The 1,153,433-nt window shown below is 36.8% G+C and overlaps 3 protein-coding genes and 1 pseudogene across 10 annotated transcripts; 3 read left to right on the top strand and 1 right to left on the bottom strand.

The window, feature by feature from the left end:
• Positions 1 to 39,606: 39,606 nt before the first annotated feature.
• Positions 39,607 to 41,048, bottom strand: LOC129507107 (39S ribosomal protein L45, mitochondrial). Its single transcript, XM_055321336.1, has one exon. It carries the CDS (start codon positions 41,043 to 41,045, stop codon positions 40,134 to 40,136), a length of 912 nt encoding a protein of 303 aa, XP_055177311.1. The 5' UTR covers positions 41,046 to 41,048; the 3' UTR covers positions 39,607 to 40,133.
• Positions 41,049 to 96,792: 55,744 nt separating this feature from the next.
• Positions 96,793 to 97,611, top strand: LOC129507089 (EP300-interacting inhibitor of differentiation 1). The gene has a single exon (XM_055321296.1). The coding sequence runs from the start codon at positions 96,815 to 96,817 to the stop codon at positions 97,388 to 97,390; it is 576 nt and encodes a 191-aa protein (XP_055177271.1). The 5' UTR covers positions 96,793 to 96,814; the 3' UTR covers positions 97,391 to 97,611.
• A 212,103-nt stretch (positions 97,612 to 309,714) lies between these two features.
• Positions 309,715 to 994,336, top strand: RBMS3 (RNA binding motif single stranded interacting protein 3). Of its 8 annotated transcripts, none has more exons than XM_055321498.1 (15): positions 309,715 to 310,413; positions 454,132 to 454,301; positions 507,595 to 507,653; positions 589,109 to 589,200; positions 739,243 to 739,400; positions 755,582 to 755,661; positions 853,234 to 853,340; positions 872,767 to 872,813; positions 884,608 to 884,704; positions 886,939 to 886,989; positions 930,075 to 930,185; positions 937,820 to 937,867; positions 977,179 to 977,259; positions 980,121 to 980,248; positions 987,759 to 994,336. In XM_055321498.1, the coding sequence occupies exons 1-15, from the start codon at positions 310,339 to 310,341 to the stop codon at positions 987,763 to 987,765; spliced, it is 1,311 nt and encodes a 436-aa protein (XP_055177473.1). In that variant the 5' UTR covers positions 309,715 to 310,338; the 3' UTR covers positions 987,766 to 994,336. The 8 variants fall into 8 exon arrangements, with proteins under 8 accessions (XP_055177473.1, XP_055177471.1, XP_055177476.1 ...); XM_055321496.1 differs by having other exon boundaries at positions 454,129 to 454,301; XM_055321503.1 differs by lacking the exon at positions 309,715 to 310,413 and adding an exon at positions 311,238 to 311,266.
• LOC129507409 (U2 spliceosomal RNA) lies at positions 351,107 to 351,220 on the top strand (annotated as a pseudogene).
• Positions 994,337 to 1,153,433: the final 159,097 nt, after the last annotated feature.

Below are 1,153,433 nucleotides of genomic sequence, written 5' to 3'. Positions count from 1 at the left end.
CCACCAAATACTGTACATCTCTTTTAGAGCTATGGGGTACAAGGTATGACAACTTGTTCTTTACTTAGGAGATCCTATATATCCTGTATATCCTGACACACCACAGGCTACTAGACATCCATCTACTCCTAGGAATACTATGGTCTGTTAGCTGTAGTTACAGATCTTTACAGGTCAAGATACCCTGGTTGCCACTTGGCTTTGCTTTTCCTAACAGTAATTTCATCCATCTTGCCTCTGTCTGTTAAGTAATGCCACATGGCTTCTGCTATTATGCAATCCCCTTGTCCTTATTGAAGCCATAAATCCCAGTTCTGTGTCAGCATCTCCTACTGTTAACTCTGTCTTGCAGAGCATAGCATTAAGGAGCTGTTCTCCTCTTTACCAGTGAAACTTCCAGGCCACCAGCCAACTTTAGCCCCTGAGCTTCTCTTTCTGGCTCATTTTGGCATGTTACATCATTTTGAATTTTGGCTTCAATTTTCTACCAAACCCCTGTAAGCCATTGGGAACCCGAGAAATGGTAGCTGCCTCCCACTTCCCTAATATGTCAGACTGTGGCTCCCTTGTGCTCAGAAAATACATGGTACTTTGGGAAGGCTCTTGCTTTCAGAAATCTTTGGAATAGAAGCTAGTCAAACCATCTCCTCTTTGAATAACCCATAATTTTAGAACAACTCATTTCATATACTTCCTTTCCTTTGTGGCTAAATCTAAGATAGATAGAAATGACACCGATTTCTTACTGGTCCTGCTCTCCTTATTTTTCTGAAATCCTCTGTCTTCCTCCCCAGTTCAGAGTTTGTTTAGCTCTCATGTCTTTCTGGGAAGGTGTGGTAGCCATTACTAGTGCTCACTAGTCCTGAGATCCCTTTTCTTCCTGGGCATATGAGAAACAAAACTTTGTAGCCTCCATGCAGTTAGGCAGAGCTGTTTGCCTAGTTCTCACCAATGATCTGTGATCAGATAGGACATGTGTCACATTTGAGCAAAGGCAGTTGTATCAGTCATTGTAGGCTGTCATAACAACATACAACAGGGGCACCTGAGTGGCTCAGTGGTTGAGCATCTGCCTTTGGCTCAGGTCGTGATCCCAGGGTCCCGGGATCAAGTCCGGTATCGGGCTCCCCTCAGGGAGCCTGCTTCTCCCTCTTCCTAGGTTTCTGCCTCTCTCTTTGTATCTCTCATGAATAAATAAATAAAATCTTTAAAAAATAACAACCACCACCACCACCACAAAACCCCAAAACAAAATGCCACAGACTGGGTGGCTTCAATAATAGATGTCTTTTCTCACCATTGTGATAAAAGTACCAGCAAGCTTGGTTTCTGGTGAGATCTCTTTTCCAGGCTTGTGGACTGCTACCTGCTTGTTGTGTCCTCACATGGCCTTTTCTCTCTGTGTGCATGGAAGGAGAAAGAGAGAGCATGAGCTCTGGTGTCTATGCTTCCTATAAGGGTACCATCTCTATCAGAGTAGGATCCTGTCCTTATGACCTCATTTAATATTACTTACCCCCATAAGGATCCAAATGTAAAGGTCTCTGAATATAGTCCCATTGAGGGTTAGAGCTACAACATGTGAATTTTGAAGCCCATAATAGCAGTGAAAACCTTCTGGGCCATTTTCCAACTTTCTTTTTGCCTGCCTTGGCAACCCTGGAAGCCATCTGTTCCAGATAGTACATTTACAAGATGGAAGTAAGATGAACCTTGAGTTAATACTTAGAAGGGTCCAACTTTGGAGAGCCAGTGAAACTACCAAGATCTTTGAGCAAGAAACAACATGTATTAATGGAGATATAGGACTGGCTCATTACTATAGCATGACCCATTCTATCCTGATCCTGGAGGAATACAGGTAGCCTCTTGTATGTCTACACTACCTAATTTCTTTTTGTCTCATCACTAGTTCAAGGTCTTTCAAATCTAGGAAATTTTATTTACATTTTTCTGTATAGGAGTTGTCATAGGAGAACAAGACACACCACTTGAAATCACTTTAAAGGTTAATAGGTTAATATTTTTTATATTACTCCCCCCATCATGATAAAGTTTCCATAAAGATTATCTTGTTATATGCACAATATTTCAGTCCAGAAGCAGAAATACTCTAATTTTGAAAACATTCTTTTCATGCAAGTCACTGTTTTACATGTCATTTTTGTTTAGGAGTGAGAAGGCCTTCTACCATTTACATCGAAGATAACTGTGCCTCTCCTGGAGTGAATTATCAGTTTTAAAATACACCTTTATTTTTTATTTAAAATGAAGGTGATATTCAGATTCATCAAACAGTTGTATCTTTAATTTCTTAACACATGACATTTTCCAGGCTCTCTCTGGTGTTAGCTCTCAGGTAGCTTTATTTATGTGCTACTCTTAAGGTATACAGAGCTTTCTCATGGATTGCACTATGTTGAACAAATAACAAAAAAATTCCTACCCTAAGGAGCTTGGAGTTGGCAGGTAGGTCACCTAATCTAGGATGCAGAATAAAGAACAAGCAGTGTGCTGTGGGTTAGGGTTGTTGTTTCTGGAAAGATCAGCAGCGAAGGTGGGTTTTTAGCCCAGTGACACACAATTGATGCAATGGTACAATGATTTATCAGGTAAAATGAGACATTTAACAATAAAACAGGCCATTAGGAAGCTACCTGTGAGTCAGTACAGTAGGCATTTCCGTTTTAAGGATGGCCTCCACCTTGTAGCTGGGCGAGGCAGAGAAATGGCTTACCCTTCAGGAGCTCTCGGCCTGGCTAAGCTATTTTTTACTGCTTTTACGTGGTACCTGAAGGGAACGTGAGAGGACAGAGAAACAAATGCAGTCAGCTTCCCATCGCCAGTAGTGATGATACCGTCTCCAATTATAGCCTCCAAGAGATCTCTGAAATTGTATTTCTGAAATGGTCATTTATTAAAAGCTTAAGGCTCTTCTGATAAATACACTGGGAAGTTCTGTCATGCTCCTCACAGGGCCAAAGGAGACTGCGTTCGTGCTCAGAGTGAGAGCAGGGATGGTGTGAGCCGGTTGGGGAGACAGGTGCTGTTCAGGGCTGTGATTCAGCTTTGTGGGTAATGAAGTGACAGGCTGGAAGGCAACTCCATTATCTGTGGTGCAGTGGATCCATCCATCTGCAGCAAGGGAAAGTACATCGAGAAGGCAGGAGGCATATAACGTGAAAGGAAGTGGAGTGTGCAAGTTAAGTGGGTGGTCTTGTGAGTCAGGGAAATTCACTTGGAATCCTGGACTGAAAGATTTGCTACAGGCTACTTAACTTCTCTGAGCCTCAATTTCTCCATCAGTAAAGTGGGGATAAGGATAATGCCTTCCATAAAAACCTTCGTACCTATTGAATAAAATAACTTGGGGAGAACTGAGCATAATACCTGACAAGAATCAAAATAATAACAATCATTCACTTCTGTGGCCACCTGCTAAGGGCTTTGTATATTAAAATATAAACTCTTCTACTTAGAGCCTAATAAAATCCCCACAAGGTAGCATATTCACCTTTGTAGGAGGGAAAACCAAGGGAGAGTGAAGTTCAGTGTTGCCCAGGGATACACATGTAATGAATGGGGTAGCCAGTGTTTTGAGTTACCAAACTGGCCCTCCTTGCACCATGCCATACTGCAGATAGGTTGAATAAATATTCGATGGCCAGGCAGAGACCATTAGCTCAAGAGAGATATTGAAGTAAATATCTTCTTTATAATCTGTGTGGCACAACTTTAGTTTCTGGGCTGCTTGGAATGATGACAGTCTAGGAGGATGGGTCAGAGGGAATAATTCACAGTGGGTGTTCCAATATAATATGTAAGTTAGGATGGTAAGAATACTGATGATCTGCCTCAAGTATGCTGAGTTCAGTGGAGACAGTACATATATACATTATGACATGTATATACATGTGCATTATAACATACTAGACATCACTATCATATGACTAGTGATCCTTATTTCGTTGTAGACTTTACAATTTCAACCAGGTTTTTCTAGAATCAGATACTCTAAACTTCCTTAGTCCCTGGGGTCTGTTGGGGCTACCTCATGGAGCTGGAATGAGTATTTTACCTGAGGATTTCTTCTGAGTGCTCATAGGCCAACGTGGTGGTGTAATAGTACACTTGTGTTGGTTGTGATGTTACCTCAGGGTGTGGAAGGTGGCTGGGGCAGGAGATCGCTAGTGGACATGATTTCTAGTCAGAGCTCCATTATTTGTTAGCTGTGTTAGCATTCACTAATAATTTATTCATCAGATTCTGGATCCAAATTTAACTAAGACTTGGTCATTGCACTAAAGCTAATGGTCTGGTAAAGAAGACAAACTCATAAGCAAGTAACGCAATCTTTCCCAGCATAGGCATGGGACAGTATGTGGTCATTTCAATTTAAAAGGATAAGGTGAATTACCCATCTGGGAAACAATAAAAGGATTTTAATGGCACCATTTACTTTCACATACATTTTGAAGTGCCTACTATATATTTGGACCTGTGTGATAGAATTATGGGTGGTGGAAAAAAAACATTAAAAAACCCTACAAAGTTATGCCTACCCTGAAGGACTTCACAGCAGAGAATCAGGTATGTAAAAAGGTGAATTGCCATAGAATAGGTTGGATGCAGTAATAGAACCTTGGACATTAGTATCATTGGTAAAACCATTGTATTGTAGGGTTCTTGGTGGCAAGGAATAAAAATTATTTGTGGGTATTTTGAGCAGAAAAAGACTATAGTAGGTAGCTCACTGATTTCCCTAGAATGATGGAAAACCAGGGTGGCAAAAAGGCAGAAGTAACTGAAATCTAGATAACTTGACTGATCCTTCCCACTGAATCAGCCCATTGAAGACAGTCTGGCTGTCACCACCCAGTGTCAGTGCATCATCCTAAACTGTCACCACCGCTGGTGCTGGATACTGCTTATGATTGATTCTAGACTCAGTGCCTTTGACATGTACATATTTGATACAATGTAGGTCTCATGCTTTCTCTACAGTTGCAAAGGCTGCTGGGGAAGTGAGTCTTTGGCACCTTCTATAGTTTGGGGCAATTTCACTTTCCCACTAGTTCTGATAAAGTGAGAAATTCTACAAAGGTAGGAGGGGGGCAGAAATTGGCCAGCTAAAGATACATGTTCCAAATAATGGAAGGACATATTTTCATCTTTGCTAACTATCTTGTGCCTACTGGTAAAAGACAAGTTGATTTATCATCATTTCACATTTATGGAAGATTATGCATAAAGCTACCATTTCATGCTCTAGTAATTGACCAAAAGAAAATCTCATGTATCTGTACCTCCATAAGCTGTGTGTTTCTTCCTTATTTCTTTCCAAGCCAGGCATAAGATACACACTTGCACATGCTCCCCAACTGAAAACATGGCTCTATACCAAATAACTAATAAGGAGGCCTAGGGTTCTTTCTTTTGTTCCTTTTTTTAATGGAATAATTACTTTTCCTATTTCTTTCTTACCAATTCAGCCAACATACTTTATCTCAAGGAAATTACATTTGATCATGTAGGTGTGTGAATAAGCAGAATGACAAGAGTTTGTTTCTGCTAGAATTAGATGGATATTGCAATTACTTGGGGGAAAGAACGTTTCCCTAAATTCAGCTATGAATCCTCCACAGATCAAAACAAAGATCACTTGAGAAATGGTTCTCTTGCCTTAATACGTATTGCATTTGTGAGCATGTAACAACCTCTTATTATGTGGTAAGATACTCTTTTTGAGCACTGAGGAAAACAAACATATTTTGAACTTCACCAATATAGGGAGAACAGCTAAGCTGAATTTTTTGGTTAAACAAAAAGGGATTACGAGCTTTTCAAGTATATGTGATAAAGACTGAAAAGGAAGTGTTCAAGATGTTTTTGTAGCTCAAAAGAGCATTAAACATAGAGTCTCCATTAAAGATTTTTTTTGCAGGGGAACAGGGTAAGGATGGATTTCTGTCAATACCTTATGGTCTGCTCAGGCCAGGTTTTATCTTATTTTTAGTTTGTTTGTTTGTTTACCTAATGGTTGGTAATCTTGAGGAAAAAGACTGTGTTCTTCCTAGAAAGCTTAGCTCTTACCATGGCTCTTCCAGCACCTAGTTAAGTCAGAAATCAGAACCTCAGAAGGGATGAATGACTTGAACAGAGACACTTAATAGTATTGTGGAATTTAAGTAGATATTTTTTTTTGTGCAGAGTAAATGTGTCACTCAAATAGTCGGTTTTGAGTGTGTATCACAAGCCTGATAGCATGTTAGGTATTGTTGCTAGATATGACACATAACACACATGAATCTTCTCTTTTGGAAATTAGAATCCAGAAGAATGTGCTTTCAGGGACAGATAATGTAAAATTATACATTTTTCAAGGGACAGAGAAGAAGTTCTATAATGCATTTCTGGCCAGAAGATTGTGAATAATCTAACTGAGGAAAGATGTTAATGTGTTTTAATGGAGATGCTGTTGATATACTTAAAGATATTTCTACAGTTTTTATTTAAAATCTTATCTGGTTAGCAGACAATGATGGCAGCTTCATATTCTTTCCTTCATCATTTATCTATATATGAAAAATGACACGTATTAAATTAGGGATGTGGAGGAAAACCACAAACTACAGTATGCTCAAACAAAGAGGAATAAAACAAAAACATTGAAATATCTTAAATGGAGAGCATAAATATTAGGAGTTTTCTTGAGGAATACTCAAGGGTCACTGCAAACAATGGCCAAAGATTTATTTATTTTTTTAAAAGATTTTATTTATTTATTCATGAGAATACACAGAGAAGAGAGAGAGAGAGGCAGAGACACAGGCAGAGGGAGAAGCAGGCTCCATGCAGGGAGCCTGATATGGGACTTGATCCCAGGTCTCCAGGATCAGGCCCTGGGCTGAAGGCTGCGCTAAACCACTGAGCCACCTGGGCTGCCCATGAGCCACCTGGGCTGCCCCAAATATTTAATTATAAGAAACATTCTGGGTTGGAAAAGAAAATGGTCCGAAAATATACATAGAAAAGACTGTTGTGGGTGATTCTAAACACACTGTATCTTTATTTTATTTTAAAGATTTTATTTATTTATTTGAGAGAGAGAAAGAGTATGAGTAGGAGAAAGAGGGAGAGGAAGGGAATCCCAAGCAGAAAGCAGAGCCCCTGCTGAGCTTGGAGCCCAACATGGGGCTTGATCCCATGACCCTGAGATCATGACCTGAGGCCAAACCAAGAGTTGGATGTTCAATTGACTGTGCCACCCAGATGCCCTTAAACACACTATATCTTGGCAATATTTTTAAAAAGAAGAAAAATCCTCTAAAAAAATATATATGGTAAAAAGAATTCCCAATGTATCTATGAAGGGAAAGAAATGAAGTATCATCAGACTTTTAATGGGATATTTCTGAAACCAATAACATAATACTTACTAATGTCGAAGTAAAAGAATTATAATCCAAGAATTTTGTGAAGCTAGTTTCTTTTTCTTAATGAAGTTAATAGAAACTCTGTATTATTTCATGAGTAAGAATTTAGAAATTTGCCACCCACATACAAACCCTTTTGGGTTAAACATTTTAAAAAATTTCTTCTTAACTGTGGGATGAATCAAAATTAAATCCTACAATATAGTATTTAAAAAGTACTATTCTTGCTAGGACAATTCTATTTTAACATGGACATAATTTGAAATCAGGTAAATGACTAATATAAATATTTTTATTGTGGCATTATTTATAATATCACAACTTTGAAAAAGTTAAATATTCAGCATCAGGAGAATGTCCATATGGTAGACTATAATATCTTTTAAGTTATCAAGTAATTTCTATTAATATAATAAAATCATGATGCAGTCTTAGGTTGAGAAATATATATGTGTGTATGTGTAGTATATATGGATGTGTGTGCATATAAAAATATGTATTTTTTGCTTCCTTACATAATTTTCCTTACTTTAGGAACTTCTGCAGAATATAAATCATTTTTGAATCATTTTCATATTTAGAAATAAATGCAAAAATATAAAATAGAACTTTTTAAGAAAAAAAGTACTCAAAGTTTTGAAAAAATAGAGTAAGAGGCATATGTAAGAATTTTGTCAAGAATTTAAAATTCTGTAAGGATTTCTGCTTGGAAAAAGATTCCCCCCTGGCCTCCCCCTCCACCCCTTCCCAAATCATAATGTAGCTGTATTTGTATCAAAAAAAGGCAGAACTGATATTCTGGGAAACAGTGTAATGCTAACAAATGGCATGAATAAAGCAGAACTTTTTCTTTATTTTGTGGAGGAGTAAAAAAGAAAATAAACTTAATTTTTAAAAAAGAATCAATGTGGGATCCCTGGGTGGCGCAGCGGTTTGGCGCCTGCCTTTGGCCCAGGGCCCGATCCTGGAGATCCGGGATCGAATCCCACATCGGGCTCCCGGTGCATGGAGCCTGCTTCTCCCTCTGCCTGTGTCTCTGCCTCTCTCTCTCTCTCTCTCTGTGACTATCATAAATAAATAAAAAAAAATTTAAAAAAAAAAAGAATCAATGTGCAAGGTTTTTCCCTTTGTTCCTTTTTTTAGAAACTTTTTAGAATCTTATATTTGACTTCTTTGGCAAACTGGAAAGTAGAATAAATGGCAATAAGAGTATATTAGAGTTAATATTTTTATGTATAATGTAAATATAAATAATGTAGATATATAAAAGTAGTATATGTTCATAATATATTCTATAGTGTTATTCCAGAAGAGGTAAGATGACATTAAGAAGATACCCAGATACTTCCTTTTTTTATAAAGATTTTATTTATTTTTTCATGAGAGACACACACACAGAGGCAGAGACATTGGCAGAGGGAGAAGCAGGCTCTCTGTGGAGAGCCTATTGCTGGACTCGATCCCACGACCTGAGCTGAAGGCGGACGCTCCACCACTGAGCCATCCAGGTGCCCCTAGATACTTCAGATGATTTTTAATATCAAGCCCAGATAAATTGTTCTCTAGAGAAAGGAAAGACTTGAAGAGCAAATAAGAAGAAATAAGCAGGACCCTTGAGGAAAATATATACTATGTAATTTACAAAAAAACAAAAACAAACAAACAAAAAACAAAAAGCAGGTAGGGGGGAAAGAAAAATGGATGACAGATGTGCCAGACTGGTAAATTTGATACCAGTAAAACTCGTGAATCATTAACAAATGATTAGTGAATTCATAGAAAACGAGCAACCACTAGATTTCAGATTGTGTTTCAAAAGGTCAGGCACACAAGTTACCCTTGGTTTGTTTTTTAATACATTAATTACTAGACTTCTAAATTGAGTGATATTTTAAAAAATATCTATGTCTTCATTAACTCAGGCAAGACATTTGGCAGTTTTTTACTGATTTCCTATTGATAATTTGGAATGCATGTCGATAAAGAACGTGGTCATCGATTTTCCTTTGAGTCAGCTGGCATAGGAACTGTTCTGCCCTGGTCCCTGTCCCGTTTACAAAGCTGGCCAACAACTTAGATGTGGACTGAAAAGCTATGCAAATACCTGAAACCTGACACCCACATAATACATTTGGAATTCAGGATGATGTAGGCCAGTTGGAACAAATACCCAAAACCAACCCAACCTCAACATGATTAGATTAAAATTCAGTTGTTCAGGTTAGCAAGTAAAGAACAGAGAGGGAGACCTAGCAAGACTGTTGTTAAAATAAACATGAGCCAGTTTTTATACAACCAGGTCTCCTGCAAGGGAATTGTATAAATAGCAAGTTAATGTCAGGTCCAAGGAAGCTGATGGACCTGTCCCAAATTGTGTTTTTCAGTTCACAACAGGGTGTGGTATCTATTAGGTGCTTTGCCCATAAGCCAAGAGGAGAGTGATCAGAGAATTTCCATGAAATTAAAAAACAACACCTCTTTGATGGTACTATGGATATTTGGCTTATGGGAGAAAGATTTTTGGGCCACCCTGATAAAAATCTTTATTTAAAGGGCTTTTATGTAGAAGAGAAAATAGATTAATTTTGCATTGTTCTAGCAGATGGTCGAAATAGTTATAAGGATGTGAAATGCAATTCAGTATGAAGAACTTTTCAAACTATTAGAGCATGTGAAGTTGGAGTGGTGGAAAGCCTTAAGAGGCAATGAGCTCTTGTAATGGTTAGCGCTCAATGTGTAACTGACAGTTCTCCAGGTAAGGGTTTTTATGTGGAGTGGAGGTTGAATTGAATGATAGTCTAAAGACTTCAACTTTTAAGATAGTCTGAGTTTGGGGATCCCTGGGTGGCGCAGCGGTTTGGCGCCTGCCTTTGGCCCAGGGCGCGATCCTGGAGACCCGGGATCGAATCCCACATCAGGCTCCCGGTGCATGGAGCCTGGTTCTCCCTCTGCCTGTGTCTCTGCCTCTCTTTCTCTCTCTGTGACTATCATAAATAAATTTTTTAAAAAAATTAAAAAAAATAAAAATAAAAAAAGATAGTCTGAGTTTGTAGATTCTGCTTTTAATTCCAAAAGCTAAATTTTAATATCTTGAAAAATCACCCTTATATTGTAAGATGCTTTGGCAAGGATAGTGAACAGAATCTATTGGGAGGAGATGAAATGTATTTTGGAACGGTTCTTTGATAGAGGTCTTAGCTGAGAGTGACATTCTCTGTGACATATACCATTGACCCTTGAACGACATGAGTTTGAACTGCACAAGGCCACTTAAATGTGACTTTTTAAAATGAATACAGTATGCTACTGTATATATCTTTTCCCTTATGATTTTCTTAATATTTTTCTCTAGCTTTATTGTAAGAGTATGGTGTATAATACATATAACATACAAAATGTGAAAAAAAAAACATACAAAATGTGTGTTAATCGACTATATGTTATTGGTAAGGCTTCTGGTCAATAGTAGACTATTAATAATTAAGTCTCTGGGGAGACAGAAATTACATGTTATAATTTCAATTCTGCAAGGGTCGGTGCTCCAAACCCCCCATATTGTTCAAGGATCAACTGAGGGCCTATCTCTAATTATGATTGTTGCTTTGTTCTGTCATTCTTCCCATATTTTAATTTTTAACTTCCCTAAGAATTAGCTCTAACAAAGAGCAAAAACTTTTCAAGTCATTACATTTTAGTATGCTTTTAAATAACTAGAACACAGATTTTGTATCTAAGTTAAATTCTAATTGTAGGTGCTACACAGATTGTGTTCACGTCAACTTTCACAGCCAAGGCGTGTAGGTAATATTTGGCAAATGTACACTCTGCATTAGCACTATAATTATGTTCATGCTTATTGAATATTTACCCTTTGTGAGACATATTTATAGTCATTTAATGTGCTTTATCTCATTGACTGCTCAGGAAAATTCTGATAGCTGGCATTTCTATTTATGGGTGTGGGGACCAAGGCATAGAGAGTTTCAGTTATTTGTCATGGTGATTCAGAGTGCAGACATTTACCACTGCACCTCCTATCACTATAGAGTAGTGAGATTTATTTTGAATACTCAAGAATCCACGGTTCATTCCACTCTCCCTCTCCAACGACCCCAGAGCAGACCCTTAAGGAATTTCCTTTTATAACTTGCTTTTTTAAAAGACCAGATACACATGAAAAAAAAAAATCAGGCTTTGTCTTTTGGTCTAATTTCTTCTACTCAGCCTATTTATAAGTTACCTTTCTAAACTTTCAGGACTGCTTCCAAAAGCTAAATTTTAAAAATTATGCACTCAGGTGAGTCTAAGTTTGTCATATTCCCAGCCATCATCCTTCTAGTACCCCCTAAAATATCTCTAGGTTTCTCCTAAGATAGTCAATTGGGACTACTCTTTGGAGTCCACAGTAGGGAGAGTCCTGACCTGTTCCCTTGGAGAATAACCCAAGAAAGAGAATATGAGCAGCCTAGTGAAACACAAAGTTATATAAGAACACATTCAGAGGGATATACACAGAGTGGGGATGAATTGATTAATCTGTAGGGGGTCAACTAGCTAATCTGCTGTATTTCCATGGAATGTTGACTACTGAGGCTGAGCATATTATTAAAAGTTCTTCAATGCAAATATAGTAAAAGACATTCTGCAGTCAGAGCAGATTTCTTATCATTTTATTCGTTCCAGCCATGCAGGATTAGTGATTGATTTCAGCAACAAGGAGCACATACAGTATTGTCAGCTGTAGTTGATCGCCACTCTTTTTTACTGAGGAGGCTACAGGGGCAGCAAGGTTACTTAGTGGGATGTACTAATTCAGCCAAGTATCTAAATACACAGCCAACCTTATTGAGATAAGGCTGTGACATATCTGTAACAATTGTCTTTGTTCCTCTTGTTTCTATGAGTGAATTTTCTTTCCTCATGGAAAAAACCTTTGAGAGCCACTCTCATTGGATACTCTATTGCAAAGGGAATAGAGATGGGTATCTAAACCATTCATTCTTTATTAGTTTGGAGGCTGTAAAAAAAGCACTTTGGACAGTAAAAACCTCCTTTTTTCTGTCTCTTCCTGGTTTTCTATCTCTCTCTGTCTCCTTCCCTCCCTTCCTGCTTCCCTTAGGTATATGTTCACTTTTAGGCCATTTCTCAGTTAAAAGAGTTTGGTGCAAGTTACCAGCTACTAAAATCACAGAATGGGAAAAGTCCTCTCTGTGCTATAGTTCTTCGGGGGAGATCAATTGTAAAGAAAATATTTTGGTGCATGGGCTCCAAATTTCCATTGAAAATCTCTAGCTAAATGTCTCATGCTTATTCAGAGACATGGTTATCTGATTGGATACAGGGCTTGGCAGAAATCACTTTGCAGCTCAGACATGGGATGGCGACAGAGTCTCATTACGTTAATTTTATTTACAGGGCAGCCCTGGTTTCCTGTGCTATGAGCTGGGTGCTTATTCAGCTGCCTTGGCTTAGGTAGTTTGCTGCACGGTGCATTTTTGTTTCTGAACCATATTGGCCCTGGAAAGATGTCTGGCCTCGTTTCACTTTCATAACTCTGATGAAAGCCACAGAACTTTCCAGGGAGCCAGAGTAAGCTACTTGTGGGGCCCTTCCTTGAGCCATGTGAGTGGCTACTGAAGGGTGGGTTCTAATCAAAAGAAACCCCATCTCATGGTGGTGGAAGGGGAGGTGGGCGGGGGTGGGGGTGACTGGGTGATGGGCACTAAGGTAGGCACTTGTCGGGATGAGCACTGGTTGTTATTCTATATGTTTGCAAATTGAACACCAATAAAAAATAAATTTATTAAAAAAAGAGCCTCATCTCTTGAGGCTTTTACCTTTGCAGAAGAAAGGAATGTTGTCCCTGAGTGTGGCAGGACCTCCCTGGACCACACCTCTAAAGCAGGACTTAGGGCCATTTGGGTCCTAAATCTGCTAGTTTCCTTCTTGGTATACACAGATGTAGGGTCTTCTACCTACACTTTCCCTCAGGATGCTCTGTGTCAGTACATACTAAAAAGGTTGTAGAAAGGATGTTGACTTTGAGGCTGCTACTATTTCTTTTTGTTCTATTTGTTCATTCAAGTACTAATAATCCTACACATCACAGGGTCCCTACACTTATTTTCTTTCCCATGAGCACCGCAATATGTCGATGAAGGAGGTGGAAGCAGTGATAATATGCCCATTTCATAAAGAAAGGCCAAGTGCTTAATTCAGGTCACACAGCTGGAATTTAAACCTACAACTCTTAACAAGTAATCAGTGATTTTTTTTTTTTTTTACTCAGGAATGGTCCTAATCAAAATTAATGTTAATTAGTGTATTAATCTTCAGGATTATTGGATTTGTCACAATATTGTATTACATTTGGAAAATAATTATAGATTAGACTGTGCTCTGATCATAAGAAGATGGTGATGGTTGGTGAGAAATCAAATCATAACTAAATTTAAATTTATATTCAACAAAAATTAAACATCCTTTCAAAGTATTTGCAGCAGATTGTATTTTATGTTGGGTGTGGCTGCATTAAATGTGCTATAAATGAAAGGGATGGGGGTCTCTTGACACAAGAGTGCTAGGCTAACAAAGGTCTTCAGACAGTCCTATTTTTATGATACAAGGTTAGCTGGTCCCAAAAGCGAAAATATTTGCACTTTAGGACTATGAGAAAGCACTTATTTATGCACACGTATATATAGGATTTGAACTACTACTGGACCCCATTCCAAACTAACTCTGACCGATAGTTTCTGTTTACCAAGTCCATGCTATCTATGTACAGGACAAAGTGTTTGCTTATGTTATTTTGTGATGTGCTCTTCACTACCAGGCAGCAGATTAGGTACCACTTAGTCTGATGAAGACATGGAGACCCATAGAGTAAAGCATTTGCTTAGTAACCAAGAAACAGGTTGGAATGCAGAGATAACTCAAAAGCTCAAGTTTGCATCTAAATCTCCCACAGCCACTGCCCAAGGCATGGAGCAAGATCTCCTGCTACTACAAGCTGTTTCCCTTTGTCTTCTTAGTGGGGGACCAGAAGCTCCTACTCTCATTACCTGCTCCCAACAAGAGGGGCAAAATGCAGGTTCCAAGAGGACTTGAAATATCAGGCATTTATGTTTGTTTTAGCACAGATTTACTGAAATAGGAACTTGCCGTGATTATCTCTATGCTTCATACCCGCAGAAAGAAAAAGAAAATTGGAAAAAAAAGAGAGACAAAGAAAAGCAAGCATTTGCTTTAGCGGGTAGACTTTTGAGGGCTAAGATATTTCTTTTATCCTGAAATATCTGGATAATTGTCTCAAATTTCCTCTTATTACATGTGCAGACATGGCCTCATTTTTTAAAGAGATTTTGCTACCAATAAAGTTCCAATATATTTGGAGTTTTCAACTGTCTCAAGTAGAATGTAATAAGATATTTCTCTTTGGGGCCTCTTTTAAGTATATTCTAAAACCATCATTAAAATATGCATACTTAAGTTGGCAGTGTTAGCAAATATTCACATCTCTTCAATGGCACCAGCTTGGTAGAATGATAGAAACTGGGCAGCAAGTGAAGGAGTACAATAAGCCATTAACGCTAAACATCAAGCATAAATGCCATTCTTCTGCCTCTATCCCACTTCTTAAAAAAAAAAAAAACTATGCTAGATTTTGCACTAAACATTTCTCAATTGTTATTTTAAAAATATAATTATCTTAAGTTTTCTTTGATACTGGAAATTAAGCTTCCATTTTTCTAGATTTTTAAGGTTGACGAATTAAAACAGGATATTTTAGAATCTATTTCTTCAGCAGCTGAGATTGTTTTCTGTAACATTTTGTTCAAAAACAATTTCCATAGTAGAATCATCAACCAGAAAATCAGGACTGATACAGAGAAAGCTACAGCCAGATGGGAACCACAGTTGGGTGGCAAAGTGTTTGGAATATAAAGAAGAAATAGTCTGTAAACTTCATAACGGGGAAATTGGATGAGCAGTACAAATTTATGATCTCAACCCTGTGATTGAGCCAAAGGCAACTGTTGACGTTTGAGTCCCAGTATATCTTCCTTATTCTACTAGATTTTCTGACTTCAGGGAACCCAGCAGGTGAACGGGAAAAGTGATAGTAATAGTCACAGTTCAGATCTGCAACTAAGTTCACCTAGCTTCTCATTCTTATCTTAATTTACTTCAGGTTGAATCTGTAGAAATTTGCTTCTATATAGATATTATCTTGACATCGAGAAAATAATGTAAGCTATGTTACTATGTATTCTTATGTGCATGCTATATTGAAATATTTCATCTACATTCAATTCTCATAGATTTTAGCTGATAGAGCTCCAACATATGGCAAAGAAAATAAGCCCTTTCTTATGGGCTAGGAGTTGTTGATGGATCTTTGGAAAATTAGCAAAAAGTACTACGGTGTCTTTTTCCTCTTCAAAATGTCATAAACAAGACAAGGATATGGGATGTAGAAAGTGTAGAAGAGTTTGGGTTCTGCCTTCAGAAGCAATAACTGGTATTCAGAAAGACCTGGAGTTCAGTGAGAAGATGGTAAAATAACCACTTCCTACCTCCCAAATGCAAAATTGAGGTCTGACCCAGAAGAGCAGGTGAAGAAATGGCAGATCTGCTGTACCCTTTTATTTCTTTGGCATTAGGTGTCTGTTCATTCATTCATTCATTCATTCATTCAATTATTCAATCATTCAGTCATCTGACAACTGAGTGCCTATTTTCTGCCAGGCACAGTGCTAATTTCTGTGGATAAAACAATGAACAAGATTGAAATAGTTCCATTCTCCATGGAATTAAGTGGAAGTTATGGGTAAATGGCAGTGCCAAATCTGTGATAAAATCACGTAAAGTGATAAGGATGCATGTAGCAAAACATCTAACACAGACTGTGGAGTGGGAGACGTAAGGAGTCATGAGGCTTTAGTGAGCAAGTGAAGTTTGTCCTGAAACCTGAAGAATTGATCAGGCAAAGGAAGACATGCTTATTGAGGTGGGGTATTGTCTCACCTCCGACTTTTATCTAAAATATAAGACACAGGGAATAGAAGAATGCTGGAATCATCCGTGAGCCTTATCTCTACGAGGAGATAAACTGCCACTTCAGGGCATTTGCTTTCATGTTTTTATGTTTTGAGACATATCCGTTGAATTCACATAATGTCCCTGGTAAATTTAGAGCTGCTTTAATTGTAACTGTTTCTACATGGGGATAGTCATCAAATCCATCTTTGTCTGAACTGACTCATTAAAAATTTAACTGACAGTCATATGGACCTTTACCTTTGGTCTTGTGTTTGGGATGGTAAGGATTTGTTCATGCTAGTCCCTGTGATCATCTTAAAATCACTGAAAAATCAGGCCATCTAAAATGTAATGGAATCCCCAGAGAAGAATTTTCCCTGTCATTGGTTGACACTTTTAAAATGTATTTCAAGTGTAGACACAGTTGGGTTGGGAAGTTTAGATGGAAACATAAATTCTGAAAATGCCCACTATTTCCCATCCTTTCCCTGTATTTGAAATAACTAAAAAAAAATAGAAAATAGAAAAATATTGCATAGTGGTAAAGAAATCAGCATGAAAAAGAAGATTGTCCTATATTTTTGAATTTGTAATTCTGTATCACCTACAAAATTGCATGAATTGCTATTTTACATTTGTATTCACTTGTTCAGCTTTCCATGATGCCATTTCAGGGGCTACATTCAATGAGTTTCAATCTTCTGCCCAAACAAGCTGAATGACTCACAGCACTTTTGTTGTTGAACATCACATCAGCTTTTAAGTCATACAGTAGGATAAATAGGTACTTACTGGAATTATTTAATATGAAAAAAATTAATAGATCCATAGCAAAACCCTAGAACTGTTGCTGAATATGTTGTAAATAGTGGCAAATTTTAAAACTACAGCTAAACTCTAACCTGCTATTTTAGTAAGGTTCATTAAAATACTACTAAATGGTCTCATGGAAAATATATTTGCTGGGGTCCAATTCAATAAACCTATATTAAGCTCCCACTATGAAAAAAGCACATTATTTTTCAATGTCACTATTCCACGCTTCTGGATCCACTCTTTAAATATCCAGGTATAAGCACCTCTTCATTCAATTGTGGCATTTTAATTCCTCATCAGAAATTTTATTTTATTTTTTTTAACATTTCTCCCAGTTTTATTACATTCCATTAAAATACAAAGTCATTATGGAAAATTAGGAAAATAAATGATCCATATTCCCAAACTTCTAGTTAGAACCATTGTTATATTTTGCTCTTCTCTCTTTTACCCATATTTTTTCAATATCTAAATTGGGATATTAATATATTTATTATATCTGTTATTTACTAATCAACTTTTTACAGGTAAGCAAATAATCTCCACACCATGAGCATTTCCCATTTCTTATCTTTTTTGCAGGAATATGATTTTCAGTAGCTGAACAGTGTTCTATGAAATGAATGAAATTATTTAGGTAATCCTATAATGTTGGACATTGTATTAATTAGGGTAGAGACCAAGCAGCTGTCTAAGAGACCTTTAGTCATTCAAGTACAATAGAAGTTTATTTCTCTATCAGAAAGGGAGACAGAACATAAAGACTTCTAACTCTGGGAAATGAACTAGGGGTGGTGGAGGGGGAGGAGGGCGGGGGGTGGGGGTGAATGGGTGACGGGCACGGAAGGGGACACTTGACGGGATGAGCACTGGGTGTTATTCTGTATGTTGGTAAATTGAACACCAATAAAAATTAATTTATAAAATTAAAAAAAAAGTTTATTTCTCTCTCTTTATAGAGCACAGATATAAGCAGGTGGCCTGGCTGTGATGAGTGGCTTTGCTCTGTGAGGTCCCCTAGAAATCCAGATTTCTTCTGTATTATTTCTCTTCCATCTTCAAGGGGCTTGCCCTTTTTTTGTGTAGTTGTAATTATTTCATGAGCACTATGTCCTTGCCCTTTATGTGAAGGGCAAGTTAACTTCCTTATAAAAATGTCAACTGATAAAACCTGGGGAGGAGAATGGTGGTGTTACTACAAAATGAAGGAGGGGAGACTAGAAGGCAGGGAGCAATTAGTTATATCTGATGTAGGCATCTAGATTTTTCCACCAATTTTTCCATTGTAAATATTATATAGAACTATATTGTGTATCAGTATTAGTGTGTACAACTGATAACTGATTTGAAATAAGTATGGAATAATACGTAAAAATATAGTATGCTTTTGCAGCTTTTGATCTACACTTTCTGATTGCCTTTTGGAGAGGTCCCATCTTATTATATTTTATTTTAGTCTTTGGCAATTCTTTAGTTTAAAATGGCATTTCAGAGGTGCCTGGGTGGCTCAGTGGGTTAAGCATCTGCCTTTGGCTCAGGTCATGATCCCAGGGTCCTGGGATAGAGCCCTGAACTGAATTCCCTCTCCCTCTATCCCACCGCTCTCTCTCTTGCTCACTCTGTCAAATAAATAAATAAAACCTTAAAAAAATGGTGTTTCATTATGGTGTTCATTTGCATTTATTTCATTACTAGTAAGCTTATTTTTTGGTATTATTGACCATTTATATGCATTTTGTGATTTACCTATTGATTTCCTTGGCTAAATTCTCTTAGAATATTTTTTTCTAATTTGTCAGATTCTAACTCTTATTATAACGTATGACATGTATTTCCCTATTTTATCATTTTTCTTTTAATTGTATCTTTTTTTTACAGACTTGTTTATTTTTATGTATTTGTATCTACCCAAATTTTCCGTGATATCTTGTTTCTGCTTTTTTTTATGATTGTCTTTTTGTTTTGTTTGATAAAGCTTATATAAAGCTGAGTGAGGTAAAAACAATTGCCATTTTTAAAAATTGTTATTTTGATTTTTTTCTTTATAGTCTTCTATTTATATTGGGTTGAAAACTAACCAGTATTTTTCCTGAACTTTTTTCCTTCACTGAGTTACTCAATAATGTTTTTTACTGGTTGTTGAGTATGTGCCAGGCACTCTGCTAAATAAAGTACCATAGACCTAAGATAGAGATTATACATTGAACATGGTACCAATGAATTCTGTTTTTCCCTAAGAGTTTGAAATGCCATTTTCTACATATAAAACTTTATATATTTTGGACCTCTCTGTTGGCTTTCTCTTCCATTAGATTCTGTTACTTTTTACTATGGTATCAATCCTAATTATACTTGGGGGAAATATGTTCTAATTAATACAAAAAATCAAGCAAAAGTCAAGACTCAATGAAACAAATCTCACCTAAATTCCTTGTATGATGGTGATAATGTTAATATTTTATTGTCACATAGTCCCGAGGGAGGTATGAAGAAGCAAAACAAGATACGAAAATGTGTATTGTGTTTTTGTTAAATACGTTTTAATTCTCAATTACTGGGATGGTCATTTTGTATTTAAAGAATCCGGTATAATAATGTAGTCATCAAACTGTCATCAAAATATGATAGGACCCCAGATAACTGGGTATAATAAAAGTGTAATAATAGTTTATGAGAAGAAATTCCAGCAATTGGACAATTGCTGTTACCTACATAGTTTTTTCTGCTTTCATCTTTAATCATTTTTGTACTGTGTAAAATTGCTACATGACTAAGCTCTGATGCATTATGCATATATATGATTAAATATTTGCCCTCATTAATTGGTAACTATGTTTTATTCTAGTGCCTTATGTAGCTCTTAGAATTTTTTAATGTTCTTAGACTTATATATGCATATTACATAGCCTTCCTATTTACAAATATATACTTGCCCTTTAAGAATTAGTTTGATGCATAATTTTATCATCATAATTATATCTGTTGCCAAGGTATTTGTATGTTCTCTGTTATTTGTCCAAGTATTTCAATTTGTTGTTAGATTTCATGTTCTATCATCAGTGACTGTATTATTATACTACATTGCAATCATCTTATTTTCAATCGAATACTATTTACAAAATTTAAAGCCTCATAAAAATGAACTACCATCAATTACAATTTGAGATACATAATCTTGGCTGGAGAGATATGTGACTCTTTTTTTGCAGCCATATTGAATCTGTATCTTAGTGATATATTTTCTGATGATTAATTCTTTGACTTTCAAAATATTAATGATTTTAAGGCAAGCATTTTCTGAGGTGGAGATTCTCTTTAAGTATTTATTTCTATTTTTGACATTTAGCTTGTTTCTAAATTTTGCCTTATCAGTAATGCTGCAACAAATTTTATATCTATAATTTTATCCACAGATCTCAAAGGTTTTTTCTGTCTTGTATTGATTCCTTCTTAACTCTAAAAAATTCAGTAATACACTATTTTAAGATAGCTTTTAAAGTGACCTAGGACATAGAAACAGAGATAATGGTGATCAGTTATAGATCAGAGTCCCAGTTTGTTAAAAGGGCACACCCCTCCCTGCCTTCTCCTGCCTCTGCATAATTCAAACTGATGACTATGGAGAATATTCACTATAAGGTGTAAATTTTAGGGAGATGTTTGTCTTCCTGTATGTATTTAGTCTCTATCCTTTTAAACATTTACAACAATTAAATCTCTAACCTTTAAAGGAAACTCAGAGTGAGTTAAATTCACTTCGGTATTTATCAAATATTTATTATGTACATTTAGCAATGAAGCAGATAGTCGGAGATCAGGAAATATCAGCATGAAACAAGGTTCTTGCTTTCATGTACTTACTGGCTTCATTGGGAAGCAAAGGCATGTCGTTTTCAAACTTAAGAGTAAGTGTTGAATGTCTTAAATAGATAATAAATTTATTGAATATAAGAGTAAGAAGAAGTAGGGACATCTGGATGGCTCAGTCACTTGAGCATCTGACTCTTGATTTCAACTCAGGGCATGATCTCAGGTGCTCTGTGCTCAGCCAAGAGTCTGCTTGAGGATTCTCTCTCTCTTTGTCCTTCTTGTCCCTTCCCTGGCCCTCTCTCTCTTTCTCAGATAAATAAATCTTTAAAAAGACTAAGGAGCAGTATTTAAATGACACTGATCCAATTATTGGATGATGGGTTGTAGTCATTGCTATACCAAGAAAATTGAACGCAGGATGGCTTTGTAAATTCCCTTTTATTAATATATTTACGTTTAATTGCTTAAGTAATAACTACATATATTTTCAGAAACACAGAAGTCTTTAGAATAAAATGGATAGGTCTCTGTTTACTCATTCCTTCTTCAGGAGTAACTACTTTGTATATATTTCAAAATCATATATACACATATGGTTCTTATGGTTCTATTTTGTGTTTTTGAGTTTTGTAATTCTGGAAATTGGACCATACAATATGTGTTGTTTTGCAATTTCTCCGTTTATTTTTTTTTACTTTTTATTTAACAATAAATCTAGAGAGTCATGTCGGTATCTAAAAGTCTAAGTCAATATTTTATATGTGATTTACAATTTCATGAACTAAATAAGTGAGTGTCACTGGGGATGTTTGCTACTCAGCAGTATATAACGAGATCATCCAATAAGAACTGGATTTTTACAGGGCTCTTAGCCTCAATTTGTCAGCTTCAGACTTACACACACACCCATATCATATATATGTTTTCTCCTTGTTTAATAGTTTTGAATAACCAGATATTAAGTAGACCAGAAGAGGTTAAGACTGGAAGAAAGAATAAATCATTCCTGTTCCATGTGATGCATTTTCCTAGACACAGTAAAACAGAGTGAGATGAAAGTGATGTTGGGGACTCCAAACCTGTGATCTGGATTTTCTTCTGTGTCACAAACTATGTTTATATGATCCTGTTTGTTTCAGAGAAGGCAGGGAAAGGAGCAATGGAATACACAACTGTGTTGGTCACAGAGTATGAGGAGGGTATATATCTATTTGTAGCAATCTGGATCTCCTTTCCTTTGTCTACTTTGTAAAAGGAAGTGATGAATCCCCCCAAAACTTCATTCTTTTTCTCATAAGTTCTCTCACTTAAACTGCAAAATATCTTGGTTCCCTTTAGTCCCTTTCCACCCAGCCCCACCCCAACGGAACAGATGAACCTGGCTGACAAGAGAGTTTTACTGTTCTGCAGCATCAGCTTCTAACTCTTGGGATAGATTTGCAACCAGATTTCAGTCATGTTTATGAGCTGGAACCTAGTTCCCCTGAAAAGAGACCCATAAAGGAGTTGAACATGCCTGGTTACTTAGCAGGTGCTCAAGGGAGTACTAATTGTGGACAGTGGTGCACTGATTCAGAAAAGACGGAGGTTTTCTTACCAAACTTCTAGTACTCAGAGCTTCCTTTTACAGCCAGAGATATGCTCCATGGAGATGCAATAAAGTCATCCCTCAAGGACAGAAATTCTTCCACTGCCATGCTCCCTTCCTCAGGGTGTGATAATCAAAAGTGATAATCCTGCCTTCCTGGGAGCAGCACCATCCACCCCTGCATGGGGCACTTACTTGATGAGTTCATGAGCAAACAATCCTTGAGCCATGACTTGAAGAATTTGACTTGGTGAATTTTTTAAATTAATGAATATATTTAGCTGATTTATTCAAGGTTTTCAAGAAGAGTGAAATAAAAGAAAAATCTGAGGAATTATATCACTGTGGGGACTTTCCAGATACTGGGTAGAGAGCTGGGAAAAATTAAGTCAGTGACAGCCAGAGATCTGGGAAAGAAATGGGGGATTCTACATTCCTTATAATTGTATTGAGGATGGTTGGCTCCATCTGCTCAAATAGTAAATCTCCTACCACTTAATTTCTTTACCTCCTCCTTTCAAGACTGCTCTCACCTCCATCATAATTCCAGGTTATATTTTTCTCAGGAGAAATTTTATTTTGCTCTTTGTAGACTGTGTCATACCTAAGTACCAGGGGTTAAATAAATGCCACTCTTGGCATATGAAACTAACTATGGTGTGACGGCATTGAAACTGGAAGGTTGCTCCTCCACTGAGACCTACCTGGTTGCTGATGCTTTGTGCAATTGTTCAGCAGACCCCACTGTTATCATGGTTGGTCCTGATACCCCTTCATTTTATCACTACATAGATGCTTTATTTTTTAAGATTTTATTTATTTATTCATGAGACACACACACACACACACAGAGAGAGAGAGAGAGAGAGAGAGGCAGAGACAAGGCAGAGGAGGAGCAGGCTCCATGCAGGGAGCCCGATGTGGGACTCGATCCCAGGACTCCAGGATCACACCCTAGGCTGAAGGCAGGCACCAAACCACTGAGCCACTCAGGGATCCCTACCTAGATGCTTTATAAACTAACAATAGGAATGGCTGCCAAGCATGGTGGAGAAGTTTGCCAGTAAAGAAAAAACCACATCTCTCTGTGAGTATCCAGTGGTGAAAGTGGATGGTAATTACTCTCAACTAATCATCATGAGAACCAGTGACTGTACCAAGCATTAGGAATTCACTGACAGGAGGGTGAAGTATCCAGAAATTTACTAGCAGGAAGTTGATTCTTCCCAACATCTAAATAGAGGATGCCTAAAAAATAGGAAAGGTGGTAGAAAAAGAAAAGGACAAAAGAAGAAAAAAAATCAGAGAAGAGTAATCTCTTTTACCTATCACTTTGAGAAAATCCATAAAAACAGCAATTTCTCATTTGAAGTAGAGACTGCTAATTTTTCTTGAAGCTCTGCATTCATGATTTTAAATATGTCTGAGACCAGTGATGACATTTTGCTTCTAATGAAAGAAGGAGACAGACTCTCTAACACTTTAATTCTAAAGAAAACCAGATAAACATTTCTTGAAACAAATTTGGATTCTTATACTTGATGAATTAAGTGGAATGAAATCTCTTTATCAGCCCCAGACCATTTACCCCATCTCCTGATGGAATTTACTTGAATTTCTGGTTGTTGACTTAGGTCCCTTCTTTACTTTCTGAGCCAGTCCTCTTTGGGGGATGGAGCTCTGATCTTTGCCCTTGCATTCTGGTGGGAGAGGAGCATTAAGCCCCCTTTCCAGGTGTACTACTCTGTGAATAAGGACACCAGGGCAGAGTCCCTGAATCCTGTGTATTTCTTGCTGTCCTGCAATGTTCCAGTTCTGATCATAAGATTATGTAGCACAAAGGTACTTTTTAAGCTCACCTCCATAGAAGTAACTGTCTTTCCTGTCCCTATCTTGAGTCTGGGTGGCTAAGTCTGTGTTGTCAAAGTTTGGGCATCTCACTATGTTTTCTAGTTAAGCAGATGTCTAGTCGTCTCTAGTACTACCTGCTGCTCATGCATTTCCCATCTTGCTGCATGTTGAGCATCAACTAATCTTCATGGAGCATATTTTTTGAAATATGATGTTCTAATCCAAGAAAATATTAAGCAACTCTAGTGTGCTAAGGACCATAAAGTTTGTTAAGAATATAAACATCAAATGTTAATAAGACAATGACATTTCTCTCCAGCGTTACAGAGGACCCAACCTAAGTTGAACCTCCAATGAGTAACATTTTTCTATAATTTCCTCCCCTTGAGTGTAGGCAGAACTTGTGACTTGCTTCTGCCAAGAGAATATAGCAAAGGTGACAAGATGTCAATTCCTTGATTAGCTCGTGTCATATAGCAGGGGTGATGTGGTGTAATGCCTATGATTACATTTCGTTATATGTAAGAAATCCCCTTCTGGTCTTGAAGAATCAAATAGCCATTTGGTGAACTGTCTATAGGAAGGTCATGTGACAAGGAACTGTGGGTAGCCTCCAGAAGAGGGGCCCCTAGTCATACAGCTGCAAAGAAATGAATTCTTCCAGTAATCCAGATAAACTTGAAAGTGGGTTTTTCCCTAGTTAAGCCTCCAGCATAGACAACACTTTGATTAGAGCCTGTGAGATCCTGAAGAGAGGAACCAGCTAAGCTCTGCCTGGATTCCTGACTTATGACAACTGTTTGGTAATATATATATATATATATATGTTCTTTTAAGCCACTAAAATATTTGTTGATTTGTTAGATAGCAGTAGAAGCCTAACATAGCAGTTTACAGTTTACTATGGAAAGCATAATAACTCATTCAGCACATAGAACAAAATGAAGAAATATTTACTTGCCCGAATTCCTTTTGTTTGGAAGAAAAGATTTGATTAGCTAACTCCCAGGTCTGCATCCAGGGCTACTGTGGAACTCGGAAAAAGATGGTGGTGTTTTCTTTATCAAGAGAAAGGTGTAGGTCTATGGTTATTCTAAAACTCATCAAGATTTTGAGTCCTTCTCTCTTGGGCATGTGCCCCCTTGAAGCTGATACCTCTTCACCACTGTTCTTTATATCCCACAGGGAGGCTACTCCTGAAATCTGCTTCCTATTTGATATCACCAGTGGGGAGCACTGGGAGGAAATTGGAGAGGGATGAGAGAAGTCAAGGACTCACTCTTTCCTGGTCCTTCTGTAGCTCTGGTGGCACCTTACACAGCAGCTGCAAGTCCTCCAGTGTTCCTGCCTTCAGGGGAATGGTCTACTGTGGTTTTAGCTTCTAGAGCTACAATGTGCAATATAGTGGTCACTACCATATATAGCTGTATGTAGGTATATAAATTTAAATTAATTAAACTTAAAAGCAAAAATTCATTTCTTTAGTTGCACTATCCACCTTTCAAATGCTGAGTAGCTACATGTTGCTAATGGCTACCATATTGGAAGATGCAAATATAGATAATTTTCATTATCTCAGAATGTGGACAGTGAGTAGAGGAGAGTAATGTGATCTATAGTTTCTGGTAACACCATTTTCTTTTTTTGCTGTTCTAGTCTAAGGGTGACCATGACTGCATCATGCCACTAACCTCTGGGTTTTCTCACTGTTCTCTAAATTCACAACATTTCTATTACCTGTATAACCAGTCCCCTGCATTGAGTCCCTCTCTTATAAATAAACAAGTTATCTCTTTCCTAATCAGGCTTTGATTGAAATACCAGATGAGGAAAGGAAAGGATAGTCAACATTTCTATATTAGCTACCCATTATTATTTAACAAATTTCCCTTAAATTTAGCAGCTTAAAACAATGAACATTTATCCTATCCCAGTGTCTGTGAGTTAAGAATCTGGGTAGCTGGATGGTTCTGACTTAATCTTTTGTAAAATTGCAGTCAATATGTTGGCAGGAGCTGAAGTCTCATCTGAAGGCTTAACTGGGGGAGGATTTGCTTCCAGCCTCACTTATATGGTAATGGCAGGCCTCAGTTCCTTGCTGGCTATTGGCTGGAACTCCTAGTCGCCTGGACTTCTTCATAGACTGAGTGTTGCATAGGATGGCACTTGCTTTTTCTAGAGCAGAGAATCCAAGATGGAAGATGTCATCTTGTATAACTTAAATTTGGAAGTGGCATACCATCACTTCCACTGTATTTCACTGACCAACTCTCGTACAGTGTAGGAGGAAGTGCACAGGATGGGAATGCCAAGAAACTAAGATCATTAGAAGCCATCTTGGAAGCTACCAACCACAGGTGCTCCAGAGGGATTGAGTGAATTTGATAATATGGGAGATTATTCCTCCTCTGTGACTTAAGTCAGCAAGGGCAGAAGTCCAAACAACTAAAGGTAAAAGAATGCTTTGGCTTAGAGGACTTTGATGAGAAAAGGTCAACACTACAGTGATGCTAGGTCAGCTTTGAATTGTATGTGGAATTCATATGTCAGAGGCCAATGCTCACTGTTTTAATTCAAATTCAAGAAATAATAGAAAATTATAAAGCTAATATAGTACTTGCTCTGGAAAATGATTTGAAAGCATTTGGTTTACTTAAAATCAAGATGTGGGGCAATGTCATAATATTCAGATGTAATATTTTCTCCAAAAGGACAAAAAAAAAAAAAAGCCTGGTTGGAACAGAACTCGTACGCTTTCAGGTTGGCTGTTCTGTTTTCACATTCTTATCTGATGGTTTAGCAGAAGCTTTGGAAGCTTGGGGTAGCTCTTGGCTGTGGAGGAGTTTTCTACAAGGAAAAATTCTTAATCATCAGCTGGCAGATGATGGAGTCAGGGCCACATGATGGGGTCAGGATGGAAGCAGAGAGTAGGTTCATCCCAAGTGTGCATGTGATAAGAGGCTGCCTGTTGAATGTCAGCTTATTTTTCCCATGTAAGTGAACCTGAAGAGTAGGTGCCATTGCAACTCATGTGATTAGCAGTAGCAACACAGTCTTTGTCGATTCCTGAGGAAAGAGATTCGATCTTATCCCCAGACATTTAGCTGAACACAATCTGCCTGGGAAATGGCCCAGTTAAAAGAAGTTGCCATTTTAGAGAGATATGCACTATCTACTCTTTAGGATAGAGGGAAGGAATTTCTAACAACCATTTGTTTGTCTTCCTAAAAAGAAAAAGAGACAAAGGGTAAGAATGAGAAAGAGATTGAGGCTGAAGTAAGTCCAGGATGTAAAGTAATATTTTTTTCCTAATGAACTTCACTGAGTAGTTTTTCTCCTTCCTTCTCTCCCTTCCTTCTTTCTTCCCTCTCTTTCTTTCTTCCTTTCTTTCTCCTTCTATTTAAATTGAAAGGCATTTTCATGTTTGAAAGTTTTAAGCTATAAAAATAAACCCTGGAAGTAGATTGCCTGGAGTAAGATTTAATTAAACACTGTACAGTAAATTAGCATAATTTGATGAGGATCAGCTTTAGTTCCTGGAAACTGCAACAAGCAGAGATTTTAATTTTGTAGTGTCTTAAAATTCCAGTGTCTCATCTCTAAAGTGTAGTTTTGGAAAATAAAAATAAACAAAGTTTTACCAAGCAGAAGGCAATTCATTAGGGAGATGATGTACCGACAGTGGGATATGAGGAGGGTTTTAATGCAGATACTGAAAGTTGGTAAGAGAAATGGTCCTCCATAAAAAAAAAGATATTGGAAAAGAGAGTTGAATTCCTCAGCCTGAAGCAGAGAGGTTATCCAATATTATCATATCTCCCTGGGCTGTGACAACTAGAATTTCAAGCTAAAGCTTTCTTCCTTCCCTCTTCCCTCCTTCTCCCTCTCCCTTTCTCCTTTCTTTCTTTCTTTCTTTCTTTCTTTCTTTCTTTCTTTCTTTCTTCTTTCTTTCTTCTTTCTTCTCTCTCTCTCTCTCTCTCTTTAAGATTTTACAAAAAGATATGGGGAGTCCAGCTGCTATGGACTTCTCGAGACCTTTACAATTAAAAATAAAATTAAAAACAACAAAAGTAAGGAGAAACTAGTTTCATTTTGGCATATATTATACCCAGGGTTTAGGGTATAGAATTTTTGTTTTGAATTACATATTGAGTGAGAAGCTTAAAATGATCTTTTCTCTAAGTACCAGTCCTTAAAAAGTCTTAATCTGGCCCTGATTTAAACTCATCTTCCTCTCTTCTCTCTTTCCAGGTTTTATTGCCAAAATTTCTACCCTGATTCTGCCTTCTGTGTTACTTCCTTCTTCCCCTGTAAACCCTGGTTTCTATTTTTTCTAATTATCCCCAACTGGAGTAATTGGCAAATCACTTATACTGGAACCCAAATTCTTGTGGGTTTGTTGAAAAAGGTTATACAGAAGTAAAACCACATATACTTGAGTTTTGCCTAAGGGGAACTCAAGGCCAGGGAAAGGTTGTGGTTTTGTAGGAAGATCACTCTCACCCTTAAAAAAGCCAAGGGCATCTTTTCTTTAAAGGAGTCCCCACTTTGTTTATGTGGGAAGTTGTCCAGGGCACAGCGAGTCTCTGGCAGGACTTTGCTGGCCTTTTGCTTTCTAATTGGCTGTTGTAAGCAAAAATAGCCCTTTAAGTTTCTCTGTATTGAGGTGCCATGTGCAGCTGCATGCACAGGAAGAGGAGAGGGAGAGAGAGAGAAGGGGGAATATTCTAAGTCTTTCCTGGTCAACTTTTTAAAATGTGAACTTTGGGTTCTCACAACAGGGGGTCATGAACTCAAAAAGTAGGGTGCCCAGCAGCTCAGGAATAGCCACCCAATTTTCTTTAAGTCAGTTTATAATACAGAAGTACTCTAAAATCCATCCATGCAATCATGCATTTTGATGTCCTCCAGTCTAAACTGTACAGAAGGGAAGGTGGGGGATCCCTTTCTGTCTATGGTGTCCCCAATACCCTCTAAATTAGCAAATGGTCCACAGTGGATTTTTAGATCATAATTCTTCACACTTTCTTTATATCCCATGGCCAAATCTAGACTAGTTACTTCAGAATACATTTTGGAGTCCTTTAGATGAAAAGCTTTATAACAAACATTTATTTTTAAGAATTGTGTGGCTGTAAAATATATAAGGACTTGAATTAGAGTGGAACAGAGTTTAAGAGCCCAGACACTATAGCCAGACTGCCTGGGATTCTTGTTTTACCTCTTACTAGGTGTGTGACCTTAGGCAATTATTATTTTTTTTAATCTCGCTGAGCCTCTATTTTCTCTTCTGCAAATAGGGATGATAATAATAGGACTTACCTCATGGGTTTTTGTGAGGTTTAAGAGAGATGATTATTATAAAACCCTTAGAACAGTGTCTGAGAATAGTTACACAAAGTAAACGTAAACTGCTATTATGCTGTTGTGTTTGTAGTCATTGATGGTATTACCATTATTATAATTTGAAGTTTTTATTGGGGTAACTTAGGTCAGGTTCTCTAGAAGCAGAGTCTGAGAAAGGGATTCTGGTACAAGTATTTAGTAAGGGACTACTCACAGGTGAAATCTTCAAGGAAATGAGAAAATTCAGGATGAATCTAGGCAAAGATGTGGTTTTAACTGAGGTCTAGCCTCAGCTTGATCCCATGGGGAGCTCTGGAGGATAAATCACATCAAAAGCTGTCCTACTCTGAGACAGGGCAACCAACTTTTGTCTCCTTGAAACAGTTGGCCATTGGCTTCGGCTGTTCCCCCAGTGGGGAGATCCTAATTCCTAAGAATTCCATGGGAAGTGGACCTGAGATCTGGATGACTTAGCCAGAAATTGTAATTAATTTGGAATCAGCAGCAAGATTCTATGGGTGCATTTCACTAGAGAAATACTCCCTTTGAAATGGTTGATTGGGCCTGACACTATAGTATCAAAGGCAACCAGGAAGTGCAAAAGGGACAGCCTTTTGTAGACTGGCTCAGGGCTTCTTAGATGGAGATCAGGAGCACTCATTTTGGATTTTCATTAGTATGTAGAGTTTGCAACTTCTTGAGGCTCCCAAACAGCCTCACCGAACTGGGATTGGTGAATAACTTCTAACTGGTGACCCTGCAGTGACTCATTTGCTTGTATCCCCTTGCTTCTTGCTTCTGATGCTCAGGAAGCATGCACAGTGAGTTGCTATAAGGTGTTGTATGCATCATAGCTCTCAGTGTTTGAGACCTGCTATTTTGGGACCTAAGGCTGTTTTCTTTTGCTTTGTTTGCTCTCTTTAGGAATGAGAAAAATTGGATAGTGAGGAGATCAGAACCTGCCACCATTCTTAAAGTGATTGGAACATAAAGTATAATTTTCTAGTCTCCTCCCTGCCTACTGCTGTGGCACCTCCATCCTCCTCCAACTCCTCATGCCATTCATTCCGAGAGACTCTTTCATTTTGCGCCATGCTGGGTTAAGTTTTTTTATTATGTTCATTCACTGTGCTGCTTAGAATTGAAGTAGAAAAAATGCTTCCCAAGCCCTATGAATTTTTTGACCAAGTTGAGGAAAGCCTCTACTTAGTGCCTGAATCTGCAATTAGTGTGTGCTACTTGAAAGACAACTTTAACCTTGGATTCTTGAATCTAGAATTAACATAAGCTTTGGAGCATATAACTAACTCCTCCCTATCCATGTGTGGCCTGTCCACTTTGCAGGCCTGTTGTCTATCAATATTTAAATCCCAGACACCTCTGTCCATGATGTCTTAACCACTGCTTCCTACCCGCAACTGGTGACTATTCAGTGTGCCAAGGAATTTTAGCTTAAGGTCAAGCAAAATATAAAAAAAAAAAAAGGGAAATCAGATAAAATAGAAAGAATGCCTTAGTATCTTCCTCAATAAATATAAGGCAGTTTTAAATATCTCATGTTTTAGAATATCCATGTCATTATCTCTTCCCTTCATTGGTACCTGTTTTTAAAGGTTGGTTGTAAATGCTGTACTGGCCTTTGGTGAATTAATGATTCACTAAATACCATCAGGGAAACCAAGTTTTTTTTTTTTGTTTTTAAATTTCATTTGGAAGCTGTGTGTGTGTGGTTTTTATTTTTTTTTAAAGTTTCTTTTTTTTTAATTTTTATTTATTTATGATAGTCACAGAGGGAGAGAGAGAGAGGCAGAGACACAGGCAGAGGGAGAAGCAGGCTCCATGCACCGGGAGCCCGACGTGGGATTCGATCCCGGGTCTCCAGGATCGCGCCCTGGGCCAAAGGCAGGCGCCAAACCGCTGCGCCACCCAGGGATCCCTGTGTGTGGTTTTTAAAATAATTTTTAATATTAACATCTTATGTTAGTATGGTACATTTTCACGGTTAGTAAACCAGTATTTTTAGACTATTATTAACTAGAGTCCATACTTTATTTAGAGGTCCTAAATTTTTACCTAATGTTTTGTTTGTTTTGTCCCAGGATCCTATTTAGAATACCACATCATGGGATGCCTGGGTGGTTCAGTCATTGGGTGTCTGCCTTCAGCTCAGGGCATGATCCTGGGTGCTGGGATCAAGTCCTGCCTCAGGATCCATGTAGGAAGCCTGCTTTTCCCTCTGCCTGTATCTGTGCCTCTCTGTGTGTCTCTCATGAATAAATAAAATCTTAAAAAAAAATAGAATACCACATCATATTTAGTTGTCGCATATCCTTAGGCTTAAACTATAGTGGTCTCCCAGACTTCCCTTTGTTTTTGATGGCCTTGACGGTTTTGAGGAATAATGGTAGATATTTTGTAGAATGTTCTTCAGTGGGGTTCTGTTTGTTGTTGTTGTTTTTCCTGATTAGATTGAGTTTATGGGTTTTTGAGAGGAAGACCAGAGTATTCTCATCATATCATATCAAAAGTACATGCTTTACTGATGACATTAAGCTTGTTCACCTGGCTAAAGTAAGTTTCTTCATTATAAAGTTCTTCCTCAAAAATCAATCGATCAATCAATCAATCAAGTTACTCCTTCATTTTCACACCATATTCTCTGGGAGGAAATTGCTAAATGCAACTCACAGGTGGGGTCAAAGGAGAATGGTGTTAAGCTCCACTACCTTGAAAGGAAGTATCTACATAAATTATTTAGGATTCTTTTTTTTAAAAGGTTTATTTATTTATTTATTCATGAGAGACACAGAGAGAGAGAGAGAGAGAGAGAGAGGCAGAGACACAGGCAGAAGAAGAAGCAGGCTCCATGCAGGGAGCCCGATGTGGGACTCAATCCTGGGTCTCCAGGATCAGGCCCTGGGCTGAAGGCAGGCACTAGAATGCTGACCCACCCAGTCAACCCTTATTTAGGATTCTTTTGCATAGGAGATATGTCTGCTCTTCTTTATTTAGTCATTTATTTATATCAGTATGGACTTGTAGATATTTATAAATTGGACTATAACCCAATACTGTGTTTTTTTATTCTGTTATCAGATTGTTCCAGCTTTGGCTATTGAGAGAACTTTCACCTGGATCTTGTACCTCTTTAACACACTCTCGTCATTTTGTTTTGTGAGCACTTCCCTACTTTCTAACACTACAGGATACTCCAGGCTCATCTAGTATATTCCTTGCCCTAGCCCTAGAATCAGCCATTTCCCCAGGGAGTCCTGATTCTTTGTTTTGAAGAATGGTGTTAGAAACTAAGATCTGGGCACTAGATGGGCTCATTGCTACTGAATTTTGCTGCTGTAAGGCCCACTCAGCAAACAGAACTTGGAAAGATATGTATGTTTTCTAATCTGTGTATACACACCCATCAATAACTATTCTTATATTTACCCATCCGTATTAAGCTAACCCTGTCTCCAACTAATCCAGCATCCAACAGGATTCATTCTGGTCTCTTCCCCTTGCTTATCTGTAACCTTCTACTCTAACAATGGGAAACCTGGCTCTTACTGTCCACCAACCATCCATTCACTTGTGTATTTAGTTCTAGTATATATGTACATAGGTTTCAGAATTGGTGATCTCTACTCCCATGAGAAAAAACTTTATCAACTACAGTACTCTGCCTAGATGCAGTTCCCTTTATCTTTAAACACATAGCCTCCACTCATTTCCAAAATTGCTTATTTTCCCCTTCCTACTTCAGTGCAGTTGTCATACATTAGCCATATAGGTAGATTCTATTTTCTTGGTCTCATTTTTTTAAAGATTTTATTTATTTATTCATGAGAGATGCAGAGAGAGAGGCAGAAACATAGGCAGAGACATAGACAGAGGGAGAACCAGGCTCCCTGTGGGGAGCCCAATGCGGGACTCAGTCCCAGGCCTCCTGGATCATGACCTAAGCCAAATGTAGAGACTCAACCACTGATCTATCCCTCTCCTCTTGGTCTCAATTCTGTTTCGGAAACTCAGAATTTTCCTTTTACCTTCCTGTGAAGATCTCAAATAGCTCTGAGAGTTACCCAATGTTATCAGCACAAAATTGATTACAGAAATGGTGTAAGGAAATGAGAAAAACACAAAACACAAAATGCTAAAGAAATAATAGTGACTAATAGTGGGAAAAAAAAAACAGTCAAATCTTTAGCTTGCATGCAAGTCAAGTTTGCCTTAGTTTTCTTATCTTTACAGTTGGGTCCAGTTTCTCTGGATTGTCATGTGAATTGAATTGGAAAAAGAACATGGAAATAGAAATGTTATAATAGACTTTCAAGTACAATTATTACATGAAAAAAGATAAATTCAAAACTTCTTGCAAGGAGGCATCCAGTCACAGATGTGAAGTTGTGAGTGTCATAGAACTGGCTTATTTATGGTTCTCCAAAGTTTAAACCAAAGGACAGACTGACTTTAGTGACCAGATTATTTTTTTTCCTTCATGGCTACATGCATATGCACACACATGATTGTGTGTATATGTATAAATATATTAATATTTATATTTCCAAGTTAACCTGAGGGATCTCTTGAACAAAAATTTGAGGAGACATTGCAAGTTGAGATTTTAAGAATTTAAATATTGTACAAGCCATTTGGACTTTTTTGATTACTTGGCTTCTACTCTTATATATCTATATCTACCTTACTCTTCCTCACTTGGTGACAACCTAAATCTGTTACCATGTCCCTGTTGGCCACATGTCACTAAAAACTATAACAGTTCTCAAAAACCAGAGAGGCTAGATTATACATTCTGATATTTCACAGTTGGAGTAGAAAGATGCATGAACTTGAAGAAATGATTTGCTATGTTGGTGTAGCCAAGTTCAGCAACCTTGATAGTGAGGCCCATGAAGGAAAGGATGAGCAGTGTTTCTCCTTAAGGCCACATGTGTGCCATCCACATTTTCAAGGATGCCATTCCTATATCTTTCAATGTGAATGGAACCCCCAGAACAGGATAGTGTGACTTCTCTAGAGATGGAACGTGTTTTGCTATTGGTAGAGCAGAGAAAATACATTTGAAAACAAAAACATATTCATCAAATACCCCTTGACAACTCTGCTTCCTAAAGTTTGACACAAATCAAAACCACAATGAGATACCACCTCCCACCAGTGAGAATGGGGAAAATTAACAAGGCAGGAAACCACAAATGTTGGAGAGGGTGTGGAGAAAAGGGAACCCTCTTACACTGTTGGTGGGAATGTGAACTGGTGCAGCCACTCTGGAAAACTGTGTGGAGGTTCCTCAAAGAGTTAAAAATAGGGAGGGAGGGGCAAGATGGCGGAAGAACAGGGTCCCCAAATCGCCTGTCCCCACCAAATTACCTAGATAACCTTCAAACAATCCTGAAAATTTACGAATTCGGCCTGAGATGTAAAGAGAGACCAGCTGGAATGCTACAGTGAGAAGAGTCCGCGCTTCTATCAAGGTAGGAAGACGGGGAAAAAGAAATAAAGAAACAAAAGGCCTCCGAGGGGGAGGGGCCCCGCGAGGAGCCGGGCTGAGGCCGGGGCGAGTGTCCCCAGGACAGGAGAGCCCCGTCCCGGAGGAGCAGGAGCTGCACCAACCTTCCCGGGCGGGCGGAAAGGGGCCCGCAGGGAGTTGGAGCAGGACCCAGGAGGGCGGGGATGTCCTCGGGCTCCCGGGGACACTAACAGACACCTGCGCCCCGGGAGAGTGCTCCGAGCTCCCTAAGGGCTGCAGCGCGCACGGCGGGACCGACCGGAGCAGCTCGGAGGGGCTCGGGAGCGGCTCCAGGGAGGGAGCTGCGGGGCGGGAGCGCGAATCCACCAGCGCAGGCCCCGGAGCACAGGGCGCCGGGACACAGCCCAGGATCCGGCCTCCCCCGGGACAGGCAGAGGCCGGGAGGGCCCAGAACAGCAAGGACGCTCCTGCCCCAAGCTGAGCACATCAGCGGCCCCGCCCCGGAGCCTCCAGGCCCTGCAGACGGAGAACCGAGAGCCCCGAGCCCCGTAGTTCCTGCGGAGGCTAAATCCAGGCTTCCAGAGTTGCCATAGCAACTGCTGCTGTTCCTCCTGGGGCCCCACGGGGGTAAACAACCCCCGCTGAGCCCGGCAGCAGGCAGGGGCAGAGCAGCTCCCCCAAGTGCTAACATCTGAAAATCAGCACAGCAGGCCCCTCCCCCAGAAGACCAGCTAGAAGGACCAGTGATACTCCCCCGGGTTCCAATACAACTTGTTTTTGGCCACTCTGCACTGAGCAAAATGACTAGAAGGAAAACCTCACCTCAAAAGAAAGAATCAGAAACAGCCCTCTCTCCCACAGAGTTACAAAATCTGGATTACACTTCAATGTCAGAAAGCCAATTCAGAAGCACTATTCTACAGCTCCTGGTGGCTCTAGAAAAAAGCATTAAAGACTCACGAGACTTCATGACTGCAGAATTCAGATCCAATCAGGCAGAAATTAAAAATCAATTGAATGAGATGCAATCCAAACTAGAAGTCCTAACGACGAGGGTTAACGAGGTGGAAGAACGAGTGAGTGACATAGAAGACAAGTTAATGGCAAAGAGGGAAACTGAGGAAAAAAGAGACAGTCAATTAAGGGACCATGAAGACAGATTAAGGCAAATAAATGACAGTCTGAGGAAGAAAAACCTACGTTTAATTGGGGTTCCCGAGGGCGCCGAAAGGGACAGAGGGCCAGAATATGTATTTGAACAAATCCTAGCTGAAAACTTTCCCAATCTGGGAAGGGAAACAGGCATTCAGATCCAGGAAATAGAGAGATCCCCCCCTAAAATCAATAAAAACCGTTCAACACCTCGACATCTAATAGTGAAGCTTGCAAATTCCAAAGATAAAGAGAAGATCCTTAAAGCAGCAAGAGACAAGAAATCCCTGACTTTTATGGGGAGGAGTATTAGGGTAACAGCAGACCTCTCCACAGAGACCTGGCAGGCCAGAAAGGGCTGGCAGGATATATTCAGGGTCCTAAATGAGAAGAACATGCAACCAAGAATACTTTATCCAGCAAGGCTCTCATTCAAAATGGAAGGAGAGATAAAGAGCTTCCAAGACAGGCAGGAACTGAAAGAATATGTGACCTCCAAACCAGCTCTGCAAGAAATTTTAAGGGGGACTCTTAAAACTCCCCTTTAAGAAGAAGTTCAGTGGAACAATCCACAAAAACAAGGACTAAATAGATATCATGATGACACTAAACTCATATCTGTCAATAGTAACTCTGAACGTGAATGGGCTTAATGACCCCATCAAAAGGCACAGAGTTTCAGACTGGATAAAAAAACAGGACCCATCTATTTGCTGTCTACAAGAGACTCATTTTAGACAGAAGGACACCTACAACCTGAAAATAAAAGGTTGGAGAACCATTTACCATTCAAATGGTTCTCAAAATATACCCTAAAAACTACAGAACACTTCTGAAAGAAATTGAGGAAGACACAAAGAGATGGAAAAATATTCCATGCTCATGGATTGGCAGAATTAATATTGTGAAAATGTCAATGTTACCCAGGGCAATTTACACGTATAATGCAATCCCTATCAAAATACCATGGACTTTCTTCAGAGACTTAGAACAAATTATTTTAAGATTTGTGTGGAATCAGAAAAGACCCCAAACAGCCAGGGGAATTTTAAAAAAGAAAACCATATCTGGGGGCATCACAATGCCAGATTTCAGGTTGTACTACAAAGCTGTGTTCATCAAGACAGTGTGGTACTGGCACAAAAACAGACATATAGATCAATGGAACAGAACAGAGAACCCAGAAGTGGACCCTGAACTTTATGGTCAACTAATATACGATAAAGGAGGAAAGACGATCCACTGGAAGAAAGACACTCTCTTCAATAAATGGTGCTGGGAAAATTGGACATCCACATGCAGAAGAATGAAACTGGACCACTCTCTTGCACCATACACAAAGATAAACTCAAAATAGATGAAAGATCTAAATGTGAGACAAGATTCCATCAAAATCCCAGAGGAGAACTCAGGCAACACCCTTTTTGAACTTGGCCATAGTAACCGGAGAAGGACAAACAGTATATGTTCTCATTCATTTGGGGAATATGAATAATAGTGAAAGGGAATATAAGGGAAGGGAGAAGAAATGTGTGAGAAATATCAGAAAGGGAGACAGAACATAAAGACTTCTAACTCTGGGAAATGAACTAGGGGTGGTGGAGGGGGAGGAGGGCGGGGGGTGGGGGTGAATGGGTGATGGGCACTGAGGGGTACACTTGACGGGATGAGCACTGGGTGTTATTCTGTATGTTGGTAAATTGAACACCAATAAAAATTAATTTATAAAATAAAAAAAAAAGAGTTAAAAATAGACCTGCCCCACGACCCAGCAATTGCACTGTTGGGGATTTACCCCAAAGATGCAGATGCAATGAAACGCCGGGACACCAGCACCCCGATGTTTCTAGCAGCAATGTCCACAATAGCCAAACTGTGGAAGGAGCCTCGGTGTCCATCGAAAGATGAATGGATAAAGAAGCTGTGGTCTATGTATACAATGGAATATTCCTCAGCCATTAGAAACGACAAATCCCCACGACTTGCTTCAACGTGGATGGAACTGGAGGGTATTATGCTAGTGAAGTGAGTCAGTCAGAGAAGGACAAACATTATATGGTCTCATTCGTTTGGGGAATATAAATAATAGTGAAAGGGAATATAAGGGAAGGGAGAAGAAATGGGTGGGAAATATCAGAAAGGGAGACAGAACATAAAGACTCCTAACTCTGGGAAACGAACTAGGGGTGTGGAAGGGGAGGAGGGCGGGGGGTGGGGGTGAATGGGTGATGGGCACTGAGGGGGGCACTTGACGGGATGAGCACTGGGTGTTATTCTGTATGTTGGTGAATTGAACACCAATAAAAAAATAATTTATTAAAAAAAAGTTATAGAATAGCAAAACCCAATCACCTAGGTTTAAAATTCTCTCAGGCATTTTAACTACAGAGTCAGAACAATTTTCCAGGCTTCTTCAGTGGGCTGCTAGCATAATATGAGTGAAGAGGGTATGCTCTTTTCAGTAAATATATGAGAGAATCAGGATAGGTTTTAAGACTTTTTTTGACTGCCACGAATTAACAAGACAACCCTGCAAACGATGTGCCCTCCTGATGTTTGTCTTTTTTAATTTTTTTTTAGAGAGAGAGACACACAGAGAGAGAGTAGGCACACAAACAAGTGTGTGCTTGGGGGAGAGGAGGTACAAAGGGGGAGGAAGAGAGAACATCTCAAGCAGGCTCCATGCCCAGCATGGAGCTCAACACAAGTCTTGCTCTCACGACCCTGAGATCATGACATGAGCTGAAATCAAGAGTTGGATGCTTCACTGACTGATCCACCCAGGGGCCCTTAAGTCGTTATTTTTTAAGTGGAGATTAAAATACCTGTCAAATTTATATCACAGAGTTGAAATAGCAATAAAATGAGAAAAATACAAATATAGTCCTTTCTGTTTCTGCAGGGCCCTTTGGCCAACTTTGCTTTCATGTGGTATATTTTGCAAATAGGAATTTTGTTTCTAAAACTTGTTAGGAATTCTATGTGGATAGATGTGGGCACTTGTTGACATGGCATTAAGTTCAATGAATACCATGCCTTGCCTTCATCTTTTGAGTTTCTTTTTTTTTTTTTTTTTATTTTTCCCAAGTCTGGATTTATTGGAAGCCACATAATTCACAGTTCAGCCCATCTTCCAATTCTGCTCTCTGAAGGCTGGTCTACTTCTAGCCTAAGCTGGGGAGAAGTACATAACCCACCACAGTGTGTCCAATACCCTGACAGTGTTTTATTTCAAACTCTGATCCCTGCCTATAATTAAAAAGAAAATTCTGCCAGTTTGCTCCTGACGGTCTCTGCTACAGGAAAAATAGGTATCTGAAACATACTTTTGTTGAGACTCAAAAGCTAGATATACAATTTAAATAGGACGAAGTGGGCTTATGGCTGTATGTATTAGCCAGCCACCCACCTGGACCCAGCCATCAGCCGTGGTTGTGGAGGAGACAGCTGGAAACACCCAAGCAGGAGAGGAAAGGTCAAACATAGATGCTTCTACAGCATGATGGAGAGATGACTGACTTCACAGCTTCCAGACTCCATAGCATCCAGCCACCTCATCACCATGCTTCAATCCGAGGAGTCATTTATGCCACCAGGATAGCTAAAGTTTATGGGCCTCTCCTTGTGGTTCTTCATAGTCTTCCCAGGGTTTCAGCTGGGGCCCAGGGATCATCACCGTCTTAAGGATGGGCTGCTTATGGGGTGCCCATGGAGGGGTGATCTTGCCATGCATTCTCCAGCTCCCATAGGGATTTACCAGGTGCTTTTCAAACACAACATACTCCAGGACATCCCTGGGCACATCTTCCTGTCCATACATTAGCCGGCCAAACCGGTCATAGATGGCTAGAGTCTGTCGGGTGTGCAAGCGGACAGTGACCTGGCCGTATATGTTGCCCTGGTTCAGCAGATTCGAACAGCGAACCTGAACCACCTGGGGTGGCTCTAAAGATTCTACAAAGCTCCAGCGGACTGTCTTATACTTGATGTCCCAGACCATGTCCGGAAAACAGTTTTCAGTTACCAAGGTATGAAGCCGGTCATGGTCTGAGTTGTTTAGACAAAGGTGAGCTTCAATAAAAATATCCTTAGCTTTTTCGGGGAAGTCCTTTATTTTAAAATTAGGATCATGTTCTCTTATCTTCCGGATTGACAATTGTGATGCCACCTTCTTCTTCAGTTGTTCACTTCTCTGTGCTAGTCCTTCCTTTGCAAGAGATGACAAGCGAGCATCACCCTCTGGAGGAACATAGGCATCAAAGATACCAGCTGTACAGGCCAGATGTAGTGGACGCTCCAAACGTTCTGGAGGAATGACCAGTCCTGCTTTCCGGGCATATTCCATAAACTCCTTTTCTGATTTGTATTTGGGTTTATAAGTAGGAGGTGTGAAACGTTTTTTAGTTCTCACTGGAACTACAACTGTGGACTGAGTCACCAGGACAGGCTGCCGAGACCACCATCCTAAGGCTTTGGATAAACAATACAAACCCCGCGGTGTGGGGGCTGCCATTTTGTTCCCATCTTTTGAGTTTCTTACATTTTAGCACATAGAACTGAGAAATAAGATGCTAGAGGGTTGTGTGTGTGTGTGTGCGCGCGCACATGTGTGTATCTTGGCAGAGGTGAGGTATAATTCAGTGTCTCCCAAAAAACACTCAAAGCTCAAAACAATAGCCCTTTGATAAAGACAACTTAACTTGAAGAGACAACGAAGAACAAATAATACCTTAGAATATTGTGGATGTCATTCAGTAAGGAGATAGTGCTGTAGGCCCACTCATGATTAGTTGAAGATGTTTCAAGTTCTTTTTAAGCTCCCAAAATGAATGGGTTAGAGTTAAGGGTTGGGGGGTGGGATGGGAGTATAGTCACTGACAATAAGAAAACAAAATGATCTTACCTGTCAGGTTGAAAATACTTTTGGCCATATAGACATATGATTTAGCATAATGGTATTTGAACAGTAGTGTTTTCTACATGTGTTTTCTTCTTTCCAAACTGTTGAGAACAAAATGACTTAATGCTTTATATTTTAATTGACATATTATTCACATGCTATGAAATGTACCCTTTAAATGTACCCATTCAGTGAATCTCAGTATGTTCATATGGTTGTACAACGATCCATATGACCTAATTTATTTTCCTTATCCCCAAGGAAACCCTATATGTTGCCAGTCATTCTCATTACCCCTCCCCCTAGTCTTTGGCAATCGATAATATCCTTTTTATCTCTATAGATTCGCGTATTCTGAAATTTTCATGTAAATGGATTATAAAAGATATGCCCTTTGGTGTCTGGCCTCTTTCACTCAATTTAATGTTTTCCAGGTTCATTTTAGTTGTAACAAATATGTCACTATGCCACTCTTTCTCACCAGTGAATAATATTCTGTTGTATGGATAGACCACACTTTGTGTATCTGTGCATCAGTTGATGGACATTTGGATCGTTTTCACTTTGTGGCTATTATGAATAATGCTGCTGTGGAAACTTACGTACAAGTTGGTGAACTTTTTTTTAATAATAAATTTTATTTTTTAGAGCAGTCTAAGGTTTCCAGAAAAGTTTAGCTAAAAGTGTAGAGAATTCCTAACATACTCCGTCTGCCCCACCACTCAACACCACTCAGTTTTCCTTGTTACTACCTTGGTAGTAACATTGGTAGGGTACATTAGTTACAACTGGTGAACCAACATTGATAAATATTTTTTTAAAGATTTTTATTCATTTTGGGAGAGAGATAGAGAGAGAGAGAGAGAGAGAGAGAGAGAGAGAGAGAGAAAGTGAGGGTAGAGGCAAAGGGGAAGGTAGAGGGATGAGAAGACTGCACTGAATATGGAGCTCAGCACAGGACTTGATCCTACAACTCTGAGACCATGACCTGAGCCCAATCCAAGAGTCTTGACACTTAACATACTATACCATCCAGGCTTGTGAATACATTATAATAAGAGTTCCTAACTTATGTTAGGGTTTATTCTTTTTGTTGTAGATTCTACAGGTCTTGTTAAATGCATGTCATGTATTCACTTTTACAATATCCTACAAAATAATGGTTTACTGCCCTAAAAAATCTGATCTCCATCTCCCTCCTTCCCTCTTTCCCCTGTTCTTTCTCTTTCTCTCCTTGCTTTCCCCTAACTTCCTGGCTGGTCTCTATTTCTTCTTCTTTTTCTTTTTTCCTTCTCTAGAATATTACATAGTTGGAACCATACAGGCTGTAACATTTTTAGACTGGCTTCTTTCACTTAGCAATATGCATTTAAGTTTCTTTTTTTTTTAAATCTTTTTTAATAATAAATTTATTTTTATTGGTGTCCAATTTGCCAACATACAGAATAACACCCAGTGCTCATCCCGTCAAGTGCCCCCCTCAGTGCCCGTCACCCATTCACCCCCACCCCCCGCCCTCCTCCCCTTCCACCACCCCTAGTTCGTTTCCCAGAGTTAGGAGTCTTTATGTTCTGTCTCCCTTTCTGATATTTCCCACACATTTCTTCTCCCTTCTCTTCTATTCCCTTTCACTATTATTTATATTCCCCAAATGAATGAGACCATATAATGTCTGTCCTTCTCCGATTGACTTATTTCCCTCAGCATAATACCCTCCAGTTCCATCCACATGGAAGCAAATGGTGGGTATTTGTCATTTCTAATGGCTGAGGAATATTCCATTGTATACATAGACCACATCTTCTTTATCCATTCATCTTCCGATGGACACCGAGGCTCCTTCCACAGTTTGGCTATTGTGGACATGGCTGCTAGAAACATCGGGGTGCAGGTGTCCCAGCGTTTCATTGCATCTGAATCTTTGGGGTAAATCCCCAGCAGTGCAATTGCTGGGTCGTAGGGCAGCTCTATTTTTAACTCTTTGAGGAACCTCCACACAGTTTTCCAGAGTGGCTGCACCAGTTCACATTCCCACCAACAGTGCAGGAGGGTTCCCTTTTCTCCACATCCTCTCCAACATTTGTGGTTTCCTGCCTTGTTAATTTTCCCCATTCTCACTGGTGTGAGGTGGTATCTCATAGTGGTGGTTTGATTTGCATTTAAGTTTCTTCCATGTCTTTACATGGTTTGATAGCTCATTTCAAATTACATGGTTTGATAGCTCATTTCTCATTATCACCGAATAATATTTGTTTGTATAGCTATGCAACAGTTTATTCACTTATTGAAGAACATCCTGGTTAGTTCCAATTTTTGGCAATTAGGAATAAGCTGCTATAACCGTTCATGTGCAGGTTTTTATGTAGACTTAGGTTTTCAACTTATCTGGGTAAATATCTAAAAGTGTGATTGCGGGACCCCTGGGTGGCGCAGCGGTTTGGCGCCTGCCTTTGACCCAGGGCGCGATCCTGGAGACCAGGGATCGGATCCCACGTCGGGCTCCCGGGGCATGGAGCCTGCTTATCCCTCTGCCTGTGTCTCTGCCTCTCTCTCTCTCTGTGACTATCAGAAATAAATAAACAAAATTTTAAAAAAATTTAAAAGTGTGATTGCTGGATCATTTGGTAAGACTAGGTTTAGTGTTGTAAGAAACTGCCAAATATTTTTCTGAAGTACTTGTGTCATTTTGCATTCTTGTCAGCAAAGAATGACAGTTCCTATTGCTCTATATCCTCACAAGCATTGTTCTCCATATTTTGATTTTAGCTGTTCTAATAGGTGTGGGATAGAATCTCACTAATATTTTAGTTTGCAATTCCCTAATACTATGTGATGTTGAACTTCTTTCTTTTTTTAAAATATTTTATTTATTTATTCATAGACACACAGAGAGAGAGAGAGGCAGAGACACAGGGAGAGGGAGAAGCAGGCTCCATGCAGGGAGCCCGATGTGGGACTCGATCCCGGGTCTCCAGAATCACACCCCAGGCTGCAGGCGGCGCCAAACCGCTGCGCCACCAGGGCTGCCCCTTGAACTTTTTTCTATATGATTATTTACCACTTGTAAATCTTGTTTGGTGAGATGTCTGTTTAAATCTTTTCCTCAGGTTTTTTTTTTTTTTTTTATTTATGATAGTCACAGACAGGGAGAGAGAGAGAGAGGCAGAGACACAGGCAGAGGGAGAAGCAGGCTCCATGCACCGGGAGCCCGACGTGGGATTCGATCCCGGGCCTGCAGGATCGCGCCCCGGGCCAAAGGCAGGCGCCAAACCGCTGCGCCACCCAGGGATCCCTTTTCCTCAGTTTTTAATTAGATTGTTTATTTACTTACTGAGTTTTAATTGCACATATGATTTTAGTTTCCTTGAGTACATACCTAAGAATGGAATCCTGGCTCATATAGAAACTCTATGTTTAACTTTTTGTGGACATGCTAAACTGTTTTTCAAAGCAGCTTTACCACTGTAATGTTACCATTGACAATGTATAAGGATCCCAATTTCTCCACGTCATAGGCAACACTCGTTATTATTAGTCTTTTTTGTTATAGCCATCCAAGTGAGTACGAAGTGGCATCTCATTGTGGTTCTGATTTGCATGTAGTCAATGATGTCTTTTCCTTTTAAAAAAAAAAAATTCCACCAACCTGTGCCTTTTAGTTAGAATGTTTATTTCATTTACATTTAATGAAATTAATAAGGTATGATTTATATTTATCAATTTGCTATTTGTTCTACATATATCTCATGTCTTTCTTACTGTTCTACATTTTCTCTTTTAATGTTTTACTGTGTTAGATTTTTCTAGTGTACCATTTTAATTTCTTTGTCATTTATTTTATGTATTTATTATTTTCTTAATGGTTGCCTTAGAAATTACAATTAACATATTAATTTACAACAATCTAGCCAGATTAACACAAACTGAATTTCAATCATACAAATCTTTGCTCCTATGTAGTTCCACCCACTTGCTGCTATTATTGTCATACAAATTATATATTTTTACATTGTATATATTTATAATTGTATGTAGTTTTGTTTTCATTATATAGAGGAAAATATACAAATAATACTTTTATAGCATCCTTTATATAGTAATACTTATACTGGTGCTCTTCATGTGCTCTTCATTTCTTCATGTGGACGTTGTGTTCTTTTCAGTTCACTGAAAAAGATTCCTTTTGTATTTACTGAGGGGCAGGTCTAGTAATGAGCAGTTCTCTCCATTTTTGTTTACCTTGCAATGTCTTAATTACTCCTTTGTTTTTGAAGGACAATTTGCTGGATATAGAATTCTTGGATCTATAGAACTGTTGGTTCAGTTCTTGGTTGACAGTCTTTCTTTCAGCACTTTGCATAAGTCAATTCACTGCCTTATGGCCTCCATGTATTTTTATTTTTTTATTATTTTTTTGGCCTCCATGTATTTTTAAAGAGTTTATTTATTTATTCATGAAAGACACACGGAGAGAGAGGCAGAGACATAGGCAGAGGGAGAAGCATGCTCCTTGCAAGGAGCCTGATGTGGGACTTGATCCTGGATCCTGAGATCATGCTCTGAGCCAAAGGCAGACACTCAACCACTGAGCTACTCAGGTGCCCCAGCGTCCTTGATTTTTGATGAGGAATCAGTTATGAGTCTTATTGAGGATCTCTTGTATGTGGTGAGTTATCTCTTGCATTTTCAAGATTCTCTTCTTGTCTTTGGCCTAGATAGTTTTATTATGATGTATTGAAAAGTTGTTTGCACTTGGTGAGCTCTGAGGTAGGTCAAATGAAAGTGGCTTTCCAGAGAATGGACAGACACATCAAATAATGACAGTTCTCTGGGAATTTGGCTTTTGAGTATCTCCAACTCTGTTCTGCTACTTCTAGGGAGTTATTAAGATACTAGTTTCACTGGGATTGTAAGGCTGTTGGTGTTCAAAACTATAGCAGAGTTGGAAAAGTAGGATAGAAATAGACCAAGTTAAAATACTATAGTTTCTCTCTTCCTACTGAGATTCAGCCATTTTTCTTGAATTTATATTCCCTATATTGTTGCAAGCTTTTTTTTTAGATCTCATTTATTTATTTGACAGAGAGACAGCGAGAGAGAATGAGAGAGTGTGCACAAGCAGGGGGAGCTGCAGAGGGAAAGAGAGAAGCAAGCTCCCCACTGAGCAGGGAGCCTGATGCAGGGCTCCATCCCAGGACCCTGGGACCCTGAGATAATGATCTGGGCCAAAGGTGGATGCTTAACCAACTGAGCCACCCAAGTGCCCCTGTTGCAAAGTTTTGTGTAATTTCCAGGGTTCTGAAAAAGGTGATTTTTTTTTACAATTTTTTTTCTAATGATATTACTGCTTTTATCGAAGAGAGAGTTTTTGAAAATCTTTACTTCTTCATTCCTATTGACATCACCTCCTGATGCTTTAAAGAGGCATATCCTACTGTATATCCTACTGAAGCTTTGTATATCCTACTGAAGCTTTTTCAGGTGGGATATTGTCTGATTAAATGAAGGGGTATTATTCAGGATTATGTAATAGATCTGTTTCCCAAGAAGCAGAGCCTGAGATGAGAATCCCTATGCCAGTAATTTATTAAGGAAAGGCTCCCAGGAGAAACCACTGAAGATTGAGTGAAGCAGACAAGATAAGAGAAGGAAGCCCAAGAAAGAGTGTGATTTTAGATTAAGTTCAGCCTCAGCCCTATTCTGCAGAGGGCCTCTGAAATGTAAGTTATGTCTCATTGTTTGTATCTCCTTGGGACAAGTCAGGTCATATTATGGGCTGAGTTGTGTCACCTGAAGTGACACAACTTATATGTTGAAGTCATAACCTTTACCTCAGAAAGTGACTGTTTGGAGATAGTGTCTTTAAAGAGGTAATTAAGTTAAAATGAGGTCATATGGGCAGGTCCTGATCCAATATAACTGCTGTCCTTAAAAAATGAGATTAGGACATGGAAACACACGTAGGGATAATTATGTGAAGATGCAGGGAGGAGACAACCCAAGGACATCAGGTTAGAAGAACCAATCCCCTGGACATCTTAATTTTAGACTCAGGCTCCAGAATTGTGAGAAAATAAATTTCTGCTATCAAAACCATTCAGTCTGTGATCATTTGTTATGGTAGTCCTAGCAAACTAAGATAGTAGTTTTCATACTTCTACACCGGTCAGTCGTTTGTCAAGTATTGCTTATGGGAGCATCAGTTTCCAGGTACTACCAGCTCCTTTTACCTGTTTGCAAAGTAGCTTTATAGTCAGAAAGCCGTCCTTCCAAAGAAAGTTGCAAGAGTTGCTTTTAGAAATAAAAGTACACAGAAGCTAGGAGAAGGAATCATGGCACTGGTGAATGGAATCTGAGTAGAGCATGGACAGTGTCTACCACAGGGTTTTGGTTCTAAATAAGAAAAATCAACCCTTACTGTTTTAAGCAAAAAGTAAGCATAGTATATTAATTAGGTCATAATTTCTAGGAAGCTAGAGAAAGAGGTGCCAGGATCATATAGCAATGACCAGTGTCTCAAATAACCAATGAGAAATTGTCAAGTGGAGATACCACGATAAACACTTTAATACTGGATATTAGGCACCAGCATAGAATTTCTGTTCACTGTTGTCCCTAGAAACTGGGAGTGACAAGCCATAATGAATTTGGGTCAAGGCATCTTTCTTTGTGCTACCAACTTCAAATTCAGTGTTTGGCTTTGATAGGCATGTTCTTAGCTCATCTTTAAGGAAGGCTACTAAAGTGAGACTTTTATACAAAAAAAAAATGACTATGATTTTAGACCAGGATTGACAAAATGAGGAGTTTCCCAAACCAGAAAGTATATTCAGAGCTTCTGGGCATCCACAAGGTATGATAAATATCCATCCACCAGAGAAGGTTTTTTCAAGAAGAGTTCTTCACCCAAATTTAAATGAAAGATTCAAGAGACAGTGTAGGTGTTTGTTGACTTATGATGATGAGTTAAAACTGTTGACTAAGAATAAGTTGTAAATGAAGGAGGTCATCTGTTGTGCTCTTTGAGTGACCATGCTCCTTTTCATACATAATTTTTCGGCACACTATTTTATTTTTGTGAGAATTCTTTCAGATTTGCCTTGTCCTCTCACTTGCTCTGGATAAAAGCTTCCAGCCCTTCAGGCAATTCTTTGCATATCATCAAAGATAATTTCTATTCTGTATTTCTTATGGGAAAGCGGGTATCTTTTTCATACATTTCTCTCCAACATCGGGCTGTTTCCTGGTACCTTCTTGCTACAAGTTCCCACACAGTGACTGTATCACTTTAGAATAAGAAAATATAGGGAATATAATTATTTTTCCCCAAATATTGGGAGGTTTTATTGAGTTTGTGGTTCCCCTCAGCTTCAGGGTAGCATGCTATTCTCAAATCCATCTATTCTCAATTAAGAACTCCTCCTAGATCAGCCCCTTTCCTTCCCTATCACCATTAAGAACTATGTTTCATACCACATAGCAAGGGCACTGTAAAAGGAATAGGAGAAATGAGTTCCTGATCTAATATTAAATTCCAATTCAAGGGAATTCTCTCCTTAAAATCTCCTGAGATATTGACATTTTCTATATATAGGTAAAAGTTTTAGATGGATCTATTGCTTTTGACATTGTGGCATTAATGGAATCTCCCATGTTGATGAATATCACATTTATATAAAACATACCTATCAAGGGAAAAGGTGAAAGTAAAATAAAATTCTATTTTCTAGTGGTCCTATTTAACCAACAAATGTGAAGGATATTTGTTGGCTACAATGGTGCCCACACCTGGAAAAGATGTGGAAAAATATACCGACTAAAGGGCATTTGATTCTGTATCTTCATCATGTATTCAGGGCCATGTATTCCAGTCACAGTTTATGTTTGTAACATATCCTGGTAAGCTAGAGTTACTTAACTCTATAGATGTCAAATGGATCAAGTCAGTAATAAGCATGAGACCACTGAATAAAAGGAATCAGACATCAAAGGCATGGACCCTGTACCAGTAGAGTATTGAAATGGAGAAGGATGGCCAAGTACACAGTAGTTGGCAAATATGGTGCTGATGGCTTACACAGATACAGGTTGATTCCTAGGTAGGTGGGCAATAAGAAAGACAGAAGTGAGACACCCAGAGATAGAGAAAATAAAGCCATTTATTTTATCTCTCTGTTGAGATATTTGATATTTGATATCAAAACCCTTGTTACATGGAATATTACATGTGAGTGTGTTGTAGGACACACAGAGTTCTAAAAAAAAAAAAGCAGCTTTATGAATGGTTGTTACAGAAAGTTGTTCTCCACATTAGTCAGGATAGGTTAGGCTATGCTATGGTAACAAACCCTAAAATACCTGTGGCTTTACTTAGTAAAATAAGACTGCTCTCTTCAGTAGCTCTTTCAAATGGTGGCTCAGTAACCTAAAATGTTTCTAGATAGAGGCTATGTCATGTGGAACAAAGGACTCCCAATATAATCACTAAAGGAGAAGAGAGGCTGGGGGAACATGAAGCATGCTTTAAAATAATGTTTCTTTCTTCAAGTTACATATAACGGACCAGAAGTCAGTGAGATGATCCCAGCCTAACTAATAGTGGTTAGTAGCCTGCCCATGTGCTCTGGAAGAAGACATGGAGTCATTATCTCTGCCTCCATTTTTAAGACTGTGAGGGAAAAAATGCTGTATTGGCATGGTGCATATGTGAAAGTCCCTGCAAAGGCTTCACTGCCAAAATAAAGAAGAATCTTATTGGTGATTGGAGACAGAAGGTTCAACTTTAAAAATATATCAGCACTTGGTGTTCTTAATAGACTTATGAACTACTTGAGCTAATGAGCATCTCAGACCTCACATAGAGAAGGATACATGAAAAAAAAAAGAATAATTTGGGCCAACACTATTAAAATTCTCATATTAACAACTAATGCATTTTTGCTATAGAATTTCCATCTACTATTGTTACTAACTTTAAATTATCTGAGCTGAAGTTTTAGCCTCTGTAGGGGTTCACCATAGCTTCTAAGTTCCTTTCCACTTGTATCATTCAATGATGCCATGCTCTTTCTTTTTCTTTTTCTTTCTTTCTTCTTTCTTTCTCTCTCTCTCTCTCTCTCTCTCTCTCTCTCTCTCTCTTTTGACATTTGATGGTAAATATGATATAAACTCTGTAGTTGACATGAGAATTTTTATTTGGGAAGAAAATTGTTCAGGGTTGAAACAAAAAACTATTTCCCAATCTTGTGTTTCGTATTCACCAGCATTGGATTTTTAAAGATTCCATTTGCCATCTGTTATTTCTTTACACCAGTGATCACACATATGTATTTTTCCTATTATTGAAATACTAATTTGTTTTTGGAGTGATTTATTCAAAAGATAAAATTCACATTCTGAGGAATCCGTATATCCTGTTGTCTATCGTTTTTATTTTATTTTTTTTCCTTTTCTTGCAATACTGTTACTCTTTTGGACTTAGAATTTGTAAAATAAAGGTGTATGGATTTTGCATGAGTATGAATCAAAGGTATTAATCCACGAAATGGAAGGCAGATACTTACTTGAAGTTTAACCTAGTTTGTGGATATGTGAGTGTACTCTGTTTCTGTTGTCAGTTCTCTGAACAGACGTGTGGAGTTAATTTCACATTTTATTACTTCTGTGACCTCTTGAAATAAATAACTTGTCTTTCTGTGCATTAGTTTTCTCATCAGTAAAATGAGATTATTGTAGTATGTATTCAGTGGAGTAGTAAAGATCAAAGGAGAAAGTGTGTGGCAAGTTCTTAATATGATTATTCTGGTTAACAAAAATTAAGTATTATGATGACTAATCACTAATATCATTCAATTTGATATCAATTAATTGCAAGATGCTAGCTAGTATTATTTTTTGTTAAGCCCAATATAAACATCTATGTTTTTATGGAGAATATGCCAAATTCTTCCACTGCAGCATAAATCTTAGCCCAATCTTTCAGGGGTAAGAGTGGAGACTCTTCCTCTTCCTGGCTCTACCCAGAGGGAGTAGTAAGGACACTGTTGTTACTCTTTTGCCAGATCTGGTTAAAATGATATCTCAGTTTAATTGTGTGTATTGTGTAAGGTCTTCCCATCTCATATGGTACCAGATACATAACAAGTATGTAATAACTATGTTGAATGAATTGGCACATTTATACCCACTTAAAAAGAAGGAACTTGCTTCTGAAATTATTTCCCCTGGTATACAATCATATTATCCTAACACTCATTATGTAAATTTAGAAATTCAGCATTCTGGTAACCATAGCTCATCCATCTTGAAAGTAGATCAATCAACTTTCAGGTCAAACCCTCCAAGGGAAGCATCATAAAAGAAAAAAAAAGTGGAAATGATTGACCTCAAGTGAGCAGAAGAAAACCTACCTTCTGGTAGCTTCAGGTACTCATTGGCTTGTTGATGACCATCGTTGGCTTATAGATGACCATCTTTTTGCTGTGTTTCTTCACATCATCTTTTCTCAGTGCCTGTCTGTATCTTAATTTCCCCTTTTTAATAAGGATACCATCATTTTGGATCAGGACCTCTCTTAATGACCTCATTTCAACTTGATTATCTCTGTGAAGGCATAAGGTTACGATTTCATCGTATCTTTTTTGGGGGGCATTCACTAATAAATCAAATGTAAGTTTTATGAGTGCTTATTGCATTAGAAGTGGTTTAATCCATTGGAAAGTGAAAAGTATATAAGATTTTCACACCTGCAGGGCGTTATCATTATGTTATTATTGTTCGAAGGGGGTAGTCATTTGTTTACAACTGAACCTGAACATTGAATAGATTATATACCACTTTAATTTAAACAAAATGCACTCAGTAAATGAATCTTTAGTCTTTAGGCTACTATTAAATCTTTGCCTCATTTTTTCTGCTGAGAAAAAGTTTTGTAATTCTGTTTTCAATAAAGAATAATCAGTCCTGAAAACAAGATTCACTTAGAGTTAATGAAATCTAAATGGAATGAGCTCATTTTGCCACTGTTAGGGGTATATCTACATGTTCTGCCCCAGTCCCCACTGTTATTCATTGTATTCTTTTGCCCGTCTTCATAAAGAGATGGCCATTCTCTCATAAACTCCAGAAACATGACAAAAATGAATATCTTAATCTAATTTTGTTATGATAGTTTCAAATAGAACCTTGGAAAGCCTCAAAGATAGTTCATGATTCTCATTCTGTAACATGACGAGCACAAGTATTAGATCTGCAAGCATGGTTTTTCCCTAATCAAATCAAGTAGGGGAGCGGAGAAGTCTCTGAATGCAAATGAAATCCCCCAGCAGTGGTTACAGCTGTGGCTGCATCAGCAGGTGACTTACAATGATAGAAGAACACAGACTTAAAGCCAACAAACAAACAAACAAACAAACAGGACACTGGAGCCTACTTTTGGTGATCCCAGTGCTGGCTTTATCCCAACAACATGGTGGTCAGTTGAGGTGAGAGATTAATAGATGGTATTAAGGTTTAAGAGCTCAGGAAACCCCATTAGAAATCCCATTATATTCCTGTTTTGAATTAACCCACAAGACTGAGACCATAACTCAGATAACTCTTGAATGGTCATCTTGCAGTTAATTTTTCACATCAGTTGAACAGTATTTGGAGTTCGTGGCACAGAGGCAAGCAGTTCTGTGTTGGCCTTAAGCATTTTTGTGTTGGCCCTTCTTTCCAGTCTCTTTGATGCTAGAGTTATTAACAAAATGGCAGCTGTGTAGAATCAGGAAGTGTCTAGTTGATACATTAATATCATCCAAGAGTATATTGAAGCTATCTTTCCACCGGGCCACTCTGCACTTGAGGGCCACTCTTACTTCTCTCCAATAATGAATGTAATTTGGCTCACAGATCAGTAAAAAAGCATCAATCCATTTTTTTTCTCCTACCAGCACTATGGTCAGAACCAGAAATATGATGTTATTGTACTAATTGGGTGGTGTTGCTTTTTAAAGTAAACTCTCAAGAACTATATTTTGGAAAGGATGGGAAAAGTAATTGTGGGTAATCCTTGAGTCTCTGGGCATGGCTTTTTTGTGTTTTCTCTTTGCTCTTGCAGAGAGATTTTAACAGATAATAGGGAATTAAATAGAAACATCATCTAATAAGTATGATGTGTGCTGTCACTGTTAATTCAAACATAATGAACAATGACTGAATAATAATGGTTGCATACAGAGGTCTACCATATGCTCATTCTGGATGATTGTTGCAGGATGCTTCCTTAAATATGGATGCCATGAGCTAGCCAACAGCACTCCAAATAATCAGATTTTCTGCTGCTCTCAGAGTCTCATAGGGATTTTAGCTTTTTCAGTTAGTTGAATCATAAAAATGAAATCAGATCCTAAAGGTTTTATAGATGATAGGCAGTGGGAGAAGGAAGGAGGAGACAGATAAGGAGAGTGGAAGGGAGAGCAACAAAGGGAAGAGAACGAAACCCTAATGCTATTTTTCCCTAGATCAGAAGAAGCATCTTCTGAATTAGAAACAATCTGTTTACCACTCCTTTTTCCCCTCATCTGAAGACAAATTAACTTCGGCTTTTAGAAAGCTGGCATGCTAATGGCACACAGTATATTTAAATGGACATTTCTTTCTGTATAACATTCTAGTGTCTAATTAAAGTCCAAATTACAATGTATTCTGATATGTAAGTAAAGCTAGATTGATCCATTTATAAGATTCTATGAAATTGGTTGATGCAATTAGTCTAAACGAACTGATGGACTGTAGAATGTTTTCTTATTTGTTCTAAAGTATTGGATATTTCATCTGAGAGAAGTAGAGGGAGGGATAAGCCCTATTGTGAAGTACAAATGACATTAGATTTTGCCACATTGTATAGGTTGAAGTGTCGACTTTGTTACCTTTAGTCTTGAATAGGACCATGAAGCTCTCAGAAAGTTACTTTTTATTACTCATCTATATGGCAGGGATAGGTGAGAATTCTATGAGGTTATGTAAGTTAAAGCACTTTGTGAACTTAAGATATTAGACTCTGCTACTCAAAGAATGTTGTGTAGACTAGCAGCATTGGCATCATCTGGGAGCCCATGAGAAGTGCAGAATCTCAGGCCCAACGCAGATCTACTGAATTAGAATCTGTACCTCAATAAGATCCCCAGTTGATTTATATGCATATTAGAATTTGAGAACTATTTTGTTGTGCCTATATTAAGTTTGAGTATATTATAAAAATATTATTCCAAAAGAGTAAAACTTTGGAAACCTAAACTATTTGTTGGGTATAATCTTATAATCTTTGGAGAGAAGAGGTTAATGGCAAACTTCATGCAAAAGAAAAAACAGTCTGAACTAAAAATGATTTTAAAAAATCTGAAAATCCAGAAACAATACCCACACATCTCTGCAAGACATGTCTTAGGATACATAATTAGTAAGTACCAACAATCCACCTTTTACTTTAACCTTTTAATAGCATGAACATCACTGATAAATGTGATGTCTATGAAAGTTCACCATAATCAAAAGATTTTTTTATATTACTATTATGATAAAGAAGGAAATGCATTGATACATTCACAAAAGATTTTTATCCACAAATGTTGCAATATATTCTTTCAGAATACTCAATAACTAGAAGATTTAAACCCTAATCCTTGCAAATTCTGGTAATTCATGCCTTTTATTGCACTTTCTTTTTGTTGCAATAGTGGCAGCAGCAGCAGCACTATTTTATACTGGTAGCATGTGATTGAAGTGTCATGGAAAATTTCAATTCCAAACAGAAATAGTACCTGAAATTTCCATTCCTTTTGCAAATGAGACTGTTGATTCAGAGGAAAGGAAAGAGAATGGGAGGAAATGCTCTCTGATTAAATTTTTTAATCATGGGAAGTTTTGGGAAAATATAACCTGTTTACTTTGTTCATCAGTTTGGTATCTACTCCCTGTGGAATGAAATTATGTATTTTAGCACGTTTTAAAAGGTATAGTGAATGTGTAGCAACAGCACAAAACCTGAGATAAATAAGATTTAAAAGTAACCTGCTTAACAAAAACAGTAGTAGAGCTTGTCATTTTTAATCATTGACTTAGATTAACATTTTTTTAAATATGAGGCTAGAATTCAAGTGTGATTCACATTCAATTGTATCTATAAAACAAAGTGAATTACAGATTTACTATCATGTTCATTTCCTTATGGGAGAAAAGACACATACATAACCAAAACCCTTTGAGTCTTGAAATCACTTGTTTAATCAAATCTACAATATGACTAAAAATTTGAGTCCTTCTAGAATTTTGAATACCCAATGTATAAACTTCCTACATATAGATTAAATAGTTCCTTCCCTTTCTCTTTTTTCCTCAAACACTGCTGTGACCAGGGGCCACAGATGCAAGTAATGTAATAGTGACTTAGAGAAAAGGATATTTAATTATCTTACAAAACACAGGAAGTCCAAAACTGATCAGTTTAGTTGGTGCAGTGGCTCCGTGACGTCATCAAGGACCCAGGCTCTTTCTAACTATACTTAGATGTTCTTAGTAAGTTGATGATGTCTTTTATTAGTCATGAAATAGTCCTCCCAGTTCTGACTATCATATCTTCACAGTAGCAATATTAGCTGAAGAAAGTTAGTAAGTGACAAAAAGATCTCACCTCAGCGTCTCTGCTTTTAGGTAGGAAAATCTTTACCAGGTACCATTCAATAAACATTTCCTCATGCCTCTTTGTCCCCCTGGTGGTCATTGCTACATTTTTTGCTGCAAGGAAGGCAAGAAGGTAACCTGGCTTTTTTAGTTTCATTAGTGGAAGGCAGGCAAGAGAGAGAGGGAGTTTGGGAATGGTTGATGGATGGGTTATTGACAATGTCTAACACCATCCTACCAAGCAATAAAATCGACCTGTTTCAGAGGTTTCCTATGTATTGTTCATGTGTCAAACATTAGCGTGCATATGGATCATTTAGAGATCTTGCTGAAAAACAAGTTATAACGAAGTAAGTCTAAGATGGGGCCTAAGAATTTGCATTCCCATCAAGCTCTCAGATGAAGTCAGTGCTGCCAGACCATAGACTACCCTTTGAGTAGCAAAGCTTTATATTATATCTGGTCTGTCACACCTTTTTCTTTTTCCCTAATCTCATCCTTTAATAATTTCTTCTTCAGTTTCTGCGTAAAGTTCAGTTTGTTCTTTATCTCTTTTATTTTCTCACTTGTCCTCACAGGCACTTTTAATGAGATAACGTACATATGTAAAGTGTTAAACACAAATATTAGCCCCAACCCCTTTAACTCTCCCTTCTCTACCCTTGCTTACTTAATTGATGAAAAATTGTTTATCACCCACCCTCAATCCTTCCTCTTAAAATTCAATTTCTGAAGGCAAACTACAAATACCTAACCTAATATATGTGAGTTTAGTGGCAGTGATAACCTCATATCAAGGAAGGGAAGCTCAATGTTGTGATTCAAAAACAAATTCTAACAGCATTACTCGTTAGCTACCTCTAATATTGATGGGAAGGCAAGAATACGTTTACCAAATTGTCACAGAATTCCCTATTTAGATAGGCATCACCTTGTCTAATGAAACTTGTTACTCCTTAAAGACAGCATTCACAGGAAATGAAGCTCTATTTCTCAGGCAATGCTGTTGTTTTCCAGTTTTGTTTACTTACAAGCATACAATAGAATGATTTTCAACTGTGCTGCACTGTCAGTTTTCAGGATTTCAGTTAATTGAAGATTAAGTAGACTTGTGAACTCACCTAGTAATCATTTGTACTCATGATTTTATTGGAAAATACATTTTGATCTCTAGTCCAGCAGCTTTCATGTATACTTGCACATGTGTTCTGTTTTCATTGATCAAAGAAAACTTACATTCTACAAGTCATACTATCCAATAGTACTTTCTGTGATGATAGGAATGTTCTATATCTACACTGTCCAATGTGGTAGCCACCAGCCATATTTGGCTACTGAGCACATGAAATATGGCTAGTCCAACTGAGGAACTAGTTTTTCTATTTTTTTAAAGATTTTATTTATTTATTCATGAGACACACACACACACACACGAGAGAGAGAGAGAGAGAGAGAGAGAGAGAGAGATGTCGAGAGGCAGAGACACAGGCAGAGGGAGAAGCAGGCTCCATGCAGGGAGACTGAGGTGGGACTCGATCCCGGGTTTCCCGGATCACAACTTGGGCTGAAGATGGCGCTTAACTGCTGAACCACCCGGGCTGCCCTAGTTTTTCTATTTTATTTCATCTTCATTTATTTACATTTAAGTTTAAGTAGCCATTTATGACTAGTGGTTACCGTATTGGAGAGACATGTCTAGAGACACTGAAGGACCGTTGGTTTTGTTGTTGGTCTGTTTTTACCATTGTTAGTGATTGGTTCTGGGGGTTACCACCTCCTTCTTGTATACAAACATTGTCTAACATCCCACTTAACTTTTTAGAAATGGAATTGTGCCCTACAAATGGCCTAAACTATTAATTTTCGATGTATATATAGTAAGAAAATATGTAATGAATATTTTGGACACAAGAGGACACAGATATTGATTAAAATTTTCTAGTAGGGAAAAGCAAAGGCATAAGAGATTGTAATAATTATTTGAATAGTAATTCTTTTTGGGTTGAAGACTCATTGACTTTATAGTTTTATGTCCATCTGAGTGAAAATTATTCCCATTTTACTAATACAGTCATCATCTAATTATTCACGTCCATGTCATGGATTATCGACATGGCTTTTCATTGCTGTCATTAACTCACTCATTTATTATGCATACTACGCCAACTTTCAAAAGGAATTGGAGATGATTCATTCATGTCATCAGTTTGCTTAATCAAGTATTTGTCTGGATATTTATAAAGCTTGAATATGGCTTCTTACACAGTAAAAATGCTCAGCTGTAAAGAATCTCACAGTATTTATATGTTAATATCACACCTGTCTTCATCTTATTTTTCTTATTCATAGTTTCATTTGATCATATTTTTATACTTACATTTTTTATCTTGTATATAGCTTAAAAAGCTACTTGAAATTCTCTTGTAATAAGGATGGATAAAAATCTACAATTAAAAGTAAATATTTAGGGGCACCTGGGTGGCTCAGTAGGTTAAGCGTATGCTTTCAGCTCAGGTCATGATCCAGGAGTCCTGGGATTGTGCCCCGCATGGAGCCTTGCATGGAGCCCCACATCAGGCTCCCTGCTCAGCAGGGAGTCTGCTTCTACCTGTGCCCTTCCCCCTAGTAGTGCTTTCTCTCCCTCTCCCTCTCTCAAATAAATAAGTAAAATCTTCAAAAAAAAAAAAAAAAGTAAATATTTAGGTAAGTACTTAAAGTTTACTTGAGTGGCTAGAAATGTATATATTTATAATCTTCTAGAATGAGTTTTAGAAATATGTCTCAAAATACTTTTACATGATAATTTGCTTTTGAGATTATGTAGATATGTCTCTATGATAATTACTATTCTAAATCCCCATTCTAATTGAAGAAACTGAGGCACAAAGAGGTTCAGAAACTTGTTCAAGTTTGCACAGCTAGTCATTGCACAAACTAGAGTTCAAGTTTGCACACTTGGGGAATGCAACCTCTGGTTGATCATGCCAGGGCCTTGCCTAGTAACCATTATATTGTTAGAATCAGAATGTTATATTGTTTGTTTTTTTTTATTTTTTCCCCGAGTGGCACTGTTTTATGGCATTAGATAATTGTAAAAGGCCTTGTTACCACTGTTTTCACTTTCTTGTATGTCATATTAGGCCTTGGGGCAAATGTCATACAGCCCTCAAGAACAGGCCAGCTAGTACAGAATCCAGGCCTTTTATGGCCTCATGTTTATATTGAATTAGAATTTTCATTAATTGATAACCTTTAAAGGACAGCATCTCTTTGAGCTAATGCAACCAGGAAATTAATTTCACATGGTTGCAGCGCTGTATCACTGAGGCCATGGAGTCCTAACAAAGGTTAGGAAATGCAAACGGTGACTCTCAGCATGAATTTTCTTGCACAGCAAACGTAAAAATTTAGAGACCCAGTGAAGCACATACTGTTTATTTTTGCTTTAATATATATTCTCCCATGAACAAGCCAGGCGCCTGGGAGCATCTGCTTTATTTTACTGTTGTACATTTTTTATTTGACACTTCTATATTGCCTTGGGTATTGTTGTCTAATACACTTCATTATCTTAAAGTGTATTATTTCCTGAGTTTGACAGCATATTTGGCATTGTACAGTGTGTAAGAAGAGAAAGCTCCATTCTAAGTGCACGCAATTGTCATTCTTTAGCTCTGTTTGGGTCTGCTGAGCACAGGTGCCACTGGGCGGGAGGGCACAGGTGGGGGCCAAGAATGGAGGTTGAAGGAGCCTATCTTTGCCTTGTCTCAGTAACATTGTGGAAGTCTCGTGAAGAAGATTTTCTCCTCCTCATCATGATGATTTCTACAGTGTAGGGATAGTCATCAAAAGAGTGGTATCTCTTCTGACTGCTTTTGTTCAAATTCTGAGTTCCTCATATATTTATTTTACTTCTGTATGTGCTACTTCTGTATGTACATGTGCTAGAACTGGTTTGTACTAACTTTTAAGAGCTGATTTTGCATTTCTCTCCCAAGTCCATTTTCAGTGATGACATGTTGAAGGATTAAAATTAGACATGACTGGAATGTGTGCACAATGGAAACTAGCAGATTCTACAAATGTCTCCTCTCCTCCTCCTCCCCTTTCCTCTCCCCTCCCCTTGAAGTCCAGCTAACCAACACACTACAGGATATAATATATATATTACACTGAATTGCAGATGGCACACTCCTCTTAAATTTGACTTCTACTTATGTATATAGCACTGCCCAGATTGAGATATACAGTATTACTCCAAAAACGTTCCCTTGTACCCTTGCCTATCAAAACCATTCCCATGTAAGGTAATCACTATTTTGACTTCCAGGGCCATTGCTCAGCTTTGTCTTTTCTTGAAATATACAGAAGGAATCATTGGCATGTCCTCTTTTGAAGCTGACTTCTTTTTGTTCAAGAATATGTCTGTGAGATCTGTGCACATTTCTGTGTGTCCTTGCACTTTACTTTTTTGTTGTTGTCATTGTTCTTTTGGTATAGAGTTGTCCTATAATATATTAGAGGGTAGTCCATAGCTACCTGGGGTCATTGGGTAATTGAAATAGGTCTAGTGTAGTTGGAAAAAAAATAACTTTTTTTTACTTGAATGGAAATGTGTTTTAGGGACACCTGGGTGGCTCAGTAGTTTAGCACCTGCTCTTCAGCCCAGGGCATGATCCTGGAGACCCAGGATCGACTCTCACATCGGGTTCCCTGCACGGAGCCTGCTTCTCCTTCTGCCTATGTCTCTGACTCTCTCTCTCTCTGTGTGTCTCTCACGAATAAATAAATAAAATATTAAAAAAAAGAAATGTGTTTTACATGTAAAATACATTTCTGATTTTGAAGGCTTGTAATAAAAAAAAAAATGTCTCCTAGCTTCTGGTGCTTCTTGGCAATCCTCAGTGTTTGTTGACTTGTAGGTGCATCACTATTTTATTTTCCATGTTTAGAACTTCTTTCTTTTCCACAGATTCCAGTTCCCTAGGAAATCTTTGACTGTAACACTGATTATCTTGATATTGAGTTAGCTATTCTGGCATCATAGTGGTGTCTTCTGGTGTTCATATCTGTTTCTTTGTTGTCTTTTTTTTGCTTTTCTCCTGGTCTTATTTTAACAGTTGGTGATGTTTTGTTTACTATTTAGCACTTGTTTGAAACACTGTAGAGGCTAAGGATGCTATTATCTTTTTCCTCAGATGATACTTTGATATGATGCAGGGCTCTCACCTCAGCTAGGGGCTGAGCAGTCTCAAGATTGGATTGTAGTTTTTATATGACTCAGTCTACCTTCACTTCAAGCTCTCCCGTCTTTTAGCACTTCAGGTACTGTCTGAGAACCTGAGATATTTAGTTAAGATCATTTCCCTTTGGTAATTTGTACAGTCAATTTTTATCTTTCTAGTACATGATTATTCATCAGTCCTCTGTGGTTTTCAGTTCTTTTCTTCCTATTTGGTTTCTTGGTATTTTGTCTAGCACAACTTAAGAATCAGTGAACAGCTCCAGGGCAAACCTTGTGCTGAAAGTTGGGATCACTTTGCCTTAGATGGCTAGCCTCTCAACCTCTTCTAATTTGGCAGCTCCAAATGTCACTTTTGTCTCAGCAGCACCATGAAATTGTCAAAAAAGCTCTGCTGGTTTCTCCGCCATTTAGTGGCTGACATCTGCCAGCCTTATTAGCTTCTCATTCTGTACCAGGAATTGGCAAATGACCCAGGGGGAAAAACAGTGTAAAGAAAGTTGGGCTCAGCTCAATGATCTTTCTTTCCATTATCTTGACTTCTGCAGTCCTAGCTTTCCTTGGCAGGTCCTATTACCTTCAAACAGATGTTTTGGTTTGTTATCTGCCTTTCCTAGTTCTCATTGGGAGCTTTGTTCTTCAGTTTACTTCATCAAAAGCAGAAGGTGAAAGTTAGCATTTTAAGCAGAACTCAGAGAGACAGTTATATTAAAATTTAATTTCAATCACAAATACTATATTTTATTCTTTCCTTCACTGAAACCCCTAAATTATATACTTTGAAATATAAATAGGAAACTCCTCTCTCTCCTCGAGCAATCAGCCTAATAATAACTATTAAAAGAAGAGTACACTCTAATGTATAATGAAAACCAATTTCCATTGCAAGCACTACTAGATTCTAAAGCTATATTCTAGGGTAAGTCATAAGTCATGTCATTTGAGTTGACCCTCTGATGCCTTCTCTTATACATAGGCTTCCCTTTCTACCTGGGCCACTAACCTGGATCAGGTTTTAAAGTCCTGAGCCTGATTGACTCTAACTATTATTACTCTCTGAATTGGCTTGCTTCCTTGTCACTGAACTCAACTTTATCATCTGATACTGTTCTATTCTCTTCACCCCTCATCATCTCTACTTTTGCCACACTGCCTGGCCAGGTTAGGATATCATCTTTAACTTATCATAGGATTCTCCCATATTGCTCCAGTAAGTTGTCTAATCTAGTCTAGTCAAAGTCAGACTAGAACTATCTTATAGTGCGATAGCCCAGTTTGAGCTTTTGAGAACTGCATTTTGGAGTTTGATGGAGGTGAAATACAAGTTTCAACATGTGTGTTAAGTCAGATCTGTTGGAGATGGCTGCTTTAGCTCCTGAGAAAGGGTTAGAAGAGCTAATGGTCATATGTGACTCAAATATGAGAGGAGCTGTATTCATTATAGTCATGTGAAATTTTGGATAAGAGATGTTCCCTTTAGATCCCATCTAAGGAAAGGGGGAAGGAAAATGTTGTGTTGCCTATTATATACTGCATGTTTCTATATATTTTATCTAACTGCTTTTAGGTAATGGAATATCTGGGGATAGTTGATATCGTATCAGCAGAAAACCCAATTAACAAATAATTTTTCTTGGCTTGGATCTGAAAACAATTTAATAGCAAATGAATATTTATATTACTATAGTTGATTTACATAAATGCCTACTGATTTTCATAGTCATGTATAAATGCTTTTTATAACCAAATGTCAAATTTATTGAGGTATAATTTACATTTAGGATATGCACAGATTTTAAGTATGCAGGCTGGCTAATTTTGACAAATGAACACACCCATGTGACCCATTCTCTGTTAAGATGGAAAACATTTACATCACCCCGGAATGTTTCTTTGTGCCCCTTGAGTCAAGTACCCTACCAAAACAAACGCTGATCTTATTTCTATCATAATAAGTTAGGTTTGTCTATTCTAGAAATTTATAAAAATATAATTGTACAGTATATACTATTTTGTTTCTAGAGTTCTTCTCTCAGAATAATGTTGTTGAGATCCTATTGACATAGATACCAGTAGTTTTAACTCCTTATTATTAGCAAGTATTCCTCAATGTGAATATATGGTTAATTGCCTGTTATCTGTTAATGGGTACTTGAGCTTTTCCATATTTGGATTTTTATGAATAAATCTTCAATAAAGATTTGTATATGAGGCTTTTTGTGGACATAGTCCTCATTTTTCTGCCTAAAAGTAAGATCCCTGGGTTGCAATTGTATTATAGGAGTCTCAGAAGAAGAAGGAGAGAGAGAAAAGGGAACAGAAAATGTATTTCAAGAAATAATAGCAAAAAAGTTCCCTAATCCGGGAAAGATGACAGACATCTAGATTCAGGAAGCACAGAGGACTCCCATCAAAATCAACAAAAGCAGGCCAACACGAAGATGTATTATGATTAAATTGTCAAAATATAGTGATAAAGAAAATGGATCTTAAAAGCAGCAAGACAAAAGTCCTTAACTTACAAGGGAAAACCCATAAGGCTAGCTGGAGATTTTGCAACGGAAATTTGGCAAGTCAGGAGGTAGTAGCATGATATATTCAAAGTGCTGATTGGGAAAAATCTGGAGCCAAGAATACTCTATCTGGCAAGGCTATCATTCAGAATAGGAGAGATAGAGAGACATAGACAAAAACTAAAGGAGTTCATGACTACTAAACTAGCCCTTCAAGGGTACTCAAGGGGACTCTGAGTGCAAAGAGACAAAGACAAAAAGGGACCAGAGGAAATCTTCGGAAACAATTACAATATAAATAATAATATGACAATAAGTACATATCTATCAGTAATTACTTTGAATGTGAATGGACTAAATGTTCCAATCAGAATACATAAGGTGTCAGATGGATTAAAAAAACAAGACCTTCTATATGCTGCCTATAAGAGACTTCTTTTACACCTAAAGATACCTGAAGATTGAAAGTGAGGGGGTGGAGAAGCATTTATCACATCAATGGATGTCAAAAGAAAGCCAGAGTAGCAATACTTATATGGGATAAACTAGACTTTAAAACAAAAATAGACAAAGAAATGCATTATATAATCCTAAAGGGGACAATCCAACAAGAAGATGTAAAAGAAGATATTACCATTGTGAATATTTATGCACCCAACATGGGAACACTCAAATGTATAAAGTAATTAGTAACAAACATAAAGAAACTAATTGATAATAACAAAATAATAGTAGAGGACTTTAACACCCCACTTACATCAATGAACAGATGATCTAAATAGAAAATAAACAAGGAAAAAATGGCTTTGAATGACACCCTGGGGGAGATGGACTTTTTTTTTTTTAAGATTTTTATTTCATGCGAGACACAGAGAGAGATAGAGAGAGAGAGAGAGGCAGAGACACAGGCAGAGGGAGAGGCAGGCTCCATGCAGGGAGCCCGGCGTGGGACTCAATCCCTGGACTCCAGGATCACGCCCTGGGCTGAAGGCGGATGCTCAACCACTGAGCCACCCAGGGATCCCTGGAAATGGACTTAATAGATATATTTAGAACATTCCATCCTAAAACAGCAGAATACCTATTCTTTTCAAGGGGAGATGGAACATTCTCCAGAATAAATCACATGCCAAGTCACAAAACAGGCCTTTACAAATACATAAAAGATTGAAATCATACCATGTACCTTTTCTGACCATGACACTGAAACTAGAAGTCAACCACAAGAAAAAAATCTGGGAAGACCACAAATACATGGAGAGTAAATAACATACTACTAACCAGTGAATGGGTATAGCAGAAAATCAAAGGATAAAGAAAAAAAAAACATGAAAATGCAAACACAATGGTCCAAAACCTTTGGGATACAGCAAAAGTGGTCCTAAGAGGGAAGTATAGAGCAATACAAGCCTACTTCGAGAAGAAAGAAAAGTTTCAAATAAACAACCTAACCTTACTCCTAAAGGAGCTAGAAAAAGACCAACAAATGAAGTTTAAAGCCAGCAGAAGGAAGGAAATAATAAATATTAGAACAGAAATAGATGATATAGAAGCTAAAAAGCCCCAATAGAACAGATCAATGAAAGCAGGAGCTGGTGCTTTGAAAAAGTTAATAAAATTGATAAAACTCTAGCCAGACATAAAAAGAAAAGAGAAAGGACCCAAATAAATACATTTGCAAAAGATTGAGGAGAAATCACAACCAACATCAGAGTAATACAATTAGAATATTTGAAAAACTATACATATTATATACATCTATAGAAAAGATGTAGATTTGACATTTTAAGAAATGCCTATACTAATAATTCTTTGCTTCTTAATGTCTAACTAGTCTTCATATAAACCATTATTCATATAGTCCTAGTGTATTATATTTCATATCTTTTGAAACCTGTCTGTATCTTTATATTTATAGGGTATTCCTTATAAACAAGATATATATGGGTTTTTCTTTATAATCCAATATGTCAGTCTCTGCTTTAATTGGTTTATTTATTCTGCTTTAATTCAATGTAATCATTAATATGTTTTAGATTAAGTCTACAGTCTTGGTGTCTGAATTATACCTGTCCCATCTACTTCTTATTACTTCTATGCTTTTCTGGAATGAATCAAGTAATTTTTGTACTCTGTTTTATCCCTGTATTGAGTTTTTAATTATGTTTCTCTTTTTTTGGGTGGATGCCCTGGAGCAGGGGTCAGCAAACCACATCTGATAGGCCAAATCCAGAATATGTTTTTGTAAATAAAGTTTTATTCGAATACAGTCATGTTCATTCATTTACTTATTATATATGGCTGCTTTTGCAGTAGTACAATTTAGTAGAGATCATATGACCTGCAAAAACTGAAATATTTACTCTTTGGCCCTTGACAGGAAAATTTTGCCATTCCCTGCTCTAGAGATGAAAAAGTATGCATCTTAAACTTACCAGTCTAACTCAGTAAGCATTCTACTACTCAACAAACAATACAATAACTTACAATAGTATCTTTCCAATTACCATACTCCTATAATTTGTGTTCTTGTTGTCATACATGCTATGTACCCTATAATGATTTTAATAAGTTTACCTTATATAGTACATAATTGTATTAAAGATTTAGTCTTATAGTGCAGGTCTGCTGGAGATGAATTCCTTTATGTTTTGTCTGTCAGATATATATTTGTTTCTCCTTCATTTTTTTAAAGGTATGATTGATGTCATGGGAAAAAGTATAATAGAATATTTAAGTTAGAACTTGTTAGGAAAGATGATGCTTGATGTAATGGTTTGCTTTTGTTGGTAAACACTATTTATTTTTAATTGAGATATCATTGACATTAGTTTCAGGTGTACAATATAATGACTTGATAGATGAATATATTATGAAACAACAGCTATCATAAGTTTAGTTAATATCCATCACCACACATAGTTACAATATTTTTTCTTGTAATAAGACCTCTTAAGATCTACTCTCTTAACAACTTTCAAATATACAACACAACGTTATTAACTATGGTGATCATACTGTGCATTGCATCCCCAGGACTTATTTTATAACTGAAAGTTTGTACTTTTTGACCACCTTCACCCACTTTGCCCCTCACCTCCATCTCCCTGCCTCTAGCAAGTATCAATCTGTTTTCTATATAAGTTGACTTTTAAAAAATTCTACACATAAGTGTGATCATATGGTATTTATCTTTTTCTGTATGACATATTTCAGTTAGTATATACCCTCCAAGTCCACCTATGTTGTTGCACACAACAGGGTTTCCTTCTTTTATAGCTGAATAATATTCTATTTTCTTTATCCATTCACCCATTGATGACAATCAGGCTCCCTACTTGGCTACTTGTAAATAATGCTATAATGAACATGGGAGTACATATATCTTTTTAAGTTACCATTTTTGTTTCCATCAGATAATACTCAGAAATGGAATACTAAATTATATGGTATTTCTATTTTTTATTTTTTTTAAGATTTTATTTATTTGTTCATAAGAGACACAGAGAGGCAGAGACATAGTCAGAGGCTCCCCTGCAGGGAGCCCGATGTGGGACTCCATCCTAGGACCCTGGGATCATGCCCTGAGCCAAAGGCAGATGCTCAACCACTGAGCCACCCAGGTGTTCCTATTTTTAATTTTTTGAGGAGCCTTCATACCATTTTCCATAGGGCTGTCCCAGTTTCCATTCCTGTCTCCTTCATTTTTGTGATTTTTTTTTGAGAGAAAGCGTGTAAATGGGGGGGTTGAGGATAGAAGGAGAGGGAGAGAGAGAATCTGAAGCAGGCTCCATGCTTAGTGGAAAGCCCAAAATGGGCTTGATTTCACAGCTCTAATAGCATGACCTAAGCTGAAATCAAGATCTGGATGCTTAACTGACTGAGCCACCCAGACACCCCTGAGAGATATTTTCATTGGATTAAAAATTCTAGGTTGACATTTTTTTCTTTCAGTATTTAAAGGATGTCTCCAATTATCTTCTTGCCTCAGTGGTTTCTGATGAGAAATCAGCTATTACTTTTATCTTTGTTGTCTATATGTATTACATCTTTGCTTCTCTGATCTACATTTTCCTTAATGTTGAGTTTCATCTGAGTATGATTTCCCTCTGTGTAATTTACTCCACATTTATTCTGCCTGGGATTACTGAGCTTCTTGTATCTGTGGCTTTTGATATCTTTCATTAGTTTTGGAAAATTCTTCGTTATTATATTTTAAGATATTTGTTTTGTTTCATTCTTTCTCTTTTTTCCTTCTGAAACTCCACTTATGCATATGTTAAATTGTTTGATATTGTTTCACAGGTCTCAAGTACTCTGTTTTTAGTTTTTACTCTTTTTCTCTTTGTATAGGGCAATTTCTCTTTAACAGTTTTCAGATTCACAGATTTTTTTCCACTGTGTCAAGTCTGCTGCTAATTCCATCTAAATAGTTTTTCAGGCTTTATATTGTATTTTTCATTTCTAACATTTGTATTAGGGTCATTTTTATAGTTTTCATCTTTTAATCTTCCCATCTGTACATGCATGTTATCCTATTTTTTTTTTGACACATACTTTAACATTTGTACCATAGTTCTTTTGCAGTTCCTATTTGACAATTCCAACATGTGAGCTCTTTGCAGCCTGGTTCTATTAACTGTTTTTTCTCCTGTTGATGGTTGACATTTTCTTACCTATTCATGACTCTCATAAATGGTACTGCATTCTGAACATTGTATATAAAAGTAGGAAATTAGAAACTAGGCAAATACTTATGCCCAGAAACAGCCCATACCTCCTCTTCTGTTAAGCTGTGGTGTGTATATGTACATGTGGGGGTGAACTGATGGGGTGAATCAATTTTGTCATCAGTTAAGCTGTGTCTTGACTTTGTTATTCACCACAGGTTTGTCTCAGTTCTGTTCTGTCAGAATTTAGCAGGTCATGTGTATGTACACTTTGTGTGTGTGTGTGTGTGTGTGTGTGTGTGGAGAGAGAGAGAGAGAGAGAGAGAGAGAGAGAGAGAGTCTCTCTCTCACCAATTGTGTCCCCCCCCAAAAAAAACTTAGTAATATATGACCAAAACCGGGGGGGGGGGTTCTTCACTACTTTCATACTTCACAGGTTCCAGTGCATCTTTACTTCAAGGGAATCTCTTTTTGCCTCTTTCAGCAGCAGACAGCCATTGCCTGTTATTTATGGAAGATCCAGTGTCAATATGGAGTGCCTTTGAGTACTCCTGCATATGCTCTCATATTTAGGCAGTCATAGTGGGTTGAGAGAGCCTGGAAAGGGGATCTCTCAGCTCTCCAATTTCTGTTCTAGTGGTAGACAGTTGTGGCACTCAGTTTTGAGGAACATTTCCTGGAATATTTCCCTCCTATCTCCTGAGACTTCACTATCATTCTCTCAGTTCTCTTGCCCTGCCCTCAGCCTTTGTCATGAATACTCAGAAAGGCCTATGGAAAAGAATTGGCAGGGCTATCAAGTATCTTCTTTCATCTGAGGCTCTCAGGCTAAGGAGTCATGTTAGTCGACAGACAGCCTTTAAATTTGCAGAAACTTTAGCAGTTTTCTTCTTACCTACACTTAAGATGGCTTCTTCTTTCTTGTACTACTCAACTATGGAAGAAAATAGACATGATTTCCTTCTCTTCCAGGAAAGACTTGTCACATTTTGAACTTAGTTCAATAGAATTGTTTTTGTTTTTGTTGTCTTAATCATTATTTGTGACTTCAGCTGTTTTTTTGGAGAAAAAACATTGTTTTCGTATATTATCTGACTCCTCATTTCATGGGAATGGGAGCAAATTTATCTTGTGACTTTCTCTTCTTATCAGACACGGAAGTTCATAACTGCTTTTTAATGTCTGTACCTTAGAAGGTCAGAGTAATGAACATAGAAAGTGAATTGAAGCTGGTATTATCATCTTTATTTAAGGTGAGGTAGAATCAGTTCCAAAGGGTAGGAATAGACCAGAATCTGGATTTCTTTAACTATGTCCCTTTTTTTATCTTTATCACTTCTGATCTCTAAGGCTAATTGTAGGACATAGCTCATCTGAAACCTATCACTTTGCAACCCTGGTGGGAGACTGCCATACAGATTAAAAGTGTGAAATGTCTCTCTTGGAGGAGAGTAGGAACAAAGCTCCCTGATAGAAAAAACTGCCGTACTCTTGAGAAGATGAGATCAAGAATACGGTCATAGTACCAGCTCTGGGTATAATTTAGGCTTGTGTTCATCGAGGCCTCTTCCATATACTGTCTGCCTCACCACTGTGGCATTTAGTTGGAACAACTTTAAAAAGTAGAATGGATTAGTTAGAGCCTCATGGGAACTTAAGCATGTAGTTCTAGGATTGCCGAAGTTGGCTGTTGAGATCATTAAATTTTATTATTTTTTTATAAAGATAACAATTCAGCGGTCATGAAAGGAACTTTGTTTTCATTGAAAATTGACTCCAGTAATTTGCTTATGCAAGATAATACAGCTCCTTGATACCAGAATATAAATGCTGATATGAATTCCATATAATTTCAATTTTTCTGTATCTAATTTTAGAATCACATTAAAATAGCAAATGCCTTGAAATACAGAGCTTCTGGTTGTTTGTTGGACTAGTGACATATTTGTTTAATCAATTACACACACTATTTTATAAAATTACCTTTGCCTTTAAGCTTGACTTAAAAAGGCCTGGGCTGCATTAATTGAGGGATTTAGTTAGGTACAATAATAGCTCTTGGTTACTGTAAACCACAAATGATTAGGATTCAGATAACTGATAAAATTTTGTGTAGTATATCAAAAGTGATATTATTAGCCAACCAAAAGTTTATCTAGCCATGTTAATTAAGGCCACTGGTTGAAGATCTGATGGTCCTCTCTATAAGACGTGGCCTGAGCTACCTTTTAGAACAGCAAGTGAGGAATAATCCTTATAGAACCAAAAATGGGTTATATGATAGGTTTTTTTTTAAAAGATTTATTTATTTATTCATGAGTGACACCCAGAGAGAGAGAGGCAGAGACACATGCAGGGTCCTTGCAGGAGCCCTATGAGGGACTTGATCCCAGATCCCGGGATCACAACCTGAGTGGAAGGCAGCTGCCCAACCACTGAGCCACTCAGGTGATAGTTTTTTTTTTTTTTTTAAGATTTTATTTATTTATTCATAGACACACACAGAGAGAGGCAGAGACACAGACAGAGGGAGAAGCAGGCTCCATGCAGGGAGCCTGATGTGGGACTCAATCCCGGGTCCCCAGGATCACACCCCAGGATGCAGGCGTTGCCAAACCGCTGCGCCACCGGGGCTGCCCAGGTGATAGGTTTTGAAGCTGACTTGAATAGTAAATATCTGAGCTTACAGAGAGACACACAGGGCTTAAGAAAAGGGACTGTACCCCGAACCCTAGAAGAACTCATTTATGTTTCTATCTCCCATCCATAGGCACAAAACTGAGCTTGGGAAGAGGAAAGCAAGCTTTAGTAGTTGAATCATATTAGCCTTTAGCTTTTAGTTATTCTTGGGAGGTTGCTGTTACAAGTAGGCGAGATGTAGAGCTCATTTTTTTTTGAGGTCTCTCTATCCTAATTGTTTTCCATCTTAATAGAATCGCTCGTGAAGCTTTTTAAAAATCTCTAAGGCAGGCTTCACCTCAAATCAGAATCTCTGTTTTTTAACCTTGCTCCAGGTGATTCCAAAGTACTGCAAGGTGGAAACAAATGCCCTCTCTTTAATCTCTGTGTCATTGTTTCTGAATGGTGCTCAAAGTGTGGTCCTGACCAGCAACATTAGTGGCATCTGGGAAATGGTTAGAACAGCAAATTTACATAAATAGGCTATACATATTCAAAGTATGAAATCTGAGACATTTGGCATATCTGTGTCACACAGAAATATCATCACACTCAAAATATGGACATATCTATTACTCTAAAAGATTTTCTTGCACCATTTGGTAAACTCTACCTCTCTTCCTCTTCAGCTCCAGGTAGACATTGCTCCACTTTCTGCCACATACATTATTTTTCATATTCTAGTACTTTATGCAGATGGAGTCATGTAATGTTTACTTTTTAAAAAATGAATACTTTTTGAGAAGTTTTAGGTTTAAGAAAATAATGAGCAAAAACGTACAGGAGTCTCCATATACTCCACCTAGACCCACCCAATTTCCCCTATTTTTGTCATCTTGCATTGGTGTGGCGCATTTGTTTTAATTAATGAGCCCATATTGAGACATTATTATTAATGGGAGCCCATAGTTTACATTAGGGTTTACTCTTCGTGTTGTACATTATATGGGTTTTGACAGATGTCTAATGACATGTATCCACCATTACAGTCTCATACAGAATAATAGTTTTACTTCCCTAAAAATCCTTAGTGCTCCACCTCTCACCCTCCTTCCCTTCCCATGACAACCACTGATACTTTTCCTATTTCTATGGTTCTACCTTCCCCAGAATGTCATATATGGAATTATGCAATCTGTAACCTTTTCAGATTGGCTTCTTTCACTTAGCAATATGCACTTAAGGTCCTCCATGGTTTTTCATGGCTTGATAGCACATTTCTTATCACTGTGTATGAGTGTATCACAGTTTTCTTATTCATTTACCTACTGAAAATCATCTTGATTGCTTCCGTGTTTTATTGATTATGAATAAAGCTGCTGTAAACACTCATGTGCAGGTGTTTGTGTGGACATAAGTTTTCAACTCCTTTGAGTAAATACCACGGAGCATTGATTGGTAGATCATATGGTAAGAGTATGTTTAGTTCTGTAAGTAACAGCTGACCTGTCTTCCAAAATAGCTGTACCATTTTGCTTTTACACCAGCAATGAATAATACTTCCTGTTGTTCTACATCCTCTCCAGTGTTTGGTGGTGTTATTGTTTTGGATTTAGGCCATTTTATAAGTGTATAGTAATATCTCATTGTCATTTTAATTTATGATTCACTAATGACATATGACATCAAGCATATTTTCATATGCTTATTTTCCATCTATATCTTCTTTGGTGAGTTGTTTGTTCATATCTTTTGCCCATTTTAAAAATTAAGTTGTATTTTTTCCTTATTGTTGAATTTTAAGATTTTGGTTATAAATTATCTGAAATGCATTTTGCAAAGATTTTATTCTAGTTTCTGATTTGGCTTTTCATTCTCTTAATGTATTATTTTTGACTGGCTTCTTTCACTTAGCAAAGTTATTCTGAAAGTCATCTTGTAGTTCATTTTTTATTATAGAGTAGTATATCCATTGTATGAATATGGCATAATTTACTTATCAGTGTGTTTGTTAATGGACATTTTGGTTGTTTCCAATTTTTTTACTGTTACAGATAAAGGTGCTATAATTCTCATGTACAAATTCTGTATGGACATATGCTTTCATCTTTCTTACATGAAGACCAATGAGCAGAATAGCTATGTCATATGGTAGGTATATGTTTATTTTTTCTTAAGAAACTGCCAACGGTTTTCCTGTGGTGATTATATCATTTTACATTCTTACCAACAATGTGAGATGTTCCAGTTTCCCCATATCTTCACCAATGGCTGCTATGGTTAGTCCTCTTCTAATAAGTATACAGTACTACATGGTCTTAAGTACTATGACATGATCATTATGAAATCAAATGGTGAAGTTCCACTTCATTGTTCTTTTGCAGTATTTAGAGTAAGAGTAGAAATTGACATGAAAAAGATAAAAAAATAATTCCAATTTTATTGCCTTATGTTTATTTTGAGCAGTAGTTTCTAATTTGCTATCCAAAGACTCCTGGAAGTCCCCTCTCAAGGATCCACAGGTCAACACTCTTTTTGTGGCAACACCAGATGAATTTTGTGCAGTGGAGCTTGCTGAGGCAACATAATGGTTAGTGGCATTGCTCTAGCAGGCTAGTAGAATGTATGCTTGTACATACTTGTGCTTTAAAAAAAATTCTCAGTTTTAATTTTGAATACGGTAAATATGGATACATGTGACCCACATACGCAATTGCTCTTTGGGATCCTCAGTGATTCTTAAAAATGTAAAGTGCTTCTGAGACCTAAAATCTAGAAAAAATTAAAGGAAGAAAAATGGTATAATGAAATGTGTGTGTGTGTGGGGGGAGGTATAGGCATTAAGACAAAGGAAGCAAATACTTTAACATGTAAGAAATGGAATACTTTCCTTTTCTTTTTTTTTAAAGATTTTATTTATTTATTCATGAGAGACACAGAGAGATTGAGGAGCAGAGACACAGACAGAGGGAGAAGCAGGCTCCATGCAAGGAGCCCGATGTGGGACTCCATCCCAGGTCTCCAGTATCACGCCCTGGGCTGAAGGTGGCGCTAAACTGCTGAGCCACCCAGGGATCCCTGAAATGGAATACTTTCAAAGTTCAAGGTTTATTATTTATTCTTCAACTGGGAAGGGAGAGAATATAAACACATCTTCACATGCTGTTGTTGTACCTAGAGATCTGGCCTTTATTCTGATGTTGGCAAATTTTGGTTTCTATAGTGCTAGATTTGCTGTCTCATTGTTTTATCCTGGGGTCATATTTAACCCACAGCCTCTTTCCACTGTGCCTGGTCAAATGGAGCATTTTTCAGAGTTTATGAGAAGCTGCCACTGGTTAACTTGCTTCCAGTGTGAAAATGTCACTGCAGGGACAGAGAACAGCTAAGGCTTGGTGCTAACGCCTCCTTTGTGTCTGAGAGCTTCAGTGGCTACTGGGCTCTTAGTGCCCTGGGAAAATGTAGATGTTGATAAAAAAGCAGTCACAATTGTTGGAGAGGATGCAGTGGTTTCCCCTTCTCTGTGTCTATTGATGATACCATTAGTTGTCACTTCATAGTTGGTTTAACATGAAGAGAGGGTTCTAGAATAAATAATTCAAACAATTCACCTCTTGTTTAGTATCATATAGTTATATGGTTAGTGGATGATCCCTGGAATTCCTACATTGGTAGCTTTTGGCTCTGACACATTCCTCTCCTAAGTTTCTCATACAAGACTGAGATGACTGAGATTTACAAAGCAATGAGGGTGGGGGATGTGTGGGGCAGTGCCTGAGTGGCTCAGTGATTGAACATCTGCTGGCTCAGGTCTTGATTCCTGGGTCCTGGGATTAAGTCCCGTATCCAGCTCCCTGCTCAGCGGGGAGTCTGCTTCTCCCTCTGCCTATGTCTCTGCCTCTCTCTGTGTGTCTCTCATGAGTAAATAAGTAAAATCTTTTAAAAACCGAAAAAACAGGGGATCCCTGGGTGGTTCAGTGGTTTGGTGCCTGCCTTTGACCCGGGGTGCAATCCTGGGGTCCTGGGATCGAGTTTCGCGTCGGGCTCCCAGCGTGGAGCCTGCTTGTCCCTCCTCCTGTGTCTCTGCCTCTCTCTCTCTCTCTCTCATGAATGAATGAATGAATGAATGAATGAATAAATAAATCTTAAAAAAAAAACAAAAACAAAGCTATGGGAGGAGGAAATGATTTCAAAATTCTACTAACACAAATCATGGTAATGAATTCTTTAAATAATGCTACCTTAATGCTTTTTATAAGTACCACCCCGGTTTCTTCTGCTATTTATAAAATTACTCTTTTAATGTTAAAAGTCTCCCTGGAGCACAAGTGTAAAGTATATAATGTTTAGGTAAATTAGATTAAGTCACATTCTTTTAAGACCATAATTAATGGCTTCTTATACTTCCTGCAGACCTCTAACTTGCTTTTACTCCAGCAGCTACAATATTCATTCTTCTTCGTATTTATAAATAAAATATATTCTTTTCTCCTAAGGTTAATTTTAGACATTCAAATTAAAACAACTTAATGAGGTTTTTAAAAAGTTCTTTCAAAATAAATTAGCCATACATAAGAATATAATTTGCTGTTGTATATTTTTTCTAGTTGTTTGTTTTGTTTTTTGTCCAATAATTATGTTATTAAATATCAGTATTTTAGAATGAAAAATATATCCCTTAGCTCTAAGGGTATTTTTAAGCATTGAAATTTAAGCGCCTATCTGGACCTTGCCCAAGTGTTCTTCAAAATAAATTAGCTAAATACTTACAAATCTACAGGTTATTTCAGTTGTATCATAGCATAATTAAAGACTCAATTGTAAATAAGACTTAAGAAGAGACACTAGCAGCATAAGAGAATATATAAGATTCTGAGAGGTAAGATTCAAGGTATAAGTGTTGGTAGATAATTTCCATCCCTATTTCCATTAAGATAAATTAAAATTACTAATACAGAATAGCATACTGAGCCATGCCAATAACCTGTACTGACTGTTCATTAGTCATCACCAGCAAAACCATGGCATTCTTATTTTAAATACAAGGTCACTGTTTATTCAGCAGATATTTTTGAGCTACCTCTATGTACATGATTATGTTATTAAGATAATTATATTTTCATGTTAGATCACAAATACAATTATACTATTGTAGTTTTACAGGAATTTTGAATCTGTGGGGATGTCTTGAAATTTATACTCTCACACAAATTACTTAGGTAACTTTTCTGTATGAGATTATTTGACTGCCATTTGGGAGTCAAAAGTATATTTTATTCATATGAATTACAAATCTGCTAGGTATTTAATCTTATTTTTACAAAATAAACAAAATCGTTGAACTTTAAAAAATGACATTAACATTTTCTTATTTTTTTAACTGACAAAAACTATAAGCAGAAGACAGTATCAATATATAATTAAAACATGAAAATATATTGTGATTGCTGAATAAACTGATTATCAGAAAAAAGATTGAGGAGTATAAAGCAAAGTAAAAACTGAACTAACAGACTAACATGTTAAGATATGTGGAACTCCAAAATTGGGGGTGGCATGATCAGCTGTGCCTAGGTCTCCTGTACTGTATCTAATTTCATCTTTCTCTTGTAGCCAACAGCTGTTCACTGCTTATGTCTTCAGAGCACATAGATGAATTCCATAGGTTGTTTGATATGAGACTGTGTCACTTTTAGAAAGCATTTGCAGGAGGCAAGGGTGATAATACGGTTCAGGCAGCTCATGTGAGCACCTTTGTGAGGATATATTCCTGCAGGCCACGTCTGCCTTCCACTGACTACCCTAGAAATTCATCACAAAGCCCAAGGCTCATTTGTCTTTGGTGAGCTCCATCATTGTAAAGGAGGAATTCCTAAAGAAACTAAGATTGAGTCTGCTGTAGGTATTTTGTGCCCTGCAGGAGAGACAGTAACAGAAGAGTGGGCCTGAGAGAAGACGTTGGGATGAGGAGCTTCTTTCCTTTCAGATAGGAGATTGGAGAGCAGGGCACCCATGATGCGGAAGAGAAAGCCCCATCATCTTCCCTGTGCCTCACTTAAGGAGTAAAGCACACCAGAGCCTTCAGCATCCCAGCTGTTACTCAATCTCCTTTCTCCTTTTCAAGGACATATTATGGTGGTGTGGTAGCAATAGAAAAGGCTCACTAAATATTTGTGGAATTGATTTTAAATAGAAGTTTAGACTGCTTTAATACATACAGAAAAAAGAAATCATCGGCAAGCTTGTACACTTTACATTAGTTAAAAATTTACAAGCCATAACACTTTAGATTCTGATCATGAGCAGTAGGTCACACTGGCATAGTTCAGAGTCATTTGTAGAGAACTGAGCATATCAGAAGAATGCCAGTAACAGGATAGGAATCAAAGTAGAGGACTTAAGGATAAGCCAGATGGGGCAAGCAAACCAGGTGTTGGAACCAAGGAAAGGAATTGCAAGAATGAAACAAAAGCTGTTTTATGCTTGGTTGCCTTGATTTTCTTCTAGTTCTCTTCTGGAATTGATTTTCCAACCAGGTTCTGAAGGCATGAGGTTCTAGAGAGTGCTAAGGAGCCAATCCTATCTGTAGGTGTAACAGAATGCCAGAACTGCCTCACACTTGCTAGTAAGAGCTGCTCGTGCGCATTTCTTCCCAAATCTGGGTTCCATGACCTCGCATTTAAATTGGCTGTAGCTGGACTGTTTTACACCAGAAATCACCAAATACTTCAAATAAGAGCTATCTCCTCAACTGGACAGTCAGTTGTTAATCATATACCAGCACACTGATAGATAAAGTTTTGGGCATCCATCCTATCAATAAAAGATTACATATAATGACAGAAGGTGGTGAAAGAGCCTTGCTACACGAATTAGCTATTTTCTTCTTTATTATTAGTTTTGTAAGTATGTTAATGTCAAATATGTTTGTAGTCAGTTTGTTCACATTTAATTAGCAACTCTAAGACACAAAGCAAGAGAGGTTTAAGGAGCGTATAAACTCAGAATGAATGTTTGTTAGAGAAAAAGACTCATAGTACCTACTCAAAAGTAAGATATTTACATATTTTTTCCTTTACTGATTTCATGTTTAGCTCAATGCTCTCAAACTTCATTGTGCATACACACATCATCTAGAGATCTTGTTAAATGCAGATTCTGATTCTGTGACTGTGGGATGAGCCTGTTATTTTGCATTTCTAACAAGCTCTTAGGTGATCATGCTGGTCTATGGAACATATTTTGACTAGCAAAGATTTAGCTGTTGTGGAAACCAAATAAAAGTAATAAACAGAAACAAATATATTTTTTTAAAAAGTCTTATTTTTAAGAAGGTAAACTCTGGAGGAAAAATTATTTGATCTTTGAATTGAGGGTCTTTGAATTTGGGCTATTGGCACTTTTTTTTTTTTTTGGCAGATGTTTGTTGACTTCACACAATACAGTAAAAGACTAAATGAGCTGGAAACATTAGAGATCCTAATTATACAACTCACTGACTACCCATAAGCCTGAACAATGGAAAGCATTCTGCGTGCTTTACTCATTTAACTTCATTTAAACCCTTCTTGGCATCTGAGTTGCATTAATGTGATAACTCTTGTGTAGCAATTAACAAAGTGTGGCAATTGTGAACATTTCTGGAGTTTGTCATATTGAATGGGAGTAGGCTCCGGGCATCTAATTCTTAGCTCATTTTCTAGGGTTGATCTGGCTTTATAGATGATTTATATACTTTTTCCATTTTCCTTTGACACAGGAAACCAACATCGAACAAATGAATTGTGGTTGTATCTTTCCACCGGACATTTTGTTTTGGAAGTCATTTCTAATGAATGACTGTCAAGCAGTTTTTTTTTTTCTTTTTTTGCTCTCTACGTTAGGAAACTCATTGAATCTTCAAGAAGACAATCACATTGTAGTCATATAAATGCACATCCAACACTTCACAAAAGTCACAAAAGCCAAGTGTTCTCCATTGCCCTGAGCCTCATAAGCTCAAGCATATTGAAAAGCAAATGGTGAGCATGTTCTGCACAATACTGTATCCAGTACTAACAATGCTGGATATTGTGTCTATTCCATCCAGGGCCTCAGAATTAACTGTGTGGTTGGAAGAAGGCTTGAGATGAGAAAAAAGCATCATTTCCAAGCTTGGATGGTAGAGAATATATTACCCAGAGGAGTAGCAGATGGTTTTTCAGCACTGAAATGCAGCATTGTTTTTGTAACAACCCAACTGGTGTTTGGAAGTCTGATTTAAAGAAACTATCTTACCACCTTCAGGCATTGGAAAATCCCCAGATTTATTATTTCTATCTTTAGGAAGGCAGGGAATGGACTTTTTTCCTTCATACAAGCACATATTACACAGATTAACACTATCCTATCACAGAGAACCAAGTGTAGGAACATTCTAATTTTCTGCAGGATGTGTTAAGTGAGCCTAGATTATGGGTGCAAGAATAATTTTCTTGTAAAGTAACTTGACCTTACATTGCAAATGGGTTGGCTCTGGTGGATTCTTAATTCAAGAATCCTTCTGTTATAGAAAAATAAGTCTCCATTCCAAGCTCTGTGATCTGTTTATTCATTCATGGCTGAAATTTTCCTTCTTCCCATCTTACTACTTTTCATCATAATATACTAAAACCATTTAGCATGTTGTAATTTTTTTGACATTATTCTTGGTTGGATAAAGTCTTAGCCTCCATGTATAATCAGAAGATTCTGAGAAAAATGTACCTTCTAAAGCATACATAAAGAAACCACAAAAATATTCCTTAAGACAACATAGAAATAAGGAAAGACAGGAGATAGAAAGAGGGAGGGAAGAAACAAATAATGGAGGAGAAAGAAAGAAGGAAGTAAGAGAAAATGAAAGAATGAATGTGTATATTGGGCTACCTATAACATGAAATGAATTTTTAAAGCTTTTCATTGAAATCTGGATTCTTAAATTCTATTGTTATATTCAACATTGTCTTTTCATTGATAACCTCACAGAAATTAACTTTATGATTTAGTAAGTTTTCAGTCTCATATGTCAGGCACCATTATAAATTGTATATTAAGAATGCCCAAATTATCACGTGTTTACACTTCAGACTGGAAAAAAAAAAGGGATGGTGTGTAAAGTTTCTGGAAACACGGGGGAAATCAATTGATTGCAGAGAAATCTCTAAGGATTGTCCAGCTCTGAACCAGATTGTCATTCACAGAGTAGGACATCATTATCCCATGAATATCCCTAAAAGTTCTCATGATAAATTCCAGCTTAGCAACTTCTTCTGTAATGACTTTGTGTTTCAAGAATCACCATTGCTACATTAATGGGAAAAATATCACTGTAAGAACAGTGATGTTTATATTAAGAAATATAAACACAGATGAAAATAGGAAAACTTTGCCTCAGCATTCAAGACTCTTCCATAGGGAACTTAATCGTTGGTAGATAATTCATAACACTAAATAGGGATTTATGGCTAAGGATAGTTTGAACATCCACTCCTGGGAAGCTGTCTAGGTTGTGGTTTGTGTGTTAAGTGCTAAATGGTTCTTCCTGCATCGTAGGCTACCAAATAATCTAGCAAGAAGAATTTGTTCATCAGTGTAGATGGCTGGTTCTGGCACAGTTTATCAATTCACCATGGAGAAGCGTGATTTTGTGCCTTGGATGAGTGCAAATATTGGGTCCTTGTAGTCAGTTTCCTGTGTTTGTCTTAACCTACCTAACATCTGTCACCAAGCTTACCAAGATAAGCTCTTCTTTGCTTTCACAGTAATTTTACTTTATTTTTTCCCTGTGAGTGAAGCAGTGGTGACGAGATCTCTTTATCATTAAGCTTACATAAAGAAAAGACCTTTCTTATGAGGTCTCTCTTCTTTTCATTAAGGTAGAAACCTCAATTTCCTCTACTTCCTGGTGACATTTTTGGGGATGTGCTGGGGTCATCTCTATTACAAAACTATTCAAATCACAATTAACTTTTTAAAATTCAGGATTCTTCACATGATTTTTTTTCTGCCTTAGTGCTAAAAAAAAATAAATAAAGTCAATTTTTAACATTACCCATATCTTCAAAAGATGAATGCAGGTAAATGGTCTTTGTTTCCTTAACAACAATAACAAAAGCATCAAACTTGAGTTCTCAATTCTAATTGAAAAACAGCTCTACATTAGGTTGAATCCTTCTGTTGGCTCTAACCAAAGGAATAGGTAACTGCTACTCCCAAATCATTCAGGTTTATTCTTATACCAAAGGGACATCTTTAAAAAAATCTTTTACTTAAATAGTTTTAATGATGCCTGTGTAGCTCAATCAGTTAAGTGTCTGCCTTCCACTTGGTCATAATCCTGGGGTCCTGTGATCAAGCCCCAAATCTGGCTCCCTGCTCATCAGGGAGCCTGTTTCTCCCTCTTTATCTGTTGCTTGCCCTGCTGTACGCTCTCTCTCTCTAATAAATAAATAAAATCTTTTTAAGAAAATAGTTTTAGATATACAGGAGAGTTGTAAAGCTTTCCCATGCTTTTCTATAGTCCTGAGACTGAGTAGCTAATCTTTTTATGAAGTTGATATCATACTGGCAATATATTATGTAAATTTAGTAGAGGTTTTCCTTTTAATTATTTGTTATGAAAAATGATTGTACACACAATGAAAAGCTCTAGTACCTTAGGCTGCAATGAACCCAGTTGGCTCATATAGTTATTACATAAAAGGTATTGTTGGGACACCTGGGTGGCTCAGCCATTGAGTGCCTGCCTTTGGCCTAGGTCATGATCCTGGAGTCCCAGAATTTAGTCCCACATTGGGCTCCTTGCATGGAGCCTGCTTCTCTCTCTGCCTGTGTGTCTCTGCCTCTCTCACTCTCTCTCTCTCTCTCTCTCTCTCTGTCTCTCATTCATAAATAAATAAATAAATAAATAAATAAATAAATAAATAAATAAAATCTTTAAAAAAAAAGCATTGTTAACACAGTGGCCTCCAGATATTAAAAAGTTTTTCATTGATTTCATCTAGGAAATTATGATAATACCTATTTTGAAATAATGTTTTAGTAAGAAATATTTTATAAATTTCAGCCTTTATCATATCATGAAGTAGTTGCCATTTAAAAAATAAAATTCTCAAAACTTTTCCCTTGATGGAATATGATTAGGAGATTAGCTTTTACAGTGTAAAAAGCAAACCTGACTTCTCATTTCGATAATATGGCTCCTATTCCTCATGAAATATAACTGTGAACTCTGGAAATAATACAAGAAACAGCCAAAGGAGAGTCTGAAAAGTAGAAAGAAAACAAACTGGTTAGGAACTATAGGGCTAGAAGAATAATATAGCAGTGGGACCATCTTATGGCCATTTACTCAATAACAGAAGACAACCCAGGTTTTTTTTTTTTTTTTTTTATGACAGTCACAGAGAGAGAGAGAGAGAGGCAGAGACACAGGCAGAGGGAGAAGCAGGCTCCATGCACCGGAAGCCCGATGTGGGATTCGATCCCGGGTCTCCAGGATCGCGCCCTGGGCCAAAGGCAGGCGCCAAACTGCTGCGCCACCCAGGGATCCCGACAACCCAGGTTTTATGTTTTCTCTTCCCCAAGCTAGCCATGACAACAAGTGCCCAGCCCAGGATTCTTCTTCTCCATGAGCTGGAAAATGCCTTTCCCAACCTAAAGTAACTGGGCAGCCAGGTTTCACTGCTGGGGGATACCTGTTACAAGTATGTACCTTGGGAATCATTCTTAGTCCTGTCAAAGCTAGAAAATTCCTCCTTGTGCTTAGAGACATTGGACAGACAGTTGACACTGATGCCAGCTGACATCAGGGATGTGCAGCCTGGGATAGGTTTTGTTTCTCTCTTTCACCACCTCTAGGATTTCTGGCCTGAGGAGGCACTTTTGCACCTCAGGCTGAATCATCAGGGATCACTGAGAGCCCCAACAATATCCAATCAGACTAAAAGAAAATTAAAGAGCCTCAGAAAATGATATTGTCATTGGATTCACAGTCCACAAAAATTGTCCTGGACCTGTGTGCTAAGTGTACAAAAAAAATAAATAAATAAGACTTAAGAGCCTGTCTACATCAATGCCAAAATATTCAAGGTATAATAGAAAATAATCTGGCATCTAGTAATTTCAACATGAATGAGAAAAGACAATCAATTCATCCAATACCAATATGAATTAGATGTTGGATTCATCTAGCAAGGATTTGAAAGCAGCCATGACAAAAATGCTTCAACCAGGAATTACAAATATCCGGGAAACATGGTGTCCAATGAAAGATGAATGGATAAAGAAGATGTGGTTTATGTATACAATGGAATATTACTCAGCCATTAGAAACGACAAATACCCACCATTTGCTCCAACGTGGATGGATCTGGAGGGTATTATGCTGAGTGAAATAAGTCAATCGGAGAAGGACAAACATTATATAGTCTCATTCATTTGGGGAATATAAATAATAGTGAAAGGGAATAGAAGGGAAGGGAGAAGAAATAGGTAGGAAATATCAGAAAGGGAGACAGAACATTAAGACTCCTAACACTGGGCAACAAACTAGGGGTGGTGGAAGGGGAGGAGGGCGGGGGGTTGGGGGTGAATGGGTGACGGGCACGGGAGGATGAGCACTGGGTGTTATTCTGTATGTTGGCAAATTGAACACCAATAAAAAATAAATTTATTATTAAAAAAAACAAATATCTGGGAAACAAATAATAGAAAAACAGGGGAAAAAAAAAAACAACTATAGAAGAATCCCATCTAGGGCAGCCCTGGTGGCATAGTGGTTTAGTGATGCCTGCAGCCTGGGGTGTGATCCTGGAGACCTGGGATCGAGTCCTACATCGGGCTCCCTGCATGGAGCCTGCTTCTCCCTCTGCCTGTGTCTCTGCCTCTCTCTCTCTCTGTGTGTCTCTCATGAATAAAGAAATGAAATCTTAAAAAAAAAAAAGAAAAATCCCATCTAGAAATGGAAGTTGTTAAAAAAGTAATTAACCGACTGGAAAATAAGAGCTGAAAAATAGGATAACAGATTAAAAACTCAAAACATGGGCTCATGAACAGAGAGGAGATGATGAATGAGTGAGTGACCTTGAGGACAAATGATAAAATTTACTCACTCTGAACAATAGAGAGAAATGGACTGGGAAAAAATGAAGAGAATCTCAGGAAACTGTAGGGTAATCAAAAACAGATTTAACCTTTATGGTGATATTCCAGTAGGAGAGGAGAAAGAGGCTGATGCTGAAAGAGTTTTTGAAGAAATGAGGGCTAAAAACTTTCCAGATTTGCACAGAAGCATATAGATTCAAGAAGTTGTATAACCCCAGCATGGTAGATAAACTTGAAGAAATTCATACCAAGACACATAATTATGAAACTTCTAAATACAAAGAAAATCTTGAGAGCAGTGGGAGAGAAACAACATATTACCTGTAAGAATACACCAGTTCAGATGACAGCAGGGTTCTCATTTGAAACCATGGAGACCAGAAGGACACAACTGCATTTTTCAAGTGCTGAAAGTAATGAACTGTCAACTGCAAATTCTATAGCCAGTGAAACTATCCTTTGGGAAGAAGAGGAGATGGATACATTCTAAGATGAAGGAAAATTCAAAGGATTTTAAACTAGCAGACTTACCCTTCAAGAATGACAGGGGGTCCTGGGTGTTTCAGTTGGTTAAGTCTGACTCTTGATTTTGGCTCAGGTCCTGATCTCAGCATCCTGAGATTCAGCTCTGCTTGGGTTCTGCCCTCAGCAAGAAGTTGGCTTGAAGATCCTCTCCTTCTCCCTCTCCCTCTGCCTCTTCCTCTAAAATAAATAAATAAATAAATCTTTTAAAAAACATGTCAATACCAGTAGATTATGATTTTATTTTTTTATAATTTTTTAAAATTTTTATTTATTTATGATAGTCACACACACACAGAGAGAGAGAGAGAGAGAGAGGCAGACATAGGCAGAGGGAGAAGCGGGCTCCATGCACCGGGAGCCCGACGTGGGATTCGATCCCGGGTCTCCAGGATCACACCCTGGGCCAAAGGCAGGCGCTAAACCGCTGCGCCACCCAGGGATCCCAGATTATGATTTTATATATGTATGCATATATGCATGCATGCTTGCATACATGTATGTATGTATGTATATTCCAGAGAAACCACTAAGAAACTGTACAAAGTGATACATCCAACAACACTATGAATGGGTGAATAAATGAATGAATGAATGTTCAGGCAACCCACAAAAAGTAAAAAAAAAAACCCTCCAATCCCAATGGTTACAAACCATATGATTGCATTTATATAACATTCCTGAAATGATAAAGTTATAGAGATGAAAAGCAAATGAATAGTTCCAGGGTTTAGAAATTAGAATATCAGTATAGAAAGAGGGGGTGTGCTTATGAAAGGGCAACACAAAGGATCCTCATGGTGATAGAACAGGGATCTCTGTGTATAATTTGTTATAAGAATTTATAATAACTTCTAAGGTATAAGCTGAGATTTAAAAAATATGTATATACACATATAAAGCACATAACTCTTGAGAAAATGCTTTATACAGGATCTGATTCTTAAAATAATGTATTGATTGTCTTCAGAAATTATTTTAATTGTTAGAAAAACAAGTTTTAATGGACACCATATCCATTAAGATGCCATTTATGTCATGTTTAGGTAATTTTATACATTTTTGTGGATAGAGACATAAATGATTAGAGGATAGAGATGTATATATTAGTAAGATATGCACCAGTTTTGGTATAATGCCTACTTTAAGGAATTGAAATTATATATATATATATATATATATATATATATATATATGGGATAATTGGAAAAGATAGGTATGGTAAAGCCTTAGTTGTATTTGTGGTTTTTTTTCCTTTACAAAAAATAAAGCTGAAAGAAGAAATACTAAAATGCTATTAGTTAGGTCTCATACATGCTCTGTTATATATACTTCCAGAAATATTTCAAAATCAAAAATGCTTTCAAGGAACACAAATGAATAAATTTGATAAATTACAGTGTTCTTGTAATCTTGGTTAGATAGTGTACATAATGGAACCATTTGGGTTTTTAAAGTGACTTTAGTTTAAAAACAAACTTTATTTCTCCTACATGAAATAATTGCAATGAGAAAGCATTTCAACTAGAGCTACATGAAACACCTTGGGGGTATAACATTTTTTTCCTATATTATAATGGGATTAGATTAGTTAGAACAAAATTAATTCTAAAGAAATGTGACACTAAGGAACTTGAATCAATCCCTTATTTAGTGTGCACATTCAGCTTTTAAGCAGGATTTGAAGCAAATTATAAATTGAACAAAACAATCCACAAAATAGTACAATTCAGGATAAAAAGCAAGTAAATGTGTAATGGAAACAAAGAGATTAAGTACAAGAAGCACCACAAATCTGAAAAAAGTAATTACTTTTATTGAGTACTATATTTGAATCTAAGTCTCTAGATGGCTGAGCTAAAATCTATTAGATTGTGTAGTTTTTGTTGCCAAATGAGATTAGATGACTACATTGTTCATACAATTTATCCTTGAAATTTAACTCATTTGGGGTTCATAGTGTACCAAGTAGTAGTTCTAGCTCCAAATATTTCCCTCTTTTGTCTTTCCTAAATCACTTACTTTGCTCCAAGGCACCCACTGACAGTCTGGTAGGAAAGTCAGTCTTAGCCATTTTAGAGGTTCCCTTCCAGGCTATACAAGATTTTACAAGTCTTCTGGCCTCTTGAGTTGAGAAGGGGCCAGGTGTCTCATCAGTGGTGTTTACCAGATTTATCATAAAATTCTTGTCCTTTGGAGCTTGGAAGTCCCATCCTGTTTCCTGAGCTCTGCTGCTCCGTTGAGCCCCGAGGTCCCTCTCACGCTGCACCCTCCAGTCTTGAGCCCTGACTCTGCAGCCATTTCCATGCTCTCTGCCCTAAGTTCAAGGAGACATTTGTCCCACTTTCCTTAGACTCATGCCCTCAGCTGAGCTGTTACCCTGCACTGTTTGCTGCATCTCCCTGCATGTCCCCCTCCTCTGCAAGCAAGGGGCATCCTCACACATGGGCCTTGGGAAGTCTATCTATCTTTGCTGGAATGAGAGTGGAGAAAGGAAATTCTAGCAACTTCTTCTCTCTTAGTATGTGTACAAAAATCATTTTCCAAACCAAGATTTAGGAGAGGAAAGAAACTCTATCTTATTGCAGCTGTCTGAAATCCTCCACTAATGCAACTGGTTACAGTTCCATAAAAAGAAGACAACCAGTTTTGCAGTGATCCGTGGACAAACACATCACAAACTTATTTGTGGAACCTAAAATGAAGCATTATTAAGGATAGTTGACTGGGTTGCTTTTTAACTTTTATAGTTTTAAGAAATGTAAAAACAAATCTTTTCCTGTCAACATGTAGGAGGAACGACAGGCAGGAGGAAGACATACTCGTTAACGAGGGACTGTGAGACTAAATTAATTTGAATTCTGAAGTGGATATATGAGAGTACTTTATAAGAAAAATGAGGACGTTCTGTATTGACAGGTAGAAAGTGATAAAGAGCAAGCTAAAAGAAGAAGGGGAAGAGGAAAACATAGGCATAAGATTCTAACTCTGATTTTACACGTGAAGTGGGGAAAGTAATGCAAGGAGAGCATAGACAGAACTATCAAGAGCATAAGTGTTTCTAAGAAGGATTCTTTTGAATGGAATTGGAGACTTCTAATAAAGTTGTACTTGTGCCTTGGTAGAAAAGTATTCCTTTGTTTCAGAAGGCAGCTAAGAGAATCTTCATCCAAGGAAGGGGTAACTTCACACTAACAGAACAATTTCCTCAAAACTGATTTTTTTGCATGTCCATATATATAGTTAAGTGAAAACAAACATTTAAGCAAAATAATTTAGTGATTGGATTTGTCTACAAAGAGAAAAAAGAATCAATTCAGGTGTAAAAATAAGATGAAATCAGAAAGGGAGACAAACTGTAAGAGATTCTTAATCATAGGAAAGAAACTGAGGGTCCCTGGAGGGGAAGAGCAGGGGAGATTGGATAACTGGGTGATACGCATTAAGGAGGGCAGGTGATTTGATGAGCACTGGGTGTTACACAAGACTGATGAATCACTGAACTTTACCTCTGAAACCAATTATACATTATATGTTAATTAATTGAATTTTAAATTTAAAAAAACTTTTGATTCCAGGAGCTGCCCCAGCGTTTTGCTCTCATACTCCAGATATATACAATTTGCCTCTCCTTTGATGATAACTTCACCGAGACATCTGTTCTGTGAACCCAGAGAAGCTTGACTTTGCCTTAATATAAAGCAAGTTTGGTCAAAATGATTTTATCTATAGTTGTTATCTATATGATTCACCATACTTTTTACTGTTTTTGAAAATGTACTCCTAAAATGTAAGAGTTGCAATCATTAAAGATACTTTAAAAGAAAAAAAAAATCAGTTCAGAACATCAGCCATTGTCTATATCAGAAGTTATTATTGATGAACCTTTTCTGTGAGTGGCCAGGTAGTAAATACTTCAGGTTTTGCCAGCCACAGGGTCTCTGTCGCAACTACAGTGCCATTTTGGGCCAAAAGCAGCCTAGAAAAATCCATAAAGAGAAACATGTGGCTGTTTTCCATTCATACAAGCAAATGCTGGTTTTGGCCCATGGACCAGTAGTAGTAGGCTAACATCTGAACTGAAATGTCATGGAGCCTGGGAGATTGGCTAATGATTATTGCTTTGGAAGCAGTTTACCAGGGTTACCAGGGATGCTATATGAAAAAGACATAGGTTCAGAAGCTCAGGAAGTATAAGTTGTTGGTGAATTCACATTTGTAAACAAAAAACAGATATTATGCTTTGCCTATATGCTTATGCATATATGCCTATATGCTTCTAAACAAGTACAGTTCTTCAATAATGCAAATGCCTTATCTAAGCCTGTACTTTTAAAAAACTGAAGTGCTTAATGGTATGTACTTTTCCCACTGTGTACAGGTATGGTTTTAATTTCACATTAAAAACAACATCTCTGGGGATCCCTGGGTGGGTCAGTGGTTTAGCGCCTGCCTTTGGCCCAGGGCGTGATCCTGGAGTCCCCGGATCGAGTCCCGTGTTGGGCTACCGGCATGGAGCCTGCTTCTCCCTTCTCCTGTGTCTCTGCCTCTCTGTCTCTCTCTCTCTGTGTGTCTATCATGAATAAATAAATAAATAAATAAATCTTTTTAAAAAAATTTAAAACAACACCTCTTTTACTTGTTTCTTGTTCTTTTCAGCTCTCAAATACTAAAATGTACTTTATTCATTTTTCCTCTTCATAAAAAAATCACATTCATTAAAAGACACAGTGAAAACTGAATTGGGAAAGAGAGGAAATAAATAGTCTCAAAAGTAGAATTAATCAAGGAGTTCAATGCACAAGAGTGTGGAACTGCCTAAGAGTCATAATTTTAAATGAAAAAATGTATATGTGCCCGTATGCATTTATTTAATGATTTATTAAAGCCCTACTGTGTACAAGAGTATGTGATAACCACTGAAAAGGGCTTACCAAATACAAAGATAAGCCAAGATTCTTTCCTTTGAAGGGGAACACAACTGCATTGCTTATAGTTGAAACTGATAGATGTAAAGCAACATTTTGAAACTTAGTTTCTCTTCATATAAAAGCTGGGCATTCAGCTGTTGACCTAGGGGAGTTTTGCCTAAAATAATTCAGCCAAGCCTCTTTTTTTCTGGAAGTATTCAAGGATGAGCATCTTTTCTAATTCCGGTGAAACCTGTTGGTGAATATTACACTAAATTCCCCCAATTCTCTTTCTCCCCATTTTTCTCCTCCATCATATTTATTTTTAAATTATTTGTTTATTTACTTATTCATGAGAGACACACAGAGAGAGGCAGAGACATAGGCAGAGAGAGAAGCAGGCTCCCTGTGGGGAGCTTGGCGTAGGACTCGGTCCCAGGACCCTGGGATCATGCCCTGAGCCAAAGGCAGATGCTCAACCACTGAGCCACCCAGGTGCCTATTTTTTTTTAATTGTTAGAGGTTTTATTTATTTACTGACACAGAGAACAAGCAGGGGGAGTAGCAGGCAGAGGGAGTGGGAGAGCAGGCTTCCCGTGGAGTGGGTTCAGGGATCATGATCTGAGCGGGAGGGAGATGTTTAACCAAACTTAACCAACTAAGATACCCAGATACCCTCCCCACCATTTTTAATAACTAACACCATTCTGCTACAGTGCAGCCATATACTGTCTTGTTCATGCTATATTTTTATTTTTCCCACCAAAACAGATAGCAGTGAGAATCATGACCAAAAGAAATGTATCAATCTTCTATAGCTTAATAAGTGTTTTGGAGTGGGGAGAGTAGAATAGTTAATTGATTCTATTAGATAGAGTATTTGACAATCTTAACAGCATGGAGACTCCAAATCTACCCATTTTTTTTTTTTTTTACTTTTAAATATTTGTCAGGGGTCAGAGAATGGGTATCATAGAAGAATTATAGCCACTTGTCTTGGGTTCTTCATGTATGGCTTTAAAAAAATAAAAACTTCAAACATAAATTTTCTGTTTTTTTCATTATCACAGAATGTGTCAAATTGATGTACTCCCCCCCACTTCTAATATGAGGACCAGAGATGAGGTGCTAATTAGGGTTGGGGTGAAAGTGAGTGATGGTATATATTATGGGTTGAATTGTATCCTATAAAAAGATGCATTGAAGTTCTAACCCCCAGGACTTCAGAATGTGGCCCTATTTGGAAATAGGGTCTTTACAGAGATAATTTAAAATGAAGTCATTAAGATGAGACCTAATCCAACTTGACTGGTGCCCTTATGAAAAGGGGAAATTTGGACACAGAGATAGACCTGCACAGAGGGAAGACTATCTGAAGAGACTCAGGGTGAATGCCACGTGAAGATGAAAACAGAGATCAGACTGGGATGCTAAGTCTACAAGCCAAGGAATGCCAGGGATTTGCTGGCAAACCTAGATGCTAGGAGGAGACATGGCAGGGATTCCACCTCCCAGCCCTTAGAAGGACTATCTGTACATGCCAGCACCTTGATCTAGGGCTTCTAGCCTGCAGAACTGGGTGACAATAAGATTCTGTTGGTTAAGCCACTCAACTTGTGGCACTTTGTTTGTTATGGCAGCCTTTGGAGACTAATACAACACAGGAATGTGGAAATGAGAGAGAGATCAAAGATAACGTACAAGCCAAGGATATGTTTTATTACGTACAATTCACTACAATTTTAAAAGGTTATTATCTTAACAGGACCACTGAGTATGTTTCCCAATGAAAAGGGATCACTTAATATGTTGAAAACCTAGAGGAAGGAGTAAACCTTATTTTAGGATGACATCTGTCCGTTTTCGTCTTGGCAGAGATGAACACCATCCTATCTGGTACTTGGTCATCAGTCCCTGCAGATCACTCATTAGCTCTATACTCTTCTTCTAGCAAGACTTGTACAAGTCCAGATCCCTGACAATAACTTTCTCTTCTCTCTGGGTTCCAAGGAATAATTAATATGTTTTCAATCCACTTGGGGTTATGGGCTTTTGATTAGGCCTATCAAAAATCCTTCACTGCCTCCTTAAACATGAAGATGTATGGGCATCATTTAACTGCCAAGGGGCAAACCTGGGACACTGTTTCAGGCTGTTGCCTAGACTCATTACCTGGACCTTTTAACTCTTACTGTTTTGTCACAAGGAGTGAGACTTTGTGTTTAGGGGTGGGACTCTATAATCTAACTGCTTTCTTGGTTTCTACTTGGTTATAAACATATATGACTTTCCTAATTCTTTGTACTACCTTCTTCTTTTTGAAATTTGGGTACTTGACCAAGCCACTGAGGAGGTTTTTCAGGTTTTAGGGAACAGGCTCTTCTTGGGGGCACATTGAGATCTTACTTTGTAGATTTTCCATTGACTCACTTCTTCAGCTCACTTGAGGGACATTTGCCCAGATGGTGAGTGAATAGTTTTGATCTTAAATGTGTCATCTACCAAAACTAATGCATATTTATCCTGATCAAGGCTGTTAAAATGCAAAATAAAATAATTTTACTTTTTATTCTTTGCATTGTGCTGTGCATTTTTCCTCTGAGACATGGACATAGAACATTAAAGCAGTTGTCTGTGTACAGGGAGAGTTACTGGTTAACAAGAAATATAAGCAATGAAACACAATATTTTAAGCTCTACGGAAAGGTTGTCAGAGCAATTTGGACCTGTCATACTGCTTAGGACAACCAACATGTTACATAAAATATATTTAAAAATTCTTGGGCAGCCGGGTGGCTCAGCCGTTTAGCGCCGACTTCGGCCCAGGGCATGATCCTGGAGACCTGGGATCAAGTCCCGCATCGGGCTCCCTGCATGGAGCCTGCTTCTCCCTCTGCCTGTGTCTCTGCCTCTCTATCTCTCTCTCTCTATGTCTCTCGTGAATAAATAAATAAAATCTTTTTAAAAAATTCTTAAAAGCATTAACGAATTAAGAATACAGTGAGGACGTTGTAAACCAAAATCTTGGAGAGGACAAGAACTCAGATAGATTAGCTTAGCACATAAAGCTGCTTTGGCTAATGGGTTTTGTTTTATTTTGTTTAAATCCAAAAATGACCTGTCAAACTCAACTACTTTGGCAACCTCATGGGGTTAGGAGGGATCAAAAGTACATACCTATGGCCCAGCAAAGGTAGAGACACCGGTAAGGCCACTTCCACTTCAAGCAGAGACCCCAAAAGCTATACCCTAGGATATGGGTAGACTTTGGAAATAAACTTGCAGCCTGGTTTTTACATTATCTAGGTGATCCAGGGAATCTCTGTTGATTAAAGTCATCCCAGACTAGTGGAACCCTTAACACCTTGCCAAAGCAAAACAAAATAGAACCTGTTTGGAGGGATTTGTCATCATCTCATGCCTCAAATTATTCCTATGAATAATTTTTACAATAAAATGTCCAAGACACAGTCAAAGGTAATGAGACACTCAAAGGAATAAGACACCATGAATAATAACCAGCAGAAACTGCAGAGAATGGAAAGATTCACAAAGACTTTAGATATTTGAGACTGTCAGGCTCAGACTGCTTCCTATGCTCAAAGAACAAAAGCCAAAGTTATAAATAAAACAGGAAATTGGAACTGTAGAAAATAAAATAGAAGATTTGAATAGGTACCAAATGAAAATTTGAGGTCTGAACAGCACAATAACTGAAATAATTCAGTGTGTACATTACATTAGATAGGATGTAGGAAAGTAGTGAATGAAAAAAATAGATCGGAAAAAGTAAAACAGTTTTTTAAAGCATAGATTTCTATGCTTAAATGGTAGAAAATTATGGACAAGAGCATTAAAAGAATGATCAGATATGTCATAACTTTATTTGGAGTCCCAGAGAAATGAGTAATGCTCATGCAATGAAGCTATATTATAGGGCCCCAAAATATATTAAATATGTTTGGCAAAAAAGTAAATATAGACAGATTTATAATCATAGTGGGGGATTTTAACTACTTTCAGAAATCAGTAGAGATTTAAGCAATGATTATCAGTTTTTACCTAATGAATATAAAAATAATTTGTATCCAACAAGTGCACAGTAATCATTCTCTGCACACATGGAACTTTTATGAAAAGTGACCATAAATGGATCAAACAGCAAGACTCATCAAATATCAAATTACAACAGTCATTCAGAGTATATTCTCTAATGACAATGGCATTTTTCTAGAAGTCAATAGCATGAAAAATTACAGGAAAATCCATATGTTTGAATTTTTTTTTAAAAAAATCATGTTTCTTTATGACTTTTACATTTTTTCTTTTCCTTTCCATTCTTTTTCCCCCAGATTTTCTAATTGTCTTTGGTTTTTGTTGATATTTATGAAAAAAAAAAAGAATAATGTGCCTTTAGTTAATCTGGAAACTTAATCATGTTTTATATTACTGAATTTCTCTATTTTCCCCAGATAATCGCTTCAAAAATATTGTGTCCTCCTTCTTTATCCAGGACTGTACGTTCTCTAAGCCTTTTTCATAGCTGTCATCCTGAGAATTTCCTCAATTGTCCTACTGAGTTAGGCCTTTAACTTGAAATTTCTTTTTTAATAGACATATTTAGGATTTCCTTGTTATCTTTGATGTTTCAAGTTAATGAGAATTTTTTTATAATAATTTTATTTTTTATTGGTGTTCAATTTGCCAACATACAGAATAACACCCAGTGCTCATCCGGTCAAGTGCCCCCCCTCAGTGCCCGTCACCCATTCACCCCCACCCCCCGCCCTCCTCCCCTTCCACCACCCCTAGTTCATTTCCCAGAGTAAGGAGTCTTCATGTTCTGTCTTCCTTTCTAATATTTCCTACCCATTTCTTCTCCCTTCCCTTCTATTCCCTTTCACTATTTTTTATATTCCCCAAATGAATGAGAACATATAATGTTTGTCCTTCTCCGATTGACTTATTTCACTCAGCATAATACCCTCCAGATCCATCCACGTTGGAGGAAATGGTGGGTATTTGTCGTTTCTAATGGCTGAGTAATATTCCATTGTATACATAAACCACATCTTCTTTATCCATCATCTTTCGATGGACACCGAGGCTCCTTCCACAGTTTGGCTATTGTGGACATTGCTGCTAGAAACATCGGGGTGCAGGTGTCCCGGCGTTTCATTGCATCTGAATCTTTGGGGTAAATCCCCAACAGTGCAATTGCTGGGTCATAGGGCAGGTCTATTTTTAACTCTTTGAGGAACCTCCACACAGTTTTCCAGAGTGGCTGCACCAGTTCACATTCCCACCAACAGTGTAAGAGGGTTCCCCTTTCTCCACATCCTCTCCAACATTTGTGGTTTCCTGCCTTGTTAATTTTCCCCATTCTCACTGGTGTGAGGTGGTATCTCATTGTGGTTCTGATTTGTATTTCCCTGATGGCAAGTGATGCAGAGCATTTTCTCATGTGCGTGTTGGCCATTTCTATGTCTTCCTCTGTGGGATTTCGGTTCATGTCTTTTGCCCATTTCATGATTGGATTGTTTGTTTCTTTGCTGTTGAGTTTAATAAGTTCTTTATAGATCTTGGAAACTAGCCCTTTATCTGATACGTCATTTGCAAATATCTTCTCCCATTCTGTAGGTTGTCTTTGAGTTTTGTTGACTGTATCCTTTCCTGTGCAAAAGCTTCTTGTCTTGATGAAGTTCCAATAGTTCATTTTTGCTTTTGTTTTTTGTTTTTTTGCCTTCGTGGATGTATCTTGCAAGAAGTTACTGTGGCTGAGTTCAAAAAGGGTGTTGCCTGTGTTCTGCTCTAGGATTTTGATGGAATCTTGTCTCACATTTAGATCTTTCATCCATTGTGAGTTTTTTTTTTTTAAGCGTAAGACATTGTTTTAATCATCCTCTTTGCAATTCTTAGATCATTTAAATCTGAAAATATATCTTTGTTTATACTTTAAAGACATTTTCTTTGTCATAATTTCATCTTGTTTATGTTTTGTTTTTCTATTCTTACTTGAATAACTTCCTGGTGGTATAATATTAGGCTCCTGATTTTTTTGTCCATATCTCATGTATTTCACCTTTTGAATATGATAGTTAAAAGCAGGGGTCAATATTGATTTTAGGAGTAAAATCCAGTGGTTCATCACTTATATACAATACCCAGTGCTCCTCATAACAGGTGCCCTTCTTTTTTTTTTTTTTTTTTTTTTTTTTACACAGAACAAGAAATTTTACTATCTCGAATGCTGGTGCATAACCAATGACAAGCATAATTAGAGGAGGAGACAGAGGGAAACTTCAGATACTGAGGTGGATTTCTGGGCAGGTTTTAAAACCTTTAAGGGTTGAGGGCATAATTGTTCAGTCTTTCTTTTTGGATGTAGGGCTTTCCTTTTACTTGACATTTTCACTTTAACAGTTCTTATATTATGAAGTTCAACCAAAGTCCTTCACCTGTAAGTTAAATGAAAAACAGAGAGCAAGTAAAACAACTTCTCTAGTATGTAAGAGTATCAGAAATAGTCTGTTCTTTCACATACATTTTAATGTCTAACTTTGAAATTATGGACGTCTTAATTTTTGAGTTTTAAAAATGGCAAGACAAATTTTCTTGAATTATAGATCATAGTAGCTTTATAAATGATCAAGATACATGTACAAACAAAATTTCAGATGCTCTTGAAAACACATTTTGAGATAGATCACACATGACACATATTTCTTCTTGGGTTTATCTTTTTGGGATAGTGAAGAATACCCATTTTTTTTTTTTACACTAAAAATTTAGCCTTTGAACACTGGCTTGGACAGACCACAAAGTGGAACCTCCAGAGTTCCCTCAGTGGGCTTTCAGTCCAAACGATTCAGACATCTTGTGTCCTAAATTGGATGTTACTACTTTTTCTCACGTAATTGGTATCAGTGGGGGTCTTGTACTGGCAGTTTGTCTTGGTCATAACTTATTCTTGCAAAACCATTCCTTATAGTGAAATATGAAAGGCATTTTCCCCAATGCAAGGAAAATAATCGGGATCAGTAACAAAGTCTAAGCGGCAGGTGTTTCAGGAACATTCTTGAAAACAGATTTCCTGGCTGGAGGTTGCGCCGCGAGTACGATGTCGGAGATGAACGAGCTGTCCGAGCTGTATGAAGAGAGCAATGACCTGCAGATGGATGTGATGCCCGGCGAGGGTGACCTTCCGCAGATGGAGGTAGGCGGCGGGAGCCGGGAGCCCTCCCCGAACCCCTCCCGCCACGGGGCCCAGCCGCAGCTGGAGGAGGAAGGCCCAATGGAGGAGGAGGCGGCCCAGCCAATGGCGGAGCCGCAGGGGGAACGAGGCCTTGCTCCCCGGCCCAGCCCGGGGGAGCAGCCGGGCCAGCTCGCCGGCCCTGACTTCGAGAGCGAGGACGAGGGTGAGGAGTTTGATGACTGGGAGGACGACTACGATTATCCGGAAGAGGAGCAACTGAGCGGTGCCGGCTACAGAGTATCCGCGGCCCTGGAGGAAGCCAACAAGATGTTTCTGAGAACGTCCAGAGCCAGAGAAGCAGCCCTGGATGGCGGGTTTCAAATGCATTACGAGAAGACCCCGTTTGATCAGTTGGCGTTTATCGAAGAGCTTTTTTCACTTATGGTTGTCAATCGCCTGACCGAAGAACTCGGCTGTGATGAGATTATTGACAGAGAGTGATTACATGCTGTTAAAAGAGGAGGAAGCTACTTGAGGAGAGACCCGACATTCCACGGTCTTTTGGGCTCATTCCAGATAGATAGTAACGGTGCCAAGGAAAAAAGTCGATCTTCAAAGAAAATTTTTGTTGTTGTTGTGCAGAGTAGAATAGGGGCAGTGACTGCGCTCTTATGAAAGCATTGTTGGAGAAGAAGAAGAAACATATCAGGACTGTGGAAATCTGTTTTTTTAACAGGTGCCCTTCTTAATCCCCATCACCCAAATAGCCCATCTCCCACCCACCTCCCTCCATCAACCCAGTTTGTTCTCTGTAATTAAGAGTCTGTCTTGCATTGTTGGTGGGAATGCAAACCAGTGCAGCCACTCTGGAAAATGGTATGGACTTTCCTCAAAAATTTAAAAATAGAATTTCCCTACGATCCAGCAATTGCACTACTAGGTATTTACCCAAAGGATACAGAAATACAAATTCAAAGGGGTAAATGCACCCCAATGTTTACAGTACCACTATTAACAGTAACCAAACTATGGAAATAGCCCAAATGTCCACTGACTCATGAATGAATAAAGAGGATATGGTATATATATATGTACCTTTTATATATCATAAAACAATAAGTAATTGTTTTCTTATCTGTAAATTGAAAATAATAGAAGCTAGCTTTTAGTAATGTAGAGGATTAAGTGAATTGATAACAGGAAGCCTGTTTATAATAATGCCTGGCATGTGTAGCATTTACCACTGTTAGCTCTTATTTCTCCTTTTTTTTTTTTTTTTGAGGGAGAAAGTGCTCATGTGTGAGCAGGGGTGAAATGGGTAGAGGGCAGAGGAAGACGAAGAGAGAGAACATAGGGCTCGATTACACATCCCTGAGATCATAACATGAACCAAAATCAAGAGTCAGACGCTTAACTGACTGAGCCACGCAGAAGCCTCCCCCCTTATTTCTCCTATTTAATTATTTTCTGATGTAGTTATTTGAAGTTATCATTCAGCCACTCTATTGAATTTTTTAAAATTGTTTTTTAATCTTGGAGAATTTTTTCATGGTCCCTGATTTTTGTTTTGTTTTTTTTTTTTGTTTTGTTTTCTTGAATGTATAATGTCTTCTTAAATTTTAAGGAGCATACTGTATATTTTTAAAAAGTTAATTTTAATTTCTTGTATTATTTGTTTACTTTGGGGACAATTTGGTCTTTCTCATTTGTTCAATTAGATTTTCGCACATATGATGATCCCTGCTTACTTTTTCATATTCAACACAGTGTAGGTGTTGTGGGTTTTGTTCAGTATTGAACAGTTTCATCTGTTTTACAATGGGCATCTTTCCAGTGTAGGCAGTCTAACTGAATTTATACACAGTGTATATAAGAGGTCAAACTTGAATTCAGGATAAACACAATCCAAATGCCAGAAGAAGAGGGCTTTGTTTAAGATATCAACACTACTGATAGAAATCACACAGTTTCTTTTTTTTTTTTTTTTTAAATTTTATTTATTTATGATAGGCACACAGTGAGAGAGAGGCAGAGACACAGGCAGAGGGAGAAGCAGGCTCCATGCACCGGGAGCCCGACGTGGGATTCGATCCTGGGTCTCCAGGATCGCGCCCTGGGCCAAAGACAGGCGCTAAACCGCTGCGCCACCCAGGGATCCCAATCACACAGTTTCTTTAGGGAAGAACCTTCACCTTTTTCTCCTTAGGGATTAGAGTTGAGTTGTCTACTTCTATGTGTACTGAGGATTAAAGAAGGAGCAACTAGCACTGTTATTCCGTAGTGAGGCCTTGTAAAATCTTCTTCCCTTTATTTTCACATTTTACTATGGTTTTTCTTTTATCTTTCAGCTCAGAAATTATGGATCTTTGATCAGCAGAGTGGCTAATACTGTGACTGCAGAAATGTTTTTCATTGAAGGGGTTGGCAAACTATAGCCATGGGCCACCTGTCTGTTTTGGTGAAGTTTTATTGGAAAACAACTGCATTCATCCTTTTAGATATGATTGATGGGTGTTTTGTGCTACAACAGCAAAATTGAGTATTTATGACAGACTGTATGGTCCTTCAAGACTGAAATATTTACTCTCTGACCCTTTTCTAGAGAAGGGTTATCAGCTTATCCCTACTTCACTGTGTCATGTATTTTGTAATTTTCTGAAGTTTGTTAACATCTTTTGCCGGATGATGATTCCCATTTTTTATAAGTTTGTTTTTTCTTATATGTTTATGCTTTTATCTCAATGTATTTACTGAGGGACATGAGATATATGTAGGTCTTCATTCTTCCATTTTGGACTTGAAGCTTCTTTCGTTTTAAATTCATTGAGTTCACATTGAGTCCATTATTTTTAATCATTTCCACCTTCTAATTCTATAACCTTTAATTGAATCATATCTTGTTTCTCTCTTCTTATGTGTTGTTCTTCAAAGTTTTTGGCTTGCTTTTTTCTCTGCTTTTACTAATACCCCCCTTATTTTCATCATTCTCTCCTTTAGAGCCATGACTTTCCCTGATTATAGATTCATTAGTTTCTAGATTGCTTACATCCATTGTTTTCAGATAACTGACAATTTGAAGCATTCTAACACTTTTGCTATAAAATTAGGAGAAAAGAAATTCAGTCTTTTCTTTTATCTTCTGGAGGATGTGGAGGTTTCATCAAGTAACTTACTGTTTTTAAGGTAAATCATTTAATCCTGACAGTCATATAGTTAGCAGTTTAAGAAGTAACGTACTATTGGATCAAAGTCAAATTTGTGAAGTTTTCTTTCTCTAGACAAGTAGTTTTGTATGTTTGAGATTCAAATATCAGTTAACTTTGTTCTTATCTATTATGGTAATAAAAAAAATCTCTGGTTGAGCTGTCATTGAATGCATTGGCTAAGTGAGATTTCAGAATTGGTAGTAGATTTCAGTGTAACTTTTTTTGTTTTTTATTACTGTCTCTGGATAATTAGGAGCTTCTGTACTCACTACCTTCATATGGATGGGGTAAAGATGAATGAGACAGGTGTATATAAAATGCTTCTAGGATGGCAAGAGGATGTCCTATGTTAATATAGACCTCTTTTAAGAGAAAACCATTGTTCCCTGCTTCATTCAACTTGATTATGTAAATGGGGGTGGGGGTCATTTTCTCCTTACTGTTCTTCAGGTCTCATTGGGACTCACAACATATTCACATTTTGCAGTTTGAGAACACCTGAATTCACTGATGCTTGTACCAGAGCTTTGAGAGTAGAACTGTTGCAATTCAGGTGACAAGCTGTGAAGAATCCATAGTTGACTTGGGATGCACGAAAGCCAGAAATAAACTTGATGTCATGACGGCAATCACTGAAATTTAATCAAAATGTATATAAATTAGTCATTTCTTATAATAAACACATACTCAAATATATATATGGCAAATATCTGATTTGAATTATATATATATATATATAGTCATCCATTCCTAAGAGAATGAAATGAGAATAAATGAGAAACGGAAAACTGGTTTACCAGAACTGTCCTTGTTATTATAATTTAGGTTTGAAGTTTTTGCAATGATTGAAGTCCTACACTATTCCACTGCACCTCTTATAAGATGTACTCAATGATGTATCTTTCAATCTTAATTTGAATAACTGTAGTTTTCTTTCACTTGGAAGGATTTTTGTATGAGTCTGTTCACATACTGTATATGTGGACAGATATAGTTAACTTCATTGCTGAGAAACTGGAGGTAAAAAAAAGTTTTAATCATTTGGTCACCATGTAGATATTTACATAATTTAATCACACAAACTAATTAAATGTCAGGCCATTTGTAATACAGAAATCAAGCTATGACCATAGGTCATCAGATGTAGTAATTAGATATGCATGTATAATCGAGTTAGAATCATATTGAGAAAAAAAGCAACATCAAGACAGGTCATTTCTTTGTTCCTAATTACTTTTTTATAGTTTTGAGTTGATTTATTGGCACCATTAAGAGCTGCACAAATGTGTAAATGTGTGTGTATGTATCTCTGTGTGTGAGTGTTTTTTAATTGGGTTTATTATATGTCAAGTCACAGTTTTCAAATGAATCTTTTTGATGTTTGTGGGAGAGTTAGTTAGGAAATTAATGAGAAGGGTAAACAAATAGCATATTTTAAGCCTATGCTGAGCATACTGCTTTTTGATTCTGCTACAGCTCAAGTGAGCCAGGAACTTTAATTTTCATATATTGCCCAGAACTGAACAAAATATAAGAAGAAAGCTCAGCAAATAATAATACAAAATTTTCCTTTATGTCATTAATTTACTTTTTATTAAGTTAACTTTCAATAAAAATACATTATGTATCAAATTCTTTGGGGGTCAAGAATAGATGTAAACATAACATTAATAGATAAGCTAATGTTATTTGTTTTATAAGATCAGGCAAAAACATGACAATAGTTTATTAATATTATTCATTCTTTTTTTAATATTATTCATTCTAAGCAAACACAAGATATAATTAGTAGCAAGTTAGTTTTTAGAAACCTTATAAAATAGAATGAGATACAATTATTTTTATTTTTAAATTACAATACTTCTTTTTGACTTATTGAAGGATTTGCTTTGGTTTAATTTAGAGAATTTTGCTTTAGCTTGTTGTTGTTTAATAATGTGTGTGAATGAAAACAGCCACAGGTAATGGAGCTCTCAGGAAAACAGCTGACTTCAATAAGATGGTAGAGTTCTGTAACAGTAGGAGACCGTTATTAAAGTGGTTTTGAGGGACAAGGATGACATCTTCATTTTAAGCTTTCCACATTAAGTAAGAGAGAGCCTTCCTTCATCATGGGAGATGGATTTGACTGGCAGGCATTTTATAACCAAATCTACATTTTAGCAATGTGTATCATAAAGATTTTCTAAGCAATTTAGACAGATGATGTTTTTAAAAGCCTGAAAAAAAGTCAAATATGGGTAACGGGGTTTTGAAAGCAAATATCTGATTTGAATTAATGATTAAAGAACAAAGAAATATCTAACATATCTGTACATTTAATTCTATATAAACAAAGGAAACATCACATATCAGAACTTCAAATAAGATAGAAGCACCCAAGAATAGCAAAGAAATTTAAAGAAAGATTGTGAATAAAGGGCAGCAAGTGAATAATCCTAATGAATATTTAAACATACTTTAAAACTATAATATTTAAAATAATTTATACTCATGCATGGATAAATGATGCAGCGTTATGGATGGAGTAGAATAGAATTTCAAAGAATAGATCCAAATATTCCTGGGAATTTAGTATACATTAAGGTTGCATTTTAGATTACTGAGAAACAAATTTTTAAATGAATTCTTTTGGTAAAATTTATTAGACACCTGGAGAAAGAAAGAAGATGAACATCTTTTTAAAACCTTATGCTAAAATAATTTTGGGATCAGCATCTTATGTATAAACTATAAAATTCTAGAATAAAAAAAATATCAGTGTAGATGAGATCCTTCTAAGAAAGGCAAAGTTAGGAAGCCATAAAACAAAGGAATAAATGGACTAGAATTAATTTAAGTTTATATATATATATTTATATTTATAATGAAATTTACATCAACGTCTTGTAATGATCAGTTAGATTCCTTGTCCCTATATTCCTATCAACTTTGAAATAGTCATCGTGAAATGCCGTCTCCCTTCTTCAGTCCTGCCTTTGGCTCTGGGACTACTCCTGTCTTATTTGAGGGCATATAAAGAATTCTGTACATACGACTCTACACCTTATCTCCAAGCAAGACTTTTAGTTCTGTAATGAATTCTTTTGCTGGTTCCAGGAAGAGTTGGGCTCAATTTGGTGACCAATACTGATTCACTATATGCCATTCATCTGACTCTTAATCATACTTGGCCTAATTTTATTATTTTACTTTCCATGCCTAGGATTTAAGTTCCTGAAGAACATTTTCCAAAATTCAATTTTTTTTTTACTATGCCTTTCCCTCCTCTGTCTCCTGCCCCTTGGTGCTCATCCTGAATCAAATATCTGATGCATAGAGTGGGTGCTCAATAGCTATTTATGAAATGATTTTTTGAATAAACAGTGGATGAGTAACCACTGTTACTCTGAAATGGACATTTTTCTTTTGAAATAGGGTAAATAATACCTAAATAGGCTAAATATTTCTAAAGATGTTTTAAGCCTAATTGGACATTTTTGATTCATCAGGACTGGATGGCATCAATTCAAGAGTTTATTAATATAAAGAATCATTATTATTTTCAGAATGGGTTAATTCTTAATACAATTGACATTTGAAGATCTGCTAGAGAACAACTGAATGGATTCAACAAAACAACCCAACACACAAAAACATTGTCTTCCTCCTCAGTCCAGCTAATGCCAGGTTTATCCCATCACCTCTGTGTGCCCTCACTTTAATGATCACAGTGATTGTGTCATTACTGATGAATTTTCACACCATCCTTTTCATCTCAGATGTAAATGTAGATGTGGGTGCGCTTCTCCAGCTTTCTTCATCTGTTTTTGCCTTCTTTCTTATTAAAAAATTACCCATGTGGAAAATTAAAAAGAAAGCCAAACTAACTCTAGAATCACAACTCACAAGCACTGCAATGATTCATAATTTTTATAACTGTTAACGGTGCACTCCTTATGGGTGGTAGCATAGATAAAAGGGGCTATTGGTAAAGTAGGAGCTCCCGTTTCATCCTTCTCTTACACTTAAGAAGTAATAAGGGAAAATGACACTGGAAACAGCCTTGAATTAATCTTAATTTTTTTTCAAGAAAATTATTAACAAATGTTCGTCTTTTTTTTTTCTGGTAGCAAAGCAAATTGCTTTTAACATTGTGATGCATTCTTTAATGAAATCAGAAAGATACAAACTTGGAATTATGACTTCTTTGCCATGAACATGTTGGAAATTATTGTCTTTTTATTATCATTGCCCAATTAAATTCCACTGGCATTTAAGACAGCACAAATGAAGGGAACCATAATGAGGATGAATATACTGCAAAGGGGGATAGTGACCTTATGTTAATATACATTCAATTGAATAATTGAAATAAGAAACATTATCAACAAGTTTCAGGGGATAATGTCAAGGACCCCACCTTCTGCTACCCATTTAGAAATAGTAGCCAAGTTGATATTCTAAAATTCTTTCATCCAAATAAACCCAGTTCCAGGCCCAATACCTCACTTGCCATATTTCTGATTAGAGACAAAGTTACTAAATGTTCTTTATTGACTAAGTGAGGAATAAAAATTGGCTGATATATTGCATATCAGTTTCTGTTTTCTAATTTTAAATAAGGTTATACACGTCCTGAAATCAGAGATCTAAGTAAAATTTGAGTGAAGAAAAATTTGTCATTAGAGGTATATCTAAAAGGGAGCCAGGATGAAGTTCATGTACTGATAAGACCATGAGTTAGAATGACATTCAGAGCATGGACTGTGAGGCCATGCTGCCCAGGCATAAGTCCTGGTTCCACCAATCACTTGCCATGTGACACTGGACAAGTCTCTCAGTCTCTCTCTCCCTCACCTTCACTTTCCCTGCTGTAAGATGACAGCAAGATTGGATTTATCATAAGTATTATTTCATAATTTTTATCATGATGGTTACATGAGTTAATGACTACAAAGTGCTTAGAATAATGTCTGGTATGTAGATAATTGATATATAAGCTCCTAAAACACTGTTTTAGGATAAAATAGAGGAAAGGTGAATTTTCAGCTAGTTTTGAGGCAACATTGTGTTTCCATTTGTGAACTTCATTTCAGACTTCTAGAAAAAGTGCCAATATGAACAACAGAAAGAGAGAAATTTAATATATCATCAGAATAAAAGGTATGAATTTAGTTTCAGGTCCAGCAGATTCTAGATGTCAAACCTATGATACTCCCTTTGTGATAGCCACCAAGATACATTTGATTAGTTAATATGCCAGTGTAAGAAAGCTTTTGGATTCTTCTCTAGTTGACATCTGAGGCATGGGAGTATGTAAATATTCAGAGATGTGATGCCCTTCAAAGTGCCTCTACTAATCTACTTTTTCCAATAAATAAATGGACTGTAGATATTTCCTTACTACTCTCTCAACTCCACTGAGCTCCAATGCCTTTCAACATTGGTTAGATAATAAAGCTGAAATATCTCATTGAGTTCACTTGTACCCAAAGGAAGCAAGTCTTAAGCAGATAAGAGAGGGAGGGCAGAGAAAAATCTATGATGGTGAGGATTTTGTCTATTTTCCCAAAGATGTTCTCTGTGCTTAGAACATTGCCTGGCATATACATTAATAGGCTTTCAATATGCTTTGTTTTGTTTTGAATTTGAATAAATGTATGGAGGAAAAGATGGATAAATATTTCAGTCAAAAGAAGAATATGTTGTATATATTTCCAGATGTGTATAGACATGAAGACAAAAACCTGGTTTATAGTCCTTGAAGTTTTATAGCTAAAACATTCTAACTATAAAAACTCTAGCATTTCACTAAGTCTGTGTGTCAGTTTGAGGAGAGTTGATATATTTACTCTTTTGAATCTTCTCATCCATTAACATGATATGACTCTCCAATTATTTAGAGTTTAAAATTTCTTCATCAGCATTGTGTAGTTTTTAGTATACAAACACTGTACATATTTGGTTAGAATCTTAGTGGTTTTTTTTGAGTGATTGTAAATGATAATATATTTTAAGTCCAATGTCTATGTGTTCATTGTTAGCATATAGGAACACAATTGATTTGTGTATGTTTTTCTTATATCCTGAGATTTTGCTGAATACACTCGTTAGTTTTAGACATTTTTGCAGATTCCTTGTGATTTTCCTATGTAAACAATCATGTTATATGGAGATGAAGATAATTTTATTTTTTTTGTTTCTTTGTTTCTAAAGATTTATTTATTTATTTGAGAAAGAGAGAGTGAGCAAGTGGAGGGAAGGGCAGAGGGAAAGACTCTTCAAGCGACTCCCCATTGAACATGGAACCTGACACAGGGCTCAGTCTCACAACTCATGATATCATGACCTGAGCTGAAACCAAGAGTTGGAAGCTCAAATGACTGAGCCATCCAGACACCCCGTTTTCATTTCTGACCTATGTGCTTATTATTCCTTTTTCTTGACTTTATCAGTTAAAGAAGTTTCCTTCTATTCTTCTGCTTCTGAGATTTAATCATAAATGTATGCTGAATTTTATTAAAAGCTTTTTCTGCATTGATTGATCATATGATTTTTCTTTTTTAGCCTATTAATATGGTGGATTATGTTGATTTATTTCAAATATCAAACCAACTGTATTTCCCTAGAATAAGCCCCACTTGGTAATGTTGTATAATTCTGTTCACACGTTGCTAAATTCTATTTGCCAACATTTTGTTAAGGATTTTTTACTATATCAATGAAGAATATTATTACATCCTTTCTCTTTTTTGTTTTAATTTTATACTTTCTATCTAGTTTTGTATCAGGGTAACACTAGCTTCATAAAATCAGTTGGAAATTGTTCCCTCCTCTTCCATTTTCTGGAAGATATTGTAAAGAATTATTGATTCATTCTTCTTTAAAATCTTGGTAGAATTTCCAGTGAAACCACCTGGGCCTGGAGATTTTGAGAGGTATGAGTTTTTAAATTATTAATTTATTTTCCTTAATAGGTATAGGGTTATCTGAATTTTATATTTCATATTTGGTAAGCTGCGGTAGTTTGGGGAGTTTTTAAGGATTTATTTTACATCACTTAAGGTCTAAAATGTATATGTATACAGTTATTTGTAATATTGTCTTAGTATCCTTTGATATCGATAGGATCTGTAGTGATATCCCACTCCATTCCTAGTGTTAGCAATTTGTATCTTTTGTCTTTTTTCCTTGTCAGTCTTGCTAGAGATTTGTCAGTTTTATGTTATAATTTCAAAGAAACAACTTTTTGTTTCATTGACTTTTCTGTCATTTTTAAAAATTTCATTGATTTCTGTTCTTAACTTTATGATTTCCTTACTTTGTTTGCTCTGGATTTATATTGCCTTCTTTTTCCAGGATCTTGAAGTAGAAGCCTAGATTATTTATTTGAATCACTTCTTCTTTTTTAATGTATGAATTTAGTGCTATAGATTAGTTTTTTACCACTACTTCAGCTATATACCATGAATATTGTTGTCATATTACCATTTTCATTAAGTTCATTTTTTTTTTCTTAAAATTCCCTTGGGCTTCTTTGACGGATGGGTTCTTTAGAAGTGTGCTGTTTAGCTTCCAAATATTTGGACATTTTCCTGTTACATTTCTGTTACTGATTTTTAATTTGACTCAGTTGGGGTTAGCGAATACATCCTGTATAATATCAATTCTTTTAGATATGATAAGGGTTTATTTTGTGTCTTTGTATATAGTCTTTCTTGGTATATATTCCATAGAAACTTGAAAAGCTTCTCTGTAAATGTGATTAGATCCTATGCTGCTTTTGAGTTTTTCTATATTCTTGCTGAATCTGCATCTAGTTGTATCAATTTCTGAGAGAGTGGTGTTGAAGACTCCATATATCTGGATCTGACTTTTCAGTTCTATCACTTCATGCTTTACATATCATGCTTCTCTGTTGTTTGGTGAATACACATTTAGAGTTGCTATGTCTTCTTGATGGATTCACCCTTTTATAAATTATACAGTGTCATTCTGTGTTTCTTCTAATTTTCTTTGCTCTGAAGTCTAATTCATCTGATACTAAAATAGCCATTTTGCTTCCCTGTGATTAATTTTTGCATAATAAATATGTTTTTATCCTCTTACTTTCAACCTTTCTATACAGTTATATTTGGAATAAATTTCTTATGGGTAGCATATAGCTGGGTCATGTTTTTTAATCTACTCTGCCAATCTCTATAATTGCTAGGTATACCTAAAGTACTTACATTAAATGTAATTATAGATATGTTAGGGCTTAAATATGCCATTTTATTTTATTTTATTTTATTTTATTTATTTTTGTCTTCTGTTTGTTCTCTTTGTGTTTTATTACTCAGTTTCTTTTCCCTACCTTCCTGTGGGCTACTTGATTATTTTCTGGAATAAAATTTTGATTTATCTGCAGTGATTTTTGAGTATATTGTTTCATATAGCATTTTCAGTGGTTACTCTGTATATTACATTATATACATAATTGATCTATACTATTTCTAAGCATGTTTTGATTCCAGTATTTCCATTTGGTTCTTTTTAATATTTATATTCTCTATTTCTTAGGTGAGATTTTGAAAATTTATTTCAAGTGTGTTCATAATTTCTTATTAGACTCATTTTTATGATGGTGGCTTTAAATTTTTTGTCTGATAATTTTAACATTCCTATCATCTTAGCATTGGTGTTTACTGGTTGTTTTTTCATTTAAGAAGAGGTTTAAATGACTCTTGTTATGACAAGTGAGTTTTCAATTGAAACCTGGTCATTTTATGTAGTTTGTTATAAGACTTACGATCTGATTTATGACTTTTGTTTTAACTGGTTTCTTCTACGACTGCTCCAACAGGAGAAGGGATGTATGGCTTCATTACTTTGAGGTGGGGCTAGAAATCCAGGTTTCCCACTCAGCCTCTTTTTACACCCTAGGAAAAGGCAGGCTCCTCATTACTGCTGGATGAGATAGGAGTTCTAACTACTCTAGGATTCCCCCGTTACTACCTTGGCTGTGAGGAATTGGACTGCTTTGTTACTGGTTCCCATGTGGCTTCCACTGACACAATAGCAAGAAGAGGGGGTGGCCTTTACCCCGGGGTGATGGTGAAAATCCTGATTCTACTTGGTCTTCAATGACCCTGCCTCAGCAGAGTTGGAACACCTTATTACTGCTGATGGGGCTAAAACTCCATAATCCATATCATCTCCACTAATCCTATAGGTATGGTCTCATTGCCACTTGCTAGAGTGAAAGTCTCAGCTTCCTACTTAGTCTTCTCTGATACTACCCTTGTTAAAGTGCCCCATTACAGCCTGGAGAGGGTAGAAGTGTAGGTCTCCTGCTCAGCCTTTGCTCGTTCTCCCTGTTTTGTGTAGAGTGGTTATCTGGAAGGCTTTGTCTTACTAGACTGTTCCATTCTTGGTTCTTTGGATAGATAGAGCAGTCTTTGGGGTTTTGTTTTGTTTTTTGTGTACCCATTGATGTTTGTGAGTTGCTGACTGTTTCAGTCCTAAGTCTGGTAGACATAAATCAGAAAGCAAACCTAGAGAACTTACTGTGTCATACTGTAGGTTCTGAGGTTCCTGGCTGGTTTATCTTTTTCCCCTCTGTTTTTCAAAACATGTTTATGTTTATTTTGAATACAATGTTAAGGTTTTCTGATTGTACTTAGTAAGAAGAATAGGAAAAGATATGTCTACTGCATCCTATTAGAAAGAGAAGTCTGCATTATTTATTTTTCATCAACATTTAGAACTTTTCTCATAAAGGAACTGAACAGATTTTTTTTCTATCAGATAACTGTAACTCCTTTTCTTCCCTTTCCACAGACACTAAAGATGGTTATGATTTGTGTCAATTTTGTTGTTGTTGTTTATCATATTGGATTTTTGCAATAAAGTCTAAGAAGAGGCTTTTAAAATGTTTCCAAGTGGATTATCTCCTATAATTTAAATTAAGTACTTTACAATATTGATATGTTTCAATTAGTGTGCTAAGCACATAAGTTGTTATTCGATGCAGAAAATACATACAGAGGAAATACTTGGGATAATTTGAGAAAGAATAAAACAGCTTGAATCCTAAATACTGGTATAGTTTCAACAGTTCTATCATCATGCTCAATGAACAAGATTATACTTTTGGACTAAATCTATAATTTTCATATAAGTGCTTTGGAATATTGCCTTGAAATGAACTTTAAGCATTTTGAAAATGAGAGATCACCTTTTCCATATTATGATATTTTGCTTTCTTTTATCCAACAGTTGAAATAATATAAAGTGGTGCTACTCAAAGTGTGATCTGTAGAACACAACCTCAGCATCCCTGAGAACTTGTTAGAAATGCAAATTCTTGGGCCTAGCATAGATTTAAAATTTCTGGATATGAGATTCAGGAGTCTGTGATTTTAACCATTCCTGAGATCAACAGATGATTATTATGTACACCTTTGTCGCAGTGGGTAGGAATTCTTTGGGTTCCAGAACCTCATTGCCCATTTCAGCTCTACCACTTCTTAGTTGTGTCTTGCTACTCACTGGTTGCCTTGGTTTCCTTAATAGGGTAAAATAGGATATACCTCAGAAGATTGTTTTGAAAATTAAATAAGTAAATGAATAGATAAAAGGTACATGTAGTAGTGCTTAACACTTTCTTAACAACTGGTAAATATTAGCTATTCTTATTAAAATGCACAGTGATCATAATAGCTAAAAAAGAGAACCTTAATGGATTTTTTTCATTTGTATTTTCACTCACTAGAATTCATGTGGTTTGGAAATACCTGATTTACCTGTATTTAAGCCAGTTGCTAAGATAGTATCTTTTTTCAACCATGGAAATATGAGCCTATTACATATGAATTTTACATTTTCTAAGAGAGATTTGGTACACTTTCTAGGAGAGATTTGGTGCAGAAAGCAAAGAATACATGGAGACATACATATGTACATACACACATGCATGCACATATACACATCAATTGATTTACATCATATTTGTGGGGGATAATCCATGGAACTCAAGCAAATTGGAGCACTGGGGTTGTCTCATAAATATCCCTTGTTCTTGTGGCTCCTGGGACCTTTCTACCCCTGCCCATTTGATAGTTCTAACATAGCACACTGAATTCATCCTTTCTCTTAGCTACTGTTGTGCCTCTGAACTTAAAATCTTCTCCCTTCTAATTCTCTGATGCTCAGTTTTTACTGTTCTATTGTAATAATGTTCACTGTGTCTCAATCCCATATACGAGACTCAGAACTTGATATGTGTATTCCTACTTCACCCTTATCTCATGTCTTGCTACATGGACTTGTCAGAAGGATAGCTTTGGCCGTAGTCTGTACTTGGATCTTGATAATTATTTTTATATGAAAATATCCTGTCTCATCATAAGTTTAATCATTATTTATAGGGCTGTAACATAAATAGAGCATGTTCTTTATCTTCTTATATATCCAGACTTTGATTATTCTATGTCTCCCATGAAATAACTTCAAAAGAACTAAAATTTTAGATAACACTTTTCAGTTTTTAAATTATTGTCATGGCTAACTCTACTACTGATAAAATCATTCCCTGGGCTCTTCCTTTATATGAGACACTGTGTACATTATATAACCTGACTCATTTAATTTCCATAACCCCATAAGGTAGGTACTGTTATCATTCCTATTTTCTAGAGAATGAAACTGATACCAGTAACTTCCTTAAGTCAAACTGAAAGTACAAGGTCATGAGTGACTTATAACTCAGGTAATCTGACTTCCAGAGTCCTCCTTCACAGCCACTTTAGTCCAAAATTACCACAGAGGGTATAGCAATTAAGAGAGATTAAGTAAACTTGGCCTGGGGTAACTACATAGGTTCTTTAGCTTCTAATTCTGTATATTCTCCATTATACCAGAGTGTAATAAATGTTTGCTAATGGAAATAAAGACTTGGGAGGACTTCTTCCATGGATCGTATTTTTTTCTGCCTCTGACTTCTGGGATCTCATCATAGTGATGCAGAATCTTTTTCCATATTTTAGGGATAGGAATAGAGAGAGAGGGCAAAAGGGAGAAAGGGAGAGAAGGGAAGGAAAGAAGGATGAATGGAAGCAGGAAGAAGGTACATTTCATTAAGAGAGAAGGTATCTAATTTTCCATGTGCCATCCATGGATTTGTTTCTATTTTACTGATAAAATAAATGCCCTTATAGTTGTCACCATTCAATAGTAATGAAAATCTATCTGAGAAAATGTTTTAACATTCTCCCTCTATTCCTTATTTATACAGAGGAATAATGGGGAAAAATAACGTCAATAACAACAAAAAGCCACACCTGTGATCTTGGCAATTACAACCGCTAAATCTAGCTTTAAACTCTATTAAAGTGGGACGCCTGGGTGGCTCTTGGGTTGGGCGTCTGCCTTTGGCTCAGGTAATGATCCTGGAGTCCCAGGATGGAGTCCCGCATCAGGCTCCCTGCATGGAGCCTGCTTCTCCCTCTGCCTGTGTCTCTGCCTCTCTCTCTGTGTGTCTCTCATGAATAAATAAATAAAATCTTAAAAAAAAAACTCTATTAAAGTAGTGGGACAAAAATTAAGAGGAAAAATCTGTACATATCCAAGGAGTAACAGAACATTAGCAATAAACAACCTGGTTTATAAAGCACAAATTGGGCTAGACAGGTTTGGTCACACTTTTCCAATTGAATCACTGAGTGGTGAATGAAGAGAAAGAAGTTCAGTATACTGTATTTGACCCACGAGCTAGGGTCACACGGCTATGTCTCTCTGTACTTAAAGACCAAGGAGGAAGTTGAGGAAAACAAGTCAAATCAGCTATGGCAATTATTGATTTGTAACTTAGACTCTGATGGGGAGCCAGAAAGCAAGGAATCAGAACTGTGTAATTGGAGTGGTGCAAGGTGATAAGGTGTTACTTTTTAGCTGAATGTTGTCAATGCATTTGCTTCTTAGAATTCTAGGTCTGTCCCAGTTTTTACTGAAAACTCAAGACAAGTATTATAAACTATCACCTTTGACATAATAAGTGGTCTTAGGGCCTGGCTGTCACCAAATCTAGGTAGGTGTCTGTTACTGATACCCATACTGCTGTATTGTGGTGGCTATAGTTATGATGTTTATTTGTGTTCTTCACATTCCAGGACCATTGTCTCACATGCAGGGAATTTATTTGAGCCAGGGGATTATCTCACCTTCTAATATCACCCAAGCTAAGAATGTTTCCATTGTCTTTTCTTATTTCATGGAAGTACTGTCTCCCAGAGTATTGAACTACAGGACTGTATGTTGGCAGTTTCATGTATTCCTTTACAGTCCATCTAGGTAGGGGAGATTTGACAGCCTACTGACTCCCCAGATTTGCAGATGGCCAGCATATTCTCTTTCAAAGGAATTGGTTTTCCCCCTTCATTTCTAGTTAGCCACTTTCCCACAAGTCAAAATGCTATAGTTTAGCATTTTCTTTTACTCTAAAACTGCTGTTATGTTAAAAAAAGGGGTGGTGGAGGTTTGAATAGAGCCAAGAATATCATACCATTTTCTAGAGCAAGTAGTTTCAGAATAGATCCATCCTGGAATCCATAAATTCAATTGTTGATTAACTATATGCTTTTCGAAAATGACTTTAACATTTGGAATTTCCTTTGTATTTTGTTTTTTGTTTTTTTTTTTCCAAAATTAACAGTGGGTCTTTTTAAAATTTTATTTTAATTCAATTTTATTTTATTTTTTTTGGGGGGGGGTCTTTTTTCCCATCTGTGCAACAGATCTTCTCCTTGGTGATGGCTAAGAAGATTATGTTAAGGAAAATAAATTTAAATTATTACCTGTTCTTCATTGCTATGACCTTTCCTCTCTGAATCTGATCCTTCCTTTCCAATCCTGAGATAAAGTTCTTTATTTTCACACTGGTCTTTGGACACTATGTTTTAAATATTGGCTATCCTTCTCTATAATCTGGTTAGTTTAAGATACTGGGGCCAAGGGCAGCCTGGGTGGCTCAACAGTTTAGTGCCGCTTTCAGCCCAGGGCGTGATCCTGGAGACCCGGGATCGAGTCCCATGTTGGGCTCCCTGCATGGAGCCTGCTTCTCCCTCTGCCTGTCTCTCTCTCTGTGTGTCTCTAATAAATAAATAAATAAATCTTTTAAAAAATAGATACTGAGGCCAAGCCCATGCCATGTTTCTCCCCCTGTTGCAATAAAATATCTTGTTCACAGATACGGATGTGAAAAATAATTTCCTGTGATGTTAATAAGCGGAGAAAATTAGATTTAAAAAATTTTTCTATTTTCAAACAGCCTTTCATGAGCGCTAACTGGATAAGAGAAGGAAGTCACAAAGGAATCTGTATTTGTTGATTATCAACTATGTACCAAGAATTGTTCTAAGTGCTTTACTGGACATTTTTCATTTAACCTTTCTAATAAAGCTACAAGGTATTTTCCTGTTGTAGATGAGAAAATCAGGTATTAGAGAATTCAAATTAATAGTCTAAGATCACAGAGAAAATGACAAATAGAGCACAATTAAAATCAAGGGCTGCTAATTCTTTAGTGGAAAACAGGCTCTTCGGCCAGGATTTGTATCTCCCTGCCAGTATCTTTCAATATCCACTCTCCTCCATCTGCCTATGACACTTATTGATAGCTTTAAAAAATTTTATTTAGTGGAAGATAATACAGAAAAGTGTATAAATAACTGTGTAACTTGATATATTTTCACCAAGTTGACATAGTCATGTTAGGCCACACCCCAAATCTAGCTCTAGAGCATTATTAGTACCAGAAGCCCACCATATCTTCCTCGTGCTCCTTTCCTGGAAGTAACCCCAAAGGTAATCACTATCCTGACTTCTAGAAATATAGATTAGTTTGATTTGATTTTGATAGCTAAATAGAATCATAGATAATGTATTCCTTTGTGTCTGGCTTCTGTACATTTTGTTTGTAAAATTCACGGAGGTTTTCCCATTAAGCATCATCAGCTCATTCATTTTCATTACTATATGATATTCCATGGCATGCCATGTTTATGTTTTTACTTTTGATGGACATTTTTTTCCAGTTTAAGGCTATTACCAATAGTGCTATTCATAACATTCTTGAACAAGTCCCTTGATATACATACATGTCGGCTATATAACTAGGACTGGTGTTGCTCAGTTATATGAATGTGTATACTAAAATGTGATTAGTTTTGCCAAACAATATGCCAGCTCATTTTACACCAGCAGTATATGAGGATTCCATTTCTTCAGCATCCTTGACAGTGCTTAGTATTGTCAGCCTTTTTAATTTTAGCAACTTGGTTAATGTGTTTAGATATATTGTGGTTGTAATTTGCCTTTTCCTGATGTTGTGGATTAATTATCTTTTCAAATGTTCATTTAATTGATAGTCTTTTGATCTCATGGCTAGGAGCTGGACTATCCTTCAGAATATAAACTTTGCTATTAAGGTTTTAGACCAAAGTACTTAGGATTTAGCAAGGAACTCCTCACATTTTGGCCTTCCTCTAGGCTTTTGGTCCCATGAAGTCCCCCATTCCAGCAGAGTTTATGTTACAGGTGCTTTGCCAAAATTTTTTAAATGTTTATATTTTACTTATTTATTTATTTTAGAGAGAGAGTACAAGAGCACCTGCACGCAAATGTGGGGAGGAACAGAGGAAGAGAGAAAGGGAAGGGGGAAGAATCTCAGGCAGACTCTACACTGAGTGCAGAACCCAACATGGAGCTCTATCTCATGGCCCTGAGATCAGGACCTGAAATCAAGAGTTGGATACTTAATCGACTGAGCCACCCTGGCGCCTCTGTCAGAGGCATTTTGATGATTATTTTCTGGCCATCAACCCGTTCCCCATTTAACTATCTCACAATGGCTGTTCTGTTCCCATTTTGTAAGTAAAGATGTTGAATGTACAGTATTTCTTGAGCAGACTTAAGTCAAACCTACCATGTTCTGTAATGAGGTCTGGCCCTAAGGAAAGTGCTCCAGTGACCATTCTCCTTTTCTCTTAACTCTTGTTTTGATTTGTGGTCCTTATTATTTGCTCAGGATTGTTCTGCCTTCAGACTGCCTCTGAATACACAATTCATTGTGCACCCATCCACGCTGAAGCAAGGGAGAATTGGCATCAAGGGTCTCATCCCATAGTGAGTATGTTTTGAGAAGGATCCACAGTAGTTTTTAAAATAATATCTACCCAGTAGAAATTGGGCTACAATCTTCACTTTTTTGCAGCCATTAACTTTTAATCCCTCCTACCTTGGCAAAAGAAAAAAGTAAAAGGGCAGCTTTCTTGCCCAAATACATCAATAAAAAAAAAAAATCAGTCCTGGTTTATGCTCAGTAATTTAACATCAAGCAAAATCATTACTTATATAATCTAAATTATAGCCTTGCTATTATGGGAGGAAACTCATTTTTTTAAAGAAGGAAATTTCCACCTTTCTGCATAAAAATACTTCTATACTATGGTAACAAATCAGATGTGGAAGCTATTGTGTTTTACTTTGATAAACATAAAAGCCTACTTATATGGTATTAAGGCTGTCAAACTTATAATCAGATTTTGCCTTCAACATTGACTAGAATGGTCTTTATCAGTTTAATTTGAGTCTCTGCTACTAGCCAGGAAGAAATACTTATCCTCCCCATATTACTCACTGAGCTCTGTGGCATTATTTTTTTTTTAAGATTTTATTATTTATTCATGAGAGACACACAGAGAGAGAGAGAGAGGCAGAGACACAGGCGGAGGGAGAAGCAGGCTCCATGCAGGGAGCCCGATCTGGGACTTGATCCTGGGCCTCCAGGATCAGGCCCTGGGCTGAAGGAGGCGCTAAACCGCTGAGCCACCTGGGCTGCCCTGGCATTAAAATTTTTAAATTTTACTCTAAAAACTAAAACAAACAATCAATCAACTAAATGAACATGCGGGGTCACCTGGGTGGCTCAGTGGCCTCAGCTCAGATTGTGATACTGGGGTCCTGGGATTGAGTACTGAATCAGGTTCCCCATGGGGACCCTGCTTCTCCCTCTGCCTATGTGTCTGCCTCTCTTTCTGTGTCTCATGAATAAATAAATAAAAATCTAAAAAAATATTAAAAGATAAATGACCATGCAAAAGAGGACACTCAGAAGTGTATGCATAGTAATTGAGAGGCTGTAGTTTTGTTCTCTTTGGCATAGTAACTGAGGATTTCTCTTTGCTCCCAGTGCTTAATGAGATACAACAGGCGTTCCCCTGACTTTGCCAATGTTTTGGAGACTGACAAGAAACTTATACTGTGTTTTGTTAACAGGATGCAAGAGTCTTTTAAAAATTAAAAAATCTTAATTGTTATTTAAGAAATGATTGATTAAAAATAAATACAACCTAAAAAATTTATTTAAATTGAAACCTGTTCATATGGTTGGCATATCTTTATTACTCCACAAAATACTAAGAGAATTAAGGTTTTTTTTTAATTTATTTTTTTATTTATTTATGATAGTCACAGAGCGAGAGAGGGAGAGAGAGAGAGAGAGAGAGAGAGAGAGAGAGGCAGAGACATAGGCAGAAGGAGAAGCAGGCTCCATGCACCGGGAGCCCGACGTGGGATTCAATCCCGGGTCTCCAGGATCATGCCCTGGGCCAAAGGCAGGCGCCAAACCACTGCGCCACCCAGGGATCCCTAAGAGAATTAAGTTAATAGTAGATTCCCTTTTACTCTGGGATGAAGAGGTTTGTTTGGGCATTAATTAACCAATTCATTACTAAAGGTTTTATATTCTCATTAAATATAGACTCAGGTCCAGGAACTCAGAAAAGGACTATTTCTAGACAACATGTATACTAAAATAATAAGTTAGAAGATATACCAGTCTACATCTTTGTACCTTAATTTCCTATTTATATAAACATAAAATTTCTAGTAGTTTTCAAATCTGATGTGTAAGTCATTTCCAAGGCCCCATCCTCTAATCATAGGCCTGTCCCTATTGGCAAAGACTAAGTCCTGACCACATAAACATGGAAAAAAAAAAAAAGCTGCACTGCAAAAAAGGGAATATATACCTTTGTCTCAAACTACATGACACCTAATCCTCTGTTGGCTGTTTTCAATCATATATTTCCCTTTGGTCTCAGAAAGTTAATGGGCTATGCTTTTTCTGCAATGTCTAATTTTTTATGTGATTCCCTGAATTCACTCACCATTTCCACTGTAACAAACATTTTGTGTAGCAGACTGATTAAAAGAACTCCTTAGAAATCCCAGCCCCACGATTTATTTTCTTTGTGAATTTGAGTTCTTTTACATATAGGGAAGCAGAGAAAATAAACAAAGATAATAAATCATGGAGGCATTCTGGTCCTTGATTACAGCAGTCTTCAAAGCCATTTGTATGTCTTCCTTCCTGGGGTTATTGAGTCCTTCCTTAGAAACCATGAGCCAATAATTCTCTTCTTTTGTAGAGGAAGTTGGGTTTCTGGTGCTTGCAGTGACTCATGAGTTATGCTAACTGATGAAAGTAAATATTCATATTTGCCTTTGTCCCTGATTTCCCTTTGCCTTTTTATTATTATTTTGCTTTGTATTTCAGAACTGTGTATCCTTTGTCACATAAGAGGAAAGATTGATGAGCTGAATTTCAAAATTTCTTTAGCATTCTTATATAACATGGTTTCCAAAAATATTTAAACATGAGATCATCACCCTCATGCAGTCTCATTACTCACCATCTAAAAATAATAGTAAAAAATATTATAATAATACTATAATTTATAAGGATAACTATAGGAAATTGATCATAAAGGTGCTGGGAGCCACACTACCTACTATTTGGGGAGATACTTGAAAAAGATACATTTTCTCATCGTATGTGCGGTAATGATTATGAAGGTACTTAATATTACAAATGTGACTTATCAGCATGATTGTCATCATGAGTAAGGGGTAAATTGGAGACCAGAAATCATCCCTCAGATTCTGTGAGGATTAGACTTTTCAGTTTGATTATTATCAGATTGTTATTATTTTATTTTTATGTATTTATTTTAAAAAGATATATTTATTTGAGAGAGAGAGTTTGAGCATGGGGAGGAGGAGAGGGAGAGAGAGAGAGAGAGAATCCTTAAGTAGATCATGACCTGAACCAAAATCAGGAGTGAGATGTTCAATTAACCTGAACCATCCAGGTGCCCCTGAAATTGTTATTACAAATCATCTCATAAGATCTTTGCTTCACAGTGTTTTTATTTGTTGGTTTCCTTTTTGTAAGAAAGTCACATCACATAAAAGGTTTAAAAAGAGTTAGAAATAGGGGCCAGGACGTAGGGAAACTAATAAATGGGGATTGCTCATCCATCCAGAGCATAAATCACTGGATAGCAACCATTACACATTTTGACTTTTACAAGCCCATTCATCCATGAAACCATGTTAAAAATTATACTTTAGGACTTTGTTGGGGAAGAGACAAATAATATTATATGAAAAAATTTCTTTGTGGGTGCCTGCATAGCTCAGTTGGTTAAGCTTCTGACTTCGTCTCAGGTCATGATCTCAGGGTCCTGGGATCAAACCTAGCATCGGGGTTCCTGCCAGCAGAGTCTGCTTCTCTCTCTCCCTCTGCCCCTCCTTCTCCATTCATGCTCTGTCTCTTGCATTCTCTTTCTCTCAAATAAATCTTAAAAAAATTTTTTTGTGACCTGAAAGTTCATGTTTTTCTTCTAATTAAAATGAGCATTTTCCTAGGTCTCTAAAAAGTATTATGGACTCTTGGCAGTGTGCCTGCTATGCCTGCTAAATAGACAAGCCCCAGACAGCAAGCTACCCACTCACACTCAGCCACTAGAATATGTTTATATGATCACACAATTGGATACCATCTTAGATAACGCAGGGCAAAGCTCTGGGGATTGAAATTTAGGGCAGGTGTGTTTCAATACAAAGAGAAAGATGATAGAATATGGTATAGCAGAGAAGACTTCGGTTGGGATTCTAGAGATTGGGATGGAAGTGACAGAGGAGTGGAGATCCCAAGGATGTGGAGAAATGTTTAAAAATGGAGCAGATGGAAGAATGAACATAATAATGAAACACAAAAATCAAAATCCTGATCCCAGTGATCTCCAAGGTTATCACCAGAATCATACATGTTGGAAATGACTCCAGTTTTAATAGCCCTTCTGCAAGAAATTGCTTTTAATTGTATAAACTAGATGATTTGTCATAAAGTGTCTATCCGTTTGCTTTTTGCCTTACCTCGATGGAGGAAAATTATCCTCTATGCAATTGCAACACTGAAAGAAAATTACTTTTTTTGCTTTTCTGTATTTTTCCCAGCATACCTTTTTATGAACTTCATAAGCTTTATACTTGCAAGTCTTTTCATTGAAGGAACGTCAAAGCCTCATGTGTCATTGGAGACTTGCAATCTCTGTGCTCACTTCATCTGTGAAAAGTTAGAAGTCAGCCCTTGTTGAAATTTTTTACCTTCATTTCTGCTGAAAATAATGCCAAATGTTAGCAGAATTGGTGCCTGGGGGTAGGGGTATTTTAATTAAGCCTTAGACAGGTTTACCAAGTTGCCTTTGAGGACTCTGTGAAAATTGAGCTGAGATGGATACACATGTAAACATACTATAGGTGAGTACAGTCAGAATCGTCTCCTTATAGAATGAGGAGTTTTTAGTCTGAACCATAGAATAAAAACACAACTATATTGCAAAACATCCCCCTTTACCTGAAATTTTTTTAAAAATTGATTTTAATTGCTTTTCTTTCAGTATTTTGAGTCATTATTGACATGATAAGATTTCATCTGATGCTCACATATGTGTGGGAAAATACATGGTATCTCTTTCTGTGGGTTATAGAAAGAGACAGTTTGGATAAATGACTTCTGTCTAGACAGACTCCTACCTTATGTTGTGTCATTCATCAGGCAAGGAGAATAGGAAATCAAATGGAGAGGAACGATTGTGATGTTGCTAACACATCAATGGCAAGCTGATTTGAATAGTATTGACATGATGTGTAGCAACTCTACTAACCCTGTAATTTCTTTTCAATTTCAGCAGGTTGTGTTTATAAAACAACAAAAGGACTATGTAAAATCCAGTTGGTCATCAGGAGGACTATAAGACATGAGGGTTGTTACCCATGCAGTGACTATGTACAGTGTTCTCCAAACCTTGAAGACAAAGCTTTGTGAACTGCTTTGGGTCAGCTTATCAGGGACACACACAAGCCCGGGTAGCAATATCTCCAAGGGATTTTGCTCTTAGGGAGAGAGGATTAAAGACACCATATAGTTCTCGATACTCAGTGTTCTTTGATTGAGTCAGTTTGTCATGCACAGAAGCTGACAGTCTTTGGATAGTCAACATACTTTCATAAGAAGCAGAAAGGAAAGTTTCATCATGCAAACTTTTTCTCTCGTTTTCTCTTCCCATTTGAAGACTTATTTGCATGGTCCTCACCCCAATAATCTAAATTACAGAGATGCTTTCCTGCGTATTGCCTATGCTGGGATAAAAGCATATAGAAACTTTGATTTTATTAAGTGCACTCTGCACACAGAGATTTACTTTCCAAATAAACACTAAGTGATTTATGCACTAATAGAATATACACTTTCGATGCTGTTTTAGGGAATTCTGAAGGATTTATGACTTTCCCCTCATTTCTCTCTTACAAACTTAGACAAACCTCAGGATTTTATCATTGCTTTTGACAAAATACCTTGAATTGAAGGTTATAGTAAAAAGTGCTCCAAATGCCAAATATTGGATAAAATCTGAGGCTGTTCAGATTGCTAAAGAGAATCCCAATTTAGCCAGCCTTCCAAAATTAAAAACCAAATCTGCAAAGCCTTATGTTATTTTTACATACTGTGTGTGCAAATAAAATAGAACATTGGACCATTTTTCATAGTATTTAACTAAATCACATTTGTTTTCACCAAATGAAGAATAAATTCTTCATTTACTATATCATTTTACTTTTCTCTTCATGACTCTTTTTCCCAGGCAAACAGATTTTGCAATCAGATGCCTACTAGCTGGATGTTCATGAGCTGTGATGGATTACTTTTAATAGGTGCTATTTTCCTCCTTCATTAACTGCTCTTTATCTGGTGGACAATGCTTTAGCCATTTACCCAAACAGTCAATGACATTAAATGTGTTTTTGAAAAGTTGATTATGTACACACAAAGATGTGTTTATTTTGGGAATATGTATGAGTAAAAGCTTGAGAAAGAGAGTGTGTGTGTGTGTGTGTGTGTGCGTGCACGCACTTTTTAGACTAAAACTCTCTCCACTGGCTGACTGCCATCTCCATGCCAGTCTCCATGGCAACTTTCTTAAGGATAAGTAACAGAAATGTGAGGAGGCCGCTTGCCCACAAACAAAGCTGCCACAGCCCTGCCAGAGACCTGACTAAACAGAATCCCAGAACACTCCACATTCCGTGAGAGTCACACAGGTTACAGCAGCTGGCTCCATTTAAAGGTGTAGCGCCTCTAGTTCTGGGAGGAAAGTTAAAGAATGTCTTCCCACATATTGATTGGAATGTAGATGCACAACCCACACGTCTCAACATTTTTTTTCCCTTCCTGTCGCTTTGAATAACTAAAGTATTTTATACCTAGCACCTATTTTTGAGTGATATTTAGAACTTTGGTTCACAGAGACTATTGCCTGATACGGTGTGCTGAAAACCCCACCAGGACATGATTTATGTACCTTTAAATCACTTGCATAACATGTCAGTTAAGTAATACTTAAAATTTTTGTTCCATTCTGCTTTTATGAAAATAATGTATTTGTTTGCTCTTTAATAAATTATAATGCTTTTATGCAAGTTTTCCCAAGAAATTAATACAATTATTTGTTAGAAAATATTGCTATGGGCTGAATGTTTGTGTCCTTGCAGACACAAATTCATAAATTGAAATCCTAACCTCCCCCAAAGTAATGGTATTAGTAGGTGGGACCTTTGGGATGTGCTTAAGTCCTCAAGGTGGAGCCCTCATAAATGGGATTAGTGCTCCTATCAAAAAGGCCCATGAAAGCTTCCTAGCCCCTTCCTCCATGTAAGGACACAGTGAGAGGTTCTGGCTAAGAACTAGGAAGAGAGCCCTCATTACAGAACATGATCATTTTGGCACCTTGGTCTTGGACCTCTGACCTCTAGAACTGAGAGAGATAAATTTCTGTTGTTTGTATTTATATACCATACATTCTATGTATGGTATTTTGTTATAGAAGGCCAAATGGACTGAGACAGATATATACGTATTTACATTATTAATTCTCAACCTGGGGCAATTTTTTCCCCCTTGAGACACTTGGCAATATCTGGAAACACTTTAGTTTGAAATGGGGGCCATACTACTGGCATCTAGTGGGTAGAGTTGGGAATATTTGCAAATATTCTATAATGCACAGAAGAGCTCCCCAAACAACGGATTACTGGCCCAAAATGTCAACAGTGCGAAGGTTGAGAAAACCTTGTGTGTATATACGTAGATGTAATGAGTGTAGGTTTCGTGCTGTATGCATGTGTATGTGTACACATACTGATTTTAAAATGATCATAATGTGTAGCATGATCAGATAGCAGTAAACTATGCTAGGGGACTTTTCTAAGTTGTTTTTGCTCTGTCTGCTCAGAGTGGGAACTAGAATTCTAACAACAATGTCAATCTTGGGTCCACTCTTCAGATGTTTCTGTATAGTTTGTTTGGTACTCTTGGAACTGCAGTTGTTTTTCTAAGACCACAAAAGATTACCTGAGCACACCAGATGTATCCTAGGGAGTGAAAACTATGTATAGTTTATTTTGTCTCTGAGAATGATTTCTATGCAATGAACTATAAATAATATGCAAAATGTTTTGGCATTAACTATTAATTCTTTCCCATTAGGAATTAGTAAAATGCTTAGTAAGTATTGCTAAGGAAAATACTTATGATCTGCAGTATCCAAATTGCTCATTTCATCACCAAAGTTCTGCTGATGCTCTCCAGAGTGCTCATCTTGTTTCTATCCAGTACTGTTCATAGTTTCCCCTGTATCATTTTTTTTAAACTTATTATGGAAAATTCTGAGTTCTAGCTGTACAAAGGCAAAGTTCACTTTAAAGACAAACCAAAGAAGTTTTGTTGTGTTAAGCAGTGCTACTCAAAGTGTGGTTACTTGAACTGGCGAAGGACTACAAACATTTAATTACTGGTCCCCAATGATTTAGCTATAGATATTCAAAGCAATCTTTTAGAAGCTTTTATAGTGATTTGATAAAGTGCATGTTGTCCAATAGTGGGGTGTTGTTGAATTTGTATATTGAGTCATAGGAGGTCACTAACTATGAAGCAGTCAGTGGGATCACATGAACTCACATGGCAAGGTCACACATTGGTCTATGACAAATTAAAAATTAAAAAAAAAAAAAAAGCCAAGCACTTATAATGTAAGAAACAACATCACATTCACAGTTTTTTTTAAACCTGGAGATGCCTTCTTATTTTATTTATGCATAGTTTGGGTCTGCTTATATGCTTATATCTGGGCATGTCTGGTTAAGCCACCCTTGTGTTTTATTGTGTTGCTAAGGTTAGTTGATTACTCTTCACAGGCAGAATAGTGTATGCATTTGTGTAACCTAGAAAGGGTCTTCTCTTGCAGAGAAATGAACATCATGTGTATAATTAAGGTTATGTTATGCTACTGTAATCAGCAGCCTCCAGATCTCAGAGGCTTAACTCAGCAAAGGTTTATTTCTGGCTCACAGTACCTGCCTATCATGGGTAGCAGGGTCCTGTCATTGTAGTCACACAGGAACCCAGGCTGATGGAACATCCACCATGGTTAACATTCCTGACCCATCTCCAGAGACAATGGGAGTCTGATTGCTCTTTCATCAGGTAATTAAATGCTATACCTCAAAAGTGATGTATGTGTTACTTCTCTCCCCTTAATGGCCAGATCTAGGCCCTTGATCCCATCCAACCACAAGAGAAAGGGATACAAAACAACATACCCAAGACGTAGGGACCCAGAGAGATTTGGTGAACCCCATTAAAGGCTATGACACTGGAAAATCCTGAGGCGTTATTATTAAGCATACATATTTGCTTTTAACATCCCTGGGTTCTTTTCAGCATGTCACATCCACTTTTACTTAGGCATAGGAGGCAGTATAGGGAAGCAAAAATATTATTATTTTGATTTCAGATAGAACCCTAACCCTCAACTTAGTTGCGGTATAACTACACATAACTTATTTAACCACTTTGAAATGGAACAATAATGTCCACCTCATGGGTTTTGATGAAGATTGAACTGGTAATTTTTATTAAAATGTTGTGCATATTGCTTATTAAATGCAGGCCAATGACAGTATTTACTAGTAGACTGTAATAGTTTGAAAAAAATCTTGTTACTATCTAGAAAGGTCTAAATAAAATTGGAATTAATTTAGGTAGAACTCAACTATCAAACTGAGAGATCCGTAAGCATCTTTACATCTGTCTGTTGCTGCTGCTCTAGCCAATACATCTTGAATTATTACTTAAGAAATCATGGTGAGAGTGGGATGATATTAGCTATCAAATTTTTTTCTTTGGGAAGAAATGCTTCTACTCTTCATAAATTTCCATCAAAACATTTTGCAGTGCCACTCGGGTCTTTATTTTTCTACATTACTGTGTAATATAGGTTTTAGGAAATTAAACATGTGATATGATGGATCTTATTTCAAATCCCTACTCAATTTCAGCTGAATTCCAGGCTAATTACATATATCTACTTTCTGTTTAAGAGTTGATTATATAGGTTAATTCTTTAAAACATTTTTTTTTTTTAGTTTTTGTTTTAATTCCAGTTAGTTAACATACAGTGTTACACTTGTTTCAGGTGTACATTGGAGTGATTCAGCAATTCCATACATCACCCCCCAATGCTCATCACAAGTACACTCCTTAATCCCCATCATCTATTTCACCCATCCCCCACCTACCTCCTCTCTTTAAAAACAAGATTATTAAAAAGACGTGAACTAAACCAATAATAATGATAATTGATATGCCAGAAGATTATTTCCTCAAAAAGTAGATACTATTGATGATTAAAACAACTTTGCATCTATGACAAGGAAAAAGCCATCTCAGCAGTAGTAAAACATGTGTCAGCGACTCATTTCCACTGTAGGAGTAACAGGCTCATGGTCTTCTTTTCTGGCCCTGACACCAGCTAATAGTTTGATCATACTACTGAAGTGTGCTTGCTCTTGTTCTTTCCGCTGCCTCCCATTCCTCCCTCTTGAGACTCTGAACCATGCTATTAGTTGAATGATTTTGAAAATGGGTGTTTTGCAGGTGTATATTATTATTGTTTCATCATGAACACTGGGGTGTTTTGATGCAAAAATATTTCCCTTTCTTACCCCCTTCCTACAACCTAAGAAGGCTCTTTCCTGTAAGGGGTGGAGTCTATATCCCTGCCCCTTTAATCTGTGCTGGCTGGGAGACTTCCTTTGGTCAGCAGAAGTGATGGTATGTCACTTCAGAGCCTTGACCTCAAGAGGCCTTGCATTCTTCTGTTTTTTTCTTCTGGAATCCTGCCACTACTATAAGAACAAAGCAGGCTAGCCTTCTGGGGGATGAGATATTGTGTAGAACAGCCAAGTCATTTGAGCCAAGGCCATTCTAGACTAGCCATAATTCAATGATCTTTTAGCTGACCAAACCTAGGAGTGAGCCCATCAGAACCACCAAGATGTGGGTGGGAGACGCCTGGGTGGCTCAATGGTTAAGCGTCTACCTTTAGCTCAGATCATGATCCTGGAGTCCTGGGATCAAGTCCCACATCCAGCTCTCTACGGGGAACCTGCTTCTCCCTCTGCCTGTGTCTCTGCCTCTCTCTTTCTCTCTCTCTCTCTCTGTGTCTCTCATGAATAAAAAAATAAAATCTTAAAAAAATCTCTGCCAAGATGACCCTTAGACTATGATAAATAGTACATGGAGGTATTTAAGTCATCAAGTTTGGGGTGGTTTGTTGATGCTGCAGTTTATTTGTACCATAGACATATTTAAACTTTCCATGTCTAAGTGAAGGAATGGGGCAATAGTTTGTGTCAGTCTCAAGATTTATCAACTGAATCCTATGTCTTAGAGACTTTCCTCCCCAAATAAAAATATTCTGTATTCATCTGCGACCTCTCATTTTGACCACTGTATTAGTTTCCTTTTGCTGATGTAACAAAATAGAACAAATTTAGTGTCTTAAAACAACACATATTTATTATCTTGTAGTCGTAAAGTTTAGAAGTCCTGAAGTTCAGAACTTTAGAAATCCGATTTCTAAAATCATCAAGTTCTGGGTTTGGTTTGGTTTTGTTGCTATTAGTTCTTTCTCAATTCTTTTTTCCCTCTTAGATTTTACTATAAACAGCAAACACAAACCAGGCCATATCTTCACCACTTGGCATGGAAATATCTGCAGCTAAATTTATCACTTAGAAATGATCACTTAGAAGTTCTGCTTTCCATTTTCAGGACACATTTTAGCTAACTTTCTACCTCTATATAATGTGAAGCCTCTTTCTTCTGGTTTCTGATTAAATATTTCTCATTTATTTCTGAGCCATTGCTAACTATGCATTTAAGACCACACTCTACCAATGGTCTGTTTATGAAGATTTAAATATTCTTTAAGAAAGCAGGATTTCTCCACTGTGCTCCCCTCCTTTCATCTGAGTTTTCACCAGCTGATTCATTAATATCCATGTTTCTGTCTGTTTAAGGCAATCCTGGCTCTTTCTGTAATGGTCATCAACATTTTTCTAGCCACTGTCCATTGCTGAATTCCCAAGCCACTTCCACATTTTTAGTTCTTTTTAGAGCAGCAGCCCACTTCGTGCCAGAGTCTTTGTTTCCCATTGCCACTGTAACAAATTACCACAAATTTAGTAGTTTTAACCAACATAAACATATTATCTTACATTTCTGGATGATTGAATTTACAAAGTCAATATGTTGGCAAGGCTCCATTCCTTCTGGAACTGCTTGGGGAGAATCCATTTCCTTGCCTTTTCCAGCAAGAGGCCACCTACATTCCTTGATGTGTGACCTTTTCCTCTGTCACCAAAGCTAGCAGCATAGATTCTTCAAATCTCATTCATCCTTCCTCCTTTCCTCTCTGCCCTCCCCCTTTCATCTCCATTTCTGCATCAAATGTTTGTCTCTGATTCTAACACTCCTGCCTCCTTCTTTTAAGGACACTTGCGATTAACATAGGCTCTCCTAAATGATCTAAGATAATCTTCCTGTCTCAAGATCCTTAATTGTATCTGCTAAGTCCCCTTGCCTTTTTGAGGTAATATATTCACAAATTTTAAGAATTAGGACATAGACATCTTTGAGGTGGTGGTGGGGGGATCACCTACCTGCCACAACCACCTTTCTAGGTAGTTTTCTATTAATATTAAAACCCAAGTCAATAGCAAATAGTATTCTTTCATGAATGTTAAAAATGGGATACACATATCAAAATTACCTTTCTAAACAAGGAAGGATAAACTCTATCTTATCAGACAGAAATTGAAATATAGTGAAAAGTAAAAGAAGCCCCACATAATTCCTTAAAAAGCATCCCTTTTACATTAAGGAGGACACATGATGTAATGAGCGCTGGGTATTATATAAGACTGATGAATCACTGTCCTCTACCTTTGAAGCTAATAATACATTATATGTTAATTAATTGAATTTAAATTTTAAAAAAATAATGGAAAAAAGCTATCCCTTTGAATTCTAAGCTATTCCTTAACAATTCACAGTTTAAATGGTTTTAACTAGTATTGCATTTTTACTAGTAAGAAAGACCACTCTTCATATTCATGAAGGTCTTTCAACAATAAAAAATAGAACACCTTTGAATTAGTAGGAAGATGAAAATGCCCAGTGCCCTGTCACTTCTATGGTGCTAGAGGTGACAGTCTGCCTCCAAAGTGGCTAATGAAGTCAGGGGAGGAGTCCTTGGCCTCTGCTATCCAGCAGTCCAGTTAGACTTCCAGTTTAGGGACAGTGCATCAGGCTAAATGAAACCTTTCAAGGCCTCTAAGGTTATTTGTCCATATTTTGGCTTGGGGTTTGATTCCTGCTCACTTAGCTACTCCATTGCCATTGTTACTGTTGATTTTCAAATATGCACCTTCTTTTAACTCCAGCCACAGTATTTGTCACTCTGACCTTCAGTGACATTGAATGCCACAAGCTGATTATATCTGTGGAGAGGAAAAATTTCCTTTTATATATTTTATTTACTTGCTGTTACCTCCCTGTGACTGTAACTCTTGCTTTGTAAAACTGCATAAGAAGACAGAAGAAAATTGCCCAGAAAAAAGGACTCCTTCTCTCCCCCTCACCCATGGTAGTATTAAAATAGTACTTCTCAGTGTCTTCCATTAGCAAAAATAAAAATATTGTTTTTGTCACTTCATACAATTTAAATATATTACCACCTCTCTCACTGTACTTCTTTGAAGATCTTTGGAATCTGGTGCAAATAGTGCTCTTTATATTAAAAAAAGATTGTTAACTTCCAGTCTAGGACTGTTTCACTTCTGGGTCTAAGGTGCAAGCAGTAAACTCAAATCTAATTCTCCAGCATGGTGTTAGGTTCTCTCCCTTTTCACATTCTGCCCAGCATCCTGTTTGCTTTTGAAAATTGGTTTTTCATGGTGGAGAACATCATCAAAGTAACTCCAAAATATCTCCAAACTGTTTTCTCCATAGAACATTTGGTTAGTGTAAAGCCCAGCTGTTGACAGATGCTAGTTACAAGGGAAAAGTTACCGTTCAATGATACTCACTCCCTTGCATTCACGTGTTATGCTCTTGTGACAGTGGAATGCTGTGGACCGACTTTTTATACTTAGGCTACAAAAAAATCCAGAATGCTGTACCTGAAAGTTGATTTGATGCTTTGCTGATGCATATTATTTCCCCCTTTTCAGAGTTAATTTTCATCTGCCATCAATCTGCCTCCTCACCCAAAATGCTGGAGTCCATCTGGAGTTCCTTTAGATTGTGTATGTGTGGGTTTCCCCTCCCATCAAATCAAGGCAAGTTAGCATCATCAGAAACTTTCCCAGTTACCATCTGCCACCTCCCCGCAGATTTGGAGATGCCTACAGAACTCACGAGTCCTGAAACTGGTCCGGAACAGGATTGCCTCTGAGGCCATTTTATGCTGAAATTTGTAGGACTATCATTAGGAATTCTTTTATTTTCTAGAATTTTGTTGGCATGCGTGTGTGTGTGTGTGTGTGTGTGTGTGTGTGTGAGCCTATGTAGGCATGTATTTTAATGCATGCTATGGTTGACTTTAAATAGAATTTGAATTACAAACTGCGGTATTTTATAGAAGGCAGTATAACTTAGTGGTTAAATATAGATCAGGTCAGAACACATAGGTGTAAATTATGATTCTCCCAACTCATTTTGCCTTCTTAGACAAGTTACCTGTGCTTTCCAAGGCTCATTTTCTCCTTCTTTAAAATAGTCATCATGATAGAACCTTCTATATAGGTTTTTTAGAGGAATTAATGAGACCCTATGAATAAATTATTTAGCACAGTGCTTGGCAGGTATTAAATGCTCAGTAGATTTCATCATTTGTTCTATATCTTGATGAAGATGTTCAGGCAAATGTTCAGGAAAGTTCCAACTTGAATAGGAATGCGGTTACATTGTTTAAGAATACATTGACATGGGATCCCTGGGTGGCGCAGCAATTTGGCGCCTGCCTTTGGCCCAGGGCGCGATCTTGGAGACCCGGGATCGAATCCCACGTCGGGCTCCCGGTGCATGGAGCCTGCTTCTCCCTCTGCCTGTGTCTCTGCCTCTCTCTCTCTCTCTCTCTCTCTCTCTCTCTCTCTGTGGACTATCATAAATAAATAAAAATTAAAAAAAGAATACATTGACATTTATTCACTCAATATACATTTATTTAACACTCATTGCATGTCTGGCACTATAGATATAAATTTGAGGTCCCTGCCTTTCATATAGGGAGAAAACCATAAGAAAAAGGATGATAACACAATTGTGGCAGGTATTATGGTAAAGATATGGCCAAGATGATATGAGAAAAAATAAAAAACAATGCCAATCCTGAGTGATAAAAGGAGGGTAGTGAGATAATGATTGACAAGTAGAAGTTCACCAAATGAAGGGAATTATTCTCAATGCAGAAGCAAGAAGGATGATAGGATCTTTTTAAAAATCTAAAAAAGTTAGATTATGCCAAAGGGACTTAATTCTGGCATGAATTTGTATGACAATAAAACCTGGTTAAGGAAGTAAGTAACTCATTGGGGCAGGTCTCAGCTCTATAGATATCCAGCTTACCTTCTGCCCTTGCACAAAAGTTAATAAAATAATAGTAACTACCACTGATTTAATGCCTACCAAGAGCCAAATGCTGAAGTTGGTGGCTATATAACCATGCTTTAAACATATGACATTTTATTGTTTTTTTTTTTCATTTTATTGGTTTTTAAGATAAGTACAGTAAGGCATGCCACCACTGTAGAAACCCTCCTGTAAAAAATGTAAGGAATGATAAATGGAGCTTGAATGCCAAACTGTCTTTACTCTGTCTAGCTTATCTTTATTATGAGGATTAGAGTTGCAGACCTAAGGAATTCCCTCCCTGCTGTTACCACTTAGTTTTTTGATATGACAATATTCAATGGCTTTATGATTCAAAATAAAATTATTGAGTCTGTTATTCTCCGAATGTCAACAGTCAAGCTTACAACTTGTTGATAGCTGATGATTTTAAAGTATAGGGTCATCATGTTACAAACTTTGAGATTTTTTTATACCTTCCCCTCCTAGCTGTCCTTCACTCCCTTCCAGGGTCCATTGTAGTCAGTTAACCTTATTTAAAAGTTTCTGGACATGAGTGGCCTCCAGAGGAAGTCATAAAAGATTGTCACCCTTGTATGTGGAGGACCCTGTGGAGCATTAGAGAGAAGAAACAAGGCAGTGGAGGAACCCCATCCCTCCTTTCTATGCAACACAGTCTTCTTGATTGTAAAAAGGCTACACTGGTGAAGTTGTGCCCTGTAATGAGAGTGTGGGCTCTGTAGTGAATATCAAGAAACCTCTTGCTAGGGTTGCTTCTTTGGTATGTTAAAATGATTGTCAGACGTAGAAATGGTTCTTGGATTCGTTACCTGTAGAAGGGAACATGTAATTTCTTTGTGACTATTGACTCGGTAAGCAAACACTTGCCTCCAGTGATCACAGTGGGTTTGCCAGTGCTAAATATGTGCCCTGTCTAAAGGGTTTAATTGTGATGAATTGAACTAATAAATATTTAACTGATGATGCAGCTACAGATTGGACTGTCTTAATGGTTTGTACCTGCTTTTCCACATCTCTTCCCTTACCATTAAATACCCAATATACTGACAGATCCCACACCTGCCAATTTGGGTTATTTGATAGTTTTTTTTCTGAGGTCTGTATTACCATGTCTCTCAAAGCAATGAACATTTAGGCGATATCATCTAAAATGGGGTAGGTAACCCCTTACCAAAGAGCTCATGGCGAGTCGATTATGATATCCTTATCAATTTCTTGCTCTTAATAGACACTAACAGTGAAAGAGAGTTGGCAGGTGAACCTGTTGGTCTCTTGTGCCAGTGCCATGTTTTGCGTGCTTAAAATAGAGGAATCAAGGGAAATTAGGCAAGAAGCCTTATGTCGTTTCAGGATTGTAAGAAGAAATGTCTATTTTATGTTTGTATATGTGTATCTGTATATTAATATGCATTTGAGGAAGAGAGAGATTTGTTGACTAATACTGGCAAACAAAAATAACCATGTATATAATTTTTGTAAACCATAATACCTTGAAGTAATGAATTGTAGAAAATGAGTATGTGATATTTTCGCCATTATCCAAATTTATCATTTGTAGCCATGAAATGCTCTTTAAAATTGTTTTTCTTGTAAAAGTAAAAGAACATTTTCTATCTTCATGAAAAAAATTAGCCTGCCAGTACCTGCACAGGTTTATGGTCAGGAGCTATAACCTTTTTTTTTATGGAATTTAAACACAGGAAATAGTTCACATTGATTTGGCTGTCATACCAAACCTAAGCAAAACTTTGCACTTTTTATCACTCTACGAGAAACAAATGGATGAGTTGAGAGGAAAGTCGCTGTGTACTCTCTACCTGAGTGAAAGTAAATGATTCTTCCTCCTTTGTGTTTGTGTTTCATCCAAAGAGCAGAGTAGACAACTTGCCCATCTCTTCAGGTCATTTTGACTGCTGAGCATTTACCAAAAAAATTGTCTCTGCATAGTTCTAGATAAGTTGAGCTTATTTCTAGCAGAGGTTTTCTATAGTCCCATTATGTTTATTTACCAACTACTCACTTATCAAGCAGGAGCATCTATACTCTCAATCTGAATTTTGAGTTAGTTCAATCATGCCTTATCAGATGAAAAATGGAGAAGACTATTTGGGTTCTTCTTCCTCATGAGAAGATAATTTCTTGCTTTGAGAACAGCTCTGTGACGATCATTTGAATGCTTCTTTTTTAAAAAAGTATGCAGCACTTCCAGCAACATCTACTTCCCTCCTAAAATACTTCATAAATAGAATTGAGAACCATGAAATAGGTTATTCCTAGGACAGATTTTTTGAGTCTTTTGCTTTCTCTTTCATTGTTCAAATTGTATCCTGTTTACATATAACATTAAACAAAAGATGAATTTTCCATAATGTTCAGTAGGCACATGCCTGAATTTCCATAGTTTTTCAGTAAACTATTCTGGGAGAATAGGTTGCTCTGGAAAAAAATGATATTTGCCAATATCTTGTATTGGGAAGTGATTTTCCATCTGACCAGTTTCATACCCTATGATGAAAATTACAGCCATTTTGAAAAACATTTTCTATTGGTTAGCTTCCTAGACATTTTTGGTTGAGTTTATTGTGATTCCATATAAATTCCTAAATATAAAAAGTATTAGCTTGGAAGTTTAAGACTGTGAGGCTGCCATTCATATCCCCTTGTCAGACAATGAAAGGAAGTTCTACAGAAAGTCAGTCTGAAAGGTACCACAAGTTCAAATATGTCTTTTCAGACAACTTAAATACTCTCAGAACAAATTTAAGGTCCTTTCTTACCCTCACAATGTCTGGAGACTTGACAGTGGCATTGATTTCAGAGAGAAAAAGAAGGAAAGGGCATTTGGAAAATCTTTTATTTTTACTCCTTGGCTATGTCAGAAAATTTAGAAGTTTGGAAGCAGTGATCAGGAGGGAGACAAGCTGTATGAAACAAAAGGAGTTAGAAGCATCTTACAATGTTTCTGATTTTGAAAACATAGAGTCAATCACAGGCCCTGCCACAGGGACTAAAAATTAGCATTTGTATTAGACAAATGAGAGATATCCCATTTTTTACATGAAGAAAGTTTTGCATGTGCTCTTTCCCTACCTTTTCAGTATTTAAAATATAACTATGAAAAGAGGGTTAGCAGCAAGATACTTTTTCCATTTTCAATCATACTTCTCTCTTTTTACTCCTTCTCCAAGATAAATTTGTTTGGGTCGGAAAGTAAAGTTAGTGGTAGTGGTGGCATTGACAATATCCTCCCTGCTAAAATATTCTCCACAGCATCAAGTGGCAAATTTTGGGGAAAAAAGTTCTTTTTTTTAAAGATTTTATTTATTTATTCATGAGACAGAGAGAGAGAGAGAGAGAGAGAGAGAGAGAGAAGAGAGAGAGGCAGAGATACAGGCAGAGGGAGAAGCAGGCTCCATGCAGGGAGCCTGACGTGGGACTTGATCCCGGGTCTCCAGGATCAGGCCCTGGGCTGAAGGTGGCGCTAAACTGCTGAGCCACCCTGGGATCCCCAGAAAACACCAAGCATGAACTGAGCCAGAGAATTCATGCCTTTCATCTCACCTAATTCTGAGTCTTGTACTTACTGAATGAACAAGTCACTGCTACTTTTAGTTTTTTGTCCCCAAATATAGAATTTCTATTAGTTAAATGTTCTAGAGGTCTAATGCACAACATTGTGCCTAGAGTTAATAATACTATATGATATACTTGAAATTTGCCAGAAGAGTAGATCTTAAATGTTGTTACCACATATAAAACAATAACAACTATGTTGGGTGATATGATACCTAGTTTGATTATGATGATTATTTCATAATGTATCCATATGTATGAAAATATTACTTTCTTAACCTTAATTATATATATATTTTTTTATTAATCATACCTCAGTAAAGCTGAGGGAGAAAAATATTTCTAAGAGAAAAATTAAACAAAGACTGCTTACAGAGTTAAGAGGTCCTTGGTGATAACCAATAAAGTTTGCTCTTGATTTTGTGTATCTTAGCCACATTTTCCAACATTAGAGTAGATGGATAAAAATCCCTTACATAGAGATATGTGAGAAAATAAAATTTGAAATACTGATAATAGTTCATATTACATAAGGTTAGGCATTTAGGATGGTACACTGATTGTCACATAGGCTATACAATCTGTTAATGCTAAGGATGCAAATAACATGAATAGAATTGCTAGGAAAAAAAAAAGTAGAATTGCTAGATTATTAGAGGAATGGCTCCCAGTGAACCACTCCTCCCTATGTGCATATAGTTTGCATATACTAACTCTAAGCTTAGCCACGTAATTTGCTTTGGCCAATTAGACATTAGCAAATGTGATACAGGCAGAGGCTCAACAGAACTGATACACTAAGACCAGCTTTCTTGTAAAACTGCAACTGCATAAAGAAGCCTGGATTAAACTCCTGAAGACACATGACCCAGCTTATTGCCACCACTAACCTGCAGATAAAGTAAAATCATTTCATACCATCCAGGACCAGTTGAACCACCAGTTGAGGACAGTGATGTGAATGAACCAAGAGATTAGCAGAGCTATCATCTGAACCAAGCCTAGATTGCTAGTCATGCATTAATAAATAGCTGTTTGAAACCACTAAGTTTCAGGATGATTTGGGGCATAACAGTAGATTACTTATCTAGTAAATGCACATGGATTTTTTAAAAGTTCTTTCCCTCCTTCTTTCTTTTTTTTTTCTCTCTTCCTTTATTAAATCTGACATATCTGTAAGTTTGAGAGTAGGTAGTCCAGAGCTGGTAGGGGATTGATGATATCATCAAGGGGCTTACTATCTTTAGTGCCTTCGCTTGCTGTCCATGGCAAGAAGGCTGCTTTCTCTTCAGGCATCATCCATGCTCAGGGCAGGAAGAAGGGACAATGGCTTCACTAACAGCTCTCATTCATTAGGAAAGCAGAATTTTCTCCAACATCCTTACCAGTATTCTATGTTTCATTGGATGGGACTGTGTCATCTGGCCATGGATAGATTCTAGGGTGTCTGAGGAAGTGGATATTTAGCTTTTTTTTAGCCTTACTAGTGGATTCAGGGAAATAGGATTGGGAATGGCTGCTGTGTTAGCCAGCCAACAGAGTCAGATATATTTCCTTTCTTTTCACATTGTTTTTATCTTCCTCAGTATTACATAAAACCCTAGAAAAAGAGCCAGGTAAATCTGGTTTGTATCTATTCACCAGTTAGGTAATACCTCTTTGAGCCTTAGTTTCCTTATCTTTAAAAAGTGAAACAATGCTGTACACATCAAAAATGTATTTTGAATATTAAATTATAATATGGATAATCATATAGAGGTATGATACTCATTATAAGTAGGTCTGAGGTGTAGGTAGATTTCTTGTTGGCTGTTTTTCTGATTCATAAGACAATATAGCTTTGGATGACCAAAGAGGTGCATATTGGCTTTCATTTCATCTTGTCTTCCATTTCATCTTGTCTTCCTTGTCAATTAGAGTCAAATATCAGTGATTGGCAAATTTGACTCTAGATCCTGAATTTGTTCTGAGTTTCTGTAAAAATAGTTTAGAGATGGATAAAGTGAAGAATGGTTGTTTTATCCCAGTTGGTATGTAAATTTAGGAATTTGAGAAAATGGCTTGAAGAGATTAGAGTTGTGAGTTATGGACAATTTTGAATGGTAAATTATGAGATAAGTATGTGGGACATGATAGAATCAGAAACTCCACAGATAAGCAGCTATTTTCCCTGGTATACGTTTTTTTTTTTTTTTTTGACACTGCCCACACTTTGGGGGCACTTCAGCTGACATTTCTGGGCTTCTTTAGCATTTGAGATGACTAATTACCAATAAAATTCCTGAGGATTCACAAGACAAACAACCTCCATCTTGATTTGTATTTCAGAATCTTAGGAATCATGATTATGAAGGGTGAAGGCATATGTGTCAGGCTTTGCTGTAGTAACAAATAAACAGAAATCTCAGTGGCTTAACCAAATACATGTTGTTGTTGTTGTTTTCTCACTTATATATATTACTATGCAGATCCAGGGTTTCCCCCAAGGAGCTTTCTTCCATTTGGTAACCAGTGCTCCAAGCAGCTTTCATTTGGTGGCAGAACTATTTGAGCATGTGGCCTTTGTTGGCACATGTAAATAGTTGATTGGAGCTGGTGGAGGCCCATCAATTTTAATGGTTTTTGCCTGGAAGTAAAATGTATTACTTTTTATCTCCATCTATTGTCTAGAATTTTCACATGGCCTAAGATACCTGCAAGGTGGACAGAAAATATAGGAAAATATGGTTCTTTTGTGAGCACCAAATTATCTTTGCCACAGAGGAAAGAGTTTCTTGGTAGTCATAACTTTGAGGTTTAAATTAAGTGAGGTAACATTTGGAAAATGCCTAGTAGAATATCTGGTTCTTTAGGGCTGAGACCATTCATTATCTGTTTTGTTTAGTTCTCGATGCTGATCTCTGGGCAGAGTGTTTGGCAAATAGGAGGAACTTTAGAGTGAATGAATGGAAGATTGCATGATTGACTCACTAAATGAAGGAATAAACAGACAAGTGCTGACTCCATTTCTTTCAACCATATTCTATCTGTAGATAACAACATTTGTCTTTATAGATTAGCATGATGTACAGCACAGCACATAGTGTATACTCAATAAATATTTGTCGACACTAAGATTGATGACAAGGCTAACAGTTAATGGTCTAACTATGATTGTATTAAATGACTGATTTTTTTCCCCTCCACAATAAGGGTTAAGTTTTTAAATAGAATGAATTGTGTCCTCTTCTGGAAGTTTGATTTATGCCTATTTTAGAAGTAGAATCTTGAAAAAACTTTGTTCAACTTTGAAATACCGGAACAAATGTTCACCATGTGCTGCACGAATTTTAAGGCATTTAATATAACTGTACTGTCCATAGCATATTGCTTTTCTTTCTTAAACAACATAAATTTGCTGAGCTGAGCCTTAGAGAACTATGATTTGTTGACATGAATTCAACATGATCCCAACCTGCATAGTAAGAATGTTTTGATTCCTTTGCCAACTTAGATTCCTGTGCCAAGTTTTGTGGAACATGCTTTTGGTCTTGGCAATCTCCTGCATTTTAGCTATTCTATTCCTTCTAAGTTCCAGAGAGAGACATTAACTATTTTTTTCTGTACTCCTGGGAGTCATACGCATGATATTACTAGATAACAGCAGTAAGTAGATTGTTTTTGCTGAGACATTTTAAGTTGAGGTGTGGTACCAAGGATTTCTGCAAGTTGAAGACTGATCTAAGTGGTTAACACTCAGCTGGTATTTACCAAAGTTTGTGGTTTTACCAATCACAGAAAACAAGTAGACTGAAGCGCTTATTTTGTCCATGAAGACATGAACTATGCCTTTCCATTTTTTAAATAAAGATTTTACTTATTTATTCATGATAGACATAGAGAGAGAGAGACAGAGACAGAGACACAGGCAGAGGGAGAAGCAGGCTCCATGCTGGGAGCCTGACGCGGGACTCGATCCCGGGACTCCAGGATCACGCCCTGGGCCAAAGACAGGCACTGAACCGCTGAGCCACTCGGGGATCCCTGCCTTTCCATTTTTGTTCACAAGATGTGCTTTCTTGATTGAAACTAAGTGAATGGGGGATTTTGTATTTTTGGTTTTAGGGAGAAAATATTTAAAACACCGAGAAACATGAATTAGAGAAAATCTTACCATATGAGCATTTGGTTCCGATGTCTCTGGCCATCCATGTGGCAAATTAAGAAATGATGTGGTCTGTATAACAAGAGAACTTTCTTTCTTTCTTTCTTTTTTTTTTAAGATTTTATTTATTTATTTATGAGAGACACAGAGAGAGTGAGGTAGAGACATAGGCAGAGGGAGAAGCAGGCTCCCTGCAGGGAGCCCAATGTGGGACTTGACCCCAGGACCCCAAGATCATGACCTGAGTCAAAAGCAGATGCTCAACCACTGAGCCACCCAGATGCCCTGAACAGAGAACTTTCAGTTTGGTTACAAAATTATGTGCAAAGTATGAGACTTATTTTTTGGGCCCTTTTAAAAAGTGCATTCATTCATTTATTCAATACTTATTTATTAAGCTCAAACTGTATGCCAGGCATTGTTCTAGGTGCTGTGAATATAGCATTGACCAAAGAATTAAAACAAAATAAAGCAAACTCTCTTTATTTTTAAGAGAGAGAGTAAGAGGGGGAGAGAGAGAATGTCACGGGGAGCAGTGGGCAGAGGAAGAGAGAGAATCCCAAGTGGGCTCTATGCCCAGTGTGGAGTCTGATGTGGGGCTTGATGTGGGACTTGATCTCATGACTCTGAGACCATGACCTAAGCCAAAATCAAGAGTAGGACGTTTAACCCACTGAGGCCCCCAAGCACCTCTAAAACAAACTCTCTTGAGGGAGAGTTTAAGGAACTTGCCTAAAGTCACACAGTTCCTAAAAGGGAGTGCTGGGATTTGAATTAGGCGATCTGACTTATAACCCATGCTATTAACTACCAAGTTTTAGTGCTTTCTTATTTTGTTTTAATTTAATAGACTAAATAAAATGTAATTAAATTAATAGATTTTATTTTTAGAACAATTTTAGGTTTTAGATAAAACTGAGCAAAAAGTATAGAGAGTTCCAACATACCCACCACCCCTGCCAAAAACTGTTGATTTTTGGCAGAAAACAATGGAAAATGAATCAAACAGTAGTGAACCTAATGCATGTCCCTCTCCTTTCTTTGTAGTTGCATTACGTAGAGATAACTGAAAAATTTCCTACTCCTAAATTATTCATGTATTCTTTCAAGAGATAATTATAGAACCTCTTCCATATATTGTGGTGCTCACATAGAGTGATGAATAGACTGACATTGTCCCTGCCCTTATGGTCTTTAAGGTAGAGTGTGAGTCCTAACATAAAAATAACAAAAGTGAGTCTAGAATTACAAAAGGCAGACTTTTTTTGTTCTTGTTTTAAAGGCAGAGATTTAAAAAGAGAGTGTGGCACACAATTTTTGATTGGGAATTTATAGAAGTCCTGTGTAAGGCCATAATATTTAAATGACACCTGATGGGTGAATAAAAGTTACCCTTTTAGAGAAGAAGAGGGGTGAAGAAAGGGGATCGAAATGCAGTTACTAAGAAGGCAAAGAATTTGGAGCTTTCACATATAAAGGAGCTGGGTCACTAAAGGAAATGGAAAATGACTGGCCAGAGAGATAGGAGAAAAGCCAAGAGACTTTTTTTGTCAAAGTAGTCAAGAGAAAGTATGGGGTTATGTAAGGTCAACTGAGAGATTTTTTTTTTTTTTAAGATCTTATTTATTTATTCATGAGAGACACACAGAGAGAGGCAGAGACATAGGCAGAGGGAGAGCAGGGAGCCAGATGGGGAACTCCATCCTGAGACTCCGGGATCAAGTCCAGAGCTGAGCCAAAGGCAGATGTTCAACCACTGAGCCTCCAAGGTGTCCCTGGTCAGCTGAATAAGATTTCAAGAGAATTCCATTGAGGGATCCCTGGGTGGCGCAGCGGTTTGGCGCCTGCCTTTGGCCCAGGGCGCGATCCTGGAGACCCGGGATCGAATCCCACATCGGGCTCCCGGTGCATGGAGCCTGTTTCTCCCTCTCCCTGTGTCTCTGCCTCTCTCTCTCTCTGTGTGTGTGTGTGTGACTGTCAAAAAAAAAAAAAAAAAGAAGTCCATTGATTACAGGCTCTTTGTTAAATTCTATCTTTTTGATATCAGCATTAAAAAGGGGTTATTTTAAATGATTTTTAAAACTTCAAGTGCATGTTTTCTTATCAAGAGCAATGTCCTCAAGTTTAAGGTACAGGACTGTCTTTGAAGTACATTGATTAATTAACATAAGGTGAGAAAGTAGTAATAGTGTGTACAGAAAATGCTGATAAGCAGCATGTATAGAGGAAGAAAGAGAACAATAGCTAGAAAGGGAGGTGGCATGGAGGGAGTTGGTGGTTTAGTTTGAAACTAATCGAAGTGAGTTAAAATGTTGATTTCAGAGAACTAGGAGAGAGGACAGTGGGGAAGGAGAGGGAGAGGCTGAAAATGCAATTAGGAGAACACTGAGATGGCAGAAAGGTGGATTCTGTGCTCTCCTTTGCACTCCTTTGTAAGTCTGAGCCTCACTTCCTTCTAAGTAATTGGAAGGAAAAAGGAAAAGAGAAGTAAGGATTTAGTCAACGGATTTTATAGCATTATTTTTTTAGATTAGATAGCAATATTAATGATATTTAGGAAGTATGAAGCAAGAAATTTATGGAGACAGTGAAGAAGAAAGTTCAGGTATTTGAAGGCAGTGAATGGAGGTTGTGGAGTGCGAAAGAGACAAGTTCTTAGAAAAAGGATGTTGAAAATACCATGCAGTGATGAGTAATCATTTGAACTGTTGGCCAAGAATATATAGTGTTACCAGCAAGTTAGAATCTAATTTTAGTGGGCCTAGACGTAAAATGATAAAAGCTTACATAAACTTTTTCTCTCATATTACTTGGTCTTAAGTTGAGACTGATAGAGTGTTTTTCTACAGACCCCCCTTCTGTTCGGTATGACATCTTCTCCATCATATGACTTTCATTTCCTGGTGCAAAATGGTGTTCCATTCCAAACAACAGAAAGGGGAGAAGGGACAAAAAGGCTACATCTATTCCTCCTTTAAATTTGTTTATAGCAAAGGGGATGATTGAACTAATGACTTTGGAGACTGCGTAGATTTAAATGTTGGCTTTCGGGGGATCCCTGGGTGGCTCAGTGATTTTGCACCTGCCTTTGGCCCAGGGTGTGATCCTGGAGACACAGGATCGAGTCCCACATCGGGCTCCCCGCATGGAGCCTCCTTCTCCCTCTGCCTGTGTCTCTGCCTCTCTCTCTCTCTCTCTCTCTCTCTGTGTGTGTGTTTCATGAATAAATAAGTAAAATATTTTTTTAAAAATGTTGGCTTTCCAGGATCTCAGTGTGGGGATACAGTAGCTGAGGTGAGATGAAAAAGTCACTGTTGATAAGGAGGTCAAGGATCAAAAGAGCCTATATTAGATGGCTCATGCACATGGACACTGATATCTGAATGGATAGCAGAATTTGAGGAATAAAGAAAAAGAGAGAACTCAGATCCAAAGCTTTAAGGAATAAAGGAAAAACCATGAAGGCAGTAGAAAGGCATAGGGGGATTGGGAACAATTATAAGTTAGTGAATGTAACAATCATGTATGGACTCTAAACTGAGTAAGGATGAAAATAAAGGTAGGAGTGGCCTGCTAGTTAGCAAGAATGATGTGATATCAATGGACTGGGGGTATTAATGAGATGGGGGTACCATATCAAATAATTTAGAAAATAAATAGGGAAATAAAATGTAAATAGGAAGCTGCCATATTTTATAAGGAAGCTTAGCTTTGGTTGTGAAGAAATGGGATATGACTGTTGTCTAACAAGACACCCCAGTAATTATTTTCTTCATGTTAGTACAACCTGAGCTTGTATCTTTCAGAATATTTTTCTGAGAAATAAGTGTATAATGAAACATTATTTTGAGATTTTTTTGTCATCTGTGTTAATAAATACAGTTGACCCTTGAACAACACAGATTTGAACTGCATTGGTCCACTTGGACATTAATTTTTTTATAAATTTAGTATAGTACTATAAATGTATTTTCTCTTATGATCTTATTAATCACATTTTCTTTTCTCTAGCTCACCTTATTTAAGAATACAGTATATAATGCATATAACATACAAAATATGTGTTAATTGACTATGTTATCAGTAAGACTTCCAGTCAACAGTAGGCTAGTTAAGTTTTAGAGAAGTCAAAAGTTATAGATGAATTTTTGACTCAGGATAGGAGATTGGCACTCCTAACCCCTGCATTGATCAAGGGTCAACTGTATTGTTAGCTGCCCAAACATAACAAAATTAAAAAGTTTTTACATTTTTATTTATTTATTTTTAAAGATTTTATTTATTCATTCATGAGAGACACACAGAGAGAGAGAGAGAGAGGCAGAGACACAGGCAGAGGGAGAAGCAGGCTCCATGCAGGGATCCCGATGTGGGACTCCAGGATTGCGCCCTGGGCTGAAGGCAGGCACTAAACTGCTGAGCCACCCAGGGATCCCCAGGTTTTACATTTTTATAGCATATATCCTAATCATGTTATTTTTGATCTTTACAATTTGGAACATCTGAATCTTGTTTTGGTTATCCTCACAATAATATGGTCTAATTTTACTTCAGTGCTTTATTTAAATTATGAAATAAGGTATGTCCATAGTATAAAAATATTTCAAAAACACAGAAAGTTAAAAAAACTAAAAACCAAAAAGTTTTCCTTTTTTGACTTCTCTGCTTCTAGTGCCACCCCTTAAAGACAATTGTCTTTTGTTTAATTTTATTTTTAATTCCATGTAATTAATATACAAGGTTATATTAGTTTCAGGTATATAACAATTAAATAATCGTATACATTTCTCAAAGTAAGTGTACTCTTAATCCTTTTTTTTCTATTCCACCCACACTTCCCCCTCCCCACCCTTACCCCCATACCACCACCTCCCCTCTGGCAACCATCGTTTTGTTTTATGTATTTAGGAGTCATTTTTTTGTATGTCTTATTTTTCCTTTGTTCATTTGTTTCCTAAATTCCACATATGAGTGAAATAATATGATATTTTCCTTTCTCTGACATTTTTCACGTAGCATTATATCCTCTGGGTCCATCCTCATTGTAAATGGCAAGCTTTCATTCTTTTTTATGGCTTAGTAAACCACGTCTTCTTTATCCATTCATCTATTGATGGACACTAGGACTGCTTCCATATCTTGGCTATTGTAAATAATGCTGCAAGACAATTGTCTTTATATATTTCCAGAACCTTCTTGGTAAATCCAATTATTTAAAATATATATATATATATATATATATATATATATATATATATATATATATAAATTTATTCTATTGACCTTTTGTTTTCCAATGAAGTATAATTGATATACATTGACATATAATCTTTATATAGTGTTATTGACTGAATGTGTCTTCTTAAAATTTCTGTGTTGAAGATAGAGGCAGGACCTTTGGGAGATAATTAAGTTTAGATGAAATCGTAAGTGTGGAGTCTCCATGATGGGATTAGTGCCTTTTAAGAAGAGGAAAAGTAACTAGAGTATCTACTCTCTGTTATGTGAGAGGCATCCTTCAGCCTTCTGTGAACCAGGTATAAGGACTAAGAACTGAATTTTCTGGTACCTTGATCTTGAATTTCCCAGCCTCCAGAACCACAAGAAATTTCTGTTGTTTAAGCCACCCAATATATGATATTTTGTCATAGCATCTTGACCTGATGAAGACCTAGTTTCTGTTGACTTCCTGATTAGAAATATTAGGAATTTAGCAGTTATAATTCTGATATCCTCCTTTACTCCCTCTACCTCCTGCTTTTGACTAATATTATTGTTTTAACGATTTCAGTGAACACACTTAACCCTCTGTTTCTTTATCCTAAATTTTGGATGGTCCTACTAAGTAATACAAGGAAGTTATGTATATCCCTGTCTTCTTTTCTCCTCTTCCTCTTCCTACCAATCTTAACCATGTCAAAACTACATAATTTATATCTCACTTCATGATCATGATTAATTGTTAAATGCCTTACCCATAAGATGATATCAAGCTTTGAAAATTTTATGAATAGAATTTATAACATTCTGTTTGTATTATTATTATTCATTTTAGAATCACAATGGAAAAAAAGACTTGATCTTCAGAGGATTTGTTAAAATGTATGTTTTTTATTTTTATACTCTATTGGTTACTCTAAATGTTTTCTTTATATATTTTTTAAAGATTTTATTTATCTATTTGAGAGAGTGAGAGACAGCATGAGCAGTGGGGAGGGGCAGAGGGAGAGGGAGAAGCAGACTTCCCAAGCAGGGAGCCCAACGAAGGCCTCCATCCCAGGACCCTGGGGTCATGACCTGAGTTGAAGGCAGATGCTTAACCTAAACCAGAGCAACCCAGGTGGATCCTGTTTGCTTCATATTTAAAACCTGACTTGCCTTCAAAAGTGTATGTATATATATATATATATATATGTATATGTATATGTATATATATATATATATATTTGCCTAGTTTCAGGTAGTCTAGCTATTATAGTTGTTGGAAAATACATACCTTCATTTATTGTCACACCCATGGAATGAAGACTCTTCTTGGAGACATTCTTTACACATGTCTCCACGTGTCTCCACATGCCTCCTGACTGCCATTCTTAGATTATTTATTGTTGTTGTTATTTTTAATTTTATTTCTAAAATTTTTCCATTGTATCTAACATGCCATGATTTCTCTCTCGGATTCTCTTTCATTAGCTAGACTAGATTTTCAAGTTTGTTTTTTTTGTTTTGCTTTGTTTTTGTTTTTAAAAAGAGGAAGTGGAAAGTAAATTTTCAGAATTTTTTCATATCACTCTTAATTGATTCTTGTTATTGTTCTGTTTCCTAACATGAACTGTTGATGATGAGAAAGAATGATGATGACATTTAGGTTCTCACTCTTTTGCAGATGACATGCTTTTCTTTTAGGGAAGATTTAAGATATTCTCTCAGTGTAGTGTTGAAATATCATAAAAGTGTGTATGCCTGAAACTTTTTCCATCATTTCTGACTTGAGATAAATTTTTTTCCGTTTGATTATCTTCTTCCTTCGTTTTCCTTGTTTTTAATCTTTGAATGATTTTTAGATTAGGTTTGGACATTCTGAATCTACCCTCCATGTCTTTTAACATTCCTCTAATATTTCCCATTTATTTATCCTTTGGACCATGTTCTAGGGATTTTCTTTGAATTTATATTACTTATTATAAATATGCCCTGTATCTGTTCCCATTATGTTATTTAGTCTCTTTAGTCTACATTTTATTTTGCAATCATTTTATTCCTTTCCAAGATCTCTTTCTTGCAAATTGATTCTTTTTTTACAGTTGCTTGTCTTATTATGGGTGACTATTTCCTCAAATTTCTAAGAGGAAAATAAATAGCATTTTTTAAAAAGCATTAGAAAGCACCTTATTTGTGTACCTTCTGGGTCCATATTTCTATTGTCCACTTTGATCTTTCTCTTTGAAGTTGTGAATTTTCCTCAAATAACAAGTGAACCTTGGTCTATTATTCATTTTTACCAATGAAGAACTCACTGATTGTGAACTACACTGATTGTGTAACTGCATTTCTTTAGCAGTTGTGAGCTGTTGTCCTCAAAGACTCCATACTCTGGAAGGCTGATTCTGTGTAAGCATAAGGACCTGTTCTCATACAGATTTTGCTTTAGGGTGTGTGGACAGAAAGTGTATAGGTAGCCCCAGGGCTACCACTGTCACCAAGCTAAAAGACATTCACTTTGAGGTTTTATTTTCTAGAATTTATAGGTGCAGAACACAGAATCCACTTCAGTTAGTTTAATCAAGAAGGGGTTTATTAAGAGATATTAGGTAACTCACCTAATTGTTGAGTGAATTGGAGGATCAGTTTTTAGGAGAAACTACCAGAAACAAACAAGCAAGCAAGCAAGAAACAATTGGGAGAACCTCACTGAAGAACTGGCCTAATTAGGGAACAGCTGCCACTTGCACCCAAGTGGATGCCCTATGCCCAACCTGTTTTTTTGCGTAGGTCATGCCCAAATCAGAGTCTTATATGCACACAACTGATTGAGACCTAGTCATATCTCTACATTCTAGTTGCAATGTAGGCTAGAAAATAAAGGCTTTCAAAATTGTATCTCAGGAAGCAGTATTCACCATATAGGGGGCCATGAAAAGTACAGAAAGTACTTTCAGATTCAGAGCAGTCATAAATGTCCAATATCCCCTACATGGGGATATATACTCAAGTTTATTTCTGTCTCTTGGTCCAGCTGCCTTTCCTTTTTTATCCCACTGGTCCAGTGGCATCGTACTTTTTTTTTTTTTTAAGATTTTATTTATTTATTTCAGAGAGAGAAAGAGAGAGAACATGCAGGCACAGAGAGGGTAGGAGGGGGCAGGAGGGGCAGACTCCTCACTGAGCAGGGAGCTCTATGCAGGGGTCAATCCCAGGACCCTGAGATCATGACTGGAGTCAAAGGCAGATGCTTAACCTTTGGAGCCACCCAGGCGTCCCAGCATTGTACTTGTTTTATATCTCTTTTAATCCTAATGTACATATTAATAGACCCTTGACAGATGAATTTTTCTCATTAGAAAGCCCTACTTGAGGCTTAAGATGTGATTCACTGCAGCAGCCAACTGAACAGAATATGAAATTGAAGGGGCTAAGTAGCCATGCTGTGCACAGTATGTCCTTTAACTAATTATCATAATTTCTGCCCCAAGTTTGCCTGCACTCCCTCCATCTGCTGAGCCTCTGTGGGGCTCCGCTAGGAAGCACTGTGCCCACCTTCACTTCAACCTCTTTCAGCTATTTTCCTTAATCTAACTTAGGCATCAGTAAGACCCATTTAACTGCTACCTTCCAGGAATTTGTCAAAATTTCGAGTTTGCAGATGGCATGCTTCCTTTTTCTCTGCTATTATAGATGGGTTAGTTTTGCATATCTCTACGATCATTTCACTAGGATTTTGGAAAGGATTGGAGATAAATGTGGGGATAGAGACACTTTTGTTACAAAATTTAGTCCATATTTTAGAAAAAGGAAAACCAAAATCTCCTAGCCAGTCCTCTTCTCGGGCCTCTGCTCCATGTTTCCTTCTATATTGCCTACCCAGGGACTGATAAAGAGCCAATAGTGAACTTTTTCAGACATTATTGGCCTTAGGGTCTATGTTGCAACTTCTCAGATCTGCCAGTATAGTATAACTGCAGCCATAGACAAAACAGAAGAAATAGGCACCGTTGTATGCCAACAAAACTATTTTCAAAAACAGATGGCAGGCTAGATTTGGCCAACAGATCATAGTTTCCCCACCCCTCTTCCACATGAAAGGTCCTGAGGGAGAATATACTGACAAGAAATGAAATATTTGAGGATATATCTATCTTGCATATTGGATTAATATAGTTAAGCCAATTAATTGTTTAAAATCTCAGTTTCTCATCATCTATAGATATTACAAGCATGTTAACTGGAAAACAAAAAAACAACGTAGGTTTAAGAATATACCATCCTGGGGGCTCCTGTGTGGCTCAGTTGATTAGTTGGTTAAGCATCTGCCTTCGGCTCAGGTCATGGTCTGGGGTCCTGGGATTGCAGGGCTCCCTGCTCGGGGGGGGAGGGGGGAATGTCTGTTTCTTCCTCTCTTTCTGCTCCTCCCCCTCTCCTGCACATTCTCTCTCTCTCTCTCTCTCTCTCTCTCTCTCTCTCAATGAATAAATAAAATCATGGGACATCTGGGTAGTTCAGTGGTTGAACGTCTGCCTTCAGCTCAGGGCATGATCCAAGGGTCGTGAGATCGAGTCCTGCATCAGGATCCCAGCTGGGAGCCTGCTTCTCCTTCGGCCTATGTCTCTGCCTCTCTCTGTGTGTCTCTCATGAGTAAATAAATAAAACCTTTAATAAATAAATCAATAAATAAAATTTAAAAAAAGAACATCCTGTGCACAAAGTATTTTTTCAACTGTTTTCTTATGCCAGTAAATGAAATAATTTCTAGTGGGCTTTTTTGTGACTTTGCTCTTTGCAATATGAAAAGCAGCATCTAAAAAAACCTTTTTGGTGCGTAGCACCCTGATATCAGAGATGGTTTTCTCAGAAATTAACATGTTTATATTGTAAAAGAAAAGAAAGGTAGACTCCCCAAAATAAGCATTAGGAGCCTGGCACTGTAATGTTGCACATGTGCCTGGGAAATTAGCATATGAGGGAGCGCAACAACAAAACAAGGCTCACAATCATTTTCATCTAAGTTTTCACTTCAGTGGGAAACATGTTAAAATTTGGAAGTAGGAGAAGGACAGAAAAGTGGAAAGTGACTATAATATAAAATGTTTTGAAGTTTGAATGGATCAGAAAGTTGCTGAAAACCTATTTTCCCTGAACTGTTACGGAGGTGGATTTGTGACGGAAGCAGATTATATTTCCCTCTTTCATTTAATCCATGCAATACTTCAACACCAATAAAAATCCCTTTAACTCAGATGTTCAGCTTGACATTTGTATATGCAAACCGGAGAGAGAAAATTCAGCTCTCAAGTTGCCTTAGAAAGAGCAGTGAACCTTAGGGGGTAGGGCATTAATCCTCCAAGTGAGAGAAAATGTTTATGTTCAGCAGAACTGATTCTCTTGCTTTGTCAGTTGCTTCTATTGCTGTTGAGACTGGTGGCGCTCTTTGGGGGCTCTTTTGGCTGAGCAGCTACAAAGACTTATCAAATTATTTAAAATGGTGGCATTTACATATTTGCACGTATAACATAAAATCCTTACGTGGAATCCTCAGGCCATGGAGTGCTAACGTGGTCCACACACTCTTTTGAATGAGAAGTCTGAGCTCATCACTTCCGAGGCAGCGCCACCCCCTTGCTTTGCAGAGGACCTTTTACCTGCACTCATCTCTTGAACATCACTAACTTCCTAACTGGCAACCCCATTGAACCGGGCTTTGCCTTTTTTTGATGACCGTGTGGCTTGTGATATTTTCCTTTATAAATGTAAACCTTTGATTTTTAAACCCTTCTGTTTCTTTTTATCTTCCTAAATCTCTCCTTACTAGAACATTTAGAATACTTTTCCTCTGCATATGTCCTTTAAATATAAGAGGTTTTCTCCAAATTCAGTGCCCACTGAGAGACAGTATTGCATAGGGATTCTGAGCAATGTTGTTCAAGCGATATTGGTGTGGCTTCAAAGCCTAAATTCAGCACCAATTAGCTAATGACTTGGGCTGATCTCTTAACCCTTCTCTGCCTCTGTTTTTTCATCGTTAGAATGGGGTTAGTGATAATATTTACTTCACTGGATTTATTTACTGAGTAAAACTATGTAATGTGAGGTTTCTATGACATGCATACAATCTAAAGGGAACCTTGATAGAATGTAGATTCTGATCCAGTCATTACAGATGGGGCCAGATAATTTGTATTTCTTTCTTTTTCTTTCTCTTTCTTTCTTTCTTTCTTTCTTTCTTTCTTTCTTCTTTCTTTTCTTTCTTTCTTTCTTTCTTTCTTTCTTTCTTTCTCTTTCTTTCTTTCTTTTTTCTTTCTTCTTTCTCTTTCTTTCTTTCTTTCTTTCTTTCTTCTTTTTTCTTTCTTCTTTCTCTTTCTTTCTTTCTTTCTTTTTTTTTTTTTTTTAAGATTTTATTTATTTATTCATGAGAGACACACAGAGAGAGGCAGAGACATAGGCAGAGGGAGAAGCAGGCTCCATGCAGGGAGCCTGATGCAGGACTTGATCCAACATCCCAGGACCCCCAGATCACAACCTGAGCCAAAAGCAGATGCTCAACCACTAAGCCACCCAGGTGTCCCAAGGATTTGTACTTCTAAGAAACTGTCAGGTGATACAGATGTTGCTGGTTTGCAGAGACACATGGGTAGTAAGAAGAAGTGTTTAAAACCAAGTCTGGCACTCTAGAAATGTTGACATCATCATCATTGTCTTCGACACCACATTCCTCTTTGAAACATTATCTTTCTCTCTTCTTCTCTCTCTTTTAATCTCATCCTACAAGAATGAAAGCTTTTCTAAGTGCAGAGATCTTATTTGTCTTATATCTCTGCATCCAGCAAATATTTGTTGGAAGAAAGGAAACAAAGTAGGGAAGGAAAAAAGGTAGAACAATACTCCATGTGAACAACCCAGTGGTAATCACCAGATCTGACTTCTCTCTAGAATTCCAGTGCCACACCACTGACTCTACTTGCCCCCCTCCCTCAGGAAGTGCCTCAGGCTTCTCTGATTCAGTTCTTTGAAAACTTACTGAGTATTGGTTCCAGTTTTCCCCTTCCATCCCTCTTTTCTCCAAATCTGTGACTCTTCTATGCATTCTATTTCTCTTTTTGGTACTCCCCTGTTTTTCTTTCTTTCTTTCGTTATTGCCATTTTCTCTCAGAGGAAAGTTGGAAGTCTATCTCTACCTGTCACAGCAGTACATACTCTTTATGGCTCATCCCACACCCCATCTTTCTCAAGGAGCCTTCCACCGTGCCCCAATGGATGTAGATTCTCCAGCATCAAGAATACTGCAGATAGTACATTTTCTTATGACCCACATCTAATTATATAATGGGCCATACATGTTACCCCACTTTTGTCATTTATGATTCTTGAGATATCCCTGTACCATCTTTATTATTGTTGTCATTCTTAGTCTCTGAATGTTCTTTTTATATCATCCAGTTATTGATTCATAAATGAAATATTTCCTCTTCTCTCTCTGAGAATATTAATATTTTTTGCAATTTTCTTCTCCCTACATCTCTGTTTTGCACCCATTTTTTTCTGCATGGTTTTATTTTTGTTTTGCATATTAGTATTTTTTCTAAAATAATCTGACTGTTCAGATTAAGATTTATTTTTCTGTCTGTTCAAGCTTAAGGGGGTGGTACCAGAGGTAGCTGGAAATTCTTATATGCAGATGACAAATTTCAAATGTGGGTTGGCTGAGCTACTTTATCAAAGAATCCTGAGACCATTACCTTTAATCAGGTTGGCTGAAATCACCAAAGAAGAATTTTCCAGGCTTTTGCAATCTCATCATTCATATGTAAGCTTTTACTTTTTCCCTATTTTTACTAAATTATCTCTGCTCTTTGCTCTGCCTCACTGCTTATAGGTATATCTATTCTTTTTGGACTTGAATCCTCCTGTTTTTTGCAAAGGTGGGACCTTAGCAGTTGCCTGGGTATGCAAAGTATAAGAAAGAGTCTGGACATCAAAGTTGTTTTTGAGCAAAATTGGAATGCAATCCTCGGGTTTTGTTTTTTGTTTTTTTTCCACTATCATTCCCTCTTCTAGAAGTTTCCATACTACCAACTCCTGATCTTTGTGAGTTATGCATTTAAGAATGAGTTTTTTCTTAGCTTCCTCTGTACTGCCTCCAGACTCAGCTTTCCCAGGCCTGAGTACACAAGCTTTCCCAAGTCCTTCTGAGTTCAAACCATCAAAGTTATGTTGCTACTGCCCCTTCCTCCCTTCTTTTGTCCTTGTAGGCTTGTTCTTTTAAGACATCTATTTACCATCATTTTACTGGAGTTTTAGGAAGGAGTGCATCTAAGTGAACTAGTCTGATCCTCCCTTGAGGCATTTTTTTTTTAAACTTGTATTCCTACTTTCACTTTATCTTAGAAAATGTTTATGAAATTATGGTTTTTCTAAGCAGTTACATTTTCCTTCTTATGTACTGCAAATAAGCATACATGTTTTTAATTGTCCACACATTGCCCAAGATTATTTAATGAACTTTTAATTTTAAGCATAATATATTTTGAGAAGTACTATGCAATATTACTCAGCATGGAGTTGACACTCCTTAGACATTTGTTGACTTGAAGAATTAATTGTCCCTGGGCATTCTTTAGAATTAATAGTTTTTAATAGTGTATTTTACACAATGTGTTCTTGTGTGAGGGGTATGTGTGTGTGTGTGTGTGTGTGTGTGTGTATTTAGCAGATGATCATTCAGCCACTTAATGGAAGCAACACTACAGATTGTCTGTGTACCCCCAGGAACAATTCCCCACTGCTGAGTTACCATATCACTCAGCAGGATTGAGACCCTTGCAGTGGTGTAAGTATTATCATTATTTTCCAGAATATTACCATCTGCTCTTTTGATCCATTAACCTCCTATTGTACCTCATAAAAGAAATGTCCAGCTATAGAAGCAGAGACACTGTGGAGCTAAGCGAGGGAAAATATGTTTGATGTACACTTTGCTTTGGGAACAGGGGTCAATGCTTCTCTTATTTTCTTTCTCTTTCCTAAATAGTTCATTAACTTTCCTGAAGGGAGATTGTAGATTATCCACATAGATGAAATGATCCTGGTCTAGTTTGTTTATTTACTGCTGGTAATAGGTTAAGACAAATCAATTAACCTTTAAAATTGTCATTTCTTTGTGTCCACCAAGGGCAGAAGAAATAAGTAAGCTCATAGCTGGTTAAATTCATGTTCAGTTTTTCTCCTCTCCCACAGCCACACAAGTTGGCTTTTTTAGCCAATCATTGTAGTACCTTGAAATGATGTAATTTTTATATTGGTCATATTAACATTTATATGAGGTCATAAAGTCTAAAAAGTTATGTGATTTGGTGGTTGACCTGAATTATTTATGCAGGTACTTGTCTGAATTTCCCATCGTTTAATAATAATAGTAATACTCTTATATGCTTAATTGCAGATATTATTTTTGAGAACTATGTATATTAACTCATTAAATCCTCACAAATACCTTTTTTATTTTTTATTTTTTTATTTTTTTTCACAAATACCTTTTGAAGTAGATGCTATTCCACTTAACAAATAGCAAAATGAGGCACTATAGAATTAAATAACATTCCTAGTCACATAGCTAGTAAATAGTAGGGAAAGAGTCTGAACCATGCCCACTTTCTCCAGAGCCAGCCTTTCAGCATCACACTCGAATACTACCTTAATTCCTAAGATAATGCAGGTCCATCTTGACTGCAGTAGTGAATGTCCTTGACTGAAGAGTAAACAGAAGTATTTTTTTTTCCTGACCTGAAGTTAGGCTTATGATAAAGAATGTATAAGAGTACATGGCCTACAAAAGATATTCGTTATAATTCTATTGCTTTCCAGATTAAATTATGACTGTTAGTTTATTAATTTTAATCTCGCTAAGGCTGATCTAAAATTAAGATAATGTGAGTTTAGTAGACTTCTAAACTGAAGAAGTCATTAAATTAACAAACAAAATTAAAATGATGTGAATTCTGGACTCTTAAATTTTTGAAAAAATTTAAAAGCCAAACAAAATAAAAGCCTTTTACATGTAAATTAGACCATTATCTTACTTTTAAAGAGATTAAAAAAATGGAGCTTTGATCTTGATAAAGTATGTTTCCAAAAAACATCTAATATCATACTTAATGTTGAGAAACTCAATATTTTCCCCCTAAGATCAGATATAAGGCAGGGATCTTTTCTCCCACCTCTTCTTTTCAACATTGTATTGGAACTTCTAGCTAATTCAATAAGACAAGTAAAGAAAATAAAAAGAATATAGACTGAGAAGGGAAAAAATTTTCTGTGTTCACAGATGACATAATCATCCATATAGAAAATCTGAAAGAACCAGCAAACAAGAATTGGAAGTAATAAGCAATGATAGTAAGGTTACAGGATACAAGGTTCATATACAAAAGCCAAAAGCTTTCCTGTATACCACCAATTAATAAGTGGGATTTGAAATTAAACACCAATTACCATATACATTAGCATCCCGCAAAATGAAATATTTAGGTATAAATTTAACACATTACGCCTAAGATCTATTTGAGGAAAACTACAAAACTCTAAGCAAAGAAACTGAAGAACTGAATAAGTGGAGAATATTCCAAGTTCATGGATGGGAAGACTCAATATTGTCACAATGCTAGTTCTTACCAACTTGTCTATGTAGTCAATACAACCTCAATCAAAATCCAGCAATTTTTTTTTTGTGTGTGGATATTGACTAACTGATTCTGAAGTTTATGTGGAGAGGCAAAAGACCTAGAATAGCCAGCACAATATTGAAGGGAAAAAATTATGTTGGAGGACAGTTACTCCTTGACTTCAAGACTAATTATGGGGCTGCAGTAATCAAGATAGTGTATTGGCAAAATAAAAGAAAATAAATCAGTGGAACAGAACAGAGAGCCCAGAAATGGACCTGCATAAATATAGTCAAGTGGATCTTCAACAAAGGAGGAAAGATAATGTAATGGCACAAAGATAGTATTTTCAATAATTGGTGTTGGAACAACTGGACACCAACATGCAAAAAAAAAAAAAACAAAACAAAACTGGACACAGACTCTCTACACTCTTCACAAAAATTAGCTCAAAATGAATCATAGACCTACATGTAAAATGTATGACTATAAACTTCATAGAAACAGCAGGAGAAAACCTGGATGACCTTGGTTGTGGCCATGCCTTTTGACATACAAAAAACACTATCTATGAAAGAAAGAAGTGATAAATTGTATTTTATTACAATTAAAAACTTATGCTCTACAAAAGATAATGTCAAGAGAACAAAACAAGTCATAGACTGGAAGAAAATATTTTCAAATTCACATCTGTTAAAAGGACTATTATCTAAAATATACAAAGAACTCTTAAAATTAAATAATAATAAAAAATAAAAACAACCAATTCTAATAGGACAAAGACCTTAACAGACACCTCACCATAAAAGATATACAGATGGCAAATAAGCATATGTAAGTATGTTCCACATCATATGTCATTAGGTAAGTGAAAATTAAAATGACAATGAGATATTACTGCATACCTTTTAGAGTGGGAAAAATCCTGAATACTGATAACACCAAATGGTAAAGGAGGATGCAGAGCAACAAGAACTCTGATTTTTGCTGGTGGAATTCAAAATGGTATGACCACTTTGGAAGACAGTTTCTTTTTTTTTTTTAATAAATTTATTTTTTATTGGTGTTTAATTTGCCAACATACAGAATAGCACCCAGTGCTCATCCCGTCAAGTGTCCCCCTCAGTGCTCGTCACCCATTCACCCTCACCCCCCACCCTTCTCCCCTTCCACCACCCCTCGTTCGTTTCCCAGAGTTAGGAGTCTTTATGTTCTGTGTCCCTTTCTGATATTTCCCACACATTTCTTCTCCCTTCCCTCCTATTCCCTTTCACTATTATTTATATTCCCCAAATGAATGAGAACATATAATGTTTGTCCTTCTCCGATTGACTTATTTCACTCAGCATAATACCCTCCAGTTCATCCACATTGAAGCAAATGGTGGGTATTTGTCGTTTCTAATGGCTGAGTAATATTCCATTATATACATAGACCACATCTTCTTTATCCATTCATCTTTCGTTGGACACCGAGGCTCCTCCCACAATTTGGCTATTGTGGACATTGCTGCTATAAACATCGGGGTGCAGATGTCCTGGCGTTTCATTGCATCTGCATCTTTGGGCTAAATCCCAAGCAGTGCAATTGCTGGGTCATAGGGCAGGTCTATTTTTAACTCTTTGAGGAACCTCCACACAGTTTTCCAGAGTGGCTGCACCAGTTCACATTCCCACCAACAGTGTAAGAGGGTTCCCTTTTCTCCGCATCCTCTCCAACATTTGTGGTTTCCTGCCTTGTTAATTTTCCCCATTCTCACTGGTGTGAGGTGATATCTCATTGTGGTTTTGATTTGTATTTCCGTGATGGCAAGTGATGCAGAGCATTTTCTCATGTGCGTGTTGGCCATGTCTATGGGAAGACAGTTTCTTATGAAACAAAAAATTCCTTTACCATCAATTCAGCAATCACATTCCTTGATACTTACCTAAAGGATTTGTAATCTTTTGTCCATGTGAAAACCTGCATATGGGTGTTATAGCAGCTTTATTTATAATTGTCAAAACTTGGAAGCAACAAAGATGTTTTTAGTAGGTGAGTGGATAAATAAGCTGTGTTATATCCAGACAGCAGAGTATTATTCATCATTAAAAAGAAAGGAGCTATCAAGTCATGGAAAGACCTGGAAGAAATTGAAATGCATATTACTAAATGAAAGAAGCCAATCTGAGAAAACTACATGTTGCATGATTCCAAATATATGAGATTCTGGAAAAGGAAAACCTATGGAGATAGTAGTAAAAAGATCTTTGGTTGCCAGGGTTGAGGATAGGAAAGAAATTAATAGGCAGAACACAGAGGATTTCTAGGACAATGAAAATAATTCTTTATGATATTATAATGACAGATACATGCCATTAAAAATGTGTCCAAACCCATAGAATGTACAATGCCAAGAATGAACCCTAATTAAACTATAGACTTTGGGTGATTATAATGTATTGCTGTAGGTTCATCAGTTGTAACAAATATACTATACTGGTGGGAGATGTTGATAATGGAGGAGGCTATGCATGTCTAGGAGGTACATGGGAGATCTCTTACCTTCCCCACAGTTTTGCTGTGAACCTAATACTTGTCTAAAAAAATTAAGTCATGGGGCACCTAGGTAGTTCCGTTGGTTAAGTATCAGACTCTTGGTTTTGGCTCAGGTCATAATCCCAGGGTCGTGAGGTCGATCCCCATCAGGCTCTGTGCTTGGTGTGGAATCTGCTTGAGATTCTCTCCCTCTCCATCCCCCTTCTTGTGCTTTCTCTCTCTCTCTCTCTCTCTCTCTCTCTCTCTCTTTCTCTCTCTCTCAAAGAAATAAATAAAACCTTTAAAAATTAAGTCATATAAAAAATGGAACTTTATGTTCAATCCTTATAATTTAATTTTACATTGTTAAATCTATTTCTAAGTGCTTTGTTTCCAAATATATCAACTTAGTTGAAAATGTCACTATGGTAGCAAAAATTAAGAAAATCACTGACCCTCACTTATACCCCTTTGGGAGTTGAAGGCTTCAGCAGAGAATAAAAAGCAATTAAAAAATAAAAATTGATGCATTTCTTTTCATCAACCTCTACTTCTGTGACAATTTTTTAAATATATTTTCTACCGTTTTGTAAGTTCATTACCACCTTGTTCCAAAAACTGTCCCCATTATCTGAGTTAAATTAGTTCTCTTATTCCATAGCTAGTTGATGAGGTAATCTTCTTTTTATTCTTGACAAAGGACTGTTTTACATCTTTATTTGGCTTCAGAGCTGAAACTATTTCATAGAGAATTAAAAATTGGGGGTTTGAATAGGAAGCTAAAAAGGCTTGATGTATATATTTGAATGATTCAACATAGAAATGTTGAAATAATCTAGTCTGCCAATTTTCTAAAAAAAAAAAATCATGACTTTTAGGCTTATTCAAGAAAGAAAGAAATAAGGAAAGATAATATAGGCATTTCCCATAGAGTCAAATAGTATTATCTTTATAAGGAGAGTTTATGTGAAAATTTATGTGAATATGACTTAAAAAGCTTAAAGAATAAGTGCTAAATATATACTCATGTACAGATAGCATGGGTAAATGCATGCATATGAAAGATCTACATATATATAAATGCATTTAAATATGTAGTTAAACATATACATATATTAAGTCCACACTGTAATAGATTTGACTTTAATAAATCTAGAATATATCTGATGAGTCTGTGTATCTCCAAGACAGTACATCACTGGCCTTCAAGTTATCTCTCTTTGTCTAGACCTATCTTTTTGACATAAAAAATCAGATTGGTGTTAAATATGAAATAAATACGCTTAACACTAAAACAACTTATTCTTACACTATTTCAGGTCAAGAATAACCGTGAAAGAGGCTTGCTAAATATACTAGAAAAACAGTGCACTCACTGAATCAGTAAATATCTTGGTTTTCCAAGGTATAGGGAAAGTGTCTGCATCTCAAAAACTACTCAGGAATTTTCAAATCAAAGAAATTTAATATAAAAAAAGAAAAAAATAATATAAGTAATGGTTACAAAAGAGGGAGAAGTGCTAAGTAGCAGAGATTGGAAGGAGAGGTATCTTAGAGTTTAATAACTAAAGCCGCTCCTAAATGCTCTTATTTGTGGAAGAGAGAAAGGAAAATGGTGTTTCCTGGAATCTGTAGAGCCGGCTGGGTCATCTACTGAAGCCACCGCTGCAAAAGTGCAATCCATTTCTTCTGTCATTTCGCAGGAAGGCTGCACACCCACTGCATTGCCAGTTTATGTGTGTGTGTGTGTATGTGTGTGTGCGTGCACATGTATATATGTATATATACATATATATGTATTTATATATACTTTTGTATCCTAATTGTTTATTGCTGCTGTAGTTTTTGTAGGAAAATTGATTTCATCTTCTATAGATGCTCAAATTCATAGTTTGGAGATATTAGTTTGGGCTGCTACAACAAAAATACCATAAATTGAATGGCCAAAAGAACAGAAATTCATTTCTCAAGGCTCTGGAGGCATGGAAGACCAGGATGAAGGTTCTGACCAGTTCAGTTCCATGTGAGAGCCCTCTTCTGATTTGCAGATGGGTACCTTCTCGCTGTACCCCACATGGCTAAGAGAGATCATCTCTTTTGGGTTACTTCTTATCAGAACAGTAATCCCATTCATAAGGGCTTCACTCTCATGAGCTAATTACCTCCAAAAGACTCCATCTCCAAATACCATCTTGCTGAGGATTGATTTTCAATATATGAATTCTAGGGAGACACAGATATAAAGTGCATGGCACCAGATTAAACTGCATTTCTGGCGTCAGTGTGATGTTACTTACTATACTGGTAGATCATCAGTGCTTCCAAGAACATGTTAACAACATGTTGTCAAATTTATTTGTTTTCACCGGGGTGTGCTTCGTACCCCAATGTTGGGAGACGGTATGCATGATAATAAAATAAAATGGTTCATAACAGTTGAAGTTAGGAAATAATCCAAATTTCAACCAATAGACAATGATAAAAATAAATAGACAAATTCTAAGACATCCATTCTGGCACATAAGATACTCAACAGCTTTTCAAAGAGTATTAGTATCTCTGCCTAGATATAAAAATTATTTTACATTTTGAGACAAAAGCAGAATAATATGAGTGAGATAATACATACAAATACAGATATATACAAAATGTCAATACCTTAAATAATTCTGCAAGGATGGGACACCTGGGTGGCTCAGCGGTTGAGCATCTGCTTTCAGCTCAGGGCATGATCCTGGGGTCCGGGATCAAGTCCTGCATCGGACTTCTTGCAGGGGGCCTACTTCTCCATCTGCCTATGTCTCTGACTCTCTCTCTCTCTCTGTCTGAATAAATAAGTAAAATCTTTAAAAAATAATAATAATAATTCTGCAAAGATGCATTCAAATGGTTACCAACACCACTTGAAGAGAGGACTGTGATGTCACTGGTGGAGGTGCAAACTAAAAAAGGAATTTTGTTGTTAATCTATGGCCTTCTGAAATGTAAGCATTTTTAGAAAGTAAATGTTCATATATTAAATTTAAAAAAAAATTTTTCAGGAATCTTCATAGATGATAGCTTAATCACTATTATGTTCTTTATCTCAATGAATTTAGTCTTCTGAATAAAACAGCATTTATTTTGTGATACCTATTGGCATGTTTATTTATTTATTTTAAAGATTTATATATTCATTAGAGAAAGAGAGCACATGCCCACATAAATGGGACAAGGAGCAGAGGAAGAGAGGGAGAGGGAATCTCAAGCAGCCTCCACATTTCAGCAAAGAGAAGACTCAGGGCTCTGTATCATGAACCTGAGATCATGATCTGAGCTGCAAGAGTCAGATGCTTAACCAACTGAGCCACCCAGACACCCCAAGATATCTTTATGTATTCATTTAAAAGTTCTTCCTGAAGCTAAAAGCTTCTCTAAAAATAATTTTGTGAGTTAAAAATCTAAAAGCTGAAGGAAACTCTATTAAATCAAATACCCCCTCAGTATATATATTTTACATATATAAATGTACTCTATTCTTCACCTTGATTTGGTATTGTTTGAATCATCAGTTCATTCTGTGACTTCCGTCTGTTTAATGAAATATGCATATCAGAATGTTAAATCTGTAGCCCCAGTTTTCAGAAAATACATTCAAAATTTTATTATAGTCATGGTCAGTTTTGTTTTCAAATGCAGTAACCACTTAAATGGAATTTACGTTCCATTAAGGCTAACTCTATTAAATATTATATCCCAGATTTGTTCTCTGAGTAAACTTAAAATTAATTTTAATTCAGAGCAGGAGCTTTCTTCTGTAGACACATGCAGGATTTGTTAAAAATAAATTACCAAATAACACATTTCAGGAAAAAAAAAGTTTATTTCTGTCATAGTAGTTTGTAATAACTACTTTAGCAGTCTTGAAGATAATTAGTTTTCTCAATTAAATATTTTAGTGATTTTATTTAAAACAGTAATCGCATCAATAATGATCTTGAGGAAACTAAAATTTTTCTTTAACACCTTCTTTATTTTTCATAATATATTTTTCACTATGAATTATTGGCCTGGAAGAGAAATATGAGAAACTATTTAAGAATTTTTGCTTAATCCGTTGTCATGAGGATCCTGTGCTAAAGTGAAATATGCACATCAGAATGTTAAATCTGTAGCCCCAGTTTTCAGAAAATACATTCAAAATTTTATTATAGTCATGGTCAGTTTTGTTTTCAAATGCAGTAACCACTTTAATGTCTGGAACAAATGCAGTTGAAAATTTTTTCTCACATTATAGCTCTCACATCACCGATGGCCCAGTGTAAAGCACTGACTAAAAGTGGCTTCCTTTTACAACTGGTAATGTGATAAATGATGTTTGAAGCATGATAAGGTGCTTGGCAGCTGTCAAGAAGGTGTTCAAAGAGACAGTAGTACAAATAATGGCTTCAAGATCTGTAGGCAGATAGTTCTAGACTGCTCTATGGCTGGAGCCTAGGGTACAAGAAGAAGCAGTCATATGCTTGAAGAAGTAGGCAGGGATGAAGTCACACCATGTAGAACCATTTGTACCACTTCATGATTTACCAGATAGATTGATAAAGACAGGGAGACGAATAGATGGATATCGGTATGTAGATGAAAAGATATGACTATATGTTCTACACTACATAAATAACATCATATATAGTATTACTAATATTGACTTAAGGAAATTTAATATATTTTCATATATTAAATTATATCTGCATTTCCACATGCCATCACATTTATCAACTACATTTACTTGTTAGATGCCTTACATTTACACGTTTGAAAATCTTATGAAATACTACAGCACTGTTTACTGAAGCAAAATCGAAGATTCACAAAATCCCTATCAGTTTAAAAAACACTTGAGTGAATTTCTAATGAGGATTTGGGTTATTAATTAGGCACGTTCACTAACATTTATCAGGAGAACTGATAACAGGGCTCCCAATTTAAATTCATCTTTCTGACCTCATCCTTCATTTATTCTTGCACATACCCATTATGGTCCTGCAAAATTAATATGATGGACTATATCATTAAGTGTTAATTATGTGGTATGTATTATCAGTGATGTAGAAATTTAAAGGTGGTAAAGATGCTGCCCTTGAGATAGTTTAGAGGCTTTAAATAGGTGAAAAACCTCTGTATTCTATGATCTACTTAGTACATATGTCAGAATAGTATTGCTAATTGGCAGAACTTATTAGAATACTTCTTGTCCATATCTAGTATGTGCCTTGAAATCTAAACACAGGACAAGTCCCTAGTGTAAGCTCATTTTGGACAACATACTACCAATCTGTGTATCATTTAAATTGCCCTGTTACTCCACATGGATATTCTTCCTTTTAAAAATTCTGTATGGTGTTTTTCAGAATCCAGCATTTCTTTGTAGAAAGATTAACAGAAGGGAAATGTCTCTTTCATAGGAATTTTGCAAAAAAAATGCAGCAAAACCTTTTCTCCATCCAGAAGCCTTTGCTTATTCTATTTTTATTGGCTCTTCCCAATTGCACATTTTCAATGTTTTTATAGGTCAAGGATGGGGAAGAGAGTCTTTCCTTTTTTCCTAGCTTCTATTTTGTGCACTTTTATTTATTTATTTTTTAAATATTTTATTTATTTATTCATGAGAGACACAGAGAGAGAGAGAGGCAGAGACACAGGCAGAGGGAGAAGAAGGCTCCACGCAGGAAGCCTGACGTGGGACTCAGTCCCTGGTCTCTAGGATCACACCCTGGGATCACGTCCTGGGCTGAAGGCAGTGCTAAACCTCCAAGCCACCCAGGCTGCCCTATTTTGTGCACCTTTAATACTACATGGGTATACTTTGCTCAAGCTAAATATTCTTTATATTATTGGTAATTACTCTTTTGATCCCCTAGAGAGGACACCATTTTTGCTCTTTTTGTCTATAATAAAGCCTAGAAATCACAGTTTTGCTAACATTATATGAAGTATCTGGTGATACATTATTGTGTTATGATTGATATATAGTTTAATATGTAAACACTATTATTATATAGTATATATGTTAATATATGAATCATAAAGATGTCAGAGAAATGTACTATCCTGAATAGCTTAATTTGGGGGTTGCTTTATTTCACTTTATTTCTAGGGTGCATGTCTTCATGTTCTAACCTTTCTGAAATTGCAATGAGCCTTACAAATCATGACATCTCACAATCTCTTTTTGTCAGGCTATGTCTCAGCATAATGGTCATTGCCTGCTCATGAGCAGATTTGGTTGGGATCTATGCTGGCATATCTATACTACTTCAACTCTCAGTATTTGATTCCATACACACTGAGGAAGACTAATTGAGTATCTGAATTCTGCTTATTGTCTTAAAACCTTCTAATAACCCATTCTGTTAAGAGTTATAAATAGATTAAGAAGATATAATATATATATATATTATGGAACTAAATAATATATATATAATGTGGATGGAACTAAAAAGGGTATTATGCTGAACTAAATAAGTCAATCAGAGAAAGACAGTTATCATAAGATCTCACTCATATGTAGAATTTAAGAAACAAACAGAAGATCATAGGGGAAGAGAGGAAAAAATAAGATGATATCAGAGAGGGAGATAAACCATAAGAGATTCTCAGTCATAGAAAACAAACTGAGGATTGCTGGAGGGGAGAGGAGTAGGGGGAGCGGGGTTACTGAGTGATGGATGGGAAGGAGGGCACATGATGTAATGAGCGCTGGGTTACATAAGACTGATGAATCACTGACCTCTACCTTTGAAACCAATAATACATTATATGCTAATTGAATTTAAATTAAAAAAAAATTTTAAAGATTTAGAAAAAGTCAACTTCAAGACTGGCAGACTCAGTATTAGAAGCTTGGACAGGCAGCTCAGAGACACTAATGGAATATCCTCTTAAGGAAACCTGCATCAATAACCGTCTTGTCAGTTTAGAGAATGAAATCTATACAGAAACATGGGTAGTGACATCTGAGTTGAAAAGTGATACAGAAAATTCAGATTCGGAATGTGATAGAATGTTATGAATACTTTTATTTCACATATATATGTTTGATATATGTGTTATGATTGATATATAAAATATTTATATATATTTTATGTTTACACAAGAGTGGTAGAGTTAAAATTCTATTTCTTTGTAAATCTAATAGATCTTTTCCAACAAGTATAAAATAAAGATTCTAAGTGATAATAAAGCCTGTGCTATTTTTAATTGACAACTTTTCAATTCTTTCATATAATATATAAAATAGTGGTGCATGCTGCAATCAATGGCACCCTAGAACTGTTGGAAAACTATAACTGGCTTCTCTTCCATATTAAGTATAGCAAATATTATTAAAACTTCGGGGTTTTTTATTAGTTTTGAATGGTATCGTCTCTATAAAGGTCCATTCTGGATTTGCATACTGCCTATTGAGGTGTAATAGGCAGTGTTGAGGTCTAAGAAATACAGAGCATAGGGCTGTATAAAGCAACAGTAAGGTTGAAAAAAAAGTTTCTTTTCACATCCTTGATATTAGCATTTATTTTAGAGAAGGGGCTGGCATTTAGGAAAACTCAACCTAAATAGTGTAAAAAGCTTCATTTATATAACTTTTATTTTAATCAGTTTTATTACTTTATTTTTGCTAAGTACTTATGTTTCATAAACTAAGAGACCTACCATTGACCATATTTGACCTAATATTCTTGTGATCTGCTTTAGCAATTTTACAGCAGATTCATGTATCCTGCACAAAACAATTTAATGGAGATCAGTCGGTGACATCTAATATCTAAGTCTTATTACCTTAACATTTCATTCCCATAAACCTTTTCATTATTTAAACCAGCATTGGAAAATAATACTTTTTGATGAAAGCCTTGGGGTGAGCATGTATTATATGCATTTTAAAACATATTCCATCAGAATAGAGAACAGAAAATGTAGATATTCAGTCTCAATATAATGCCATCTAATGCTTTCTCTGTTTAAAATTACTGGTTTTAGTTTACCAGAGTATCTGTTTTCCCTAGCTCGTAAATTTAGCAGCTGACTGAGACCTAACAGATGCAGTTTTTCTTTAAGATATTAGAAATGTGGGAGGGATACTGGCAATGTTTTCATTATCTAGATAATTAGGAAGCACTTTGTACAGACAACTCCTAGCATTTATCTTACCACAGAGTTATTTGCATGCAAGGCTGATGAATGAACCCAACAATGCACTTTTTGGCAATAGGGCTCTCTTGTTCCATCTTTAAATCCATAGTACCTAGGCCTTGCCTAGCTTATGGCTTATTGGAAGTGCTCAGTAAAGTAGAGTGAATGGAATATAAGCTATATGTGGTAAAGGACCTAATCTGCCTTGTTTTGCTTTGTTGTGTTTTTTTTTTTCCCAGTAGGTGCCTAGTAAATATCTTAACAAATTAGTGAGGGAAAAAGATTATTGAACTTTCTCTGAAAACTATGAGCCATTTTGAGGCAAATGACAGTGAAGAAGAGAAACAATTTTAGCTGCATTCATGCACCTGATCTTTGAGAAACCTCCAAGTCACCCTTCTCATCACAAACCTCCCTCCCTTCAAAGCCCTCCTGTCCTGCTCAGCTGCAGACAAGAGCTGGCAGACAGGAAGGAAGGCATGCCTCCCTGACCCTGCTCCCACAGATTCCTGGCCAGCTGCAGGCCTGGGACAATCAGGTTTTCAGTAAGTCTGCCAAGAAAGTTCATTTGACTTAAATGAATATTTATATACATATCATTAAAAAGACTCTAATTCAATGTTTAAGAAATGTTTTCTCTTGGACCAATCCACTCTGAAGTGAGGATTCTAAGACTATGGAATGAAAAGCACTTTTTTGTTATTGTTGGGTATTCATATCCTTGAGGCCAACTACACATTTTATAAATGCTATTTAGAACCATGTTTCTGGCTATGGGTTAATACAGCTGAAATTCTACCTAGAATTATGAGTTCAAGAGCTGAATATAAATTGTATCTTCATGATATCAATGATATCAGAGACACAGCTCTCTTCCCTTGGAGCAGCATGTTATTTTATAGAGGGTAAAATTTATTTTTAAAACTTCAGCCCCTGACTCTGCACTCTTGTACTTCTATAATTTTTTCTCTTTTATACGTGGTTCCATGACCTACCCCCTGCCTTTTGCACATGTTTTTCTCTCTTTTCAAACCCTAAGATCTTTCTTTCATCCCTATAACTCAACAGTGTGATTTTAAAATGAGTTATATTCCAAAGGTTTGGGGAGCTGATTATTTTAAGAAAGAAGGGCCTTGGAAAATTAAGTACTTCTGTGGAGCATGACTGAAAAACAACAAAAGTTGAGGCTTTAAAAAAAAATAACTTCTTTTCAATCATCTCTGGGTGGCAATCTCCTGTCAATAACATGACTAGAGTCAGTTATCCTAACAGATGTTTCTGTAGATTACTGCCAGTGAAAAAGCATTCCCTCTTTTCAATGGATACCTCAGATAGCAACATGCATTATGAGAACAGAATAAACAGGATTTATCTTAAGCAACAATGGAAAAGAGACAGGATTGAAACAAAAGGGAAAAAATGAGAAAAACTCATTGACAGCTAAATTGCTCACTTTCATTACTTCTCTGTCTTTTTTCCTCTTTAAAGACCCAGAGAACACAGAAAACACTCAAATGTGAAATTTAGAAAGTCAAAACTGAAGAAGAGGTTTTCTGAGGCAAGAGAAAAGGGCAAGTGGGAGAAGAAGGGAAGATGGTAACAGAATAGCATCATAGCAGAATGATGGCAGCCGCTAAATTTAAACATTCAGATGAAAGAAGGGGAAGTCATTTATATTTTGAACACCTGCTGTACTAGTCAATAAAGTAAGATATTTTAACCTAGGTTTAATTCCCGCAACAACTTTATGAACTAGACATTACTATGTTCATTTTTCGAAGTGGAGAAACTTAGATTCAAAGAGTTAAGTAGCTAATCCAAGCTGTTACAGTTTGTAGGTAGCATTAATGGACTGGGAGTTCAAGTCTATTACTCCAAATGGAGAACACGGAAGAGAGTTGGATGACAGGTAAAGTTTGTGAGGTTGAAGTATCAAATGAGAAATGTAAAGATAATAATGATGGCCATGATGATAGCATACAGCAGTAAGAACTTGAGAGGAAGGGATGAAGGGAACATGAGTTTAGCTTGGATTCCAAAAATGGCAAACCAAATAAATGGGTCCTTTTTATATATTTCACATTTCAAATGTTACCCACTGTGGTTTCATAGTAGGAAAATTATATATTAGATTAAAAATGTATCTACTTTCCAATGTGCTGACTGTAAAGCTCATCTGAGTAACACACTGATTTGAAGGAAGAACTCTAGGGCCCATGAGATGGAGGGTGAGGTGGGCCACTCTATTCATGAGTGTTTGAGCATCTGCATTCAGAGCTTACCTGTCACCAGTCACTTTAGTTCTTGGGACCTCAGATGCCTCATTACAGTAGACACAGTTGGACAAAATGAAGTTTTCTTTCTTCATTAGTCCTCTATGGTTCTGTGATCCTTGATCAATGGTATACAAGTAAAAGCCTTGGGTATTATATCTTTTAGTATGATTTTTAAATTATTTTCATTGTTGTTCTTTAATTTACTAAGCTATGACATTTTTGTTGTTGGTTTTTGCTTCCTTACAAACTCTTTTTTTGTTGTTTTTAAACAATAGCTTGTATATAAGCTGTAGACTATTGATTTGTGGCCTTAAAAATATTTAATCTCCATATGCCTTTATTTACTCATCTTTTAAGTGGGGATAATGTACTGATATTATCTACCTCTTAGATTTTGTAGGTGATTGGGATAATTTAATAAGGTTCTTACTTTACCAATTTTCACATGGTAAGTTCTCAATAAATTATAGTTCCTCTTAGTTTTCCAAACTAAATATTGATTACTTGCTTTTCAGAACCTGCAGGCTATCTACCCAGAAATTAAATGTAGCATTACCTATTTCATTTTCTGGAGAAGTCATACTTCTTCCCATGGCTTCACAAATTGTAACTCTGGAAATTAGGCTTCAGAATATCTCATTTCCTTCACACTAACACACATAAACATTTTTATTTTAGTTGTATTCTGAGTCAGCCATTGATCTAGCAAATCTAGTTCTAGTTTAAACCAAGGTTAATGATTCATGATCTTCCTTACAGCCCATAGGTAACATTTTGTAGTTGTTTATTCTAAAATACACTATTGTAATAAAGTTAAATTGACAAAAAGCACTAAAATCATGGTATTAAATATCCTTAATTGCTTCACTTTTGCTAGCAACTATAGGTCTATTCCTTTGATATATTGTAAACTACATTTTCCCATTTCTGCTTACTATGTTTCATGAACAAATTGTGTCTGTAGAAGAAAAAGGAATGTATTATTTTAAAAAAATAATGATCATAGGAATCACCCAAGGAGCTTGGTAACAATTTTTATTTTTTGGCCCTACCCCAAGAAGTTCTGATTCCATGGATATGTAGTGCGGTTCAGCAATCTCATTGTCAGTGAGCATTCGAGGGGCACCACCATTCATACATTGGTTACTATAAATTAGAGATCAATTTAGATTAGAACCTTAATTTGGATGTTGCACATATCAGCGACTCAGTAAATTCTCAACTGAATAAATGAATCAAATAATCGGTGAACAAGTGACTGTATACCATCTTTGGTGAGTGTATACTTTACCATCAATTCATGAGTTATAAATGTTCCCTTTTTACTATTTCTAGGTACGGAAGTAGAAATCTATTTATTTTTAAGAAACTGTGCTTGGATTCGTGGGGCCTGTAGATCATACATGGTTATTCCTGATTGATTAGACCTGAATTTCTAAGATTTACCACTTTCCCTTTCCTTTGCAATATTAAATCTTTGTATCATCTTTACATCCTTATATGAAGCAAGGCAGATATGAAATAGTTCCTTTATTGTGTAATAACGATTCCCCCCTCTTATTGTTTCTTCTCTCTGGTATTTTTGCCATCAGTTTTAAAGAATACTAACCACACCCTGGTCACCATTCCATACAATTTAATCATCACATTGCATTTTGCTAGAGGGAATTTGTAACAAGAAAGTGATGAGTGACACTTGCATTCATTTACATTATGTATTCCAGGCTCATAGAATTGACCTTGAATGGTTTAATTATACTGTACTAATTTTTCTATATCTTGGAGTCAGTAGCTAATAATACATAGAGAAGTTTGGTGTGAGTCTGTGGGGGACCAGAATTGAAATATCGCAACAATATCTTAAAACATAAATAATCTGTTGAAAAAAAAAACATAAATAATCTGTTGAAAGGACTCAACCTCAAATAATGAAATATCGAAATTGGCCAAAAATAAAAAGAGGACAGATCATTCTTATTTTATATAAGCAAAAAGTTCTATTTTGAGTTTTATTTTAGAAATTATTTTTCTTCTGTTTTTAAAGATTAAAAAAAAAAACTTAGAGAGAGAGAGAGAAATAGCATGATCATGAGTGGGGAGAAGGGCAGAGTGAAAAGCAGACTCCATCCTGAGCAGGGGCTCGATCCCAGGATCCTAAGATCATGACCTGAGCCGAAGGCAAACTGCTGAACCTACTGACCCACCCAGGAACCCCAAAATTATTTTTCTTCTAAGTAATATATATTTGTTCAAAACATGAGGGAAGTTAAAAAAAATGCATAACAAAGCAGCAACACATGATCCACAATCCCATGACTTAGCTCTAACAACAATGAATCTGTTGGTGTAATAACTGTTATTTTCAGAAATTTACATGTGTTTAAAGCATATGGTTTATATCTGTTTTTCCCACTTACTATTCTATTTTTAGCAAATTTTCATTTCCTTAAGAATTATTTGAAAACATTCTAGTTACTGCATATTACTCTGTCATATAAATGTACCAAATTTGTTTAGCTATCCCCCATTATTATATATTTAGGTTATTTTCTCCTCCCCCCAATACAATGACAGATATCCTCATGAATTATTAGATGTGTTTCTGATTATTTAATTAAAACAAGTTCAGGGGCCCGTGGGTGTCTCAGTAAAGTGTCAGACTCATGTTTTCGGTTTAGGTCATGATCTCATGGGTTGTGAGATTGAGCCCCACATCAGGCTCAGCACTCAGCAGGGAGTCTGCTTGAATTCTCTCCCTCTGTCTCTCCCCCAGCTCACATGTGCAAGTTCTTTCTCTCTTTCTCTAATCAATCAATCAATCTTAAAACAAAAACAAAAAAGCAAGTTCAAAAAAGTGGAATACCTGGGTCATATTTTTCAGTTGTTCTACAGAAAACTTTTATCAATTTATATCCTTCCCAGTATTGTTTGAAGGCACCCCTCTTCCCATAGCATCATCAACTTAGAACAGACAAATTTTATCTATCAATTCATTTTTCCTTTCTTTTTGATTAGTAATCAAGTTGGAATAAATGCAAGCTTTAATTTTCCCTTCAGAATATATATATTTTTCATTAGTTGGGAAGACTGGGGAGGAAAAATAAATAACTTTAATGGAAAAATTTATCACAAGTAGGCTTTCCATGAAGTATAGAAATGACCAGATCAACAATGAGGTTACTGAAAACCTTGAGAGGTTCAAATGCAGTTGATCATCTTTCCCTCATGATATTGACCAGATAGTACTGAGAAAAACAAACAAATTTTAAAGGCAAAAATGAGTCTCCAGTCAAAAATGAGTCTCCAGTAAATATCTTACGAGTTCAATTTATTTGAGATCACCAAAAAGCAGACCATAATTGCTAAGACCATGAGTATAGCCGTGAGTTGAAATCCCAGCTCTCCTTTTAGTTAGTTGGGTGGTTTTGACCAAATTATGTTTCTTTACCATAAAATGAGAATAATGGGCAACTTCATAGTATTGCAGTGAACATGAAATGAAATTTTAAAATTCATATCCCAATTCTGAAGAGAAAAGGCACTTAATAAATAATAGTATGAGTAATAGCAGAAACTGTTATTGATGTACTATGACTGCTATTATTCTTATGCAGAGCAACCTGACATGGGACCTTTATGAATGTACATATCAGGGTTGGGAAAACTCTATGAAGTTAATTCTTCTGAAAACACCCCCACCCCAAAAACTCAACACCTGCCATCACCACCTGAAATCTGTCTTTAGAGATATGTCCTCTTAATTTAAACATTCTATATTTTAGAATAGAAAAATCTAGAAAGAAGTATAAACTATTATACTTCAATGTGAATTAGTCGATCAAATTCCTGAGTGCAGATTTTAATAATGAGAAACTTGAAAATTCTACATGCCTGAGGGGGGCAGTGGAGAATTATATATTTGGGTATTCCGACTCTGAAAAGTGACAAACCATTGCTAGTAATGTATAACAGGAAGGAAATTTATTGTATTAGAATAGAGAATTTGTCAGTTAAAAGCTGAGTACAATGAATGTATTTAGTAAATGGTTTACAGAGAAAAATGCACATTGTGTATTCAGTTGATAGGGATGAAATGTGTTCTTTAAATCAATGATTTTAGAATAGACATTGTGTAAAAACAGACAAGATAACTGGGGCGAGGTAGGAATACCACTAGACTCAAGATAATGAATCAGAGGTATTGGTGGCATCTGGACATGTTCAGTTCTTGTCATTGGTCCTGGGACTCCCTCTTGATAATGTCATTTTAATAATAAGAACCACATGGGAGCACATATTGGGTGGCTGAACAACATGTGGTCTGGGAAACATTGAAAGGCAATCGTATTATAGGCAAAGGGTGAGCCCAGCAGTATGTGAATCCAGATTTTAATAAAATAAATTTTTATGAGACAGCAAGATCCAGAACTTCTTGGGGGAGGTTGCAGACAGTTGTCCCCCTTCCCCTTTTTACTGTCAAAGTCCATGAAAATAAGCCAGACGTACTGTCTCCACTGTGCTTTACTTGCTCTACTGGAGGTACTACTCAGAACCCCTGAAAAGGGAGACACAGAGCTCCTTCTCCTGGTGTCTTAGGGGCTTAAAATACCAGGTTTATGTTTGGGGCATATCTCAACTTGTGTCAATATCTGTTTCTCATTTACTTGCAACCACCATGGAAGTGGTGAGATACCCAATAGGGTTAGGATTTTCAGAAAGTAAAGACCACAGCAAGGATTCTTCCAGAATAATGGTGGTAACTTTTTCTGTCACTTTGGCCAGCCACCCCTGTAGGGTCCGAGAGTATCATTTTACTCTCTCAGGGGTATATTTCTCAACAGTTGCTGAAATTGAACTTAGAACATTGCATTTGGTGACTATTCAAATACTTAATTAGACTCACTGACTCTGTTTATAGTAGGAGGTTGAAAAAAATAGAAATAGCAAGTAAGAAATGGTGCTTGGAATCAGGTCACAATTTGATCTTCTGTAAGGCTGATCCTAGTCTAGCTGGTTCATTTTCCACAATGAATAATTATGACCCAACTAATCCAAATCCTGCTTTTCAGATTTTTTCCTCCGATGATATATTTTAGAGGTCTGAAACTAAAATCTCAAGAATTGTTATTAGTGAGAAAGCTTAAGTCATAAAACCTAGCCACCTCTTGATTATCCACGAACTCATTATTGTACTTTCATAGTGGCTTTTCCCAACCTTCTGTTTTTCCCCAGTCCCTCAGACTGCTTGCCTCAAGCTATTTCAATCCTGATTTGCACTTTCACTAGAAGATGGATCTGTAGAGAAATTGAATTCAAATGATTCATTTTTATTGCTTATAGAGGAGAGTTGATAGGAAGGAAGTTGAAATGACAGAAATGAGATTTTAAATCTCTTCTATAGATTTCATTTATTCTATCCATGTTTATTGATTGTCTACTCTGTAATAGGTACAGTAGGGAATAGAGAGAGCATAAAGCATGGCCCCTGCCCTCCCAAGATTTTGAGATTTTAATCTCAGAGAAGAGAAGTGCTATATACAAATTGTGCTCTCTTAAATCCCTCATTGAGTAAGGCTGGTATAAATAAATGCATATATATTTAAAGAGAGCCTCACTGCCAGGAAATTATGAGTGTTGTGTAGATAGCATAGAAAATAAATGGAGGAAAAATTCAGTTTAGAGAGTGGCAAGTTTAGTGCATATGTGATCAGGGGAAAATTTACTGAAGAGCTGACATTTGCCATAAGTTAGATTTGTAAGAACATAATACTTGTGGTTATTTCGAACTCTGAGAAATATTATATATTGATTATATAAATTTGGAAAGTACAGAAACACATAAGGAGAAAAAATCAAAATTGCTCTTAATACTACCACCTAGTGAGATATCCATTGTTGGTTTTTTGTGGTATATTGTAAGATTTCTTTCCCCTTTTAGGAGTGACTGTGTTTATATTTGTGTTATGTTAGTCAAGGTCCTGGTGGGAAACAGATGGCATAGTCAGATTATATGCGTGGGTAAACATAGGGGAAGCACAGTAGTGGTGCAGTAACCTAGGGCTAGTAATAGTAAAGGAGCTGTTACTAACCCCAGGCCTGTTGATGAAGGGATAAGGGGAGGCTGTGATTATTGGAATATGGAAGGAGAGAGTAGAGAAAAACCTTCTACCTTGAGAGAAGCACTGTCCTTCATTGAAGAGACTTAGCCACCTCAAGTAATTCACAAGGAGAGAATCAAGAGAATAAATACCCTAATCTCCTTCTCTCCTCCTTGTCTCAGATATTGTGCTGGGGCTTCCCATTGTCTGAACCCAACTGAAAGCGGAGATCAGAAGTGCCTACTGAATAGTGCCCCAGTTCCCTGGGGCAGAGAGCAGGGTAGAGAGGATCATGAGTAAATCTGGAAGGGCCAATCAACATATCTTCTAAAATTAAATCAATCTGTACATACTGTTTTGTCACCTGTACATTGTGATTGTCAGTGACATGTACATTAATATGTTACTAAGCAATCTCCTATGATGTTGAAAATTCAGATGTTTCTAATTCTTTTACTGTTAAAAATAATGCTACAATATGTGTGTATGTGCTTGTTTGTTTATTAATTTAGCTCCATGCATACATATTTATTTTCTTAAGATTAATCCCAAGAAATGGGTTTGTTGGGTCAAAGGATATGTTTGTGGTCAAGAATCTTGATGTATATTGCGAAATTATCTTCCCAAAGACCATGGCAATGTATTAAAGTAAACCTTTAGTGGTACGATTTTTATATGTGTAGATGGATGTACTCTTCATAGATGTAATATTTGGAAAGATTTTCCAGTGAGCACTATGAAAAGGGAATGGAACTGAAAAGGCACACGTTGTATTCAGAAATGGATAACTAATCTAACTTGACTGTAATAGAATTAGTAACAGGGTGTAATTATCCATTCATACTCATAATGTTGGAAAGCACCAGAATTAAGTTGCATCAGAACTGTTACAGAAGGCAGCCCCAAACAGCAGAGCTTCAGCAGTAACAAACTGGATATCTGAAAGATTGATACTCGTAAAGTGGGAACAAGTTTAAACTCAAAGTACAAAAGAAGACATACTTGACAGAATCCAGTTCAGTAAGTGCAAAGCAGCTTAGTACAAGAGAAAAAACCAAGAGGGCCTTTTGACCAGTTTTGGTTCAAAATGTGGTTCCACCATTTATCATCTGTTATTGCTTTGGACAGGGAACATAGTCTGTTCGTTTGAAGGCTAGAGACTTTGTGTTGAGAATACTTAGCACAGATCTAATACATGGTAGGAACTTGGTAATTGGTGACTACTACAGAATGAGTCAGGGAGAATAGTGACTGTGGGTTACATCGTTTTATTTGACATTGGCCCAGTTGGTGGGAGAAGGGCAGCACATTGACAAATCAGTATTACAGGTATTGAACAACATTCTTAATGTTAACAAATTGGATAGGGGTATTCAGTCAAGAAAATAAAATAATAGGTATTTCTTTAATACAAATCTATAGAAAAGTAAAATTTTACCAATTTTAAACTTTATTCTATCCCGAGGTTGGAATCTGTTTTACCAACTATTTGTCTTTGAGTACTAGGAGAGAAATACCATTCAAATATTAGCAATGAACCTCTAAAATATTCTCTGTGCCTTAATGTGTATCTTTGATTGTGCCTGTCCAGATTCCATATACTATTTTGGGGGTAGAATTAGCAAAAATTCTCCCTGAATAACTTCAGCTTTCAATGTATGAGGTTGACATGGACCTCAAAGAAGGCGACTTGTAATTCAGGCCTTCCTGTTCAGAGGACTGCCGTAACCTCAGTGATTAGTTCAGGGGTGATGTCACCCAGTCAATCCAATCAGAGTGAAACCTAGAATTTTCTGGAGCTTTTTCTAAGAATTCACTTTTTTTTTTCCTTTGGATTTAGGCTTATAAAGATAAAATTCTGAAGCTACTGGTAGCTATCTTGGCATTATGAGGTTGCTCAATAGAGAAGCTAATATGGTGACGGACTTTAGTGAACTGAGTTGAGAGATGGAGAGAGATAAACCAGCTTGTGTCACTCCCTTGATACCCTGGATCAAACTATGCCTCCTCTTGAACTTTACATTTACAAGAGACAATAATTTCTCTTTTCAACTTCAGTTAGATTTGGGATTTTCAGTCATTTGCAACTAAAATAGAGCTGACTAATACATACACTTGGTTCAGTAGTTTATTTTTCATGGAATGTGAGGTCATGGTTAGGATCTTAATTCTTCCCAGTTCCCATGATGGGACAAAAAATTAAATTTCATGCTATCCAACAGGGTTTGAGAACTAATACGCTAAAACATGCTGAAGGTCAACACAGCACTTCTTTGGCATTGGGAAATACAATTTTATATCTTTTTATGCAATAGAAACTGTAGCCAAAAGTTCTCCTATTATACATTTTATATATATAATTATATATATATATATATATATATATATATATATATATATATATATATAAAACATGTGAGGAATCTGGTGGAATCTCTCCATTTCATCAAAATAGAATCTTCTGAGAGGAGAGAAACGTACACTTGTTGGGCTTTTTTCCCTCCGTTCTTTCAAAGTCAGGATTGTCTGGCTCAGTGTACAATAAATCATTTGTATCTTTCTCTGTAGTCTCCTCATTCAGGATAAAAGCGACACATATAACTGCCAGCCCCAGTCCACTCACTGAAGACTGATTTCCTCGCCGCTTTCATCTCAGCACTTGCTAATGTCACAAATAGGCAGGCTTTGAAGTCAGAGCGAGGGGACAGGAGCAGCACTACTCCTCCACTGTACAGCAACCAGAAAACATCTTCAGAAACCAGTTTCAGTGTCAGATCCAGCTCGGGAGCTCTTGCTTGAGGCAGTACGGGTAACCCCTGATGAGCAACATGTAAGATCATCTCTCTCCTCTTTCTCTTAGTCCCACGTGTGTGTGGGAACCTTGTTGCTGTGTATTCTGGGAGTGAAGCCCAAGAGAATCTGGATGCTGGGAGAGGTGCTGCCCTGTGCTAGGATTATCAGTTCATTCGCTTGGTGTGGCCTTAGGTTATGAAGAACGTGCAAACCAAATGGTACTTGAAATAGAGAAGCAAGGAGGAAGTTTTGGTTTTGGCTTTCTTCTCTTGTGTTCTTGCTCTTCCATTTATGTCTCACTTTAGACTTTGGGACATGAGCAGATGTTGAGTGACTTGTCGATTGCTTGAACTCTGGAAAAGTGCTTAAACAAGATTCCTGCATTTTTGTTTATTTCCTCTGCACTAGGTGCTGGGAAGAAACCCAAAACCATTGGAGTGGGGTGAGGAGAGGGAAGCAGATGCCCTAACCGTGAATTACTGTAGGTCTTCCCCTTTGTCTCTCCCTCCCATGCTTCCTCCATGAATTAAAGGACTTTCCTTCTTGGAGTAGGAGGTGTGGAGAACTTCTAGAAAGTGTACACCAAGGACTCCACTGCATGGCATCTCATCCCACAGTTCATGATCTTCCTCATTTGATCTTCTGCTGCACCTGTGTGTTTAGAGTTTCTATATTCCTCTCTTGTCTGTTTCTCTCACTCTGTCCTCTTTGTTTTTAAGGAGACTGTTCAATATTATTTCCAAACAGCTTTATATATTCCCTTTCCTCCCCCATTTTCTTTCTCCATGTTTTTACTTCTAGCTTCCCTCTTTAGCAGCCTTCATTTTCTGAATGTCTTCTGAATCCTGAGGCTCTGGTCAAGGCTTGCCCAGGGTGCCTGTAAAGTTTCTTAGGGGAAAAGTCTTGGAAACTTTAATGGGACACTAACATTCCAAGCTCGGCATGAATGGCTGACAATCCACAGTTCTCCCTGGCATGAGATTTTTCCAGAGTCTAGTCCATCATGCATGCATGCCAGTATTTGGGATTTCCATATGTGATATTAAGGCTATGGGCAGTCTGTTCGGCTACACAAGCAAATCTGAACCTTCGTTTCTCATGATCATTGAAAAACAAAAACATTTCCTTGGCTTGCTTTTTCTTTCTCTCTCAACTTATATTCTAATGCATCACTTGGAGTTGCTCACATTCTGACAAAAAATACCAAGACATTGACAGTATAATTATTTCACAATAGTTAAGATGGGAAGCACCATGAACTTACATGCAATGTCCCACAGCAAATAGGCATATTCGTGTTTTGTTTTAAATGTCCTGTTTTGGGGGACCCCAGGTGGCACAGTCAGTAAAGTGTCTGACTCTTGGTTTTGGCTCAGGTCATGATCTTAGGGTCATGAGACTGAGCCCCATCGTGGACTCCACACTCAGCAGGGGATCCACTTGGGACTTTCTCTCCCTCTACCCCTCCCCGTCCCCCCACAGGCATATTCTCTCTCTCTCTCTCTCTCTCTCTCTCTCTCTCTCTCTCTCAAATAAATAAATCTTTATTTATTTTTTTAAATAAATCTTTAAAATGAATGAATGAATGTCCCATTTTCCACAGCCATACTCTCAGCTGATAAATAAATGACCTAATTTACTGTGAACTGTTCCAAGGCTTGATTCTGAAGGTTGGTAACTCAACTCAGCCCTGCCTGCTGCTGTGTACTAGTCTTCCTAACTTCATTCAGTTACCCCAGTGCCCATTATGGAACACAAAATGGTAGGTAAATTTAGCTGCTAGAGTATATGTCAGATATGTTGGGAAAAATGGCATGAGAATCTCTGTCTCTCTGGAGTTTGCCAGAGGCCCCAGCACTCTGTTTTTCTTTACTCTTTGCCAACAGATTCTTCTTACAGGATACCTACCACCCTGGCCCTGCAATCACCTGTGTTTATGATGAATATTTCTGCATTTGATTTCTAGATATCCAGAGGTAACTGAGTCTCAGTTATGCTTATGTCCCTTCTCTTGTTTCTAACTTTGCTTTTGACTTGCCTTTCCTCCTATTTATATTATTCTCAATTTCTATAATTCTAGCTTCCAAGGGACTGTGTCTCCTCAGCCTCATCCACTTTTTGTGATATTGAGTCTGTCTTCAGGATCTACACCAGCAAAACCATCGAAGGTCCCTTACTAAATGTTGTTCTCTCTTTGTGCTTTAGAATACGTCATGTGCACACTCCCTCTAAGCATTAAGTTAATTCCTGTTACTTCCGGAGTGGCATTTAGGGTATTTTAGTAGAAGCACCATTATTTTTTCCTTAAGTAAGTTTACTGCATATAAGGGGAAGCTGGCCAAATGCCCCATGCTGGGGCTTTGGCTGAGGCCTAACACATGCAACTTGTACAAAAGAAGCTGCTAGTCCAGCACCCGACTTACATCTTCAGATATCCTAGGGAATACATACAAATTCCAAAAAGAAACTGGAGCTGTACACTAATGCTCTAATTTTGGCTATGAGTCCTGACAAAAAGTAGCCTGTAAGTCTTGTTAATTTTCTAGTATCTAACCTGACATATGCCATACGTTTTCAAAAGATCCTTTCTCAATAAATACATGATGTTCACAGTTGACTGTACATTGTGGTTAGCAAAGATGTTTTACACCAATGCCCAAAAGACAGGTCTTTAATGGTCACCACTTCTGTTTCAAGCTGCAGACAGTAGGGGTAGATAGAAGTACACATCTGAAAGACATCTGATGGTTTTCCTCTGACACTAGACGCTTCGCTTCTGGAATAGGGCCAGATCAGAGCTGTCTGGATTCTTTGTGAGCCTGCTCCAAACTAACGTATTTATTATCAAGGAGGAAAACTTGCCTGATGTTAGATCACTGATGTTTGCCATGCAGTTTTCTTGTGAGAAAACGATTGAAATGATTTTGGTGAGGAAGCTACCTTTTTCAAGGGCAAAGTCCTGAAAATATCCTTGCAGACTGGGAAAACTGGCTATTTGCTTATTACTCTATTTCCATGAGATGAATGATACATCTAAAAAGAGAAATAGTGACAATATATGAGGGGTCAGTGGTATTTTGTTCAAGGTTGGCACATTCTTACTGAGTGTTTTCAATTTTGAGGGTTATAAAGATAGGGATTTATTTATAAATGATTATTTGGCCTAGTGCTTATAAAATGTCTGCATTCTGTTGGTACAACACACAAATCTTTTGTGGTGGTTTTGAGAAAACCCCAGACTTTTCAAGTCTAGGAACAGATGGAGCTCTAAACTCAACTGCATTTCACAACCGGGACATGTGTTACTATCTGCCAGTCTGTTTTCACTTTATGTGAGATGTCTACTCTCTAGTTAACAGAGTTATTGCACTTCTGTGGGTATCCAAGCTTTTGAAATTGATGTGCTGTACAATTACAGAATTTAGGGAAACTCAGACCAAGTTATGCTCTTTAACAGTTCTTGGTAATTTTCTTAATACCCTTGGAAAGTATATAACCATTTAAATATGTTTTACAAATGGGCTCAGCATTTTGGTCACAAGGTATTAATACTCATACGTCTACAAGAACTTGAAGTCAAATACTTTGAAAATATCAAGATAACATAATTCATTTAAGTTTTAAAATTTCCCTCTCCCCTGTAGCTGGCAAAAATTCGTGGAATGAGAACTAGTTGGTTGTACATGTGCAGCACTGTTAGATATTGTGCATGTTTCCCAGCCTTAGCTGCTTTTTCTGAATTTCTCAGGTTGTCTGCTTATTTATGCTAATGTTCACAAAGCAATCTCAGAGCATAGAGTTTAAAATCACCTCCTATTTAAAGAGAAAAATTAGTCTTTCTTTCTTTCTTTCCCTTCCTCCCTCCCTTCATTTCCCATCTCTTTCCTACCCCCCTCCCTTTATGGGTCTTTTCTTACCTCACTCCACATAAATTATATAAACAAGAAGGGATCAAATTTCATGAAAGTAAAGGTTGATTTCACCAAAGAGCATAAAATTATTGTGTCTCAATTTCTTGTATGCTGTTTGCCACATCAAACCTAAAGTTACCAAGGTTAAACAATGGCTTAAATTATTTAGCTTAAAATTATTTAGCTTAATTAAATGGCTTATTATATGTTTCCTTTGGCTAAGACCCTTACTATATGTAAAATGATACAGCTGATCTATACACAATTAACTAAAACTGCTTTTAAGATGTATCTTTGGTATAAGACTATGCTTCTTAACTAGTCCTCAGATATTGACTGGATAAAGGAATCATTCTTAGAGATGATACTTTGTACAGGTTTAACAATGTTGTAAATAATTATTAACATAAAATAAAATTAGGGATATTTCTCACTGGGTATATCTGAACTCTAGGGAAAATAGTATTTGAAATAGCTACATGTTGGCATAATGTTTTGGTACGTTCAGGGTCTTGATGAGCTTGTTGCACTTCACATTCTCAAAATTATAATCTCAGAATCAAGCTTCCTAAATTGTGTCATTATATCTCTGCCTTTCTTTGCATTGCCTGTGGAAGGCTCTGAAATGCAGCTGCAATCTGAAATAGCTTTATTTGTTTGTTTTTTCATTGAATTTGTGGCACCAAGAGTTGGGGGACCTACATAGAATCTTAGCTTTTAGTCCTTGGCCAAATAAATATTTTTCTCCCTGTAATTTTGTTTCTCAGAATTTGGACAAATTGGGGGCTCTAGCTAATTAGATATGTCTTATAGGAGGTGCTGATTAAGCATAATGTAAAAATGTTCATGTTTAGAGATGGCAGACTAAGTAGTTAGGTTAGTGAATTGAGTCTTTGGTGCCTTCCCTCTATGTTGTGTGAAAAGGCAACAGAGATGGCTATAGACCAGTGATTCTTTTAGTGTGGTCCCTGGACCAGCAGAAGGAGCATCACCTAGGAACTTGGTAGAAATTCAAATTCAGAGACCCTTCCCTGATTGATTCTAACGGGAGAGGAACAGGAGCTTGAAGAGTCTTCATGTCGATTGGACTTGAGTAGCCTGTAAGTAGTAAAGCACAGGTAGCCATCGGTTTCATCTGCTAGAAGTTTGGGATTGGAAGAAATCTTAGTCTCTCTGTCTCTTGCCTGATGTGGAAGGGCTCAATTCCCATGTAGCCATCTGGTTATAGATAACCCTATTTTCAAAGAGTCTACAGCTTTTGAAATAATTTACTCAAGACTTAATAGCCCTCTTTATCTGGAAATTTATCCTATGGCATAATTAAGTGAAACCATTCTCCTATTTTTAGAATGTAAAAAATGATAAATAACAAGCTTAATCTTCCTTTCCTTTGGACATTTGAAAACTTTTTTAAAGAGGCTACTTGCCTTTTACATTTCATGCTTCTTCATGTAATCCATTTTCCTCAGTTTATTCTTTCAGGATTTATTTTCCAACACATATAGCTCTATAGACATTAACCTATTTCTCCAATTAGAAACGTGTTGAAGCAAAGTCTCCCTTTTGCGTGAGGATAGAAAATGACAATTCTTTGGGTGCAAAATTAGTTTCTCTTAATCCTCGCCCAAGGTGTACCATTTTGTGCTCCGACTTGTATGGCCTATAAACCTTGAGGAATTTTATTGTCTTTGAACATTATCCAGCAAATCTCCTCTAATTAATTTAATCCCTACAGACATATGCTTGTTGATTGGTATAAATCAAGGCCAAAAATATCAGTACTGCTTGGAAAGCACTGCTTCTGGCAAGAAGAATCTTGATCTAAGTTGTTTAGAACTCATGCAGCAAAGTTACTTAGGGAAGCTTTTACCCCATCCCACCCCCATTTTGTAGAAATGACTGTCCCACACAGTTATCTTCATGTGTGTGCTCATCACTCTGCCTTCTCCCAACTGTTAATGCAAATTATTAATGTTTTTAGATTTGCAGAAATAGTCTTAGAATAATCAGAAGTCCAGACATTCAAGAGGTCACTTAATATAGCTTATTTACGTAAGTGAATTTTTTACAAGTTTTTATTTATTCATCTAAGTAATCTCTACACCCATTGTGGGGCTCAAATTCATAGCCTCGAGATCAAGAGTTTCTTACTCCTCCAACTGAACCAGCCAGGTGCTCCAAGTCAATATTTTTTCTAAAGGATAAATGTCTTTTTTGTTTTTTCCAGGACCTGCAGACTTGAAGAACCAATTGTCTTTCTAGGTAACTGGAATCCATGTTGAACAATACACTTCATCAGAAAAGTCTACCTAATACATAAGCTTAATGCCTTCAACTATAGTTGAAAGTCCAGTAGTAAATCACCCCTTGGCTTTCTTTTCTTGTCACTGAATTACCCTGATTTATTTTGTCTTTTTCCATTTTGTTTCTAGCTTTCTACATTTCTTTTATTTCTCTCTTTGTTCTTTCCAAACTTGGTCATGTATCCCACACTTAGTATTTTGGTAGGATCAAAGTAATGTTGACCTGAGTGGATAGATGGATTATCTAATGATTCTTGGATATATTTTTATTCTTATACCCTGGAGTCATACTACAAAATCATAGATGACTGTGCTGCCTTTATTCCTTCTTCACATATACTTGCATGGAGACTTAGATACAGCATCTCTTTTTCTGACCTATTTTATATGGTGGTAGATAAATGGAAAACTCTTATTGGTTGTTTTTAACAGTACAGAATTTGAAGTTACAGTGTTAACACATAATGCTTTTCTCAGGTCAGTTATACCTGAGGTTGATAAATCTTTTCTTTAAAGGGCACGATAGTAAAAATTTTAGTCTTTGTGGGCCATCAGGTCTCTGCTAACCACTACTCAACTCTGCTGTTAGAGCATGAAAGTAACCATAGACAGTATGTAAGTGAATGGACATGGTGGCATTCCAATAAAACTTTAGTATCAGTGATGGTGGTATTTGAATTCATATCATTTTCATATCACAAAATATTATCATTCTTTTAATTTTTTTCCAACATTAAAAAAAATGTTTTGTAAACATTTTTTTTACAAAACCTTTTTTTAGCTTGTCAGTGCAAAAAAAAAAAAAAAAAAAAAAAAAAGCAGCCTAGATTTGGTTCTCAAGATATTACGTAGTTTGCTGAGTTATAGGAGTTACATTTTAAGAAGTTTTAGTGGAATACTGAAAACATTTTTTTAAATGTGATTGTTTTTTTTTTAATTTTTATTTATTATTTATGATAGTCACAGAGAGAGAGAGAGAGAGAGGCAGAGACACAGGCAGAGGGAGAAGCAGGCTCCATGCACCGGGAGCCCGACGTGGGACTCGATCCCAGGTCTCCAGGATCGTGCCGTGGGCCAAAGGCAGGCGCCAAACCGCTGCGCCACCCAGGGATCCCTGAAAACATTTATTAAACTTCAACATATCTCTTTGTCCTAGAGTAGTTGTTTGGGTCCTCTCACTTATACTGGCTGCTGTAATCTTTTCTGAATCAGATTAATTTCCACTGTTTTCTAATTTTTTTTCTGGCCTGAGGTTAATATCACTACAGTACATTCCTCCGGGTACAGTACCTGAAAGGTGTTCAATCAATATTGAGAAGTGAATGAATGAATGAATGAATGGGAAGCAACGTGGGGAGAAGGTAAGAAAGAAAGAAACTGCCTAAAACAGACAATTTTATAATTAGTAAAGTGGAAAAAGAAATACAAGTAAGCTCTTTGAAAGAAGGAATCATCTATTTGCCCCATCTCAGTACTTTTATATTTTGAAGAAAGAAAAAAATATATTGACTTGAATATAAATCTATTGTACCCCTCTTTTTCCTTTGATACTGTCTCAGATTTGTGGGCAAGTTTTAAATTTGTGGCCATATTAGAATACAAATATACCCATGCTATTAAAGAATCTATTTATATGTATAGAAATGTGTGTGTATGTGTGTGTGTGTGTGTGTGTGTGTGTGTGTGTGTAGTGAGGTTATATTCATGTATATGGCTAATTCACTCAACCAATAAAAGTCTTATGTTAAATAAAATGAAGTTATTGGTTCAAATTTACCATGGGCCAATTGCTTCAACAGCAATAGACCCAATATCAAAATGTAAACAGCAGCCTTGCAAATGCTTATTCTTAATAAGATATAGGGATGAGAATGTGGGTGAATCAAAATAAAGCTTTCCCTATAACTGAAAACCTGCCTCATGGCATATATCCTTGTTCATGGATAAGTGTTACTATCATATAAGTAAAGGGCAGCCCATTTAGAAAAAAATACTCATGATTTATTCAGTCTACTATGGGATATAAAATCTATCCTAGTCAATAAAAATCCCCTTTTTTATGAATTAATCGTTTTTGAACACTGCAAATCTGTATCATCATGCCTGAATGTATACTTCACTATGTGTATAGATATTTATATGAACTTCCCTGTTTTTTTTTTTTCACTTTGGAAGAAAAATGCTGTTTTGAAAGCCATGATGACAAGTATGTATCTTTGTGCCTTCTCTGGTTTCACCTTCTTAAGTATATATTAAGCAATACTTTGGAAATATTTCCTTAGACAAGAGACAAAATAGAAAATCCACCGGTTCAGTGATGCCTAGGTGTTTTGTATTCTATAGAATGTGACCAGTTGGTTCTTAAGGAGTGAAAGAAAGATCAAATCCATATCTATTAGAACAACCTAATGAACTGCATTTCCAAGGGCTTGACTTGGTCCGGTTAAATGAGAGATAAGGTAGCTATTCATCAGATAAGTCAGTTAAACCCACTGCTTTTATTCCACATTGAGGGAGATTTCATTGGGAAGAAGCCAGGTTTAAAATTCCAGCACTTTTCAACTATGCTCTTTGAAAATACATAAAATGTAACCAAATAAAGGATTTCATGGTGGAAGTAGTTTAGGAAACCCTATGGAAAATAGTGTACCACTGGAGATTCATAGGGCCCATTAACATATTAAGGGCTCCAGCAGTCCTGCAGGAGATAGATGACATTGGAAATATATTTGCTGGTCATTTGCTGTCCTCTATGCTACACTTTATAAGGTGTAAAAAGAACTATACTTTGTTGACCTAATATGTTATTTAACCTCCTGATTTTCAGATGCAGAAAATTCCTGAGGAGATAAGATCAAAGTCAAATAATTTTTTATCTTTATAAAATACTCTTTCTCTCCTTCAAGATGAAAGATTGTATTATTTATGTTTTTAAGTGAAAATGATCTTGTATATTCTAAACTTGAACTTTTTTTTGAAGGCTTTTGAGGAATTGGCAGTGCAATGAGAAATAAAATACTTTCCCTCCACATTTTTTTGAGAAGTCCCAAAATGTCTCCATTTAACTGGGTCAGCTCTGAGTCAGGATCATTAATCCACGGTCTCAGTTATGCAACACCCAGTGGGAACTCCAGTTATATTAAAGGGTGTTGCAGAAATAGTAAAAAGAAAATTAATTTTTGTTTGCTTCCATTTATGGGATGAATGCATGCCACACGGCACGAAGTGTGTTTTGAAATTATAGGATATGGCAACTCTCAAAAGATTATGGATCATGGGACTAGCATCGGGTTTCTCAGCCTCAGCACTGTTGACATTTCAGGATGGGCTGTCCTTTGTTGTGGAGGGCTGTCCTGGGCATAGTAGGGTGTTGAGCAGCATACCTGACTTCAGTCTACTAAATGCCAGGAGCATGTCCCCCCTCCAGTAGTGACAGCCACAAATGTCTTTAGGCATTGTCGAATGTCCTCTTGGAGGCAGAGCCATCTCCAGTTTTAAACTATTGGCTGGCAGCTCTGCTGTGGGCTCCTCTGTCAGGGTGTTACCTGGCTGCTCTTTTATTTCTATAGGCTTTATAAGCTGGGCCCTAAAGATCCTCTCAGAGCACCTGATTGATTCATCTGGAAATGAACTCCAAAGATGACTTTTTAGTTATGAGCTTCCTGCTCATGTTATCACTACATTCTTCTAAAAATAAATTCATATTTAGTAGACATATTTTTCATTCTTATAAAATCCAACTTATGGATAAGTCCTCAGTTTCTGCTATTCCTGGGGTAGATCTTGAAATAAGAACAATTTAGATTCCATCACTTCTAATATAGTAATTCAATAATAGGGAAATGTCTTCTAGAATTTTAGATAGATAAGACCAATGGGATGAAATATGAAAAGCATTTTTAAGAAGTGTCTAAATTCTTTGTTTCAATATGTGATTTTTCTAAGTGAATATTTATGTGGAAACATTTAAGATTCACTTTTTTCATAAAGCGAATTCTTGGTCAGACTAAAGAAAACTGGTCTCCAGGCACACAGAGAGCAGTGACAAATAAGATATTTTTAACACTGAACTTTTCACCCTAGATTCTTGGGTCCACATCTTTATTTTTACTGAAAGGGATTCAGATAATTTGAAAAAAAAAATTAAAAATGTGGACTAGCAGGGACAAGTTATAAAGTTAATGTTGTGAATCTCTGAACTTGGAGGGATCACGTATTTATGCCCAAATTGCTGGCAAGGCACTCCTTCAATGTGATTTTAAAAAGTTTCTCAGATTCCTGTTATATTAATAACAACATATGTAGTATCGAAATTGGTTTTGTTCCTATTTGGACATTTTACTCTTTTCCTCTCCTGGTTACTTCTACCTTGCAACTTTACCTCTGATTATTCAGGTCAACACACTAAGAGAATGGAACTATTCACAAATAACTGTACTGGGCAGGCATTGATTGCTTTTTCACACAAACATGTGCTTGTGCACACACAAGATAGGGAAGAAGAGAAAGAAGGGAAGGGAGAGAAAAAATCGTCCTTTAAAGAATTGCTGAAAGTATTTGTAACTTCAAATATGTCTTACAGTGCAATCTAGTAAAACAAAACAAAACAAAACAAGAGAGAACATGAAGCTTTGATGAGTAAAGTCACAAGAAACCAGGGTCTACTGCCCCCAATGATGCCAGACATTGGAATGGTAGTTGGTGAGAAGCTCTTGCTTCTTTGCAGGCTTGGATGGCAGCAGCGTGGAAAGTTTCTTCTCTTGCAGAGAAAGCTGGACAGAACCAAGCATAGCTGGTTCTCTGGGTAGGAGTGATCCGATGTGAGGGAGTACAGCACTCATCACTTGGAATTTGATTCTTCTTCTAAATCATCAGGACTGGCCCTGAGGATGATACGGTGAAAAGTCACAGGTTTTGAGAAGCACACCCATATTTTATCCTTCATCCATTCTGAGACCTTGGGCATCTCTTTTTGTTGACTTAATGCCATGTAAAATGCTATGGGAAGTATAAGGATGCTCAACTCATAATCCCTGTCCTTTAGGTATAAGAAGTCAGTGAAGGGTTGTCTTTTTTTTTTTTTTTTTTTTTTGAGAGTTGTGTTTAGGAGGCACCAGTGAATATTTATTCCTCTTTGCATTAGAGCTTTTGGTCTTGTTCAGGGAGAGAACAAAGAATAGCACAAAATCATTATTTTGATGCATACCTTTAAGTCATGTATTTTGTGCATTTGCTTCCTAGTGAGGGAGGAAATTATTAAAGACAATTACAGTTTATAAACCTTTCCTTAGATCTTAATACATCATTCTGAAATGATCTGAGAAAATTATGTTCAATATATTGAAATGATCTGTTGAATATATTTAACATATTGGAATGTCTTTTCCTCTACTAAACTATTAACTTATTAAGGGTAGGGTAGATGTCTTATTCACTTTTGGAACCATTGTGTCCTCACATATGTTAGGAACCCAGCAAAGGGCAAATTGAACCAGCCTTAGAAATGTGATGCACGATCCTAAGATCAATGGAATGCATGATATCTGTTTGTGATTTAAGAAAGTGGGGTCAGGTTAAATAAGATTACTGTTTATAAAAAGTCACATCCCTACTGCCCAAGAGGTGACCAAGGTGGCTTTTGTCAGATTATCTAAAAAGTTAGTCTTCCAGAAGTGCAAAGGAACAAATGCCATTTTATTCCCTTGAACAGTTTTTTTTTTTCTTTTTGGTGCCAGGAAAGAATGTGTTTGGCTTTCCCAGTCATCTTTCATTCTGGCATGCAAGAAAATAGCCATATATACAGAGAACCTCAGTGTTCCTATTTATTTATTTATTTCTACCTGATCTTATCTCCAAAGGGATAGGAGTTGGAAAAACTCCAGGAAAAATTATGTACCTAGTCACCATGCTGGTCCCCTTGCCTGATCTTTTCTTTAGAAATCATATTCTGAGCTGGTTTCCAACTTTAGTTGCTAACAACATGTCAGGTAAATAATAAATGAGGCAACATATGCATTTCTTATGTGCCATGGAAGGCTTACTCTGAGTAAATAAGAAAGCATTCAGAGGATAGAGGGAGGTTATGAAGGATTGTTTCCATCAAGCTTTCCAGCCCATCTGGTCTATAACAGATTTTACCCAAGCAATTTCTTTTGTCACCAAGAATTGTTCTTCCCCACCCCCTGTGGGTGGGAAGGATCATGAGAGTAAAATGTGATTTCTACCAGTAGGTTCAGAAAACCTAACAAATGGCAGGAAATTCAAGGAGACGGGATCAAAAACACTATTGCTCAGTAATGGTTGCATTGTAATGCTTAAAAACTTTCTTCCATTTGTGCCTTTTCAGATGAAGTAGACTGTAAAAAATTTCACTTCACTGAGTCCCGAATTTTCTTCCATTTCAAATTATCCATTTCAGCTCCTTAACGCTATATATGTATGTGTGTGTGTGTTTAATTAATATATTCAAGTAGAGTGAAGCCACATGTAGCTTAATTCAAGTAAAAAAAATAACTTTGTTTTTAACAATGTTATCTTTCTAAAGCAAGGGTCAACAATTTTGTCTATAAAGGGTCAAATGGGGACTCTTTTTGGCTGTGTGGGCCATACCATCTTTGCTGCAGCTACTCCCTAATATACTCAATAATCTGTAAACAGACATGACGTGTTCCAATAAACCTTTATTTACAAAAACAGATGGCAGGCTAAATGTGGCCCACAGCCCAGCACTTTACTAATGCTTAGTCCAACAAAATGCATAGTGGATAATATGGGAAAGAAGCCACCTGTCTCTACAGCAGCCAGCCATCTTAGTGTAAACACATTTATAAGCAAGTTCAGCTTAAAGAAATATTTAAATTCCTTGAGCACTAGATCTTTTTTATTCCCCCAGGCCACATATGAATCAGTTGTCATTACCCAATAAGAAAATAATGTCTTTGTCACCATGAAACACTTCCCTCCTCCCTTCACATTATTCCCCTTAGCATGGCCCTCTCTTTTACTTAACTGCCTGGTGATAAACCTCACTGGTGAGAAGGGCCAGAGATTTACTGCCAGAATGACTTAGCATCCTCAAGCCCCTGCCTGCAGCTCTTGAGAAGGCGTCCAAGCTCAGCTGGCCGCCTGGGCTGGCACTCTGTTACTCTGGGTTAGAGTGGGTATCACATTTCTAATGGATTAGCTGACTACTGGGAATGCAGAAGGGTTTTTAAAGTCTCTTAACTTCTAAATGCAGCACATAAATGGAGTTCTATGAATATTTAATTTGAGTGCAAGACTCGAAGTTCTTTGCAATTAGTTTAACTGTTGCTTTCAAGAGAGAGAGAGAGTATATCCTTTGAGTGTTTTAGGATTCACAGTGCCCTCTTTGTTTTCTTTAGTTTGGAACTTTCCATGAGCTGGGGCGTGACCACTTTTATAAGATGTTCAGAATCCATTCCTTTATTGGGTACATCTAGCATGTCTTCTCTCAGTCTTTAGGAAAGAGATGGAGTTTTCAGGTACAATATCTCTTACATCTTCCATTAGCAATCTTCTCCGTGGATCTCAGCATAACCCAGGGGGTCAGGCTTGCTCAATGGACTAGGAGTCTCTGCTACAGATTTTACCTGTTTATCTGCTTACCTTTCCAACCAAATGAGCAGCTTATTAGAAGAATGATCTGGCTTGAAAATCCAGATGATTTCCTTTTGTCCTTTGATATAGAAATACTAGAAAAATGCCCTAATAGGTAATAGGCTCTCAAAAACTGCTTAATCAAATCAACTCCCAAGGTTTTTAATCCTAGTCCTTTGTCTAGTAAGTAACTCTTAATCTTTCTGAGTGTTTCCTCATTTATGGCCCAAGAGATTTTTTATAAGATGATTTTAGGTCCCTTATGGCTCTTAAATTTGCCCAAAGATGTTTCTGTGGGTCAACACTTTGCTTGGTACTGAAATTCCTACAAATTATTAGAGCTCCCTGACTTCTAGGAAGCATGTCATTAATTAGGAAGGCAACAGGAACACATAAAATATTTGGGAAAAATAAAGTACATCATATAATCAAGAATGACTAATTTTGTTTTTAGAAAAGATGGGTCACTGAGATTCTGAAGTGGGCCATGCATTTAGAAACCAGGCTGCTAAGCAAGGAGAGAGGAGATGTTTCCAGGAGAGTCATTATGGAAAAGGATTCTGAAAAGAACATATGGAAACCAGGACAAAAAGATGGTGTGTACTGAGGAAAAAAATGGGATTTTTGGCAATCCTAAATTCAACCCTTTGTTCACATTAGCATTGCTATACTACAGCTGGGCTCTTTTCTCCTTTTTCTGCCTCTTTTCTCCTTCCTGATCTCTCTTCTCTCCTTTCCTTATTTTGAAATGCATATGGTAGACATATCCTTCTGACTATTGTATTCACCACATATTTTTGAGACCTAATAGGTGCATGAACTAAGGCCTTAATCTATTGCTTCTTTGACTATTGCAGTAGCTTCTTGACTGGGCTCTCCCAGCTTGCCCCTCTTCTTTCTACTCCACCCAAGCCAAAGAATATTTTCCAAAATGTACGTCCAACTGTGCCACACAAGTTGCTTCCCTGTGTCTGAGGACACAGGCTGGGCACTTTTCATTAGCGTTACCAGCTCTTCAAGTTTGGTTCCAGCCACTTATAACCTCAGATCCTTATGGCTCCCTTTTCTTTGTGAATTTGGAAAGCCTGGTTTCTGTTTTCTACATACCCCTGATTCCTCCCCACGCATTCACCTAAGCCTATAGCATCTCTTACTTTGTCCCCTCCATTCCCCAACAGAGTCAGTTGTTCCCAACCTAGGCCACTTTGTCTACCTTGCTTATTTGTTTAAATTCTGTTCATCACACCCTGGTGTTATTAGTTGCAACAACTAGATGGTAATTCTATAAGAGAAAAGGGTGGACCTTTTCATTTTTTTAATTCCAAGTGCCCAGTACAGTCTCTGGCACACAAGAAATATACAGTGAATGTTACATTAATATCCAGCCTTCCACACTTAGGTACAAATTTTGAGAAAGAACCTACCTACATTCTTTATAAATTAAAGTTTCTTGTATTTTCACAAAGCCATGGCCTGGTTTTGCTGATGTATCATGCTGGTTGCCTTTCAATCTCATTTCAACCTCATTTTGAGCATGTATTTTTCTCTTATCTATCTACTAATGTCTGTCTAGCTCCATTATTAATCTTATGAATAAATGTTGTAATGTATTCAACATATGATGTCTTAACAATTTTCTGCAATTTGTACCATCACTATCTGCTATCCTGTGGTGGTAGATTCTGGAAAATATTGTGGATTACCATTTGTGGGAGAGTTTTATGGATTAAAGCAAAGCTGTAATTCTCTTTCACAATGTACTCGCCACACAAGAGTACAACAGAAGATCTTCCACGGCAACATCTGTAGAGAAAGAAATCCTTTAGTGTTGTGGAAGCATCTGTTTCACATATATCTCTAAATGGTTAGGATATGCATTTCAGTATCTTTGTTTACCACAAATAAATCTATTATTTATAGGACATTTGAAGATATATGAATATACCATATATATCCAACACTTCCCATAGGCTTTAAATATGAATAGATACTAGAAACACTTTGTATCCATGACATTTCAAGTTTATGACCATTTGCTGCACTTTGATAGGAGTTTGAAATCAATAAAATGCCTATTTAACCTCTTTACTATTTTTATTTTAAAGTACTTTATTTCATTTTCCTCTTTATTTACTTTTAGTTGTACAAGAATTATAGCAACTAGATCCTCACATGTACCTTCATCTCCAGCTTGGTCCACCTCCCCAGATACCACTAGTAGAAGTTATCACTTTGGTGTGTATGCTTTCAAGATCTTTTCCTGAGGAATGTCTGGGTTGCTCAGTGGTTGAGCATCTGCCTTTGGCTCAGGTTGTTATCCCGGACTCCTGGGATCAAGTCCCCCATCAGGCTCTCCTCAGGGACCCTGCTTCTCCCTCTGTCTGTGTCCCTGTCTGTCTCTCTGTGTCTCTCATGAATAAATAAATAAAATCTTTAAGTAAATTTTAAAAAAAGATTTCTTATAAGTATTTACGTACATACAGATATGCAGGTATACATACATGTAAGTTTTTTCATAACATGTACAATTAGATGTATGTGTGTATGTATATAATATATATAATTATATGTATTATATATATAATACATTTATAGCATGCTGTTAACAATTTGTTTATAAATAAATACAGATTTATATGATCCCCTTTTGAAAGTATTGCATAGTATTCCATAATAAGTTTAATGGACTTATTAACTGACTGAGAATGACCAGACCTCCTCTATCTGCAGCTTTGACAATCTTAGATCTGTTTCTTTACTTATAAGAAAACTGAAGGTAGGTATTTCTAGGAATGGATTGATAGTTCAGGAATATTATCCAGGGACCCATGTTCCTTTTATCTTTCTTGACCATCCCCACACATAGACTTTTTCCTTATGCTTTTTGTCTACCTCTGTCTAGGCATCTGTTCATATTGCAATTAAAAGAGTAAGAGTAGAGGACTAGGGGAAAATAGCTTTCCTTTTATCGGGAAGCCCTGTAACCTCAGCATATGTCCCACTACATCTTACTTACTAGTGCTGGGTCACTTCGGATCAGCACCTTACTCACTAGTGCTGGGTCACTTCGGACCAGCTGCAAGAGAGGATGGGAACATGAGGATCCAGCACAGGGGAGCTGGATGGTTATCACAGCTTAGATTTGTAATGATCTGTCATTCAGACTTCACATATCACTGCAAATAAAACTGTTCTGGTTATAAGGAAAAAGAAAGGGTTGGCTGATGGATGGGCAGCTAACACAGTCTGCTGTAGAATGTAATTATTTAATTTTCCATGTTCATTAACATTTAGATGATATCTAATCTTTGCCATTAAAAATAGTTCTACAGTCAGAATTATTGTACATGCTTCCTGTTCATTTGTGGATTTGTTTCTCTTGTGGAAATATAGTGAAAACGAATTAATGCCATAGAATATAAAATATTTTAATTTTAATTTAAACTGCCAAACTGCTCTCTGAAATGGATGTAACATTTTATACTCTTCCCAGTGGCATATGGCAATATCTGTTTCACATACCAAACTAGACTAAGTGATTGTTCAAGTCCCCTTCTTTGTTCTTAATAGCTCCCAGTAGTTGAGGATGGGCTGAGACTCTAATTGTAGGTATTTTGTCCTTGGTCCAATGTGTAGGAGTCACTCACTAGTTTCTCCCAGAGAGAATTGCTCTGTGGGTAGCTGCAGATTTGGTGTTTCCATGGCAGGAAGTAAATTCAGGAGGCTTCTTTATCACTATTTTGGACCAGAACTCAAAAAGAATTTTTAGAGTCATGGAGGCTGAGTGCTAACAGGCCACACCAAGGATTGTTCTTACCTTGGAAGGAGAGAGGCCAATTCTTCAACTTTTTTTTTTTTTAAGTTTTTGTGTTCACATGCAAAATTTAGTTCTTTAATCCATCATGTTTTGGATATGTATGTGTATGTTTCAGTGGTCAAGTATAATCCTATTTTAATATTCTTCACAAGAAAGATAAATTGTCTTTATACTAGTTTTTCAATACTAAATTATTTTCAATAGAATATGACATACCATTTTTGTCAAAAATCTCAATTCTCATGTGCACATAGACTTTTGCAAATTCCTCTGTTCCTATAATCTTTTAGCTACTTTTATACCTATAATCACACAAGTTTTTTTAAATTGGTCACCCTTTTTACTATCATGTTACATTTGATAGGACAAGTGTCCACTCATTGTTTTTTTATTTTTCAACATTGTTCAAATATGACTATTATAATCAGTTTGTTAAGCTCTACTAAAGGTAAAGTATCTTATTTGTCTTATAAAGTTATTGTATACTTCCTAATGGATCTATTCTTTGGGGTTTTCTTTTTTTTCCTTTTTTTGGTATAATACGTAGATTCTTTTTCTTATTAAATTTTCTAATCAGATATGGTGAATGTATATGAAAACTATTAATTTGTGTAATCTGATTCTCAATCCATTCTCCTTATTGAAATCTCTTTGTATGTTATTTTATTTTGTTTTCATATTTTTGTTTCATATGTCTATAAATTTAAAATTAACCCCTATGGAGATCGACATTTATCTTGACATAAAGACATTTATTTATTTATTTATTTATTTATTTATTTTAAATTTATGACTTTGTTTTTCCCTAGTCTTAGTGGATTGGTTAGCATATCCAATTCAATAAAGAACAAGTAGCAGAATCCTTATCTAGTTTCTGAATGAAAAGAGATCATTTCTAATATTTAGTTATATTATATGGCATTTCCTTTAGTTTTCTAGCAAATATCACTGTTTAGTCAAGTATGTTTCCTATGTAATTTGCTGAGAGTGCCTCACTGCTAGAAATGCTACATCTTTTTCTCATTCAGCTCTTGATGAAATGCTAAAAACAAACAACAGCAATAACAGAAACTCAATAATTCATTGAGTTCTTTATGCCAGTAGTGGTCTAGGTCCTTTCTGTTATCCCATTCATTTCTCAACAACCATTTTACTCGTAGAGAAACTGGAGTACAAATTGGTCGTATGACTTCCCTAGGGTCACACAGATGGTAAGTAGCAGTAGATAGATTGTGAGAGGTAGATCAGTTATTCTGAAACCCCTATTTTGTGTTAATGTGTTCAAGATAGAACATAAAGAACATAGCAGGATTGATTTGTTAATAATATTTAATTTAGTAATTTTGAACTTATGTTTGTGAGTTAAATTTCAGCTACCTATCCAACCAACCTGTATAATGTTCTGGGTAGTTTTCTTTTTTCTTCTATCTTTTGTAGGATTATATGTACCTATAATATGATTATATGTGTGTGAGATCAATGATACATTTACTAAAAGTTTGACAGAACTCACACTTAAGTCTCTTTGGATCTAGTGACACAGTTAAAGGTAAAGATTATCTTCCTTTCATTTTCCTTTGTGAATCAATAATAGTATACATAATTATATATTTCTCAAAGATATTGTCTGTTTAATATATTGGCTTAAAGTGAAACATGTTCTTTTTTTTTTTCTTTTCTTGCTTTTCTTACCTTCCTTTTATTTCCTATTCAAATAATCCTCTGTATCTATAGTTATTTGTCCCCTTTTCCTGCCTAAAGTTAACTTCTATATGCCTTGGATTTTTTTGTTTTGTTTTGTTTTGTTTTTGTCAAGTTGATTTCTTTCTGCCTTCTCTTTTTGAAAGATGTTGATTTCAAAAATTTGTTTTTCCTTCTTAATTTTACCGATTTTCAATTTCATTAAATTCTACCTTTTATCGGGTATGTGATCCACAGTTTTTATTTCATTAATTCTTTCTTTTTTAAAAAAAAATTCATTTCCTTGATTTTTGGAGGAGAGGGATAAGATCTTTTTGTGTTTTCCACTTTCTTTGCCTTGTGGTCCCTGGGAATGATTTATAAGGTCTCTTCTTTTTGTTGTGTTAAGACATAGTCCATTTTAGTCAATTTTATGACTTATGAGAAAATGTATATTCTAGTTTGGGAGCACAAAGTATTATAGACGTATGTATAATATATGTTTGTTAGTCTAGTTTCTTATTATATTTAAATCCTCTAGAGCATTGCAATTTGCTTTTTACCTGTTTGATCTGTAAGAGAGAGGGGCAAATTAAATTTTCGTGCTAGCTGTACTTTTGACTACGTTTCCTTGCATCTTCTTTTTGCTTTTAAAAAATCAATTAGTTCTATTGTATGCTTAAGGTTTTTAAGGTTTCATCTTTGGAGTGGATTATTCCCTGATATATATGAAATATCCATCTTCTTTCATTGGTTTTAGTCTTGAAATCCTTATCTGCACTGGTTCCTTGGGTATATATTCTTCTGTTTTTTTTTTGTTGTTTTTTTTTTTGTTGTTGTTCTTTTTTTTTTTTTTTTAAGCATCATTCTAGCTGCTGGTTTTTCAAAAACATTTAGTGCTTTATGGAGCTTTTTTTCTTTCCTTTATAATTGTGGCAAAAAACATGTAACATTTACCATTTTAACCATCTTTAAGTGTATAGTTCAGTGGTTAAGTATATTCATTATTGTGATTAGCTTATTTCTTTTGCCATCATGTCATCATTGTACATACATGTTGCATGTGTCAGACTTCTCTTACTTTTTAAGGCTGAATATTATTTCATTTATTTTTAAAAAACATAGTTTATTTATTTATGCATGAGAGACACAGAGAGAGGCAGAGACATAGACAAAGACAGAAGCAGGCTCCCTGTGGGGAGCCTGATACGGTACTCAATCCCAGAACCCCAGGATCATGACCTGAGCCCAAGGCAGACATTCAGTCACTGAGCCACCCAGGTGCCCTAATATTTCATTTATGTATAAACCAAGTGTTGCCTATTTGCTCATCTGTTGGTAGATGCTTGGGCTGCTTCTACATTTTAGCTATTATGAATAATGCAGCTATGAACATGGATGTGCACATATTTCTTTAAGACCCTGATTTCAGTTATTTTGAGTATGTACCCAAATGTGGAATTGCTGGATCATATGGTGATTCTATTTTTAATATTTTGAGTCACCGCCATACTATTTTTCACAGTACTGTACCATATTCCACTCCTACCAACAATGTACAAGCCTTTCAGTCTCTTTATATCCTCATCAACACTTGTTATTTTCTCTTTTTGTTTTTTTTTTTTTATAGGAATTATCCTAATGGGTATGAAGTAGTATCCTCCCAAGTTTTGATTTGCATTTTGGTTGAGAGTTTGTTTTTTTTCTTGAGATTTCCTATGAGTCCTTCAGTGGATGCTGCATTTACTTCCTGGTACGTGCTTTAGAAATATAGGCAAGCCTCACTGGGGAGAAGGGTTCACTTCAGCTTATTTCCTAGGACAGTGGGAGGTGAGGGGGTGGGAGGATGCTGAAGTGTACAATGAGACAATAGCCAATCTCCTGGGAAAGGGCCCTTCCACTTTTTCTGAGTGTCATCAAACAGCAGGTTCTGCTTTGCCTTTTTTTGGAAACAAGCATCCACCCCCTTCAAATACAAAGTTTACTTCATTCAGTCAACAAATTCAGAAAGAACCCATTATGTTGTGGACACTATTTTAGGAGGTAGTGATGCCATAGTGAACAAAACTGATGAAAGTCCCCAGCTTCATGGGGCTTCTATTCTAGTGAGGGAAGACAGAGAATAGATAAAAAAAAGTAAATATAAAATATGTGTTAAAGATCAATGGTTTGGAGAAGATAAAATGGTAGTATTTGTTCTCTATTTCTATGTAGCAGATCACCACTAACCTAGCATCTTGAAATAAGACAAATTTATATCATAGTTTCTGTTGGTCAGAAGTCTAACATGGCATACCTGGCTTCTCTGCTCAGCATCTCACATGGTCGAAATCAAGATGTCTTCCAGGGGTGCTATTACATGTAAGCTGTGGGGTCTTCTTCCAAACCCATTCAGATTTTTGAATGAATTCAACTCCTTCCATCTATAGGACTAAGATCCCTGTTTTAATCTAAGCTGTCCTCAGCTCCTAGAAGCCACCTACCATTTCCTGCCAAGTGGTCCTGTTCACAACATGGCAGTTGCTTATTCAACAGGAGACCCTCTCTGCTGCTATCAAGCTCTGACTTCCTCTATCTAGGATCTGTAGACCCAGATTTAAAAGACTTATGTGATTAGATCAGGCCTACCCAGATAATCTTCCTTTGGTAAAAACAACTGTGCCATAGAACATAGCCTGATCAGGGAAATAAAATCCATTCTCAAAGTTCTGGGGATTTTGCAAGGCAAGTAAACTAAGAGGTGAGGATCTTGAAGACCATCTTAGAATTCTGCTTACCACACAGAATAAGGGGATATAAATATAGTTCAGGAGTGAGGTGAACACAGTGCCATTTTATTAGGATTCACCTAATTCATCCTTATTCATGAGGTAGTCTCTCTGGCAAATGGCATTTAAACACAGCTATGAGATTTGTGGGGAGGGAGGGGGAAGGGGTATTTTCCAGAATGAAGGACTAGCAAGTGCCAAGTCTCTGGGGAGCATATGCTGAGTGTGTGTTAGGAGACACCAGGGAGACCAGTAAGGAACAGGGTGATTGGCAGGGAAGAGTGGGAGGAGAGATCAGCGGGGGAGGTTCAGGTCTAGGTAGGACCTTAAAAGCCATCATAACAACTGTGGTAATTACTCCAAAGTGTTGTTTCTTTGTGTAAAATCATAACTTAAAATTCTGATTTTGAAAAAAATAATATGAATTTGAAACACATTTAGAAAAACATGTGAACACTAAACCTGAATACTAGTTGATGGATTGGAATGGCTGAGTTTACAGTTGCTAGTGGGAATAGAGATGGGGCCGGGGGGTATAAGGAATAAACATGTATAGAAGTTCAACATTTAAAAAGTATTAACAAAAATTGTATCTTTTTCTGTGTGAAGCATCTAGAGGGAATAAAAATATCTGGATACACACACACACACACACACACTGCAATACTCACATAGTGATAGTTTCAGTTAGACTAGAAATATACCACTTAATGTAAAGAGGACTTTTAGGAATGCCTGAGTGGCTCAGTGGTTGACCGTCTGCCTTCAGCTCAGGTCATGATCCCAGGGTCCTGAGATGGAGTCCTGTATCTGGCTTCCTTGCAGGGAGCCTGCTTCTCCCTCTGCCTACGTCCTCTGCCTCTCTCTCTGTGTCTTTCATGAATAAATAAAATCTTTTAAAAAAGAAAAGATGACTTTGAGTTGCAACTTACACAAACAATGTGAATGCCTTGCCTAATTTTAACCATGATTTACAGAATATATATATATATATATGTATAATATTAATTTATGGATTTGATCCTACAAAGTTGAGACTTCCGATGTGACAGGAAATGTGAGATTAGCTTCTTTAATTGGGCCGCATATGTTTCCTTTTATGACTGCCAAACCCAATCTGCTGTATCTACTTAGACATCCCAGAGACAAAGAAAAAAAGAAAAATCTTCAAAATCAACTCAGCAAATCAAGGCTTCTGCCTGAAAGGGTTACTGAGGTGTAATGTGCAAGCCATTTTGCAATGCTGGCAGTTTCTGACTATGGAGATACAGATAATCCCCATCCATCTTTCCGACTCACCACAGCAATTTTGGAAGTAATGTGCTGAATTTCCAGACATTTCTCGGACACTTACTTGGATGTCTCAGAGAGGCTCCAAGACCTAAGAGTTCTTCTCTGTCTTTGAGCTTCTTTTCTGCTAAATCCCCTCTTTGCTGATGGAGACACCATCTGCTACATGTGCAGTGACGAAGGCATCACTGAAACTCCTCTCTTGGTCTTATTCCAACATCCAAACAATAGCTAATTTATTTCTGAATCAGTTTACTACTGCTAAAGCTCCTCATTTAAGCTCCAAGCTTCCCTCCTGTTAATAGTGTTAATATCTGCAACCTTGAGGCAGATATTCTAGAAGCAGCCTTTCATTGACTTGCCTTCCTCTGGCCATTAGTGTGCTTGCAGAGAGAATGACCTTCGGGCCAGATTCCTTTCCTCATTATGTCAGTAGAAATCATGGAGATCAGGAAGAAAAATGGAACACTGAGAGGCCAAAAGAATTCTTAGAAAACAATGGCCCCTCAACAGGCTGTTCAGTGTCATCCCTGTTGCATCATGGACAGCAGCTTGTTCTCCCACACAGGAAATCCTCAAAGAGAAACATGACTCTCCAGGGACCTTTCCCATAAATTTTCTTTTATCTCTCATTCTCATTTATTTCAACTATTTTGTTTGGGGGTGGACCCTTCTGATTTACTTCTGCTTCTAAGATGTATCCATTGAGTAGAGGGCATTGTAGCAAAGATGATGAGGAACATGTGCTTTGGGGTTGGAGATATTTATTTTTGAAACTTAGTTTTGCCATTTACTTGCTCCAGCCCCAAAGTCTTCAGCGAGGACTTCACACTTAATTGTTGTGGTGATGAATTAAATAATATGCACAAAGTGCTGGGTAATCATAAGGCTGTTCTCTCTGGGTCTCTCTCTCATTCACTCTGTTTGTATGTACATGGTATGTATATGTGATACACACATACACATCAAGTAAACTGTGCTTCTCTGCAAGTTTACTTGACTCTTTCCCTGATACTCTTCCAAAAGCCCGTTTGCTTCTTTGGAAGCTATTTTGACTACTGAGCACACTCTCACTAGATAATATCTAAAGGAAGAGAAGAGATGAAGAAAACTGCCATTATGCATAGCTCTAGGTGAATTATGCCTATTTTATAATAAAAATATAAATATCTGTGTGCACATATACAGTATATTATGTGTGTATTAGGTATAAGAATTTGCATGTGTATACCCAAACCCTTTAAAGCACATTTCCCATATTTGCCAGTGTTATTTTTAGAGTTAACTGGATTAGTGGCAGCGCTGGAGAAAAAGAAACAAAGAAACTTAGAAAATTAGGACTGTAGAGTGAGATATGGTTGCAGAAACTTTGTAAATGATAATTATACTTTGTTGATGATATTCCCTTAAAGGGGACTTTTCTAGTTAGTATTAACTAACCAGTTTTTTCCTCCGTCTCTGCATTAGTCTGCTCAGGCTGCCATGACAAAGTATCATGGACTGAGTGACTTGAAAAAAACAGGAAGTTTATTTTCCAGTCTTGGAGTTTGGGAAGTATAAAATCAAGATATGAGTCAGTTCAGTTCCCTGGGGAGGCCTCTCTTTCTGGCTTTCGGATGGTTGCCTTGCTGTGTCCAGAAGAGAGAGAGAGGAAGTGAGCTCTCTGGTGTCTCTTGTTATAAAGATGCTAATCCCATCATGAGGGCCTACCTCATGATCTCATCTACCTAATTACCTCCCAAAGGCCTCATATCCAAATGTGATCAAATTGGGGATTAGGGCTTCAAAATTTTGAATTTTTATTTTGGGGGTGAATAATTGAATCCGTTGCTGTCCCATACTTGTAAACAGACTTTTCCCTATAGGTGACCCTAGGTTTTTGTTCTTAGCCTTCCAATTGTCTTATTATTTATTTTTTTATTTGGGTCTTCAGATACACCATCTTTTAAAATAATTTTAGCTATTTTGCTTCTGTCTTGGTGCATGGTCAAAAATATGCTTCTCTAGCCTGCAATTCTCTAACTTCATACTTAGCACTGTTCATCTATGTTTCTGTAAGATATTTCCAACTTGATATTCCATAGGTATTTGGAAGAAAATACTGGTAGTTACATTAATCTTTCTACCTAAACACATATCTCTTCTTCCTATCAATCTCATCAATACCACTATTTAACACATTCACTATGTTGGTGAACTTTTCCTTCCTACGCATTCCAAAACTGTTGTTTTCTATCAGCATATAAGGAAATATATAAATTGATTCAAAGCCCTTCCTTTCAGTTCTTATTTTCATAACATTATGCTAGTTGTTGGGGAATGTACAAAGATTAAAAAAAAAAGTTGAGAGTGTAGAACAGGGTTTAGCAAACTATATCAAGCCAAATCTAGTTCCCTTCTTATTTTCGCAAATGAAGTTTTATTGTCACTGTCATACCCATTCTTTTACAGACCATCTATGGATGCTTTCACCTTACAATGCCAGAGTTTAATAATTGCTACCAAAATTTTATGGCCCATAAAGACTAAAAGATTTATTATCTGACCTTTTACAGAAAAAAAGTTTGCCAACCCCTGATCTAAAAGACTGGAATATGTGTGCTGTGTGCACACATATATATGTAGGGTGTATAAGATAGTATAAAGCTATAAATGTATGCATAAACACATATTCTAACACTTTTAAATATTTATTTGTGTGTGTGTGTGTGAAAGAGAGAGAGAGAGAGGAAAAGGGCATTGGGAGAGGGAGAGAGATGATCCCAAGTAGGCCCCGTGTCCAGCATGGAACCCAACTGGGGGCTTGATCTCACAACTCTGAGATCCTGAGATGAAATCAAGAATTGGATGCTTAACCGACTAAGCCACTCAGGCACCCCTAACACTTTTAAATTTAGATATACGTGTCACACATACACAAACATGGTATAAATTCCAAAATGATGTGATAATAAAGGTGAAAACAATTAATATCCACCAAAGGACTACAGATTGGGTAAGACTTAACAGACTAGCTCAGATTTCAGTGGAACATTTGAAAATAATTTTGATAACAAGAGGTGAGTAAGGCCAGTTCTTCCAATAAACATTTACTGAGTATCTATTGATACATTCAAATGTTGGAAAATTTACTCGGAATGACAATCTGTCACTTCTTCATGACTTCTGTAGGACTTGACACAGTGTCTTGCACATGTTAACCATAAATACCTATTATTTAATTAACTGATGAAATAGTTTGTAGCAAATACATGATAACATCCTACAGTATAAACTGTAGCAATATTAAGGATGCATAAGTTCTGGCAGTCTGTCTTGGTGAGGCTGCATTGAGGGGGTAGTATAACCAAAGTTATGTGATAGGTAGGACAGTACTTGAGTAATGATTACCATTTAAAATAACAAAAACAGGGGCACCTGGGTAGCTCAGTGACTTAAGCATCAAACTCTTGATTTCAGTTCAGGTCAGGATCTCAGGGTTGTGAGATCAAGCCCTGCCTTGGGCTCAGAACTAGGCCTGGAGCCTACTTGAGATTCTCTCTTTGCCTCTCCCTAAACCACCTTGTGGGCACATGCACATGCTCTCTCTCTCTCAAAAAATAACCAAAAACAACAACAACAACAAAAAACTAAGATTCATTTGTGACTCTAGCCTTAATACTCTGACACCTAGTCCAAATTTGTTTTGTTTTTTTAATCTGGGATGATTTTCATGGAGTGCATTGTTTGCTTTAAAATGAAAAACTCAGTAAGTGGTATTAATAGAATGAGCTTGATGCCAAGGGCAAACCACTCCTGGTACTTTGCCATACTTTGCAGCATGGAAGAAGTAATCTTACAGAACTTTCCACTAATAAGCCACTCCTTACATCTTTGGCCGATGGGAGTTAATTTTTTAGATACTGGGCCTAATTGAATTAGCTCATGATCAGAAGCTTATACTAATAACTTTGGTGATAGCCTTAAGCTTTCTGCCTTCTCAACTCAGTTCATTTGCATAGTTGTAGTTACTGATAGGTTTCCAATTCTCTAGCCCAGAGCTTTCTGATGAACCCTAGACCCATGGTTCTCAACATTGTAGACACATAGATATCTCAACATCAATATGTTCAAAATCGAGTTTATTATCTTTGAGGATTAGCTGGGACACCACCCTACTTCCTGACGATGATCACCTTTGTTTGCTCCTTAAATGAACTGATGACTGTGTCATCTATCTCCTGGGAATCACTTGTGATTGTTCACACCTTTCTGCCCATTCCTCATTTCCAAAAGTCCTAATGACAGCCTCTACTAAATATATCCCAAATCTATACTGTGATTCAGGGTACTATCACCTCTATTCTGCACCTGCTGAATGCCCTTCCTAATCAAACCCCACCTTTGATCTGACCCTGCCCCTATTTATTTTCTAGGGACTTCTAGGCAATTTGCTCTTAGATGCAAATCCCATCATTGACCCATCTTAGTTACCCTTTGCCCTTGGATAAAAACTCCTAAAATCCTTCTGTACTTGTGCCCTCCCTATTTTTCCAGAACTTTTCAAAAATTAATCAATTTTTAAAAATTAATCAGTCAATTAATTAATTATTTTTTTCCTTTTCCAGGTCCTGGAGCCTTTCCCCAGAACAGCCTTAGACAGGTTAAAAGACCCTTAGTGGGTCTTTTAACTCTGGACCCACTGAATTTCCCATATTAACCCTACTATCTCGTCCCCGAACCTTCACATAGTTGGGGCCATTCTTTCAGTACCTTCGTCTTTTCTTCATTTTGGAACACTTCTCTGTCTTTCAGATACTATTTGAAAGATATATTTATTTGAGAAAGAGAGGGAGAGAGAGAGAAAGTGTGGGCATGCATAAGTGTGGGAAGGGGCAGAGGGAGAGAGGATCTCAAGCGGACTCCCTGCTGAGATGGAGCCCCCCCCTCCCCAAGGGGCTGCTTCCCAGGACCCTGAGATCATGACCTGAGCTAAACCAAGTCAGATGCTCAACCAAATGAGCCACCCAGGTGCCCCTCTTCCAGATCCTATTGTAAATATCACTTCTTCCAGTTTATACCCAGCAGTATACACAGTCCTTACAACTTCCTCCTCTGCTGCCACATTATGGTAGGGCCCTTTGCTGTGTATTCCCATTTTACTACCTACTTCCCCATTAAAACAATTGGATCACTATTTATGTGTTTATGCAAATGTTTGTCTCCCTTGCTAATTATTCATCTCTATTAATTTCTTTCTGATGGTTGTAGTCCCAGCCTTTACACAATACTTGGCCCATTGTAGGCCTTCATTAAATAAGTGTCTAATGAGTGAGTGGATGGATGATTCATGTGGAACATCTGCAGGGTGCTAGACATGATTGAGATAAGAAGATTATTAACTCCTGCCCTAACATCACTCATGATCTAGCATTGAAATTCCTCTTAAAACAGATGAACTAGCTTACCTCTTGACGTTAAGCTATTAAAAGACTTGTAAGAATCGTTTTCCATTTATCTTATTGTCATTTTTATAGGCTAATTTCATTTTGGGGAATCAGCCCATTCCCGTCTCAGTCACTCTGGGGCTGTGGGACTGTCCCCCAGGGATGTTCTATGTGACTTTAACTTCCAACACACTCACACAGAAGCAATAGTGTGGTTGGGCTCATTGAATGTGCACTGAGCCAGGAATTAGCTGTAAAGTGACTTTTAGTGTGGAAAAGAAAAATAAGTATTAGAATCAATTACTCAGATATAAAGAAATTAGCCTTTGCTAGGTTGATTTTTTTTTTTTTCCATTTAGGAAGAAAGAGAGGAAGGCACAAAGGAAGGGAGGGAGGGAAGAAAGAAGGCTTTCATAAACTCTAGTCCTTAAAATTGTTTGTTTGTATTATTTAAAAATAAAAAATAAGTAGTAACATTTTAATTCAATAATAATCAGTAGTAATATATGATGAATATATGATACTGCACTGAATATTTCATTAATTTATTTAATCCCAATGTCCATCTTATGAGGTAGGTTCTGTTATCCATCCAGTGTTAAAGAAGGGGAAACTGAGGCATAGGAAGAGTGAGTAGGAAAAACATACTTGTCCTGTGAATGTCCTTAACTACTCACACAAAGCACATTACTTCTGAAACTTCTGGTCACCAAATGTTCAAAGGTTTTTCACAAAGAAGGCAATTCTGTGACATGAGCTGGGTGTCCCACAATGTAACTCAATTCTGACACTGTCTCCTGAAGATAGCATCAGATCCCCCAAGCCTGCCACCCCACCCCCACGGCTGCCCCTGACCCCACACCACACACACACACACACACAAACACACACACTCTTGAGATGCCAGTCACAAGTTTAGGCTATCACCTGTGCTTCTGAGCAATTGGCTGTAAATTAAAGCTTCTCATGACCCCCTCCTCAAGTTTGATTAATTTGCTAGAGAAGCCCACAGAACTCAGAAAAAGTGTACTTACTACATTACCAATTTTTTAAAAATAAAAGGATATGATAAGCGATTACAGATTAACATCCAGATGGCAGAAACATGTAGGGCAGAGTATGGGGGAGGGCTTGCAGAGCTTCCGTGCACTCTGCCAGCACCTCTATGTGTTCACCAACCTGAAGCTCCACCACTCAAACTCCTCACTTTCAGGATTTTATGGACAGTTCGCCACAGTGGCCTGAAACTCATTAACTCCATTTCTACCCATTCCTTTCTCTGGAGAATGGGGTTGGGGTTGAAAGTTCCAAACTTCTAATCATGCATGGTCTTTCTGGTGACCAATACCCATCCAGGGGCCTTCCAAGAGTTGCTTCCTTAGAACATAAAATCCAGTCACCACCCAGGAATTCCCAAGGGATTTAGGAGTTCTGTCTCAGGAACTAGGATCCAAGACCAAATATTAGAACAAAAGATGCTCCTAGTACTCTTTTCATTTATGAAATTACAAGGACTTTATGAGCTCTGTGCTCGAAACCAGAGACAGAAACCAATGAATATGTTTTCCATTGTTTCATATCCCCGGTTTCTGGCCACAGACCCCTCACAGCAAATGACATACAGCTCAAAAGATACTGGCCTGTGGTTAGAATCACATTTAGCAATTAATAATTAGCCCAGTTCATCATCACATTATATGAAGAATGTCTCCTTGGGCAAGGCACTCAGGATTGCAGGCTTCCATTTGATCTTGTCAGGTTCCAAGAAAGCAGGAGTGGTCTCAGCAAATACCTGTCTCTGCCAGTTCAGGCATCTGTTATAATTGAGCTGAGACAATACCATCTCTTGCTCTCAGCCTCTTTCACAGTGTTAATGTAACATCAGATTTCCCTCTTTGCATAACCGTTTATTCATTCTTTTGCCTTCAGCTGCAATTCCTTTCACTCTGCATTTCTACCAAAACTCTTCCACTTTGGAAGGCACATTGAGTTTGGCCACTGTGCTGGTCTAGGTTACAGGCACTGATGCCAGTCTGGCAGCTCATCTAGCAGCTGTTCACTCCCGTTCAGAGAGGGTAAGGTAACAAAGATGCAGAACTAGAGGGCTATTTTTCACCACCAGCCAATATAGCTACATCTACCATTAGCCCCCCACTTTTGCCAGGTGGGGGAAAAGGCATATCCTGCTCCATCAGGCCCTTAGAAATTCTGACATAAATATTTAAAAACCTAGTAACAATTGCATGCTTGGGAGCCAGTCCTGTCTGTAACACATGACTACATAGCCATGCCCAGTATCCTCAGGGTATGGGGATTTACCAAAGTTAAACAGTTAGGAGAGAACAGAGCCTAACTTTGACTTACCTGATTTCTTTCTTGGATAAGTATGTGAGAGTAGCTGAGAGAATGTGAAATTTCCTCTCCATTGACATTCATGCCAGAAACCCTCTTTCCAGTCTCCAAAGTACTCTCAGCCATTCTAATAATTTGTACTCACAGTGGTCAGAGCTTTTTCTTACTTTACCCTAACCGAGGTTTACTCATTACTAAGTGGCAGTTCCCAGTGTCTAGGAGAGCATCTGATGAGTCAGGATGGGCTGGTGACTACCTGGTCCCATCAGATATGAGTGATGAGTGGAAGAGTCGTCCGGGATGACCTATCCCTGGTTTAGGGATAGTCTTCAGTTGGGGCTGGGATCCCACCAGAGTGCCTGGCAAGATCCCTCCCTCACATGTGTCTGCAGAGCATACAGAATGTTCTATCACATTCCACCCTTTGAAGTTTTGAACTAGACCATAACAATAGAATGAAGTGCCAGAAAGCACCATGTTTTATGATCGTTTTATAAAAAGGGTCTCTGATAAGCCAAGCAAATCACTCAGATGCTTTATATTTACAAGTCATGAAAGAAGCGATGTTGGAAAAATAAAGACAGTCCCCCTGTCAGGGAAGCAACAATAACAATAACAAAAAGGCCTCGTTTTCCTCAGAGAAGGGAATCTGTGGAGACCAAGCAAGAGACTCATCTTTAAGGAATGTTACAAAAGATAATGCGTCAGAGAAGAGAAAACTTTTCTCTGTTCCTCTGGGGCAATGGGGTGTGAGAAGACCTTAGAAGTCGCTCCCCATTTCCTTGTGCAGCCTCCTTCCTTCTGAGTGTCATGATTTAGATCCATTTTTAAAAGGATTTATTGAAAGAAGCTTCTTATACCATAGGGGCAGTTTGCCTCTCTCTCCCTCTTTCTCCCAGCCTTTGTAAATGAACAAAGTAACCACTTGTCCCACACAGGGTGCAAAGAGAGGCTTGGTGTGGGTTTTACTGTCCATTCAGCCTCTGTTTGGGGCTGGTTGTAAGTGAAATCTTTAGAAACTTCGCAGCAGGAATCCTTTGCTTGGGGCGCGGGGTGGGGAGGGAGCTTTGGAAAACCTATTGAAACTCTGAGAGCAGTTGGGTAGAAACTGTTCTTTTTAGACTTCCTCAGGGGCAGTACAGGGAAATAAACACACACAGGAAGTCATTTAGCCTCTCTGTGAACTTCATGTTGACATTTGCTTACTAAAAAAGTTCATTGTGGGTCCTTAAGAAATTTATGTCTGTGTGTGGGTACATATGTGCGTATGTGTGGCTGTAGGCACATATATGTATGTGTGTATGTAAATATCGACTACTTTTCCCATTTTACAGTGTTAGTAATATGATATTAAAACTAAAAAAAAACAATTGGGAAAAAAGCATAACACAGAAAAATATCAATGTGGATCCCTTTTACAACATTATGTCTTAGGATTCGAAGCTAGATATATGTTATGGTTCTGAATTTTTCACCATCTGCTGATAGCCATCTCTCATGTGTACTTTGTCATGTTTTCTGCTAACTGGTTGACCCAAAGTGCCTTTCTATGTGTAACGTTTGGTTCACAAGTTTTATCTTTCCTTATATGTTGCTGGCTTCAGAACACAAACAACTTTAAAATCTTCAGTGAAGGATCACCAAGTCCCTAATGTCAGCTGGAAATCCTGATTTAAGATGCCAAAGAGAAGAACGGTAAATACATTTTACAGGTGAAAAATGAAGGTACACGGACAAAAAGAAAGAATACCAATGTCTAAAAAGCAACAACTTGGTTGTTAGGAAGGGAAATCCATTCAAATGAATGAAGGCATGGGGGTAGTCACCAGAATGGTTCACAGGACTCCCATGAAACATGTTACAGGCCTTATGAGAACCAAGAAAGCCCTTGGTTTCTCTCTCCATCTGGATCTCCTGGTCTCAGCCCTGCTTCTTTCTGCACATCTGTTCCTTTCTCTTTGCAGTCAGTGGTTATTTAATTGCAATTTCTCCCCGAGATCTCCTAAGCAGGAAAGAAGGATTTAATATCTGGATACAGTAATATCTTATGGAACTCAGGATCAGGAGTACAGCCAAGTGCTGCAAGAGACTGGAGCCAAAAACTATAAAAGTCCTCCAGAACTGAAATGTTCCTTTCATCCCCTTTAAGCAAGAGTGTCTCTTACCTCTTGTCTCTGTTATTATCTATGGATTGTTTCCCCCCCCTTTCCCCCTCACAAGCCCTCAGAAAGGCTTTGTTTCTACATTCATACAACCAAACCCCATTTCTACCTTTACATCACTTCCAATTTCAAGTACCTAGTGGAAATTTATGAGTCAACGAATGATAATTCCATTATTTCCAGGAGACATCATCTGATTGGCCCAGGTTGGGTCAGATGATCATCCAGTTCTACCAGACTCAGGTTGAGGGTAGGGGGTGGTGTCACCAGAAACAATCATGTTTACAGAGGCATATGCTGTGTTTAGCCAGGAGCAATGGGAAGACTGTCTGGGCTGGTAAACTAGTGAGACACATCTACTACAATAATTATTATATGGCTCTGCTCTATTAGTACATACAAGTACATTCTATATATTTCAAAAGAATATAAACTCTACCAGGATATTTAGGTTACCATTGGAATATACTTAAAGAAATTACAGTTTAAATTTATTGACTCTATTTCTAGAGTTACCTTGTAATTTCTTCCTGCTGAGGAAGGCATTCATTTATGGAGACTAAGAAACTTTTAAAGGAGGCATATGTTGCCAGTTTGAGTTGGCTATTCTGTCATCACTGATAGTTGAACTTGAGTTAACTTTAGAGCATGATCATGTGATAATGGGTATTATCAACAGGGAAAGGGGATATTATGCATTATGGTTTTACCTTTTTGTTTTCTCTCTTAATCTCCATTTTCTGCATCCTTTGAATCTTCAATCCTTAGCTCTGTATTCTTACTAGCTGTGTGTCTTCAGGCTAGTTGACTAAACTCTGCATGCTCCTCTTTCTTCAGGAGAATGTGGATAATAACAGCTAGGTCATGGAATGTTCCAAGGATTCATAGAAACAATGTATAAAACACACATAGGTGCAAGTGTTCTATAAACATTGCTATTGTGTTTACTCTCAGAGAAGTGGAGAGGTGGTGGCAGAGTTGTCTCTGGTAACCACATCACATTTTCCCAGTCCCATCCCTGGCTCATCTTTGATTTCAACTCCAACCCAACTGTGTTGGAGGATTCTAATCCACCGAGCATTAATGGCATCCTACAAGTGTATTTTTCAACTCTCTGTCCCAGGCTCTCCTTTGATGCCAAGAGAGTTTATTATCCCATGTCCAAATACAGCTTGGAAAGCATTGGAGGTCATCATTTCCTTGAAGGCAACTGTTACCCAGTGGGGGACAGAAGCGAGTCCATAAGTGCTTTAACCTCTCCTCTTTCCATGGACAATTCTAGGTGGCATTTTGAACACTTCTCAGATGTCTCAGCAGACTCCACTACTTTTGCTTTATAGCGTTGATCCCAAGAGCATACACTGATAGTTTACCCTCATTTTCTGAGCCAGTCTCACTGTTCCTTTCCTCCTGACTTTTGTAATTAATTCCCTCAAAGCAAAACAAAACAAAACCAGTCCTTGGCTTAGAAACTATTTTTTTATTTTTTTAAAAAAATATTTATTTATTTTAAAGATTTTATTTATTTATTCCTGAGAGACACAGAGAAAGAGGCAGAAACATAGACAAGAGAGAGAACCAGACTCCTCACAGGGAGCCCGATGTGGGACTCGATCCCCAGACAAGGATCATGCCCTGAGCCAAAGGCAGATGCTCAACCAACTGAGCCACCCAGGCATCCCTAGAATCTATTTTAGAGAGAATCCAAATTAAGACAGTGTAAGAGTAGCATCACTGAGAACATGGACTATGGAGTACCCTGTCTAGATTTGAATCCACTTAACTGGTAAGTAGTTCTGTATCCTTACATAGTAAATTATCTCAGGTTTTTTTTTTTTTTTTTTTTTTTTTTGTGCATCAGTTTCCTTGCCTATAAATGCAGATAGTAATAGTATCCACTTTACAGTATTGTTATGACGGGTACATGAGTTATCACAGTACTCCTGTGGTATAATGGTGGTATAAATGGTATAAATATACCATTTAGCAGTGTCTGATAAGTAGTAAGTTGCGTATAAATGCTACATCTTTGTATCTTCTTGTAGAACACATTCAATTGTGTCTAGAAATCTTAGTGTTATACCTTCTTCCTTACTACATTTTTTTCCTTGTGCAGCTTCCTTCTGCCCCTCCCTTTATCTTTCTTTTGTTTGCTAGTGTGGACTGAGTAGAGAGAACAGCAAGTGTTCCCTGGAGCTTTGTAATTTCTGGAAGCATGTAAGAGGGCCCTTCCTTTGTGCTGTGCTCCATTTTTTCTTGCTCCAATAGCCCTGACCCCTGATCTGTTGGCAGACACCAGATGATGCTGCCAGCTCTTGGTTATTCAGAGGCTCTTTATCCAGACTCTTTGCTCTTCTCTCTGGCTGCCTGCCTTTTGGCTGTTAGATGCTCCCTGGCATTGCTCTCAGAGGGTATACCAAGAAGGAAAAAGATAGCAGAACTCAGACTAGCCAATTATGGGGTCTAGAAAATTAGGACTTTTAGATCATTGGACTTCAGTTTTATGAGACATTTCTATCCTCTGTATCCATGGAAAATTCAGATTCAGCCTTTTGCAGCCACAGTGTATTTCACTTTGATTGAAATATAAGTAAGACATAAAATGCACAGATCTTGACTATTCACTTTGATGAGTTCTGGCAAATGTATGCATTCATGTAATGACCACCCAAAATAAGATGGTTAACATTTCCATTACCCTAGAAAATTACCTCATTCCCCTTTCTAATCAATTCTCCTTCACCCCCACTCCCAGCAACTACTTTCTGATTTCTGTTGTTCTACGTTTTCCTCACCTTGAACTTAATATAAATGAACTCACACATATCTATTCTTCTATTAGTGGCCTTTTTTTATTTGGCACAATCTTGAGACTTATTCATGTAGTTGTATCAGAGGTTTGTTATATTTCATTGCTGAGTATTATCCCATTATATGAAAGTACTATTTTTAACTATTCTCCTCTTGATAGACAATTGAATAGGTTCCAGAATGGGACTATTATGAACAACGCTGCTATGTGCAGCGTTGTGCAGTATTCTTATACAGTATTTTTGTGTAAATATATTTTCTTCTGGGTAAATACCTAGCAATAGAATTGCAGGGCCATAAGTAGAAACAGGCTTAAATTTGTAAGAAACCACCAAGCAGAGGCCATATTCTTTTTCCCTGACAACGTATGGGGGTTCCAAGTCCTCAATAACCTCCCTGACATTTAGTGTCATCAGTGGTTTTGGTTTTAACCACTGCCCTGGAAATAAACTGGTATCTTATTGTATCTTTATTTTATATTTTCCTGGTGACTACTGATTTTGAGCACCTCTTCAGTGTGCTTACTGGCCATCCCAATGTTTTCTTTTGTGCCTTGTCCTTTCGAGTTCTTAACAGTAGTGTAGTCAAGCCAGTTTGACCAATATTTTTGAGCCCCTTGCTCTCAATCACGCAAAAGGAAAATTCAAGTGTCTGGGGTTCTGTGACAGGTATAAAGAAGTTTGGGAAGGGCACCTGGGTGGTTCAGTCAGTTAAGCTTCTGCCTTTGGCTCAGGTCGTGATCCTGGGATCCTGGGATTGAGCCCCACATCAGACTTGGCTCCCTGCATGGCAGGGAGTCTGCTTGTCTCTTTCCTTATGCTTCTGCCCTTCTCCCCACTCATGCTCTGACTTTCTGACTTGTTCTCTTTCTCTCTCAAACAAATAAATAAAATCTAAAAAAAAAAAAATCGTTCAGGAAATCATCCACCTAACATTGATGCTATCAATGCTTGGCACTTACTTTCTCAGAGCATTTCAACAATCTCATGGGACTCTCTACATGAGAACTGTCTTTTGGCCTATGTGTAGGCCAGGCCAGCTATGCCTGTGCTGGGGAATAAAGTTCCCAGGAGCAGTCCTTAGCCAATGATGAATGGGAATCAGAGGTTAAATACCCCAGTTTCCTTGCACTTCTGATAAGATAACTCTGAAACGTGTTCTATGCAGTCTCCCAAAGCCTCCCAGTAGAATTGGTGGCATTGCTCTAGAAAATATACGCAGTCTCCCAAAGCCTCCCAGTAGAATTGATGACATTGCTCTAGAAAATATAACTTATTCAGTGATGCAAATGGATTGTCTCATCCTCTCTGTCCCATTTCTTAGTCTCCTACTGACTTTCTCTAGAATCACTTCCAAAATGAACTACTTGTACTCAAGTTCTTGCATTTTGATCTCCTTCTGAAGAAACACAGTTGAGACAACCATCCCCAAAGATGTGTGTTGAGACTTTGAATTGTTGTGTGACAGACAGACTAATTAGGGGATTTGGTGAGTTCTACTGATGAATTCATGACATTGAATTTCTGGGTACTACACAAATGAAACAGCCAGATGAATATGGCAAAAAAAAATTATGTTTGTGCCTAGTAGAAGTGAAAGTCCCTTTGGGTTGGTGGCTAAGGGTTGAAATAGATTTTCTAGAAAAGATAGAGTCTGGTAGGGTCAGGGGAACTGAGAGGAGGGGAGGACATTCTAGGTGGTAAATAGGTGTGACAGACACATCTTGTTTGGAGTAAGAATCTATCTGGAGCTTGAGATTGTATAGAAAGGAATAAAAAATAAGACTTGCATTGTTAGTTAAGGTCAAACTAGAAAGAATGTTCAATGAGACTAGAATTTTGGATTTTTGTCTCAGAGGGAATGGAGAACTGGTGGACCTTTTTTGTTAGGGAGTGATACCATAAGAGCAGGTTTCTAGGAAAACTAATGTAATATCATGATGGAGGATGAATTAAGGCTTACAGTAGAGGATTGTTGATGTAGTTTTAGTGACTTGGAGAGAAACTGATAAAATCCTGGAGCTGGGTACTCATAATGGAAATGGAAAGGGCAACATCAGTTCAAGATCTACTGAAGAGAGTCAGTAGAATTTGGTGGCAGTATATAAATGTTGGAGGACAGATAAATGAGTCATAGACATTCTAAAGGGTCAGAGCAGTTGATTTCAAAATAATACCATAATATTAACAGAAATAATTTTACCCCATGGAGGTAAAACTTTACAGTAAAACAATACAGTCATTTAATTTAATACACAGTAATTTAAACTTTGGTTCTATTTGTGGTGATTGATAGTTATATACCCATATCGAGCAGATACTTTAAGATTTGGGACTGAAATTTAGGAGAGAGTACATAATGCTAAATTACATCTGAGAGTCATCTTCTTAGAAGTAATACTTAAAGCTTTGACCATGAATAAGATCACAAAGGAGAAAAGTTAAAAGAATGAATAGCACAGAACTGAAAATTAAGCCCTGGCAAAAGACCTCATTGGGTGAGAGCAAATAGAAAGATAAGGAAGCAGGTGAGACAGAAAGGTACAGTCAGAAGGGTCACAGAGTCAAAGGGAAAGATGATTGCAGTGATAAGGAGATAAACACTTTCAGAGCCTTCAAGGGCAAGGAAGATAAAGACGTCTTGAGTGGCGGAAAAAGGGATATGTGATCTTGACCTCATTAGACTCTCAGCCAGGTTAGAGAACTAAAATTTACATATAGAGAGAACAATACAAAACAATGAAACATATGCTAAAGTGTTTGAGCTACACTGTGAGGGCTATGTGAGAGAAGGAAGGCAAGCTAGAGGCCTTGGGAATGGGACCAAGTACGAGATACAACTTGAGTATGAGTTTTGTAAAGGAGGGACAGAAAAGAGTTTGCAGGAAGAAGACCACTGTGAATAAAATCATTGACGAAAGACTGATACTAAAAGGGACATGATTAAACTAAGAGATGAGAGTATTCACAAACTTATTTGTGCATACACAATTTCCAAGAATTTTAAGGCCCCTGAGCTGATCTAAATATGAAAAGAGATAAAGAAACTAACCACGTTTAGTTTTGAAGGAGCTACCCATAGAATCAACGGAGTTCGTGAAAGTGATACTTTAGTGACCATAGATGCAGAGCAGAGACCAAGATACTTTCAGCCAACGATAGTTTTGTGGGTGGGCTCGTTTAGTCTTTGAAGTAATAGTATATATCATACAAGTAACATATTTTTTCAAGATTTTATTTATTTATTCATGAGAGATACAGAGAGAGAGAGGTAGAGACACAGGCAGAGGGAGAAGCAGGCTCTGGGCAGGGAGCCCGATTTGGGACTCTATCCGGGTCTCCAGGATCATGCCCTGGGCTGAAGGCGGCGCTAAACCGCTGGGCCACCGGGGCTGCCCTATTTTTTTTAATATAAATACGGAGCTTCCACACCTAGGACTATGCACAAATTCCTGATTTTTTAAAAAAACTTTGTTTGTTTATTTAAGAGAGAGAGCAAGCATGAACAAGGGAGAGGGAGAGGGAGAAACTGACTCCTCTAACTGAGCAGGGAAGCTAACACATGATTAGTTCGGGTGAGGATGAGTAGAGACAGATAAGCAAAAAAAACTTGTCTACCTCAACAAGGCTGTGTTCTCTAGGTTTAGGTTTAAATATTTAAAATTGCTTCCCAGTTAGTCACTGGTTTGAATTTTCTTTTCCCCTTTCCAAATATTTCAAGACTGTTGCAAGAGAAATAGCCCGGCTGGTACCTCCCAATTGCTGAGGTCCTTGCTTTCTTTTAGTTACTCTAAGACGTCCAACTTGTCTTCAGAAAAGTCATTCCTCTAAGTATCTAATGGTATCAAAATCTAGCCTAATGGGAAACACAATCTCAGATGGAAGTTTCTTCCCACTAGGTTTTCTGAATATAATGGCAATGAGATTAGCACATTTTCCCAGTGATTGAGTTGGCATGTACTCATGGATTTATAAATAGCATTTATTGTGGAAGTTACTGTACTACTTGGGTAAGTAGCTATTGCAATTTGATGATAGAAAGCATTCGCTGAAAAGAAACTATTATATGCCTTCTATGCCATGGCCATCTGAGGACAAAGCAAGACAGAAGATACAAGTGAGTTCTGTTTCCAGTTCATTCTACTCTGTCCACAATTATGAACAACCACATATATTTAACATTTGGCAAGTTGATAGATATTTTCCTATTTCTCTGTTTTTAATTACATTGGTATGGCTGGTTGGGGGTAAATGATGATTTCAAATCCTTCATCATTTTGCTGCCTTGAGGTAATGGAATGGTGACATTTTGGAATATGTCCAGATTTCTGCTGATGCCTCCCACAGGAGAGCAATGGATTCGTGGAAATTGAAGACCATTTAGAGTCAGAGACTAATCTGTGCCTCAGTCCAATTCTCATAAACTAAGATTTTTGTTTACCGCATTCAGATGAGACTGATGGTGAATTTCTAAGGTGAGTGCTGTGATGAGAAAACATTTATATAATCGACAGCATCACCACAGCTGTCAGCACTAAAATATATCTCATTTCTGAAGGATGGAGTTGCATGTTGCAACTGGAAAAAAAAACTGTTTTCAGTAAGATCTATTTCAATAAGCCTTTGTGCTTTGTGATCCAGTTAAAATTCTAACAGTGAGAAAATACTTTTATCCTAGTCAGAACAATATTTAATGCCTCTTCTGAAGAAATCGGCCATTTCCCTTAACCAGCTAAGGCCTGTGTCACAGTCATACAAGAAAGTATGTGCTGCAATATATAGCTGACCTGGGTTTTATGCAGAGCTGCCTTTACATTGCATTTCTTTCTTCTTGATAGTCTAGCTCCACAGTGAGAGCCTATCAAACTAGTAAGTCACGAGTGACCATGAGCCCTGGCTTCAGCTCTCAGTGGAACAGCAGCCAACCAGCCTGGAACACATACTCCTTTCCAAGAGCAAGCTTGCACTACCAGTCCCATGCCAGCTACACCTACTGTACTGGACATCCTGCTGTAAGTACCCAGGTTTTCTGTATTTAGTAAATTGGATACTTTATGCAGGTACATTCTGCACCCGGAGTTGGTATCTCACTATTAATTGGGCAATTCTTCCAATGCTATAATTCTTCTAAGGTGAGAATATGCTGCTGTTCAGTTAAAGAGATGAGCAATAGAGAACGTCCTATGTGCTTAAATGACATATGTTTGGATAATCTTTGCTGAGGATTGATATTTAATTTAAAGATATTTCTAGGTGAAATAGGTTGACAGAAGTTTTGGAAAGGCGTTTGTGTGGAGGCTGAATGTCTGTGTGTCTATGGTTTTGTTTTCTGGCTCCCTTCTTGTTGCTTATGACGTTAGTTGGTTGATTTCGTACTGGAGAATGTTGTCTTTCAAAGTGGAATTGGAGGAGTCAATGGAGTCTGTACCTCCCACTTCTGTCAATGGCCTTGTTGATATAGTTTAAACAGATATGAACATACAGATATAAGTTCATCAGTAGGGTATTTTCCAGTTGCTACTACACAGAATCTGAGGTTGTTGGCATAGATGACTCAAAGGGCAAGATACACAAGCCTTGGTGGGGAGAAATAAAGTCATGGGATTTTAGAAACTTTTTGAATAAGATACCTGTTTCTGCCATTATGTTTTTCTGTGTCTATCCAATCCTCTTAAACTAAGATTTTTGTTATCATAAATTATATTTGTACACTTAGAAAAGATTATGATGCATGTTGATTAGTAAACCTCTGTTTATTGCTAAATATTCAAACATAAGACTCTTGGGTAACAAGAGACCTATGAAAGGGAGTCATACATGCTTCTTGTAGTAACTCCAGTTGTCAGTAACTGTAGATACAGGTTCTCTAGTCATTCCAAAGGCCCACTGTGAACGTCTAGAGTCAGGCTATCCTGTTTGCATTTCAAGGTTATGGAATTATAAAGTCTTCTGAGCTTCTAAAATGAGAGAACATATCTCAAATATCATGTCATAAAGTCACTTAAAAGAAGATTCAAAGAATCCACTCAAAATGTAAATTGGCATAACTTTGTTACAAGGTGATTTGTAAATCATGGTCAAAATTTAAATTGCATATACCTTTGACTCAGTAATTAAACTTTTGGCACTTGATTGGACATGTGCAAGGATGTATGCACAAGGACAATGTAGCCACATTTTTTAAATTACTTGGAAAGGGAGCCTAAATATCCCTTATTAACTTTCAACAGAAATGTATGAGAGATTATTAGACATGTGTTATTTTTCAGCATCTTTCTAGGTGACAGGGGCCCAGGAGTGATCAGGACCAAGTCTTGCTGTCAAGGAGCTTCAAGTTGAAGAAACAGAGAAGCAAGCAATTACCTAACTAAACTTATGAATAAATAAAAACAAACAAACAAGACAAATATACAGCAGTATTAGATGCTGCACATAAACTCAAAATAGGTTGAAATGATAAAGAATAAATAAATGTCTACTTGAGTTGAATAGTCAGCCATGTCCTGAATTGGGAGGACAGGTTATTATCTGAGATCTGAATAAAAAAGAGACATAACTATGTATATTCAGGATGAAGAGCATTCCAGGTAGAGGAGACAGTGTGAAGGTCCGGAGGTAGAAATGAGCCTGAATGTTTATTACATACACAGAGGGAAAACCAGGTTTCTGGAGCTTATTTGGAAGAGAACAGAGGGAGATAAGGTTAGAAAGAAAGGCAAGGACCAGAATATATAGCATTGTGTAATCCAGAGTACAGGGTTTGTATTTAATTTAAATATAATGGGCCATTGGAGTATTTTAAGCAAGGAAAATATATAATTTCATTGTTTTAGGACCCACTCAGGCTGCTGGGTGAAAAAATCCTGGTAGAAGAGGAACAAGAAGAAAATCTGGGAGTTAGGAGAGTATTTTACACACAAACACTACACACACACACACACATGCATGCATATATGTATGTGGTTACTTCTTTAAAATGCAATTGAAGTTTTGTAGTAAGAGGAAGATTAACTTTTTCTTGTGTATCCTTTGATCCATTTGATGTTCAAAATATATGCAACTTGTTTTCAGAATAAAAAACAAGTTGCATATGTTTGGCAATAAAATTTCTTTCAGTAACCAGTTCCATATTTTAAATGTCTCGTTATCTTTTCCATTCAGTCATTATTTGTCAAGCCAGATTGTGACAAATTATAATTTAATGAAATATTTCAAATCATATTCTTATTGGCCTTAAGGTCATGTAAATGTAGCTGATATTTATTGAGCACTGAATATTTTCTAAGCCTGTACTGAGCACCTTCATAGGTATTAAATAGGTATTTATGTTCAAAATAGCCCTAGGTGGTAGGGACTATTATTATCATCATTTCAAAGATTAGTGAAGTGAAGCTCAAAAAAATTGAGAATCTTGCCCAGAATTACAGTTAGTAGTGGGACCTAAGAGGCAAACATTGGCTGTTTAGCCTCCAACCAGTATTCTCCTCCACTGTATTATATTGTTCCTTACCATTGAGTCCCCATGTCTTTATATGCTGAGAACAGTGAATATATCCCTGATAGAACTCTTTGCAATCATTTAATTTAAATGTACATGTTACTCCTCAGAGAAGTATGTATTTGTATAAAACACTCCATTTTAGTTCTGGGGAAAGGAGTGAAGAATTGGTGGGACCCTATCTTGAAAACCACTAGGATCATTGCAGGGTGTGTAGCTACTTTTTGTGCTTTAAAATCCAGAAACTGATACTTTTTTTATCATACCACTGTGAGTAAAGTGAGTCAAATATGGTAAGTAGAAACAACAGACTAGAAACTTCTGAAAAAAATCATCCTATGTGTTGTACTTCTGATTTGAAAGCCACTCTAATGAGCATCTACTTGATGCTCTTCCATTATTCCAACATTTGAACTTTTGTTTCAAATTCTCCTCCTATGCCTGATCAGATGGCATTAAACTCTTGACTCTAAGACCAGGGACCATCTAGCTCTTCTACCATCTTGAAAAAGGAATGATATCATCTGAAAATGAACCAGAGATTCTGTAGCAGGGTCCCTGAGAGCTGGGTTATATTGACAATATTCAGAAATGTTGACTACCTCATCATTTTTACTTAGGTCCCTCTTGCAAGCCAAAGAACTAGACAAATAATTTGGGCTCTGAAAAGTGAGAGTAGATTCCGTAGTCAAGCAGTGTAAGATCCACTGAGGTTTTGTGGTAAAAACCACAGAAACATTTCTTGTCTGAATAGATTGCCAGGGGGTTTCTTGAGTCATATAATTTAGGAGCCTTTAATGAAGCTATAAATGCTCTGCCTGCCTGGTGAGATTCTGGCCCTTTTCTCTGAGTTACTAGTTTCATTGAAGATTTCCAGGTCTCTCTTTAGCCCTTTTCTGGGGCTAATGGGTGTCGGCCAATGCAGTGTTTGTATAGTTAGTAGATGTGACTCAGGTCACTTCCCTTCTCTTCCATTGCCTTGCTACCGGAGAATCCTGATACCTCATGAGTGTCTGGCTAGTTAACTTGAAATTAGCAGCCTATAGAATTTCAGAGTACAGTTTGGCTTCTCCCTGACCAAGTAAGGATTTTCTCAAGAGTCCTGTTGTCCATCACCATATTAGTTTCCTATGGCTGCTGTAAACAAATGACCACAAAGTTGGAGGGTTAAAACAATACACATTTACTCTTTTGCAGTTCCAGAGGTTGGAAGTCTGAAATGGGTTTTACTGAGCTGAAATCAAAATATCAAAGGAGCATCTAGTAGAGAATCTGTTTCTTGCCTTTTCCAGCTTCTAGAGCTACCCTTCTTGCATATTTTGGCTTATGGACCCTTTTTTCATCTTCAAGGCCACCAGCAAATCACCTTCAAATCTATTTCTGCTCTCTGTCTTCACACCGTCTTGTCTGCCTGTAGTCACCTCTCTGCCTGTCTCTGATAAGGATACTTGTGGTTACATTTAAGGGTCCTCCCACATAATCCAGGATGATTTCCACATCTAAGGATTCTTAACTTGATGACATCTGCAAAGTTCCTTTTGCCACATAAAGTAACACTCACAAGTACCTGGGATTAGATTGTGGACATCTGGGTAGATTATTATTCAGTCTACCACAATCATAATATCCAATGACTAATGACTACCTTCTGAGCCATTAGGTAATTATTTAGATCTTCCTGAAATAGATCTCTCTAAGGGAGATAATGTGAGAGGGGTTCTTTGAGTGGTAGAGGAATGAAATGTGTACCCTCTGGCAATTCAGAATTATTCACATTCACTAACATGTTTGATTTTTCTGAAACCCACTGTTTCTTTCCTTCGAAAATGAGGTGATAACTATGCCCTTGATAATCACTCCAATTCATATGTTAAAAGAAAATGTGAATATAAGGTTATTTATAATATATTGTTGTAAATAACAATATATGTAAATATTTACATAAATATATGAATGTAATGCTTAATCCACTGTACTAGTGAATGAAGAAACTATGTCCAGGCATCTAAGATGGTCTCTTCAACATGAGATATAAAATGGTAAAATATAATGTTCAAAATGTTCAAGCAGTGCAGTCGTATAACTGATAACATAAGTCAAATATTGAATATACCATACGTTTTTATTGTCTGAGGGAGCTAATGATATATCATGTAAATTTCTTACCTAGTCATATTATTTGTAGTACATTTCATTCATAAAATCATTCTAATTATTTCCAAATAATATATGGACTGGTATGCTGGTTTTGATCTTTCATTTGATACCTTTGTCAGCATTATTATTATTAAATGATAATTCTGTTTACTTCCTGATTTGATGTGGGGGGTGACATCACATTGCCCACAACTTCCTATTAATTGATAACCATTTAGCAATCATGTTAATCATAAAAGAAAGGGATTCATCAGGCTACCCTTTGCACTAGCTCACTACTCTCCCTGCATCTGCTCCTCACTTGCACCTATTTCTTCTCACCTGAAATGATGTTATCATCTCGGTATATCAGGGAGATGCAGAGAGGGTGGGGAGGAAGTGGGAAAAGATGAAAAGAAGATGGCAGTGATCTGATCTTCAGTTCTGAGGCGAGGAGCCTGCATATTGTTTTCTTTTTCTCTGATGAGGAAGCACAGTATGCCTCTGTGGTCCCATTGAGGCTAATCAGGAGACAGCTTGTGCCAACCACAAGGCAGTGATCAGATAGGGTCCAGGTACTAGTGAAGACAAAGCAGAAAGGACTGAAGAAAAGAAGAGATAAGGAGCCTTAAAAAGGAATAGGAGTGTTCTCAGAGGCTGACACTGTCTGGAGATAGTAGAAGTATCTAGAGCCTGTCTCTTTCAAGAAAAGAGCAGTCAGGTAGAGGAGGAAGAGTGTGCAGCCTAGTTCAAGATAGAGGGTATAGAGGGACACAGCACCATCTTCCTAGAGGACTCTGTATTATTCATTGAATAGGTTTCTGGGAGATTCCCTCTCTGGAAACTTGATTACAAAGCACAGGACCAACTACCTTTCTTCAGGCATTAAGTTGTCAAATAAAACAAAGTTCTCAAAAACTTATCAGAGGGGACATTATCCCACAATGAAGGTATTTGCTGTCTATATTCACGACAACTGTGCATCACGGCACCCAGTAGCCTTACTATCTGCTTCCTGAATTCAGACTCTACTTCTCCCCACCGGGAAGAACAGGCATTTCTTTTGGAAGCTTGAAGAAGACATTTGAAGAAGTTACAAGTTTCATTTCAGCTATATAAGGGTATTTGTGCTTCAACGCTACTCACCAACTTTGGAAATGAATAGCAAGTCCTCTGTAACAGATTCCCAAGATCTATGTCCAATACTCATCCCATGAGGATGTCTTAGAGTCACACTTTGCTTGCTTGTGACTTCTGAAATGAAACACAAATGCTGGGATTTAGATTATTGATAATTTTTATTGGTTATTCCAATTATGGTTACTCTATTTACTCAGATGTATGGTGATGTTTCAATACTTTGGCAACTGGTATGGCTGGACACTAGCTTAATAATACATCTGTACAAACTTTTGGGGCTATGGAAAACTTTTCTTTTTTTAAAAAAAGATTTTATTTATGTATTCATGAGACACACACACACACACACACAGAGAGAGAGAGAGAGAGAGAGAGAGAGAGAGAGAGAGAGAGAGAAGCAGAGACACAGGCAGAGGGAGAAGCAGGCTCCACGCAGGGAGCCCAATGTGGGACTCGATCCTGGGACTCCAGGATCACACCCCGGGCCAAAGGCAGGCACTAAACCATTGAGCCACCCAGGGATCCCCCCCAAAACTTTTCAGAGTACTGAAAATGGACAGTTTTCAGGGTAATAAAAACTGGATCTTCAGCTTCCATGAATTCTCTTTTGTCAACTGATTTGCCTGATAGCTTGATAGGATTCTAATAGCTTGGGTCACCATATATCCTGGTTTTCCTGGTTTATGCTTATTTCTTAGTTAATAGTGTCCCTTTTTATTGTCAAAAATGTTCAGGATTAGAAAATATATGGTCTCCCTACCACAGCCCCTTACAAAAGAAAACGTATCTCTTGCACATAAATCTTACTTTGGTTTATTGTCTCAGGGTGTAAAAACTTCCCAGGGGGGCACCAATAAAGGAGACACCTCAAGTAATGATTAATCAGGCACTATAAACCATGGGGCTTCCAGTCTTTCCCAGCTATACATATATCTGTGTGCTAAGGCAGAGGAATAGTGTATCATGGTCTGGAACTTACATCCTTTGCAATTATTTAAACTCCTTACAAAATTTTTAGATAACTTAAAAAATGGGAAAGAGGGTATGTAATTTTTCAGAATTGTTCTAGGCACATGTGAACAGAGTTTGAAGGCCACTACACGATGCTAATTTTTTCCTAAACTGTTTTTTTTTTTTTTTTCAAACTGTGGAGTTGCTTACAGTGAAAGAAGCTGCTCACAGCTCAGAACTCTGGGTGGCCCAATTCTTGCTGAGATTCTCCAAAGGCCAAGAGATTAGGTATCTCTTTCACATTACATCAATTCTAAGGCTCTCACCCCCCTCCATTTCCTACTGCCCCCCCCCACAGTCTCTCCTATAAGATTAAATATGCAAAGCAGATAATCACACAACCACTGTTAAAGTTAGGGTAAGGAACACTTGGGTTTCTTTTGCTGCAGAAAACATACCTGACTACTAACAGTGGTTTCAAAAGGATAGATGAATATTAACCACCTTAATAAAAAGTCCAAGTGTAGAGATGCACATTTATATTTGCCAATATGGCCACATTCATACCACCCATTCACTGCATGCTTTTCTGTAGTGTGACATTGCCATTCTTCCACTCTCCTCTTCATCCTGCCTAGCCTTTGTGACTCACTTTAACCCCATAATATCTGGTGAAAGTGGTGCTGTATGACTCCTGGATCAAGGTCAGAAAAAGTCATGTAGCTTCTATCTGGCTCTCTTGAAAAGCTTAATTTCTGATTGTTGTCTGGTCACTCCCTTTCTGAACCCAGCCAACCATGTGATGAGGAAAGCCAACCACGTGGAGAGGCTGTGTGTGGGTGCTCTGGTCAGTAGTTTTAGATGAACCCAGCTTTTGAGTCTTCTCAGCCCACCCGTCAGTTTAGTGAGTGAAGAGGCCTCCGGATGACTCCACTCTGTAGCTGCTTGAGTTACTTCAAGGTATCCGTGTCTTCCCAGCGAAAGCCTGGGACACAAGAGAGCAGAAACAAACTATTCCTGCTGTGCTCTAAGTGCCTGACCCTCAGAAACATGAGCATAAAAAATGGTTGTGGTGTTAAGCCACTAAACCTGGGATAGTTTCTGGGATAGCTTCTTACTCAGTTGGGGGAATGAGAATGACAGGTATGTCCAAGTTTGGTGCTGCTGTGAATCAGCATTCTCAAGGAGATAGGCTCTATCTTTCCTCTCTATAAAGTAGGAAAATGATAAGCTACTTCCTGAGGTCATTGTGAAAAGTTAATGAGATAATACACATAAAGCTGTTTAACACAAGTTTATCCTTTATAAATCACTTAATAGATAGAAGCTATATTAGGAAAGAAATCAATTTTAATTTGGATTGTTAGAGAAGGCTTACAGACTTCCAATTTGCACTATTTGGATGACACCTTTTTTTTAAGACCTTGGGACTCAATTTTCAAATTATTGAGAGTCCCTCAGGTACATGAAGACTTATCTGTGTCTGCCTGGAAATTTCAACTTTTCTCTGTACTTTGAACATCCGTACTTTGGTAGACCAACAGCAGGAAGGCATTACAGCCCTATAACTTTGTCCAGAGTTGGTCATTTCCAGTGAGGCCTAATATCTCCTATGTTTGTTTCATGTGGTTTTCTCTCTAAAAGACAATGTTTTCCATATAAAAATGAGAATACTATGCTGCTTCTCCCTCCTTATCTTTGTTTTTCCCACCAGGGTTTGAAGAGCTGGAGTTTCCCCTGGCACATTTCATGCTCTTTACTTGGTTCCTAGCCACAGTGGTCTCCTTTCCTGTCTTCTGGTAGTTCCCTTGTCTCATCTCAATAATGCATGGCTTGACACTACTTAATTCTGAGTACCAACATAGATGTTTTGGGAAATAGATTCAGCCATCCATCCTAGCTTAGTCCACATCTCCTGTGCTGAACCTTGGATTTCTAAGACATCCTTTGAGCTCTAGTCCCGGATTCCTGCTGCTCACTCCTAACTCTGATGGCTCTTGGTTTTGTATGTTGCGATTTTTAAAAATCCCTTGATATATTATTTTTAAAGATTTTATTTATTTATTTGAGATAAAGAGATAGCAAGGGAGAGCATGAACAGGGGCAGGGGGGAGGGAGAAGCAGGCTCTCCACTGAGGAGGGAACTGGACATGGGGCTTGATCCCAGGATCCTGAGATCATGACCTGAGCTGAAGTCAGACGCTTAATCAGCTGAGCCACCCGGGTGCTGCTTCCTTGCTAATTTTTTTTTTAAGATTTTATTTATTTATTCATGAGAGACACAGAGAGAAGCAGAGACATAGGCAGAGGGAGAAGCAGCCTCCTCTCAGGGAGCCCAATGTAGGACTCATCCCAGGACCGGGATCATGCCCTGAGCCAAAGGCAGATGCTCAACTGTTGAGCCACCCAGGTGTCCCTCCCTTGATAATTTTTTTAGAATTAACATTAAAATTGATTAAATACACTGTAACATTTAGTTTTAAAATCATCACTGAAATACTACCTTATAGAAATAAACTATTTTCAAAGACTTTAGTGGGTAACATGGCATCTTGCACAATTTGGTTATGACCACTGGGGTGAGATTAAACTCTCTTTAAAGAGGCACCTGGGTGGCTCAGTGGGTTAAGTGTCTACCTTCTGCTCAAGTCATGATCTCCCCGCCCTGTGTCCAGCTCCCTGCTCAGTGGGGAGTCTGCTTCTCCCTCTGCCTCTCCCCACTGCTTGTGCTCTCTCTCAAATGGATAAATAAATTCTTTTAAAAAAAGAAAAAAAACTATTTTTAAATAAGGTATCTGATACATGAGAAGAATTTAAGGATGATAAGTGGGGGAAAGTCACGCTATTGTTACAAAAGGTACACAAGAAGGAAAGATTTTGTTTTATTATTGGTGCTCTTCTAAATGCTAAGGCTGACATAAATTACTGGATTTGTCTGTTTTCTGTTATCTATATGAGTGAAGCCTCCTAAACATAAACTTGTTGAGTCTCTGGGAGAAAAAAACAAAAACAAAATATGCTTCCATTGTAATGAATTCCTTTTGAAAAGAAAAAAATAAACAATTTTAAGCTGAAAAACAAAAATGATTCTGATGAGCTCCCCTCACCCTGTTATGGAAGGTGGATTTTTTTTAAAAAAAATTGTTTGTTTGTTTGAGAAAGAGAGAGAGCATGGGAGTGAGGGAGGTGGCACCGTGGAAGGCCAAAGGAAGAGGGAAAGAATTCCAAGCAGACTAGGAGCTGGGCCCAGAGACGAACAAACATCAGGCTTGATCCCACAACCCTGAGATCATGATCTGAGCTGAAACTAGGAGCCAAAGCTAATGGACTGAGCCACCAGATACCCTGGGAAGGTGGGTTTTATCAATCACTTTTACAAAGGAGCTTTTGATGCTGCCTCTTAAGGCCAAGCTTTGCAGCAACTGCAGGCAGAGAACTTGAATGACATCAGTGTACCTGCTAGGTTCACTGGAGGAGCTCCATAATTATTTGTGCACATAGACCCTTTAAGTCTGGGTCTTTTCTTTTCAGTTAGAAAATTAGTGCCCCTTCTTTTACAATAAACATTCAAAATTTCAAATATACATTAATGTGAAAATTCCAGATTCCTCCTTTCCTAGCTTCAGAGGATAGTTGTTTATCATTCTAGGTACTTTTTGGTTGCATATGTCTGTTCTCCTTCAATTGTTCTTAAACTCAAATGTGTATTTAAATACAAATAATAGAAAAATAGTAACGAAGATATGACAAAATATACACCTTTAAATCCAACAGGCAGCTTCAGAAACAGAACTTTACAGATAATTTTGCAGCTCCCACATGTCCTTTAAATACATCTCCTTCTTAACTCCCTGAGGAACCATAGTCTAGCATTTCATTTTAGGAATTTTCTTGTCTTTCTTCACAGCTTTACCATAGATAAGTACTTAAACATCTTCAAAATGAAAAACAGACTCTATGTATTTTGCAAATTGTTTTTGTTCAACATTATGTTTCTGAGATGCATCCATTATTATATGATTAGCTATAGTTCATTGTTTTACTGTTGTATTATGAAGTTGTGTGAATGTACCACAGTTGATTTATCCATTTGAATGTACCTTTTACTACAATGAGCAATGCTGATGAGTTCCTGACACCTGGGACACATGTTGCTTATGCCAGGAGTGAATTGCTGGCTGGTAGGTTGTGGTATATCCAAGTTGCCTAGGCAATGCCAGATTGTGGCTATACCAAAACTTATGGTTGAGCATAAGCCTCTCTTATTTTTTCATTTTTTTGTTAAGATATTGTCTTTTTCCCTCTTATTTGTAGAATTGCTTTATATAGCTGGATGCTAGTCTTTGACAGCTCTGCATATAGCATATATCTTCTCCCAGTTTGTTTCTTATATTTCATGTTTTATTTCTTTTGATGGATATTTTTTTAATTTTAAAAAATTCAAGTAAAATTAATATACAGTATTATGTTAGTCGTGCATGTACAATAAAGTGATTCAACTATTCTAGACATAACTCAGTGCTCATCACAGTAAAAGTATTCTCCTAATCCTCTTCACTTATTTAACCCATCCCCCTACCTTCCCTCTGGTAACCATTGGTTTCTTCTTTATAGTCTGTTTTTTTTTTTTTTTTGTCTTTTTGTTTGTTTTGTTTCTTAAATTCCACATACAAGTGAAATCACACAGTACTTGTCTTTCTCTGACTGACTTATTTCACTTAGCATAATACCTCTAGTTCTATTCATGTTACTGAATAGGCAAGATTTCATTCTTTTTTGTAGCTGAGTGTGTGTGTGTGTATACATATCGTATCTTCTTTCTCCATTCATTTACTGATGTGTTCCTTGGTTTTTCCCATAATTTGGCTATGGTAAATAATACTGCAATAAACACAGAGGTGCATATATCTTTTCAAATTAGTGTTCTCATACTTTTGGTAAATAGCCAGTAGTAGAAATACTGAATTATATGTTAACTCTATTTTTAATTTTTTGAGGAACCTCAATACCGTTTTCTACAGTGGCTGTACCAGTTATTATTCCCACCAACAGTGCATGAGGGTTCCTTTATCTCTATATCCTCGCCAACACTTGTTATTTCTTGTATTATTTTAGCCATTCTGGGAGGTACAAGATGATATATTGTTGTGGTTTTGATTTCCATTTCCCTGATGACTAGTGATGTTGAGCATCTTTGCATGTCTGTTAGCCATCTGTTTGTCTTCTTTGGAGGCATGTCTGGATGAACAATATCTTAATTGGAATGTAGCAAAATTAGTCTTTTTTTAAATGGGTAATCCTTTCTCTGTGTTGAGAAATTATTATTATTATTATTTTTTTTTACCATAAGGCTGTGGTTTTACCAGAATGATGATGGCTGTGTCTCCTCTCTCTCCCTCTCTTGGACAGCCAGAACAAAGAAAACGTTTTTTTTTTCCTTTTATAAGAAATTTACTCTATAATCCTTTTAAATTTTGAGGGATGATTAAGAGAGACTAACATTCAGTGCAGGTATTATTGTGTATCCTACTCTAGCTCCTTGTTCCTCTGTTGTTTGTCTCTGTGACCTATGGAACCACCAAGAAGTTCTCTGAAAAAGCATAATGTCACATTTATCAAGGTCCACCCCAGACAAGCGTGTCAAGGAATTTCTTTGGAGTAAATACAATGTTAACCTGAAAGAATTTAGTCAAGGCCAAAATAGGGCCTAAAAGAAATGGAAGCCCATTATGCTCACTATTCTGGAACTTACTTTTTTTCCACTTAGCAATGTATTCCAAGCATCCTTTTAGTGTTGCATAAAATATAGTAATGTGGCTTTGTAATGAAGAATATAAATGTTGCCTTATTGGGGGCCATTTAGATGTTCTCCAATTGTTGTTTATTATCACAATGATAGAGTAAATATGTGTATAACGTGTGTATATGTGTATGTATGTATATATATTCTTACATATTTGTGAGATTGTTTTTGTAGTAATGTCTCAGAGAAACACAATTGCTCTGATGATATTTTCATTAAAAATTTTTATGGTAGTTGCAAGGTTACCTTCCCACCAATGTTGATAAAGATATGTTTTGCCACAGTCTAGTCTGTATTGGTTACTATCAATCAATTAGACTTTTGTTAAGCTGGATGAAAATGGTATGCTGTTGTTTTAATTTGTATTTCTCTGATCACTGCAGAAGCCAACAATCTTTCCAAGTGTTTATCAACCATTTATAATTTTAAAAAAGAATTTAGCACCTTCCTTGAATAAAAGTAGAATGAAAATATAAAGCAGTGTACCTGAAGAAAGGATTGCCATTTTACTGCACTGCATTTTATCATAAAAGCAATAGAATTATATTCATATCACTGCAAAGGGATATTTTTGTGTCTATTTGTATTTAACCTGAAAAATCACAAACATAACCATGCTAAAAATGAATGGATTTGTCTGGGTTTGTTGCCTGAAATCTTTTAGTTTTGGTGTTTTAAAGTAAGAAGAGATTTTCAAAACACTTTCCCCAGTGTCATATTTTCTGATCCCTTACATTTAAACACTTGTAAATCAACAGATTTAAACTAAACAAAATAAAACACGGGAAGATGCTTATTAGTTTATTACTGCAAAAGTTCTTTTAACAGGTATCATCTATTCAGAATTCTTTTTTTAAGATTTTTTATTTATTTATTCATGAGAGACACAGAGAGAGAGAGAGAGAGAGAGAGAGAGAGAGAGAGAGAGGCACAGACACAGGCAGAGAGAGAAGCAGGCTCCATGCAGGGAGCCCGATGTGGGACTCGATCCCGGGACTCCAGGATCACACCCTGGGCTGAAGGCGGCACTAAATCGCTGAGCTACCTGGGCTACCCCTATTCAGAATTCTAATCCTGATTCCATAGAGCAAGTTTTTAGTAAAAAATATTTTTAAATGTTAGTGACAGAATGTGACAAACATGTAAGTGAAACCCAGGCAAGTTACAAAGTTCAGAATAAGAGGGGACACTTGGGATGGTACATGGGTACTTCACTTCTCCTGGTGGTATTCCATTTCTGAACATGGGTGATGTGGACACAGGCATTGGCATATATGCTTTTATACTTTCTCTTGATAAAATATTCCTTAAAAACTAAAACCTCAGGGATCCCTGGGTGGTGCAGCGGTTTGGCGCCTGCCTTTGGCCCAGGGTGCGATTCTGGAGACCCGGGATCGAATCCCACGTCGGGCTCCTGGTGCATGGAGCCTGCTTCTCCCTCTGCCTGTGTCTCTGCCTCTCTCTCTCTCTCTCTCTCTCTCTCTCTCTGTGATTATCATAAAATAAATAAAAATTAAAAAAAATCTTAAAAAAAAAAACCTAAAACCTCAGACTTTCCTTTTTCCAATTCTATAGTGGCACATAAAAAAAATAATTACTACTCTAAAGCTTAATGATCATATCTGAGGGGTTCAAATGCCAAGATATTTAGTATAGGGATTGCGGAGCCAATTTGCCAACTCTGAATGGCCTGGATGCCTATGCTCAATCTGCAGAGGCAAACGCTCCACTGATAGCAATTACTAGAATTCTTTTAGTTATTTGGTACTACAAATAATAAGAGTTCTTAAAGGCATCTGCACAAAAGGATAAAAAATAGAGATGGTACATGGGTCAACAAATCTATTCAAAACCACTCTTGTAAAAGCCCCGCTGTTTTATCTAATATAACTGTTATATATATATCTATATATATCTATATCTATATATATATCTATATATATATCTATATATATATCTATATATATATCTATATCTATATATATCTATATATCTAATATAACTGTTATATATATATATCTATATATATATCTATATATATATCTATATATATATATATATATCTATATAACTGTTCTCCTTGATTATTAGTTTGCATGTATTATAATATAGACCTGAAGTTCACGATCTTCTACTTTGTAAATTGAGATGTTGAGTCCCTTAAATCTCCCAAAAGGTGTTGTTATTAAGACCAAAGGGTAAGTGTGATGAACTCCATGTGGTTATGCATTTGGACATCAGGCTCAATGTAAAAGACTAATTATTGAAGGCTAATAATTGCCAATTTAGGGATTTAATAATTAATAATAATTAGATGCACAGGAATATTTTGTGAAGCATTCTCTTCAGGATGGGGAGCACTGTCTTGTTTCAACAAATAGAACTTTTTGTTGGCAAAGCTTCCTCCTGACAGAAATGTGTAAAAGTGTAACCTTGTGAGGGAGGGGTTCATATTTAACAGCACACACTGCAATGTGACATTGGCTTTGCTTTCACTCTCAGGTATCAGAGCAGAGGGGGTGCCCTTAGCAGCACTGCATTGGAATAGTGATCAATGTGCTATTCAATGGCGGTTAACATTTATGGCACAATTCATTTACAGTTTTATGGGTTCTACATATTTACTTTATGAACCCCAACAGGAAATGTCAGTGCAGGGAACAAGTAACACTGGACACCAAAATCACTTTATTTTCTTTTTTTAATATTCACTAAACCCCTAAGCCTAAGAGGTGTTGTTTCCCCAACCTCTAACAATGCGTACACCTTGGAGATCTTCTAGCATTATCTGAATAGAATTGCTTCCCGCAGAGAGTGATTTCTTCTTTGGCCCACTTTGAATGAATATAGTTTAGGGACAGAGACTTGATATAGGATGCAACATAATGCCACCAATTTAATTATTTTGCTTATTTAACCAGTACTTGTTATATATTTATTGAGTATTTATTCCAGCTTAGGCAGCTATAGTAAAATACCATAGATGATTTAAACAACAGAATTTTATTTCTCCCTGTTCTGGAGGCTGGAAGCCTGAGACTTGGGGTGTCAGCATGGTTGGGTTTTAGTGAGAGCCCTCTTCCTGGCTTGCAGATGACCAACTTCTGTATGCCATTTGGAGCTTTCCTCAGTGCCTGCTCAGAGAGGAAGAGAGAGAGTGGGGGTAGGGGGTAGACATCCCTCTTCCTCTTTTTGTAAGGACATGAATCTCATCATGAGAGCCCTACCCTCAGGACTTCATTATGTAGTTATTTCCCTAACTCCCCATCTCTGAATACCATCACATTGGGGGCTAGGGATTTAACATAAGAATTCTTTTTTAAAATTTTTTTTTAATTTTTATTTATTTATGATAGTCACACAGAGAGAGAGAGAAGCAGAGACACAGGCAGAGGGAGAAGCAGGCTCCATGCACCGGAAGCCCGAGGTGGGATTCGATCCCGGATCTCCAGGATCGCGCCCTGGGCCAAAGGCAGGCGCTGAACCGCTGTGCCACCCAGGGATCCCTAACATAAGAATTCTTGAGGAGATACAGACATTCAGCCCACAACACCTACTATGTGTCAGGCAGTTTCCCAGGTCCTGTAGTATGTTTCCCCAGTATTCATATGGCTGGTTACTGTAACAAAGAAAGGCTCAAATCTCAGAGTCTAAATGACAGAAAAGCCTATTTCTTATTCATGTGAAGGTTTTCCATGCTAATTAGGGTTCTAGTTTCATTATACCTCCCAACTTTTGCAATCCTCTAGAGTCTTGGAGTCATCTCCAAGACCCCCTTCATCCAACATGCAAAAGCAGGAGAGAGAATAGAGAATTGCAACTGGGAGGTCTTTGCAGATCCAGCCTTGAATTGACACACATCACTGCCACCACATTCCATTCTTTGGGACTCAGCCATGTGGTCCTGCTGGCTTCAAGGAATGCTGGAAACATTGCCATGTTTCTTGGGAAAGAGAAAACGTGTTTGGTGAGCATACAGCCTATCTCTACCAAGTGTTTTATAATATTAGACAAGACAGATGAAGTTGCCACTTGTATGGGGCATCCATTCTGCTATAGAATGATAGACAGTAAGCATGAAAACAGATATATAAATAAGAATTAGAGATAGTGATGGATGCAGTAAGGAAAAGAGCAAGGGCAAATGGGATTCAGGATGAACAGCAGCGGGAAAGGAGCTCCTCTAAGGAGCATGACAAGAGAAAGAATTTCTTTGGAGATGAAATTCCATATGAGACCTGAATGAAGGAAAAAAGTCTAGAAAACAAGATTTTTGGAAGGAAGCGCAAAAAGCCAGAGTCAGAAAATAAGTTCAGAAAGAAGGGGAGCCTGGCTGAAGCTTGTTGGCTGGATTGGAAGTGGCATGGGTAAAGAGAGAGGAAATAGGGGAACACTTCAGGTAGAACCTGGAGGTCTTCCCTGATTCAGTGTACAGAGGTTTTAGTTAAGCATTTTGGATACAATATCTCATTGAACCAAATCTGGGAAATGGATATCTTTGTTCTCCCTAAAAGACATGAGGAAATGACATCCCAAGAAGTTTAAGTTCTGCAGGATCCCATAGCTGTTGAAGAAGATTCAGATTTACAGCTGAGTCTGACTCCAAATCCATGCTTTAACCAAATATTTTAGTTGATACCAAGAGCTTACCTCCTACTACATGCGTGAAATGATGTAAAAAGATGAGTTATGCCATCTTAAAATTTCTGACCACTTGAAACCATTGAGACTGTCCCAAAGCCGATGTGTGTCTCACAAAGAGACACTTAAATATTTTTCATTTTTTACATTTTCCACAATAAACAGGCTTTGCTTTTATATTAAAAATTTGTCATAGTTATCATTGTCAATTGTGAAATTATTGTGATGTAAGGAAACTTGTGAAAATTAATACACATCATTTTCTATAGAAATACTGCTAATACTCCACTCTCCTGACATGTATAGCAACCTTATTCCAAGTTTAAGGCATAGGATTATTCAATACACCTATTGGTAGCCAATGCCTTTTTCTCTCCTCCCATCTAGACTGCTATTTTTAAAGTTTATATTTGTTCAAAGTGACCCTACCTTCATTCCCATCTCAGCTTTCTTTTTCGGTATCTAACTTTCCTTAAGTTTAGCTATGTCATTTGGAACTTATTCTGAAGCATAGATTAGTAGGTGAAATCACTGTCAGTCTATGTTTCCCTGAAAACCTAGATCACTGGAAATCCTCAACCAATTAAGGATGAAAGATAGCATAGAAACCTATTCTAACCCTATCATTCAATTTTCTTTCAGTGCCTTCCTTTCCCTTTCATTTTCTTTTTTTATTCATGGTATCTTTTGTCTGTCTAAAGGACAGAGATAAGCTCATGCTTGAACCCTGCAGTATAAAAGTAATTCCACATGGGGCATGTATGATGGGAAAGAGTTGTGCACTGATTTATTTTCCATAAGTGATGTGGGATTACCAGAGAACCAGAAACCCTGTAGTGTGTTGCTGTGTGTGGAATATTTTTACTTTGGAAACTTAGCTGGTAAAATTTTGAAATTGTCATATGACATGTGCATCTCAGGATAGAATGAATTCCTTTATTCCTCCTTATTCTACTAATGCATGGACAATTCAAAAGATCAAGAAAAATGTTTATTTTTTCTTTATAGGAAAAACTGTAATTATTTTCATGGGAGATTAAACAGCTGTCCATACTGCATATAGCTGAAAGAAATTAAGTAATATTAAGAATAAAACTAAGGACATTAGGACCAAATAATCTCTACTGACACACCACTATCCCCTCTGTATCATCCTCCTTTCTTATTATCTCTTGTAAGTTTGACACTATATAATGAGCAGAGAATATAGTGTCAGGAGACCTAAATGTGTGTCTATACCTTGTCACTTATTTGTTTGCTGACTCTGGGAAAATCATTAGTAAATTTTGACTTATTATCCTTGTCTGCAAAGTATGATAATGTAGGTAAAATCACTTAGTGAATATTTAATATTAGATTAGTGGGAAAATGTTAATATCATTAGATTTAAATTTTTATGATTCAATCTAGTATCCTGACTATAAAGTTTCTCTCATTCTCTTTGTAAAATCCCTTTCTGTTCTGAGCTCTCCATCATACCTGGAACATCCTAGCTTCTAAGCCGTCTCTCATTTTACTTTATTTGAAGTTTTCCCTGTAATTCTAGAATCAAAGGAGCATCTCATAGTGTAGACAGAATCATAGATACATTCATTCAAGCATTTTTGCATTGTGCAGCTGTTCTCATCTCTTATTCCTCCATCTCAACCATTACTTTTACATTCTTCCCAGTCCTGTTCATCCGCTCTGTTCTCTTCTTCCAGGCAATGCATTCTTACTTTGCATTTAGATTGTTTATAGCAAGAGCTGAGATCAGTTACTGAGGTCTGTTCTGATGAAGAGAATGGAGGAGAGGTATGTGCATCCCTTTGTTTTAGTCTTAGAAGTTAAATTTAGCAAATTACCCAAAACTTTATTAAAATAAAAAGTTGAGGAAATATGTTTAAAAAAGAAAATGCCCCCCAAATCTAATCAGAGTGCCACCTAACAGATATTCATGTCATTAAGGACAAAAGCCTCAACTTTAATGGTTGGTTCTTTTAACAGATAGTTTAATGTCTATAGACAATAGAAGTGACTTTTGCATTTGGAGGATGCAAAGGGGAAGCTCAGTTTAAACTGCTCTGAACAAATTTGACTCCACACGTTTTCCTAAGTGTCCATTACAGCACCCCTCTGATGGGTCTTCCTCTTTTGAGTATCTACTGTGGGGACAGGAACTACAAGGTCAGCGTGTTGAGCCCTGTATCCTCAGCAGCTACACAGGGATATTCAATATATAGCTGCTTCCTGAGTGTTGATTGAAAAATGAAAAGTTTCCTGGGATAGTTTGTGTAACTTTTCATCTGGTGGGTAAAGAAAGTTCACATCTGCAGATCATAAACAAGATGTGAGAGAATGTCAGATATTCAACAAAAGCCAACAGCGCATTGAGGAAGGGAATTTAGAAGTGATGTTATTTCAGAAATAAAACTTTATGAATCTTGCATATAACCAAATGACAAGCTGGCTTTTCATTTACACAATGGAAATGAATATTAAAGTGTTCATAAAGACCAGTAGAGAAATATAAAGTTATTCTGATGGAGTGAAATTTTAAATGCAAGGAATGAATATATTTTATAGACTTATCTCAGCATGTAACAGAGTTTGATGAATACAATGTAGACCAGGGGTATAGAATTCATTTATGTAGAGTCTTAGGACACAGCCCATTTAGAAATCTTGAAATACATTTAGCTCATGTTTAATAAAATCTCTAAAAATTTATAATTTTCCTTTGTGTGTCTGTCTTTCCATTTTTCTCTTAGTCTATTTATACAAGACAGGCTACTCCTAGTGTTGGGTATAACTTTGACAGAAATTTCATTATTCATTAAATTGTTTAGAGAAATATTTCAATTCTAGGAAGTACTTCCTTCCAGCTAAACCTCATAATCTTTTAAAGTTAGAGAACCATTTCTGCCTTCGTGAATGCAACAAAACTCCTATTTAAGCTAGCACTATAGATTAAGATATTGATTATAAAAATTTCTGTGAATGTGCAATCTTCAATTTGAGTGCTTATTAATTATAAAGTTAGTCTCTTCATCTACAAGCTATAGCAAATTAGTTTGAATCCTATTGCAATTGCTTTTCAGAAGATTATCTCTTTTTTTTTTTTTCCACTATCACAAGTCCAGCATTTCAGAGAAACACAATTTGTGACTTTGTAAGGAAGCTCTCCTTGGATGTTTCCCTATATGATGGAGTTATAATGAGGGCCCTTTATCACTTCTAGGCATGAACACCTTTGCGTGAGTTCAAGGCTGACCTCATTCTGAACTCAAACATAGAAATGGTTTTTGTTATTTGAGTATTACTGAGATGCCCAAACCTATCTATTAGAACAAAATTTAATCAGTAACCTGTTTAAAAAACAATGTTTACATCTTCCAGAATACCTTCTTCAATGTTTTGCATATTTTTCTTTTGCTAATCTGGTGTTGGACTTTTGAGAGTTCAAGGCAGAATTTGTTAATGTACAAAAAGAGTACAGATCATCCTCGACTTATGCTGAGGTTACATCTCAATTAATCCATAGTAAGTTGAAAATATTTTAAGTCAAAAATTCATTTAATACTCTCACCTCCTGAACACCATACCTTAGCCCAGCCTATCTTAAGCATGCTCAAGACACTTCCATTAGCCTACAGTTGGGCAAAATAATCTAACACAAAGCCTATTTTTAAATTGTGTTAAATGTTTCATGTAATTGATAATATACAGAAAGAGGAAAAACAGAATGATCACATGGGTCAACCAACAGAAGGGTTGTTGATGTATCAGTTGCTTACCCTGATGATGACATGACTGACTGGGACCTGTGGCTAATGTTATTCCCAGCAGCACAAGGGAGGATCCACTACATGGCTCCAGCCTGGGAAGAATCCAAATTCAAAATTTGATGTATGGTTTCTACCTAATGGTATCATGCTTGCACAACATAAAATAAAAAAAAACTCATAAGTTGAACATAAGGCAGGGATCATCTGTAATGGGAAAGCTTTCTAGAGAGAAAGAATTAACAAGAAAAGATGTGAATAACTGAATAACTCATTTTCTAATATTTCTTTCCAGAATTTATTGTCAACATTTTGGGATGCCAATAAGGAGGTTCCTGAGCTTAGCTCTATTTGAGGAGTTTAACTGATAGTGAATAAATTATATTTCTTTAAGATAAGAATTTTAAGCATTTTTGAAAGTGTTAATAAGATCTAGTTGTCTACTTGCCCATGAAATTCACATGATTAAATATAACGAGGATTTTTTTCCTCCACAGAGTAAATAGCGTCCTTCCCATGTGTATATTGATATAAACTCTCAGTGCATTTGTTTTATGATTTAGCACAGATGGTTTCTCCCTTGTTTGAGGCTGAAAAATGGATTTCCTTTTTGGCTTCCCTGGAGTTCTTTCTCTTTGATGGTTAGAGAGTAGGTGTTAGCTTTTCCTGAATATCACACTTACAGAAAACTATTGCTATGCCTTTTAAATTTTTTTTATTTGTATATATTGCAAAAAGAACTGCACTATAGTTGTATCTGTTGTTAACACACATTAGAATTTATGTTCTCATGATAAGAACAATTCCCAAAGAGCCACAGAAAGCCAGGTGATTTTAAGAAAAATCACATGAAAACCTATTATATTAAAACAGGTGCTTGGCATTTATTGTACTGTTTATTTCACATATTTTGTTAGTGTCCGTATAAGCTTCACAAGCATATTATTTTATCTGTTTATCATGTTTAGATAGAGATAATAAAATTAATCAAAATAAGTAGGCTATAATCTGAAGATCTTTAGCAATATGGTAAAGATATAAGTAATTTCTCTATTTTATCTAAGCTATTCAAAATTGCTAAATATGTTTCTAGGTCAACATCATTTAGTCTGGCATAAATACTTGGTATTTCCTAAACCATTTAAAGTCATGACTTCATAATTATCAAAACAATACCATGAAGTACACAGTGTTATGTTCTTTAATGTGACGGATACAAAGATACAGGAGGCTGAAGTGCCTGGCCTGAGATGACCCAGGATTTGGGGGAAGGGAATTAAGTAAGTATTAGTGCCTAGTAGTTTTTGTTTTGTTGTTGTTGTAGTGGTGGTGGTGGTGGTGGTGGTGGTGGTGGTGGTGGTGGTGGTTTGTGGGAACAGTTTTGTCTTCCGAGGTATGCACTTGAGCAGATCTCCTCATTCTTAATTGTTTTTTTCCAAATGGGAGCATTCTCTCCTCACATGCTGTCTGAGGTGAACCTTACGATAAAAAGCAGGACAGCTAACATTTATTGAATGCTAATTATGTTTGGCAGTGCACAAAACTCTTTCAACATTACTTCATTTAATTCTATTAATAACCTATGAAACAGAGGTTGTTGTTAACATTCTATAGATGAGGAAACTTATATTAAAAGGCCAAAAACTGAGCCAATGTCAGGAATTCTGATAGATATTACAGGCAAGATGAAATGTTATGCTTTTCATGAGAATAATTTGGCTAAACAGGAAAAACCAGAGCAAACGCCATCATTAATCAGGATATTGTTAAAGCCCTGTTCTAATTCTTTAAATTAATGTTGGACAAATATAATTAAGCTTCAAAAGTAACTCATCAGAATAAGATCCTACATTATAATTTAATCCTTTTGGGTTTGGGTATTGCTATAATCACAGTGCTGTTAAAAAAAATTGGGGCTTCACAAGTCAAGCGGATTAGTAGTTCTGATTTAGTATTCATATATCTACCAAAGTAAGCTAAGCAAACAACAAAGAAATCTGACTTTTATATATGGACCATGGCCAACCTCATTGCTTCCCAGTGACAATGGGTTTGCTGACGTACACTTACCATGTCATGGACTAATTTTCCTCCATGTTTCCTCCGTCTTGTTCCTATCAATCCCTCCTGCCCCTACTTACCACTAGATTCTGTTTTTTTCCTTTTCCATCTGCTTATTGTCCCTAAAAACACTTGCACATCTTTAATTATTCCAAATACAACTGATACACAATTGCAGCAGAGTCTATGGAGTCAGTAGGAATTTTAAAACCATCTTTAGAAATGCTGTAATTCAGTGGCAGTGGTGAGTGAGGTGTTATAAATGAAAAGATTAAAACTAAATCAATATATGCTAAATGATCAGATGTCTGTATTCTTCACACAGCTTTGTCAGCCTCCTTTGTCCTTTGTGCCTGCTTACATCTTCCATACATTTGCTGGGCACATATTTAAGACTCTACGCCACCTTAAAATTTTGGATTTGCAATACCTCTTTCATTTTATTAAGGAGCAAAACAGCTTTGCAAAGAAATGCCATCCATCAATAGAAACTAATGAGTTTTTTCTGTGCGTAATACACTGGGGCTTTCTTTTTCCACCATAAGTTGTTCATAAGCCACACATACTGTCCTTTCCAACTTGAGTTGAATTTTATTTGCATTTACTCTGCCACAGATGAACTCTATCAGATTTTAAAATCAAAGGCCCCAAATGGACTCCCTGTGTAAAGTATATTAAAACTCAAAAAATAAAATGCAATACTTCAAATGAGAATAATGAAAAAAAATCATGTTTAATGCATTTGATAATTATTGAATTAACAGTCTCCATTGGTTTTATTTGGAGTTGGCAGGGACAGGGGCACACCAAGTTAGAAAAAATCCAGTTTCATTCACGGAAATCTTACCGCCCTGAAAATCTGTTTTACTCTTCCAATTGTTTTCTTCCTTATGAACATCCCACTACCCACATGTAAAGTAATAGATTAATCTGCATGTAATTATACATAATGGTTATAAAGTTGGAAACACAAAATATTAACCAAATGCTAATTTGTCCAAATATTCTGATTCCTTGAGAAACGGTACAGTGTCAGTATTGCCAAGCGATGGTTGTTCTCATCATCTACTCATCCTGTATTTTTTTAAAAGATTTTATTTATTTGTTCATGAGAGACAGAGAGAGAGGCAGAGACACAGGCAGAGAGGGAAGCAGGCTCCCCACGTGGAACCCTATTCAGGACTTGATCCCAGGACCCTGGGATCATACCCTGAGCCAAAGGCAGATGCTCAACCACTGAGCCATCCAGGTGCCCCATCTACTTATCCTTTAATGTTTCCCATAAATTTCTCATCTTCCCCATTCTCAGATGACTAGTATATGTTCCTACATATTTTTTTGAAGCAAGATTTCCATTGATCTTAAAATACTGAATAAGTAAAGAGACCCTGGAAAGCTCATGGAACTACAAAGGTCGTGATCTATGTAGGAGATGATATAATACCAAAATTAAAGATTTCTCCTATTTGGGATTCTAAGATATTTAACCTGTTCTTATTGATCTGTGCAATAAAAAATGCTACTGGTAACTACATAAATAGTAGATATTTTGCTTACATTCTATGTGCTTCTCATTAAACTAAGCCTACCTTTTAATAAGTGATTAGCCATTGGCAATTTTGATTGACTAAATGTAGGCAAGCTCTTATGGTCATCACAATAGGCACATGATGGGATAGTTGGAGTTTTTCTATCTTCCAGATATCATCATTTCATAGTTGGCTGTATCTACCATCCTTTCCTCTTTATTCATGAGTAGAAAAGTGGATAACAAGCTATTATTTTATTTCATTCATTCATTAAATACTTGCATTCTTTGTAAGATATCAGGTTTATAAATAAAACACAATCTCCACTACTTATATTACACAATATAAGTACAATATTCACATTCTAATATTGGAGCAAAGTATATTAAGAAAAAATAGCAACATACAGTATACTATAATAGCTAACAGGAAAGAGGTATGTACATGGTACAATGGAAACTCCAGGGAGAATATGGTCAGTATTTTTGGGATTGAGATGGTGGGAAGGAGAAGGACATCTGCAAGCAAAGATCTACTTTAACTTGACTTGGTTGTTCAAGTCCAAGCATTGAGAGGACCTAAAGAGTTACCCTAGATTATTTTTTAACAAATTTCTAATATTCTGCATCCTTACACATAACTCTGTTCTTTCAGATTCTGTTTCATCCCATGCCATGTTTTTAGTTTACTCCATATCATATTTCACCATCTGTTTTACCTCATAGGAGAACCTCAGCACCATCATTAATTTCCTTTAAAAAATCTTTAATTGCACTGTTTCTCTGACAGTGAGTAAGTTCACTGAGTATTTCGTGACCCCAGAGAGGGGATTACAGGTTTTGCAGTCTCCCACCATCTTCCTAGCTTGCACCATCTCTCATTCTTTCTTTCTACAACTCCTGGCGTCAGAGAAATGTCTCTCCAGACTCTCTTCAGAGTAATCTATATAATATATATTAATATAAATATATAAAAATATAAAAAATATATTTATACATTTATATATAAATATATAAATACATATATAAGTATATGTATATATAAATATATACATATTTAAAATATATATATTATATATTTATATATTTATATTTTAAATCTGGCAGCAGCCTCCGTTCATTCCACCTCAACAGACTCACTTAGCCCAACTGGGCTTGTCAGAAAATTTTCTTAGCAAAGGCAGTTCTCCCTCAAGCAGGAATTGACATACCACATGCTAAGGGACTGGAACATGTGGGACACAAATAAAGCTTCACTTGGATAATGATAACTTGGCTGAATGAATGCTGACTTTGAGCCATTTCTAAATAAATAAGATTGAAGCTGCTTATGGAAGGTCAGGTTCTGTTTTAAACGTGTTAAGGATAATTGCTCGTTGCTTTTAGCTGCAAATCTGAGTCATAGCATGAGTACTTTTCTGATTTCACTGAAAGCATGAAGAGATAAAGTGCAGAGAGGTAAAGTCACTTGACCAAAGTTCCACAGCCATTAAATGATAAACTGGGACTTAAGCCCAGAGAGTGACTCAAGCCTGTGCTCTTAAAGATTCTATTGTATTACACAGAAGTGGTCATTGAATGACATGTTGAGTCTGGCAGAGCACTCCAAGCACATGGGATATAGGTTGGAAAGTTGTAAGAGATGCCCAAAATGATGGCAACTTAATCAATTATAAATATATTCCATCATGAAAGAAGTCTAAGAATAACTCAGAAGTTGACACATCACATCCCACGTCCATTGGCTAGAATTCAGTCACATGGCAACACTTTCCTGCAAAAGAGAGGCTGAAAAATCGAATTTTTATACTGATGACCATGCACCAACAAAATTCCAACACTATGTAAAAAGAGAAGATAATAGGGGTGATTAGCAACCAGTGCTGAGTGTATTAACTCCTCATATTTATCTTCCAATTCTTTCAAGGTCCATTCCTTCTTTAAATTGTCTTACATTAAACTGGAGCTGCAACAGAACTTTGACAGTCATCAGATATAACAGGTGCACCCTTATTATGCCTCTGCAGAACATGCACATGTGGAATCATTAGGGTAGAATCTTTAATAACGTGTGAACATCTTCTTTATTGAAAACAATATCACAAGAAGTCAGATGTACTCATAATGCTTACATGTTGTAACCTCATTCTGTGACAAGGACTAGCCCATGATTTTGTCAAGTCAGAAATAGAAGTGCAGGATGGCATGTTTTCTGAGGGAGGTAAAAACTTAGACCAGAGGCTTGACAACCCAATAAAACTGACAGGAAATCACTGGCCTTTCAATGCTGATGTGGCACTAATAGTTCATCTCTCCACTGAGTTCTGACCCAAGAGTTAGTAAGTAAATAAATACTCTAAAAAGGATTAAAAAATCATCAAGGGTTAAATTTGGCATAGTTGGAGGGGGGAGGGGCAAGATGGCGGAAGAGCAGGGTTCCCAAATCACCTGTCCCCACCAAATTACCTAGATAACCTTCAAACCATCCTGAAAATTTACGAATTCGGCCTGAGATGTAAAGAGAGACCAGCTGGAATGCTACAGTGAGAAGAGTCCGCGCTTCTCTCAAGGTAGGAAGACGGGGAAAAAGAAATAAAGGAACAAAAGGCCTCCGAGGGGGAGGGGCCCCGCGAGGAGCCGGGCTGAGGCCGGGGCGAGTGTCCCCAGGACAGGAGAGCCCCGTCCCGGAGGAGCAGGAGCTGCACCAACCTTCCCGGGCGGGCGGAAAGGGGCTCGCAGGGAGTTGGAGCAGGACCCAGGAGGGCGGGGATGCCCTCGGGCTCCCGGGGACACTAACAGACACCTGCGCCCCGGGAGAGTGCTCCGAGCTCCCTAAGGGCTGCAGCGCGCACGGCGGGACCAACCGGAGCAGCTCGGAGGGGCTCGGGCGGCGGCTCCGCGGAGGGGGCTGCGGGGCGGGAGCGCGAATCCCACAGCTCAGGCCCCGGAGCACAGGGCGCCGGGACACAGCCCAGGATCCGGCCTCCCCCGGGACAGGCAGAGGCCGGGAGGGCCCAGGACAGCGAGGACGCTCCTGCCCCGAGCTGAGCACATCAGCGGCCCCGCCCCGGAGCCTCCAGGCCCTGCGGACGGAGAACCGAGAGCCCCGAGCCCGTAGTTCCTGCGGAGGCTGAATCCAGGCTTCCAGAGTTGCCATAGCAACTGCGGCTGTTCCTCCTGGGACCCCACGGGGTAAACAACCCCCGCTGAGCCCGGCAGCAGGCAGGGGCAGAGCAGCTCCCCCAAGTGCTAACACCTGAAAATCAGCACAGCAGGCCCCTCCCCCAGAAGACCAGCTGGACGGACCAGTGATACTCCCCCGTGTTCCAATACAACTTGTTTTTGGCCACTCTGCACTGAGCAAAATGACTAGAAGGAAAACCTCACTTCAAAAGAAAGAATCAGAAACAGCCCTCTTTCCCACAGAGTTACAAAATCTGGATTACACTTCAATGTCAGAAAGCCAATTCAGAAGCACTATTCTACAGCTACTGGTGGCTCTAGAAAAAAGCATTAAGGACTCACGAGACTTCATGACTGCAGAATTTAGATCCAATCAGGCAGAAATTAAAAATCAATTGAATGAGATGCAATCCAAACTAGAAGTCCTAGCGACGAGGGTTAACGAGGTGGAAGAACGAGTGAGTGACATAGAAGACAAGTTAATGGCAAAGAGGGAAACTGAGGAAAAAAGAGACAATCAATTAAGGGACCATGAAGACAGATTAAGGGAAATAAATGACAACCTAAGGAAGAAACACCTACGCTTAATTGGGGTTCCCGAGGGCGCCGAAAGGGCCAGAGGGCCAGAATATGTATTTGAACAAATCCTAGCTGAAAACTTTCCCAATCTGGGAAGGGAAACAGGCATTCAGATCCAGGAAATAGAGAGATCCCCCCCTAAAATCAATAAAAACCGTTCAACACTTCGACATCTAATAGTGAAGCTTGCAAATTCCAAAGATAAAGAGAAGATCCTTAAAGCAGCAAGAGACAAGAAGTCCCTGACTTTCATGGGGAGGAATATTAGGGTAACAGCAGACCTCTCCACAGAGACCTGGCAGGCCAGAAAGGGCTGGCAGGATTTATTCAGGGTCCTAAATGAGAAGAACATGCAACCAAGAATACTTTATCCAGCAAGGCTCTCATTCAAAATGGAAGGAGAGATAAAGAGCTTCCAAGACAGGCAGGAACTGAAAGAATATGTGACCTCCAAACCAGCTCTGCAGGAAATTTTAAGGGGGACTCTTAAAACTCCCCTTTAAGAAGAAGTTCAGTGGAACAATCCACAAAAACAAGGACTAAATAGATATCATGATGACACTAAACTCATATCTGTCAATAGTAACTCCGAACGTGAATGGGCTTAATGACCCCATCAAAAGGCGCAGGGTTTCAGACTGGATAAAAAAGCAGGACCCATCTATTTGCTGTCTACGAGAGACTCATTTTAGACAGAAGGACACCTACAACCTGAAAATAAAAGGTTGGAGAACCATTTACCATTCAAATGGTTCTCAAAATATACCCTAAAAACTACAGAACCCTTCTGAAAGAAATTGAGGAAGACACAAAGAGATGGAAAAATATTCCATGCTCATGGATTGGCAGAATTAATATTGTGAAAATGTCAATGTTACCCAGGGCAATTTACACGTATAATGCAATCCCTATCAAAATACCATGGACTTTCTTCAGAGTCTTAGAACAAATTATTTTAAGATTTGTGTGGAATCAGAAAAGACCCCAAACAGCCAGGGGAATTTTAAAAAAGAAAACCATATCTGGGGGCATCACAATGCCAGATTTCAAGTTGTACTACAAAGCTGTGTTCATCAAGACAGTGTGGTACTGGCACAAAAACAGACATATAGATCAATGGAACAGAACAGAGAACCCAGAAGTGGACCCTGAACTTTATGGTCAACTAATATACGATAAAGGAGGAAAGACGATCCACTGGAAGAAAGACAGTCTCTTCAATAAATGGTGCTGGGAAAATTGGACATCCACATGCAGAAGAATGAAACTGGACCACTCTCTTGCACCATACACAAAGATAAACTCAAAATAGATGAAAGATCTAAATGTGAGACAAGATTCCATCAAAATCCCAGAGGAGAACTCAGGCAACACCCTTTTTGAACTTGGCCACAGTAACCGGAGAAGGACAAACAGTGTATGTTCTCATTCATTTGGGGAATATGAATAATAGTGAAAGGGAATATAAGGGAAGGGAGAAGAAATGTGTGAGAAATATCAGAAAGGGAGACAGAACATAAAGACTTCTAACTCTGGGAAATGAACTAGGGGTGGTGGAGGGGGAGGAGGGCGGGGGGTGGGGGTGAATGGGTGACGGGCACTGAGGGGTACACTTGACGGGATGAGCACTGGGTGTTATTCTGTATGTTGGTAAATTGAACACCAATAAAAATTAATTTATAAAAAAAAAATTTGGCATAGTTGGAAAGACATTGCCTTGGCACAGTTATAAGTGTGTCACTAATTAAATGATGAATCCAGAGCTATATTGATACTGTGTTTATTTACCCAGGTCAAATATATTGAGGAGCTGAACATATGACAACAGTAGATAGTGCGTAGGCAGGTGGTGGTAGATAAGAAAGCATCTTATTGTGGTACTATATTCCAGACTTTATATTGGGCAGTTGGCATATAGTCACGAACAGAAATAACATCTCTGTCCTTGTGGATCTTACCTTCTGGAGAGGGGAGAAGAAAACTATGTAAATGCATACATACATATATACATGCATAATAAATCAGTAAAATTAAATATTATAATAATATATTTAATAAATATTAAATAATATTTAAAATAAAGGTATAGGTAATAAAGATCTGTAACTTGGCAGTGTGTGCTAAGAAGAAAAATACAGTAGCGCTAGGGTTACAGAGAAATGACATGGCATGTTTAGAGTGAGTGGTCAGGAAAGGCCCTCTTGGAGGGGATTTTTAAGTAGAGACAACTCTGAAATGGAAGAGTAAGTCAAGCAGAGATCACAGCACAGGCAGTGGCTCTGCACTGGGATAGTGCTTAGATATTCTGGGAATATTGAACATGGTCTGATGGCAGCAGAGACACCATGATGGAGAGGGGTAAGAGGTGAGGTCTGCTATGTTTCTGGGGAGCAGATATTATAGAAACCAACAAGCCAAGGTAAAGACTTTGCGTTTTATTTGGGGCAGGGCTGTTGTTGATTTCTGCAACTTCCTCTGTAACTTATATCTTTGAGAATTAAGTGAGGTCATGGCAGTGAGGCTATAGCAATCTATTTCCAGCTGCGTTCGGTCTGTCATAGTATAAACCAAACCCAAGTTTTTATCCTCAGTTTACTGTTCATAAGAACTTTCCTTGAAGCCTTAAATCTAGATTGAGGGGCAGGAAGCAATGCAACAGGAGTAAGTACTCTGTGAATTACTTGATCACCCGGCTTGTTTCTTCCTTCAGGACCTGTTCCAGATCCATGTCTTGCATCTCATTAACAAGACCTTCTGATGAGCAACCTTCTGATTTAACAGGTTAGATAATATAGGGCACAGCTCTGGATGCATGGTCTCTTGATGTCTCACAGTCAAGTGTACAGTGTCTAAGAGAGCCCAATGGCAATCTGGGAGTTGTTTCTCAAAAAGAGAATAGTTATCTGTATAATGGGATAAGCCTTTGCTCTGGAACCTTAAAGTACAAGTCTATTCCGTAATTGTCCTATTGAAGGCTACTAGCAGATCTATGAAACACACATACCTGTGACAAACACTTTAAACCCCACTGGACCTGCTGGGACTTAAGTCCTAAATGGCAGAGAAGCTTTCACTCCAGCTTGGACCTGCAGCAGAACTTCCCTTCTTCTGGGCCCCACTCAAAATCAGAAACCTTAAAGTTACCATTTAGATGGTTTGGAGCAATACACTAAAATGTGATATATTTTGCCTAGAAAATGCAGATACCAAAGTAGCATTATGCTTCTTTCTTAATTCCAGGTAGTGCTAATTGCCATATATTGTCTTCCACTTTGGAGGAAGTGTCTCAGACTATTGAAGTCCCAGAAAGCTCACAGAGGTAGTGGTCCTCTGACATTTGTGGGGTTTTTTTCTGGCATTTATTCATGTGTCTTATTAAGGCTTCTAAGCTTCATTCTATTTTCTGTTCTCCAGGTCCAATCTGTACCCTGCCATCAGTATAGTGGACCAGTGGACTGTTTGTAGACTATCTGGACAAACTAGGTCTGTCCCAATGGACTAGATTGTGACAGAGGGAGGAAGAGCTTGCAGAGCTCCAATGCAGGGCAGTGAAGGCATGCTGTGGTCCCTGCCAGTTGAAAACTTAAAACCAGTGTAGGAGTTAAGCAGTTAATCAGGATAATAATAGTATTTAAAATCATGGGACTGGATAAGTTCACTGAGCAAGTGAGTGCAGAAAAAGAGGGGAGGTCTGCTGAATGAGCCTATGGCCACTCTGATGTTTAGAGGTCAGAGAAATGAGGTTGGATCCGTAAGAGCAACTGAAAAGAAATGACCAAGGAGCTAGGAAGAAAGCCAGGAGAGAATGGTAACCCAGAATTCAGGTGAAAAGTGTTATAAAGAAAGGTATTGATAGATATCCATAAATTTTTCTGAAAGGTTGGGGAAAATAAGGCCTGAGAATTGAATGTAGAATTCATTCTAGTAATATGAGGGTCTTTAGTGACTTGAAAAGAACAGTTTCAGTGGAGTGGGAAGCAGGAGCCATAAAGCCTAATTGGAATGGATTCAAGAGAGAATGGAAGAGAGGAATTGAAGAGGGCAAATATAGAAAGGTTCTTTCAATGGGTGTTATTGTAAAGATAATGAAAGAAATTAGTATAAACCGGAGGTAGTTAATACAGCATGCTTGTGTGCTAATGGAAATGATCTAAGAGAAATGGGAACAAGACATATGTTTCAGGAAAGAGGGGAAAAAATATGTGAATAAAGACAGTGAGTCCTATGAAAGAATTCAAAGAGGGTTCTATAGTTAGGATCCAAAGATGATCTGCAGTCAGGGCTCATAAAAGGGGGGGAGGGAGGTAAGAGTTCAGACTTAGTGTATTTGGTTATTTTTTGAGAAGTGGACTGAAATGGTTCTCCATTTTCTTAGCCTTCACACACACACACACACACACACACACACACACACACACACACCATGCAGACACAAATACATTAGCACTGAAGCATGGAAAACTTGAAGGCCAGGTGGAAGTGCTCATAAATATTCATCAGAACATCATATTGGTGTTTCCTGGCATTCTGTCCTCAAATATCACTGTTGTTTTAGAACCAAATATTTTTGCTGTTAGATTACAAATTATCTTAGGACCCAGAGAAGCCTCTTTGCAATTTTAAAATAACAATGTACAGTTCCTGATTTAGCAAAACAAACACAAAATCATTTAAAAGCACAGATGCCATGGATGGCTGGTAGGGACAACTGCTGTAACGTTATCAAGTCAGGAAACAGGAAAAAGAATTTCTTACTTTTCTGTATTATGTGGTCAGACAGTTTTGACCTGGAGATAGATAGATACATACACACATACAAAAAACTATGTTCTTGACTTAAAGGATGGGGGCAAACTTTTTTTGTAAAAAGACATAGTAAATATTTTAGGCTTGTGGGCAGTGTGGTCTGTGCCACAATGACTCCATTCTGTTTTGCAGTGCTGAAACAGCCATGGATGTGTGTTCCAGTAAAACTTCATTTGCAGAAACAGGTGGAAGGCCATATTTGACCTGCAGGCTATAGTTTGCCAATCACTGTTTTACATAAATTTGAAAAATAAAAACATATTTATGTGTCAATCGTTCTCAAATTCAAACCATTCCAATATTGAACAAAAAATAGCTGCAGAACATAGTTTCCTGACATGGTTTGGCATGTCTTGTTTGACCATCCAAAGAACTCAATGCAGCCTTGTGAATCATTGGCTTTTCTGTGTATACTTAAGTTGCTTGGCTCATCAAAATATGGTTAGGAAGGAGGCAGTTCCTTTAAAAAGATACCACATTATAAAGAAGGAGGAGGATTACTCCCAGATTAACGGAGAGCTATGGTATTTAGCTGGGATAAAACGTCCCATGCTGTACATATACAATATTGCCAAGGATTTTTATTTATTTATCTTTTTAAAAGTGGAAATTAATATTCCTAAAATATTTAGTTTGTTTAAACCTAGTCAAACTTAAGTATTTTCATATTATAAAATTACATTCCTGTAAATAATACTGTTGCTAACATTCATACTTTTGAGAAATACGTCTCAGCATTATCTTGGCAGTATTCTAAGGTCTAAACAATGAGCATCAATTCGTCTTGACAGGACAAACCTAATTAATTCCAAAATGTCTCCCTTGTTTATTTATGAGTTATGATGTAGGAGAAATGTCCACTTTCAGTGGATGTTAGCTGTTCTTTTCCTGCAGCATCCATTTCTCCCCCTACTTCCCCGCACACTTTGGACAACCACCCCTTCTTTACTTTCACGTGAGTATTTCAGGTAGAATTGATCTTTGCCCTTATTCTCAAGGTTGACAGGTCATCCAAGTTGGGCCAATCAGAGCACAGCACACTGCAGAAATAGGTACATACCACAAACTGAACCAGGCGTTCTTAAGCATAGGCTTTTCAGCATTTTTCCTTGAGCCCTTGACAGAGACCTTTCCTTTTGCTCTGAGGGGCTGGTAAATTAGAATGTGGTCCAAGAGCCTTTGGCAGACATCTTGCCTCTGTGAAGGCTGAACCTGTCTTGGAGGGAGGTGCTTCCAAAGGAAGCAGAGCCTAGGGTGCCTGGGTGGCTCAGTGGTTGAGCATCTGCCTTTGGCTACAGTTGTGATCCTGAGGTCCTGGGTTCAAGTCTCCCCAAAGGGAGTCTGCTTCTCCCTCTACTTTTCCCTCTGCCTACGTCTCTGCCTCTCTTTCTCTCTCATGAATAAATAATAAAATATTTTAAAAAAAGGAAGGAGAACCAAAAGATCATAAGAGATCATGATGACTATGTTTCCCTTCCTGTTTAATGTGGCAATCCTAAGGGTCCAGCCAGTTTCAGGTACATGGTCTTTTACTAGAAATTTGTTTACCACTATTTGGGCTGGTCATTGTAATAAGCTCTAATACCTTGGTTTCATGCTGCAGTAAATCTCTGAGGAGAGCTTTACAATTACTATTTTACAAATGAAGAAACCAAGGTGAAATAATACTGTAGAGCCTCTGATTCTTCATAAATTAAACAAGTTGCCCAGCAGCATCCAGGATTCATATTTAGGTTATTAAGCCTTTAAAACTCTAAACATCCATCCACCTCTCTCCCAAAGGAAAGGTGGAATGGCAGGAGGGACAAAGGTCCTTTTCCTCCATCTTGTTCAGCCTCTGCCACTGACTGCTTTGCTTTTGAAACCAAACTATTCTCTGGCAAGTTCTAGAATACCAAGACGGAAAGCAAATGTAAATAAAGGAATTGGGCAACCTCTAGATTATTATATCCTGTATCTGTATCTACTTTAAAGTTGACCACATTAATGGGCCATGTTCTCATATGAAGAATTGAATACCTTCCATCACTGGTGAGGCAGCAGAATAGATAAAAACACATTTCTCAGGTTAAGTCTGTCGGGCTTCTTAGACTTAAATCTCAGCTCCGTTATTTACTAACTACGTGACCTTGACAAAACTATGTGCCGTTCTCTGCCTCAGTTTTCTCATCTGTTAAAAAAAAAAAAAAAGGATAATATTTGTGCCTCTTAGTTGCGCAAATTAAATCTGTTCACTTGTGCAAAATACTTAGAACAGAATTTGGCAGAAAATACTCTTCCAGCCAGTGTTGGCTATTTTTATTATAATCACTGAAAACTTTAGTAGAGTTGGCCACATTCTCTCAGAGGTTTTAGGTTTTTGGTTATTTTTGTAGCTCCACAACTGGAATAGTCCTTAAGGTTTCTCAGGCTTTAGCCTATGTGGCTTTGTTAGGTCAACATCGAGATCTTACCTTACCAAGCAAATGGGTGCAGATGACTCCTTCCCTTCCTGGCTCCTTCCTTTCTTCCTCTTTTTTTTTTTTTTCCCCTTTTGGAGAGGTTGATGGGTCTGGGGTTGGGGGGGAATATTTGTATAAGCTAGATTTTTTTTTATATATTTTTTTATTTTTTTATTTATTTATGATAGTCACACAGAGAGAGAGAGAGAGAGGCAGAGACACAGGGAGAGGGAGAAGCAGGCTCCATGCACCGGGAGCCCGATGTGGGATTCGATCCCGGGTCTCCAGGATCGCGCCCTGGGCCAAAGGCAGGCGCCAAACCGCTGCGCCACCCAGGGATCCCAAGCTAGATTTTTTTACTATACTAACAAATATTCTTGAAATCTCAGTGGCTTAAAGCAAAAAAAGATTTATTTATTGCTGATCCTACTTTCCTTAATTGGCAGTGAACTCTGTTCTAAATGTATCTCATGGAATTCAGCTAATAGAAGTTCTACCATTGGAACATGTGGCTTCAGTGTTCAAAGCAACAGGAGAGAGAGCTCTGGTGATTTTTTTCTCTTTCAATATTTCCCTATTTTCCAAAGTTAAACATTTTAGAAAATGTTTATAGGCAAAAATAAAATCTTATTTTAAAAAGAAATAAGCCTTAATTTTAGTAAACTGTGACCCAAACCAAGCCAAACAAAACCAAAAATCCTCATAACATCTAAGGAAAAAAGGAAGTTATTTAACATGTGCTAATTTAGAAGAAAAATTATTTCTCCTTTACAATAGCTGTAGTCCTTTTATTTCATCAATTCCTAAGAAAGTCAAGAAATTTAGTAGCAATTTTTAAAAACCATATAGTTCTATAATATTGTAGCTAAAATGTTGAGTTTATTGATGACTTAAATAAACCTAGAGGTGATAAGTTTTCCCAGATCACTGAGAATATATAAATAGATGAAATAATGGTAGTGTATATTGTTGGTAAAATTAAAATTTAAAACATATAACGCTTGTGAACTTAAGACATTTTTGAAAGTGTCATTTTACTTATCAAAGGTAGTAAAATGATGCAAAATAATGAGATCTTGAATGCTATTTCATTTTTAATAATGCTTTGTGGCCATTAAGAATTGTTTTTAATTCAGCAGTAATCCCTTCCCACATTATTTTCACTAAGTACTTCCTGGCTTGTGGAAGAATACATTATCCTTTACTTACACTCAAATAACTACCATTAATTTTAGTGAGAGTTTCTGCTAAGAATGGAAAATGAAGGGGAAAACTGCTGTGAAGAATGAATAAATTCTTGATCTTTCCCCCTTAAGAATATTAATTGTACATCTGAGCAGATAGTTTATTAATTTTATATCATTCTTAGAATGCCAAAGACATAAGTCTTTGAATTTCTTCTATCTCTCTCTTTGACTATAACAGAAACTTAACTGTTGACTAATATTTTTAACTTCAAGTTTAGATGTTGAGGATATTTTTCTTCTTTCCCTTCTTTAATTTTCAATTTTTATTATAGGTATTCATGTTCTTAGTTAATCCAATATTTCTAAAAGGGAAATGAGGGAAAACAGCAGTTGCCTGCTCTGTCCTAGCTTTCTGCTTTCAGAGACAACTACTTGGCAACATTCCTGTGGTTTTCTTGATTATTTATCTCAACAGGTCTGAATAATATGTCTGTCCTTCTATTTCTTGATGTTTTTGATTTTGGATATTGTCTATGATTTTTCCATTATAGACATTTATGCTTCAACTGTTTTTCTCCCATTCCCATTCATGTCCACATCATACTCCTCCAAATAGCAATATGTGAACATTTAGTTAGATGATCATTCCATGTTCATATTATTAGAGCTCATCTGGGCAATTTTTTGTACTAAAATCATACCTTCTCTTTTGTATGATTTTTTATGCACACTGAAGTTAATAATATAGCTTCTGTTGCTGTTTGTTCTGATTTGATGGTTGCTCCCTAGACCAATAGAGAGCTGGTTTCCTCTGACCTCCTGGCACACTACATACATTGGACACACAACGTTTTGGGTCCAGTTTTCCTTTCTGTTTGTTTAATCCCTCCTTTCGGTGGTATCTATTTTCCAACAGTTTCCCATAAAGGGCTATGTAGGAGGTCAATTTTACTTCATTTTTGGCTCTTGTTTGATTGACAGTTTTGTTGGATATACAATTCCAAGTTGGGGATTATTTATCTTAGAATGTTGAGTGCATTTCTCCATTGTCTCCTAACTTTGAATGTTGGTGTTCAGGAATCAGAGGACATCTCATTTCCAATGCTGCATACACTTCTGAAATTCTACAATGATGTGACTTGGTATGGGTGTTTTTCCTCCACTTATCTAGGAACTGAGTAAGCTTTTTTTTTTTTTAATTGAGAAAATCATATTTTTATTCTGTGAAAATTTTGAATATATTTTGATAAATTTCTCTCTAGGTAGAGGCTTGTAGGCCCTAATAAAGAATTTGATTTTATTTTGGTTGCAGAAGGAAGCTATCAGAAAAGCCATAGGGAGTGATGTGATGGAGCAAGTACCTAAATCAAACCAATTATATTAGTAATGTTTTACAGCATGTCTGAATGTTTTTTGGATATTTTTATTCATCAATTCTTCATAGCTAAATCCATAGAACAACCACTAAGGTTTAATTTTTAAATAGCTGTTACAATGTCATGGCTCAAAAATTAAAAAAAGAAACTACATGAAAGTATATTGTGATATCATACTCCTATCCTTTTCTCTTATTGCCCATTTTCTGACTTCCAACATGAGCTGATCATTTTTTGTTATTTGTATGTGCTTATGTCTTATCTGCAAAAATAGGCAAATAAGAATAAGTATTCTCATTTTTCCTCATTTTTATGTGAACTATGTATAAAATTTCACCTTACGTTTAAAAAACTTATCTTTAAAATCTTTAGAGGTACTTGGGTTACTCAATCAGTTAAGCATCCAACTCTTGATTTCAGTTCAGGTCATGATCTCAGGGCTATGGAATTGAACCCTGTGTGGTCTCCATGCTCTACACAGTATGCTTGAGGATTCTGTCCCTCTCCTTCGGCCCCTCCCCCTACTCACACCTTTGCTCTTGCTCTCTCTAATAAATAATTAAATCTTGGGATGCCCAGGTGGCTCAGTTGGTTGAGTATTCAACTTTTAATTTCAGCTCAGGTCATGATTTCAAGGTCAGGAGATGGAGCCCTATGTCAGGCTCCATGCTCAGGCTGGAGTCTGCTTATCCCTCTCTATCTGCTTTTCTTCCAGCTTGTTCTCTCTCTCTTTCTCTAATAAATAAATACACAAATAAATAAATTATTTAAAAACCTAAATCTTTAAAAGCATTTTAAAAACTAAAATAAAATCTTTATATGGTATCAATTAGAGAACTTCTTCCTTCTTTTACACAACATAGTATTCCATACTATGGAATTTTTTATCTAAATAGCATAATCTATTTGCCCAGTCCTCTGTTTATGGACTTCATATTTATTTCCAAATGTTTGCTATGAATAAGAAATAACCTCATACAAATGCCCTTTTGAGGTATGTAAGTATACCTATAAGGTAACTGTCCAAGAATGAAATTGTTAGGTTAAATGGTTTATGCTTTTATAATTTGAATGGATGTAGATTAATTTTTAGAAATGTGATCTAATTTATTAAGTAAGACCTTGGGTTCTAGAATAAAACTGTAATGAGTACTGATATGAGTTCACATCCCAGCTTCACCACTGTTTCCTATGTAAAAGGAGCAGTCCATCTATCTCATAGTGCCTTAGCTAGAACTGGTTCCATTCACATGGGATTAAAATCCAATATCGAGTGGAATGAAGATATGATTATTGAATATGAAGCCAACTGTTTCAGGAAGTCTGTCTATTAAAAGAAAGAGAATGTGAAGAGTTTGGGGTAATGAATGAAGGGACTCTTTTGAAGTGGGAGAGACATGAACAGATTTAAATTTTGTTGGCATGATCTGTTGAGAAAACTAGAACATGCAAGAGAGGAAACAGAAGTTACTGGGAAGAAAGATGAAGACGGGAATGTTAAAAGAAATAAATGGGCTCACTGGGCTTAAATGATAGGAAGGGCACCCCTCTACAGTAACATGAGGGATCTTGAACGTCAAAGAAAATGGAAGCTGTAGCATTTATAGTTTTGGTAGAAGGCAGCTGAGGGCCTTTTCCTTTATCACTTGATTTTTCCACTAAAGTGGAAGGCAAAGTCATCTTCTCAGGTTAAGGCAGAAATGGAGAAGTAAGGGGGTTAGAGGCTGAAACATTGAAAAGAGGAGAAAAGGTTGAAGTTGTGGTTGCATATAATGGGAAACGGAGTTGACCAAAAAAATGGAATATGACTGCCAGTCAATTCTGGGCTCCCATTTGAGTTCCCTCATCATAAATTTATAGTGGAACACAGCTGTATATCTATACATATATATGTATGTTGCTTGGTTTTCTAGGTAAGCAGCAAGCAAGTTTGGGGGTTCCAGGGTTAAGGCTCACCATGTTCATTTTTAAAATAATGAACCATGAAATAGAGCTGAATGAAAACTAAAGGAAAGAAAGCAATGGATTGGGGAAAAGTATAGGGTTCAGCAGGATGACAGTAGTTTAAGAAGCAAATAAAAAGGACAAATGGTAATAGTAGTTGTTTTTTAGTATTAAATAAGATAACAAACATCATTTAGCACCACCCATAGCACACAATTAGTGCTCAGTAAATGTTAGCTGCTGTCATCCTTGTGAATAGAATTGTGTTCTACGTTTATCCAACCTAATGCTGCTCTTTGAGTCCAAAGAGTACACAAATCTTTAAACAGAGAAAGTAGAAGAGAGAGCCTTCAAGCCAGCGGCTTATTTCAAAGGTGTAAAATCAATCCACTTTTTTAATCTGACAAGCCAAAGGGGCAGTTCATTTTTGTTTTCCTTATTTCTATTGCAAACACGTTGCACCAGCTTTGAGAGTGATAAAAGTACATGACAAATGAAATTTGACCTGGTCAAATCGAGCATTTCTGTGATAGTTTTCAGAAGCTGCCACAAATTGGATGTCTGATTTAAGGAAGGCATGATTCCCTTCCTCTCACCTCCTCATCTTTGATGAGGTTGGGGTATGGAATTGGACACAGCAAAGGTGGAAGAGGGTGAGCATATCTAGGTCATTTGATGTTGCCAGAACCAGGATATATATTGATCAGTTTTGGTTACTTAATCCTCTTGTAATTCTGTTATTCTAATACAATGAGACTGTGAGTCTCCAAGAGCAAGCTGTTTAGCTAGGGGTTCTCTTGTTTACTGAAGAGGAGTTGGAGGGAGTGGGAGAGCAAATATACACAGCTGAATTCAAACAATGAAAATAACACAATAATAATTTATTATCTATATGAATGTGAAGGCATGGAAGAGAACAGAATTTTTAGTAGTCCTGGATGAAAGATTAAAATAATTCAGAGTGATTTGTTGCAAACTCTGCGACAGGTCAGCACATTTGAATCTCATTTGAATTCAACAACGATCATAACAAGAGGTGTAAGCAGAATATCTTTGGTTAGCTCTGCATGCGTTTTACTGGCAATATGAAAATAAAATTCTTTTACTGTGCAGAGGTACAGAGCTTAAACTGGACTGCTGTTAGATGCACCAGGCTTGACAGTGGCAAGATTTCTCTTCCCTATTGATACTTTGTTTGTTTGTGTTTCTTATTGTCCATTTACCCATTTAGAGGGCATGGCCTATGTTTGTTTTGCTCCAGTTCCTAGAATAATCCCTGTACTATATTGTTAGATGCTCAATAAGCATTAGTCAAATGAATAAATGAATGAATGATGAATTGATGTCTAAATTGCACTTTTACCATGTAGATAAGTTGTATTTTTTCAGGAAAACACTTGATTGAAACTGTGTGTGAGAACTTAATATTTTTAAGTTACCTGCACAGAGGAGCTCTTTAAGGAGATCTAGCGAGTAGACCTAAGATGTGTGGTGCAGAGGACATGAACTGCTTTTGGTTATATAAAATGTCTATTTTATGAGCCAGTGCCAACTAACACAGTGGCATATTGTAAAGGAGGTTATGTTTCGCTTGATCGGAGTATAGGTGACACTTTGTTCGAAGTGTCTTCAAGAAAAAGAATTTAGAAGAAAAAGACTCCAACAGCTGTATAGATAATCTTTCCATTAATTAAATATGAGCTGAGAAAACACTAGAAGTTTTTCTTTAAATATAGAACTCATGGCAAATTGTGATTTTAGTCATCATGGTTACACAATATGCAAGACTCTCCAAGAGCATTATAAACAGTGTGGCTTAGAAAGAAGAGTCTCTTGATATTTTTCCTCATAGTTTCTTTTCTTTTTTCCACTGAATTCTTAATATGCTAAATATTACATCCTGATTTCCTGTATGAGAAGCAAATATATTTCTGGATCTTAGTTTTTGCTTGTTTATGAATATAGCATTTATATAATACATAGAGCATAGTTTTTTTCTGTATTATTACTTTGAAAACTCTGAATAATCCATTCTTGTAAATGACTTGGAAAATCCAATAAAAATAGGAGAGGATTGCAGGATAATGGTTATCTTTTGAGCAGAGATGAAGCTTTTTGATTACACAGTGTTGCCTTTCTCTATTTAAGAATACTTTGTCCTTTATCCTTGTGCCTCATCTTCTGTTTGCAGTGATCCTGTATATAATGAGGTATGGCATGCACAATGTCAGAGAAGGGTCCAGATAAGGGAAAGAGCAGAATCAGATAGTTCTTGTCTAACACACAGTATTTCTCTCCATTACCCTTATCTTCTATACTGTACCTCTCTTAGGATACTTTCTGTGGTTTTCAAAACCAGTATGTAACTATGTAGCTCTTACTCAGCAATAATGTATTTTAGCGGCAGGATTCACAGACTTTAGTTTATTATCTGTTCATGTGTAATCCATGCATTAAAGAGGAGAATAGTTTTCATTGAGTTATTTAAATAAATTTCCAAGATTTAGAATAAATTGATTTTTAGGGACACTCGCCTTCATTTTCTCAGTTTAGTTGATATTCAAAACAGCTCTTCCTACACTTTGCATTTATAGCCCTTTTTTTTCATTTTTCCAAACTCTATAGCATTTGCTTCATAAATTTCACTCCTAGAACTACTCAATTATTTTAAAAACAATACTTTTGTTTTTAGGAAAATAATTTATTTTCCTAGTAGATTTGTCATGTTCCTTTGTCGAACACATTCGTGGAAAAGTTAAGACTTAAAGATGAATAATCATTTTTTATTAAGGTAATCTACACAGTAAGAATAAGAATAATCTTTTTATTATATAGTTCTGTGAATTTTGACAAATACACACAGTCATATGATCATCACCACCTCCAAATTCTCCATGTTTCTTTGTGCTCCAGCATTCTTCCCACTTCTAGTCCCTGGCAACAACTGATTATTTCTTTTGTCTCCAATGGTTTTGTCTTTTACAGAATATCATATAAGTGAAATCATACAATACATAGCATTCTAAGTCTGGCTTTTTTCATTTACTATAATGTATTTCACATTTATCTATGTTATTGCATATATCAGGAGTTCATTTCATTCCTGAGTAATATTCTACGATGTGAAAACACCACTGTTTTAAGCAGATAGACATTTGGCTTGTTGCCATATTCTTAGAATTATGAATAAGGCTGCTATAAACATGTTTCTACAGTTCTTAAATGTAAACCTAATGTTTTATTTCCTTGTGTAAGTGATTTAGGAATAGGATTGCTAGATTATATGGTTAAGAGTTTATTTGGCTTTATAAGAAACTGCTAGTTTTCCATAGTAACTGCCATTCTGCACTGTCACCAGCAATACGCTCTGCATCCTCACCAATAATTAATATTGTTGTCCTTCCTTCCTTCCTTCCTTCCTTCCTTCCTTCCTTCCTTCCTTCCTTCCTTCCTTCCTTCCTTCCCCTTCCTTCCTATATTCCTTAATATCTCTGATAGATGTGTAATGGGATTATTGTGAGGTTTTTCAACTTAATATTTTCCTATGGCTAATGATGTTGAAAGGCTATTCATGTGCTTATTTGCCATCTGTATATCTTCTTTGATTATCAATTGTCTCCCTATTATTTATATATTATAAAATTTTTAGAATTTTTTTATGCATTCTGAATATGTCCTTTAGCAGATATGTGATTTAAGAATATTTTCTTTCAAACGATAACTTGTCTTTTCATTCTTTAACCATTTCAGAAAGTAGTTCTTAAAAAAAAAAGTAGTTCTTAATTTTGGTGAAGACTAATTGTGTTTTTTTGTTTTTTTGTTTTTTTCTCTTAGAGTGTCATGCTTTTGGTGTTGTATCTCAGAAATTTCATTGCAGGAATTTTCTCCCATGAATTTGTTTTTGTTTTTATTGTTTTACTGAGGTATATTTGACAATTAAAAATTGCAAATCTTTAAGGTATACAATTTGATGATTTATTATACACATAATAGCTTTGTAGATTTAGGTTTTATATTTGCAGTTAACTTTTGTACAGAGTCCAAGATAAAGGTCAAGGTCCATTTTCTGCTTGAGTATGCACCATTTATTGAAAAGACTATTTTTTCTCCATTTATTTGCCTTTTTACCTTAGTCAAAAAATCAATTGACCATATATATGTGGGTTTATTTCTGGACTCTTTATTATGCTCTATTTATCTATATGTTTTTCCTTTATCTGATATTACATTGTCTTGATTTTTGTAACTATATAGTAAGTCTTAAAAATCTGGTAGCATGAGTAGTCATCCAACTTTGTTCCTCTTTTTCAAAATCTTTTTTTTTTTTTCAGTTCCTTTGCATTTCCATGTACATTTTAGATTCAGCTTGTTGATTCTTACTTTAAAATTTGGCTGGAATTTCAATTAAATTTATATTGAATTATAGGTCAGTATGGAATAAAATGTCATCTTTATAATATTGAGTCTGATAATCCACAAACATGGTATGTCATTCCATTCATTTAGCCCATCTTTGATTTTTTTATTAGTGTTTTGTAACTTATCACTTATTATTATGGCCTCATTGTTCTTGTTTCTGTGTTAAATTTTTGGAATACCAACATCACAAAATACATATGATTTTTTAAGATTAAATAACAATGGATAATGTGGATCAGTTTTTTGAGAATCCAGTAGATATTGAGCTGTTTGAGGTTACTGATGGTGCTTTCACCTTCTTACCCTTTTCTAGTGCTTAATACATAAAATGGCTTAGTTTCCAGAAAATTCACTAATTGATAGTATGCTCCCATATAGAAAGCAATCTGAGGGAATCTCATATATTCCAAGTATAAAGGAAGTAAGGTCTGGGAAGAGTTGTAGTGTGAAATCTGATGGATCCTTCCTCTCAGACATTTCATTGGAAAGAATCACAATTAGTCATTTAATGAAAGAAGAGAAGATTCCATTTTATTTTCAAGGAGGATAAGGATATGTAAGTATATATTCATAAGTATATATTTATATCTTCTTTAATAGCCTTTCATGTGTTCCAGAGTCATGATTTAGTAGTTGACATGTGGATATATCACGGGAGTGCCCTTGAGGTCAAATAAGTAAACCTATTTGCTTTCTAAAAATTAATTTTGAAATCCACTGTTCTGTACTTATTTTTCCCCATTTCATTTAGTAGTGTATTCAAAACCAGAGAATTTATATTTCTGGTTGTTGTCAATAAATTCATCTCAAATACCTAATTAAGAACAAGTTTGAAGAGTTACCTGAGAATTCTATATTTCATTAAAAGTGAATCTGATATACTTTATTTCAAAAATTCTGAAGCATGCTCAGTGACTCATTATACAGTTTACATCTTTCTTCCATCTCAATAGAGATAGTTACCTAGTACCTTAACTTACCTATATCATGCTGCAGCAACAAACCAACACTTTTCGTGGCTAAAAACACATAAGGCTTGACATGCCTTATCACTGCTCCTATGCAGATTCAAGCTCAGACATTCTCACACTGTTACATCTTAACTGAAATTATAACAAATACTTATGAAAAGAATGGAGTGAGAAGACATTTCAAATAATCATTGTAATCCTCTTTTACAAACATTATTGGTGAATATTAAATTAAAAAAAAAAGAAAGAAAAGTCATTTTTTTAGGGACTTAGACCTAAAACCAATCTGAGACTTATTACGGCTTTCTCATTTCACAGAGGAAGAACTCCAAGCCTGGGTGGAATAACTTGCCCAAAGACTCACAACTAAAGTCTCTAGTGCCTGGGTGGCTCAGTTGATTCAATGGCTGCCTCCTACCCACTCAGGTCATGATCTCAGGGTTCTGGGATGCAGCCTGGTTAGGCTCCCTGCTCAGCGGAGAGTCTGCTTCTCCCTTTCCCCACTGCTCATGTGTGTGTTTTCTTTCTCTCTCTCTAAAATAAATAAATAAAATCTTAAAAAACAAAACAAAACAACAACTCTATCTCTTGGTCCAAATTTCTCTCCCTTAGATAGTCCTTGAATGTAAATACATTATATTTGGGAAATAAACCTAGTTTCCTGTTTAAGAATGAATTAAATGCATTGTGTAATCACATATATCAGCAATCTTTTGATTTTTCCTTGCCTGCTACTACTTGTCAATGATACCTCAGTTTAACTGATTCTTTTGGGCATTACTGTAGAATTTTGATATAAAACACAGTTCATATAGGAGTATACCATTGGAATCATTCAAAAAGACTTTACCAACACAACAATAAATATGTGTGAAAAATCTTATTTGTTATATTTCCCTTCTGTAGCCTCCTGCAAACATTATCATAACGTCAGAGATAGTTATTTTGTGGTTATATATGCAACAATTCAAATTCTATTGATTTATATCCTGAGTGGTTTTTATTCTTCCTGGAAAGTTGCCTACAAATCTTATATATGCTCTTCCTGTATCCTCCTCAACAGCTATCACCAAACTCGTTCCCTTGAAGCACTGATGTCATAAGATTTTAATAGGATTTGTATGGAAAACATGGATCTGATCAATTAAATTTGAAAAAAAATATATTAGATTAAGTGGAAAACACAGAGAATCTTTACAGAGGGCTTCTCAGAGCCTTTCATTTTTCTAAAGGTCTAGCAGGCTACATGCATAGGAACTTGGGCTATGGTAGTAACAGAGTGGTTTCTGACATCATGGTGCTTATGCTCTGGTTTGGGGAAACAGACTTCAAAAAATAAAGTAAGAAGTAAAATATATGTTGACTCAGGAAGTTGTAGGTGCTTAGAAAAAAGAAAAGTAGAGTAGGGAAAGGAACTTGGCAAGGATGGGGGATGAAGGAGAGTAGATATCAACTTATACACCCTCAGTGAGTATGGGACTCATTAGGAATGTGACAACTGATGAGGGTTTAGGGGAGGTCTGGACCATGAGAACAGAGGGGAAGAACACCCTGGGCAGAAACAGCCAGTGCAAAGGCACTGAGCTAGGAGTATGAGGAGTATTTGAAAAACAACAAGAGGACATTGTGGCTGAAGGGAATGTGAAGGTGATATGAAGAGGGAGTGAGGCAGAGAGGTGGCATGGTCAAAGAAGTCACTGGGTGGGGCATTATATGCCATGGGGAGGACTCTGTCTTTACTCTAAATGTAATAAGAAAACAGTAGAGATTTTAAACAAAAAGGTATATAATGTGACTCTATTTTAGAAAGGCCATTGTGGCTACTCTTTGGGAGAATGGATTTTAGGGAGCAAGGGTAGAAACATGGATACTATTTGAGGTTCATGTAGCAATCTTGGTGGAGAGGAAGTTGGCTCAATCAAAAGCAGCCATGGTACAGGTGGTGGCGGGGGATCAGGTATTGGATATTTTTGATGATAGAGGTGACAAGATTACTTGCTGGATTGGATGTGGTAAGTGGAAGAAATTTGTTGAAGATGACTCCAAAGTCCGTGACCTAAACAGCTGGAAAAATGGAGTCATCATTTATGCAGTGGGGAAGACTGGGCATGGAGCAAGTTTTGGGGGGGAGACTAGGATTTCAACGTTAGACATGTTAAGTTGGAGATGCCTATTAGACATTTGAGTGGAGTTACCAAAAACACAGGTGGATATGAGAGGAAGTGTGCTAAGACTGTAAGATCCTGAACCAGACTGTCTGGTTCAACATACTGGCTGGAGGTTTTACTTTGAAAATGCTATTCTCTTTGTGCCTCAAATTCCAGTCCTTAAAATGATGATAAAAGTTCCTAATTCATAGGGCTGTTAAAATTATTAGATGAATACATACACACATATCTCATACACACATAAAACTAAATATATTAATCACTACATACTTTTAGTCGTTGTCACCATTATCATTTAAGTATGAAATCTGGGAGTGGTCTGGGTTGTAGATGAAAAATTTAGAAGTCATAACTTATAGATGTTATTTAAAGCCACGGAATTGAATCCTGTCACATGTGGATATAGGTATTAAAAGGAGCATATGCTTCATTTTCTCAACTTCCTTGACAGGGTGTTTTCTCTTTAAGTATTTTTCCCATTGAGTCTTTTATGGAAGAATGTATTGAAAGGTCCTGAGTGGATGCTTACTGAAAATTCTAGGATTAAAAACTATTACCTCAAAAATGTTGGGAAAAAAATATTGTAATTTTTCCTAAGAAATTTAGTTAAATGTCTCTTGGAAAAAAAGACCGGAAGTCTCTGTGTCAGAGAGTGACGGAAGTAGACAGAGATCATGGACTCACAGTAGAAGATATACATAGTTGCTAAGTAGATACACCAATTTTCTCATTATTCCTGTCTGTCACAAATGCATGCAGGATAAAAAGCCATAGTAATACTGTCTCCAACAGATGGGAAACTATGCAAATGAGTTTTGTGTTATCAGCAATTACAAGCAGTTCTCTTCTTATTGGTTACTGGCTAGATGCCTTCATTTTTGAGAGGTAGGGGGCAGTGGGAGAGAATGAAAAGCAGCAGCTCTGTTGTGCCATCCAGATACCATCCTGAGCTATTTCTTTGCTTGTCAAACTCTTCTCACCAGCCCTTTCTAGGGTCTCCCGAGTTTTCCCTGGGTACCAGAAATTCTGTTTCTTTATGAATGGCAATATAACTGACCCATGGTGAATAGGTCATAGCTTGAATCATTTCTCTGGTCTTGATTGATAGATTTGTAGTGGTCTTTTCATGTGCTCACATCTGTTCTTACTTGTGTCCAGATACTAGAATTAATGGAGGGTTGGCATGAGCTAAAGATTTGGCCACTGACCATGGCCCAAATTGAAATTGACTGACTCCTGTGAGGCTCCATCAAGCCACCATATTCCTGTCAGAATGATGTTCTAACCAACGTCATGCAGTGCTGGGATAGCAATGATTTTTGTGGAATCCAGGATTTTCCATAAGAGTGCTTATCAAATTGGTTAAGAGATCATGAACATTGCAATCCTTTCATAGAATCTATACAGATGAAAAATTAAGGTATTTCTAATCTTTCTTCTCTACATTTTACCACACCTTTCCTACATATTATTTCATCTATGTCTCAGAGAATGCTATGACATTCTGCTTATGATCCCATTTTCCTGATGAGGTAATTGGACACCTCAGAGGTTAACAGCATTTCATAGGGTCATAGCTGGGCAGAGATACGGGATTGACATACTTCCATGGCTGTCCTATCTTAGAACCCCTGCTCTTTTTATAGTGTTTTTAACAACTTCTACAATCTGTTATTTCAAGTCAGGCGCACAAAGATATTTAACTCCATCAAATTTTTTTTTAAGGTTTTATTTATTTATTCATGAGAGACACACAGAGAGAGGCAGAGACATAGAGGGAGAAGCAGGCTCCCCGTGGTGAGCCTGATGCTGGACTCAATCCTAGGATCCTGGGATCAAGACCTGAGCCACAGGCAGATGCTCAACCACTGAGCCATCCAGGTGTCCCAGAACATCTAATTACTGTTTTTTAATGACTGTTAAGTTACTCACTGATAGAACATGAAGCATCTGTGGACAACATTCTCCCATCAGATGGACTTCCCCACCTGGAGGTGTCTTGCTGCTATTTTCCTGTTTCTGCTGTAAAATCCTTATTTTTACTAGAATCCTCTGAGGCTTTTTCTTCCTATGTCCCTTTGGTTAGGAAGTCAGTCTCTTAGGTCTATTCTGCAGATTTAAGTTTTGGTGTCTTTCATCACAGAGGACTTTCTTTGTGAAACAGTATTTGGCTCTGATTCTTACAACACACAGATGCACCCACACGTGCATCTGTACCTATACACAAGTGTGTATTTGTGCTTGTGCATGTATGTATAAGAGCTAAAAAACTTCCCTGATCTTCTGGGTTCTTTGGATGTTCTGCTAATTGAGTTGACCTAAGGCAGATTCATAGCAGAAAAGCAAATTTAATTTTACATATATGGGGGCCCCATTGATATGAGAACCCAGGGCAAGTCAGGCAGTCAGGGCTTATGTACCTTGAGCTAAGGCATGGGGGAAGGGCCAGGAACTTCAAAGGCGAGGAGGATAATTCATAGGACAATAAGAGCAGCTATTTGGTAATTAGAAGTTTGCCCTGTCTTGCAGATTGGTCCTTCGGATTAAAAAAAAAGTTATCTCTGGTAATGGCTCTTTTTCTGGTCCAGGCCTCCTCTCTAATTTATTTTAGATGGTTAAAGGAGAGGTCAGAAAGTTGTTTCTCAGTGTCGGCTGGGTCCTGAATGCCTTCAGCTCAAAATAACCCATATGCCAAAGTAGCAAATTTTGGGGTTGCATATTTTGCTCCCTTTCATATGTTTTTCATTTTATGTGCATATATAAGCACAACTTTAGGTATATATACATGACTTGATGAATTTTTAAATGTGTACCCATGTTACCACAACCTTGTACCAAGATGTTGAATATTTCCATCTTCCCAGAGAAGTTTCCCCATCCCTTTTCCAGCCCAAAACAGACCCCCTGACATACACATTTGTACACCTAGGGGTAAACACATGTCTTCCTTCTATCCACAGATTAGTTTTCTCTGTTCTTAAACATTATAGAAGTGGAGTCACATGTAACACATTCTTTTGGAGTCTCACTTCTTCCACTCAACACGTTTCCAAGGTTCATCTACGTTCTTTTTCATTTAGTAGTTGTTTTTCATTTTCATAACTTTGCAGTCATAGTCATTGCCTGGATACTTTCCAAACTGTCTATCTGTTTTCTTCTGTTGACAGATTCTGGGATTGGGGCTTCTAAGAGCATTCTTTTCACAATTTTTGTATGGACAAAGGTGTTTATTTTTCTTGAGTATGTACCTGTGAATGGGACTGTTGGGTCACGGGGCCAGGTTTCTATTTTCAAAAAGCAATTTGGAATGCCATTCAGAGTGAAGGACGGCCAATCAAATGATTAAAATGAAGGTAAATAGTACTTCTGTTTGGAGAACTAGGAATTGGGGGCGCTCAGCCTGGAAGATTTGGCTAAGAGGTGATTTCCTAATTCTCCTGAAGTATATAAAGGGTAATTTTAAAGGAAGAAAGGAACACACTATCAATTTATACAAAGTACAAGATGGGAGAAAATGGGATTAAATTTCAACAAAAGAGTGCTTAGGCAGAGTATTATCATAATTAACATAGAAATAGGTTACTGTCCCCAGGGTGTCTTCAAACAGAATGTTCTCTCTTTGGGTAAAAGGTAGATAAGTATGGAAGCAAACTTTTCCTGCTATCTCAGGAGTCCTTCTTAGTCTTGATTTGTCTTCTAGAAGATACAGGGTTCTTGCTAATATGCTTTTTGTGGAGGGTAACTACATTTTTATGTTGTTGAAGCCAGAATACTTTGGTTCAGTGCAAAGGCTAATCTAGGTGGTATCCCAGGATATGGTCTTAAATCTGGACCCCATGAGGAAAACTGGAGTATATGATGGTGCTATTTATGATCAGCATTTCTGGGGCAGACCAGTGACATTTGGATGCATTTGACAAAGGTAAAGCTAGTGCAGAATTTTGTTTCCAGTACAACAGAGTAACACTTCTATTTGATCAAGCTTTCTGGAGATAACAAATATAAACTCTGGATAAAATATAAAGAACACTTAACTGAAAGCCATGAACAGAGACCAAAGCAGGGAGATTCTGGAGGGGAGTCCACAGTTTGAGGATGGGAATGGCTCTGGCTGAATTTTTTATTTTCACGCCTTCTAGTTTGAGCATAAGCTATAGTATGCACCATGGTGGGTGCCTAAAACTCCCCGAATTATCTTTTTTTTTTTTAATTAATTAATTAATTTATTTTTTCTGCATTATCTTTTGTTTCTTTTTTGGGATAGAGAATTATAACATCCCGAGGTTTTTGTGAGAGTGGGACACAGATACCACTTCCAGTTGCTTCTGTAATGCTTGCAAACCCAGAAATTAGGCTCTTTTGAATTTAATTTTTTAAAATCTGGCTACAATAACATAAAAAGCGAACACATATTTCCAGTTTTGGGTTGAGCCAGAGCCACTGTTCACACATGTGACAGCATTGTGAGAATTAGAAAACACCACCCTTCTTGGGGGAAGCAGCCTGCCTAGTGGAATTCCTGGTAAGCAGACTACAAAACAATGTTCAGGGGATGCTGTTCTCACAGTACGCTTTGTGAAGGATACTTTCCAAAGTTGTGCCGGACATCATCTGTTTAGCATTGAGGTGTTGCCATCAAGCAGCCCTTGCTCTGAGAGGTCACTGCCAAATGCCAGAGCACATGGCTTTGTAAGTGGAATTTGGCAACCCGCCCGCTGTGTGGTGGATGATCTCCATGGATGTAAATGAGAGCCTTGTACCTACTTGTTCTTTCGCGGCTAAGGAAATTTCCTTTTCAATTTGTACTCTATTCTTCCTTACTTTCAAAGGGCATTTTGGACCATTGTTTGTGTTTTTTTTCCCCCCTTGGGGCTTTCCTAAACTGAGAGGAACACTGTTAACTCAAAATTCTTCACTGATGTCAAACTTAGTTGTCAAGGGCATAGCATCTGAAAACACATTCCAAAACTATCTGTGCGTAGCTTCTTCATAGTATAGCGTGAAGACCTAAGACTAATTCTGATGATCCAATTCGCCAACATCATTTTGGAAAATGATTTTACCTAAATTCCACTTCTGAAAAACCCTTTCCTTTTATCTGGAAGTATAGCCTTATCTGTACATGTTCTTTGTAAGAATATGTTGAGATTGTCCTGTCGTAATTTCGAGGATAATTGATTTCTTTTGGTCATGGGAGCCCATGGCAGAGGTTCACTTAGGCCAAACTTTCAAGAATATGGTAAATACTGTATAAGTTTTTATTTGCAAATTGTCACAAACTTAATGACTTAAAATAACACAAATGTATTAGTATCTTATAGTTCTGTGAAGTCAGAAGTCTGACAAGCATCTGACCTGGTTAAAATTAAGGAATTGGCAGGTCTGCATTTTCTCCTGGAGGCTCCATTTCATCACCTAAGTGGTTGGCAGAATTTAGTTCCTTGCAGTTGTAGGACTGATGTTCCTGTGTCTTGTTGACCATCCGCTGGGAGCTGTTCCTGTTTCTAGACACCTTCACATTCCTTGGGTCTTGTTTCTCTTGCTCCATCTTCAAAACCAGCAATGCCCAATTGAATTGTTCTCAATGTATTTGACTCTCTTTTTTCTTCTTCTTCCACACTTTAAATGTTCATGTGATAAGATTGGGCTCACCTGGATAATTTAGTATACTCTCCCCATCTCCAAGGGGTTAGCCTGAATCACATCTGTACATATTTTGCCTTTATCATTTTATGTAACATTCACAGGTTCCTAGAGTTAGGATCTGGACAGCTTTGCGGGGTCATTATTTGCCTACTGCAACCTTCAGACAATCTGCCCTAATTTCATTCTTAGATGAACTTATTTAGTAAACATTAAATAAGCCCTTAGTTTGCAAAAGAAAGACGTAAAGATAGTGAACTATAACTCTGCTGCCTAAGTACTAATCACTACAGAAATCAGATTCATTTTCACCAACATGCACTGAATTCATTATAAATGTCAATTTACCTGGCCAATTCCTTACAAGGAGACAGACATACTGATTTTCATTGCTGGATTCCCAGTGCCAGGTCTCTATGTGGCACATAAAAAGTACTCAGCAAGTATTGTTGAATTTATCACTTAAAAAAAATTGTTAAGCATTGTTAAGCATTTACCTAATGCCGTTCTAGATGTTTAATAAACATTAGTTAATACAACAACAGAACTCATACCCTTGTGGAACTTACATTTTAATGGGGCATCTAGTATTTTAGCAGGGCACTTCCATTCTACTGCCAGATGATTAAATCAACATACAAATTAGTGACACTGAGTAAATGAATTGGCAACAGATTATCAGAGATTTTGAAGTCCATGTTAAGGTGTCTGATTTTTACCCCCCATAGGTAATAAGGAAATAGAAAAGGTTCTTAAGCAGAGGCATATTGGCAAGATCTATTTTTTAGAAACACCTGAGAGTAGAGGATGGCTCCCAGGGTTGGAGGTGAAGAATGGCTTGACAAAGGCTTGAACCCAAACCCTGACAGTTGGAATAGGGAGGAGAGCAAGAGCTCTCATCAAGCAATATTTATAAGACTGAAGTCTGGGGAAGGGAAAAAAGTTAGGAAAGCTGGCCTCACATAGGAGAGGCTGGTAACCACAAAGATATACATTTATAATCTACTTGTATAAAGGTACAGTTACTCTTTTTAAATTAGACACTTGTTTAATGGGAAATATTTTCTCCCTCTTTACATATTAAATAGCTCATACACAGAGACACCTCAGAACAAAACATTCTAGCATTTTGTACCATGCTACTAACATTACTGATAATGTATGGAACAACTGTCGAACATAATCTATCTCCTTCATTATTAAAATGAGGGAATTTAAACAATTATTCTTTTTTGAAAGCGATAGAATTTATGTGAAGAACCATCAGAACTGAAAATCTGACATGTGAAATTTAGCAGTTGAAATGCAACCCAAGAACACATCAGAGGTGACCTACATAAAGAAACTTAGTAGGAATGATTCCTCCTTTGGGGAATCTACTTTTGTTCTTTCTTGTTCAACTGGGGAGAGAAAAAAATCCTGTCTGTAAAAATGTTGAGAAAGAAAGTAGGATGGAGAATTGTTTTCGAGGGCCCATTTGCATTGTGTCTGTGAGAATTTCTGATGGTTAGGTGTTAGAATTGACTCCTGCCATCTGAATATGCTTCTTTCTTTAATGACTTTTCAGGGATGGCTCTCTTGGGACTCTGGTGCCAGCATCCTGTAGGTGTGAAACCATTGATCAGAAAATATTCCTGCAGTGGAAAGGATGTGGAGACATTCAGAAAGTCCAATGGAATCTTGAAATAGCAACCTGTCTCCAGTTCCCTCCACTGACAGTTCAAAATCTTATTGCACTTAGCACAGAACACATTGTAAACCGCAAGATACAAAACAACCACCTTTGGCTTTATATTTGCTGAGATAAATATACACACAGACTCAGATATATCAGTAAAATACCACCACAGCACTGTAAATGGGGATCAAAATCCAAATGCCCAAAATGTTTCTTCATATTATTGACAGCTTAATGAGATACTTGAGGTGAACTAGCTCAGCCAGTTGACTGAGAATTTTGGGATCTTGCCCATAGTCTTATGCCCAAATTAACTTTATTGCAGAATATGAGATGGAAAAGGGTTTTACTGTTTTCCATATAAAGATACACACACACACACACACACACACACACACACACAGGTTAAGAAATAAACATGCAGAAAAGCAATCTAATGATTTTTTTTTTTTTGAAAATTAAAGCTGTGTCAGAAAAATCTTACCTTCTCTCTTAGGTCATAGAGATATTCTATACCTAGGCCCTTGTGCAATGGGCTATTAGAAAAACAATTCTGTAAACTTCCAATCATGGGGATTGTGAAATCGTGAGCTGAAAAGGGGTTAGTTCAATTCCCTCATTTATAGAGCATATAGGGTACCTGAGATTTTTCCAAATTCATAGAGCTAGATAATATTCAGAGCCAAATTAGAAATTAGAATCCAAATATATTTTCTTGAAAGATGCCCACTCAATGTTCTTGTATTTATTTTTTTTTCAATTGGTTTGAATTTTTATAGGGGATAGGAGGAGTGAAATTTCAGTAACTTAAAGTTCAGAATGAGGGGAAATTCAGGAATGCATTCCTTTTTCTCTCTGTCTTTGTCTCTTACTCTCTCCTGCTGTCATTCTATTATGTCACTCTGGGGAGTTTTATTCAAATGTTCTGCATACCTGAATTTTAGCCTCTTGAATATCAAAACCCTTGGCCTTTTGCTTATCAAATGAGATATTATGATAACTGGAGAGCCAATATTTTAAAGAATTAGAGATCCTTGAGGGAAAAAATCCTGTGTTTTAAAATTAAATACTTAATATTTTATAAACGTTTGATCTATTCACTGATCTTACTGCTTTAAGGAAGATATACAGTCAAAATAAGCAAAATCAAAGGACTGTCAAGCAGATAAATTCCTAAAATTGAAAGGTGAGGAGACTTGAAGTATGAGGGTCGATTTTTTTTTCTTTGCCTAAAGCTGGTTATTGTTGCATTAATCATGAGGTCGTAATATTCTCAGTGTGTTATAAAGTGATCTAAAAACAAACAAACAAACAAACAAACTGCATCAGATATTTATTCATCTCGTTTATTTATTCCAAGACTTTTGCTTTTACTACTTGCTTAAAAATTTGTTTAAAAGGCATAGTTTCTACAAAACTGGAGAATGATTAAAGAAATGAAGTGCCATTGCAGATTGAGGAAGTTTCAGGCTCAACATAATGTACCAAAAGAAACTTGGTTAAATATTTCCTGCTATTATGCTCAGATCAAAAAAGAAAGACTAAATAGATTAAGGCCATTTAAGGATAGGAGCCATATCTTACTCAATCTTGCTTCCTCTCAGGATTTTTATATTGACCCCTCAACAGTTACTGTTACCTTCCACTGTAAATGACCTACAGTTCTATTGTAGTAATTGCAAAGAATGTGTATCTACTATTCCTGCCAATTTTTCCATTGCCTTCAATTGTATGGACCAATTTTCTATAGACCATATTTGCTGTAAATCAATCTATAGCTTTGGATTTAAGTATACAGTACTGAGCCTTTAAATAAGCTTAATAATACTAACCAGCCATCAAAGATTGCTTCCATAAGTTAAAAATTATAGGAAAGAATTTCAGAGAGTACTATGAGAAATTCTTTAAAAGTAACTCTTGCACTGGGACACATCGGTGGCTCAGTCAGTTAAGTGTCTGCCTTTTGCTTGGGTCATGATCTCGGGGTCCTGGGATCAAGACCCACTTCCTGCTTCCTGCTCCCTTCTCAGCAGGAATCTCCTCCTTCCTTTCCCTGTGCCCCTCCCCCTTGCTTGTGCACAGGTTTTCTCTCAAATGGATAAATAAAATCTTTTTAAAAAAATAGTGCTTGCATTCATTATATAACTTCAGTTTAATTTATATTGAGATTTTTTCACCACAGTGTTGTATTCCTAATTCTCACTGGAATTTACTTTTTCCCCATAACATGTTATAGCTTATTATTTTTTTCTAAAATTATTTATTTATTTATTCTCCATAAGGCATTTATTATTTATTTTTATTATTATTTTATTATTTTTCCATAAGTTATTATAGGTGAAAGAATAAAGGAAGAAATATCTACTTCACTTTCCATTTTTCCTTAAAGGATGATATGGAAAACAAAATGTCTATTCTAATTTATTTCTTAATTTGTTCCCATTCCCTTTCATGATTATGATCAAGGAAATGTATGATGACTCTAAAAGTATGAAGTAGGAAGCTTCAAATTCTGGCTGGATAGTACATGTATTTTAGAGTAACTTTATTATAGATTCCAATGGTAAATTGGAACATATTAACGTTGAGAATTGAGAATTAATTTTGAGACTTGAATTAGAGAATTTGAACTATTGAAATTTAAGGAGCCTTTCTGAATCTTAATTACATGTAAGAAGAAGCAACCTGAGGATTAATTGTGAGAACAGGTGCAAGAATATCCAGGGTACCGTTTTGCGTAAATATTTGCATATGACTTTTCTTTTACGGAATTAGCCTGTGGTACTTATTTCAAGCAAAGGATTGGCATTATGCATGGAGGAACCCACTTTCTGTGATCATTTATTTTTATTTATTTATTTTTAAAGATTTTATTCATTTATTCATGAGAGACACAGAGACAGGTAGAGACACAGGCAGAGAGAGAGAAGCGGGCTCCCCACGGATGTGGGACTTGATCCCGAAATTCCGGAATCACACTCTGAGGCAAAGGCAGAAGCTCAACTACTGAGCTGCCCAGGCATCCCTCTGTGGTCATTTAAATTTAGATCTGCATATCATTTTCCATTCATGCCATGCTATGTTCTAACTCTTCTACAAAGAGTTATTTATAATAGAAACTAGCTATGGCTGCTTGTTTAAGACAGGTGACACACATATGGTCTTCTTTCACTATTGTTGTTACCAGTTTCCCTATATTTCTAGAGAGAGCTATCCACCTTCAAGGGAGTGGACATTTTTATGCACATTTTGTACAGTGACTGTTCTTATGTTTTTAAATAGCAAAGAGATATTTCTCTAATTTCATGAGTTGGTTGAAGGCTATTAAGATTCTGTTGGTTAAAACTGAAAAGCCACCATCTTAACCAAGTGATCAAACTTATCTGACCCATAATTGGATCCAAGTAATAGCATGCACCTCCTGACTGATCACTAAGGGCACAATATCATCTCTGTAGTAATCCACCAAATAAAGTTTGTCTTTAATTTAATCTTGAAGAAACAAGCAGAAAAATTTCCATTGAGGAACATTGTAGCTGGCTTAGACTCTTCAAAAAAAGTCAAGATCATGAAATGACAAAAAAAAAAAAAAAAAAAAAAAAAAAAAAAAAAGACTGGTCTATTTTATATTAAGGAGACAACAGTGATATGAAAAATGAATGATTCTTTATTGGATAGCAGATTTTGAGGGGAAAGGAGGTGCTATAAGGGCTGTAAGAAACAATTTTGTGGGGAACAGTTGGGGAAATATGAAGAGGGCTTATATGATAGATAATAATTTCACATTAAGGTAAAAATTCTTGGGAGTGAAAATAGAACAGCTTTATGGGAGTATGTCCTTGTTCTTTGAAGGTATGTGCTGAATAATCAAGAGGGGAAGTGTCATGTCTGCCACTTCCTTTTAAATGTTTTAGCGAAACTGTGTGTGTGTGGGGTGGGATATATAGAGAGAAAGTGATATAAGCAGATGTAGCAAAATATTGACACTGGTGAATATATGAAAAGGAACCTGTGGGTGTTTACAGTAATGTCCTTGTAATATTTTCAAAGGCTTGAAAGTTTTCAAAATAAAATGCTGGAGAATGAAACAAATACCAGGTTTACATTTGTGTATGAATACTTCTCAAGAGAAGAATGTTAACTCTAGTAAGATGACGGGAATATGATTGAGAATGATTTTTGGTTCAAGTATCCATCTAGTTGGTCAACCAAAAAAATCACAATTATCCTTCATTATTCTTTCCTGATCTTACTCTGACATTCTATTTATCAGCAATCCCATCTGCTCTCCCTTGACACAGTTACATTGCCTCCCTCTCTATTGCTACCACCTTAGCCCAAGCTCCACCATCATAGGTATCCTGGTAATAGAGGTGACTCATCTCGAAGCTTCCCCTCCTGCCCTCCCACGATCCACTCTCCCAAAAGCAGTTAGAGTAAATTTCTAAAACTATAAATTAAATCATGCTCCCTACCTCTGCTTATAACTCTCTGATGGCTTCTAAATCCACTTAGAAAAATAAAATTCAAATTCCTGTCTCCATGACCAGTCTTCTACCTCCATCCCTGACCTCTGCTTAGGAGGAACTTTTCCTTTCTGGCCTCGGTGTCCCTCCACTATTCTAAACTTCTTCCTGCCCAAGTTTCTATGTCTCTACCTGGAATGCTCCATCTCTTCTTTGTGACATAGCTGGTCCCTTCTTGTCCTTCATAGCTCGGTTCAAATGGCACCTCCTCTGTGAGGCTTCCTGTAACTCTCCAAACTAAAGTAGTGCTCAGTCTCTCATCCACACATTGCCTAGCCTTCTTTCTCTGAATTTTACTTATTATTATCTGTCATTTTACATTTTTGTTTATTGTCCGTCTTCATGAAACTTAGGGAGCTTCACGAGAACAGGCATGCTGTTGGCTTTGTTTGCTGCTGTACTTTTAGCAACTCAAGCAGTACCTGCTACATATAGATGCTCTAGAAATGTTGAATGAACTAAAGAAAAAGGTAACAGTCTATAAATTACTGTGGAGATATATCAGGGAGAGGCTAGCCAGAAACACAGAATCCATGATAGTTATTAAAACAAAAAGGAATGTGTTTCAGGGAATCGTGTCCAGGGGTGACAAAAGAACTGAGAAGCCAAGCAGGGCTCTGTGAGATTATTAGCCACCATCACCCCTAGACTGGGGGCAAATGGAAAAAGTTATGCGGCTGGAGCCCCAGAAAGGTGTCGACTTGTAGAAGCTGAAACTACAGAGAAGCAACTTACTGATAGAGAAGCCTCCAAGGCAGGGAAGAAGGAGGGGATAACCTATGTTTTCCTTCTCTTTGCTATCTAGTCTCTGGTCAGTTGGAGCCCAGGCAGAAGCTAGCAGACCCAAGAACTTGGGAAACATAATCTGTGTACCAGGCCCCTTCCCTAACAGGCGGCAGGATGGGGGGCAAGGTTGGAATGAAGGCAGACTGAGCAGATCCCTCCTGGAGCAGGAACCTGTCATTGGGACGCCTGGGTGGCTCAGCGGTTGAGTGTCAGCCTTTGGCTCAAGTCATGATCCTGGAGTCCCGGGATCGAGTCCTGAATTGGGCTCCCCTCAGGGAGCCTGCTTCTCTCTCTGCCTGTGTCTCTCATGAATAAATAAATAAAATCTATTTTTTTTTAATTTTTATTTATTTATGATAGTCACAGACAGAGAGAGAGAGGCAGAGACACAGGCAGAGGGAGAAGCAGGCTCCATGCACTGGGAGCCCGATGTGGGATTCGATCCCGGGTCTCCAGGATCGCGTCCTGGGCCAAAGGCAGGCGCCAAACCGCTGCGCCACCCAGGGATCCCCCTTTTTTTTTTTAATAAATAAAATCTTAAAAAAAAAAAGAAAAGGAACTTGTCATTGAATGATAAAAAATAAAAACCTATCCCAAAGCATTTATTCTTTATCAGTGAAGGTCTAGTTATATTTAGGGGATCGGGATTGCTTGAGAATATCCAAAACATCTGGTAACAGAAAAAAAAAAAATAGACTATTTTTTGTGTTTTTTTTTCTGGGTGAACTGTTGACCTCCTGTTTTAATTTTTTAGCTATTTCAACTGTCTGGAGGTTAGCAAAAATTGTTACCTTACTATTAAAACATAAATAATATATTCTAAATCCTGTGTTTCCTGACTTGAAAGATACTGAGTAGTGTTTCTGGACCACAACTTTCTGAATTTTTTAGTATAGACATTATTAGAAAGTAAAAATCACCAAATCATGCTTAATCATAAATTGCATTGATCCCAATCCACTTGAACTCTAGAATTCCTTAAAATTTGCAGACAGGAATCAGCAATTGAAGGAAGCCATGCTGATCTTGTCAATTGTGTCCTTGAAGCCACTAGCCTAACTGTGAGGTTGTGAAAGCGAGCCAGTTTGTGGACCTGCAGCTCCTTCTAGCAGTGTCATACCAGTTCTCCTCTTCCCACTCTCCCTCTGCGTACCTGTCGTTTTATTTCTCTTCCTGTTCCCTTCAGATGCAATAGGGATAGGAAGTACAATATCTCAGTGCCTCCTCATGCCATTTTTTTAGAAGCCACTCTGTCCTTCTCAAAATATCATGAAAGAAAACACAAAAAAGAAAATATCCCAGATAGCAGCTGTCCTAAGGGAAGCTACACTTCTACAAAATGAAAGTAAATGAGTTTATATTTTGGTACCCTGTGATGTTATATGGAACAGGCAGAGATTCTACTTAGGGTTCTAATCCCCCTAAGCTCATTAAGTAAGGGAAGAGGGAGGTTAGAGGAGGCACTGTTCAAAGGGTATGTTAATGTACTTTTATTTATTTATTTTTTTAATGTACTTTTAAAAGTAATGGGTTGGACATATAAATCATAGGAGTAATGTAGTACAAAATAGTGAATGAAATATTTATACATTCCATTGAAGCTTAGCATGTGTTCCAGAGGGAGATGTCCTAGAGAGATGGGTCTTCCCCTTTGTTCTGAATCTATTTTTCCAATTGCTCTGACACAGCTGTTGGCTTCACAATCATTCTGAAGTTGATTAGATCAGAAAGCAAAGGCTTGCCTGCCCAGCATGACCAATGATAAACATCAAGGTTGTGGGTATTCCAGGCTTGTAGTCTGTATATTGAAGTTGTTTTTTGGTGTTCTGTGGGTCTCCAAGTGGTTCTCTAAATTTTCATTCTCCTGTATTTATGTATCATTTGTAACTGAAAGAGTACAGCATAATGTGCATTGCATACACTTGCATAAAATCTACCAATCAAGTTTGAAAATGGCTGTCAGATTTATGGAGCACAACTATAATTACATTCATACACATGTTCAGCTAAAAGCAGAAATAGGACCTTGTTACCTTTGTTTTGCTTGTTTTAATAAAACAAAACACTTGAATTTAACTTCAAGGAAGTAAATTGTTACCTACTGAGAAATTCTTTTGACTTGCTGTTGGAATGATTTAATGTTTCCAAAGCATGGTGTAGGTGAGCCTGAGTGCAGATTCTTTTCTGTCCGAAGGTCAGAGAGGTTTATAAAAATTCCTAGGAATAATAAGAGATACTATACTAAGTGCTTTGCAATCACTATTTTATTTAATCTTCACAAAACTCAAAGAGGGAAATACGGTTTTTATTGTCCGTTTTATAGATGTGGAGATTGAGGCTTTTAGATGTCTTCTAAGGTCTGGGCTAGCCTTTAGCACAGGTTCTGACCCCAGGTCCATCTGAGAACAAAGCTACAGGTAGGGTAGTATTTTAGTGAAGTGCTTTCCTTCTTTTTAAAGAATTCTCCCAAGTGAGTATTGGTCTCTGGGTCTCTGTGACTATAAGCTTGGTCTGGAATGATTTGAGGTTGGATGGAGAACCAACCCTGGGTCTTTGCCAGCAACAGCATTGCTTCTACTTGCCTTTCTCAAGTCTCGTTGCCAGCTTGGCTCCTTGAATGCTTTATCTTGCCAAAGGTACCCAGTCTCTAAATATAGACTCTAAAGTCAATGTCATTTTAACTATGTCATCGAAAATAGTCAGCTGAGTTATTGAGTCATACAATTGTAGGGTTGGACATGACTTTATAGACCATCTGATGTAACCTCTCCTTCTCCAGGTGATCAGGCTGGTCTCTAGGGAATGGAAGAATTTGCCTAAGTCAAACTAGTGGGGTGGGGACAGTCTGAATGAGAAACCACATATATTCACTCTTACAACCATTAGGAATTAGTACACGCCATGTACTTTACCTAGGCAATAGATATTTTCCTCTTGACATTATAGTATACTATGTTGATATGCCATTAAATAAATAAATATTGGGATCCCTGGGTGGCGCAGTGGTTTAGCGCCGGTCTTTGGCCCAGGGCGCGATCCTGGAGACCCGGGATCGAGTCCCACGTCGGGCTCCCGGTGCATGGAGCCTGCTTCTCCCTCTGCCTGTGTCTCTGCCTCTCTCTCTCTCTCTCTGTGACTGTCATAACTAACTAACTAACTAAATAAATAAATAAATATTGAATAAGATTTTATTTTTATTTTTTAAAAGATTTTATTTATTTATTCATGAGAGAGAGAGAGAGAGAGAGAGAGAGAGAGAGAGAGAGAGAGATCGGGAGAAGCAGGCTCCAGTCAGGGAGCCTGACATGGGACTTGATCCCAGGTCTCCAGGATCCTTGATCCCAGGTCTCCAGGTGGCGCTAAGCCCAGCTGGGCTGCTCAAGATTTTGTTTTTTAATTTTTACAGAAAAGAGCTGGTTTTTCATTTATTTTAAAATCCTTACTTGAAAAATCATTGATCATTCCTCATCAAAAAGAGAAACAGAAAATGAAATCGTTATCTTAGAATATCTAACAATAAAGATAAGCTCACAGGAGACCAAGACAACTCTTAAGGTTTTTTTTTTTTTTTCTCTACTCATTCAAATATTACTACTTTGTAGGAATTCTGGCTAAGAATCTGGAGGCTAAATCTCAATACACAGTTCCTTTAAGCTAATATGATTGCAACAACAGAAAAATGAGGAGTGGGCACAGAGGAGGATATCATATCCTAGATATTGACATTTCAAATAGCAGTATTTTCTTTACAAGTGTATATCCTACCCCTTAATGCATTCTGAGAATCCAACATTGGATTTCTTTTATAGCTCTGAAAAAACTCAGAACCAAAAAAAAAATGACTTTAGAAAACACACCATCCTTTTTTTTTTTTTTTTCTTCCTGAGGATGCTTAGAGAGACTGCACCTACACATGTTTTGTAGTTTACAGAAGCATTCTGACTGAATATGATGATATGTATGAATCTTTTTTCATGTGCTGGGAGAAATAATCGGACAATTATGTAAATGCCTGAATGTATGTGGCTGCTGTATTATTTTCAGTTTTGAAAAACTGGCTATTCAAATTGTTTTCTACAAAGGAAATGGTTGTTTCAGATAAGTGATATGTCTAAAACACTTTTAAAAAATGGTGCTGTTACCGTGTTTGGAAATACTTAAAGTGGGGTTTGGGGAAAGCAATGAGTATTTCAAGGGACTGAATTTTAAAGAAGGAGCCAGAATACAAAATATCATGCAAACTAAATTCAGTCTTCCAATACATTCTCTGGAGATTAGGTTTGGAGAAGTGAATGGAGAGAGAGTGTGTGGAACATTTCCTCCAATTTGTAATATTGAATCAGGCCCACTTTAAACAGTGCTAATTTATTCTTCATTGAACCATGGAGATTAATTAATCCTTTGTTTTGCTGGATTAATGAGTAATCAATATGCCAAAGGGGGGAAAAAGAGAATGATTTCTTCTCAAGGAACAAAGCACTTAGGTAGCCAAGTCATATTATCTTTTGTGTTTACAAAGCACACCACAAGTGAGATAAAATGTGTGGCATTCAGGAAGATTTGAGCTCTTTCTTTTTTTTAAAAACTAAGATATCCTGAGTGTTGTGTGTTTTCAGATAGGTACAGGCTGGTGGGACACATGCCCTATAATAACCAGTGCATTGCGGGTGTGTTTTGATGTCCTCTGCTCTTCTCACAAAATTTAAATCTGTTTATATAGTCTTTGGCACAGTCATAGGACAAGAAGTTTACCTCCCCTGAAAGACCCTTCCTAATCACCAAAACTAAATTTAGCCATCCTGTCACTACCAAATGGTTCCCTCTCAATCAACTCACCTTCCTTATTTTCTCCATAGTGCTTATGGCTATCTGGAATTGGCTAGTTAGTCTACTTATTTACCTGCTTCTTGCCCATCCTGGTCACTCACATCCAAATGTGAAAGTGGGGATTTCATCGGTTCTGTTCACCACTGTTTTTTGTTTTTTTGAGTCCAGCTGGGAGCCTTACACATTACCACCAAGCAATAAATGCCTGTTCAATAGATGCATGAGTTTGCAATGGCACAAACTTGACCTGAAGTAACTTCTCTGAGGGAGCTAGAGTAACATAGGGACTGGGGAGGAGAACTCGGAGCTTCAAGTGGCTAAACACCAAAGTGAGCTGTCCTGAAAATGTCACAGCACCTCGGGAACCTGCACTTGATCTCCAGAATACCGTGGGCTTACATTTCCCTGGACAAGGAGCTGCCCTGCTGAGAGTTCCATAGAGACTCTGGTCTCTTTGCCTACCGAGTCTAAGCATACTTGCATGTAGTCTAGCAGTGGGACAGCAATATGGTAATAATATGTGTGGGATGGATAGAAGGTATGTCTAGAAGGGATACTCCCCTGAGCTGTAAGAATCATCCTGGTGTGACTTAGGATCTGGTATACCCTATTAATTCCCACTTGACAGATAAATAATAGATACCAGAACATACAGTATGGGATAGTACATTGTTAATTTTATAGTGATTCATCTGTAATCAGAAGTTCTGGGATATTTTCCTATTCTACCATAATTTAGTTATGATTTGATAATATCATTAGTATTTATGGAATACTGAATCTGCTAATATATTAGCAGGGATACTATAATCTGCTAATGTATTAATTTTTATTTTTTAATTAATTTTTATTTTTTTATTATTTTTTTAATGTATTAATTTTTAGTTTGAGAAGGGGCATATGTTTTAAAACACATAAGTGAAACATGAAAGTGGCATCAGGTTATTTGAAATTTATCATCATGTGTAATATATTTCTAATGTAAAACATATTTAATTAAGATATATCATGCATTGGTGTCAGAACTGGCAAATGATCCTATATATATATATAAAACATAAATATTTATGAATAACCATGATATTGATCCCTTCAAATAAAATTGAGAATGTTCTTCTCTTTTTTTTTGCTTTAAAGCATTCCACTTTAGAATGTAAGGTCCTAAGTCCATCTTTAAAGATTTATTTGAAAAAAAAAATTATTTGAAATTATTGAATTTTTTTAAATTTAAGCATCACTGTTTATAGGGCTCTTTTGGTGGCAAGCAACAGAGACTATCTTTGGCTAGCAGCAATAAAAGCAATTTATTGAAATGATAAGTAGTTTGTGAAATCAAAGGCCTCTCAAAGAAGAGCTGAATTTGAGAGATCAAGGAGCAGGAACTAATGAGGATTCTGTTCAGGGCATCACTGTGATGAGGAAGAAATGTCAACCATTTTGCATCCTGTGGTCACTCAAGACAAACAGTTTAGGGAAATAAGTCTGATTGGTTCAGCTGAGTCAGATGCCCAGCCCTCCTATGGGTGGGAGACCATCTTTAATAAAAATTTAGAAATACAGAGGGACTTCCCCAGGGAAAAATTAGTGGATATTTGTGTTTTTGCTTGCCCAGCTCTCTCTCTCTCTCTCTCTCTCTCTCTCTCTCTCTCTCTTTCTCTCTCTCTCTCTCTCTCTCTCTCTCTCTCTCATATGAGTCCTGTCAGTTTCCCATAATTTGTTCTCAGAAGCATGGGAAATAATCTCTCATACTGATCACATCACCTTGAACAATGATAAAAGAATAAACTTAGATTAAATCTTAGTGTTGATTACGGTACAATACAGCCAGTGCGTTAAAAAGAAATATTAATTGATGGTGACATGGTAGGAAAGTGGAAGGAAATTAATATTTGGAGAGAGCCAAGTGTTATGCTAATTGCTTTGCAGGAGCCTCTCATTTAATATTCATGATGATTACAGGAAGAAGGCATTTTATACTTATCTTGCTGATAGGGAAACTGAGGATCAGAAAGATTAAGCAACTTCTTTTCAAGGTCACATACTTAATGGCATACAAATAGAACTATGTGGTACAAGTGTTGTATTACTGTCAATACAATTCCAAAGGAAAACAACATGTAATTGTTAGTCTGCCTTGCTGATGTGATGTTGCTGTTGTCACGGATAATTACTACATAACTGCTCTCTGTTGGACCATCATGTTATCTTGAGACCTAATAAAATATAAGCATCTCTTCTCTTTTGCCAGTATTGTTAGGATTACGAATATTACCACCAAATAATGTTCTCCCTCTCTTATTTTGCTAAAAACCTCAGTTGCCAGTTTTTTTATTTTAGGCCAGCCATATTGTTGTTAACCCTTTTATTTTAGGTCAGGTTTCCTAAAAGCAGGCCTTGGGGGAGACATTTGGGTCTCAGTGATTTACTGTAAGAGTGCTTTTCAGGAAGCAAATGGGAAAAAATAAATAAATCAGGGAAGTGAGGGAAGCAGAATAGGAAAGGGAAAAGAGTCAAGCAAGGATGTGCTCTCAGGGGAAAACAATCAACCCTGTCCTCATCTTTGGGGATTCTGGAGCCTAAGTCACATTAGAAAGTATTTCTCTCTGGAAAGTGGGGACTCTGTGTAATTATCCAGAGGCGGGGCAGCCATAAGCTCTTATGCACAGGAACTGGGGGATGGGTGTACCAGCTCTATAAAAGGGATCTGTTTTTTTTTTTTTTTTTTTTTAAGATTTTATGTATGTATTCATGAGAGACCTAGAGAGAGAGGCAGAGACACAGGCAGAGGGAGAAGCAGGTTCCCTGCAAGGAGCCCAAGTGGGACTCCATCCCAGAATACTGGGATCATGCCCTGAGCCAAAGGAAGGCACTCAACCACTGAGCCACCCAGGCATCCCATATAAAGGGGATCTGTCTACACTCATGTGCATTCAGGAGTAGAAGCATTGCCAGGCACTTCCCTCTGGTCAAAGGGAGAGTATCTTTGCTTCCTTTTCCCTCCCTCCTTGTAAGATAAGTCACTAACAAAACTTTCTAACAGGAGGATACAACACACAGCTGAGCCTGTGAATTTTTGGCGAAGGCATGGGTCATTGGATACCTAAGACAATGTTTAGCCATTGGCTGGGCTCAGACCTGCTTTCATAACACAATGGCATAGTGGAGAGGAGAGGAGAGTAGCGTAGCATCAGTGCCATGTAGCTATGATTCATGGCCATAGTTAGCACACCCAGAGTTTAATGATGAGATTTTATAAGGGAAAAATGACACTTTTTTTGTTTGTTTTCCTAGCTTTCAGACCTAGCTAAATGTTCATATCTTACTTTTATGATTTAGGAAGATAGCTTTTGTTTATGTCTCTATTTCCCTTTTCCTTATCTGCCTCTCTTGAATTGAGTTTTGTGAACTGATACACTTTTGTGGTTTAACAAACAAGGAGCTATTTAATATTATTTTAGTGTGCTAGCACTGTGGCATTTCTGAGCATAAAGATTTTTAAGGTGGCATAAATAGGTATTTTCTACTTTAGCCTATCTTACTTCCAAAGGATAGCCAGTTTGCATTTATTTTATTTTTACCAAATAAATCTTTCAGTGCCTCATCCCGATCCTCCCATCCCTTTCTCCTTCCCTAGATCATTGTCTTAGTTTAACCCTTATCACTTCTTCCCTGGGATATTGTAATGGGTTGCTGTATGCTTGTCAAAAGCATAATGGTGATTTACAGAGAAATCAAAGAATACAAGTCCCTTTAATATAAGGAAAAGATGGAAGATATCAACTACATGGGAATGGTTTTACAGAGCTGGAGGTTCTGAAACATTTACCCCATTGGAGAGACAAATGTCTTTTTTTCACAGAGGGATCCTGTTGCTGATAATAGGGCCTGACGGATGACTGGGATTTTCTTTGCCCTTCTCACGTGGAGTCCATACTCTCTGACCTATCCTGAAAGATGTAGGGGGTCTGGCTTTGTGCCTACTTACCTACTAAGTGCAAGAAATAGAATGACCCCAACACATCTGAGTGTATAAGTAGTAGATTTAATTGCAGACCAGTTCCTTTTTTTTTGACCAGTTCCTCTAGAGCCTGTATCCTCCCAGCCTGCAGAGTTTCTGGCACCTTTATTCTCATCTTTCAAATGGTCTTTCTTCCTGCAGATCCACTCCATTCCTTTACATTCTCTATATTGCTGTTAGAATCTTCTTTAATAAACTAAATGTTTATATCATGTTATACATTTTGAATTTTTTCTCATCCATATTTCACCTAAACTTAAATAATTAATTTAAAAAACTTAAAGAAATCTATGTCATTTTCCTACTTATCTTTCTCCGGTTCTCCATCATGTAATTGATCGAAAATTCTCTGTAATTCTATGTATGTGTATTTGCACAGACACACATTTATCTTGTGCCAGTTTGCAGCTTATTCCCTCTTACCACATTACATGCAAATTTGTGAACACAACATGGTTTCTCAAACCTCTTTTAACTAAATGTGGCATTTTCTCTCTGGTTCAGCCTTACCCCTTGTCTACCTGAGCAAATCTCAGCCACTTTCATGTCTTCATGATTGAACCCAAATTTAACTCTCTCAACATAGCTTTCAGTGAATTACCAGCAGCATTATTCACTCTTTTCTCCAGTATTTCTTTAGCACCTTTCATCTATGTGCATTTTACTAATTTGTGATTGTTTATTTACATATCTGTTTCCCCCTGACACCGTGAGGGTAGATGTGTAAATCCCTAGGTCTGGTTCCCTAAGGCTCAACTGGTTGTTTTCAGATGATGATGCTGGCCAAACATCTTGCAGAAACCAGTAGAAATACCACACCCAGCCGAAACCTGAGGAAACATACTCTTAGGTAGGGTTGTCTAGGAGAAGCACTTGTAAATCTTGTGTAAGTGATTTATTGAAGGTGTGCTCTCATGAAAAAACTTTGAGTCAGGGAAGCTGAGTAGGACAAGGGAGGAGTTAGGCAAGGGCGTGGTTTCAGAAGTCCAGTTTAGCTTTATCCCTGGGGAAGAAGCTCTGAAGCACTTGCATTGCCTGCCTTTAGGCAAAAGAGCTGGGATTTTCTACCTCTGGTCATGTGTCCCCCCATCCCCTCCCACCCCAGGCAGGCAGATAGTTGTAACCTCCCAGGATACTCTGGGTAAAGGGGGTTTTTTAGACAAAGGCAAGCCTCCAGAAAAGAGAAGGGCATGGGAACAGGAATTTAATAAAGGAAATTAGCAGGGTCAGGATCAGCATCTTCTATACATACTCAGATATTTCATGTCAGAGAAGGCAGTTGTTCTCATTAGTTGAGAGCTTGCTTTTTGTCAAGCGTAGTGCTAATAAGTACCCTCATGTGTGGAACCCTGGACCCATCTGTCCTGGACTATAGTTAACCAACTTTCGGCCAGGTATAATATCATACGACAAATCTAGTTAGTGAACCAGGGAAACAATGTCTCTTCCTATATTTCATTGAATTCAAGAAGTAATGATTACAAGAAACATCATCATTTTATGTTCTATCGCTCTAACTGGGAAGGAGAACAAAAGGTGTCCTATTAAGCTAGAATGCAGTACTTTCATATCATCCATTATGTGACACAACCTGCTGTCAGAGATGCGGAAATGAAAATTAAAAAAAAAGTGTGCATGAAATTTGGAAATTTATGAATATTGATGACCAAATGACAAATAGAAAGATGTTTATATTTAGAATTTCACAATATTAGATTATTAATAAGTTTAATCACTTAGAAATAAATTCTATAATGGGTTATTTAAAATGATTATTACTAACTTTATTTCATTTTATTTTTAAAAATATTTTATTTATTTATTCATGAGAGACGCAGAGACACAGGCAGAGAGAGAAGCAGACTCCACACAGGGAGCCCGATGTGGGACTCGATCCTGGAACTCCAGGATCACTCCCAGGGTCAAAGTCAGGTGCTCACCTGTTTAGCCACCCAAGCATCCCGATTATTACTAATTTTAAAATAATATAGTACATGCAAGTGTTTGTAAGAATTATATGTTCTTGTGAGTTGATCAGAGGGATGGACTTTTCATAGAATTTACAAATAATTTTTGAAACTTATATCTAATTGAGGACAACTATATGATGTTCTCATACACAATCTTTATGTGTCCTAAGAAAAGATTAATTACATTTATCAATTGTTACTCAATGACTACTATGATTTGCAAGAATGGTATATATGGTATTGGAAATAGTTTATCACCTACATACTTAAAAATCTGCAGCATAAAGCATACAACCAGTGAGACTATTGATAATTTCAAGATTTTTAAATAAATGGGACCACTCATATGTACCTTTGTATGACACACTATCTTTCATTCCCACCCATTGCTTGCCTGGCACCTGCCACATTTCTAGAGGTAAAAAGCCAAGGACAACACCATTAATTCAATAAAAACAAGAGTTTTAGTTGGTGTAATGGCCCTTCTATCACAGATTGGTGTTTTTCTAATTTTCCAATATTAGTATGAACATTATAGTATTAGTTATAATGTTTATAATGTTAGTGTGAACATTATAAATATTAACAATGAAACATTTTTTTTAATTAATTAATTTATTTATTTATGATAGTCACACACAGAGAGAGAGAGAGGCAGAGACACAGGCAGAGGGAGAAGCAGGCTCCATGCACCGGGAACCTGATGTGGGATTCGATCCCGGGTCTCCAGGATCACGCCCTGGGCCAAAGGCAGGCACCAAACCGCTGCGCCACCCAGGGATCCCAACAATGAAACATTTTTTGAGTGAACATTCTTTGAGCAACAGCCAAATGAAATGAAACAGTCATGCTCTTTATGATTTGGTTCAGTTAGTTAATTGAAATATGAGAGATTTCTTTATTTAGTCTGTGTTAAAAAGGGCTTATTGCCTTAGCCAGCTCGTTGCTATTACCAAAATTAAAAAATATATAAATTATATAAAGCTATCCACCAAGGCTAGAGTAAAAGTGATTCTCCCTGCTAAGGATGGAATAATGTCTTTGGTTGAACTGCCAGATACAAAATAACAGCAAGAGATAAATTATTTTCTGGACCATTCTTAAAGGATTAAAGGTAGGTCCCAAATTTCTGCTGACCAGACTCATTTTCTCCTCTATGGTTGGTATGTCTTTGCTCGATTTTGAGTTGTTTATTACAGAGGAAATTGCTGCAATATTAAATAAAGCAAAGAGTGGCAAAGGATGAATCTCATATATGGTTTTTGTGTGTTGGCTTGGTTTTATTTACCATTGTCAGAGAGTCAGCTCGGAGATATTTTACAAATTATCAAAATTTTCAGTGGGTTAATACCTTAACTGATTTTAAAAATACTTAAAAGCAGATTTAAAGATAGGTTCAAATGCACTTAGTCATTAACATTTTTAGAGCTGAAAGTCTGAGTCTTCAGAATGTTTTCTGCCATGTGTGAGGGTAGGAGGACTGGTAACAGAGAAAAAGTTTCATTGTATAGTTTGTCCTTAGATATAAGCTTCAATTTTTCTCCTAAGAAACAATATCTTAAAAGAAAGCCCAAAGGATAACCTTTTAAGAGAATGTGAGAGCATCTCTCTGCTGGGCCATTCGACTTGGCCCATGATGGAATCATATCATAGAAAAATTGAATAGCTTCAGATGTTATGAAATTGGGTCATCTCCTACCATCGTGACTGATCAGAAACTACACCAAAATCAGTGGGAGTGGGGAAAACCCATGGAAATAACTGAAGAGCTTAGAGATGCTTTACTGGGTATTTGATTCAATGATAGTTTAAACAGATAATCTTCTTTAGTTGTTCTTTAGTGTGAGTCCAGAAGAAATTTACTTTCCAGGCTAAGAGCAAGAGAAATGGAATGAATAGTATTATACATTTTTCTTTTTACTAATTATTTTCTAGTTTTTATAAATAATAGGGAAAACAGAGATCATTTACAGAAGAAAATAAAAATCACTTTTATTTCTATTATTCTGTGATTCATTCATCCAGTAGCAGGTGCTACATGCAGCATTATTCTAGAAACTGAGGTGAAAGCCATAACTGCTAAAGACATTTCTACCCTCATGCAGCTGACAGCCTCACGGGGGGGGGAGGAGAGTAAAATAAAGTGGGGTCTTTACATTGCTCACAATGTCAGAGGGCACAGTTCACATTCTACTTTATGCGAATCTTATTCCCTGTAACTTTGCAACATGGCCCCAAGAAGGTAAGTTGTGGAATCTTGCTAACAGGAGGGAGGAAGAGGGTTTTGGGGTGATGGCTGGGCTGCTTGGAAAGGAGGCATTAAAGACTTGAAGATGGTGCTATTGAAAGGAAGAGTGTTCTAGGCAGCAGGAACAGCCTGTGCAAAGAGAAGGGGATGTTTGGCAAGTCTGAAGATTGGAAAGAAGACCAGTCTTACCTTACTAGATTCTGTACAAGGATGATACCAGGAGAAATATGTAAAGTAATAGAGAGGCTTATGAAATGAGCATGATATGCAGCCACTGGAGAGTTTTGAGCAGAGGAATCTGACTCACATTTTTAAAAGCTTACTCTTGCTGCTGTGTAGTGGATAGACTATGAGAATGGAAGCCAGGAGGCCCATTAGGAGGCTAATGCACTAATCCAGGTGAAAAATGATGGTGCTTCTGACCAGGGTATTAGCAGCGGTGCATAGTGTATAGGTTCTGGAAATATTTGGAATGAAGGGCCAATTAAATTTCTTTTCTCATAACATGTAAAATAGAAAGAAAAAATAAAAATAAATTCAGGATTTTTTTGGTTATTATTACTATAATGGAGTATATCTTTCTACTACTTTTGTATGGATTTATGTGTGTGCTGTATGTGTAAAATATTGTGAAGTTGTAATCCAATACCCCTGACTCATGTATGTGCACTTTTTCACTTAATACAACATATTTCATGACATGAGGATATTCTGCATCATATTCTGCATCCTTGAATATTTAGTTGAGAATATAGTATTTAAAATGAAAGTTATGTAGCATTCCACAAATAGAATATATTACCCAATAGATGGAACTGAGAACTGGATTGGGTGCCATCAGAGATTGAGGGGTGACCTACAGAAGTCTTTCAGAGAAGGGCCCAGCTTATGTGTGCTATGCTTCTATCTTGCCACTCTAGAGCCCCTTTGCCTGGAGATTTGCTGAGAAGTGTACTCCTCAAGTTTGTGAGGAAGCCAAGAGTTAGCTGATCAGACCTCTATTCTTTGACAGGCAAGGGTACCCTTGTTCTGAGATCAAGTCTGAGGTCAGAGTACCCTGATCTCCCTTCAGAACTGACTGGGCTATGCTACCATAACACAAGCCTAGGAAGGCTGCTCATGAAGATGTCTGCTACCTTAGTCTTCCCAGAGATGCTGCTAGAGTCCAAACATATACTACCATCTCTGTCTCCACACAGGCAGTGAGTGCTATCTAGGTTCTGCTGGAATCTCATTCTTATTTATCTTAGACAGTTTTTTTTTTTTTTTTTTTTCCCTCTCACTTCTCTGACACTGCGGTGTGGTTGCCTTTCTTTTAATCTGGCATATTTACACCACAATGACCAGAAATCATGCCTGCTCTCTGGTACATCTATACGGTTCCTAGTGTGTCCTTTTCCCAACTCAAATATAGACTTTTTCATAGTGTCATGTGGGTGATTATGACCACATATTCATATCACCATTTTGCCTGAAAGCTTCTAAAACAGTGTGTGTGTGTGTGTGTGTGTGTGTGTGTGTGTATCTGTCTCAACCAGAGCATTAGATGGGAGCTCCAAGTCACACTGTAATGTACTTCTTAAGTTATTGTTGAATAATTACATTATTTTTTTCCTTGTAGCTTTTAGATATGTTTTTATGAGTATTTCTGGCACTCAAGATAAATTTTAATCAGAATTGAAACACATTTTATTAATTAGATAGTATTACAAGTTATAGGATGTGTCTTAAGTTGGGACTTGCCTTTTATTTCATATTAGAGAGATAGATACTGTTCAGATTTCAAGACATGCACAGCTACACAGCACATCCTGGAAAATGAAGGTCTTGCCTAGAGGGAAATAGGTGAAAAAGAAAATATGACCTACTTAGACTTACTGTGGGCATCAGAGTTATAACAGAGAAAGAGGCCTACACAGGATTAGGTCCCATTGACTTCTACTCTGATGCAGCTCAGTGTTTAGCACTGGAATGCCTGTTTTTTTAGGCACTGTGTCTAGGCTCAGAGGAACCAACAATGAATAAAACATAAACTCCAGTCTCATAGGATTTACTGTCTACTTAGGAGAAAGACAGTAAACACCTACATACCATGTCAGGTGGTTATAAGTGCCAAATATGTAGAAAGTAGGGTAATAGGCTACAGAGTGAAGTGAAGGTACTATGTTATGTAAGAGGATCAAGGAAGACCTCTGTAATAAGGTGGCATATGGGTAAGAAAACTATAAGAAGCAAGGAATTAAGCCCTGAGGCTATCTAGAGAAAGCTTGTTTCAGGCAGAGGGAAGTCAAGTGCAAAGGCTCCCAGGTGTAAGTATGCTGGCTTCCTGGAGAGACAGCAGGGAGGCCAGTGTGAGTGTAACAGAGTGAGCAAGGTGGTTGGAGGGCCACAGTGGGTCTTGAATCCTTCTTGCCTGCCATACTACCATTATTACTTTGGTCTTATAGATCTTGAAGATGATTATATCTTTCAGAACTCCCTTTTAGAACAGAAATGCCTCCAAGGAGAGCAAGACCTTAAACTCATTATCATTATGATGTTAATTTTTCAGTTAACTTTTTAGAGATTCGTGGATAACCAGCACACATTTGATTAAAAAGGAGTGTCTAGGTGGTAAATTAAGGAAGGACAATGTTATCGGGGAAGAGAGCATGATAATGTAGGTGAGAAGATAATGAAACAAGTTTAATTTATATTGGAGACAATTGCGTCTTGCCTCCCTAAATATAATTCCTCTTTAAGTCTTCCCTTCTTTTCAGGAAGACTCCACTTCTGGTCCACAGCACATGTTCCATTCTCCAGCCATATGCCACTGTTTGCTTGGAGCCAATGATCTTTTGCCTAGGCTCAGAGGGAGGTGTGTCTTACGTAGTCTAAACCAATCATTACCCTTCCATCTCCATCAGTGAATGAGTTAGGAAATTGCATGTGACCCATTTTGTCCAATGAACCATGAGGAGCAGACTGTTGAGGGCAGGAGCCTTTAGTAAGATTTCTTACATTTTTAGAAGATACCAGAGGAAGAAACTACTTGAGGTAGGCGATTATAACATGGCCAACACTGCTGTGGTCATCTTGTGACCATGAGGATAGATATCAACACACAGAAGATGGCTTGTCATGGTTATGTGAATGACCCAGACACTACCCACTGATGGGTATCTGCCCCTTGTTGCAGAAAGGAATCCCAGAATCCACACTGAAAGGGGGGGCGAAAAACCTCAAAACATTATATGAAATATATATAAATATAAGATTATACATAACAAACACTAAAAAACCCTATAACAGAGAATTACAAACTATATAACATAGAATACAGAGAATACAAAACAGAGAATTACAAAATATAACAGAGAATTACAAAATATTGTGATTATATATTATGTCCCCATTAAGTGCTGTGTTCAAAGAAAATGTTCACAGTATGTTGTCAGAAGAAGGAAGTGCACAGAAATACAATATTTTTTTCTAGATCTCACATATATGGACAGAGGGACAACACAAAGAGAGAAATATATATTCATTATTCATAAGAAAAACTAGAAACAAATAGAGCAAATATTAATAGCTGTTACCTCTGTGTGATAGGATCAGATAGGATCAGAGATGTATATTTTTATGTAATTTTTATACAATTGTTTTAATGCAATTTTGCATTTCAGCATTTTATAGTGAGAAAGTAGAGTTTTTACAGTCTTATAAAAAATCATTAATTTTATGAAAATCAAAGGATGATCCATGTCCCTCATGGATCTTCTCTAATACTACTTTTAAGGTACTGGAGTTCTCTCTATGAACTGAAAGACTCTGGTCCCTCAGCTCACCTTGGGCCCACTCTGGCTACTGTTAGGCACTGGCCGCAATTTGGCCTTAAAGAAGCCAAAGGTCTAAACACTGGTGTCTTCAAAACTGCTGAGAATTCCCTGTATTTCTCTATCTAGTGTGGCCAACAGGATAGCCCTCCAGTGAGTATGAGACAGTCAACTCAAAGATGGCTTGGCCCTCTTCTGTGGCAGCCTGCCCTTGGCTTCATGACGTGCATAGTCATTACATGGTGGACCCAAGTCTTCATCAGGCTGTATTCTTAGGTTAGGACACTACCCATTGATGATCTACACTAAACAGGGATGGCAGAGACAGGTGCTACTGCAAATATTTTTTTTCCAAGGGCCAAGAGAGCAAAAGACTTAAGCATGCAAGTGGCATTGCCAAGATTGCTGCATAGTACAAATTAGAATTCAAGTCAGCTTGAGTCATACAGAGGCTTGGGGCCTCTAAGCTAATTTATGGTGACCCACAGAGGCTAAAATGAGGCAGAATCTGAACTGTCCTACTAATTATGAGACTCTGGGAATGCCTCTTGAGCCATTGGTAAGGTAAGATATTTAGAGCTAAACTAATATGGTTAGAATACATCAAGGCACAATCTTAGTTCTCCTCCTTTTTCCTAGCATAAATATAGCATATAGTCTGTCAGCCTATATATATCAGAGTGGTCTTGGTGTATGGCTTATCTGTCCTATGATAGGGAAAGAAAATCAATGTTGGGGGAATAGATACTCTATATGTTCATATGTGGATAGTCTTTTGGTGTGACTGTCAGCATGGTGATGTCCTAAGTCATTAGAGTTTGGGTTCCCCAAATTCAGAGCCTGAGGCAAGGGGGCAGATAGTCCATTTGAGATGTAATTCCCTGAAGCAGGAGCAAGGGAGTGGGAAGATGGGAAGGAGATACATCCAATACAATGGTGTATTATCAAGGTCACTGAGAAAAAGATTACAGAAAAAAAAAAAAAAAAGCTGAGGTTGGTCAGTAGGATTCGGTTTTATGGAGATATCCAGAGAAGGTATGGAAGGACTTCCAGAATTGTCTGCCTGAAGTCTGGGAGGCAGGAGCATTTCTCTACTAGCTCCTATTCTCCACTGGTTTATTGTTGGTTTGGTGCACTCACCTTGAATCTGCAGACCAGCATCTCTGGCAGTCACCTCTGAGAGATGGTATTGGTCATTTGCAAGGTGAGCCTATGCTTGCATTTAACTGTTCCTAGAGCTCAGGTAGCCAAGGGATGTGACTTTGGGGCCACCAATGTTCCTGGAGTTTTAAGGTGTACCTTAAAAAAGTATACCTTGACCTGCAGTCCTTAAATTGCATTTTGGGTCTTAGAGCTAAAGACTAAATAGGTTTGTCTACGTAGTTTATATTTTAATCCATTAGTTAAGTACCTACTATGTTTTAGGTGCCAGGGAAACAGAAATGATAGGATACCTTCTAAGATTCCAGTTTGTTACAGGAGATAAGCTCTTTACAGTTAAATGTATTACCTACTCAAATAAGATATGCATAGAATGCCTAACATGGTGTTTTTGTGGGGAAAGCTCTTTTTATTCCCAACTAAAAAGGACCCTCCAGAGGGAAGTAAGAGTTGGTATACCCAAACATACACACACACACACACACACACACACACACCCCTATACATGCATGTAAGGATGTATGCACATACCCATGTGCCCTCGTGTGTACATGTATTTGTGTGTAAAATTATTTGAGAAAAGGAATGGTTGTCTGCTTTATGTGAATTATTTATCCTTATTGTCAACATTCAAATCTAGAAGCATTGTAAGATTCATGGAGTGCAAAATGATCACACAATAGATTGGTTTTAGTGAACATGTATTTTCTTTTCCATTCATATTTATGCTTTGGATGCTTTTATATTTTTGGTTCTGCGAAAGTTATGTTCATTGAGAAAAATAAAAATAAAAAGCATCCAAGAGGCTTATTCCTATGTTAGAATTTGTATTCGGCTGAAGAAAACCTTTGCACCTGCCGCTAAAATATCCACTTCTGGGGTGGAATGCACCAGCTGTTCCCCAGCCTCCATCGGCACGCCAGGCAGTTCAGGACTGAGAAGGAGGCACCATATCCCAGGCAGATTAAACTGGTGGGGAAATTTCAAGTTGACAGAATGCAATTACCCAAATTGAAATTAGGCCAGGGGCATATCAGGAGGCCCTTCCCATCTGTTGGGGAAAAGGATCACCAGATATTTAACAAGGGCAAGTGGTCAGGATCACAGTTCTAGGAGTCATTTAAAAGGCAGGCACTTAAAAATGCTAAAGGAAAACTGTACCTGGCATAAAAATCATATCCCTTCACTGGAAAATAAATAACATTAGCCCTTGAGAAGATGAGCCTTTTTCTGCTCTGGGAGGAAAGAATGTTATGGATGGGGTGGTTAAATATTTCTACATCAGCTTCTCTTAGCGAGGACATGGTATAATGGACAATTGGTTATCCTGGGTTTGACAAAAAGAGATTTCCCAAACCAAACATATTGAATCTAATACATTTATCCCTGGTCAAAATGGATAGATCCTCCCATTAAGACCTTATATAATAACACTGTTTGATTTTTCTAGGGACCTTGACACAACATTGTTTCTTTACCAAGAAACTAATTTTTAAAGTTTTCAGCAAAAATAAATAAGCTGGATCTGGACAGCAGCCTTTCCCATTGTCAGAACCACCTGATCCACAGGTCCACATTAGCATAGTGGTCCCTGTTTCCCTCTCTCTGGACACCTGTGTACCTTTCTCTCAAGAGGGGAGAGAAGACTCTGTCTTAATCTTAAAATCAGAATGAACCCAAGCATTGGCATGAGCCTCCCACCCCCTTGTCAGAGAGAGATGAAGAATGAGCATCTGACCCCAGATGGTTAGGTGGGAGTCTAGGACGTTGAGAAACAGATGGGTTTCCCTATGTTCCTTTTAATAATTTGTCCTCCTTTATAGAACAAGAGAATTCAATGTTTTCAGCCTAAGGTCTGGGAGGGGAGGAAGAAAGAGGCATCTCTGGGCCAGATGTCTCCTTCTCCAGATGCTGCTTTTTTGGAGACTTGCTGACACTGGGTTCCTATGGGCCACTCCCCAAAGCAAGGTACCAGGGAGTCTCTTCTCTGTACCTTCCCTGGGAGGGACTGTTTAATGCCATGCAGCTAATCCTGACAAGCTCTCAATTCTTTTTCCTACTGAATTTGGAGAGGAAGGAAAAGAGATGAGCTGGTAAAGGGTCTTATTCAGCATTGTTATTTTTTTTTTCCCCTTTGTTGGAGTGGTTCACTTTTAACTATCTTTGCTAGCCAAGAGGTGACATCCTGGGGACCCTGACAGTATGGCCACTCCTGGAAGGGGTAAGGCAAGGTTAACTGACAAATTTAGCACAGCTGCCCATTGTGGGGTTGGGGGGAAAGCTACAGGCAGGCCATGTACACACTGAGTTACTTGCAGCATCTCTGTCCCTCCTACCCTGCACACACATATGGACCTGTCATTGCAGCAGTTAAGGTAGGAGAGCAGTAATCCAAAAGTCTAGGGATTTCACACTGGTTTCTCCCATCCTGCAATGCCAAGCCTTCCTGGAAGGTCTCCTACATGAGCTCAGTGTGACCTAATGGTCCATCCTAGTCATAAGTGACCATTGTTCTTAACTCTGAACAGGTGTAAACATTTGCTTGTACTTGCTGAATTTTGACCTGAGCTTTACCATTTTCTTTTCTTTTCTTTTCTTTTCTTTTCTTTTCTTTTTTTCTTTTTTTTTTCTTTTTTTCTTTCTTTTCTCTCTTTTCTTTCTTTTTCTTCTTCCTCTTCTTTTTTTTTTTTAAAGATTTTATTTATTTATTCATAGAGACAGAGAGAGAGGCAGAGACACAGGCAGAGGGAGAAGCAGGCATCATACAGAGAGCCTGACGTGGGACTCGATCCAGGGTCCCCAGGATCACGCCCCAGGCTGCAGGCGGCGCTAAACCGCTGCGCCACCAGGGCTGTCTTCTTCTTCTTCTTCTTCTTCTTCTTCTTCTTCTTCTTCTTCTTCTTCTTCTTCTTCTTCTTCTTCCTAACTGGCCAGAACCAATTGCTTTACTTCTTTTTTTTTTGTTTTGTTTTGTTTTGTTTTCTTTCTTGATAATTTCTTGAATAACAAAGTTTATTTCTCACAGAGGAACAGAGAGAGAAATCATTAGTTACTGTTGATCCAGAGCTCTGCAGATATTAAAACTTGACATTATTATTTAGAGGTTTGGTTTGTACTAATTACCTCTTAGTTTTACTAGCCCTATATAAAAAGCTACCTTCTGCAAATTTTATGTGAAAGCCAGTTTTCTGAAAGGATGAAAGTTGTTGGAGCAGAGAATGAAATACGTGCTAAGTTTTATTTTCCACTAAATAATTCTCCTCAAGGTGGGTAAACTTTCAGTAGTTAAATTGCTAAAAATGAAGATTCTACACTACAAGAACAAATCTCCAAGAGACAATAATATGTCTGTGTTCGTAGCATTTATGAGTCTCAGTAAACAGTCAGTACATTTATGTTCCCCCCATTACTTTCGGTCATAAACTTCCTTAAAGAAAAACGAATAATTATGTTTCCTGACTGTGAAATGAGCATCAACATTCAAATACTGAAAGCCCCTGGGTGGGATGGATGGTACATCTAGACTTCCAGGGATTGAGCTGTTTTCGAGGCATTGGCTAAAGTGTCAAGCTAACCGTATGGCCTTGATTTAGTGCCATTCACAGAGATGTCATCTTTAGAAGGGAAATCCTAATTTGTGGGGCTATTTTTGGACTTGGGGCCTCCCAGCCTACAGCTGTTGGGAATGGCTGGGCATCACACAAAGCCCCTGGCTGAAGTGTGTCAAGCTTGTGCTATTGGCCTGAAGCTTGCCATCTACCCCAGGGGCCAGCCAGTGTATCCCTGGAGCTAAAATGATGCAGTGTCATCCTAGTTTAACAAGTGCATCCCAGCATTATGGACTATTGGAGTCAGGAAGCGACCTTAGATCACCTCGTTACAACCTGCATTTTACACAAGAGGCTTTGGCTGGGGAGTCATTCTGTCCAGGGTCAGTCTCCAACCAACAAGTCTCATATCTCCTGTCTTTGGGTTTGGTACTCTTAAATATTGTCCTTGGGGTCAGGAAGGTGACATAGGTTAGAGGGTAAGGAATAGATTAAAAAAAAGAGAGTGAGTTAGGAAGACAAGAAAAGTAAATTTGAGGGAATTGCATTTTTCCTTTGTAGTTCATATGAGTTTCATTATTCCTTGTATCTCAATCAGAAAACACATTGATGCAACCTCTCCACCACTAGAAATGTGCAAATGGAAATGAAAGGAAACAAGACAATTGTATATTTTCTAGAACAGCACTTTTCAAGCTATCTGTCATGAAAGACAGGTTTTTGTTTATTTCTAATTGACCTCAGCTGATATTTCTGTAATGTGCAATAGAAATTACTAGAAAAAATGAAGTGCAAACTTTCAAAATACAAGTCTAAACTTTTATTTCTTAGAGACAAGAGACATAAAATTCTGCTGACAAATTACTATATAGTTGCTAGACACTTATTCTTGATCCCTGTACACACTGGTCATGGACACAGGAGAACTACCTTGGTTTCCTTTTTTTATTTTGTGCTTTTGTCTGGTTCTCTAGGTTGCAACTTTCTGATATCAGGGATGGGATCTAAGCATATGTTATTCTTGACAGGTACTTTATTGTGTTGAATAACAAGAAAAATATTTAAATGTTTCCTCATGTAAAAAGAAAAAAAAAACAAGTTTACAATTATAAAAAAACAAAAAAACAAAACAACCCAGAGATCAGTGTATGGATTCATGTCAGGGACACATTGTGGTATAACTCTCTTAAGAAGAGACTTAAAATGGGGACATTTTTGGTTTACGTGGTTTGAGTGTAAAGAGGATTGAAAATATTAAGCATTTCCAGTTGTCATTATATTTGAACTTTCTACCAATTCTTGTATCCTCTGAAAGACCTCTAGACCTAAGTGCATCAATTAGGATTAAGTTTGTTAGCTTTAGAAAATAAAAAGTATGTAACACCCAGGTAAATTTAAGTCTCAGATAAGCTTCGAGTGCTTTTTATAAGTATGGCCTAGATATTTCACGAGAAGTGCCATGTACAATATTTGGGCGGGACATAATTAGTATTAAAAATGTATTAATCGGGATCCCTGGGTGGCTCACCTGCCTTTGGCCCAGGGCATGATCCTGGAGACCCAGGATCGAGTCCCACATCGGGCTCCTTCTGCCTGTGTGTGTCTCTGCTTCTCTCTGTGTGTGTGTCTCTCATGAATAAATAAATAAAAATATTTTTTTAAAAATGTAATCATTTGTCTGAAATTCAAGTTTAACTGGATATCTTGTATTTTATCCAGTAATTCTTCTTTTTAAATTTCTTTTAAAAATTTTTAATTGAAATATAGTTGACATACAATATTATGTTAGTTTTAGGTATACAGCATAGTGATTCTAATTAGTAGTAAACTTTTGGCCTGGACTTCTGCAAATGTTTCTAGAGAGAAGGCTCAGCCCAGCCAATCAAATCTGGTCATATTGATCTGCCTTGCTTAGCTATTGGCAACTGGAAGCTGAATAGTCAATACAAAGTAATGATATTCCTTTTAGGAAAATGTGTTTCTCTTGTGACAAAGCAGCTACTCATCTGTCCTGACTTTGTGGCTGTTGGTTGGTTCACTAAGCTCTGGTTCACTGCTGGCAAAAGTCATGGCAGAAGGTGTGTTTGTAAGAAGGCCACAAGAATCTGCCAGCTACATGAAGACAAAGTTGGCTCAGTGGTCTGCAAATAGTGGAATTCTTTGCATGGAAATATACAAGAAGACAGTGACAGACCCCCTGCCCCCCCAAAAAAGAAAGAAAGGAAGAAAGAAACTCCCTGTTTCTACAGCGTATTGTAAGCAAACTGATGTTTACAAATAAACTTATGAGAAAGAAATGCAAAGGCAGAATTAGTGGATATTAAAAAAATTAATGTTTTAGATACTTATGTATGTTTACTGTAGTGTCTGCGAAGATATGTCCATTGCCGTTGGTAGCTGTTTTTCTTTCTTTAAATGAAGATATTTGGTTATAGGCCTTAAATCAGAGTTTTGTCATTGTTAAATTATAGAATTTATGCTCCCAGTCTTTAAAGAAAGATAAACTTTTCTTAAAGTGATGTCTGACTCAGGTAAGAAGGAAATGGCTATTTCAAGTGCACACATAATTTATTTTAATGTCATATCTGGGTGTTTAAAAATGTCCTGTCAGCTAAGAACAACAACAACAAAAATCTTAGGAATATACTTACCTAAGAGAATTATTTAAAAATAATATTTATTTTAAATAATGAAATATATGCTCATTTTAAGACAAATTTGAAAAATGCTGAGATTTCTGGAAGGATAAGAAAAAGAAAGTAAAGTCACCAATAACACTATCACAGAGGAAACATTTCCACTATTGTTACTTCGATGCAGTTCTTCTATTCTCTTGTCTATGTGTTTTTATTTCATAGTTGAAAACCTACTCTATATACAAGGTTGTATTCTGATTTTTCCATTAGCTATTTGACTTAAGCATTTCCCATATGTTAAAATATTTCCTAAGTATCATTTTAATGCTTGAATCATACTCTGTACTGTGATTTACTTAACCAAACTAGAGTTGGATACTCAGAGTTCTCCAATTACTTATTCCTAAATGTCTAGTGATGATCTGTTTAGATTCCTAGAACCAAAACTACTGGGACTGACAAGGATGAAAAGTTTTAAGGCTATACATTTTGTTAAGCTCTATTAAAAGCATTATAGATATTTACTAGGAATGTGTAAGAGTGTCTACATCACTGACCTTCATTGCTTCATTTATTTCATTTTATTAACCTAATGTATTTGTCTGGGTTCTCCAGAAAAAAAACATAACCTGTAAGATGTGTTTGTATGCAAAGAGAATTTTAAAGGAATTGACTCGTGATTGTGGGGGGTGGGAGTGGATCCCCAAACTTCAGGTCAGGTTGTCAGGCTGAAGACTCAGGAAGAGTTGATGTTGAATCTAGAAGCCAAAGGCAGTCTGGAGACAGAATTTCTTCCTTCTAAAAGGATCTCAGTCTTCATTCTTAAAGCCTTTACCTTTTTGGATGAAGTTCAGTCCCATTGTGAAGAATAAGGTGCTTTACTCAGAGTCTACTGATGTAAATGTTAACCACATCGAAAAATACCTCACAGCAACATCTAGACTGGTATTTGACCAAATGACTGGGCACTATAGCCTAGCCAAGTTGACACATACAATTAACCATCACATCTGTGGTCCAAATAGAGTTTATACTATTTGATAGAAGGCCATATTCTTTCTTTCCAGTTTTTTCTCTGTTCAGTACCATCTGTTTCTATGAAAACACACTGACTTATTTAGGATTTTTATGTATACTGTGAGTTTTCTGTTGTAAACACAAAGATTATCTTAATCCAGTTTTGGAATAAAACATTTAAGATCTCCATCAAGTGATGCTGAGAAAAAAATCTGGGTTTGGGCTCTATGCAGATGTGAGTTAGGAATATTCCCCTACCACGTTACAACTGTATTAATTTGGAGTGGATAGCTAAACCCTTTCCTTCTTAATTTGCTCAACTAAAAAGTAGGGAGAATCATACCCATTTTCCAGTAACTTGTTAAGTTCTAACTGGGGAAACATTTATGAAATTCTAATACAGCGTCTAGTATATGAAGGGCCATCTATATGATCAGTACAGAAAAACCTTCCTCTTCTCTGAACATTTAGTAGTTACACTTGTAGCAATTTTCCTCCTAGAAAACTTAAACATTTTTTCCATTTTAAATATAAGCCTCATTTCCCTTCTACTTCATGAAGTATTGCATTTTAACCACTGATAGATAAATGAGATGATTTTAAATTAATATTTTACTCATTCATCTAACAAATATTTATTAAATGTATATTAAATCCCAAGGATTGTTCTGGGTGCTGGAGATATAAAGTGAAGACGATAGAAAAATTCCTTGTCCTTTTAGCTTGGGTATTAGTGGGAGAGACTCTTGAAGAAAGAAATCAGTAAGTATAAAATCACACTACAAGTAATATCATATTAGTCAGGATAGGCTAAGTGATGCTGTGGTAAGTCACTAAATCTCATTAGCATAATTACAACAAAAGTTTATTTCTTGCTCATGACAAGTCAGTGGCTGGTTCAGGTGACTATTTGAGGCAGCTATTCTAAGCCTTCCAATATGCTTCCTACATATAAGCACATGCTTCCACCAGGGAAGAGTGCACCAGTGAATCAAACAGCAACAGTTAAAAGCTTCTACATGTATCACTTTTGCTTCATATTTTTATTGGCCATAGCAAGACACATGGCCATGCCTAATTTCAATGAAGAGGAGAAATGTGACTCTTGGTAATCCTAGTGGTAAAGGAGAAACATATGTGACTACCACCGTATTAAGTATATAAAGAACAAGAGAATAAATAAGTATCTTTTAAAAAGATAAAAAGAAAATAAACATAAGTTTTTAAGTGTATCATTGCTTACATTTATAATAAAATATGTATTTAAAAATTGGGTCAACTTAAAGTTATTTAATAACAATTATTAAAATTTAGCATTTAGATAAGAGGAAAGGCATTTAGGTCATTTATGAATGACTGATGTTTGATAGATATTGAGATGTTAAGTCTACTTGAGGACAAGGGTGATGATTTTTACATTGCTCTTCTTGGTTATTTAGGTACATACTAGATGCTCAGTAAAACTTCGTTGAAGTTAATATGTTCACTGTTTTAAATTATTCTTACTTCTCTATTTGGTTGACTGTCTTAAAACACAGTCCATTATAATTTTGCTCTGAGGCTTGGAATTTCTTCCAAGGCCAGTTTTTATTGTTTTTATCTACATTAAAATTTTACATTTAATTATAGTTTAAATTTGGACCACAAATGCTTGAATCACTAGTGGTCTCTTTCTCCTAGTTTGTCTCAGATATGTTCCTAAATCATGGGTATGTCCAGTAGGACAAAAGACTACCACTTTATTGTTGGAGTTTGTGATCTACCATTTTCTTTTTAAAAAGAAAAAAAAATTACCTTTAATATCTGTTTGGCAACTGCTGTGTTGAAGAGATTTCACAAATTTGAATAAAGAGGGCAACAAATACTGAGTGATGGTTTTGTTTGTTTTAATTTATTCAAGGTCATGAATGTAAGATAGAATAGTATACTTGCTTTCAAAGATAGCATATGATGATGATGATGATGATGATGATGATGCCTCTCTCTCTACTGTTCTTTCCTTTTGCTTTTGACTAAGTCTTTGACATTTAAAAAATAAATCAGCCAAAGAGAGGACCCAGTTATTCTTTGACTGGATAGATCAAGAGCAAACTGGAAGAGAATCTCTGTCTCTACCCAACTGAACCTCGTTTCAGTACCATTATTTCTCTGTTTCTGGATGGTATGTCTGAGATGTTGTCTCTATCCTAGAAACCAAGAACTTGTCTTAAATCAGTGCCTCTCCAGTTTGTGCTGTGAATCAAGTGAATCTGTAAGAGTCCATGCCCTTTGATGAGTTTGCTGCTCTTGGATTTGTACAAAATTTGTTTGTTAGTTGGCAAATGGGACACAGCTGGCTTCCGATTTAGAGAGTGTTTTAAATTAGTTACCTCCTACCTTAACTTGATCATTTAAATGGAAAGCACTATGGCTCCAACAGAGTAGACATGATATAAAAACCATTTCTGACGTGAGTATCTTGCCTCCTCAGTTGTGATGGCTACTGGTATCTCTGAAGGAAAATAAATAAATAATAAATAAACAAACAAACAAACAAATAAATAAAACACAGGTTCTGCAATTCTCACAAGTGGTAAACTGTCTTTGCATTATTTAAGAAAAGCTTTAAGTGTTCAATGAATGTTCTTAGACTAATGACAGTTGATGCCAAGAATATAGCAATAATCCAATGAAATAGAATAGCATTTTGTAAAGTGGCAATTTGTGTAGAAATTGCAAAAAGCATCAACACATGCTGGGAACTATACATATAAGTGAGTTATAGCTTGGGTGAAGGAGTTATTTATTTGGCCTTTCATTTGTAAATAAGACACTATTCTTTTCCTTCCAAGGAGTAGCTAAGCCAGTTATTAATAAAAGAATACGATAGCCTTTGTTTATCGTGGCAAAATTGAGGATCCTGATCTTATAAGTCTTAGTATTTGGAGGAGCCTTAATAAGTCATTTAGGAAAACAGCATTCTATAGTTGAAGATGGCTAGATCTATAATCAAAATATTTGGGTAGAGTCCAGGCTATACTATTAACTGTCATTAATTTAGCTTTCCTCGTCAAGTTCCCACTAAGGCTTATATGATCTGGTCTAGGGTACCTCTCTAGTCTTGTTTGATAGTCTTTACTCTTACTTGCTCCATTTCATCCCTATGCCATTTCTTGCACATTTCAGAAGAAGTGTTCTTGCTGCCAGGCCTTCTGTACTTCCTGTTCTTTTTGCCTGGGATGATCTTCCCCCAGATACAAGCTGACATTTATTGGGCAGATCCAGTATGTTCCAAGGCGTTATAAATGCTTTGCATGTTTGTTATGGTGAATTTTCATGATAGCCGTATGAAGTGTGTAGTGACATTGAATGGATGAGAAAGGAGGCAGAGTGATCTGGCAAAGGCAGGATTGGAACGAAGGCAGTTTGGGTGAGAGCCAAGGCTCTCACAAGAAGTGCTCTCATAGTACACAACACCCAGGGTGTGGTTCCCACCCTTCCTTTAACCTCAGAGCTCTTTCTTGGTGAGCATTTCCTGACTATCTTATTTAAAGTGGAATTCCTGTGACTCTTTCTGTTTACTAGGCTTTATATTTCTGAACAGTACTACATATTACCTGATTTATAATGCCTGTTTACTTGTTTACTTGTTTATCTCCCTCACTAGAATATATATTCTATGAGGGATGGACGTTGTTCTGATCTGTGTCACCACTCTATCCCCTGCATCCAGAAATGTACTGAAATGTACTGAGAGAGGATATGAATTGAGTTAGAATTTTTATCGGATTTAAGGTATCTTACTCTTCAAACATTTGCAGAGCATCCATTTTGTGTCAGATTCCATGACAGATTGTGGAAATAGGAACGTGAATGAGAATAATGGGGACTCCTACTTTTCTGCTTTTCCTGATGCTTTTAGGGCATCCTAGAAGAAACAAACATGCAATTAACAGACAGTTGCCCAGGATAAGTATCCTTTTAGGGCAAATAGAAGGTGCAGCAGGGAAGTGAGGGTTCAGGGAAAGCTATTCCGAGGGGTGATACCCATGTTGAGAGCTGAAGGATGGGCTGAATGGGGATGCAAGACCATTCTGGGGCAGAGCAGATGACAGAAGTCCCTGAGAGAGCACATTCCAGTTTATTATTTTTTTTAAAGATTTTATTTATTTATTCATGAGAGACATAGAGACAGAGAGGCAGAGAGACACAGGCAGAGGGAGAAGCAGGCTCCATGCAGGGAGCCCGACGCGGGACTCAATCCCGGAACTCCAGAATCAGGCCCTGGGCCAAAGGCAGGTGCTAAACTGCTGAGCCACCCAGGGATCCCCTGCACATTCCAGTTTAAAAGCAGTTCACTGTGACTCAGATATAGACTACGAGGGCCAGAGTTTACTGTCTGAGGCTGGAGAATAAATAAAGTTGGGTTTTCAAGGGTCTTGAAAACTATTCCAAGGAGTCAAGACTTTATTGTCTGAGCATTGAGATGTCACTGAATGATTTTTAAATCAATGTAGTTTTGATTTAGTATCTGATTCAGTTTACTGCCTTCAGCCAGATAAGTTGTCAGCATTTCCCCTTTCTAGATGGGATGAATAAGGCCCAGAAGAACGCATTTCATTGTTGGTGGAGTTGATTTAATTCTCTTAATGACAGCGATATCAGGGCTTCTAACTCAGACCTTCCCACCCTCTCTCCTTCCTTCTTTCTGGTTGTTATTCTTTTCAAGCATAAAACTATTTATCCACCATCCTTAACTTTTTCCGAGGAATATCCATGCACTACACAGCTTCTAATAACCAGACCCCTGAGTGGAAGCCAGTGACCTCATGGGTGGCAGGGCTTGTATGTGGATGGATACCATATTGTGCACTGGGCTGGAATTCTCTGTTCTTCTTCACTAGGAAGCTGGATTTGTACCAGGAACCTCTTATCTGAAAAGGCAACTCTAGGCTGGGGAGAACAGAGCTGGTTTGACGAAGTGGAGAGGCGCTCAATATTGGTCTGCCCACGCTTTGGGCATGCGTGAGCACTCACAGCAAAACACAGCTGGCATGTCTAATTTTAGCCTTGACTGCCTTGAAAAGGGACCCTTAAAGGAAATATATCTTCTCTGAAACCATTTGTATTATAATGTAATAGCTGATAGACATGTCAGAATATTACTTATTATTGGTGGGGAAAAACTGTCAAGTAATTGTGATTTTTTTGTGCTGATATCAGTAAAGTGATTAAAGCATCCGTGAATCAAAATAATCATAGATAGACAGTGAGAGAACCAGTGATTTTATTTATAAAGACGCCTGTAAACCTAACGGGATACCTCTTTTGATGCTTACAAAATGGATGTAAGGATAAGAATGATCATTTCGGCTTTGGTAAGTTGGTCATTGTGAGCTGATGATGCAGGGCTTGCTAATAGTAGTCCTGGCATAGACTCTCAAATTTCTTCAATACTTAGCATCCTCCGTGTCCTCCGAGAAGTAAAAGGTTAGTCTCTGAACCAGGTCTTGGATTCATCTGGCTTTCGTATGTTAACAGGTTTTGAAAGCATCCGGGACACACTTTTTCCATTTTAACCAGCAAGGGTCGTCCGTCTGCTTTTATTTTTGTCTTTCTCTTCCTTCCTCCCTTCGTCGTCTCTTCCCTCCCGTGGTCTTCTGTGTTTTGTTTAGCAGTGTGGCTTACCTTGCAACTTGGCAAGAAAAAAAAAAAAAAAAGGCAGCTCTTGTGTGGGGTAGATGGAGGGAAGGATAAGAAATAATCCACTGCCCGCATTTGAGTTCCCTGGGTTCAGTTCCAGCGGCAGCAGCTTTGCTGCAAAAATTGCTTTGCTATTCGAGATAGCCAGCAGAGGGAATCGGAACTTTGCTTGCAGCAGGGGTTGAAGCAGGCTTTTTTTTTTTTTTTTTTTTTTTTCTTGGAGGAAATACTGCAGCCTTCTGGACTGCGTACGCTGCTCCCTGGAGAGGCTCTCTCGGTTCCACCCACCGGCTGGAAGGAGAGGAAGTGAATGAAAGGACAGGACGAGCCCCGAACACCATGTCACTCTGGGAGGGAGACAGCAGCAACTAGGCTGTGCAAGGTTTTTTTTTTTTTTTTTTTTTTCTTTTCTTTTCCCCTTTCTTTTTCTTTTTTTTTTTTCCTTTTTTCTGTTTCTTCTTCCTCTTTCTTTCTTTCTTTCTTTCGTTCTTTCTTTTTTTTTTTCCTTTTTCTTTAAGGTGGGGAAAGAGACAAACAGGAGACAGGAAGCTGATCTGCAAGGATTCGGAGTTGTGCTAAAAGGACTTTGATTTTTTTTTTTTTTTTTCTTCTCTCTCTCTTTACAAACGCTGGCAATTGACATCACTACAGACAGCCTGGGTAGAGAACAAACTGCCTCATCCCAAGTGGACCCTGGCAGCTGGGGGAAGGAAGGCACGATCTGGGAAGGCTGTGTGTGTGTGTGTGTGTGTGTATGTGTGTGTGTTTTGTTGTTGTTCTACCAATACCCTTCCTTTTTTCTTTTTTCTTTCTTTTCTTTTTTCTTTTTCTTTTCTTTTCCTTCCTTCCTTCCTTCCTTCCTTCCTTCCTTCCTTCTTTCTTTCTTTCTTTCTTTTTTTTTTTTGTGTGTGTGTGTGTTTCTTTTTTAAATTCCTGCCGTGTTGGAACTAGCGAGTGGTGGAAGACGAGGGATCTCTGAAGCCTCATCAGTCATCGGGACTGTCAGGAATAGTGGTTTAAGAGGACGCTCGGCCTGGGGCACTATACCCTGTCATCCAGTTCCCTGCCTCGGAGATAAAGATTCCAGCTACATGGGCAAACGCCTGGATCAGCCACAAATGTACCCCCAGTACACTTACTACTATCCTCACTATCTCCAAACCAAGGTATGGCTCGACTCACAGTCTGGCAAGCAGTGTGGTATCCTGCACTTGGGATGGGAAACAGGCATGTGAATTATTATTTACCTCCCCTTCCCCATCACCTCTTCCTGCTTCTTTGAAATTAGTAACATACCAATGGAGTTAATGAGGCAGAGGAGAATATGAGAAGAAAGCAAGCCCTGGGATTGTGGTTTTTCTCTTTTAGCAGAGATAATAGTTTCGCTCGTGTTCCTTTGTTGTTATTTGGCAACATAAAAATGTTCCTGATATCCGTAGTAAAGTGCTTTGCAGATGGACAGGGTTGTTAGAAAGGAGATTGTAACAGTGATTATCAGGAACAAGAATACAATTTCAGAGGCTTTTCTGGTGAGCTGTTCTTTGTTTGTGGCTCTAAAAGGGTTTTTCTCACTGGATAGGACGAACCAGGGTGGGGGCAACTCAAACTTTTAATCACTGAGTATAGAATGAAAGAAGGGGGTGGGAAGGTGTAGTACAACTAACTAAAGTCCCTTAGAGTTTGTTTGGGTGTGCTTTTGTTTTTGTTTATTTGCCTTACATATTTTATTTTATATGGAGGGTGATCAAGACCTAGAGACTGAATTTTGGAGCTTTACAATAGATCTTCTTTACTTTTCAAAGGTCTGTTTTTCTGTGCTGGCTGCCATCAGGAGGCCTGGGTCTTGAAACGGGATGAAATATAACTGATGATAATTGGACATGAATTGGTTAAATACTTTAGTCTTTATGTGTGTGCGCAAATGATCATTACGGGGCCAGTGGAAAGCCCACGTAACTAAGCAGTGGGCAGTGCCAACCATGAACTTTATCCTGCAGTTCAGACATGAAAGACTCTCAGGTGTGAAATCACTGCTCCAATTTGTCAGTTAAATTGGACTTGATTGAGTTGGGGGGGGGGAGGGTGTCGGTAGAGTTACCGCTTCGAATGTATGGGTTATGTTTCTGTACAGATGATATTATTTTGTATCGCATTAGCCAGACTCCACTGTCGTCTTAATAAATAAATATGCCGAGAGTGAACAAGGCGTGCCTGAGTGATCTGTGCTGTCACCAGGGCTCGTTGATGTGATTAGTGTTTGGTAATTCATGCTGGAGTTAGCTCTTATTTATTCTGTCTCCTCAAACAATGCCGATTTGTAAACCAGACGAGGCAGCAGACTTTCAGAATTCTATTAAAAATTGTTGCTTTTTTTCTTTCTTTTTCAATCGCTCCATGACTCGCCCTGCCCCTGCAAGGTCGACTCACATTGCTTTTTGGCTTTGTGAGCATTTAGTTTGTGGGGCTGCTGCTTTAGTAGACCAGCCCTCCTGCTCCCATGCCGTGAGTTTTAACTCTTTGGGGGATTGGGTGGAGAATGCTGTCTGCCTTCCTCAAGGAAATGGCAAAGCAAGGACAAGTTTAAAAGAGGAAATTTATAGTCATTCCTCACCCCCCCCCAAAGAAATAAAAACAACAAACCCAAGGGTTCCATGAAAAATATCGGACATTCCATCCCTTTTACTCATTTGGCTAAATTTTTCCAAATGTTTCAAAATTCATGCTTTCTTTTTGGTTCTTGTTTTTGACTATGAAGTGTATTCAGAAAGGAAACTTTAGATAAAAATGAATGGAATAATTGCTTTCCTGCCTGAGATTTCTTTTAACTTATTGCTAGCAGGAAATAATGTCGTGCACATTATATTAAGGACAGGATGTTGGATGAGCTACACTGATGGGAAGTGTGTGTGTGTGTGTGTGTGTGTGTGTGTGTGTGTGTGTGTGTGTAAGAGAGAGACTGGGAGAGATTGAGGTAAAGAGAGAAAGTGCAGTGGTGAGGGAAAAGAGGAGAGCCTGAAAAATATAGAGGGAATTTAAAAAAAATCTGTTTTGGGGTCCTGTGTAGTTTAGTGTTGTGTAGACAGGCGGCATCTGGATCTTGTTACTTTCAAGCTAGTCAAAGCCATCAACTTCTGGAACATTTTTAAAGAAGCTAGATCCATTAGGTGACCTAAGCTGATATTCGGGTAATCAGATCAGGGTGGTAGGGAATATAAGATCAGCTACTTTGGCTATCATGGTAGTTCATATTGATTATTATGTTGTAAAATTTCGACAGAGCTGTGAAGTTGTCGAATACTGTTACGGTGGCTCTGAAATGATAGACATTAATAACATTCCTGGAAGCTGAAGATGTGAAAACGTGTCCTGCTTTGAAACTTGGGCACACAGGGAATGAGAAAAAAGGTCAATCATATTTTAAAATGTGGGGACTTTCTGGCAGCATGAATACTATGTAAGAAAGTACTATCATGACCCAGTATAGCATGAAAACAACTGGGTTATTTCAGTGTTGTCTTTTTGCTCCTTTTATATTTTTATCTTAAAATATTACCTATAATAATTCTGAGGGGAATACATGCTGCTCATGTTTTTGGTAAGCCTTGGTGAAATTCACAAAATCTACAGTCCTAGCCTTGGCTTATAGTTAAAATCTATTTTAAAAAGCAGAGCTATTTAAAATGATACTGATATATAAAGAATACTTATTGTTGATAAAAATAGAGTTCTGTGGTTGACTATAAAAGTCATATTCTGGTGGCTTTATAACTTAAGCTGTCCTGTAAAACCAGGTGTTCTTAACTAATCAACAAAAGCCATTTACTGACATTAGTTTGGGGTGAAAAATCTTTATGGGGTTCTTAAAGAACTCAAAGGTGTATTATTGCATTTATTCAGACAGTACAAAATACTGAACCTTTTCTTTCTACTTAAATGTGTGTGTTAGATACAGCTGCTCTTTTCTTATGATAAAAAAATGAGAGTAGGATGTCTAAATAAATGGAAAGGTTTCCCTTTCCTCAAATGCAATTAAAGTTTTAGAAAAACTTGGGGCACTTGCCTGCTTTCTCTGCTCCTCTTATTTTCCCATTACATTAGAACTAATTCACTACCTTTGTTGCTTAAAAAGAAAAATAAATTAGAAATAAGTTACTTGTGCTTCTCTCCCTTTGAATCATTTTCCAAATGCTTAAATATTATATTAGATAAATGTACATACAAGTAAAATGAAAACCCAATGACTAGTTGATAGCTATATTGTAGCAGTATTGTTCTAGTATGCATGCTTTCCAAGACCTTGCATTAAAAGCTGTCATTTGTCAATTTTCTTTTGGCCTTTTTTTCCCCCCTATTAAAAGAAGCAATTTAAAAAAGAAACATTTTTTTGTGATTGAGCAGAAAAGAAGCAATCTTGATGACATGTTTTAATATTTACATAAGAGCCATAGCCGGATTAAAAAAAAATCTTCATCAAAACGAATTTGCTGTTTGAAGGCCACCCAGAATAATCAGCAAATTTTAGAGAAAGGGGACCAAAAAAAAAAAAAAATAGCTCATTAGCTTAATGATAATATCCATAATCACGTTTGATTGAGTTGTAACCTAATATTTCTCAGTAATTTTGTTATAGCCCATTCAAAGCAAGCAACCTGTTGCTATTGCATTGTGAGACCCAGGTTGAATTGCAATGTGAATTTGAGTTATTTTGTGGAGGGTTTCTTGGAAAAGCAACTTAATCATAACTGGGAAGGCTAAAAAGAGTAAAACATGGTCACAGCCTGGTGAATTGATACTTTGTTGCTGAGAAAGATATTTCCCTCATGTATGGTATCTTGAAAACTTTAGTCATCTTCCCAAAACTTTAAAATGCATCCAAACGCACACAGCAAGCTAGTCCTTTCTTCCATTTCTTTACCCTGACCAGGTCATGATGTTTCTACCGATCCAGGGCATGGTTTCTACTCATGCTGCTTTTCCATCAGCCTACTGCTTTCCCTTCTTTGACAATCCGCTTCCCCTGAAGCTCTTGCAGAAAGGGCTTCAGCCTGTGGGACCCAACAGAGTTTTTCTGGCTGGTGGTACTCAGACTGTATTCAGAACCTGGTGTGAAGTTGGGGTCAGGTATAGGGAGTAATTCATCAATTGCACACTGACTTCAGGCTGAGTTTCCAACCATCTGCAGCCTGGACAGCTGCCCATCTCTCAAAGTCTAGCTAGAGCCCAACTGATTGTGCCATAGAAAGAGCAAACACTTGAAACACGAAGGACTAAGGAGTAGGGAAAGGAAGAGAGAGGATCCTATAGGGCAAGGGATATTCTCAAAGATGTGAATGTACAGATCCTTCAAAAGCAAAACAGAACAACCCCTTAACATACTTCTTGCGCATGAAAATGTAGAAAATCTTGCAGAGGGAGGGAAAGAGTTTAGAATTTCCTTAGTACTTCCTGCCTCAGATTTGCATTGATAGCTGGAGTTGGTAACTTGCCAGTTTTAAAACAGCCTTGAAAACTCCCAAGTTCTGTTTTCCTTTGAAAGGCTGAAACATACAAAACTGGTTTTCTAAAAATCGTCCAGCAATAGAACTTTGAGGTACAACTCCAAATATTTCTTTCGCTTCAGGGGGGAATATGATAGCATGAAACTATGATAAATCTTGTTTGTCTCATTTTAGAATGTGTCCAATTTTAATTGGTTTTGAATAAGAGAAAAATAGTAACAAGGGGCCACTCTCCCTTTCTAGTTGTCCTGTTTTCTTTACTCCCCCCCAATATTAAATTATCTTTGGAATTGTCTTTTCTATAATGCAGTCATTGTTTTCACAGTACTAAGTTTAGTGCCTAGCTAAAAGGAGGAGATATGTAAAAAGTTCATGTTGTTGTCTTTCTCTCCAGAATCATTCTTCATTCAAAAGAAACCTCACGTAAATTTGTTCTAACAGTATCTTCCTAACAGTTTCCTTTCGCTTTCTCTCAGTTTGGGGAAAGAACAATAGAATTATAAATCAAAATTATTTCTCTGAAGTAATTAAATCTGTTAGAGGGTTGGAGGTAGGGGTGATTTGCAGGGAGGGAGGCAAAAGAAGAGAAGTAGGATGTAAGTTCATTTCAGGTCTTTCTGGCTCCAGGAATTCTGGAAAGCTTCATTTTTGCACTAATATGATTTTACACAATCCTTTTTGACATTATCAGTCTTTTTGGCAGAGAGAGGGCTCAGTCACAATTATGTCCATGCCAAATTCTAAGAAAACCAGTCTTTTCCTTTAAAAGAAAATCTTTTTAGTGTCGGACTTCTTATTCGGAGTTAATGGTTGATGTTTATCCAAAATTGGCTTCGAGTACTACATTAAAGTTGTGTTTTGTAACAGTCTCATAAGCCACAGCTGTATGTGATTAAATAGTGTAATATCAAAAGCATGTGAGAATAGGCTTTTTTATGCTATAGCTGTTGCACAGCAAGAGAGCAGATGGAACTAGAGGGAGAGCCAGGGCAACAGTGTATTTATGTGTTGTAATACCTGTGTTGAGGATACACATTGCTATTTTTTGCAGTAGTGGGAAAATGCTGAACTATCTTGGATGTCATTGAAAAATACACTTTTTGAAAATGGACATGGACCTATCATACCAATTTTTATTTTAAACAGAGAGTTACTGTTTAATTAGAAAACACATATTTACCAAAGGGTCCGAAACCATTGCAAGTGGAAAGATCATAATGATTTTCCATGCAGCACACATTCAAATAACAAAAGTGAATTTCTCATTTCTGTTTTGAAATCATAACTTTTTTGCTTTTTTAAAAAAAATTTAAAATGTTTTTGCTACTTTAATCTGTGAAACTATTGTAAGAAAATCATCAGGCCATTTATCCCTAAAAAAGAGTGATAGGTAATGAGGAGAACAAAATAGGCTGTGGTATGATTCTTTTTTCAGATTTTTGAAAATATAGTATTTGGTTTTATATGCCTATTGCTCCTTTGTGGCCACTGTTAAGAAGTATATACTTGTACAAAGGGACACACTTTTGGGTCTATCTCTTTAGCAGGATATCATAATAAAGAGATTTTTTTTTCATGGGATGGTTAAACTATAAAGTTTTTGAAAGAAAATATTCATGAAACCTGTCATCTTGAGTTTTCTTGAGCTTGTGAATCTATAGGATACTAATAAGAGATTTATTAGTTAAGTCATTGTTTTCAGGGCCTTGAAAAAGCCTATAGAAGTAGCTGTTGGTTTTCAAATTTCAGACATTAAAAAGCAATTTGGAAAAGGAAAAAAAAGAGGGGGTTGACAGAGGTAAGTTGGATTCTGTTTGTTTTGATTTTCATGTTGATATAAGCAGCAAATTTGTTCACATTTAAATTTTTTTCATGTAGATTTACTGGTCAGGAAGTATATACCATGTGGAATCAGTAACTGGATATAGCTTTGGAATTCAGAACATTGACATCTAATGGATAACAAATTTCAAGAGTATGGATAATAAATGCTGAGACATGGATTCTGGTTTTGTTTTATTGTTGTGTTGTTTTATTATTGTTCTCTGATTTGTGTGTCAATGGATTGGTTTCTAGGTCAGATTCTCTAAGATCTCTTCCAGGCTTAGCATTTGTGACTCGCACTTTGAGATAAATGAGCCTGCTTTGATGTATTTCGTGGTACTGGGAGATGACCTTGGTTTTGTGCCATCGATGAGTTTTGTTCAGGTCCCCATCCTTTCTCCAGAGCAGATCAAATACTGCTTTGCCGACTCTGGTGATTTGATGAATTTAACTGTCTGCTTCCTTTGCCAATCTAAACCCAGTGTACCAAGAGAAACACATCCATCACCTGGGAGTGGGTGGAGAGCAGCTCCCAGGGGTGGGACAGAATGACAGGCATCATTTAATCATGGACATTGCCAGCTTTGTTATTGTGGTTAAAGTTTTCTCCTTTGGGTAAAATTAGAGCTTATCCAAAGATGGTGACAGTGTGATGCTTTACTTTTCTTCATTTAACTTCCTCTCTGCAGGTGGTTTCAGAACTGAATGGGTAGGCATATGTTTGGCCTAACCAGTGGGGTGATGAAGGCAGAAGGATTGCCTCATTAAGGCCCTGACAACCCTAGTTTTTGAATGAAACTAGGAGCTAGTGCCAATATGGAAATGATAATTGATAGATGAAATGCTATTTTGACTGGAGGTTACAAATCCTTAAAATCCCTGAATTGCTGAATAGTAGCCTTTAAAACATGAGAAAAGAATACTATAGTAACTGTACTATATGGAGTAATAGGAGGAAGAGAATTACTTCTCCAGGACCCATAAGCACAACCGTTATCTTTCTCTCTTTTTCTCACTAAGTACCCTTCTTATTCCCCCAAAAGCTTCTGTTAGCCAAATTAATGAAAGTAAATAGAGGGACACTTGGGTGGCTCAGCAGTTGAGCGTCTGCCTTCAGCTCAGGGCATTATCCTGGAGTCCCAGGATCCAGTCCCACATCAGGCTCCCTGCACAAAGTCTGCTTCTCTCTCTGCCTGTGTCTCTGCCTCTCTCTCTCAGTGTCTCTCATGAATAAATAAATAAAATATATTTTTTAAAGAAAGTAAATAGAACCTTGAATTTTGTTTTTATGAATGATAGCCAGATAGAAAAAATAGACGTGACTACATACATAGTTAAGGCAACCCTGATAATGTCCTGTCTTATTGTGTGGAAAGTAAGAGACAATGGAAGAAAAATAAATCTTGCTATATTCTAAGTATTGGTACTAATTATTTTAGGTACTGATTTTTACTTTGTTTCAGAGTTAGCTTTCCTACCATTATATTGTAGGGTTAAGAAATTGGTATACATCACACTTCATATGCTAGAATCTTTGGCTATTTCATTCTTAACTAATGGTTTTCAAGCTGAATATGAATCATGCATAGAATTTAAGGAGAGTTTTTGAGAGGTCTTCCTATTTTTATCTCGTGTACTGCTGTCTATTTATCTTAGTCACATTGCTGATTGATGACGATTTAATGAAAACGAAAATGGAAAACAGAATGCTAACTATCTGGGTTTCTGGAACCGGTTAAGATACCTTAAAAGCTTTCCTTACATATGTGAGTCATATTTGAAGCTATTATCGATGTCTGTAAACTCTCATATTGCCCCTTTTAAAACTTATCACTCACACAAATTGGGTGGTGGCACCCTGACTATAGCTCATGTTGAGGTAACTTAGTATTCAAGCAAATATACTTTTAAGCTCCTAGCTAGTTTTGAGTGGATGAAGTATTTGAAGGAGTGTGTACAAAGCTTGGAATAAAATTTCAGAGATTGTTTTCTAGTGTATCATACAAAAAACCCATCTGACATACTTACAATGTTTCATTTCTTCACCTCTTCTCAAAAGATGAGAAAAACATTTTTTTTTTTTTTTTGACTTGGTGCTCGTCCCTGGAAGGGTTGTGACAGCTCCCGAATTACCCTTGGTCTTGGCTTTCGGCCCCTAGGCCTCTTGTCCATAGTTGTGCATACCAATTCAAACTGAACCATTTGAAATAAGGATGTTGTGTTTCAGTATAAGGCAGGGAATTCTGAAAATGCATAAAATTTTGATGTCCTTTTTAAAAGTTATTCCAAAAAATTAACCACTGCTTTTAAACATTATTATTATTAGGACAACTAGACTTCGTGTTAACAATGGCAGATTTTCCCTTCCTGGCTTGTTCTTGTTCTTGTGTTTAACTTTGTTAATAAGCTGGAAAAAGATAAGGAAAAAAAAATCAGAAGAGATAGGTCAATGAACATGGAAAAATTTCTCTACAAGTTTAGTGACTTCTTTTAGCAATGGGAGTAGTGATGGGTCATTTTAAAACCTTCATATTTTTGTCTTAGTAGCTCCCATCCCACAAACTAACAAAATATTAATATGCATTCATCTTACACATCGAATTAGAATTTTTTTTCTTGCAACAAAATATCTAAAGAGCTTTTATAATTTTGCTGCCAAAACTCTTCGAGTGCAAGTAAATTCATTTATCTGTGCCTGTGAATTTTGGGCCGTCATCTTGCATATGAGGGTGTTCTTGCAATGTGAAAAAAAATCTAATGCACAGAATTTCTTGAGTTGCAAAGATTATCAAGGGACTAAATAGAACGATGAGTAAAGTTGACAGTGAGTTGTTTTGTTGATATGCAAACGTTTATCGCTTTTAGTTTCACTGTTTTCTCTTTGGTTTGGAGGCAGTGCGTTTTTTTCATCTTGTCAGTGTTTTTGTGGGTTCCTAAAATGGTCAGAAAGCTTACAAAGCTGGCCATATCTCTACCTATTGTGGCTTTTTGGCATTTAAGATATCTCTGTATTTTAGAAATCCCAAATTTCCGGGGCGGGACACATGGTGGAACAGCACAGCGTTTCGGAAAATGTCATTAACATTCTTTGGCTAAAATATGTCAAAAGCAGACACATTGGATTGACCTTTGGCAGCAAGAGCAACTGAGAGATCCAGATCTGGGTGCCAGGCTCACAGAATTTTTTCATTGTGCAATTGGTGGAATTGTTTACCAATTGGAAATAAAAAAAAAAAAAAAAGAGAGAGAGAGAGAGAGAGAGAGCTCGAATGTAACAGGTGTTTCCCTGGACTTCCAGCTTAGGGGTAGAGACAGGAGGCAAGTCAATGGCATGATATGTACTTTATGGCATAATCTTTCTAAATTCTTCTGTTTGTAAATCGGGTCATGGATTTGTTGCATGTATTAAAACTGCCACCTCCTTGTGTTCCTCAGTGTCCATGGTTATTTACCCAGAATCACTTCTCTTGAATACATGTATCCCTTAAAGAATACATGTAACTATAAGTATGCACACTCCAACCAGACCTACCATTACTTGCAGAACTGTGGGGCACCCTGAAGATATTGTTTCTCCAGTCCTGAGCCTCATGTGAGGGCTTCCTTCATACTCATTCTTGTCCCAGTGATACAAGACAGTCAGGATCCCAGGCTCACGGCATGATCATTTTCTTCCAACTTAATCTTAAAAAGGAGGTGTTTTTGTTTTTGTTTTCTTTCTCTATATTCACCCATACACTTGTACCTAAAAATCCACTCGCTCCCCCAGTCTTCCAGGGAGAAGTCTCATAATCACCCAGTGTTTTGGTTCTCTACCTAATTACTCAATTTTTCTTCCCAGCTCTCTAGCCAGATCTCACTGAATTTCATCAGCAAATTCAATGAATCAGTTTTGATTTGTCTCTCTCACACATAACACACTCACACGCTTCTGGAAACTTTAAGGATTATTTCAGTGGTTCTGATTTTCTCTGAGTCTAAATGACCAAGGGGAATTTGAAGGGGCAAAGTGACATATACCTGTTCTTTGCAGGTTTTTTCTTTCTTTCTTTCTTTCTTTCTTTCTTTCTTTCTTTCTTTCTTTTTTCTTTCTTTTTTCTTTTTCTTTCTTCTTTCTTCTTTCTTTCTTTCTTTCTTTCTTTCTTTCTTTCTTTCTTTTTTTTCCTTCTTTCTTTTTTTCCTTCCTTCCTTCCTTCCTTCCTTCCTTCCTTCCTCCCTCCCTCCCTCCCTCCCTCCTTTTCTCTTTCTTTCTTTCTTTCTTTCTTTCTTTCTTTCTTTCTTTCTTTCTTTCTTTCTATGTTGATAGCAAAATAGACAAGCCTCACTAAAATAGGATAACTGATAATTTCCCTTTCTTTTAAAAATATAGTCTCTTCCCATGACCCAAGATATACTGATATTATACAAGTTTAGGTATCTATTCTCTTTTCCCTGTTTTTGATAACATTTTTTAGAAATTTTGATCAATTGACTCTATTTTTCTCAAATAATATAATAATATTTATACAGCAGAAATTCTAATGATCTTCAAAGCTTTTAGTGATGAGACTGTCAATAGCATGGTAGAAAAAAATGGCTGTTCTACAGTTTTAATTTAAGAGGTGACTTATGAGAAGTACCAAGAAAGGTAAAACAAAGAGAAGAAGAAACAGAAAATAGAAAGGCCAGCATCTTATTCCACTTTTCAAATTTCTGGAATTTGGCTGTTTGTTTTCCTTTACAAAGGCAAACAATAAGAGCTACCTGGCAAAGGAAATATAATTTACAAATTGAAGAACCATCTTTGGGGAAAATTTTAACGTGAATATAGAACTTTGTATGGAGGAGTCATATAGTTGAGGCTTTTGGTATCTTGTGGAAAAAAAATCAATGCTTGTGAAGACAAACTTAGTGCTTTGTTGGAGTTTTTCATACGTTGAGGCACTTGGTAACCTCCAGCACTTGCTTTATTTGTTCTGACTTCCTATCAGTAGTTCTCAGAGAGAATCTGGATAAAAGCTTTCTTGATGCTTTTGATTGGAAAGAGGAGTGGTTTTCGGAAAGTCTCTGGAATCAAATTTTAACACGTATTTTGGAATTTCTCTATGTAAAATATTCATATAAAATCCACACATGCTTAAAAATATAATAATGAGTGAAGCTATGTTGTTCCAGGGAGAAAGGATCTGGCTTTGAGAGGGCAATATCACAGCATACATGATAAAACTGGCGAAACTATATGGGCGTGAGGGTTGAGCAAATGCAAAGTGCTCACCATAGAGCCATACTGTTCGCAGGCCATCCGGCGTGATGAAAGGATCCACGGAGTAGCTGAACTGAGGATGTGTGTGCAAATGCATCTCAATGCTCCGGACTCCTGGCACATGTGTGTGTTAGAGGGTGTGTCCTGGTGAACAGAGGGTCTGGATTTCAACATGGTCATTGAAGAATGTGTGTTAATAGAGGCCCAAGGTTAGCTATTATTCTTAGTCATGGTCCCTCGTTCCTGCCATGTTCATTTTCCTCACTTCCCCATCTTTATTCCATTTTGGATGGCTGTCCCAAGTGCCTGCATCTCCCTGCCTTACCCACATCACTCTTCCTGGGGGAACAAATTCTTTTCTTTCTATACCACAGCTTCTACTCCATTTGCTCTTTCCTGCTTACCTGCCTGCTCCTTTCCTCAAGTTTTCAGCTATGGATTTGCATTACTTTGCCTGCTTGCTTTTATTATTCTTTAAAAGATTTTTATTTATTTATTTATTTATGAGAGACACAGAGAGAGAGGCAGAGACATAGGCAGAGGGAGAAGCAATCTCCCTGAAGGGAGCCTGATGGGGGACTCCATCCCAGGACCCCGGGATCTAGGATCATGCCCTGAACCAAGAAGGCAGGCACCCAACCTCTGAGGCACTCATGTGCCCCTGCCTCCTTGCTTTTAGTTCCTAAACTTCTGTATCCTCCTTCTTATTCTCTTAATTTCCAGTCCCCTCTTATCTTTGTAGTTATAATCCTGCCCCCCTGCTTCTTTCTAAAGTAGAGTAGGATTGGGTTTTAACTTTCTTCCTTTTGTGCTTTGTCACATAAATTTATTTTTGGCTTTTTGAACATACTTTTATTCCTCAGGATCATATTTGTGTCAGAGTTGGTCTGTGAACCCCTTGTGGTCTAGGACCATGAGGTCTTCATCTATGAGTGTCCTGCAGTATCCAATTGAGTGCCTGATGCGGACTGAGTGCGTAATGAAAGGTTTTCAGAATGTATTAATTTGTGCTGTTCAGTGTCTTGCACATTTGAGCATTGCTAAAAGCAGTGATTTTTAAGTTTTATATATTATTTTTTTAAATCAATTAATTAATTAATTTTGGAAAGCAGTGATTTTTCAAACCAGACTTGTTTAACGTCATCTTTATCTCTATGGTGCTTTATGTAAAAGGGCATCTTGTAAACCAGAAGTAAGTCTTGTTAAAGTACTTTTCTTTATATATACAGGGTGAGACAATCTCTCCGTCTCACCTTTCCTTCCTGAAACATGTGGGCCAAGGTACCCTAGGACTGTTGGCTGCTGTTGGTTTATGTCACTAGCTAATGGAACACACTATGATAGCAGAGGTGAACTAAGTCAGAAACTGTAATTGAAAAAGAAAAGAAGAAAAAAAGGAAAGGAGTGGGGAGGGGCAAGAAAAAAAAAGAAAAAAAAAAAGGCAAAGCAAAGAACTACTGCCACAGCATTTCATTCCAAGATGCTGGCAAGAGCATCAGAACATATGCCAACTCAGGGAGGGGCAGAGTGGATTTCAAAGACATCTAAGTAGCCAGTATTTGGAACTTGAGGATGAGAGTAAGCAAGTAGGTCAGGACTAAATGGTAGTGATGGTGGTTTGGAGGGAATGACAGAGGCCATTCCTGAGCAATTGCCAAAAATATCAGCTTGTATATGTGGCTTCCTTTCTTGGGTTGGCAGAGAATTGGACATATCAGGAGTTGAACTTAGCTAAGGAGCTGGGAGACAGGTTGAGCATTAGGCCCATCCCTTTGTCTGCTTTGCTCCCCAGGGGTTCTTGAGTCTATTACCTGTATGTCATCTACCCATGCCGCATAATGGTCTACAACAATACTGACATGGATTTTTTTTAACTCAAAAACTTGGAAAGACCACTTTGAATGTGAGGCAAGAATGATGGGATTCCTATTTTGAAAAGAGAAGTCTATATACCTTCCCTATACAATTAACTAAGCAGGTATAAACACACATCTAAAGTAATGACAGATGATACAAGATATGATTCTGATGGAAATTTCAAAGCCTTTCTCACCAAGGAATATATGAAAACAGTAACCTAGTTGTGGCTAAGGGAACAGACTGTGTTTTTGGTTTGGATGCCTCTTGATTTTTCCGAGTTGTACTGATTCTCGTATGTTTGTTCTGCATTTTTTTTTCTCTATCATGTTCCTTTTTTGCATCAAGGTTCTTATTACCATTTTTACAAATTATAGTTTCTATATATGTAATTCCTCAACACTTAGTAAATTTTTCTATCGCAAGGTAATCCTACTCATTTACTCATTGCGTCTAGTGAAACAATTCAAGATGTATAAAGAATATTAGTAATCTCCTTCAGGACAACACACTGTTCTGTCAGAACTCTAAGAAAGAACCAATATTAATAATAAAATCTTGTGGATTGGGGCATCTGGGTGGCTCAGTTGGTTAAGCGTCTGCCTTCTGCTCAGGTCATGATCCCAGGATCCTGGGATTGAGCCCTGCATTGGTCTCCCTGCTCAGTGAGAAGTCTGCTTCTCCCTCTCCTTATGATTTTCCTCCCTGCTTGTGCTCTCTCTCTTATTCTGTCTCAAATAAATAAATAAAATCTTAAAAAAAATAAATAAAATCATATGTGTCCTTCTACAGTATTCTTTATGTCTGCACAAACATAAAATCAGATCTATGATATATGGGATCATACTGAACAGATTATTTTACTCCTTTTCTCAATAAAAATACTTTGTGACATCTTCACCAAGTCATTAGACATATATCTTGTTTATTTTCAGGATAACTGTTCTTAGTGCATTTGTACCAGGTACTATGCAGGTGATACCCATTGATGGGCATTTATTTCTTTTTGCCGCTATTTTGCCATTATGAATCATGCTGGAGTATATGTACAAGGTACTCATTTAAATATAAGATAGAGTCAATGATTTTTTTAAGGAGGTGTTATTCCCTCTAAATAGTTTCTTTAAACACTGAGACAGGCCTTGATAAGTTTCCTCTTACACGAGGATTGTCCTTTATACCTGGATTCCTACACCTGACTCTGCATCCTGCAGGATCCATCTTTCCCTTTGTGTTTTGGTGATAAGGGCTGTGGTGTGCTCCTTTGGTGAAAAGGTGAGCTTTCTAATTGAGGTTTGAGCTGAGAGGAAACATCTCACATTTGGCAGAAACAGAAATGTCTTAATTTCTTTGTGACACCTTTATTGGGATCCCAACAGGTGCTTGGGGTCAGAGGTGCTACTGTTTCAGCGTTGATCAGCCATTTTACGTGGACATCACTGTTTCAGGCTGACTTTGTCTGCCACCTCATATACCAAGTTGAAGGAACAACAGCAGGCAAGGACAGCTTCCAGCAGCCTAGATCTTCCCAACTGATTATAATCTCACTGAGGGATTTTTATCCTAGAACAAATATTTTGTGTCTCAAGGGTTTGGGCATCAAACCCTTTTCTTTGTACATTATTATCTTGGGAATACTACTAACTATATTTTGTGATACCCTTATCTGTCAGATGTGTTTGGTGCTACTTGACCATAGGGGAAATGTCATGGTACATTAATTGAGCCGGAAAAAGTATCTTTGGAAAAATCTAATGAACCTATGTGAAATCTAATTTTATTTCATTTTCCTTTGACTTGTCCTGTTTCTTACTTCCAATTGATCAAGTCAAAATATGGCAAAATAAAGAATAAAGCAAAAGTTTACCTGTAGAAAATGCCATACTGGCTCTATCTAGAAATATTTACTAACTATAATCTGTGTAGAAGATAGTAGACCATAAAGCTTCAAGAGTTTCTTCTTTGTATACAAAAAATTAGACCAAGGACACGTATTTCCAATAATGCTTAATTTTCTCACATAGTCACATTTCACAGAACTAAGCACACATTTCAAAGTCTGATGGCCAAGCTTCATGTACCACTTTGGCAATTTGAGGACTTTTCCTAAACATGAACCTGCCAAGATGATTTTTTTTTCTCTTACTTTGATATATGTGAGGTGGGATACGGAGCTTAGTTCAATATACTAGAGCCAATTCAGCATTTTCCCATTTTACAACTAGAAATCTCACCATTTTTCACCCATGTTTAAAAACCAACAGTGTACCATACTTCATATAGATTTAGTACAAGCAGAAGCATTTTAACAAAGTCTAGGAAAGGAATTTAATAATCAGAAATGACAGTAGCACTTTGGTTAGGTGAAAAGACTCAGTGTGTTAAGCATGGTTCTGGAAGGCCCAGCTTTTGTTCTAGAAGTTGCTTTAATGTCATTTCCCCAGGGTTTCCTTACCTTTTCATATTTCAGTTTCCTGCCAGTGCTTTCCACCGCAGGAATATTTAGTTATTCGATCAGATGTCTTGATGATCGATATTAGACTGGTAGTGACGTGTTTCAGTGTTCTGTAAAGAATGCCAATATATTAACATATTATGAAGATGATAAAATATAAATAAGAACTATTAACTCCAAGAGATTGTTATTAGTGATAATGGTAAGGAGAGGGTGACTGAAAGACTCAGAATTGACTCCATACATGAGTATAATGGAGTACGAATCCTTTTGATAGCTCAGATCAATGCTATTCATTGAAACATTTCTTTGCACTTCCATTATGCTTCTCTGGCATCCATCTCTGCAATCAGCTGGATTGAAATCATGTAGAGAGATCCACTTTCAATATTTCTCATACTTCTCACATGAATTTTTCTTTTTTATTGTTGTTTTATTTTGGAAAGCAATGCAAGTCTGTCTCAGTGCTCCATAGAAAACTCACCCTGCAGTCTGAGATGAATCTATTGGGAAATTGTCTGGTTTTTACATTGCTGCATTTCACAATACTTGCGCTTTCCTCATTTAAGTTCCCAGGATGCCTTTTGTTCCCTAAAGTAACTAAATTAGAGGAGGGAATGGGGTGTTATTTTCTTACAGCCAGCTTATAGAGTGTCAGCTCTTCCTTCCCTAGAGCTAAACCTCATGCTTAAAAATGCTTTCAGTGAGGCCAGCACGCGCTCTGGGTGTGGTATCGGGTTCTAACTAGATAATTTCGAGGTTATTCATTGGGGAATGAAAGGGTTGAGTTTTGTTTTAGTTTCTCCAGCTGACATTGAGTTTTCAAAAATCTTTCAAACTTATTCACATGTAGCATTAACTAGACTTTGATTTGTCCCCTCTGTTAATCTTCTTCTAGCTATCATGGCTACTCTTTCGAAGCATTGCATGCTCAAAAACAAAGGCCATCTCAAGGATCTTCAAGCTATGTTACCCTTAATCCTTGTCTGGCATATAGTAGGTGTTCAGTTAGTTAACTACGTGGGAGTTACTGTTCCGTATCCTGAACTCTTCACTTACAGACACTCTTCAGACACTTAACTACTTTTTCCTTTCCTTTGGTGTATCCCACTAACTGCCAGAGTAAAGAATCTTGTCTGTTTCTTTTTTATGTTGCCTTCTGGTCCTACAACATGGACTTGTACATAGTAAGTGCTAGTCAACATTTACTGAGTAAAGAATGGATGGCCTCACTCTCTAAACATCCTTTAATTGATTTTATAATTTTCAGATTTTCAGGGCACCTCGATGGCTTAGTGGCTAAATGTCTGCCTTTGGCTCAGGTCATGATCCTGAGGTCCTTGCATCTTGGGATGCAAGACTGCCTATGTCTCTGCCTCTCTCTGTGTCTGTCATGAATAAGTAAATAGAGTCTTTAAAAATAATTTTCATATTTTCAGGAAAGTATAATGAAACCTACTCCATATTTATCTGTGTTTCTCTTATAGTTTTCTTTTTTACTTTTTACTTTCAAAACGGTATTTCACTTTTTGGTAAGATTTTACTTATTTATTTGACGGCGGGGGAAGGAAGAGAGAGAGAGAGATAGCATGAGTGCAAGTAGGGGGAGAGCCAGAGAGAGAGGGAGAAGCAGGTTCCCCACAGAGCAGGGAACCCCTATGTGGGCTCCATCCCAGGATCCTGGGATCATGACCTGAGCCAAAGGCCAGAGCCACCCAGGTGCCCCAATATTTCACCTTTGATTCTAAAGATACTGACATAAAACTAGGAAAAAATATAAAGCTGAAAATTTGCCTCAAGGTTCTCGGCGTTTGTTTGTTTTGTTTTGTTTTTTTCTCCTGTAAAGTATCTGCTTGCTTCTTACTTATTCACGTGTTTACTTTCATGTCAACGTTGACTCAACTAAAAAAACCCCAAAACCAAACCAAACCAAAACAGGTGACTGAGCACATCTGCTCTCTCCTATACTTTTGTATATTTTTCATCTGAAGGAGTTTTGCAAAAGAGGGAAATGAGATTTTTCAGTGTTTGTGCACTGTGTTGAATTACAATATCTTGCAGTCCAGCATTGTGTCCATTTATTTCATATTGGATAGTTATTAAGAAGGGATTTGGAACTTGGAATTTCAGAACGTGAAATAAAATATATCAATCAGTGCATGTTCACGGAGCTCTCTCTTAGGTAGGCACTGGATAGGGTGGTTTGGACAAGAAAGAAGGAGATTATGGTATTATTCTTGCTCTGTAAAAGTTGATAATTTATTTGAGGAAACAGAGGATATGCATGCCACAGAGGGAGTAATTAAATGCCAAATTGTGTCATATTGACTTGAAGTGAAGAGAAGAGATGTTTGGGCAAGAATAGCCATGAAGGAAGAGAGTCTTGGGTCAGTCTTGAGGTAGAAAAAAGAATTGGACACTGGACATATTGGTTAAAGCTGGGGAAGGATGGGAAAGTATTCCTGCTAGAATAAGATAGGAACCTAACATAGACATGCTGTTGGAAGTGGAGGGGGGTGGACAGGAGAAGAGAAAAGAGACTTAGCTGGAAGAGAAGAGAGCAAACAGTTTGGACAGCAAGAGTGTAGCAATTACTGAAAAGCTTTAAGAAGTCAGGAAAGAAAAGAAAAAAAAGTGAATAATTATTTAATCTTTGTACAGGGAATAAGCTTCATTCCAAAGGCATAAACCAAAAGTCAAAATAATGACAGATTTCAAATTCTTTATTGTTTTTAGGAAATTCCTGCATTTTGACCAGAGAAATATTTTTAAGTCTTCAGCCAGCAAGACCCTACCATAATATACAATAACAAGCAAATAAACAGTCTTGTAAAAAAAAAAAAAAAGGTTTGCAGCATAAAAGGATTAATACTCTAGGTATAAAATATGTTCCTAACATAATCCACAAAAGGATTAATACTCTAGGTATAAAATATGTTCCTAACACTCAATAGGAAAAAAAAAAAGTACTTCAATAATAGAAGGGACAAAAATTCAGAAATGAAGAAATTGAAATAGCTATTAAACATTCACTAATGATCAAAGAAATGAGACTAAAATAAGACATTATTATCACCAGCTAGATTTTTTAAAGTTTAAATATTTTCTAATAACTAGAGTAGGCTGAGGTATCAGGAGATAACCACTCCCACACGCTGGTCATAATCAGGGGAGTATTAACAGTTAGAGATTTTAAGCCTCAGTTTGAAATAATGTATCAAAGACTTTAAATATGTACATGCCCTATATTGTAGCAAGTCCTGTTCCAGAAATATCAGCTAAGGTTAAAGTATATATGCACAAAGGTGCTTATTGCAGCACTGCTTTTAATAGAGAAGATTGTCAGCAATCTAAATGTCCATCAATAATGAGTACATTCAGTAAACAATGTTATATCACTTTCAAAAGAACCACTCTGCAGCCACGGAATCAATGAATATGGATATATTGACTAGAGGAAATGACATATTGTTAGGTTTTAAAACAAGCTATAAAACAGTGTTAAAAAAAATTGTTATAATGTGGTTCCAAACCTATCTTTAAAATCTGTATATGCATGTATGTGCATGTGTATGCTTATGTCTGTGTTTATTTCCTAAAAAAATAAAAAAAAAGAATATTTTTATCTGGGTTTTTGGAGTTATAGGCTTTTTAAAATGCTTTTGAATATTAAGTGATGATCGTTACAAGTAATTAACATTGGGAATTAAGTTGTTTCCAAAAAATAATACAAATTAAGAGGGACCCAAGCAAATAAGTAAGGATTTTGATGTAGTTAGTAGAAGAAAGCCTTTGAAAGCTGTTTAATTGCGAGAGAAGTAACATACAAGAGAAAGAAATGCTTTGAATTGATTACCAGTATTCTGCAAGATGCCCTAGAGCAGAAAGGTTGCATTTGGGAAGTTGATCTAAACCAGAGTGGGCATAGATAGGAAGGCACAGAACATCGGGGACCCGGAGAAAGGCCAGTAAGACTGGAGGAAGGTGCCTGAGAATCATCTGATGATAAAGATAATGATCTTCTTTCAGATATGATGATTTTGAGATGTAGTAGGACACCCACATTAAGATGTGCTTTCAGTGAGGAGAAAGAACTAAAAATCTGAATCCAATGGCAAAAAGAGAGATTTAAGTATCAAATACATGCAGGTGATATTTGAAGTGCAAAGTGTGGATGAGGTCACCTAGAGTGAGGACAAAGCGTCCACTGTGGAGCAGATGACAGAAAATGCTGCACTCACCCATCCTATCTGCGCCCTGTGTTTCTTTACTTAGGGTTTAAGATTGTCCTCAACATGATGGGGCTCTTTCAAATGTCAAGAAAAGAATTAGTCACTAGCAAGAGTATTTGAGTGACAAACCTCAGAGAGTTTAGAGAACTTGGCTTGAAGAAAGTTTAACCTGTCTTAAAGTCTGAACTTTTCTTTTCCAGGGCAATTTTATCTTTGCATGCAATTGTCCCATGCTGTGCATTTCCTGTTTTGTCCTAGGGATCCTTTTGTGTGGACCCATTTTTGAAGTTTTATTTAGGGCAGCCTGAGTAGCTCAGCGATTTAGCATTGCGTTTGGCCCAGGGCGTGATCCTGGAGTCCCGGGATCGAGTCCCGGGATCGAGTCCTGGGATCAAGTCCCGCGTCGGGCTCCCTGCAGGGAGCCTGCTTCTCCCTCTGCCTACATCTCTGCCTCTCTCTTTCTTTCTCTGTGTCTCTCATGAATAAATAAATTCTAAAAAATCTTTGAAAAGTTTCGTTTAGATGAGACAAGTAGATATGTTTCATTTTTTGTGTGCTTGTTTCTATGCTTTATTTTAATTTATTTTTAAAAATTTTACCAATTGGTTATTTTATTTTTTATTTAAATTCAATTAGCCAACATAAAGTACATATTCAATGGATATGAAATTTCCATTCTTGAGTTGTATTTTAGGGTACTGGTTCTCAAATGTTGGCATGGAATCCTCAGGAGGACTTGTTAAGACAGAGATTTATGTTTTGGTTTTTGTTTATTTTTTAATCTTTTTGTATATCTTTTATTGGAGTTCAATTTGCCAACATATAGCATAACCCCAGTGCTCATCCCTTCAAGTGCCCCCCTCAGTGCCTGTCACCCAGTCACCCCAACCCCCGACCCACCTCCTCTTCCACTACTCTTGTTCGTTTTCCAGAGTTAGGAGTCTCTCATGCTCTGATAATTTCCCACTCATTTTCTCTCCTTTCCCCTTTGTTCCCTTTTACTTTTTCTTATATTCCCCTTATGATTAAAACCATATAATATTTGTCCTTCTTCAATTGACTTACTTCATTCAGCATAATACCCTCCAGTTCTATTCACGTTGAAGCAAATGGTGGGTATTTTTTTTTCTTGAGGTTCTAACTGAATAGGTTTGGGGTGGGGCCCAAGAAATATAGCTTATGATCTCCAAAGGGATGCTAATGCTACTAGTCTATAGACCACAGGTTGAATAATATTGTTCTAGGAAACATGACTTTAGAGGCCATTTTCATTTACCATTAACCTCCCTTCACAAAGATGCATCTGACTACATCACCAAGTACTGTTGGAATTTAGTGATGGTGGCTTTTTCCAGCTATTGCTATCTACTACATAGCTATTTATTGGGATTTTGATTTGCCTATAATTTAAATAATTAAGATTGTTTTTATGGCTTACCTCTCTTGATACTAGAATGAGACTCTCATGATAATGTTAGAAAGAGACTTCAAAGGGAGCAGAGTGAGATGTCCCAGGATCTTAGCAAAAAGAAAAATTAGTTTTCCTTAGCAGATTGAAAATTAACTTATTTTAACAGTACATGCTGAAAAACAATATATTCCTGAGTATATGAACATCAGTTTAAGCAGTGACTTTTCAAGTGATCTTAGGAAAGAGTGTTTAAAAAGAAAGAAAAGAAAAGAAAACAAGAAAAAAAAAGAAAAGGCAAGGAAAGGAAAGAAAGGAGTCAGATATGGTCTGCCCCGTCCAAGGAAGAGGAACTTTGACTCCTGAAAACCAAACATTGTTGAAAAGGGGTTTCTGCTATGTGATTGGGGTGCTTCATCATGCCTCATACTGATCTGGGGAATCTTTTTGTCTCTCCCTTTCCCTATTTTTAAATTGCATTTTATTAGACAACTGCTTGTGTTTTTATTTCTGCAAATGGTGAATATGCTAATCATAAGAATATCTGTTGTCTATTGATAAACTAGCCTTCTTATTGATACATCAGCCTCATGTGAATTGATTTAGGTTGAATCTCTCTCCAGGATTCTAATCATCTCATTGGATGTTGGGAAAGCCCAGTTCTTAACTCTGGGGAGGAAGGGGGAGCAACCATGGGCCACGATAAATCTGCTACCACTGCCACTGCCAAATGGTCGGTCCTCTAAACAGCCAACAGTCCTGCCTAAATGGAGACTCATTGGCTTTTCTGAGCACATTACCTGCTGTTGGTTTGTTCATTCACTAGGAAACAGAAGTAGAGAATTTTATGAAACTGAGAGGAACTTTGAAGTCATCAGGTCCAGACCTTTCATTGTGAAGTTGAGGCCACAACCTTACATTGGAATCAGACTGTCTCTTGAACCTGGCAATTGACATGATTCAAAAGGCTAGGTTCACTGTTCAGAAATATTTCACAGCCTGGTGGGGTATTTCTCCTTTGTGATCTTAGTCTGAAGCATGGTGCTTGGCACTGGGTTCAGGTGCTAGTGTTAGAGTGAGAATCCATCAAACCTTAACCTCTACAACCCTTTCTTAGTTCAATTTAAGAAATGTATATCTGCATTACAAAACCTGTCTGTTTTGCTTAACTTTAAAAGTGAACTTCTCTTTCATTGAATTTCTCTTTTTAACCTTTCTAGCACAGGATGACACCTGGTGATAAAAACCTCAAAGAATAAATCCTGTTGACATGAATATATTCTTAAGAATGTATCAGAGGGAAATATGTATCAGAGCACCAAATAAGGTTGAATGGATTGTGGACCTATTGCACAGGGTCTGTACATTTGAAAATATACACTCAAATATTCATTAATTAACAAAAGGGAATTGAGAAACTTTTAACATTTCTTTTCATAGAGAACTCTTAATGTTTGTTTGCTTTTATGTATTATCTGAAGTAATGGGAAAGAGTGATTGTAAAAACTTGATTCTGACAATTTGCTATCATTTTTGGGTTTCAGTTTTTTCTTCTTGTAAAGAGCCGGTTGCAGTTGATTAGGGAATGTGTATGCAATTTGCCCGATTATGGTACTTGCTATCTACTTTAGTTTTGGTAGTTACTCTGAAGGAGTATATTGTAAATTAAACTGATATTTAGAATGACTGGAAAGGCTCTAAGCAAAGGTGGATTTAAAACAAACCAATCATTACCAGAGGGGAGGCAGGCGAGGGGTTGGGTGAAAAGAGTACACTTTAATGTGTAGAATCATTGAATTGCTATATTGTACACTAATATAACACTGTATGTTAAATATACTGGAATTAAAAAACTAAAAAAAAAAAAAAAAGCACTGGGAGACTATAACTGGACTTGCCCACTTTTTAGCTCTGCCTCTGCTGCCTTTAGCTTTTTGCAGTTGGAGCCTCTGAGATCACAGTCCTGCAGACAAAGGCCTACCCCAGTTTTGAATAATGAAAGAAGGCCATGATAGCTCTAGCCTCACTACTTGAAAGATCCCAGAGACAAAGTACCCACCCAAGTACGAGTTGTAGAAATCTGATCATGGGTACTGGCAATGCCCTGGTGCTCCCCACAAGACCACCTCTACGCAGTCATGTTGCTCCCGAGTCTTTATAGAACTTATGTGGTACCCCTGCTTACTAACTAGTCACTTACCCTGCCTGGTATTACTGTCCTCAGGTGCTTTCTGCAGTTTCATGATAAGGTCCTGGCTCCCCAGCAATGTCCATATCCATCCTCTTTCTCTTAACTGAAATCTAATCTTTTGCTACAGCTCACTGACGTGAACCCTCCCTTACCTTATTCCTCAAATTCCCACATCTGCCTTACTGACTTGTCTTTTTGGTTTCTCCACCATCCTAATGCACATCCTTAGTGGCTGCTTCTTGAAATATCATCTGAGCTCACCCTTTACAAACTGCCCTTACTACACACCACCTACCTGGCCCCTGCCCAATGCTATGACCTCATCTCATACCACTCTCACTCTCACCCTCTCATATTCCAGCCACGATGGCCTTCTTTCTATTGTTCCAACATGCCAAGACCTTGGCAAGAGCTGCTCCCTTTGCCTCGATACCCCCTCCCTCATCCTGCCCAATCTTAACATGAATAGTTTCTTCTCATTTTTTAGATCCCAGCTTAAATTTTTTTGCTGACTACTAAGTTTATAAGCAGCCTCCAATGAAGAAGCTCCATTGCTTTACCATATTTTAACTCCCTGCAATGCACACAGCTCTTATCATTACTGGATATTTTTCTTGTTTACTTTCTTATCTGTTTACTATCTGCCTTCCCTATTAAAATGTAACTGTATAAGAACAGTGATCTGGTCTATCTGTTCTCTGCTATATCTTCAGAGCTAGAATAATGGCTGGCATGTAGTAGGTGCTCAATAAATATTTGTTGAGTGAGTACCAAGCTGCCTGTCAGCCTTATTTCTCTCTTTGGCTCTGTTCCCCCAGTACCTGTGGCAGATAATATGCCAGGATCATGGTTCTTTTGTCTCTGATAACAATAATGTATCATTACCTCACATACATTGGCCAGCTTCACCCACTTTTCTTGGCCAGGAAGACTTTGGAAATTGCTGGTTGTGCCTGCCACAGCTTTGGTTCCTCATAGTTTTACAGGAGGCACCACCGGTTTAGCTGAGCATGAGACCAAACAGTGTGTTCATCATTGATCCTTAAAGTTGTTTCTGAGTTTCTGTTCTACCAAAACTAGATTGATGGTATCTGCAATAAACTACCTATATTTTCTTTAAGGAAAGTGGTTTTTCAAAAGAAATTGTTTGGTTTGGGAAGTTTTGGTCTTCATTTAAAACAAAACAAAATAAAACAAAACATCTGAAGGAATTCATCAAAATAGTAACATGTAGAGATCGAGAGTTTGGGTCCCACTAGAACTCAGTAGTCAAGAGTAGTCAGAAGGAAGCATGAAATTCAGCCAGCCAAGGAGCATTCATCAGTTGTTCTAAAGACAAACAAAGAAGCAATGACACACACACCTTTAGAAAGCTGTGTGGAAGTTTGCATGGTGTGAGTATCTGATGTTGCCAGTCCAGCATCCATTCTCCTCAGCATTCATAATTGCACTCCAGTGTTCTTATTGTAAAACTATTCTCCTATTAGGTACGATTTTGGTTCAATTGCTTATCAAGGGGCAAGGCATCTGAACACAGGTAGATTCTTAACACACTGTGAGAAAAGTATATGGTCTTTCCCAAGAATATGTATCTTGATTTATCCATTTAGCATTTAAAAGAGACTGTCTAGGGATGCCTGGCTGGCTCAGCAGTTGAGCAACTGCCTTTGGCTCAGAGTGATTCTGGGGTCTGGGTTTGAGTCCTTCATCGAGCTCCCTACTGATGCTTCTCCTTCTGTCCCTGCCTCTCTCTCTCTCTCTCTCTCTCTCTCTCTCTCTCTCTCTCTCTCTCTTTCCGTCTCTGTCTCTTATGTCTAAATAAATAAAATCTTAAAAAAAATAAAGGTACTATTACCTCCTTCAGCTTAGATTCCCTAGAACTTCTCTTGTTCCTACCTGCTCAAGTGCATGTTTCCTCATTTGCCTTTACTTGAGTGGTCAGATGTTTTTGCTTTGGTTAATAAGATTCAACTACTGTTACTTGTGACCGTGGGACCTTAACTCATATAGACTACGCTTCTTAAAATGTTGAGTAATAATAAGACAAATAATTGATATTTAGTATTAGAGGACCTATTGTAGAAGGTCAGATTTTTTGCTCCCTTCCTTCTGAATTTCTGCCATAATTGGAGCTACATGGTAGGCATGTATACAGAAGAAGGAAGCATTTGTTGCTTCTAGAGAATGTGGAGTCTCCATTTAGCTGATCCACTTGAGGTTCTATGTGCTTGACTTTGCTTGTGCTGCCTCCTTGGTTTGGACTCTCTTGGGTCTTCCTGCCCCATCTTCATCTTCCACACCCTACTCACGTCCTATGTCCAAGAACTATAGTTTCAGCGATTACATTAATCTCCTTCTCCTGTCCTTCATTGAATCTTATTCATCTTGTTGCCTGTACACTGCCACATTTTAATTTAATTTGTTAAATTAAAGGGAAAAAATTACACAGAACTATGAGTAAACAAACAAAAATACCCAACGCAACAACATATTCACAGTTGCATTTGTAAACCTTGTTCAAAATGCCTGCTAGGTTTGCTGTCATTTTTTCTATTCCATTCATCAGACAGGTGGCCTTGAAACATCTGCTTCTTTCTATTTTTACTCTCTCCCCCTTACCAGATGCCCCCAGCTGCATTAGTCTCCTCTACACAACTGGTCAGAGAACTGATCAATGCATTATGCTTTATCTGAGGAAATCAGAAGGGAGAGATTGGAGGAAGGTCAAGCTCTCTTTCAGTGTAAACAATTTTGCATTGTGTATAAGCAATTATTATTATGCGTGTTAATCATATTTTGAGTAATTCATTTATAGCTGATAAGGCAATGAGTAGGCATGTGATTCTCTATTTGTAAAGGAGATCCTACATGCTTCCCATGCTAGGATGGTGGTGGTTTATATGGGGAGAGGGATTTTCTGGAGGTCAGGATAGTGCTGGGAATGAGCAGGGAAACCCAAGAGGATTTAGGTGACTCCTCACAGTGCATTATTTGTGATTCCTTGGGACTGTGATATTGTTCTGTGCAAAGTTGAAGCCTGACAGAACAGATCAGAAACCCCATATAGTGTGCTAAACAAGTAGATAGTGGTTGTCTTTGGTTTGGGATTTCAAGAGAACAGAGGAGCATGCCGTCTATAGGGTAAAAGAGTATTATAATCATACAGTAGTTTCATTCTACCAGTGTGGAAAATAAAAAAATTTATAAGTTAATTGCTTCTCTGTAATTTTGGGGGGTACAGAAAAAGAGTATGAATCATTATTGGCTGAAGAACATTTTTGTTATACATGTAATATATTTACTATTATAGACTAAAGGTTTATGTGAAAGCACTTTTGTAAACCTGTAAAGTCATATCAAATTGTGTGTGTGTGTGTGTGTGTGTGTGTGTTTTATAACATTTGTGGGATGGTATGTTGTAGCAATTGGAATGAATGTTTAAAATTGAAAAATGTTGGTTTGAACTCTTACAGAGTTTTAGCTTGTCTTAGAGAATTGGAGAAGGGTTTGAATACATGGTGCCTTTATTTCACCTGTAATGTTAGGTACAATTCCATTTTACACGTATGTATTTAGTACTCGCCATGTACCAGGCACTCTGCTAAGTTAAAAAGGCTGGTTTATTGGAGGAGACAGAGTTATTTTCACATTTATTTCCAGAGTTTATCATAATAGCTGGTGCATAGAAAGCACTCGGTCAACACTGAATGAATAAAGGAGATGAATTACTAAATTAGACAACAGTATACAATTTAGGAAGGAATTTAGGACAGAAACATGCATGCCTACTATGCGATACAGGATCTATTTAATCGTCTAGTAGGTACAGAAACACACCAGGGCCAGAGTTTAGTGATTCTGTCAGTCTGGAAATATTGGTGAAAACTTCATGGGGGATATGTTGTTTGAGGTGCATTTTAAAGAATGTGTGGAATTGCATGGCAGTGTCTGAAGGCATGGTTTGGCCAGAAGTCTGAGTTGGAAAATATGCCCTACAGAGAAATAGGGCATAGTGGTGGAAAATAGGGAGGAAAAAAAATGGGAAAGGTTTGGTCAGGAATCTAGAACACCTTGAATGCCTTGGGAAGGATACTGATATATTTTCATTAAGAACATGAGCGGTAAAAAAAAAAAAAAAAAAAAAAAAAAAAAAACCATGAGCGGTAATCTTTTTTTTTTTTTTTTTCAGTGTAGGTGATATAATTAGACAAGGGTTTTGAACAGTTAACTCTAGTATTGATTAGGAGGAAGACTCTAAAGGCAGAGCTTGGAGGCAGGAAGTCAGGTTAGAAGTAACCCCAAGCAAGAGATCATGAACTTCTGGCTTCAGGAAGTTGTATTAAAAGTGAAGAGGCATTGTAGAGAGAGCTGTAGCAGTAATTGAGTGGTAGAGTGGTAGTTTGGTGAATGGGGCTAAGGGATGGAGAGGTTTCAAAGATGAGCCAAATGCTTTATGCTCGAATGACCCTGAAGATGGGACATCTTCACCTGAGAGAGGAAGCACAAGTTGTGAGAACCTGACAGTGAGTTATGTTTTGGACATGTGAATTTGGAAGGATTTGGTGATCTGTAGCGACCTAGAAGTCTGTTAAAACTTTGTATGGGGGAGTCATAACCAAGATATGGAATAAAGATTCAGATTTAATGATTTAAAAAACCATAAAAGCAGTAACAGCTAATGCCTCATTAAATCCTTACAACAACCTATGAGGTAGGCACTATGGTTATCATTATTTTGCTGATATTTGGGAGTGATCCACAGCTTTTAGAAGAAACAGGATTAAAATGGAAACTGTAGAAATAGGGAAAAAAAATCAAGGACAGAATCCTAGGGAATATTAAGGAGGCAGCCAGTGAAGGAGCAAGAATTGGTCAGAGATATGGAAGAAACAGAAATGAGAATTATGATAGCAAAGGGAATATGAAATATCATAACAAGAAAAGTATGTAGTGATTTCATGCATTGGAAAGAGTTTAGGTATTTGAAGACTGAGAAAAAAAATGCATTGCTTTTAATAAGTCAACTTCAGTATTGACCTTCAGGAAAATAGTTTCAGCTGGAGGACAGGTAAGGTAGGTTATGAAAATATAGTGGGATGGGAGGAACTGGAGGCATTAGCATAGCCCACTCTTTCCAGAAGTTTGAGAACAAAAATTAAGAGATGGGCAGATACTAATGTGGGCTACCATCCTTCACCACCACCTCATCTTTGGACTGAGACCACAAACACACACAACCCTCCCTACTTCAAAAACACCTTCCCATAGTATGGTAGCCATAAAACATAGATCCTGGATGCATGTGGCAGATATTGACCAGATCCAGGGTACAGGTGAGACAGTTGGCCTTAAAAAGCCTAATCTATAACCACTTCTTCCTACGAAAAAGGAGGAAAAAAAGGGCAGACGAGGACAAAGATAAATTTTGCATTGGATGAAGTAGAAATGGATCATGTCTGAAAACTTTAATCTCCATAAAATAGGTCATCTTCTGTGAGCGAGCCAGGGGGGCCTGGGAGAGGTCAAATCTGGAGAGGCAAAGGCAGATTTTTCTTCCTAGTAGAACTTCATGCTTTATAGTTCCAATAATTAAGGAATTTTGAAACGGGGGAAACTATTACTAAATGCACAGGAAACGCATGCAATGGAATTGGATGCTTTCCACTGAAATTCACAAATGCCCTTGACTCCAAGATTTTAAGCTTCTGTATTTTTATCAAAAGCTTTGATTTTTAGTGACATTCTAAAGACCACGGTGAAGAATGAGAGGCCTATAAACCATGTTTGTGTGTGCACATTTTCACAGGAAGATTTATTTGTTTGTTTTATGGGAAGATTTTCTCTTCCTGGGAACATGAAAGAAAGGAAAGCACAGAAGTCATTCCCTCCAGCCCCACCTTCCCTCACTGTTATCAAGGCTAAAGCTGGAGGGAAAAATCACTCAAGATGGACTCCATGGGGTAAATTGATGGAATGAAAACTTACGGTCCTGTGGCTCTTTGAGGAGCCGCATCTGCCATATTTATTCATGCTTTTGGCTCTGGCAGTCATGTGTTATTATGTTTTTCTTATATAGATTAACTAGTGTTTTATCTCCACTGAGTTTTTGTTTTTAGATAAGAGTAAGGCAAAGCAAAGTAAAGCAAACCAAAACAAAACACAATACCTCTTAGTTTGCACTAGGCAACTCCCAATGAGTCCAAATCTGTGTCTAATGTTATATATCCAACCTTGCCACTATGTTATCACTCTTGAGCCCTGCCTTTTCTGTGGTCCAAGACATAGTCATTATGTCTTCACATCATATCCCTGATTTGTAGGTTAATGGGGGCCGGGCAAGGTGCTGGTTGATAAACAGAGCTAATATGCAAAGCTAGATACTATCTCTTATGTGCAAACAGATTTGAGGTGTGTTTGTAAGGTTCTCTCATTATCTCTACAGATCTGTGTCAGGAGAATATCATTCTCCGGTTCTCTAATATGTCTCTTCTCTTAATTGAAATGGAGATCTCCAATCAGTCTGGGCTTGAAGAATGTAGGAAAGGACACAGAAAAAGTGGGCTGAGGACTGATTGTAATAGGCACGGACTGCCAGACTGATTGGGGAATAGGTACTTGATCTTCCAGATGTGTGTCTACTGTCATGATAGAGAAACAACCAAAGGAAGTTGGTATGGTGCCAGGAGATATGTGAAGCCAGAGAATAAATATGGCATGCGTGCCTGGGGTGGCCATTTCATCCAAATGTTTGGGGAAAGTTTGAGATTCACAGTTATAGACAATTGGAAACCACTATAGAGTAATAAGCATGGAAATATCTCAATAAAACCTACATTTGGGGAGATTTGCTTCATGATGGCATATACGCTTGGCTAGCAGAAAGCATGAAATTGGAGAGCTTGAATTGGATACGAGATTTCTAAAGTTCCAGGATGCATTTGTGCTGTGAGGTGTATTTGGTGAAAGAAAGGACTCTCTGATCAAGTCACTTTGGGAAAAGCTGCATTGTTTATCTACGTTGTAGAGAACCCAGTGCCCCTTGTTAAGTATTTAGGGCTTTAAGAAAATCTAAAGGTGGAAGGCCTGTTTAAATTCGATGAACCCATTTCCCAAACTTTGAAACCACATAGTCTTCTGCAAAATAATACCTCCACTGTTACATTCTTAGTTATAAAACAATTATCAGGAATTTAAAATCCAAAACAGCCAGTTATTATTATTATTTTTTCCTCTACAATAATCTATTTTTTTTAGTTGAACGTAAGATAAAGTAATTAACTTGTATTTAGGGGTCAAACTCCCCCCCTTTTTAATTTTTTTTAAAGAATATGTGCTCTATTTTTAAATATTTGAACTGCTCTCAGCAAGTTCAGTGATAAAGAGGCCTAAAATAGCCAGGAATGAACAGGGGAAGGCAAATTCAGATTTCAACAATTTGAAAATCTAGAATTGACTAGAGCTCACTCTCTGTTATAAATTCATTAGTGGAATGGTGATGACCATGGTAAGTGTCTACAAATTTAAATCACTAGTTTTTCTCATTCTTTTCTCTCTTTGTCTCTCTCTGTCTACATTTATGTGTTCTGTCTTTTCTCTCTGTCTTCTTGTGTGTCCGTATGTCTCTATTTCTGTCCCTTCATTCCTCTCTTTACCCCTTCGTCTCTCTCTCCTCCCTTTTTCCTTTAATCTCCTTCATCTTTCCCCCAAACCAGCACATCTACACACATAGAATTGAGTTCCCGTAAACTAAACGTGCATTTGCTGTGACTCCCTATATTGACCTTTTGCCAAAATGATATTCCCTGGAAACCATGGGCACTCTAGATAATCCCCAAATCCCTTGCTTTTGATCTGCTTTTTCTCTTCCTCTCCCCCCACCCCCTCATTCTCTCAGCTCTTATGGGTTAAGTTCTGCTTTTCCCCTTAACCTCACTATTCCTACAGTGCCATTCTCACCCCACCCCGTGGTTTCAGGACAGAGGCATGGGAGGGGTGAGAGAATATGCCCTGGTTCTAACCCTTTGGCAAACAATTTCTGCATTTCTCAATGCCGACCTGGAAGGCATTTTCTTACCATCTGTGGATCATATAATTAATTACTTTTTTGAAGGAATGTTCAACATTTCTTATCTTGCTTGTCATGCACATCATTTTTCAAACCTTGGAATGATGAGCTGGCATTTCAAGTAAGGGTGGTCCCACAAATCAAACACAGTGTGACTTTGGTTTCATTTCTTTGTTGAAACATCTGGTCTTATTTAGTGCACAACAAAACAGAGGTAGGAAACATGTAAAAACCCTCACTGCCCTCAGCCTTGTATCTTTCTCTTTCTGCCATGGTATTATGAAACTACCACCTCCAGTAGAGAAATGAAGTTAATTCCACAACAGCTAGATTTGCCAAGACTCATTTTCATGTCCGTGGGCATGAAAGCTCTGGGTGGCCAGCTTTTCCAAATTCCAGTCTGGGACTCCTGCCTTGAACAAGAAAGGTTGAGGAACAGGTCACTGGTGTCTGTGATGACATGATTTACTTTCAACAGTGTCACGTTAAATGTCATGGCATTAATAAGGATGATGTGAACCACTGCCACCTCTCAAATTTGCTAGCCACATGCAATACTTTTCTCCCCTCAGGAATCCTAAAGCTCTTTCATAGGAATAATATTCTACCGCTTATGGTACATAAACTTCAGGTTGACGATATTTTGTTATAACAGCGTGACGCCCACTGGAAAAATAGCTTTTGCCTTTAGAGCGAGCAGTGTGGCCCAAGCAGGTGATGGGTTTATAGATGGACAGCATGCTTAATATAAGTCCAATCTCTTTTGAATGCCAGCCTCACATTTTGGCCCTGTTCCCTCCCAGAGTTTATTTGTTGACAGCTTTTGGCAAAGGGAAAATTCAGAATGGGTGGAGAGTAGTCAGTACAACCTAAAGGGATTACTCTTGAATAAATATGTGGAAATCGCCTTGCTCTTGCTGCTTGGTCATTGGCAAATTCTCTTTCTTTGGTTTTGTCTGTTTTGTGGTGGTGAAACAGTGGCGTATGGTGGTTATGATAGAGACAGGAGCAGTCAGAGTGATAATAGTCACCATTATATATATTGCCAACTTTATGCCAGACTCTGTTCTAGACATTTTATATATTAACTCAGTCTTCATAGTAACTTTGTGGCAAAATCCCATGACACTGTACCCAACGGATTCGAATATAGTACAGTTGGCAGTTGTCTCCGAGATCTTTGGAATTCTCAGCCAGCCAGCTGACTCTGGTCATTTTGTTAATCTCACAATAATCCATTCTCATATTTTATGGAATTGAGTATTTGGATCCTATTTAAAAAGATATGACAAGGGTTTACTATCCTATTAGAATCCTAATTTTACAAATGAGGAGATGGAAGTACAGAGTGTTTAAGTAGCTTTTCTAAGATCACAGAGCCAGAAGGCAGGAGACTTATGGAGTTAATGAGGCTCCAGAGTCCATGATTTCTAGCACTACAGTAGAGGATGAGGTTTGTGAAAGATACCTAGAGGATAAAGTTGTTGTTTAAGAGTCAGGAGAGCAGAGCCTAGACCTCGGTTTAGTTATAGCCACCCTTTGTTTCAGCACTACATTCTGCTTTTTCCTCTAGGTATATAGGGTATATGGAGGGGAACTAGACTTCATACCTTCAAAGCCTGCTGGGGAGCTGCTTATCAAGGAACTCAACTTTGAATTCACATCTCAGGCTTTATCTCAAAATGAGTTTTATGGACTGGAGGAATTATTTTAGACCTAACTTCATGTATCAAACATGAATTTTTCTGAACTAGAGTTGTTCTTTCCTAAAGTGTTTTAAGTTATAAATTTCCCTTTGAATACTCTGTTCACTGTGTCTTATAGGTTTTGATAGGTACAACTAGGAGAGATAGTCACACTATTTGAGAACTGGTGACCACCCCGCAGTGCCATAACCACTGACTTCAGCCATAAATGACTGGTATGTCTAGACATGCTGGTGTGAATGAGTTGGATACAGAAATATGACTCCATTATAATTTACTACCTGTAGCTCATCATCTAACCAAACTGTACAAGTTGATATTTTAACTGTAGTAAATATATCTTGTGTGTAAGTCTTTCAACTGATTCTTTTTTATTAAGATTGCTACTTGCAGTGATTCTGTTGGTCAAAATTCTCACCCCTATTTGATGTCTCATCTCAAATGATATCTCCCTGGTAAGGAAGGAAGTAATCTTTTTATGCACTGTCTTGTCATTTTGTCTGAACTTATTGTGGTAGTTACAATCACCTTTACTAGAGGTCAACATTTCTGTAAAGGACAAGATAAAATTTTGGATTCGATGGACATAGACTTCCCACTGAACTCAACTCTGCTCTTTTAATGTAAAAGCAGCCATAAATAATACCTAAACAAATGGCTACAGTTGTGTCCTGCTAAAATTACAGTTATAAAAATAGGTAGCCAGCCTCTGGGTTGTATTTTACTGATTACTATATTTTGAGCTATACTATTTAATTGTTAACTTTAAACTTCTATTCTGAACTATCTGCTTCTTAGAAATGAGGCGTGCATAAGTGACTATGTGGCTTAAACTTTAATTCCTATGCACTCAAGAGACATATGTTGAATGAGTGAAAAATACTAATACCATTATTACTCACCTGGAGACATTTTAGTGATCCTAGTATGAATAATAAATACTGGATATATTGACATACCAAAATAAAATTTGTCTAAGACTAATTTTGTGTACAGTTTTATACTTGTAGCAGTCCCTTACTTATGCACCAGATTTAGTTTATTCTTTGAAATCCATTCTTTTTTTCACCAAAATGTTTCTTATAGGTAAAAAGAGTTTAGAAAAAAATTTGGTCCAATATGAAAACATCTTAAATCAAAATATGGTAGGTCTAAAAGAAAGCCTATTAAATTTGAATACTGTGACATTTATTTTTGTCTAAGAAGTTTATGGGAGTTGCTAATTTGTTTTTGGCTTAACAAAACTAAGCTATGATAGATCCAAACAATGATATATTCAGAAAGCAAGCATAACCTGATGTAAGAAATTTTTAAATATTTTACTCTTATATTTCATTATATACCCTCAATGAGATATTCTTTAGGAGATCTATAGTAGCATGATGAGTTTTGTTTGGTCTTTCTCTGGTTTTAGTCTGCATCTGAACCTAAGAACTTTAAATCATCGACAGTGAAGAAAGTCTTACTCAATCTATCCTTAGTGTGACAGGCTAAGGAATGTACAATGAATTTGTAACCATTCAGAAGCCACAGAGGCAAAACATATATAAGCTATTATTATTTGCAAAGAAAAGACAAGAATCAATAAATAATTAAAATACACACAGAGATACATGAAAATAAAGGTAACTAGACATAATAATTAAGAAATAACCAAATTATACAATTTGAAAGGGATTATATATTTACAATCTAAAGATTTGAGAAGGAATACTTCTTCTTACTGACTATAAAAGGTCAAATACAGTGGTGTCACATCACTTAAACTACATAGTTCATCTTCCAGAGGTAGCAGAAGAATGTTTTACTCACCTTTAGTTTTTTCTTACAAGACCACACTTGTTCCATCCACTCATGGAAAGAACAGCTTGTCTTATTACCCTCCAGTGAAAATGAGTTATGAGCCTTTTATCTGGAATTTACAGAGCAGCTTTAACCTCTTTATAGTTGAATTTCAGTGATGAATGCAATATCTAATTTCATCTTAGTTAATTTTTTTTTCAAGAATTCCTTTTCCTGTTCTGATTTGTAGGTTCATACAAGATAATAATGGGAGAGATCAAATTACCCCATTTGGGATTCTATTAAACACTTTTCTATTGTCCCACAAGTCTTTGGTATTAATTTCCTGTTTTTTCTTCTGTTCCTGTCGATTCAACTCAAAAAAACCAGGCGTTTGTGACAATCATAACAATTGGGTATCTTTAGTATGTTTCAAAGAAAAGTTTGCATTTTATGCAGTACTCAGCTTAAAATGATCACACATGGCTTAATTTAGCTAACTTTTTCTTGGGTTTATAAAATAGGTGGATAAGAATCTTGGGAGCGGAGAATATAGGAGCTGAGCTCAGTTGGGAATCAGTTGCAAGTTGAAATGATGTCACACAAAGGTGCCAAAGGTCCTACCGTAGGTACTGTAAGCATTAGTAATAGAGAGAGAAACATACCACATCAGAAAAATGAATGGCCTTATGTATCAGCCAGCTGACATCTCACTTTTTTAAAGCTCTCAAACTGCAAGGTCCTCCTTGTTTCAACTCATCAAAAGCAAAGCTCCTTTGCATGAAAATGTTGTCCCCTGACACTGATTAACAATCAGTTCTGAGTGATTACCTTTGGATGATCAGATAGAGTTTGTGATTTGCCCAAAGTCACAACCAATGTAGGCAATCATGGGATAACTTCTGTCTTTTGGCATTTCATTAATTCATTCACACATTTATCATTTATTGAGTGTGAACTGTGGGCCAGGTATTGTGCTACGTGCCAGGGATATAAAGTTGAGTGAGACAAGATCCCAAACCTCCAGAGGCTTATAGTAAGTAATAAATATGCAAATCAATGATTACATTACATTTTTATCAGTGCTATAATAGAAGCATGAACAGCATGCTGGGAGAGCATAAGGGCATCAAAATCAGATTCAGGGAAAATCCCCTGGAGGAGCCCATATTTAGACTGAATTTTGAAGAACAAGTGGGATTGCTAGTTAAAGAAGCAATGAGACAGCATTGTAACCTGTAAAAAGCCAAGGAGACGTGAACCAGCACCAGGTATTTGAGTAAGGACAAATATTTCAACATGGCTTGAAGGGAGCTGAGGGGTAAGTGGTAGGTGTGGAAGTAAAGGGTAAAGCCAGAGGCCAAATCCCAAAAGATTGAGAAGCTAAGCTGAGAATGTGGCACCATAATTTGGAACAAAGTGGTGGAGGTTAAGGGGGGACTCACCCAGCCTGTCTATTGCATTCTGACATCATGCTGACTCCATAACGCACAGCCACACAACTCTTCCCTTGCTTCTTTCAGGGGATTCCATGGGGCTTGGGGAATGCCCTCAAAGTATAAGGCAGTCCTCTCTCCTTGAATAGAATTCATATACCAACTGCTAAGAGGTTATCTTCTTTATCTCATTTCAGTTGCATTTTCTGTCTTGAGTTTGGGAGCCTGCTCAGTCCTGTTTAGTTCTTATGACCACTTTTCCTTTGACTTATAATAGTTCCACTATGTGTGGAAAGAGGTAGAGATGCTGTCAGGGAGGTAGAGGAGGTGATGACTCAGTCAGTTAATGCCCTCTCCCCATAAAACCCTGTCCTCTGCATTAATATTCTGGCAAGCACATGGTAAAAATAAAAGTTAAAAATAAAATCTCTTTTGAGATACTGGAGCCTCAGATTTCAGGTGTTTTTTGTTTTTTGTTTTTTTTTTTTTTTTTTTTTAGATTTCAGTTTTTAAACCTGGTATTGACCAGGACAGTCTTTGAGATTGTACTTAAGTCACTCAGCCTTTCTGAACTTTCTGTCTCTACTATGTAAAGGAGGCAACAGGCTTATTTCATCCGGACCTTTCCTGTAAGTCCATGGGTTGTGCTTTCTCATGTCTATCTAGATCACCTTTGCACAGTATGCTGGGTAACTTTTAGGTGAGGCCACAGTTGCCTGGTTGGGAAGGGACAGAGGTTCTACAAAATGGGAGGGTTTTATAAATCGAATCCTCTGAAAGATTCAGAATGCCTGGTTTTATTTTAACTCTTAAAAATCAAACTCCTCGCATATAAACGGTCTCAGGGAATTTCATTAAAAAAAAAAAAAGTTCTCTCCAAAGGTGAAAGGAACCATTCATTGTTTAATAAACTGGATAATCTTCCTTCTTAGAAACATTCTAAGGTGTATAAATAGAAGCATTTATGCGTCACAGAGAAAAATTTGCATATAGACCATGCATCACTTGAAGATGCTTCTTAATTCCTGGAAATAATAATCAGGGAGAATATTATACACTTACAGAAAATTTTTTTTAAAAAGAAACATTTACTACTAGATTGATTTCCTATGTTATGTTAGCTACTTATTAGCAATGCTATGATTAGCTATTCAGGCAACTTGGAGTTATCAGAAATGCATTGGAGAAAGGATATTGTTTTTACTTATGAATTACGAGTTTGAATAAGTGCAGTATTTTTTTAATGGGTAACTACTAAGAGATACTGAAATGCCAGATTAAGATACCCTTTCACAGAAAGATGAGATAAATAGAATATGGCATATTGAAAAGAATAGATTTTGAAGTCAGAGAAGGTAGAATATGGATCTTGTCTCGGTGCTCTTTATTTCCAAGATCTTGGGAAAGTCTTTGAGCTTTGTCTCCTGAGCTGCAGGACCAGGAAGTTTTGAGGTACAGATTGAGTTAGATTGAGGTATAGATTGAGTATAGAAAGACTTAGCCATCTCTGATACTAAAGGATCTATTCATGTCATGGGGAAGGAATCTGAAGACAGAACTCCCTAGAGCTCTTCCTTCATTTACAACCTAAATAGCCTCCAAACAGTCCCTTTGCATTCAGTATTTTTTATTTTGTATCAGACAAATGTTCCCCAAACTTTTATGATATAGTTGCCCTTTTCATTGAGATATATGATCCTAAGAACTTCCTTAGGAATTGAAAATAATTATTTTTACATTATTATCTGGTGTATAATGAAATATAATAATGAGAGGTTTTTACTGTTTCCCATTTAACAAATGATATATCCGCCATTTACCTCAAAGTTAAATTTTTAAGGAATGTATATGGAAAAAATATAAAAATAAATATAATTTGACCACAAGAAAATTTCAGATTACAATGTCTTTTGTGTGGCTAAACTTTATAATTTTCGTAAGTTATTTCTAAGTGATAAGATAAGGTATGAATTTCAGATTATGAGCTTTCTCTACTTGTTACATGTTGCTGATGTACATAGCTTTTTATCCCTTTTAAGTAAAGACCCAAATTGGAAATATGTCAACATGCATTTTTTTCTTCTTACATTTGTCTATGAAATGCTAGTCATCTTGATATGTTATATAAGATGAACACAAATTGTTATTTCAACATCAGTGTTCCATATGCTTCCTGCCTTTCAACTAGCATTCCATCGTGGATACAAATAATCAGTTACATGACTCAAAATGAAAGCAATTTATACATTTATGAAGGTCAAAGCCACCAAGCCAGCTAGAAGTGTTCAGCTTAGGGCTACAGCCACTGAAGCCTGTCACGTGTCTGTCCCTTCTGACTGCTATGCTTCTTTACTTAGTAACATTTAGTGGTTCTAAGTGTTTTCCTTTTAAAAAGAAAAGCTGCTTAATACATTGTTTTATTTTCATTTTATTGATTTTTAGAAATTAGACACTATAAAAGATTACAGTAGTGGCTATAATGACAAGAGTGCCCAGGAACACATGATTAAAAAGTGGAACAATAATTAACAGTGATATCTTCAGGCACTATGGTTAGAGTTTTATAGAATTTTCTACAGGATACTCCCTCTGTGAAGAGTTCTTTTCTCTTTTCTATTGTCTTCATTTCCTTTTTTCTTACCTCCTTCCTTTTATGGGTCAACCAACATTTACTGTATCTGTACAGAGAGAAGCAGACATCATACGAATCACTGATACAAAGGATGCCTGGGTGGCTCAGCAGTTGATTGTCTGCCTTCAGCCCGGGGCATGATGCTGAAGTCCTGGGATCGAATCCTGCATTGGGCTCCCTGCATGGAGCCTGCTTTTCTCTCTGCCTGTGCCTCTGCCTCTCTCTCTGTGTCTCTCATGAATAAATAAATAAAATCTTTAAAACAAAACAAATCACTGATACAAGAAGTTAAAAGGTTTCTAATCTAGTGAAAATGTTTTCTATTTATTTGCTTTTATTTACTCAGAAATATCCCTTATTTACATAAAAATATATGAATTCTAACAAAGCTATAATAACTTTGGATGACTTAAAAAGCAGTAATATTCTGGAACCATTATTATCTAATGAAAGTCTTACATGTCATAGACATGATCACGAAGTTCATTCTTTAACATTCAGATAGGTATATATAAGGAGTTCACTTTATGAATAGAAAATCTTAGTCTTGGTATTCTTGACTACAATTCTCTTGAACTACCTAGTTTAGATCAAGTCAGTTGCCATGCCAATGATTTTCTCACATGTGAAAGAAACAATGGCCATACTCCAGCTACTGGTTTTCCATCTTAGAAAATATGTCATGTAAGGAAACCCCACTATTTGCAAAGGATTTGTAGATAGCTCCTTGGAGTTAATTTCTGTGAGCATTAGAAGGTACTTAAATGCCAAACCACAGATAGGGTTTATAAATGATTGCCATAAGCTCTTCAGCTACTTACGTTAAATACAGTAGCACCCCTTTGCCATTAAATGAATAGGGTAGAGAATTCATGGGGATGCTTAGAACTCTGGAGCAGCCCATTGTTTGAAGATTATGCTTTTGGCGCTTCTTGCTAGAAGTCATTTATTTGCCTAATGGGTGTTCGTTGAGAGCACACAACGTGCCAAGAGCTGGGCTTGGCATCACCATGGAGAACATCAAATTCTAGTCTCATCCTTTAGAACTGAGCAGAAGTCGGTGTTTGTAATGTTAAGAGCAATTCGAGAAAGAAGGAGGCTCAGATAGAATGTCCCTTGTAAAATCTCCATTTGTGAGGCTGCTGCCTTAATATCAAATGTCTTACACACATCAGTGATTATCACTATGAGAGAAGTCTAGTTTATATCTAAATTATTTTTCCTAAATAAAAATAGAAATATACTTACTCTCATACAAAGTTGATTTTTGTAACAGGAGCACATAACATGATAGAATTTATAGTAGCTGCAGAATGATCTATTATTATCATAGTAAAAAGAAACAACAACACAAAACCTAAATCAGAAACCAAGGCTGTACACAAACTCATATTTTTCCTTTAATCTTTTGAATTTTGGGACAAAGCAGTGCTGATAATTTTCAACTTGTGACTAGGTAAGTGGAAGTTGGAAAATGCTGAGATTTGAGTCTCCTATATGACTTACAATATCCTGATCTTTACATGACCTAATCACTTCTTGGCCTCTTGGTTAAGATCAAGTGTAGTATCTGATCTTTACATGACCTAAAATGCATGTTTAGCTCCAGTATACCATGTAAAATTAGCAATAGAAAGAAACAAAAGTCATAGGCCATATGTAACATGTCTGTTGTATTCTTGGCTCCTTTCTTCCTCCCTTCTGTTCTGAAATGTGTGCCTTGTCTTAGGTGGATGAGTTCTAGCTGAAATTTTAAAAATCACCTATTTAATATCTCTTAATATCATTCACACCCCCCTTTTTTCTTAAATCATTTCCCCCCATGATTTGCATTTAAGTCTAGCAATAATTTCAGGTGTAAAATAAGCTCTTTCGGGCATTATGCAATTGCAGGCATTTTTGGAAAATATTAGTGAAGCCAGTAAGATAGTGCAACTAGGGGATCCCTGGGTGGCTCAGCGGTTTAGCACCGCCCTCAGCCTGGGGCATGATCCTGGAGACCCGGGATTGATTCCCACGTCGGGCTCCATGCATGGAGCCTGCTTCTCCTTCTGCCTGTGTCTCTGCCTCTCTCTCTCTCTCTCTCTCTCTCTCTCTCTCTGTGTCTCTCATGAATAAATAAAGTCTTAAAAAGAAAAAGCACAACCATTTATATATTACCGTTGTTCAAACAGGGTTCTGAAATGGGGTCTGTTTCCTTGGATTTGTCCACTCTGTGTGGAAATAAATTCACTGCAAGATAGATCACTATATTTCACAATTTAGTTTTTAAATTTTTATTTTTTTAAATTTATTTTTTACTTTTTGTTTTTCTATTTTTAAATTTTTGTTTTTATTTTTAACTCTGGACTTCATTAAGAGGACAAAAATAGGGATGCCTGGGTAGCTCGGAGCTGAGCATCTATCTAAGGCTCAGGTCGTGATCCCGGGGTACTGGGATCAAGTTTCCACATCAACCTCCCCACAGGGAGCCTGTTTCTCCCTCTACCTATATCTCTGCCTCTGTCTGTGTCTCTCAAGAATAAATAAGTAAAATCAGAAAAAGGGTGGGGGGCAAAAAAACTCATTGGAGTGGGAATAACAGATTTTGCTATGTGGTGTACTTAAATGCACTTCTAAAAAGTAAGTCATGAACACTGATTTCAACCTTTCCTTTTCCTTCTCTTTTCTTTTCTTTTTTTTTTTTTTTTAACCTTTCCTTTTCCTCAGCAGGGATCCAGGTGTGACCATCTGTCCCTGTAGCAGAGCATTTTGGTCTCGTCTAGATTCTTCTTTCCTTCTTGAATTCCTTATTTGCCCCTTTTCATTTTTCAGCACTCTTGTGAGCTTCTCATCGTTAAGGACTTCTATTTATAGATGATGCATGGTTTTGACTGATACGGTTTACATTTGCTTCAAGGACCAGCTCTTTATACATAGTTGGTTCTTTTTCAAGACACGTGGCTTCCCTCTGTGGCTCACTTGCTAGATCACCTGGAATGGCCACGTCCTGGGCTCTGTGCAGGGATGTCTGCCTCTGTGTGCTGTATTTTTAGCCTCGAAACCTATCTCTCCTGTGTCACTGTAGTAGGTAGGATTGTTTGGACAGGAAGAGTCACTTCCTTGTTATGTTCAGCCAGCATTGTAGTGCTCCCTGCATTTCCCCACGTGCCTCTCATGACGCCCCCCACCCCTGCACTACAGCTTAATCACTTCCCTCACATGATCTTGCCGAGGTCAAGAACTTTTCCCTCTCTTCATTCTTTTATTCTCTGCTTTTCCTCATTTCTCATTTCTTCCTTCTTTTCCTGTCCTAGTGTGCCTGCTTGCCGTGTTTCCATTATTTCCTCCTCCTTCTTTTTTTTTAATCTGTTATTATTATTCTTCTACTTTCATTCTTTTCTGTTATGAAAGCTGCATCCCAACTTATGAGAATTTATCCTACACATCTAGATCCTCTGCACACAGGTGAAAGGTTACGTGCCAATAATTATGAATTGCAGCATTGCTTGTAATAGCAGTAATTTGTGAACAACTCAAATGTCTATTAGTAGAGACATGTTGAATAAACTATGGCATGTTCATATAATGGAATGTTATGCACCTACAGACAATAATTGGGAAGCACTCTATGTATTATTTTGGAAATATCTCCAAGACATTTTGTTAGGTGGAAAAGAACAAAGTGCTGAACAACTTGTACTTTATAGTGTACTTTTCCCCACAATTTGTGGGGAAAAAAAAGTGGCGTGTGCATAAGGAAGGGATAAGAGTCTTTTTTTCTTTTTATTGTAACTAGTAAACACCAATGTGTATAGGAAACACAGGAAGTTGCTCATGGGTTTCAGGGGATGAGTGGGCTGAGAAATAGTGAGAAGAGATTCATGGTCATAGCTCTTCATATATTAAATTAAAAAAATGTTAATATATTATCTATTCAAAAAATTAAATAGGGCAGCCCGGGTGGCTCAGTGGTTTAGCACTGCCTTCGGCCCAGAGCATGATCCTGGAGATCCGGGATCGAGTCCCACGTCAGGCTCCCTGCATAGAGCCTGCTTCTCCCTCTGCCTGTGTCTCTGCCTCTCTCTCTCTTCTCTCTCTCTCTGTGTTTCTCTTGTGTATAAATAAATAAAATCTTAAATAAATAAATAAATAAATAAATAAATACATATAATAATATCATCCTCAAAAATCAAAGTAAGATTCAGATGGGGATGCCTGCGTGGTTCAGTGGTTGAGTGTCTGCCTTCAGCTGAGGGTATGATCTTGGGGTTCTGGGATCAAGTCCTGCATCGAGCTCCCTGTGAGAATCCTGCTTCTCCCTTTGCCTATGTCTCTGCCTCTGTCTTATGAATAAATAAATGAAATCTTAAAAAAAAAGATTCAGGTGAAATAAAACTACTGATGTGCTGAGTGTTAAAAAAAAGGACAAAGAATTGAAACAACTGAGTCCATTGGTCCAAACTCATGGGTATCCTCATAGATTATTTGTTTATGGTTTACACCATGTAAAATTATCATTTTCATGAACAACAACAATAAAAAAACCCTCAAATATTGTCAATTTCATATATCTTAATAAAATGTTTACCTTAATTAAGGCATCAAAATTCCATTACCAGTTTGCCTGAGCTATTATGCCTTTAATGTATTATTACATTTGTCTTCTGTGCTGTTGAAACCCTTGGAGTCTTCTTTCATTCATTTACCTAGGCCACCTGGGTGGTACCATGAGGTGTGACAATTCTATTCTTGAATTACCTTTCCATCCAAGCTTTATTAACTTTGCACGTAGCTGTGGATTAAGCCTTCATAATTTACTACTGGGATTATAATATTCTTCTGAGAAGTCACTCTGAGTTCTAGGCTTTCCTTTTGGGTCTAACATCCTCATTGACACCAGATTTATCTTTCTACAAGGCAGTTTGGATCACGTTACTCCTGAGTGAATTCATCCTGTATTAGCCAGCATTCTCCATAGAAGCAGAACCAATTAGCACCAAAGAACTGTTATTCATCACTTTGGAGTGCTTTTTAGAGGATGAGAGAACACAATATCAGTCCTTGCATCTTAGTTGTTGGGTGTTTTCCTTCTTCTTTTATCAATAAATGATTATTCATGACCAAAGAAAAGAAGAAAATGGCATCATTTAGCAGTGCACAAACTTAGTGGGACCTACTCTGCTTTAGTCTATTATAACATCAGTATGTATTGCTAATGGCCCCATACAGTGCAATGCCTTTCAACTCTTTTCAAAGAGTGCCCCCCATTCAAACGATGTAGCACATTTGGGATGGTTTAGTCATACTATAAAATATTGGGCTGTTGTCCATTAGATTTAGAAAATGAGCAAATTTCCCATTGAAGCCAGGAGTATGTGACAGTGTGCATAACTGAAGGTTGAAATGAAAAGTCTTTAAAAATGATGAAGTAGTAATTATTTTATTAGACGTGCTAGATCTCTGTTTATCACAGATGTATATAAGCTGAAACGAAAATTTAAAGCTTATAAAGTTAAATGACAACAAAAATATATTTAGTGTTATACAATTCCTTTTAAATTCCACTGTTCCCAGCACTCAATTCTTCATGCCAGAATTAGTGTTGATCTGTTATTTTCCATAGACCCCACGTAATAGTTAATGACTTAAGAACTCTGGAAAATGTCCTTATTTCCCCAAGCCTCTAGGTAAGTTTGTTGGCAGCTAATGCTCCATGGTCTAAAAAGTATTCTCTCCCTTCTCCATAATGTTAGCTTCTGTTTGTCTTTTTTTTTTTATTTCACAGAGAGAGAGAGAGAGAGAGGCAGAGACACAGGCAGAGGGAGAAGCAGGCTCCATGCCCCGGGAGCCCAATGTGGGACTCGATCCTGGGTCTCCAGGATCGCGCCCTGGGCCAAAGGCAGGCGCCAAACCGCTGCGCCACCCAGGGATCCCCCTGTTTGTCTTTCTTATCTCAATTTAGCCTTCCCTTCTTCATACTAGCCTTCCCTGACCTCCTTGGCTGGATCAGATCCTCCTTTGTAGGTTCTTAGAGCACTGCTTCCTTGTCACAATTTCAAGTTCATATTTCTTTACATGATAATTTGATTCTTCTTCATTCCTCACTAATACAAAAGCCCCATCAAGCTGAGGATAGTTTTCAACTTACTACTGTATCATCAGTTCCCAATACAGTGTTTTGCATATAAAAGATACTGAATAAATGCTTTTTTAAAAATGCAAGACCTTTCAGATCCTGAAATACTCATTTTCAGCTAGAGTTTAGCATTCTAGATATCTTTATTAAATGTATAGTAGGTCATGATTTTATCAATTTTCTAAAATTCAAACCAATATTATTATATTATTCTGAAAAGCAAATTATTCACTGCCAGTATATAGGTAACATAGGTGTTTTTGGTTTCTAATTCCACAACATATTATGTATTTTCCATTTATAGTTCAATTAAAATTTCTCAAGGTTTTTGAAGAGAACTCTTTCTGGTTTCAGGACACAGCCATAAATAACCACTCTTCATGAACCATATACAAGTGTAAGCATATGGGCTTTAAAATGTATATACAGGGATCCCTGGGTGGCGCAGCGGTTTGGCGCCTGCCTTTGGCCCAGGGCGCGATCCTGGAGACCTGGGATCGAATCCCATATCGGGCTCCCGGTGCATGGAGCCTGCTTCTCCCTCTGCCTGTGTCTCTGCCTCTCTCTCTCTCTCTCTCTCTCTCTCTCTCTCTCTCTGTGACTATCATAAAATAAATAAAAAAAATAAAAAATAAATAAATAAAATGTATATACAATTCTCTAGAGCTCCTAGTATAATTAAAATTTGGAAGGGCAGGTGGTTAAGAGGTCCCAGTAATTTACAATGTTTCTCTAATATCAGAATGTAAAATTTAAAAATCACAGCAGATTCTATAGTCAGTGTGTGTCCAATGTATATACAGTGAAAGCCACAGAACTAGCTCCCCACCAAGAATATTTATGAAAAGACTTAGAATCAAACAAAAAGGGGAAAAAGAAAAAAAGAAACCAAAAGAAATAATGTATTAAGGGTTGATTCACTGAATAGTATTGTAGAAAACTGGACAAGGTTTAGAGAAGATTCTTATCCTCTGCCGTATCTTTGTCCAAAGGCCACTGCATAGTATTGCCTAGGCAGATTTATCATTGTCTCAATTCACTAATTCCAAGAAAATTAAGTGTTTCAGTGTGCCATTCCTTGAGCAGGCATCATGCCTAATTAACCAAAGGCACAGCGTCTGATTGATGAACTGGTCCTCTACTATATCATGGAAATTTTAAAATTTTATTCCTGACGTAAAGAAACCATAGTTGGACCTGGAAAATTTGAACCCCTTGTCATATTCACAGGATACTTGAATACTTGAAAAATGCATTCATTCCTCCAACTTCTAGAAATATTCACCTTTGCAACTATTCTAATTTTTGTGAAATTCATACTATCCTTGATGACATCTCTAGACACTATCATCGGAATAGACTAGGCATTCAGAGCTCAATGTCTCCATGCCATAGACATCAAGCAGTATTTGAACAAAGCATGGACTTAACACTTACAACTGTTGCTTATTTGGGCCCCAAATACCTGACATTCAAGTATACTGCTATGTGGTATTTTGGTCTCTATTTCTCCACTGTAAAAATCTGCCTTCCTGGATTCTCATTGTCCTGTTTTCAGAGTGGGCGTCTGTTTATAGGTGCCAGTATGGTTTATAATTCCAGTTATGTTTGTCACTCAATAGCTTCTGCATTCAACCACCCCTGTACTGAATACACTTTGGAATAAGTAATGCTTAATAAGTAATATTTTAAACTAAACTGCTTTATCTAATTTATGAAATCATTTGGGCTGGAAGAGACCTACAGTGAAACCCATAGTGCATCCCCTTTTCTAGAATAGTGGGATAGATTTTTATTGTCTATAAAATCCATTCTGGGTGGGTATCTATTCTCAGCCTTCATTATCTCCAGTGATAGCAATTCCACAGCCTCCCTTGGCAGCCTTCCCTATTGCTGAACTAGCCTTGCTTATTAATCCTATAATAATACCTTATGTTCTCTAAATATTGAAGCAGTGCCTAAGTTCCCCCTGCTAACTCATTCTTAGCTGCCCACCCTGTGAAATGCTTCTAGAGGAGGAATAATTATGTAAGCACACAGCACCAAATGATGTGTTGCGCAGCCTTGTCCTGAGGCATTCCGCAAGGGGCTTGTTAGGATGGACGTTGTCAGTCCATAGAAAATTAAGCTATTAAATCTGCAGCACCAGGGTGGTGATTGAATTGCTTGTGCCACTGGGATGAAATTGCTTTGCAGACATATGAATTTCACAGCCAGTAGTGTTCTTCCCTTCATACGTGCTCTAATTGTAGCATTAGATTAATGCACAGATTTGGGGGCTATCTTGGCATGTTTTTGCTAGTGTGGGGACAAGAGCATTGGCTGGACCTGTCCTAGGAGGGTGTGGTCCAGGAATTGACCCAGAAAAAAATGAGGTATGAGGATTAGATGAGGAGCATCCTCATCCATTTTTCATTAGTCTGGGCACTACCATTGTTGGCACTCTAACCTCCTTGACTTCCTTTCACCATTTCTGAGCTCCCATTACCCAGCCTTCGGATGCTTTGTGTGTGCTGGCAAGAACTTGGGACTTTCTTCAGAGGGTTGCCCTTGGGCTGGTGGAGGGCTGAGGTGCCTAAGAGTTCATGTCTTCTCTGGTGTATATGAAAGTCCAGCTCCTTTGCCTTCGGTTGGGACAAACTCTAACATGTAACTTGCAGTCTGTAGTTCCCCAGTGGGATCAAACTGAAGCTACTCTCTATAGCACTTCACTAGAAAAAGTACTCTTGCTTAGCTTTTTCCCCATTTCTGTTATGTTCTTCTTTCCCACTCCCACTCCCCCAACCGAAGTCCTTGCCAATTTATCCTGGGAACACTTCTTTAATAAATTTTGCCCATCTTCATCTTGGACTTCGCTTGTAGGGAATCAAACTCGAGATACCAGTCCTTGTTCTGTGATCTACCTCAAATTTAGCAGGCAGAGTCCTCAGCCTCATGTGGTTAACTGACCCCGATTTCCAAAGATGCTTTTCTCATGATAAACATCTGATCTACCCTTGGAAATCACAACAGTTGTTCCAAGATTGAAAGGAGCTTTTCCATAATATTGCTTTGAGTCTTTTGAAATTGCAGAGCTTACTTGGTAGTCAAACCCCGAATGGCTCCCCCTCCTTTTCTTTTTTTTTTTTTTTTTTTGGTGTTTTCCTCAAGTGCTACATCTCTCTTATGTTCCTTCTGAAAGCAGCTTGTTCATGAGCATCTGGCATATATTGCCTCTTGCCTCTAATTACAGAATTTGTCTCTCAAACTGAACTGTGAGTTCCTTGGGTGAATACTTGGTTATCAGAACCCCTGGCAAGCAGCTTGAGTGGTGTCTTCTTCTCCAGAGCTCTCCAGTGGTTGCTCCCTGCCTTCTAACTGCTAAAAGGACTTACGCATATCTATGTTTGTAGTAAAGTACTTATGGTCAGTTCACTTTGATTAACCACTTTTATTTTAGTTTATTCAACTCAGCTCCAGAACCATGGTCTGATTTATCTCTTTTAAGTTCAATAAAATTTTTTTTTTATCTCCTACCAGTAAATATCAGAATAACCAAGGACCAATGGCAAGGTAGGAAGAGAATGTTACATTTGGGGACAAAACAAGAACTAGTCATGATCATCCTCTCAACTACCTTTGCTCTTTCCCTTGCATCTTTATCCAGAAATAGAACATGTGTTCTAGTCTACTCTGTGTGTGTGTCTTAAATACTTTAGGGATATTAACCAAGAAACATACTTTATTTGGGAAGTTAATATCTTTCCAAGAATGAAAGCTGACCTGAATGCAATGTCTAATTAGCTTAGGGACAGCAATGACAACTTGACTTGTCATGATTGTTCCAGAAGCTATGACTGAAATGAGAAGAGCACACTCATTGCGGTGGTGTTGTCTTCTTCAGTTCTAAATGTTTTAAATGAATATCTAAAACAGCCAGTTATATACCCTCTTTGTATGTATGCCCTGCACGTAATTGGTGCTCCATATATGTTTTTTCCAATTAATACTGAATAAATAAAACAAAGATGAGATGAATCTGATACCCTATTTCTTAGGAGTACAAAAATCTATTTTCCAAATACATAATTGATAACACTGAAAAATAAATAAGGACGTTGTATTTATGTTGCATGTTCCTGCAATCATTAGCAGGCTGCCTTTGAAATGAGAATTCAAAGTATAATTAAATAATGACATTGTTCTAGGATGACTTCATACCCTTGTAGACTAGCATATGATTTTGTTTGTTATTATTTTCTCAACTATTTTATAAAATATAGAAAATTTTCAGTAACAAGAAATAAATATTGAAACATTTTAGTAACTGGAGAACCTAACCTTTTACTCAATGACTGTGTACTGTTTGTTTTGTTTTTTCCTATTGGTTTTTATCCTCTTAAATTAGTATATGTGAGGGTGCCTGGGTGGCTCAGTTGGTTAAGAGTCCAGCTCTTGATTTCAGGTCAAGCCATGATCTCAGGGTTGTGAGATGGGGGTGAGCCCCATGTTGGGCTCCACATTCAGTTCAGAATCTGCTTAAGATTTTTTCTCTTCTTCTCCCTCTGCCCCTCCCCCATGCACACGCATGAGTGCATGTTTGCATGCACACACTATCAAAATAAAATCTTTGAAAAATTATATATGTGTGAGGATATAATCTATATGTATAGTAATATTTCCACGTACTACTTTTGTATCCAAGAAAAAAGAAGGAAAACAGTCTTGGTAAACTCCAAAACTGCTACTTAGTCTATCTTTAAATCAGTTGTCTGTGCCTATCATGGAATGACACTACCTGGTAGATTATTTCCTTTATTCTTCTGATTGAAGGTGAGGTAGTCAGTGGCTTTTAGCATCCAGGACACTTTTAAGGTTTTCTGACCACTTAGGAAGCAGTGGCAATAGAATACAGCATCATCACATGTAACAGCACAGGGTAAGTGACTTAAAGAAGTCATGGGGCTACATAGAAAATATACATAAAAAAATTGTGCTTCATTTATTCATTCTTCTTTAACTCTAGACTGTACTGGAGAGAGAGCAATCAAACCAAACAAAACTACTTTCAATTTATTGGAAATCTTAACTCTTAAATTTGTAATGAAGCTACACTTAAGGCAATTTTGCAATAGTTTGTTTTCTGTTGTCAGTTTCTCCTGTAAATGGTGTGAGTTTCTCTTGAAACATTCCACAAAGAGTGATGCAGGTGACCAAGTCATGTCTCTATCACATAGTTATCAAATAAGTACAGAGAGACAAAGTTGCCTTTGTTGTTTCAGTGTGACTAGGCTATGATTTTTGACATAACTGTCAGCTTGTCAGAGGATCATCTGACAACTCTACTTAGTTTTTATTTATGTGAGGAAACTACCCCCAATCTAGTGGAGCAAGGAAATATGATAAAAGGGCAGTCAAGAGCTTAGTGCTTAATCAGACAGACCTGATTTGTATCTAGCCCCATGACCTTGAGCAAGTTGTATACTTCTGTGTCTTCTTTTCCTCATCTGTGCAATGGGACTATATTAGGAGTTACTGTGAAAATGAGAATAAGAACAATTACGTCAAAAATGTGGAACATAGTACCAGAAATCTAGCAAGTGGTCCTTCACAGTGTCCTTGTTAATGACACTAATACTAGAGTCCCAGTTGTTTCATATCCTTTTGTTTTTATTAACATGATTATGATCCAAGCTTTTCACAATTCCTGTTTGCAATGCAAATATAATTTAGTGGTTTTCATTCACTCCATGATTGAAAGTAATGATGTCTTCAAGCTCATGAGAAAATGAGGAGGCTAGTCTGCTTGGAATTACTTTCTACTTCTAATTTTGATGAAATATTTTCTTAAAGTCATCTTTTGCATTACTTAGCAGTTTGTTTCTACCCATCATACAAGAAAGTTTGTAAAGACGCTCCTGTCTATATTTTTAAGAAAGAAAAAGCAGTCTGTTTTTACATATACTTTAATAGTCGTTTGCTTTTGTTGTTTTTGCAGCTGTGAGGTAGCAGATAATAAATCAAAAACTAATATTTCCAACTATCTCAAAAAATAAAAGTCTGTGACAGACTAAATATGGGCTAAATGAGGCTTATGGATGATTTGTTCTAATTAGATATAAGGTAATGTTCCTGCAGTTGTGACTTTTATTAAAGTCAGAACATGTGGCTGTTCAAGCTTTCTCTGCATTGCCCTTTTAAAAAATCATTTGAAAATATTTTGGGTCTGCTGTCGCTGAGACAATATGGCTTGGCAGTATATTGGTAACTTAATAAGCTCACCACATTTGTCATGCAGAAACTGTTCTTTATATGCAAAGCTGTCAGACAGATTGAGTATATAATTCTTCTTCGCATGAAATAATATGATAAAACTCCAGTATCAAATTGAATGCTGTACTAGCGTTTGGAATCTTTCATGCATAGGTTGGAATTGTTTTACAATGGAAGTATTGTTTGATGACAAATACTCTTTTTGTAGCATTCATCAGTTACGTTTTAATAGCAAGCATTATCCTCCTGACTGCAGGTCTGCCTTTTTTGCTGTTAACAAACTGGAAAATAAATCTGCTTCTTAGTTATGTTTGACATTTTTTTAATGGTTAACTGCTAAAATTAGACTGCTTGATCAGTGCTGTAGGTGCTTCCCACAAAAGCCTAACATACCTGATTTTGCCAGTTTTGTGATAGAGCAGACAATAGTTACCTCCTTCTTGGTTTTGATTTAATCTTCAGTGATAAATGTTAATACAGTATTTTAAGTCTCAGTTCACCACAGAGGAGGATCTCATGTGGTAAGTATCTATATAATGCATGTTGGCATGATCAGGGAAAGAATCTGTAGATATTGTGGACAGAGCCCCTGTAGCAAATTCTAGAAGGTCTGGCTTTTGCATGTTGTTCAGTGGTGGACATCCTCAAAAAACTGGCCACCCATGTCAGTTTCAAGAGGCTAAAAGGGAAAGAAATTGCTACAAATATGCACATAGCAAATGTGCTTAAAGCTGCTCTTTGCCAAGCAAGTTCCTGTTACAGAGTGGCCCAGTGCCAAGGCTCTTCCAAGCACTCCACTGCTACTTAATGTATTTGGTATGTGGGAGAAACTCGTAACTCTGGGACTGCCCATTCATTGTACAACGTCTGTCACGTCTGAACTGTGAGCATTCCAAAGCCAAAGCCGTGCAGCCACCCAACTCAGCTCCACGGGGAGATGCATTTTCACGGGGAAGAGTTTAAATGGAGTAAAAAGAGACCAAAAAAGTACATTTGTGAACTATGTGAAGACCTCTCCCTCTCCCTCCTTCCCTTCTCTCCTTCCTCCTCCCTCTTTAGCCCTCCTCCCCCTCCCTCCACTCCTTCCTAACCTTCCTTCTCCCCTCTCTCTTCTTCACCCCTTCTCTCCCTACTCCTCTCTTCTCCCTACAGGCTCTCCTCTCCTTCCTCTCAACTCCTCCCTTCCTTCCTCCCTGCCTCCTCCTGCCTCCTCTTTGATTTTGTTTTTTTTATTCTGCTTTATTTTTGAAGGGAGCTGTGTTCTAAATGTATTAAAATTATTATAAAATATTCATGGAGGTTCTTAAGCCTGGGCTTGGATAACCTTGATTTTTCAGCTGACCAGGCTTTCTGGTTTTTCTTAACAAAGGAAAACCAGATCTTTTTGCATCCCATAACTTCATAGTGAAGCCTCCATCTGGTATGAATTCGGTGTCTTTAACAAATATGTGTTCTCTATTCAAAAATCATCTAAAAATAGTGCTCAAACAAGTAAGAAAAAATATTTTGACATTTTCTTCATGTTTTGTGTGGTAAGCACAGTTTGAAACAGGCTTTCTGTTAATTTTCTCAGGCTTAAGAGTCGATATACTTTTGTGGGCATGTATAACCTATTTTGCTCAAAGATGCTTTCTGATCCAAAATAAAATATAGAACTTATGTTTGTTAGCAAGGCATCACACTTACCAAAAGTCATCCTTCACATAAAACTGTAATGCAGGTATCAAAATGAAACAGAATATTGAGGTCTGCTGACATGCCAATACCGATTTTTCATATGTAGTTCTACATGAAGAAAGGCACAGCCAGCTTGTGAAATTGTGTTCACAGCTTGAGGGCCCGACCATCCTGGATGGCAGGGATTTGAGTACTAGACTAGAGGACTGCCTTCTAGGAAGGCTGAGCCCTTCTAAGAAGCATAACCACTTCTATAATTTATTAATCAGCTGCCATGTGTTGGGTATCATGGGAGTGACTTTATATGCATCTCCTCATGTAATTCTACAAGGAAGTTATTAGTCCCTCTATGAGGAGGAAACTGAAGCTCAGAAAGTTTAGCAAATTGCCAAAGGTAAACTCAGAGGAACACTAACAGGCTGATAACTACTAATAAAGATATTCAAACCCAGGCTTGATGCTGTCTACTTTGCCTTTGGGTTGATCAGTCTTAAGAGAAGAAAAAGTGGTATGATCATGATCCTTTTGGCCAAATCCAGATTTAAATAATTAGAAAGAAATTAAGATCAGATTCCATGTACCTTCTTCCTTTCCCTAGCCTTCTAACACTATTTGATGTGTTAAAGCATAGCTTTAGAAAATCTGAAACTGTGTTTTTGAAAGTGCGATCACTGTAATTTTATTGTGACATGCTTACAATTCTAAAATTGAGGGACATTTACAGAGATGTTTATAACTTAATGAAAACATTGTGATCACAGTATTAACTTCTAGCAATCCAGCATATCGTCCTAGAATTAGCTGATAAAAAAATGTGGGAAAGTTCTCCCAGTCAATCAAAACTGTTTTTCCTATTAGAGAAACGGCCACTGCATAGCTTGAGTGATCCAGTCTTAGGAATATGCCAGGAAAATTATGTTGTATATTTTGCTGTGTGTTCTGATGTTAGATGTAGCTGCACACAACCAAGGGCTGATGTAATGGTAGAGTCACTTTATAAACCTGAAGCATAGATGCAAAGCAACTTCACAGTACTGCTCATCTCTACCAATGTTCAGCGTTTCCAGGATCATAGTTAAGGGACATATTTCGCAAGGTCAATCTTTTCTAAATTACATTTATGGTACAAAATAGTATCTGATCACTCTAGTTTTAGGAAAGAACTAACTATTTGAAAAACAAGTCCACTGACTACCTGATAACCTAGGTTAGAATGGTACATGTGGAAGGGACTTAAGTCTTTTATTTTGGCCTTCCCATTTTTGAGATGAAAACACAGAGTTCTTCCTCTATTCAATAATAGGCCCAAGATGTAAGGCCAGTTCAAGATGGAAGGAGCTGGGAACAAAACCTACCTCCCTTGGTCTATGCTCTTACCTCTGCCTTCTTCAAGCTTTTTTGGCCTTCTTCAAGCTTTTTTGAACAAGCTTCACATCTGTTTTGTCTTTGATTTGCATTCCTTTATATGTGCCAGCTAAAATATGGAATATCAATCCAGCATCTTAAATATCGTAAATGAGTCTTAGGATGTATTTTATACCTCACCTGCAAATTATATAAAAGCAAGTAAAATGTTTCATACATTATGGATTGATGTCAACTGAGACACACACACACAAAAAACTAATTGGCTTGCCATCAGCACAACACTATGTCCTCAGTACACTATAGAATAGTTTCTCTCCTAGGAAGATTTAGAGTAGTGGTCCTTAGAGTGTGATGCCTGGACCAGTAGCTTCAGCATTATCTGGGAACTTGTTAGAAAAGCAAATTCTCAGACTCCTCCTTGGACCTACAGAATCAGAAACTCTGTGGGTGGGCCCTAGCAACTTGTGTTTTTGAAGCTCTCCAGTTAATTCTGATGCACACTAATATTTAAAAGTTGCTGGTCTATTTATGTAGATTATACTGGTCCAGTATACAGCCCCCGTGCCAGCTGGCTGCCCTGCCTGCCTTCCATCCTTTCTTACTTCTTATTACATATGTACATGAGATTTTTGTTTTTGCATGGTTGATGCCTTTTAAATGTATAATTATTAAATAACCTCTATATCAACCATGAGTCAATACTCCCAGTGTAGTTCAGAGCCAACTTTGTCACCCCTCTGTGGATCAGTAGACCAGCATCATCAATTTTGATATGACTCTTGGGGGTGTTTTCCTTGCTAATTTCAAATGAGTGCCTCCCCTGTTTGTCCCTGCTACACTTACGACTAATTGGTATCTTTGTTGGCCAACCCCACTGAAAGGTCAGCCATTGCAGGCTGGGAGGCTCCTTGCCATCCTTTCCCTCTTGCTGTTCTCTCCTTGCCTATGATTCCTCCCAGGCAAGAGTGGGGAAAGGGATAGGTTAGTGGGGGAAGCTTGCTTTCTCTACACCCCCTGCCATAATTCTTCTGGAGATGAGTAGGGAGGCCTCGTTCCTCAAGCTCTAGACCTAAAGTTCCTTTTCACTAACACTGAATTCTCATCATTATCCTTGTCTGGCTGAGGAAAGACTAAGACAAATGGCATTTGCAAATGGAAAAATCTTGGAGGCAAGGGCTTTGGAGTGTGCCTAATAAGAGATCACTTTTTCTCTCTGTCAGTATTTCCTGTGTAATGTGAGTGCCTGGAAATGGCTGCAGGTCTTCACGAATACAAAATTTCTGATCTGAGTTTCTGATCTCTGGTTGTCCAAAAATGGCTGAAGAGCACTGTGTTGCAGTCATTAATCATGATTATTAAGCAATGGGAGAGGAGAGAGCTTCATGGCTGTTATTTAACTCCTAGTAGCCCTATGAAATAGATAAGCCTCAAGTAAACCTTATCTTTCTTTTCTTTTCTTTTTTTCTTTTCTTTTCTTTTCTTTTCTTTTCTTTTCTTTTCTTTCATCTTTCCTTTTCTTTTCTTTATTTTCTTTTCTTTTTTTTTTAAGAACAGGATAATGTTGTCAGAAAAGTCACATCTTTCTAGTGGAGGGCAGGGAGGCGGTGGTATTAAATAAACTGTTGCCTCCCAACTGCAGTTCTAAGAATTTGAGCAAGAGCCTCTATCTAAAATCATATGTTCTTGACAAATCAGAGATGCCAGAAATTCCTTTTACAGAGAGGAAGGGAAAATGAATACATTAGAGGAAGGCCTGAAGTAGAAATGCCTTGAGAAGAGATGAACTGTTGACTTAGAATCACAAAATAATACAGAGCTCTGATTTCAGATGATGTTCTGGGGGAGGTGGGGGAGCATATTTTGTTGCTTGCAAGAGAAAAATAAGTACCTAAGAAGATGACCACCAAGGCAAGAAATGGTGCAAGAAAGTGAGATAGAGCTGGACATAAACATTATCTTGCATTTTTGCTGAGGACAGGTCTACTGACTGACTGCTTCTGTCAGAGCAACAGTCTCCAAGCGATAGGCTCAATCCTCAGAGAGATGTCAACCACATGTAGGGACAAATGCCATGGAATTTGTCTGTCTTCCCCCAGGACTGGTTACATATTTGAAGAGTGGGGTGCAAAATGATAATGTGAGGCCTCTTATTCAAAAATTGCTAAGAATTTCTAGATGGCAGAAGCAGATAATGAAACCAAAGGTGGTGTCATTCTAGCTAAGGAGCCTAATGCACAAGCCTCAAGCCCATGAAGACTGTCTTCCCCTCACTAATTTTTCCAAAATATTTTCCCCTTTTTGACTGCTCTGCATCACCACTGGGGTGCTATCCCCCCCTATGACAGAACGAGATTTGTTATGTCTTTTTTCACCATCGTGTATTAAAATGCTCTCTTGACTTAAAGGGCAATTTTGAGAATGGAGGGAATACCTTCTTTCATGGCCAGATCAATTGGAAGTTGAATGTGTCTCAAAATCTGCCTCTTCTTCATATTCTTTAGAGTGTTAACTCCAAGTCTGTACTAGTGAGATTTGGCAAAATGCCAATTCTTTCCTTCTGTTCAAAAGTCAAATGTCCTTAAAAGAGAGGAATACCTTTTGCCCAAATCCATCATATCAAACACAAAGCTGCTCTTGTCACGTCTCCTGAAACTAAGTCTTTGTTTTAGATGTCAAGTATCTCCATTTCCTCTATGTGCTTTGTTTTGTTTTATTTTGTTTGTTTACCAAGATAATTGTATCTGTGTTTTAGTGGCATAACAGAAATAATAGCAAATAAAGTATATTTTGTGTTTTTTTCATCTCTTACTATATATATCTTTTTAAGGAATAGAATAAGATGAATCCTTTTTGAATAGATTAAAAACTATATTTGATCCTTTCTAATCATATTTTAATTTAATCATATTCTTCTATGTCTTAGTTTGCTACCTGTGAGGTATCATTGTCCTAAGTGCCATGCTACCCTTGTAGAGAATGGGGAGAGCTAACCACTGGCAATAATCCTTTTGGCTCATTAGAGGGAAACAAACAAACAAACAAACAGTGCTTTCATATATAGGCATGTATAAAGTAAGTGGTAAAATATTTCATTATGATATATGTAAGTTTATAACTAGGAAGTTCATAAAAGTGACGTGAAGAAATACTAAAGAATCAATCAAAATGTTTCATATGTTCTCTCATTTGTTTTCAACTAGTTCTTTGAAGTATGTATTATTACCCTTTGTATTTAGAAAGAGATTCGAGGAAATTAAGTCATGTTGCCCACTTTTACTCATTAGAGTGTTTTTGAGTGCAGGTCTATATAAATTATAAAATCCATACTCTTTTCCATACCACCGACAGTCTCAAGTAAAACATTTTTACCTTTCTAAGTATTTCTATTCTATTATCCCTCTCTAGCCCCACTCATTTATATTTAGTAAGCCATGTAACAAACACCCAGTTTGGCCAAGTTCAGGGAAGTGAGGTGATTTGCCTGAGCTTGCTCTGCTCTTCAGGAATCCATCAGAGACTAGAATGTTGCACAATGACCCCTGCTCTGTTATGGCCCTAGACCATGCCAGCTCTCCTTGGCTTCCCATTTTGTTACTCTCTTTAACTAAGTAGTAGAATATATTCATCTTAAATAGTTTATAATTCTGTACGGATCTCTGCCTATTTAATGTATATGGAATTATTGTTTTCCAGCTCCTACCACCTAAAATAATTATTACCCTCAAACAAGGAAGTAAACTACAGCTATTTTCATTCTGGGAATGAAGAATTTAGCTCATCATTTTAGGGACCATGTTAAACACTGCTAATTTGGTTTCATTTAATTGGATTAAAAGCAAAGAGGTGTTTTTTTCCCCTCTTGGTCTATGTAACTTCATCCTGCTTGTTAAATCTTCATAAAGCATCATGCGTTTGGTAAAATAGCATTTTGGGGATTATAATTGGGGTAGCTGGTGACCCTCAAGACATCTGAAAGTAATAACAATTTCTGGTGTGATAGGAAAATGCATTTTCATGGTAATAATTGAGAAGAGGCTGTACTGAATTCTGACTCATTTCCAAGAATGGAGGCTTCAAATGTGGACAGTAGATACTTGTTTCTTTGCCATACACTTAATCGCTTATTCGTAGGGATTTGAAACTTAGTTCTATCACTCGTAGGTATAGTGAGAAGCTGACCATTATAAAATCAACTTTGTAAGCCATTACCAATGGATGAATCTTTTATTGGTGGGAGTTAGGATGTTTTTAGATGATTAATTTTGGGATTTGGAATATGTAAAAAAAAATTCAACTTTGTAAGCCATTACCAATGGTGAATCTTTTATTGGTGGGAGTTAGGATGTTTTTAGATGATTAATTTTGGGATTTGGAATATGTAAAAAAAAATTCCTTGTGCTCTACCCATTGTTGTATGCTAATCTGTGTTCTTGTGTCATTTCTATTTGAAAGTTAGGAATCACTGGGGGAAAAACAAGGTCTTTTAAAGTATATCTTCAAAGATCACAGTAAGATAATTGGCTAACTTAAGGTTCATGTAACAAAAACAATGTATTGATTAGCTGTATGCCTGAGATATTATCAAGTGTGTGAGTAATTTATTTCCATAGTTGTCTAAGATATGATAGTCTTGAACCTTATGTCTTACTCCTATTTTGACAAGTTGCATAGGTAAGTACATGTTAAAATTTACAAATTGTGATTTAATCAGGGAGTTTTCACACATTGTAGAAATAATTTGTGCTTTTGAGGAAGAGTTGGAGAAGGTCCCCTTTAAGCCCCGTTTGACTGTAAAATTCTAATGTATGTATCCTTTTAGGAAAGAGTTTTTCTTTTGTATATAATATCAATCCAGGGAAAAGCTTTTCCTAACTTCAAAGATAGGTGCTATTTTCCCTAGTGGATCATCACTTATGTCTTGGTCGGGATATTGGTGAATTGAAAGCACCGGGGAAAGTTGGTTCTCACTCTTTGTTCCTCAAAAACACCTCAGTTTTTAGTTGTTCCTTCACAAAACAAAGAATCAGTTATAATGGTATAAATTTAACTTTCCTTCCACTTGGATGCTAAAGTCACAGCTGGTAAGTGCCAGAGCCTAGATTTGAGGCGGGACCATCCTTCCCATTGCCTACTTTGCTATAATACCTAGTGGAATGGGCAGCAGGCAAGTCCTTTTGTCTCCATTGTTCTTGTTCTTTATTACAATGATGCACTTACAATAGTGTTGCAACCATACATAAGCTGTGTCCCCATTTCACAGATATGGGCATGGGGGAGTGTGTCATGCAGTGATGGCTGGCAAAGTTGGGATTTGAACCCAGATCTTTTTCCCATGTCTACTATTGCCAACGCTGATCTCAGATGGAAGAAATCTCATTTTCTCTCTTCCTTTCTCCCTTCCTGTGCATCTTCCTTCTGTCCTTCCTTTTCCTTTCTTTCCCTTTCCCTGTCTTTCTTCTTCCTTTCTTCAGTCATTTCACTAAAGCAAAGAAACCAAACGCCCTTGTGTTTATACAATGAAACCTTTTCTTATCATTTTATCCATCCATTATTTTTGAAGGCATGCTGGAAACCAGGTACTGTCCTAGACCCCATGGAGTGCTAAATAGTTTTGAATACTATCACAGTACACTGTGGTTTATAGAGCTTTATCACACAATAGCAATTGTTTGATTCCTAGAAAATATAAGACACCGTCTCCTAAAAACTTACATTTCCCTTAACTAAACAAGGGCAAATTAAAATTGTCCTTGGTTCTGTTTCAGTTCAGCAGTTCTGAATCTCCTTTTGGGAATTGCTGGTAGAGAGCAAGTTCCCAATCATGGCTGCTATTTTTAGTTTCATAAGGACTATTGTGTCTATAAATGGTATTCCCTTTGTTGAGGCTAATGTCTTAAATGCAGTCCAAAATCAATTAGCTATTATGTGCAACCAGGCTACCCATTAGAAAGGTAACATTTCTCTTTTGTATTTGCTGCCAGTATTTGGCACTTAAACCACAGGGTATGGAATTGAGATGGTGATTGTTGCTTTTCTGGAAGTAGCTCAAGCAAAGGATTTTCGTGTATGTATTTCCCTTTCTTTCTTCCCCAAAAGGATAATTTAAATTTGTCAACTCTTAATCACAGAGGAAATAAATAAAATAAGTTACTGCAATCTTACTCTCCTTAAAGGACTTCTCCAGAAACAACCTCCCCACCCCTCCCGCCATGGCTATTGTCTCTTATCTCCTGGCTCAGTACCTGTGGAGTTGTCTGCAGGAGCTTCAACTCTGCAAGTCTTCTCTCAAAGGGCAGTATGATTGTTAATTATCAAATGTCGAATTTCAACCATCCTGCAAACACCACTTAGCCAACTGTGATGGCAGCAATATTTGTCTTGTTAAAAACCCTCAAGTTAAATTACTGCTGTACTATTTTCCTTCAAGGCCAACTTGTTAGTTATGGTGGAAGTGAGCTATTGCCTGGGGTTTCCTCATTCATCTGGACTTCCTTTATTATTTTAAATGATCTCATGAACGAAGGGGCTGCAATTTGCACGCTTTGTTCAATGAATTCTACCTGACAGACCTGTCTGTGCTTTTCCTTGTGAGAGGATCAGAAAGATGGAAGATGGAGAATGAATAAACTGTCTCTTGAAAACTCATGATTTTATCTACTTCCATCACAGAAACGCTACAGATTTAAATTTTCTTGAGTGAGGAATGTCTGGTAACAGGACGTCTTATATTCTAACATTTTTGAAGGAAGAGGGGTATTTTTTTCTTCCACTCTTTCTTTCTCACCGTTTTTGCTTTCAGTTATGTGTTACCTAAAACCTTGATTTCTCCTATTGCTTTTATGAGGATTCCTCTAAAAGACATCAAATGCTTCCCTCCATGGGAAGCCCTTTCACAGGACACAGCTCTTTTCATCTGTGTGTTTTACTTGACTTGCATGTGGTTTTCTCATCCAAATGTAAAGCTCATCATGCTCTAATGGAACTTACTAGGGTCTCCTTGAAAATGCATGGTACCAGACTTGTGTGTGGGTCTGACGTTTTAAGGGACAGGCTGACAGTCCGTGGCCAGAGGAAACCATTAAAGAAAGAGGTTTGATTGAAGTCTTGACACAGATGTTGATGGCATAGTTAAAATGATTTATTTGGAGAAAGAGAATGTTTCAAAGTAATTAGAAAAATGGGTTGGTCATACCTCCAAACTGTACACGGAGCTGGAGGAAGACAGCTTTTTGAAACAGAGAATGGAAAAATGAAGATATGTTAAATTTGTGTCATTCTTCTTTTATCAAGAGGATAGGACACAGTTAAAAACTAAAAATTACCTTTATGTTGATTGTTTTTCTTTTTTTTTAATGTTTTTTTTTAATTTTTATTTATTTATGATAGGCACACAGTGAGAGTGAGAGAGAGGCAGAGACACAGGCAGAGGGAGAAGCAGGCTCCATGCACCGGGAGCCCAACGTGGGATTCGATCCCGGGTCTCCAGGATTGCACCCTGGGCCAAAGGCAGGCGCCAAACCGCTGCGCCACCCAGGGATCCCTGTTGATTGTTTTTCTATGTGTCTTTAGACCTCTTATCTAAGTCCATTTTGCAAATTTCCTGACTGGGATTATGGGTGCAGCCGTGTTTAAGAAACAGAAATTTAGGCATACCCGGATTTGCCCATATTAATATAAATGAACTCTCAATCCAAAAGACCATTACTTGCTTGCTGCTACTTTAGGGGAACACAACATAAAAACACCAGCAGAAGACCTAGCACATAGTATTTGTGTGTGTGCTGAAGCAGCCAAATGATGCTTTTGAACATGGCAAAATGATAAGACCATGACATTTTGTTTCCAGTTTATGCTTTGGTTTTGTTGATCGTTTCTGATGTCCTGTGAATTCTAGTGAAGGCAATTAAATCTTGTAGAACATCAGAATTATCTGAATTATCTTTGGATTGGTCAATTTGTAGATTATTAATGAGCATTGGCAGAGGCATATTTTCAGGTCTTTCTGCATAGACAACTTAGTTAAAATTTTCCTTGGCTTCTAGAACAGCTAATGTTTGATATTGTAGAGTTGATGCTCTTAGTGCATAAAAAGGATATTACATAAAAGCATTCCTTTGGCCTGCAAACATAACACCTCAAAAGCTGTTGGCTATAACTTTCTAACTAAGAGTATATGAGACATAAGTTCTTGCCATATTTCAGGTTTTCCTTCTCTTTGTGTTCTAGAAAGTCTCGTGGTAGATTTTCAGTTAATGCCTTCAGCTACATGAAAAAGGAGTTTCACCAAGAATGTTGGGAATTCCTTTGGTGCCCAAAAGGAAATATGAGGACTTTGGAGGCTGATAAGAGAGATGGAAAATGGGGAAGCCATAAACATCATGGCAATTCCTGCAGTTTGCTTCATTTTCTTTTAAAAATGAGACCTGAAATTCTTTGAGATTTTTTCTTTTTTTTTTTTTATGAAAAAAAGTGTTAACTTTGTAGCACTTTCAAATTTAATGCAAGTTAATATCCCTCAAGTGACAGATATGGGTATGTAAGTATCATTCTAGGCCTGTAGCTTTTAGATACTCGTAATAAATAGGTTCCAGCATGCAAACTAATTTTTTTTTTTTTTTTGCAAACTAAAATCGATAGGAGAAAGGGTAGTTTAGGAACCTGTTTGTTTTAATTTAATGAAACTGAGCACACTTATAATTCTTTTAAATTATAGTCTATTTTGTATATTCGTGATAATTAAAGTTATTATCAATAGGATGTGTGTGTGTGTATTCATGATAGGGAAAAAGTAGCCTCTTGAGAAGAATGGCATTTTGACGAATCACAGGAAATAGTAAATTATGTGGATTCCACACAGTTCCCAAGGCTATGACAAAGATTTTACCTCTGAAATTCATGAACCACGTCTGAAGGGAGCATGGATAGAATTACAACTCAAATGGTTTACTTTGGGAGGAGTACAGGGTGGGAACAGAATTAAATTTTCAGTTTATTTCTCCAAAACAAAACCTGTTGTAATAGCCGCCCTCAAGAAGGAGAGAATGTAAACTTTTATGATACATTCTTGCCATGTGAAGCGCAGAAGCATTTATTTAAGATGATGCTGGTCTTTCAAAAGTTTAGGTTAGGAATCATAATAATAACTTATTCAAAACATTTCAGGGAAAAACATAACTGCATGGGGTAAGATTGACTATATGCATGCATTGTAGTGAAGTAAACAGTAGTATGTGTGTTCTGGATTTGTTCATACTTGAAATACACTGAGTCTCTTTATAAAGACACTTTTTTTCCCTCAATATTCTTGTTTTCCTCTCATTTGAAGTCTTTTGGTTGCCTTGTCAATTAAGCTAATTAAGGCTGAAACTAATTCCCCAAAGGGAATATTGAACTAAAACATTTCAGGCAAAATCACTTCCAAGTCTTTGAATCTAGTAAAGAAATATTAATAATATGCAAGTAGGGTTATGCATAAAAAGAATGCTAAAAAATACAACTTTGTTCCTGGTGCATATAGTCAGATAAAACACTGCATTTACTGTCTCCAGAAAATGAAAGTTAATTTATGCAATTCATCAACAGGCTTTATTATAGCCACACATATTTGCGGTAGACCTAAGGCCATGGGAACTTTTCACTCTTAACTCCACTACTCTAGAAAAAAATGTCAAATCAAATCACTCTTTATTTTTAAAAAGGGGTACAATACCATAGGGGACATACAGTTGATAGTCTTAGCTTTCCATTAATGAATTAAGTAGCAGTTGGCAAAAAACAAAAATCTTAAACTCTCTGAGCTCCAATTTCCTCCTAATTGAGGTCACAGGGATTCAGGGTTGACTTTAAGTAGTAAATTGAGGCTGGCTTTAGAAATGAGAATGCGCAGTTCCTATCCAATAATGAATCTTTAATAAAAATGTAGATTAACATTAAATTGTGTCCCTTCCTCCAGCTCAAGTCTACAGAAGAATACACTATTGAAAGTAGGGAGGGAAACAGGATGGTCCTTTCTGTCTTTGCCCTCCAGCAGTCCACCTCCTTCCTCAGCCTGTGGACTCTCATTTCTGACCCCTTTCTCCTGTCAAAGTGAGGGATGGAGAAGAGGAGAGGTGAGAAAGGAAGGGGAGTTCTTACTTGACCTTTGTCTTGAAATGAGGTCAAGTACCAACTCTCTTTCTTGCCTGAGAACTTTCTCAATGCCTTCAGAGACCTCTACTGGGAATACTTGCAAGCAGGACTATGACATTGATGATGTGTCTTTCTGCAGCTGTCTTCTCCCTCCTTTACCCCTAGGAGGTGCAGTCTGTAAATTCTCTTTGTAGGCGTCTCAGTAGCCTCCCAGGGGTTCTCCTAGTCAGGGAGGCACATAGGCTTCAGCTGGGCTCCTGTTCCATCTCTTCTGTTCCACATCTTGTCCATGGAAGATATGCATCCTTGGCTCCAAAGTCAGTGTACAGTTCAATCTCAATGCATCCACACTTTGTGCCCAAAGCATCTCATCAGCTGCGCACTTGATCTGCATTTCCTGAGTAGGGACGAAACACAGTCCATTTGGCCCTACTATCTCAGGGAGAGGACACTAAGCTCTTGAGGGGTACTTCCAAAGCTCCTCTCTCTTCACTTGTGTTGAGGGGGAAGCACAGAATGACTTTCTCCAACTCCATCTTTTACACAGCTCCTTTATTTCATGCCTGTTTCTTTAGCCTGCACCATTTTTTAACCCTTAATGTATAATTAAGGCCAGCTGGCCAGCTTTCTCTTATCCTACTCTGACATTTTGCAAGTGCTATTGCATGTTGTGCCTTACAATTTACTTAGCTCTCTGCTATCCATTTTATCTTCATACTTCAGTTAAAAGAATCAAATTTAACTTATTGTTTTGAGTGACTTAAATTCTAATAGCCTTCAGAAATTCTTAATTTCCATTTTCTTTTTGTTAATCTACCCAGTGAATTTGTGTTTATTTCTATGAGTCTAGCTGTTCATTTTAAACATTTTTAAAAGTAAGGGGATTTAAAAACAATTGTCATTATAAAACTGTGGCTAAGAACTAGGGATGTGTATTCTTATTAGTTAACACAGTTGATTATTTGTTTTACTTTTGTAGATTGAATCCTAACTCAACCATCAGTTGAGTTAGGATTGGTTCATTTTAGAGATAACCAATTTATTTACAAATGTTTCTAGGGATGGATTCCTGTATATGCAACAGAAAATTCTGTAGGCAAATTTCAATTAATTTACGCCATATAAAATAAATGAGAAGTTAACTCAATCTTAAAATGTCTTCATTTGACAAAATTGCCCTGAGCATCTACTGTAGTAGATGGTACAGGGGCCATAAAGTTGGGTAGAACTAAAACCCTTCCATCCTGGGACAAAGCTTATGGTCTGCTCTAGGACAAGGTTGTCTAAGATAAAACTTAGTATTACAATGTGGAACAGTTTAGTTCCTTTAGGATGATAATTGATTATTTGGCAAAATAACTTCAAACATCATATTAACTAATGTGTTTCTACTTAATATTATGAAATATAAAGAGGAACAAAAATGGTCCATAATCCACAGTGAACATAATGTCTTTAACAAACAACAAACAATAAAATAAAATCAAAATATGTGTGCATGGGGGATCCCTGGGTGGCGCAGCGGTTTGGCGCCTGCCTTTGGCCCAGGGCACGATCCTGGAGACCCGGGACCGAATCCCACATCGGGCTCCCGGTGCATGGAGCCTGCTTCTCCCTCTGCCTGTGTCTCTGCCTCTCTCTCTCTCTCTGTGACCATCATAAATAAATAAAAATTAAAAAAAAATTAAAAAAATATGTGTGCATGTTAAGATAATTTTAATAGGTTGGAAAGCTAGAAAAGAAAAGTGAACATCTTTTATCTTGTGTCCTGTTCCCTCTTCCCAAATCTTTCTACTTCTAACATTTCTGGCTGGTTGTACTAGGGAATATTACATATACGTCTTTATCTTTGCACATATATAAAGATATCATTATAGATACGCAGCTACCAACTTGCTTCCTTGTATTCCTTCCTCATTCCCATAGTTCTCTACCTTTCTATTTCTCTTATAGCTCTGCCTCATTCCTTTTAATAGCAATAGTGTATTTTTTATTATTGAAATACAAGATTATTTTGTATCTTGATTACGTTATGACATGATAATGTCACTGATCAGTGCATTCTTGCTGGATACTTTCATTGCTAATACAAACAATGATTGATGAACATTATTATGCATATATCTTTATGAACCTAAGGATAAATATCTAAGAGTTTTAATCCAAGATCGAAAGAATCCGGAGTTTTCTGTGATATTTGGATAGCCAACTTGCCCGAAATGATCCAAACATTTATACTTTAACAAGTACCTGAGTTTGTGTTTTCTCATAACCTCTCTAAGCACTTTGACTGCTAATGTTCTAGATATTTTGCTGAAGTTCCAAATCTGTGCTGTGAAATATGTGATCTCATTGTTTTGTTTTTGTTATATATTTCTTTAATTATGAAATAAGTCAAATTACAGTTATCCATCATGCATGTATTTTTTTTCTAGAAACTTACTGTTCTTTGAGTTTTTAAAAAAATTCTGGATTCTATGTCTTTTTACTGACCTTCTTGAGTTCCTTGTAAATTAAGGAAATGGCATCGGTATCTGAATACCATTGTATATACTCTTCCAATTCATTTTATATACTCTGACTTTATGACATTTTTGACAAACAGAAGTTTAAAATATTTGTGTAAAAAAATAAAATATTTGTGTAGTAAAATCTAACATTTTTTTCTTTTGAGCTGTCTAGATTTTTAGACCTACTTAAAAGGGCTCTCCCACTAAAAGATTGTGAATAAATTTAGCTTGACTTTCTTCTAAGCTTTTTGCATTTACTTTTATATTTAAGGGTAAGAGGTAAAATACACGCACATATACATACACACAACCCACATATATAATATGCATACATATAGTCCTACAAATATGTAATTTAAACAGGTATATATAGTATAAAAAATCTAGTCAGCTGGGTCTGTAGTCCCAACACTAATGACTGCATAATTCTTGTTTCTGTAGTGATTTGAAATGTTAGCTGTATCATGGATTTAATTTCCATATGTGTTGGTTATATTTTTAGATTTTTCTAATTTTCTTCCATATACTATAAATCCATTTCTTCTTGATCAAAAATAATCTTAATAATTATAATTTTATAATTAGTCATGTACCTTTAAAGGCTATTCTCCTGTCTTTAATCTTTATTTTCAAAAAGTTTCTCTGAGCCCTTTTATTTAGATGTACATTTTATTCATTTTCACAGATACATACAAATTATTCTATGGGTATTTTAATTAGGACTACATTGTACTTATAGATTAACTTTGTACAATCTGATCTTTTAATGCTCTCATGTCTTCCTTTTATAGTATATGGCATATCTATTCATTCACCTAAATATACTATGGTATGTAATCGAATTTTAAATTTTTTGCACATAAGTGATACGATTTTTTTAGGTTTATAGCAAATATTTTATATTTTTGCTTAATTTGGAAATTGTTTTCTTAATATATTTTCTACATGTATTTATTTAAAAAATTTATTTAAAAAATTTATTTATTTATTCATGAGAGACACAAAGAGGCAGAGACATAGGCAGAGGGAGAAGCAGGCTCCATGCAGGGAGCCCTATGTGGGACTCGATCCTGGGACTCCAGGATCATGCCCTGATCTGAAGGCAGACGCTCAATCGCTGAGCCACCCAAGTGTCCCTATTTTCTGCATTTAAATGAAAATTTTATTTATCACTTAATTGAAGAATTATCTTAGTGTTCCTAATATATTTTAAAATTGGTAGTATTAGGTTTGCTTGAGGAATAATCACATTACCTAAGATTAATGATAAATGCATTTCCTGATACTCTGTTTTTATAACTTTATCTTTCTCTTATCTGATTAAATGATCAAATACCTGCAGAGCAGTAAAAATTATAGCATATTATTACTAAATTCTTGATTAAAATGTGACTAATTCTTGTTTCCTTATTAAGAATCATAATGACATTTGTCTGTGTATGTGTGTGTGTGTGTGTGTGTATTGGTATAAAGGAAGTAGGTATTTCTAATATTGAGATTATTTTAATATCATCAATATTGGAATTGAACTATGTGCTTTTTTATATATTGAAGAGTATAGATACATAGAAGCATTTATTTCTTAAATGGCTATCAGCTTCTTTCTTTGCTTGAACGCAGCTGGGCATTTCTGTTCTTCCTTCGCTTACTGTAATTAGGTTTGTGGCGAGGAAGGTTTTTGAAATCATGCTTCATTCTGCCATCTGAAACCAGAAGTCCTGGTGGGAATGTTTTAATTATTCATAATGGAATTTCTATATAGCAAATCAAATAGAGTTATGTATTTTTCTCTTGATGATTTTGCTAATAGGAGTCTAATATATCACAACTTAAGAAATCCAAAGCAGCCAATAGTGTTTTAAGACAACATGATTAATTATTGCTTGGAAGTTTCTACCAAAGGGCATGTAGACTTCTATGAGATAAAATTATAAACCAGGAAAAAGAGAAATCAACACTTACAATTTAATACATATGCAGTTTCTTATTAGCAAAATCTCATAGATACATGCAGTATTATTTTAGGTGTGAACCAAAAATCCTAGAAATAGATCATTTCTGTGATGCCTGGATGGCTCAGTGTTGAGCATCTGTCTTTGGCTCAGGGCATGATCCCGTGGTCTTGGGATTGAGTCCCACAGCAGGTTCCCCTCAGGGAGCCTGCTTCTCCCTCTGCCTATGTATCAGCCTCTCTTACTGTGTCTCTCATGAATAAATAAATATTAAAAAAAAGAAACAGATAATTTCTTCATCTGGATTCTGTGGTATTTGAAATCACATAACTTGACACTTATTAGTATTACATCCAGATGCATTGCCAGCAATTCTAGTCTCCAGTAAAAGTGAGAGGGGGTTTCTTTTGCCTTTTGTTTGTTTCTTTGCTTTGTTTGTGTTACTAATTTTTACTTAATGGCAAGTTTTCTTATGCAATTCTCCTTAAAATTATTCTTAAAATATATTGATTAATCATTGTCATTTTCTTTTTTAAGGATTTATTTATTTATTCATGCAAGACAGAGAGAGAGAGAGGCAGAGACACAGCAGAGGGAGAAACAGGCTCTATGCAGGGAGCCTGACGTGGGACTCGATCCCAGGTCTCCAGGATCACACCCTGGGCTGAAGGCAGCGCTAAACTGCTGAGCTACCCAGGCTCCCCTCATTTTCATTTTCTACCTTTCTTGATATTATTAGGCAGAGTATAGAATTAGGAAAAAAAAAGAATTAGGAAATACCCACACATTTGAACAGTTGCCTGTTCTCTTTCATTCTACATAAGTGTGTGTAAATATATATATTTACATGTGCATGTATATTAATTTCCACAAGTATTTTATGCCCACAAATATTCATGCATAATCAAATTTTGTTCATTTCTGGTATGATATTTGACTCTCAAGCAGACCATATCCGTGTTTTTCATGATCACACAATCTGTCTCTTATTCTATGTCTTTATCTCTCTCTGTGTGTCTCTCTATCTCTGCTCTGTCTCTGCCTCTTTCTCTCTGTATGTGTGTATGTATATATGTATGTATGTATGTATGTATGTATCTATCTATCTACCTAGTTGATACATATATCTACTACACAGAAAGTCAAGGGACTTCTATAGAGTTAACTCAAGAGCAGATAGATGGATAAGGCTACTCTTGACAGTGTGTGGTTCATGCAATCATGATACAGTCATTGCCAACATCAGGATACCTGTCAGAGTGGTCCACTGACTAAGGAAAGTACTGTTTCTTGGATGGTGCTTATTTGGGCAATGCCAGTGTTGGCCAATTACACTTTCCTATGGCAGCCACATGTCTCCCTTTTACTCACATAGCACTCGCTCTCTGTCAGACTGTTCTAAGAACTTTAAATATATTACCTTACTTAACTTACAAAACTATGGAATAGACACTTTTTATCCATTCCAGTTTCAGATGAAAACTGGAGGTACAAGGCATTTAAGCAACTTGTATAAGGCTATGCAGTTGGTGAGTGCTAGGATTTGAACCAGGCAGTTTGGTCCAGAGCCTATACTGCCATCCACAAGGGCTCTATGTCATTCTTGAACTGTGTTGCAATTATTCACTTTATGACATCGGCTCCTGACAGACTACATGTTTTCTGAATAAAGAGCCACACTGATCTTGCCTACCTTTTTTTTTAAAGATTTTATTTTATTTAGTCATGAGATGCAGAGACAGAGACAACACATACAGAGAGACAGAGACACAGGCAGAGAGAGAGAAGCAGGCTCCATGCAGGAAGCCCGATGTGGGACTTGATCCTGGGATTCCGGGATCATGCGCTGAGCCGAAGGCACACACTCAACTACGGAGCCACCCAGGCATCCCTTTGCCTACCTTTCTATTTCCAATGACATAACAATGCCTGGCATGTAACAAGGGATACATACCATTATTATTTTTTTAAATTGAATTTAAGTAAAATTTTGCCTCTATAATACCTCTTTTCTAATGCCTCCCTAATACACAGCTTTCATAATAAACTTTGAAAGATGGAGTCTGGTTTAGGAAAGGCCATAGAGAAAAATAACCCTGTTTTTCTAACACAAATTTCAGCTGGCCTACTGCTTAGTTCATGTTTGTCATCAACACATTTTATAATTTCTTAATAACTTGGAGCTTCCTAATACCCCACTCACTCTTAGCCAAACGAGATAACTCTTATGGGAAAATCTGCACAGGGGAAAAAGAAAAAAATGCTCTGGCCATCACTGATGACACTTGTCTAATTAGGAAATTTGGTTGCATATTTGTCATTCCCAGAAAAAAGCATTACTCATTATAGCAACATTTGCTCTTATTTCCGAAATCAAAGAAAGTGCTTTGGATAAATAGCAATTCCTTTTCTTTTCCCAAAGGGAAAAAATACTTGATGGAAATTATGTTGAAGAATAATTTACATTAAACAGAAGGCACAAATCTTAAGTCTATAGTTCAGTGACTTTTAATAAATAACTCCCCAGAGAGAGACCCATAACTACCACTCTAATCAAGACATGGAATAGTTCTAAACTTTCAGAAACTTGGGAAAATAATTTTATTCTAAGTTTTGTTGTCCTTGTGGCAAATTTTGTGGCATGCAACTGTCAGGCAATTATATCATAATAATCCTTCAAGAGAATATCTTCTTAAGGTGGTATATTGGGCCAGTGAACCCTCTGATGACATAATATCTTTTACATTCAGAAAGCTGGGTTAACCTTCTTCCAGTTGTCAATACTAGCCAAAATATGACTGCTGTGAGTTTCATTCTATTAAATAAGTATGTGTGATTGTCCTGACTATTGTTGCTGCATATGTATATGAAAATAACATGACCACTGTAATCATGAAGTGGATCAACTTTTCTCAAGGCTGGCAGCTCTTTAAAAACTTGGTAATTTGTATATATTCATGTGATCTGTCTGAAGTTTACACAATGAATAATATTTATTAGGAAAGATGTATGTGTGTGTGTCAGTGGGTGTGTACATATGTTTAGATACTTAAGGCCTCCAATGAGATAAAAGACTACATTTTTATCTCCTGTAAATAGGTAGTTAATCATAGCACTTACTGCATCAAGCTGCAGGGAAGACCAGATGAGAATATATTTAAGAAATGTTGAGTGTTATTTGATTGAAAATTTATTAAAAATCTGGTTTTACATTGGGTGCAAGCTTTGCAAGATCTAATACATGAGTGATTACATATAAATGCCCAGTTTCAAAAGGAGAAAAAAACAGTAGGAATAGTCATAATTTTAACCTATATGATTACTTTCAAATGCTGCAGCTTACTTTCTTTGTTAAGCCATGTATACTGTTCTGCCCAAATGAGCTAAGGTATATTATAATGTAATTTTGACTCTACTTGAGCTATAATACTGAGTTGAGAATCGACTCCCAGATAAGGAGCAACTGTTCCATACTTCAGTTCTTTAGCCCTTTGGATAGATCACCATTTGTGATGTCAGTCCAGTCCTCAATATTTTTTGAGATTCTACTATGTGCAAAGGCATAAGTAAATAGTTTCTTTGCTTTTACATTTTGAATCACATAGAAGATTGCCCTCTCTCTCATCTGCTCTTAAAACTGTTCTGGCCTGGATTCAAGTCTCTACTGAAATCTGATAATGGCTTCTGCATCCAATTCTGATTTATGTCCTTACCCCCTAGGCTTTTTTTTTGATGGAACTTGACCTGTCCTCATGGTCTGGCCTTAATTGGGGGAGTGGTTCATTATATTCCCTGAGAAAAATTACTACTTAATTCAAAAAGAGAGATACAGTACATTTAATTTATAATGCATTGGTTCAGATATAAGCCTGGGGAGAATTAGAAATAGACTGTTCTTTATTTGGGCATGCCTACTTTGTAGAGAAAAAAACAGTAGGTATATTATTCCAAATAATCACAAGCCATTAATAAGGCCTGATAACTATGTAGTATAATCTCTATAGAGGTTCTCTAATCCAGGGATTATAAAACATCAAAACATAAGAAGAATGATGGAGACTACTATTTAATGAAACTATTTACATACTACTACAAAGTTAATTTAAGTTGCTGTTAAAAATGGCACTGAGAAATCTCTCTTTGTGTTGTTAATCAAATGGATAAAAAAGATTAAGATCTATATCATCTAATGTGGGCAACGATGAGCAGACATGGTTACTCTCATATACTATTAAATTGAAATCGGAAAAGGTTTTTTTGGATTATCATTTGGAAATATCCATCACAATTTTAAATTTACATACCTTAAGTTCAGTATTTCTTCTAGGATTTATGTACACATGTACAAAATGATGTATATACAAGAACTGTAGACATGTTAGAAACCACTGAATGTCCAAAGTGGAGGGGATTGGTTAAATGTAATGCACCTCCATATATGACATTGAAAAATCTCAGATATATCATTGAGTGAAAAAAAAAACTGAAAAAACAATGCATATACAATAATCACGTTATTATTAAAAATAGATTGATGGATATATGTCCATAAACATCTTCAGTCTCATAGAAACATTGGCAATAATCTGGAGAAGTGGAATTTGGGAAAGCATGATGAAATAGACAAGAACAAATTTTGAGGGACCTATTTGTTGCAGACTTAGTTATATATTGTAACTAAGCAGTCCTCTTGGTCAGTCCTAGGATTTCTTATGCTCCAAGAGCAAAATTTGAAAAAACATTTAGTGAAAATCACCTGAATATTTTAAGTGGAACTTACTGACCAAAATTGGCTTCATTTCTGGGGAATATATATGAAGGTAGCTAGCAGCAAAACAGCATGGATAGTATCTGTCTTGAGCTTTTTTCATATACTTTATATTTTCCATCTATAAAAAAGGATGCTTTGGAACCAGTCATGAGAGTCCTTCAGGAATAGCCCAATCTCTGCAGCCTTATTAGATGCACAGACGTGTGTCTCCTGGTGAGAGTCTCATGCTGTGAAAGTCATTAGAATAATAAATTAAACTTCTCTGTACGAAGGCTTTCTAAGCTTCAGGTGCATATTCCTTTTATGCTTTTTCCATTTTCCTGTAGCATGAAGTATTGGGATTGTCGACCTATTCCTTCCTCCAAAGTTTTGCCAGCATAATGAGTTCATGGAGTCACTGATGCCTAAAATAATTTGTGGAGTTTGGATTGCAATAGCTCTATACAGTCTTACTTATTCTCAATTTCTAAGAGCTCAGTGAAAAGATAAGACCTAATTAATGAAAATAGGCTTCACGAGGGCTAAAATGGAAGATCACATAAAATACTTCTTGATATTTTGTATTAGAATCTGACTCCAGCTTCCATTAATATCAATATCAAGATCATCTAATGGAACCTATTTATATGTATGGAGATAATTGCATTAAATTACAATTTTTGCGCAGAGAGACTTTGGAAAAGGCCTTGGCCACACCAAATGGAACAATATTTGTAGGGAAGGCCTCAGAAAACAGTAATATGTAAACCTATTAAGCTCTGTTTTTTGTTTTTTTTTAATAAGGACATCAAAAAGTTTAGGAAAGGTATATTGTTATATATATTGCTTTAAAAATTTTGAGCAATTGGCATTTCTTTTAGAAATTTAACATAATAGAGCATTTTCCCATCATACAAATAATATTAGAATGGATTAATTCCCTCCCTGTATGGAGAAAAAACAAAACTAAACATGATATTTATAAATGATGTTTATCATTTATAACATCTACATTTATAACATTTATAACATTTATAACATCTACATCTTCAAAAAAGTTAAAGAATATTATACCTAAAGGCAATAAATACTAAGCAAAAGTCATAGTATTTCTTTGTGTTAAGTCTCTTTATTTGCTCTTTTCTTCTAGCTTATTTTCTTACAAAAGATATTGTGTGTCTTCCTACCTCTCTCTGCCATTCCTTCATTTCTCCATAGGATGCCATGTCTATTGCCATGGACTTCCTTTGGAAACTTGCTCCTTCATTTCTGTCTTTAAGTATATGAACTATATATACTATATTTTCTCTGTTCCTGAATGGGGGGGCAGGGCAAAACAAACAAAAATCAACCCCAACAAGTTAACTGTTAAATTTCCTACTCACTAGTTTCCTGTATTTTATTTCAAAACTTCTTGAATCCATCATTTCCATAGACTTTTCTCCAGTTCTTGAAAGTTGTCTTCTTCTTTTGCAGGCTGTGGATGAGTTCTTACCAGATTATAATTTTAGGAAAGAGGATGTGAAATAAGAGTTGAACCAATCGGTTTAACCTTAAGAATATTCTACACTGGGGGCAGCCCCGGTGGCGCAGCGGTTTGGCGCCGCCTGCAGCCTGGGGTGTGATCCTGGAGATCCGGGATCGAGTCCCACATCGGGCTCCCTGCCTGGAGCCTGCTTCTCCCTCTGCCTGTGTCTCTGGCTCTCTCTCTGTGTCTATGAATAAATAAATAAAATCTTAAAAAAAAAGAATATTCTACACTGTAGTCTGCATCTAAATTTGAGACAGATAAAGAACTCACACTTTAAAAATGTAGGTGAAGTTAGACTTATTTCTTTTAATATAAAAAAATCATTTAAAAATAAGGTTACTTAGGTGACAATTTTATTATCAGTGCTATGAAGACATTACCCAGCCACATAGATCTATATTGATCTATTTGAGAAATATTAAAAAAACCCAACAACAAACCCTTAGGGTTCTAATGAAAGATGACTCCAAATTTTGTTTCTGAGCCCAACTAGAGGAAATTTGGTATTTTGGGAGACAAAAATTCTCTGAACACCCCATAGCAAACCAAGTACTTTAACACAATTATAATTAGACTTATCTACCTGAGTTCTTTTATCTTTTATGTACCTGACCTGCATCACTTTTTGATATCTTTACCATTGTTTCTTTACATAGAACTTTAAAAATCAAAATGAAAGTCAGTCTTTACCAGAAAAGCATTTTAATCCCTGATCAAGTAATCAAAACAATTATAAAGGTTAACTGGCAACCCAGATATTTAACAGTGGAGGAAATATTAGATAGAAAAGAAAATGGTTCTTGGGAGCACATGAAAAATCTACAAGAGAGAAAGACTGTAAACTTGTATATATTCTGTGGTTAAAATTGTGTAAAAATTATTTGTGAATTGAATGAAGCTTATGGAGAGTCTTCAACATGCTTAACAAATCTGATGTGGTATTTCATTTTATAAACTTAGAATGAAAATGTAAAGGAAAACTATTCATCTGATCAATAATTATAATAGAAAATTATTTTTAATTATAATAATATGTAAACATCCTATTATTCTCTATCTGATGAAATATTATATTTTCACTAAAATTTAGGTTCAAGAAAACCATTTAATAACCTGAGAAAAAATTGTGATATGCTAAGAAAGCAAAAACAATGTGTATGTGTGTGTGACAGAGAAAGAGAGACAAGAAAGCAACATTTAAAGGGGCATAGGAAGGCAGTGCATTAAAATATTAATGCTTCTAGAATAGGATAACTAAATAATTTTAAGGGTCAGCCCGGTGACGCAGTGGTTTGGCACTGCCTGCAGCCTGGGGTGTGACCCTGGAGGCCCGGGATGGAGTCCCACATTGGGCTCCCTGCGTGGAGCCTGCTTCTCCCTCTGTCTGTGTCTCTGCCTCTCTCTCTGTGTGTCTATGAATAAATAAATTAAATCTTTAAAAAAATAATTTTAAAAAGCATTTATTTATTTATTTATTTATTTATTTATTTATTTATTTATGAGAGAGAGAGAGAGTAAGCTCAAGTAGGGGGAGGGACAGAGGGAGAGAATCTCAGGCAGACTCCACTCTGAGCATGGAGCCCAAAGCGAGGTTCAATCTCTTGACCCTGAGATCATGACCTGAGTTGAAACCAAGAGTCAAACACTCAAACAACTGAGCCACTCAGGCACCCCAATTAATTAATTAATTGTTTTTTAAATTTTTATTTTTTTATTTTTTTAAACATTTTTTTATTTATTTATGATAGTCACAGAGAGAGAGAGAGAGAGAGCGAGAGAGAGAGAAAGAGAGAGAGAGGCAGAGACATAGGCAGAGGGAGAAGCAGGCTCCATGCACCGGGAGCCTGATGTGGGATTCCATCATGGGTCTCCAGGATCGCGCCCTGGGCCAAAGGCAGGCGCCAAACCGCTGCGCCACCCAGGGATCCCCCAATTAATTTATTTTTAATAGCATTTCCTATATTGCAAATTTGCTGTTATTAACATGTATTATCGTTATACTCAGGAAAAATGCTATTTAATTTACCAAAAAACAAAGCATGAGAAAACTTAAAGTATATACAATTTAAAAAAATGTGGTTGTATTTGCTTGATAGGAATATAATTGCCTTTTGTTTCTTTCTGACTTTCTATGTTTTCCATTTTTTCACCTATAAAGAGCGTATATTGCTCTTAGAAGAACAGATAATTGTTCTTTTAAAAGACAAACACTAATCCTCCATTTTTAATCAAATATTTTGGTGAAATGAGAAAAATCAAAGTCATGCACTTTCTCTACAACTAGATTATTACTAATCAGGAAGGATAATAGTGTACTTTATTTTATTATGCTTTCTTCCTCTGTTCTAAGTCAATAAGTGAAAGGAAATATTGAGGTTGATATGTTTGAAAATCCATAAAATAATGATCCAGATGTCAAGTTTGATGAAAATAAGAGGCTCAGTGCTACATCTTTCTTTTGGACACAGATGCTACTTTGTGCATGGAATTCACTGAAACAACTAGCTCCTTAAACTTGCATTAGAGAACCCAAAATGTCTCTTTTTAAAATTATTTTTTTAAGTTTAATTCCAGTGTATTTAACATCCAGTACTATATTCATTTCAGGTATACAATATACTGATCCAACAAGTCCATACATTATTCAGTGCTCATCAAGGCAAGTGCTCTCCTAATCCTCTTCACCTGTTTCACTCCAAAATGTCTCCTGATACTTAGATTGAGGATATTTCATTTGCCCTCAATGTAGTTAACCTTTTTTTTTTTAAGATTTTATTTGTTTATTCATGAGAGACACACAGAGAGAGGCAGAGACAAAAGCAGAGGTAGAAGCAGGCTCCCCATGGGGGGCCTGATGTGGAACACTATCCCAGGACCCAGGTATTACAATCTGAGCCAAAGGAAGATGTTCAACTATGGAGCCACTCAGGAGCCCCCAATGTAGTTAATTTTTTATTGAGAGAGAGAAGTTTCAGATTGAACTACCTTGCCATCACAAGTTGGAAAGGAATCTAACATTGTATTATTTGGTGAGAAAGACCACCAAGGTCCATGCCTGGGTGGATGTAGTGACACTGGGTCAGCCCTGCGGACTAGTAAATCGTATTATTGGTACTTGGCCTGATCACCCAGAAGGCTAGAACTATCAGTATTGAAATGCAGAAAGCAAACAGTAGAGTATGTTGATTTATCTTCTTTGGAGTTACAACTAGGAAACAGATTTGTTATCACTTCATCCTCAATGGCTAGTACATTGCCTGGCACTTCATAGGCACTTGATAAATATGTGTGGAGTGAATTCCTGAATTGGGATAGTTTCAGTCGAAGTTATCCTTCCACGTCACTACTGAAAAATGGAAGTTTAGGAAATACTGTTAGTAAAAGCAAAAACTTCATCTGAAGTTTAAATATAGGTGGGAAATGCAAAAACTGTTTTAAATTTCTTGAATCTGTGACACTTCCAATTTGGATTAGTTGGTTTTGTTTTGTTTTTCAATCTCACAAATGTTCTAAGCCACTGTCCCTAACACATATTGTCCCTTAATAAATACACACACACGCACACGGACATGCGTGTGCACAGACCTACATACCAGTTGAAAGAAAATAAAGTTGGATTCATCAAGAGGACCATTGACATACCTTTGGTGGTGGTGGGTAGCATTAGGGAAAGAGAATCTAGGGACAGTTGGTGGAAGAGAGCCCCCAAGTCCAGAGCTTAGTGGCAAGAAAGGGAGACAAATATGGGCAACTCATATGGAACGAATTGTTGGACCTCAGAACAAATGTAGTTGAAATTCTTCCTTCTGTCCAGTAAAATGATCCCCAAATGGTGACAGTGAGGATCGTAAGGCAGTCCTTCTTATCACACTTTTCAATTTCAACCCTGATTTATAGAGATAACTTTCCTCAGTAAAAATGCGGCTCTGTCTGAAATTTCAATTCCAAACCTCCAAGGCTCTGCCTTAATTAATCTGAAGATGCAATGCAGGCACAAGCTTTTCTTTCAGATGTCATTTTCTTGAAGCCTAAAAATGATGTCTCTCTAACAAATAGCCCAGAGAAATGACTTTGTGGTTTTCCGTTCATACATTCAGGGATGACGGATAGACAAGCCTCATGACATGTGGTTCTGGGAAGCCTTTTAAAAATTGACTTGTCTACAGACGTAAAGAACTTGAGAAGCCAAGTTGTCTGCTATTTCCTCTATTGCCTTCCTGATGGACTTTTCTCGAGAGAGGGCAAGTAGATTATGACATCATTTGTGGATTTCAACTGGGCTTTGTTGAACACATGAACCTGTTTTGTGTACAGCCATCATTGATTCTTCATCTCATGTCCTAAGTTACAATTTACATGAAAATTTATCAAAACTGCTGTTCAGGTTGATCATTCATTTTCGGGTTTGATAACCTGTTTTACAAGTCCTGTCTTTTGGTAGATACATTGCTTTTGATAATCTGTTAGACTTTTATTTTCCATATTTCCATTCTCTTTGGACTCAACTATGCATGCTCCTTGAATTTTAGTACTTGACTTTTAAGCATATTCAGACCAGATCCTTCCTATTGGTTAATGGTGATATAAACCTGGCTCTTCCATTCGTGTGAGTCCTAGATTCAGACTAATAAATCACCAGAGGAGGAATAATTAAAAGCTTCTTTCAGTTCTATTATTAAATCACCAAGGATGCCTGGACCCTGTTTCTAGATGTGCTATAATTTATACTATTAGTGTGGATTGTTTGGTTTTCTAAAAATAATAAATGACCCAGTGAATAGCATTTGGCCAGAGGCATACAAGAAACAATCCATAGTATATAGATTTGTTCAATGGCATTTAAAAGACCTTGATTAGAATTCATTCTGGGCTAGAGTGATGAGAATGCTGTTTACTGATGGCTGTTTGAAGTCGTCCTACATGGCAGAGGCTGGAGAGATTCACAAACAGAAACATTTCTTACCTCCAGTGGCTGGATCCAGCTGTCAGGAGAAGCTGACATTTTAAAAGAGAGGTATAAAAATGTCTGAATGCCATGATTGCTGATACCATTTTTGTGTTTTTGTTTTTCCACTACCTTTGTTTGCTCAAAGCTCTAGCAATGAGCTAGGTCGGCATTCCCCAGATGCTTTGTCCTTACAGTTGTTTGATTAAATGCCAATGTTTTGTATGTGGAGTGGGAATGCTCTTCTCTGATATAATGGTTCACCTACACCTGTGTTCCTATCAACCAACCTAAGAATCTTTTCAACATACTTAGTATTTTAGGATTGGGAGGCTTTACTTGAATGGCACATGGTGTGTGGGGGGGGAGGAAAGGCAGGTACAGGTGATGAGTTTAAATAGTTCATCTTTGAAATGGAAACAGAGACATTGAATTTGATTTTTCTGATGGCTTGGGACAATCTCTGATGTTGAGAGAGCAGAAATGTGTACATGATGGGCCAGGCAAGTTTATTCACCAAGATGGGATTTAAAACTCTATCTGTAAAATTACACTGTCAACACACACATATTTGATTGAGTAAGCAAATACATGGTCCCTGCTTTCAGGGAACTGAGTGATACCATGCTCAAATAACCACATTGAAACACGATAGTGATATTATTAGCTGTTAATGTGAGTGTGCACGCAAGTGTGTGTGAATGCATCTGAGAGTATGTGTGTGTGCATGTGTGTAAGTGTGAAAAGGGATGGCAGAAATAATTTTGTTATGATGGATTCAAGGTAGGCTTTACATTTAATCTAGATCTTGCAGGAAAGGTATAGAATGAAGATGGAGATAATACTTTGAGGGGGAGAGGCAGTCAGACCAGCTAATTTAACTAATCAAGAGCTTGCAGAATGAGACAATGAGTTGATCAGTTCTAAGTACAAAAAGGTAATTTTGAATTACTTTTTATAGCTTTATCATCTTTAAAAGATTCCTTCTTCCTCATTTGTTAATCCTTTGAATTTGTAAGTAACAAACATGTGTCAATGTTCTTTTATGTGTGAGGGATTCAAAGATCATGATTCTAGTTCATAAAATTAAAAACACAACCAAAGAGCATACAGTAAGGAGATGGAGGGGACCATAGAAGAACACAGAACCTTCCAGTGATTACCACTAGTATGCAAAGCAAATGTATTAAACAGCTAATTGTGAAAGTTTACCAAAACATCACTTTCATTTGGAGAGAAAAGATTAAATATATCTCTTTTTGTTTTTTTTTAATATATTTCTTTTTGAAAGAACTTTACTAATTCTTGGTTGTATTTGTTTGTAATAAGTAAGTTAGCTTCTTTATCCTCCTTCTGATAAAGAAGACAATATCTAGTGGATAATCAAATAAGAACAGTTCAGAAATTTAAGTTGAAAATGTCTTGGTTGGGAGCCCAAATGCCTGATGTCTCCATGAACTGGTAAACAATTGAAATAATTCTCTTTGCTTTTTTTTTTTTAATTGCAGTGTTTTTCAAGTATTGGATTTCTCTGTCTCACTCTCAAGTTCACTGTTGTTCCTCTAATACTAAATGTTTCTGAGAGACCAAGCACATCTTTCTTCTGGAATGGAAAAGAGAAACAATTAAATAAGATGTTTACTCTGCCTAGAATTACCATTGCAAAAAACAAAAACAAAAACAAAGACAAAAAAAGATTTGTCTTCGAGTGTAACCATCTATAAAATAGAAATGATTACAGGACCTACCTCACAGCTTTATTGTGATGTTTCAATGAGAAAAAAAAATGCACTTGAAGCCATTAGAACAGTCTCTGGAATATAGTAAGTGTTAGGTCTTTCTATTTTACATTTATACATTAGTAAACCTAATGTAAATTTTAAAAATCAGTGAGAACAAGACCAGGGCATTGGCATACATAACTGTCTCTGAATTTTTAATTTCATAGAGCAGGATGCTTGGAATTAGTTTCCGGATCGGTGTGTGGGGTTTCTCATATTAGAGCTCCTATCTGGAAGCCACATGCATGTGGTGGTAATGTCATGGCCCCCTTGTGTGTTAATCTTAAATTCCTTCTGACAGTTTGCTTCTAGAACCCACTGATAATATGCAATCCAGTGAGTTCTCAGCACCATTACTCTGGGTAGAGCAGCTTCTGAAACTGGGGGGGGGGGGGGATACAGCGGGGATAATGTTGGGTCATGCCAAGAATAATCCTCCCCCTAAAAGAAATTCTGGCTTCCCAATAATACCAGCTGGGTGTTCTCCCTAACCTCCTGGCTGCACATATGTGATGAATAATTGAGATTTACTAAAAGAAAGTGAATGGAAATGGAACAAATTGAAGCAATTAACTAAAAGATGTAAAAGAGAAACAAGAGTCAGACTTGGCCCCCAGACCTTGTGGGAAGGAAACCCTCTGTGTTGGTTAAAGAAATGGTAATGATCACTTTCTCTGTTTGCAGACTGTTATCAGTGGTTAAAGTCCTTATGATTTGCGCTAGAGACTGGGAAGGAATGCTAACATATGAAACCAAGCAAAGAAGTGGCAAGTAATTGAGCCTTGAGGGATCCTTTTGGAAAGCCGGCTCGTCATTTAGGGGAATGCACTTTTGATATTCATCTAGCTGGTTTCTGAGTGCCTGTTTGCAGGAAATGAAATTTTAGGCTTTGCTGTTTGAAAAGGGTAGAATAGGGTGGGTAGTGTTCTCAGAAGTAATCAAAGCCTTTTTAGCATTAAAGATGACTGTGGAATGTTTGAGCTGGAGGCACAATGATGCAAATCAAATGGTATATTAGTTTCTTGCCTAGTGAATGTGGAAGCCTTAAAAACTCTGCTTATGGGTAGGTGGTCAGCATTAGAACATTGGACACAAGGTACTGAGGCAGAGAAACCCAGAATGCTGTGTGCATTTTCTGGGAAATGGGGTCAACTGGGGTGGCGGGGTGGGACACCATGGGTTTGCAGGGACAGAAGAATGCATGAGTTCCAGAACTCTAACTGCTTTGACTTCCCTCCCTCTGAGTAACAACCAATCCAAAATGGCAGGGGTTAGCAAGAACAAGATACCTAGTTGTGAAGGTGAGTCATTCACAGTCTACAAAAATAGCCCTTTGGTAAATGTGAGTTGTTTTCTAATGAGAATACATCTGTTAAGTTGTAGAAGGTGATATCCTACAGATAACTCCAACAGGCTTCTGAGAGCCAATTTTAAAATTTTCTAGGAATTTTGCAAGTGGTTTTTAGACACAGTCATTATTAAATGTTGCATCGTAGAAACTTGTAATTAAAAGAATTATGTAAAAAAGGCAAAACTCAAAATTTACTACATTTTATTGCTTTGCTATTATCTATGCTCTTGAAGTTACTCATATGTATTATATCTATATGACAAAAATACTATACAGCCATATGCTCCTGTACATTTCTTCCTGACTCTGCATTCTGTGATACGATATTGGAAGCTTCCATTCATTGGCTTCCATCCACTGCTTCAATTGACCCTTACTCCCACCCACAGGTAAAACAGCACCAGTATGATAATTCTGAAGGTTTCACAGGAGCAGTTAAAAAGGCACAATGTATTAAATGCAGATTTATGCCATATTGCTACACACTACACCCTATTTGCTAAGGTCAGTCTGTTTACCAATTCTCCATTGGCTTCTTTCTTCATGCCTTCATTTCTTGGTGGTTAATGAACAGCTCCTGCTATAGCAACAGACCTCTGCCAAAGCCAAAGGACCTCAGGGTACCACTGCTGGTCAGATGTGCTGACTATGGATATGAACATGAACATGAGTAGAACCAAAGTTTCTGATTTAGTGGGTCTGGGGTGAAGCCTGGACATTGGAAGTTTTTCAGAATCCCCAGTGATGCTAATATGGATGTCAGGTTGAAAACTATGTGACTAGGCAAAACTAAGATTTATTTTTGCTTTCCACCTCTTGGTCAGTATTCTCTTCCTCCTGTTACCCTCTTCATACATGACTCACCTGTATTTAGTTTCTTAGCAGTTCCTTCCCTCTCCTCTGTCTTGACTACACAGCCTCAGGATTGTGTAATCATCAGAGGTACTCATGGCCCAACCGGAGAGGGACTCTTCCCCATTAGTTCCAGTAAAGGTCCCAGGGAGAAATTTAACTGACCTGGCTTCGAGCAGATGTGTTCATCTCACAACCCATCACTGTAGATGGGGCAGCCGTCCCCCTGCCCCATACGAGTCAACTCCACCAGACAGATACTGGGCAAGCTGATGTATGTCCACTACACTGGGTTAGATATTCATTTTCAGAATCATGTATTTAAAGGCTTCACTCTAATCATCAGCGAAAGAGTGGAGATAGTCCTTAGGTTATTTAAAGTCTGGTCTTTTAGTAAGTAACTTACATAAAAAGTGACTCTTGTTGTTTGCATTTTTTATTACTGTTTTATAGATTGATCTCATTTCACATATTATAACCTCAGTACACAGAAGTCCTGATTCTCCTTTTGGGGCATTGGCTGCCAGGGAAAGCCCAAAATTATAGTGGAAAGACCACTGAGATTTCAACTCTAATCTGCCTCTAACTAGCTTTGCAGCCTTGGACAAGCCCCTTAACATTTTTCTCTTAGCTGACATGTCTATGAAATAGAGATTAAAATACCTGTCTCACAGGGGTATTGTGAGGATTAAATGAGATAATGTTGATGAGATAATTTTGAAAAATGTATCAACCTTCAGCTGTAAAGTATTATTTATACTTCACTGGTTAGGCAAGAGGTGCTCACTGTTACAAGTAAAGACAATAAACATGCAAATGCATATACTCAGATGATTAGTTTGAACATCAATAAGTTTTCTCCCAATATGTATTCTGTTTACTTGCAGATCTGATTTGGTTGCAGATTGTCTTTATAAAGACAGAATTTAACTGAAACTCTTAAAATGATTTTTTCTAATCTCATTTTTAACTGTTAAGTATGCCATTAAAATTAAAACAAAAACAGAAAATGTGAAAAAAAATTAAAAAAAAAGAGAGAAAATGTGCAAAATCAAAATGCATTCATGTAGGAATATGTAAAATTTATTTTCCACATTAGCTCAGTTGGGATTTACGATGAGATCTCTCCTTTGATTTTATAATTTCTTTAAAACAGGTTCTGGTGGCTCAGCTTTTTCTTACCTCCAGAGTATCACCTCTATCTTGTGTGCCTAGATACTTCCCTTCAAGGTCATTCTCAAATTTTTAGGCCTCTTTGAATCTACCATACTGAAATTCCTTACATTATTCTGCGTGTTTCCTGAACGTCACATACATACACCTGCACAGGCACAGGCTTTCACGATAACACGTGGCATATTTTATAAGGATGTGGGTTCTTCATTTCTTTTTCCAGTTCTTAAAAGCTGTGACACAATGTCTCATTCTGTCTCCTTGCATCTAAGTGTACTGACAGGCACCTATAATCCAGTAAATGCTCAATGAATGACTGCATCAGAGAATGATGTTTTTGAAGGTGGAGAAAAGGGTAGCAAGGAAAAATGGTCAAAAGAGCATCATTAGATTTTATTTTGGTTTATAGAGAAATATACTCCATTCAACAAATATTTACTAAAAACAAATTGATTAAACAAGTATTTCCTGAATATTTACTACATACCAGGTATCAGGATATGGGATTTAGTGGTACAGACCACTGGCTTGTTTGATCTGTATTGAGGCAGACAAACAACACATAAATAAATGATTTCAAAATGAGAGAAACTTACCATAGTGTAGTCAAGGGAGGATACTTTGAAGACATGAGCTTTCATCTGAGACTGGGAGAAATAGAAAGAATTAATTTTACAGAGACCCAGAAGAGGATAGTTCTCTTAGAGAGAAAAAGCAAAGGGGTCTGAGGATCTGAAAGATGAACGAAGGGTTGGGATGGTATATACTGGATAAAAGGCCCCAGATGAGTAGGGCCTTTCAGCCAGGTTACAGAATGAGGAATAGTGGGAATCAACTGGGTTTTTCATAGGGAAAATAAACCCTGTGTGTGTGTGTGTGTGTGTGTGTGTGTGTGTACAACTGATTTTTTTAACAATATCTTGTACTTACACTTAGAAAACATGCTAGCTCATCATAAATGTGCTTTATTCTGACAAGTGGCAAGGGATACTGATATTTTCTATCTGTAACAGGTTGCCCTACACATTTTGTGGTATATAGGTTGCAAAGCCAGCTGGCTTATAGTTTATTTATTTTTATTTTTTAAGATTTTATTTATTATTCATGAGAGGCACAGAGAGAGGCAGAGACATAGGCAGAGGGAAAAATAGGCTCCCTGTGGGGAGCCTTATGCAGGACTCGATCCCAGGACCCTGAGATCAAGACCTGAGCCTAAGGCAAATACTCAACCACTGAGCCCCCAGGCGCCCCCTGGGTTATGGTTTAAAGTAGCATAATAAAAATAAAATCGAATACATAGTGGTTGGTATTGTTGTAGTTGTTATAGTTGCTTTGCATACTTTAACTCATTTTAATGAATTTGCACCATTTAATGAGTTGGCCCCATTTCAGAGATGAGGAAACTAAGGCATAAAGGGTTGAAGTAAATCATCCATGTCACACATATTAGTAAGTAAGCAGTGGAGCTAAGATTAAAGCAGGGCTGAGGGACTCCAAATCCCAGCCTTGACACAGTGCAGTGTCAGGCTGTGAACTGCTTCTCAGTGGTCCGCAGTAAATACAGAAATGGAGAATAAGTGTGTCATGTCAGTGGTCATGTCTCATTGAACAAACTATAGAACAACTTGAGTATTGTTAAAGTAGTGTGGAATTGCATGGGGTATGAACCGTGTATGAGCCATGAACTATAAGACCACACACCAGGCCATGACGGATTGGGAGAAAGATGGTCCTTCACCTCAGATAGTTCAAAAAGCCCAGCTCTGAACCATATGCTGGGCTGCAAGAGAAGAAATAAGGTAGTAAATCTCCTCTCCTGTGTCTCTTGATATTCTACATGATACATCATGGGTACAAAGTGTCATTTGTAATTTGCCGTGTAGAAGCTTGTTTTATTTCTTTCTTGCCTCTTGGGCCTATAAGGAAGAAGTATGAAAGAAAAGTCCCTAAGGGGAAGAGGTCAAATGCCCTCCTGCTCTCTTTTGACACTGCCAAGTAGCAGTTTGGGCTCCATAGTAGAACTGTCACCTTCCTGCATCCATCCTGCAACACCTCTGGACATTGTGAGCCTATAAGAGGAAAAAGTTTGTATATGTGTAAATACTTATCAACTTTATCTCTGGTCAAGTGGTCTAGAAGATTTGGACATGTTATTAATCAGACCAGTGGTATGTGCTGCCTTTCTGTCTGTGAAGACAATAACCGAGTCTTCTAACCACACCCTACCAACCTGGAGAAATGAGATTGATTATGAGGTTTGGATGGATTCCTATAAGGTCACCTCCATGGGGTGGGGTACAGGGGCATGTGCTATTTTGAAAATAGTGTAAAAGTAATGTTGTTCTTAACTTTATGTAGCGAATCAATGCCAGCAGCAGATTGTCCAGAAATCATCATTTTTTTTTAAAGACTGATTTATTTGTTTGAGATAGAGAAAGAGAGAGAGAGAGCATGAATGGGGGGTGTGGAGGGGCAGAAGGAGAGGGAGAGAGAATCTCAAGCAGACTCTATGCTGAGTGTGGAGCCTAATGCAGGGCTCGGTCCCAGGACCCTGAGATCATGACCTGAACCGAAACCAAGAGTCAGATGCTTAACCAACTGTGACACTCAGGTGCCTAAAATCTTCATCTTTTCATCTAATATGGTAACACTTATATTAACCACTGCCCCTCACCCCCACCCCATTCTAACTGGAGAAAGGTATCTTGTTCTTCAGCAGTTGACTCTTTGGGCCACATATCAGACATGTGGTACCTAAGTGGGAGTGATATGTCCATTTTTGTCTTGTTATAATTAAGTCACCTCATGTGTTTGGTATTTTTTGTTGGCTGTGAGATTCTTCTCCCTTTCTTGAAAGAAACAAAACAGTGTCCATAGCCTGAGAAAAAACTTTCTCTTTTTCCCTCCCTCCCTTCCTTCCTTCCTTCCTTCCTTCCTTCCTTCCTTCCTTCCTTCCTTCCAGCTAGAGAATCAGTAAACAATATTCTGATAAAAAATTGTAAGTGAATATTGCTACTACATGAGCAATTCTTTGCAATTTTGAATGAAATCAGAGCCTGATAAGGATATTCTGAAGGCTTACAATACAAAGTCCAGTTGCTTCCTCAAACAAGTCACATACAGAAGGAAAATGTGGAATTTTTGGAAGACATTTAGTTTTCATGTTGTCTTAGTCAAGACAATGACACTTTTCAAATAAACCACCAACTTATTCCAATAGAAGACAGACGTTTGCCTTGAGTAGTTTGTGTCATGGTCAGCAAATGAGAATACAGAAGCAATTGCTCTGTAGCACACAATGACACGAATGGTCTCACACATAGAGTCATATATGTGTAAAAGTGTGAATTTGTACTTATTGATTTCTTCCTCAACACTACTTGAATCTTCAAGGTTGCAAGTTGCTTTTGCATTTCATCTAAATTACCTCACATAAGAAGTTTGCTCACTGCATATGGTGGAAGAGAAGTTGTATGAAAATGAATTCTCTGTAGTGTTAAAAATTCTATTAATTCTTGGGAGCACTTTTATTGCATGACTATTGTATTCATTGAGGTTCTGGAGACAATGCATTGTTTAGACTTGAGAAGGTAATACTTAAATTATAGTGTGATCTCCTAAAATACCTCTCTAATTTTGCTGTAGATGCTCTATTTGTGGTAAATCAGGATTTTTTTCTGTCTATACCCTCTTTCTATACTACCACCATTTAAACAAACTATCACAAAAATATTTTTTTTACAATTTTAATATAGAGTCTAGGTAGGAAGCATTCTGAATTTTGTTGTTGTTTTTCTCCTCTTTTACTAACGCTATTTAATTAAGTTAAAAAAATCTGCGACTGATTAAGGAAAAAAAAACTATATATACACACTACCCAAACACATTATTAGTGTGACCCAACTGATGAGAAAACAAAACAAAATGAGAAAATGTGTCCTCTCATGTAGGGTATAAGCCGTAATTGTCAAACGGAATGGCTTAGCGAAGCATATCTTCACTTATACTCATGCCTTTCAGGAGCAGTCAACAGGGCTAAAATGTCATGAATTATATATTCTGTCAAAATAATAATGTGTTTTATTTTTAGACTGCTACTTATAATGGGAAAGTAATCTCTGCCAAGATAGATGTTACCATTTTTTTTTGTTCCAGAATAAAGTAAATTTGTGTTTTAGTTTTAGTTTTGTGTGTCTCAATAGCAATTGAAATATAAATGGAAGTATTCCTTTTCTGAGAACAGCTCAGGTTTCTCTCACAGCTTGTGGCTTTGTGTGGAAAGAGCTCCAATGTATACACTGTCCTGCTCTATTCTGCCTCTGATTCTGGCTATCCAAATTTGTTGATGCTACTTACACCTTGAAGATGGCAAAAAAGCTGTAGAAAGTTATTCCTGTAACATAATCTTTCTTCTATGACACTTGTAAATTGATTGCCGAGAAGGATTCCTCTCAGCCTACAAGCATGTTTTAAAAATCAATGCAGAAGACTAGTTAAATTTATTGCGATTCAAAGTGCTATGAGGTATGCACTTAAGAGTCAAGGGTAAAATGATACTGTTAGGATAAAATATATAATTCCATACTGCGTTATGTGATCCATTAGGTTGGTTGTCCTGATCAACTTTACTATCTTGTGCATAACCCAATATCTGGCAGGGTATTGTAGTAGCTAAGAGTATGTATGTGTGATCAGGAATCAAGACCACCCAAGTTCAAATCTTGGCTGTGCTGTTTACTAACCATTTGATCCTGGAGACATAAGTTTTCAGTTTTTCATCGTCTTCAACTGCAAAATGTGGACAATATTATTACTGACCTTTTAGATTTACTGTAAAGATTGAATAAGATAATTGTACATTACTTAGCCCACAGTGAACAACTAATACATGTTAACTACATAATAAGTATTATTATACCCACCAAACTTTGAAGTGAACTGTTACCTTGAGGTGGTTGGTGACTATGAAACTATAGTGGAAAAGAAACTACAAGTGAAGGTGGAATTCTAACTTTGTTTGAAAAGTAAAAACACGTCGACCCAAACAGATAAGCCAGAAGGACTCCAGACATATGAAATAAGATCTGACAGGGTTTCAAGGAGGGTAGGGAATAGAAGGAAGTCCATAGCTACTGCTTTCTGGTCCAGAACTTTTTATTAAACGTGTCATGAAATGGGGAGAGAACTTTTGCTACCAGTGATGATAATTTGATACTTTCATCCTATGAATATAGCAAGTGCAAGTCTGTGTTGGTGTCTGGAGTCTAAATGAGAAAGTCTGAAAAGAGACTTGAGCATTCCAGAGGTTTAGAGCTGGAAAACCAATAGGCAGTTTCCTTCCTCCCTCGGCCACTCGGCAGAAAGCATCCTTACTCCCAGGGGCCTCTGACATTCCTCCGCGTTGTGTGCAGGGAGGAGAGAAATGCTTTTTAGTTGGCTCACATTACCTTGTTCTGGTTAAATGAAAAAGTATTAGCGTACGCTCCTTGTCACCACAATTCCAGCTGTCCAAATCAGTGCTCTTGAAGCAGAGAAAAATGATCTTATAACTCCTGAGGTTAAAAGAGAGAAAGAAAGAGAGAGAGAAAGAAAGGAGGGTGTTACAGAACAAACCTCCCAGCTCTGGCACTCTGCTTCTTACTGTGTGTGACAGGAAGGGAAAGAGGTAAAGTCTAAATAATAAATACTCTTAAGTGAGTGGTTAGATCAGAGCTGGCTGATGTTATATAGTGTTTGCCATCCAGAAAGAGAGTAATCAGAAGACTTGCTCCTTATGGGGAAAAATAAACCAGATTTTTTGTGGTGTGCTGTCCCTGAACACATGTTGAAATGACCACAGTTGTTTTTAATGCCCCACAGAACTTCAGGGCTAATCCCATTACCACAAGCCGCCTCCCAAGAACTGTCTGGTTAACACTCACTCTAGCTGTGTCCTCTGGAACTCAGAGTCATATACAATATTGCTTTTATCTTCAAACTTTTCTTGAATTTCTCACTCAAATTCAAACTTGAATATCCCAGAAGACCCTACTTCCCCTAAAACCTCATTGAATTGGGGAGCATGCCCCACTGGTGCTGGGGGGGGGGCTTCCTCACTGCCATTTTTGAATCACTCTCACTTCTTCTGTGGAAAGCGTGTTTTTGAGTATCACAGGTCTTGACCATTATCCTCCACTATCTCTCTATACTTCAGTCCCTGCACCTCATTTCCAGGTCATTCACTATATGCCCTACAGGCCCTGCCATTGTCTTGATTTTAGTCCCTGGCCTCTCAATCCCTTGCACTCTTGTCCAACAATTTCCATCTTTATTTTACCTCAGCCACCCATCTAGTGGCCATATCCTGGACCTTGTCATTACCAGGTACTAAAAAACTCCATAATCCCAATTTTAGGGGTCCTTCTCTTAGATCCCTGTTTCCTGTTTTCCCACTCACAAATTTGGGTATTCTGATTCCAATACTTTTTTTTTTTTAAATCTTATTAGGAACTATGAGTCATTGACATTTTTCATCTTTTCTTTGTTGCTCATTTTCCTCATGTCCCCACATCTGTCTATGCTCTGCTTAGCTTTCATGGGGAACTATTCTTACTCTTCTACATAATTATATAAACTTCCTTGTCCCACTTTCCCTCCTTTGAACTACTCTAGTAAAATACTAATCTTGGCTTTATCCATCTCTCTCTCTCTCTCTCTCTCTCTCTCTCTCTCTCTCAACCTGCACACACACATGTGAACCTGGCTGGAGTGGAAGGTACTCTACTGTGCTGACTGGTCTCACTTTACATTCATGACCGCTCTCCTCAAGTGAGCCTTTAGTGCTACCATGCAACCTATTAGATTTCCATGATATATTCATATATTGATTCATACATATTGATATATTCTATATATTCATCTCCCACTCTCCTGGCTGACCAGTTTGTACATTGTCTCTCTTCTCTCCTCTGCAAAATCTACCCAGCTGATAACTTTGCTGACTCTTTCCCTGAAAACAGAAGCAAACAAAAGAAAACTTTAAAAATGCTGCCATCACATACCTTCCAATGGAGTTAGTGTTAGTGTATGACGTGCCATGCTGTTTTTCATCCTGAGAGGGAAAAAAATAGGGAAAGCCCTGGACTCCATTTTCTTTTCAATGGCTGCCTACCTAATCTCTGGGCCATTTGAACTCAAAACTGCCTACCAGATAAGCTTCTGCTCACTCTTTCCACTTGCCCTCCTCCTGCGCTCTTGAAGACCCCAATCAATGTTTCCATTTCTAACACTCCAACAAAATGCTTCTTGTAGGCATCAAGAAACCTACAAGTGTTGCCTGGACCAAAGGACCATTCCCATTTCTCATTTTATTTTTGATTCTTGGCAACATGTGACATACTTGGTTAATTTTTTAAAATTAATTTATTTGTTCTTGGGAGACACAGGCAGAGGCAGAGACATAGGCAGAAGGAGAAGCAGGCTCCCCATGGGGAGCCTGATGTGGGACTTGATCCCAGGACTCCGGGATCACGTCCAGAGCCAAAGGCAGACGCCCAACCACTGAGCCACCCAGGTGCTCTCAACTTTTTTTCTTAAAATGAGGATTGTGAGGAGCAGTTCTTTCTGTATCCCCATTAGCTCTTTAGCTGCCTCTTCTCAGTTGCCCTGGCTGGTTTCCCTTATTTCAATCTTGGCGGACTCTAGAGCTCATTCCTGGAATCTTTGGGTGTCTTTTCCCTACTTACTTCCTTACTGAACTCATCAAAATTCACATCTTTAAAAATCATCTGTATCTTGTTCATTCCCAAATTTATACTCTTAAGCTTGACCTCTCAACTAAACTCCAGACTTTGTAAGGAAACTAAAAACCAGCATTTTCATTTTAGCCACTAAATAGGAATTCCAAAGTTAAAATGTCCAGACCAAGTCATTATTTCCCCTGCAAACTTGCTTTGCCTTTAGTCTTTACAATCTCAATAAAAGGAAACCCCGTCCTTCTAGTTGGCTCCAGTAGAACTTTGATTCCTAACCACCCCCCCCAAATCATATAGAATCAATCAGCGAGTATCAAAGGCTCTCCTTAACCATTTCTCACCTCACTACTTCCACCTCTGTAACCCCAGTTCAAACCAACATAATCCCTTGTCTATGTTATTACAGTACCTTTAAAACTAATGACCCTGTTTCTATCCCTGCCTCCCTATGGCCTGTGCTGTAACCTGCAACCAGAGTAAACTTTTAAAAATATGTATCGGTTCACGACATTTTTCCACTTCAAACCTTCTGAAAGTTTCTCATCTCTTTCAAAGTAAAAGGAGAAGTTTTTATAAACATTTGTGAGACCCTACTACTTTTTTGCCTTGCCTTCTCCTTTCTTAATTAATATAGTCTAGCCACACCATCTTCTTACTTACTTCTTGTGCTAAAAGGACCCCAACTCCACTTTCCTGCCACCACACCCCCAGGTATTTGTTTGTTTATTTCTTCAGGTCTCTAAAGAAATGTCACCCCATCCAAGAGATCTTCTACAACCAAATATACACTATACACATACATATATGCATATGCATTTATATGTGTATATATGTGTGTGTGTGTGTATTTCAAATACATGTACATATATATGCGTGAAATATATATTTATGTATCACCTTTCTCCTAGCTTTACATATGCCCTATTCTGTTAAGTGGACAGATAAATAGTTTATCATCTGACTCTTGGCAGTAGAAGGTAAGCTTTGAGAAGGAACAAACTTAGGTGCTTTGTTCATTCCTGGATTTCTAGCACCTAGAAGAGTGCATGGCACATAGCAGGTGCACAATAAATATTTGTTAAATGAATAACAAGTATCTGAGCTTAGATTTGATTGTTTGTCTTTTTCATTACTGAAAGATTTAATCCTGGTTTGCTTTCCAGGAAGGACAATTAGAGATACTGTAACTAGAGAATTCAGCATTGAGTAAATACCATTTTGTGTCCCCTGCCCCTCCCCAATCTGTGGGATGGCAAAAATTTTCTGCTGCAACAAGATATCACTTTGTACAGAAAAAGAGCATGCAGACTGGATGTCTCCCTCTCTTTAATGCAGACTTGTCATGAGGCAGTTTCCAGCAGTGCTGGTCTGAACATTTGAGAGGGTTTGGGTAGAGGGGATAGCACTTAACTAAAAATTAAATCCTTGATGATGATGATTACTATTATTAATTTAAAAGTGTCATTTAATTGAATCTTTTTGGATAATTCTCTCACCTCAGGAAAACTGGTGAAGTGATAACAGCAGAATCACCTTGACTCTCCCTCTAGACTAGAAAAAAAAATTAAAAAGTGCAGAAAGCTCCAGCTCTCACTGTCTGTCATTCCCCTCTGATTTCCCAGGTATGTTCCTAGCCATGAGTTCTCATTTCCCTCCCTTGCTGTTAGCTTGGCTTTTTAATTTTTGTGTTAAAACCAGCCTACTTTGGAGATTGCTGTCAGTGATTCCAATCTCTGATAAGTTTACAGATTTAATAAGAAACAAATAATGAGGGTAAAGGTGACTCTTCAGCTACAGAGCTGCCCTTTGCTGTGCATTTGCTACCTGTGCCCTGTGTTTAACCACTCAAATGAGTGTTCTGTCCTATTGACTGAGCTGCTAAGAGATGTGCACCACCCTCCAAACATCCTCTGGCATAATTTATTTATGGACTGGATACTTGTAAGTACATCCTGCCTCTGTGGTCAGATTCCCAGGCATCGCAGGTCCCCCTCACTATCTGATTCAGCATCTTTAGCCTAGGTAATATCTGAATTTAACATTGATTGGGTGGTGATAGAGAAGCTTAGCAGAAGAGTCTTTCTTGGTTCTAATCCTCTGCAGTGACAGACACTGGCTAGGACTACAAAAGTGGGTTTCAAATAAAACAGGAACAGTAATCCCCAGCCTTTTGGGATAGTTGTAGCCATTGTCCTGTCCACTAAATGAAGGTTGGGGATTGGCTTGGTTTCCTGCTGTTTTGGGGCCATGCCATGGGGAGGTTGAATCCTTATTATTAAGGGTTCCAGAACTGCTCCATGGAGGTTGGGGAACTGCCCCATGGGGAGTTAGGAGTTGGAGGCTACTAGTAGTGGAAACAGTAGGTGGAGAATTGGTATGGAAAATGCCCTTCATATTCTCTTTACTGAAGATGTGTGTTTGTGATGGCTTTGGTAGGTCTTACTGGGTACTGGGAATATTCTTCGAGATTGAAAGATTTGAAGGACCCCGAAAAAAACAGTAGGTATCACCCCTGCTGAAAACTCAAGTTGAGATTGACTTTTGCATGGCTTTATATCACATTCTCTTCTGAATGAATTAATAAAGCAATGGAGAGTTAAAAAATTCTTTTGAAAATTGAAGATTGCAAAAATCCCTTTGCCCCCACCTCCCCTGTGTTGGTGGATAGCTTGGGGATTTCCAAATTCAGGATGGAATGTCACCCTTCTAAAATAAATAGATTTGGGAAATATGGTTTTTACACAATATTTCCTAAAATATGTTCTATTGCTACATATTTAAAGAGATATTTTGTGATTAAAAATATCTTATAGTCAAATAAGCTTGGCAGACACTGTCTGGTAATGTATTTTATTAGACCTAAGATACTATTGATTATAATATAGACCATTTTTTAATTTTCAAGAAAAAAATTACTGCCAGGTAAACTATGATTCAATTAATGGAAGCATCTGTATTAAAAGTATTTTCATAGGAAGAAAAAGGCATGCATTTGAATGTATAAAATACAATGTATGCAACTTTTTGGAGAGTCATAGAGTACATTAGTATGTCATCGGTTCTGAAAGATACTACAGTAGAAATCTCTTTTGAAATTCCTTCAAATCAGAATCTCCTAAATCACCTGATTAACCATCTAAGTTTTGATCACAGCACTCAACCTCATAATATTTATTAAAACTTCTTTGGAAGTCACCAATGGAATATTATTATCCAATACAAGCATGGCAAAGACAGGTGATCTATTGTAAGATTGGAAGAAATCCTGAGAAAAATAAGTGAACAAATGAAAAAAGACCTTGAAAGAAAAGAGATACAACTTCTCAGCTAGGGCAACTGTAAAGAATATATATAGAAAAAAGTCAAAGAAAATATTCTGAGCAAACAAAATTTGGGCAAAACCTGTCTGTGACTTTACTAAAAGAAGTCAAAGTAGAAAAAGGGTGGAGAGAATGATGGTCTGAGGTTATGATTGATGAGATTTTATGGGGAGAGACACAAACACAAAAGCTACTGTTTCCGGTGATACCATCTTAGCTACAACTACAGGACTTCTCTGGATCTGACGTCAGTGGGCAGTCAAATTGTATTTGTGAGTGTTCTATGGGAAAGGTTGTGGGAATGAAAGGTATGGTTCAGGTCCTTGGAAAAAGAAGTTCACTTTGACTTTGCAGTCACTGTCTCCTTAGCTATAAAGCAGGATGGACAAAATTGGGTGCTTGAGGGCCCCCCGAAAGCAGATAATATTCAGTAACTAGTAAGTCTCAGACTGTCAGTGCCTGTCATTTCTGTAACTGTGGAAGAGAGACCCTCCATGAAGTTATCTCCTTACTGAAATTATGTTTTGTGGAAGACCTATTTGAAATAAGGGAATATTAAGAAAGGAGGAGAAATATATGTCAAGAATATAGTATATCCCATATATAATATAGGATATATAGGTATAATACATATGCATTGAAGATTATTTTTTTTGTAAAAATATTACAGAATTGTGAAGTAATGGCATGGTGCAACTCACAATTAAATGAGAAGAGTAGCTATGAGACTGATTTCAGCATAACAAGTGAGTTACAATTGTGATAAATGGGATTCAATTAAGAAAATACAGAAAAAATAAAGACTAGGTGGACTATAAAACATAATCAAATGGAAATGTGTATAACCACATCTGAAATTACCTAGTTTTTGGTTAATTCTCTATTTCATGTACTTGCAAAGTATCAATCATGAAAGTAGATTTTTGTCTTATTCATCATGAGACATTATGTAAGTGCCTGGATTATAGGAGTCAGTCAATAAACATTTACAAAATATGTGCAAAGTAAAATTTATGAATAAGTTAAATGTAATTTAATCACATTTATTGTTCACAATAATTTAATAATATATCCTCCTGAAAGCTTTTAAATCTTGCCTCATTGATAATATTCTTCTGAGTTATTTGTTAAAATTACCGATAACAAAATATTGTAAACAACAATCCATGACACTGCAGTGGGGGTAAGGTTACATGCAGATAGATGTGAGTTGCCTCAGTGAGATTGATCAATCACTACTGCTCATCTGTGATGGCAAAGGCAACAGAAGAGAATCTACCTTGCCCTGTACTCGAGTGCAAAGAGGTCATGCCAGGCATCATTTGACTGCAGTTGACTATCACACCATTGCAAAAATGGCACGTCTGCAGAGAAACCATAGGAGCTTTCTTTTTTCCATATTATATAATTGTTGTTCCAAAGCAAAGTGCCTAATTCACCCTGCTGACAAGCCCCTCCCCCCTTTTCTTGGAGGAGCCATTATTTCTACAGAGATCTTTACCAATGAGTAAACTTTTGCTGGTTTATGTGTGAACATGACACCACAAGGGTAAAGCTACATATTTGAAAGTCAGTCTCAGATGGGCATAAAATGATGTCCCAGCACCCCAAGGATATGAGCTATATATTTTTTTATCATGAGACATTGAATTATAAACTTCCAATATATATTTACATGAGAATATGTACAAGAGGCTACATTAAGCTCTGTCATTTTGCATTCTGATGCTGCCTCAGAAGAGGTGAACTTTTCAAACTCTTTCATTTGAGAAATTTCCTTCCTCTTTATAAAACCTGAAACTTGCTTTAAAACTTAGCATTTTCTGTGACAATTCTCAAAACAATCTGCTTGTATTTTTTTTGTAATGTTGATACATTTTTATTGAACTCTTGGAAGAACAGAATCTTTTCCATGGCCTGTAATATGATATAGTGTGTGAACATATGTGCAGACATATCCTATGTCTATGTGTAGTCATTCACTCAACATTTTAGAGACCTCGTTTATTACCCAGAAACTTTTGGATTCTGAGAATTAAAAGGTGCATGGGACTACCCTCAAGGAAGTCATGATCCATATGACACCAATATGTAAATAAATACAATAGCAAGGAAAAGGAATGGGCTTTTTGAAATTATTATGGGTGAAACAGCAGAGAAAATTAAAAAATTGAAGAATTCAGGTAGAGATGGCTTAGGAAGTATATATTTCAAATATTACATATGCACACACAGACACACAAAAGCAATTAAATTCATTATGAATGGAAAAACATCAGGATAAGGAAAAAATAAGAAGGGTTGATGGATGATGACTACTTAGCTAATATTATCGTATATTGTATCATATCATATCAATATTATCATAGTTCACAAAACTAGGCTTACCATATAGAACAAAAACATCAACGCTACTGATTCTATTAAAGTATGATTTCCTACAGTCCTTGCATTGGCCTCCATGGCCCTCCGTGATCGTTGTCCCCACCCCTTGTCTCTTTGACTGCATCTCCTTTTCCTTTTCTGGCTGGTCCATCTTGCTCCAGCTACAGAGGCCTCCTTGCTGATCCTCAGACATGGCCTTGCTTCAGTACTTTTGCCCTCTCCATTCTTTCTGTCTGAAAGACTCTTCCCTTAAAGAACCGTACTTTAAAGGCTTTGTTCAGATATTACCTTTTTAATCAAGTCTACTTAGATGACCCTTTTCAAATTTACAAACTGCACCTCCTGCCCCTTCCCTGAGTCCCACCCTCCATCCTCCAATATTAGTCTGTTCAGTTGTATGTTGGGCTATAGAGTCCATCTGTAAAGAAGAATGCACAATACTTTCTGATCCTGAATGCCAATTCATTCTAATTCAAATATGAAAAGCATCAGGAACCAGTTATCATGGAACCCCATTCCTCTCTATTGCTGTCACATTCTTCCATAATTTTCCCTAACCACAATTGGAACTGGGCCATGCCAACCTTCTGGAATTAGTTATTAGCTTACATATTGGCAATAAACACATGAATGTTCACCTAAATGGAGTGTAAGTAGGTGTGTGATATGCATTTATTTAAAGGCAGATAGGATATTAGAAAAACATTGAGTCAGAAGGAACAAGAAATACTTGGGTCAAATTCTCTCTGTAAAATGGGAGTAATACCTGTTTTACTTAATTATCAACATTTCTCATTATGTAAAAATAAGTTAATTTATGTTAAAGTGCTCTTATAACTGGAAGCTATGGTTTCCCATTATTGTCGTGACAACTATGAGCATTTAAGTACATGCTTATATTTAATAACAGCTTATATTTTTCTAAAACATGCTACTTTCAAATGTCATTCATGTGTCATTATTCTCATTTTCTAAAAAAAAAATCATTGAAATTGCTTTAATGTTAAAACTTAGATTCAGAGATCAGTGACTCATCTATGATCAAATTCCTGCTAAATGACTCCTCTACTGTTTGATTGTTTTTTTTTTTTCCTACATAAATAATGAGACAAGTAATGGGGTCAATATGGAGGGAAACTGGAATGAGAAAATCATCATAAGAGATCAAAGTGAAAAAGCATCAATTGACGCTAAATCTAGGGAGGAAATTTTGATGAGTGATTATGACTTTTCATAGATTAGTTGGAAGCTAGCAAAAATAGTAACTATACAATAAGAAAATCAACCAGTACTTTGATTGGATGACCTCCATCACCAACGAGGAAGAAATGGACACCAAGTACCTGTGGATATTGTGTCTTGAAAAGGACACTAATACCATTTACATCTGTTCCAGCCAGGAGTGATGTGTAATCTGAATTTAAGCACAAGGAAACATCAAATGAATCTAAGATAAAGATAAATTTTAAAAATGTATTTTATTTATTTATTTGACAGAGGGAAAGAGAGAGAGCACAAGCAAGGGGAGTGGCAGGCAGAGGAGAAGCAGACTCCCCACTGAGCAGGAAACCTGACATGGGGCTCAATCCCAGGACCTTGGGATCATGACCTGAGCTGAAATAATATGCTTAATTGACTGAGATACCTAGGCATCCCTAAGATCATTTTTAAAACAAAACATCTCTTTCAAAATTGTCAATGTTATGAAAGGAAAAAAGAAAGAAAGAAAGAAAAAGACCAAAGAAATGTTTTTGTTAAAGGATACCAAAGATGACAATGAAATGCACTGTTACGAACACCTATACTGTGGGGAAAATGCTATTAATGCCACCCCCCAAAAAATGTTTTGAGATAGATAAATGAGTGGACAGTGAGAGAAAGAGAACAACACATTTAAATCAAATTGGGAAAAAAAATGTAACAGATAAATCTGAGGAAAAGGCAGGGGTATTTGTGTATATTCTTTGTGCTATTTTTGCAACTTTTCTGTGTATGGAGTTACTATACTTCCAAATAAGTCATTAAAAAAATAAGAGAGCTCTAGGTTATCATTTAGTGCAACAGTTGAGACTTCTTGACTCTTCTGACAGGGAGTTTATTTTCTTTACTAAATGCCTAACTTACAATCAGATAGGGACTTAGTCTCTTGGGAAGGTAAGATGTTTTGTGCATAAAAATAGCATTACAGAGGTGTTTGATATGTTAATATTTTACTGCGTTTTCATTTTTTATTATTTATTAATGAAATGCAGTTGTCTTTGAAGCCTGCTGAGTGTTTAATAATGAAATTGTGCAAAGTTCATTTTCAAATGTCTGCGCCCCATATGTGTTAAGAACACAAATTCAATATGCACTTCAAATCACTTTATAAGGGTTGGACCACGAGTTAACCAACTGATGCTTTTTAACTGCATGTTTATATATACAATGACGGAATGACTAGGCATGTTATGAGTTTATGTGCTGTATGCACAGTGCCCATTCACTGAGCTTTTGGTTATATGGTCCTGGACATCTACTTATGTGTTCATCTAGCACTCTTTAGTAACATCTCCCATGGTCTACACTTGAATTTATTCATTTTAAAAGACTGATTATATATATATTTTTTTCTAAATTGCCAGAGTTCTTTTTGTAAATTAGAGTAAATCTCAATTTGTGGAGATGCTACCAAAAAATCGGTCTTGGTCTTAAACGGTAACTGTGTTGAATGATTCTTCTCAACTTTTCCCATTTATCCTCTCTGTGTGCACTGCAAGAGTTGTCCTTGGCTAGTTTGGAATGAGGATTAGTAATGCTAACTTTAGACCTCAAAAGAAGCAAGAGATCACCTAAGACAGCCATGTGCCAAATTCTCCATCATTTGTCCTCCTTTTCCTCTCCTTCCTCCATACTCACTACCCTCCTCCTGCCCTCACCCACCTCTTACAGTTCTTTTCTTTCAGCTTTTATCCACTTTTGTCTCAAGAGAACTGGACATAGCCACAGGGTCTTGTTGTGGGATCAGTGACAGAATAAATAGTCCAAATGCTTCCATGATGACCAAGTGCTCAAACTGTGGTGAAGAAGGAAGGATGTGGGAGAGACTGCTTTTAAATCTCCCCTTGGCCTTGGAGGAATTATATACATAGCTACTCTGTGGGCCATTGCTGAGAGTGGAAAGTCTTTATACATAAATGGACCTGAGTTTAAATCCCTTCTCTACCACTTACTAGCAGGGTAAACATCATAAGCCAGCCTCTTTGAATCAAAGACTCCTCATTCATCAAATGGAGGTAATGACAATACCAACTCAGAGGATTCTTGGGATGGAATGAGATTACACATGAAAAATAACCACTACAGTGACTGGCATGCTGTCCAACATGCTATTAGCGTTGTTATTTTATTCAGAAATGTTATTTCCTTAATTTCAGTTTTTTTGGGGTTCATGCTTCAACCCCAAGGCAGTCTTCTGTGAGCTCTTTTTGGTTAGGAAGCAGGATGGACACAATTTGTGTGCAGGATGGATGAGCCATATGACTCCCCTTCACTTCTGTAGTCCTCAAGAAGTAGCCCAGTGAGGTCCAGTGAGCACTGTCTCATCAGTGTACTGCCTAGAACTGTGTGCCAGCTATCAGAGTCAGTAAAATAATCTTTTAACTGATAATAACCAGATCTTGGGTTGTCAAAAGCCAGAATTATTATTTTCTTAAAGTTTATTTATTTATTTATTTATTTATTTATTTATTTATGACAGAGAGGGAGAGAGAGAGGAGAGAGAGAGAGAGAGAAGCAGGCCCCATGCAGGGAGCCCGATGTGGGACTAGATTCCAGGTCTCCAGGATCACACCCTGGGCTGAAGGCGGCGCTAAACCGCTGGGCCACCAGGGCTACCCTATTATTATTATTATTAATTTGAAAATTCTTCTGAGTTAGAGATGAAAAGATCTTTCTCAGATCTTCCCCATTGGCAGAATTCCAGCCAGAACACATGGCCATTGCCATCATGACAGTTTGTGACTAGGACTTCTGGAAATGCTGTCAAGATGGGTAAGCAGTAAAATAGTGTTCTGAGTGCTTAAAAGACCCCTGTCTTCCAAGAATGCCATGTGCTGCAAGTGTCAAGTGACCTGAGAAATGTTTACATGGCATGAATAAAACCAAGAACCGTGAACCTCAACCAGTCTATTTTTTATGGTGTGTTGACATGCAGGAAGACACTTATAAAGGAGAGAATGTGATTTAGGCTCTTGGAGCTCAGCTTTGAAGAGCAGGGTCTCAGTGTTTTTGTTACGATTTTCTGCTGTACATCTGGGAAATGTTTGTTGAGAGTGTGAATCACTTTGTAGCTCTACTCAGAAAAGCGTTTCCGTTCCCCATGCTCCCAGGCTGCCGGTGCTAGGCAGTGTTCCTTGGCGGAATGCCAGCTTTGCAAAATCATTTCTTCCTATATCAAGCCTCCTCTCTCCTTCTAGTCCGGCCTCATCCCATTTCCTTGTCCTCAAAAATATTAACTTCCTTTCTTAAATTACAGGGCCATAATCACTTGGAACAGATAAAGAGACAAAGTCCAAATCTCAAACAGCTGTAGTCCTACATTCTTTCTCTCTCTCTCTCTCTCTCTAGCTAGAGAAAGATATGTATATATATCTATACACACATATATATGTATGTATATATATATACACACATACACACATATTAGATATACATTTAGCTATAACATATAAATATGCACACAAATATATACATATATATACATATAAATATGCACACAAATATATATATGTAGAGAGAGAAAGATATGTATATATATCTACACACACATATATATGTATGTATATATATATACACACATACACACATATTAGATATACATTTAGCTATACATATAAATATGCACACAAAATCTACATATATTTCCTTCTCACAGGCACAGGCTCAGATCAGTAGTAGTTTGGTGGTAAAGCACTTGATTTTGATGGTGGTTTTAACGAAAATCAATTTCTTACGTTTGTGTGCTTGGGTACAATTTAACTGAGCATCTCAACTAACAAGTAAATGCTCTTAGATGCAAGTAAAAGAAAATCTATCAGAGGCTTCACATATTGAGATTTACTTATCTTTTAGAAAAAGAAGAGAAGCACTCCAGGAGTGACTAGTTGCTCAAAAGTTTCAGACACCCATAGCATGTTGGCCTGAGCCACATGATCTCAAAATAGTTGCAGAAACTCCAGGCATCGTGCCCTGATTACATCAGTATCCTGCCTCCGGCCCATGATCAAGGCCTCACTAAAGCCAGAGGGAATGGAACAAAATCCAAATATGTGTGCCAGCTAAGTCTATTACCTTGATTAGAAAAGTTAGATTTTTCCCAGATGCTCAGACAGCCAATTTCCAATTATGCCATGTTGGCCAGAACTGCCCCAAAGCCACTCCTGGCCACAAAACTGCTAGACAGGGAGAGAAGTAGAATGAAGGTTGGTGGCTGAGTCAGCTAACCAATTGTGTTTTTGTGTTTGCCACATGACCCAAGAGAAGACTGAAGAAATATGTATATACGTATGTGTATGTATACATATACATATATATATATATATATACACGTATATACATATACATACATATATATATTTATATATGTCAGGGTAGGTTATAAAGGGGGAAAGAGTCTGTGAGGTTGAACCCTATGTACATTGTTATATTCAGGTTTCAAAGAAGTTGAGCAAAAGTATAGCAAAAATTTTGTGAATATGGGGCACCTGGGTGGCTTAGTGGTTGAGCCTTTGACTCAGGCCAGGGTCCTGAGATTGAGTCTCACATCGGGCTCTCCACAAGGAACCTGCTTCTCCCTCTGCCTGTATCTCTGCCTCTCTCTGTGTGTCTCTCATAAATAAATAAAATTTCAAAAAAGTTTTTGTGAATACAAAAGCAAAAAGGATGTTACACCAAGCAGGATATTAAGCTAGAGCAATAAATAAAATTTTTTCTTGTCTATTTTCTCTCTGCTAGGGAGAAGAGCTTGATAAGCCTACTAAGGCAATCAAATAATGTCTTTATTTAATTCTGAGACAAATAGTTGAATTCAATTCAAGGAATACTTATGTGCTATCAACTAAGTTCAAAGCACTGTGTTTAATGCCACAGGAATTCTGACACAAGCTACAACATGGATGAATCTTGAAGATATTATGCTAAGTGAAATAAAACAGACATAAACAGACAAATATCATATGATTCTATTTATATAAGATAACTACAGTACTCAAGTTTATAGAGGCAAAAAGTAGAATACTGGTTACCAGGGGCTGCCAGGAAGTAGAATGAGGATTTATTGTGTAATGGGTATGGAGCGCCTACCTGGAATGATGAAAAAGTTCTGGGTTGAGTGGTGTTTGCTGATGGTTGCATTATAACATGAGTGTACTTTAGACTAATAAGTTGTACATTTAAAAAATGGTTAAATGGCAAATTTTATGTTATGCATATTTAGCCAGAAAAAATTGAGAACACTTAAAAAAAAAAAACAACAACCAAAAGCAAAATCCCTGCCAGAAAAGAGCTTTTAATAGAATGGCAAGTGGGAGAAGTACACTGCTTAATTTTAGACAAGGTGGAACATGATGAACAGCCTCAAGTGGAACGAATATCTGTAGGGCTCAATAGGTTGAGAGGCCATATTTGCTCAGGCAAATAGGGACATTTTTCTTCATTTTTATGGCATTTACTAATTAAGATGGATCTTGGTGAATATTTGAGAGTTTTCCAGGGTGGACATGGGGAGGATGATGGTGAGAAATGTGAGGATGATCATGTCATTTCTAAGGTAGAGTAAGATTCCTTGCATGGAGTATGGACTATAAATAGAAGAGTAATGTACTAGAAAGTTCAGAGATTAAGTAAATACTAAGGTAAAGAAGATCTATGCATTTTATTGTGTTGTCAGAGACCATGGAAGGCTTCAGATGAGATCTTGATTTAACCAGTATTACTCAACTCAGAGAAGAAGCAGTGCAAATAAAAAGAGAGAACGAGAGCAAGATAAGGTTACAACTCTTAATCTTAACTGCTGATGTAATGCAGGGTAGAGCAGAGCAAACTCAGATTTGAGTCCAGTTGACTGGAAGTGAGTGGTTTCATTTCCTCCGATAGGCATCCCTGAGGAAGATAATGAGTTAACTTCTGTTTATTTCAGTAGCACAACTAACAAGTAATAGGACATATAGCTGTGCTCTGGTTTCAGTTTTGGGAATCATTCTCTTAAGCACAATGGCCAAAACTTTACCAGAGGGAGAGAGAGAACTATAAAAGAAAACTGAGTTTGGAGCCTTTGAGTTATGCCTTCTGGATTTCATGGAGGGTGGGAGAGCAGAGGAGCTTGCATCCCAAAGTGGCAGGATTGGGCAGTCAAACACATTGTGTAAAGAAGACAGAAGAAAGGAGAACTCAAAGCCTGGAATGTAGTTCAAGAATGTCAAATGATAGCATGCAACTCCCTCCACAATTTAGGGAAATGTGGCAATCCATTGCAGTGGGTGATTAGAGTCCTCCAAGGACCTGTAAGTGTTCCTAGAGTAGTTATGGCACAACTCAGATGAGAGGATCTTTTTTTTTTTTTTAAGATTTTATTTATTTATTCAAGAGAGAGAGAGAGGCAGAGACACAGGCAGAGGAAGAAGCAGGCTCCATGCAAGGAGCCCGATGTGGGATTCCATCCCGGGACTCCAGTATCACACCTCGGGCCTAAGGCAGGCGCCAAACCGCTGAGCCACCCAGGGATCCCAGATGAGAGGATCTTGAGAAGGGCAAGGGAAGTTGAGGGAGTGGAATAAACATGTGGTTGACTCTTTAACAAAGCTCAATAATAAGGAAAGAGAAGATAAGAGCCAAACCTTGGGAGGAAAGCAAGGACCAGTGTAGGATTTTACACACAACAAGCATGTTGCCAAGAGCTAATGACAGAAAAGGGAGAGATTTAAAAATAGGAGAGAGAGGGTAGTCAAATGGGTAGGGATAGATGTGGAGGAGGAAGGAGGAGCTTCTATAGCCCTACACTGACCAATACTGGAAGAGACCAGGAAAAATCAGAGGAAGAGTTAGAATGAAATCAATTCTAGGTGTAAGGGTAAATGCCAGAACAGCTGAATAGAGGTTGTTATGGAACCTGGGTGAAGACACCATAGTAAAAACAAACAAGAAGGGATCCTAGAAGAAATAGAGGCTAATACAAGGAAGGATAAATTTAATTACTCTCCTTCTAATACTTGTGTAAAAGTTTTCTGTGCTTTTTAAGGTTTTTGGCTTTTTAAAGATTCCTCAGATAAATGATATATAGTATTTGTCTTTCTCTGTCTGACTTATTTTATTTAACATGATGCCTTCAAGATTCATCCATTTTGTTGCAAATGATAGGATTTCCTTTTATTTTTATAGCTAAAGAATACCCCATCATATATATGTGTGTATATGTATGTATATATGTATACACATACACATACATCTGTTTTCTTTATTCATTTGTTGATGAACACTCAGGTTGTTTTCATGACTTTTTATTGTGAATAATGCTGCAATGATTATGAGAATGTAGGTATCTCTTTGATATAATGATTTGTGATATATTTGATTTAATTTCCTTCTAATATATATTCAGAAGTGGAATTACTGGATATTTGGTAGTTTTGTTTTCAATTTTGTGAGGAATCTCCATACTGTTTTCCATTGTGGTTATACCAATTTACATTCTCACAAGCAGTGCACAAGTGTTCCCTTTTCTCCACATCTTCACCAACACTTGTTCTTTTTTTTTTTTAAAGGATTTATTTATTTATTAAGGAGAGAGAGAACATGAGCAGGGGAGAGGCAGAGGGAGAGGAAGGAGAAGCAGACTCCTTGCTGAGTGCAGAGTCCTAGATGACATGGGGCTGACCTGAGTCAAAATCAAGATCAGATGCTTAACCAATTGAGCCACCCAGGCAACCCAACTTCCTTATTTTTCTGATAATAATTATTCTAATAGGTATGAGGTGATATTTCACTGTAGTTTTGATTTGTAATCTTTTGATAATTAGTGATGTTGGGCATCTTTTCATGTTCTTGGGGACCATTTGCATGTCTTCTTTGGAAAAAAATGTGCAGTCAGGTCCTTTACCCATTTTTAATCAGGTTATTTTTCTTCCTATTGAGTTATATGAATTCCTTATATATTTTGGATATTAACTACTATCCGATATGTGGTTTAAAAATATTTGCTTCCATTCGTTAGCTTGTCTCTTCATTTTGTTGACTTTTTAAATTTCTTTTTTTTTATATAGAAGTTTTTTAATTTGATGTAGTCCACTTGTTTATTTTTCCTTTTGTTGCTTGTTCTTCTGGTTGTCTTATCCAAAAAATTGTTCCAAGGACAATATCAAGGAACTTTTCCTCCATGTTTTCTTCTATGATTTTTAGGGTTTTAGATCTTATATTTTGAGTTAATCTTTTGTGAGTGGTGTAAGTTACAGGTCTAATATCATTCCTTTTCATGTGACTATCTAGTTTCCCCGTACCATTTCTTAAAAAGACTATCTTTTCCCCATTGAGTTATCTTGGATCCCCTATCAAATAGTATTTGACTATACATGCATGGGTTTATTTTTGGGATCTTGATTCTATTTTGTTTCATTGTATATCTCTGTTTTTATTTTAGTACTTTACTGTTTTGATTACTATAGCTTAAAGGATAGTTTGAAATCAGGAAAAGTGATGCCTTCAACATTCTTCTTTCTCAAGATTACCTTGGATATTCCAGTTCTTTCATGATTACATACAAATTATAGGAATTTTTTCTTTTTTAATCCTGAGAAACACACTTTTGTAATTTTGATAGGGATTTCAATAAATCTTTAGATTTTTGGGGGTACCATAGACATTTTAAGAATATTGGTTCTTCTAACCACATGGACATCTTTTCATTACTTTGTCTTCAATTTTTTTCATCAATGTCATAGTTTTCAGTGTACAGATCTTTCACATCCTTGGTTAAATTCATCCCTAAGTATTTTATTGTTTTCAAGGTGACTGCAAATGAAACTGTTTTCTTTATTTCTCTTTCAAGTATTTCCTTGTAGGTATATAAAATCATAACTACTTTCTGTATGTTAATTTGTATCTTGCCACTCTACTGAATTCGTTCATTAGTTCTAATGGTTTGCCATTTCTTTAAATGAAGTGGAAGGTAAATGTTCCCAGTGTTTTAAGTACTTCATGAATTACAGTTAAGGACACTGAAATCTCAATAAAGCACTGCCAAGAAAAACGACAGGATTTATAATGGAAGGCTAATTAAAAAATTAAAGCTAAACAAACGAGTAAGTGAATAAATGAAATAAACAAATGTTTGTAGCAGCTTTATTCATAATTTCCAAAACTTGGAAGCAATTAAGTTGTCTTTTGGTAGGTGAATGATGCATCCAGACAATGGAATATTATTCAGTGTTATGAAGAAATTAGATATCAAGCCATGAAAACACATGGAGGAAACTTAAGTGCATATTAACAAGCAAAAGAAGTCAAGCTGAAAAGCCAGTTATACTATAGGATTCCAATAGTATGATATTTTAGAAAAGGAAAACTAAGAAGCCAGCAAAAAAAAATCAGTGGTTTTCAGTAGGGAGGAAGGAATGAACACAGATGAAACACAGGAAAATAGGTGGAATACAGATGAGTTTTAGGGCAATGAAGCTATTCTGTATGATACTACACTAGGGGATTTACATCATTATAAATTTGTCAAAATCCATATGTAGAACACCAACAGTGAACACAAATATAGACTATGGAGTTGAGGACATAATGACACATCAGTGTAGCTTCATTGATTGTAACAAATGTACCACTGTGGTGCAGGGTACTGATAGTGGTGGAGATTGTGGGTGTGCAAGGACAGGAGGTATGTGGGAATTATCTGTAGTTTCTGCTCAATTTTGCTGTGAACCTAAAATACTCTAAAAATAAAATCTATTATAAATAGTAGACTCCATTGGAGATCAATAAATAAAAATTTCCAGAAACAGCTATCACTTGTCAAAAACAACCTATATTAATTATGATTATTAAGAATGTTATGTTCCATCATTTAACATGATACAAATATACTTTGTTAAGATTCCATCAGATCATTGATAAAATGAAGTTATAAACTGTTATGTGAATCTCTCTGAAAGAAACATGCAATCTAACCAGGGCCTCTTATGTTGATAGTTTTTGCATTTTCAGTTTAAAATGGTCAGAAGAGTAGATGGTTTCAGAACAATGTACCTTTTCATTCATGAGGAGATATTTGATGTTTTCATTGGTGGAAAGCTACAGGAAGGAATATTGCTTTTGTTTACTACTGCCTGTTTAAACCGTGAGCATGTTTTAAAAAGAAAGATATGGCAAGATTACATGGCTTTTAATTTAAATAGTGTTAATGACTTTAGTGTCATAGATAGTGTATAGGTGTGTAGAATGACATCAGTGGGAAGTTCTGCATGAAGATTAGGGATAGAAGTCTACCTTCCTTTTAAATACTGCTTATACATCAAATGAACTTTAATTTAATTTTCCTTAAGGCTTGTTTAATGGAGAAGCTTACTTTAGCGAAAAATTTCAGTGCCAGGGATATATCTGTGTCAGTGTTCACATAGGCTGCTACACCTCTTTTCTATCTCATGGTCCTGCTATGATGGTTAATTTTTTTTATAACTGGAAATGGGAAATTGCCTCAAATTAAAGAAAGACATCTTTGAACAAGTTGCCCCAAAGTAAAGCATTTTAAAAGTTAAGAATGTTCACAGAGCTACCAATACTGTAATTTAGAGAACAACACAGACATCATGCTGTAGTGTGTTAGTTGTTGAGACATGTGGATGATTGCTACTTTCACTAGTATTTACTTTATGCTACAGTGTTGACTTTTATACTAACAATGGCAACAACAATAATAATTATAATAATAATAAAAGCCCTTAGTAATATATTGATATATATGGATACATATGTGAAAAGAACAGTAAACACAATGGCCATCAGGACATAAGACACGAGAGTGTAAGAAAAATTACTCTAATGAATAAAGAGAAAGTTTATCTGAGATAGTTAAGGGAGAATTCAAGGTCATACTGAAGAATCCAGAGAATCATGTATTAAGCCAAATACAAAACCGCTCAATCACCCATCCTTGAAATCAGAGTATTTCAAGAGATTGTGTCTTACTTGTTTTTTTATATTCCCTGCAGAGAGTTTGTGTTCAATAAATGTTCCTTGAATGAACACATTAAGCAGTGATGTAGGTTTTTACAACACAACCAAAAATGTGAGTAACATTATATAATAGTTTTGAGATGTGCTCTATCTTTTTCGTTTTGTTTTGTTTTCTAATAGTGATGGCAGTGAGTTAGTGATATTGATTTTCTCAGAGAAATCTTGTAAATGTTTTCCGCTTTGATTTCAAGATATTCTTGCATAGAATTATAATTGGTCAAAAAGCAGAAGATTTTGGAGAGACCTCCTATATACCTTGTGCTGATTCTACAATGTAGCTTCTTTACTAATTGGGCCTGGGATTAGACTTTGATTTTCAAGAGGAGGACAGACCTCTGTCTGCAGTTTTCAGATATGGCCCAGATCTTTACACCAGAGAATATTTAAGCTGAGTCCATAAAGAATTCAGATGGAGGGCTATGGTGATGAACCAGTTTATTGGCACAAAGTAACTTAGCGGGCCTAAACACAGGGAGACAAAAGACACTATAGGATCAATCATACAATAGCCAAATGCTTTTTATTTACTTACTGAGCATTTAATTTGTACCCTGGAGCAATGAAGAAAAGTGTAAGGGGATTCTTTAATGTTTTAAGCTAAGGGGATAAATGGGAGAGGGGGTTGAGCTGTTGGTCATGAGTCAATCAGATATGACCTCTTTTCAAGTTGAGTAAGATATTGCAAAGTCAGAGATTAAAGGAAACATGCTTATATTTCCTACTTTCCTATAGTTCTAAAAATTGCAACTGTATTTGGATGTATTTCCTCATCTTGGCAGGAAAATGTGTGGCCATGCCGACTTTACCATCTTCCTATTGCCGTGGTTACCTGAGCTAGGAGGTGTAAGGACTGCACCTCCTGCCTTAGGCCCAAGTCATTGTGGGACTCATAGGAAAGGGCAGACTTGAAGAAGCGATGGGATTTCTAGAAGGAGATTTCATGGTTGTTGAAAACTCTGTTTTAAGGGAGTAAGAGGGCCCGTGTAAATTTTTGGTAAAGCCAATGAAGTAGATGCGGCAAGGAATTGCAGTTGAAGTTGAGGAAACACAATCAGTTTTCTCCTTTTCTATGAGTATTAAAAATCTGATGACAGATATGAAATTAGAGACCTTTATTAGTAGAGAAACAAAATCTTACTCCTGCTTTTAATCTGGGAAAATAATAAACAATCAGAAAACGTTAAGGTCTACGAATATGTCCCAGAGAGAGTGCTATATAGTTCTCAAATGGCTCATTGATTTCTCCCTTCCATATGAAACTTCTTGGTAATAGAAATTTGAATTAATTTGATGTTCCTTTGTTACTGACAAAAATCTGTGTCTGTTATAATGTTCTCCCTAACTGGATAATGTAACAGCACCATAGTTGAGATCAGGGTAAAGAACATTAAGGAGTAGTTGGGAGACCAATACCTTGGGGTTAAGAGGGCCAATTTCCAGCAGTGCTTCTCACCCAATCCAAGATGAAGATCAAGTTTTTGTTTATTTCTAAACCCTCTCAGACTGATGACTTTGGAGAGTATAAAACCAGACAGTTGGGTGTTGTGACAATGTCACACTGGCCTGAACATGTTTAAATTCTTATATCCAATTTCTCCAAATGACCTTGTTGCAGGCTTATCACAATTTGACACCAGCTCACAGACTATACTTTGAGTAACACTAATTTGGAGTGCTCTGTTATTTGTTTTGGGGATAGTGATTTTACCTTTCAGACATTCCTTTCCCTATTTATAAATGAAGTGGGAACATATTAGGTATTTGCTGAAATTCTGTGCTTCTGTCATCATTTTGATAGTATTTTATTTTTACTAGGAAACATTTGTCACATGTACAGCCTACCTTCTAAAGCGGTCTCTGTGAGAGGCTCCTCAGTGGCTCAGCCTGTTGGGCATAGAGCTCTTGGTTTTGGCTCATGATTTCAGAGTCTTGGTATCAAGCCCTGCATCGGGCTCGAGGGCCTCCGAGCTCAGCAGGGAGTCTGCTTGAGTTCTGCCCCTCCCCACTTGTGCATACTTTCTCTCTCTAAAAATAAATAAGTAAATAAATCTTTAAAAGAAAATGGTCTCCTTTAGGCCGCACTTATATAAATGAGAGAAGAATATATTTTAGCTAAGGGTTTACAGGCTATATTTTTGCAGAGCTGTCACTTAATTGCAGCACCATTTTCAGAGTAATGACATTTTTAAAATCATCACTGTGTGGGTAGCTCTGGACTTGCTAGTGATCCCTCTACCCTTGTGCCCCTTGTGGTCCCAAGTGCTCTGGGTGGTATAGTGATGATGAGTTGTCAGACCAACCCTGAGTGATAAATCTGCAATTTGCTTCACTAACAGAGTATGTGTATTGAGTTACAAATAGGCCTGTTCTGAAGATGACAAAGTACCTGCAAACTGGATATGTTAGCTTCCTCTTCTGTCCCAGTACCTGAAGTGAAAAGAAATATATGCCCAAAAGATGGCAACAAAAATATAATCATAAAAGTTGTTAAATATTGGGTCTTGGATAAGGTGTTTGACTGTGGGATGATTATAATGCTAGACGGTTCCCTTACCCTCTCTGAATGTTAATGAATGATAATAAAAGTAGAAATGGAAGAAACATTTATCTAGAGTTACAAGTCATAATAACCATGAGTAAATGATTGTGCTTAGTCATTTTGTGCCTGGGGTTTGTTTTGAGGGTGTGTATTAAATTCTAGGACCAAAATGTATGTTTTCATGGATTTTAGGAAGTTATTCTCAAAAGAAAGATCTTATGGGAAACTCAGTGTTCTTCATGAATAAGTTATTTGGAAGCTTCCATGCTGTTTCTAAGAATTAAAGGTTGTTAAAACTTTCTCTGAGGGCAGCCCTGGTGGCGCAGCGGTTTAGCGCCGCCTGCAGCCCAGGTGTGATCCTGGAGACCCTGGATCGAGTCCCATGTCAGGCTCTCTGTATGATGCCTGCTTATCCCTCTGCCTGTGTCTCTGCCTCTCTCTCTCTCTGTCTCTATGAGTAAATAAATAAAATCTTTAAAAAAAATAAAAAAAAATAAAACTTTCTCTGAGAAGACAGATACTGCAGGTAGCCAAACCATTGTTTATGCCCTTGGATGTTAACTTCCAGACTTTGTGCATGGTCCTGTGCCCATGTTAAAAAAAAAAAAAATCACAGAAAATTTATTTGCCAGGTCATGCTTTTAAGAATTCCTCATTCTTAAATGACTTTAAGAGAAGAAAAAAAAATTTCCAACTCACACTTCTGGATCTGTAAATATTTTTGTCCACTTTTTAAAATTAATTTTATGGCAAATCAGGCAGGATCCATTATTTTCATAGTAAGCATCATTGTTCTATGATATACTGTAAGCATCTTTTGCCACGTATGTGGTCATAATGCTTCTTGGGTAAGTTGGGAACAGATGAAGTATGTACTAATTTGAAGAATCAGTTACACACACACACTTGCTGAAAAACATCTTGCTTAACTCAATCTGTAATTTGTATGACTCTTGTTCAAGTGTTTGCTTCATTTGTCACCTACAACAGCGGGGAAAATTCAGCCATTTTGGCTATATTTGCAATCGTTCCAGGTGCACCTGGTGACCTAGTGACTGATTTGGATAATAGACTGTTGTTTTGACTTTCTGACTTGCCCCTATTGGGAAGACACTATTGCACAATTTTTGAACTTATTTGCCATCTTGAAAGAGATGCATTAGATAGATTAAAATAGTCCTTGAATATCACCGTAAAAATTCTCACTGAAAAAAACACAAATTTTCCCCTGCTGCATATCCTAGTTGTTGAGAAAAAAAAATAAAAAAAAGTAATTTCTAGACTATCTTCCTAGAGAGATGCAAATAAACACCCAGACTATGTTTAACAAACCTCAATGTTACACTGTCAGTCATTCCGTTGTTTGCCTCAAGGCAAATTAAAGCAGATATCTTTGGTGACTTTCTGAAGGAGATATTCATTCAGCATTGTGATCTGCTCTTGGTGTATTAAACAGTTATGGCTCACAGTTATGCTATCTTCAAATTCATTCTGTTGAGCCTGACCTTAAGATAATGTAAAAAAGCAATTAGTTTTAAACAGTAGGAGTGCCATCAGTGTGAAAGAAACAAATTACATGATGGGGTGATATTTTTAGTGATTTTTAAGGAGATTATTAAAAATGAAATCTGTACTAAAAGCTGTGATTGTAATCTTTAAAACTGACACAGAGCAATGTATTCCTTCTAAACAGCTCTCTACTCCTTAAGTGACAACCCAAGCCCCTTCCTGTGTCCTAATGAAAGGTGGTCTGGCTCATTAAGTCACATCACAATTCCCCCAAAATAGTCAAGCCAAACATTCCTTACACATGATTTGTTAAATTCTACCCCTTTGCCTTGTCATTCAGTATTTCAGCAAATATTTATAGTACACATATCACGAGCCAAAACTGGGCTTGGCATTAGAAACTATTATTTTTAAGCACTTAACTGGATCCTTAACTGTGTTGAGAAAATCCTATCTGTGTGTACACATACACACCCACATGCACTTTTATAGTTTAATAATTTTGTTTTATTCAACAATATTATAATGTTTTGTTGACTATCTACTTTTCAGTAGGAATAGCAAAATGCCACTCTAGTCCTTTGAAACTCCACTTCTTTTCATTTAAATAGTGGAGCTATAACTAAAATGGGCAGAATTTTTAAATATAAAAATCAGGTTTGTTGTCAGTATTACAGTCCTTTATCTGTAGCTAGGTTTCTATTGCCAAGGAAGAAAGGACTTAGCATTCTGAGTTTGATCACCATTTAAAAATCATGTTTATGAAACATAGACACGTGCTGATCTTATGCACAGTGTTTGGGAGCTCTCACATCCAGAAGCTGTCTGGTACACTTTGTAGAACTAATATAGATTTTAATGCAGTTCAATAATAAATTTATAAATGAAGACAATACAAATGACAACAATGACTAATAATTACTGTTTGCTTGCTTGATATGAGGCACCTTTATAAGTGGTTTGCATCCACTCAACCAACTGACTTAATCATCACTACAACCCTAGGCAGGTTGGCACAGTAGTTACTCTCAGTTTTCAGACTTAGAAACTGAGACTCAGAGATGTTAAAGGACTTTCACCCAAGTTCCTCACATGACCTTGAGGAAGAATACATGCAGACCTCAGCAGTTTCCAGGATCTTTGTCACTGTACTCTGTGGCTGAACATTAGGGGCAATTTTACTCATTGATATACTTATCCTAATTAGATTAAAATATACATAGTCAAATAGTCTTAGTATATGCAGATATAATATCATAATTTGATTGAAATATGCAGAGTGGAAGAATTTTAATGTAGGTGAATGGAGTATACTTATCTGAATATGATTAAGTTGTGCAGAGTCAAAGAATCTAAGATGTTTTTAGGGTCCAACCATTTAGCCAGGCACATAAATATTCCTACAACTTCTCATTTTTCACCCTAAGAGATGCTTGAGTTAGACTTGAGCATCTCATTGGCTTCTGTGGTTGAAATGACTCATTCCAGTCCCAACTCTTAGCATAGCTGTCCTTACAGTAAGTACAGATCAGTGTCCCCAAAGTCAATCTGAACCAATCAATATCATAAAGTTAGGTGAGTGGGATTGTGTGTGTGTGAATATTCTAACTTGAGTATTAATAGGATAATTCACATTATTAGTGGAAATAAGAGATATTGCAGAACTTAGAGGAAAGAAGTCCTTCTAGGTGACTTTTTGAAAGCAGAGTAAACAAAATGTTTCTGTTTAGTGTGTATTGCCATTAAAGATTTGTTTTGACTTAAGATGGTCTTTGATTTTTCTCTTAGTGATTATCTTCATACCCCTACAGAGTTTCTGATGTAATTTTTAAATTATATTTTTTATTTGAGAGAGAGATAGAAATAACAGGGGGAGGAACAGAGGGAGAGAGACAAGCAGAGTCCATGCTGAATGTGGAGCCCAACTTGGTGTTTGTTCCCACAACCCTGAGATCATCACCAGAGCCAAAACTAAGAGTTGGATGCTTTAACTGACTGAGCCACCCAGGTGCCCCTTAACTCTTTTAATGTAACTATCATAGTAATTTGCTCACCTGATCAGATTTTGGTTCCAATAACAAGAAGATCCTGGGTTTATTTCCCATATCAGGTCAAAATGGTGTGTGTATGATAAAGAATATGGAGTCTGGAGCCAGCCTGCCTGTACTGTAAGGCCAGCTCTGCCACACACCAATTATGCATTTATCTTTCTATCTCTCTGTTTTCTCATCTGTAAAATGCTTAGGACAGTGTGTGACACACCATAAGTATTAAAAGTGATGGTTTAGGAAAACAAAACAAAACAAAAAAACTCTCAGGCATAAGAAGCAATCATAACCTTATTATTGGTACTTAATTGGTATAGAATAAACATCTGGTAATGGTATTTAAATTACACTATAACCTTAACAGTCTTATATGGATAAATAGGTACAGATCTCTGGCTCTCTGATGTCATCATAATATATATTTTTATTTCTTTTCTTCCTGAATCAGAGACTGAACTTAGAGCAGTAGAGCCTATCTCTTTTGAAAAGCATCCTTCTCATTATATTGTATAATCCCTATACTAAACAATTGTCATTTTTTTCCTATTCTTCTTCAGAATATACACAATACCAAGTTGAAAAACCGCCATCAAAATGCTCAGCCATGATGAGGCTGAGCTAGAAGCCTTTTCTACAAAGAAAGTGATTTTTTTGTTTTGTTTTTGTTTTTTTTAATCCAGTAGGTTTATAGTATACCATGGCTGCCAACTAAAATCCTTTTCTTTTACTGTTGTAATGTCACATAATTAGGTTATTGTTGCAGTCAGGTCACTACCGACCTTTGTTCTAATCCCAGTATAGGATGAAACAGTCTTGGAATTGGAAAGAACCTTGAGGTCATCTGGTTCAACTTGCTCATATTATAAATGAGAAAGCTGTCTTGGGCACACTAAATGTCACTCAGAAAGTTAGTTAGCTGTCCATCAGTATCTCAGAGAACAGTTGCATTTATTTTATTTATTTATTTTTTTTATTATTTATTTGCTTTTGGAGAGAGAGGGAGAGAGACAGAGTGCAGGGGTGGGAGGAGGAGCAGAGTGAGAGGGAGAGAGAATCTCAGGCAGGCCCTATGCCCAGCATGGAACCTGACAAAAGGGGGGATCTCACAACCCTGAGATCATAACCTGAGCTGAAATCAAGAGTTGGACGTTTAACCAACTGAGCCACCTAGGCACCCCAAACAATTGGAATTTAAAGTAACTTTTTTTTACTTACCTATTTCTGCATAACAAGTAGCAATAGATAATACAGTGGCAAAAATAGTCACAATTTATTGTTTGTTTATTAAACTATTGGCTTATTAAATGATGTAATGGTTCTTTGCATTGATTTAGCAGAGATTTAGCAGACCTTCTGCTCCGCATGGTACCAGCTGGGGTCACTTTTCCAGCTTCACTTATCTGAGAACTCTGTAGAGGCAGTTCAGTTCTCCTCTACGTGGCCTCTTTTGCCCTATGGTGTCTCATCCACTAGAGTCACCTCTATGTAGCCCCTTTTCCTATAGATACTCTGTGACTGAAGTAGCATATGTTTCAGTCTTAATCCTTAGCACAGTCTTACTTACATTGGGTAGAAATGATTGTCCTAAAGCTTATTTGGATAAATCAACTTCAAGAAATGATGTTGTTGGAATTATTTCCTTAGAGCATGATGGCTGGGTTCCAAAAAGGGATGTCTTAAGAGAATAAGTCTCAGTGTGCAAATGCTCATCAACATCTACTTATTGCATACTTGTGTATACCTATCAGTCAAAGCAAGTCTTAGGGCCAAGCTTAGTTAGAGCTAATGTGGGAAGACACTGCAATAGAGTATAGATCATAGAAGCTATGGTTCATTTGGAGCTACCAATGTGCCTGCCTCTCAAAGTGCCAGATCATTTATGTGGTCAAGGTCAAAAGAGCAAGTTGCAAGAGTATTATATATTTGACATATAATTCAATGCCACTTTAATTAATTAATTAGCTTCAGTATTCAGTACACAGAGATGGGTTGTAGGATTAGGGGGCAGGTGAAACTTTCTAGGATTTGATGAGCAGCAGGAATGTTTCCATTGGCTTTGGCAGCCTCTGTTTCTTTATTTCAGATAGTGAGATTATGATAGAGCAAGGCAGCTTTCAACATTTCAACATTTAAGTCGTTAACCATACGACTGGAAACAAGCTCGTATTTTTAATTTATATATAATACAAATTGAATGCATGTGAAAGCTATTTTGGGTGAGATTCACCAACAAAAAGTAAGGCTGCAGTATTAATCTTTTATTGGGATGAAAATGGTTTTAGCTTGACCCTACACTGAACTGCTGCAGACTATAACTCAGAAGGAAAATAACAAAAACACTGCTGCCATTAAACTGCAGGCTTCCTGACAAATATCACCTATCAGCTTGAACAAACAAATGCAGGCATGGATTGGTCATGAGGCTATATCCTCTATAAGGTTTCTCCTGGCCTCTCTTAAGTCCTTGACACACACCTGTGTCACTGACAGCTAGTATGCAAATTGCCTAAAAGCTCCATTAGGCTGATCTAGGCAAGGGAAGCCCATCTGTCAGTTCTGTGACACTTTCCCTCTTGGATTCTCATGTGGGAATATGTCCTTGAGACACCCAGATGGATGAATTTGTGCCAGTGTCTGATACCACCAACCTTGGAGGAAGTTGTCACTTCTTCTTCTGTTGACTTTAATATTTGATCTCTACTTCCCGCTGCTCCCAAAGAATAAAATGTTAAGACTAAAATTCAAATAGATGGTAAAACTCTTATTTTCAATAAAAGGATACATTATTTTTTAAGCACAGAAGACGGAACATGACAAACCTACTCTTTGGGAAATCATGGCATTCACTGGGTGTTTTTCCATACTGTGTGTGTGGTCTGGTCTTCTCAGGAGAGAACCCACGATTTCAAATTAGCTGAAGCTTGTCAGCTGTTGCTGATGGCTGCTGGAAGGTTTTGGAAAAAACAGTGGCATGGTGTTATTTTAGCAGGCCTGCCTATTAAGGGCATTTATTGGAAATAGCTTCATGATTCTTATCCCCTCCTTCTTTTTAAAAGAAGACAACATGACAAGTGCATGTAAGCAATTGGAAGTGGAAGTCCAACCTCCATTTCTTTGATGGTTTTAGGAGTAGATTCAAGTCTCTTGCCCATCTCAGGTTGAAATCCCCAGGGGAAAGTTGTTAGACGTGGCAACAACAGAATCTGAAGAGCAGCTGTCCTTTGATAATGATATCTGTTCATCAAAAATACTTCTTTCATCCATCTGGTCTGCCAGAACGATCCACTCGTCTTTCTAAATAAAAGATGGCATAAAAGTAATGATTACCTCAACATACCCAAAAGAAATCACTAAGAATCAGAAAGTAGTTCATAGAAATATACAATAAATTATAATCTAGAATCAGAAGGATAGAGCATTTCTTCTTTTTGGAAAATTCTCAAGTCTGTGACGAACAATCCATGCAGGTATGTGAAAGGTTTACAACAAGATGAGACTGATGCTTTTGATCATTTTGGCACTTAAATGGTATGGTTCATCATTTCATCAGATTAGAACCTGTTTTCCATTTTTAAGGAGAAGGTCCAGAAGACATACTGTTGTTATTGACAGGACTTCCAAACTAGTTATTATTTGCTAATAGTGTTATGTTTTAAGTCTGAGCAGAGCATCTTGCCAGAGAGAGAGTAAAACTTTTATGCCCAACGGTGTTTGGATGAGCAAGATAATTATACCCTTGTCTGCAGCAGATGCTCTGTTCTTCGCTTTGGCAGTTTCCCTGTTCAGTGTGCAAATAATTTTCTCTACTAAAGTTGGTGGCTATTTGCTACAAATATATTTCTTTTCCAGCAAAGAATGGATCTTTTCCACCACCATTCCCAGATAGCAACTGAATTGATTGGAATTTTTATTGTTTCAAACACACACACAAATCTGATCCAAAGCAAAGAGAAATGCATATGCATACTCCATATCCATCAAAGAAAGTGATGTTGAGAAATAAATGATGTACCAGAATAGTTGGAAAACTACTTTGTAACAAATATTCAATACTGTTATCAAAATCAAGGTTAAAAAAATTAAGTCTCCAAGTTGATAGGCAAATCAAACTTTAATTCAAAAGTATATAAATTGAATTTATGTTAAAAAAAGACCTTTGTTTACATGCATTTGCATAAATCCTACAATCACCCTTTACTTGTGTATTTCTATAACAGGCAAAGATTATACATATATCAGAGACCTAAGATATGAAGTTTACTGGCCTTAGTTTTGATTGACATATACGACTGTCCTATGTTTGAAAAAATTGAGTATATATTCCTTAGCCAGTGATGAACAAATATATTTCCATAAGCTATTATGCTTATTTCTTTGGGGTAGCCCCACTGCCATGGTTGTGTCTATAAACAGCAGGCTAGCAGGTATTTGGCAGAGAGCTACAGAAGAAGGAGAAAGGAGAAGATGTATTTTCCATAGCTCCCTTTTTCTGTTCTTACTACAGGATCTCATAAGTAGAAAGGCAAGTATAATCTCTTCCCAAGTTCCATGTTTTCACAACCACATAATGCAACATACATTTACCTAATAAAACTAAGAATATAATTAGGGGTTATATTTCTGGATTATCCCTGGATCTCCCAAGAGTAATCATGGTTGACAAGATGTTTATGGCAAAACTCAACATCCAGCAAATGATTAAGTACCAACTGAAAGATTTATCCTAAGTATGTATGTAAGTGCTGAGGATCAGAAGGTGTGCCTCTTTGCACACCGTGTCCTTAGCTCTCCAGCATGCCAGGGGTGAAATAGCTACTGAAGGATGAAATATTGCACAAAATATTTATCATCAGCAGAGTCATGAGGAAAATGTCCCCTAGAGCCTCGAGCAGGGAGGGGATAAATCTGCCTGTGACAAAAGTTTCTTAGAGGAGGTGAAACTTGAGTCAGAATAAATAGGTTTTACTTCTGGGGAACCAGGAGGAGGGCATACCATATAGTGCAACAGCATACATCAGGACATCACAACAGATTCCTCTTTTGCCAAATGCCTTTATCAGAACATTCTCAAATACCACTATTAGGTTAGGCTGGACGAAAAAAAATCAGTGGCCCTGTTGGAACATTGACATCATTTCTATCCTCTTGTTGGAGAATGGGTTGCAGCTGAAAAATCAGGAGAAATCCAGTAGATCCTTGAACAGAATACCAGACTATGAAGTGTGTTCATATCTTTCTAAAATTTTTATTTATTTATTTGAGAGAGAGAGAGAGTGTGAGCCGGGTGGTGGTGGTAAGGAGGGGCAAAGGGAGAAGCAGACTCCCCACTGAGCACAGAGCCCCACGTGGGGCTCAGTCCCAGGATCCTGGGATCATGACCTGAGCTGAATGCAAACACATAATGGACTGAGCTGCCCTGGCACTGCCCCTGTGTTCATCTATTAATAAAGATTTACAAATTCAAATATTTATAAGTAGAGTTTTAATTGTATGTAGTCATACTGATGTCACTTGAGCTATCAAAAGTGGTAATAGGAATAGCAGTACAATGGTTCTAAGGTAATTGCAGAGTTCAATGACATTAGTGGTAACTTTTATTGAGATGGTACTTAGTAGGACTTCTAGGTTATCTTTATCTTGGATCCTCAGCATTGGATTTTCATCTCTGCTTCCAGATGAAGGGAATTTGTGTGCAAGAGCCATTTGCAGAACTTAATCACTGCTTAAAATGCTGCATCCAAGCTGTAAATAACTAAGGAGGTCCTGTGTAAAGTCAGGCAAGTCCTTCCCATTGAGAATAATTAATGTCTACATCAGGGACATGATCTTTTTCCCTTCCTTCTCTCCACTTAACTTTTCTGCTTAGGTGGTGTTGTGTCCTCTCTTCTGTAATAATGCACACCTCAACACATCCATAAGTCCATGCCTTTTCCCCTTTGGGAATGTACTTATATACACCCCATATAAAGAACCAACTCTGAGATATTCTTTTCTCTTTGCAGAGAATTATTTTAAAATTTTGCAATGAGATACTTTTGACTGGCAACCTGTGTCCATTCCTAATCATTGTACCATCACTGCACTTTCTGCATCTATCTTGTGACTGGTCATATCCAATAATGGGTTTTTTGCAAAAATAAGCAAAGATTGGACTGTAATCAAGTAAAGAAGAACTACCTGTTAACCAAATTTTACAAAATATTACAGAAAAATTTATCCTTCCCATGAGTAGACCACAGTCAGAGGACCACCCACTCTTCTCCATTGAATAGCTGAATCTGCTTCTCCCTGCACTTTTTATTCTCTAGGTATTACCACCAAGGTCTTTATGTGGGAGAAAAAAATGAGCTAGAACTAAAAACAAAGAAACATCATTCTTCCTCAAATTTAATTACTCAGAAATGCTTTTTGGCGAAACAAAGTTTCTAGCATCTTCCATCTTCCTATTTATCCATACTCTGGATTACCTCATTCATTAGTTCTGACAAGTGACTGTATTTGTACCATTGCCTGACAGATGTGTTACATGTTTCAGCTTTAAAATATTCAACTTTGAGTTCAGTGCTGCATACTTGGGAGATGATGTTAAATCAGCCTTGGCGACGCACCACTGTCATCATGCCAAATAACTCAAGGGAAAAATGATAAGGGTATAAAGAGATCAATAAGGAAAGAGAATCCATGCCTTCAAAAGTAAGGCAAAATATGAGAAAGATGATCAGTCAAGCATTGGGGTGTAAATAAAGTGAGGATGTGCCATGTCTGGGACACCCTCCCACTACAGAGAGCCATTATCCTGTGAGTAGTAAATTTCTCTTACGTTTGTGTAACTCCTTTAATATAGGTCATTCTAAAACACAGCCATAAAACTCACTGGCACATTGATCAGTCTCCATTGCTCTTCCCTCCCTCCTAATAGAATAAAATGAGAGGATGGCTGATGAATGCTGAGAAGGACAATTCCCAGGCCATTTAGATGTAAGCAGGCACACTGGAGCTTTCTCCTGCTTAATGAAGATGTGTATAACTTGCATCTTTTGTAAATGTAAATCATGCAAATATATTTCTGCCCTTAGAGTTGATATTACTCAACAGGGCCCTCATAAGTGCCCAGTTGTGCTGGAATTTCTGGTGAAAAGCAAGTGAACTGTAGAAATTGTCAATTTGGAAATGAAATTCTTTATTGAGCAATAAGTACTCAGATGTGCACAGAGCAATAGTTTTCCTTTTCAGCAAAAAGCATCATGTTATTTTAAATTTATAAAAATAAATTGGAATAGCTTGCAAACATAAAATAGTAAAATTCATGAACATTTGGAAATAAGAATTTATATTTTTGTGTGTTAATGGTCAAGGAGGCTTTGTGAATATGGTCCAGAGCCTTTGGATGTCAGTCTAACTGATCTTTAGACAATGAAGAGCATTTCCGGGCTTTCCTTTTTTTTTCAACATGAGGATAAAGTTTGAAAATTAAGTTTTGTTTTAGGAAGATAAAGCTAAGGCTACATGCAGGATAGATTAGAGTATTTGGAGCTTGGGAACAGGAAACACAATTTGGAGACAGTTATATTAATCCATATGTGAAGTAAAGTCCTCCCAGACAAGAATAGGAAGAGCGAAATGAATGGGAAAGACAGATGTGTGAGACACTGAGAAGGAAGTGTAAGCAGGACTGAGTGCCTGAATGAGACAGAGCCATGAAAATAGAAAACAGATGTATCCAGATGTTAAGTCCCCAAGACGCAGTTGATCTGTGAATGATGACTGCTAAATTCAAGTTTGATATTCAAGGCATAATGTACTGTGGAATGTTCATGCCATTATCTGGGGTAACACTTGATGGTGCTCTTCAGCCCAGTGAGCCATTAGGGAAAGAGCCCAGAAAAGGACACCAGAGGATATAGGTCTAGGTAGGCAGAAAGAAGAGCAAGTAGAAAAGCATAGGGACAGATGATCACACAAGGTACTTACCTGTGAAAATGGGAGATCACCTATTGGAATGCGGTAGAGATGGAGGGATGACTGGGAAGGTGGGCTGAGGAGTCAATGGCAGCAGGTTTGCCTAGAAGCTGATGAAATTCAAGCTTTAGGGCCCCTCCTTTTCTCCAGCCTTTTAGTGATTGTCTATCTAATCTTATATCTTAATTTTGTATCCTTCTCCTTAAAAATGGCCAATGGTGCACCATCCGAATTATATAACTTTACCTCCTGACAAAAGCCACATTCCTCCATTGCCTAGTAACATGTTCACCTGGTGATATGGGTTTGAAAAATTTGTAGAAGAAAGATATTTTAAGACCCTTGTCTTTCTCTACTTCAGCTTCCCCATTGCACTTTCCCTTTTGTCAGGTGGTGATGGGAGATGCATTTAATCTGGATTTAATGATATATATATTTGTATTATCACTAGCTGTTCTGTGGTAAGAATGGTTTCCAAACTGTGCACTGTATTGATATCCTGGTCATTGTGTCAGGGATATGCTGCCACAAGGTCCTGTTGTGATAGGTGTGTGGCCTCTGGTGCCCAACACTGAAAGTATATGGGAAGTAGAAGGAAAAAAAAAAAAAGATTTGTAAAATCTAAAGCCAAAAGATAGGTCTATGCAAAATTCTTCCTGATTTTTAGTCCTAAAATTTACCATTCTAACAATTTAGAAACCATTACCATTAGTGAGTTGTAGAGCTGAAAAGAAAACTGTTCTAAGCTATCAATAAAAAAATACATTTCTATCAAGCACTAGAGGACACACAGAATTATCTTTTTATTCTTTTTATTGAAAATGTTATGAAAATACCGCTATATGATGAGGCAATCAAAGAGTATGCAGAAAACAAAAAACGAGGGAAAATTATTTTGAAGTATGTTAGGGAGTTAATATTGTTATTTCTAGTATTTTTTTGATGTTTGTGTTATCAGCTTTTAAAATTGGTGACTTCTCGCAACATCTTTTTTCATTCTAAGTCAATATTCGCTTCGTAACAAATTTTATATTTATAAATTTGATTCTTTTTTTAAATGGGTCTTTCAAATTGTATAAGTTTTAGACACTGCAAAACCTGAATCTGTCCTTATGTTCGGGGGCCGATGTTAATTTTCACAAAGTACATATTCTTAATCTTTGGCCATGTATGCCCCCATGCTGATTGTTTTGGACCTAAGCATCTGATGTAGTCTGAATGTTTGTATCCATGAACATGTACTGAAATCCTAATGTCCTATGTGACAGTATTGGGAAAGCATGCTTTGGGAGATGCTCAGATCATGGAGTGGAGCTCTTAAAGAAGAGATCAGTGTTGTTATAAAAGAGACCCATATGCCCCCTTTTCCCTTCTATCAGGTGAAGATATGATGAGAAATCTGGGAGTTGGAGAGTACCCTTATCTGTACTCAGCAGGTCTTGGACTTCCAGCCTTCAAAACTGCAAAATAAAGCTCTACTGTTTCTTTTTTTTTTTTTTTTTTTTTAATTTATTTATTTATGATAGTCACAGAGAGAGAGAGAGAGAGAGAGGCAGAGACACAGGCAGAGGGAGAAGCAGGCTCCATGCACCGGGAGCCCGACGTGGGATTCAATCCCGGGTCTCCAGGATCACGCCCCGGGCCAAAGGCAGGCGCCAAACCGCTGCGCCACCCAGGGATCCCAGCTCTACTGTTTCTAAGCCACCCAGTCAGTGGTATACTTTGTTACAGCAGCCGCAACAGACTAAGAAAGCAGCTGTTGCTTTTCAACTTTCACCATGTTCAGACTTATAATCTTCAATTGTGTAGCTCTAATCTATATTATTACAATTTTCTAATTATTGTAATCAGGGAATATTTATTAGTACCTTATATATTAGTGGAATATATTAGTATTCCTTAATATCCCTCACACAAATTCTAGCCAAAAGGAATGATTCTTATACATAAAACTAATGTGACATGGTATATCAACTGTACTTCAATTGAAAAATACAGGGTGGCTTGTGGCTTAGGATGTTGTGTCCAATGCTTGATTTCAACCCAGGTCATGATCTCAAGGTTGTGAGATTGAGCCCTGAATCAGGCTCTGCTCTGGGCATGGAGCCTGCTTAAGATTCTCTTTCCCTCTGCCCCTAACCCCCTCTAAAAATAAATAAGTTAATTAATTAATTAAAAAATACAAAGAATGTTACATTTTCTGAGTAGCATAGAACTTGAGTAATATGTTTAAGTAGAACTTGAAAACTGGTTTAAATCAGAGATGTGTAGCTCAAATCCAAATCATAGTAGACTATATACCAAAGCCGGAAACATGTTGATGTGTAACATTAATTCTGTTTGGAGAGTTTCAGGAATTATAACTAATTTCATTAAGAAAAGTATTTTCAGAAGTACACAAAGGATCTTGAATTCCTGCCAATGGAGGGGAATTGACTGTCAGTTATCAATACTCCACTGCCAGCAAAACAAATGTTGAATAATTATTTTTATTCACATATAAGATGTGTTCTAGTTCACAGGAAGGCAACTCACTGAAATGTAAGTGTATATAATGAACAAATTTGGAATGTCAGTGATAATTTCCTAATTTTCCCAATTTCTCTGTGTCTTCAATAACGAATAATCTATAAGATTAGGTAGGGATAAGATATAGGGATATTGATTGGTCACAAAAATTGGTGTATAAGCTACAAAAATAATCTTTATTTTCACTCCATTCATAAACAAGTTGTATCTTTATTTGACCTGCCAGGGTGAGATAAGTAGTTCAAAGTAAATGGAACACATTGACTCGTGTCATTTTCATCCTTCTAATCAAGATAAAGCAAGTGCAAAATGTATGTGTTGTGTTGTTGTTGTTGTTTTTCTGTCATCATCTCTGCCTTTATGCAGGATGGAAGATTGTGTCCACAATAGAACAGTGACCAAGATTAGAGATATGTCTGTCTACCTCAAATTGCTAACATAGGACACTAACTGGCTTTGCCAGAAGCCTTGGTGCTGACTGAAATTAATGACTAGTGAAATCCAATAAATACAAGGAAAACTGTCTTTGCACATAGCTTAGCCAACCTTAGAATGTGTGGACAGTCAACATTTTAGAATATTATAATACTCCAATGTTTCTTGCCAGAGGTAGGTGTGCTAGGATCTCATGCTGCTTTATGCCTATATGGGAAGGTATTGGCCATTAAGAAGCAGTTCTGCCACTGTGGTGTACTCTGTTTCGAGAATCTTTACCTTCCTCCAATGCAATCAGAACATAGCACAGTGGATGCCTATTTTCACTGGATTAAATGATATCCCCGTGCCAAAAAAAAAAAAAAAAGTCTTAAATGTGAGTTGACTGATAGACCGTAATTCATTTGAGTAGAAGTCACCACTCTGGTAGAGAAAGTTCTATGTTATTAGTCTCTTTTCTCATTTTATTTTTATCTCTGTCATTACTGATTTCTGGAAACCATAGGAGAAAGCAATCAGATTAATTCCATTTATTACTTTTGAGGACACTGATTATAAAATCTGACCATTGCACAGCTCTCCTTATTCTGATACTTAAAATAATCACTCTGAATAGTAAAATATGTTGTTCTTTACTTATTATGAAGAGTATAGGTTGCAATAAAAGAAACAGACATTCTCTTAAAAATTTGCACTGAACAGAGGCATTCTGTTCTCTTGTACTTCATTGTTTTCTGTGGGTTTTTTTTTGGTTTTTGGTTTTTTTTTTGAGAAAGAGTGAGCATGGGAAGGGGCAGAAGGAGAGCAAGAGAGAGAAAGATAATTTCTTAAAAAAGATTTGTATATATTTATTCATGAGAGACACACACAGAGAGGCAGAGACATAGGCAGAAGCAGAAGCAGGCTCCCTGTAGGGAGCCTTTGCGGCACTCGATCTCAGGACCCTGGGATTTATACCCTGAGCCAAAGGCAGATGCTCACCCACTGAACCACCCAGGTGCCCCAAGAGACAGAATCTTAAGCAAGCTCCACACCCAGTACAGAGCCTGACGTGGGGCTTGATCTCACGACCCTAAGATTATGACCCTGAGATCATGATCTGAGCTGAAATCAAGAGTCACATGCTTAATTGACTGAGCCACCCAGGCACCCCTGTTCTCTTATACTTTAATAGATGTTAATGTAGACCACGCTTGGGTGCATATTAAATTTCTCTATTTATCTTTCTTTTGCTTTTTATCCTGCAATTATATGTATTGAGAACACTATGCTACTGTCAACTGCCTCTACTGTTCCTCTAATTTTGTTTCTTTACAACGTTAAGGAATAATTGTCCTTGGATATTTTATCTTTTAAAATATTTTCTCATAATAATATTTAGTTTTATGTTACTGTTGAATTTACAAGATGAATTCTAAGTTCTGTTTTATACATGTTATAGTATGGATTAAATTTGTATTGGTTGTCTGATAATAGGTTTTGGTCTTTCTTTGGTATAATATAACTTTTTTCTAATTAGATACCTCCCTCAAGTCAAGATTCTGGTTGGAAATTTTTAAAGCCAACAGCTTTAAGAGATCTTTGTATAGAAACGAAAAAATTATTTGTTCCATTTGCAAAACTAAAAGGAGCTATAATTCTAGCCTTTGCTACACTATACATATTTTGTAAACTGTAAACAAGTTGTTTACCCATTATCAGCCAAAAATTTGGTTTCTGTATGATGTTGGTTGTAAGTAGAAAGGGTGATGGGATATATCTGTGAATATATTAATATGTAAAGCAATCTTATTAAAATGTTTAATTACACAAGCTGTTAATTAACCCATTTCCTGAATTAAACAACACTTACAGAACTATTGATATTATGATTTCAAGGAAGCAACTTTTATTATTACTCTAGTAGTTTAATGCTATTACTTTTTGTTTGGTAATAGATGTTGTCATAGTTTAGTTGCTTATGTTTGGTTGTCTGTGTTAAGATATATCAAATCCATGGTGTTAATGTTCTGCCCTCAAAGAGTTTAAAGTAGACTTTGAGTGTTCTGTACCTCAAGGAATGACAACATAAAGTTACTTTCTTTTAAATAAGTCCTCTGTTGGCCAATGAATGCAAAGGTTTTCTTTGAGTCCCATCTTTTTTCAAGAAATTCTTTTGCTTCCTGTCCTATTACTCCATTAGATCATGGAGATTTCCTAAATCAGTCTGCACATTCCAGTCACGTACTCTCTCATGGTGTCATCTGGTCCTAGCAACTGAGACAGATATACCAAGAAATTTGTATTCTGTTTTCCCAGGGTGTTTCTAGCTTCTTTACTACTCAGGCATATAAACTCTTTCCTTTGTTTATGTCTTCCAGGAAGTTGGGCCATTAAATAACATTTCAACTATGGTCACATTCATTTTTTGATGTGATGGGGTGCGGGAGGTGGCTGATACTGCATGTAAGAGCTGGTTACTAAATTCTAAGTTTTGTGAGCCAGGTGTTGAACTCTTAGTAGGTTAAAATCCACCATGTAGGAGTATTTACATTTCAGAAATCAGCAAAGTTATACATCAGAACCTTTGTTTTTGTTTTTTCCTCACAGAACTGGAATATCAGCAGTAATTCTGAGTTAGTTTTCTGATTTGTTCCCCCACTTCAACCAATTTGCTTTCTACTGAATAGAGCAAACTCTGAGGCTTCTCTTGAGGAGGCAAAGGAAGGGGGTCACTCTTGGAAAACTCTTAGTAATTATACTTTATAAACGGCTTTTATCTAAGTTTGCTCAAAGATACATAGAGTTCTCCAAACTGACACAAAACAAAACAAAATTTTCTGGAATATTGAAGATGTCTTAAGTACTTTGGAGTGTATAAATGTATGACTATCCCCTTTTTATACTATAGACTATCTGTTACAGTTACCCTAGGGCACATATCATGCAACTTGCTAGAAATTAGGGATATAATTAAACTGAAATAAACAGTTTAAGTAATTGTTTACCTACAAAATATCCTTGCAGGGCAACAATTTTTAGAAACCTAATTATTTTTAGAGTTAGAAACTATGAAATTAGTACAGTTTATTTTTTGCATATAAAAGTCCTTTCAGTTAAGTGCATGGACATTTAGTAGTTAGTGTGTTATTTAACTGATAGAAGCTTTTTCCACTGGCAATAAGATATATCTTCTTTAATGAACACTTTCACAATTTATAGATATTTTCCTAGAATTTGTGTATTCTGAAAATGACTTCCCTTGTGAAAGTTTATATTTGTCTTTAAAAAATTATTCTAACAGTCTTCTCATCAGTATGTCTGAAGGCAATCAGTATCAATAGCTAAAATAGTACTAACTGACCCTAAAGTCTCATTGAGGATTAACATTTCTTGATTTCTAATCTAGAGAATTTCAGTTTAACAAGCTTCAATGGACTTTGGATTTTAAGATTTTAACACTAGGCAAATCAGAGTTTGCTAGATCAGTTAATAGCCCAACCAATATTCCTCTTACTTAAAACAACATTATTGTTCATGATAGCAATGAATATTGTAAACTCCTCTCAGATATATGTAATGATAATAGCAAGCACCCATAGGGGGCTTTATTGTGTTCCTGGCTTTATTCTCCGTGCTTTACACATAATCATTCATATGAAATGTCTAACAGTTTTCAGAGGTAGTTATTATCCTCAGTTTCACAGATGAGGAGACTGAGGCAGAAAAATTTAGGTAATTTGCCCAAGGCCATGCAGACAGTAAGTGGCAAGGCAGGACTTGAATGTGGGTTGTGTGGCTTCAGCACATATGCTCTTAGTCATTGTATATAATAATAATAATAATAATAATAATAATTTCCTTCTTCTTAAGCCTTTGGAGAGTCTACCAATTAGGGGCAAATGCCCTTTATTTGCCAGTCTCTGAAGCATCAGTCACTTATTTAAAAAGAACAAGAGTAGTTTGGAGAAGGAAAAGCAGTACTTTCTTTTTAGAGATAGGTCATTGCCTTGGTTATAGAGAATATCACTGGTCAAAAAAAAAAAATCTCCAGTAATTGTACAACAAAGAAGATGCACTAGGAATTGGATGTGCCTATACTATTTTGAACTTTTCTAAGGTACAAGGCATACTGTCTTAAAATACACAGAAAACGGGAATCTTCATACAGGTTTACAGAGAAATAAAAGTTTGAATGTATAAATATAAGTTTCTGATTTTAAAATTTTAATAACTAAGTTAACAATAAATGCCTAATATTCATTTTTGTAAAGATTTTATTTATTTATTCATGAGACACACACACACACAGAGAGAGAGAGAGAGAGAGAGAGAGAGAGAGACAGGCAGAGGGAGAAGCAAGCTCCATGCAGGGAACCTGACGTGGGACTCAATCCCAGGTCCCCAAGATCAGGCCCTGGGCCGAAGGCAGGCGCTAAACCACTGAGCCACTCGGGCTGCCCCCTAATATTCATTTTATTATCAGATCACTTTTTGTTGAACTTGAACATTAATTTATTCTCATAGTTATCATCTCATGGGCCAAAACACAATAAATGTTGAAAATATATTCAGAGAAAATTATTTGTGCAAGTGCTTCTTCCAGGTTTTATAATGAAGCAATTATTTTGCATGTATTAATTGCTGTTGCATTTTTGATCTGTGTTCCAACATTGTCTTCTTGAGGAAATTATTGTGTTTTATAGTCCAAATTTCTAAGATTTAGGACTTTTGAAGCGTAGGTTCTGTTTACATTTAATTTTGTTACATCAATAAAATATGAATGAATTGGCTAATAAAACAACATAACTATTTTATGTCATGGAATATAGGTTATTGTTTATAAATTTGCTGAATTGCTTCTGTAGTTCACTATACAAAAGCATTCTCCTTATTTTCCTTGGTTCAGTTTAAAGAGAAATAAGATTGGTAGAATAGTATATAATACATGGGGAGTAAGGGTGCTTTTCTTTTGTGATATGCAGGTAAGATGTACTGAAAATGTGGAGCTTCCTCCCAGGCCAGAAGCTTGCCTGCCAAAGACAGAGACATTTATTCTGTACCAGCAGTTTATCTCTATTGCTCCTCTTTCTTGGTATGAAGAGATTTTAAAATACAGATGAAACCTTGGTTTTGATTAAAAGCAAATAAAATACATCTTGTTCTTCTCACAGATTATATTTTACTTTCCAGAAATATCTTTTAATAATTTCCACTTTTGGCCAACGGAGGTATCAGTTGAAAGAGAGTTTTTATATGCCAAAATCTAGACCCACTCCTGAAGGAGAAAAACTGAAATATGGTCTCTACTGAAAGGAGAGTAATTGCACTTTAAAAAAAAAAAAAGGCCCTTGGATGGCTCAGTGGTTGAGCATCTGCCTTTGGCTCGGGGTGTGATCCTGGGGTCTTGGGATTAAGTCCCACATCAGGCTCTCCCCACAGAGAGCCTGCTTCTCCCTCTGCCTGTGTCTTTGCCTCTTTCTGTGTCTCTCATGAATAAAGAAATAAAATCTTAAAAAAAAAGCCCTATGGATAACGGCATAGAAATCATGATTTTGCTCACCACATTTAGGTATTGTACTTGTGCAGTGTAGTCTGGGGAGTTGGGGCCTTGTATCTGTAAGAATGATCTACATCAGTTCTGTGTGGTAGAACTTTATGTGGTGGTGCAAATGTTCTGTGTTTTCCTGTCCATTATAACAGTTAGTAGCTACATATTTTTGAGCATTTGAAACATGGCTAGTGTGACTGGGGAACTGAATTTTTAAATTTTAACTAATATACATCAATTTTATTTAAATTTAGAGAGCTACATGTAACTAGTGTCTATCACATTGGACTGTACATATTTAGAGTTAAATCTGAAGTTAACTGGAGTGAAGACTGACTCATTTCAGGCTCTGAATGTGTCACAGAGTAGCTGAACAACCTCAAAGAGTCATTTAAACTCCTCAAATCTCTGTATTCTCATCTTCAATAGGGGGGTAATAATAATAATACCTACCTCCTTAAGTTCTGAGATCATCTAAATAAACCGATATAAAATTCCTAAAACAATGTCTGGAATATAGGGTATGTTCAGTGAATATTAGTCATTGCTGTGCTTGTTAATTATTTTGTAACCTTTTATTGATATGCAGGTACAATGTACTGAAATTATTTTATAACCTTTTGTGGATATTTAATTACTAGAAACTAAAAAGAGGGGTAAGTGAAATAGGTCTAAAGTAATAGAAGGAAAATGCTATAATAAGGGGTGGAACTTTAGGTGATTCTAGAGGAATGTGTAGATTTAGTTAAATAGAAAATAATCATAGGATGGCCATATATTCCAAGGTTCTTTGGACAGTCTCAATTTATACCTTGTGTCCTGATATAATTATCAATATCTCCCACTTTTACTCTCAAAATACCCTAGTTTGTGAGATACATTTTAGTGTCACTCTAGGAAAAGGCATACAATTGCAGCTCAGGCATTCCAAATGAAGAGAGGAAGACAAAATATAGATTCAGATGCGATTGTGGTATGGAAAAAGAGGTGAATGAGCACTGGGAAATATCAAAACAGGGTTATATTGGGGCTGGAGAAAGTGACATTATGGATGTGGAATGAAAGCCTCAATAAAGAAATCAGATTTTGCTGCATATGTTCTTTATGCTATTGTTGCATTGCTCCTAAGTCAACATAGATTTGCGTTCAGAAAAAGTAAATTCTGATTTAATTGGACAGAATCATTTAGTGTATCAAAAAAAGTATTAATACCATTTGGTGTTCTGACTGTCCTTCCATTATTGGTAATATTTTTTATTATACATGGTTTGAAACAAAATACTTCATTACTATCATGCATAACTATTAGTAACCAAGTCAGTAATATGATTTGTTAATATGTAAATTAGTCAATTGAGTGGAAATGGCTCATTATATCTGTTTTCATGGCTGAAGAAGAAAACTTTGAAAGTATTCATTTAGTCACAATAAAGTACTAGGAGCACATATCTTATAGTGGTACCCTGTAAGCTACATTTATTGGTCTTCATTTTTTTTAGGATAGCATACATAATGAAGATGGGGCAACTAACTGTTGACAATACTACTGATTGTAGTGTTAGGGAAATAGATTATTGGACTAGGAAACATAGAATATTATTTAAAAATAGGAAAACAGTCAAAGTGGACATGATAGGGGAAAAACTAAACCAAAAAAAATTAAGTAAACATATCTTATAAGGTATAAGAATGTGACCCAAGTATAATTGTTTGACTCTTTGTAAAATCTCCTCTTTATCTCTGATTGCATTTGGAGTTGAGTTGCTGACCATTGGCTAACCCAGAGATCTCACAAGACGTTATGGTCACTTGTTCTGGATTTTCAGTATTTTCCTAGTGATTCTAGCCCACTATAAAAGCAAATATTTGAACTGATTTCTGAGACATACCCGGGACAAATGGAACAGAGGTCTTATCTCAGGGATTATAGTCACTTTTGATATTTCTCAGGAATTCTAACAATTACTGTTTATAACAGAGGTGACTTTGCAATGTCTACCTAGGATACCAATCATGGCTCATTTTTTTTTCTTTGCATGAAGAATCAATCCTTATTAATATTGGAATCATAAGCTGTTGGACTTATTTTCTAAGTGTAGACTTTAAACAAATGCCATATGTACCTCAAATTTTGAAATGTATTTTAATTTTGTTTATTTTTCCTTAAAGAGATCAAGAGTTGGCCAAATTAAAAGATGGGATGGGAGCAAAGACCAGATGTCATTGGCATTTGGAGAACTGAGCAGTCTTTATAAAGGCCCGCTGGCATCATTTATAGCAGCCGCTCTTCTCTAGCTTGTAAATTTTAATGAAATTGGTATATAGGTGCTTGAAATGAACAATAACTAGTTTACTTGTGTTTCTAAGTACCATGAATTTTAAAATGTCATTTAATATCCAAACCTCTGAATGGAATTCAATGACTTTAGATTAATCCTATTTGTAAATAGCAGAGAGCGAGGTGTGATTATGCAATCTGCTGAGGTTTTAAAAAACTAATATTTACTACAAAAGTGAATCTCATCCTAACAGAATTTTAATAAAACCTCAGTAGTGGTTTGTAAATACCTTTGAAACTAATTAGTCATTCAATCCACAGTGATTGTTTCATCAGTGCTAAGTTATTACTTTTTGATTCTTGATGAAAATGACAAACCATAGTTCTAGTGACATAGTTTCATGTCAAGGATAGTGGCTTCCATCCTTAAGAAAATAAACGATTGATTCTTATAGCACCTGCTTGAAGGTAAATTGCTCCAACTAGGATTGAGAGAATAGTGTTTCTTTTAAGGATCTGCATCATGATGCTGCTGATGAAAATAATAAGATCAACAGGTATTTATTAGCTAGTTGCTAAATATTTTATATGTAATTTATATACTAAACCAGTCTTATGAGGTGAGATCATCACAATTCCTATTTTTCTCGTGACTAGAGTTTAAGTGCCTTGTTAGTGGTCAAGCAGGATTCCCAGAAGGCAATGTGGAATTCTTCAGCACCATGTTACCACTGTTGACAGTGGCTATTACCAAGACCAGTTGATAGAGAATGTGCAAGTGATTGCCTTTTGTGAGGAGTCTTGTCCTTTAATGCTTATTTCCATATCGGATCTGTGGGTAGGAAAAGAGAAGTGGGGCATGTTTTGACCAAATTCTATTATAAAAGGTGTAATTGAAACAATCGTTTTCTATAGTCATATTCTAGATAATGGAAGAGCAATTGCCTAGCATAAAATTGCAAAGCTATAATATATGTGATTCATGAGACCATGGCTAAAATCGTACATCTTGCCTTAGATATTCATTTACCTGCATTTATTATTGCTCACATGGACAATATTTATGCACACCCTTATTTGAGGCTATTACAGCTACTCCAGTGACAGCTACAGTGCTTGCCATGGCTACCTGATTGTGTTGTGTTCACAATAGAGGACAGGTCTGCAGAAGCAAGGTTATGTGGAAATTATACCGTCTGGGAGAGGAATTCAATAGCTCGCAGCAGTGTGATCCACTGAGCGATGGATTGCATGTGTACGTGCAGGCTAAATAATGTATGATTTAAGACAGGAATGTGGTTTGTATTCATTTTTGGATAGTAAAAGACTTGGCATGTCAGTCCCACGGGAGACTTTATTCAGGGCATTACCCTTGAGTGGATAAAAGAGTACAAATTCTATTGCACTGGAGATGAATAAAAACAAATTGGGGAGACCATCAGCAGAACAAAATGCTGTGTGATGGAGTCCAAGGCTACTCCAAAAAACCACCAGACCAACTGCTTCAGGATCCTGCCAGCAACCAGATGCCGGGAATAGAATTGACTGCAGTTTGGCATCAAGGCCCTGTGATTCCCAGCCAAGGGGAATTGCATGCAAAAAATATTTAAAATTCTCTTTGTGAAAGAGTTATGTTTTCAATAAGAGGAAGAAGTATGTTTCAGACCTAGTCTGCTGCAGATGATATGTGGCATACCAACATCTTAGTTATGGATAGTAGAGGTACGGGAAGGTGAATGTTATATATTCTTGGGGGTAAGAACTTCGTAGGTGAGGGGGTTCTTCAATGAAGTGGGTTGTAGGCCATTGAGTTACTATTATTATTCCAAGAGGAGCACTGTATTGATACTAGTTCTTCAAGGAGAGAACCTGGATCTGTTTAAAGCAGTGATTATCAACCAGGAGCACTTTTACCCCATAGGGAGCATTTTACAATATCTAGAAACATTTTTGGTAGCCACATCTTGCAGGCAGGGTAGTGTACCTGCCATCTAGTCATAAAGGTGCTGTTAAATATCCCACAATGCACAGGGAAGCTCCCCCCCAGCAAATAATTATCTTCTTCAAAATGGCAATATGACAAGTTTGAGGACCCCATTTTAAAATTATCTAGCTAGTGTGTGTATTTGACAGGCCTGCTTTCAGACGTGTTCATATAATATGTTTAACTCTATGAAAGATGATTTTTAATGATTTGCTATACACTATTGATATGTGAACAACATTTATTGGATATATCAAATGCTTTGTTAAAACACACAAAAAAAGGGAAACAAACAAAACTCTAACTCATATCCATCATATCCAATGTACCTCCAAAACATGTAGGGGTTAAAAACACAACGAACCTCCTTCCAAGCCTACATACACAAAATCACACATTTTTTAAGAATGTAGGAGGACCCGGTTGATTCACTTTTCAAACTTGAAAAATGAGGCATATTAACAAAGCACACTAAATGAATCAGCTGTTTAGGATGATCTACAAGCCAGTTCATTTTCCTGTTATCAAATAACACACCATGAATCTTGACAAATGAACCCACTTGTTTGACATTATTTGAAATACTCATATCATGGTTGCTTCTGATAGTCACATCCCCTTCAAAACTGAATTTTAAGGTGGACTGCATTTCCATTCTGATAGAGAAAAAAGCTTATTAGCCTCCATTTTGACTGCATGCTCTTCATCCTCATCCTTCTTTTTCTCCCCCTTATATTTGGATGTGCCCGAGCTTCTTTTGGTGTCATCCTCCAAAGTTCACTGCGAGAAAGCTCTTTGTGTTCATGGGTGCCCATGTCCTTAATACCTGAAGTTCTCTAGTGATGAGGGGGACTGCATAGCTTCTGGAATCAAACTTCCTAATTTCAAATTGGGTCTCCAGCTGTGTGACCTTGAGAAGATCCTCTGCCGGTTTTGTACTTCAGTTTTCTCATTTGTGAATGAGAAGAGTATTATTTGCCTCATTGGGCGGTTGCATACAATGCTTAGGAAGCACACCACCAATGCTACCTGTAATTATTAGAATCATTATCTTCCAAAAGGGATGTCAAGACATTTTATTTAATTTCCCAAAGAGGACACTGGCACTGGTCCACCAATGTGGCAGCTCCAACATGTGATTAAGAGGGCTTTAACCCCCATCCCATGCCTAACAGACCCTCCCAGCCATGCCACTGTGAATAACCATCTAAGGAAAATCAGCATACTTGCCAAGCATGTGAAAGTTCAAGAGAAATCCTATCTCTCTCCTTCAATCAGAGTGCCATCTGAAGGCCCTCTTCTGAAAAATCTGGCATTTTTACTGGTTCTAACCAAGCTGACACTGCAAATTCATAGCAACTCCCTGCCCTGCTACAGGACAGTATTATAGTGTTCAGTAACCCCGACTATAAGTCTTCACTGCTCCTAAATAGGATTTATAAAGTGTGACTTTAAGCAATATAGCAAAGACAATTTTATCTGAGGGAAATTATTTTTTTTTACTAACAATTTAAAATTTCTTCTTTAGTGTCTCAAAATGATTTAAAAGCTAATCAATGATACAATCCCAAATCCATCTGAAGACAAAGAATTGAGAAAGGAATCAGAGCCACTTTTAATTAGGAAAGTGGTTGCTGTGACCCATTAACCTCTAAAGATTTTTTTTTTTTTGAGACACTGTAGTTCGGTCATTTGTCTTTGGCATCAGAGCATACAACATTGCTTTTGCTTTTCACAAATTAATTCATTTAGGCCTTTACATTTGTCAGACGTTCTGGGAAACTTCTGCCAATGCTTTGTTGATTAAAGGATGTGTGTTTGGAAAGTGGGTGGAGAAGAGGGAATTTATAATTCTTAAAGTCAAAGAATGATTTACAATGCAGACTGTTACCTGAATCAATCAGTATATCATCGAAGGATAAATGAAATATTAAGGATTAGCGAGAGATAGGCACTGGGTCTTAAAATCTGTGGATTAATTGGCTCAATAATATGGAAAAGTCTACGTCTTTCAGCAGAACTTCTGGAACTCACAAACATAAATAGGACATAGAAAACTCATTTTGATTGTGTATTTTTTTAAAGAACTTTTGAAATACATAATTTGTCCACAATAGCCTGGTGCTACTATCTCTATAAGTTACATACCTCATTTCCATCTAGTTCCCTCTAGTCAGCCCAATTTTGATTTGCTTTTGACTGTTTTATTAATTTATTTTTTTCCCAGTGAACACATTGGACACTTGGGAGGGCATATTTATTGTTTTAGGCACCATGCAATTTACTAAATGGCATTCTGGCTGTGGAAATGCTTGCGAAGACCCCTGGAGGGTGGTGGTAGAGAATTAAGTAAACACATATTGACCATCCTTTAGATGATGCTTTCTTATTTGGTTAATCTAGGGCTTAGTCTGTGCTGGTCCATCAGATTTATGATACATAAAACCGAAGATTTTTTTGTGTGTGTGTGCCTCCCTGGTAGTTTTAAAAGCTATGCAATGGGAAAAACTGCTTTAAACAAAGCCTCATTTTTAAAGAAGGCTGAGTACAGAGTGGAATTCAAAGAATTTGGAAAGAGGAGAGGTGAAAGTGGTAGCAAACAGCTTTTAAAAAGCCCTGGGAAATTTAAGAAAATAAGGCACATAATGGAAGTAAAAGATAAATCCTGTCTGTCCCATTGGGAGATGCAGAGACCAGAACACTACTTTAGCAAGGATGTGTTGAACACCTACTAAGTACAGGACTTATAAAGAGATAGAACTTAACTATCTCTGGGGTGTCCAAGGTGCAAAACAAAATTCTTTTTTTTTTTAATTTTATTTATTTGTTAGAGAGAGAGTGTGTGCTTGTGCGCAGAGTGGGGAAGGGGAGAAGCTGAGGGGAAAAACAATGAGACCCTGTGCTGAGCATGGTGCCCAACCTGGAGCTCTGTCTCATGACCCTGAGATCATGACCTGAGCAGATAATCAAGAGTCAGACGCTTAACCGACTGAGCCACCCAGGCGCCCCTAAATGGAATTCTTAGATCAAGGAGGAATCGTTTTTCATGCCAGCCAGGAAACTTCATGGAGCTTTGTGCAGATCTTAAATTCCAAAAGGCAATGAATGTATTTCATTTTATTCAAACATTTGGGGACACAGAGTATTCTCCTGTGTAATTTGTTGTAAAATTCCACATTAAAAATGTTCATAACAGATTAGGTAATACCTAAGAGATGATTGAGGAAATGTTTATTTCAAAGAAAGAGGCTCCGGTTTTTGCTCCTGTCCCTAAGAAGAAAGTATGAGGGAAGAGGGTCAGATATTGGATACGGTGGATCTACGAGGTGGACCAGACCCTGGCCCAGGAAGCAGTGGGAATTCAGAGAAAAGGATGCTTCTAGCCACCTCTCAAAGATTTTGGTAGCTGACTTTATTTTGAGATTTATTTATTTATTTATTTATTTTTAATTTTTTTAAATTTTTTAATTTTTATTTATTTATTTATTTATGATAGTCACACAGAGAGAGAGAGAGAGAGAGAGAGAGAGAGAGAGGCAGAGACACAGGCAGAGGGAGAAGCAGGCTCCATGCACCGGGAGCCCGACGTGGGACTCGAGCCCGGGTCTCCAGGATCGTGCCCTGGGCCAAAGGCAGGCGCTAAACCACTGCGCCACCCAGGGATCCCCTATTTTGAGATTTAGAATTGAGAAACAGATGAAGCTAATATTGAGACTTCTAGCATGGGGGTTGATGAATGTCAGCAACACCAAAAGAAACGGGGTCATTTTGCTGGGTGGCTGGGGTGGGGGATTGGGAGATGAGAAAGCAGAGATAATGGATTTCATTTGACATACTGTGTCTAAGAGGCATTGCCTCATAGTCAGTTGGAAATACAGAGTGAGGTAAATCTGATAATTCTGGAAGGTGTAAAACAGACTATTATAGCAAAAAAAAAAAAAAAAAAAAAAAAACAAGGCTGGATACTGCTAAAACTTGGTTTCTTGTTCCTGTGGGCTAAATGTTGTGTTCATTCAGTTATTTAACTATACATACTATAGCCTCAGTATTTATTAAGCAGCTACTTGCTCTTAGATAAGTACCTCCCACCCCTGATAAAACAGCTAATATGTCTTCAGGTTAAAATTTGCCTAAAAATTTCCCCACTGGAATCTTGATAAATGTGTTCATTGTGCCTTTAGGTAACACTATAGATTATGATTGAGAATTTCTGGTATAGTTATATAGATGAGTATCACTGGCAAGACAAGTAACAACTACAAATATTATCATTATTTTTTTTTTCATTTTTGTTATTGCTAACATTTAGCATTATTGCGCTCACTAGTTTCCAGGAATCATTTTGTTTACATTAGCTCATTGAGTTTTCGTAGAGACCTTGTGACATACATATTATTGAGAGTACTATTTTTATCCTCCTCATATTAATGAGAATGTTGAGTTCTCATTCTTGAGTTAATATGAGGTTAAGGCATCATCCAGAGGTCACACAGCCAGTAAGAGACACAGCAGGAGGCAAACCCAGTTAGTGTAATTTTAGAACTTTTGAAGATTTCCCTGTTGGACTAAAAAATAAAGTATCATGAGTAATGTATCTACTAATTCTTGCATACGTAGTTATAAAGACCCTCACATTGTATACTCTAAGTTGGTAGGAGTCATTTTATCATTTTATTTTTGTCAGAAGTAGTTTGACAGATTGGAGCAGTATTTCTCTACTGGGGGAGAGTCCCCAGTCCCCCTGGCGGGGACACTTGGCTTGTGCCGAGGCATTTTTGGTTGTCACAACTGAAGTATGGGTACTGCTGGAATCTGGTGCGTAAAGGACAAGAATGCTACTATGATCCTGCAATGGACAACAGAACATGTGCAGTGTAATGAACATGAAGGGCCCCACAATAAAGAATTATCCCCTCCAAGTTGGCAGTGCTACCTAGATTGAGACCATACTGTGAAGGGAATCTGGACTGTAGTGAGATATTGGTGGCTCAGTATTACAAACAAAGGGCTTTCACCTTGAAGAAGCAGATTTGGGAGTGGGAGAAAGAGGTGAGGTAGATTCATCCTTCCATCTGTTCATTTGTTCATAGATTCGCTATTTATGGAGTATTTCCTGTGTATCAGGAATCATGTTGGAGAGCGATGGTGAGCACAGCAATAGGAGGAAGTGTCTCTTTGTGTGTGTGTGTGTGTGTGTGTGTGTGTGTGTGTGGTTTTTTTTGGAGAGAAGGAAGGAACAAGGAGTAGAGACAAAGCAAAGATGTGTGGCAGCTAAAACAAGCTAGGAGCGGGACTTTGTTTCCAAGAGCTAATGAACTATGTTCTTCTAACAGGGAGGGAAGTAACATGCTACTTTACAGGTCTAAGGAACATCACAGCAGACTAGCTCAGAAACCATATGGCACTGTCAGAAGAACCTGGGAACTTCTTTTTGTCCCATTTAGAACTAACTCAGACTGACCCAAGTGCAGGTCCGGGGTGGCGGGCAGCGGGGGATGTTCTCAGAAGTGCACTGGGTGGTGATAGAAATATGTATGTGCATGTGTGGATCAGAAAGGCCGAGAAGCTTGCATTGCTTTCAAGTTGCGCTGCTGGCCTGTGAATAGGTGCTGGCTTTGTTTTTCCAGTAACAGCCTTTTCTGTTTCCAGCAGTCCTATGCACCAGCTCCCCACCCCATGGCTCCTCCCAGCCCCAGCACAAACAGCAGCAGCAACAACAGCAGCAGCAACAGCAGCGGGGAACAGTTGAGTAAAACCAACCTGTACATTCGAGGCCTTCCACCAGGCACCACTGACCAGGACCTAATCAAGCTGTGCCAACCGTAAGTGCCCTCTGCTCCCTGCACCCGTTTCTCACCCCCACAGTGGCTCCTGTGCATTCAGTCCACACAGGTCTTGGTGTGGACCCCTTTATTGGTGCCTCAGTGAGGAAGAGTCTGCTATCCAAATGGAACTTAAATTGAAGATCTAAGCCCAGCTTATGTTTGTGAATGGAATCTTTTGGTTCGGGGAAGGGAGGTTCCTGAGCAGGCATATATGGGAGCGTGGGCAGAGATGCATGTATTGACCAAAAAGATGATGAGCAAACATTAGTTGGACCTTCATACATAATGTGGCTGGTGGAATCAGTGACAAATCTCATAAAGACAGCTGCTTTTTTTGGAGAAGTGTTAGCAAAGGAAATCTCAAAAACTTAGAAGCGGTAGATTTCAGGATGGTGACCTCCTGTGTTGCAAAGCTTTTCTGGCCAGGTTTTGATAAACAGAAGTTCAGCCAGGACCAGGTAATTGGGGAATTATAAAACTAATACTCTGGATTTCCTGGAAAACATCTCCTTCTACATCCAGTGAAGCTATTCCCCACCAAGGTCAAGAACCATACTCAGCAAGTAGTTTTGGATTTGCTAGGAAATGTGGTAGTGATTAAACACCCTTCCCAAATGTTTTTGTTAATCTCTTATCTACCAACACTTAGGTTATTAACTCTCTTATTTCTATGCAAATAAAAATATTTAAGTGTGCCCTCCAACTAAAATTAGTAATGGATAATGAGTTAAGACTCAAGGACCTGTGTTTTTATGTTGTTGTCTGATTATTTTTAAAGCAATATCAGTACCACTATTTGTCATTTGAATATGCCTTAGCTGGGTATTTTTAAATTTGGGGAAACTATTACTCAATTTTTCTTCTTCTCTTTTGCAATGCTTTCACAAGAAGGTTGAGAGGATATTTATTTTGTAAATTTTCCAACCTCTAAAATATTAGAAGAGGATAACAAAGTGGACAGTATTTATTTACCTTTGTTCTGGATTTTAAGATTGGGAACAAATATCAAAACACCAGGAAGTGACTGATTAACCAAAACACAAGTACATAACTATATATAATCAATTGACAAAGCAATATATGCAGCTTACAGTGGGCAGGGTGGAGGGGGCTGTTGTTATTGATTACCTTGATTTGTAAAGGAGGTAGGGCAAAACTTTGAAAAATAAATACTTATTTAAAAGCAGTTGTTTAAGCAAAAAAGAATATGCCAGGGCTAAGACATATAAATACATGTTAGATTTTGGTCTGTAAAAGGTTGGGGTTGAGAATGGAAAGGTAAATAACTTTTTCTTGTCGTCATTAGAAAAACCTAAACTATTTTGAAAAGTAGGGACTTCTGAAAATGGAAAAGATTGTGGAATTTGTTGAAAGCTTCAGAAGAAATATCTCTTAACAGATGCTGATAGGAAAAAGGGTAGCTATCATCTTTGACTCATGTTGGAATCTCATTTATAAAACTAAATATTGATGGGCTTAAGGAAGATTTTTTCTCTTTGCTCTATATCACTCAGTGTCTGAGAGTTTGTTGAAGCATAGATTTCTAGGCCCGAAAGATAATGGTTCACTAGGGCCCTGGGTGGAGACCAAGGATATCCCTTTCTATCAGACTCTGGTGTTGATGCTGCTGGTTTTTGAGAAGGAGCACTTCTCTCCTCAGTAATATGGAGACCACTGACTATTTCTAATACATAAAATTTCACTTAGTTTATGAAAGTAGTTGAGGTGGAATCCTGTGCATTAGAACCCACTGAGCCACTGTATGATTTTGCGGCAAATCAATCACTTTCCTTGAGTCTGTTACCTCTTATAAAAGTGTGGGTGGCCTCGGATTATTTCTAGGTGTCCCTGTATTACCAGCAGGGTGCTGGAGCTGCCTCTGACTGGTGCATTAGAATCAGTCATTGAATATTCAGGAATTCCACCTGTGATGTGTTATAGACTCTGGCTTAAAATCAGCCATGATGAGGTATTTATATCACAGGAGCCAGCAAACCCGACAAGTAAGGGCATTTTAAATTTTATCTTATGTTTTTGGAGAGCTGGCTTCTGGACACACCACTGTGTGTGTCTGTGTCCACTTTTTGATAGAATGTTGCCAGAAATGCGTAAATGGAAAATGTCACCGAAAAGCCTGTACTGGTATTTTTAACTCAGGAAAGAGATTTAGTGACACAGAGACATTATTTTTGATGAAACAAGTTCTGTTAATGTTCTTTATGGGCATCTGAGAAATCTAGAGAATGCTAAGAGTACAGAGGGTACTGGTTACTTGTTCATATTAGTTTTTTCTGGGTAATAAGTTTGGGCCCATGCTATTGTTATTATGAAAATGTTTGTGGGTTCTCCAGTTACTGAAGTGGTCTGGAGCTGGGGTTTATTGCTTAGACTATTTTTCCTAGAGACTTTTGGAAAACTGATGTGATCAAGCCACATAATGCAGTGGGAATAGCTGTGCACTAAGAGATCTGATTTTGGGTCCTGGCTCTGCCATCAACTGGGTGGGTGGCCTTCGACCAATGACTTGTTTTCACGCTAACTTTGGTTTCCCCCACGTAAAAAATAATGGGTTTAAACTTGATAATCCTTTAAGCTTCTTTTACTCTAAAATTCTAATATTTCATTGAGGCTCTCATTATTATTTAGTGGTAAAGGCTACTCTTGAATACTTTTTTATCTTCCCCCAATCTCCTTTTGTAGTGTTGGTAGGGCCACAGCCTGAGTTGGTTCAGCTGTGTTGGTAAGACCTGATGTATGGGGATGCTTGTGGTAAGGGACTGATGCAGGTCACTTGTAAAATCATGTTTCCTCTCTTGTGGAGTTGGTCTTTTGCATTGGTCATTAGTATTTTACATTAGTAGTCTTCTAAAGATTCAAGTTATTTTATATTCCAATTATTTATCCAATACCTTAAAATACCTTTACCTATAAACAGAGAGTATTTGTAAGTTTAAATGAACTTCCCATCAAGATTGATTTTTCATGTTTATTTCTATGAGATTGTAAGTATTTTAGAACTAGTATTTCCTTAAATTATAGGAAATGCAGTATTTGCTAATATCCATAGTAATAAAATAGAAAGAACAGAGTTATACCAAAAATAAGCATAGATATATCAAATTATCTGGTATTAGAGTACAGTAATCCACATTAACACTAATGAACAGCAAGACAATGATATTAAAGGAAAAAAATTACATTACTTCTCAATGTATAATCTGAGAGCAAATTCTTATTAAGGGATTCCATTCACATTCATTATCAAAGCTTCTATGTTAAGATCACAAGTAAAATTAAAAAAAAAGAAGACAAAACTGAAAAAAATGATTTCACTCTATGGGAAACTTCTCTAGTTATGTTTCGATGAGTACATCGTATTGTGTGTCTTATAGGAGATGCTATAGTTAAAGACTTTGTAATATCTATCTTAAGAAATCTCAAGGACCTTTATTGTCTTCTCAATCAAGAAATATTTACAGAGCACCTATGCTGCATGCCAGATACTGTGCTGAAGATTCAGTGATGAGTAAATTTAGACAAAGGCCTTGCTTTAGCAGAGTTTATATTTTACTAGGGAAAATAGACATCACTGAAGTAATCATATATTTTGATCTAAAATTGCAACTAGGAGTGCCTGGGTGGCTTACTGGGTTAAGTATCTTTTTCCTGATTTCAGCTCAGGTCATGATCTCAGGGTTGTGAGATAGAGCCCAGCATTGGTCTCCATGATCAGCAGAGAGTCTGCTTCCCTCCCTCTCCCTTGGCCCCTCCCACTCTAAAAAAACAAAACAAAACAAAAGCAAAGACAAAGACAATACAACTGTAAATTAAAAAAAAAAAAAAAAAGAGGAACATGGAACCAAAAGTGTTTTTCACATGGGATCTGTCCTAGTTAGGGAAATGAGCAAAGGAATCTCTGAGAAAGCGACAATTGAGGTAAGCATCAGAAGGAAAAATAGGTTTTACAAAATGAGGAAGGAAGATAAGAGCATTCCAGAGAGAAGGAGCCTCATGTGTGTAGAACCAATGGCTGGATGGAATGTGGCAAGAACAAAGGGCTGAAAGAAAGCCAGTGTGGTTATAGCAGAGAGGGGGAGAGAGATAGAGTATGGGACAAAATGAATTGGAAATATGGGATAAGGCGATTTCTTTGTGGATCATGTTAGGAAATGTGTTTTATATTAAGACATTATATAATATAATGTAATTATATAATTAATTATACAATTATATTCATGGGATGGGTTATTTGTTGGAAATCATAGGTGGAATAGTTGGATTATATACCCTTTATGCTTATCTCAAGAAGAGGAGATGGAACTGGGGAAAGATAGACTTAGCTTGAGGAGAGAGAGAGAGAGTATTGCAACATTTCAACCAAATAAAATTTTGGTAGTATAATCATTTTTTACATATTAAGCTATATTTCCTCTCTCAAAAAAATTGGTAACTTCTATGATACAATTGTAAACATGCCCTTGAAACACATTGAAATTGCTCTTTAAAAAATAAAACCACATATTTAACATAATATAATTTTAAATTGAAAAAAAAATCATAATGTATTTATATTTTCCACATCTACAATATATTTTATCTAACCAACCTCAAGACTTTTAACTAATTTTAACTAACATGTTGCTCTGAGAAAGCTCTGGCCTCTACTTCCACATGGTTATCTAATCTGGCCTTAATGACCACATGATGCATGTACAGAGTGAATTGTTCTTCTGTTTCAAAGTGAGCACGCTACTGCTAAGGCCACTTCTTGAAACAGAATGAAGGGAAAGGAGAGAAACTCTTGGGTAGGTGCACACACATTTCTAATCATCACCAGAAGACCAGAAAGTCTGCTGTCCTGCCCTTCATTCTTCTCTGTACATTTTCTGTTCTCTTTGCTAAAATCTGACACCCTAGCATTGCTCCCTTTAAAATGAAGCTGTAAATGTCACTTTAGCATTTAACAAGGGAGGAGAAATGCCCCAAATGAAAAGCCAGCAGAACAGAGTAGGAGTGTTTGAGCTCAAGAGCTGAGTGTCCGCCCAAGCTAATCTCCCCGACTTTTACCAACCCTCTTGGATGTCTTGTTACAGTGTGTGCAGAACACTGAGTAGTTAGAGCAGACTCAAGTGTCATCCAGGCTCTGAGTGCAGAGTCCATTATACATGGTGTCAGACAGTTTTGACAAATGCACCGACACAATCAAACCTTTTATCAATTTAAAAGTAACCTTGTCACAGTAATCTGTCAAACTGTTCAGATACAACTAAAGGAAAACAAGTCATCATGCACTCCAGAGTAACGGAGTAAATAAGAAAAATGTGACTGGAATTTTTTTTTTTTTTTTTTTTTAGTTATTTCCTACTATGTCAATGAAGATTTAAAAGTTCACTGTAATAAGACTGAAGGAAATTTATTAGTAGCTTTCTCCTGAAAGTCAGACTCAAATTACATGGCTGCTTTTGATGTATCATAAATCTGTATGGTGACAGGTGTGAGAAGGAAGTGAATTTGAGGATCTTTGAACCCTCCTTTGTGTAATTTAAATGAGAGAGTGCCTTTATGATCCAAACTAGATGTCTGAATTCATTGGATCAGCATAGATCTGACACTCGATTACATACATTAATTCATATTTATGTACAGTTGTATTTGCCAACTATGTATTATAAACCAGACATAGTATTTGGTTTGTAATTAATTGATAATTATCCCTAATAATGAATTGTTATATTTGTATATATTAGCAACACTTATTGTGTATTACATACTACATATTCTAAATTTTTATATTTTACCTCCTTTAATATTCAAACTAGCCTTATAGGGGCACCTGGATAGCTCAGTTGGTTAAATGTATGACTCTTGGTTTTGGCTCAGGTCACGATCTCATGGGCTGTGAGATCGAGCCCTGAGCTGGGCTCTGCACTCAGTGTGGAGTCAGTTTGAGATTCTCGCCTTCTCCTGCCCCTCTCTGTGCTTGTGCTCACACACGCATGCTCTCTCTCTCTCAAATAAATAAATATTTTAAAAAATTAGTCTTATGAAGAAGGAACAATAATTACTGAGTAATAGTTGACTAAACTGAGGCTCAGAAAGGTTAAGGTCCTCATTGTCCAAGTTTACACAGCCACCAGAATTCAAACCCAACTCTGAATGCAAATTTCTTATTCATAACCACAAAAATATTCATTTAATGAAATTAAGGTGGCATAAGTTACATGAGTTCTTACATCCATGGCTGCCTGTGAGAATCCCTTGAGGAGATTTAAGAAATACTAATGCCTGGATCTCACCTCCAGGGATTCTGGTTTAATGCACGTGGAGTCAGCTTAGATACTAAGATTTTTATTTTTTATTTATTTATTTTTTTAGAAGATTTTATTTATTCATTCATGAAAGACACAGAGAGAGGCAGAGACACAGCAGAGGGAGAAGCAAGCTCCTTGCAGGGAGCCCAATGTGGGACTAGATCCCAGGACCCGGGGATCACATCCTGAGCCAAAGGCAGACACTCAACCACTGAGTCACCCAGGCATCCGATACTAAGATTTTTAAAAGGTCTGCTCAGGTAATTCTAATATGTAGCGAAGTTTGGAAACCCCTGGAGTAAATCATGCTCATACTAATTTAAAAATATATATTAATCTTCTGTTTTAACTTCCTTACTCTGACTTGCATAGCACTCTAGAAACTTCTTAGAAGCTACCAATTTGTTTTCAATTAATGAGAAGTCTTAAAAATAAATTTTATTAAGTGAATTTTGTGATGGGATGTCTGGTGGGCTCAGTGACTTACATGTCTGCCTTTGGCTCAGGTCATGATCCCAGGGTACTGGGATATATCAAGCCCCATGTCAGGCTCCCTTCTCAGTTGGGATTCTGCTTCTCCCTCTCCTTCTGTCCCTTCCCATGGCTGGTGTTCTCTCTCTCGTTCTCTCTCTCTCTCTCTCTCTCTCTCTCTCTCTCTCTCAAATAAGTAAATAAAATCTTTAGTAAAAAAGATAATTTTGAGGTGAATTAGATTTTCTAATTAAATGGGATTTTTAGATTTATGCATTGAAAATCAAGCCCTAAAATAGGGCTCTAAAAGCACTTTTAAAAAATGTCCTTAGAAAGATCATGCTTTCCTTCTTCACACAATTTTTATTGAGTCAAGCATTTCTTTAATATTATATTTTTAATAACATTTGCATTTAATTAATGACTGAGCAAGAACTCTTCATATTTTGACTCATGGTATTAAGCATATATATATTTACATTTTTCTTGCTGACTATAGTCTAGTGAATATATCTAGTGAATCCTTAAAAAACAATCTTCCAGCATTTGAGGGGCATCCTGGAAATTTTTGTTCTACTGATTCATTGACCATTCTTTTGTTATTATTTTTATTACTTTGGACAAAGAAGATTCATGTCCATGATTTTTCCAAAATATATTTATTTAAATTTCTGATATCTAGGATTTTTTTCTACTCATCTTAGAAACAGAGAAGAGAAAAATAAAACCATTGACAGCACCAGTTAACATAGGTTACTGTGTTGGTGGTCACACAAAAATGCTGGGGATGGGAAAGGGTATGATTAACTCTCTGGATGTACCACCTTATGGCCTGGAGCTCTGGGAGAAGCAGAATTCCAGGCAAATGTCTTGCTGTGTTCGTGAAATTCTGAGGAACTTGAGGTTCAAGGGCAGGACTCTTTGCAAGCTCAGATAGCATCTTGACTTTCAGTTTGCCCAGTGATATTCTAATTGGCAAACATGACTAACTTTTTAGTCCTTATCTTATTTGATCTCTGTGTTACTTAACCCTGTTTACCTCTCTTTTATTCTTGAAATGTTCTTCTTTCTTGGGCTATCATACTCTTCTTCCTTGGGTCTCTCCTGACCTTTTGGAGATTCTTCTTCCCAACTTCTCTTTATCTGTCTTGCTGCTGAATATTTTGCTGTTTTCCAGAGTTTGTACCTCCTCTCTTCCTGCTTCACAAAGTCTACTTAAATAACCTCAGCTATTCTGATGATTATTAAATCTACATCTCCAGTCCATGGAGTCTTCTCTTAGTCCTAGGTCCTATCTCATTATTATTTTTTTTTCCTATCTCATTATTACTGAAAGACTCCAAATTTGTGTCCCATGACCTATCAAATTCATTGTCCAGAAAGGATTATTCTTAGATTTTTCCTTCTTCAGTGTTCTCTTTCTCCATGAAAGGCCCCACGATCCACTCAGCCATCCAGATTAAATAAATAAAAAATAAATAAAATAAAAAAACATCTTGAAGTGACTCCTTTCCCCAACTGAAAAATAGTTGCCAAAGTACATAGATTTTAATTGCTTGGTATTTATGATATCCAACACCTCTTCTGCTTCACTATTGCCATTGTTTATTTACTCACTTATTCAAAATATTCATTGAATGTCATCTATGTGCCAAACACTAAAGATACCTTAAAGATTAGTTAAGTCCTGGCATAGAGCTTACATTCTAATGGAGAGTGATAAGACATCAATAAATGAATAATTAAAGGAAACATCAGAATATGCCATGAAAAGAAGGTCGAAATGCCATGAAAAGGAGGTAGTAAGTAATGACTAGCAGGTTATTATAGAATGGGTGACCTCTTTTTTTTTTTTTTAAGATTTTTGTTTATTTATTCATGAGAGACACAGAGAGTGGGGGGACAGAGAGAGAAGCAGGCTCCACGCAGGGAGCCTGATGGGGTACTCGATCCCAGAACTCCAGGATCACACCCTGGACTGAAGGCAGACGCTCAACCTCTGAGCCCCTCAGGCATCCCGGGTGACCTCTTTGAGATGAGCTCTCAATTTCAAGAAGGAGCCTGACATAGGATATACAGAAAGAAGGACATTATGGGCAGATGTAAGTTTATACAAAATTCCAAAGGTAGCAATGAACTAGGTGAATTCAAGGGACATAAAAGTCAGAATAGCAAAAGAACAATGAGTAAGGGAAGTAGGGGTAGTAAGAGGTGAAGCAAAAACAGTGCACCAGGGCCAAGTCAGTAAGGTTTTGTAAGCCAGAGTATGGAGATTGGATTTTATCCTAATTTATTAATTTTATTTAGAAAAGTTATTCTGGCTACTCTATAAAGAATGGGGTTTAGAGACATATGAGGGAAGAGGCAAGCCATTGAACAAAGAGGTCATTGTGGAATTCCAAGCAGAAGACAGTGATTGATGGCTTGGCATAGGATCATAGTGGTGGAGGAAGTTAGATGTAATAGATTTGGGATGTATTTTGGAGATGGTTTTGGTAGAAGTTACTGATGATAGAAGTTACTGATACAGCAGGATGGTTAGGGAAAGAAAAATTACGAATGATTTCTAATAATTCCTCAGTTTTTGGCTTTAGCATCTATAAAATGTTAGGGCCTTTTCATAAAATAGGGAGGGTTGTGGAAGGAATGATTTTGGGTGGATAGAAATCAAGAGTTCTCCTCAGTATTGTTATTTTTGAGATCCTATTAGACATCAAAAATGGGATGCAAGTTGGCAGTTTGATAACTGACTAACTTCTAAAGCGGGGGTTAGAATAAAAATAGCCTAGGAGTCATTAAGCATTATCAATGGCATTAAAACATATATTGATGTTAATAATATAGTGGCTAATATGTGCTGAATGTTATTCTAAGTAGTTTACATGTAAATACTTCATATCACATGTATGTATGTAATAGTTCCTCCTCTTAAACATGATTCATACATAGGGTGTGTATCAAGGAACAAGCAATGAGATCAAGGAAAACCACAAAAGCAGGATAGGATGATATTATAGGAATTGGGGGAAGAAAGTATCTCAAGATGGTAGAATGATCAAGGATCTTGAATACATGCCATTGAAAAGTTAAAAAAAAATACCAGTAGAGAAGTGACATTTGTGTTGGCAACATTGAGGTCATTGGCAAGCTTGAGCAGGGTGGCCTTTTGTGGGGGAGTAAAAGATGAAAGTTATTTGCTGGGCCTTTCTTCAGGGTCATTACCTGACAATCCTCCTAAGTGAAAATGCCTGTCTCAAAAAAATAAATAAATAACAATAAAAATAAAAAATAAAATAAAATAAATAAATAAATAAATAAATAAATAAATAAGAAAATGCCTGTCTCTCCTTTGCACTCAAACTATAACTAAATAGTCATCTTTCTTCACACGATTTTTTACTGGTTTATTCTGTCTGACTCTAACTTTCTTTCTCTCTCCTCCCTCCCATTTTTCTTAACTACAAGCTTTTGAGGACAGTGTATTTATCTCGTTCGTTTTTATACCCTCAGTGCCTACACAGTTCCAGGTATGTAAGTGGAAATAGTAAATACTTAATAACAGAAGAACCCCTGAATTCATCAGTCATGGAAAAATTACTATATTGGACTTCTGTCAAGAAATTTGTTCCAGGGAGACTGTAAGTTCATAATAGGAGACGTAGGAAGCAGGGTTTCCCTAAACCCTACATTCCAGATTGTTCCATCAAAATGAAAGAAGGAAAGTTTCAAATTACAAGTTCTTCTCTTGTCTGGATCCCAGGGAGAGTTTTGGAGGGAAGCTTCAGGATAGCTTGAGTCACATGCATTTCAGGAACCAAATTAGGATCAATACTTTGCTTACTCACTCAGTAGTGCTGCTGAGATATGAAGTAACCATTTATCCTTACCTCCAATGTCAGGTTTCAGCTGTCAGTGTGTCACTAACTGCTAATTCCATACCTAATGCAAAGTAATCTGGGTTTACTAAATGGTGTTTGCTGATTTTTTTAAATTTTTTTTTAATTTATTTATGATAGTCACAGAGAGAGAGAGAGAGAGAGAGAGAGAGAGAGAGAGAGAGAGAGAGGCAGAGACACAGGCAGAGGGAGAAGCAGGCTCCATGCACCGGGAGCCTGACGTGGGATTCGATCCCGGGTCTCCAGGATCGCGCCCTGGGCCAAAGGCAGGCGCTAAACCACTGCGCCACCCAGGGATCCCTGATTTTTTTTTTTTTTTCTGGAATCTCTCTGCAGATTTCTTTTGGCAACCAATGCCTTTTGGGAGCACAACATTTGAGACTCTTAATGAAAAACATAGAAAGCATATCTGTGTATTTGTCACATTTTAAAAATGACAGCTTGTCATCTGAAAATTGGCAAGAGTGGGATCTGTATATGTAATTTAATCTTATGGTTGCAAATAAGTCATCGTTAAAATTTATTCTTAGAAAATTTTAAGAAACATTTTTGCTCTCCATTTCTGTTATCATATTCATTATATCTCTAACACTGTGGTGTCTCTTGATGAACGAGTATCTCACACAATAAACATGTCCCTAAAATTTTTCTAAGTAGCTTTGTTAAGTTTTTCAGTCAACAGGTTTGGGAAGTAACACTAAATACATTAATTTTAAGTGTAGGATTTGATGGATTTTGACAAATATATATGCCTATGTAGTAACCATGATGATCAAAATGTAAAATATTTTCATCAACCCAAAAGCTTTTTAAAAATACAATCATATGCTATGAAATTCACAATCTGAAATTACTCTACTTAAGAAGGCTAGGAGACAGCATCATACCATGAGAATAACAGAGAATTTTGAGTCAATTGTGGATTCTAGTTTATCTCTTACTGGTTGTGAAATCTTGGTCAAGTCATTTAGCCCATCTGAGCCTATTAGTGACTAATGTATACTGAATCCTTAATAGGTACTAGTTATCATTATTCACTTATAAAATAGGAAAAAATCCTTATTGCCATTCACATTTACATGTATAAGGACTAAAATTGTATTAGGACTAAATTAAGAGGAGTTCACCTGTAATTTTATGAAATCTGTATTCAAACAAAGCACATACTTTAGTTTTTATATTACTCCTGTCTTATTTATCTCTATGACAGTGAATATTTGGATTATAATACTTTGTATTATTGCTATTCATTGTTTAGCGGTATATTTATCCTATAAAATCAGAGTATCAAGAAAAATATGCACCATTTAGGCTCAGTCTAACAGAGGAAAATTAAAATATAGTGCAAAACAAATTTTAAAACACTCATAGTTGTAGTGCATAAATATGGCATAATGATATGCTTTAAAAATAAAACGAAAGTTTGTAAATCAAATTGATGGCAAGCATTTTAGCTCTTGAATATAATGAAGTGGTTTAAAACATATTTGACAGTCTCAATCAATGTGTATATATTAATGGTATTCTGATATCACTTAGAGTTTATTGCTGAATCAACAAGTTGGATTTGATTTAGCTTGAATCTGTTCTTATCAACTAAATTTTCTTACAAAGTATATATTTAAAAAGTATTTCCTCAGTGCTTCTTTTTTTTATGAATTTATTTTTTATTGGTGTTCAATTTGCCAACATATAGAGTAACACCCAGTGCTCATCCCATCAAGAGCCCCCGTCAGTGACCGTCACACAGTCACCCCCACCCCCCTCCCACCTCCCTTTCCACCACCCCCAGTTCGTTTCCCAGGGTTAGAAGTCTCTCATGTTCTGTCTCCCACTCTGACACTTCCCACTCATTTTTTCTCCTTTCCCCTTTATTCCCTTTCACTATTTTTTATATTCCCCAAATGAATGAGACCATATAATGTTTGTCCTGGGAATAAACCTAACCAAAGAGGTAAAGGATCTATAGCCTAAAAACTCAGTGCTTCTATTAAACAATTTTTAGGTATGCTTTTTTGTTTACTAGCTACCTCTATTTATTTAAATAACTACATTAGATTTTGAATCAGGAGACAGATTCTTAAATAATATCAATTACTGAAACAGTCTTTCATAAATATCCTTTCATGTCAAACTTGATATAGGTTGACTTCTTTCTCAGAAAATACAGAAAGCCTGTTATTCTGGTTCTCTGTATAAGTAGCCTTGTTCTCCTTACATCATTATGAAGACCACTCAGGGTTTAACTCTCAAGTCTGTCGTTTATTAGATATGTGTCTTTGAACAAGTTACACTGCTCCTCTGTTCCTCAGTTTGTCTTTCTATAAAATGGATATAATGGTACCTCCCTTTTAGGGTTGCTAAAAAAATTGAGTGAGCTAATACACAAAGCATTAAAATAAGGCTTAGTATGGAATAAGCATTCAGTGAGTACTATCCCCAACATAAAATGGAATTAATTTGCTCCCAATGTGGACATTCTGGGTGAAGCTGGTGGTCATTTTGTTCAAATGATTTCCAGCTCTGTACTAAAATTTTGTATATCAAACATATCCCAAGGGTTTTTTTTTTATTTTATTTTTTGGATTTTTGTTGCTGTTGTTTGTTTTTATTTTTTTCCCAGTTCTGGTGTTCTTGTGATCTCTTACTTTTAGACTTTATCTTTGTAAACACAATTGTCTTCATTATCCAGGACCCAGATCTTGGCTATTGGCAATTGCTGCCCTCTACACAAGTTTTCAAAGGCATTGAACCTGACATTGATTCGTTACCTGCAAAACTGAGCCTTGCTGATTCTTGTACAGGAATCTTGGGAAAGCAACCAAGTTTAAGATAAAGAGCTGACCTGTTTCATTGATTCATGCTTTGCATTACAGGGCAAGCCAGAAGTGTAATTTATAGATGATCTGCATGTCTCAACATAGAACCATGCCATAGTCACACAGTGAACTCTGTGATCGCTACAATTACCTGCATGCTTTATTGGATAAAGTGTCCTTATGATACTTTCATGACCACAGACCAGGCAAAGGCCGTAAGCAGTTCAAGTAAGAACTAGAAATGAGGTTATCAGAGAACTGTAAAAGGCTTCCCCAATTTCAAAATTTAAAAGAGGAGTCATCTTGTGCTAATAATGAATGACACCTCTGAGACAGGGAAAGGAGGCATATTTCCTGGGAATGCTTTCATGTCAGGATCATTTTGTCTGAGTGGAAAGTGATTTGTGGTGGGCCTCTGCATAAACAGTCAATTCTGGGTTTTCTGTCTCTGTCTGTGACTCTGTTTTCTATAACTCTAAAGCAAAAGAGTAGTATTTATTAGGTTACAACTTCCTGCTAGTTCTGTGGAAGATGAATGCATTCACATTCATGGCATATTTGAATTCTAATGAAAAAAAAAAACAACCATTACAGTGAGAGCTGACATTTTAGTGAATATTCTATACCAGATATTGTTACAAGCATTTGTCAGGTAGAGTGACCAGCTGTTTGTGGCTTGTCCAGGGCTTTCCCAGTTTTTTTTAATTTTTATTTTTATTAATGATAGTCACAGAGAGAGAGGGAGACAGAGGCGCAGAGACACAGGCAGAGGGAGAAGCAGGCTCCATGCACCGGGAGCCCGATGTGGGATTTGATCCCGGGTCTCCAGGATCGCGCCCTGGGCCAAAGGCAGGCGCCAAACCGCTGCACCACCTAGGGATCCCGCTTTCCCAGTTTTAACACAAAAGTCCTACAGCCTGGGAATCTTTCAGTTCCAGGCAAACCAAAATGCTCTGTACAAGTATTTCACTTAATTATCAGCCTCTTCCATTCCCAGTGAGCTACAGTTATTCTCTTCTGCAGAAAAGGGAACTAAAGCACAGAGACATTAGGTCATTTGAAGCTCTGTGTAACTATTGACATAGCCTATGAGTGGCTGAATGGGAACTCAGACCCAGACAGTAGAGCCTTCTCTCTCCCTCTTTATTTGGTTCTCTATTGGAATAAATGCATATGTTGTAGAACCAGACTCCCCCCACCGCTTTTCTTTAAATCAAAACTTGGCCTAGAACTTGGGTACATCCAAGTACATCCCTATGGATGTAGAGAGAGAGAGGATTTACCTCCACGCCATTCCTTGGTGATACCAAACCATATTGCAAACTCCAGGCTCAGAAATGCCTGTCAGTGAGCATAAAGGAATGACTTTCTGAGCTGCTATAGAAAAATTAATTAATGACTTCGAAAGTTCTGCCAAAACAACATACACATAATGTTCAGCTAGCGTAGCACTTTGCTTAATAGCCACTTGAATAGTGTTGAGTGTCTAGTTTGGAGAGAAACACCCTGGCAAAATGTGTTTTATTTGTGTTAATGACCTTTCTTCCTGTTTAAGGAAAGCATGAAAAACTTTTCAGAGAAATTATAAAATATTTGAAGGAATGAAATTGTGTTTCAAATGGAAATCACTGTTTCCTGGATATCAGTGTGATATAAATGCCCTTTGATAGAGTTTTATCCCTCTCATCACCCACTGTCTGTGTAAATGCCAAATGTTCCAAGTAGAATCGTATAATAATTCCCAGACTTTCAGATTTAGAAAAAAACAGTTACATAACAAAAAAAAGAGGATGATCTATAAGGTATTACCAACTTTTAATTTATTAAACAATAAATGATACTCAACAAAATGCCTATTTCCTATTATTTACTAGCTCATAGATTCTAATAGCATAAATTTACTCCTACTAGCACATTTTTTCCCCAAAAAAGTTCATTTTAATATTAAAAGTGCCATCATCTTAGTGTAAGGCAGAAAGTTCAACTTTGGAGCATCTTAGATTAAGTATCTGCCTTCAGCTCAGGTCATGATCCTGGAGTCCTGTGAGCACTGGGCTCCCTGCTCTCCCTTCCCTCTGCCACTGCTCCTGTTTATGCTCTCTCTCTCTCTCTCTCTCTCACACACACACACACACACACAAATAAATAAGTAAAATCTTTTTTTTTAAAGTTAAACTTTATCCCAATGTAGCTCAAAAATGGGTGTTTTATCACACACAAAAAGTATTTTACTGTACTCTTGCATCACACGCTCTTGTTTTTTGGTACCAGTGTGTCAGTTTGAGGTGCCATGGTCAATGCAACACCACACAGGACTCAGGTTTCTGGCTTGCTCTGTTTCATTTTTACTGTAGTCATTGTAGAATTCCAACTTTACATCCCTGTGTTGATTGAAATGCTGGAGCATAGTTCACGCTATTTCACTCATTCGAGAGTTTTCTGAGCAAAGTGAGAGAAGCTGAGGAACTCTAGCCCCCGAGATAGGACCAAGAAGAAAACCAGCTGTAGTAGGCTCAGTGTCTGATTAGAATCCCCAGTGCAGGGGATTCTCAGCTCAAGGGTACTTACCACCTGCTCAGAGCTCCCAACTGGCCAGGAAAGAATGGTTGGGAATGCACCTGAAAGGCATACACTTGGGGCAGGTAAAAATTGCCAACATTACTGTAGTGGCTGGAATTGGGAGACCTAAAGTGTCTTCATAGCTCTGTCACCAAAGAGCTCCATAGTGTGACAGGTCCCTTCATCTGCCTGAGCTTTGGTCGCCCCTCTGGCTTGATGACCTTCTAGACTTCCTCTGTTATAAAACCTACAACTGTTTGATTTCCATTTTTCTGAGAGCCCTGCTTTCTGCTAATGAACAGTATGCATTAATCAGTCTTTACTAAGTGGATTTGTCTTTTCAAGTATGACATTCAATTTTACCTGGATTTTAGTGCAGTGGTTTCACCTAAATTCAAAATCCTATGTTGCCTTTGTGCAAAGAACAGCTTGTGGTTAATACAAATTGTTAAAGCAGTGAATTACTTCAAATATATTACTCTAATTTTGTTCTTGATGCCTCATTTATAGAGGTATTTTAGAACCTGACGAAAGATAGATGCCCTATGCTGAAACCATGGTGATACATAGAAAATAAACACCAAAAAAAAAAAAAAATCAAATTAAGAAGGGATAAGGAAAACATGTGCTTAATAAACCCAAGTATACAAAAAGTAGTGGGGCAAATTGGAAATGTGGCTAGTTTTCCAAAGCAAGTTATATGACCAGTAGACATCACCACATCACACATACATATGCGTGCGTGCATGCACACATACACGCACACACACATACTATGTCTACATGCTTATGAATACTTTTATATTGGAAGACTGTAATTTCTTTGAGAGCAGAAATGGTGTCTTCTTCACCATTATTTTCCTATCCTTAGCTCAATGCCTGACACATGTCAAGTGCCTCAGTAAGAATTTGTGGCATGGAATGTTATTAACTATTGGAACAAATTTCCAGGCTCTGTGAATACATCTTACATCTTTTTTTTAAGATTTTTAAAATTTATTTGTTCATGAGAGACACAGAGATACAGAGAGAGGCAGAGACACAGGCAGAGGGAGAAACAGGCTCCGTGCAGGGAGCCCGATACAGGACTCAATCCCGGGTCTCCAGGGTCATGCCCTGGGCCAAAGGCAGGCGCTTAACCGCTGAGCCACCCGGGATGCCCTACTTCTTACATCTTAAACTCATAATTTTTACCCCTTAAGATCAAATGAAAGAAATTACATCTTACAGAAATCAAACTTCAGAATAACTAATTTGTATTAATATGCCTTTGAATATTAAAACTATAAGATCAACCTTTTCATAACTGCAGAATGCTGACCCAGACAGTTGGAGAGGTGTAGCTGATGATGAAGAAGGTGAAAGAAGAAAGAAATTTTTATAGCATATTATCTTTGATACTTTGAAAAATCAGTGCCAGACCCCACCCTTTGGACTCTAAAAAAATGAAAAAAACAACTCTCTCCACCCTCAAAAAAAAAAAAAAAAAAAACAAAAAACAAAAACAGTAAAGCCCATCAGAAAAGAATGAACAGACAGAAGACTAGTCATGTTGTCCTCTGTGAATGGTGTGAACAAATCATGATGTAACTCACAATTGCAGTAGTACAATTTATTTGATCCCCTTTGTTTACCCTGAGAAAGGAAAAATAAAATGGAATCATTAGCTACATCGTGAGTGTTATGAGAGAGATTTTGGGCCAACAAAGACCAATTAGACACATGAGCTTCTCAGAGGAGATTTTTTCTGTATTCAGGTGTGTTTATGTTTATAGGATGTCAAATCTACACATGGCATCTACACATGGCATCAGACAAACACAGGGATTTTTCTCTGTAAGGCACTGATAGCCATTGACTATAATCTGTACAATATTTATCTCCCTAATGGGAATTGTCCCTCCAAGTTGAATCTCAACTTATTTACCTCTCTGTTGTATATCTCATGGACAAGAAGCCTTAGGAGTAAGTATGTGGATCAGTCCTAAACAGACAAAGTATAGAAGTGCTTTCTTGCAATCTGAACCAATGGAAAGAAAATAAGATTAGATACGCTGGTGGCTTTTTAGCTGCCTCCTATTTTTAGAGCCCTTTACATGGCTCTAATTATGGACATCATCATATGGTTTACTCTGTGCTCTAGAATCAACAATTTCCATACAATTAAGTTTTTCTAACATCGAGAGTGCCCATGAGCCAGTGGGCACTTTTGATGTCAGAAAAACTTAATTATGTTCATCATGTTGACATCTGGAATCACAGATCTCTCTTTTTCCAGTAATTTTAAGAAATCTGATCTTTGGTATAGATTTTATGGAAATTGCTTATTATCTTTATTTAGTGATCTGTGATTAGCAATCTTTGATGTTACTTTTGTAATTCTTTTTTTTTTTTTTTGGTAATTCTTTTGAGGGCCATAAACCACACCCATATAAGGTGATGAATTTATTGGACAAAATGTTGTATGTGTCTGCTCCATGCATTGGTCATTCCCCTGTTTCTTTCCCTTTCCTTGGGCCTCTCCAATCCCTGAGACACAACAAGATTGAAATTAGTCTAGTTAATAACCCTACAATGGCCTGCAAGTGTGCAAGTGAAGGGAAGAATCACTTGTCTCTCACTTTAAACCAAAGCTAGCAGTGATTCAGCTTCAGCTTAGTGAGGAAATCAAGTTGAAAGCTGAGGAAGGTCGGCTGCACCAAATAGCCAATTTGTGAATTCAAAGTAAAATTCTTGAAGGAAATTACAAGTGAACACACCAATGATAAGAAAGCAAAATAGCCTTATTGCTGATCTGGAGAAAGTCTTAGTGGTCTAGATAGAAGATCAAACCAGCCAAAATACTGTCCCTTGAACCAAAGCCTAAGTTAGAGCGAGGCCCTCACTATCTTCAATTCTGTGAAGGCTGAGAGAGGAGAGAGGAGAGGAAGCTGCAGAAGAAAAGTTTGAAGCCATCAGAGATTGGTTCATGAGGTATAAGGAAAGAAGCACTCTCCGTAACATAAAATTGCAAGGTGAAGTTGCAAGTGCTGATATAGAAGCCACAGCAACTTATCCAGAAGATCTAGCTAAGATAATGCATGAAAATGGCTGGATTAGACCATAGATTTTGAGTGTAGATGACCCAGCTCTCTTTTGGAAGAAGATGTCATCTAGGACTTCTGTAGTTGGAAAGGAAAAGTCATTGACCAGCTTCAAAGCTTCAAAGGACAGCTGACTCTCTTAGGGGCTAATGGATGACTTTGAGTTAAAGCCAGTGCTCATTGACCACTCTGAAAACCCTAGTGACTTTAAGAATGATGCAAAATCTACTCTGCCTGTAAATGGAACAACAAAGCCTGGATGATAGCACATCTGTTTACAACATGGTTTGCTGAATATTTTAAGCCCACCATTGAGACCTACTGCTCAGAAATAAAATACTTCTTTGAAAAGAGTGCTGCTTAAAATTAAAACCAAAAAAAAAAAAAAAAAAGAGTACTGCTCATTGATAAATCATTGGTCACCAAAAAGCTCTGGAGGGGATGTACAGTGAGATAATATTGTTTAAATGCCATGGGATGCCTGGGTGACACAGTCGGTTGAGTGTCTGACTCTTGGTTTCAGCTCAGGTCGAGATCTTGGGGTTGTAGGATTGAGCCTTGTATTGGGATCCACGCTCAGTGTGGAGTCTACTTAAGAGTTTCTCTCTCACTCTTCCTTTGCCTCTCTCCCCGTTCTCTCTCTTTCTCTCTCTCAAATTAAAAAAAAAATCTTAAAAAGTAAATTAATGAATAAATGCTTGGTTAAATGACATCTATTCTTCAGCCCATGGATTAAGGAGTAATCTTGACATTCAAGTCTTATTATTTAATATATGTTCCATAAGACAATAGGTGACTTTTTTTTATTTGGGGCCCCAGGGTGACTTAATCAGTTAAGCCTCTGTCTTTGGCTCAGGTCATGATCTCAGGGTCCTAGGATAGAGTCCTACCTTGGGATTCCTGCTCAGCAGGGACCCTGCTTCTCCCTGTCCCCCTACCCGTGTTCTCATTTGCTCTGCTTTTGCTGTCTCTCTTTCAAATAAATAATCTTAAAGAAAAAAGAACATTTGTGATTCATGGGAGAAGGTATAAATATCAGTATTAATAATAGCTTGGAAGAGATTGATTCCAACCCTTATGGATGACTCTGAGGGTTCAAGACTTCAGTTTTGGAAGTACCTGAAGATCTGTTGGAAATAGTAAGATAGTTAGAATTAGAAGAGGAGCCTGAAGATGGGGCTGAGTGGCTGTGATTCTCATGATAAAACCCAAATGGATGAGGGATTGCTTCTTATAGGTGAGCAAAGAAAGCGGTTTCTTGAGATGGAAGCTACTCCTGGTGACGCTGCTGTGAAGATTGTTGAAATAACAACAAAGGATTTAAAATAGTACATATATGTAGTTGACAAAGAGCAGCATAGTTTGAGACCAATGACTCCATTGGTAGAAGTTCTACTATGGGTGAAATGTTATCAAACAGCACCACGTGCTACAGAGATATTGTTCATGAAAGTGAGAGTCACCTGTTACAGCAAACCTCATCATTGCCTTATTATAAGAAATTGCCACAGCCAGTCCAACCTTCAGCAACCACCACCCTGATGAGTCTCCATCCACATTAAGGCAAGACCCTCTACCAGTAAAAAGATTGACTTACTGAAAGCTCAGTTGATGATTAGCATTTTTTAGCAATCAAGTATTATTTTTACTTAGGTATGTACCTTGTTTTTTAGACATAATGCTATTGCACACTTAATACTACAGTATGGTGTAAATGTAGCTTTTATATGCACTGGGAAACCAAAAACTCCATTTGACTCTCTTTATTATGATTCACTTTATTGCAATGGTCTGGGAGCAACCCTGCAATGTCTCCCGGGTATGCCTGTCTACAATTTAAAGGATTCCTGGATCTACAGCAACTCGATACATATAATTCTGCTCTTAATACATTTATAAATGGAGGAAAATCTACATATTCATGGAGTTTACACTGAAAGCTCTTTGAATCCCCACTGCTTCTCTTGCTTGCTAAGACAGAAGCCTCAGGGATGAGGGCAGCTGTTTCAGGGACACCACATTTAGCTAATCGCAAATGTTTTACTCTTAAACCATTCGGAAGAGCAATCTTAGGCTGTAGCATTTGCTTTACAGCCATTTTCTCCGGAATGCTATCACTCCACTCAGGCAAGGGAAAGTCCGACGGAAGCCTTCCACAGGAAGTAGATACCACTGGAATGGACTGGAGTCAGGGAAGTGCTCCGTATCTCTAGTTTGGCACAGCCTGGTGAAAACTGTTGAACTGTAGCATTTCCGTCCCTGTGCCAGCTCAATGGCTAGATGCCAGGATTGCTATTTGGCAACAAGCAGCCAGACAAGCAGCTGGTTATTGCAGCGAATCTGAGCAGCGTGCCTGGGGCCATGACTCTGGTGCCAGATCCTCCAACCGGGTTAGCAACTGAACCCTTGAGGCTCTTTCTGGCTCTGTTCCCCTCTCGCCTCATGAGGGGCTTCGCCCTGGCAAGGGTGGTCTCCAGCAGGTTGTCCTGCCTGGGTCCTGAGCTATGGCGTCTGGCTGCAGTGGGATGCTTATAGACCACCTAAAGCTGAAAGAACACTTGGCAGCTGTGACTGTCTCCATGGGGGCACTGGCCAGAGCATGCTTTCACTGGAGCCTGGCTGGAAGAGAAGAGAATCAATAGGAGCTGCTGGCATTCCACTCAAGCCAGGGGCAAAGAAGTGACAGCCTCCTGGCGTCTGCCTTTGGCCCTGCTGGCATCTATTTTGTGCTGTCCTTTGTGAAAATTGCTAAGACTGAGGGGCCTGGTGAGCAAACTTGTCAAGAGGAAACAGGCAGGAGGAGGTGAGAGGGAAGAGAAACTGGCCCAGGCGATAGAGCTATAATCAACGAGTATAATGACAATAGCAATGGGTGAACAGGGTCTTCCTAAATATTCTCTGTGTTTCCAAAGTGGAAAAAAAAAAATTCCTTCCCGAGGCTCTTTAACTCTCTTCTTCTGCCAGAACTTCTGGACCTTGAGAATAGTTTGATGTTAGGCTGTTGGACAGGAGAGAGAGAGCACAGCTTTTCGAGAGGCCCCGTCTCCCTGTAGGTGTTCCCCTCCTAGGGTCTGGCACCATCTGCAAGTTTGCTGCAGCTGCTGATGAATTTAAACTGAGTTAGCAGGAGTTGGGCACAGCATATTTGGAAAGCACTCATCCTTCTTCTTTTGTTGCGGTGGGAGTGGGGAGAAGGGACTCTGGCAAGATCATTTTCCCACTGTTCTCTAACAGACACCATAATGCAGTTTTCAGCACTGTGCCTTCCATGTTGATTCCCTGGAACTTGGAGAGCTATTCAGAATGGTTCAAAATGAAATCTGACAATTTGAACATAGCCATTGGGTAATTCTCAGCATCTTTCAAAGAATGCCTTTAATTTCTCCCGGGGAAAGTTGAAGTATACCACAATGGTGGATCTATTAAAAATATTGGCACAGAGGAACAAGGACTCCATTGTGTTTAATTGCTGGGATTCCCGCCTCACCGCATAGGACAAGCACCAACAGGATACCTTCTATGAAACTTGTCTTTTACTCCTAATATTTTATCACTTTCTGGACTGAGGCATATGCTAGCATGTCTACCACTTAATGTAGATGAAATAAATAGAATAGGACATAGTTCCATTGTTATACTGCAACTGTAAAATATTTTTTCTCTTTTGTTTTTGTTTCTGATTTGGTCTACTGACATTCTTTTACTTATATGGTCTTTTATCCAAGAAACATTGTTGAAACTCACCAGGCACCACGGTCCTCAGGATAGTGTGGTTCAAACAGACAACCAAGCTCATGTATATAGTATAAAGGAGAAATCTGTCATTAGTTTAATAAATATTTCACTCAAAAATAATTTCGTAAGAGTAGATCGAATTGCATTTCTATTTAGAGACCCATTTTAATTGTCAAAATAACACATTGGCATTTGGAGTTTTTGTTCATGAAGCCATAGTTAGATAATTTGTGTCTGAGCCTTCCTTCACTCCTTCACCTTCCTAATCTATCTGCTGAACTCTCACTCATCCCTAGGAAACCGTCTCAAATATATTGCATCATGAATTCCATATTCTTTCTCCAAAGATCCCAAAATCATTTGCCATAACATGCATGTATATTCCCGCTTCACCTTACCTATATGTTGATTATCACATTTACTACCCTGTGTTCTAGTTCATGTTCATCTATTTATCTCTCCTGCTAGATACTGAAGGGAGCATTCTGAAGGGAGAGCTGTTTTCTTTTCTGTATGTGTATGCATAGTTTTAAAATTTCATTGACATAAATTATAAAGTGAAATGAAATTATTACCATTTACAGCAAGAATTTTTTTGTTTGCTTTCTTTTTTGTCAGATACAAAAGTACTATTGACTCTTGCTACTTGTGGTAATTATTTCTGAAAAGTCTGAATTAGCAAATATTGAACCATTGCTCCTAATACAAAGTTAGGTTTCTATGAAATTCTGATTACAACATTTTCATTGACCTATCAATACATAACCTTGGTTTATGTGTGTTTCTGTTTAAAGACACTCATTTAGTATATAATGTAATTTGTTAACATTGAACTCATAGCCAACAACACTCTAACTCACGCCTGAACAAAGGTTATCCAATGCACATTTTCTCTATGAGACACTGCCAAGAATCTGGAAGCAGCAAAATTATACCACCAGATCAGTAAGAGTTGACTGTGCGTATAAGAGCAGTTCACGAACTGGGAGCTTTCAAAATCAAAACTGATATGAAGCTCAGAGGCATGACATTGTAGGATAGTTTACAAAGTGAAAATGAGGAAGTTGTTTAACCTTTACAATGATTGGTTCTTACAGTGGAGGTTTCTAGATTGCAGGGGATTGGTTGAAAGTGATTATATTACACCATTTTTACGAAGATGACTTAAGTTTCTTTTATGATTGTCAGAGGCATTTACAAGAAATAACCTACGTTATACTCATTTTCATGAAATAAGGCTAGTTTTAGTTTTGCTTACATGGTCCAAATGGTTTTGTTTGCTTGGGGGATTTGCAAGCCTGGTTTCCAGTTTAATTTTAACAGCACATTGTAGCTTTCTTGCACTTAGGAACACTAGAGAGCACTTCAATGCTATGCTTGGGGTCAGTGTAAACAGAAAAAAAAAAAAAAAAGAAAAGAAAAGTAAAAAATGTGGTACTAACTAGACTGCCAAAACGACACTTGTTTACAGTGCGAGAGCTGAAACAAGAAGGCAGAGCATTGCCTTGTTCAACTTCAGCTGAGAACATGCATATCAGGCAACTCAAAATTTTCACATCATGGCACATATCCACAAATGACCACAAAACTACTGCGAGAAATTGATTTGGAAGTCCCAAATAAATTTTAGTGAGTTGATCCATTCACAAACACAGAATCTCTGAATAATGAGGATCGGCTATATATGTATTATTCATATTTAATACAATAGCCACCATTTTGCTTGATCCAAATTGGGAGTGTGTTGGGGTATAGAATTAGAAAAATTAGTTTCCATAGAGTTTTTTATAAATAGTGAGTAGGAAATTTTTACTTGAAGTAGATCTTATTTTAAAATTATGTGACATCCAAAGCACTTCTTATTTATCTTGTTTAATTCAGAAAAGAAAAATGAGACCATTTAAAAAAATGTGTTTTCCCAAAGATACTCCATACCCCCTATAATTTATTCTAATATAGAAGTTAATGCAATATTAACTAAAAATAAAGTACTGAATGCATAAAGGCACATCCTGAGCACAAGTATCTGCACAATGGATTTTCAGTAGCAGCAATGAGCTTGACTCAGAATAGAATATAGATATGCATGTATTATTGATGCTAATTCACTCTGGGGAACTTCCCTGTGCAATTTATCCAATCCACTATGTACCACTGGATATAGTACATGCATCTTTTTATTCATCCTATGTGGGATTATGAACAATACCAGAAGGATGCATTCATTAAGATTCATAGGAAAGTAATGACCATTTTCACAGTAATAGATTTTTTTCTAATAGAAAAAAATGGGCATTGTATTTCCAAGACATTATTCAAATATGCGTGCATGCATAGTGTTTGAGGAAACTCAGAAAAAAATTTAAACTCTTGTATCTTTAAATGAATATTTCCAATTAAAGAAACAACTGTTTTTGTGTGGAAAGTGATCTAAGAAATATATGGCAAGGCGTATGTCCTGCCATAGCCCTAAAAATATAGGGGTGAAGGGAGGAATAGCCCAGGAATCAGACAAGTATATATTGGTGAAATGGATGAAGGGGGTCAAAAGGCACAAACTTCCAGCTGTAAGATAAGTAAATCACAGGGGTACTATTCAGCACATTGACTATAGTTAATATTACTGTATTACATATTTGAAACTTGCTAAAAGAGTATATCTTAAAGTTATTACAAGAAAAAAGAACACAAGTATATAAACAACTTTCATACAACAGTGATAGACGTAAAATAGGGTGATAAAGATGTAGTCAGAAAGAGTAAACCGAGAAAGTATCTTTAGAAGTGGGCCATGCCTTATGTTGAGGCAGAAAGAAAAGTAGGAATGACATTATGAACGGGCCATCACAAGGCACACACAGAGCCACATTTCAGCCCAGGTTTACTCGTGTGTGCAGCATATGGTGTAGGTTGGCAGAGAGGTAGATTTGACACACTCGGGTCAGTGATCTGGGAACCCTTAACTCTTTGTCTTTCTCCATGTCCAAATCTGATCAGTTGCCAAGCCTTGTCACTTCTATGTCCTGGATTTCTCCCCAGTTTGTTCCTCCTCTGTCCTTCATCCTCCCTACTACTGTCTTCATCAGGCTCCTGCTGTCTCTTACTGAACAGGTCACTTGATCATTCCCCATGCCTTCAGCAAAGGCTCTTCAATCTGTACTCCACATTGTAACTAGAACAAGCTTCACGTTATGTGATACAGACAATGTCACCTCTAAACCCGGAGCTCTTCAAGTAGTCCCATAGTCCTTGCCTGTCATCAAGACCACTCAGGATCAACTGATTTCTCCATTTCATTCTTCATCCTTACCTCTTAATGTTTCTCACTTTGTATTCTCTATTTCAACATCAATAAACTTACCTCACATCACTACAATTGCCGTGTCATCCTTTGCCTCCAGGCGGCCTTATACCTGCTGCTCCCTCTGCCTGGAATAGTCTCCCTTTCCCATCACTCTCCTACCTAGGTAATCCCTACACACCTGTTCAGGCACCAGTCTACACACCAGTTTGTCTAGGAAGCCCTTCCTGATTCCTCTCACACTAGACCAGATGCTTTCTGAATTTTTTTTTCCAAATAGGATCCTATACTCAGTCCCTATATAATTAACCCACACAGTGTTACAATTACATATTTTTTATTAAAGATTCTATTTACTTATTTAAGAGAGAAAGAGCTGAGTGAACAAGAGAGAACACGGGGCCGGGGGGTAGACAGAGGGAGAAGCAGATTCCCCACTGAGCAGGGAGTGCAATGTGAGCTCTATCGCAGGACTCTGGGATCATGACCTGAGCCATAGGCAGATGCTTAACCGACTGAGCCACCCAGGCACCCCACGATTACATTTTTAAATTGTTGTTCTCCCTTCCAACTAAACTGTAAGCTCCTTGCAGACAAGAACTATATCACTATTATTGCTCTGTATTTGCCAGTGTATATTGAATGGGTACAAGAACAGGCACACAGGGTAGTGAAGATTTTTGAAAGAAAGATAGTGCTAAAATCAACACATAGCCAGAGAGAAACATTATCTCTATATTGAACATCTATACATATATGGTTCATGGTCACTCATAGTTAAGCCTTTAAATTATATAGAAATAATAAGAGACCTACTAAAAATGTTATCAGGATACATGGAAAAAGAGCTGTTGTTTAAGTTGTTTTTCTTTTTTTTAACATTTATTTATTTGAGAGAGAGAGAGAGAGAGAGAGAAAGCATCTTTTAAGCAGATCCCATAAGACCCTGAAATCATGATCTGAGCTGAAATCAAGAATCGGATATTCAACTGACTGAACAGTCCACGTGCCCTTTAAGTTGCTTTTCAAAATATATGCATTGAGTATTGCGAATCATTTGTCTTTTTTGGAGTACTTGGAAAGGAGTTCCATACATTGAATATTATCACCATATTCTCAGAGATGCATAGCATATTCTATAACTTCTTACAAATACTTAGGACTATGTGTCTTTTATTCAATTTCCCTAAAAGTTTTCTCTGCAATTAATTAATTTCCCTATGCCGTCATGAAGAGAGAGAGCCTGGGTGATGAAGTGAATGATGTGACAGTGATCAGGAGACCTTGTTCTGAGCCTGCTTGGCTAAGTTATTGTGATTCTGCCGAAGAGGCCACTGGGTTGTGTAGGTAGAACTCGCAAGTCACATGTTCTCTCTGGGCAGTGAGTTATTCACAGCCTGTTATGTGCAGGGCATTTCCCGAGGTCCACTGATAACCACACATCATCTTTTCTTCATTATCTTTAGGAAATAAATTGACAAGGTTGGCTTGCTTGGCTTAAAGCTCACCACCATCCCTCCCCACTTGCTTGTGCAGTTTAATAGCATACCGTATCATATCAATACTATTAGCTAGGAGAGTACCTCTCATCAGGAGTGCCATCTGGCAGAGCTTGTCTAGAATTTGAAGACTTGATTCATATTCTCTTTTTGTCCTACTACCAACTGAACAATTACATGAGCATATAGCATTCATCTAAAAGAAGTAAAGAATAGCATTATTTGTTATCTACCTGTTTAGGATACCATAAAGGAAAATTATGTTCTTCTTATAAACTGCTCTCTGCTTCCTGGGCACAGGTACTTATCATCATGAGAGATGTTCATTCATTCAGTCTTTAACTAATTCAGCAAATTTCTACTAATTGCCAGCTATGTTTAAGCTGCTATGATAGGTGCTGGGAATAAAAAGTGATTAGAGCAAAGATCCAGGCCACAAGGACCATAGAGGTGAGTGGGGAGACAAAGGGAAGGAAATAATCACAGCAGTGTGCTAACTGCTAAGTACACCATTTCTAACTTCAGACATTTCTGTGTTAGGTACATTTCTATCATGCAGGTCCTTTGAGTAAGTGCAATAAAAATTTTATTCTTTTTTATTTTTTTAAAGATTTTATTTATTTGTTCGAGAGAGAGAGAGACAGAGACAGAGACAGACAGAGAGGGGCAGAGACATTCGCAGAGAGAAGCAGGCTCCATGCAAGGAGCCCGATGTGGGACTCGATCCCAGGACTCCCAAGATCACACCCTGGGCCAAAGGTAGGTGCTAAACCGCTGAGCCACCCAGGTGTCCCATTGTGCAATAGAAAATTTAGATCAGAAATGTGCCAATGGGAAGCAAGAATCCAGAATTGAAAGAACCATGGAATCAGAGGGTTTGAGTGGGCATTAAAATGCATTCAGTGAAAAGGATTTTCTAAAGCTTGAGTTCTATCTGAAACCCAAATGCCAAGTGGTCCACAAGCCTGACTTGAGCATTTCTAATGAGATGAACTTGCTGCCTCTTGATATACTTCATGTCACTGTTGATCAACTCTCGTTGTTGATGAAGTATTTTCTTGTAACAAGTCAAATACATTTTGCAATACAGAGCAAAACTAATTCTTCTTTAGGATAACAGCCTCACAATTGTAACAAGGTAATTGTCAGTGCCCTTGGGTCTTTTCTCCAGGTGAAATAAAATCAATACACTATTGGTAAAAGACTGTTTATTGTCCCAAAGTCTTTTCTGAATATACACAATAGAATAGTATTTTTCAATGTGCTAGTTACAGAAAGGGGGTGCTGAGATCAGTCTGGTAGGTTAGAATTAGAATAGAATAAAGTAAAGTAAGTCAGAGTGTTTTACAAATAGTAACCATAAATATTTTTTCTTTTTTTTTTTGTTTCATGAAAGTTTTATTTGCAGGTGTGTGTATATGTCTGTGCACCTGTATCTGCATATCTGTTAGTGTATATACCAAATCCTAGATTAAAATTATTCCTTAATGAGATTCACAATAAATAAAGTAAAATACCATTGATATATCCTCACAGGAGACTTGGCATACCCTAAATAAATGCTTCTGAATGTGTGTTTAATAATCACCTGGAGGGTTTGTTAAAAAGATGATTATGTCCCATTTGCCTCTCACCCCCTGTCCAGATTCTGATTTGGGGAGTTTGGTGTGGGATAAACTGTATCACAATTTCAATATGAATCCATTTTTAATAAGCCCTTGGGTTCTGCTACTGCTGATTTGTGAAGCCCACTCCAAGGTCACCGCTGTCCTAGTGTGATACTTGAGTAACTTCCATAAGAGCAAAGCAAGGATGTGGGTGTCCATCTACATAGTAGATGTTTCATGATGCTTAACTTAGTAATGCTGAATTTCTTTTCTATTTTTAAGTCAAACTAAATACAAATACAAAGTTTTAATAATTTCTACTCATACTCTACATTGGAGACTGGAGACAGTTGGTGAATTGGGAATATCCTATTCCCAATTGAAGGGGAGGTCAAGGTTTGAGACATAAACTCTAAAAGGACTTACAGAAGCAGTATCTGATTCCCAGGGGGTAACTCGTTTATATTCGTTGATCTCGGAGAGCGCCTGACCCACCTTAGTTTCCTAACACATGCTCCCTAAACAGTCTTGCCAACCAGTGAAAGACAGAACTGCAAGCTGCAAAATAAAATGTGTGTATTTATTTGGGATTCTAGGGATTGCACTCCAGGAGACAGAAATTTGGCTAAAATCAAAAGTGTGCTCCAGAGAGACAAAGGAGGTTAGAAATTTTATAGAGGAAAGAGGGTATTTGCATAAGTTACTTGAAGAAAAGGTGATTGGTGCTGGTATAGCCAGTTACATCAATCTGCATGTGATTGGTTACCAGGGGTACTGTTAGGCAGAAAGTCCCTTTATGTCTGTCCATTCAGCACATGCCTTGGCTTTATCTGAGTTCAGCAAAAATTCCAAGAATTTGAGATAGAAGATGTGCCTGAGCCCTTCCCCCACCCCCTCAGTGTGCTCCATTTTAAATAAGTCTCTTAGCAGTGCTAATTCCATTTTTTTTTTCTCTGTGTTGTCAGTCCTTAATTTATCTGGGAGAGAACTGAGCCTTAGTGGTCTCAGTTTTCTTTGATGATCTCACCATTAGTTCTATCTAACTTCTCCAGTCTGAAGTTGATTTTCCCTTAGAGAAGCCCAGTGCAAAATAATCCAGAAACTGTGTGAAATATTGATCATTTCTAATGGACCCCTGAAGTTCCAAACAAATTCTCTGCCTTGATTTTTCTCATTCTGTTGCTTTTGTTCCTCAGCAATACTTAATTCTCTCTTCATCTTCCTTTCATGGACTCCTTGTTTTAATCTGAGCATTATTTGAGAAATATCTTTCTCAAAAAGATGGCCAGGAACACCTGGGTGCCTCAGTGGGTGGTCTGCCTTTGGCTCAGGTTGTGATCCCACGTTCCTGGGATCAAGTCCCACATTGGGCTTTCCACGGGGAGCCTGCTTCTCCTTCAGCCTATGTCTCTGCCTCTGTCTGTGTCTCTCATGAATAAATAAATAAAATCTTAAGAAAAAAAAGAAGGCTCTTTTTGAGAATACTTTCATGTATAGTATGCTTGCAGTTTTCTGGGATTCCACTGCTCTCTAAAGCTGTCTCTGTGTTCAGAGAGGTATATGCTTCACAACATACCCATGCCTTTCTTTTTAGTGCCTTCTCGTTTTCCTTCCTGAAATCCAGAGCCTCAGTTGGTTTTACCTTTCCAGATCTTTAGCAGCCTTTCCATGGCATAGTCTCTCTCTCCAGGACACGTGTATTATACAGCTAGTAACAGTAATAACAAAATGGAATTCCTAGAATTTCACACAATTCTAAAAGTGTTAACAAGCTATAACAATTGCTTAAAGAAGTTTTGATATACAAGGATTTGTAAAACAAATTGGTTATATTGCAACATTGGGCAGGAGAAGCTTTTGAGATATGTATATAAAAGTATGAAGTGGTGATCTACTCTGTGCAATATTTGTGAATCCTTGGTATTGAGGGTTGCACAACAGGAAGCTTAAATGTAAAAACAGGAGTCTACACTGTTGAATTAAAATCTGCCATATATTAGCCATGTGAATTTGGGGCAAGTTAATTTTTTGAGTCTCTCTTTCTCTTGAAAATGGAGTAATAATGCATGATGAGACTGGTGACTAAAGTGCATGATAAAATATAAATAAATTACACTAAAGGAAGATAGTGTCCTAATTACCACCGTTAATCTGATTTCTGAATTACAGCTTCATTTGTTCAGTTAAATCCTATTTCTCTACAGAGCTTCTTAATGGTATTTTAACAGCAACTTCAGATTGTGTGCCTCCTTTTGGGAGAGGTTGTCTTCAAACTATGCTATTTATTCCTTTAATTTTTTGTTAATTTCAAATACTTAATGGTAATCTGAGACTACTCATGTGCTCTTACACTGTCATATATTACTTCTTAATTAGAGGGCATATCCTATTCTCATTTATTTCTGTTGCCCATTTATTAAGCTTTATGGGCAGTCTAGACCAATTGTTGGCAGTTGCCTGGCTTCAGCCATAGAACTGCTGCATCTCACTTTTCTTGGTTGCTTTAAATGCCATTGCTGGGATTATGTCACTTGTTCTGCTTTTCTCAATGTCACCCAGACCTTAGAATGGATATGATACCTATTTCACCCCTGCTTCTCCTATTTTAGCAGTATCAATAAAGCTGTTTTTGATTCTGTGCCAAAATGTATAATCAAAATTGCAAGATTATATGTTCATGGTTAGTTAAACATCAGTGTGAAAGTAGAAGTGTTCTTCATTCATGGAGAGGCCCCATGCACAATACTCCGGATCACAAGAGCTAGAACACTTAGTGTTAGACCAGGGACATGTGAGTGGAATGAATAGCCACATTACTTAGAAATCTTTTGTGGTTGGCATTGAGGACTCTTTGTAATTCATCCTTTTTTATTCCCTAACCTATCCCACAAAATGTTCTTTTATTTACATACTACATTACACCATGTTGTGGAGCTTAAGACAGACAAAGTAAATAAAGTGTTTTCTCTTATGTATTCTTAGGTGACAGGATGCTGCCCCACTTGACATTCCACATGTCAAAATACATTTCAGAATCAATGGCCAGCCTGATCTCCTCACTGGCCAGTAAAACATTTTCTACATAATGCATAATTTAGGTCTTTGAGACCCTCAAAATCTATAGTGATCTTATTGCTTCTTGGACACTTACAGCCCTGAAGTAACTTGTGTGAAAATGGGCCAGAGTTAAGGAGGAAACCAGCCTGACCACTACCCAGGTCTCTAAGGTTTCTAAAACATAGGGAAATAAAAAATGATGAAGAAAACTAAGTCTGTAGTTATAGCCAGAGAGGATGGGAGGTAGGAGGTGAGGCTCTGAGGGGGTGAGAAGCAATGGGTGGATCTCTAAACCCTCTTCTAAAGTGGGTGAGTAGCCAAGTGCAGGGTGTTTGGGTTCAAGACGGTCAAAATAAGCATTTGCTTAAAATGATAGAGTTCAGGATGAAGGTCACTCTCCTCTGCTTCCCAGCACTGCCAGCCTCTCTTTTAAAATATCAAAATTGGGTTTGAAGGAGACCAGGTTAGCAGCCTGACTAGGCTTTCCAATGAGTTGTTAAAGCCATGGTTACCCCTCAACAGAACTAGAAGCAATTGATAGCTAGGATCCTGCCATGAAACTTTTTTATATCTTCTGTGGCACTGCTAATCAGTGCTGGTTATGACTGCCAGATCCACGGGCTATCGATGAACATCACAGCTGGAATGTTGTTCATCAGGTAAAAAAATGAATATACATATCTCTGAGATTCAGCATACATGCCACTTCCTCTGGAAAGCCTGTGATGCTCATCTCCCTCAGTTCAGCCCCAACCCATTCCTATCTTCCAGAAAATTGTATCCATCCTGTCTTGTTGCAGTATGATACGTCATTCTGTGTGCTTCAGTCTTAGCCACATGGTACCACCAACACCATATTGAACTGATTTATTTTCATGTCTGTGATCCTGCTTTAGTTGCTAAGCACTCTGGGGACAGAATTTACATCTGATTCATCTCTGTATTCCCAGAACAACGATTAGAATGCAGAAGAAGCCAGATACATAGTTATAAAATACATAGATGAATAGTAAATAATAAGCACGATGGTGATAAACACTTTCATTTACTTATCTAGTTGCAATTTTGTTTCTCTCTGAGATCAATGAAGATAAACAAAGAGTTTTAAAGATAGGGAGTGAAAAATGTAAATCTGGCTATTTCTTTTTCCTACTTCCTGAAAAGCCACAGTGGAGGTCATGTGAATAAAAGACATAAACATCAGCAAATGGATTTGTTCGTGTTAACCACACCACTGTCTTGGTGTGATGCTTGAGCATTAGTAGTTAGGCAGTACATTTTAAGGGCTGCTTCTAACATACAAGTGTATACTTAGAGATGGGAACACTATAGCACTTAAATAATTAATAATAAATAATTAACACGTTCCACCAGAGAAATGGCTTCTAATATCTCTGGCCTATTGGGTGGTCTCCCTTTATCTTTTTAAATGGCTTTATGATTGGAATCAAAATAAAAGGGAACATGCATTTTCTCTGAAACTTTTTTTTCCTTCATATTTAGTGAGCCCCCTGAGCCTGGAGGCCTTTGTATTTATAGGCTCAGGTATCTATATGGTAAAAAAACTCTTTAACTGGAATATTTGATGTAGGGTCCTTAAAAATGTATTTTCAAAAGCAGAAGTCATTGCTATTCAGAATATTTATTTTTCCAAAGCAGCTAGTTCATATGACTGACTTCTTAGAGTTAAGTTTCCCTAAGAATTCTTTCAGCTATGCAGATTTTGAAATCACTTGAAGGGTAGTTTACATATATGCTTTGTTATTTTATTTCTTAAATTCCATCCCAATTTGGGTCTGGGCATATTATGGTGGAATTGCCTAGGAGAAAAAGATTTGGTCATTTTGGTTTGCCCTGGGCCATCTAAACAGCTGTGTAAGCAGCAGGTCCTGGAAACACTGGGCTCACGACTTTTGGATATAATTCAAGAATCAGCGTGACTTCGCCACAGGACCTCACTCACTGGCTCTAACTGTTCCTTTGTGGTCATTCTGGAAGTCAGAATTCAATATGAATGCCTCTTGAGAAATACTTTTAATGAACTATAAAAATCAGTAGTCTGAAGAGAAGGCCATTTTTGATACAGTGATTATACTCATTTCTGCACACCACTGCCAATTAAGGACTATAGATATGTCACAAGAAGGAGACACAACACTATTACTGCAACCACAGCTGAATTATGGCAGCTGACAGAACACATACCTGCAAGTTGGTGATTTCTCTTGAAAAGCAGAGGTCAGCCTCCTATACTTCACATTCTCCTTTCAAGTGCCCCTTCCATGAACTCTCCAGAATACTTTAATTTTAAATAATTGTTTTGATTTCACTGACCTAGTCATTGTTTGATTATCTTTTTTTTTTTTTGGACTCCTTGTAGAAGATTAAATATTTAAGACTATTTTTTTTAGATCATGCATTTGCACAGCTTTTGAATTCTATTGAAATAAAATTGCTCTTAATGAAACATCTGAAAACATGAACAAACAGTGAATAAGCAGAGTTTTCTAGAATAATGATGCTATTGTTAAGTGATTGAATACTTGGGAGATTAATATCATGGTGTACTGGCATGTTGGTTAATTCTAGCCATAATTTAACAGTAAAACCTACTTAAGAAAGCAGGAGGCTGAATGGCTTGTCAGACACAAGGCACACACATGGGGCTCACAACACAATAACAAATTAAAACACTGTTTATATATAGACATGGTTGGTCATAGTTTTTTTCCCCCTTAATCTGTGATTTAGGTAATAATTGCACTGTAATTTTAACTCTCTGTGCAGTTTGAGTGTTTGCTTAATTGTTTTATTACCATTGTATTTACTGATACTAATACGGGTGCCAGCGAAATTTGGCTCTGTATCCCTAAATCTTTATTTACATAAGACTGGCATTGATTTAGACTTGATAACACATATCCCATTTCCACTAGATTACTCTGAAATTGTTTGACCAAAGGCTATGGGGACATTTTAGGCCAAGTGAAAACATATAATTAAATTTCTGAAGAGTTCTCACATTCTCTAAGCCAGGCTTTTCTTTCTCTTGCATATTTTGCAGAATTCCCTAGATGAGACCAAAGTGCCTTTTACTCAAATTCTGGCACACTGTGCACCGTCTGCGTATTATTAGCTACAGACCACAAAAACATATTAGCTGAAAGCTATACAAACCCATGCAAAAGGAGAAGAAGACAGGAGCCCCCCATAAAGTTCCAACCTATCTCTCAGCTAGTCAACTTTGGCAAATGCAATTTTACTAACTTGAAAGTTATCTTGACTCTTAGTACAAAGTTAATTTCTTCTAACTCGTAGGTTTGACAAAAATGCATGGAATTGCATGCCTTTTGTGTGTGTGTGTATGTGTGCGTGTAGTAAAATAGTGGGTTTATGACATTGATGTACATATGAAATCCCTGGGGATTTGCTAAAATGTAGATTCTAAATTAGTAGTTCTAGGATTGGGCCTCAAATACTGAATTTTTAAGAAGACCAAAGTGGTGACTATGCTGTTGCTCCATAGACTGTATTTTGAATAGCAAAGTCATAAAACATGAGAATTAAATATGTAGCATCTTTTGAGGTAGAAGAATTTGGCTTTGGGCAGCCTGGGTGGCTCAACAGTTTAGCGCCTGCCTTTGGCCTGGGGCATGATCCTGGAGACCCGGGATCGAGTCCCATGTCGGGCTCCCTTCATGGAGCCTGCTTCTCTCTCTGCCTGTGTCTCTGCCTCTCTCTCTCTCTGTATCTCTAGTAAATAAATAAAATATTTAAATAAAAAGGAAGAAGAATTTGGCTTCAAAAAATATGTACAGGTATGAAACTATTAACTTAAGGAACCGACAGTTTATTAGGACTTTTATCAGAGTAAAGGAATAAATAATGTTTAACTTCTTTGCCTTCTAAGTAAACTTAAACCTTTCAAGGAATGCTATTAGCACGTTCAGCTTTTTTTCCCTCTACATTAATGTGGTGTCATATATGGATAATACAGAAATATATATGGCAGTGGGAGTGACTTCAAGGTCATGAACGATCCCATAAATTGGGTTGTTATTGTTGATTTTGTGGTTTTGCAATGACTTTACGAGTCTGCCAGCAGTCTACATGTTACATTGTTGATGTTCTTGAAATTTTCCATCCTTCATAAAGGAAGGGTAAACCAGAAGATCTTCACGTCCTCTGACTTTTGTGGTGGCAGATCCCCCAGAAGGCTTGTGGCTTGATAGAACTTAAGCTTGTTTAGATAACCATACACAATACCCATATGTTACCTCCATAAAGGCTCAACTTTTTGGATAGACATTACACTTGGAAAAACATCATGTGATGTAACCTAATCTGGAATAAGTTAAGTGGCTGGTCCTGAGAACTGAGTTTAATACAGTAACTTTGTAGGACTTGGAGTTTTGGACTTTCCAGTATAGACAGTACTATAATATCTTATGTAGTATTTGAGAAATAACTCGAGGGATCCCTGGGTGGCGCAGTGGTTTGGCGCCTGCCTTTGGCCCAGGGCGCGATCCTGGAGACCCGGGATCGAATCCCACATCGGGCTTCCGGTGCATGGAGCCTGCTTCTCCCTCTGCCTGTGTCTCTGCCTCTCTCTGACTATCATAAATAAATAAAAAAAAAAAATTTAAAAAAATTTAAAAAAAAAAAAAAGAAATAACTCGAATTAAGAGAAACATTTATTTTAGTTCTTAATTTTGTCTCTATGGGAATAGCAAGAAACATAGTTTTATTTTGACTGTTAAATACTTCTTATTTGAATTATTTCAATAATTATTTATTTAACTAGTTTAGTCTGTATGGAGTCAGTTTTCTGGGCTAGAAGAAGAGTCTTCTCCAGACCTAATATAAATTGCCTCAAAGGGACCAAAATCTTGTGGAGACAGGACCTTCTAATGAACAAGTATTTGGAAACATGGCTCCTTTTTATTTTTTATTTATTTTTTTAAATATTTATTTATTTATGATAGAGAGAGAGAGAGAGAGAGAGAGAGGCAGAGACACAGGCAGAGGGAGAAGCAGGCTCCATGCACCGGGAGCCCGATGTGGGTTTCAATCCCACGTCTCCAGGATCACGCCCTGGGCCAAGGGCAGGCGCCAAACCGCTGCGCCACCCAGGGATCCCCCATGGGTGCTTTTTAGATGATTATTTTCAGCGCTATTCTTGCCTGTATATATTTAAAGTTACACATACATATACGCACACAGTTTAAACAATCTGCAACCATAGTAAATTCTAGAGACATAAGATATAACATTACCAACACTTATTTCTTTTAAAAAATCAGACCGTGTATTAGAACTAGTTCATGACTCCATAAAGTTATTGATTCTCAGAAATAGAAAGGTATGCCTGGAAATTTTGCCTAATTTACTTTTGCCTGTCAAGATTCATTAATGCATTGTTGATGAACCTGTAAAACTCAGAAATCTTACAAAGTATGATCATATTTTATTCTCAGTTATTTAGGAAGTGTTACAGAAGTCTGCAAAATTAAATATGGTAAGGTTGTGAAGAACCTAGTATTCTGCTAGTGATCCACCACTTTGGGAAACAACACATGTTCTGATGTCTCTCCACAACCCCCTCCAGAACATATAGGCTTGCAAAACTCTTGCACATTTACACCAGTCAATAGATATGAAACCAGTAATAATAGCAATGTTTGTAATGGCAGAAATAAAGAGATGTGTATGGATCAACCTAAGTGAAAATAGACAGGACTTCTGATTTATGAGTTATTTATTCAAAGGACCACCATAACCCAGTGAAAATAAAAGAATCATAGTCCCTTGATTCAATGTGGTTGAATTCATGATTTAAAATGTTAAATGAGGGCAGCCTAGGTGGCTCAGCGGTTTAGCGCCACCTTCAGCCCAGGGTGTGGTCCTGGAGGCCCCGGGATCGAGTCCCACATCACGGAGCCTGCTTCTCCCTCTGCCTGTGTCTGTGCCTCTTTTTCTCTCTATATATATCTCTCATTAATAAATAAATAAGATCTTAAAATAAATAAAATGTTAAATGAGAAAAATAAAATATTAAGTGAAAATAAGAAAGTTGCAGCAAAATATGTAAACTACGATTAACATTACTCAAGTGTAAAGTTCTAACATGAACAAATCTGAATGATATATATCATATATGTATGATGAAATAATAGAGAAAAGCAAGGGATATTTTATTACAGAATATAGGATAGTGGTTATTTATAGAGGAAAGTGTAGAGAGTGTTAGAGAGAGGAAAGCAAGATATTTCACAGTTAAAATTAATAATTTCTTAAGCCCATGATGTGTGTTCATCTAAAAATGTTGTACATCTTTTACATGTTATAAATAATCTTTCACACATTCAATATCCATTTATATAATTATAATGACTATTAGCTCAAAAGATGCTTATAGCAATATTTATTCTAAAACAGCCAATAGACACATAGAGTGGTGTCAGCTGCCCTCACCTTTATTCTTTGGAATTTGCTTGTTATGCTAACACACATTGGAATGATGATATATAACACACATTGGAACAATAATATGTACACTTGAAACAGAAACAAGAGAGTAGAAATGCAGTACATGAGGTATCACCTTTACGTTCCTGAGGATATTCTTTGGTACTTGGTAACTATTCATTAAAAAAAGCTAATTTAATTGATGAGTTAGTGATAATATTGTCTTTTAAGTATGTAAACTATAAACCACCCAGTGAGGATCACTACTTCTTCAGATCTTCTTGTTTGTGTGTGGCTTACATCGTTAACATTTTCTAACAGGAGTGAAAGGATTTTTATGTTAAATACATTGGTTTTGGCATTGCTTGTTCTTAAAAATTGTAGAGAAAGTCCTTAAAAGTCTTAGTGCTGGATATGATTATGTAAGTGGTATGACTATATGAAACTTGTAAATAAGAACAAACATGTAGAAAAGGAAACTAAGCAACATAGTATTTGTGTGATGATATTATGAATAATTTCATCTTCCTATTTTTCCTAGATTTTCCAAATATAACTTTATGATATATTACCTCTATAATGAAGAAAATAATCAACTTATTAAAATGTCAGTACTCAGATGGGGAGTGGGCTGATGACTATTGATAGAATTTCAATTTTATGGGCATGAAATGTGGCTTTTCATTACATTTAGTGTTAAGAAAAGTGGAACCAATTATGCTCTCATGCATATGAAAAATACATGCCATCTAAACATATCAACTTTTACTTTGTTTTACCAGTGGTTCACTTTTAAAAAAGGGAACAAGAGACTACCTCCTAAGCAGAATATATTACATCTTGTCTGTATATATACATTTAGGTGAGTTTCCTTTTGTGTAATACACATCTGTAACCATAGCACATGTGGGAAACAGCTGAATTTTTCTTATATTTTCCCTTTCGCACATGACCTTCTCAAGTATCATAGGTGTGTTCTTTTTCATGCAAAACATTCCCCCAGTGGGATGAAAGGAATGCACTCAGGAGTGTATGCCTGTGTACACCTGCAGTAATAGTGGGCAGGGTTAAGGCAAATGAACCAGAAGTCACTGAGTTAAAAAAAAATTTGAAATTTACACACTTTTTAAATTATGCTTTTTTAGAATCTATTTGTAACATCAGCCTGAATTTTCTGACCATTAAATAATCAAAAGATTGATCATTAACCCAGCAACTACTGTTTTACTATAAGCTTTTCATTAAACTAGAATGTTTAGCATGCACTGTTTTATTAAGTCTCCCCACTTACCTGGTGTGATGGTTGTATGTATCTTACATATAATTTTAAAAGTATCCTGGATAATACAGGGAATCTATAAAGCAAATAATCCTCACATAGGTAATTGGACTGCACCATTGATTTATGTTATCATGAATTATTTGAATATCCATCCAACAGTGGTCATCCAGTTATTGATTCACAAGGACTGAATCTTTTGGGATGACACAGAGCAGCTTTATCCAATATCACAATTTAATGTAGAGATTGATGTGTTGACAAAAAATGACTGTGTTCTTAATTACTTACAAACTTACACACTTTTGTTTTACAATTAAGGATGAGAAAATTACTTTAAAGTTGGGCTTGATTCTCATCTTTTCTGCTTTTTCTCTTTGTGAACTTTTTAAAAAATAAAATTTCTCTTCATGAGACTGCTTCTTTCTACATTATATGATTTCATCTGTTTCTCCCATTGTATGTATGTATGTATTTATTTATTATTTATTTATTTTGATGAAGCAGTGGCAGTCCTGTATTACTTAATCACAGAAATACATTTCTAAACATGATGAAGCTCAGAAAGATTCCACAGACAGTTCCATACTACCATTCTTTTACAGATAAACAACCCTGGGAAAAGTCATTGAGTTCCTTGCATTAGACACTTCCTCACACCAGTAGTAAAAGCTGTATATCCATTAAAAAACTTAGAGCAGCTGCTACACTGTATGAAATTTGTCTTTCAGTATTTTATGTCATATTCTTCCTTGAGTCTCTTTGTAGATTTAAAATAATATATGCCATAAAACACTTTACAGTAAAGACTTTAAAACTATGTCTTAGTTTGGCTCCTGAGTGATGTTATAGCTCGTTCTCTTTTTGAATGAGATGCAGTGCATGTACTGAACATAAGATATAGAAAGTGATGTATCATCATTGTAGGATATACACTTTGCTGTGTTGCAAAGTAGGAGATATATATCTGCCTGGATATCCTTGACTCTCATTGCCACCTGGATTGTCTCATCTGATGTTAGGGGTAAGATACACAGTATCAACTCATTTATTCATTCATTTAACAAACACTCATTGAGTGACTTCTGTATATAAGGCCAGGGTTATAAAATGAGTAAGACCTATTCCCTACCTTTGAATGACTCATCCTCAATATTAGGACAGGAAAAGTTACAATACAGAGCAATAGAATGCATATTTCATTTTTGTCATTGATATAATTGATGATACAATGCCATGGGTAATAGAGATAAGCTCAATATCTGTTGGATTATAACCAAAATTCAAATTAGCTGCTTGGGGAAGACAGAAGAGGCATAAGAAAAATGTCATATGAGCTAAGATGAGGAGGATGAGGGTAGTGACATAGAAGAACTAGGAGGAAATTAGAATGAAGCTAAGTGACCATGGCAGGATTGGGAATTGGTATTTTAAAGATTTTATTTATTTATTTATTTATTTATTTATTTATTTATTTATTTATTTGTTTATTTAGTATGAGCATGAGCCGGGGGTGCGGGGCAAAGGGAGAGGGAGAGAGAGAATCTCAAGCAGACACTGTGCCAAGCATGGAGCCCAAGGTGGGGCTCGATCTCATGACCCATGAGATCATCACCTGAGCCAAAATCAAGAGTCGGATGCTTAACTAACTGAACCACCCAGGTACTCCATGAATTACTATTTTAATAGCAATCACCACCGTCACAGAACTTTTGAGAATCTGATTATGTACTTTGGTAGCAGGGGATACAGTGGAAACGAAGAGTGTTCTCTACACAGCTGAACTCAACTCTCCTGCTTCTGAAGGCCCTCAAAATGGTTACATATGTTGTACATTTGATACAGTTTTCTCTTAATACTACTGAGGACTTATCATGTAGCAAGTGCTCAAGTGATGGCATAAATGTATGTGTTTATATATAAATGTAGTCCAATCATTTGTGGGTATTTCTGATGTAGAAATCATTGGCAAGTCAATAAAAGTAGCTTAAAAATCAACAGATTTCCAGAGAGGATGATTATTCATCAAGCTCTGGATATTTTGAGGATGATCAGAAAAGCATAACACATTATCTGGACATCTGAAAGATCAGGATCTGATTGAAGAGATATTCTCATAGAGATTAAGCAGATAATATCACAAAACAGTAAGAAAATAATAATAAGAAGAAGAACAATAATAATGCCAGGTGATTTTATGTAGGCTGTGAGCACAACAATTCAGATTTGGAAGAAATAACTGGTAGACAAGAAAGTCAGAACGTGCAGTTTGCCCTTGATGGGCCTATGATTTTCATAGAGAGAAGCAGAGACTGGAAGACATTAATGCCAACATCACAAAGTGACAGTCCTCAGGTTCAGTCTATGTCTGAGAGCTATTTTATTTGGCTTTCACATTGTTTTTTTATTTTTTTTATTTTTTATTTTTATAAATTAATTTTTATTGGTGTTCAATTTACCAACATACAGAATAACACCCAGTGCTCATCCCATCAAGTGTACCCCTCAGTGCCCGTCACCCATTCACCCCCACCCCCCACCCTCCTCCCCCTCCACCACCCCTAGTTCATTTCCCAGAGTTAGAAGTCTTTATGTTCTGTCTCCCTTTCTGATATTTCTCACACATTTCTTCTCCCTTCCCTTATATTCCCTTTCGCTATTATTCATATTCCCCAAATGAATGAGAACATACACTGTTTGTCCTTCTCTTACAAAACTCTAAGCCTTAGGCTTCAAAAAATAAGGAAATTTTGCTAGAAAATCCAGATTTCTTAAAAAAAAAAAAAAAACCAGAAAACCTAGCATCATTGGAATCATATTACTTCATGGTAACAATGGCTATAGATGAAAAGCAGATGCCCCTTCAGGTGGGCTGGAGATCTCCAGTTCACTGTAATCTATGGCCTGTGAACATTTTGCTACCTGATTTCCCTAGAAGCACTTCCAGGGAAGGAGAAAACAGAATATGTGAGTTCAACCTTGTTGTGCCATTTGAGATGACCACTCAACACTCAAGGGAAAATATCAAGTAATTCTAATTAGAGATTCTGGACTGAGGTTTTAGGGTGAAAGGAGATCCAGAGAAGGAAATATCAGAGTGACACACAGAGAAATGGAAATTCAAAGCATGGTAATGAAAGATATTTCTGATGCAATGGTTCTCATAATGTAGTCCTTGGACCAACAATTCAGCATCCCCTGTGACCTTGTTAAATGTTCAAATTCTTGTGCCTGATCTCAGACAATTCCAAAGAAGCTGAATGGGAAACTCTGAGGTTGGGGCCCAGAGTTATAAGAAGCCATACAGATGATTCTGATGAGTGCTATTTTTGAGAATTACCATAGTAGTGGATCCAGTAGCACCCAAACACAAGTGGGTTGAGGATTAAGCTTAAGGTACACCCACTTTTAAGAACCTGGAGGAGGAGGAGGTGCAAGTGAAGGAGATAAAGCAAAACTGTCTGCAAGGAAGGAAATTAAGAGCCAACCAGGTCAATGTAATACATAGGACCCAAGAACAGAATGTTTCAAGAGGAAGGTTTTTAAGAGGGCTAACTTATCCTCCTCCACCCCCCCCCCCAAAAAAAAAAGAGAGTGAAAGAGAAGAGTTAAATGATAGTGAGAAGTCAAGGATGACCATAACAGATTATTTTATTTATTAAGTTACTAGTTAAAAAAAAAGAAATTTCTAGTTAATTTTCAAAGTTCTGTTCCAATAGATAAAAGCCAGTATTTAGGAGTTAAGTAAAAAATAGATCATGAAAAGCAAGAAGTAGCATGAGTAGAGCGATCATTTCAGAAAAGTCTGGTAGGGAATGTGAAGAGAGAAACCTAATGATAGCCAGTGTGTAGAAGGAGAGAGTCTACAAATGTGCAAGGGCAGGCAGAGTGAAAAGAGCCCTGGTACTGGGAAAAAAAGTTGAGTTTCAGAAAAAAATATATATAGGGAAACAAGGGCAGAGAAAGGTGTGGCAGGAATGGATGGGAATTGGAGGAGAGAAAAGGAGGAGTGGTGGCTTTCTTTTTGAGAGAGGACAGTGGCAGGAGGGACTAGAGCTAAGAGACAGAATATTGAACTTTTGGCAGACAATGTGCTCTGAGGACAGTCTGCCCAGGATTGGGTTCTGCTTTTGCTAGTTCCTGGTCATATGACCTGGGAGAAGTTACTTAAATCTTTTTCTAAGCGTCCTCATTTGTAAAATATAGCTAGTGATAGAGCCTATCACATGGGGTTGTTGTAATGATTGACAAGAGTGGATATATTTAGAGAGCTTAGAACAGGGGCTGGCCCACAGGAAGTGATTATAGATGTGAGTGTCAACTAAATAACACATCGGAATGGAGATTAGAGAGGTTTTAAAGGGGAGACCCATGAATTCCTGACAAAATGGCATTGCCTCTGATTAAAGAGGTGTTGAAAATCTCTAAAATCCATTTATAGAAGACCTTGAGACTTGGTAGTACAGGATTGGGTTCTTGAAGACAAAATGGCACAGGAAGTGGAGTACTGTTCACAGTCAACTCTCCATGAGTAAACCAGGAGCTGACAGCAATGAGAACCAAGGGCTGCCAGGGTCAAGAGGTGGTAGACCAAGTACAATGGCTTGTTGGCTGATGGCCAGGAAGGGAGAAACCCGAGAATGGGTAAGTGAGGGGTTATGAACTTCAGCAGTGGATGCTCATGCAAAATTAGAAGGGAAAAGCCTTCGGGAAGGTTGTAGGGGCAGCATTGGCATGGTTGAGCCTGGAGAACAGGCTGAACAAGTCATTAGGGATTGCTGGGAGAAGACTGAGCAAGTGAAGAAGAAATTGTGAATTGACTCAGAGTATGAGAAGTCATATGAGTGTAATACATGTGCTTCCTAAGGGAGCTTTTCCAAGTATTTAAACTGAGACAGGCTGGCCCTGTCAAAGAGTCAATAGGCTGCTGGCTGGCTTAGTGAGTAGAGCATATGCCTCTTAATCACAGGGTCCTGAGTTCAAGCCCCATATGTGGTATAGAATTTACTCAAAAACAAAACAAGAGAGACATTATCAAAGTTATCATTTTGACACTATAATATACATATATAGGCAACAAAGCATAAGGCAGGATTTAGTAAAACAACAGAAGGAATTTCAACATGCCATACATTGTAGTAGGAATTTTAACACAATTTTATTTCATCTTTACAGCCACTATTAAAAACAGATCTTTGTGATTGTATTATATAGATCAGGAAAACTGGGGTGGCGAGACATTGAATAATTTGTCCCAAATCATAGGGGTGGTGGAGTTCGGATTCAAGTCCATATTAATTGAACAAAAGCCCGTTCTCTTTCCACATTAGCAGAACAAATATTAAATAATGTTAAGCATGCTGAAACGTGCTATGATATGTTGCAGAAAGTACCCAAAAGATGTGATTTCAATCCTATTTGCATGGAAACCCCTTTATCACAAGCTTTCACTAAGAAGGCGGGGTATACACCCTAACTGTATAACTGAAATATATAATCTAAAGTACAGTCTAAGGACTACTAACTCTAAGAACCAGCAGCTTAATGATTTTGTTTTGTTTTATTTTAGAATTTGAAAGTATTCATTTTTGGTCTGGTATATCTGCTCCAAGTTTATACCCATTTCTTATTAAAGAACAAGCAAAAAGCACTAACCAGTTCTAATCATCTCTTGTCAGTTTTCACACTATATTATCACTCTAATTCAATCAAACTATTAATTACCCACTAGTTATTTTAAGTGAAGTAAGAGAGTTAACATAGACATTGCCATGTGTTTTCGTTGGACTTTGTTTCTAAAAAGTACCTGAAAAAATTCCAAATCAGCTATACTTGGGTTTTAAGTAGTCATTATATTGGCTATATTAAGCAAAACTCTGAAAAAAAATTTAGTCTGCCTTTTCAACATGGAATATCATTTGATCAAAGGCAAATATTTTTTGCAGCTTTGAAAGTAATTTTCTATGTCTGCGGAGAGCCCCTTAGTCTCTGGAGTCTTGCAAATAACTAACCACACGTGCTTTGCTATTGGTGTGTTATTCTCTTGAAGTGGTGGTTCTCAAAACACTATCTAGCCATATTAGCGTCACCTGGGATCTTGTTAGAAGTACATATTCTTCAGACCCATCTTTTGCTTACTGAATCAGTATTTCTGGGAGTAGGGCCCAGTGATCTGTCTGTTAATAAGCCCTCCTAGAGACTCTGGTGCACATTAACCTTAGAGGACCATTGTTTTAGAATTGACCAGATTGTAAGTATAGTGTGATAACCATAGAATTTTGGTGAGACTGTAGTGTGATAATAGTAACTTACTAAATAATACCCTAGCGTAAAAAACCTTTTGGAGGGAAATTGTTTTTATTATTCCTAAGAAGTATAAAAAGCTTCTGATTGCCAAAATGTTGCCCTTTCTTCAAACACTTCCTCTTCTGAGAAGTTTTCTTCAATTCTCCCAACTGGAAACTCTTATTTTTTGTTCTTTGTAATGTGTTATTCTCAAGGTGTAAGTTAATAAATGACATTTTGGTTTGTGCAATGGACTTGTGAAATGTACTTGGTGTGGATCCATGATTTAAGAGTTTGATTATCTCTGGAGTGGGCAAGGAAGGGAAAGAATGTCCAGACTACAAAGCCAAGAATCAGGTTCTAGATTATTTGCCTGTGCTGGGTGGTGCTGGGATACTTCTTGGCCCTGTTATCCACACAAATGTTGGATGACAAAGAGTTTGGAGGTGTTAAGTTAGGACTTGGAAGGACCACCTGCAAAATCATTGAGCAAAGCATTAAAAGGAGGACAGTGGTCTGGATATTCTCACTTCTGTTCCCGTTTCCAAAGCTTACCAGCCCCTGGATAGACATTATTGTATTAGTTTGCTAGGACTGCTGTAACAAAATACTACACACTGGGTGGCTTAAATGACAGAAATTTATTTTCTCACAGTTCTGGAGGTGAGAAATATGAGATCCAGATGTTGATGGGGTTGTTTCTTTTGAGGCCTCTTTCCTTGGCTCACAAATGGCTATCTTACCCCAGTGTCCTCATATGGTCTCTCTTTTGTGCCTTTGTCCTCATCTATAAGGACACCAGTCATAATAGATTGAGGCCCACTCATTTGACCTTGCTTTGCCTTAGTTATCTAAAGGCTTTCTTTCCAAATATGGATTACATTCTGAGGTACTGTGGTTAAGACTTAACTGGTGGTTACGACTTCAACACATGAATTTTGAGGGGACATAGTTCAGCCCACCACAGTTATTACTGGCTTCAACCATTCAATGGTAGATTGAACTTGTTAATGCTTCAGAATATTATTGAGTTGTGGACTTCTCTTGTAGATGAAAGCTGCTGATGTGGCCCATCAAAGGAATAGCCCCACCACGTTCTTACTGGATCCCTAAAGCCATAGATATACTCCATTAGCATCCCTAAATGCCAAAGAATGAATGAGCCATCTAGAAGTAGGCAATAACCATATTTGCTGAAAGGATAATGTTTCATCCATTAAATAAATGCAGTACCTTTTTTGAGTCTGGTATCAATACAGAAGGCATGTGAAAAATGAGTTAGCTGGGAGTTAATTGACTGCGGAGACTCTATTTTCAGTCTTTGCCTGTATTTTTTGAATTAATATACACAGTGAGTGATTCAGCAAAAGGATTTAAAAATAAATTCTTTATAGAAAGATCCCACCAATTTGATGTCTTCATAATGCACCAAGAGTAGATCCATAATAGCTCTATTTTCTTTTCGACTTTGGGAAATAATAGATGTCATTAGTTCAAATTAGGCTTGCATGTGGAGTAATCAAGTGTATCAACAAATAGTTTGACCTGAATGCTGTTTAAGAAAAGAATAAATGCCAGAAATAACTTACTGTTCTTTAAAAAATTAAATGTAAAACTTGAGTTGACAAGCTAGAGTAAAAGTGAGTTAATAGACAACACATAAATATATAAAACTCAGTTATGAAAATGTAAAATATAATTGAGTAGTTACCACAGATTGGCTACTGGTTTACAGAGTATGCTTAGAATAAAAATAAAATGCTATTTGGGACCTGGTTGCATTTGGAGAATGTATGGGCACTCCAGACAGCTGGTGAATATGCAGATGTTATATGGAGTTGCATGTTTTTATGTCCAAAAGTATCCTAGCAATGTGAATTAGGGGCTTCTCACATTGGTTTAGAGAGGGTATTGAATGTGAGAATCATGATATTAAAGATGTTTACTTCATTTATTTGTTTCCCTCAAGAAGTTGAACTCCCCCTCCAACCCCCCCACTCAGAGGAAGTTGACTGTGGATAATCCTGTATCTCTTCTAGCTGAAATGAAAGCATGGGAAAGTGAATTGGATTTGTCTGAAAGCTTCTGGAGCCAGAAGGCACATGGCATGACTGCTCAGGTGTCTATTTTCAGGCGTCATCCTGAAATAATCTGGTTACATATATTTCTCTAATATCAGATTTTGCTTTCTACTCATGGGCATCATAAAGAAAAACGTTATGAATACTTACAGTCTTACTCTAAACCCAAAGAAGGAGAAGAGTAAATAAGGGAGATCATTTATGTTTGGAAATACATTTTGCCTCAGAAATATTTTTTCTCCAGAGTGTGTAAAAATGTATCATTAGTCTGTATAGTTTTTACTATAGTCCATTAGTATACTTTGACAAAACATTGGAAAGAAAGATTTGATGTAATTCTTCACAGGTATATTACATTGGTGGCTTTTCTGTTTATGGTGGTTTGGATCTTAAAAAAAAAAGTCTAAACTTTATTTACCTCTATCAGATGTTGATTTTGCAGAGCATAGAGAATACAGCACCAGTCATGCAGAAAGTACCTGTTTGTCACCAGGAGAGTTCAAACATGAACTGGAACCAATGGCCCATTAAATACCTTCTCTTGTTGTTTAAAGCATATCCTAGCTTTGTGGAATAATTGTTAATGCAAAATACTGTAACTGAGCCAAAGAATCAAATTCCTTTAACTCCACAGACTCATGGCTGAGTCAGGTACTCTCGGTTATGTCCCATTGTTTCATTTTCCAGCACTATTGGAAAACCTTGCCTAGAGTGTAATGAAAAAAAGGGAAATCAAGAAATACAATAATTTGCTTTTGGTGTGTGTGTGTATGTGTGTGTGAGTGATTTTTCCATTCATAGTAGCATTTTAATGTTTCCTGGGACATAAAATTTCATTTTAGAAAAAAGTTGCCTGCCAAAATATTCACAAATGCTTTCCACAAGAAATAATTTCTTTTGTTTCCTTTTTTTCATAATAAAATGACAGCTTTTTAAAAATATACTACATTTAATGAAGGAAAAGAAAGACATCCTAGTAATATTGATACAGTAGGACAATATGCACACCATAGGCTAAAAGTCCCATTGGGAAATGTAATTCACTATGAGATACAGTAATTTTTAATTTCCTCTTTAAAAGATAGAGCTAAATTTTAATTTGGAAGGTACTTATATATAAAATTTTCAGGAGTAGCTTTAGAAACCAATTAAGAAGGATTTTGTCTTAAGGGTTTGTGTGCCTGATGTGAGATGGTTATAAATGTTCTAAATTCTTTTTCTTCCTCTAGTTTTTACTTCTCCCATACTGTATTAATAGTGCTGTGTGTGGAAGAATAAGTTTCAGCAAATGTTCCCTTTCTTCTCCCTTTTGTTTTCTACACTAAGATATATATAATCTCCCCAATGTTTACTTGCCTGAATAGCACAAATTTAGCAAACATTACTGTCATTAATAGGTACAATATATTATAGAGGGGTGCCTGGGTGGCTTAGTCAGTTGGGCAACCAACTCTTGATTTCAGCTCAGGTCATGATCTCTGGGTTGTGAGATCCAGCCCTCTGTGAGGAATCTGCCCTCAGATGGGGAGTCTGCTTGGGCTCTCTCTCTCTCTGTGTCTCTCTCTCTCTCTCCCTATGCCCCTCTCCCATGCTTGCATTCTCTCTCTCTCAAATAAATAAACATTTTTTAAAAGTGCAATTATAGATACATTGGACCATTGTATATTAAAGAGATCATTCAAATATAATAGCATTTTATTGATTATTATTTTTAATAGAATTTTTAAAGATTTATTTATTTATTTATTTATTTATTTATTTATTTATTTATGATAGACAGAGAGAGAGAGAGAGAGAGAGAGAGAGGCAGAGACACAGGAGGAGGGAGAAGAAGGCTCCATGCCGGGAGCCCGATGAGGGACTCGATCCTAGGACTCCAGGATCGCGCCCTGAGCCAAAGGCAGGCACCAAACCGCTGAGCCACCCAGGGATCCCCTATTGATTATTTTCATAAAAGAGAAACTCTTGGGATGAAATAGAGCTTGAAGGAGAGGCTATATGTGTTTTTTGGCATGGGGATGTTGGGGAATAAGAAATTTTGGAGAAAGTGGGCTTGTATAGTAATAGGCATGTAGTACCTAACACACACACACACACACACACACACACACACACACACACACCAAACAAAAGCTTTGAACCTATGGGCATTTATATGATTAAGTACAGTGACAACATAGTTAATGTAATCCCTAATATTAAAAATAACAACATAAATGGTAAATGTAAATTATCCTTCTAGGAAATAATTTTATCTGCCAAATTTCTTAGTGAAAGATTTTGATAGTCTAAGTAGTAATGTTTTAAAGCTCTTGTTTGGGACAGAACTTTACCCCCTTCTATTTCTAATCTACCTCAGAGAATGCCAAGGACTAGAGATTTTTTTATATAGCAGATAACAGGAAGGAAATAATTGTAAGAAGAGCTAATATTTAATGAGCTCTTATTCTGTGCCAGCCACTGTTATCATTTTAGGTGAACTCCACTTAACTCTCAAAACAACCCGTTGAGGTAGAGGTTATTATCATAATTTTATATATTTGTACATAGGTATATGTAAATTTAAACAAATAATAACCTAAATGAACATTTAAATAAATAGATTTGTAAAATTATAGATGGTGAATTGACACAAAGAACACATAAGGCTTGCTTAGCCAATTAAAAATACCCAGACTGAACTGAGATATGAGCCATGGCAATTTGTTGCCACAGCATATTCTTTTTACTACTACACTATATTACCCTGGATCCAAATACCTGAATTCTCAAAAACATGAAGATTGATGAAACTAGAAGAGTTGAGATATGTAGCTTTTCTGTTTTGGAAGCAGGTGGTATAATGGTTAAGCACTGTACCAATCTTAAGAATCCCATATTCTGGTCCCTCCTTTAACTTTCACAAATTACGTGATTTTGATCAAGTTATTAATCTGTTAGATTATTTTTTTTTACATTTGCAAAATAGTAGTAGACACTTTCAGCTCTAGCTGTCTTTGATTTAGTTAACTACAGAGTTATGGTTATAAAGGTGTAGAAAGTATGGTGGTACCAGGGATATAAGTAGCTTAAATTTCATGATTATGCTGGCAAAAACTACTCAATTTGGTATTGGACAGCTTCATTCCAGTTCTGGCTGACTTTAAGAAGAGGCATGTTGGGGCCTGGGAGAATTATCTCCAGATCCCTTCATCTAAGTATATACAAATATTCTAGTTCCTACTGTGACCTATTAATAGGTCAGCTCCTAATGATTTTTCAAAGCTTTTGGTGGCATCACTTTCATAATAGCATTAATTCCATAAATTTCTAGAGGACCCTCAATTTATCCTTGATCAAAACATCTGAGAAGTTCCTGGGATTGGTTCAGTCAGTTAGTGCCTGACTTGATTTTGACTCAGGTCATGATCTCAGGGTTGTGAGATGAGCTGGGTGTTAGTTAGGTTCTGCACTGGGCATGGGGTCTACTTGAGATTTCCTTTCTCCTTCTCCCTGTGTTCCTTGCCCCTGGCTCATGCTCTCTCCTTCTCTCTCTCTAAAAATAAAAACAAAAACAGGAAAAACAAAAACATCTGTAGGAAAGAAAAGAAAAGAGGCAAAGGCATTTCTAGAACAATGACATTATCAACACCAGAATATTAATAAATGACCACTAAATGCTCCAAAGAATTAATGCTGGAATAAGAGGGTCCTATAAATGCAAAAGAAACAGTAGTGATAGGGAACCTAGTTTATCACTACATGGGATATTTACTATTTGTCTATATACTCACAGTTGCTTAGGAGCATAGAATTAAAAGAAAACTTGCCAAATATGTTGTGACATGGCTGAGATTGTCACCATAAGTGTGAATTGTTAGTAAACTTGGCACTTAAATTTGCATGATAATTTATCCATGTTGTGATGATTCAGGAGCATCCTTCTGGAATCCTAAAGAAGGATGGGGTTTTTAGAAATTATCTTCTTTAGTTCTATCATTTATATCTTAGGAAACAGGCTTAAAGAGATTGAGCTTCATTCTCCAGTTTGCTCATCTTTTAAAAAACAAAACCTAGATTAGGTCTTCTGCAAGAGATAACAAAATAATGAATATACTTACATGTATTTTTGGTAGACACTTCATTGCAGATGGAGTACCACTGGGTTACCCGTATTGTTTATTTATTTATAGTAAACATTTATGAAGTACCTATTACATATGGTGGCAGGCACTGAGAATCCAAAATTCAGTCCTTATCCTCAGTTAACTTACTTAGGATAACTTAACTACTGAGGATAACTTATCCTCAGTATATGTTTCCAGTAGAAAAAAAAAATCCCATTTATCATAGGAGCACTGCTAGGAAATCTTAGTATTTCAATTTAACCCTCTCCCAAAGCCTGAAAGGGAATTATTACAATTCTCATTTTTTCCAGATGAAAAAAATGGCTTTGGTGAAATTGTGTTAAACTGCTCAGCATTACAACACTAGGTCAGCACCAGAGCTGGATGTAAGCCCCATTCAGCCTGGCGCCAAGGTCTGTGCTTTTCTCCAGCAATCCACAGTGTGATTTACTTTGATCACAATCACATGAAACCCCCTTTCAGCCACCTATGACAGCCTGACAGGTCTGTTTTTGAAGGCTCAACCCAGTGATTATGTAGGGAAGCACATTCTCGAGTTATAAAGAAGAACTGGTGAAAAGCGATCATCCAGGTGTGAAATGGGAGTACCGAGCTTGTTTTCTTGGTTTATTCCTGCTCAATTGTGTGTGCACTGATGTTCATTAAGGTATTTTAAGCGTCTTCATTGGGCTATAATAACATGGATTTTTTTTCCCCTCTCTCTCTCTTTCAGGTATGGAAAGATTGTATCCACAAAGGCAATTCTGGACAAAAACACAAATCAGTGCAAAGGTATGTCTAAGGGCATCTGTACCGTGGGCTCTTGCCTAGGCTGTTGGATTGGTGATTCCTCCAAGGCAGAGGTCCAGGCATCAGTTGTGCAATAATCATGTCATATAGTACATGGCAAACCTTTTAAAAATGCCGAGGCTTTGATGAGTTGTATTTCTAGTAACATTGTTCATTAATTTTTTTCATTAACAAACAAAATGAAAATCACAAATCAGAACAAGTATCAAATTGCTTCAGCGTAAAACTAAATTACCTCTTAACAACTTTGGGTTGTCTGATTTGAATGATATCATCAGTGATGCAAATTGATTTCCTATATAAAAATGAGGAACTCTGGGGAAAACTTCCCCATGCGAAGCACGTTTTAATTTATCTGTTCTTTAAAGCTTTAGCAACATTGGTTGACTAGGAATGAATTTACGGATGGGCCCATTGTGTCTAAGCTTCTGCTGTTGGCATCTCTCGGGATCTGAGTTGGTATCTTATTAAGGCTTTTCTTTTCCCCTGGAAACATTTCTGAAGTTACTTGACTATATCTGTGACTCATGTTTCTTCATGTCTGGGAATCCCTTACTCTTTCAAGGGTTGCATTGCATACTATTTGTGAAATCTGTATGGCCTCTCTTGCATGACTCAGTTCTTACTAGAAAACTGGAATGCTTCTTGTAACATATGCTATTTATTGCTCCTGTAATCCAGCCTTTTTTATGATACTAACATCAAGAAGTATAGTGGGGCTAAGATCATTCTAAAGACTGCTGCTATTTCACATATAGATATAAGGTATGTACATTTTAGGAATAGACATTCATATACTGAAAATATATCCCAGGCTATTTGGTGGTAGTCAGGTTCTATTCTGCAATTAAAAAAAAAAAAAAAAGCATTCCATGTCTCCTAGAAACTCAAAAATGCACTAGGTATTTAGGTACTACAAAACAAAAAATAATAAGACATGGTTCCTGTCATCTAATAGTTCAGTTTGAAAAGGAAACTAGCAAGAAAACCAAGAAATTGATCCTAAAATGCTTGTTAGAATCAGTGTGATCAACGTAATACATGAGAAAGTATACCGGAGATATTTATAATAGAGATATGTACAAAATACTGTGAGAGGAGGAGATAAAGATTTCTTTTGGGGGAATGAAGTTTATTAAGTCAGAATGGATGGACTTGGGGAAAGTTTGGGAGAAAGAATTTTAGAATTTAATTGAGCAGACCCACATAATTAGAAAAGAGGAAACTCCTAACACTCCTATCCACATTTTCTTATAACTGCTTATTTAATTCTCTCTCTCTCTCCAAAGAGACTTAAGCTCAATGGAGACAGGACTTGTGTAACCTAGAAAGCTTACCTTCAAAGTGAGGTGTTGCAGGGGAAGGCTAGACGATCTGCCAGGAATGCTCGAAGAAAATATTAGAACATATCTCTGTTTTTATATCAACTTTCTGTGTATGATTTAGAAAATAATAATATAGTCTTACTATGCATATGTTTTAAACATATAAACATATACATTTTGAGTTTGCTGATACAAAATATTTTTTTTATTGTAGCATGGGTTTAAAGAGTGGCTTGGTGGGGCGCCTGAGTGGCTCGGTCAGTTAAGCACCTGCCTTCAGCTCAGGTATTGATCCCAGGATCCTGGGATGGAGCCCTGCATCAGGCTCCCTGCTCAGTGGGGAGTCTGCTTCCCCTCACTCTCCCTCTGCCCCCCCCTCATGCTCTTTCTCTCTCACTCTTGTTCACTTTCTCTCTCTCTCAAATAAAACCTTTAAAAAAAGTGGTTTGGGGACTACAAGGTTCATAATAAGCACTGATAAATATAGAAGGTGATGAAAGAGAGAGGAAAGAATGGAGGAAAGGGAAAGAAAAAGGAAGAGAGGGACCACAGACCTACCTAGGGAAATCATTTAATAAAAGGACAACCAAAGATGACTTTATGGGAAGACAGAGGGCTATTAGACCTTTTGCCTTGAAGGTAGTGTGAAGGAGGTGGAGGGAACATGTGATCGTTATACACACATAAATAAAAGCCTCTAGTTGTCTTTTTTGGCCTCAGCATTTAGAGCCTATGGATTAACAGTAGTGATTCTGAATCGCAGTCTTCCTCATGTATATGGAGGTGGTATCCTAAACGTAAGCACTCATGATCAGAAAGGTATTACTGTCATGCCACTTTCATGTTTGAGCGAAAATATTGTTTCAGTGATATTCTGAATCCTATTTAGAGTATCTCTTTCAGAAGAATGGCCCTTGAAATGGTTACCAGTACAAACAACATGCATCTGTGAAGAGGTAGCAATTATATTTATGGAAAATTATCTACAGTTGTTAATTATAACCATGAAAGTGTGTTTCTAAGGTTGGAAGGAAGATGTGACATCATTGAGGAGCTCAAGGAACTGATAAAACAAGGCATTGAAACAACCATCTAAATACTTATTGAAATATCCAAGAAACGAAGCAAGAATAGTATTAAGGAAAGTAACTGAGCCAGAAGGTATTTATGGAGAGCTAAAAGCAATGATACTGGCGGCGGGGGGATCTCTAGACAATACTGAAAATGAAGATTCCACACTGATTGTAAGATTTTCTTATGAAAAATTCTAAACTGGAGATTTTAGGTAGGAGCAAAACTAGATGGACTTAGGAGCAAGGGAGACTCTCCACTTATAGGCCCATTGGGAGAAGAGATGTGAGAAAGGAAAAACAAAGAACAAAACACAGCAAACACTTGAGAAGGCTACAAAGGAGCAATGTCTTCAGGGTGAGTCAGGAAACAGTTGGAAACATGCCAATTAAAGTAATTTGCAGTGATCATTCATATCCACTCAGGTAGCAAACATTATTTCATGCAGGCCATCCGATGCTGTGTTCCACACATCTGGTTCACTCATATTTGCTGATATCGTCCTAAATTGGTAGAGACTTTTTAAAAAGTCAGATTGGAGAGAACAATAAAGGACATATTTTGACGCTAGTAATTACACTGAGAATGTTGTTCCAAATATATTATTCAAACAAATGTTTAAGGAATACGTAGATATGCACACGCTGAGCACTCATTCTCTGTATTGAACAAACAGGCATCCTCCCAATTCTAGCTTATGGTGCATATACCACTGATAGTGAAGAAGATTATGCTGTGTCAGACAATGAACATGTTTATTATAGGAATTCAAGTGAATATAGGGGACTATATAATAATATGCAAAATAAATATGGATCTACATTAATATCTGAGAGTAAGTATGGCTTATGCTTATGTCTGGAGTGAAGCCAGACTGCCTGGTTTGAACACTGCCTTTCCACTAAGTAAGCTGTGTGACCTGTGGTAAATGACTCAGTTTTTCTGGATGCCTCAGTTAACCTATCCATAAAATGATAATAATAACAATATAGCCTGATTTGATAGTTAAAGGGATATGGATGACACTCAACCATACCTGGTGTTAGCTATAGTATAAAATACTGGTGATATTAAACAAAAAAGTATATTAAGGTGGTGGGAATATGGGTGATAGATTATTATTAATTTTACATTTCTCCAAATCTGTTGTCTTTTCAGGCAAAACAAACAAAAAAAAACAGGTTTTGGAAAAATGATCTGGTTTTGATTGTATTTTGGTGGTTCTTTTTATGAAATATGAGGAGCCTTTGACTATATATTTCTTTGTTTTTCTGTGAAATGTCAGGTGAAAGTGGTAATGGATTGGGAGTTAATGTTGTGTTTTGCATCTTTAAATAATCAGCAGAAATGGAGTTCTTCTTGACCGTGGCTTTCTTCAGGAAGGAGATGGAAAGAGTGAGGCGGCTTTTTCAAACAAAATCACTAAGAGCACCAGACTTGTCATTAGAGAATGCAAATTGGATTTGGTCTTCTCTGAGACACTTGCTTCTGAACCATTTGCAACTTTGCCTCTAGACTCAGGCTATGCAATTAAAACCAAATCTTGGGAAGACAAGACTTATTTATTTTTGTTTTTAAAGACATGATATAAATTCAATTTTTCATGAGCAGTTGCACATGCAGTATATTACATGCATGTGTATTGTAATGTGAGGAAGTACATTCACTAGTCTCCTTGGAGATGGAAAGAAAAAGCATCAAAATGAACCTTGATGTATTAGCTCAATGTTAGTCTTAACCCTAACTTAGCATCTGAAAGAAAGGCTTTTGTTCCCTCCTTTATCCCACTCACATTCTGAAGTTCTGTACAGTAGGCAGACCCAGAGAAACACACTCATTCTCTATTCTGGAAAGGGTCATGGAGAACTCTTTCAACATAACCTCTCGTTTTCAAGATTGTTCTTTCTTGGGTGGTGGCTGTGGCAGCTTTCATTCTGTAAAATATGGCAACATAAAACAAAACAGTCACCGTCAGGCCAAAATGACCAGAAATTGCTGAACAAAGCAGGCAACAGCTCCAGATGGAGAATAATGAAAAGCAGACCACAGTTCATTCAGATACTCAAATGCAAGGAGCAAATAGGGGCTATTGTACAAGTCACAGAGATTTGCACTGCTTTGTGTTTTTGTTTGTTTGTTTTTCTGTTTTTCTCCATGTTTCGCTCTGGGTCCAGTATATTTCCTAATTTAAAAAGCCAGGGGAAATTAAATGAAAGAAGCCATTGAAAACATGGTGTAAATCTTCAATGAATTTACTTGTCTCTGCCTTTTCCTGCGTTTTAAGTTTGGCTTCCTCTGTACCCCTCCCCACACTATTTTTCTGACAGGCTATGTGTTTAGAGCAGAGGGAATGAGTAATGGATATTCCATAGAAAGTTTCCATGCCTAATAGCCATAGGATATAAGCGTAGTTAGTGTGTGCCAAGCATACCAACTTCTAAGAGTTTGAAATACTCCTTCTGCCTTTGTTGTCACAAGCTGGTTGAATTATATTTATGGAAGCTAATGTTGCCTTTAACATTTCATTGGGCCCTTAAAATCAAAGTTGAAGACAAGTATCTAAAAGTTCTGAAATCATCCATGGAGGATATCATTCATTCTTTATTAAGTGAAATCATAAATTGTTATTTCTTCTTTAAGAAAAATAATTCTGCATGCTCTACTAATTTTATAGAGAAGGATAGAACCCTCCTAGATTGTTTCAAGGAGGGATGTGAACGAATCCATTTGGCAGTTCTAGATACATGGCCATGTTACATATGTTTTTAAAGATTTGTTTATTCATTTTCGGAGAGAAAGAGAGAGTGCATAAGTGGGGATAGCAGCAAAGGGAAAGAATCCCGAGCAGACTCCCCACTGAGCACAGAGCCCAGTGCAGGGCTCAACCCCTCAACCCCGAGATCAGGATATAAACCAAAATCAAGAATCAGGTGCCCAACAGATTGAGCCAACCAGATGCCCCATGCAGTCTTTAAAAAGTATTTTAAGTAACTAAATACGAGGCCATGTACTTGGACAGATTTGGAAGTATTCAATTTATTTATCATTTAATTTTCTTCATTACTGACCGGGAGTATTTGTATAGCAAAAGAGGGAAGTAGAGATTTCTGTATTAAATCCAATGAATGTGGAGGAAGGGGTAGATATTATATGCTGCCATATTTTTATGTAAAATCATTGTAAGGTTTGAGGTAGCCCCTACCTCTGGCCATGCACCTGGGTAGAGTGTATATGTGTCAATGGAACTATTTGATTTCCAGAAAATAACATACCTACTCTGAGTTTGTCCACATAGAAATAAAGTAGGTAAAGGAAGAAACTAAACACCATGGAAAGCCTCATTTCTAGTACCTGTTATTTCCCCAAATCAGTGCAAACTAAAATAAATGTTCTGTGAAATTTATGAGTCTGAGGAATTACATTTTGAAGGGAATAGGCACCTCCCACAGGTGGGCTCACAGTCTATTGAGCAAGAAGCCCATGAAGCAAAATGACTTGAAAAACACATTTATTCAATTTTCAAATAATGGGATTAGGTTTCAAAAAAAAAAAAAAAAAGCCAAAAAACAGCTCTATTTAGACAACTGCATTTCCCTTTGGAAAATGAAGTGTGGGATATTTCCCTGAACTACTTTTATAAAGTTTAATCTATTCCAGTATTAATTTTACCACTAATCACAGGTGACCAACATATATATGTTGTATTATATATATATATGTTATACATTATATATATTATATATATGTATGTATGTGTATATATATATATATATATATATATATATTTGCTTCATTTGGTATTGATATTGACTTTTATTTTCATTTCAGAAGATGTAAGTTTGTGTAGGAACTTTGCTAACTTCATTTAGTACATCAAGCTTCCATAGAATCATCCAGCAGTTACCTTTTCCTTAGTGTTTTCATCCTGGACATCTTTTGGAAAAAAAAGCCAATTTTTATAGTGTTATAGCCAGAGTTCAGAAAGAGTAACTTCTTTGAAGGTAACTGGTCTCCATTTGTTGTCTCTAGCTTACATAAATAATTACAACTAAAGATGTTTTCTCCTGTTAAAAATAATCCTTCCAATCCTGTTATTTCTAATTCAGGATCTTAAATATTTTAGAGAGTTCTTTATTATTCTTTATTATCATTTTTTTTTTAAATTGGGGGGATTTGTTTCTGTTTTTTGAGAGAGAAAAAGAGAGCACAAGCAGGAGGAGGGCAGGGGGAAAGGCGAGAGAGAGGATCTTAAGCAGCCTCCATGGAGCTTGATCTGAGGACCTTGAAATCATGACCTGAGTCAAAATCAGAAGTTGGACACTTAACCCACTGAGCCACCCAGGAGTCCCCTATTATTATTATTTCATTTTCATTTTTTTATTATTATTCTGTGTTAACTTTGAGAGGTCTTTGAAATAAGTGTAAAGCAAAATATGTACTTATGTTTTGGTAGTCATACACCTACACAGGTTTCTTCAGAAGTCTTTTATAGCCATATATTTACTCAGCATTTGCTTTTGATCACTGTTAATATACCTATGAGGCAAAAGGAAAACTATCCACAGATATTAAATGTAGTAGGTAACACTGCTGTTTTAAGTATAAAATTATTTTTGGCATCAGTTAATACTATAATTTACCTTCCTAACTCTTTGCACATACAGAAATTATTTTATTGGAAAAAAATTTAAATAATATCTATGGAGTTTAAAATGGCTTAAAAATAAAATAGGATAGTAATATTGTTTCCTCCCATAATCTGAACATGACTTTTACTAATCCATATTTTCTAACCTAACAGAAATCCTTTTATTCAGATATTCTGTTTACTTTCCTGCTTCTGTGTTTCAGTTCTCTATTTGTAGAATTTGACTTTTGTTAACACACATAAAAAGTGCTCACTGTTCTTACCTCTACTAGTCTGTATCAAGTATTTCTTCCTAAATTCACTTTGTCAAGAAGTTCTCACTAGACTCTTTCCATCCTACTCAAACACTTATTTTTATTTTTTTATTTTTAAAAAAAGATTTTATTTATTTATGATAGACATAGAGAGAGAGAGAGAGAGAGAGAGAGAGAGAGAGAGAGAGGCAGAGACACAGGCAGAGGGAGAAGCAGGCTCCATGGCGGGAGCCCGGCATGGGTCTCGATCCCAGGACCCCAGGATCAAAAGCCGGCGCTAAACCACTGAGCCACCCAGGGATCCCCTCAAACACTTTATAAGGGCGCCTGGGTGGCTCAGTCAGTTGAGTGTCTGACTCTTGATTTCTGCTCAGGTCATGATCTTGGGGTTGTTGGATCGAGCCCCATATAGTGCTCCACCCCTGGTATGAGACTGCTTAAGATTCTCTCTTCCTCTGCCCCTCCCCTCTGGCTCACTGTGTACTCTCTCTCTCTCTCTCTCTCTCTCTCAAAAAACAACAACAACAAAAACAAAATCCAAAAAAAAAAAAAAAAAAAAAAAAAACAACCCAAATCCCACTTTACAATGCTGCTGCTTTGAGCATCATCTGGAGTCAAAGATCTTATGCTACCTTATCACTCTTACTTTTGTGATTATTATAACTAGATTATAAAACTCCTTAAGGTTCTGATGGGACTTATTTTCTATTGCTAAGGTATTAAGGAAATAGACAGTTCAGGGTGGTTACATAGATTCCAGAGGCTTTATCTTTCTCTCTGGGAGCTTTTGAGGTTGCATCAATGGAAGGAACAAACACGGCCAGGTATATAAAAACACCAGGGATTCCAAAGACATACACATACACATGTTTCCTGGAGTTATTCTTTACAAGTAAGCATTTTAACTGAGAATATTTTGTGAAAACGGAATTATTCCTTTTACTATCTGAAGTTAACTATTTTCATTCATCATTAATTTCATAAATATATGGAAATTAAATATATTTTAAATAACATGAAAATTATAATAATGTATAATGGACAAATATGATATATGTGTTTCCAGTTTATTAAAATACGAAAACTAAAAAAATAAAAAAATGAAAACTTATAATATCATATAAATAAATATCCTTTCAAGTATAAGATTTCAAAACATGTAGTTTTTCAAAAGAAACCCTTTAGGGGGCAGCCTGGGTGGCTCAGCAATTTAGTGCCACCTTCAGCCCAGGGCCTTATCCTGGAGACCCGGGATCAAGTCCCACGTCAGGCTCCCTGCATGGAGCCTGCTTCTCCCTCTGCCTGTGTCTCTGCCTCTCTCTCTCTCTCTCTCTCTCTCTCTCTCTCTTTGTGTGTGTGTCTCTCATGAATAAATTAAAAAAAAAAAAGAATCCTCATTTAGTTCTTGAGGGATTTTCCAAAGGAAGTCTATACCATGCATGAAAATCTCTAAGTAATTTTAGTTTTCTTGGACAAGTTACATAGTATCTCTAAACATCCGTTTCCTCAATAGTCATATGAGGTTATTTGTACCTATGATGAGAAAAGTGTTTTCAGAATTACGTGGATCCATGTTTGTAATGTATCTGGTGCATACATCAGGTAAATTTTTCTGTGGCCTTGGATGTGGATTTTTTTTCTCATAGGAACCAGATGGTCTAGAGCTCCTACTATCTTATGTAATTTAATGCAATTCTGAGTACATTTTCAGTGTTCAAGGAATATGTATTTCATGAATTGGAATATACTTATTGAACCTGGTTTGTTAATAGCAAAAAGTGTAAGTATTAAAGGATTTTTTTTCATACATATTGTTCCTGGCTATTTGATACCCATCAGGATTTTTCAAGGCCTATAAGCCTTGTATCTTTGAGGACAAACACATTCTGTCACAATAGCAGGTGGCAAAATTCATTCTAATGGAGTCCAATTGGTTCTGAAAAAAATGCTTCTGGTTCACCCCTTGTTATGTGGCTCACTCCATGTTTCATAAGTTCAAAGGTAAAAAGAAAAAAAAAGAAAAAGAAAGACTAAATATTCTCGCATCCTTAGTTTTGAAGTCACAGTGAAAGTATATTTGGCTTAACGTATGGTTTGTAGTCATTTGATTTGATATTTGTCATTGTTCTTATTGACTCATCAGTTATTCATGTTGCTATTAAAATAGCTATTTTTTTTCTGTCCTTTAGTAAAGAAATGAGACACCTGGAGTATGGGGGAGGAAAAAAAACCACCTCGTGCATATGGCTAAAAAAAATCTCAAACTATAAAAACAAAAATTGAATTTGAGAGATGAAAGTATCATTTGTTATGGTTCTGCAAGTGACTCTAAGTCAGCTCAAATGTCTCTTTATCCATAAAATGTTGGTGGTACAAGGTCTCTATTGGCATGATTTCCTCCCTGTGTTGTGGAATAAGAGAGAAATAGCAAGGTCTGTGTTTAATTTGTACTTCTTCTTTTAAGAAAAGGGCAGCTCATTTTAATTAGTAGACAACCAGATAGATTTATTGGTCATTTAGCTTACATCAGCCCTGAGTTGGAAGAAACCTGTGTTCATAAAGCATCTTTTGAACACCTTCTCTATGACACTTATAAAGACACAATGTCTCTCAAGAAGAAATAATAAGATGCTGCAGATATCACAGCTGTTCACATTCTCAGGGCTTGTCCACTATGAAAAAAGCAAGAGCTAAAACAAAAGATTTTAGGGAACAATATTAATTTAGGGAACAATATTAACAATAGGGCTATTGTGAATAATGCTGTAATGAACATGGGGGAGTAAATACCCCCCATCTATAAATACCTACATCTTTGAGTTATTGATTTCATTACCTTTAAGTGTATACCCAGAAGACAGATTGCTGGAGCATACAATAGTTCTGTTTTTAGTTTTTGAAGAACCACCACACTATTTTTCATAATGACTATACTAAATTACATCCCCAAGAACACTATATGGGGGTTCCTTTTTCTACATATCCTCACAAGCATTTGTTATATCTTATCTTTTTGATATAAGTGTTCTGATGAGTATGAAGTGATATCTCATTGTGGTTTTGACTTGTGTTTCTGTGATGGCTAGTAATGCTGAGCATCTTTTCATATACCTGTTGGCTACTTGTATGTCTTCTTTGGAAAAACGTTTATTCAGATATTTGCCCATTTTTTTAATATGGTTATTTGTTTATGCTGTTGAATTATATGAGTCTGTTATATATTTGGGATATTAACCTTTTATCAAATATATGGTTTGCAAATATTTTCTCCTGACTAAATAAAATCTTAAGAAGTCAGTTAAACACTGGACTTATGATTTTGGCTCAGGTCTTGATCTCAGGGTTGTGAGATTGAGCCTGATGTTTGGCTCTACACTGGATGCAGAGCCTGCTTGGTATTCCCTGTCTCTCTCTGCCCCTCCTCTCTCTCTCTCTCTTTCCCCCTCTCCCTCTCTAAAGAAAAAAAAAAAAAAGCCAAAAATTCCCATATGAAAAGCAGAATTTTCCTGTTTATTTTAAATTTCTAATTTGTTTTGAACTGAATTGGAGTAACTACAGATGAACTAGACGTACATACATAAGTGTTATTGTATATTAGTATCCTTAGTTGTATTTGTATAATAAATATACAAATACAAGTACATGTATATGCGATATGTAAGTGCATGCGTATGTCAGTATGTTTGTGTGTATGAGAGAGAGAGATAGGGATAAAATATATATGAGATATCTATATCCTAAGAGAATTTTAAAAGTCATTAACTAAAGATTTGCCTTAAAGTTTAAGTTTAATAAAATGCAATTTTATTAAAAGAAGCTTGGAGTGAAATCCTTATAGTTGTTTATAACTAAGCATCTGCTATATCACATAAACCGAAGAAGTCCTGGAGAAGTTGTTCTGCCTTAGAGAGCAATCAGGTCGTGTTTTTTTTTTTTTTTTTTTTTTTTTTTTCTCCTTCTATTGTGAGAGGATAATGTAAGACAAGTCATAATGAGTTAGCACTGCATATGCAATTATCAAATAAAAACTTATTCAAGCATTAATGAATTAATATATGCTTGAAATCTGTGTAAAAATTTAACATTTCTACTTTGCTTTATTGTATTTCCACCAATCATGTCCTAATAATATGGACTATTAATACAACTAAATATCCTATTTATATTCTATGTTGTCCATTTTAGCCTATCTTTTTTTCTCTCTCTCTCTCTCTCTCTCTCTCTCTCTCTCTGTTTTCCCCCAGTTAGTTGTCTAGAGCCAGTCTTTTGACTCTGTTCTTGTTAAGGATATTCTTTTAAAAAGTATATAGAGTATAACTTTCCAGATAAGATGATTTCAGTTTACAAGGGAACTTCTGTAAACCAACAAAGGCCAGCACGGTACATGAACTGATCGAAGCATCAGACACTTGGCAAACGAGAGGATAGTTTATCTGTTTTGGGAGGGAGACTTTTAGTACCACTGTTAAACTGCAGTCTTTTGTAGCTTCAAGGGCTATCAGCATTTGCCAACATTTTAATCTTTCCCATCTGAATTCTGTTAAGCATAGGAAGGAAAGTCTTCAACCTATTTTCCACCAAACTAGTGACCAACACTATTGACCAGTGAGCCAAATAAACACACTGAAGAACCGGGACATGAGAAAAAAAAAAAAAAATCCCGATAGTAAGGGTCAAGAATGGTGTCTTTGGTTTGTTTGCCCAGGAGATAAGAAACTGCTTAACACAGTGAGTTGGGGAGTGAGTTGATGAGGAGCTGTGAACTATGGGAAGGAGGAGCCCAGAAATATGGTAGGCAGTGGTTATGGTGGCAAGAGATATATCTGTACTAATGTGCTGTCAACTCAGGCTTGGTCAAATACTGGTTGAGCATACTGGAATCTATAAGTCTCTTAGAACATTCCTGTCTTTCATCAAAAGGGGAAATTTGTCTAACAAAGGAATGTTGTTTGGGAACAACACTGCTTAAAAGTATTTATGTGAATCCTTTTAGTGGAAGCTAAATCACCATTAATTTTCTTAAAACCAGCCCACTTCACACACTTGCATACCTGTTTGGCCCTGAAGGCAAGCCTTCAACTTTGAATAGCCTTTGCCTTCTTGAATGGGTATCAAGTAACTCCAAGAGTTATTCTCTATCCCCATTTAACTGATGAGGAAGCAAGCCTAGAAATGTTGGTTATTTGCTCTTCCTTCCTTAAAATAATCCCTGTAAGTAAGGCTAGCAGTAAATAGTTCTGGATGTTATTAATGACAGACACAAGGACAATGTTTTTATTTTGGGTAAAGGTGGATGGTTTGGGAAAAAAAAAAAATATGTGCAGCAGCTTTTACCCACCCACTTCCATCCCACTGGAGACAACATTGACTGGCAGTTCTAGCTCTGTTCTGTCACTCACTAACAATAGCTATATTGTTATATAACAATAGCAATAATAATAGTGTGCATATTGTGCCTTGAAAGCATAGGCATCTTTTGAAAATATTTTGATCATCTTGTTTCATTCCATATATTTTTTTGAGAATGGTTTCTGTTAACTTCAATTTTGCCCTTAAGTTACATTTGTCTAGCTTTCTACCTGTGTTAACTTTATTTTTTTTTATTTTTTTACCTGTGTTAACTTTAAAGTGGGTAGCAGTTTAATCAGTTTTAAGTAGGAGAATATCACAGGATTATGGATGGTGGTAGGAAGACAAAGTGCAGTTGATAATCTCCCTTCCTCCCAGGGTTCAGAATGAGGCATGTGCTTTCTTAAAGGGCCTATGTGGTAGAGTTTCACAGCAAACACTCTTTCATCTTATTTAAGTTCTGTTTGGCTTGCCTCCCGTGTTTGCTCATGAGGATAAGGTTAAGACCTCTGAAGAGGCCACTCTATCCCAATTACTTACCCAGGCTCCCCTCTTTCCTTTAAATAGTATGCACTTAGCTGTGAACAGTGTTTTGGGGTCATTATCTCCTTGATGGATGAGCCCAGGGACAAACAACTAATTTCTTATTGGGATTCTAAAAGTATGATAAAGTCTGATCAAAAAGACTTTGAATGTTTTGAATTTATCCACAAACTAGTACTTGCTGCAAAACACACAAATGCCTGTGTCAATTTTTCCTTTTTCAATCTGGTTTTTCTCAAAAGGTTCTTCCCCCAGCCACATAGTTTCCTATTGTCTCAAGTTGCCTTAAAGCTTCTAATTCCAACCTAAAGGCTGCCTGATCTCTCATTCCCTTGTGTTTTAAAGAAACTTTAAGCATCTGTGTTTAGTTTTGTGAAGAGCTCTATTTAGGCACATGCTTTATTCCCTTGACTTCACTCTAGAATTGCTTGCCCAAGTTTTGAGTCTGAATTGTTAGAATGTTTGGATTGTGATACCATTTCTTCCTTGTCTGCTCCCTGAGAGTTACATGTCTCAGGCATAATATTCTGCTTTCAAATGCTGAACTTAAAACTAGGTCCTCATTACTGGGGTTATTGAGAGAATTATTTTACTTCTCTGGCACCATCATTTGCATTTAGTCTGTTTTTGTTGATGGAATTTTTGTAGGAAATAGTGTAGTAGCAAGGCAACAATTTTATATTTATAATCAAAATTAAGTGGTTGTTAGGAAGGGCATGGGTGTATTTTGTCAGGTTTCTAGTCAATCTGAAGATTATTATCAGTAGGCATCAATGAATTTCTTAGGCATCAGAAACTATAACATCCTATATGACTTGGCATCTGTGGTCCTCCATAGCAACGAGCTCACTTTGACATTGCCAGTTCCTTGAATTTTTGGACAAATAATGGGGAAGGCATGTTAAGGCTTTCTCATTTAGATTTAACTCAAGAGGTAAAGAATTACCTGAAGTTCTGTGTGGCAAATGGTTTCTTTTGGGCTTTGTTCTCTAAACAATTTGTAGATGGTTGTGTTCAGAATTCCCAGCCCTCATTAGCTAACTGCACACATGTGGAAACATAGAGGCTATGACCTTCAGATCCACTCCAGAAATACAAACTTGGTCTCTAAGTTTAGAGAGGAAATGCTTCCCTCTCTTTAGGCAGAAAACAGACTGATGTTTTGTCCAGGTCACACATACGTCGGAGCTATCCCAGCCAGCAGGGAAAAAAATGACCTTCCGGGTAATGTGTGCGTCATTAAGACTTAACTGAGTCCTTGGTCCAGGGAGCAGAAGCTCACTTAAAGTACACAGAACCTTAGGATTTTTTAATCCATAAAAATCAACCCAAGCAAAGTGGAAATTATTGATAATTGGTGAAATTATTGATCATTTTTCCAGGAGAAGTCAGCCAAGAAAAAAGATCAATTTAGAGGGGCATTGGGAATCCCTCCTTTTTATGAGATTCGTTTAAAAGCGAAAGTGTTTTTTTTTTATTACTGCATTTCAAGAGTCACTAAACTTTGCAAACCTTCAAGCAAATAAATTTAATCATATCATTTTTATTCAAAGAAATATTTTAAGTGTGGAAAAGCTGAAGACATTAATGCAATCTTTGCCTTATATCACCGAAACTCAGTAATGACCCAAATATGCAAAAATGGGGAATGACAGAACTCTGGTTAAAGCAGTGTTTTACAACAATTTAGAAAGATAATTAAGACTTTGAAACAGCATGAAAAACTAGCTGCAGTATGATGTTAATTGGGAAAAAGAAAAATAGAAAAATCTATGTATGCTCTGCTAATAACTAGGTCAATACATGATGTATGATGATTACTGAAGATACTTTTGCTTGGAGATGTTATTATTGGTTGACATTTATGTCTTCTCCTCTGGACTATGACTTTCTTGAGAGAGTAAACATATTTTACTCTGTCTGCAAAACTAAGACCTGCACAAAATAAGGGCCATTAAGTATTTCTCAGTTAATCCATTAAAAGATGGGGAGGGGAAGCAAATTAGGAAATTGTGTATTTAATATCTGAACACAATTGTATAAAAACAATGTATTCAGAAGGCTAAGGACTTGAAGGAATCATGGAACAGTGGTTACAGGTTATAAGGATTCTTTGTATGGTGATATATTGATTTTTGAATTTCCATTATATTTTTAAAAATAATTGTGCTGTCTAGAAAAACAATGCTAATGAGCAGTGTCAGCATAATTTAGTGGTATTGAAATGCAAAAGTAGAAAACATTTATTTATTCAATAATGGGAAAATTTAAAGATGTATATCTTTATTAAAATTCAATTATATGTGTAAATTTTGAGTTCTCTATCATCTGGAATGAGATGTCAAAAGTGATAAACTTTGAATTACTTATCATAGAATATAAGATCTTTGATGATCTAGCCTGTCCTCTACTCTCTAACACAAAGGCTACTGTGCTTTTTGGATAATGTGAGCCCTGTGGCATTCTGGGACTACAGAACATTCACATTGTAGTCCCTATAAATAGCACAACTGGAATTGTACAATGAGCAACTCATGTGGCCACACCAATGGTCCTGATCAGTTCTCATCTCTTACATGTCCAGCCCTATCTGTTTACATGCCCCATGTAAAGGTAATCAAGTACCTATTCCCTTTGCTTAAAACATCATCCATCCCCCTCCATTTAATAATAGTCTGGTATTTATTGAGCACTTAATATGTACAGAAGTTATGCTAATAGCTTTATAAACATTATGGCAGTGTTTTTCAAGTTGTTATAATGATCTATTTTATAGATATGAGAGACAAGGAAGTTGCCCAAGACCCCACAACTATAAAATAGCAAATATGGAAAATAAATTCAGGTTTGCTTTGTCCTGAAGCCTGGCTGCTTGATTTCTCATATGTCATCCCTCTCCTGTTTTGTTTCTCTGCTCTTCCCTGACTTGCAAGACTTAACTGATGAGCATTAAGTCTTCAGAGCCTTCCTTTTCCCTCTGCACCTGGCCAAGCTGACTCAAGTATGCTTTCTCTGCACCCCTTAATAAAACTCTTTGTTCTTCCAAAAGTCCAGCAAGCATTTAACAAACTAGGTATAGTCAGTGATTTTTCTTTGACCATGGGCCTATTAAGAGCAAGGATTATAAACTTCTTTAGGAAAAAATACATACATAAAGACTGTATCTTGTTCATTTCTCATTCACTTGTACTTAGCATATGCTTGAAACCTGGAAAAGTTATCCAGTGAAGATCTGGGAGAATAAAATAACAAATGGCTTAACCACATATTAGGTTCTCCATACATGGATGTAGTACCAAGAAATCATCATGTATATAATTTGGGTTGTGATTAGAAACTGGGACAAAATTGTAGCCATTTATCATATAGCTGCAGTGAGCACAAGTTCTTGTTGAGAACATTTGGACTCAATACTTTGGCAGATTCATTTGCTTCTTTTAAACAGTACTTTAATCATGCCCCCTTACCTGCTGAAAACCTGTGACTTGTTATTCCATTCTCTATCAAGTTTGAATTCCTCAGTGTGGGCTTAATGTATCTGCGTAATATGGATCCACTCACAGTACTGTTCATTCGGTTTCAACCTTTACCTTTAACGCTAAGCAGGCCAGGCACTTTTCCCTCCTGACACATCATGCTTATACCACTCTTGGGTTTTTACTAAGTTCATTCTCCTTCACCCCAGAATACCCTCTGTATTCTTCTTTCCTGCCAAATGATTAACAGGCACCATGCATTTTTCTTGTTGCTTGAAACCATAAGACATTGAGCTCCCACTATGTGCCAGGATTTATTCTGTGTATTTCATAAACATTTTATCAGGAAAAAAATTTGAGTTTCCTTTTGTTTAGTGACAAAGGAGAAACTTTTTCAATGCAGACATAGAGAGACTTGATTAAAGTCAAAAGCTGCTTTCTACAAATAAGCTTGACTCTCAACTGTAAGTGATTCAAATAATGCATTGTTGTATGTGAATAGTTGACAGCAGAAAACTAGTTCTGTGCTTGGATATTTTGTGTGACTTTAATATTGAGTATCTAGTGTATGTGGAGAACAGTTTTTACAGAGAATTGGTGCCTCTGTGAGTCTCTGTGTTTGGTCTACTGACTATCCCATGTCAAGAGACTTCAACCCTATATTTAGCCCAATGCTTGGCTGATGTCTGCTGTTGGTTATAAAGGGAAACATGGAAAAATAGTTTGAATTGGTATAAAAAATGGAAATTATGGACCCTCCTCAGAGGACCATCCTATTTAAGAATAACACCCAGTTTGCCTTTAGTTGGAGAATATTGCTCAATCATTCACCGTTTATAAGAATAATAACAAAATGGGATTTTCATATTATGACTTAAAAGTTGAGGGGTCCCACGGTGTCTTAGGAAAGAATAAAAACACATGTGTCACAAGACTAAGTGAAAACAGAAATTTCATATCTGTTCATGTTCAGTCACTTTGCTGACACTGTGCTCCTGAGTTAGGAATTCCTTAGAGAGCAGAAGTTGGAAAGTAAAAGGCAAGCTTTCCCAGTAACATTTGGTTTAAATTTACATGCAATTAAAATTCTTATGCTATGTTAGTAATATTTTTCATTTTTTGGTTTTAGAAACATTTATAAATATTTCTGATACATTTAGCGAAGGCCTCCCTTTTCCTATACTATCTAACGATTCAGTCCGATTTATTAAAAATGAAAGGCAGGGGCAGCCCTGGTGGTTCAATGGTTTAGTGCCTCCTTCAGCCCTCAGTGTGATCCTGGAGACCCAAGATCGAGTTCCATGTCAGGCCCCCAGCATGGAGCCTGCTTCTCCCTTGCCTGTGTCTCTGCCTCTCTCTGTGTGTCTGTCATGAATAAATAAATTTTAAAAATATTTAGAGAATAAAAATAAATAAAAATAAAAATGAAAGGCAGGAGAAAGAAGAGAATGGGAAAATCTGCACCATGGAAAGATTGTCTTCCTTCTTTCTCTGCAGATAGTCCTCAGGATTATTTAGGAGTAGAGGATTGCTCTGCAGTTATTATACTATGATGGATAGTAAGGAAATATATCACACATTTCTAAGTTTTGGACATGAGCATTTGAAAATGTTTTAAGAAAAAGGAATTTATTCTTAGATGTAGTATGCGGTGAGTGCAATAAGAGAATTTTGATTCACCTGACATTGCAGCGTGAATGAAATTATTATCTAGAGACTGTAAATACTGTGTGAATCCTTCTTAAATGTAATAATTGAAATCTGTAAGACTCTCCACAAATATTCCTGGACTAAGTAGCCCTAAAACTTCAAAATAGCCCTAAAACTTCTCTTAGTGAGACACCACAAAATTTGATCTCAAGATAAAAATATAATTCCATTTATTTACACTTTTCATTTGATATTTGATCCAGCCTACTTCCGAGTTCCCTTCAGAAACTGACCCAAAGACTTGTGAGTTAATACCAAGGAACTTGCAGGGAAAATAAAAATGAGAGCAAAGTAAACAAAACAAAAGCAGTGGTGGGGGGAGCTAGAATACTCCCTGTTCCTTGTAGATCAATCTTGGACAAAGACTGTCTAATAATTCAAAATCTGTAGCATGTGAACAATATTGTATGTGCTGGGCTGCCAATTTTGGCATTTAGAATATATATATATATATATATATATATATATATATATATATAGAGAGAGAGAGAGAGAGAGAGAGAGAGAGAGAGAGAGGAGTATTCTGACAATCTGTCTTTTCTTTATAATCGTTAATCGTTGTAGCAATTCCAAAAGTCCTTAGCTGGGGGATATATTTGGAAAGTGCTGCTTCTCTGCTCTCAACACATTCAGGTAACCATTCCAAAGCTGCTAAGGTTCCACTTGAGAGGTAACTTGCTATTACCATTTGTGCTGTGTGTCATAAATGGGCCCTATTATTTTCAGCAAGACCCCTTAGCAGCAGTTCCAAAGGAGCGGCTCGAGATTTGATTATACAGGTCTCTCTCCTGAACACATCCTTTCACATTTGACATTTACACTGGTTGCGGATTTTTATGTAACTCATTAGAGAGCAGTCTGAGCCTTAAAAAGGTGTTAGTCTTCCTAGAACCCTCTGGCAAAGCAAAGTCTTTTATTGGACTTAAATGTTTTGAGTTGAAACCTGTACTTGTCTGATTGGAAAGTGTTTCAGGGAACAGATTTTGTTATTTTTCTAAGCTAGGCTGCAGGAATTGAGCTGGAGATATCACTGACCGAAAGGAATTTTTTTTTTTTTTCCCTCAAAGAGCTGAGAACCAAAGGAAATGACTCCAATGTTTAAAATCCTTTTATTTCCTTTGTGGACGATATCTGTGCAGCTGAGACGAACCATTCCAGATGGCCCCCACCCAGACTTTATGGGAACTGAGATTAGGAAGTTGTATGGTCAAAATAGTCATTTACAAATTGCTTCCAGTCTAAAAACCTCAAAGTTCTTGACAAAGCCATGATTTCTTGCCACATTTTATTTTTTCACATGGGTGACTGACCTGTCTGTCATTCATTAATTACCCTGCCAGGATATATATATATATATATATATATATATATATATATATACACACACACACACACACACATTTTTCCATTTCTTTTGAGGAGAAAAGACAGAGTTTGTGAGAGAAATATGCAGGGTGTGTCTGTAAAACTTCTCTTAGTGAGACACCACACATTTTACCCTTTCTGTTGCCTTCCATTTGAAATAAAATACCGCTGGGTCATAGTCAGGCATATAAAAATACTTTCTTTCCTAATTTCATTCCACACTTTTTTTTTCTTGCCTTGCTTTTCCATATCTGAGAAGAATAAAATGTTGGACATGGCCTCAAAATTCAACGTCCATAGCTTTCTTTGACACAATCATGTCTCTCCCTGGAGAAAGAGAATGTATTCATCACTCTCTACGGTATTACACGTCCTCAGCTACCTTCTCCAGCCTGTAGGATCTTATTCTTCTATGTATTTCTGATACCTAGCATGGTGCCTGCCATTTTGGAGGTGTTAAATGAGTGAACGAAACAATCAAGAATGGGCAGCATGTATCAGTGTTGGAATGCATACAATAGGGAAGAGAACAATAATTATGCAGTTTTAAAAGTCAGTAATTGTTCTCTGAATTATAAACTGTGTTGAGAGTGGCAATAGACACAATTCTATGTTCCTTTAAGAATGTTTTTCCCTGTATCTTATCTACATCATGGTGAAGTCACATAAGCTAGAGGCTTTCTTGCTGCAGTTAACTTTATTCTATACCAACCTAAAGCCACTCAGACTTTTGTGAGGTAGTGGTTGCTCCACTACTTCAGTTATTTTTTTTCTAATTTAACATATACAACACATTAAAATGACCTTTAGTCACCTGACATTTACCATTGAATGGGATTTACACATACTACTTGTTTAGTCTAATTTTAGTCTAATTTAGTCTAATTTGATTAGTTCCAACATTTGTCAAATATCTATTTTTTTATTTTTTGTATTCTTTTTTTAATAATAAATTTATTTTTTATTGGTGTTCAATTTACCAACATACAGAATAACACCCAGTGCTCATCCCGTCAAGTGCCCCCCTCAGTGCCCATCACCCATTCACCCCCACCCCCCCCCTTCCATCACCCCTAGTTCGTTTCCCAAAGATAGGAGTCTTTATGTTCTGTCTCCCTTTCTGATGTTTCCCACACATTTCTTCTCCCTTCCCTTATATTCCTTTTCAGTATTATTTATATTCCCCAAATGAATGAGAACATACAATGTTTGTCCTTCTCCGATTGACTTACTTCACTCAGAATAATACCTTCCAGTTCCATCCATGTTGAAGCAAATGGTGGGTATTTGTCGTTTCTAATGGCTGAGGAATATTCCATTGTATACATAAACCACATTTTCTTTATCCATTCATCTTTCGATGGACACCGAGGCTCCTTCCACAGTTTGGCTATTGTGGACATTGCTGCTATAAACGTCGGGGTGCAGGTGTCCCAGCGTTTCATTGCATCTGAATCTTTGGGGTAAACCCCCAACAATGCAATTGCTGGGTCGTAGGGCAGGTCTATTTTTAACTCTTTGAGGAACCTCCACACAGTTTTCCAGAGTGGCTGCACCAGTTCACATTCCCACCAACAGTGTAAGAGGGTTCCCTTTTCTCCTCATCCTCTCCAACATTTGTGGTTTCCTGCCTTGTTAATGTTCCCCCATTCTCACTGGTGTGAGGTGGTATCTCATTGTGGTTTTGATTTGTATTTCCGTGATGGCAAGTGATGCAGAGCATTTTCTCATGTGCATGTTGGCCATGTCTATGTCTTCCTCTGTGAGATTTCTCTTCATGTCTTTTGCCCATTTCGTGATTGGATTGTTTGTTTCTTTGGTGTTGAGTTTAATAAGTTCTTTATAGATCTTGGAAACTAGCCCTTTATCTGATACGTCCTTTGCAAATATCTTCTCCCATTCTGTAGGTTGTCTTTTAGTTTTGTCGACTGGACTGTATCCTTTGCTGTGCAAAAGCTTCTTATCTTGATGAAGTCCCAGTGGTTCATTTTTGCTTTTGTTTCTTTTGCCTTCGTGGATGTATCTTGCAAGAAGTTACTGTGGCTGAGTTCAAAAAGGGTGTTGCCTGTGTTCTCCTCTAGGATTTTGATGGAATCTTGTCTCACATTTAGATCTTTCATCCATTTTGAGTTTATCTTTGTATATGGTGCAAGAGAGTGGTCTAGTTTCATTCTTCTGCATGTGGATGTCCAATTTTCCCAGCACCATTTATTGAAGAGACTGTCTTTCTTCCAGTGGATCGTCTTTCCTCCTTTATCGAATATTAGTTGACCATAAAGTTCAGGGTCCACTTCTGGGTTCTCTATTCTGTTCCATTGATCTATGTGTCTGTTTTTGTGCCAGTACCACACTGTCTTGATGACCACAGCTTTGTAGTACAACCTGAAATCTGGCATTGTGATGCCCCCAGATATGGTTTTCTTTTTTAAAATTCCCCTGGCTATTCGGGGTCTTTTCTGATTCCACACAAATCTTAAAATAATTTGTTCTAACTCTCTGAAGAAAGTCCATGGTATTTTGATAGGGATTGCATTAAACGTGTAAATTGCCCTGGGTAACATTGACATTTTCACAATATTAATTCTGCCAATCCATGAGCATGGAATATTTTTCCATCTCTTTGTGTCTTCCTCAATTTCTTTCAGAAATGTTCTATAGTTTTTAGGGTATAGATCCTTTACCTCTTTGGTTAGGTTTATTCCTAGGTATCTTATGCTTTTGGGTGCAACTGTAAATGGGATTGACTCCTTAATTTCTCTTTCTTCAGTCTCAGTGTATAGAAATGCCATTGATTTCTGGGCATTGATTTTGTATCCTGCCACGCTACCAAATTGCTGTATGAGTTCTAGCAATCTTGGGGTGGAGGCTTTTGGGTTTTCTATGTAGAGTATCATGTCATTGGTGAAGAGGGAGAGTTTGACTTCTTCTTTGCCAATTTGAATGCCTTTAATGTCTTTTTGTTGTCTGATTGCTGAGGCTAGGACTTCCAGTACTATGTTGAATAGCAGTGGTGAGAGTGGACATCCCTGTCTGGTTCCTGATCTTAGGGGAAAGGCTCCCAGTGCTTCCCCATTGAGAATGATATTTGCTGTGGGCTTTTTGTAGATGGCTTTTAAGATGTTGAGGAATGTTCCCTCTATCCCTACACTCTGAAGAGTTTTGATCAGGAATGGATGCTGTATTTTGTCAAATGCTTTCTCTGCATCTAATGAGAGGATCATATGGTTCTTGGTTTTTCTCTTGCTGATATGATGAATCACATTGATTGTTTTATAAGTGTTGAACCAGCCTTGTGTCCCGGGGATAAATCCTACTTGGTCATGTCAAATATCTATTTTTGATAGATTCCGTGCTTGGCACTGGGATAAGAAATAGGGAATATATATGTATATAAGTATATATATGTATATATATATATATATATATATATATACACTAAAACTATATTGACTTTTATATATGATATTATATATAAATATACATTTGCTTTTATATATAGTATTATATATATTTATGTATATAAACTAAAACTATATATCTATAAACTAAAACTAAATTTTCACATATATAACTAAAAGATAATATGACCTTTATAGTTAATGTTATTACCTAATGACCAGTGAGCACTGAGCACTTTTTATGCATGTCAGATTTTCTTCTAATGACTCCACATGTCTTAACTCATTTAATCCTTCCAACGAATCTGTGAGATAGGTGTTAAGGTTATTAGCATTTCACAGATGAGGATACCCAGGCAGTTCTCAAGATCATTCAGTCTCTAACCCACAGAGCCTGCAACCATGTAGTTCCAAAAGGTATGCTCTTAACTGTTAAGTTTGGAAAGGCACAGTGACATGTTTCAGGGAGGAGGTGATATTTGAGCTTGACTTTAATGGATGAATGGAACTTTATATAGCGGAGATGGCAAGGAGAGGTTCTCCTAGAAGAGGAAAGGGCATGGCAGTAGCAGGAAGCTGTACACTTGCATGGCATTTTCTGATAGCTATAAGGTGCAGGGCTTGCATGCATGGAAATGGTAAGTAATACAACCTGAAATGCAAGCTCAGGTCTTATTGTGAGGTTTCTTGAATAAAACCTAGAGTAGGAGAGATTCACAGGCAGATGAGAATGTGGTCAAAGCCATGTTCTGAAAAGCCACATCTAGATTGGGAGGAGGAATGCTAGATGCAGGTGAGGAGGATGGATCCTTTACCTTGCATTCCTCTGTTAGTATAACACCTAAAAGTGGCTGAACACTGACTTAAACTATCTTTCCCTGTAGCATACAGAGACTGAGGGACGGGCTTAATCCAGAGCCAATATGGCAACTCCATCATTTAGAGACTTAGAACTCACCTATCCTTGATGTTGATGTGTGCTTTTTATCTTCATGCCTTCTCCACCTGTGGTTGCAGATGGTTGGTTTCCTGCTTCCCCACAAACCCCTTTAATATTACATTTGCATTTCAGGCAGGAAGAATTCAAGGAAGCTAAGGAGCAGAAGACAAGTGACCAGTTGAGTGTGTCCTTGTTTGAGAGTTTTCCACTTAAATGTCACTGGCCCTAAACTGTAACATGCTCATGGGTTCATGATACTCAAGTGAGGCTGGAAATTGTAGTTTTCATAGCTGGGCATATTGCCAACCATTAATAAAATAGAGTGCTGGTGGGAAGAGAGTTCTGTCAAAGTGGATATTACAGTTGTCTGTGTAAGAGTTTAAGAGGACATAGACAGAAGCCTTTGGAGCAGAAAAGGTAAAGTGGAGATACATGTTAAAGATGAGAATGAGGAAGACCTGGGCACCAATAAGATGAGGTAGTCTGGGGGAGGAGAGAGATCAAGGAAGACTATAGCTTCTGACTTCAACAACTGGGTCACTGGTGGTGGTTCTGAGACGGGGGACAAAGGTAATTCAGTTTTATAGACAAAATAGTACATTTGACTCAGGATATATTGAATTTAGTATACCCCTAGGACATCCTATAAAAAATTTGATAAGTTAGTATAAATAGACCTAAAAGTTCAGGAGATGATGATATGAGGGTCAGGGTCATCTGAACTGCAGCAGCTGATTAAATCACTGAAGGAGGGAATATGGGGCGGCACATAGCACAAGACTAAGGAGAGGAAGTATTTAAGGGCAAGCAGAAAAACCCAGAGGAATGGACAGGGCACACTATCATAAAAGCTAAAGGAGTAGCATTCCTAAAAAGAAATAATAAATGGCATCAAGTACCTTAAAGATTCAAGACTCTAGAGTAGACATTGGGTTAGCAATCTGGTATGTTGGTCTCATATTCTTGCAGAAAGAAGTGCATTAAGAGAAGATGTTACCCAGAGGTCAAGGTAGTTCCAAAATCTACTAAAAGACAAACGTAGTATTTGGGGATAAGAAACATTAAGGGAATATTGACACATAACATGAGTAAAGTTCTAAGTGAAAACATTTACTCTTACACTACATGCTCTAGGTTTTTCTGTTTTTGTTTTTTAAAATAAATATCCAATCTTGTAGCTTTTGCAAAACTGACTTGTAGAATATCAGGGAGGAACTAAAAGGGCAGGAAAAAAGCCCGTTGTACATCAGTAAGAGTACATTGCAGTGCCTACATTTTTAAATAGTTCTTGCCTCTTTTCTCCTTCTGAGTTGTAGGCCTTTCATTAATATATCCACAAGTGTATATTTGATAACCATTATGAATGTGACACCATACTAGGCACAGAGCATTGAGTGCAGCTGGCACCAGCATTATCAAGGACCCGGTCAGATTCATCATGGCTCATTTTGGAGAAATACTAAACAAATATCCAGTTTTCTCTATGTGCACCCACAGCCACATAGAAATGTGTTGTTTCTTGAATTTTAAAAATAGAAAAGCTATTTTACAAGTTGTCATCTTGGTATTAGGATGATATCATAGATCTCCGAGATATCAAACTGCTGTGTCCATTTCTTGTTTTAGGCTATAAAGTAGCCAATTCCATGCATGAACACATACAAATAATGAAAATGCCTCAGGAAAAATATAGAAAGTTTCCATTGTTGATAAATGTGTATGGCTATTTCTTCCTGACCTCTTTCATAGTAAAAGAAGGCCATTATTAAAGATGCATCCTTTAACAGGAGAGAATATGAAAACATTTATAGTTTTCAGGGTAAATTAGCAGCTCTCTTTTCACCTTGGCAGGAAATGTCTAAAGTTTAAGTGACCATTTTCATCTTGTCAACACACTTCACCACTTTCTTTGTTCATCTTTCAAAATCTGGTAATCTTATTCAGTTTGTAATTTACTGAAGGCAGGGGTCCACTTATACACCATGCTTTATGAGGTGGGAAAGATGACATTTTAATTGTGTCTCAATGAATAAAGTATTCATTTCCCCCATAAAGATTTTATGATGTTCACAAAACAAAACAAAACAAAAAAAGCAAAACAAAATAACAACAACAACAATTTGAAAATGATAGGAATACCTATGTGAACAAGGCTACTGGGGGACTGAGGTAGAGAGATGGGAAGGGAACAATTACCTTACGTATGCCCTCCATATATTTCTGTGTTTTTTTTTCTCCAAAATAATAGCCTAAACTGGCAGTGTTGCAGTAAAATTGTCGTAACTTCCATTGATAGTTGCAATGTAAACTGGTATAGCTCTTATTTTTTTTCAAGCAAATTTTTTTTGTTTTTACTGAAGTTTGATTTGCCAACATATAGTATAACACCCAGCGCTCATCCCATCAAGTGCCCTCCTCAGTTCCCATCACCCAGTTACCCCAACCCCTCGCCCACCTCCCCTTCTGCAACCCTTTGTTCATTTCCCAGAGTTAGGAGTCTCTCATGGTTTGTCTCCCTCTCAAATTTTTCCCACTCATAGATATTTTACTTTGGCCTTTACACTACTGGGAACTAATCTTGGGTCAGAAATTAATCCAAGAGAAAAAAGTCACCTGTAGAACTATACAGGAGAAATTATGAGAACAGAATTGGGGAAGAGCTATGTGAATGAAGAAGATTAAAAGATTGTAGAAGTGTGAGGTCAATTTGACAGTGTCAGGTGATGGCATGGATGGGCGGAAAAATAGGAAGGTAGAGAAGAGAGAGCCTAGAGTAATTTCCAGGTTTCTGGCCTGGACAACTGTCTTGGCTCATTCCTTTAGAAACAAAATGCCCAAAGAGAAAAACAATACTAGAAAGGTTCTGCAGATTTGCATTTAGAACTGTTTGCATTTGAGAGGTCTGGTGACAAAGTGAAGACGTTGAGTAGACAAAAATACATGTCTGAGATTAGAATATATCCAGGTTGGAAATACAGATTTGAAAGTCAGAAGTGGATACTGGCAAGCAGCACCCTCTCCCACAATAGAAATTTTAAAATATTTTTATTGAATCGAATGCTAGTACATGGCAATCATGGCAAGGACTATGTTGCATCTTGGGGAAATTCTCATGATATAATATTAAGTAAAAAATGAGAATAAGTGGATCAGTCAGTGAAGTGTCTGCCTTTGGCTCAGGCCATAAACCCAGGGTCCTGGGATCGAGTCCCGAATCAGGCTCCCTGTTTCTCCCTCTTCTTCTGCTGCTCTCTCTGCTTGTGCGCTCTCTCTCTCTCTCTGTAAAATAAATAAATAAAATATTTTTAAAAATGAGAATAAATGCATTTCTGCAATGATTGTACTTTCTATGCACATGGAAAAGACCTGGAAGGAGACAACGAAAATGAAAATATTGTAATTTGATTAGTGGGATGATGAGGATTTTTTTTCTTTGATTTGCTATTAACAGTATTGTTACCATGTTTGTGCCACATAAATAATTTGAAAGCCTATATACATGCTTAACTTATATGCTGCTATATAATGATGAAATTGAGGGATGTTTTTTAGAAGTTATTGATTTTTAGACCATTTTGTTTAATAAAATATTACATCAACATATATCTGAAACAACTAACAGTGGAGTACCATAATTTGAAGCTTTAGTGAAGAATCTATATTCCTTTTGCTTCCCAACCCCTCAGATGTTTCTGTCACTCCTTAGGTGAGGGCCACAGTTTGAAAACCACCCAGGACAATGACTATGTCATTGTCCTCAGATGAGAGTGTGAATCTCAGAGGTCAACCAGAATTCAAATCTGGTTCAACTGTCAGGTTGGCTGGTTTTTGGCTCTCTGATTTCTATCTGAAAATTTCCTCCTTTGCTTTCACACTTCCTGTCAACTAGATCAGTTAAGGTGGCTGTTTGGGGTAGCTTTTACTGCTGAAATCTCAAACTTGCACCTAATTTCTCTCTCAAAAAAAAAAAAAAAAAACAAAACTGCTGCATTGGTATTAAAATGGAAGTTTTACAATGGCATTGTAAGGTGTTGTCATTATTTGGTATTTCATGGTAACTTTGATTGCTTTATTGAGTGTGGCCAAAAACTTTACCTTTATGTTCTAACTAGAGTTTCCAGATAAAATGTAGGAGCTCCAATTAAATTTGAACTTCAAATGAACAACAAATACATTTTTAGTATAAGTACACTTAGTATAAGAGTTTTTAGTATAAATGTGCCCCCATATGATTATTATTTATTGTTTTCCTGAAATTTAAATTTAACCTGACAACCTGTTTTTTTATTTGCTAAATTTGGCCACCTAGTCCCAGTATTAGGATGTACTTTCATTCTAATGATTTAGACCTAATAAAGTAGCCACAAGTCAAGGATAGCTACTGTGCACTTGAGATATGCTTAGTCCAAATTGAAATTTGAGTATAAAATACATACCTAGTACTAAAAATAATGTAAAACATTTCATTAACAATTTTAGTATTAACTACATGTTAAAATGATAACGTTTTGGAGAGGTTGGGTTAAACAAAATATATCAAAACTAATCTTACCTCTTTTACAGTTCTTAATGTGGCTGCTAGAAAAATTTTAAAATACATCTGTGGCATGTACTATATTTCCATTGGACAGTACTGACTTTCTAGAGCTAGGGAAATTCTGACTTTTATCTATTTTATCTTGCAGAATATATTTCCAAGGGGCAAATAAATACCATCAGCACAGAAGGCTGAATAAAAGTTGTACAAGATTTATACAAAACAAACTTAGCTAACCTAAACTGAGAAAAATGAGAGTACACCTTTATGTTCGTGGAAGTAGTTTCATTTGATAAACACTTTTGGGAGGATTAGTTCTTCCAGACCAGAGAATGCATATGTATTATGCACAGATTAATATAAAGGGTATATTATGCTTCATTGCTATTTCTCAGCAAAACACTGAAAGTGCTGATTTGTTTGCTATTCCAAAGATACATGTACCATTTCCTAAAGGAGTTCCATCATAGCTCATTGGTATTTAATTCTATTCAGTGAGGTTAAAGAATCTTATGTCACAGACACCTAAATTTGGAAGGAATCACAATGTATTACCTGCTAAGGTCAAGGTTCATATGAAAACTAATATTAACTGTTTCATCTACCTGTAATGTACTTTCCACGGAGAGGCTCTGGGGTCGTTCCTGACTGTGTTCAGGTCTCTGCTCAAATGTCATTTCTTCAAGAGGCCTTTCCATGACAGTATTATCTAAAATAACACCCTGTCACTTTCTCTTACTTCACTATATTATTTTTTGTGACATTGACATTCTATTTTGTTTTATTCCACCCTTACTTGTATTAAATATTTTAAATTGTTTTAAGTAGCATATATCTTTTTTTTTTTTTTTTTGGTCTTTGCCACTAGCATAAGGCTTCCTGATGCCAGAAGTGTTCACTGTAATAGCCTCAGAAGCTAGAATAGTGTCTAGTTCATAGGTAGGTGTGATCCTATGCCTTTCTGACATTTCTATAGTGTATTTCCCTCTTGTTGTTTCTTGAACTTAACAATTTATTGGTATCCCAAAGTTTGAGTTTTAATTGGTCTTTCTCACTTTGGAAGTCAGCGAAACAGCTCCTGGATCTCTGCTCATTTACTTCCTCATAGTGGGCTCCCATCCTGAGCCTTGCACCTACTGGATGCTGTGAATACAATGGTAATCTGTATAGCCAGAGGTCCAGCCCTCACCAAGCTTGCATCCCTATGAAAATGCTCACTCATAATGGTTTTAAGCTTCCTTATTGACTGACATACCAGAAAATTGAGTTTGTGATGTGTATATCTGTGTTGACAAAGTTTCTTTGCTATTTTTAGTGGAGTCAATAAAATGTGGGATGCTTGCTTTGTGCCAAGCCCTATTCTCAGCTCTTTATGTATATCAACTCATTTATCCTCACTGTAGCATTAGTGCTATTGTTATTCCCATATTTCAGATAAGCAAACTGAGACAAGGAGAGGCACACAATCAGTACAGGATGGAGCCAGAATCAAACTGAGAGAAGCTACAATCGGGACTGACAGAATCAGAATTTAAATCCAGAGAGGCTAGCTCCAGAACCTTTTAACAACCTGCAGACTGAAGGCTCACGTAGCGAACTTTGTATATCTACCAAAATATAACTACTGTTGACCTCTTTGCTGAAAGTTCCAAAACCATGAGTTATTTCATCTGGTTTGGGCATGCAGTCAGTTTGGAATGTTCTTTGTCTGCCTTTTAGCATAACCCAGTCCTTCACAAGACGTGACATGCTATAAAATTAAGGTCCAGTTAGGAAAACATAAGTGCCTGCAGGCAGTACCTACAGAGGGATCACTTGCATAGAGATGGAACAGCCAAAAAGGTAAACACAGCTTAGATGGGCAACCCAGAGGTTAGGATAGCAGGGAACTTCTAGCACATTGAGGTCTGTAGGGTTGGAGGGGCAGGCAGGATTATAGAAAGCTGCTAGCACCTTAGGTCTAGAGGACACTGAAGGGAGGTAGGGTTACCATAACCCTAAAGCCGGGACTATCCAGTGTGTATCCAAGAACCACAAAGGGGCCCTCTGGTGGGAGCTGGGATCAGGAGGAGACAATGTAGGAGAAATAAATATATTGTCTTTTCTTCTTCAGGCCTTATTCTCTTTCAGTGCCTCACACTGGCTAAGCCTTGTGGAATCTACTTATCACTGGAGCCTGGGAAATGCACTTTCCAAGGATACAGAGCAGATGAATGGTTCTGTAGGCCGACAGATAATTGACCAGCATACATGAGATGTCAGATGAATTCATAACTCTCATGCCTTTCTGTAGTACCTCTCGTCTTTTGAAGCATTACAGATGTTAGAATAGTGCTAGGTATGTGTAGTCACTACTCATAGAGCCTATTAGGTACAAGTATGGTTGTGTGTACTGTTCATATAGTATTTTTTTAAGCCTCACAAGAGCCTTGAAAAGTAAGCAGAACTATTATCCTCACTTTTCTGATGGAGAAACTGAGGCACAGTAACTTCCCCAACATCACATAACAAGTGGCAGAACCTGGATTCAAATGTAGGCTGTGGAGCTCCAACGTCCATTCTCTTAACCACTGTGCTCCTCTGCCTCTCAAGATCCTTGCCTAGCTCCCCAAGCATCTGGTGCAAGATACTGCATGTAGCAGGTGCTCATTAAGTACTCACTTGATGAAATAGATTTCCTGATTTTAATATTATCTACTAGTCACTTAGATTCTTAAACTTTTACAGCCACTTGGGTTTATTTGTTTTTTCAAACTGTTTTTCTTTTTTTTTTCATGTTTCGATAGTCTCATCTCCCCTCGTCTGACTGTCCATTTCTATGCCCTTTCCTTTCCATTGCTAAATGTTTTTTAGGTTTTTTTTTTTTTTTTGAAGGTGATATTTATTGGGTTAAACACTCAGAGATATATATTTTTAGCAACTCCAGTGTTACGGAGGGAAATGATACTGTGATAAAACCATCCCACATTCTTGGGAACAGAATCAGTTTGATTCCTGGAAAGTCAGCTTTAATTAGGCAGATAATCTTACAACAGTGACGTTTCTATTTATCCATCTACCATTGGCAGCCCACTGTATTTAAGGAGTTTCATTCACATGATCCCCGTTAATGCCCACAGCAACCGTTAAGAGTATTCTGATAAAATTCTCCAGTATCTTTTTTTGTTACCTATTCTTTTTTAAACTGTTATCATGTCCGGTTCCAACACCCAGGAACTCACACCTTTGTGCCACACCCAACAGGTGGCAGAAAGAATTTAAACTTGTATCTGCCTAGCTCCAGAACTTATGAAGGTTTCAGGGAAGCTCTATCTTACAATAGGAAAGCATACAGAGATGAAGGAATCGCAGCTGCTTGTTCTCACAATGCCTAAGCAATGGTGATGCTCCTTTAAAATGCACGTGCTGGACTCTGACTTCACAAAGCATTTGGGACTACAAGATATGAGTGTTTCCCTTTAAATTCTTCAGAATGACCTCCTTTGACCACAGAGAGTAGAAGGAAGTATCTGAAGAATGAATTTCTTTCAGCGAGTGAAACAGTTACAAACACATATTTCAAATGTTAAGAAGTACATTTAATTAAGGAATTCATATTCTTCTCTTGCATTCTGCTTTTTCCTGCAGTTGGGTTTCTGTGTATGTGTTATAAAGACTGTGACTATAAAAAATATTTTTTAAAAAGGCCACAGTTACCCTGTGAGCACATTTTTATTCTGGCTCTAGGCCGCAAGAGCTGAGTTTGACTAGGCTCTATATCAAAATGAAATCCAGAGAGGCATTCCGAAACTTGGACCTTTTGTCCACGTCCACTTCCTGTTGACCGAGTGACAGCCTTTCAGCTGGCCTCTGGTCAAGCTGCTCTCACAGAATAGGGAGCAGTGTTCTCAAGGGCAGCAAAATGTTGCAGCTGATTAAAAGTAGCATGAGATGCAACCAAAATGCCAATTCTCTTTCCTTTTTGGGTTTGCTTGAGTCCAAAGGTCAAAAGGAAGACAGAACAGCTCAGCATATTGGTGTGTAATTCCACTCCCACTATGGCTCAATGATACAACATATCCTGATCCTTGTCTCATCATGGAGTTCTTCAATCTTCAATCTTTGTCCCCTAAACACTGGCTTGTGTGAACATGCTATTAGCTGGCAGGGTCCAATTTCAGTATTAGTGGTTACATTTGGTTTCAAGCTCCTCACACTTGTCTATGCTGGGTATGAATCAGGAACTGCTGCCAATTTTCTTTGAGGGCATTTTAGTATCATTATCCCAGTGCTTATGCTATTATCTCTCAAGTGTTGTTTTCCAGCAATTTTCTGCCTCTAAAAAGACAGGGTGGATTAGTTATTTTATCAATGAAATTTGAACATGCAGCATAGCTAACTCTGGACTTGGGATTTTCTTTAGTTCACTACCTGGCTGAGGAAATGCTTATATTTACAGTGAGAAGGCACCTCCAGGATCATCTGGTCCCTTGCTACTCAGAGTATGTTCCACAGAGTGGAGTGGGCATCACCTGGGAGCTTGTTAGAAATACTTAATAATCTTAGTCTTCACCCCAGATCTTTTGGAAGGAATCAACACGTTTCATGTATATATCATATGCAACTTAAAGTTTGAAAACTGGTGACCTTCAACTACAAAGGCATCTTCTAACCAGTCCTGAGAGAGGTTTTCCAGACTCTTTTTAAATACTTTCAGTAATAGCAGTGTCACTTTTGCAAGACTGCTTGGACAACTGACTTTGCCTTCTCAAAATTTCCACACTTATTTTTGTTTCTTTAGAGCAAACAGAATATGTCTAAAATGACTTTTCTAATATTTGAAGGTAGCTAACATATTCCCCATCCCATCCCATCCCTTCCTCTCTCCTTCTCTCTCTTTCTCATTCTCTCGTTTACTCTCTCCTAGCTGTGTTCTCCCTTTATTCCTCTCTCTTATCTCTGTTCATGCTAGGTAGATTTTTCTACCATCCCTCCCCTTGCTGCGTTTCCAAATTTTTCAAGAATAATGATTACTCTTTTACTAATGGACTCTATTTTGAGAGGTTCTTCTTAACATGAGATGTCCAAAATGGAATGTAGTGTATATACATATATACATATTATATATATATGTAATATGTACATAATATTCCTTTAAATGTATTGATAAATATATTTTATGATAAGCATTTGTAGAGAAGTGCAGGGGATTTCTTTGAATTGTAGAACAAAGGAAAGATGTCCCTGCTGACCTGGGAGGATTTAAAGTCTAGGTGATCCAGTGACCGACATCATTGTCTCTCATACAGTGTCAGTAGGAGAGTAAAAAAGATGGGAAGCAGCTACTTACATGGGAACTCTGCTAAGTAATACCAAAGCTGCAATACTAAAAGGCACATTCATGCTCTTTACTTCCATTAATCATACTCCTAATTGAATGGAAAATAAATTCTGGAGTAAGCATAAAATGCTTATGAAAATTAAAAGTGTAAAATGATCATGAAAATACCATTTGATAATGTCCCTTGAGGTCGGCGATGGTCTAAGTGGTCAGCCTCTTCCCAATTTTTGACATCTGAATCATATGTTACTATGAAACAATGGTTGGTACAAACCTGTCATTTAAACAAGTCCTAAAGTAGGATTTAGAGCATTGTTTTCACATCTAGTGCAATGCGCTCACATGGGTAAATTAAGGGGCAGGCTCAGAGAATACTTGGCCTGAACCCAAATATTTGTAGATTTACCCCATCACTACATTGTGAAATTGCAGAAGAAACAAATACCGTAAAAAAACTTAAATCGGTTTCCAAAGTGGTCTCGACATTTATAATTCATATCTGTGTTGGGTGATTGTCATAACCCCATCCTCTGTACTCAGACATCACGACAGGTCTATCAGGGAGGTAGTTCATGGTTTACAGCCTTTGCTTTTTAACTGTCCCGTTTCCTTTAAAGCACAACTAGCTGCTTGTTTACAAATGATATTTTTATGTATATTTTGTATAGTGTATTACCATTTTGCCAAATATGTTTTTGCATTTTGGATGAGTAAAGAGTACTTAAGGTTGCATTCATGTAATACCTGTTTGTTGTTGTAAACCTTTCCAATCAGCTGGTAGAAATTCTCCTGTGTTCTATTTGGTCAGTCTTCCTGTGATTGTAAGAGGTGCTCCTCGGTATTACTCCCAGCTGTAGATTTACCAGCTTAAAAGTTTGTTAGGATCTGTGCAATAAAGTGTTTGCAGTCTTATTTTCTCTAAGAAATTCCCTATGGATGTCATAATTGTTGTATATTGAACAAATATTTATACTTATGCAGTTGCATAACATTGAAATAAAAATTTAGAATGAAAACATAAAAAAAAATTCTAGGGAATCTAGATCTGAAATTTTACCCATCCCAGTTAATACCACCCATGTACCTGGGGGATCAGTGTTCAGTGTGGGGACTATCACTATCACAATTTCCAGTTAAAAGTCTACTCTACACTTTTCACATTTTGCATAAACCATTCATCCAGAATGCTCGGGTTTTACCACCTTTCTTAACTGTTGGTTCTTATTTGACAAAGTATCACTCAAAGAAATAACAATTTGTTAACATTATTTCAATTTAATATTAAAACATTGCCTGATTTATAACTAGAACTTCCACATAAAAATATCAGGTGTAATTTCCCTGTTACATTTTCTATGTCCTTATTTTTCTCTCTCTTTCTTTCCTTTTTCCTCAAATGCTCAAGCACTGGTATTTGTTTTCACAGTCATTACTGCAAAGAAGTATAAAGAAATCAGGATAAGTAAGAAATATTTACCATTTCTGAAACTTTCAAAAATGCAAATAAATTTCACAAATATCTTTATGTGGCATATATGTTACTCTCCTAAAAATTTATAAAAATGTACACCAACAGTAACATGCATTAAGTTGGTCACTTAGACTTACCCAGACCTCAAGGAATATTATCAATGGCATTTTCATAATCATCTTATACTTTTAATTTTCATAAGCATTTTGAGTTCATTCCAGAATTTGTCTTCCATTCAAGTGTTTTTTTTTTTTTTATTTTTATTTTTTTGTTTTGTTTTTGAGTTAGGGATACAAAACCATCCTATGATAGAGGACCATACTGAAAATGTCTGACAACTTTGGAAAATTACCCTGTAGAAAGAGTTTTGGTGGTACATTAGTCATGTGCCCTCATGTTGTTTCTGAGAAAATAAAAGAGAGAGAGAGAGAGAGAGAGAATTTGTCATTAATTTGCTACTCATATTTTAGAATTAATAACGTGAGCTCCTGAGACTTTATTGATTGATTTAAGCCACTTCCTTAGACAAATATATGTGTGCTCTGTTATAGAAAACTCTGAAGCCATATCACGACTTATCCCTTTCTATTACAAGGATCTAGTCTTCCAAATAATCACTGTTAACTACTGGAAATATCTCAAATGTAAGTTATGTCTATGTGACTGAAAAGGAATGGAAAGATGTGAAATTTTAGGAAGAAAGGAGGGAAACAGATGACCACAAATTTGCATACATACAATTTTTTATTAACTAACAAATTTAATTTTCTTTGAAAATACAAGAAGCCATGAAAGTGCATTTTATCATTTTAACTGCCTAATTAATGTGAATCCAAAAAAGAACTTTCTGTTATGAAGAGAGCATAAACAGGAGTAAAGGATATATACAGAGTGTAGTATACATCCTATAGACATTTTATTTTTTTTAAATTTAAAATACAGCATATCCTGATCCAACTTCAAAATGTTCATATAAGCCATTTTAATGGGAAACATCATGATCACTACGTGTGTGGCTGTCTCTCTGAGGTCTAAGGACAAATTCCCTAAATGCATTTCATCAAAAAAAAAAAAGGAAATTAAAGATTGATTGATTGATTTAATATTATGGAGTAGAAGCACAATGACAAATAATATCAGTGTGAAGTTATGAGATTTTGTAAGTAAATGGGATCCATGGCAGTGTTTATAGAATTCCATTAACCCTTCACAAATGCAGATGGGTAATTATTGGGAAAGAAAAGGAAACATCTGAAAAAACCAATACACTACTAGATGGATGGAGGATTGATTTCAGTTACTGACACTCTAGGTAGGGCAGAGGTATGTTTGTTGGAGAGTAAGTAACTTTTTTCAGTCCAACATATTTTATTTGCTTCTGATATTTCCTTACCCTCTGTATAGCTTCCCTTACCCTATACATTCTTGAAACTTCTTTTCTTTTTTCTTTTCTTTTCTTTTCTTTTCTTTTCTTTTCTTTTCTTTTCTTTTCTTTTCTTTTCTTTTCTTTCTTTTCTTTTCTTTTCTTTCTTTCTTTCTTTCTTTCTTTCTTTCTTTCTTTCTTTCTTTCCTTCCTTTCCTTTCCTTTCCTTTCCTTTTCCTTTCCTTTTCTTTTCTATCTCAAAATCCTCCTTTCCTCAGAGTTCATAAATTCCAAGCCAACTCAATTGTGTATCCAGATCCAGTGTCTTTCCCCTCCTAGGCTATTTGTTCTGCAAACTAAATGCAAGCTCTCAGTCTTTTATAAAATTTATAATAAATGTTTATGTAGAAATTAGCCAACACAAATGACTCTGACAAAAGCTAAAACAGTACATCATAATCTTTCCAGAAGAATCAAATAATGTAGACCAAATCCAAAATTGTAAAATTTTCATCCCTAAAGTTGGATGTTTTGAAGTAATAACCACAAAAGAAAATTCACAGTGATAAAATTTGTCATTAACTAAAAAAAAATGTAATTTGCAAAATTTGCATGGAAAATAACAGATCCAGAAAATAATTTCAGTAAAGTTAAAATTAAAATATGTTGATTCAATGCATATAAAATTGATAATGAAAATAATTTGGCTAAACACAGATGATTTTGGAAAGTACTTTATGAAAATTCTTTAATGGTATTATATAAACGACTGTATCCATAACCCTGAAATAAAAATGTCCTCTTGGTCCAAAAATGGAGTCTAAATGGTCAGATCAGAATGTTTTTTGCTCTCCAGAGCTTAATAGTTCACTTTTCCTAGGGTTACTCATATGCTTGTAGAACTCAAAGGTTTAAATTTTGAGAAAAAAAGAAAGTAGAAAGAAGAAAGAAAGAAAGAAAGGAAAGAAAGAAAGAAAGAAAGAAAGAAAGAAAGAAAGAAAGAAGAAAGAAAGAGAAGAAAGAAAGAAAGAAAGAAAGAAAGAAAGAAAGAAAGAAAGAAAGAAAATTTATGCCATCATATTGAGTGTGTTGTGTATTTTGTGGCCATTACCGTGTCCCCTCTCTCATTACTCAAAGCCTGGTCTACAAAACAGCAACATCAGCATTGCCTAGGGCTTTCCAGAAATACAAACTCTCAGTCCCAAACCTAATCTGCAGAGTCAGAATCTGCATTTTTAACAAGATCCCTAGGTGATTTTATACACATTAAATTTTGAGAAGTTCTCAGCTGTTCTAATACTGCCTAAGACAGGCTTCCAGCATGAGATTTCCCCAGATTGTTTTCATTTCAGGTTGTTTCAACTACAGAGTACAGCAAGACTGCCCACCTTTGTGCTTGCACAAAGGAATACGTCTCTTGTTCTTCATTTGTTCTATTTTCCACTTCATTTATGTGGAGACATAAACAAGGTAATTTGAAAAAAAAACAAAAAACAAAACCTTGCGATCTGTTTCAGAGTGGAATTTTGTTGCGAGGATATTTATAGAATAAGAGACACTGATGTTGCACATATCCTCCATAGTGGCTTCTGATGTGTTTGTTGCTAATAAGCACCCTTCCCTTGGTATTTGGGCATCTCAAGTGTTCTTGCTGAGGCAGCAAGGAAAAGGCAATTTGGTGCTTGTGCAGGATGTTGTCCTGGTAATGAATATGATGCTAACTAATCCTTTACCTCTCTCAGCATTTATCAAATGTGAACACAAACTTGGAGAACAAAAATAGAATTTGGACCACTAGAGTCTGAGCTACACTTGGGGAGCTCATTCGGAGAGCACTGTGAACTGGTTTTGGTCACGTAGCAATTCCTTGGTATCTTCCCTCTTTTTCCATGACTTGTACATTCTTCTGGAGGCCTGGTCACCTAACTATTTTGGTCTTTAATCTGTTTACTTAGTTCCTGGGAATAAGGGAAAGCACCATTCCGAGTTTTAGGAGGCTGGAATTAGCACAGTACCTGCTGATACTGCAGGTAGTCAATAAAACGTTAGTTCTTTCCGTCTCTCTCATACTCTCATTATTGATAATTAGGTAGATGGCTTTGAAGAGTGAGCTCTTTTAGCTTTCATTTTCCTTATCTACAAAATGAGAATTAGACTGAAAGATTGATCTATCTTAGTTACAAATAGTTATATAATTACATAGTTATATAGTCATATAGTTCATACACATCTAGTTCTATGGCTCTATTACTATCCAGGTTCTTTTTAGGACAAAAGTCCCTTGAACTACCAGGATCCAATGGAGATGCTTAGCTGGCACCCTAAGTTGAGGGGAATTGAGTGAATGAGGGGTTAGACTTCCTGCTTCCCAACACTGGAGCCCCTGCATCTATTGTACATACTATGGTTCTTCATCAAGTTTTAATTGAGAAAAGATCCTAAGCTCTGAAGAAATAAGTGTGAGACCTGATTCTCTAAGAAATTAAAATAAGTGATAGTACAAAGTACATCAAAATCACTGGCAGGAAGCAGTGAAGCATGTATATATGCATGGTCCCTAGTCTTCACTGTGCAGTGAGGAAAATCAGAGAAGCATGGATCCCATAAAACATTTTGCATGAATTAAGCCACTGGATAACTATACAAGTTCACTTTCTGAATTTTAGGATTTCTTCTTAAGTTTCATCAAAAAATTCACTACCTCAGAGGCTTCTGGTGATTACTTTACTCTCAGGTGCCTTTTTCTTATTTTGAATTTTTAAATGGCTATGTTTTATCCCAATCAATCATGAAGTCATCACAAGCCAGAAGCATTTAGGCCCATATGGTTGGATTAGATATCCTCTTGTCAGTTTCATTTTAATGCAGTTATTTTTAACTACTATTATATATTAAATATCCCTTTTGGAGTTTATACTTCTGCTCAGTTCTTGCTATGGAGATTAAGAAAATCTGTTTCTAATCTATTCGTTCTGCCGAGCATTAAATGTCCTGTGATTAAAAAGCCTAGCAAGTGTTTACCAAGTGTTTCTTGATCAACATTATGGGTCATTCCTTAAATCACTCCTAAATGTGTTATATTTTCATGTTCATTTTACTAATGGAAATGTAAATGCAAGAGTAATTAAACACCAGGGCTCAAAGTAAGAAATGAGGTCAGGCTAATGTTCTTAGAACTTTGAGTTTAGAGTTTAGCTCCCTCTTTATCCTACTATGTTATGCTTCATCTTCACTTAATATCACCTACTACCTGTAGAGACAGCAAAAGTTTCTGAAAGGCATAGTTGTCTTCTTTTCAGGAGTTTGGGGACAAATGTCATGTTCTAGCAACGTCCTAATACTGCCTTCACCACCAAGTGTGCTCGACTTTGAAACTTAGTCAGTTATCCTTAAACAAGAATTTGGGGTGACTGAGTAGCTCCGTGGGTTAAGTTTTGGACTCTTGACTTTGCCAATGGTTATAATTACAGGGTCCTGAGATGGGGCTCTGCACTCAGTGGGGGAATCTGCTTGTCTCCCTCTATCTTTCTCCCCTCACTCTCAAATACATAAGTAAGTAAAAGTAAGTAAGTAAGTAAGTAAGATATCTGACATTTCTGCAGACAGAAAGGAAAAGCTGGCTGGATACCTGTGCCTCCAGAAGTGGGCGGCTAAGAAATAGTTTTTCTTTCACATTTGCCTTAAGTGAAACGAGGTCACAAGTTTCAGTCTTTAAAGAAATATTTCATTCTGTAATTATGTATAAATTTATATTCTCTAATAGAGAAAAACAAAAATATCTTCCTTTTTTTAAAAAAAAAGATTTTATTTATTCATGAGACACACACAACACACAGAAGGAGAGAAAGAGAGAGAGAGGCACAGACAGGCAGAGGGAGAAGCAGGCTCCATGCAGGGAGCCCAGTGTGGGACTTGATCCTGGGTCTCCAGGATCACACGCTGGGCTGAAGGCGGCGCTAAACCACTGAGCCACCCAGGCTGCACCAAAATTCTTTCTTATAGACATGTCATAGGTGGGAGATAATCCAAACATGCCGAATGTGAGAAAAGCTTTTCTAGAGATTCTCTGCACCTCAGGTTAGCATGAAGAGATTTAAAATGGCCAATTCTGATTTATAGATTTTGCTGGAATTAGTTTAACCTCTGGGATCATGAAGATTTTTAGCAGTGGGAATTGAGAAGAATTTATTTCAAATCTCCTAGATGGTGACAAATTAATTATACTTTAAACAAGCCTTGATTATCCATCAACCTTTGAGTACAGTTCCACAGCTTTTAGCAGCATAGCTGATATATTATCCATTCATATTATATGTCATCAGACAAACTTGGTGAAGAATTATATCTGTAACTCAGTAATTAGTTAAAAGTTCTTTGATGAGAGGGATTACTGATTAAATGAAAGTATTTTAAGAAAAGAAAGCCCAGGGATCCCTGGGTGGCACAGCGGTTTAGTGCCTGCCTTTGGCCCAGGGCGCGATCCTGGAGACCCGGGATCGAATCCCACGTCGGTCTCCCGGTGCATGGAGCCTGCTTCTCCATCTGCCTGTGTCTCTGCCTCTCTCTCTCTCTCTCTCTGTCTCTCTGTGACTATCGTAAATAAATAAAAATTAAAAAAAAAAAAGAAAAGAAAGCCCAGCGCAGATTGAGAAAATAAAACTCCAGTCAATATGATCATTTATGTTAGCAGCTGGTTTTATGGTAACCACCAAACTAAATATCAAAGATGAATTTTATGCCTATGATGCAAATTAGTGCAACTTATAAGATAATTTACCTAGTGGTTCCTTATTAAGGACATCCCATTGTCAGACAAAGGGGTTCATATGTTTTTGATAACTTCCTAAAGGGGTTTTAAGAACAATCCTGAATTAAGGCCATAAAACACATCATCTTTATATAGCAAAGATATTTATGTCAGAGATGATGATGAGTCTATCATGATAGATCTTACAAATGCTACTTAATGATTGTTTTGATCTTGGGCATCTGGGTGGATCAGTTGGTTAAGCATCTGCCTTTGGCTCAGGTCATGATCCCAGGGTCCTAGGATAGAGGCCAATTAGGGCTCCATGCTCAGCACAGGGCTCACTTCTCCCTTTGCCTCTGTCTGCCACTTCCCCTACTCATGCTCTCTCTCTGTGCCAGAAAAATAAATAAAATCTTTTTTAAAAAGTGATTGTTTTGATCCTGACGATCTGTATGAAATTGTAAATGTATCATTCTATAACCTCATTTGATGAATCATAAGGTCACTTCCATTAAAAGTTTTTCATTATGTGCTGCTGTTAAAATTCTTTGACTATGGTTTAAAAGGAGCTAATTGTCATCTCCAGTGAAGTTAATTTTGCCCTTTGGGTATGCAGTTTTTCTGATTAACTTTTTCTACTCTCTGGAGATCTCTGAAGATTCAGGATAGTGGAGTTTCCTCAGATCTGGAGTCCTCAGAGGAGGGATGTTGCAAAACCTTGTCCACATCACAGTTCCTTCCACAAACTTGCCCTTGATACTCTATCATAAGGAATTTGTGAGACCCGTGAATTAGATGTCTATCTAATAAGACATTTAAGTATGAGATCAATGGTTGATGTCATTGCTCTCTTTTTATTGCTTATAAATAGCGGTTGAATTACAACTGATCAAGAAGTATTCAGTACAGTGGGTTTGGACTGTATGACTCATGTCATGGGCTGATTTAAAATTCAAGCAAGGATTCTATTAGAGTTATTTCCCTAGAGTTACTAGGAACTTGATCCCCTTCTGGTCTATACATAGTCTGTTGGTTTGATGTGACAGTAACATTTGATATATACATTTGAGAGTAAGTAACAAATAGGTTTCCTAATAGTCTCCAAAGTATACTAATCTTATACCTTTTTAACATTCATATGAAGCTTTGAATCTTTACAGAATTAGCAAAGCATATGTAGTCCTGCCAAGGAATGACCTCTGAACTTATACAAAAGGGGAAATAAAAAGACCTGGAAAGCTAGTATGGTGTAGGTAGTCTCAAATTTCTTTCTGATTTGTTACCTTCCTAAATAGAGAATATCTGATAAAGGCAATGCAAAGAATCTCTTGGTAGACATGTATGGTCCACACATACTCAGGAGGAGCCAAGCCCTCATTTATGGTAGTGCTGAATGATCCTTAAGATTCTTCTTTCCCTTCCTCATCTTGTGCAGCACTTGTTGTATCGGTTTCGTTGCAGTTATGCCTTCTGTTCTGATAGTTACTGATTTGGGGCATATGCTATTGTAACGGTGCCACGATCTCTGTCATATTTCACCACTATACCCTTGCAAGAGCCTAGGAAGACTTGGAGATGTGTCAGAAGAGCTTACCAACCTCATACGTTAGCTGTGCTGCACAGCAGTGCTGCAGAAATGAGCTGAAAATTCCAAGCAGCATATTGAGTGTGTGATTTATTTGTTCTCCAGGCAGGTCAATTAATTATTTCGTGGGGACGTCACCCTAAATTGTAAATAGAAAGAGAGAGAAAGTGACTTGTCACATTCTGTGGCTGTCTCTCTTACACTTAGGATGACAAAAGCAGTTTCTCCCCTGAATGTAGGTGATAACCAGAAATGGAAGGGTTGGGCCAGAGCTAAAAGTGTTGGTCAGCGTATCTCAGGGATGCAGTTTGAAATGACTCTTGAGATAGTGTACTAATACTTTCACAGCCTGTGGGTTCTTGAAAGAGTATTTGTCCTTGTCAGTTTAGGGGGCTATAACAAAAATACTATAGACTGGGTGCTTTAAACAAGCATTTATTTCTCATGTGTCTGAAAGTTGGTAAACCTGAGATCGGGGTGCAGGCAGATTTGGTGTCCAGGGAGGGCCCTTCTCCTGGTTTGTAGGCAGGTGTCTTCTGGTTATCCTCATGTAGCAGAGAGACCTAGCTCATCTCTTTCTCTTCTTGTAAGGACTCTAATTCCCATCATGGGGCTCCACTCTCATGACCTCATATAAACCAAATTACTTCCCAAAGGCCCTACTTCCTAAAACTATACTGTTGGGAGTTAGGGATTTGACATACGGATTTTAGGGGGACCCAAACATGTTGTCCTTAACACTATTATAAGGTGAGGAAAAGGAAAATAATAATTATTATTTCAGACTTACTGTACTATGTGCTTCCTGTCTTGGAAACACAAAGGAATGATAGCTTTCTTAGATTTCCAAATATATTTTTTCCAGATAGATTTTGATGGGTTATTGTATTAATAAAGAGGAAGGTATTTCTAGGGATCCCTGGGTGGCGCAGCGGTTTGGCGCCTGCCTTTGGCCCAGGGCGCGATCCTGGAGACCCGGGATCGAATCCCACGTCGGGCTTCCGGTGCATGGAGCCTGCTTCTCCCTCTGCCTGTGTCTCTGCCTCTCTCTCTCTCTGTGACTATCATAACTAAATAAAAAAATAAAAAAAAAGAAACTTAAAAAAAAAAAAAGAGGAAGGTATTTCTAGATCTTTGGCTGAAGGGATATGGGATAAGAAGTAAGAAAGATAAAACCAGCACATGGAGAATGTAGCAAAAATGTAGCTTTTCTAGTACAAACATGAAGCATTTAAGTTATTTATCACTGAATTGCTACTCCATTTATAACCTTTGCAAATAACTTCTCTTTTTCCCAATTTGAAAATATATTTGTGTGAGCAGAATGGCGCACTGATGTGTTTTTAGAGTGAAATTTGAAATGGTTTGTTAGGACCCTAATATTGGCCCCAATGTCTTTTTACTAGATGAAATACTCTTTTATTTAAAAAAGAACAATATTTTTATAGAAGGGCACTCTAACTTCCAAATCTGCTGCCTTGGCAACAGCCATGTAAAATCCACAGTTGCTGGCAAATACCATGAACTCCTAAGAAGTTACTCAAACACCTTAAATAAAATTTCTTGGGTAAAGTTGTTTCGAGGAACTCCTGTACCATTTTCACAAGAACCACTTAAGAGCCCTCATGAAAACAAATTCTGCCTCTGACACTATGAGTTTGAGTCCTCTTTCATTTCATCCTCACCTTTTAAGTCATGGCTGACTATTAACAGATCAAACAGGCAAGGTTTTCGGTCCTTCTATTGGATGTGTGTCTGCATGTGTGTGTGTGTGTGTGTGTGTGTGTGTGTGTGTGTGTCTGTGGATGCATGTACCCGTTTACAACATCTGATTATCAGAGAGCAGATAATTCCATGATACTTGGGAAACAGTCTGTACCCATCATGTTAACCTAATGTAGATATTTAGCCCTAAATGTAATTCATGATTCATGTTGTTGGGCAGTTTATCACATATCATAAAAAGGTACTATAGACTTACATTGGATTTTACTTGAGGAACATGAATAAAGATAAATGTGGATCTACAGGTAATCAATTAAATATTGAATTGTTTATGTTGCAATCATATACAGAAACACATTTACAAAGTGTATCAGCCTTTGTACTTGTATTTTCCCATGAAAGACTTGAGGTGACCTACAAAAGCATAGGCTTTGCAATAAATACAATAAACTTGAACTAGAAATAGAAAACCCAGAACACTGACAGAAAGTTGAAGGAAATATATACTGTTTTCGAATGCCAAGCTTCCTGGTAACACAAACAAAAAAGGGACACAAAGAAGAAGCATCTTTATACTTATTATAACCAAGGAAGTTCCTCAGGGGAGGCCACAGTTTTTCCTGGCAGAAAATTCTAAAATGTATGTCTTAATTTATTTAATAAGAGTTACTTAGAAGCTTGTGAGTTTGAATCTTTCTGGTCCTAAAAACGGTACTATGGTAGATTTATAATTTCAAATTACAGGCTTTGAATTTTTTCAGTACTAACTTTATAAATGCCATCCTATTATAAAGTAGCAAGTGGTTCACTTGGGTTGACTTAGTACTTGTGGTCAGTAAAGGCACATGCTGTCTGGGAGGCAGGCAGCACTATGTCAAGCCAACCTGGCTGGATCCATACCCAGCTGTGTATCCTGGGTTATGTTCTGTGACCTCTGTGACTATCAAGATGTTTGTCTATTTGTCTTCTATAAAATAAGAATGCTAAATTTTATGATTATCAAGATTACATGACAAAATATATTTAAAATAGCTAGGATCATCACAGTACTGTCTCAAACATTGATGCTGAAGATGATTTTTTTTTCATTTTTTGTGCTTACTTTCCCCTAGTCACAAACTTTTTGATTATATAATAGAGAAATAGAATACATAAATGAGTGGGGGCACCTGGGTGGCTCAGTCCTTTGGGTGTCCAACTCTTGATTTCGGCTCAGGTCATGATTTCATGGGTCATGAGATTGAGTCCTGTGTGGAGCTCCTGTGGATTCAGCAAGGAATCTGCTTGAAGATTCTCTCCTTCTGCTCTTCCCCCACCTGGCACGCACACACTCTCAATCTTGCTCTCAAATAAATAAGTAAATCTTTAAAAAAATATGTACAGATGAATGAATAGAATAATCACAGAATTATAACTGAAGTCTGGACTTCTTAGGTCGTTACATTTGGCAGCCAATACCATGGTCATTTGGGACTTAGAAAATGATTTATAATGGATATGTGAGTTTTTCAAAGCTGAGTATTTACCCTTTTGAAAACAAAACATACTACTGTTTCCAAGAAAATAAAAGTACCTATTAATAATGAAAATCTTTCTCAGATTGGTTTGTAATCTTTCTTGCCTTTTAAAGGTGAATGTGCCACATAAAAATAACTCTTTTAGCAATTCAGAATATTTAACTTAGTTCTACATTAAAGCAATGTTAACTCTGTGGCTCTTTGTGGTCCTTAGAATGCTTGTCCTACACAAGTAGCCTCAGCTTCCTGTGCCTTTGGGAGTGTGAGTCATGCTGTTCCTTGTAGCAGCCCTATGGCTTCTTTAGCCCCTTTTCACTTGTTACATCCAATGTGCTCAGGAATTTGAAAATCAGATAACCAAGCTAATTTTAATCTGTGAGTAAAATAAGAATAAATAGAATCTGGTCGTCTAGGTATCAAGTACCTGGGTTGGTTTTTATACATGAACTCTCTCTGCCTTGTCTTTAGTTCCTTGGAGTTCCATTTGACTTAATTACTGGTTTTCACTGTGTTCTGAAAAGGTGAAATGTTATTCTATTTTCTCCAAGAGTTATTAAAGAATGACAAGACATTGGGAGTGCCCCACACGCACAAAGTTCAAAGTCATTAAAATTCTCAAATCCTTGCATATTCAGTTATAGTCACTAAAAGAGAATCAAAGTTTTTTTCTGTAAGTTTACTTATTCACAAGCGGTGATTGTTTATTCCTTAAAAGAGTTTGAGGGAAAGAAACGTTCATCATCTTCCTTGTAGGGTTGCTCAAAAGGTTAGCAACACTCATCATTTACACATTCTTCTGTCTCACCAAGATGCTGCTTTGTTAGTCTGTCCCTTTCTTTGGGTTTCATTCACAGTGAAAATGAAAGACATTTTAAAACTGCCCCTAAAGGGGTTATATAATAGAAGTTCATTTAAACTATTAAATATCTTTAGGTTTTAACTTCAGTTTACACTAAATCATGCTTACATCTTGCTTTGTCCATAGGACATACTTCCTAGTACATTGTAAAGGGGCTATTTTTATACCCATCCATTCCTTAAAGATAAAGTGATTTGAAACAAGAGTAAGTGCTTCCTTTATACAAATTGGAAGGAAAACCTGAATCTTACACTTTCCCTGGAATGTATGACTACAGAATATTTTCCTTCTTTAATTTGGTCATGTGTCACCTTTATTGAAGCTTGCATTAGGCAGTTAATTTACTTCTTTTCATTTGACTCCTCTGTATAAGCTTCTGTACATCTGTTTGTTAACAATCAATAGTTGCACCTAATCTTTAAGTTTGTGATGTATTGAGTTGTATCCAGAATGCTTCCACCAGTTCTCCCCCTAACTAACATTTACTTGTGCTATTAATCTGTGTTGTACTCTGGAAGCAAGGCTTTATATTCATGATCTTGGTGTAGTTCTGTCCTAGCTTTCCAACATAGATAAAGTAATTATCCATCTTACAGATTATAAAACCAAGGCTGGATAAGTTAAGTTACTGGCTTTAATTAGCAAGTAGAACTGTGGCCCAGAATTGTACCCTGGCAGGGTGGATTTACCTCTTCATGCCAGTACTTTGAGTGGTGGCACTGATATGTGGCCATGGGTCTGGGCTGATGCCTGGGAACAAATAACTTCTGTGCATGCCCATAATATTTCTTTTAGAAGGAGTAGAGACCTAGCCTTGGGCTCATTTCCATTTGACAGAGGGATCAATTTCTTCACAATCCGTGAGGTTACTCAGACATGTTTCCCTATGCTGCCAAATTGCATTATTACTTTCATGCAAATGCTTGCAACTCATCTTCACTCAATTGCCTGCGCTTGCACATGATCTCAGGGAAATGAGCTGAGAAATACACAGAAAACTGCATAGCCATTGTGTGTCTTTCAGGGACATGAATGTGGCCTAACCAAATTTACTCTCAGCGTCACCTCTAACTGCCTTAGGTGGATGAGCCTAAATTGCACGCTGCTGAGCACTAAATGAATATTAATGAATATAAAATATGGCTCTAAGCACCACTGTATGTGAAAAACTCCCCAAAATGTATTCTAAGCTCAGATCTCTCTCAAAAGTGCAGTCTCATATACCCAACTGCCTGTCACTTATTTGAACAAGTAGGTGGTATTCTTTGCCCCATATCAGGAATTAACACCCCCAGTTTTTAAATGGCAAGAGAGATGACAGTTTTCTTCCTGTTAACTACCCTGTTCTAAAAAATGTTGAGCCATTTCTAGGTTGGCTGACAGTTGTAAAGTTTGAATAATTCTCCATTCCTCTTATTTTAGCATCCCCTAGGGGCATTTATGTCAATGACTAGCTTCTTTTCTTGCTTATTGTAAAAAGATCAGAAAATCTCTTAAGTAATCTATAAAATACTGTTCACTATCCTTGGTAAAGGTAAAATTTAATAGACCATAAGAGTTTTCAGAAGCAATAAAAATATTTTAAAATGATTTAAGTTTAAGAGAAATAATGCCTCAGTATGTTCATTGGGTGAAAGAAACCTCTGGACAGTATCCCCTCTTTGAATAAGGGAATGTCTCCTGAATGTGGGCAGAGGGGAGAGCCTACCACCTGTGGAGAGGGCAATAAACAGATTGAAAACTGTGTTTTTCCTTGATCTTTGAGAGACTTATTTGTCGAGTTCTGCATTAGAGGTGAGTGTTACTATTCAAAAATAACCCAAGTCTTGCTGCATGTATTGGGCAACTGTTGACATTTTCTGAACTTGACTGGTGGTAATACCAGAAAATAAAATCTGAAAAAAAGTGGCTAACAAATGCCACAATGTTTGAATAGTTTAGATATTTTTTTTTGAAAAATGTTTGGAAAAAACTCACATATGATATAATAATTTCATTTACCAAATAAAAGGTCTGATTTTTAAAGAAACTGTAAGAATACAATATTCATTATTTTTCAGACTCTAAGTTCTAGAAAAGTAATAATACTCTTTCAAAATAGAAGATATACATAATTATTAAAACAAATGAGTTATAATTATTGAAATAACTTTTTAAAAATACTTTTTATTAATTTATTCATGAGAGACACAGAGAGAGACAGAGAGACAGAGATATAGGCAGATGGAGAAGCAGGCCCCTCACAGTGAACCTGTTGCAGGACTCCATCCCTGGACCTGGGATCACACCCTGCGCCGAAGGCAGACACTTAACCACTGAGCCACCCAGGCATCCCAATTATTGAGATAACTTCAAAAGAGATTGGAAAGAGATCAAATAACTTTTATAATAGAAAATGTCAAATAACTGTTCATCAACCTATTGATGTTTCCATATGGAAACAGCAAATACTTTTTATAAGTAATATTTTTTTATATATTAAGAGAATTATCAGCTAGTTACAATTGTAGCCCTAATACATTATACCAAGGAGGAAGAAAAAAAAATAAATGAAATGCATTCTTACACTGTAACTATATATTCCAACCAGATTGCAAAAAGCAAGAGGTTAAAGATCATTAATTCAGTATTATTTTTGGCAGAGCTTAAAATCACATAAAGTAATGGAAAATAGAGAAAGTACTGAAAAGAAAAAGAGAAAAGTAGAGAAACAATAAGATCCTAGGAGATCATTTATTAATACATTAGAAAGTTTTAGAATTTTCTTTCACTAATGAAATAGAATTGTCCCATGCTCTCTTGAAAAATCTGACAAATTTAGTTTTTTAGTAGAAAAACTCCCTTGGATATTTTTCTTATTCCAGAACTTTCGTTTCTTCTCTCTTCCCCCCCCCTCCACCGCCACTTTTTTTGAACCATTTGGAACATAGTAGAAAGATCACTAAGTGAGAGTCCAAGCATCTGACTTGATTACAGCAGTAATTATATTATGTCAGTCATACTCTCTGAGTTTTAGTCATCGGTCTAGAAAACAAAGAGGTTTTCTAATTTTTTTTCTGAGGTAAGTTTTCATAATTTTCTGTAAGATTTACAGTGCTCTTGAATGACTAGAAATCTTGCTGAAGAGATTATTTTTATATTAGAAAAAAGGAGGAAAACTGTGTGTATATGTGTGTGTTTGCACATGTCTGTATGTGTTTCATGATAGCCAGTCATGACAAGACAAGGGTTTATATCAATGGTTGGCAAACACTTCCTATAAAGGACCTACTTTGTGGTCTATATTGTTGGATATGACTGTATTCCAATAAAGTTGTACTTACAGATACAGGCATTGGGTGGGATTTGACCCATGGCTGTAGTTTGCAGACTTCTAGTTATACACACTGGTGAAGGCTTGTTAACTGATACAACCTTTTGGGTGGGCAATTTTGATGCCATATCAAGACTTTATGAAAGTGTCCAGTCTTTGACATTGCATTCTCACATCTGGTAATTTATCCTAAGGGAATATTTAGAAAAATCTATAAAGATATTATCTACAATGATATTTGTTGTAACTCTTCTTTAATGATAGCAACAAAGGGGCAACAAATTAAAAAGCCATTCGGTAGGAAATAATTATGTGTTCATTATAGTTTATTCATACAATGAGATACTATATAACGTAATGATACCATGTGTCTCTATGTACTGACATGATATAATATCCATGATACCTTGTTAGTTGGAAAAGAAAGTATAAAACATTAAGTATGATATGATTCTGGATTTGATGCTATCTTTAAATTTTTTTAAAAATATTTTATTTATTTACTCATGAGAGACACAGAGAGAGAAGTAGAGACACAGGCAGAGGGAGAAGCAGCCTCCATGCCAGTTGCCTGATGTGGGACTTGATCCCAATCCCCTATCCCTGAGCCAAAGGCTGACGTTCAACTGCTGAGCCACCACCCACACATCCCGATGCTATCTTTAAATTGTGAGATTAGAAGTAATTTCATTTTCATAATACTCTCTGATATTTTTGCATATATTACGTTGCTTTCATGATCAAATAAAAAAGCAAAAATTTCAATTTGGAAAAAAAATCATAACACTAAAAAGTTTATGCAGTTACAATGAAGCAGATACTTCCAATAAAAATCTTAAAATATTGTGTATCCTTGTAAATACTCTAATGCCATCAATTAAGTTTTTAAAGGGGAGGTTCAAACTCTCAGAACCTCAAAGAAATAGGCATTGCAGCTCTAGGTTGAAGATATCCATAACTATGCACACTCACTTATAAACTAGTAAATTGCTGTATTTAACATTATAATCTCGGCTTTTCTCAGCTTGTCTGAAAAAATACCACCACCAACAAAAACTTCTTCTTGTCTCCGGACACTATTATGACCACTGCCAATGAAGACATTTTTTTTTTCTTTCTTGGAGAAGGATGTATTTCACAAGTTTGTTATATAATGTTGTGAGATAGCTTGTGAATTGAGTTTTTCGGCGATAGAAGCTTGGAGGGCTCTCTAAATCCCCAGATCTGTGTCCCTCCCTAGTTTTTCTGTTTAAATATGAAATTATATTCTCATTATGAACACTTTTATCACTCTATTCTTTCTGTCCCAAAATGTCAGTTTTCCTAAGGAAAGCTTTGTTCCATACTTAGCAATAAATTCTCCAGAATAAAACATACTGATTAAAAAAACAAAACAAAACAAAACAAAAAACCAGTACCAGCTTTTAGAGAAGGCTTGATTTAGTGCTTAATATTTTACTGGAATTTTTTGGTGACATATACATGTTTATAGAAACTCATTTAATTGCGTGCCAGTACTACTCGTATCACTCATTGTCACTCATTTTACAAAATTGGATGAGGCACAGAAAGGTGAAATACAATGCCAGAGGGTGTATTGCTAGTACATGGTTGAGTTAGGATTTGAACCCATGAAGATTGTGATCTGATCATCTTACCCTGCTGGCCTCACTGAATTTGCCATGTCGCCTCCATGGCTGTCTGACACTAAGTTAGAAGATAAGCATGTCCCCCAAATGGTAAAGAGGCAATAAATGAAAAACAATTCACCCTGTACCACTTCTCATGTATATCTCAATCAATCAGTCACTCAAATATTACCTGATGTGCTTACCTTACAAGAAATAGGAATTTTTTTCCAGGACAGGAAGAAAAAAATTTTTGTTTGTTTTTAAAAACCTGAACTAACTTTTTAACAAAATGTGAGTATGCATTTGGGCACAGTAGCACAATGGTGGTGACGTCCAGGTGAATGTTGTTTTGCTAGTCTAGAGTTGCCTCAGGCTGGGGTATAGGCAAGACTTCACTTAGGTAACAGGAAATAAATATTTCCTTCACTGGAGTAGACTCTTTCTACCATGGAACTGAGGGTGCCGTAGGACTTTGACACGTTTCCTACCTGAATCAGAGATAGTTGATGAGAACAAGTTTACAATTTCTGGGACACGTGGGTGGCTCAGTTGGTTAAGCATCTGCCTTTAGCTCAGGTCATGATCCCAGGATCCTGGGATTGAGCCCCGTGTTAGGGGGGTCCCTGCTCAGTGGGGAGCCTGCTTCTCCCTCTCCTCTCCCTCTGCCCCCACACCACCGCCCCCCCTGCTCGTGCTCTCTCTCTCTGTTTCAAATAAATAAATAAAATCTTTCCTAAATGTTTATAATTTCTGAAGGTGCTGCTTATGTCTAGAAATCTTAGAAAATATCTTCTAGTAACAATCAATTGTATTTTGTTTAGATGTCAATACTTTATGCCTGATTAATGGTTGTTATTTTCATAGCAAGCCTAATTCTCATACATGAAAACTGGTGAATGAGAGTCAAAGTCAACTAATATTTGGGTGTTCTTTCTGTGAATACAAATTGCCAAGGGAATGACTAGGGGAAAAAAAAAGGAATGACTAGGGAAACAAAGATGTGTACATGGCACAAAACTTTCCTTTTTTCCTACTTCTGGTCTTTCCATCTTACCCCCTCCTCCACTTCATCATCTGTATGGATTACTTGCATTTCTTTTCTCTCATTTTATGTTTTACTCCTCATTTTTGCTTTGTTCTTCCTTTCCCACTGCTGATATTTTTACCTTCTTGGTGGCTGTTAGTGACATCTGGAATTTGTGTGACAGCAGACATAGTATTTAGGGATAAAGAATATATTCATCCTTGGGTTTATAGAAAAAGGCAAGCTAGGGGATAAGGCAGATTTTGGTCCTCTAACCCTGGTTACTTTGGGTTCAGAGAAAAATCAAAGAAAAGGAATACCATTGGATTGATTTTTACAGACGTTAACCCAGAAAAATATTTCAAGTTAGCAGGAATGTATGAAATGTTTAACAAGCCTGGTACCTGTATTAGGCCACAGGAAAAAAAAAGCCAATATATGATTCTTGGACTTCAGGTACTAAAATCTTGTTTCTTGCTTTACGGACGCAATAACTAAGTTCTCTGACGGTGATCATATTACATCCTACTCTCTTAATCCTATTGCTTACCTGGTGCTTGCCTTGTTCTCTTATTCATTGGCACATTCATACACACACATGTACACACTCTACACACCCCCACTCCCCCTCCTCACCCTCCGACACACAGATAGTAACCAAATGTAAAATAAAATCAATCAGCTCTGGTAGTATCAGTACCCTAAATATTCACACCTTCCCAGTTTCATCAGTGTAAAATCAAGACATCTACCCTGCCAGTTGAGCTCTCAAGTATCTAGTCTGATAGTCTCTTTCAACTTTATGTTCCATTGGTACTATATTAGTCAGGAGAGCTGAGACTTCTTAGCAGTAACATTTAAATCCCTAATCTCAGTGAAGTTGAGGTCAGAGAATGTTTATTTCTTATCAGCATGGTCTGAGGCAGATCAGCAGACCCTCTCTTTCACCTAGTAAGTCACAGATTGAGGTTCCCTCCACTTTGTGAGGTTGCATTTCATCAGGTTGCCAGATTTAGCATATAAAATAGAATTCTCTCAGTTAAATTTGAATTTCAGGTAAATACTGTTTTTTAGTATAAATATTTAGTGTAAATACTTGGCACATAATTATACTAAAAAATACTTGATTTTCATCTGAAGCCCAACATTTTAGAAAAAAATGTACAATAATAGTATGTTTTCAATATGCAAATAGCATAATAATACAGTAATTTAGCATCTAATATATAACATTTTATATAGTATTGTAGTGTAATACTGGTATACAGTAGGTAGTATTATAGTATAATAGCATAATAGTTTTGTGTAATAATAATTTTTACTGTAAGTATATTCCATACAACATTTGGGACATGCTTACGTTGAAAATTGTTTTCTGTTTTACCGAAATTTGAATTTAAATGGGAGTCCTATATTTTATCTGGAAACTCTATGCATTTCAGCAATTGTCTTCCAAGGTGACAGAAGCCAAGAGAGGAAAACAAATGGGAAGGTATCACTGTCATTTTATCTTCTTTAGCCTGGAGTAAGATATATATAATCTCAGTTGCTCATGGTCTATTGGCAAGAACAAGTCACATGGCATCAGTCTGACATAGTAGAAATGGACTTGAGGATAGCTCATGGATAATTTGTGACACTAAAGATTGCTGTTTCATTACTCTATGATACCTGTACATCAGTAAAGGCAGGGTAGTGATTATATAGCAGTAGAGAGGTCTGGAAGTACTATGTGTATTTAAAGAAAGAACAAGCTCTTCTACCTGGAAGTGGCATGTTGGGAGATGAAATCTAAACTAAGCTTTGAATGGGCAGACAGAGGGAAAGTAAAAGGGCACGTCAAGGGCAAACAGTGTAGATACTGCATTGGACATAAGAAAGCCAGAGACTAGAGATGAAACTGACATCCTTCTGCTGATCACACTTTGGTTAGAATAAATCTCTCAAGATTTGTCCATCATCTCCTTTCTTACTTTATTAAAAAGAGGACTTAATTTTAGATTGACACATCATATGTTATGATCAGAAAACTCAGAAGGATGAGGGTTCTGAATTATAGGTAAATTTGTCAAGAGAGTGATAATATATAGTCAATAAACGTAGATAGTGAATCCTCATATTATATTAATTAGCTTATACTTCCAACTATAAGGATACTGAGGGATCTTGTCAGATTAAGAAATGCAAAGCTTCTGGAAGTTTTGGATAGGTATCTTAAAAATCATGAAGATATCACTAATTATCAGGGAAATGCGAATCAAAACCGCAATGGTGATATCACCACATCCAGTCAGATTGCTTAATATCAAAAAGATGAGAAATAACACGTGTTGACAAGGCTGTGGAGAAAGAGGTACCCTCATGCACTGGTAATGGGAATATAAATTGGTGCAAACACTGTGGAAAACAGTATGGAGTTTCCTACAGAAACATCAAAAATAGAAATACCATATGATCCAGTAATTCTACTACTATGTATTTACCCAAAGAAAATGAATACTTTGTAAAGATATATGCACCCCTATGTTGTTTATTGCACCATCATTTACAATAGGCGAGATGTGGAAGCAGTCCAAATATCTGTTGGTAGATGAATAGATGAAGATGTGATGTATCTCTATCGATATAGATAAATGGAAGATGAATTAATCATAAAAAGAGTGACATCTCGCCATTTGCAACAAAGTGGATGGACCTAAAGGATATTAAGTGAAATAAGAGAGAGAAATGAAAATATCATATGATTTCATATGTGGGACCTAAAAAACAAATGATCAAACAGACAAGACAAAAAGACTCTTAAATACAGAGAATAAGCTGGTAGTTGCCAGAGGGAAAGTTGATAAAAAAATTTCAAAAATACTATATGTATAAAGAAAACAACCAGGCTTAATTGTATTTAAGTGTTTTACCTTGTATATTTGTTGTGAATTCAGTAATTCATAAATGGCGAGTTTTCTTTGCAGGGGATACATCTGGTTGTTACTGAATCATGAGAGGAATAATGAAAGAAGTTGAAAGAGAAAGAAAAACATATTTTACTTTGTGAAGAATTTAAAAAGTAATCCATCAATTTAAATATATTTCTTTTCTAGAATCGGTCAATATGAATAGAAAATAAAGGGAATTCTCATCACAGACATTGTGAGAGATATACATATGACTGTGAAAATAAGCTCTTTGCTCCTAGAAAAGAAAGTCAGAATGTTTTTAGTTCCCATTCTTTACTGCAGACTCAGGACTTGCTGACCTGAATGTTATTTGTTTTAATAGGATATATTTGCAGTATCTCCAAATAAAAGAAATTGTTTGAGTCCTTCAATGATTAAAAAATGAAACACTACACGACATATTGGCTGCTATCCTTGGATATCAAGTTGTAATTATATTTCAGAGGCTAATCAATGCATTCTGAATATTGAAAATGAAAATGAAAATCTTGACACAGCACAGCATGGCTTTGGGGAGTGAAAGGAATGTTTACTCTTGTTAGGGTTAGTGGACAAGTCTGGTCAGAACATCACAAGGAAAACATATTTCTGTACTTGCGACCATGTTATCTCAGTGTTTCACATTCCTACCCTTTTTGGAAGCTGTAGTTATTATTCTGAAGTCCCAAGAGGTTTGCTGTAAGATCTAAATTGCTACACTCGCCCTTTCTGACTAGGCATCCATACTCAGGGCATGCATTTACAAAAAAAAAAAAAAAGGACATATTTTTAAAAATAATCTTTGTACTCTGGAATCTTCCCTGCAGCATGACTCTCAGAATGGCCTAGTCTTCTTTTCACCTGATTTTTGCAATCTCTGAAGCTTGCACTGGAGTCATTTTATTTCTCTTTAAAGCACAATGAGAAAGAAGTTAGCTGCAGATGAGAGGCAACAATCATGGTCTCTAAGCAAAAAGTGAATAGTAGTAGCATTATTCTAATGGTTTTTCTTTGAATCTTTTCTTCCTCACAATTTTTATTGGACATGGTCTGTAGAAAAGGAAAGGGAAAAAGGTCGCTAACGCTCAATGCCTCAGAACTGAAGAGTTTTGTTTATTCCTACCTAGGTGGGCATGATACCATGGGATGGGAGTGTGAAGCCTGTGTGTTCTCTTTGCATGTTGTTTCTTAGGGCCCTGCCCTCTGTAGAAAAACAGCATGGCAAAGAAGCTCAATGCAGTTCCATGTCCCTGAGTTCCAAGCCTTGTTCTACCACTACCTGGTTTTGTAATCTTAGGCGGGTGGACTCACTATTCTAGGGCTCAGGATTTCAATTGCAAATAAGACAATGAGGGAATAGTCTCAGCCTCATAGGGTTATTACAAACATTGAATACATTGATATCTGTAAAATGCTTGGCAGTCACTGTGCCTTCACACATAAGTTCTTAGAAAATGTAAACACAAACAAACAAAAAAACCCACAGAGCTTTTATTTACACATTACCAAAGAATATCTCAAAGAACCCATTTTTCCCTGTATCTGATTATTTCCAATGTTTCCGGTTTTAAGCAGAATTATAAAAGCTGTCTTGGGTAAAGTTTTCTGGAAAGAGGCAATTAGGTGGAGATTTGTAGGCAGAAGTTCATTGGGGGGTACCCTGGGGATCAGCAGTAGTAGGGAGTGAAGGAAGGAGGAACAAGAAGAAGTAGTTGGATTGTCATGAGACCTTGCCAACACCTTGATCTCATGGGAAGCTCCATAGTTGGAATGGTTTTTCCAGGTTGTCTTAGTTTGGGGGAGGGAACCAGGCCTTTTCTACATCTCTTCACACCGAGGAGTCTTTAAATGCAAGCTGCTGCTCTGGTGGCTGGGGGTCAGGGTCAGGGTTGGAGAAGGGGGAGTGCATGATCCTGGGCCAGGTGATTCTTTTGGCCCAAGGATACTGCCTGCAGAGTGATTCATCTGGCAGCTGGCAGCCACCAACACCATCAACAAGAGAGTGAGTCCCTCAGTCATGAAGGGGGCATCTAGTGACCCACCACTACAACTATCATATATACATATATAAATTAGTATATTCATTTCTCACCAGTGTTTTAATTTGCTTTAATATAGATCTTCCATGCTCGGATGGAAAACAATGTAAAGCAATTTTCTTATAATATCAAATTAACTGGTCACAATGAAAAATAGCATTCCCTCCAGGCACTTGCCTCCTTATCATCTGAAAAATCCACCATGTGAATTTGGATGTTTCAGCTTCTCATCCCATTATAGTGTACATATAATCTCTGAGTTTGTGAGTTAGTAATGTTTGAACATTTTATAATTACTGTAACCTGCTTCCAAGTCTAGCTCATTATAAGCACTTTGTTTTCATTTCTAGGCCATAAAAAGCATTATAGGAAAAATAGAGGTTATATATATATATATATATATATATATATATATATATAAAACTTTTGAACTTCTGCCTACAGAAGTTTTTAGTTAGTTGTGAATTACTAACTTTCACAGTTGTAATTTTAATAGAAACACAAGATTCCAGTGAATTGCCGTACTATAAATTGCCTAACCATTCTCTCATTGTTTGGCTTTTAGCTTGGTTCCAGGTTTTTAAATTTAAAATTCTGAACTCAGTGAATCAATTCAGTAAATAGTAGCAGTCAATACTGGCTCATACGAGAATAAGGGGCAGACATAACAATGATAATACTCAATCTGTGCCTCAGTGGAGGTGAGACGCAGTCATTTAGATGAATGGCCACATAATAAAACATGGCTTTAGTGAGCTGGTAGACCTGAGACAGGAGTCATCATTTCTAACTTTGTAGGAGGGAAAGATTCATAGAGGAGGAGGATTTCAAGCTACGTTTTGCAAGGTGAGTAAAATTTATACAACGGAAAAAGATGATCAAGGAATTTGAGCCAAAAGAAAAGTAACAGCAAAGAAAAGGGGATGTAGAAATAATTACAGATATAAGGAACCATGAGTCATCTGGTATAGTAGCTTATAGGAGATAAAGAGGTGATGGGAAAGATAATTTAGAGTCATATATTCCAGGCACTTGGCCTCCATATTAAGAGTTTGGATTCACCTCTAAGTTAAAAGGTAGTTTTTTACAGAACACCATGATTAGGTTAGTGCATCAGAAAAAGTCATTGGCATTAACATGAAGCATTTATTGATTGGAGAGAAAGAGACAGGAGACTCGCACTCTAGTTAGATACTACACTTGTTCAAGGAATATTTAAGTTATTCTTTCATTTTTAGTTCTTCCATTTCTTCATAAATCATGAATAGGTAATCACCTAGTAAAGTGTTAAGCGTGGGGCTATTAAAGATCAATGTCTAGTTAAAATTATCCATCTATCCAACAAATATGAATTGAAAGCCTACTTTGGGCAAGATGGATGAGTCAGAGCTGAATTCCTACCAATCCTTGGTCTTGAGTTTCCAGTCTGATGGTGAATAGGGTAGAGCATTTGGTAATCACAGGTCAATGCATCAGCGCTATGTATAGAACAATTATGTTCTTCACCAAGTGACATTCCACAAAGGGGATTAGATACTTTCTAAATGAGTTTTCACCCCAACTCTTAAAAAGTCAGTGGATAAATTCTGTCTTCTTATGTTTTCTTCCTCTATCTACAAATAGAGAAGCCAAATCCAAATCTGGAATTCAAACCCAAATGGAACAATACACAGGCCAAGTTGTCTGGCTACTTGGGCATCAGAAGGAATTAGAACACTTTGAAATACTTTGCATTCATTTACTGAGTTAATTGGAACATTCCTACTTCTAGGAGAAATCAAGGGCTTTGGGATGCCACTTTGCATTTTAACACTGTTATTTCCAGTCTAGGGAAGGATTTATCCCTCTTCCCCACCCCTTTCTTGCATTGCACTTAACCCTTGTCTTCAGTCAGGCATATGGCAGGACACCAGGCTGTTGTTACTGTATCACTTAGATGTCATACTTACATGAGTCACTGCTCTAAAAATATGCTTTGTTTAAAAGGACAAGACGTATTTTCTAAGATCTTTCTCAGAACTAATGTGGTATCCTAATTCTTACACACTAGCTACTACAGCTAAATTGAGTGCTTGATACAAAGTAAAAAGATAAGCCAGATTACATGTGTAATGTATCATTTGTGAAAACATGTTTTAATTTGAAGACATGTTGAAAGTGATTAGGTACATTAGGGATTTTGAAGTGTGAGTTTTATTATTCTGCCACAATCAGTCTTCTGTCGGCAACCATAAACTTAAATAAATAATAAGCTTATGTACAACCAGGTAAATATGTCTTCTGCTTCCAAAGGACAAAATCATACTTTAGAACCATTCTTCAGTCAATGCACTCTTTCTTGATGGTTTGAGGCAGGAGTGAACAACCTTGGTGTCAGTATAATTAGCTTTTCATGCCATTGGAGGTGTGGGGTTGGTATAGGTAAGGGAGCAGACAGTAATAAGCAAGGCGTTTAGATAGAACATTGTCAGATCCCCTTGGCTTTCTCTTATCTGTTCTCACATCTCTCCCCAAAGGGACGGTATTCCCAACTGCTAGTATCTGTGACTTTTCTTACTGAAATGGCCCTTAGACTACTAGTTCTACTTTGCCTATTGGTACAAAAAGCCAAAATGCCACACCCCCTTTCCTACTAGTGACCCTCTTCTGCCTGAATATGAAAGCCCAATTCACTTGCTTGGGTTGGGATAACTCTGAGGTGTGATTTACATTCGCTGTTCTCCTGCAAAGTTTGGGCTAATGCTACCCTTCATGAAACTTTGTCTGAAATCATACCCTTGGGGCACCTGGGTGGCTCAGTGGTTGTGCATCTGCCTTTGGCTCAGGTCGTGATCCTGGGGTCCTGGGATCAAGTCCCTCATTGGGCTTCCCACAGGGAGCCTGCCTCTGTTTCTGCCTCTGCCTATGTCTCTGCCTCTATCTGTGTGTCTCTCATGGATAAATAAATAATGAAAATAAAAATAAAAATAAATAAAGTAAAATCATACCCTGTTTTCTTTTGTAGCTCCACAACAGTTTGTCCTAAGAGCATTTCCTTAATAAATGGCTTTCATATAAATACTTGTCCTGAAGTATACTTCGAGGGAAGCTGAAAATAGTGCTGTTGCATAAAGTATCTCCTTCCTGTAGTCAACCTTTTAGAAATATGTTCTGGGTTAATAAATCTTCTATCTGTGCAAATATACACTGAGAAGGATAAGCATAATGAAACAGAACATTCCCAAGAACCTGAAATGGCATGCAGATCCAGTAAATGAAATTTATAGGAAGAGCAAAACCAGGCTACCTGTATGACTTTTGAAGGTGCCCAAGGTACTGTGACCATTTTTGCCAACCTTATTCTTTCTGTACACAAGCAACAATCATAATTCAAAGATGTAGGAAGAACTGCTGAGCCTAAGCTCTGGCTGGACGTCTAGTTCCCATAAGAAAGATGCTATCTGTAGGAAGATCAAAAAGAAGAAGACATAGGAGAAGACTTGCGGGAAACTGCAGATTTTATCACATTTGCTTGGTTCAGAGACTCCATGAGCAGCAGAAAGGTGGAAGTGCTGACCCCTGCCCAGGACATCCACACAAACTGTTAGACACTTGGGATTGTCCAGCTGTAATCCACTTATAGATCTAATTGGGATTTTAACCCACTCATTTAAAGAATCTTTGTGAGCCAAGGGAAATTCACTAACTTTATTTATAAATGCAAGATCTGGGTAATTTTCTCCTTGTTTTGGATAAGTAGGAAAAAAAAAATGTAACCTACAAAGGCCATCCCGTGGCAGAATGAAAGGGAATAATACCGTGAATACAAGAGGAAGAACAGACCTTTGAACACTATTTATAACAGGAACCAGAAAAAAATTAGAAGACTATTTGTCATACTTAATCTGATTTAAGAAGACATTGCCTTTGGTAAACAGGAAGAGAAAGCCACAAAATAGAATAAGCTGAGATGAAGGGACAACAGGATGAAATGAAAAGAGGACAGGATGTGAGGCCAAGGCAACAAGCTGGGATGAAATGGGAGCTTGGTGAGATAAAGGACGAACGCAAGGAGGCAAGAATAATAATTTCAAAATTAAAATCACATTGGAGTTAACCCCTCCACATACCCCCCCACACACACATACACACACTACCAGCACAAGGAAGAACACAAGAAAGTGATATTAAAGGAAATGAAAGATATCCAGGACAAATGAAAGAGATACAATTACGAATTATAAGTGTTCTGGAAGAACACTGGATACTATAGAACAAAAGTAGTAATTAAAGACACAAGTGAAGAACCTTTGTCCAAATCTGAGGGTTTGAAAGAAAAGGAGGGAGGGAAACTAGAAATGCAGATGACAGGAGTCTGCCATGATTGGGACAAAATCATTCAAAGGAGAATGAGACACATATCCAGACTATATATATATATATTTTTTTTTTTTCCACAAAGGAAGACTGACAAGCATCCAGGAAGAAAGATCCAGGTTATCTCTAAAAGGATTAGTACTAATTTCGCACCATAGAATTATTGGCATCTCAAATTCCAAAGGACAGTGAAGTAAATTAAGGGGAACTGCCATTTCATTCTTTTGTTTAAAAAATATCAGCTCCTACTATGTATCTAACATGTTAGATTCTGAGAGTACAAACAATGTAAATTTTTACAAACTGAAATGAACTGTGTAATTAAAAATAATTGATCATCCCAACTACATGCAAAGACTGATGTAAAGGTATAATCATCAAAATTATTTATCTGCTGGGCTCTTTCCATGGGATTCCTGATTCAGTAGGTCTGGGGTAGGTCTTGATAATTTGCATGTCTCAGAAGTTCCTAAATGATGCTGATGTAGCTGGTCTAGGAACCACATAGCACCACTGATTTATAGTAAATAAAATTTACGAAGGAAAATACCAGAAATGCTCAACTGCTTTGCAATGATTACATAGTTGTAGCACTGATATAATATTTTTGAATATTATATAATGCTGTAGAAAAATGCCAATATTGCAATACTGCACAGATTAGTCATCACATTAGACTTTATGTACCATGCTCTTTGTATAAAGAAATTTTCAATTAGGAACCAAGAGAGAGAGATGTCAAATAAACAAAGACAATCAGGAAATCCAAAAATAGTTACAGTGATTGTCTCTAGACTATGTCCTTAATAGTTAGTTTTTAAATTGTCATCTGTAAAATTTTTTGTGTTTTCTATATAAACATGTATTAATCTTATATTGAGAGGAAGGAAAATAATTTCCTCAGAAGACCTAGTTCAAATGTTGTGTCCCTGTTGCAGCTCCTACCAAGTCCCCTATTCTATTGAGCCAAATGCCATCTGTGAATTCTTCTGTCATCACACCATGGAACTCTTCATCACATTTTCATTTTCTATCATTCATTAAAAAATGATGATTTACATTAGTATTTTAAAGGCTCTGAAAAGTCTCAATGTTTTTTTTTTTTTTTTTTACCATCTTTCAGGGCTCTACCCTGTAAAGACGATTTTTTTTTTCAAGATTTTATTTATTTATTCATAGAGACACAGAGAGAGAGAGGCAGAGGGAGAAGCAGGCTCCTTGCGGGGAGCCCGACGTGGGACTCGATCCCAGGTCCCCAGGATCACACCCTGAGCTGCAGGCGGTGCTAAACCCCTGAGCCACCCGGGCTGCCCGAAAAGTCTCAATGTTAATTATTACTTATTCTAGTATTTTCCAAACATATTTGTCTACAGGACAATGCAGGACATGCATCACTATTCTATAGAATAAGGAGTCCACATAGTCATATCAACTACTCTTTGACATCTACTGAATGAATAAATAAAACCAATGAATCAACAAATCATACATATTGAATTCTTATTAATTTTTTACTGTTGATGAACTTAAACTAAGGGTTTCCCTAGTTTATTTATATGTACTTATATTTCCCATATCCTACGGATCTAATTCAATGAGCTTTAAAAGTGCCTACTGGGAGCAAGGCACTTGGTAATGTGTAAAGGTATTTTATTTTACATGGTCAGATCTCAGCTCAGTATAATTCACCACGTCCTCATTTATTTCAGCCTTCAAAAAGATTTAAATCACTTTCCATAGATGAGTGTATATCTATGTGATCATTATTCAAATTTAACCAAGAGTGAGAATATCATTCAATATGGGTGAAAACTGACAATGAAAGAATCCAAGCATCCTCTCACAGAAACATACAAATACCAGATGGAGTTTCCTGCTTTCTGAAAGTTGATGACACTATATTTCCAAACAAATATCATATGCCAAAAATAAGAGCCCATCTGGAATTTTATAATTAATTATTTTCTCTGCCAAAGAATCTTTTTTTTTTCTACTGTAATGGCTACCTTCCATTCCATTCCTACCTTAGACCATAGGATTTCTTATGACCATTTCTTTTACAACTATATGAGCTATAGAAAAATATGCAAAATATTTGGAAATACTTGGTAACTTCACATTGAAAATAGTATGAGATGTTTTCATATATAAACAGCAAGCTTCCCAGCACATGTACATATATCACCAAAGATGAAAAGTGGACACAAAGTCTCTGAAATAAGGGAAAAATCACTCATAGAACTTAAACTTGTTACTTTCATGTAAGAATTGCAAAATTCTCTCCTCCAACACTGCATATATAGCAAGTGCCTCAAAATAGTATGTTCAGGAACATATAATAGAATTAAAAGATGTCATGATTTTGAGAGAGAAGGACACCAAAGGGTGGCTGGAATTAAAGGTGACCATTTTATTATATAAACTGTTTTTAAAATGTCTTAATGAGTGCAAACATATCCTTCATAATGAAATGATGAAAATCAAATATTTTCATATGGAATGCTATGTTTTAAAAAATCAGAATACTTTAAAAACATTATCTTCCTTTAAAAAACATAGCCAGACCCTTTCGGGGGAGAGGGAAGAGATGAAGAAACAAAGTCAAAGGGTTTAAAAGGTTGTTGATTTTGTGGTTTGATCCAAGGGAGACAGTGTAGGACCAGGTCTCTTGTGATCCTGACCTGTGAGATGATAGAGAATCCTCTAGAAAAGCAGGTCACTGTAGAGGACTGCCTTTTCTGTTCATAATCTCTCCTCTATCCTTTCCCAAGAGCATTCCTACACAGGTGATGATCCTGGGTCTGTCTTTTACCCTTTTAAAGGGCATTCATTAATGCATTTATTCAAACAATATTTCTTGAGCATCTGTTACATTCCAATCAATCTTGTAGGGGTGAGAACCCAGTCATGAATCAGCACATATCTGAACCCTCAGCCAGGATATAGCAGTATAGAAATTCTTACACAGAGGAATCTCTAGCCCTAACTACACAACACAGTATTTTAATATATTTTCACTCATTTGTTCAATGAATATTTATTGAGGGATAACATTGCTCCAGTTTTTCTTTTATTAAACCCTGGAGCCAATAGGTATTTTTAAATATCCTTTTATATGTTATGTATAGGTATTATAGTTAAAGCACTTTCCTTAGAAAATGTCCGAATGTATGGTTGTTGTGTTTTAAATATATACATGATTGTTTTTTCTAATATATATTATATCTGTATAATATATATTACTATATGTATAGACATATATAGATATGTATACTGATATATATTTTATTATATATAATAATATATATAATATATATTAAACTGAAGCCCAGCTGCACTTCAGATTGCTTACACAATTCATGGTATGTTACAATGAGAAAATTTTGGCTGAGACTTGGCTGCCTCCCATCCAAAACTGGAGTAATAGTACAGTTATTATGAGACCTCAATGAGATGAAATGTGAAAAAAACTTAGTGCATGACACCGAATATGTTGCTTTGGTTTTTAGTATTATGTAAATTTTTTATATTGATATTTTGGACCATGGAGCATTTTGTCTACTTTAAACCAGAACATTTAAAGCACCTTTCAGAAACTTGGCAGGAAAAATGCTGGAATACTACTCTCCAGGCCCACCTTATTTTTTAGGATAGAGGTCATTCTGTTGTAATGATGTGTCAGCTTAAGGCATGTCAGCTTCTGGAAAGACATTGTCATCAGTCTGGGTCTGGATACAAGTCACCTTTATCATTTCCAAGAAAAGAATATCTTTTTAAAAAATCAATCTCAAAATGTCTGATGTTACTGAAACTCTGTGGCTTTTCATCTTTTTCCTAGAAGAGGATGCTTTGGATAGCAGGATTTTCCCTGAGTCTTGTTATTATTATTTTCATCTCTTCCTTCTTCATGAGGACAGAAAGGAAACTCTTAGGCCAATCTTTTTTTTTTTTTTCATATGTCTTTCAGGCCCAAAAGAAATTTTAAGCTTCCTCTTCATCAGCAGAAGAAACTAATACAAAGTGAAGAAAAGGGAAATTTATTCTCCTCTAAGCAGCAGGTTGGAGAAGGAAACTTAAATTATGTTCCAAAACATTTATTTCCTTGTATGCAATATTTGTTAAAAGGCTAAAAGACCCTAGGGTAAAGTGAAAGGAGAGCTTTCAGGAGTATATAGAAAGTGAGTTATTAGTGTGGTATTACTGTGTCAGAAAGAAAAAAAAAATACTGGCTTATGCCACTGCTTATGAATCTTTGTGCGTTTGAAAAATTTTCCAAGGTCAAGTTTCTAAAAGTATGACTTGAAAACAGCGATTTTGCTACTTTTACAATTATCCCATTGCACTGCAGAGTTCTGGCATTCTCTAGACTGCCCCTCTTTGTGAACATTGTGGATCTTGGTATTTTTCTCTCTTCTGGATGAGCCATCGGCTCACCTATTTTTTTTTTCTTCTGCTGAGCAATATTGTTCCTGGGCCCTTTTGTTAAGTCACAATAAACTAGACAAGCAACCAGCAGGCCCTCGACACAAAGTCACTTATTGATCTGAAAACCGTGCTGTGCTAACCTCACCTTAAACCCCTGTAGCATAAAACTCCAGTTCCTCAAAAACAGCCAAAGCATTAACACCCAAACACTTGCCGTCCTTGTTTTCAGTACACATCTGCCATATTTAGAAAAGAGAATTCTGCCTTAGGAAGATGACAATTACTAAGTTTTAGTTGTGGTGACCTTGACATCCAGCATCTTCCAGGTCTCTCTGGAAGTTAAATACTTTGTCTTGTTCCCGAAAATGCATAAACACAGATCAGGTCAATGTCGTGGTTTTAGGGTTGGCATTGCAAATTGACAAGAGTCTGTTTTGTTCGAGTAAAAGGGCATTTTAGAAGGGAGGTAAAGAACTGTTTGTCAAAGAGAGGTGTGAGACATATTAATGTCTGAAGTTTTGCATGTGACTGGATTGAAGCATGTTATGAATATACTCATTCATTCATTCATTCACTCATTTATTCACTCAGTCTTTTGGTGGCTAATATGGTCCATAAAGCGTCATAAATCCTGTTGGACTGTCCAGTTGTGAGCAAAACCATTCTGTTCCCAATAATCTTATCACTGACAGTCTGTTGGGTTAAAACACAATCATCTCATAAGGAAATGAAGTAACCTACAGATTGTGCCTGGTACAGTGGAGGACGTGAAATACAAGTGATAGAGACTAACAGAGGGGAGAAAGAATCCAGCTTCTGTATGGTCTGGAAGATGATCAGTTATTTCAGTAAGAGGGAGCAGCAGGTGCAATGGTCCTGAGGCAGGGTAGCCAATGCACATTGAAAGAATGGGAGGATATTATGAGCTTTGATGTAAAATAGTTCAAAAGTTCTACATAATACATCGTCAGGTCATGTTATCTGTCCTGTATTATTTCATACAACTCCTTGGAAACATGCTCTTCTTTGGTCGATATTAGATGTCCTTGTGAAGTTCTTGAACTCACACTTTACTTACCTATCCCAAAATCATTGCCGAAATTAGGATGCCATTTCCTCTTCATCACACTAAGCAAAAATCAAAAACAGAGAAGAATGATTCCTTTTGTGTGAGATTCTAGAAAAGACAGATTCATCCATAAAATTCATCAGGAAGCAGATTAGTGGTTGCCAGTGCATAGAAACTACAGGGAGAGGTGACTCTAAAGGGGCAATGAGGGGCTCTGGGGGCCCACATGGGGGGATTCCATCCATATCTTGATGGTTACGGTGGTTCTACAGTAACTATATTTTCAAAATTCATCAAACAGTACACTGAAACGGGCATTTATTATGTGTAAATTATACTTCAATACAGTTGATTAAAGAGTTATAAAATAAGAAAAAAAACACTTTTTTTAGACTATTAGTCTTTTTTTTAAGATTTATTTATTTATTTTATGATAGACATAGAGAGAGAGAGAGAGAGAGAGAGACAGGAGAGGGAGAAGCAGGCTCCATGATGGGAGCCGGACGCGGGACTCGATCCCAGGACTCCAGGATTGTGCCCTGGGCCAAAGGCAGGCGCCAAACTGCTGAGGCACCCAGGGATCCCTGAAAAAAACTTTTTTTTTAAAAAAAAGCTCAAATTCCCCTTCTCCATCATCTCTTCATTAGTCAGACATAAGCTTTCCTTCAACCATTGTGTTAGTGCTATGGGTTTTTGTACTTGTGACAAGCACACCACATAGAGCCTTTAATGAGCATCTTGGTGTTAAGCTGGCTGTTTCTTCTTGGGGCTTGTATATTCCCTCAGGAGTGAATCTGCGTCTCATTTGTCTTTTTCTATCTCCTAAGCACCTACCTCAGAACTCATAAAAGGACCTCATTGAGCACTTGTTAAATCAATAGCACTATTTTCATATTTACATCCTGCCTGGTTCCCAAAAGGATGAACAGGAAACAACATTGATTTCCAAGGGTTGATGAATGAATGGAGTGTTCTTGGCACTGGAGCCCACATCCTGGCTCCATGTGTAAAAATTGGGGGCAAAATGGGTTTTCGACCTACCTTCTTCACACCTGTACTTGCTTATTGATTTAGTGAAATGCTTGCGATGGTTTCTCTGTTTTCCGATAGTGAAATGCAGTACAGACCCTCTGCATTTTCCTTCTTAATGGTCCATTATTTCTCTGTAGAGAGGCCAGTGGTAGAATCAGTGTTGGCAAGCTGCATAGAAGTGGACACAACAGTGTAATAAGAAGGCAGCTATTATGTCCCATTATTACCTCGAGTGAAGGAAAATCGAAGAAGCATAGTGGTCTATCGCATAACTGCCATTCTCGGGTTGTTATGGGGGAAAGCTCTGTAAATCAGCCCTCCTGTGCTGATTCTTGAGGAGACTGTTACCCCCTTCCCGCATACCTTCTCCCATATGCAATTTTTCGTGTTCTCAACTGGCCGATTCCCTGAAATATAAGCTTTTCAAAATATGACACAGAAGTTCACCAATTCCTTCCAACTCATAACACTTTAAAATTGCAACTCCAAATTATTTCTGTAAAAATAGCTGATTTTTATGACTCCTAGGGGATTTCTTATTTTAATCTGAAACCTTCAGAAATGGTTCAGTTTTGTGGAAATGATGGGGGAATGTCTACTCTTAGCAGTTTTTGTGTTCAAGGGCAAATCAACCTCTGTGCTTGCTAACTCTAATTTTCCAAGGGTTATGAGACTTTAATTTGATTCTTTATCCAGTGTGCATAAAACGTTCACTGGAATTTGCATAATACATTTATTGTATAATCACTCTTCACATTGGTTACCTGCTTCCTCAAATGAACATTGCTTTTTAAGGGTATATATTAATGTAGGGCCAATTTGAACTTTGTAACCAAACAGAATTAGGTATATCTCTGAAGGACAAACATAAAGGAGAGAGAGAAGGAGGGCATGTACTTGTTCTGAAATTGGCTATTATATAAAAATAGCCCCGATCCTGCATTTCCAAATATTAATTTTGCAAATATAAGCAGGGAGAAATTTGCTGTCTTTAAAAACACAGAGATTTATTATGTGGAGAAGGAATACGCTTGTCTGGCTTGTCTCTTAAAATGCATCGTAGGCGAGTGGATTCCATCGGGGTGCCAAATTTCAGCACTGTCTAAGAAGGTGAGGGCATTTGAGGGAGAGGGTGCCGAAGGCATTAAGCCAGGAACTTTGAATGCATTTTAATTCCTTCGTGCCCAGAGCCAATATATAATTAAGGCAATATTATTATTACCCTCAATTTTGGTTTAGTGTTCTGTGCCTTTGGACTCCTTGCTATCCAACAGCAGAGCAAAGATTTGAACCCAGACTATATGATGCCAGCATCTTTGTCCTTCAACTATACCGAATGGTTTTCTGTTAAATGCACTTGTCTAGTGTGAGCCACCTTGGAGACTGTGTATTTCTTAACATCAACATGTCCAGTGGAGCCTGAAGAGCTCTTGGCACAGGCACAATTTGAAGACGGGAAGACCTGATAGTAGTTGGAGGAGAAGATGCTGAAGATCCCCATTTTCCCTGCAATTTTACAAGGGTAATAAGGGCAATCCAGACTTGTTGAGTGGCTTGTTCCAGACCAGAGTGTCTAAGTCTTTAATGTGCATACAGTTCTCTGGAGATCTTGTCAAAATGTAGATTGAGTAGATCCACGGTGGGCAAGAGATTTTATTTTAAAGATTTATTTGTTTATTTATTTATTTATTTATTTATTTATTTATTTATTTATTTATGAGACAGCACAAGCAGGGAGAGGGGCAAAGGGAGAGGGAAAGAAGGAATCTGCAGACTCCTCACTGAGCATAGTGCCCAACATGGGGCTCAAACTCACAACCCTGAGATCACAACCTGAGCTGAAATCAGGAGTCAGCTGCCCAACCAGCTGAGCCATCCAGATGGGCAGTAGATTCTGAATTTGTGCAAACTCTCAAGTGATGCCATTGCTGCTGGTCCACAGACCACACAGAGAGTAATAAAAGAGAAAATCCTCTGCTTACAGAGCCATTTTTCTAGTGATCCATGTCCTGACTTTAAGTAGGACATAGTGCTTAACCATACAGATCACAGTTCTCTAAACTGCATCTTAATCAGCATATCCTAGGATCCTTGAAATTCCATTGTCTTGGGCAACTAAGACTCATCAAGCAAATTCTGCCTATAAGAGAGAGGACTTGAGCTAAAAGTTGTGGATCAGCTATTAAAGGGACACAGAAAAGTTAGTACCATCAACTAGCATACCAATTTCCTACTATCATAAAATTTCCTTGGGGAAAACATAGCTTTCATTATTGAAGAAAAAACTCTCACTTTCCACTTCTAAATAAATGTGCAATCATGAGTATAATGACATGATCACTATTCAAATTCTTGGCATCCTTTCTGAATCACAGATCTGAAATTGTGTCGCAAAGTCCCAATGTATTTCCAAAATTCCTTTGAGATGGGTCCAATGTAATTGCAATGAGAAGGAAAATGGGCTTCCAATCTCCTGTATTTCAGGAGGGCATTACTTGAATTTGATTTAACTGGCTTCTGAGATCTTTGGTTTGCATGCATTAGGGTCTTTCTTTGAAGTATCCTTCAAAGAAACAAAAAAACTCAAAAAAAAAATCACTGTCTAAGGTCTAGGAGGCTTTGAGAGTATTACTTATTCCTATTAATTTTAAAAATCTTTCAAAATGTTGGAATAAGATCAGTTTTGTGAATTAGTTGGCTAAGACATAATGTAGAGCTCAGAAATCTTTAAGAAATATGTAGGCAATTGGATGTTGAAAATAACAGATTAACAAGATTATAGTGATCCATATTTATTGACCAGGAAAAGTAGCCACATGCCCTATTAAGAGAAAAAAATATCTGCATAATCTGATATTATTTGGGTTAAAAATAAAGAAAAAATAAATGAACAGTTTGTTTATTTTTGAGCTGTGGCATCATGGTTAATTTCCCTCCATATTGACTGAAATTTCCTCAATAAAATTATATAACTTTTAAAATTAGAAGAAAACAACACTGCTATTTATTTTTAGGGGGGAAATGGAAAAATTGAGGAGACATTTATAAAATCTCAGATACAGTGTTTTTCATTTCAAGTTTTTTGATAGCAGGAATATATATATATATATATATATATATATATATATATATATATATGATTTTATTTATTTATTTATTTGAGAGAGACAGTGAGAGGGCATGAGCAAGAAGAGGGACAGGGGAAAAGGAAGAAACAGACTCCCCACTGAGTAGGGAGCCTGACCTGGGGCTCGATCCCAGACTCTGGGATCCATGACCTGAGCCAAAGGCAGACTGACACTTAACTGACTGAGCCACCCAGGCACCCCGGATAGCAGGAATAACTCTTATCACTGTATAAGTTCCTAAGTGCTTCTAATGCATACAACAGTTAAGAGTTCAAGATTAACTTTTGGTTGCTTTTTCAAGCTAGAACATCAGAAGGAATCATAGGAGAGTGTCTTGGGAAGGGGAAAACCACAGTACTAAGGTCTAAGTAGAAAGGAACTTACATTTATGTCAGTAAATACTGTTTTGTTTGGCTTGCTATTTTTTTATTTAAATTTTTACCCCATGCATGCTGTTACTCTCAATTACCTATATGTACGTGTTTCTTTATTTTTACAATTTGAATACAGAACTAGAATTATATTTGTTATCTCAGGTGGAATGAAAATAATTAATTTGGGTTCTTATAGTATGTAAAAGACACCATTTTTCGTAATGCTAGGGACAGTATTTGTCAATATTTATTTAAAATATTTGGAATAAGCCCTATAAACATACAAAAGAAGAATGCGTCCAGTAAAGTATGGGTTTAAGAGGGAAAACACATGACTTTCATTAAACAGAAGCTTCCTGAGGGTTTCAAAGTGAGTTTTGTCAAAGGTTTAGAAGAAGGAAATCATGCATGGAGTCTTTCCCAGGAAATTTAAAAGTTTAAAGGAATGCTGAGCTTTTTGCAGAAATTTAGTTGAAGTGACAGGTCATTGGAGGGAATATCTAGAATGTAGAGTGTAACAAAAACAGAGACTCACAGGTAATACATCTTTCTTAAAAAGAGTCCACCTATATGTAGGAGTCACTTCCTCTTCCTTTTTTTGCACTGAGCTACTTAATGCATCCCTGTGGGTGGTTGCCTAATTGTGCTACAGTATCCATCCTCTGAAGATGAATGGCCATGGGTCAGGGGATGTCTCTGCTCTAGAAGGATGTGAAAGACTATGCACATGCTTCCTGGGCCATTAGATGGAGCTATTGTGTGTGACCGTGCATTAAAGCACCTGGAGGGGCGGGGGTGGGGACATGGGATTGTCCTTCCCAATGATTCTCACACACTGAGACCATCATCTCTGCTCTTCTTACAGAGCAATCATCTACAGCTCCACAAGTCTATAGAACCAGAGCAAGGAGAGTGAGGGCAGGATGGGGACTAAGGAATGAAATCATAGCTAGCTTTGCCTACCCTACTGTGCACTGGGATTGTAGAGCTATAATTAGAATGTTCAGTTACAGCTTGCTTCCATCATAGTTACAAACTCAATGTAATGCCACACTGCATTACAGATTCATTCCTCCCTCTGTTGTTGATGGCAAAGACACATAGGACCAATGGTTCACAAAAGACATATATTTTCTTTGTATCCCTGAACACTGCCTGTTAGCAAAGGAAAGCTTTGCAAGATGATTCACAGAGGTTAATCTGCCCATTTACAGCTAAGCAGGCTGCTCTCTTAATCTCTGCAATATTATAATAATGGTTGGTCTAGTCAAAGACCTTGGCAAATCAGTGAGTTTCTTTCATCTTAATAAAGCATAGTGATCTCTCTAAGCCCATAAATGATGATCCTGATCTTAATTTTGACTTTATTCAGTATAAAGAAGCAATTTCTCTCGTTTAAAAATCAATTGAACGGGGTGAGTAGGGAAGTGAGTTTTGGGATTTGAATTTGTGTTTGGTTTAATAAGACTTTCTGTGCAACTAAGTGGGATGAGATAGTGTCCCATTTTCAAGTGGCATACCACTAAGCACTTTGCTCCCTAAATGTGTCTGTCTTTGTAATTGTTCTATTCTGCTGGGAAATGCTATATGGGACCTAATTTCCTTTTCTGGAGCTCCCTTTTGTCATTTGTGCACAAAATGTATTGACTTTGCCCCCACCTGGAAGGAATGTTTGCCATATTAGAATACTAGCATTTTCCTTTCACTTTTTATGTGGTGCTGATTCCTCTCCATACTTTGTGTTTAGCTCAATTCATTTCTGCTGTGCACAAGAACTAGCAAACAGAGAGATAGAATAATACATGCATACGTAAATTTAGAACATGGATAATTTTACTATCATGCCACACATTGAAAGGGTGTGGGCATGTTGAATCATACATTCAACCCTTATAAGCAGAACTGCATACACAAAGCCATGTGTATTATACAGAAGGAAAACATGGCCTTTTGCAAATGCTCACCTAACCTAATCTCCTATGTGTTAGAAGACTCTATTGTATTTAAATTTCCTTATTCACCCTACTAGACCATTAAACTGCCTGACAGGAGGGACTATATTAAGAGTGTCTTAGTTTTCCCTGCAGCACCTAGTGAGCTATCTTTCTTACACATAATAGATGTTCAGTAAATTAAATGATAGGAAAGTCATCCTGATTCAAAAGCATTCCTCATAAGGTCAATCCTACTCCAAAAACTGATGTCTCATTTTAGTGTTTCTGGCACTAGACTATCAGAATGTTTAGGTAATTAAGTTCAAACATCAGGCGAATATAGTGAAGTAATCTGTTTACTGTATAAAGGATGTTGTTACCCTACTTATTTACCTCTATTTGCTAAGCATCTGAAGGCTACAGTCCTTTGCAGAGAAAGTACACATGCTTGTCTTTTTTTTTTTTTCTGTATAAAATCATCCCAAATTACTTTCTGAAGATGTTTCGAAGCATAGGTGATTTCAGATTTTAATGGCTTAGATTTTCTTTCCCTCAAAACAAGCATTCTTGTTACTAGCTTTTGCATTCTAGCAGGATTTATCTTTTGCCTTTATTTTTCACACATGTAAGTTAGGCCATATGGCTATTATGTTTCCTCTGTAGTATCCTTGCTTCATTATACTAATCACTGCAGAGAAGATACTGAAGTAATGACTGGGGTGTCTGGCTAGTTTGGTTTTATAAGCATATAAGTAGTGAAGAATTTATCAGTGCTACCCTGCAACTACCTTCTTTGCTCACATAATGCACAGAATTCAGAAATGCAGTAAGAAAAAGACACGCAGCAATTACTCAACATTTTCAGGATGCAAGAGAAATTAGCAGAAATGCAGAGACAAGGAGGCAGCCTGGATTTCACTGGACCTGTAGGAAGCCTGCAAACCACTCCTCCCTTCTGGAAGGTCACCTTCACTCCCTGAAGCTCCAGTTTTCTGCTCCAAACTCAGATGACAGCCACAGAATATTGTTAAACTGAAGTAGAAGGAGGGGCGATTGATGGCAGGGCAATTCTTAAACATTTGTAACTGTTAAATTTGAGTAGAACTTCAGTTGAACGTGTAATTCCCAGACAAAGTGTTCGTTTATTCTGTTTAAAAATTGCATTTGACTCACAGCTGGATCGTCTTTGAAAGAAGTTGGGTGTTACATCAAGCCATCTGTGTTTCAAGTGGGCTTTTATGACAGCCATTGTGAAGAGGAAGACCAATGCAAATGTTGTGAAATTTAGTGTGCAGTTCACTCTGAGAGCAAGTTTCCCTCAGCTGACTAGATGCCACCATGAATCCAAACCAGGAGTTCTGGTTTTGATGTCTCCCTGCCACCTCCCATATAAAGTACAATCACAATGTTGGTAAATAGGTAGGCAGTTTAAATAAAAAATTTAAAAAGCTAAGAGCAACAGAGAAGTACAAATTAAACTGTGAAGATGGTAAAAAGACTTTTAACAAAATGCAGATGGATTGTCACACAGTGGTCCAGTTGAATGGCAAAGGTCACAGAGAAGTTGCCTACAAATGCACTAAAGGAAAGAACCCAGAACCCTCTGAGCCAATCCATTGTTTGTAGAACTTGGTTACAATTTCTAAGTGTGTGTGTGTGTGTGTGTGTGTGTGTGTGCATTATATATATATATAATTAATTATATATATAATATATATAATTATATATATATTATATATATAATAATATAATATAATATAGTATATATATAATAATTATATATATAATTATATATATATATAAAGTCACCTGGCTTGTAGTGCAATAAAAATAGCAGAACTTTAAATTAACACACCAAGTTTAAAGCGTTTCAGGAAAGCATTGATTATATCTGCCAATGGAATGAGTGCATTTGGCGAATGACCTAATTAGCGTGTAGTTGGTTCTTTCTCACTGCTCTGCTTCCCGCTAATTGCAGAACTGCTGGCCTTCTCCCTCTGACAAGGAAGAAAAACAAGGACAGGGGTGTGTGGAGAAAACAGTGACATTCAGTTTTAATTCATTTGAACCTACTGCCAAGCTTAATTATGTAATTGAGGGAGTGAGACTGGTGTGCATCCAGCCACTTGGGCTGGGGTTCCGATGGTTACCATTCACCAGTGTTTTATTGAGAATTTTAGCAGTTACCATAAAGCATTATTAGCTGGAGCTGAACTAATCTCCCTACCCTGCCCCTCTCCAGATGTAGGTACAGAGGTTCTTGTTCTCATACTTAATTATTTGTCATTAAGGAAAGCAAATTGAAATCAAATTGAAGTCACTTTATTTTGTGGTAAATATATCATTATTCTTTAGGAGCATCTTTGCATTTTGTTTTGTTCTTCTGGATGCATGTAGCATATACCGTTTTTTGTACATAAAACTCGGGAATGCAATGTGCATGCATTTCTACAATCAGTGTTTTCCAGGGTTGCTTGAGACATTTTTACCTTTGGACTTTCATTTTGATCGGTGAAAGTGAGTATGTATGGAAAACACATAGCTCAGTAAAATATTTCATGTCTGGTGGCTTATTCTTTATTAATAACCTTATGTCAGGGGATGTAAGCACCCCTCATTGCCATGGAGTCTTCTGTAAAAGAGATATTTTGTACGAAGGCACCACTTTTCTTGCTGGACTGATGGCTCTAGAAATACACTCTTCTCAAAGTTCACCCATTCCCTCCCTGATTCAGAGAAAGCTCAGGTGTCTCTGTTTGGATTGAAGTTCAGCTCTGGAGATAGCATTGTGATTTTGTAATATCCTGTGTAATGTGTGGGGGTGAAAGGAAAGGGAGGGAGTCAGAGAAGCTGCTATGCTGGAATAGAGGTAGAGAGTCCTGAAATCAAGGGCCACCTGGCTGGGTGTCAGCATGGCTGAGCCAGACTGGGACCTTTTGGCATTTATATTGTTCGTTATAGTCAAAATGTATTAATAGACATTTTAATCAGTTGATTCCCACTCTAGTCTGAGAAGTATTAGCATCTTTCAAACATACTTTGCATTAATTTTGACAAATCTTTATTAAGCGCATGCTATGTGTCAAGTACAGCCCCGGTAACTGGGTGCATACAAATAAGTAACATTCATTAACCAAAAGTGATCTTTTTTTTCTGCCTTCAAGTTGCAATGAGCAAAGAGTAAGGGCAACATGGCATATGTGTTCCAGATTCTCTCAGTCCTTCACTTTTGGAGAACATTAGTCTATAAATTATCCACTTGCCCTCCTGAAGTTTTGATCTCTTGCATCCTGCTTGATCATTCCTATCCCTATCTGAAATTGCCAGAAACAGCCCCATAGTGGGTATGACAAATAAGGATCCGTTGAATAACTTGAACGAATCCTCTGTAGTTCCCTGGCTTCCCACTGAAATCAGCTGAGGAACACACACCTGGGCCACTTTACCAAAGATATTGTTTTACTTTCCCAGGAGTGAGAAATGGACACTGTTTTTGTTTTGTTTTGTTTTGTTTTTGTTTTAGCTCCCAAGGTGATTCTAGTGTACAGCTAAGGTTAAAAACCATGGTATCTCCTATCTTAAAACAAACCAAAACAACTCATTTGACCTCATATCACTCTCTAGCTGACCTATCTCTTAATTCTCCTTCCCAGCAAGATAACAACGAGGAGGCCTGCAAGCAATCTCTCGACCTCCTCCTCTTTCTCTCACTCTTCAACTAGTCAGGCAGGCTTCAATCCTCACCACTTCCCTGAAGCAAATCATGATTGTGCCACCCATGTTCCTAAGCACACTGGACATTTGCATACTCTCATCTTGCTCACACTGTTGGAGGCACATGGCAATTGATTTCTCTCTCGTTGGAACATCTTCTTCCCTTGGCTTTGAGACATCCTTTTCCCTTTTCAAAAGTCCCTTCCTCTCTGATTCTCCTGCAGCCTCCTTTGCAATCTCATGTTATTACCTGACACCTAAATACTGAAGTTGTTCAAGCTCCAAACCTGGGCCCTTGGTTTCTACTCACACTAGGAGTTTTTGTCTCTTTCCATCTCTGTAAATCACATATTTATGCTATTGACCTCCTAATTTATATTTCCAATCCTATCTTCTTTTCTGAGCACCAGCCTAATATATCCAACTGCTCCTTGGCATTTTTACTTAGATGTCTCAGGCGTTTCTGACTCAACCGATATTTTAATTTTCCCTCTCCCCTGTTGGATCCTCCTCCAGGCTCCCCATTTCAGTAAATCACATTGCCACCCACCCAGTGGCTTCTGCTGAAAAATCAGTAGTAATCCTTGTCATCTGTTATCTCCCTTACTCCCAAACTAGTCAATCTATCTTTAAATCCTGCTAATTCTGCCTCCAGAGTATGATTCAAATCATTCACTTTATCCCCTCCATTTTATTGCTGGCTACCATTTGTCTGGATTGCTGTAATAGCCTCTAAATCTACTCCTGATTCCATTCTTACTGCCCACCTTCTCCATAACCATTCAATTTTCAGCAAAAGCCAGTTGGAGGGATATTTTAAGAAATGCAAATCACTTCTTGCTACTGCTTCCTTAATTTTCAATGAGGAGCAATCTGTTGTTAGATTCTATCTTATATGCTTTTGTTTTCTTTCAAGGAAGGACTACCATTTGGTAATTATAGACTCATTTGTGCAGTTATTCATTTCATGTCCATTTCTCAACTCAACGCATAAGGGTGGGAAGTGGGGGGATCCCTGGGTGGCACAGCGGTTTGGCACTTGCCTTTGGCCCAGGGTGCGATCCTGGAGACCCGGGATCGAATCCCACGTCGGGCTCCTGGTGCATGGAGCCTGCTTCTCCCTCTGCCTATGTCTCTGCCTCTCTCTCTCTCACTGTGTGACTATCATAAATAAATAAATAAAAAATTTAAAAAAAAAGGGTGGGAAGTGGGCTATTCTTTTTAACTCCTTATACCATGTGCCTCGCAAAGTGCCTGAAATAGGATTTTGCTGTTGAATGAAAGAATGAGCATGTGAATGGATGAGGACGATTGATCAAAGCATGAAGCAGGAGGGGGTGCCTTGTCAAACCTCACTTAGCCCATGCTACTAAGCATGGATTCAACTACCCCAAGAATAAATGTACTGGCTGAAGAACCGCACTGAATCTGTTTGTGGAACTGTTTTATTCTGTGCCCTGACGGCAAAATCGAGGAGTTTTCAAGAATTGTGTCTTCTGCTTGTTGGGCTTCAGGAGCTACTCAAGAGAGTTTGCAAAGTGGGATTATAAAGTAGTTCATTGTGTGGTGTATTTGGCAAGGGCTTATGAGGACTTTGCTTCTAATCCTGGACCTGCCAATTAAGCAGCATGCTGGTTCAGAGTTAGTTATGCCACCTCTCTTGAGCCTCTGTTTCTGTATGTATCCATGAATGGGCATGAGGCCAGTAAGACCTGATGTCATCATTTCCCCAGGGATCAACATGTCAACCACCCAGCACATTACATGTTACATAGGAAATAATGTCTACATTTTAGTTTTACTCTCTGTTCCCCCTGACTCTCTTTCTTGATTTATTTTGTTCTTTTTCCCCTTTCTCTTTCTGCTTTTATATCCCCTATCTGACTCATCTTAGTGGGTGGTAATACTCCTATTACTCACATAGTTTGAATTTTGTAGGAAGAGAGGAATTAGTGGGACTTAACAGAACAGGCTTCCCTTTGGATGAGAAACACAAACTCACAGCTTCTCTGCCCCGCTTTTCAAGAGCATTTTATGGTACACTGCTGTGTAACAAGTTCATTTTAGGATAACATGCTGGGAGGGAGAAAAAGAAGAAGGGATTCAAAGGGAGAAAATTAAAAAGTTAATTAAAAGAAACAACTTGGTAATTGAATTCCCTCGCGCTCTTCTTTGGTGATGGGGAGGTGGGTCACAGACTGTGGTTAGTAGGCTTGCTCACCTCCAGACTTTGGAGGAGCAAGTATGAGAGTGCAGAGCAAATCCCTGCCTGACTGATGAGAAGAGGATACATACGATGGACTTTTTAGACATGCTACATTGTGATGCTACACAAAGCTGCCCACGTACTCATTCTTGAACTTTTTTATTTTGAAATATTCTTGGCAGCTGAAATATTCTAGGCTAAGCCGTGGACTAACACCAGCTAGTTTATGGGCATGGAGAATCCCCTTTCACTGATGCTGCTTCATTGATTCGAGCTATTCCTCTAGCCTCACTCTGTATACACACTCAAACAGGCAGAAGGGAAGAGAACAGTATAGGGAACTTTTTCAGATTATACTAAAGTAATAAATAAGTGACATGGGTCTTTTTTAAAATTTATTTTTAAAAGAAGTCTTGAATATTTAATTACTCTATCACAGATTGCTTAAGAGTTAAAACACTTTATTTAATATTATCATTGAGTGAGACAAGGTCCTGTAGTGCATTAGCATAGGCTTAAATATCAACTAGAACGCAATTCAGACCCTGACTCTCATTTACAACCTTTCTTCATTTACACAGTCAACATACATTTATATATCAAATGTGTATTGTGTTTCAAGCAGCGTTGAGGTTGTTGATAATAAATTTAAGTTCTATCAAGGCTTTTTATTAACATCAACTTTTTTTGAGATTTTGAAAATTAACTTTAGACATAGACTTTTCTATATTTTTCAGCATTTTGTGGTCCTCATTCTTGCAGCAAATTCACCAAAGAAAGAGGGACGTGGTTAAATAATGCATTACCTTACTCATCAAATTAGCCCAAATCAGATTGCTTACGGTTTACCTCATCTCCACAAAGCAATCTCCAGAAAATAAGGGAATTGCAGTTTTATGTTTAATGATATTGTGCTATCTTCCCTGACATGTTAAGGCCAATAGGTTGAGAGCCTTTATAGTAATTGCAAGAGTTATGAATGCAAGTGTGACCACAAGCACACCTTCCACCAAAATGACAGATGCGGTATTAACAAGGATTTTTGTGTTTTTACAGGGTATGGTTTTGTAGATTTTGACAGTCCTGCAGCTGCACAGAAAGCAGTAGCATCTCTCAAGGCAAATGGCGTGCAGGCACAGATGGCCAAGGTAAGATCAGTGTTTAGATTTTTTTTTTCCTTCTGTGATCGTGTATTTCTTCATTACTGGGAGCTGAATCAGAATTGGAGTTTGCAACAATTTGAATTATACTTACTTGTTAGGGAAGACAAGAAACCCTGTATTAGGTTTGGCTTGGAAGAACCTAGCTGGTTTATTTCATTGTTTCTTTGTATATAACTATTAATATGCTCTTTTGTTACGGCGACCTCATTAGTGCTTTAAGGACACTTGTGAAGTGCTCTATTTTACCTGATGAAGAAAGTGCATGCATATGTGTTTGTATGTGTGTGTATCTAAGGCTTTCACCAATAAACAGTTTGAGAGTAGTATGATTCTCAGCAAGTTGTCCTTGGTAAACTGCTAAAAAATTGTTCACTACCATGTCGGGGAGTGCTGAAATCAGAATGATGCAGTTGTCTGATCTATGCAGGGAAATGAATTTAACCAAAGCATACATTGTCTAGATTGTTAGAATTTCACTTCAGTCTTTATATATAGTTTTACTAGATGATAGTATCCTAGAGATTAATAACTTCTGATACTCATTTGTTGTTACGTAGAACAAGTAGTCTGGAAATTTCTATCTGAAATCATAATGCATCTGTATATTCAAGAAAATAAATAAGAGCATTTAAAATAGATTTGAATTCTGATTGCAGTGGTAGTTATAAGAATCTACACATGTGACAAAATGGCATAGAAGTATACAGGCATATCAATGTCAGTTTACTGGTTTCGATATTTTATAATAATTATGTAAGATGTAAACTTTGAGGAAACTGGGTGAAAGTGTGTGGTGGGATCTCTTTATACTGTCTTTGCAACTTGTAAATCTATGATTATTTTCAAAATTAAAAAGTTTAAGAAAATCATTTATAGCATATATATGCTTGATACATATCTGTTTTAGGTTAATGGTCATTTTGCATTTATTCACATGCAAATATATTTTAAAATAATTTTCTGATTACTATTGCTGAATTTATTTGCCTCTGGATTCTCAAAAGTTAGGTAGAAGAGCCAACAGATCTTGAAATTTAGACCTAATGCATCTGGGTCATATTCATGTATATCCTTACCCTTCACTATCTCCATAAGAACTGAGTGATATAATGACCAAGCCATAAAATTTTCAGCCATTTGGATTTTGTTTTGATTGCAAACATTTCCTGATAATATTTTCCAGTTTCAACCTGAGAGAACCAGAAGTGGGATATTGGGTTCTCTTCCACTTCAGATGTCTTTTAGCAAGCTGATACCACTCATATCTGTTAATCTTTGGTTGTGGGTCACTTCTCACAAAGATTACTTTGGTGAACTCATTGCCCTTTATGATACCTTAGTTGTTTTTCAAAGCTGTATAAATTAGAACTTGAATTCTTTCAGCTGTGTAATGTACTCCTCAAGACTGTTCCTGGAAGCTTCGAATTTGGTCATGAACTAAGATGGCTGGAGTTAATATTTGTAATTAATAAGTAAATTACATACATGTTTGGTTTAAAGGTCACTTGGCAAAACAGTCAAGTTACCTGGCAACTTAAGCAAGAACTCATACCCAGGAAACTAATGGTAAAATGTAGTTGCTGGATACATGCAAGATATAGAACTTGAAATTGGACTGAAAAGCAGCTGCATTATAAAAATGCTTATGAAAAAAATTATCATGGAACATCTTTGATTATCGATGGACTAAGAAGTTTTGGAAATTGGTTGTGGCAGTTTATAACTTAATGGATACAGGGTGTGCAATCTTCACTGTTTCAAGTGTTCTGAGAAAAAAATATATGTGTAGTTTTACTTGCTGGATAAAAATCACTATCATCTTGCACAACAGGCAAAGTTGGCATTGATTTTATAACTACTGAGGAGCCATTATGACTATTTTCTCTCTGTTTCTAAGCATTCTGGTACACAAGCCTCTGTCTATCTCCCTCTCTTTTACACACACACACACACACACACACACACACACACAGGTGTACCCCAATTGCTGACCTCTCACCTAAATAGGATGCTATCAAAGGGAATGTATTTTAAAGAGCTTCTAAAAAGAAGTTGTTCATTATAGCCAGCATCTTTACCCTTAGCCCAAACCCCACGTACACTGCACAATGTACAATGTAAGGAGATTCCAAATGGAATGTTTAGAGGCACTTAATTTATTTCTGGGGTTGCTGAAAGATTTTTACCTTATCAATTATGCTGTCTGTGGAGTAAATTCTTTTTCCTCTTTTTTTTTCACAGACTTTGAATCTAAAGCCTAGAGCTTTAGATTCACATCTGAGTACTAGAAAACTTTAAGCAATAAATGGCTCTGTAATTTAACTACCTTGAAGCAAATAAATAGCCTCCCTTTGACAATGAATTGGAACAAGCTTGACCACCTGTATTAGCAGATTTCTCACTGAGCTATTGGATTTCATGGCTTTTTCCCCCCCTTTGTCCTGGTGATAACTGTAATTTATTATCATATAAACCTGCAGTCTGCAGGGTGTGTGAAACTTGCACTATATTTTTTGCCATTTAAGTATCTACTGAATCGCCTCCTGCATTCTTGTTCTTATCAATATCCTACGATGCAGGTTGTGATGCTACATTTTAAAGACTCCAGGATAAAAAAAGAAAGAAAAAAAAGACTCCAGGATTTTAAAGCAAAAATGCTACAAATAATATAAGTTCCCAATAGCAACCCAGAATGAACATGAAGCTCTCCAAGGGAATCACTCTAGCTAGCTTATTCCAATGTGTGCATATGAAAAATTCAACTGATTTGTCAACTAAGAGGAATCAAACAATAAATCATCCAGTAAGTGGTAATTGATTAATAATGTATAACCATTAACACAGACTAACATTTTCTGTATACTTGCTGTTCTGTCAGAAAGAGTTTCGAGGGATCAAAGGAAATGTTTCTTTGAGGAGAGCAGATTTAGAATATTTTAGTAATACATAGTGGTTAGGAGTGTAGGTTTGGAGAGAGAAACTTGGCCTTGAATTTTAGCTCTGATACCACCCGGATGTGTGGACTTAGTTGACTTATTTAAATATCTCTTAAACACTCTAATAATAATATTCAGATTATTGAACTAAGGACACCTGTCAGAGTTAATTCTAAAAAATACACAAAAAATTTATCATGGTGCTTAGATTATACAAAGAATTCAATAAATGTTAATTATTCAATGAATGTTGTTATTCATTACATTCAAATATGTTACTGAACCTTCTATAAATTCTGTATGCTTTAAGCAGTATATCATTACAAAACAGTCTCTTGAGAAATATAATAAATATCGACAAATATTTTTATTACCTGCTATGTGCCAGGCACTGTGCTAGGTGTTGGAGAATCAAGTTGAATAAAACTTCTCTCTTATTCCGAATCTGTAACATTTAGCCTATCTCCTGGGCTTGTTCCTGGATTGCTCCAGATAAGAATATTAGCTGTTATGGTTCTTGCCAGCCTCAAAGCATTTAGAAGAAAATCATTAGCTAAGGACTATGTTTCTGTAAGCATAAGAAGAAAAGAGCTGAGGACACACTAGCTAAGAATAGCTTCACCTTGTAGGTGTTTCTTTTCTTATTAATGAGAAGCTTGTAGATGGGTAGTGAAGGGCAAATGCTGTGGTATGCCCTCAAGGATCAAGGCTTGTGTGCCATTCCTTATGGGTGGCTTTTATCTGTACATATACATGTTATTTCTAAAGCCTAGGTGTGATAGCCCCATCTAAGCCAAGAACAACAAAAGGATGCAGGGATCTGAAGCTAACGGATCATTCTGGCTGATTCTGTCCTTTTAAAAGCTTTCCCAGAACCTAACTTAGGAACTTGTGTTTACATCATAATGGCTCAAATTGAGTCATATGATTCCCCCCTTAGCTGCAAAAGAGTCTGGGATTATGAATAATTTAGCTTCCTTGCCTCTAATAGAGAAAATTAAGAATAGTTCATCTTTTTGGCTGTCCAACATCCATTACACCATTCTTCCCATTAATACATTATGGGTGGCATGCATTCATTCCTTCCCCAAAGAAGCCTACCTCAAAGCCTCATCCTATAAGCACATCTGGTGATGCCATCATCCCTAGCGGGCTCAGACACAGCTTCTCCTCGTGGCTTAGATCTCATAAGCTTAAAAGACAAGTTATCTGTCCCAACTCCCACAGTACAGAACAATAGATAAAAAATAAGATACATGAACCTAAAGGAAGACCAGCAGAAATCGTTCATTGCTAGTGTATACCAAATCTTGGGGGCAGGAATATAATTCCAGCTTTGTCAGTACAGTAAGTTCATTGGTTATTCAGTCATATAATCCCTGTCTGACTCCTGAAGAAATCTTTCTTGCACATTATTACTCACTTAGGCCTCACTGGAGGCTATGCAGCTTTAGAAACTAAGTTTTCCAGAACGCAAATCTGGAGGCTCTGGAATGGCTCTAATATTGAATGATAGCAATTACTACCAGCCTTGCCTTGAGTTATCTCAAGTGCAGCAGGCCTCTTTCTTATTTTCTATCTGGCAGTTCTGAACACAAGTAAACAGAGCATATCTCCTTCTAGATGAAAAGTTCACAGAGAAGGAGTTACCCCCTCCTCAAGGCCCTTACAGAAGGCTTTTTCAGGTCTACTATTAGCATTGCTATTCCAATTGCCAAAGGTGATTCACCTCACTGTGAGATATGTAGAATAAATCAAAGTTAAGCAATCGCAAAAGAGACCAAGTGTCCAAGAGGATGTCAAGCACATCAAGAATAGTATAAAAATCCCATGTCAACTATGGCAGAAACCAGATTGGAACCAGAGGAAAGAAATTCTCTTCCATAAGTCAATGACCTTAATAGTTCTCTTTAAGGAAAAACAAACAAACAAAACATGAGGGTTTTTAATTTTTTTAAAAATTTTTATGAGTTTTTTTTTCTACTTAAGATCAGAAGTGATAAAAAGTGAAAAAATTAGTGACTACAGGAAAATAAATTCTGTAAATTCAAATATGTAATGCACAAAATTAATTTAAAAATACATTACCCCAATACATAACCCTAATGGTGATATTCTAGTAGAAGAATTTTAGTGAATGAGGTAAGGCCCACTTTATAGAATACTCTAGAAAAAAAATTTAAGGTTTGAACATTAGCCTCATGATGTGGCTTGTTATCAACCTGAATGCACAGGCATGTGCTGTCATCTGAGGCCCTGCTAATAATCTTTGCTTTTATCACACCAGGGATATGAGAGTAAGCAGGTTATTTGATATCCATGTGTCACTACAATAGGGTTGGGCTTACTGCATTACCAGTAGGCAAGTTCAGTAGGCAAGCAATACTTAATATAAGGATGGGCAAGTGCTGTCTGGAGATGCTAATATTCTAAAAATAATGTCCTGGTGTTTTTATTTTGTTTTGTTTTCAACAGAATCAAAGGATCAGAGAGGATTTTAGTTAAGGAAGGCCTACTTTATAGAATGCTCTAGATGCTATCATTTGTTCAGATCCCCAAAACCCCATAACCCCAAGGAGACAAGGACTATAGCCTAATGTTTAGGTAGAAATCTCTTTTATTTTCTTAGTCTTTCAACACATTTATGCTGAACACTTACTATGTACCAAGATTGCTGTACATGCTAAAGACACTGAACCAGTTTTATGAAGATCACATTCTTCTGGTGGAAGGCAGAAAATGAACAAAGAGATACATTAGTTAATAAGAAGTGGTTCTAAGACAATTAAAAAAGACTAAGGATAATAAATATATAGGGTATGAGGATGGGGGGTGAAGGTGGGGCTGAGATGCATTTTAGATAGAGTGGTCAGAGAGATTGTCTCTGATGAGGTAATATTTGAACAGAGATCAAAAAGAAATGAAGAGAGCAAATTCCAATATAATGTCATAATAAGAGATTGTTATGAAAAAATTTCTGTAGTAATTCAAAATAGAGCAGACTTTTTAGGGAGCTAACATGTCTGGGCTTTGTTATCATCTTTATCCCACACCTTCTTCTTAATATGGAAGAGAGAGATATACCACCATCCCTTCCTTTATTTTTTGTGGGAATTTTCTGGTTTCAATCTATCATAATGGTGCATTTATTAGAAAATATTTTTTCATATGAACCAAAATCCAATCGAATCAGTAAATATTTTCTTCCAGTACTTAACTTCTTCAAATCGTGTTATTCAGTTGTACTGGTGGATGTAAAGAGATGACAAGATATCCTACACCACTGTTATGAAATGTTCTTTAAATAACTGTAATTTCAAAGAGTGGCAGTCCAATGTTGGTTTTAACACAGTTCATTACTCTTGGATGACTGATGCCATGTAATGAAAACCTTGCTCTGTGTCATTTCCTAAAATGAATCTTTGTGTCACATGTTCTTGTGAAAGACATTTCCAACAGAAGAACATCTCTCACAAACACCAAGTATTATTTTCCTCATGATGGAGATTTTTGAAGTTGTCAGTAAAAGAAATACTAGTGGTTGGTCTTCCACATGTCTATAAAATATTTGTGAGTGTTTGCTTGGTTGGCTATGGCAACTTACCTCATTTTTTTTTATCCTAATGCTGAATGCAGGGATACAAAACCCAATATTGAGATTGTCAGGGTTGATCTTAATCCTATTTGTTAATTATTTGAAGTTTTTGAAGCAGAATCCTCTGAAGTTAAATATTTGTATTAGCTTCTACAAAATGATTTACATAATCAGGTTGTTACCCCGCGCTTTTGCAAGGACTCTAGTATATTTTCTTTGGTGGAATGGTGGGTATGTGCTCTAATTGAATTTCCTGCTTTCCCAGCATTTGACAGAAACACAAATCAATGAAAAAATTTACCTTAATTTGTTTTGTAAGTTGGGGTTTCTACCAGGTGTCCTGATACTTTCTTATTGCAGGATGCTGTGGACTACAAGTTCTCTTCATTCAATTTGCAAGAAACATCAACTCCTTCATCCTGCCTCTCTGAACAGAATGTATCCACCACAGGCTCATCTCAATTAATGGCTCATTTCTTTATATACTGTTAAGAAAGTAATAATGAACAATCCCCATTCATGGCTTTAATCATTTGTTCCTAATCATTGTTCCTTTAATCATTTAATCATTTGTTAGAAGGAAAAGATCCTATCTCTGGTCACCATTGTTTTGGATTGAAAGAACCTAATTAAAAAGCATCCCTTTGTCCCAAGTAGATTTTTATCCCATTGAAAAAATAAGAGAATACCAAATTAAAACAAAACAAAACAAAACAAAACAAAAAAGCCCCAAAAGCAAACTATTGATTCAATTACTGGTAATACTGTATTAGGAAGATGTGGCTTAGGAAATTATGAGGGAAATGAGTCTTTAAATATTGAATGCCAAAATTAGATTTATCCATCCAGTTACAGCAGGTGCCAGAGAAGTAGGGGCCTCCCTGAAAAGGGATAAAGTTATGTTGTATCACTAGACATAGAAGAAAATAGTGAATGTGTTGTCTATGGAATCACAAGGAGAAGGGAAGGAGCAAATGAGTCACCCTTACTGAGTTCTTGCTTTTAAACTCACCAGTCAGGTAAATCATTACTCCTCCCTTTTGGGAGTATTACATAAGTGACCAAGTATCCAACCATAAGAAAATACCATGAGAAGAGATAGAAACTCCCTGGCTGGACGACTTTAATTGCTTTCTGTATCTTAGTTTGTAGTGTACCTTAATGAAAATTATTGTATGGATTATAGTGTTAGTACTATATGTTATATATTTATTCTTAGTAATTTAACATACCACCATGTAGAAATCTGTGAAATACTAAAGCATGCGATCTACCTTGTTTTCTCATTTACCATTGGTATGCTGTGGGACTCTCTTTAAGTCCCATAAGTGTATATATTCACTTATGGATAGGATATACAGGATAAAGAAAATTCCATTTCTTTTTCTTTTAATTGAAGTACAGTTGACATATAATGCTATACTAGCTTCAGGTGTACAGTATAGTACAGTAGGATATACAGGATAAAGAAAATTCCATTTCTTTTTCTTTTAATTGAAGTACAGTTGACATATAATGCTATACTAGCTTCAGGTGTACAGTATAGTACAGTATCATCATTGAACAACTCTTTTTAAAAATATTTTATTTATTTGTTCATGAGGGACACACAGAGAGAGGCAGAGACATAGGCAGAGGGAGAAGCAGGCTCCCTGTGGGGACCTTGATGCAGGACTCAATCCCAGGACCGAAGGATCACGCCCTAAGCCAAAGGCAGATACTCAACCACTGAGCCACCCAGGTGCCCCATGGACAACTCTTTATGTTATGCTATGCTCACCCCACCTCATCTATCACCATACAACACTACTACAACACCATTGACTGTATTCCCCTGTATTTCATTGACTGAAACTTTCATCTGCATGGCTTATTTATTCCACAACTGGAAGCCTGTATTTCCCACTTATTTTTCAGTATCCCTCTATTCCCCCTTGCCTCTGGCAGCCATCAGTTTGTTCTCTGTCTTTTTGAGTCTGCTGTTTTGTTTGGTTGTCTGTTTGATTTTACATATAAGTGAAATCATATGGTGTTCATCTTTCTCTCTCTTATTTCACTTAGAATAATACCCTCTACCTGCTTTATGTTAATAAATAAGTTTTTTTATAGTTACTATACCATTTAATCCTTACTAGGATCATGTGAGGTAGATATTATTATCACATTTTACAGATGCAAAGACAAGGGATGACCCAAGTTCACAATGGTAGTCAACAGTGATGCTAGATTTGAACCCAAAAGCCTTGTTCTGTTTGTTTCCAAAACCTTGTTCTATTGAAGAAAATTGTAAACCTGCAAATTCTTCTCTCTAGGTTTTTTAAGTGGTGCTTGGATATTTGATTTCTTTCTTGTCCCTCTAGCTTTATTAAGATATAATTGACATAAGGCATTGTGTCAGTTTAAGGTATACAATGTGATGGTTAATACACTTAACATATTGGAAAATTATTATCACAGTAGGCTCAATTAACACCATCACCTCACATAATGGTCATTTCTTTCTTTTTGTGTGTGTGTGTGGTGAGAACATTTAAGATATACCTTCTCAGAAATTTCCAAGTATATAGTATAGTATTATTAATGATAGTCACCATGTTCTATATTAGATTTCCATGAGTTATTCATCTTATAACTCGTATTTGGTATCCTTTGACCAACATTTCCTCATTTCCCCCAGCTTCCAGCCCCTGACAACCATTAAACTGTTTCTGTGAATTCAGCTTTTTAAGATTCCACATATAAATGATACATATAGCATTTGTCTTTCGCCATCTGATTTCTTTTACTTAGCAAAATGCCCTCAAGTTCTATCCATGTTGTCACAAATGACAGGATTTTCTTTCTTCTCACCACTGAATAATATTCCATCCTGTATATGCACCATATATTCTTTATCCATTCATTCATAGATGAACATGTAGGGTGTTTTTATACCTTGGCTATTGTGAATAATGTTCCAATTAATGTAGAAGGGAAGATATCTCTTTGCTATCCTGTCTTCATTTCCTTTGGATATCTAACCAGAAGTGTGATTTCAGGATCATATGGTAGTTCTATTTTTTTTTAATATTTTGAGGAACCTTCATACTGTTTTCCATTGTAGCTGTTCCAATTTACATCCCCACCAATAGTGCACAAGGGTTCCCTTTTCTCCACATCCTCACCAACACTTGTTATCTCTTGTCTTTTTGATGATAGCTATTTTAACATGTATGAGGTAATATTTCATGGAGGTTTTGATTTACATTTTCCTGATAATTAGTGATATCAAGTATCTTTTCACATACCTGCTGGCCATTGTACTGTCCTCTTTGGAAAAACTTATTTACTCAGTTCTTCTACCCATTTTTAAATTTCTGTTGCTATTGAGTCACATGAAGTGCTTATATATTTTGAATATTAAGCACTATTACACAAATGGCATTTGGAATGCATCTATCTCCCTCTATAGATTGCCTTTCATTTTGTTGTTTCTTTTGTGAAGTGGAAGCTTTTTCAGTTTGATGTCATCCTACCTATTTCTTTTTGCTTTTGTTCCTAGTGCTTTTGGTGTCATATTAAAAAAAAAAAAATTGTTGCCAAGACCAGAGCCAAGGAGGTTTTCCTTATATTTTCTTCTAGGAGTTTTATGGTTTTTAGACTTATGTTTAAGTCTTTTATGCACTTCAAGTTAATTTTTGTGAGTGGTATAATATAAGAGTCCAGTTTCATTCTTCTGCATGTGATTATTGAATATTCCCAACACCATTCATTGAGGAGATGATGCTTTCTTCAATGAGTATACTTGTCTCCTTGTTAAAGATTATCAGACTGTAAATGCTAGGATTTATTTGTGGGCTCTAGATTCTACTTCACTGGTGTATGTATTTATTTTGATGCCAGTGCTATACTGTTTGATTACTATAGCTTTATAATATAGTTAAAATCAGAAAGTGTGATTCCTCCAGATTTGTTTTCTTTCTTAAGAGTATTTTGAATATTCAGTGTCTTTTATGGTTCCATAAGATTCTTGGATTGTTTTTTTTTTCTATTTTTTGAAATTACCATTGGAATTTTGATAGATATTGTATTGAATTTTTTTATGGCTTTGGGTAGTATGTATATATTAACAACATTAATTATTTCAGTTTGTGAACATGGGAAATCGTTCCATTTATTTGTGTCCTCTTCAATTATCTTTCATCAAAATTGTAGTTTTCAGGGTCCATAGGTCTTTCATCTTTTGGGTTAAATTTATTACTAAGTTTTTTTTTTTTTTTTTGAGGCTGCTTTGAATGGGATTATTTTCCTTATTTATTTTTCAGAAAATTCATTGTTAGTGTATAGAAAAGCTATTTTCTATATGTTGATTTTGTATCCTTTACTGTTATTATTTATTTATTTAAATAGCTTTTCCAAAAAATAAATAAATAGCTTTTCAGTGGAATCTTTAGGATTGCCCTATATAAGATCATATCATCTGCAAACAGAGACTGTTTTACTTTTTTTTTTTTCCTATTTACATGCCTTTTATTTCTTTATCTTGGCTAATTACTCTGGCTAGAAATTACAGTACTGTTTTGAATAAAAGTTGTGAAAGAATTGGCATCCTTGTCTTGTTCCTGATCTTAGAGGAAAGTCTTCATCATTTCATCATTGAGTATGATGTTAGCTGTGAGCTTGTCAATTATGGCCTTTATTATGTTGAGGAATATTCCTTCTATATCCATGCTGTTTAGAGTCTATATTATGAAAGATATTGTGTTTTGCCAAGTGCTTTCTCTGCATCTATTGAGATGATAACGTGATTTTTATCTTTCATTCTACTAATGTGGTGTATCAATTTACTGATTGTGTATGTTGAACAATTCTTACACACCAGGGATAAGTTCCACTTAATTATGGTATATGATTCTTTCATATTTTTGACATTTTCTATTGTATTTCTAGTATCTATTTTATCATTCTGCTCTGTTTTAATTTCCTTACTTGTATTGCCTCTGAGCTTGTTTTGTTCTTCTTTTTTCTAATTCCCTGAGGTATAAAGTTAGGTTGTTTATTTGAGATTTTTTTCTTAGCATATTCATTTATCACTATAAATTTGTCTCTTAGAACTGGTTTTGTGCACTCAATATGTTTTGGTATGTTATATTTCCATTTTTTAACAAGATATGTATAAAATCTATCTATCTATCTATCTATCTATCTATCTATCATCTATCATTTTCCCTTTTAATTTCTCCTTTGACCAATTGTTTAGGAGAATGTTGTTCATCACTTCACTTTGAGCTTATGTGTGTCCTTCAAAATGAAGTTAATCTCTTATAGTTAGTATATAGCTGGGTCTTGATTTTAATCCATTCAGTCATGCTAAGCCTTTTGTTTGGAGAATTTGATTCATTTATATTTAGAGTAATTACTGATAGTTAAGGACCTATTAAAATCATCTTTATTTTTTTCTGGCTGTTGTGTAGCTCTTGTGTTCCTTTCTTCCTCTCTTGCTGCCTTTCTTTGTGAATTGATGATTATCTTTAATGGTACACTTTGATTTTCTTCTCTTTATCTTTCATGTTTCTACTATAGGTCTTTATTTTGTGGTTATCATGAAGTTTACATAAAACATAGATATGACAGTTTATTTTACACTGATTACAACTTAACTTTGATTGCATATAAAAACTCTTTTACCTCCCTACTTTTAAGGGTCTTCAAAAAATTATTTATTTATTTATTTACTTACTTACTTATTTATTTATTATTTATTCATGGGAGACACACAGAGAGAGGCAGAAACATAGGCAGAGGGAGAAGCAGGCTCCCTGCGGGGAGCCTGATGTGGCACTTGATCCCAGGACCCCAGGTCATAACCTGAGTCGAAGGCGGATGCTCAACCACTGAGCCACCCAGGCGTCCCCCTACTTTTATTTTTTTGACATCACAATTTACCTCTTTTAATACTGTGTATTCACTAACAAATTATAAAATTTATATTTATTTTTATTTTTAATTATTTTTTTCTTTAATCTTTATACTAGAGTTAAGTGCTTAACACTTCACCATGTTTTATTAGAGTTTTCTGACTTTGACTGTCTACTTACCTTTACCGGTATCTTCTTTATTTTCATATGTTTCTATGGTACTAATTAGCGTACTTTCATCTCAGCTTGAATAACATCTTTTAGAATTTCTCGTAAGGCAAGTCTAGTGATGATGAACTCCCTCAGCCTTATGTTGCCTGGAAAATATTTTACATCTCCCTCATATTTGAAATAATATTTTATCAGAAAGAATATTCTTGGTTGGCATTTTTTTTCATTGTTTTTATTTTTTGTCCCTGCCACCCACCTCGCAAAACTTTAATTATATTATCTCACTTTCTCTGGTCTTGTAGGGTTTCTGTTGAGAAAACCATTGATAATCTTGTGGAGATTCCCCTATAAGTTACACGCCTCTTTTTTCTTCCTGTTTTTGAGGTTCTCTTTATCTCTCGTTTTTGGCAGTTTCATTATAATGTGTTAGAGAAGATTGCTTTATTTTATTTTTTGAAGATTGTAATTATTTATTTTATCTATAAATTTTATCTATTTATCTATAGAGAGAGACATGAGCAGAGGAGGGGCATAGGGAAAGAGAGAATGTCAAGCACTCTGCGCTGATCATGGAGTCTGATGTAGGGCTCAATCTCATGACCCTAACATCATGACCTGAGCTGAAACCAAGAGTTTAGACACGTAACCAACTAAGCCACCCAGGTGCCTCTCGAGAAGATAACTTTAAATTACATTTATTTGGGGATATATGTGCTTTGTGAACTTGCATATATAAATCTCTTCTCAGATTTGGGAAGGCCTCAATCATTATTTCTTTAAATAAACTCTTTGCTCCTTTTTTCCTCTGTTCTCCTTCTGGAACTCCAATAATTTGTAGATTGTTTATTTGATAGCCTTCTACTATTCATCCTTTTAAAATTATTTTTATTATTTTTGTTGTTTTTGTTCTCTTGTGACTGGATAATTTCAAAGGTCTCATCTTCTACTTCATCTATTCTTTCTTCTACTTGATCCAATCTGATCTTGATATTCTCTATTGCAGTTTTCATTTCATTCACTCCCTGATTTCTAGAATGACAATAGCAGATTGACAAAATCATTAATACAATGCACTTCAGAATCTGTTACAGTTCTGGATTTACATAGTAGGAACTTAATAAATCTTTGTTTAATGAATGAATGACTAGTATAGATTATTTTAACAATTCAACTGATTCTAAGGTATTTAGAAGCCTTAAATAACCTAGATATACATTGTATATGCATATACACATCCATATACATCCACAAAATACATACCTTTTTAAAAGATGTTTATTTATAACAAGTAGCCATGATTTTTCAATGCAATTATTCCTTAAATACAAAAGCGTTTTGCAGCTCCACAGCATGCCTGCCTTTTGTCTGAAAGTGGAGCCTAAAGTTAACAATAACAAAATTGAATGGTAGGCCTTTGTGATCTCTGGTTTTCTGTGCATCCTGTATTTATTATATTATGATCCATATCACTTAGACACTTATGGGAGCTATTCACAAATGCATTTCACTGTAGGAAAAAAAAATAGAAATTTGAGTACTGTGAATGAGTTAGGCATCATGTTCAGCTTTATTGTCTTTTCTCACCACCTCTAGGATACACATTTTACCCACTACTTGAATTATTCAAACACACCATGAAATTCGGAGTCTCTTGACCAAATCAGTGGGAGCTGACATCCCAGTCTATGCAAGCAAATCTACTCCTTCTCTGTATCAAAAAGCATTCCAAACAAAAAGAATATTGAGCTTCAGAAAAATGGTCAAATTCAAAACAAATATAGACTTCCTTTTTCTACTGAAATTCTTTTTTGACATCTCTGGAAAAGTGATTTAGGCAACTTTGCATATTTCAATAAAGGAAATAAACTTTTAGATAAAACTATACTAAAGATGCATTTTTTATTTTGTTGAATAACTTTCAGTCTTTTTTCTTGCACTGATGAATGTTTTAAACTCTTAGGATCTATTTGGGAATTATATTCACATGTCAAACATAAACTATCTTCCCTGGTGTTCACATTTAAGGTAACTGAACAGAACTGTTTGATAAGCCCAATGCAAAGTAAAATTTAGATTAAGATATCTTCTAATTCAAGGTAAATTGTGATAGAAATAATGATCAATAATGTGCTGAAATAATGATCACTCAAAAATTAATTTACATTCCATGAGAAGAATGTCATGTTGTTGGGGATACAAACAAACACATACATATCCTTAGGGATCTGGGTTCAGAGGAAACCCTAATCAGATATTTATGTAGGAATATTACCACTTTTTAAGCATACAGTAGCAAATAAAGGAAGTTCATTCTGTTAGAGAAGACTTTCAATGGATACAGCACACAAAAATTTTCTAAACTCCCAGAAAAGGAAGTAATATTATACCAAGGTACTGATTTACTGACTCCAACCTCCTGGATAACTTTGAAGGGTTTGAGACTTCAGTGGGGGAAGTCACTACAGATGTGGTGCAAACAGCAAGAGAACTAGAATTAAAAGTGGGGCCTGAATATGGGACTGCATTGCTGTGATCTCATTATAGAACTTCAATGAATGAAGAGTTGTTTTTTCTGGATGAGCAAAGAAAGTGGTTCCTTGAAATGACAACAAAAGATTTAGAATAACACATAAAGTTAATTGATAAAGCAGTGGCAGGGTTGAAGAGAATTGCCTCCAATTCTGAAAGTTCTACTGTGGATGAAATGCTATCAAACAACATCACATGCTACAGAGAAATTGTTCATGAAAGGAAGAGTCGATTGATATGGCAAACTTTATTTTTTGTTTTAAGAAATTGCCACAGCCACCCTAAAACTTTAGTAGCCATCACCCTGAACACTCCACAGACATCAACATCTAGGCAAGATCCTCCACCAGTGAAAAGATTACAACATGTTGAAAGCTCAGATGATGGTTAGCATTTTTTAATAATAAAGTACTTAAAAAAAAGATTTATTTATTTATTTGAGAGAGAGAGAGAGAGTGCGAGTTGGGGAAGGAGCAGAAGGAGAGAGAGAATCTTGAAGCAGACTCCCTGCTGAGGGTGGAGGCAGATGTGGTGCTCAATCCCAGGACCCTGAGATCATGACCTGAGCAAAAATCGAGTTGGCCACTTAAACTGACTGAGATACCCAGGTGCCCCAGTAACAAAGTACTTTTTAACAAAAGACATAAGCAGACAAGTTACAGATGAAGAAATGCATATGGCCAATACCATTATACATTGTCATAAATATTGCTAGTAATTAAATGGAGGCAAAAACAAGATATCATTTTTACTATGAAGTTTGTACTTATTAAAACCAATACAAATATAATATTTTGGTAAAGTCATAATTTATTGAGATATGAATTTGTTTGGATTTTCCAGAAATTCCTTTGAGTTTAAATTATAAATTTCTTTCTAAGATGAATGGATAAAGAAGATGTGGTCTATGTATACAATGGAATATTACTCAGGCATTAGAAACGACAAATACCCACCATTTGCTTTGACGTGGATAGAATTGGAAGATATTATGCTGAGTGAAATAAGTCAATCGGAGAAGGACAAACATTATATGGTCTCATTCATTTTGGGAATGTAAAAAGTAGTGAAAGGGAATAAAGGGGAAGGGAGAAAAAATGAGTGGGAAATATCAGAAAGGGAGATGGAACATGAGAGACTCCTAACTCTTGGAAACGAACTAGGGGTGGTAGAGGGGGAGGTGGGCAGGGGGTGGGGGTGACTGGGTGACCAGCACTCTTGGGGGCACATGATGAGATGAGCACTGGGTGTTATTCTATATGTTGGCAAATTGAACATCAATAAAAAATAAATTTAAAATAAATAAATAATTAAATAAATAAATAATAGATTTCTAGAAACTTACCTTTAAAAAAATCCAACATGCGGACATGTCCAATTAAATATAAATTTTGAATGTGAAAAATTTGAATGATATCAAATAGGAAAGAACAATCCTGGTAGTCATAGGTTTTGTAGAGTAGTAGTTTGATAGGTTATGGTGAACCCATAAAATGCATCCACTAAAATGGTATTTTTTAAGCTTATTTAATCTTAATAGAAAAACGGTTATAGTACAGGATCAACTGGAGAGCGGGGTACAAAATGATAATTGATATTACCCTATCTTTTCCTTTTTAAACTGTTTTGCATAGAAAAACAAAAAAAATGAGAAATAAACTAAAATCCTATCTACAGTTATTTCCAGATACAGAAGTACAGTGATTTTCATTTTCTTCAGTAAGCACATTTGTATGTTTTTTTTAAGATTGTATTAATTTATTCATGAGACACAGAGAGAGAGAGAAGCAGAGACACAGGCAGAGGGAGAAGCAGGCTCCATGCAGGGAACCGGAGCAGGACTCCATCTTGGGTCTCCAGGATCACACCCAACCGCTAAGCCACCCGGGCTGCCCACATCTGTATTTTCCAGTTCTCTAGAATAAACACTGGCTACTTTGTAATAAAAAGTGACAACAACTAGCAAAAACGATATAATAAATGTTATATATAAAAAAATTCACCTAGCTGATTATTCAGCGAACATGTCCTTGTTAATGGATTGTCAGAGCATGAATAATGATGAGAACCCTCTTGATCAAATATAAATAAAATTAATCTTCTTTAATTAGGGACTCATTGCAACAATTGAGCTTGCCCTAATAGCATAATGTAATTAATATAACATATATATATATATATATGTATTTGCCGTGGTTATATATCACAAAAAACAAATATGTGTAAATATGTAAATAAACATAACTATATGAAGATTATTTTTGCACAATTCTATGGTTTTTTGTCCTATATATAACCTAGAAAATGTCATTCTGATGTTTGCATGACAAAATTTAACCATGATAGTCAAATAATTCTATATAGTAATTCCACTTGATAAAAGTATTAAAATTATGACTCCTATATGTAATATACTCAGTAAATGATTAAGTTCTAAAGGAATGTCTAAGATTGAATGAATGACATCATTTATCAAAGTTTGACCTTGAAAAGTCTCCATTTAGAGACATTTTTGAGCTAGAAGGGAACATAAAGAGATTCCAAAGTAATTCAGAGTAATGATATGCAAAAGATGTATGCGTAAAGTTAAAGGACAGGACAACTCTTAACCTTAATAACATGTCAGTAATGCTCCCAATGTTAAAAACAGACTACCTCCTTATTATACTGTTCAAATGTTTCACTGTGCAAATAATTTCTAATTGTAAATAAATTAGTAGTGGTATCTTGCATATTAAAGAAGTCAGGAATTCAAATACTGACAATGAAAAGTAATAATGCTCCAGTTACTTGGTTAATGCACCTTCAATCTTTTTTGTCTGATGATGCACCTTTTGATTTTTTTTAACGTCTCGATGTCACCAATATAAAAGAGGGAGAGATAGTGGCGACATTCTTTATGGGTGATCATAAGCAGGGATGTTTTGAGCAGCGTTAAGATGTATGAGCTGTATCCCTTCCGCATCTTGGGAATTCTAGTTAGTCAAAGAACAACACTTATAGACTAGGAAGGAAGGGAAGGACAATGGTTATGCATTTGAACACACTTTGTAAGGAAACCCCTAAATGCTGTGTGGGAGCTTCCTGGTAATTCATTCTGTTCCATAGTACTCATGCATAGCCAATCAAATTCCCAAAATTTTAATAAAGGGTTTCACCCACATAATTACACTAGTACACTGTTGGCTTTTCTTTTGTACACATTTCCCTTACTTGAACTTTCTGACCTTTTCTCATATGTATTTGACAAAAGAACTACAGATAGAGACTACAGATAGAATGTTATTATATCATAGATGGAGGAAATGGCCTATGGATTAATGTTTGAAATGTGCAATGTTGGCAATCAAGACTTACCTCAGCATTTGCTGGGACACAGGAAACAAGCTAATGGCTGATAATGTCCAGGAAATTAGTAACTCATACATATGGTAAATGCTCCATTCCTGGCCAAATGATTTGTGTAACTGATGGCTGAGTTCTCAAAGGGACTGTTAGGCACAGTGGAATAGTAGGGCTTTATTAACTGGACTGTGTGCTAATCCTTGTTGTTTCCTAACTGGAGAATTTAATCATATGATACAATATAATGGAAAATTGTATACCCAGAAAGTGAAGATGTTCAAGGCACCAATATTCTATTCTCCAAAAGGACTATTTTATTTTAACAATGTTAGTATCATCATAACACCATTATCTTAGTTTAGAATTCTGTAAAATGAATTGTAAATAGCATTTAGTTGCAGGAAAAATATTGAATCAGATGCCACTTTGCTTAATGCCCTATTCCTATCTGTTAATTTTTGTCAGTATTGGCATTATTTATAATCTGTTGCTTGCATTCATTGATTTTTCTACAGAGTATCAGGCAAGCCTTGTGCTATGTGCTTTCACACCTTCCCTCATTTAATCTCACCTCTTTTCTCTTCCCCCCCTTCCAAAGTTAGTTTTCACATACCCCTCAAGCCACAATTCAAGTGACAGCAATATTGCCTCAGGGAAATCTTAATGACATCCCAGTGTGGGTCATCTGCTCTTTCTATATAAAATCTTATAGACTCTTATATAACTTCTTAGAATCATTGTTCACAATTTGTAATTTAAATTTTATATGGTAGACAATTGGATACCATCATCCTTCTCTTACTCTAGAGTAGAAAATTTGTAAGTGTAAAAACTGTAATAGTTCTTGCCACTATTGTATACCTTCTGAGCCAAGGACAGAATTTGTCCAGAAGGCAATAGTTAACAATAAATATTTATTGAATGAAAGAAATCTATATAGTGGTTATTAGTTCCCCAGGTTTGCAAATGAGAAAACAGAAGCTCAAAAAGTTTAACCTAATTACAGTCATATAACCACTGGATAACATGATCTCATTTCATATCTGACCCCAAAACCATTACTGTATCTGAATTATTTTCATTGGGCAAGATAAAGCAAGTATTGCAAAATTTATTTGTCACTTTAATAAAAACTGAACTTTACTACTAAATATTTACCATTTCTCTGTACAATCTTTCAGAACAGTTATTCTTAACTGGAGGCAATTTTTACCCCCATAGGGGCCATTGGGCAAATGTCTGAAAACATTTTTAATTGTCATTACTGGTGGTGGGGAGAGGTGTGTACTACTGGCCTCTACTGGGAGCCTATGAAACACGAAAGAGCCCCTCCTCACTACATTGGACAGTTCAGCTACTTACTTTTTCATCACTAATTTGCTCAACACATATGCACAGGGGTGCCTTACATATGGAGAACTAATAGTGAATAAAACACAATTCCATATGGAAGTAAACTTAGAGTATATAGGGAGGTATATGTGAGTAATAAGAACAGTTATCTAGAGGTATAATTCAGGAACATATAGTGGAGACAAAATATATTTCATCTGGGATGCTCGGGAATCCTTTCTTGGAGGAAGTGATATCTAAACTCACATTTGAAGGATGCTTTAGAGCAGTGGTCTTCAACTGCAATTTCTAGAAACATTTTTGGTTGTCACAACTGTGGCAGAGGTTGCTACTCGTATTTAGTGAGTAGGTATAGGCCAGTATGATGCTAAGCATCCTACAAATTCATGGAACAGACTCTCCCCTGCTGTACATACACATAGAAGGAGTTATTTGGTTCAAAATATCAATAATGTTGAGGTTGATAAACCCTACTTTAGAATGATAATGTGATAATGTTAGGTCATCATGTTGTCACCACTGCATTTTAAAAATCCCACTTAATTTTGTTGTCCTCAATTATTTTTCCGATTGTAGCTACCAATAAAATAGTATCTATCTATCTATCTATCTATCTATCTATCTATCTATCTATTTCACCTTAAGGCAATAAATTATATGATTACATATCAGAAACAAATTAACATTTCAATATGTTTAATGACACGTTGTACTTAACAATAATTCATCATACCTCCTTTCTTTTGAATTTCTATCACTTTGAAATTCTTTTGAGGTTCAATCTTAAGCCTCTGTAGCACTTCATTTTTTAACTAGTCCAATGACCAGGCTCTCCCTGGGTCCAACGTCCAGACCTCATTCATGTCCATACTTACCTTTAGATTTTGCTCATGGTAGGATCTCAGATTTTTGTTGAATGACTCCAAACAGAAGCTGAACAATTAAGTCTTCTGAACAGCAGAAACTAACTGATTAAAATACTGCACTTCGGGATCCCTGGGTGGCGCAGCGGTTTAGTGCCTGCCTTTGGCCCAGGGCACGATCCTGGAGACCCAGGATCGAATCCCACGTCGGGCTCCCTGCATGGAGCCTGCTTCTCCCTCTGCCTGTGTCTCTGCCTCTCTCTCTCTCTCTCTCTCTCTCTGTGACTATCATGAATAAATAAATAAAATCTTAAAAAAAATAAAATAAAATACTGCACTTCAGTACCTGCAAATGGGGGCAAATAATAAATTTCAATCACTAAAAATTTCTTCCATTATATACTGAAATCATATATAACTAAGCTTATTCTGGATAATTTGTTATGAATGTTAGAATTTTCCTAGGAACTAATTCTGTTTCTTTATTTTTTAAGATCTGTCTCACTAGTTAGAGATCATTAGTTTTATTTGAAGGGTAGACTACTAGAGGGGTCAAAATCTGACTGTCATTTGTTTACCAGCATGTCTTTTAAAAAAGATTGGAAAGAATGTTAAATTGAAACACAAGTGCTTTCAGATATCTTTTGATGTATTGATAAGGCTGAAATACTTCCCCAAATAAAGCAAATATAAACCTTATAAAGGCTTCCTTTCTTTTTTAGTTTCACATTAATGACATGATCCTAAGGTCTTTTTTCCCTCAGTGCACACACTACAACTTTCCCATGGCTAGTTTTTATAATTTGCTTTAAAGATTATGCTCTATCTGTTCTCTAAATATTTTCAGTGTAACATTTATATTCTGTGTATATTTTTTATAAATTGTTTATCCTCGTTTACTTTTCCTTCTTTAAAATGCAATTCGAAAATCGAGTTGTATATTAAGTGGAACACCTGTGCAGAGTACAAATTTTGAAGCTGAAGACAAAAAATGAAAAATACTACAAATATTTAATTGTAGATGACATTACCCTGAGCTGATTGTTAAAAGGTCAGTGCACCAGCTTAAGGATGCAGTGTTTAAATATAGGCAATACTCCTTTGCTAGATTGTTGTGCATTTCAGTCCATGGAATAATATTGTGTCATTTTATAGGAATTCCTTTGTGTTTTCCATAATTTTAAATGACGTGTGAATTCATAAAATCTCTGTTTTACAACTGATGATTCCAGATTATAGTGTGAATTGAAGAACTGTGTACTTCAATGTACATCACGGCAGACCCACGTACAAGAAAGAAATTAGGTTGAAAATGGATGCAAATAACAATAAGCATTATCAAAGAAGAATATGGAGAAAGTAGAAATAGGAGATGATCCAGCATGGACTCATAAGTTGATAGACTAGTGAGAAGAAAACATTAGTGTCTATTAGACTTGGTCTTGGCAGTTCAGATTCTACAGAGGGATAAAACAGTGCAGCTTTCTGACACTTTTTCAATAGGGTCCCTAATTCTGTCTTAATGGGTTGGGCATAATGTACAATGTTCAGTGTGCAGGTGCGGATGTGTATGTCCTTTCATGTTAACATGCTTCTTGCACTTCCAAAGATTTTATAATAAGTAGTTAGGAGCTAGTCTGCTTTGTAGTTTAGGTATATTATATGGTCTTAATGTTTGCCCTTCCTTCTGATGTTGTTAAGATATAAAACAAGACAGGTTGCCTTTTTTCTGCTTGACAGTGTGTATGTGTCTTATGAGTTAAGATATCAGTTTTGGTGAAAAGTTTGTAAGGTTCAACCTTTCTTAGATGAGTAGAAATTTTGTTGAATCATGCACCAATATTACAAGGTTATGAGTTACCTTTGTCTGCCATTTTTGGGTTAGAATGATAAATTAGAATAAGGATGATTATATTTTCTCACTGCTAGTTTTTGTTCAAAATGAACTCAGTGGTGTTCTAGCACTTCTCTTGGGTGGTCATGTAGTTGATGGCTGAAGACCATATTGTCGGGAATGGATTCACAAGGTATAGGCAAATGGGTATGGATCAGGACGCAGCTTACAAGCTAACAGACATTCTGGCCAGGTCATTTGCTCACCAGGGATTTTGTTCTCAAAAGTATTTAAGTGTGTTGAACTTTTTTGGACATGAACATAAGTCTTCCTTAGAGCCCAGGGGATTTCACTAACATGTAGAATCTTGCATCAGAGCTGGAGTTGGAGATGGTTTGCTCATATCATAGGAATCTGTCCTTAGACTCTTGAAGTACAAAAGCAACTATGGAAAGCTGCCATGTGTAATTTTTTTTTAATAACTAGGGTTGATTTTATGAGCAGAACATATGACTGTATTTTATGTATGCAATCTAAAATCACAACCAGGCATATGTGGACATGAGAAAAACCAGCAGCCAGATTAAACATTCACATCTGTTTCTGAGTTTTTCTGTACTATTCCTTTTCTATTTGTTTATTCATTCTTTCATCTTCTAGAGCTCACTTGCAGACAAATGTCCCTAGTGCCAATGTTTAAGAAAAATACATGGTGGAAACCATTCTATCCATCAATGTACTATTTTTTCTTTAAATTGAGAAAGAAGAATCTCCACCATATTAATTTAGAGCAGAACTCTTTCAAATGAAACACAACTTTTCCATAATATGCAGTCTAAGCAAGAGACATATCATACAAGATAAATTAATAAAATAACCTGAAAGAGAAAAATTTCACAGCTTGACTCAACATAAATGAACTATTAAGTCTGTGTGCTAAGATGTGTTAGAAAATGGCAAACATCTGTTTGGGATTCCAGAATCACTGTATTGGATAAGTTTCCAAGATACTGTAGATTTATTTTGTCAATTTAGTATAAATTTTCTATATTTATTCATAGAAAGATGTAAATGATAAATCAATCAATATTAGATTTAATTTAATTTTGAAGTCCCCTTCTATTTTCTCTTTAATTGGCAAAATGGATTGCCTGTTTTTACTTTTCTGAATTTTGAAGTTTTTTTCCAAACACTAGTTAGAAAATTTAACATTTTACTGTTTTACTTCACTTTCAGAAAACCCATGTCTTACTCACATTTTCCATATTATATTTTTGCCTGAAGTTACAAACCACATTATATGAAAACTGAAATTTCTAAGTTAATTGTTTGAATGTTACTTAGAAGTTTAGTTTATTATTCATTTATAATATTAATGTCTTGCAACTGATTTTATGGAAAAGATAAGCTTTGTTGAAAAAGATAGGCATACATATATTTTTCTATTTTTTACCTTTATAATGGAATATTTATTTTTTTATATAAATTAATTTTTATTGGTGTTCAATTTACCAACATACAGAATAACACCCAGTGCTCATCCTGTCAAGTGTCCCCCTCAGTGCCCGTCACCCATTCACCCCCACCCCCCGCCCTCCTCCCCCTCCACCACCCCTAGTTCATTTCCCAGAGTTAGAAGTCTTTATGTTTTGTCTCCCTTTCTGATATTTCTCACACATTTCTTCTCTCCCTTCCCTTATATTCCCTTTCACTATTATTCATATTCCCCAAATGAATGAGAACATACACTGTTTGTCCTTCTCCGGTTACTGTGGCCAAGTTCAAAAAGGGTGTTGCCTGAGTTCTCCTCTGGGATTTTGATGGAATCTTGTCTCACATTTAGATCTTTCATCTATTTTGAGTTTATCTTTGTGTATGGTGCAAGAGAGTGGTCCAGTTTCATTCTTCTGCATGTGGATGTCCAATTTTCCCAGCACCATTTATTGAAGAGACTGTCTTTCTTCCAGTGGATCGTCTTTCCTCCTTTATCGTATATTAGTTGACCATAGAGTTCAGGGTCCACTTCTGGGTTCTCTATTCTGTTCCATTGATCTATATGTCTGTTTTTGTGCCAGTACCACACTCTCTTGATGAACACAGCTTTGTAGTACAACCTGAAATCTGGCATTGTGATGCCCCCAGATATGGTTTTCTTTTTTAAAATTCCCCTGGCTGTTCGGGGTCTTTTCTGATTCCACACAAATCTTAAAATAACTTGTTCTAAGTCTCTGAAGAAAGTCCATGGTATTTTGATAGGGATTGCATTATACGTGTAAATTGCCCTGGGTAACATTGACATTTTCACAATATTAATGCTGCCAATCCATGAGCATGGAATATTTTTCCATCTCTTTGTGTCTTCCTCAATTTCTTTCAGAAGTGTTCTATAGTTTTTAGGATATATTTTGAGAACCATTTGAATGGTAAATGGTTCTCCACCCTTTTATTTTCAGGTTGTAGGTGTCTTTCTCTCTAAAATGAGTCTCTTGTAGACAGCAAATAGATGGGTCCTGTTTTTTTTATCCAGTCTGAAACCCTGCGCCTTTTGATGGGGTCATTAAGCCCATTCACGTTCAGAGTTACTATTGACAGATATGAGTTTAGTGTCATCATGATATCTATTTAGTCCTTGTTTTTGTGGATTGTTCCACTGAACTTCTTCTTAAAGGGGGATTTTAAGAGTCTCCCTTAAAATTTCTTGCAGAGCTGGTTTGGAGGTCACATATTCTTTCAGTTCCTGCCTGTCTTGGAAGCTCTTTATCTCTCCTTCCATTTTGAATGAGAGCCTTGCTGGATAAAGTATTCTTGGTTGCATGTTCTTCTCATTTAGGACCCTGAATATATCCTGCCAGCCCTTTCTGGCCTGCCAGGTCTCTGTGGAGAGGTCTGCTGTTACCCTAATATTCCTCCCCATGAAAGTCAGGGACTTCTTGTCTCTTGCTGCTTTAAGGATCTTCTCTTTATCTTTGGAATCTGCAAGCTTCACTATTAGATGTCGAGGTGTTGAACGGTTTTTATTGATTTTAGGGGGGGATCTCTCTATTTCCTGGATCTGAATGCCTGTTTCCCTTCCCAGATTGGGAAAGTTTTCAGCTAGGATTTGTTCAAATACATATTCTGGCCCTCTGTCCCTTTCGGCGCCCTCGGGAACCCCAATTAAACGTAGGTTTTTCTTCCTCAGGCTGTCGTTTATTTCCCTTAATCTGTCTTCATGGTCCTTCAATTGTTTATCTCTTTTTTCCTCAGTTTCCCTCTTTGCCATTAACTTGTCTTCTATGTCACTCACTCGTTCTTCCACCTCGTTAACCCTCGTCGTTAGGACTTCTAGTTTGGATTGCATCTCATTCTATTGATTTTTAATTTCTGCCTGATTGGATCTAAATTCTGCAGTCATGAAGTCTCGTGAGGCCTTAATGCTTTTTTCTAGAGCCACCAGTAGCTGTATAATGGTGCTTCTGAATTGGCTTTCTGACATTGAAGTGTAATCCAGATTTTGTAACTCTGTGGGAGAGAGGGCTGTTTCTGATTCTTTCTTTTGAGGTGAGGTTTTCCTTCTAGTCATTTTGCTCAGTGCGGAGTGGCCAAAAACAAGTTGTATTGGAACACGGGGGAGTATCACTGGTCCGTCCAGCTGGTCTTCTGGGGGAGGGGCCTGCTGTGCTGATTCTCAGGTGTTAGCACTTGGGGGAGCTGCTCTGCCCCTGCCTGCTGCAGGGCTCAGCGGGGGTTGTTTACCCCGTGGGGCCCCAGGAGGATCAGCCGCAGTTGCTATGGCAACTCTGGAAGCCTGGATTCAGCCTCCGCAGGAACTACGGGGCTCGGGGCTCTCGGTTCTCCGTCCGCAGGGCCTGGAGGCTCCGGGGCGGGGCCGCTGATCTGCTCAGCTCGGGGCAGGAGCGTCCTCGCTGTCCTGGGCCCTCCCGGCCTCTGCCTGTCCCGGGGGAGGCCGGATCCTGGGCTGTGTCCCGGCGCCCTGTGCTCCGGGGCCTGCGCTGGTGGATTCGCGCTCCCGCCCCGCAGCCCCCTCCCTGGAGCCGCTCCCGAGCCCTCCGAGCTGCTCCGGGTCCCGCCGTGCGCGCTGCAGCCCTTAGGGAGCTCGGCGCACTCTCCCGGGGCGCAGGTGTCTGTTAGTGTCCCCGGGAGCCCGAGGGCATCCCCGCCCTCCTGGGTCCTGCTCCAACTCCCTGCGAGCCCCTTTCCGCCCGCCCGGGAAGGTTGGTGCAGCTCCTGCTCCTCCGGGACGGGGCTCTCCTGTCCTGGGGACACTCGCCCCGGCCTCAGCCCGGCTCCTCGCGGGGCCCCTCCCCCTCGGAGGCCTTTTGTTCCTTTATTTCTTTTTCCCCGTCTTCCTACCTCGATAGAAGCGCGGACTCTTCTCACTGTAGCGTTCCAGCTGGTCTCTCTTTACATCTCAGGCCGAATTTGTAGATTTTCAGGATGGTTTGAAGGTTATCTAGGTAATTTGGTGGGGACAGGTGATTTGGGGACCCTGCTCTTCCGCCATCTTGCCCCTCCTCCCCTATAATGGAATATTTAAAACCATACACAAAAGCAGAGAAAATGTATAACATAGCATAAGGAGCCTATGACCTAACTTCAACTTTTACTTACTGTCAATCTCATTTCATCCAAGCCCTTTCTAAATTTCCTTGCACCACTACAACATATCCCAGACATCATATCATATTATCTCTAAATCATTTACCATTTACCTCTACCAGCTAAAGATTTGTATTGACCCATGAAACCACCATCCAGACTGAGGTATTTTTTAGGAGTTCTAAATTTTGTGGGAATATTTTAATAAGTTTCATAGAGTACTCCCAGTTAAAATCAATTTCAGTCTTTCCAATCAAATAATTGAAGCTTATCTGAAAAAAAAAAAGCTTTAAAACTAAGATAAATATTTCTAATGGGATGTTTAAGGATAAAGCAGGATACATTTCCACTTACGTTGTTAATTTCATTGTCAGAATTATATACTGCTTGAAGTCAAGACTATATAATTCTGCAGAAAACTTCCCATGCTAATCCCTTTGGGGTTGGTGTTTTGCTTCTCTTGTATGGATGACAGGAATGTATTCTTTCATTTATATGCATCACGTGATGACAGGAATGTATGCTTCCACTCAGGCACATCACTCGTCTAAGTTGGATGCACACACACATGCGTGAACATATATATATATGAGAGAGAGAGAGAGAGAATCTGGGTGACACTACAGGGATGAGGTGCGGTGGTTCATATACATATATACATATATACATATAACCTGAATATATACATATAACCTATGTATATATGTATATGAACTGCCTGAAGCTGCTGAGGCTAAGAGAAGAATGTGATCAAGGCAAGAACAGGCAACTGAATACATTCACCAGAGCTGCTTAAGGAAGCACTGCTTAATTGATGCTTTAACCAAAAGAACTAAAAGGCAAGAGGTCCAAATGTTCCCTGAGTCAAAGTAGAAATTCAGTGTGCTTAGTGGTATATTTTGTGTGTATATGTCACTCTTCCTGGGTTCTTGCTTGGTTTGGGGAGATTGTGAGAATGCAGGAGAAGTCTCCTATGATAATAGAATGCTCATTTTATGTATTCTTTGTAGGTTTCATTCATATTCTTTTTATATAGCATTCTCTGCAGAGAGTTGGGAATAACAGAGTACTTGCATCCCAAACCATGTTTCAGGACCCATTGTCTTCATTTCCAATCTGCTATAAACTGATGCTTTTGTAAAATATAAGAAAAGTGAATTGTCCAAAAAATGAAACAAAAGCAGAAATGTATAAAATGTAAGCCCTATTTATTATTATTATTATCAGTTTTAACAGACATACAACTAGTCTGTCAAATTGCTGTAAGTTTCTACATGCTTACTCTGTATTTTGTTTCTTCTCTTCTCAGTATCTACATTTTGTGATGTATCCCTAGACATGAGGCTAGACATGTGGTTGACTAGGGTTGTATGCAAGGGTGACAGTCACTATATCAAATTGCCAGAATAGCATTGTCACTGAGCAATAAGTCCAGACTGCAACTTAAGAGCTAGAGAGGGGCTCTCAGATACCCTTTTATATATCGCAGGTTTTAGGAATCTGAGTGACACTTTACAGGGATGAGGTGTGGTGGTTCAATAAGAAAACTGCCTCCCAAGAGATATGGAAGTATTTCAATACCATTATAACCATTCACAAACCATACCAGTACCCATTAGCATTTCACATCTCACTTAAAAAAATTTTTTTGATTCATCTGAGAGAGAAAGAAAGAGTGTGAGAAGGGAGAGGGGCAGAGGGAGAAGCAAACTCCCCACTGAGCTAGAAACCCAATTATGTGGAGCTCGATCCTAGAACCCTGGGATCATGACCTGAACTGAAGGCTGACATTTAACTGACTGAACCACTCAGGCACCCCTCATATCTCACTTCTACAAACCCCAGAAGACAGGGAGTCTACTATTGCTCCTGTGCATGGCAAAGGTCCTGGCACATAGTAGATGATGAGTAAATATTTGTTGAGTTAATGATGGCTGAATGAATGATATTATTAGAAGTTCTCTTTTAAAGTTTTTATTATACCATGGTAATTCAGATACTGAAATAACATGTGTGTATGTCAATATCAGGATGTGCAAAACTTTTTTCCTAATCGGATATAAGAAGACCTAAGCACAAAAAAAGGTAAATCAATTGTTCTCAAACCAATATATATACATCCAAGAATTATTAGTGCATATTTGCTTTGAGCTGCATGTGGAGCTTTTCTCTTTACTTGACCTCATCTCTTTGCATGTTTGCAGCCATAAAAATTTGACTTTTTTTACTCATAAGTAGACATGTTAATTCTTAAAATTCAAATTTACTTTGATTCAAAGCCTATTCTATAAAAAGTTTTTCTTAAAACATTATTTTAAATATTTTCTAGATGATGTATTTACTTTATCTGAGGACAACTACCAAGGTGGATATGGAATATTAACTGATGAAAGCATATACAATATACATGTGCGGTCTATCATTAATACATGTAGGTCTAGAATGAATATGACAGATTAATGCATAAACATCAGCTAGGGAAAAGGGGCAGAGTAATATAAGGCTAAATACCCACAAGAAATAAATTTTATACAGTAGTCACCACAATTTGTCATGTTCTTTCTGAAGTTCAGGCTTATGTATAAGATTTGTTCTCACCACCCACCCTTACCTGACTTAGTGAAGTAATGCAAAACTGTTTTTCAGATCTCTGCATAGATGACACTTCTTTCAGGACACTTTGAGGGACAGTGCCTTCACTCATGTTCAGTTATATGTCCTTTCTTTGAGACTTCCAGCCTCCTATAATTATCCTGTCAAATGACAGCCTCTTTTCTTCTGGTCTCTCCATGGTATTAGCCCCATATTTGCTATATAAAGGCTCAAGAAATATATAGTGACTCAAAAAATAAAAAATAGATTGTCAGTCTATTAATGAACTTCCAGAAAATATTTGGCCTTATTTTAGTTTCTTGGAAAATGTTATTTTCCTCTACTCTTGCTGAGCACAGCTGTGGATAGAGCAGGGCATCCTATTTTGGAAGGAGAAGTTATTCTGTGAAAGATTCATGCATTCTGATGGAATTCTATACATATATTTTTTAAACTATACAAGAACAAATGTTTCTACACACATATTTTCTACCCCACATCCTTGACCTTTCTACTTTTCTTTGGGGAAAAAAAATCCATCATTCTTTTGATATATTTAATGGGAGTTGTCAAGTCTTTGGTGCAAGCATGTTTTATTTCCTGAGTAATGAGATACTTCCGTTTGTGGTAGGGCATCTTGTCCTGCCCCAAATGAGATATGCCAAGCAAACATGAATTGGAATGCCAAACATTATGTCTTGTGTGTTTGTCAGTTTTGTGATCTATTTCCGAAAATCCAAACACAGTGCAGTGACATATTTTACTATTTGTGAACTTTACCTTCTGTTAATATGATTGAAGCAACTGGAAATGGAAATTGTCAGGGCAATTTAACAAAGAAGCCCTGTAAAACCTATTAAAGTCCAGGTAGTAAAAATCAGTTTAGAAGGCATATTCTTCAAACCTGAGTTTTATTTGGTAAAACATGTTGGTGCCTGACCTTTTCAGAAACATACAAAAAAGGAGTCATTTAGAGGTCCCTGTCTTAAATTATAAACAGCAGCCTGATCAAATTCGGCTGTATTTTGCTCACAGTACATGACCGAATGCATAAGTACACCAAACGGACAGCTAAATGACTGGCTATTTGGATGAGTTTGATGTGTATTTTATGAAATTGTATTCTCTACAAAGCAGTAAAGCAAAGTCAATCTTAGGTACCAGAAGAACCAAGTATTGAGTAAATAAAAAAATCTTTATCAGTTTGTAATTTAAGTTAATCTTTCAACATCTAAAACTGGAAGGCAGTAGCTCTCATAGGCAACTTTTACATTTCTACAGTTGAGGCTTCAGGGAAGAAAATCAGAAGTTTTGCACATATTACACATTAAAAAATATTTTTAGGGAGTGTATTTTCAATATAAAAAATTAAAAATTCCATTGATTATGAAACACAAAGGAAGTCCTCATTCCTCATCCTTCTCCAGAGGTGATTGCTGTTGACAGGTCCCATGTATATATTCAGACATTTTCTGTGTATATCCAGACACAGATGTACCTTCCCCAGGGTGCCCACCTGAGACATAGTAAGCTCAGAGTTTAGAAGTGCAAAATCTGAGGTCTAATTCTTGGGCACCATTATAGCAGCTGTGTGACCTTAAACATGTCACTGACCCCATCTACTCCTTAATTTCTTCATTTCTTCCTTTGTAATAGGAAACTGGGTATAATACCTATGTTATAGGGTTGCTATAAGGATTAACTGGGATTTTTTTTTAATTTTTATTTATTTATGGGGATCCCTGGGTGGCGCAGCGGTTTGGCGCCTGCCTTTGGTCCAGGGCGCGATCCTGGAGACCCGGGATCGAATCCCACGTCGGGCTCCCGGTGCATGGAGCCTGCTTCTCCCTCTGCCTGTGTCTCTGCCTCTCTATCTCTGTGTGTGACTATCATAAATAAATAAAAAAAATTTAAAAAATAAATAAAAAAATAAACCAAAAGTGTGTAGATAAATCCATATATATTTTTTCATATTTATGAAATGTATACCTGTGTATACTGGTCTGCAAATTTTTTGGCATATATCTTGGACACATTGTCATGTTAGTATATATAAGGTTTTGTTTGTAACCACTGTATAGAATTCTATGTCATGGATATACCATAACTAATATATGAGTCCTTTATTGATAAATATTCACATTTTTGCAGTCTGATGCTATAATAATAATATTATAACAGCATCTTTGTATATGATTGTGCTCTTGTAAAACTATATTATAGAATAAATGCATAGAGGTGGGTGCATGGCCATATGCATTAAAAATATTAGTAAATGGCAAAATATACAACAAAATTTTTGCCACGTTTCCTTTTACAGATGACATATGACAGAAGTTGTCATATAAGGGGTATAAGCTGTCATATAAGTTCTGAAGACTCCTCAGGGGAAAAAAAAAACTAAGAAAGAGACCCAAATATCAGAAGCTTCACTGGGGTTCACAAATTGGTTTAATTAGTAGCATGTGATCTCTTAATTTTTGACCAGTAGTCACATACTAGACACCAAAGCTGACATGAAAAATTATATTCCAAACACACAACTTCACTGAAATCTAAAATAAATATTGCAAACAACTTTTACAATCTTAATATATTATTTTAAAATTCTATAGTAAGGGATGCCTGGGTGGTTCAGTCAGTTGAGTGTTTAACTCTTGATTTTGGTGGGGATTGTGAGATCAGTCTCCCTGTTGGGTTCCACACTCAGTATGGAGTCTGTTTAGGATTCCTTCTCTTCTTCTCCCTCCGCTCACCCTTGGTCACTCTCTCTTTCTTAAATAAATAAATAAAATCTTTAAAAATAAAAATGTACAGTAAAGTGATCAGGTTAGTTTTATGACATTGTTATCGCAGTTGAGAGGGAATTTGACTCAAGTCAATTTTCATGTTCTTCTGTCCTTGCCTTGTTAGCACGAACATCCACTACCTGGGTGTGAGATGTGTGTAATCACAGAAGGCCCCATGCTCAATAGCACCCCATGCATGATTAATACCCTGTGTCTCCATCTTAAAAGACTTTACAGTGTTTGAAAAATATTATATTGGTGCCCCTTCTATTCATTTGGTACCAGGCCTCACAGATTACATAGCAAGTCTTGGTCAGCAATAATTAAATTTCCTGTTAATTAGACTGGGTCAGTTGAACACCACAATATGTCTGTTATTTGTTTACCTGTTGGTAATGCCCCAGGGTTATGTTCATGCCTTATTTCTGAGAAGATTGACATGATTCAAATGTCTATACTGGATATCAGCGAAAGTATCAGCTAAATGTTTGATACAGAGCTCTGAGAAAAATAACTATGAATGAGGCTTTGATATAGATCTTATTTTCTGAATAATAAAAATGTCTTGCATTTATAGGAATGAATATTCTTTAAAAAAAAGATTTATTTATCTATTCATGAGAGACACAGACTGAGAGAGAGAGGCAGAGACACAGGCAGAGGGAGAAGCAGGCTCCATGCAGGGAGTGTATTCTGGGACTCGATCCCTGGATCCCAGGATCACAAGCTGGGCTGAAGGCAGGCGCTCAAACGCTGAGCCACCCAGGGATCCCAGGAATGAATATTCTGTAAGACTGTGGCAGAATATCAATCTACTCAAGACAAAATTATTTTCACACATAGAGCATGAGGTCAAATGGGAAGTTGCTCATTCTATGAGAGGTGTGTACTTTATAAATCTAATTGTCTGATAATCTCAATTTAAAAATAAAACTAAAAACAAATTAAACTGAAGTTCAGGAAAACTTAATAACTGTACCCAATGGCATTGCACATTAATTACTGACCTTAAACTTGAAATGAATCTGTTTTGCCACCTTCTTTCCCAGTCCAGAGTTTCCTACCACCTTTTGATAAATGATTCTAATTAGAGACAATTGCCACCATAATATTCCATGACTGGACTGTCCTACCAGATATGGAAATCAAAAGCAATTAAAGATGGGTTTTCTGAACAGCTGTGGAAGATGATCCTGGAATTAGAACACTTTGCTTCAGTCTGAAGCCTGTGACCTTGAGATCTTAGGAGCCTCCATGAGCTTGGCATTCTTGACTGTGAAGTGAGGAGAATAATAAAACCCATGTTATAGAATTTTTTTTTAAATGAGACTATCTATATGAAGACCTGGACCATGGCTAGCAACAACAACAACAAAAACTACTATTTGAAACAAACCAAAAAAATCATGCCATATAGATGGCTTTACATACATATCATTGAAATAATGCACTAAGACAAGATATAGTTTATATCAAATTTTATGTTTTTGGTAATGTATGTGATATGTCTAAGGGAAGCAGAAATGAAAATATTAACTAAATTATGCATAGCTGGTTTTGTCATGAAGTGTACATAGTGTGCACACATTTGGATTAACAATACCAAAATATTATAAAAAATAGAATTAAAGTAGCTTTAAATTGACATGTTTGATTAATCCTTTTAGAAAAAAATGTAATAAATTAAATTTCCTATGCCAAATATTCTGTTGGATGAACAGAATGTCAGCTCATACAACCTTGAATTGCTGGACAAACAACCTGTGTTTTTGGGTCACAGCATTTTTTAAAGATGCTTTTTTTATTGTTACAATGAAGGACATTATAGATAATTTATTCCCAAATCTTCTTTTATAAGTGAGAATACTGAGTCCCAGAATGATCGTTTAAGTGTTTAATATTAGATCACACAGGAAGGTAATAACAAACTTTATTCAAAACCCAAGGCATTGTTCTAAATTAGATATACTGATGACATACGGTTCAATGCCATCTTTAGCAACAAACATAAAGTCCTGTCATTCTGAGATCTTATTTCCTAAGTGACCAAGAGTTAGTCAACAGGAAGAAGCAAAGTCATAGAACTACAATCAATTTTTATTTTCTTTTATCAATTCCTCATATAAATGAAAAGTCTGTCTTACATCTTTACATTTCACTTGTTTTAATGCTAAAAGCTATAGAATAATGGAAGGAAACAGAATCTTCAAAACAGGCCAAAATGTAGTTGTTCCATGGATTTTAGATTTAGGGTTTAGGAAACCAAAACAACTTTAGTTGAGGAAAGAAGGTTGAGTGGCGGGAGCTGAGGTTCCTCTTGTGTTAATATGACGAGACAAGAGAGTACAAAGAGAAAATGAGAAGTTGTTAAGGAGGAGAGTATAGAGAAATACTCTACAGTTCTCTTCTCTTACAGCTTTCTTATTGAAACTAACTTTATTGAGATATAATTAATGTACAGCAAACTGCATCCATTGAAAAGATACAAATCAATGCATTCTGACAGGTGCATTCAGCTGTGAGACCACCCTCCTCCCCCGCCTTGCATAAGTGCTGTCTGAAAGAAAGAAAGAAAGAAAGAAAGAAAGAAAGAAAGAAAGAACATCTTTTTAAAATATATAAATAAATAAAATGGCTATGACATCATCAATATTACAGAATTGATTTAATAATTAAATGAAATCATTTATGTTAACAGAAGATGTCAGACACAAAAAAGAATATGGACTATGATCTAATTTATATAAAGCTCAAAAACGGTTATAACTAGGATATGGTGGTGAAAGTCAGAATAAGAGGTATACCTGTAGGTGGAAGGTAGTAACTGGAAAAGAGTTCAGAGGTTTCTGGATTACTGATAATATTCTATTATTATCTTACCCAAAGTAGGTAAGGGTATGTGTATGTATGTATTTGTATATATATATATATATATATATATATATATATATATATATATATATATATATGCATTACTTACATAGTGCAAGGCATTTTTTATCTTGTGAAAAGCAGGATGAATATATTTGTATTTTCTTGTATGATGCTATAAACATCTCTACAAGTTTTTGTTTGGTAATTACACTGGTCACCTGTTTGGTAATGGGAAATTGGAGACAAGGATGGGAGGCTCTTCACAGAATACCTAATAGTTCTTGATTTTTTTTTGAAACATATGAATCTATTAGCTATTTAGGAAATTAAATATATTTTTTTAAGAGTAGCAAAGAACAAAGCCCAAATTCCTACATCCTGTCATTTCCTAATAAGCCTAGTCTTTTGTGACCAGGGATTGGATGATGGCATAATGATGAGGTGTCCAAGGTACTGTAGTTCAAAAAAGTCAACCTTTAGACAGAAAAATAAAGGCTTCTTTTCCTGCAATGCATAATATTACCAAAAATATTTTGATTTCTAGGGATTTCTATTAGAAATGTCAGGTGACTCAACAAGCATTTTTAAATACTACAATAGTTTTAGCAAATACCTACCATTGCAGTCCATGGCAAGCAGCTGGATGCTGCTTTAATTTGCTTTTTTTTTTTTTCCCTTTCTATCCAGCAAAAACATGACAGGAACAACAAAAATTAAATTGAAGTAGTGTCTGCTAGGAGTGGTGATTACTTTCAAGCCCAAACAAAATTAGGTAGGGAAAGAATTATGAAGAGAAAGCATTTTTCAAGATCTTCTTGTAAACTGTGTGGGAAAGTATGTGAGAAAGAAAATGTACGTGTAATTATTTTTTTTTTCATTATACTTAGAAAATGATAGGGAGGGGCACCTGGCTGGCTCAGTCAGTAGAGCATGTGATTCTTGATCTCGGGGTTATGAGTTTGAGTCCCACCTTGGGTGCAGAGATTACTTAAAATCTTAAAATATGATAGGAAAGAGAGAGTCTGAAAACAAAAGCAGTTTTCAGGGGGGAAAAAAAAGGAAAGAAAACAACAACAACAAAAAAAGAAATTCCTTCAATAAACTATGATCCTTATTGGGATTAAGGAGAGTTGTAGATTACTTAAAATACAATGATAGACATGGTATTGTAGCTGTTTAATGGTGAGGACCATGTCCCTTATTTCCTTTGTGCCTCTGCTAGTATGGTTAGAGGTATGCAGCTGGGATATCTTTATAAAGACCAGGTGGGCAATGTGGCAGTGGAGAAAGCAGTAGAGAAGGAATCTGCTTTCTGCTGACCTTGGACCAGTCTCTTATCTCACCAAACCTCAGCGTATTCCCCATACAATGGGCACTTTGCTTTAATTACCTTCCTCCAGTTATAAAATGCAATTCACTTGATTCAGTTGAACACTCCAAAATCTCTGTGATTGAAAGACTGTATTATTAATTAATCAAAGTTTAATTTTTTATACCACCTGTAACAAATGCCTTTGGGTAGTATCTATATTACACTATATTACAACTTATGTTAAATTGCTGAATGCAGTACACTCTGATACAGTGACGTGTTTTGCACACGAGGCTATTTATTCTTGCTTTTCTAAGTATTAGCTATTGAATATTTCAAGCTCCCACGAAACTGTGGAATGTTGAGTTGTATTTACTAAAAGTTCATGAAAGCTTGTTCTTAGAGATGAAAATTGGCGCTAGGAAAACAAACTTACAAATGCTTTGAACCATGAGAAAATTTTGCTGTAAGTAATAATAAGGGTGAATAATGGTGAGGAGAAATTCAACAGTTCCAGAAAACAAATGGAAAAATTTGAGAATACCACTGGCAAGAGTGAATTCAACAACTTGTTTGGCCACCACAAGATTTTGTCTTCTAAACTGGGCCCTGTAATAGTTAGTTAGATATGCAATGCATCATTTTTTTTACATCTATATACATACCCCTTTCTAGTATATCTAGGATATCAAAACACATTTTTTCATAATTCTGTGTTATATATTCCATGTTATTGACTATTTTCCAATGACTTCTTTGTATGATTTTTTAAAGTCTTCACTTTCTGCACTAGTGCTCTCTCAGTCACAAGTTTGAGTTTCTATCCTGTGTCCCATTTTTCATTGAAGACAGCTTTCCCTCACCAGGTGTCCTAAATTATAGCTAAAATAATTTTGGATAAAACTCATGTGATATAGGCCATTGTTGTTTAACTGAGGTAGACTCTCTACAGTCTAAATGCTATAAAAAATCAATTAACAAGAAAATATTTATAGGTATCTTATCTTTGCATGCTCGATTTCCATATCTGCATTTAAAACAATGTGGCTTAATTAAAATTTTATCTTTGACAAATTTCTAAGTTATCTTTGTCATTCTTTCAAGGGCTTTCATAGGGAGGAAGAGGTTGCTTAATTAACATTTTTCTTAGAAATGTTTATTAACAAGTCATCCTAGGAACCAGTCCCTGGCTATTTGGATTGCCTTTTTCAGGAATTTAAAGTAACTGGCTTACTCTTTTTATAAAGGTCATTATTTCAGGGATTGAATTGTGTGGCTTTACTCACAATTGAAATACTGTGGTGAACCAATTATGTTATTATTTTTTAATTGTGGTAAAGTGCATGCATCAGTTATTTTAATATTTGAATATACTAATTAAGCCCAGGAATGTAATATTGCTTATTTTTAAGAATGCCACTCACACATATACAGGGGATGCATAGCTGTTATGGGCTGCTGGAAAATGCAGGCCCATTTGGGAACTAAGCCATTATTGTATCCCTGAAACTTTGGTCCTTATTTTGATAAGTTTTCTGGGTTATTCATCTCACTTTGCTCCAAATGACTGCTTCTTTATTATGCTTCTATTGCATGAAAGAGAACATGTTAGTTCTCCTTATTTAAATGTAGCTGATATAATAAATAGAGTACAAATTTAAACCCTCACCTGTCCCCAAAACATTGGGGAGATTGGATAGAAACATAAATCTGTAGGTATTCATACAGTAGTTATAAATGTTGAACTTTAGGAAATTGTATCCAATTCATATTAGGGATCTGTGGGATAACATAGACCATGTGCTCTTGACTGTCAGGAACTCTGTAGATTCAATTTGATGGTTTTTATGTCATTAACAGAATGATAAACACAAAAAGTAAATGTTCTATCTATAGTATTTTTTATTAAACTTTTCAGTAAAGTGACTATAGAGTTTTGCCTACATTAGTTGGGAAGGACAAATTATAACCTATCAGAAAAGTCTCCAGACAACTTAATATCAAGTTCTGGTTTGGGAATCATATTTGGTTTGGCCAAGATTAAGTTTGCCTGGTTTGAGCATTCTACTTTGTTGTAGCAGTAAAAAATAAGTTTTGTGCCATTTTTAAAGGGAGGGAGGGACGGAGGGAGGGAGGGAAGGAAGGAAGGAAGGAAGGAAGGAAGGAAGGAAGGGAGAAATCTCTCAGATAGCAGAGGAAATCCTGATTGAAAAAAACATCACATACTTGTGAAAAATAGAAAACGTACTTTACAAGTCAGTTCAAATCTTGAAGTTGGGGTACCTGATCTAACCTCGATTTTGCCATAGTAAAATTTTGACGTATGTTTACCGAACACCTATCTTGTGCCAGATACTGTGCAAGTTTCTAGAGATAAAATAAAAACCAAGCTTTGGCTTATAGTCTTCACTTATTAAACCATAGTTTCTTCATTTATAGTATAAAAGAACTTGATGATCTCTAAACTCTTCTAGCTCTGACAGTCTGTGGAAAAATCAATAAACATATTCATTTATTCTTTCTATAAATATTTATTATGATTTAGGAACCATGCTGTAGGTATTGGAGATTGGGTAAATAAGACAGATAACATCTCCCTTTTTATGGGGCTAATATCTAGGGAAAGAGAATCTGAAAAAAATAAACAATGGATGCAATATAATTTGAGACAGTAATATTTCAGTAACTGAACCACAAAAAATAATGTGATCATGCCTGTCAGAGTAGTGTGTATTATCCGAATAGAGCTGGAAGGCAAGGTGATATTGTTGAGAGTGTGCATGTCCAATTAGTTTTTATAATATGAATCTAAATATGATTCATAAAATAAATGTATCAAGAGATCGTGGGAGACGGCTTTAAATATTGGACTCACAAATAGTATCCAATAGAACAATCTTCTTCAAGGTGAAGTGTACAATGAAATTAACCTGTTAACCTCCCTGCCCGACATAGTGGAACAGAAACATCATGGTGTAAAAAAATAGCAAATGCCTGGAGAAGGGAACCTAAAGCTTATACAAATACTAAGTATTATCAAAGTATTGCTAATCATGGCGAATCAATGGGCAGTGAAGTGAAACACAGGTTACGGAGTCAGAACAGCCATGTTTACATTCCAGCTCTGCCTCTTAGGCAAGTTATTTCAAATTTCTCTGTGTTTTGGTGTCCTCATCCATAAAGTGAAGTTTAAAAATTGTCCATACTTGGGATGCCTGAGTTGGTTGAGTGTTCAACTCTTGATCTCAGCTCAGGTCTTGATCTCAGGGTGCACTGATTTAAAAAAAAAAAAAAGTAGGCACTGATTACTAGATAATGAGTAAGTGTTACAAAAGATAGTTCTCTTTCTCCTTCCTTTCACCCATGACCCTTTGTGTTACACAAGTAACTTGTTAAGGGCTACACTGAAAGCATACAAGTTGTGCTGAAGAATACAATGAAAAATTTAGCTAGAGGAAAAGTAACCCAAATGCCCTTCATCACCATGTTGGAAAGTGGAATGCTTCCTTGACAATAGATGTCTGTGGACTAATGGACTAATGGATAGATGACAATGGACCATGAGATGCGAGTGAAGCTCAAGTTTTATAGGATGTTACTGCAACATTTTCTCAAATTATCTGCTGGAATGAATAGATATGTTTTTATGATATGTCTGGTAAATTAATTTTGTAGAATGTAGTTCGCTTAAATTCTGAAACAAAACAGAGTCAATATAGCTATTATTGTAGGCCGTTTTATTTTAACCCTAGAGTCCCAGGAGACACATGGGTATCTAATGTTGTTCTTGTGGCCCCACATTTTTAAAATATTTTCCAGAGTGTACCCTAAGCTACTTATAAACATGTTCAACTAAGCATGTGTGGTGAGCTACAGTTAAACTTCAGCCACACTGTATATAGTAATCAGTTCAGTAATAGTTTCCAGAAAACATTTTAAAATTCTTTTCAAAATAGTGCTGTAAACAGAGCTTATTCATGATTTTACTCCTTAGGTCAATGATACAGAAATCTAGTCCTCTCCAAATTAAAAGTATTAGTGGTAAAAACTGAGGCTATACGGAGTTACAGACCTTTGCTATTCCTTTTATATTTGTCTTAGCAATTCTGAAAATACTGAACATTCATTTTGGATATCCTACTCTTGAATATCCTGAAAAGTAGGGCCTGTAAACATCCATTAGCCTTTGATTAACCAGATTTTCTCTCCTTTCCTCTTCTGGTGTTTTAGTATTATCTTCTGAACTGTTTCTCTAATTACTGGGGAGAGGAGAGGCATAAGAGTAAAGGACAATATAAGAACCTGATAACTCCAAAGAGGTGCAATTCCTTTTTTTAATAATACTTTTTTTAAATTTTTATTTATTTATGATAGTCACAGAGAGAGAGAGAGAGGCAGAGACACAGGCAGAGGGAGAAGCAGGCTCCATGCACCGGGAGCCCGACGTGGGACTCGATCCCGGGCCTCCAGGATCGCGCCCTGGGCCAAAGGCAGGCGCCAAACCGCTGCGCCACCCAGGGATCCCTGCAATTCCTTTTTGTTTCTAATTTTTCTATTTTTTATGTTTCTTATCTTCATTTAAGAGCTTAAAAGAATAGAGCTCACATCTAAGCATAAATACATATAAACATATTATTTTGATTCCTGAGGAATATTCAGTGAAAAAAAGAATATTCAGTGTATGATATTTTTTGAAGGAAAGGGATATATTTCTTGATTCTGTTGGGTTTTCCCTTGGCTTTGAATGTTGACTACAAATTATTTGAAGTTCTCAGCATTTAAGGCAAACTGTGGCACTACTAAACACCATTGGTTTTTGGTAGTGTTGTTTTGTTTTGTTTACATTTCTGTGATGTTTGTGTAACAAACCCCATGGAACCATGGAACCAACTTAAAACAAGTGTAAGCAAAACCTTTGATCCTTTGAGAAGATGATTTGATCCACCATTCATCAGCTTTGACAGTTTTCTGTGAACTCTGGCCAATGATTTCTGCTCAACTGACGAAGTATAAACTCTTCTGGGATGGTAAATATGCTGCCCAGGTGTTAAGAAGGTCATCAAACCAGTTCATTTGTTGATATATAAGACGGTTATCTTGGGGATATGTGCCTTCCCTGAAGTCACTGAGAAAAGAGCAATTCCAGAATATTCACTTAATTACAGATTTGAGTGATAAATAATAACAAAAAGTCCTTTAAAATATGATAGAATGTTTGTATTGGGTACCTACATAGGCCTTTGCTTACTCACATGGATATTTGATTCTAAGATGAAATAATGGTTCAGGAGGCAACTTTCTTGATCTGGAGACAAAGCTGAGTATCTTGGTGTGCTGTATTGTAAACAAGACTGAACAGCCCTGCCATTAGCTAGTTATTAGGTCTTGGACAAGTCAGATAATCTGAGCATCAAAGTCATTGGTAAATTGAGAAGATTAATAATTGTTCCACCCTCGGAAAGCCTGGGTGGCTCAGCGGTTGAGCGTCTATCTTTGGCTCAGGGCGTGATCCTGGAGACTCGGATCGAGTCCCGCCCTGGGCTCCCTGCATGGAGCCTGACTCTCCCTCTGTCTCTCTGTCTCTCTGTCTCTCTGTCTCTCTGTGTGTGTGTGTGTGTGTGTGTGTGTCTCATGAATAAATAAATAAAACCTTTTAAAAATAAAAAAAAATAATTGGTCCACCCTCTTAACAAAAATCAGTGTGTAATTCCAATGAGAAAGAATATGAACATAGAAAGCATAGAAAAATGCATACAAGTCAGAAACTTTTGCTTAAAAGTAAAAGCTTATGAAATTTAACAAAAAGTGATCAAACTCTCTTAATTCCAGACATCAGTATGAGCTATTTTAGCCCATGGAAGATACAATTTCAGGATGATTTGTTGCAGGTGATCTACATCTAAAACATTAGCAGATAACTATTTATCCAAAGTGGTGGCCAGACTTAACTGTTAGAGTGAGAATGTATTTTGACCACTCTTCTTCGCTTATCATTCAGCAGTAAGATGGGAATATATAAACATCTTAATAATAACATCAGTATGAGGAGTAAAAAACACAAAGTATCTACAATACCAGTATATTTGGATGTAAATGCCAATATTTTGTAAATATCACCAAATGCAGTATAGTAAATAGAGCAAGGGCATGGTCTTGAGATTAACAGGTTAAACCCTGGAGCCAGAGAAAACATTCCTGAGCACCCCTTATTATCTCTCCTGTGTGCTCCTATATGTTCACCTCCAAATAATAATTTACCTTGTTTACTTATTGACATAATTACCTATTTACTTATCCACATCCCCCTGTAGACTGTAAGTTTACTCTGGTTAAGAATTGTGTCTTAACTTACCATTGATTCTCACATAGTAGAATTCAGAAACAGCAGAACCTGGAACTAGCGCCTTGCTTCAGAAGGATGTTGTTGAGGGAGTAATAAATATTTTATGAGAGGGAACTCCCAGCATAGCTAACTGGAGTTGGTTAATTAATACTCATCAGCATTACTGAAATGGAGAGGCTGCCTCAGCTGTTACATGAGTCCATGTTTTCATCAAAACAATGATAAAAAATGGGCTGAAGTCCACAGTTAATGTCAATGTGATTGGAATATTTCCCCTTAGAGAAAGGGAGGGATAGATGCTTTCCTTACATGGAACTGGATTTGCCAGTGATTCTTTCCTTAGACTAGTTACTCCACCCACCTTTCATAATGAACCTTAGTGACAGTGAACTTGAGAGAGGCTCTGTGGTTTCTCTAGAGAGTTGGTGCTTGCCATACCCCAACCAATAGAAGGTAACCAAGAGCTTAAATAACTGCACTACCATCTTTCCCTAAGCCTTCTATATTTAAAGGATTTGAAGGTTCAGGTTAATGTATTTAATCTAATTTAACATGATTATTGTATATACCACAAGGAAAGAAAAAGCATTACCTTTTAAGATGACAGCAGGTTCTCATATAGGTCATTTAGACTTATTTAAGCATAATGTTTAAAAGCATTCATGCAAATTCATAAAAAGGAAAATATAAGTAAATTAAATGGTTTAAGTATTCTAAATCGTTTTTCACAATCAGAATCTGATTATGAATAAATTTATGATAGAATTGTCATACTCCATACTCCACTCAAAAGGCTCCTGTGTGCCATCAAGAGTGTTGATTGTGTAACATTGTTTAGAAGGATGCTTCACTGATGTCTCTGACATTTTTTTCTATGTCACCCACACTGGGTGTTTTGAGGCTCATACGTAGGCAATGATGACTTCATCCTGATTGTACCTAGCTGACAGCTCCTTTAAGAAGCGCCCTAATTTCAGAGCCTTTAAAATGTGCATTTTAGAATTGAAATAAGTAATTCATACCTTCATGATGAGAACTATCTTCTTTCTGCTTTAAAGGCTTGAAAAAAACTCAGAGTAGGAAGTACATAGATTACAGAGGTAGACAAGGCTCAGTTCATATTCCTCTACTGACTAGCTATTTTAATGGGGGCAAATTATTTATCTCCTCTGAGACTCAGTCTCCTCTATCTGTAGCACTTGTCTTTTTTTTTTTTTTTTAGATTTTATTTATTTATTCATGAGAGACAGAGAGAGGCATAGACAAGCAGAGGGAAAAGTAGGCTCCATACAGGGGGCCTGATGCGGGACTTGATCCCAGGACTGCGGGATCACGACCTGAGCTGAAGGCAGACACTCGACCACTGAGTTACCCAGGTGTCCCTGTAACACTTATGTTAAAGGATTACCAGGTATAATAAATACAAACAAACCTCCTTGTCCTAAGTCATTGCACAAATATATATATAATTTGTGAAACAATTCTCAATTTAAACTGATATTTTCTCTGCATTTAAACATTTTATATGTGACATTTCCAGATGGGGACTGCTAAAATTGGTAAAGTTCTTATATCTTAAAAATGAATGGGTTACTTTTGAAGATGATGGGCACATTAAGATAGCTTCATTTTTAATGTATGTTACTTAACAGAGAACCCATCCATGACTGTGTGGTCAATTTTTTTTTTTTTAATTCCTCTTGTCAAGAATTTGGATTTTGGCTAACATTATATGGTGAATCAGCAGTAAGTCAAAGAACTGGTTTTATTCTTTTTCCTTTACCCCTTTCAGTCCAACTTTTAAACAAATGTTAACTCAAAGACTAAATCATGGCTTAAAATGCAGTTGACTTGTTTAGGCTGTTACCCATTTTAGACTAATATGTATCTTCCAGTGTAGGTGCTAATTAAGACTTCCACCTCCAGTACAAGTCTTGAAAATTCAAATCAAAGGATGAGAGTTATCATTTCTGGTGTTAATTCTGTATTAAATTCATAGGAGGTCACAGGAAATCATCATTTTCTCATTTTATGAAACAGAAAGAGATAGGAAAGCAGAAACTATAGCAGTATATGGCTTCCTCCAGGGGGTGACTGGTTACCTTTGATATTTTTCTTCTTCTTTTTGATTTCTGTTTCCTCTTAACCATGCATACTTCTGATGGATCTGGAAAAAGCATTTCATTTCCTCTGGAACAAGAAAGAGGTTTTAGTCCCTTTTACAAAATGTAAAGTTGGACTTCCACTGAATGCCACCTAAATTTTGTTTTCCCTTCTACCTCGTAGGATAGAAAAACTGACAAATGCTCTTATTAAAGTCCCTAACAGCTACTCTTCAAATTGGGAGAGTTTTAGAGAAATTGAGTTGATTACCCTTGATTTGCATGCATTTTTATGATGTCAGAAATTTTTATCATTCCAATAACAGGCAATGAGTAGTCCAGAAGGAACATCTGGGCGCAAATTACTGCCAGTCGCCCCTAGTACCTAGTGCAGTGCCTGTCATACATAGGGCATTCATTCATTAAATTCTTGTTGACTGCCATGAAAATTAGTAAGAATAGGAGGGAAAGAGGAAGAGAGAGGAAATTAGCTACTCAGAGAATATTATTGAATCCTTTCTGAATCACACCAATAGAACAAAGCAACTGGCTTAATCATGTGTACTGTCATCTACATTTATGGTTAGAAATATGATTCTTGAGCCCCACCCACACCCATTGAATCCAAACACAAATTGCACTACACCTATTACTGTAGAGATAATTAAAAATAAAATATTTTAAGATAAATATATATGATCACATAAGAACCAGAGCATTCCTTAAGGTTCTACTTCTTAACAGCTTTCCATTGCAGGATGATAAAGAGATGCTTAATAACCTTGCCAAGTTCTATTTGTGCACATTTTGTGTCTCCAGACACAATGTTTTGGTACTGCCATTTCATCTGTTTCTCTTTGTTATTAGGATTGCATCAGATAGGGCATCGTAAATAATAAACATTAGTGACTGACCTGATAGCTCAATCCCAAAGGAAATTAGAGGCTCAAATTCCCGTGTAAGATTCTGATTAACATTTGTAGAAATGCAAATAGAGATTTTTTTTTTCAATAGTTTCAGAATGTTACTACTTTCTTTCAGGAAGGCATGTTGATACACTGTAGGTCACACACCAGAATCCCACTAGAACAAAAGTTGACCATAACCAAAATAATCACACATGTCTAGTATCACTAATAGATTATTGATTCATTTATAATGAGATCTTCTGCAATGAATAGCCAATCTAACCATGTTTTTTTCTAGTCCTTGTAAATCACTATTTGTCTATCTGAAAACCTATTTTGTTCTGTTTGTAGAGCACCTTTCACTTGCTAATGATCTGTGCAAATTAAACAGTAAAGGGGGGGAGAGGCTAGGTTAATGTTTCAAAACTTCTTTACTCTGGGCAAACGGTAAGCAAGAAGCAATTATCCTCTGACTCTCCTCCTTCCTCATACCAACATTCCCACTGCCCCCCTCCAAAACTTCCCAGCCACAGAGAACAACAGATGCATGCATGCACATGCACATACCACCCAAAAGAGAAAATGGTTGGGAAGGAAAGTTAGTTCATTACACCCTGCAAAGGAATAGCAATTAGATAAGATGCTTTCTTAATCTTATATAGACTGGTGTGTGCTGTATTTCTCTGTAAAGCCACTTCAGTTCAGAGCCTGGGCATGTGCTTTGACAAGATTTTTCCCATTGCAATTCCAGTAGAGTGAGATTCCACATCAACTAAATTTTTCATGAATATAGGCACTGAGAACCAAAGAGGTAACAACTTTCCCAAGACTAGTAACAATTTATATAACCAGTATGAGAAAGAAAAACATCTTTATGGAATTACTTTCATTCTGCATTAATTTTTTGTTTCCTTGTTTGCCAACTTCTTTAATGGCCTTGATGGAAAAAGAGACTACAAGAAATAGTAAAAGAGTGTTTCCATCGGAATAGGCTTATAGTTATTTAAGATTTATTGGTTGATAGTAACAAGGGCTTTGACTTTTTCTTTCTGTCCTTTTTGTTTGTTTGACATACTAGAAAGTTTTCAGATTCTTTTATTTCAAAAGTAAGAGCTGCTAAATACTTGGGCACTTGAGTGTCTTGGGTTTTGGGAATTCTACTCTTTCCTTGTTTAGTGCAGCTAGAGCTTTTGGTGATAATTATAAAGAGGATTTTGTGGCGGGTTTGAAAATGCTCAGTGTTGGAAATAGCATTTTTCTATCCAAAAGCCAGGGGAAATGACTAAGTGGGTCTTTGCTTGTTTTAAAGACATTGTAAGGTAACTTCTCTGAAATGAGATTTATGAATATATAAAACTTAACAAGCAAAGAATGGATTGTTATGTGCATTCTTCCCAACATTGCATTTAAGAGGTTTTTCTCTGGACAGAACAAGAGCAAGGCCATCCATATTCCTTTTCTGCTTATTTCCCAACACCATATATAGTTTCTAATGACACTTTTTATTTTCTTCTGAATAAATGGCATAACTGTTTTCATTTTTATTCCAATGAGATTTATTGCGTGCTAAAAGCAATTTTGTAAAGATCTCCGAACAAATCGTGTACTGTATTTCTATAAATCATATTTGAAGGCATTCCAGGGAAATAAGTTATACGTTTTCACCATACTCATCCTGCTGAAGCATGATCTCTGTCTCCACTTCTTTTTTTCAAATTCATATCCTTTTATCCATAGCTATTGTGTTAGTTCGTTTGGGCTTCTGTAACAAAATACCATGGACTGAGTATCTTATAAACAATAGAAATTTATTTCTCATAGTTCTGGAGGCTGGGAATTCCAAGACCATGGCACCAGCATGTTCCTATTCTGGTGCGGGTCAGAGACAGGGCCTTCTCACAGTCTCTTCACAAGGTGGGGGCTACTAGGGAACTCTGTGGGGTCTCTTTTATAAGGGCACTAATCTCATTCATGAAGCTTCACCCTCATGATCTAAGTGCCTCCTAAAAGCCTCACTTCCTCGAACTGTCATATCAGGCATTGGAGTTTTAACATACTCATTTGGCAAAGAACCCCAAACATTCAGACCATAGCAGTTACTTTTAGCCCTTTGTATCCATATCCAGTGAAATTTCTGGATAGCTGTCTGAAAATTTAGACATTCAAGATGGAAGAAATAAAACAGTCAGCTTTCTACTTGAAACTTGTGGTCAGATTTAGAAATACACCTTGACCTCACTTCTCTACTTAATCAAGGAAGTTATTGGTAAATGAGAAAAAAGCATAATATCAGGAAAATGCATACAGTAAGCATAAGACATTTCAATGTCTTCTCTAGATAACAGTGTTGGAGTTGGATGGTCTTGTTTTTTGTCATTCATCCAACTTAAACTGTATATTTCACCCTCTGCTTTTAAATTAAGAAGTCTTGTACAACAAGAGCATTATGAGATGGGAGAAGGATTGTGGCATACCACATTATTTTTATGTAATATAATATTGCTGTTTCCTTTTTGATGTCTCGTATTTTGGAATCCAAAATCAAAATTAGTTCTAAATGCAAGTTTTCGATTCTAGGCATCTGGATACCATCTTGCCATTTCTGTTCAGTGTTATAAATGACCAAAGCACATGGGCTTTTCCTGAATTGTTTTTCTTGAACAATTGGTAGTTTGGCCAATGGCAGAAGCATAATTCTGACCTGAAAACTTCCTTAAGCCATGGATCCCAGTGCAACCAAAGGAATTCTTTATCTTCTCAAGCTCCCAGGGGGTAGGCTGAGAGACATTAACCCACAGATGAACACCCAGGGTCCCTGCCTCATTGCTATAATCAGACCAAAAAAAAAAAAAAAATCCAACCTGTACTTTTGGCTGATTTCCTGGGTAGATGGAGATTGAACACAAGGTTTCTAAATCCCACATATACTGATAGCTTTGGGTATGCAAAGACTTCATTTAAATAATTTCAATAATTTTACTTTTCTGAAAGCATTGGGCAATATGGAGACAACTAACTTGAAGAAATTTTATAGCAATGTTTTAATACTTGCAGTACTCATTGCTGCCTCTGACAAAGGAAGGTGTTTATATCAGCAGGATAATTAAAATTAAATTATCAAATAGGTAGTTATTGGTCACCAATAGTATTATAGCTTTTTACTAGACGTTATGGGTATACAAAAGAGGGAGAAATATTTATTCTTTCCTTGATGCTGCTTCTCCTTGAGGTGGATCTTTGCTACTGGGCATTTGGGCACTATGGCACTTTGTCCCACCATTGGAATTGCTTTCATATGCAGAAATATATTATATGTATTTGTCTGTATGAATATGGACACATTTCTCATCTAGAAAAGAGATCATTGACTGTTTTGATAAACCAAATATCCCTTCTTTTTCTATAATTTAGTAAGCCAGCAGATGCTCTTGGTGCTCCAATCATACCGCTATACATGGAAGACAGCTTTCAGCAAACACCTGACACTCTACTTGCATGTTTTTCTCTGGAAACAGTAGCCCTCAGCCACCTTTATATGGGGAACAGGGGAAATAAATAGGTGCCCCTTTTTTGAGATGGTTCTTGGGGATGTGTTCTACACCAATTGCAGAGTTTCCCAGTTTCCCACAGTGGTTACTCAGTTGACAGTATACTCTTTATTGACTTCCTCTCCTTCCCTACCTCCTCTAGGTGTTTCCTGGTGTCATCTTGCAAATAATCTACTTGTACTGAAATCCTGTCTTGAAGTTTGCTTCTGGGGTAATCCCAACCAAGAAAATAACCTTTTCTAATACAGTCTTTTCATTTAGGTGAAAAAAATAAGGATTCTCCCAAGATATCAGCATTTCCTTCCCTTTACTCAATATTTGATTTGTCACTAATATTTGCACATTGAGCTCCACCTTGCTATAGCACCTTAGCTCTGGTCTTCTTCCCCTTCTGCCTGGATTACTACAGGAGCATTCTAACCAGAATTCCTATTTCTGGGTTAGACACTCTTTAGATAACCTTATAAACCACTGCCAGACCAACTTTACTAGTCCTCTTTTGGTTCCATTGTTTTAACATTAAGAATCTTCTGAGATTCCCACACTCACTCTTGTAGTAATATCATCCAGGTTCATAGTTTTGAATATCGATGCCACCGACTTCCAGTAATTATATTTCCATATTTATCTTTCCTCTCAAATTCCACTCTTGTAGATACTGCTACCTATTTGACATCTGCACTGGGTGCCTATTAGATATTTCAGATCCAGAATGTCAAAGCAGAAAGAACCCCTGATCTCCCCCTACACACCTGCTCTTTCTGCAGCCTCCATCTCAGCTGATAACAGCTATATCTTTCTAGTTGCTTAGACCTAAAACTTTGGAGATAGCTTGAATCATCTTCTCCCCGTCCCAAACCCTACAATTCGCCCAAACCCATTAGGAAGTCCTCATGTCCCTAACTTCAAAATATATTCAAGAATCTGACCTCTTCTCCCACTCTGCACAGGGAAGATTATGGCATGAGCCAGCATCATATTTGACCCAGATTGCTATGCTTCCTTGGTTGTTTCTTCTGCTACTTGTCATGCCTTCATCCATCTATTCCTGGCTACAGAGGACAGAGAGCTCCTTGAAAACTCTTGGGTCAGATCATGGCTTTCTCCTGCAAAAAGGCAAGCGGTGGATCTTTTTCTCACTCAGAGTGAAGGCTGATGTCCTTGCAATCTCCCATAAGGGCTGACTTGAAGAGTTTCTCATATCACTCTGACCCTCATCTTCTACTTTCCCCTCTCTCACTTCACTACAGCCACATTAATTAATTAATTAATTAATTAATTAACTAACTAACTAATGTATTCATTCACTCAACAAATATTTCTAAGTATTTGGCTCTGTTTTAGCCATTTTCTAAGCATTAGGGATACATATAAAATAAGACACAAATGGTTCCTATCTTTTTAAAGCTTAGGTTTAGTAGCTTTTAAAGTGTGGCTGTTTTAAGGTGTAATTCTAATCAATTATACATCTCAGTTTTCTTCCACAAGATCTTGTGCCTCAAACCACCTGTCTGTGCTCCAGGCAGGAAAAAAAAAAGAGAAAGAAGAAAGCAAGGTAAAGACAATGCCCATAGCTAGAAAGAAAAACTGCCCCCCCCCAAAAAAAAATCCCATAACCTGTTGGGTCCTCATTGGTCAAACAGTGTCATTTGGCCACCCTAGCTGCAAGGGATGCTAGGAAATGCAAATATTTCAGAGGGTTTGTTGCTGCTATGAAAAAAATCAAATGTTCCCCACCCTCCTCCTTTAGTTCGTTAAGAAAAAAGAGAAAGTATATACCATATAAATAGCAGTTACTACCGTGCCTGGTATAAAATTACCTGTGCTTTGTGCTGAGTCTAAGTCCTGCCCACTTCTGAGCATTTTAATCAGAAAAGCATTACTACACTCACGTGTTTTTATATTAGAATAAGGGCTATTTATTACCATCAGCTCAGGAAATGACCCAGTGTGGCCTTGTAAGACAGAATTAATTTGCAATGACTCCAGCTGAAAGTTGGCTGCCTTTTAACTTAATAACTTGAGAACTGTCAGTATCCTTTGAAGTTAATGATAGTTGTAAAGTGCAAATAAAAATTTTCCGAAAGGAAATCAAACTCACCGAGACTAGTAAATGAATGCTCTGTCACCACAGCTATTAATGTATGCGTGTGTGAGGAGGTAGGGTGTTAGGGAGTGGGACAGAGTTTAGAATTTCATTGTTATTTTGCCTTGTTTTGTTTTGGCTTTTGGATTATAGAACATCCAACAAGTTTTCCCCTTGGAAATGAAATCTGAAGCATTTAATAGGCTTCTGGTTGGCAGGTAGAGTATTAGCTGCAAAGATATTTTGTGTGAGCATTTGTGTTGGTAATACTTAAAATGTGAGTGTCACCTCTGGTTAAAATGTATTTGCACAGCAGGACCCCACAAGGTAAACAAATGAACAGTCTCTTCAGTCTTTCTCCCAGAGGAGGTGATTTTCTGAGTAGGTATATGGATCCCCATTTTAATTAGTTTTTATGTTCTTTAATGAGTAAAGTAACTGGCTGAACCAAGCATGAAAGATTTATCAGTATAGAAATAGCAGGCAACTGTTTGTCCAAGTTATGTGAAGTAGCAAACGGGTCACTTCAAGAAATCGTCAGGCAACATGTCATGTATGTGTGAGATGCAACCATTTCTAATTTCCGTCCCAGGCTGTTAGAAGTGTGGAAGCTCCTAATAAAGCTGGAGAAACCTGCTCCCATAGGAGCATCCTGGCCTTTCATTTCAGTGATGCCACTCAAAGTTTGTTTCAGCAGGAAGCAGCACTTTTGATTTTTTTTTCATGTTGCTCATTTGTGGGTTTATTTCTACTTAATTTGCTGATCCGAAAAGATGCCAGATTGACATCCCTTGGGACTGCAGTTTCCTGTGCAAAGGAAGGCAGCAGGAAGGAGCTCAGTGCTTGGTGGATTTCTTGGTGATTTTAGGTTTCCAGAGGCAGAAACTTAAAACCCTCCTGGAACCTCAGATGATATCCTCTGCCCACCATTGGACCCCAACGACACAATAATCAGTTAATTCATTAAGGTTGGGATAGGAGAAATGACAGGATTCTTTCTCATTATACCTTTCTGAAACACAACCTTTTCAGAACTCCAATGTTTTCTCTAATTTAGTGTTTTTAAAATGACCAGGTTGTAAGATATATATGCTTAGTAAAAATGTAGATTTTTTTCAGATTCTTCCCCTGGAGATTCTGTTCACTAAGGCCTGGGTGATGCCTGAGTTTCTGTGCATCTAATGAGCATCTGAGGTTGTTCCTATCATCGGGCAAATTGAGGAAGCACTCATCCTGTAGAAATGGAAAGCACAAAGGAACTTAGACTAAAAGCTCTAAGTATAGTATTATCTTTTCTATTTCTCATTTCTTCATTATGGAGTGTTTATTACTGGGATACACTTATAAAAAACATTTAGTGTACCCATAACAACATGACCATTGCAGCAGACCATTTCTCTCTTCATAAAATGGAAGTGATAGCTTTAATAGCAATTAAAAACAACAACAACAACACTTCCCTAGCAACACCACATTTATTTATTTACTTTAAACACCACAAGTATTTAAAGGCCCTTAGGAAGCCATGGATGGGGGACACTTGGGTGGCTCAGTGGTTGAGCATCTGCCTTTGGGCATGATCCGGAGTCCTGGGATCAAGTCCCACATCAGACCAGACTCCTCACAGGGACCCTGCTCCCCCCTCTGCCTATGTCTCTGCCTCTCTGTGTCCCTCATGAATAAATGAATAAAACCTTAAAAAAAATAAGTCACTGATGGGTAGTTAAAGACCATCTTCTTTGTGCTTTGACACGATCAATACGAAAATGCAAAATGAAAACAAAACACAGCTATCCATCTTTTCTTGACTGTTCATACCATTCAGAGGAATCGTGGTTTGTGGAAGGATACCTTTTCTAAGAGAACTAGCTTTATTTTACTGAGATGTATAAGTGTGCTAAGCAATTTGGACATGTTCTTGGAAAGCACAAGAAGATAAAGTAGCCTCCCTCAACTCCCACCAGACAGAAAGATATCAGTCTAAGCCCAATTTTAATATGACTGCAACCAACATGCTGATGAATTTCATAGCAGTAATTTTCTGCCTGCTGTAACTATCTTGGAAAACTTGCCAGAACAAGATCATGAGGTATATGAATCTTCTGAAGTAAGACCATGTATTAAAATTCAATTCAACAATAGATTATGAGTCTATCTTATCATAGGTGATGGATATATATTTAAAATCATTAATCTACCAAAGCTGTAACTTGTAACTTTTGATACTCTGATATTATCCTGAGAATTTCATTTAATCTCCCTGGATCGTGTGGCTTACAAGATTTTCTTTCGCAGCTGCAAAATTACTTGATAGTTTATCTGTCATCATCTTCTCTTACCCAACATATCTCAGAAGCTGTTGATGGGTGTCTCGTAGTCACTATTGGAGTGTAATTCCCAATTCTTGCCTCATCCTGGACCTACTAAAAGATTGCATCAATCCTTAAATATTCAATTGCCTTTCAAGTGAATGATTTGTAAAGCATTTGAAGTCTGCAAAGATCTGCACAGAGAGAGGCCAATATATTCTATAGTTTCTCTTATTCTAAAATTTCTTTCTAGACAATTCTTGACTTAAAATATGGTAGGAAATCACTAAAAATGTACTATTGTTAGACATTACCAAATTAGGTTTAATTTCAGCCAAATTGGCATAGACTATTTGGTTGTTTATGTCTCATGTTATAAAGTAACCCAAAGTTTGCTGTTTACCAAATATTACTTCAAACTTAGAAATTTTTTAATGTATATCAATGTATAACAAAAGACACACTTTTTTAGTTGAGAAATTTGAAAACACTTTCAGATTCTGTGTCTGCTATCTTATTCATATATATTCAACAACTCCTGCCCCAAAAGTTACAAGTTTCCTTCATTGTCTTTTATTTTGAAGCCTTGAATATTTCCTTTCAAGTTAATTACTCCAGTTGACTTACAAAGTAAAGATGCAAAAATGCCACTGTAAGGAATAGTCCAACTTGGGGAAAGAGGCCTGAGTGTCACTTTGGACATGCTTGGATGATCTACCTTGGCCAAATTTCTAAGACATTTAACTTATTTCTGCATGAGGCTACAGAATTCAATATTATTTATCTGCTTTTGAAAAACTTGGAAATGACCTTCATATATAAGAGAAAGGAAAGGCTCCATCCATGGTGACATTTTTTTAGAAATTACAGATTCCTAGATTCTATCCCAGACCTACCCCATAAAAATATCCATGGGGAAGTTTCTGGAATTTTTTTTATAAATACCCCTGATGATTCTTATTATTTTGCAAACTTTGAAACATCACACTATTACATCTGTAAGGTCAAATTTTATTTATTATATTCCATTTCTAAAGAATTTATAATAAGGAAATATTCACAATAAAATACTCAAGACACAAAAGGATTTAACCTTTGGTGTGCATGCTCTGGGAGGACTGAAGCACAAAGGCACTGGTATATTCAACAGATATGTTGATGTGAGCAGAGAGAAAAGAACACTGGCAAATCAGAATGACACAGTGTAATAGATCCAACTGTGTGGCCATTTCAGTTATGTCCCCAAATGTAAGAGCAACACCAGAAACCTAGAAGATCTGGGTAGTCCCATGCAGTTGACATTTTTGGCTACGAATGTGTGCGCACACAACATGAGAAAGACCTAAAGAATGAATGGCAAAAGGTAGAAAGTTTATCTCTGCACATTGGGATTAAATGTCATTCACATCTTGTTTTATTGCTTTCCTCCATGGACCATATATTACCTGTAGGACAACGGGGAAACAATTATTAAACTTTTGGAAAATAATTTTCAGGTGTTTTTCAACAAAAAGTCCCAAATTTGATAGAAATTAAGCCAAATCTTTTTTTTTTAAGATTTTATTTATTCATGAGGAACACCAAGAGAGAGGCAGAGACATAAGCAGAGGGAGAACCAGGCTCCCTGCAGGGAGCCTGATGTGGGACTTGATCCCAGGATTCCGGGATCACGCCCTGAGCCAAAGGCAGATGCTCAACCACTGAGCTACCCAGGCATCCTGAAATTCAGCAAATCTGATAGGCAATTTAACTATGCTACTAGTTTACACTTTAGAAAGACCTTTATTGATCAGTCAGTCATAAATACAACCAAATCCCTGGGTTCTACAGAAAATAATTTACCCTGAACTATTGGATGATGCATTGATTCAACTGGTTCAAAGTTGGGAAGAACATTTTAATGATTTTATATTCATCTGTACATTTCTTTTTGCTATCAATCATACAGTTACTCATGGCTTCTTTTCCTTCTTTTAAAGAAAACTTTTTCCCCATTTAAAGAATAATTCTTATAAAGCAGTATTGTATTTAGCCCAAAATGTGCAGTTTCTGCTGTCAGATAAAGTGAGTTTGAAGGCCACTTCTACCTCTTACTTTTGTGTCACCTTGAGTATGTTATTTTCTCTCTCTGAAGCATGTTTATCCATCTGTAAATAGGGATAATGATGCTTTTTATTCCATAAGGCTTTTGTGAGGATTACACGAGTTAATGCATGTAAAGGGCTTAGCATAATCTGTAACCAATTTTACAAACTACATTAACTATGATTAGTATTTGTTCATAATAGAAATTTCCTGAAAAATAAAAGCATTCAGAAGGAAACAAATATCATCTAAATTTTTATGTCAAAAACTAGAGGTACTACTTGGTAACTTTTAATCTTTCTTTGTTTTAACAAAAGATACAAAAATGGATCCTCTTCTATGCATTACATTATAATCAAATTAAAACTAAATAATTTTCTCTGTTATTAAATGTGCTTTCAAAAAATGATGTCCAGTGGTCACATACTTTTCCATTTATAAGGAAGCATCATACTTCATTTAAATAATATTGTACTATTGGATTGGCTGTTTCCAAATCATTGCTGTTTTAAGAAAGCTTCACTGCCTATTCTTATATTTGTGAATATTCATGATTATTCCCTTAGAATCAATTTTTAGAATTAGAATCACTGCACAAAATGGTATATTTTTATTAAGTGTTTAATACATGTTTATTATGTGTTGCTAAAGTCCTTCAGGACAGTTTATGCCAATTATCACTTCTAATCATAAAGAATAGAAGCCAAAGAATTGGCTATTTTTTCTTGTATATTACATGAGCATTTGAATCTTTTGAAGATTATTATTATTATTATTATTATTTTTACTTCTTAAATTGTCACATTCACTGATGTAGATGTAGAAGCAGGCTCCATGCAGGGAGCCTGGTGTGGGACTCGATCCTGGGATGGTGGGATCACACCCTGAGCTGAAGGCAAATGCTCAACCACTGAGTCACCCAGGCGTCCCGGGACTGATATTTCTTGAGCATATTTCAAAGAGATAAAAACTCCAGTTTCCCTTATTGAAAGCAGCAACTACTTTCATCTGTTGGACATGCAAACTGTGATCAGCTCACCCTCACTTACATATATGTTTCTCAACCTTCAGTCTTTTTGACACTTACAGTTTTTGCCATATTCTCATGCTGTTTTTCCTTAAATTGAGCTCCTATGCTTACTTTTTAAAGTTTCGTTTAAAAGGAAACTTTCTATCATAGATGGAAAATCACTAATATTTTCCACATATAAATATAATAAAAATATATGCTTTCATGTGTACCACCTAAAGTCATCACATGCCTCCTCCCTCCTCCCGTCCTCTGGCAGAGGCAGAGAGTACCATGTGTGGAAACATGGCTCTCAACCCTGCTTCCCTGAGAAAAAACGCAGTCACTAAAGGACAGCTGGACAAGTCGGCAGGAATTCTGTAAGAACCTGGGACCTTTCTGATTTCTCCTGTTGGTTTCTTCCTTCTAATACCCTTCTGTCTGGACCCCAGGTGTATCTGGGGGAGGCAACTTTTACAGTCTAAGAGGGGTGTGTGTCTATACTGTAGTGGAAGAAGAGCTTCAAAAGTTCAGCCACCATGCTCAGAGAACGTGCTCAACATAACTGGTTTAACTGCATTTGAACCGTAAAGGGCTAGAGACTCAGAGCATTAAGACAGAACTATGGGGGCACCTGGGTGGCTCAGTGGTGGAGCATCTGCCTTTGGTTTGAATCATGATCCCAGAGTCCTGGGATCAAGTCCTATATCAGGCTCCCTCTGCCTGTGTCTCTGCCTCTTTCTGTGTGTCTCTCATGAATAGATAAATAGAATCTTAAAAAAAAAAAAAAAAAAAAAAGAACCACAAGCTTCATTCTCTGGGTAATTCAAGGCTGCTTTTTCATCAGTAGATCCCAGGGCGGGTGGACAACCCTGGTGACTTCCATTTACCAACACAGATTAAGCCTGTCTGGCCGGGCTTCATTTGATAGCATTTTCTTAATTAAATATAATGACAATTTGAATAAACTCTTAAGTCCATTGAACATTTTTCATGTTTTATTATTGAGAAAAAAATAAGCACTTTGCTTCTTTGAACATTTAGAAAACCCTCACTGTGTAGCCTCTGTTTGTTATTGTGGGACATGACAGTTATCTGAAGAGAACCAGCCAGATTTAATCTGACAGCCACAGTCAGGGAAGAGTGCTACCAATCTAATTATCCAGTAATCTAGTCAGAATGAGAGTAATTCTAGGCCTTTCTCAGGCAGCTAATCACATTTCCTGTGCATTAGCAGCCACACATGGGGAGCTTTTAGGAACAAGGTTTTTGGTCTGCATGGGTTTTGTGAGCCTCACAGTGGTGTGATTTCTTTGCTAACTTCCCCCAAAGTGGGTTCTTCAGGCTTTTTTTTTTCCCCCGTTCCTTCCTATCTGCCCCTTCATTGCTAAGATGTTCTCAGTCCACCTTCAAGTTCTAAGTGTGACAACCCCAACTCTATGACCTTCCTTTCAGAATGCAGCAGTAGAAGAAGGGTGTGAATGCTTGGATCCTTTTGCTTATTTTCTCATGCAGGAACAGATTAAGGAATGCTGTGCAATCAATAGGGTTGGGAGAAATGAAAAAGTCATTTTTCTACAAGGGAAACATCGTGGGCTTTTTTTTTTTTTTTCATACTGTTTTGCATGTCATTTCTCTATTATTTTAGAAAGAGACTTTGTAGGGGCAGCCCAGGTGACTCAGTGGTTTAGCGCCACCTTTGGCCCAGGGCACGATCCTAGAGACCCGGGACCAAGTCCCACGTCAGGCTCCCTGCCTGTGTCTGCCTCTCTCTCTGTGTCTCTCATGAATAATAAATAAATAACAAAAAATAATAAATAAATAAATAATATTTTTAAAAAGAGAGAGAGACTTTGTGGAGAAAAATGAAAAAAGACAGTTAACAGATATTTAGTCTGTCACTGGCATTGAATGTCAAGCTCTAGGCAATATCGATCATGCATCATTTCCCTAATCACAATTTTAATAGGGAATGTAAAAATTGAAAGGGAAAAAAAGGGAGGAAAAAAATGTATCCAGTGAACAAGAGAACTTGTGCCTCCATGTTGATTAATATCCTGCCATATTCATTTTCTGAAAGCCTCCATTTGGGATAATTTCATATTATTTCTATAAACCAAAATGTTTTTCAAGCACATTGGTTTCTGACAGGCCAAAGTTGAGGTGTCTCTGAAAAATCACCGTACCAGCACCAGGCCTCATTTCTTCTGGTCGTATGTTTTGAAAATTCCTCCAGCTTTTCATAATCACTGCTTGGTCAGTTGGAATCTAAATATTTGAATCTAATAGAGGGGAGTTCCAGTCACCAGTAGGTTTATAATATAGTAATTTCCCCCAAAGTTATCCATGATAAGTGCGCTTCCCAAATAGCCTCTAGCAATCATAACCTAACACATTAGGTGAACGCTATAAAAAAGAGGAAATGTGAGCGTTGTGCTAAATTGTTGTGGTGTAATCTTGAACAGGTTTCAACCACAATTTACACTCTCTCAGCTGAAATCTTTTGTGAATTTAAAAATGTTTTTATTCCTGTGATTGTGAAAGTTGTACAGCCCTCGGGGCTTCATCGTCTGGGTGTGCCTCTCTGCACAGGCAGAGACTGCTGCTGAATCACTGGAAGATTTGGGTCTGGAGTCCGAAACCTGTAGACCTGGATGCTGGTGTGTGTGGGGCAAGGCATGCCGTCTGTTTTCAGAGTCACTGTTGCACTTCTAATGAGTTTGTCCCCTCATTTATTTTAGGTTCAAATTACACAAAAACTCTTGATATGAGTTTATCTTAATGTCAATAGGACATCACCTTTTTAACAACTTGCATCTAAGAATGGGAAAACATTTATGGGAAATTAATGCCATGGTGGCTAATCCCAACAGAAAAGTTGCTTAACTGCAACTCATTTTTTACAGAATCAAAATGAGAAAAAAAAATTACGTTATAACGATGACTTGTAATGATTCCAGCATCTCTTAGTAGATAATTGGCAGAAATAAAAAGAACATCAGATCTAACATCTCTCAAGGCTATTTCTCAACACAAGGTAAAACGATTCAGGAATGCAGGAGATGCACAAAGGAGACGGCATATTAAGAGCTTATCTGAACAATGAAACCTCTAGGTATTTGCAAATGTGGCACTCTTTTCTCTGCTTTAAACCCCAGATCTTGAATTACGCAAGTGATTGTGACCTGCAAATCAGTATACGTTCATTGTTGATTCTTCTGTTCAAATTAATACCTGCTGAATGAGTTGAGCTTTGTAAAAGTTCGGCTTTGTGTCTTATTCATTCTTTGCCAGGGTGTCTGATGCTGTCCAAGGAATGTCCCAGGACAAAAGGGTCTTTATATAAAGAACAATAATAAATTCCATTATGTCCATATATAAATTATCAGCCTGCCCTCGATCAAGTCAGTTTCTGTACAGAGAGTGCTATAGACTTTGGACTTCAGTTAAATCAGGATGAGACAATGACTCCAGGTTTTGATCTAGTATAGGGGATCTTCCACTTGACTATATAATTTTTATACTATTTATTTCCTATCACCTCTGATTTGATTTCTCTTTTTAAAAAGTCAATTGATGTAACATGTTTTAGTTCAGAGGCAGTCTATTTCAGGCCTGTGATCATTTTTCTTTCTTACACAATTAAAAATTTCCAACGGGGATATTTGGTGTTTTGCAACATGGATGGCACACCTCCCATATTGGCATTGTTCAATGGCTTTGATAATATTAAAAGAATAGGCAGTTTGGGCAAATTATTACTGGCCATTATCCAAACCTTCCCTTAACCCTAATATAGTCTTTTAAGTTTATATTATCTGTTTACATGATCCTTTGTCATGCCCCAAAATATGGAAATTCTTACAAAGCCCTACATTATCTCTGACCTATTTATGCAATCTTGTCGGGCATGCATTGATATTTGATAATGGTTACACAATCCTGATGCCCTGCATGATGTTGCCTTAAGTCTGTACTGTAACCATTTGCCACATATACCCATGTAAGTTGAAATTTAAGTTAATTAATTACATTAAAAGTTTGGTTTCTTAGTTGCACCAATAACATTTCAAGTGCTCAATAGCTACATGTAAATAGTGGCTTACAGATTGGACAGGACAGTGCAGATATAGAATGTTTATGTCATTGCAGAAAGGACTGATGAATAGCACTTTCTTAAATACTTGATAAACTTGAGAAAGAAAGTATCTACATTGACTCAGAGGCAGAGAGCAATCATGACCATATAGTCCCAGGCTCAATACGAGAAACAGTAAAGTCAATAAAAGTGGCTGAGACTCTTGGAAGGTACATGCTTGTAATTACATCTCATCATGAGTTCTTATTGAAATTAAATGGAATCATTCAAATGTTCATTGTATTAAATTTTTTCAAAGGAACAGAGCAAACAGTCACTTGACAGCTCTTTTTATTTCACTGATCTTTACATGTCACCTAATGACTCCTACAAATATGTCCACTTCTAACTACTGGTTAAAGTTCCTTAGAAATTATTCGGTTTTCCTCTCATAGGAAGCCATGTCCATACCATACCAGTCAAAGGCTCATTTCTCCTCCTCCCTTTCCCTTCCTGATCACAGCCTTCTCTGCTCTTCTGTTTGCTTCCCTTTCCTTCCTCTTCCCCTATTCCTGCAATTCTGTCTTAATGATACTGATGGAGGGAAGGGAGGAGAATTAAGTGTCTTTTAAAGTAGACATTCTATTTTTGGAATCTCCTACTTGATTTCTGGTTAAGTGGAAGACACTTTGTGGCAAGACAGCTATCTTTTGTACTTACTATCCTCCTTTTGAAAACTACATATGCAGGATTGTGGGGGGTGGAGGGCAATATCAGGTTCTAAAGCATCCTTCCTCTCTTTTCTATCAAGTGCTAGAACCTGAATGTCCATGAGACTGCGGTGGCCCTTGCCAGGACATATCCTGGCTCCCTGTAGACACCTCTGCTTGTTCTCCTTGAAACTTGAGACTCATCAAATGCCAAAAAAAAGACTTGTTTAAAGTTCAAAGTTTTCCCAGGAGACAATCACAAGGAAGAAGACTAAATGTTCTATTGTCAGGTTTCTAAATGGAAGGGGGAATAGCCAAATGTGCTGGGATAATTTAGTGCGGAAACAAATGCACAAAAAAAAAAAAAAAAAAAAAAGTTGTGTTACTCACTATTGTCTTTAAAAGCATAAAATTTTCAAGACCTCTGGGTAGTTAGGTGTATATTATATTTTTCACAGGCTGTGTATTCAGAGCAGGAGGTAACCTATTTCAAAAACATGCTTTGACAAACCTGAAAGGTTAAGATTTGGTGATTTACTTGCGCTCTGAAATTGGTAAATAATTTTTAAACTGAATTATTGCCATATTTTAACTAATACCAAGTTCTCTTAATATATTTAAGTTATTAAATATATTTTTGAAACCCTCAAATCTCTTGTGAATGTCCTGCTGCTTTTTTACTGTCTTATCTGCTACCACTCCCCACAAATAACATGCATGTTAGCAATATTGAACACACTGCAGTTCCCAGAGCAAGTTATACATGTGCTTTCTCTATAACTAGAATGCTATCCTACCTATCAACTATTTTGAGAACTTGAACTCATCATTCAACTTTGCCCACTTGCTCCATTTACAGTGAAGGTCTACCACCCCCATATTAACTATCTTACTACTTCATAGCAAATTACCTCAATACCTAGTAGCTTGGAAAAACATTTGTTATCTCACAGCCCTGTTATGTCTAGAATCTCTCAATGGCTTAGATTCTTGAAGCTTTTAAACCATCTTGCAGAAAGGGAACACAATTTTGTAGCATTCTTAACTTTTCCCTAAACATCTCAAAATGTCTATTTTTTTTTCTTCTAAAGTAAGTTTAATCAGAAACAAACTTGTAAGAAAGCTTACTTCTAATCACTTCAGTACATTAACATGCTTGCACACAAGGCTTCCATGTAATCCTTACATCATTCTCTTATTTTTCAATTGCATGTGAGCTAATTCATGTTACTGAAACACCTAATACAAAAGAACAAACTGTCTGATTCTTCCCAACTTCAGGAAAACCCCTTAGGAACCAATGCAACTTCACGACCTGTTTTGAGATATAGAAGGTGTCCTTAGACATTTTGGTTGAACTTACATGATGACTTTGTCCTCATTTCCAGCTGCGGAACTAATTGTCATTTTTAATAAACATAACTTCTTTGGCCCAAGGCTTTCAAGATCTGTTAGTCTGTTACACACTCATCCACTCCTTCTCTTCTTATATACACTACATGTTGCTGTGTTATTTTTTCTTTACTTTTAATTTGTATTCTATTTACTTTTTGAATAGACATTCTGTTCACATAGCAAAATAAATGCTAAGAGATGTCTTTTTCCACCCCTGACCATCATTAAGACAATTCCCCTCCCAAAGTCCAAGAAATCTTGCTATGTGGCTCCTCCCATTTAGAGTTGTGCAGATGTCATGTGAATTTTACATTACATTACACTACACCTCATCAAATTCCAACAGGTGACATTTTAAACTCATACAAGCACATTCTTAGCATTAGTTTAGCTAACTGGGCAAGGTAAGTGAGTCAAGTAGATGTATGATTTGTGGCATGGCCTGGGAAGGTGTGTATTACTTGCATTCTTATAATTTATTTTTAAAAAATGTACTGTCATGAGTGAGGGGTGTTTATTATAAGCATATGTGGGAACTGAGGAAGCATAATGAACCTTCTTGTCAGGTACAAGTCATTCTGGATCTCAGAGATATCCAGTTTGAAGTGCTTTGTGGGGTTTTTATGAAGGTTATTTATTTATTTATTTATTTACTTATTTATTTATTTGAGAGAGAGAATGGGGAGAGCAAACAAGAACACAAGTGGTGAGGAGGGACAGAGGGAGAGGGAGAAGCAGCCTCCCCGCTGAGCAGGGAGCCCAACATGGAACTCGATCCCAGAACTCCAAGATCATGGCCTGAGCTAAAGCCAGATGCTTAACCAACTAAGCCACCCAGGCGCTCCCAAAATGTTTTTATTTATTTATTTTTGGTTTGGTTTGGTTTGGTTCCTGTCTGTTTATGTGTCAGAAACTAATTATTTTTTTATTTATTTTTAATTAATTACTTTTCAAATTCAGATATAATTAACATCCCAGTCTGAAATGTTTAGGAAACAACTGGGGAGGTGGAAATGGCACACTGTCATTCATGATGTGTGATAAGCCTACTCACTGTATTTTCTTCCCCCCAGAAGCAAGTTTTGACTACTTTTTTTGTATATATTAATATACTCCTAGATGATAAATTGCCTGAGAAAATAAATAAACAGAAGACAATTTCCTGAGTATATAAGTCAGTATATTCAATATGGAAATCCTCTGGGTGACCTCTCACCAAACCCATATGGTTTTGTCCATGGATGCGATGGATTCCAGCTTGAACTTCAGTGCAGACCAATATGATTAGGGTGGTAGAGTCTCATAGCACAAGACCTGCACTCCTAGCCAGAAAGGCTGACTCCCCTTGGCCATGACCCTCAGAATGAGGTTTGTGGTAGGTTAGACAGGTGCATGAGCATTTCAGAGATAACTCAAGAGAGGGCTTTACATTATACTTAATTTAGCGTCCTTACATGAATGCTATTTGACTTTATTTGGAAGACATTGTCTGCAAAATAAAAAAGGAACAAATATCTTCTCCTTTTGCACTGGCAGACACCCAGAAAATTAGTGTTTTTGAACTTTTACTATGAGAAGTCTAGATAATACTGGCAACCCAAGTATGTCAACCACACCCTTGCTTTTGCTACTTGAAATGAGAGTTCCATTACGGTGGACAAGTTTCAGTTACATGTAGTGTTTGACAGGGTGTTTGCCCAGTGGACAAATGAATCAAATTAGACAAAACAATTTAATTACTGTGTAAGAAACTGCTTAAGTTATTAAAAGGCACCACTAAAGTTGTCTTTCAGGTATGGTAGCTAAAACTGTCCATTTTATTAAAACTATACCCTCGTGAGATTTTCCAATCCTTCAATGTATCTGGTGGTCTTAACTGCATTTCAGAAATTTATTAAACATCATGTTGTGTTTAGGAATGGTAGTTTATTCACTAGAGTATACATGCAATTTATTTTATAGAACCCAAAGTCTTGATATGGTTCTATACTCCAGGATAAATCCCAACTACTTTAGTTGTTGAGTTCTTTTTATTGCCTTTTGAAAAAACAAATCCATTTATTACAGTATCAAACTAATAGGCTATCAAGCCGTTACATGAAAGGCTATAAGACTCACTTAATAACAAGCTTTTTGGCACAAAAACAGATGCTTCCCCTGCTTCAGAGACTACTTATTCCTGAGTATGGAAATCAGAATAGGGCTCTGGCATAAACCTCCAATGAGATTGAGAAGACTGATATATATAAGACAAATGGATATGCTACCATACATATTATGAGTGTCTAAATTTTGCTATTAAAAAATTGGGAAAGGGCACCTGGGTGGCTCAGTCAGTTTAGTGTCTGCCTTTGGCTCAGGTCATGATCCCAAGGTCCTGGGATCCAGCCTGTGCCAACTCCCTGCTCTCTGTAGGGTGCTACTTCTCCTCCTTCTGTCAGCCACTCTCCTTGCTTGCACTTCTGCTGTTTCTCTCTGTGTCAAATAAATAAATAAAATCTTTAAAAACACTGGGAAAATTCAAACTATACTCATAATACATTTTTAAAAGAAAACAGTTTGCTTTATTGGGGGTCAGGAACTAGGGGTGTTGCATGTAATTATTATTCTTTAAGCAAGGTGAAAAGATAGATTCTTGGCACAACTGAAGAAAATTTAACTAAGGCACATGTCATGTAATGTATGTAAAGTTGAAGGTTCACTTATGGTTTATATGTGAAAAATCAGAAATTAAGCAAAAAATTCAATTTGTTTTGTATTAGCTTTCAAAATTAATAAAACATACACACACAAGTGCACGCATGCAAACAGATATACTAATTTTGATTGAAAGTTGATTAGCTTTTAAGCACTGTTAGTCCTAAAATAGTAATCTTTTGCACTATCCTAAATAGGATTTCAGCTTCACTGAAGTGATATAAACCCTATTGACTACTTAGCAATGGCAGGTAAGGTTGTTGGTAGCATAGCAAAATCTCATTCAACTCAGGCCTAGATACAAGTTACCATGTATCATATCATGATTTTGATTACATGCTAGAAATAAGCACTATAATTCCACTTAGAGTACTTATTGATTTCAGATTTTTCAAAAGTAAATAATAATTTTTGATCTATTTCTAAGCTAACTAAAAAACTTAATCTAAATTACACATATGAATGAAATCATATGATATTTGTCTTCCTTTGACTGACTTATTATTTCACTTAGCATAATACCCTCCAGTTCCATCCACGTCATTGCAAATGGCAAGATTTCACAAAACAGATGAACATAGGGGAAAGGAAGGAAATAAAATAAGACAAAAATATAGAGAGGCAAATCATAAGAGACTCTTAACTATAGGAAACATGGGACATCTCGGTGGCTTAGCTGTTGAGCATCTGCCTTCATCTCAGGGCATGATCCCAGAGTCCTGGGATCGAGTTCCACGATGGGCTCCCACAGAAGAGGGAGAGCCTGTTTCTCCCATGTCTCTACCTCTTGCTCTCTTTCTGTGTCTCTCATGAACAAATAAAGAGAATCTTAAAAAAAAAAAAAAACAACTATAGGAAACAAACTGAAGGTTGCTGGAGGGGAGGTGGGTAGGCTGATGGGGTAATTGGGTGATGAGCATTAAGGAAGTCACTTGAAGTAATGAGCAATCAATGTTGTATGCCACTGATGAATCACTAAACTGTACCTCTGAAACTAATAATACAGTATATGTTAATTGAATTTACGAGAAAAAAAAGCTTACTCTAGTATACTTCTGCCCAAACACACACAAGTAAGTAACTATACTCCTCCTTTAGCATGGATACTCACTGGCCCTAAAATTCTGGACACAGTAGAAAATCTGCCCCCCTTTTTATGAAAGCAGTGGTCTGAAGCTGTCTTTGATCCCAAACAATTCTAAAGTGTAAAAATTTCAGTGAATTGCCAAATTCCCAACATCTTCCTAAAAACATCAGGAACACATAAAGACGAATGCTGTCATAATTTCCTCAGTTGCAATGCCATCCTGTCTGGTTTTCACAAATATAAATTCTTGTGTTAATAAAAAAGTTCTACTAAAACCTCTAAATTTTTCCGCAACCTCATATTCTTGTAGGGAGTTGGGAGATGAAGTAAAGAGAGAGAAACAAAAACCCGTATAAATGACAGTTATTTAAGATATCACCAGGGTGCTCATCAAAATGTATGGAACCCCGATAAGCACTGAAGATTAGATAAGAAAACCAACAAAATTTTAAATTTCTATGCCTACCTTCAGCCATTTAATATTAAATCACAAGTCAGTGGTTGTAGAATCCCCTACCAGTGACCTTACAATTATATGCTTGATATGTGTCCAAAGAAGAGTTAATTTAGAGGCTGTGGCAGAATTTTATTGCTCGTATACATAGAATAAGAGACAAAAATAAAGATTTCCCAAAGAAAGTTCTTTTGAGAGATGTCTAGATCAACTCATTAAAAAACAAGAAAAAAGTGGTTCATCGTGTTAGACACAATATTTGGAATTCTGAAAATATTTTTCAGACCTGCTTTAAGACAGAAGCCCCCTAAATCTCAGAGATTCCGAGGGAATCTCTTTACCAAACCACATGCTTTCTTGTGAATTTGTGAACTCTAAGGAAATGCAGACGTCATAGTATTAATTTTCTGCTCCTAGAGGCTGGCCTCTAAATTTCAGAGCCTGTTTTATTCTCTTTGGACTGAACATACATGAAAACTAAAAGAGAGAATCTGTAGATGCAAGGAAATGGATAGGAGCAGGATTTATGTCGGCGGACACATGGACCAGAAATCAACTTCTAAAGTCAAATTCCAGATGAAGGAGTGGATTAAGAAGATATCAAATATTTGGAGATACTGCTTGGAAAAGATTTAATATTTGGAAAAATAAAAAGAGAAGTCCTCATAAAGAATTACTATACTTGTTAATGTTTACTTAGAAATCTTTGTGATAATGGCATTATGGCAAAGTTTAAGGTCCATACAAACCTAGTGTTTGATTACAGATTGTTGCTCATTACCTGTGAGATCTCAGATAAGCTACTTAAAATTTTTGAGTGGCATGTCCTCGTCTGTCTGAAGAATTGGGATAAGTACATGGACATTGCATGGTTATTTTGAGGGCTACAGGTATTGAATAGTAAATTTTAATGTAAAACCTGGAAAATATTATGTTACAACATCTATGACTTCTCCTTCTTTATCCTGCCCTCCTCATCATCAAAGATGCACCGTTCTGTTTAAAATCTAAAGGATTGGCATGCCTGGGTGGCTCAACAGTTGAGCACCTGCCTTTGGCTCAGGGTGTGATCCTGTGGTCCTGGGATCAAGTCCCCCATCAGGTTCCTTGCATGGAGCCTGCTTGTCCCTCTGCCTGTGTCTCTGCCTCTCTCCCTCTCTGTGTCTCTCATAAATAAATAAAGCCATAGACCGGGAGGAGGATATGTATTTATGGGTTTCTAGGTAGTAAGAGTCTTTGTGTACAAACCTTAATTAACATAATCATGCCTCATGCTAATAACACTTACATTGTGTTACTGGCTCATATCAGTTGGGGGGATGCTTTTTCACCTGTAAGCCCTGCAGCTACTTCTTAAATCATCAATAGCAAACACCATAACATATCTCTACTTTGATCACGGTTCTACTTTTCATGACTTTGCCACCAGTCAAGATTCTTGACCATAGGACCATGCTTAGGAAGATCTGCTTCAAGATCTGCTTTGTAAAGCCGCATTTTCGGTGTCTTCATAAACCTTGTTATAATTCACTCATTCAGCATGTATTTACTGTTCTCCACTCAAGAATTCATAAGGATATGATGTTTTGTATCCCTCTTGAGTGGCCTTCCTCCCCCATTGCATCTCTGCAAGAAGGGAGATTGTCAGTGGATCTCCAAGTGCGACTTAGCTGGTACTTCTGCCCCACCCCCCTTTGAACAGCTGCCGTTGTAGACACAAAGTAGAAAAGAAAGGATAGAAAGATTGACAGAAAAGGCACGGTGTATAATCCCAATTCTGTTTGTTTTAAAAACATTTTTAAGGTGACAAAACCGAAGGGCAGCTGCGTGGCACAGTGGTTGAGCGTCTGCCTCTGGCTCAGGGTCCTGGGATTGAGTCCTGCATTGGGCTCCCCGCAGGGACCCTGCTTCTCCCTCTGCTTATGTGTCTGCCTGTGTGTGTGTGTGTGTGTGTGTGTGTGTGTGTGTGAAATAAATAAATAAATAAATAAATAAATAAATAAATAAATAAATAAATAAAGTGACAAAGCTGGGATGTAGTAAGGGAGGAACTTGGTGATGGAAGAGTCCAGATTTCTAATTCTTTAGTGACATATAGTAAATATAGAGCCATAAGCTCACATGCCTTCAGGGTTGCCAATGATTATTGGCCACAAGGCTGTCATGTGGACACTAACAAATTAGAGAGTGTATCCTGGATGATAGGGGAACACCACTACTTATGTACAGCTGTAGGTTGTCCTGAGATGTGGGAACATAGACTACATGTGAGCAAATCTTTTGATGTTCCAAGAGAAGCCAAAATACACAGATTGGGGTGTGTGTGTGTGTGTGCAAACACATATGTGTGTGATATATATTAAATTAACAACTATTTTTTAAGGCAATACTTGCCAAAACCTGGCTTCATGGACCTTGTGGCCTCAGAAGATTAGGGTGCTGCCTCTAGATCTATATACTTTTCTTCAGGTGCCAATTAAACTGCAGCCCTTTTGTTCTATTTTGTAGCCTTTCTGTCATACTCTTTCTCCTCAGTGTCTTCATCTGTGAAATAGGGATAAGAGCATTTGTTTTTCTGCCTCCAAAAGATCAAGGATCATGGTGCATGTGAAGATTAATGAGGTCATTTGGTTAAGTGTTTCTTGCTGGGTGGAAGAATGATGGCTTATGAATACTAATAGCACTTGAATCATGTGAGCTTTCGTGGAAAGTGAGCTGGGCCATTTAGCTCCCCGTCTGCAGGAAGTTATAAAGAGGGAACCAGGGATGGAGAAGCTGAAAGTATTTCTTCATGACTGTCTCCTGTGGTGAACTGTGAAGGGGTGTCGGGAATGCTGAGAGTTTGTCTGCATGAAACTATAGACTCTGTATGCAATGTAATCTGGAAGAGAACAAAACCCTCACAATGTGGGTTTGTGAAATTTTATCTGTTGGAGAAGAGTGAGGAATTGTGGATGGGAAATAACATGTTAACTGTCTAGATAAGGACCTGGCTCACAACCCATTCTTATGCTCTAATCAAATTGTCTTTGTACCACTAGACTCTCATCCTCCATAGTATGTTAGGGTAGGCTAGCTACTGACATATACTTGGTATATTTTTATCTCAACCCAATAACAGTGCATTTCTTTCTCAGATACTCTTTGTTTTTGAGTGGCATTTTACATAATAATTCGGGCCTCTTCCATGAGTTGGCTCCCTCATGCTCTGGGCCTCCCCATTAGCCAGAAAATGGGCTAAGAATGCAGTGAAGGGCATATGAAAGATCACTATGAGCTAAGCGTGGAAGTAACACACACCATTTTAGCTCCCATTCCCTTGGTTAGAACTCACACTGCCACACAAGAGAGGCTGAGAAGTGTAGTCAGGTCTGCTCCAGGAAGAGAAAGTCAATGTGCTTAGCCAGTAGTTACTGCCAAGCCTGACGTGTTTCATACATTTGTCGTTTGATTTTATCATCTCCTAGATATATGATTGATTTCTTTAACATAAAACACTGGAGATAGACTTTCCTATTATCTTTACTCCATTGCATCTCTGTAGTAGCATAGTAGCATGCTAGCTTCTTGGTTCTCTGGTAAATATTTTGTACACTATTTTAAAGTTTTTGTTTTGTTTTGCTTTAACTTTTCTATTCCTTCCATATACTAAATACATAATTGTCCGTGTTACTGCTTTGAAGGGAGATTTCTTCTCCATTGAGTGTTGAGAGTTTTTAAGTTTGAGTACCTTTATTGTCTGTAAGAACTGACAGTGACTAACATGGCCTGTTAGTCTATGATTTCCTTAGCTATGGTTCCTGGTAAAAATTTTTTATTCCTGGGTAGAAATTCAAAAATATGCTTATTTTTAGTTTTTTTATTCTGAAACTGTCAGGGGGACAGCGTTCCCTTTGGAGTGATGTGTAATATAAAAATAAAATGATTAAGTATTGTGAAATTATAAAGTGACTTTGATTAGTGTAGGCAGTCAATACTAATCAGTGCACACAAAACAATACAAATGATCTTCCTTTTTTAGCACAACATTTTATAAGGTGTGACTGTAATGGCTGATAAATGATAATGGAAGAGATTCATACATATCCACCCAAGCTTGTGCTTGTCATGAGGATTGGCAATCTATGAAAAACATAGGCTTAATTAAGCTTTGATGGAGCTTCTATTCTAAACCCATGAAAATGGAAAGCTTCAAGACACTAAAATGTAAATAAGTGACAAAAAATGCCCTATAATAATTATCTATCTCTATGCAGTAGGGGGTAATGACTAAGAGCTCTATAAACAGACTGTCCAGACTTGAATCCTAGGCACGCCAACTCTTGTCTGATTCTCAGCAAGTTAATTCTGAAACTCCATTTCCTCTTCTGAAAAAAGAAGACAATAACATAAATAGAACTAATGATGTAATGAGTATCAAGAAGGGATCCCTGGGTGGCGCAGCGGTTTGGCGCCTGCCTTTGGCCCAGGGCGCGATCCTGGAGACACGGGATCGAATCCCACGTCGGGCTCCCGGTGCATGGAGCCTGCTTCTCCCTTTGCCTGTGTCTCTGCCTCTCTCTCTCTCTCTGTCTATCATAAATAAATAAAAATAAATCTTTAATAAAAAAATGAGTATCAAGAAGATGATTGTGAAGAGTTTATGACAATTCGTGGCAAATTGAAAGCATTTGATAAGCCACAGAGAAGACAAGCATCTTCTTACAAAGAAAAATGTTTTAAAACAATGCTTAAATGTTATGGGCATAGCAGTCTCCTGAGTATCATGTTAATGTGAAGATTCTAGTGCTTTAAGTCTCTCAGGGGACCAGAAATTCTGCATTTCCTAACGTTTCTAGATTATATTGGTTTTGCTGGTCCATGGAACATACTTTGGATATAAAGGAGCTAAACTTTATAGTTATATTCTTACCTAAGTCTTGGGTTATCAGTTGTTTATTTATAAATGTAGTAATTTGATTCATGGCAGATGATGAGAAAGAGCTCTTTATGATACAAAATATCTGAAAAGCTTCCATAAGTGATGATGATCCAAGACAAAATGTTGAACCAGATGTCTAAGGAACAAAAGAATTCATCCAAAATTTCATTCATGTAATATTTTGTAACCTGTGCTATGCTTTGTGTCTGAGGTTAGTGTGCCTATGATTCAAATCTGAGTTGTCTGTTTATTGAGCTCTTAGCCATAACACTCTACTGCCTATGGATTGAAACTATTACAGAATAATTTTTTTAAATAATTTTTGTCCCTTATTTACATTTTAGTATCTTGAACCTTTCCGTTTTCATAAATTTTTAGACAGAAACTTTTTCAAAGGTTAATTAAGTCTATGAATTGCTATGGCCCAGGAATGTGGCCTTAAGGGCCAATGTTATAAGGTTGATATGCTTCAATGTCAATGAGACTTTTTGATATTTTGATTTATTTAGTTTTCATTTGTTTGTTTTTAACATGATCTCTTTGAGCTGCTGTCTGCTGTGATTGTTCTGGCATTATTATTTCTTTGCTGAAGAAAAAAGTTGAAATTTAAATGGAAGACATTAATTTGCTTTTAAGTTGTCTAGCCTTTTTTGCCTTTTGTTTCTAGTAAAACTTGTTGCATCTCTTTTTCAAAGCAGTGTCTTGGGATTTCTGCTAGATTAGTTAATTTAGTTCACTACCGTTTCCCTTAATATCATCTATATTTTTCCCTTAATTTTCCACTTAGCAGTTTATTATCCTGCTTAATGTATGTCATGGTTCAAAATTCTTTATTATTCAGATTTTGAATCCTTTATTTTTTGTTGATCATCTTCTAGATATTTCTCTCCTCCTTTAAAGTAAACCTACCTTTATTTTAGTGGAATTTTATGGCTGAGTTAAGATTTTTGCTTACTGCTGCCAATGGTCTGCCACTGGGCTTTGAAGATGCAGGGTTGGATTCCACTTTTCCTTTGTTCTCCTTGTATCTGCCTTGTTAAATGTCCATAGTGAGTAGTACAATGCTTATAACTCAGAGAGGTGGTTGAATAAGCTCCTAGGTTTGGACCCCCCCAAACCCACCTTATCAAAATTTCAGCCCCTACTTCTTATCATAGGGGCTGTACCATAGCTACTGTGCACCCACAATGCACATATTTTCAAACTGGAGAAAAAATGTGATAGATGTGGTCCTAATTAGTCATATATATATATATGTATATCTATATGTATATCTATATGAAAATTTATGCAATCATGACACTTTTAGAATTGAAAGCATTGAAGGAGCCTATTACACACGTTGACATCTCCTAGTGTTTTCAATGAAAGTGCCAATTTATATAACCTATTTCTAAGCCCTGAAAAGAAGGGAATGTGAAAATTAACTGATAATAAATATTTTATTTTTTTCTAGGAAAACAGTCAATGCCTTATATGTATTAACCAGCTCATTTCAAATATATATGGACGATACCTGATTCTTGTGGTAAAAAAAAAAAAAAGACAGTGAAAAACAAGCAGACATTCCTTTTTTTTTTTTTTTAAGATTTTATTTATTCATGAGAGACACAGAGACAGAGAGAGAGAGAGAGAGGCAGAGACACAGGCAGAGGGAGAAGCAGGCTCCATGCAGGGAGCCTGATGTGGAACTCGATCCCAGGTCTCTAGGATCATACCCCGGGCTGAAGGCAGCACCAAACTGCTAGGCCATCAGAGCTGCCCACAGGCAGACATTCCTAATGTGACCAAAAGATAATGACAGAGCCAAGCTGTCAACACAAACTACAAACACACAAAATTCCAACACTACAGGGAAATGGGGATCAGAAATGGATGCTTCACACCCCAAAGTTTTCTGACCATACTAATTGTTTGATGGCTCTGACCATCTCCAAATAATTGTTATCTTTGAATTCTACCCATGTGATTCTTCTCACTTCATTTAACTTCTCACTTCATTTAAATTGAGATTTCCTTTCCATGGGAACCTAGGAATAAAGATACAGAAATAAGAGGGGATGATCCACCAATGAGTTGTTCATAGAAAGCTTATATCGCTAGGGCAACATCTTTAAATTTTGTTTATTAATATAAATGTTATAAAACATCTGGCTCTTCCAAGAATATCTTTAGCTGTGAATATAAATCTGAGCTAGTTTTAATAAATGTTTTTATTGGGGGTTTTATTGGTATAAGTTTGTTACCCACCAACATGAAAGACAGTGAAGTCCTTGGAGGCAGAGGTTCCTGCCTGATGAGACAAAAGTTGTGCCTCATTTTCTTTAACAGTTTAGGTTATACAATGCCTCTCATAGAGTAGGAACCTCAAAAAAATGTGCATTGAATTAATATCCCTCCATAGAGTAGAAACCTCAAAAAATGTGCATTGAATTAATATCTCTCCACACTTTATCCCTATAACTTATAATATAATAAACAACAACAAAAAAAGACTTAGTGTTTTTAAACCACCCCCATGAACTTTTTGAGAGAGAGAGAGAGATTTAATTCTTATCATATCCTATGAAATGCACAACTGGCCAGTAACTCCTAAAAATTTCTTAGTAGCCAATGTTAATATATCTAACAATTGTAATTAAGTTTGTTTTTGTTTTTGTTTTTTTACGCAATGCAGACAGACCTCTCTGGGTTATCAGTAATGTCATTTTGGTATATATGAAAAAAGAACAATTTTCTATAGTTTTGGTTATTGAAGTGGCCATGAAGGCATATTTGCAGCCATTAAGGAAGCTTTTTCCCGATTTTCCTAATAGTTTGATGACTTTCTGCCAAAAGGAATAGAAAAATCTTTTAGGGATTCTGGAATAATATAGTAGCATTGAGGAGTCAGTTAATGAGCTAAAGATTGGGTAGTCACCAGAGGCAGTTTTTAGAGATAAAAGAACTCCAATACCCTTAGGAGTTCTGTACTCTCTAACAACTCAAGTGATTAGTCTAACCACAGCACAACATCATTGGGAAGCTCCTCAAAATAGATTAGGATCAGTGATACCCATAGCATATTTCTTTAAAAGATATATTTCAGATAAAGAGATTAATTAGTCTTGGTCAATTCATGTGTTCCTTGAGAGCAACTCTTTGTTGGTTTATGGCTGCATTCCCAGTGACAAGTTCACTAGTACCTGGAGGGACAGGAACTCAATAATTATTTTGGATGCATTAATGGATTAATTATTCAAATGGATAATTTGTATAGCTTCAATTTCCTAATTTTGATAAAACTTTTAAAAAAAAAATCTGTTAAAAGTTTTCTACTAAGTACTGCAATTGGTTGCACTACAAGTTAGTTTGAAACACCCTTGAAAATCGTGAAATTATCTAGTACTCACTTTGACCATGAATCTCACTACTTTAAAGACAGGAAGAGGATAATGTCTCTAATTTGCATCCAGAAATGTGATATTTAAGGGAATTGGATGCTGAGTACATCTGTTCATCAAGGTTACTCTTAGCCTATATGTATTTGTATGACTTGTCATTGTTTTCCAAAGTTGTGACAATGATTCTTTTTAAATATGTTACATCAACCCAATGGAATAGGGTTTATAAAGTATTATTCAGGGAAATAGAACTGAGTCAAGAAAATCTCATTTAACCAAACATCAACTTGGTAATAGGCTTAGATGGAAAAAAAAATAGTTTGTTTCTTTGGAGCCATAGATGTTAGAAGATACTTAAGTACTTTGATTATTAACCCTGTTAATTGAAGCTTAGTTGTATATGTGGATTGAAGCATAGTTTAGAAAACTTCTAGGTTAATGGGGTTTATTTCTGAACACCAAATAGGAAAGAGTTCTTAGAGGCCTTTCCAAAAAAGGAAAAGTAAGTGCTTATTTGAACTGGCTAGAGGAAAAAGAAAGGAATAGTATTTAAAGTGCAAGGATGAGTAGGAGGAGTAGAACTAATGGCAAAGATCAATGCTTAGTGAAAATAACCTGGTTCTCTTGGTAATACCAGCTAAAGGAATGCATGCAATAGCTGGTGAAGACCCTTGTAACCATGATAAGGCATTTCTACTCTCTTAGAAACCAGTTCTTACCAGATTACTGGTAAGATAAATGCAGGGAGTTAAATATTTACTTAGTCTGCACATGAAAGGCTGTGTGGCTCAAACCTTTTTAGTATCTTTATTGGTCTTTTATTAGCATGAGGCCACTGAAGAACAAATAAATTCTACATAGAATTTATTGGGAGAAAATACAACGCATTATATATCAGTGACTCAAGTCATAGTTGAATTTTGTCATTTTTTTCTTCGTAAAACATCATCATATTTTGAAAGCAAAATAGTTTACATATTTTAGCCATAGGTAGATTTAAGGATTCTAACATTTTACACCAAAGAAATATTTCAATAATTTAGTATCCTTTTTCCTCCTCTCCTCCCCAATTCCTGTCCCTCCCAGCTTAAAATAGTCAGTTTGTCAGGAATGATACCGTGAACTTAAACATTCTGATAATAGCCTCTTCTATGCAAACAGAATTGATGGCAGTATAAACAGTTGCTCTAAATAAGTAAGCAACAACTTCTCTGTTTCTCTTTGGGCTTTTATAACTTTCTCAGAACCCATTTCATTTTAAGAACAACTTGTTGGTCACCAGTAAAAAACAATTTGATCTTTTTCATTTCAAATGTTTTATATGCTCCAAAAAGAAAAAAAAATTATTCCCTCATATCTGGTACTGTGGTAGGGATTCTATATGAAAGTTTCCAACTGCACAGTATAGATCAAGTTTCTAATCTTAATTAAATACCAGTGCCATTATCTGAAAGTACCAGTTCATATCTAATGTTTAATAAGATTTCCTTCAATGGCTCCACACCTCACTCCACGTAAGAGCCAGACTTTATTTTTTTTTAAGATTTTATTTATTTATTCATGAGAGAAACAGAGAGAGAGAGTGGCAGAGACACAGGCAGAGAGAGAAACAGGCTCCATGCAGGGAGCCCAATGTGGGACTCGATCCTGGGTCTCCAGGACCAGGCCATGGGCTGAAGGCAGGCGCCAAACTGCTGAGCCACCTGGGCTGCCCAGAGCCAGACTTTAGACTCCTCGACAAGACCTTAGAATATTTATTGCTAGTCTCTAGTTAACACTCTCCTCGTCTCTCCTTTCTCTCTTATTTATTCTGGTATATTCATTCTAGGTACTCTGCTGTTGGGGGAGCTCCACAGGCATAATCATGTATCAGAGCCCCAGCACATGGCATTTCCTCTTCTTCGATTGGTATTCTCCCAAATTTTCATTGGCTTTCTTATCTCTTTAAAGTGTTTGTTCAAACGTCACATCCTCAAAAGGAATTTCCTGAATAGCCCATTGAAAATTCTATCACCCCTACTCCAGTACTTCCTATCCTCATCTCCACATTATTTTTCCTCATAGTGCTTATAATATATTAAGTAATTCCCATTTATTTATTTATTTATTTATTTATTTATTTATTTAGTAATTCTCTTTTTTAATTGTTTGTTTCTACCCACTAGAATGAAACTTCGCTGAGGGTAGGAATCATTGTGATTGTCACTACTATATGCCCAGGGCACAGAACCATCCCTGGCATCTAGTGGGTGTTTAATATTTGTTTAATGAATGGATAAATGCATATATATTGCAGCTTATATTTTCACTAGTCTCTTGAACATTTTCACTATGGCAGTAGAAATGTATGTTTTTGGGTTCTAGAATCTTGCATGGCAAATAGATGAGATAGAGGAAGAGTTGACTCTTTTTTATACTTGGATGGAAAGGAATGTCACATAATTGAGTGTGATTATGTAAAACCAATACTATCTTTTAATCATTCTCTCTATTAGTTGAATATTAATATAATTGAAAGTCTGTCATTTGCCTCACTGGCATTCGTTTTGTAACTTTTTTTTATTAATAGCTATTTATATAGCTGCCAAGAGAACATATTTTTTTTCAAATTGGTTACTTTGTATGGAAATAGTTTTAATATTTAGCATTATTGTACAAGTAGGAATTATACCATCATAAATATTAATTATTAGCCTCAAAACATTCTTTAGTTTTGCAGTTCAATCATTTACCTAAACCCTACTGATCTACTCAATTTAATAATCTACTAAAATCAGGGATTATCCTGCTGGCACTGAACAGGGCAAATAAGAATGAAAAAAGTTTTACTGTCCTATGTTTGTACTCAATAAGTCAGTTGTTGAAATTATCTGGATATGTAAATTAATATTTAACCAAATCTGTTTTCTGCCTCAAAAAAAAAAAAAAAAAAAAAAAAAACAACTGGGGAATAATGTGCTTGTTCCCTCACTCCCAAAGAAATTGGAAAGATAACAGGTGGAAAACATTGGTGATGAGTGAATGAGGTTTGGCTTTCGGTATGTGATGAAATATTCTTTTGAAAAATAGAGCTCTCTACTATTATCAGATTGACCCTGACATAGGTTGGAAAATACCAATTTTTCTTTGGTAAGAACCCATCATTTACTCATTTTTGACTCTCAGAGATTTTATAATCTATCCCATAGGTTCTGAAGATGTGATCCCTAGACTAACAACATTGGTATTACTTGTGAACTTGTTTGAAATATAAATTCAGATTTCTGAATTAGAAACTCTAAGAGTGGGACCCAGTCACTCAAGATCAGTTTTTTTTTTTTAAACAAGACTTCAAGGTGACTCTGATGCAAATAGTTGAGAAATAATGGTTGATCCTATTCTAATAAATATGCATTGAGCCGATATTTTATATAATACACTATGTTTTGTGGAGAGAGGGGGACAAAGATGATAAATACACATTTTCTGTCATAGAAGAAGTTATGATGAAAATACTAACTGGTAAGACTCTGAGGAAAAGTATTCTGCAGTGACACTTTACTAGCACACGTTACCATTACTGATGGACCCCTGCAATATTGACAAGGTCTTTCTCTGGTCTTTGATTTTGTTTTTTGTCTGCAGAATTCTGTAGTCATATTTGTCAATTTAAATTTATAAGATAAAAGGTAAAAATATATATATACGAATGAAATATAAAAGCTTCTGCAATCCTCTAAGTATAGCAAATCATGTTCATGAATAAAATTTAACACAAAAGAAGTGTTCTTTTTAAATCACACATGTATAAATTTCAACTCAGGAAATAGTACAAAGAGTAACCTATTAGAATAAGTGTAGCAGATGCCCCACAAGACACCTCCTTTATTTTTTCTGAGCTGCACAATTAGTCACCTATTCAGTGACTCTGATGTCATTCTTATTAAAAACCATAATGTTTGATATGCTATCAGTTAAATTCAGGCAGAAAATTAACAGAAACCACTCTAGGTATTTCAGACTAAGGATCTTTAATACAAGAATTCTTTACAAAAAAAAAAAAAAAACATTTCAAAAGAAAAAAAAAACTTAGAAGGACTGAAAGGAGAAAGAGAAGAGGATGAAGTGATTCAGAGATTGATAATAGCAACAAACTGCTATTAACCCTCAGACTGGCCAAACAAAACTGAGGAGGAGTATCAGCAGGTAACACCTACCACTAGCTCTGCTGCAAGACTCTGCTACTGTTGAAACTACCACCAGTCCCACTGCGAGAGCAGCCAGATGCACCTGCTGGCCCAGGCTGACACTGCCATTTCAAGCAATAGTGCTGGAGCTAGCAGCTGAATGGGAGCTGCTGAAGCTTGCTGGAAACTCTAGCTGGCCACTGATGCTGGTGACACCTACAGAAGCCACAAGAGAAAAAGTGCATTTGCTACTTCCTATCTTCCACTCTCCCACTTGTTCTTGGCATTGGCAGACTTAAGCAGTAGTCAGCTGGGAAATCCAGGAAATGCAGTTTTCAGGGTCTTAGCACCTGGGATACAGATAAATACACAATGAAGCTGAAAGAAAGGGGGCAAATGACCTACATTGGCATGAGAACATATCTTAAAACAATCAGAAGTCAGAATGTCAGAACGTAAGTAAGTGATCCTTGGCATTCTACCTGTGATTGTTTTTTTTCAAATATTCTTCAACTATGGAACTAAAGTTTAGAAAGGAAATAAATTCATTATAAAATAGAGGCAATGTGGTGGCAGGAAGTGATGTTTGGCAGGTTAAATCCCTACCTGTTTTGGGTACTGTTGAGGTACTCCTCTGACCCATCTATTTCCCTCTGCCTAGTCTGTCACTCATCCCTGGTTGCTCGGAGCACTGGTTGCTACTAGCTTACAACTACCCTGTTCTGAGAATTCCCCTGGGCAGAAAGGAGTTGTCTTACATACTCTGGGGGAGCCTGCTGTGGTGATCGATTGATATGGAAGTATGAAAAGCCTTCTCCATTGTCTCAAGCCTGTCTTGGGGAATATGCTCTCCATGGAAGAGACCAAAGCTGAACTTCACCAGAGGCCACATCTTCTTTCATGCTTCATCATTCCCTCCCATGCTACTTCCTTTTCCTTGAATCACTCCTTGGTAAGCCATATGCACTTGGATCTCTGTCTCAGGTCCTGCTCCTGGAGACACCAACCTGAGACACTGCCCATACTCTTTTTTTCACTCCTTTCTTTTGAGCTTCACATGAGTTGCCTTATTGCACTGTTGACAAAATTGGGTCACAGAAAGCCATCTATCTAAGTACCTTGTCCAAGATGATATTGCATTTTGGAAATAAAACTAGTGTTGTTACCCTAGAGTCACTATCGTGACTGACTGTAGTAGTCACTGTTGCTAAGCTCAGCAAAATAAAAAAAATTCAGGACCACTTTTACTGTCTTTGTAATTTCCCTTAGGACCTCCAAAGCAACCGGTAGATAAAAATTAACAGTTTGAGAACAGAGATCTCACTGGAGTATTAGCTTAGTGACTCCCAGACCACTAGGAGGGTTCCTTGGGTGATTTGTTAAGCTTTGGTATGATTCTAGATTCTTCCCTCATTCCACTTTATTCCTCATTTTTTATTTCCTCCCCACACTCAGCACTAGTGTCTTTGTTTTTATTTTTGAGAGCACTCATCCAAAGGAAGAAGAACTAGCTTCTTATTGGAGCTGACTGAACACATCAGTATCCATCCAGTATTGTTTAACTTTGACTCTGCTGGCAAGTGCCCTTTCATAGAATCATGTCTAACTGTCTTTCTGAAGACATTCTGCCTCGGCGCTCTTTGCCAAGTTTCAAATTACAGTGTTTTATATAAGGCTTCCATTTGGCAGGGTATTTTTTGTTTTGTTTTGCCAGTTTCTGATCTCTAACACAGAATGACCATGTAGTCACACTTTATAATTGTTGATTGGTCTCTGCTGATGATTGAAAACTTTCATACACAGTAAATAATATTTAATATATTTCCAACTGCATAAAGGGCAGAAAGGGACCTTATTGTGTGTTGAATGGTGTCTCCTCAAAATTCATTTGTTGAAATCTAAGTTTGCAGTATCCCAGACTGTGACCTTATTTTGGAATAGGGTTGTATCAGATATAAATAGGTTAAGGTGAGGTCATACTGGAATGGGATAGACTTCCAATCCAGTATGACTGATGTCCTTATAGAAAGGGCGAATTTGGAGACAGCCACGCACACAGAGATAACATAGTGTGAAAATAAAGGCAGACATTTTCTTTTTTCTCTTCTGGGGACATTGTATAGTGGCATTTAGAATGGTCCAGCATTTGACATAGGACCATCAGCTGTCCTACAATATATCCTCTAACAAAACTGGATTATCTCAAACCCCTGGTGACAGAATTATTTGCCTCTATACCAAAAAGGTTGAGGAAGCACCAAAATCCATGTGTGGCATGTGCCCAGGAGTTTGTCACATGAGACCTAAAATCTGAGATTATCTAAAATGAAAAAAAAAACCTGGGGTACCTGGGTGGCTCAGTCAGTTGAGTGTCTGATTCTTGGTTTTGGCTTAGGTTGTGATCTCAGGGTTCTGGGAAACAAGCCCCACCCACATCAGGGTCTACTCTTGGCACAGAGTCTGCTTGAGATTCTCCCTCCTTCTCCATCTGACCCTCCCACTTGTGCTCTCTCTAAAATAAATAAATAAATCTTAAAAAAATAAATAAAATGAAAAAAACCCTGTCGACCGGGCCTTTGGTGGTTCCATGTGTGCTAATTTATCTGTGACAGAATTAAGCATGCTTTCCACATTGAGAAGCATAAAATTGTTGTGAAAGTTTGATGGCACAAGCACAGAGTCAGGAAGCTAAGTTTAAATATTGAAGCTTTTCCAAGTAGTTAAAAAAAAAATCAAAAGAATAAAAACAAAGAAAAAGAAAGGAAGAGATCAGGGCAATATTTCTGCACCCCAAGTCATGCCAAAGATTGCCCACAAACCACTAGAGCTAAGGGTAAGTCAAGAAACAGATTCCCACTCACTGCTCCCAGAAAGAACCAACCCTGATGACGCCTTGATCTTGTAACTTCTAGCCTCCATAACCGAGAGACAATAAATTTCTATTAAGTCATACAGTGTGTGTTTTTTCTTCATGATGGCCCTAAAATTCAGGCCTTAATCCATATGTCCTCCTGCTATATTATAAATAGAACTCATTTTAATGAGTGCTATTTAGTGAAGTTCTACCCAAGGATGCTGTTTATCAATTAGAACTTCTCAGTTTTTACATGAATGTCTTCATGCTTTTGTATCCTGTTTTTAAATGCCTACTTTGTTTTATTTATTTTGTATTATTATGTATTTTGCTATTGTATTTGTTGTTATTCTTGCTTATTCTATTTGGGAAGTGTTTAGTCCTTTTTTCTTTTAGCTCTTCTACAGGTTACTTTTAAAAATTAAATATAATGTTGATACATCCATAATTTAGACAAAAATAAGGAAAATAGCAAACTTAATTTCTCTCCCATTACATCTCTTCTCCAGTTTCCAGAGTCAGTATTATTGTTTTTACATACAACTTCTTAATATTTACCTTTTTTATAAAACCATCATAAGGGGATCCCTGGGTGGCGCAGCGGTTTGGCGCCTGCCTTTGGCCCAGGGCGCGATCCTGGAGACCCGGGATCGAATCCCACGTCGGGCTCCCGGTGCATGGAGCCTGCTTCTCCCTCTGCCTATGTCTCTGCCTCTCTCTCTTTCTCTCTCTGTGACTATCATAAATAAATAAAAAATAAATAAATAAAACCATCATAACCTAAATTATTCAGTTTTAGTTCTGCATTCAAATGAAATCAGTATTCTTTTTCAATTGTTTTATATAATGGCTATGCAGTTCTTGAATTCTCATTTTTATTTATATCACAATTTTCTGAATTCCATAAACACGTAGTTTATAGAGAAACCATCATGGTCCAATGTTTGTGCATATTTCAGAATCTCTATTTTTTTTTACATTTATACATGACTGATAACTATACTGCATATAAAATTTTTGAGTCATTTCCCCCTATTCAAACCTCATTGCACTGCAGGATTTTTTTGGGTTTTGTTTGATTTGGTTTTGCTTGCTTTGTTTTTTGTGTTTTTTTTCTGATACAGGGTCACTAAAGTAATGCTGACTTTCTACCTGATGGCTAAATTTCTTTTTCAGGATGCCTGTCTCAAAAGGTATTTTCCTATCCCTGAAATCCAATTGCTATCATTTCTCTTCTATCAAATTTCTACTAAAATGTAGTTTTCCATTTTGATTTATGTTTATGAAAGTAGTTATTATTATTATTATTATTATTATTATTATTATTATAGAAATGTTCGGTTACACCTTTGAGTATTTTTGTTTGGTGCTGTTTTCCTGAAGCCTGCCCATCATATCTATGACTTGTTTTCAGAAGTTATGTATTCTACTTCTCATTCCAAATTTCACTGTATTTGGCAAATGTATATTAACATCCATTGTCTGGAGTTATAGTGTTTTCCCAGGGTTTTTTTGTTTTTGTTTTTGTTTTTTATATAGATACTCTTAGCTTCCCTTTTTTTTTTTTTAATTCCTCATTTTATTTAGTTTTTCAGAAAACATTGTCCACAGGCAATCTGGGACAGTTTTCTTGAAAACTTGATATAAGAATGGAGGATAATCTAATGAGTTGTTACACTTTTGAGTTTAGTATTGTATAATAGGAAAAGGCCCAAAGTAGGGCTTGGGCCAGATTTCAACTACTTCTCTGTCACACCTTGTGTGTTTTGTTGTTGTTACTGTTTATTACCCTAGCATCTTTGCCATAGACATCTCTGCCACAAACATTTTGGCTGCATAACTAATTGGCTCTAAGGCAATTTTGTCATAAAAGATAAAATAATAAAAAATAAAAGAGGGACATTAAAAAGGACATAATGAAACATTAAAAAAAATAATGAAATTGCCATAAGGCAATTTTGCTGTTAAAGATAAAATAACACAAAATAAAAGAGGGGCATTAAAAAGGACATAATGAAACATAAAAGAAAATAATGATAATAAAATTAATTATTAATCCCTTCCTTCTTTAAGAGAGATTATCAGTTTTCCAAGTACTAGGATGCATATTGGTAACTGAGATTTGTATAGCATTATGAAAGCCTTCTACCCTATTCTTGGCATATCATCACATTTCATTAATAGATGTCCCAAAGATCTATGGAAACTGTGAGAGAAATACTAATTCTATAATGCCTTTCTGACTGAGCTTTGTATCATTATAACATTTGGTCCCATAGTAATGTAATTGTGTCACTGTTATGTCATTATCTAATATAGCGTAGTGTGCAATCTGGCTTTGAACTCTTTTATTTGACACTTCCAGTAAGTTTTATCACAATATTTTCTATCAAGTTGATATACATAGTTGTTATCATCTATTATTTTAAGACCAATACCACCTGCTTGTCACTGTATAGACCATTATGAGAGCTAGCTAAGATTTCTATAATTTAAAAATGGGAATTTTGTCAATGGAAAAATAAAACCAAATTGACAGTAGCTTAAATACCTTCAATCTGCCAAAGGGGGTTGATTTGTCAATGGAGAAATAAAACCAAACTATCAGCCAGTTATTTTTATTATTTATAGCAAAATTATCTTATGGCCAAGTAGTTATGTGACAAAAGTGTCTGTGGTGAAAATGTTTGCATAAGAGTGTGTATGGACAAGATGTTTATGGCAAAGCTACCTAGAACCCAGTCACACACCAATGCTGTGACCCCAATTAGAATACCAAAACTCTGAATCTCAGTTTCTTTACAAAGTTGCCACAAGAATTAAGTAAATAACCTACCCAAAGCTATAAGTTACATGTGAACCACAAATAGAAGCACTAGCTACTATCACCTTATTTATTTTATTTATGATTATTATAAAGCATCCATAGGGCAGAAGTAAGTAAGATTGGTCTATGCAGGACCCTGGCAGCAATCCTTCCCCTTTGCTCAACTCTGGTTAGTCTGATGTTAAGGGTGTTTTGTTTTGTTTCCCATTCTTCAACCTCTGTCAACAAATGATTCATTGCAACTTTAATTGATAGAAGATATTCTCTTGGATTGCGGATGGTGGGAGAGAAGTGAAGACAGGGGGTTTAAAAAATATTTCACATAGGAACTTGGCTTTCAAGTACTTACATGCATTCAATTTTGAGAGAATTTAAAGAAGATTTATAATATCATTAGGGGTTAGGAAGCAGGCCTTATACCAAACACTAAGGAAGCTGATAGGATTTTGCTTGGAGAAGAAAAGTCAGAAGGGAGATTTAGTACTCTAGGATTTGTGATACGGATGAGATTAATAACCAGCTGAGACTCTTTGCCTCCAGTGATTATAGGGCAAATGAAAATTGGCTCTAGTTTCATCAATAATAATCTCCAGACAGTGAAGGCGGGGTTGGGCTTCGTTGTAGGGAGGGGCCACCCACTTGTGATATCAGGGGACTGGGAAAGGCTACTTGTTCCCCTACTCTGTAAATGCTTCCTATTATCTCAGGGATTGATGCCATAATTTCCATGATTAAAGTGTTATCACTTTGATTAGGAAACAAAATATTCTGTCACCCCGGAGATAATATAACAATTCAAAGAGAATGAGTTAGCTGATAGTTTCCTTAAAAAAAAAAAAAATTGGGATCCCTGGGTGGCGCAGCGGTTTGGCGCCTGCCTTTGGCCCAGGGCGCGATCCTGGAGACCCGGGATCGAATCCCACGTCGGGCTCCCGGTGCATGGAGCCTGCTTCTCCCTCTGCCTGTGTCTCTGCCTCTCTCTCTCTCTCTGTGACTATCATAAATAAATAAAAGAAAATTTAAAAAAAAAATTGATTGACATTGGAGAGAGGGTTATAGGATGTGGAGCTCTTCAAGGGCGAAGAAGTTTATATTACCTCAACAGGAAAAGAGTACAGCATGTGGGGTTTGGGGCCTATCTATCTCTTAATTTTATTGAGACCCAACCCTTAGTAGGATCTGTAAGCCACTGACAGATTATTGCTTCATCTTATGAAGTCACATTTCTGGATATCTTCAAAAGCTGGACAAATGATTTATGGTTATCTTATATTATTTCCTGAGCTTTCCAACCATCATTTAGTTGTGCTTGCTCATATTTAAAAGGTTAGACAAGCATTGCTCCAAATGGTCCTATGATCACATCCCACTGTCAACATCACCTGAAAGGCTTGTCAGAAACGCAAATTTGAAGGAAAGCGGGAATATGCAGAGTAGGAGGACCCTAAACTTACCTCATCCTACTGCTACAGCTAAATACCACCCACACTGGTGTAAATAATTCAAAAAATGACCCAAAGGCTGGCAGAACAAATTCCACAACTAAAGGTAGAGAAGAAACCACATTGAAAAGGGTAGAAAGGGTGGAGATACTTTGGGAAGCTAAACAAACCTGGGGCAGTCCATGGGAGGGAGGGAGCAGAGAAGGGCAGGAAACAGACTATCACACCAGGGAGTGGGCACAGGGCAGACAGATTCCCATATTTGTCTTTGAAAACTAGAAGGGCCAAATTCTGGGAGTTTTTCCAACCAGTGGGACTTAAAGCCTGGAATTTTAAACACCAATGAGCTTGGTTTTGGGAAAGCCTAGAGGGCAAGAGGAAGCTGAGTCCTTACCCTTAAAAAGACAGTACAATAAACAGCCCTTGGATATAAAGCACAGAAGCAGCAGTTTGAAAAACTCCTGAAGCATCTGAGAAGGAGAGTAGTTTATTCATCTCAGAGCTTGTCCCTCAGGGACAGATTTCACTAGAAGACTCCTTGTAGAGCAAAATAGTTGGTAGGTTCCATTTCCCTCTCGACCTCCCAGCATAAATACACTGACACCTACCAGAACCAGCACAGCACAAACATTCCCTGTCTGACTTGCTTAAAGCCAAGTCCCTTGCTCTCCCCACCATGCTTTGGTGGATAAACCCATTCTAAGCATGCTTGTCTCAGTCTGCACTTGGGGGCCAGTTCCCTAGAAGACCTGCACAAATCTGGCCAACATTCATGTGCTTTGTGAGGACTTGGTCCTGATGGCAGTGGCAGAGGTGGGTGCCCTGATGCACAACACCATTCACCATGCTAAAATTGCATACCCCCACCATGAGAGCTTTGCAGGTCTATCCCAGCAGCCCCAGTCCCTGGGGCAGTGGTAGGTCTCACTTCCAGGTAAACCAATGCATACCTTGTTAAAACTGTGCACTCCGCCCCAGCCAGCCTGGTCCTAGTGGCAGCAACATGATCCTCTTCACCTGAATGAAGACCTTGAAGGTGCTGCACACTGCATGCACCCCCTTCAATATGGTTTTGGTCAGAGCCTGTTCAAACCAAGGCCACAAGCCTGGCAGTATGCAAGCAGCCCTGACAGGGGCCAGCACCATTCCAAAGTGACTCCTGTCCTGGGGTGACTGGAAGATAACCATACACACGAGTTAAACTGTGACACCAGCAGTGGGCTGGAGGAGACAGATTGATTGCAAGCCCCATCCACCAAAAAAAGCTTCCCAGGGGACAACACAGGAAAAGTGCCTGGCAGTTTCATGCTATTGCATCTTGCAAACATGAGTCTGACCAACTCAAGCCCAAGGAAGCTTCAGATAGGTCCACCAAACCTATTACAGTCAACAAAAACTGCCTACAACAGAGAAAGAGAGCCACTGCAGACAACCGGACTGAAGGAAAAAGTGACCAAGACACAACAGTAGTCTGTACACAAAGCACATAGAGACATCCCTGAAGCACTAGGTTCCAGTGAAGAGTGAACCCTGTGCTATAGAGCACTACAGGACCTCTTTTTCACAAGGCCATTACTTTCGAGAGCAAGAGACATAGCTGACTTTCCTAACACAGAGAAACAAACACAGAGTTAGGCAAAATGAGGGGACAAAAGAATATGTCCCAAATTAAGGAATGGGACAAAACCACAGCAAGATACATAAGCCAAGCAGAGATAAGTAATATACCTGATAGAGAATTTAAAGTAATGGTCATAAAGATACTCACTGAACTTAAGAAAAGAATAGAGGACATCAGTGAAACATTTAACAAATAAGTAAAAAAGAAGCAATCAGAGGTGAAGAACACAATAAATGAAATTGAAAACACACTAGATGGAATAAATAGGTGAAAGGAAGCATAATGAATTAGTGATCTGGAGGACAGAGTAATGGAAATTAGTCAAGCTGAACAGATGAGAGGAAAAAAATATGCAAAATGAGAACAGACTTAGAGAACTCAGTGAACCTATTAAGTATAATAACATTCACAGTTAGAGATCCCAGAAGAAGAGAAAGAAAAGGGGGCAGAAATTTTATTTGAAGAAAAAATAGCTGAAAACTGTCCTAATCTGAGGAAGGAAACAGATATGCAGATCCAAGTGACAGAGATATCTTCCAACAAAATCAGTCCAAAGAGATCTACACCAAGATACTTAGAAATTAAAATGACAAAAAAAAAAATGATAAAGAGAGAATTTTAAACAGAGCAAGAGAAAAGAAGACAATTATATACCAGGACAAACCCATAAGTCTATCAGTGGAATTCTCAGCAGAAACACTACAGGCCAGAAGAGAGTGGCATGATATATTCAAAGTGCTGAAAGGCAATAAAATTGAAACCAAGAATACTATATCTAGCAAGGCTATCATTCAGAATAGAAGGAGAGATAAAGAGTTTGCCAGAAAAACAAAGTTAAAGGAGGTCATTACCACTTATCAGCCCTATAAGGAATTATAAAGGGGACTCTGAGTGGAAAGGAAAGACTTTGAGTAGGAAAAGTAGGAAGCACAAAAAACATGAAAATAAGTATATCTGTAAAAACTCAGGTGACTCACACATACAAAAAGGATGTAAAGTATGACACCATATATCTAAAACATGAGGAGCAGTGGAGTAAAGAATGGGCTCAAACTTATGCAACCATTAACTTCATATAGACTGCTATGTACAGAGATTATTATACAAAACCTAATGGTAACCACAAATCAAAAACCAGTAACAGATGTGCAAAAAATAGAAAGAAATCCAAGTATATCACTAATGAAAACTAGCAAACTACGAGAGAAGAAAGGAACAGAAAAGAACAAAAAGAGCCACAGAACAAGTAACAAAATGTCAATAAATACATACTTATCAATAATTGCTGCAAATATAAATGAACTAAATGCTCCAGTCGAAAGACATAGCATAACAAAATGGATTTTTAAAAAATAAGACCTATCTATATGCTGCCTACAAGACTCACTTCAGAACTAAAGACACCTGCAGATTGAAAGTGAAGGGATAGAGAAACTTTTATCATGCAAATGGTTGTGAAAAGAAAGCTAGGGTAGCAATACATGGATCAGACAAAATAGACTTTAAAACAAAGACTAACAAGAAAGAAAGAAGGATGCTATATAATGGTAAAGAGAGCAAGCCAACAAAAAGATATAACAGTTGTAAATATTTTTGCATCCAACATGGGAGCACCCACATACATAAAACTATTAATAGCAGGCATGGGGGGGGGGGATTGGGAAAAAAAATAAAAAGAAAAAAAATAGCAGGCATAAAGGAAATAGCTGATAGTAATATAATAATAGTAAGAGACTTTAACACCCACTTACATTGTTGGACAGATCAAAAAGAAAATCAACAAGGAAACAGTGGTTTTAATGACACAATGGACCAGATGTATTTAACAGATATATTCAGGAGAATATATTAGATAGAAGTGTACACCTTCTTTTCAAGTGCACATGGAACATTCTCCAGAATAGATTATATATCAGGCCACAAAACAAGTCTCAATAAGTCAAAAAAGATGAAAGTCATACTATACATCTTTTTAACCACAATGCTATGAAACTAGTAATTAACACAAGAAAAAAATCCAGAAAGAACACAGATGCATGGAGGTTGCATAACATGCTACTAAACAATGAATAGATCAATAAAGAAATCAAAGAAGAAATAAAAAATCACATGCAGAGAAATAAAAATGAAAACACAATAGTCCAAATTTTTTGAAATGCAGCAAAAGCTGTTTTAAGAGAGAAGTTTATAGCAATACAGGCCTACCTAAAGAAGCAAGAACTCTCTAATAAACAACCGAACTTTACACATACAGGAGCTAGAAAAAGAAGACCATACAAAACCCAAGACCAGTAGAAGGACAGAAATAATAAAGATTAGAGCAGAAATAAATAATAAAGAAACTAAAAAAACAGTAGAACAGATCAATGAAACCAGGTTTTTCTTTGCAAAAATCAATAAAACTGCTAAACCTCTAGCCAGACCCATCAACAAAAAAAGAAGAAAAAGAGAGAGAGAGAGGATTCAAATAAACAAAATCAGAAATGAAAGAGGAGAAATAACAACTGACACCACAAAAATACAAAGGATTGTAAGAGAATATTATGAAAAATATTTCAACAAATTAGACAACTTAAAAGAAATAGACAAATTCCTAGAAACATAACCTACCAAAACTGAAGCAGGAAGAAATAAAAAATTTGAACCGATTGATTTCCAGCAATGAAATTAAATCAGTAATCAAAAAACTTCCAACAAACCAAAGTCTAGGAACAGATGGCTTCATAGGTGAAGTCTACCAAACATTAAAGAGTTATTACCTATTCTTCTCAAACTATTCCAAAAAATAGAAGGAAAACTTCCAAACTCATTCAATGAAGCCAGCATTATCCAGATACTCAAACCAGATAAAGACATTACAAAAAAAGAAAACTAGAGTCCAATACCTCTGCTGAACATAGATGCAAAAATCCTCAGCAAAATATTAGCAAGCCAAACCCAACAATACATTAAAAAAATCATTCACTATGGTTAAGTAGGATTTATCCCTGGAACCAGGAGTGGAGCAATATTTGTTAATCAGCCAATGTGATACATCATATTAATAAAAGGACAAAAACCATATGATCATCTCAATAGATAACATAAAAATCATTTGACAAAATACAATGTCTATTTATGATAAAAGTGCTTTACCAAAGTGGTTTGGAAGGAACATTCTTCAACATAATAAAGACCTCATATAAAAAAATCCCCAAACATCATATTTAACGGGGAAAAATAAGTTTTCAAGTTTTCCCCTAAGCTTCTCCCCTAAAGTCTAGAACAAGACAAGAATTTTTTTCACTCTTATCATTTTTATTCAACGTAGTAGTTCAAGTCTTAGCCACAGCAATCGGACAACAGAAAAGACTAAAAGGCATCCAAATTGGTAAGGAAGAAGAAAAACTTTCACTATTTGCAAATGACATGATACTGTATACACAAAACCCTAAAGATTCTGCCAAAAAAAAACCTGCTAAAACTGATTGTTAAATGTCTATATTACCCAAATTTATCTGAACATTTAATTCAATTCGTATCAAAAGATCAACAACATTTTTTCACAAAACTAGAACAAAAAGTCCCAATATTTTTATGGAACCACAAAAGACCCCTAGTAGCCAGAGCAATATTGAAAAGGAAAAACAAAAATAGAGGTATCACAATTCCAGTATGCAAGTTATATTATAAGGCTGTTCTTATGTTATAACGACACCTAGGTGGCTTAACAGTTGAGCATTGACCTTTGGCTCAGGGCATGATCCTGGGATCGAGTTCCACATCTTCTCCCTCTGCCTCTGTCTCTGCCTCTCTCTGTCTCTCATGAATAAATAAACAAAATATTTTTAAAAAGGCTGTAATAATCAAAACAGTATGGTACTGGCAAAAAATAGACACACAGATCAATAGAACAGAAGAGAGAGCCAAGAAATTGACTGATAATGTTATGGTCAATTAGTTGACAAAGGAAGCAAGAATGTGCAACAGGTAAAAGATAGTATCTTCAAAAATGATGTTTGGAAAACTGGACAGCTACATGCAAAAGAATGAAACTGGACCATTTTCTTATGCATACACAAAAATAAACTCAAAATGGATTAAGAACCTACTTGCAAGACCTGAAACCATAAAAATCCTAGAAGAGAACACAGACAATAATTTCTCTGACATTGGCCCTGACAACATTTCTAAATATGTCTTCTGAAGTGAGGGAAGCAAAAGCAAAAATAAACTACTGGGACTACATCAAAACAAAAACTTATGCACAGCAAAGGAAACAACCAATAAAGCTAAAAAACAACCTACTTGAATGGGAGAAGATATTTGCAAATGACATATCCAATAAAACATTAGTATCCAAAACATGTAAGGAGCTGATATAATCCAGCACCAAAAAACCCACAAATAATCCAATTAAAAATGGGTGGAATGTATGAACAGACATTTCTCCTAAGAAGACATCCAGATGGCTAACAGACACATGAAAAGCTGCTCAACATGACTTATAATCAGAGAAATACAAATAAAAAGTACAATAAGATGTCATCTCACACCTGTTAGAGTGTCTAAAATTTAAAAAAAAAAAAAAAAAACCTCCAGAAACAAGTGTTGGTGATAATATGGAAGAAAAGGAATTGTTGGTGGGAATGCAAACTGGTGCGACCACTGCGAAAACCAGTACAGAGGTTTCTCAAAAAGTTAAAAATAGAACTGTCATATGATCCAGTAATCACACCACTGTGTATTTACCCAAAGAATGCGAAAACACTAATTCAAAGGGTAACATCTCCCCTCCCCCCCGCCATGTTCATTGCAGCACCATTTACAATAGCCAAAATATGGAAGCAGCCCGTGTGTCTATCCATAAATGATGTATAAATAAGTTTTGATATATATGTTTATATATATAATATATATTATATATGGTGTGGTATATGTGTAATATATGTGATATATATATTACACATGGATGTGTATATATTTATGTGTGTGTATAGACACACACACATATAATGGAATATGACTCAGCCATAAAAAATGAAATTTTGCCATTTATAACAACATGGATGGAGCTAGAGAATATTAGTGCTAAGCAAAATAAGTCAGTCAGAGAAAGACAAATACCATATGGTTTCACTCATACGTGGAATTTAAGAAACAAAACAAAGAGAGACAAATCAAGAAATAGACTTTTAACTATAGAGAACAAACCTGGTGGTTACCAGAGGGGAGGTGGGAAGGGTTATAGGTGAAATAGGTGATGGAGATTAAGAGTACACTTATCATGATGAGCACTGAGTAATATACAGAATTATTGAATCATTATATTGTACATCTGAAACTAATATAATGCTGTACGTTAGCTACAATGTAATTTAAAAAGAAAAGAAATGCAAATTAGTGGGCACCAGCCAAACCTGCTCAATCAGTGTCTGGAAGGTTAGGGGTAGGGGAGTTGAGAGGAGGGGGAGGGTCCCAGGATTCTACATTTTAATAAAACCTCTAGGTGATTTTTGTGCATAATAAAGTTTGAGAACCATTTATTTTGATTGTTCTTTACTGATTAAGAACATACATAAGATTCTTGTACTTATTTTCTGCTTCTTAGCAACTTATGCTTATATGCAAACAACTTAAAAGCAGGATAAAATATTTGCTCACAGTATTCTTCAACTTTTCACTTTGTCGGCTAACCTCTTAATAGTATTTATTAGAGTCCTTTTTGCCGTACAATAGATTGCCAAGATCATGATTCAGAAGCTTATTCAAATGTATTTAAAATGTTGAAATGGAAACAACCTGGAGATGTAATTGCCAAAATTTAATCAAGGATTTAATTTATAGCTCAGACTAGCCAAATGGATTTTCCCATTTTTCAGTTCACTGTTTGTACAAGGAAATTAAAAAGTATGGAATCACAAGCTGAGCGGTGAACCCTTGAAGTGTATTGCAGTGTGCTCACTGATTCTCATTTGCTATATTATATCATCCTGATCTTTGGGACTTGAGAGTTTTCAAAGCTGGGCTAGAGAAAGTGGGAATGGGGGAGAAAGAGAGAAAGAGCATATATATTTTTGATCACGTTATAAATTATTGCCAGGGCATGTTAGCTCACACATTGCTATGAAAATTAATAGTATAGGTTAAATATCTTGTTTTTAATTCCATTTGTTAAAAAATACCCTTGTTTCTACATGTTGTGTCCAGCTGCCCTCAAACCTAAACTGGGAAGAAGTATGATTGAGAATTTCATTGCCTCCTCCATTCTACCGGCGATAATAGGTTTTCACTGAGCTCTTCGCACTTGTTTTACAAAAGCCTAAGGTTTGAATACTTTGTGCCCCACAATATCCATCACTTAGACTCTGAAATCCCCAGTGCACATTTGACAGAGCAGTGGTTTGTCAACCATGGTTTGCCAAGTCAGCATGAATGTCTGTGGGTTCTGAGGGGGGGAAAAATGAACAAATAAGGTCAGTGATGTTCTTATTAAGGTGGGCAAGTGTGTTTTTATATTTACATTTGAGTGATGCTTTGCTAACAAAAGTGCTATGTTTAAGATACATCACTCTGGGTGCAGTGAGGGTAGTTTTTTTTTGTAAGTGCATCCCAGTGCTTCTTTTGTGAAGAAAATCAAGACATTTCAGTAACAAGTCATTTTCATTAATTGAGCTATCTCTTGCTTCCAGTCAAAAAGGAGAAAAGACAACTAGGTCTCAAGCATTTCACAACACTAGGAGTATATTGTAGTTTTTCCCAATGCTTTATCATGAAAATTTTCACACATGCAGAAAATGGAAAGAAGTTTACAGTGAATTCACTAGCTAGATTCTACAAGTAATCTTTCACTATACTTGCTTTATTAATACCCTTTGCTCTATCCATTCATCAATTCATCACATTTTTTTAATAAGACATGAGTTGCAGACACCAGTGTGTTCCACTTCTAAACACTCAACACATATTAATGAGTTCAATACTTTTTTTTTCTTTTGGGATGAAACTTCCATGCAATGAAATTCACGAATCTTAAATATACCATTCCATGAGCTTTATTAAATGTATCTACCAGGAGCCCTATCCAAATAGAGAGTATTGCCATCACACTAAAATTAATTAATATATATATGTCTGAATGAATGTATATGTACTGCCAGACATGACACTTTTCTTAATTTAATAATACGATTCCCCTAGGACTTCACATGGTAACTGTGGGGGCTGACATGTTGATCTTCTCTGTGCTCTCTTACTTAATGAAAATGATATGCTACTCAGTCTGATTACCATGGTACATACCCTGCACTTAGCTCATGATTTCTTAAACTTTCTAATGCTTTATCACAATTAGTAGAAGAATGCAAGGATATATGGATTGGAAGTTAACCAGCTTCCCTCAAGACCACCCATAAAAGTAAATAGACTCATGCTGATTGATCCACAATTTCCTCCATGCTTATTGATCTTAAGGAAGGATCGCTAGATGCAAGAAGGCAATTAGATGCTATTTTCTACGGCAGCTTTAGTTCATTGATAATGGCTGATGGTTGCTGGGAGTGCTGTGTCAAGAAGGATCCTGAGGTGATGTCTGTACTGAGTGGGAAAGTATAGCAATTGCTTGGTGATGTCTGCCACAGGTATAAGCTAGAGCTGGAAAGTAAGAAGAGGCATGTCATCTCTTTTAAATACTGCATTTGAGTGAGCTTCTGAACTATTCCATGTAGTCATCTAAAAACACTTCTAGATTGAACTAGGCAGCTGAAAAGGGGCAGAAGGCTGCTGAGTACCACTCTAAAATGTTTCTCTCTAGTTCATATTTGTATATATATTTTTAAAGATTTTGTTTTTATTTAATTTGAGATAGAGAGCATGAGCAGGGGGGAGAGGGAGATCAAGCTGTGGGGCTTGATCCCAGGACCCTGAGATCATGACCTGAGCCGAAGGCAGACACTTCATGACTGAGCCACCCAGATGCTCCTCATATTTGCAACTTATTAGAATAATTAGTGTTCCTTTGCAACAGTCCTACTCATAAAAGGGGTGTCTAGATGGGGTTTAAGACTTCAAGTTGGGGGGAAAGAGAATAAGAAACAAGGGAAAAAGAGGGGGAGAGGAAGAGATGGAGACTGTTGTATTCCATCATTCAAAGAATGAAAATGTGTCACTATTTGCCTTAAGGCTGATACACTCCAGGAATTACTCTTCGGATGCAAAGTATAAAAGTCTAAGTAGTTAAATATTTGAGTCACCGTTGCTGTGAGATAATAACACCCGGTTCAACGTTACTGCTTTTCTCTAAGAAGCACAGAGATACTGGGTCAGTCAAGATTATTCTTAGCATGTGGGGGCAGGATGGTGGGGTGAAGAATCAAGCTCCACTTTCATCTTTTCTACTAGCCGGCTTTATTTATAACACTTCAGCAGATGTCAAGACGATTTGTTTTGTTCCTCGTAGCCTCTGTGTGATCTGTCTCTTCACTGCAGTGTTCCCCAAGTGTGAGTTGCTTGGCTCAGGATCATTTTCAAAGACTCAATTTTCAAAGCAAATACACACACAAGTCAGTAGTATTTTTGAAAACAAAGGTTATCACATTTTTCCAAGGGGGATATACGAGAGAAAGGAGGATGCTGAGAATAGAGTGTGAGTTTATTTCACATGGCAGGTCTCATAAAGATTGCATCCATAAATGTGCTGCCAGATTGAACAGGAGCAACGGGGAAGAAATGGTGGGGGAGGCCGCAGATGAGAGCAAAGCTAAAGGAACAGCTTTAGTGAAGTGTGAAGTTTAAGGACACATGCCTGTAGGGTATGTTTTCTTGCCACGTCTTACATTAACTCCTGACCAGAAATACGCAGGGGGAGATGCACACCCACCCCACCTCCTTGACGGGAGAAAATTGTCATTTCATCAGGATTACTGAGGAATGTTGCTGCTCATAAGGCTACAGAAAATATTTCAGGGAGTGCATTTTCAGAACCTGGGAACAGAGACAGTCTGTCTGAGCCCTGCTCAACTTTTCTTTCTTATCACTTTTTAAAAGCATGTTATCTTGAAGAGCCAAATTAACATTTCATGATATGGCTTCTCCGCAGCTGATACTTGGGCATCACAGGGCTAGACAGGAATGACTAAGCAGTTTTATAAAATGACTGTCACCAGAGCTGCTGGCTTGACAGTTTGGGTGTCAATCGTATATTGAGGCTGTTTGTTCCTGTCTAGATTTATGTAGCCCTCTGTGAAGAGAACTGCTTGTTCCAGGAAAGGTGTGAATAGTGTAATAAACAAGAGGAGACACAAAGTATATTCTTATGAGAAGGCAATTAATTAGTCACATGATGTGATAAAAATACAGTCCCTTCTCTATTTTGAACATTATTTTCTCAGTACATTTGAGTGTATTATTATTGACATCCTGGATGGCAATTTTAATAGTATGGGGATACTAATAGCACAGCTGGGTGGTCAGTACATCGATTAAAACTCAAAACTTGGGACACCTGGGTGGCTCAGAGGTTGAGCATCTGCCTTCAGCCGAGGACCTGATCTTGGGGACCTGGGATTGAGTCCCACGTTGGGCTCCCTGCATGGAGCCTGCTTCTCCCTCTGCCTGTGTCTCTGCCTCTCTCTGTGTGTGTCTCTCATAAATAAGATCTTTAAAAAAAACCAACTCAAAACTAAAATAAATACCATACTAATTCCCAGAAGATGAGTCTTGATATTTGTATTTTGACTCTTGATGCTTTTTCTCTGCTGTTCATGATACTGAAGACTTTCAAATGCCATTATTATATATAATGCACTTTAATGTTTTAAAATGGGTGAGGTTTTCAGAAGCATACAGTTCTGTAAAGTGAAGTATATTCATGCATTCCTCTAGATAGCTATATGATAGTTTTACTGTGTGGTTGTAGCATTTAGAGAATCAATAAAACTAACTGTGGATGGTGAAAGACCACTTCTAGTGGAATTATTTCACTATGTATAGAATTACATCTGGAGAGTGATAGAATGACTATTTTTTCATGGAATGACCATTTTTCATGGTATGAGTGGCTTTGTCAGTTTTTTTTTTTTATTATTTTGTTTGATAAAGACACTGAGCAGTTTTCCTCATACGTTCTGGAATATTATATATATTTCACATATGATTGAAATATATGTTTCTTATATCAATTTTTAAACATATATACATATTATTCCAAATTCAAATGTCATTATTCTGCATTGTTTCTGATATCACAGAGTATTTTTTTTTATTTTAACAACTTAGATAGGTACAACCATGGACCAAAATTCAAACAGTTAAAATTTAAAGTTCATTTTACACATACGTACACACACACATACACACACATGTGCGCTGTAAGGAGCCTGGTCTTGTGTACTTTAAAGAATAACACTTCTTTATTTTCTTACTGTCTGTGTTTCTTGGTAAACCCAAGCAGGGTTCTCTTAGGTTTATTTTACATGTTTTATTTTCTTAGATTTCAGTTTTCCTTTTAGTGTGTGTGTGTGTGTGTGTGTGTGTAACTTTTTCTATCTTTCAGTCATCACAACAGATTCTGGTGAACATTTTTTTAAAGGAGGTTTTAAAACTTCTGATATGAGTTTTTGTTTTTGTTTTTTGTTTTTGTTTTTTTCATTTCTACATTCAATAAGATACTCAGGTCACTGTTTAACCTCTATTCCAAGTCCATTCCCATCCAATCAAGCAAAGACTAGTTTTTCAGGTTTTATTTTTTTTTAATTCTTTAAAAGAAAAAAAAGAGGGCAGCCCCAGTGGCGCAGCAGTTTGGCGCCGCCTGCAGCCCCGGGGTGTGATCCTGGAGACCTGGGATCGAGTCCCACATCGGGCTCCATGCGTGGAGCCTGCTTCTCCCTCTGCCTGTGTCTCTGCCTCTCTCTCTGTGTCTATGGATAAATAAATAAAATCTTAAAAAAAAAAAAAAGAAAACATTAGTTGCAACAATTCTTTAGCACTACCTGACACAGGTAGGTAAGTTCTGGCTGTCACCCCCCTTAGCTGTGGAGATGGATGTGTTCATGATTAGATAGGTCAAGATATATATATATATATATATATATGTTAAGAAAGAAATTATTTGCAAAAACAATAGGCATAAACCACAGGACTTGAACTTGAACAAGCAGGCATAATGGCCAAGAAATATTTATGTTTATTTAAGGAGCTTTCTTTAGAAGCTCGTGTGCATTATTCCAGGACATATCTAGGTCTTGACAGCATCTTCACTTTAATAGGAATTCCAGTGACCTTTCCTGGAAGCCTTCAATGGGCACTCTCTGTCATAGTTACCCCACCTCACCCCCACCTCTGCATCACTACCACTACCACCATCACCCGCTTCTGCAGCTGAGTGAATCAGGAAGACTTTTAATGTGGGTTTCCCTCCAATGTACTTTACCAACATTCCTTCCAAAGGGGCTTAGAGGGAGGGCCCAACTTGGAATCTGGCATTGCCGTCCCTGTCCAGAGCTTCATTTGAAAGTGGAGGTAAACACTATGCCAGGGCAAAAGCATATTTGACCTCAGACAGGCAGAACAGAAAATTAAATGCAAACTGGCACTTAGTACATATTCAGCAAGTTTCCCATCCGGAGCCTTCCTCTGCCTACTTAGGCAGACAGAAGAGATTTTTTTTTCTTTCCTTGAGCTCTCACTTGTTCAGTCTTGACTCTATCTCTATTACTATAAAGAGCACATTTTAATCTGTTTGTGTGCCTCCCAATGGAAAGATCATCTCCTGGAGTCCGTCTATATCAAGAACTATTTCATTCCATCTTTGTGAGTTCAATGAGTCTGTGAAGAGGCTGGTCTGTCTGTTGTTAGATAGGGTATCATGGAGACAGTACTAATATTTTAAGTAAAAATGAATTTACAAGGAAGGATAGAAAATGAAAAGGAGAACCAATGATTGTTACATTTGTACACATGTATTCCTTTTATTTTACACAGTCTTTTTGGTACACAAACTCCAAAATAGTAGGATATAACTTTAAACAATTTATAATGTTTATTCTTTATTTTTTTTCCTTCAGTTTCTGTGTGTAGTAATACTTTAGGGTTTGGGGGAAGCAAATTCATTATGTTATCAAAGGACAAGAGGCCTCCTATCCTGAGTAGGGCCATCATTTTTCTTTCTCTGACATACAGTGGCAGACACTAGTTAGGTGTCTACACAATATATACAAATATATATATCATTGGTTTTGTTTCGCATTCGCAGTAGTGAATGACCAGGAAAGAATGAGGTCATGCATTTTGAAAGTGCAGCCTATTTTGTGAATTTTCTTTAAGCATGGCTTCTTTCTGAATCAGATTTTTTTTTTCGTTTCCTTTTGAGGTGTCACTTATACCTTTATGCAGAATCTTGTAAATTGTGTCAATTGAGAACCTAGTGTCAGATAGTAGAAGTGATTTTAAAAGCCACCAAACATAAAGGGATTTTTCTAAGTCCCCAGAACAGCTAGCTTTCTGTTTAATCTGGTCCCTTCACAATCTATCTTGTGACCCTGATATTTAAAGGCATATGATCATCTGCAAATAATCAAAAGGATAGAATCTTCAAAGAGTTCAGTCATAGGCAACATGTATTATGTTATTTAGTTAGTTTTGACAAAGTCATCTGGGCATTTGAACATTGTTATCTACAGGATTTCTTTTTCCTCCAACATAAAGACATTTACTTCAGAGCTATAGAACAAAGAATGTCTGTTGCATTTTTGACATGAGGTGTTTCGATGTAATCCCATTTTACTTTTATACAGGTGCTGAGCTGATTATTTTTGTTAAATAAATGATAAATAACAACTGATAATTAGACACAAAGGGTTTGAAGGTATGCTGTGTTGGCACACATGGAAAATGTTTCTTCTTGTTAAATATAAAATGTTATATGTAAAAAGCATCGATTTGAGGAAAAATAAATTGAGGACATAAAACTTTACTTTCCCAGTCTGGAGGCTGCTGGGAAAATACCAATATTTTTACATTTGTGATTTGTTAGAAATAAGTTGTGAGAGATAATCAAAGGATACGCTGCCCATGTAATTGTGGTGACAACTAACATTGAAAGGATTATTAGCCCCATGAACTGCAGTCAAGTATGTAGAATATAGAACAATAAATACCCAGATTAGACTATCTCCAGATTAACAGGTGTTTTAACATTTTGACAGAAAAGACAACAATCACATTATTATTTAAAGGTGCCTGAGGAAATTTCATGGAGTAGATAGAATGTCAGTTTTATGGGACAAATAGGTTTTGTTTTCCTCAGCTCCACCCTTACTCGATAGTGTTTTTCCCAGAGCAAGGGTCATCTTCCATTTGATGAGATGGATTCTTCAGCCTTGTTTTCTTTTCTTCTCCCACCTCCTATTGTATGTGGGCAATACCACATTCTCAATTAATGAATAGTCTTCCAAAGAGTTCACGTGCATTAGTTTCATTTCTCCATTTTCTTGATAAAAGGATCATTTGCTTCTTCAGTGGTTCCCCACAATTCTTATTGCAAGGTGAAGGGCATAATGCATTCCTGTTGATAAGATCTCTATTGTCAGTTTAGAAGAGGATAATAAGGGGATACTTTCCTATCCACAAATTGTAATGCTTTTAAAGGATGCATACATTCCCATCTACATCTTTCTGAAAGAGTATAGTTTCCCACATTTTAAGTTTAACCTTTAGTTTGATGTCTTTTTTTTTAATAAATTAATTTTTATTGATGTTCAATTTACCAACATACAGAATAACACCCAGTGCTCATCCCGTCAAGTGTCCCCCTCTTAAAGATGTTCCATTTTGATTAATGGAGATGGTCAAGTCAGGAACAGAAAGTCACAGGATGTTTCTCGATGGAGAGTTAGAACTATAAGTTATAGTTATATTTGCTGATAAAAAGGAAGTCAGAGAATGGAGAATTTGTGAAGGGGAGGGATCGTGATTCAGACATTGCATGGGACAGCCTCACAGCTCTGTTATCTATGAACTCTGTACTAACATTCATAGAGCTAATCTTTTGTTTTAATTATACTGGTTTTCTGCCTCCCTTTACAGTTTGTGAATTTGGTCAAAGTTATGTGTTTTATTTTAAGGATGGATTGCTTTAGGAATTTACACTTATTAGAATGCCCGTTGGATATTCTTCTTGCCTTCAAATAAAACAGAATGCATAATTTTAAGAGGATCTACATCTTGTCCCTGTCATTGCTTCTGTGTTCTCTGGGCCAATAGAGAAAGATTTAGATGAAAATGATTTAGGATTATTTTTTCCTTAAAATGTTTTTAAAATACACAAATTAACTTATGAGAAAATGTGGCCTTAAGGTTAATTTTTTGACCCATACATTCCAAATACTTAAAATTGGGCTATTAAGAAAACAAAGCAGTAGATATTCTCAGGGGGTTAATTTTACTCATACAACAAGAGTTGATGGTTTGTAAGTTTTACATTTAATTAGAGGAATTTTACCCTAATAATTATGGAATATATATTTTGTCCCAAACTGGCAAGATAAGCCCTCAATAGAATTTGTTTATATGTACTGATTAACTTGAATTCTTACCTTGTGAGAAACAGTAGGCAAATGATTTTATTTTCTGGGTTATTAGACCAAGAAAGATAAAATAACTTTTATTATGGAGTAGCCACATTTTACATCATGATGAGAATCTCTTGAAAGGGAAGTGTACTATAAAAATGACTGCTTCCTTGATAATCTAGCCACTGGACCCAACCTGGGGGGGGGGGCACATCGCTTAAAATACTGATATTCCAGTGCATTATGGGATTGTGAATTTTATCCTTTATATCTCGTACAACACATAGAATACTATAAATAGTATTTATTAGATATTGATAAAGATGATTGAGAGAGGGCAGCCTGGGTGGCTCAGCGGTTTGGCGCCACCTTCAGCCCAGGGTGTGATCTTGGAGACCCAGGATTGAGTCCCATGTTGGGCTCCCTGCATGGAGCCTGCTTCTCCCTCTGCCTGTGTCTCTGCCTCTCTCTCTTGTGTGTGTCTCTCATGAATAAATAAATAAAATCTTTAAAAAAAAGATGATTGAGAGAAAGTAAAATGACAAACGTTTTGTTTCAATTTTCTTTTTATATATCTGATTCTATTTCTTTCACCTCCTAGGAATCTTTTTTTCTTTTTTTTAAGATTATTTATTTATTTATTCATAGAGATGGGGCGGGGGTGGGGGGCAGAGACACAAGCAGAGGGAGAAGCAGGCTCCATGCAGGGAGCCTGATGTGGGACTTGATCCCAGGTCACCAGGATCACACCCCGGGCTGAAGGTGGTGCTAAACCGCTGAGCCACCAGGGCTGCCCCACCTCCTAGGAATCTTTTTGTTTTGTTTTATATTGTGATTTTTGAAATTGGTTATATACTGTCGTGGCTCAGTTTTGAGGATATTCAAGTGCTAAATAATCTGTATTCACGTCACCAAAATAGTTTTGAAAGTAATTTCCATTAGTTAGTGCTCTACTGATGAGAGCTTTGAGGAGCCCAAAGCCCTCTTTTCAGTTCTATACTTTCCATACCAGTATTTCCGTTCTATACCAAACACTCAATACTTATTTTCTATTTTTATTTTTCTAAACAGTTTGACCTTTGTTCCCTACATATCCCTTTCTGTCTTTTTGCTAGTTTGTATAGTTGGACTAATTTTAACCTGTGAACATTGACTAGAAAAGAGTGTTCTAGATATTTTTTGTTACTATAGCTCATTAAAATAAAAATCTTTTTCATGTCCCAACTCAAAAAATAGGAATGTCTTTTTATTTAATAATTGGCATCTATTTTAAAAGGTTTTTAATATTCTCCACTGGCAACATTTGGCAAGGTTTATATATATGTACAGGTTTATCTACCGGAAAAGATAATCTACCAGAGGGAGTTCTATTATCTTGTGGCTTGAAAGGCAAGCTTCACCATACAGAATTGCAGGCAAGAAGAGATATTACAGAAATATGCCAATCATATTTTCATATCACAGTCTTGTATTGACACTTCCATCAAAACATAGGAGAATAAAGCATTAATCTTGAGGTATAAGTTCCAGTAAGTATTTTGCAGAGCAAAAGTTTTCTCTTGTATTTACCAGAGTATTTTATGCTACAAAAGCACCAAGAAGAAAATGGACCAAATAGTCAGGGCTCTGCACTTCCTCCCAAAATACCTGCTGTTGACCTGAGGTATAACTTTCTTACCTGATAACATTGACCCAAAATATGGCTCAGAAAGGACTTCTCTGTCTGCTCTCCTATTAAGAAATAATAGCACATGCTCTTGTTACTTCTCTTCTCATGACTTGTTTGTAGGTTTCTGGTAATACCAATCAAGCAATTCTTTATAATAGTCAATCATTTGTTTAGTGGATTCTTCATTTCCACTCATCTAAAGAAGAAAAGTCAAGAAGTCCCATAAAAATACCCCAGAGGAAAAAACAAAACCAAACAAGATGGCTTAATTCTTGACACTGTTGATTTATTGAGTCTCTTTTCATCTGTCATGTAAACAGTATAAGCACCAGGTTAAATTTTTATTTTTGCTCTGGTTTCTCTGCAGAGACTCGTACTTCTGCCCTAGAGTTAAATCAAATGTAAAAAACACTTGTTGAAAGTACATGGCACATTTTTATCTATAGAAACTGTCTTTCTCTACAATGAAAACAATGTGGATTTTCTCCTAGCAGTTCTGTGGATAGTCATCAAATGCTAGTAATGATCAAATTTCAAAAACAAAAAACAACAAAGAAACAAAAATCAATAAAACATTGCATTTAGGTGTGGCCCTGCATCATATTCTTTAAAATGCCATATGTCCCATTTTAGCTTTATCTTGCATGTCTAACCATTCAGCCCCACTTGCTAAGACTTTAAAAGCCATCATTTCTAGTTTTCTGGTACTACTTACCAACATTCATTGTCTGGGGCCGTGTTTGTAGTGAGGTGTAACAGTAAGTATTCAAAACTTTAATGAGCTGAATGTGAATATGCTTGAGTGTCCTGGCCTAGTTGACATAAAAAAATGGAACAGTAGAATAGGAGGAATGCACCAGAATCATCTCGATATTCTTTTAATCTCCACGCCAAGAGAACTTATTTGGTATCCTAATCAATAACTATTTATATTCCTCTCCTATCATTTCTTAGATATTTTTCAGTGTGATCCACAGCCTTTTCTCAGGCCTCATGTCAATGGTGAAACAGAAGGAGAGAAGATGGTGCATGATAGCATCATTTCTCTGATCCTCTACACAGACCACCTAAAGATATTATTATTATTATTATTATTATTATTATTATTATTATTATCATTATTGCAAAGCACATGCAAATGCAAGTAAGCTATATCACTTCTGCAGTAACTCTAATGAATGTTAGGATGGGTCTTTTACCAAAAAAGACAACACAGTATGACAGTAAGAGTAATTATCCTCTCCTTTTTTTAGGATGAATGATCAGAGTTCAGGTATAGTACTTAACATTTGCTTTAGATCACTTCATTCAATACAGTTTAAGTCCATCATGATTCACATGTATGTTTCCATGTGCAGATACTATAACTTACTCTGCTTAATGACTAAAAACACTTCTGCAAAACCATCTTGAGACTAAAGTGATCTTCTGCTGAGATGCTTTCCTCTATGACAAATCAACAATCTGATATCTGATAAAGATACAAGGCCCTTCTTTTCTTTCTCTCCTTCCCCAAATTTAGTATTAATTAAAGACATTTGCTCACCAGAAAACAGTCATTAAGAATGCATGTTTGGAGCAGCCTGGCTGGCTCAGTGGTTTAGCACCGCCTTCAGCCCAGGGGGTGATCCTGGAGACCCGGGATCGAGTCCCACGTCGGGCTCCCAGCATGGAGCCTGTTTCTCCCTCTGCCTGTGTCTCTGCCTCTCTCTCTCTGATGAATAAATAAATAAAATCTTAAAAAAAAAAAAAGAATGCATGTTTGTGATGTTTGATGCTATATAAGGCAAATTCAAACTAATATATAGATCTGAGATTCATGATTATAATTTTCTCTGGATATTTAGAAAGATATTTTTAAGGTGTCGTGATGCCTGAGGGATTGATGACATTTACTAACTGCATGTACCTGTGAACACCTTGGTGAGGATGTCTGTTTGTGTGCAGCTCTCTAAAAAGGAATATGAATGTTAGCTGTTTGACTTGAGTGTTGAGATTATTAGAGGTGGACTTCACAGCAGAGTCTAATCACATTTTGTTTCAAAAGCATTTCCTAGAGTATTTGGGTCAAAAAATAACTTTTAGTCAATTCATTAACATACCCAAAATGGTTAAGTCCTTAAGGGGTCCTTCATCTATGATCAGGTTGCATATAAATATCGTGATAGCATATGTACAGTTTTGAGGAGACAAGGAAAGGGAAATCTCTGTTAGCCACTGTTAATCCATGAAAAAAAAACTGCTTTAAAAACATATTATAGGGGATCCCTAGGTGGCTCAGCGGTTTAGTGCTTGCCTTCAGCCCAGGGCATGATGCTGGAGTCCTGGGATCTAGTCCCACATCAGGTTCCCTGCTTGGAGCCTGCTTCTCCCTCTGCCTGTGTCTCTGCCTCTCTTTGTCTCTCTCTCTCTCTCTCTCTCTCTCTCTCTCTCTCTCTGTGTGTGTGTCTCATGAATAAATAAGTAAAATCTTAAAATATATATATAAAAAATAAAAATAAATAAATAAAAACATTTTATAGGCTGACTTAATCTTATTAAAAAGTTATTACTGTAGAATTAGCTGGAGGTACTCTGTTTTGGGTTAATTAAATTAGCAAAGGCTAAAAATTAGTCTGGAAATCTGTATATAAATTCAAGTGGTACCCTTTCTATTTTCTTGCTTGTATTTTTAAATTCTAATTAATACAGGTGGTTTCTGAATTTCTAGGTCATACAAGATTTGCTAAAGGTTAGAGTCCTGTTGTATTTCAAACTCACTCTCTATGGAAGTCCCCCATCCTAGATGCTGTGGCTACATAGGAGGAAGCATGAAAGCAAAGAGACAACAGAAACAACTATTCCTGCCTACCCCACCCCCCGAAGTTAAAAATCTAGCAAAGTGAAAAAGATGCGTACAAAGCAATGAAAAGAAAATGAGGCAGATAACTTTATATTCATGGAACAATTGTTAGGCACAGAGTACATGGAAACTTTCTTGATGTGATTATTTGTAACCCAAGCATGTCTGCTGTTTATCACTGCTATTTCAGGCCTTTGGGAACTTCTCAGTGCCCACTGTGATCCACACTGCCTGGTCACGCATCCTTTCATTCTGAGAGACACTTTGGCAGTGGTTTATGTTTGAAAAAATACCTGGACTTGAAGGATGCCAAAGATTTCAGCTTCCTTTTTGAGTTTTACTATGACTACTACCGAAGTAGGATTTGTTCATATTAGGATCTTATGACTTGTACAGGAGGGATGAATTTTGCACACTAACCATGAAGAAGTTTAGTATCGGAAAGAGTAAATAATACAGACTGGTGGAAGACAAAATAGCATGGCTTCAGGTCTTAGCTAGATGACCTTTGCCTCATTTAAAAAAAAAAAAAGTCATACTGACTTTATTGGATTCCCATCTGGTTAAATGGAATAATGTGGGCAATTGACTGGACATACTGTAGGCATTCCATAAAAGTTCTCTTCTGACCTCTTAGAAAGCATTGTTGACTATGCTTATCCTAATGTTTATTAAGGAGGGGATATTTCACTCCTTATTTGTTTGTTTGTTTATTCATTTATTAGATTTTATTTATTCATGAGAGACACAGAGAGAGGCAGAGACATAGGCAGAGGGAGAAGCAGGCTCCATGCGTGGAGCCGGATGTGGGACTCGATCCCGGGACAGCGGGATCACGCCCTGAGCCAAAGGCAGATGCTCAACCGCTGAGCCACCCAGGCATCTCTCACTCCATATTTAGAGTTTATGTGTCATTATTATTTTGACTCAAGATGTTAGCTCCTCTGTCCAAGAGCTTTTATTCTGCTGGATTCCCTTTCTTGCCTTCTCCTTTCTCCCCCACTGTAAAATTTTAAATGGATTCTCAGGCAGTGTTCAGGTAACAATTTCATGTGAAACATTAACAATGATGAAGTATCAAAGTCTTTCCAGGAAGTTATGAAACCACTAACTTTTACTGACAGATAATGAATTTTCTTTTTATTGTTAGGAAATTGTACATAAGCATCCCTGGAGAACAAACTCTGCTTTGTATATATTGCCAACTGTTGCTTAATTTAGTTTCACAAACAATCCCAAACAAAATTTTACCCCAAAATATAAGCCAGTTCTTGCAGCAAAAGTTTTACTAATTTTCAACTTGATTTTTATTTCTTTCCCATCCCTCTGTTGAATGGGCTGGTCAGATGGAACAAGATGGTGATGGGACAAATAGGAATGCCTAGGGCTCACTGGCTGCTGTTTGAACCCTAAACCAAGACCAATCCCTAGGATTTCAATATTCTTTCCTCCTACTTGCTTTAGATAAAGATCCCCTAGGCACTGACATTTAAAAAATCCTCTCTTTCCTCTATTAAACAACTCCCTTAGGGTCTTGATGTGCAGCAATGATGTATGAAGACACTTGGTTATGGAAGCTAGCAGACATCCAACTCAAGTGGTCCTGGCTCCTCGGCCTAGCTCTGTTCCTTACTGAGCTGTGTGGATTCATGTGGGTTAGGTTCTCAGCTTTGTTATCTTAAAAATGAGGACTATAATAGTACCTGTCTCACAGGCAAAATAAATGCATCTAGTAAATAGAGTAGAACATAGTGAATGATACCTGCCATTATCATGGCAAGCTAATTAACTGGGATCACTTAAACTACTCAGAAATTAAGTCTGATTGTTAAAAAGGTCCTTAATAAGCAATACACACTATATAAGAACTGGGAAGGAGAGATCTTTTGTTATATCAGCCACACTGTATCATGTGTGACTGCTGGCCTCTCCTTCCTGAACAGAGGTCACAAGAAGATGGAAAGGTAGATAATCATAAAATCACATCATTTACAATACTTGAGAGTTGATGATATTTATGGCATTAACTTGGGCTTCCCAAGAAGCAGATATTGAGATAAAGATTCAAGAACAAGTAATTTATTTGAGGCATTAAGGAAACAGTACCTTGTTAAACCAACTACCACTGTAGGTGACTGGAGCTCAGACCCAGCAGGGCACCTCTATGAACCAAAGCAAGACACCCACCTTGGAGTTATCCCATCCAAGGAGGAAAGGAACAGGGGCATTTATACATTAACCCCTGACAGTCACTAGTTAATGATCCCTCATTGAGATTTGTTAGTTTTCCAGTACATCTAGGTTGCTAGAGGAAGCTTGGGTAGCTCTGGCCAGCCAAGGAAGTACTGACATAAAGAAATGCAGTGCCTATGTGCCCTGTGGGGGAAGGACAGGGAGTATGTATCAACGGGCTCCAACAGCACATGTTTCAATTACTTGGACAGTAATATTGGTATGAATTTGGGGACATTTTATTGAGCATCTTCTTACACATATAATCTTGAGGATGTAATGGGTTTATATTGAAATTCGGTATAGAAACATACATAGTTTTGGTAAAGAAAAGCTATAACCTGCCCATGGAATTGTCTTCTTCCCCGTCAGCCCTTGCACACTTGCTTCTTAATGAGCCCACTGCATAGTCATCTTTATCTGTTTTACCCCACATGCTTGTTGAATTTTGGGGGGAGCATGACCAGAACTTCACCCTGGCTCCCTTTCTTTGCCTTCTTTTATCTACCCATCAGAACTACTTTGCATATCAATATGTTATCCATGAACTGCCAGGGCAGAGTTTATTCTAACCTATTATTCTGCTTCACAAAGAATGGAACTTATTATACAAAAACTTAGATAACTACTCTGTTACCTGATCTGCTTAGTAGTGCATTCACTTGCAGATTCTACCGGCTTTTGTCCTTTTGTTATATTGCTGATAATTGTTATTCTTCTGACATGTTCCATGTATACCTCAGTCTTAATAACTAAGGGGGGAAAGCAACACAGAAATCTTCATACCTGATGCTTCATTTTATGTGGGCTCCCCGAAGGGACAGGCTTGTGGTTGTGCCTACATTCCTAGGAAATTAATGTTCCTTCTTCAGACTCCTGTTTTTCTATTTATAGCCACAGGGCTTCAGTTTTATAAGTGTCCAGAAAGTTCTGAGTAATGCATAGAATTCTACATACACAGCAAATGCAACCTTGGCAAAATGTAATCCCTGGTGAGAGAGGAAAATAGAGAATTAACAATCCGTTGCTTTTATTGGAATAATAAAACTGGAACAGTTTGTGTCTGAAAGTGCTGTAAACCAGATTTTTTTTTCATGTAAATTCGATAGCCAGGTTATATTGGACATTGTCATGAATTTGGTAAAATGGAAAGTTATAATATTTGGAGAAAACTTGACTTCTCCTCAATACTCTCTTTTTCATTGTTTACTTGTCCAAATGTGCTTATTTTTATGGTTGGTTAGTTAAGATGTGGGCATCAATGAAACACTGTTGCATGCAAGCATGAAGAGAATTTGTGTATGTCTAACAACACACAAAGGAAAAAAAATCTATTAGTATCTCTCAAGTCTTCCCATTCACTTTTTAGCTTAAGGGTGAAGTTGTTGGACTTTCAAGATGGAGCATATAATGGGATGGAGCCTAATATAATGTAATGAAATGACCTTAACATACCTATAAATGAACAAATTAATAGAACAACTCCATTGTTCACAAGAATGAATATCATTCTTTGAATTTCCATTGGTTCCTGGGTCTGTAGCTGTGCTGTCTGTAGTCTGTTAGCTCTCTAAGACTAAGTTTCCAAAGCTGTTTCAAAGCTGTCTCTCTCTCTCTCTCTCTTTCCATATATTACCATAGTATGAATGGTTCACATTTCTCTTCCTTGTATTATCTTATAAGGCTTCAGAATCACATCATTCCTCATGAAGCAACAAAGAAAAAATACCTCACTATCAACAAATTTGATTTAAAACTGACAATTATATAAGGTTACACTTAAGAAGTAAACCCTAGAGAGTGATCTAGGTGATTATTTAAGGACTAAGGTTTGTGACAGCGTGGACATTTGCTCTAAACAAGATATTCAAGATTCCAATCCTAATGAGGCCTTTACATCTTCATTCAGAAGCAGTTTGCTAAGGCAAGTGTATCATAGAAGAACCTGAGATTTGGTTTTGTTTTCCTATCTTAGACTAGTAGATCAAGTAACACAGAATTTCATTTTTAAAACTTTCTCTTTTTTTATTTATATTTGTCTTACATACGTGAAAAGTAAGTTTTGATTTTAATTTAGACATTTTGGTATACTGATACTAATCTTTTAAAAATATGTCTATTAGCCATTTCAAATCTGTGAGATATAGATCCATTTGCTTTGTTCATTTTTCTATTGGTTTTTAAGTGTCTTCCATTTTTATAATAAAAATATTAGACATTGCAAAGATAGAGAGTGTAGCGTAATGGAGATCTTTGCTCTTCTCAGCCAATTCGTATTTACTTATGGCCAATCTTGTTTCATTTATTTTTTTTTCTTGTTTCATTTATAATTCCACTCACTCTTTTTTCCTCCCAGATCATTCTGAAGCAAATTATAAACATAACATCTGTAATTATTTCTGCATGCATCTTTAAAATATAAAAGCCCTTAAAAAATAGACCCAATGCCAACATTAAAGCTTAAATTAATAGTCCGTTAATATCATTAAATGTTCAATGTTCAGATTTTCTCTTAAAAGTTTCAAATAGTTTTTTTGGATAAGGATCCAAATAGTGTCTACACATGTGAATAGATGAGATATCTCTTAAATCTTGTTTCAATTCTATGTCTCTTCTTCATCCTTTCCCTTCACCACCCTGCCTTGGAATTTTTGGTTTGGGTTTGTTGTTGTTTTTACATATATAAGAAACCAAGCTACTTGTCCTGTAGAGTTTGCTACAGTATGAATTTTGGTATAGCATCCCCGTAGTTTCATTTTATCTGCTCCTAAGACCCTATGATTCTTATGAATTGATAAGTAGAGTTTGAGGTTTGGAAAGATTATAAATAGTGGCATGCACTTCCATCAGGAGGGATGTAATGTCTGGTTGTCTCATTTTTGTGTGTGTGTAATGCAAATAGCCTTTGACGATTATTGTCAAGATCCATTAATCCATTAGGAATGGCAAAATAGTGATATTCTAACTCTGTTAATCCTTTCTCGTTTATTAGATGGAATAATTGTATAAAAAGATATTGCCACTTTTGAAGTATTCAGTGACTCTGTAATATAGTTTGTAGGAAAGGCAGGATACATGCTTAATTGTCTCTTTTGTAGTCAAATATTGTAATTTCCTTCCCTAATATTTTGGAAAGGTGACCAGTAAAGTTCTTTTTGTTATGTTTTGTTTTATCTTTTTTGGAAGATCATTATGAATTCGTGGAAATAAATATATTTGCTGTGGGTTTTTAATTTTTTTTTTTTAATTTGACAGAGAGAGAGCACAAGTGTGGAGTGGCAGACAGAGGGAGAAGGAGAAGCAGGCTCCCAGCAGAGCAGGGATCCCAATGGAGGATTCAATCCTAAAACCCCTTTGACCTGAGCCAAAGACAGATGCTTAACTGACTGAGCCACCCAGGCACCCTATTTGTTTTAACCCATTGAAGTTATATGTTTTATTGACAATGAAATTGTCTCACTTGAGGAGGTCATTGGAAACCTCTTCATATTGGTTTCTGAGTTATTATTATCTTAGTCTGCTCAGGCTACCGTAACAAAATACCATAGATTGGGTGACTTAACAAATTTATTTCTCACAGTTCTGGAGGCTGGAAGTCTGAGATTTGGATGCTAGCAGGTTGGTTTCTGGTGAAAGCCCTCTTCCTGGCTTGCAGATCATCTTTCTTCCTACATTCTCACATGGAAAAGAGAAAAAAAAAAAAAAATACAAGCTCTCTGGTATCTCTTTTTACAAGGACACTAATCTCATCATGAAGGCCCCACCCTCATGACCTCAGCTGAAACAACTCTCTCCCAATTGTTCCATCTCTAAATATCATCACACTAGTGGGTGGGACTCCAACTAACATTTTGAGAGAACACAATTTTGGTCATAGTCTTTGTGATACAATCCTGTCTATCATTCTTGGTTTCTTTGCTTTGAAGTCAGGTAAGATATGTCAAACTGATTTTAGTTTTCCTGTTTCAGCACTAGAGTCAGCTAATTTTTCAAAGAGCTCTGTTTTACTGTTTTTGTTTTTTTAATTTGTTTTGTTTTGCTTTGCTTTGTTTTGTTTTAGGTGGGAAATTATAATTAAAATCCAAAATCTGAGTACAGCCCGTGCTCATTGCTTTTGCTTTGGTCATTGTTTATAGGCGTTTTTAATGGACAGAACAGGATTTTTTTTCCAAGATAAAATACATTTTGATTTCATAAATACATTTCCAATTCAAATTCAGAACCATTAGTTTCCTTTTTTAACCTTTGAGCCTGTGTCTGTATCACTTTTCTTTATAACAAAAATCTTGGTTTTTAAGGAGACTATCAGCTTCTTATTCATTTTTAAAATGAATCTTAGAATAACAATAAGGTCTTACCACCTACAATATGACACTGAAAGTTTAAAACAATTTTGTAGTTCTTTTTTATTTCGTGTAAGGTATATATATCCCAACTAAGATTTACAGTCAAGTCACTGTCTTTTAAAATCACTTCATGGGGCACCTGGGTGGTTCAGTTGGCTAGGCATCTGCCTTTGGTTCAGGTCATGATCCCAAGTCCTGGGATAGAGCCCCACATGGGGCTCTCCGCTCAGCAGGGAGTCTGCTTCTTCTTTTACCTCTGCCTCTCCCCCTGCTTGTACTCTCTCTCTGTCAAATAAATAAATAAACTCTTTTAAAAAAGATATAAAAAGATTAATAAAATCACTTTATATAGTTATTTTCCTTGTGCTTATGACAATCACTGTATCCTCTGTGGGCTTGTTTGTTTTACTTTACTTTCAATTTTTTGTGACTACTTATTTAATTTTTATTATAATTATGTAAAATATTAGCATACTTCTAAAGTAAAACTTAAAAAACATAGTATATTCAAATAAGTCTTATTTGTATTCCTTTCTTCTCTACCTCAATCCTTCCTTCCACACGTAAATATTTTTTAATTAGGGCTTATCCTTTACTTTTTTACTATAAGCAAAAACGTGTGTGTATTTACACTCTGTCCCCATTTTTTTAAAAGATAAATGATAGCATACTATTCATAGTTTTCTCCATGTAGCTTTCTTCACACAACAATGTATCCTGATGTTCCCTTTATAAAAGCAAATGTAAACATCCCCCATTCATTTTTGTCAGATGCATACATGAAGAATTTTTCTGTAACTTTTGATTCAATGCACAAGCAGTTCCTAATGCCTCAAATTTAGAATGTGCAAATATGAAAATGAAAATAACCTATAAATAACCCAGAGGTAGTCACTATTAACTTTGTCCTTCCAGCTTTTGTTCTGTTTTCACATAACCACAAAAAAAGCAGAGATTAAGATGTCTATAGACTCCTGCAGCCTTTTTTTCAGCTGGCATTGTGGTTTAAATATATAAAGGTATGTATCAGTATGTATAGTGTATATAGGTATACATCAAAAAAGTTCTCAATAAATATTATCTTAATGCCTGCATAATAGCATCATATTATAATGAACAACTTATCTATAAGGTATAGACATATTAAATTTTCTGATACATATTACTGTGTTGCAACAGGGAAAGGTGTGGGGATTCATAATGTGAAAATGCTGCGTGTATATCTATACTACCTGTGCATAAGATCTCCTTCTGATTATATATGATTCTATAGATCTGGGGTAGGACCTAAGAGTCTACATTCCTAACAAATGCCCAGGTGAACCATTGCTGCTGATCCTTGGATAGTAAAGTACTTCAAATAGCACTTGTATAAAGGATGATCATGGCCCAGTATTTTATCTTACTTCCTGTGAGACTGAACAAGGGGGCTGGACTTAGTGTCAGTACTTAGACAAAATGAATAGACACCCTAGTACTTATATTTATTCAGCTTTCTAAGAGACCTCCTAAGATAGAAATTCAGTCTAGGCTATTTTAGCCAAATCCTAAATAAAGTCACACTACCAAACTGTGTGGCCTCTGGAAATCCTTTTTTTTCCCCTCTGAGCCCTTGATCCAAGGGACAGCTTTTTTTAACTTTTCAGTATCTGCCCTGAGGTCTATTATAGATGTGTTTCAGTTAAACATCAAACTGTAGAGACTCTTTGCTGTGATAAGCTAGAGAGTGATTTCTTAGTGAAGACAGCACAGGAAGGGCTTCTTTCTCATCCTTTCCCATGTGCTGTTGAATCAACACCAAACTGTTCTGTGTCTGAAGTCCTTTCAGTAAGGCAGGTCCTGTGAAAGACCTGATGAGTCTCCAGAATTTCCCTGGAATACATGTACCTACATCCCTTACAGGGCCCATGTTCCCTAGTTTATTCATTCTACAGATAGATACTCTGTAGGCTGGCTATAGGAGTATAGCTATGAATAGCAAATTATACCTGTTCTCAAGGATCTTAGAGTTTAGGAGGGTTAGATGGGGAAGATAAGTGGTAATTATAGAACTTTATGTATGGTAAATGCTATAGTAAGTTACAAGGAGGCACAAAGGAGGGAATCATAACTCAATAGTTTAGGAATGTGTTCCATGAAAAGTGAAGACAAAGGTATAATTAGCTAAGGGAAGAAAGGGAAGGGAGTTCTGGAATATTCCTGCAGAATATTCCCTCTTTCAAAAGAGAAAGAGGGAAAAAAACAAAAATAAACAAACAAACAAAAACAAGGCAAATTAGGGAACTCTAAGTAACCTGGGGGAGATAGTGAGTCTGTGTATGTGCTGGGAATAGAGACCACTGTGCTGTAGAGAAAGGTGAAGTTGTAGAAGTAAGTCAAGGGCAGACCTTGAAGGGCCTTCCTTATTAACCTACCTAAACTTTTTGAAATTAACTCTTAAGGTGATGAGGAACAGTTAGAAAGTTTTCAGTTCATTTTTATTTATTTTTAAATTTTATTTATTTATTCAGGAGAGACACACACAGAGAGGCAGAGACATAGGTAGAGGGAGAAGCAGGCTCCATGCAGGGAGCCTGATGTGGGACTCGATCCCAGGACCCTGGGATCATGACCTGAGCTGAGGGCTGACGCTCTGACGCTCAACCACTAAGCCACCCAGGCATCCTGAAAGTTTTCAGTTCAAAGTTAAAAGATTTAGGTAGGAAATGTCACCCCCTTAAAAACAAACAAACAAACAATAAACAATGAATACTCTACTCACTGCAACTCAGAGAATGGAATTATTGTGCAGCACACCTGAAGGCTAAAAAGACTGATGAGGAGCCCTCTGGAGATTAATAATAACTAATGTGTATGAGTATGTCAGTGCTAGATTTCACTCTCAAAACAACCCCTTTAGGCGTACATGTTTATTATAATCATCCTCATTTACATTTCACAACACTAAGTCAAAAGCAGGGTTGAACTACAGTTCTGCAGGATAAAACTAGGCAGTTATTGGAATACAACCTGAACTCAGGTCCAACTGAGTTCTTTTAGCGTCCATCTACATTACTGGGCCGTACTGCCTTCCCCATGGAAGGCCACAATGTATCTATATTTCCATACTGGGAAAACTGATTCAGAAAAAAAAAAAGTTCTATATATGCCAATCCTTTCTTGAAACATATTTATTTTATTTCATTTTATTTCATTTTATTTCATTGAATTTCATTTTTTATTTTATACATTGAAACAGAGGCAAAAATTAAGTGAGCCGTTAAAGATTACACAGACCTTTCAGAATAAGACTAGGCATCTAAAATCTTGACTCTGAATCTTCCAAATCAAACCTAATAATGTGAATTTGTACCTATTTCATAGTGATGGACTTACTAGAAATGGAGGGATGAAGAACACTTTGCTATAACATGGCACTACCAGGGCATAACATTAAGTGAACTGCTTGTATGAGTATTCTGGGCACTGCAGAAATATTAGCACACATCCTACTTATAACACTTTCTAGGTTATATTTGGATAACCCTCTTAAAACAGCCTCCATTAAGAAGTATCTGGCATCTGATCTCTTCAAAATTTTTGCTGTATATAGTGCTTTTTCACTTTTTACCACCTTTGCATCAAGTTCCCCCCATCAAATTAAAATAGTATACATATATTTATAAAATGACAATAATAATACCTATTTTACAAGATTACTTTGAGAAAACACATGTAAAGTAGCTGGCACCTAGTGGAGATTCAACAATTTTAGATTGGTAATTTTTTTTTTCTTCCTTGGCATTATAGTTGCAGTATCATTAATTAAAAATTCTGAGTTGCTATGTTGTTTGCAAGCTTTGTAAATGAAATGACTAGTAAGAAATGTTAGATTTCAGTGGAGACTTTAGATTTTTTAAAAAAAAGATTGTATTTCTTTATTGTTTTTTTTAAGAGTTTATTTATTTATTCATGAGAGACACCGAGAGAGAGAGAGAGAGAGAGAGAGGGAGAGAGAGGGAGAGAGAGAGAGAGAAAGAGAGGCACAGACACAGGCAGAGGGAGAAGCAGGCTCCCTGCAGGGAGCCTAATGTGGGAATTGATCCCAGGACCCCAGGATCACAACCTGAGCCAAAGGCAGATGCTCAACGACTGAGCCACGCAGGCACCCTGAGACTTTAGATTTTTAACAAGCAAAAAAAAAAAAAAAACCAAAACCAAAAAAAACCCAAAAACCTAACATTCCAGCATACTATATCTCTACCTAAGAGTTAGCAGTGTTTACCCATAAAGATCAATTTTTGTTTTCATAAAAGAGGGCAACATGACTTTCATTAGCTTTGGTCGTTGCTTGGCAATGTGAGATCTTATTTCTAAATGTATAGTGTTAGCAAGACTCTTGTCACATGACCACTGGCTTAATTAAAAGGTGATTCTATAGTTTTCCAATGGGACATGCTTCTTAGTGTCAATTCCCTTGTGTTTGTTACAAGACAATAGGTTTCAGCTAGAAAGGATATTTGACTCACCAAATAGCTTCTTCAGTCATGTCCAGAGTGAATGGCAATCCCATTACACTAAAGGGTAAGAAGTTGAAAGATTTCCTAGCAGCTGGATTCATGAGTATGTCATTAAATCTAGTATTTTGCATGAAATTTAAAAAGTAATTTTTAATGCAGAAAACAAGTATACCAGGTAAACCCCCCCCCCCACACACACACACACTTTTCCTTTGGATCAAGATATGGTCCTTAAAAGTGGCATATTATGCAAATAAAATTCACTTTTGTCTCCCCTTTTGCTCTTATAACCTGAAGCAATCACATCTTGTAGGAGCTCTTTCTGTTTTCTGAGCCCAGTGTCAGAGAAGTCCCTCCAGAGAGTAAGAGAGTGTTTAAGTAGAGCACTTAAGCACAAAGAGTGAAACTGGGTGAAGTTGGACATGATCATGATTTAAAAATGGGATTTATTTAATATAAAAATTTACCAAAACTTATTTTTTCTTGTTGTGAATGACTATAGTTCATTTGTTCTACTCTTTGCATTTTCTTCTGTTATTACCCACCTTGACTGGAACCAATGCAAACCTTAATTCGCAGAGAAGCATTTATCAGCATAATCACATCACAAGGTTGTGGGGAGGACGAACTGAGACTCAGGAATTGGTGGTGCTATTCCGATTTGAGAATTAGGATGATACTAACTCACAGTTTATGTTACTCTTCACGGAAGGAATTATGTTAATTTCGGGTTTGTTTATGGCCTGAAAACTTGAGAGTAAGGGGTCCTGGCTGAAGTTTTCTTCATTCTCCAACAAAGCAGCAGGTGGACCAGCAAGGACTCTACATTCTCTTCAATGACTGTCATTCACATCAAGCTGGTTCTAGCAATTGTCAGCCACCGAAGCTCCAAGGACATGATGTCACCTGCTGAAGGCTTCCAGTCTGTTGTGACAGAATAATTGGTCCCCGGTATAGAGGAAGCATATGCCATTGATTGTGAGATTTCTGCCATTTTATGTTGGGAAGAGAAATCATAACCATGTACAAATCCACAGTATGCCTACAATTGTCATGAAAATCCTTCTCACAGAAACTTTCTAGTCCCAACATTTATAATCATTTGCTTTCTATAGCCTAACCCGTGTCCTATTTATCTGCATTGATACTTACAGTTCCCCCATCTCTAGTAAAGTCTCTGAAAACATTGCAGTATCCATGATCCTGAGTTGCTCTGTTCTAGAAGGAGCACTATGATATTGTCATGATATTAGCCAAGAGTGACACACAATGAAGACTTCCAGGTCTGAGCAGGCTCGATGGCCACGCTTCATTGTTTATCTCACAGGCAACACTGGGGTGAAGGAGGAGCTGTCTACATAGAACATCTCCAGGGATGCCAGAGTGAAGCTTAGACTCAGGATTTGGCAGAGCTCACGCAGTATGAAAACATGTACCCCACCACACCACTCTCCCACAAGAAATTCTTCGAGCAGAACAACCAGTGACATCTTGTAACACTTTCAGATCTTCAGGGATGGAGCCATGAACAGAAAGGATGCTCACAAAGTCAATCTCCATCGTTTAAATGCTCTGTATCCAACAGAGAGATGCCTTAGCAAAACCACACTGACTCAGGTTTTTTTTCCCCTGAAAACTTTGTGTCTAGGACATTTGCCTTATTGCTTTTCCAAATTACCCTAAGAATAGAATGTGGTATTAGGAAAACTAAAATCCTGGAGTTTTACCAGGATTTTTTTTTTTTTTACCAGGATTTCAATTTTCATTCATTTTCTTGAATCAGACGGTTTCCTATTTATCTGTTCTTGAAATAATTGAGACCTCAGAGTGGTCACCATAGCATCGCTTTTAGATGGCAAACAAATGGTGGGAGGTATGTTGCATACTTTTAAAACTCAAGTGGGGCACAGTATACGGATTGTCTCTACCTTTATATGGTTGAAAAATCCAGGAAACATGAAGGAACTGCTTGGAATTCATATCTTTCATGAAAGGTAGCTTTTTGACATCTGGATAATGTTGTTCTATATTAATGTTTCTTTCCTCAAATAACCATCAAATACAAAGTTTTATCACAGATATTTTAAACAAATTATGACAATGCCTGTAGAGTTTCTCTTTTAAAGATTATTATTTCAAGAAATGAAGTAAGTTGTGTGAAACAAGCTACAACTTCCTATGTGCCCAGGTAGATTTTGCTGATTGGGTTAATAAACACATTCATCCTCATAGCTAAAACATTTAGATGTAATATCAGGGATTAATAATGATATTATCCTTATTTTTTTTTTATCAGATAGCCATCTTTTCTGGACCTGTTTATTTTGGAAATACAGTCCAGTGTTAAAATGATTTTTCATAAGTATAGCGATGAGTTAATTATCACTGTCTTCACCATAAAAACAAAAGAAACATCTAACAAGAAAAACTACTAAATCAGTCTTTTTGGGGAAAAAAAGCACTCACTTTTCCCCCTATTTTTCCCATATGAAAAAGTATGCTTTGCTCTTTCTTTGTCTATTCTTCAAACTCACATAACGCCAAACTAGACACAATTCATGTTTACAGAAATCAAAGACACTTTTATTTTTTGGTCCCCTGCCATTTCTGTCCGTGTTGGGACAATTTTCTTACTGTGTTTCTTGCCAAACAAGGGTAGCAATGGAAAGACTGTCAAGTGCCAATAAGCCCATTTGAGAAAAGACAGGTCAAGGTTTTTCATTTTAGAAAGCCTACAAAATACAGAACAGCTTATAGTTATATGCTGTGATGTTTCCAGTGGACACTTTTATTGTGCTGTGTTTTATTGTTAAGTTCCATTGAACATCAAGTGATTGGCCCAGCCTGTGGGATGGCCCTCTAGTGTGACAGTGTCAAATGTTCCTGGTGGCAGGCTTGACATGGGCTGATTGCTCCTTCCATTCAGAGAGCATCATGCCTTTTGCAATAAAGAGCAGAACAAAGCCCCTCCTGATTGACAGCAACTAGTATGCTGCTTTTGTTTTTAATTCTTTAACACTTGACACTCTTAGTATAAGTAGGAGGTCAAGTTCCAAGCGACCTTTCTTTAGAATTCAAGAGGTGAGAGGATAGATTGAAGATGACCTTCAATACTGATTATCTCTACTTTTCATTTAAATATCAAATGGAAAGTTTGGAAGCCTGCTGATTATGTTATTAAATAGTCAGTGACCGGAAGTCTTGACTTAGAGAAATAAAGTAGTCACCACTTCAGAGGCATGGCTATTTTTTTTCCTAAATGTAGACAAGAATATTATGAATTTCCTTAAATTGTTGACTGCAACAGGTGTTCTATTGGAGAAAAATAAAATCAGAAATAGTGTAATCCCTACACAGTTGCAATTAGATCTTATGGGAAATGAATAATTCTCCTTGCTAACATATTAAAAACTGTGCAAATTTAATTTCTTCCTCATTGTCATTATCTACATTTGATACTCCCACCTGAGATGTCAAGAGAAGTCTCAGGAGATTGGGATGATTCTAGCAGTAACCACTGTTATATCAATGGTGGGATAGATGGATCCAAGCTACTCACCTCTGCTGAAAAGCAGAGACTTACGAGTGGGATGCCTACAGTTATTTCTTCTAAATCTGTCTATCAGTAATCATAATAAGAAACCTAACCTTGGAAGTATCAAAGGATGTGGTGAAACTGGACATGCCACCCAAATGCCCCTTCAGTGAAGAATTTGTTGCCCCAACATCTGGAAGTGCTGTTAATAGACAACCTTCAGGTATTAGCTCCTGACAGGGAGCTACTTAGGTATAGAGAGCCACATAGCCCAAGGTCATGCCTTTCATGGGACAGACCACATCCAAGGGATAATCAATGTTGTAGTATTAATACTTGGCCATCTTGGCCCAACTCAGAAAAACCAAGGGACATTCCAGCTCTGGAGCTTCCATTGGGTCCAGCAGGGGTCAGGCCTGCATCGTAGCTCAATTTCTCCCTCTGTCCACTCCTACCTCCTTGCATTACTTTTAATAAGTAACAATCCTAGAACCTCTCCTTAATATACAGGATGCTCTCCGCACTCCATCTCAGCATCAGCTGCCGGAGAGACCCAACTCGCAGCCAACAAGCAACCAGACACATCCAGAATTCTTTACTGGATTATTGGCAGTTAAAATTGTCAGGGATATTATAGGACTGCAACCCTATTTTTGTCTTTGATAAGCCTTGTTAGCAATGCAGGCAACTTCACAGCTAATATTAAAATGATAGGAAGGTTATGTGAATGACTTCAAGGAAGGGCTCCAGAGCCTGAATCTTTACATCTACAATCAGGTGTCAGTTCCTGATAGGATTGGAGAAAATCAAAAGACTATATTCTGTTTGGGGAGAGGTATATTGGCTTTCGTGTATGCACAAGTTTTTGTTTTGTTTTGTTTTTTACAGTTTTTGAGTTATGTGCATGGTCCTATGAATTTTTGCCTTTAAAAGAAATTCTACCCTTTTGATTTAAGATTTTAAAGAATGATTGCCTTTATTATCAGTACTCACTGGTGCTGCCAATTCAATTATCTGCAGTGGAGAGCAGTGGTGGCCAAGAAAAACTAAAACAATGAATTATCCAGAATCATTTATGTTTTTCCTAAGTACTTTTTTTCTTACATTTGAATACAAATGCCTTGTGTAACAATGCATATTTAAGAAATATAACTTTTAAATAAACTGCCTGTGGATAATTGAGAAAAAGACTATATTTACATTTGATTCTTTCTCTAGGAAAGCTATAACCATACATAGTCATAAAGATAAAGTAGTATCTTGCACAAAAGTCATATTTTTGCTATTTTATCAGTCACAAAGAAAACTAAAAGGCAGTCAAGTGGATGTGGAGTCAATTAAGTGAAGGGAGAGTTAAAAGACACTTGGGGAAAAATGAGTTGCCATTTCTCAGATGGCATTCATAATTTCCTTAGTAACTACAAATAAAATGGAAGATGATTCATGTGAGAAATTGGCATTACCTATTCCATTACCTATTCGTTTTTGTTGTTGTTTGCTACATGTATTTAAAAAAGCAACCCTTTAAGCCATTTTGATTTTAAAAGTTCACCTATCTGCTTTTGGAATTTTCATTCCTTTGCCTTTTCAGACTCGTGAATAAAAAGGACTCAGACCTTACAAATTTATTTGGATTTTTTTTTTCCTCATTGAAGGAATATACTCTTTAGGAAAGCTAAATTGAAACATTCCCTTTCTTTCCTATTCAGGAGTAAATAATCATATGATAACAAGAGCTATACTTCATTGCATATATTTTTTGGCCAGGCACTATACTAGTGCCTCAAATATATTTTGTCTTTGTTTCTCCTTAAGTCTCCTTAAGTCATGAAACCTATGAAAAGCTAAGGCTCAGAAAGTCTAAGTCACCAAAGGTTACACAGTAGAAAGTATACATACAACTTAGTGTCAAATAGCCTGTGTGTGGCATCCATACTCTTTCCAAAACACTGAGTTGTAGTGGATCTCATCAAAAGGAAGAAATCAGCTTCAAGTGAAAATGCAGTGTTAGCTCAGAGATGGAAAATCATAATCTGTCTCATTTCAGTGAAGTCTTTTCACCCAGTTTAACTGTGCATATCACTCTTTTTTTTTTTTTTCTAGAACCTCAGATTGAGTTTAAGGAGTTACTGTTCTCTTTGAAGGCTTCTAGGAAGTATCAGTCTGCCCCTTGCCTATTTTTTATTACTTGGCACTAAATGTAATGATATGCCTAATGGGAATGCTTTCATTTCTCTATTTATCGGTATGAGCAATTGTTTATATAACCATTATAATATATGCCAAGGGATATTACTTCATCAGAAAATAGTTGAAGACCTACTAGGTGTTAGACACTGTCAGGCATTGAATATAAAATAAGAAAGAAACCAGATATTTTATCTATTTTTATGATGTTTATTTTCCTGTGGGAAGGGAGGCAAGCAATATGAGTTCTAGCAGGTGATTTATTAGAAATTGCTCTAATGAATTTATCCATAAGCTGCTAACATTCTTAACCTGAGGACATTCTAAAATAAAGGGGATTTACTCCTTCTAAGGAAAATATTTTGCCTTATCTCTGCCTTGAAAATAATAAAATGTTATTTAAAAAAATGCATCAGTCAACATAAAGTGGTATCGAAAAAAGCAGGATTTGAGGCATATATTTGCCTATTAACATGACTTAAAATAACTTTTCATTGTTATAATGAATATGATATACATTTTATATAAGTTTTTAAAGCATTCTAAAATATACAAATGATTATTTTCTCCTTTTTATTTCCAATTATTTTTTCCCCAAAATATTGTATTCAGTACATTGAACCCAATTGATACAGCTAAATACACAAAGACGTTAAGCCCCAAGCTTTTCCATGACCGTTCCCAAATATTGGGTCATTCTTCTCAGCATATTAGCTTGGATAGTAGCCAGCTCTGCAAAGAACTAATCTCATTATAACCCTATCCAAAGCTTAGTGTCATCTTCCTATTTATTGGACCTGGATTAGATTCATGACCCCCACCTCTACCAATTTGACATGTAATTTTGGCTGATTGTCAAAGGCATCCCTTAGATTTTCCTGGAAATGATTTTCTCCACATTTGTTGGCTCTCTGAGCTGTCCTGAATATATTTGGGAAAAGAGTTTTGATGTTATGGGTCTGTGAATTTGGCCTGAATGTGAATAAGAGTGGTTTGCGTTCCTGGTTTTGAAGGAGCCTGAAGCATGGCCCAAGAGGTTGCCTGATGAATACAGCCATGGGATTGGGAACTGGAAGAGGCTTTAGAAATCACCTAATCCAACCATTTCAAGCAGATGCAGAAACTCCAGAGCCATTAGGGGTCAAATGAATAACCCAGGGTCTCAGAATGAGCACATGGCAAAAGCCAGGCCAGAATCCAGTTCTCTCCTCCAAGGGTCACCCTCTTCCCATGGCTCCGTACAAAGGCTTCAATCTTTGGAATGCCTTAGTCTCAATCTAATAAATAAGATGAATGATTGTAAACTTTGAACAGTCTTAAAATAAGAATTAACTATTGTCTTTTGTGATTGTGTGGAGCAACTCCAGGAACTGAAGAAAAGGAAAGTAATAAGGCAAACCAACTATATTACTTACCAATGTAAAAGTAAATACCAGCATAACTATTAAAAGGGTTAAAAATTTCTATATCTTTGGGGGGGCTTCAAAATTAAGAGTTGCTGGATCCTTGGGTGGTTGCTTTGCTGCTTTTCTCCTCTGTATGTGCTTAAATATGATAGAAAAATGTTTTTTTCCTCTCACAGTAAAGCCTACAGCTTAGAGGATCAGAAAATTCCCCCTTTAATTTGTCTTTTTGTAGCTCATTATCTAAGCGATGGCTAGTTGCTGTTTTTACAAAGGGAGATTTAAAATCATCCTTAACTCTTCTGCAAGGATGTGATTTGGGCAACAGTAAAATTTATGACTTTCCTAGTGACAGATTGCTGTTACAAATATCTATTAGATAATATTGAGTATTGAACTTTTATTAAATATTGTGATTTAAGCAAATTCCTTTGTGCCACAGATTACATATTCCTTGTAAAATCTTTAGAAAAAATCTTTAGAAAAGTTATCAGTGCATGGCGTTTCTTTGCCTTCTCTCTCTCTTTCATTGATGTTCACATCTAGACCTAGGTAGGATCTTTTCACCCTCTCCTAGTTCAGAGTGTCAACCTTCTGACCCCATATAAGGATAATTTAAACCCTTAAAAGATGTTATAATATGGTGCGCTTTACACTGAAGGGGGGAATGTTAGGTATAATGTGCTCTTCTCCTAGGCTCCCTGGTATATCATTCCTAGAGTCAAAGAAGAGACTCATGGAAACCTACAGGCAGCCTCACCCCTAGAGGAATTTTTTTTTTTCTGATTCTATGAGTATGCCACATACCTAGGTGACCACATCCTATGTTGGCTCCTCTCTGCAAAAGAGACTGACTCTGCCAGAGACAAAAAATATCAGAAAACTGAGAATATCATCATACTCGTATCATACTTAGTTTCTGACATTGGAAAATTCTCTAGCCCCTGCCTCTCCACATTCTCTTTAAATGTGCTAGAACAAACATGAGTAAGAAAAGACTCCCTCCCTAATGCATACTCATATATAAGATCCTCACTTCTAAGCATGTACACTGTTTTCAGAGTAGTGAAACCAGCTCCAGAACTTTGCTAGAAATCAAATCCTTCTTTCAACAAAAAGTTATGGAGCATGGGGCCATATGAAGGAGATGGGGCCACATGAATGAATAAAGTAAACAAAATACCCTACTCCATGAAACTTGCACTCTCATGGGACAGAAATATAACAAAATAAGAAAAATATGGTAAGTCATATTGTTCTAGAGAAAAATAAGGCAGTAAAGGAGGTAAGGTAAGGTATCTGTGTGCAATTCTAAATAAAGTAGTAAGGAGTGGCCTCTCTCAGAAGGTGACATTTTTACAAAGATCTGAAGGAGTTCAGGGAGAGAACCATGAAATATTCTGGGAAAAGATGACCCTAAGCAGAGGAAACATCAAGTGAAGAAGTCCTCAGGCAAAAAAATACCTGGGATGTTTGAGGAATAGCAGGGAAGCCTGAGTGGCTAAAGCAGGGTAAGCATAAAGCAGAAAAAGCAGAGTGGGCTAGGGGTTGCACATCATTTTTATGGGCATTCGCTTTTATTTTGAATGAGATGGAAACCACTGAGATTTTGAGCAGGGAAGTGATATGACCAAATGTATAATTTTGCAAGAATTACTCAATCCTCTGATCTGTTTGAGTTGAGATGAGGCTATAGGTGGGAAAAGGTGGAGGCAGGGAGACTGGCTATTGTCATAACCCAGCACAGAGACCACCGTGGACTGCATCAGTGGGCAATAGTAGAGGTGGGAAAAAGCCATTGAATTCTGAATGATTTTGAGGATAGAGTTAATAGGATTCAATGACAGAATAAAAAATATAAAAGGAGGAAGAGTCAAGGATGACTTCAAGTTTTATGACATGAGCTTCTGAAAAGTTACCATTATAAGATAGGGAGGGCTGGGAAGGAGAGAGTTGGGGTGGCAGGACAGGCCTGTGAGACATACAAGTGGAAATGTTGAGTAGGCAGTTGGGTATGAGAGTCTGGAGATGAAAGGAAAGGACAGGACTGGTAACATGACTTACAGTTGGAATTTAAACTAGATTTGGTAAGATAACCTTATAGGGATTGCATGTAGGGAAGGAAACACAAGATATAGATGAGAGGGATTACTCAGCTCTCTTCTTCCAAGAAGCACAACAATGAAGTATATTTAGTAAGTTACTTTATTACATTTTTGTTCCATTTACCATGTCAGGTAGGATTAGGTGGTAGAAAGTAAGTTTAAATAAGTCAGCATGTGCTTGCACGCATGCATGCACACAAACTCTCAAGTAAAAGCTCAGAAGAAATGGGAGCAACATTGAATGGGCTCTTTTTGTAATACGGCCTATGATAAATATAGCAGAATTTACAGCCTAGAGGCATATCTTTCTTTCTTGGCTTAAGTCTGATTATTTAGGTAGTGCTTTGTATATTTTCTGTGTTACAAAGCACAAGGGGATCTTGTGTCATTTCATCACATAGATAATAGGGAATTGTCTTAATTTTGGGGAGAAGAAAAATAAGAGTAGTACTTTCTCAAAGATTATTCCATTCTTCTGTGTCCCTCACCCCCACCCCCACTACATCTGTCCAATTAGTGGTTTTGTTTGAACTCTGGTTTTTAAGAATGTTTTCCAGAAGGTGATTTCCCTGTCCTTTGTGAATTTTAAAATAATGTCCTCCAGGCAAACATTTTTTCTTTAATGAAACTGAATCCAGGAGCTGGGTGAGCTGCCCGTTTATGTCAAACACTGTGCTGGGCATTTCATAAATATCCTCACCTGTTTTTCCTATGATATTGGTAGAATGAGCTTCATTTATGGCTGAGACGGATGACAATTCAGAGAGACTCAGCAACTAGTCAAGTAATAAAACGAGTGTTTGTAACTCAACTCCTGTGTTTTCTGTGTATACCATAATGTGCCTTTTCACAAATATACCTTTCTACACTTTTCCAAAATTTCTACCTATAGCTAAGCCAAGTAGGTCTTCCTAAAATTATATGTCTACCTGCTGTTACATTCCTGAAATCAGTGCTCATTCTCTTCTGATCATGTGACCAAGATACATTTCAGTGGTGAATTGTGTTGACAGCGTCTTCCCTTGTACAATTCCCTTGTACATTCAGTGTGAAACAACCTTAATTATCACTGCCCATTGAGTGGCTGTTTCTGTCATTGGCCTCATTTCACAGACGTGGTAACTGAGAAGTGAAAAACCAATCTCTAGGTCAGAGGTAGAACCATGAGTTCAGTTCTCTAGTAACAAATCATTTCTTTTGCAAGTATACTACCTGCTGGGGCATTGTAAGGGTTCGGCGAAGGAATTGTTCAATTTACTGCATCAGATGCCTTATCATATTTGTGCACATTTCTTCAATACAGGCTCATTTGCCCTTCACAAATCCCAAACCAGTCTGATTATCTTTTGATGCTTTTTTCATCTTTTGTTCTGGCTTGTAATTCCTAGGAAGTAAAATAAATGCATACATACATTACATACATACATACACACATAAAAACAAGGATCTTAAAACATATTGCTTGATTTTCAGTGATTCTAAGAACAGAAGGCATATGTGGCCCCTAAACTAAGCAAATAGATTGGCTAAGATTAAAAAGATCGGTCACACTGATATAGCCTATGTGTGAGGAAATGGAACTTTTTTTTTTTTTGCAGCATTTTTTTTATTGGAGTTCAATTTGCCAACATATAGCATAACACCCAGTGCTCATCCCATCAAGTGCCCCCCTCAGTGCCTGTCACCCAGTCACCCCAACCCCTGCCCACCTCCCTTTCCACCACCCCTTGTTCGTTTCCCAGAGTTAGGAGTCTCTCCTGTTCTGTCTCCCTTTCTGATATTTCCCACTCATTTTCTCTCCTTTCCCCTTTATTCCCTTTCACTATTTTTTATATTCCCCAAATGAATGAGACCATATAATGTTTGTCCTTCTCTGATTGATTTATTTCACTCAGCATAATACCCTCCAGTTCCATCCACGTCGAAGCAAATGGTGGGTATTTGTCATTTCCAATGGCTGAGTAATATTCCATTGTATACATAGACCACATCTTCTTTATGAAATGGAACTTTTATATACTGTTGGCAGAGGTAAAAATTGGTACAAACTTGGGGATCACCTAAAATATACTAAATTTATATTCCCTTTGATATAGTTATTCTGCTTCTGGAAATGTATCCTCTAGATATACCCACACAGCTACTAGAATGAAGATATCTGGACAGAGATAACTGAGCCAAGATATTTGCTTATTGCACCATTATTGAAAAGCAAAGGATTCATCCATGGCTTTCTAAAAACAAACAAAAGAGAAATTCAGCTCTGAATTTATATGAAGTTTGTTATTTTGGTAATATGACAAATCTTATCCTTTATTAAAGAATTCAAAACCATAGATAAGTAAGAAAGAAGGAGGGAAAAAAGGAAAGTGTATTCTTGATGCCACCACTCAGAGATAACCATTGTTAAAAACTTGATGTTTTCTTCTGGTTCTTTTCTGGGCAAATGTGTCATGTGCCTATATATATATATATATATATATATATATATATATATATATATATATGTTGCCTGCTTTCCCCATATGACTGTATGATATTGTTATTTTCTTTCATGAGAACTTTCTATGAGAATCATTTTTAATAACCACAAGATTCCCCATTTTATGGAAACACAGTCAATTAAACTTTCCCATTTTGTAGGATATTTAGGTGTTTCTAGTTTTGCTTTTAAATGCTACTTTCTCGGGATGCCAGAATGGCTCAGTGGTTGAGTATCTGCCTTTGGCTCAGGGTATAATCCTAGGGTACTGGGATCAAGTTCTGCATCAGGCTCTCCACGAGGAGCCTGCTTCTCCCTCTGCCTGTCTCTTTGCCTCTCTCTCTCTGTGTCTCTCATGAATCAAATCAATCAATCAATCAATCAATACTACTCTCTCTGACGGTAGCAAGCCAAAAAGTACATATACGTTTCCTTTGTATTAATTTCTTTGTCCCACCTGTCCTAGTAGCTTCTGGTTTGCTGAAGTCTTGTTAATAGAATCTGGATCAGTATATCCTAATCTGTTTCTCTCTTGGTAAATCATGTTTATGGCTGATATAGTAAGTTAAGAAGTTATGATCAATATATTTATCTCACATGTATAATTTTTTTCTTTTTATTTCAGCCATAGCATTTGATTTGAGTGTACCTGTTTTGGATATTTTGAGTGGTCATAAGTTATGTTATTGGTGGTAGCTTTGGCGCTCGAGTCACAGGCCTCATTTGAATCTTAACTCTTGTAGGGGTGTGATTGTAGATCACTCCTTAATCCACTCATAGTGTCCATTATTTTCATCTGCAAAATAATGATGACAATAATACCCACTGTGAAAGCTAACTATAAGTATTAGAAATAATGCAAATCATAGTATTCAACACATAGTAACAGCTTAATAAAGTGTAGTCATCCTTAGTATTGTTACCTATTGCTCATTATTCACGCTGTTCTTTTGATATTGTTATAGATTTAGTTTTGTTTTGTTTTTGCCATACACTTGTTCTTCACTTCCAGTCAATATTCATTGTATTAAGCTTATGAGTTCATTTCTGTAATAATCACATTCTCCCTTTTCCTTTGTTTTCTGCCCTCCTCCCTGCCCTAAGTATTCCTCACGTATGAATTTTATTTTTTTAAGGTTTTTATTTACTTATTCATGAGAGACACAGAGAGAGAGGCAGAGACACAGGCAGAGGGAGAAGCAGGATCCATGCAGGGAGCCTGACGTGGGACTCAATCCTAGGTCTCCGGAATCAGGGCTTGGGCAGAAGGCAGCGCTAAACCTCTGAGCCACATGGGCCACCCTCACGTATGAATTTTAAATTACTGCGCTTAACATGAAAATTATGACAGAGGAAGGGACATCTGGCTGGCTCAATAGGTGGAGCAGCCAACTCTTGATCTTGGTGCTGTGAGTTCGAGCCCCATGTTTGGTGTAGAGATTATTTACAAGTAAAATCTTTTAAAAAAAGAAAACAAAGTTATGACAGAATCATAAATTCTAGCTGTTTGGATCTATGTGGGTTGATATCTTTTAAATTAGAACTATTAAACTGATGATTTTTCACAAAAGATCTATTTATTTGAGAGACAGAGAGCAGGGTCAAGGGTAGACAGAGGAGAGAAGCAGACTCCCTGCTGAATGCAGAGCCTGAGGTGGGTGGGGCTCAATCTCAGGACCCTGAGATTATGACCAGAGCTGAAATCAAGAGTCAGACTCAACCGACTAAGTCACCCAGGCACCCCTAAATTGCTGATTTAAAAAAAAAAATAAACCTTTTCATACTTCTGTAAAAGTTATCGCCTGTCTTGATTATGTATGGTAATGAGGCCATTGACCCATTAAGACTGCACAAAAATGTGACGCTTGAACTCTCATGATTCTCTCACTCACCTCATGAACAATAACCTTGAGAATCGGTGATTATAGTGAAGACTTCAAAATGAAGGAGGAGAGGCAAAAAATCATTTAGTTGCTTGGAAAGTTGGTAATAACCTGATTAGATCTCTTCATTACACCCTGTGGCTTTTCTGGATCCTTGATTTTGAAATTTGCCATAGGCACTCTTTATTTTTCAGGGTAAAAGATTCATAAAAATTATGAAGACCATTCTTTTTGAAGGCACCCATTGTCATTATCAGTTAGATTCTCTTGGGAAAGGAAAACCACAGAGGGACAATCATAAATGACAGCTCTTAGTATGTAATTTTGTATGCACTGGAATTTGTTACCCTGTCTTTATTTAGTACAGAGTCTAAAAGATCCCTTTTCCTGATGTTTTCAATTTTTCCTTTTTTTTTAAGTTTGTAAAAATAACACTCCATGTGAAATGATAGTAATCATGATAATACAGAAATGTCTGAAGTGGGAGTCTCTTGTAAATTTGCCCATAGAGACAAACACCATTTTTCTATATAAATCTCCCCATCTTTCTCCATGCACAGACATGCATTTGTCTATACACTTGTGTCTATCACATATCTCTATGTGGAAGCATAGAGCATTAGTTTTCTTTCCCCAAAGAGGGACAAGAATTTGAGTGCATTTAGTTTATTTGGGAAGTGATGCAGAAAATTAGGAGTAAAGAAGTGGGGAAGGTGTGATGGGGATGGGAGAAAAGTCCAAAAGGATGTTCTAGTAAGCAGATGTTGGCAATTGGAGCTCATTTTCCTGGGGGAACCTCTGAGGAACCATGTAGAATGCATGTCAGATGAGGAGGCTGGAGCATTTCATTGTTCAACTGCCATACCCCATCAGTTGGATTTTGTATCTGGGGTTGTGCCTGTGTGTAATCTAGTGAATTTCTGCAGTTTTGGAAAAGGCAGAGTAGAGAAACCTCCCGCCCATCCCTGCCCAGCACTTGTTTGGCATGGGACTGGCAGTGGTATCTGTGACTGTCCAGCTGGATGTGTTGTAATCAGATGAGCCAAGGAAATGTGCTGTGGAACACTATGAGCATGGAGCATCACCTACAATTCTACAATCCTGCCCTGCATACTGTTCTTCAACTAGCTTAGGAAAAAGAAGAAGAAGAAGAAGAGAAGAAGAAGAAGAAGAAGAAGAAGAAGAAGAAGAAGAAGAAGAAGAAGAAGAAGAAAGAAGAAGGAAGAAGAAGAAGAAGAAGAAGAAGAAGAAGAAGAAGAAGAAGAAGAATCAGCAATATACCTTGGATACATTTCCAAGTCAGTTCATATGCACATACTTTGTTGTTTTTAATGGTGGCATCCCTCACTGAATAGGCTAGGTGATCATTTGAGCAAGAACAATGTCAGTGTTTGTCCTCATTTTACTATGTGAATCCAGCGGTTTGCAAAATAATCCTTCCTAAATCCAAGAGTGATTTAACTTCTAAAACAGTGCTTCTCAAACTCTTATGTACACATGAATCACTTGCAGAACTTATTAAAATGCAGATCTGATTTAGCAGGTCTGAGATAGCACCTGAGAGTCTCCATTTCTAACTGCCAAGTGTTGCTGAACTACAAGCCATGCTTTGACTGCAAGGCTCTACAGCCAAATAACCTGAAGGAAACCTGTTCATTGTGAAAGTTTTCCTTATATGAGTCTGGAAAATTTTCATAAAGACAGACATATTGAATTAACAGCTGGGAGAATCTAATTTCCAGCTACAAACTTGATTTGGGACATTGGGCAAATCTTCTCTGTCCTCTGAGAAAATCTTGGGCATGGTTATCATTCACATGCCTTGGATTCTAAAGCAGTATTTTATGATTCAATGTGTGCATTCCTTTGCTTCCAAAGAAAATATGTTTCCTGTCTTCCCAGTTCTATAAATGTGTTTGGCCATACTAGTCTATAAAACTGAATTTAGGATATTCCAGGTTTCCCAAGTGTTTATATTTATACATCATCACTACTCTTGAAACTAAGTGTATATATCAAACTCAAGGTAGCCAAAAGACAGTTCTAGATTTCTCTCTTCAAATTTGGCTTTCTGTGTCTTTGAGCACAAGAAGTAGTACTCATATAGCTGAAGATGCAAATATCAAAACCCTGAGATAATCCTTGAATCTTCCTTTCTCAAATTCCTCACATCCCAAACATCCAAAATTATGTAGAATTGACTTGAAAAACAGATTTTTTTAAACCACTTTTCTCTACCTTTATCTCCACTGCTGTAACCATAACCATTCTCCTGACATACTACAACAACTTCCCAGCTAATGGGAACTCTAATCCATTTCTCAGCTCTTCCTGCCTTCTGGATTTATTTTCTCAACAAATCAGATCATGTCTTTCCCCACTTAAATTCTTCAGTGCTTTCCCAGTTCCCAGCATGTAGGCCCAGCATGGCCTATGGTGCCCTATTTGATCTGGCCCCTGGATACCTTTCCAATTGTCATTTCATGCCACTACCGCCGCACAATGTCCCATCCACACTGGCCTGTTTTCTTTCCCTTGAGCAGAGGAAGCTCTTTCCTGCCTGAGGAACTTGGCCTTTCCACCTGCTTGGAAAATGTTTTGAAGTTTATGAATTTTGTATCGTTTTTCTTTCAGTTAATTTTCCATCAACCCTTTCTCTGTGTAAGTGGTACCATGTTTAACCATTATAAGTCTTAATCTGGCACTTTTTAAAAGGTTCACAAGTAAATGAAAATGGAGAAAAATGTAAAAGGAAGCCATGATTTCTGTTCTCCTGGCCCTTTCTACCTGTTGTCTTTGATTTCTGACTTGCTCTATGCTAAATAAGGTAGTTGTCACAGAATAGCTAATAAATTAAATACCCTTATCTGTAAACAGATACAGTTTGATTTAGTGCTTTCCTTAATATAAGCTTCTAAAGTTGATGCCGTTACATGTCCCCTCAAATGCTTAATTTTATTTTGTTGCTCCTTTACTTGAAGAGAAAATGTAGCCAAGCACCCAAAGAAGGAGTATAGCCGCTCAAGAGGAGGAGTTGATACAGATATTAACATCTATAATACTAATGCCTGTGAAGTGTCCTTGTAATCCTCAGTGTAACTCTATGGTAGCAGTATTCTTCTTTTAAATGGTGTGGAGGCAAAGTCATAAGGAAGTGAACTTGCTAGTCCAGAATTACAGAGTGTGTGTGTTAATGTCTATCTGTGCTTCCTTGAAGCTAATACACAAGTAATGACTTCTGGATCTGAAACAAGATCAGCTACAGAAATCCCTGTGGTTTTTCATTGTATTGACGTCTTTCTCACCACATTCTATGGAAGGGATTCTTAAGGATTCGTGAGTTCCCTATGAGGATTTGCAAATTCGGGGATTTCCATTTAATGACTGTAAGTTTAAAAGGTTATGAAAGCATATTTGAGATCATCTGGCTGACCAGTTGATGTCACTGCCTGTGTCTGTATTTATGTCTATAATCGCATAGTGCCAACAGGGCCTACTGTCATTGTCTGGGGCTAATGAGGAAAAAACCAGGCAGACGTAATCAGTAAATGATGCTTTCAAGCCACATGAAAGCTGTTAGCCTGGCAAGCTAAGCCCAGATGAAGGTTTTATAATAATTCAAATACAGAACAGTGGTGGAAGAATCAGAATGTGACATGGCAAAGAGAATATAGCACATTAATTTCGAAAATATTTGATGCTGCAGCAGTCGATAGCATATTCACATTGCAAGCAAGAGTTTAGATTTGGCAAAACGACATCATCCATGATATTAAATTAATGTTTTAATTAAATTGTATTGGTTATGCAACTTTGCTTTTATGCAATTTTAAAGTGTACTTGGTTTAATAGTTGCATACAAGCTATTAACAGGCATTTTACCTCATTAAATAAGCATTTGCATATATTTGAGTTCTCTTTAATAAAAATAACTAAGTCAATGCTGGAAGTCTGCTATGTGTATTTATATAAAACATATAATATGTAACAACATATTATAGAGTGATAGATGTAGTAACAGTGTATGTGTGAGTATGTGTGTGTAGTATTTTACTTTGTTGTTGTTGTTGTTGTTTTAAAGGACTTGATACCAGGGTTTTCAACTTTGCTCTAACAGATACTTTCACAGATAATTCTTTCCTACAGGGGGCTTTTCTGTATATTGTGGGATACTAAGAGCAACACCCTCCCTACAGTTGTAGACAAAGATGTTTCCAGATATTGCCAAGTGTCCCCTGGGGGCAAAATTTTCCATTTAAACTAAACCTCACTAATCTATGCATTATTCAAGTATAGTGACCACTGCCTTATCCCATGTTATGTACGAAGTTCCAAGTTACTCTCAAAGGCATTGACTATGTGTATATGAAGGAGAAAATGATCCTAATAATGCATGTATAGGCTGCATAATGAGGAGAAAATCTGTTGGGGTCTTAGGAAGCATGGTAGTGTTGGAAAAGAATTATATCTGCATTTAGAGTGAATTTATCTCACTCTCCTTTTATGTACTATTGTTTCTAGATTCCTGGGATCCAGTTTGAATCTCCATCTTTGTTTTCTCTGTTCAAACACCTGAGCAGAAATATCATTAAAACACCTGAGCAGAAATATCATTAAAACATTAAAACTGAGTATGGGAAACACATTGTATTAAAGGACACAGATGCTGAATTCCATGTTTTTTGTTCTTTAGGGAGTAAAGTTTGAGCACAAGAAAGAGTATATACTGCCTTACGTTTCTTTTATAAAGTGAATATTTATTGAAGGGGGTTGATTTTAGCTATCAAGAGTAATAGCTTATTTATCTTATTTTTGCATTTGCTTTAACTTCTATTGTCAAATAATTTCAAGCTTACAAAAAGTTGCAGAAATAGTATAATTCCTTTCACCCAGATTTTCCACATGTTAAACATTTCTCACATTTCCTTTATCATTTTCTCTATAATATATATATATCTATATATATATATATATAATTCTTATGATTCAAGAATATTTGAAAGTTACAGACATGATGCTCCATCATCCATAAATACTTTAGTTGTATTTCTTAATGACAAGGACATTCATACACAGCAAAATGATCAAAATCAGGGAATTAACATTGATACACTAGAAATGTATCATCAACAATGTCTCATTAGTTCTCACTAATGTCCTTTATAATAAACACACATTCTTCAGGGGTGGGATCCAGGATCAATTGTTACATTTATTTGTTGTGTCTCTTTAGTGTCTTTAATGTTCCTCAGTCATTCTGCATCTTGACATCTTGAGGGTTATGAGCCATTTATTATATAGGATGTCCCACAACTTAGGTCTATCTGATGTTTTCCAAAGGGTAGATTTGGTGTGTGCATTATTGGAAGGAATGCCACAGTTCTCTGGTGTCCTGCTAGTGCATCGCATGGGGAGGCACATGGTGTTCACTTGTCCCATTCTGATGATGCTACTTTGATCATTTAAGGTATGGCTGCTAGGTATCTCCATGGAAAAGTAACTGTTCCCCCCTTGTAATTAATGAATATTTGCAAGGGGGGGAGTATTTGAGATTAGGGGGAACTCTTTCAGATTATGTACATTTCTGATTTATTTTTTTAAGATTGTATTTATTTATTCATGAGAGACACACAGAGACAGAGGCAGAGACACAGGAAGAGGGAGAAGCAGGCTCCATTCAGGGAGCCCAATGTGGGCCTCGATCCCAGGACCTCAGGATCATGCCCTGAGCTGAAGGCAGAGGCTAAACTGCTGAGCCACTCAAGTGTCCCTACATTTCTTTTTTCTCATCAAACTTTCACTCATGTCTTTTGACATACACTGAATATTTTCATATAAGTCAATTACTATTACCATGGCTGCCAAGGGGTGATTTTTGCAATTCCGACCTTCCTTCTACTTTTATTAATTTTCATTCTACTTAAAGGATCTCTCATTTATTTAGTCATTCACTTATATAAGCATTGATTCTTATTCTATGGGTTAAATCTTTACTAACATTTTGTATATTTATGCTCAAATGTTTTGAAAGAGCTCTAGCAAGATAAACGTAAATGATGGATACAAGCTAGCTACTCTTTTCTCTCCTCTTAATGTAGCATGTTAGCTAATTTTGCAGTTCTATTCAGGTATTAGGGTAATCCAGTAGAAGCTGCTGTTGTCTCAAAGGTTGGGCACCAGTTCTGCCTCAGTGATTCATTGAAGTGGAGCTGAAGGAGCGCAAGCCACTCTTTTCTTGGAAGCTGGGAGCGTTTTATTGTTCTTAACTGTGCTGAGAATGCCAATGACTCTAAAGCTGGGGAAAAAAGACTCTTAATGAGTTTCAGTATTTTAATGTACTGCAGGTTCCCAATTGTATGAATTTAAGAAGCTTAGCAATTTGGTATCTTCTGAATAATAGCATTTATTTTATACTCTAAATACTCCCAGGGAAGTCTGAATAACATTGCAGCTTCTTTGGTGTAATAGCTTTGGTGGGCTAATTGACTTGAACAGTGGAATTACTCCTTAAAAAAAAAAAAAAAAGGCCTTATGGTTTTGATTAATGAGCCCAGTAATAAATCATTAATCTTTTTAGCTCATAAATGATACGAACATTGGTCTCTTCCCCTCCCCCCACCATGATATATTTCTAGATTCTCTTGCTGATACAGTAGCCACATTTTAAGGGTTTAATCTCAGATCGAATATGCCCACCTCTACATAATTTAATGTGACATCTAGTAAGTTTGCACCTGTGAGGAATGCAGAGGGACAGATTCTAAATAGCAATGATTGTTCTTTTATAAACATGGTTTACATTTAGTTAGTAACTGTCCTCCTGCAATGCCCTACATTTATTTTTAATTTAATAATAATTATAGGAAGAATGATGAATTACTGAATTTCCTCTATGTACCTGGTACTGTAATAAACTTTTAGTGTATGTATCACCAAATTATCACAAGAACCCTCTGAGGTCATTCATATTATTATCTTCATTGTACAGTTCAGGAAATTGGCTGAGAAATGTTAATTACTAGTTACTGTCATAGAACTAGTTAATGTCAGAGCCACTATGTCACTCTCTCCTCACAGATTATTTCTACCCAGTTTTCTGGAGGTTTATGAATAAAGTTATTTTTGTTGAAATGGATATATGTGTGTGTGGATATGTGTGTATAGTTCTTATATTTCAAGAATTTTCATGTTTATCATGTAGTTGAGATGTCGTATAGAAATAATTTACATTGTCTAATACCATTTTGGGGAAAATAGAATTTCAAGTTATAAACTATAAGAGAATAAGGGGTAGATTTTGACATTCTTAGTGAGACTAATGTGTTAATTAATGAGAAATAGCTTTTTATTATTGAAATTTAGTTGAAAGCTATTCACTGGACTGCATTCTCTAAGACAGACAAGGATCATGGCCTCTTGTGTCTGTATCCTCAGGATTTAGCTCAGTAACTGGTATATACTAGAAGATTAGATGTTTAATGAGTGAGTGAGTGAACAGTCAGTTGCAATGATGTCAAAAATAAGTGGAGAATCCATTAAGTAAAGTGCCAGGAGTCAGAGATAAGTGAATCAACAAAGTGACTTTGAGTTGAGTGAGTGGTGTGATGATTCCCTCAGTGCCTCCACTGTCTCCAATGACCTCTCAGTGCCTCAAGGTGTGTTGGTCTACTGGGCGACAGGTCTTTCGTAGACAGAACTGAGCAAAAAACTGAGATGTATTCACTACGTTTTCATTCATCTTCTAGGCAGTCTTGGTGAAATCACTTAACTCCTTGTTGAGCCACATTAAGAAGAGACTTACTCTTTCCCACTGATGAGTTTTAAGAAAATTCCACTTAACAGATGGGCCAAATAAAAGCTGGCAATGATGAAGGAAGTTACTCTACTAGAAGGCAAAATGGTTTATCTCATTTGAACACTTTCAACCCATTGTTGCACCTCCTCTTTGCTACCAAGGTTGCAATGTTAACATAAGGAATGGAAGCAAGACAGCAGCAATACTCCCCCACCTCGCCCCTCTCAACCCTCCCCTATTTCTGCATTGATAAATTTATTTTTTATTGTGAAATCCACACATACACCTTTTCCCATCTGATGATGTTAAGTACTATAGGCCATCAAATGTTCAGGATCTCTTTGGAAAGACTAGGATTAAATAAACCCAAGATACGCCATCCTTCACTTAGACCAACAAGATTTAAATGTATAGCTGAATTTACTTTAAAAGAAGAAGTACTCATGTACAGCTGATTGCTTTCTCTTTCTCTATAACATGTGAATTGTTCATGGCTTTATAAAGCCAATTTCTATGAAATTGACATTGGCAATTTAGGAATAAAAGTAGATTCCAGCAAAACACCAGTGCAACAGCAACATTTGTACACAAAACTGTGGTTTTTCACTTTCTATATATTAAACATATTTTTTTAAATTTATCTTTGTGTAATAGAAGTTAGAAGGAAACTAGACAGTTAATTAGCTTTTCTTGGGAAATTTTATTGCTCCAGCCTTACCAGCAAGACTTAACTTTGGGTCTTCTCTTGCTTGCTCATTTCCTCAGTATGACTAAGTGATTTCCATTCTTAGTCAGAAAGGTAAATTGAGGTGCTAAGTAGGTTTACACATTGAACACATTCCTATAGGTATCCATCCAGAGTGGCTCCTTCACTTTGATCTCACAGAGAAAAGTCTGAGTCTTTAAGTACACTACTTTTAAGTTGAAATCTCATGCTTCTGATTCAAATAGATTGGGATTTGAATTTTAGTTGGATTTCCCAATAGCTGTGTGATCTTGGGCAATTGCATAGCTTCTTATAACCCCAGGTTTCTTACATGTAAAATGAGGACATTAGCTATAACTGCCCCAAGGGCTATTTCAAGGAATAAAACCATAATGAATTGAAGTAAATTTAAAGCACAGTGCTTGGCACATAGTAAACTTAAAATAAATATTAGATAATATCATACTATAGAATAGTAGTAACATGAATCCTATCTAAAAGCTAATAAATTGTATAATCATAATGTTAATCCCTTGTAGCAATCAATATTTTAGTATAAGTGTGACCCATATAATATGTGGAAATACTTATACTTAAAAAAAAGTTATTTGTTGTTTATCAGAAATTCAAATTTAACAGGCTGTCATTTTTTCAGGCTTCTCTAATTTCATAGGACACGGTGTTACCACATGAGGTCTGTTGCACAATTCCAAGAGTTATCACTTGTGTTGTGCTCTGGGGGGTCCTCTACATAGAATACAATGAGAATGGTTGCCCTCAAGTGGAACTCTACATCCCTAGCATCTTTATATTTCCGAGATACATTTGTGTGTGTACCACATGTGTATGTGTGCCTCAGCAAATTTCTTTTTTTCTTTTTTTTTTTTCTCAGCAAATTTCTAAGCTGACATGTTGTAGGCAGAAGATACAAAATTATTTACAGTGCCCTCTATTTGTATGTGTTGTGGTGGACATTCTAGAAGAAATTAATAGAATAACAGTGTAAACTTATGGCTATATTCACACCATTTCTGTACTTCCAGTTGTTTGAAAGAGGATCATAGTCATAATCATTATCAACAAATCAGGTGACAGTTTTCTAGCCCAGGGTTCACAAGAGGCTGATAAAATAGATATTCCTGGAGAATCCCTTCAGAGAGGTGGATAAGATTCTGAGAAAATGTGGTGCGATTTGTTTACAATATTGAGTAGTTCTCTATAGTTTGGTTTCCTGTTCTCATTTTTGACTGTCAGGACCCAGAGTACAAAACCATACATATTTGTGATCTAGTAATATATTACAATAAAACTATAGAGAGATCTCAATATTGTAAAATGTTAATTTAGCATTTTCTCACAGGAGAAACCAGCACGTCAGGGCTGATAATGGGCGATACTGAGCTCGAGTTCATGAGGTGCATGTGGAGGGAGAAGTCAAGGAAAGCCAGGAATCCAATCTGGCCACCTGTTCCAGGACCACAGGTAATTTGAATTCAGCCATAAAGACTCAAGAGGCTCATTTAATCATTCAATGCTCATCCCAACTTGAGGCTACTCAATTGATCTAGAAATAAAAGCCTTAAAGAACAGCACAAATGATCAGCAGTACAGGTTGTCCTAAGCCCTGGGCAAGGTGTCACAGTCAGGCCTCTGCCAAGTTTATTATGCAAAATTGAACCCTCCAATTGAACTTGAGGACATGAACTCCAGTTGCCAGTTTGCTTGCATTAAATCTGAAATAATCAAATGCTTCTTTTAAAATATGTGTTCCTTATAGAAATTGTTCTTAATTGGTTCTTTTCTAAGGGAAATTGTTCTTATTGGTGCCATAGGAGGGAAAACGGATCCGTATCATCCTCCTCTCATGCCATCATCATGTGAAACTAGGGGAAGAAAAATCACCTTTTTTCTTTTAGTGGAGGGAGAAGACGATGGAAAATATAGGGCAGCCCCCTTCACCACTTACCAAACAGGACAGAGGACATGTTTCTTAGGCATCAGGTAGAGGTGAAAGCCTACTTCTTAGCAGTCCTTCTTTACTTTTCCCTTTGCTCTATAATCATTACGTCGGACATGATTCTAGAGCACCGATATTAGGGAAAGGCAAAGCGTCTTTCTCTCTTTTCTCTTTCCAAAGGCTATGACTCTGTGGCTGAGGAACGCAGAAGTCCTAGTGTGAAGATCAGAGCTGATCATATGTCCTTATTTTTTTCATAACAATGCAGATTTGTCACAATGAACATATTGTATTAGAATTCTCCAGAAAAATAGAACCAATAAGAGTTATTTGTTTGTTTGTTTATTTATTGGAATCTGCTCACATGATTATGGAGGCTAATAAGCCCGAAGATCTGCAATCATCAGGCTGGAGAGATGATGGGGTAGTTCCAGTGTGAAGGCCACCAAGTTTGAGGCCCAGGAAGAACTGAAGTGTCAATTTGAGCCTGAAGGCAGAGGAAAAAAATATATATATAATATATATATTAAATATATAAATATATATATTAAAAAGTTTGTGTGTGTCCCAGCTTGAAGGCTAACAGGTAGAAGGAATACTCTCTTAACTCAGGGGATCAGTCTTTTAGTGTTATTCAGGTCTTCAACTGAGTAGATGAGACCCGCCCACATTAGAAGGGCAATCTGCTTTTCCCAGTCAACAGATTCAAATGTTAAACTTACTGAGAAAACACCTTCATAGGCACATCCAGAATAATGTTTGACCAACCATCTGTGCCCCACATGGCACAGCGTAGTTGGCATATAAAATAACCATCAGACACATGTGTGGTACTAAAGCCAATATGGCCAGAACTATAGGCTTCCTCCAGGTACTACTTACCTAGAGGTGCCAGACCTCTGATAGCCATGCACTGAATATGCTGAGAATACTCCTAGAACAGGGAGGACAACTAAACAAGGTTGGTGGTAAACTAGTTCCAAAACCTCTGATGCCTCGAGGCCAGTTGTTTACATGGGAAGCTCTGACTCTTTGCTTCCTTTGCAGGGTGAGAGAAAACAAGTTTTTTTTTTTTTTTATTCTTATTAACTTTTAAATTGCTCCAACATTTAAAATAGACTATTCCATTAAAAAATAATTGCTCTTTTGTGTCTTTTCCCTTCTACAGGTGAGACTCATTGAACTGCCATATTTATAGGCAATCCCCAGAGTTGGTATAGTATAGTGGAAAGAGTAGATCAGGAGTCAAAACATATCACTTTTGATGTTGCTTATTTGCTTGCTGGCCATGTGATGTTGGCAACCCTTCCAAGATATCAGAACCAGTTTTCTTATTTGTAGAGTGGAGGTAATAACTTTGCCTTCCCTACTTCATAGGATTATGATAAAGGGCCACATGAAATAAAAGGACCCTGAAGCACTTTGAATACTGTAAAACTCTGCTCTATGTAAGGTAATAATAATAATAATAACAATAATAATAATAATATTCAGTTTGTATGAACATCCCTCTCAATGTGTTTTTAAAATATTATAGTCACATGTTTGCTTTAGAATTATTTCAGACTTCCTCAGGATATTTCTGGTTGTTTTATCACTCCTGCTTCAGATAATTCATCTTGAGACAGTTTTGTCTAATAGTTCAAAAATGACTATAAATTGGTTGCACACAATTTTATGATAATAAAAAGGATTTTATAGTATATAAAGTAAGCAAAAACTAATAAATACAGGGTTTTATACCATGATGAAAAAATAGGAATATAGTCCCCTAAAACAGTGTTACATAAAGTTTGGTTCACCAAATGGTACTGCTCTCAATGAAATAAGTAAAGAAATTGAGAGTAAGTGTTTAAAACCTTCTATAACAATTTTATATTGATATAACATTTAATCCAAATGTAATTTTGGTCTGTCAAGTGTAATAATAAAAAAATCTTAACTTTATTTTGCTTATATTTTATCTTAATTTTATTTTCTATTAACTTATTTCTTTTGGTCCATGACACCAACAAATATTGGTCCATGACAGATTTAAAATAAAAATGATCCCCCCCCCAGGTAGTTTGATAAACATTGCTCTAAAGTCTCTAATGCTAATAACTATTTCCTGAATATTTAAACGTAGTTTCAGCAAGACTGAGTGTTACCAAATCAAGTTTTTAAGTCTTCCACCAATTACCTTTTTCAGAATCATGTATATATAATAGCCATAATGCATATTCAAAATACACAGCCCCAGACAGTGTTGGTCTGGAGCTTCCCAGGTGTAATCTGAAACTGGCCCCAGTACTTGGAGGGTAGCAAAAGATAGATGGGTAGGTGGCCACTCCAGATGGGTAGGTGGCAGGTTTAGTGAGGAAAAGGAACTTACATATGAGACTTGTCTTAGGCAACAGTAAAATGAGTGGATCTTCATACCTCCTTGTCAAATCTTAAAGGTCTATATAGAAGCTTTAACTGGGGCCAGTCAACTACACTATCCAGATAGTCTCATCACCACATCACTATCCCAATGCTATGTCCTTGGAGCAGGCCCTGGAAGTGAGGAAAGCAAGGAGAACCCACATTCCAAAGACAGGGGAGGAGGCGAAGAACCGCCAACTACCCAGGTGTGGCTAATGGATAAACCAGTGATCACATCTTCTCCATGACCTTCCCCAACAGATGTAACCTTCGATCTAGATTTGGACAACCATTATGTCCTCCATTTGCATTCATTTGCTTAGCTACCGTGAGATGCTCTGAAATTCTGAACTTGTCTTAAACTGTTAAAAAGCAAATGAGTGCCAATAAATCCTATTTTGGCAATTTGCCTTTATGAAAAAACCTAAGAAAATGGCAGTCATTTCAGAAAAAAAAATTATTTACATATTCTTAAATGGAAGGACAGATCTCTGCTTTCATTAATAATGTAGAGGATACCTTACTGTTTCACAATCTTGTGACAAAATTAATAGATCAAGGAACCCCTGTATGAAAAGATGCAGCAACAGACCAAAATTGGGGAGTTACTTATGGTGACCTGGCCAATTCAATGTAATGCATGTGTGAATTATTGTCATATACTTTTACAAAGGAGTATACATTGCAGAGTATTCATTCAGTGAGTGTGTAAAATGCTGACCAAGGCTAGGAATTGTTTTCTTTTTCCATAGCCTTAGCTCCATAGCTAGAGCTATTGATAAATAAGCAAAACTGAATAAAACAAAGAATTCAGAGACATTGATTATCATCTGTGCTAATATTTCTTTGAGCTACAACCTGCTGTCTGCTATTCACTGTTTCTTAAAAGAAAAGGCAGTGAATTGATAAGAACAGCAGACCATGGAAAAAGGACGTGGATTCTACATCTGGCCTGTTGCTAGCTGGGTGGACTCGAGCAAGCCATAACTACTCCTTTAGCTTCTTTTTTATTTTTTTTCATTTATTAAATGATCAGATTGAAGAGGATGTCCCCTAAAGTCTATCTTTGAACTAAATCATCATGAAAATTTAAGCTTAAAAAGTTTTCTTGAAGTTCTTTTTGATTGCAATTCTCACATGAGAATTTTTTTTTTCTGAAAAGTTAAAAGGAGAGTGCTCTCTGGTTCATAATGCCAAAGACTCTTTTGAAAGTGGCCATCAATTTACATAAACTTGATACATAGACAACATTAAAAGTAAAAATATAAATGTATAATTGTATAAAATATAAATGTATGCATTATTTTAAAATTCATTCTATGTCAAGTCAACAAATACATTCAAGACTAATACCACATTTCAGAGGACAGAATTACTTAATGAATGACACTGCCCAATGCTATACTTTTTCTGTGAATGCATATTAAGGCATGACACTATCCAGTGCGATCATGTGTCTGTCACTACGGATTAAGGAGTTGGCCTTGCTGTTTGAATTTGGATTCAGAAATTAGCTTACTGACCACTTCCTTGTGGACTAAGCTCTGCGTGCTTATCACACATCATATTGGAAAGCTGCGATGTGTTCTACACTTGGAAAATTTAGAAATGGATTTGAATCAGGATAAACTAATTCATTGTTATCTAGAGAAAATGAAAAGATCTGTATAGCACAATGGGATAATGGGTTGGCTAAGTGTGGTTAGTTAGCCTGATCAAGGACAAAGGGGTGCTGGGCAATTTCCAACCCATTCAGGGGACTTCAACCTGGTGCAGCTCCTTTCTGAGAAGTTCGGGATTGATACAGGAACTCCCAATCTGAGGGACATGTATCCTCATGGAACTTAAGTAGATATAGGTGTGCAAGATCCAGAAATTGCATCATACGAAAATTATTCTTTTCATTAATTCCGTCTCAATTCTAATTCTTCCCAGGGGAAAAAAAAGGACTCCCATCTGGTGCTAGTGAGCTTCTCACACCTCTCTTAATTACAAATCTCGTTTGTAACTGAGAAAAAGTCAACCATGAGAATCAATGCCTTTTACAAACAAACAGTACCTAGCTATAATTTAAGAACACTAATTTGTTTCCTGTTCTTGCATTAACCTATTTATGTCAATTAAACCAGCTTTTTAGTTTGATAGCAACATAAAGTTACTTTTTAAATGATCCTATTTAAGGCCAAAGGTACATTGACTTAAAGAAAGCTTTTCAGTGAATAAAATAGTTGTACATGGCTGGCAATCATTTCTCGGGTGACATGCAGGTGATTGAAGCTTGGGAAATATTGGGCTAGTGAGAAACACACTGAGCTAGAAGATAGTGAAACTTGGTCGCTAAATCTAATTCCAATCCTGTCACTAATTATCAGATTGTCCTCAGGCAAGGTGATGCATCTGCTTGGCTCCATTTCCTTATTATCCAATGAATATATTGACATTATATCAATGAATGATATTTGCCGAGCTACCTTTGGAGTGATGATGTAAAGATTAAAATTAAATGATGGGTAGTAAAATAGTATAAAAGTTATATAGGGGCATCTGGGTGGTGCAGTGGGTTAGGCATCTGACTCTTGGTTTTGGCTTAGTTCCTGATCTCAGGGTTGTGAGATCGAGCCCCATGGCTGCTCTGATTCTCTCTCTGTCTCCCATGGCCCCTCCACTCATGCTCTCTCTGTCTCTCCCTAAAATAGAAAATTAAAAAAAAAAACTTGTTTGTATATAAGATTCCTAATTATGTATCGAAACATCACTTTTTCTTTTTTTTCCTTCCCTTCACCCCAGCAAAATAAATAGATAAATAAATAAATGATCATGAGCATTTAGGAAAGAATAATAGATAATATTATCTCTGTTTTCACCCTAGGATCATGCCATTTTTTAGTAGTGTGTGTGCGTGTGTGTGTGTGTTAGAGAATGAGGGGGAGACTGGCTACAGTTGTACAGTTTCTACATTTACACTATTCCTAAACACTAAAGCTGTGTTGTCTTTTTCTGATTATGTTTATTTTTACTTTTCCATGGTGATAAAAAAGCTTGAAAACTATGTTAAAAAAAAAATTTAACCTAGGGACACCTGGATGGCTCAGTGGTTGAGTGTCTGCCTTTGGCTCAGGGCGTGATCCTGGGGTCCTGGGACCAATCCTATATCAGTCTCCCTGTGGATTTAATAAAATGTTTTTTAAAATTGACCAATTAATTATTAATATAAAAGCTTAGTAAAATATTTATTTAGAACTGATAAAAAAACAATAGTTTCACACCAAATTGTTTTTTGAATTAGTATTTGGAATCTTGCTTATTATATTTTTTTCATTGCAACTAAAACCTTACTTTTTCTACAGAATATGATATCTCTTCACAAAAGATGTTTTACTGTTGCATAATGTCAATTTCTATAGATTCCAGAATTTCTTTTTCCAATTTAATCTCACTTATCCTTGAGTTAAGGTTGTTGTTTTGGTTAAAATAAAAAGATGCAGTTAAATATATGATATATTCTAATCTTAGTGGTTAATATGCCAGGTTTATGACTGTTTTATCTTCTACCTATATACAACTAAGTCCCAGTACTAATTCATTGTGTGAAAGAGAGAACATCCATGGATGCAGAGATAATGCTAACAATTGTTTGGGTTCCCTTTCTATTTTTTTTTTAACGATTGTATTTATTTATTCAAGAGAGACACACAGAGAGAGAGGCAGAGACACAGGCAGAGGGAGAAGCAGGCTCCCTATGAGGAGCTCAATATGGGACTTGATCCCAGGAACCCTGGCATCACAACCTGAGCTGGAGTCAGACGCTCAACCACTGAACCACTCAGGTGCCCCAGAGGGTCTCATTCTATTAAGGAAACCTATTTAGCACTATTGCTGTTGGATTAGAAAATGATAGACTTCATAATCTCATTCACACATGTTTATGTATGCTGTAAGATAACAATTCCCAACGTTGAGCAGTCATCAGAACCACCTGGTTGTCAAAATACCAATTGCTTGTCCCACCCTCAAGTGTGATTCGGTAGTTCTGGGGTAAGGCCTGAGAATTTGCATTTTTAGGAAATTCCACAGTGACGCTGGGGCGGATGTGGTTCTCCTCCTGCCTCAGCCTTTGGTCTAGTGGAAGGCAGTAGAGCAGGACAGTGAAGCCTGTGGACTTAGGTGATAGCCCACAGACTTCGGTAATAGCCCCAGATTTCAGCCCTGGGTTTGATACTTAGGAGCTCTGTAACTTGGACAAATTAGGGATCAATTTTGTCTTCTGAACAATGGTAACAACTATATTTATTGGGAAAATGAATAAAATAATGCATATGAACTGTGTAGAACAATGCTTAGCCCTGTTCTGAGCACTCACTAAATGCAACATTAGTAACTAGTGGTGATGGTAGTTGGAGCAGTGAGCGTAGAAGCAGTAGTTAGTGGGAATAGAAAAGAGCATACATGTTTCCTTAGTTCAGTTGCAATAAATGTTTATTTTTCATTCTTAAGGAGGCTGGACAGAAAGCTTAGTTTTCATTTATGACATTGTTTCTGTGAGAAACACTCCAGCAAGAAGGGAATTCATTGAAAAGAAGTAGAGCCATTAGTAAAAGAAATGCTCAAGAGTGTGTAGGAGATGGGAATCTATGTTGCATTCAAGCAAAAGTTTATCCGTTAGTGCAGTACATTTTTCAATATTCAGAACTTAATGCATTTGTTTCTTTCCTTCCCTTAGCAACAAGAGCAAGACCCAACAAACCTATACATCTCAAATCTCCCCATTTCTATGGATGAGCAGGAACTTGAGAATATGCTGAAACCCTTTGGACATGTCATTTCCACAAGAATATTAAGAGATGCTAATGGAGTCAGCAGAGGCGTTGGCTTTGCCAGGTAAAACATTTGCTACATGTACATGTATTTTTTGCCTTCCCTCCTTATTCCCATTTAATTCCATTCCTTTCTAGCACTAGGGCCCAAAGCAATAGAATATTTTACTCTCTCCCTGACAAAAAGTAGCTTTCCAAACCAACTCCGTATCTTTGCTTCAATCCAAAGAATTCCAATGTAATTATAAATATGTTATGCTTGCTTAAAATATGTACATAGAATGGTTATATGTGTCTCAGGTCATAATGATATGCATACCCAGTTCCCAGTTCTCTCTATGCCTGTATATTAGCAAAATCAGATGCTGCCAATCTCTGCTAGTGGTAATAAATGCCCAGTACCCCAAAGCTAAAGAGCCCATGTGGTGAACAAAGCATCCAAATGCTTTTGCATTGATTTCCAAAGAAGGAGACAATAGAATTTCTCAGTCAAGAGAAGGAAGGAATTGCTGGGAAGTCCCAAGGAACCCAGAAATATAAGGGGGAGTTAGGAGGGCATTTGCATTTAAGAGGACCTGGCTGTGTAGTTTTGATGTTTTACACAGAACAGAAAAAAGCAAATTGCACTTTTTTCATTGTCAGAGAAAGAAAAGTAGTTTCATCTTAACTTTAAGGGGATGTTTACAAAAGAAGATCTCAGCCAGGGTTGGAGTTAAAATGGTTGTACCTGCTGTGCTTTCATGAAAAACAAAGCATAAGAAACCACAGAGAAAAAGAAACTGCTCAACAGCAAAGAACGAGAGTAAAAGCTGTGTCTCCATGGCTTGGTGTGTTGATGTGTCTCAAGCTGACTTAACATGGATGAGTGAATGGATGCTAGTGTCATCTGGAAGTCAGCCCATTGCAGACAGGTCCATCTATAATGAACCCCATCATTATATGGAAACCATTCCAAATCAACTTTCATTAACCCACTTTGAAAGATAACAAATTGTAGGGGTACCTCAGTGGCTCATTTGGTTAGGTGTCTGACTCTTGACCTCAGCTTGGGGCATGATCTCAGGGTTTTGAGATCAAGCCCCACATCAGGCTCTGTCCTGAGCATGAAGCCAGCCAGGGATTCTCTCTCTCCCTCTGCCCCTCCTACACTCACTTTCTCTCTCCATCTTAAAAAAAAAAAAAAGTTAAATAAGTATAAACCAATCTCTGACTTGACTTCCTACAAATGGACCTTATCTTAAAATTCTTATCTCCACCATTTTCTAGTAGACTGGTAGACATATACGAGATGCATGATGATTTGAGGAGAAATAAGCAGAATGAAGGAAATCTCCCTCCCTTGCATTTATGTTTGAGGCATTCACTTTTTCAGATCATTGATAACTGCTCATTTGCATGGTCAAGGCAGAGCTAATCACATCACCTGAGTCTCTGAATTTTGTCAGTGTATCATTGTTGGATAGTGGATAAGCAGCTGTTCAGGACTGGCCAGTGTGGGGATTCACTGAAATGACGGCTGAAACAGCATTCACATTCTTTTGGTTCTTCTCCCACTTCTCATTCCCCAAAAAACTAACAAATTAGTTTCTCCTTCATTTGTACTTCTGGTGTGAAATGAACATATTTCAACTTTATCAGGGAAAAACATTTTCTAAGATTTATAGTGATTTTCTTTTTCTTTTTTCTTTGTTTTTTTTAAGTTAAGGGCTTTTGGTACAGAGTACATTAATTTGCTAGGGCTTCCATAACAGAATACAACAGACTGGGTAGGTTAAATGTTGAAAATGTCTGGAAGCTAGAAGTCCAAGATCATGGTACTAGTAGGTTTGGTTTCCTCTGAGGCCTTTCCCTCTGTCTTATAGATGGCCTTTTTTTCCCTGTGTCTTCACATGGTCTTCCCTCTCTATGTCTTACTATCTTCTTTTTAAAAAGGGAATCAGTCATGGGTGCCTGGCTGGCTCAGTCAGAAGAGCATGTGACTCTTGACCTCGGGGTCATAGTTTCAGGTCCTATATTGGGTTAGAGATTATTTAAATAACTTAATTTAAAAATAACTTGAATTAAAAATTTAATTATTTAAGTTATTTAAATTATTTAAGTTATTCAAATAACTTAATTTAAAAATAATTTAAATTAAAAATAACATAACATGAACTTAATTTAAAAATAAATTTAAAAATATCAGGGCACCTGACTGGCTCAGTCAGTTAAGCATCTGCCTTTGGCTCAGGTCATGGTCCCTGGGTCTGGGATCGAGAGCCCCCCGTTGTCAGGCTTGCTGCTCAACAGGGAGTCTGCTTCTTCTTTTTTTTTTTTTTTTAAGATTTTATTTATTTATTCATGAGACACACACACAGAGAGAGAGAGAGAGAGAGAGAGAGGCAGATTTACAGGTAGAGGGAGAAGCTCGCTTCATGCAGGGAGCTTGACATGGGACTTGATCCCGGCTCTCCAGGATCAGGCCCTGGGCCGAAGGAAGCACTAAACCACTGAGCCACCTGGGCTGCCCAGGGAGTCTGCTTCTCTGTCTCCCTATGCCTCCCTCTACCCTTGCTCTCCCATGAATGTTCTCTCTCTCAAATAAGTAAATAATCTTTAAAAAGGAAAGTAAAGGACCTCAGTCAGATTGGATGAGGGCCCACCCATATAAGGCCCTATCTCCATATATAGTCACATTATGAAGTACTGGGGCCTGGGACTTCAACATAGGAATTTGTATGTCACAATATAGGCGCAATTCAGCTTATAACACAGAGATTGGGCTGTTCCTTTCTCTCACTTTTGTCTTCTCTATACACTTTCAGTTTGCTTAAAATGAAGAATATTCTTTTTTTTATTTTTTTATTTTTTATTTTTTTCATCTCAACAGATTTTTATTTTTATTATTTTTTATTTTTATTTTTTAATAAATTTATTTTTTATTGGTGTTCAATTTGCCAACATACAGAATAACACCCAGTGCTCATCCCGTCAAGTGCCCACCTCAGTGCCCGCCACAGTTCTTCTTAGTGAAGAACCAAGAAATGCACATTGTAAACAGGCAACACTATCATTATAGTATATGATATCATGAAAGAGTAAATCTGATAGTTTTTGTTTCCCCTTTAGGAGCTGAGGAAAAGTGGGAATTTTAAATTATTCTTTTATGCCTGCTCTGAATGCAGCTTCCCTCTTTTAGTGCAATTTGCATGCAGAAGCTACAAATGATTCTTTAAAATACAAATCTGAGGGCAGCCCCGGTGGTGCCCCGGTTTAGCACCACCTGCAGCCCAGGGTGTGATCCTGGAGACCCTGGATCGAGTCCCACGTCAGGCTCTCTGTATGGTGCCTGTTTCTCCCTCTGCCTGTGCTCTGCCTGTGCCTCTGCCTCTCTCTCTCTCTGTCTCTGTCTTTATGAATAAATAAATAAATAAAATATTTAAAAAAATAAAATAAAAATCTGATCATGTCAGGGTACTGTTTATATCCCTCCATATGATTGGATTTACCAGCCTCTCCGCCATCATCCCTGACATGATCATTCCTGACATCACTCACCTTCCTGGCCTTCTGTGCCTTCCTGTCGCCTATCCTGGGCGCAAGAAGCCCTTCTTGACTGTTACACTTTCCATGACTCTTACCCTGGTTTCTGCCATCATATCCTTTAGGTATTAGCTTAAACGTGTTTTCTTCAGAGAACCCTTTACTGACCACAAACTCCAGCTTTCAAAGTTAAATGGTCTGGTTATAGCTCCTGTCAAAGTTTATGGGTTTTCTGTTTTGTTTTGTTTTTCCCCAAAGAAAATTTGTCAAAATCATAAAGAATTCATTATTTAATCTTTGTCTTCATTCTCTGTATTATACATATCCTTAAGTCATGTTTCCTTTTCACTGTTGGAAGGATGGATGGGTAGATGGTAGTTAGCATAATTGCCTTCCTATGAAGTTCCTGAATGACTAAACCCCCAAACAATGGCCATTTAAAATTCTGAGCTTTGAATATGAATTACCAGTCATATTCCAATACTGAAACTTAGGTCTGCATACTCTAAGTCATGTTATTTTCCAATTTCAGAAAGAAGCATGTGGATTGGTTCAAATAGGTTCAAATCAGTTTCTTAGGTGTAAGAAATCAAAAGAAAATATGAATCTGCCTCTTTTGTAAGAAGCCAAGAAACTGATGAAGAATCAGTATTTCATTCTCCATGTGTCTTAGAGTTGAAATTTCAAGGAGCAGGATCCCACATGATCTACCTAATTTGATGATGTGAGAAAATAATGTTAACTACATCATATGTCAGTGGGTCTGCTCAGGTTTCTCTTTCCTCACACTTGGGCATTTGCTCTGCATTTTCTCAAACTACCCTGGCTGTTGCTTTAACAAAACTCAATCATTCACAAATTAACTTTTACACAGTTTTCCTTCTTTTTAAAATATCATCCTTTTCCTGTTGTTCAGCCACTCTCATTCAGAGGTCTCCCTCTGAACCACAAAACAGAGATGACTTGAGTGACAGTTTTCTTACTTCTTTCCAAGATATTGCATAGCTGGTGAGAGAAGTTAATGGATTATGTACAATAAATGCCTTGGGACAATGGTTCTCAAAGTGTAGTTTCCAGGACAGAAACCTCAGCATTGCTTGGGAAATTGTTAGAAATGCAATTTTGGAGCTGTATCCCAGACTTACTGAATCAGCAATGGTGGGCAGTGGATGGGGTGCAGCAATCTGTGCTTTAACAAGCACTTAGGTGACTCTCTTGCTCTCTAAACATTAAAAAGCATTGCCTTCAGGCATCAGACTGGTTCTCAAATCATCTGGAAGGCCTGTAAAATCTCAAATTGCTGGGCTTCATTCCTAGAAAAAAATTTTTGATGGAGTTAATTCCTGTTGACATCTCTATCACACTGAATCACTTTGTCAAATATACTAGTCATGAATCCATCTCCCTTCCTGTTCTCCAGATATAGGGACCAGATCTTGTTCTTACTCATGTCTGTCCCAGCACCTAGAAAATTGTCTGGCACATTATTAATCTTCAGTAAATTTTTGATGATGAACAAATGAAATAACTTCAAGTGTTAAGGTTTTGCTTTTGTTTGTTTTTGACTCTAACTGTGCAGGGTGGTAGCATTTGATGATAATGATAAGCCAATTCTGGGATGGGTGTCCTGGGATTTTAGAGGAAACTGCAGTAGCATCAGCTCAGCTATTATTGATTTACAAATTATTTCTTCCTCTAAAAGTTCACAGTGCCACAGGCATTATTAAAAGAAAATGTTATTTGATTGGAAGAACAGTAGGCCTGCAATTGTGCCTGGTAAATCATGGCTATCTCTTGAATTTTTGACTCTCTCAATTCATGTAACCTGAGTAAATTTTTTTTTAATCAGGCTTCATTTTAAATATTTTACTTACTTACTTGTTTGTATGTTTATTTATTTATTTATTTATGTATTTAATTATTTATTTATATATATATATATATATAGAGAGAGAGAGAGAGAGAGAGCTCGCATGCACATCAGTGGGAGTAGGAACAGAGGAAGAAGGAGAGAATCTCAAGCAGACTCCGCACTGAGCATGGGGCTTGATCTCAAGACCCTGAGATCATGACCTGAGCGGAAACCAAGAGTCAGTTGTTTAACTGACTGAGCCACCCAGGTGTCCCAGCAGGCTTCATTTTAAATATTACCATTGGTCACTTCTAATCACCAGATGGGGTCCTTGATTCATGGGCAAGAGATGCTAAAATTCTTTAATTAGAAAGAAATCCCCCCATTATTATTTTGCTCTCAAGCTATACATTAATCTCCTTTAATAACCATCTCTTCAAAGTAAAGGTAATATCTTCATTTTATATTTAAAACACTGAACTTCAAAGCATAAATTTGAATGCCAGTTGGGTGCACAGACGGCACAATTACAGGCTTTTCAAAGTCCAAGAAGCACCAAATATATCTGAAATTACAGATATTTTATTTTATTTTATTTATTTATCTATTTTTTTTACTCTCTTGTAACTTAAAACAATTTGTAAGATCCACCGCCATCTAGGTAGCATTTTATAGCCAAGTCATAAACCTCCAAAAACAGAAGTTTACGGTGGGAATGCTGACCATCAGACAAGTCAGACTCACTACTGCAGAGCTAACGGGTGCCAACAGACTACCTTGCCTTCCAGGGTGAGGATCAGAGCATAAATCAGCCTGAGGCTGGACGGACATGACTGCGTGTTCATGTTATTCATTTCCCATTCCCAGAAACATGAAACCGTTTGTCTAACAAAAATCACATTGAAAGACTGTTATGTGAGGCGGGGAAAGAATGACCCAGAGTGCTGAAGTGATGGCGGGGGTGGGGTGGTGGGGGGGGGAGGTAAACATTCACAATTAATCCAGCTTCAACATCTGGGAACATAGACCCTCTTTAAAAATACATTTACTGTCCCCTGGTGAGCTAAAGAGCGTGAGAGACCACTGAGCACAGAGACCTTTGTATTTTGTAATCTTTTTCACCTCTCTTCGGTGCTCTTCATTTGATTCTCATGGAATTTTGTTTGAATGACTTTTAACATATGTTCTACCTCTCCCTACTGAATGAACAAGTTTTCCAATTAAATAGTTTTAGTGTTTTCTTTTTGCTAAGTAAAATAATAATAATAATAATAATAATAATTGAGGTTATAGGCAAATATCAGCCTGATTATTAAAAATCAGTATAAATAGTAGGTTAAAAATACTTTATTTTCTTTTATGAGCTTTGAATATCTTTAAAATTTTTTTGATTTGCTATCTACTCCCTGATATTTCTTGCTCCCTATCTTCTCCCCTCCTGGAATATAGTGAAACTTTGACTCAGAATCAGCATAATGAAAATAAAAGAATTTTTAAAATTATAAGACAAATACCAGTGCTTCCTATGCAGGTAGCATAGATATAAGACCCTTTAAAATGACCATCAAGCTTATCGAATTTTCATTGTTTGGAATATGTTTCAATCGTATCTGTTGATCTGATTGAATCTCTCTTGGTGTTATAAATTCTCCCCCTTGCTGTTTTGGCTATTCTTTTGCCATTTCTTCCTCAAACCTACCTGGAAGTAGGAAATCAAATGTGAACAAAGAAAATCTCCAAAATGTAAATTTAGTGATCAGTCATCTCCAAACCATAGATGCGTTTGCACAGAAAGAGGTTACAGTGTTTACTAAGACTGAAGAGAATAAGGTCTGTTACTCTATTTGGTAATCTTAATTCCTCATGCAATTTGCCAGCAAATGTGATCTACTGGAGAGTAAACTCTCCATCCTTCAGGTTCTGGATCTTTGTTCTTGTTTTGTGTTTCTTCATTTATCTTGATCTGTTTCTGCATATTGTGTCTTTTTCTTTCATTCACTGTCCATAAGTATCTATAAGTCATGATCACAGCAAGATATATGGAAGAACATTCTTCTTTCTTTTCCATATATTTGGAGCCCTGGATTTCAAGACCCCAACCAACTAACCATCCAACCTACCAGTCAGCCAATCAAACAAATGGATTAAATAGCATCAAATAATCTATAATTTTGAAATGTCCTGGAATCAATTTTTGCTCTACACTTGGCTTTATAAAAACTTAGCGAGAGGGAAATATATACATTATTGTTTTATCATTACAAAATTGGAATGACTGGACCCCAAAGATCATCCTCTGTAGGATGAGAGGAGGGTTCTGAATATTATTTACTCATGTGAAACTGAAATTGGAGAACTTTGTTACCTCGGGGTTGGAAACAGTAAGCCATTAAGTGTGCTGAGGGCCTCTAAGGTTTCTTTGCTCTGTGCGGGTTGTAAGCACAAACTGTGATGGGGACTCTTGGGCCATGTGAAGGCTGTGGGGATATGAGATAGGTTTTCTGTTTCCCACCAATAAAAAAGAAAGACTGAGAAATGTCATTTGGACTCACTAGTGTGAGTCTCTTTATTTAGCATCTTTCCTGTATTCTCTGGTGTCTGTGAGTTGGATCATCCATACACTCACTCTGCTTGGTTATGAACATGGCTTTCTGGAAAATAGCTTACGTCTTATTTCTGCATCTTATTTCTGCACCTCCTATCTGTGTTCTTGAACAAGATACATAAACTCTCTGAGCCTCCCTTTCTGATATGTGAAATGTACTTCATTTTACATTTACATTTTTTCATTCATTCATTCCTTCATTCATTCATTTCACCCAATAAGTATGTCTTGAGCACTATAAGATGTCAGTAACTGTTCTAAATACAGTAATTCAGAAGGGTACACAAAAGAAAAATATTTGACATTCTACAAGACTGGGGAAACAACAAAAATGAAACCAAACAAATAGGAAAATATAAAATAATATCAAATAATCCATATAAAATAATTTAAGCCAAAATAAAACATAGAGATACAAAGGTGAGCATGGCAGAATGAGAGTCTGGAAGTCAAGGACAGGAAAGTTCTCTTAAGAGAGAGCGTTTAGGCTGAGATCCAGATGGTGAGAAGGAACCAGGATGAGAGTCTCTTGGTGGGGTTGGATAGGGAATCCTGGCAAAGGCAGGCAGAGATCTAAGATGGGGCTGAGTTTGACACATCTAGGAAACAGAAAAAAGGGAAAATTGCTGTTTAATAGAGGAAAGAAAAGAGATGTAACAGATAATAATATCTAGGAATCAAATGTGCCTGCAGCTCAAAGAGATTGATTAAAAGTGATAATGGGGGTGAAGGCACTGAGTGGCTCAGTTGGTTAAGCATCTGCCTTCAACTTGGGTCATGATCTCTGGGTCCTGAGAGCACTGCTCTGGTTCCCTGCTCAGAGGGGAAGGGAGCCTGCTTCTCCCTCTCTCTCTGCCACTTTTCCTGCTTGTGCTCTTTCTCTCTCTGTCGAATAAATAAATAAAATCTTAAAAAAAAAAGTGATAATGAATTCCAGTGGCATTTAGTGGTAGGAGTTTTCTCCATCTGAACATATTATACTTATTGATTCCTCTTTTATCTCAGTTTTAATGTTTTTAATTTAATTTGCTTCCATTTCTTCACCAAAACTCTTTTGAAACAATCTATGGTTAAAAGACAGATTCAGGTTATGATGTCAACCGGAGGTAGACAGATAATCTAAGTGACAAGTAATTCCCAGACTGGTGTAAAAGGAACCTTTTTTTCTCCCCCTTGCATATTTCCTAAAACACACAGCCTCCAGGATAATTTTGTTCCTTGAGTGTTGATAGCTTTATGGCATAGCCATCAGCATGCTGGCTACAGACAGAATTTCACCCTAAATGATTCAACTGAAGAGACTAGAGTGAAGCAGGATTTACAAACGTGTGTGGATAGAGTGAAGGGAACTGACAAAGGATGTTGAGATACCCAGAGATGATCAGCAGAAGGAAGCTTTTACCACCCCGAAACAGCTGAAGGCGGATGGAAGAGTGTTCCCAGAGCCAGTGAGCCCCAGAGCCTTGGAGGCAGGGGCTGGCTGGAATAGCTGGAGACAGGGAGGGATGCAATCCTAGCCAGAGAGGCAGTGCCGAAGCCTGGAGAGAATAAGGAGGAACCAGCCAGACTCCTCTACTCCTACCAGGTCTCAAGTGACTGAAGCCAATGAAGAGCCATCAGACAGATAAAAAAGCTAAGAGGACACAGTTCACAGATGGATCACTTCTTTGAGGCATAGAGCAGAGAAATCATAGAGGGGTAATAGAAAACATCAGAAAATGCATGGGCAAACTGACAATTTTTCTTTCCCCTTGACCTTACAATTAAAAAAAAGGAGAGAAAAATTGTGCAAAGTTAATAATAGCTAAACATCTGCTATTTTACCTTAGCATTGGCAATTGATACAGGATGGTAGGAATGATGGCAAACTGGTTCTGTTTAAAGAAAGCAACTGTTCAACAGTTGAAATTCAAGTCATGGTTGCTATGATGACATCCCTTCTAAAACCAAATGTGTGGGTTTTTTTTTTAACAATAAATATGTGTTGTTTTTCAACATCAGTTCTTTAGTTAACTGACACCAACTGGGTGTCCAGCAGTTTGATTCCATTCTAACACTATGTGGAATTATCCACAGACCCCGTAGGTTTAAGGGCTCAGTCCCAGAAGACTGTTTCCACTTCAGACAGCAGCCCCAAATGATAGGAGCTCCCCACATTGCTACCAAGCCAACTACAAATTCAGGGGTTGACCCCCTCAGGTTTGCTGATTTACTAGAACAACCAACAGAACTCATGCAAACAATTTACTTATGTTTACTTGTATATCACAAAGGACACAACTCAAAGAGATATAAAGGGCAAGATATGGGGTATAAGGAGTAGCTCAGAGCTTCCCTGTCCTCCCTGGGAGCACCACCCTCCCAGCAAATCCATATGTTCACCAACCCGGAAGCTCTCTGAACTCATAAACTCAGGTATGGCCAAAAGGGCCTTATTATAAATAACAGAGGACATTCCTTTCACTCAGGATATAACACGGCTTTAGGAGTTATGTGTTAGAAACCAGGGACAAAGATTAAATCCATTTTTATTGTACCATGGTTGCTGTGCAGAAAATATGGATCAGAGCATATCATCTTTCAAGAGGAATCAGGAATCCAATCCACTTCATGTGAAGTCTCCCACTCTTTAAATGTTGACAATTATTTCAGATTCCCCAAAACCTTTTTGTAGTCCAAACAAAACTTTCTACCTAAAGGCTGAATTCAGCCCATGATTTCTAGTTTGGACAAACAGCTCCAGAACAGTGGTTTTCAATCCCGGCTGCCCACTGGAATCACCTGAGTAGCTTTGAAAAGTATGTGCCTAGACTTCATGCCAAAGCAGTTAAATTAGAATCTCCTGGGCTGTGGCCCAGACATTGGTATTTTTAAAAATAGTTTCCTAATAATTGTAATGTACAGTCATTTTAAAATAAACATTTTACTTTGGAATAAGTTTAATTTAGAAGAAAAGTTACAAAGGTAATAAAGAGTTCCCATATACACCACGCCCATTTTCCCCCATTATTAACATCTTACATTACCTTGGTGTATATATCAAAATTAAGAAACTGACATTGATACATTACTATTAGCTAAACTCCAGACTTTGTTTGGATTTCACCAGCTTTTCCACTGATACGCTTTCTCTGTTCCAAAATCCAATGCAGAATACCATTTTTGTACTTAGTTGTTATGTTTCATCAATCTGTTATGGTTTACGACAATTTCTCAGACTTTCCTTGTTTTTCCTGAGTAGCACTAGCCAAGTATCCCAGGGAATGTCTCCAGTTCTGGGTTTGTCTGATGTTTTTCTCATGATAGGATCCATATGATGTATAGGTTTTAGAAAAGAATACCGTAGAGGTTAAGTGCCCTTTTCAGTCACATCAGATGAAGGTATATCTCCGTTTTTGCAAACAACTGCTCCAGGTAACAGAGACTGAACAAAATGGAAGTAGCACAATCTATCAGCATCAGAACACATTAAAGTAGATGGGTACAGGGAATCAGGAGGGATGATGGAGGCTAGCAATGGAACTCCATCCCTTCCAGGTAAGCCATCTGAACAGAGAGTCAAGAGACAAAGGCTCTCTTCCAGGTTCATCCATTGACTAGTCTCTAGGGAAGGCAACTAGTGTTAATTTCTTCATCTGTATAATTTAGAAGATACCTGGAGTTATTTCTAGTCCTAAAATTTTGTAATTCTAAAACTCTGAAGTAGGTTTTAGTTAGTCAAATATTGTCCACAATTTTGTTTCCTAAGAGGAATGTGTTGTACTGCTGAATAAGACACTTCCCAAATGTCTGGGTTTGGGCAAAAAAAAAGATGGCAGAGAGGCAGCTCTGCTGCATTATTTGGCATTTATGACACTTGTATCCTAAGAATGTCGAGCATCTGGCAGGTGGAAAACAAATTGTAAAGACTAAGAAGAAAATTCAGCTCATTCACTCATCTTTGTACCTGGGACTCAACTGTTGTTCTTTCCATTATGATAGATTAAGAAGCAAATGATGGAATTTATTTTTTAAATCTCGGAAGGAGTGCACATTTTAGTACTTTTAAAAAACTATTAATGTTGACCCTTTGCATAACTCTAGCCGGATTTAGATGGAAGACTGGCTTACAATGCTGGATATTCTAAGTTGCCAATAATTTGTACAAAGCCCATGATTGCAAAACCACAAAAATTTCACAATAGCGGAAACCTCTAATTAACCGACATAAATGGCAGGGTGGATTTGTTTTAAATATACGGTTAATAATGCTTTTTGCTTTATGATCATAAACTGAGAGATTTTTCTATTGAACTGAGATAAGTAGGCTGCAGAAGGTTTTGCAAAATTCTTTTCCACTTTTGTGTGTTAAGTCTGACCCAGAACATTCTACTAATATTGGATCAAACTCTCCTCTGATGTAACTTGCCTGTGGGAATTGTATTGGCTGTGAAACTGGCTCCCCTTAGTAACTGGTTAAAAAAAAAAAAAAAAAATTTTTTTTTTTTTCAATCACAATTCTGTGGTTTGTTTTGAATGACTGAAGCCAGGTTCCTAGGCTCTGAGACAAGAAAGAATGTCAAATGGGACCTTTAATGTGTATTTATATTTAAACATCAGACCTAACAGAAAACCCTGAAGCTTTATACAATGATTGGAGCCTTGTAAGAACCTAATTAATGTATCTTCGGGTGAATGGTTGGCCTGGCACGCGAGCTGTCCCGAGGTACTCGAGGGGGTTCAGGTACCGCCTGGGAAGAATAGATGCGGTTGTAGTGATTCAGGGGCCCGTCTGAAAGGGACATGTAAAGGCAGCTTTGTCTGGCTGCCGCCTTTTCAGACTCACTTGATAATGCTAGTGTCAGTTTCAACTGAAGCGTGGGCCAGATTGCAGATAGCTTGAGCTGGCATTTCAAAGCAGTTAATTGTGAAACTTGAGAAGAGAATGGGCGCATTCTTCCTAAGGTGGCTATTCAAATGCACTATCTTCCCCCCTAGAGCTCCAGTCTCACTTTTGTTCCGTTTCCACATAAAATGCACGAGGAACCGAGCCTTTCCCTCGGTAGCTCCTATATTGCTGCCTTTGCTGGGACTGCTTTGCCTTGTTAAAATGTGCCCCGTGTATTAAAATGAAATTGTCACTGCTGGGTGGTGCAGCATAACATGGTTTGACACTAAGCGCCAGCAGCTACAGAAAACAGACTTTTATTGCATTTATTCTTTCAGAGAGGAGAGTCTCTAAAGGCTCACTGCAGACATTCACTTAGTTAAATCTGAATGAAGCCAAAGTGAACAATCTACGCTGCTGTCTTTGTGTTACTAGAAACAGCCCCCATCCGGCTAGGTGCGGCTGTAAAATAGCCTTAAGAAAAGATGATCGCACTTAGAATCCAAAAGGGAAGACTTGAGGGCTTTCAATCCGGAGCAAAAATATTTTAGGTGGGTAGAGTGGGTGAGCCACCTGATTTCCTACTCTAGCTTCTTCTGTATTTCCTGAAACACATTATTTAGAATCAACAAGTACGTGCACACACCCCAATCTAGTTTTAGTCTTCATTTAGAATTCCATGTCATTTTAAGACAAAGAGAAAGGATTTGATTTGTAGGACTCCTGCAAGCAAGCTTTAGATTCTTAACTGCCTTTTATCCAGATGAGTATCTAGAGAGAGATTGAACAAGGAGGGGGCTCTGGGGCCTAAGCTTTTCATTCTGTGGCTCTCCTAGAATAAAAATTCCACAAAGTAACATCTGTAGTAATTAAGGGCTTACATTTCCTCTCCCATTCATGTATCTGGTAGGAGGGAAGGTTATCGTCCCTAAGAGGCAATGGATAGTAGCTCCTGTGGGAAGATAGAAAGAACAGAATTAGAATTCTTTTGTTCCTAGAAATGCAAGTTTCCTACTTCAAAAAAAAAAAAAATAATAATAATAACAGGTTGAAAGACTTACTAAGATTCCATATAAAGAAAAACTTGAAGGAGTTAGGAAAATTGTATTTAGCTATTGCTAAATATTCAGAATAGAGAAAGATTCATCTTGCCTTTCTAGCCCAAATATCTTCTGATTTGGAGGAACTTGTGAATAAGCAGCGAGCAAAATGCTCTTTGCTTTTATTTTTTATTTGTTAAAATTGTACGTTATAGTTTAAAGAGGTTTGGTGGTTGTTTTTCTTCCCACGTTTGGGCATAAAATTGATTATTTTTTTACATGTTCTTCAAAATAACACCAATGTGGATCCTTTGGGCCATTTGATAAAAGAATAATAACCTATTCATTTCCTATACCTTCTTGGCATAGCAGGACAAGCAACATAATTTGTGGGACACCCTGCCCCCCCATTGAAAGATAAAAATGCAGGATTCCTTGTTAGAAAATCATTCAAGATTTCAAGATGCTGCCAGCAGAGTTTTAAACCAAGTAAAGGTGTATTCTCAGTTCGTGGCTGTGTCGTTCTGTGCTGGTCTTATGCCAGGGAAGTCAGTTTTGCTTGGTAGGTAGAGATTTGCCATTTATATGTGTAGCTATAGAGCAAAATGTGCCTCCATCCCATGCCTCATAGGAATATACATCAGAAAAGACTTCTTTTTTGGGATGCCTGGGTGGCTCAGTGGTTGAGCAGCTGCCTTCCACTCAGAGTGTGATCCCAAGAACTCCCTACAGGGAGCTCACTTCTCCCTCTGCCTCTGTCTCTGTGTCTTTCATGAATAAATAAATAAAATATTTTTTAAAAAGACTTCTTTTGTTTTTATGTAATTGAGTCATAAAATAATGACAACCCCTCCCTCCCCCGAACATGCTCCTGATACCATCTAGAATTTCTTAACCTGAAGAGTTACCCCAGCTGCTGTGAACCTTCCACTCAGGCACAGTGTTCTGCTTATCTCACCCTATCTAAAAGGACACTGGGCCAGGCCAGCCCCCTGCCTGAATGACTTCTCTAAGGGCCCTTCTGATCTCCTGTGCCCACTTCTCAGTGTTTCCCTGGATTCTGAAATTCCTCTCACATTTGAATGTCTGTAGCTGTAATAAATGTGTAACTTACTTGGCGTCTGTTTACATATTTTCTCCTTATCTTATTTCCTGTACACGTAATATACTCCTGAAAACACTCTTAAAATTCAGGTGTAAGGAGGTCTTATAACTTGAATTAAACTGCTTCATTCCAAGAAAACTCATATTAATAACACAGCAGAAAATCCAAAATTATACTTTGCCTTTTAGATAAATTTCACACATTTCATACACATTCTTTCATATGCGTGTGAGCTGTTTTTTAAATTTGTATTTGCCTCTGGTGTAGTGTTTGGGGCACTTAATTTCTTTTAATCAGAATCAGCCCTTTAATTTTTATCTTCCCCATCCAATGTTATAAAATAATAAAGCCCTGCTATAGTTAATTATTTAGAAAATGTTGCCAATTCTGGTCTACTTAGGATAAGGCAACACTGCCAATAGTGGCATTATGATGGTATAGTTCAAAATGTTGATTCATTAGCTTGCAAGTGAGATGCCAAAATCTGGCCCAAGAAACCTAGTTTAGGAATATGGATTCCTAGTATGAAAAAAATAGAGGATTTCCAAAACTCAAAGTTAAGAAAGTTCAGGACTTGAGGTTTATATATTTATGTTTTTCCCTCACATTTGAGACTTCAAATAATTCTCTTTTGTGCCTCCACCCAGTGGGTTTTCAATAAAAGTGTCAAGATGCTGATGATAACATTATTGTATTAATCATGGCTTTAGACTGCAAGCGGTGGAAATGCACCACATCTCCTCAGCATGTTTTGTGGAGTCCCTTAGCACAATAGCTTACTGGTTACAGTTCGACTTTGGTGTTAGACAAGCCTTAGTTAAAATCTCAACTCTGCCACTTATTGCCAAGGTCATTTGTCTGTGTAAGCCTCGGAGTCCTGGATGTGAAGAGCAAAAAGACCTCCATTTCAGGTTTGCTAATTCAGACATTCAACAAATATTTATAGATCACCTTCAATTGCCAGACATTGTTTTGTGGATTAAAAAAGATAATGCCTCAGTATACTTCTGGGAGAGGAATCAGCACAGGTCCATCCACATAGGCAACTTTCAATGCAATAAATAATTCTCTTAGCAATGGTGAGTTTGTGATATTCTAATCATGGTGGTCACGGCAATCTTTGATAATTCTCGTAGAATGCTCAACTCAAGCTTTTCCATGGCTTTCCCATTTTCCTTTTCCTTTTTATTTACTTTTTGCAAATATGTACAACTTTATTAAAATATATGATCCCTTGTTTACCTCGTTTTCCAGAATGGAGTCTACTGAAAAATGTGAAGTGGTAATTCAACATTTTAATGGAAAATATCTGAAAACACCACCAGGCATCCCAGGTAAGAGATACCATTAAGCAATTATTCATTTGTTCATTTGTGTCTAGGCTTATTGCTATTATTAGAATGAGTATATGATAAAGCCCTTGGTTGGTCACTGGGAATGAAAATGTTGCTTTTATAATTGTGTGTTTTTTAACAGTATACAGAAACTCATCTTTCTCAAAACTACCAAAGGTTTCTTTATGATCCTTCTTTGGCCTTTCTTTTGAATCTCTGCTGCTGATTGCTTGAAGTGAATTGGAAGAAATACATTACAAATAGTTTAAAATGTACTTCAAGTGAAGGAAGTCCTGACTCCTGTCATTAATGTTGGTATCTTGATTTCTGCCTTTATACTATATCTAAACAGTGATAAGTCACAGTGAAGTACACTAATTGATGCCAATTTCCAAACATTTTTTACCAGTCCATCACAAAAAGGGTACAGGAAGTGAGAGTAAGGATTTAGAATTTTTGTTTTTGCATTTAGAAACTTGACATTGCTATGAAATCTAAAGGCATAATTTCATATTTTTTAAAAAATATATCAGTTACTGACATATTGATTTTTTTAAACTGTCCACTCATCAGAGATAATTTGAGAAGCACCAATCTTGACTGTCCCAGGGCATTTCACATTTCCCAACGCAAAATCCTTAAGCTTTCCTAGATATCATAAGATGATAAAAGTTTATGCTACTAAAAATAACATTCACCATAAAGAATTGAATAAATCACATGCATTTGGGGCTTAAGCTAGCAATGCTTTAACTTGCTGTTAATTTGGTAGTAGTGCATACAGCAAGTATTTAATATTAAGTGAATAAATTTAAAATATATCTTATGCATACACACAAATATTAGAGATTGAATGAAGTGCTAAAAAGGAAGACTTAAAATGAGGGGATAAAGAAATATCTGACTAAGGCACATTGGTTTATTGGTTGCTCTTTCGTTTTTGGTGATTCTCAGGGGAAAAATCTGACTTCTTAAGTCTTATAATATTTTCCTTTTGATTTTTTTAAGCTGGGCTCCTATAGTGTTTGCTGTGTAATGTGTCTGCTATTTAAAACACATGGTTAGAGAGTTCAGGGGTTGCATATTTCAGTTCCTTAAAATGTACTGAGGCTACATAAAAGAGGAAATCTGAATAAAAAGAGAAATAATAATGTGGAGGGGTCAGGGTCCTTTTAGGTAGGACTCGACTCGGTTCATTTGGGGAAGGTATCGGGAAAGGAGAAAGGTCCTTCAGACGCTCACTTAGATGATCTGCAAAATCCAAAGTAGCATCTTCTGGTTAATCAGAGCGCACACACAATAACGCCTGTGCCTCGATTTGGTTAGCTTCCATGCGTAACATTCCCTTGAGAACCAACTACATTATGATCCAATTGGAGACATATGGTGTTGTTAAGAGAAGAGTTAGCAGTTTTCATCTCAGCATGTAAGCTGCCCTTGCATTTTAGGAGAAATACTTTTTCTTTTCTTTTAGCATAAAAGACACTTTAAGACACTTCACTCAGTCCTATCATTGAATAGAGGGGTTGCATTGTTAGAGAATTCTCCCCTTATTTATCCCATTTTATCCAACAGATGGCTATCTGTATAGAAGGCATTCAAACTAGGTGTGAATTAGATGGCTCTATAAAAAAATAAGAATGAGAAAATTATGTAGAAATTATTATTGGTTCAAGTTTTAATACATCTCAGGTTTTTTTTTTTTTTTTTTTTTTTTTTTTTTTGCTTTCTTCATTTTCGGAAAAGACATTGAAATCCTTGTTGACTTGATTGATTTGAAATTGTATTATTTGGTTTTCCCCATAGAACATAGCTGACTAATACAATTTAATGCTAAAGACAAAGAAAGTCACTACAAATCCCCAAATGTCTAGGCATCCTTCCTGAATACACAGGCTGTGATATCAACCTGTCTAATATCATAGCTACACCCAATGGAAACATTGTGAATAGCAAGAACTTGGTTATGAGTTTCTTACTCACTTTTGTCTCGTGGGAACACAAGAGGTAAAATAATTATGCTCAGTTATAAAATTCTTAAGCGATATAAGTTTATGCTTCTGAGATTTGCACTAATGTAATAGAATTAAATATACAATTTTGATCATCATTACTTAAATTTGCATATTTATGCATTGAAAGTCAGAGGTTAGTAAAAGTTTCAAATATTAACAGAAGATATTTCATCTTTAGTATTTAAGTTTGATATGGAATAAAATAGGATATAATGCAAAATGAGGGTATTTTGGTAGGTCCAGTAGTAAAAGGCCCTCATTGGATTCATTCATGGTCAGAATGTGAATAATCAAATATGACTACATGCTGTTTGCCTTTATTGGTCCTCACTGCTTGTTTGTTGTAGATAATTGAAATGTTATTTTCAAAAACTCATATCTTAATCCAATTTTTTATTTTAACTTGAAGGCTGCAAGGGGGATGTTATTAAAGGCCCTGATATCAAATTGAAAGGGATTCCTTGGATATTTTCAAAAGAAATGACCAAATTCCTAGCCTTTTCAATCTTACTGTAGCTTTAGACCCACCTACAACTAATATAGAATTCAAAAAATCATAAAAATCTCAATGTTCGGGATCCCTGGGTGGCGCAGCGGTTTGGTGCCTGCCTTTGGCCCAGGGCGCGATCCTGGAGACCCGGGATCGAATCCACGTTGGGCTCCCAGTGCATGAAGCCTGCTTCTCCCTCTGCCTATGTCTCTGCCTCCCTCTCTCATTCTGTGTGACAATCATAAATAAATAAAAAAAATTTAAAAAAAAGAGTATAAAAAAAATCTCAATGTTCTGCATTATCAAGATTTGGCATCTTTGAATTCAAAAGTTTGTGGTTTTAGGAAACTCATTGATTATTTCAATGCAATGCCATAAGGTTGTGTAATTGATGCACCACAGTTCCAGTAATGACCTGAGATTCTCACACCCTGAGATAGCTGTAGAAAAGATTGCATGTTAAGTCAATCACCTTCTTATACTAGACCGCTGCTTTTATCCTATGCTAAACAAGTAGAGAACAATTGGTACCACATTTGCATTCTTTACTTCTCCATTTAGGGATGATGTGGGGAAACTGTGCACGTGTCACTGGGTAGATACGGTGCGATTTTGGTTTCTGTCCTTCATAAAGGAGATGCAAAGTTAATTATTTTCCTGAGATGATCATCTAGTTTCCAAATCCCCTACAGTGCTATTTCTATACAAGAATAAGAAGAAAATCCAATTCAACCCAAAACTTCGGCCTTGCTCTGAATTTCAAATTTTAAAAACATTGTAATTTAAGATATTTACAAAGACATGTAACTTTGACCACATTTCTGTTGCCACTTCCGTTTTGATTTGTCATTCTAACAACAATTTTTTCACTAAATATGATTCATATGTTATTTAGTTTTGATTCCTGCTGACAGATTATGTGAGTTGGAAGGGCATTTCGTAGATATCTTCTTTTGGTTCACACTTTCTCTCTCTGGGCTCCTCCTTTTTGTTCATAAAAATCTAATTTTAATGAATACATCATGGGTCATTAATGTGTATTAGAGCCTCCAGAACTAGTTCTGCTCACTTTGAATTATAACGTTGTCCCCAGATTTTGGTTACCTGGATCAATGAAGCTAAATATACATGCTAAAAAATCAAGTTATTTGAATTCTGGTATATGTGTACAGGATCAGGCAGCTATGTTGCTACTAGCAGGTGGGGAAGAGAGGCCAGCGTCAATCATGTAGCCATCTGCAGAAAGCTATCATCTAGTATTTTCTTCCTCCCCTAGAGGGAAAAGAAAACACAGTGTTCCATAAATGTTGCATGTCCTACATATCGATCTTGATGTTTTCTGGACAAAATGAAGGATCATTAGTTGCTTGCCTGCCTAACCCCAGACATTTCTTTGTCCCATAATGAATTGCACAGCAACATTGTGCAGCCCCAAAGCGTTTCATTTTCAAACCTCTGGCAAAAGCAAAGGGTAAGTTCCTAGACACTTCAGGGATCTGTAGGGCATGAACTTGAAAGGTTCACTTCCAAAGAGCCCCCGGAGCAGAATGATGCACCATGTGGAAAAGGCTTCCACATATAAGGACATGTATTGATGAATGAAACATGCAGGCTAGTTTGTAGAAAAATAAATCAGATTTTGCTCTCAAACTAGACTTTGGCCTGTAAACATGTGTTCCTATTAGTGGAGCAGTCTTTCCAGAAGAAAATGGAATAACCCACTCTTAGGATGATTTTCTTACTCTTTTTTAAAATTTTTTTACTCTTTAGATAATTATATCTAATCCCAGTTGAACTTCCAGAAGTAGAGAAAGAGTAATAGCTCACCACATGTTGAAAAGCTTTTCATTTTAACAAATCTGTGATCAACAGAAATTTAGATGACTAAGTGAGTGACAGAGGAACCATATTTTTCTAATAAATAAAATAAAATTGAGTGCCTTATTGATGCTTTGACATACAGTCTGTCCTTTGTGTGTTTATGTAAAAAAAGTATATGATTGTGGATATATATCTCATGGGGGTATGTGAGGAAAAATATGTAAAGTCTGATAATTCTTTAAACAACATGAAAAGAAATGTTGTTTGTTTAAATTTAAAAGTTTTCACAGAGTAAAATATCACAATGTCCTTAAATGAAATTTATATTCAATTAATGACATGGTACAAAATTATGAATAGTTGTCAATAGTATACACATTTTTATCAGTAGAAAATGTTGCAGTCTCTCACAATCAGGGTTTCCTTGGTGAAACCAGTCTATTAAGTCCACAAATGTAACAAATGTAGTAGTTGAGCAAAAGGCAACAAGTATAAAAATATTAGCAAATATATGTTCTTATGGTTTTATTTGGTTGAAGCATTTCCTAACTCTGAGGTTTTCATCTTTGGGAAAACTAAAACATCATGTGCATAAGAAACTCTGTAAACACTATGATCCCCAACTGAGTGTCAGTGTCTATTTCTCATTCATAAGAGGATTTTTGTAATATCTAGGAGCACTTTCTGTGAAAAAAGTGCTCTAATTTTTAATGTTAGCGGTGCTTTCTTGTTTATTTCTAGGTATCAAATACATAGTTATTTCATGTTGAAACACTGTTGGAATATTATTAGTGAACCTCACAGAAGAGCCTGGCAATTTCATAGTCAACAGAGTCTTAGAATCTATAAGAATTCTATGAATGTGGACTAGGTCAGTCATTTCTCAACCTTCCTGTGGAGCCATATTTGATACTGTGAAAGTATGAGTTGGTTACTGATTAGATTGGGGAGAAAGGAGATAAAGATGATTACATTTCTAAATCTGGAAAATGAGAAGCCTGATAGAGTAGGTACAGGGCTTCCAAATCTTTGGAAGATTAGGAGGTTAGAAATGATTGGAATGGGTTATGTGCCCCATGCTACATCCCCTCTTCCTGCCTGATTACAGCTACAGATAAAGTTGGCAGCCTCTGTTCACCCTGGAAGCATCCATATCAAGCATATACTGAGTCTCTTGACTTTTCTACCTCAGGGCAAAATCTATAAAAGTTCACTTAACCCAGCATAGGTTTTCTGCAAACATTGGGAGAGTTATCACTTCTTGGGACAATCCTCAATTCACGGAATATTGAAGTCAATGGATAAAATTGATCCTCTCATTCTTTGGAGAGACAATTCTGTGTCACATTCTACAAGATTCCATAGGGGATTGTCTACAGTGGTAAAAAAAAAAAAAAAAAAAAAAAAAAAAAAAAAAGCTGAGTGAGGCACCTTTTATTGGTTTTTCCTTCTTCCTGCCTTTGTTTTCCCTTTCTGTAATACCTGCTTCCCAATTAAACTACCTTGTCCCAAGCTCTGATTTGAGGAAATTCAAATTAAGGTAGGTGTTCCCGGAATTGTGATGGGAAACTATGTTTTGATTTAAAGCTTCTGTCCGTAAAGGAAAGTAGACCCAGCTAAAATGGCAAAGTGAATTTCACAGACCAAATGTATTGTTTTTGTGAACTTTTTTTAGCAGCAGCACTTATGAACCACATATTTGGGATGATGAAGAGGAATATTAGTGATAGTAGACACATGGTAGTCAGAGTTAATTTAGCAAGAGAAATGTGGAAGAAGATAAGGACAAAAATGCCGCCAGAGACATGGCTGACTTAGAACAACTGATGACATAAAGAGGAGGTGGATGGTTGTTGAATTTGGGGAGGGAATGGAAAACTAGAAAATAGTCATAATGACGGCAAAGTGAAGGTGGGATGCAAATAGAGAAAATTCTGACCACAGAGAAAGGGACTTGTGAGGTTTTGATCCCAGATTAATGTGAAGTGGTGGACATTGATAAGGAGGCCCAATGTGTGAATGGCTGTGGTTGGCCTAAGAGAAATGGAGATGATTTTAGCTAGACAATTGGAGACTCAGATTAGAATGTTGGAAGTTTTCAGCAAAATTGGAGATTTTCTTACTTACTCTTAGACATCCCGTGGTTTTCTCTGAAGTTCTAATCTTCACAGGAGCAGATGGGAAAGGTAGGCAGTGCTGAAGTAATTTTTTTATTTGATTTTGAGTTTTCTAAGCCAGGGTTTGTTTCTGTTGTTTTTGTTTTTCCATTTTTGCTGCTTCAAGAGCTATTGCTCCACTCAGTGTAGATTCTTAGTAGATGTTCTTTGGAGTCGATGTGTACTTCCATGAATTGAATTAACTTTGTGCTTGTATTTGTTTTAATGAACTTCCTGAGGGTATAGGGTTGATACACAACTGTGCATCAACAAACTTGGAGGAAAACATTGAGGTAAACTCTTCAAATCTTTTCTTAATTGTTAGCAAAGATTATCTGAAACACATGTATATAGCTAAATAAACAGAGAGAACACTAAATATTCACAAGAAAAGAAAATTTACTTTGAGAAGGATTCTAGGTTTTTTGTTTGTTTGTTTTTTGTTTTGACAAGCCTTTTTTTTTTTTTTTTTTTTTCCCTCCAAGACTGTTTTGCAAGGTGTTATCCTGGCATTCTAAATGTTATTTGTCTAAAGAACTCATTTTTGGGGCATCCCTGGTGGCCCAGAGGTTTAGCGCTGCCTTCAACCCAGGGCGTGATCCTGGGGTCTTGGGATCTGGTCCCACGTCGGACTCCCTGCATGGAGCCTCCTTCTTCCCCTGCCTGTGTCTCTGCCTCTCTCTTTCTCTCCCTCTCTCTGTTTGTCTGTAATGAATAAATAAATAAAATCTTTAAAAAAATAAAGAACTCATTTTTGGACAGTGCAATGAGGAATTCTGTGTTCTAACATAGCAAGTGGTCCTGCCTAACTTATATTGAAATTAGGCCTTGGTTGGAACTTTCTGCCACTGAGTCTAGTTAAGCACTGTTACCATGCTATCCTTTTGCTTCCTTTTTCTTTTTGCTCGTCTTCACATTAAAAAAAGTGAATATCCTGAAAATAAATAGAAGAAAAAAGCTCTTATTCTATGTTTTCATCCCTTTGGCATAATGTTGCTTTTTCCCTACCTACAGGAAGTACTACAATGGCTCATAATTTCTACTATATTTAGAAAATCTATAGCATTTAATCAGTATGATATATATGGTCAGTATGCTTTAATGGCCATGTATTTCCTATAATTATGTATAAACACCAATGAGTAATAGCGAATTTGTCTGAAGTTGCCACTTGGCTCCAGAATCTGATTTTTTAAAAGCAATTGTAATTGTGTGGAATAGAGAGGAAGGATGAAGAGGTTTTCTAACCATCTCCAAAATCACCAATCATCTCCATCTATCTAAAATAATCCATTCAGGTCTTCAAAAATTTCTGCATTGAAGATTTCACAGTAAAAACTTACAAAATAAATTATAAAACCTTAATTTTATTTCTAATATGATGTTGGGCTTTGCCTTCTGTCAGCACCACTAATGAGTAGTTAAGCCATTTAGTGTCTGTCCAAATGAGTTCTATTAGCCAGCAAAAAGGGTTGAGTGGCCTAAGGCCAATTAAGACACAAGCCATAGAAACCAAGTGCTGAATAATTAAGTGCATTTCTAAATCTAGAATCTCATTTAATAGGATTGATTTTAAAAAAGCGTTTTAACCAAATTTTGGATAAATGGATGGTATCCTGAATCAAATGCTTGCCACTCTGTTCCAGTAACCACTAAGAAGCCTACCATGCACATAACTCATTATTTATGATCTAATTTTTAGAATGAATAGTCCGCAAAATTTAAGAAAATATTTTAAGAGGAATGTAAATGAAAACACTCATTAGGCAAGCTCTAAACCAGCCATCATTTGTTTATCTTATAACTGTTTCCTCTGATTTCTTACCTCTTTAAGCCTGTGAATTATGAATTAATTCATTTATTATTGTTTTAGTTATTTTTCAGTACAGAAAAAAAATCCTTCATAGGAACTTGGTATGCTTATGATCTTTTTTTAGACTTTATATATTTCAAAGGTACATTCATCCCATTAGATTATAGATTTTTTTAAGAAAGGACTTTGATGTTTATCTTTCCCTTTACCCTTAAACAATTAACCTATAAACTCTTTCAATGCAAGGATTGCATCTTGCTGTTGATGTTTCAAGTGTCTAACCAATGCCGATCACAGAAGACCACTAATAATTATTTGTTAAATAAGTAAATAACTGCTTGTGGGAGACAGAATAATGTTCCCTCTCCCAAACACCTCTGTTTATTCCCCATTATCTGTTACTATGTTAGATTCTGTGGCAAAAAAGAATTAAGGATGCATTTGGAATTAAGTTTGCTGATAAACTGACCATAAAGCAGGGAAATTATTCTGGATTATCTAGGAGGGCCCCATATAATCACAAGGGTCCTTAAAAGTTGAAGTGAGTAGGGTGCCTTCGGTAGCTCAGTTAGTTAAATGTCTGCCTTGTGCTCAGGTTCTGATCCCAGGATCCTGGGATGGAGCCCTACACTGGGCTTCCTTCTCAGGGGGGAGTATGCTTCTCCCTCTGCACAACCCCCCCCCCCCCGTTTGTGCGTGTTCTCTCTCTCTCTCTCTCTCTCTCTCTCTCAAATAAATAAAATCTTTTAAAAAACGTGGAAGCAAGGGCAGGAGAAGAGATCAGAGCAATACAATAAGAGAAGGTTGCCTGGGGGGTAGTGTAGTGGTTGAGCGTTTGCCTTTGGTTCAGGTACTGATCCTGGGGTCCTGGGATTGAGTCCCCTATCAGGGTCCTTGCAGGGACCCTGCTTTTCCCTCTGCCTATGTCTCTGCCTTGCTCTGTGTGTCTCTCGTGAATAAGTAAAAAAAAAATCTTAAATATATATATATATATATATATATATATATATATATATATATATATATGAAGAACTTGGCCCACTATTGCTGGCCTTGAAAATGGAGGAATATGGGCAGCCTCTGGAAGCTGATTCTCCCCTAAGCTCCCTAATTCCTTCTTAAGAATTAGATTCTCCCCTAAGGTTTCTGTAAAGGATCTCAGTCCTGTTGACATCATGATTTTAGCCCAGTGGGATCTGTGTAGTACTTCTGACCTACAAAACTGTACGATAGTCAATTTGTGTTTTTTTTTTTTTAATGCCCCTAAGTTTTTTGTTCATTTGTTAGCAACAACAGAAAACTACTACGTGAATACAGAACTTTTTAAAACTGAATATCATCCACACTGTTTCTAAATTATATCACTAAACAGCCTCTGGAGGACTTAGGTTCTCCTATTTTTAATCTTCTATGTATCATTTGGGGTGCCTGTATGTTAAACAGGAAAAGAAACGATCTTATTAATTATCATGACTTTGCAGTTTCTTCATACCTTCTGATAAAGTACAAAGAAATTGGGAAGTCTTCTAATAAAATAGAAGACTGTTGGACATCTTAAAAGAGAGGCTTTGGGGGTGGGTGCATAGATCTAAGAGCACATTACTTTTCACCCAAAGAAATCAAATATTAATTCAAACCATCTGGTTCCATAAACTATGCCAGAAAAATATACCAATTGTAAATCTAAATTCATGCAAATGTGTATCTCTTAGGTCTTACCTTAATACTTGCTTTCAAAAGATCCTGTTATTGAAAGACTATTATGGCTTAGAAGAGATCATAGAGGTTATATAGCTGATATCGGCTGTAAGTTTTAGATGACTGTATCCAAAACATGTTGTAAATTTTAGATGGTTACACCTAAAACATAGATGGTGTTCCTACTCCAACTGATTGCCCCCAAAATAAAGATCCAGAAGGTGTTAGTGGTTGAGTCTCATTGAGACACAAGGAAAAATCCAGAGAATAACTGGATTCTTATTGTGGATTAACAAAGATATATAGATAATACTCATTATTTAAACCACTAAAAAAAACTTCAGGGAATTTACAAAAATGTATTTCTCAGCCAAAGGTGTATTGCAAAACTGCAGCAAGATGAGGAAATATGAAAACAGTCTTTTTCTCTTAAAGTGAGAGTGGGACTTATTTGGGGCTAGAAATTTTATTAAACAATTGTACTAATTGAGTCACCGAAATAACCTAAAGTAAATATTGTCAACAATTTAAGTTGATTTCTATCTGTTTGTTGTTAGAGCAGGTGTTAGCACTCCCAGGGTGCTTGCCAAATGTCCTTCTACCAGCACCCCACTCTTATTCTTGGCGGAGTGCCTTCTGATTGTGGGAGCTGGTTTGACTATGTGCAGTGAGAGTCAGAAGTGCCTAGGAAGTTACATCTTCCTGGATAGGCAGCCTTTAAGCAATGCTCGACTGGTGTTGGAGTATCTATACCCCAGTTCCTTTGCTCCCTGATGAGAACACCAGAATATGACCTAACTACCAAAGCTTCCCTGACTTTCTGCAAGATAGGCACACTAAACACACTATAAGTAAGGAAACAGTAATTGATAAGTAACAGGCTTCTCTTGAAAAAGCATAGATAGTTTGGCAGTTTGGATAAGACACTTGCAAGGGTAGATAGAATTGCAGTCAGAGGTCCTGTGAGTGAGTGGACCACTGGTTGTTAGCATGATTTCACTAATCATAATGTCTTGATAAAGGTCCATTCAAAAGAATCAAAATTGTACCAATATATAAGATAGTGGGGGTTTAATACAATAGTTCTTAAAGTATAAAAGCATTAAAGCCAAACATTGAAACTAACCTATTTTATATGCAATCACTTTAAGATGGCATGGTTGGTTTGAAACAAATTGTGGACCAGAGACCTACAGGGTTCCTGAGATCCTTTCCAGTGGTCTACAAGATCAAAATATTTTCATTATCCTGACACAGTATTTGCCTTTTTCACTCTAATTCTCTCATAAATGTAGAGTTTCCCAGAAGCTACATGATGTGTGATATGGCAGCAGATTGAATACAGAAGCAAACATGAAAGTCCAGCTGTCTTTTATTAAACCTGAAATTACAAAAATTTGCAAAATATGAAACAAGGCCATTCTTGTCTTTCTTAATTTTGTTTTTGAATTTTTTTTCAATAAAAGTGTGTCAGTTATCATATGATGCATTTATTGCATTTTTAAAATAAGTTTTTAAAATGGTAAATATCAATAGATGTAACCTGTGTGAACAGAAGCTCTATGGGGTCTTCAATATTTTTTAAAAGTGTGAAGAGTTTCTGAGATAAAAACAGACAAGCAAACCAACACAAGAACTTTGAATGCCACTGATGTAGAGCAGAATTTCAGAATCAAGCCCTTTTATTTTCTCAGGACTAGAAGAATTAAGGAAAATAGCTAGGATAAAAATGAAGTTTAAAATATCCTCTCATCTTTCTGATCTTATTTTGAAAACCTAAATGTGTTCTAGAAAGTTACTTTAAGTGGAGGAATTAAAAAATAAATTACTATGTACTAGTTACACTGTTTTTTGAACACAAGCATGCAGTTACCTTAAACTCTAGTGAATGTTTTGTTTTTCAAATACAGAAACAGTGGTTATTCTCCTGAACATTTCCATTATCATTCTGTTAGCAAATACTATGTAGAATATAGTTTGACAGAATATGTGAATGTTTTATTGGAACTGTGTATATACACAGCATGTGTATTATGCCAAGGTTGTGGGAATGGGACTGTAATTTATGAGGGGAATGTGAATCTGCCAGAATTTAGGAATATCTATAAGCCACAGGGCTAAATACATATATGACATGAGAGCTCTTATTAGAGCTATTATGGGGCACATAATGGTATGAGCACTAGGTGTTATACAATATGTTGGCAAATTGAATTTAGATAATTTTTTTAAAAATAAAAAATAAATTTAAAATAAGAGCTATTCTGGGGGCACGTGGGTGACTCAGTTGGTTAAATGCCACACTCTTGATTTCAGCTCCAGTCATGATTTCAAGGTCATGAGATCGAGCCTCACATGGTCTTAGCACTGGGCATGGAGCACGCTTAATTAAGATTTTATCTCTCTCTCTCTCTCCCTTTGCCCCTCCCCATTCTGCTCAACATGTATGTGCTCTTTCTAAGAAAAAAATAAAAATAAAAAATAAGAGCTATTCTGTGTCACTTATTTGGTCACTGCTAATTTCCTAGCACTCATCATAGAGCTGGACTGCACCATAGAGTTCTAATCACCATGTGGGATGCATCTCAAATAGAGGCTTCCAGGTTTGCTAGGTGCAGTAAATAATAATACTAATATAATAAGAGTTATTATGATATTGCAAATACTAACATGTAACTAATTCAACACTGTGTATGATTAGTGTTCACAGGAAGTCTTTAAATTTTTTTTCAGAAATGGTAAAGTCTCCAATTGTGCAGTCCAAAAATCATAATTTCTTTAATCTTATTCCCTCTCTTAACCTAATACGAAAGATCTGGGAAAAGCATTCTCTAGGGATGCCTGAGTAGCTCAGTCAGTTATGCATCTGCCTTCTGCTCAGGTCATGCTCCTGTGGTCATGGGGTCAAGCCCAGCATCTGTCTCTGTTCAATGGGGAGTCTGCTTCTCCCTCTACCCCTGCTTGCGCTCTCTCTCTCTCTCTCTGAATTAAATAATAAAAAAATATCTTAAGAAAGAAAAAGGAAAGAAAAGAACAGTATTGTCTAGTCATCCTTGATATCCATGTAGTAGATGAAAAAAAAATTAAGATAAAATTTCTCTTCTAATTTGTTTTGAAAGACATAGTTTAATATTTGTTTACATCCCTTGACAACCTCTTCATTTCTCTCATCTCAAGCAAAGTGTTTTTACATCTTTGCTGCATCTATACAATGTTAAAGAGCAACATCCATCCAGCTTATGCTGTGCTTTCTATGAGAGCCTCATGCCTGGGATACTCTCTTCCCTTTGAATTTAACTGGTGAGAAAACATACCATTGAGAATACCATCTTCTCCTTTGGAGGCAGATAGATCTTGGTTTGAGTTTGGCTCTGTCTCTTAGCCTGTTGAACTTGGACAAGTTATTTAGCCTTTTGTCAGGTTCCTCATGGAACTAATGTTTCCATTTGATGTTTGGTAGTGCCTCCTTTACAAAAGTGTTACCAGAATTAACTTTTGTACAGCTTTACAGAAGTTCTGGTGGGAAGTGGTAGATATCACCACTATTAGTAGCATCTCTTAGCATCATGAGAATTAATTCATCAACATCTACTCTCTAGGCTGGAAATAGAATTTAACTGTAGAAGTCTATGAACTACAATCATCTATGGGCATTATCTGGTACATGGACCATATAAGGTAAACCTCTGTTTTTACTAGGTGAAGACCACCCTCCAGTCTCAAACCATTTGCTGACAGCTGCCATGTTTTGATCTTGAATGGTGTTCAACTAACTAAAAATATCCAGGTTGGAGCTCAACACTTTTTTGGGATGATTGGAAAGAGTACAGTATAGCAACAGATAAATATTTACCTAAAATTTGTTCTCGTGACACCCAGGTTCATAAACGCCTGTCACACTGCTAGTAGGACCAAGATAGCCATGTTGATGCAGAGGGTCTTTAGGTAAAACAGCTGTAAAAATATGTATAATCACAAACCTCTTACAATTATTTTTTGGTTTACCTTTATACCTCCAGTTCACAGACCCTAGAATTTCCTTTTTTTTACCCTCATTTCCCAAAGAAATCCTGCTAAAAAATAAATACATTTTTATGCAGCTTTTCCTGATTTCTATTCCCCTTACCCCTCCCGCCCCTGCTCTTAACTCCCAGGGCATCATATTAAATTGTTTTCTCCTACAGTGGGTGTCCATTTGTGATATGTAGTCTCTTATGGCAATTGCTGTATACTTACCTTATCCCACTGGATGGCAGAATTATGCTTTTTTTTTATCCCTGTGTCTCTTCTAATGCCTGGCATTTGAACATAGGAGATGCTTAATATAGACACACTGAATTGAATTTTAAAAAAAGTTGATCTCATTATTCCAGTGTGATTTTTTAATACTGTCCTAATTCTCTCTTAATAAGGCATTCGATTAGTAAATGCTTATAAAGTGAACGCAGAAACTGTCAACTACGATGATTCCATTGTAGAAATATTTTTTAATATCTTCCTGTCTGTAAATTTTAAAATATTTAAATCTCAAAAGCTTTTTTGGGACGGAAGATAGTGTTCAAAAGCACAAAAATCCTCTTCTTTCTCATAAAGATTAAATTCTCTTTCCATTCTACCTATTATTTTCCATTGCCCCTTCTCTAGAATTAAAAACAAAACAAAAAAATAGTAATCACCTATAGAAATTAAAAGAAACAAAAAGAATATAAAATAAATGTGTTGGAACACCAAGCATCTTGTTGGTTGTTACAATGAACTCTACAGCTAGCAATTAGCCTTTTTTTTTTTTTTTTCTAATTGAAATCATTTCAGAGGGGTGCCTGGGTGGCTCAGTTGATTAAGCATCTGCCTTCACCTCAGGTCCTGATTCCTGGATCCTGGGATCCAGTCCTACATTGGACTCCCTGCTTGGTGGGGAGCCTGCTTCTCCCTCTCCCTCTGCTGCTCTCCTTGCTTGTGCTCTCTCTCTCTCCCTCTCAAAAAAAAAAAAAAAAATCTTTAAGAAAAAGTAAAATCATTGGAGAAATCAGTTCTAGTTTTTTAAAAGTTTCTCTTTTTCTAAAACTTCCTGCTGGAGGCTGGGTGCCCATACCATCAACAGAATGGATTCATTAACCTTTATATTGATTTGAATTGTCTTTTGAATAAATATTTATACCTGTTTTCCCTGAAGGCTTAATGAGGTCCTTTATCAATAGCACCAAGAGCTTCTTCCCTTGACCTTTGTCATCCATCCGTTCAGAAAATTTTCATCAAGCTGTTTCATTTATATTGTTAATCTCTTGCTGCCTTAGTCAGATTTGGCACAGAAGAGTATTCATCCTGGATTCTGTAGAATTATTTTACCCTATTTTGGCTTTTGCAGGGAAGATAATTCTGTCTTTGAGTTTCCTGTTTTAACTTCAGAATTTAAGCATTGCCAGTTTCTGCATATTTGTCTTTCTGCTTTTTGTCTGACTGTAGAATATATCTCTTCTTATTCGTTATATGTGATTATTTCAATTTCACTTTTTGACACCAAAATCTCCTAAAAGATACAGTTAGAAGAGGTGTTAGCTAATGCTATGGTGGTAATCATTTTGCAATAAACATGTATCAGATTTGCAATATGTGTATCAAATCAACACTTTGTATACCTTAAACTTCCACAACATTATATGTCAAATATATCTCTATAAAGCTGGAGGGAACAAAAGATAGAGTTACAGCCAGAAAGTGTCTTTGCTCCCCTGTCTGCACATTTTATCAATGAATATTTTTTAGTGTGGGGGGAAAAAGGGGGATTATTATATGCCAAACATGGTGCTTAGCATATTATGTATTTTTCTATTTTATCCTCAAAGGGAAACCGCTGCTCCATTTTACAGATAAGGAGGCTGAGACTTAGGGAATTCAATTAAGTTGCTCAGACTCAGACATAGTACGTGGGCCGCTCCCAGCATTTAGTTCTGCCAGTTACTAGATGTTTGACCCTGAGTGAATTACTTAACTCTCCTGTGGCTCAATTTCCTCATTAGTAAAATGGAAATAAGTATAGTTCTTTTCTGTACTATTGCTGTGAGATGGCTGTGGGTTAAATAAATTACACTATATAGAGCTCTTGGAATGTTTCTAGTAAGTAATGGCTTTTTATTTAGGTTACACTTGTTTACTTATTTAGTTATACTAAATCATGTTTTTTCTAGTTTTCTTAGATGGGGAGGGGGTAATACTATAGTAGAAAAGACCAGCAAGAAATCCAGTAGCTCTTCCCCATGCATATTTTTCCCTCCATTCCCAAACTTGGAGGAGCAAGTTTCTTCCTTATTTGCAAAATAGAATGAATGTTGATATTCTGCACTGGGTTGAATGTTTCATTTCTTTAGTCTATTCAAAGCCTTCTTCCTTAAGATTCAGTTGCTTACTTTACTACTTATTCTAGTTTTTACAAGAGTGGAAATATGTGGCTATCAATTTCAGCAAACCATGCACTTGTTTTTTTTTATATTAGTGTTTGATAAGCAATTCTTTTGTCATAAAGAAAAAGTAACCTATTTATAGAAACTTCCTTTAGAGAAGCAATCTTTCTTCCAAAACTAAGTTGTAGAATTTGTTTTGTTTTGTTTTGTTTTTTTTCTGTTGTATATAAATTTTAAGAGCTAGGTCCAGAAGAAAAGGCACATTACTGAAAATGCTCAATGAGAAGAATTACAGACTCATTTCCCCGCCTTCTATATGATAATCTTTTCATTGGATGGACCAAAGGAGCCATGGAAACTAAGTGGAATTTGATCATGTTTTTATTCCTTGCATTCCTGAGATACTGGAGAGAAAATGTGTTGCTATCACTACTGTTTTTTAGGCCAAAAAGTACTACTTACAAACACAATTATCACAGGTACCTAATTCAAAGGACTGCATAGAGTTCCTCCTGTGGTTACCAAGGGGCTGCAAATCTCAGTCATGAAAGAAAGTAGTATCTACTGGGGTGAAAACAATTCCAGCAACCCTAGACTAAGGCTAAAAAATCCCTAATCTTAATGACATGGTAGAAAATCCATATAGTTCAATGATTGAAGGCACAAAAAGGATTATATACTTTAGACCCTACTTTACCTTGTAGCAATTCAATACACTAGTAGACATTTGATTTTTTTTCCTTCATTCATTAAGGAAACATTTTTAAATTGAGTGTAGACATAGAAATATGTTTTCAGGGATAAATGCACAGTAGAAGACGTGTCATAAAGAGACCAGTGACAGACGTAAAATGAGGCAGTAGTCAATGTCACCCAGAGGAGAGGAATCAAGAAATATTCCAGAGGAGTGCCAGCTTTACTGAGATAAAAAGATAAGAATGAAAGATTTGCTCCAAAGCAGAACCAAGTGGATGCTTATGGAAATTTTGACCAATATACTTGCATTTAAATCAATCAGAGCTAAGTTATAGTGGTTAAAATCAGGTGGAGCTGACCAGACCAGAATCCAGTGAGCCCTTGGAATTGAATAGAAGTAGATGAAGCTGGTTTAGTCTGGTTGGGTGTGATTTTAAACTACTTGGGGTAAGTTCTATCCAGTTGGATTAAAAAAAAAATGAATGTGACGTAATCCTATTGTTGTAACAAAATGCTTTCCATATTAAGGATAGTAAGCATTCATGTATAACATTTCTCCCACAAGTTTTTTCCTACTTTACTGTTTAACTTTTACTTCCATTTTTAAAAATGATAGTTTATTTTTTATGGAATAATCTTTTCCATTGTGCCCTTTAAAAATATCATTAGGGCACCTGGGTGGCTCAGTCAGTTAACCGTCAGCTTTCACCTCAGGTTGTGATCTCTGGGTCCTGGGATCAAGCCCCATATCAGGCTCCCCACTCAGTGGAGAGTCTGCTTCTTCCTCTCCCTCTGCCTCTCCCCCTGCTTGTGCTTTCTCTCTCATAAATAAATAAATAAAATCTTTAAAAAAAATAAAAATATCTTTAAATGTAAGACATTTCATTAATATTCACTAATGTATTTTTTACTTTTTCCCTACATTTAACTCATTACCATTATTTGATATCAAATAAGTATCTAAATTGATTATTTAATCAGATATCTCAACAGCCCTTAAGAATTACTTCATTTCTTTCACGCTACTTAATATCACCTTTTTTCTATACTAATTTAGTTACCTGTGATATGAGTACTTGCTTTACAGAAGAGTCATACAAATACATTTATCCAGTCATTATAAATATTTTATCTCGCAGAACTAGTCCCTACTCTAGATACTACTTTCAAATTATTATTATTTTATTTTTATCTATTGCTTTTTTTGTTTTCCAGATCTACTTTAAAATTATTTTGCCACCTTTCTACAAAATGTAAATGCTGTATTATTAGGTACTCTATCAAGATCTAGAATAGTTCCTAAAATTTCCTTGTGCTGCCCCTTTGCTGTGAAATCCTTCCTTCTACCTCTCATCATTGGAAACCACAACTCTGCTTTCTTTTCCTATAGTTTTACATTTTGTGAATGTTCCCCAAATGGAGTCATACAGTGTATAGTCTCCGGAATCTGCCTTCCTATACTGAGCATAGGGCATTTAAAATGCATACATGTTGATTGTATCATTAGGTCCTTATTTGTTGCTGAGTAGTATTTCATCGAATTGTACCTTATTTTGTTTATTCTCCAGTTGAAGGATATTTGGGTTGTGATGAGTTTCTGAAAATGGGGTATAACAAAGTACCTATTTCTAATGCCAAATCAGTGTCTTTTTTTAAAATGTTGGTGCCACTAATTGGGAGTGGATCCTGAATCTAATACTTCAAGTGATCATCATCTGATCCTTGACTTGCTTGCTGTCTTGTACATAGCTATATTTTAAAATATCAAGTCACTTGTTTTCCTGAGAAATTTATAACTTAATTGTGACAAATTTCTCTTCTAATGTACACAGTTGATTTATATTATATTTTGAGCTGGTAATATGCAAATAGTTACAAAATGCAGAAGCTTCATGGTAAAAAGTAGTTCTCTCCTTTTTCTGTAGTATAGCCATCTTAGTTTCCTCCCTAGAGGAATGTACATTGCATTCCCTGTGTTTCCAGAGGCAGTCCCTAAATCCCAAACATACATTTATGTTTTTACTACAGCGGTGGCAAATCTACACTCTCTTCTAAACCTTGATTTTTTTGACTTAACAATATACCTTGGAGTTCATTCTTAACAGTCCAAGGAAAGCTGTCTTAATATTTTTGATGGCTCTATAGTATTCTATTTTATATATGTTGGATACCATTTATAAAAATGGTCTAAGTTCCTTTCTTATAGATATTTATGTTGTTTCTATTACAAATAGCATAAAATGAAATATTTTCTATTACAAATAGCATAAAAATGAAAATTGATGTTTGTGTTTATTTTCACATACATGTAGACATATCTATAGGAAAAATATGTCAAGTGGACTTGTTAGGTAAAATAATGCATCCTTGCTTATTGAATTTTGGTAGATTTTGCCAAACTGGTAACGCACATACCAGTATATTTCTTATGCTACCTAGTATAACAAATCACCTCCTGATACTTTGGCCAATACAATGGCAGTGAATCTTTTTCCTAGCTAATATAACAGGTGAAGATTTACCATACTTACCTATTGTAAAAACAATAGGAGAAATGTGAACTAAAGTTGAACATGTCTTCCTGTCTTTAGAGGTTTGGTATCCCCTCTTTTTAAACTCTGTTCATATCATTTGCCCATTTTTTAACTGAACTAATGGCCTTTTTTCTTATTAATTTGCTGGTACTTTATTGTATTAAAGAAAATTGATGTTTATGGGTCACTTATCTTTTGCCTTCATTCATGGTGGTTTTTTTTTTTTTTTGGCATATCAGGGTTTTTTAAAGTATTTTTTTAAAGATTTTATTTATTTGAGAGAAAATGAGAGAGCATGAACAATGGGAAGAGGGAGAAGTGGACTTCCAGCTGAGCAGGGAGCCCAATAAGGGGATGACCTGAGCCAAAAGCAGACACTTAATCAACTGAGCTGCCCACATGCCCCACCATATCAAGATTTTTAAAAAGATATTTATAGTTTTTATAAAATAATGCTCAGTCTGAAAAATATTAAAATGTTATTAATTTTTTCTCTTCTAGCTTTTAAAACTCTAATCTTGAAATCATCTAGAATTTATTTTAACATAAATTGTAAGATGGAGAAACCAGCTTTATTTTTCTTTATTTCCTTATGGTTAGGCAGCTGTTCCAATATCGTGTACTGAATAATCCATTTTTTCTCACTGAATTCAAATACTACATTTTTCATCTACTAAATTACCATGTGATGTTTTTAAATTTCCTTGCTACTTCAATTGTTTTCATTCATCTATCTGTCAAATCATTTGTTAACCTACAACGTTAATAATGAGTATTTTATATGATGTTTTAATATGGAAGCACTATGCCCATCATCACCCTGACATTTCTCTTCTTGTTAATAGTTAATAATACACCTGGAAGTATGTGCGTTTTGTTTTTGCTTATCTATTTTTTTCACATTAACTTTAGAATTTATTTTTTACCTACTCCTCAAAAACATATAGTCATTTTATGATTTGTTAACTTAGAGTTTTAAATGAGACAAACTACTGTTTTCAAGAGGACACTTCCAACTTTGAGAGCTTGTTATCAAAAGAAAATTGTGACATCATGTGGCACCCACTTCAAATTATAGCCACATGTCACAGAATGGCTTCTTGTTTCCCTAGAAAGTAGGACTTAAGTCACTTCCACTCAGTAAACAAGCCTATCCATTTTCTCTCTCTCCAAACACAAAACCTTAAAGGCAGAAGGTATTACAAGATCTTATAACTATTTGAATATTTACAGGTGATCTTGCTAAGAAAAACCAACCATGTTGAGATCGGTTTCTATTTTCTTTGTGAACACAGTTTCACTAAAATGAATAGCTCTCTTCTCCATTGACATAGAGAAAATATTTCTTGCCCAGTATTTTAAGTACAATTTAAAAAATTCATTATGAAAACAAAATGGTTGAAGAATAGCCATAAATGAAAATTGAAGCATTGTATCAAAACAAAACATAATTGTGCTATAAAGGTTAAAGCTCATATTTAAAGAATGAAAACACATGCATTATACTACTTAATTTTGCAGAGTCTTTTGTAAAGTATGGTAGGCCATCATGAGGACTCCATTACATAGTTTACCTTAGTATACATGGGAAGTATTAATGTGTTTTGTGGATTTTGGCTCTATGACTTTCCAAAGAGCATGATGTATTCATGAGTAATCCCCCATGCTCCTTGTATAGTCGTTAGAAAATCTTGCCTTGATGATTTTCCATTGAATATCAAAGCTCTCACAAGTATGCCATTGGGAATGAGCCTACACAGATGTAGGAGATTCTCCAAAATGACCCAGGCTTGACAGTCCCTCCTCCACTGTTTCTCTGGTATTGTGATTACCAAGTGTTCTATAAGAAGAGATTAAGCATTTGGTAGAATTACTTAATTTTCAAAAGGACTGCTTTTTTCATGCCTGCCCCATTTTCTCGCTTTTTGAGTTAGTTACAGAGATTTTGAAGTTGAAAATACTGAGATATTTTATAGCCTAAATAGTAAAACATTTTTACTTTGTTATTGAGTAAAATTTCCCAAATTGCACGATCTTTGAAATACAAACTTGATTTCCATTTACTTTTCAAAGCTTTGAATTCTTTTTGGTCATATCCCCTGAAGCCTTGCCCTCTACAGACCCTTTCTGTTTGTTTTGCTTGGACTCCTCTCATGCCCTGAGTCTTAGGCTGCAGACATGCAAGGAAATCAGAGCAAACCCTCACACTCCAGCCTCTGATATAACATGAACGTTATTCCTCTGTACCAGCTCGATTGTGAAATCTGGTAAGAAACCCTGTGTTTAGAAGTTATTTATTTATTTATTTATTTATTTATTTATTTATTTATTTATTAAGCCTCTCATACATAAGTGGGGTGAATAGGTAAATAACATTGATTTCTTTCAAAGAAAGCTATTATGTAAATAATAGTAGAATTTCATTTCCATTTCCTTCATTGAGCTCATCTTAAAGCCTTGAAGTCAATCTTATTTTTTATGTATTGCTGTTTTAACAGAAATTCCATGTTACAAAATGAAAGTGACTGACCAAAGATGTTGGAATGATGCTTAAAAGCCTCTTACTATCATCTTAGGAGTTTCAACATACCATTAAAGACAACAACAACAACAACATATGATAAAAAGAACAAATGGCCATGTACTCTAGGTGATATCATTATCTAAATAGCTTCTCAGTAGTTGTTTTGTTTTGTTTTCTGTTTTTTCCTCCTAGAAAATTCAATTTTAGAAGATGGCTTTGAGTAGGCCCAGTGTATAAAGAATAGATTTTACTGTTTATCCTTAAGAGTGGAGAATGTTCTTACCTTAGAGATTGCACAGTTGAACCCATCATTAAGTGGCTCTAACTCGACTCTTATCTGAAACTCCATCCGTTCAGCTAGGGGAACCAAGACAGAACCTCCTCTTCACCGAAGAAATTGTGGTAGTGCCCACTAAAAGCTTATTTGTGGGTATCCCTGTAAAGATTTCCACTAGCAAAACAGTGACAGATATGACAATACGTTTTCCATTTGTATCACAATATCTTGGGCACATAATAAGACACTTGAATTGGCACTAGCATATGATGGTTATGCCTACACTTAATCATTCATTACCAATTTATTTTTTCCCCTAAAACCAGATGTTCTTTTTTTAAATGTAATGAAAAATCTTAATCTCCAGATATGTCTTAAATCCTATTGTAGTTTATTAAATGTATGCAATTGGCCAGAAATATCACTGAGCTCTACATTTAACCAAAGAGTTGTTTATCATAAATGCTCTGACTTCTCTTTTGTGCCTCTGGTATTCTCAGCCTAAAAAAGACAAAGGGTTAAAGAAAAAAGTGATTGAATATCCAAACCTGGGCTCACTGCTTCAGTCCATGATTATCATTTATTTTTTTCTTTTGGTATCAATTCCAGTTATCAAAAAATAATTAACCCAAACTATGCTTCAGTTTCTAGGAAAGGAATTCATATATGACTGTTCTTCCTACTCCATATAAAGTCTTTTATTTGAAATTCAGGGTCCTGTGCTTTTGTGTTGTACCTGACACTAACGAAGTTTTCTAGCCTTATCTTCTACTATATGTGCACATATTTTTGGCTGTTCTGGAAAAAAAGGCAACATGAACTAAATTCTGGAACCAGACTGCCTCGATCAGAATCCCACCTCTACTTACCTACAACCATATGACTTTGGGCAAACATAACCTTTCTGTGACTCAGTTTCCACATCAATATAATGAGGACAATAATAGCACTTACCTCATAGGATATTAAGTTAAATGAGGTTATATATGTAAAGCCCTTAATAAAGAGCCATATTTATTGAATAAGCACTCCTCATCATCACAAAAAGATGTCACTATTATTTATTTACTTCCACCTTGCTTCAACACATCCTAAATTCTGCCATTAAGATTTTTGAAATGGGAGTAGCTATTCTTCTTAGCAGCCCTAATTACTTTCTAAAGTAGTCAAGACAACTTAATAAAAAAAAAAAAAAAGAAAGATAGTATTTAGGGAAATCACTGGAGTGAAACTCTGTCTATGCTTGGACTTTATTCCTTTACTCAATAAATATTTACTGAGTCTCTCCTGTTAATCAGGTGCAGTGCAGAGCCCTAGAAACATGTGGTCAAACAAAAAAGTGATGGTCCCTGAACTCATAAAGGTTAATATCTGGATGGGAGATAGTCAATAATCAAATGGCCCCCAAATGTATAATTATTCATTTAAATAATTCTATAAAAGAAAATAACAGAACCAATGAGAGATAGTAAGACAGACCTGATTTTAGTTATCAAAAGAGGCTTTCTAGAGTTGACTATTTAATTTGAGACCTGAAATGGACGTGGACAAGCAAAGAGTGGAAGTGTGGAAGGGGTTATTACAAGTATAACGAAATCTTGTACAAAATCCCTGAGGCAGGAGAGGGAGGTGTTTGAGCAGTTGAAGGGCAATGATACACTGGCACAGGTGGAATGGGAGAGCAGGGCTACATCCCAGGGCTGGATTGGGATATTGGTCCTCAAGACCTTGTCAATGGTTAGGACTGGATTCTAAGTGTGCTGAGAAGTTTAAGCAGGGGAGTGACACAGTACAATATATATCTTTAAAAGATTGTGCTGGTTTGTGTGTTGTAACTGTATTCTAGACAAACGAGTGGAAACAGGGTGACCACAGAGGCTGCAGCTGTGCACAGGAAAGAGGTAATGGTGGCCTGGGGAGCAGTGAATAGAGACATATCCCAAATTATATTTACATATTGTTAATTACACTTACAATTACATTTTGGAGGTAGAAGAGGCAGGACCTGGTGAAGAGATTACATATTAGGTTTTGGGGAAATGAAGGTGTTCTGAATGAATCTCAGGTGACTCTGATTAATGAGGTAAGTAATATTACAGATTTCACTGAACATTATTGATGCAAATAGATGCCATTATCATCTATTAGGGTGGGAAAAAATGGAAAATGCTTTCAAAGTAGCCACAGAGTCTCATATATATTTCTGATTGGGTGTCAGTAGGGACACCTGCTGAAGATTAAACAAAAGAATCAGAAAGAACTGGTAAAATACCTGCATAGGGCAAATACTCAGGAAAAACTTAAATCTCCTGTTAAGACTTAGGCTTGGAGTTCACATCTTTGATGCGATAAAAAGAAGAGCCTGTTAGCATCAGGGACCTCCTCCTTCACAGTTTTTGTTTGCTCCTCTGTTTTGTGGTTTGATGGAGGCACTTTACTTCCCTGGCAGAGATGAAAGTGCCTCATTTGTTGGGAATATAGTTAATAAAAGTGACTATGTTTAGCATTGGCTTCATTGCTCTGCTGATTTTACAATACACATAGATCAGAAATAAGGGAGGATGATACCAGCCTGAAAGTTGATGTTTGAGGACAGACTTTTTCTTCCCCTTTCTCTAGACACATGCATGTATATACTTCTCTCACTGGCCCAGCAAATGCTTTCTGGAGTCTCTTGTCTCCAGTAGGCACTCAGCTAAGCCCAGTGCTGATGCCAGGTACTCACTTGAACCCTCTGTCTAAATGACATTCTCCAAAGGAATTTCATGCTACCTGCAAATTTTTCTCTGAGAAAAGCTTCTCTTGTCACATGGAAGGCAAATTATTTCTTAAATCCCTTAAAAATGCTCTTTTAAAAAATTGAAAAAAGAATTACCTGGAGAAAACATTTTCATTTTTAAATGATGGGGGAATATATGAAAGGATTAAAGAAACTAATTATTTTGTCGTATTTTGATTGAATGAAGGGTGATGCAAGGGAAAACACACATGGCCTCTCAATAATTTGTTGTCTCCAAGTCTCCAAGGATGACAAAGCGCCATGTGTAGAAGAACTCTCTAAAAACTAATAATAAATAAATAATACACACCTTCCCCCAAGCAATCCTTAGGGTGATAAGACCAGAGTTATGTGTGTTCTGTCAATAAATGTGTATTAAACATTTACCTGAAACAGGATCCATTTTACCAAAATGTTTCTGGCAACCTTAATGAACCTCATTTGTGGCTATTGGCCTGTAACTCTGTCATTGACTCTTTTTTTTTAATAAATTTATTTTTTATTGGTGTTCAATTTGTCAACAAAAAGAATAATACCCAGCGCTCATCCCGTCAAGTGCTCACCTCAGTGTCATTGACTCTTAACGCAAGGATTCTGACAATGGACAAAATAGACCTCTGTGGGAGGTTTATGCTTACTTACAAATGAAGGGCTGGTTCTAGCTTTGAGAAAAGCCTGCATGAATTTGAACATGACTGCATCTGTAATTGTATTTCTTCTTCTTTAATCAGAAACCAACCCAAACAGGCAACATATTGCTAAGAGCTTGAACAAGCACAGTCTCAATAATATTGCCTTGGTTTTATGTGGTACTAGTTAGTTACTGAGAAAGTGGGTTGCATTCAATCACAGATTCAGACGATGGTGCCACCACACATCCAGCTGTGTGACCCTGAGCAAAGTAGCTTCTTTGCCTCATGGGAATATAATGACTACACCAGAGGTTTCTCCTGAGAAGTCAATGAGCTATAATCATGTAAAGCTCATGGCTACTAACTCATGGTAAATGGTCAATGAATACAACATAAATGCAATGTATGCAGTTTAAGACCAATTAAATAGTGCCCTCATGATTATGGAAAAGCACAAGTGAGCTACTGCTTTACATAGTGGGTGTAGAGACTCAATGTATTTTAAGTTTATTTTATTTTCATATATTACCTTAAGCATGTTCAAAGGCTGTAATGGGTTCTTGTGATAGGAAACCCATTTTTGCTTGCTGTATGTGAACATCATTGCGTGTTTCCCATCCCCCTTTATTTCTCACTAAAATATAATAGAGAAAGGTGGAAGAAAACAGAACTAACATCTATAAAACACTATGCCGAACACTTTCCTAAGTGCTTGTAGAACATTACATTTTGTCCCCATAAAAGTCTGCAACTTAATTTCTGTCATTTCTGATTAAAAGCTGAATTTCAAAGAATCTAAAGCATTTACCCCAAACACATAATGAGTGGCCAGGTCAGGATTTGATATCAGAATCAGTCTGGCTCATGAACAGAAATCTCACAGAGGAAGACATAGACATGGCCAACAAGCACATGAGAAAATGCTCTGTATCACTGGCCATCAAGGAAATACAAATCAAAACCACAATGAGATACCACCTCACACCAGTGAGAATGGGGAAAATTAACAAGGCAGGAAACAACAAATGTTGGAGAGGATGTGGAGAAAGGGGAACCCTCTTGCACTGTTGATGGGAATGTGAACTGGTGCAGCCACTGTGGAAAACTGTGTGGAGGTTCCTCAAAGAGTTAAAAATAGACCTGCCCTACGACCCAGCAATTGCACTGCTGGGGATTTACCCCAAAGATACAGATGCAGTGAAACGCTGGGACACCTGCACCCCGATGTTTATAGCAGCAATGTCCACAATAGCCAACATATGGAAGGAGCCTCGGTGTCCATAGAAAGATGAATGGATAAAGATGTGGTCTATGTATACGATGGAATATTACTCAGCCATTAGAAACGACAAATACCCACCATTTGCTTCGACGTGGAAGGAACTGGAGGGTATTTTGCTGAGTGAAATAAGTCAATCAGAGAAGGACAAATATTATATGTTCTCATTCATTTGGGGGATATAAAATAGTGAAAGGGAATAAAGGGGAAAGGAGAGAAAATGGGAAATATCAGAGAGGGAGACAGAATAGGAGAGACTCCTAACTCTGGGAAATGAACAAGGGGTGGTAGAAAGGGAGGTGGGTGGGGGTTGGGGTGACTGGGTGACAGGCACTGAGGGGGGCACTTGATGGGATGAGCGCTTGATAGGATGTTATGTTATAGCATAGCACCTATATGTTGGCAAATTGAACTCCAATAAAAGAAATTTAAAAAAAGAATCAGTCTGGCTAAATGAAATAGGAAAAGAGGTAGTAAAAATACATTTTTCTCCTTGATCATTTGCCCTTTAATTAAATTATCCTTATACTCCATCAACTTCTAAATTTAACAAAAATATATTTGAGTTTACTTAGAATATAGATAAAATATATGGATAAATGGCAGTAAAGAAAAACATATTAAAGAGTCATAATAGTAAGGGGGATATTATGCTTTTTTTTTTAAAACGTGGAGATGATATTTGAATCAGGATCTGAAATGAACTATAATGGAACTTCCTGGGAGCAAAAGCAAAAAAATAAACCCCATGAGTTACTTAATTTAGCCTAGCATGTTAGTTTTCTGGGAGAGATGGTGGGGAGGGGGGTAGGCGAGACTCTTTTAAATTTTTTTTTCCACAGCTGTATACTAATAATCTGAATGATTATTGGGATAAAATTGGTGCTCACTTAATATATGTTGAATTAATTACAAAATTAGTGACTGAATAATAGAAGAGCATGTCACATTGTCAGTTTCCTAAAAAAGCCATTGTATATGGCATTTATTTCTCCAAGCTGCACTTCTCTCATTTAAGATGGATAATGATGCCTTATCTTACCTTAGAAATGTATTCTATTTTAAGTACCTAATAAAAATAATTTTGGCTCACTAAAAATGCAGTCAACTCCAACTCTCTTTGGCCAACTTGTAAAGAAGAGAGTCAACTCTTCAGTTGAACCAATAATCAGTTGAGAACCATGAGCTCATTGAGTTCTATGAGTCTGACAAATGTGACTTACAAGCTTGGTCAAAGACGTGTGGTCATTCTTTGGTTCTTAGTGAATATAGAATCGCATTGTTGAATATAGAACAGCATTGGCTGTTGTTGATAGACTGCTCCTACTGAGGTAACTTCTCTCAGCTGTCCCTGGGCCTCATGCAAGAGCATCTTAAAACCACATGATCTGTACCTTGAATCATTGATGCAAATGGATTCGCAGGCACAGGACTTTTTAACAATTTGAGATCACAAATGAGTCATAAGCCTAGGCACCACTGCCTTTTCCTAAAGAGATTCTTTGCCCTGAAATCCTTTAGTTTAGAAGATTCATTATGTCTGTGTGCACATAGCCATGTGCCTGGTATCCAGCCACCCACATGTGATAATGAGCAAAACAACATTGCTAAAGGGGATGAAGAAAAAAAAATCTATTAAATTCATGTTCTTTCTCAAAGAGCTCCCTTTAAAAAGCATACATGTTATGCCAGCATAATTCTGTTTCCCAATCACAACTCATGAATGCTATTGATTTGAGGCTGCAGGTCGTTTGTTGACATTTTTAATTTTGTTATTGTTGGACCCCATCGTATTCTCCAGGCTGCACATGTGTTATCATAGAGAATATTTCTCTACTCGCCTCTTCCATCATGAGCTATTGTCTGGTGGAGATGAGAAAAGGGCAGAAAAAGGGTAGAGAACAAAATTGCATTTGGTGGTACAGAATTCTCTCTGTCTTTTGCCGTGATTGTAAGTGCTTGTCAACAATCCAGGATTTCCTAGGAGGGGAGAAAAGAAGATAAATGAGTATGTGAGCTCTCACAGAAGGTGGGAGCTTGGATCCCCGTGAAATTCATACTCTATCTTGGAAGCACATCAGAGGCATGCTCCATCTCTGTAAACCTTAAGGCTGAGCACTCATTTAAAATATATTGTTGTATTTTTCTGGCTAACTGCATACTTGACAGGCAAGATAAAATAGCGCGTCGTATTTTTTTCTTATGTCATTGTCATCATATAATTGGTTGTTACTAATTAGTTCCCATCTCTCTGCTCTAGAGCATCAGCTCTATGAGATCAAGAAAACTTTACAGTTTTATTTGCTATTCAATCTCTAACCTAAAACTCTATAACTAGTATAAGCTTAACCAATGTTTGCCTAATTAATTAATGGATAAATGCTAATGGAGTTGGATTCTGATCCATGATACATCATTAGGAAGTTATATAATTTTGGGCACATTTCTTAAAATCTCTCGGACTCTTCTTTCTCCTTTGTAAACTTGGAGGGAGGAGGGGTAGCAGAGACAGAGGTGACCTGTGAAGGCTCATTATAATTCTGCATTCTATGCATTATGATCAGGAAAGGATATTTGACTGATCCACTGCTTCATCAAGTAATTAACTCAACAGAAATTAATAGAGTTCTATAGAAAATAAATTACATTTAGCACCTACTATATGCCAGCTTCATTTGAATAAACACAGTTCCTGTACTAGTCAATTCCACAGGAGTGGGAAATTTATATAAGCACATAGACCATGATTATAAAAGAGAGAAAGATAACCAATGTACTATGGAAAGCTTAGGAGGTTTTCACATATAATCGGCTATAGAAAAGTAAATGAAAGTTTTTTAGCTTAAGAAGGGGGAAAGGTTGGAGAAGGTGATTCTATTAGGAGGGAATATGAAATTATGAAATGGCATATGAGATCGGTGAATGGGGGAAATTTTAACAAGGCTGAAGCATTCAATATCTGTGGTGGGAAAACGAGATGAAATTGGAGAGGCAGGGGATGCCTGGGTGGATCCGCGGTTGAGCATCTGCCTTTGGCTCAGGGCATGATCCTGAGGTCCTGGGATCAAGTTCTACATCTGGCTACCCGCAGGGAGTCTACCTCTCCCTCTGCCTATGCCTCTGCCTCTTTCTGTATCTCTCATGAATAAGTAAATAAAATCTTAAAAAAAAAAAAAAAAAGGAAATTGGACAGCCGGATGGGGGTCAGATGTGATGAAGTGTGCACATTAAAAAGTTTCAATTTTATTCTCTAGGGCACAATCATCTAGTATAATACCACTTGAACACCTTACTGTTGATAGAAGAAAATCCACAAAAGTTACGGTGACTTGGCTAAGCCCATATAGCTAGAATATAAGTACAATCCTTTGACCCTAAAGTAAATGTTTCTATTGTGCCACATTCTATCTCTACTAATTTGTTTCTTTTTTTTCCTCTAACCAATTTGACTGGTTGCGTAAATGAATTGTTGAAAATCTGAAGAAAGTATAATATTCCAGGGCTAAATAGTTCACACTGCTTAAATCTTCTACAAGGTCTTAGGCAGAATATTTGTTTCTAAAAAGAGAGATGTTAAACAGGGTGTTTATTGCTGGAAGAGAGGCAATATTTGGTGCTAAGAAAATTTTCAAAATAATCTGGTTATTTGTCCACATGGGTGTATGAGGAATCTAAGTAGAATTTTATATTTTACATCTCATTTGGAGGTATAACAAGAAAAAAAGAAAGAGAGGTAGAGAGGATGGAGGGAGGAAGAAAGCAGACAGGGAAAGAGGGAGGGATGGAGGGGTATTAAGATTGTCCAGAAATCATGGAGCCTGGGTGGCTCAGTGGTTTAGCGCCTTCAGCCCAGGGCCTGATCTTGGAGACCCGGGATCAAGTCCCACTGCATAGAGCCTGCTTCTCCCTCTGCCTGTGTCTCTGCCTCTCTCTCTGTGTCTCTCATGAATAAATGAATGAATGAATGAGTGAATGAATGAATAAATAAGATTGTCCAGAAATCAATTTTGTATCATCACATTGGCAACAAAAATTCCATAAGATATACAGACATGGACCATGAAGTAGTTCCCTGAAATGTGAAATATGCTAACATTTGCTTGCTGCCTACATGATATACTTTTTACTAAGCCATCAAGAGAAACTTAAAAAAGCTTAGTTTTATAGAACCCTCACCTTGGCTTATTTTCAATTAGGCTGAGCAAATGACAGATGCAAACTGGTGTCTGTGCTATACCGAGTGCTGTCAAATATGGTTACAACGGTGGAATTCTTTGTGACTCTATGCAATTGAGTGGTTCATCATCTGGGTCTTTAAAATGATAATTTATTAAGCACAGGTTTTTGTTAAGATATCAATTGTAATGATGTGTTTGTTTTGTTGTGTTTTGTTTTTCTTTTTCTTTTTCTAATCACGTTGGTTGGTATGGTTCTTAAAGCTGAGGACCCTGTTATTATCTTTCTCTGTAGCTTCTTTAAGTCTTTTGCAAATATTTCTGAGGCATTTTTTTTTCTTAAGAAATGCCACTGATTTACCAATGAGAGCAGCCAATCCCAATTAAAGAACTAAGCATGACTGCCTTTAAACTGTCTATAAATGGAGTTGACTTGATGCTAAACTATGTTCCAAGATTAGAAGATCACCAAAGAAATTTCAAACACAGATGGTCAAAGCCATTCAAATATCCTATAATCCTCTGTCTTTCTCACCTGGATAACCAGTTTTCAGACTGTCAAGACTTACTTTTTTGAGTTATTTGAGTGATATGATATGCTTGAATTTTCCACATTTCAAAATTTGTCTTTAAATGCGCACTGGGTACTCATACATCTACACTTAATAAATATCCCCTGCAACTTTCCTAGCACATCAAGACAAACTATGTTAATACTATCCTACTTAATGCGAATAGCACATCAAAAAAAAAAAAAAAATTCGAAAGGAAAGAACTCTTATTCTCAAGTCAATTTAAAACCTTCTTATTCATTTTAAATATTTCATTGCATTAATTTTTCAAAGCAACAAAACAAACATTCATCAAGTGAAACTAAGCATGACCCCCCTCAGATGGGTACATCTGTTGCTTTCCTGCTGTGTCCTTGAATAATTCATTTTAATACATTTAAAGTATACACTTCATTAAAATGAGCTACACTCGTTTACATATGAAATTTACATTGATGGAAACCAAAATGAAAGCTGTTAGAAAGCTGACCCTGGAATTTTGTTACTGTCTGTGGCTTATAACTAGCCCTCTGTGAGAAGGTGGAAAAGCTTCTCCACACCAGTGAGCCCTCGAAAGCTCTACTTATATCACCAAATACGTGGACAATGCTAGCCAGGATAGTTTAATACCTTTTTTCCCACAGCCTGTGTTCCTCATGAACACTTTTAACAACATTTGTAGTCACTGCATGTCCCTTTCAGCTCCCTCTGCTCACATCACATAATAGATGCTCCAGGTATACTGAATGACATCTAGGAATCAAAGCCAACACAGAGAATACTAATGAGTTTTAACTTCTCAAAAATTAATCAATGTGAGCTCATCCCCTGCAGTGCAGGAAAAAATCTTCAGTTTTATTCAGTCCTTATACTTTTGAACTCTGTTAACTGATGATCTGAATGGTTTTGGAGGAAGGGATAATATTTTTGCCATTATAGCATTTTCTCCCTCCCCATCCATCTGGTTATGTTTTAAGCCTAGGAATGTTAAGAAAAGGAAAGAAAGGGACAGAATCAGGGTTTAGCAGTTAAAGACACTATGTTGAGGCTTCCCTTTCAAGGAACTTACTTTTGAGGGGGAGCATAATACATGATGCCCAAATATGCTGCTTTGTCATGTGGATTATTTTCAACCGAAGGCAATCGAGACCCAGCAGATTCAAGAAAAACATTTTTTCTCCCTTAAGTACCTAAAAGAACCCAGATAAGGGGGTTACCTAGGTGGCTCAGTCAGGCAAGCAACTGCCTCTTGATTTTGGCTTAGGTCATGATCTCAGGGTTGTGAGATCCAGCCCCCTGAGTTTGGCTCCATGCTCCAAGAGGAGTCTGCTTAAGATTCTTTCTCTCCCTCTCCCTCTGCATCCCCTCAAATAAATAAATAAATATTTTAAAAACTAAAAATAATAAATAAATAAGAAAACTTAGATAAGGGGCCTGGCTTAGGAGAGAGCTATTATCAGAGATAACTTTTACCTGAATGACCTACCTGTATGGCAGGGCAAACATCTAATCATCAATCTGCTCTTTTGCTGTTGTGAATTACCCTATTCCCCTTTGAAGCCCCAGGCAACTACCTCATTCCTTAGCTCAGGATGACATAGAAGCCTCAATGCCAGACTTGTCTTTAGTTTCATATTCTCAAGGGTCCCATACGTACATAATTAATTCATTTTTCTTTTGTTAAATTGTCCTATTTGGGATCCCTGGGTGGCGCAGCAGTTTGGCTCCTGCCTTTGGCCCAGGGCGCGATCCTGGAGACCCGGGATCGAATCCCACGTCGGGCTCCCGGTGCATGGAGCCTGCTTCTCCCTCTGCCTGTGTCTCTGCCTCTCTCTCTCTCTGTGACTATCATAAATAAATGAAAAAAAAACTCTTAAAAAAATAAATAAATTGTCCTATTTGATTTGATTATTAGACCAGCTAAAGAATCAAGTAGAGTAAAAGGAGAACTTTTCTTCCCCAACACTTTATATAATATTTTTTTATTCAAAACAAAACAAACTACAGCAATCTATCTCCCTTTAAGAGTGACAAATAAATGCCACCTGCAGCCCAGGGCATGATCCTGGAGACCCTGGATCGAGTCCCACGTCAGGCTCTCTACATGGAACCTGCTTCTCCCTCTGCCTGTGTTTCTGCCTCTCTCTCTCTCTCTCTCTGTCTCTATGAATAAATAAATAAAATCTTTAACAAAAAAGAAAAAAAAGAGTGACAAATAAAGTTTCAAGAATATATAATCAAAAAATAAAATAAGGGCAGCCTGGGTGGTTCAGCGGTTTAGCACCACCTTCAGCCCAGGGCCTGATCCTGGAGACCTGGGATTAAGTCCCACATCAGGATCCCTGCATGGAGCCTGCTTCTCCCTCTGCCTGTGTCTCTGCGCCCCCTCCCCCACTGTCTCTCATGAATAAATAAAATCTTTACAAAAATAGAATTAAATAATTTATCAGATATTTTCTACACAGGATTTTATCTCAATGTTCAGTATTCATCACTGTTCCTATTTGTTTGAAAACAAAGTCTCTATAGCATGACATCATCAGATCTCAAGGGTTATAGACAAGAAGTATAGCACAATCCATATTTTTATTAGTAAGTAGTACAATAATAATATCTTAAAACTCTTCAATATTATTTTCTGAGGAGCCAGAACAATTTGTGTATATTCAATATTGCCTACTTTTTAGTAAAAGTAAAGTTATATTGTAAAACAAAATTGTTTTAATGATGGCTAGTTGACATTACTTTATAGAAATTACATGTGGGGAACATAGTTTCCACATCACAATATTTTAATCTATTACAAGATTTGTCAAGCTCTCCCAGTCCCTGGGACCCTTTTGTCAGGGGAAAAATACTATAGAGCTATGCACCTAACATCTCCCTGATTATTTGCTCACCTGTTCAATCCTTTTCCTCCACCTCACCTATAACCAAAATAAGTGAATGGGATGTTATAGTCTTACTATTGAAAAAATGGCATAAACAAAGAAGTACACTATTAAAGGATAACATTATTTATTTAAAGCCAAATTAAAAACCACACTTCAACACATCTTACATTAAAACAGCAATGGAGCTCAGTGCCCAAAGAATTTTGAGAACCCACTGTGGTTCATTTGTGTTCTACAGATCATACTTGAAAGACCCTGGCTCTTAATCTCAACTTTTGGGTTTTTGTTTTATTTTGCTTTTGTTTTATTTTGTTTTTAAGATTGAAATCAGATAAAGGCTGTGAAGGTGCTTCACTAGAAAACTCAAAAGTACTGGATAAATATAAAATATCATCTTTAATTGGTATAAAGTACCCTTCCTCCACCTATTCCTCATCATGGTAGTATGTGAAGGTTTTCTATTGAGAATAGATTGAGAAAATGTATTTCATCAACATGTTGACATAATTGTCATATATATATGACAATCTCAAAATAAAAAGAATTGCAGTAAAGAATAAAGAACATATTCTTAAGTCGTTTGAGAGTCAGTTGCTGCTATAGTATATTTTCAAGAATGGTAATTATTATAATATTATCAAATGAGTAGTATTAAAAGTAGAATCACATTTAATTTGGCAATATTTTTACACAGAAAGAGTGAACAGTAAGTTATTTTATCTTTATTTGCATTTTTTTCTAAACTACTTCTGTTTTTTTGTTTTGTTTTGTTTTGTTTTTACAAAAGCATATAAGAATCATAAGGACCAAGTAAGCCAAATCTATCATCACAGATAAGGAAATCCATGCCTGGTTAATTCATTTGCCCTGGGCCACCAGGTTACATGTAAATTATGTTAGATTTGAGAAATCTTGGTCTTTTTATCACTGCTCTCAAAGAAAAGCAAGACTACAAATTTTTAAAAGATTTTCCTTATTTATTTTAGAGAGCGAGAGCATAAGCAGAGGGAGGGGCAGAGGGAGAGAGAGAGAGAGAGAATCTCAGGTGGACTTTGTGCTCAGCATGGAGCCCTACAAACAGCTCAGTCTCGCTACCTTGAGATCATGACCTGAGCCGAAATCACAAGTTAGATGCTTAACCTACTAAGCCACCCAGATACCCCAAGATTACAATTTTTTATGTGTTTCTTCTTTTCAAAAAGATTTAGTGGTGTTCATGTTTGATGTAAAACTAAATGAGAAGAAAATTCTGACAGAAAAGATATATACATAGATGTCAATTTGGAAGCCTTTGGTTAGGATCTTTTTTTGACTTGACCAGGAAAATTAACAGAGGAAAACAGGGTCACAAAAAAGGCACAAATGATTTATAATCAGTCTTGCAGTTTATAGACTTATATTCTATTTGGGTCAATGTGTTTTGAATACATGCCAAGTAATTCAAAGATAACCCAGAGCTTAATTAATGGCAAAATAGAAACCTATATGTATTTTAAGATTGATCACGGAAACTCTACAAATTAGATAAACTATATGTCAATAATTAAGATTCAACTCTACTGTTTTATTACTTTAAGAAGCAGTAAAACTTTGGATACAAAGACTGTACTTCTAACACTCTGAGCTTTATGTTTTTAATGATTCTTTTTCTTAATATTTCTTTCTAGAAACTAGAGTCTTTTTTTTCATGAAAAAAAATTATATTTCTGATTTCTTCCCTGTCAAAAAGCCAGTTTTTTTTTCTCTTTTAGAGCATGGAATGAAACCTCTGGCTGCTTTATGCCTTAAATGACAAAATGAATCTGTGATGGTCTTCTAATATACAAATGAAGATGCTAGTTGCTTTATCTAGTCTAATCAGTAACATACCTTACTATACAGTGTACCATGCTCTCTTGGCAAAGGCCACTGTGTGTGTACGTGTGTGTAGTTTGTGGTGTGTGTCTGCATGTGTGTGATATATGTGTGGTTGTGTGTGGTGCATGTGTGTATCATGTGTGTATAGTATTTGTGTATGGTAAGTGTATGGTGTTTGTGTGTGGTGTTTATGTAGTATATGTGTGGTTTGTGTGTGTGATATATGTGTGATGTGTATGTGAGTGTGTGTGGTGTTTGTGTGGTGTATGTGTGGTTGTGTGCGTGTGTGGTTTGTGTGTGTGGCGTATGTGTGATGTATATGTGGGGGTGTGTGGTATATGTGTGTATGTGGTGTTTGTGGCAGATTCTGCTGAAATTCCCAGGGATACATATTGAATCAGCTTGACTCTCTCTTCTGAAGCTCCTTGTAGTGTTAAATCCTTTTTGTTTACTCTCTGTTCTGTGACTGGATTGTTGGATTTCTAAGTACATTAACATTAAGCAAATACAAAGAGATTATTATCCCCTCACATGTATTCAAAGTTGAATAAAAGTTCACTCCATCTCACATTAAATGCCCTCCAATACCTATTTTCAGCACTAATCTGTCTTCTAAATGTATGAGTATAGGAATGACTTTGAGAAGTAGCCTGTTCTTTTTTATTTCAGAGTGTAATATATTTTTTAAAAACCAGAGCTTTGATCCATGTGCCATATATCTCTTCTTGGACAGAGAATTGGAAACTCACTGGCAGAATCAGAACCCTCTAACAAAGAACCCAAGGAAAGAAAGAGCACCATATTTTAAGAGCGCAGAATTCAGCTTTTCATTTATTTCTTGTCATTTTGATACCACCTTGTCCCTGTTGGAAGTGTTTCAAACTAGGCAGATGACGAAGCACTCCATCCATGTACTCTCCTCTTGGTAATCTAAGTCCGTGAAAAAGAACATAGACTCAGGTAGGCTAATGTGAAAGATAATCCAGAAGTCACACACAGAAGTCTGTTTTAGAATGTATAATGTTTTGTGGTAGAAGTATCCTGCAAATTTAGGATTATTTTGGTTTTGCTATTGACCATACCAGCTGGCAGAGCTTTCATGGATAATGAGGGAAGACAGCTCAATTCTTAAACCACTTCGGTAATTCTTACCCTCAGTCAAAGACAACACAGAGTCCACCAATAAATGTGGCATTTTATGGAGCAAGAAGGACTAGAGAAACCATGATCTCTTCAGGTTCTTCACTGGGTCTGTTTATAGAAATCAGCCTGGTTTATTATGGATTGTTAATGATTATTACAAGATAATGTTAGATTTCTGGATCAGGGTGTATTCTTTCTCACTTTATTCAGGTACATCGTGAATTCTGTTTCTTTTAGCACCTACTGATCATTCTACTGCGAGTCCTGAATGTTGATCAAGGAGCTGTGCTTTTCAATCCTATTGCTTTTTACAAATTAAGTATTTGCAAATTGATTTTGCATGAAGTATTTGGATTCTTTTGCAATACAATTGAAGTAGGTTTGGGTTTTTTTTTCAGTTTTATACATATCTGAGTCTTGAACATCTGTATTAACTTTCAAATATCAAAATTCATCATTTTTTACTATATGCATTATTAAGCTGTAAATTGGGTGTGTGTGAAAATATATGCTTTAATTTGCACATGGCCAATTAAGCAGGAAAACCTTTAGAGGCAGAGAAATAAATGGTATGTTTTACTTCCTTAAGAGGATAGTGCTATAGGATGTCCAAACAGTGTGTGTGTGGAGGGGGACCTATAAGCACCTATATAATAAAATAATAAAAACATAAAACTGTCAGCATCAAGATTGCTTTTTCATAACATAACATGACAAAAATGTCACTGCCTCACTAAGCAACTATCTTTTTCTACTCTGCATAAATCTAACTTCTAAGCTTTCCCAAATCCTTTCCAGAATGAAGCAGGGGTTCTATTAATAAACAAAATTAAATGAAATAAAATAAAATATCTTATATGATATCTTCCAGACATCAAATCTTATTGGAGGGTGATTTTGAAGTGTATATTAAAAGTTAAAACCTGGGGGATCCCTGGGTGGTGCAGCGGTTTAGCGCCTGCCTTTGGCCCAGGGCGCGATCCTGGAGACCCGGGATCGAATCCCACGTCGGGCTCCCCGTGCATGGAGCCTGCTTCTCTCTCTCTCTCTCTCTCTCTCTCTGTGTGTGTGTGTGTGTGACTATCATAAATAAATAAAAAAATTTTAAAAAATATCTTTAAAAAAATAAAGTTAAAACCTGCATAACCTATTGACCCTACAATCTTATATATAGAGCTCTGTCCCATATGTGCATACAGATATTTGTAAGAAGACATTCACTGCAACATTGTTAGCAATATAAAAACTTGGTATTGCAACTCAAGTGTCTCTCAATAAAAACTTTTTTTAAATTACAATGTATAATGAAGTAGTATGCTGACAACTAGAGGTTAAAAAAAAAAAAAAGAATGAAATGGCCATGGGACAACTTGGAAAGATGGTCCACAGCATGTTGTTGATGTGAAATAAGCAGTTGTAGATTACAGCCTGTAGCTCAGTCTCACTGTAGAAATAAAATACTAGGTGAATGTGTGCACATATACCTGTGTTCATGCACGCGTGTATGAGCTATCTAATTATATTGGTTTTGGCAATGGGAAAAATAATAGTTTCCCATTTTCAAATCTATTCCTTTTCTTCATCTCCCTTACGTTTTGATTCTAATGTTCAGTTTTTGTTTATGCAAAATCAAATACAGTTTTTTCAAATTAGCGCCAGCAAAATTTGAGTCAAAGCTGTTATAACCCACATACCACACTGATTTTATTTTAAAATATGAATGGTTTAGATGTTCCAATACTGGTTTCCTGTATTGGAATGGAATGCATGGTTTGTGTCACTTAACTTTTCCTCCCTTTTACGACACAGTTAACTGGTCACCACCTGGTTATCACCATGCTCCAGGATATTCAATGGTGAGTTAGGCTATTTTTGTTTATTTTTTGTGAGCTATGTCAGCAGATAATATTCATATTTTAATACCTCCGTGGCTGAGCATCAAAGCCCCATAACTTCCTCAGCCTTCCTCCTTCCTGCTTCTTGTTCACTGACCTTTTACAAATTTAATTATTTATACCCAATTTGGTTTCTTCTCTCTTTCTTTTTGCCTGCTAACATATCTAATGTAGAATTGATATTGTCAACCGTGCAGTGGAATGTGCTTCAGGAAATCTCTTGCCTTCTAAAGCCAAGTGACAAATGAAAAGGAAAATGCCAAAGGATTTTGCAATTTGAAACACAGAGGCAAAAATAGAATGCATTGCTGAAGTTATGGTGTAACATATTCATTTCTCTCTTGCAGGGAAGAATTTTTCATGATATCTGGAGCAGGTCTCCTGACCAGCTATTCAATAAAGCACCCAAGCATAAGACTGATCCCCTAATCCCACATCACTATAAGAATGGGTCAAATAAGTTAATATCTGATTGACCCCACTTCTTATAATAAGATGTCATAGTGTGGCTTATCTTATTACCTGTTTGACTGTCACTTAGACTTGTTCTGCCATTTTGAGAAGAATTAAATCATAAAGGGAGAAAAAATACAAAAAAGTCTGAGAAACAGGAAAGATTGGTAGATGACATTAGCAATTCTGGTATTTTAATGAAGTTAGGACTCAATTTAATAAGGTATATTAAGAATTCTTACTGAATTCTGTTCAATTAAGGACATTAATTAAATAGTTATGAGGAAATGTTGATCTGAAATGTGTTTTGTTATAGTGGGAGAAAAGAGCCTAAATGTGCATTCCTCTTAGTTTTCCTTCCTAAATGTGCATTCCTCTTAGTTTTCCTTAACTGTGGACTGATTCAAAGATCTAATTAGTGATTCGCTTTTTTTTTTACTGATTTACTGATTTACTTTTATTCCCTAACAGTTAATGAAGAAGATAAAATAAAACTTAAGAGTCAGAAAATAGCTATTTATCACTATTTCAGATTTAAAAAGTTGAAAAATAAAGAACAAAAGAGAGAAGGAAGAAGCAAGAGAGAGATGGAAAGGAAAAGAAAAGAAAGAAAGAAAGAAAGAAAGAAAAGAAAAGAAAAGGAAAGGAAAGGAAAGGAAAGGAAAGGAAAGGAAAGGAAAGGAAAGAAAGAAAGAAAGAAAGAAAGAAAGAAAGAAAGAAAGAAAGAAAGAAGAAAGAAAGAAAAAGAAAGAAAGACCAAAACTTTGTTGGTGAACCAATAAAAGAAATGATAAATTTACTTAAAAATCCCTTTTAATGTATACATTTTTAAGATTCATTTATTTTAGAGAGGGAGAGAGAGAGAATGCATGTGTGTAGGATTTGGGAGGAGGGAGGAAAGGAGGCAGGGAGAGGCAGAGGGAGAGAGAGAGAGAGAATCTCAAGTAGACTCCCCACTGAGCATAGAGCCTGAAGAAGGGGATGGGGATGGAGGGGCTGGATCTCAGGACCCTAAGATCATGACCCTGAGATGCTGACCTGAATCAAAACCAAAACTGACAGATGCTCAACTGACACCCAGGTGCCCCTGAAATTCTTTTTTTTTTTTTTAATTCAGTCACTGTTCAGAAATTTACTAACTTTATTTTATCATTATATTTTTGGGTCATGGGGGGGGGCATTAAGTTTGTCTATTTTTTCATGTGATAATTTTCTTTTCACCACAAAAAGGTAAGTATAGAATGATGGCACTGATATATCAGAAGTCTTGAAATTTCTATTTCTACACCATAGCTTTAATGAATTTTCTTCTTTTTTCCCCAAATTGGAAATGAGCAGAGGAATAAGTGTATGAAGGGTAGATAAGACAATATTAAATGTATAGTTTTGGAAAATATTGAAGTACATACTTAAATTCTTTTTTAAATATGGATTTGGTTCTTTGACATTATAGAATTTTTATTCACGTTATTTTAGCCACCTTATATTGTATCATAATAAGAATAACTTTTAAAAATACCTAGATATTAGATTTGTTTCATTTATCTACATAGACATACTCTGTGTGTGTGTGTGCTTAACATTTATATGTGCACATGTGTGCATAACTTTTTATTCTAAGATAAGACAAATCATTGATTTATTACTAGTAATGGGTCTTTAACTATGTCAATACTTATGGCCAATATTCACCACTGTTAAAAATTTATCTCATATGTGATTAATTAAGGTTTTGTTTTGTTTTTAATAAAAGACAGTGGGAGGCAGCTTATTTCAGAACTCACATCTTTTGTTTTTCCCAGAGTGTTCCTAACTTGTCACATATTTGTTAGGGGTTGGAAGAGTGTCCACAGTCCTCTTTCAGGTTTGAGGATGGTGATGATTAATACAATGGACTGCTATTTCCTGTGAAAATAGCAATGCTTAGCTGAAATGCTTTCTAGTAAATGAAGAAAAGAACATTCATCTAAGGAATTTTGGAGGGAGAAACAAGTGCATTGGCAATATCTGTTTAATATAATGATTCTACCCGCATGCGGGTTCTTCAGTGTTTCTTTCATTGATTAGACATTTCACTTTAGTATTAACATAATATATTAAGGGATTTGCTTGTGTTCTTATCCAGGAAATATCACTTTAATTTCTTTATCAGGGTCAATAGGCCATTATGGTTAAAGATGTATAGAAATAGCATCATTCTTGGATTATAGTGTACACTTAGTAGAAATGATTCTTTTCAGCCTGATGATAATTAACACAATGTTTCCTTAAAAAGATAGTAATCTTGGGATCCCTGGGTGGCTCAGCAGTTTAGCGCCTACCTTCAGCCCAGGGCGTGATCCTGGAGTCCCAGGATCGAGTCCCACATCAGGTTCCCTACATGGAGCCTGCTTCTCCCTCTGCCTGTTGTCTCTGCTTCTCTCTCTCTCTCTCTGTGTGTGTGTGTTTCTCATGAATAAATAAATAAAATCTTAAAAAAAAAGATAGTAATCTTGGCAAGGTGACTTGGATGGGTAAGTTCAAGAGAAGTGGTAAGTAAGGTCTAATGAGAGATACATGATCTTTTTTGCTCTCTGTATCTCAGTTACAATTCTTTTACTCCTAACCTAATATTGTTATTCTAGGCTTTCTTTGTGTTGCCCAGGAAGCATTAGATATTTACACATCATAGCAGGTTATTTCTATTTAAGTGAATGGCTGAAATATTCCATCTGTCTTGCATCTGTTTTGCATTTACAGGTCTTCCAGGTGAAATTTCAGATAAACATGCAAACTCATGTTCATAAATGTATGTGCGTGTTTGTAACTTTTTATTCTCAGATAAGACAATAGTAAGGATTAAAATAAGCAAATTAATATTTCTCTTACCATTTTTTAAAAGATTTTATTTATTTATTCATGAGAGACACAGAGAGAGAGGCAGAGACATAGGCAGAGGGAGAAGCGGGCTCCATGCAGGGAGCCCGATGTGGGACTCAATCCTGGGACTCCAGGATCATGCCCTGGGCCAAAGGCAAGTGCTTAACTGCTGAGCCAGCCAGGCGTCCCATCTCTTACCATTCTTAAAAGCTTTTTTTCGTCCCAAATAACGAATTCATGATATATTGAGGCTTATTTTTTATTACTTTTAATTTTTATAAAACATTAATTATATATTTTAGATAGTAACCAGTAGAAAATACACCTAAGTAGTAAAACAAATTCTCCCTATTGAAACATATTACTTATTTTTTGATATGTGTATATTTTTCCAAAATTGTTTATTTGATAATGAGTATTTTCCCCATATGTACATATATATGCATATATGTAGATATATAAATGGTTTTATATGCTATATATTGTAGCACCTGCTATTTTCTTAAGGCAATATATCAACTCTTTATATATTAATATGTTAATTAATGGTTTCACTTGCCATAATATCTAACTAATCCCTTCTTGTTGGACATTAGTAGTGTTTCTAGTTTTTGATATTATGAATAATGTTATTATGCTTAGGATAAATTTATCTAAGTCATTCTTTAATCTTAATATATATTTATATTATGAGCGAGAATTAGATTCCTAATTTAAAATGTAGTGAATATGTTACAACCAACTCTGAAAAGCTTTATTCATATTATTAAAAATAATATTTTTGAGTGCTTGGGTATCTCAGTTGGTTAAGTGGCTGCCTTTGGCTCCAGTCATGATCCCAGGATCTTGGGGTGGAGCCCCACAGTGGGGTGCCTACTTCTCCTTCTCCCTCTGCCTGTCGCTCCACCTGCTTGTGCTCTCTCTCTTTCTCTGTCAAATAAATAACATCTTTGAAAATAATAAAAATATTTTATAAGATCCTTGGCACAACAGCCCTCAAAAGGCATGAGTTAGAACGTCTTTCGAGAAAGTATTGGTCCCTCTGAAAACCATGTTGCGCTATATAGAGATTCAAAGTTGGTATTTTATCTTCCATATTTTGAGGAGCAGTTTCTAGTAACTATAAGGACTTATAAATAACTAATGTTGGTTTAGGAAGACAGATATATAATACACAGCTCTTTGTGATGTGCTCCTTCTTGCAGAAGATAAAGCCTCAGAATGAATATTCCTTGAAAAACGCAAGTGGCTGTGTGGAAAATTAGGTATGCCTAGTTAACAGCAAGATGAGCTTAGCGTCTTGCAAATAAGGCGGTTCTCACATTATGGTTTTTAAAAGTTTTAACAGTATAGTTTTAAAATTTATCTTTTGTTTATATAACTCCTACTGCAAGAAATCAAAATACTCAAAAATATATGGAGTAAACTATATGTCCAAACATTTTTCTATGCCAAATTAAGCACTATGAATGGGAATACATTATAAATATTTTTTTGTGACTTGATTTTTGAAGTGACAATATGTAATATAGATCCAACTCATTCTTTTGAATGGTTTCACAGTATCCAGTTGTATGGTTATACTATGAATTATTTGATCATCTCCCAATTTTTACTGTAATGAAAACTATACAAATTTGTATTTAAAAATCTTTAATTTATTGAAAGCCTGAGTTATTTATATGTATTGTATCATTTAAACCCTATAACACCCCTAAAAGTGGAAACAATACTTTAAAGAATATCTTTAGAGAAACATGATGATATATTTATTTTTTCTATTTTGATCACTGGAATTACAGGGTCATAGAGTAAATCATTTAAACATATAGAGATCATGTTCATTCATCTCTCTAATTGATAGAAAATTTAAAACTGGAATGTTTAGTTTTAGAGATGTTTATTATTTTACACATGAACATAGAGATGAACTTTTCAGGATCTTTCCATCATTAGATTCCTTCCAAAAGAACCCTTAGCTTTGATGTTTTCCAAATGAACCAGATTAAAATAACTTCTTAGAACTGGATGCACTTGAGAGTTTGGTCCAGTGTTATTCATAACCCTAAAAGCTCTTTGTCTTTTTTTTTCCTGTGTGTGTTTTACTTTTTTTTTGTATTTTATTTAAATTAAATTAATTAACATATAGTACAGTATTGGTTTCAGAGGTAGAGGTCAGTGATTCATCAGTCTAATATAATACCCAGGGAAACCTCTTTGTCTTTTATTCATTGCTCTTACTATTCACATGCTCCCAGAAAATATCTTATTTTAAAATATTTTCAAAGCACTGGTTGAATCACTTTGTGAGAACTGATGTTTGGAAAAAGACATTGTGAGCAGTTGTATGCAATCAACTCTTGCATTGGCATAAAACAGCGTCCAGGCACAGTTGATGAGAAGCCTGTTCACGTCCATTTCCCATCTTCCTAGCCCTTTGTTGGAGGCCGTGCTGTCTCCTCCCACTGCAGCACAAGCTTAGGGCCGACTTAATTGTCACATCACTTAACTGTAGATGCAAAAACAAGCATCCACCTGGTCACAAGAGGTAATTCTCCATTCCAAAGCCTCCTACTTGCACTCTCTTTCCCACACATACCCAAACCCTGAAATCTCCTGCTTCAACTACCCTGCAACTACCATTATTGCAGGCTCTTTGCAGTGCTAAACACTCCAAACCCTAGGCATATCTTCTTTTTCTTCTTCCTATCCTCCACATTTCTCCCTAGGAAACAATGCTCTGTTATGTGTACGAGTACAGACATAAGTAACATCTGGTGAGAACCTGAAGGCAATTAATCTAATTTCTCAAAGCCTGAGTTTGTTCTTGGTTATAATAGGGTTAGAATTAAAATTAAGGACAGAGTGTTGTGAGCATTAAATGAGATAGTGCATTAGCTGTTACTGTGGCTGTTGTTGGTTCCCTGCCATAACTCAGTAAAAGTGAATTTTTAACCATGCTGTAGTCCATATGGTCAGGGTATGGGGTACATGCCCACATTTAATAATCCAGGCCTCTTCCATCATATGGCTTGATCTGAGTCCTCCACTGGATCCTCTTCCTTCCAGTTAGCAGACAAAGGAAAAGAGAGAGCGTGGAAGATTATTTGAGTAGCAAACCCAAAGGTCATGTACATCCTCCCTCACACATTTTGTTGGACAGAAATCCATCATATGACCCAATCTTCTAAACACAGAAGAGCAGAGAAATGTAATCTGTTTGTATGCCCAGGAGAAAGAGAACACAGATGTTGGTGAACATTTCAGCAAGCCTCTGCTGTGATTATCACTTGGATATAAAATCAACATATTTTTGTTAATTGGCAGAACCTCTAAGCATTCCTTTGACGGTTGTTTGCTTTGTTGAAGTTTAACACAGCCAAACCCAGAAATCAAAGGTTCTTGCAGTGATTGGAAACAATTTAATACAAAGATATTATTGCAAATGCTCGTAATTTATAGTGCTTTTTATTTTTTTACCAAAAAAGAACTTTTTTTAAAAAAATAGTCATTTTTATACATTTTTATGAGCATAATAATTGACAGAGTGCATAAGTCATGTTTGACCCCAGTTGGCACTTAAATAGATATATAGATAAAAAAATTGATAAATGGAAAATAAAGAAAATATCTTTGCTAGTTATCTTTTATGACTCTTTATATTTTTAATTAAAATGTGCTATATTTCTTAATTTTTAAAAAGCATATTTTGAAATACAGAAAGTGAATATTTAGCAATTGTATATTCTCTTAAATTTTTATTACTTCTGATTGAATCTGAAAGTAGAAGTCACCATGCATTTGGGAAAGAAAACATCAGGAACAGGAAATGCTTTTGGTCAGCATACTTAATATAGAAAAGTAGGTTTATTAATACAATGTCGTCTTCCATTTTGGAAGATGATATTTCTGGTGAGAAGTATATCTAAGTGGGCCAATGGGGAAAGAGTATAAACCAATTGAAGTGATTTTTGAAAAGAAATACAATATGAAAAGAAAGGGAGGGCAGCCCTGGTGGCTCAGCGGTTTGGCGCCGCCTTCGGCCCAGGGCGTGATCCTGAAGACCTAGGATCGAGTCCCACGTCGGGCTCCCTGCATGGAGCCTGCTTCTCCCTCTGCCTGTGTCTCTGCCTCTCTCTCTCTCTCTCTCTCTCTCTCTCTCGAATCAATAAATAAAATCTTAAAAAAAAAGGGGGAATCATTGTAGATTCAGTCATTTACTTCAGTACTGCTCTTAGAGCCAATATGTTACTGAACGACCCACAGACCCATGCACCCGTTCTTTTATTCATCCATGTAGTGAGAATTTATTGCGCACCTGATGTGTGTCATATTAGATCTTTTTACAGAAAGTTTTCCTTAATATTAGGTTCAGGGTTTTAGCAACCTACTGATTTAGCTTTACCTATACAGAGATGTGTAAATGGATAGGAAGAGTGAGAAATATATATAATTAATCACTGTTGCATTAGATGTTGTACTGTTTTATAATTAAAAGCTCATTTAAGATTCAAGTTCTGTGATATTTCATGAAAAATTTAATTTCAGTCAGTAACTACTAACTTACCTCTCAGAGCAGTTATGAATCTTCTCCACCAACTGTATATAGTAGGATTTTTCTATCATTTCCTTAAATTAAACTTAAAAGTTAACTTAAAAGTTTTACTCACTTAATGGATAAAATATAATCTTAATTTTAATTTTTTCATAACTGTGAGTTTGTATATTTTTTTCATATATTTTGTTCACAAGTGCCTTTTTTCTTTGAGTTTTCTCTTACTAATTCTTTGATTTTTCCAGTTCGCCTTTTTTTTTTTTTTTAAGATTTTATTTATGTATTCATGAGAAACACAGAAAGAGAGGCAGAGAGATAGGCAGAGGGAGAAGCAGACTCCATGCAGGGAGCCCGATGTGGGACTCGATCCTGATCCTGGAGTCCCAGGAGCCAAAGGCAGATGCTCAACCACTGAGCCACCCAGGGCGTCCCTCCAGTTGACCTTTGATACCACTTAAACACTGCTGCTAGATTTTCTCGGTGATCGAGACTTGGCATTTTTATATCAACCATGCACTTATAAAAGCTCTGTTGTTAATGATGATAATCTATAAACATAGATGCTTTGAAAAGTGTGAATAAAATTCAACTGATTTGATTTTCTTCACAAAGATTGTGTTGGGATAAGCAAAACACTATTTATTATGCTGCAATCAATCAACCATTCCATAAATATTGATTAATTTCTTCAGGCATCCATATATGATTAGTAAAATAATGATCAGTATTCCTTTTATTTACTTGACATCCTCTGACATCATGATAGGCTTGTTATTCAGCCTCATGCTGGGTAAGCCTAAATAAGTTATTCTTAATTTAGCAGGTCAAAAAATAGTATTTTCTCCATACTAGCTACCTTTGCCTTTCTCAAAACCACAAGTATTAAATTTTACTATTGAAAACCTACATAACGAGAATGTGATGTAGTGGAGTTTAAAATTGTTTTGAATAATCTGAAAAATAATTTTCCAAAAGCAGGAAATTTTAGTAGAATAAAAAGGAAATGCATTCCATTGTCACCTAATAAGATAATAAAGACATCAGAGATTTGTACTTTGTTTCTGGATTGGCAGTATTAAGTCAAACATCAAGTGTTCTAGTCCTGTCTCCTTCTTCAGGGGCAACTGTCCTCTCTCCTGAAGCAGTGAATATCTTGCTCTCACAGATTCTTCCCCTTCACCATATCCCTAGAGACATAGAGAGCAGGAGTCAGCATGCTTTTATTTAAAAGGTTCAACAGGGATCCCTGGGTGGTGCAGCGGTTTGGCGCCTGCCTTTGGCCCAGGGCGCGATCCTGGAGACCCGAGATCGAATCCCACATCGGGCTCCCGGTGCATGGAGCCTGCTTCTCCCTCTGCCTGTGTCTCTGCCTCTCTCTCTCTCTCTCTGTGACTATCATAAATAAATAAAAATTAAAAAATAAATAAATAAATAAAAATAAAAGGCTCAACAGTAGGTATTTTAGGCTTTGTGGGCCAAAAAATTATGTCGTACCTTCCCACCTTTTCCCATAGACAAAGTGTAAATGAATGGAGATAGCCCTGTTCCAAAGAACTTTATCTCATGAACAGGTGTCAGCCCATATTTGGCCCACAGGCCAGAATTGGTCAACTGTTGATATGTAGTAATAGTGTGTTTTTAAAAATGTTTTAAAAGCATCAAATTATTTTTGACATTTTTCTTACATTGAACATCAAGGTTTTGAGATTTATTTTTGTATGCATGGGTCACTTTCATTCACTTAACATGCAATGTAAAACTGTTTATCTTGTCTTAATGATAGGTATTTGTTTACAATTTTCCACTGTTGTCAGCAAATGCTGCAATGATCATTCTTCAGCTTCTTTTCCCTGTGTATGTGTGCAAAAGATTCTCAATGGTACTGTATTGGTATTCTGAATACTTATCAGACTCTGTGTGTCTAAGTTAGCAGGTCAAAAGACATGTGCTAGTAGATGAAAATCAGGCTGAGCTCAGTGAACTTTTCTGGGTGAATTTGGACAGATTCAAAGGGTTGAAGCTATTCTCTTTTTTCCCTACCCCCTCCCCATATTAAGTATTAGGTAATGAAAATGGTGAATTTAAACACTAGGATTCATATATTTAGTTGTTATGTGATCAGAACACAAGGTGTTATTTTTAAACATAGAAATTTGAATCCTTTCTGGCAAAAGACACAGACCAACCCTGCAATAGAACTTTAATAATTTCCATAATTTTTTCAGTGGTTTAATCAAGTACCATTTTATTTTGCTTAACTAATTTTGTGTTTCCTCTTGTTTTCAAGCTAGCTAATTGAAAATATAGCGTTTATTCAAGATTTTGTTATTCATTAAAACAGAATACAAGTCATTTTACAAATTACACAAGGGAGATAATCCTTAAGTCACTGGGCTTAATGGCTTTCTTGTGTGCATTTTATCAGGCCAGGAGGTGCTCTTTCTTTCTGCACATTTGCTCAGACACACTTCATTCATCAGAACATTTTGTGCCATTTGCCACTTCCTCCACCTGAGTATGTGACTGCAAATATTTGAGAGTTTTATTCCTCCTTTCCTTCAGACTAGTGAATGCCTAATTTTAAACAAACTATTTCTGCCAGTTTCTCAGTTTAATCCCTGTTGCCATGATTAAGTAGTCCAAAACATTCTTCAATGACGTCTGAGGCTTTGGAATTTAAAAGTAAATTGCTTCTGGGAAAAACAAATCAAACTTGCATTGCAGACCTACAGAAAGTGCATTAAAACATATTACGCTGCACTTTCTTGGTGGAATAAATTGAGAGTCATAGTAATGTTTCTTCTACCAATGTCAGATTTTGAGACACTTCGATTAATTTTGGCTTTAGATTGAGTTTCTCTCCAACACTCTACTCTCTATTTGATGTGTCTACATTTTTCATTGTATCCAATGGCAATTTATGCCATAAATTATTAGCTTTGGGGCCAAAAACTCAGAGAAGAAGGGTGAGGCAATATACTAGAGAGAGTGCATGGAGAAGATATGGATTTTATTTGATTACCCATTACTGATTTGCTCTGTGACATTGAGCAAACTGTGCTGCCTTAGTGGGCCTCTATTTATACCACCCTTCCTGTCTATCTGTGATGGTGTCATGGCTACCATCTTGCACTTGAGATATCTTCTCATGTAGGATGGTGGAGTTGGTGGTAAGAAATACTCTAAAATCCTCCAATGTCACCTAGGCACCTTGCAGGCCCTCCGTTAAAAAGAACAGCTTCGTAAAGTGTGGTACCTGGAGATATCCATTGTGTTTTCTTGCTTAAATCAATAAATTAAATACCTTACCCTTTCTAGCAATAAAGAAGAGATTAATATTTACATTTTAAATTCACATTAAAATTATGTTAGGCCTAACTGTTTAAAAATCATTTTATTAAAGCATAACATGTGTACAGAAAACTCTGCTTATTATACATAAATAGCTTGATAAATTTTCACAAACTGAATATAGGCATTGCAAGCAATACCCATAAGAAGCAACATGGTACCAGTCCCCCAAATGACCCCTCATGATCTCTCCTAGTTACTACCTTTCCATCCATTAATAACCACTTTCTGAACTTTTTACAGATTAGATGAGCCTTATCTGTTTTTGTGCATTATATAAATTGGATCTTATAGTCTGTACCCTTTTATGTCTGACATTTTACCCAAAATTTTTTGTAAGATTCAACCGTACTATTCCCTGTATATATAGATTATTGATTACCATTGTTGCATTGCATTTTTTTGTGTGAACATGTCACAATTTATTTTTCCATTCTAATTTTAACAGATGTCTAGGTAGTTTTCAACTTTTGCCTATTACTAACAATGCCACTGTGAACATTCTAGCATACCACAGTCCAATAGAGCTTTCTATGATGAGAGAAATGTTCTATATCTGCACTAATATGGTTGCCACTAGCCACATTTGGCAATTGAATTCTTGAAATGTGGCTAGTGAGACTAAGGGAATAAACTTGTAATTTTAGTTAATTTTAATTAATTTAAATTTAAAAAGCCTCATTTGAATAGTGGCTACCATATTGGATAGCACAGTTCTAGAACATATCTTTAGTTAAACACATGTACTCATTTCTTTTGGGAATTATTTCTTTTATACCCAGGAGTGGGATTGCTTGATCACAGAATATGCACATGGTCAGCTTTAGTGGATATTACGAAGCAGTCTTCTACCAGTAGTGTTCAGCTGACCTAGTTACATTCCCAGCAGTATATGAGAGCTCCAGTTCCTCCACATCTTTGATAATACTTGGTTCTTTCTTTCTTTTTTCTTTTTTCCTTTTTTTTGTATTTTATTTTCTATTAAAAAATAAAACCATTAATGGCTTGACTTTTATAGTTGTCTCCATCATCATCCCACTCCCATTCTTAGCTCCTTTGAAGCTAGTTTTTACAAGAATCAGATCTTTTTAAAAGTACAAAATAGATAACAATAACTCTTTGCTTTAAATCTGTTACCAAATTTCCATAGGCTTCCCAATAAACGCCAGGTTCTTATCAAAGTGATGTGACCTTGATCACTATTTTAAGATTATCACCTTCCACCCTCCCCCAAGCCCAATGCCCAATATATTATAGCTCTGTGGACTCTCTGTAGTTCATCCAATAAGCAACTTCTCTTTTTGCCTTTTGAACTTTGTGGTGTAGTGCCTACTGTTTTGAAACCTATTCTTTCCCATTTCTCAGCCTTTACTGATTTTACCTTGTGTGCTATTCACATGAGCACCAATCTTCTCTTTTGTATTTTATGTTTTAATGTCACCTCTTTACAGGTACCTACCCTACCTACCTATACAACCTCACCTTTCATGTCCTAACAGTTTATCTGGTTTAGTTCTTTTTAGAATTTCATCATTAGTTATAGTCATTCTTTTGGCTAGTTGTTTACTTGCCTTACCTGTATCTCTTTCTCACCCAATGAGATTATAAATTTAATGATTGTAAGGACATGTCTCTTCTGTTTCTGACGCTGGCAGGCCCCTCAAAGGTGTCCCCAGAAGAAATGAAGATATTATGTTTAATGACAAAGGAAAGTTAAAGTTGCTAATTAGCTGACCTTAAATAGGGGAATTATCCTGGATTATCTTTATTGGTTCCATGCAATTACAAGGGTTCTTAAAGGTGGAAGAGGAAAGCAAAAGAAAAGGACAGTTGAAGTGCTATAAGAAGGACCTGACCCACTGTTGCTGGCTGACAATGAAAGAATAGGGACATGAGCCAAAGAATGTGAGTAGCCTATAGAAAGCAAAAAAGGCAAGGAGTCATGTTCTTCTCAGAGCCTCCAGAGAATAATACAGCCCTGCTGACAACTTGATTTTTAGTTCAATGTCAGACTTCTAACCTACAGAGCTATAAGATAATAAAGCTGTATTGTTTTAAGCTACCTCATTTGTAGGATTTGGTTATACCAAGAGAAAACTAATACTGTACCTAACTAGAATATATAAGTTAAAAGTAAAAAATAGACATGAGAGTTTATATGAAATGGGGGAGAGAGCCTATTAGAGGGGATGAGCAGAGAAGTTTTCATGAAAGAGGTTTATTTGATGTAGCAGAGTAAAACAAGCTGGACTTAGTTTCATAAGGATACATAGCAAGAACCTTTCAAGCCAAAGACATAGTGTATATAGTAATTGGACAGGAAGACCAATGAAATGTTGAGAGGAACAATGGCTATAGGAGACTCATGGCTTATGATGGTTAAACTTATAACCATCATTTTAATTAATATTATTGCAAATTAAAATATCTATAGTAATAACTAAAGTTCCTTATAGCCATCTAATCTCTGAGATTGATACCATCAGTATATTATAGTACTGACAAGCCAGTTGGGGTCTTAATGAGCAAAACTGACTCCTAACAAGATGCAAGAAGAGCATTTAGCTTTTAAAAATTCCAAGAGCATCATAATAATGGGTATAAGAGTAAGACTGTGTAAAAGAAAAGAAGAAATATTTGATGTTTACTATATGCAAGAAACAGTACTTCTAAGTGTTGTGTTATTTAATCCCCAGAATTCCTTGAGATAGATACTATTCTTAATTTTATCTATGAACTAATAATAGTGCTTAGTCCTAGAACAGTTAAGAAAATGGCCTAATGTCTTGCAGGTAGTAGGCTGTGGAGCTGGGATTTGAACTAATACTATATGATTTTGGAAGCCAAGTTCTTGTTAATATCTATGTAAAACAAGCAAAAATGAGTCACGATGCAGCTTATCTTAATTTAAAAAGCACTTTGAAAAAAATAGAAATGTCCTACAATCCAATAATTCCATTACTATTTACCAAAAACACTAGTTCAAAAAGATATCTGTGATATCTGTATCTATAATTATACAATATATATTATTATATATCTATATTATATAAATTATATATATATATATAAATATCCATATTATACAAATTCTATATATATATAAATATTCTATATATATAAATATATATATAATATATATAATATATATATATATATATATATATATCATGGAATATAACCCAGCCATTAAAAAAGAATGAGGAAAAGAATGATATCTTGTCATTTATGACAACATGGATGGACCTAGAGAGTCTAATGCTAAGTGAAATAATTCAATCAGAGAAAGACAAATGCCATAAGATTTTACTTATATATGGGATCTAAAAAAAACCTCCAAATTGATAAATAAAATGCAGAATCAGACCAAATAAATACAGAGAACAAATGGGTGGTTACTAGAGGTCAGGGAGGTGGATGCTTCCAGTTATAAAATAAATAAGTCACTAGAATGAAAAGTACAGCATAGGGAATAAAGTCAATAGTAGTGTAATAGCATGATAACTACATGGTAGCTACGCTTGTGATAAGCAGAGCTGAATGCAAAAAGTTATGAAATCACTATGTTGTACACCTGAAACTAATGTAACATTGTGTTACAATTATACTTCAACTATGTTCAACTCTACATCAATAAAAATAAACAAATAAATAATAATAAATAATTTTAAGACTTTGGAGCAATGAAGAATGTCCAAGTTTACTAACTTCTTATTGGCTAAAAATTAATGTAAGTTTATATTTCTTTGGATTGTATTTTATGAGACAACTTAGTAATTGAAATAGATAACACATTTAGCTCACAAAAGATAAAACAATGAAAATGAATTGTGCTTCCAGTACTTTCACATCAACTTGCCAAATGAGCCTTTCTCAAATCTGCTATTTTACTTCCAAATTTTACATTAGATTTACAGTCCTATAAGTTCATTTCATGTTTTCAAACTTGATCAAAATTTTCATCCTCAGAGGCCAATTTAAGGTCTTTTTTTCCAATTTAAGATCTTAAGACAACTTGCTTTAATAGATAATTAAAGGAAGCTTAGTGAGAGTTTTATATTTTGCAGAAGAAATGGTATCTGGAGGAGTGAAATCATTTCCCAGGTTGTCCACTTACCATGACTCTGTTAAATGCTGGACTTACTGTGCAAATTAGGCACAGGATTGTTTTATGTTTTATGTTGAGTTTTATGTTGATGTTGATGTTGAGAGGTCATCCTTTCCAGAGAAACTTAGAGAACTCACATATTAGCTAGGAATAATTTTTTTCTACAATATTTTTATTACCCCTATGTTGGGCTGTAAGAGAGCCTAATAAAATCTTTAATATAAAGTGTTGGTTACCCTAGAATTACTTTTATTATTATTATTTTTCAAATATTATATTTTAATGATGTTATTTTAATGATGTTATTTAGAATCATCATGAAAATAAAACATAGCAATTATATTTTCAAAAATGATTCAAATAACGTTTACTATCAACAAAAAATAGTAAAAGCATTACCTAAAATAACTATTAAGTCATTAGCAATTTAACTATTTCTTTTAAAATGGAATTTAAGTTTGGGGCACCTGAATGGCTCAGTCAGTTAAGCATCTTACTCCTGATTTCAGTTCAGATCATGATTCCATGGTCCAATCAGTGAGGGAGACAAAACATGAGAGACACCTAACTCTGGGAAATGAACAAGAGGTAGTGGAAAGGGAGGTGGACGAGGGGTTGGGGTGACTGGGCTATGGACACTGAGGGGGGCACTTGGCTGGATGAGCACTGTGTGTTATGCTATATGTCAGCAAATTGAACTCCAATAAAAAAATAAAATTAAAAAAAAAAAAGAGTCCATAGTCCAGAGATATAGCCCCTTATCAGACTCCATCCTCAACAGGGAGTCTGCTTGGGATTCTTTCCCTCTGCCCTCTACCATTCACACATGCTCTCTCTTTTAAACAAAAAAAAAAAAAAAAAAGCAAATCTTAAAAAAAAATAAACTGGAAATTAAGTTTAACGTTATATTAATAATTAACTCGATATTAAGTATTATAAATCCCAAATTGTATAGTTCTAAGAAAAGATGATTATTATACTCCATCAGTAAAGATGTTAACAAACTCTAATAAAATAAGTACTATTAAAAGTAATAATCCCTAAAACAATTTTTTAAAAAAAGTAATAATACCAGTACTCCTAAAAGTAATAAAATCAATTAGCACAAAAATCATAATCCATTCTCCCTACTTTAACTTACTGAATAAACACTTCATGAATTAAAGGAATGTCAATTTGTTAATGTATTATACCTTGAAGATATTCATTATTTCAACTAATCCTTACTTTTCTTATTCACTAAATGAATATTTCTTCTTTTATAAGAGACTGCATATGTCATGGGTGAAAATATCTGTCATTGTTTGCCTTTTAGAATTTGAATTTATGACAGTTTGGAGAGTTACTTAAAAAGTGAGTTTTAAAATATAATGTTAAAACATTACTCTCGTTTCTATCGTTTTAGATACTCCAGGAATGCAAAAAGAAGGAGAACTTACATTTTAGATCCAAAATCAAGGTTTTCAAATTTAAAAACATTTCTTCTTTGATTTTGTTTAAAAAGAAGCTACTTTAGAATTCCCTAGAATTACGTTTAACAGCAGGGAACTACCTTGATCAGAAACTCCTTGGAGATTATTCGTTCTCGTCTCCTAGAGATGGTCAACAGCAAACGAATGACTGACATAGGATACAAAAGACCAGACCTCTTGCTATTAGGAGGTATGACTTGAGAGTACCCTATCTATATGCTTCTTAGTCCCTCAGGGGTGAGGCTGAGGCTAGACTCACACCTGGGAGAGCATCCTTGCTTAGTTTCTCCCCTTGCTCTATCCTGCTTCCCTCATTCCCTTACAGATTTCACTTGAGAGCACCCATTTGCTCTGCTCTTAGGAAACCCACCTAAATCAATGCCCCATTTCTATAATGCTCCTGTATAACTTCCAGATTTTTTAGAAGGACCTCGTTTCTTTCACTTGTTCTAGAGAAGTGTGCTGCTATATCTCTAAATGTCACTCTTCTTTAGATATAGCTCATTCCAGAAGACAGTACTTTAAGGAAGAGAAAAAAAACCAAAGGAGTTCTAGAAGAAACCATTATGAACTCTATTTTGGCATCTGGGTGTCTGAAGAGTTAATGGAGAGGAACTGAAAGAAAGGTCTCCTGACTTGTGCTCTCTTTCCTCAGCTTACTCATTTCCTCTCTGTACAGTTATTAGGATTTACTGGGATGTTCTGCATGGCTCTGAGTAAAACTGTTTACCTGGAAACAAAAAAGAAAAAGTATTGCTGAACTGTCCCCAGGCTGATGGAATAGGGTAACAGGAATTAGAAAAGTCTGCTCATGAGGTAGTGCTCCCAATCAGAGATTGAAATTGTTTACAATGAAAACTAGTCTGGAGACATTCTCTAAGACTTTGTCTCTTGGAGACCCTCAGAGTGTTTTTGTTTTTGTTTTTGTTTTTGTTTTTGTTTTTGTTTTATCAAAACTATGCTACAGCAACATGACTTTTTCTTTAAGAGAAAAGATAGAGCCTTCTCTCTTGAAAGAATGGATAAGTGAATAAGTGAGTGACCAGCTGGTGGGATGAATGAACGCATCAGTGGCACAATGAGTGATTGAATAGACTTGTTGCAGTGTCCTTGAGAAGTAAGTTTTCTGTTCTTGTCTGTTTTCAGTTATAAAAAGGTATTACTTAAAATCCACCTAAAAACACAGAGTAAGAGGCAAATAAATATTTCTTTCTCTTTATTGTCTTTTTTCTCACCCTTTCATAATAGCAGAATGTATTAATTATTTGGGGGTATTCATTAAGGAAAATACGATGCCAGGACCCGTTCTCTTCCCAAGATGCTTACTAATTTCCAATAAAGTGATTTACACCAGTTTCTTCAGAGGCAAGATTTCTATTCCTTGAGAAACACAATATCTTGAAGATTTAACAAGTATGAGAAGGAAACTTTTTCAGCTTCCAAGAAATAGGTTTGAGATATGTATTTTATTTAAAAAATATTTTGAAAGTATTATATGTATACATAGTTATATGTATCCTTATAGCCAGAACAATGAAAAAATGAGTATATGAATTTTTAACACTATAAAAATAGTTTATTACTTTTGAATGAGATTTTACAAAATAAATCAAAGATTAAACTAAGTAAAAGTATATACGTGGAAGAAATTCATAGTGAAGCCAGTGTAGCCTTGCATTTGATGGGATGTTCATCACTTTATTGTTTGTCTCAACCTTATACTAGTAAGGGTTCATGAAAATTGTCCTTTGAAACCCTTAAGTATAGAGAGGTGCTGAATGTAGACTCTTTTTTTTTTTTTTTTTTTTTTTACCTCCACAAACTATCTCTATCATTACGTTTAGAAGACAGGTCTATTACAGTGTTGTTTTATTCTTAAAATATCCCAATGCTTTATCATAATGTCTCTGATATACCATGGGCTTTCACCCTATAATTTCTGAATTGCTACCTTCAAGAGGTAGGCAAATAAATGTTAAGACCAACTGACTCTGAAATATCACTACAGTAAATTGACTTAAAAATAAAATAATGAAAATATTTAGATGAAATTTTAGAATATAAAAGAAAATGACTTCAATTAAAAGACGCGCAGGATATTACGGTACTTCTTTATAAATACACTCCCTTTGATTACTTTTGGCAGGATAACTAAACGTGATTGAAATGTATATGTAATATAACACCCTCAGTTTAAGTTAACATGGAATGTCTTGTAGAAAAAAGGTATACAGGGCAGCCCTGGTGGCTCAGTGGTTTAGCGCTGCCTGCAGCCTGGGGTGTGATCCTGGAGACACGGGATCGAGTCCCACCTCAGGCTCCCTGAATGGAGCCTGCTTCTCCCTCTGCCTGTGTCTCTGCCTCTCTCTGTGTGTGTGTGTCTCTCATGAATGAATAAATAAAAACCTTAAAAAAAAAGAAAAAGAAAAAAGATATACACATGGAGTTATTTTGACGTGCTAATGAGAGGATAAATTGGCACAAAAATGGCAAGGGCAAGTGTACAGCATTGTTGCATACAATTGCATAGCTCCTGTGAGTTTTAATGGCAAACGAGGTCTGAGGAAACACAGCCAGACCTTCTAATGTGAGCCTTCAAAAGGGCCTTCACTTCATTTATACTGTCATTTTATTCCTTGTCATTAGAATGAAACACCCAGATTTCAATGGCCTACTTCCTTGGCAAATAATAATATAAATAAACAAATTATTTCATTCTGACCTTTCCATTTGTCTCTAATTTAAATCACTGCTTTAGGAATTCTACCAATTACATCTCTGACAAACAATAAGAATGGATCAAAATGGGCAGCCATTCAAAAAAAGAATGTTTAAAGATATTGTACTGATACCTTATTCTCAGAATATATTATAAGAATAGGGGTGGTATGGAAATATACTGATATGAGAATGAACAGAATAGGGAAACGGAAAATAATGCAAGTGTGTAGGTGCACCACCATAATTGAATTTCAGAAAGCCTAAGTGATAATGAATGTTCTGTGTAAAATTAATCACACATTTTTTGATGTGAATTTTTACTTTCTTGGTTCATCAGGAATCCGTAGATATATCTATTAAAAAAACATAGCATTATCTTCTTTAAACTAGGATGCCTTTGTCCTATTTGGTTTCTGAGCTGGATTTTTTGGAATTTGTTATACAGACTTACAAAATTGCAAACTAATGCCCAAGTTTGCCCATAGACTGCTTTCACCATCAGTAGTAGATACACAGTTATCATCTTCAACCAGGGGTAGATTTTCTGATATTGAAATTGGTGAGATGTTATTATAAAAGAAAAGGAAGAAGTTGGTATATTTCTCCTTGGGACACTTCCATGTTGCCCATCATGTGGCTCACTTGTACTTCCTTTGATATTTATCTGAGTGTCCAATTACTTCACTTCACTGAGATTTATTTTTCTTTAGAGTTGCAATGATTAGAAGTTGGTAGAAGAAAATTGATAAATGATAAAGTGTAGTGAAACACCATGTTACTCTTCGGGTATACAAAAGCAACCTACTCATCTTTACCAAGTTGTTTGGTTGTAACAAAGCTGGAAAGAGAAGCAAGGGGGGAAATGAGTGATTTAAGAAACACAGAGTTTGGAATTAGAATAGACCTCTAGTATAGCCAGCTGTATTCCAACAAGTAAAGAATTGTGCTTATCCATGATACGTTAAGTGCCTGACCTCAAATCATACTTTTGTTAGTGGTCATGAGGGCTAGAACCTATTGCCCCTTTCTTGAGTGCTAGAGAATCTTCCATAATGTCACTAATATTGGAGGTCTCCTGGACTTCCCTTTGAAGGTTCTTGTACATGCACTTTAATTTGAACTGCCATTAGTCAAGGTCAGCAGAAACTTGTGAAAATAACAGAACTAATGTAATCTGTTGAATCAGTGATTCTTTCAAGGCCATATGACTGTCAGGATGCTTCTCTCAGTCTATAGTCAGTGGCTTTCCTATGATAATTAATGTCTTGCTTTCTCTTGCAAATATATTACTTGAACAAATGCCCTGGAATCATAGAAGTTTTAAATCTTCAGGTTTCTTATGTTGTATCTCATCTTTCCCCTTATTTTGTAAATATGCATGTGGACACCCTGGAAAGTTGAAAGGTTCTTCAGATCACATGCCTCCTTTTTTGAATGAATCAAGGCTGGGACTTTCAGCTCTGACTTACATTCAGAGACTTTCTCCCAATGCCACAGGTGATACCTTATTCGAATATCAAACAAAATGTTTTGTTTGATGAAAATAATGTTTGAGAAAAATAATGAATGAATCCAAACTCAGCCTGTTCACGAGGTAAGCTACCAGGTAGTTAGCAAGTCAGCAGGCTGGAAGAAACAGACCAAAAAGATCATAGGAAAAGGCCTATGGAAATGAAATAAACAGGTTGTGTCTCTGTTAAATCTTTTGGATCATCATAAATGCTTTGCCTGATGGTAACTTCACAGCATCCAGAAACTGTGAGTCATTTCTTTCCTTTCCCCTTGCTTTTACCCTTGACTTTTTAGGAGTAGTTCAGTTCTGAATACTTCTGAACAGTTCAGCTGCTAACCCAAATCTATTAGCCATATTCTTCCAGAAATCACTTTCTAATGATGTGAAATTTACTGTCCTTATACCCCAAGGAGCTTCAACTTACTGCTATCCTATAAACCCCTCTCTCCTGAAGGCTCTTTCCTTGCCTTTTTCTGGTTGTATTATTATTATTATTTATTTTGTGTTAACATGATAACATCATTTGACATTATTATTTGGTGAAATCTTTTACATATATTGCAGGGTTGATATGCATGCTTACTCTTCTCAAAGATGTTTAGCACTAACTCATAACACAGAAAAACATACATTGAGCACATTGTCTTCTGTTATTCTTTCTCAAGCCCTAAGTGATACAAGAGGACAGGATCACATCTTTCCTTCAGATAGATTGCCAGCATTGTCCCTAACATGGCCTACCTAGTTCCTTAAATAAAAAAAGAAATACCAAAAAATTATATAACATTCAAAGAGTTAAAGTTTTGAATTTCACATTTCTCTAGACAGGCCTTAAAAAAGAACAATCTCTGGCAGATCACAGACTAACAACGGTAACAGATGTTGGACTGGAAACTGCACAGTCTAGAGGAGAGAAATTAATTTGTGAAAAAGTAGCTTTTTTTTTCCTGTGTGTGTTTTTAATGGCCTTAGCAAAGCAAAATGGAAATATTTGCATTCTCTGCAATCAATTTACATGCTTAAGCATTTGTTTTTCTTCCCATCGTAAACATAATTGTCTGTTCAGTAATAACCCACATAGTGGAAAGAAGGGTCAAGAGATGCTGTGTGTCTTTGGCATCAGCCTGCTGTCAGCAACCAAGTTTCTTAGTCCCCAATGCTCATTTGGAGTTTCTTTTCCCATTTTTTAATGCACAACTTTGTGAACATCCTGCTAAGATAAAATTGATATGTTTCCCATCTCTATGGTGGAATTTCTTTTCCTTCTGCCATCTGATTCAAATCTGCCATCTCACTTCTCCAGAGCTGCCAACACAATCGTATCCTTTTATCTTCACTGTATTTTGAAACATTATGAAGATGGCCAAAGCAGAGTGGGAGTGGAGACAGTAGAGAATAAAAAAGAAACTGTTTAAGCAAGCATTGAGCCCATTACTTTTTATTTTAAATATTTATCATTTGCTTAGATTTGATCTTGATGAAACCTTATGGTTTGGCAAAGCAGCTGTGTTTAAAGCAACTTACAACAGATTAAACAACAACAACAACAACAACAACTGAACTTCCCATTGTGTCCCCTATTTCAATATCAGGCTTTAAGATTTCAGTGATATTGTAATAGTGATGTATCAGGACAGATGGTAGCTATCTACAGTTGGGGTGAACATGGCATAGCGTATAAACTTGTCAAATCACTAAGTTGTACACCTGAAACTAATGTAACACTGTGTGTCAACTATACTCCAAAAGAGAGAGAAAGGAAGTTGGAGTGTGAGTGTGAGAATTGTTTCCAAAGGACTTATAGCAGAGGACAAACTGGAAAGAAACATGGAGAAGACTCCACTGAGAGAGATTTGCAGTTCACACAGCACTCCAGCCCCATTTCTCATGCTCCATCACTAGTATATCTGGTTAGAACTTGAAGAATTAACTGGGGCTTCCTGTTTCTCTCTCTCTTTGTCCCTCCTTGCTACATTAGTCAAGGGAATTAATCAAAAAAATGTCGCTCCATTTTTATACTGCTTGTTGAAAGCCTCCTTATTTCAGTTAAGTAGAAGTCTATTTTGTTAGCAAGCCCATGCTCTTCCTTTGGGCTACATTTATATATGCAGATCAACTAATTATATAGTACAGATATTTTTAGTGGGTGACAATCTTTTTTCTCTCCCTGTTTCTTTTCTCTTGGGGCATTTTTGAGGAAGTTTTGCTGGGAGCAACTTAAAAAGGATTATTTTTCTGTATTAAAACCTTCAAGTTTAAACAATTTGACTAAATGAAACAGCGCTCATGAAACTAAAGTCAAAGATTTAATTCAAGAATGGAACATTTTAGTTGTTGCATAGAAAAACTTTTTTCTGGGGCAGATATCAAGCAGACAACTCCTTTAATTCCATCTGCAGCTCTTCTTTGATCATGCACAATGCTTTTAACACTTATCCCACACATAAACTCAATAAAGTACAAGTAATAGCAGTGAAGGTACAGGGCAGGCTGTTACCAGCACTAAAAAACAAAAGGAAGATATTTCAAAACACAATTCCTTTTGATTGTGGTCAATAGACCACTTTGTTTATAAAGCTTTGACAAAATATAATACATAGAATAGTTGTGTATGTAATATACACACAGGTCCCAAAAGCCCCCTGGAGAATTTCTCTTGATTAGAACTTTAGTACTTAACTGAAAATTATGGCTTTTGGACCCTTTCATTTTTATTTCTGGTGGACATATCAAATACAAAAGCAACTTGTTTAGCTAACACATTGCATTTCAGCCTCTTTGCCACTTGTGTATTCATTTCCAGCAATGTTGGCAACACCATTTGATCTTAAACATCCAACCTAAAATTGAGGCGCAGGGAGCTGGAATATTACCTCAATAAGTATAGACAAGCAAGGATTAAATTGACCTCCAACTTCAGATTTTGCTGTCCTTCCTTAGAGTAGGGATATACAGAGGTGCTAAGTTGATTTATGTTAACTTAAAGCTATTTCACTAAAGCAATGACCTTGTACCAATAAATGTTTAAGTATCTAGTTCTTTGGGGGATTGATGGAAAAAAACACCATTCTTAAAATAACACAGATCTTCTGTGAAAGCTTTTGACTGCCAGAGAATTTACTCAGAGTGTATTTTAAATAACCTCCATATATAAGAAAAACTAAAACATGGCTACCATAGGCTTTCTACTTTAATCTTTATTTACAGGTTGAATGGAGCCAAAGATGAATGAAAAATGAAATGCTAGAGAGCAAGATAGGTCTGTTTGTTCACAATATGCTGATGAAATCTTCCATATGGGGACTGAGAAGAAATTAAGGGTGTGTTTTGGGTTTTTTTAAGGGTGTGTATTTTAGTTCTGCTTTCCTTCTTCTTAAAGTTACATGGACACCATCTCTCATGATAGAATTTCTCTATGCCTCAGTTTTCTTGGACATAAAGCAAAAATAGAGGAAAAAATACTGTGCAAGTTCTTTTCAAGGTCTGAAAATTCTTGATTTATATCTCAAAAGTATTTCTACATGATCCATAATTCAAGATACATGTACAATAAGATCTTTGATACAGGCACTTTCAAACCATAGAAAAGGAATATAAATTAAATATATGAATAAACTTCAGTTCATACAGTTGGTAATTAATTATTCTAATTGACTAAAAACTTGCTGTCATGGAACATAGACTAAATCCTTCAAATACTTTTACTGAGAAACAACAAAAATGTGTAGTAAATCTATTAGAGGAATAATTTCCTTTCAAAGTTTTATATAAGATCCTGATTTACGAAAGGATGCTTGATTATTTTCTCTTGCTTTTCTAGAGGGTAAATCAGTATAGAGCTTTTAAAGAGCATTAATACTTTTTTTCCTTTTAACCTTGAGAGTAAACATTCACCTTAATTAATAAATTAGCAAATTAAGGTGGAAGAATTGGTACAGTAGGAGGTAGTATTTTGCATATGATAAAAGTTATCCCAAATCAGCTCTGGTGGGGATGGTGAGCCACTAGCTCAGAAGGTAAGATTCTTTTGTTCAAGAAATCCAAGACTGTACATTTTGTTGCCACTTAAAGCCCAGAAGTTCAGAAATTTCAGATTTTAGGCCAAGTGCTACCTTTTTCCTGGAGGCTTTCCCTGAATTCTTATTTTTGAAGTGGTCTATAAACAAGGGCATTTATTCCCTGCCCCCTTCCCATATTCTCCACCCCCTCTTACCCATTATTCCATAGGATGGTGTTCTTCATTTTACATCTATCTCTGCATCCACTGCTTCACAATCACCGAAGACTTTATATCCTCAGCTTTCATGTAAACAGTTTCTGCTACCACCCTACCAGTATTAAATTCAGGCTCTCCCCCAAAGATACTACTTTATGTCCAACCCTACTGAGTTCTGTTTGTTTTCACTAGGATGGTGGCTGGCTTTCATGTTCTTTTTTGGCTTCTGGATTATTTTTCCTTCTCTGATTTGTAAACACTGCTTCTTTTTTGAGGCTCATGAAACAGTAGTAGACAACTCTACTCTACTTATCATCTACTGGCCTCCAGAGAATTTGCTTTGTCACTGAAGATTTTTGGCATCTGGATAACTTTACATTTCTAACCCAGTTTCTGCCATCACGTTAGGTGTTTTCAACAACCATTAATTATATTGAACCATACTGTATTGAATTGATGTGATAACTGCTTCAGAGCATGACCTCTCAATTTCTTTACCTCATTATCTGCAACAACATCCTTTTCCATTTCTCTTCAGCCATTCATTCTCAGAGTTGAACTCAAGACCATACAACCTTATGAATGTGTTCTTCCAAAAATCAAGAAATCAACATCCTACTCTTACCCCATAACCTTCTACTTTTCTAAATGTGGTTGTTCAATTAATGATTTTTCTCCAGACTCTTGAGTATTTCTAGTCAATTGACCATCCTCCCTTTTCTTTTTCCCATCCACTAGCTTTGATTTGTCATCTGATTAAATTCTGACCTCAGATGTACTCAATTGCTTGCTTTCTTTGTGTCTCTGCATAAACCATAGACAAAGAAAATCATAAGAGAAAAATGGATTGCTACATGAGGATCATCAACCTCAGCTGTGTCTCTGGATTTCCTTGAAAATCTTACTAGGGTCACTAGTCAACTCATTCTCCAATTCTCCATGGCTGTTGCAAATTACCTTCACCCTTCTGAAACTGCTGCCACCGTACCTCCTCCAGACACTCAACAGATTACATTTGCTTTCACTTAATTTAGCAGGTGGCAGTCATTCAATGGGAACTCCCTTAATTTGCCACTATCAAAGTTATAAATCTATCTTCAGAACACAGCATTGTCTCCTTCCCTCCTGTTACAATTAAAGATGTGTCTCTCTTTCCGATACTGTTTTCCTTGTGTCTTGAATCCACCTTCCCCTATTCCTTATAAATTTCATTAATAAATATCTTTTTTATCACCTGTAACTCTCTATTTTGGATCTTTCTCATCAATACCTATCTAGGACCAATTTTCTCCAATTATTATCAAAACAGGGGCACCTGAGTGGCGAAGTCGGTTAAGCGTCTATCAATTTCAGCATGCGTCATAATTTCAGGGTTGTGAGAGCAAGCCCCATGTAGGACTCCACACTGAGCATGGAGCTTGCTTAAGATTCTCTCTCCCTCTGCTTCTCCCCTCCACCCTTATCTGCATTCTCTTTCTCTAAAAAAAAAAAAAAGGAGAACAATACAAAAGAAGCAGAGACACATTCCTTTAATCTCTGTTTCCTTTATCTACTTATAGCATACCTTCTTGAGAGTGGTTAACCTCATGGGCATTCAAACTTATTGCCCATTTCTTCCTTCATTCCTAGGTTTCTGTAGTCACATTCTAGTGGCTTCTCTATCTTATCTATCCAATAAATAATGGCACCCTTGAAAGTAAACCTTAAAACCTTGCTTGTTTGTTTTTCTTATCATATGTCTCTAAACAACTGAATCTAGGGCTTGAGTATCCACATATGATCCACATGTGATTCTCACATTTTTTATCTCCAGTCCTGCTTTGAGCTCCAAATGTGTATATCTTACTTAATATCTACTCTTAGATATTTCAGAAAGGCTTCCAAGCTCAAATTAAAATAGAAATGACTATCCTCCATCCTCTCCAATATTTTCTCTAGTTGCCCTTAATTTATTGTCCCCATTGGAACCAGACAAATGTTTTAAAAGAAATCATGTTGATCATTTTCTTTCCCTTCTAATGTTCAATGTTTCTTTCTTCATTATAGCTTTCAGTGTGCTGATCCACTTGCCTAAAGCCCTCTTTCCCTTTTCTTTATTCTCTTAATTTCTGCTCAGATGTCAGAACTCAGCTCAAACTCCCTCATGGAAGCCTTTCTGAGCATTCTCAGACCACATAATTTCATTAGCATTGTGGAACCCTTTTTGACACATATCACAATTTCAACAAAATGAAAATTTGTATAATTAATTATCCTATATGTTTCTTACCATTTAGAATGTAGTCTCTACTAGGCCAGAGATCATGTGTCTTGATCACTTTTGTATTCCTAACACCCAAAAGGCTTTTTTTGTTGTCAATTTCTAATGGATATTCAACAAATGTATTCTTACCAGAATGAATGGTTTGGTATCTAAATCACTGGATTTTATTAACAGTTATCTCTTAATACCCTTTGGTTAAAATACAAAATATCTTGATAGGAAAAGAATCCATTTTTAAGTTCAAACTTTGGTCTGTGATCTTAAGTTGAATTTAATTTTAAATGTCTTATTTTATTGTATGGCCCAATTTTCCTTTTTGTTTTCTATAATATTCCCATGTGTTTTGCTGTCACTTTCTTTTTTCTTTTAATTTTATTTATTCATGAGAGAACAGAGAGAGAGAGGCAGAGACATAGGCAGAGGGAGGAGCAGGCTCCATGCAACGAGCCCAACATGGGACTCGATCCTGGGACTCCAGGATCACGTCCTAGGCGGAAGGGAGATGCTTAACCACTGAGCCACCCAGGAGTCCCTATTTTTTTTTTCTTATAGACTCACAGACTCACTATTTAATCTGTTTTGTGGAGTAGAGCAGCATTACTGATTTGAAATAAACTTAGGATCTTAACTTCTATATTTACCAGTAAGTGTAGGCCGATTACTTAATAGCTCCTATTCTCAGTTTGCCTATCTATAAAATGGGCCAAATACCACATAGAATAATTACCTCCAAACGTCTTCCACTTCCACCACTCACTTTTTTTTTCCTTTGTTAATACTCATACTAATGATCTTATGAGACCTCACTTTAAAATAATTCAATGAATATAGTTTTTCAAAATGATCAAACAGGGACTAATAAAAGAATAGAGTCTAAAAAAGAATGAAATATTTACCTTTACTCATCTTAAAATCATGTTAAAACTGAAGTTGGTGACAACAGCTAACGTAGTATCTTAGATATGAAATCTATTGATAGACTCTGCTGTAAAGAAATTTAGCAGATTAATAATAAAAAGCTCAGGTTCTGGAGGCTGCTTGTGTTTAGCTCCTGCTCCTCCTTAACAGCAGGAGCTAAACACAAGAGCCTGTGTAACCTAAGTCTCTAAAAGTTTGAGTCTCAGCTGTACAATGGAGATAATGATAAAATATTCCTCATAAGATGTTGATAAAGACAAAATAAGATAAGGTGCATAATGCCTTTAACACCATGATTGGCATATTGAAGTTTTCAATAAGTGCTGTCAATAAGTTGAGAGAGAGAGGACATGTGACATATTTTGTCTAATGAAAATTCTTTCTTTTACACCAAGCTGATGGCCAGTCAGTAAATCTGTTAAACTCTAATTATATTAACTTCCATATAAGATGAAGAACTAGCCTGAGGCACTTGAGTGGCTCAGTGGTTGAGCGTCTGCCTTTGGCTCCGGTGGATGGTCGCAGGGTCCGGGGATATTTATTTATTTATTTATTTATTTATTTATTTTAAATAAATAAAATCTTAAAAAGACAAAAAGATGAAGAACTAACCTATACTTTCTGATCTCAAAAGATTGTCTATTATTTGTCCTCCCAATAACTTCAGAAGACTTCCCATTAATTAAGTGCAAAAACAAGAGAAATGAACTTTCAGGTTTAGTCTTTGTCTTGATGCCTAACCCTTGAGCAATGCTGTCCTCAAATAATGATTTCCATTATACTGGAAGATTGAGCCAATTATCATATATGCAAAAAGCTTTAGTAAGTTTTCATCTTGACATTATAATGGTAGTTCTAAAACAGGTGATTCTTCTCCACAATTATAGTGATTATGAATGTGTTGGATGGAAGCTATAGTCTAGTGAGCATATGGTGATATTTTTATTAACTTTTTCTATTGTTGTTTATTAATGCTTCTTAATCCTTTTTGCTTACTGTCATTTTATTGTATATTATATGTATTATGTCTTGGGTGTTTGTGTATAATTTCCTTGCTTTCTCATACTTTAGTTATAATTGGTACACACTTGGAACATTAAACTCTGATTTTTGGGATCCCTGGGTGGCGCAGCGGTTTGGCGCCTGCCTTTGGCCCAGGGCGCGATCCTGGAGACCCGGGATCGAATCCCACGTCGGGCTTCCGGTGCATGGAGCCTGCTTCTCCCTCTGCCTTGTCTCTGCCTCTCTCTGTATGACTATCATAAATAAATAATTTAAAAAAAAAAAACTCTGATTTTTATTTTATCCACCAAAGCTTCTCAAACTTCCCAAGGTTTTTAGCTCTGGGTTCTTCTTACATACAGATATGAATTAAAATCTGAATGAAAGTTGGATGAAATGTTATACCCCCTCCCCTGGTCTGGTGGTAGTAGGTGCTTTGCATTTAATTAATCCTAGTAATGAATGCTATCTTTGGCCCAAGAAAGAAAATATAAAATTGCTATAATAGAGATTTCCGCTTCCACACTTTATGAGGTCATGGTAGAGGTCAAGATAGAAATAGCTATTTAATTTCTTTGCCATCAGAATAGTCTCTTGATCATCTGTCAACAAACCAATGAACATTTGCTTTCAAAAAAATAAGAAATCTGAAGTCATGATGATAGTGACCCGAGACACCAAAGAGCAAATTAGTATTTTTGTGGCTGAAGAATGTGACGTGACGCATTGTTTTTGTGTCTCAATGGCCATATGTTCCTGCTGGCTATATCTGGTGAGCCATTTTCTTTTAAATGATGTTCTCTTGCATTCCTTCATTTTGCAAGATGTCTTTCAAGTTACAAACACAGGAAAATAGTATAGAGCTTTGATGAAAGCATTGCTTCCCATGGATGTGTGAGAGGTTCCAAAGTATCATTTTCTAAGCTTATGTAAGTAGGCTTCTGATAGTCCTCAGTCTAATCCTTCATTATGAATACTTGAATATTGAAAAGACCACTTTGTATAAAGAGAACTAATACTTTCTACTACAAATTTATCTATTAGCCATTAATAACATTTTGATTATGCTGAGCCCACTTGACTCTAAAGTAATAATATGTTCTTCAGTATTTTATCGATTTTGGCCCTACCTGAACAGGATATTTCAAACATAAGTATTAAAATGGAAAACTGTAAAAGTCTAATTGATAAGAATAAGAAACATATTACATTGTAAATTTCCCACTGAACTTTTTTGAAGCATTTTGATTTATTTTATACCATAAACCCATATTTTTATCTAAGCCACTTTGATGCAGTATAACATTGGAGGATTTCATTTTTTTTATTTTTTTTAAGAATTTTATTTATTTATTCATGAGAGGCAGAGAGAGAGGCAGAGACACAGACAGAAGGAGAAGCAGGCTCGATGTGGTACTCAATCCCATGACCAGGATCACGCCCTGAGCCAAAGGCAGACACTCAACCACTGAGCCACCCAAGTGTCCCAACATTGGAGGATTTTAAATGCTGAATATCTGCTGAATCTGGTATAGTCAATTATTCTTTAGTTCATATCAACAATTATTATTCTTAGTCTTATGCAGTAGTTAAATCAATTAACCAGAAGGACTGAATACAAATACAATTATCTATTAGACTCAAATATATATTTCTGTTGTTAACTAGAATGTTTTTGATTGGTATAAAAATCTAATAAAAAAGGTTCATATATTCTGTAAGATTGAGTTCCCACTAGGTAGCTCCAGAATATAGGTATATCAAAAATGAGAAGAGTATTTGAAATTCGCTAGTTTATGTTAATGAACATTCTTATAATGGCTGCCAGGGGAACAGCTTTTATTGGAATTCTCTTTTGTGAGTCCTCTTCATTAAAGGGTAAGGTATTACTAAAGTGAATAATTATCCTTCATTCCAGGATTACAATGTCAACTGTAATGTGTAGATTTGTTAATACCTCCTTCCAGGTAGCCCAAGTTCTTCATCTGTAGCCATTAATTTGGTGACAGCCAATAATTATTTTAACTGGCCCCTGATGCTGAAATGCACAGATGGCTTTCTTCCTGTGTAGTGCAGGGAACATTTCTAAATTTCTGAGAGGTTTCTGTCACTCCCCAAAGAATTTCCTGACAGCAGTGACATTTGGCCTAATCATTTATTCTCTGTTACAAGGCCTCCCTGCAGTGGCTCTCTGCATCAGGAAAGCTTCTGTGGTCTTAGAGCCACAGCCACCAACATCTGCTGCCAATATTCTGCTTGAAGTGTCCCAGCTTCTCTTAAAAAAATAGTACCCCTTTTAGGTATTATCCTGGAACAATGTCAAACTCATAGAACCCCTTTTAGGTTATTATCCTGGAAACAATGTCAAACTCAAAGTTTCATAGGGGTATACTTCTCCAAATTATTAATGAAAAGACATTTTAAGATATAATTGGAATAACATTGAACATTTTAATAAAATGTAACCTAAAAAGTAATAAAAATAAACTCATTTTTATTTCATAAATAATTCAATTATAATTGGATAATTCTCAGGCTGAATGTAACAAAATGAAAACAATCATTGGTCTCAGCAATGGAGTTACAGATTTCTCCTTTGAGTCCCGTATTTTGCAAACACTATAAAATAATTACAAAAAATTACTTAAAAATGCTAAAATAATTGTAATATAGATGAACATAAAGAAAAATAATATGAAAAGACTACTTTCAAAGATTTTGCCATATACTTTTACTGTAATAATTTCATCTATGATATTTATACCAGTTAGCTGTTACTATTCCATATATTTTTAAAGTTATATAGGAATACTTTCACTTCTTTGTAACTTTCACTCTTGTGTGTGCATTTTTTCTTATTTATATCCTTCTCCCTTTCTCTCCCTCCTATATAACTGTACTTTTCTATATGAAGCTGTAAGAGAAAAAATGATGTGAGATCTTTGTTGGGAAATAGTGTATTGGCCTAGGTTAGTGGTTCAAACCAAAAAATCAGTAAGGATGGAATTGTTTTACATCTTTGAAAATCTCTTTAATGTTTGATCTAATAAAGCACAGCTGAATTTTTATATCTGCTTCTGCATCTGCCATATCACACAGCATGTAGCCCCTAAAACATCTACACTTTGCTGTTGAGAATGAAGATTAAGAAAAAGTGGGAAAATACCAATGACATCTTAGTTTTATTATAAAATAGTTTTGACCTTGTGAACTCATTGAAAGATCTCTGGAATACAGACCACACTTTGAGAACTGCTAACTTAGGACAGACATTTTATTTCTGTAGTCATATAGTGTTCCATTTTACTGAATGCACTTTATTGATAGAAACTGTTCTGCAAATGAATATTTGTATTACTTTAGGTTTCCTTTTTTATAAGAAAGTGGTCTGAATATATTAACCAGATTCAGCCTCGATTTGTTGTAAGCATCACATTTTTCCCAATGCATAATTATGCATTATGCATTCATAATTTTTGATAGGCCTTTCTTAATTGGATGATTTGATTTTCAGTACTGTCCACATTTTGTGACTGTGCCCCTCCCACACGGTTTTTGATATTTTGGGAACTTCTGATAGTAACATTAATTAAGCACTCTCTGTCTCCAGTTACTGGAAATCCCTGATATAATGCATTTCAATACAGAAATCTTTTAAGACTACTCTGTGGTTTTGAAAAGATCATCAAGAAATTATGGTTTCTGTAATTGGAGTAATATATCAAAATAGATGAATTCCAAAATTATAATAATTTCAGAAATTGTCCTGAGGCAAAATTTGTTCTACTGTCTTAAGTGTGTCCATTTTCTTGTTAGGAAAAAGAGACACAATCTGAAATCCAACTCTAATTTTCCCTGAGGCATAGAAGAGAAGACCTTAGTAATTATTTGGCTTTTTCATCCAATCACTTAGTGCCTTCTTTTCTTATTTTTGCCAATGAATCCAAAAAATAAAGATCCCCATAAGGAGAAAATGTTCTCTTGGAATGGCAGTTCTTAGACCTTCAGTCATACTTTTACCTTTGACTCATTCTTTGCAATATTTTGCAGCTTTTCACAGTAACAAAATGTCCCTTAGTTAAAATTTTTTGAACATATTATTTTGAATTAGTCTCTTGCCATGCACTGTCCATGTGATGTCATTATTGAGCACATCATGGAACCAAATCTAATTTTTTTTTTAATTTTGAAGGAACTGAATAAGCAAAATCTCTTTTAAGACAACTGAATAAGCAAAATCTCTTTTAAGACTTGGCATCGAAGCTCTGTTCAGAATATGACTTATTTCTTAATATTAACTCTGAATGTCCAAATATAGACAGACCATAAGCATTTAGATATATGACCAGTGTAGCTAATTTAGGTTTGCTATTTTAGAGTATGTCTACCATGTACCAGACCTTATCTGATACGACTTAATGGCTCAAGTAGATATTTGCTGAATGAATAAATAATGATAATGGCCATTATTATCATCAGTATTATTAATCATTATTATATCGGTATTTGTAAGCCCCTCATCTTTTTTTGCCTTTTCTTTCACTTATTTCCTTCTATGGTAGGCTGAATAACAGCACCCCAGAGATATCTCTCTTAATCCCCAGAACCTATAAATATATTACCTTCCATGGTAAAGGGACTTCACAGATAGGACTAAATTAAACATCTGAAATGGAGAGATTATCCTGGATTTTTCTTATGAGCTCTATGCAATTATGAGAATCCTTGTAAGAAGGAGGCAGGAGGTTCAGAGTTAGTGTCAGAAAATGAGACAACAGAAGCAAGAGATTGGAATGATTAAGGGAGGGACTACAAGCCAAGGAATATAGACAACTTGTAGAAGTTGAAAGGACAAGGAAACAGGCTTCCATGAAGCCTTCCAGACAGCTCTGCAGACACCTTGATTTTGAAGGTCTAACCTCCAGACAGGAAGAGAATAATTTTGTAGTGTTTTAGCCACTGAGTTTGTGGGAATTTTTTTACAGCAGCAATAGGAATCTAAGACACCCTTTTTACTCCCATTTCTTTCTATATCCTCTGCCATTAGATGTAGTCTCTAGAATTAAGCACCTATAGTAGTGCTTAGCATTTCAGTTGGATGGTATGTGGAATTCACATTTAAGTTCAACCCTCTTGCCATAACTGACAGGCTTCTACAGTATGTACAATGAAAGACCTGTGACTTCAGTCAACTCAAGAGCATCCCTGTCTTTGTGTTGATGAATGTAAATACGTTCAAAGGAACGTACACTGCCCATTTCAGAATAAGTTGTTCTTGAACTTTGTACTTGTAAAACTTAACCCTATCTCTTTATTAGAAAGTAATATTAAATTTAGCTTAAAATTTAAGAATGCAGGGTCATGAACTTAAGCAAGGCAGGCCTCTAGTGATTTTTATGTTTCCAGCATAGGTATGATCTTAAAACATTTAAATTATTGTAATACCATTAATAGGTACATATATTTATTCCAATAGCTACTGAGGTCTATTTCATTGTTCACAATCAATAACTAAAATCCATTTTGTATAACATAAAAATAATTTATCAAACCCATGAACATTGACTAGGGTTTTGTTTTATTCCTTCATTAATGGAAACCGAATTGCAACTGCTATTGTTTATCTTATGCATCTTAGAACAGAAAGAACCAAACGTTAAAGATTGGTCTCAATTAGCCTGTCCACAGAAAGTTAATTTATACCTCTAAGGCGTAGGAAAAAATATTGGCTAAAACACTTGGCTGCATTCTTCCTTTTGGTTCACTCTACCAAATGTAGTTTTACATTTTTTGCTCTTGGTAGAATTCTGTCTATATCAGGAAGAATGCAAATAGATGTCGTATAAATTCCTTGCTTATGTAAATATTATTCTAACTGTAAAATAACCAACCATTTTTGCTGAGATAGACTGAGAAGGCTCTGCATTGCTTTGCCTATAATTGGTTCCCAAGGGGACTTGGACAATCCATGATTTCAGATAAAATGGAGAGCAATGAAGGAGTTACAAATTATAAAGTAATTATGACTGGACTAGTCAATAAAATCTCCCAATCAGTTATTAGAGTGTTGTGTGTAAGATGTTAGGAGACATAAAGTATAGAAATGTTGTCATTAACTAATGAGTAATTTGGTCATAATTCTTGGTAAGACAGTAAGACCTTTAGTCATTTTTTAACCTAAACTTTCTCTAAGAGGTTATGTAGTGTAAGGCAATATGATTAATATTACCATTCAATAATTTTAAGTCATTTCCTCTGAAGAAACACATTCCACTAATGGGTCTGAGTACAGTCCTCACTGGAAGGTTCAGACTTGGATCAGATAGCCTGGGCTTTCTATCCACTTATTAATTATGTGATTTTGAGTGACTTATTTATCAATGAGACTTGTTTATATAATCAATATTATGGTAAATCATTGTAAGTCATTGAATTGCTTTTGGAGTGTAATGAGATATTGTTATCTGAATTGGCCCAAATAGGATGTTTTATATAGTGGTACTAAATATATTTTCAAATATCAGTGGCTTAACTCCCAAAAAGTGTTATGCCCTGTTCATGTTACAGAGTTTGGTTATTGGGAGCTTTATTGCATACAGTCACTCAGAGAGTTATCAGTGACTCTAGGACATATGACATCCAAAGTGTGATGACACGGATCAGAGATGAGAGAGACACAACAATCCTGGAAGTTTGGCTCACAAGTGATACATGTCATGTTTCTTGGTTTATAGGCCAGAGAGACTTGGAAACGGAATCCTGGGAATGTGGATATTTGTGGGTATGGTCTTTCTCACAACATCTAAGATGCTTAGCAAGATGCCTGGCACATAATTTGAAAAGCTCAACAAATGTTAGCGATTGCCTTTGATTTCATCATTGTATGATTATATTAGAGTTAGTACAGTTTATAGTTAAGGATCCATTACTAACTCTGACCTTGGATAAGCTTTGAAAAGTCTCGAACCACCATTTCTTCCATTGTAAAATGGGTTCACTTCATGAAGTTGTTGAAAGGACTAAAAATGAAATGTTATAAAGACTACCACATAGTATACCCTGCCTTTGTTGCTACCATTCATTTTTTTTCCCTTTTTATCTATCCATTGATTTAAACCAATTAAATGCCTATATATGTGTGCTTTTAATGTAATGGTGTTAAGATTTCATGACTCATTCTAGCATTTATAAGCTAATAAAATATTGATTTTCCCATTTGTAGCAGATATATACAATCATTAATCATTCACTCAGCAGGTATTTATTAAGAGTGCACTGCATTTTCTAGGCTATAGATAAACAACAAACAAAATAGGAAAGTTCTTTGTTTTGGTGGAGTTTGGATTCTGGGACAGAGAAGAGGGAAACAGGCAATAAACAAGCAAATATAAATAAACTGTGTAATTCAGATCATGATATTTCCTATGGATATACTAAAATAAGAAGATATGATAAGGACTTGGCAAATATTTCATTTTTTATGATCAGAAGTGGCCTTAGGATGAAGAAGCAGCATTCAGCTGTGATTCACATGGCACAAACAGGGCAGCCCAGGTGGCTCAGTGGTTTAGTGCCACCTTCAGCCCAGGGTGTGACCCTGGAGACTCAGGAGTCCCATGTCGGGCTCCCTGCAGGGAGCCTGCTTCTCCCTCTGCCTGTGTCTGCCTCTCTCTCTCTGTGTGTCTCTCATGAATAAATAAATAAAATCCTAAAAAAAAAAAAAAAGAAAGAAAGAAAAAAATAAATTACACAAGCATTATCTGGGGGGGGGGGGGGGGCAGCCTTTTCAGGGCAGAATTGCAACTACAAAGTCCCCAAGCAAGGGCTTCCAGGATTCTTTCATATGTAATTAGAGCAGAGTGAGCAATAGACAGAGTCATTAGAAATGAGGCAATAGAGATAAGTAGGGGCCTTTGCCTATGAAAAGAGTTTGATTCCCCCCACCCCACCCCACACCATAAATTTGGTTTTCAAGCAGGAGAGGAACACAGCCTTATTTTTACTCTAGAAAGATCACTGGCTTGAACAGCTGGGCGGATGGTACTTGAGATCAACATGGCTGAGAAAAGAGCATGTTGTTTATGGGAGATCAAGTGTTATACTCTGGACCTGTAACTTTTGATATGCCTCTTAAATGTCTGACTGGCTGTCATTTATATGCAAATCTTTTGGCCTTTCAAATAATATAAGAATATTATTTTAGGTTTGTATGTATTTCTGAGTTTGTTATGAATGAAATTCAGTAATGGAATGAATCCGTATCTTTCCCTTCCTATGCCCTGTTGCAAGAAAGTTTAGAGTTTACTTTAGAAGTTCATAAATGCCATCTTAGGAATTATTTGATAGAAATTATAAAAATAGACTTATAAATACAGGCAAATAAATTTTTCTCTAGGATTATAAACAGAGAATTTATTTTCAATTAAAGATTCTTTCAGGGTCCAAAGATTCAATTAGTCAGAAAGAAGGAGTAGCCTTTATTATAATAGGCTTATATAGCTTTCTTATTTTAAAAAGAACCATGTCTTTGTTTCTTTCCCTAGGCTGGAATTTTGAGTCAATTGAGTAGTGTGTTATAGTCTACTACCTCCATGCCCATCTGATGTAGTACCCAAGAAAAAAAATGAGGGTTGCAAGAGGCCATATTGTATGACACACATGATAACAAGCAGCATAGGGTAAATACATTTGTCATTTCAGGGAAGTTCTTACCTGACACAATCTTGGGAAAGCCTGTTTTGGAAAGATAAATGGATGAAGCCATTTAAGATGATGAATTAAACCTGCCTTTTATCTTTTTAATCGTATCTAATAAAATAGTTTATATTGATCAGGGAGTCCTACTTTCCCTGATCTAAGATAAAATGTTGTACAAGATACACATTGTGTGGAGAAATAGTCTGATTCCTGTTTATTGGTATGTAACTCCTGCAAGTTCAGAAACTTTCTTTGTGCTTACTAGTTATGACTTCATATCTCAGGGTCAGAGTTCCAATTTCAGCACACAAAGCCCTTGCTTTTGGCAGCTGATGGCCTGTTATTATGGGCAGAGATTAAAATTATCCTGGGCCAAGATCTATAATTTTCTATATTAAGTCTTGGACCAGTGCCATAATGCTAGTAAAGTGAGGTATCAGTGACTCATTTAAAATTCTTTTTCTCATGAAGCAGTCAGACTAACAATTCTGTTAAGTCGAGTAAGTGGGATAAATCTGGACCACTTTAGTTTTGTGTTTTAAATAAAACACTGTAAATCCAAACAGTGGATATGGCTTTCCCCCTCATTTTTGTAGAGTGCCAGGACACCTGTTCTCAATACAGAACAGAGCCAACTCGTTGTTCCTCCTTATCCTGGATACCTCCCTATGTCTGTGATGAAGGGAACGAAAGTATTGTTTCTCAGTTGCTGATGATCATTCAAGAAGGAAGAGAAGGTCAACTCACAGAAATCCTTTCCTCCAAAGACAGCTATGTGAGGTCTACACAGCAGATAGCCAGGGCACATGGACAGGCCATCAGGAATGTATTCACAGCATCTTTCTCCAATATGCCATTGTCATTTTGTTCAAATGTTTATATTTTATGAACTACATCATTTAGCATTGTTCTAGTGCTGCATTATTCTGTTATAACTGATATGTAACTGCAGCTCAGAGGTATCTATTTTCTCTTTTTTTTTATTTGAAGCTAATGCTTAGAGTAATAATAGGCTTTAGATTTTGATCAGGTATAGGTTCTAGAACAACAGTTGAACTTAGAAAGTCCAAGAAGTAAGTCCAAGGAAAACCCAGGGACCTAAAAAATTATCCTGTAATAGCCTTCATATATTCTGTGAATTGCCTAAAAACACTTTGAGAAAAAAAAAAATGAAGAAAAAGAAGAAGAAGGAAGAGGAGGAGGAGACTAGAAGGGGGCAGAAATGTTAGATAAAACCATATTGGTATACTATGAATAATCATAATTATTGATGCTGGGTGAAGGGAATATGATACCATTCTCTCTACTTCTGTATGTGTTTGAAAATTTTCATAAAGAGAGTAATTTTTAAATAAATAAATAAACAAACAAAAATAGGTGTATGGGATAGGTGAACAGTTTGGGTTTTTGGTTTTTTGGTTTTTATCTCAGACAAATTTGAGGGTTTTATGTCACTGATAAGTCAGAATCAGAAATGTATGAGGACAATCTAAAACCTATGTGGTGATTAAGGGAAAGAAATACTATAATTCTAGGACATTTTTCAATTTCAAATTGTGAGTGATGGAATGTACTCCTGGGAGTATAATTGAAATCATTTTTATTTGATCAGAAAATCACAAAAGATATTTTTGTGATGGTTAATATATTTGCAGCCTTTTAGAGATATTCAATATTCTTTCTCTAATAACACAGATCTAAATAGATATGTTTCACATTGAAAAGTAGCTCAATTAAGGAATTGTCTTATCAAACCATTTGAGGTGATGCTGCAAATTCTCTTTCAGATTCAGATGTATTTATATAACTATGCCATTATTAGAAAAATTGGGAAGGTCCAATAATGTTGGAAGAACAAAACCAACAACAATCCCGCATATATATACCTCTAAATATAAAATTTTAAGCAGGAAACAATTTATACTGCATTTCCATTTTGATGACCATTGTAATAACAATGCTAAGTTACAGTGAATTCCACTTATTTAACAATAAAAAAATCTAAAAAAAATCTGATTCCATTTAATTTAAGAATCTAGAGGTAGTAGCTCAGACACTGGAATTCTGGATTATTAGAGGAAAAATATGAGTTGCTGACTATTTGCAGCCTTTATTCCTCTTCTGCTTCCCAGGAATATTTTATATATCTGGTTTTTGTTATTCTGATAAAGGTAATACATAAGCAGAGTTGAAAATTTGGAAAGACCTGGGACAGACTAGCAACATTCTCTTTTAGAAAAGTACTAACAAGAAATAAGATTAGATGCTAGATGATCTGGGGAACAGGGGAGTGCAGAGATAGGCATCTGTGAAGATTGTGAAAGTCCTGGAGCAGATGGGATATCCATAAAAACTAGGAAGAAAAAAAGAGAAAGACTTATTAATGGGGTATTTTTGTTATTTTCTTAAGATAGTATGGTAGAATTGAATTGCTTTTTAATATTTCTTAATTATTTGTCTTTGCACTTGATTCCATGCTGAGACTGGACCATGAAGGAGGCCAGCTTTATTCATGCTACATAATCATACACAAATTAAATACTTAGTTAATGTTCATTGACATACATGAATGAATGCCCCACAAAGAAACTATCTTCTTATCTGCCCACTTCATCCTCTCTGCCATTGTCTGGTTCCTTTGAGATTATATTATTGCTACTTTTCTGGACTCCTTTGGGGCTAACTGAAGGAAATTTCTATCCTGCTGTCCATTGACTCTAGATAATTGGGAGCAGATGGAATGAGGATGATTTTCATTGATTCTTTTGATGAAGTATCTTAGATATCCTGTCCTTCAGCACTCTTATTTAAAAATGAAAACATTTATTCCATAGTGGAATTTACAAAGAAATACAACCCACTTATTTAGGTTTGGCAGTGGAAGCATCTCCACATAACTAGGGACAGCTAGACCTTGAAACTTGATTTTCATCTCATGAGATGCAACTTCCTCCTGAGGTTCCCTTGTTGTCACCCTGCTAACCTCTAAAAATGTCAAATCCTCTTTTAGTCTGGCACAAGGGGTGTCAGGATTAGAACCCCAGTAGCTTTCAGATCTCCTCTCCTATCACCTTTCCCCTTCTTCACTTGGATCACACACTTAATTGTCATTTTACCAAAAAGTCAAGTGCACACACTAATCTCAAGGTATTTGTACTTCTGTCTCTTTTCCTGGAACACTTTTATTCAACATGTCTTCACAGCTTGCTTCTTCCTTTCATTTATGTCTTTGTCTAGATCTTTACAGATTACTGTATCTAAAATACCACTCCCTTTCCTGTCACTTGCAGCCCCTTACACACCTTGACTATTTATTCTCAGCACTTAGCACCAATGAAATCATATTTAAAAATTTAAGTATTTATTGGCTGTCTCTCTTTACTATAGTATAATGTTGGTGAGAGTAGGGACTTGATTTTGTTCACAAGTCTAGTTCTGCAAGATCTAGAATAAGGCCTGGCATGTTATAAGTGCTCCATCAATTATTATTGAATGAATGAGCATTCTTAATGTTCTTCCATTACTGTTGGGAAAAAAACTGTAAGTCATTCAAGATTGTGATAATTGTGACAAGAAATAAGGAGAATAGGATAATATGATATAGGAAGCAATATATAATGAACTATAGAATATCAAAGACCTGGGCTTAAATCCTGATTCTGACATTTATTAGCTGTGTATAGTTGCCTAATTCACCTAAACTTTCTGATCTTTAGTTTTTCATCTCAAAATGGTTTCAACTCAAAAACAGGTTATTTGAGGGAATAAAAGTGATAGTGCACTGAAGCCTTTAGCACAATGGCAAGGCCATAAAAAGCTTCATTTCAAAATTGGCAACTGTATGATTTACTTTACAAAAGTTCATCTGTTCTTTAGAACCTACAGTTTTCATCAAATCATAAATTGCAATATGCTTTCTTTTTACTTTTATACCTACCAATTAGGAGAATATTCTGATATATCTGTTCTCATATTTTGAAAAAAAAAAAAAAAGGAGAGTTCTCCTTCCTGACCACTTAAAACCAGTCTTCTCAAGACCAGCTTCCCATTTGAGGTACCAGGTGATTGATTTTAGATATGGATATTCTGCTTTAGAATATTTAAATATGGATATTCAGCTTCCCAGGTGAACACCCACATGATTGATTCCAGATAGGAGCCCCCTTCAGAAGACCTCTCTACTCCTCTGAAGGCCTCAGGCTATCAGCCAAATTGGGTGTATTGCGATACACCCAATACCAAGTCAGCAAATCTAGTAAGAGTATTATTTCATTTCATTCATTTCCTTCTCAAGCAGGGCAGATGTTGGCTTCATGTTAGCTAACTTTCTTTAAGAGCATCCAAAATGGAAAGAGTAAAGACTGGTGGTACTTTGTCCTTTATTTCTTCTGGCAAATTTGACAGGACCTCTCATGAGTTTTGTCTACAAGAGTGAAACAAAGCAGAGTGTTTTATAGTAATGCAGCATATTGAAGTCCTTTCACAAAGTCGACCCTGGTAAAACAGATCATAATCTATATAAAAAGAAAGCTCTCTTTCTTACCACTTTAGGTTTTATAAAGTCTAAAATAGAACCTTTGAACTCTCATCACTTCTGAAATTCATCACCGTGATGCCTGAAGAGTTTCAAGTCTATTTTCAATCTACTGTACTATTTCTATGGGGGGGAACAAAAAGAAGGCATGTCTCCGGGATAATGGCTCTAAAAGTAGCACTTTTTATATGTGTCCCCAAAACATTAATAATACTTATCATTTATTTTGCGTGCTTTATAGTGCATAAAAGCTATCCTTCTGCCTATCTTACATAATGGTCACATAATCAATCCCAGTCTTTTATTCATTCAACAGACATTTACTATATGCTATTATATACCAGGTTTGGGGTTAAGTGCTGAACATGAAGTCATGCAATCCCATGATTTAGGGGCAGCCACAATTTATAAGTTCCAGAGATTTTTAAGTGGCTGGTCCAAGGTTTTATAATGAATAAATGGTAAAACTGAGTCAGGCAAATAAAAGCCATTATCAGCAAAAGGATCCTATAAATAATCCGTTCCACTATCCTCAGTTTGTGAGAACTACATCGAACGTGACTTTTTCCTTTCAGGAAATATCTGGTTGGTGACTTCTACATGTTTTTTACCTAATCATCATGCCCAGCAAATACATGCTGTATTCAATGCAAAATATTTACTTCTTCAATTATGATTATTTTTAAGTAAAAATGAACAAACTACCAAACTGCAATTAATTAGAGTATGTCCAAGAAGTGACTAACCAAATCTGCAGTGATCTTTAGCCAACAGGGAAACGTTTTTCAGTGCCTACTTCAGATAAGAAAGCCTTTATAGACTTACTAAACATTAAATGCAGTACCAAGAGGGACAGCTGGGTGACTTAGTCAGTTAAGCATCTGACTTTGGCTCAGGTCATGATCTCAGAGTCCTGGGATTGAGCCCTGCATCTTGATGCTTCTAACCCTGCATCTGGCTTCATGCACAGTAGAGAGTCTGCTTGTCCCCTTCCTGCCCCCTCACTTGTGTGCCCCTGTGCTCTCCCTCTCTTTCTCTCTCTAAAATAGATAAATAAAATCTTTTTTTAAAATTTATTTATTCATGAGAGACAGAGAGAGAGAGAGGCAGAGACACAGGCAGAGGGAGAAGCAGGCTCCATGCAGGGAGCCTGACGTGGGACTCGATCCCGGGTCTCCAAGATCACACCCTGGGATGAAGGCAGCGCTAAACGGCTGAGCCACGCAGGCTCCCCAGATAAATAAAATCTTTAAAAAGATAAATGTGTTATCAAGAAACTCAGAGACTCTATATAGAAATAGTTTTAAAACTTGACAGATACATCTCCTGCCTAAATGCTTAAAGTACAGTCTTGGTGTATTTACCTAAGAGGATGCAGAAGGAACAATCACAATGTGTTCTCTGCCATTGTTAAGCCATAGGACAGTTCTCAGAGTATTTGCCCTAAAAAAAAGCAAAACAGGCAAGCTTACTAAAAGTGTATGTGTGTCTGTGTGTGTGTGTATCTGTGTGTGTATGTGTGATCTGCTATGTTCTAGGAATTACATTGTGAATTTATAATGTAAAGATGAATGATGCAGAAATCCTACCCTGGTGAGGCCTTAGAATCAGTAGAGAAAGACATATAACAAGAGTGTGCTGAGGTGTCTTATGCATGCCAAATTTGATGTCTGTGTGGTAAATGCATAAAGGAAGAGATTGGAATTGACTTGATTAGCTTATTACTTGTTTAATGTCTGCTTTGATATCAGAAAGAATGCTTTAAGGGCTAGAACTTTGTCCATTTTATTCCTGCTTATATCTTTCAAGAATTGCACAAGACCTGGTATATAGCACTCTGTTTCTAGTTAATTTTGAACGAATTTCAGGCAGGGTGAATGAATAAATTGAATGAATGTATTAAACAATTAATTAATGGTAAGTTCTCTCCATGAGAACTTAGGAGTTGGAAAAGGAGGTCAGGAAAGATTCTATGAAAGTGATTAAGTGGGAAAAGAGGGAAGCCCATTTAGACAGAGGAAGCAGTATAAGCAAATCTGGGAATATCTGAAAGGTCTCAACCTTTTTAGGAGCAGTCCTGTGAGTGGAAATGAAGATGTGTTTATTTAAGTCACAAAGTTAAATGTTGTTTTATGTGAGAGAGCTTGCACTTTATCGAATAGGTGGACACGTGGGGAGTTGATATGATAAAGATTATATTTTAGAAATATCTATAAGCAATTCAGATAAAACACCTTTAATGTTCAATCCCAATGAAAGGATTGGTACCTATATAAGAAAAATGAATTTAGGACAGTTACCCAAACCTCCCCTGGGATAGTGTCATGCTAAGCAGTTTTATCCTTTTGTTTCTATAACAAGAACAAACGGATATTCTACTTTAGAGCCATTTGTATGCATTGTTTTTACACTACACTCTTCCAGACGTGGGGCTGCCATATTATGTGTGTATTCTTTTATGACTCCTTAGACTGACTTATCCCTAGATGTTTTTAGCATGTGTGTTCTTTAACACCTTTTTGAAAAGCTCAGTTTCTTATGTCTGAATTAAATTTATTTAATATTGATTAGTAAGTGATTCAATCTATATGAAAGCCCTCTTGAAATCATCACAGTTTCAGTGCCTTGTCCAACTCTTTAGAAAAAGCTCAGTCCCAAGCCATTTCCCCTGTAAATCCTTCACCTACTGAAGATGAGGTTTTCATCCCAGATGATGTCTCCAGCCTTGTTCACTGATACCTACAGTGCAATATACAGGTTTCACTTTGAAACTGGATTATATTTATTTCTGCTAACGCAGTTCATTGCATTTGGGAATTCTTTCTGTCTCTAGCACAGGAAATATATGCTTAGTAACAGCATGTGGGAAATTGAGATATGTTTTCTTGACCTGAGTTTGAGTTCAGTCTGGGAGTGCCAAAGCGTTTCCTTCCTTGGTGGGGGATCATAAGTGGATACTGGGAAGAATCCTGATGTTTTTCATTATCGGATTCCTTCCTACCTTCCTCCTTCCATTTGTTTTTCCTTGGGGCAGTTGACCTGAGATCCACATGAAACTGGAATTACACCTGGGATTAAGACTTGGAATTCTTTATTGTTTTTTTTTTTCTTTCTTTTTCCAGTAGACTGGGTGGTTATATATTTAAATATGGAAATGATGGGACTCTATGCTCTCTTAAAAGAGGAAGATGTGCTCTCACTGTTCAGTCCTTTACAATTTCATTAATGTAAGGAATCTTAAGAAGTTACTTTATCTGTCTGCATTTATTTAGTAATTTGATCAACAGATAATGAAATGTGGATTATCTTCAGACTCTGTGAGGCCACTGGGGTGGATGGTAGGCAAAGGTGAATAGACCCAGCTCCTGACTTCAATCAAATCAAATTTTCATAATAGTAGAAAGAACATGGAAATGCATTATGGAAATTTAATGAGCTTTAGCTGGTCCCCTAGTGATGGACATTTATAAATTATGGTGCATGATAATTATGTTGCAATACCGAGCAGTGTTTCAGAAGGGTGATATGTGCTAAAATGGAAAGCTCTTCATGCATAATTAAGGTACACAAAGAACAAAACCAACATGCTGAGCAATAGTGCCCCCTTTAGAATTGAAAACAACCCAAAACAAACCAAGAAACCAAACAGCTAGAACAAGTGGATTAGTAAATATATATTTATGCACTTTCCTGGAAGGAATTATTAATAAATAAAAAAGAGTGGGGGAGTTGAGAAGAGGCCTTGTACTTTTTTAAAATTTTTAACCTTTGTATAGTTTGAATTTACTACTTTATAATGTTTCTTCTATCTTTGTGTTTATTCATTTTAAGTATCAAAGGGGTGATTATAGCTATTTTTTCTTTTTGTACATCTTTCTAAAAGTGTATTGTTACATTGAGTATATAATAATATTACATACAGTATGCAAAGAGCTCTATCAGAGTCAAGTACAGTGCCATGAAAATATGGAAATATGAGACAAGACAAGATATGGCCCATCTTGGTCAATAAATAAGATTCTCTTATTTTTATCTTAGAAAACTTTCCCTTAATGGTTTATCTTCCAACTATAGGAGGTTCCCCAATTGATAATTGGTTATGTAAGTCAGTTGTAGGTAAGCAGGTTGGTGCTTTTTTGGAAGTGCTGATACTCTCTCTACTTTCTCTGTATCAAAGCATTGCGTTCATTCAGCACAGATAATGTTTTAGCAATATTCCTTATAAAATGAATGAAATTTAACCTTCAAATGTATACTCTACGTCCCATCTACATGAAACATTAACTTTCTCATCTAATTTATCCCCCTTTAGGGCTTGGTTTTTCTTCTAAAAATAATCTCTTCTTATATCTGTAAAGAATTAGCAGACAATTTTACAAACACAGAAAAAAATGCTGTTTTATTACATAAAACAGAGGTGAGCTTAAATAATTACATAGGCCATAATATAACTTATCAAAAAGTGATTTTCTCTCTCTTATGTCTAGGCAAACAGCTATTCTCTGCTTTTATTATCACTGTGGGGCATTTTCCTCTTCTGTAAGGCTATTATGCATAGTAGAGAATTATATTTGAAACTAAATATAAGCATTAATCCATTACTGAGAGATAAAATTGGGAATGTATCTGCAAATCACACTTCATTTAAGTTTAATTAACTTTTTATTTATTTCTACCTTTTTGGTTTATATTTCTGTGCTCATTTTGGCTTAAATGATAGGAGTAAAGATGTGTCTGACACTTGTAAATATAGCCCATATGATTTGTTTTTTTCTGTTAAAACAAACTGCTATTAGAATAGCACTGTAAATCATCTTAGAAGATCTTATTAGTTGCCTAGTGTTCAGTTGTAACTCTAACTTGTGGGTAGATAACCGCTGTAATCATATCTTAATGAATATTCCATCTTTTTGCTCCATCCCCAAATTGTGAAGTCAATCACAAAAACTGCTTGAAACTCATTTCCTTTTACCTCCCATGGTAAAGAAGGTAGAAAGTAAGCGGTCGGAGAATGTTTGATTAGAAATCCAGAGTACACCATTCTGGGTGTGACTTTGCCACCAGCTACCACAAATTAGTTGACAAATCATTAAACTTTTATTTTCCTTATTGGCAAAATGAAAGGTTTGAATTAAATAAATTTTAGGATCAGATAACAGAGGCTGTATACCTTCCAGGATAAAAGTCTATTGCAACTAAGAAGTATTCAAATGACTACAATTAACTTATTATAATACATAAAACATAATTAAATGGTAAACAAGATGCTAGAAGTCAAAAGGCAGTGTAACCAAATAGCCAACTTTCTTATAGGTAAAGGCTTTCTGACTCTAAAATGTAATAATCCTGTGTTGTTAGTTTGAAGTTTTGAAGTAATGTTTGCCATGTAAATTTTATTTAAAATTTGGAACTTGTTCGCTCTACATCTAGAAAGATGATTTAGATAGATGTATATATAAATATGTACAGATAGAGATATTCACATACATGCTATATGCACATAAAGTCTATTATGTATAGAGCATATGTAGGAGAGAGAAAATAACAAATCTTTTGCAGACAAATCAGAGGACACTGTCTGTGAAACTTTCCTGGATATAACAGCAAGTATTTTGGAATTAGTCATGAAAATTAAGGACATGGGTTTTAACAGTCATTATTTATTTATTTATTTGTTTGTTTATTTAAGAGAGAGATTGAGCATGTGTGCACAGGGAAAGGCAGAGGGAGAAGGAGAAAGAGAAATTTAAACTCCAGTGTGGAGCTAATGCAGGGCTCAACTTAGATCATGATCTGAGCCAAAATCAAGACTCCCGACAGCTTAACTGACTGAGCCACCCAGGTGCCCGACACAGGGTTATTTAGAAAGACACATCTATCATTTTTACATCATTATTATTTTTTTCCAAATCATTACAGACTAATGATACTGTTTGCATTTGGAAGGAAATGAGGGAAGCTGGTCCGGTATAAAACAGAAGGAAGCTCAAGGATTGTGGAGGATTAAGGCAAATGCTGGAAGTTCATATTTATTGTCATAAGGCTGCCAGCTTTCAACCTAAGATGTATATGGCCTCAGATGTCCTAAGAGTATTTCAACAAAGTCCTTTCATTGCCTCATCTCATTTATTCATATTTTCATTCACTAAACATTTAATAAAAGCCTGTTTTTAATCAGACTAGATAACAGTTGGACTAATGTCCTTCATGTCCGCATTCATGATCTGGCAGTTGCAGGGGTAGGTGGGGGGGGCATTTCTGTGACATTTGACCTTTTAAAACTGTGGTATTGGTGTGATTTCTGAGCTAGAGGACACTGTCTATAGTGCTAGAGACTGGCATCTATTTTATGCTTTCAAAATACGTACCTCTATTCCTATTATAATATCCACTACAAGCTGCTAGAAGTTTCCTTTTGCTTGTCTTTCTCCTCTTCTAGACTGTGACCACTTTGTCAGGGCAAAGTCCAGAGTAGTGACACATATACATATACTGAATAGATTTGAAGAGTTTTTGTTTTGTTTCATTTTAATGAATGTATGTGTTAAAAATGTTTCTAAGCTTGGCTAACATTCTTCATTCAGTATCACTTTTTAATTCTCTGGTATGAAGTAGCTTTTTAATATTCAAGGCACCCTGAATATTACAAGAATAATTTTGTTTTTGTTTTTTTTAATTGAAAACTGATCTGTATTTACACATTTAAAAAATAGTTTCTAGATTAAAATTTTACATTTTAACTTAGTTCTTGGAATTCTTTCTTTTTAATTCTTTTATCTCATTCTTTAACTCAATCTCAGATTTTATAAGCTCATCTCCGATAAACTCTCTTGTCATTAGCTGATCTTTTCCACTCAGCTTCTTCCACCTTTCCCTTTTTGTTTCCTGAAGTAAAATTTATAATCTACCTGAGGTGACGAATTTTTAAATTTTGTATTTAAACCACCAGACCTGTAAATTATGGTAATAGATATTTTGAAAGACCGTCACTACAATCCAATATAAATATCTGAAGAACTTAAATAGAGTGCTAAAAATTGAAAATGTTCACTTCTCTAAGGGACAGTAGGACCTCTGCTATTAATATGCAGAAACTACAAGGTGTGTCAACATTTATTTGTAGAATACGATGTTAGAAAGCATTCTTAGTGAATCATAAAACTGAAGGCAAGTTAAGTTTCTGTTGTTTGTGTTTTCCCAGCTCCTGTTTTCAATGATCTTTTCTACTGGAATTTTTGTTTCTGAATCATTTCTTTCTGCTTTCATCTTTATTATCCCTTCCTTCTACTGACTATGTGATTTGTTTGTTCTTTCTCTAGCCACTTTAGGTTGTTTGAGATTTTTATTGTTTCTTGACATAGATCTGCATTGCTATATACTCCCCTCTTAGAGCCAATTTTGCTAAGTCCCAAAGATATTGGACCATTGTGTTTTCATTTTCATTTGTTTCCATGCATTTTTAAAATTCCCTCTTTGATTCCTTTGTTGAGTATTCATTGTTTAGTAGCATGTTATTTAGCTTCCACATATTCGTATTCTTCCAGATTTTTTCTTGTGATTGATTTCTAGTTTCACACTGTTGTGGTTGGAAAGGATGCATGATATGATTTCAGTCTTTTTGCATTTATTGAGACTTGTTTTCTGGCTTACATGTTATCAACTGGAGAATGTTTCATGTGCCCTTCACCACTAAACCAGGCTTACAAGAAATCTTAAAGGGAAATTAGTGGAAGGGAAAAGCCATAATCAGGAATCAGAAAATCATGAAAGGAAAGAATGTCGCAGGTAAATGCAAACATATAATAAAAGCTATAGATTAGAGATGCCTGGGTGGCTCAGCAATTGAGGTTCTTCCTTCGGCTCAAGACGTAATCCCAGGATCTGGAATGGAGTCCCGCATTGGGCTTCCTGTGTGGGACTGCTTCTCCCTCTGCCTGTGTCTCTGCCCGTCTCTCTCTCTGTGTCTCTCATGAATAAATAGGTAAATCTTAAAAAAAAAAAAAAAAAAAAACAACCTATAGATTAATCACTTTTAAACCAGTATGGTGAAAACACAAAAGCAGTAAAATCAATTATATCTACAAAAATCAGTCAAAGGATTCACAAACTGAAAGGATGTAAGGTATGACATCATATACCTAAAATATGAATGTGGAAAGTAAAAAAACAAAAATTAGTACTTTTAGAATGAGTTCAAACTTAAGTGACCATCAGTTTAACATATACTACTATATGCATAAGATGTAATACATGAACCTAACAGTAGCCACAACCAGAAACCTGTAATAGATAAACAAAAAAAGAAAGAGAAAAGAATCCAAACATAACTTTCAAGAAAGCCATCAAACCACAAGGGAAGAATAAGGTATGTTAAGTTTCAAATAAGAATCAAAAAAATTTACAATAATTTTGCAAGGTAATATATATGGTGGTGTTCTGTTTGATTAAAGCAGCAAATCCTGTAAGTCACAAGATTATCTTATCAGTTTATGCATTGGATGTTTCTGTTTAACACAGAGTTTGGAAGACTAGAAATACTCCACTAAACAAACAAACAGTAATTACTTCTTCATAATTACCATGCAACTTTATCGCCATGCATTGTTATAATTATATTTTAAATACTCTCCATTTTCATGATAGACCATAATGTCTTCTAGCACATTACAATCTGTGGCTTATAACTGCATCTCACTTCCACAAAGGCCTCGTCTTCATTTAGTCTGTATTTTAACTACTGTGAAAAGAGACTAAACAAAATTAATTGGTAGCATAATACTGCAATAAGGAAATTGTAGACAATATAATATTTCTGTGCTACTGAAATCATCTCATTATTCAGAAGATTCATGTTTAACATCTAAGATGCATTCCTTCTTCCTCCTTTAAAAAGCCAGTCAGAAATCAAACTGATGATGTGTGCAGAGGAATCACCTGGGGATCTGGTTCAAAGGCAGATTTTGATTGAATAGATCTGGGGAAGGGCCCAGACCCTGTATTTCTAACAAGCTCCCAAGTACTGATCCTGTTGCTGCTGGTCCTTGGACCACACTTTGAGTAGCATCACTTTCAATTATTATGTATACCTATGTGCAAAATGCTGTTAACAACCTGCACGTATGCATATGTAAACTGCATTCTGACCTTTGCTATAATCACTTTCAAACTCAAGCTTGGAAATTAATTGCTACTGTTAAAACTTAACACAAACAGAAACTGCATTCAACCTATGAAAGTCTGCCAAGTAAGCACTAGATAATTTCTCTTGGAAGTAGGTTGAAGTAGAGTCAAGGAAAGCTTTCTGAAGAATATGACATTTGAAGGCTGCTTTTCTGAAGGTTGATTAGTAGTTTGCCAGATGGAGGGTGTGTATGCGGGGGAAGCTGGGAAGGGAAATTCCAGGCCTGGGGAAAGGCATTTAAAGGTGAGGGCATTGTAGGCCACAGGAGTGGGAGGAGTCTGGTGAAAGATAAGATCAAGGGAACAAATTCTTCTCTTCTGATAGAGGGATTTGGATTTTATCTTGTAGGTATCTAGAAATCACCTGAGAATTAGAAGATTATGTTAATCTTAATTCATTTAATTCACTGTTTTCTCTTACACTCTCAATGTAATTTACTTCCCCCCCACCTCCCCAAGAAAATAACAATTAGAATTATCTGCCTAAATTCGAGGATGATATATGGATATTCCATCTTTTTTTTAATGACATATTTTCAAATGTGTTCCTGGGATTTGATTTGATTTGATTTTTAAGATTGTATTTATTTATTCAAGAGAGACATATATATATAGAGAGAGAGAGAGAGAGGCAGAGACACAGAGGGAGAAGCAGGCTCCATGCAGGGAGCCCAATGTGGGACTCAATCCCAGGACTCCAGGATCACACTCTGAGCCAAAGGCAGGTGCTAAACCGCTGAGCCACCCAGGAATCCCCTTTTATTTCATTTAATAAAAAATTGTGGCCCTATTTGCTTTCCCATCATAATCATCTTCAAATCAATAAAGCAACAGCAGATGTTTCAACATAGTAATGTCAATAAATACAAATCGTTCACTACCAAAATCCATAGTCTAACACTTTATGAAGATCCTCTAACACCAGGGTGGCTAAAGATTTGAAGACTCTAAGACACTATAGAACACAACTCACAAAGATTTCTCAGTTGAGAGCTTAAAAAGTCTTATACTATGGCTTTTTAAGTTCCCTTTAGTGTTAAAAATATTGTTTTGAAAGTTCTTTTTTCAGTAATGGAAAATTTTCAAGGTAAATTTACAACCTAGAATCTCATAGTCTATGTATAATTGATCTTTGGCAAATTGTTATTTGGTAGTATTTGTTTCAAGGATGCTTCTATAAAATTTCTCTATACCAGTAGGTAGAAGAAATCCTAAAGGTAATAATTTCAGAGCCTTTTCTTTTCCAGCCAGTGCTGTCCTCCTAATTCTATAGCTTCCAAGGGCTCACCAAGAAGGTCTTTAAATATGTATGTATGTGCATATGCATGCGTGTTTGTGTATACATGCCAAAGAGACATATTTTAGGCAGCAGATTTTGCTTGCCTATAACGTGTAAGCAGTACTGTATTTATCCTAGTAGTGAAATACAGATTTGATGGATTTAAACTGCCAATAGAGCTCTAGCAATTGAATAACAAAAAACTGTAGTAAGAATAATTTTTAAAAAATGCAGTAGAGTGGAGGATCATAGGGGAAGGGAAGGAAAATTGAATAGGAAGTCATCAGAGAGGGAAGCAAACCATGAGAGACTATTAACTATAGGAAACAAACTGAGGGTTGCTGGAGAAGAAGTGGATGGGAGGATTGCATAACTGGGTAATGGGCATTAAGGAGGGCATGGGATTTGATGAGCACTGGGTATTATACACAACTCATGAATTATTGAACACTACATCTGAAACTAATAATGTCCTATATGTTGACTAATTGAATTTAAATAAAAAAAAAACACAGAAAAAGGAACAGGGAGCATTCAGTGTAAGTTAAATGTTAACACACATAACAGAACATGATTTGGATCATACTCAGGGGATAAAGGAGGCCGAACCTTGGTAATGTCTCAGGGAAACCTGGGCTGTAGTGGCTGGTTGGTCCAGTGGCAAGCTACAGTCAGCAAGAACCATTTTGGAAACATAGATCCTCTCCATGAGCAAATCTTTTTACTGTTCTTGGAGGAGAGTCAGTTGCAAGTTCTTTAGCCAAACCATCGTGGAGTTAAAGTGGGACAGAGCTGAGGAACAATAAGCCCAGTTGTTGAAACACTCTGAACTCTGACTCTGCCAAGTAAGTAGGTTTCATAGCTGTTACATGGCCAATGGCTAATAAAGATGCTAAGCAATAATGACAGTTGTAGCTAACGTGGTTTTAATAATTGTTTAGGTACCATATAGTTGTTTAAAACCATTTTCGCACATTAATTTATTTATTCTTCACAACAGCTGACTGAAGTACATAACATTATTATTCTCATCTCATACGTGAGGAAAATGAGTCACAGAAATATTAAAAAAATTTAAAGGGTATCTGGTCTCTTGTAACTAGAAAGTCAAGGAGCTAGGAAGCAGACTGCCGCCCCTAACACTGAAATGTACCCAAACTAAGTGTTAAAGACTACAGAAACATGAACAACCTCAAGAGAAGACATTATCATATTCTAGACTATTAGAATCAGTATATTATGTACTCTAAAAGAATTTGTTTTAGGAGACAATAAAGAGAATCCTGCTTCAGACAGTTGAAAGTATGACTCATGAAAGTTATTATCCCAAGAAACATAAAAGGTAGAATCCACGTTTTTTTATAGCAGGAAATTTAAGATATCTCTAGATTTATTTGCCTTTGGTGAGAAATTTGTTCTATTACTGGTTATAAACCCACATATCAGCATGACCATCCCATTTGACTGGGTGAATATACCTTGAATTTTTAAAATAGCAAGAGAGAAAGTATCCTATAGTGAGGAATGATTGTAGATGTAAAATGATATATATGATACATATGTATAAACATTCCTCACTAGAGGTACATATTTATAGATGCTTTTGGAGTCTCAAAGGAAATTTTCTTTAATATACAGTCTTAGAATCTTTGATTGCATTTACCCTTTCATTTCTTCATCTGGAGAAAGAATTTAGACTACTTCAATGTGATGGCAGCAACTGTCTGCAGACACTTCATGATTCAGCCTTTCCTTTGTGTGATTTCTGTGGCTTCACCTAAGTCACTGAAATTAGAGGCTCCCAAAAACAGACAGTTGGGAAGCACTTGTGCTTGGTGAGGAATGATACTGGTTGAATTGTATGCCAGGATGAGTTACATATTCCTTCATGCTGCCTCCATAGGCAGGCAAGACATTCTATTTTTCATTTCCCCTGGTCAGTTGTGAACTTCTGTCTGTTTAAGTCAGTATTTCCTTCAATATTGATTAATAGAATTCTGCTGCTAATAAAGGGTACACTAAAAGGATTGAGTAAATACTACAGCCACTAAAAGACAAATGATTTTCAAATATGTATTTGTAGATACCCACTCATTTCTTTTTCCGCTATTGATTTTGGAGACAAAGGAAAGTCTCATGAATTCCATAATCATTTTGTTTTCTTTATCCAGATTAGTAAATGCAAGCAACCTAGCTGGAGTGGAGATGGGGAGGAAATGATATCAGTTATCTATCAAGATATAGTGTTGTATAATGCAAAATTTTAGTGACCTGAACCAATATTTATTTAGCTTACATATTTGTGGAATGGTCTTTACTTACCTCATTTGGTCTGTGATCAACTGCATGTTATCTGTGTATTCCTGCTGATTTTAGATGAGCTCACTCACAGGTCCAGGTGGTTATCATTGGATGATCTACTTTGGCCTTGGCTCTGATGGTAGGGATTACTCATTTACACTTGTATCTCATCCTTCAGCAGGCCAGGCTGAGTGTATTCATGTATCTACGCAGAGTAGCAAAAGAAGCAAAATTCAAAACATTTCAGTCTTCTGCTTGTGTCTCATTTGCTAACATTTCATCGACTAGAGCCATACACATGGGGTCAGACCAAGATTCAGAAGGCTCAGCAATACCACATGGCAAAGGCAAGGATACAAGGAGGGATAAAGAATTAGGATCATGCAGGGGAGGAAAAATAATTTTCCTTCTACCTGTCTAGGTTCTTGGATGAGACCCCACCCCACTCCAATAAAGACATATGAACAAGAGAAAAACCAAACAGGTTTAATAACCTGTATGCCTCCTGTATAGAGATATCCAGGAAAACCTAGTAACTCCCTGAAATGGCCCAAATACCATCTTAAATACCATCATCAGCTAAAGACAAAAGAAGATGTTGGGGAAGAGACAGGGAGGCCAGTTATGGAAGGTTACCAGGAAAAGCACAGTAAACGAGGGTAAAGCTGTTACATAAATGTAAGTCCTTGCTTCTCCACTGATAAGAATTTCTTAATATTTAAAGTTTTTTTTAAGATGTTATTTATTTATAATGAGAGACACACAGAGAGAGGCAGAGACATAGGCAGAGGGAGAAGCAGGCTCCCCGAAGAAAGCCCAATGCAGAACTCGATCCCAGGACCCCAGGATCATGACCTGAGCCAAAGGCAGGTGGTCAACCACTGAGCCACTCAGGCGTCCCAAGATTTAAAATATTCTTTTCTTCCAGATTCAAAGAAAGAGGTACCTGTTACAAATGGAGATTTCCCTTATTAATGTCAATGTCTCTTACAAAAGGAGAACTTCCACTTAGTTTTCAGAGCTTTTTTTTTTTTATGTACTGTTTCTCAAAAATAATCAGCCTAAATTAATCCTTATGCCAAAGAGGCATATTCCTCAGGAGTATAGTCTGCTCCCCTTCAACCATTAATACAATTAATCTTTAGAAGAACACATTTTCCCAGGGAGTTGGGAAGGAAAGGGGTTCATTTTAGTTTTCAGATTATAAACTTACACATTAATATTTGTAATAAACTAGCAACAAAAAATCCTTCCAGCCATGTTAATGCACTAAGTTTTTTAAGGCCAGTGTAGCATTATTTTTATTAATTCATTTTTAAATATTTGTAGTAACAACAAGCAATTTTTATAGGCAAGTAGGGTTGAGGAGGGGTCATCAAATTTGAAAGAATAAGTTTCTCCCTGTAATGTTTTAAGACTATCAAATAAGTTTCCTTAAATCACCTAGGACCACCACATCCCTCTCCCACCCCTCGCTACCATAGTCCAGGATTCATTTGTTAGAGCCATATCTTTTGACTGTATTTTATCATGTGGGCTCATTTGATATTTAAATAATTGTCCTCCCTGGGATACTGACTAGATTTCACTGGGAAATTGGAGTGAAGGGGGTTCAATGGACAATCAACTTCTAGCCTTTTTGAAATTGTAGAGATTAATGAGAAAAAAAAAACCTGATTTGGTTGTAATTAGCAAAATAACTCCCTTTTTTAGAAGGCAGCTCTTAAGGATCTCTCTCCAAAAATAGAATCTTACAGTTTCTACTGTGAAAACATAGTTACTTTGAGGGGGAAATATTTACCTACATACAAATACTGGCTATGAATATGTTTTTAATGTGAAAAGGCAAAATTCAACTGAGTACATTTTAAAGATCTTATTGGCTTTATTCAAGAAATCACGAATCAAGCAGCAGCTTCTCAGGTAGAAAAGAGATCTGAGGATGTTTGCAAATGGGAGGCTTCTATAGCAGAAGGGAGAGGGAATAAGAAAGTCATAGTGGCAAATAGTTGATTGGTTGTGGCAAGGTTACTTTTCTTAAGGGGGTGGCAGGGGTATATCAGGTAAATTACCTCTCTAGTGCTGATCGGGTGACTCCTGATTGGCTGGTTTAAAATTCCATTTCTGGAAGAACCAAACTTGTAATTAAGTTAGGTTTTGTTTTGGGGACAGGGAGCTTAGCATAGGTGACTCCATTTTCGACCTGTTGTCTGGTTTTTAGCATTAATATAACTGGAAGGACTCAACATCCCCTCTTTACTTCTCAGGCAAGTTCACATTCTGCTTCAGCTGATTATTTTTTCAACAATATTTTTTTTTGCATTCTTTTATGGTCTGCCAGTACTTTTTTGAAACCCAGTTAGAATAGCAGCCAACATAATTGAGACTAAAAGGGGGCCAAATATCTCTCCAGAAGCAAGACAACTTCAAAAGATAGGCATTACAAAGCACTACTGTGACTCAAATAATCACTTGTTTTTAAGGGGGATTTGCTAATATAGAATTGGTTTCTTATCTTCCCAGCCCCTAGTGAGCCTTTACTGTGCAAATTCGCTGATGGAGGACAAAAGAAGCGACAGAATCAAAGCAAATACACCCAGAATGGAAGGCCTTGGCCCAGGGAAGGAGAGGTGAGTTCTGACTGACTTTTGCTCAGAAATATAGCAGCAGACATCCCTTGGAATGGAGGCAAGACAGACATTTGGGACCCTGATGAAATAGGGTCCTGTAGAAAACCACATGGCTTCAAAGAGGGCAAATGAGTAGGCCTGTATTAACGCATTCAAGATAAAACTACTTGAAGAGGACTGTAGGATTTCAAAATTGACCTCAGTTCTGTACTACAATAAGTCCTCTGTCTTTAACCAAACCTTTACCCAATATACACTCACTGAAAGACTTATCCACAAAGAATTAATCCATAATTGTATCATAGATAAAAAAAAATATTTTCAGTGAAATCAATGGTGAGAGTTGAATATTTGTGTTTGGAAAACAACACAAATTTAGATTTACTTTATTCTACCATTGAAATACTCTACTTGCACATATATGTGTATTTATGCATTTGCCCATTTGTTCATAAATGTATTGATATGTATTTTATATATTAATATAAAATATGACATTTTCTGTTGGGCAAAAAGGAGAAAAGTTCATACAGAGGGTTCCATTTTTCACAACAAAAAGAAAAGCACTGAACAGTTAATTATCCATTTACCCTCTAAACACAAAACAGTAGAAAAGCAAGTTTATGCATCCAGTGACACTTGGGAATGAATTCCTTTGGGTTATTTGTGTTGTAAGAAGACAAGGAAAAGGTATCTAGGCTTCTAAGAGGTATTTTTATTCTTTGTGGGATGGAATGGAGTTGTCTGAATGACTTGAATAAATGCTATTTTGTACCAAGGCCATAATTTCAACAGAAGAGCTTTATTTCATATTTCTATTCAAAGCACCTACTTCATCCATTTCTCATTTAAGAGGCATCCCACTTGATGCAGCATTTTATGCTTTCAGTACTGAGACAACAGTTGTAAGGAAAGAAAAGAAGATAGGGAATTCCTCAGCAAAACCCTTAGCCATTTTTTAAATTTCCAACACCGTTGTCTGTTTTGAGTATTTCCATGCAGGTCTCAAGACCCCTCTTAAAGTGAATAGTTATGTTCAAGTATTTTATAATCTATAACTCATTATTTTATGACATGAAAAAGAGAACCACTACTAGACGTTTGAAACTAATGAAAAGAAAGGTTTGAATATTTCAACTTTAGAAAAGGCAATCTGTGCTATGTTCAAAAAAGGAAGAGGAAAGGCAATTACCCTTGGTAGGGGGGGTCATTGGTAGGGGTAGGGGTTAGTGATCAGCAGTTAGCTCCCAGAAGACAGCTGGTTTCTCAAAGCACTCATTATGACATCCATCCCATGCAGGACATCTGTAGTCTAGAAAGACTCATTTGATCTTTTAAAGTTCTCTTGTGTCAAATGTTTGCTGGGAGACATTTCTGGATCATAGACCATCACCAAGCAGCCTTGATGGTCAATTAGGTGACTTGGCAGTAACGACCGAAACCTCAGTTTTTGTCCACATAAGAACCTATTTTATCACAGCCACAAAATAGATGCCACCTTCAGCAAGACACCACCCTTGAATCTACATTTCTTAGGAACCAAACCAATAAACATAAAAGAAAAGTAGACTTAGAGCTACTAATTTGCTACTGCATACCAATCTAGGGCTTTGGGTTGAGATCATGATAAAGAGCATGTGTACTATTGCCATAGAAGCATTGTGGAGAGTTAGCACCCAGAATATCTTCTAATTTACATGTAGGTTTTAAACATATATTCCTAATCTCTATTTTTCAAAAATTATTTTTTAAGAGAAACATTTCCTGTTAAACTGTGAAAATCAAGGGACCTTCATACATTTATCTGTGACCCATAAAAAAGGAATTCCAAGTGTGTAGACACATTCAGAGGAAAGAAATTAGGAAAAGAAGTGGCATGCATTACAAATATGTTTGTCAGATATCTTGGTTTTGAGAGATAAGCATGTAAATTTTTATACCTTGATTGTGGTCTTAGGTGTAGACACTCTGAATGTTGGGTAACTTTGCCCATCATAGTGTATATTTTTGCTTCTATTTCCTCTTGTAGTGCACTTGCTAGAGCACATTATATTAGCATGGCTGATAAAGTATGGCATAATGCAGATTATTCCTATGTAAGCAATATTTAATTAATTTTTATATACCAGGAAATGCTAATAATTGTATTTTGTTGTCTCTAAGACATGTTTTTGTTGTTGTTTTTCCACATTTTAACACTTCTGAAATTGGTTTTCCTCTTATAATCAGTGGCATTATTACAAGACAATTTGCATTTGCTCCTATTAGTCACCTGGGGGGACTACCTACATTCTCTCTCTTAGGTCTTTGACCACAGTGACTGAATGAATTTAAACTAACCAAAACAAGGCCTATTGGGTCAGATCCTTGGGAGAGATTTTCTTTGTGCCCTTCTTTCATCCCATGTTAAGACTGAGATATGATCTTCCCTTGAAGTCCATTTCTAATGGGTGGTCTTGTTTTTTATTTTCTTTGTAGCCCATTATAAGAAGGGCTTTATAAGAAGCTTCATAAGAACTTTATAAGAAGTTCTCAACTTTACAAGATCATTTTGGATGTTTTTGCTTGCTTGTTTGCTTGTTGGTTTTTGTTTTGCTTTTTGGGGTTTTTGGTTATATAAAATAATGGTAAACCTTTCGATCACTGTTGCCTTTGATAAAATACAAGATGATAATTTTGATTCTGATGCTTCAGCATTTGGGATAATAACACAGAATGAGGCTCATGCTTTCTTTGTCTCTCTCTTGAAAGTCAGGTAAAAAAAAAAAAAAAAAAAAAACAAGTTTGGAAAGGATTTCTCCTGAAATGTTTAGGTATCTTAGAAGCACCTAAAGCATGACAGTTGATAAGCTAATTAAAGTTTTAATTTATTATGTAAAGCTATTTTCTTCTGAGTGGCATTTTGATAACAGCTCTTTTAGCATTAGTGAAATGTACTTCTTTACAAAAGAGATCTAGTACTGAAAACTTTATACACATAAATTAGTGTAAATTAGCAAGGTTTTGCAATACAAATATATGCTACTGGACATGTATTTGCATAAGTGAAATACACAGGGATATTTAAAAATTATTAACTAATCTCTCAAGTGACAACAAAACTAAGCAGAAGGATCAGGGATTGGAGCTATTAGGCCTCTTTTACCCAGTTCTCTACAGTTCTTATCATTTTATTTCTTAGTGTAGCATTTCACATACTCTTTGATCTCAGTATCTCAGTATCTCCCTTTATACTCTTAAAAAATATTGTTTATTAGTTGATCAAAAAACAATAAGCCCATCCTATGTTAACAAAAATATCATATGTATATAGAAAATATTATATCTTTCAAAGCCTTTTTTTTTGAGAATGGTATTCTTTTACTTTTTTGCAAATCACTTTAATGTCCGGCTTAATAAAAGATGGCCAGATCTGCATCAGTATACAACCTGTTGCAATATTCTGTTTGGTATAATCATATGAAGAAAATATAACTCCATATAGACATGTCACTGGAAAGGGGAGGACCTATTGATCTCCTAAAAGTCTCTCAGGAACCTTCAGGTTTCAGACTACAATTTGAGAACCACTGTCCTAGAGATGCTTGAGCCAAGCATGGGGCTCATATTCAGCTTCCATATATCAGAAAAGCCACTCTGCTTGTTAAAATAGTAAAACATATTTGTTTCATTAGGTAAATAACTGCTGGCATTAGTCCATCAGTGCAACCCCTCCAACTCTGATGCCTCCTGCAGTACCTCTTACTATCTTATAAGAATGGGGTGCTGGCTGGTACAACAAGGAGTTTCCCAGGATCTACTCCAACATTTAAATTCTGATTGGCCAAAGTTTATGCCATAATGGTGATCAAATGTTTGTTTTTTTTTTAAAGATTTTATTTATTCATGCATGAGAGACACAGAGACAGAGAGAGGCAGAGACACAGGCAGAGGGAGAAGCAGGCTCCATGCAGGGAGCCTAATGTGAGACTCCATCCTGAGTCTCCAGGATCACGCCCTGGGCCAAAGGTGGCGCTAAACTGCTGAGTCACAGGGGCTGCCCTGTGATGAAATGTTTTTAATGTCACCTCTAGCTCAGAAATGGTCTCACTTTATCATCACTATGACTTTCAAGAAATGCATTGACTAGATATCCCATTATAGCTGAGGCCATATTCTTTACTGCAGGCAAAATGTTTCCCAAATTGATCTTGTTTGTGGTCTCTCAAATGACTGGTCTGAAATCAGGAGTGGAATCTGGAATCCAGAATCAAAAATATATCAGGAGTCAGGCACCTGGGTGGCTCAGTGGTTGAGTGTCTGCCTTTGGCTTGGGTCATGATCCCGGGGTCCTGGAATCAAGTCCTGCATCACGCTCTTTGCAGGGGAGCCTGCTTCTCCCTCTGCCTATGTCTCTGCCTCTCTCTGTGTGTCTCTCATGAATAAATAAATAAAATCTAAAAAAAAAAATGTATCAGGAGTCATGTGAAGAAAAGACATGGCATAAAGAATCTAGTCAGTGGTATTACCATAGCGTTGTATGGTGACAGATGGGAGCTATGTGTGTGGTGAGCATGACATAACTTACAAACTTGTCAAATCACTATTGTATACCTGAAACTAATATAACATTATGTGTCAACTCTACTTAAAAATATTAAAAATAAACAAGCAAATTAACAAATATATTTTCAATAATATATGTAATTACACACACAAACACACATATAATATCAGGAACATGAAGAAGAACTGTTGCTTCTTCCTGTATTTCCAAACAATGCTTTCCCAATGACCAATGAAAAAAACACCAAATTTGTTTGGTACTCACATAATTTGCACAGCTGATCAAAAACATTCAACTATGTTGTAAAGATGAATGGCTCAAATAAAAGGATGAATTTTTCTACTACAATGATTAGAGTCACTCAAACTTTGAAATTACTTTATGTTGACATTTATTGTGACTAGTTACTGGATTTCCTTCAGAATTTTCAAATATAAGTAAATGCTGAGTGTCAAATCACAGAAGATGGTGATATTTCACCAAGTTTTCAGGCTGGGACATTATCCTTAAATAGTGCAAATGTCATCAACAAACTATTTCTCACTGTCTTCAAAACTCTAGTCTAGCTTTCATAAGATCTTCCCAAGCTCTATAGTAATTGAGTCAGTAAATGTCATTGATAACAACTGCATCAGGAATTGTATTTCCAAGAAATAGTATTTTGGCTATGGACACAAACAAGAGACAAGGCAATTGAACAAGAAGTAGCCCAACAAAGTATTCAAATGTCTAGTGAAGAAATGCCAAGGTTTTATTATAAAAACTAAAGCAATAAAATGGTGTTTCTTGCTTTTATCTGGTTTACGGTTCCCTGCTAGAGTCAATTTTGAAATGATGAGCAATAACAAATATGTTCTCTCTATGTGATGTTCTGAAGACATTTTTCCTTACCATGGATACAAAATATTTAATGAGATTGTCTTCACAGTCTAGATCTGGAGATGAACTAATGGAGCTAAAACAATATTGTTAATAATCAGCACTCAGGTTCCCAGGAATAGTTTACTATGTTATATTGGACAGAAAAATCAAGTAAGCTTTTTGGAGATGCATTCTAAGAATACTAAAGTTTGAAATTTCTTACCTATTCCCAAGTAACGAACAAGTTTTAGAGGAGACATGATGATATATTATATCTTGAAGACATTTTATTTGAGTGCATTTCTATTTGCCCAAGATACAAGCCTTTGAGGACGGGGGGGGGGGGGGGGGGGATACACAGTACACGCACTTCATAACACCAGGGGGTACCATTCACACAGACCAGATGTAAATCTTGTTCCTTGCCATAGGGAATGCTGTGGCTCTGCCTGGACCTGTTCCTTTGAAAACCTTTAAGAGGGGGAATAAACTGAGAATCTACTTTAATTTCCTTAAATTAGTTCTCGTTAAGGCACCCACAAAATCCACTATTAGTAAGCTGAAATGTAAGGTTATCAGTTTTATCACAGCCAACTTAAGCTAAGTGATCTGTTATGACCTGTAACTCAGATAATATGTTGTCTATTTTCAGACCTGAAATCAACTTGTTTTCAGTGATAGATGAAAACTTCCCCTGTGCTAGAAAGTTGTATACCTCTTGTCCATTCACAGCTACTATTAATAAAAATTCTCTTCAGTGCCAGGAAGTGAATGAAAGCCTGCAAAGGTCATGTAGGAGAATAGGATTTCTCATACTGTTATGAAGTCCAGAGCCAAGTGCAGGCAAAGTTGATAAACCTGATTCCAAGCATCCAGCCTCCTCCTCACTATCCTCAAGGTGTTAGGAGTAATTATTCCTTCTGACTAAATCCATTTATGATTGAGACAAAGATGCCTTTTTTAGATTTCTGAATAGATAGATAGCTATGCTCAATGACAAAAAGTTAATCCTATATTCCCATTAGGGTAAACATTTTCTTTGAGGGATATGTGCTCATTTTTATGTTTGCTTTTGTTTTTATTTTTCTGAAAGAAACTGAGTGCTCACAGAGTTGGCACTATAATTCTGAATTTCACTTGTTTCTCCACTACCATAATCACCAGTACTCTTGTCATAAAAGATTTGTTCCTTCCATAATTGAGTCTTTATGCTGTGTCCCCAGGACATAATGAGGTATAAGGGATGACCTTTGCCCTGAATATGTATTAGAAATGTATATACACAGTGAAGACCCTCTATCTCCTTGTGTCTCCTATTTACTTTCTTACTTTCTCAGTATATGACTACTTTTTACAGAAATGATCTTTTTAAGAGAAGAATTCTGTTTGAAATAGGTTGTGGGTGTGTGTGTATATGTGTGTTTTAAAGTAGTATTGAAAAAGAAGCAGTTTAAACACAAAGAATCCAGTCCGTCAGTGAGCACTTACTGAGTGTACCCTATGTGAAAGGCACAAGACCGGACATACTGGACATGACGTAAGCATACAGACAGATTCTCCCATCCCTTTGGAAACTAAAATGGCAAAAATCTTCTCTGTCTGTAAAGTAGGCAATTAAAAGTTAGATAAAATTGAATTGAAATAAAATATAAACAAACAAACAAACAAACAAATAAATAGAAGTTGGGTAGAGGGGCGCCTGGGTAGCTCAGTCAGTTAAGCATCTGCCTTTGGCTCGGGTCATGATCCTGAGGTCCTGTGATTGAGTCCCTCATTGGGCTCCCTGCTCAGCATGGAGCTTGCTTCTCCCTTTCCCGTCCCCCCTGCTTGTGTGCTCTTCTCTCTCTCTCTCTCTGTCAAATAAATAAAATCTTTAAAAATAAAAAAAATAAAGTTGGATAGAATATAATTTAATATAGCAAGAGTAAAATCACTAGCTGGAACTAGCTCCAAACCTATATACCACAGTGAAAGAAAACCAAGGACAAAATAAAAATAATAAAAATAACAAAAGTAGCAGCCACAAAAATGTCAAGGCACACTTGTCTTGTTACTAACCATTAACTTTTTGATTGATTGTGTGTTTCTCAGGGTAGGTAACTGAGAAACTGATTTATATGCATTTCCAAACCAGAAAATCACCCCAGAGTTGAAAAGCTCCATGTTGTTACTTATCTAGGGTACTGAGTGGCACAGAGAGAATACTATTTAGAGGAGCAAATGGAGCTTGGGTGTCTTATAACAAATCTTGCATCCTTCCCTAATGCACTATTGAGAATAATAATTCTTTCTGAATTTTAAGGAATCATGTCAACATCTGTGATGTGCTTAGTATTGTTTGCTGTTCTTCATATTTTACCAGACACTCTACTTTAGTGGTTAGGAGGCAAACTCTAGCATTTCAATCACAAATCCACAGCTTTTGAGCTAAGTGACAAACTTGGGCAAGTTTTTCAGTTTCCTCATCAGTAGAATGAGAATGCTGAAAAGTGAATATTTAGTGATTGGAAGGATTAAATGTGGTGGTGAGGGTAAAGCACTGAGCACAGTTCCTGGAAAACTATAATCACTCCAGTATTAAGCTGTTACTATAACTCTCATAATATCATCAACACAACTCAGGGCTTTTTAATCTGAAAGCCAGCTTTGCTATGTGTTTCTTATGACTCAAATGCCTAAGTTCTTGGTTTCCAGTTTCATGTTATGTCTATTTATTTTCCAAATGGGAATTATTTTTAATGATACAAAATTTATTTGAGAGGAAATCTACTACTAATGTCATATTTTCCAGCTGAATTTTTTACTTGTTTAATAAAATATAAAACAAGTAGAAATTTATTTTCACTTTGACCCACATTTTATTAAGGTTTTTTAAAGATCACTTTCCAAATCATCATCTGCATTCCAAGCATTATTTATCACTGAAACATTAGATTGTGTTCAAATTCTAGCCATTTTTCTCCTGAAGATCATGTAATCATGTAAGCCAAGAGCTGAGAAGAAGAGAGGGACTTGGATGGAGGAAAAAAGAAAAAAAAGTAAAAGAAAACATGGACTATTGCTAGATACCAAGGAAAAGATTGAGCCACTATTGAGAACTGATGAATTACATAGTTGATGTTTTTAAAGAGAAAGAAAATGAATTATTAACCTATGTATTCTGGCAAATAATGGCAATTAATTTTGGATTTAGAAAGTGCTGGTACACGTCTGGGTATGAAAAGTGTTCCTTATGCTCAATATGTTCTAGTTTCCTTCAAAACAATTATCTTTGACAGAATAAGCATCCTAATACCACAAACTGGTGACTTATTAGACTTCACAAAGAATTGGGAAGCAGGAATTTTCTTGCATATTCTATGGCTCCATAGTGCTGAATGTCAATAATTGTTAACCTTCCATATTCTAATTGATTTCAGGAGTGATGTTACAAATTCTTTTGTGTAAGGAGTTTTTAGAATCCTTATGAATAGTAGTACTAATGCCATTTATAAAATTTCCTTTTGTTTACTGAAAGACACACTCATGATATTTTATCATTTGAAAAAAGTTACAATAGTGGGGCACCTGGGTGGTTCAATCAATTAAGATTAAGATGCTGTTTCTCCCTCTCCCTCTGCGTTGCTCCTCAATCTCTCTTTCTCTCTCTCTAATAAATAAATATTTTTAAAATTATAAAGTTGATTATCATTATACATGGGCTCCATACTTGCAAATTTACCTACTTGCTAAAATTTATTTGTAACCCAGAATTAATACTCACGGTGCTTTCATGGTCACTTGTGTAGAGCAGTAAAAAGTTTGAGTCAGCTGGAGATTGAAGAGTACACTTATCATGATGAGCACTGAGTAATGTATACAATTATTGAATCACTATACTGTACACTTGAAACTTCTATGACACTGTATATTAATGATGTTGGAATTCAAGTAATGAACTTGAAAAAAAAAATTTGAGTCACTAAGTATGCACAGTCCCAGATAAAGTTGAACAAGGGATTCTTTGTTTTCTTATGTTAACTCTTACTCTGTAAACAAGTGTCCTTTTCTTACTTTATTTAGGGCCACACTTTTTACATGCTTGTGCTTTTCGTTGGTGATTTCACTGTTTAAAATGGTCCCCAAATGTAGAGCTGAAGTGAGGTCAAATGCTTCTAAGTGCAAGAAATCTGTGATGTGCCTAATGGAGACAATATGAAAAAAAATGGAGATAAGCTTTGTTCAGGCATGACTTATAGTGCTGTTGGCTTTGAGTTCATTGTTGATGAATCAAAAATATATATTAAATGAGTTATCTTTAGACAGAAACACAACTAAAACAAAGTTATATATTAATTAGTTGATGAAAATATTGTGACCAGAGGCTTGTAGGAACCTAATGCTGTATTTCCTCTAGTAGCAATGAGTTGGTATTCCTAATTCAGTGTTCATGGTGGCTTTATAGAATTAATTGCTGCTAGTAACAAGAATCAACTGTATCTTGTTTTATAATTACTGTTATTGAGTGAGATCCAATTACTGGGTAATTCTATGTCTCTTCCATTGATATAAAAAACAATGTGCATGGGTGTCAAAAGTAACTGTACCAATGCATGCAGCCAACTATTTTTATTTAATGGTCTTTATTTGAAGAGTGTGTTAGAGTCAATTGTCAATTGTTATGGATTTAAAGACAAAAGGTTTTACTCTACTCAACCAAAAAATGTAAAATTCTAAGGAATTTGGAAAAAGCTCTGATCCTATTTTCATATTTAAGAAGCCTATGAGTGACGAGTGACTTGTAATCACTTCATAAAGATCATCAGACATTTGACCCAATGTAAAAATTCATATATCTTCCTTAGCCTAGTCATCAACCTAACACATTGAATTATTTCTACTATTACTTATAACATTCTTATTTGCCTACCTATCTGCATATGAGGAGAAAGCTATATTGGTTCTTTACTTTAGAAATCCAAATGGGTCACATTGATATGGTAAATATTTGATGTTAAAGAACACATAGATGGCTATGGAAGTAATAACAAACAAGCTGCATACAATCTGGAAAGAAGTTATCCCTACAGTCACCATTTATAAAGAATACTCAATAGAATATTTTGTTGACTTTATAAAAGCATTTGGCTATCATTAGCTATCAACAACCCTATTGTAAAGTAAATGCTTTGAGACATTCTTAGCAGTGAGAAAGACAAGATGCAACTTAACCACATGGCCCCTTTACCTTCAGTTGTTTCTGTTTGGAATAGTGCACCCAGCTCACAAACTCTTTGATCAGTTACCAGTCAACATCCTTCTTATTAAGTATAAGAAAAATCTGACAAGGCCCAGAAATACACCATTTCTATTAGCTATGGAGCCATACTGACTGCAATTTAATTTTACAATACTGAACATTAGAAAATTTATGTTTCAGAGATATGGAATGGAAGTATTGTCCCAATGGACCATAGATAAAAAATAATTTAAGGAAAATAATACATTTAAAGAATTATTTCAAAACTTAGTAGTAAAAGGATGTAGATTCATATTATCTTTGACCATATTCCATGAACATAGAAAAATCATCTATATAGTTCACAATTTCCTTTGGGTATATCATGATGCTTGGCATTTAATTGTCCAATTATTTTCTTTAATGGGACTTTGGAAAAAAAACAGACGTATCTAACAATACTGCCAGGTTCTGCAAATAGTTCTTTTAACCTTGAACTGAAGAAGAGTCTTTACATATGTGGTCTTAAAAAGAGCTGTTATGATGCATTACAACACTTGCTATTGAATTTGTTAGCCAATCCACCAAATGTACTCGTACTTATTTCATGTGCTTTACTGGCAATTTAGAGAGCAGGCTCAAGGTGAATGACACTTGTAATCTCAAAAAAATCTTCCCATGGGCACAAGAACTTGAAATCTCAGTAGTTTAACATGGAAACCTTCTTACTCAGTTAAATGGTTTTATTTTAAAGCTGCTGGGTACATATTTTCTAACCTATGATCACTGAAGATAAAAAGCAAATCTTGTAAATTCCTGCAATTGTGTAATTTAGGATTTGATGTGTTTGATGATGAGCTCCAGTCATCTACCTAGTCTCCATTTTCAAAAAAAAAAAAAAAGAAGGTAGGAAAACATACCTCCTTTCTTGAGGAGGAGGCTAGTTGTGGGGTTTAGGAGGTGCTGAAGGATGGGAAGATTATATCGAGAGTTATGAAGGAGAAAGGCTGGTAGTTGATCTCCATGTTCTCTGATTCCCTTGACCCAGTCTCCATGACAGCTATGTGGGGCAACACCAACTAGGAGATTTCTGGAGTTATTGGCTCTGTCCTGGCAATCCCAGCCTGCCACAAGACTCAGAATTGTCCCCCTTGATATTTAAGCCACAACTTACAACCTCCATATAGCATCAAACTGCAGCTGAGATCAGGGAGGATATGGATCGATTAGTCAGATACCTGGAACTCCCATCTATCCAGCTGCATAGGCTCACCCTGGTAGTAACCTCAACACTTTATATTTTTCACCTTACTTTCTGTTATGGTGGGGTTTAACAGTATGTACACTATTGCATTTACTCTACAACACCATCAATTAAAGATGAAATATTACTTAAATACCACTAAAAAGGGAAAGTTTCCAAACTCAAATGCCATCAATTATCATGCAAACCCCAATTTCACAGACAGTAAAATGTAAAACACACACACACACACACACACACAGAACATATGTCTTGGAGTCCATGAAGTTCAGTCATTCAGATTGAGATAAAAACAGAAGTGCCTACATAAAATATGGTAATGTTCTCTTGTCTCTTTTATGATTATCAATCAAGGCTTAATTTAACTTTGGTTTTAATGACACACTCAGACTGGATTTTTGAGAACTTCAGCCGGCCACATCGTACCTTTCTTTCTGTCTCCCTTTGATGATGATTTCTTTGTGCGGCCATTGGCTTTCTCAGCAATCCAGACTTAATTCTGTCTACATAGTTTTTGTCTTGTCCTTCTTTATTGCTCTATAAGGGAGAAATTCTCTGCCTGACTAGAATGCTTTAGTAAAAGCCAAGAAGGACAAATACTAAGATCACATAGTATATAAACAACAGCATGACTCCCCTTGACGTTTTTTCCCCAAACATAGAGAGGTGAATTTTCTCTATTTTCTGCCTATATTTGCTATTTTTTTAAAGTGATAAATCCCTGAATTTCATTTGCTTGATTTCTGTCGAACCCTTGAAGATGTTAACATGACTTTTCACAATCTTCTCTGCACTCTGAGTCTGTCACTTGGATAAGAGGGGCCTCCAGGTATTATTGCCTCCTGTAGTTTCTCCTAGGCTCTTGCTCATGACTTGGTTCCGTCACTCTGGCTTCCCTGCTGCATTGGGAATGTTTCTCAGTAATCCCAACCGTTCCCTCATCTCTACTCACCAAGCAAGGACTGAAACATTTTCTTTATCACAACAGCAATCCTTACAGCACAATGGTGTGGCTGATGGATTGGAAGGGAGTTGCAAGCTGAGGCAGGAGAGGATCTCTGCCAAAGGATATTAGTAAATACACAAACAAGCAATGATAACTTGAAAAAAGATACATTTCAATGCACGAATTTAACTTCGCAATAAATGTGTGAAATTCAGTATAGATACCCAAGATTCAGGAATCACTGGGACATAAATAATAGTTGGGATCAGAAAGTGAATGTCATCTCAGTACAGAAGGAGAGAAGAGAAAGGCAAATCCTGGCCCTGAGCACCGGCAGGCAATCTCCAAGGCAGGGAAAGCAAGTAACATCGAAGGAGAAATTGCTCTCTGAGGGATCAGAAGAAAACTAGGCTCACAAAACCCAAGGGACGGGACTGTTGAAAGAAGAAGAAAATCACTGGTCAAATGATGCAAACTAATATAAAAAAAATGATTTGTAATAAATATCTTCCTTAACTTTAGATGTTATGAAAATTAGGGAGTATAGTATGAGCCATTGCGCAGGTTGGTAGGCATCTTTTACAGAACAATTAACAAGGACATTTCTGTTTTATCTCAGAACCAGGCAGTATTAATCTCCCTCTGGTAGACTTTGGCAATGTTTTCATTTACAGTCTTATTTGTCCTTCACCTTCTCTTCAGGAGAGGGCCTGGCCGCATATAGTGCAGGAAATATCCCTTGAGCAGGTCAGAGCAGACATCTGCTTTATAGAGTTGCCTGCCTTTGTCAGGAGAAATACACCACCCAGTAATCACCTGACCATTCCAGAGCCCTTGCTGGCAAAATCCTACCATCTGCCCCATTTCCTCACATCTCCTTTCAGCAAGTGCTACAATACCCTGCCTGCGAACTTGCCCTGAGCATATTGTTTCCTAGGATTAGTTCCTTTTTTTTTTTAACAGGAAAAGGATTTAAAATATTTTCTTAGCTACAAAATTTTACTTGGTATTGATCATTTTGTAGTTTCCTGGCAATTTTTATTGGTTCTTCTGAATATCTTGGGTATCCATGCTTCTGCTATCACCTATGAAATCCTCAGTTTCTCAACCATTATGGCCATTTGGATTTATAAATTCATACTAGGTTCCATTACTAGAATTGCTGTATCATTAACGCTGAATTTTCAGGATTTATTCTTAACCTCCTGTGCATTCTTACCTTGATCCTTCTGGCTGTAGCAATTCGCATTCCATCCCAGATCTTCTGTATTCTATTGACCTAGCAAAGCTAAATGTTTCCTGACATTTTCAGGCTTACTTCTGAATCAGGCCTCTACTCTATATTACTTTTGCAAATGATATGCCTTATGTTTTTCCTCCTGAATTTAAAAATAAAATGCAATTCATAGAAGTTATAATGTACTTCTTTAAGTACATTAAGTACTTCTTTATAATGGGGATTTTCCCCATTATAAAAATCTTTCTACTTATACATAAAAGAGTCAGGAAAAATATATGAAATGAAAAAAATCATCTATAGTTACAGCACTACAATATTTTGACATTTGACATTAATGTTATCTTCCTGTTTTATTTCTAGTCAGATATTTTTGAATTCTTAAAATTTTATTTTTTGACCCATAATGTACATGATTTCTTCACTAAAGGACATGTTTTTTTAAAGAGAAATACTGGTAAATAAATATAAACAAAGTTAAGTGAGGTTTTACTGCAGTAGCAGAACCTAAATATTTATAACACATAATTTTCAAACCCTTTCACCCACATCACCTTTTAAGTCACCTTATTTTATTTGTGGAGTTTTTAACTATAACCTGCTAACAGTTATAAATATTGTTAAAATTAGTTGCAAGATATAAACTCTTAACAGATAATATCCAGAAAATCATATCTTTTTCCTCTTTGGTTTCCTGATCTCATCTTGTGCTAAGTCAGTACACAATATTTACTAAAATGTATATTTATTCTGTATATGCTAAAGTGTTACCTTAAACCTGATTGTAGAAAATTGGAAATTCTTGTGATTATTCATTTTACTCATACTATTATGATGCATCATGTGTCAAGATAGAATTAGGAAAAAGAGAAATGTTGCATTAAAACATCGATGTCGCAGTTATGAATATCAACTATGTAGTTCCTAAGGCAAACAGATGTGTCCCAGTGAAAACTCTATATGTATTGAAAATAATTAGATACCTTAATTACTCCAGTCAACTGTACTTTAAAATTTCTTCTAAAAATCTAGCTCTTACAGTATAGATTCTGTTTGGGCGGCCTAGAAATACCCTATTATGGCTGAAATACTAAGTGAAACCTCAGCTGCTGCTGGAAAATGACAAAAATGCCCCCTTTTGTTTTAAATAAATTGTAAATACCTCCAGTACACAAATAATGTAAACTTGAAAATGGAAAATATTTGTGAATCTAATAACTCTTTTGAAAGAGAGAGACAGAATTAAACATCACTTTCCTACATATATGGTGTGACATTTTTGTTTTGTTCCAAGTAATTTTACTTTTTGTGTGACTCTGGAGTTTGTAAACATGCCATAAAATTTGGTAATTACATAATGATGATTTCATGGTTCTCGCTTAGTATAAAGGTGGCTAGACAGGGCAGCAAAATTGATTTTCTTTTTTACCTTTGTGGAGAGAAAAAAAGGAAATTGAATGCAAATTCTGCCTTAACACTATATTAGAATTCTAACAATCTGTTACACATGAAATGAAAACCAGGTGTAGCCAACTATTAGTTATTGTGCTATGATATTCAGCCAGTGGGTTAAGTTCAAACAACCCTTTGTTTAACCCATGCCTTGTTTTGTTACCCATAATGTTCCAAATGCAAATGACCTGAAACTATCTCTTGTCTCCTCTTGCCAAAGGTACTCAGAGGCAGGACTGTCCCTAGGCAAAATCATGAAGTAGGTGAATCTTGTGTTCATTCCCTACCCTTTTGCAATGACAATCTCACCTTAGATTCTCTCCACCTTCCTGTCCCCAAGTGCCTACTCCAGTTGCTCATTGCTCTGGATTTACCCTCTGTTTTCCAGGGGGGTTTGTGCTGTTTCTTGTCCAATCCCTTTGTAATTTCCCTGCTTGAAAAATGTTCAGTGGCTCCCACAGAGGAGCCAGGCAATCAAGGTCCTCCCTTCTTTTCTTTTGAGTCTTAATTCCCACTGCTCCCACACCACAATATTCTACTGCAAGTGAATCACCCACCTTGCCCTTTGTATTTCTGTATCTTTTCCATACTATTCCTTTTGTCTGAGTTGGCCTCCATCTCTCATATCCATTATGAAAACCTTAATCATCTTTCAAGATTCCACTCATCTGTATGTCCTCCACATAGCGTCCCTGATCACCTCAGCCTCTCTCCTCCACACCTCATCTATACCACTCATCTGGCACTTACCACATGTTGCTTTGTATTATAATATTTATGTATGTGTCTTGTCTCCAGGCACTGTGCTGGGCGCTTTACAAACGTAATCTCATTTAAATTTCACAACAATCCGATGAGGTAGGTATTACTAAATCATTTAACAGTTGAGGAAACTGAGGTTCAAACAGGTTTAATAAGCTGCCTAAGGTCACACTGCTAGAATGGAACAGAGCTAACACTTGAACCCAGGTCAAAAACATATATTCTTTTTACAAAACCATATTGTCATTGATTCAGTCCTTTTCCATCTTCTGAGAGATGGAATGTTGATTTAAGATATAGTAAGAAGCCAACTTAGGCTTTCTGATTATCACATGCATATTCAACAAAAAGACAGAGTTTATTGATAATTATGGTGTTCCTATCTAGAGTTGATTTGTTGACTATAATCCATAAGGAATTCAAGTAAAATGTGAAAGAAAAAAATCCTTACCTAATGTTGCCAGAATAAATAAACATGGCATAAGAAGAGAATGTTCAAGACAATTCATAATTCAAGAAAGGCTAAAAAGCATTGGTCTCTTATTTTCTTATTGGAAAATAAGTACTAGGAAAAGAAGAAAGCATGGGGTTGACTAGGAAAGTCTTCCTATAAACCTCCTAGGATTTAAACAATCTGGGGTGGTTAGGAGGCTGAAGGTATGATTTTATCTTAAATCTCTCACCAACAAACAATATCTCAATTGAGTATAAAGCCCCCCTCCTTTTTTTCATTCTGCCTCTGGTATGACATCTTGAATAAGTTAGGGGAAAGAAGATTAGCATTTCTAAGAGAGAAATCTCATTCCCAATGGACAACTTTTACAACTACCCTCTAAATAGCCAGAACCATGGATTATGAGCTGTATCCTGGACAGGTCCATTCTGGGGGGGTCTCCCATCAGTCACATGACAAAGGCTCCATCTTGGGAAGAATTTAGACTGAGGATCTCTTTGTATGTGTGTGTGTGTGTGCATGTGTGTGTGCGTGTGTGTGTGTGTGATTTACTTATCTAAAAGAGAGAGGGAGAGAGAAAGGGAACACACAGAAGGAGCAGAGGGAGAGGGAGAGGGAATCTCAAGCAGACTCCATACTGAGCATGAGCCCCATGTGGGACCTAATCTCGTAACACTGAGATACATGACCTGAGCTAAAACCGAGAGTCAGATGCTTAATCAACTGTGCCAACCAGGTGCCCCAGAATCTCTTTGTGTTTTGACACACTACCTTTGCTTTTCACTTTCCAATCCCCTAACCTATCATATAATCTGTTGCATATTTCTTTAACATGAGTGAGATGCAGTTGTCATTAAACATGCATTCTCGGTACACCTCTATTAACTTCTAACAGTCATCTCTACTTTGCTTACAAACTCTGTTTCAATTTATGAATGCTTTCAGTATGCCAATCCCATTCATATGTGGCTCTACACCTTTATTCTTTATAACAATCTTTTTTTTTTAAAGATTTTATTTACTTATTTATGAGAGACACAGAGAGAGAAAGAGTCAGAGACGCAGGCAGAGGGAGAAGCAGGCTCCCTGCAGGGAGCCCGACATGGGACTTGATCCCGGGTCTCCAGGGTCACACCCTGGGCTGAAGGTGGCACTAAACCGCTGAGCCACCAGGGCTGCCTCTTTATACCAATCTTAATGACAATTTTTAAATTGTTTGGGAAAAATAATGCATGTAATCTAATGAATATAGCATGGCAAACTGGACTTTAGGCCCCATCTTGGAAAGCCTGAGAATTTCCACTTCAGTTATGTATGAAATCTGAGGAATTCAATGAGTCCTACAGGAAAACTACCTTCACCTACACTGAAAGCTCATTTTCTTTTCTCTAAAATTTTTATGATTTTTCTTGTCTTCTATAAAAGTCCTCAAAGCTAATTCATTTTTTTTCTTTTGAAATAATTATAGATTCATGGAAAATTGCAAAAGAAATGTACAAGCAGTTCCTGTGTACCCTTCACCCCATTTCTTCCATCTGTTATATCTTACATAATTATAGTGCACTATCAAAGCCAGGAAATTGACACAGGTCTAATTCACTGTTAAATTAAAAAAAAATGTCTAACCTGACAACATCCTAATCAATTTTGAGTTTCATTCTATATTCTGTTTCTACTCATAAGCAGTAATCATACTGATGATGTTGGAAACCAAAGGTGGTATGCCCACAGAGAGAGAAAGTTCTCCCACATTGATGGAGATGAACATTAGGTCTCATGCAGACCCTGGGTCAGGTTCATAGATGGTGGAAGGGAGCCTCAGAAGACCTGGGCTGGAATCTGATTCTGCCTCCAAATGTGTGACCTTGAGCAGGTCACTTGACCTCTCCAAGCCTCAGTATCTTCATCTATAGAATGGAGAAACTGTTTCTCCTGCCTACTTCATAGGGTTGTTGTGAGGATCAAATGTGATGTGTATGAAGGAAGGAGGTAGGCTGTGAATTAATAGTTATAAAGTTTATTATTTTCTGAAACTACAGCTAGTTATAGCAGTTTAGTTCTTCAAATGGTGATTTTATTCTTAGAAACAGAACAAACCCACCTCCTTACTAGCTACAAGGTCTAGAATTTCCATTATGTATAAATGACCTTGCCTTTCTACCACTCTTAGTAGGACAGGTACTAGCAATATATTGGACAAGCACTTTGTGACTCATTACCTACATACCCCAAGGCATACGATCTATTTTAAAATAAATATTTCTTAACATTTTCTTCTGAAAGGTCGAATGCATTTTAAGTAGCTTTTATTTTTATCCTGACCACAGGATTTATTCTTGCTTTTTTTTTTCAGCCATGAAACATATAATAGGTACTCTTGACAATAGTGAGAAATTATAAGGATACCAGATTAGACAGCGGATGGTTTATGAAGTAGAAATGGAAATCATCCAAACTACATTGTTCCTTGGTTTGTCTGGATATATAATATAAACTCCTAACTCACTGGTGGATTCTGATGTGTGGGTAGTAAAAATGCTAGTCTTGGCAGTAAGGTTGGAAAAATGTATAGGATAAAATAAACTTAAATCATGGAAAGTAAAGGTAAAATGTGTGTACTGAATGTTATGGACACCAAGATAAAAGTGTTAAGATTTGTTTTCCCCTCTTTTCTCCCGGTATACAGGCTGGCATGGCTCTGACCTATGACCCCACAGCTGCCATACAAAATGGGTAAGTAGACCGCAATTTCCCTATTTTAATTGCTAAGATATCCTTGATCTCTGGAATCAGTACTGAAGAAAAATGTTCAAAACTGTCTTACTTTGTTTTAAATCTTTAAACAAAAACTTTAAACCAACATTTACCACCATTGTACTTTTTTCTTGTCATGCATGATTGACTTCATAGCATCTTCCATGTCCTCTATTCCCACGTGATCTCTACCCACATTATGTTTCCCTCCCTCATGCTCTCTTTCTCTCTCTCTCTCCCTTAGAAAGAGTAAGGAATGGGATGTGAAGAGGGAGCATAGATAGAGCTAGGCTGGAGGAAGTATCTGTGTGTCTCTGGGATAAGATTGTTGCTCTGCTGATAACTCTAGATTTTAGCTTTCAATGATTTTAGCTTTCCCAGTTCATTTCAACATGAATACTGTTTTTGCCGTTTTCTTCTGTCTATCAGGGGAAGGCAATGGACAATCAAGTTAGTAAGTTGATGATTGTGTCTTCATTCTTCATTTTATTTATTTATTTATTTATTTATTTATTTATTTATTTATTTATTTGATAGAGGGGCAGAGGGAGAGAGGAAGAGAGAATTTTAAGCAGGCTCCACGCCCAGGATGGTGCTGGATGTAGGGCTCAATCTCAGCCCTGAGATCATGACCCATGCCGAAATCAAACACTTAACCAACTGAACCACCCAAGAACCCATCACTCATCATTTTAATAAGCATCTGGAAATTTATAGCCTCTTGCTTAGAAAAAGTCACATAGCTTAAGGTTCTTCCTTTGAAAAACAGGACTTAAACTACATGACCTGATCTCTCAAAGATTCCGTGATTCTGTATACCTTTGATTGAAATTTTCTTCTAACTTTCCAATCCCTTCTCTTTGCTCTGATTCTCCTGTAGTTGACAATAATTATTCTTTGGTTGGTTGGTTATTTTATGTTCACAGCCTTCCATCTTGGATTTTGCCATGGCTTTCAGTTTTCTGTCTTACAACCTTATTAAAGAATCAATCAGAATGAATGAAGACCTCATTTAAGATCAATGTAGAGGATAAAAAGATGCAAACTCTATTTTCTATTTGGTCAGCTGCCATTAATGAAAATCCATTGGATAGTGGAAATGCTTAAATATCTCCTATTCTTATAGTTATTCATTTAGGCAGTGATTTATTCGTTCATTCAAAAAACATCCAATGAGTCTGCCAAACACCTTGGTATGCTCCACAGATTTAAAAAACAACATATGAGAAGGCCTTTGCCTTCAAGGAACTCAAGGAACTCAAGGAACCCTTTCATAAAAGAATAAATGTGAGTGGTAGGCTAGGGAAGGAGTCTAGTCCTTTCTCCCTTGTTGATTAAAACTTCTCTCCAGAAGTGAAATTAAGGATTTATCCAAGAAGTGGTGTTCTTATTTCCAGTAAGGCACTCTAAATTTGATGTGTAAAAAGAAGGAAAGAAATGGAGAAGAAAGTTCTCAAATATACAAATCATATTGTATAGTTGGGGAAATACAATAATTAAAGTTAATTAATTATAACATTAATATTATAATAGAAAGGAATAACATGTATCAAACTCACACTATTTACCAAGTACTTTATATTTATAACTTAAGGTGCATGGGAGCAGAGCCAAATGCATGTAAAAATATGTGTGGTTAGAATTAGAAATGTATATACATAAATGGAAAATAGAATAATAATTGAATGAATACTTGTATGTTCACTAACCAAATCCAATAAGTCCTGATATTTTGCATACTCTGTATGTATGTATATGTATCCATCTGTAATATTAACCTGCATATCTATTATAAATTCCATCTTACCTAAGGCTCTATGTGAAGGATTAGAAATGCAGCAGTGACCTAGGCCTGGACTGGAGTGAGACCATGGGGCCGCCTTCTGCATTGCTTTAGGCAGTCGTCTTTCCAATGCATAATTTAAAATCTGAACTGTCTTCTCTAAAGACATAATTTTCCAATTATTCTTCCTGATTTATCTTAAATCTAAAGAGAAAGTAAAAAGGGATTTCAGTTCTTAATCTGAGCTGCCAAAAGGGAGCTTGGGTTAATGCCATCCATGTTAGAGGCTGTGAGGACCCCTGATACACAGTGAACATTTCTCCATTTTGTAAGCCTTCACCTCACATTTCAGGTCACTGTCCATATGCTGTATTGAGATCGACTACAGGTACATCTGTGCACCTTAGATCAGCCTCTCTATGACATGTCTTTATCTGTACCTTATATTAACAGTGTTACCCTGTATCCTTGAAACTATTTGAAAAGTCACAAAAACGGCTCACCCTTTTCACTGCCCACTTAAACTTTTACAACAATGAATAGTTCCATCATGAAACACATTTTCATTAAGATGCTGAGGATACCCATCTTCTTGGTCTTATCAAGACATCATCTGATCCTCTTTCACTGATAAAGAACTGTATGCTATCAACTATAGTCCTTCTCTTCAATACCTTCTTGTCCACTGAATCTTCCTTTCAGGCTATAGAGATGGTCAAGTCTCTTCCACTTGTAAAGAGGGTAGAAGCAGAACAATTTTCATGGCAATGACATCACTTCTAGTGACCACACTGTGTTAGCCTTCTCTTCACTGCTAAACAACTTCAGTTGTCTGTACACACAGTTCTTCTCATATTCCTTTCTAATGAAGTCTATTAAATTATGAAGTCTGGTTTCAAACTTGACTGGAATTTCCTTTGTTGATGTTCCCAATGATCTCCAAATGTATCCATTAGAACGAATACCCTTTTAGTTATTACACCATTTGACATCTTGCCTTGTTTAAGGCAAATAACAATTCTTGTTATTACCATTTATACTTTTTTGGAAATTTCTTATATCTTGGATCCCACAACTCCATTTCCCACTGATCCTGTATTCTTCCTACTTACTTGGTCTCTTCTGATTCCTCCTCTTTTGCCCAATTTACTAATATTTCTCAGGGTTTTGTCTTTTTTTCTGGTTGGTCTCATCCATTCCTCTCGCTTCTGGAACCTGAAGACTCCCAAGCTGACACTTGAAGTTCATAAGTAGATGCAGGGCGCTATCACCTATGTTTCTAACTGCTTCTTAGATATTGTTCTTAGATATCTTTGTTCATCCAAAACTGAGATCATTAACTTCATCAATGCTTAATACAAACCAAACAAATTCAAATTAAAACCAAATATGAAATTTGCTTCTCTTTTTCCTAATAATTCACTCTAAAGCCATTTAGGCTATGAACTCCAGTTCTCTGGATTCTCTATTTTACAACATTCTTAATGATAAAATTGATCAAGACTTATTCAATCTGTCTTTGAATAATATATCTTCACCCCAGCTCTTGCTCCTTGTCACTGGTTGAGTTTATTCAATCACCTTTCCTACCTGTACTAATCTTTTACCTGCCTGTAATATAGCTCTCCTCCAAAACATTTTCACATTGTTTTTTGAGTAATCACAGTAATCAGAGTAATCATCTCCCTGTCTGATTTAAAGTATTAGGCAGACTTTACTAACTACAGAACAAAACTCAGACTTTCAAGAATGGCACAATAAAAAATAATAATTACGCTCCATGACTTGGTTTCTGAAAATCATATGAATCTTCTGTGAACCTTCTCAGAACATCCCATGTTACTTTACACTTCTGTGTCTTAGTTGCTCATAGAATCCTCTCTGCCTGAAGAAAATGGTGATTTCCTTCCTTCCTTCCTTCCTTCCTTCCTTCCTTCCTTCCTTCCTCTTTCCTTTCTTCTGTTATTTTTTAAAAGATACTGCTCTCCTTTAAAGGACACAGTCAATTGATTCCAAGCAGAGCTAGTTACACCATCAGTCATAAGAGAAACAGTATAAGCAGTGGTTAAGAGTGCACACAGGTTGTTTGTGCTTTAGTTTGCTGTTCTGTTGTTCTGTGAAATGGAGATTATAGTAAGACTTTGTAAGGATTAAAGGAACTCTGTATGGTACAGTGTAATTGTCAACATAAATATTGATGTTATTGCACTATATTTCAAAGTACCATGATACATTTGACAGTCTATTTACCATGTACTTATTGACACCATATTTATTTCCCTGATGGACTATTAACTCACTGAAGTCAGGTTCCACACTTTATTCATCTTTATAGGCTATTTAACCCAGTATTGTAAGTGCTAAATCACAATGGGAAATGTAACCAATGAAATCTGCTTGGTTCCAACAAATTTCTATTAGAGAAACCATTCCTCTTCTTAGCATCAATTTATTCTGTCCCCATGTAACACTTTAATCTGATTCTCTTAAAGTATACAGCCTCCAGTTTCATGCAAAGTATCCAAACTCCCCATGAATTTTTCACATCCTGAGTTAATAATGGAGTTTTAGAAGGCTCAGACTGTCCATTGTGTTGTTGGTAACAAGAAGATGGAAATTTTATATGATGAAATGGAAAAAAATAGGAAGATTGTAGTGAATTAATCTTATTTGATACTTCTTCATATAGATGATTTTAAAAAAATGTTTTGTTCATCTTTGGTTTTATTGCCTTATATGGTAACATTTTAATAATAGAGTATACTGGAATAATAATTTTTAAGCCTGTAAGATGTAAAGATAACCACAAATGTTTTCTAAACACACTGTCCCTTGAGTTAACATTAGCATGTGCATCCTGGAGGTGTAGGAGCTGATTTAGAAAGCTTTCTCAGTACATTAAGGGATCTAACATGAATGTTCAGAAGAGAATATGCTACTCACTATTCACATGGCTGTATTTGAACTAGCAGGCAACCTAACTCAGACAGCAATAACTTAACAGAGTGAGAAATGTTTATTAGGAAAGAAACTGGTCTCATTTTACATAGACCAATAAGTATCCAAAGATACAGCTGTAACTCACTCAAACTAATCCAGATAAGATTTCTAAACATTGCTTAATGCTAACTCAGTTCAATTTAACATTTTGTTCTCTTTTGAATATCTATTGCATTGTTTAAAATCATTTTGGTGATACAAATTTGAAACGGAAAAAGTTTATACTATATCAGAGACAATGAATATGTACACAATTCTAGTACAAGATACAGTCCAAATAATATTGTGGTAGAAGCACAAAATACTATGAGATCTATGTACTATGTTAACTTTTATTTGTATAAAATCTTTCTGAAAGAATACAAAAGAAATGATGATAGCAGTTCTCTGGCAGGGGGGCAGGCAAAGAAGTACTGCAAAGTAAGTGAGAGAGGGGAGACTTATTTTTCACTGTTTATATTTTTACATTCTTTTCAAAAAGAAAAGTAAGTCATAGGACCACAAAGAAGAGGCATTTGTGTTCTAATGAGGGATTAGGAAGGCTTATTGATGGAGCACTGACATGAAAATTTCCTCCTAACAATGCCCCACTTCAGAATTAAAGAACATATTTTATGATCCTGTGGTTTCCCATAAGTGTACCAAGCCCCAAGGTTTTCTGAGTATGTGGCTAGGTTGTAAGTAGTAGCTTAAATTGTGTTAAGAGTTAAATATTTTTTGAATTTCATAACCTCTGCATTAATACAGTAACACAGAATTGAAATAAATACTCCCAATTTAGCTCAACTTTAGCTAATGAAGAACAAACATTTATAAGTACCAACCATGGTGAATCTATCCTGTTTGAACTTAGATAGTAGAAAAATGTCAGTTCTGTCGTCTGCTTGAATCTATCCAAATTATTGCTTAAAAAAAATTAGTTCAATGTCACATCTATCTAAGGCTTTGAAGTTTATAGTGAAGAAGTGTCTGTATTACAATGGAAAAATGAAACCTTAGTACTTTTTACTCTAGGCTAACTTACAAGAATAAAAATGTCTATTCTTCTTTCAGAACTGTCTGGCATAAGTCTACAATTTGTTATTACTACTGCCCTATTGCTTTTTTAGCAGTCCAATATGAAATTCCATCACTTTCAAATATGAGTGTGGGAGGTGGGAAATAATCACTCCCCATATTCAAAATCTCATCTTTCCAGTGCCCTTTTCAGTGAGAGCTGCTGTAAAAGTCTCGGATTGTTTTATTTGAATAAAATGTATTCTTGGGAGAGACATGGAAAAAAATGTTTTCTATAGCATCGGTTTGCCAGCTGTTGTATATAGGCATTTGATATTAAGTGATACAGAAACCTTATCTTATTACACTAGGAAAGGAATCTAATGTGAAGGATCTGGTGGTATTACAATGAAAATGACCAATAACTTATTAATCTTGTGCTATAGTGTTACCCTAAGGATACCGTTTGTGCTTCTGACTCTAACCATATTGCCTGTGGACATGAAAGAGGAGCCAGTGCTGTTTATTTCAGTGTGCAAATAGGATTTTGTGTGGTTTTCTTCAGTAAAAAACATTCTACCCTAGGGTTATTGATATGTTCACGTTATTTTTATTGTCAGTGAAATAAGATTTCACCATGTTACTACTGACTGCCAAATCCCCTGAAGATGACTTTCCTGCAGGCAAAATCATGTTTTCTCAGTGATCTAGACTTGCATATTCTGAACTTCTGGAGCCCACTTGCTTTAAATGCCAGAGAACCAAGTAACTCTGCATTACTTAAAAATGTTAAGTTTTTTTCAAAGGCCAGCTTTGAATTCTATAGATAGATTATGCTTAGTTAATTCTCTTAGCCACTGTAGCATTTGGTATTTTGCTCAAATATCTCTCCAGAAGCAACTAGTTCATATTCCTAGTTCTCATCCTCAACACTACAACATTTTGGACCAGATCATTTTTAGTGTGGCAGCTGCCCTGTGCATTGAAGGATGTTTAGCCAAATCCCAGACCTCTATCCACTAGATGCCGGTAGCAGCCCACCCACACAGTTGTGACAACCAAAAATATCTCCAGTTCCTACCATCAAATATTCCCTGAGGACCAAAATCACTTCTAGTTTAGGAGCACTGGTCAAAGTATAAAAGGAATACTTTCACACACATAATGCTATGTGAATGATTTTGGCGAAAAACTATATATATATATATATATATATATATATATATATATATATTAAAAGAGTAAACTATTCTCAGGAAAATGGTTTAAGAATTCATGCCCAGTTTTCTGTAATAGCATTTTCAAAGCATAATGCATATATTATGAGATATAAAAAGATAAAGTCACATATTTAGAATTACCATAGCTTTATTATTATGGCTGAAATGTTCTGTCAATTTTCTCTTCCTGTTTCCTGATAATACCTATGCCTAAAGCATCTATTTGGATGTTTTTGTTGTTTTGTTTTGTTTAACATCATGGCCATGTGAAAGTGTTTTTAAACCCTACCAGATACATGGCAGGGACTGAGAAGAAGGGAAGAGATTGGGAAAGTCATCCTACAGTTCTCTCTCATAGAGCCTGGCCCAGTGCATTCTCTTTAGACATGGTACCTCGTAAGTCTCAGCTACAATCGCAGCATTTCTTGTCATGGTTTAAGTAAGGGTTTCCTGTACATTCATCCAGTTTATGTTTAGACTTAGCTTATTTCAGAATATCAGAATTAGGGGTTTAAGATGGTGTGCTGAGTTTCTTCTTTCCAGTACATTTCCCATTCTAAATAACTCTCTGACTTGAGTGGCAGTATTGGAACTTGCTGGCAAGGATGAAATATTCTTGTGTTATGGATAGGATTAGAGCAAATAGAAAAAATCATATTAAAATTTTCCTCAAGGTTCCCTTTGTAGGTATCAGTTTAGTTGGTTGCTTTCTTTACATTTCTTCTCCCTGTTTTCCCCATAAAACTCCCTCTAAACCCTGCCTGTCAATCCAATCCTGTTGCCTTCACTTTTAATACTTCAACTGGTATATTTTACAAAGTAAACCAGCCATGCTCAGGTAAGATGCATGATTCGCTCCATTGATGGGAGAGGCTGAAACTGGGTTTCTAACAGAAGTTAAACCACCTCATGGTGAATGAGAAAGACTGTGGAGTGTTCATGGAGTAGCCATGGGTGGAATGGGGTCATTGTGAGTCCCAAATATGTCTTTTTATTCATTTATTCATGAATAAGCTCTGTCGGGAGTAAGACCTAAAGGGGATTTTTAAATGCAAACCATGCTATTTGTAGTAAAGGACTCTTTCCCTAGTTGCTAGTACTATCACATTTTTGAAAGCAAGTATTGATTAAGCTTCTGCTAAGCATTTACTAATATGTGATGTTGGCCTCTCTTTGGGTTCTTACTCATCAGCTTTCTACTGGTTCAGAACCCATCTTCTATGCTCTCACCATCTTGGCATTGGCCACCCTATACTGAAATCACTACTTATTTCCCTAAGCTCCTTTGTTTTCATTCATTCATTCATTCATTCATTCATTCATTCATATATTCATTCAACCTATGGTCCTTAAGTATCTATTACATCACAGCTCTATTCTAGGCAACAAAGCCCATGTGTCCTCAACATTATCAAAGTTGACATCCAGAGAAATAGTCAATAATTACCTTGTATTAGCTCCAATGCCATGACAAAACACCATTGTTTAGGTGGCTTTAAACAACAAAAATGAATTTTCTTATAGTTCTGTAGGCTAGAAGTTTATGATCAAGGTCTGACTGATTTGATTTCTGGTGAGGGCTCTCTTCCTGGCTGGTGGATGACTGCCTTCTCACTATGTCCTCACCCAGCTTGTTCTCCATGAGTGTTTGTGGAGAGAGAGAGCAAGTTCTCTAGTATCCCATCTTATAAGAAGACCAATCCTATCGTGATAGGGGCCCACCCTGTTGACCTCATTTAATCCTAATTTCTTCCAGAGAGGTTCCATTTCTAAATACAGACACATTGAAAGTTAGGATTTCTACATATGCATTTTGGTGTGTGTGTGTGTGTGTGTGTGTGTGTGTGTGTGTGTGTTTTAAAGATTTTATTTATTCATTCATGAAAGACACAGAGAGAGAGGCAGAGACATAGGCAGAGGCAGAAGCAGGCTCCTTGCAGGACCCCGGGATCACACCCTGAACCAAAGGCAGATGCTCAACCACTGAGCCACCCAGGTGTCCCAACATATGCATTTTGGAGGGACATGAACATTCAATCTATGACATACTTAAAGAAAATTTTAAAAATCATTATTTTAGATGGTGATAACAGTGATGAAAAAAATCACAGGAGAAGAATAGAGAGAAAATGGGGTGGAGATGATGGTTGATACTTTAAGCTACAGACCTCTCTGAGGAAAAGAAAGGTGAGTGAGGCCAAATGGAGAAAGAAGTAGCCTTAGGGAGATTTGTGGAAATAAGCATTGTAGGCAGAGAGAATTGTAAGTTAAGTGGCTCAGGACAGAAGTGAGAATGACAGAATTATGCAACAGCAGAAGGTCAGTGTGCCTGGAACCTAGCTGGCTGGTTTAGAGACGTAGGAGAAAAATACTAGAGAGGTAGGTAGTAGCCTCTTTGTGCTAGCCAACGCCAGAAATGCAGATTTTGTTTTCATGGCAGTGAAAAGCCTTTGGAAGATTTTAGGCTGATTAATGTACAGGTAAGATATGATTTAAGTGGCTCAACAGAGACACTCTAAGGAATGTTTTAAAGGCTTACCCATCTTTGGTACACATAGTAAATGATCAACATTTTTTTTTTAATGAACAGGTGGATGTTTGGCTACACAGTAATTGATTTTGCTTAGAAGTCAGGTTTATTAGATATAACCTACATAGAATATATATTCACTCCTTATAGTGTACAATTCTGTGAGTTCTGACCAGCATACAGTCATAGAATCACCAGACAAGCAAGACAGAACTGTTATATCACTTCTAAAAATTCCTTCATGCATCTTTGTAGTCAGCTCTATCCTCCAAGCTCAGCCTTTGACCTCCACTGATCTATTTCTTTATAGTATTGCATTTTTCATGTTGTGATGTAAGTGGAATTATAAAATATAGGGTCTTTTGAGTCTGACTTCTTTCATTTAGGATAATTCACCTAAGATTCGTCGTGTTGAATATATCAGTGGTTCTTTCCTTATTGCTTAGTAGTGTTCTACTGCATGGATATACCACAATTTGTTTATCAGTTCAGTGGAAGGATATTTGGTTTGTTTCCCATTTTTGTCAAGTGCAATCAATAAAGCTGCTATATAAACATTTGCTTTAAGGTTTTTGTGAAAACATGAGGTTTCTTTTGTCTTGAGTTAGTATCTACCACAGGGATTGTTGAGTTGTAAGGTATTTGTGTGTTTAACTTCGTAAGAAATTGACAAGTTTTCCAAAATGATTGTACCTTTCTGCATTTCCACCAGCAACAAATGAGAATCTCACTTTGTCTGAACCCTTGCCAGTGCTAGGATTGTCTTTTTTTTTTTTTTTGTCTTTTTCTTTTTTTGGCCATTCTAATAAGTATGCAGCCAATATCATTTTTTTTTAAACTGCAGAACTATAAACTTAGAGGTCTGGTAGATATGGACAGTAAGGATGTAATGTTTGACAGAGTAACTTTTTTAGCTGAAAAATTTAACCAAGAGTGTGGCCTTATAATCCTTGTTGAGAACTATTAGATAAAGTAAATTTAAGACTATAGTCCTCCAATCCTTGCTTGAAGACTTTTACAGGCTTTAAGATTAAAGAATTTCCTCTTTGAATCCTGGAAACCTTGAAATCCAGCACTCCTACATTCAGTGAGAGTCTTGTAAAATACTTCTTTAGAATGGTAACCCATGAGATTCTCTATTCAAACTATTAGTGACCTCTGAGGGGTGACGATGTCCCTGACCGCAAAACTCCAACCTCAGTGATGCTATTAAAAAAAAAAAAATCAAAAGTAGTAGTTAATTTTTGCTAAGAGGACAGCAAAGTGAAATAATGATTTTGTTACCCTTGATACCCATTTTCCCAATCTATCCTCACATCAGTGAAATAATCCATCAAAGGAAACTTGGCTTTTTTCCATTCTGTGGCTGTCCATTCTTACCAGTAAGACAGGAAGAAATAAACATGATTTGAAAATCTGCTGACAAATTTGGGCGTAAAGTAACTTATGAACTCGATAAGGTATAGTGTGACCAGAGATGGCTTTGTCACTGATTTAAGTACCTTGGAGCTGCCCTTTGTAAATTCTGTAGAAAGATCTCATTTGTTAATCCCTGATCTCGCCCAGTATCATTTTATAATTGCTCAACGGAAGTCCCTGAAAGACTCAAAACCTCAGTGTTTTTTATAGAGTCTACACCAGGAGTATATCACGGAGGTCCAGAATCTTCTTGATTGAATCTAGAATATATGCCTATCGCCAGATAGACACAGATCACAAATTGTCCACTTTTTTCTTTTTCAGGGAGAAAATATTTAGCTTAATTTCTGCATAAGTTCATGGACTTTTCTGCCTCTCTAGGAGCTGACCCTATTTCTTGAATAAAGAGATAAATGCAATTTGTGTACACATAACATAGGCCATCTTTGTAAAACTTGGTGCTATCATTTTGCTTTTCCCTCAAAGAGCTTTAGCATTACCTTAAAAAGAAAAGAAAGACAAACTAAAAACAATGTCCATGACTTTTCTCCCCCTGTTGGTTAAACATACTATTACACTCACCTGGCTTAAGAGATTTTGTACAGCCAATTTTATAAGATGACTTAAAGTTGTCATTTTGTTCAGAACGATTTATTTCCTTTAGTGGCATCAAATGCTATAAATTTCCTGGATGCTCCTGTTCACAGTTGGTGGAAAAACACAAGGGTGGAACTCTGCCTTTCCCAGAGGTGCTTGGTAGCATTTGATTAGCAGCCAGGCATGCAGCAGCTTCATGAATCTTCTTTTTTTGTTTTCTGTTTGCAGATTTTATTCTTCACCGTACAGTATTGCAACCAACCGCATGATTCCACAGACATCTATCACGCCATTCATTGCTGCTTCCCCTGTCTCCACATACCAGGTATGTCCGATTTACCTGCACCCGAGGAGAAGTCTTTCTTGCCATTAATAGACTATGTCAAGGCAAAAGGGACACAGTAGATTTTTTTTACCTGTCCTAAACAATTTAGTCACATCTTAAAGTAATAATACTCCAGTTTTAGCCTACACTTTGAAGGGCTTGTTTGCATCTATTTTACTGAATAATAAAGCCCACCATCTCTTCATTCTTCCTGCTGAAATTTTTATGATTATGTTCCTTTCTAGACAACATTAGTACAGCCTTCTTGCCGCTGAGAACTTAGTTTGTTGGTTGTCGGTTATTTGGGTGGCCATGTTCCCTATTGTGTCTTCTTTACAAGCACACGTCTGGCATTCCCCTCACTCACTCCAGGATATTTTATTGTTGTCATCTCATTTTGTCACAGTTGTCCTGTGTGTCCATGTGAAGCTACATGGATAGATGTTAAATCATTTTCCCCAAGAAATAGGGAGGATTCTCAAAATGGTAAAACGTTATTCCTACTTCCTGCTCTTACTTCATTCTCCACCCCAAAGAGGTCAAAAGAGACCTCATGGGTTCCACATGTTGAAAAACAAAAAAGCCAAGACTCCATGTGTGTCCTGAAGCAGATGTTGTAGCCAGTTAATTCTAAGTACACTGTGGATTAACATAGTCTTACTTCTCCCTCAAAAAATACTCCTTGTCTTATTCCTTTGAGTTATCCAATGTGCTATTACTCCCTGCTTCTCTTTACCTCATATTGTTCTTCAGACAATTCTTCTAATTCTAATTAGACAGTGCCTATAGATGCTACATATAGAGGGTGCCTAGTGTCACTTTTCAAAACTTTGGAGAGACAAAGCGAGAGAGAGTGTACGTGCGTGCATGCATGTGTTTCTCTGTATTTTGCAGATGGTGGGGGTGGATGTTTTATGATGGGTAAAACTGTAACGTCGATGACTGCTACTAATTCAGTGAAGTTTCACTTTATTCAACCATTACATACTTCATTTCAGGATGTCTCAGCTGTCAGAGCATCAAACTTGAGACTATATACATTTTTCCTTAACTGATTTCCCCTGAAGCAGATCATTTTCATTCTTTTTCTGCACTTAAGATTCTTGATACATGTTGGTGGGTGAACAGAATAGACTTTCATGTGAATTGCATTTGAGGGTCTCAGATTGGCTGATTTCTTAATTGCCATTCCTTGGGACCCATGAGGCTATGTGCAGGTGCTGTTCAGTTTTTGTGCTTTCTGCAGGCCTGCCTGGTTGTAGTGTGTGTTTTTTGGGTATTTTTTTTTTGTTTTTACTTATTTTTTAAAATCTTGGCCTATGTTTCAGCCAAGACCACCCAATGAGCCCCAGTGTAGAGCACTTTGGTGACATGAAAAAAAAATATCCACAGAAAACTGATTTCACTTGGGAGGGCTCATAAGTAGAACTTAACTCTAGCTCCTTTTTCTTAAAAAAGGAATCAGAACAATTTCCTCTGTTGTTGATTCTCGCCTTTCACCACTTTTTTTTTTTTTAATATAAAGTGCTTTGGCAATTTTGTTAGTGTGAGTGTATTGAAAGCAAAGTTTTCAGGGTTCTCAATGTGACAGTCAGCCCTTACAAGCTGACTTTCTCATTTGGCTGACAAGGCCATTTCAGAACAGTTGGTTGGCTCAAATTCTCATTTTTATTTGCCATACCAATTACCATGAGAGAAAAAAAAAACACAAATTTACTTAACTTGGGTTTAACCCAAATCTTTCCCCCCAAATTTCTGATTGATCTCTTTAGTTCTTCCCCCAAATTTTACCACTTGGACTTATTTCCAAGATGGGATCACTTGAGAATTTGAATTAGAACCAAAGACAGAAAAAGAGGAAGTCTTAGCTGTCAACTCTCGATTATTTGCTTCTATCCCTGGGAGTTGACCTCGAAGTAGGGGTCCCTGAGGCTTTTCTTCCTAAGACTCTAGCCTTCAACACCAACCTGAAATATGTTCCAAGGCCCAGCCTGGTCAATGTAGGCACTATAGCCAGTACTGGTGAAGTAGGAATTCGCTTTACATTTCACTATGTTTCAGGGACCAAATTAATCAGGTCCAAGAATTTCCTTTCTATTCCTAGTTCTGAATATTAATTAGCTGTAAAGTCAGATGGACTCCACTTTCTTTTGACCTAGTGTGACTCCACTGAACACAAGAACCAAGTTCTCTCTGTGATTGCTTTGTGCTAATAAATGCTGTTTGATGCATAGGTCCAGAGTACTTCATGGATGCCTCATCCGCCATACGTTATGCAACCAACAGTAAGTGTTCTCAGTCACCTGAGGCTAAATATTTCTATTATCCAAGTGCAAGCTTTTGTAATGCATAGAAAGGAAGCTTTTGGGGTGAAGCTTTTGTTATTTTCCATACCTCTTTCAGGCAGCCATATTTTTCAGGTGAAAAGCTGTTCCTGAAATTCTACAAAAGCATGTACAACAGATAGATGGCAGAGTTAGAGAGAGAGAGAGGTGAAAGAAAGAGTGAGATGAGAGAGAGAGAGGGATGAGACAAAGAGAGAGCAAACTTTATTGGAGGAAATAGCAGTCAACCTTCTAAGCTAATGTCTACCACTTGTCATGAATGGGGAATTTCTACTTCATTCAGGAATTCTGAACTCTGGACAATTAAATCCATTTATAGGGGAAAAGTCTTTCTGTTTTACTTCTCTTGTTATTCTCTGTTCTCTTTGGATGCAGTTTGATGGGCTTTGGGGGTAATTTTTAGTATCATGGCCTACCTTTGACTCAAAGCAAGATATTTGAAACATGAAGATAGTTGTGTACTAATAGATGAAGATATAGACAGAAAGCAAGGTTGCTAAATGCTTTTTTTGATGTTAACTAACTAGAGCCATTCTTTCTTCTTTAGTGGAAAAATCTCTTATAAAAATATTCAAACTCTATTTTCCACTTGCTATATTTCCCATTTTGTGGCACAATATTATATCAGTCCCAGGGAAAATATTACATATTTCATTAGAATCTAGGCTGAAGGCTAATGATTCCATTTGTCTTTGTCCAGGTCTTCCAGATTTTCTAGCTCTGTAGAAGTTAAGAGAGAGTAATTTCTATAGCAATATATTCATGAGAATGAGAAGTAGGGGTAGGGCACTAGACAGAAAATCATGTGACAAGGGCTGTGGTATACTCTCCTCCGCATGCTCACATCTGTGCCTTTGTTTCCTTTTCTGTCACTTTATTAACGAGACTATTGGAAAGATCAAATGATACCATATGTAAAAATAGTTTTTAAAGTATGACATGCTATGCATTATTATTGACATTACTCTCCTAGTAGAATGTATTAGTTTCACAAAGAAAAAACAATGCTACATTTTAACACATTTTAAAGCTAAATATCAATAAGCACACATTAAAGACCGGGGAACTAAATTCAGAGGCATCCGTTTCTTGGAGTCAAAGGATCATAGCACCTGGTTTTCATTTGTGAGCTTTGTCCATTTTTTAAAGAAAATAAGGAACATTACACATTGCTCTTAATGTTTTGATAGTGTGTTTTTTATTTAAAGAATAAAATGTATATAACTTAGTACAGCAGAACTTTAGCCCATATTTTGCAAATTCCTCTATTTACTCTTATTTATACACCTTGGGGGCTTCCTGAGTTCATCTGGTCTATGTTCTGTAAATCATACCAACATACAATGAATTCAGGCTACCCTTTCCAATTCAAGTCATGAGATAAAATACAATATACAATGCCAAACCAACATATAGCACAGAGTGAGCCAATACAGGGAAAGAGAAGTTTGGTCGAGTTATAAAGTAGAGAATCTCTAAAAGGAAACAGCTACCTTATAAAAATAATGTGTTCATCTACAGGGCACTAATGCTAGTTCAGTCCTCACACTGAGGTGAAGCATCATCTCACTTTGGCAAAGGGAATCCACATCCTGCAAAACCCAAATATTTTCCCAGATATCAAAATATGTAAGATTCTACTAGTACTTCTAGAACTGTGAGCAGAAGGGCAGATGTTTGTATATGTCTTTATTTCAACTGTCACTCAGGAGAGTAGCAAAATTTTTCTTCCTCTCCCCCTCCATCCTAGCATGGCTTCAGCCCTTTTTTTTTGATATATTATTTCTCATACATCTTCCTCCAGTGATAGCTCTGTGTGTGTGTGTGTGTGTGTGTGTGCGTGAATTTATCCCCTTGGATATTCCTTGCTATGTCTTCTGCTCACTGATATCTTATCACTTCCCATGACTAGACAGTGCATCATGTTTGAGTTTAGGTTACTTGGTTTAAAATACAATATTTGTGGCTGGGACGGATTCCTGGAAAAAGGAGTGCCTAGGCCACCCACCACTTTGTTGTTTTTAACATGGAATAATTGGTTAAACAGTGTCATGGAAACAGAGTTTGTGCCATCAGTCTTTTCCCCTTAACAGTTTTGCTAGTTGTCTATATTGTATAAATAACCTTACCCAACCCATATTAGTTTCATCATCAAAATGAGGTTAAATATAACTGTATGACACTAAAATACAAAAATACTTAAGCAATCTAAGGCAGATACACCAAATACCTGAATCTAAAGAGATAGGATAAATGAACAACATGATGATTAATAGGGTGAGTTGTTGGTCTCTTTGAGATAGGAAACCTTTCTCTGTTATGGAACTCTGGGCAATTAAACTTTCTGAGTCACAGTTTCCTCATCTGTAATATAGACTTACTAATGCTTAAATAATTATGTACTTTAGTTCATGAAAGGAAATAAAGTGTAAAACTCCTAAATTTTCCTGGCAGATAGCAAACACTTGGAAAATTACTATTATTATTATAGTTATATAAGGACATTGAATGTTATACTTGAGATTAGCCCAATTACATAAAATGGGAGTTGGTATGGAAGAAAGTTAAGAATAAGCAATAATCACCTATTTCTACCATGTTCATACTACTTATTTAACTTACTTTGCTAATGAGTTTTTGGAGATAGCTTCTATGGCTGTAAATCAGACAAATTTCTAGATTGCTGCTTTTTTCATTTACTTATTAAACTATTCAATACCGAAGCTAGGAAAAAAAGGCCTATCAGGTACCTTCTTGTTGTCAGTAACTGGAACCTACTTTACAAATAAATTCAAGGTATCACTATCTACATATCTCAAATATGTTTCTGATTTTCTTACAACTGTTGTCTCTCATGTTTTCTCTCCCACCACTTTGAGAAAATCTTGTGTATAAGCTCTAAGTGTAAGCATGTTTCTCTCCCATCACTGTGAATGCACACTGACTCCTACACTGGATCCAGAAGCCCTTCAGGTTCTCTTTCAGGCTTAACTCAAAGGACTCCAAGATTCTATCTTTTTTAAAAAAATATTTTATGTATTTATTCATGAGAGACACACACACACAGAGAGTGAGAGAGGCAGAGACACATGCAGGTGGAGAAGCAGACTCCCTGCAGGGAGCCTGATATGGGTCTCTAGCCCAGGACCACAGGATCATAACCTGAGCAAAAGGCAGATGCTCAGCCACTGAGCCACCCAGGTGCTCCAGGATTTCAACCAGGCTTGTATCCAAAGAGGCTTTAGGAAAGCCTTAAAGTAGAACACTGTGTCTCTGATCTTTACCTAGATGAATGGTTAAAATGGGGGGCAGGGGAGGATACAGGTAATTATAAGCAAGAGATAAATGAAATGACGCAAGAAAGAAAAGGAGTAGGCAAAGGACAAGAGAACAGAAAGAGTAAGCATAAAGTTGAAATGTGCCATTTAAGTTTGTTTCTTTAGAGATTTAATTTTCTAAGGTGTGTGTATTATTATTATTTTTTGTAGATTTAGAAAAAGATTCTGAGAGAGAGGCCTTTCACTTTTTTTTTTCTTGAAAGAGGGAGAGAGGATAGGGAGGGGCTGAGAGAGAGGGAGAGGGAGAAAGAATCTTAAGCAAGCTCCATGCCCAGCAGCCCCACACAGCACTCCGTTTCACCACCCTGAGATCATGACCTGAGCAGAAATCAAGAGTCCCATGCTTAACTGACTGAGCCACCCAGGCTCCCTGAGTCCTTTCACTCTTAATGAAGACTGGATAAAAGTCTCCTGGACTGTGTTATAACTATCATCCTGGTATTTGTGCAAGAAAACAGTTCTCTGTCAGTTAGTGGGCTCTGGGACCTTATCAAGTCTCCTGGTAAATTGTCAGACCCCACCAAGGACAGCAAAATCATTTCTGTTCACAATTTGCCGTTGTTCTCCTGAACAGATACCGAGGAAAGAGCGTTGCTAGATGAGATTAAGAACTCACGTTTTCCTGTGAGAAAGTAAAAAATGCTGACTTTGTCATGCAATCGGTTATTCGTTGCAGCTTCTCAGTGCAGACTTCTATACTATACTTTGAAATTCCCCATCACACTGACAGAATTTTAATAGATGATGGATTGCACCAAATATCTACTCTGCATAGCATCCCGTTACATCGAAATCTTATATGAATGCGCAATTGAAATTCCTGTGTTGCGATACATTGGATATTTTGTTAAATCTGTGCTGACAAGGCAAAAAGATGATAGTTCCCAAGAAGAAGCATAGTCCTATTCCTTTAAATTGCATTTAGGCTCATTTGAATCATAAATCTTCTGTTCTTCATACAGTTAGCATTATTTTATCTCAAGGAGAAAGGTCAGCTTTCATTTTTACTTAATTACAAATTGGTTATCTAATTACAGTATTCTAAGAAATGCAAGATGCCCTATTGAATCATTGGATGATTTGTTGCCATGCATAGCTAAATTATGACTTTTATGATTAAAAAACCTTAAATTTATAGTTAAAGAATAAATATAAACTCCTCCTCTACAACGCTGTTCAAGAAAGCTCCAGAACATTTGATTAGGTCATTCCTTATCATCAAACAGACAAGGCCTAAGGCTTAATTTTAGAGGTTGTAGCCTACAAATTTATAGGTGTGTTTTCTGTAAAAGCATATCACCTAATGTGGAAAGAATATTGATATCATTTGAATTCTGTTCAGAAAGCAAGGTTTTCAGATATTACCCTTTTACTCCAATGGTTTTGCTGAGCAACAATCCTAAATCTCAGTTTCATTAGCAAAGTAACGATGTCAAGATGCTTTTGCTATCAAAGGGGTTAACTTGGTAAATATATATCTGCAGGCCAAATCTTTTTTTTTTTTAACTACATAGCAAAAATAGAACAACAGTGACTCTAACCCATATATACTATTTCTACTGGAAGAGAATTCAAATGAGTGGAGCATCTTCTTTAGAGCACCACCTCCTTTTAAATATACTGCTGGGATAAAGTGAATACCAACAAAACCATTTCCACAGAAAGTCTCTTTGACATTAACTACTGTTAAAAAAAAAAGAAAAAGTAGTGCTGGCTTTCCATTGTTAAATGTAAATTCAAAATTACAGGAAGTTTAAAGAAATAATCTTTAAAAACCTGTTAAACAATAAATTCAAGACTAATAATTCGTAAGCGCATAGAGCATAAAAGACTTTCCACTTACCAATTCTACTCTCCAGAAATAAATCTAGTAAATAAATTTTATGTTACTATCCAATTCTTTATGCATACAAAAGTCTGTGTACTTGTGTGTAAAAGTGTATGTATTTTTAATATCTATACAGGATCACTCTAAAAATATTGTGTTGTAACTTCCTTTATTTTTTCCCAATAATAGAATGTCCTGGATGTCACTGCATGAGTCACATATAGAACCATGTCAATTTTTTTAACACTTCATAATATGCCATTATATAAATGCCCCAAAAAGTATTTAACCAATTTCCTATTCGCAGTTCTTTAAGTTGCTTCAAGTACTTGCTCATAAACTCAAGACTGTAATATTGAGCACTTGTGAGAAAATATGTGTAGGATAAATTGTGGATACAAAAAGTATGTGTTTAAGTATTTTAAGGTATGATTATACATTATTGTCAAATTGCACTCAAGTAAGAGTCTTTATTTCTCCATGGCCTCAATTAACACTGGGCATTCTCAAGTTTCAAATATTTTGTTAATGTGATGAATAGTGAATACTACTTTACTCATGTTTCACTATTATTTCTCAGTCCTAGAGGAGTTGAGTTGCTTTTCATGTTCATTAACAATTTTTTTTTCCTTCGGAGCTCCAAAATCATGTGCTTTGCTCATTTATCTTTTGGGGTAATCATCTCCTATTTTATTTTATTTTTTTTTTTTTATAAATTAATTTTTATTGGTGTTCAATTTACCAACATACAGAATAACACCCAGTGCTCATCCCGTCAAGTGTCCCCTCAGTGCCCGTCACCCATTCACCCCCACCCCCCGCCCTCCTCCCCCTCCACCACCCCTAGTTCATTTCCCAGAGTTAGAAGTCTTTATGTTCTGTCTCCCTTTCTGATATTTCTCACACATTTCTTCTCCCTTCCCTTATATTCCCTTTCACTATTATTCATATTCCCCAAATGAATGAGAACATACACTGTCCTTCTCCGGTTACTGTGGCCAAGTTCAAAAAGGGTGTTGCCTGAGTTCTCCTCTGGGATTTTGATGGAATCTTGTCTCACATTTAGATCTTTCATCTATTTTGAGTTTATCTTTGTGTATGGTGCAAGAGAGTGGTCCAGTTTCATTCTTCTGCATGTGGATGTCCAATTTTCCCAGCACCACAGAGACCTGGCAGGCCAGAAAGGGCTGGCAGGATATATTCAGGGTCCTAAATGAGAAGAACATGCAACCAAGAATACTTTATCCAGCAAGGCTCTCATTCAAAATGGAAGGAGAGATAAAGAGCTTCCAAGACAGGCAGGAACTGAAAGAATATGTGACCTCCAAACCAGCTCTGCAAGAAATTTTAAGGGGGACTCTTAAAACTCCCCTTTAAGAAGAAGTTCAGTGGAACAATCCACAAAAACAAGGACTAAATAGATATCATGATGACACTAAACTCATATCTGTCAATAGTAACTCTGAACGTGAATGGGCTTAATGACCCCATCAAAAGGCGCAGGGTTTCAGACTGGATAAAAAAGCAGGACCCATCTATTTGCTGTCTACAAGAGACTCATTTTAGACAGAAGGACACCTACAACCTGAAAATAAAAGGTTAGAGAACCATTTACCATTCAAATGGTTCTCAAAATATACCCTAAAAACTATAGAACACTTCTGAAAGAAATTGAGGAAGACACAAAGAGATGGAAAAATATTCCATGCTCATGGATTGGCAGAATTAATATTGTGAAAATGTCAATGTTACCCAGGGCAATTTACACGTATAATGCAATCCCTATCAAAATACCATGGACTTTCTTCAGAGACTTAGAACAAATTATTTTAAGATTTGTGTGGAATCAGAAAAAACCCCAAACAGCCAGGGGAATTTTAAAAAGAAAACCGTATCTGGGGGCATCACAATGCCAGATTTCAGGTTGTACTACAAAGCTGTGTTCATCAAGACAGTGTGGTACTGGCACAAAAACAGACACATAGATCAATGGAACAGAATAGAGAACCCAGAAGTGGACCCTGAACTTTATGGTCAACTAATATACGATAAAGGAGGAAAGACGATCCACTGGAAGAAAGACAGTCTCTTCAATAAATCATCTCCTATTTTAAAAATATGTTATTGCAGTTAGTTAACATTGTCATAGGTAATTTAGATAATTTCTGTTTACTTTTAATGTTTTGACGTTCATCATGCAGAACTTTAGTATTTAGTGTTTAATGTTTATCAGTTTTTCCCTTTAGGACAAGGGTCACCAATTTTCTTTTCTGTAAAGATCCAAACAATGAATGTGGTCAGTTTTGTGAGCTGTGTGATCTCTTTCACACCTAGGCAGTGCTGTGGCTGTAGAGTGAAGGCAGCCACAGACAATACAGAAATGAATTGGCATGGCTGAGTTTCAAGAAACTTTGTTTACAGAAATAGGTGAGGGCCATATTTGGTTCATAGGCTATGTTTTGCCAGCCCATGCTTTAGAGTATCTGGACTGCCATATGAAATATCTTATTAAATATAAGATTTAAAACACCATAGGTTAAAAATAAATAATAAAACACTCTATGTCTTTGTTTAATGTTTTTGTTGTTACTTTTGTTTTTTTTGAGTTTAATAACTTTTTTTAATTGAGATATAATTGACTTAAAACAATTTTATCACCATATGTTTTATTATAGTAGATTTTATTCCTAAGTTTTTTACTTTTGGAGTTTGTTTTGCAGTATGGTATGAGATTATGGTCCAACTTTTTTTCCCCAAATGGGTAACCAATATCATAACAACTTTTGTCATGTAAATCACCTACATTTCCTCCATTGATATACAATTTTATTCCAATTTTTATCATACAATAACTCTCTTTATATCTTTGGTATATTTCTGGACTCAATTCTGTTCTGTTGATATACTTTTTGACCATTACTCTAGTATTTTAATTAACACTTTATAATACCATATATACCTGACAGGACTCAATCCCTGACATTATTTTGTTGTTGTTGTTTCTCAAGAATTTTTTGAATTTATATATTAATTATGGGAAATATAAAAATATAACATACGTACAATGAATTTTTCTAAGAAAAAAAATAAGTCTTTCCTTTTACTCAAGATTTTTTACTTTTCCCCCTAGCTTTATTGAGGTATAACTGACAAATAAAATTATAAGATACTTAAAGTGTGTTTTGATTTGATATGTATATACATTATGGTAGGACTCCCACCATCTAGGTAATTAACACATCCATTATCTTACATATTTATCTTCCGTGTGTGTGTGTGTGTGTGTGTGTGTTAGAGAGCATTTTAGTTCATTCTCTCAGCAAATTTTAATTATATAATATAGCCTTATGAACTACAGTCATCATGATTTACTTAGATCCTCAGACTATTTATCTTATAGCTGAAAGTTGGTACTCTCTTACACTCCTCTCCTTATTTTCCCCAATCTCCCCAAACCCTGGCAAACACTTTTCTTTTCTATATCTCTATGAGTTTGGGTTGATTGATTGATTGATGTATTTATTCATTTTAGATTTCACATATAAGTGATAACATGCAATATTTACCTTTCTCTTCCAGGCTTATTTCACTTACTATAATGCCCTCAAGATTCATCTATGTTATCACAAATGGCAGAATTTCCTTCTTTCTTACAGATGATAATATTCCATTGTATATATATATACATACAATATCTTTACCCATCCATCCATAGACACTTAGGTTGTTTCTATATCTTGGCTATTGTGATATTGTGCAAAACTGCAATGAACACAGGAGTGTAGATATCTCTTTGGGATCCTGCTTTCATTTTCTTGAATATATCCCACGAGTGGGATTCCTATATTATATGCAGTTCTATTTGTTAGTTTTTGAGGAACTTTCATGCTGTTTTCCATAGTGGCTGCATCAGTTTACATTCCCATCAACAGGGCACAAGGGTTTCCTTTCTGTATATTCTTAGTAACACATGTGAACTCTTGTCTTTTTCATAATAGTCATTCTGACAGGAGTGAGGTGATATCTCATTATGGTTTTGATTTGCATTTCCCTAATGATTAAAGATGTTGAGCACCTTTTCATGTGCCTGCTGGGCATTTGAATTCTTTCTTGGAAAAATATCCATTCAGTTCTTCTGCTAATTTTAAAAATCAGATTGTTTCATTTTCCACTATTGAATTGTATGTATGAGTTTATTGTATATTTTGGATATTAACCCCTTATCAGATACAGGATTTGTCAATTTTTTTCCCCATTCTATAATCTGCCTTTTCATTTTGTTGATGGTTTCCTTTGTTGTACAAAAGCTTTTTAGTTTGATGGAATCCCACTTGTTTATTTTTGCTTTTGTGCCTCTATTGTGGTGTCAAAATCAAAAACATCATTTCCAAGACCAAGGTCAAGGAGCTTACCCCTTAAGTTTTCTTCTAGAGGTTGTATAGTTTCAGGTCTTCTGTTCAAGTCTTAATCCAATTTTGGTTGATTTTTGTGTATGGTGTAAGATAGGGATGCAGTTTCATTTTTTTTGCATGTGGCTGTCTAGTTTTCACTAGACTAAACACTGTTTATTGAAGACTATTCCCCATTTTATATTCTTGGCAACTTTATTGTAAATTAATTGACCATATGGTGATGGGTTTATTTCTGGATTCTCTATTTTGTTCTGTTGGTCTATATGTCTGTTTTTATGCCAATTCCATATTTTACTATAGTTTTGTAACATAGTTTGAAATCAGGAAGTATATTTGCACAGCTTTATTCTTTTTTTCCAAGATTGCTATGGCTATTCAGGGTCCTTTGTGGTTCCATACAAATTTTAGGATTATTTACTTTATTTCTACAAAAAATACCATTGGAATTTTGATAGAGATTGCATTGAATCTATAGATTGCTTTCAGTAGACTGGGCATTTTAACAATATTAATTCTTCAAATTTGTGATCATGGAATATCATGCCATTTATTTGTGTCTTCTCAATTTATTTCATCCCTGGTTAAGCTTATTCCTAGGTAATATTATTATTTTTGATGAAGTTGTAAATGAAATTGTTTTCTTAATTTGTCTTTCTAATAGTTTGTTGTTAGTGTATAGAAATGCAACTGAATTTTGTATTTTGATTTTGGTAGAGTCTTTAGAATTTTATATATTTAATATTATGCCATCAGCAAATAGAGAATTGTACATCTTCATTTCTAATTTGGATGCCTTTTATTTCTTTCTCTTGCCTAATTGCTCTGGCTAGGACTTTCAGTACTATGTTGAATAAAAGTGATGAGAGTGAGCATCCTTTTCTTATTCCTGATCTTAGAGGAAAAGCTTTCAGCTTTACACTGTTAAGTTCATGTTAGCTGTGGCTTTCTTATGTATGGCCTTTATTATGTTGAGGTACATTTCCTCTATACTTAGTTTGTTGAGAGTTTTTATCATGAGTTCATGAATGGATGTGAAATTTTGTCGAATACTTTTTATGTGTCTGTTGAGTGAGATTATCATCTGATTTTGGTCCTTATTTTGTAAATATGATGTATCACATTGATTAATTTGCAAATGTTGAACTATATTTGTGTTTGCATCCCTGAATAAATCCCACTTGATCATGATATATGATCCTTTTAATATATTGTTGGATTTGGCTTATACTCTGTTAAGAATTTTTGAATCTGTGTTCATCAGGGATACATTTTCTTTTCTTGTAGTGTCCCTGTCTGCTGTGGTATCAGGGTAATGCTGGTCTTGTAAAATGAGTTTGGGAGTACTCCTTCATCTTCTCTTTTTTGGACAAGTTTGGGAAAAGATTGGTATCAATTCTTCTTTAAAGATTTAGTAGAATTCACTGGTGAACTCATGTGATCCTGGACTTCTATCTGTTGGGAGGCTTTTGATTACTGATTCAATCTCCTTAGTAGTAATTGGTCATTCAGGTTTTCTATTTCTTCATGATTCAATCTTCATAGGTTAAATGTTTCTAGTAATTTGGGTTGTCCTTTTTTTTTTTTTTTTTTTTTTTTTTGGTGTGTAATTGATCATAGTCTCTCATAAGCCTTTGTTTTTGTGTGGAATCAATTGTAGTGTCTTTCCCTTTCATTTCTAACTTTGTCTAAGTCCTCTATCTGGTTTTCTGGATAAGTCTAGCTAAAGGTTGGTCTATTTTGCTTATCTTTTCAAAAAACCAGCTCTTAGTTTCATTGATCTTTTCTGTTGTCTTTTCAGTCTCTATTTCATTTATTTCTGCTCTGATTTTCTTGTTATTTTTTTTCCTTCTACAAACTTTATTTATTCATTTTCTACTTCCTTGAAGTACAAGATTAGGTTGTTTATTACTTTTGTTGTATCTCATCATTTTTATATGCTATATTTCCATTTTCATTAATATCAAGACTTTTTAAATTTCTTTCAATTTCTTCTTTGACTCATTTTTGTTTACTAACATATTGTTTAATCAAGAATTATTTTATGTCTCTTGACATACCCTTAATAGAGTAGTAAATTTTCCTCCATATATGCCCTATAAACTTCTCAAACTTTCCCATGTCAATGAATTTTTTATCTCCTCTAATTAAATTTTCTCACCAATCCAAAAAATGCCTTTTATAAAGCTGAATTACCCAAATAAGATAAGGAAATGATTAATGCTCACACGTTATATCTGGTTATTGTGTCCTTTAAGTCTCTTTTGATATAACAGGGTTTTTTTTTTTTTTTCTCTCGTGTTTCTGGTTAGCTGCTTTGCAGAGTGTCCAACCTTTAAGAAATGTGTGATTTAGTCTTCATGGCACTGTTTATCCTGTACATCTGCCCCATATGTGAAATGATTTTATAGCCAACTATTTTTTTGAATTTCTCTATTATTTTCAGTAGACAATTTTTCATTAATTCTCAGGTTTTCCAGGCCATCAAAATAACTTCATTTTCTACCTCATTTCAGTTATTTTTATTTCACAGTCCTTTTTTTCACCCAGTTGGATTGCAGTATATTCGTTGATTAATTCTTTATCTTAATGAGAATGCCACTATGAATTGTTTGGTTTTTAATGTAAATATTGAATTTTTTTAATAAATTAATTTTTATTGGTGTTCAATTTACCAACATACAGAATAACACCCAGTGCTCATCCCGTCAAGTGTCCCCCTCAGTGCCCGTCACCCATTCACCCCCACCCCCCGCCCTCCTCCCCCTCCACCACCCCTAGTTCATTTCCCAGAGTTAGGAGTCTTTATGTTCTGTGTCCCTTTCTGATATTTCCCACACATTTCTTCTCCCTTCCCTTATATTCCCTTTCACTATTATTCATATTCCCCAAATGAATGAGAACATACACTGTTTGTCCTTCTCCGATTGACTTACTTCACTCAGCATAATACCCTCCAGTTCCATCCGGAAACAACAAATGTTGGGGAGGATGCGGTAAATATTGAATTTAATCAAAGTTCTCTGGGATGCCAGGATGGCTCAGTGGTTGAGCGTCTGCCTTTGGCTCAGGCTGTGATCCCAGGTCGGGGGATCGAGTCCCGCATCAGGCTCCTGCTTCTCCCTCTGCATATGTCTCTGCCTTCTCTCTGTGTCTCTCATGAATAAATAAAAACTTTAAAAAATAAAAAGTTCTTTGAGAAAATTTTGAGTTTTTAAAATTATTTTATCAATTTTACGTGATCAATGTATTTGTGATTAATTATATTTTAACTAATTTCAGTAAATATTTCTTAAGGTGGAACCATTATACAATAAACTCCTTTTAGTCTGAAAAAGCCATCTTAAAACCATACTTCTCAATTATACTTATTAATGTTGTATTATTTTGGCAGCAGTCTTTTTAATGAAATTATTAAGTGTTATTATCTTCCAGGTGTACTATCTTTGTTAGATTTGAATAGCAAAATTACAAGGGCTTTATAAAAATAATTTGGAAGGATACTATTTCTCTCAACTCTGGAATGATTTTAAAGATTTTAAATAAGTCAAATGTGAAACTAACTCGAATTTTGGGAAGAGATGTATTTATTCCACCAAACCAATTGAAAATATAATTTATTACTCCTATAAGGTATGTTCTCAAGAGCCTAAAACTATAATGCATTTAGGGCATATGAACATCATGAACAATCATTAAGTATTCTATCTGATTGCTATATAGTTGACAGTTTAGTTGCTAATGGTCAAAACAATTGTATTTTTAAATGGCATGTTCTTAATCAAATTGACATTGTTAGCTATTCCATGACCAGTTGTTGGTCTTTTTTGACATATATATCTTAAGTTAAATATTGTGCAAATTAAAAAAAATCAATCACCAACTGTGTAATAAGAAATTTTCAAACATTAGCATGTTGTAGATCAATAACTTGCAATTTTGAAGAATATACATGACTTTCATTGTAGTGAAATTTGAGGAATACTTCCGTGAATACTCACTTGCTTAAGTCTTTCTTTTACTGGGCCCTAGCTGTACCTTTATTGACTCTGTTTTAGGAGACTGAGATCTTTGAATTCAGTAAGAAAAAAATCAACAAATAGTAACAAATATTATTAAGCATCAACATGTACAGAATATTCCTTTAGGTATTTTTGGAAATAAGGGAGGAGAAGAAATAATACATGCAAAGGCATACAATCTAATCATAGAAAAAGTTTTATATATTTAGGATGATATAATTTAAAATTTGCAGCAGAAAAGGTAGCAATTATATAACACTAAAAATGACAGTTACGAACAGGGAGAAACAAAGACATAAACATGAATTTAAAAGATAGGTGATGTTTATGACGTTAAAGGAAAAGAAAGAGGCACTTCAGGTGAAAATAATACGACAAAATATTGAGGGATGGATTTCAAGTTATTCCAGGAGCCAAGAGGCAGACAGCCTGCATTAAGTGGAGGATGTGTGTTAGGGAATAAGGGAAAGATTTGCTTGGAAAGGTAAACTGTTGATCTATTGAAGAACAACTTTTCATTAGTCAATCTGGCACATTTTACTAGACTTTTTTGTTAGCTTGATTGTCCCAATGCTATTGTCTAGAGTTTAGGTTTACTTTGGAGAAAGGCTAAATTATGTCATTGAGGTATGTTAAAAAGTCATAATTTCCACTGAAGTAATGGATACTTATCATGAATGGGAAAAAATTTTTAATTTTTTTTGCATTATGAAAATGTCATTATACAAAGTCTCTGTACATAAAGTGATTTTCTATCCACATAAATAATTTGGAGGATCATCTTTCAAGTAGAGCTTCTGAAAATGTCTTGGAGAAGACATTGCCCGATATCCAATATCCCTGTCCCACGCACAGGAGTGGCTAGAATAACTGAGGAATCCAGAATCCTTTGAAATCCAAATGTGCACTTGTGACCTTTCTTTGGCATGGAGTTTTCTATTATTTTACTATAAGACTTTAAAAGGAAAGAATAGTTTGTGCAATAATGTGTTACTTTTTTAGAACTGCAGGCACAGCATTCTGAACATGAGACTGACACAGCAGCTGAGAGAAAAAGTTTCAATTGTGCATGACCCCAATGTGTCCTTAGATAGTACTTAGAATTTCTTCATCACTGCATCATCAGGAAATCAGAATTTGCCAGTTCCTTTGTAAGAATACTGACAACATTACATCTTTAATAGCTATTTAGCATATTAAATATAATTAAATAGAAACACAGTGTTAAGTATCTAATCTAGTGAAGGCTAATTTTCTATGGATTATTTCTAGAGAAAGCAAGCACACAGCTAAAATAAAATCCATGTCAGACTAGATAACAGCAAGTTACCAGGGCAACACAATCATATAGAGATAGGGTAAATCATTTATTTTATAAATGTTGCCAGGGCAACAGAAGCTACTTATGAAATCACTGAAGGATTGAGGATAAAGGCTCAGATGGAACTATTTGTTCTTTTATAACACACTGGAATAAAATGTCCATTCACACCTAAAACCTTAGCAGTTATGTAAAATATGCAGATATTCCTTAAACAAATGATCGTGAATAGGTTCAAATAGTGAGAGTATTTTTAAATATCAGAAGATATTATTCACTTTTTCTTGCCTCTCAATATGTTATTGGGACACTATTTTGCTTTAAAGGTTAACCTCAGCTAACCTAATTTAGCTAACCTAAGAAGCTAATTATTTCTACCTCAGTGCTATGTTTAAATTCAGGATAATGGTTAACAGTATTGATGAGCTTGGATTTTGTTAGGCAACCAATTAGGATTTGCCAGAGTTGGGTAGGAATTATATATGTATATGTAATTATATATATTACATTACATACATTACATATATATAATATATAACATATATGTATGTAATCTAAACAGGTGTACTTTGGGAATATATATTACATTAAATATATTACACATATATTACATATATTTTACATATATGTATATGATCTAATTACGTATACTTGAGGAAAAATCCGTTTGTCTTTGATAAAGAAGCTAAAAATTATACAATTTACAGTAATATTTTTCAAGATACTACACAATTATCAGTAAAGTGCCTTCAAACTTTTTTTTTTCTTCTGCTTAAGAGGAATATTTACCAAAGGTAGGCTTAAATTTACATTTTACATCCCTTTTTTAGTATAATTTGCTTCCCCCTTGGTCAAAGTCCTATCAGAAAACAAATATTTATAATGTATTCATCTATGAGTAGCAATGAAAATATGTGCAAAGTATAGAAATCGTAAAAAGGAGGGAGATATTCGTTGTGTCAGGGAGTGGAGAGTAAAGACAGATTTCTCAAAGGAGGTAATTCCTGAACTTGGTTTTGAAGAATAAAGGAGTTTTTCAGGCAGACAAGTGTTGGATATCAGGCAGGATGGGTATTCTAGGCAAAGCAAACACTAGCTTTCAGCCAGGTCTTTGGTCTATATACCATGCGTTACATCTGGGGCAAAGTATAGGTTACCCAGTGCTTCTAATGCTGCTATAAGCATGGCATCTGTATCCCCTTCAATAGTATTCCACAGAAGGTGTCACTTAATGATGAATTAGAGCTGTTGCCCACCCCCCATTCAACGTGGCATCTTCTAGAGAACTGCCCACATCTAACAGCCAATGTGCCCCTTCACAAGCTCTCCACTTAGAATTGAGTGAAATATTCAGGGCATGTTTTTTTTTTTTTCCTTTTTAAAAAATGTTTTCATTTAAGTTTCATTTGATTAACATACAGTGTAATATTAGTTTCAGGTGTACAATACAGTGATTCAACACTTCCATCCATCACCTGGTGCTCATCACAACAAGCGCACTCCTGAATCCCCATCACCTATTTCACCTATCCCCCCACACCCTTCCCCTCTGGTAACTAGCAGTTTGTTCTCTATAGTTAGAGAGTTTCTTGGTTGGTACTCTCTCTCAGTCTTTTCCCTTTGCTTTTTTTAAAAAAAAATATTTATTTATTCATGAGTGACATGGAGAGAGAAAGAGAGAGAGAGAGAGAGAGAGGCAGAGGGAGAAGCAGGCTCCATGCATGGAGCCTGACGCGGGACTCTAGGATCAGGCCCTGGGCTGAAAGTGGCGCTAAACCACTGGGCCACCACGGCTGACCTTATTTTTTTGATTCTTAAATTCCACATATGAGTGAAATCATATGGTATTTCTTTCTCTGACTGACTTATTTCGCCTAGCATTATACTCTCTAGCTTCATCCATGTTGTTGCAAATGACAAGATTTCATTCTTTTTTATAGCTGAGCTATATTCCATTATATATGTATTCTTTATCCATTCATTCATCTATGGACACTTGGGCTGTTTCCATAATTTGACTGTTGTAGATAATGCTGCTATAAACAATGGGGTACATGTATACCTTTTAATTAATATTTTTATATTCTTTGGGTAAATACTTAGTAAGGCAATTGCTGGACTTAAGATAGTTCTATTTTTGGGAACCCTGGGTGGCACAGCGGTTTAGCGCCTGCCTTTGGCCCAGGGCACGATCCTGGAGACCTAGGATCGAATCCCACGTCGGGCTCCTGGTGCATGGAGCCTGCTTCTCCCTCTGCCTATGTCTCTGCCTCTCTCTCTCTCTCTCTCTCTCTCTCGTGTGTGTGTGTGTGTGTGACTATCATGAATAAATAAAAATTTTAAAAAAAGATAGTTCTATTTTTAACTTTTTGAGGACTCTCCATACTATTTTCCAGAGTGACTGCACCAGTTTGCATCCCCACCAACAGTGCATGAAGGTTCCACTTTCTCCATATCCTCACCAGCACCTGTTGCTTATTGTGTTTTTGGTTTTAGCCATTCTGACAGGTGTGAGGTAATATCTTATTGTACTTCTGATTTGCATTTCCCTGATGATAAGTGATGTTGAGCATTTTTTCATGTGTCTGTTGACCATCGGTATGTCTTCTTCAGAGGAATGTCTATTCATGTCTTCTCCCCATTTTTAATTAGAATATTCATTTTGAGGGTGTTGAGTTTGTAAGTTCTTTATATATTTGGGATACTAATGCTTTATCAGATACGTCATTTGCAAATATCTTCTCCCATTCTGTAGGTTCCCTTCTAGTTTTGTTGATTGTTTACCTCACTATGCAGAGTCTTATTATTTTGATGAAGGCCCAATAGCTTATTTTTACTTTTATTTCCCTTGCCTCAGGAGACATATCTAGAAAGAAGTTGCTTTGGCCAATGTGAGAGAGGTTATTGTCTGTGTTCTTTTCTGGGATTTTTATGGTTTCAGGTCTCACATTTAGGTCTTTAATCCATTTTGAATTTATTTTTGTGTTTGGTGTAAGAAAGTGGCCCAGTTTCATTCTTCTGCATATTGCTGTCCAGTTTCCCCAACACCATATGTTGAAGAGACTGTCTTTTTCCACTGGATACTCTTTCTTGCTTTGTCAAACACTAATTGACCATATAATTGTAGTTTCATTTCTGGGTTTTTAACATCACTTGGGTGTCATAAAATAATCATTACAACCTCTGCCCTGGGTTGACTTAAGCCTACTTCTCTGAGTACTCCAGCTGGAAGTGGGATCCCCTCTCCCCTTCTACTTTGTTCCTTGCATGGAATAGGTACTAAGTAAATATTTGTGAATAGGCTATTCTTCATAGGCTATTTCTGCTTTGACAAATGTTGAGACACTACAAGCATGCAGGTGCTGTTAGACAAGGATGCCAACAAAGGTTTCTAAGGAAGGCAAAAGTGTGGATCTTCTCTGAACACAATCTCAACATTTAAGGGAAAGTAATGCTGATGTCAAATTTGTCTGTGTATATTTGATCATTAAATCTTGTCATTGAAAATCAATAAAGTGGTTAAAAACAACTTAAGAAAATTTCTTTTGCATTCATAATGTAGAATTCTAATTGCTTTTTAGTTGCAGATTTGGTTAAGCAACTGTGTTTTTTGCCAGGTACATGTACATGTTTCCTCATCTCTGCTCTCCCCCACTTTTTGGGAAGTCCTAAAAGAGTTGGCAAGCTCTTGAATATCCCTTATGAAGCTCCAGACTGCAGTGTTTGTAATATGCTTATGTTGTTATTGTCCACAGTTGATCAATACATGCAAAAGTAGTGAACATTATTCTTGCTTGTCTCTTCTCTATCATCTTTTCCTTATTAAAAATGGGAAAAATCAGATCTACTTGTTAGGATAAGCAGTAACGCCTGTTTTACTTTGATGTAGGAAAATACTCTTCATGGATCGAATAAAAGAAAAAATTTAGAAATTTGCACAATTTGGGATCCCTGGGTGGCGCAGTGGTTTAGCACCTGCCTTTGGCCCAGGGTGCAATCCTGGAGACCCGGGATCGAATCCCACGTCGGGCTCCTGGTGCATGGAGCCTGCTTCTCCCTCTGCCTATGTCTCTGCCTCTCTCTCTCTCACTGTGTGCCTATCATAAATAAATAAAATAAAATAAAATAAATTTTTTAAAAAAGAAATTTGCACAATTTGAGATCTGAACAAGTTCAGTTCTTCTGTTTTCTGTGTGACCTAATTTTCTACCAGCAATTCTCCTTTAACATTGATATTCATTTGAATAAAAGAGAAATACAAACCCTTCAGGCCCTAGGAAAATGAGTAATAAGAATTTGTACCTTGCCACTCTTAGAGTTGAGTTTCTTGATGACTAAAGACACACTCAAAAAGACAGTTAAATTAAGAAAGAAGGAACAAATCTCACAGAGGAAATAAATTTATTGAAAGCTCAGACTGTCTATGGATAGTTTACTACAATGGAATGTTGAGATTTTGTCCTAAGTTTTCAGAAACCAAGGCCAAAATGGTTAATTTTTTAAAGTGTTTTATGTTTCATTCACTGATAGAAGGAAGCATCAGATGATCAGGAGAGGATTATTTTCTTTTCTTTTCTTTTCTTTTTTTTTTTTTTTTTTTTGGCTGCTATGTACTAGAGAAAATAAGTGTATGTTATTTCCATTCGTAATGTCTTAGCAGTAGCTATACATACAGCAGGAGACATTTTTTTTCTTGTGGTCATTTCTTTTCTCAACTCTCAGTAAAAAAACAAACAAATGTTAACTTTCAATTTGGTAATGAAATGTCTAGAGTAGCTAAATTAATATCCTTCAGATACTTAAGTTTCTCATGACCTAGCTTGGTATAACACTGCCACTTAGTAAATCCAGTGGTTAGCATTAAGTCTGTTTGGCCTTTTGATTTCCTAGTCCCAGCCAAGGTTTTATGAAAATTATACAATCTGACCTACGGTATCATCTAGATAAAGGCTATTGTACCTCTTTATTGAAGGGGGCTGCAAGATTGCCTGCAGTTTGGGCCAAAGGACTCAAGAATGTCTTTCAGAAAAGCCTGAACATGTACAATTGAAAACCCACCATTCTGTACCTTTGGAGTGTTTGAGGGGCAAATTTCATCTAAAATATTGGTGATAAGTGTGAGACTAACTGGCCATCATCACTCAATGGCTCATGAAGTATTCATGATTGTTAGCAGTTCTAAAACCTCATCTGTTGCCAAGATGAGTCAGGTGTAAAATGTACTCAATGGTAGTAAACTGAACCAATAAAATAGGATCATTTGATATGGACTATGAGCATTTTAAGTAATATCTGCATAAATTGGTGATTTGGTTTCAAATATAGCAAATATCAAGCCATCATATCTTACAGTAATTACTCAACACATTCAGCTGGCAGAAACATATTATCAGCAGAGAAGAGAAATTTTACCTTCCTGCTGAATTTGGCAGCGAGGACATGCAAGGATTTCAGTTGACATCACATTGCTAAGGAATATTTTTTAAAATTTCACCTGGCACTTGTCCCTTTTCATATCACATAATGTAAATATAATTTCATTGCACAAAATGAAAGCTAGGGACAAGCTGGGAAACCAGGAAGCATTTTTCAAGAAAAAGGATTAATCCTTGACTATGTTGAAAAGAATATTGTGTTCTTGGGGGTTTTAATTCTCATTTAGCACAGAGGTAATCAGACTAATTACCAACTTGAGTTCTGAACAATAATCTTAAGACTTCTATACAAAAGAGAGACAGTTTTATCAAAGAGTTATCCTTAAAGAGTTTTTAATCAATACACATTAGAACAAGTCCTATATAACAATGATGTGTATTAAAAATCAATTCTCATTTTCCTATAAAGCTTTTTATCTCTTTAGTCTTGTATCTCAAGTATTTTTAATCAATATTGAAAAGTCATCATGATGCTAAGTTTGTATTACATGCTACATATATAAATCCTTAGATTTTAATATCATGCTCCAAAATTATTTTTAACTTTCTGAAATACATATATGTAATTTATTTTAAGGAAGAGCTCATATTTTATGTTTCATGGACAGATGCATGTATGTATATATGCGTGGATGAGTACCATCTACATATTTCTGTTCACATGTGATGATCTCCACTGTAGATATTATTTAGCCAAAACACTGACCTACACAATACAAATATGTTTATATGAGGATGTTCAAAGTTGCATTTATATGATACAAAAAAAAAAGACTGAGCGCTGTTGAGATACATGGTATAAATTAGAATAGAGGAGAAAGAATGAGAGATATGAAGGAGATGAAATGGAAAAATTGAGGAAGAGGAAGATAAAGGATATGGAGGATCCATGGGCCAAATCTGACTCTAGCAGATTGTAGCCTCAAAGGCTAGGTAGTAGCTGATATCCTTAAACTGAATTAATATGTGTAAGAGAAGGAATAAGTTCAATATCAGGTGCATGGAATTTCTTTTGGGTATGCTGAATTTGTGGAACCAGACAGAGATTTTCAATATGTAGCTTGAAATACAGTTTTGGTATATAGCAGTGTCAGTGATAGATTTCAGAGTCATTCATTCCCATTTTAGAGGATAAATAGGCTTCTAGCAATCCACTTACTTTTAACTAGTAATTACCATGCTTCATCTATGCAATAGCTCTTAAACTTAGGAATAGGAAATAATATGCATATGATATCATTATATTAAGTGTACTAATCTTATGTACACTATATCAAGTGCTTGCTTGTGCCCCTTTCAAGCAAGATTATTTAGCAACCTAATTATACTTTTGCTTACACCTATAATTTTAAGGCTAATTATGTATTATATTACATATGCCTTTTTGAATCAACCAAAGCATATGCACCTGATGTTTCCATTTAGGGAACTGACTATAGTAATAAATTGGAAAATAGAGATAGATATTTTAAATTCAAAGAAATCATAGAGGTCATTTAATCTAATTCCCACTAAAGTTTAGAGGTTGATATAAAGAAAAATTGTCATTTATATTCATGCAAAACTGTTTCATTTTACTTCTGCATAACATTTAGGGAAGATATTTTTTCACTCAATCACCATTCCTCTATAGCCACCAATCCAGTGTGAAGGAGAGCAGGAAAATTTGAAAAGCATAGCAGGAACCCCCCTACCTGGTACAAACCAAGGAAGCAATCAGCAACTTTGTCAAGCCCATAGGAACATCCAAAGAGGCCTATGTATACTTAGATTTATTTATCTTATTGTTAATCATTGTGAATACAGGAAGCCTATAAACTATTACCACCGGATGGTTCTCACCACTTGTAAAATAGGGTGGGCTTTTCATCGTCCTGTAATGTTTTTTATTTCTTTCGCTTTATTGACAGGAATAGATTATTTCAGGCTTTGCTTGATTATCCCATCCTTGGCACTGGAGGCTTTCAACTGTATTTTTCTCTAATGTTATGGTTGATGCTGCTAATAGGAACCACTTTTACTGATCATAAAAGTATGAGGTCAGAGTGACTCAGTGATTCCAGTGTTTCAAATCACCCCCTTGAGAAGGCTGCATGGAGGGAATATAAAAGCTAAAGTACTAAAGAACGCGTTATTTTCTGTGGGGTTTTCCCATGCCCTGAGAATTTTATACATGCTGTTCCTTGGGGTTTTCTCCCCTTCGTATTTGACGTTTTAAAAGAGCAGAAGGTTAAAACTACGTTTCTTAAGAAACCCTGCCAGTATGTCTACATCTAAAGACAAGTGTTCACAGATTGGATTGTGGCTCAGATATTTAGTTTTCCTTCATGTCTTTTTCTGAAAATAAGGTTCATTGAAATTGACTGTGGTGATGATGCATTGGCAGCCAATTTGCAAGGGGTCTTTTTAGTGGAATATTATCTGTAATACAACAGGATCAATGTTTCACATATAAACCTTTAATCTGCATCATTTAATTATTGACATCTGAACTCGAACCTAAGAATTGTCCAGTTTTTCTTTTGTGATTCAAACAACAATAAAACAAAAGACTCTCAATTCTGTACCTGGAACAAACTTTTAATGCAGGGGCACATAGCTTCGTTTTTTTTTTTTTTTTCTCTTGCGATGGACAAGAATGTGTTCCCAGTATTTTATGGTTCTGATTTGCCATGGTTCAGCAAGTCTGCCCTGTTAGCAGCAATCACCCTTGCTTGTGAAGTTATGTAGACAATCCCACGTAAATCAGAATGGTTCAATCATTTGATCATGTCCATTTCTATTACACATGGCCAAGCATATGATAAGAAATGTTATGGCCAGCACAATTTCTTCTTACAACTGTCCTAGAAAATGAAATAAATTGTTACAGAATTGATTTCCTAGCAGAGTCAAAATTATGCGAGAAGTCCTTTTTTACTTATATTCCTCTACTCTCTGATAGATTTCTTTCCTTCTTTCTCTATTTACTTTTTGGTCTTATACAGATTAAATTCATTTAATGATTACTAAATCACACCATACTTTTGTTTAAGCTTATTAAACTCCAGTGACTATTAGAGGACACATACTGTTTCTTTTTCATTTTTTTTATAAATTAATTTTTATTGGTGTTCAATTTACCAACATACAGAATAACACCCAGTGCTCATCCCGTCAAGTGTCCCTCTCAGTGCCCGTCACCCATTCACCCCCACCCCCCGCCCTCCTCCCCCTCCACCACCCCTAGTTCATTTCCCAGAGTTAGAAGTCTTTATGTTCTGTCTCCCTTTCTGATATTTCTCACACATTTCTTATCCGTTCCCTTATATTCCCTTTCACTATTATTCATATTCCCCAAATGAATGAGAACATACACTGTTTGTCCTTCTCCGGTTACTGTGGCCAAGTTCAAAAAGGGTGTTGCCTGAGTTCTCCTCTGGGATTTTGATGGAATCTTGTCTCACATTTAGATCTTTCATCTATTTTGAGTTTATCTTTGTGTCAAAGTCATGATTTTGAACTGTCTGAAAGTCATTGGATATTCCTTATATTGCCTTCATTATATTGATTGTTCAAGAGAAGCATGTTTGTCCTAAAGTAGGCTTCTCTATTATATAAGTCTAACCAAAATAGTGATAGGACACTACAAGTATGAATGAATCAGAAACATGTAGGTTATATTTCCCTAATAATACATATGCATTTGTTTATTAAGGAGATTCCTTAGGGAAGCATGTGTTCTAAATTTTATTAATCTCAGGAGATTTAAGAATCCTCTAAAGAGAAGTTCAAGTGCTTTTAATTATAATTATTACGTTAAGTAATTCACTTCTGGAATATTTCCAGTAGAATCAAGAATACTTCTGTTGCCTGTACCTTGGAAGAATAATAGCGATGAAAGATTAAATATTCCTTATCCAGTCTCTTTTAAGGGAGTAAGCTTATTGCAAAAATGAGTTCATTCATTCATTTATTAATTGATTACTTGATTTATTCATTCATTCAACAAACATTTATCAAATGTTTGCCATCTGATCTGCCATGTGCCAGGTACCATTCTGGGAATAAAAAACTGGACATAGAATAGGTGTCTTGCCTTATGAAACTTACATTCCAGGGGGGAGTGGGGCAGGAATTAATAAAAGAATAAAGATGTTTTAAAAAAACATGTTAAATATTCAAGGCCAGATTTTGATAAAATTGCCAGAAAGGTATAATTTGTCTTTGGGAATTTCAGCCTTTATTTTCAACATCCTCCCCCACCTTCCCTTAATGCTTTCTTCAAGATGCTTAAATAGTCTAAAAGCTCATTCTTTTCCTCTTTTGTTTTTTTTTTATTTAAACAAGATTTTATTTTATTTTTATTTAAACAATATTTTATTTAAACAATATTTATAGAGAACCCACTATGTGGCAGACTGTGTATGCTGTGTTTCTAGTTCAGGCATACCGTGCAGAGAAAATAGGTATGGTCTCTGCTTCCATGGACTTATACTATATTGAGGAAGAAAGAGATAAATATAAAAATAAGTATATTCCTCAACTAAGTATATTGAGGAATATGAAAATAAATTGGTCATAAATTCTACAAAAAAAGATTCACAGGAATCTGGTTGCATATTTCGATGGACCCTGATGTAGAATGTGTGTGTGTGTGTGTGTGTGTGTGTGTGCGCGCGCGCGTGCGCCTGTGGTGAAAGCCCATAGAAGGACTGTGGGAAATAGAAAACAGCTTTCCAGTCTACCTCAACTAATAGAATGTGTGCTTCACTCAAAACCTCTTCGGAAGAAGTCTCTCTGGTCATTAGTATCTTAGTGTGGATGAGGTTGTCAATGGGCTTGAGTATGTGCATTTTTTTTTATTACTATGTTGTGAAAAGTTTGTTAACATTCTAGAGAATTGCAGCCATCAGTAAGTAGGTGTATTGATTTTGGAGTTACAATTTTCTATCTCTGGAATAATGCCCTACCCGTTCAGGTTTTGTTGAGGTCCTTTGCTCTATCTTCTTATGAGACTGTCTATAATGTTATATATGCTTACAAAAGATAAACCTGAGTATTTCAGAATAATGTTTTTATGGATGAGGGCAGTGAGGCTCAGAGAGGTTAATTGACTTTTCTAATATCACACAAGTTGGTGGCAGAGCTGGGACAGGTATGTTTTAATCCAGTTAACACCAATTCCATTTCATTATATCTGACTTGATTCTTCATTAAATTTTTATTTTTCAGGTTACATAATTTAACCCAGAGTAAACCAAGTTGACAGATTAATAAAAAAATTATGATTGTGTCCTTGTGTACATAGAATACAAATATTAGTAAGTTATCTATGGCCATTAATGCTGATTAGATTATTGTAAGAAGCAAGATATTTTAATCTTTAGCAACCTCATCATTATATTTTAAGTGGAAAGGAGTTTGTATGATTTAGTTAAAAGCTTTGATTTTGACAGGCACATTTCATCCAAATAGTATCATAATTTAATTCTTTTTTGGCTCAAAATTATAGAATGCTGGATGGTATGTCTAAGGTAAATATACCTTCTTTTTAAACTGCATAATCATTAGAAGTGGCCCGTATTAATATTATAAGTATTGTAGAAATAGTTCAGGTTATCAATTTAATGACACTTTTTGCATTTCAAAACAGGTAGCTTAGATAGCACACATAATGAATAACTATGAGAATATTCCATGAAAGCACAATATAAAAAAATGTGTCATTGTATTTTAAGTCTGTGGTAACTAGAGCATTGTCTGAAACTATATGTTAAAATCCTGTATAATTTTTCCACACATATAATAGTTTATTATGGAAGCATGCAAGTAATGTGAGCATTGTATAATAATTTTGATTTAATTTTGTTTTGAAGACTACATTCTTACTTTATTCAAAACACCAAATATTAATTCAACAAGATTAAGTTCAGTATTAAACCAAATTGAATAATTTCTTCTAAAGTGTTTTGTCATTTTCTTATATTAGATAGCACCTAATAGTAAAGTAAAAATAATAGTAGCATTTAAAAATAAAACCAAAAAAGATATTCCCTTATTTCCTCCTTAATATAGGTTCACATGTTTTAAAAAAAATTAAAAAATAATAACTATTAATAAATATGGACTATTTCCCACTTGTTTTTTAAGGTTTTTTTTTTAAGATTTTATTTTTACTTATTTGAGAGTGAGAGAGAGAGAGCGAACATGTGCACGAGGAGGGGGAGGGGCAGAGAGAAAAAGCTGGCTCCCCACTGAGCAGGGATCCCAATGCAGGTCTCAATCCCAGGACCTTGGGATCATGACCTGAGCTGAAGGTAGATGCTTAACCAACTGAGCCACCCAGGTGCCCCTTAAGGTTTTTGAAAATTAAGTTCTTAAACTATCTAGGAAGTTTTGCTTAAAATTCTGCATTAATGTAATGCATTAAGAATAATTTACTAAACATAGATATTTTAATATTTTGCAAACAAATTCAGTGGGTTTCATTGACCTTCTGACTCACTAAAGATGGAAGACAAAGATGGATACTAGTCCACTCCTTGTGGAAGATACATTCCGTATTGGATTTGGGTGTTTTTTTTTTTTTTTAATTTATTTATTTATCCATGAGAAACACACAGAGAGAGGCAGAGACACAGGCAGAGGGAGAAGCAGGCTCCGTGCAGGGAGCCTGATGTGGGACTCGATCCTGGGACTCCAGGATCACACCCTGGGCTGGAGGCAGGCGCTCAACCACTAAGCCACCCAGGCATCCCCATATTGGATTTGGATGGAAGATTGCAGCCTCTCTTCCAAGAAATCAGGGGTAGGTAAAATAAGGGATCAGAGGAAGATAGAATTTGTCAGAGAAGAAAAAGGAGGAATGAAGCTTCCAGGTGGGGAAAAATGCAGCTGTCAGAACTGCAGAACCTGATTTCATTCCTGCAAAGTACTGCAGCTACTTTCCGCAGAGGTGAATGTGACACCTGCTTAATGCAGCTTGTGGAGTTAATAAGTGCCACAAGTGCTCATCCCTTTCATAATTTTTCAACAATCCCTTTACATCGTCATTGTAATTCCCTGTCTCTTAGTAGTTATTATTGAGATAAGCAGATTTTGGATGAAAGTTTATTTTAATGTGTTGGATGCCTCTATGAAATAGGTGTAGGGAATTTCTCCCAGAATATATTCAGGTGCCGGGAATTCTAGGTAGCTGGAGGCTACATCTCTCTGAAATAGGGTCTCTGGCTGCATAATGCTAAAGTCATTGCTTGAGACAGCTGCACCTGCTTCTTTAAGCTCTGTAGATCATCAACTTTTCTGCTGCCACATTCACAAATTTTGTTTCCAAGTTTTCCATTCAATGATTCCCTTGCTTCTTCCCACTCCCAGATTCAAAGGATAAAACCATGGACAAATCTGGTTGATTTGTTATGATTTTAGCGGTAGCCCTAGAATTCCTTAAAAAGCCTAGTTGTTCCATTATTGACCTCTTTAATTTTTTTTGGCATACCTATGTGAAAAATATCCACTACCTCTGGAGGTCTGATTCATGAATTAGCTCATGCATGGCAGTAATAAGACGCAAGATCCCCAGTGACCTGTCAAAAATAAACCACATGAGTTAAACTAAACCAGATCAATAGATAAAGGAGACAAAAATAAATTTTTTTTGGACTATCATTCACCTTTGCTAATAAATTTTGACATTTGAAATAGAATTGTATATTTCTTACTCCTCTGTCTGAGGAGACGCATTTGTACATTGGCTTTTGAGAATTTTGCAGTAAATGTTGAAAAATTTGATTACCATTCTACACAAGCAGGTAGAGAAGCACAGGGAGAGGGGAAAGCCAACTCCGTGCTGAGCACAGAGCCTGAGGCAGGACTCAAACCAAGGAATCTCAGATCATGGCCTGAGCCAAAACCAAGAGTCAAACGCTAAACCATCTGAACCATGTGGGTGCCTTAATTCTTATTTTTAACTTTGATAATTGATTTCCTAATTTATAATGTCCCCCAATTAATGTACATAAAAGAAATGGTTTTAAAAATAACAAACTATTACGAAGCAATGATGTTTCATTGTTTTTAACGAAGTTTGAATTTTGTGCAGTGCATCAAAATCAGTTTTTAAAAGTTAGGCCTGGGGTGCCTGGCTGGCGCAGTTGGAAGAATATGACTCGATCTCAGGATTACTGGTTCAAGGCCCACTTTGTGTGTAGAGATTACTTAAATAAATAAACTTTAAAAAAATGAAAAAAATAAAAGCCAGACCTTATACCAAGAACACTGGATATTAATATGTCCATCCTATGAGGAAACCATGGAATTTTATTTCTATTTTTTTTAATCTAACAAAAGACCCACCATAGTCAGAATAGGTCACCACTTAAAATGTGTGGTTTAGCTATTTGCTGTTCTATTGCCATGCAAATATTAAAAACTATCAATTGAATTGTTGTTTCTGGTGTGCAGGCACAATTCTTAGGGAGATGATAAAAGATACCACCAGTCAGTTAACAGGGTTAACAGGGTTGACAGCAAGCATGAAGGAAAGAGCTAAGGATGGCAGAAGTTCTCTCCATAACGGAGCTGCGATTGACAACAGAAAAAAACACATCGTAATTACCTCGAGATCTTCTTCAGCCATGAGCCATCCAGGTCCTTGAGACTTCAAGACTCTAGCCTATAAAGGGATTTTTGATGATGATAACTAAGATAACAGCCGGGTCATTTTTTAAAAAAATATTTTATTTATTTATTCATGAGAGACACAAAGAGAGAGGCAGAGACACAGGCAGAGGGAGAAACAGGCTCCCGGTAGGGAGAAGCAGACTCCATCTCAGGACCACAGGAGCACACCTTGAGCTCAACCACGGAGACACCCAGGTGTCCCAACAACTGAATCATTTTAAACACAATATAATGTGTGTCTGATCTGCAGTTCTCTCTCATGTTTCAGAACTATTTCCTTCTTCCTTTCTGTTCTTCAACCTACTGCTTGATCTCAGACTGTGTCCTGGGGGTCCACTGCCTTCCTGCCCCAGTGAAACATCCAGGCTTGTTGAACCTAGATAATGTCTTATTACAAGTCATGGGTCCCCGGCTGTGGATTTGTTCATACTTTGAGCTTGCTAGACCCTACCCAGGACTCCAGGACTTGAGTGTTAGCAGCCTGCCAGTCAAAATGTGACACCAAATGAAAACAGAAACTAACATGGTCTCACCAGTGATGTTTACTTTTATGGGAAATTTTAAATTCTTTGATCATTTTGTCCACATCACGTTTTTGAAACTCAGTTTTTAAAAAAATATATCTTATTAAAGTTATTTACTGAACTCTTTCAGGGCAAAACATAATAGGTGCTCAGTAAGTATTAATGAGTGAGTGAATTAATGAATATTCTTTATCCTAAACTCAAAACACACCAGGTAGCTCTTAGATTGTTATTAAGGCTCTCCCACTGCAGACACTTTGACATACATTCTCTAATTTAAGCAGCCTCCTCAATATTAAAAAGTGATGTAATTCTTAGAACTAAAAGTTTTGCTTCTTCGATTTCAAGCAAACCAAGATAGACTTCTTAATTTCTGTTCCTAAAATATATTCTAATATCAGGGTATAATTTCACCACAGAGCAATTCAAGTTAATTGTCTCTGCATTTAAGAAATGTGTTAGAATCCCTTCACAGTGTTTCAAAGAGTTGGATGAGTTGGCAGTGTAAACATTTCCTCGTGGGAACTTTATACAATCAAAAGAAATGAAATGATTGACAAATGCAGACTCCAGCTAATTGAAGTGGTTCAGAGTTAACCAGATGTTTTCAGCTGAATCATGCCCACAGATGCTATTGCTTCATGATTCCTTAATCTGGGGATTACCTCGATTGGCCAGTTTGGTGACATTTGAGTGTTTCAAATAAGCTTGCCTCTCTTTTGTTACATACTTCGTAAAGAGCTCTTGTCTGAAGCAATTTGCCCTGGAAATGTTTGCAAGGAAGTTATCAGGGTTGTTTGTTTTTCCTGCTCTTGGATGTGGTCTTCGGTGAGGTCAGGGGGATGGAATGAGCATTGCCACAGATGACACTAGAGCTATTTCCACAGCTGGCTGCAGAGAGTGGGCAGGCCCTTACAGATGAGCTAGCATGTGGAGGTAGATGATACAAAACATCTGTCACAACGGGAATAAGCAAAAACAATGTCCCTTTGAAGATTCCTTTTCATGATGAGGTGGGGGCTCCGTCTCCACAATGGGAATGAATGACATAGTTGTTGGCAGGCAGATGGCTTGAGGCTTGCTCTTGCATGAAATAAAGCAAAAAGTATATTTTGAAAACCTCTGACGCTAGTCAAATTGGTTGATTTTTGCTGAGCATTCATTTCCCCACCTATTGCACATATAATCAATGAGAAAGGGAAGGGAGGGCTCAGAGCAAAGGGTGGGAAGAAAACTAGGAGAAAAAAAACTGGTTCTGAATATTTTTCTCTTGAATAACTTGAATACAATAGTGTAATTTCAGCTGGTTGCTGAAAGTTTAGAAAAAGCATTTTGTGCCAAGTTTAATGTGTTTGCAGCCCCACGTTCTTTTTTATAGAAGTTTTGAAAGTGAAGATAAAAATGATATATCATTAAGGCCATCGGATGACAAACACTTCAAATTTGAATACCACTTAGTAGACATCAAGTTGTATTTGTTTCCCTTCAAGGAGCAGAAGAAAATAATGAAATCATCTTAGTGAATTCTTTTTAATGGAATGATATGTTTCCCATCCCATCTACCTGTAAAAAGAAATTTAAAACAATGAAATTAGCATATACTTTTATCTCCAAAAATTGCTATAGAAAAAGAAAAATCTAGACAATAGATAAATTTGATAGCAAATAAGTGCTGACTATTGGCAGACAGTAAACCTCTACATCTCCTGTTCCATGACCAAAGGGGGCACTGCTACTTCTGTTACCCCCCCAAACCACACTGCTCTGTTCTGGTGAAGAAATGGCCAACATTACTATGAATCATGGAATCATGTGACTCCTGCCACCGCCTGGCCAGCAAAATGGGTGCACATGCCCTGCCTCCTTCTCATTCCAGACTGTCTTGCAAGTCCAAGTCCTTTGAAGGTGCTTCTAATGAGCAGATGTCTCATATCTATATGTAACACCAAGGGAGTCTGAGAAATGTAAAGGCTTTTGCTTCTGTTGTTGTTGTTGTTGTTTTTCCCCCAATTCCAGGTTGAAAAAGCAGCATTTGCCTTGTGGGGAGCTAAGAAAATGCAGAGGGAGTGTTAAAAAGTAAATGTCTATAGCGTGCCATGAGTAAGGGAGGTACACCATGGGAAGTAATTGGATTAATCTTAATGAGACACGGTTGACGTGTTCAACCCAGCCAGTAGTGCTTGAAAAGAAGAAACAGAAAATTTGGAGAACTTTATGATGTAGCAGTGACAGGACCTGACTGCTGGTTTGTTATGCATGACCAGGGAGAAAAAGGCAAGGAGAACCGGAATTTTCGGTATTATTTCAAGAATCAAACAGAGGAGAAAGAACATGCTGTGAAGATAGGAAAAGAGAAAATATTCAGAATGGGACATGGTTGTTTTGAGATGCCTGAGACTCTAGATTTAGTGAGCTGTTGGAAATTGGGTTTAAGAATTTAGGGAAAAGGACAACAAAGAGCACTTAGAAACTTCAAGTTTTAACTAATTTGAAAACTTTGATTTTTAAATTGACCCGCATTTTTTGTCCATTCCATCAGGACCCGTCAAGTAACAATATTTTGGAATTTTACCTCTAATGCCTGATTAACACCTTATGTTTATGGCATGTATATTGAGTTAACTAAAATATTTAGATGTTGACTCTATACGAGGCTATAGCATCTTTTTTAATACTTGACTGTAATAGCCATTCCAAACTCATTGGCATAGTAGAAATATTATTTGGAAAGAATAGAGGTTTCAGTTTGAGGGTTGCTGTGAAAATATGTCATAGGAAATGAAAAGATTTTTTTTTTGTATGGGAGATTTTATGGATAAAAGGAGAAGCCTTATGGAGACTATTGAGGAACAAAATTAAATATTACCAGCTGTTTGTGGTTATAACAAGGAGGCATATTAATGATGCTAAGATTATTTGAAGCTACTTGACCCTCAAATAGAACTGAAAAAAGGATTTAACAAAATGATTAAGAAACAAACCCAGTCTCATTCAGAAGCAATAGAAAATTTATTCTAATGGGCATGATAGGATATAAAATCATAGAGCAAAGCTTCTCAGACTTGCCCATGAATATGACTCACCTGTTACTGAAATGTGGACTCTGATTCAGTAGGGCCTGGGCCAGACTTGAGAGTCCGCATTAAACTCCCAGATGATACTAAGGTACTAGAAAGTTTAAGACAGCATTTTGCAGGTGCTTTTAATTAGCAGAAGTCATCCAGCAGAAAAAGCCAAAATTACCAATCTAGTACTACTGTATAGGAGAAGTGGCAATAAAATCTAAGTGAAATAGGGGCACCTGGGTGGCTCGGTGGTTGAGCATCTGCCTTCAGCTCAGGGCATGAGCCCGGGGTCCCCAAATTGAATCCCACATTGGGCTCTCCGTGGGGAGCCTGCTTCTCCCTCTGCCTGTGTCTCTGCCTGTCTCTGTGTATCTCTCATTAAAAAAAATAAATAATCTTTCAAATCTAAGTGGAATAAAAGTTGTAACTAAGTTTATGGCACAGATTCTACAAGAAATAGGACACTGAAGAATACAAAGCTCTTGTTCATCTCATCTACTGGACTTTATGTATATTAGCTAACATCTTGTAGGCCTTAGACTTTATCTTGGTTGGATGCTAATTTGTAAAATTTTTATCTTAGGATATGGCCGTTCCAGTAGGACATATTGTATCTCAGCATTATATTACAAAACATAGAATAAATACTGAGTTGGAGACAGGTCAGTGACAAGTACTAATAACAAGTGTACTTTGAAGGGAGTAAATTAATTTTTTAACAGAATTGTGACTTTATACCCATTTCCTTAGGTCTGGTTGTATTGCCAATTCTAACCAAGCAAATTCCTAAAAATGTCTTGAAGGAGAAAACAAATGGCCCAGAAATGTCCTCTGAGGGACCACAAAATGAAGTACATTTTGTAGCAAATTGCAGGACAAGGAATAGCTATTCTCCTAGAAACGGCCAGAATCAAGGTGCCTTGTGACATTTTTAGGCAATTTGTACTATAAACAATGGCCATAAGTAGGATAACAGGCAGCTTTTCCTCTTGATCACTCCTGTGGTTTGAAAAATGATTTCCCAGTCCCACTCACCAATAGGATCCTACACGACCTTGAAAATGATTTGCAATTGGATTTTTTTTTATTGTTTTTTGGCCTATTTGTCAGTAAGAAGACAATTTTAATGAGAGGCCTTATGATAGCTCACAGTCCTGAGTGCTAGTTAAAGCAAGATAAACATTTTACCAGACAAAAGATCCTGCCCATAAATATTCAGACATCTGCTGAGAACCCTATTTGCTTTATCATTTGGAAGAACACTGGCCTGGAATACTGCTTCTGACATGCATTTTAAACTCTCTGTATGTTGAAAATCTACTTGGAGGTATACAAAGTGATTGGTGTACCAGTGAAGAAAGCAATTTTTCTCTTATCACGTGACAAGGTCTGACAAGGATCTTGGGCTGATATATGGCTATTAAAACAGTTTGTGGCACAGGAAAGCCCTAATAAAAATCTTACACTGTATTTGTCACAGTGTGCCTTGGCTGTGATATATAAAAGAAACTTTGCAGCATTGAATCAGGTACATGTAATTCTTCCATAGGATGGAAATCATGTGAACTACAACATTAAAGTTCCCTGAGTAATGTGTGGCTCTTAGAACCTGAGGATTTTCATACTAAACAACAGGAACATCTAGCTGGCCGTGATCAGACTGGGGCACTATTAAAGGAAAGTAGAGCAATTGAATGGATGGATTTTTAAGACTATCCAGTTGTCCAATCAAGAGAGCACTTCCGTTATTTTGACTGAATCCTCTTGTATAGTTTGAGCATGGAGCTGCTGTTATTGTTTTGCATCCCTTTGAAGTCATGGAAGTCCTGGCTGATAAACAAGTACCATTCACTCATTTCATCACTTGGGACCATTACAACCTATTTCATGATATACACTGTGCTAGGCTTTGGCACCATCAGAAAATAAAGCAACCTGTATAGCACAGTAAAAAGAGTCCAGAGGAGAAATAAAGTATGATCATGATCAAGACATGTGCCAAATATTGAGAGAAGAAAGGAATGAATGACCAACAACCTGGGTCAGACACAGGAGATGTTCCCTAGAATGTAGCATTTGATAAAAATCTTTGAGTGTGTTCAAACCTACTGCTAGTGCCCAGAACTCCAGCCAAAGACACCAAGCAAGGGTAAACAAGTAAGACAGGTCAGAAATGGGTGAGTAGTTCAGTGTGGTGGGAGGAAAGGCTTCATGTGGAGAGTCTTGGGGAATTAGACAGGAAATATAAATTGGCATCCCTGTGATCTTTGCAGAGCATGTGTACTATGGCATAAAGGTCATCCTGGACCTATCTGTACGAGCCTCCGTTTGGGTTGAGATAATGTGGAAACAGAACAACAGGCACATTCTCACGGATGACCCTACCATTCATTCAGTCTAAATGACTTCTCTATAGGACAACAAAGAATGGAAAATATTTTGGTCTCATCACTGAATTGTCCTATTTACCCTTTCACTTCTCTTACACATTAACTTACAACAGTCATTGGCTTGACAGTAATAATGTTCTAAACATGACATTCCTGTTATGAAATAATATTTTTCAAGATGTTAACTCAGGTATGAAAATGGGATATAGGCTATACTTTTTTTTTTTTTTAGGCTGTACTTTGGTAGAAAAGATGATTTAACTTGATTTCCCCTATATCACCCTTGGTACAAAAAATAAGGAAAATCACTTCTGCTCATCTTTAAAGGGATATACATTTTGGTTATCATTGATAAAATAGGAAAATGGTTAGGAAATGCTCTCCATATCTCTAATATAATTTTCCATTATGTAATATATTTGGTGAGTACATATTAGGGTTTTCTTGCATCTTAAAAAGTAGTATAGATGGTCAAATACATTATGATTAACTCATTCATTGGCAAATATGATAACTTCATGGTCTTTAATCTTTTGTTTTGGGGATCCCTGGGTGGCGCAGCGGTTTGGCGCCTGCCTTTGGCCCAGGGCACGATCCTGGAAACCCGGGATCGAATCCCACGTCGGGCTCCCGGTGCATGGAGCCTGCTTCTCCCTCTGCCTGTGTCTCTGCCTCTCTCTCTCTCTCTCTGTGACTATCATAAATAAATAAAAGTTAAAAAAAATTTAAAAAAAATCTTTTGTTTTGGCTTTGTTTTCACAAATCTCTCTTTATTTTAAAGATTTATTTATTTATTTTGAGAAAGAGAGAGAGAGAGGTCATGAGGGGAAGGGCAGAGGGAGACAGAGTCTTAAGCAGTTTGCACTGAGCACAGAACCCAATGTAGGGCTCAACTTCATGACCCTGAAATCATTACCTGAGCTAAAACCAAGAGTTGGCCACTTAACTAACTGTGCCACCAAAGTACCCCTTCTCAAATCTCTGTAAACTGATTTTGGAAAATAAAGACTTAGGTTGTGACATTTGCTTTTCCACACAGATAGTGTGATTCTTAGGTGAGGGCCAGGGATCCTTCTATGCTCACTCAACATTTCCATTGGCTCAGCGACTATGATCTCTTTAAGTAGACATCTGAAAGAAAAATATGATAATAATCCACTTGCATTATGAAATTCCTTTTATAATTTTAAACAGGTGTAAGTCTTTAATACTTACAAAATTAGTTGTTCTATTTCACATTCAGCCAATAAAACTACTTGAGATGGGGGCCCAAAGTCTTCAAATTTTCAACTTACTCTCAATAATGTAGCATATTTAAAAGCCATCTTGCTCTATTAGAATTCTAAAGAAGTAAAAAAAAAAAAGAATTCTAAAGAAGCTTGTTGAAAATATCAAAAGTCACTGCTGAACAAATTTCTTTAGTTTTAAACACAAAAAACTCTGAAGGATTCAATAAAGCATTGTTGAGAATTCTAATTATCTATATACCTGCTTTGGTAAGAAACACTCCAATGTGACATATTTATATTCTCATTCAGAATGACACTATTGTATAAATAGGTACTTAACCAATAATTGAAACCATTATTCACAGTTGAATAGGCATGGTATATAATTAGGATTCTTTTAAAGGGGACTCAATTGTTAAAACTAATTTGATTTTTGGTGTCTTTTAATACTACATATTTAAAAGAAAACACTTCCAATTAAGGGTAACTGAATCAAAAAGCAACACAAGATTAATAATATTTAAGAGTAGGGGAAAAATCTATTTTTACAGCTAACAGATACTCTCTCATTAGGGAAACTATGTACACAACTCTTTTAAATTGACCATTGAGCAATGTAAAATGGAATGTACTTCCAAACATCATACCCCTAGCCCACAGCTCACTTTCTAGGTAGCAGTCCAAATATGCCATTTGAACTGAATCTGTCATAGGAAAGAGAAACTTCGCTTCTTAGCCATATTTCCAAAGTCAATAGTAACATAAATTTAAACTCAAAAATAATCATATAGCTATTGAAGCATAATGGTGTTGCCCTCCTTTCATTGGTAAATGATAAGGTTTTGGCAATCAATTTAGATGTCTAATTTTTAAGAAATAGGTTTGTATCATGAGTTGAATGAAGTCTCAGCATAAAATCCAAAACTTGCTGTTAGTTGTAGAAAGCAGAGAGTAGATGAATAGAGTCATTTTCTAATTATTGCAGTTTCAAAACTTTCTCATTTTGTATAAATGATACATTGCTATACACACACACACACACACACACACACACACACACACCAGGATTTCTGAACATCAACACTAATGGTGTTTTTGGCTGGATAATTCTTTGCTGTGGGGAACTGTCCTGTGTGCTGTAGGATGTTCCACAAGGTCAGTGGCCTTTCTACCCACTAGGCATCAGTCCAAGGCAACAACCAAAAATGTCTCCAGATATTACCAAATGTCCCTTCCAGACAATGCAAAGTCACCCGTGGTTGAGAACCACTGGTATATTCACATACACAAATAGCTTTTATTTTAATAATTACCATAAATATATTATGGTGGTGTTAGTACAAACTTCTATATCAAGTGAATTTCGGATTTCATCTTTTTTTTAAGATTTCATTTACTTATTAATGAGAGACACAGAGGGATAGAGAAGTAGAGACACAGGCAGAGGGAGAAGCAGGCTCCTTTCAGGGAGCCCCATGTGGGACTCAATCCTGGGACTCCAGGATCACTACCTGAGCTGAAGGCAGATGCTCAATCACTGAGTCACCCAGGTGTCACGTCAAATTTCATCTTTAAGGATATGGTGGTTGATGACATTAACATATGCACATATCAGTGAGGCAAACCATATTTTTAAAACTGAACCACCCCATCTGCACCCCAATGTTTATAGCAGCAATGTCTATAATAGCCAAGCTATGGAAAGAGCCCAGATGTCCATCGACAGATGAATGGGTAAAGATGATGTGGTAGATATATATGATGGAATATTACTTAGTCATCAAAAAATGAAATCTTGCCATTCATTTGCGATGACATGAGTGGAACTAGAGGGTATTATGCTTCCCTACCTCCAGTATTTGTCATAGGTCATCCACAAATGCTTTCACAGCTTTTTAGGGTTTTAAACATAATTGTTTAAAAAGTCAAACTGACCCCTCTCGGTTGGCCAAAATGTATTAAGATAGTTGAGGATTAATGAGTGTTTCTAAGGAGAGAGACCTCTCCTACTCCCATTTGTTCTCCCCATGTCAGCCTTTCTTAAACCATTCCAAGCACCTGCCAAGAAAAGAAAAGAAAAGAAAAGAGAAGAAAAGAAAGAAAAGAAAAGAAAAGAGAAAAGAAGAAAAGAAAAAAAGAAACAACAACAAAAAGCATGCCAACATCAAAAGATGAAAAAAATTAAACATGTCTACATATGCTACAAGGAATATTGCACACTAACATTGCAGGACATTGCATTTGGGTAGCAGTTCCTAGTTAAATGATACACCTTTATGCCATTTCTATTACAAAATCATTGTTGTGATGGGAAAATAATTTACACTAGTTTCCTCGTGAACTCATATCATTCTCTGCCCCTTATTTTACATGTGCTAAAAATAGGCTGGTGTACACAAACTCAACTAGATATTTATTCTAGAAATATTAAAAACTGACAGAGAAGCAGAAAACATACAGATGAGTTGAAGATAAATGACCTTAAATCATGGTTTTCTAAAGTTGTGTTGAATAATTACTATGAAAAAGTCCTATAGTTTTTTTATAGTTTTTCATAAGTCACTGTAGGCAAAGAGTATAGAATGGGCTACAAACATTTTGACCTGAGACATCTAGATATGAGAAAGGGAAAAAGGAGAGTAATATTCCTTTTTTTCCCACTTATATTACCAAATCATTTTCTTACCTTTACCTTCTTATGATTTTCACACTCAAGTTTCCAAATAGGAGGGATTCTCAATATGCTACAGCATAAGCCACACTGGTCAAATGGATGCATGTCAGGTCATCAGGTTTAGGCCTGAACTATTCAGACAATCGCCCCATTTCAGTTGATCAAAAATGCAAGCTTGACCTTTCTGCATTTTTAAACAACATTTAATGTGATTGTTGCTATAATCATGCCCTATCACAAGCCTGATTTAAAACAAATAATTGGGAAACAGTATGAATATAAATAAAACCAAGTGTTTGTATATAAGACATTGTATCTATGACATTGACCTCTACAATAGCAGTTTTTAGGCAAGAGCACTCTTATCACATTTCAGGGGACCCCAGAATCAACTGGAGAACTTACGGAAACACAGATTTCAAGACCCAAAGCTCAGAGATTCTAATTCCAGTTCTGTTCTGCCACTGCGGCTAGTGTACAGATCACACCTGAAGTAGCACTGGTTTAGAACACTAACACTCCCAGGAATATTCATATAGGTAATTCTTCTCATTGTAGTGTATTCCCTGGCCTTAATATAGGTTTTAAGCTCACTAGGTATGCTCTTGATGGGAGAGAGCTTGCACATGTTTTCCCTGATTGGCCAATGATCCTGTATTTCAGTTGGGAAATTAAAATACTGATGAACTCTCCAAGACTTAAAATTACTTTAAAATATCAGCAGAAGGTTAACAACACAGATGCTTTTTTGGCCTCCGTTCAGATATGTTTACATCAATGATCTTTGGAAACTTTGTCCAAATTACTGTTAAAATTGTTTATTTCAGAACTAGGGGGACCAGACCCGCCCCACATCTCTTGAGTGTGAACAGCTTTGTTTTTACAGGGGCAGTGGCTAAAATAGACCAGACCTTCCCATCAGCTGTTTGGTCATTGTGCTTTTTAGTGGAATTACAGCATGTTACAGTATTTTTCTCTGCAGCTTAAACATTGAACAAACCCAGACATCCAGGGATGCTAAAATGAAAAATCTGTTTCCTCTTGCTTTGCCATTTGCCAAGTGAACTTTGTCAGACAGCACATTCTATACATTTGGAGTAAATGAAATTACCCTTAATGTGTTGGCAACATCTGTCACAAAACACTCTTCAATCTATGGCTTAAATGCATTGGATAGGAATGGATATGACAGTATATTTAATTAGGCACAGTTATGTTTGGGGGCACTGGTTTTGCCTTAAGAACCATAGGTTCTTCTTTTCCTTTTTTGTTCTTTTTTATTTCTTTTTTTCCCCTTCCTTTTATCTTTCTTTTTTTTTTTTTTTTAGTGTCCTACACAACACAGAGGAGATTCTGTAAACTTTGATGAGGAAAGTGGCTGACAAATACCAGTCTTTGTTGTAGATAACCTGCACTTCAACTCTCTAAGTTGTCTGTCCCTGATCAAGTATCATCAAGAAGATGTGTCTCTGCAGGGGATTCCTGTCTACCACTTCCAATTTACTCACTGATTGTAAATTTCTTTCATCCCTTGAAACTATTAAGGAATTTATGTTCTTAATACTTTGCGGGAATTCTTTCTTCATTGAGCATGTTTACTGAATGTGAACAAGAATGCGTGTTCTTGCATGTCCTCCCCCAAGAATCCTTTTTTATTGTTCATTTATTTGCAGTAAGTGGCCTGGTTAACAGAAAGGAATATTTCTCTTCATTGTTTTCCACTTTATGCCTACTGCTGCTATTTATAATTCCAAATCATGACAAACTCCTTCCTACTCTTTCCTTTGATTGTCAGTTTCTGGTTTATCCACAGAAGCAGCACTCCCTCTGTGTCATCTGTAATCAAATGAGTCCCCAAACACTTTCTGAGAAAGGATTCTGTAAAGAGACCAAACAATCCCTCCTAAATTAATTCCAAATGCAGGCATTCAATCCTTCTATTCTTATCATCCATGGATTTTGATTCATCTGTCATATGCTCACATATCTCATTTGCATATTGCCTGCCAAACAAAGACTAAAGTATACCTCTTGCACCACCAGAGAATGAGGTCACCTCTAGGGCACTGAAAAGAAAGTTTTTTCTACCAACACAATTTGGCCATTATCTCTGATTTATGATGAGCAATCCTTTATGTAGCTAGAGCAGCTTGATTATAACCGGGGGTTTTCCGGGATTGTGACAGTTTAGTTGTTGGAATCTCTAGGGGCAATAGTCTAAGAAGGTAGTCTAAATTTTAAGTTCAGGAACAGTATTGAAGTCTTGCACCTGCTAAGGATTAGAATATTGTGAAAGTGCCATTTCTTGGTTGAAAAAAAAATGCTTCAGGACTTCCGGCTTAACTCTGAGATTTTTCTATAGTGTATCCCTACGTGCTTTAAGAAGGACCCAGTTCTTTTTAAAGTGTTTATTGTTGGTCTGGCAAAACAAATACCAGCAATAAATGCCAGAGCTATTTGTTTTTTTTTTTTTCTTTAAAGGAAAAAGTTAAGATGGTTTTGTTCAAAGAAATTCAGGCAGTAGGAAGAGAAAGTGATGTGTCTCTGACTTGTAATTAAGTAAAAGCTTATCTCACCATGTCTCTGATTCAAGAAGTATACTGATGAATGACAGTTCATGGACACACCAAGAAATTAAAACAACACAGATGCATAGCTATGTATATTTATAAGCCACAGACATTTAAAATCACACATATATATATATATTTTTTTTTTTCTGGTTGATTCTAGCTCAAAAGTGCAAATATCCTTGCAAACAATGTTGGCTCTGAAAATCAAGCATTTCCAAATATTTGGTTCAATTTCTATCCTCCCTCCATATAAATGAGGACGAGCCCATAAGGAAGGATGAATAAGAGCCTGACCTTTTTTTAACAGATACAGTTAGGAAATATATTTGGATAATAGCAGGAGGAATTGATCATTCTGAGCAAAATATTCTAAGAAACGGTTGCTTATGGGTAGTTTCGGCATTGAGATCCTTCCATCTACATGAATTTGTTCTGGTTTTATTTCTTCAGAGTTCACTTATATGAAAAAAAGAAAGTCACACCCTGAGAAAAATGTTCACAGAAAAAAATAGCATTCATGTACCTCATCATTTTATTACCACCGGGTATTTAAATGAGTTGTGATATCATGAGCTTCTATCATCTTTACAATAAAGCATTAAAATTTTGATAATCTCAAGGAATCTAGCCAACCCTAGCTTTTTAATTAAAAAAAAAAAAGTAAAAAAAAAAAAGTCCCATTCTCTTAGCTAGTAAATTAAGGCAGAATAAGTAGGAGAGAGGAAAAGGAAGGGCCTCCCCTTTGCTTAACTGGCTATGTGAACCTTTGTATACGAACATAAGTTTCTTTATAAATATCTATTACTGTTTGCCTTCCCAACAGTTATAATAAATGAAAGAGCATATTCTATAAGTAGGTGTTTCCTAACACCCAATGAAAAACTTAACTTTTTTTTGGTACTATTTTAGCAGTGTCGCATTTGACTACCATTTAACAGAGTTCAGCATTCTCTCTTGTTTCAAAATCACAGATAGAAAGTAGGTCAAAAGATTAGACAGAAAGAAACATGGAAAATGTAAGTCTGATTTTTATAGCATTTATATTAGATTTTAATCTGTCCTTCAAAGATATCAAGTCAAGAAACTCATCTGGACCAGCATTATTCCCCTCGTGGTAGACTGTATGGAGGTGATCAATAATTATTCATATAGATAGAGACATAAGCCAAAAGTCTTATTCAATATTAAGAAAAACTAGATAATTTCATAGTATTAGTAATTTTCAGTTAGAGAAGTTTGTGTTTAGAGCAATGAAAGAGGATATATATGATATCTTGGAATACATTCTATTTTGAATATTGGAATTATAAATGATAAGCATTTTAGACACATGATAGATAAATCACATCAGAGGAAAAGGAAGTCGCTAATGCTCTCTATTTGGATAAACACAAAATGGCATGGGTGGATGTAAAAATTCACACATGATTTAGCTTAGCCTTTTCATTAAAACATAAACACATTTGATGTTAAGATGGTTCACTGTGTTTATTTTTTTAAAAATGTTCCCTGCCTTGTGGAACCTGTTTTCAGATGGACATTGTGTGTGCTTTTAGGGTGCTGTGATTACGCCGACAATGGACCATCCTATGTCAATGCAGCCAGCAAACATGATGGGCCCCCTGACACAACAGATGAATCATCTTTCATTGGGTACAACAGGAACGGTGAGTTGAAGAGTTGGTTTGTTTCGCTTTCTTTGACTTCTTCAATAAGATGCAATGCTCTCTATTTTTATTGGCATTGTCAGCAAAACTGGCCCTGTGCCATTGACTAATATACCTTTCAGGTTCCAGTATGAATAAGCTGCATTGTGCATATTATGCAGCATATTCAATATTGGGGCACATTTACTCACATTGACAAGGCTGACGTTTCCACTGTGTTGCATTTAAATTTGAGTTACTTTTTGTTCATATGACACAATGTACCAGGTATCATGTCTGCTTATGGAAAGATATCTTTATGTATGTACCTACAAATCTAAAACTTGTAACACAATACATCTTAGCCTAGTTTTCTTTTCCTAAATGCTTACCCATTTCAGCTAATATACCATTCCCAGGTCATTCACAAGTCAGGGTCCAATCTTGACTATGACTAATACATAGAGCTTATTGTTTACTTTCAATGTTTAAATCAACAAAAAGTAATTGAGAACCTGACATAATCCAGTTCTTTTCATCTTTGTTTTGAATATGTAGACAGACGATGTTGAAAAAAGGAAAGATTCTAATGTACTGGATGTTTTGTAATAGGTTTGGATATTTTTGACAAGCCATTATTTTTCCTTAGGGACAAAAGTATATAAAAAATGCTTATTACAGCATTGATATATATCAACCATTTGACATCACTAACACAATTTTATTTTATGTTTAAAAATCTATTCAAAGACAATTCCTCAGATGGTTAAGAGGGCAAATGTCTAATACAAACTGGAATACTACAATTTTATTATCAGTATAGATAACAGTGAAAAACATCAAAACCAATATTTCATGTGACACTATTGGTAGCAGGTTTTATTTTTTACAAATGTTAGTGCAGATGATTTTGTCATTTTTAAAGATGTAGAAATTTTTTAAAAAACAATTTCTCTGAGTGAGGCAGCTTAATTATTATAGAAAAACACTGGACTAGGAGTTGGGAGTACTAAATTCAAATCTTGATTGAGCCCTGTTCTTTCACTCTGTTTTTGGGAAAATAATATCTCCAGTCTCAATTTCCCTCTCTATGTGGTTAAGTACTGAACATGATGCTATATGAGGGCCCTTCGCTGTCTACCTCTATGACTTTGAGCCTGTATGTCTGTCTCATGGATGCCACTTCTGTGATTCTTCACGGTTATGCTGGCATCATCTCCAAATATCTATGTACACTGTACACTAGCTACAAATCAGAAATTTTACCCTAAAGCAATGTCTGGCTTGCCACATAGATGTGTCAACTCATAGGTTTTTTGGAATACAAGAAGTTTCTGACATGCCCATCGAGGACACAAAAATCTGCTCTAAATAGGAAGAAAGTCCACATGTCTAATGGAAAGAGTCCCGTTTTCAATAAAGAAACGTAATTTTATTAATGTAAACAAAGTACCTACTTGAAGACCTCAGTTGTTGAACTTATAAAAAGCAGTGGATGATACCTTACCTGTCTGAAGGCGGGGGCTGGATCCAATAATTTCTTAGGTTTCTGACCTAGACTTTCAAGTCATGTCTAAGACTACATTTAACTCTAAACTGTGGAACAGCTAATTTTCATCAGGGAGGTAGATTTTAGGAATGTGTAAGTCATTTGTAGTCACTTTGCTCATTTCCTAACAAAGCAATTCCCAAATTCATTGGGAGAAACTGAAGTTTCTCATGTCTGCACTCATGATTTCCCTTCGTATCAGTCTTCCTCTCCTTGAAAGATCATAAATTCTGAACGAGTGAAGTAATGCAATCTTGCTGTATTAATCTAGAATCTGAGAAAAGAGTGAGTTATAATACAAAATATAGAAACACTTTATAAATCCTACTTTGAATCAAAAGCATAATCAGCTGACTTGCTGAAATTCAAATTTGCCAACGAGAAAAAAACACAAGAGCTAAGCTAATTGATAATATGACTGAATCCTTTCAATCCTTAATTGAAAAATAAGCTAAAATATATAGAACAGATTCAGAATTACAATAGTTGCTGATTCAATAACATATATTATGAGTAGTATTTGAGCATTTACAACAAGAACACATTTATATGAGATCATAATTTTTACCCAGCTAGTAATAGCCAAATTACTCAGTAATGATATATACACCCTCCTATCTTAGTTTTAATCAGGTGGCTTATTTTTAACACCAAATTTCTTTTAATTTTTTTTCATTCTTTTCCCACCTCACATTAATACTAAATAATGCTTAGGTACATCATAAGCTTTGTGTAAATTGATATTTTGCCAAGGGTTAAAATTCCATAAGGTTCTGGAAAGCCAGAGAGAAAACACTATTGCTATTATTTTGTTGATGTTTAGTGGTGTCCAGAATATACTTTTTTTCTCAAACTGTCACTCTTATACTTTGATATGCCGTCATGGATTCCTTTTATCTGAATTTTTGATTGGCATGTGTAGTGGCTATTATGCAATTGAAATGGATTCCTTTAATCAAATTTCTCCACCTTATTGCATCTGAAAAGATTGCTTTATCTATTGCTAGGAAGATGGCTTGGTATGGAAAGAACAGTGGGCATTAAAATTAAACTTTAGTTCAAAGATGGGCTCTGGCCCTTATTAGCTACATATGTTAGACAGTTACTTATTAACCTCTCTGAACTTTGATTTCCTCTTTTACCAAGGGGGAAAATAATATGTTCATCCTGGGTGTGGCGTTAAATGGAATGATATTTGTAACATACCTAAAACAGCGTATGATACCCACTAGATGCTTATCCAATGAGCCACCTTTATGCCTCTACCTCAAGTGGCTTCATAATGTGGCCCTCCAGTCCAGGTTGCCAGAAAGGATGTAGAACATTATCAAGACTGTAGTACACCTCTCCAACCCACTCTGTTTCATTTGTCATAATTTATTTCTTTCAAGTTTCTACTTAGCTTCTAATTCTTTCGGGATTGTAAACCCAAAAGTCCAGAGAAGCCAGCTAAGTCACATTAATGAATAAAACTGAGTAAGGTCAAGTGAGAAACCCTGGAAAAATAGCACCAAATTTCACCTATATTTATTCATGTCACAAACATAGTCACATAATAAAAATACACAAGATAGTGGAGATTATATTTTAAATTAGAGATATTTTCATGCAATGCTAGTAACAACAGCTCTGTCTGAGTGTTGGATGAATCAATCATAGGAAGAAGGGGTACCTTGGCTGCCTGGAATACAGATGCCTTGTCTAGGGAGGACAGCCCATGCTCCACTTCAGACAGCTATTGCTACATAGACATAGTGACCCAGGGTGGCCCCACCTTCCAGTTTTTTAAGATAAACTAAATATTTGCATTTTAACGGGCAATCTCCCTGTATTTGAGTTATCAGACCCAGTTTGTCCTAAGTGCTCTCAGTTGTGACTCCTGCCTGAGTTTTTCCTGGTTCTCCTCTGATGTCTCTGACCATTGCTTCTTCTTTTCTTTCACAGGCTGCTGAGCCAGGGTTTCATTTTTAACTTCTCATTCATACATGATTTCCTTAAGCAAGTTCATCCACTTTCATGATTTCAAACTCTGCCTTCTATACTGAAAACCCCTAAATCCGAGTCCTCAATGTTAACCTCATCTTAGACTTCTAAAACCATTTAACCAACAACTTGCTAAATAGCTTCATGTAAATCTCCTTTTGATATCTCAAAGTCAGTACAATCCAAACTAATCTCATGAGTTTCCCCAAACTTCTTTTCCACTGACACTCTTCCTCTTATGTGTTTCTGCCCCTTATTTCTTCTCCAGCTAATTCCATGACCATTTGCCCAGGAAGTCAAATGCTACACATAAGACTCAATCTAGACTCTTTCCTTTTTCCCTCACCACCATAAAGAGCACTTCCATATGCAACTATTCAAGATCTACCAGTTCTGTCCCACAGACATTTGTCAAATATATCCCTTCCTCTACATTTCTAGAGTCTCTACCCTGGGCCTCATTTAATTAATTGTAATAGTCTCCTATCTGCCTTTAGTTTGCTCCAACCCATTTTCTACCATGTTGCCACAAGCAGTCAATCTAAAATTATCTGACCATGTTTCTCTCCTACCTGTAACTTGCCAGAGGCTTTCAGATGTCTGAGTTCATGGAAACTCTGCAAGACAAAGTGTGAGCGTGACAACTCTAGATTAAGACAGGAACATTAATGCCAGAAACAGGTCCAGAGGGCAGAGCAGAGAGAGAGAGATCCAGTGAATAATCCAAAGTAGGCAAGGATCAGGGTCGATGGGGGTTGGAGCCAGGTTAGAATTTTCCATTCCAAGAAAGGGGGCCTTAGGCCATAGGTCATGTCCCACTTTTCCTTCTGAGATCCCTGGGATAAAAAAGTGTATAAGCCGAAGCCTCTTTTTTAAATTGTCATAAAATTAGATATAGTTTATCCCCCCCCACCATAACTCTAAATTATGAAATGGGTACCATGTAGTTTAATTAACCTTTGTTTACCATTGGCCACTTCAAATGTCTATTGTTGAATTCTTTGCCCATTTTTAAGCTGGAGAGAATCTGCAGGCCTTAGGAGAAATGAATTGTGCGCAAGCAGTGTAACTTCTATCCTAGGACTCTGCCAACCTTGAAGAACTTCCTAGTTTTTCTGCTTTTGTTTATATTTTTGTCGCAGGGTTCCCTCTATAGAACCAAAGCACTGTTATCCATAATTTCTTATCACTCCATTGTAAGCTTTAGCAGAAACCACTGGGGATTTTACTGTGTTAGAGAACCTCCAAATTGCATAACAATCTTGTTTTACAAGTTTCTTATCTCCTTTTCATTTGTTCAGTTGGTGGTCACCAGTGGCTTACAATGTCACCAGAATCTTTTCAAAGAAATAAAAAGTTTTTGTTCTGCAGGCTTTTTATCTGCAGTTCTGTTTGTGCTCTCCAATCCACTGGTGATTTGTGACATCATTGGATTCCCATGGTGTAACCACAGCCACGCACAAAGATAATCTTCTAATTGTAGTCCATTTGTTCACCGTGGTTCACTACATTTTTCAGTCACACCATTCCATTTTTATCACTGTAAAATTCTGGTGGTATCAACTGAAAATGCTGAATTATTCATTTTGCCTAGAGATTGTCTTTCTTCAAGTGTTAGCTATGAATATAACTATTAAGATGCACAGATAAAAAGCAACATATAATGTTAAGTGGACTCAGGGTTAGGAACCAGTGTTATAAATTCATAAATGGTAATGAGTATACTTTCAAGAAAAAGTATCAATTAATTAAAAATGGTCAAATACAAGAAACAAAATATAGATAAAAAGAAATAGTTTAAAAATTTATTTAGTCTTAGTGTAAGATAAATGAACGTTGAGAGTAGTCTTATAAACAGTAAATATGCAGGCATTAATTGAAAATCTAGTATAATGAAAGTTTATTTGAAAATATTAAGCTTTCACTATTTAAAAAAATGGAATCTGAATTCAAATACGTTAGCAACAAAGTACAAAATCCCCAAGAGATAAAATGCCAAAGAACACGAACAGATAGGTAATAAAGGAGGAAACAGGATGCCAAAAGGCATATGAAAAATAGTAATTAAAAAAACTGTAACTTAATCAAATACTCACATGGACATAGACACATAACCCATTAAATGGAGTTATCAAAATAAAACACATTGCTGATGAAGGTGTGAGGAAAGAAAACATTCTCAATCACTGATAGTGTGATGATAGAAATCTAAATTTGTGAAGATGTCAGCTGAATAGCAAGGTGGGCAGTCAAGACGCTTCAAGCTCACCACGCATTATAGTTTTGAGAAGCTATTCTATGGAAATATTTCAAAATAACAGAAAAGCCTTTAGACCTCAGAAATATCCAGCCCTATGTTCTTTATATCTTTATAATGTATAATAAAGAAGAATGATTAAATAAATCATCATCCATTCACAAACCAGAATATGAGGCAGCATGAAGTTATAAGAGTTTAAAATAGGAAAAGGATTATTTATAATATTAAATCAAAAGAGAAGGATATAAATTTGCACATGTGGAAATACAGTATAACTAAGAAAAAAATATTTATGAAATAAGGCTGTAAGAAATACAAAATAAAGGTGGTTATTTCCAGGAGATGACATTAGAGATAATTTCTATTTTAATCATTATAACTTTCCTACATTCTCCAAGTATTCAAAAATGAGCATGATTTAATTTTTTGTGATTTATTTTTAAATGTTATCACTATATTCTTGGGAAATGACTAGTAGCATAGTCATAACATCAACTTTTTTGGGGGGAGGGTTTGTAGTAGTAATATGTGATCAGAGTTTTTTAAAAGGTAATAGGAAATACTACCTCTATTAATAAAATATTTGAAGGCCCTTTAAAGATGATTCTACTTTTTCTAGATCTGGGGATCATAACCAACTCATTTTTCCATATCTATTTTGAGACACAAAGTAACTCATGTCCAAGGTTTATTTGCATTTGAATCTGATCCATGTTGGGGTTTGCTGGTCAAAGTGTCCAAGTTTTAATCTGTCTTCTTACATGCTATTTGCTCATGAGAGAGGGAGTAACATCGTCCTTTTGCGGCAAGGAGATTAAATGGAGAAATTTGTGATATACAAATTAAGTCATCAAGGAGGTGAGAAAATGAAGTTTGAGGTTTTAATTTTGAAAATTGAATAAATAATGGTCATGTGACTAAAAAAAAGGGTCACACAAGAGCAGCTATTTAATCATGTTGTGGCAGTTTATTTGAATGTGAGCAATATCTGGTCCCTTTTACACAATTTACCCCTTTAAGGGGAGTTGGGGCTAGATTAGAACTTACCATTTTTAGAAGAGGGGGCCTTATCCTTCTTTATTTTTTAAGATCCTTGGCTAAAGGAATTGTATTAAACCAAAGTTTCATCTTTAAAAAAGCAGATATATTTGGTTTCACATAACCCAAAATTTTGAAATGGATGCCATGTAGTTTAAATTAACCTTTCCCTATTATTTGCCACTTCCAGTGCTATGACACTTTGGGAAAAGACAGCAATCATCTGTTGAATTGATTCTGTTCTATTTATCTCTGCTCTCACAATTCCAGCACACAATGCTCCTTGGCCTTGTCCAACAGCCACCGGGATCAGAGCCAGAGCTGAGTGATTACTAATGAAATTCTAGTTTCAAAATATATCAGTCTCCATAGAGTGTGGGAATATGCAAATTTTTCATTTATCTCTTTTAAAATTTTAGTTCTTTCTTTTGTTCTCCAGAATTTCATTTCACTTTGTGCTCTGGGCCCCTTCCAGATGGGCTGCCTTTTAGAACATTTGTGTCAGCCAGAGAGGGTGAAAATTTCACATTGATTCCCCAATGGAGGAACCAAAATGATGACAGATTGAGGAAGAGGAAAGCATCCTAGAATAGAATGTAGTACCCCAGTAGTCACAGGGGACCTAACAACATGTACCGTGTGGCAGTACTGGGGACCATTGTATCAACTATAAACTAGGGGTCATAGTGCCTTGAGTGTTTGAAGGCAGGGGGCTTAGGCAACCATATGACATATAGTGGGCACTTCCACTTTTTAGAGCTAAGAGTCTATTTTATTTTCTTTTGTACTTCATTGCATTCTTTCTCATGCTCTTTTCATTCAAAGATTCAGTCCCAAGACAGGATTATGATACTCCACCAGCTGTTGTGTCAGGTAGGAAAATTCTAATTCCTTTAAGATTTGATTGGAGGGGAGAGATGGAGGTTGCTGGTTTTCTCCAAAACTCTTTAAAGCAGTGATTCTCAATAGGACTGGGTACAGGAATTTGAATGTTAGTTCTGGGATTGACAACAGGGTAGCATATGTGGTTCAAAAAAGTATCTTTGAAAGTCCAATCCAGTGTTATGTATGGAAAATAAGTATGTTGCTTTTGAAATAAAAAGTGAAAGGTCAAAGCTATTTGGTCTGTGAAGAATACACAGAAAATAGAGTCTATGTTCTGTGTATTAGTGATTCTCAGTATGAGAAAGATTCATCAGAATTTCTGGGAAGTGGGAAAAGGATGTTTATGTTTATCAAAAAGGGGCACAGATTAATAAAAAATAGTTTGAGAAGCACTGCTTTAGAGACCAGAATTCTTCTGAAATCAGAAATTCATTCCATTTTGCTTGCTCAGCACCCAGTGTAGTGTCTGACACATAGTAGGTGCTTGATATAATTGTTTGTTGAATGAATCAAAAGTTCAAATTTGTTTAAAAAAATGCTATTTTGAAGATTGAAAGAAAGGCTGCCAATGTTCCATTTGTACAACAAAGTGGCAGTGATGGATTTGAGAATGCTTCAACATTTTGAGGATTTTAATTATCAATATTTAAATTGTTTCAATAACTTCAGTGGTGCAGTTTGTAAGACGGTATATGTATGTGAAGAGGTTGGTTTTTATTTTGAACTGCACAGATCACCTTAATTTTGAATTTTGTTTTTTTGCAAAGAGGAAAATGGGCACAATTTTTCATTTTTGTTGATTTTCCTAACTAAATAAAATACTGGCAGCCTGAGGCGCTTTGAACTCTTTGATCCTTTGATGTGTTAGATGATGAGGACATAAAATCTAAACCAAAAAGGGCATTGGTGTGACAGAGCAAGAGACAAAGGCCAGAAATAGAATGAAAGAGCAGCCCAAGGGGTAGTAGAGTCTAGCAACTGAATCGTGGTTTTCAAACAGAGAACACTGTGTTCTTGACCACCTGGTTTGCCTGACCCAGCATCTGAAGGGTAATCCGTTTCTCATGTCTTGTGGATTTGTTTAATTATGCTCATGGCTGAATACTCATCTTAAAAGTTCAGTTGAGAAACAATCAGCTAGCTTTCAGCTGTGAAGTTACTTTGGTCCTTTTGAAGATCTCTACAAATTGTCATTAATTGGAATACCACTCACCTTTCCCAAAGTGTATTATGTGCCTATTTCTTAATGTGCCTATTTCATGTAGGATATGGGATCCCTGGGAAGATACTTTGTTCAGTGCATACAGCCTTGAGTTTGTTTAACATGTGGCTTATACTCTTGCTAATTCAGCTATATTAATCATAGCAAAAGACACACACTGGAACTTTCCTTCAGCCAAGTTGCCTGATTTCACTTTTTTTTTAAGATTTATTTATTTATTTATTCATGATAGACAGAGAGAGAGAGAAAGAGAGAGGCAGAGATACAGGAGGAGGGAGAAGCAGGCTCCATGCCGGGAGCCCGATGTGGGACTCGATCCCGGGACTCCAGGATCGCGCCCTGGGCCAAAGGCAGGCACTAAACCACTGAGCCACCCAGGGATCCCCCTGATTTCACTTTGGAGAACCAAATGAACAACAACAACAAAAAGGAACATCAAATGCACTTGCTAGATATCAGCCATAGGGTCTGGCTTTTACACAAATCAGTTGAGGCAGGACATCTGGCTGCTCAGAGCTCCTGCTTAATTCCATAGACAGGTACTGCTGAAAGTTCTGCTGCAGAGAAATGACTTGATCAAAGTAGGGCTTTAAGAAACTTAGTCCAGCAAATTTGTGTGTGCTTAAGGAACAACAACAACAAAAAAATAATCACATAGAGTAGTTAGACAAGTCAGATATAATATCACTAAAATAAATATCCCAGCTGTAGAGTACAAAAGAAGGGACTAGTATAGAAGTAACAGAAAAAATAACATGGGGGCAAGGTGGGAGTGTCACAGTCACTTCCTTCTTCTAAGCTGGGATTGGTGATTTGACGTTTTATCAGTTTCATAGACATTTTTAGATCTTAGCTAAATGAAAGTAGAACCTTCCAAAAGTGTGGTAACTATCCTGGTGGGCACAATGTGAGTGACTTTTGAATAGTGTTTCCTTTGCTCAACCCTTGACCAAATCAGGGAAGTAAAACAGGAAAATGTGTTTTAAGACTTTCTTCTCGGGATCCCTGGGTGGCGCAGCGGTTTGGCGCCTGCCTTTGGCCCAGGGCGCGATCCTGGAGACCCGGGATCGAATCCCACATCGGGTTCCCGGTGCATGGAGCCTGCTTCTCCCTCTGCCTGTGTCTCTGCCTCTCTCTCTCTGTGACTATCATAAAAAAATAAAAGTTAAAAAAAAAAACCTAAAAAAAAAAAAAAAGACTTTCTTCTCATATCTCCCAATATGCCCAGATTGGACAACTCAAATAGTAATTAATTCTTTGCCAGTGTCGGAACTGACTAAATTGTCATAATGTAACTGAGTTCAAGATGTCTGCTTCGTAATCTACAGAGACATAATCCAACCTAATATCATTCAATCAACCCATCAAATACTTATTGAACACCTTCTGAGCACTAGGCACTACTCTCAAGTACTTGGGATACAAAGATGAGTAGAAAAATAGACCAATGGTAAAAAAATATATATAGTCTAATTTAATGTTGTTGTCATTATTTGTGATGTTTAAATGTATAAAGTATGAAGAACTAAAATCTAGAATCTAAAAGGAAGATCAGTGATAAAGTGAATTCTGAGCTGGATTTGGAAAGATGAATAGGACTTTAGCAGTTGGACAAGAGTGGCAAAGGTAGATCAGGGGAATAGGACAGGATATGTAAACTCTTGAAGATAATGATATATGGGGTGATTAGTCACCTGGCATCCTTGGGACTAAAGGTGACAATATAGACACTGAGGCTATGTCAGGGAAAGCTGATTTTAGGTGAGGAGGCCTCTTTCCTCTTTGAGTCACAGGTCACTTTGTTCTTTTATTTATTCAAATAATATTTATTGAAAGCATACTATGTGGCCATGATTGTGTTGGGTGCTGAGGATACAGCTTCCTTCTAATAACCTAGGGCTGAAGTAGGAATTCAGGTACACACAGGTGATTATGACACAGTGTTAAAAGTGTTTCCACATAGACAAATATGTGATGTTTAAGTCTGTAAATTCTTCAATAAATACCTAAATTAAGAATCTACTTATGTTACTAGTTATAGAAACTTGGGAAAATTATTTCTCTGTATCTTCTGTTACTTATCTGAGGAAATAATAATAATTACCTCATAAAGTTGTTGCGAGTATTAGGGGTATTAAAATATATAGTCCATGGACCGCCTGGGTAGCTCAGTCAGTTAAGCATCTGACTTGGTTTCAGCTAAGGTCAAGATCTCAAGGTCATGAGATCAAGCCTTGAGTAGGGCTCTGCACTGGATGTGGAGCTTGCTTAAGATTCTCTTTCTCCCTCTCCTTGCCCCTCTTCCCATAGTGTCACTCTCTTTTTCCCTCTTGCTCTCTCTCTAAAATAAAATAAATAAATAAAATATTTTTAAAAAGATACATAGCCCACTTAAAACAGATCCTGGCATAAAGTGCTCAAATGTTATTAACAACAGCTATCCTAATTATTCTTATTACAAGGTGCTATGGTGGCACAAAGAAAAAAAATCAACATAGAGGAGTCAGAAAAAGTGGAAGAAACCTCTAAATGGAGACATAAGGAGACATGAGGATTAGCCAAGTTAAAAAAAAGTTGGAGAAGGAAAGTTTCAGACCAAGGGGGCAGCATATACAAACAAATGCTCATGGTAGCAGGATATAGTAAATTCAAGGAAGTATGAATGGTCCAATGGCACAGAGACACATAAAGAGAGATGGGGAGTAGAGAAAATGAGTCCGGTGGAATAAGCTGGAGCAAAATCAACAGATATGATTACTCGAGGTCTATCCTGATGGCAATAAGCACTAAAAGGTTTTAAGTTGGAGACTGACATGACCACCCTGGATACAGTATGGTAAATGCTTTGAAGAGACGTAAAACTGGAAATCGGAGACCAGAACTCAAGAACCCAAGCACAAAATGAAGTTGGCATGTGCTCAAGCTGTGGAAATGAGAGTGCAATGTTGACAAACTTATGATATAGTAGCTGACTGGCTATCAGAATAGAAGGATAGAAAAGAGTTAACGGTAGTTCCTTAAGTTCCTGGCAACTCAGTGGCCCGAGGTGTCATTTGCTGAGATCTGAGCCAGAGGACAGAGGATCAAGTTGGCAGGAAAGAGACTAAGTTTAGTACTGTACATGTTGAGCTTCAGATGTCTATGAGGCATCCAAATGGAAATAATCAATAAATATTTGGATGTGTGTGTCTGGAACTTAGAAGACAGCTCTTAGCTAGAGATGAATTTTAGAGTTATTGCCATGGAATTAAGTCATGTCATCCAGAGAATGTTCTTAGAATGAAGGGTGTAGGCAGATCCTTAAATAGTATAAAATGGGCAGGAAAAGGCACCTAAAATGAAGATTGGGAAGACAACTATAAGCATGGAAGGAAAACCAAGATTATGAGGTTTCAAATGAAGCCAAAGCAAGGATGTATCTCAAGAGAGGATGCTCCAGTAAGAAAAATCCTTAAAAGACATTACTGGATTTAGTTACATAGAGCTCACTCATCAATTTGATGAGATGGTATAAAGGGGAAAGGTAGAGACAGTGATTATCCTGTACAAAAGTAAATGCAACAAGTGCCAGAAACTTAACAGATTTGGTGTTGAAGAGTAGAGAGGATAAAACTAAAAACAAATGGAGAATAAAATTGATTGCTGTTCTGATTTTTAAGATGTTTTTAGATGGAAAATATTTGGTCATGACAGAAAGAGCCAGGAAAGCATTCTGAAGTTTAAAGATGTAATTCATGAAGCCGTGAGTGATAGAACTAGGTCACTGAGGAAGGCAGACATCTCTTGTGGGAATGTGGGAAGACAGGAGGAAGGCATGTTGTATGTGTGTGTAAATCTATAAATGTAGAAACAGAATGTCAAGAGATTTTTTAATGAGATAAGTACTATTTGTTTTATGTGAAGTATTAAGTGGTGTCTTCTGAGAGCATTTAGGAAATGGCATGGGAAAGGATTTAAGGAGAACAGAGGGGATCCCTGGGTGGCTCAGCGGTTTGGCGCCTGCCTTTGGCCCAGGGAGTGATCCTGGAGACCCGGGATCGAATCCCACGTCGGGCTCCCGGTGCATGGAGCCTGCTTCTCCCTCTGCCTGTGTCTCTGCCTCTCTCTCTCTCTCTCTCTCTCTCTCTCTGTGTGTGTGTGACTATCATAAATAAATAAAAAAAAATTAGAAAAAAAAAAAAGGAGAACAGAGGTTTGGAAAACTGTGGAGTAAGAAAGCCAGCTACCAATACATAGAGAGTTTGAGGGGCAGTACTGGAGGTCCATTAGAAGCTAAAGATTATGGATTTTTGTGATGCCATTCTGTAAGGATGTTTGATTTTCTGCTGTAGTGATCCAGTAGCCAAGAAGGCAGAGAGGTGCATTAATCCAGGGCTAAGATTTTACTGACTGAAGTGGAAAAAAAGGCCAATATGTGCTGAGAATATTGACAAGAGAGTGACTGAGTGACAAACCATAGTTTCCAGGTCAATAGAAAGAGAAAAGAGGCCCACAGGGATGGGAGAGAGGGAGAAACAGGGATTATAGAGAACAGAGGTCTCAATGAGATATACCAAGTAGTCAGAATAGAAGACTCAGGTTTAAGATTTATGGATAATAAACTGTTCTTTGGAAAGTCAAGGTTATGAGAACAGGTGGCCAAAAGATGAACTTGAGGTGAAAGTGACAGAGGTTAAGGAAATCAGGCAATATGAATTCAAGAGGCCACTGTTCAAGTGTGTATTTTTGTATGTCTGGATTTTTTTAATTTGTTTTTTGACATTAAGATGTCAGCTGATCGCTGATAGAACTGATAGAACATATTTCTGGAACATGTTAGACACACACTAATGACTTTCAGAATTTTTAAGAATAAAGTTCTTTCCAGAACACTTAGAATATAGATCTGATTAACTGCAGAAACGTGTATGAGATCAGTGTTTTTCAGGGCATGGTTTGTGTATCACCATAATACTTCCAATGATTTTAGAAGCATAGGGACTCAAACTTGCTATTTTTACTCTAGCACTTAAATAGTTACTTCAATGTGAATTTGAAGAACATAGAATAAGTTCATCAAGCACATAGCTTAAGGGATACTTTGCTTAGGAAATGTTTAAGGTAAATAGTTAACATGTGAATACATTTTAAAAAACGGGATCCCTGGGTGGCTCAGTGGTTTAGCGCCTGCCTTCGGCCCAGGGTGCAATCCTGGAGTCCCGGGATCGAGTCCCGCATCGAGCTCCCTGCATGAAGCCTGCTTCTCCCTCTCCCTGTGTCCCTGCCTCTCTCTCTCTCTCTCTCTCTCTCTCTGTGTGTGTCTCATGAATAAATAAATAAATAAATAAATAAATAAATAAATAAATAAATAAATCAGGAAGAATATGGGTATGAAAGATTGGTGATATCCAAAAAGACTGGCTACAGTTTACAAACAAGAGCCCTAGATTTATTTCACAGGACTCACCTCTTCTTGTTCAAAGTCTCTGCTATACCTTATCCAGCTTATTTTAAGGACAGAAGACAGAATCCTGGAACTAAGTATATGTTCATGCAAAAATCACAAGAGCCTATTGTCTTTTTATTGTTTCTTTTCCCTCATAATTATAACTTTTTAAAAGATCCTCCCATTTTAGGGAAATTTAAATGGAAAAAATGGCAAGTAAAACATTTTTTTCTATTCACAGTTGGATTTTGTGAGGAATATGGGAAAACTATTGATAATTTGTTGTCAGATTTTTATCTCAGTTGCTCTGAGCTGAATATCCCTGATAGGTATCATCAAAAAATCAAGCAAAAGACTACCATGGACAGGGAACTGAAGTAGAACCAAAATTCGTTCTTCTTTTCTAAAAAACTTAGAGTTCAAAATCTGAACCTGTGTTTGGGAAAAATGAAAAAATAAAAAGGAGCCAAAGAGATGCTTTGATAGGAAACCATAGAACTTCAGAACATACATGCATTTTCTGTCATGTCTTTCCTACACACCAGCTAAAATAGATTGAGAATAGTCGTTATCAGGATAATTTCACAGAAAAGGCATATGTAAATCACAATAGAGTTACACTCAGTGTGGTCCAATATGAAGTACTTAAGTGTCAGATTTCTAGCCAGGGAGTCATGCTATAAGAATGAAGTCCTTCACAGAGGTACTTGGCCTAGATTAAGACCAAATTCCCTGCCAAAATAGTGTGCAGTTTTTGCTGCACATCTTCTTTGCTAGTCAGTAACATCAGTTTGCATTGGAGGAATTGGTGAATCTACACCAAAGATTTGGTTGAAGCCTACCTATATACTGCCTCTCTCTCCTTGGATAGGAATAACTTTATAAAACTAGCCCTTAACTGGGGGCAAGGGCATGTTTGAACTATTTCAAAAAACAAAACCATTTTTCAAGCTCTAAATAAAATTTGTTTTCCTGGATACCATGAGCTAATTACAAATGATTTCCATCTCTTAATTAAAAATTAGGTCCATTAGTACCTCCAATTGGCAACAATTAGCCATTAAATTGTATTTACTGTAAAAGACCTGACATAGAGTTATGTGTTCCTACAAGCCATGCATGAAAATCAGTTTCATTTATTTGCTCAAATATTGTGCATCTATTTTAATTACAAAATTGCATTTGTTTAAATGCACTAATTGATTGTTTCCTTTCAATAAATTCTAATAAGGGAGGCTTTGCTCTACTTATTATTCACTCATTCAGCTAATATTTATGACTTCCTGTAGTGCTACAAGGAACCAAGACTAGATGGTATAAAATAAAGATGTACCCATTTCCTACAAAGAACATTGAATCTAAAAACAGAGCATGGTGTTGTAAAAACTTGTCATATAACATAGCATGCAACAGATATCATAAAAGTAGTTTGCATAACAGACTTTGTATGAGTATTTGACAAATAGGCATGGGCATGCTGTTATTGTGTTCCTGCTAGTGCATTTATATTGTTCACTACGTTACAAAAATAAAGCCTTAAAGACTTTTCCTGTGGGGCCCCAATTTTCTGTTGCTTTATTCAGGTACCCAATAACCAAAAGGAGCTTAAGCAAATAGACTGTCCTGATATATAAACATCACTAATTTAGTCCAGTTTTGGATGTATGGAGGGATTTGGGATAGAAGGATGCAAAATTTTATACCTTATCTTCTAATTCAAAGTTTTTTTTTCTGTAAAGGTCCATACTATAAATATTTTAGGCTTTGATGGCCATACAGTGTATCATAGCTACCCAACTCTGCCTTAGGGGTGAAAACAGCCACAGACTGTGTATGTGGATGACCATGGCTGTATCTCATTAAAACTTTATTTATAAATATGGGCACCAAGCTAGATTTGGGTGGGTTACATAGTTTACACACCTGCTCTAATCAATTGATTTTGTAAGTATTTCGAGTTAAATACATCATAATAAGCATAAAATACATTTCATTTTAAAGCTGGCATTTTGTGTTTTTTTTTTTTACTTCATGAAAGGCATATGAAATATCAGAAAGGCAGAGGTGGGACAGGTTGAGATAGAGAATGAGAGAGACATCTTAATATTTTAGTGTGTACAGCATAATTGTGGTACTGAAGTATTAAAACTCTAAGTGCATTTTTTAAATCTTTCACATGCTCATCATCTGTTGGTTTTCTGGGACTTATTTGTATATACCAGCAATGGCAGATTATCAACCAGAAAAATTAAATATATATTCTGTTTAATATCCTCTTGACAGCTTTAGAATTCTGTACTTTTAGAAATTTATAAAAAAGAGAAGAGATAGGTCATTGGAATGGATTTGTAGTAAAAAATATAATTTATATCTTTGTCACACCACCTAGACTGGGATTCTCATGGCCGTTGTGGTTGATTGGGGTCCACTGAAGTCACTCTTTATCTTTCAGCACTAGCTAGCTATTCTGTTTCCCCCTGGGTAACCACTTCTCTGAGTACTGTATTCCACTTTGCACTCAAGGTGAAGGGACGCTTTCCTGGTCTCGTCTAAAGACTTAGCACTGCATAAGGCAGGCCTAGGAGGGCTGGAGATAGGACTGCCCTTCTGTGGCAGGGTCAGAGCAAATTCTACTTGGTGATGCAGGACATACCAGACATGGAAAGGCAGCATGCAAAATGCCGTCTTTTTGCAACATAATCCTCAGTGAGTGGCAGCGATGGGTTCAGAGCACTCCAGAGCGACAGTGTACAGTGTCACTTAGTACCCCAACCATCGACAATGGCACTGCCTCTATAATGGCAGCTGAGGAAGAGAGCATTTTCAAGGCAAGGATCGATATTAAAGGAAGCTAATTTCATGTGCAGGAATCAGCACATCTGGTCCTGAAAGCACATGGTTCCCTTTTTAATCAACAGCACAGAGTAGGCATGGGGGTTCCTGCCAGAGAATCCAACCCTGAACTGACTATGATTCAGCACTTGCCAGAGGCAGCCTTGAGACGTCTGATACCAGAGAGACACGGCCTGACAGACGTGCTAACATTTCTCTAGACTCTGTGTGTTAAATTAGTTTATCAGAAAGCAAAATACCTGAACCGTATGATTGCACATCCCTATAGAAATGCTTTCTCAGTGTTAAAATGTAATGTTTTAGCCTCTTCTTTCTTAAAGGGGTGACACATGACACAGACACTTAAACCACATCACTAGCTTTCTGGAGACACTACAGTGGAAGTAATTGTCCATTATTTTACTCAATGTTCCTTATATAAAGAAGCCAGTGATGAATTGCTGCTTGAGTTCAGTGCCTCGGCAAGTATTTCTCTCCAGATGAGCAGATAGCCTTCTTTTTAACTGACATTCTAAAGTACATAACTTAATCTATTTCCCTTTTGGCCTTGGCTATCAGGACAGTTCGAGTCAGATGCAGTACATTGCAAACGTTCCCAGTGGCATGTTCTCTTGATTGCTCTCGAATCTTCATTGATTTGCTGGTGTTTTTTAATTGTGCTTTTTAATATACTGCTTAATTATTTAAACCCTTCGCAGATTTGACTTGGAAATACAAAAGCTCTCATTTTTATGGTTAAAAAAAATAAATGAAAAAATGCTAATGGGCTCAGGGAAGTTTGTGTGCTATAAAGTCTCAATGGCAAGATAAAATGAAAGATGATTGTGATTATGTGTTGATCTGATCTAAAAATTGGCCAGCAGGCAGTTTTCATTTATTCACACATATGCAACTCTGAATAGGAAAAAGTATGGCTTAACAGTTAGAAATGGCTTTCAGAGTCAAGAAGGTGTATGTGATTCCTGGTTCAACTATTTAATAATTATTTCACAATAAATTTTACTTAAATGTTCTGAAGCTTACTTTTCTACTCATTAAGTACAGATAGTGCATTAGCACCTCTCTGTGTATACTTATATGAGGATTGAGATGACATATCTAAAGTACCTCGTACATGCCTGAGTCATAATAGATGTGAAATAATTGGGGCTTTCTTTTTTCCTTTCCCTGCATTCAAGGAAGTATGTTGGACTTCCTTAAGCATTACTAACCTTAACACTTGCCATAAGAGATTGACTGAACCAATACTGCTTTAAAATAGAGTTTTCAAAACCAATATCTAACAACAGAAGAAATAGTAAAGGAGTTTACTATATTCCTCCCCTATTGTCTGAACTGTGATAATATTATTAGTTGAATCAATATAATATATCAAATTTAAAGCTTTTTCAACAACATGAATAAATAATACTCATAACGCAAAATAGAAAGGGTGACAAAATGAAACCATTTTTTTGATTTTGAGTCCTAAACATGAATGTAACACTCAAAGAGAGTGCATTACATGAATACCATATGTGTTTTTAATTTTTTCTAAGCTTTTTAAAATGTTGCTTTGCAATTTGTATCATTTGCTGAAATGTTAATAGCGCAGTCTTTCAATATATCTAATATGGGGGAGATATTTATAGACCCAGAAAACATGAGTGTGTTCCTATAAAGATGGTGATAATGATGATTGTAGTGATTAGACTATGGCATTTATGGTAGAATTAAAAGAAAACTGTTTCTTGATAAAAGTGACATAGAATTTTTGAGCAATTCTGTAGCCTCAAGTCAGTCTTAATTTTTTTATGTGAATTCATTACCTCCCTACCAGAAGGTGCATCTCCACAACCAGTTGACCACTGCTTTTAATATTGTCCATATGGAAATCACATTCCAAATGATATAATGTGTCCCTGGTATGCAGCACTTGGAAAAACCTAAAATCTTCTCAGTTTATTTAATGAGAGAATTCTAGTCTCTTGTGGTTTATGGAATTGATAAAATATGTTCGAAATTAGGACCATATATAATATACTTTAATTACATGTGGGTATTAAGTCTAACTTCCACAAGTTTTATATATGTACATATATAAAATACAATTGTATATGTGTGTGTGTATATATATATATGTGTGAATATATGTACACCTTTGAAATGTATGTTTAAAATAAAATCTGCTTTTGGGGATAATTTGTTTTCCCAAGTTGCAGATCACAAAATATTTATTCCTACCAAAATCATGGTGGTAACTTTTCAAAGTCCGCTTGCCACCCAAGATACTGGTTATACATCCTTCTTTTCTACTACTATTATTCATTTAGATAATGTGGAATATGTCACAAACAGTATATTACTTCTTATCAGGTCAGTCATTTTTTTACTTGTCTGAACTGTGCACTTTGGTGTACTCATTGTGATTTAGCTTTGATACAATATTGATTGCAAAGCCATCAGCTATCTGACCTAGGTAGTACATATAAAAACTATAATAGCTTCCCATCAAGTTTCCTTAAAAATGAAAAACAAAAAGTTGAAAAGATTTTAAAACAATGGTGCCCTTTAATTTACATGCAACAGACATATTTCAGCTGGCAGCAAAATCATGTTGGATTCAGGGTAATGGATTGCAGGTCCCTATAAGGCATAAATTTAATTACGTTATGTGCCTGCTTTGCATCCAGCACTCTGCCCAAGAGACTCAGATCTGGGAAAGCACAGGACTCCAGATTCAGGAAATGGGAATTTCATTCATAATTGAGCAGTTACTTTAGCAAATCAAATATATGGAGTTGGTTTAAAAAAAATCATTGAGATTTTTGAGATCTTTCTTCTGGAAGATTAAAGCCTACTAGCCAAAGAAGACCAGAGACCAACTATAGTCAAATAAAATTAGCTTTACTAGCTTGAAAAATAAAGGAAGATGCTGCAGGTGAGCCACAGAGCATCTCAGAGGAGGGATTTTGGATGGGCTTATAGGATTTGAACTTGTACAGTATGTCTTTGAGAAGGGCTTCAGGAAGTGATAGTTTTCTGCATTGTGTACTGTCAGGAAGTGAGGGGCAACCTCACTTAATGTCTTAATATTGTCTAGTAAGTGAGAGGAACAAAGCAAACCTAGAATTACCCTTGGAAATGATGCAGTAGTCACTCATGTTAGACAAAAAAGGGAGGTGTTTGTTTTTAGGTTTGCAAAATGCCCTTGCCTTTCTCTTTTATCCCCCAGTCATCAACTCTTCTTGTCTGATAATTGTTGATAATTCTTAAAATTTGTTTAATTGGGAATACTTTGACCTTGCTAATAGCTACCAGCTAATTAAAGATCATTTGAAAGATTTCCATAAATTCTTTCCTTATCTAAATGTTGCCTGATAAAAATATAACAGAATATTCAATGGCCTTGATCAAAAGTCAATACAAACATGGGATAGCTCAAATTGTGTTTTATTTATCATAAGCATTGAGTGTATATGGACAGTATTCCTAAACTAAAAATGAATCTATGCACAAAAAGAGTACCTTATGTTCAAGTTGCTGTGCTAAGTACTTCATGTGGATTTACTGGTTACATTTGATTGTCACAACCATCTAGTGGAGAAGTTTGTGTGTCCTCTACAAAATGATTCTTTACAAACTCAGCTCAAACCCCCACCCATATTTGTGTTCCATCAGCTATTTTAAACTTTTTGACCTTCTCAAGTTCCAAACCCAAGTCTTGCCATTTATACTCAGAAGATAGCTACCTCCTCCATTATGAGAAGATAGACACCATATTTGATCTGATCTCCCACAAATGTTTTCTCTTTACTTCAAATATCTATTTCTTCATTCTTCCTCTCTTCTTCCTGTATTTTGTCAAGTCATGGCCTTCTCTTTATCAATGTTAACCCTTCTTTCTATGTTCTTGTTTATGTCTTAACCTCTGATGTTCTTACATTAGTGTTCCTACACCCACCTTCTTCAACATATACCTATCCATTGATGATTTATTCCTCTGCTTAAACAAAAACAAAAGGTGAAGGTCCATTCTGTCTCATTTCCTAGGGTGCTGGTGTTAGGGCATTTTGCTTTTCTTTGTTCTTATCCCCAGAGAAGTCATCTGGTTCATCAGCTTTAACCATCATAAAGATGGCCTCCACATCTCTATTGCTTATCGCATCCTCTGAGATCCATGCATCTGTTTCTAGATACCTCCCAAAAGTCTCTCTTCTGCTTCCACCACTCTTGTCTGGCCTGCTGAAGCCCAGACTTCATATTCATAATTCAAGCCTCATAATATTTCCTCATCTACTTGCTCCCACAGACTTCCCTAGAGTTCAAGCAAACCACTCTTAGCATTGTATCTCAAAGACAAGATTTTCAACATTAAGTGTATTTATGAGTTTAGGATTGTTATGGTCTTTGATAGTAACTTGGAACATAGCTCTTCCTTTTGGGTGAGAATCATATGATTTAATACTCAACTGAGCTTGAAGTAAAATAGGACATCTCTTATAAACTGACAAGTCATTTTTCTTCCAAGATATTGTGCTTCAAATCTCAGACATTTTTGTTCACTCTTCCCCTCATGCAGTGTTTTCTTTCTTTCTTTCTTTCTTTCTTTCTTTCTTTCTTTCTTTCATTCAATTTCACAATATACTTTGAATCTGCTCTCCATTTGAATCACGTTCCATTCTGTTACCTTAGTCCAGATTGGGTCCTTGTTACCTTCTAATTTTATTATTGCAATGTCAATACCTGGCCTTTCCCTTTGTTATTCAACCTTCACACAAATGCCTGAATAAACTTTGAGATTAACATTTTTTACTTTAACTTGGTCTGCAAGGATATGATCTTACTATAACAACTAGGCGTTACCTTAATAAATAACAATCCTTACTCTATTCTTTTACTGCCAGAGAGAGTGTACAGATTAGATCCCTGAATCTAAAGTCAACTTTTCTTTTGTTTTTTTTTTTAAAGATTTTTATTTATTTACTTATGATAGACATAGAGAGAGGGAGAGGCAGAGACACAGGCAGAGGGAGAAGCAGGCTTCATGCCGGGAGCCCGATGTAGGACTCGACCCCAGGACTCCAGGATCACGCCCTGGGCCGAAGGCAGGCACTAAACCGCTGAGCCACTCAGGGATCCCCTAAAGTCAAGTTTTCTAATAGCAACACTCAAACTTGCAAACCAGTACATACCAGTAATGTTACACTACTCAAAGCTATGGATGGCTTAGAGATTATTCTACAGGGACGTGGGTGTTAAAACTGCGTCATACTGTAGAACCACAGTGATGATTGTTTATTGATCTCTCTGTGAATGCAGACCTAATTTTTTCCTGAGAAGAAACTTATCTTTCCTGCAACAAACCTCTGGATAGTGGAAGGTTTATTTTGGGTGGAGTGAGTGGGTTTTCTTAAATTCTTCTTAGCTTCTTCAATTTGACGCTATCTATTCAGTGTCAAGTTCAGCATTGAGACTTATGTGTTACTAACAGCAAAGAAAGCTACATTCCAAGTCCTTGTCAAGAAGTACAATTCCAAAGTTACTAACACTCATACCTTTCAGAACCTTGGCTAAAAGAAAATAATATTTTTGGAGGAATATTTGGATAATATGCAATATATCCATTCTCCTTAGTTATCTAAATTATAACCCTGGATTAGGCTGAAGAAGCTGTTCTATCTGAAACTCTGCCCCACTGACCCCCTGAAAAAGAACTTTTTCTCAAGTATGCATTGGCATAATGCCATTTACTTCCATTTGAAGGACACTATAATCATAGCCCTTGGAAACTTGCTTTGCTTACTTTAAAACTTTTGCTTCTAAGACTACACAATATCTGCTATTTTTTCTGACCTGTGGGAGAAATGTCTCTGTTGCCTCCATATTGGGAATTATTCTTCTATCCATCTGATTTATTTTCTTTCCTAATGGACACAGTGAATCATGTAATTCATTGCTAACTAGCTCTGACAAATTTTAATGGGATGTATTTTATTTAGCCTTGCTGACTTCATCTTACTTTTTTCCCTTCGTCTCATTTTTCTCACTTATTTGATACTACAACATTTTATACAATTTGGACTCCCTTAAATCCTTTTTGGGAGCAAGATGAGCTATAATTAAATAAATTTGTAGAGACTCCTAATGTATAATATCTGTAGTCATGAGCCACAACTCAAAGGTTACAAGGATTAAGTACTCATCAGCCTTGTGTTCAAAGCCTGCCACGGTATAATACTCAAGATACTCTTCCAACCGCCTTTCCTACCAAGTCCCTCCATAATTCTGTTCTCTCACTCATCACAAGTATTTGTAGGATGCGTTTGGCTATGAGCACTTTCTTTCTTACTTGACCTGTGCTGACTTTCTACCTGGAACTACTTCTCTGCCACACCTGCAGTTTCTGCTGGTCAAATCTTACTCATCTTTAACAATGTCTCTGCCATGAATCTCTTCCTCATTTTCACAGGCAGATGTGATGTAACTTTATTTTGAAAATTCAAAGTCTTCTGTTAGCACTGTTGTACTCCACCTAACAGTATAGATACATGTACATTCCTCACCGCCTCTCCAACCCATCTTTAGATTGCAGGTCTCTAGAGGTTTGGAATTCAATAGCTATGCTATTCCCATTATGCCTGGTTGTACTAAGGCTTAAATATTTGATAAAAAATGGAAGTCTTTAAATAAGATCTTACCCTCAAGTACAGACTTCAGTGCTAACTTTTACTCCAAACAAATTTGGAAGACCGAATGTGAAGGCAATACTAAACTAGTCAGATGCCTGAACTTTCTCTAATAAGCCTAAAATTTAGGACAGTTTTCCCCCCACAAAGTTAATCTAATTAACTGTCATCCTTGACAGGATTAGCATGTCATCCATCTGTCTGGTCTTGCTGATTCAAGCCTTAAGCCACCCCAATCCATTCTCACTACAATCATCAGTGTCATCTTTCTAAAACTGTTTCAAATCTTTCCACAGCCTTCAAAATCCTTCTCAGTCCTTAGCCCCTGCTATAAGGTCCTTCATGATCTCCATGTCTACTTCTCCATACTTATCTTTCACTATTTCTGTGCTCCAGGCACAATTGCTTTCAGTTTCCAGGACTGGCCAAGTTTCCAGAGTTTTTGCCTAAGTGGAAATATAGCTATGAGCTGTTCCTCTGTCTAGATATTCTGTCTAGATGTCTAACATTTTTCCCTCTACTTTTCAATTTGCTAATTCAGGCTTGTTTTCCAGAGATTATCTCAGATGCTTTGTATTTTTCATGGAAGTGTCCTTCATCTTTATATCTTATCTTAAAGATGGCATCCTTCATATTCTTTTAGGTCCTCCAGAGTATCTTCATGATAACATTTAACACACTGAATCATCATTTTCTGTTTAATTATCTTTCTTTTCCTCTACAGTCAAGAATGTAAACTCCTTGAGAGTAGGGGGTACTGATAGTTACCTTTCTTCCCTGTTGCCCAGCATCATCCTAGTAGGTGTTTCATAAATATTTGTTGATTGAATAAATGATGTCCACATCTAAGAATGTTGATTTGGTAGACACACCTATATAATCCTAACCTTAACTTAAAAAAAAAATAGTCAAAGGAAAACAGAGTTCCCAAGAATTTTTGAAATTTGAATGAACAACTACATGCAGAGAGCTTTCTGAATGGGATATCAAAATCTCATGAATAAAAAGGTGGAAGAAAAAGTGAAAAAATGGAGGAAATAGAATTATTAGGGGAGGAGTCTTAATGAAATAATTTAAAATGTTGATGGAAACGTACAAAGTGTCTCTTAGAAATATGACTGTCCTTCAGCAATGCTGCTTATCTGGAAGATTTCATTTTGTTAATTGTTTTCCCCAGATAACCATCATATTCATTTATCTCACTAACATCATTATAATTGATTCCCCCGAGTCACCTTCTGAAAGTACTTTCATACCCTTTGTGTTGCCTTGGTCCCTCATGTGCACACCACTGCAAACACACTGATCCCAAAGACATAGCCTCTTTGCCTCATTTGTGTGTATGTGTGTGTGTATGTTAATTCTTCAGTGGACTGTGTCATACCTTTTGCAGATTTTCTAGAAGACATGCATTCAGGTGCCCCATACTCATTGTTACTGGTAATCAGGACAAGTAATGGCCTTTAGCTCTTTTTCATTAATGCAATGGAAAAGCACCATGCCCAATCCATTAGTGATGCACTATTATATTAAGAGCTTACTTAAGAAAGGCAGCCAGCCAGTGGACATAGGGCTGGTTTCCCTTAAATAGGATTTTCAGCCATGATCAAACAAGGCACCTTTTCATCTAGCAGGAAAGTTTCTGTTCTCTTCCTGTCTCTCTCTCTCATTGTGTTTTGTCCTAAATTATCCTAGCAGTCCATAAGGAACTTAACAAATGTTTTCTAAATGACATTGAAAATTCCTGAAGATTAACAGTATACATAGGGATAAAATATCAATTTGTCTTTTGAAAACTTTTCTCTTTGATCATTCCTATCTGTGGATTTTCGTTTCTTGAATTCCCTACTCTCAAAGAGATGTTTTTCCTCTTGATTTTTCTTGTCATAAAATTGGCTATAAATATGAAATAAGCAGCCATTCTGTTTGGGTTTATTTTTTATTATTATTCTTTTAGCATTTGTGCAGATAAAACTCCTCTGTTATTTTTGTTCCTTTAGGAAATTAGGTTTGATTGATGGCCTTGAACTTGGCTAGTTTAGGCAAGATTTGAGGATTTTTTTTTAATCCCCTAAACTCAATTGAATTATTTTGCCCGTAGCTTATAGTATAAGGTGTCTGTTTGCATTAAAACTCCCACCACTGGCATTTGTACTTATCACCCAAGCCATTTAAGGTTTCAAGTTCATTTGAAGAACTAATTCCATGTGATGTTAAATCACATAGTGTTTATAAGGCCTAGTTTCTAAAATACCTTTCCTTGGGAAGCTCATCAAGATTGGAATCCAACCAGTCAGCCACAACAAAGCACATCAAGCTCATAGGACTTTTTCTATAATTACTAATTTATGTTTAAAAACATGAATATTAAAATAAGTAATATAACCAAAGAGTTCTTACTAAAGAATGGGAGAGTGCAGTTTCTGTGTTCATTTCTGCAGTGAGTTCCTGTCACCACTTTTCCTCACCGCAGCCCACTCTCAGTGGCCACACAGAAGGAGAAGGCATGAGAACCTGAAAGCACAGCACAAGTATCCCATCAATGCCAGAGATAAGTAGGCAGCACCCAGTGAAGGGATGAACATAGCATTTAGGAATATCAGCATTTGGATCCCAGCCCTTCAATGGTCTCTCTGGGGCCTCTCTGGAGCTGAAAAGGCAGCTGATAGTGTGTGAGTTTGATGAGAAATTAGAATAGTTATAATAGAGACTTTATACTACTCACTTTCTAGGACTCCAAGTTTATGACTTCACATTTTCAGTTCTCTGCTATTGGTTCTCAAAATGTGGTCCTAAACCAGTAGCATCAGCACCTCCTAAAACTTGTTAGAAACGCAATGCTTAGGCCCAGTATCATCATCTCCTATAAGTTGTCCAGTTGATTATGATGCTCACTCAAGAATGAAAACTGCTCCAAGTCAGTCAGCCACTCACAGGCAGGTGAAGGGGAAAAGGCTGGACTAAGTAAGACAACGGAAGGAGAAAACTGATAGTTGAATAAAAGGAGAATGTTAATTGTCCTTCATTATTCAAACTCTTTTCTTCCTCCCGGAATTCTATTATACATTGTTGTGTCTTGTTTGATTTCCTTCCTTCTGCATGATTTATTTATTTTTTTATTTTTATGATTTATTTTTAAAGATTTTATTTATTTATTCATGAAAGAGGCAGAGACGTAGGCATAGGGAGAAGCAGGCTCCCTGCAGGGATTCCAATGCAAGACTCGATTCCAGGACCATGGGATCACTACTTGAGCCAAAAGCAGATGCTCAACCACTGAGCCACCCAGGGGCCCCTGCAGGATTTTAAAAAAAGAATTTGACTTGGACTATGAACATAGTGGCTTTTTTGATAACCAGAGAAATCCCTATGTGAATTTATGCAGTCCACTCAAACTAACAGGATTCATGGCTTATAATGATAGATTTAGGAAATCCTAGGAAAATAAAATCAAATGAATTGGCATCTTTGCATGATATGCACATTCACTATGGTATGGTTATTACATGTTACGTGGTTACTTCAGGGAGATCTTAGTAATGTTAAAGCTCTATTTTAAAAGGACCAAGACTCATATGCAATATATAGAGAGATATATGGAAGCAATCACACCATGTCAACAACCATCTGCCTCTCTAGCACATCTCTTTGAGCCTTAGGTAATTAGAACAATGACTAAAATGGCCCTTTTTATTTTCCACTGGTGTCAAATACAGTTAAAAGGATTACCCTGTGCTTGGATACTAAGGCTCTTTTTGTAACTGGCAGCATCTAATCCTGATTATTTACTGTTTGTATTTCTAAAACATGAAAAAGTAGAAACAGAGCTTTCAACTGAGTTCCCAGTTTCACACCCAGGATGACCTTCATTGTCTACAAACTCACTGTGACTCACTGCTAATGAGAACACTTGTACTTTCTTCTCCTCCTGTGCATGAACCCCCATCCCTTCTTTTTACCAGTGCTGCAGAAAGAATCCTGTGTACAACTGAGAATATTTTAGCTACATTCCATGCTTTTACAATTGTTTACAATTACACACAAACACATACATATACACATGTACACACACATACACACATATATGTCTCTGTTTTACTCTCCTGTTCTTAATGCAAGATAAAACTTCAAGGAAGAATGATAGAAATACAGAGTACAGAACAGGAATATATCACCTAAATTTGATTAATTTTTTAGTCATGTGAAATATAGATGTCCTTATGGAACGTATTTAAGCATAACTTCCCAAACAACTCCTAAGGTAGCAGATCTAAAATTTTGTGGCATATGAGAATCACTAGGGGAGCTCTAAATATCCAAATACCCAGGCTATGCTCCAGGCTCATTAAATCAGATTATCTGTAGGTGGGACCCAGGCACCAGTATGTTGTTAAAGCTGCCCAGGTGATTCCAATGTAAAGTCAAACTTAAAAACCCAGGTCCTTGAGAATGTACCTCAGTCTCATGGAATATTTATATATATATGTATATGTATATATATATATATATACATATATATATATATATATTTAAGTTCTAAGTTCCAGCACATTTGAGAAATGTAGCAAACTGCATTTGTCTTCCTAGAGATGCACATAGATTCACAACAAATATCTGTACATTAAACACTGAGAAGTCCTTCAGGGAAAGAACTGGTGGATGTAAAGAAGGAAGGAGGAAAAGAGAGAAAGGGACTCTTATTCCCATGATAAAAATATCTACATAACTTGGTTTATCCCCTCATTTTAAAAACTTGTTTACTCAGGGGTACTTTGTATGTGGAACACCTATACAAATTTCTTGGAATACTCCTTTTATGGAATATAATTTGGAAGATCCTGAATGAAAGGAATCCGTGGTGAAGGCTTTTTTTGCAATGCTTATTAAAGATGACCTGGTTACATCTAGCTTTGCGTCACTCCTAGGTAACATTTGATATTTAAAGTAATTTATTGAGATGGCTAACAGATATATGGAAAGATGCTCAATATCACTTATCATCAAAGAAATGAAAATCGAAACCACAATGAGATATATCACCTCACACCTGTCAGAATGGCTAAAGCTAACAACACAAGAAACAACAGGTGTTGGTGAGGTTGTGGAGAGAGGAGAACCCTCTTGCACCATGGAATGCAAACTGGTATAGCCACTGTGGAAAACTGTATGGAAGTGCCTTGAAAAGTTAAAAATAGAACTACTGTATGATCCAGTAATCACACTACTGGGTATTTATCCAAAGGATACAAGAGCACTAATTCAAAGGGATGCATCCACCCCTATATTTATAGTAGCATTGTTTACAATAGCCAAGATATGGAAGGAACCCAAGTGTCCATCAATTGATGAATGGATAAAGAAGATATGGTATACATATACAATGGAATATTATTCAGCCATAAAAAGAATGAAATCCCGATTTTCAAAAACATAGATGGAGCTATAAAGTATAATGCTAAATAAGTCAGAGAAAAACATACATGATTTCACTCAAATAAACAAACGAAGGGTAAAAAAAGAGAGAGAGAAAGGCAAACCAAGAAACAGACTCTTAACTATAGGGAACGGATAGTTACCAGAAAGGAGGCAGGGTGTGTGTGTGTGTGTGTGTGTGTGTGTGTGTGTGTGTGATATAAATAATGAAGATTAAGGAGTGCACTTGTCCTGATGAGCACAAGGTGATGTATGGAAGTGTTGAATCACTATATTATACACTTGAACTAATATAACACTGTTAACTAACTGGAATTAAAATTAAAAAAAAAACAGAGGGAAAAATAAAATAATGAGTTGAGTTTATTAGAGTTCAGAAATTAGACAAGGTATCTGATAGAATATTTGGGTTACAAGCAGTATGTAAGATTTAGTTCAGGAAAGTCAGTCTACCAAGATTAACAGAACAAATGAGTTGGATGAGCGGTATCTAGAGAAATACAACCTTTAGTAACACTGGAAAGGTGTGGGGAATCCAGTCAAGTGATATGATATCAGAAATGGTAGCAGGATACAATAGCTCTAGCATTTAAGGCCATTTGCAGAATCGATACAAATAAAGTGATCGTTTGAGACTATCCAGTATCCACTTTCTATTTCTGTTTTATATTCTCTTCTCCTAGGCTTTTCTAAGAACTATTTCAAAGCTTTATATCTGTGGGGCCTATCCAATCAACTAGAGTATCTCATAGTTCCTTCTTTTGTCAAAACTGGCCTGAGCCTGTTTCTCAGGATTTCTTCACATCCTCCTGAGGGCCTATTGTATGATAAACTACTAATTTCTGAATGTGTTAACATTTAACCCCAGTACTGGAATATCAGGGACTATAGTGGATTGTTTCCACATTAAGCTGCAAGGCGGATGTGGAAGAGTGGTGGCCATTTTCCATATGAGTTTCCTCAGAAATCTCAGAAAACTCTGTTAACTAGAATCTCCTAATTAGGAAATGGTCTTGAGATGCTATAAATAGTAATGAAAAATATTTAAAATAATTAGGCAAGCTGAATTTGGGTAAATGTTTAAAAGAGACAGCCAACTATCAATGTCAGAGAAGTTTCCATCAGCAACTTCTACTGCCCGGATGAGAAAGGATAAAATGCCTTACATGCATAGTAACACAGAGCCTCTGTTAGTCTGGCCTGCTGTGGTTTTGGCCAGTTCTATCCAAGCTGATAATGTTGTATATTTTTTAATTCCTTTTCTCTTTTGCCTAATTTCTTCTTTTAAATCAATATGACCTCTCCAACCACAGGGCTACTTAAACATTCGGCTCACAATGGTTTAATTTAATGGCTTGAATGATGTCACTAAAGACCTATTTTCTTTCTGCATAACTGCATGTCATCTACATTCCACCATTCCACAGCCTCACATCTAACAAACCCAGTCCCACTTCCCTGTCCTGGTAGCAGAGGGGCTGTCCCAGCAATGACCCCATATACTCACACTATTCCTCTGCCAGGGAAGAGCAAAAGTCATTTCTAGAAGTCTCCACAAAAAACAAAAAACAAAAAAAAAACAAAAAAAAAAAAAAAGAAGAAGAAGAAGAAGTTTTTCTTTCCCAGAGCTCTAGTAAACATCTGTAGTCTCACTGGTTCTGAAAGTTTATTCTCATCCACCTCTAGACAAGGGATCAGGATCCACTTACTGTGTAAGTAAGTAAAGATCCACTTAGTACATTCTAAGTACATTCTAGCTACGTGGTTGGGAAAGAGAAACATAAGAATTCTCAAAGGAAATCTGGGTTCCTATTGAGAAGTGGGTAAGAAAAAAAATGATGACTGCACCTTCCTTCTTATCATTGTTCGTATCTTCTCTCTAGAATCTGTGTTTATTATAACTTGTGGTCTTGAGTCACAGTTTAGTCATTGATCCCTCTTGTCAAGTTTCTCTTCTTGTTTTTTGTAAATATCCTTTTAGATAAGAATTAAGCGTCGTTTTTAAGAAATTCAAACCCATATATTTTTATTTTCTGTAAATGGGCATGAAATTCATGAAGGAGGAGATTGGTGAAACAGAGTTGACTCTCATAAATATTTTTGAATGGTAGGTGGGAAACACAATTCCTTTGGTCAAAGGAAAGAGAAAAACAGGCCCCAAACTGTAGAAACATCTGTAGTTAATGTTCTAGGAAAATAGTGTCCATAGTAGCCTTTGAGTTAGTGAAGGCCCTAAATAGAAAATAAAGTCTTCTAGGATAAAGAAGAACAGATGAACTAAGTGGGACCAAGCCAAGGAAAATTAGGACATACATAAAAATTAAGAGTAGTGTGATATCTAGATTGATTTTTTTTCTTTCTATGTGACTTTGGTTGCTTTACTTCCTCTATATCACGACTAAGAAAGTACACTCTGGTCCTTTTGTCTATTTAGTTTTTATATCAGTTAGTTTTATTTCCTGTTGGAACTGCTTCTTACATACATTTGTCCATGATTAAAACCTTTTATTTCTTATTTTTCCAGTGGATAAAAAAATACTAAGATTTAGAATAACTTTTCAGCCCTTCTGAGTTAACTATATTCAATTTCACCTTCTTTGTTTAAGAATGTTACCCGAAAAAAAAAAAAAAAGAATGTTACCTGAGTGTCTCTGGGTCCCCAGTATTTTGAAACCAGATAAATTGTCTGGAAGCCCCAATTCCTCACCCTTGGAAGTCCACAGCTTTCTGAAATAGTTAAATTTTTCTAGGTCATTATAGGCATTGTAGTCACCTCAGTGTGCTCTCTATATTCTGCATTGTGTTGATTCAGATGTGAATTTACCCCCTTCCCCAGTTTTCACACAAAAACCCTACTTAGAATAACATTAGTGAACTCTTTGGCATGATCAGTAATGGACACATGTTGGGCATGTAAGCAACCTCATATTGATTATAAAGGTGCAACCCTGTGCTTTAAATGCCCTTTGGCCACATCCCCGTGATGGGATTTCACCAGCTCTTCCCCTCTATATGCTTGTGCTCATTCTGCTCATGGGCATCTCTCCCCACTGCCCCCCCCAACCCTGTTTCCTCTGGCTCTCCCCATTTTTCAAAAATGTAAGCTCCTCCCATTTTGCCTCTTTTTCACTATCTTTTCATGTAGGGTACATGTCTGTCACCCATGCCTTTGGAACTGTATGTCCACCCCAGGTGTCACAATGTAATTTCTATGAGAAAATAAATAAGCATTTCCTTCCAAAGCTGATTTCTGATCCTAAATATTAAGATCATGAAAGTTTTTTTCTTGTCATAATGATAATACCAACAAAAGTAAAACCAATAGTAATGACAGTTCCTATCTATTAGGTTCTTAACAGCCACCCAGCCCTATGATAAGAGAATTGTATGCATTATTTCATTAATATTTCCAAAAAACCTGTAAAGCATGAATGTTTGACTGTATTTTATAAGAAAACCGAGATTTATAGATACAAACCTAGATCTTCCATCATGCTAAACAATGTAAGCATATTTTCCTGGTTTTATTTGTTGTTATTATTGTACAAAGTTCTTCTTTCTTTCATATTGCCTTGAAAATCAAATGGAAAATTACTTCTAAATCCCAATTGTTAAATAGGTAAAGATTATTTTTTAAAAATAATTATTAAAAAAATTTTAATTTAAAATTTAAATTTTAGTAGTAATTAATATATTCAAAAATGATAACAACTGTAAAAACAATGAACAAGGACAGAAGAAGAAACCAGAAGAAAAGCACTTCAGGGCAGTCCGGGTGGCTCATCGGTTTAGCATCGCCTTCAGCCCAAGGTGTGATCCTGGAGACCTGGGATTGGGTCCCATGTCAGGCTCCCTGCGTGGAGCCTGCTTCTCCCTCTGCCTGTGTCTCTGCCTCTCTCTCTGTGTGTCTCTCATGAATAAATAAATAAAATCTTAAAAAAAAAAAAAGAAAAGCACTTCAGTTTTGCTACTAGATTATTTTATGAGTGGAAGGTTTGGCTATCTTTCAGAGAAGCATTTCTGATCAACACCAATGATAATAAGAGTTATTATAGGAGCCCCTTCTTCCTGTCCACTAAGAAATCGTGAAAGCACTTGTGAGTCAAGAGTGATATACCAACAGTGGTTTCTGAAAAGCATTTTTCTTTTCTTTTTTTTTTTTAAGATTTTATTTGTTTATTCATGAGACACACAGAATGAGAGAGAGAGACAGAGACACAGGCAGAGGAAGAAGCAGGCTCCATGCAGGGAGCCCCACGTGGGACTCGATCCTGGGTCTCCAGAATCAGGCCCTGGGCTGAAGGTAGTGCTAAACCACTGAGCCACCTGGGCTGCCGAAGCATTTTTCAAGATTCATTCATTTTGTGCAGTTCTGTACAGGGAACATTTGCTTATCCTTAGGTTGAACTTGAATTCAAATGTACAGTCTTTTCAACTCTCTGGAGTGAATGGCCTCTAGTAGTGAGCAGGTAGGGAAAAAAAAAAAAGAAGAAAGAATATTTATATGTCCAACAAGTAATAGTTCTAGCATGACTTACAGGCATTCATATATCAAGCTATGAAACCATTTGAGATCTCACCTGGCCTGGCTGGAACCTAGAGGTGAGCAAATGCCAACAGCCTTCTCTCTCTTGTCTCTGGAATCACTATCCTAATTCAGTTGGCTGGAGCTTCTGCCTTCACATAGTCTTTTTTCACCAAGATACTCTAGTATCTTGCCCGGTGGGTCACCCATTTACTGCTGATCTCCTGTGCTATCTTTTCCTCTGTATTTTTCTGAAAGCACTTTGTAAAACACAAAGATAAATTCCTCTACATCTTCATGCTCCTCACAAAACATTATTTCTTCTTTATGCCTCACCTAAAATCTGTTGTCCTAAGGATATGTCCTTCTTCAACCATCTTCTTGGATATAGACTTCACTTTCTTCTTTGACCCATGGAGCTGGAGGGAAATGTTAACAGTCTTTTATATCACTGTTGGCTTCTTGTACAGAGTGAGCAAATTTCTTCCTTTAGTGACACTGCCCCAGGAAGTTATCCTTTTCCACTTACTTTTGCTATCATTCATTGATCTCTTTGCCAACCCCCACATTCAGTATGACCTTTTGTCATTAGTCTCCTGTTGCCTCCAGTTCCTGCCTCATTATTACCATTGTGTCAACATCCCTTCACCTCCTTGATTCCAGTGACTTTCACCTTAAGCAACTCCAGCCCCCCATGTCAAAGGCCACATTATGGACCTAACCATAATGGCTGTCCCTCTGAAATCTTAAAACCCTCATACTTGTATATCAGCATTTCATATTTGCATCTCCCTTTTCTGCTGCATGCATCAACTTTCCCTATTCAATTTCTTTCCTTCTCCAACAAAGAAAATTGTTGTATATCACTTCAACTGTTGTCTTACCAACACCCGCACTACCACCATTGATAATAATGTTGGGACTTTAGTTTTTTTTTTCCTTTGTCCTAGATCATCTGTCTCTCTCTCTATTTCGCCAGTGAGATAATTCCAAATATTTACCTTTCAACCTATTCCAATAAGAAGATTTCACTCATTTGCCCTTTTGTTCACAAGCATGCTGATCTTATTCTCCCTGAATTTCTAGTGTTCTCCCTGAAAAATCCAATGGTTTTCTATTCATAGGCCAAATTCCCACTTAATGCGGGTGAGATGTTCTCATTCAGGCTTGAAGCAGTCTTTGTAGTTTGGATTCCTGAGTGAAGCTGGCCTTTTCTTACAATTTGGGGTTTCCAGTATTTGAAGGCCATAATCAAGTCTCCACCAATATTGGGTATTTTCCATTAGAGAATTTTGGTGGGTCTTAAGAAAGTCTCATCTCTACCCTTTATAACAATTTTCATTAGTTTTCTTTCTTGCCATAATGTGCTTCCAAAGAAATGCCAAACTCGAAGACACACTATAAGCACATTTTGTCTACCAATTCATTTACGAAATAGGCATTGTATTAGGGTTCTGTACAGAAACAGAACTAGTAGGAGATAGAGAGAGCGAGGGAGATAGGGAGAGAGAGGGAGAGAGAAATAAATAGATAGAAAGATAAATAGATAAAGAGGTAACTTACAGAAATTGGCTTACATGGTTGTGGAGGCCAAGAAGTCCCACAGTCTGGGTTCTGCAAGCTGAAGAAACAGAAATGGTGGTGATATAATTCAGTCCAAATCTGAATAAGGGAAGCCAATGGTGTAAAATTCCAGTCTGAGGCCTGAGAACCAGGGGACAACTATTATAAGTTCCTGAGTTGAAAAGCCATAGACGCAAGACTCCCATGTCTGAAGGCAAGAGAATGGATGTCTTAGCTCAAGAAGAGTGAGAGAGCATTTGCTATTCCTCTACTTTTTTTTTGTCTGTTTGTTTAAGTCTGTCCAAGCCCTCAGGGAATTGGTTGCTGTCTGATGAAGAGGATCTTCCTTACTTAGACTACGAGTTTGAATGTTAAGGTTTTCTGGAAAAAGTCCTCACAGACACACTCAGAAATAAAGTTTTCCCAGCTATCTGAACATCTCCTAGCTGGTTCAAGTTGACACATAAAACAAATCATCACAGGCATCAAGACGAAAACAAATGACTGGGATCTCTGTGTTCTTTCCTGAACAACTGTATAGCTCCTATGGGTTATACAGCTTGAGTTTTTCACCCAGAGTCCCGAATTATTCACCCAGTTTTGCAGTCATTCATTCATTCAATAATTGTGTATTAAGTGCCAAGCATGATGAATCAAGGATAGTGCCTCTAGGAGCTTCCAGGGTTTGAGTGCCAAGAGCTTTAGCTGAAGTACAGATAAAGAAGTGTCAGATGTCAGAGGAGAGAATGATCACTTCCAAATTAACAATGAGGCTTCATATAGAAATTTAGCATCTGGACTCAGTTTGAGAAACAAGTTTTTGATGGGTATCAGGAGTGGATAGAAAGAGGTTAAAACACAGTAGAAAGCAAAAGACATAGAGGAAGGAAATTATGAAAAGAATACTCAACACTGTGAGCAGGGAGATTTGGGTAAAGCTGAGTGTGATATGTTATAGGTCACAATGATTCAAAGAACTCAGTGCAAGTGGATTGAAATTTACCCCCAAGATCACATTCTTCATCTCTCCACTGTTTGACACCTGTCATCAAACAAACTGTTCAATTCTTGTGGCGAGGAGTGGAATCTGGACTCTGGTACCAGAAGGTCTATTTCCCTCCAATCCTCCTATCTTTGAGTATTTGGCTCTTTTCTTTGAATTCTTCACATCTTTGGAGAAAAGAATGAAAACATCTATAGCTGGGCAGTAACTCCTGTATTATGTTTTTTGTTATACCAAAGTTAAATATGCTTACAGGGATAGAGCAGTGCCATGTAAATCTCTTTGTTTTTTTTTTTTTTCTCCTAAATACAGTTTCTAGAAGTATTTTTCTCACATAGCTTTATACCCAACTCATTGTTGATTTATCTTCTTTCCTCCTTATTTAGAATGTTGATCCATCTTTTTCTTTCATTCCCCTTCCTCTCTGTTCTTCATTTGCTCCTCATCCATACGATTAATCTCTAATATGAATATCCCAACTAGTCAAATAGGTCAAGCTCCATCTCTGAAGGTCTCTTCACTAAAAAACAAACACATCAAAAAAGAACATGTTTGTTGACTCTTGTAGAGACTGGATTCTTTCAAAGGATATTGTGGGTCACCCTTAACATTTCCTCTTGTGTCTGCTCTGGTCCACTAGGATGACTGGCATTCACAATGTGTGGGCCTGAGATGGTTGAGAGGAAATGTTTTGCCTGCAAATGGAATTTACAGTGTGTGTGGCACCCTGGATCAGTTCCCTTCCTTCAGCTGAAGTGTCTTCTTTACTTAGCTCAAATTAATGCTTTAGTCACAGACTTAAACAGAAAACAACAGTTTCCACTGGAGACTTCTTGGTTCACTTGTCTAGCTTCTTGACAAAATCCTTCAGTTTTCATTTCCATTTCATTTCATTTTCATTTCCAAAATTTTTTTAAAAATTAAATATTTAAAAAATATAAAAACCTGGTTTCCTTGGGAAAAGATTAAATGAGTCTGAAGAAGCTGAGGGCATTAGTTCAGCTATGGGTTCGCATACATTTATGAAGAACTACCTAGATAGTAGGACAGTCAGATTATTTGTTAAGTGATTTCTTGATACTTTCAAATTTAGAGATTGATTTAAATAAATGATTTGACCTCAGGAGTCTTTGTTATTTGAGAAAGGTCTCCACTTTACGGAGACTTCTAATTCTTTACTATCAATAAACCATACTAATATGCAAGAACAGCAGAGAATGTTAAACAACAAGGAAAGCATACACAGTAAATTCAAATGCAAAATGGCAAGACTAGCAGAAGAGAGTAGTAACAATACAAAAGATCGACCTGCTAGGATTGAATTAGCCTCTGTGTTTCTGGGTACTGTGGTGAATGTAAGATTGGCATGAATGAATATAATAGATGAAATTAAATAGCTTTATATACATAAGATCAGAAACATGAATAAAGAGTCCAGGACACCCAAATGGGCTAGTAGCAAAATCTATTTCTTCTAAGTTCTGTCAGGTCCTATTGCCCAATCCATGTTTCAACACTATAATATATGCTCACTTAAAACTTGGCACATAAGAGGGGCTCAGTAAAATCATATTGAATGTTGCTAATAAGTGAATTAAGAATACCTGTCTATCCTTGCAATTTCATAATAGATCACCTTGACCTCTCATTTACTGAGTTCCCCACTTCTGCTGATCTTTTTTCTACCCTTAGAATTGGTTATTAGCAATCACTGTGCTAATTCCAAATCTCAGTTTTGAATATTAGCTCAATTTCAAACCAGCCATTCTCTGACTACCACCTCCTTCCTTCTACAATCACTTTAACAACCTTTATTGCAATAATTCTAAGACATCGGTAAGCCTGCCTACCTGCTTATTGCCTGCCACTTTGTCAGTATGAGTTTTCTCCTTCATCTGCTCACATCCATGCTAGCTTAGATCTTATAGTAGAACACTGCAGTCACTCCGTTTCATGAGTCCCCATCTCCCTTGCTCACTCTTCCTCCATCATCCTCTCCTGGTAGAACTTTGATCCTGCTTGCATCCAATTTTCGGTCTGCTCCTTTCCTTCAAACAACCAAATGTGGCAAGAGTAAAGCATGCCACCAGTGCTGCTGAGTTTGACATTAATTTTATGAGGCACATAACTTAAATGGACCCTCAGCACTGCCCATAAATCTTACTGCATTTTCATGATCCATTCACTCTCACTCTCCAAAACAACCATGTCATACCATCTCCAAAACCTACCACCTCTTGCTTGCCCCTCACATCTTGCCCCAGAAATAGAAACAGTGACAAAAGAACTGAGGTATCCTACAAATCTCCCAAACATACGTCTGAATCCATTCAATTTAATCTGTTTAAATGGATAAGCTGTCCCTGCTCTCCCCTAATGTCCACCTTTCCTTTTCTCTGTTGGTCCTTTGTTCTTTACTGTTAACTTCTTTATAGAATTAAGGTATGTACAGAAGAATACACAATTCATAAGCTTATAGCTCAGTAAGTTTTAGAAAGTGTAAAATGGTGGATACTCATGTATCTACCATCTGGATCAAGATATAAAAGGTCCTGTTATTACAGAAGGCTCTTTTGTGTCCCTGCCCTTTTATTATCTCCATAAAAGTACCCACAACCATGACCTCTATTAACATAGATTTGTTTTGATTGTTTTTGAACTTCAGGTAAATAGAATCTTACAGTATGAAGCATTGTATGTTGGCCTTTTTAAAAATTCAACATTACATATCTGTGACATTCATCCATATTTGTAGAGCAATGATTCTTTTTTTCATTGTTTATATTATACAATATGAATATATTACAATATACTAATTCTACTGTTGATGGACATTTAGGTTATTTCTAGCTTGGAACCACTGTAAATAATGCTGCTCTAAATATTTGATGCATATCTCTTGGTGTACCTTTGAAGGAATTTCTGTTGTACACATACCTAGCAGTGGGATCGCTTTTTCATAGATTCTATAAATGTTATGCCAAACAGTTTTACAAAATGGATATACCAATTTATACCCCTACTAGCAATGTATGTGAGTTCTAGTTGTCTACATTCTCTCCAACACTTGGTATTGTCAGTCTTTTTCATTTTTGCCATGCTGGTAAGGGTATAGTGTTATAATATTTTTAACTTGCATTTTCCTGATGACCAGTGATTGAAGAAATTATGTATTCATGTGCCTACAGGCCATTTAGAATTTAGAAGTTCTTTTTCCTAAAGTGTCTGAGTGACTATGTGTGTGTGTGTATATATATGTATATATAAACAAAATTATATCTAATTATATAATTATATATAATTATAAATATAATATATAATTATACATATATGTATAATTATATATATAATTTTTGTTGTTGTTTTTAAAGATTTTTTTATTTATTCATGAGAGCGAGGCAGAGACACAGGCAGAGGGAGAGGCAGGCTCCATGCAGGGAGCCTGACGTTGGGACTCGATCCTGGGTCTCCAGGATCAGGCCCTGGGCTGAAGGCGGCGCTAAACCACAGAGCCACCCAGGCTGCCCGTTATTTTGTTTTTTATGAGCTTTTTATTGAAATTTTGAAGATTCACATGTGGAAAATTCACATGTGAAAGAAATAATATATAGAGAGATCCCTTGTACAATCGCCTCAATTTCCCCCATTGGTAATATTTTACAAAACTATATTGAAATATCACAAGCAGGACATTGACATTGATACAATTTACAAGTTTCATTCAGATGTCCCCAGTTTTACTTATACTCATTTGTGTGTGCATTTTCCATACCATTTTTACCTGTATAACTTTTTTAGCCACCACCACAGTCAAAATATTGAACACAGTATCAGTATCACAAGAATCCTTCTTTTTGCACTTTTATAACTACACCTGCCTATTAGTCCCCTAGCCCCATGTCTAATCTTTGGCAACCACTAATTGTCTTTTTCTAAAATGTTATCATATAAAAAATGTTATACATATGGAATCACAGTATATAATCTTTTGGAGTTCTTTTTCTTTCTCATAATAATTCCCTGGAGACTCATCTAAGTTATTGTATTAATAGTTCTTTCAGACTCATTTTAAAAAATTTGGTGCTTAGTTTTCTTACTGATTGTGAATTTTTAAAAAAAATATGCATTCAATGTATAAGCTTTGTCAGATATATGTGTACTGTAAATATCTTTTCTCTGTTTTCTGATAATTAATGATTCATAGTTTTAATGAAGCCCTACTATCAACATTTGCTTTTATTATTAGTTCTTTTTCAGTCATGTTTAAGAGATCTTTTTCTATTTTCAATATCATGAAATCTTTCTCCTATTTTCTTTAAAAACTATATTAAAATAACTTTCATGTTTATATTTATGATCTAGCTCAAATTAATACTGTATGTAGTATAAAGTAAGAATCAGGGATCATTTTTCCTGTAGAGATATCCAGCTGATCCAGGATCATTTATTAAAATGATCATTCTTGCCTACAGTGAATTATGGTGACACTCTTTCTATCCTTGAATCAATACTATAATATCTTAATTACCATGACTTTTTGTAAATCTGATATCTAGTAGAAGTATGCATCCTTTAACTTTGTTTTTTTTCCCTAAACGTTTTTTGCATATTCTGGGTCTTTTGCCTTTCTTATAAGTTTTTTAAAGAAGATTTTATTTCTTTATTCACGGGAGACAGACAGAGAAGCACAGACACAGGCAGAAGGAGAAGCAGGCTCCCTGTGGTGAGCCCAAGGCAGGACTTAATCCCAGGACCCAGAGATCATGAACTGAGCCAAAGGTAGATGCTCAACCACTGAGCCATCCAGGTGTCCCGCCTTTCTATATAATGTTTAAAGTGAATTTGTTGACTTCTACTTTTTGGATTTCAACTGGAGTTACATTGAATTTATCATTTTTTTTAGGAGAATTAACATTTTAACTGTATTGAGTCTTCTAATCCATGTATATGATATATCTTCTCATTTATTTAGGTCTTATTTAATTCCTATCATCAGCGCTTTCTAATTTTCAGTATAGAAGTTTTCATGCCTTTTCTCAAAGTTATTTCTTGGTATTCAATTTTCTTGATGCTATCTACATAGTATAATTTTAAATTCATTTTTAATTGCTGCTGATATATAGAACTAGTTTTTTATTTAGTATATCTAGCAACCTTTCTAAATGCCCTCATTAATTCTAATAATTGTTTTTTTTTAAAATCAATCAAAATAAATAAAGCAAATATTAGAAAAAAATTGAGAAGGTGGAAGGAATTCATGATGCCTATATAGAATTGTTTGAAGTTCAAATTTTAGGCACAGTTTCTCAATCAGCTACATTTCCATAGTATTATATCTTATTTTTATTACTGCCACAGAGATCTATGCACAAGCTTAAACCTAACAGGCCCTGGATTTTTCCAATACATTCATGAAAATTCCTTTCTCTGCAAGATTGAAGGCCTCCTTAGCCTGTAATTATATGAGAATGACTACTTCTCCCCATTGTGTGGTGGGGTGGGGGGCGAGGTTTTGTAAATTTCCAAGCTGAGAACAACCTCCAAGATGCTTCCTTGTTATTCTCTTTGCTATGTGCCGCCAAAAAATGGTACCACCCCAGAATACAGTATTGACAATGTGTATTTTTTGTTTAATAATTTAATGCATACCTCTCTGTGGATTACGTTTAGTACTATTCTGGTGAACTGGGTGAGATAGTATAGATTACATACTCCTAAGAATTCTAGGCTTCCATTTTATCAAGTCATCCACTGGCTATCTTTCCTCCTTGAGTATGTTTATTCCTGGTAAATGAAATATATGCTACTATCTCTATTCACCTCCACCTGCTCTTTAGGGATAATTATTTCATCTTTCATAACTGTCTACTTTGTTATTTCTATGTTAGTACCTACTTTATAAATTAATACTAACACAAAACATTATGAATGCTTGCATTCCTATTATTCTGGATGGGGATCCATTTCATTCTCCAACATTCTATTGGCAGAAGCAGAAAGAATATAGGAAGCATGTTCAATGGGTGACCATATAGGAGTCCAGCCTAGTGGATATTCTTTCCTTTCCAGGAGAATCTCTCCAGCTTTCCTCCTCTCTATGGGTGATCTGTCATTCAATGAGTAGCATGGAGACTTAGAGGCATTCTTAGAATTTCACTCTAGGCAGTTATTACTGTTTAGTCAAAGCAAGCAAGCATGTGAAATGATACCAACCTGCCATTCAGGTATTGCTTCCCAGCTCTGATATGATAGAATTTTGCAAATATACACACCACAAAGTACCTCTACCTGAAGTAACAACATGCCTTTCCCTCAGCCACTCACCCAACCCAGGCAGGTTCAGGCAGGTTCTTCCCTATATCTTTATGCTTCCTTTTTTAGAAGGAACTTTACAGTAGATGACTTTGAAAGTAATTCACACTGCATCCTGTTAGCATCATTTCCCATGATGCTTCTTTCTTGTGCTCTACTTCCTCTCTGAGGTGCATTTTTACAGCTTTCCTGTATCCCTGTTGACTTTCCAGGTTTGATAGTACCTGGACAACTCCCCTTCCTGGAATTTGTTAAACAGCTTTAAGAATTTTATAGCAAGGACTAGAAGCACCTATTTAAAATCTATGCACTATAGTGACAACTCCAAATGAGCAAGTTTGATAAATTATTTGAGGAAATTTCAAAAATTCAAATGTAGGAAATTCTTTGCTACTCCTTTGCTCTACAAATTATTAAATGAAAGTTTCCTCTCAGGAAATACATAAAACATATTTGTTTTGCTTCGGTGAGGGAAAAGAAAGTAAATCCAGAACTAAAAATGTGGAGTTTGTTTCCTTGGAAATAATCAATGGTTCCACAGTAACAGAAACAGTTTGTCCTAACTTAAATAGACAAAAACACAATCCCTCTCCAATTTCACCATTTTTTTTCTCTCTTTGTGTAACTATCTTGGTGATGCAGCGTCTAGACTTCTTGGAACAAGTGATGGAGTCTGGAATTTATTCTGTGGGTTTGAAAATGGCTATTCAGGTCTCCTTCAAACTTACATATGAAAATCCAGTGCTTTTAGAATATGTAAAATAATCAAGCTGTTTACCAAAAACATAAAATTTCCCTATTCATGTGTCAACTTTGGGCTGCTACCAACAAGAAAATATCGTACGGACATATCCATTTTATCCATATCATCTCGTTGCAGTGTGGTTCTCATTAGCCACTGTATCAAAAAATACAAAATAATTTGTACTCATGAAAGAATGGTGGCAGATATTTTCTAACCTTTGAGACATATCAATAAAAAAATAGCTTAAAATATATACATCCATTCTTGGTATGTTTTCAATAGGTAATCCACCAGGATTTACCAAGTTAAAAAGGGCAGGTTTCTTATATCACAGGGCATTCTCTTAGTCTTTTGTCATTTGTAAGCTGGATAAAATAAAGGAAAGTCTCTGAGGCATCCAGATCTAAACAGTGTTTGTGCAGCCTGGATTATTAAGTCTGACTGTAGTTTATCTGTGCTCTTAAGGAAATAAAACTGTTCTTGCCGAGAAAGTTCAGAGTTATTTGTCACCAATTACCTAAAGCTGGGAGTTGATCTTACACATAGCTGGAGCCATTTCCTGTAAGCATTTGCTCCAAATTTTACAAATCTGTCACTTCTTGAGGCTTCACCCTAGAATATATGTGTCGACTACTGCAGAGTTTTACTGCAAAAGTTTACACAGAAATAATAGTCTTACGGGGCATAAAGCTCCACAGTATTGATTTGTTTAAAATAAGCCTATCCCTAATTTTCAAACAATGTTCTCAAGCTCTGTCTATTATCTTTTCCACGACAAAAAAAAAAAAAAGCAACGAGAAAGATTTTTTTTCATTAAAAGATAAAGCACATTGAACTGAGCTGATGTCATTTATACTATAAAATCTCTATTGGTTCTGTTTAGTGGAGTAGTATAAAAGTATGTTAAATTTTAAAATAAATAAAGTATATAGGATAGGCCTCCTGCAAGAAAATTAGGTATTGTGAGTATAAAATAAAATAAAAAATATGGAAATTAAATGGCAATAAAAATATTAACCAAAGACATATCATTCCATCTTTCTTAATTGGATCTTCAGTTTTTTATAGCCTATTAACAACAAGAACAACAACAACAAACAAACCTGGCATCTATATTGGATGGGAACAATCAAAAGGAAAGTCCTAAGACTTACTTAATTTCAAAGATAAAGAAGTAGTCTGAAAAGTGTGCTCAATCATGAGTCAGAAGAACTGAAGTTTATTCCCATTACATAAGGTCTTAGTTTATCAATCTGTAAAATGGGTGAGCCATCCTACCTAGCTGAGCTCTAATAGAATCAGCTCCGGGCTTAAATAAAGTCATAGTTGGCAAAAATATGTTCTCCCCTGCTACAAGTCTACTAAGACTTTTGAGATTTGATTAAAGAAGGATTTTCCAGTGTATGTTCCTTAAAGCGCTAGTTCTAAGCAAAACTAGGAAGTGCTACCAGAAGGAAGGAAGGAAGGAAGGAAGGAAGAAAGAAAGAAAGAAAGAAAGAAAGAAAGAAAGAAAGAAAGAAAGAAAGAAAGGAAAGGGAGACTGAGGGAGGGTAGAGTACATGTTTAAAGGTATAAACCCATTATGGGGGTCATGAAATTAATTCCTACAATGAGCTCAGAATTATTAACAGCCAAGGGCATGTAAGATTTGTAACTGGAGATGGAAGGCTTTCTTGTAACTTTTTCTTCAGCCATTGAACAATTATTTATCAGGTGTGGTGTGGCGTTTTGGAAGATACAGAGACATGCAAAGTTTGGCCTGTGTCTTTAGAAGATGACAGTCTGGGGATCGCTGGGTGGCGCAGCGGTTTAGCGCCTGCCTTTGGCCCAGGGCGCGATCCTGGAGACTAGGGATCGAATCCCACGTTGGGCTCCCGGTGCATGGAGCCTGCTTCTCCCTCTGCCTGTGTCTCTGCCTCTCTCTCTCTCTGTGTGTGACTATCATAAATTAAAAAAAAAAAAAAAAGAAGATGACAGTCTGGATAATTTCAATAGAAAATTGATGGAAAAAAATTAAAAAATTGATAGATGTTGTGAGAGCACAGAGAATAGGGCATAGAAATCTCTGGTGATATTCAAGTGCAAACCTAAATTAGTTATATTTACAGGCCTTTCAAATAGTTGCTTTTGGTCCAAGTTACAAGGTTATTTTTGTATAGGTAGGAATTAAACTTAATTGTAATTAGCGTTACACAGTTATTAGTTGCTACATGCGGATCACAGACAACATATTGGTTTGTTTGATTTAAAGTTGTTCCATTAAGGCTATCTCTATTTTTAGCAAATAGATACCGTAAGAGAGTTTTTAGTTTAGGATAGAGATACATTTATTCCAAAGTTGCTTAATTAATATCCTTCTCCATGAATACTGAACAACAACACAAACAACTGATGAGCTCATCTTCATTCAGATATTTCCCTTGATTCAGGACCATTAAGTTGCTTGCACACTGAAAGTACGGAGATACAGAAAACATAGTAATTTAGGCTTTGCATATTGATTCACGGCATTCATATTTGAACTCAGCAAATGTTGAAGAATAAAGTAGCAGAGGCTTGCAGTTTTCCATCAAAATCATTTCTCTAACTTTCATGAATGGAGGAAGTTTGTCTTCAGTAGATGATTCTGGTTCTGTTGTTCTGTGATGTTGGTCAAGTTTAGAAGCTCTGGAATATAGCTGATTCTATAGAAAATTCTATTCTCAAAGAGTACAATGTTGCATTTGTAGGGGAGATGTGTATTAGACATGGATATATGGAATTTGACTTCTGTAGGTGAGCAGGTAATCTTCCCGGGGCTCCCTTTTTGCAATGCATAAAATCAGGTTATTCCCAATGCGTGTTTTACTGAATACTACAGCTTAGTGAAAAATGGTTTGACCATTTCATTGTCCATCCAGATGAAGAAAATTTGGAGAATTAAAGGAGTTGAGAAGGGGATACTGACAGTGACATGAGCATGGAAGGGGGGAAGGGCACAAAGGAGACTTCGGCATTCTCTGTAATACTATATCTTTTGCACCTAAAAAAGTGTTAGAAAAGTGACAAAATGAGGACATGTGCCAATTCTGAATGTTGCTACAAACATATCTCTTGCATTATTCTATTTTTTTTAGCTAGCAAAGAAATTATTGCTAACATGATGATTCATTCATTCAACAAATGATTTGTTGAGAGCCTACTGTGTGATAGGTGCTAACAATAAAATGAGAAGAAAAAAACAAACTTGACATCATCCCTTGCCCTTATGAAATGTATATTTTAGATGTGAAACTGCCATGTTGGGACCTAAGATAGAATGGTTAAAAAGCCAAAGGAGGAAAGGGGGATGATACTGCCCTGATACTTTGGAGATGAGCTGCTGTTCGTACTGAATCAGTAAGCAAAAGTCATTCTTGGCTGATAGGAACTGCCTCATTTTAGATTCGAAATAGAATCTAATAATGCATCTGTCTGTGGGCTACACATCTAAAACAGTTTCATGTGATATGTATTTTACTTGCTGGTTGCAATCTCAAGTTCACCTGCATTTTTCTTTGATTCTCTCTAGTATATGACTGCTGCCGCTCCTATGCAAGGGACCTACATTCCCCAGTACACGCCTGTGCCTCCGACAGCTGTTTCTATTGAAGTAAGTCTATCTCTGTCTTATGGAAAGAGGTAGGGTTGACAAATCTCAGCCACGTGTACTGTGGTCCCCCATAACCCAACCCTTATGTGTGGTTTTGTGCTGCTGTAAAATTTGACATTGCAAGCTCACTATATGAAAGTTTTCAAACATGCCTATGTTGTGCTTTGCACATGAAATAAACTAATTTGCTATGCAGGAAACAGGGGAGTAACATTTTCATATTCATACTTAAAGATAAGAGACCAAGTCACTACCCCGTCAGATGTTAACCACAAATACTCATAAATAGGGCAGGATAAAAGATTGCAACTATTTGAATGAGTTTACTAGTGCCTTATTATTCAAAAGGGTGGTCCCTGGATGAGCATCACCATCAGCATCACTGGGGAGCTTGTTAGAAACGCAAACTCTAAGATACCACCCAGACTTACTGAATCAGAATTTGCATTTTAACAAGATCCCTTGGGAGTCTATACTCTCACTAGTGTACTGGTTCTCAAACTTTTCTGTTTATTATTATTTTAGTTATTTAGAGAGCTTTAAAAAATATTTATGCCTGGCTCCTGTCCTCAGATTCTGATTTGTCTGGAGTATTGACTGGACATCAGGATTTTTAAAAGATCTCAGGTGGGGGAAAAAAAAAAAAAACAACTTCAGGTGTTTCTAATATGTATCAAGGATTAATAACCACTGCTTTAGTGAATGAACCTTGGCAAGTTTGTGGCTTCCTACAGATTAAAAAAAAAAAAATTAGAGAGTTGTGGCTACCTCAAATGATGAAGTCATCTTGTCTTTAATGGAAGCTTTATTCCTTTCCTTCTCTCTTCCCAAATGGGCTGAATCCATCCCCTGTACACATTATTTTACTGGACAGGGCCAGCAAGCTACACAGAAAAGAAGGGAGCATAGAGCTATGTAGGTAGTAGTAAAACACTTAGACATATATATTTCTGTCTAATCCTAGCCATTATTGTCTCTTGCCACTCTTCCCCTTCTCCTGTTAACATTTGCCATCACGGTCACAGTGCAGTTCTTCCCATCAAGAGGGACTCCTCTGGAGTCCATGCTATTTCTCCCGCAGGAGTTGGCCAGCAAGTAGGATGCTGGCATCCCTCCACATGGAAGTCTACCATGACTTTCCCAATCTCTAGAGCTACAGAGATTGGGGAAATCTTCACAGAATAAACTGGATCTGACACAGATATTTGTATATGACAGATATTTGCTAGTACCAAAGTTTGGGAAACATAGAAGTTTAAGAGGACACCATCACATAATTTAGGAAGTCAAGGAGGTCCAATTTTAAATCTTTTATGTGCTCTAGACCTGTGGGCCCCAAAGAATATGTCAGTATTGAACAAGTTTTAATTGGTTTTTCAGAATTTCAAGACTACATGAGAAAAATACATGTGGGCTTTTTGGGTTTTTTTTTTTTTGTGTGTGTGTGTGTTGCTATATTTGACCATCAAAAACATCTAGATCATCAGTTAATGAATCTAGATATTCTAGGCACTTTCAGCATAGATCTCTACATAGGTGCATTTTTCTCTGTCTACGCTAACATATTGATAGGCTTATCTACAGAATCTGAGCATTTTGATGACCATAAAATAATGGGACACATTTGACAGTATGACTTATTGGAAACACTCTAACTATAGTTAAAGAAGAAGTCTATAATTTAAAAAAAGTCTTTTGGGTCGGGGTGCCTGGAGAGCTTAGTGTGGAGCATGCAACTTTTGATCTCAGGGCTGAAAGTTTGAGTCTCATGTTGGGCAAGAGATTACCAAAAAAAGACAAAGTCTTTCACTAAGAAAAATGGGAGTACAGTTTTATATGTTGCTTTGATGTGTGCTTAAAGAAAAAGCACCAATCTACTTTTCTATGTAAAACACTCATTGAAAATTCATCAATATCAGCACAAATAGATGCTGATGGGACATTCAGAAAAAGGCATAATACCAAATACTATATTAGAGAAAAAAAGGATTGAAGTAATATAGGGAGAATTTTTGGATTCTGATGAACAATTTAAGGGACTTTAAGTTAGGGACAGAGAGTTGAACAAGAACATTTGAAACCTGACATCACTGCAGATGTCCAAGACTATGAGTAAATCTAAGAGAATCTATTCAGAGAGATGCCCTCTCTAGGCCTCCAACCTGCCAAATAAAACCACCTGTGCCTTTCTTAGAAGCAAACATCTATCCCTAAAGATGACCAACTCCTTGTTGGCATCTATGAGAAATGAGAGGGTGAGGAAAGTAGCAAATCAAAATTAAGGGTGTTTGTTTTCTGAAACTTAAAAATGAATTCTAGTTCATAGTGTAGAAAACAAAACAAACCAAATCAAATTGCTGAAGAGAAAACCTACCTAACATTAGCCTTTTAAAGGAATTCCAAGCTTTTATGTATTGTTTTCTTTTCCTTTTTTAGGTCAGAGTCCATTGTTTTGCCAAGTCAAAGAGACATGACACAGTGGACTACCCCAGGGAAATGTCTGAATATACAAGTTTTTATAGGAATCTTGCATGAGTTTTTGATTAAGAAATTATTATTAAGGATGGCTATATGCAACCATGGTTTAAAACTTCTAAGTATGGTGAAAATGATTTTCTCACCATTTGACTGCAGTAGGGGGTTTCTGAAGGCAAGGCCTCTTGGTGACACATTGAAGTGAATTCCTCAGCCTGTATCCAGATATGCTCTGGGGTTTTCCTTTGGGTACTTCCTGTAGCTCCATTTGGCTGAGTGCAACTCTACTCCAGCCAAACAGAAAAGGGCTATCCACTATAGTCCATCTGGAAAAAGGCCCTTTGCTAAAGCCAGTAAGGCTTTTGTGTTCTTATTTTCTTCCTTAGGGTGTTGTTGCTGATACCTCTCCCCAGACAGTGGCACCTTCATCCCAGGACACCAGTGGTCAGCAGCAACAGATAGCAGTGGACACATCCAACGAACATGCACCTGCATATTCTTACCAACAGTCTAAGTAAGTTCTTTCTCTCAGGATCAACCATCTTGACACCATTCTCTCATGTTCTATCTGTTAGCTTTTGCTGCAGTACAGACTATCCCAAACTTAGTGACAAAGTGTTCTTTTAGTTCATGATTATGTGGGTTGACAATATGAGCTGACCTCAGGTGGATGGTTCCTGTGGTCTTGACTAGAATTGCTCAAACACCTGGGGACAGCTGATGGTCATTTTTACAACTCTGCTTCTGGGTGTTAATTGTTTGTTCCTTGAATGATGGAAGCAAATGGATCATGTGTTTCTGATCCTGCATCAGCTTTTTCACATAGAAGTCCCAGAATTCAGAGAACAGCAAGAGAGGAAGCCCAAATGAAGCACTCTTCAATCTGTTTGTGATGCATTTACTACTGCCCCAGAGGCCACAGCAAGTCACATGGCCAAGCCCAGAGTTAATATAAGAGTTTACCTAAGCCTTAAATACAGAAGGAGGCATTTAAAAAAATCTACCATATGTATTTTTGGAGAAAACTCCAATATTCCTATTTGAAACTGGATAATGAGGCTGCATTCTTTACTTTTTAAATATTTTATTTATTTATTTGAGAGACAGCACAGAGGGAGAAGCAGACTCCCTGCTGAGCAGAGAGCCCCATGCAGCTCAACCCCAGGACCCTGAGATCCTGACCTGAGTTAAAGGCAGATGCTTAACAGACTGAGCCACCCAGGTGCCCCAGTGAGCCTGCATTCTTGAATGGAGATAGAAACACTCGTTTTGCAAGGTTGCCTTGAACACACAGTAAAGTAGTTCATGAAAAAGGGGTTCTGTAGGGCAGCCTGGATGGCTCAGTGGTTTAGCGCCGCCTTCAGCTCAGGTCCTGATCCTGGAGACCTGGGATCAAGTCCCACATCAGGCTCCCTGCATGGAGCCTGCTACTCCCTCTGCCTGTGTCTCTGCCTCTCTCTGTGTGTCTTTCATGAATGAATAAATAAAATCTTTAAAAAAAGAAAAAGGGTGCTGTAAAATATAAAACAATGTGGAGTCTTATTTAGGATTTAAACACCAAAGCAACAATCATGTATCAGAATTACTCTTTCAAATCTTTAAGTCACTTATAAAGTGCAGTTGGCTTTGTGTTGAGTAATTATGTAGACTAAAATTTGAGAAGTTTTGAAGCCAAAGTAATTAACAAAAATTCCATCTATATAGAGATATCTTGTGCAAACTATTCTAATTTGTAGGTAGCAATGAAAGCCCCAGTGAATGGACAATTCCCAAGAGATCCTTCCTGTCTGCAGAGTATCACTCCCATTTCTTGATCATTCCTCTTTAACCTCAATACATAGAGATTTGTTTGTTGTTGAAAGATTAATCATGGTAATGGAGTCTTCTATGAGTAGTTTAGCTTCTAAAGGTAGTCTTCCAAATGAAATATGCTGACATGACTTGACCTTTATTACTATTATTATTATTATCACATAACAACTTTCAGGAATGATCCATAAGAATAAAACATTTTGTGTTTTTGTTTCTTGTTTTTATTTTTAATTCACCTATAGCCTATGTGAATCACTTTTACACACACCGCACAATATAGTAGTCTCTGATCCTCTGTTCCAAGCATATTGGAATTTTTTCAGTCTGTTCAGAGGGTAATGTATGAGAAAGGAGCCAGAGGCTGGCTGTGTGGAAGCACAGTGAGAGACACTGGAAACGAGAGCTACTATGTTTGCCAGAAACACTTGGTGAGTAGGTGAAGCTGGCTTTTGCTGTTTCTGAGCATAATGAGGAAACGGGTGATCCTAGACCTTTCTTGCTAACAGTTTAATGATGTCTGGGTAAATAAAAGAGATGCTTTCATTCAGCCAGTCAGCAGTTATTGATATAATGCCTACTATGTGATGCACAGAATTTCAGATGCCAGGAAAAGAGCAATGAAAAAGGCAGGTGCTTTTCCTATTCTCTTGGAGTTTACTTCCTGCTAGGAGTAGACTCACAGTCAGTGAGCCAATCAGCAAACAATAATTAAAAAAAAAAACAGATTTGCAAAGCAAATATTTAAAAAAGATCCTTGTGATAGAAAGTGACAGGATAAATACCAAAGATTTGTTATCAGGCAAGGCCTTTCACAGAAGCCTGGATCTGAAAGATAATTACAAGCTAATCTTGGAGAGATTTGGAGAAAAAAACATTCCAGGCAGAAAAAAAAAAAAAAAACCCAAAGAAACAAACAAACAAACAAACAAAAAAAACCAGGAAATCCAAAGGTCTAGAATGCGAACCTGCAGCTAGAGTGTGGTGAAGAGGTAGGGGACCAAGTCAATGCTGTAGGAGACCAAGTCAAACAGGCAGTTTTTATGAAAGCTCTAGTCCTTGGATACTTGGCTTTGTATAGAGGAACCATTCTCAGTTTTATTTGAAGAGAGCCACAAAAGCTTTGGAAGGCGTTAAGGGATGGAAGGCCAGCATTTGAGTTGTATTTCAAGGACTCCATTGACCAGTGGAGTCTGAGTATGGAGGGATGTGTTTCAAGGATGGCTTTCGGGATACAAAGTACCCCCTTCTTGAACTGTCTATAACATCCTCTTTCCCCTGGCCGTTTCAATCAGCTTCAGCTGCCCCCACTTAGAGCCCACAACAGGATGCTCTCTTCTTCCTCAGGTTGTCCCTACCATTCATGACCATTGTATGATGTGGTGGGGAAGGGGATGCCCTGCCTAACTCAGAGAGAGCATCTATGCCTCTCCCAGATTCCAGTGAGAGTCTCCCCACCCACCTCCACACTTAGAGTATTCAGCCTCAGGCCAGTCTCTGTGCTAGGAGACAGGATCCCTGCCCTCCAGAATTTACAATCTAGTACGAGATTTAGATTTATATATAGACATGATGTGCATACTGCAAGGGCTCTTTTAAAAAAAATACTATAGTAATAGAATGCATTTAATTTTTCTCGGCTGGGTCAGCTTTGGTGGAGGTTGTAGCACCTGGAATAGGGTCTTACAGATAGTCAAGTGGTGTTCTAGGTAGAGTAACAGGTTGGCCAAAGTCCAGAGATGGGAAAGCTCAGAGTGCTTCTTTGAGAAGGGGATTCAGAAGAGTACAATAGTGTAAAAAAAAAAAAAAAGCAGATTGGAGCCAGATTCTAATATCGGATGACTCACGGAGGTACTTGGACAGCATTTACTTTGTTCTACAAATGCTCCTCCAGTTGAGCTCAAAGATGGATTTGGAAGCAGTGGAAACAGTCCAACGATTGCAATGATTCAGACAAGAGGGAACAAAAAGTGTGAAGTAAGATGGTGGCAAGTGTAATGGGATGGAAGTTGGGGGAGGTGAGGGTGGGAGGAGACAAACCAAAGTAAGAAGAAAAGGTAAAAAAGGGTTTTACAATTCCAAACAAAACCATGGAATTACTGATGTTGCTAAGGGGGGGAAGGAGAAGATAATATAAAAACCAAAGAGGGAAAGATAAACAATTTTAATTATCCCTACAATAAGTCAATTCAAAGAAGCTTTATTCCCTGAAATATCTGAGGAAGTCTGAGTCTGATGACGTGAAACTTTAAGTGTTTAAACATTTCAAAGCTACCCACACCGTGGTTACGTGCTTTGGACCACAGATTCCTATGGCTGATAATGTGGGCCTTTCCACAGATGATAAGTATGGAAGGAAGAAACCCTCCACACGTGTCCTCACAGTGGTAAGCATTATGGTGAGGGGTTTCCTCATTTGAAGGCATTTCCCTTGCACTTATGCAGGAATGTATGTTACAGGATGTTCCACAGGGCATGTTTGTGGCATCATGCCAGAGATGAGAACACCCTGGAACATGGGACATTTCAAATGTGTGCCACGCGAAAACCACTGGCATTGCCTTGTGTACATTTCTTTAAACCTGAAGCAGATTTTTAACAGGTCTGTTTATATTCTCAACTTCCTCTCTCTGACGTGCTGCATATCACCAGGAGCTTTTTTGACTTGAAATGACAACACTAACATATCGAATGAAAGCAAAAATAATATTCAAGGTCAAATACATTGATGGATAACAATCTATTCTGAAAACTTCTAAAAGGAAGAAATTAATGTGACTCTATCTAAGTTTTTATCAGTTTCAGCCAAGGGAAGCTGACCTGTGTCATGGTAAGGCATGAGAGTCTATAGAACCATTTAAGAAGACAGAATTAAGCTAAGCGTATGGGGCATGTAAACACCTGGGTTCTTTTTCTTACATAACGATCACTGGGAAAAGTTTGGGGGATGTGAGAGTATCCACAGAAACGTTTATCAAGGAAGCATTCATAAGAGATGAAGTGATAAATTTGGCTTGCTCAGTAAATTAATCTGGCTTCCTCTGTCCACTCGATAAAGACCCAGCTCTGTTCCTTTAAGTAATTTAAATGTACTTAACATGAGAGATTCACTCAGATTAGATCTGACCATTTTCTAGAGTCAGGACTATGTTATCCTTAAAGAGGCCACTAGAAAGCTCTTCTGTGACAGCCTCGTTTTGAAATCAAGGTACAAGGAGTATCCCTTAAGTTATAAAGCTGCAAATGTCCCTACAGTCTAACTGTACCTTTCACCTAGAGTACAGAGGGTCTTTAAAATATTTTACCCAATCCACGTGAACTTGAATGCTCTAAGTTTCACAAGTGGCAGCTTATTTCTAGCATCATTATGCTAATTAACATGCCACTACTTTCTTCAGGCACCCCATTTCTGACAATCATTATGCTAATTGAGATACGGACAGTTTCAAGTACTTGTAGAAACCTCTGGCTTTTCTCATTAAATATTAGCTGACCTCCTGTGGGGTGTGAAATCCTGAGTTGTGTAGCTAAGTGCCCTTGAAAAGTAGCTTAACCCATCACACATACATTTAGCAGCATAATGTTCACACTAAAGATATTTTGAAGTAAATTACAGACATCACAACAGAAGGTTGCAGAACAAAAGTTTAAGAAGTAGAAATGATGAGCATATGAATAGAAAGGTCATATTTGGGATCTATAGCAACACATATTTTACTATTCCAAATTCCACTTTCCAAGCTAAAAAACAGGTCTTCACATTTTGTATTCTTGCTTTTTTTTTTTTTTTTTTTTTTTTTCCTGTTAAAAGAGGCTGCTAATGCAAAAGGGGCTTGGGGCTTTTATCTGCAAAGGCAGAGATGATACCTGTGGTTTGTTTTGAAAGTTCTGTGGAAATTCCAGTTCCTGTCCGAATTAACGGTTTTTCTTTGTGCTATTTAAGAAATCTTAAAAATGACGAGGGCTTGAAAAATAGGAGTCTTCAAGCAAAGTTAACTTTGAATATGTAAAATCTTTGTCAATCTTTGAGTGACAACCCTTTGGAGCCTCCTTCTCCTCTTCTTTAGAGGGGGAGATCAGATCAGCATTCTCCAGAGTATAAATTAGGTTTTAGTGCTGAGGGAGAATTTAACAACCATACCCCCGGAGTTGGGGTGGGGGTCCCAAGGAGTGTGGGAAACAACCTCTAACCTAAGTGAAATACTTTCTTAATTGCAGTCGTCTTCAAAGCTATTAAAATGCTAATAGCTGGACCTCCTAGAGGGCAAGATAAATCAAATGTTTCACTTCCTGAAAGATTAGCATGTAAAGTCCAGCTTGGGAATTCTGAGAGTTTTTGCAAACTTGTGACAAAATGTTCACTCTCAACATGATTTTCATACTTCATCTAGGACAGAGAAGGTGGAGAGGAGGGAATTCAGTTCTATTGAACAGCAACACCCTGTCCCTTCCAACTTCAGCTAGCAACCAAGAAAATGCAAAGGACAACCATTCATTTCTCCTCATTTGTTTTTGTGTAACATTGAGACCACTTGATAGGAGAGGGCTATTGGAAACCTTTGCGTAAGTTTATAGCTTGAAAGTGTCTGTAGCCTAGCTCATAAATATGGATGCTTCAAGACCAGTGCACAGGACATACCTGAGCAGTGTGAGTGTTCTATGTCAGTGTAATCCTTTGGCTAAGACACGGGTCATGGAGCAGCTGTTGCAGAGATTGATGGTGTATTAGGCATTGTCTGCTAGATAAATAATACCAGGTAAAAGATGGGAGTGGGAGCAAAGAACAGGCCAAAAAAACAAACAAAAACACAAAACTGAATGAAACGTTTTGTTCCCACAACAAGGTAGGTTTTTAGAAATAAATGAAGTAAGTCTATACTTTGCAAAGGTACAGAAATCAAATATATACCATGGTTCCCATGACTACTACTGATAAAGTTTCCCTTATTGTTGCTGCTATTATGAAATTTTTAATGTCATTTCTTCTTAAAAGAAACCCCACTTTTTCATATAACATACACAAAATATGTATTCTTAGAAACTTAACCTATTGGTTAAAAATGGAAATATCAATTCTCAACTAGTTGCTTTTCTTACATGATCCTAAGAACATGTAAGATCCTTAGGCTTCTAAGAGGCACAGCTGACTCATATGAACACGTTTTGCAAATTAGGAAGAAAAAACCTCTCTGGATCATCCCAGCCTACCTGTCATATAGCTTAAAACATCCTTAAGGAGACTTTGTGAATTTGAATAAAGCCCACTTGCTCAGAACAAATGCAGCCCTGCACTAGAGGACGCAGGTTGGGGATCAGATTTTAGGCGGGAATTTAGCCCCCACAAACTCCCTCAGCCGTGCAGCTTATACAGTGAACAGCCTGGACACCCTCAATAACCCTGAGGTTTCTTTACTGCCTTAAGCAACTAGGCATCAGAAGAACCTGCAAAGCACTGAAAGAAGTAGACTTCATCTAAAGTGACCTATGGATAGTTTCAAAATCATTTTTTATACCCCTGAAATTATTTAACAGAATTCTAGTCTGTGGATGGAAGGGCTAAGCTTCAAGGTCGACCCACTAGAAGCTCAACCCTGCCATTGTAGATGGAACAAAAGCAGAAGACATTGTTTGGCTAGCCTAGGCAAAGCAGCAGAAGTAAAAATGACATTTGCCTAGTTAAACATTTATTATGTGCATGCATACCATCTGCCAGATTCCTGGAGAGTAAAAAGTGGAAGTAGAATATACTCCCCGTTCTCAAGAATTAGAAAACTTGATGACATGGGTGAACAAGGAAAAAGAGGAGAAGCGGTAAAGTGAACAAAATTCATTGCCTCTTAACTGTCTTACTACTTTATTGGGCCAAATAAGGCTTCTGTGAATATACTTGGTGAATACCACAAGGTAACACACAATCATTGCTATATCTTGGGTACATAGTAGGGCTGCGCATATTTGTTGACTGAGTTAGTGATGAATCCCACAGGAGTTATGAAGGGATATTCTCATTCTATAAGCCTCAATACTTAATGTGAACAAACTCTCTGGCTTAAATATATATTTATATGAAAGTGGTGGAATTTGAAACTTGTACAATTTACTAGATATTGAAAGAACTTGGTATCTTTTAAAGAGATCTTACTGGAAAAGAGCACACAAGGTGATTTCAAAGTTGCTTTGATGTAATGACCGCTTGTACCCAATTGTTTCCACAGACCATAAACAAGACTGAAGAATGTTCGTCTGAAACTTTGCCTTGAATGAAGAAACTTCATTGAACAGGAAGTTGGCTTCCAGTTTGCACAGGCGTCGATGGAATGCTTTTTTTTTTTTTCTACTTTACCCAGTGAAAACAAAGTGTTTTTATGTGCTGTGCAAATGGTTCCTTCATGTGGTCTGACAGTTTATTTTCGCCATCTTTTTTTTTAAAGAAAAAAATCCCAGAAGAGGAAACAAACAAAAACCAACAACGAAACAAAATGAAGAAGGTTGACGTGTTATCTAGAAGAACATTTGAATTCAGAATTTACCAGAAGATGTAGATAGATTTTTTTTTTTTTAACGGAAAATCAGATGTCAAGAGGTGGGCAAAGCAGAAATGGAAACAAATTGTCTTCCTCAGTAACTAAACTACTCTTTCTTTCCCCCTTTTTGTTTAAAGATAGTGGGTTGGTTTTTTATTTTATTGTTTTCCTAGAAATATTTAGGTAAGGTTTATCTTGAATCTTAATTGCCTTAATTTTAAGGACGTCAAAGGCTCTCGAGGCAAGCTGTCAACGTCTTGTTAAAAAAAAATTCAAGAAAGAATTGAAATATTGTGCCGGCTTTAACTGGTACAGAAGTTTAAGACTATGAGTTTTTAGGGTGAAAAAAAAAACTGTACAGTTTAAAAGAAAATGTTTTTCTTCATTTGAAGAAAATTTGTTGATAAAAGAAACCATGGCAACTGCAAGAATTGGGAAAATGCTGGGACTTTTCATGAACTTTGTCTTAAGTGTTGAATCATTCTAGAAGGCTAAAACATTTTACGGTAAAGTTATTAATGTTGGTTTAAAAACAATTGCATTAGAAATAATGCGTGTTTGGAGGGCAGAATGCAGATTTTTTTTATTTACGAAGCGTGATCGCTAGCAAAAGCATTAGTGCTTTTTATCTGCAGTCTTTTTTATGAGCTTTACAAAGTTTTTAGTCAGCTTTGCTTGTCACATTGCAAAACCTAGCTTAAGAGCATTAAAAAAAATTAAGTAGATAGGAGCTTATGGTCAAAAAGTGCAAAAAAAAAAAAAACAAAAAAAGCAATAGATAGAGAAATTGTTGACAATTTCTGTAGTCTTTCCTAGTTGTGATCAAATTCAGCCTATGGATGGCCTATTTTATACCAAAGATGAAGTGGCACCCTATTGCAGTCCAGAAGATAGAGGTTGTTTTCCTTTTCTTCTCTTTTCTTTTTAAAAATTTTATTTGACCTACATGGCCGGACCAGTTCTTACTCTGTTGTTTGTTTAAACTACCTTCCACTGGTGTTTTACATACTGCAAAACCAAACAAAACAAAAAATGTGTTTTTTTTGTTTGTTTTTGTTTTTTAATGTGCATTTGTTGATACTAGCAGAAGCTTGCACCTGCTGTGTTCAGCAGTTTCAGCGCGAAGAGTTCTGGATACCAACTGATAGAGCCAAAAGGCTTTATATTCATTCTGTGAGCTTTTCTGGTTCCTTACTAGCTCTCTTGAATAGTGACACCTGTAATGATGGCCACCAATAAGCTGAGACACTTGTTTAACAGGTTGAAATTCCTTTCTGTGAACTTTGAACTAAAGATCCTTCCCGAACTGGTCTGAAAGGTCACTTGTCAAAAAAGCGTAGTGATATTCTGTTAAGTGATGAGTGGTCTCCTGAAAAGGTCTCATTGTATTTGTAACAATAGTCTTCCTTCTAACGTCCAACACCTCTAGGTTTTGTCTTCTCGCCTCAGTCTTTGTTCAACCTGCCATGAACAGCCACCTTGATTCTGCAGTTGGGGAGGGGATATCTTCTTTTTGCCTCCTTTCATTGTATTTTCATACCCTGGTGTTGTCAGAAGAAGGACAAAAACAGACCTTTTTTTTTTTTTTTTTTTTTTTTCCAGTTTTGCTCTCTGAGACAAGTAGGACCAATAAGATTGAGGATTCTATTAGTGAAATGTAGGTAAGCTTTTAAGATGCTAGTTGACAATCAAGAAATTGTATGATTTATATCAATAAGAACCAAAAGAATTAGATCTGCTCAATCTTTAAAGCCAAAGTAGATATATTTGCATTGAGAATGATGCAAAACTTTGTCTAAAATGGATTAAATTGACTTAACAAACATCTCTGCATATTTGACTCATGGAATCCATGTTCAACCTGTATAGTTTCACCTGAACTTAAGACCGATGGAACTATGTTAATTGAACCATGCCCTAGAGTTGCTTTCTGAATGGATCATTGCAATCAGATGGGTGAAAGTCTTTTCACAAGCTAAGTCCAAGAAAACTGTCTTAGTCCAGAAGGAAGAAGGAAATGCATGAAGTGCACTGTAAAAGAAAACAGGGTAGGCTTTTAAAAACTGAAAAAACTTAAAAGGCAAATCATACTCCCTTTAGGTCAATATCAGTAATGAGTTTGGCTCCTCTGAAATTGTCAATATTCCACTATTTATAACTTGTCAACAGAGGCCTCGTGTTGAAATGGGCTCTGTTTTCTTATTTGAAAATCCATGAATTGGAAGCTCAAGTCTAGAAAGCGACTGCCTATTTTTGCAATCAAATTAGAGGCAAAAATGTATCCAAGAAAATGTAGTAGCATGTGCTACAGAGAAATTCCCTCTGGTGACACCCATTCCTTAATGGTTTTCCATGATTTAGAGAGAATCTTAAATTTATACTTTCTTCTGTTCTGTCCTTCAGCTTCTCATGTATTTCAAGGGTGGCACTTAAGTTTTTTCTTTGAGAAGTGGGCTCCTGAGTCACAGGGGGTGGGTATAAGCGAACATGTATAGGAACTGTGCTTTTCGTTTCTCTTTTTCAGTCTCTGAACTCTTTGTATAAATAAGGATTATCCTGGGCATATTTCATTTGAATATGAAACCAACATGCTTTGTTTTGTTTCTGTAAAAAAAAAAACAAAAAAAAAAAACCTTAATGTGATACAAAGAAAGTCTCATTTACTCAATCAACAATGAGGCTAAGAGGTAGCTACCATGTGGCTGATGAATGTGCCTAGGTAACTTCCTGTTTCTATTCAAAACTACTGCTTTATTTATACATTCAGAAACATTTTTTTCAACTATGAAATTTCAATGATCTCAATTTTTTTAAGCCACTTCCGGCGCAAGGAAATTACCTGTCATTTTATGTGTCCATGTGTGTTTTGTGTTTGGATTTTTTATATCATGCCATTCAAGAAAATATCTTATTGCAAATCAAAAAGGAAAAAAAAGAAGGAAAAATGGCACATGTTCAAATTTGCATCTGTCATCTTACCTAATGGTTGTTTTTAAGAGTCAAGTCTGGGGGAATATAAAAAACATCAACAGGTAAGCAGCATTACATTATATGAAGAATAAAACAAATCAAAATATGTGTTCAATATTTGCAGACATCAGAATCCTAATTTAATCAGCAATTGTTATTATGGTGATTCTAATCCTATTTAAGGCTGGTTTTTTTTTTTTTTAAGTATTCTGGTTCATCAGATTTCCAAACATTTATTCAGATTATTTCCATTTTTCCTTTAGACTTTAATTGTCAAGCCTTCTAAACATGAGGAAACAAACCAAAATCCCAATCCAAATGGGATCAATGTAATCTTACTCAAACTCTAGATACATGGTCAATGGAGGAATGGGTTTTCTCTTAATAATGATAAAGTTTTGTCAAGGGATACAAATTATGCATAGTGACTCAATGCATGGCCATGTGTTCTAAAAATGTCTTGGGTCCTAGGTAAGCTAAAGCTAACAACCAGCAGGTGCTGGGCACTGTTTTTCCTTGAAGACTGGCATGTCACGATTGTTGCAAGTGACATAATATTGAAAGAAATGAAAGAAAGAAAGAAAGAAAGAAAGAAAGAAAGAAAGAAAGAAAGAAAGAAAGAAAAAAGAAAGAAAGAAAGAAAAATCCTTTACCTAACTTCAGTTTGGCCAGGGTTAGTTTTGTTGGTAAATTTCAATCATTCAGATGTTATCTCCATGCTTCACTTGAATCAGTTCTTCCTGTGACTTTAACAGATCTGCCACATTTGACAGCATACAAGACTCACTTCCACACATTCTAGTGAAAAACTACGTGGTATTAAAAACACTCATGTTAGAGAAGGAAGGCTGAGAGCAGAAAAAGACTGGATGGAGCAGGAAGTTCACTCTACCTGCAGAATACATCAACCTCTTGCAAAACTGTGTTAAAATCATTTTAATTCATGTATGACAAAAACAGAGTAGCTTTTTTTTTCTAAAAAAAAAGGTTAATTTGAATATTTGAGATGTCTATTCTATACCTATATATATTTTACAGTGGCCTAAAATCCCCATTAATGAAGACTGAGATTTGGTTGAGTAGCACTTTTGCAGCACTTCATGATTCAGAAGTTTCAATGGATTGTCTAGACAGATTATAATGTTAGTAAGAAACGAAAAATACATTTGACAACTCAGTCTCATTTGTAATTTGCGTGCATGAACCACTGTAGATGAGCTGATAAGCAGAGAGAAATTCTTAAGTGGGTTTCAGTGGTAAATGTTTTTAGATGATATCAAATCAAATAAAGGGTAATATTTATTTGTGTGGGTAAACAACATTCAGCACATTTGAAGAATCACACTTCCTAACAAAGTTAAACATGTCTTAGAGCCTTGGTCTATGTTCTCGTCCACAGTAGGGAGTGAAGGATGAGACTTTGGTTTTTGTGTTATTGTGCCTGGCATCCTTCAAAATTTTGAGCTTACCGAGAACTGACAGCATCTCACTCCAATCTGAGGAACTAGCAGAATTTAAACAGGATCATTGATTCTGTACACTATACCCTTCCTGTGACAGAGTGATAATGGGATTTCATTAATGAATCAATTTGTCACACATGACATCCACTGAGGTATTGGAAGACAGTTGAGTCTAACTCAAATTTAACATTTCTTACCCAATATTCTTAAATATGAAATCGCTCCCTTAATCCAAGTGCCCTTGGTCATGGCTGTCCTTTGTGGACTGCATGGAGTCCAGGACAGTACAGAGCTAAATACAAGATCCCTGAGTTTCCCCCAAAATCTTTTCTCATGTGAGGCAGGGGAGCTTACCCCAGATTGGTGGTTTTTCTTCTCTTTCAGTTTATACCCCAATACATATGCTCCCCATCACACAAATAAAGGATGGATAGCTACTTAATGCTTATTTCTTTGTGTTTCTGAAAGGAAAAATAATATTTTAAGAAATGCTTCTTCCTCTCAGGAAGCTTTAAAGCTGGAGCAGAGGTGAGATCAAGCTTGGAGTCTGTAGGAAGAACCTCTAGGCCACAGAGTCACACTTTTCTTCCATTTTATTCACTCCCGTTAGTAACTTCCCCAATGACTGAGTCTTGCAGAAATACAATCACTCTCAATTTTTGAAGGGCTATCTACTTTGTAGATTTGTTTTGTCTTCTCTTTTCAACTGTTAGGTCTTGGGCTCTGTTTCCTTTTATTAGCATTTCACCCTGAGGATGGAAAAGAAACATTTGGAAATCAGATTCAAATCAGTCTGTTTCTTTGCTAAGTCTCGATTTATCGAAGAAGTTTAAAATCATTGGTAAAACTGTCAGTGCATTATATACCATGGCTTTTTATTAGCCATAATGTCTCTTTCCCATTCTTTGCAAATAATTGAGAGTTGGCTGTATTCTTGCAAAAACAAAGGGGGGAAAAAACCTGTAGCAAAGTATTTGGCTTCCCTCAAAAGAAAGCTGTTTTGGTTTCGTTCACTATTGAAATTTTAACTAGAAGAAAATGTCAACTCAAAATTCAGTTATGAGAATATAATAGGATCTCTTGGTTAAATATACCCTCTTGTCCCTATCTTAAATCTTTGGCAAGAAAAATGCTTTGTTTTTGTTAATTTTTTTTTTGTTTGTTTTGCATCACAGTAATAAGGGTGAATGACCTTGACACTCCAGTGGATTTTTTCTGATCATTTCAAATTAAGTAGTGTCCAAAGTGTAACTTTAGTGTTATGCTTTGTATTTTAAACCTTCTGGTCTTATATTATTAAGAAAGATGCTCTGTCCGCCTCCCCCAAAAATGTCATTTCGTCATATATGAAAAAGTGAGTTATTTCATACTTTTCAGGAACTATAAAAACTATTTCAAAGAGACACTTGAATAAGTTTTTTGCATTCTTGAAATTAATGCTTCCATTTATTTAAAAAAAGAGGAATATAATTGGGATCTTAATTTAAAAAAATACACATAAAAGTATACTTGCTATGAAATACCCAGTTTCTTTTAAAAAAAAAAATGGGACACAGCTTTTTTAAAACCATTGTTTTAGGCCATATTTGACTTCATGGAACTTATGAAACATCATTCAAATTTGAACTTTATTTAAGAGTATTTTGTACCGCTGTCTCTGTCATGGAAAGTTCTGTAATTCTATGGTGTTTCTGGTTTTATTTTTAATTTTTTCATCTGTACCACAGTCAAATTAGCTACCATTTCCCCCATTCCTTGGGCTTTCTGTAGATCAGTGGATGTTAGGTTTAAACTTCTGTTTTCTTTGATGAAGCTTTCAATAAAAAATGAAAATAAAATCAATCAAGTAGTCTGTTGTGTTTTTCTTCACTGTTCCAGAAATGGGTTGAGGGAGGGACCAGTGGGAAGGAGTAGTTTCTGTATTTAATTGGGTATACTGCTGGCTTCCCATAGAATGCCAGAAGCAGCAGCAGCAGCAGCAGTAGCAGCAGCATACTATCCTTGGTAACAAAAACTAAGAGAGGAGAGAGCATTCCATCCACGCAAGAGACTGAGAAAAACTCGAGTTAGGGGCTTTGGTGGGAAGAGACCCTTTAGGTCTTCCTAACCTCACACATGTTTCCTAGTCTTTATGCTTCAGAGATAGTCCAGTTCCTGTCTCCAAACATGCCTAAAATCTACCAACAACTTGAGACATCTTTTGTAAAGGCCAGGAGACAGTTATACATGAAAATTTTCTTTTGACACCTTGACTCTATAAGGATTAAAATCCAAGTCAACCAAAATCAAAAATATCCATTCATCAAGCTATGGAGGACTGTGGTAAGCAAACAGCAGAAATTAGAGTTCTCTTGTCCAGGATCATCTAAGGTAACTGGGAGCTCTTATTCAAGGGCCACAAATATTCTGTGCTATAATATGTATTTGTTGTTGTTTGTCAATATTTAATTCTGTAGAAGACAAGAAAACAAAGGAGATAAATGAAATTCATACAATGTGTTAAACACAGCAAAGAAAGTAAACTTTAAGACATAAAATAAGTAGAGCAGATGAGTGTGAACAAAAAGAGAAACCCGAAGATGAAGAAAACATTGTATAATGCACTAAATATACATGAAGCACCAAGTATTCATGATATGTTAAATACACATAAGAAATATGAGACACATTTTTGAGGTCTTCACTTGGTCACCCTTTGGTAGCCATAGCAACTTATCGGGCTAATCAGTGAATTTCAATTACTTGCCCTTGCTTCTCTCAAAAGGAACATGTTTCACTGGCTCCTTCCTTCTGTGGCCTGTCTTGCTTGCATTTCAACTCTGATCTCTATAAAACACAATTAGTGGAGAAGGATGATGTAGCACAAGGAGAGGCAAAATACATGAACATTGCAGAGCTTTTGGCTGTGTGGTCCTTCTATTCTTCTTGAATGCTACCCTGAATGAGTTAACCTACCCAATGGCTTTCACCTTGCTTCTGGCCATGGATTTTAAATAGATTAAGAAGTCCTTTTAGCATCTTTATTTGACCTGTGAACCCTTCTGTTCCATGACCTCTAGTATAACTTGCATGATAATATATATAAAGGCTACAATTGTACCAAGGTCATTTCCCACATGACATCTTCATGCTTTATACCACAAGCACCCAAGAAAAAGCTAGCCAACCAGTTTCAGGCTCTGAGAATATATTGAATATATATCTTTCCTCCGTGAACACCAATTTACGTTGTACTTCCTGGCAGAAGAAGTTGGAAGAGAAACCTAGAAAAATGGAATTATTGGCAAGTATAAGAAAATAAGAATTGGAATTAAGACCTTGAAATTAATTTTACTTATGTTCCATCAGAGTTCTTTTTAGAGAAATGGTTCTTTTTTGCTGTTTGTTTCTCAGGAATTACAGACTTTTATTTTATTTTTTGATTTATTTATGATAGTCACACACAGAGAGAGAGAGAGGCAGAGACATAGGGAGAGGGAGAAGCAGGCTCCATGCACCGGGAGCCTGACGTGGGATTCGATCCCGGGTCTCCAGGATCACGCCCTGGGCCAAAGGCAGGCGCCAAACCGCTGCGCCACCCAGGGATCCCAGAATTACAGACTTTTAAGAGGCTAATGATGCAAGCACCACTACCCATATGCCTAACATGTTCACTAAGTTTCAGGATGCTTGGGAACTGCCTGAAACATATCCGTAGACTTCTGCTGAAGAATCCTTAGTTTCAAGACATAAAGATAAGAGAAAAACAACCAGAGAGTGAAGAAACAAGCTACATTTACAATGGTGTCCCTTGTTTATAAAATAACCATGATCTGTTGACTTCATATCTATGTATTTTTTACTGTTTTATAATTTATTCTAAGAAGTGAGTACTTCTCCAACTCTCAACAGTTCCCACAAAATTCACAATTGATAATACTTTTATTTTTAAAGGGATACTGAGAAAGATACTCTTTTTATTGCTTTCCAAAGTTAGTCAAGTGAAAAGTAATATAGCTCAAACTCAACCTTAGAAGATTTGGTTATTTTTTGAATTTCCGTATATGAGTGTCATTTACAATAATGATGAAAAAGTCTCCCATATATCAAAGGCTGTCTTTTCATTTAAATACTGAGAAACAGAGGGAGTAGCCTACTGTTAGGATCTTTCTCCCGCCCTTCCGAGATTGCAGGTGACTATCCCAATAAAGCAGTCAACAGGTGGCACTGTGGAGTTAGTCTCCAGTGGATTCCAAACCCACATCCCAGAATCCGCATTCCTAAACAGAAACAGAAATATGAGGTATGGCTCTAAGAGCAAGGTCGCCATCACTGAGCCTTCACTATGTGCCTCCTGTATCAGCTGGCTACATACTTGAGGCCATACAAGCCTCAAAAGACTGCTCTGAGGTAGGTGCTACTGCTACCTCCATTTTTTAGATGAGGCTTGGAAAGTTAGAGACCTTACCATGGACCTACTACATCCAGGAAGGCCTAGAGTGTGCTTTTAAAAACAGGTCCAGGGTCACTTGGGTGGCTCAATCAGTTGAAGTGGAACTCTTGATTTTGGGTCAGGTTGTATCTCAGGGTTGTGAGATTAAGTCCCATTGGGTTTCCCCCTTAGCACAGATTTTGCTTGAGATTCTCTCTCTACGTCTCCCTCTGCCCCTCCCCCCACCACTCATGCACTCTTTATAAACAAACAAACAAATAAATAATAAAAACAAATCCAAAATTTCAACCCCTGAGTTCTAAGGTTTTCTCTTATGCAATGACTTTGGGAAATGCCAATGCGGAAGATAATTTTGTTTTCAATGTTTTTTTTCAAATGTTTATTTCACTTGGCCTGAGATTTTTGTCGGTTCTGTAAAGGAGGGCATTTGATGTTTGTTCTAATCACTTTGGTCACAGAAACCCAACACAATTCACATTTTCCATCCCAGAAATAACTTGCTGTTTCAATCATCTCTGTGATTTGTTCTGGAAAAAAAGGATGTATCTACCAAATAGATAAGCATAACTTTTCATTGACTCATTCATTTAACAGTGCCTGGCACATGAACATTCCATAAATATTTTAATGATAAATAGAGTAGACATGGTACTTGTCTACGGAGATGTCATATTCTAGAAGGCTCTGGTTTATGACAACATTGTAGCATGAAATAAGATCAGTGAATTTTGTGAGCAATATGTTTCACCTCCCATGGCTTGATGCAAAGTAGATGGAAAACTTCCTGATCTGAATGCAATCATGTCTTCTCCCATCCACACGTGTGGTAGGTCTTTCAACCCCCTTGCTGTTGCCTCTTCCCTAATTTGGCACCTCAGCAGAGTGAGTGTACATTTCACTGCTACCCTTTCCCCAAATCATCTGGGCCATTCAACTCTTTTGACATTAAAGAGAGTGGAATATGCCATTCTGAGCTGCTCTGAGCTGTTGCATATTCCAACTCTAGTAGTGTGGCAAGATTTCTTTTCCTTTGGTATACCCACATTTCTTGGTCATGCTGCTTCAAAGAATGAAGATGTAGACCAGAGGAAGAGTGGTGGGAAGCAAAGCAAAGTTTATTGAGCAATAGTACAAAACTCTCAAAGAGGGAGGGGACCCTAGAGGGTTACCACCAGAGTTTCGAAGTTTAGGGGTTTTTATGAGATTGTTGGTGGGCTGTTTTAACCTGATTAACTCTCCACGCACCTGTCACCCAATCAGGTTTTTGTCATCTACCTATCATGTGGGAAAGGGTGGAGAGATCCAGGGTGATGTAAAATCCTTTTAAGGGTGGCTTCCTCTTAGGGCAGGGGCCCTTGTCCTTGCCTGCCTTTCTTATGACTAGGCTTCATTAGTAGCATCTATTATTTATTACCACTGATCTTTTCACAACCATGCAGGATAGGTGTGGCCACATTTTAAACATGAGGAAACTGAGGCCTTGAAAAGTTATAAGACTTGGCCATGTTTTCAAGATGCAGATGTGTGATCCAAGCTTAGAATCTGCTAGATACAAAGCCAAAGACTTTTACGTCGTGCTGGATCCACTGATGTGACTTGAGAAGACACACTATTCATCCATAATAACTTTTCTATTATCTGACCTTTGACCAATATAATTTTATTCTCACAGTTAGATCACAAAGTATCAGATAAAGTGCTGAACAAGCAGTGAAAAGATCTTGGATCCTCACTTTAGGCAAACTCTTTGCTAAACATGTTTTCCCCTCTCTCTAAAATTCATCTTTACCCATCAAAACGCACACCTTTGCTCTGGACTTTTTGTTTGTTTATTTTTTAACAACAACAATAGGATGATTTATTTAAAGCATAGCACACTCCCCATCACTTCCCAATAGGATAGGAGGAGAAAAGAATGACCCTACAAGTGTCATTTGGTCCAAGGCAGAGCTCCATGCCTCCTGAGATAGCAGACTCATTGCCCTCAGAGCCCCATGCCCAGAGTCAAGCTGAACGCACCAAGAGGCCAGCCACAGCCTTCAAGCTTCCCATCTGTAGCTGTAGCCAGGCTCTGAGTTACCAGAATGCTTTCCTCATGGGGCGATTAACATGTCTGTAGGTGTCACATAATAAAACAGGAGATCACTCTGTGGAGTCTGTTGTTCTGTAGAAGATTTAAAATGACTCCCCCAACCTTCACACCAAATCCTGATCAGCAAGGACTGCTCTTCCTCTGTTCACCAGCAATGCCACCATTTGAAGTGATTGCCAACCCTACCTCCATACTCGTTTCTCTCTTGGTCTTTACTAATTGCTCCCATCCTCACCTAAGATGAGAAGGAATCCAGGGACTTTCTCAGGTTCACAGGCTGAGAGGAAGAGCCCAGAGAGCTTAGGAAAAAAAATGTCCTTCCTTTTGTTCCCTTCAAAATATTTTTGTAGAGATCTTTGCCAAAAAGTTTTCTGGTCCATTTCCAGTAAGTTAGTTTTAGATTTGGGGGGGATGAACAAGCACAGAGGAAGGCAGCCTTTCCCATAAGATACTAGGTTCAAAGATACAGGATGTGAGGAAGGGGAGAATCAAATTCCACGTTGCTGGGGGATCCCTGGGTGGCTCAGCGGTTTGGCGCCTGCCTTTGGCCCAGGGCGCAATCCTGGAGTCCCGGGATCGAGTCCCGTGTCGGGCTCCCGGCATGGAGCCTGCTTCTCCCTCCTCCTGTGTCTCTGCCTCTCTCTCTCTCTCTCTCTGTGACTATCATAAATAAATAAATAAATAAATCTTTAAAAAAAAATTCCACGTTGCTTTCTTCATCAGCTCTTCTAGAAAGCTTCAGAAGATGGACACTAGGAAGATCCCATCTTCCCTAAGCCACTGATGGGACAGTTCCTAAAGTTCTACTATCATGGACTGATCACTTTTGTCAAAGTCACAATGAAAGAGACAAGAAAATAGAAAGGGCATCTCTAAAGGAATATTTTTTAAAGCATTTGTTTCTTTAGTTTGAGAGAAGGAGAGAGAGCACAAGCAGGAGGGACAAAGGGAGAAGGAGAGAGAATCACAGGCAGACTCCATGCTGAGGGTAGAGCCCAATACAGGGTCGATTTTATGACCTTGAGATCACAACCTGAGCTAAAACCAGGACTTGGATGCTTAACTAACTATGCCACCCAGGTACCCCTTTAAGGGAACATCTTGCCTAAGCATAAAGGGTTCTGAGTAGGGTCCAAAGATACTGATGTTTGGTACCAGAACTATTTTTATGAAGAGCTTGGGGCCCCTGGGTGGCACATTCAGCTGAGTGTCTGACTCTTGGTTTTGGCTCAGGTCCTGATTTCAAGATCATGAAATGGAGTCCCTATCAGGCTCCCCATCAAGCCCCACATCAGGCTCTGAGTTTGACATGGAATCTTCTTGAGATTCGCTCTCTCCTTCTGCCTCTGTTCTTCTCCCCACTAGCATTCTCTCTCTCAAAATAAATTTTTAAAATCTTTTAAAAAATAAAAATAAAATGAAGAGCTTGTAAATGGAAGAAAAGACTAGAGACAAAAATTAAGACATGGAACAGAACTCATAGATTGGGTAAAGGATCATTGTGGCATTGATATTTGTTTATGTTACACCCTTCTCCAAGTTTCTCAGGAAACCTGAACTAGCTGTGCCATACTGTCAGCTCTAAGTGTAGGATTGGGCAGTCATTTCCTAATACTCCTTCTAAAGATACTCCTATTTGCCTCAATCAGAATGATGCTAATGGAAATATACTTAAGAGGGACAAGAGAGCTGAGGGACATTCTGGTGCACCTCCTCACTGACATGAGTCCAGATGATGGCATGATTGGAGCAACTGAGACAACAGTGTAGCACCTGAGGGTAGATAGTGTGGGCTGTAGAGATGGGGAACAACAATCCAGTGACTGCAGGCCAGCTGGTGGATGCTGACTTGGGAAGGGTGGGTGGACACTGGTTAGTTTTAGGTCTTTTGTGTTCCAGGGAAGGGCCAAGAACCTCAGACATGATAATACCCACTTGCCAGACCCTCTGAAAGAGGAATGTCCTTTTCCATGAACTCTTCCAGACCTCTGGGGAAAGTCCAGGCTTCTAGACACTTTTGTGAGTGTCATTTAAATAGACTAATAAGGGGCACCTGGGTGGCTCAGTGGTTGAGCATCTGCCTTTGGCTCAAGGCAAGATCATGGGGTCTTGGGATTGAATCCCACATCGGGGTTGCCGCAGGGAGCCTGCTTCTCCCTCTGCCTATGTCTCTGACTCTTTCTTTGTGTCTCTCATGAATGAATAAATAAAACCTTTTAAGAAAATAGACTAATAAGAATGCAAAGTCCAAGGATGAACTGCCATGTTTCCTAATATGGCCTCTTTGCATCAAACCAAATGTAAACAGCAGGCAAGATAAGGCTGCATATCCCTCCTGCTCTACAAGACTGGGAACTCAGAGGCTGAGGTAATTTAAATGGAGAAGCCCATTCCTAGACCTGTTCCCTTGCTATACCCACTAGGATAAAAAAAAAAAAAGCTTTTTGTTTGTTTGTGTGTTTGTGTGTTCTTTATTGTTCTTTATTGTTTTCTCTTATGGGGAGATGGGTCTGATGGAATTTTTGGCAGAGGCTTTTGTTCCTGTCACCCCAGGCAGCACCATGATGGACAAAGATTTGTCAAGATTCTCCTTCATCTTCTCTCTTAGGGTTCTAGGAGGAAAAGCATTCAAGAAGATGCAAATCCCATTATATTTGCATCTCCAGGGGGACCACACTTTCACACTAGCCCACATGGTCTTTAGCAACACATTTTGAATGTTTAACTGAATCCTAAAGGGTGGATGTGATATACTGGGTTGAAAGGTGCTCCACTCCATCCTCAAAAAGATACATTCAAGCCCTCTCCCCCAGAACTTGTGAATGTAACCCTATTGGGAAATAATATCTTTGATGTAATTGAGTTAAGATGATATTGTACTGGATTAAGGTAAATTCTAAATCCAATATGGTTGGTGTCTTTATAAGAAGAGGGGCATTTAGACACAGAGATAACACCCAGAAGGAAGACAATCATGTGAGGACAGAAGCAGCAATTGAAAAGATGAAGCTACAAGCCAAGGGATGTGGAGGATTGCCAGAAGTCACCAGAGCTGAGAAAGAGACATGGAACAGATTCTTCTGTAGAACCTCAGAGGAGCGTGGCCCTGTAGACACCTTCATTTCAGACTTCTAGCCTCCAGACCCATGAGAAAATAAATTTCTATTGTTTCAAGTCACTGAGTTTGTGGTGCTTCATTACAGCAGCCCTAGCAAATGAAACATCCAGAGAATTAGTTCTAAGCAAACAGATGAGCCAGTCCTGGTTTCCCTAGTAGGTACCTATTCTCCCAGATTTTTCTCTAGTTGGGTATCCTGTGACCCAGTTAGCTGGTAGATTTAAGGAGAATCATGAACCCTGAGCCTGTCCAACATTTTCAGTGCTGAGAGTATGGGAGCTTTCCAGCTCTTTACATATCTGAGCTGAAATTGGAATCCTCAATTATGTTCATTTTTAATTTCAAAACCTTAAACAGTTTCTTAAATGAGACATTGTACTCCAAGGCTAATTAGGAACAGACAAAAAGAGAAGACTTTTGGCTTTCCTAAGTGGCAATTTCTCTATTTCTCCACTGTCTTCCCATCTTTCCAAGCTTAAAACAAAACAACAAAAGGAAAAATGGCACAGGATAAAGAGCTCTAAACTGTCCTGCTCTCCATTGTCTTGCGTGGTGTTGATGAAGTCAGCCCTCTCCTCTGGGCAGGACAAGTGGGGGAAGACCACTGCCAATATTTCTGTTGGTAACAGCCCATCTTGAGATGATTTTTTTTAAGATTTTATTTATTTATTCATGAGAGACACAGAGAGAGGGGCAGAGACATAGGCAGAGGGAGAAGCAGACTCCCTGTGGGGAGCCCAGTGCGGAACTTGGGACCCTGGAATCACACCCTGAGCCAAAGGCAGATGCTCAACCACTGAACCACTCAGGTGTCCCACTGAGATGACTTTCTTGCTACATCTAACTACTGCATTGGGAGTCATCATGGCAGGGAAAGTAAAGCAAAAACCAGAAGTCTATTGACTACTGAGGGTACCTTCCAACTGTAATTGGGGACACACTCTGTCCAACTCTGTATACCCATCCCTGCTATAACCAAAGACTCGTACCTAAAATCTCAGAAATATTTTCCCTCCAAAACTTAACCTTTTTTCAGCATTCCCATTTCTGATCCCCAGTTAGATGATCACAGAAGTAAATTTGCCTCATATAATCTGACGAATTAAAATGAATGGCAGCTTAATCATCTTCACATACGGCCATCCATAGTCATAAACAAGATGTCTACTACACATATAAATAGGAAATGGACCTAAAAACATGAAGTAATAAAAACAAGCTGTCTCTAGTGAGTGAGAATCCCCCCTACATCCCTCTCTACCACAGCAGTGGAGGCAGAGCCAAGCAGTTAAAAGTGCAGACTTTCAGGTCACAGGACCTGTCTTTGAACCTCAGATCTCCATAATTAAGTTTTGAAAACCTCGTTTTTCTCATCTGTCAGGTGAGTAAAATAATAGTACCCATCTCATATGGGTTTCAGGAAGGTTAAATTAATTGGTACACGTAAAGCATTGAAAAATATGACTGGTACATGTTAAGTACTCAGCAAGTGTTAGGTACTGTTATTTTATTGAAGCTTGGCCATATGTATACCTCACTCAGTTACAAATCTGTCTGCAGTAGTCCTGAGTTCTGTTCCCTGTGGTCCTAAGACTCGGCCCTCTGTTAGACACCAGTCTATGAGTGCTGCTTGCCTCCTACCACACACAGCTGAAACCCGGTGTTGTCTCTGTTGATACTTCCCACTGTCTCATTTAGGGAGTTGGATCCTGTCTCAGCAGGTATCAACACTTCTGCTGTTTGAATGAGTTTCCTGTATTTCCTTATTCAGTTATTTCATAAAACTCCTATTTATATTTCCCCCAGTGTGTTGCCTTTCTGTCTTTGTATCTTTGGCATTCTCATTTTGGATTTTTGTTTCATTTAAATTGTTTTTCTAATTATTCTGATTGTTCATAATTGTAATAGAGAATTCAGAAAAATGCACACTGATTTTTGGAAGAGAATAAGTACCTACCACACATTTCACAGCAGAGAAATGTATTTTCTCTGACTCTTTGATTTTCTATATGTAATTTTAAAAATACAAATTTAAGATTGTACCAGGCAATTCTGTATAATTTCTTTCATTTATATTACGAGGACTTTTACTATATTATTTTCAATTGCACCATTTTAAACATTGAATTAGATTTCCTTAAATAGACATACTGTAATCCACCAATGGTTTTCATTAATAAAGTCAGAAAAATATGATAAACCATGGTATTGAACAATGATGGGTAATTTACTTTTGAGAAGCTGCATTTTAAACTACTTAAGTAAAAAAAAAAGAAGTCAGCTTACCTTAGCAATACCCAGAACATTGCCTCCTGCTATTTACTTTAAGCTGCTTACATTTATTGGCCATTGCACTCAGACTCTGGTTAAAGATTTCAGGTTCAAAACGGAAAAAAAAAAAAAAAAGACTTGAGATGGTGTATGGTGAGCTATACTCAAGGTTTTTTTATTTTTTTTTCTTTACTCCATTTTGATGATGTTTTATTTTCTTTAAATGTGAGACAAACAGGTAAAATTGAATGTCAAAGAATTTGTATTTTGATCTTGGGCTGTAATTTTAAACTAATGAGAGATGGTTATTATTTAGTAAATAAAAGAAGATACAGAACAATGTGTGGTATGCTACAAGCTGAGTTGCAAAAAGGAAAATCTGTATATGTGCGTATGTGTGTTTTGATATGTGGTTTTTATTTTCCTTTTGCATTTGTTACATACCCACAGCCACACCCACCCTCACAGGAAGAGAATGCCTCTGAAAATAGTCACAAGAAACTCATCATTGGTTTGTTCTACAGGAAAAAACTAGTTTTCTAAGGAGATTTTTCAATCTGTGCCCTAATATCTTCTGCATTTTTATTTTGTGAGGTTACCTCTTAGGAAAAAAAAACTAAGTAAAATAAACACTGATGAAAAATTTTAAAGAGTAAGAAAGAGAGGAATATTTTTTGAGCAGAATGTTTTTGAAATAAATATGCATCTAGATTTTGAATTCTCCAGTCCTCTGCAATGAAATGGTGCAACTGCCAAGAGCAAAGCATTATTTAGGGTTTTTGTTTTATGAGTGTCAGTGATCTCTTTAGCATTTGGTAATGTCCTCTCAGAAAATGTTTTTAGAGGCAAATAAAATATAGAAGAAAATAAACTAAGAATATTTGAAAAAATTTAAATATTTTAATTTTAAAATGCTACAGTAATGTAAGAACACTTTTATTAAATGCCATAAATATGATTTAGTGACATGTCTAATGATTCCTTGGAATTTTGAATTGTCTGCAACAATTGTAATGTAGGGGTATGAAATTATAAATCCCATTGGTGGCATAATATTCCTAACAGTATTGTGGTTTGTTACTTAGAATTATAATTGAGGGATCCCTGGGTGGCGCAGCAGTTTGGCGCCTGCCTTTGGCTCAGGGCGCGATCCTGGAGACCTGGGATCGAATCCCACATCGGGCTCCCGGTGCATGGAGCCTGCTTCTCCCTCTGCCTGTGTCTCTGCCTCTCTCTCTCTCTCTCTGTGTGACTATCATAAATAAATAAATTAAAAAAAATTTAAAAAAAAGAATCATAATTGAAGGAAATGTTATATTTCTATTGGATATTAGTAAAAGTAAATAAATATATTTTTCCATCACATTCAGACTCCCAAAATAGTACCCCTAGACTTTCTTGGGGGGGTGGTATGATGAGAATCCCTGTCAGTGGAGAAAAGTAATAACTTTGGATTAACCTCCTGAACTAAACATAGTGTAAAGACTATGATGGACCACTAAGCCAGTCTGATAGAGTCCAAAGATTTGCTACAGAAGTGACGTTTGAGGTAGCTCTTAGAGGACAAGCAAGAATTTGCCACGTGAGGAAGAACCTGGGTGGCTCATTCTGTTAAGTGACGGACTTTGGCTCAGGTCATGATCTCAGGGTCCTGGAATCAAGCTCCTCATGGGGCTCCACACTCAGTGGGGAATCTGCTTCTCCCTCTCCGTCTGCTCTTCCCTTTCCCTCACTCACACTCACACTTTCACTCTCAAATAAATAAATAAAATCTTATTTTTAAAAAAGGAATTTGCCAAGTAAGTAAGGAAAGAAAAGAACATTTTGGGAGATGGAATGGCGTGAGCCACAGCAGAAGAACGTGGAAACCTGTGGAACAGCAGTACATGTATCCCTTGAGCATAGTGTCGAGAGGGGGGAGATGAGACTGGAGAGGAGGACAGGGCTATGTGCTGGAGAACCTCATGAGCATTGCTGAAGGACTTAGATTTTATTGGGTAAGTAACGCGAGCTGCTGAAGTACTGAGGGGATGTCACAGGGTCTGGTTTATGTTTTCTATTGAGTACTTCGGCTACATTATAGAGGATGGGTTTGAGTTGGTGGGAGACCAGAGAAAAGGTTGTCTGAGTAGGCATGTTTGGTAATGAAATAAGGATGATTTTTTAGAATGAAGACAAAGAATAGAGGTGAGAAATACTTAACATGTGTGGTAGATTGGGTCGGTCATTGTTTCCTAACTTTGTGCTTCTTCTGTTTGCAAATTACACATCAACAGAATTTGCCATGTGTTATTGTGCTTTGCACTAGAAGCAAAGTATATTTCCCACCCTTCAACTTGAGTCTTGGCCATGTAATTTCCTTTGGCCAGTAGGATATTAGTGAACAGAGGTTATCAACAGAGGTTTAAAATGTGATTTCACCCTCTTGAGCTTCTTTTATCACGAAACATACCATCAGCAACTTTGAGGTCCAGGTGGATGAGAAACATGTAGAGCATGCCTGACTCTCACTCTCAGTCTGCAGCCAGGCCCAGCTGCCTTGCAGTCAGAAGGAGAGCCTCCCCACTAAGTCCAGCCTAAATCAGCAGAACCACAGTCACCCTGCACACCCATAGGAATGAGATGTTCTGGGGTTTTTGTTGTTGTTGTTGTACAATACAGAGATGAATAAAGATATAAAGTTAGAAAGTTTCAGTGGCTCAGTGGCTAAAAGTTGAGTAAGACTCTCCAGGTTCTGATTGGGGTAACTGGGGGTATAATGGTTCAAAAACTGAGACTAGTGAATTAGTGGAAGAGAAACAGCTTTTGTGGCAATATAGCAGTGTGATCAGTATATCACATTTTGAGCTGAAACTCTTGTTGGGGCATGTAGGTAAGAAAATTAGCAGACAGTTGCATACATAGCCCAAAACTTGAGAAGATATCAAGGTTGAAGATAGAAAAGAATAATTCACTAGGTTATAGATGGTAGTTAATAGCATGGGATTGAACAAGGCTCAGGGAGAGAATGAATAATGAACCTACTACAATTGGGCCAAAGAAAGAAGAGTGGGCACTCGACACTTAAACCTGAAGATAGTAAAAGGAACCAATAAAAGAGGCTGAGAAGAGGGATCCCTGGGTGGCGCAGCGGTTTGGCGCCTGCCTTTGGCCCATGGTGCGATCCTGGAGACCCGGGATCGAATCCCACATCGGGCTCCCGGTGCATGGAGCCTGCTTCTCCCTCTGCCTATGTCTCTGCCTCTCTCTCTCTCTCTGTGACTATCATAAATAAATAAAAATTAAAAAAAAAAAGAGGTTGAGAAGAAATTGTTTGTAGCAACACAAAAAAATTACAGAAAATAAGAGAGTAATGAGTTTCAAGAGATAGAACAATACTAGTTAATACTGTTGTGGTGAGTTTGTATAGAAGCCAGATTACAAGTGGGCTGACCAGCAACTTTGAGAGGGAAATCTTACTTTTGTCAGAAATTTTTCCTTAAATTAGGAATGCTATCTCAACCATAAGCAGGTCTTAATGCAATGGAGTAGCATATTTAATGGAAAATAGTTTCCTAATTAATGCAGTAGCATATAAAAACAGAGATTTGTTTCCTCCATTAAAGTCCATTTATAATTTTTTAAACAAAATTTTATGGATTACTTTCAAACACTACATATGAAATAAAATCTGTCTTCAGGCTCTTACATACATAATATCTAATTCTCAAAACAATCATGAAGGTAGAAGTAGCAGATGAATTCACATTCTAACTCAGACTTTAAATTTGGCACCAAATTCTGTCATTCCTTCAGCTATATTACATCATATTGGTAATGGCTACAAAGTGGAATATCAACTATGTGTGAATATGTGTCCATGTCTGAGTATCTCGTGTGCCCATTTGATCTATGAGAATCACTTTGGAGATTATTGAAGGCAGACAAGAGCCTCTTGGCAGTAACTATCTTTTATTGCATCTGTTAAGCAGAAATTTAGGTAATCTAGTATCAAAGCGTGGCAAAACGTGTTTCTAGCTCTGTTTTAAGCCTTATTATGCTTTGCCTAAAGGTTTAAAAATATTATGTTCCAGGAAAACAGGATTTAATTGAAAGCTCTCTAATAAAATGAATTCAGTCAGAAGCAATTTGTAAAAGTTGTTGAGAGACTGTGGTGTTTGCATTTATAAGTGCCGAAATTCTGACAGAGTTTTGAGTAGAGAGCAAAGAGTAGGAGAGTCAAGAATAGGAAAAAGAATATTTCCACTTTCTTTCATAATAATTTTGTGGCTATGACATGCATTTTTTTATTATGAGCCACCACACAATGACAACAAATAGATATCTATATATGATTGTGTTCATCCTTCTCTGTATTTTGCTTTAGAATATCTATATATTATTTTTTAAAAATCCATTACAATTTCCTGAGTTCTTTTTTTTAATATTTATTTATTTATTTATTCATGATAGACGCACAGAGAGAGAGAGAGGCGCATAGACACAGGCAGAGGGAGAAGCAGGCTCCATGCGGGGAGGCCGCCGTGAGACTCGATCCTGGGTCTCCAGGATCGTGCCCTGGGCCAAAGGCAGGCGCTAAACCGATGAGCCACCCAGGGATCCCCAATTTCCTGAGTTCTACTTAAAAGAACAATTTCTTTCTATTTAGTCCTACATGTAAGTGTTCCTAAGAATATCTATGATAAAGAACCAGTATTTTAGTTTAAAAAAAAATTCTAGGAGTGCCTGGGAGGCTCAGTTGGTTAAACATTCAAAGGTTTCAGCTCAGGACATGATCTCAGGGGTGGGAGTTTGAGCCCTGCTGTGGGCTTCATGCTGGGTGTAGAGCCTGCCTGAGATTCTCTCTCTCTAGAAAACAAAACAAACAATTCTAGTCTATTGCAAACCAATATTTTCATAAAACATAAGAAAGACATAACTTGAAACAATAAAATAAAATGACATTCAAAATGAAATTCTAACCTTTTAATTATTACTAAATTCAACTGATATTAAATTACTGGCAGATTATTATAAAAGTTTTAACTGCTAGTTCTCAGATTTTGTATTTATATCATGGTAGTAATCAATAGCTCATTGACTGATACATGTCCCCAGGCCACACTTTGAGTAACCCTATGCTGCAACCTCATTTTTTATATATTTGACATGTTATATGACCCATTCCATTGTTTATATATATAGAAATAGACTTCATTTGTCACTTCTGCCTTTTTTTTAAAAGATTTTATTTATTTATTCATGAGAGACACACACACACACACAGAGAGAGAGAGAGAGGCAGAGACACAGGCAGAGGGAGAAGCAGACTCCAGCAGGGAGCCCAATGCGGGACTTGATCCCGAGTCTCCAGGATCACACCCTGAGCCAAAGGCAGATGTCCAACCGCTGAGCCACCCAGGCGTCCTGTCACTTCTGCCTTATTTCCTTCCTAACTGGGTTTAGGTAGGGACAAGTTTTGTAAAGACAAGACTCCAGGGAGCAGTCATCATCACAAGTAGACTCTCAAATTGGAGGTGGACAAGGTATAGAATTCAGTCAGTAGAAATAAAATGAGTAAAATGCAGGAATTTGGACAAAGTGTGGAAGTCAAGTGCTTTTTGAGAGACAACCAAAAAAAAAAAAAAAAGAAGAAGAAACTAGTAAAATAGTGGAATAATTTCTCTTCTTTGAACTCAGAACTGAGAAGAGCCAAGAACATGATTAGACTACGACCAGAGGGAGTTGTCTGTCCCATAAAAGGCTTCTACTAGACCATTATTCTCCAAATTGGGACACATGTAACACTGGTAGAAAGCAGCATGTCACCTGGTGATACACAGATAGGTATGTTTTTATTTTTATATTTTTGAATATTTGTAAGGTTAGAAAAAGCAAAGTAAGCATCAAAATTCTCATGTTATGGTATCACTGAAGATAAATCTAAGTAGTCAAAAGCCGTGAAGGAAAATAATAAAACTATTGTTATGGAAATATAAACTTGTAGAAATCAGTCAATGGGGGAACTTTGGACTCAGTATAATTTATGCTCTGACTCAAAATTCTATGTGTTTTCAGAAATTTGGAGCATAATACACTTCATGGGAGAACTCTGGGCTCTGGGAAAATGGGTAGAAATGCAGATGACAAAAAGTTGGTTTGATTACACCACTGTAAAAGAAATCACTTAAAATTAGTGACCTAAAACAGCCATTTTATTATGCTTATTGATCACAGTCATGTGATTGTGATTCACAATCATAGATTTCACCCATGAGCAACCAGAAAGGCTTCTCTCTGCTTTTCCATTAACTGGGCCCCAGCTGGGAAAGCACCTGGACTGAGGGAATCTGAAGACCAGGAACCACCAGAAGATATTGATAATTGTGAAATATACCCATTATGATTCAGTCCATGTCCAGAGTGGGGGTTGGGCCAGTGGTGGTCCAAGACCCATGTCAGTGCTGCTGATCACAGGACTATACCTTGGGTGCTAGGGCAGGAAGACTCAGTGCATTTTGCACTCTTCTTCATGAGAAGAATTTTAAATTAACCCTAATTATAATCAGCTTTATATATGTTTGTCTGCACATGAACTGCTTCAAATAATTGCTATCAGTCAGTTCAAATCAAATACATTTATGATCAAATAGAAACTATCTCCAGCTTTTCACTACAAACACAAAGGTTCACAATATCTGAGAGAGATTATAAGGAGATGCGAGATAAGTGAAATTAATGAGAAATGGCAAAATGACTATAGTGTTTACTGAATACTTGATTAGTTCATTTGAATTTATAGTTTTGAGTTTGCAACTCTAAGGTTCTGGAGCTATCTCTTATCCTTACACTCTGGCTGGCACGTTCTTAATCTCAAGTCAGAGACAAACTGAACATTCAGAGCAGCCAACCTCACACAAACACACACACAGACGCACGTTGAAGTTAAATTTACTCTGTGCCAGTAGCATCCCCAAGTGTGTGTGAAGAAACCATTCTAGACATTCCTATCAGAGTCCCAGCCCTTTACTAATTTCTGAGCTCTGAGCAGAAAGAAAAAGGCACCAGTATGTAATTAGAGAAATCTATGATTTACACGTTAACAAGCAAGGAAATACAACCCACAAAGGGGCGAATGAAATTGTGGCCAGCTAATAAGTGTCTGTACTTATTAGGGCTAAAGAAACAACCTATGAAACAAATCTAAGCCTTTCCCAAACAGTGTGGGGCAATTATATTTGGCAGAAGTTCCACAGGGAAAATGCAGCTTTAGCAACCCAAAGCACTGAGAAACGTGAGGAAGAGAGCAACTGAAGATACAAGTAAAACATTTTTCAGGTAGATCACAGACAAGGGGAAGGGTAATGGTGAGAGAAGGGAAACACTGAAGGCTGTGGGGAAAAGGAGAAAAACGAAATATGCCTTTTTAACCACAGCCTTCATTCTGGAAGATGATGGGAAAATTTAAATTTCAAAGTCATCCACAAGAACTTGGAGAATAACCTTGATGGAAAATTTCTAGCAAGACTACAGAGACCTTTAATGCCAAAAATCAAAAGAAGGAGATGAACAGTCCCTTGAAGAATTTATTCCTCTCCTGATGGTAACTTTGTTAAACCCTGACTCTTACTGAAATGATGAAACAAACACTATTTCTGCCTTTGAGAAGTTTCTGTAGAGTGGAAAGTCTACACTCACATATATGCACACACTCTGGCAGTCATGGATGCAAGTGCAGAAAAACTCTGGGTCTTTTTCTCATTGAGAGCTTTGGGTTGAGATCCCAGATACTCTACCTACTACAAAGGTGACCTTGAGCAAAATGTTTCACCGATTTGAACACTGGTTATTTATCTTTAAAATGGAAATGATAGCATGCATAAGTCAAGACTGTCGGGAGAATTAAATATGAGAACACCCAACTCATTCATATATAAATAAATAAATAAATAGATAGATAAATAAATAAATAAATAGAATTATATATATCTGTATATATATGCATATATATAAATTTCCATCTGAATTAAAACGTGCTGGCCTCAGGCCAAGGTTAGGGATGATGTCTGAGATATTTACAATGGTCTATCTGCTTTCCTCTCTAGCTCCCTTCCTCCCTTACTATCCCTCTCTTGTTTACAACATGATTGAGCACATCACAATAATGAATACAAATCCTGGCCTTGGTCAGCTCATAGTGAAATAGAAGAAACAGAATTATAAACCATTTCAGTGCAAGGTGATAAGTTCTGCAGCAAGGTGAGTCCAAGTTATTAGAGGAGAATCAAAGATGATTTTCTTAATTATGTGCATGAAAATGCAATGTTAAAACTGATGCTGGTAGAAGTAGTCAGAAAGAGCTTCTTGGAAGCAGCTACAATCAAGGTAAGTTTAAAACTTCCAAATAGACCTATTCCTATTCATTGTCTTATCCTCAGTTTCTAGCACGATGCCTTGTGTGTAGTTTGAGGTTAACAAATTTAAGAATGAATGGAGGAAGTGGAGGGCCGAGATAGGAGAATAGATTGAGCTGTCTAGTCCAATGGTTATTAATCATGGATAAGCATTACAATGAGCACAGGAAATTCTAACAACATACTTTTGAGATGGGGTCTAGGACAATACATTTCTTATAAATCTCCACAAACAATTCTCTTATGCATACTTGTATAAGAGTTACTACTCAAAACGGGGAATTGCATGTGTTCAGGCTCAGCAACACAAGATGGCTTGTCGCAGGCAAATAATTAAGAAGAAAAAACAAAAAATAGAATGAGAGGTTTCAGGTAGAGCTACTACCAGAGCTAAGCAAAAGGAGCTCTTCTCCACCGCTTATAAGGAAGAGTGGGACTTTTTCTTAAAGTTTTCACTTAAATTCCAATTAGTTAACACACAGCATATTAGTTTATGTGTACAATATAGTGATGCAACACTTTCAACAACACCCATTTGAGTGCACTCCTTAGTCCCCATCATCTATTTAACTCATCTCCGCAAGCACCTCCCCTCTGGTAACCATCAGTTTGTTCTTTATATTTAAGAGTCTGTTTCTTGGTTTGCTTTTCACTCTCTTTCTTTTCCTCATTGTTCATTTGTTTTGTTTCTTAAACTTCACATATGAGTGAAATTATATGGTATTTATTTATCTCTGACTGATTTATTTTGCTTAGCATAACACTTCCTAGTTCCATCACGTTGTTGCAAATGTATATGTATATACATGCATATGTATATATCTTCTTTATCCATTCATTGGTTAATGGATATTTGTGTTGTTTCCATAATTTGGCTATTGTAGATAATGCTGCTATGAAATCAGGGTGCATGTATTCTTTTGAATTAGTATTTTTTGTATTCTTTGGGTAATTACCTAGTAGTGCAATTACACAACATAGAGTAGCTCTATTTATAACTTTTTGAGAAACTTCTATACTGTGGAAGTTCCAGAGTTGGCTACACCAGTTTGCATTCCCAACAGTGCAGCAAATGTTCCTTTTTGTCTACATTCTCACCAACTTCTGTTGTTTCCTGTGTAACTGATTTTTGCTACTCTGAAGGTGTGAAGTGATGTCTCATTGTAGTTTTAATTTGTGTTTCCCTGATGATGAGTGATGTTGAGTGTCTTTTCATGTGTCTATTGGCCATCTCTATGTTTTATTTGGAAAGATGTCTATTCATGTCTTCTCGTTTTTGAATTGGATTATTTGTTTTTTTGGGTGTTGAGTTTTATAAGTTCTTTATGTATTTTGGATACTAAGGAAGGATGGGACTTTTTGAAAGATGATTATCTTAGTCTAGGTCCCTTGTCCTTCATCGCAAAACAGAATCTGTAGCAAAGTCTTATGGGCCATTTATTTGAAGCTGATTCTAGGAATCAAGAGCTAGGAACCAATAAAACTACAATAAAGAAGTGAAAAAAAGAGTGTGCTATTGAGTTGATAACCTCCATGGGCAACTCCACCTAACCAGACATGCTGAGGAGCATTTGAAACAACTTTTATACTTTCTCAGCACAGGAGCTCCAAGGAAAAACATTTCTCAGTTCTTATATCCCATTGGTTGAAGTTTGTTCTAGGGTGTTGTTAATTCCTCTGTATCTCTACACATGTGAACCAGAAAAATCTTGGGCAGAAAGCAAAATATGTGTAATACATACTTGGCTTGCGTTACTAGCAGAGCAAGGGAATTGACTTTCATCTGGAACTAAGCTAAAGACACAACTAGAGTCAGATGTGAGTTTGAGAGGATGGGAGTAGGAAGCATACCAGAGAAATCTGATATATTGAACTTTAAGATTCCTTTCAATAAACTATTTAAACTTATTCTACTTATTTGCAGCTACATTTAAGAGTATCACCCTCCAATCAAAGCATCTCACTTATTCCTCTGGTTGGTACACATTCCATTTAACCTATTAAAGAGTCTGATGTAATCATTGGCTGGGTCCTTTTTGAGTGTATAGATTTTAGCATAATTTTCTCCTTTCCATAACAGGTAAGCTTGCTTAAAACGTTCTTTATCAAGATTTTTAAAATTTATTTTGCCATCATATGGGCAACAAAAGAGAAAATAGATATTTTTGACATTGTAAATTTTTTAAAAAAATTTTGTGCAAAAGAAGACACTACCAACAGAGTAACAAGACAATCCACAGAATGGGAGAAAATATTTGCAAATTATTTACCTGGTGAGGGATAAATATCAAAAATATACAGAAAACTAAAACTCAACAAAAATAAAACAAACATGTGATTTGAAATGGTAAGGAGATGAACAGACATTTCTCCAAAGAAGATATACAGATGGCTAATAAGCAGGTGAAAATGTACTTAACATCACTAGTTAGGGAAAAGCAAATCAAAACTATGATAAGAGATAATGTCACAGTCAATAGGATGACTACCATAAAAAAAAAATAAAGAAAATAACAAATGTTGGCAAAGATGTAGAGATATTGGAACTCTGGTGCACTGTTGGTGCGAATGTAAAATGGTGTAGCCACTATGAAGACAGTATGGTATTTCCTCAAAAAATTGAAATTATCATCTAATCCAGAGTTCCATTTCTAAGCATATGCTCAAAATAATTGAAAGCGGTGTCTCAAAGATGTATGTGCATGTTCATAGCAGTATTATTCACAAGAGCTGAAACATGGAAGTAAGCCCAGCGTCCATCAACAAATGAGCGGATAGGCAAAATGTGATGTATACACGCAATGGAATATTAGTCAGAAAAGGAAGGAAATCCTGCCACATGTTATAACATGGATAAAACTCGAGGGCTTTATGCTAAGTGAAATGAGCCAGTCACAAAAAGAAAAATGCTATATGATTTCACTTATAAAGGTACTTAGAGTAGTCAAAAATCATAGAGACAGAAAGTAGATCTGTAGTTTCCAGGGGCTGGGAGTGGAGAATGGAGGATTATTGATTAATGGACATAGATTTCAGTTTTACATGAGGACAAGAGTATGGATGTGAATGGTGGTGACGGTTGCACAACTTTATAAATGTATTTAATATTACTGGACTATACACTTAAAAATGGTTAAGGGGGTAAATTTTAAGTTATGCTTTATGTTTTACCACAATAACACTCTTCTTAAAAAGTTGAAACTCGGTGAGAACAAGGATGGAGGAACAGCACATAATTGTTCCTTGTTCTCATAAAGTTGATCTAACAAACAAAAAGAAGGAAGGGAAAATGGAATAAATATGTTGATTGTTGAATGGCTAATATGTGGAAGTCAAAGGACATTGTTTAAATTTTATAAACCAAATGGTAGATTTTTAAATTCTCCTTTGTTTCTATAAGACCTTTAATTTATAAACTCGTTTCCTTCTTTCCCTTCCCCATCATGCCTCCAAGGGAGGACTCTCTCTATGTAGATAGCTCTCTCCCAGAAGCAGTGCTTTGCCCAGACTGATCTTTTTTAATCCTATGCCCCCTCAAATCCTTTCTATTTGATCCATTATATACTAGTTATGGGTTTCTGTATAACAAGTTACCCCAAACTTAATGGCTTAAAACAACAAGCATTTATTATATCACAGTTCCCGTGGGTCAGGAATTCAAGAGCGGCTTAACTGGGTTAATTTCAGGCTTCACTGCACTGGGAGGATCCTCTTCCAAGCTCATTCCCGTAGCTGGTGGCAGGAGTCTTCTGTTCCTCTCCGGGTGTTAGCTGGAGGCCTCAGTTCCTCTCTGGGTATGCTTCTTCACTGGACTGCTTCAGTGTCCTTACAGCATGGCAGCTAGCTTCCTCAGAGTGACCCAAGAGAGAGACAAATGGAATATAGGCATGGAATATATATGTATATCTATGTACATTTTTTTTCTTTTTCTGATGATCTGTATGGATTTTAGAGGTAAGATAGAAAAAAGTCATATTAGCATTATCCTAGGGCTAATTGGAAGTCTCCCAATAAATAATTTTTGACTGTGTGAATGAATGGATACGTAAATTGATACAAAACCAAAGACTAACATTGAATGAAATTACACTGATCATCTTTTATGGAGACTGGATTTTCACGACCATATGATAAGAATCTGTTTTGTTTCTGGAGGAAATTGAGACCACTATTATAATCAAAGTGGTCTTGGGTGAGAATACAATGAATAAAAGTGGAACCAGTTGTAATATTTGGAGGTTCAGAGGCATAAGATCTTGTGTGACCAGAACTCTGCAATTGGCATTATGGCTGCCTGGCAGGGTGGGTTTATAAACAAGGTAAAATCAATACCTTGTTTAGTGGTGAGGCCATTTCCCCGGATTTCTCAGCATCATGTGATATTATTTCAAAATGCTCTCATACCGGTTGGAAATATGATTGTCTTTTCAGGCACATACACCATGAAATGAACAATGGAGATGGAGAGGCATGTCTGTGAGCATGTATATCCACACTGGAGGCAGAGGTTCATGCCCACCTGCCTATTCAGAGATAACCCAGCCCATGCTCTTATTGACAGAAATACCAGCAGCTTGAGGAGTGCTCAAGCTTTAATAGCAGAACTGAGTCTTGTATCCCATAGCCCACAGTGAGCTCTCCACCAAGAGAACTTGCCCAAGATACTTTCTTTCTCTGAGACTCAATTATTTGTCCAGAGCCTTAAGACAAGTTTTAACTTCTCTCTCCATCAGTGCCTTTTTCTTATTGACACTTTTGGTTTTGGAGGCAATAATTTTTATACTATTAACATCAAGAATTTCTAAGTGTGTTTGGCCAAATTCCTTTATTATCATCACACTCTCAAAGTCATGCTTTGCACTTCTGAGGTAGTTCAGGATGTCATATTCTGTTGAATCCCTTCTGATCAGGTTCAAAGATTTTGGAAAGTAGACAATTCTCTCTTAAAAGAGCTAGGAAGTATAAAGGAATATGTTTTGTTCAGCTATATCTCAGAGGGGTCTTCTATAAAGAGGAATGGCTGACTTTTGGTAAAGAAATTAGTATTCTATTTTTCTAAAGTATGTCTTTGCTCGAGAAAGAAGGAAAGAAAGATTGATTTATTAACACTGCATAAATCTACAATCATTACGAAAATGGGCAAGTGTGTTGTGAATCGAGGTTGTAAACTTTGATAGATCATTCTTTGTTGTCATTGTTTTATTTGCTTGATTCTACATCATTTCCTGTGGTTCCATTTAAGTAGGCATTGCTTTTATTTACAGAAAAGTTTAGATTATTTGGTTAAAGTACCAAACAAGTCATAAGACTAAGTTTTCAAAGATTACATTTCAACTAATGATACTGAGAATTATGGGAATTCATTTAATGGACTAAAAAAAGGAGAGAACATCTCAAAAATTATAAAAGTCTCATATTCTAGATAAACTAGGATAGAAAAGGAAAAGACTATTCAAAAGTAAGAGATTTTTCTGGCCATTAAGAAAAAATAAAACAAAAGAAATGAAAAACTATTGGCTTTCCACCTCCTGGCGGTCTTTCAAATCATAGGACAGGGTTGGATGAACTGAATGCCAACTTTTAAAACACTTCTAAGAATTAGGGGACATGATATTGATTTCGTTCCACCAGAGGGCACCATAGACTACAATTCAGCGACTGTGCTTGAGAGCCTGGGTACATAGACACAGTAATCTAAAGCAGTTACTTGTCGGTTTTATATTTTTGTACCAAAGATAAGTTTTTAAGATCAACAAATGGGCATTATCGATTTTTCAGTAAGGTAGGACTTATTATAAAGAGACTAATTTGACTCTATACCCTTCTGATAGTTTACCCTCCACATAGGGGAAAAATATGAAAACAGAGGCGTAATTTTACATTTATAAAAGTACTTCCGTAGAGTTGTTTAGAAATTGGTTGACGGAAAACTGTTTGCTACAGGAACCCCATGACAAAGTCCATCTACAATTTTGCCTGTTGGGATTCATCTGGGACAAATATTTGGAATTGTGGGTTCTGTGGGATTGTCATAGGTTCTAATTCACAAGGAAGCTACCAGGAAGCAAGGCCTTATCTCTCCAGATGTTTCTCTAGTTCTAGCAATTATGCACATCCATTCACTTCCGGCCCGGTAGTGCACTGAGAAATCTCTGCCTTGTTCAGTGAAGATGAAGCCCCCTCTTACCATCTATTGAAATCTAGACTTTGCCCTGAGACTCTGATAATCAAATGCTTGCAAGCTGCCCCCTTTAGTTTTCCTTCAAATGCTGGGCCTGGAAAGACAGATTTACTTGTACTCTTTTTGTACTCTGAGGGGCAAATTTTATGAGCCGAAAGCTTGCTTGCAGGCTCCTGTGAGTGTTCAATAAGCCAAAGTGCGTGTGAAGTATAACCCCCACGGCTGCTTTCTACTGGCTGATGAGGGCTGAAATAGCGCATTTGAAAATGGAGCGCCATTTGAAATTCATGGGCTGGCAGGGATCACAGCTGATCATAATTTCTCATGTGAAAATGTGATTTCCCTCCCCCTGTTTCTTCTTGTTAGGCTACTGAGGAGTATTAAGTGTGTCTCCCAGCCTGTGACAAAGGACTTCTGCAGTGGCGATGCTGGGAGAAAAAATTAAAAGTAACAAAGGCATCAGGTTTCCAGACTCTGACTTCTTAGACTTAGCAAGGGATGGCTTTCAGGCATACAGAATGATGAATCCTGAACATGGAGAAAAAAGCCAATGCTTTTCCCCCTAAACATGGGGGAAAAAGCCAATGCTTCTCCACTGTTTAAACCATGCCCTGGTTTTAATAATTGTTTTCCCAATCACGTGGGATAATGGCATGAGCTTGTACCTGACAAGTTGTCTCATGGAGGTAATGTAGCTTTACAGCTGGGTGGGCCTCCGAAGCCTACACTACACGCCCACCTTCCCCAGAACTCTGCATAGTGATTGTGATTATTTCTATTCTTGTATAGCAATGAAGGAATTGTGAAGTCATTTACATATGTGATTTGACATGTCACAGAGCACGGATTATTTTGTTAGCAAGTAGTAACTTTTCTTGTGGGTCCCACAATATCATGTCTTCCTTATCCTAATCTTGCCCAATCCTGGACTATTTTATATCCTCTACAAAGCCGAAGTCCTCGCTCTACAGAATTTAATGATGAAAATTCATGACTGCCACATGTTGGAGCAATTTAATGGGAAACATGGACTCCCAAAGAGGGGGCTCTGGTTCGACATAAGTATTAAGGAGGTTGATAAGTTGCAACTGATCATTCAAAGTTCTTGGTATGGACATTCAGTCTGAGTAGAGTATTTTATTCTTTTCCACCAGAATTATAGCAACATAGTGTGATTGCATCAATACAAATCAATCTGACAACTAAGTGTCTGACTAATAAGTATAGGAAATGAAATAATTGCTGAATAAAAATATGGTGTTCTTTGACCCCTATGCATCCCTTCTGTCATTGCCTCCTCTCTCCTTCCCTTCAAAGCATTTAAGGAATCCAAAGAGGCATTTGTTATCTGTACTCCCCACTTCCCATTTCCTCCACAACCCCCAATTATTGCTTTCTGCCTGCAAGCTTTTACTGCAGCTGCTTGTGGCAAAGTAATCAATGACTTTCTGATTGCCAAGGTCAATAGAAACCTCAATGTCCTTGTTGGATCTGCCAGCTGTAAAGTCTGGCATCTTAGACTTCCTTCCCACCCCCAACCCCCACCCCGCGGTTCTCTCATCTTGGTTAATTCCATCTCTCTGAGCATTTTCTCTTCTCTTCTTTGGCCTACACTTACACACTCTCTTGAGTTTCATTCTTATGGTTTCTTCCTCAATCCATATATTCCCCCAAATCTTCTCCTCTGACTTCAACTATTATTTATATAATGATAAATTGGTAATCTTTTCTTTGGTTCAGACTTCTGATTCAGCTTTATCATACGTCTCCTGAATTTTCCTACTCAGATGTCTGGAGTAGAGACAACGCTATGTGTCCACCAAAACTGTTGCTTTTGTTTTGTATTTTAGTGGGCCCATATCTGCGAGCCTTCCCTGTGGTTATGTGGGGCCACATTGCAGACTTTTGGCTAGTGGAGTATGGGTAGAATTGACACAGGTTACTTCCATTTCTGGCCCCAGTGATGCCCTATAAGATCTCCTAGGTTCTTTCTCTTCTCTGACATTGGAAGATGGTAGTGGCACAAGGTCCACCAGTCTGGAACATTCATACAACATTTTGAGGAAAAGAAGAATAAAGTTATGTTAGACCACTCATTGAGAACTGCATTGTTGGTTATAGCAGTCAGATTACAGGATTGTCACAGTGTTATAAAGGACTCAAGACCTCTAAAATGAAACTCCTCTTGTTCCACACATGCTTCCCTATCTCAGTGAATGGGACCCAACTCCTCCAAACCAGAAACTGTAAAAACTCTCAAAATTTATCCTCCAACCTTATTTCCACATCCAGCCTCTCAAAAGCCATGTGAATTTGACCTCTTTAACATTTGCATGGAGACTCTCAAATTCAGATTCCTGTGGCTTCTGGCATGCACGATTCCAATGGCCTTCTGATTGTTCTCTGCTTATAATCCACTCTGCTTTCCTTCCCAGTCCCTTGGGAAGTCCTTTGCCAGGTGAGCTTGTTCTTCATAATTACAGTTGACCCTTGAACAACACAGGTTTGAACAGGGCAGGTCTGCTTTTCCACGGATTCTTTACAGCATTGTTCTGTAAATGTATTTTCTCTCCCTTATGATTTTAATAACTTTTTATTTTCTCTCTCTTATTGCATTGTAAGAATACATTATGTGATATACGCAACATACTAAAAATGTGTTAATCAGTGGTTTATGAATTGGGTTTTTAATCAATAGTAAGCTATTAGCATTTCAGCTTTTGAGGGAGTCAAAAGTTCTATACAGATATTTGACTGTGCAGGTGTCGTTGCTCCTAACCCCTGTTTAAGGGCCAACCATGTATCTTTATGCACAGGCCATGTTTAAGGGCCAACCATGTATCTTTATAGTCCTAAAAATTAATAGCACCGATTTTTCACTAAGAAAGGAATATATGTGTATTTTAGAAACTTTGGAAAACTCAGAAAAGTATTAAACAGAATAGAAATATATTTATAATTTCATTACCCCAATACAAATGCCATTTCCATGGCTCCCTATGTTATTTTTGTTTATTATATATAGTATTTTAAGTTTAACTTTAATTTTTATCAAAGTTATAAAAAGAAGCAAATGCTTTTCAAGTAGTTTGGGGATTTACTCAGTTGTTTTTCTTCACATGTATGAATGACATGTTTGAGGGTACCTTGGTGCTCAGTGGATTAAGAGAGTGACTTCACCTTAGGCCATGATCTCAAGGTCCTGGGATTGACACAAGTTCCATGCTCAGCAGAAAGTCTGCTTGTCCCTCTCTCTCTCTGTCCTCCACCTGGCTGTTTTATAAATAAATAGAGTCTTTTTTTTTTTTAAAGGCATGTTTTTACAGTTGTTCTTAGATTTTTTAATTTTTTTCTTGTTTTTAAAATTTTTATATTATCCACTCACTCTATACTATGAAAAGGAAGATTAAGTTCTATTACTTCCCACACAAATCTTCTATTTGTCATAAAATGATGCCATTCCTTTTGGTTAAATCAACAATGGCTATTTACATTATTATTATTACTCTGTAAATATTATTCAAAATTGATCTTCAAAAGGTACACTGATTATATTTCTTCTCTTGTTCAAGCAATTTCTTTTCCTGGAGTTTAATAAAAGCATCTATTTATTGGCTTTTCTTTTTTCTGCATATCTATTGCAAATTTATCTCAGCTTCTTCAAAGAATCAAATATTCTTTTCACTACATAAAAACACATTAGACTCTCAGTTAAGTACATTGGGGGGCACTTTCCTTATTAAAGCCCTCAATATTCATGTTTCAATCTGGACTATATTTTTTTCAGAATCCAAAGTGTTTAAATAATGCTGAAAATCAACAAAAAGAAGAGAAACATGAAAAAAATGTGAAAAAGCTACTCATAAAAGAGGAAGACGATGGCCATTGAACATGCAAAAGTTTGTTCCATTTCATAGGTAGAGGCAAAATTAAAAAGCTTGATGATTCTAAGATTATTAAAAAGTTGCCCTGATATAAACTTTTGGAAGAATGTATCAGAATCTAATGAAGTGGCAAACAAGCATGACCTACAACACAACAATCCATTAGATGTTATATGCTCTCAAGTAACTCTTACTCTGATGTATGAACAGGTGTGTACATTTATGCATTTGTCAGCTCTACTCTTAATGACTCTTAATGAGAATAGTTGTAATGTCCTTCAGTAGGACAATGGATAAATAAATCATGGTATGGAATTCCATTCCATGCAGGAAAATGCACTATTGCAGTGAAATTAATGAAGTACATATCTATATGGATGAATTTCATATAACAAATGCCAAGAAATGATAAAATGCCAATTTCAATAATTATTCCCATGAGAAAAGTGTTGGAGAGATGATGCAGTAGGAATACACAAAGAACTTTAACTGTGTTTGCATTTTCTTTTGGATTAACACAATGACTGAATTATATTATTTATACCTCGTTATTGGAAATATTCTATAATACATGAAAAAAAATCTGAAGTCAAATAAATCATTGGAGAGCATATTTGGTGTGATTTTTCAGTATGTAGAAATTGGCTGATTTCACTGGTTGTAGAATCCCAAATGATTCTCCAGGGAAGGGATAAAAAATTTATATATATTAATTGACAGAACAGAAAGAAGAAGCTAACCACTTGATTTTCTTTCTTCTCTCTAAATTTGTCTTTAGGACTCCAGGTGCTGTGTTTGGATGGTATTTGGGGCTCAATCTCCAGGTTTGGTCTCTGACTATCATGCAGATTCATTTTGCCTCAAGGGAACTTTATGCCTGAAAGCACATGAAACTGCAATTAAATAGATGACTAGAAAGGTGAGCTCTGCACATGTCAGTCTGTCATTATAACTGGGAAACACCTTCAGAAGGATTCAGCCTTCTGTAACCCCAAATCATGTAGACCTGTGTGGAAATGTTGAAAGCTTTCCCAGACTTACATTCACTTTAAAGCTGTAGGAGTTTGGCTTGCTAATTAGACTAAAGTACTCTGCCAGTAATGTTTATTAACAGAATTTCTAATAAATAAAATAAAATAGAAAAAATAAAAAATAAAAAGGATTTCTAATTCAATCCTGATGCATCCACATGTGTTTCATTTTTGATTGGACACATCCCTGCCTTGGATTGTCAATATTTTCCAGTGGAATGATTAGGAAAATGCAACAGGCACACGAGATAAAAAGTACAGCATCAAGCACCAGATCCCATCACAACCTAGGGATTGCTTCGTGTTACTCTGTCCACCAGTGAAAGGAATTCTACAGAGTTCTGCAGTGAAGGCAATGGACTGAACATGAGAGCTCTTGAAATCACTCCCAGCTTTACTAACTTACTGTCTAGTGGTGCGGTAAGTAACTCCGGATCTCTCAGCTACACATAGTAAAATGTTAAAATGTTTACAGCACTCACAAGGGTATAGTAAGGTTTACTAAATGTTTAGAAATTCCGACTAATAAGCTGTCTTTCTTCTCAAGCATTCAAGATACTAAAACTAATTAGGTGCTATCTACTTATTAAGTGCTAGATGATGAATGTTTTTCCTGAGTTTTGAAATTCTGGGGAAGAAATAGTGAGGCCTAATTATTGTTGGCAGTGAATACTATAGATGATAAATAGCACGAAAAAAAAATCCAAGTTATTACTGTAGCAGATTTTAGCTATTTCACTGGTGGGGCTGGAGAAAAGCACTGTCTAAATTGAAAGGTACAACAAACATAAAGACATGTTGAGATATCTGAACTTTCAGGATGGATCTCAGTATTGATCCTTAGGGTGTCACATGAGTTGAGACTAAGGAGAATGATAAGTTTCTTTTATGAGTTAATTTGTATCTAGAAAAGCCAGTTTCCAGAACCATAGTCAATCTTTCCTAGAAATAGTCTCATGTTTCAGGAAGACATAAAATCTGCCCTTTGGACACAGAAATCCGAAGAATGGCTGTGGACTTGGAAGAGAAAGAAGTACTTCACTCATGATTTCAAAGCAGAACTCCCCCAAATTTCTAGAACTATTACCTAAAGTTTGAAGAGATTGGTCAGGCATCAAAGCAACAGTCTGGAGTGCTTTCTTTACAAAAACTTCATTGGTCTTATGTCTCAGCTCTCAGCCTGATCATGTCAGCACCCACCCTTCCTCCCCAAAACTGAGATTTGTTTTAGGGAGAAACTTTTCCCTTTCTTATGTCCAGATGGGTTACACCATAGCCTACCTTATCAATTATAGGGAATAACTTAATAGCACTAAGAAAAAGTTCCATTTTAGTGATTGACTATTAACTGCCAGGTAAACCAAAGAATGATTATCCTCTAAAGTATAAGGTAGTTTAGAGTTTACAAAGTGTTTTCATTCTCTGCTGGTTCTAGTCAGAGACCAAAGATCCATTTTTTAAATAGTAATTTTACCAGATATAGGTTTATTTGTCCCTTTCAAAATGTCTTGTATATGCTGACAATCATCTATGGCTCTTCAAATCTTAGGTTCCTTTAGTAAAGTTTTCAGGGGCAGAGAATCTAGAAGCCTTGAAGTTTTGTTTGAAACCTGTATTATTTTGATTCCAAATGAATGGAAATTAATTTTATATGGCTTCAGCTCAAAAGGGAGGATTGTATTTGGTTTAAAAACCAAGTTGCAAAAAAAAAAAAAAAAAGTTGCTGGCTGGGAAAGGATGCCACTGACCTCAGAAACATCTGGAACTAGGAATTTGAGTGCCAACAGGACTTCCCCTCTGCTTCTCATTTTTGCTTTTCTTTGAGGTCCAATTTCATTCTCTCTCTTTTTAAGCCACTGCTAGAGCTGTGTGGACTGATGTTGTCTTTAATTTTTTAAAGGTTTTATATTTATTTATTAGAGAGAGAGAACATGCACATGCATGTGAGCGGTGGGAGGAACAGGGGGGGAGAGGGAGAGAGAAGAAGAGGGAAAGAGTCTCAAGCAGACTTCCCACTGAGTGTAGTGACCAATGTGGATCTCTATCTCATGGCCCTGAGATCATGACCTGAATGGAAGCCAAGAGTCAGGTGCTTAACTGATTGTACCACCCAAGTTCCCCTTTAATTTCTAATTAAAAAAAAATAAAGAGGGAAGGCTTTGATTTGGTTGGAGGTGGGAGTGAGAGGACTTAGAATACCTGATACTCCTATGAGAATTAGATGGTTGTAGCACAGAGAAGAGCTCACCGAATAAGATGGGTATCATTCTCAGAAGAGATCATGCTTGGAGCAGACAAAACAAGGGATAGGATATCCATGGAGAAATGCCATTATAACCTCTAACATTTGTAATTTTACAATTGAGAAAACAGATTTAGAGTGGGGTAGTGATTTGTTCAAGGCCATACAGCTCCTAAGTGAAAGAACTGTGACTTGAGCCAGGATTTCTGTCTCAGGGCCCCCTCATCTCTCTAAGGGGTCACCACGTGATTTAATCTGTTGGTTGGCAGCATGAAGCTTAGTGTATATCAGATGACATTGTCATATTTATAAGATTCCTTAGGAGGGCACAGGGAAGTTACATATTGTCACAGCTTTAGGGATGCCCTCAAAGAGCCTGTGAACGATGCTAGGAAGTCATTTCCAGAGTCAACGTTTATTTATTGAGCACCTACTCTAAGACATGGCCTGTGTTAGCCTTTTGAATTACGGAGGGAAAAAAAACTTGTATAACTACTTAACCAAATAATTATAAAACATTAAATATGCAAAAAGAAAAATTATGTGATGCTAAGAGAGTATACAAATGATATAAGATTGTACAGTTACTAGAGTTTTCCTTGTGGAAGACCCAAAGATTATTTAATCATGCGGGAAATTAGTTAATTCTAAGAGTTGATTCCTAAGTGTGAATAAATACTCTCGATTTTCTTTCTGAAAGTCATCCAGTTTTGGGACTCATACTCTGAATTGAAGGGTAAAAGACCTGAATTCAAATCAGAGGAAATACGATGTCATCATTAAGCACCAATTAATGTCAGTTTCTGTATCAGTTTCTTATTGCCAGGTAACAAATTAATTCAAGGGCTTAAGGGCCTCTGCTAGTTGGTGGGGGTTTGGCTGATATGCACTGGGCTTGACTGTGCAGGTCTATTTCAAGCTAAAGATGCAGTTGGGCTTGGCTCCTTCCTGCTACTTGCTTCAGGCAGCTTTATTTATATTCATTTCGGGGCCTAGCTGAGAGACAGCATCCACATAGGGGAACCACCTCTCATGATAAATGTGGACATATGAGAGAACAAGCCCAATCAAGCAAGCAAGTTTTATGCTTTTAATTGTGTCATATTTGCTGGCATCCTATTGGCTAAAAAAATTTACATAGCTAAGCCCAAAGTCAAAAGGTGGAGAATATTCCTCTCATGGAAATGGGAGGGGGGCGGGGCAGGAGGGGAAATGAATAGCTCTAAACAATCCAACCTACCAGAGGCCATAGATGCAAGTATCTTTAGAAAGTGTATTGAAAAAGTGCATTCCTGGATGATTCTAGAGAAGAAGCATAAAATATTGTGAGAAAGTGCTGACTTTTAAGAATGGTGAATATATATTTTTGCCACCAAAGGGAATCAATGGCTTTCTTTTTAAAAATTTATTTTCCTATATACTGAACTTCTACTCCATCTACTATTATTAATTTCATGTTAGCCAAGTACATTAGTCAGGGCTTTCCAGGGAAATAGAACCAATAGGATATATACAGATATACAGAAAGAGATTTATTACAAGAAATTTGGCTCGTGCAATTATGGAGGAGGAGAAATCTCACAGCCCACAGCCTACTGTCTGCAAACTGGTGACCCAGAAATGCCAACGATGCTGGGGGAACCCATGGTGTAATTCTCAGTCAGAGTCGGCAGGCCCAAGAACTAGGAGTTCTAATGTCCCAAATCAGGAGAAGAGACAGTAATTTGCACTTCTTTAGCCTTTTTGTTCTATCTGGGTTCTCAATGGATTGGATGATGCTCACCTACATTGGTGAGGGTGAATCTTCTTTGCTCAGTCCAGGAAATCCTTGCAGATATACTCAGAAATAATGTTTTACCAGATCTCTGGGCATCTTTTAATGTTTCTGTGCATATCTACTATTTATTGTTTTTCATCGCTATTTAGTTCTTGGGGGGTTTGTATCTACCACATTTTCCTATTCTCCCAAAGATTGAGACTCATTCCTTCTAGCTCCCTAGACTATCAATAACCCTAAAAGGAAAATCCTTATACAAATCCCCTTATGTACTTATATGAAAAATTCCTTGGGATATTGTATCAGTTATGTTAGATGAGCTTGTGCTGCAATAACAGACAATCTCACAATTTCAGTGGCTTAATATAACATCAGTTCATTTTTCACACATGCTAAAGATACAACCCAGGTCCTAGTATATGGGATATGCTCATGGTAGTCACTCAAGGATTCAGGTTGATAGAGACTGCATGTTGGCATATGGGTTTGGTTATCACTACAGCGTTGGGAAGAGAGCATTCATCAGAAGGGAAATGCCTCATATGTACTCACATTCATTAACCAAAGCAAATCTCATGGCCACACTAATCTTCAAAGGTGGAGGAGAAAATAAGTTGCAATCGTACCATGGCCTGGAAGGTTGAAAGCAGGAATATTTGATAAATAGCATGGAGTTCCAAAGACATGTGTTCAGGATTGGAATTTCTAAATGATAGGATATGATGCATGTTTTGCCTTACTGATGCCAGGCTGTACCCACTTACATCTCTACCAGCAGCATGGGACAGGTCCATATCCTTACCAATGCTCAACCATTTTTTCTTCTTTTCATAAATTTGTAAGACTTTCTTTTATATTCTAGATGTCAATATTTTGGTGGTTTAAAAACTGGAAGTTATTTTTTCCATTCTGTCACTTATATATTAACTTTATCCATGATCTCATGTTTTGAACAGAAACTCTTAGCTTTGATATGATTTTCATTTGTACCTTCCTTTTTTTTTTTTTTGCCTTCTGTATTATGCTTCAGGATTACCTCCCTATAATTTACAATATTTTTTCTCAATTTTCTTCTATAGAGTGTCTAGATTTGTTTTTCACATTTAGGATTTTAATATACCTAGAATCAGCTTTATACATAGTAGTGTGTCAGAAAAGTTTCATTTTATTCTGACTTTCAGAGTTTTCCCAAGTATTCTACTTGAACATCTATTTTCACATTTATTGCCTTTCTATTTACTTCTCTTTTCTCTTTTACATTTAAGATTAACGTAGTGATTAGTGGATATCTATTCTTCCATGTAAATTTTAGAGTGAATTTATTAAGTTTCTAAAAATTAGAAATAAGTGTGGAATGGTGTTGAGTGGAATTTATAAGTTAATATAAGTATAATTGACATTCCTATAATATTAAGCTGTCATACCTAAGGCTAAGGACTGTCCCTCTCAGTGACTCCAGTGGTATTTTATGTGCTTTATTAGATGCTTAAATTTTTCTCTATGTAGGGATCCCTGGGTGGCTCAGTGCTTTAGCATTTGCCTTCCACCCGGGGCGTGATCTCAGAATGCCAGGATCAGGTCCTCTGTCGGGCTCCCTGCAGGGAGCCTGCTTCTCCCCCTGCCTGTGTCTCTGCCTCTTTCTGTGTGTCTCTCATAAATAAATAATAAAGTATTTAGAATTATTTTTCTCTATGTAAGTGTTGTTTACTTAGTTTTTATTTAAATTTTGTGTAAGCATGGCAACTTGCTAAACTTTCTTATTAGATTTAATAATAGAATAATTATGGGTTTTTTAATGTTTTAAGGTAGGTAATATTTTTATAAATAATGACAAGTTTATTTCTTTTTGCCAAATCTTACCACTCTTGTTTCTTTTTCTCTCTCTGTACTATTGGTCAAGACTTTCAGAACCATGTTAAGCATTAATAGTGAAGATGGGCATACTTGTCTCATTCCCAGTCTTAAAGGGAATGATATATTTAAGGTCTTCTGCTAAGAGTAGTGTATCCTATAAAAATTTGGTTCAGGGATCCCTGGGTGGCGCAGTGGTTTGGCGCCTGCCTTTGGCCCAGGGCACGATCCTGGAGACCCGGGATCGAATCCCACGTCGGGCTCCCGGTGCATGGAGCCTGCTTCTCCCTCTGCCTGGGTCTCTGTCTCTGTCTCTCTCTCTCTGTGACTATCATAAATAATAAATTAAAAAAATTATTTAAAAAAATTTGGTACATAATCTTTGATTTTTTTGTGAACTCAAGAGGTTCTCTTGTAATCTTAAACAAGTTAAGGTTTTTTTTTAAAGTCTTGGGGTGCCTGGGTGCCTCAGTGGGTTGAGCACCCAATTTTTGGTTTTGGCTCATGCCATGATCTCACAGGTCCTGTGATTGAGCCCCTTAAGGGGCTTTGCACTCAGCAGGGTGTCTGCCTGAGGATTCTCTCCCTCTGCTCCTCCCTCCCAGTCACATGCACTCTTTCTCTGATAAATAAATAAATAAATAAATAAATAAATAAATAAATAAATAAATAACAAGTCTTTTAAAGAGACATTATTTTAAAGAAACCTTAAGTACTAAAATTTATCAAGTGCTTTTTCTGAATAAAATGAGTGTCATTTAAAAAAATTTTAAATCTATTCTATGGTAAGGTAAGCAATATGTTTTCTCTTTTTTAAAAAAAAATATTTATTTATTTGACAGAGAGAGAGAGAAAGAGAGAGCACAAGCAGGTGGAGCGGCAGGCAGAGGGAAAGGGAGAAGCAGTCTCTCCATTGATCAGGGAGCTGGACATGGGGTTCGATCCCAGGACCCCAGGATCATGACCTGAGCAGAAGGCAGACGCCCAACTGACAGCCACTCAGGCACCCCAAGTAATGTATTTTCTATTTTTGATCTTTGTATTCTTGGGATGAGCCGTACCTGGCCATTATTTATCACATATAAGTACATTGTTGGATTTGGTTAGCTAAAAGTCAAATTCCTTACAATGCTACAAGGGTCTATAGTAAAGCTCATCTCTTCCCCTCTGTGTCTTACCTCTCACCCCAAGTATCTCTGACTTCATTTTCTTCTACTGTGCTCATTTCAGTCATTCTGGCTTCCCTACTAGTCCTAGATCCATCAGTCACATTCTCACTTAAGTATCTTTGCATTTGCAGTCCCTTCTGCCTAGAAGAGTCTTTCTCCAGACACATGCTCCTTCACCAACTTCGACTCTACTCAAAGCTCCATCTTCTCAGTGATACTCACTTGACATTCCCACCTAAAATTGCAACATGCCCACTCAGCATTCTCTACCCTCCTCTTTGCTATATTTTATTGTCTTAACTGTGTTTTTTGTTTTGTTTTATTTTTAATTTTCTGTATTTTTGATGCTCTGGCATTTGTGGTATCACTGACAGGGGGTGAGATTGCCTCTTCTGGATCTAAACAATTCTGAGAGAGAACAAAGCGCTCACCCAAGCATGTCTTCCATGTACAAACTAACCGATCCAGAACTCACACCTCCAAACCAACAACTTTATCAAACTCTTGCGCTCAAGCCAGTATTTCTCCTGCCCTGAATCAACCTGGATCAGGTACCAGACAACTAGAGATAGCACCTCTGCTCCGAAGCCCATGGAATTATTCAGACTAACCAAATCTTATGCTGTCTCCCCTGCCGTGCCTTGCTTTTCCAACAGACACCCCTATAAAGACTATAGCCTCTGCCTTCTGGTCTCTTCTGTCTCCTGACTGCTCTTGGTGCTCTTGCATATGACCCAGAATTTTTCCAGAGATCTGTGAGTAAAAAATTACTTCTTCATGACAGTCATTCTTGCGTCTGCATGTCTTACCATACCTGATGAAAGCAAATCCAGCATGCAGATTTTAGAACACTTCTTTCTTATCACTTGGCATATAAAATACTATACAGTTTACTTATTTATATTGTTAATATTACGAATCTTTCCCAACTAGAATGTAAGTTCCATAAAGCAGGAATTTATTTCAGGTTTTTTCTTTCATTTCTATATCTCCATTATCTAAAACGGTTCCTAGCAAATACCGGACCCTTCATAAATATTTATGAAATAAATGAATGAAACATTAATGAATACAATGAATCTGTACTTTTCCTTTCTTGCACTGGTTCCAAAACCAGATAAGGAAAATGAGAAGCAGTCAATGTTGGCATTTTGATATGTATTCTATCGCTCAATTTATGCATTTTTTTATTTGCAGTTGACTTCATCTTCTCATTTGACAACAACCATTGAATGTTTGTTTGGCAGCTGCCTAGTTTGTACCAGACATTATGTCAGGTGCTAGATAGGCAAGACGGACACAAATAAACACCATCCAGTCTTGTCTACAGGTAGTTTTCAGTCTTTCATTTACTGATCTCCTGTTCCATATTATATTATGGTCATTTCCTCTTGTTATGAAAACAAGTCTCTTATGAAAATTAATTTTAATGGTTATGGGGCAGAGGACTTAAAACAATTTTCCACTTATTACATTGAGTTAGTAGGCTTGCTTTGCTTATAGACACGTTTAAATGAGCTGCCAATAATTGAAAAGTGAGCAGTTTAACATTATATTATCCAGCTTTCCAGTTGTGCCAGAAAAACAGGAAATTCTGGAAAAAGGAGCCCACACCACTTAATTGATACTTGCAGCCAAGTGACAGTATCTAAATTAGACTGGGTATTGTTTTGTCAGTAGAGTTTTCTTTCATCTGCCTGCTTCACTCATTTACATGAGTGGCCTCTGCTTATTTTGAATTTGTGACCTCTTCATAAAGTATTACATTATATGGATGTACCATAATTTTCTTAGCTGTCTCCCCAAAGTCATTGCTTAATGTTCACTCTTGTAAGCAATGAATAAATCTTTGTCTATATGTCAGATTTTTTTTCCCAAGGGCAACTTCCTAATAAGAAAATTACTAAGTCATAGGGTAGGGGTATTTTAATTGATTTTCAAAAAAAAGCATACAATTTTCTACTTCTAGTTTGGTACAAGAATGCTTATCTCAATAATGGTCTACTGAAGCTGCACTTTAGAATGTTTTAATCTTTACTAATTTAATAAGCAAACATTGTATTTTAATTTGGATTTTTTTGACTACCACTGAGATTAAACAGTTTTGTATTTTATTGACAGTTATGCAGTGCTATTTGCAAATTGTTTTTATTTTAATTTCCCACATATTCATGTTGGATATGAGCTCTCTCTATATTAATTATATTAATGATTTCTTTGCCATAGTTACTGTAAATATTTTTTGATTTTTAATTTTCTCTATGTTTTCTTAGATAAGTAGAAGTTACTTTTAATATTCAGATCAAAAGATATTTTCATTTTTTATTCTTTATATTGTCTTTAAGTTGACTGTATTTTTTCTCCTATGGAGATCAATTAAATACATGTACACATGTACATTACGTTTTATGATTGAATTTAAACACTTCACTCTTTTTTACCTTGAACTTCACTTTGATGCAAAATGAGAACTTAAATTTTGTTTTTATTGTCAACTTGCACTGTTTTATTTTTTTATTAACATCAAGTCAATATTCTGAAAAATATTTATTAAATAATTCTCTTTTCCACGGATTTGTGTGCCTTGTTTACTGTGTATTAAATTCTAATATGCATAAGTGATATGCTTTGTTTCATGACCCTCTAAATGTTTATGGCATTTTATTATTAAAACTTTATAGTAAAGTTATGGAGACAGCAAAAAGATCATTGGTTGCCAATGGTTGTGGGGAGGGGAAGAATGAATGATTAAAGCACACAGGGCAGTGAAAAAGTTCTATGACGCTGTAACATTGGGCACATATCATCATACGTGTGCCCAAATCCATAGAGGGCACAGTACCAAGAGTGAACCCCAATGGAAACTGTGAACTTGGGTAATTGTGATGTGTCAATGGAAGTTCATCAGTTTTAACAAATGTACCACTCTGTGAGGGATGCTGATAATGGGGGAGGCTGTTTGTGGGGGGGTGGGGGGTGGGCAGGGAGCATATGGAAAATCTATGTACCTTCCTTTCAATTTTGTTGTGAACTTAAAAATGCCTTCCCAAAGTGAAGTCTTAAAAAAAACTGTATATGATACTTTAGCAGCCAAATCCTGCTTAACACCAATCCTTATGATTTTATTTTTAAAACATAGCCATTCTTATTAAAACATTTTTTATAAGAAATTTAGAATTTCTGATAGAAAATATTGATAAAACTAAAAATTGGTCTTTTGAAGAGATTAACAAAAGCAATGAACTCTTAGAATAACTAAAAACAACAACAAAGAGAAAAAGAGAGAAAAGACTAAATCAGAAATAGAAGAGACATTACAGCAGATGCCACAGAAATAAAAAAGATTATAAGATAATATTTTGAACAAATATATGCCAAGAAACTAGAAAACCTAAAGAAAATGGATACATTCCTCAAAACGTACAGTTTACCAACCCAGCATCAAACAGAAATTGAAAGTCTGAATAGACAAATGATATTGTTTTGGTTACAGTTGCCAGGAAAACACTGAAAATATTAATGACATTACACATCTCTTCCCTGATTCTGGTTTTAGTGGCAATATCTCCAGTTTTTACCTTCAGGTATATTGTCCATTGATTTGCCAATATCTTCATTAAGTTAATAAATATCTTTCTCTTCCTAGTTTATTAATTATCTTTATATGGAACTGGAGCTAAGTTTAAACCACTATGTTTACTAACATCTATGAAGACAATTATAGTTTTAGAATTTTACTATTTGGTGATACATTATATTATTAATTTTTAAATAATAAATGTATCTTTGAATTTCTGATTTCAGAATGAATTATTCTTTTCCATATTGTTGAATTTTGTCCATGCCCATTAAAGATATTTATATTTATAAATGAGATTGTTTTTTTCATTTTCCCTGTATTTGTCAGTTTTGTGGTTAATTACAATTATACTTATAAACTCTCCCTCTTTCTCTCTGTCAGAGTTAGCCTTATTGAGGAGGTAACATTTCAGCAAAGCCATGAAGGAAGTGAGTGAGTTAGGCATTGCAATTGTTTGGGGAAAGTGTTGAAGGCAGAAGGACGAGCTGGATGAAGCCCTAAGTTAATGTCCTTCAACATGCCAGGCAGGCATTGGATCCAGGAATCTGAAGTGGAACAAAACGTCAGTCTTGCTCTTGAAGCTAGCAATGAAAATATATAGATTGTTCTGTTATAGTAAGAAAACTACCATGAGAGACATAAGCACATAGTGTTCTTGGAGGACACAGAAATAGAAATGCTTTTAGCCGAGTCTGGAGACAACATCTGAAAAGAACTTCTGCTGAAGACATTACTTTTCATTGTAGGCTGAGTTGGACTTAAACTTAAGATCTTAGTAAGCAAGATCCATGTGAGGATAAAATGCACAAAGTTAATTTAATATTGAGCATAACGTAAGTAGTAGAAGAATGTGATAATACGAATTAAGATGAGAAAGCCAGGAGGAGCTAAATTGAGTTGTGCCAGCCTGGGCAGTTTATTATCTCTGTTTGCCATCAGAAAGCTATTTCAGTGCTTATGGCTAAGGAAAGACTTGACCACATTTTGTTTTAGAAAAGCTGTCATGTGTAAATGTTGTGGAGTTTGGAGGAAACAGAACTGAAAGCTAGGTGGTCAGTTCGGATTCTGTTGGTCCTCCAAGCAAAGGCTGAGACAGACTGGACAATGTCAGAGAAAGGACAGGGTGAGTGAATCTGTAATCTGTGCAGGAGCTAAAATGAGCAGGTGCTGGTGGCTGACTGGATAAAGAAGGCAGTGATGGTTTGGAATCTGGACCTGTTCCTACATTTCTAGATTCTGTGATTGGATATAAGGTGATTGCATTCCACCAGGGTAGCTTCCCTCCCAGGTAAGAAATGTTGTGAAAGGAACAATTTGGGAGTATGATAAAGAAAATAAACACAACCATTAAAGACTTAATTTCAAATCCAGAGGCACTGGATTGGGGATCCCTTGGGTGGCTCAGTCAGTTAAGTGTATGCCCTGGGCTGAGGTTGTGATCCTGGGGTCCTGAGATGGACCCCCATTTTCAGCTTCCTGCTCAATGGGGAGCCTCCTTCTCCCTCTCCTTCTGTCTGTAACTCCCCCTGCTTATACTTGCTTTCTCTGTCAAATAGATAAATAAAATCTTAAAAAAAAGAAAAGAAAGAAAGAAAAAGAAAGAAAGAAAGAAAGAAAGAAAGAAAGAAAGAAAGAAAGAAAGAAAGTCAAACTCCCAAATGGGCTATGTGTGTGTATGTGCATGTAGGTAAGTTTTCATTCCTTTTCTCCAAAAGTAGTGTACATTTTCATAATACATTAGATCCGAGAGCTTGTTTTATTTTGTATTTGACACCTAATATATGTATATGCGTTTGTAATAAATTCTAAATATATCCAGAGGGCTTGTGTCTTAATTGAATTTCCTGAGGCATAACTCACTCCCAAGAGGTGCTAATAATCTGATAATTTCAGGACTTTAATGCCAGAAATATTGGTGAGAGCAGTTGAATAACTTCTTAAAGACTCTATTAGTCATATTTCTCTTTTAACTTTTACTGGAATAGGAATTTCTTTCATTATCCTTTTGTCACCCACACACAAACCTTTCTGTTTTAGGAAGCCTTCAACAATGACCTTTTGATGTGTTATCATTCAAAAGACAAACTTATCATATCTAAAAGTATCACCTCAATCACGTTGCTTCCAGTAGGAAGAAACTTGCCCCTGATTTTTGAAAGAAGGTTAAATGAAGCCAGAAGGCTCCTGTGTTCTATCTCATTGACCTCCCCCTCAGGCTGTTCTTTGAATCCTCCCACTGGGTTGAATCAGTGCTTCTCATTATATGAGGCCTCAGATGTGAAAGAAGCAGCAGCCTCTTTCAAGCAGGGAAGTAGGCAAGGTAAAGCTGCCATTCAGCACCGTGGGGGGACAGGCTGCCTAGGAAGGGGTGGTGAGGCTCAGCCTGCTGGGCTTCAGGGCACCCAGGGCAGAACACGCCCTCCCCCTCCCCCCAGAGGAAGAGATGATCCCGAAGAAAATGGTGGATAGGGTCAACATGACAGAAGAATGGCAGGAATTTAAAGGCGGGATATAATCGTGGAGGAAGCTATTCTGAGGATGGCTCTTTTTTTTTTTTTTTTTTTCTGAGTATGGTTCTGAGAATTAATAGCTCTGACAAAAATTCAAACTGAGTGACTCTTGGATATCTGCAAATATCTGGGAGAATTTGAATATGGTTTGGTTTATTGGATTTGAAAATTGGTTAAGTGCTGTAAGGGGCTCCCTGATGGAAAATCTCCAGCATTTGTATGAATTGTGTCACTGTCACCGATCCATTCCAAAGGATTTTTGTGTTGTTGCCATTGTTATATAGCTTTTCTTGATGGCTTTTTGTGCACCCAATGATGTAAAAACTGACCAAATCATACCATTACAAGAAAATTCTGATAAGAAAGATGGTTTCCACTTATAGAGAGTTATTGCGTATCAGGTACTGAGTAATCCTCATAACGACACTATAAGGTAGGTGTGGTTACAACAATTTTGCAACCTAGAAATTTGAGTTGATAAAGAATGAGAGACTTCTCCAAGTATTATATGTACTACCCATACAGTAAAATGCTGGCACTAGGTTTCATTGTCTGGCCACGTTTATTCTTTGATTGGTCTCCCTACACCCTACATTTCTAAAGGCCAAGTTTGGGTGATTTTAAACCTTTGTGGTGAAGCACAAAAAAACCTGGGAACCTCAAAGTCAAGCCATGCTCAGAACTTCTGCCTACAATGCTGACAACCTGTATGAAACTTTTCAGTTCTATCAACATGCCATAATATATATATATATATATATATATATATATATATATATATATATCTTAAACAACTTGGCAGAAAAATTCATTTTAGGGTCAGAAATGCATGTCAAGGTTTCGATATGAAAGCCAAGATTTTTAAAACTGGTGGATAGATAGATCCAAATAGTGTGGCAAACTGAAAAAATCATTTGATTAAATCTTCAGATCTACACAGGAAAGTTCAAGTGAATATAAAAATGGAAGAGAGGAGGTATTCTATCAAGCCTGAAATTTAGAAAAATGGTCCCAGCCACAAGGCACAAACTACAAGGAATTTCTAAAATAAGATAAAAAAACAAAACACACACAGATCAGAACCAGAACAACATACATGATAACACTGGACAGGTGAATAATTTGGTGCCCCTTTTAAGCCCCTATTCTTTAATATCTGATAAACATTTATTAATATATAATATGAGGGGTTGCCTTGGCAGCAGTGTGCTAATTAGGATCAAAGTGGCATGTGAGTCTCCTCCAACTTCCAATGATCTCATCTCATTCAGCAATTAATAGGACCGAGCCTCCTCCCCACCGGAAACTGTTCAATAATAAATCTACTCTTATATTAGAAGGTTCCTTTTAGGCTTAACACTTCCAGCAGCTATCAAAGCATTCCTCCCTAACTATCTAGAGTTTTTCTTTCCTGTCATATCCATCTGCCTCTGTATAGATATATTAGTATTTTTACACATTTCTGGTGAACGATATTCTCTCCCCAAGGGGAGTATTGACAAACACAGGTTTTCTCCTTTTTTTTTGTGTAGGGGAGGAAAAATTTTTCTTTCTTCCCTTAGAGGTTCTTTGGCTTATAGGGTCAGATTGACATAAAATAGATTGAAGGGGGAAAAACAAATTTAATTTCACATGAGCAGGAACCCCAAAGGTAGGAAGTGGGAACTCCAAAGATAAGAGACTTTCAGTCAGGCAGGCAATTAAAGTTTTTTGCTACCCTGTGCTAAGGAGAAGAGGATTAGGGGTCTGGAAGTTCCAAGGGGAAGAAAGCAATTTGCAGGAAGATGGGTAGAGTGAATGTTTGGTAAACAAGTGCTTGTCATGCCACTCAGAGACAATGGGGCACAGAGAGGAAATTGGGCAAGCAGGCCCTGCAAGAAAACCCTAGTTCACCATACCTAGCAGATACTCTGTGCTTATTACAATGATAGTTCTCTTTCTGGACTTGGCTCTCTATCTAAATTTTAGGCAGTTAAGGGAGAGGCAAAAAGCACCTTGGGCCTGATCATCTTCACATCAAAGTGGAGCACTCTGGGGCAACCCATCCTGAACCTCATCACTTGTTTCCAGTGGTAACTTTTGTTCCCCGATGATGCATCTCTGGCTAACTATTGAGATCGGTGACCTTCAATCCACTTTTGATCCCAAGGATGCTAATTAGAAAGGAAAAACAGTCGATGTCCCTCCATGCTGCTTGCAGATGGTAAGTAATCAGAAGAATATCCAGCCAAAAGCTCTAATTGTCTTCCCTAATTCAAAGCACGTGTGCTTAGAAGTGTGTGGAATGTGAAGAGGAGGAGGAGAAGTGAGGCAGATTTCAATCCCATCAACTCCTGAGAATTTGTTGCAAGTGCCCCGAGGCCAGAGGAAGTTGGGACCTGGTATGGCACACACTCTGTATTTGCATATCATGCCAAAGGATGTGCCAAGGCTGCCTCCAGGAAAAAGCCACATGCCAGGAACAGGGTTGCCCTGCCTGCTTGCCTGCCAACACACAAAGAAAAGTTTTCTGCAGAGATATCGAATTCCCTACTCTAAGCCAAAACAAGTCAAACAAATGAAAGCAAAAATACCTCTCCACTCCCTTCCTCTACGTTCTGGCTCCTGAACCAAAGCAAAGCCTGGCAAAAATAATTTTCCCTCTTCCTCCTTATTTACTGAAAGATTGAACAAATGGTCCACATCAGCTATCACCTTTATAAAACTCATCTCTAATCCCTGTGCTGGAAAAAAGAAAACCTCTTTCTGTAAAAATGAACAAACAGAAGATCTTTGTCCATAAAAAAAAAATGTGTTTAAGTTAATACATAATTTAATTAATTATAATTAATGAAATTAGTCAAAGCAAATTTATTACTGTTATAAAAGAAGTACCGTAAGAAAAATAAAAAAAGCTTGAGAAAAGTGTCCAATCAGTATGCTCATCAAAAGTTGGTAGATATTATATCAAAAAAACTAACACAAATAGGGAAAAACTGGAGTTAAAAAAAGTTCATGGTTATAATTGGTACAAGAAAATGACTCAAATGAAGAAATATGATGATGGCAATTGAAAGCATATAGTGATGCTTAGAAACTCAAATCAGAGAAGGAGAAAAGAAGCACAACACCGTTTCTCTAACTCACGGCGAGAAAGGAAGTTTATAGTTGTCATTAGTGCTCTTCTCTAAATGTTTGTAATTCTCTGCTAGGATTTCCAGATAAAACCAAGAACATCCACATAAACTTGAATTTCAGTTAAAACTGTGAATTTTTTAAAAATATAAATACGTCTGAAATATGGAATGAGGCATACTTATACTAAAAAGTATTGATTTGTCTGAAAATCAAATTTAACTGGGCATCCCATATTTTGATTTGTTAATTTCTGGCAACTCTACTCTCCATCTTTAGGGTATGCTAGAACTGTTCCCCTACCTCCTGAAGACGTTGAGTATGGCCATGTTACTTGCTGTGGCATGTGGAATGACTGTGGAAGGGCTTTGAGTCACTGAACACTGAAGGGATTTAGCCAGTGAACAATCTGATGGAGTGGAAGCCCCAATCAACCCACCTTAGATATTTATTTTGAGGGGGAATAAATCTTTGTAAATTTAAACCACTAAGAGCTGGGATTCTTTGTTACTGTCTTATAATCTAGCCTGTCATAGCTAGATAGATCATGACTGAATACATAAGAATACATAAGTAAAGATTACAGGCAGGAAAATAGATATGCATATATTTAATATTCAAACACACTTCCACTCACAACGTACTGACCATAAATAGTCACAGGTACCACTCAAGAGTAACAGGAGGTACAATCATACTTGGAGATAGGGAAAACCAGTAATGTGGTAAACCACACAAATATCTCTACAGAGAGAAAGATACAGCAGGATAGGGGGAAAAATCTCTAAATGAAAAGATTTAGAAATTTAATAACAATAGTTATTGAAAAATAAATGTCTAAAAAAGGTAAATGTCTAAATTTTAATCAAAGTATATGGATAAAACAATAAATAACATTTAAAAACAAAAGACAAAAGTTAACTCTCTTTGATATGCAAAAACATCTTAAAAGTGTGGCCAATACTACTGGTGGCTATCCAATATCCATTGTTCTCTCCTTCATTGTGAGAAACTTGACTTTATTTATTTATTTATTTTGGGGGTGTCATTTACTTCTAGTTTTACTTCCTATCCCCCTTTTCAGGTAAGGATTGTCTCGTCCCTTAGCTCTGACCAATAGGAAGTAAGTGGAGGTCATGGATTGCTGGGGGGAGAGTGGAGGGATGTGTAGGGGGTAGGTTGGAGGGGTGGGCTCAAAGAAAATGGAGCAAGCTCAGCAGGCACACGTTTTTTTGCTCTTGGCCTTTCCCCTCTTCATACCTGGAGCACTTTTCTAATGCTGGAGATGGCATAGACATTTGTGACAATAGAGAAGGAAGCAAGAGATCAAAAGCCTGAGCTAAGGATAGATGAATGGAAAGAAAGGAGCCTGGATGTGGACTTCTTTTTATATGAGAAAAATAAAAGTTTTTTTGTTGTTGTTGTTTTGTTTTTTTACTAAAGGCACTGTATGATGGGTATTCTTTTTTTTTTTTTTTTGGATATTCTTTTAAATGAAGCCAAATATAATCCTTAACAGATACACAGATCAAAAAGAAATACTTTTTAAAAAGATTTTATTTTTAAGTAATCTCTCTACCCAACGTGAGACTCTTGGGACTCAAACTTATAAACCTGAGATCAAGAGTCACATACTCTACCAACTAAGCCAGCCGAGCACCCCCAACAGAAATACATTTAAAACATCAAATTAAAATGGGCGTCTCTGCCTTCACAAAGGAAAATTAAAATTTATAGTAAAATGATAAAATATCTTGTATTGATAATGGTCGAGTCTTGGGGAATTACAGCTTGTAATTGGGAGTATTATCTGGTTCAGTGCTGATGGAGATTGTTTTAGGGAGTGCACAGGAAGCTTTTTGCAATGCATTGAAGCTTATGACAAACAATTACATTTCTAAAAATTTATCCTATGGAAGGCTCAGGATAGGTGTAGAGAGAATGTTCTGAAGAACCTCATTCTAGTAATGAAAATCTGAAAATATATTGGCCAAATTAAAAGTTTGTTAAATCAGTCAAATCACTTTCTCAATTTAAATGTATTATAGAATCTTATATTTGAATATATAAATTAGATAAGGTTGCAATTACCATGATTGGATTAACATACAAAAGTCCATAATACAGTTGGTTTTTATCACCAATAACACACACACACACACACACACACAGGTGCATATATGCAATTTTTACAGAACAAAAGATACCATATACAACTTGCTATTTTAAACTAAACATGATACCCTGCCATTTTAGTACATTCACCTTTATCACATTCTTTCTTACCAGCTTCCTACAATTCCATATAGTCTTTTAGGCAGAGTTTTAACAGTGGTTCATAATTTTACCTAATCTACCTTTTTCTTTGCACTGATTTCCTTTGCTTTTAATTTTACTTCCTCCTCTCCACCCTGAGCTCAGCTATAAACCTATATTTTATTATTTTTAAAATAGGTTAGATGTCTGGCCCTTAATTCTTTTATACTTCTAGACTGTAGATTATGGTGAAAGGTAAAAATTAAGCTTTCTCTTTTTCCCCTATTAACCATATTAACCAGTTTTCCTTGTTCAGTCCACCAAATGAAATGTTTTTGTACAAATCTTTGTAAGGACATATGTTAAATTGGCCATACATCTGGAAATCCAGAAATCTGAGTAGAGAGTAATATAACCTCCCAGTGTTTCTCCTTGGGGACTTCAGACAGTTGTATCAGGATTCTCTATCCACATTTGTAAGATAAAAGCATCCCTTGTTTTTTTACCAGTCAATGTCACATGTGATAGAGCACTAAATAGCTGTCTTTGACTAGAACTGTCAAAACAAGATAAAGGATGGCTTATGTGAACAGATCACTCTATGGTAAGATTTCCTGTTTCCCCAATAACTACCTTTCACAACTCCATGCTAAAGCCAAAGTGATGCAGTAGAACAGTGGAGGAAAAATAATCATAGAAAGAAGGCAAGGTAAACTGAGGGGAAAAAAATAAAGAGCTGGCATGCCTGGGTGACTCAGTTGGTTTAAGCATCCCACTCTTGATTTCAGCTCAGGTCATGATCTTGGGGTTGTGACATCGAGCCCTGAGTGGGGTTCCTCACTGGGAGTGGAGTCAGTTTGAGATTCTCTTTCTCCTCCTTCTACACCCCACTTCCCATGCGCACATGTATGCACTCTCTCTCTCTCTCTCTAAAAAAAAAAAAAAAAAAAGACCTATTCCTAAAGGATGCCTTTGATCTTTGAGAAGCTTAAGCGCCATTTGAATCAGAGAACTACAAGGCAAAGCTTGAGAAACAGCCCAGACCAGCCGGCTGCTGCTTGTGTGACACTAAGTGACTCCTCTAAGTATATTCAGAGCTCTCTGCTTATTATTCAGAAAACATTCTCCACTAAAACGTAGTGGTATTCTCGTTTTCATTTTTCTGTTCATTTCCAAACTCATGACTCAACTTTTGACTCCTGAATAACCAACAATTCTCCCTCTGGCCACAGAGGTTCCCCAAACAAGCCCGAGGTAATACCATGAGGTGCCATTCAGAAGTCCTCTTTCTAATTGAGAGCACTGCCATCCTCTCTATGAGCCCCAACATCCCAGGTGTGAGGGAGGAGCTGCTTTGAAGTGGCTGAAAGGTCATTTCTTCCCAGACAAGGCTTTTAGAAATTATCGCCTGAGAAGACTGCGTGCCAATTCTAATACATGTTCCAACTCAAGGTGCAGCCTCAGAGGTCCAGAAGACAGAAAGAAAAAAAAAAAAACAATAATAAATGTACTTTGATGACTTTTCTTTTTACCTTTTGCCTTATTATTTTATTCTACTTGGAAACTGAAAAGACTTCTTACAGCTAGCCAGGGAGGAAATGATGGATACATAGCAATGCCATTTCCACTAGGGTTTGTGGATTTTGCTAACTTCAAGTTTAAATTGTTACATTTTAGATGAGCAAAGGAATAAGTAACATAACTGTATTTGTAGTTTTCAGGCAGTATTTAGTTCATTTAAAACTACTAAATTTTTATTCAGTTGATATTTTCTATGGTACTACTATATGACCAGATACTGTACCTGGAGGAACAAAGAATAAGTAAGACATGATTCTAACCCTCTCAAATATTTCAGTCTGATATTTTTAGGGAAAAATGTTAAATTGAGTATTTTATGTGTTAGTTAAATATGAATGTTCCTGTTGTTTCAGAGTATCCACTAAGGGCCCTAGACTAAGAATAATAGGAGCTAAGCAATCCCATCTTACGAAGTAAAGTATAAGATTGTATCTATATAACTTATAAATTGGGAAAGTCAGAAGTCAGTTATGCCAGTATTTGGAAGATTGACACCATTTATTTAAAAGTTAAACACATTTACCCTAGGGCCCAGTAATTCCTCTTCTAGTTATTTATCCAAAAGAAATAAAAAATATGCCCATACAAAGAATTGTATGTAAATGTTTGTAATAGCTTTATTCATGAAAACTAAAGACTGAAAAAACACAAGTATCCATCAACATGTGAGTAAACAAATGATAGTATATCCATAAATGGATCACTTAGTAATAAAAAATGAACAACTACTGAACTGTGTAAGAAAACACAAATGACTCATGGAAACATTGTTTTAAGTGAAAGAAAACAGAAACAAAAGAATATATAGGATTCCAGGTATACGTTTCTAGAATAGGTAAAAACTAATCAATAATGATACAAAGGCAGATTAGTGGTTGTCTGGGGCCTGCAGATGGGGTAAGTGGGTTAGAGATGAACTGCCAAGGGGCATAAAGGCATTTCTCTTTCTTTCTTTTTGCTTTTTCTTTCTTTTTCCTTCCTTCCTTCCTTCCTTCCTTCCTTCCTTCCTTCCTTCCTTCCTTTCTTTCTTTCTTTTTCTTTCCCTTTCTTTTTAAAGATTTTATTTATTTATTTGAGAGAAAGAGAGAGAGCAAGCATCAGTGGGGGGAGGGGCAGAGCAAGAGGGAGAAACAGACTCCACGCTGAGCAGGGAGCTGGATGCAGGGCTCAATCCCAGGACCCTGGGATCATGACCTAAGCCGAAGGCAGATGCTTAACTGACTGAGCCAGTCAGGCACTCCATGAAGGAAGTTTTTCTTTTTTTTTTTTCTTTTTATTTATGATAGGCACACAGTGAGAGAGAGAGAGAGAGAGAGAGAGGCAGAGACACAGGCAGAGGGAGAAGCAGGCTCCATGCATCGGGAGCCCGACGTGGGATTCGATCCAGGGTCTCCAGGATCGCGCCCTGGGCCAAAGGCAGGCGCCAAACCGCTGCGCCACCCAGGGATCCCGAAGGAAGTTTTTCAAGTATGAAATTATTCTACACCTCTGACTGTGATAGAGGTTACAAGGTTGATCCTTATACTCTTCAGATGGGTACATTTTACTATATATATGAAACATACTTTAATAAAGTGGTATTTTTAAAGAGCCAGTTATGTCAATATTAGTTCTCCCAATAAGTGCAAAAAAACCCCTAAGGATTCATTAGAGATTTGAGAAAAGAAGAAGAGTTCTCTAGAGAGAGAGAATGTTGTAGAGAGAAAGGAGGTGTTCACTCACCCTAAGTGATCAGGGTCTTTGAAAGAACCGCTCAGGTAACCTGACATATGTTCCCTAGAAATTGTGAAATAAAACCACTGGGACTTTATGACTAAAATATATCAGTCTGAGAGGACAAATAGAGTGTTCTCCAACCTGTAGAATGAAGAGGCAGGAGTGCTCTGGAAAGGGCTTGCACTTCTAAAGTTTGATGGGTCAAGGAGGTGTGTTTGCTTCCTGAAGGCCAGATGTGGACCACAGAAAGGAGCTAGACTTGTGTTGTCTTAAAAATAACTCGTCCATCAGGACCTGTTAGAGGATTGGGTCACAGGAAGTCAGTGACTGGGACGAGGGATAGTGTTAAGTGGTTATCTTGAAAAGGCCACTGTCGATAGAAGTTTCTGCAAGTTATAAGAGCTTATAAGAACCCACAGAATTGCCTTACAAAAGAAACAGGGTTTGTTTTAGGACATTGACTTTTCTCAGAAGGCACTAGATTGTGAAGTGTGCTTCACAAGTAAGATGCATCTGTCCCTTATCTCTCCTACCACCAATCTGCCAACCACTGAAGGAGCCAAGAATGGCATAATTACAGGAACGAAGAACAGAGGAGCAAGCTTGGAAACTGAGTCCCATTCTCTAGTCTGAGGCCTGGATTATACTAGACTAGGGTGGAGACGTTTTAAATTGAGTAAGAAATTCAACTTTGACATGGGGGGGGGGCATTGGAATTTTTAATGCCTTAAAAATGAAATTAATATGAGAGAATCACTGGAACAGCTCATGAAATTCAGCCAGCCCCCTACTATTATGGTTCGGAAACAGGAGTTCACAGAGTATCATGAAAGGGGCAGTGGTGAAAAACAAACAAACAAAAATAATTGCTTTCCACTTGTACCCTCAGGGTCCTGATCATTGACTACACCAGTTAAAATGTAACTTCAATATAATATTAAAAATGATTATTTCTGGGACAAAATAACTAATAATTATTTCTGGGACAACTAACTTTCTCTATTCTCTCTCTCTCAAGTATCATGAAAAAAATACTCACATGGCAGGTATAAGTCTTCTGTACACAAACATAAACCATTTTCTGCACGCAAGCCTGAATCTGCTTAATGCCCTCTTTTGTGATTATTACGGAGGCTCAATCTTACCAATTCAGGGTCTTTAGGGAGGAATTTAAGGGTAACTCAAAAAGTTTGAGGCTACCCAAGAAGGGGTAGGTCTTAGATACTGTGAGGAATTAGGTGAAGGTATGCCAAATTCTACCTTTGACCTCCACTACAGTAGGATGGCATCCGCTGCTGATACCCTGCAGCACATCAGGACTTTTGGTTAGCAAGGTCCACACAGGCTAAGCTCACCCTCAGCTTAACTTCTAACATAGACAGCCATACCAAACAGATAAATGACTACTACTACAGGAAGTTTCTCCTCATCTTTCATCATTAGGATGTTGGGAAGTCCCATAAAGTCAACATATTATGCAAATGGCTTTGTACTCTGAAGCCCTATAGTATGATCTCGTTGATAATCGTTACCCTGAATGATGTTTTGCTACCAAGAATAAAAATTAAATCTTGATCCTTCTCATATTTTTATTTTCAAGGATTCATTTTAGTTTACCTCACACAGTTCCATACAACACACACACACAAAAAAAGGAGTTAATTTTTTTTCCAAAATTGGAATACAAGGAAAACTGCAGGACCTCCCTCTGCCCTTTCAAAAGAGTAACTGTTGGCTAAATGCTACCCTCATCATTCTTTCGCTCCTGCCCTGACCAGGCCCAGGATACACTGGTGCCAAACCCTGGTTCCCGTAGGTCCTAAATGGTCTGGCCAACCCAGGATTCCAGCTGAAGTGAATACTGGAACAGTCAGCCTGCATACATGACATTTCCTCCTGCCAGCTGTAAACAGCTTGTCAAGGTTATGCAGGACAGGATGGCTTTAGGATAGACAATGACATCAATATGCCAACGGTCCCGTCTCTACCCGCCTTCTCTCTTTCTGTTTCTTTTTTCTTTCTTTCTTAGTTCAAATGTGTGTGTGAAAAAGAGATAGCCAGTAGCAGCTATGTGAGCTGGAACAATGACAGTCTCTGGCAGACAAAAAGGAAACTAGGGCAAAGAGTCTCTGTGCTTCCTATATATTCAGTGTGTGTATAGTATGTGTATAATGTATTTTATGCATAATAAATACTGCATTTTTATAATTAATTTTATACACATATTTATATAGTAATGATTTGCCTATTAAGGCTCTTAAATTGTATGAATACATATATTGTATGAATAAATTGTATGAATATATAAATTTTATATACACAAAATTTATAATTTATATTCAGATTTATATAATGTACAAAATGACTATATGTTATAACATAAATGCATATTTGTTAAAATACATTAAATAGTAACAACATGGATGATTATAGCAACTCCAAAATCTGGACCAATAGTAGTGGTGGTAGTAATCAATAAATAACAGCTATTTTGACTTCAGCTAATCTTCCTGCTAAGAGATTTACATACATTATCTCATGTAATCCTCACAACAATCCTATGAAGGAGTAGCATTTTCCTCATTTATATAATTGAAGAAACCAATGTTTAGAGATATGAAGTAACTCTGTCAAGGTCACCCGACGTGTAAGTGGTAAACGTTGGATTAACACATAAATCTTCTTAACTCCAAAGTCCTCTGCTCTTTTCATCAAAGTAGGTCAACTCCTTCAGTGGAACCATCTTTTATTACTTGTCTGTCATTTTCCTCTTATGTTGAGAAGGGTAAGTTTATTTTTGGTCATTTGATTAGACGTATTTTCTACAGTCACAAGAGCGAAAATAATAATCGCTAGAATAAATACAGATCAAGAAACTCCAATACTTCATTCCTCTCCATGAAATTAAGTCCACTTGGAGCAATGTAGCCAAATATCTGCCTGATACGATCTTTTCTGGGTATCAGTGGCAAGGAAGAATTTTGAAGGGCAGAAAATGTGACAGACCATTCACAAGGACTTGGGCTATTGGCATATTTACCTTTCCAAGGAACACTAATAAACATAGAGCATCTCAGTGACTTAATTACTCAAAGCCACCAGAGTCGAGGAACAGTAACCATATATGCTTCAAATGGCCAATTAAGGATAAAAAGAGATAAATACTTGTTTTATTAAAATGCCAATTACCTTCTTTTACTTATTTTAAGAAATAAAATAAAATCATAGGTGATATTATAATAGATGTTGCCCATTTTTCCATTGGATCATTTGACTCTTGCCCATTTTAAAGAGTAATTTATATGTTCTTCAATATAGCATATTTGCCCCAAATTTATTGTTTACTGAATTTTAAATATAATACCTCCCTCAATGTACAAAAGACTTAAATATTTTATGCTTAGGGATCCCTGGGTGGCGCAGGGGTGTAGCGCCTGCCCTTGGCCCAGGTCGCGATCCTGGAGTCCCGGGATCGAATCCCACGTCGGGCTCCCGGTGCATGGAGCCTGCTTCTCTCTCTGCCTCTCTCTCTCTCTCTCTCTCTCTCTCTCTCTCTCTGTGACTATCATAAATATATAAAAAAAATCAAAAAAATATTTTATGCTTAAAACTTGTATTATATACTTTAATATTACTTGTGGGTTTCTTTTCTTGTTTAAAAATGATCTCCACTGTGTTATTGTTGCTAACTTGATTTTCTTCTAAACATTGACTACTTGGTTTTTTATATATTCAATTATTTAATTCATCTGGGATTTATTTTGTATATAGGATACAATAGAGGACCAACTAATATTGCCCTAAATGCATTGCCAGATATGTCAGCACTAGTTATTAAACATTATCTTCCCAATGAATTGGAGTACCACTTTTAGTACATGTTAAACGACTAGAATCCCTTTCTGTTCTTTTCTATTATTTCATATGTTTGCAGTTTATTCAATTTTATGTTAATAACAGGTTAATTTGAATACAGTAGTTTTGTCCTGCATTCTAACAGTTGACAAAACATATTTCCTTACACAATTATTTTAAATTCTTTCCTTAGCTATTCCTGGGACTTTATTCTATATAAATTTTTAAACTATTTTTCTAATTAATGATAACCTGCTGGCATTCTAGCTGCAATTATATTATACTTACATAATAATTATGAAATCTAAAATATATTCCCATTTTTGCCGAATCTATATGTCCTTTAATAATATTTTATATTTTTCTTTACATATGTCCTGTTCCATTTTTGTTACATTTATTCCTAAATAAGTTTTGCTTTTAGGAATATATTTACAGTATATAAAATTTAATTAAAATATATATAGTAAATATATAATTAATTTACAACTAAATGTATTTTAAATATTAATTTATTGAAATGAATTAAGATTATAATCTATTTTTCATTATATATGTCCTATTCTGGTTTTATTAAATTTATTCCTACATGTTTTGCTTTTCTTGTGTTCCTACCATGATGATATATCTTCTCATTTTAATTTTTTTTTAAGATTTTATTTATTTCTTCATGAGACACAGAAAGAGGCAGAGACACAGGCAGAAGGAGAAGCAGGCTCCTCACTGGGAGCCCGATGTGGGACTCTATCCTGGGTCTTGATCCTGGGACTCCAGAATCACACCCCGAGCCTGAGGCAGGTGCTAAACCACTGAGCCACCCAGGGATCCCCTTTATTTTAATTTCTAGATACTTATTTTTAGTTGGTTTTTGAAGAGCTCATATTAGGCTTTCTCTTATTGATTCTAATTCCTTTCTTTTACTGGAATCTTTTGGGGTTTTTAGATATATACTGGTATCTTCAACAAAAAAATATATTTTTCCAGTGTTAATGCTAGCTACTTAATATTCTTCTCTTAGATCTTCCAAGACAATGATGAATATTAATGGGACAAGAACATACCTGTCTAGTCCCTTATCTTAATTTAAATAATTTTACTTTTTTTTGATTTTTGCTTTTACCTAAATAAGCTTCATAAAATATAGTTTTCGTCCTAACTTATCTTTTTGTTTTTTAAAGATTGTTAAATCTTATTAAAGTTATTTTCATATATTTTTATTTAATTATACAGGTTTCTTAATTTATGGATTTGGAGGTATTGAATTATTTTTGCATTCCTGTTGAAAATTCTACTTGGCTAGAGGATATTATACATTTTATATATTTATTAATTCTATGTGCTGAAATTTTATTTAGAATTTTTAATTCATTAGGTGGAACCACATGAAATTTCTATTTTTGTAGTTCAAAAACAGTGAAATATTAGCAACTGGATATAATAAGATCTAATATATTCATACATGAGATTAGGCTATAATTTTCTTTTTTGTGCACATGGGGATAAAATTACTCAGAATTCAGAACGCAAATAGGGAGTTATCTTTTCTATAGTAATTCTTAAGTAATATTATAATCATTTTACTTTGTTTTATTATATTTTTTAATAAGTAATGAATAATGTGGAGTCTTCAAACCATACTGTTTGAAACATAAAAATTAACCTTTTTTACCCTTGAGCAAGCACTATTATAGGTTTCTTACTTTTTTTTTTCCTAAGAGATAAATATATAAACATAAATGTAAGGGACTCTGACATATTTACTCCTTGGTACTTTAGTTTTCCCACTTCACATATTTCTCATATTTAGAATGACTTTATTCTTTTAGTGCCTACAAAATATTTCAATATATGAGTGTACCAAAATTATTTTGGCTAGTCCCATATTGCCAGAAATTTGTATTCCTTCAAAACTCTTGTTGTTACAATGTAGCATTTAATATCTTTGCCCAAATTGTGTTTTGTACATGTGAGAAAATATTTGAGGGATACATTTCTAGAGGTGGAATTGCCATATCAAAGTATAGGAGCACTTTAAAGTGGAGTAGCTACTTATTAGTAGATCTTGAGTCAAGACCTATACCTTCAGATTCCTCTACAGTGGCATTTCAGACTTGAAAAAATAGATTCTTCCTTGATGAAATTAGTATCTGCCTGGGACAAGAAACCAATGCTAGGATTTCCCTGAGGTTGGGAAAAGAACCCTCTTAAGGCAAACTCTCCTCCCTTTGGCCCTCTAAATATTCCAGTGTGGCGAGGAATGGAGTGGAAATCCTGCTTAGTGGCTAGTAGATTAAGTCTGAGGAGTTGTGGGGGTACACAAAAGAAGATCTAGTTGTTTTAGGTGTCAAAGGTGTCAAACTTAGAAACTTAAAATGTGTTGGCTTTTCTTGTACTTGAGTGGTTGGTGCCTCATAGAATGATCACTTTCAGAGTATTCAAGTCAGGATGGTGGACCACAGGAATCAAAGTTGATAATTTTTTTTTCTTAGAAGATTTATCTATACATGAAAGACACACACAGAGAGGCAGAGATATAGGCAGAGGGAGAAGCAGGCTTCCCGTGGAGAGTCTGATGTGGGGCTCAATCTGAGGACCCCAGGTTCACAACCTGAGCCAAAGGCAGACACTCAACCACTGAACCACCCAGGTGCCCCAAAGCTGATAATTGAAGGTTTTCCTGAAATCAGATCTAATGATAGAATAAGCAAGGTAGAGTTTTGTTATGTTTATCTTATTTTTACCTTTCTCTCATGTCTTCTTTCTCTGTAAGCAGCTCTTGGTATTTCAGTTCTAAGTGTGAATACTTAGTTGGAATTTATGTGATGGGCCTAGAGCTCTCCATGTCTTGTGTTTGCTCTGGAAGACCACTCTTTTTCCATGTTATTCCTTAATGTAAGCAAAGATATTTTGCTTTTGCTCTGTCATGGCTTCCGTTACTAGGTTGACCTACTTTATGCCAATGGCCCAGAAGATGTTTTCTTTATTTTTTTTCCCCAGCAGTGGAGCAATGATCTTAACGTGCTACTGTGTTTTAATAGTCAGTTTTGGCTGACTATTAAAATAGTACCCCATAAAACTACTGCATAGATGAGCACCCTCCAAATGGTAGACCCCAGGGAAATGGTGTTCATTTTAAAGGATGACAGAGGGCACAGAGTTTGATAGGTGAGAGGGTGTATTCCAACAGTCCTATGTCGCCTCCCTAAATTTTAGTTTATTTACCTATCATACGGATTTCTATTATTTGCTGAGATACTTGATTCTAGTGTTACAGACAAATCACTGACACTTATTAAAATGTAAGGAAGACTTTATTCAAGACCTTTGTGATGGGTATTACAATAGAAGAGAAATAGGGTTCCAGTCTCAATGCAACAAAGACAGGTATTTATAGCCAAGAAGTAGGATGAAGAGTCAGAGGATTGAAAATTACTAAGAGAAGATTAATTACCAATCTAATGAGTTACTAAGAGAAGGTTAGGAGGATTCTTGCTAACATACTTCTGAGGAAGACATGCCAAGGACTTGTGAATCAAAGGTAGAAGTTGGGGATGTGATAAGGAATTTGATCAAATAGCAGAGGGATCAGATATCAAAGATGGGGCATATCTGATAAGACTCTTTGTGCTGGACAGGCCAAGGACAGGATAATTCTTCATTGAAAAGAGAGTCAGAAGAACCCGACAAAAGTTTGGTCAAGGAGAGTCTCTGTCACAGGGTGGCCACTAAGTTAGAAATTGTAAACCTATTATTTGATACCAGGACCCCAGCTCTGTCTTTCGGGGAAGGAACTGGGAAAACAATTTCATAGAGAATCTCCAAGTTTTGTATGCCCCTAGGCATAACATCAGAACTATCTTATGGTTAGTATAGGTCCTGGAGAAATAGCAACATTATCTTCTTGCTGGTTCTAATTAGGAACCCAAGTAAGGGACACTGGGGTGGATTAATGGTTGAGCATCTGCCTTTGGCTCAGGGTGTGATCCTGGAGTCCTGGGATTAAGTCCCACATTGGGCTCCCCTTGAGGGGCCTGCTTCTCCCTCTGTCTATGTCTCTGCCTCTCTCTGCGCGTCTTTCATGAATAAACAAATAATTTTTTTTTAAGAAGAACCCAAGTAAGAATGAACCTTATGCAAAACTGGAAATAGATGATATTTTTAGTACCTCTGAATCATTTTTAGATTCTACTTTGACCTAAACTATGACCAAATCTCTCTTTGACCTCAGATTGTTTCCTCAGTGCTCCCCAAATTTTAGATTTTTTCTTTACATCTCTTTCCAATATATATTCTTAAATTCTCTCAAATCCCTCATTTCTCCCAAGTGATGATTTCTTGAATTGAAGACCTTCCAGGGTAAAATGCTTCAAAAGACATATCCAATGGAGTAATATGGCAGTATTGTTAAGGAAACAGCTCACATCCTGAGAAGAGGGAGGGTTTTTGGTCTCCTATAAATCATATCACATAGGCTGCTGCCTACTAGGTGAATTTATAAAATTTGACCTTGACCCTGTTTTTTTTTTATATTTTTATTGGAGTTTGATTTGCCAACATATAGCATAATTCCCAGTGCTCATCCCATCAAGCGCCCCCTCAATGCCTGTCACCCCATCACCCCAACCCCCTGCCCACTTCCTTTTCCCCTACCCCTTGTTGGTTTCCCAGAGTTAGGTGTCTCTCAAGTTCTGTCATCCTCACTGATATTTTCACTCATTTTCTCTCCTTTCCCCTTTATTCCCTTTCACTATTTTTTATATTCCCCAAATGAATGAGATCATATAATGTTTGTCCTTCTCGGATTGACTTAACTTCACTCAGCATAATACTCTCTATGGCCAAACCACCCTGAACGCCTGCGATCTTGTCTGATATCAGAAGCTAAGCAGGGTCGGGCCTGGTTAGTATTTGAATGGCAGACCCTGGGTTTTTGAAAGCTTTGTCTCAGAGATTAGGCAGTTGGAAATCACCAGGAAAGATAATTTTAAACCTTCATCCTTGCTCTCTTTCTTTAAATCTTGGCCAAGATAATACCATAACAAGAATTAATGAAACCGACAGGAGGTGCTTGGGTGGCTCAGTGGTTGAGCTCAGGTCATGATCCCAGGGTCTTGGGATGTAATCCTGCATGTGGCCACCTAAAGGGAGCCTGCTTCTCCCTCTGCTTATGTCTCTGCCTCTCTGTGTGTCTCTCATGAATAAATAAATAAAATCTTAAAAAAAAAATACACAGGAATCTGGGAAGTACTAGACAAGTTCACACTTGCCAAGTGTGAAATTAACTGGCTAGTCCTTTTTTATTAGAAAGAATATGTTTCTGAGTTTTAATCTGCAGCCTCTCAATTCTAAATTTCATCAGGATGCAAGATTTTGCATTGAATAAATCTATAAGCCAAACTTTAAAAGAGAAGCTCTGATAGAGCTTATGTATGTGAACTCATGTCCATTTACATAGAGCTATGCTTATTGATGCTAATGAGTATATGCTAACCACAAATCTTAAAATAGGCCTCAGCCATGAGGAGCAGATTTGGATGTGTTCACAGTTTACATTTTGAGAATATGCCCTTCTTTTAGAGATTGAAAATGATCTGATGTGATGTGCCTGTGCCTCTCACACAACCCACTTTCTATGAATAGTTCTCAGTCAACTATGGTCCCTTTGAGAGTAGAGGACATGAAAGTTCAACACAAAGGGAGAAAAATCTGGAAATGTCAGTCTTGGAGTTGGAGTGGAGAAGAGAAACTAAAAGCAACCCTGGAGGCTTCTCACAGTGGATGGTGACACCTCCAAGGCTCCTGTGGGCTGGAGATAATTGCCATTGTCTGCAAAAGGCATGCTGTTGCTTCTTCACCCTACCGCAGTAAGATTCATTTCTGCATGGAGCGACTAACTGTGAACAACCTCATGGGATTTGTAAACTGAAGAGGCAGGCTATGGCTTCCTCTGTACAAAGTGTTATCCATGTTCTTTTGAGAGATTTAGCAGTTAGCAGTTGCCAGATAGGATGCTTCCAGACTGTGCTTTGTTTCCTTTAATCACAGTGAGATGGAAATTGTGGGAAGACAAAGAGCAGAGGGCAGTCCAAGCCTTTCCCTTGGCTTTTATTTCTCACTAAATATCCATGTATTAGTGGCTCTGCCTCAAACACTTGGCTTCAAGGAGGAAACTTTATTCTCTATGTGATCCTAAAGGCCAGGGCTGGCACTTCCCACTCAGTGATCAGAAACAGATACTAAGCAATGGTGCCCAAAGCAGACTACAGACCTCCTATGGTCATCCATTCCAGCAAAAGGAGAGCCTGTTTCTAGTAGAAATTACAGGAACTGCAGGGAAGTGGAATTATAACTTCTTTTTCTGTATTTAAATATTCTTCCTAATTTATCAAAAAGTTCAAACAAATAGTACTATACAAACAGACCTTTAGCAGAATGTTTGCTGATGTTATGCAAGCTCCTTCAGGAAATAATGCAGTCTCTATTTCAAAAAAAAAAAAAAAAAAGGCACGATGACAATGGCATAATTCTTGAGAATAGAGAAGAAAACCCTTAATCCCATCTATTCCCTTGAAGGAAAAAATCACCAGAGTGTCCCAGATACCTTAAATCCCTCCTATGGGAACCTCCTCAGATCTTCCAGAAAAAAAATATTACCAATTCTATTACTAGGAGAAAATATACAAAATAGTAACCTAACAGACTAATGAAATAAAAGTTTAAGACCTATGAGGAATCCTTAAAGTTACAATTTTATAATCTTTTAAGAGTTCATTCTTCCTTCTCATATCTAACATATCCTTCCAATCCAGATCTAGATATATGGAATATATATGAAGGAAATCAGTTCAAAAAAGAGGAGGAGATTTCGAGGATAAGACTTGTGGGGAAATTCCAGACCTATTTCTAATGAAATGGATGTTTAAGAAATACTATATGCAGACACAGAAAGGGATTGGATTCAATTACTTCTAATGGCAGTTACTTTATAAATAGTTTTTAGTATTAACTTTCCTTCTTCAACAAAGGAAGCAACTCTTCTATTTGCAGCATAATAGACCCAAATGTGCCCCACTCCTCCAGGGGCTGGCACATTAACGATAATGAGTTAAAGTCTGAAACAACACCTTCCTGTGGTCATCTGATTGAACATAAAATTGAATAAGGGAACAAATTAGCTATGTCTTGTCTAGGGTATATAGTTGTTGAGGCAGGGCATCTCCAAGGGTTGGAGGGTATAAAAGAGTGGCATGGCTATGGATGCCACTCTCCATGTGGATATTTTCCCTATTTCTTGGTCTCGGAAACTACTTGGGGAAGTGGTAGGATATGCTTGGTCGTTCTGGGCCATTAGGAAAAGTAACACTATGTTAACATGACATGCTCTGGATTTGGTTATTTTATTCTGTTACAGATCTCACTTCTGCTCACTCCTGCATGCTATTTTCCCTTATCCCACCCTCCATTTCATTCAGGATTCCAGACTCTCCTCCTTTGATGTTCTTAAACCTCCAAATCCTGCTAATTTCTTTCTCAAATAATTTAATTGGATTGCTACTAATTGAATCCTTCCTCTTTGATATATTATAGACCTTGTTAATAGATTATTTCGAGATGGTGGTTGAGAGCTCTTATCATTGTAACTTCCCCTGTTGCTGACTTTTAAGTTTTCATTAGAAATGTCCTGGATTGGGCGGCCCGGGTGGCTCAGCGGTTTAGCTCCGCCTTCAGCCCAGGGCATGATCCTGGAGTCTCAGGATCCAGTCCCACGTCAGGCTCCCTGTGTGGAGCCTGCTTCTCCCTCTACCTTTGTCTCTGCCTCTCTTTTTCTCTTCTCTGTGTCTCTCATGAATAAATAAATAAAATCTTAAAAAAAAAAAAAAAGAAATGTCCTCGATCTTTCTCTAGATAATTATCTTCATGGGGCTTTAGCACTTCTGAGAGGATTAGGTATCATTTTGCAAGGGGAAAAAAATCCTATAATTTAACGTAAGGTGATTTTTCTGGTGCTTTTCTCAGTAATAGAAAAGATGTATTCCCCCACCCAAATTTACTTATTTAATTAACATACCAATCATCATTCAAACATCAATCAAATGGTTCAAATAAAAAAATTAATGAAAGACTACCTTCAAAGGTGTGGGCTGTGGTATAAAAATAAAAAAAATTAATAAAGCAATGATGTGATTCTCATAATAAAAGTGATTACCACCACTAGGATTGAAGGACAAAGGGTAAAAGACAGTATTACTAGAACCAGTGAGGGTGAACACCATGGAGGAGCCACAGAGCAAGGCAGAGAAGAATGGAGAGTGGATTTGGGCTAGGCATTAGGGGAATGATTAGAAAGTAACCAGCACAACCAACTAATTCAACAATGACAACAACAAAACTCTAACTGGAGAGTGATAATCTTCTATGGTTCTTTTCCTTCTTGTCTAAAACATATTTTTGTTTTTGAGTTTTAGTGAATTTACATCAGCAAAGTTGTTCTATTGCAGCATGGAGCCCAATGTGGGCCAGCTTGAACTCACAACCTTGAGATCCAGAGCTGAGCTGAGATCAACAGTCAGACACATAAGGGACTGAGCCACCTGGGTGCCCTCTGGTGAGTACTCTTTTACATGCAAGGCTCCTTGTCAAGCATTTCAAGATAGTGTCTCTATTGTTAGAGAGTCTGTTGTCCAGGGATATAAGTGAAGAACACATAGCTGTTTACAAAATGTCGATCATTTTGTGTTCCTTAAAATGAATACAAATTCTATGGACATTTAAACAAGAGGAAAAAGTCACATTAGCTTGATGGGGACGCAGATCATCTCAATGGGTAAGTAGGGGTTCTAAAAGATGTTTTGGTCTGACATGATTCTGACAGTCCAGGTATGGAATAATAGAAAGGACATTTCTAGAAGAGGTAAGAGATGGTTTCTTGGTTTCTCTACTTCCCATGATCTAGTCAAACCCATTCTGCCAGGCTTACCTGTTACTCATTTTTTGACCAATACTTGAGGTCATTCACTATTTCCCAAATGTGGCTTTCATATTTCTGTGCCTTACACAGGAGATAGAGGAGGCTCAGAGATATTATGTGTTCAAGCCTCACCAAACTTAGAAGAGAGGTAAGAGAAGATTCAAAGTGGAATGAACCAACCACTTATAAAGAGTGATGCTCTTTTTTGAGCTCCTTCCTTAGCTCAAAAAAATTGAAGAGATAGCCTTTAGAATTCCTTCCAATTTGTGTTTCTATGTCAGAGAACAAGATACAAATTAGAGTAGTAAAACTTTAATATCTGAACATTTTATAGCCCCAACAGAGGGATAATAAACCAGAGAAAAGAAGCATAAAGAATATTTATTTATTTATTTGCTTCTTATTGAAGAGAGTTCAGGACTGAATGCAAGTTGAAGAGCACAGAGTCCTGAGAAAAGAAAGTGGCATCTGAAACAAGAAAGCCTGAGTAAGAATCCTTTCCTCTCTTCACTTATAAGTTTGGTGAGGCTCCAACAGATAATATCTCTAAGCCTCCTCTATCTCCTATGTAAGGCAAGATATGATATAGGATTTGGGAAGGAGTGAAAAGAAGTGATATATGTACATTTCCTGCTGCATAATAGTTACATAATAAACGTGAGTTTTCATGTGTTACATTTTAGAGTTTTTGGAAGCAACTTCTCTATTTTAAATAATACAGCAAAGCTACAAATTCAATAAGAAAGTGTGTAGTATTATTTATGAATGATAGGGATATTAATAAAAATAAAATTAAACATTTAGGAATATTTTCAGTTAAAAGAAGTAATGCTGTGCAATAGGAATTGAGACTATGCCACATCAAAAATATGTGACTATTTTCAACAGCTTGCAAAATACAGCTGGCTCAGTCTATCACACCTTCTTAGTGTCTCAATGATGAAAAACCTACTTAGCTTCTTCACCTGGCTTAGAATTGAAATCTGCTAATTAAAGGTAATTAAGACTTCCAATGTTTGCTAACAAAGAGGACCTATTTATTGTTCATGTGCTTTCAGCATTTCAAATAGTAATGGTTTGACTTTTTTTAAGTTTCAAGAAAAACAATTTTTATTTTAATGACTAGATTTTGAAAACTCGGAAAAATAAGCCCAAGCTAATGCAGAAGTACAGGAGAGTGTGACCAATTTTTATTTTGCAATTTTCCCCAAAATACGAGACAAAAATGAACCAATTAACCAAATAATCAGTCAAACAAACAAAACCCAATACAACTGGAAAAACAAAATTCGATTTTTTCCAATGTTTAATTCTAAGTTTTTTTTTTTTTTAAATTTTTTTTTTTATTTATTTATGAGAGAGAGAGAGAGAGAGAGAGAGAGAGAGAGAGAGAGGCAGAGACACAGGCAGAGGGAGAAGCAGGCTCCATGCACCGGGAGCCCGATGTGGGATTCGATCCCGGGTCTCCAGGATCGCGCCCTGGGCCAAAGGCAGGCGCCAAACCACTGCGCAACCCAGGGATCCCAAATTCTAAGTTTTTATTACCAATATCATTCCTGGAATTTTAATACTACAATTTTTGTTGTTTTCGGTGATGCTGAAATAATCAAGGAAAAGCTGATATTCCATTTGCTATTGATACATAAAAAAATCACCCCAAAACTTAATGGCTTAAAACTATGTAGATCATTTATTTTGATTATGGAATCAAAATATTGGCAAGGCTTTCCAGGGATGACATGTCTCTGCCTGTATTTGGCTAGAATGGCTTGAGTGGAGGTTGGGGATGGAAGTTGGGGTATGGAAGTTTGGCTGTGGAGATTGCTGAGGGGCTGGTGGGTGGAGTACAGATAGGTTACTGAACCTTACATAAAAGGCAAAGCCAACAGTTATTTGCAGGGAGAAGGAGGATGGAATGGTGATTGAGAGGACAGGCTTTAGAGTTAGAGAGACCCAGGTTCAAGTTCCAGGTCTAGTAGTGACGTGATGTTGACTTAAACTATCTGAGCCTCAATTTCCTCATCTATAAAATGGGATAGCAACAGTTCTTCTATTAAGCAAAGTAGGCATGGGGACACATACCATTAACACCATGCCATTTGTTATAGCAGTGGACTACAAGAGTACAAATTTCTTTGTGCGTGGGCCCTGGGTTGGATGATCCAAGGTGATTTGGTTAGAAAAGAGAAGCCTACAGAACTTACCCTTTGCTCTTTATGATGAGCCAGCTCTTTGTTAAGCTGCTGAATACAGGTAGAAATGTGAATCCAACAGTCCCTTTATTTGTTTATATTCAACCTGCTTCATAAGACTGCTCATGTAATGGCGCATGTAAAATACTTAGCAAAGCACCTGACATAGGATAAACTTTCAATAAATGTTAACTATTTTTGCATGATTATTGGCTTCCTCCTAATTTCTTAGGTATCCTCCTTCAAATATAAACTGATAGCAGTCATAGAAGAAATGCATTGTATTAACATATGTTATTGTTATGAATATTGTTAGAAGGGCTGTATCAGCTAGTGATTACTGCAAACAACAATCATTTATATCTATGGATCTGTGAATCATTTGGGGTCAGCTGTAGGTGGGCAGATCTAGGTGGAACTTGGTTGTTCTCATCTGAGCTCTGTACCACATACTTCTAATCCCTTTCTAGAAACAATAGTAAGCCTTAGCATGCTCTTCTGTGGCAGATGTAATCAAGTTCAGATGAAATCATGCTGGATTAGAGTGTCTAATGACTAGTGTCTTTATAAGGGGGAAATTTGGACAGAGGCACACAGAAAGGAGGATGCCATGTGAACATGGAGAAGACATGGGGAAGAACACCCTGGGTAGACAGAGGCAGATGGAAATGATGTCTTTATAAGCCTAGAAACATCAAGGTTGGCAACCATCAGAAGCTAGAAGAAAGGCCTAGAAGAGATTCTCCCTCAGACTCTCCAGAAAAAAACAATCCTCTAAACAATTTGACTTCGCTTGGACTTTTAGTTTCAAGAATTGTGAGGGAATAGGTTTCTGTTGTTTAAATCCAGTTTGTGGTACTTTGTTACAGCAGCTCTAGGAAACTAACACACTGGCTATAGTTAGCCAGGTGACAAAAATGGCAACATTCCTAAAATATTCCAACCTCTGTGTTACTCCAGGCTACAACTTTTTACAGAGTGTTTTAAAATCCAGTTATGATTTCAGATACAGTAGCATTTTGTCCACAATTAACTTCCAGCCTGCTCTTGGTTGAGGCAACGTGTTTAGGTAAATCGAACAAGGGACTAAAATTTGCAAATCTTTCTCACCCTCTTTTATTTTTCACATCTCATCATACACAAGATTGGTCATCTTTTTCCCATAAGTAATACTGAATTGGCTACCACTGCTAGTGCCTTACTATAGGCTCCCATTTCTGACCATGGCCACTCATTAGCCCAGGGCTGCCAGAAATTTAGATATGGTCATATCATTATAAGACAGCTTAAAAAAATAGTTTTGATGATTCCAACTTTTAAAAGTTTTAGGCCTGGCAAATGAGACCCTCCACGAGTGAACATTATCAGTTGCATCAGTTGTCACAGCCTTGCATGGGTCCCACATCATAAGCACATAGTGAGAGCTACATCATACTATTTATGTCCTCTTCATTGTTGCACATTCTCTTTTGTCTTTTGTCTCTCTGCCTTTGCACATGCTATTCTCTGTGTATCATTCTCCCATCCACCCCTTGGCTAACTCCCATTACCCAGGACTCAGTTTAGACATTATTTCCTGTGGGAAACCTTCCTTGCTTCCTTTGGACTTGATTTCATAATTTTTACATCACTCGCTGTTTTAACAATTTTCCACATTGTATTATAGTTGTTTTCTACTTGCCTATTTTACTCTCGAACTGCACTCATTGGAGGCTCATCTTGTCCTCTGTGTTTCTATCTCTGGCACTCATGTTTTATAAGTCATACAATAAATGCTTGTTGAATGAATTATTTCTTCATCCATAAAATAATCTCCCTTGTCTGTGGGATAATATATTTAAAGATGCTAATACCCTCAGTACTATTTGTTTTTTATACTGTTGTTTGTGACAGCTTTTATTTTCTGCAAATTAGTAGAATATTTATTTCTCTGTGTTTTGGGGCTTGATCCCTGGACTGCAGGATCACGATTGAGCCAAAGGCAGGTAGATGCTTAACCAACTGAGCCACCTAGGCACCCCAAGCTATGTATATTTTTAATCCATGTTTTGAAATTTTAGATCTTTTGTTTCCACATTGGATTAAGAGATAGTTAATACTTCCTCTATTTTATTATATATATTTTGCACATTTTTGGCTGTTTTCTCTTTTTTGGGGGGTTATGCCACCATACTATTTTGTTAAAATGTTAAAATGAAACATTTGTTAAAATTCTGGTCAATATGCGATGAACTTTAAATAAAAATTATACATGAAAGCCTTAAAAAAGTCAATGTCTAGACAATATCTTCTAAGGACCATGATGGGAAATAGTTTTTTTAAATAAGGCATTTTGTCACTTAAATGTACATAAAAATATATTTCTTACATAAACTTGGATAAAAGTCCATACATTCCAAAAGCAAAAACTAAGAAGATATAGAAATTGGGGCTATGTCCATCCCTGCACATAACCCAGGAGATAAACAGAAAAATCTAAAACTCTCACTGGTCTCAGAAGTAGCTGAGTTATTACAGTGGGGATTTTTTGATAACCTGAGAATACCTATCCGAGATTTGACACTTCCCTTTGGTGAATCTGTTAGTTGGGGGTCAGCAAACTATGGCTTACGGATCACATTCCCGTCATTGCCTATTTTAGGAAATAAACTTGTATTGGAACACTTATTATCTATGGCTGCTTATTATCTATGGTTGATGGTGTTGATGTTATATTGTAACATCAATGATATGATACTATCATGACATAGATTGGACAGTCTACAAAGCTGAGAATATTTACTATCCAGCCCTTTAGAGAAAAAGGTGGCTGACTTCCCTCTTAGGTGAATAATTTGGGGTCTGTATGGAAGCCAGGCAGCTAGTTGAGTCTGAAGAAAGCTCATTTCCATCACATCCAAAATTCTGCCTCAGGAAAGCTCACACTTCTGGAAAGTTCTATTCTGAGTAGTTTCCTGCCCCCAGGACTGAGGGAAGGGAGTGAAGGTCAGGAGAAGGCAGAAAAGGCTGCATGCATAAGCCTGGATGTCAGGAAGATCTGATTTAATGGGCAGGTTAGGAAGGGACTGAATATCTCAGAATGTGCATCAGGAATCCTGTGGCTGCAGGGAGCCTGGGTGGCTCAGTCTGTTAGGTATCTGACTCTTGATTTTGGTTCAGGTCTTAATCTCAGGGTCCTGTTACTGAGCTCTGAGACAGACTCTTGCTCAGTGGGTAGTCTGCATAAGAATTCTTCCCCCTACTTCCTCAATCTGGCTCTTGATCTCTCTCTCTCTCAAATAAATAAATAAATCTTAAAAAAAAAAAAAAAAGAAAAGAAAGAAATCTTGTGGTTACAAGTGACAAAATCCCAACTTAAACACCTACGAGGTGTACCTGGCTTTAAGTCTAGCTGGCACCAGAGGCTCAAATAATTTCATAAGCACACTGTTTTTCCACTATATCTCCTTTTCTCTGAGCTGGATTTATTTTCAGAATCCCCAAAAGCAGGTCTAAATTTACACTGTTCTTAACCCTGACTCAGGTTACCAATATGGCAATGACCAATGACTGTTTGTTCTCTGTATTTAGGAGTTGTTTTTTTCTTTTTGTTTGTTTGTTTGCCTATTTGTTTTGTTATTTAGATCCAGCATATCAGTGAAATCACATATTTGTCTTTCTTTGTTTGATTTATTTCACTCAGCATAATACCCTCTAGGTCTATTCATGTCATTGCAAATGGCAAGGTGCTCATTCTTTTTTATGGCTGAGGAGTATTCCATGTCTATCAATGGACTCTTGGATTGCTTCCATTAGTTATACTTTAATTAAACAACAACAACAACAACAACAACAACAAACCTTGCATTATCCTGATATTTAGCAATCCAGTGTGAGACAAGAAAAAGGTCATCTGGTCAAATTTCACCAAAAGTCTTGGACGATAGAGGAGATTCTCCATTTGGTCCAGGTTGGGTCACATGTTTATCACTGAGTAATCACTCAGGCCAAGATGATGAAACCCTCTAATTGGCTAGGCCCTGACCATGCCTAGTCTTTGATCTTAATCATACCGATTAGGAATGAAGAAGGAGCATTCTACTAAAGGCATACTGGGCAAATATTTTCTTTCTTTTTTTTAAAGTAATTAATTAATTTACTTATGATAGTCACAGAGAGAGAGAGAGAGAGAGGCAGAGACACAGGCAGAGGGAGAAGCAGGCTCCATGCACCGAGAGCCCGATGTGGGACTCGATCCCGTGTCTCCAGGATCACGCCCCGGGCCAAAGGCAGGCGCTAAACCGCTGCGCCACACAGGGATCCCAAATATTTTCTCTTTTAAAGGTATTTATCACATTTGTCCACTGGTTGTAGCTTAAGGCTACCAGATCAATAGAGAAAGCCTGGTTAAAATTGAATTTCAGCCATAAATACAAAACATTTTTACTGTAGATGTGTCCCAATTATCACATGGAATATACTTATTTTAAAAAGCACTTATTAGTTGCCACAAATTCAAATGTAAAAGAGTATCTTTTATTTTCATTTTCTATATTTTTATTTCCTATATTTCACTGGCAATGCTATAACCAGTTCAAAGTTTTCTTCACTGATACTGATTCAATTTAGGGTTGTTCTAGATTGAGCTCACAGATTCTTTTGATGATTAATCAAGGCAATAGTGGCAAAACAGCAAATTTTAAAGTACTATAGAAACATAAATTATCAGTTTTTCTGGGTTGAATTCCTAAGGTTTTATTTCAACCTTGGTGCTATCGGGAAGCAATCATGTACCATGTACTTCTAAACTGAAAGGTACTTCTTTCCTTGACAATTAAGGAGATGAAGAGAACTTGCATATATGATTTAAAATAATCATAACTGAAATGATTGTGTCTTAGAGTCAATAAAACAATGAACATTTCTTGAAGACAAACATATATCTTTTCTCAATAATTCCAGGGAGTCGATACTGCCCTTGAATATAGTGAATCTCAGCCACTGTCTCAAGTTATATCCAAGAGATTTGGCCCATAATTCTGGTTTAGAGTTTAAAAAGTCTGCCTATATCCCTACTGCCAAGTTTTAATTACTTCCTGCAGGGGGATCTCTCTTTTCTTGGTCCCTGAGATTATTCAGAAGAGAGACATCTGCTTGTTTCTAAACTAAAATGCTACTTCCAGCCACAAAGATTTTCTTTTTTTTTTTTTTTGCATTGTTTTATTTATTCCCAACAATCAGTGAAGAACAAGGTCTATTTTTTTTTGGGGGGGGGGAACTCCACCTGCTTTACCACTGGAGCAATTAAAGCCTTTTACCTAGCTTCACTAATCCTGAGAGGACTCTTTTTGTTAGTCTCTTAGAAAAGTAGAAGGTTTAATCTGCATATAATGGCTAAGGTTAATTAAATAAAACCTCATGGCCAAATTTCCCTGGAAAGCTGAGAAAATGCTATCTTTTCTAGACTGGATCAGTTAAAGAAGCAAAGTGATGTAAGTTTTTCTATTGCAATAGAATAACTAATTAAACTTGAAATATTTACTTGAACCCCAACATTGTATGCAGACATGACAAAGAACTGAGTAGTTCTGCATAGGCAATTAGGAAACAGGACACTATATAATGTGTTAATTATTTCAAAAAAGAAGAAAGAAAATTAGAAAGGGAGCAGTAGACATGCTGTAGAGTCATGGAGCAAAATTCACAGAGTGTTGGGGATTGTAAATTCCCTCTCTATGAGCAAACCACTGAAAATCCTGTGCCTCAGTCTCCTTATTGCTAGATGGGGATGAGATGATGGCCACTTTTAAGTTTATTGCAAAAACAAGAGCTACACAGCCTTGATAGCACATTCAAAACTGCCTAGTACATAGAAAATCTGAGTTTTGGATTATCTATAGTTCTCCATTTCTGTTTGCTTGGGATCTTTCTCCCCTGTCTGAGACATTCTTCAAATGGTTGGCAGTCATTCTTACTTAAGAGCCAGGCACCAAAAGTACTGTTTGGAAGCACTGTGTGCAGACATGGTCTTTAAAACAAGGTAATTGCTTTGGACCAGGTTTTAGTTGAGAGGCACTCAAAGGTCAGTCTTAAGGTCTTTACTCAGGGGCCTTTCTTTTTTTTTTTTTCCAGAAGACACTACCAACTCATGCCTGAGAGGAGTTAAAGTGGCATATGCCTAGCAAATAGACACTTACTCTTCATGTGGTTAGCCCTCTGTTTCATGTCCATTCTCTGTTTTCCCATATGTCTCAACTCTAGTACATATCTAGTTTAATTGCTCCAGAGAAAAAATGTGCAGTCTTTTTTGGGGAAGGAGGAGGGTAACAACTGACTGATTTGGGTCCAAAAAAGACCGAAGGTTATAAATGATTTATATAATGTCTTAACCAATGATTTCATCCAGTTTAGATTTATGCATAGCTTACTCTCACACATGGGAAATATTATAATTCCTTTTCCCCCATAGTTACCATTTTAAGAAAATCTTGGCCTAGATTATCATAATTCCATGTCATTTTTATAATTTTGGTACAGGGGAAGTAAGACAAAGAGGGATTTCCAATACCTATGAAAAAATTAAAAGGTTAACTGCAAATTAGCTCAAAACACTTGTAGAAATTTGGAGAATATTTTTACTTTAGACTAGGATCCAAATAGGTACACTCTCAAAATCCTCTTTTTTTTTTTTTTTTTAAATGGAGAGACACCTCTTTATAGCTGTCTTTCCTTGGCCCAATTACATGTTATGATGATTTTATTTGTCTGTAAGATATTTAACATCCTTCCCATCAAGAAGTGGGGTGTAATTTTCCTCCCTTTGAATAGGAACTAGCATTTATGAGTATGGCTCTCATAAACATAAGATAGAGGAAATGACACTTGGTCACTTCAGAGGCTAGGTTATAAAAGATGAGTCTAGGTCTACGTAGCTCACTTCCTCTCTGAGACATGCACATTTGGAGCATGGAACTATTCTGGAGAAGTCTGGCTACTGAAGCTGCACGTGTGAGCAACCATATGGGGAGATCATAGAGAGATATATAGAAACATAGAGAGATGTCTGAAGAGCCTCAGCTGTTCTGGGCTCCATCTATTTATATCTTTTCAACTGTAGTGCCAGATATGTAAGTAAAGAAGCTCTGAAGATGACTCCAACACCAGTCATTGTTTGACAAACAAGAAACCCTATGTGAGAACCTTCTATCTGAGCCCAATCAACTTACAAAAACAAGAGAAATAATACTAGTAAGTAATAGTGGCTGTTTTATCTCACCACATTTGTGTGGCTTGTTATGCAGGAGTAGGTAACTGGAACACGTAAACTGTTAGTCCAAGTATTCAACCTTGTGAAGAATAGAACATAGCCATGGAAACCAGGTTTCTCTAAGGAGGGCTTGCTTGGCTCTGGCCCATTAACTTTTCAATCTTAGAGAAGACACTTTAACAGATTCTTTATATCACAGATTTCTCATTTGTAAAATGCGAATGATGATACCCTGTAAGCAGTGCTTTAGTGTAGGTTAACTAAGAAAAAAAAATAGAGGGAAACTCTAGGTACTACAAAACACAACATAAAATTGTGATTTGTTACTGTAATTTTTAAGTTGAGAAGCACTTCCATGAGTGAGTTCCTTGGGAATTTTCAAAGAACTTGGCCAAGGCTGTATGTTTTGATGGTTGAAGTTTGGGGGAAGGGAGGTTACCTCTGTCCACATAATCAGATTAATATCTTAATATTTTATTACATTTTTCTAAACTTATTGACATGTAAAAATCACAAAGGGAAATGATGACATCTTCTCCATACTAAGGAAAATGTCAGTAAGACCTAGGAGTGGGGACAGGGGACATGTTGTTACATTTAAAATGAAAGCCCAGTAAAGATTTGTAGTTGAAGACTGGATGTGTTTTTAATGAAATATCAGCATTTATGTCACCATGATATGCATTCCTAATGATCAAGTCACTTACCCACCATCAGATTCATACATTGTTTTGCTGTTTTGTTTTGCAGTAGTAAGATGGAATTTGCAATGATTTAATGACAAGTTACAGGGCTCAGCAGATTTAATGACCAATAAATAGGAGTGGCAATACAGTGTGGCAGGTACAATCTCAATCTACAAAATTAGATGTGCAAGAAGCAATATTTTATTTTTCTCCCATTCAATTTAATTTCCATTTGAGGACCCATTCTAACCCTGCACATGGTGGTGGAAAGTTAATCACAGTCCGTTTGTGGTTTCTATCCAGGATTGCATCTGCTGTCTGAATTACTTACAATATTGGAAGAGTAATTCATTCCTTTATGTCACCTGTGGTTAATAGACCCGGTCCCTCACTTTTGGAAGATGACATCACTGCCTAAAGTGCAGTGATTCTTAAACGTTAGTGGGCATCAGAATCACCTGGAAGCTTGTCAAAACACAAATTTCTGTGTTTCACCTCCAGAGTTTCTAATTTAATAGAGCTGGTGGGGAAAAGGGGCTGAGAAATTTGCCTAACAGGGTTCCAGAGGATACTGATGTTCATGATCCTGGACCATACTTTGAGGACCATTGGCCTTAAGATGAAAATATCAGATCTGCCTAAGTTATGAAGAGCCTAACTCATCTTAGGAAACATCTTCACCATAAGAAACCCCATTGCTCTGCATCAAACAGCATGAGATGGTACTTCCAGGAGGATTTCCAGTAAAGGAGTAAATGCATTCCAGGATTTTAGCTTTAATGTACCTTATGTCATTCATTCATTCGCTAGTTTCAGAAGCTATCAATCAATAAAGTATCACTTGAATAGAGAGAAAAGCTTTGTTTCCCCTTTATCTCCCTACTTACTCACAGAATGGATCACATGCCCCTTAGTGCATTAAGAAAAAATAGAGGTTTTCCCAGTGATTTGAACAAATGAAATCTATCTCATCTTTCTCTCCTGGATCTGAAACAACCACCACCAAATATATCATATCCTTTTTCTTTGTATCTGCAAATCTGATATGAATCTCGAATAATGTAGGTACAAAATATAGGTAGAAAGATCAGATAGGTCAGATATGTAAGTATAGATGTATACATTTATTTTAACTCTGCTTTTTCTGAGGTGGGGAACACTGGTCACCCATCTGTCTGCGAGTGTCTTCTTTTTTATTCTTTCCAGTCCATGAGCTGCATATTTTAGAATTCCATTCTGCACACACAACTCCCTTATTTGTTGAAGTTTCAACAAATAAGTTGAAAATAGTAGAATCTGCTAGGCCTACACTGTGTGCTTTACTAGTTTGAAATGTACTCTATTTTAAGGTGTTCTGTTTGGGAGACAAATAAAAGAAAGAGGTACAAATACTATAATTGATCATGAAAATTGACAAAGTATACTTTTGAAATAAAGAACAAGACCATCCACCTTAGACTATGTGCGCACACATGCACACACACACACACACACACACACACACAAACACAGGTCAGAGTTGCTTGGTGCTCAGTTTTATGTCCTCTTCTCACTCTATTTGATCTTATTACAAGCTTGAAGACTGACATGTTTTGTACAACTTGATTACAAAAAACATTGCAGAATATCTAGCATCTCTGTGTTCTAGAGGCAAACACATTAACGAAGCAGAGCCCTGGCTTTGGAATCATACACAAATTAAAATTTTGGCTATGCCACCTGTAAACCATGTGAACCTAGGCAAGTTACATAGTTTAGCCATGTGAGTTAACTTCTCTTTGCTTCAGTAAGATGGGAATGGTGGGAATGAAAATTCTTGTCTCCCAGGTATGGCCATTGATAATGTATATAAAACATGTACCAAAGTATCTGCACAAATACTTAACAAATCATAGTTGCTGTTACTCTGAGTGTTCTATTGCCCTTTCCTTCCTGCCATTAGTCTCCATAGAGATTAAAATCTTCTTTTCCTGGCCACTAGGTGGAGAAAGCAAGCCTTCTATAGTAATTGAATTAAACACAAAGCCAAATCATCCTGACCCAGATAGATACTACAGACATTTAAGGAAGAGAACATTTTTTTCCTTCCTCTTTTTCAGAACTTCAGATGGCATGTACAGGGAATCTGGAGAGATGTTTGGGGAATTCTTGAGCAGTTCACAATGAAAGCATTGGAGTTTTGAGTGTGGTTCTGCCTTCAGGCACTAGATTCCACTCAAGGATGGTCCTAGGCAAATTACAAAGTTCACAGTCAGCTTCCTGGTACCTTCCTATCCTCCATGTCCTAATCTCTTTGCACTTGCATTTCAAATAAGCATCTGTCCAGTATTCTATGCTTTCTGAAGTATTATACAGCTACTTATTCCTAAGGCCATTTGCATTTTAAAATGAATTTCCTTAATGGGTTATCTTTCTTTAACCTATCACATAGTAGTAAGGGGAATCCATTGTATTTATTCATAGAGCTATAATGAGGATCATTTAGTTAGTACATTTGAAATCACTTGTGAACCTTATGTTCTATACAAATAAAAATTCAACTTATATTGAAAACATAAATTCTGCCTTGAAGGGGAAAAAAAGGATGGGAAAGCCAAGTCCAAGTTGTAGGGAGATGGAGTGATCTGAAAACATACAGTTGAAGCTTTGCTGTTAATCAGCTCTGGTCTTGGTGGAAGGGGAAAAGGGCCTATATCTATGGAGCTTTTCATACATTTCAATGTGTTCCTGAAGTTCATTGACATTCACCACTTCATTCCCACCCAATACCAAGTCTACAGGCATTTCTAGATAAAGCCATTATAGCCTCTTGCAGCATAGGCTCAGGCATTGCTCCAAGCTCCATATTTCCTTGGCTTATGTTCCTCATCTTCTCAAATTGTTCCAAAGTCTCTTTTCATTTGCTTGCATTCTTATTTTTGCCCTCTCAGCATTGACCCTTCAAATGATCAACTATTTAGAATGTTAACCCATTCTAGTCATTGGCATCTCCCTAAGGATAATCTCATTAGCTCCAAGAATTGCAGCTACCACCCTTCTCCTTGACTCAATTTTTAATAATGCATACTTTTCCAACAAGAACTTCATGATTGCCTTGTATATAAGGATGCTTAGAAGGAAGCACCCAAAGATTTTTCATTTTTATTTGTAGTTTTAGTTATGGTACAGAATTTCCTGCTTTCCATAGTGGAAAATAACCAAGTTGCATACCAAATATCCAGCCTGGAATTCATATAATTGTATTGCAAAAACAAAAACAAAACCGAAAAACATCTGATACTTTTTAAACAGTAGTCTCATTTGCCTTTCTACTAGTGCTCTTTATTGGTACTTTCATTGTTCTTTTGGTTTTCCTATGTGATTTCAGGAGGGAAAAGGCTAGGGAGAAATTTTAGTTTAATGTTCAGTAAATTTCCACTCTAGGACCTGCACAAAAGTTCCCACAGGCAGCCAAGAGCATAGCTGGAGCCCTGGAATGCTATTCCATTTAAATGTGGTTTGAAATAGCACACTATTTCCACTAAATTTACTTTTAATGCATCTCATAGAATGATCATTTTTGCATAATATACACACATACACAAGCATCTAGGGCCTAAATGTAAGATATAAATGTAAATTGCATAGTTTTCCCCTATAAGATTTTCTGGTTCTCAATTTATAGTGTTAATTTGCAAACATCATGTTCTATATGCATAAGACATTTATATATGATATTTTAATATCTTATGAAGGGTGTCCCCCAAAACAGACTCAGGGGCAAAGATTTGAGCATAAGTATTTTATCAGGATTACAAGTAATATGGGTAGGTGAGGGAAAAAGAGATACAGAGAAGGAAAGTAGACAATGAAGGGTATGTTATCAAATTGGCTCCCACATGGACAAGAAGAACTCTAGAAATGATGCAAAATACAATCTCCAGTTTTATCTGCTAAATTTTTATCCCCTAGACCTGTCAGTCATTGGTCAAAGACTTCTGGAGGAGAGGAGATGTAAATTCTCAGCCCTCCCTTTCAGCCTTCCATGTGAGCCAAGTGGATTTTCAGCAGTTCTCCAACAAAAATGCAGGTGTTGGCCATTGGAAGATAGTTTGCCAAGCAGAAATGGTAAGATGGTCCAAAATAAAAGGAGTGGAGCACTGATGTGTCTGTTATTCCAACCTACTGGCAAAAATTGCTAATCATGTATCACATTCCATAGTCATGCCTTACATTTACATCAAATCCCTGAACTAAAATCCACATATAATCAATTCTATCTCAATAAAAGTGGGGAAAAATTAATACATAATCTCCTCTCTTCAAAAGTCTCCAGATCCACACAGATGGTTTCATTGGAGAATTCCACAAAACATTTTAAAGAGAACTAATAATAATTTTTACAAAATCTCCTCCAGAAAATAGGTGGAAACATTTCCCAATGCATTTTGTGAGACCATTATTATGCTAATACCAAAACCAGACAAAGAAAGTACAGAGAAAACTGCAGACCAATGGATCTCAATAACTTAGATTTTAAAAATTCTCAATAAAAAATTAACAAACTGCATCCAATAATGTGGTCAAATGCTCTTTCCTTGAGCTATACCCCCTCAATCCAATAATGAAGAATTATACACCATGTCAAGTGGGATTTATTCTAGACATGCAAAACTGGCTCAATATTGAAAATAAATCAATATATAGGCTAAGAAGAAGATCATATGATTATATCGGTTGATGCATAAAAAAACATTTGACAAAATCTAACATCTATTCATGATAAAAACTCTCAGCAAGTTAGGAAGGGAGGAAGTTACCTCAACTAGACAGAAAGTATCTACAAAATCCCTGTAGTTAACATCATATTTAATAGTGAAAGGCTAAATGCTTTCTCCTAAGGACAGGAACCGAGTAAGGATATCTACTCTCACCATTTATTAAATATGGTGTTGGAAGCTCTATCCACTGCAATAAAAAAGAAAAATTTAAAGAGCTAAAGATTGAAAAGGAAGTAGTAAATCTATCTCCATTTGCAAAAGATATGATCTACACAGAAAATTCAAAGAAATCTACAATCCCCCAAACCTGAGAACTATTGAGTTCAGCAAACTTGCCAAATACAAGATCAAAACACAAAAATTAATCATTGTATATACTAAGAATGAAATGCAGAAGTTGAAATTAAAACATGATACAATTATAATAATTAGAATACTTAGGTATTTACATATAAGAAGTCCAGATTCTGTATGCTGAAAATTACAAAATGCTGTTAAATTAAGGACTGTGTTCATGGACTGTAAGGTTCAACATATTAAAGATGTCAATTCTCCAAACTGACCTATAGGCTTAGTGTTAATTTCTTCCAAATCCTAGCAAGAGTTGGTTAAGATTATTCTAAAATTTATATGGAAAGGTGTAAGCCCTAGAATAGTTAAAATAATCTTGACAAAGAAGAATGAAGTGGCAGGAATCACTGTATCTCATGTTAAGACTTACTATATTAAGAGTTTTGATATTGATGGAACAGAATAGAGAACCCATAAATAGGCCCAAACACAAATGTACAAGCAATTTTTAAATGAAATGAAAAAGCTTAATTGGAGGAAGAATAGCCTTTTCAACAAATGGTGCAGAAACACTCAATCAGACATTCATAGGCAAACAATTTAAAAAAAATATGTATCATGAACTAAAAGCAAAATTACTTTAAGTAATTTTGGGAACGTTATTGGGAAAGTTAAAGTCATTCTTCTATTTTATGTTGTGTAACTCAAGTATGTTATTTTCCTGTCTCTTGATTTCATTTCTTTTTGAGAGGCACAATAATGACATGAATGACACTGCAGTCTGTGGAATTCAAGCACCATGCATGGTTCTTCTACACACCACCTCTGTGTATTTGAGCATATAAGCCTTCTGTCCTTCAGGTTTATAATCTGTGAATGGGAATAACATTCCTGACATCAAAAAGAAGTCAAAGGGGTTATGTCAGTCAACATGAAAGCTTGTAGAATAGTACCCAATGCATGGAAAAAACTCTAAAAGTCTTAGCTGTTTTCAAATGCCTAATTTTGACTAATAATGACATTATTCATTAGGAGGATGTTTCCCAAACCCATATGTTACAGATCTACTGATTGAAAGAAATAAGAACGCTACTTTTTGATCACTTGCATACACAGGGAGGTGAAGCAACATAGTTGGAAGCTTTTGGTATTTTTTTTTTCAAGGGAAGCTATTTCCAAAACTACTTTGCTCATGAAGCAACATATTTGGCTTATTAGAAGAAAATAATAGATATCCATCTGAGATCTCAGCTTGGTGCAGAAGGCAGAATTGGTTTGCAACAGAAATCGAAGTGGAGATAGAAAGTGAGTAAAATATTAAATATGGATAATATAATTATGCACAAGGATGAGAACAATACCAACAGTAATAGGGTCTTAGATTATGGGTTTTCCCCAACTCATGCTGGAATTAATTCCTAAGGCTTATAATAAAAGACTTTTAGCCCCCCAAATTAAATATTTCTATCCTGGTTCTGAAAAATAGTTTTTTTGAACCAAGAATCTGTTTCCCAAAATAACCTGCTCTTTTTAGTATCCAGCCAAGACTAGGAGAAAATGTAATTTATTCTCATCGCATGGTTACTTTCAAATGACTGTTCAGTCAATGCATTTAAGAGTTTTATTTTTTATTTCTTCTGGTGTCTATTCAGTGAAACTTTGATTTCTCGCACACTCTAAAAGTTAAATTTCTATTTGTATTTTGCATAATCAACCTAATGCCTACTCCTTGTTGGTCTTTTTGGCATTTGCATGGTGTTTCTTTCTCTAAAGTGCTGATCAGTTTTGATTATGTTTGATTATTTTCCTATTTATAATCCTTTTACCCTACTCACCTATACTGTTATCATTCCTAGGTAAGAACAAAACTATTTTGTATTTTTTAAAATTTGTTCTTCTATGTATGCGATCTTTGACTTCTTCCAGACATCTTAGAACTGGCATCATATGGACAGTAATTGACTGGCTTGTTAAGTCTTCTTGCTATTGAAATTCCAAGACTAATTCTCTTGTTAATTTGGCACCATCACCATCACTCTCTAAAGGTAAGAACTGGGATCCCTGGATGGCTCAGTGGGTTAGAGCCTGCCTTTGGCTTAGGGCGTGATCCTAGAGTCCTGGGATTGAGTCCCACATTGGGCTCCCTGCATGGAGCCTGCTTCTGCTCTCTCTCTCTCTCTCTCTCTCTCTCTCTCTCGTGAATAAATAAAGTCTTTAAAATAAAATAAAATTCTTAAAAAAAATAAAGGTAAGAACTATATCTCCCAGAATCCTCTTCAAATTATGGTTCCAGGTTGGTGTTTGCCAATGAAAGGAACACTTGTCTGATTTGGAAAGTAAAAGCAAAGCAGAAGCCATTATTTTCTGGAAGCAGGTATAGCCAGGTGTGTAGGGAGATGCATTTCATAGCAGCTTTCTGGTGAGCTCCAGAATATGACCCATATTTCAGCTAAAGGAAATCATGGGAACTTCTCAGTGATTCTCAACAGTTACAACAGCTTCTAGAAAAATGTTGACTAATTACCAAATGTGGTGCTTCAGCCTGAGATTTTCAGTATCAATTTCTCTAATATCTCCCCTGTGCTTTCATAGTATCTCTGCTGTCACTCTTCTAACTACCAATGAATCTCTGATTCTATATTAAATCTGTTATGTCTGGAATGCCTAAGGTCACTATGTTTTCTGGGCTAAACCCTTACTGATACTTGAAAGTAGTATCCCAAATATATCCATGAATCCTCATCAAGTATCCCAACTGAGTCCATAAGAAAATTTTCTGCCTTATGGTACCTGCCATGTTGCTCTTCACTTAAGCCTACTATATAACTTCCAAGATTTCCAGTGCCCACTAGGATGTCCCTGGAGTCCAATGATGCCCGTGCAAAGTTTCCTGTCTCCAGATTGCTCCAAACTGTTAAGAATGACATCTTAGAAAACTCTGAGGTGCCAAGGCTGAGTAATAACCCATGTAGAAGGAGGAAAATGCCACTATTCCTCTGTTTAATGCCAAATGTCAAACATCAAAGTAAACATCAAACATCAACACATAAGCATTATCTATGGTCAGTGTTTCACAAAGTTACTCATGATAATATCACCCTTTGACTTCTGTCTGTTGCTCACCACTTTTTTTGGACTCAACATGTATGGAAACACAATATTGTATTCTCAGCTCTCTCTCTCTCTCTGTAGCACACTTTCCACCTTGAATCTTTTACTCTTGAAAGCAACAATGCATGGTGACTTTAGCAGATTAGCCACATAAGTTGCCCTGTATGGCTAAATGTCTATTCCAGCATTAAGCAGAATTTCAGATGTAATGGTGATTGCACTGAGTGAATATAAATTATTAATTATTTTGACTTCAGTGGTTAGAAAATTCAGGAGCAATAGTGAAAAGAAAGCTGGAACCTTCCTCTTGGGAAGAGTATAATGGTTAAGGCTAGAAACTTAGAGTAGACTGCCAAGGCTTACATGTCACCTAAGCCACTTACTTAGTATGTGTCTTGGTTAAGTTACTTAACCTCTTCGTATTTATCTGTATAATGCATAGAATAATAGTATTCACATAATAGGGTTGTTATGAGGACTATATTAATTATGATGATTTTTTTGTGTGTGTTCACAGTAAGAAATGCTGGCAAAATCCCTTTGCATGACTATATTTCAGAATTCACAATGGAAGCTCTATTATCCTTTGTAACTCTAATATTTTATGGATCTATGTGTACTCTCTGTCAATTAGGGCTATGATCAAATTGGAAAATGACATCAACAACATCAAGCCAGATTGATTTTATCCATGGGTAAGACAAGCTGTATTGAAACCACTGATCTCTTTACTGAACTGCTTGCTGTGCAGTAAATTTTGCGAGTAGATCTTAAATAGTGGGGCAAAAAAGAAAAGAAAATAATCTCTCAGTTGAAAATGTCCTCTAGAACTAAGTGGTGTGAAAACTGATCACTGCAAATCATCATCAAACCTTTTCTACAATCACTGCAAGTAGAACGTATGAATTTGCTCTCCAACCAACTCCCAGGTGATGCAGATGCTACAGGTCACTGGATCACAAGTTCAATATCACTGCCTTAGACTATTTACTTGGGTTCTTGGCTGGCAAGGATTACTACTCAAACAACGCCTTACATATAAAGATGCTCTTCTTTGCTTGATTGTAAATAAAATTCATAGCATTGTCATTGTGAAAATATATGGGAGAAATTTGTACTGAATATTGAATGGGAAGTAGAATTTCGAAGAATAGAAGAAGAGAACGAGAAAAAAGAGGTGGAAGAATGAAGAATAACTCAGACTTCCTGAAGGGGAAAAATCAGGTGGAGAAGCATGGTGGAAACCAGATGTTGGTTCAGGTTGACAGAATGGAGCATCCCTGTGTTCAACACAGTATATGACTACTTACTTTCCACACTAATTGTGTGCTGGTCAGAGAATCACCTCCATGGCCGTGTTTCACATTTATAAACAGAAAGAAAATTTCCATTATTTAAAGATTTAGGTTTTATTTTTGACCTTAATTTCAAACATGGTTTATCATGTTAGGAGTTCCAAAGGTAAAATAAAATATTCCTGTCTTATTGTTTTCATGCAGAGTTGCTAATAAACATGAGACACGAGGACCATTGTTTAATATTAAATTTCAAGAGTATCATTCTGTTTATAGAACAGGTCATCATCTGGGAAGCTTTCTTCTGTCCTCGACATCCAATAGTAACAAAGACATTTTGTTACTTTTATGATAAAAATACATATGGATGGCAACACATTGAGGTCTTAGTTTATTTTTGTTCACCCCCAAAATTCCTTTTTTTCTGTCCCAAGGCCCTCTTGTCGTAGACCTAGGTTACCTACTGTTAACTTAGAACAAAGGCTAAAAAATATCCAGTGACTGAAACAAAAAATACTGGCTGAAATGAAAGACAAAAATTTGGATGCAAGCTTGCTTAGAAAAATTACTTTTTCTCAGAGATAAGTGAAGAAATGACCTGGACTTGAGAAGAAAAGGGATACATGGAGAGGAAAGCATAACACCAAGAAACTTCCAGAACAAGCATTGTTCTAAAATGCTTGCTAAGCATTGCTAAGACCATTGCTAAGATGCCATAGTGGCTGAGTTACCTCTAAATTTCTCTCTTTACTGCCTTCCTGTAAAGATGCCAATGACAGTCAGTAGGTCTCATGTGTCAATCATCCAATTTAGAATGATTCTGCTAGTCTCTGTCTTTTTCATTCCAGTTTTTTTTTTCCAGTCCAGAACAGGAATAAGCACCCCTCAATGGAAGATGAACATGGTAGGTATTTTCTATTTGCTCCGCTATATCCAGTCTTCAACCTTCTCCATCTTGACACTTGCCCAAGGAGGCTGACCTGAATGGGGCGTGCACATTAACTCCCTTGAACTCCTTTGACTCTCCACATTCAGTACATTGACAATAGCAGAAAATCAGAGTGTCAGAGGTATATTCCTCTGTGTTGTAGTAGAGTGGCTGGGGCTTTCCACTAAAGGTCACAACTTCTGGTTGACAGCGTATCTTAGTCCATCAGGCCCCTATAACATTGTATTATAGACTGAGTGGCCTATAAACAACATAAATTTATTTCTCACATCCCTGGAGGCTGGGGAGTCCATGGTCAAGGAACTAACGAGATTCTGTTTCCTGATTCACAGGCAGCCATCTTTCCACCGTATCCTCACATGGCTGAAGGGAGTAGGGAGGACACCAATCCCTTTTTAGAGGACACCAATTCCATTCATGACGGGTCTACCCTCACGACTTAATCATATCCCAAAGACTCCACCTCAAAATACTATTACATTAAGGACAAGGTTTCAACATATAAATTTGAAGGGATCCACATACTCAGTCCATACACTCTCTGTGGGCTCAAAACTTCTTTCCTTTACCCTTTTTGATAATGATTTTCCACCGTCACTGGCTTTGGGTGAAATTGCAAGGTTCCTTACTAATTTCTCTTTACCCTGTATACATCTTTGATAAATACTATTAGGGATTCAGAATTCCCTAAAGGTGGTGGTACTATGAAGGGATAGTCTGTCCTACGATCAAGGTTAGAACTAGTCCCTTTGCAGTTTGGCGACTCCAAGCCAGTAGAGACAATAGTTGGGCAAAAACCTTTGATTTATTGACAGTTCATTAGATGGATACATTTCTTTAGAATAAAATATACGCAAAGCATTATCTAGGCTTATGAGTATGGGGAGTATTGAGGGTGGATGGAATTCTCAAAACCATATGTATGTTTGTAAAGGCCTTGAAATTTGGAGGAGGATAAGTATGCATGCACAGAATGTTGCCTGTATGGCATTAGTAAGGAATGAATGTAGTAAATGGGTCTGTTACACCGGGGAAGGACAGGAACACAGCTCAATATGCACCAAGTTTAAGTTACCAATCAGGACAATAGTTACACATTAGGTTCTATTAAAAAATCCCAACCTGGGATCCTTGGGTGGCGCAGCGGTTTAGCGCCTGCCTTTGGCCCAGGGCGTGATCCTGGAGACCTGGGATCGAATCCCACGTCGGGCTCCCGCTGCATGGAGCCTGCTTCTCCATCTGCCTATGTCTCTGCCTCTCTCTCTCTGTGACTATCATAAATAAATAAAAATTAAAAAAAAAATCCCAACCTGAAGGTGCTATTGGTAGCGATTAATGGTCTTTGCACAGTCAATGAGTTGTGGAACAGACCAACCAGCAGAGACATTTAATTCCATTCCAGGAGGGTGGCTGGTGGAACCTTTTACAAAGTTCAGCCAAAGATAGCAATCAGGTCTCTGGGCTACTTAGATGTTTTATTTATGAAGATCAATGCTGATTATTACAGAGCTTCTTTCCTAAGGAATAGAAATAAAAACTAGAAAAGGCAGGGTGTGTGACAGCAAAAATATTTTTTTGAAATGTTCAACTTCTCTCTTCCTTACAACTCTCCAGTATGATACTCCCCTCATCTCAGATTTCATCTAATCTTTATTTTCACCCTCCTTCTCATCAGTTCCTCTGGCTGAATAAGTTTACTTATTTCTTCTAAAGTTAACCCAGTGCTCTTGCCTTTACATATCAGGTACCCATGGCTCCTTTCTTCTATCCTAAGTGTGTTGTTTCTCATCCATTGCATATTCCATTTTCTTCCATAATAGAAAGACTATCTCCTTAATAATTCTAGCATCACCCATAATCCAAACTCATTTAACAATTATTTACTGGCCACTTACTATGTTCCAGACACTGTCAGAGGCTCTGGAAATGCAGAGATAAAGACACTTTAATTAATTAGTTAATTAATGAATGAATTTTTAAAAGTAGACTCTGCACCCAGTTTGGACCTATCACAGGACTTGATCTCATGACCCTGAGATCAAGATTTGAGCTGAGATCAAGACCCAGGTGCTCCAGAAAGACACTTTAAATAAAAAAGAATGAATAAGTAAATTTCAGAAAATGATAAGTGCTCAATGGAGGTGACATTTGGGCTGATGTCCAAGTGGTGAGAAGGAGTTAATCTTGTGGAGATCTGGAGGAAGAAGCTTCTAAGCTGAATGTGTCCATGCACATGTACAGAGACACATACACCTGCAATATACATCTATTGTACATATATAAGGTGAGATAAATTTTTGTTTTGACCTTCACTTCCCAACATTACCTATTAAAGGACTTCCTTTTCAGTACCCATTGCCCAGGTACTGTGTTTCTGTGGTAATTTAACATAAGACAGAGACTAATCTGGCCTATATCATCTTAGAATTGTCTGATTTTATGTTGCCAGAGGGAGCTTGTGGGAGCTGGGATAATGTATGTCCTTGGCTAGGCTCCAAATGGGCACTCTAGACAAGGTTATAAAGGAAAGGAAATTAAAATCTTCCCTGACCCCCAAATTTACAGTCTCTTGCCAACTACATCTCCCTAACTCCTCACTACCATGAAAACTTATATTATTGGATAGGAAAATAGAAGTCTTTACAAGAAAAGTCAGCCTGATACTCTAAAATTGCCCTTAACTCTGCTATTCCTGGAAGGTAGCCTCCTGTTCACCCCTTTTGAGCTCTTGTATGCCTCTATGCACTGAAAACACTGAAAGATTCCAGCTATTTCATCACCTTGGCAGAAATGGTATTCCTTGTGTCTTCCACCTTCTTCCACATCCAAGTTCAATAGATCAGATGTTGTTTTAAAATGCATTGGTTTTACCTTTCAACCAAGAAAAAGGCGAAGTCAATTATTCTAAGACCCCAAAAAAAAGTGTTGCAGGAAAATGAAGGCATCCAGGGCATCAGTTACCAAGAAGTATGAACTAGAATAGCTTGGATTTTTTATCTCTGCCTGCCGATTAAGCAGAAGCCCAAAATAGATTCTCTTAATACCATCTGTGACCTCCTCAATCCCTTAGCTTTTTTTCATATATTCAAGCCATGTTACTCAAATTTTCTCTTTGAAAGTTGCTAGTGGCAAATGACCTTTCCGTTAACCATGCCCAGTTGTCATTTGACAATCTCATCTTCTACCTTCCAACAGAATTTGATGCTGTCAACTACCCTCAGCCACTTGCAGTTCTACATCACTTCATGTAATTAATAGTTTTTCTGTTTGTCTTTTTATCTCCCAGAATCCTCTGGTTAAGTCTCACTCGCTGATTTTTCTCTACTATACCCCATTGATTTGAGGGTGCACCTTTTTTTCTGTGTCTCACCATCAGTGAAGTCAACTATCACTTCAATGAGAATGACCCCAAAGGCTAAATCTATAACCTTCACCGCTAATGACCCATCCTGCATTGTCAATAGTTTGCCGGTATTTCCTCCAAGATATTTCTATTAGCACCTTGTCTATTTCTAGCTTGTTTAAGGCTTTCAGCCCAGACAAATCTTTTATTTTTTTATTTTTTATTTTTAGATTTTATTTATTCATGAGAGACAGAGAGAGACAGAGGCAGAGGGAGAAGTAGGTTCCATGCAGGGAGCCCCATGTAGGACTCAACCCCGTGACTCCAGGATCACATACTGGGCTGAAGGCAGACGCTAAACCACTGAACAACCCAGGGATCCCAGCCCAGACAAATCTTAAGGCTTTCAGCGACCTTATACAAAAAGGAACCACCCCCCTCCCGATCTCACTTGTTTGTACTCTGATCTCCTCCATGCTGTAGCAAATGCTTCTGTTTGATGTACTACTTCGTGAATTCTTCCCCTCTTTTTCTTTCTAGAATTTTGGTTATTGGTCTCGTCTCTTTTCTTTAGATGAGCAGTTGCATGGTAAGTCTTTTCTTTTTTTTTTTAAGATTTTGTTTTTAGGTAATCTCTACATCCAATGTGCAGCTCGAACTCGCAAACCCGAGATTTTTTTTTTTTATAAATTAATTTTTATTGGTGTTCAATTTACCAACATACAGAATAACACCCAGTGCTCATCCCGTCAAGTGTCCCCCTCCGTGCCCGTCACCCATTCACCCCCACCCCCCGCCCTCCTCCCCTTCCACCACCCGTAGTTCATTTCCCAGAGTTAGAAGTCTTTATGTTCTGTGTCCCTTTCTGATATCTCCCACACATTTCTTCTCCCTTCCCTTATATTCCCCTTCACTATTATTCATATTCCCCAAATGAGTGAGAACATACACTGTTTGTCCTTCTCCGATTGACTTACTTCACTCAGCATAATACCCTCCAGTTCCATCCACGTTGAAGCAAATGGTGGGTATTTGTTGTTTCTAATGGCTGAGTAATATTCCAAAGACGATCCACTGGAAGAAAGACAGTCTCTTCAATAAATGGTGCTGGGAAAATTGGTCATCCACATGCAGAAGAATGAAACTAGACCACTCTCTTGCACCATACACAAAGATAAACTCAAAATGGATGAAAGATCTAAATGTGAGACAAGATTCCATCAAAATCCTAGAGGAGAACACAGGCAACACCCTTTTTGAACTTGGCCACAGTAACTTCTTGCAAGATACATCCACGAAAACAAAAGAAACAAAAGCAAAAATGAACTATTGGGACTTCATCAAGATAAGAAGCTTTTGCACAGCAAAGGATACAGTCAACAAAACTCAAAGACAACCTACAGAATGGGAGAAGATATTTGCAAATGACGTATCAGATAAAGGGCTAGTTTCCAAAATCTATAAAGAATTTATTAAACTCAACACCAAAGAAACAAACAATCCAATCATGAAATGGGCAAAAGACATGAAGAGAAATCTCACAGAGGAAGACATAGACATGGCCAACAAGCACATGAGAAAATGCTCCGCATCACTTGCCATCAGGGAAATACAAATCAAAACCACAATGAGATACCACCTCACACCAGTGAGAATGGGGAGAATTAACAAGGCAGGAAACCACAAATGTTGGAGAGGATTTGGAGAAAGGGGAACCCTCTTACACTGTTGGTGGGAATGTGAACTGGTGCAGCCACTCTGGAAAACTGTGTGGAGGTTCCTCAAAGAATTAAAAATAGACCTGCCCTACGACCCAGCAATTGCACTGTTAGGGATTTACCCCGAAGATTCAGATGCAATGAAACGCCGGGGCACCTGCACCCCGATGTTTCTAGCAGCCATGTCCACAATAGCCAAACTGTGGAAGGAGCCTCGGTGCCCAGCAAACCCGAGATTAAGAATCCTACGCTCCACTGACTGAGCCAGCCAGGCACCCCTACATGGTAAGTCTTTGGTAGATATTTCCAGTTGACTCAACAGCTTTTACTACTCTAATGAAAAAATCTGTCCCCTTTAACAGAACCTGGACTTTAATTAACATGTTAAATCCAGATGCATGTCTCTATTTCTCATTCTCTTCACGGAGTCAATATTTTCTCTATCTTTCAAGTGCAAAATTCAATTCATCTTTGCTCCCTTAACTCTTTACTGCTTAGAGGCATTCAGTCAGCTAAATTCTGTTATTTTGCTTTCTAACTTCTGATCCCTGTCCTCTCTTCTAACCATGAAAATCACTAAATATTGATCTTCCATACCACTGTGCTAGTGCAGACTTCTTGATAACTGTCAGAATTTGGTTTATTCTAATTGCAAATATATATTGTTATTTGTACTTTAGCTCCTTAGAAGACAGTCAGATTATTAGCTTTTTTGAGATCAAAAAGAAATAAGAATTTCTATATTTTTTCTCTAGTCAGTATAGTTTTCTTATGAAATAGCAACCCAGGGATCCCTGGGTGGCTCAGTAGTTTGGCACCTGCCTTCGGCCCGGGGCGTGGTCCTGGAGTCCTGGGATCGAGTCCCGCATCAGGCTCCCTGCATGGAGCCTGCTTCTCCCTCTGTCTGTGTCTCTGCCTCTCTCTCTCTCTCTCTCTCTCTGTGTGTGTGTGTCTCTCATGAATAAATAAATAAAATCTTAAAAAAAAAGAAAAAAGAAATAGCAACCCAATGAGAAGTTAACCTCGTTATAAACTGATTATTTTAAGTGATATTCTACTACTTTGGGTATGTTGGGCTTCACTTGCACAAAACATAGGCCTCTCTAGCTATGTTAAGCAAAAAATGGTTAATAAAGAGAATTAGGTGACTAAAAATTTGGTAGAAGGTCTTGAGGCTTGGGCTGTGCCATGGATACCTTTAAGTGCAACACTGGAATTACTTCGCTAAAGGAACTGTAACCTTCATCAAGGAGTCACTAATAGAAACTTGAGCTCCAAAAACAAATTAATTTGATCAGATTCCAGGGACCAAGAAGCCCCCACTGTGTCTCTAGAGCTATGTCATGCCTCTAGATATTACCTTGCCTCTTGGCACCCACGAAGACATTGAATCTTAATGTTGCTACAGAAAAAAAATAATAATAATTTCAACTATGTACCTGCTTCTCTTTTGTGTTCCAAATCCCACAAAAGTGAATCTGATTGGTTGAACCTAAAGACTTGGAATTCTAGCTAGAAAATAGCAAGAAAATATAGTTATTAGCTAGTCACACTCTGGAATATACTGGGGGTATCCCAAAAGAAAAATAATGGGCAGCCCGGGTGGCTCAGTGGTTTAGCGCTGCTTTCAGCCCAGGGTGAGTTCCTGGAGACCCGGAATCGAGTCCCACGTCAGGCTCCCAGTATGGAGCCTGCTTCTCCCTCTGCCTGTGTCTCTGCCTGTCTCTCTCTCTCTCTCTCTCTCTCTCTCTCTCTCTCTCTCTTTCTGTGCCCCTCATGAATAAATAAATAAAATCTTAAAAAAAAGAAAAATAATATTCTTGTTAAAAGCCAATCCACCATAAAAACAGTGTGGAAGTTCTTCAAAAAGTTAAAAATAGATTTGCCATATGATCTCGTAATTCTTGTAGGTATTTAGAAATGAAAAAGAAAACACAAATTCAGAAAAATAGATGCACACCTACATTTATTGCAACATTATTTATAATAGTCCAGATATGGAAGCAACCTAAGTATCCATTTATAGGTAAAGGCATAAAGAAGATGTGGTGTATATATACAATGGTGTATTAGTCACAAAATAAAATCTTGCCATTTGCAATAATGTGGATGGATAGATAAAAGGGATTAAGAATACACTTATTTTGATTAGAACTAAGTGATGTATAGAACCATTGAATCATTTTATTGTACACCTGATACTAATATAACTATATGTTTATTACTTTTAAAACTAAATAAGTAGCATGCCAATCCACCATAGCCATGGCAAGCATTTTGGAGGACACTTTTTTTTCCTGGTTGCAAAATTAATGCAGTCTTATTGAAAATAGTAAACTGAAAAAAGTATAAAGAAGAAAAAATTTAAATCTCTAGTATAATTAGAGAAAATTATTAGAAAATTACATAATTAATTATAATTATTTAATTGTTAGAAAGTTGTAATATATATTTTCCCATGTATAAGTTTTTTAAAACTTTGTCATAAGGGGATATTACATTTATTTGCTCTTTATAAGGCCTTTGCAATTTTAGGATTTATGTTAAGGTGGGAAAGTTATTTTGGTTCCCCTTTGTAATCAGTCTTTATCATGTTTCAAAATGTCACTTAAAAAACCCCTTCAATTTTCAATTTACCTGGGCCTCCAGATAGAAGTCAAAACAACAATAACTAAATGGTCATCAGGTCATCAACTTTTTAAAATTTCCACAACAGATTGAATTAATAACTTAATGCTTTTCTTTACTCTTTGCTTTGCAAAGTGCTACAAAACACAGAAAGATATTAAATTATCTAAAGAATATTATGTTTTAATTAACATATGTAATAAATGGATAACATATAAGTCTCTTGCTTAATGGACAGTTAGTTGAAATTTTTAAAATAAAATTCTAAAAGTGAAATTCAAGAATTTAATCATAATCAAATCATCCTTCAGATATTTTTATTGATATTCCAAAATTGCTGCAAATATTTGTGAAAATGAATGTTCTTATTTCACTAGTATGAACTGCAAAAAAGAAAAAAAGGAATATATTTGAAGAATTTAGTATGAGTAAATATCTCCAGATAATAAAATCTCACCCTGATTCTGTCACAGTCAATGTGAAAAATCTGATTTATAATTAAAATGAGCTGAAATAATGAAACATTCATTAGTTGGATTTACCACTGGGGGAGAGGGGTTGGGTGGGGGAGGTGGACTGAGAAAGCAAAACATATGATACTAGCTTTCTCAAACTATCTTCCTATTCTTTTTCATAAATTGAATTGCTTGCCACTAGCACACTTAATACTTGATCGTTCAGTGTAGGGGTGTGATATGGATTGAAATGTTCTCCCAACCCTGCAGATTCATGTGTTGAAACTAACTCTCAGGATCTCAGAATATGACTATATTTGGAGGTAGGATCTTTAAAGAGATAACTTAGTTAAAATAAAGTGGTTAACATGGGTCCTAATTCAATCTAACAGGTGTCTTTATAAGGATAGGAGATTAGGACACAAAGAGAAACACCAGTGATGCTAGTGCACAGGCAAACGCCAAGTGAGGACACAGCAAAAACGTGGCCATCTGCAAACCAAGGAGACTTTAGAAAAAATTCAGCCTGCCAACACCTTCACTTCAGCCTTTTAACCTCCAGGGCTACAAGAAATAAATGTTTATTCTTGAAGCCACATATTCTGTGGTATTTTGTTATGGCAATCCTAGCAGACTAATACAGGGAGGAAAAAAGTAAAAATTCATAATTTAAACACATAAATTTGATTACCCTCGTGGTGTAGAAAAGTTCTTTCCAAACAGAGGCAATTCTCTTCCTCCTTAAGAACAATGGACAATTTCTGGAGACATTTTGATTGTAACATTTAAAGGGGGTAGGTTTCTGGAACACTTTGGTGGCTCAGCAGTTGAGTGTCTGCCTTTGGCTCAGGGTGTGATCCCAGGGTATGGGATCCAGTCTTGCATTGGGCTCCCTGCAGGGAGCCTGCTTCTCCCTTTGCCTATGTCTCTGCCTCTTTCTTTGTCTCTCATGAATAAATAAAATCTTTAAAAAAAATAAAGGGGGTGGGTTTCTACTGATATATAGTAGATAGAGGCTACAGATGCTGCTAAACATCCTACAGTGCACACAATAGTCCTCTTCCTCCACAACAAAGTCTTATCCTGCTAGAGGTGTCAATAGTGCTGAGGGTGGGAAACCTTTTTGTAATGGCACAAATTTATAACAGGTTTGTGATGTGGGAATGAGGAATTGAACTATTTTCTTGCTTGTTGAGGCTGCAAAGTAATTTCTGCAATAGTTAGTTCTCTTGTGCCAGATACTTTGAACAGTTAGCTAGAGGATGCTTTCACTAATGATCTCCATCAGGCCAGTTGGCCCTACCTGTGATGAACATATTAGGCTGGGGAACTTTCCACTTTACAATTAGCAGGATGGAAACATATCTGCTATTTCTGTTCTCACAAAACATAGAAGGCAGAAACTAATTCCATATGTCTGATGTTTTCCCCTTTAAAGTTGAAGGACGAATATATCCACTTTTTTCTCATTATTTACTGAACATAAATTTATTAAACCAACTAATCATGGAAGCAAATTAAAAAATACCACAGTTAATCACAAGGACTATTAAAACTGGGTTAGAATAGGTTTTTTAAGACAATGATTATGCAGTTGCTTGAAGCTTAATCTCTACCACTTATGTTATCTGATGTTATTTTGCTTTTCTCTCCCTCCTTTACCTTATGTGTACCTAGTCACCAAGGAAAAGCAAGAAAGGAAATGATGTTTAGACCTAAAAATCTGAATTAACACATGGATGCTCTATTCTCTCCCTAGAGGAAGTTGGACTTTTGCATCTGAGACAGTCAGGGAACCAACAGATGGAAACGAGCTTTTCCTCTAATTGGAGCTAGAAGAGAGAGGCAGCCAGCACTAAAATTGCCATGTATCATCAGTTTCCAATTTACCAAATTGGTTCTTAACTGGAGACACGGCATCATTTGGCCAACCTCTCTCTGAAATTCAGCAGAACAGAGTATAAACCCTGAATCTTTTGAAGCTTGAGATGACCACTGACTTGATTTAGTAGTGGAAATGGGGACTATCACAGCTGTTTGCCTCAGGCTTTATTTTTCTTCCCATGATTATGACACTGGTTTTAAGGAGGTGGGGATTAAATGTTATAATTAAGAAAGAAAAACTGTTCACAACCTAAAGTAGGTAGAAGTATGTAAACTAATATGATTTACTATCTTCCCCTGGGAAATAATTAGTTAGAGTTAGTTAATAATTAATTAGATAGACTTTAATGAGATTAAGATTTCTTCTGGGAAGTTACCAATCTGCACAGTAAACTCTTAGAAGTTTAAAAATGTTTAACTAGACAGCTTTTTACTCTACCTTTCATTTTTCCATACAAATGAGAAATTTTACTTTGTATGCTTAGACTATTTTTTTGCAGCAAATTTGAAATAAAACCTTAACACTTACTTATTATTAACTTTCTTACAATTTTTTTATTGTAGTATTCCACCCCAGCAGAAGGAGACCATTCTTTTATAAGTTGGAAAGAAGGGGCCATGAGCTTTTATAGCAGTACTCCAAAAGAGACTTAGATTTCCACTTCTGGCCATGGTGAACTAACTGACGCTGAACTTGGCCTGTCACCATAAATAACTAGAAAATTCTGGGGTGGGGGGAGAGGGGGAATTATTGCTTTTCAGATATTGGCAAACAGGAAATACAGACTATGATTCCTGAATAAAGTAAAGAAGCAATGTGAAACCAATGATTATCTTGGCTCTGTGATTAGAGATACTTTTTGGACAATACATTCTCACAGGAAACAGTAAACCCGAATACAGCACACAAGTCTCACGAATTGAAGAGGCAGAAATCAGAGTTAGCAGAAACTGAGGCAATTAGAATTTGGGGGACAGAGTGGATAAAAGAGTGAATTATGCAGAAAGAAAACTCCAGAAATTGGTAATAGTGGTCTTTTAATATCTGTCACTGAATACCTAAATATGTAGTCATGATGTAGAAAACTGAACTAGAAGAAGGGATTTGTAAGATAAATATTCTTCAGAGCTCATTTAAGAACATAAGGAAAAAAGAACAAACAAAAATTAACAGAGCCTAAGAGGACACCAACAAGTGTACCAACATGTGCAAAATATGAGTCCTATAAGATGGAGAGAGAAAAAAAAGGAACAGAAAGCATATTTAGAGATATAATGACTGAAAATCCACAAGTTGATAAGAAACATTCATCTGTACAAGCAAGATGCCCAATGAATGTGCAATAACATAAATTCAAGGAGACTTACATTTAGAAGTATCATAATAGACTATTATAAGCCAAGAAGAAAGAGATAATCTTAAAAGCAGCAAGAGAGAAGCACTACATTGCATACAAAAGATCTTTAATATGATTAACACTTGACTTCTCATCAGAAATCATAAGACAGAAATGCTGTGGGATGCCTATTCAATGTATTTTTAAAAGATTTTATTTATTTATTCGTGAAAGATGAACAGAGAGACAGAGACATAGGCAGAGGGAGAAGCAGGTTCCCTGCAGGGACCCTGATGTGGGACTCAATCCCAGGACCCTGGTATCATAACCTGAGCCAAAGACAGCACCCTGGGCTCCCAGCATATTCAAAGTATTGAAAGAAAAAGGCTGTCAACCAAGAATTCTATATCCAGCAAAACTATCTCTCAAATAAACAAAGGAGGAATTAATACATTCTCAAATCAATAAAAACCAAGTATTGGGAAGCCTGGGTGGCTCAGTGGTTGAGCATCTGCCTTTGGCTCAGAGTGTGATCCTGGAGTCGAGGGATCGAGTCCCACATTGGGCTCTCTGCATGAAGCCTGCTTCTCCCTCTGCCTATGTCTCTGCCTCTCTCTCTCTGTGTCCCTCATGAATAAATAAAGAAAATCTTAAAAAAAAAACAAAAACAAACAAACAACAACAAAAAAAAAAAACAAGTATTGATCACGAGTAGACCTGCCCCATAAAAAATACTAAGGGAAGTTTTCAAGTTTCAATAAGAAGACACTAGATAGTGATTCGAATCTACACAATGAAAAAAGAACTCAAGCAAAGATAAATATATTGGAAGATATAAAAGACAACTAGAACGTATTTTTGTAACTTTTTGATTCTATTTTATTAAAAAAAGAATTGCATAAAGCAATAATTCTAAAATTGTGTTGATGGGCCTAAACTATATTATTTGCATGGCAATAATAGCACAAGGAAGATAAAGAAGTGAAAATATATTTGAGCAAAATTTTTGTATACTATTGAAATTAAGTTAGTATTAATTCATACTAAGTTTTTTATAAGGTGCTCATTGTAATCTCCAGAGTAACTATGAAGAAAAAGCTATTTAATTGAAAAGAAGACAGAAACTGGAGGAAAAAGGAGCAAAAAAGGATAAAAAACATACAAAAAATACATAGCAAAATGGCAAATGTAAATCTTAAATACTCTAATCAAAAGACAGAATGGATTAAAATCAAAGCAAAACAACAACAAAAACATGATTCAGCTATGCACTGTCTATAGGAAACACACTTGAGATTCAAAGATACAAATAAGTTAAAAATATAAGAATGAAAAAATAATATATCATGCAGACTGTATCCAAAAGAGAGTTTGAGTAGCTATAATAAAGTCAGGCAAATAGATTTCAAGCCAAAATTATTAGTAGACACAAAGAATACTTAATAATTCTACAAGGGTCACTCTATTAGAATGACATACAACTATAAACACATATGTATCTAATAAGGGAGTCCCAGAATACACAACAGCCTTGAAGGGAGATCAATAAAGAAATAGAAGACAACACTAGAACCCAATAGACACATGTAGAACACTCCACCCACAACAGCAGAATACTACGTTTTTTCCCATGCATATGAACGTTCTCCTGTATAGACTATACAGCAGACCATAATAGAAGTCTCATTAACTTTACAAAGTTTGAAATTATATATTTGTTTTCCAAACATAGCATATTGAAATTAAAAACCAATAACAAAAAATTAGGGAAATTTATGAATATATGGAAATTAAACAGTTATCTATTTTTAAAACCATACTCTTAAGTAACTAATGGGTCACAAAAATATTACAAGAAAAATGAGAAAATACTTTGAGGTGAATGAAAATTAAACACAAAATACTAAAACATATGATATGCAACTATAGCAGTGCTTAGAATGATAATTTTATGTGTAAATGCCTATATTAAAATGAAAAAGGAGAAGAAGAAAAAGGGGAAAGAGAAGATGAAGAACAAGAAGAGGTAGAGGAAGAAGAAGAAGTTGATAGGGGAAGAGGTGCTGTCCAGTCCTCTCAAATCAGTAACCTAAACTTTCACCTTAATATAAAAACAGAACAAAGGAAACCCAAGCAAACAGGAAGAAGGAAATAGTCAAGATTACAGTGGAAATTAATGAAATAGAGAATAGGATCCCAAATTCAATGAAACCGAAAATTGTTTCTTTGAGTAGATGGACAAAATTGATAAACTTTCAGCTACATTGGCAAAAAAAAAAAAAATAAACCACTAAAATTAAGAATTAAATATATCCTGAGTATTACTATTGATTTTACAGAAGTTAAAAGGATTATAAAGGAAAACTACAAACAATGATAGGCTAACAAATTAAATAACCTATGTGAATGGATATATTCAGAGAGAAAAAACACAAGATATGAAGTTTACTGAAGAAGAAGGAGAAAATCTGAATAGGTCACAAAACATAAAGATACTGAGCTAGTAATTGAAAAATATATAGCTAACTAATATAATGGTGAAAAATTGAATGCTTTTCACCTAATATCAAAAAGAAGATTAAATGTTCCCCAAGAACCAATTCTTTCCTTTCCTGGTAGCAATCTCTCTCCTGCTGAGACTGCATGCCTTACAGCTTCTAATTCACAACTTTCATTTTAATATTAACAGCTAGCTATAATTGAGATACTGTGCTAGATACTTTGCATTAATTATCTTATTTAATCCTCAATATTAATTTTATTCTACAGATAAAGCAACTAGATTTAGAGATCTATAATAGATTGCAAGTTGTAAAGTAAAATTAGGTGAACTTGGAATCTGGTTCTGCCATTTCTCTGTGACCTTGTGGCAAGTGACTTAACTCCTCTGTGCCTCAGCTTCCTCTTGGGTAAAATAGGAATACTGATCGTACTTACCTCACATGGTTGTGAATGTATGAAATATGGAACACTTAAAAATAATGCCTCCAACACAGTAAAGCTTACTAGAAATTGGCTATTATTATTATCTTCGTAAGTTATATCAGTAGCAAGTAGTCAAGGCATGATTTGAAACCACATGTGGTAGACATAGAAATGCGTGGACCATGTCTCATTTCAAGGAAGGTTGCTTTCCAACTGAAGAAAACACACTAAGCAGACATCTCTAGCTGACTTGAAACTAGCTCTGTTACAGAAAGCTGTCTTACCCTAGGCCACACAGTTTCCAGGACATTCACAGACAGTGACTTAGTGATATTGGAGTATAAAGGTCTAGCCATTTTGACCATAGGACAACCCTGGCTGGTAATATTTATTGTTGAGTTCCTTGCCTGTTTACCCAAGACACCACCCTACCTTCATTACAGTTCAATTTCATCCTCTTCCCAATCCTTCCTCTGCCCTCAGCCACTCATTGGTGTTGATCGGTAATAAATATCCTGCTTCCCAAATGCTACCTTATTTCTGCTCTTGGACAATCCTACCTGTGACATCACACTAATACAGCATTTAGAAATCATTCATGGAAAGAAATAAAATACCATGTGATTTATGATTATTTTAAAATGAATGGTGGGGAGAACTACTATTTATTGAACTATCATTATATACTAGCGAAGTTCTTATTTCACAGTTAAAAACTACAGCAATTGCTCTCATCACATTCACAATTGGAAGCTTAGAGTGGCTAAGTAGTTTTCCCAAAGTTCCCCAACTAACAAATATCTTATCTGCGATATGAACCAAAGTCTATTTGCCTTCAAAGCTCATGACTATGTCCTATATTATGCTGCATTTGAAGTAACTCTTAAACTAATACATAGTGAACACATTTTTAATGTCATAAGTTAAATCAATAACATTTGTATTATTTCAGGTAAGAATATGCTCATCATAGTCCTGATCATTGTTTTGAGGCAGTTTTCCAAGATATGTTTTCCTAATAAAGTCTTACAGTTAAATACTATTAGATTTTCCTGATTTGGTATCAGAATGCAGTATCAGATAGGGACAATTCTTTGGCTTTTTTTCCCCCCTACAGTATTTTGTTTTTGTTTTTGAGATTTTTACCATTCAAAAAAACTGAAACAAAGTGTTCTTTGATAATGTTTAAGGTTTTGCGGTACTCCCAACCTAAAACAAAAACAATAATGTTGGTAGAAAAGGACATTCACCTGAAATCTAAAAGCATCATTCTTTGCCACACTCCAGTCACTTTAGTATTATTCATAATTAACTGAAATCCTTTCTACATACCAATTAGCCAGGGATCTACCCTTAGAGAACCACTCCCTGCTCATCTTTTCTCCATAACTCACCTAATTATGCTATTTCCCACTCCTTGCACCATCCCTACTTCAGACCCTGTAATAAATGTCCATTATTCTTTGGCTAAAGAAACTTAATATGGCCTACAAGGCTGAACATATTCTGGCATAAGAATAAACAGTTGTTAAATAAATAAATAAATAAATAACCAAATGAGCATGGATCTAGAACTTTAAGAATGTGTTTTGCAGTTATAATTCTGTTATTTTTGTGAATGCCAATACCCAACTAGGGGACCATTGTAGTTAGGTGTTTTTAGGAGCTATGGTGATGCTTTTTGGCTAGAATGAAGCATAGGATTTTCTTATGCTTGAGAACAAACAAGGAAGATAGAGAATGCCTGGCTGAATTGACCCCTCAGAATTCTGCAGTATAGGATTTTAAAAAAGGTCTTTTGGTATCATGGGATCACACAGCAATGGGAGGTTCAGTGAGAGAGATAGACACAGTAATTACAGCTGGCCTCATATTTCTGGCTTTGACTTGGTAAGGTTTGTTTAGGTAATTTCAGTGATGAGGGAACTTTACTTGTCCTCTACTTCTTCCCCTCATCAAAGTGCTTGCCTAAATCAAAACTTTAAGATTTGCAATTCATCAAGATGACTCCGTGAGTGCATCATAAATTGGGCAGATTAGATTTTGTATATCTTTAGCTACACAAATCATCATTTATGAGTCTCACTGTTGGGTGCAGAGTGATAAGAGAAATATTGGGAAATATGGGGAGTAGGGTGAGATCATCTCATTTGAGTTAGACAAATGAGGCCCTGCTGGAAAGAAACACCCAGTGTCTCTGGACGAATTTATGAAGTCAAAACAAAAAATAATTACAGTGCAGAAATGGCTGGTGCTGGATGAACCTGCTTCATTCCTAATGTTGGTTGGCAGCTCTTCATCCTGATTATTCCATCTGGAGATAATTGTGTGATATCATCCATAAAATTAAATCATAAATCAACCCAACTAGTGAATAGGCCAGCAAGCTGCTGAGAAAGCCACACGTAGGGAGGTGAGACTCCTCATCTTAATGAGAGGTATGGGAGTGAAATTAAGAGAAGAAGACATGTAGAGGGTGACCCTCAGCATGTCCACAGCCTCACTTGCTGACAGCTGCCACCAAAGTCCATGCCTCAACAGTGTCAGAACAGCCAACATATGCCTATATTATCCACTTGCTGATGAAGAAATGTTCTGTTCATGAAAGGAAACATGTATAGCTTTTTAAGGATTTCTGGTTTGAGTTGTAGGTGCCCAAAAGAAGGCACTTTATTTCCTTTCTTGATGAAATGTTAACAGTGATACAAAGTTTGTAAATTCAATGAAAGTATTATACAGGGCAGCCCCGGTGGCGCAGTGGTTTAGTGCTGCCTGCAGCCCGGGGTGTGATCCTGGAGACCTGAAACAAGTCCCACATTGGGTTCCCTGCATGGAGCCTGCTTCTCCCTCTGCCTGTGTCTCTGCCTGCCTCTCTCTCTCTGTCTCTCTCTGTCTCTCTCTGTCTCTCTCTGTGTCTCTATGAATAAATAATTAAAAATCTTTAAAAAATAAAGAGAAAGTATTGTACATAAGGGTTTGGTCCAACATCTCTCAGCTTAATTTTTGGAGATTTGGAGAATACACACCATGGTGTTTGTTAATAAGTGAGCTGTGGTCAATTTGCTGGTTATTTGGAAAGCATTTTTCAGAGGACAAGGTATAGTTTTAAGGCAAGTAATTCTGATGCATAAGAAAGTAAAATAATTAAGATAAAGACAAGTGTATTGTTTGAATGGCTACTTGAATTTCCACAAGTGCATTTGCTGTGGGTAGCAAGTGGGAGGAATCAAAAAAGTCAAAGGTCATCCTAGACTCCCTAATAGTACAGACTGGAGCAAATGGCCTAAGGGCACGTATTTCTTTCAGCTGAGTCATTTGAGATGATAAATCCCATTGGCTTTGGAGATTCCACTTGTGACCATAATAAATGCAAAGTCCAGCTGTACATTGAATTTCTGAATTTTCAAAGTGGTAACAGTAACAGATGTTGAGAGTCTGGCTGCTAGTGAGCATCTGTGGTAGGAAGGTCACTGTGCCACTCAGCAGAGATGCAAGTAGGAAAAAGATAATGAAGATAAATTCATTCTTGTCTTTTTCTTTTTTTCCCCCCCTCTGAATAATATTAGGACCAGTAGAGCAAGAAAAATCACCAGCTCTGAAAAATGTATTTTCTTTTGTTTCATTCTCAGTTATGTTGAGTACACATAATGCACATATATTGAATGCTATATATTTGTAAGTACAGGAGGCTAGTTGACTTTAGACAGTTCTAAAGTGTGGACAAATCAGAATGTGAAAAATCTTCCTAGAAATAAATATTATTTACTTATCTTTAATTATTTTATTCTCTTCATTTCCTGTGCCAAGAATGTTGTCTGCCCTTCATTTTGGCAAAACTCAACCAGAAGCTAGAAAAACCACATATATGAATTTTATGATAGTGAACAACACTAGAATTCCATTGTATCAGATTTATTGTATCAGTCATAAGTCTTTTTAGTTGCAAACCTCAGAAGACCAACTCAAACTAGTCTAAAGAGATTTATTCTCTTATGTAAAAATATCTAGATGTATCAATCCATCTAGAGATGGACTGATTCGGGCATGTCTCCAAGTCTCAAATAATCTTCTCCTTTAACCACCCCCTGTCTCTCACTTTCTCCCCTCTTTCTACTTAACTCCATTTTCAACTATTGGTTCAACTTTTTTTTCCTTTGGTTTTATTCTAAGTTAGGTTACTTTTCCATAAAAACAAAAACACTAAGTGGCTCTAGGCCTATATATTCCTTAAGATCCATGATTTCCTAGAAGAAGAGAGTATATATTTCCAAATTATCTCAGCAGACATAATACAAAGTGGCCGTGGTATATGTGTGGGAAATCATGGAAGATAAGGCTAACCAGACTGAATGCTTTGCAATTTGCTCAAAGCAGGAAGCTTTCTGAAATTTTAAAGCTGTAAAATGAAATGACTAGATCTTTGTTGTAGAAGGATTACCTGATGGTGATGTGGAGATGAGTTGGGATCGGAGGAGTGCAGGCAGCAGAAAGTGAGGGATGAGAAGCAGGACAGGAAAGGATAAAAGCAGAGCCAAAAGGCCTCAGAGGAATAAAGCTGAAACAACTTAGCAACCAAATGAATGTGGACAAATGAAGAAAAAGAAAAATTAAAGGCAGTATTGAAGTTTCCAGTATAGGAGATTGAGTGGATTATATGGTCATTCACTAATAGATGGAGACATCTCATAGCACTGATTTTAAAGGCATTCTTTCTTTGTAGGTATTTAAAAATAATTTTTCCTCTGGTACCTCTTGCATTCCACTCATAGCAGAGAAATTGTGGAACAGATTTTGGGCAGCATTCAAGATTGGAGTTAAGTAATGTTTTTATCAATGGAGCCTTTATTCAATCCTTCGGGCTAATTCTGTTAAAAGTCATCAAAAGTTTAAATATTCTTTCTCAGCTTTTAACAACTCAGAGTATTGATGTTATAAATATTTGATTTTTCTCCAAATATTGTGTACTCTGGTTTAATTGTTTTGTAGGTCTATTGTTGCTTTTAACAATTACCTGGAAGAAGTCATTTAGGAAGTGTCTGATATAGCCCACAGGTGTGCAGTGTGCACTGCCTAACAGGACAGGCAAGGCAGAATATTGGGACCAGGAAAACTTTATTGACAGAAGCAGATGGTCAGCCTTAGTTTGCCAATTTAATAGTTAAATATTATATTATAATATTATCTATTTTGACTACTGTGGTTTTTGGTACCTCCTTTAAGTATGTATATATGTATGTACATGTTTGTTTATTTATTTATTTTGCCTAAGGACCTCACTTTAGTCCCAGTTTTGGTGGTACTAAGTCAAAGGAGTTTGTCACAAAACACAAGCTCAAGACACTATACGTAAAGGGAAACTATGGGCAGAATGATAGAGCCAAAACAGGTCATCAGCTTAAAAGCCCAGATTTTGCGGGGAGACAGGTTTACTTCCAGAGGGTTTGAGGAAGCACAGACCTTTTTGAGGACACCATCTTTCCAACAGAACCAGAGGTATAGCTATGAGTTCTTTGGCCAATTTCATGGGCCAAGAATGTCCTCTTAAATTTTCTGAAATTCACTGAACAGAAAAAAATAATTTATGAAATGTGATATTTGATTCTGAGTCTTGCTACTAAAAAAGGGGTCTATGGATCAATAGCATTGACATCACCTGCAAGTGATGTAGGCCACTTCCTGGCCTACTGGATAAAATCGTCATTTTAACAATATCTCAGGTGATTTGCATACACATTAAAGTATAAGAAATGGCCTCCAAAGTGGAGTACAAAATTAAAATAATAGAATTTTTATTTATTGTCTTTCTCTCATACTTTTACCATTTTAATATTGTCTATATTTTAAAATGTATTTATTATATTACTACAGTACTGCATACCTATTATTATTCGGTATATATTCAGAAACTTGATTTTTTTATCAATAGAAATGTATAACCAAAATTTTTTGAAGACCATTGCTTGGCAGATTGCAACTTTGACATGCAAGTCCTTGGAGAGAGAAATGAAAGGAAAGAATAAAGCTTAGAGTATTCTAATCTTCTGGAGTGACTTCAGGGTTAGTCTGTTCTCCCAAGGTCATGATGACTAATTACTGCATCTATAAATTAATTAAAGTACTTATAGAGCCATCCCATCTAGGAAACTTCTTTACCTAAGTCATCCCCAAGTGCTTTATTATTTTCTTTTAATACCTGATCCTAGAACACAAAAGCAAGTTGAATTCACAAATCAATGCTTAGAAAAGTTTCAAGTGATAAAGAACAAAGCAAATTCAGAATTTTGCATAATCCTTTCTTAGACTGATAAAAGGAATCTTGATTATTCATTTTCAATTGCTTTTATTTCTTTTTTTTTCCCTTGGATAACCAAAGAAATGAAAATGCCATGGTCATTAATGACCTAAAAGATGTTTCATCTTCTTGGAACAGTGAAATTCATGCTGAGGTATATCCATCCCATTTCTGAGATGCATTGTTCTCTGTAACAAGTAATGCTTTGACAACCATCTAGGGCCAAGATCAGTTTCTTGTTTTTTTGTGCCTACTCTATCTCCTATTCTCCCTTTCTTTCTCTCTTTTCTGTCCTATTTGCTATGTATTTCAAGTTACAGGTGACTCACATTACTAGAAGAAATACAGAAAAAGTCAGTCACTGGCTCTTGGAAAGATATTAATAATAACATTTAACTTGAGAACTACTGAGGATTACATAAGTAGACATTTTCAAGTAATATTTAAATTTATTACTTTCATATATCTGAATGTGGCTTTAGGGGAAAATTCAAATGCCAAGTCCTAGGCCAAATGATTTTCTTTTCAGCTTTTGTACTCAAGCTGCTCAAGAAATGCATGTTTATAGTGCAAAGAAACTACATTTAGAAGATTGCCTCTGTTTTCTCTTCCAATTTAGCATATTGTGCTTAACTCTTGCAGGAGTCCATCTGGGTTCGCACATGAATCTTGTTTATGAATGCTTCCCTTTGGCTTTTCAATCACTGTTAGTAAGGCCCTTTGGCAGGCATCCAGAATTGCCTTAACTCATATTAAATTCTAGTTTTTGGTGAATTATATTTCAGTGATTGTTGTTAGTACTCAAATGCTACAATTATGGAACTTTCTCCAAGAAAATGTAAAAATGAGAAAAAAAAGTAATTGGCTTTTGAAAATTAAAATATGGGAGGCAGAGTTAGCATAGGATTTAGTTGTCAAAATTGGTTGTTCAATGACCTTGGGCAAGTTGCTCAATATCTTCCAACCTTATCAACAAATTGGGAACATATTTACTTGCTTTATAAGGCTGTGGTGATTCTGAAATTAGATAAATATAAAAAGTGCTTCTTACATGCTAGGAACATAGAAGCTACCCACACGGTAACTGTTGATGCTCAGATCAACACATTATTTATAAGCCAGACATGTGAACTCTTTCTGAATATGGCCTGACTGAATGGATCAGCAATACCTAAGAAAAAGGTTATGTCAATTAGAAGGGTGTTCATTAGGTACGGAATTATAGAAGAATAAGAATATTAGAAAAGAGCAGTGACAGTGGATTTCCTGGCATGGCAGAAAGGACAAGGAGACTTAACCAAATTCAGGTATTTCAGATTCTCCCAAAGGAGTTGATGCATTAAAGTATCATAAACTGATGCTAATTAGCATTTCAACATTTGAGTCATTTAACTCAATAGTTTTCAGACTTGTCTGCTCATTATGATCACCTAGGAAGTTTTTTTAAAAAATATTTATTCCTCCCTCCCAACCCCCTACCTTGAGATATTGATCTGATAGCTCTGGAGTAGGCTAGGCATTGGTATTTTATAAAGTATTCCCAGGGCAGCCAAGGTTGAGAGCCACTAATCTAATCTCTCTTATTCTAATGTGAAACTCACCAATCATTTCTTTGATTCTCGTGTAAGGCTTTGACCACATCAACCAAGTGGGATGACCAAAGAATTTTAAGTATTTCCAGGCCTGTAGCTGATATTTCCCATGATGAATCACTAATATGATGTTTGATTATGATTTGGTTTCCTGTGAAGTTTGACAACAAGAATAAAATGTGCCAATCATATCAGAAAACATGTTACTGATCGCTGTGATAGTTATAATTCTTACAGTAAGTTCGTAAACCAACATTTCATGGGTCATAGTTTCCTATCATTTCATGAGTCAATTCCTTAAGGCTTTATCACTTCCAATAATAAAAACTCTTTCTCCTTTGTTCTTTCCAGTCCCCTTCTCTTCCTTTCCTTTTTGTTCCTTCTTAAATAATTCAGTTGAAAAGCCATTAGAAGCAAACAAGCAAAATTGGCATTTTTGTGTGTAGGGGAGCCACAGGTGTCTAGAGCAGGATGTCAGAGCACAACCAGGGTAAGAACATTCACATAGGGTGAGGAGTGAGAGATGCCTGAATGGTGGTAATGGAACCTAGAGAGAGTGAGGAGGAAGTCCACATGGGCAGGGGGTTGGTGATAGCTGTGTTGGAGTAAGATGGTAACAAAGTAGGAGTCAAATTATATGGACCAACTATGATCCTATTTCCCCCAAACCTGGGGGATGCTTCAACAATGCTTGAAGAACTTAACAGCTTTGGGGTTGTGGATAAAAGAAAATACTAAAATAGTGTCAATATGAGCTGTAATTTTTAGCTCTAAGAATGGCTGCTCTGCCAATGTTTTCCTTATAGCTCTATCTCAGTCTTTGAAGTGAGCATATCTATTCATCCAGTTTGCTTTTATTAAGCACTATCTATGCCTTAGCCACTGTGTTAAACTCCAGCTATATAGAATAAAATGACTTAATTTCTCTTATTTCAGTTTTCCTGGAAGCAGCCCATAAACAAAGACTTGAATGCAAGCAATAATTTGCAAGTGACACTAGGAAGCATGACTGGAAGAATGGAAAAGCCAGCCGTGTGTGTATTTATGAACAACAGGTCACTGCTACGGGGAGTTGAGAGTCAGTTTACTGGGGACATTCATCAGAATTGTCCCAGTGAGGGGGCAAGGACACTGGGTATGATATAGTCTTCTTCCAAATATACCCACAACAATACCTTCCCATTCTGTATACTTTTCTTTAATGTGATCTTGAGGTTCTTTCATTTAAGAGCTTGTGTTTTATGTTTCTTCCTTTCAGATGTAGGTGGACCTGTGACTTTAGTGGAAGTGGTGCTACATGACTTTAGAGGCCGGGACAGACAGAGCAATACAGCCTCTTCCTGTTTGCCTTGGGATGCTTGTGCTTAGAACACAACATCCATGTTGTGATAAAGCCCAACCTAGCCCTCACAGAGAAACTATGTGGGGGCAACGCACGTCAGCCAGAGCCAGCTGAGGACAAAGCACAGCAGGTACTAACTGCCAGAAAAGTGAGTGTGCAAGCCTTCTGATGATTCTCACCCTTAGTCATCATCACCTGAGCTTTTGCATCTTCTTAAATGGTGCCCAAATGTCCTGAGATAGAGACAAGATGACCTCACTCTGCTTCTTGTAAATACCCGACTCTCAGAATTGGTGAGCTCCCAGTTAAGATCAACATTGTTATATGGCTCTAAAATTGGGGGTGGTTGTTATGTAGAAGTAGATAACCATACACTGGGCCATTTATCCATCAATAGGCAGCCCCGCCGATTGTCAAGTATTAAGTCTTCAGCACATTGAATGTGCCCTGTGTGGCTGAGCAAATGCCTCCAACCTTGGAGAAAGCCCTCATACAGAAAAGGATGACATTTAGGCAGTCAAAGTGGGGAGATGTCAGGGTGTACTGTCCCTGTCCCCTGCAGCTATGGGTGGGTGCTGAGGTGGACTGAGAGCACAGGGGTAGAGCAACACCACATCTACCTCAGCTTTGATCAGGTTGCACACGTGACCAAGTGAAAGACAAATAGGTGACCTGACAAGCTGAAAATATGCCAAATCCAATGACAGGGTTAGCATAGAGCAACCCAGCTCAAAGGAAAGCTTCTTACCCCTGACCTCAAGGTAGGAGAAGGCTTCCCAAAAGAACAGTTAAAAGGAGCGGTTTATGATGTGGGATGGAGAAATTGGTAACCTCTCTAATATGTCAAACTCCTTTGGAGAAAAACATTTACAAAGATATCTGTTTTTAGGATAGCATTATTTGGGACTAAAAATAAAATACTGGTAGGTTGCAATTAAACACATGATCACTACTGGCTTCCTTTTCTGAGAGAACAATGTGTCAGCCTGTATAAAACTGATCTTATGATCTGGCTTATCTTTAAGACGGGGAGGGATACTTCTGCTGTTTTGGTGAGTAGTGAGTGAAGAGTATATGCTTTTTCATACTGAATTTCTGTAAATTCACACTTAATTAATTAATTAATTAATTTTTAAAACTTATTTACTCAGAGAGAGCGAAAGAGAGGCAGAGACACAGGCAGAGAGAGAAGCAGGCTCCATGCAGGGAGCCCGATGTGGGACTCGATCCCGGGTCTCCAGGATCACACCCCGGGCTGCAGGCGGCACTAAACCGCTGCGCCACCGGGGCTGCCCCACACTTAATTTAAAAACATATCATTTTCCAAAAATTGAAGATAGAGAAGGGGAAATAGAAAAATATCGTTATCCTCTGGCTCTCCATCTGAGTATGATAGCTTTGTGAAACACTACTTTCTTCAGCTAAAATTCTGACCCCCTATAATACCTAATTTTTTCTAGAAATTTCTACAGTATTTAGCAAACTCTTCTGTTTGCATATCTTTGTGTGGATAAATTTTCTAGTGTTATTGATTTCTTGACTCTAGGCAAACTTTTTATTAAGTATAACATACAGGGAAGTGCACAAATCATTTTAGCTTAATAATTTCTTACAAACTGTACACACTCATGTAATTAATTCCCTGATCAAGAAACAGAATGTAACCAGCATCCCAGAAACTCTTGAACTTGTTTCTAGGCACTATCTCCCCAAAGGCAAATACTATCCTCATTTCTAACCATAGATTAGCACCCCCTGTTTTAAGCACTGTACATATGGACCCATACCATAGATACTTGCTTGGGTCTTCTTTAGCTCAACAGTAATTTACTGAGATTCATACATCTTGTATGTAGATGTTTATGTTGATTGATTTTAACTGCTATTTATTAAAGTATTTTTCACTGGGAAAAAACAAGAAGTTCACAGTTATCATCTCACATCTTGACATTCTGCTTTCCAACAGGAAACTCTTTATTAGGAAGAAAAAGAAAAAAGAAAAAAACAACTTTCTGAAACTCATTGCATTACAGTTAGTGTTTCCTCCGGAAGTCTGGCAAGGACAAAGGAAAGGGAGTGTATTAGTCATTCAGAGGATTTTGTCCTCAGATGTCCTAATTTTGAAGTTGAACAATTCCCATTGTAAGGTAGGATTAATGTCGTTATGCAGTCTCTGTGTATGACTCTATATTAGAAATGTAAAAGCTGATGTTTAAATTCAAAGTGCTACCGATGATACTTACTTGCTTGCATTTGAATCAGAGTTTGGGCTCGTCATCTCTATTAAGGCTGGGAATTTGGGGCCAAGGATGAATGAAGCTCTTTCCTAGAATGAAACATGTCAGTGCCTTAAAAAAAAATGATGCAGAAAGATAACCTTAATTTAGTGATCTTTACTAATAAATTCTACCCTGCTGTGGTAAAACTGCAGGACCTTCATCATCCTTGCTCACAAAGTAGCGACATGCTGGGTTGAACCTGCCTTTATAAGAGAAATAGACAACTTAAAATGTGCAGACACTAGAAATTACAAAAGCAATCCCTCCAGGAAGTAGACTTCCTAGGGGAAGTGGGCAACCATCTTCCAAAGAGGTGTAAGCAAGCCCTTAGTTTACCTACAAACTGGGTAAGGGCACAAACCTAGTAGCTCTAGCTATGTTTCCTCATCTCCCTGTATTCCTAAATTTTTCACAGGAAAACCCAGCCAACTGTGACTTCTATATGCATCTAAAGGATAATAGTATGTTCTGAAAAGCTAGAGTGCTCTTGGGCTGGTTTACCAGAGGGAGGTAGAAGACAAAGTTCAGATCAAATAGCTCCTTTTTTATGTTGGTCAAATTGCCCCTGTTATATGGTATTTAATTTTTGGTGTCTTGTTGTAAGATAGTTATTAACAAAATTGAGTAACTTTATGAGCTATTGATCATGGTTGTGAGAGACCTTGAGAGGCCCACTAATAGTCACTAACATTTATTATGACATACCAGACATTCCCTGGGAATGATGGCATTTAATCCTCCCAATAACCCCTGAGGTGGTTGCTATTATTATGCCTATACTTTCCCACACAACAAGGCTTAGAGAAACTAATTCCCCAAAGGCTAGAGCTGGAAGATCTGAGTTTGATCAGCTGGCCAGTTAGCTCAGTAACTTAGAACGTGGAGCTTAAAACACCAGGGTTGTGGCTTTGATCCCTATATGGACCAGAAACTTGGGTATTTTCTTTAAGAAGTTTGCACTGGAAGAGCTGACTTTCAATCTTCAGTGGTCCGACACCAGATCCAGTGCTCCTAAACACCAAGCCATATGCCCTCATGCACACAGTGGTGAAGGACCCAATAACTATAAAATGGGTCCCTGCTTCATGACCTTCTTAAACTATTTAAATGAGATGATCCGTGTAAAGTGCTGACCAGAGATCTTGACCATAAGAAAGCCTTCAATAAATGCTGCCTGCTGTTATGAACGGAACAATGGTGATAGAATGTCTAACCTGGATTAGTGGGGAATATAACTTAGGAAGGACACAGCAGTGATCTTGGAAATAACACTCTTATAGGTGGCTACATGTAAGATGGCAGTCAGCATGGAGTGGTGGGAAGGGGATTGCATTAGTACCAAAAAACAGGACACTATTGTTTCCTTTTATAGCTGACTTTTGGCAAATTACTCAACCACCTTGAATCTCTTTCTGTGTCTCTATGGTGGAGACAATAATTGCTACCTTTCAGAATTTGTATGAAGCACATATAGAAAGAGACCTAAAAAATGTCTGGCACATAATGAAAACCTTACAGAGATTAATTTCCTTCTCATCAACTTCCATACTTCTAGACTAGGGAATGGAATTGTGATCAACCAGAGAAAGTATAGATTTGGTCCCAAAATCATTATCTGGACAAGTTTCCACAAAAGAAAGTTCTGGTTCATGGTGGAAGTTGACTAAGTATGTCAGATGAGGGACCTCTAAATCTTTATCATAGAACCAAGAAAATATTTACATAGTCCTTCAGAAATTCCCTTGAAAATATTCAAGCCACAAGCAGTTTTTGTAAATCTCAGGATCCATCAACCTTGTTCACAGCGAACAATAGTCACAAGAAAATGCATCACAGATTCATATGTCCTATTTACGGTCTGCTTCTGGTCATCTTCTTGGCTGAGCTTTGTTTCTTTTCTAATTTGAAGGGCTGATGGTTTTAGTTTTCTTAGTGACAGCATCTAGGATGATCTTATTTTATTTTATTATTTTATTTCATTTTGAGAGAAGGAGAGCCTGTGTGCATGAGAGGGAGGGGGGGGGGAAGAGTAGGAGGGGGAGAGGCAAAGGGAGAGGGCCCCAGCATGGAGCCCAATTTGGGGCTCAATATCACACCTTGAGGTCATGACCTGAGCCAAAATCAAGAGTTGGTCACTTAACGAACTGAGGCATCCAGGCATCCCTAGGATGATGCTTTAGTAAAATAATTTTAAGACATTCTACAATGTTCATTTCTCCTTTTTAAACCCAGAGCTGAGGCTTTTACAATTTCCTTTCCTTAGACTTTTACTGACCAAAAGGTAATGAAATGTGAAGGAGGAAGGGAAATACTGAAATGGCTTTGTAGGTAATAAAGGAAAGAAGAAAGATTTCTTACAGTCTGGGAAGGAGTCAGTGATCCTGTAAGCAGAGAAGACATACTGCTTCCTCTGCTGGGAACAGCCCCAGGGAGACAGTGAGGCCTCATAGGGGGCTGCCTGATGGACTTAGAGAACCCGTAGAAAGTGAGGTCTCTGAAATCAGCCAAAATCACCATGAATAGAAGCAGCAGTCAGCAGTCCCGGAGGAACTGAGTAAACCCTGCCAGTGGGCATCTCACTGTGAATCAGCAAAAACAAGCAGGTCCCTTTGGCATTACATTAAGACTCTGAGAATTCCTAAACTCTGATGGAGGGTAGCATTCCTAATTGCTAAGAGCCAGTTTTCCATCAGCTTGGTGGATGAAGGCTGAAGTCTGATTTAGGTTGATTGCTAAGAAATTACAATGATGCCTACCATGACTAATTTTGTAGCTACAAATTTTTACCTTCCACAAACACAAACTGATTTGTCCAGTTTGAAGTCATAGTATTCAGGTTTCTCATAATGATTAGAAAATGTTGCCACATTAAGCTGGTTAAAAGTGAACCAAAGAGACCCTGAGAGATACTATGAGACTGATCCAGCACCACCATCAGCGGGGGCCAGACACATGAAATCTGTAATTCTAGATTTCCCAGCTCATGATTGCTCCCTCTCCAGGTTTGAAAAACACTGTCTCAACACGATATCCATTATTTCAAGCAATGTTTTATTCCTGCTTATGCTATTTATGGAAACCTGTAGAAGATGGAAATGCAGTGGAGTTCCCTGATGCCTTTGAGAGCCCTGCCCACCTCTCCCCCCCCCCCCCCCCACTCCCTCTCCAGTACACAGCCTCCACATGGCTTCTGTCTGGCTCTGAGAGTAGAGGCTTAGAGAAAGCGATTCATGATTGAAAAGGACTTTAGAATCCTGAGATGAAAGAGCTTGGTGAGCCTGAAGGGCCGCTCCTTGAAGGATTACCTCTGTTTATGCTTTGGCTGCCACTCGGTCGTGTTTAAGGGAAAGGCTGATTTCAGAAATTGATCCCTTTACCCTTTGAGCGAGCCAAAGTGGGCAGAATTGAAAAGAGATTTGAGGCTGCTGCCTGCAGCTTTGTTGCAGAGGCCTGTTATCGCCCTGAATGGGGACAGTCTCCCAGGCTGGGCTGGCCTTGAGCAGCTAATGAAGGCTCCTGTAGCATCACCTTCATCTCTTTCCTGCTACGCCTTGCACACTTGAAGGTGGGCGTGAGAGATGAGCTCCCAAGAAGGGAGGGAAAGGAGCAGTTGTCTAGCTGCATACTGTCAGCCCCCTTGGCCCTCTCTGGTCTGGCTGCTTTCAAAGCTGTGACAGTGAGGCAGTAGGTTCTTACACCATGGGGCTCTGACAGTATGGTAACCAGCTTGGGGTGCGTGAGGGTAGGGAGAGGCAATGGGGAGGAAGCATGGACTCCAGGAAGGTACTCATGATCTCTGGTCACTGCAGGATGACAGGCCTGTCCTCAGTCTTCATACATTGTGATGTCCATAAGTCTCCCCTTACCTCATTCTCCTGTTTTACTGACACTCCTTGTCTCACACCGACTTGCTTATTTTTGACAGACTTCCTTTTCTTGTAATTGTTCTTTCTTCTTTTGTAATATCTCCATAGAAGTAGAGTTTGTTGGAGCTTGAAAGAACTTGAACAATCATCTGCTCAAATCTCTCACTTTGTAGAAGGGGAATCAAGGAATGAGTGACTAGCCAGCCTGATGACAGAGCCAGGGATGAGGATTTGGATGTTCTGAGTCCTATCTAGGGCTCTTTATAAACTGTCCCATCTTTCTTCTTCTCCTTTCTTTCTCCTCTCCACTGTCCCCTTCATACAATGATGTCAGAGAGTAGGAAATTAGAGTTCTCGTCCTGATTGTCTCCAAGCCACACTGTGATGTGCTGAACATTACCCAGTCTCGACCTTCATTTTCCCCATCTGCAAAATGAAGGATCAGATCAAAGAGTCTCAGAGATGGTGACAGTTCCGTGCATTCACCAAATCCTGTTCATTTTCCCTCTGGGCATATGGGAAGACACATTTTCCAGCTTCTGCTCTACTGCTTCAGACCAGATGACTGAGTTTGGGCCAGTACAAGGGTTGGCAGTGAGGCAGCTCACCCAAGACTTGGTTGGAATCCATCCTCTTCAGCCTTCTTCCCCTTTTGTGGTGAACATGGAGGCCACAAAGTCAAGAGTATGACAAGATGGAGAATAATAGTGTGGAGCATTTTGCTTTCTCCCCACCACCACATGGCCCTTCTCCACATCTGGGATGTTGGGACATGCCAGGAAAGCACTAAACCTATATTAAGTTACTGAGAATTAGGGATTGTTAGAGGAGTTAGTGTACTCTAACAAAATCTCTCAGATCCCTTCCAGCCATAATGTGCTAAGATTTGACTTATCATTGTTAATTTATCTTATTCATCTTTATTCGACATTTATTAAGCTCCTGCAACATACCAGAAACTGTGTCAAGATAGAGTGCCTCATCTCTGTCAAGAGACTTATTGCCCCAAATCTGATTTAAACATGATTGGGGAAAATTCAGCATATAAAGCAAAACCTACCTTTGATTTTTCAGTCTTTCTTCCCACCACCATGGTAAAGAGGATGTTGGGAGGAATGGCTTTCAATTGCCATTATGCAACACCATTTAAGAAAGTCTCAAAGCAATTATTAAGTATCAGTGGGCAAAGTTACAAAAGAATGAGAGGTAGAGGTGTTCCAAATTATGGAGCTGGTGGGGCCTAGCTAAAATGATTCAACACCATCCACTCCAGGGGACTGGACTATGTGACCCCATTTAGAAATACCTGTATTGGGCCATTGGAGTTCTTTTGAAAACATCTTTAAATCAGGCACATGGACAAGTACTATCTATCCTCATTAGAACTGTCAGTTCCCTACTGGCTGTGGTGTCCACTCCCACTCTCAAATTCTTTAGGTACATTTTTCTTCTCAGCATTGCAGCTGAGCACATCCATCTGGCCAGTGAAAGAATATAATAGGGCATATTTTCAGCATGACCAATTAGATGTGCAACTCCCATTAACAATAACAGGACTTACACTCCAGATTCTTCCTCAATAAATCCGGCCTTTCCCCTTATGAGCAACAGATGGGTTTTCCACAATGGCTCATTACCTTCTGGCTCAGCTCAGCTGCCAGAAGTGAAATATAAAGTTATTTATGGATGGAGAAAGATGCATAAGTCACTGTGGATTATTTTCTGCCATCTTTTTTCGTTTATTTAGTTAGAGTTTTCTATCGTTCAAGATGAACACGTTAGAGAAAATGGTGGTGTTCCCACTGGGAATGAAGATGGATGCCCCTTCAACTTGGTTACGTTTTCTGATGGCCACAGATCTCTGGGGTGATGCTGGGTTTCCCATAAAAAATGGTAATTGGGATATTTCCATAGAGAAGATACCCATTCCTCAAAAGGCTTTCTAGCCTCTGTCAGGCCATCTCTGTGAAATTTGGTCAGTGAGGGCACAAGTCAGTGCCACTTAAGTGCATGTGATACATTTGAGAAAAGAAAATGAATTGCTTCTTTAAGTCATGCCAATATTTTTAGCACTTGACATCACAGCCAGATAGAGATTATTCCTCTATCAATTGAGAGAGAAAAGAAGGGAAATTGGCAAAAAGACTACCATACTGGGTATTATATGGGAAAGTACACAATAAGAAGGTAAAAATACATGAAAAAAAAAAGGAAGAAGAAGTGGGAAAAGGAGTGAGAAAGCAGCACTGAGTGCCACATCCTCTGTGAGTACCAAGCAGGCTGTTCTATATGAATATATGTCCCTTCTCCCCAGCTCTTCTTGTGCAATTCCTTACATGCTCCATGCCTCAGTTTCCTCATCTCAAAATGAAAACAATAGGATACTGTAGGATTGATATGAAGGGTAAATGAATTAATATTTGCAAAGCATTTACAATAGTCCCTTCCATATAAAAAGTGCACTGTTTTTTATATAAAGAATCTCGAACCAGCAATGAACCTTACTTGCTCTGTCTTCCCATGTGGTTCAGTGGGGTTGCCAGTTATGGGAAATTTCTGGCCCCCAGGCCACAGGAGATATATTATCAATCCAATTTCTTCCTTTGAATTTTTTGAATGGATACAAAGGAAAGATGGTCAGTTTGTCTCTTAAGGGTAAGGCTATGAGTTATAAATCCAGATATTTGCAGAAGCCATGTGACCTACTATGTGAAGAAAGCTCATTATCAATAAGAGAAATGAACTCAGCACAGAGAGAAGCATAGATAAGAGATGGGAAGTCCTATAGCAGTGTTCCTATTCCAAGTTTCATTGGTTTCTAAGCCAGCTATGTCCATGTACTTTCTGCAGTTTGTTTATAGGAATTAAGATGTTCCCTTTCTGGGACAGGAGGAAGGACATAACCAGTTCAAACTGGTTTTTGTCACTCACAATCACAACAAAAAAAAAAGCAAAAACAAAATTTACTGGAAAAAACCAATACTTACTGGAAAATACAACGCCCTGTGCTCCTACCCTCTCTCTCTCCAACTTGTGCCAGACAGAGGCAGGGAGAGAGACACGCACACACACACACACACACACACACAGGAGAGAGAGAGAGAGAGAGACTGATCGGGGTGTAAGGAATGTGGAGGTCATTTTAAAGAGACACCTGAGGAGATGCAATCTTGGGTTGCTTCTACAGCCCAAACATGCAAGTCACAGAATCACAGGGTCCCAGAGCTAAGAATTACCTTCTGGATCTCATTCACATGATATGATTTCAGACTTTGCCTAGACAATAATGACATGGGGAAGCCGATTTTTTCTGAGGTGATCAATAGGTGTAATGAAGGCAATTCTGTCTCATGAAGCAAACCTGACAGTGCTCCCTTGTCATTCCTAGTCCTTCCTTCTAGAAAATTATCAGTTTCCTTCCTATTCATCAAAAAGGATTGCAATATTTGAACACGGTTTTTATTTCCTTGTCTTTTGCCCCTTGGGACAAACAGCCCTACTAGAAGCATTCCATTAAACAATACTGAGAGATAAACTTTAGGATATGAGAGAGTCATTGGGGTTGGTGGAAAGGATGTTTGCTTAAGGTCAGACCAATATTGTATTAAAGTGTGGCAAGGCTGATTGGAGTCTATCACGTGAAAAGAGAGACACAGAGCATGTGCGCGTGAGCGAAAGTGAAATGATCATAGGTCTGTGGCAGCTTTTCAGAAGAAAGAAGAGGTGGCTGCAGGGTTGTGATTCCAGGTACTAGAGACCTGACTTTTGCACCTACTAAACCAGAAACTAATTGGTAATACATAAGTCCCACTTAATTTTTTTCCTAGGTTGATTTCCTTTAGAATTGACAATAATTAAAACAGATACGCTAAATGGTATCTTTGGTGGGTAATTAGGGTTTTCATTTAAAATACTACATGCTGCAGGGAGTTGATGGAAACACTATCTACCTTCCCTTTACAACCATTTTAAATGAAAAGAACCTTTCTGAAACCTCATTTCCCTGGAACTGTGAAGGAGAGATTAAACACTAGAACATAGAAGACTTCTCTCCCCCTCACCTCAGATCTTATGCCTTTGGTCCTAGAAGTTTGATTCTAGATGGGATTTTATTCCTATTTAGAAAGGAGAAGTAGTGAAATGACTATAGCTTGTTTTTTAAAAAGTACAATCGGTGAAACAGACAGGCCTGAGTTATAACTAGAAAAACAAAATGAGGGGAAAAAAAGAGAAAGAACAATAATCTACAGAACTTACTGCATTTGAAAGGCTGACACATTGTCCCTCTAACACTGGAGGCTACAGAAAGTACCACTGGACATTTTGGAAGTCCTAACAGGTTTTCAAATGTTTCTAACAGGTTGAATCAGAAATAATTAAGGCATAGATTCACTTTGCTATTTTTATTTAAATAGCATTAGTAATTGTGAAGTCCAGAGCACTAGGAAACATTATACCTGGGTCATAATGGCCTAGTTCTTTTGTATCGCTTAAGCATTGGCACAAACACGTTGATCAAATTATAGTTAGAAACCAAGGTATGTTAATTTAAATGGCTAAAAATCATAAAATCTGACAATATCAAGTCTTGGTCAGAATGTGGAGCACCTGGAATTCTCATACAATTCTGGAGATAATACAAACAGGGATGGCCATTTTGGGGAACAGTTTGGCAGTTTCTTATAAAATATACCACTTCCATATAACTCAGTGATCTGTTAAATAAAAGCATAAATCCACATCGAAACTTCTATATGAGTATTTGTAGCCCTTTTGTTCATAATCACCAAAACCAGAAATAATTCAACGTCCATCAGCTGTGAATGGATAGACTGGTACAGCCACATACCGGCATACTACTCAGTAATAGGCAGGACAAATTATTGATACATGCAACAATGTGTGGACAATGTGGAACTAACCTCAAATTCTTTATGCTAAGTAGAGAAGGACACAAAGTACTACATACTCCTTGATTCTATTTGTATGATAATCTGGAAAAGGCAAACCTATATAGACAGAACAGATTCATGATTAACATGGGCTAGGAGTGGTGGAGGAAAAGGACTACCAAGAGGAATGAAGGAATTTTATGGGGTGATGAAAATGTTTTGTCTTGATTGTGGTGTTGCTTTCATACACCAGTGTGTGTTTTTCAGAATTTATAGAACAGTGTACCCAAATGGGTAAATTGTATTTCCTAGGTATTGTATTTTAATAAAAGAGCACTATACAACAAATCGCTCCAAAACTTAGTGGCTTAAAAAATACCTCTTATTGTCAAGGCCCTATGAGTTGGCAGTGTCGTGGTAGACAGTTGATTTGGCCGGACACAGCTGTGGCAGCTTTTCTTGCTGGACATCTGCGGGTCAGGATCTGAACAAGTTTCTCGTCCTGAACCTCCAAAATGGCTGAGGCATGTTTTCATGCTGACAGTAGAAACACTACAGAGCAACTACAGAAGTTCCAACTATAGAAGAATATTGCAAATTATTTGCTTTTATTCCACTTGTTAAAGTCCCCTTGGCAGGAGAAAGTCAATGACTTAGCCCAAATTCGAGGGGTTGAGAAGGAAACACCTCTAGTAGGTAGAGCTACATGGCAAATGTGAGAATTAAGTGTTGGAAAAAGAATCCAATCTTACAGAAGGCTCTTTATTGAACTACAATTTAATAGTATGCTCCTATGCTTCTATAAGGACAATATGAACAAAAGGTCATATGAAGAGCATTTTCCTTTTTCTGCATTATCACTGTTGAAGATATGTTTTTTTAAATTTTACTTTATTTTTATTTTACTGAGGATCCTTACTATCAGTTCTTCTTAGAATTTCGACCAGACATTAATATGGTTTTCTGAAAAACAATATAGTTGCTTTTATCAGACAATTAGACATCTGTAGCTCATCTTGATTCCTTTTCATGTTCCTAACACGAATCTTAAAAGTAAAAGTCAGTTATTTTACTGCAAAATAAGTTTATTCAAGAATAGTAGAGGAATTGCAACTCGGAACAAGTAAATTATGGCAAACCATAGGTGAGTCCAATAGACAAAGGGAAACTCAGCTATTATTAGGTTTTAGGTGGAAATTAAAAAGGGTTGTTTTCAACAAAAATTCATTGGAGGAGAAGAACAGTTCGAGGTTATGACGACTTCTCCCCAGCTCCAGTGGGTCTGGGAGAGATGTTCATTCTTTTTCTTTAAAGCAGGAGATAAAATTCCTATGAGAAAAGTGTCCTCCCTTGTCAAGACAAGAATTATCTTCCTTCTTTCTGCTTATGCAGGCTGCAGTGAGTGCATGAGAGCTCCCCCTTCAGTTTCCCAACTCCATTTTTATGAGGGTTCCTTTACCCATTTTCATCATAACCACAAAGCTCAAAGCCGACTATATTGCTCAGTTGAGACCATGATGTTCCAGATTCTTTGCATGTTTCTCCTCCCTCTGCAGGATTGTAAGCTCTTTATGAAATCTGCCTTATTCTCTTTGTGCTTTTATTGCAAACTTCACAAGTGTTTTTTGAAAATAGGCAGGAATACAGAAGGAGAAAGATCACAAATAATGCAAAGAATAGTGATTAGGGAGGTGGAATATTTACAGTTTAATCATTTCCTTGAATATACTAAGTGACCTTTGCAAATCTCTTGATCTCTCTATGCCTTGAATTGTTACTTACCTTATAAGGCTAATTATGTCTCTCTTTACTTACTTTTCAACATGATGGAGAAAACATGTGAAATTACAATGCATTTTTGGGCACAATTGACTCTTTGGTCATAAGCCATTTTTATTAAGTGAATACACAGGTGTGACTTTGGCCCTAGAGGAAGCCCATATTGTTCTATAAATGGAACAAAAGCCTCTCCTTGATTCTTCCCTGTGGCTTTGCCTGCCGAGTGATTCAAGAGATTTGTAATAAGCAAGAGAAGGTGCAACTTCAGTTCACATGTGGTTTCAAACCTGTGCAGAAGGATGGCAATTCTTCAGTTTCTGACAGTTATGAAATGAGCTGGTGGTCTCAGGATGATTTTAAGTAGAAATCTTGCCACAACCCCAATAATATCCTGTGGGATTTACTGTGTCAAAACCAAGGTTGAAGGAAGTACAGGGGATAAAGGAGCTTGACTGGCCACAGAGGGGTAGCTTTTAGGTCACTGAGTCATTGAAATGGTATACCTGCCAATCCTTAGGTGATAATGTGGGGAGGGGACTCTCATATGAATAAAATTAGTTCAGAGGACCTTCATGTACTCTACCCCAGACCCAGAGTGCAACACTAGACAAATGTTACAACTTCTTGGAGTCTTTTTTTTTCCATCATAAAAAACAAGAAGAAAGTAACTTAAATGACCAATTATTTAGCATTTCTAGGCCAGTTTGAGCCATATAATTTTTAATCTACATGAGCCAAGAGTACATGTTTGGTTTTATCAAAGTGGTAAGACCCATGTGTCAGTGTTACTGACCCAGAGTCAGTAAAAAATTACTTAAAACTCAATGCAAAATTATACCTGAGGGCTCTATTTCTCAAAGAGCATGACAGGTAGGAAAGTACCAATCTATCTATGTCTGGTAATTTGAGACTTAATTGATGAAAAGTCTCCCTTCGCAGAGAGACTTTTGTAAAAACATAAACTTGATCAGAATCACCTAAATTATGTATCAAAAGTGGTAATTGGAGCCTCCTCAGGACATCCTGAATTAAAATTTCAAAGGCCCTGCCTGGCACTTTTATTTTAAATGGTTTCTCAGCTGATATAAAAGATGATGTCAGAAGAGCCCTGATATTTAAACAAGGACTACCTTAACTCATGTTTCACTAAGCTGGGCTCTTGTTTCCCCCAGATGCATGCAACTACAGGATAAACAAGGAGCATCACCCACTTTTTCTTCTCTTTTAAAGTAGTCTAACTTGGTACCATTACAAATTTTTTATTTTAAAAATGTTAAAGACAGTGCAACCCTAGCATGACTTTCTCAGATAAAACAAGAACCTGCAAAAATAATCTTTGCTTGTGTAAGCTATTTTCAGGTATGCTTCCAAGTTTCTTTTGTACTCCTCCCTTCCCTTAAAAGGATGTGGTTGGAAAGTTTGAAAGACACAAGAAAATATTCTGAAGGAGAAGAAGCTGTCAAGGTTATAATAATTCCTTGCACATCTATTTATTTGCTCTACAGACATTTGAAGAGCACCCACTGCATGGAAGGTATCTGGAAAATATGACATGAAGACCTTATCTGAAAAGGGCCTGAACAGCAACTCTAATATAAAGTGAGCATGCACTGTGGCCCCGCAGTAGAGGAGAAGTCAATTCTAGCTCTGGGAGAGAAGCAGGGAGGTAGGGATTGAGGTAGTTCTATGGATGAGCATCATGGGAGCTCAGCTGAAGGAACGGTGTTTGTGCTGAGCTGTCAGAGATGGGTATGATTTGAGAAGAGTAGAAATGAGAAGGATGTGCTGGCCTGAAAGAATAGACATAAGCAAAGAAGAAATGGAGGGAGAGCAACATTCATTAAGTGCCCCCAGCAAAGTTACAATCATCACAGCAAGTACTTCCAAGTGATTTTTTGGCATTCAAAATTCATTTTAACTGGAGCACCCTCTTAAAATGCTGCCCAGTACTTTTTATGTCTTCAACTTTGTTATATCGTATGCATTTTATTTTAGATACTTAATCACAACTGGTGCCATATTACTTTGTTAGCTTAATCTAATTAGGCATGGTTATTTATCAATTGAAGTGCTTTCATTTGGAAAACAGACTCTCGAGGGGTGGGTGGTTAGCATTTAAGGCTTTATTCAGAAACCCACTTTTTAGGGACTGCTTTTATCAACTACTTATCTCAGATCAATACCATGGAGGCTGGGGATTGTTAATTTGCTTAATGGATGTTAGAGATTATTTTTCATCAGTGAAAAAATGGTGTTCAGAATAAGTGTATTGATTAGAAATAATACACAGGCAACTGTGACCTTGCAAATTATACTCTGTGAGGCCTACAGGCATTGTCATTTATGTCTCCATTTTTTTTTTTTTTCAGGAATTCTGTGGCCCAAACAGATCAAGGTTAGCCAAATTCCAGAAATGTCATTGATTGACTCCTTCACACAAAGGAGCTTGTTAGAAGGCCTGAAAGAATGGAGAACTGGGACTTCATAGAGCTTGTAAAACATTTGTGTGACCAGTTTTTGTGCTGCCTTTCTAACAAATGGTCAAATGTTTGGCAGAATTGAGTCTCAGAGTTGCTATCTTTTTAACATGCTAATTTTAATGTACATAAAAAAAAAACTATAGCTTTCTCCTGCTCTGACTTTGGAGGATGCAAATATTTACCAAAAAAGAACTTAATAATTATGAATAACCCAAACAGAATTGCATTGGTTCATAACAGGATACTTCCTTCTTTGATTCAAATTATTCTTATCCTATGACCCAGCAATTGCACTACTGGGTATTTACCCCAAAGATACAGATGTAGTGAAATGCTGGGACACCTGCACCCCAAGGTTCATAGCAGCAATGGCCACAATAGCCAAACTGTAGAAAGAGCCGTGATGTCCTTCAACAGATGAATGGATAAAGAAGATGTGAGATACACACACACACACATACTCACACACACGCTAGAATATTATTCAGTCATCAGAAAGGACGAATACCCACCATTTGCTTCGACGTGGATGGAACTGGAGGATATTATGCTGAGTGAAATAAGTCAATCGGAGAAGGACAATCATCATATGGTTTCCCTCATATGGGGAATATAAGAAATAGTAAGAGGGATTATGAGGGAAAGGAGGGGAACTGAGTGGGAAAAATTAGAGAGGGAGACAAACCATGAGAGACTCCTAACTCTGGGAAATGACAAAGGGTTGTGGAAGGGGAGGTGGGTGGGCGTTAGGGTAACTGGGTGATGGGCAATGAGAGGAGGGCACTTGATGGGATGAGCGCTGGGTATTTTACTATATGTTGGCAAATCGAACTTCAATAAAAACAAATGAAACAAAAGAAGTAGGAAAAACCCCACAAATATTCCTTAGCTCTGCTCTCCTATCTCCCTATATGTACATCTGTATATACTTCACTGTGTTTACTGGTTTACTCACTTGTCTTCTTCTCCTGATCATGAGTATACTGATGAGGCAAAATGATCCAGCCAATTTCATAAGTGCACATGTTTTGGGTACTCTTTGGCAAATAAAGGTAGACAACTAAAAGTCTGAAATGGGTGAAATTTAGCTACATCGTATTACCCATATTCACTCACAATATTGTAAAAAGCAGATGGCTACTAACTAGATATCTATAGATAAATAAGTACTCACGAAAAAAAAAAAAACACACAAGCCTTTCAAAGGTGTTCTAACTTTGTGTGGGGAAGATTCAACTGAGGATCCCTGCCAATGGGCCAGACCCAGCAGGATGGTACCCTTTCAGTGGGCTTCTGGCAACTAGAATCCTCCAATTTCACAGAACCATTTGACTCTTGATATCATTCCTCAGTATAAAGGGTACACACATCACTGTGTTCCCATATCCTGTTCACACAAGCATGGGGAATAGTTCTACTAAACAGCCAATCCTTAGACGTGGAATACCTTTAATTTCACCAACGCAAATCAATTCCCAATATTTATCACGGCATCAAGGTACTAATATCACATCTAGAAACTCATTCCTAATAGTCACCAAGGTAATTGGAAAGCCGTTGGTGTTGGTTGAGGTAAAGATAACAGATGTACTTTAACAATAATGCCTTATGATAATAGGCTATCAGATTAGCCCACTAGCTGAGTAACCCTGGAGTAAGCACTCTTGAGTAGAATGCAGTCTGGACCTGGGTTGAAATTGTATCCAACTAACACTCATAGGATATCATTCTTCCCATGCAAACCTATTTTAAAGACAATTATACATATCTTGAACCTGGCTACAGGGACCTTGGTTCATTGGATTTTGCAACCCTAGGGCTTTGCACATTGTCACACAGTGGGTTGCCTATTCTTTATTTGTTAAACTAACTAACAAATAACTGCATAAATAAATGCATGAATGAATTGGTGACTTATTTTAATCCTTACCAACCCTGTGGGATATTATCACCAGATTATAGATTAGAAAACTGACATCTAAAGAGATTAAACAAATTTCTCAAGGTCTGTCCACTTAGAGGAGCTAGTGTTCTAACCAAAGCCTGTCTGCTGCCGAAATCCATATTCTTCCCACAGCATAGGTGTACCTCCCATATGCACAGAGCTATGGAAGTTCATGGTATGTTTGAGAAAAGTAAGAAGTTTGATTTGGTACAACATTCAACCATGAGAATGATGAAGATAATTTGGAAATATGGGTGTGATTTATCTGAGAACCATATGCCTTATTTTATAGGTAGTGGGTGATTCGTCAAAGATTTTTTTTTCTATTTTTGGTAGAATACTGAATTCCAGCTATGCTTTAGAAAGATGAATCTGAGAGTAGTTTTGGAAATAATCTGAAGTTGGAAATAGGTAAAGAGAAGGAAGCCTAAACAGAAAGCAGGGAGAATGAAAACAGAATAGATGAGAGAGAAATAATTAAGCCTAAAAAGACAGAGTGTAGTGACTTGTTGACTATGGGACAACAGGGAGATGGAGGAGATTAAGATAACTCACAATTAGGTGCCTAAGTTACTGAAAAAATGTAATAGTGATTCATGTGGGGGCAAGCTGTCCTCTGGAAAATTAGTTCCAAGTTTGACCCCAAGATGACTTTTTTTATTAATTTCTGTCATCCTGCTCAGATCAAGTCATTTGTTCCTGTGTTGAGTGCTCATGGCCCCAACCTCCTTCATAGCTCCAGGTTGAATTATCATCAAGAGAGGTACACACCTATTGTGACTTTTAAAAATATAATTTTCAGAATGTTTTTAAAAACCCACATAATTATACAAATAGATAGGGAACATATGTCAAAGTTTTAATGAGGGAACCAGCAGGATGACAAAGCCAGTTCAAAGGCAGATGAAAGGAAATGAATTCATGTGTTACTTCAAAAGAGAAAATAAATGTATAGTCATTGAATGAAAAAAATGTTCAAGTAATATTTATATGTTAAATACTAAGCTGATTAATGTCACACAGCACAATAAAACAGCTTCTGTGGTTATCTTCTCTAATAGACAAAGTCATTTGCATTGCTATCAGGAAAAAAACTCTTTTGCATACCTATGAGATAGAAATAATTTGCTTTCATTTTCTAAAATTAACATTTTTACAGAACTGTAATTTTACAGTTATAATATGTATGTGTCCTAATTAATAGTAGTATGAAACTACATTCCTCTGGAGGATCAAATGATCCTTAGGCAAGCTTAATGTTCTAGCATGACATTACAAGTCACAATCTTTTTGTTTTATTTCCAAACTTTGGATAATTTTTCTTCATGGACACGTGTAATCTTCTCTTCCTACTATTTCTATTTTTGGTGGAAATCACCCTTCTCTGACTCTATACTTATGGTTTCAGCACAGGTCACCTTGTCAGTGAGAGGCAGTCTTGCCCCCAAGGTGGGCCTCAGTCCAAAGATGTGTAAATGGCTCAGGAATGAGCTAGAAGGTTGGGGCTATTTTTCAACTTCTCTCACTTCACCTGAGATTTATCACATTGAGTGAAATCATGTTAGTTGTGTTGATTTCAATTTGTCAACTTACAATTTGTGAAGCTGGATTTTTAGCAATGATTGTAATAAAGACAAATTACATGAATAAATTGGATAGTCAAACTCCATTTTATTTTATATGATCAAATATGAACACACAAGTCAACGTTTCTGTTTTTAAAAAGATTTATATAAAGTAATATATGTAATAAGGGGTTAATATCCAAAATATATAAAGAACTTATATAACTAAACATGAAAAACCCAAACAACTCAATTTAAAAATGGGCAAAGGACCTGCACAGATATTTTTCACAGAAGCCATACAGATGGCCAACAGACACATAAAAGATGCTCAACATCACTAATCATCAGGGAAATGCAAGTCAAAACCACAATGAGATGTCACCTTACACCTGACAGAATGATTAAAATAAAAAAGGTAAGAAATCCTAAGTGTTGGTGAGGAAGTGGAGAAAAATAGAACCCTAGTAAACTATTGGCAGGAATATAAATTGGTACAGCCACGACGAAAACAGTATGGAAAAAAAAAAGAAAACAGTATGGAGGTTTCTCAAAAAATCAAAAATAGATATAGCATATGATCCAATAATTCTACTACTAGGTATTTAGCCAAAGAAAATGAAGATGCTAATTAAAAATATATATATGGGGATCCCTGGGTGGCGCAGCGGTTTGGTGCCTGCCTTTGGCCCAGGGCGCGATCCTGGAGGCCCAGGATCGAATCCCACATCGGGCTCCCGGTGCATGGAGCCTGCTTCTCCCTCTGCCTGTGTCTCTGCCTCTCTCTCTCTCTCTGTGACTATCGTAAATAAATAAATAAATAAATAAAAAACCTTTAAAAAAAAAAATATATATATATGCATCTCTATGTGCTATTGCAATATTATTTACAATAGCCAAGGTATGGCAGAAACCTAGGTATCCATTGATAGACAAATGGATAAGGAAGATATGGTGTGTGTATACACACTGGAATATAGATAAATATATGTAAATATAAACATGCACACACACAGGAATATTATGCAGCCATAAAAAGATGATACGGTGCCATTTGTGACAATGTGGTTGGAACTGGAGGATACTATGCAAAGTGAAATATGTCAGACTATAAAAGACAAATACCATGTAATTTCCTCATATCTGGAATTTAAAAAAATGAATACACAAAAAGCAGAATCAGATCTACAAACCCAGAGAACAAACTAATGGTTGCCAAAGGGGAAGACAGTGGTAGGGTGGACAAAATGAATGAAGGGAAGTAGGAAACACAGGCTTCCAGTTTTGGAATGAATAAGTCATGAGATTAAAAGGCACCACCTAAGGAATATAGTCAATGGTATTTGATAGCATTGGATGGTGACTGATGACACCTACACTTGTGGTGAGCACAGTGTAATATGAACTGATCAACTCACCATGTCGTACACCTGAAACTAATGGAATATTGTGTGTTAACTGTACTAAAAAAAAAGGCTTCTATGTAATGCCAACTTTCTTTCATGTTAACATGCATTATTGCATGTATGCGATGTAGATGTTTATGTTTCTCTTATTTTGCCCTTAATGTTTTTACCAAGAAAAATAAAAATGGGCAACTCAATGTCTATTCCTTATTTGCTTGCTTATTTGTTTTCTTGCTTAGAGATGAGTTTTCTTAGAAAAACCAAGCCTGAAATCATCCTAGAAAACCTCAGAGAGCAAAGCCATGTTAATGTTCCCACAGTTCAGAGTATAGCTTCAAGCCTTATAATTTTAGAAATCATACCAAGTGTAGGTTATACACTTACCCTACATATAAGGTAGACTCACATTAATGAAAATGAACATATAAAATGTAACAGTATATATAGAACAGAAATATCAATTAATTAAGTTAATGGATTCTAACTACAGAAGGGATGGGAAAATTAAGTTCAGAATTTCTCCCTGAATTTATACAATCCCTAGTGCCAAATTACAATCAGGAAGTGACCAAAGAGCAAGTAAGTTAAACAGCTTGAGGTCGGCTCCAGGATTCAAGGATTTGCATGGTTGATAGCTTTAGATGGCTTGACACTGGGAAGAAGGTTGACATCTCAGGGAATCTTTTCTCTTGGGCGATGCTTAAGTGAACATTGCAAACATATATATCTATGCATCTTTTATTGGCCATCAGGGTGAAAACAAAAACAAAAGAACCTCTTTTTTTTTTTTCCTGCACATCTTTTCTTTTCTGATGGATGTAATACCTTCCATTGGAGTTCTCCAGGGCTGAAATCTCAAAAGGGAGAATGTCCCTTTTGAGAAATCTTTACATACTTGGATTCTGACCCATAAGGATTGATATTGATGTTTTATTCTAAGATGATTATTTTTCTTTCTTTGATATATCTCCTTTTTAAGGAAGCATTACCACTCCTGTCCATTCCCTACTGCATGCAAAAGTTACAGAGATTGACTGAGGCCTTATCTCTTATATCTCTTATATCTCTTATATCTCTTATAAAGAGATTATTCCACCATGGGCCTTCAGTCCCCCTCTGCATCAAACCAAAGATACTGCTATAGTCTGTATGTTTATGTCCCCCCAAAATCCATATATTGAAGCCCTAATCCCTAGCGTGAAGCTTTATATGGGTGGGTCTTTGAGAAGCAATTAGATTTAGATAAGGTCATGTGGGTGGAGCCGTCTTGATGAGATTAGTGCCCTTATAAGGGAAAAAAAAAAAGATCAGGGCTCCTTCTCTTGATCATGTGACGACTCAGCAAAGAGGAGGCCCTCTGTCAACCAAAGAGTAGGCTCTCAGGAGAACCTCATCATCCCCACATCCTATCTGAGACTTCCAGCCTCCAGACTGTAAGAAATAAATTTTCTTGTTTAAGCCACTCGACGTGTATTATTTGTTATAGCAGTCCATATAAGTAAGACACTTCCACTGATCCAGTGATATACTTTTCAGATCTCTGCTACCTTGAAACTATGTTTTTGTTTTGTTTTGTTTTGTTTTGTTTTGTTTGGCTCTGAGTTCATGTGGAAGTTATATGTCCAGATTTTAATAGTAATATTTTGCATTAGGCAGTCATTTGTTTATCTCACTTCACTATTAGGAATTGTCTTTATCCCTACAATATTCCTTGCCCTTGAACTGATTTCGAATTTTAGAAATATTACTTGAGTTCTTCCAGTTTTTCTTTCCCAATAGTTATTTTTGATCTGTGGCTACTTAAAAACACACAGAGAATAAATGTAAAGTTCTGGGCTCTTAACATTGCACATAAATGTTTTTCCCCTCTTAGAGACTAGCTCAATCCTGAAATTAAAGCTAATATTTATTAGCTAACACCCTTCCTGTCACTATCCTAGACAGTCCAAGTTGTAAACTTAGGTGAATTCTGAATAATAAAAATTATTCCTTAACTTACAGTAAGTTAGACCATGTGAAATTGCCAAATTTCCACTAAAAATGTTTTGACCTATAAAAAAAGGAAATTTCACATAGTTCAATCTAGTAGTTTTCACATATAACAATTCATTCTTTTAAGCAATATTTTCCCAGAGCTCCTGAATTATTTATGAAGCCAATAAAAATGTTATGTATTAGAGAAAAGGTGAAGTGAGGCCAGGTGTGTGTGTGTGTGTGGGGGGGGGGGGTTGGAAGATTGTCCTCATACTCCAAACTCCTCTTTTCCATAGCCACAAGGAAGAGATAGCCATACACATCTCAGGAGCTGCTTCATTTTGTGTTTTAGTATCTTTGAAAAATCCTTGATCAAAGCCCACATACTTCTTGAATCATTTGCCTATTAGAAAACAAATGTTCTCTGATTTCTGTCTGACCTTATACACTTTACACAGAAATTAAGTCTTTTCCCCAACTTCCTCTAAGTCCCTTTTTCACAATTCCTAAGGCTTCTGCTTCACTTTTTAAAATGATCTTTCTGAACACCCACAATGCTTTGTTTCTCTGCCGCCCTCAGGGATTCTGGGGTTTTGATTACTTCTCTCTACCCAGAATCCCTGTTTATTATTCATCAATAATGTGAGTTAGTTCTCTGCCAAATTGAACAATAGTTTTCAAATAACAGAAGGATATTTACTCAGTTTTCTGTGTTATTGATAATGAAACAGCTACAGACACAGCATACTTTTAGGTTTAGTCTGCAGTGTTAGCATTTCCTTCATTATGTTCTTTTTTTAATTTTTTTATTTTTTTGACAAATCTTTATTGAGTAGGTATCTATTTATCTTTTTTTCCTTTTCCTTTTATTTTATTTTTTAATAATAAGTTTATTTTTATTGGTGTTCAATTTGCCAACATACAGAATAACACCCAGTGCTCATCCTGTCAAGTGCCCCCCTCAGTGCCCGTCACCCATTCACTCCCACCCCAGCCCTCCTCCCCTTCCACCACCCCTAGTTCATTTCCCAGAGTTAGGAGTCTTCATGTTCTGTTCCCTTTCCCATTATGTTCTTAAATGTAGAACAGGGATTGAAAGCTCTGGCCCTTTGGCCAAATCTCCCTGCACTTTTTTTTGTTAACAAAAGTTTACTGGAACATAGTCATGCCCATTCACTTACATATCTATGACTACATTTTTGCTACATCAAAGTTAACTGTGAATCAAGACATATGACTCACAAAAGGGAAAATATTTACTATCTGGCCATTTATAAAAAAAGTTTGCCAACCTCAGGCCCAAAAGGGTAGAAAGCAAAAAATAAATGGAAGACTGGAGCCCATATTTTCAGTCAAAGAGAACAGATCTTTCACAAAGATGAGAAGCTGTTTTGAGAAAGATCTTATAAGACTTTCAAAACAACCAAGAAGTTGAGTCAAACACCTTTGGTTGATCTATGTCTTCTAGAATTCCAAGAAATGTGGCAAACCATTTATCCTAGCAGAAGATATTCAGTATACTTTCTCTAGATGCTGATTAAAAATAAATTATCAATAGAAAGAGATGCTGAAGAGGAACCAAGCTAACCTGAAATAGGTACAGATGGTCCCCCTACCTATAACCTCAGTATATTAGCTTTTGAGCTTCATAAAATTCAACGAAATGAGCAACTCTCGGAAACAGAAGCACAAAAGCAATGGCCAAATAGTGTCCTAGGTAAAATTTCACCTTTCTCTTCTGAAGCACAGAGGTTTCAAATTAACTGCAAGTCTATCACATTCCCATAGTTCTTGTTCGATGTTTATAATGTCCAAAAAAGAAAAAAGTAAAAGAAGACTGCAAGATAAAATGAGGGCATGTGTGAGCTGTAGAAATAACAGATGTCTTAAAAAGATAAATGATATTATAAGAGAAAATTGATAAGGTAATTCTCAAAATGCAAATCCTTAATTACTTATTTCTTTTCTGGGTTCCAATCCAATTATTGCTAGAAACAGGAACAGAAAAATTTTCATTGTGTATTTAATACCATTACTATACAACATATTGAATATTAACAGACCCATATATATATTGTTAATATGCCAGTCAAACATGGTAAACTAAAATGAAAAGCTCCCACCAAATCTCTCAGGGTGAGTACTGTACACTTTCCTGCAGGCAGATTCATCTGAGATTAGCATCATCTACTATCATGTATTTCATAATGTCTCAATTCTCTGATTATTTACCTGTTCTGGAAATGCTGCTAAAATGTAATTTACTTTGATCCTATTGTATCATGCAATCCTGGCAAAGGCCTGAATTAATAAATACAAATGGAAACACTGGCATTGAAATCTTGTGACAAAGTTTCTATAAGGAGGTCATATACCTAATCTAGAAAATGTGATTTGTTGATGATTATTAAAATAAAAAAAATAAAAACATAAAGTTAAAGAAAACTTTTATAGAGAACTCCCAGACCTCTGCCATTATGTCCAAGTATCCTGAGGAATCCATTTGTAAATGATTAATAGACAATATTTTTCAAATGCATTTGACTTTAAAACCATGTGTTTTTGGAGTAGCCAGTGGGAACATACTTCAGAACAAATTAAATTCACACAAGAGTTAAATTCTGTTTGTTCTATCTCTTTTCCAGGATAGAATAGCCAACTGGAGATACAACCTAGTGGAGGGTTTATATTCTCAGGATACCAGGGGAAAGCCCTTCAATATGAAGTTGAAGCATCACCTTCACACAGCCCAAAACACTTTTAAACTTTAAAAATAAAGGAATAGATTACTATACTCTGAGTCCTGAGAGGACCAATGGCTAAAGTGCCAACCCGTTGTAAAAGAAGTAGCTCTTCTGGTGATCTGCGTCCTGACGGGGCATTTACAGTTCAGAATGATCTCAAAAGAGAGCCCGTTCTTAAGAAACTATGAGATCAATTTTGCAGTCTTGGTAAGTGTGGATAAAGTGAAGTCCCTTACAGACCCTTTAGGGCTTTAGCATGATTGTATCTTTACATTTACAGAGCATTTTTTTTTCAAAAGGCCTTCAGGCATTTTATTGATGTGTGTGTGTGTTTGTGTGTGAGAGAGACAGACAGGCAGGCAGACAGACAGAGGCAGACAGACACAGAGACAGAGAGACACAGACAGATAGACAAAGACAGACAGAGAGAGGGAGCTTTTGTAAAATGAGCTTTTTTTTATTAGTCCTCTTGGGCTGCCATAACAAAATAACAAAGACTGGGTGGCTTAAACAACAGAAATGTATTTTCCCACAGTTCTGGAATCTGGAAATATATGATCAAGGTACTGACAATGTTGCTTTCTTCTGAAGCCTCTCTCCTTGACCTGCTGATGGCTGCCTTCTCGCTTCCCTGTATTATCTTTCCTCTGTGAGCACACACTCCTTGGAGCTCTTCCTCTTCTTATAAAATGCCAATCCTGTTAGATTAGAGCCGTTTCTTATGACTTCATTTAACCTTAATTATTTTTTAAAGGGTCTATCTTCATATACAGTCACATAGGGGGTTAGGGTTTCAACATATACATTTGTAGAGGGGACACAGTTCACTCCACAACAATGTATGATCATCATAGAGCATTCTAACAAAATATCAACGTATGTACAAGAGAGTAAAATTTTAAAAAATCATCTAACTTTCTACCCAGACTCAGAAATAACTTTAGCCTTTAGGTCAGGGTTATTCTACTTATTTCTCCAACCATTTGGATGAATCACTAGCGTGATAGATTGCAAACAAGATGGGTAGATTTCAATCTATGTAAATAGATTCATAGTATACAAATTACATTCTAAATAATAATTTGAATTTTTAGTGATGTTGTTTTATCTTGCAATTGATTCTAAAACCAGTGTATAAAGTTAGTATTTTTCCTAAAGATTTTTCCGACACTCATACAAGATACTTGTTTTCATGTATAAATGCTGCTTCACTAATTCTTATGAACAGTATACTTGAGACTTTCTAAAACTAGACTAAAGGGGAAAAAAAGGAAAATCCATGTACATATGTCAAGTCATTTAAACCATTCAATAGATATAAAAGAAAGGGTGAAAAATTATGAAGTGCTCCTAGTTACTTACAAGAGTTATTTCTGTTTTAATATAGTCTCTTGGGCAGCCCCGATGGTGCAGCAGTTCAGCGCCGCCTGCAGCCCAGGGCGTGATCTGGAGACCCTGGATCCAGTCCCGCGTCGGGCTCTCTGCATGGAGTCTGCTTCTCCCTCTGCCTGTGTCTCTGCCTCTCTCTCTCTCTCTCTCTCTCTCTCTCTCTCTCTCTCTGCATTTCTATGAATAAATAAATAAAATATTTAAAAAAAATATATAGTCTCTATAATTTTTTAAGTGGTTTGTTGTTTTGAATATTAAACCAAACAGATAGTGACAGCATCTAGCATAGAATTGTAATAGCTGGTCATAGCGGATGCTCAATAAATATGTGTTGAATTAGAATCTACGTTTTACTTAATCAGAGCCACAAGTATTCTATTTTTTGAAAAATTATGGAGAAGAAAGGCCACCTGCCTTCCCAGTTTGACATTCTGTGTTGGAGTCCTATTGAATAACTTCTGCTCTTACACCCTAGGCAGTGGTCTAATAGAGTGGGTTTTTACAAAGATGTTAACTTCTGTAGTCATCTATAAATTAAATGATGAAATTACACTCAACCTAATGTAGCAGAAGATTATGAAAAAGATTATAAGGACAATTAAGAGTTTGATGTCATTTTTGTATTTTTAAAATGTGTTTCTATTTTAAAATTCCTTGCTACAAATGATGATGGGATTAGGCTCTTCTAATTACTCCTAATTCCTCTTCTGAGCACTTAGTGTTTGTTATGTTCATGTGTGCACATATGTGTTCTATTTTCTGATCATAATTGCCACTATTTCCTAGATCCATTCTTTATGAATTTACTGTTCATGGACTTTCAGAGTTTGTACTTGTATCTTTTAGCTTCATCTTCTGCATTTCCACCTTCATTAAAAAAAATCCTCTTAACTATTAGAAACTCACAAAGGAATTGTATTTCATGAGGAATTTGTAAGTACTCCATGATTATAGTTTCTGCATGTTTGAAAATGTGTATGACCTTTATTCTATAATGACAACTTGATTGGGCGTAATATTTGTGGGTCCCATTTTTTTTCTCTAGGAATTGTATAGACCTCACTCCTGTATTCTAGCTTTGAACATTGATGTGGAAAAGCTTAATAAAAGGTTAATATCTTCCCCTTCCACCATCTGAATGCCTGAAGAATTTCTCATTTTCAATAAATTTTAAAAGCTTGTCCAGGTTTGCTTGAACGTCAATCTCTGTGAATCTATTTTTTCTTCTAAAACAAATTGGTTTTCAACTCGCAGGTCAGGTTCTCCTTTTCAAGGCATTTCTTTGAACGCCTTTCTGTTTCATTTATCATGTTTCTTACCTTATCAGAAACATTCAAGGCTAACGATTTTCCTTGTGCTCAGTTTCTTCATCTTCCACAATATTTTCTTTCTAGAATTTTTGATCATCCTGTCATTTCCTTTGTGACAAGGCTCAAGACTTTCTTTAAGTTTGTCATTCTATGCTTAATCATGTTTGTTGTGTTTTCATTATATTCGGTTGATTTATTGTTTCTATAATAGAATTCTGTTTCTTCTCATTTTGTTGCTTCAATTTTGTGATCTCATTCTTATTTTATTTCGTTGTTTTGTTATCTGGGTCTTTGTGGAATTCATGTTATTATTCTGAACCATAAAATATTCATGAAAACTTACTTCTGCTTTTTGGATTTTTTTTTCTTCTAGAACAGTTTCTTCATCCATTTATTCCTTCCTTTCCTCTCTTTTTTTTCTTCCTTTTTCCCATTTTTCTGCTAAATGCTTCTATAGTTGTTATTAGATAACTTTTCTTCTCATTCTATTTCATGCATGCTCTACTCTCCAGCTGTCTTAGTTGTTTTTATATAGTATGCTTGGATTTTCTTGGACCTCTTACTCTTACCTTATCCAAGACATATATATCTATCTTCCCCTTTAATCTACAGTTGAGGATGGGATTTTAGGTTCAATTCATTTTTCATATTCTGATATATGGGGTAAGGTAGGATCAACTAGAACTAGTTTCCATTAATGGAAATTACTAACTTTCTACCTTATAGTAGTGGTGCTGGAAATAAAAAGGTCTCTTATTTCCATGGTTGACAGTTATCTTAAGATTCAGATTATTCTATCAACTGATCATGGAATTGCAGAGTCTGTACTTAGGTCAGAGTTCACTGTGATTATCTGCTTTCTAATTTTATCCCATCCTTATTCAGTAGATATTTCTACTTCCTCTGTTATTCCTCAGATTAAAAGAGGGATAATATATCGATATTGCCTCATATTCTCTTTATTTCTACCTTTGGGGCAATCAGGATACTTCCAACGTTTGTTTGGCTCTGTACAGTTTTGGGTGGAGGTTAGGAACAATGCTTAATCATTTCAGAGTCTTCTTTCTTTTCTTGTCCAAACTTTATGGTATTTACAATACTGGGCTGTGACTGTATTTGAATTTTGGCCTTTTTTTTTGTTTGTTTATCAAAAATTTATTTTCACTTTTATTTATTTCATTAGGTAATTTCAAGTGGGGGGAACTCAATTCCCATAATTACCTATAAGCCCTTATCAGGAAGTTTTAATTCCTCTCCTTTATTGTTGCTGAGTGACAGCTTTGTTATTATCTTCCTCAACTTTCCAGAGATACTGGTTTTCACCAACAAATAATGAAACTTATTTTAAAAAAAATAACTATATGTTTGCAGGTAAAAACTAGCTATGAAAACCAATTCTTGGTTAATATTTGTTGCTATAACACCTAACACAGGATTTTGGGACTGTAAGATGATTCTATTTATTGTTATAGCAACAAAAATACTGCCAATTTAAGTGTAAGCATATCAGAGGGCTCCAGAGGCACTGCCAGTGGGCATTTCCGTTTTCTGCAAATAGGAAAGCAGATGCACAATTGCAGTATCCTGCTCAAGGTCAGACAGTTATAGAGGCATCATTTGAGCTCCTGTTAGCACTAGGACTGTATCTTTTAACTGTTCCTTAGGCAAGATATATTAAACAATCATCACACTTAACCTCCTGACTGTGCAAATCCTGAGGCAGGAAACCATGGTGAGGCATTGTAGGGCCCACCACTGACCCAGGCTGTGAATTTCCAACATCAAGTAATCAGTCTCCCATGGATGATCAAACACTAGTGTGCACAGAGGTGTGGGCATTTTTCCCCCACTTCTGTTAGTTAATACATTCCCTTCTTACTGTGGAATTATACTGGCTTACAGACTGCCAAGTTTGTGTCTCTTAAAAAATTCAGCACATACTTTTAGTCATAAAAGTAGAAACCCAACTGATTTCTGCCCTTGTGAATTTTAAGAGCTGATTGAAAATGTCCAAAGAAATAGATTTAAATGTTCAGCTGTATTGCCTAGGGATGGAGAAAAGCAAGGGGAATGTTGGGGGCCTTCCAAGGAAGGAGGAAGACATAGGAGTCCCTTCCTTATTCCTTCTCAGCTAGAAAAACCTAGCATAACAGAACAAATGCTTCTAAACATCCTTCTCCTACTCCACCCTCTTTGAAGTCATGACCGCAAGTCAAGTGCTTATGGGTATGCTTCACCCTCTGAGTATCACAATATTTTTTTTTAAATCACATGGATTGTCTTAAATCACAAAGGTGAGAATTTATATACTCTTCAGCCAGTATCCCTTCACTGGGATAAGTAGACTTCACATATGTGATTAAGGACTTTGAGATGGGATGATTATCTTGGATCATTATTGGGGTGGCCTCAATATAACCCCCACAGTCCCTATAAGGGAAAGAGGCAGCAGAGTCAGTCAAAGATTATCAGAGTCAGAGAAAGAGATGAGACAACAGAAGCTGAGGTCAGAGGGAGAGATTTTAAGATGCTACACTCCTGGCTTTGGAAATAAAGGAAGGGGCCATGAGATAATGAATATAGGCATTCTCTAGAAGCTGGAAAAGAGAGGGAAATGGACCCTCCCCCAGAGCTTCCAGAAAGAATGCAGCCCTACAGACACATTTCAGAATCCTGACCTCATGAGCTGCAAGATAATAAACTGGTGGTGTTTTAAATAATTACTTTTATAGTAATTTGTTACAATAGCAATATAAAACTCATACAAATGCACAAATTCATGATTCAATTATTGACATGCTGATTTCAGAATAATAAAGCATGACTACTATAAGAACTCTGAGGTAAACAGATCTGGTGCCTTATAATAAAATCCGGTGTCCCTTAGAAGTTATATGAAAGAATCATTTCTGAAGGACCTCTTTTCCTTCAAGTGCCTCCAATACTTTTCAAGAACTGGTAGAAAATAATTTTAAGGGACACAAGAATTATTAATAACCATTTCTTGCTGGATTGTATTGAACAGAATACTTCATTTCAAATTGCCACTGTTTCTACTTCTGCATGCACAAATGCCCACTGAGCTTTTAAAGCTTTTGACTGAAGCATGACCCCACCAGAAAGCTTCTGTTTATGCTTGTGTTTTTCCCTACTCAAGAGGAAGGCTGTCTGTTTTCAAGTACAGAGCTCTATCCATAAGCTAGAGAACATGATTTTTATCATGCCATAGAGAAATAAAGGGCCTCTGTATCCTCAAAGAGACCCCTGATGGCCTTTGTGAAGAATCCTAGGAAGTTCCTGCACATTTATCTTCCTTCCCCTAAAAAAAGCTGCATGACTAATGGCTACTGCTTGGGTGCTGCTGATTCTGACACCAGCTTCTCCATCCAGTTGTCTTCATGAGTTGCCCTTTCTGAGAGACACATCCTACTGATCTCATTCTGTCATTTCTGTCATTGAACACTTCCAATTGCGCTTTTCCCCCCTGCATCACACCCTTCTGCCTGGCCCAGAGGCTCCTTCATAAACAGCCGCCTTTGGCAACCTCGTCATCTACTACAGACAGTCCCCTACTTAGGGAATTGTAGTTCAGTCAATAGAAAACTCAAATTTTATTTTCTCATAGAAAAGATATTTTAAAAAGTGCTGAGATGCCAAAACCAGCCTGTAAGATGTCACTTAAACTATAAATGCATTAATGGTACTCATACTATTTCCGCAACATATTCCCTTCCTCCTTGCCCCCCATGGTAAGTAAATATCAATAAGCGTTCTCACTTTGCTTGCTAAATGGATTTCTTACTCACTAGGATTACTTCTTGGGAGCTGAGAGTTAGATTAAAAGCAATGCTATGCAGCAACTCTAAATTTTCAAACTAAAAAGGAAATGTAAAGAATATATCCCTCACTCCTTGCCAACACCATTGAGGTGGGCATGATGTTCCTAGTAGCTGCGAGATTTAAAACTGGATTTGACTTGAATTTAAGTGGGGAAAGGCAGAGATTTTTCCTAGGCAAAAGTAACTTAATACCTCACCAAAGTGCACAAATAAAACAATGTTCTATAACTTTATGGCTATGAAAGGAAAATGCCATTTACATCTATTCACTTACTATGTGATTAAGGAATAAAGAACGGTTGATTTGAATTCCTCTCACCCAAAGTCAGTGATCATGTGTGATTGTTCTTCCATGGAGGAGTTAGTAACTAGTAACATCCCCCACTTCTCTATAGGAAACTTTTGCTTCCTGCAAGGCTCTCTCTCCAGGTTCCATCCTTCCTTTCCCCTCAGTTATGATTCTTTCTTCTTCTACACCACAGAACATTGATTGTAAAGCTACCAGCTAGCTCCACTCCCCACCCTGTTGTTTTTTTTTTTTTTTCATGTCCAAATTCTCTGTCTCCTTTACAACCTGTCTTGGTCCTCTCCAAGGCATTCCCTCTCTTTTCTTCTATAAACCCACCACTCTTCTCTTTTTAATGGGAACAGCAATCTTTTCCTTTTGAGGAACTCCTTTTTTTCCCACCTCCTGCCTCCCACCACTCTATTATCGTGGGAACTAATAATATTCCAGCTCCATGACCACAGTGAATGACATTTGATTTAGCTGGAAACATATGGTACTTGCACATGCTCCTCATCACAATGATTAGCCCACCAGCAATCTCTTCCCTAGGAATTGTCAACTGCTATGATGGGCCTTTTCTTTCCTGGTCACAAGCTGTGCAGATAAGCCCCTTCTAGTTGCCAGTCACTGGGGAAAGTCACTCTGCTTTGCAGAGAAAGGCAATCTGCAGTAGAAGAAAATAGAACTAGAAGCAAAGAGAAGAGATAAGTAAGATTAAGACACACAGGAATTCTTGAGGCCAACTTGACTCCCACTCTTCCAGTTGTATAACCGAAGAAACTCTTTTCCTTATGCTATTTAGGGTTGAGTGTTTGTCACTTACAAACAGGAGTCCTGGTATGCATCAGTCCCTTTCCACAAATCTCATTTTTAAAATGGTCTACACCATCCTTTAGCACTTATTCCTGCACTGTCCCATTGCAGACTAATGGCTTCTTTTGCATAGGCTTATTCATTCCTAACTGGATTGTGTGATATGAGGGCAGGTAGCCTAACCTAAATTTAGCAACACTGCTTATCATCATGGGAGGAAGCTCAGGAAATACTTGGTGGTTGATTAATGGAGGAACTTCCTGAACAGATGTGTTACATGTTTATCGGACAGTATCAGATATTATTAGCTCCATCAGGTCTATGTAAAAAGAACACAAGAGTCAGTTGATTCAAACCTTGTCTCTTCCTCTGTCTTTGTGGCACTGTTTATATTACTCACCTTTCTGACTTTAGTTTCCTTTTTATGTTTTAGGTAGGGATAACAATGTGTTGGTCATGATACTTTGGGTTTCAAGACACAGAAATCCAATATAATTTGGAGTAAGCAGAAGAGGACTTTATAGTCTCATCTAATTTAATGAGTAGTAAAGTAAGTAGACCTTCAGGCACAACTAGATATGGGTAAACGAATAATGTCAGTATCTCCATCTCTTGGCTCTAATTTCCCCCGTGATGCCTTCCTTGTTCTTGGGTAGTGGATCCTAAGTGGCAAAAGCCACAGGTGTCACTTATCATAATATCTGTCCCTGCTCTCTCACATGTGGCTACAAGGATCAGATATCTCTAAAAGTACTTTGTATACCAAAATGACCAACTGAATACTAGTAATTATTATTATATGAAAATGCTCATAAAGGACACTGGCTGCCCTCTAAGGTATTTTTTTAACACTATGATTAGGCTAGTGGAATCATACACACTGTAACAAAAATTCCTTGGAACACATTTACTGCAATCAGGATTTTAAACTCTCAGTATACCTGGATGCATAGCCCTTTGAATTTAAAGATATTTCTTTTTATTATTATTTTTTATTTATTTTTTATTGGTGTTCAATTTACCAACATACAGAATAACCCCCAGTGCCCATCACCCATTCACTCCCACCACCACCCCTCCCCTTCCACCACCCCTAGTTCGTTTCCCAGAGTTAGGAGTCTTTATGTTCTGTCTCCCTTTCTGATATTTCCCACACATTTCTTCTCCCTTCCCTTATATTCCCTTTCACTATTATTTATATTCCCCAAATGAATGAGATATTTCTTTCAGTTCTAGGAACACAGTACCCTTAGAAAGAACACATGGGTGAGCGTCCTGCCAATCCCAGTTTAGTAACTGATGGACACCAAGATGAAGCTAGTTATATAATGGCACATGGACAACCAGACCAATGCAAGAGAAAGATTATGGGTATTTTGCTTCCCAGACCACAGTGTTGAGGATCACATACTCTTCTCCATCCCAGACTAGTGAAAAGAGCAATGTAGCAAAAACAAGCTGATGTAGAATAGAGAACCTCCCCCTCAGAGACAAGAGGATCAGGTGTAGAGGATTTCTTTTATCAGTAGATAGAGCATCAATTGAGTCTTGAATCTGATACAAAAGTTATAAGCATGCAGTTTCTGGGGGAGAACTTGAACTCAACACAATCTTATCTCCATTCTTTTGTGCCATTAAATCTTTGATGATGATCTGATAGTAATTTCAGTATACTATTTATGATAATGGAAGTGATTTTAGAATTCTGACTTTAGGGATAATTTTCTTTTGACTTGTGTCTTACCCACTGAAGCATGCACATAGGTGTTTATTTTTCTTGCCAAGGGTGATGGTGGTGTGTGAGTCATGTTTAACCTTAGGAAAGTGTGGAAAAGAGGGAGGTATTTCTGCTTATTTTTTATCACACAAATGTTCTGTTTCTTTGAGGAATTTGTGAATTTCAGGCTTTTCTGAAAAAATCTGGTGCTGCTATTACTGTGGTGGGGACCAGTGCCATGAGAAGATGGGCAGAGTATTGAGGAAAATATGGAATAACTTGCTTAGGATAGCTGTATCCCTTTGAACTTCAGATAACCTAAACACAAACATGAAACAACTTATTATTCCCAGGGAATAGTGCTGAAATGCTGCTGTTCCTGCCACTGTGGTCCACTTACCTCCATAACTTTTGGTCAACATTCCACTTCTTAGACAAAAGATTTCAGAATTCTAAATGTCAAAAATGTCCCCTTCTTTAGTAGCCTCTGGGAGTCAGAATCCAGCCAGTTCTTTGAGATTTCCACTTGGTTGGAGAATTGGCATCAGGTTAGCTTATCTCGTGGTAAAAATAACACGTCCTTTTGTTGATGTGCACTTGAAAAATTAGTACAAGTATCTATGGCAAATAAAATGCTTGTTCTGAAAGTTTAAACACTAGGAAACCTGTGAGGTTTTCCCAGGCCACTTCTTATCAAATCCATCTTAGTCTTACTTGATAATAATGGGCATACAAATTCACAGTATTATTAATAGCCCCATTGAAAGTAATCCCTGTTACTAAGCACACATCACATCGTCCTTTATAACTTTGCCTGTAACAATAGATATCAATATCACTGTCAGTAATAGCATCTTCTCACACAAAGAACAACCATCATCAGTATTTATCTTTGTCATTTATTTGTTATTTGTTTCAATTCCTCCACTAGTCCATTTTGTCAGATTAATTATAAAGAGCTCTTTCCAGTTTTTGCCCCAGACCTAGGAGTGATCTCTGAATCCACAGATAATTTTTTCCAATTGTACCCTTTCCTATTGTGGACAGAGGGCAGATGACTCCTAAGACTGGCCAGGAATTACTTTTGCTCATATGAAAAGAACTGGAATTCTGTCAAAGCTTGCCCTTGCTCAGTACTTTGATGGCAGGCAGTATATGCCCACAAACCTAGGAGGGCTCAGAGTAAGATGCTTGCTTTTTTGTAAAGCAGTGTTTCCTATACCAGGTGGAATATTAGAACCACCTTGGGAGCTAAAAACAAGTCAACAAACAAGAATAACAATAGGAATAACAAAACCCTGCCTATGTAACATCCCAGATCAGTTAAGTCAGAATCTTGAGGACTGAACCCATGACTAAGGAAAACCACAGTTCTACAGTTTTAAGTAGTCACAATGCACAAGATTCACCACATTTGCAAATGCTGTATTACCTATTGAAATGAATAAGTAGAGCAAATCTGTAAAGTCCCTGCATGACATACTAAATCAGTGATTTTCCATGAGGAATGCCTTTGCAGCAGACATTTGGTAACAACTGAAGACATTTTTGGTTGTCACAAGATGGGAAGAAGATGCAACTGGCATCTAATGGGTACAGGGAGAGAATATTAAGCAGCCTACAATGTACAGAATAGCCTCTTGCAACAAAGAATCATCTGGCCCAAATTGCCAATAATCCTGAGGTTGTGAAAACCTGCTCTAAGAGAAGGTGACCTTCTCCTTTTACTAGGACCCTGTCTATAAGATCTACTGAATTAAAATTCAAAGTTCCCCCAAATGAAGCTCAGTACATTTCTTTTTAGAGTAATTAGTAAGGGACCCTGCTGATATATTTATCTTCATATTGTCATACACTCTAAGATGTTTTTAGTAAAAATGGGTATGATCCAGATTTTTTTCAATCTATTCTTCAGCTGGCTAACAGGAAATCAGTTTATTCTCCAAATACCAATACAAAAACACTGAAACACCGTTTGAGGGTTTTTCAGACCTGTAATGGATCATAGATTTGAAAATTTACACCTCCCAGCAGTTATGACACCATCCTTCTTAATAATCTTCCCCTCAGTAAATATTTCCTTAAAAGAAAATAGAAAGGAACTGTATCAAATGAACAAACTACTCAATCATCAACATGTATGTGTGAGTCATTTAATTTTAGGGTAAGAGAAACATTATTGTCAAACTGTGGTTCAGAATTTTATATTGTCCAAGGTCACAGATAATGGCAGATTTGGGACTAATACTCAACATGTCTTAACTATGTACCCACTGCCCTTTCCACTAGTCATTTTTTTCAAATGTGAGTAACATCCAAAGATATAATTCAGTAATGTTAAATTTAGCCATTAAAAATTAATGACTCTTTTGGGGTTTTCCCCAAATGGGACTAAGAATGTCAGCTGTTTACCCAAGTAAAGCTTACATATCAGGGTGGATGGATTTGATTCTGACAGCCTGATGTAGCAGATTGTATTTTACAAAGATAACTGCCACCAATATCCCATCCTGTATGTTCTTTTTACATCTCAAAGAGTAATGAGGTCTATATCACTCCCCTTGAACCTGGGAAGACCTTCTCAACTGCTTTGCCTGATAGAGCATGGTGTAAGTGATGTGTGTGATTTCCAAGGTTACTTCATAAAAATGACATGCATCTCTGCCTTTTTACTCTTGAATACTTATTCTTTCTTTGGAGCAGAGCCATCATACTATGAGAAAGCCAAACAATCATGTGAAGGGACCACCTACAGGTGTCTGCCAGAAACCCCAGCTGCTGTCATGATTGAAAGCCAGCATCAGCTGTCAGACATGTGAGTGAATGAACCTGCAGATGCATCCAGCCCCCAGGCATCACATCTCTTCCAGCATTCAGGCTGTTCTAGCCAAGCTGATACCATGCAGCACACAGACATGTAGTTCCTGATGAGTCCTTCCTAAATTACATATTTGTGAACAAAATAAATGGCCATTGATGTTTTAAACCACTAAGTTTGGGGTGCTTTGTTACTTCGTAGTAGATGACTGTTGCACTTGGCCTCGTTAAGCTTTTGAATTATCAACTAACTACTTATGATCATGCTTGGTTCATACTAGATTTTCAATAATTCTTATTTAATAATTGATTGAATCTATTCCATGCTCACAGAGAAATTCCAGATCTAGTTTGGCAAATATTACAAATCCTGTAACAATTTCAGTTAATAAATTGGCATTCTGTATTTATACATTAGACTTTGTGAACAAGTTAAATGTGAATCAGCTCCTCAAAGATAAATCTATTGTCTATTGCTGAACAGATTGGACTTTCAAATCTGAAAGGACCAGAAACTGAAGAATAGTAAATTCACCACTGTAATGGATCCAAGCCTTTCAGTACTTGGTAGTGAAATAAGTCTCTCCTTTGATACCTGAATTTGACTGGATGACTTCAATCTCAACTTCAATTTTCTCCTTTTCTTCACATAATTTCATATCTAATAAATCACTATGTAAGGATAAAGAAGTGAAAAAACAAATAACTTTGACATGTCCTTAAAGACTATCCTGGGAGGCAGTCACAAACACTATTTTCCGGAGCCTATTCATGTTTGTGAACCAGCCCAATCTCTTCATAATCAGGCACATGTTTTTGTAGGAAGAAGCACCATTCTTTATGTTGGCTATCTGCCATTAACACAGAATATGTGTCATATAAACTCACCAAGGAAATCCAGGCCAAGTGTTTTTGATTTATGAAGTCTCAGATGTGGTCTACAATGAGTTAATTACTCTTGGGAGCAAAATGCTATCTAATAGATGAAAGTGGTATGTAAGATTTATTGGTGCTAGTGAAATAATTCAAAATAATATAAGATAATTTCTTCAAAGGCTGTTGCCTCTCAGAGTTGAGAAATAATCCCTTTTCTTGGGAAATGGGGATATAAATTGGTGATGGCTTCCTCAAGAAATAAAGTTTCTTTTTCGTAAAAAAAGATTTCATTTATTTATTCATGAGACACACAGAGAGGCAGAAACATAGGCATGGGGAGAAGCAGGCTTCCTGTCATGGGACTCAATCCCAGGACCCGGGAATCATGACCTGAGTCAAAGGCAGATGCTCAACCACTGAGCCACTTAGGTGCCCCAAGAAAAAAAAGTTTTTTAAAGCAAGAATTATTTTGAAGTATAGAAATAGGATGAATGAAGAATAGGAAGATAGGGATGGGATGAAAAGTTTAACCAGAAATAAAAACTCAGTATTAATCTAAATTAAGCCAACTTGATATCAGTGCAAGGATGGACAAATAAGAAACTTAACAAAACAGAGTGTCCAAATAGACTATTACATATAAGTTAACTGAAAAAATGGCAGAACTAACATTGTAGATGATTGGGAAAGTATAAAATGCTGATTAATTATGCTGAGACAATGGGTTATCCAAAACAAACAAAAAAGAAATTGAGTTTATATCTCATATAATTAATTAAATTAATACTCAAAAATTAATTCCAAATGAGTTAACTACTTAAAAGTGAAAGGCAAGCTTTACGCTTATAGACAAAAATAAAGATGAAAAAGTTTATGACCTTAGGGGAGAGGTTTATAAAAGGATGCAAAAAACATACAATTTAAGGAAGATTGATCAATTCAACTACATTAAAATTGACAGCTTCATAAAACACAAAAACAACCAAACTCCCACCCCCCAAACCACAAGGTGCAAGAAGGCATTTGCAACAAATAGAATTGACAAAGCTTTATAATTAAAAATACGTTATAGACCCTTAAAATCAATAAAAGACAACTTACTATAAAATGGGCAAAAGATAGAAACAAACATTTCTCAGCAAAGATAACACATACGACCAAATTAAAAAAAAAAAGGTGCTAAGTTGTATTTGTAATCAGATAATGCAAAATTAAAACTAGAACAATACACCAAATTAAATCACTGGATTGGCAAGGAGTAAAATCTAATTATACCAAGTATTGACAAGACAGTGACCCAAAAGGGAATCTTGTATAATGGCAATGGGAATGTAAATAAGGAAGTCACTTTGGAAAAATATTTAACATAATCTAGTAAATTTGAACATATGTAGGTCCTATAACCCTAGCAATTCTCCCTCCAGACATAACTTTGGCATGCTTTACAAAAAGATGTGTAAAAATATGTGTAATAGCACTTTTTATGATAAGAAAACATGAAACCAGGCTAAATCTCTATAGACTTAATACAAATGAATACCCGTAGTTTATGGACTATTATAAAGCAGTGGAAGCCATAGCTATACTTATCAATAAAAATGAATCTCAAATACACAATACCATATGAAAAAGAAAAAATAAAGTTACTATGATTTACTGCTTTTAAAAATGTTAAGAAAGGTGAAAAGAAATAATATTTTGTGTACAGGAACCTACATAAATAAAAAAAAAACTATGAAGAAAAACATGAGAATGATTAATGACATCCAGGATACTAATTATCTCTAAAAGGAAAAAGTAGGAGGAACCAATCGAGTACAGATACCCACAGATCTTTGAGGCTATGTTTTCTTAACCTGGGTTATTGGTTCACCATGTTCATTCTATCATTATTGTTTAAATTATATGTATATGGTATATGTAACCTTATCTGAATTACAGATTTCAAAATATACACAGCAAAGAAAGTAGATAACGAGTCTATCTGATGGCACTTTTCACATATTCAAACTTTCTGATATGTTTTAAACTAGGAAACTGGACTGCAGTGATTAAATTTCATTTCAGTGGGACACTCAGATTAACTGCCCTGTGTTAACACATAAGGAGTTTGATTCCTGTTACCAAGCTATAAATACATAAGTAAAGATTATTTTGAGAGGACAATGCCTGAGATTTGAATATTTAATTTAAGAAGTGTTCTCTTTTTTTTTAATTTTTTAAAAATTTATTTAATTTATTTATTTATGATAGTCACAGAGAGAGAGAGAGAGGCAGAGACACAGGCAGAGGGAAAAGCAGGCTCCATGCACCGGGAGCCCAATATGGGATTCGATCCCGGGTCTCCAGGATCGCGCCCTGGGCCAAAGGCAGGCGCCAAACCGCTGCGCCACTCAGGGATCCCAAGAAGTGTTCTCTTGACATTTGCCCTTTCAGCATAACCTTGTCCTAAACATTCCCCAGACCAGAAGGTCCCCATCGAAGCCTTTCCCGGTATGCTATGTGCCTGCTTGCCCACCTCTTCACCTCGTTGGGCAGGATTGCCCTCCTGGTTACTCATGCCAAGCCTTCAACTTATTGTTTGTTATTATTGCTATCTTTCTTTTCTTTTAGTAGACAGAATCAAAATTGAAAGACTACTTCCAGTTTTTTATCTGATCAATAAACAAAGATCTTCTGAAGCAACACCCATAATTCTTCTTTTAACATAGTAAGGGTTCAAATATCACACCAAATCTTTGTCTCAGGGGCCACATACGATGGGAGTACATAAACAGTAAAAAATAGTAAATGGGTACTGAGCTCTAAGGACAATTGAAGTGCAAAAACATAACTTTTAAAGAACTTTATTGATGATGAACGTGCATAACAAATTACAAATGTCTAATGTGTAAAATTTGATACATTTTGACACGTATATCACATATATGTGATACATATAGTCCCAGGTATATACATATGTGTCACCCCTAAAGCTTTCCTCATGCTCTTTGTAATCTATCCCTCCCTTCATTCCCCCTAGGCAGTCAAGAATTCATTTGCATTCTCTGGAATTTATATAGATTAGTTTGCATGTTTAAGGATTTTATATGGATAGACTCATACAGTCTGCTCTTTTTTGTGGGACGGGGAGACAGTCTAGCTTCTTTCACTCAGGATAGAATTTTGAAATCCAGCCATGCTATTTCACATTTTAATAACTTTCTCCCCTTTTTTAAGATTTTATTTATTTATTCATGAGAGACACAGAGAGAGACGCAGAGACATAGGCAGAGGAAGAAGCAGACTCCCTGCTGGGAGCCCCATGCGGGACTCAATCCTAGGACCCCAGGACCACCCCCTGAGCCAAAGGCAGATGCTCAACTACTGAGCCACTCCGGCATCCCAACTTTTTCTTTTTCTCTTCCTGAGTAGAACTCCACTGTATGGCTATCACAGTTTTCAGAGAAGATATACTATTAACTCAGATTTCCCCAAGCTTCACATTTTTAGATTGGACAAGGGTCACATTGATAGTAAGCAGACAGATCTGGCTTATGCCTTTAATGATTCAGAGTGACTCCAAATTCCACCTCTCCCCTTTTCTATCCACTCTGGGTGTCTTCCAAGGCTGTCTTCTCTTGTCTTCTATGAGCTCACAAACAATTCCATCTCTGTTAAACATCTTCCACCCACTCTCAGTTACTGAGACTTCCACAGGCAGCTGCCCAGCATAGTGGCAGGGCTGGACACCTACAGATGCCCCAGTTGGATGACATTTCCCTGCAGATGCGCAAGGATTATAGTCCACTTGAGAATTTCTCAAACTGACCTGCTGACAGAGCTTTGAATAAGCAGCCCTTCAGTTGTGTTTTTTTTTCCTTCCTTCTTCTATAGGTACTAAATTCAAAACCATACATTTAAGTTTACAAGAAATGTAAAGTTAATTTTCGGTAGTTTTAATATTCTATAGTGGAAATCAATGTCCAATTGACTCACATGGCACCTAGTAACAGAAACTTAAATTTAGTCAATTCATTGTAGTCACGGTTAAGTGTTCGGTTCCACTCACTTCCCCCCCCCCACCTTTCTTTTTCTTTTTCACTGAGTTTTGCAACTCCTTTCTATAAGGTACGTGTGTGCACAGCAGTGACAGTTTTGAGAAGGGGATTTTTGGCCTGAGGTTGTCATCTACTCTGATGCCCATGGAGATGTGGCTCTTCCCATCGGTCTCCAGCTGCCAGCACCCACAGATCACCCCTCTGCACTGTCCACGAGGCCTTCTCGGGTCCCCCCATCAGGGCCACCTCTTGTGCCATGGGAAACAGTTTTTATCTCTTCTCTTCTGAGGCTGGCTGCCTCCATACGTTTTAGTAGGTCTATCCCAGATCCATCCAAGATGCAGCAAGAAAATATTTTTCATTTCACATTTTTGAACGAGGGGGGATATGTATGGATTTCTGGAACAGTGCTATTTCCCAACCTCTTTTGTTCTATTTGCACATCCTCATATCATCTAAAAGTATTCTTCTCTCCTGAGACAAAGGCTGGGGAATGATTCTCATGGGCTGAGGGAGTCATCTCAGAGAGTTGGACTTATTCTTCTCCTCCACTGATGAAGGATTCATTACTGTGTTTATATGTCATGCAAAACTCCTTCTTTCTTTACAAATTCTAAGGAAAAGTTTCTTGGTCTTCATTCACGTGGGCTTCTGGTATACAGCCCTTCTCAGTTTGTCATATATACTCCAATATGTGCAATTCCAGTGTTGCCTTCCTCAAAATATCATCACAAATCTGCTAATACAGCAAAACTAAGCTTATCTGAATTTATTATAGTTGGAGAGAACTCCTTGGTAGGATTTCAGAAGCAACTCAGAAGGGAAAGTCAGAAGTAGGATATTTGTAGCACTCTGAGGCTCTTGGGTCTGGGGTCCGGGCTCAAGTGGTATAAGCTGGGCCTTCCAAGGTGGGTAACTGGCTAGAACTGGACACAATTTATGCTATAATATTTCATAACTGGTTGTCAATCAGGCAATACCCTTGAAGCATGTGTTGATAGGCACCTTTTTGTTTGCTAAGCAAGCTGTTTGCTGAGGTGAGGAGACTGTTGTCCGTGATAAATTGATCTGTAAGAATTTCTTTAAGCAAACAGTGAAGTTATTTATTAGTTTACAGCTTTATCTTTCCTGCACAAAATTTTCCTGGAAAAAATTTCTAAGTCATGTTGACATAGGCGACCAAAAAATCTTACGCAAGTGATATTGACACAAGTTCTTAGACCTCACACTTAGACCCAAACTTGGACTCACAGTAAATACAAAGTTATTTTTGCAAGTTATACCTCCTAAATCCAGAGAAATTCCAGGAAATTTCTCTCAGTAATGGGCTATCAGAGAATGATGTTCAGATATGATATCTTAAAGCAAGCTTCGAAAAATGAGCAGGATTTAGAAAAATGGGCAAAAGCAGTAAGGTGATTGGAAAGGAATAAGAATATGAGTGGGGGCCTGGATGGTGAAATTTGTGAAGAACAAGGAGGAGAAGAAGATCTGTATTTGACAGTGTGAAATTTTTAGCTTTGGTGGACAGATTAAAGCTAGAGTACCATGAGCTCTGGATGTACAATTAAGGAGTCACTCTATGTCTATTTACATATTTGTCACTGGGGCTTCCCAAGAGCCTTTAAGTTCATTGAATTCCTCTCACTTACATGCTGTCAAACACCCCTCAGACCACAAGAGCAGACTGCCATGTTGTGGGGTGGGGGTGGGGGGATGACTCTTGCAGCATAATTAAGAAAAACAGTAAGTCACTTAACACAGTTTCTTGCCCACAAAAAGCATTCAGTAAATAGCAGTTGTTATTATTATCACAGATTGCAGTCAGAGTGATGAGATTTTCGTGGAATTGTAATCAGGTATGCAGGGACAGTTGAATCCTGTGAACACAAAGAACAGAAGTGAAATGAGAAACACAATTTTATTAATTGCTGTGTACCAATGCCAGGCTCTATGTCTAATGTCACATTTGGAGCATGAACTTTAGGCCGTTCTGTGAAAGAAAAAAGAAAAGAATAAAGAAAAGAAAAGAAAAGAAAAGAAAAGAAAAGAAAAAAGGAAAGAAAAGAAAAGAAAAAGGAAAAGAAAAGAAAGAAAAGGAAAGGAAAGGAAAGGAAAGGAAAGGAAAGGAAAGAAAAGGAAAGAAAAGAAAAAGAAAAGAAAAGAAAAGAAAAGAAAAGAAAAGAAAAAAGAAAAGAAAAGAAAAGTCCCAGGAAAACAGTGAGAAGAGTGAAGTTCATTTATCCACTCAGATACTTAGTATCAGAGGAGGCAACTAGAGTTTGCAGACCCTCCTAAGGAGAACTCTCACTGACATTTGCATCTTTTCCACTTGAAGAGGAAATTAGGCAAAAGCAGCATGGAACCTGAGTTTTTAGTGTTTTTGTTTTGCTTGTTTTATTTGAGAGCACAGGGACTGCCCATTGGTAGTTGTGATCTAATGAAAGTCTTGAAACTGACCAAATTCACTACTCTCATGCTCTGCAGGAGAAGCTAAGAAAGGGGTGGGCAGAAGCATGAAACGGGGACAGGACACTGCCAAGTTCCCTGAGCCTGACATTCTGCTATTTCTATCCTGTACAAATTTACTCTGGATGAAATTGTGGGTTTGGGGCTATACTGATATTTTCTAAGAGACCTAGGAATCCCAAATCCTGCCTCTGTATCAATCTTCTTTCTATGGGATTCTCAAAGGAGCTCAGTCCACATGAAAGATAACAAGAAAGCGACCCAAGTTTCCTTTATTAGACCTATGTAAGAACCTAATAGCTATAGTGGTATTAAATGGTATAGTGCATCCACATTAAAAGCTGGGTTGGTACATCCAATTTAGGTCGAAGGCCTCCTATCTCTTTCTAAATCTACATCCTGAGATACTATACTATTTGGATGGTCATACAGAGGAAGGAAATTAAATATACTGGAGAATAATATGGCCATGTCTTTACTAAATATCTTGCTGAAAATTCCCCACACAGCCATATGCATCAGGTGGGTAAAGAGGAATCTGGAGTATCTGGGTGGCTCAGTGGTTGAGTGTTTGCCTTCAGCTCAGCTTGTAATCTTGGGGTCCTGGGATCAAGCCCCACATAAGGCTCTCCACAGGGAGCCTGCTTCTCCCTCTGCCTATGTCTCTGCATTTCTCTGTGTGACTCTCATGAATAAATAAAATTAAAAAAAAAAAAGAGGAACTTGCACTTCCTTTGCAGGACCTAATAAGATACATTTTCCTTTCCTGCTAGAAATCATGGTCCCTTAACATTCCAAGTTCTGAACAATTATGCTAGTAATTGCAAGGAACTAGGAAAGAGGTGAGCGGCAGAGCCTGAGAAGAGGTTGAAATGTCTTTTCTCCCTACCAGAGTTTTGGGCATTTGCTTTGAAAGGCATCTGGAGACTCATGATTGAGAAAGATATTGAGCATGCTCCTGGCATCTCCACTCTTGCACCTTCCTTTCTCCTACTCTTTACCTGTCCAGCCCAAGGCTACTGATGTCGTTGCACAAGTGGGCCAAGAAGTTAAGGCCTGAGTGGAGGGACATTGCTAAGTAGCCGAGTTTAAGCAGACTGTATGCATAGTTTTCAGCGTGTGACATGTGCCTGATAAGTATTTGTTGAGTAACATGCACGAATGCTAACCTGCGTGTATTGCCCATTCTTTAAGAGCTCCTGAATCGGGAATTGCGAATACCTGTTTGTATTTGCAGGCACGTACTCCCTGTGTCATCATCACTCATGTGGTGGGAAGTGCAGCAGATTTTCTAACAATGCCCCCTTTCACCAAGATGCCACAAAAGATAAAATCACACTTTCTCAGCCTACTTTGCTCCTCAGGGTAGCCATGTGACTCATTGATGGCCCAAGAGAGGTAAGCAGAAGTCTGCTGTCATGTTTTCTGAGAAGATTTTCCTCCACTAATAGAAATGACAGACATAAGCTATGCTTCCTCTTTCTCTTCTTCCTGCCTTGAATGCAGAACTTGTCTAATACTTGGCTAGCCATCTTATACCCAAATCTGAAGCCAAGACTGAGAGAGCCCCGAATGTCAGCACTGACACCTTTCAGCCACTAAACCAATATCTGCAACTGCCTCTATCTATCCCTATGGCCACATAAGAAAAATAAAACCCTAACAGCTTAAGCTAATAGTAGTTTTCAATTACATAGAGCCATTAACATTCTTGACTGTTACAGAATTTATCTGGTAAGGAAACAGAGAAATATCTTGAAACTACATCACCCCAATGGAAATTCACATCGGAGTTGGAAAATAATTACCATTTTTCTTTTTGCAACATAAACATTTATAATTCACATCTGCATGATACTTTCCCCAGGTGCTCAAGACAGGGAAGATGAAGAGTAAGGCTGCTCTGGATTTTTACTTGTGAGTTTAGGAACAAATACAGAAAAATGATTCTCCATAGAGAAGAAAAAAACCAAGATTCAAATTTCAAGTGTCTAACTTTGCTCTGTGCCCCGTGCCCCAAGCCATGATGCTGGCTCACCACTCGGATTTCACAGGCCCAGATGTCTGATTTTGAAAAGCTGCTTTGTTGCAACAATGGAGCTATGCACTCTGTTTCTTTTACATATTTAAGTTGTTATATATGTCTTCATTATGAACACAGCAGATTTACCAAAAGAGAAAACTATTAATGAAATAATACATCTTAGAGTTCTGGTTTAGCCCAAGACAGCTGGGCTTAACGTTAAAACATTTCCTATTCATCTAGACCATGATGCTTCCAGGCTGTGGTTATACATTTGTGTCAGCTCACAAGCGAAGAATACCAGCTTTGGAGCCAAACAAACTTGAAATTGAATCCTAGGTCTACCATCTATAGTTGTACAAGACAGTAGCAGCTAGTACACTGAATGCTCATTAAGATTATAACTTAATGAGTTTAGTTAGTCTATTCAGATCTCAGCAGTCTCAGCTGAAAAAAAAAAGTGCTAATACCTGTCATCAAGGTTGCAGTAAAAAGTGGAGAAATACATTTGATATATAATATCAGCTATTATCATTATGAATTAGCACTTAACAGAGAAATATTATTTCTTTCTACATTACATCTTGCAGGAACTTTTCACTGAGTCATTTTTTTTCTGGGATGGACTGGAGAAGGAGGATTAATGGAACTACTACTCCAGAGCTTCAGTCCATGCTCCTAACATCCCCAGGGCAGCTGCTTGAGCCATTTTGAACAAGAAAAATTAAGAAAACAGACATATTCATCTGAGTGAAGACGATCTTTGTTACCCTGTTTTCAGGGGCAAAGGCGTTGGCAAGGCTGAAAGTCAGAGGTGGTGGGGAGGTCAGAACCGATCTTTTTTGGAAGTCAGGGCTCCAGATCCAAAGTAGCAAGGAAAAGCCCAGAAGTTCCCTCAAGAGGCCCTATTCTTAATGACACAGAGACGAAAAGCAGATGTGTGCTCACCCTCCTCCTGCACCACTCTCTGCTCCTCCATAGATTAAAGGCAGAAACAGCTGTGCTCATTGTTAGTTTATTGATCTTGAATAAAGGAATTCTAGGCAAGTTCTTTATTTGGTACAATGTGTCCAAGAGGTACAGAATATGTCATAAGAGGAAGTCTGCCAGATTGTTTCACAGAATTATAAACCAAGCTGACTTCTTATTCTGGCAACCACAAAAAAAGTTTCCAATGCTCTTAACCTATCCTAGTAAATATGAAATGCATGAGACAGGTACATTACAAAGATGGCTAGTTCGATTGATCAATCGATCAATCGATCGATCGATAGATACATAGATAGATTTCAGTGAATGGGAAAATTGAGGTTTAGGGATGTGCTTAAATCCAGAAATTGCCCAGAACCATCTGATGTTCTCCAGAGACTGTGTGGACTTTGGCCAAACCTCATTTATAATTTGAGATGCACTATTAAATACTCATGGTTTCCTGGAGGTCACACAGCATTTCTAGGTCTCTGAATCCCCACCTATAACATGAGTTCACTTGGATTCAGTTGTCACTGGGGACACCACCAGATCAAAATGCTAGGATTCTTTGATTAAAAATGGTAGCCTTGCAAATTCGCCTGAAAGGTAATACCCACCTAGTTGTATGACCTTTCCTGGTTGTCATCATGACACACATGAAATCATGCTGTACGTTCCTGGGCTGGACTACTGCCTTTTCATGCACACGGATTTCTCCCTTTTAATATACACAAGCAACATAAGACTCAAATTTTTCTGGCAGTATATTCCCATGGGAATGTCTTCTCTACCACAGTCAGATTCATTTGCAAGCAGTTACCGTATATTATTGATGCTTGGGGTTTATACAAATTGGAGAACTATTAGGCTATTTCACTGGACCCTTTTTATTTTGAATTGAAAAAAATACGGAGGGGCAGATATCCTATTGCCCTAAACAGGCCGGGAAGTCCGGGAGCAGAGTTAAGTTGCACGGACCTGCAGTGCCACCTGTTGGCTGCTGTGTTAATAATCACAAATCACAGAGTCCTAAACTTCCAGAAGAGAAACCGAGGTTATCTCCAAAATTAAAAACAGGAGAGCAGAGTATGTGGAGATCAAACTGAAGTTAAACCTCGAGCTGAAAAGGAAAAAGGTGTCCTTAGAAAATGTATGGTGCAACTTAATTCCAGGTGGCCATGCAGTAATTACTAAATACTATCACTTTACTTTTAATAAAGTACAAGAAGAAAATGAAAAGATAGAGTGGCAGGATTTTCAGAACTGGACATGTGTTTAAATCATAGCATAACTCCTCATTGTAGATATTAAGAAACCAAGATGCTAGAACATTATATATCCCAGAGCTAATGAGCTTGGGATACATGTTAGGACTATAACTCACTTCTTCAAATGTTTAGTTCAGGTTGCTTCTGGATGACTTTCCTTAAGAAAATGCATTTTAAGAGAGCTTTATATTCTCTATTCTTAATAGAGTGCTATTGAGAATCAGAGGCTGTTCTCACAATATTACTTATTTAAATTCACACCATTAGAGAAGCAATTTCAGTAATAACCCCTATTTCTAGCTGTCTATCAAAAACATTGGCTAATTGTTACGACGCTTACAGAATCAAAAATTGCCAAAGAATGACTTTTCTTCTCCTTTCTCATTCTTCTCAGCAATTCGTTCATTTTTCTTCCCACTGTGTCGATGAAAGGCTATGGTTCCCTTGGGACGCAGGATTCCTAGGTTGTGGTTGCCTGAGATGCTAATTGCTCACTTGAGACAACCAAGAGCAAATGCAGAGACAACTCCCAACTCACTTTCCTATCCAATCACATTAACGAGGCCTGTCAGAAAGGGATGGAAACTTACTTAAGTGAGAAATGGGTCATCATAACACAGACAAGTTGTGTCAGGGAAAAAGTTTAGTGAATGGCACCCTTGGGACAAAGGAAGACCGTAAGAGTCCGGGAGGGCTTGTAAACACCATCTGGGACAGAAGTCATGAAATAACTATAATTTTTAGAACTTTGCAGTTTTTCAAAATGAAAGAAACTTACCTCCACTTTTTTATTTTATTTTATTTTTTAATTAGTGGTTAGCAGTACATTCCTTAAAGTGAAATAATGCTTACTCTTCTCTCCTGAGTGTAGTAAAGAGAACTTGGGAGACTAGGTCTTGCTTCCTTGTCAGTTTTGAGGGTATGTGGTGGTGAGTAGTGGAAGCTTCAGGAAGGAAAGGAAAGCAGATTGCCTCAAACTGGATCAGTTGGGGCAGCCCTAGTGGCACAGCGGTTTAGCGCCACCTTGGGCCCAGCGTGTGATCCTGGAGTCCCGGGATTGAGTCACAAGTAGGGTTCCCAGCATGGAGCCTGCTTCTCCCTCTGCCTGTGTCTCTGCCTCTCTCTCTGTCTCTGTGCTTCTCATGAATAAATAAATAAAATCTTTTTTTAAAAATGGATCAGTTGAATGGTGTCTTCGTGCCTACAAAGTGATCTTAAGGACTTGATATTGGAAATGAGTATGGATCCTTAATTTAATTCCCTATTCGGTTCACTGCCCAAACTAGAAGACTTGTCAATAATTCCCCCTCTCCTTTGAGGAGATTGCACCATTTTCAAAATATCTCTGAATCTGCCTTTCCCTCTCCATTCCCCTATCACTCCTTAGCACAAGTGACATATTGCATTGGAACTGCCTCCTATGGGACACCTGGGTGGCTCAGCCATTGAGCATCTGCCTTTGCTCAGGGAGTGATCTCAGGTTCCCCAGGATCGAGTCCCACATCTGGCTTCCTGCATGGAGCTTGCTTCTCCCTCTGCCTCTCTCTCTCTCTCTCTCTCTCGATTAATAAATAAAAATCTTAAAAAAAAAAAGGAACTGCCTCCTAAATAATTTCTTTCCCTTCACATCCATTTTCCATACTGGCGCCAGCTTTATCTATCTGAAATGCAAATTAAATCATGCCATGTCTCTGCTTGACACCACTGAACAAGGACAAAGTCCAAGATTCTCAGCATGGCATATAAGATTTCTCAATTTGAGAGGGAAAAAAAGCTTTCTCAATTTGGCTCAGATTTCTTATTCAACCTTATTTCCTGGATCAACACCTCCAGTTCCCTTAAAAATTTACTCCTTTCTGCCATATATTTGTCTGACTTTGGCATCACTGTCTATACTTACAGTCAGTTCTTCCAACCTGTTATGTCCTTCACTCCCATCACTGGACCATTTCCATTAACACTGTCCCTAAGGAGGTTTCTCTATAGCTTTTAGGCATGGAACTTCTCTGTCCTGTGTAGTCGTACTCTGCTTCCTTATTACTTATATGTATTACCATGAGCATGAAACTCATTGTATTGTAACTCTGTGATCAGTTTGGTCTTCCTTGCATAGA

The sequence above is a fragment of the Nyctereutes procyonoides genome, unplaced genomic scaffold (genome assembly GCF_905146905.1).
Source record: "Nyctereutes procyonoides isolate TBG_1078 unplaced genomic scaffold, NYPRO_anot_genome, whole genome shotgun sequence".
Lineage (NCBI taxonomy): Eukaryota > Metazoa > Chordata > Mammalia > Carnivora > Canidae > Nyctereutes > Nyctereutes procyonoides.
The sequence above is the reverse complement of the archived record's forward strand: the minus strand, read 5'-3'. Positions and strand labels throughout refer to the sequence as shown.

Coding starts and splice junctions, on each gene's coding strand:
- LOC129507107 (XM_055321336.1), bottom strand. CDS start 41,045: ATGGCAGCCCCCACACCGCGGGGTTTGTATTGTTTATCCAAAGCCTTA.
- LOC129507089 (XM_055321296.1), top strand. CDS start 96,815: ATGTCGGAGATGAACGAGCTGTCCGAGCTGTATGAAGAGAGCAATGAC.
- RBMS3 (XM_055321496.1), top strand. CDS start 310,339: ATGGGCAAACGCCTGGATCAGCCACAAATGTACCCCCAGTACACTTAC. Junction 454,302..507,594: donor CTAATCAAGCTGTGCCAACC/GTAAGTGCCCTC, acceptor TCTCTCTTTCAG/GTATGGAAAGATTGTATCCA. Junction 872,814..884,607: donor ACAGCTGCCATACAAAATGG/GTAAGTAGACCG, acceptor TTCTGTTTGCAG/ATTTTATTCTTCACCGTACA.